The sequence below is a fragment of the Balaenoptera ricei genome, chromosome 17 (genome assembly GCF_028023285.1).
Source record: "Balaenoptera ricei isolate mBalRic1 chromosome 17, mBalRic1.hap2, whole genome shotgun sequence".
NCBI classification, from domain to species: domain Eukaryota; kingdom Metazoa; phylum Chordata; class Mammalia; order Artiodactyla; family Balaenopteridae; genus Balaenoptera; species Balaenoptera ricei.
Window position 1 is genome coordinate 73,101,221 of NC_082655.1, and position 1,040,966 is coordinate 74,142,186.

Sequence of the window (1,040,966 nt, forward strand, 5' to 3'; positions counted from 1 at the left end):
TAAAGTCCAAACTCTTCAATTTAGTCTTCTGTTGCAGCACTTACTACATTGCATAGTGACTGGTAGCACTTTTATCTGAATCCTCTAACACATTAAAAGCTTCTAAATGTTTGTGGGATGGAAAAAATGAAACAGTACTCAGTGTATTTTTATGATATTATTTCATTCTCACGAAAACCCTGTCAGATAAATATTGTTATTCCCATTCCACAGAGGAAGAAGTTAAGAATCAAAAGAGGATATTTAGCCTGTTGAAGGGACATGGAGAGTAACGGACAGACACTGGGTTGAAGAGCAAGTCTACTTGGCCCCAAATCTCAACAGCTCACTGTTCCTCCATACTGCCCTTTATTTGTATTTGTTGTCTTCTAATCTTTGTAGCTACCCTAGGTAAGCCTGAGACACACCTTCTGCTAAAATTTGTGTGTGTGCATATACATGTGTATTATTAGATTATGAGCTCCTGAAATTCAAAAGCCATATTCACTTCCAGCATAACACCTTTTATACACGCCTTTAGTTGGTTCTTAATAAATGATTTATTAAATTAAATTAAATAGTGCAATGGTAAAGGTAATTTTGTTATTTTAGGAAACAATGAAGCTTACACCAATTACAAAGCATAAAGTGATTTTTAAAGTACCATTTAAGTACCACTCTATATGAGATAAGTAGTATATAAAGAAAAAAAATTGCTGTATGCATTTACCATTTGTAGCTCATGAATTTTAACTACTAAAGAAGACAATATGTCTCTAAAACCTTGGTGTAAGTAATAGCCCAATGTTCTCAGGGCAAATTTTTTCAGTTATATTATTAATAAGATTTCACTTTGCTTTGGATTCAGATAGTCCTTGGCCAATAGCATTATTCAGTCTTTCATCTTGAATTCTCTATATAGAAAAATTTCTTTGGGATCATAACCCTTACCAGTGATGGAAACTTCCAGGTCAGGTGAAGTGGTAAGTTCTAAGAGAAGGAATCTCACAGGGGGTCTCCAACTTTGCCAAGATGACCTTAGCTCCATATTGATAAAATATATCTGTTGTGATGAATTCTAGAAGCCATATTTTTATGACAAAATTTTGAAAAGTTAAAAAACAGATAGGGAAGTAGTCTGCATGGAAGCTGAGTCATCTGAGAAAGGGGCTGGAGAAAATGGAGATATATAACCTGGTGATAAAATTAGGAGGAATATTTACAAATATTGCTGCATTCAAATATTTGTTATCTGAATGATATAACATTTGAATGACAAATAACAAACTATCTTGAGTTTGCTTTGTGAGTTCACTGTGGGGCATTTAACCTCTTTGGCCAAAAAAGGAAGTATGTGTTTGTTTACTTTAATAGAAAACGTGGATCAAAACATCCTTTCCCTAAAATAATGTATTATAATCCTATTTGTTTGACTATGACTTTCTGTGAAACATACATGTTAAAATAGTGAGCATTCTGGAACATCATGGCAGACTATCTATTGGTTATTGTGGAGGATAAACCATTTACTTTGTGGAGTTTAAATGGTTTTACATGCATATTAATTGTAATAAACTATGCCAAATCAAAAAAATGTGTTATTTGAATGACACTGAGATACGGTGTTCATAGAATATACAGAATTACCTACCTTATACTCTTTCTCTAGAAATTGGCCCTCTTTTTCCCCTTTTTCCACATGACTGCACCAGGAATGGCCGTGTTCATATATGACACAACATACAAACACAGATTTGTTCAGAGATGAACAAATCTGATTCAACCAGAGCAATAACTGGCCTCTCCAGGAATTATGGAAGAAAGAGAGAGAGGGGGAGAAAGAGAGAGAGAGAGAGATGAAAGACATGGAAAGAATCTTGGTGCTTTTGAGTCTCTGATTCCAGATCATTCCTCAAGCCTAATGCATTTGTGCATTTCTGTCCTTGGGTCCCATAGGAAAACTCTGCATCTTTCTTATTAAATTCCCCTTTATGCTTAGGCTAGTTAAGGTAGGGTTTGGTTACTTACAAATGAAAAAGTCCACATTAATACAGTTGTGACATGGAAAAGAAATTGGACATTCTTATTGTTTCCATAGAGAGATTAAACAAGGACCAAAGTACTGAGGTTATAAAAAGGCAGACATCACTGAGAATATATCGGAGAACTTTATAATAGTTCAGAGGAATCCGTAAGTGTGTTGCTGAATGAGCTTTCTATCCCTAGAAGCATTAAAGGAAAGGTTGGCTCTTGATCTGATACAGACGTAGTAGCGAAGATTTCTGACTCCCAGGAAATTGGACGAGATAACCTGTTAGGATCTTTCCAACTGTGATTTTCAATGAGGTGTTACAGCGATACGTTATCACTCATCTTCAGGTCCCCTGGTACCCACCTCAAGTATGAAACTATGTTCTCTCACCTGCAATTATCCCAATTCTCACCCCCCATCTCCAGGAGTTGAGCTCTACTCTGTCACCATGCTAAAAATTTAGTGCTTGGTGAGATGGCATATGACAATTATAAATGTCAAGGTGGTTGCGGGAATAAGAAAGAATTGCTAACCTGATACAGGGAGACGAGTTTAACAGCGGACAGTACGGGAGTCAGCCAACAAAGAGGCTGGTACTTGAATGAAAACGATGGAGGAAGAACAAACTCAAGGTGGCAGCGAGGCTCTGCCAGCTCCATGCAGTTCACCCATTCCCTGCATCGAGGCGGTGACTGGCTCATTACAGGAGTGCAATCAAGTCACTGAGTGGATGGATGGATGGAAGGATGACTGAGTGAGTGAAGAGATGAAGCAGTCAAGAAATTTAGGCAAGAAAATACGAGAGGAAACTGAGTACAGAAATTTGAATTAACTTACAGAGCTCAGCACAATCAGCTGGAAAACCACCTCTTTAAGCCTGAATTGTGTGCATCAGGTCTACTTTGCACTTTCAAGGCTCCATTCACTTGGTTTCAGAAGTAACTGTTCAGTTTGACCACTAACTAGAGCCCTTACTGCCTTTCCAGATTCCAGAAGTATTCTCCTCACAGCCACAAGCAGATTCTTCATCACCACGGCTCAGACTCATTCCCTCAGAGCCTCAGACTCAAGTTAACCAATGTTACTTCTCTGTCCTTCAATCTGAAGCAAACTTTAAGTGGGAGAGTAATCTCTGAACAAAACAAGAGGTTTGAAAACAATTTTGATGGTTGGAAATAAATTAAGGTGCTTAAAGTGCCCATTAAACTCAGCAGAGCTTGAGTCGTGCTGGCAACAATAAAGAAGCCAGGCTCTTTGGAATCTGAGGACTCTCGAGTTACGTAAGTGACCTGAGAGTTCTGGGAAGAGAAGCCTCAGGGGGCCTTGTTCGAGCCCCTCACCCAGGGGCTCTGAGGATGGAGCTGGCGGGCTGCGCCCTTCCCCAGCCCCTTAGTCACTCTTCACATGTTCAAGCTCTGTTTGAGGGATCAGACTCCTTCTCTCTCTACTTTCAGACCCCTGTCCTTCCTCTGTCCCACTTCTTGCCTGGAAGTGTTGGTGCTCTGAATGCCCTGTTACTGGGTGTATCAAGCTCCGAAGGTCAAGGCGAACAGAGCAGAGTGGTTCCTGTGACCATGGACAGCAACCTGCTCCTCAAGCTCTCCTGGAGGCCAAGACTTGGCTCGCTGCCAGCTTATTTCTCCCTTGATTTTTTTTTTTTTTCTTCTGATAACCCACTCGTGATTTTAGGCTAATCAGGCAAAATATTAGCTCCAGTGTTGTGAAGAATTTGAGGTGGGGTGGGGTTATTTTGTTCTGTTGGATCCAGTTCACAGGAGGAGTTACATCCACAAGTCATATGAAAGGGAACCCATATCTTTTACTTTTGTGCTGGTAAAGGATTGACTCACACGTTCCAGGAGAAGAAACAGCCCCCTTAAAGCATTAGCTGCATAACCCGTGCTTGTACCACCAACATGAACCAGCATGACTCACTGAAGGACTGATTTTTTTTTTAAAAACTCCTGAGGTGGCCATGTCAGTGCCTTCGTCTTAGTCCTAGATAAGTAAAGATTCTGATTATTTCCATTTGATACTATATCTTCCATCCACTTTACCACGTGGTAGTTTATTATTAATTCATAACCAATTTTGTCTCAAAATTAAAGTAAGAAATTTTTCATACATGGATTTTCAGATTCTTACTGCGTGCTCTGACAATCACATGAGGTCCTGTGTCATAAAGTGACACTCACTAGTCACTAAACATGTTAACTCAGAAATCTCAGTGGCTTCACACAGTCAAAGTCATTTCTAACTCAAGTACAATTGGTGAGAGGGGTGCTTGTCTGCCAGGTGCTTGTCATGCAAGGACTCAGGCCCCTTCTCACTTGTTGGTCCGTTATCCCTTGATGCTTAGGGGTCCTCTGATGGATCTCGGCACCCAGCAGATGAGGGCAGATGGAGAAAGGGAGAAAGCACGGACGTTGCACGTGAGGCTTGATGGGCCAGATCTGGAAGGGGTATACTTGCTTCTGCCCACGAGCCATTTCCTGCAGCCTAGTAAATGGCCTCACCTGATACAATGGAGGCGGGGGCATATAGCAGTTATTTGTCCAGGGGGAAAGGAAAATGGGATTGAGGAAAACTAGCCAGCCTCTGGCACATCTAATTGCTGAAGAGTAATAATAATCCAATATTTCTGAGTACATACTCCGTGCCAGTCACTGTGCCAAGGACTTGAAATTCATTACTTCATTAATCCTCTCAAAACCCCTAGAACTAAGTCTCATTCTTACTATTACTAGCTTATAAAGGAGGATTCTGAGGCTGAGGAGTTAAGTCATTCAATCAGAGCCACACTGTCACCCGCGGCGCAGAACTGGGACTGGAGCCCGGACACACTGTTCCTGGAGTCATGTTCTGCATCCACGGGCAAGACAGCCACGTCTCCAGTTGCCGCCCCCCACCGTCCCCCTCCCACCCCGTCGTCCTCTGCGGGGTCCGCGCTCCAGCCCCGTGACTCCAGTGTCAGTCACTGCCTAAGCCGCCCCTTCTCTCTGCTCCTGCTGTTACTGACCAATTTAGCAGCACTGACTAGTCCTCGTTTCACATCAAACGACAGTAACAGGTTTTTTAGAATGAGCAACCCACCTCTAAACCCGCTCGGAGGGGAGCCTAAGCCCAGTGGGTCCTGCTCTGCTTCATGGGGCAGGCATGATATATACACAACCTGTGATTTAATCTTCTGAGCAGTGATCCTGTGTTCTACCTCTTGAATCCCCTTCTGCAGAGAACACTTACATTCTCTGCACGTCTGGCTGTCACAGATCAAAGTCCTCCCTTTCTCTGTTTTCTATATTCTTTCTCCCTCTCTCCCTTCCCCCTTTTCCCCCACCAATACACACACACACACACACACACACACACACACACGCACGCACGCACACGCACACACCAAAACCACAAACAAAAACAAATAAAAATTCCATCTGGGGCTGGAGAGAAGGTCTGCAGTATTTTTTCAATCCTCCAAATTTCCAAGGCCCAAACCACATACATACGGACTGCGTGGGTACAAACATGAAAAATAATAGAAAAAGTGATAGAATCATATTCATTCTAACTGCTATGACCTAGGTCCTCTGGAATGGTTCTTAAAAGTTTGCAAATGGTATGCAACGAACACGGAACAACAGAAATTAGAGAGGAAAGGGAAAAAGTGGTTGCGGCTTTTGAACGAATTTCCCGGCTCCCATCCTGCTCCAAATAAAGACGGTGGAGCCTGAGGCCATGCAATTTCAAACCAGTAAAGTGAGCCTGGAGCATTCTCCTAGGAGCCCTGAAATTCACGGCAGGCTCAAGGCAGATCTTTAATGGATTCAGTTTTTGGACTCAAATGCAATAGGTGAATTCACTTAGGCTTCTCTAAACCTTAAGCTGTTAAACAGGCAAGAACAAAAGCTTACCAAAAGTCTCTTTCAAACTGCTCTCAGCTGTAAAACATTTTTTTTTCCCAGATAAACCTCCTTTTGGAGTAATAGCAAGGCTTCTCTGTTTAAACTCAAGACATGATTTTTAGAAGCCATGTTTTGTTGTGAAAATACACCAGAATCATACAGTAGGTTTTGTGTGTGTGTGTGATTCTCTTTATACCATTAAAGGGAAAATGCACCAGGTTGCTAAAGCAGAATTTCAGCTGGATGTGTTTCAGGAGGAAACCGTCATAACTGCCTTAAGTAGACAACACCCTAATACAGGCATTAGATAACACAATTCACTGAAGGAAGGAAAGAAGAGAAGGCAAGCCTTTGGCAGACTGTTCTTTAGTAGAGATACACGCCCTGTGAGCCCAAACTACTGCCATGGAAAGATTGAAGGGATCTGTTCATAAGGGAGGTCAAAATGTAAAATAAGCCACCTCTGAGGAGCCTCTGGTGCATATGTACGGAGCCCAGCAGGTGCTGGTTGGGTTCTGCTCTCCCCAAGCCAGAGACGGCTCATCATTAGACCAGCTGGGGCCAAGAGGCGAAGCGGTTGAGGACCCTGGCAAGAATCCAAGACCCGATTCAGAATCTCAGCTCTGCCTCTCACTAGCCAAATGACCTTGGCGAGTCACTTTACCACGTGGTTCCCACCTGCAAAATGGGAATAGTGGTAGTACCAAAATCACAAGTCAGTTTTAGCAAGAGAGATGCTTGTGTGTCTTGTGTGTGCTCCACTCTTTAGCAAATGGAATTTAGCAGCAAAAATGTATAGAAAAGTGATGTGAAATAGCACTGGCCGACTAGAACACGGACACTTGCATTGGAGCCAGCCTGGGGCCCTGAGGAGCACAGGAAGGAGAGTGATGGCAGAGACGTCCAGACACACGTGAGAACTGCAGTTTGGTGAGGATGAAGAAGCAACTGTTGCAAATGATGATTTGAGTCTTGTTTACCCGCATTTCCAGTGTCCAGAATATGGCAGAAATATTCAATAAATGCATGGAGAATGCGTGCGCGAATGTATGCATGCATGAGCACTACTGTCGTAAATGTCTCCAGCCAGCGTGCTAGTGGCCAAGACGTGGAATGTCCACCCACTGCGGTAAAGAAAGCCTGTGGGAATGGTGAGACTGTATCTGGCAACTTGAATCTATTTTATAAATTCTCCAGAGCATCAAAGAGTGTCTACCCTTTGAAGAAAATGTATTGCTTGATAAACACCCAGTGATTTTTTAAATGAATAAATGAAGATAATCAAACCTGATTTCATCAGTACCTATGTATCTAGCCTTCTTCTCTCCCCAGCCAACTCTGTCCACCAGGCTAGCTGAGGACGCTTTTCTCATTATGTCTTGGAGCTGAGGGATCTGCTGAGTGGAGCTAAAAACAGGCTGCCTTTGCTGTGGCCCCTCCTCTCCCAGCCACCGGCCAACAGAGATTCTCTGCAAAAACAGGAGAGCTGCAATGCAGTATTTCCTCTGGAACTCTGAGGCTGAATTAAAGATTTCAGACATACAGTGAAAGCATATTTGTTTTCAGTGTTCAGATGCAGTTTCAATGGTAGCTGTTGAAGGAGGCGGATGAATTATTGCCAGCTCAGCAGCACTTTATGGAGCTGGCCGATCAGAATGGTATTTTGCTGAACTAAATTATTTGAGGTCCCCTTGAAAATGATGTAGCTCTTTCCCAGAAAGAGTCTGCTGCTCATAACTCTGACCCTTTAGTACCACTGCAGGGGGCAGAACTGGAGAGAAGAGCTGTCCAGCCCTGAACCTTCCAGACCCAGGAAAAGAGTACTGAGAAAGCAGCAGCGGGGAACTCACAGCAAAACAATGGGAAATTGCAGGCCACCTTTCCTTTTTAAAGGTCATTTTTCTTACTCCTACTGATGCTAATCACAGAGATTCTGATTCCTCACTGGAGACTTGTTATTCTGTACAATATTTCTCCTGGGTCCTATCTCGCTTCTGCACATTGTGTATTCCAGGGGATGTATTACTGTCTTCTGGTCTTCAGTACATTCTTTTTTCTTTCTTGCCTGCCCTCTCACAGACTTGCCACTAAATTCTCTGGTCTCAATGTAACAGAAATCTGTCAACATCAACTAACAGACTACACCTTGGTCGCAATTCCGAAGTCCAAATTAATTCTTAGAAATCAGAATAGAGTTAAGGTTAAAGACAGGAACTGCAGTGTTAGAGCTAAACATCCCAGGTGAAGTGTGAGGGCTGGAGAAGGAAAACACAGCATCCCTTGCCCACTCTTCCGTAGAATTTTATGGTCCAGGATGGAAAATGGAGTCTGGTTCTGCACTTTGTAAGGTTGATATTCAGGACCAATGTAAGATCTCATTAACCCTCCTAGCCCCTCAGTGAGCCCCTCAGCCAGCAGTATGAACTTGGCTTTATAAATATGGAAATGGAACACCAACAGCCAAAACTACCTGCCAAATTAATGCAGGAGACAATACCGTGTGTGTGTGTGTTGTGTGTGTTGTGTGTTGTGTGTGTGTGTTGTGTGTGTTGTGTGTGTGTGTGTGTGTGTGTGATGTTTGGATTTAGATCTACTGTTAGGTTATGTTGCTTTTTGTCCTCAGTGATTTTTTTTCTTCCTTTTCCTGCCCTTTTAAAATTATTTGAACATTATTTTTGGCTATATCTCTTTGTATTATACATATTTACGTATATATGTAAACTTTCGATAAGACTCTTACCAGCGTCTGACCATTTCTAGAAGTTCATGCAATCTAATTAGAGAGTAGAAGGAGTTAAAAGGTCTTCTGGAGTTAGTCTTGTCTTCTTCCTTTCCAGCCGACTTCATATCCCCTCTTCCGTCATCTCATAACTGGTAAACCCCATCGAATCATTAAGCCCTGTCTATGACATTGCCACTTGGTTAGCTAATATTATCCTGCACTCAGGGGTGAAAATGTTGCATCTTTAATTATCCTGAGCCCTTTCTGCAAGCAACTAGACTCTTTCATTCCAGAACATTCAATTCTCACTCCTCTTTTCGTAACGAATATATAAAAAGAGGATTTTCACAAAAACCAAACAGCTTCCTAAATAAGCTCTTTGCTCTCTTCTAGGGAAACTGCTTCAGCTGTGGGATACTTCGAATGTCCTTCTCATTTACCACTCCTGAACTAATTCATCAGTGCTCTGTGAGAGCAGCCATATAAGGGTCAGAGAGGGAGGGAATATTGTCCTTCACCCCAGGCACCGCGGAGGGGCGGCGATGGCTTAAACTAACTAGCCTGTAATAATACTGGCAAATGTATAGGGTTCTTTTATGAGCAAGGTAATGACCATCTGAAATGGTCACCTTGACTTCTCCCCTGTCCCTCAATCCTTTAAACCTATTATTATGAGACAAAAGACATGAAATATCTGATTCTAAGAGGCATGTAAATCATTTGTACAGAGATCATAACAGAGCTCTGCCCACACACAGTGTGGGGAGGCATGTCCCCCGATGCAGACCACTGATCGGCTGACCATTTGCCAAGTTTGGGATAGAGCTTGGCTCAGAGCCCATAACCTTTTTCACGAAACCTGGAGAACTGACTTCACCCCCACGGCATGCCCTTGGGAAAATCAGTCCACACTTACAGCAAGTAGGACCCCGTGAGTGCCAGTGGAAAGGAGAGGACCGAAGGCAAGCCTGCATGGCCTCAGCAACGCTCCCCAGAGGCCTGGGGGCATGGGGAGGGAGGTGGGATGTTTGGGGGGTTGAAGACTAGCGCAGGAAGGGCAGCCTAAAAGATAGGCAGGTTTGGGAAATGTCTGAGAGTATGGGCACCAATTATCCAGGGGATAAACAAACTTCCTGACCTTTTGTGGATAAGGAAAATGTAAATTTGTGATTTTCCAGCCTTGGAAGCTCTGCCAGGAATTTTTCCATCCCATTTTTATGGATGAATCTCAATCCTGCTCCTTCACTTTGATCCAAAAGGTTTTTTCTTTTTTTTTAAATGTTCTAAGAAATGAGGGTAGCCACCCCTCCCGTGGCAAAATATTTCCACTAAGATATGTACTGCTCTCCCTAGCTGTCTCCTTCACCCAGGGAGATAAGACAAAGCTTATCTTTACTTCAAGGTTCAGGCAATGTTTGTTACAAGCTGAAAAACAGAAACAAAATGAATTTGCAAAAAGGAAAGAAACATACCATTGTACTGGCATTATAAATTTTTCAACTATTATATTTTGTACTTTACAATAAGTGGTTTTGGGGTCCCATCTGAACACATACAATTTTTTTTCTCCCTGGAAAATGGGCATAACTCCCACTTGAATCAACAGAGATGTCAGATAGATAACGTTCCCATTCCTTTCACTGATTTAGATTTGCTGTGCCCATAACTGCTTTCTTTGGAGAAAAAACAGAAGGGGAAGATAGAAGAAAGAAAATGAGTTGAGAAGAAAAGGAGAAAGAACACAGGAAGGAAAAGCATTACAGAACAGTAAGATCAATAAAAAATAAGCAAGCGAAAGAGGATAGGTAGATTACATTTTCCCCATATGGGCACTGACAAGAAAACCAGGGTTTTGTGTCCTGGAAGTGTTGGTTTCCCAGATAATTAAGAATTGTTCTCAAGAATTCCCTGGCGGTCCAGCAGTTAAGACTCAGGCTTTCACGGCCATGGACCCGAGTTCGATCCCTGGCCGAGAAACTAAGATCCCACAAGTCGCGTGGTGCAGCCAAAAAAAGAAAAGAATTGTTCTCAAAACTAACTTCAAAACAGCATTACACAAGGTTTAATACAAGCTCTACTCTGAGTAGAGCTGCAGAAATGAAGGAAGTACAGAAGATCTGTACTCCCCAAACAGTGGAGGACAGGGTCTCCCAAGGAGGACTCTGACCTGTGTACACAGCCCTTCTGGGGCTTGTAATAAATCTAAGAAGGATCCCTGTGTGTGTACCTAAGGAGTCTAGACAATAAGTACTAGAGTTTGGCAGCCTTGGCAAAGATGCTCATGACTAAGCAAAAACAGAAGAGGAGGCACAAGCTTTCAGACAATGGCAGGCAGGCAGAAAGAGACGAAAGCCTAGGAGACTAAAGCCTTTTTTTTTTTACAAACAAGAAATGGGCGGCACAAAGGGGCTTTTGTACCTGGGAGGGCCCTACAGGGTCCTGTTGGGTTTCAGCCCCCCCTTTTCTTTGATACCCCTCAATCCTGAGGGGAACAGGGGCATGACAAGAATGGGAATAAAGTTTTGGATAGAGAGGTTAATCATAAACTCAGCAGGGGAACTCAGTGTCGGGGGGACTCAATTTCAACGTGAAATTTAAAGTATAGTTTGGGGGTCTTGAAAAAACAAGTGAGGCTCTCCTGATCCAACAAAAAAAGGTTTCCTGACCCTCGTCTCCACCGTTACCACCAGTAGGCTAGGACTCCTGGGTGGAGGGAATGAAAAAAAGCCTAAATGCCCATTCGGTAATGTTCAGCAGGTCAAGGTGGGATTGGCTCCACCCTACTTCCTGACAATCCACTGCAGGTAGCAGGGAAAGGATTAAAGTGGGACTCCCAGATTGAAGCTGAGATCTACTTCCTCCTAATGTGGGGAAATCAGAGGCTGAGGAGAAGAATATGATCCTGAGCCCGGAAAACATTATGGTTAGTTAATTGGATCCTGAGCTGAGTTTTATTTGAAAATCAAAAGAAAAAAAAAATGTGGCTTTTTTTAATGTCTTTAATGCCACAGAGCAAATTTATTCCATACTTATGGCAATATAGGCATGCAGAATACATACAGAAAACAACATAACACAAATCCTCTGATCTGGAGGAATAAAGGAGTACTCAGATATGAAGAATAAAATGAATATTCAATTGAATTAAAGACTATCTGGTCTTAAACAATCCTTTCATTTCTCTGTGATTTAATTTTTCACTTCTCCTTGGGAGAAGTAATAGTTGTTACTAAAAGAAAGAAGTATTATGAGAAAAGTTTACGTTTAAATGTTGCTTCTACACAGGAAGCGTTACATAAAAAATTTTCTTTCATATAAGTTCTCTAAAATGCCTACAACACCATTTCTCCAGGAAACTTACTGGGCAGAGAAAGTAAACTGTAACTGAAACACCAAATAATATCTGCTAAAAGAGCCATCCACCACATAAAAACAAACATCCATTTCTACAATTTATTTTATTGGAATGATTTAAACTCTAAATTATTTTGGACCACTAGTCAAGTTTTAATTCCAAATTTAATTCTTCTCTAATGTGTCAAGTACCTGGCGTAAAAAAGAACAATAGCTCAGGTAAGAAATAGGAAAAGTGTATCTAATTATTAAAGATAATATTATAATTATTTTTTTAAAGGATGCAAGTTAATTGATTCTTACATTTTATTCTCTACTCAGATTTTAGTTCTTTTTTTTTTTATGTTTTTATAACCATAGATTGTGGATTAATCTATTTAAATGGGATAGTATTTCACAGAAAATGGAGTCCTCATGAATCCCAGAACTCCTTACCAAGATGAAAGGCTGTGTTAATAAAACAGTATTAAATTACTCTGCAATAGTAATTGCTCTGCTTCTTTCTACCATAGTGAATGGTAATAAAGGAAGATTTCCCCATACAAACGTCCACGCTATTTCAAAAAATGAGACCATTGGCTTGATTTAAAATTTGGCTGTAGGGCCTACCAGTTCTAATTAACATAACTAAATCTTGATTTAGAAAAGAGATAGAAAGAGGTTAAAAAAATACAGCATGTCCTAATCAAATAAGAAGATAATTCAAAGGTCTTCATTTTGCCCATGGAAATGACTGCGAGTTGAGATACATAAAAGAAAATTTAATCGAGTTGATATAATCTAATATATAGGAACTGACTTGAGCTTCATAACATAAAAAAGTTTTCTCTGATTCAGGCATTCAACACATTATGAATACCAGGTCAACAGAATCAATATCAGTAACTCCAGTCCTATATGGGTATTTTATTTTTATTGAAGTATAGTTGATTTACAATACTGTATAAGTTTCAGATGTAAAGCGAAGTGATTCAGTTTTATATACATATAATATTTCTCAGATTCTTTTCCATTACAGGCTATTACAAGATATTGAATACAGCTTCCTGTGCTATACATTAAGTCCTTGTTGTCTACCTGTTTTATATATAGTAGTGTATATCTGTTAATCGCCTATATGGGTATTTTTAATTGTCCTAAAATTTTTCACTGTAGCTTTTTATGTTAATCAAATAAACAAATGAATGGTAAGTTATCAGCAAAACAATGGCTATCTTCTTAGAAGCCAGAGACTCATGAAGCATAGCTACAGAGGAGATAGATATATAGAAAGCAGAGGATACTTGGCAGTATGTATACACCTTAGATGACTCACTGGGATAATTTATTTCAATTTAGATGTCTTTTAATTTTGTGGATTCACTCTGAGCTAGGAAGAATTTATGGATAATTTCATTTTGGTGATGACATGAATTAAGAGTTGGAGGGTGGAAATATTCTAATATGAATATTTAGAGTATTAGAATATTTAGAATATTAGAATATACTATATCCTAATATGAATATTTAGAATCACTAAGTGATTCTAGGTGGTATAGTGATTTCCAAGTTGGCTAATCAAGTAATCTTCTGAAGAAATGATCTGGAAGAAAGGAGACTGAAGACCACCTGAACCCAATAATCCATCTAATAGCAGAATAACCAGGCGCTATATAAATCCTAACAGTATGAATCATGAAAGATACACCATCACCCAGGATATATTTTACCAAGAATGTTTAACTTAACTCTAACCAACACATTAGTTCTAACTTTAAGTTTATAGGAAATACAAGAGATAGAACAAGTTAACACCAGACAAATCCAGAATATGGGACACTCCACAGAACAACCTGTTTTATTTTTTCAATGACTTAAGGTCATTTAAGAATTAGGGAGAAGGGGGACATCCCTGGAGGTCCAGTGGTTAAGACTCCATGCACCCACTGCAGGGGGTGCAGGTTTGATCCCTGGTCAGGGAACTAAGATGCCACATAACACATGGTACGGCCAAACACAAAAATTAAAAAAAAAAAAAAGAATTATGGAGAAGAAAATTCCAAATAAGACACTTAAAAGATACAACGACTAGAGTCTGTGGGTCTTTTTGAATTCTGGTTTACCAACCATAAAAGACATTTTGGGGACAAATGGAGAAATGTAAATGTGAACCAGTATTAAAAGATAATAGGACTCATTGTTAATTTTGTTAAATACAATAATGTTACGGTGGATACTTTAAGAAATGTTCTTATTTTTGCGGGCTGCACATGAAATATTTAGATGTAAAATGACATGTCTATAATTTATTTTAAAATATCTTTATAAAGATGGGGCTCAACTTCCAGTAATGGTGGAGAGGTGAGATGATAACGTGACCCCCACAGATAACGACTACAAAATACTGGCTAAAATTTAAATTTGGATGATTAAAAAATCTTAGAAAGCATCTAAACACAAGCAAAAGCAACAGGAAAGTTTGACTGTGAAAAAACTGCACCTGGAAAAGTTAAGAATTTTGAGTCTGTGGCTATTCGATCCATGGCTCTAGCCAACCTCCACAGCTATGGCTGTTGAACTGCAGTGGGAACCACAATAGCTTATTTTAGCTAAAGGAGCCACAGACTGAGTTCAGGCTTGGAAAGCAACTGGAATTTTAAAGGGGAAATTTTAGCAGCAATAGAGCCTCAGAAGGAGCGAGACGAAAATTCAGAGCAAACTGTACAAATCCCTGGCTGGCAACTAAACCATGCATAAGACCCTGGTGGGAAAAGTATTCAGAGACTAGAAAAAAAAATATTTTTGAAATTTAAACAGAACCAGAACTCTAAATTTGGTGCTTATCTAACTGAGGGCATTCCCCAACTATGAGTGGTTCAGCTGAAGAAAGCTGAATCCGCATCAGTCAGAAGAATGAGAGAATAGAGCCTGAATCAGGTAGAAACTGGGGAGACAGGGGTCATAGACAAGAAAAAAATCACAGAAGCAAGGCAGCACAGAGAGGGTGAGCTGCACCTCAAAAAGGATTTTCTTGGCTGGCTGCCACATTTTATAGCTATGGGGATAACTACAAGGGACAGGTAAAAGGGCTGCATTTGGAAGCCTTAAAAACAAATAACAGCTGTTTACAGAAGAGACAAAGTCTACAGTTTGAATCCAGACAGGTGTTCACCTACTAGAACAAAAACCCAATAATACACAGGAGAACATGACAGAAGCCAGAATTCATTACATTTTCTATAATATGTAGTTTCAGGGAGAAATTAGTACTCATGCAAAGAATGAAAACTGTGACCTATATTCAGGGAAAAAGGTAGTCAGAATCTGACTCTAATTTGGGCCAGATGTTGAATTTAGCAGGTAAAGACATCAAAAAAGTTACTACAAATATATTCAAAGAATTAACTGAAAATATGTTGGAAGAATTATAGGGGCTTCCCTGGTGGTGCAGTGGTTGAGAATCTGCCTGCCAATGCAGGGAACACGGGTTCGAGCCCTGGTCTGGGAAGATCCCACATGCCGCGGAGCAACTGGGCCCGTGAGCCACAACTACTGAGCCTGCGCGTCTGGAGCCTGTGCTCCGCAACAAGAGAGGCCGCGATAGTGAGAGGCCCGCACACCGCGATGAAGAGTGGTCCCTGCTTGCCGCAACTAGAGAAAGCCCTTGCACAGAAACGAAGACCCAACACAGCCAAAAATAAATAAATAAATAAAAATTAAAAAAAAAAAAAGAGCATGGTCACATGTTCTTAAAAAAAAAATTATAATAAAGTTTGCTAGCAATAATTGATAAGATATCTCAAAAGAAAAGTGGAAATAATTTTTTCAAAAGGATATCATACAGCTGAAATGTAAATAACTAAAATTAAAAAGGGCTAAATGGGCTGAAAAGCAGACAGGAAATGAGAGGATATAATCAGTGGACTTGAAGATAGATCCATAGAAACTGTCCTAGCTGAAAAAGACACCAAAAAAATTAAATAAAAAAGTAGCAATACCTCAGAAAACTCTGGTAACACTATGAAGTGATCTAAGCAGGTGTAATGGGAGTGCCAGAAGGAGAGAGAGAGAGGGAAAGAAAATTTTTTTTAGGTAATGTCTGAGAACTTTCCAAATTTGTTGGGAAACATTAATTTATAGAACTAAAAATCTCAATGAATCTCAATCAGAATAAACGAAGAGAAAATCATCCCTAGGTACATCATAGTCAAACTGCCATCAGTCAAAGAAAAATTGCAATTCTTCAAAGCAGCCAGAAAAAATACATTACACACAGGAAAGCCACAATATAACTAATGACTAACTTCTTACCAGAAACTATAGGAGTCAGAAAAAATTGAAATAAAATGTTCAAAGTGCAGAAGAAAAAAAATGTTAATCAAGAATTCTATATCCAGCAAAGCTATTCTTCAAACTGAAAGAAAATAAAAACATTTTCAAATAAACAAAAATGAAATGGATTTATCCTTAAGAGAAAAGAGTCACTAGGAGAAGTCTGAAGGAGAATGCTATTAAATTGCAACTACTAATATCAACAGGATGAAGACCCCCAGAAGTAAATATGTGGTAAATACAAATATATATATACTTCATACATATACTTACATTTTATATTTATGTATACATATATGACATACATACATGAGCCATACATGATAAAAATAGCACTGGGAGTTGGCAAACAAAAATACACTGTTTCAAAATTGCTATGTTTTACCTGAAGTAATTCAAATATTAATTCTGAATTGATTGGGGCTAATTTTAAGATGTATGTTGTAAACCTTAGAGCAACCACTAAAAAAAAGTAATACAGAAAGACATAGCAAAAAGTCAATCAAAATATTAAAATGGGGGATTCCCTGGTGGCGCAGTGGTTAAGAATCTGCCTGCCAATGCAGGAGACATGGGTTTGAGCCCTGGTCTGGGAAGATCCCACATGCTGCGGAGCAGCTGGGCCCGTGAGCCACAATTACTGAGCCTGCGCGTCTGGAGCCTGTGCTCCGCAACAAGAGAGGCCACAATAGTGAGAGGCCCATGCACTGCGATGAAGAGTGGCCCCTGCTTGCCACAACTAGAGAAAGCCCTCGCACAGAAACGAAGACCCAACACAGCCATAAATACATAAATAAATAAATAAATAAATAAAAATTAAAATGGAAAACTAGAAAATACCTGATTACCACAGAAGAAAACAGAAAAGAAAGAATAGAGAACAAAATGTTGATACAAGTAAGACCAATAAAAAACAAATAGCAAAAACGGCAGACCTAAAGCTACCACTTCAATAATTACTTTCAATGGGAACAGACCAGATACTCCAATCAAAAGGGAGAAACTGGGACTTCCCTGGCGGTCCAGTGGTTAAGACTCCATGCTTCCACTGCAGGGGGCACAGGTTCAATCCCTGGTTGGGAATTCTGCATACCACTATGCAGCATGGCAAATAAATAAATAAATAATTTTTTTTAAAAGGCAGAGATTGCCCAACCAGATATAAAAGTAAAACCCAACTATATGTTCTCTATAAAATATGCACTTGAAATATAAACACATTAAAAGTGAAAAACTGAAAAACTTTTTTTTTTAAATGGGTTATTATGGGATTATATGAAATCATGTGTGTGAAACTTTTGAAAATTATAAAGCATTATAGAATTTAAAGAATCTTTCATTCAATAAAAATAGTGAAAAACTAGAAAAAGATATATAATGCAAAAAGAAAGCTGGAGTGGCTATATAAAATCAAACAAAATAGACACCAAAACAAAGAGTACCACTGTGGACAATGATAAAAGGTTCAATATATCAGGAAAAGATAACAATTATAAATATGTATGTGCCTTACAAAAGAACTTCAAAATATATGAAGTAACGGACCTAAGGGGAAAAAACAGACAAATCCACAACCATCATTAAGACTTTAACACACATCTTTTCTGTAATTTATTTTTAAAAACTAGACAAGAATATCAGTATTTCTGATAGAAGGCCTGAATGATACTAACCACTGTCTTCACCTAATTGACATTTTTAGAAAACTAAACCCAGAAACTGCAGAACACCCACCTTTTTGAAGTGCACATAAAGCATTCACCAAGACAGAGTATATGATGGGCCTTAAAACAGGTCTCAACAGATTTCAAAAGACTGATAACTTACAGAGTATGTCTTCGGAACACAAAAGAATTAAATTAAAATTAGCAAAAATAAAATTTTTAGAAAAACTTCAAATATCTGAAAATTAAGCAACTCTATTCCAAAAAACCAATGGGTCAGAAACAAACACACAAAAATAAAATTAGAAAAAATTTAACTAAATGAGAATTTGCTGTGACATGTAGCAAAATGATTATTTAGAGGGAAAATATTACATGCTTATATTAGAAAGGCACAAAGTTCTCAAATCAATAATCTAAACTTTAATCTTCAAAAAACTAGCAAAAGAAGAGCAAATCATATCTAGACTAAGTAGAAGAAAAAAAAGATAAGAACATAAATCAGTGAAATAGAATATAGAAAAAACAATAGAGAAACATCAATGAAGCCAAAAGTGGTTCTTTTCAAATATCAATAAAATTGATAATCTAGCTGAACTGATCAAGAAGAGAAGAAACAAATTACCAACAGAGAGGGGAAATATCACTTCAGATCTTACAGACATTAAAAAGATAATAAGGAAATAGTATGTACAACTTTATGCCAATAAATTTATCCAAACAGATGAAATGAATACATTCCTTAAAAATAATAAATTATCAAAGCTCTCTCAAGAAAAAGTAGACAACTTTAAAAGTCTGTACCTATTAAATAAATTAATTTCTCTGTGCACAGATTCTGATTGTGAAAAGTCTTAAGTAATCTACTACTAAAACCAATAAGTGCATTTAGCAATGTCACAAGATACAATATACAAACATTACTTGTATTTCAATACACTAGCAATAAAAAATTGGAAATTAAAGTAAAAATAGTACTATTTACATTGAATAAAAAATTATGATATATTAAAGTATAAATTTAGCAAAATATGTGCTATACTTCTCCACTGAATACTACAAAACGTTGCTGGGAAGATTAAGAAAGCCCATGTAAATGCAGAGAAATACCCTTTCAAGAATCACAAGACTCAGTATGTTAAAATGTCAAACCTATCCAAACTGATCACCACAATACCAATCAAAACCCCAGCAGGCTTTTTTTTTAGAAACTGACAAGCTGATTGTAAAAATTTATATGCAAATGCAAAGGACCTAGAGTAGCCAAGTGATTTTGAAGAAGAACAACATTGAGGACTTACACTACATTATTTCAAGACATATTATAGAACTACAGTAATCACAACAGTTGTAGTATTGTCATAAAGGATAGTCATAAACATCAATGGAACAGACTAGAAAGTCCATAAATAGTCCTACAAGTAAACTGATTTTGAAAAAGATACCAAAATAATTTATGGGGAAATGATAGTTTTTTCCAACAAACAGTGCTAGAACAATTTGATTATCAGATGCAAATTTAAAAAGATATTGGACATTCATCTAATATCATTTACATAACTTGAAACGGAAAATTATAAAACTTTATAAAGAAAACACAGGAGAAAAATCTTGCTGATCTTGGCTTAGCCAAAATTTCTTTACTATCAGCCCACGTGCTGCAATGAAAGGTGCCACGTGCCGCAGCTAAGACCTGACGCAACCAAAAATAAATAAATAAATTTTAAAAAAAATTTCTTTACTATCAGAAAGCATCAACTACAAAAAAAATTGATAATTTGGAATTTATCATAATTAAAAACTTCTGCTCTTCAAAATTGACAGTTAAGAAAATGAAAATACAAGCCACAGACTGGGAGAAAATATTTTCAAAATCCATATCCAATAAAGGACACACTGCCAGAATTATATAAACAACACTTAAAACCCAATAATAGGATTACAAACAACTAAATTTCTTAAATGAGCAAAGAATCAGAAAGACACTGCACAAAATATGCTATACAAGCGGCAAATAATCATGTAAAAAGATGTTCAATATAATTAGTCATTAGAGTAATGCAAATTAAGATACCATTACACACTCACCAAAATGGCTAAAATTTAAAAGATTGACATAATCAAGTACTGGTGAGGATGTGGAGCACCTGGAACTCTCATTCATGACTGATGGGAATGCAAAATGGTACAGCCACTTGGAAATAGTTTCACAATTTTCTATAAAATTAAATACACACAGTATGACCAAAATTCTACTTCTAGGTGATTAGCCAAGAGACATGAAAAGAAAAATCTACACAAAGATGTGCACCCAAATGTTTATAGCAACTTTATGCAGAATAGGGGCAAAAAAAAAAAACCTGGAAATAACCAAAATGTCCATCAGCTACAGAATGGGAAACTTCGGTATATCCATACAATGCAACACTAATCAGGAATAAAAAGAAAAAAATATTGATAAGTTCAACAACATGGATGAATCTCTAAAGCATTATGCAAAGTGAAAGAAGCCAGACATAAAATACTATCTACCTTATGATTCAATTTTTGTGAAATTCTAGAAAAGATAAAACTATAGAGGAAGAAAAGAATTCAGTGGTTTACTGGAGTTTTGGTGGAGGAAAGGAATTGGCTGGAAATGGCCATAAGAAAATTTTAGGATGTAGAATATTCCATATCATGAGTCTGCTGGCTGTCACGTGACTGTATATATTTGTCAAATCTCGTAAAATTATTCACCTAACATTGAAATTTTTTATTGTATGTAAATTACACCTTAAAGAAAAACCTTAGGATCCATAAAGTTGTATAAATCTAAAACATGGAATAAATATAGTAAATGTTAATAAATTGTTAAATCTGTACGATGGATATATGAGGCATTACACTCTTCTTTCTCTTTCTCTGTATTTTGCAAATTTTCTTTGCAGAAATATTTTTAAGGAAGATGTTGACGTGATGGGAACATCATGATGGTGAACATCAAGAAATTTTTTAAAAAATCTTAAAAGATTTCTTTCCTATCAAATGCAGCCACTACCACATATAGTGGCTCTTTGGCATAAGTTTACAACCCTGGCTAAGACTGAACTGCAATCTCTCTTGAGGCTACTTTCACTGCCTTGAAAAATAAAGTCTCAGGAACAAAGAGAAAACCAGTAGTAAGATCAGTGGTGCTATTTTCACAGAATGAACAATTTCTTACTGGCTCAGACTCCTTTTTTCTTTTTTCCGTTCTTTCTTTTTTTTTTTTTTTTGGTGCAATATTTGTTAAAAGCTTTTTTTGGTGTTTTATTTATTTTGGGTAGGTTTCTTTTTAGCATGGGAGTTCACAGACCATTTTCCATTTTTATTTCCTTTTTAATTGATCACTTGGTCATCCTACTTCTAGAAAATGAAGGAGCAAAAAAGAACATGTTTCACTTCTCTCACTCTCTAAAACAGTTCTAAGAAATTGAGAGAAAATATTAAGGCTGACATTTAGCGATTATTAAGAGTCTTTGTTTTAAAAAAAAATTCCCTGAAACTCTATGATATATTAAATACTCACTAAAATTAATGAGAATGCTTTTATTCTTACCTGTGAAAAAAAAAAATTTTTAATGCATGGTTTAGATAGGAAAATTTTTAGTCTTGCAAGTGTTCTGTAAGTGTTAAGAAGTCTGGAGGGACCATATGAGAGAAAGTGAGAATGTGGAGAGCTGTGTGGAAAAAAAAATAAAATTGTTAAGAATATGATGGGTAAGAAGAAGAAAAGATATCACAGCTTTTCTGCTTCTCCCTTTCTACCACAGCCTTTCACTAATGTTCTCAAGTGAAACACTCTTCTGAAAGTTTAAACAAAATCAATATTTTCCTTCATGTCAAATACATAAAAGCATATTTTCAAAGGCAGAATTTTCTAGTTATCCATTTGTCACGGTGGAAATGATCAATATTTGATGTTAGGGAGAAAATCATTTATTTCTGTCCATGTTTTCAAGTAAACAGTTTTCGTTTTTAAAAAAAGTCATGTTGTATATATGTACAATTATCATTATTTCTGTCATCTTTCTCTGACCTAATAAAAGGAAGAAAGGGAGGAAGGAAGGAAGGAAGGAAGGAAGGAAGTGAGGAAGGGAGCGAGGAAGGAAGAAAGGAAGGAAGGGAGGGAAGGAAGGAGGGAGGGAATTTCTTCTAACTTATTTACTATGGAGAGAGTTAACTATAGCACTTCCAACATTAGAGAGAAAATAAATACTACTACCTGAGAAATGAGGAAGACTAAGAGAATAGCTAAGACTGAAAGTCTCTCAATTTAGTCTGTGAATTCCCACTCAATGTCACTGAATCCTGTTAGCAAATGATTTTACTATAATGTCTTAAGCACAGGGTAAGCATTCTTGAATTCTCTTCAGAAATCCTTCACTTGTACCCTGAGGCTGTCAATATCTAACAAACTAGAAATTCAAGGGCCACTCAGATAACTTTTTCCCTTGACAGTAACCAACCACTGCTATCTTTTACTTACCTCCTTTTACCAAACAATGTATCACCAAGAGAGATATGGGAATTCCAACATCAGGGATTTCATATTTGAGTATATATACTGTCTTTTTATTAGGTAAGTATTTACCACATGCTAATATTATTCAAGAAATTGCAGAAAAATCACATGCAAGGCACATATTTTAAGTGTGTTATCCACATGTAATTTACAAGATAACATCAGAGATAGTTCATCTCACACTACAATAGAAAAAAAAAAACTAAATATTTAGTAAGAACACCACGCAGATGGCACTAGGCTAGGCACTGTCTGACTTACAGAAATGTATAAGACGTGGTTCCCACCCTCAAAAAAAGCACTATTTCATTAAAGAGAAAGACTTAAAGACATAAATCTCCAGGCAGCAGTGTAAGAGGAGCCATGGGGCAAACCCATGACTAGATGCCAAAAGGAGGCACCAATAAAATGCAGTGCTCCCTCGGAGGCAGTGAGTACAGTAATTTGTGGAAAATTTTGCGCAGTGACTTAGCGTTAAGTCAGCACTGACTGAAAATCCACGCTTTGTGAGTAGTTTGTCGTGCTGAGAAGGACACAGAATTCAAATTCGTCCTGCTCTGGTGTGAACTCAGGCTCTGCCATCTAGAATCTCAGGTTCAGCATTCATAAACTGGAAATAATACTTTTTCATTCCCTTGTTGTGAGGATTAAATCAGACAACATAGAGAGAATTAATCTCAAATACACAGAATATGATTTTTTAAGTTATAAGCTATTTTATTTGCCATTGTTATTAGATTTTAAGTACTGACTGTGGGATTCCTATCCCTTGGGAATCTGCTTAGCCTAGACCCAAACCCCAGCTCCCTAGCTGTGCAAATTAGAGAAGTCTTCCCATGATTGCTCTAGGATTCTTTCTCATGCTTCTCACCCCCATCAATCTGGGCATGAAGCACAACCAATTCTTCGCCCTTCTTCTAGATTTCCACGTTAAAATCCACCGGCTGCTAAGCACAGGCTGTGCCCAGGGATGGCATGGGGAGAGAAGAGGCGCAACATCCCAAACTTCCGAAGTTCCAGTGTCCAGTTAGAAGTCCCTCCAATAATCATGCAAGCTTAGTAGTAACAGTCGACTGGTCTACCAAAGGTAGCCTCAAGCCAAATCCCTTCCTCTTGGCATTTTTTTCCCCTCAATCTATCCTGTATATGCGCACCCCGCTAGCTACCAGGGGTGGGTTTGCGAGTGGTTCCAGCTCTTATTTTTGTGACCATTCTCCCCTCAATGGAAGCAAATTGAAGGTTCTGATCTCCAACCAGGGCCCTGCTCAGAGGAACACTGCTCAGACCTCACCCTGAGATGCACCTCCAGTTGCCCAGGTCTAGTCCAGGGAATCAAGTTTGCTCTGTCTTATTCCCCAAGAGCTTGGTTGCCTCTTTTTGGCCCTCTTATTATTAGTTTCACTAACAGCAAAAATTTAAGGTTTCCCATAAATGTACTGGAGCTTCTTCACTGGTAAATGTTTCTGTAAACTTTTCATACCCATAGCCCCAAGTTCTAGCAGAGCCTGATTTTTTCCAAATGACATTCCATAGTAATTTCTGATACACTTTGCTGCAAAAACATCTTAAATGTGCACATGTATTAAGAAATCTTTTCTCCTAGTATGTGGTCAGGAATTGACTGAAAGAATATCCCAGAAACTTCTAGTTTACCAAATATTGAATACATTGAATAGCAGACATTCTGCCATAGAAACAGACCCTGGCAGACATGAAACCATGTAATGTCAGACCCAACAAACTTTAACTGCAGCTGCGTCTCCACCTCCAAGGCCTCTCATGCTATATCATTTCAGTGGCATGTTTTAACAACTCAAATTACCCTCTACTACCTGAGGCACCTAAGTCTCCAAAATGTCTCCAATTTCTGGAACAGGATCCCAATTATCTGCCATTTCCCAAAAGCTTAGGAATATATTTTATTTTTAAGCTTATGAGACATGCATGGTATTTATGTGAATTTATATGAAGTTTGGGCTTATAAATTTGTATACAGAGCTATAATATCTTCACTGCTTTTCTACTCTTTCCAAAGCAACAATGATATAGCATCTGATTTCCATGGCTCTCAGTAATTTGTTCATATATGCTGGAAATGTTTCTGTTTTTAATTAAAATTAATATTGTACCAGAGATGGTCTTTTCTGTATTACACATATCATATTTGAGCAATGTATTCTATATATACAGACACCCCCTGCCATTCTAACATCAACCTGAATTCTGTTATTGGACTCATTTGGTATGGCAGGCTGATGTGCTGAGGGTCCTGAAGATCGTCCTTATGCTCCATGATTTGCTGGAAGGACTCACAGGACTCAGGAAATCTGTACACACTGTTACAGTTTACTGCAGTGAAGAGGTACAGATTAACATCAGCAGGGAGAAAAGGCTCAGAGGGCAGAGTCCAGGAGAAACCAGGCACAAGCTTCCAGCTGTCCTCTCCCCATGAAGCCATGCACAGACAATATATAATTCTCCCCTTAACAATGTGTGACAACCCATGCTAAGTGTTGCCAACTTGATCATCTCACCTGAGTCTTTGTGTCCAGGGGTTTTACTGGGAGTCTACCACATAGCATGCGGCACCTGTATGACTGGCCTTAGCTACTCAGTATGCAGCCCCCCTCCTCCAAGAGGTCAAACACATGGTACAGTCCACAGCCTCAGGCATGCCAAAACAGGTGCTCACCATAAATCATATTGTTAGCACAAACTATCTCCTGTGGCCCAAGATCTCAGGTATACAAAGAAACTTATCAGGTAGGATACGCCAAGGACTCAGAGGTCATCTTCCAGAGGCCAAGCCTAGGGTCAGTTCTGAAGACGCTGGGAATGTATAGGGTTTGAGCAACCCAGACCTGCTGAGTTCATCCTTTCCTATACAGCTGAATAATAATTCCCAAAGATATCTTGGCCCTCATTCCTAGAACCTGTAAATGTTATCTGATATGGCACAAAGGACTCTGCAGATAAGATTAAGTTGAGAATCTTGAGATGGAAAGAATATCCTAGATTACCTGAGTGGATCTTAAATGTAACCACAAGCACCTCTATAAGACAGAGGCAGAGGCAAATTTTACTACAGTGAGACAGAGGGCAATATGCCTGAAGCAAGATGCTGAGGTGCTGGCTTTGGAGATGGAGAAAGGGGCCACAAGCCAAGAAATGCAAAGAGTGCAACAAGAAGAGGCAAGGAAAGGAAGTCTCCCCTGGAGCCTGCAGAGGCAGCATGGCCCTGCCAACAACTTGATTTCAGTCCAATGAAACCAATTTCAGACTTCTGTCCAGAATTGTAAGCCACCGGGTTTGCAGCAATTTGTTACAGCATCCATAAGAAACTGATACAGTTGGGGACAAAACTTTGTAATGAGATGGCTTTGGCATTTCATTTACTAAACCTTCTTCGAAGTCATTCTTTCATTTCATTCAGCTCTAAAAGAGTGAAATATTATAGCAGGATGTCAGTATATACATGAACATGCATGCACACATTTAAAATGCAAATGATCGTAAGTACAAAACATTTCAAGAATTTGAAAGCCTAAAGAAATAGCAGGCAAGCTACCCTAAACCAGATGGCTAACTAATGGATTCAGCAGTTGTCCTATAAGGATATTAAATTCAAATATCAAAAGCTGTAATATCCTGAGTACTGTGACTTGAATATAAAAAAATAATTGCAAACACGGAAATGAAAAAAAAGCAAACTGGCATCACATGAAGGGTAAGATAATCAAATGACATGGGAAATATCAATGAACTTTACTGGGTTCCAGGTCTGAATTTCCATATTCTATAATAAACCTTAAAGCTACTCAAACTATCTTATTTCCTGTTTTTATAGATGATAATATGATCATCTTCTGCCTTTGGTGATTTCCCCAGCTTCAATTAACATACACATTTACTCCTCTGTGAATGTATACTTTTCAGTTCTGATTCACATATACATATTTTAACCATTAGGTCAGAACAGGTTCTTTTTCCCTCCAAGTATATTGGTAAATCTTTGGAGTCTTTTTCTCACCAATCAGATTTACCTATATATAATTATATTTATTTTTATAGTTCATTAATTTCTCTTTTAGTCATGATGTAAGCCAGGGTAACAGTCAAATAACCAGCACGATTTTCCTGAGCTCTATTTTTGTGGTAGATAAAAATAATTTTTTAAATTAAATTAAAATAATAATTTTAAAGAGTTAGGAAAGATGTCTATCCAATCTCTACCATTTTGTGTGTTCGTTGTGCTATACTCTGTAAATTGATTATCATAATATACTATGCACATTACACAATCAAATAGTGACTTCTAAACCATCAAAATGTGTAGAATAACTTTAGAATCTACCACACTGCATCAAATTGTTTGGAAATTGATAAGCCATATATGGACTATATGTCTACAATGAATAAAGCAGAATATTCATTTGTGAAGAACAGTCCAATTTATGACCATTCACAGTAGTTGTTCAATAAACGTTAGTTACATTCACATGTTAATATACTTTAGTAAACATCCACTCTGTCATGAACTTTATAACCATTTGTGTCAGAATAGAGCTCAGTCTTCATTATGCCCACTTCATTGAAACTTTATGTAATAAATTAGGAAACAACGGTGTCAAGAGATTAGGTAGTTTGGCCAATTCTCTCAGCAAGTTATTAGCAGAGTCTAAACATGGTTACAGAGTTTAATAAAAATTCTTACACATACTCCCAATTTATCATGAAATACGTGAGAATACAGTTCCCATTGATAACTCTTGAGATACAAAATGTTCAGGTTTTCTTTCTCCCTAAATAAAAGATTGGAGAATTTTTAACAATCTAGACAAATTCATGTTTATAAAAGTCATGCACCAATTGCTACATCAGATATATGAGTCTAAATTAAATCAAAGTATTAATATTTGATCCAATTAACTGGAGCTCAAAGAAGATAGTCAATCTAAGTAATTTCGTTTCTGTAAAAATTTTTCAATTAATTACCATAATGGTTAGCCAAAATATCAGATTTCCTCTGAATAACTGTAGCTTTGGGGACCTGGCCAGAGGTTGTGGCATCCTGCAATGCTTTCCACACTGATGACTGGCTCTGGGTATCAAGGGAAAATGCAACTCTTCTCAGAGCTCAGCTGGCAGCTCCTACTCAGACGCATAGAGCCATTTCTACTGTTATTTCCATGGAAACCACTAGCAACGTAGCTTAGTGAACCAAGAACCAGGTATGAAGCCTCTCAGCTAACTGTACTGCGAGTTCAATCTCTGATGGACAAAATGAGGGTCATGTGGTTACTTAAAACCTAATATCCTCCATAGTGACCAAGACCCAGGTGAAGATTTTATATAATTAAACTGGTGTGAAGGTGGCCCAAAGGCTCCCTTTCCCTACTGAAGGATGGCTGCTTATAACTGCCAGAGCAAGGGCTTTACAACAGCTAAAGAAGTAATAGTTATAGTCTTTTGTGTGACTATATCCAGCCTTTATATGCTACTTTATTCGAAAAAGACAAGTAATCATATGGATTCTTACTTCAGTTCTATGAGTAATATTATCTGCACAATTATTTAACATTTTTAAAACGAATTTTCCATTTACATTAAAATTTCTCACTTTAAGTCAAAAAAAATAGAGTTCCCAGTTTGTCATAATCAAGTCTTTAAATCAGTTCTTAGTCCCTGAGTGTACATGACCTGACACAGATACGAAGGGGACCAGGAAAATTCACACCTACATCATGGTCACTTGAGGTGACTGCTTCATCCTCAAAGTATTTACTGAGCACCTACAATGTGCCATGCACTATGTCGAGTGCTAAGGATAGAGTGGGAGTAAGAAAGACCTAATTCCTGTCTTCAGGGAGTTTCCAGCCTAGGGTATTCCGTACTATGGGTGACCCAAATCTGCTGATTGTGGGACAAAGTTCAGTAAAGCAACCATGTGCGTAGAAAAAGTTGCCTCTGCTAGCTGGGGCTGAAAATTATCTAAGGTAGTTATCCTTCTAGTTAACCCATAAAACATGTATTGCTTAGGGTAACTAATGTTAGCTGTTAAAGAAATAAATAAACCCTGAAATCTCAGCTCCTGATTTACCTCCATGGGGAAGGGTGAGGGCGCTCTGTTCCATGGTGTTCCTCGGCATCTAGGCTACTACCACCTTGTGGTTCCACCCTCTTCTAGGTCCTTGGAGTTTTTATTCATCAAGTAAAGAGAGTGGGACGATCTGATAGACCAGGCCTGGAACTTGGGCACATGACTTCTGTCCACATTCCAGTGGCCAGAACTCAATCTCAAAGTCACACTTAGCCCCACCAAACTCTAGGAAATACAGTCCAGCTGGTGCCCAAGAAGAGAAGGAGAGCATCCTCTCCCTCTCCCCACCCACGCCAACCCACAAAGTTCTCTCCATTCCACCAGTGCACTGGAAAGAGAGCAAAAAAAGGGTACAAGAATTTTTCTCAGCTTGGCTGGCAGTGAAACACATGACCCACTCAAATTCCATTGTCAGAACTCAGTCTTGTGGCCACATTTAACCAAACGAGATCCTGAAAGTTTGAATATCGTTCAAACTTTCAGGATCTCGTGTCCAGGGGTAGACCACAGGCACTGGGATTACTCGTCCAATCTAACACAAGCTCCCTTTCAGTCATTACTAAGACAAAGAAGAAAAGTGCACCCTTACTTGTTCACATGCATTTCTTTGGCTGCCCCTATGGGATTCTTCTTTTCAGAGAGTCCTTGAAGTCTTTTATTTTTCCATTTTAAATAAGAAATTAGAGGACTCAAAAGGTAAAAATCTTGAATAAACTGTAGTCTGATAGCTAACCCAAAGCACACTTGTAACTAAATTTTAGATCTTCTCATTCATAGTCCATTTAGTTGACTTCTATTAAATACATACTGTGTATGTAGCACTGTGCTAAATATTTAGGGAATAAGAAAGAAAGAAAGGCCTAATAATTCCCTTCAATGAGCTTTTTTTTATTTTTAAGAAATAAGATATTTACATAAAAGAAACACATATATACATAATTATTATTTAGAGAAATGCATGCAATTGCACATAATGTGATGCTGGAATCAGAACAGGGACTCCAGGACAGTGTGTAGACAAGAAGGAATTGTGCAGAGAATAACTCCCAGGAAGAATTTCACTGAATTTCAACTTGAAAACTGTAGGATGTGGATGAATAGAGAAAGACAGAGGACTTGGAGAGATGATACTGAGGTGGCAAGAAAGCATGAGCCAAACTCCATTCTGAACAGCGAGGAGACAGGTGTGACTGAGGAGAACCGGTACTGGGAACAGGAGAAGTGGGGAGACCTCATTGCTGGTGATTCTGAAGACATCATCTCTAAATGATGTTAGAGAACCACAGTAGGGACTTGACCTGGCCATCATATGCCTGTCCAAGGGCTGAAGAAATACTGCCCTGGCGACAATATGTAGAGCACCCTGCAGAAGGCAGAGATGACTGACAGTGGTCAATTCAGTGGACCTTGACAGAGACTGAGGAACAAGAAGATGAGAGACTGAACAATAGCCGTGCTGGAGAAAGCTTACAAAGAGAGAGTGAAACATCCCTTGACAAAAGAATCTTACATTCATGAAACAACATACAAAAAAAACTTTAAGATGTTACAGAATAAATGCCCAAACCAATAACGTAGCCTAACATTCCCTACATGGTGGCCCACTTCTAGTAAATCCATGTATTCGTGTCCTGTTTACATTTTTGTGGTGAGAAGAAATTATATTACTACCTACATAAGACCCTGTGCTCTTCCCTCAAGACAGTAATTTTTTGGCAAAGAGATTAAGTAAAGCCACAACCCTACAAAGAAATGCAAGACTACACACATTATCTCTTACAGGCAGGCAGTGATGTTTGTAATACACTAAGGAGATATCTTCTCAAAAGAAACAGATGTTCTTAGTTGACAATGGAAATGTAAACAGAACCTTATGGAATTTTCTCCTCATTTGGCTTATTTATTTATTTATACACCGCCTTTGCTAAAAAACAAATTAGACAAGCTTAGAGAGGTAAAACAAGATAAAGTAAAAATAGGTGATGAAATCAGGTCAGAAGAATAACACAAGTAGAAAAAATAAGATAGAGCCAAGAGTAATGTTGACACTTTTTTTTTAATGTGATAAAGCTCTATCCACTGGCTGGAAGCGAATCCAAAATTTGGTTCCGAACTTTATGCCCAAAACAGAATTGTTTTCATGATAACACAGTGTTCATAATACAAAGCATTTACTCAGAAGAGACAAAGCCATGTCTAGATGTAAGAACCCCCAAAAATTTCTCTTGTGGATTCTTAAAAAAAGAGGTAATTATTAATATTTTGTATTGGTCGAACTCTTTCCATTGCAAATGATAGAAAGTCTGACTCAAACTGGCTGAAGCAGAAAAGAGAATTGACTGACCGGTGTACTGAAAATCCGAAGGGTTAATCTATGGTTTCAGGCATCGCCAGATTCAGGTGCTCAAGTACTGCTGTGAGGGCTCTCTTCCTATATCTCGGTTCTGCTTTCCTGTGTGTGGCTTTATTTTCAAGAGGACTCTCCCCACTTAAAGGCAACAATGGGCACCAGCAATTCCAGATACACATTCTACCAGATTAGCACCTCTAAGAGGAATAGAGAGCCCTTTCCCAGTTGATACAACAGAAGTCCTGGGACTGGTTCTGGTGGTCCCAGCTTTGGTTACATGCCTCCGTCTGAACCATCACAGTGGCCAAGGTAAGGTCCTCATGTCTCATGGGGTTGGGGTGGATCACTGCCATCCAATCCCCATGGACTCAGATCGGAGATGAGTGGATCCTTTAAGGGCTACTGGCCAGGCTAAGTCGTGTCTCCTATACATCCCAACAACATACTTCTAGAAAAATAGTTAAGTATTTATTTAATAAGGTTGTTTCTTATACACTTTCCTTAATGGGGTTAATGCTCTCACACCAAAACTCTACAATTCTATTAAGGTCACTAGAGTGTCAGCTAAGCACATACCTCTCTTTTGGTATGGCTTAGTTGGGTTTTCTGTGTTAGGTTTCTGGAAAAAACTAGAATTCACTCAGATGGTTTAAATAAATAGACTTTAGGAAAACAGTTACTTATGAAAATGTGGGCAGGAGTAAGGACGCATACAAGAGGTATTCAGGCACCCAGAACACAGCAGCGTTAGGAAGTTGTTAAAGGGGACATGATTTTGCCAGTGGGTCTGTGGATTTGGAGCTGTCCAGTGAGAGCTATGGTTGTGGAGGAAAGTACTTGCTCCCAGGAAGCAGCCGAAAAGCCGGGGGGAAGTGGGAAAGAAATATCTGAGATCAATACTGATCCCCACATTGAAATCCAGAACCATTTCACCTCAAGAGACGCGACTGGAGCAGAGCTTCAGAACAACACCGTCCCAGTGATACATCCATCCACCACACAGCATTGTCACTTTCTATTCCCACAACCCTCAGGTACAATAATGGTTAGCCAACTAAGTGAGACCCTCTGGGAACACCTGAAGGAGAATTCCTAATGGTGACCTTGCTGAATCTTCTAGAGTTGAGCATGGCTTTGTTTAGCTCTTATTAAAAAAAAAAAAAAAAAAACAGCTCTCAGCAACTTGCTTACCATCCTCTTAATTTACACTATTACCCGCTGTATCATATGTAACACCCTGAGCATCACAATTCAAATTAATCCTGTCAGTGCCTTGAAGCTCAACACGAACCAAGAATCCTCCTATGACTCATGCCACCGGACAAAACACCTGACACAACTCCTCAAGGCAAGCTTTGCATGGTGAAACCTTGAAAGGAGACCAGATGGATTCTGGACACAGACTCCGCTCCCACACTGCTCCCAAATGCCAGCAGTGGACAGCATTCTCCAATGGGTACTGAGTACCTCTAGATGTGAACTCCACCTCTATCAGATGACCCACCTTTCTCTTTCCTTTCTAAGGCCTCCTCCACCCCTTTACCTTCCCCCATCTAGGGAAATCCTTTCAAGTCCCAGGGGATGAAAGCTTGCTTTTATTTGTTATGTATTATGGTCTAGCTCAGAGTTGTCCAATTCCAGTCGTGGTAGAAATGATCTGTAATTCTGAGCTATATATACAGTAGCTTCTGGCTATTGGGCACCTGAAATGTGCAAATGAGGAACTGACTTTCCATGTGTTTAATTTTAATTCATTTAAATTTAAATAGCTACATGGCCATGAACTAGGGGCTACCAAAAGGACAGGTTTAGCTCTTGATACTCAAAAACTAAGAACTGATTTCCTTTTATTTTTGCTCCTGATTCCTTCTGATTTCCCTTTTTTTTTTTTTTTTGAGGTTGGAAAACGAAGTTTTTTTTTTTAATTTATTTAATTTTTATTTATTTTTGGCTGCGCTGGGTCTTCGTTGCTGCACACAGGCTTTCTCTAGTTGCAGTGAGCAGGGGTTACTCTTCGTTGCGGTGCGCGGGCTTCTCCTCGGGCTCCAGATGCACGGGCTTCAGCAGTTGTGGCTCGTGGGCTCAGTAGCTGTGGCTCGCGGGCTCCAGAGCGCAGGCTCAGTAGTTGTGGCGCACGGGCTTAGTTGCTCCACGGCATGTGGGATCTTCCCAGACCAGGGCTCGAACCCGTGTCCCCTGCATTGGCAGGCGGATTCTTAACCACTGCACCACCAGGGAAGCCCGGAAAACGAAGCATTTTAATAGTCATTTCAGATAATATGGACATTCTTTTTTGATATTACATAGCTTAACAAATGGTAGTTTCTTAAAGATCAGTTGCAATGAGAAATCTGAAACCATACCTTCTGTACTGTTAACCTTAAAATTTATTGGTTTATCTTGCAGTTTGAATTGATCTTTTACCCATGTGTGATTTTGTAACATCGTGTATTGGTCAACTCGAAAATATTGGTTCACTAAGTTATAAGACCGTTCTAACTGTACAGCGGAAAACTCCACCATATACTCCTACGTGATTAAGAGTAAAAAAGACAAATCATGTCTTTATAACATTGTAAAAACAGCTTTGGCCTTCTGTACTCTCTAAATGGGTGGGTGGGGCTCTCCACACCTACTATGAGAACAACTATCCTAGGATGGCTACAGCCAACAGCTTCTGAAAACATAAAGGACCTTTAAGGTATCATTTTATGGCAAAATAACTCAATTGGATGAGTCTACAGTTAAACATAAAATGTATTTCAAGATTGTGAACACACTTCACAAATAAAGAAAAGCCTAAAGAAAATAAAAGTCACTTACACTTTAGTCTTCTAGAAATAAACGTGTTACTATTTTGGCCCACTGGCACCTCTCCTTAAGGGCAGGGACTCTGTTTTATTGATCTACAAATTTCAGATCTAGCACAGTGCCTGGCCCTTATAAGCACTCAAAAAGTATCTTCTTTTTTTTTTTTTTTTTAAATACCATACATAATTTTGTACTTAATTCTTTTTACGTATACTGTACATAATTCTCTATCCTTTTCAGCCAGCCTTGCAGTGGGTCCATTTCCCCGTATGTATTCTTTAACGACTGCATAACATTAAAAGTTACAAGCTCAAACTCACTTAAAGAACCATGACTTTGCTTTAGCAAGGAGTAAAAATTTTGCAAAGAAATGTAGAAATTAAAGATGATACAAATAGATGGAGAGATATACCATGTTCTTGGATTGGAAGAATAAACATTGTGAAAATGACTATACTACCCAAAGCAATCTACAGATTCAATGCAATCCCTATCAAACTACCAATGGCACTTTTCACAGAACTAGAACAAAAAATTTCACAATTTGTATGGAAACATAAAAGACCCCGAATAGCCAAAGCAATCTTGAGAAAGAAAAACGGAGCTGGAGGAATCAGGCTCCCAGACTTCAGACAAAGTTACAGTAATCAAGAGAGTATGGTACTGGCACAAAAACAGAAATATAGATAAATGGAACAGGATAGAAAGCCCAGAGATAAACCCACGCACATATGGTCACCTTATCTTTGATAAAGGAGGCAAGAATATACAGTGGAGAAAAGACAGCCTCTTCAATAAGTGGTGCTGGGAAAACTGGACAGCTACATGTAAAAGAATGAAATTAGAACACTTCCTAACACCATACACAAAAATAAACTCAAAATGGATTAAAGACCTAAATGTAAGGCCAGACACGATAAAACTCTTAGAGGAAAACAGGCAGAACACTATGACATAAATCACAGCAAGATCCTTTTTGACCCACCTCCTAGAGAAATGGAAATAAAAACAAAAATAAACAAATGGGACCTAATGAAACTTAAAAGCTTTTGCACAGCAAAGGAAACCATAAACAAGACCAAAAGACAACCCTCAGAATGGGAGAAAATATTTGCAAACGAATCAACGGACAAAGGATTAATCTCCAAAATTTACAAGCAGCTCATGCAGCTCAATATCAAAAAAACAAACAACCCAATCCAAAAATGGGCAGAAGACCTAAATAGACATTTCTCCAAAGAAGATATATAGATTGCCAACAAACACATGAAAGAATGCTCAACATCATTAATCATTAGAGAAATGCAAACCAAAACTACAATGAGGTATCACCTCACACTGGTCAGAATGGCCATCATCAAAAAATCTACAAACAATAAATGCTGGGGAGGGCATGGAGAAAAGGGAACCCTCTTGCACTGTTGGTGGGAAGGTAAATTGATACAGCCACTATGGAGAACAGTATGGAGCTTCCTTAAAAAACTAAAAATCCCATTATTGGGCATATACCCTGAGAAAACCATAGTTCAAAAAGAGTCATGTACCACAATGTTCATTGCAGCTCTATTTACAATAGCCAGGACATGGAAGCAACCTAAGTGTCCATCGACAGATGAATGGATAAAGAGGATGTGGCACATACATACAATGGAATATTATTCAGCCATAAAAAGAAACAAAATTGAGTTATTTGTAGTGAGGTGGATGGACCTAGAGTCTGTCATACAGAGTGAAGTAAGTCAGAAAGAGAAAAGCAAATACCATATGCTAACACGTATATATGGAATCTAAAAAAAAAAAGGTCATAAAGAACCTAGGGGCAAGATGGGAATAAAGGCACAGACCTACTAGAGAATGGACTTGAGGACACGGGGAGGGGGAAGGGTAAGTTGGGACAAAGTGAGAGAGTGTCATGGACATATATACACTACCAAATGTAAAATAGATAGCTAGTGGGAAGCAGCCGTATAGCATAGTGATATCAGCTCGGTGCTTTGTGTCCACCTAGGGGGGTGGGATAGGGAGGGTGGGAGGGAGGGAGATGCAAGAGGGAAGAGATATGGGGACATATGTATATGTATAACTGATTCACTTTGTTATAAAGCAGAAGCTAACACACCATTGTAAAGCAATTATACTCCAATAAAGATGTTTTAAAAAAAGGGACTTCCCTGGTGGCACAGTGGTTAAGAATCTGCCTGCCAATGCAGGGGACACGGGTTCAAGCCCTGGTCCGGGAAGATCCCACATGCCATGGGGCAACTAAACCCGTGTGCCACAATTACTGAGCCTGCGCTCTAGAGCCCACGTGCTGCAACTACTGAAGCCCAGGCGCCTAGAGCCTGTGCTCTGCAACAAGAGAAGCCACCGCAGTGAGAAACCCGCTCGCCGCAACGAGCCCAACGCAGCCAAAAATAAATAAATGTAAAAAAAAAAAAAAAAAAATTACTGAGGGTAAACGTGGATATCCTGGCTGTCATCACAAATTCTAAAACTCTGATGATTGCAGTCTTCATATGAATTCTTTTCAGAAAATAAGTTTTTGCAAAAAGAGAGTATATAACACATACATATAATTCTTTAATTTCTAATCTGGATTAAAAATAAAAAGAATGGGAGGTTTTTTAAAAAAAAAAAAAAAATGTAAATGGCATGGGCCCAGAAGGGCTCTAGGGCAGAAGTTTGGGGAGTGGGGTCGCTCCGCCACAGACTCACCGGGCCTGGAACACCTGGACACGGGTCACCGCGTTGGGGAGGGTCCCGGGACCACGACCCGTGGCGCTTTCTGTGGAGATTTCGCGAGAGACGGACATGGGGAATATATGGCCCAGCTCCGGCGCCCCTTCCGTCCGCGGAGCTCCCTCGTACTTGGCGGGACACCGGAAGTGGAGACAGTTCTCGCATCTACAGCCCGGCAAGCTCGCGAGACGCCCGGAAAGACTGAGCATGCGTGGACCATGCGTGCAGCCTGTCAGGCGTCCCGTCGTCGCGTCGGGGAGAAGTCAGAGGTCGCGGGAGTGTCCCCGCGCCGGCTTTCCGGGGCAGTCCGCGGCTTTGGACTTTGTATCCCAGCAAATAAAAGTGACTCGAATCCAGGGCAAAGGGTGTTATGTGCCGTGTAAGGTTGACTTGATTAGCCTCAGTACTGGGACAACATCCTGGCCCCTCTCACGTGTCGCTTCCTAGTTCTCCCGGGAGCATCTCTCACCGTAGAAATGAAGAACTTAGAAGAGTTGAGAAGGCAGAGAGAAGTCAACATCATACCCACGACTGCACATCGCTTTTCCTGTGCATGTTCCAGGTAAGGAGGTGCTTGAACCCCATATGATTTTGTGGGGTCTGTCTGGGTGGCATAGGCCCTGGACTGTCTTGGAAGCTGATGGTTGTGTGCCCTCAACAGTGATGCTGAAGGAACAGCAGCAACAGTCTTGGACCTGAAGAGGCCTATGGGGCAGGAACAAAGGATGGCCCAGCAGTGACCTTCATAGACCATCTGCCAGGAGCAGGTAAGTCAACAGTTGCCACAATGGAAACAAATGTGGACAGATGACAGCTGCCAGATGTCTCCCCTCTGTCCAGTTCCGTGGCATCATTTAAATCCCCCAGAGATATGATGGAACCAGAGGGAAAAGGAGAAGTCCAAATAGGTTGAAATTAGGTTTTAACAAACCCCAACAGATTAGCACACAAAATTAAAATTTAGTTTTATCTATAGAAAAATGAGTTGACATTTATTCCTCACCTAAGTTTGTGAAGTGTTATATTATGATAATATTATTGTTGTGTATATATAATATATCATATATAGATTATGTATAATATATATTCCCCCAGAAGTACCCAGTGAGAGTGGACTTAAAAATCTACGCAGTATTTACAGTAACCCAACTCCTCTTTAAAACACCTAATAGGTTACGTTATTACATCTAGTCCCAGATGTAGCCATGAGTTTCTAGCTCCAATGAAGAAAGGTAAATTAAACTCACACTGGAAGACTAAACTGCACAAACACTTAGAATTTTTCCTGACTTGATGGAAGGGAGAACAACACTTTGTTTTAAATCAAGTTTGAATAAGTCTTGATTTATTTAACTAGAAATCCGTCTCTGCTTACTACTGATATTTAACTATGTTCATGTTGCTGCCTTAGTTTAAGCATCCAGCAAGTTGCCTCTAACATCCATCCTTTTCTCCTTCTCTACCTGCTTTTTACTATGCTGGCAAAGCAGATCAGACTCAAGAAATTAGTGAAGTTTGTCTTTGAGTCTTCCCAATAGCACATCTACCAGCACCCTGGTACCCACTCCCCACACCGCGGTGTAACTTGAGGAATCTAATATGGGCTAAGATGTTAGAACACTCTGCCAAGGTGACATGCGTGCAGGGTCCCCTGTGCCTAGTGCCTTAATCATGAGGGTGGAAATGTCAAGTGCACCAAAAGAATGCAGGGAGTCGCCAAAGCTCAGTGGAGACAACAGACCTAAACAAGAGGTCCAAATACATCATTTCTAATCTGACACAACCACCAACTAGCTGGAAAACTTTAAGCAAGCCACTTAATCTTTCCAGGCCTCAGTTTCCTCATTTGTGAAGAGCTAAATAAACTCTAAGATTTTTTCCAGTGAAAAAACTGGATGATTCTGATTTCATCTGTCTACACATGTGTATGTATGTGAGTAAATTACAGTCACTTACTTCAAAAATATCCTGTGCCATTTCTAGGATTTGTCTTATGAAATATCTTGTAAAGCCACAATAGTAAAGAGTTTGCTGCTAGTGCAGAAATAGGTAAGCAGAACAGAACAGAAAGCACAGAAATAGACTCAAAGATATAAGCTAAAAGCTAAACATTGTTTAATCACTGAACATGTGCCAGATACTGCACTTTGCTTATTATCATTATTCAACTTATCACTTAGTCCTTGCAACATGATAATTGATGTAAGAGAGTGATTTATTGAGAAAGTCGTGGGTGTCTTGTTATTTGTTTCCTTACCTTGTTATATACTCCTTGGAACAAATCTAAAGGGTTTTTTTCACCCTTTTTCCATCAGAAGAGTTAGCAGGACCTGTGTTGCCAAATCCTACCCAGAGGTTATAAACCAGTGACCCACGGTGCAAATCTGGCTTTCAGATGTAAAACCCACAGTGTGATTTTTTTTTAAATATGTTAGTTGCCAATATTTTAAAATAGGGATGTTTCACTTTTTTAAAAAATTCCAAATTTTCATCCTCTCTTGAAAAATCAGAAGATTGTGCAACACTGAACATTTATTTCCAAACAAGATCAGCAACACAGAGTAGCAACTGCCCCTTTAGGCTGAGCACGTGCTTGCAGTTCACCACAGAAACTCCCCACTCTCTGCTCACCTCCATGTTCCCACCTAACTGGCCCCTGAGGGCATTTCATTTTGCACTTTCTGATCTCCTTACCTCCAGCAGTAAGTTACCAGCTTCTGTGGTTTAGGCTTTGAAGGGAAGCAACGTGGATCTCCTCAGACTGGAGGGTATTTGTGCACTGGGGGTCAGACAGGGAGGCACGACAACCCACCCTGGGCGGTCGTTAGGTGCAGAACACTGGAGCCTGGGAGACTGCAGCTTCCACGGGGCCATGAGACCCAGACAGCTTTGGGGGAGCGCGTCCAAAATACCAGAACCTCCTGAGGGGATCAGCGAAGGACTCGGTACTAAGCCTCAGGGACCGACAAGCCTTGGCAGTGTCTGGGGTTGGTGCCCTCCTCGGAAGCTGCTCATACTAGAGGAACCAGACGGGCCCAGGCAAGTGGGGTGGCAAGCCGTACCCATCCACGTGCAGATACAGCAAATGATCAGTACCTAAAGGCAGTGCCCTGGGCTGTGAAGAAAATGGCATGTTCTCCTCCAAGAGACTCCTTCCCAAGGCCTTTTGGAGCATTGAGGACTTCTTTACCCTCCTGCAGAACTGGAGAGTGCCCACGAGAGCAACTCATCCTGAACCTCCCCCGACGTTTAGTGGGTGGGCAGGGGTGGGGCTGGGGGAAGGGCTGGCGTCCCTATTTTCAACAAGCTTCCCTGGAGATTGTGCCACTCGGACTGGTTTGGGATCCCTTGGACTAGCCGTTTGTTCACCAAAGTCCCCTACAGCTCAAAAATTCCATGATCCAAAGAGTTCTTTTGCATAAAAAGGTGTCCATGGATGGGGAAAGGATAAAGGATGAGAAGACTAGTGCAGAGCACATGGACTGATGGGAAATTGATAACCATGAGGTCCCCTACCAGGGTATAGGTCCAACATAGGAATTCTCTTGTAATTTGCCGATATATCAGTGCTATCATCAAAACGAAAGAAATCTTTAATTCGCAAAATGGTCTGTACCTCATAAGCAGTACAATGCCACTAGCGGTAGAGGACATTTGCCATTAGGCCGCCAGGCACAAGCAGGTGTCTCCCCACCCTGGTGGCACCTGATTTCTTTTTAAGGCCTTACCTTTCCCCCAGTGGCTGTGGCCTCAGGACACAGGCTAGGCTGCTTCAGCGAGAAGTTGTTTAAGGTTGATAGAGGTTTATTTCTGTCTTACAACATTTAAATTATTTCTTATATAACATAGAAGTTATATGACATAGAACTTATTTCTTATATAACACCTAAGTTATTTCTCACTTATAACATTCGAGATGGTGGTCCAGGACTGAGTGGAGGCTCAGTGGTTTTGAGCACACAAGCTCCTTCCATTTTTTGGCTTTGCCATCCCAAGGGTATGGCCCTTGTCCACAAGGTCAAAGATGACTTTCCACAATCTTTACATTCAGCTATAAAAAGAAGGAATGAGAAAAAGGGAACATGAGTACCTTCCTTTCCTTTTAAGGGTACAGCCCAGAAGTTGCACAAACCATTTTTGCTCATATGATCTCATTGACTAGAATTAGGATACATACTTTTGTGTGAGAGAGGCTGGGAAAAATGCAGTCTTTAGCCCAGCTAAAACTTTTATTACTAAAAAAGAAGAAGAAAGCAGACAATGGGGAAGCAGTTACAGTCTCTGCCACAAAAGGAAAATCCCTGGTTCCTGCCCTCCATTAAGAAATTCAAAGGGCCCCATTCTTCATTTACCAGCATCAAAGCAGCCAGGAGTTGGGCACATAACTAAGAATAGCCAATTGAATGATCTCTCTCAGGGTTTTGAATCTTGAGTTAGTGAGGCAAGGATAGAAAGTTAATTGGGGGCCATATATTGTAATGGCTGTGTGCTGACCCAAGTTACTGCTAGGAGAATGTTGCCATACTTTTTGCTAAATCCTGGGACTCTGTGTGCCCCTGCCTGTCCCCAAACCTGGCCTCAAAGCCTTCTGTTGATTCCATAGCATCCTTCTCCACACCTACCATATCCTGATAACCTTTCCAGTAAATTTCCTTTTGCTTTAGTTGGCTGGATTCCATTTCCATTGCTTTCAGTGTAGAACCTTGAAGACAGAGGGTTAGCCTCAGCGTAGGGAAATGAAAAATCTCAGGCTCAAGAGGTTGGATAACCCCTGACGTGTGCTCTCAGAACCCCACACAGTGGAGCCTACGGGTCATGTCATTATGCTCCCTGTTTTCAGAGACCTGGGGCCTGGTCTAGAATCCATCCTTCCCATTGTACTCCCCATCTGTATTAGTTACCTAGTGCTGCATAACAACCCCAAAGTTGCACAGTTTAAATCAACAAACATTTATTATCTTGTAGTTTCTGTGAGTCAGAAGTCTGAGTGTCACGCGGCTGAGTGCCTCTGGCTCAAGGTTGCTCATGAGGGGACAATCAAGCTACCAGCCAGGGCTGTGGTCTCATCTGGAAGCCCAGCTGGTGGGGAGAAATGTGCTTCCAGGTTCATTCGTGTCGATGTCTGCAAGCCTCAGTCCCTCCTCCTGTGGGACCTTCTACAGGGCTGCCCACAGCATGGCAGCTGATCACCCCCAGCTGAGGGATCGAAGAGAGAGCAAGAAAGAGCACCCGGAATGAAAGTCACAGTCCTTTACCACCCAGTCTCAGGAGTGGCATCCCCCTATTCCTGCCGCCTCCTATTCGTTAGAAGTGCATCACTGAATCTAGCCCACACTCGGGAGGAGAGGATTACACGGGGCGTGAACACCAGAAGGCGGAGATCACTGGGGCCACCTGTCTGCCTGCCACACCAGACCATCATTCGCTCCATATAAATAAATCATAATCGGGGGCTGAAAGTATGATTCTTTTTTTTTTTCATGAAATGGCCTCAAAATGTTTAAGTGACTATTTTGCTTTCAAAATATCAGGCAGCAGTTGTCAGGCAGAACCCACCACTGCCAATTTTTTTTTTAGTGTACTATAATTTAGGGTGCACTGCCACAACTGCTATTTTATATGACATCCCCAAGGATATTTTCAAAAAGACAGTTATATCAATTTCTTGAATTTTATTATTATTATTATTAACAATAATAACAACCAAAGGAGCAAAAAGAGGTAATGTGTCTCTTTCGCCATTTATCTTATTTCTGTCCTCTATTATGATCTCCTTGGCTGCCATAGTAGCTTTCAAAAAGCGAGTTCAATTACTGAAGTACTACCCATTAAATTAGAAATGATGGGTTTGCCAAAGAAATCAGCTATTATTTCGAAATAAAAAGCATAGGCAAAGATACTGCTCACTCAATGAATTTCCAGAAGTCTTAACACCTTTTCAAAGCCATTGTGAACAACAGAACTAAGTTGATGCTTTTGAAATCTAGCGAATTGTTAAAGGCACAAAAGTGACAACACCTGTAAATAGCTAGATTTTCTCAATTATCTAATAAAAGAGCTTATGTGCAAACAAAGTCATGTTTAAGCATCTTTTTGCCAATTGTTCAAGCCCTGGAGTCCTCGTGACTTTCCATAGCTTTTGACTAAACAGCAAGATGAGGTCTGGGCACACACCCTGGGAGTCTACCTCTTGGGGTGGCCAAAAGCAGTGGGAGGTGATGCAGGGTCCAGAAAATGTTTGCAAAATTTTATTTCAATGCGTAAAAGAAAAGGAAGGGGAACATTTATTGGCAGGATGCTCAGACTTCCCTTTGACAAACACATTATCTCATTTAATGTGAGCTTAAATGTCACTATTCTCAAGGAAAACACCCCTCACCACCCTCCCTGAAGGATCTCCAATACCCCTTTCCCCTTGTTCTCTGCCACACACCCTATTCGTTTCCTTCATAGCACTTACTTTAATTTTAAATATGCATTTCTTTGTTTCCTTGCACGTGTACTACACTAAATTGTTAGCTCCACTCACACCACAAGGCAATGCAGCAGAGAAGCTAAGCCCACGCACGGGCCCTGAGACCGGGCTGCCTGGATTCTGTCCTGGACACGTCAGTCACCAGCTGTGTGCCCTCCACAAGTTTCTTAAACTCTTTGGGCTTTACTCTTGCCGTTTGTAAAATGGAAGTAAAAGTAGCCCCCTTTGCTGTGAGGATTTAAGTGAACTAATGTAATCATCACTGGAAGACCACGTGCCACTTAGAAACTGTTAAGGTTTGAGTTATCATTGAATGCCTCTCTTGGGGCTCAGTAAATATACGTGAATAAATCCATTTCTCACAATAGTTCTACCAAATAGATGTCATTGTCTCTAGGTCCACAGATGAGTAGACTTACTGACCAAACCTCAGAAGTCAGCCAAGTTCACATACTAGTTAGTAGTCCTGGGACATGTCTGTGCAACGCCAAGCAATCTACATTTCCCAGCCCAAATTACCTAGTTTTGTGTTACCCTTCACGTTAGTTTTATTTTCATTGTTTCCTAGCTTTCAGTGAAGGTTTCCAGCCTTACATTAACTGTATTAGGGCGTATTTACAGGAAAATCACTCGCTTATGCTTGAGCCCTAGTGTAGAACCAGGCGGGTGGTGCCCCTGCTGGAGGCCAGCAAGAGTTCCCCAGGGAGGGGATACAGGAGACGAGAGTTGGAGTTTCAGGATCCAGGCATCCTTCCCCCAGGTTAAGGTTCTTCTACCTCCAAGGCAAGTTTGGAGGAGCTGGGCCTTTTCTTTATTGAGGACTCAGCCGTTTGCTTTCAATATTTTTGCTAATTTTCCCAAGAATCCTACTAATAGGTGCTATTATTCTCATTTTACAGGAGAGACACGGTGGAGAGGTTGCGTAACTGCCCGGTCCCTGTGCATCGCAGCCGCGGAGCAGGACTGCGGCTGAGCTGATGGCGAATGCGCTCTGGGGGCGGAGCCCCGCAGCTCTGAATCCTGGCCCACCCTCTTCCCAGCTGAGGCAAGGTATTTACTGTCTCTGAGTTTAGCTTTCTAATTTGGAAATGAGAAGTAATAATAAGTATCTCATTGGCTTGTTGTATAATTTAAACGAAGTCTGTGCATGGCAAGTGCCTCGCATACTCCCTGGCGCACAGTGTGCTGGATGTAGGGGTACCAGGCGAGGCTGTGGATAGTGTCGGCATTTCCACCGGGAATGCAGTGATTCTTCACGCATAAGACGAGGTGCCCAGATGGACAAGGGGAAGGTGGGAGAGAGGCCGTTCTTACAGAAGGTGTGGCCTGGGCAGGCATGGAACGGATGTGCTTGAGCAGCATGGCTGAAGGAGAGGGGGCGGGAAAGATTGGGATGCTGTGAACAGAGTTTTAAGTGGAAGAGAGACACAGGCAGATTTGCATTTTTAAATGTTGCATCGAGCTGCAAGGGTTGAATCAGAGGAGACAATAGAGGCATAAGGAAGACCAGGACCCAGTCCACGGTGAACATCTGCATTGCGGCTGGGCTTGCAGACAAACAGCAAGATGGGATGCAACTTCCAACCCGGGGTGGGGGGCAGACTTGACAGCATTTGACTGTAGTCTGAGCGGGCTGGAGAGAGAGGAGGCGAGGAGCCTATGTGTCTAGCAAGGTGACCAAGCAGATGGACCAGCCATTAACACAAATCAGACCGTCAGAAGGAAAACCAAGTTTTAGAGGTGGGGCAGAAAATGAAGAAATTTATCAACAAACGTAAAGCACTTAGAGGGCAGATAGCAGACAGCTGAGTCCTACAGGATGAAAGATCAAACCCTGGGTAGACAGTCATCTTCTTGTGCTTGTACGCAAGCAGCCTGACCCCGCGCAGTTTCCTCAGCAGGGCTCCCGTCCCCTCGTACCTGGGCACGGTGCCTGGCCCCCCCGCAGCGTGGGTGGCAGTTAGGTTCTCAAATAGGTGCTCTTCCTTCATTTGAGCATCACAGGAGCTAGTTGGCTTGTGTTTAGGGCCATGACATGAGAACCATGTGTATGTTTAAACACTAGACTGAAAGCGTGAAGAGGTGCTCGCCCTCCAAGAGCTGCCGGGACACGAGATGCCGTGTCCCTCCCCCCAGGACACACCTCTGTTGAGTTGTAACCAGACAGACCTGTCTAGTCAACCCAAGTTGTTATTTCTCTCCCCTATTTCGCCCCATTTTAATTTGCCAAGTGAGAATAGTTGGACTCACATAAGGTAAACGTATGATGTGAGTCCTCTATAGAGGTTCAGTTGGTCTTTAATAAACTAGTTAGTAAGTGATTAAACCTTCTAAGTTTCATGTGCTTCCCCAAATTCACCCCAACCAGAAGGTCATGCTGTGTGGGAACCCAGAAAATGGAGTCCTACCAGCCAGTGGTCTTTGAACTTCCTTGTTTGCCTATTCCTTGCAGGAATTTTGAAAGTTTATATGCCCCTTGCATATTTTTTAAGTTGATATCACAATTTTTTCATTATTAGTTTAAATAGTTGCAAAATGTATAGTTTCCAGCGTAGTATAAATAATGATTTTTTAAAATAAAACTATGAGATCCCCCTTTCAAATATACCCAGTGGAACGTAATAGTGTATGATTTGGATACCCTTCCTTATCCATCTCCAAAATGGACACTAACAAACTCTCTTTAACAGTGAAATTTCTTATATTATTCCTTTCCTCCTCATATACTTATTTCCATTCCACTGCACTTACAGAATTCTATCCTAATGTAATATATTTTATCTGTGATGATTTTTTATTATTTTATCATAGTATTCTACTAAAAAACTGTATACTGAAATTAAACTTTATCATTTTCTGTGACTACATAGTTCTAAGTGTTAAAGGTATTTTTCTTTCAGAATGTTATCAATGAAAATATCACCATTGATTACAATTGATCAAAACAACATAAAATACATTAAATAAGCGGATTAAATGTCATTAAACTTTACAAGCTCCTATCCGTTTCCTATTGCTGCCATAACGAATGACCACAAGTGTAGCAGCTTAAAACATCACATCTGTTTTCTCACTGTGGGTCAGGAGTCCAGGTATAGTGTGGCTGGGCCGGTTCCTCTGTTCAGACTCTCAAGAACTTGGCAGGACTGGTTCCCTTCTGGAGGCTCTAGCGGAGAATCCGTTTCCAGGGTCATTCAGGTTGTTGGCAGAATTCGGGTCTAGGCAGCTGTGGAGCTGAACTCCTATTTCCTTGCTGGCTGTCAGCTGGGAATCACTCTCAGCTCCTACAGGCTTCTCTCTGGTCCTTGCCGGGAGCCCCCTACATCTCGAACCAGCCGCTGTGCAATGTGTCGTTCTCACCCTCCACATCTCTTCTGCTTCCCTTCTGCTGCATCTCTCTGACTGAGGCTTCTGCCTTCTGCTGCTGCTTTTAAGGGTTTGTGTGATTATTGGGTCTACCAGGTAATCCAGGACAATCTCCCTATTTCAAGGTCAACTTATTAGTAAATTTAATTCTGCAAAGTCTCTTCAGAGCAATACCTGGATTCGTGCTTGTTATTAACCAGGGGTCAGGAACCTTGGGGGGAACATCTCAAGAATGCTGCCTATCACAGTAACTTCTCAACAAAAAAACGTCTAGTGAGATACATGAGGCCATTTTATTTTTTCAAAGAAATCATGTGTTTGTGGATGGATATTACTCACAGGACGAGATAGGATGAGATATGTTCAACGTAAATTATATTTCTGTTTTTCATTTTCAGATATGCAAGTGTTGAGAAACTTTGTCCACATAAATAAGCAAGTGGGAACAGAAGTTTTGTTACAGAGATGTCAGATGTCTTTAAACCCCTCCTAAATTATCCTCCAAAAATATCACGAAGTGATATATCATCAGAAATCTTTTTTTTTTAAATGATCCATCAACTAAAAAGCCACTGAAAGTCCCCTTTAATTCTGTAGAAAGCAAAGAATTAAAAACCATCTGACTTGCAGTAGGATTCTTTACCCAATCATCCTTATTCTCAATTTCTGGGACTTACACCAAAAAGTGTTTACAAGACTTATTGAGTGACTTTACCATGCTTATTACTCTTTCACTTATGAAGATAATGGAAATAATGTTTTTGACACAAACAAGCTTGGGGGGAAAAGAAATGTTTTGTTCCCCAGCTGTGTCTTACTATGTAAATAATATTTTTAAATTAAGTACTCAAATTCCAGAGGTTAGAATGGTCCCCCCAAATAACCAAAAACCCACCTCAACAGAACAAAGGGCAAGGCTTCTTTTATTACATAATGAGTACCAAGAAAAGATTCAGAAGTGGCTTAATCACAAAATCTATGTTAACCTACAATAAGAAATATTTTTTCTCAGATTGTCGACAGTAACAGTAATAGATAGACTTTTCAACACCCTCCCCCCAAATTAAAAAGAATATCTCGACCAACAGGCTAATACGCAATTTCAAAGGCAATGTAAGCTCAATAAAGAATAACAGAACAAAACAGAAATAGATTGTCAGGAATTGCCTGGGATCTGGTATACAGCCCAGCCTCCTCCCTGCATCCTGAGAGGTCACACAGCACCAAAGCCACAATTCTTCCCTTAGCTCACCTTACAAATTAACTTTCACTATCTCAAAAATATCCCTGTGCCATTTATCAATTTATTGCCTGCCTCATCTGCAAAATCACCCTTCATTGCCTGCTCAGCAAAAATTGTTCTGGATCCTTTAGTTTTTCTCTGCCAAGTGTCATGATACTAAGCTTTGCCAGTAGACGGCACTGGAGACATATTACGGGAGGAAGGGGCTTTCTTGCCTATTCAGGTGTGCTTTCTAGAATGCTCCTAAAGATGCCGTCTTTAGGTGGCGTCTCTGGCACTCAGCTCCCGTGATACCTGCAGCCTCTTCGGGACACAGTTCATGCAGCACTGCCAGCCCGGGCAGTACCAGCAGCCAGCAGCTCCCGTGGCATCCCTCTCCAGCAGCTTTTGTAACCTGCTGCTGGAGAGTACCTCCAGTGAGGTACCTCCTAATCAACAGAGTCACTGCTGTCCAATAAGTTCCAGCCACGGGGGCGTGGAACTGGAACGTTCCACGAGGAACGTTTCCAGCCTCTGGAAACGAGGGGGCGTTTCCAGCCACTTCTACCAGAGCAACACCTCAGTGAGTTCTCTGCCAGTCACTGAACTATATAGCCATGCCTTCTCCAACAAGGACTGGATCTCCAGCTGGGGGTCAGGGCGAGGTCCTCTTCCTTGGGTACCCGCACTCAGCCTCAGGAGTAGTGGCTGCTCCTTACAACCGCTATTCCTGCGTTCTATGACGTTCTCTTTACTTCTTACCAGCCAATCTTTGTAACTCCAATTCACTGTTATTTATATAAGTATATATAATTATAAATAATAATTATATATAATTATAAATAATTATATTTATGTAATTATAATTAATAATTCTTTACATTAAGATTTCCTTGTTCAAATTTCCATGTGGTTTCCCTCTTCTGCTGGGACCCTGATATAGCCCTAAAATCAGACACCTCCAAGAGAACTTCCCTCAGCTCAGCTAAAGGCAGATATGTCTCTAAGTTTTACAGAGAAGGAAATTTTTTTGAAGATGTTATAAGTTTCTCTTTTTAACAGATCACATTATCTGAAACAAATTAATATTATTTGTAGCAAATTCCCTTATTATACATGATGAATAATCCCAATCCATTTAACCTTTCCTCACGGGCTCTCATTGATTCATTCAGCGCTCTTCACTGGTCTTTCAGGATCTCCTAAATGTGAAGAGGGATTCTGTAGTCTCACGACATGCTGCTGTGCACGTCTGTTATAATAGTTACATTTTCACAAGTTATGAAAAGTGAGAAACATGCTGATGCAAAGGTAAAATCGTTTTAATAGGTAGAAAAGGCACTCTTACTTTCATCTTTCTTTATTAAAAATGGAAGTGTGGAAAGCAGAGGAGGAAAGAAGAGAGACCACAAAATGTTAAGCAACCTAATCAAAAATAGAAAAGAAGCTGGTAATGAATGCTTAAATAATAAAACGACAACATGAGAGTGAGAATAAGGGCTCTATCGAGCCTTTAAATCTAAATTCAGACTTCAAAAAAGATTCCTAGTTGCCCTTGGAATTACCTGAAGGACCTTAAAATATATAACCCATCATTTGAATTAATCCTGCTTTTGCTGTTGTCTTCTGAAACAAGCCCAGAGAGTTCTTCAGTACTTCAAGGTCATTTTCTGCAGCAAGGGCAATAGAATTCTGCAGCCAATGTAAGTCGATTCAGCAGCTGTAATAACAGGAAGCCATCTGCAGCCCTGCATTTAGTATGCAAATGAGAGAAAGCAAAGGTCTAGCATTCGATGAAAGATCTTAAATTTTGTACCTCTCCCCTCCAGCTTTCTATCTGTTCACCTGTAGTAAGATCAGATTCATTCCTTCCTTCATTAAATAGTTACTGAGTATCTGGGGAAGAAAGACACGAACTTGAATGATAGGAGAAACCTGCTCAGGCCACTTTACGTTTTCTTATTCCCTTGATCTACCAATGCCCTTTTGGATTTACTTGCCTCCCTAAAAATCCGGGACAAGTCAGTCATATATGAACTGGAGCTGAGTAGTAGCTGCTACCCCTTTAAACCGTCCCTGTTTCCCCAACTCCCTTATCTCTTACACACACCTGCTCCACTCATTTACATTACTTACCTTACCCTGCAAGCATTCAAATTTACAAATTGATGCCTTAGAATAACTGAGAGGATTTTCAAAGGAGGTAAATGGGAAAAGAAGATTCTAGAGTGTAGACAAACATGAGCAAGATTAGGGATTTTCTCCCCATTCCCACCTCATCCTAGAAGGAGGTGTTCCCTGGCTGAGAGGAGAAGCGAAGAACGATCTGCTGGTCAGAGAGCAGCAGGGATGCAGCCCAGCTTTGTGGCCATACCACTAAAGAGGAGAAGCCCCAGACAGGAATGGTTGTGAGTCTACGGTCAGGAAGCACTGAGAACTTCACCGAAGCCTCTACGTCCCAAGGATGGTGTAGAAGTAACATAAAGCTGCTGGAGATGCTGGGGCTAGAAGGAAAGGGACACAGCTGCTTGTCAGCAACCTGTAGTAACTAGGTCATACCCCAAATGGTGACGCAACTCTAGAGAAGGAAGGGAGCTCCAGGGACTGTGATTAGGTTTTCCACGAGCCTGGTGTCAATAGAAGAGGGACACAGAGACAGAAATACGCTTGAGGTGTACAAAAATATTTAAGTGACCACACTCGCCCATTGGAGTTTGTGGACCATTATGAAAATTTCACAGAGGATCTAAAAATAACTAAGTATTCACTTTGAAGCCAGGAAGGGAAGTGGCTCTGAGGACAGGACATGGAAGCCTGAGCTTTATGTATTTAGATCAGTGCAGTCAGGTCATTTTGGCTGTAGTACAAAGGTCAAGATGGGGCCTGACAAGATCCAATATTGGAAAGGCAGCCAAGAGTGTGACCATGGAAGATATAAAAGAGAAAGGAGTTTATCCTGCACGCAAGAGACATAATTGAACAGGACCCAAGATGTTGAGCCAGTTGGAGTAGGTGGAGAGGAAATAAGTTCAGTTGTAGACGTGCTGACTTGGAGATGTCTCTGGGACATCCAAGTGGCAATATCCCCAGATATTAATGTTGGATACATTAATCTGGGACTTGGGAGAGAAATCTGGGTTATCAGTACATATGTGGACATCATCAGCCCATAGATGGTAACAGAAGCCGTGGGGGTAGGTGGAATCATTCAAGGAGTGTGTCAGGTAGAATAAGTTGGGAGAGGACCTTGAAGAAAACCTAATTACAGTGATGGTCAGAGAGAAAGGACTCTGCAAAGGAGACTGAGAAGGAGCTTCTAGAGAAGAGGAGGAAATAAGAGAAAGCATCCTCCTGGAAAACAAGGGAAAAGAGATTTTCAAGAAGTTGCTAAAAATCTCAAGTACAGGGGAACAATCAAATAAGATTTTTTTTTTTTAATGTGTATACTGAGTTCCGTGACATGAAGCATGGATTTTCAGGGCGAGATCAGTTTCAGCTGATGGTGGGCAGGCATCCTTTTGTTGTGAGTTGAGGAGTGGGTGGGCCGTGAGGAAGTGGAGACCCGTGTGTGCAGATAACCTCCAGGGGATTTAGCTATGGAAGGGGGGAAGAAATGGAGCTACAGCTGGAAGAAATTTGGAGGTCCAGGAAGGGTCACTTTTAAGATAGGAGAGAACTGAGTATGTTAAAAGGCGTCAAGGGGGAAAATGTTTGAAGATGAAGGAGAGGACTTTTATTCTTTGATTTTATTAAATAAACATTTATATAGCACATACTTATCACTTTACCAATATTAACTTATTTAATCTTCATGGCAAGACAGTGAAATAAGTAGTGCTATTATTACCCCAGTTTTCAGAGAGGGAAACTGAGGCTTGGGGCAGTTAAGAGGCTTACCAAAGTCACACAAGTACTAAGTGCCAAAACTGGGATCCAGTCCCAGGCAATGTCTCCAGGGCCCATGCTCCTCTCACAGGTTGGTGCTACCTCTTGAGAGGAGGGGGTAGTCAGGTTGAGTTCTGGGAAGGCAGGAAGAGTGGAATCCAGGGTGCAGGCGAGGGATAAACATTAGACAAGAAGAACACCTTGTCCTATTAACAAGAGGCACAGAAGGGACGGGAGAAACACAGTTCATCTGGTAACTTCTGTTTCTTTTTCTCTAAAGTAAGAGATACCGCTGTTTGCTGAGATGAAGGTGGAGACAGAAGGAGCATGCATTTGGGAGGAGTAGACAGTGTTTAGCCATGTGAACAATGGGAGACAGCTGGCTGGAGAAACACTCAAGCCTGGCTGCCTGTCTATGCCGACAAACCAGCTGCGGTCGGGAACCGTGAATTCATGGTGGTCGTAATCAAAGCAGCTGCATCGTTTGCAGGGCCAAGTGCAAAATGAAAACATGGGGCCCCTCCTTCAAAGAGCAGAAAAAAGGACTCCTGAGCATAATAAAAATATACAACTTTTTAATAAAATAGATAATAACTAATGAAAAAAATAGATAATAACTAATGAGAACCTACTGTATAGCACAGGGAACTCTACTCAGTGCTCTGTGGTGACCTAAATGGGAAGGAAATCTAAACAAGAAGGGAGATATGTATACGTATAGCTGATTCACTTTGCTGTGACGTAGAAACTAACACAACATTGTAAAGCAACTATACCCCAGTTTAAAAAAAAAATACAACTATTTTTCCTTTCTTCCGCTGTCTCATCTAACGTTCATCTGGTCACATGCAGAGCAGACACATTGCTTCCAAGAACTAAGCAGGAAGATAAGCCTGTGGATTCTCTTCTGGAAACTCAGATGGTAACTGAACTGGTCACACTCATCTGTGTCTCAGGTGTCTACTTGGGAAGTTCCCATCCAAGTCCCACAGTGATTAGTTCACATTTACTTTACACCATTTTAACCATAAAATCAGCTTTTATTCTCAGACAATTTTGATAAACTTAATCCACCACTGGTTTCCACTGTGAAGGAAATTCCTTCTGGAACGTTCCCAAAAGTCATAGTTTACAATATACTAGTGATAAAGGAGTCGTCGTTGAGGAGGAAACTTCTGATCTAAAATTCTCAGAGGTTCTGCCCAATTTTAAAATCTCTTTGAAACATTAGAAAAGAATTGACGAGTGGAAAGACCTCTCTGGCGTCGTTTCATCTCCATGCTTCCTCTGTGGAGTCTTAAAACAGACACGGAAGAATTTGGGTTGTAGTACCTCTCTTTGAAATTGGCAGTGAAAAATTAGTAGTTATGCAATTTAAACTAAAAAAATAGCTTTAAAAATTATAGGCCCTTTCAAAATTGATTGAATTTGAAGAAAAATGTGTATCTTTTTATTACCTCTGAACTCAAGGATACTGAACTGAATGAATACCTATATTGAACCGAAAAGAGCAGTCTATTTAAACTATATGAAATAGTGCTGATTTTCATGGCTCTTAACTAAAAATTCATTTCCTTCACTCTTAAGGCTAAATCACATTCAATTCTATTACTCTATGGAATGATTGTGACTTGAAGACTTTTATAATCTAACTTTTACTGATGACCTATATGCTTTAAGAAGCTGAGCTGCTTTTTCTCTAAGAGAAATGGCAGTGGGGTTAATCTAGCTTATTTGAAGGGCTACTAACTCCCAACCCCCATGCAACTTGGCTTAACACAGGCCACTGGTATAAGCATTACTCTTAGAATCTTTGAACTGGGTGAGGCTTTAGAGATCATCTAATACAATGTTCCATTTGCTTCATGAATTTCACACACTTGCAAATGAATGATTCTTTTTCAAAATGTACAACAAGGTATAAAAAATAGCCACAGAGAACCAGAAGTACATGGTTGGATATGCATAAATAGCAAGCATCTTCTACATCTAGTGCGTAGAGGGAAATCGCTTATGTTTTTGTCAAAGTTCAAAGGATATGTTCATAGTCAATTATTTAACTTAAAACGCCGCATTGTGACCCAAGTCAAATAAGTCAGTATTTATTACATAAGTACCAAATTGTACCAAGCTAAACTATATAGGCCATCATGTGAAAGGTACAAACTAATATGAGTCCACTGATATTTTCCCAAAGAATAAAAAAGAAGAAAAGAATATCTTACTTCCTACCCCCTCTGTAGAGAAAAAAATACTTGGTTTCAAATAATATTTTTGTTATAGCAGTCTTCCCCTTTTTAATATTGATATATTAAATGTCAAATACAGAACAATCTCTAAATGTTCAAGACAGAATCCCAAGCGATGATATTCCAAACATCAACAGTTTGCAAACAGTTGATCACTCTCCTTCTGAAACAGTCTTCACTTGCCCTCCGACACCACACTCACTTGGTTCCTGCTCCCCTCGGGGTGCCCCTTCTCACACCTGTTACTAGTCCTTCCTCATCTCTCAACTCCTTAACTTTGAAACTCCTCTGGACTCTTTCCTGGACTTCTCCTCTTTTCCACTTGTTCCCTCATTGATCCGATCCAGGCTCATGACTTTAAATGCCATCTGTTAACTGGGGCACTTAAATCTCCAACCCAGAACACTACCCCGAACTTCAGACTCATATAGCTAACTACCAACTTGATATCTCCATTCAAATATCTGATAGACATCTCAAATCTAACGTACACAGGATGGAGCCTCGAAACCTCCTTCCTCTAGAATCATCCTCATCTCAGTTGTGGGCAATTCCATCCTTCCACATGCAAAGTAAAGACCTTGGAATTGTCTCTAACACTCTCTTTCTCTAATACTTCATATCCAATCTGTCAGCAAATTCTGTTTACCTTCTCAGTAAGAATAGGATCCAACCCCATCTCATCATATCCATCACTCCCACCCTGGTCCAAGCCACCATCAACTCTGCCTGGATTATTGCAATAGCTTCAAAACTGGTCTCTCTGCTTCTGCCTATTCTCAACACTGCAACCAGAATTATCCTTTTCATCTTATCTGGTCTTGCTAATCTGTGTCTCAGGTGTCTACCTGTGAAGTTCCTATGCTACTCAAAGAGTGAATACTTCAAAGTTACTTAAGTCCGGTTATATTACACCTCTGCTTAAAACCCTCCAGGGACTGCCCAGCTCACTCACTCAGAGTAAGCCATGCGTCACGATGGTCCTTAAGGCCCCGCACGATCTGCCTGTACCTGGGTGCAAACATACACACACACACACACACACAGAGCATTGCTTCTCTGCTCTTATCTACACTGGCCTCTTGGCCGAGTCTCAAATATTCAAGAAATGCTCCTGTTCCAGGAGTCTTTCACTGACTGTTCCTTCCTCTCTTCCCACATATTGACAAGACCCACACTCTTACATGCTTTGCTCACATTTCACAGCATGAGTCTTTACTAATCCCTCGATTGAAAGTTGCAATAGCCTCCAACTCCCAGAACTCCCTAGCCTTCTTCCTTGCTGCTTTCTCTTTTCCTCCTTATCACTTATCAGTTTCAAATGTATTTTATGTTACATATTGAGTTTATTATTTTCTTTCTTGCCCACTAGAATGCAAGCTTCATGACGGCAGGGATTATCTGTTTTGTTCACTGGATATCTTTAGTAACAGTGACAATACCTAGCAGTGCTCAATAAATGATTGTGGAAGTGAATTCAGATATAGACTTTAAACAGCTAACATGGTATTAGATAACCTTCGGGCAATTTTGTTTTCTTAAAATTAGATGCTTTTACAATTATAATCCTTGATTTTTGTTACTTATGCATATTCTAAAGACTTCTTTCAGCTACACACTATGAAAAAAAAGATATAAGATAAAGACTAGACCTTAAAAAGGTGAATACCTTTTTTTAAATTTACTTTGGTTCAATTTTGTACCTCTACAGAGACCAATGAATTGGTTTTTTTCTGACCTTGGACAAAATTTTATATATCAATTACAAGCCTTTTCCACCTTTAAAAAGTTTAGTTCCTATTGAACAAAAATATATGGAAGTATAAGGTCACTTGCTCTAAAGGTTTTATTTAATAAAAGACAGTCATGAAGATTGATACAGTTAATGTGGATTTGGTTTACTTACAGACTTGTTCCAGAAATCTCTCTGCCAATCAGTTTAATAGAATTATTGTCATTTTATAGAGTGTATATTGAATATTTGAGCTTAAATCAAGTGTGTTGTGCAATTATCTAAAAATCAGTTGACAAAGTATTTGCATATTACATTGACTGCCAGGTATTATGGAACCAAGGGCAACAAGATTTTACTGTCTGTCTCACATACACACATGTGTGTATACACAGGCACAGACACAAATATTTTGAGAACTTTTACTACAAAAGGAAAACATTTAATTCCATTTTTGAAGAGAGTAAAGACAGGGAAATGAATTACACATTCAAATGCAGAAAGGTAATTAGAAGCAGAATGGGACCGTTATCTGACTTACAGTCTAGTGCTCAGCCGATGACTAGAAAAAGCACTGTTCTTTCAAGAACGATATAAAGAATAAACAATGTCAGCACTGCTCCCACTACTTGCCATCCACTCATAGCTCACAAACACAGTGGTCATAAAATTATAAGACAGTAAAAATCTGGGTGGCTGCAGTAAGAGGAGAATTTTTGGAGAATTCAAAAGTGGAAATCTCAAAGAATTGATGTGTTCTTTGGGGTTGAAGGGAATTTGTCAGGTAATGTTCAGTCTAGAAGTTGGTTTCTTCTACCCCTAAAAAAAGAGAAGAGATTTGCATAGTCTAGCCTTCTCCACCACAGGACATAGAGAGGAATGATCCTCAGGGGGAAAAAAAAAAAAAAATGACGTCACTTCTGCACGTGAGCATCACTGAGAAAGAACATTGAAGGAAAGCAAAGCTTATTTTCCTGTAACGTAGGTGAGCTAACCCAAAGGATCACGTGGCCAAGTCATTCACGTGAATCAAACATCTTACCCAGTATCAAGCTTTGCTAATAGTTGCAAGAATACAAGTAGCTAAGATGCACAAGACACAGCAAGGCGAGGTCTGAATCCCTCGTACAGCCCTCCAGGTCTTTACTTTTTGGATCAGTTGCATCCCCTGGCTCAGTGCAGTGAGTGAGTTCTCCAGGTAAAGTACGGTTTTCTCTCTTGGCAGGGAGCATTCCAGGTTATGAAATATCTCTGAATAATATCCAGAAAGTTAGACCTGTGACATTTTCTAAGAAGCCGTGTCACATAAATTTTTAGATTCTAGGTTTGTTTACCATAAGCATTCTAAATCAGACATCTTGCTAAAATATTCCACAGTTAAGGACTCTCCTCCTGAAAAACACCATGAATTAAGTTGGCTTTTAGCATTCTTACCAGAATATACACCTCCTCACCTGTCTTCTTTCTCTCTTTCTTGGGCATTAGCAAAGATTCTCTCCGTGACCAAACTCTAGTCAGCCTCTTCTGAGCTCTTTCTCAACTAGACCTTGACTTTTGGACTTCTGTGTTTGTCTCTGAATTGTCCTATTTTAGCAAGAATCCTGCTGAGTCAGTTTAACCAGAAAACCTCCCCTTCCATCCTCCATATTTGATCACCTTTGTTATCTATTCAAATTCCTTATCCTTTACCATTCCCCAGGTGACATTTGATCACACTGGCCTGCTTTCAGCAAGAATCCTGCTCGGTCAGTTTAGCCAGAATCCGCTTACTCCAGATATTTATTTCCTCGTAGTAATTTTCCACCTGCTGACCTCCACCCTGCTCCTTGGTTGTGAATTCCCATTTTTCCTTGTTGTCATTGGGATTGAGCCTGATCTCTGTGCCTGGCTACAAAACCCCGTTGTAGTAGGTCACCCTTCGAGTAGAGTCTTCCGTACCGCCTTTATCGAGCATCATGAATAATTTTTTTCTTCAACAGCATCCACCCTCAGCTCCCCATAAAGGGAAAGAACTAGATCACAGGCTGTCTTCTTCCTCCCCGGGTTGATCTGTGTGGTCGCAAATTAGAAATAGCAGTGAGTATTACTATGGCAATATAGTTAATAATCACCCCGTCCTTACAGTGTGAACCTTAAACAAATGTAGACAAAATAGCTGGCAATTAGTTACTACTACTTGCAATTAGTACGAAAGTTTTGATATAAGGGAAGAACTTTCCAAAGCCAATTAACACAGGTTTGAAATAGCATGACAGATCAGTAAACAACTTCACAGAAGAAAACCAAATGTGTGGTCTTGACAGAACCAACACAAAGCTGACGCTCCTGGCCTCTCCACTATATATTACTTGTAATTTGCTGTCTACAAAATTATGCTTAAATATTTATTAATTTTTATCTGTCGTGTGGGTTCTAGTTTTCTCAAGATGTCTTCTCATTGTCGTTAATATGGTTCAAATGTAATGACCCCCCTTCTGGAATTGTTAAGCTGAAACCAGATGATTCGCCACATTTGCAGCATCAAGATTATGGTACCCAAAGTTGGTTTTAAAAAGTAATGCTGTCTTGCTGCTGGAGTACAGTGCACAGTCTACACTCTCATTGTTTTTTTTTGTTTTAATTAATTAATTTATTTATTTATTTTTGGCTGCATTGGGTCTTCGTTGCTGTGCGTGGGCTTTCTCTAGTTGCGGCGAGCGGGGGCTACTCTTCATTGTGGTGCACGGGCTTCTCATTTCAGTGGCTTCCCTTGTTGCGGAGCACAGGCTCTAGGCGCGAGGGCTTCAGTAGTTGTGGTGCGTGGGCTCAGTAGTTGTGGCTCGTGGGCTCTAGAGCTCAGGCTCAGTAGTTGTGGCGCACGGGCTTAGTTGCTCCGTGGCATGTGGGATCTTCCCGGACCAAGGCTCGAACCCATGTCCCCTGCATTGGCAGGCGGATTCTTAACCACCGTGCCACCAGGGAAGTCCCCACTCTCATTGTTTTTATAAAGTCTTCCCAGACAGCGTACGGAGCAAAGTAAACACACGAGGACTTTGTCCTTAGGGAAATTACAGTCTAAAAGGGTCAACAAACAGAAAAGTCAACGAGGTGACTATTCCCACTCTGACCCCACTGAGCTGTTGGATGTCATTAAAACAAATCATTAGTCTACAGACGGACGTACTATGCTGGCTCACATAGACCTAAATCCTGGCTCTGCCATAACTCTCTGTTGAACCCTAGTGCACCACTTCCTTTTTCAGGATCTCAGTTTTATCATTCATGAAATAAATGAAATTTGGATTAGATGATGCAGAGGCCCTTTCAAAGTCTGAGTTCATGGAGGAAATACATACAATAAATAGACTGAGAGAATTAGCATCCCTGATTTTGGTATTATGAGACATGTCATTAAGTCCCAAGAACTGAGTGCAGCACAACGTGTATTTCACTTGGAAAATTCATATGACTCACTGCACGGAGAAAGGATTTGAAGCATCTTGACTCTAGTGCTTCTATAAATATAATATGATCCTGGCTCATATTTTGGTCCCCAGGTATTTGAATTCTTGAGTCCTGGCCTTAGCCTTGTACTCAAAGGCTATTTAGGTAAAAATGTCCTAACAAGCTTTATGCCTTTAGTTAAGTTGCATACAAAAATGGCTTGTTTGAAAGAAAAGCAAACATCATTTCAAACTTTTAAAAGGAAAATTCAAAAATTTCAGAGAATACAGTCAAGTTTTCTGGTCAAGGCACTCCCATAAGGAGCTGGACAATTTTTGTGAGCATTTGAAGGTTCATTGTCAGAGTACCACATGGCACGGCATTCTGAAGACCAGGGCACTACCATCTCTAGTCACCGGAGGCTTCTTCCCAGCCCTGACCAGAGTGAAAGAGACTATTATGATGAGTGAAATAAGCCTGGCAGAAAAAGACAAATGCTGTGTGATCTCATGTACATGTGGAATCTAACAAAGTCAAACTCATAGAACCAAAAAGTAGAATGGTGGTTCCCAGGGGCTGGGGGGGTGAGGGAAATGGGGAGACGTTGGTCAAAGGATACAAACTTTCAACTAAGAGATGAATAAGTTCTGGAGATTTAGTGTACAGCATGGTGACTATAGTTAATAATACAGGATGATATACTTGCAGTTTGCTAAGAGAGTAGGTCTTAAGCGTTCTCACCACACATACACGGAAAAAAATGGCAGCTGCGTGAGGTGATGTGTGTGTTAATTAACTTGGTGGTAATTATTTCACGATGTGTACACATGTCAAACCAGCACCTGTACACCTTAAATATATACAATTTTTATTTGTCAGTTATACCTCAGTAAAGTTGTTGAGGGGGGAGAGAGATTATTATTGAGAAGCCAAGATGCTAAACCTTGAACCTGGCAAAGCCTAAGCTGACTGCATACGTTATGTAATTATTTGCCCGAGTCTTCCATAACTCTAAAATTAAAGAGGGGCCGCAACTAGAGAAAGCCCTCGCACAGAAACGAAGACCCAACACAGCCAAAAATAAATTAATTAATTAATTAAAATTAAAGAGGGGAGGGGAAAATCCAGTTTGAGTCTTTTTTTTAAGCACCTCATAATGGCAGAAACATTTGAATTTCTTAACTGGTGCACAAGCGAGGAGAAGAAAATGAGATGGGTAGAGATTTAAATTCAATTCTTTTCTTCTATTGTGTGAGGCTACAGCATCAACAACTGGCAGTTGAGAGAAGAGATACATCATTATACTTATTTATAGCATTAACTACTTTACATTCATCCTCACAAGTGAAACTGTAAAAAAAAATTATAAAGGGAGTATGTGGTTCTTTCATTAGCTTGTCTGTAATACTGGATTGGTCCATAAATTAATGTGTATGGGGGGGGTAGAATTCAAAGCTCTGCCATTGTAATTACAGCTCTTTAAATATCAAAAGACACAAAGAAAGATTCCTTTTGAAAAGCCTACTGACTCTCTTGGCACGACACTATTAATTACTTGCATAAATCTGCAGTTTGTACACCCAGAGCTATGGGTGACATTATATTACATTATCCGAGCTTTTAACAGCCCCCACTGGTCTCAGCATGTGTTTCTTTAAATTCTTGTTTACCAAGCGATCCCTCTGTAAACTTCAGCCTCCTGCTCAGAGGGAGGGAGCAGAGCTCTGGGACAACAGGTAGATTTGAGTCCCTCGTATTGTCTATAACTAACACGATTCAATTAGAGAAACTGTACCAGGCGAATTATTAAATTAGGCTGGAGATTGCCATGAGCAGTAATAATATCACACTCTGATTTAAAACCAAGACATTTAGCTTCCGTAAACAAACTGTTTATAAACAAACCACATGGGCAAGTGGAAGCTACAAAGTGGGCCTCGGATCTAAATTAATAGCTAAAGCCCTAGAGAAAGGACACTAGAGAACCTGTTATATCTTTGAAAATATTTGCCTCCAAATTTCTAGCCTTTATATATAAATTTAATCAACATTTCTCTTCTGAACATCTATTGCACAGGAAAGCTAATAGAATTAAAATCTGGCCTGTGGCTCTATATTTTTGCAATAAATACAGACTCTAGGGAACATCCTCCAAGCTGCTTTGGAGGAGAGGGGAGAGTGTGTTACTTGATAAAATGAAAACCTAAATTCAAAACAGCGAATGTGTCCCCTGCTGTGCCCAAGTGCCAATTTTCAGCTTTAGCCATGCCTAAGCACCCTTGGCAAAATTTTTTTAAAGGAAAATGGGTTTATGACCAAGCTGAATTGGCCCACGTCATCTATTTGGGGAGAGAGAGTCAGGAAAAGCAAACAGAATGTCACAAACTAAACTACTCGGAGAGCCTCGCACCCAGGAGAAAGGAGGGGATGCTCTTCCTCAAGGCCAAGGCAAGCTCAACATGGTGGGAGCTGAGGCTCACTGAAGTCAGATCTTTGCTATGACTGTGAAGTTCAAAGATTCCAGGATTGATCTCAGAGGTAGCCCTGCTCTCACAGCCGTGAAACCTAACATGACACCATTTAATAATACAAGTTGTTGTATTCCTCCTAATGACCAACAAGCCAATTAATTATAAGACTTGGCTGACAGCCAATTCTGTTGATATCGTGAAGCTTGTTCATGTAATAGAATGGAACAGCTCCTTTACATCTTCTCAATCTTTCATACCTCTAATCCCATGGATGAGCACAGGAATAGTTTGTTGTTTGGAGACACGGGGGAAAATCAAGAGCACGCAGGTATGTGTGTCAGTAGGTAAATTCATGTGAGTAGACTGAACCAACAACAGAGACTATAAGGTAAAAATGGGTGTCATCTTAAGCAGATGTCATATATTTGTTAAGAACTTACTGGAAGTATCCCATTGCCTCCGGGAGAAAGACTGCAAAACTTGCAAGCTGAAAGCTATTTTGTAGATATTCTGATACAACTCTTTATTTTACAGACAAGGAAACAGAAAGAGAAGGTACATGATTTTTTAAATTTTCACAACTAATTAGTTGGTAGAGTTAAGCTTCAAACTCCTATTTATCTCTTACTCAAGGATCCTTTTGCTATTATGCTTGAGAGTAAAAAGTACAGATGAGTGAATATGTATTTTCCTTAAATCTAACAACTGCTTTTTGCTGTGGTAGCCATGGTCCAGCTAATTAAATATAACAAGGAAAGAAATTTTAGAACAAACATAAAAACAAACGTATTATGTGGGAGATGTTTTAAAGAATGTTTGCCTGGAAGGTGGATTAAGAGTCACAAGCTGGATCATGTCACTTTCTTACTTAACACATTTCAGTGATGGTCCTTGACTTGCAATGGTTCGACTTAACGATTTTTTGACTTTACGATGGTGCAAAAGCAATAGGCATTCAGTAAAAACTGCCTTCAAATTTTGAATTTTGATCTTTTCCAGGGCTAGCAACCACCTACGATCCTCTCTCATGACGCTGGGCTGTGGCAGTGAGCCACGCAATCATGAAGGTAAACAACCGGTACACCTCCAACCATTCTGGACCCAGACAACCATTCTGATTCTCACTTTCAGTACAGTATGCAGTCAATTACATGAGATATTCAACACTTTATTATAAAATAAGCTTTGTGTTAGAGGATTTTGCCCACCCGTAGGCTCATGTAAGTGTTCTGAGCACGTTTAAGGTAGGCTAGGCTAAGTCTATGATATTTGGTACATTAGGCATATTAAATGACTGTTCAACTTATGATGTTTTCAACATAGGATGGATTAATGGGGATGTAACCTCATCGTAAGTCAAAGAAGGTCTGTACTGAGATTCAAGCTCCACTGTGACCTTCAAGACTCTGCCCTGGGCTCTCTCTCCAGCCTTCTCCCATGCCCTTCTTCTCCTCCTCCACTGCATTCCTAGGTCATCTGACTCCTTTCTGTTGGTGGTTGTCTCTTATCATCTCCCTCCCTAGATCATAAGCCTCATATTTGTCTTTCTTGTTCTTCATTTTATTCATGATGCCTAGAACAGAGCCTAGCGTATGGTGTGTGTTCAGTAAATTTGTGTTGAATAAATGAATGAAGTCAAGCATGTAAGAATGCTTGGAAAATTTCTAGGATGTAAAGCACTATTAAAATGTTAAGTATTTCTTCATTTAATTTTTAATGCATTTGGAATCTGATACTTTCACACAGTTTCTAAGGGACAGATTTATGGCCTAAAGCTGCACGCATTGTATTATACAATGACATCTGGATGAGCCAGAGTAATTAAAAATACACCACTTTAATCACCTATCACCCAACTCCTCGTACTCACCAAACTGAATATTCTTAACTATACCTCTTATTAATAAAAAAGAGGGCTATTTCATGTCCAGTAAACAAAAATGAAAAGGCATGACCATTCACCTCCTCTCTTATCCAGTCCCTGGTTGGAGGGCAGGATACTCTCAAATCACACACAGTCATCCTCTGGAGACAGATGTGTGCAATGGCAGATATGATGTCATTGGTCCCTCTCTGACCATTATTGACTGAGCTAAATTTCTGCCAAGGGCCTCTCTAGAAAACGTAGCAGGAGCCTCGGGGCATTATCCCAACAGAAAACCTGGGCCAACCAGGTCTCCAGCTCTGATGGGGATTGGTCCTCCTACAGACTTACTCCTCACCTTCAGAGTAGAGGAGGCTGCCCATCGGCACATATATAGCAGATAAAGTCTCTATACTCATGAAGTTTACATTCTAATTAGGAAGACAGAAAAATAAATAAGTAACTATATGTCAAAAGTGTAAGTGCTGAAGAGAACAGAAAAGGGGAAAGCAGGATAGCAGAAGGGTGATGATGGGGCTGAGGCGAAGGAACCAGACTACATGGGGTGGAGGTCAGGGAAGGCCTGAACGATAGGGTAATATTGACTAAAGACTCTATGGGTGAGCAATCCATGCAAACCCCTGTGGAAATGATAATCTACACACAGGGAGCATGTGAGTGCCACTGTACATATGTGGGGAGCATGCTGCATTAACTACATTTTCTTATTTTCTGTATTCTTGAAGCTCTGGCATCTAGAGCCTGCTGATCCTGGAAAGACTGACCCCCCCCCCAACCCCCGCCATGGGGTTAGCTAATTCCTAGAGATAGCAAACCACTCACTCCTGGAACATGCATTTCATATGCAAACCAACCAATCCAAAGCTGATACCCCAGCCACCTCCTTGAATGGGCTTTTACACTCAGGGCCAACATTCCCCTTTCCTAATCATGCCAAGAGCACGTATCTGACAACTAAAGACAGCCCTGGTACCCCAGAGACCACTAAAATTACTCAAACTGGCCAATCCTAAGCATGCTTACCCTGCCTTGCCGTGCTTTTCCCTGCAGAAACCCCAGTAAAGGCTTTTACCCCTGCTTTCCCCTCACTCCTCTGCCTCCTGGATGGCCCCGGTGCTTCCTTGTGTGGCCCTGCATGGCCTGTGATGCTTCTAGGGAACTGTGAGTAAAAACTGCTTCCTTCATGACAGTCATCTCCATGTCTGCATGTCTTGCCATGCCAGATTAAAACAAATCTAAGGACTTTTAAAACACATGCCTAGTGTGTTCAAGGAGCAGCAAGAAGGCCAGTGTGGCTGGAGCAAAGAAAGTAAGGGGATTAGGATGAGGCGAGAAAATAGGAGAAGGAAACAAAGGAGTAAGTCATGTAGAGCCTTAGATACAGTTATAAGAATGTTAGCTCTTCTGCTGGGTGAAATAAAGAGCCAGTGAGAGATTTGAAACAGAAGAGTGACATGATTTGACTTAACTTTCAACATGATCAGTCTGGCTGCTATGTTGATAATAGACTAAATGGTAGCAATGGCAAAAGCAGGGAAATAACTTGGGGATTTTTTACAATAAACTAGGCAAGAGGTGTTGGTGGCCTGGACCAGGATGGTCGTAGGGGAGATAGCAAAAAATAGTTGAACTCTGGATATAAATTCTTTTGAAGGTAAAGTCAGTAGAATTTGCTGATGGATTGATATGGGTGTGAAAGAGAGAGAAAAGTCATGGATGACTGCAAGGTTTTGGGCATGTGAAACTATAAAAATGTGATTGCCATTTACTTAAAAGGTAAAAAACTGCAGGAGGAGCATATTTGGGGTGGGGACGTGGGTCACAAATTAGGAATTCATGTTAAATTTGAGATGCCTAATTAATTATTTTTAAACATAATTAATTTTATGATTAACTTGCAGCAAGCAGCATTAGGTACAAGTATATCTTACGTAAAGAATGATAAAGTAATTTCCCACGTTAGTGAGACTCACATGGCAAGAAACTGAGGGTGACCTCCAGCCGACAGCCAGCTAGAAACTGAGGCCCTGATTCCAACAGTTCAAAGGAACTGAATCTTGCCAACAAGCCTGTGCAGGACACACATCCTTCACCAGTCAAGCCTTCAGATGAGACCCTAGTCTCTGCTGACACCTTTATTGCAGCCTCATAAAAAAATCCTAAATTACAGGACCCAGCTATGCTGTGCCCATATTCCTGACCCACAGAAACTGTAAGATAATACATGTGTATTGTTTTAAGCTGCTAATTTGGGGATAATTTGTTATGCAGCAATAAATAACGAATACAAGATCATTAGAATGAATGTATACATAAGAGAGAACTGAGGTTTGGCCCTGGGCTCACCACTGTTCAGAAGTCAGGAAGGTAAAGAGGAAGGTACAAGGGGATGGAGGACAGTCAGGGAAGTAGAAGGAGAACAAAGATACGGGAAGACAGAGGGGTCAGCGAAGAGGGGGAAGTGATCAACCAGTAAATGCTATTGATGAGTCAAGTGAGATGAGAGCTGAGAATGTGTCGCTGGAGTTGAATGCTGAGAAAATACAGTGATACTATAAAAAGAATAGGGCAAAAAACATATTTAAAAACTTAACTTCTTTTATAAAGATAGCCAAAATTTCACAGATGGGGTTTCCTTTAAGTCAGATATAGCTCTATCTATTCCTGCTGCTGCGGTTGATCATAAAATTCTAACACTGAAAAAGAATTTAGCGACTTTCAACTTCAAATGTCTCTTTCATCGATGAGCGCAGTGAGCTAAGTGAATTATTCAGGGTCACATAGTTAACTAATAGAGGAGTTAGGAATCAAAATGAGAGCAAAGGTTCTTGACCTACTGCTCTTTCTGCTACATCACATTCCTTCTTCGATTTCCTACTGCAAGGTGGATGATGAAAAATCCTAAAATGCTGTATAGCAGTGTTAAGTATAGCTAACCTCTCTTACCCGAAGTCTGATTTATTTGTGCTCTCCTATGTTTAAAAGTTTGTAAACATCTTATTAAGAGCAAGTCTGTGGGATATTCTTTAAACCATTGAAAGAATCAACATGTAAAAGACACAGGGATACTGATGTGGGAGGTGGCACAATTTAAATTAAAAGCTCAGTAAAGCCAATAAAATTATTTTAGTTAAAACAACTGCCAATGATCGCACTATTTTAATGAACATTCTACAAAGTTAGTCTTTAACATATAAAATAATTTGCTTCAGGGCTTCCCTGGTGGCGCAGTGGTTGGGAATCTGCCTGCCAATGCAGGAGACACGGGTTCAAGCCCCGGTATGGGAAGATCCCGCATGCCGCGGAGCAACTGAGCCCGTGAGCCACAATTACTGAGCCTGTGCGTCTGGAGCCTGTGCTCCGCAGCAAGAGAGGCCGCGATAGTGAGAGCCCCGCGCACCGCGATGAAGAGTGGCCCCCACTTGCCGCAACTAGAGAAAGCCCTCGCACAGAAACGAAGACCCAACACAGCCATAAATAAATAAATAAATAAATAAATAAATAAATAAATAAATAAATAAATAAATAAATAAATAAATAAAATTTTAAAAAAAAGAAAAAATAATTTGCTTCAGAACATTTTTCAGAAATCATTATCTTGCTTATTTAATTATTACTCTCGTTTCCATTGTATTAAAATATTGGCTCCATGAGAGTGGGGATCTTACATGTCCTGCTCACTTCTGTTTCTGGGTACATATAACTGTCCCTGGAAACCAGTAGAAAGTAAGATATATTTGAAGGATGAATAAATGTTTGAACTGGGCCTTGAAGAACGTAAGTGGAGGCATGTAAAGCAGAAGAAAAGCCATGGACACGGGCCTGGAAACATAAGAGTTCCTCACATGTTTGAGGATGGGGAAGGGCTCTGGTCCCTGGACAGTGGATGATTGAAAGAAAATGATGGGAAATGTTAGAGTGGAGCCAGCTCGCATGATTCTTGAATGACCGGTGAAGAGTTCTGGCCTCCATCCTGAAAATTCAGAGGACCCTCCAGAGATTATTGATAGGAAGAGTAATAAACATCATGAAACCTGAATTTTAGAAAGGACTTGTATTTTCGTGTGGACGAGAAGTTGAGAATGAGACAGGAAGGAGGACAGTTTATTAGAATGCTTTGGATTGGTTTTTAAAAACATGTCATCTGTGTGCTTGAGCTACAACCATGATCAGGACATCTGCCCTCAGGGAAATGACAGTCCAGTGGGAAGGCAAATGCATAAGCAAGCTACTGCATCTCAGGGTAATGAGTGTAATAGATGGAGAAAACCCAGAATGTGGTGGGTGCATAAAAAGGATTCTGAGCTCAACTTTAGTTGCAAGTGACATCTATCGTGATGGCAAAAATAGGAGAAGTATCAGCAGTGTAGGGGGCGTGGTCTAGGAAAAGGGAAGAGCATAGCCCAGGAACAAAAGGTCTGCTGTCCCAGAGGCGAGAAATGTTGCTCCCTGGACACACAAAGCAAGAAGGCAGCAAGGGCCATTCAAACCACAGGAGCATAAAGATTCTGTTAGTGCCCACACCAGTGGGGAGGGCGTAGAATATTTCCAGAACCCCGTAACTTTCTTGCAGGCCCTTTCCCCAGTCTGAATGTTGCATCCCCACTCCCATGCCCGCCCCCAGAGGTAACTGTTATTCTAACTTTCATCATCACAGGTTAGTTTTGCCTATTCCTAAATTTCATATAAGTGGAATCACAGAGTAAGCTCTATAATTTGATCTGGTGGTAGTTACACAGGTGTGCATGTACATAAAATCACACTGTACATTTAATACTTGTGCGCTGCAGCGTATGCAAGTTATATCTCAATTTTTAAAGCAAGGGAGGAGGAGGAAAGGAAAAAGCACAGATGACTCCTAGGCAGCGTTTCTCAAGATTTCCAACAGAACCCCTTAGAAAAGGGATTCCATGTTCAGATAAGCAGGGAAATCGAGTTAAAAGCATTTTCTTCTGCAAATCTTCTCTGAGCTTTTACTACAACAGTAAGTATTGTGAATCTCCAAAGCGGTGATAAATAGCCAGACTTTCTCCAATCTCTTCTTGTGGAGTATCTCTCAGGACTCAGATATTAAGGAACTCACTTTGGACCAGCCCTCTAACCTGTACATGTGGGAAATGGATTGTATGACAATGGAACTGGTTCGTGAGGGAAATGATCTCCCGGGCATACTGCATTTGAGATGCCGGTGAATCCAGCAGGTACCAAGAGTCCAGGAGGCAGCTGAAATGCAGGAATGGTGCTCCAAGAGCCTTTAAGCCTGGGAATATATTTTGAACTCTGATATATGGTTGAGGTCTGGAACTCTGTGGGTAGACATGGATTACATCCCCCAGGAAGAGATATCAGGTGAGATGCTCCCAGGACCCAGGGGGCAGTGGGGCAGAGGGAAAAGGGACAGGAAAGTGACAAATAAGGAGGAGTTGTGGGATAATAGGGCTTCCATCTGGATGAGGCTGATGCAGCAGGAGAACGCGCCTCCTCCCGGCAACAGTACAGGTCCAGTGCCTTCAACCCCATTTCTCTCCTTTCTTAAGCCTTCTACTCAAAACTGTCCCCAAACAACCAGAACTCAGAGCTCCTTAAGTGTCTTTCAAGGTTCTCCATAGGGATCAGATTTTACAGGATTCTTAACCTAGTGAGAAGAGAAGCCTAGTATTCAAAATACAACATTTACTCTTTTGAGGTGTTTATAAATTGTAAACACTTGGTTCTAAAATAAAAACACTTCTTCCAGTCTAAAAGTTGGTTTTCAAAAAAAAAGACGTACAATATGAGTGTGGTTTATTTATATACCTTGTTCTCAAAAAAAATACAAAGAAATTTCATTTGAATTAAATATGTTATATGCCTAGTACTACTTAATTAATAATAGTTCTACCAATGGTTGTACACTTTGCTTTCATTACTAGCAGATATATCAAGATTTGCACATAGAATACCACAAAGGTGGATTTAGATACGGAGTTAAAAGTTAAGCAAAGGAGAAGAGAAAACTAGTCAAGAAGAGGCAGCAGTGAAGTGAAAATAATATTGCTAATATTTTATGAAAAATTTAGAAAGACAAGACTTTGTAAATACCAAAGAGACAACCAATAAAGATCTTGTTTCTTCCATCTGACTAATCTGGGAGCAGCAGAGAATATCGTTCATTTTAACCATCTTAAAAAAATGATCTTATAATATTGCCATCTGTTGGCATATGACAGATACAGCAATCCAACAATGCAGATAATGAAGCAAAAATACGGAAAATAAGGGACAGATGTGAAAAACTCACACACTCATTTGGCTTAGTGTTTCAGTTCTGTAATCTCCGAAGCCTTCCCAGTGACACAAATCTAATTCCTGGATGCAATATCTTGAAATGTTATGCTATGCAGCAAGCAGTGTGCCCATGACTTACTGAAGATCCACTCATTCCAACACATCATGTGTTCCCTCATCAATATTGGGAATCTTCTATCCAAAACTCCATTTCTGTCATCAAGGGAGGGTCTATGTAGGTATACGTAGGTGTATATTACACTGAATGTATTTATCCATCCTTCTAAAAATTGGCCTCACTGACGTTTGAAGTTAACTGTGACAAGAAATGCAAAAAAGGCTCTCATCCATGTGTTCTACATACCATTCTGAGATCATTCACATTTTTGATTGGCAGAGAAAAAATGAAAAGTAATAAATATTAACCAATTCCTGCATAGTGTATAAATCTGTTCATTTAAACACCAAATCTCCTTTTTACCCTTTTAAAATTTTGGACCATAAGTTGCCTATTCAAAAATGTTTAGTTTAAAATGTGATGAAATAGGGACTTCCCCAGCAGTCCAGTGGTTAAAACTGTGCGCTTCCACTGCAGTGGGCCCCGGTTTGATTCCTCGTCGGGGAACTAATATACTGCATGCCACACGACGCAACCAAAAATAAAAAATACAACGTGATGAAATAAATATTTAATTATTTCACAACACTTGCTGCACCCTTGCCAGAGCATCACAGCTTGCAGCACCCAGGGATTGAACCTGGGCCCTGGAAGTGAAACTGCCGAGTCCTAACCACTGGACAACCAGGGAATCCCCGCCAAACACTTTCTATACACCTTCACTGTTGGAGGAATGTTGTGAAGCTCAGTGTTTCCCAATATGGAGCCCACAAACCACAGGGAGTCCTCAGATGCATTTTTTTCCTTCCCCCAGCTTTATTGAGATATAATTGACAACATTCTGTAAGTTTAAGGTGTATAAGGTGATGATTTGATATACATATATCTTGTGAAATGATTCCTACTCTAAAGTTAGTTGACACATCCATCATCCCACATAGTTACTATTTTCTGGGTGCAGTGAGAACACTTAAGATCTACTCTCTCAGGGGGGACCTACACTGTGGAGGAGTAAGATGTGGCGATCACCTTCCTCCCCACAGATACATCAGAAATACATCTACACGTGGAACTTCTCCTATAGAACACCGACTGAACGCTGGCAGAAGACGTCAGACCTCCCAAAAGGCAAGAAACTCCCCACGTACCTGGGTAGGGCAAAAGAAAAAAGGAAAAACAGAGACAAAAGAATAGGGACGGGACCTGCCCCTCTGGGAGGGAGCTGTGAAGGAAGAAAAGTTTCCCCACACTGGGAAGCCCCTTCACTGGCAGAGACGGGGGTGGGAAGCTTTGGAGCCATGGAGGATAGCGCAGCAACAGGGGTGTGGAGGGTAAAGCAGAGAGATCCCTGCACAGAGGATCAGAGCCGACCAGCACTCACCAGCCCGAGAGGCTTGTCTGCTCACCCGCCGGGGCGGGCAGGGGCTGGGAGCTGAGGCTTGGGCTTCGGAGGTCAGAACCCAGAGAGAGGACTGGGGTTGGTTGCGTGAACACAGCCTGAAGGGGCTAGTGCGCCACAGCTAGCCGAGAGGGAGTCCAGGAAAAAGTCTGGACCTGCCAAAGAGGCAAGAGACCATTGTTCCGGGGTGCGCAAGGAGAGGAGATTCAGAGCACCGCCTAAGTGAGCTCCAGAGACGGGCGCAAGCCGTGGCTATCAGCGCGGACCCCAGAGACGGGCATGAGACGCTAATGCTGCTGCTGCCGCCACCAAGAAGCCTGTGGGCAAGCCCAGGTCACTCTCCACACCGCCCCTCCCGGGAGCCTGTGCAGCCCGCCACTGCCAGGGTCCCGTGATCCAGGGACAACTTCCCCAGGAGAATGCACGGCGCACCTCAGGCTGGTGCAACTTCATGCTGGCCTCTGCCACCCCAAGCTCGCCCCGCATCCGTACCCCTCCCTCCCCACGGCCTGAGTGAGCCAGAGCCCCCAATCAGCTGCTCCTTTAACCCCGTCCTGTCTGAGGGAAGAAAAGACACCCTCAGGGGACCTACAAACAGAGGCAGGTCCAAATCCAAAGCTGAACCCCAGGAGCTGTGCGAACAAAGAAAGGAAAGGGAAATCTCTCCCAGCAGCCTCAGGAGCAGCAGATTAAATCTCCACAATCAACTTGATGTGCCCTGCATCTGTGGAATACCTGAATAGACAACGAATCATCCCAAAATTGAGGCAGTGGACTTTGGGAGCAACTGTAGACTTGGGGTTTGCTTTCTGCATCTAATTTGTTTTGTGGTTTTATGTTTATCCTAGTTTAGCATTTAGAGCTTATTATCATTGGTAATTTCTTTATTGATTTGGTTGCTCTCTTCCTTTTTTTATATATATATATTTTTTTTTTTTTCCTTTTTCTCTTTTTGTGACTGTGTATATGTATGCTTCTTTGTGTGATTTTGTCTGTATAGGTTTGCTTTTACCATTTGTCCTAGGGTTCTGTCTGTCTTTTTTTTAGTATAGTTTTTAGCGCTTGTTATCATTGGTAGATTTGTTTATTGCTTTGGTTGCTCTCTTCTTTCTTTTTCTTTTATTACTTTTTTATTTTTTTATTTTAATAATATTTTTTAATAACTTTATTTTATTTATTTTTCTTTCTTTCTTTCTTTTTTCTACCTTTTCTTCTGAGCTGTGTGGCTGACAGGGTCTTGGTGCTCTGTCTGGCTGTCAGGCCTGAGCCTCTGAGGTGGGAGAGCTGAGTTCAGGACATTGGACCACCAGAGACCTCCCGGCCCCACGTAATACCAAACAGTGAAAGCTCTCCCAGAGATCTCCATCTCAACACTAAGACCCAGCTCCACTCAATGACCAGCAAGCTACAGTGCTGGACACCCTATGCCAAACAACTAGCAAGACAGGAACACAACCCCAGCCACTAGCTGAGACGCTGCCTAAAATCATAATAAGTTCACAGACAACCCAAAACACACCACCGGACCCAGTCCTGCCCACCAGAAAGATAAGATCCAGCCTCATCCACCAGAATACAGGCACTAGTCCCCTCCACCAGGAAGCCTACCCAACCCACTGAACCAACCTTAGCCACTGGAGTCAGACACCAAAAACAACGAGAACTAAGAATCTGCAGCCTGCGAAAAGGAGACCCCAAACACAGTAAGTTAAGCAAAACGAGAAGACAGAGAAATACACAGCAGATGAAGGAGCAAGGTAAAAACCCACCAGACCAAACAAATGAAGAGGAAATAAGCAGTCTACCTGAAAAAGAATTCAGAGTAATGATAGTAAAGGTGATCCAAAATCTTGGAAATAGAATGGAGAAAATACAAGAAACATTTAATAAGGACCTAGAAGAACTAAAGAGCAAACAAACAATGATGAACAACACCATAAATGAAATTAAAAATTCTCTACAAGGAATCAATAGCAGAATAACTGAGTCAGAAGAACAGATAAGTGACCTGGAAGATAAAATAGTGGAAATAACTACCGCAGAGCAGAATAAAGAAAAAAGAATGAAAAGAACTGAGGCAGTCTCAGAGACCTCCGGGACAACATTAAATGCACCAATATTCGATTTATAGGGGTCCCAGAAGAAGAAGAGAAAAAGAAAGGGTCTGAGAAAATATTTGAAGAGATTATAGTTGAAAACTTCCCTAATATGGGTAAGGAAATAGTCAATCAAGTCCAGAAAGCACAGAGAGTCCCATACAGGATAAATCCAAAGAGAAACGTGCCTAGACACATATTAATCAAACTATCAAAAATTAAATACAAAGAAAAAATATTAAAAGCAACAAGGGAAAAGCAACAAATAACATACAACGGAATCCCCATAAGGTTAACAGCTGATCTTTAAGCAGAAATTCTGCAAGCCAGAAGGGTGTGGCAGAACATATTTAAAGTGATGAAAGGGACAAACCTGCAACCAAGATTACTCTACCGAGCAAGGATCTCATTGAGATTCGACGGAGAAATTAAAACCTTTACAGACAAGGAGAAGCTAAGAGAATTCCTCACCACCAAGCCACCTTTACAACAAATGCTAAAGGAACTTCTTAGGAAACACAAGAGAAGGAAAAGACCTACAATAACAAACTCAAAACAATTCAGAAAATGGTAATACAAACATGCATATCGATAAGTACCTTAAATGCAAATGGATTAAATGCTCCAACCAAAAGACATAGACTGGCTGAATGGATACAAAAACAAGGCCCACATATATGCTATCTACAAGAGACCCATGTCAGACCTAGGGACACATACAGACTGAAAGTGAGGGTATGGAAAAAGATATTCCATGCAAATGGAAATCAAAAGAAAGCTGGAGTAGCAATTCTCGTATCAGACAAAATAGACTTTAACATAAAGACTATTACAAGAGACAAGGACACTACGTAATGATCAAGGGATCAATCTAAGAAGAAGATATAACAATTGTAAATACTTACGCCTATCCTTCTCAAACTCTTACAAAATATGGCAGAGGGAGGAACACTCCCAAACTCATTCTACGAGGCCACCATCATCCTGATACCAAAACCAGACAAAGATGTCACAAAAAAAGAAAACTGCAGGCCAATAACACTGATGAATATAGATGCAAAAATCCTCAACAAAATACTAGCAAACAGAATCCAACACCACATTAAAAGGATCATACACCATGATCAAGTGGGATTTATCCCAGGGATGCAAGGCTTCTTCAATATACACAAATCAATCAATATGATACACCATATTAACAAATTGAAGAATAAAGACCGTATGATCATCTCAATAGATGCAGAAAAAGCTTTTGACAAAATTCAATACCCGTTTATGGTAAAAACCCTCCAGAAAGCAGGCATAGAGGGAACTTACCTCAATATAATAAAGGCCATATATGACAAACGCACAGCCAACATCATTCTCAATGGTGAAAAACTGAAACCATTTCCACTAAGATCAGGAACAAGACAAGATTGCCCCCTCTCACCACTATTATTCAACATAATCTTGGAAGTTTTAGCCACAGCAATCAGAGAAGGAAAAGAAATAAAAGGAAACCAAATCCGAAAAGAAGAAGTAAAACTGTCACTGTTTGCAGATGACATGATACTATACATAGAGAATCCTAAAGATGCTACTAGAAAACTAATAGGACTAATCAATGAATTTGGTAAAGTAGCGGGATACAAAATTAATGCACAGAAATCTCTTGCACTCCTATACACTGATGAAAAATCTGAAAGAGAAATTAAGGAAACACTCCCATTTACCATTGTAACAAAAAGAATAAAATACCTAGGAACAACCTACCTAAGGAGACAAAAGACCTGTATGCAGAAAACTATAAGACACTGGGCTTCCCTGGTGGCGCAGTGGTTGACAGTCCGCCTGCCAATGCAGGGGACGCGGGTTCGAGCCCTGGTCTGGGAAGATCCCACATGCCGCGGAGCAACTGGGCCCGTGAGCCACAACTACTGAGCCTGCGCATCTGGAGCCTGTGCTCCGCAACAAGAGAGGCCGCGATAGTGAGAGGCCCGCACACCGCAATGAAGAGTGGCCCCCGCTTGCCACAACTAGAGAAAGCCCTCGCACAGAAACGAAGACCCAACACAGCTAAAAATAATAAAATAAATAAATAAATAATAATTTAAAAAAAAAAAAAGAAAAGAAAACTATAAGACACTGATGAAAGAAATTAAAGATGATAACAAACAGATGGAGAGATATACCACGTTCTTGGATTGGAAGAATCAACATTGTGAAAATGACTATACTACCCAAAGCAATCTGCAGATTCATTTTTCACAGAACTAGGACAAAAAATTTCACAATTTGTATGGAAACACAAAAGACACCGAATAGCCAAAGCAATCTTGAGAAAGAAAAACAGAGCTGGAGGAATCAGGCTCCCGGACCTCAGACTCTACTACAAAGCTACAGTAATCAAGACAGTATGGTACTGGCACAAAAACAGAAATATAGATCTATGGAACAGTATAGAAATCCCAGAGATAAACCCAGGCACATATGGTCACCTTATCTTTTTTTTTTTTTTAATATTTATTTATTTTTTGCTGCATTGGGTCTTCATTGCTGCGCACGGGCTTTCTCTAGTTGTGGTGAGCGGGGGCTACTCTTTGTTGCAGTGTGGGAGCTTCTCATTGCGGTGAATTCTCCTGTTGTGGAGCACGGGTTCTAGGCACGCAGGCTTCAGTAGTTGTGGCACGCAATCTCAGTAGTTGTGGCTCGCGAGCTTTACAGCGCAGGCTCATTAGTTGTGGCACATGGGCTTAGCTGCTCCGCAGCATGTGGGATCGTCCCAGACCAGGGCTCGAACCCCTGTCCCCTGCATTGGCAGGCGGATTCTTAACCACTGCACCACCAGGGAAGTCCCTATGGTCACCTTATCTTTGATAAAGGAGACAAGAATATACAATGGAGAAAAGACAGCCTCTTCAATAAGTGGTGCTAGGAAAACTGGACAGCTACATTTAAAAGAATGAAATTAGAACACTTCCTAACACCATACACAAAAATAAACTCAAAATGGATTAAAGACCTAAATGTAAGGCCAGACACTATCAAACTCTTAGAGGAAAACAGGCAGAACACTCTAGGACATAAATCACAGCAAGATGCTTTTTGACCCACCTCCTAGAGAAATGGAAATAAAAACAAAAATAAACAAATGGGGCCTAATGAAACTTAAAAGCTTTTGCACAGCAAAGGAAACCATAAACAAGACGAAAAGACAACCCTCAGAATGGGAGAAAATATTTGCACACGAAGTAACTGACAAAGGGTTAATCTCCAGAATATACACGCAGCTCATGCAGCTCAATATCAAAAAAACAACCCAATCCAAAAATGGGCAGAAGACCTAAATAGACATTTCTCCAAAGAAGATATATGGATTGCCAACAAACACATGAAAGGATGCTCAACATCACTAATCAATAGAGAAATGCAAATCAAAACCACAATGAGGTATCACCTCACACCAGTCAGAATGGCCATCATCAAAAAATCTACAAACAATAAATGCTGGAGAGGGTGTGGAGAAAAGGGAACCCTCTTGCACTGTTGGTGGGAATGTAAATTGATACAGCCACTATGGAGAACAGTATGGAGCTTCCTTAAAAAGCTAAAAATAGAACTACCATACGACCCAGCAATCCCACTACTGGGCATATACCCTGAGAAAACCATAATTCAAAAAGAGTCATGTACCACAACGTTCACTGCAGCTCTATTTACAATAGCCAGGACATGGAAGCAACCTAAGTGTCCATCGACAGATGAATGCATAAAGAAGATGTGGCACATATATACAATGGAATATTACTCATCCATAAAAAGAAACGAAATTGAGTTATTTGTAGTGAGGTGGATGGACCTAGAGTCTGTCATACAGAGTGAAGTAAGAAAGAGGGAAACAAATACAGTATGCTAACACATATATATGGAATCTAAAAAAAAAAAATGGTCCTGAAGAACCTAGGGGCAGGACAGGAATAAAGACGCAGATGTAGAGAATGGACTTGAGGACATGGGGAGGGGGAAGGGTAAGCTGGGACGAAGTGAGAGAGTGGCATGGACATATATACCCTACCAAATGTAAAATAGATAGCTAGTGGGAAGCAGCCGCATAGCACAGGGAGGTCAGCTCGGTACTTTGTGACCACCTAGAGGGGTGGGATAGGGAGGGATCTGCAAAAGGGAGGGCATATATGTATACGTATAGCTGATTCACTTTGTGATACAGCAGAAACTAACACACCATTGTAAAGCAATTATACTCCAATAAAGATGTTAAAAAAAAAAAAGTCTACTCTCAGCAACTTTCAAGTATATAATACAGTATTGTTAACTATAGTCACCATGCCGTACATTCATTATATGCCCAGAACTTATTCATCTTATAACTGCATTTGACCAACATCTCCCATTTTCCCTACTCCCCGGCCCCTGGCAACAGCAATCTATTCTCTGTTTTGACGAGTTTTGTTTTTGTTTTTTTTTTGGATTCCACATATAGGTAAGACCATACAGTATTTGTTGTTCTCTGTCTGTCTTATTTCATTTAGCATAATGCCCTCAAGTTTCATCCATATTGTCGCAAATGACAGGATTTCCTTCTTTTTAAGGCTGAATAATACTCTACTGCATTATTACAGTGTATTTATCAGATTTTCTTTATCCATAGGTACTTAGGTTGTTTCCATACTTTGACTATTTTGAATAATGCTGCAATGAACATGGGATTGCAAATACCTCTTCAAAACAGTGATTTCCTTTCCTTTGGATATATACCCAGAAGTGGGGTTGCTGGACAGCTCTATTTTAAGTTTTTTGACAAACCTCCACACTGTTTTCCATAGTAGCTGAACCAGTTTACATTCCCACCAACAGTGCACGTAGCTTCCCTTTTTTTCCACATCCTCACTCAGCTGTATTCTTGATAGCATGAGGATTCCTAACAGAACATATAAATTTTGTGCCTCTGTTAATAGTCTTTCAAAAAGTAATAGAAGCATATTTTCCACGATATGGATAACAACCTTATGACCTAATAGGAGCAAGAAACCCTGTTTTTCCTTTAAAAGGATCTGTCCATTACAAAAATTTGAGAACATTAGTAAAGTACCTACCTTAGCATTTGTTTTTATGAATGTGTCAGTACCAAGTTGCTTTGCATCAAAGCCTAATGTAAAATCAACAGAAGTGAACTTAATCTGGAAATCCTGCTTTTTTAGCCAAATGACATCAAGAGCTGCAAGACAAAAGGCTTTACAGCGATTCATAGGGAGAAAAGTGGCAGAATTCAACTATCACAGGGCTTGTGATAGGAGAGTTGTGCTGATCACAAAAGCTTTTACACCTTTAGCCATCAGCACCCTATTCACACGGGAAAGAGTAAAGCAACAATATGTCTCCTATACTATCAAACATATACTTAATCTTCAGCTTGTGGAAATTTACAACATTGAAGAAAAACAGTTCACATCCATAATAAGGATCCGAGAATCTTCTCCCCCAGCCTCCCACGCATTAAAAGGGTTACTGCTGTTCTCAAGCTTGAGAAAGACTTGTGTCAATATTAGGACCACACCTTTGGGACATACCGGCCTGGTTTCCCCCAGGCTCTGGCTCTCACTAGCTGTTTGATGTAACGGAAGTTCCTCAACCCCAGTAAACCTGCTCTCCACTTGTAAATGGGAATAACAAGAAACCACCTTATAGCTCATCAGAAGGATGAAATGCCATCATTTGTTTAAATCACATGTGTTTATAAAAGACACAGCATGGAGCTGTTTTAGAGCAAGATCTCAATATGTTTTCGTTAGTTATTTTTCTTATTATTGATTCCTCACAATAAGGTGTCAAGGTAGAAATTATGGAGCCTGTTTTACAAATGATGAAACTGAGACTTAGGAATTTCTAGTAACTGCTACACAGCCAGGAACTGGTCTGGGGGCTCTGGAGCCTGGAATCTGTCCGTTCTACCACGCTGCCCCTCAGGCAGTAGCCCAAGAATTCTCACGCTGTGGCTGAAGATACACGGGCCCAGCCCGTGGCCAGCACCACCAGCTAGAGCTTCCTGTCCTTTGTTACTAGAATCTGGGCCAACACTTCTGACTGTGGCGAGCAAAGTTTACCAGACACGCGATTACCAGTGATAATCTTAGCAAGCGCAGCTCCGTGAACAAGACAGAAGTGACTGTTTTCGTGAAAGATAAAAGCTCTTCCTCCACCTCCTCCTCAGCTTCCTAGGGCTACAGGAACCACGAGCAGAGTGGCAACGTCTCACCTCCCTTCAATCGGATGGCACTGAGATAAGGAAGCATGAACACCCAACATATGTTTCCTGTTCCTGCCAGAGAATTTTCCTTGTTATCTATTCCAATTAGAGGCTTTGTGGTTTCCCTTACCAGAGTAAAAGTAAATCAGTGTGGGGTTTTTCTGTTTCTTTTTTGGAGAGGGAGGGGGAAACCTTTTCTATACCTTGATGTGCCCTCAAAAATCAACTGGAGAAGCAAATGGATGGAAGAATTGGGCGTGTAATGAAGGCGGTGGCTCCCACGTCAGACATGACACAGTATTCTCTACACAACAGGGAAATAAAACTCTCTAGACTATCAAAGGTGACACGCCTGCAGTAACAGTCAATCCTTTTTATTTCCTGTCATTAAATGTGCTCTGCATCAGTATAATATGTAATCATTGTCCATGAAATGGATGCCTTTAGACTGACTTAGTTTCAGTGAAGGAGAAATAACACAGATTTGTGATGTGGAGTTATTAATGGGGATGAGGGGGAGGGGGGTGACGTGGTGTTTTTGAAGTGTCCTCCTTTGAAGAACGAAAGGCCGGCTGTAAAAAGGCCTTGACCACAATCAGCGAGCAAGGACTCCACAGCCATTTTTTAAAATAAACCCTTGCAACGTTATCTTTTATCTTCATCCAGTCTCTGAAGGGTTCCTGTTAGAGACCTGAGACACAATATGGACTGGGAGACCCACACCATAAACACTCGTCTTTGCTCCCATGGACACATGGAAGTTGGAGGCTCGCCAGGGTGATAAGGTCCATGCAACGATCCCTTCCTCCAATGGTACCCTGCTCCTACCCACGCTGTCAGGTCCAGCTTCCTAGAAGGTAAGTCACAGCTCTGTGACACATTCAGTCCCTATTTATGTGAGCCTGTGTCATGCCAGGCGCTGGGAAAGGCGTATGAAGGGTACAAGCCCCAAGGAGCTTGCCGTCAGTTGAACTGGGCTCTGCACTACCATGTGGTAGGTGTCGCAACAGGATTCAGTGTGAGGATGGACCAGCAGGGTCCTTCCCAGGTGCTGTTGAAACGGAGCTGAAGAAAAGAGCTTTTGTCCCCTCCTAATATGAGCTCTGAAATAGGAACCTAAGAGCTGCCAGCAGTCATACTGAAAAGGCCAGGAAACACTTGGCTGGAATAAAGCCAACACACCAAGAGAAATCAGGACAAGTGACTGAGGCAAAGTCCAATGCACTAGAGTCCCTGATTGCAGGTGTCCAGGACTTGGTCACCTAATCCTATGAATTCCCCATTTTGGCCTAAGCAAGTTCAAATGTGATTTCTGTTCAATATGAATTTGCAACCCAAGGGTGCTGGACAATGTAAGTGACAAGTGGGCCCAGCAGGGCAACCAAGTCGGTATATTCAGCAGGCAGCTGGCTGGGTGCAAGGTTCAAAGATAGAATCTAGGATAGAAAGATCGGTTCAGGAGTCATTAGCCTATAAAAGGTAACTACCTTCATGAGAGCAAACAAGATCTTCTGGAAAGAAGATATAGAGTGAAAAGATAAGAGGACATAAAACCAAACTTCAGGAAACAGACCTATTTAATGGACAAAGAAAGGTGAACTAGAAAGGAGATGAGAAAGTGAGCCAGACCCCAGGTGGCCTCTTGGAAATGACCGTTTCACTGAGGAGGACGGATGGGGCCACCAGCTCGAAGCATCCTGGCTTGGCCGGGAGGCAGATGCCACGGCAGATTTTCCACAATACTGTCAGGTGGCAGGGGTGCCCCGGGGTGGAGAGGTGACGCCTGCTGCCTAGCAAGCAGCGAGTTCTTGGGTCTTCTCTGCGGATGTAGTGAGCGGTCCAGGCCGGGGTGGAGAACACAAGGGTTTCTTGCTGCTTTGGGAGAGTCGGGGGGACATTTTTGTCTTGGTTTTCTGCAAGTTCCATGAAAATGGTTCTCTTCAAAGCCCATTGTATCTGTCATGGTTTCCGTCTGTCTTATAAGCAAGTCATTCCTTTATTTGGCATCTCGAACATCCCAGCCATTAAAAACCCCATGTTCTCTGCACTGTTTGGCCAGCATAATAGCTGGCAACGATTCAAAGCAAAGAGTTTTAACCTGACGGCGTGGAATGGATAAATGAGGGTAGGTCCTTTGGTATGTACTCTAATCGCTGTATTGCTTTTTTCTATAAAACAACCCATAAGCCTTTAACCTTTAGAGAAAATGAAAAAGGTTAGTGTTTGGGGAGAAACTGACCTCTTCATTAAGTCAATATGTCTGAGCTGAGTATGTTTTAATAAACCTTCTGATTTTTCTTGACAAAAAAGAAAAAAAGACTACCAAGCACTTGAGTAAAAGCCATTCCAGAGACATATAATCAATGTTCCCCTCACCAGGAGTGAAGTGATGGGGACAGATGGGGAAGAAACTGAGGAGGGGAACAGGAGCAAGATGGTTCTAGAGTTATTTTGATTCTACAACTAGTCATGCAGCTTTGGGCAGGTTGTTTAACTTTACTGAGCCTCGGCCTCCTTATCTATAAAAACACGAAAGATAGACTGTAATTGTGAGCTACAGGCACGCCACACCTTTTGCAGAGGTCTTGATAATTATTAAGATGGACTGACCAGGATAGTAAACCCACCCACTCAAGGACCCACTCAGGGACCTCTCAGAACTTCCACTGAGACTTCCTAAAATCCTTTTGCATAAGTCCAACTAGGCTTCCTTAAAAAAAAAAAAAAATGGTGGGACTTCCCTGGCGGTCCAGTGGTTAAGACTCCATGCGCGGGTTTCATCCCTGGTCGGGGAACTAAGATCCCGCATGCTGCATGGCACGGCCAAAACAAAAAAAAAAAAATGGTGACAAGGACTTTGGGATCTGTGGTCGGTTCTGGGAACTTCAGCGATCCTACATTGCAAACGCCCTCAACCCCTGAAGGGAAGGAGGGGTGAATTCCCCCTTAAGGGATACTGTGGTGTGTGCGCCCGGATACCCTCCTTAGGACTGAAGCACATCTCCGTGCTAAGAGCTTTGGTGGCAGGCAGCACTCAGCTCCATGCCCACCCAGGAATTGCCCCTAGTTAAGGAGAGCCGCATGGTCGAGGTCACACTTCCCCGCGCAGGCTGCATCCGATGACTGGCTGGTGGTTATAAAGGCCAGAAGGCCGTCCCTACCTCAGAGCTCGGCTCTGCTGCCTTTACCGACCTCCCCGCCTCCCGCCACACAGGGATTGATCCCGAGGGTCCACCCCGGAGAACCTCCTGCATCCAAATCTCCATCCAGAGCCTGTTTCCTAGGAAATCCCAGCTCAGTTACCAATATTTAGAAAGTATATTGCTGACGAGAAGGAAATGCAGACAGACAAGCGTTAGGAGTGAGTTATTGTCTAATGTGATCCGAGATATTTAGGGCACACAAGAAGAACTTCTGAGTGGTATTTTTCAAGTGCACCCTGGACCACTCTCAGGAGACTTAAAACCTGAAAAACCCAGCACCCCTTTGGAGGACCTAGTACCAAATTTGTGTGAGTGAAATGGGTCATAATGGACAAACTTCCAGTTATGAGTCCTGGGGATGTAATGCACAGCATGGTGACTATAGTTAATAATACTGTAATGTGTATTTGAAAGTTGCTAGAAGAGTGGATCTTAAAAGTTCTTATCACACACACCAAAAATATGTAACCATGTGTGGTGCTGGATGTTAAGTAGACTTGTGGTTCCTTCTGCAGTGTATACAGATATCGAATCATTATGTTGTACCTTTGAAACTGATACAATGTTATATGTCAATTATACCTCCGTTTTTAAAAACCTCTAAAGTGAAGCAGAGAGTCTGCTCCCAACTGGCCCTGGTTGGAGCCACAAGTCTCTCGAGTCGAGAGTGGCCCTGGAGGCAACAGTAGAGTCACTTAACTGTCACTGAGAACAAGAGTGCCACTCGGGGACCGGCCAGGGACACTGAGGAGAGCAGGTGAGGGCTGGGGCTTGAGGGAGTGCGGTAGACATTGGTGACATCAGCATTCACCCCTGGGCAGGAGGCCTAAGGTGACTTTCCTGCACACGGGGGCCCCATTCCACCTATGACCAATAAGGAGAAGCACAATATATATACTGATACTTCCTCAAAGTGAATGTGAATTGGGCAAAACTGAGGCAACTTGCTTCTACACAAAGATTCTTGGGAAGAAAAAAAAAAAAAAAACAATCAGTCCATTATCCTAAATAGCTGAAAAGTAATTTACTTTTTCTTCTTTTTTTAAAATTTAGTTGATTTACAACTATAGTTGATTTACAGTATTGTGCTAGCTTCAGGTGTACAGCTTCAGATTCTTTTCCATTATAGGTTATTACAAGATATTGAATATAGTTCCCTGTGCTATACAGTAAACCCTTATTGTTTATCTATTTTATACATAGTAGTGTGTATCTGTTAATCCCATACTCCTAATTTATCCCTCCCCCAATAATTTACTTTTTTACCTTAGTTTCTGGGGGAAAAATATCAAAACTTTTGAAAGTCCTCTTTGCCCATTTTCTCACCTTTCTACCCCCAGCCTCTCGCCTCTACTCAAGCTCCTGCGTCTTGAACTCAGGATGCTTCCTTCTCTCTCCTGCTCCTTCACCCTCTCTGTATCTTTCTTTTTCCTGCCAGTGGCTCCCTAACCTCTCAAATGTACCTCGCTGCACCCTCTCACGCTTCCCCAGTCTGTGGGCGTGTGTATGTGTTTGGCGGGGAGAGACGTCTTACCTGTCACCCCAAGGCATGGGACAGGAGGTCCTGGCCTTTTACTGCTTGTGACACAGGGTCCTTCCTTCCTCACAGAATCTCAGCAGCAGCTTTGCTTACATTCCTGTCATACTAGATGTACTACATTTAAAGCTGTCCTTTATTTCAAAATTATATCCTCTTTACCTGTCGGTTGTTAAAATATCATATCTTTTATTAAATGATGGTAACAGTAGATGGTAGTGTTTTTTTTTTTAAGTACTTGGCTAAATAAAATGTCTGCAACCTTATATCAGCCTTCAAAACTTTCTTTACATTTTACAAGTCCACTAAATCCAAAACTCTTGGAATCACTCTAGTAAAACAATATGCACACCTGAAACTAATAATTTTATGTCAGTTATACCTCATTAAAAGAAAAAGACAATATTCAGAGAAAGAACACAAAGCAGAAAGAAGGAAGCACTGGGGACTGTCAGTCTGCAAAACGTTGACTGCTGTCCCTCTTGGAAGAAGAATTTGAGGAAAGATTAAAAAGAACAGAAAGGAGCAAGGGGGATAGAAACATCCCAGGCAATATATGAGAGCTCTTTGCATACATTTGCATACATGATAACATGTAGGTGTTCACACCCCGACATTACTGATGATGAAACAGGTTCACAGAGCCTAAGGAAGGTGCTCGAGACAACCCAGCAGGGGGTGGCCCAGCGGTGTGGAGCTCCCCCAGTAGTGCGGACAAGAGCGACATCCCTGATGAGCAGCTCGGTTTTAGAGACAGTGGAACTGATGGCGGGGTCCTAGGACACAGTATATACGACCCCCAAACAAAGAGCGGGGAGCAGAAAGTCTGCCCTGTCTACCCTCTAAGGACAGACAGGGACATTCTTCTGAGATAGAAATCAGTTGAAGGGCCTTAGATATGGAGCCAAGCAAAAAAGGGATTATCATCCTTAACTGACTAAATCATCTACGCACATCCACATAGAGTCACACGGAAATTTAATTCCCTGCCCACCAAGTGTTTCTGCTGCGTTCTCACACTCAGACCTTTGCCTCAAGTTATCAATAGCTTTTCTTCCCTTTCTTTCTTTTTAACTGAGCTAACTCCAGCACTGCATCCTGACAGTATAATTAGCACTAGCCTTGGGAGAGGAATTGTTCTGCGTTAAAAAATAAGTATTGTAGACAGATACTTTTAGATCTTCTTGCATGGCTGAGGAAGAATCAGTACACTGAGCGTGAAGTCAAGACAAGTCAAAGAACAAAGGAAAAGGAACACTAATGAATTCTCAGATGTGTTGGAAACCTGTTCAGTCACAGGTTTGACAGTAGATGTGGAGTTAAGTGATTTTTAATTTTTTTAATTGTAATTTAAAATTGAATGTAATCCAAGAATGCTGTCTGTCATTTCACAAAACCTCACTAACGGTTACACAGGAGGGACACAGTAACTCCTACCAAAGGGATTCCCTTAGGAATCAGTCTTCTAAGAGTTTGAGACAGAGGTGATCCTCCAAAAAATTATGCATCTATTTTCCTGCATGTTTTTCAAACTGAGCTGTTTAAGTTGGTCAGGAGGGCCAAATCGTCATCTAGGAAAGTAAGAAACAGTTAGAGAAGTATTTCCTGAACAAATATTGTAATGTCTTTCTGTAAGATCTGAACTTATACATAAATCAGTCTAGCAGCTCTGTCAATCACAAAATGAGATAGGTTACAGGAAAATGCTTGGTCGATTATTCAGAACTCCTTTGATGTGATATATTATTATTATCATTATTATTGCTACTTCTACCATTACCATATTTGAATTTGGTATTGAAACGTATAATAAAATAAACACTAATTCAGACTAACTGGGAGAGAACAGCCTAAATCATACACTGTGTTATTAAAATGTAGTGTTATTATCGTAAAGTCCGCAGTCTAAATTAAAGCTCCTGCTAACAAGCGCAACCAAATACAGTTTTGTCTGTTCTACTTCAAGATAAGAACCATTTGTACTTGAAATTACACATTTATATGCTATAATGAATGTGATAGATTCTTTAAAAAAGAATCTATCCTGTTAATTATTGTAAACATGTCTATATATTAAAACCTCATTAATCCAGGCTTCCAGTAATTCAGAGTTTAATCTCATTTTCCCTATGCCAAAATGAAATATACCTTTCTCTCAAGATAATGTAAAGGTGTAGTTCAGTAGAGCACAAGCTGAATTAGTAAAATTTAAAAATATATTCTCTGAAAGATTTTATTTGAAAGGCTTTCAAAATCCTGCATTGCTGCCATCTGGTGGCCAAAGTGGTTCTCTACAATAATTTTAAAATTAAAACTACCTATAGAGAAACATAACAATTTGAACTCTACCAATATGGGTATGCTGTTGCAAATTTAAATATCTTGCCATAAAGTAAGTGCAAGTAGAGATTTAGATAATTCCCTGTAAAAATGCCCATTTATATTTGTGATATGCCCAAAGAAATTCTTCAAACATGTTCTGTAGTGGATTATTAATTACTGTACAGAGCAAGGTCCCTGCCTATGAATACAACCCCAAAACAATGAGGAATAGTCTCTGTAAAGGCTGCTTCATGTTCTTTTTTTAGCATAATATAGAGTTTTTAACAGTTCATGGGCTTTTGAGTTCTATTGCCATAGATTCAAGCTGTACCAGGTACTGCGACTTATTAGCTAAGTGACTCTTGGTAAATAACATAGTTGCTCTATATGCTCTATACCTCATTTTCTCATCTGCAAAATGGGGACAATTGCATTTATCTTTCAGTTTTGTTGTGCGGATTCACTATGGATATTATAAGCGTATAATTAATGGTAGCAATTACTAGCATTTCTGTCCTAAATGGCAACACAGACGAGACTCAAGGAGAAAGCAGACTTCTTGTTTGGACTCTAACCCTAAATTTTCAGTCAGTTTCTACCTAAAGTGCAAACCAGTCGCCAACTTTCTACCCTTCCCGTGTAAACACTTAGGAGGAGTTTCTTCGTAACTGCTCCTCGTACTGTGACTTTGGCCTCTTGAAAAGCAAATATTTCTTGGTATTCTCACATAGCCAAGACTGTAAGGAATCCACACTCAAACATGGGGAAAATGGGAAACAGCCACTGAATTCAACCTACACTTTTAAACTACTTCCTTAAAGGGCAGAGTTCTCAGCCGAAGGCACTGCTCCCAGTGACCAGTGTAGAGGGGCGTTCTGATTCTGATAATTCGCCACCTGTCTGAGCATTCTGAAGCAGAAGAGGGCACGGTCTGGACATCCAGCTGTTACCCCCCTGCTATGCCCTCAAAGAGGTAATTTGCTGCCCCCTTCCCCCCGACCCCAGGCCTCCCTGTTCTCCCAGAGCGAACATTGACTCATCAGATCTGGTTTCCAAAAGGACTTGACTCAGATGTTTAGCCTTAGGTTGTTATCTCTGTGTTAAGATGCTTTGGTAGCAGGAAAACAGCATGAGAGGTTTAATCATATTGATGTAGCACAGCCAGCAACTGCATAACCCCACCCAGGACCACCTGGCCAGGCTCAACCCTCCAAGCCCACACATGAACTTTCATTAAGTGTCATATGTATGCTTGTGTGGCTCATGGGCTGGGTGATAAAGATTGGTCAGGAATGAATAAGTAAAGACATAATTTTTATTTTCAAGAAACATCATGTCCACCTTGGAGAACCCAATAGTAATAAGGGAAATACTAAAACCTTGCCTTAATATAATGCAGAGAGTGCATGGTTCTTTGCAACAAGGAGAAGGAAGAGATCAGAGCACACCGACATGATTCTAATCTTTGAGTGTCTCACTCACAGTAAGCGTGATTATCAGGCCTCGGCACCCTTTCGTCCGCCATGTAGTTCATCCCGTAGTTCATCCCCTACTTGGCCCCCCAAAAAGTTAAGTAGCTAAATCATTTAAAGAATCTTTTCTTGGGCTTCCCTGGTGTTGCAGTGGTTAAGAATCCACCTGCCAATGCAAGGGACACGGCTTCAATCCCTGGTCCGGGAAGATCCCACATGCCACAGAGCAACTAAGCCTGTGCGCCACAACTACTGAGCCTGCACTCTAGAGCCCACGAGCCACAACTACTGAACCCGCGTGCCACAACTACTGAAGCCCATGCGCCTAGAGCCCGTGCTCCGCAACAAGGGAAGCCACCGCAATGAGAAGCCTGCACACCACAGCGAAGAGTAGCCCTTGCTCGCTGCAACTAGAGAAAGCCTGCGTGCAGCAACGAAGACCCAACACAGCCAAAAATAAATTAATTAAATAAGTAGGAAAAAAAATTTTTTAAAGAATCTTTTCTTGATCAACAGTTACTATGTACATGGAGCCTCTGAAACAATCCAGCATCATATTCTTGTTCCAGGGCGTGTAAACAGAAATTGGTTTATAAATTTCAGTTAATAAGCTTGAAAACAAACTAGAGAGGGATTAATGCACAATTCAGATTTGTCATAATCAACCCCTAGATGTGAGAGTCTAGACAGGCAATAATAAAGATTAACAATCTTATCAGGATTATGAGGCAGCAAATTATTGGAAAAGATATCTTTGATTTATTATAGTCATCAAAGGAATTATTTCAGAGCTGTAGAAAATGATGTAAGTCAAACTCCAGAAGAGACAAGAGTCAATTGTTAACCACTAAAATGACTTGTTTCTTGGTATCTCAAAAATTATTTGAAAACACAACAAGGAAATTAATTTGTCTATCTTGGAAAGAAGGATATGTAGCCAAGTTATCAGCACATATTTATAAGAGCCTGAGCTACATCAGACCACATCATGTCTTTTGACATAATTGAATGAGTACATAGGAGTACCAGAGTAATAATAATCTATTTACACCTTAACAAAGCACTCATGATGAAAATCCGTGAAAGGTCTACAAATATATGGATAAAGGAACTAAAGATGAAAATCCATAAAAGGTCTACAAATATATGGATAAAGGAACTAAAGATGACATAGTAATTAACAAATTGGTTTCTAGAAAAGCTTAGATAAATAACAGTACTGTTTCTTATTACCTTTCTTCTTGAGTTCCAAATGGCCACACAAGGATTTTTGGCGCATCCCAACTTCATAAGCTAAAAGATTTGTCTCAGAGCACCTACACTCTGAAAGCATGTGATACAGAAAAGAAAAGATGTCGTGGGGAAAGAGAGGTGCACTGAAGGGAAAGATTGTGGAATGCTCTGAACACGGCACAGAGAATTTAGAAAAGTCAGATTGTGAGGGAGGCTCACTATCCTAGTTGACTGTCACTTTGCCATATCCAGCAGGACACCACTAAGTCATATAAATACTCTGAGTTTGTTCCTTCAGCCTATCATGCCACTCACTCTCAATGGTTGAGACCATATGCCCCACTTTGGTTACTATAAGCATTAGAATGTGAGTTCCATTAGGGCAGAGGTCTTGTATGTTTTATCAACTGCTCTATCCCTAGTGCTTAGAAAAGTGCTCAATACATAGCTGTTGAATGAATGGTAAATATGATCAATAAACTCATTGAAATAATCTGTCTGATGGGTTCAAGATGAATACTAACTCAGTAGCTTTTCTCTGCAGAAATAATAGCACTTACAAATACAAATTGAAAAAATATTCCATTCACAGAAGTGACAAAAACGACAAAGCAGTAACAATACAAGAACAGCAGAGATATGAAGAACAGTACAAATATGACTAAAAGACATAAAACAAAATTGGAACAAATGCAAAGATATAACATAGTTGCATAGGAAGACAATAATAAAAATGTCAATTCTCCCAAAAGTAATAATGTAAATCAATGTAATTCTAAGTATCCCAAAAGAATCTTTTATTTCATTAGGATCATCTTGAATTTCATATGAAAGAATAAATATCTGCAATAGCCAAGAAAACTATTTAAAAATCTAATGACAATGGGAGATGTACTGTAAAGCCACTGTAATAAAATCATTATGGTATTGACATGACAATGTAATAAAAATAATAAATCAATGGAATAAAATAGACAATCCAGAAATAGATCCCAGTGTATATGTCACAAAGGGATACATTAATTTCACGAGTAGTGAACTGATTCATTTCAAAAGCATAATGGCATAGCCAGTGCTCCATAAGGAGAATGTAAAAGTGGGTGGGCCTTTATTTACACTACATACAAAGTCATCTCCAGGTGTATACAAGAGTTATCTGTATAAATAAATAAGATAAATGAAAATGTTTGCAGAAAATGTAAGAGACTGCATGTATAATCTAGGTATGGAGAACATTTATTAACCAAGTGAGAAAAACTGAAAGCTGAAAGAAAGAAACAAAAAAACTAGACAGAGAATGAAGAAGGGAGGAAAAAAAGATTTGACAATACAATTTTTTTCATTAGGGTGAAAGTGTCGTAAACAAAATCAATAGATAACACAGGTAAGCTGTGCTTTGGTGGGGGAGGAGTCACAACTTTGAAGATTGACAAAGTGTTATCATCTGTAATGTGTGAAAAGTTCCTCCAAAACAATGTGCAATAACATGGGAAAAGATATAAAAATAGGCAGTTCACAGAAAAGCAAATCTGAGTGACCAGCACACACATGAAAAGATTTCAGATTCACTAGTAGTCAAGTAAATGCAAAAAAAAAACCCCCAAAAACTAAAATGTAACAATGAGATATCACATCCAGCAAAAATTAAAGTGCAATAAATGCCTACTACTGACAAAAATGTAGGGGGAAAGGAGACTCATACTACTAGGTGAAATGTCAATTTTACTGTCTTTCTGGAAAACAATCTAGCAACACCTAATAAAATTTAATAGACTTACCCCCTTTGATGGAGCAGTTCTACTGGTAATCTATCACATAAAAATAAAGGCACCTAAAAATATCTACAACTATGTTTTTTGCAGTACTGTCGATATGGTCACAAACTACAAGCAAAGTGGCTGTCTATCAATCTGGGGGATGCTTGAATATATTAAGATAAAATTACATCATGAAATAATTTGCATCACTTAAAACAATGGTTAGAATGATACTACATACTTGAAGAGAGTTCCTTGAAGTTTTCTTGAGTGAGAAAAAGAAAATGCATAGAAGTAGGAATAATATAGTGCCATTTTTAAAAAGAACTGAAAAATGGCCTTCTGTGTGTATACATGTGCGTACAGAAGTGTATCTATATGTAGCTTGTTTATAATTATAGAGCATGGAGTAAAACACATTCATAAGGGGTAAGGTCTGCCTGATTTAGGGAGGAGCAAAGGAGAGAAGCAAGAGGAGGCAAACAAAGGAGAAAAACATACTACAGCCTCCCCAGATTATGATGTGATTCCATTTAAGCCGTTACATTAAATTATATATATACGTATATATATATGTGTGCATACATATAAAGAAATATATTACAGCCTCCCCAGATTATGATGTGATTCCATTTAAGCAGTTACATTAAATTATATATATACGTATATATATGTGTGCATACATATAAAGAAACATATTACAGCCTCCCCAGATTATGATGTGATTCCATTTATAAAGAAAAACATTTAATTAAAAAAATTAAAAAGTGAGAAAGGGAAGGAGGAAGAGAGGAGAAGATGGGAGGGGTGGAGGAGGGGAGAAGGAGAGGGAGAGACAGGGAGATAGAAGAAATTGGCTTCAGTGATCAGCATTTTCAGACTTACATCACATCAACTACTTCACTTACTAGTGACTTAAGACAACCTTGACAGCCTTCAACAATATCAGATATTTAAACCACTTAGTCCAAAATGGGAGTGCATTTTTAGTTTTTGTAATTTTTCTTTTCTTTATCCTTCCCTCCTCCACTTCTTCCTTTTTTTTTTTTTTTAGAAATTCACGTTCTTTTATTTATTTATTTATTTATTTATGACTGTGTTGAGTCTTCGTTTCTGTGCGAGGGCTTTCTCTAGTTGCGGCAAGTGGGGACCACTCTTCATCGCGGTGCGCGGGCCTCTCACCATCGCGGCCTCTCTTGTTGCGGAGCACAGGCTCCAGACGCGCAGGCTCAGTAATTGTGGCTCACGGGCCCAGTTGCTCCGTGGCATGTGGGATCTTCCCAGACCAGGGCTCGAACCCGTGTCCCCTGCATTGGCAGGCAGATTCTCAACCACTGCGCCACCAGGGAAGCCCTCTTCCTTTTTTAAAAACAAGAACAACCCATTGGCAATGTTGAACATCGCCTACATGGCTCAGAATCTTACCTGACTACATTGAAATCTTTTAAGCTGATGTGCCTACAGACTGATTTTCTAAGCTTTTTGTAGTATGTATGAAATCTCAGATAATCTATTGATGAGAGGCTTCTCCTAAAAGCAAAACTACCCAGCTCCAAGAAAAGCTTGCTTCTGCAAAACAACAACAAAAGCTTCCATGTCTTCTGAGTTATAAAAGACAAGAGGCTATGTTTCCAACACAGAAGAAACAGTTTCTGAAACACCTTAATAAATCTCAGTAATTGTTAGCACACCATCAAGTCAAGCAGAAAACAAAGAAGGATATCAGTTTCTCAAAAGATCAAGGTCAATAAAATTGGTTCCAGCAACCATTCAACAATTTATAATGAGATCAAGCTTGTCACCAAATATCTTGGGAAAGTAATTACAGTGGATGTACTTTGAGGCTATGGGTTAGCATAAGGCGTCACCAAGGAATTAAGAATGATGACAGTATTAAAGGTTTAGAGAACAATGGATGAGGAACACGGATACCAGGGAAGGAGGTTTTAACACAGACATCGAGTCTGCAGACTAAAATTAACTTGAATTCAGGTTAGTATCATTCAAATAATCTATGTCCATTAAAATTTTATATTCAGCCCTCATCTCCTCATTCATTCAAGCTGCCTCCCTCATCTTTTCTCTGCTTTAGCAAGAGTAGAGGACTTGACTAATACTAACCCCAGCTTCTTGAAATGCCCTTCCCCAGCTTATTCATTCTTCAGGCCTCAAAATATCACCTCCTCTGTAAAGCCTTTCTTTTTTACCAGAATAGTAACTGGTTTCCTTCTCCTCCTCTGGGCTCTCTTTGTGCATACATCAATTATAGAAATATTATATAATACTTTGTCCCATATCTGTCTTCCCCCATCTCCACTAGACACTGAGTTCCTTGAAGGCAAATGGGGATGATGTCTTATTCATAGCAGAAGCACCAACATTTAGTGCAATGGCAAGGACAAAATCGATTCTCCATACATGGATGCTGAAGAAGTGAATGGCCTGCCTGAACTCTTAGAGTCAGTCGGTCATAGAACCAGAGATCCCTGGTCCCCTGATCCTGCCCCTTGTGCTTATCTTTCTACCATGCTGCTTCTCTGCATCACTGGGGAAAGGGGCCACAATATGCTGGTGTCAAGATACTACAGAGCAGCCAGTGCTTCTCAACAGGCCTACGTCGGTCTGGGTCCAATCAGGAGACAGAATCTACACAGCAATTTAAGCAGGGGAAGTTTAACATGAAGTTTAACATAACTACACTATGACTTAAGGGTAATTATAATATGTAAGAAAACTATGTAAGAGAGAGTACCCAAGGGAAGACAAACATAGGAGGTGGTCCCCTCCCCAAGGCTGGGGTCCAGATCTCAATGGAGAAGGAAGAGTTTCAGGCCACTAGTTGGCAGACAGATTTGTGGGCCCACAATCACAGGGCAAACAGGAAGCAGCCTCTGTGACACAAGCAAGCTGTGGCTGGTGGGCATGCCCATGGGTGTGCAAGGGGGGAGGGGCGCCAGTGCAGGTAAGAGGTCTGGAGTGCCTAACGTTTACATCAGGAGAGCTGCAGGAGACAAACCGGTGACAGAGGGAGCAGGCACGCAGAGGGAGGTGGGGTGCCAGTGTGGGCAGAGGGCCTAGGGTGCAGTGTCTGTGATCATCAGCCCAGGCCAGGGACGCAGGATCGTCAGAGAACCATGCGTCTGGACTCATGGCTGGGGCAGAGCACCAGTGAAGTTCTCACACCCACACTGCTGACAGACAGGGTAGGCACCAGAACCAACACAAAAGCCCATTCCTTCTGCAAACTCCTTCCGGTGCCCTCTATGAGAAAGCTTAATATGCTCACTATAAAGGAAAAATGTTTAAAGTTGGCCTGTCCATTATGACAGAGTAGATATTGAAAGATGAATTTGGAGCTGACGGGCATTAAATTGATAACTGGCACAAAGCCTAAATGGAAATTTCAGAGTGCGATAACTGCTTATGCTAATTTTTTAAAGTCCATGAAATTGCCAGTCAAAAGTGAACAACAGGTTGGAGCTGAGGAATAATGAGATAATACAGATAAAGGTGTAGCACAAAATATACTTTCAACTAATATTTTTACCTAATTCCCTTAATATTATTATAAAAGTTTGCTATATGAGTTACCTATTGCTGTGTATCAAATTATGCCAAAAATTAGCAGCTTAAAACAACATGTACTTATTTGCTCATAGTTTCTGTGCACCAGGAATCTGGGCCCAGCCTGATATGGTCCTCTGTGTCAGAGTCTCTCACAAGGCTTCAATCAAGGTGTCATCTTGGCTGCGGTCTCATCTGAAGGCTCAACTGGGGAAGGTTTGTTTCCAAGCTCACTGCGATGGTTGTTGGCAGGACTTGTTCCTCAACAACTGTTGGACTGAGGGCCTCATCTTTTTAAAGGTGATGGGCTTGAGGCTACCTTCAGTAGCTCCCCACATGGGTCTCTCCAGCTTGTTTCATCAGAGCAAGCCCATGAGAGGAGCCAAAGAGAGTGCAAGCAAGACAGAAGTCACAGTCTATTATAACCTCATTTTGGAAGTGATGTTCCTCACCTTTGCCATTTTCTGCTCATTAGGAGCAAGTATCAAGTCCAGCTCACACCTAAAGGGAGGAGCTCTCACAAGGACAGGAATACCAGGAGGTGGGGTAATTGCAAGCTCTGTCAGAAGTTGTCTGCCACATTGCCTTTTGCTTTTCCTCTCTCACTGTTTTCCCTTAAGGATGTAAAATTAATGCATGAAATTATATTGCTTGAAATCCCTATTAGAAGTCTAAATATGTTACTCTGGTGGGATAACATTTAAAAGATCTTTGGTCATGCAGGAAATGAACACAAAATTAAAAAAAAAAAAATGCTTTACGATGCGCTGGCTACCAATCACAAAATCTTCCTCAATTTAGACAAGTTCAGCCATTTGAAACCAATTCTGAAATGTTTCAAGATTAATCCCTAAATTAATACATTGTGCAGTCATACACACTTGTAAATTCTTTCTCAAAAGTTTAATTAGCCATTCTAATTTTATATTTATATTTATTGTATTCATAGCTACCCCAAATAATTGACTACAAAGCACAATTATCATAGTGAAAGAGTATTTGTTAAGCATTCAGTTTTGCCCACCAGTGTCCATATACACATGTAAGGGTCTTACATTCTAACAGTTTACATTCTAGAAGATTTGACCCTGATGTGACTAAACATAGCTATGGCAGCAGTAACAGAATCTTATATTGCACTTTCTTCGATATTCACAGCACCCTTGCAGGACCAAGACATCCTGCACTGATAGGACTTGCTGTGAAATGGGAAAGTTAAATGATAAATATATAAACAAGTAAGTGCTAAAAAGGAAACCAACATGGTTATGTAATAACTGACAGAGGTTAGCTTATATAGAGTGGTCAAGAAAGGCCTTTTTGAGAAGGTGATCTTTAACCAAAGATGTAAAGAATGAGAATGAATTAGACTTCCAAAGAGCTGGAGAAAAGTGTTCCTGGCAGAAAAAAGTGTAAGTACAAAGACCCTCTGTGGCAAAGGGTATCTGCTTGGAAGCAGATTCTTTCCTAGCTGACCCTCCAGATGAGAGCCCAGCCCTGACCCACACCTTGATTGCTGTTTCATGAGAGACCCTGAAGCAGAAGACCCAGCTAAGCCATGCCAGATTGCTGATACAAAGAAACTATGAATAATAAATATGTATTATTTTAAGCTACCAAGTTTGTAGTAATTTGTTACCCAGAAATAGATAACTAATGTAGGGCCTGTCTGCATAATGTCATCATTGCAGTGACACTCAGTCCCCTGAAGGGAGAGAGATTTACTTCATGTCTCAGGTCACCTACTGGTGGAAAATAACTTGAGAATTCACATAGGCCTCTTGTGGTACCATAAATGTCTACTGAAGCCCCAGCCAGGTAAAGGCAATTGATCTTGATCTCCTTAGGCCAAAGGCATTTTAAAAAAGGAATCAGCAATATCCTAGATGACATTTCAGGTGCCACCAGTTTTGATCCACAACATCTGGGATAGCCAGGGCTATAACAACTGAATTCAGTGGCAGTAAGCCACCTGAAGTGTCCAGCCCCCATTAGCCTTTTCAATGGCCACACTGAACTGCTACAAAGAACTACATCTCTCAATACCTCTGTTGTCTTAAAGTCCTTAATCATGGCTTTGAATATGTGTATTTCTAGATAGTACTTCTATATCGCTTTTGTTGCATAACATGGATGAAACTGGAAGCCTAGTTAGTGCCTTCATCCCACCATCATCCTTCTACAAGCAGTTCCTCTCCATTGGGAAAACCCTCTTATGCTTTATAAGCATTATCAGCAATGAGAGCAACAATGGTGCCTCACAGGGGTGAGACAGCCCCATCCAGTTAATGACAGTGTTATTAAATGTCAGTCACTTCCCTTCCACATTTCACTCCTATTGTCAAATCCAGCCAATTGAATGAGTGGCACTCACCCCACAAAAGAACCTGAGAAGATAGACAAAAGAGACATCAAAGTTTGTACCCCCAGCCCTTCCATTCTATCCCATTGTACCCTCAATGGAGTATAAGGTCTTCAGTTCCTTCTAGGGTCAGTTCCTTCTTGGTCTCACCCTTAGCCTACCTTTTCCTTATAGGTTGTTAAAGCAGGACACAGGAATGCAAGGTCAGGCAGCTCCCTGATCAGTTCTCTCCAGTAGCTGGAGGTCGATTACCATGGAGGAATCTGGTTCTAAAGAGGCACTTTCTGTTTCAGTTAGGTGGACAGCTGCCTCCTGGAACCCACTTCCCCCAGTTGCTATATGGGCCAAATTTCTCCAAAGCTCACCCCATCCATCTCTCCTTGGGAAGCTCCTGTTAATCCATCACCATATTGCCTCATTGCTGGGCTCCTTTGAAGGGGGGCTGGTTTTCGTCCCATTCTTGGGTTTTGATTCAGATTGCAGAGCCAGTGCTTCGTCTGGAGGGTGGGAAGGTCAGTGGGTGTCCTGGGCAGAGATCACAGCCTCCAGCATGGGGACTCCAGTACCAGCAGCAAAACCAGTGGAGTTCTCCACACCGAGGGGCAGAGTTTGAGAACTCATCAACTATTCTGTAGGAACGGGGCTCGTTATTCAAGGTGCCTTTTTGGTCCATTGTGCAGCTAGTCTGGAAAACCTGTAGGTCTCGTGCTTTGAAGAGCTTACTCCATGGCATTTCCAGGGATTTATCAGCCTGGAGGAGGTCTCCCTGTGTTGGCCATGATGTAGTCACTGAAACAGAAATCCAAAGCCTTTCTGTGGAGCATGATTCTGGTCCAACTAAATCATTTGCATAATGGCTCAAGGCACTGGCCACGTGTGAGACAGCCTAGCTACTGCCAGTCACCCTCTTACAAGAGAACCTTTCCTTTTATCTTGTGCGACACACCGGCTGAGTTTCTAAGAGCTTCCTGCTAAGAAATATCTCCTTTAACTTCTCTCAAAAACTCAATAATTTCTTTCTTAGTTCCTCTTTCACCACTGATATCTTTTCATTTACAGCTAAAAGAAACCCACTGGAACTTTTTATTCCACCTGGCAATCCCCTTACCCCAAACGCGTTGTAAGTATGACTCTGCCGCTTACCAGCTGTGTGATATGGGGCAAAGATATTTCATCTCTTGTAGTTTGAATTTCCTCACCTCGGTAATAAGGATATTGATGCCATCCTTGCAAGGATGTTGAGAGAGGTATAGTGAATGTATGCATTAAGCTCTAACCACAAGTTCATTAGGTGTATTTTCTATTTTCCATATTTTTTTTTTGGTCGCACGGCTTGTGGGATCTTAGTCCCCCAACCAGGGATCAAACCTGGGCCCCCCTGCAGTGGAAGTGCAGAGTCCTAACCACTGGACTGCCAGGGAAGTCCCCTATTTTCCATACTTTTGCAGATGAAGAATGTGGCCTGCTAGATCAGTAAACAAAGGATGTTGCAGCCATCAAGCCACCAGCCATTGTAGCTCCCCTGACTGTGCACCCTGAAGGGATTCAGGATGGGTAGAAAGAGGATATTGGCCCTAGATGGTTAAGGTGCATATCAAAGAAATGATTTCAGTGAGCCCAGACTCTTGCATCTTCCCATACAGAGAAAAGCGCTAACTCATTAACTTGAGATGCCTGGGTTTCTTTAATAAACAGTCATCTTTGATGTTCCAATTGCCTGGTTTTTTCTGCCAAAACTCCTGCATGTCCTGGCTCCTCCCTGACCTCTTTGGAGGAGTCCCTCAGAGCCATCTGAGAGGATGTCTTCCAGAAAGTCTGCTGAATAAAACATAATTTTCAACTTTCAGGTCGTACATTTTTTTTCAGTCGACACTATCAACTTTCTGCCAAGTTTTCAGCCACAGGTAACTTGGGTCACCTCTTCTCCAACCTCCAATGACGATTTTCTCTCTGTCCTTCCAGGTCTCACTAACAATCCCCTTGAGTCCCTTCCAGATTCTACCCATCCCAAAGCCAAACCCATAGGTCGTAAGTTTTTGTGATAGACTGTAATCAGGAGGGGAATGAGACTGAAATTATTTAGAGGTTTCCCTTGGACATTGGGATGGATTGGACTTTCTTTCCATGTAGTGTCATGTGGTCTCTCCAGGGTGGCCAGATTTTTTATATGGCAACTTAGGGCTCCCCAAAATGAAGCTTCCAGACCTTAATGCTTACATCCACATAGGCAAGTGTCACTTGAGCTGCCTTCTGTTGGTGAAGCAGTCACAGGACAGGACAGATTCCAGGGGAAGATAAACTCTAACTCCCAATCAGGGGCACGACAAAGGAACTGTGGCCATTTTTTTTTCATCCCAAATAGGCTTATTGAAGAGGTACTTTCGGAAGTATCTCCTCCCAGGTATATAACTTGGCATCTTGACTTGATTGGCAAAAGTTTTGGCCGTAGTGATCTGGGAGAATCATCTGACCTCTTTGCTGAGCTCCGGGCTCTTGCTAGAACAATGCATTTCATTAAGAACAGATTTTGCTACTGTTATTTTATGCAGACACATTTTCACTGACTCATTTCCTGGGATAACAATCTTAGCTATCAAGAAAAGGAGACCTTTAATTTGTTCTTGGCATCGGGGGTGGGGAGGTAGGTTTAAAACAGATTAAAAACAGAAGATAAAACAACACATCTCTTGTTGCTGATAAAAAGCAAAGCGTCAAAAGAAACAAAGCTGAAACCAAGCACACTTCCAGCTTGTTGCTGAAAGGAACTAAAGGAGACGGGCAGCACTGAATTTTTATAGGAGATATTTCTGACATGTATTTCACTCACCTGGATACATCAGCTTATCACATTCATGCAGTACCATGTTCCAGAAACATCTTCTAAATAAGTGATCTCTGCCAGTAGCATTTATATCTTTATGGAACAATCAAGTTGATCTGTGGTTCTTGCCATCTAAATGTTTCCCAAGAAGCAAAAGAAAATGTTTGATTATACCTCATTAAACAAAATGACATAAAATTAGATGCTTGGGAAGATTATCAGACTTGGGCAAAAATCATGGATTCATTCGTTCATTCAAAAATTTGCATTGACAAGACGCTGCCATAGGACAAATGCTACTTACAATTTCAAAAGAAGGCATCATAAAAAGCAGTATGGGCGAAGTGCCTTTAAAGAGAGGTCACTCATAAGAGGGGGTGACACTGTTAAAATTGTGAAACCACCCACTGTCTCTGATGCAGGCTGGTGCTGCCCTCAGGAGCAACGTCCGCTTAACTGCTCTTCTCCGCTCCGTGCTGGCCAGACACAACTCACACCAGTGGTAGTAGAAACTACCTATATAGTTGATTTGAGAATGCCAAGTTTTCAGGCTGAGTTTCCTATAACTGTGCTCTTCCTAATATAGTGCCTGGATGTCACCATTGGATTCACCTTGGAGGCAAGCCGCTAAAGGACCACTGGACACATGGCAGCAAGCTTTGGTATTAAGCCACAATCAAGATTGTCCATCCAAATAGCTAGCTGAGAGAGAGCACAGCGTGAAGTGAATGAGACACAGAACAGGTAAAATTCGATACAGAAGTCTAGAGAATGATGTCATGCCACAGAAGAAAAACCTGTGTAAAAAGCATTACTACTTTTATTTGACTAAGTAGCAAGGCTATGAGAATGGAGAAAACAATCTCCATTCTCTAAAAATTCCGTTACCTCTTATTGAACACCTATATCTTCCTGTCATCAGATGAGCCTTTGCATAAATTCACTCTGCCCCTCACAACAATCTTGCAAAATGGCATCAATATTCCCACATTTATGTGAAGGAGCTCAGGCTAAAGGAGGTTAAATATGTTGTCCAATATCACATGGCAGGTAAAGGCTGAGTCATGATTTTACCCAGTTCTGCCTGACATCAGAACCCCTTCTGGTTCAACTATACAATCTACCCCAAGCAGAGAGGAGGATTCCAATTGGGTGACCACAGAGGAACACCATCTAAAGCAGACCCAGGGGTACATGAAAGGCTTCAGGGAGACACTGATGCTGTGATTCAATCTGGGAAGGTCAGTAGATTTATTCATTTGTTTGTTTTTTAATTTTTATTTTATATTGGAGTAGAGTTGATTAACAATGTTGTGTTAGTTTCAGGTGTACAGCAAAGTGATTCAGTTATACATATACATGTATCTATTCTTTTTCAAATTCTTTTCCCATTTAGGTTGTTACAGAATATTGAGTATAGTGCCCTGTGCTATACAGTAGGTCCTCGTTGGTTATCTATTTTAATGCTCTTTTTTTTTTTTTTTACTAAATTTATTTATTTATTTTGGCTGCGTTAGGTCTTCGTTGGTGCGTGCGGGCTTTCTCTAGTTGCAGCGAGCAGGGGCCACTCTTCATTGCGCTGTGCCAGCTTCTCATTGTGGTGGCTTCTCTTGTTGCAGAGCACAGGCTCTAGAGTGCACGGGCTTCAGTAGTTGTGGCACGCGGGCTCAGTAGTTGTGGCGCACGGGCTTAGTTGCTCTGTGGCATGTGGGAGCTTCCGGACCAGGGCTCGAACCCGTGTCCCCTGCATTGGCAGGTGGATTCTTAACCACTGTGCCACCAGGGAAGCATGTTTTAAATATAGCGGTGTGTACACGTCAATCCCAAACTCCCAATCTATCCCTCACCCCACCCTTCCCCTTTCATCTGCATTTAAATTATGTTCTTAATTACAAGTATAAGCTCTCGGTAGATAGTTCAAACCAAAGAAAGTTATAAGACAAAAAGCAAAGCCTCTCCTCTTTCCGCCTCCACACCCAGAAAGGCTAGCACCATACTTCAGAAGTAGCCATTGTTATGAATATCCTATGTATATTTCAAAAAACTTCAGCTATAAAATCCTTTTAAAATTGCTTAAATTATGTATTAAAATTATATGTGAATCTTTTATTTCAATTAAAACTCATGGTACAAATCATATGTGCCGTGAGTTTTTTTAATTTAAGAAAATTCATCACCATCTTCTCACGTCAGCATTAACGGCTACCTAGTGTTTCATTGTTAGGAATTCCACCATTTACTTTTTAGACCAACAGACTTGTTTCCATTGTTTAATTTGCTATTACAAACAATACTGCAAGGACTATCCCCACCTCCCCACACCTTTTTTGGGGGCACTTATGCACAAAAGGAGAAATTCCTAGAGGAGGAATTCCAAGTTGTGTTGAAAAAATGAAGACGATGGCTGAAGTGGGGAGGGTGGGCTAGGAGTGGGGAGAGCTCCGAAGCCGAGGGTCCAGCTAGGGGGCACAGGGCCAGCAGGGACCAGGGCCATCGAGAGCAGGAGTAAATCATACACATGGGCATGACCTAAAGAAGGTTGTGGAGAAAGGCCCGAAACAAACTTTTCCCACCTCCCTCCCCGTCACCCATCCACACGCTGCACAGGCCACCCGCGCATGCACACGGCGTGTCTCGTCTAGGTCAACCGTGCCTCCTCATAATGAGGGTGTTTCACAAATGCTGTGAATTTCAAGCCTTTCAGGTCTCATATCATACAAGCAATCCCTGTAAGACTTTGAGGCCCAATAGAAGTCTCCGGGAAGCCAGACAAAAGCACAAGTTAGGACGGTGGCTTGTAGAACAGCTGATCCTGATGACCCACATTTACACTAATGGAGTAGATTCATTTCTAAAATTACCACTGTAAAATTACCATGACTTTTCTTATACCAACTACCTTTACAGGAGTTTGGGGAATGATAAAGAATGGAAGGGGGCCAGATGATAGAAAAAAATAAACTCATTTTTTGCAATCCTCCAAAGTGCATATGTATCCTCCAATATAATCAAACTTTTCCTGTCTGTTGACAATTGAGAAAATCTAAGTCAAAATATTATAGTTTAAAGAAAAACCTCAACCAGGGCAATGGAAAATGTAATCAAACCTCAATAGCTCCCTCTGCTGTCATTTTATGTAATTAAAAATAGTTTTTGTTTTCTTTTGTAATTGCTCAATTATGAACCACATTAAGCTGGGCAGTACAGAAGTTAGTTGATAAAATCCTTACTACTTTGTCTGAAATTGGAAGCATCACCCCTGTATCATGAATACAGATTCTCTTATGGTGGAACATTTTTCTATATGGTAGCGGTATTAGGGTAACTTAAAGACGTAGCCACATTTCTGAAGTGAAAAGTGATATATATGCTTCAATAACAAGGAAACATCAATCTCTAAAAATTAGACTCATTTTTTAAAACAAAACTTTTAACAATTCACTTGTCTAGACAGCGTTGGTCCTGTGAAAGCTGAAAAGCCCACCCATGGCTTTGAAAAGGATGTGGAAGATCTACAGTTTGAATGCAGAGAAGGAGACAAACACCAGGCCAATTAGGGAAAAAACAGGCTCTTCTACTTGAGGAGCCAGCACTGCAGGAGAGAGGAGAGCGGGAGCCAGTGCTGACACACGCTGGAGGCTTCAAGACGCCCCGCAGCGCGCACTCTCGCTGGAGGCTCCGAACAAGCCTGAGCGAGGACTGTTCTCACTTTACAAACAAGAAAGCAGAGGCGTTTGATTGTTTGGTTGGTCAACAGCTATGGAGAAGGTTTGGGCACGGATTTAGAAGCATTTGGCTTTGAAGTGGGAGCTAGAAAATCTGGGCTTGGAAGTCCTCGTTCTGTCATTAACTGGGACCCTGGGAACGTCATAGCATCCCAGCCTGTTTCTTCCTCTATAAACTGAAAGATGTGAGTCAATGGCCTCCCAGGTCCTTCCCAGCACTCTTGACCATCGCAGGGCCAGTCACACTCTGTTCCTCCACTTTATCTGACCCAGACAAAATCCAGTGTAAATGACAATCAAAGGCAATTTTGGAAAAAAAGAAGGAAAGGAGGGAGGGAGGGAGGGAGGGAGGGAAGCTGGCGGATTTCAAAAGAGCAGCCAAATAGAATACTTGAGATGGAATGGAGATATGGTCAGGCAGTCAACATGCCCCTTGGTAAGGAAAATGAAAGTCACATGGCTTTTTTTCAAATAATAATTAGCAGCAGCAACTTTTTCCTACTCTTTGCATCACCAGTTCATAGACTGACTTCTGGATCTCAAGCAACAAAGGCCACCATCGCAGCATCGAGAGCAAAGGCTCCATCCATCCCAACCCAGGAGCAGATGGGAGGCGTCAATGACTCACTCAACCGGTAGCTATGGTGCAGCTTACGTGCCAGACAAAGTCTCTTCCCTCCGAATCTCACAGTTTACAAAGACAAAGCCATACATAAGGGGCTTCCCTGGTGGCGCAGTGGTTAAGAATCCGCCTGCCAATGTAGGGCACACGGGTTCAAGCCCTGGTCCAGGAAGATCCCACATGCCGCGGAGCAACTAAGCCCGTGTGCCACAACTACTGAGCCTGCGAGCCACCACTACTGAGCCCGCGAGCCACAACTACTGAAGCCCGTGCACCTAGAACCCGTGCTCCGCTACAAGAAAAGCCACTGCAATGAGAAGCCCGCGCACCAAAACGAAGAGTAGCCCCCGCTCGCCGCAACTAGAGAAAGCTCGTGTGCAGCAACGAAGACCCAAAGCAGCCAAAAATAAATAAATAAACTATTGCCTTTAAAAAAAATTTTAAAAAGAAAAAAGCGATACACGAACACTTCTGGATGAGTGCGAGGTAGAGGGTAAGAGAATGGAGTGGCAGAGTAACTGATTCAGCTGTGGTGACCAGGGACGTCCTCTCTGAGGAAGTAAACCTAGCGGAGCCCCAGAGAAGAGAGCAAATATCTGATGCGGGCAGAGGACGGAAGAACTCGGAAGTGGGAATGAAACTGAAGTTTGTGGGAAGAAAGCAAGCCAGTGTGGCTGGAGCACGGGGCCAGGGCAGAAAGAAGGTGCTGGGAGCTGAGGCCAGAGGGGAGTCCGGGCTGGTTAAGGACACGAGCAGGACGGCCGACCTGGACAGGAGAGAAACACGGCTGAGCAAAGTGGAGAAGGGGAACCCCTGCTCGCTTGCCGTTGTCCCTGCATTTGTTACCACCGCCTCTGCTTGCAGCTTGGTGAGTTAAAGCGGTGGTGCGGAAAGAAGAGCAGGGGAAAAAGGAAGTGAGAGGATGCTGAGCCGGGTCAGGACAGGCAAGCAGGACCAAGGATAAAAGCAAACATTCCCCTGCAGATATCCCCACACTAACCCCTTACAAATACAAATCAAAACTAACGTAAGCGTTAAACCACTCATGTTCTTATTTCTGTAGGCAATAAAGCAGCGGATAAGGTAAGGAAATGATATGAAGTTACAGGACAAAAGTTCAGTGTTAACTAAAAGCTGTGCATCAATAGATCCCTTGTAATGAAGATGTTAGCCGAGATGCGTGTTGGACTTTCTGTTAGTAGATCATGAAGGAAAAGATTGGTGTGTGTCTGTAGGAAGGTGGGGGGCTGTGTACCCGTGAATGGTGGAGAGTTTCCCAACGGGACCCAGAAGATCTTAGGACAGCCATTCACACAGGGACCAGGAACACACGCAGTCCACCAGCAGTGTCCCCAGAGCCGTGGTTCCCAGGGGGGTCTGCAGTGACAAGGTTATACTCAGAATCATACCAGGACTTTTCACTCTCATTCCCTCCTGAGTGTACAGTCCAGTTCTCCAGAGGATTACATACACAAGAAAGATGAAACTCCAGCTGCTATTAAATAAAACAATAAGAGCTTCAAAATTTTTCAGTGTTAGTTTCCAGTATGGTAAATATCGATAAAACCCACATGAACAAAAGCTCTTTGGGTTACTCAATCATTTCAGGGTAACAGGGTCCTGAGACTAAAACGTTTGGGAACTGCTGCCCAATCTGTTAATAAATTTGAGATTATTAATATTATATATTATTGTATTATAAATATGATGGAAATGTCACAAGTATGATATTGATTGGTGATAATTTTATTATTAATAAATTAGGGGAGTTCCATTAAGACTAGATACCAGGACAATAGATCCAAGCATCAAAACCATCCAAGAACCACTCTGAGGAAGTAATCTGTCTAGCATTGGGCCTGTGCAACACTCCTGAATGATGTAAAAATAGATCTACATGATGAAACATTGGAGGCTTTCCTTTAAAACAGTGAAAGTTGCGCTTGCATCATGAATGGATGTTTCCTCACCAAACTAAACACAGGAACTGAAGAGGAAGAAGAGGCTGTGTCTATATGTGAAAGAAACTCAGCATTAATGTCTTTTTTTATATCTGAACCTTTGTCAGAAAGCTGTTTAAAATGTCTTCTGTGAAATCTTTTTAATCTGGTTGAAAATAAATACAGATGCAAATAAGTAGTTTATTTCTACACACACACACACACACACTCACATACACACATATGCTACTGATATTCATTCCTTTGGTTTTTCATTTGGTTTTAACACATGACCTTTCAACTATTGCCTGGAAAGCTGAAGAATTTGAAAAAAAATTAAAAAAAAAAAAAAAAAGGAAGAACAAAAACAAAGAAACAAGCCAAGGCTACATAACTCTAAGACAGGTACTGAATATCTTAACTTCCTCTTTCTCAGGCCCTTTTTTCCCCTTATTAACGGAGTAATGGCAGGGGTGGGAGGGGGAGGACCATCAATTTACATAAGCTCTGTGCCTTTCCAAAAGAGGAATGGTTTGACTCAAGACTTGACATGGTTTCAGTTGGCTTTAAATTTAGATACAAGAAATTATTAGTGGGTACATTTCTTCTCTCCAACATTTCATACAGAAAACGTTGCTCATAGTTTAGATATTTGAAATAAATATGTAAGTGCTGGCACATTATATTTTCCAAGTGGTATGAATACTTCTTTCTCTTTATTACATTTATTTGCAAAGATAGCCTAGCAGCTTATTGTTACACATGGACGCATGCAGTCATGTTAAGCTGTTTAATGCAGAAGGAAAAAAGTTTTGGGACTTTAAAAAGAATAATTTAGGTTAAAACCTTTAAAATAAAGTGTTAAATAATGAAAGAGATGTCAGTTAACAAGTGGATTCATAAGTGATACAAACAAACTTTGCACATTTTAATTTAAAACACAAATACTTCAGGAATTCCCTGGAGGTCCAGTGGTCAGGACCCTGCGCTTTCACTGCCGACGGCCCAGGGTTCGATCCCTGGTTGGGGAACTAGTATCCCACAAGGATTTGATTTAGGTCCAAGACTTCTCTGAATAAGAATCATGTCTTTCTTCTCTGAACCATACCTCACCTCTAAGGCACCATCTAACATTTCCCACTGGAGTGAGAACTGAAAATACACTTGCAAACTACATGCAAACTTCGACATTTTAATGATTTTCCTGCCAAGTTTTTACTGTTTTCTGATCTATACGTAATTAGACAACTCACTTTTATCAGGTATTTCCAAAGAAGTCAATTTCGTTTTCATAGCAACAACTATCAATCACATTTTATCAGTTTATGTATTTAAATCTCATAATAAAAGAAATAAGCACAACTGGAATAAACAAGCTTAGAAAGAACCACAGACGACCCTGGTAAGCATACATACATGGGCAAACTAGAAAACAGCTCTGAGATGCAAAAACTAACTGTGCTGTAAGCACTGGGTTCTTTACAGAGGGAAAAAAGTCAGTGACTGCAGCGAGCCCAAGCGGAACAAGCTTAATATACTGGAGCTTTAATATTAGCATGCAACCATATTATGTTGAAGCTTAATTTGTAAACTTTTTACCTCGAAATACAGTCTTGAATATATACTAGAATAGTTGGAACTACTATCTGTCAAATACCTTTTCCTTCTAAAGTTGTACGATATCACGAATAGTTGGAACTACTATCTGTCAAATACCTCTTCCTTGTAAAGTTGAAATATGGAGGTAACACATCCACATAGTGTCTCCATTTTGAATTGTTACTAAATATTCATAGTGAGCTCTTATAATTTACTAATACACTTAAGTGGCATTAATATCAAGGGGCATTTGTAACAAGCAAAGCAAAAAATTTCTTGATCTAATTTTCATCTTTGGCTTAATTTTCTTCTATTTTTCATAGATTTTCTTGTTATTCCTCCTATTTGCTTTCCTTTTGGTCTAATTTGCCTTTGGTTTTGCCATCTGCTCAGCTCTAGCAGGATAAACTATGTCATTTGATTTTTTTTTTTTTATAAATTTGTTTATTTTATTTTTGGCTGCGTTGGGTGTTCGTTGCTGTGAGCAGGCTTCCTCTAGTTGCGGCGAGCGGGGGCTACTCTTGGTTGCGGTGTCCAGGCTTCTCACTGCGGTGGCTTCTCTTGTTGCAGAGCACAGGCTCTAGGCACCCAGGCTTCAGTAGTTGTGGCTCGCGGGCTCTAGAGCGCAGGCTCAGTAGTTGTGGCACACGGGCTTAGTTGCTCCATGGCACGTGGGATCCTCCCAGACCAGGGCTCAAACCTGTGTCCCCTGCATTGGCAGGCGGATTCTTAATCACTGCGCCACCAGGGAAGCCCCTCATTTGATTTTACTTACTTTGAAAAAGCATGGCTGACAGTCACTGGAAACCCCGGAAATCAAAAGTTGCAAAAAACGAAGATAAATGATAATTTAACAAAGCTTTATTCAGGTAGTGCCTTTTCTCAGGATCTCAATCATACAACAATATGAACTGAAAGTAATCAACTTTCTACAACCTCTAAACTGCATCTAAGCAGTAAAGATTACTGTAAGAAATATTCAATGGTAATCAATAAATTCTAAATTTTCCATAAGAAACAAAAAGAGAGCAACAGTTAACAATCGGAAGGCTTGCCGTAGGCTCAGGGATTGTGCTCACCACTTCATATTACTTCATTTAATCCTTGTAGGCTCCATTCTCATTCCTTTATTTTTTTAACTGATGAAGAAATCTAGGCTTGGAGCCTAGTGGGCCCAGATTCCATTACAGGTTTATTAGCCTCCAAAGTCCATGCTCCCGGCCAGAATATTATGCAGCAGCCTCAGAAGTATTTCAAAAGCATTCCATAAAAAAACAGAGGCAGAGCTATTTAAATCACCTTTTAAAGGAATGCATCATTCTAACCATAATATACTGTTTAACTACTACCTTTGGTTTTTCAATCCAGTCAAATTTGAATGACTATCTGTTCTTACCTATACTCATAAGATCAGGATATTTGGCCATCATCTAAATTTTCTCTACTGGTAAACCTTCAATCCCTTTACTAAAATCTCCACAATTAGAATCCATTCAGGGAGAGGGTATGAGTCTCTATTAGAATTCCTCCAAAATCCAACTATTCCGTTGAGAAATGAGGAAAGAGAGTGGGAGGGGAGGGAAGTTCTAAAGAGATAAAGCAAAAAGGACACACAAGCCTGCCAGGATGAGACTGTGTTCTAGTAAAGCAGATTCCTGTACTCCTCTTTACAAATACAAGGATAAGGGAGAGCAAAATTGCCTACTCAAGTGTGTACTGTGACTTCCTTCCAAAGTACAGCGTGGAAAGGAGGGAAAAAGGGTAACTTCATAATGGAGAAACGTGACACTACCAGAGCCAAGTGGTCAGTCAACATCAACAGGCATATGTTGGTGGTATGCATCCTTGACATGATGTGATGGAAATGGCAACTTTACCTATGTGGTCTTCCTCCCAAAAACTCATAACCCCATCTAATCATAAGAAAGATATAAGATAAATTCCAAAGGAAGAGTACTCTACAAAATATCTGACCACTACTCCTCAATACTGTCAAGGTCATCAAAACCAAGTCTGAGAAACCATCGCAGCCAAGAGGAACCTCAGGAGACATGACAACTAAAAGTAACGTGGATCTATCCTTGATGCCGTCCTGAACCAGAATAAGGACAATTTGGTTTAAAAAAAAAAAAAAAATCTGAAAAGAAAATAAGCGATCAATATTGGTCCATTAATTACAACATATGTACCAGACTAATGTGAGATGTTAAGAAGAGAGGAAGCTGGGTGCGAGGTATATGGGGACTCTCTGTACTGTCTTCCTGACTTTTCTCTACAACTGTTCTAAAAAATAGTCTCTTTGGAAAAAAAAAAAAAAAAGGATAATGTAAAACGGCAGTAGAATTAAAAAAAAAAACAAACTTGGACTGGATTTCTTTGGGACACACCTTCTCTTGATTCTTTTTACCAACACTGTGGAAAAGATGAAGATTTTGAACCACTAGACTTCAAAACTCACTAAAGGGAAGTAAGTAATGGTTATATTTTATCAGAGTCAATGAATAAAATACAATTGGAGGTATTCAGTACTTATATTCTGAAATAAACAAAGAATGACTATCACAAATTTCACTGGTTTCCAAACTTATTTTTAAAAGAACATTCATTATTGCTAGAATAAGCCTACAAAGCTATATAAATCATAAAATTACAAAAATTCAGAACTGCAGAGAACCTAAGATGCATTCTATGCCAATCTCCTGAATTTACCAAGTGCGCTAACAACAAAGGAAGTGATTTGTTCAGTGTCAATCTACCAGTTAGAAGTAACTATGTAAGTCTGGTCTTTCCAACTCCCAATTCTAAGATCTTCCCCTATACAATAATTCCATTCTGGTTACAGATGTGTCAGAAATAGCCAATGATGTTTTAAAATGACATTCAGATATTTAAACCTCTAAGTGTGTTCTATGTAAGGGGTATTCTTTGAAGCGGCCCAGGGTGGCAGGAAGGGATGCGGAACTCCCCCAGTGTTACGAACTCTGCACTCACATCTGCCTTGTACACTGACTTTTATAAAGACAATTTTCATTTACATTTAGTTGCAATGTTATACAAGTAACTCAAAATACGGAGTAGAAAAATTCTGAATTTAGTGCACAATTTAGAAACAAACTGTATTTAAACTGCCACTACTACCTCTGGGTGATCTACAGGGGAGTTCTGCCCCTATCATTGCACCAAGAGAAATGAGGGACGAATACACATCAAGATTACACAATGACAAGTACAACTGACCCTTGAAAAACACAGGGGTTTAGGGGTGCTGACCCTCCACTACATACAACTTAAAAGTCGGCCCTACTCGCGCACGGTCCCTCCACATCCGAGGTCCCTCTGCATCCACGGATTCAGTCAACCTCAGATGGTGCAGTACTGTGGTATTTACTACTGGAAAAAGTCTGTGTACAAGTGGACCCATGTAGTTCAAACCTGTGTTGTTCACAGATCAACTGTCCTGTGATTGGAAAGCAAATGACCTTGAATTGCTCAGTTAACTTCTAACTGCAAGAATATTTTAGTTCCTAGACTACAATTACTAAATCTAATGTCACTAAGCAAGATAAAGCCAAGCCAGTAAGAATTAGGGTCCCAACTAAAAATGAGTAGCCTCAAATAGAAGTATGCTGAAGAGATGCAAACCCTCTTTAGATGCTGCTGCAATGTGGGACACTGGGGTGCCTGTAAAACTGTGCCCTGTTCGCAGGCTAACAGTGTTGTATGCAGCACAAAACCAGAACTCTTTGGTTTCCCCCATCTGAACGAGTGCCTTAGAGAGCCCGGCAATGATTATCAACGCACCATTCAGAGTCACCACGATCCCACCTCCACAAGCTCTATCCAGCCCAAAGGGTAACGTACACACTATTAAAAAGCATTCCTTGGTACCAAGAATGGGGGATTAGGGTTATGAGACAGCTGGTGCCAAGACTTCCTATTAAGTAAGCCTCTTTCTCTTTTGCTCTAAGTTTAGCGTTAAGAACATGTAATTCAATAAGCTCACTGGAGTGGATAAAGATTAGGATAAACTGTGATCCTTCCTCTCTTTAATTTCCCCACTTAATTTCAAATGGCCAACTAAATCGAATGACATAATCTATTTGTACTTGAAAGGTATGTCAATCAGGAAATTCATAACAGAGTTGACAAGAATGTTATGTTTTCTGGAAGGCAATCTGTATTTATAAAGATAAAATGGAAAGAACACAGATATGAGTGAACAATTTTTATTGAAACCCTCAAAGATTAAAGAGGACCAAATGGTGAGTTTGGGTACCATAACAGAAAATCTCACCTAACTGTACCATCATTCACAGGAATGAACAAACCCAAACACGACAAAATTTAAATTCTCATGTAATTGCTACAAGTGAATGTAAATGAACTAATCATTTTATCATAACCTTTCTTTAATCATATGAAAAAGAAGGGAATTTACATGGCATAACAAAAGATATGCAAAACTTAATGAAACACAATTCTCTTAAAGTTCTCAAACTTATTTTTATAGGATGCAGAATGCACTTGAAATGATTAAATGACTTAAGCTGATTCTTTTTTTATTGCAAACTGTTTTAACATCAGCTTAACCCCCATGCATGGTATTCAAAAAGAACACAGCTTTTGAATTAGAAAGATCACTTAAGTTAAAACGAGGACTGAACTTAGGAAAAGGCTGGGGTTTCTTCTGAAAGGAATCTTCAAGTACCAATATGTATAGAGAAAGAATACTAATTTTGGTTACATTTTCCCCCTTACTGTTAAATATACAAACTATATAATACCTTTCAAAATAAAACACCCACATAAGATAACTTTAATTAAGAAACATTCAAACCAGATTTTGGAAAAACATTAAGCAAGAAATTTACTGGGCCAATAATGTCTTAATTCGTGATTACTCAAAACACTGGATCAGTCTCCTGCTCTAGAGCCCAGTTTCCCTCCCTCTTGGTCCCTACAGTTAAGAAACCTTCCATTAGCTGTGCTACTGAGACAACCTCTGATCATCTCACTTACAGGAAAAACATTTTGCTGTACACTGACAGACCAAGGAGGGAGAGAGAGTAGGCACTCTGAAGAAAATTTAAATGAGGGAAAAAAAGAAATTTACCAATTGAAAAGTTTTGTTTTTGTCTAGTTTTTTCCCCCAAAGGAATGCTGCACCCATTTCACTTAATATTAGAAATCCAGGTTAAAGGCACTGGGATGTACTCCTCACCATGAGTAGACTGCTGAGTTACATTTGACATTTCTGAGTCTGCTATTGCAATTAGCCTGCTTGCTGAGTGTTTTCCGTGACATCTCTTACACAGAAACCTAATGTAAATTAAACAAGTTTCAATCTGTGTATAATGTAACTAGTTTTATAAAAATATTCAGAGTTGCTAATAAAGCACCAAGAAGAAGAGAACCTCAGAGAGAAGACTCAGATCCTTTCCACAAGGTCACCCCTGTACAGTTTTCTCTAACAGGACCTCCAGAGTGACACTGGTCCTCTCTGACATGTCCTACCTATATAATTCTAGGGATGTAGAACGCTGCTGTGGTGACTATACCCATATGCCAATTTTCATTACAAATAGTTACGAGACATGTTACAAGATTTCATGGCTTACTCTTAAAAAAAGGTAAAATAGGTGCAATTTTCCTTTAAGAAAGTCTTTATTTTGTAATATACTATTAACATTTTGATGTTCCCTTCAGTAAACACTGATAACTATCCTGGGACTACCAAAGCACTGTGAAGTAGCTACAATTTAGCTACAAATACTGTATTGGTTTTCACTTGAATACAGTATTTGTACATTTTAAGAAAACATTGTACAAAAAAAAATCATATAAATGAAAGCCTCAAAGAAATATGTCACTAAATTTTTGAATCGAAGTGACCAAAGACCATAGTAAATGAAAACATTTCTAAACATGATGTAAACATAAGTGGAGTAATGCAAAACATCAAGGTACTCAAATCTACTGTATTGCTATTTTCATCCTTAACATATCTTTCTACATAGCTTTCTCCTTTTGGAACAGTAATATAAGGGGCAGCACATTATTTCATAACCATGTGCCATCAAATCAGTTAATACAGATGCTTGACACATAATTATACAAAATCAATTTGTTTCAAGATACAAAATTAATGTTGATATGTAATTAATGAAAAAAATAAGATGTTAAAAAGATAACTATAAGAATACCCAGATATATGCTGTATTCCCATTTATATAGATCTGATCAATAAAACATCAACACATTCACTTAGATACTGATTTAATCCATGGATCAAGGCCATATTTTCAAATATTTTAAGGATGCGAGGACACTGCAAAAGCTGGAGAAAGGAGCTGAGGAACAATATATGCTTGCTAAACAAGAACTATGTTTATTTAGCTAGTGAATACCTAGAGTAATAAATTTTTTACTTCATGATAGCAATCAGGCTCGCAAACACCCAGAAATAGGAAGTAAGGGTTTTAAATGTAGTTATAAAGGTCATAAAAAGTCTGATTAGACTGAGGTACATTACTCAAAATTTTGAGATTCATTAAGTGGTAGCAAACAAAATAATTCCTCAGACAAATGCACATTTTTCAGTATACATATTATTGGGGGAAGGAGGGGAGAAGAATGTGCATTAACTGGTGAAATCCACCAAGCTGCATATCAATATTCTGTTACACCAAACAGTTTGAAGACAAGGGAAATGTTCTAATATAATCTCAGATTATGTTTCATTTGGCTAAAATAGAGCATAAGGTTGCTTTGCCATATTAAAAGTTTACTACAATAATTTTCACATAAACATTTAGACTTGAACTCCAGGACTAAATATGGCATGATTATTTTGCTTTTAATCTGTCAAAGAGCTAAAAATTGACAATTTAAAAACTACAACAAAGAAAAAGTTGAAGCAGTGTGACTCTTACATCATTGAACCACTTCTAATGGTTAACTGTTAGTATTTAACAAATTCAAAGAGTTAATGAATCCTTGCATTCATTCAGTCTTCTGTGCCTTAGCTAGGATGCATAATTACAAAAGACAGCAGATACTGGTAAAAGCTTCAGGACAGAAAGTGCTTGACGAAGTTACAGTTCTCAAGTGTGTTTGGTGAGAGTATAAGGGCAGATGCGCTGATGAAAACCATTACAAGAAGAGTCAGTTCTGTGTTAGAGTTCAAAGATGTCACCTTAAGCAGAAAAAAGCTTTAATAACGTCTTCTTTGACTTATTAGGCATTTCCAGAGTCTACATCATTAGTGTTGTAATTCTAACAGGACATCTTCATATGGTTATTGTTTGTTTCTATTTCTCTCCTGAAAGAAAAGCACAAAGACCTTTAACAAAACACCATCATTATTTAATGATTTAAACTATATGCATTTATAATGTAAACCATCTCCATAAGAAGTTCTTGACAAATACTAATTTTCAAGTAATTAGCTAAAAACGATTTACTATTACCTATACACACCTTAGAGGGATTACCACAAACCATTTTAAAATAAAGAAGTCCAAACACAAAGACGTAGTTCAGGAGATTATAGGTCCTCTCCACAGCTCTGTTTTCCCACAGAATTTTGTTTAGGTGAGACTATTACAATAATGTCTTTCTAGCCCTTTCACTGAGTTTTTGATCGTGAGGTATCAAATAGACCAGAAGTCCTCTGAAGCAACTTGAAAACTACTGGCCGAGGTAGGGTTAGAAGGAAAAGAAAAGAGTTGCATTAAACTGCATTAAATTAAGCTTTCAGTATTAACTTAAAAAAAAAAACAAAAAAAACTTTGAATCACAAGCTTCCTCCATATCCTACTCTCAGATTCAGCATAATTTTTCACATGAAGAAATATTAATAATACTTATTATTATAGTTTCTTTTAAGAAAGCAGAAACCCCTTGAACATAAGTTAAGCTGAGTGTTTTCATGATGTTTATTAACCAAATTATCCACATGTAATGCGTATCCTTGACAAAAAGGATGACTGCACTCTGCCTGCCTATCAAGTGAATGCACCGCGTAGTTCGTTTGTGCCATCTGTTTCAATGTGTCAGTCACTGGTTCTCATACTTCAGCAAGCATCAGAATCACCTGGATGGCTGTGGAAACGCTCACTATTGGGCCCCAAAGGTCTGAAGCTGAACTTGTGAGTCTGCAGTTCTAACAAGTTCAAGGTGATCCTAACACTGCTGGTCCAAGGACCACACTGAAAGCCACTTGTGTCTAACACATTATAAGACTCTCCATTTGTGGTTTCACTACTCCCACTTTTCCATAAGTGGGAGTTTATTTATTATGCTCCATAATAAATATGTATATACTTTGCCAATGGTCAAATTAATGTCCCATCCCCTGTGACACCATCAGAAAACTGTATTTTAAATTCCAAAGAAGGGACTTCCGTGGTGGCGCAGTGGTTAAGAACCCGCCTGCTAATGCAGGGGACATGGGTTCAAGCCCTGGTCCAGGAAGATCCCACATGCCGCGGAGCAACTTAGCCCGTGCCTGACAACTACTGAGCCTGCGCTCTAGAGCCCTCGAGCCACAACTACTGAAGCCTGTGCGCCTACAGCCCGTGCTCCGTAACAAGAGAAGCCACCGCAATGAGAAGCCTGCGCACCACAACTAAGAGTATCCCCCGCTCGCTGCAACTAGAGAAAGCCTGCGCGCAGCAACGAAGACCCAACGCAGCAATCAATCAATCAATCAATTTATAAAAATAAATTCCAAAGAGAACTTTAAGTTCTTTGTTACTAAAGTCCTTTCTTTTTCATCTTTATATATTCCTAGAACTAGAATAACAGTATTTAATACAGAAAGCTAACAAATAAATGCCCTACTATACGATAACTACAAATGAATTATTTCATACACCCATAAGCATCAGTGAGAATTCCTAAAGAAAAAAACAAAAATGAAAACAGACAGACAGCTAATTAATCATGTTTCAAAAGGATAAACAAAAACAAAAATCCAACAACATAAACAAAGGAAAAAAAAGACAAAAAAAGAATTTGGAACCAGGAAGCTGTAGTCTAATTTTACAAAGGCCCTAAAGCTTTTAAAAAACCAGCCTAAACATAAAGGAAATTTATTTCTCAGCTGAAGGAAACAGATTTGTATGAGAAATGTTGAAGCCTGCTTTAATTAGCTGGATATAAAACACGGTATTACAAATGAAGCAAAAAGTGGTAACAGCTCCCTGCTTATTCCTCCCCATGAAATGACTGATCAAAACTAGAGAAATTCATCAACTCTATGAAAAGCCCCAAAACTACAGAAAAAAAGGGCAATACTACTTAAGGATAAGCTAGACAAAGAGAGGTTTAACCTGAGGGAGATGATCAGGTACATGAATGAGGACCATGTTTTATTTAAATAGAAGTTAGAGATGCTGTTTCAGTTTGAACTGTAATCAACTATGGCACCTTTAACTGAGTCAATAAAATATATAGTTTAAATCTGTGTACATACATAATGCATAACTTCTAACTCAGTGGACAGGAAAAGGAAAATTTTGAAAACTCCTTTCCTGTGGTAGGACAGGAAAGGAGGGAGAGGGGAGCTTGAAAGATCTAGGTGAATTAGAAAGCACAAAATATAAAATGGCAGAAATACACATTTATATCATTTATACATTTTTATCAAGCAATCAAAAAATGGAGGTTCATTAACAAAAACACAAAAGAGCTCAAAATTAAAAAAAGAAATCTAGTTACACATGATTTCCAAGAAATTAACCCTAAACATAAGGACACAGAAAGCTTAAAAACAAGCCAAATGAAGACTTAGTCAACTTATATTAATATCAGATAAAGTGGATTCTAAGGCAAAAACCACTAAGGCAAAAACCACTACATACTGAGTAAGAAACATTTTTTATAAAAAGCTATAACAGTATTAAACTAAAAATACAACTTTACATATATTAAAATTTTCATAATTACAAAGAAAACCTGACAGGTTCCTAATTATAGCAGGAGAATTTAACACATTTCTCTTAGTAATTGATAAAGCAGACAAGTTAGTGAAAATAAAGATTGAATATACAGAATACAGAAAACTGAGCCAAATAATTACAGGGTACACAATGAACAACCACAGAAAGGAACTATATGCCAGACCAGAAAACCAATCTAAATACCAAAGAGTCAGTATCATACATATCACATTTTCTGACATCAATTTTAACAGCAAAACAGGTAACAACAAACAAAATCTTACCACATTTGGAAAATCTAAAACACATTTCTAAAAAGTCTCCCAAAAAATCATAACAAAAATTCAAAAGTTTTTACACCAGTACAATATAAATATACTAAATCTAATAAGCCCTGAAAAATAAAATTAGAAATTTACATGTATAGAATTTAAAAAAACATTTTTTTAAAGCTGAAAAATAATGAGCTCATCATCCAACTCAACATGTTAGGAAATAAGTAGCATTGAGTCCCCCAAAGTAAAATGAATGAAATAAGACAGCAGGAGAAAATAACAAAACAGAAAACAAAGAGAGCCTAAGAGACCAAAAATAAAAACTGGTGTTTGGGGGGTAAAAGAAGCTGACAATAGAAAAATCTCTGGAAAGACTGATGTAAAAAAAAGAAGCATAAATAATATCGTGAAGACTCACACAGCTAAAAAAAATTAAAATACTATTAATGCCAATATGAAAAAAAAGCTTAAAACAGCTTCCTAAAAATAAAATTTACCAAAACAAATTCAAGAATAAAAAGAAAACTTGAAGACTTATAATAACTAAAGAACTTTAACCAACAATTAAAAATCTACCCCAAAGAAAAACTCCCAGGCTCATGTGGTTTCACAAGAATTCTATACTTATACCAACTGTTCCAGAGACTAGAAAAAGGAGTATTTCCTGATGTATCTTGAGGTTGGCAACACTTTGACACTACCTTCAAAAAAGCAGGAGAAAACTGAGTCCAGTCTCACTTGTCACAGAAGGACCTCTTAAGGGCTGTTCTGATGGTAATGGAGTGTATAGAGGAGCAAAAGTAGAAGCAGGAAGGCCAGTAAGGAGGCTAGCACAATCATCATCCAGTACAATAATAATAATAATGGAGGATGGAGAGCTAGTGGAAAGTGTTTAGATTCTGGATCTATTCTGAAAGCAGAGCCAACAAGACTTACTGATAGATTGGTTAGATATGGAGTGTGAAAGAGAAATATTGCGAATTAGTCCAGTATTATTGGCCTCAACTGGAAGGGCGGAGGCGGACAGTGGTGCCCTCTACAAAGAGGGAGAAGGAAGACTCTAACATTCTTGATCTTTCTGCATGACCACACTATAATAAAGAACTACTTTATAAAGATTCCAGTGCCCACATTTGCATTTGATACTTTATTGTGTGTCAAGTTTAAGAAAAGAATAGATGCAGTCTAATAATATAAAAGCTATTCATCTGTACCAAAGATCAAATAACCTCAAAGTGTACTATAAAATGGAGGAGTTAGGAAGAAGGTCAAATAGTGAAAATGGTGGAGGACAGTCATAACATGTGTTAGTTTAGGTGGTCCAAATGAGAGTAAAAACAGGGTTCTAAGACTTAAGACTAATTCATGCTTTGAGCTGTGATTTAGTTTCAGCAAAATAACATCACTCATCACACTAAATTTTTTGTTTATGTGCAGTTTTATTTTGGTTTTAGAGTTTTCACTTAATTTTATGTTTAAGTAATACAAGTAATAAAATTACAAGAAAAAAAGCATAAAGATCAAAAAGAAATAAAACGGTCTCTATTTGCAGATGATATGATCTGTTAGGCAGAAAATCCTAAGGATGTTCTATTAAAACTACTAGAACTAATAAGTGAATTTAGCAAGGTCACACAATATAGGACATTTCTAGTGATATAAAATTGTAGCAAACAACTGGGAAGACTGAAAATACAAATTACATTTACAATAGCAGTAAAAATTATATAAAATACTTAGAAAAAAATTCAGTAAGAGCCATGTGGTTTTCAACAGTGAAAACTACAAAATTTTACTGAGAGAAATTATGTCTGTCTCTCCAAGATCTCTGAGTTCTACAAAGAAAGGGTTATTGGGGCTTCCCTGGTGGTGCAGCGGTTAAGAATCCGCCTGCCAATGCAGGGGACATGGGTTCGAGCCCTGGTCCGGGAAGATCCCACATGCCGCAGAGCAACTAAGCCCGTGCGCCACAACTACTGAACCTGAGCTCTAGAGCCGCGAAACACAACTACTGAGGCCTTGCGCCACAATTACTGAAGCCCGCACGCCTAGAGCCCGTGCTCCACAACAAGAGAAACCCACACACTGCAACGAAGAGTAGCCCCCGCTCGCCGCAACTAGAGAAAGCCCGTACGCAGCAACGAAGACCCAACACAGCCAAAAATAAATAAATTTTAAAAAGAAGAAGAGCTATTTATCTTAAGTGGCTTACTGGTAACCTTTAATATTTATCTGTTGAATGAATAAGGGAACAGTTAAGAAAAGAACACGCAGGCTCTAAATATATGGTGATAAAGGTTGACTAGAACACAAGATATATGCTACAATTCTCAGTGGGGGCTGGGAGGAGCAGGATGTCACGACTTCTCTGGAACCTAGTAACAAGTTCTTAAAGCCAAGCGAAGGAATCAATATGCAGCCGTATTTTGGAGTGAGATTTTGGACTCTACGATAAAATGAAAGTAATAAAATTATTATACTCCAGATTGTTGTTCAAAAGTGGAACTGTCCACTTGTAGCTTTTTTACATCCTAGGTATATATATATACACTCATATATATATATACTACATATATATACACACACATATATATACATAGTATATATCCTGCAGGGAATTGGTTCCAGGACCCCCGTGGATATCAAAATCCGAGGATGCTCAAGGCCCTTACAGCTGGCCCTCTGTAACCATGGGTTCCGTATCTGCAGGTTCATATCTATGGATATGCAGGGCTGACTGTAATCATGCATTTGTTGCTAAAGAAAAATAAATAACTGAAATACCATTCAATTTAAGGATGACTGTTCACACCATAATCGATGTGAAACAAATCTCTCCCAAAGATCTATGATTAACCCAATAATCCATCTCCTAAAAACTCATAAATTTCTTTATCAGCATTGGAACTTAACATAGCCACTATTAACTCTCCTATGGGGTGCCAAGATAAATCTGAGGGGGAAAAAAAATCAATGTTATAAAATGCTAATTAAAGTACCTCTTTTCCCAATTCTGGCTTATAAAGAATTATTTACTAAACTCAGAACAGAGTATTACTATAATAGAAACAGAATCATCTTGATTATTCAAATATCACTCAATGTCTTATCATAGAATTACTCACTTGAATACGTAATATAAACTTATTCTGTCAAGTGTGATACATCCTGGGCTACAAACTGTTTTCCAGAGATATACTCTTTAAATTTTACAGTGAAGATGAAAGGAAAAGATTTTATACACTGAATTTGCTTCTGTTCATCATAATCAACTCACAAACAGACAACTACAATCGTAGAAGAGTTTACCGAAGGGTCAGCAGATAGAGACTTCAACCATTCTTGATCCTAAGAACTGCAATCTGATTAATGGGAAAGCATTCAACTAAATGTTCCACTTGAGAAAAAAGAAGTATAGAACTGTCAGGAAAATGCTTACTGCTAACTACAGTAACTACTACTAAAATAACTACAACTGAAGTAATTTCTTGTTTATTAGCACAAACTTGATTACTTTGAGACAGACCTAAACATCATCTCATCTCAGAATCAAAATAATTCCAATTGTGAAAAAAATTCTATCAGGGACTAAACTTTACTCTTTGGAAACGCTCAACGACACAAAATAGCATAAATGACTAAAATACACAGACGGTTCTGGAAATTAAAACTATTTAATACGGATTTTATTACAATTATGCCTTGCTTGTTTCTGCATAAGCCGTAGGGCTTCATCTCTTTCTAAGGGACTTAGGTGAATGCCATATTTTAGAAGTTCATCTCAAAGTTGCAGGTACCTGAAAACACTAATTGTTCCTATATGGAATTTAAAAAGCTATCAAACTAAAAATCTCACCTCAGACTGTTTACTGATCAATAAGGATTTTTAAGAATGAAAGAATACAGTAGAAGCTAAATGACGCACATTCAGTACAACAAAGGTAAAATTTCAGTAAAAGGTTATCTAAATAGTCAAAAGTAGACTCTATGGCTATGCAGACTACTCGAATTTATACTGGACATAATATACTCAAGACATTAGCAGTTTTTTGTTTTATTTTCCAATCAAACTAGCTTTATCGTTAGAAGTAATACATACAATTGCAAGTTAAAGTAAAAAAGTAAAGCTCCCCTATCCTCCTCTAGTCTTTTCTATTTCAACTTCCTCTGATAGGTTACCACTGTAAACTTTAAGCGGCATACTAATATATACATTTCTTGACTTGTCAATTCAGACACTATCAATTGCCATTATATATGATGAGCAATTTATCACAGTGAACGTTATATTCTCCTCTTCCCCCTCCCTACAACAGAACTCACTCTATCTTTAGTTCTGGTGACTGTCCTTATGACTTTGCCCACTCTGCGCCAAGCATTAAGGTGCTAAGGATTCAGCAAAGAACAAAGCAAGTCCTGCTCTCATAGAGCATCTCCAAGGTCAGTGCTTCCCAACCGAGGGCTCCCGTCGTTTGTCTAAGACCACAATGCCATTTAACAGACGGAGGCTTACAGCCTGAGGTCCACTGTATACAATGAGAACCTTCTGACTCAAAATGCATACAGAGTCCCTACTGATTGTTCTAGTATAACCAGCTACCACGTGTTATCCTTCTTGAATTCCTTTTTTATTCTGCTGAAATACCTCTTCAAGTTTCTCATGAAGGATATGTAGCTAAGCTCTTGTACACCTGAAATCTTTATTTTGCACTCCTCCCTCACAGATATAATTCGACACTCATCTTTAAGAACATAATTCTATGCCCATTCCCCTATACTACAAAATATGATTTTATATATGTGTCCAGAGTTGTAGATGACAGACTCTCCTTCCTTTGTAGCTTACTTACAGGTGTTTTGCTTGGAAAGCTTGTCTCTTTATCTTATCTTTTTTATCTTTTACAATTTTAAATAATCCTGCTGGTTACTCAGTGAGCCCATCATTCTGAAAACATGTATCTTTTGGCTCTGGAAATTTTTCTTTAGTCGTTCTTCCAGTTAGTCCAACTGTTTCTACCTGTCCTCTTTTTAAAGACTCCTTTAGATATAGTGGACCTCCTTTCCACCACATCTTTCACGCCTTATGTTTTTCATCTCTATTATTCCACATTTGGAAATTTCTGATTTGAAATTCCAGATGATTAACTGGATCTAAAACATTAACATTTTATTAATCCACTTGCTTAAAAAGAAACATTTAAAAAAACTGTTGACAATCCTGTTTCTCATTTCCAAGAACATTTTCTGGTTTTCTTTTCTTTTTACATGTGAATCCTAACAAATCAAATTTTGTTGTATAAATTATCTTCTGCTCTCTGAAATACCTATTTCTTTTAGAGGATTTGTCTCGGTTTTTTCATCAAGCTTGATTTTAATCAAATATATCAAAATTATGTGTTCAAATCTAAGAATGAAGAACTATACAAACACTGCAATAACTGGCATGGATTTTTCCTGCAGTTTTAAGTTTCACGACTACCCCTCACTCTAAGATAGAGAGCCTGACTTTCCATGTTTTATATGACCAGACAGGATATGTCTGGTCAGCTCCTCCATAGGCTGCTGTACTGGCAAAGCAAGCTGGGGAATTCCTCTCTGCTAAAATAACCAGAAAAGGGGCAAGAAGACAGTCAATAAAAAAGACCCAGCAGTGACAAGATGGAATTCATTTTTTTTAAACTTCTTTTCTGCTATCACAAATAGGCTGAAGAACTTAAAGAAAAAAATGAATACAGTAAGAAGGGAAATGAAAGAAAGCTACAGTAACCACAAAACTAAATGTAAAATTTTAAACTATAAAACTTCTATTAAAAAGTACACGAAAAAATTTTTCCACACTTGGGGAAGGCAAAGATTTGAAGTCAGGTTAGTATAAGCCTTCTAAAATAGTTCTTATTCAAAACTGTTTTGGTTATTCTAACCTTAGCCTGGATCTTATACTACAAAAAAAGATTAAAAAAAAAAAAAAAAAAGGCTTAAAGGACACTCTGGACCAACTGACAGAATATCACGGTTACATGAGAGAATATCCTTATTCTTAGGAAATATATACGATACTTTTTTGGGATAAAAAGAGCCATGGACGTATGAAACGTACTCTTGAATTGCTCAAAAAAACCATAAAGCAAGCATTTTTCCTGCTGATTGCATTTGAGTTGTTCCCTGTTATTTAGTAGTATCAACTGTGCTCCTAAGAACATTCTTATATGTATTCTGGGGTATGCGCGAAGTTTCTCTTCGGTATAGATATATATCCTGGAGGACAACTGCTGAATTACAAGGTACTGAAACGTTCAGCTTTGTAAGAAAATGCAGAACTACCCACCCACATGGCTATATCAATTCAATGCTCCCACCTGCAACTGTATAAGACGTTTTGTTGTTATACAGTCTCTCCAATACTTGCTATTATCAAATTTCTTAATTTTGCCAAATGAGTGGATATAAAATATTTTCTCATTATAGTCTTGATCTGCATTTCCTGAATTATTATTAAGACTGAATATCTTTTTACACTTATTACCCATATTTATTTCCTCTCTCATGAAAGGATTATCCATATCTTTTGCCCGTTTTTGTAGTGGATTATTTTTTTCTTAAACTGATTCATAGGAGTTCTTTAAATATTCTTGACAACTGTCTTCGGTCAGTTATGTTCAAATTCCTCCCAGTTCCTAACATGTCTTTTTACTTTCTTTAAAGCATCTTTTGATGAACAGATTTTAATCCAGGCAAATTTTTATCAATCTTTTCTTTTATAAGTAGTGCCATTTTTTGTCTTGCTTAAGAACCCCTACTTTACCCAAGGTCTCTGAAGGATGTGCACCTGGGAAAATGTGACCTCGACATATCAGAAGCTTTGAGGAGTTTCAGCTGAATACAAGACAGATGGGGTCACATTAAAAGAGAACATAAATAATGACTTGCAACTCCTTTTACTTAAAAAAGAAAAAAGGCATAACCAGTGAAGGAAATCCTAGCAAAAACACCACTTATTTATCCTTTTTGATGGAGCCAAGGAGGGCCTAGAATAGACAGGGGGCACATCCTTCATCACTGGGATGCCAAGAGTATTTGAAAGTAGTTTTGCTGGAAAGCCAAAGTGCAAACACAAGCGTACCTAACAGGAAATCTACAAATGAATATCTACAATTTCTGCCTGGACAAGGAGTTAACAGCTCCAGAAAGAAAACAGCAAGAACACATGATATCCCAAATACCAAACAGTTAATAAGCAGGGGAAAAGGTTTCCTGACATGATGGTTTCAAACTCAAAGGAAAGTCAAATTTCACCTACTAGCATGTCCATTGCACTGGCTCTCCCTTCTTACTCTTCACAAGTTGATGAATCACTTAACTGGTAAAGTCAACGTACATCATGGCTCTCCCTTCACATTTGCCATGGAAAGAGAATATGCAACTAACACCAAGCATTAAAGCACACACACAAAAACAAACCTATCTGGGGGCAAATACCTGATCCGGATGATTCTCTGCCTGGTTTAATGATGACAGAAAAAAAAAAAAAAAAAAAAGCAAAGAGTCTTAAAATATTTGTTCACAAAAAAAGGATACTAACAAAACTATAATGAGTTCAGATAGACACCGGGGAAAGATAAAATACAAAGGGGAAAGAAAAGACAGTTTGGGGGGAATACTGTACCTTGATAGTGGTGGTTACACAAATCTACAAATGTGTTACAATTCATAGAACTGTACAGCCCAAAAAAGTAACTTTCACTGTATGATTTAAAAAAAAATTTTTTTTAAGGATATATACACAAATATTTATAGGAGCTTTATTTACATTCTTCAAATCTGAAAGCAACCAGATGTCCTTCAAAGAATGAATGGTTAACAAACTGGTAAATCCATACAATGGAAAGACAGACTTAAAAGGAACAAAGAACTGATACGCAAAGCAACATAAACTGCAAAGACATTGTGCTGAGTACAAGATGCCAGTGTTAAAAGATTACACACTGTAATTTCATTCATGTGAAATTATGGAAAATGCCTTATAGAGAGAGAGAACAGATCAGTGAATTACTTACTAGTGGAGGGGAGCACTTGACTAGAAAAGAGGCAGCAAAAGGTAATTTACAATTTTACTGTATGTTAATTTAAAAAAAAAAGAAATTAAAGAAGATATGTAAGAGGAAGGAATTTAAAAATGATAATTACAGGAAGCAGAAATAAGCTTTCAACACTCATCTTTGTGCTCAATAAAATCAAGATGAGAATGGCCAAGAGGGGGAAAAAAAAAATCAAAGTGGACTCTGGAACAAGGGATTCAGGTAAGAAAACAACAGTTGTGAAGGGAGAACTAGATGTGGTAATGTAAGTAAACTAACGCTGTCATTGAAAAATACAAAACCTCACAAATCACTGAACCAACACAAAGTAAATCAAATCAATGACATGAAAATTCAATTTTGAGAAACTCTCAAAACGCAAAGAAAAATAATGAAGATAAGAACCAATGGCATTCAAGGACAAAGATTCAATATATATTTTGACATTACTAGGAAAAAGAAAAAAAAACAAACTTGGCCTACAGATGAAAGAATAAGGAAAATTATAAGAGACCCATACTGTGCACATTCCATATACATGTTCACATAGCAAGAATAAATTTTGTGCACACAGACAGAAATAGTTATTTCCAAAGAAAGAAAATTTAGGCTGGTCCCAGACTTCTCCATAATATAAAACTATAAATAATAGACTATAAATAGAAAACTATAAAACAAAGCCTGAATGAAAAGACTGTGACCCAAGATTTCTATATCCAATAAAACTGTTGTTCACATATCATGGCCAAAGAAAGGCATTTTCGGGATTTAGAAGCGCTTAATATATTACGCCAAATTACTCTTCCTAAAAAAAAAAAAAAAGATGGTAATAAAACAAGCTAGGCTCCAAATTAAAATGTCAAAGGTGGGTTCAGACACATTATAAAAACACTGGCAGTAAGCCATGAAACAATTTAAATGTAAAATTTTTAAGTTTAAAAATATAAAGTTTAAATCGTTGTATATATGATTACAAAACATAAATAATTCCTGAGACAATTATATAATAAAAAAAAATAAAACTAAGATAAATTTTCAGACTGGGTAGAGGAGAAGTGTGGAAAGATGTACAAGGTGACCTGTCCTGGGTGATGGGAGAAAAGAAAAGTTGAATCATTTCTCCTGATTCACTATTTGTAAAGGCTCTTACAGTGGGACAATCTACTCAACTGCTGAGCTTCAAAAACTCAGAAGCTACTCTTGATCCTCCTTTTCCCCTCACTTCCCACATTTAACCTGGAGAAAACTCAATTATATTCAGCAATTCACTGGAAAGGTTGAGCAGGGCCTTTAAGAGTCATACGTATTATTCCAAAGCAAAGTTTCTAACAACTCAGTGCAGCAATCACTAGCACCAGAATCACCTGAGGTGCCTGTAACACTACCAGGTCCCTTATCAAATATATCAGATTTTCCCTGAGTGGGTCTCAAGAAGCTGCATTTTCAGGGAGAGCACCCTAATTGATATTTATATGCCATAAGGTTTGGTAGGATCATTATTCAGCGGTGAGGATTGTTATTTGAAACAGTTCCCTCTTCTGTACAGACTAAAAAGCCACAGGATACTCAGGCTCACACACACAGAAACCAATCACTGATGTTGTACATACAGATAAAGTTGAAGTTCGTGCTTTATCTTAATTTCTACATAGAAGCTTTCCATAGTAACCAACATAATTTACTGGAGAAGATTCTAACTTAAGCCCTGCTTCATTTGAAATTTAAATGTATTGTCTATGGAAAAATCTGCTAGTTGCCTATTCCATCCATTCTCTTTCCCTCCTAAAAATAGGACTCTGCAATTTACTTTTGTAGCTTGGAACAGAAAATATTCCTCAGCCTGTCCTGCTCTATGGGCTCTGTGATCAAATCCCGGCCAACCTGACGCAAGTATAAACAGTGTGTAACTTCAGGATACATCTCCCTTAGAGTCTCACAGTGGGCAAATAACAGAATTGGAAATCAAATTCTGCCGAGCTTAAGTCCACTTCTCAATTCTAAGCTGCCTTCCTATAAAGTCAAATCCTTACTATATTTTGTACAAGTGCTTTAAGTGTACAAGTTATGAACAGGCCTCAGGAATCTTGGGGGAAAATATCTATTTATCATAAATACAAAATGTGTAGTACTCATTTATTTAAAAGCTGTTTGTCTCAAACTCCAAATACATTTTCCCGTAAAATTAAAGTTTAAGATTAGCGACTAGAATCCCTAGCCAGTTCTTAAGTCTGCTTAATTACAAATGCAGAACTCAGGGCTCTGATAAAGCATAAAGACCCTTATCACCTGAGGAGTATGAATAGGTAGGAAGCAAATTCAGAGTAAGGGTTACCTTTGGAAAGGCATCCAAGGCCTTCACGGGGGGTCTGCAGAGTTCTGTTTCTTAAGCTAAGTGGCTGGTTGCCTTCAGAGTAAAGTTCTTAAACTCAGAATGTAATATTAAAAGGCATTAAAGATGTCCATCCATACACACCACCCCAATAAAAAGACCCTACACACAAAACTCAGTGTACTCTTACCCTACGCATGGCTTCCTCCTCTTCTTGACGCTTTTCATAATGTGCAAAGTCATCAAAGATTGAGGTGGTGTGCTTGAAAGTAGCAATTATTTTGAGCACTTGCTTAGCTTTTTCTAGGGGTACCTCTTGGGTGTCCCTTGAATTGGTAACTGGCTTGTTGTCATTATTTTCTAAGCGAATGTGCCGTAACTGGTTATTGGGAACATCTTTGACAAAGATCCACTTAACTTCAAATTTGCCCTTCCACTTGTCCTGAGACCAGACACCGGCATACGCGTTGTAGTCCACAACAGACTTCATCTCGGCCACGCCGCAAAAATGTCCACTGCCATTCACGCTGAAGAGCAAATAGAGCGGGCCCTTCCCATTCAGGGAACGGTACGCGGCATCCAAACGCTTGTTACCGTGCTCAGTACTACACCAGATAGAGTACTTAATGGAACGGTGTATGTCATCCTCAGAGTAGCTTTTAATTATAAACACCCGTCCGTTCTTCAGGTTCCAGTCAAAGTCTTTGGGATTGTAGTTGTTTATGGCCTTTAGCTTTTCCAGCACTGGGTGCACTTCTACGCTGGCGGGCGAAGCACTGGCAGCAACAACACCTAAACCAAAGTTCTCACCTCCCCCGCCACTGTTCTGGTGGAAGCCCGCCCCCCTGTTCCGAGGAGCCAGCCAGCGGTTCTGCAGCGGCTGCGGCTGCGGCTGCGGCTGGTGAGGCTGGGCCTGCGGCTGCGCTCCCGGCTGCGGCTGCGGCGGCGGCGGGGGCAGCTGGCCTTGCACCAACGGTGGCGGCTGAATTAACGGCTGAGGCTGCTGCACTAGAGTCTGAGGAGGCAGAACTGGCTGGGCTGCTGGAGCCTTTACCACTGACCCCTTCTCATCCCAAGTTCCAATGTTCATGTTGTGTTTTATAGGAGGTGGTGGCACGGCAGAGCCCCCAATCCCCACGCTGCCCTTGGGTTTGAGTTTCGGTTGAGGTTTGGCAGGCTTTCTGGCAATGGCAGCCCAGGAGGTTGGCTTAGGCGCCGCGCTGCTAACGGGGGGCACACTATTGGCGGCAATGCTAGTCATACCACTGCTGCTCAAAGCTGTTCCTACAGTTTTTGTCACTGCGGCTGTCAGGTCACCACCAATTTTCAGTCCGGTCATGCCTTGCTCAATACTGCTAATGCCAGGCACCTTACTTAAGGTATCACTGCCAAACCCAGCCGGTCCATCAGTAATAGCTCTCCCAAGAGAACTCGGTGGATAGCCGTAACTGCTACTGTAAGCAGAGCTTTGTGTGGATTGTCCCTGAGATCCACTTGTCCCCCATGTAGAGAAATCAGCATTACCAGGAAAAAAGTTAAATCCATGTTGACCAAGAAATGGAGGGGTATTTCCTAATGCCCCAGGTTGACTAAACACACCATCTGGTATATAATGATGTTCTCCATTACTCATTTGTCCATAGGTTGTCAGATATGGCATAGGTTGGTCTCCAGCTGTGGACCATGCTGCTTCCCCAAGAGAGTACGGAAATCCAATGGACGGAGCATAGTAACTAGGCATGTATGGATCTGACATTGGTGGATAGCTGTTATTCTGGAAAACAAAAGATCACAGTCAGGAGCGAAATAAGATTAGCGGGGAGAGAGACATCTGAAAGATTAAGATCAGATAGTTTTAAATAAATGGAAAACAGATGCACCTGTTCCAGATAAACAAAGTTAAAATTTCAAATCCAGTTTTGTCAAGGAAAAACTTTACTGATGACTCTTTTTATTTTATCTGTAATGAAATTACGGGGTATTTTTTTGCGGGGAAGGTGGGTGGGGGGATAGGGTGGGGATTATTTTTGTTTAAGAGCCAGATCCTCTGCGCACGATTTAAAAATACTCTAATTTCTACAAAAAGCTGATATATAAAGTTTGCAGAAACACTGATTGTTAGCTTTATTTTTAGCAACTGATGAACAAAAAATTTATGTGCAAGGATTAAACAAACATGGAAACTATGCCAAATAATAGAGGAATTACAGTATATCTCTATGATGGAATCCAGTTCAGCAATTACATTTTGTACTTTCATAAAGAAAAACTAGAATAGAGAAATGTTCACACTCTGAGAGGAAAAACAAAAAAAGATTCAAGATTATAGTTAGAGCATGATCCATATTTGTTTGTTCTGTTTTGCCTTGCTTGCTTTGAAAAAGAAAACAAAATCCTAATGGTTTCTTAATGGTTGGTTACAGGTGCCTATTTTCTAAATTTTACATAACAAATTTATCACCTTCCTGATCAGAATTTTAATTTAGAAATAGTAAGTTCCTATCATTTTTTCCAGAATTACTATAATTAAATTGGCCTTTATTTTGAATAAAATTAATCATCCATTTAGTGATTTGCCAAAAATCAAAGCTTATTAAAGAAAAAAACTCAGTCAAATCTGTTACTAGCCAATGTAAAAAAATAAAATATTCTACGGATTTCTTTTGAAAGTAGGTTTCTTATGCCAAAAATATGTCTGATACAGCCGGCCCTCCAATCCACAGGTTCTGCATCCATGGATTCAACCAACCATGGAGCGAAAATATTCAGGAAGAAAAAATTTTCCATAAAGTTCCAAAAAGCAAAACTTGAATATGCCACACGGGCAACTACTTACATAGCACTTACATTGTATTTGGTATTATAAGTAATCTAGAGGTGATCTGAAGTATACAGGTGGATGTGCATATGTTATATGCAAATACTACGCCGTTTTACATACAGGACTTGAGCATCTGTGGATTTTGGTATCAGCGGGGGTCCTGAAACCAATCCCCTAGGGACACCAAAGGACAATTGTAATAGATTTTCACTCTATGATTTAGGTGTGATTTTTAAAGCCTTGGACAGAGCTTCAGAATTTGTAAAATTAAGCAAGATGAAAAAACTAAGCTGATATCTAGTCAAGACAATTTGTATTCCCCTCCCAAGGGTCAATACCATTTTGAAGGCTGATTATTCACTTTATTTACATAGACATTCTAAGTTCCCTGGAGCAAAGTGGAGAATGCAATGGAGCAAAGTGCAAAATGGAGCAAACCCATTCTGGTTTTTTTGGCTGTCACTCTCTTGGGGTTATTCTGCCACTGCTTTCCCACTCAAGAAAGTGTATCAATATAAATATGTGACAATTACATCACAGATACTACCTGGAATTCATTTTATTTTTTAAAGGCCTATTATTGAAAACTAAAATGCTTTACTATTACTATTAAGTTACATGTGACATACCTTACAACTATTAAAACTGTCCACTGTACATAAGAAAGCTAGTTTCATATTTTGCCTTTTGAAATGACTGATATAATTAAATGAAAATGACAAGAGAATCAAATAAAGGCTGCATTTAAGTTAATAATTAGACATAGATTTACTGAGTGCTTTCAGTAAAACTTGAACTTAAAAACAAAAAACTGTGTCAGCATTAGTTAAAAGAAAAAAAATGACTTTAAACACATTTGATATTAAGTATATTCCACTGTATCCAAAACTGGAAATATATGTGTCAACCATTTACTAATTTAGTTGAACATATTCTTTAACTATATTGGATAATTATTAACCATATTTGAAAATACATTCAAAGAATGCTCACAATATTAGTATGAAGGAAATGAAGCCTGAGGGAAGCTCAAAGTCACCAACAGTGGTTTTCAAAGAAAAAAAAAAAAAATCTTGAAGAAATGAATAATGAGTAAGCTTCAGTAGCCATGGATATATATACACACACCTGTGTTTATAATTCAATCACCAAATTATTTATTGAAAGTAAAAGTATTCATAGTACTTCATACTGAAGTCACTGTGAGAAAGCCCATTTAGCCAATATTAATGAACATACATAATCAAGATTTCTTTAATTTTTAAATTTTTTTGAAGTTATTAAGGTTTCCCTTTATTACTTTAACCAAACACTTACTGAATGCGTACATTGTGAAAAATACTGATATAAAATATTCATTCTAAAAGAAAACCTACAGTTAAAGACATTGCACAGGGAAGTGAATATATTCCACATGAGGGAAGAATAAGGAAGCTGAGTTGAATATGGAGGTAATCAGTTTCAGTTTCAAAGTTTTAATTTAGAATGTTGGCGTTGAAATCTGGACTTAGTAAGTCTTTACCTGGATGTGGGAGTGGAAAAACAGACAAGGCGGAAAATTTTTAAGTTCATTCGTCATGATAAAGTGTTTGCAAAATCACACTCGTAACTTATGTTGAATATTCTTACTTCACCCTCACAAATGCTGAATTTTGCACAACAGTTACACATCAGGTTCCTAATTTGTCTATATCCATCACATGATTCAGGGATCAGCAAACTAAAGAGCCAAAGAGCAAATATTTTAAGCTCTGCAAGCCAAATACGGTATCCAGTTGCAGTCACATATTCATCTTCTTTTAACAACCCTTTAAAAAGCTGCTAGCTCAAGGGTTTCCTCAAAGAAAACAGGTTTTGGTCCCTGGGTCACAGTCTGTCAACCCGTTTTAATAGATTATCTAATATATACTGATTCCTATTAAAAAAAAAAAGCCCCCCCCCAAGCTATATTATTAAATGGGTAACAAATTTTCACCAATTCTGCCACTTCTGGGGCTGGACCAGGTCCACACCCTTTTGCTGTGGGGCCTTTTATTAAATATCTTTTCAATTATTTTTAAATCATGGGTTTTACTACTTCACCCCTAAACTACTGATTCTGTCAAAACGGTAAGTTTAAATTACTTTAAAATGTGCTCCATCAATCACAAGGGCCTTGTCAAACAGTCAGCTCAAGCTAATGAGCAGAGATGCGCTGCTGTCCCCGCCTGACTACAGAGCTGTCCACAGAGCTTCCATGCTACCAGCCTGGAATCCTTGAGCACACTGGATAAATGGCCTGCTTTCTCCAGTTTATCAAACAATGCTATTTATTTCCTAATTCTTTCAGTAGTTTTAGCTGAATGAGATGTTTTTTCCTCAGCTTTACGAAAGTAACTTAAGCAGTCTCCTTCCAAAAGGCAAGGGTTTTGGTTTGGGTTCTAGTAAGAACAAAGTTGTAGGAAACTACTAAAGTTTAAAAGTAAGATATGGTCAACACATTTTGTATTAGCAGAGCTTCGATTATAATTGGAAATATTTTTAAATGTTTTGCTAAATGTCAGATAAATTTTTAATTGCTAGCTAAGTGGAATGAAGGGGAACAAAATTTCCACCTACTGATGATGGAAAACAGAAACTCAAAACTTTCTTTCACCTTTTACTTCAAACCTGGTACAACGAGGTACAATCAATTTAACAGTTTATGTCCAAATAATCACTTTAAAATAGTTTATTCATAATTCTGAAATTGGTCAGTAATAGTGAAATTTTACTTTGTTGTTTAAAGATATATAACCTTTAACAAAGTGATATGAAATGCTTGGCATATCCTTCTTACTCAAAAAACTAATTGAAAAGGGGAAAATAACAATATGTACACATAAAAAATGATATAATAATCAATGGATATAATTAAACATACTTGTAAAGTAACAGATCCACAAACCCTTTACCTAGAGCATAAACTTAGAAACGCAACCTGAAGGTGGATGTGAAGCCACGAGGTAACTAAATTCTAATCCCAACCCAGTACTTATCAGCTGTGTGAAGCCAATATCAAGTTACTTAAAACTGAGTTTTCTCAAATATTAAAAAGAAATAAAGATAATGTACCTAGGACACAATAAATATTCAATAAACAGTAGTTATTCCCTACTTTTGCAGTTTCTATGTCAGTGATCATCAGATCATTTAATTTCTCTAACCCTGTTTCTTCGTCGGTAAAATGGGAAAATACCTGCTGCTCTAATCAATTACATATCTTTAAAAATCTAGTTAACTGCAAAGTGCTATACTGAAGTATAGGAGTTAATCTTGTTTTAATTTGAAAACTAAAATACAGAAAAGATGAAAACTTCTTCCTTCGAATTTCAAAATCATTTGTAATTATCATTTCTTAGCCTTGTGAGTCAGGTCAATTGTTTTTCTATTATCTCAAAGAAAACTTGAACAACACTAAGAAAAAATTCATGATTACTGTTCTGACCTGAGGACACTTTAATACAACTCAATTATAACTGAGTCTTTCAGTTATGGTAACTTAATACCTATTTTTACTTCATAAATATCCAAACTTCCAAGATAGAACATTGTACAATGTCGTAGGAGTACAATAATAAATGGTTGAGGTATTATTCACCAAAAACAGCACGTCTGCATAGAAAAACAGAAACTGTTTTTCCATTAAGAACCTGAGGTACTTCAAACCCCAGAACTAACTACTAGATTAACAAAAAGTTAAGTGAAGTTTAGTATACTTTTAATGTTTATGTACATTTTCTTCTATTATTTTAAAAATATTATTGTACTTCTCAAAAAGTAAAATACATGCATATTTAATCACATAGATGTCATAAGAAAAAATGTATCATACATTATACTCAATTAATCTGAATATTTCATCAACCATACTTCTTCATTCCCTAATTCTAGCAGTTAACCTAATCTACTTATTCAATGAATACTTAATGAATGCCTACTACATGCCAGATACAGTGCCAGTCAACCTAGAATCAACCTAGAATCCTTGAGTACATTGGATAACCTAGAAAATTAGATAAAGAACATGGAGAAAATAAGATAAAGAACATGCTCTCTGACCTGGAGCACTTCACAGGTCTAGTAGGGAAGACATATTTACCCTGCAATTTGATAGGTATTGTTACAGAAATAAGAACAAAGCAAAACAAAAGCTCTAGTACAAAGAGGAGGGGGCAAGTAACTGGAAAATCAGAAGACTTCATGAAGTGACAGACATGAGAGTCTGTGTGTGGTACATCATACATATAAATGGAAAGCTTGAGATCATGAAAGAAAATATTCAGAAAATACTTATATTTTCAGAAAATAAGTCCTATTCCCTAAATAAGTTACATGGATAAAGTTGACCAAAGATGAGGCAGGGGGGGAAGTGGAGCCATTTTTATAATGAATATATCCACTGTGGTGAAGCTTTGATAAGTCTTTAACATGACGACGGCAACAGACTTGGACTTTAAGAGGACTGCTGAGTGGCAACATGGAATTACCAGTTAGGAAATCATTCCAACAGCAGAGATAATGAAAACCTTACCTAAGGGCAGTAATAACAAGGAGAGAAAAAATCTGTTACTGTCTTAGTTCTCTATACCTCTTCTCTGATAAGCATGGCTAGGAATTTATTTCCCCATATACACAAGCAGACCAATTCAAACTTCATTTTTTCAATTTATTCTTCAAATTTATATGCACAAATTACACAGCATCTTTAACAGTACCAATTAAACCTGAATTTTTAATCAACTTAATCATCAGATTATTCCGAGGAACTACAGAGAATTTTAAGTCCTGAAGGACATACATTTACTTTTAAAATTACTATGAAAATTATTCCCTGAGAAATTGAGCATGAGAAAATAGAATATGCTGCCACAGAAGTAAAAGGCCAACAACCTGTTTTTAAAGCATCCCTGGGTTTGATTTGATTTAGATCTAAGCATATAAAACAAACATTAAAAACTTTTCTAGACTAAAGAATATCATTTTTATTATTTATAATATTAAAATCAGATGAAGGGATTTAATTTTAAAAACACACTGTATATTCAGTTGAAAAAATTTTTAATTAACCAATTATTTCAGCTAGGTCAGTACAAGAAACAATAAATACTTGCATAACTTTACATCTGAAAATAATCACATTAGATATTTCATCAATAAATCCACTTTTCACTAATCGACTTTAAAAGGTCAATTTGTAAAAACTTTTCTATTTTAGCTAAGTAACTATGATAAATTTAAATTCTGTACAGCTTACCTTTAAGATTTCAGATAATTTTCAATTCTGCTCTCCAATAAACCCAGTTTTCAATATTCTATAGTGTTACTATTCTTTAAAAGGTAAATATGTATCCTGGTTAGACAATTATTTTTAGTTATTACAGAAAGATAATTGCTGAAATCCTATTCATCAGCACTGGCAAGGAGAGGGAGGTAAAATATACCCGTACTGGTATTAAACTTTAAGACTTCTCTTTAAAGAGCACATTACATTGATTCTAACATCAGTAAGTGATTTAATTAATACAAAGTATAAGACCTTCCATTTAAACATCACATTAAAACAAACCTTTTATAGATGTTTTTGCCCCAACATAAAGAAATTTCTATGATTCAATTTAAAAACTGGGTTCACTACGGTAAATGCCCTTATAGTCTTAAAAAATAATGACTTTCCAACACTTTATGTGAAATCTTATGCAGAATTCCAACATATAAAACACATGAAAAGCAAAGCACAGCTCTGGCTGCTGCACGGGTAGGATCCAGGTTACCCTCCCCCGGTCTCCCCTAGGCAGACCTGAAGCATCTCTGTGGAATGCCAAAAAACCAATCTTCTAAGCCCCTGTGACAAATAAATTATGAAACATCTGTTACCAAATAAAACGAGAAGATTCTTACAGGTAGCAATTCTCAAACATTTATAATCCATTAAAATTTCTTGAAAATAGAGTTTGAACAAGTCAGTCAGAGAATATTCATACCATACCCTTGTCTTAGAAATTCATTTTACATTAAAATACAAAAAGTATAAAATCAAGTAGCAAAAAAACAATTATGTAAACCAAATAAATTTCCCAAACTTATCTGATCATGGAGATCTTTTTAGGAGAATATCTACTATACCTCATTATATCAGAATTTCTCAAAAAAGTTGGAAACACTGCCATAGGGATGTTAACTGAGATTACTGTATGGGACCAAATAGAACAGAATATATTCTTTCAAAACTTGCACTACACTTCACAACAAATGATCTTGCCCTATTTTCCAGTGATACATTCTTTCACAACCTTTAGGTGGAAAGTAAATTTGTTATTGAGATCATAAAGGTAGATTACATAAGAATGAAATGAACTTTTTCATTTTTTTTAAAGTAGCCAAACTTTCATGGACTTTTATCACCCATTTTTATTCTTTCTTATTTATTTATTCCCTCCCAACATACGCTAGGGATGTACATCAACAGATAGAAGGGGGTGGTTAAAGAGAAATAAATGTAGATCAGGTTGAACATAACCATGGCTCTCCAAAGTCCTAAAAATAACTGTACATTCCACAAATTGGAAGCTACTTTTTTTTCACATTTTCTCTGCAACTGCAAAGTTCTGTAACAATATTTGGTTCCTTATTCTTTTATAAGTTAAAAAAAACTAGGTTAAGATTTCAAGGTACATTTTTCATGTCTTTTTATAAGCAAAACAACAAAGCAGTTTCATTCCAGAATGTTCTCTCTAAAGAAATTGGTTAATAATGAAAGGTTTTTTTTTAAATTTACTTCTAGTAGTGACATTTTTATTAACAATCAGAAAGAGATGCAGAATTGGTATAGAGACTAAGAAATACCATTCTTTTTTGTCAATGTTTAATCTAAATTATTCCTATATACAAAATCACAAGATTATCTGTGAAAAATTCAAACACAGAAGAACCTCAAAAGCGACTAGTTATTTGATTTGATGAAATTCTCCATGCCTACAATACATAAGCAAGTGTGTTTATAATATCTTTAATTCTATTTCTTATGCTACCAGGTTACATACCAGGTTATAGTATAACTTTAATTATACTAACCAAAAATTTCAGGCACAAACTAGTCCTCTCCCACAAACTTCTAGCTAATTAAACCTTATAATCTGCTTTAGCTATGAAGATATGGCAGCAGCATTAAAAGATTAAATTCAACAGTCAAAAAAAAAAATCTAACCACAATATATACAAACGTTCATCTTCCTATCTCTGTATTTCATAATCTAGTTCCAGCCATCTCCAATTTCCAAAGAACTCTCTTGTGCCAAAAGCCTGCAGCTGCTATTCACTATTATGTAGGCACGCTGGGTTAATTCATGTTAGGGTTCGCCTCATTCAACTAAAATACCTACTTTAAAAAATCAATTAATACTAATGTAAGTTTAATTTCCTAAATATGTGACTGTCACACTTACCTGATTTGTCTGGCTACTCAAGTATGGCTCAAAATCATCATCATTTACAGCATCTTTTTGATGAATCGAACCGTTTTGTACTGAAACTAAAAAATATGTTTGTATTAGATGTATTGTAATTATCTTTATGAAACTCACAAAATAACCTAATATTTTCAATATTTTCCAAATCAAATCGGAAACTTATCCTGGGTTCTTTGTTCTTTTCATTTAAAACCCCCCTTTAGGATTAACTTAATTTTGGATACAAATATTTATGTGCCACCAAAAACTTACAAATCTTGTATATATAAGCCCAAGATTACATAAATACAAAGTATATATACACTTCTCATTACTAAAAACATAACGTAAATATCCCAATTTCAACACTGTGGTAAGCAGTTAAATTAAAATGTTGGAAGGGTTTGCTAATGCTGTATTTGAATCTAAAATAACCACTTTAAGCAGTGTTGTTGACAAGATAGATTTCTGAATGTTCTCTACCTTTGTTAAATCACTTTACTACTCAGTCCAATAAAGGTAAATAAATAACCTTGTTTGGTAACCGACGTTAAAATAAATATCTTAAATGTCTCCAGTTAAAGAAAGTGGCTAAAATTCACTTGAAGCAATATCACAATAAATAAATATTATCATAAAAAAATCTAAATAAAAAGGGCCTTTACTCTAAACAAAAAACAATGAAGACTTTCACAAGAAAGTATAAATAAAACTAAGACACTAAAGATAACCATGATTACTCTTGCAACATACGAGAAAACCAGTCAGAGTGATTTATAATGCCATATTTGTTCAGAGATCACTTCCATAAATGCTCTATATAAAGCTGTTGTTCTGGACACTGTCTCAGTGCTTTTGAGCACAGACTCAAGGTAAAAAGATCCTGGGTTTGAATCCCAAGTCCAACACGGAGAAGCTGGGTGATCTCTAGTTAGTAACTTAGCCTGTCTAACTCTGACTACTTCTCTATTCAAGGAGGTTATTAATAGTACCTACCTCATCTCATCTGAGTATTCAATGACAGTATTTAATAATCTTGGATATTATTATCACATAAAATATTACAAGATCCAAACAGGACTAAAAATTACTTTAGGACCACATAAACAAGCTTATGACTAATCAACTAATCTCTTGGAAACAAAATAAAGCCCCTCAATACCTGAAGATTTATTGCTTAAAAATAAAGCATTTTTAAATACAATACTTAAATATAAAATATTATAAATTAAGGTTAGGAGCAATGGATTTACGTTGTGTGTTCTTCTATAATATCATAACATCTTTATTTTCCCTAATTATTCCAATGAGTTCAGAGACCTAAATGAAATATACAAGTTGACAGAGTCATGGGAGCAAAGACAGGTAAAACCCCTTAGTTCTTTGCCACCCCCTGAGTAGCAATGATCGCTCAAAAAAATACTACTCTGTGAAGCCTTCAAAGTACACCTCTCATGATTCTACACTGCCCCTCAGAGACTACAAGAGAAACCTCAAGGTCACCGTGATCCTGGCTCCACTGAGGTGGCTTAACTGCATTTGATAAGGAATGCATCAATGCCAGAGTTGAGCTAAATGCGCTCCCCAGAATTTAAATATGCAACAGCCACTAGAAACAAAATTAAAGCGGAGGGTACCTTAGGTTATATCAGGTGGGCTAATCATTTCAGCCCAAGAGATTCTAACATATCTGTTCTCCTTTACCACTCCTCTATTCAAAAATAGTTATGCCTGGTCTATTACCTCCTGAAAAAGAATTCTTCACTACGCGCCTGGACTGGTACATATTTGTCACTGTTACATACGTATTTGACAGTATCTGAAACAGCTACCCATTTCAAAATTACAACTATTATCTCTTGTATTCATTAGATTACCAGAAATTTAGTCCACACTGCTAAAACAGTAAAAAAGTACCTCCTTAAAATTTATCCAAATATATATTATACTGCTCTTCTTACTCATCTTCTCTGTTCTATCTTTTCTTCTAATTCTAAGAGGCTGAGACTAAGAAAATATTCTCATACACTAAGTAAATACAGTCTATAGTCATTTATAATGATGCATTAAAATGTCTAAGTCCTAAAAGATTATTCAAGGACTATGTCAATCTAAGGAAAAAATGTTTTATTTTGTTTTAAGTATTTCACGCATACTGATAAGCAATCTGCATCAAATTAGAATCTGAATAAGAAGCTAGCCCTAGAGTTTCAGAAGCATACCTTTCTTAAAGAAATTCAATTGTCTTAAAGACTTCAGGTTTTGAACATTACTTAATGACAATCTAATGTCTTGGAGACTGAAAGCCATTAAATAGTAATGAAATCCAAGCTAGTCCCATAGTCTGTACAAGTTCTTCAGGGAAAAAAGAACAGATGACTTACATGATTCTTCGCCTGTTTCCTCTGCTCTATGAAGCAGAGTCAAATCAAGATAGAACATGGGCCTTAGGAGCCAGGTGATTCTTTGCTCTGGTCCTGACTACATCAAGTTAGGAAAGTCAACAGATCTGTGCATCATGTTTTCCCACCTACAAAAACAGCGACAATACCATATACCCTCTATCTCCTTATAGGAATGTTTTGAGGATTAATAAAATGAGGCCTAAAATAACAGTAAAGTGCTTTGCAGTCATTTCCCGAGGGGTTAGGGGTAGGGTGGGGAGAGGATACAAAAGATATTGCCAAAATACAAGGCATTTTCCACGACTTTTCTGAAACACTAAAAGATAGCCAAATTCAGCCTAATTCTTTTAAATTGCAGTACCAAACAATGACTATGTCCCTCTGTTGGGAGGGGCAGGTGAGGAGAGGAGGGAAAAGATAAATTCCTTTCCATATATTTGCCTATTTATAAACTTAAGGAATAGGAGGAAGCAGGCAGCAAGGCCTGAGGCTACTAGAAGCAGGGGATCTGACACTTTTATCTGTGGTGCCTGCAGGGGAAGGAATGGTACACTTTTATTCCAGCAAGCAAAAATTCCACTTGTTAAATAAATAAAAGTGATATGAAGTCAGTTTTAAATTATGGGCCAACAGGTACATAACTATCCTTAAATTTCTACTGTCCTTCAGTACTACCCTGGCCAAGGATAAAAGAGTTCTAATATTTAACATAGGGACAATCTATTAAAAAGAATTCAAACTTATAAACAAGTAAACCTAGAAGTATTACTTATACTACAAAAGCATTTTTGCCTTACAAAGAGATTGATATAGAAATCCTTTTAAATTTTTGCTCCTTTAGTGCATTTAAGGACATACAGAAAAATACTTAGTAGAAAATCAAAGACACTGAAGCCAGGTGTTGGGCTAATGCTGTCAACTGAAGACTATTAAGAAAGGAAATACACAGTCCCTGAAATCATATTAAGTCAACTAAAAAGGATTATGCTTTCAGAATTCTGATAATTCCTCAGGGACATGCATTTTTCATAAGGTTGATAAGTTCTGAATTCAAGTTTAATACTCATATTCTTAGAACACTGGGACTGTAGTTCAAGAAAAATAACTTTGCTTTCTGCTTCATAAAAGTAAACAGAAAAATTATAAAACAATTTTACTAGCTTGAAAACCAAGTCAACTAAGGCAGAGTAGTTTTTCTTAAACACACATATAGCTACCTGTATCAGTTCACTGGAGCTGCTGCCTTTTCCTTGTAATTCTCAGAGGCATAAAAATACAAGTAATGTGTATGTGTATTAGTACACTTGTAGTATCTACCAATTTAAAGCAGCTTAAATGATTACCAATACTTTTAGGCCAACAGAATTTCTCCCTCCTGTCAGGTCTTAGGCAATAGTCTTCCTGCACCTTAACAATAAATACATGAGGTGAGGCAGCAATTATCATGGCTACTAGAGCAATGGACTATTTTAACTACAACAACCCTGGTAGCATACAATAGGATTTATGGCTAGAATTGTTACTTATATTTTACAGAGAGAGGGAAATTCTGACCAAAGGTGCAATGTGTTCAAGCTCACTTGGCAAGTCAGCAGTATGAGAACACAGGTCTCCTAGGAATCCTAGTCCATTGTTCTATCCATGGATGAAATTATGAACTGAAGAGTAAGGGGGAAAGTAAGAAAAATTTCTTGGAATAAACAACTATCCAAATAAATACCTTGTATGTGTGTCTAAATACATCTAACAGAGGTGATACAAATGGGATTAAAAAAATTTTACTAACCAATAAATATTTATTTGTAGTTGATACACGATTTTGTTTATAGAAAATTTATCTCTCTGATATCAAAGCTGTGATGAGGATATACCTAAGTGAAATAACTGTCATAAATCAAACTTACAGTAATACAGTAATGGCTTACAATGCTGTAGATGCTATTTTGTTTTGTCAAACAAGTACTTCATAGAACTTGCACTTACCTTAAAGCAGGTAACACAAAACACTTAGCATTTCAAATAGCCTTGCAAAGTGCCACCTCCCCACAGATCTAGGATAAAATAATTTATGCTAGGCAATAATGACCAGATTGCACATATATATACTTCCTAATGGGCAGACTAACAAAAAAAGAAATTAATGGATCATTCTTTTTAGATTTACAAATAAATTGTTTGAAACTCACTTAAAATAAATCAACAATATCAAATTCTGAGCTTTGTGCTTACACCACAGAAGATAATTCTAATATTAAAATTAAATTCTAAAATTTAAAATTGTTGTTTATATACATCTTTAATCAAAATAAAGCAATGAATTTGTTACCTAATACAGTGCCATATAACTAGTATGTAAAAATTCTCAAAAAAATTGTACTACAACTCAAAAGAAAATTAAGCTGTGCATACAGAACCCATTCCTTTCAAATGTGCAATAGCTAATAAAAACCCTAAAAACATAAGGAGCACCAATAAAAGACATTAAACTTCACATCTAAAAGGCTACTGTAGCTCTTGTTTTGTAGGTAATACTTCACTACAGAAATAAGAAACAGGAAGCATAATTCTATTTAGTCTAATTTCAAGCCCCATTACAAAATGTAATAAATACATAGTTCACTGTAATGTTATTTAATTGGCACCGTCCCAAGAAAGCAGTTATTGTTCTGCCCTTACTAATGTCACATGATTCATGTCATGTTTCAGTCAGCTGACTGTATGGTTCCATATTAATAAACACAAACCACACTAATTTTTTTAAAATGCTTGACTTTCAGCAGTACTTTTTTTTTTCTTTTAGCTAAAGAGTAAATCATAGAATCCTGGCAGGAACCTCACAAATTATTTCCTTCCCAGTCCTTTCTAAAGTACCATATTGAGTCAAACCTTGCAAGACTACAGAGCAAGATGACATGCTCTGTTCCGTTTTCATCTCTAACTGGCTACTGCCTCAATGTGACCGACTTCAACAGAACCAGTGACTAACGGTACACTTTCCACTACTGGGACACACAATTCTATGTGGGCTGCGCGTTCCCACGTAAACCAGACAGGAAGAAAATGTCCACTTATCTACACACATTGGGAGAATCTGTGGCAGAAGTCACATAATACAGGCTGTAAAATTAAAGAAATGTCACTACATTCATAACAATACCTCCTTAAGTGAAATACAAGCTAATAAAAACTGTTTCTCGCATCACTTTGGTTTCTGTAAAAGTGGCTTCTAAGCAAGGACCTACCAAACTTTCGGACAGCATTTGGCTGCCTTAGCCGAGACGAACTGTTTCTCTAATCCTACATTTCAAAAAAACAAAAACAAAACAAAACAAAAACAAAATATCAAAACCAAAAAGGCCTCCACATAGTTTAAAAGTAACATCAAACCAACAATGAGAAATAAAGGTAAAAAATATCCGAACTCACCTTTATTTCCTTGCCCTTTAGGTCTCTGTGTAGCAAGATGAAAGATGTGGTAATAAGGAAAAATTCAAAAAAAAAAAAAAGAAAGAAAAAAAAAAAAGGAAGAGAAGAAAAGCGTGTTAATCAGAGACGTTATCCGAGACAAGTTATTTTAAACAATCCGCGTAGGAGTGAAACCCACCACATCCTCCATCGCCACCGACCGCCCACCCGTGCCGGGGCTTCGCCCTCCGACCCGCCACTCGGAAGCCGTCTCCCAGCGCTCGCCCGGGGTCAGCCCCACTTCTGCCGCCCTCAGGACGCGTCCGAAGGCCCCGGAGCGCAGTCCTGCCTCCACCCTCCGCGGCCCCCGCGGCCGCCCGCCTGGACCGCAGGCTCCGCGGCCCGGGCGCACGCCCCGGCTCGGGCGGCGGGACCGCAGCCAGTTGTGCCCGGGGCACCGTTACGGGCCCGGCGGCGGCGGCGACGGGGAGGAGCCGGAGCCCCACGCGAGGGTGGAGCTCCGGGGCTCGGGCCTTCGCCGAGCCTGCGGCCTCTGCTCCCTCACCTGATCCACGCTAGTGGCTGACATTCTTCACCGCAACCCGAGAGCTGCTGCTGCTACCGCCGCCGCCGCCGCCGCCGCCTGGGCCTCTCCCCGTGCACTCACAGCAGTTGGCTGCCGCCCTCGGCCGAGAGACTCTTCCAGCCGCCGCCGCCGCTCGCTAAGAAGCCAGAAAGAGGGCCTCGCGCTCGGGAGTCGGTGGAAGGGGCCCGTCTCTTTCGCTTGCACGCTCTCCTCCCCTCTCGCTCTCCGCTTCTCGGGTCCACAATGGCGGACAGGCTCCCTAGTCTCACTTCCGCTCTGAGCCTCCCTGACCTTCCGCTCTCCACTCTGACGTCCGCGCTCACCTCGCTCTTCCTCCCCCACCCTCCCGCCACAGGCCTTAGCTCCGCCTCCGCGCCCTCACGTGATCTGAGACGGGCCTGAGCGGCTGACCCCTCGGCGCATGCGCCGCGTACGGAGCGCGCCTGTGCGGCTGCAAGCGCCAGCTTTCCGGGGCGATTCGGTGCCTGCCTTCTGTGCCGCTCGGAGGCCGCCGGGCGTGCGTCGGGCGGCAGCGGCGGCGGCGGCGACGGCGGCGGCGGGGAACCGGGCCGGAGCCGGAGTCCGTTTCATTCTGGGCGGGAAGTGGGCGTGGGCGGCAGGCGGGGGCTGCCCGGACTTGTAGAGCCCAGCCGGCGGCGCCCTCCCGGCGGCGGAGTGAACGTTGGTGGGTAGGAACGCCGCGGCGGCAGCCGCGCCCGCCCTTAGGTGATCGAGCCGCGGCGGCCAGGCCTCCACCGCGGCCGCCCGAGGCCGTCCAAGGCCACGTGGGCGGCGGGATGAGTCGGCGGCCCTCGGGACGGAGTTGCTGGGCGAACCGCGAGCCAGCACGTGCAGCGAAAGTGGCTGGGTTGCGGCTCTGGGCGCCGACACTTAAAAGCACATAGGAGGTGCCCCGGCAAGTGTTCGTTCTCTCCAAACCTCAGGAGCATGGTAGGAATAACTCACGTTAACCGTCACCTCTGAAGTCAGACTTTACCCTCCCCTGACGTTGATTTTGATGAATGAATAAAGTTACTTTGGGAAAGGTAAGCACAGTTGCAGGATGTTTTTTCAGTCCTGAAAGGACAGACGTTTAAAGGTTCAAGAGAAACTGGTAAAGTTACTTTTCTGCAAATTGGCAAAACCAAAGGAGCTGATTTGCAACATTTTGAATGGTTGGTTGAAACAACGTCTTTGCAATAAAGGCAAAGGTTTCTTAGACTCTATGTAAAGAAATAACTTAAATGGCCAAATCCTTACTTTACTTAAAAGCCATCGGATAAGTGATAGTTTATAAAATATAAAATTGCTAAGTTATAGGATTGACTTTGTGTTTAACAATGCAACAATATTTTAGAAGCAATGAATAGTAGAAGTGAATCTTATCTCGAGAGTCCAGTGTTTCATATACATCACCAAGAGGCATTTTGCAGGTCTGCTTAGCTCCCCAGGCGCTCCCGTTTTGCAAGTCCCAAGTGGGACTCTGCCTGATTCTCAGCTCAGGCTGAATGCTTTTGCAATTCCCCAGGACCCCCCTGCTCCACCCTACCCCACCCTTCCAGTTGCTGCTCTTAATCTCTCCAGTCTGTCCATCCTCACTCCTTACAGACCTTAGCCTGAAAGAGTTTGCTACTACAGTACCTGTTATGAGTGGGGAAACAAACGGAGGGTATACAAGAGGAAGCATGTGAAATCTCACAGGCTTTGTCTTCCAATCTTAATTATCTTAGTTTAAAAGCATGGCTTTGGGATCCAAACCAATCTGAGTTTGAATTACAGCTGGGCTAGATACATTAGTTGTATAACCTTGGGAAAGTCACTGAACCTTTCTAAGCCTTAGTTTCCCCATGAGTAAAATAAGGTCAGATATGGATAATTCCTGGCAGAGCTTAAGCCCTCAAGAAGCAGTGGCTATACAGGGCTAGTTTCTGGTTCCTTTGCTAAAGAATTCCCAGAATGGTGGTAATAGCTTACATTTATTCATCACTACATGTCAGGCACTGTAATAATCATTAAAATCCTCAGTGCATCGTTGGGCATTAAGTGCTGTTAACAAAAACTGACACACAATGAGGTTAAGAAAAGTGCCTGAAATAACACAGCTGATCACTGTGAGAGCCAGGATTTGAACACAGGCAGTTTGGCTCCAGAGCTTGTACTGTAGCCACCATATAATGCTGCCTAATGACATGTTCTGGTGAGTTTCTGTTCTCTTTCTGTCACGCAACAAACTCCTTCCTTCCATATTATCCTAACTAGCCTGGAGGTCTGAAGTTGCAGAATGCAGCACTACCTACCATGAGATGTGGCCCAGTTAATATTAAATATGTTTTAAGTACCTGTGGGAACTACCTCAGATCCTCCGCACTGCCTCCAGAAGTGTGCAAACTCTAGCTGTAGAGTCTAGATTCTAGACAGTGCTTCACTCTTCCGCAGGGCCGCAGGCATCTCAGCCTCCTAGTGAACACCGCTCTGATCACAGCTTGGAAAGGAGAGGGCAGGCTGGATTTCAGCCCCCTTTCACCCCTCAGCCACCTTGCTGCCATTATCCAGTGAGCTTCCACTCTGCACAGCGGTAATAGTGGGCCCTGCACTTCTGCATGACACTTTGTATCCGTTCCAGTTAGGTTCAGCTGCAGGTGATAGCAAGTCCAAGACAACGGGAACTTAAGACAGGTCAGTTTTTCTTTCATACAGAAGAGGTTTGGAGGGGCTTCTCTGGTGGCGCAGTGATTGAGAATCCACCTGCCAATGCAGGGGACATGGGTTCGATCCCTGGTCCGGGAAGATCCCACATGCCACGGAGCAACTAAGCTCGTGTGCCACAACTACTGAGCCTGTGCTCTAGAGCCCACGAGCCACAACTACTGAGCCCGCGTGCCGCAACTACCGAAGCCCGCACGCCTATAGCCTGTGCTCCACAACAAGAGAAGCCACTGCAACGAGAAGCCCGCACACCGCAACGAAGAGTAGCCCCCTCTCGCCACAACTAGAGAAAGCCTGTGTGCAGCAACGAAGACCCAACGCAGCCAAAAATAAATAAATTGAATAAATAAATTAAAAAAAAAAAAGCGGTCTGGAGGTAGTCAGTCCAGGGCTTGGGCTGCTGTCACAGAGTCAGGTATTGGGCTCCTTATAGCCTGTTTTGCCACCATCCTCATGATAACACTTCCACCTGGGGTCCAAGATGACTGTTCAACTTCCAGCCATCATAGTCATTCCTACCAGCAGAAAGCAAGGTGAAGAAAGGCCCCTTTCTCCCCTTTAAGGACATTTTGTAGCAATTGCATTTCCCACTTCTGCCTGTCTCCTAACTAGGACACAGTCTTATGAAAATACCTACTTAAGGAAACTTGGAGGATATATGGTGATGTATTCTGGTTGGCCGTGTGCTCAGTTAAAAATGAGAAAGTTTACTACTAGGGAAGAAGGTGACGGTGGATAGTGAGAGACAAATTATAATAAACTGTGTGTGCATAGTAATTACCCAGATTCACTTCCTTACCTAGTAGCATTTTAACTTCTCTTTGAATTTTTGCCAATATTTAAGACAAAATTACTAAGGCTTTTTGTTATCACTAAGTAACATAGTATAAGTGAACCAAGCATGGAAAATTCAATGTGAGGGTTGATTGATGCATTTTTAGAAGGAAGGAATCCTTAAATATCATGCTTAAGGTAAGACTAATAGCTGAGCAGAGCAGTGAATAAACCCCGCCTCCCACCAAAAAGAAAAGTAAACCTGCTTTGAAAGAGAAAGGTCAACAACTGTTTTCATTCTTGTGTATGCTACAAAGAAATTTACAATGACAGGAAGAAACAGAAAACATCAAGTAGCCCTAAGGTTTCTGTAAACCGGTGTTTTGCAGAGCGTTTCCCTAGTAACAGCATCTCCGGGGAACTTAATACAAATGCAAATTCTGGGGACCCACTGTATTTACCAAATCAGAAACTGGGTGGGGAACTTCTTTATTTTGAAATAATTGTAGATTAACAGAAATGTTGCAAAGATAGTACAGGGAATTCCTTTGTATCCTTCACCCAGCTTTCCCTAATGTTCACATATTACTTAACCAGGTGTATTTATCAAAACTAGGAAATTGACATTGTTACAGTACTGTTACCTACAGACTGTCCGAATTTCCAGTTTTTTCACTAACGTTCTTTTTCTTTGTCTCCCCCAGTTTTTGAGTTTCTTCGTCTTGTCTCGTGGTCTTGACACTTTTGAAGAGCACTGGGCAGATATGTTTAGAACGAACCTCAAATTGAGTCTGATGTTTCCTTCCTCACAAGTAGGTGGGGCTCGTGGATTTAGGGGAACAATACCAAAGGTGAGATGCCTTTCTTATCACATCATAACAGGGGGCATGTGACATCAATATGACTTACCACCGATCATGTTAATCTTGGTCATTTGGTTAAAGTGATGTCTGCCAGGTTTTCCATGGCAAAATTCCTATTTTCCACTTTCCATACTAAAGTCTTGGGAGGTGAGTCGGGAAATCCAGCCCACACGCAAGGAGAAGGGAATTAAAGCTCCACCTCCTGGAGTATTTAGAATTCTTGTGCAGAGAAAGTTTGTCCTTTCTTCCATATTTATTTATATCACTATGGACTCATGGATATTTGTTCTTTGGGTTATAATCCAGTACTGTCATAATTTATTTAGTTGCTCAGATTGTTCCAAGCTTTGGCCACTGGGAGATCAGATTGATTTTTGCCATACCCCTGTTCTTTTTTTTTTTTTTTTCCCCAAGCACTTCACTTTGGAGCACAACAGCTATTTGATTCATTCTAATATTTACTACAGGGAAATTTACAATGACAAGGAAAAGGCAACAGAAAACATCAAGTAGCCGTAAGGTCTCCCTAAAGCATCTCAAAGTATGGTCCTGGGATAACAGCATCATTGCTACCCGGGAATTTGTTAGAAATGCAAATTCTCCAGGGCTCCACCCCATAGTTACAAAATCAGAAACTCTGGGCTTGGGTCCCAACAAGCTATATTTTATCAAGCTCAACAGGTGATTCTGAGGCACACTAAAGTTTTAGAACCACTGCACCTAAGCTTCCCCAAAGATCCAGGTCAAAAACCTACCCAGAGAACCCATAAATTCTGTTACTAGCCTTGGTGAAAGAGTTTCTGAAAAACTTCTGGGTATTTGCATTAAAAATAAAGCAGACAAGGCATAGACAGATATTTCACCAAAGAGGATATACAGATGGCAAATGAGCATGTGAAAAGATGTTCAATGTCTTTTGCCGTTAGAGATATGCAAATTAAAATCACAGTGACGTATCACTACACACCTATCAGAATGACTAAAACGAAGTGACCGAATGCTTGCAAGGTTGTAGAGAAACTGCATCGCCCTTACACCGCTGGTGGGACTTATGGAAAACAGTTTGCTTCCTATAAAAGTAAGCATGCAACCACCAATGATAGTTGGATTCTTGAGCACTTACCCCAAAGAAACGCAAACTTGTCATTGGCTACATAACGGCTTTGCCGTGAGGCCCACATTCTAGTCCGTAGAACTTGTGAGTATGGTACCTTATATGGCAAAAGGGTCTTTGCAGTTGTGATTAAGTTAACGATCTTGACATGGAGAGATTATTTTGGATGGTTCAAGTGGGCCCAACATAATCAGAAGGGCCTTTATAAGAGGGAGGCAGAAGGGCCAGAGTCAGAAGATCTTGTGATGTTGGACGCAACACTTGGAATGCCGCCATGAGCCCAGGAACGCCAGCCAACTCTGGAAAGAAAAGGCAGGGATCAGATTCGCCCCTAGAATTTCCAGAAGGAACTCAAACTTTTTTTTTTTTTTTGGCCATGCCCCATGGCATGAGGAACTTCCCTGACCAGGGATCAAACCCTTGCCTCCTGCATTGGAAGCTCCGAGAGTCTTAACCACTAGACCACCAGGGAAGCCTGGAACTCAGGCTTCTGATCTCCACAACTGCAAGATAGCAAATTTGAGGTTTTTAAATTAAGTGTGTGGTAATTTATTACAGCCACAATAGGAAACTAATGCACTTTTGTGTTCGCACAAAAACCTGTATGCATATTTTTATAGCAGCTTTATTCATAATAGCCCAAAACTAGGTGTCCTTCAGTGGGTGAATGTTTAAACATTCTGTGCTATGTCCACACCTGGAATACTAGTCAGTAATAAAAGGGAAGGAACTGCTAACGGACGAAACAACTTGAGTCTTACGCTGAGTGAAAAAAGCCAGTCCTAAAAGTTTACATGCTATGTGATTCCATTTATATAACATTCTTGAAATGACAAAATTATAGAAGAAGGACAGATTAGTGGTTCCCAGGGGGTTAGGAAGATTTGGGGGCAAAAGGGAAGTGGGTATGGTTGTAAAAAGGCAACGGGAGGGATCCTCCTGGTGATGGAAAGTTCTGTCCTGACTGTATGGACATCATTCTCCTGGTTGTGACATTGCTCTGTGGTTGTGCAACATGTTCCCATTGGGGGGAACTGGGTAGAGAGAATACTGTGTCTTCTGGATGATTTCTTACAGCGTATGTGAGTATATAATTATCTCAAGATAAAAAGCGTAATTTTAAATTAGCAGTCACACCTCTCAAAAAAATGAAGCAGACAGGAAAAAATGACATGCCTCTTATTAAATGAGATGATGTACAAAGGAGTATTACAATTTATTTTATTTTTGAAGACTAAAGATATGGAAAACCGGCTTAATGTTAAATGAAAAGGGAGGAGCTAATCAATATGGTTCCAATCTTTCTGTTCATGTGTAAAAAGACTGAGGAGAAATCAATCAAAATGTTAACTCTATCAATTTATGTGGTTAGTTCCTTCTTTGTAACTTTGTTTTCCAGATTTTTCACTCTTACAGTTTTAAAGAGTTAACAAGAATTTACCTGTAAGATAGTCATGGATGAAATGGTATATGTCTGGGATTTGTGTCCAGATAATCCAGCTAGAGAGAGAAGAGGAGGAAACGAGGCTGGCTGGTGTTGAGTCTGGGTCCTAGGTACCTGGGGGTCCATTTACTATTCTCCCTTTTTTAGTTTTCCGTAATAAAATTTTAAAAGAAGAATTATCTTATTTTTGTTGTTGTTGTTCATTAAAAACAAGCAAATGTACAGTCGATTCTCATTATTCTTGGTAGTTAGGTTCTATAAAGTCTCGGGGAAACTGAATTAGCAAACAATGAGCCGTTGCTCCCAGGGAATCACAGGGTTAGGTTCCTGCAAGCCTCTAATCATGACATTTTTGTCAGCCAATCAGAACATAACCTTGTTGGGTTTTTTTTGTTTGTTTTTTTGTTTTTTTTAATATATTTATTTATTTTTGGCTGCGTTGGGTCTTTGTTGCTGTGTGTGGGCTTTCTCTGGTTGCGGCGAGCGGGCGCTACTCTTCATTGCGGTGCGCAGACTTCTCATTGCGGTGGCTTCTCGTTGCAGAGCATGGGCTCTAGGCATGTGGGCTCAGTAGTTGTGGCACGTGGGCTCAGTAGTTGTGGCTCGCGGGCTCTAGAGCACAGGGTCAGTAGTTGTGGCACACGGGCTTAGTTGCTCCGCGGCATGTGGGATCTTCCTGGGCCAGGGCTCAAACCCATGTCCCCTGCATTGGCAGGTGGATTCTTAACCACTGCGCCACCAGGGAAGTCCCTAACCTTGTTTTATTTATGTTTCATATATACTGTTGATTCACTAACATTGAACTCAGGGCCAACAGCACTGAACTCATGCCTGAACAGAGTTATCTAATGCGCGTATTTTCTCCTTAGGGCACATCACAGCCTTCTTGCTCTTAGGGACACTAGATAGCATTCAGCGCTACAGGTGGGGGCCATTTTAAACAGCAAGATCAGCAACAAAAAGCACAGAAATGTGATAATCAGCACTTAATAGACTACAAAAATGATGTATGTATACAGTATGCTAGCTGAAACAAGAAGAGAGTGTGTAGCCGTGTCAGACCTCAGCAGGGAGCGTGTGCCTCCTTTAGCAAATCAGATTCCCCCAATCTGCCCACATGTACGTCCACCATCTCAAAAGTGCTGGAATATTGATCTGAGGGTTACAAATACATTTTTTTTTAATTTAATTTTATTTATTTATTTATACAGCAGGTTCTTATTAGTCATCCATTTTATACACATCAGTGTATACATGTCAATCCCAATCTCCCAGTTCATTCCACCACCTCCACCCGCCGCTTTCCCCCCAAAAATACATTTTAAGTAGGCATATCTGCAAATACAGAATTCAGGAATAATAAGCATCAACAAGTTAAAGTGACAAGTATAATGATTGGCACAATATAAGTGATAATTAAGTGTTCCTTTCTCTTTTTGTAAGTACAGACGAAGATGCTAAATTATTCAATAAAATTTGATATGTGTACTGTGGTTCTCATGTTAGTGAGTTAAATATATTAGAAAGCAATGTGCAGATGAACAAATGTCATCTGTAGTTGGGTATAAGTGGTGGTGGGGTTATAGAAAGTTGGACATAACCTCCCTGCCGGTGAGAAAATTAGATTTAACTTAAACGTTTGAAAATTACAACATTTGGGGGAGTTCCCTGGTGGTCTAGTGGTGAGGATTCAGCCCTTTCACTGCCGTGGCCTGGGTTCAATCCCTTGTCAGGGAACTGAGATCCCGCAAGGCGTGAAATGCGGCCAAAATAAATAAAGTTAAAACATTTTTGTCAATACTAAATCCACCATAAGCTGGAAGACTCATTACATGCTATTAAATGAGATTTGTGCTTCCCTAAATTTCACAAATGCATCAAGTAAAATACTTTAAAAAGAAGACTATTCACTTTAAGGTGAAAATGTTGAAGAATTCCAGTTTTATTCTGGTTTTTCCAAAGTGATTTTTTTTTTATTTATTTATTTATTTATTTTTGGCTGCGTTGGGTCTTTGTTGCTGCGCACGGGCTTTCTCTAGTTGCGGTGAGCGGGGGCTACTCTTCGTTGTGGTGCGCGGGCTTCTCATTGTCGTGGCTTCTCGTTGCGGAGCATGGGCTCTAGGCGCGCAGGCTTCAGTAGTTGTGGCATGTGAGCTCAGTAGTTGTGGCTCGCGGGCTCTAGAGCTCAGGCTCAGTAGTTGTGGCGCCCGGGCTTAGTCGCTCTGTGGCATGTGGGATCTTCCCAGGCCAGGGCTCGAACCTGTGTCCCTTGCATTGGCAGGCAGATTCTTAACCACTGCGCCACCAGGGAAGCCCCAAAGTGATTTTTTTTAATCAGGAACTTCAAATGGAAAATATTGATGTTTCTGATAAATCTAGCATAATGAAATTAGATTTAGGTTGTAAAAGAGTACAAAAAGACGATGCTTGTAAATGTCATTCAGAAGTCAGAAAAATCACTGGATCTTTAAAATGCTGAATATGTTCATTAAATCTTGTTTGCTAAAACTAAGTGTATAAAGCTGAAACTTTACACTAAAAGACCTCTTTTTTGGTAAAAATATTGTTTCCCATTAATCAACAAATACTGAATGCCTTCTGTAATTGATGCACTTTCTGAGGCATTTTGGGGGGATGCAAATCAGACATTGCCCTTATCCTCTAAAGAACTTTACTAGTTATGAAGATAAAACCTGCCCTTATCACCTCAGTTGGATAGTGGTTTACCATTTTCAGGAATGTTTTTGCATCTGTTCTTAAATGAGCACATCTCAATTCTCTGAGGCAGGACAGTTAGGATGTAATCCATTCATAAGAGAAGAAAATTACACTTAGGTTGTAACAGTACGTGAAAATGATAGAACTGGAATTAGAACATAGACCTTTCAGATGGTTAGGCCAGTCTTCTAATCAAGTTTTAGGCAATTTTTTTAGGAAGGTCTCTGCTTTTTCCAAAAGAGTAAAATTCCTGTGCCAAGTGCCATAGGAGTTTTGCGAGATCAACAGAGGTTGCAGAGTGGATGGCGTTTACATGGGCAGTGAAGAAAAGTCTAGGTAGCGGGAAAGCCGTGAGCAGAGCGTGGAAGCAGGAGCTCGGCGGTGGCATTAGGAGGTGACGGGGGAGTAGGAGCGAGAATCCTGGGTGTGCTGACTTGTGCAGAAGGGCTGATTCCCCAGGCCACCTTAGGACTCTGATGGAAAACTCCACTTACTCTCACCCTCTCCCTTCCCCACTCCCAGTAGTGCAACGGGACTAGACCAGAGAGTGCTGTCCCGGGGTCCCTGGATCGTGGCTGGTGAGAGATGAGTTACCACGGGCTTCAGCCCAGGGTGGATGTGGAAATAAGTAACTGCCCTCCCCGCCAACTCTAAACCCGAGGGAGTGCCCTTCTCTATCGTAGATGTGGTGGCCACTGTCTCAGGCGGCAGGCAGGACAGTCCTTAGGGAAGAAAAGGATCAGGTACCTCAGGCGCAGGATGCAGAGGCCAGAGGGCCAGTGCAGAAACGAGCTCTTGCTGCCACTGCAAGAGTGGCCCTACGTCGGTAAAGGGAGAGGTGATACGTGGGTGATGGCAGCGGTCCACACGTGTGAATAGAGAATTACAGACTCGATGGCTGCAGATGGTTTCCTTAAGTACCCACAGCACAGGCAGTTGGGGGTCACAGTTCCTAATTCGGTCGGGGGTGCTCAGTATTGTGGTCCCCACTGTTCTTACAGGCGGGGCCCACTTGTTGGAACCGTCATTTCATTTGTGCGGGATTCTCTGCGTACAGTGCCCTATTTGTTTGGGCTGCTGTAACAAAGTACCACAGACTGGTAGCCTATACGTGTGTACAGGGGCGAAATGTATTTCTCACGGTTCTGGAGGCTGGAAGTCCAAGATCAAAGTGCTGGCACAGTTGCATTCCAGCCAGGGCCCTCTTTCTGGTGCATGGCCTGCAGCTTCGCCGTGTCTCCACATGGCAATAGGGGCAGGGGTCTATGTGGGGTCTCTTTTATCAGAACCCTAGTCTCCTCTCAAAGGCCCACACTTCCTAATACCATCACATCAGGCATTAGGATTTCAACATACGAGCTTTGGGAGGGCACAAACATTCAGACCACAGCGTGCCCTTCACCTGTTAACAGTTTCCTATTCTTCAAGGCCCTACCGTTACTTTTCCCCATAACATCTGGAGTCCCACCCGTCAAGATTAATTGTCCCCTCCTCCAACCCCCAGAGTACTTTTTAAACAATAAATGATCATTATCAGCCTGACTCATAAGTACAATTAATTGAGTGCCCATTACCTGGCTGATGTGTGCTGGGTCATTTACATGTGTTATATAACTTAGCCCTCACTGCAGTATATCTCCATGTGGCACATGAGACAGCTGGCAATGGAAATTTTAAGTCACTTGCTTAAAGTAATTGGGCTAATCATATATTGGTTTGTAATGTGCCAAGAAACACCGTCACGCTGGTTAGTAATGGTGCAACAAGAACTCGGGTGACGAGGACTCTGGAATAGAGACTGCCAAGGAAGGCTTCCTAAGGTCAGCTAGGCATATACAAGTAGTTAAGAGGGCAGGCTCTGGAGAAGGCCCACCTGAGTGTGCATCTCGGCTTTTGCATTTACTAGCTCTGTGACCTGTGGCTAATTCCTCACCGGCTCTGTGCTTTGGTGTTGTGCTTGCCTCTTAGGGTTCTTCGAAAAATTAAATGAGAGAGAATTCTGTGGAGTGCTTGGCACTGTCCTTGGCAGATAGTAAACCTTCAATAAACATCAGCAGTTATCATTATCATCATCATAATTATTATTAAATATTAAAAGGTACCAAGATGTGTGGCAAGAGCTCCAGAATTTTACTAAGAACATCTGGATTCATGTCCCAAGTCTGCCTCTTTAGAAAGCCTGTCTTAAACAAGTATTTAACATTCTCCATTCTAATTTCTTAATTTTCAAAATGAGAAAAACATATTAGGGTTCTTTTGAGAGCTAAGTGAGAAATCACACCCAAGAATACTTGGTGAAACTATCAAGTGCTTCACAAATATGTTGTATCAATAGAATCTATTATGAACTAATCTTTAAATATTTTGGAGCATTTTATACACTGCTTGCACACTTAGGTTTAAAAACATTACTAAATCCAAAAGTATGTGGCTAATGATGAAAAATATGAGATATTTACTAGCATCTTTGTTCTTCTCATTTTATGAGATGTTGATGACCAGTTGTTAGTTCACTGTATACAAAATAGTGTCTCTGCTGTTTAAAGTACTTAGAACATTCTTATTGTAGGTTGAATTATGTCCCCTGAAAGATAAGTCCTAACTGCTAGTACCTCAGAATGTGACCTTATTTGGAAGTAGGGCCATTGCAGATATAATTAGTGAGGATGAGGTAGGAGTAGAGTGGGCCCACAGTCCAATACAATTGGTGTCTCTTATAAGAGGAGACCTGGAGAGAAGGCCCCGTGATGCGGGGGGCAGAGGCAGAAGTGATGCAGCTTCAACCCAAGGCTTGGTAAGGATTGCCAGCAGACCGCCAGAAACTAGGGAGAGGCAGGAGGGATTCTCCCTTATGGGTTTCAGAAGGAGCACAGCCCCACGGACACCTCGTTTTTGGACTTTCAGCCTCTGGAACTGTGAGACAAAAGAATTCTGTTGTTTTGAGCTGCCCAGATTGTGGTACTTTGTTACAGCAGGCCTAGGAAGCCAATATAATACCTTATAAATCTCTTTCAAGAATGTTCGATAATCTTAATTTTTAAAAAATAAGAGAGTTATTTTGGAGAATTAAAGAACCATAAAGTGGAAAAGAATAAAATACTATCTTAGACCAATACTATTCATGAGTCCACAAATCTATGAGAGGTGACAAAAAATAATAAGAACACATGGGTTTTACAGTCATATGTGTCTGGCTTCTATTCTTGCCAAGCCACCTAATAGCTGTGTGAACTTTAGTTAAAATGTGCTTGTTTCCTCATTTAAAAAATGGAATCATCATGCCTATGTCACAGGGTTGTTGAGAAGCGTTTTTCCAGCACCTGGGGCCAAGCAGGGACTCTGGCACATGGTAATTCTGAGTAGATGCCAGGGGATGTTCTGTCCAACAGCCTGGTGATTGTAATTTACCACAATCTCAGATTAAGAATTGTAAATAATCCCTACATTCCCCTTTAGTAACTCATCACAAATATTCCATTCAGGAGTCAAATTTTTACTTGTGAATATGAAGCAGAACACTGATTTTGCAATATCTGTCAGTATTCATCCAACCCTCTCTCCTCTTCCTCAACATTTCCTTTTTTTTTTTTTTTCAAGTAAAAGGAATCACATCTTCATTTGTAATTAAAAAACTGGAAACAGCTTACACATCTGATAGAAGCAGGTCATTTATATTGTACAATATGCAACTTATTTGAACAATAATATGGGACTATATGACATGGTACTGTGATATGTATATGTGTATATATTTACACATTCACATGAATATATGCAACAAATACACATATATTTAGGATACAACTAGAACACATACAGCCCAAAATAGCATTGAGGCCTTTATTTGAACAATTAAAAACAACTGTGTTTTCATTCGAGAGAAGCCATTGTAGGGGTAAAGGAGCAGAATTCAAGAAGAATTTCAATAAGGCTTTAACATCTGGAATCAGATGTCATGATTTCAGAAAGGTTAATACTCCCAAGTCGGCCCTTGTTATAAATTGTCCAGTCTCAACATTTCCTTTTGTCTTGGTCCTTTATCCATTTTAAAGCAGCACCTAGGCGCTTCTGTTTGTACTCAGGGAAGGAATGTAGCTATGGGGCGGGGGTGGGGCGTGCTGACCTTTGAGTTTTAAGGATAAAAACTAATGAATTAATAGACAAAAGGCTGGGGAGGGAGCATCAAAACGATTACAGCTTCCCCTCCTTCTTCCACAGTCTCTCGACAGCCTCAAACAAGAATCCCCAAGGCTGAGAGGGGTCCTGAGCGTCCAGATGAGAGGAGCCTGGGAGGGTCCCAGAGGAGAGCACTCTCCCCGCCGAGTGCAGAGTCAGCACATCCCAGGTGGGGTGGAGGTCCCAGAGCCAGCAGCTCCAAGCTTCAGCTCTGGGGGAGACCCCTGGGCGTTAGCAGGACCCAGGGGGAGCGGCTGCTTGGAGCACCAAGCAGCGGAACGAGTCCCACTCGTCCTTGGGAATGAGACCCAAGGACGGAGGCAGAGACGAGCAATCGTAACTCAGAGGAGTCGTGGGATAGGAGAACGGCAGTCTCCAGGGGAACCTGCTTGGCCTAGTCCAAAAGGTCCCGGTGGGGAATTGATATCTCAAGTGATCGAGGGTCCAGATGACATTGAAGAGAAATGAGCTTCATCTCAATATCTTGGCTTTATGCAAATATTAGGGGAAAAGAGGGGAAGATACTGAATTGACCAAGACAAAATTTTTGCCAGCCTGGTAAAATGATGCCTTGGAATAGAAATTGAATTGTAGTAATTCTACAATTTCTATGTGTACATTTCATGCACATATGAGTTTGTAGGTGGAGATTCTGGCCTAATATACCTGATTTATCAATTTGAACTGTAAAGCTCAATTTAATCCAGTCAGTGTTGATTGAGTGCCCGCCATGTGGCAGGCAGGGTTCTAGCCCACATGATGTCTACTGTCCAGTTGGGGTGGTGGGTACTAAAAAGTAATTGCAAGTCAAATAAATGTTACCAAAAGGGAAGTTCGTGGAATCACATAGCAGAAGAATTTATAGACTATATAGCGGTATGAGTGCCTCCTTGAGAAAATTACGCTTAAGCTGAAACATGAGAAATTAGAAGGAATATGCCCAAGGTGGAATGTAACCAGGAGAAGAGTGGTAGAGGGAAAAAAGGGAGAGCCTGTTTCAGAGCTGCGAGTGACAGGCGGCACGGTTGGGGCATAGAGGGCAGAGGGAAGGATACTAGTGCTTCGGCTCAAAAAAGTTTTTAGATTTTTATGATATTATTTCTTTGCTAGGTAAGTTGGCTGGAAAATCAGATAATGCAGCATATTTAGGTCTAAAACCAGGGGGAAAGTCTAGCCATTATTTAAAGTAGCATTCTATCATAATGCCCCAAATTCACTTGAAATGACTGATAGTTCTAGAGTAAAAATATTTTCACTCCCACACCCTATGCCTATTTCTAGACATTATCTGTAGTTTCATAACTGTGTCCAGATGGGGGTTCTCTTAAGGTCATAAAGACTGTGTGCTCTTGTAACTATGTCACTATCTTCCCAACATGTTATGGTGTTTACAAGTGTAAATGAATTCAGAACTTTATACCACTTCCATTGGAACTCAGTACATTTCAAATGTTTTTTTGATCAGAATCTGATCATTTATTTCACTTCTGGGTTGGCAGTCTCCAACGACACATTTGTTGTGTTACATCTGTGTGGGCTGGAAATTTACAACTTAAAATGCATTCTTGCTTTATAGACTATTTTTTTTTTAACTTTTTTTTTTTTTAATTTATTTATTTATTATTTATGGCTGTGTTGGGTCTTCGTTTCTGTGCGAGGGCTTTCTCCAGTTGCGGCAAGTGGGGGCCACTCTTCATCGCGGTGCGCGGGCCTCTCACCATCGCGGCCTCTCTTGTTGCGGAGCACAGGCTCCAGACGCGCAGGCTCAGCAATCGTGGCTCACGGGCCCAGCCGCTCCGCGGCATGTGGGATCCCCCCAGACCAGGGCTCGAACCCGTGTCCCCTTCATTGGCAGGCAGACTCTCAACCACTGCGCCACCAGGGAGGTCCGCATTCTTGCTTTAAATTACTATTATAAACGGTGGCTTCAACGAGGATATGCATCCTGTAGTATTGCTGAATTAACTTATTCTGCATTTGACTTTTGATTTGGCCCACTTGTGGTTACCTTACAAAGCATCCATCCCCTTCTTTTTGTTTCTGTTATTTCTATTCTTTTTTCCTCTGCATTGCACACAATGTCAGTCTGGAACTGACTGTGTGGAGCATGCAAACCCAATACGGCCAAATTTATTTTTTATAATTTATGTGTTTGTGTTATTATATTAATATTAGGTCTAATATAAATTGCATCACAAGAAGAACAATTTTAAATATAAACTAAACTGAAAATACATAGAAGTTACAGTTTTTCCTATACTCCCTTGAACTCCCACAGACTCACATATACTCTACCTTTGAGCTACAATGTATCGCTTAGAATTCTCTCAACTACCACAGTCACTCTTTTTTTTTTTTTTTTGATGGTGCGGCATCGGCATTTTAGTTCCCCCACCAGGGATTGAACCTGTGCCCCTGCAATGGAAACGGGGAGTCCTAACCACTGAACTGCCAGGGAATTCCCACAGTCACTCTTGACTCTATATCTTTGCACAGGTTGTTGCTTCTGCTTGGAAATTCTTTTACACTCCCACTCCCCCCAGCCGTTCTTTGCCTAATTCATACCCATCCTTCAGGGCTCATTTGCTTGACTATCTTCAAGGATACCTTCCTGGATCCTCTCAGACAGGATCAGATACCTTTCTCTGTGTTCCCATAGCAACCTGAGCATCCTTTATGTAGGCTGTGTCCCTTACTAGTCATTAAGCTCCTTGAGGATGAGGATCAGGGATTTCATCTTCGTGTTATCATTGCCTAGCACAGTACTCAGTACATAGTGTAACATTACTATTCGGCTGAAAATAATTTGTCAACGGTAGTTTGGTGGAAAGCAAGCTGGACGACATGTCGTTTTGGTCATGGTGGGGGGCTTGTAATGTTTTATACATCTTTAAGAATTGTTGCCCATTTTGCTTTCCACCCCCCCCCCCACCAGCAACAGGATTGTACTTTTTTTAAAAAAAAAAAAAAAATGAAAGCTTCATTTATTTATTTATTTTTGGCTGTGTTGGGTCTTCGTTTCTGTGTGAGGGCTTTCTCTAGTTGCGGCGAGCGGGGGCCACTCTTCATCGCGGTGCGCGGGCCTCTCACTGTCGCGGCCTCTCTTGTTGCGGAGCACAAGCTCCAGACGCGCAGGCTCAGTAGTTGTGGCGCACGGGCTTAGTTGCTCCGCGGCATGTGGGATCTTCCCACACCAGGGCTCGAACCCGTGTCCCCTGCATTGGCAGGCAGATTCTTAACCACTGCGCCACCAGGGAAGCCCCAGGATTGTACTTTTTTATACTAATTTATTTTCATCTAGTTTTAACTGCTCTCCGCTATTAGTCATTTCAAAAATTTGGTACAACCTAGATGTTTAATAATAGGTAAATTGCAAAAAGTACACATGATATTAGATTGTAGAAAAAATTCATATGCTCTATGTAAAAGAATCTTGGAGGATATATTCTAAGGTATTAATAAACATTTTATTACAAAAATAGGTTTGTATTATTAAAACACTTCCTGCTCTTTACAGAAAATCAGAAACCACAAATAAAGAAATAAATTAAGAAACAGTCAAAATGTCACTGTCCTAGAGACAGCTGTTAGGTGGGAGAGGATGGGGGGAGAGGAGATGTATATGAGTCGATTAGGAACGGGTTAGGAAATGGGTCGTCTTGATTGGAGTTTTGGAGGGAAGCACAGAAAATCAAATTAATTTGGTGGGAATACAAGGGATCGCTTGAAATAAACGAGGAATTCTTTTGAAGTAACTAAACCTGTCTTCCTACCTCAGATTAAAGTGCAGTTTATTCATTTAATTTGCTAGCCCAAAATCTGGACAAATTAAGCACACGTTTATTTCCAGATTTATTCTCTTCTGCTTCTCTATTGCAGCCAAATTATGCTCCTCATGCTTCCCCTAAACTTGTCCCTAATGTCCTCTTGACTTTATGTCTATGCACAAGTTATTATTATAATGAAAGCCACCAATCATTGTCTATTGAAGTATGTCCACCTTTCAGAGCTCACCTGAGCTGCTTCCTCCTCCGTGAATTCTTCTCTTCCCAGCCCACCCTTACCACTCAACTGCAAGGAATCGCTTCCCTTTGAACCTCTGTAGAGCCCTTTTTTGGTTGATGGCCTCTATATTCTGGTTATGGAAAGGGAACAGAGCAGAGAATTTGTACTGTGTGACGGTACTTTTTAAACTAAAAAGCATTGTACAAATATATGTTATCTCATTCTCAGAACTAGATTATAAACCCCTTTAGGGCAGAGATTATATTTTATTCAAACTTTTGTCTCAATTGCCTAACATAGTTATTATTATATTTGTTAAATAGCATATAATAATTCTTTTCTGCTTTCCCTTGTATCAATTCTTTGGGAGCAGCCATGAGTTTTAAAGAAAGGCTTCTTGTCTTTGTTTACCTCTTACCCACTAATTTTGCTAAAGGCTCTGTGCTGATCATGGAGGAGATTGAGGTATGCATCTTTTTCATTGAGTTTGTGAGGTGTTGGTATATAAAGCTGTTTATTTCCAGGCATAATACTCTTTGATGAGCAGCTGATGAGGCATTTTCCCGGGCCTTTACTCATGGACGAGTGTACAGCTCCGTGGTCAGCACAGGTGAGGGATGCACGATGTAAGGCCTTCTGTAAGGTTCTTAGAATACAGGCAGAGCTACCCAAACTAGAAGTGCAGACACTAGTCCTCTGGGTGGCACATTCCAGGCACCTGCACTCACTTTGGAATATCAGCTGCATATTCTCTCATACCTCAGATCTTACCAGAAGGATTTTCCTTGACTTCAGTTGTCATAGAAGGCAATGAATTTCTTCCACGCCAGCATCTCAGATTATCTTGTTGTTATGTCCTTTACGGACAGGTGGAGCCCAGCATAAATGGAGGATGCCTGGCTCTCTCATTCTACCAGCTGTTTCTGGACCATATTGGACTACTAGACAAATAACACACATTTTAGTCTTTAAAATGTGAGTTCTCAGGGAGGAAGCTTTGAGACAACTCAACATTAGATACAGAATTATATTGTTAGACAGATTTATTCATCAGAAAATTTCTTTAGACAAGTGCATTTATTCATTCATATACACATTCATTCATGCATATGTCTTTACAGAAACATGTTTGCTTTGGCAGAGACTGTTCCTTTCTGTTCAGAACCCATTTATTGTAGTCTTATTTTGTGTCAGACCCCCCGCTAGCTTCTGAGGATAGAGAGTGAATTGCAGCCCTTGTCTTATGGAACTTAGATAGACCTTCAGATATGCCCAGGAGCTCACAGCGAACTGGAGAAGACAGATCATTGTAATTCACCATGAAATGTAGGATCGTAGACACAGAGTGCAGCAGCAGTTCAGAGGACTGCAACATTATCTCAATCCAAGAGAATCAAGGAAAGCTTCACAAAGCTGGTGAGAGTTCTAAAGGATAAGCAGGGATTCACCAGGCAAATGATGGGGGTGCGGGCATTCCAGGCACAGGGAACAATCTGTGAAGTGGCACAGAGACAGACGTACAGTGGTGTTGAAACATCGGGGTCTTAGCATAAGGTATGAGTTCCTCAGGACGTGCAAGATGATCAATTGGAGTACCAGGTACTATATTAGAACTTCTATGGAAAGAGAAATATGAATTAAATCTGCACTGAAATGCCACTTCCCTGTCAGATTAGCAAAAATCCAAAAATTCTACACTCTCTTTTGATAAGGTTGTAAAGAAATAGGTGCACTTTCCACTACTGGTGGGAATGTAGATTGGTACAATATATAAGGAAGGCAGTTTGAAATATCACAAGTACAAACACACATGCCTTTTGAACCAAGAATTCCTCTTCTTATAATTATATAGATATATAGATAGATATAAAGTTATGCACACTTGCAAAATGATACATATTTTGTAGGTTTTTCATTGTAGCCTCATTTATAATACTTTTGTGATTCATTCATGTTATTGCAGGTGTTGGTTTTTCATTCCTTTTTATTGCTGAGTAGTATTCCATTATATAGATGTACCACAGTTTGTTTATCCATTTACCAATGGTTGGGCATTTAGGTTTTTTTCTCCAGATTTTGGCTATTATGAATAAACATTCACCTATAGATCTTTGTGATGTTTTTGTTCTCTTGAATAAATAAGTAGGAATGGGATTGCTGGGTTGTATGGTAAGTATTTGTTTAAGTTATAAGAAACTATTGAACTGTCTTCCTAAAATAGCAGTACCGTTTTGCATTCCCACTAGCAATTTATGAGAGTTCCACTTGCTCTCTATCCTTGTCAGCACTTGTTACTGTCCGCCATTTAAGAGATCCAAACACTTTTTTAAAATTTGAAAGTACAACACCTTCTAATTACCTGTCAAGAACAGTTAATCAACATTAGGAAAGGTGGAAGCTACTAACTGATTTTCGATAAAAACCTTTGAAAAAGTGGATGGACTTGAAAACTAAATATTGGATCTACATATCTTTGTGAAGTATCTTTTTTTTTTAACAAACAGGTATCAAAAAAGCTGAACTTACAACTTAACTTTTGGATTGCTATTGCAAAAAGTGATAACCCAAGATTTTTAAAAATGATTTATGCATATTCACTTAGTAGTCATCAAAAATATTAATAGTAAAAACAAAAAGAATTTTTGTACCAGTAATAAAATAATTTTAAATTATTTTTTATATCACACTTGCTTGTCTATATTTTATAATGTACATAATTTATAAGTATATAAATATATTATAATTAGAAGTATCCTTGAACAAATCACTCAGTCTCTCTGGATTCCTATATTCTCATCTGTAAAATAAATGGTTTTGCTTCCAGAATCTGCTTAACTTGCTTGAAAATTATTTGATTTTATAATTCTACGCCTAGAGATTCCTTTTTGGCCTGTACATCTACATCTTTTAAATGATACTATCATCAGGATTCTTTCACATGTTTAAAAACGTTAACGACTGGACTTCCCTGGCAGACCAGTGGTTAAGACTCCGCGCTTCCACTGCAGGGGGCCTGGGTTCTGTCCCTCGTCTGGGAACTAAGATCCTGCATGCTGTGCGGTGTGGCTAAAAAATAAAAATAAAAAATAAAATTTAAAAGTCATTAAAAAAATTAAAGACCTGTATTTTCTTTGTAATTCAGACAGCTCAATTCCCCCTGCCAGAGGTCAATCCCAAAGTTACACAAGTATCACTTGAGGTAAAAATTAATTCTTTTCCCCCCACTGGGGAATACTGGTGAAAAGATCAGTTCGATAGCACCACTAGCACCACAACAACTGGGGAATGAGAAGAGGGATTTTCTTAAGACAGTGGGAAAAAAAAAAAGAAGGAAAGAAAAAAAAATCGAGGAATGACAGAGGAATTTATTTCGAAGAAAGGAATGACAGAACCTGGTGATAGGTTGGGTATAAGGGACTTTGTAGAGAGAAGAGTTAAAGGTAATTTAGGGGATTCTAGCTTTGGAGATAGATAGGAGAAAGATGGTATTATGAATAGATTTATGAACATATTAAAAGGATGCCGGTTTGTGACAGGAGAATGTTGAGCAGAGTTGCAAAAGTTAAATTCGAAGTAATTTTGGTACATCCAGTTATGATTTTTCTCTCCTTTCTTAATTAAAAAATAAATCACAGATTATGGGGAAAAATAGATGAATATCCCTAATGGATAAAGAGCATGTACAAATCAATAGAAAGAAAAATACATTTCCAATAGAAAACTGGGCAAAGACAATGGCCAGCGATTCACCAAAGAAGACACCTAAATGACAAATAAATGTGAAAAATGCTCAACCACATAAAGCATTTAAAGATTGTGAAATTAAATTAATAATTTAATTTAATATAGATTATCAGGATAGACTTTAGCCGTAATGATGTTGCTTCTTTGGAGAAATGGTTCTTTTCTCTTACAGAATTAGATTTGAATGTGCTTACAATGTACTTCAGAGCTGTGACTCTGTGCTCTGGCTCGCGGAAGTGAGAGCCTGAAAGAGAGAGAGAGCCTGGCTGGAGCAAAGCAGGTTGATGTGACGTAACAGGTGGTCCAGAAACGTGATGAGAAGAGCTGAGAGTTGGAGGGATTAATGATGACTACATCAAGTGAAAAAGATGATCTTTTACAAATTGAAACGATAGATCTCGTTTCTGAAGATGAAGAAAAAGTGAGATATATCCTCCTAAACCAGCTCTCCAGGAATCCATTAACACAGTAATCCCAGCATATCTGGAGGAGTTGAGGAAGCACCAGATAAATACTGAAAAGCATGAAAGGTGCACAATCTTAGGTACATGAGTACAGAAGATAAAGTTTGTCATGTACATTCATATCCAAGAAATGGAATTTGGTTTGAAAATCCTAGAGGATGCCCTAAGAATGCATAAGAGAATGATAGATCCTGTTAAAGAAAAAAACATCAGGAGAAACAGCAGAATTTCTCCACCTCTATTTGGAATCTATAGAAGAAATTAAGGAACAAAACGATGAAGAAACCATTTCACCAGCTTCAGGACTTGTGGTGTATTTTATGACACGTCTTAACTTCGTAATAAGTAGTTGCAGTTAATTTTCCTTCTTATACTGCTGATTATTTATATGTCTTTAGTGACTACCTGCTATTCTAACTGAATGAAGCTTAGAATTCTAGGAGTGCCTCCTCATTTTTCAGGCTGAAATTTCTGAAGCCATGTTAACATACTACATAGAGTGAAATTTCAGGGCCTAAAGCTCTTAATTATATATGCTTTGAAAAGAAATTTTTAAAAGAATTCTAATGAGAATCTGAACCTGACTTTCAGTGTACTTTCTTGGATCATCTATCTCCTTGGAGAGGTAGTAACCTTCATTCAGAGCAATGTTTTATTAGGATTCTCAATTTTCAAAGAGGGCGTCAGACTTCTGAATTGTTTGATAATGTGTGAGTCTCTATTTAAATGACAACACAGAAAATCTATAGTTCAGGTAATGGTCAAGCATAAAATATTAACTCACTGTTTGCTGAGATGTCAGTGTCCTAGCTGAGAGAAGAAATGTTTGGGGAAGACTGACTAGAGAACTTATGCTCTATAGTGAGGCTGGGGTGTGCTGTCCAGACCCCCGGTAGGCCTGCGGAGCTCATTTCCGCCGCTGCCCACACTCATGGCTGCTGACGGCTCACGGTCCCCTCCAGGAATTGCCCTCAGCGGAAGCCGCTTTGCCCGAGGTTGCACCACCTCCCTGAGACAGCTGGCAGCAGTTACTGGTTGTGGTGGGGCACAGACCTCCTTCCCTCACCTCTGAAGCTCCCTCTGGGCCTGACTGAGGCTTCGCCAGCAGCGGCATCGTGGTTCACCTTCTGCCAGCTTTACTTCCCCAGTGGCCTTTCAGGTGCTGCTCCTGAGTACAATCCTTAAAAAATCTCCGGCATGCAGATTGCCCCCCAGATGCTATTTCCAGAGAACCTGAGCTAAGACGTACTCCAGATACTCTTTCAGATATTTCAACTCAATCCCTGGGTCGAGCTAGATCATAAGAAAGGTAGGTGGCTTTCTTGGTAATTTAATATCGGCCAGCGTAGAATTGCTTAGTTTAATTTGCATGGAGGGGGTCTTACATCTGCCTTTGAGGAGTGACGCTATAAAGAACAGACAGCTCTGTGAAGCTTGTCATTATTTATTCTCGAAACTATCATTTCTACGATTTCATTTCTAGGGAGTTTATCCTAAAGAAATAATTTGACTTGCATGCAAAGCTAAATGAAGATAAAGATTAACAGTGTATAATAAGGGAATATTGGAAACTATATAAATATACACCATATATAATTAAGTTTCAAAAACACATGTAACAACATAAATAATCTCATTTTTAAATGCCCTAAATATATTCATAGATGAAGTTACCTGAAATTTGTCAAAACAGATCATGACATTAGATGTAGATATAGTAATTACCTACATAGATGTAAAAGTTGAAGTTACATCATTCTTACAACTCCTTAAAATTATATATATTTGACTCATTTAATTTTAGACAGATTCTAATGTATATAAATATTGAACATTTTCTTGAATAGATATGTTAATTTTTAAACAAATTTTACTAATGTTGTTTGTAATAAAGGAGTTTTAAAGTTTATGGGACTTCTCTGGTGGTCCAGTGGTTAAGAATCCGCCTTCCAATGCAGGGGACGCGGGTTTGATCCCTGGTCAGGGAACTGAGATCCACATGCCGCAGGGCAACTAACACGCCACAGCTACTGTGCCTGCACACTCTAGAACCCGCATGCCACAACCAGAGAGCCTGCGCACCGCAACTACTGAGAAGCCCACGCACCGCAACAAAAGATCCCGCATGCCACAACAAAGATCCCATGTGCCACAACTAAGACCTGACATAGCCAAATAAATAAATATTTTTAAAAAAAAGTTTAGCTGTGATAGCCAGTTATTCTAATAACCTTAAAATGAATTTCTGGCACAACTGTATTATTTTATATCTATTTAGTTTGTATCAACAAACAAATATTTAGTATTCATCATCTCTATATAATATTTTTTAAACATCTTTATTGGAGTATAATTGCTTTACAATGGAGTGTTAGTTTCTGCTTTATAACAAGTGAATCAGCTAGACATATACATATATCCCCATATCTCCTCCCTCTTACATCTCCCTCCCATCCTCCCTATCCCACCCCTCTAGGTGATCACAAAGCACCGAGCTCATCTCCCTGTGCTATGCGGCTGCTTCCCACTAGCTATCTATTTTACATTTGGTAGTGTATATATGTCCATGCCACTCTCTCACTTTGTCCCAGCTTAGTATTTTATCTACACTGTCATTTATTCCTATCAACCTTACAGATTCAACTTTATTCCCATTTTACTGAGAAGAAATTGACCTTCAAAGAATTTTAGTACTAGCCTGAGGTTGAATAACTAGTTCACGGAATTGTTCAGACTCAAGCTCAAGGCTAACTTTTTCAAATTTTTTGCTCCTACTCATCTTCCAAAGTAGAGGCTCAATTTACGTGTATTTTTAGTGGATTCATCCGTGAAACAATGTTACAGATTGTGATATTGTGATTTATAATAAATATATAGTTTGGTCTTTGTCCAGGGTTCTTGGCTTCTAACTGCCAAAACCCTTGAAATTTCTTGAGTGATAAGGGCAACGGGAGCATCTTTTGTTCTGTTTGGTCTCTTGGCCTCAGTTCCTGAAATTGCTTCAGAGCCATAAAAGTGGAATGGGTGTCTTGTTACTCATAACAGGGCTCTTTCAACCACAACTGAGTTTATGTCAATGAGGTGACTCTTGGAAATCACCTAGAGATGGGCGTGCTGGTTGCCAGGAGAATCAACCATGAATAAATCATGGAACTTTCACTCCCGCGCCTATTTCCAAGGAGGAGAGAGAGGCTGGAGGTTGAATCAATCACTGATATCAATAATTTAATCAATGATGCCTGTGTAATGAAGTCTTCATAAAACCCCCCAGAAGGAGGAGGTGCACAGAGCTTCCAGGTTGGTGAACCAGATCGCTTCCATGTGCCACAGCGCTGGCCCCAAACTCCAGGAGGACAGAGCTCCTTTGTGCGGGACCTCTCCCTATGTATCTCTTCATCTGGCTATTGATAAGCACCTTTTAACATCCTTTGTCATAAATTGGTAACCTACTGAGTAAACTAGTTTCCTGAGTTCTGCGAACCACTCTAGCAAATTAATCAAATCTGAGGAGAGGGTCAAGGGAACCTCTTATTTATAGCCAGTCAGTCAGAAGCACAGGTAACAACTTGGACTTACGATTGGCATCTGAAGAGGAGGGTGGTCTTGTGGGACTGAGCCCTTAACCTGAGGATCCTGATGCTGTCTCCAGGTAGATATGCCAGAATTGAGCTGAACTGCAGGACACCCAGGTGGTGTCCAAGATTGCTTTTTGGTGGAGGGAAAAAACCCACACATCAGAATTTGTGACCAGAATTATTATATAGATAAATACTTAATAGCTTGATGTAACCAAAGAAGCGTTAAATGAAACCAGTACAAAAATACAAACTCTATTTTAAAATATAAATATATATACAGACATAGGAAAAATGTTTAAAATGATATACATTCTTGAATGGTGGAATTATGAATGACCCTTATCCTAGTATACTTTTTCTTAGTTTTGTAATATACATAAAATGAGTATGTCAAATTTATAACTAGAAACATTGGATTTTTAGTTATAAATATAAAGCTGCTTCTTATTTTTAAAAGGAGCATATCAGTCTCCCAGATCACTTTAGGATGTGCAATTTGTGTTGAGCTTACTTTTAATGAATCCTAGTTCACTTTACATTTTTCCTTGTTTCCAAGACTGTAGAAAAACCAATTGATTTCTTCTAAAGTTCCACTAGGTGGTGCTACAGTGGAATTAATCATGGCTTTTTTTTTTTCTTTTCTTTTCTTTAATCCACTAGTTCTCAAACTTTAGATCCTGTTTTGGAATTCCAGGCACTATTCATTTCCCCCAGTCAATCTCTTCATGGTGCCATTACCAATTAACAAAAACAGATCACCTCACTGCAACTCTAGTGCTGATTTAATGTGATATTAAGGAGGTGACATCTATTAAATATGATAGAAAATCCATTGATTTATGCTGAATGATAATATAAGCAATGGTCTGTTGTAAACATTAAACAGACATATATCCAACCTTGATAACCATGAGGCCTTGGAGATAACTGGAGGTATCTGTACCATATTTTGTGAACCACTAATTTACAATACAGTATGTTAAGAAATTTGGATTGTTAATTTTCCAATTACCAGTCATTCTCAACTTTCAGATCTTGAGCTACAGTAATCCAAAATAATGGCACACTGATGATTAAATGCATGCTATTATGTATGGCATTTAGAGCAGTCTGTGCAAAGGTCATAAGTGTTCTGGCCCAGAGGTCCTTTATTGATGAGGCTCAGTAAATTTCTCCTTTTGCTGCACATTTGTCCCCCAGCGATCTTTCTGGCTCATGGCTTCAGACATCACAGAATTATCTCATTCTAATAATATATGCTCTTTAGCTTTTTTTCCTGGTAATTTTGTCAATAAATGTCATGAGTTGTAATACTGTGCCATTAGAAAGATTTAGCAAAAATAAGTCACAATTCGTTACTTGTAAATAAATTTATGTAGTAAAAAGAAAAACCCCAATTTTTTTTTTCCTGTGTAGGGAAAAACCCATTTCTTCCCTACTGTGTGTTTCTCTCCTGTGTGTCTCCTTTCCCACTCTCATCAAACACTTTACACCTGACACTTCTGGTCACGAAATGTGGGTCTTTTCCCCAATAACAAAAAGCGAGTCTTTGGGATGCCAGCTGGGTGTCCTATGATTTAACTAAATTCTGATCCTATTGACCTGGAGGAAGGTCAGATCCCACAGGTTAAGGGCTCAATCCCATAAGACTCCCCTCAACACACACAGTCACACACTTCAGATGCCAGTCACAAGCCCAGATTATCACCCGTGCTCCTGACCAAACTGGATATAAATCAGACGTCCGTTCAACCCCCTCGTCAGCTTCCATTAATTTGCTAGAGCAGCTCACAGAACTCAGGGAAACACTTACTTACATTTACCATTTTATTAGAGGATATGATAAATGATACAGGTGAACAGCCAGATGAAGACATAGACAGGGTGAGGTCTGGGAGGGTGCCAAGCCCAGGAGCTTCTATCTTCATGGAGTTGGGGTGCCTCACCCCCCCGGTGCGGATGTCTTCCTCCACCTGGAAGCTCTCCGAAGCCCCTCCCATTGGGATTTTATGGAGGCTTCCTCACATAGGCATGATCAATTATTAACTCCATTTCCAGCCCCTCTCCCCTCTCTGGAGGATGGGGTGTAGGGCTGAAATTCCAAACTTCTCACCAGGAGCCCACTCAGAGTCACCTCCACAGAACAAAAGGTGCTTCTAGTGCCCTTATCACTTAGGAAGTTTCAAACATTTTAGGAGCTTTGCACCAGGGATGGGGTCAAAGACAAGTAATAGAACAATAGGTGCTCCTAGTATTCTTATCACTTAAGAAATTACAAGGGTTTGGGGAGCTCTGTGCCAGGAACCCGGGACAGAGACATACATATATTTTTTTCTATAATCTAACACGTAGTGTCTATAAAAGGTTGATGTGGTAAACTAAATAATGACCTCCAAATGTCCACATTCTAATCCCTGGAATCTGTGAATGTTATTTTATATGGCAAAAGGGACTTTGCAGTTGTGATTAAATTAAGGATCTTGAGATGTGGAGAATATCCTGGATTTTCTGGGTGGGCTTGATATAATTACAAGTCCTTATAAGAGGGACACAGGAGGAGTCAGTGGTAGAGGAGAAGGCCACGTGACTATGGAAGCAGAGATTGGAGTGATGTGCTTTGAAGATGAAGGAAGGGGCCACGTGGCTATGGAAGCAGACATTGGAGTGACGTGCTTTGAAGATGAAGGAAGGGGCCACAAGCCAAAGAGTACAGGCTAGAAGCCGAAAAATGCAAGGAAGTGAATTCTCTTTTAAATTTTTTTTAAATTAATTAATTTATTTATTTTTGGCTGTGTTAGGTCTTCGTTTCTGTGTGAGGGCTTTCTCTAGTTGTGGCAAGCGGGGGCCACTCTTCATCGCAGTGCGCGGGCCTCTCACTATCACGGCCTCTCTTGTTGTAGAGCACAGGCTCCAGGTGCGCAGGCTCAGTAGTTGCGGCTCACGGGCCTAGTTGCTCCAAGGCATGTGGGATCTTCCCAGGCCAGGGCTCAAACCCGTGTCCCCTGCATTGGCAGGCAGATTCTCAACCACTGCGCCACCAGGGAAGCCCCGAATTCTCTTTTAAGAACCTCCAAAATAATGCAGCTCTGCAAACACCCTGACTTTAGCACAGTAAAACTGATTTTGGACTTCTGGCCTCCAGAAATGTAAGAAAATAAATTTGCATTGTTTTAGGCCATTAAGTTTGTGGCAGTTTGTTATAACAGCGATAGGAAATTAAAATATTGATACTTGTATATCTGATTCTTGCTGAGTTACCTACCCCTATTAATATAGCATTGTTGCATCTATTTTGAAATCCTAACCTGCCTATTTTATTGTAATATAAACATTGTAATACATTGCAAAAATATGTGCTACTTCTCATGGATTTATTAACTAGTTCAATTTTTCTGGAAGAAGGTTTAGCCACATGTATCAAGATATTTTAAAACGTTCCTACCCTTTGACCCAATAATGCTAGATATCTCAGGAAATAACCAGAATTACATAGATTTTATACAAGAGTGGGCATTGTAAGAATATAACCAATATTAGAGGAGATATTAATAAAAGAGAAAAAACAAACAAAATAAATACCCTGCTTTCAGTAATGAATAAAAATAGTGTGGCAGAAGGTCGACAAGAAGTAGAAGACTTGAGTATATTATAGCTCAAATAGACAAATAGACATGAATAAAACACTCCACCCAACAACAGCAGAATATACATTCTTCTCAAGTACACATGGAATATTCTCCTGGATAGACCACATGTTAGTCCACAAAACAGGTATCAATAAATTAAGAATAGTGAAATCATAGCAAGTAACTTCTCTAACCATAATGGAACCAAAATAGAAATCAATAACAAAGGGAAAACTGAAAAATTTACAAATCTGTAGTAATTAAACAACACACTCCTAAACGACCAATGGGTCAAAGGAGAAACCATGAAAGGAATTAGGAAATACTTCGAGATGAATGAAAACTAAAACACAACGTACCAAAATGTACGGAATGCCTTGAAAGCAGTGTTCAGAGAGAAATTTATAGCCATAAATGCTTACATTAAGAAAAGCAGAGAGATCTAAAATCAATAATCTAACTTTCCACCATAAGGAACTGTTGTTCTAAGGAACTGCTGTTCTAGGAAGAAAAAAAAAACAGCAAACTAAACTCAAAGGTAGCAGAAGGAAGGAAATTATAAAGATTAGAGTGAAGATAAATAAAATAGAAAATAGAAAAACAGTAGAAACAATCAATGAAACTAAAAGTTGGTTCTTTGCAAGGATCAACGAAATTGACAAAAGTTTAGCTAGGCTAAGAAATAAGAGAGAGAAGACTCACATTACTGAAACCAGGAATGAAAGATGGAACATTAGTACATATCTTACAGAAATAAAAAGGATTATAAGTGAATACTGTGAACAACTGCATGCTAACAAATTAGATAATCTAGATGAATGGATAAATTCCTAGAAAGACACAAACTGAATCAGAACTGAATCAAGAAGAAATAGAAAATCTGAATAGGTCTAGATCAAGTAAAAAGATTGAATTAGTAGCCAAAAAACATCCCACAAAGAAAAAGCTCAGGCCCTGATGGTTTCATTGTTAAATTCTATCAAAAATCTAAAGAATTAATACCAACTCTTTACAAACTCTACTAAAAAATACAATTGGAGGGAACACTCCCCAATTCATTCTTTGAGGCCTATATTACCCTGACATGAAAACCACACAGACATCACAAGAAAACTAATGACCAGTATCCCATTATGAATAGAAATGCAAAAATCTTCACAAAACTACTAGCACACCAAATGTAGCAAAATATAAAAAGGATTATACCCCGTGACTAAGTGGACCTTATCCAAGGAATGCAGGCTTGGTTAGAAAATCAATTAATTAGAAAATCAATTAATGTAAAATACCATTCAAAGTTTTGATTGTGTAGACTAAACATTCTAATTTCTAAATTGAGACTATTTTGGTGACATTAAGTGATCACAGAAATTTTATTAACTGGAAATGATCAAAAAAATTTTCCAGGAGCAGAGGAAAAATTTCGAATGGGCATATTGTAAAGTCACTGTGGGACACAGATATAAAGTTTCCTTCTGATTAACTTCCTTGAGCCCTGCTTATTCAAGGCATTGTTTACATGTATTAATTTTTTTTCTATTATAAATTTATTTCTATAATGTTGGCTTGCGGGATCTCAGTTCCCCAACCAAAGATTGAACCCAGGCCACAGCAGTGAAAGCCTGGAGTCCTAACCACTAGGCCACCAGGGAACTCCCACCCATTGTTTTATAACAGCTTTATAGAGAGATAATTTACATATAAGATAATTCACCTATTGAAAGTTTTCAGTATGTTAAGTATATTCACAGAGTTGTGCAACTGCCCCACTATCAATTTTTTGGCAGATGTTTCATACTGACTCCTTCCTTTTATCTGCATGATGTACACCAGGGTGTTCCAAACGTAGCATTTAACCTTCGGGCCAAATAATCACCTGTTGTCCCACGCATCATAGGATGCTGAGCAGCACCCCTGGCCTCTGTGCACAATGCCAGTAACACAACACTCACTCCCAGCTGTTACAACAAAAAACCCTTCAGACATTGCCAAGTGTCCCCAGGGTACAAAAACATCCCCGGTTGAGAAACTACTGATACAGATGATGCATTCTCCTCCAGCTGAACTCTGCCCCCAGCTCCTGTTTTTGTTTTTAATGGGCTGTTTAGACACAGTTCAGCACATGACATGGTCTACTTCACACATACTTCTTTGGTGACCAGTGTCCCCAGGTAGCCCCTCTTGGACAGAATGTAAAGCAGTTCCAGGCCAGCTCTTTCTCACAGGTGCAGCCCAGATCTTGTCCTTGGGACGCACCTGGCATCTTTTACCCTCACAACCTCAGAATGGGAATGCCCAGCCACTCTCCTCTCTTCTTACCCTGAGAGCAGCTGCCCACAGGTCTCTGCCCTGTGTTTTCCAGTCAAGAATCAGATACACGTCTACTAGGTCGCCCTAACCGCAGGGGCGCCAATCATACTAGCTCTCAGAGGACCTCACTGAACTTGCTTAAGGATAAAGTCATCTCCACTTTTGACCCTTTTATACCCTAGATGAGGATAAAGCATTCAGAAGTTAGGAGCCAGTTCTCAGACAATGACTTTCGTATTCTGACAGAGCAGTTTGTCTTACAATTCATTTTGGTATCTGATATCTGAGCACCTTAGGATCTAGTAAACTTCCACTTTATCCTTCTGTTCCACATTTAACAATGTTGCAAATGGTTAAATAATTTATAGTGTATTTCATCAGGTACAGTATTATGTAACCATTACGAATATTGCCCTTTGAAGAAATGCTCACAACATAACGGTGATTGAAGAAAAGGCTATGAAGTCTGTTTTTACCCTATAATTTTAACATTAATATTAAAAATATATATTTCTAGACAAAGAGTAGAAAGAATTATAATTAATTTTTATTTGTGACAATCTCTAGACGGCAGAATTCTTTTTTATAATTTTTTGTTTTCCTCAAATTTTCTACTATAAGCGTGTATTAGGTTTTTTTGTTTTTTGTTTTTTAAAATATTTATTTATTTATTTATTTACTTATTCTTGGCTGTGTTGGGTCTTTGTTTCTGTGCAAGGGCTTTCTCCAGCTGCGGCAAGCGCGGGCCACTCTTCATCGCGGTGCGCGGGCCTCTCACTGTCGCGGCCTCTCTTGTTGCGGAGCACAGGCTCCAGACGCGCAGGCTCAGTAGTTGTGGCGCGCGGGCTTAGTTGCTCCGCGGCATGTGGGATCTTCCCAGACCAGGGCTCGAACGCGTGTCCCCTGCATTGGCAGGCAGATTCTCAACCACTGCGCCACCAGGGAAGCCCTAGCGTGTATTAGGTTTTTTTTTTTGTTTTTTTTTTTTTTAATTATTAGTCAATGCCTTTATTTATTTATTTATTTATTTATTTTTGGCTGTGTTGGGTCTCCGTTTCTGTGCGAGGGCTCTCTCTAGTTGCGGCAAGCGGGGGCCACTCTTCATCGCGGTGCGCGGGCCTCTCACCGTCGCGGCCTCTCCCATGGCGGAGCACAGGCTCCAGACGCGCAGGCTCAGTAGTTGTGGCTCACGGGCCCAGTTGCTCCGCGGCATGTGGGATCTTCCCAGACCAGGGCTCGAACCAGTGTTCCCTGCATTGGCAGGCGGATTCTTAACCACTGCGCCACCAGGGAAGCCCATGTATTAGTTTTTAATAGAAAGAAATGTTCTATGAAAATAAAATGTGCAAAGTTAATTCACATTCACATTCTCTTCCTCTTTTAATTTAAATATTTTTACAACGCACTGCACAGACTTCCAGAAATTTTCATCTATTTCTTCTTTTTCAGAGAGCTTCTCATTGCCTCAGAAACAAAGTCCAAATTCCTTTGTGTGACATTCCAGGCCTGTCACCAGCCTCTGAGCCCTGAGTCCATCTGTTCCTTCTGTGCTCTGACATGTACTTGTGCGGTAGAGACCTTGCAAACTTTCCTTCCTAGACTCCCTCGGCAGCTGGTTTCTAGCGGCTTCTGCCAATGAGATACTAATGAAAAACAGGCAGATGGGGGTAGAGGAAGAGAGACTCCCTTGTTCTCCATCGTATCAGTATCCCTGCAGCAGCAGCAGTCGGCTGTGGAAGAGTGTCTTCAGTGGCACCATCACCCACCGGGCAAAGCCTCCTCTTCAGTCTCAGCACCAGCCCTCAGACCCCACTCCACGGCCCTGACACCTGCGAAGGGCCCGTTCCCTGTGCTTCCAGCGCTGCACGTGGCACCGCCTCGGCTCCCCAGTGGATCCAGCACCAGGCAGAGGACTCCTCCTCTCAGAACCAGCCGAGGTGGCACGTCCCCATAGTTCTGGTCTGTGGTGACACCACCTAGTCTCTTTATTCCTCCAGTTTTAGGGGTGGTAGGTGCTTCCTGCAGTTACTAATTTCTGGATTTCTTTTCTATGTAAATTTTTTTCCTGGTTTTATTGAGATATGATTGACATACAGCACTGTAGAAGTTTAAGGTGTACAGCATAATGACTTGACTTACATATGTTACGTAACAATTACCACAATAGGTTTAAACATCTCATATAGACACAAATGAAAAAAGGAAATATTTTTTTCCCTTGTGATGAGAACTCCTAGGATTTATTCTCTTAGCAACTTTCAAATATACCACACAGCAGTGTTAACCATAGTCATCATACTGTACGTTATGTTACTTCATTCTTTTTTTAACTCTCTCAGTTTTTCCAACCGTCGTGCAAGGAATAATCTGCATTAAGTTGCCTGTGTTTGAAATGCCTAGAGTAATGTCCGTTTTCCTGACTGGTCCCTGACATCACTCATCACACCTGCTTAAATTCCACTGGCCAGAATTCAGTCATGTTTCACCCAACTCAAGAGGAGGTGTCCTGGGAGATGCGGTCTAACTGCTCCCACGTCCAAAGAGAACACGATCAGGGTGGTCCTGGTTCCAGTGGTCTTTCCCACATTGCCTAGTGAGGCACAGAGTAAGTTAACTATGATGCAAAACTAGACAGGACATTTTTAAAAAACCAAAAGAGGTATAATTGTCTAAAGAAAATCTAGGTATATATAACAAAAGACCGGAAATGAGCTTATTTTTGAATTAAACATTGAGTGTAGCTCGAAATTTCCTCAAAATGAAAGCCTATAAAGGGAGTTCCCTGGTGGCCTAGTGGTTAGGATTCTGGGCTTTCACTGCCGTGGCCCGGGTTCAATCCCTCGTCGGGGAACTGAGATCCCACAAGCCACGCAGCGTGGCCAAAAATATATATATACTGAAAAAAAGTTAAGGCCTATAAAGAAAGGTATGCAATTGCAGTTTTTAAAGTATATTCGACAGCCTAGATAAGGTTTGTCCTGAAATGAAACACGAGCGTCATTCATCACATTGATCATCATATAGTAAATATTAGAATACACAAGAATCATAATTTGAAACTGTGATAATATGTTCATAAATCTTCTGCTCAGTTCTGATCATAAGTATTTTCATTTTAAAAATATCAATTTTGGGGGCAATAAATTTGAATTCTTAGATTATTTTCTAATGTTCAAGGCATGTACTACCTGTGTCCATAGGAAAAATAAAATATTCAAAACTTGAATAAATGATATTATATTTACATATATTTTTTCAAGAATAATATTGGTCAATAGCAGGATTTGGAATTTTCAAACTGTTACTATTTCTATTAGCTTAAAAGTTTTTTTCAAATTCCGTGTCTGGGTAATGTGATCTATCTACAACAAAAAGCAATTTAATATACTGTTAATTTAGAGTCAGTTTCTAAAAGGAGAATGACAGATCCCCAACATTTGTGGCCCTAGAGTCTAGAAGAATTTCTGGCACATAGTAGGTGCTCAACTGTTTACTGAATGAGAGACAGTCGAATCCAAAAATGTTAAATCTGTGATTGCCAGTTGTCTCCAACTCTGCCCTGTTTTTAGATAAAAATTAGGTCATATCATATTAATACCTGAATCTTCCCTTCCCGCAAAAAGTCCTCCCTCCAACCAGGTATTTCAGAGAGGCCCAGGCAGGTATTACACACACTCACAGATCAGGGGCAGCTGCCCTCACTGTGTCTCTATTGGCTCAACCAGACAATCGCTGCTTCAAGCACTCTGTCTGAGAGTCTGGTACCCAACCCCCAGGTGTGCTCTGGGCACATTCTCGTTGCCACGGTCCCAGCCTCTCATGGATAGCACAGCACGGCCAGCCCGCCTGGGGCCGGAGCCAGGAGGATGCCTCCTCTCTCATTTGTTACGTCCAGTTAGAGGGACCCCACCGCAGAGCCTTGGGGATTTAACTTTTAAATATTTAGTGAGAAATCTTGGAGTTCACCACCCTCAAAATGAACATTCTTTTAGATCTTTGTAGTCTTAAGCAATTATTTCCTCAGAATAAGTCTCTGGGTTGAACTGCATGTCCTCTTTTTTTTTTTCTTTTTTTCCCCAGGACATTTTTCAGGGCATTTTTTTTTTCAGGAATGTGGATTGCCAAACGATCTGGAGAGGTTGTGCCAGTTTACCCTCCCACCAGAAACTTAGGTTGATTTCCTAATGCCTTTATCAGCAATCATTTACATCTTCCTTTTTAATCAATTCCAACTAGATATATTCAAAATAGTACTTCATTGTTTTATTTTTTTTTTGATTACACTCTACACAAGCTTCTTAGAGATGCATGAATATCAAGTTTTACAGAAATGCATTTTGGAAACATTTGAATTATGAAAATTCCAATTTCACGTAGTACAAACTGAAGCAAATAGTATTGAAGCACTATTTGAACTTGGTTAATTTGCATAACTGATTTCCAGAACTAACTCACAGGGCAAGGCTAAGTAAACACTCTCTGGAGTTGGTTTTTGGTTATTTACAATGCTGGGTAGTGTACTAAAGGCCACCATTAAGTAAACTGACTGTGGGTGCCTGATTGCCTCGTTCCTTCTAAAAACTTCATATACAGACATTTATTCCTGTTTCCAGAATGAGGCCACCTATATAAATAATTTTCATGTAACAGGAATATTATGTATTAATATTTATCTATGAAACAAGACAAATTAGCTTTTTTTTTTTCCTATTCTTAATCTGATGTTAAATAATAACTGTAGGACAGGAAATGGCTTCCTTCATATAAAACTCCTTTCTCGGGACTTCCCTGGTGGCACAGTGGTTAAGAATCCACCTGCCAACGCAGGGGACACGGGTTCGAGCCCTGGTCCGGGAAGATCCCACATGCCACGGAGCAACTGAGCCCGTGCGCCACAACTACTGAGCCTGCGCTCTAGAGCCTGTGAGCCACAACTATTGAGCCTGAGTGCCACAACTACTGAAGCCTGTGTGCCTAGAGCCCATGCTCCGCAACAAGAGAAGCCACTGCAATGAGAAGCCTGCACACTTCAACGAAGAGTAGCCCCTGCTCTCTGCAACTAGAGAAAGCCCGCGTGCAGCAACAAAGACCCAATGCAGCCAAAAATAAAATAAATATAAATTTATAAAAAATAATAAATAAATAAATAAATAAAACTCCTTTCTCAATTGTCATTCTGCTGTTGTCATCCTGCTGGCTGGGGCTGGGAGACCACTAGAAGAAGCAGCTTCTCATCGTGTTAATTAAACATACCACGGGCTATGTAGATGTAACTACTTATGTTCATTTTACTTTTCTACCTTATAGAAGCACTTTCACAACAAAGATTTTTACATTTCCCAATGGATATTATGTTAGCCATATAGATGCTGTCACTGAAAATATTACAGGAGAGAAAGCAAATTTTAGGTAGATGAAGTTTATACCTAAGATAGTATGTAACCCAATTCTTTCATTTTTTAGATAAGGAAAATAGCTTGAACAATTCTCTGTCACTTAAGTTTTGAAATAAGCTGTTTTAGCTTAGTGATTCCAAAGTAACGTTTCATGTGACCTTGTACAGTGCCTACACACAGAGGGCACTTTATAATTATTTGTAAAATGAATTACTGCTGCTGGAAGATGTTTAAATGATTTCTCTCAAAAAGCCTGCCAATGAACACTCTATTACATAAATCACAGCAAGATCCTTTTTGACCCACCTCCTAGAGAAATGGAAATAAAAACAAAAATAAACAAATGGGACCTAATGAAACTTAAAAGCTTTTGCAAAGCAAAGGAAACCATAAACAAGACGAAAAGACAACCCTCAGAATGGGAGAAAATATTTGCAAACAAAGCAACTGACAAAGGATTAATCTTCAAAATATACAAGCAGCTCAGGCAGCTCAATATCAAAAAACCAAACATCCCAATCCAAAAATGGGCAGAAGACCTAAATAGACATTTCTCCAAAGAAGATATACAGATTGCCAACAAACACATGAGAAGATGCTCAACATCACTAAGTATTAGAGAACTGCAAATCAAAACTACAATGAGGTATCACCTCACACCAGTCAGAATGGCCATTATCAAAAAATCTAAAAACAATAAATGCTGGAAAGGGTGTGGTGAAAAGGGAACCCTCTTGCACTATTGGTGGGAATGTAAGTTGATACAGCCACTTTGGAGAACAGTATGGAGGTTCCTTACAAAACTAAAAATAGAACTACCATATGACCCAGCAGTCCCACTACTGGGCATATACCCTGAGAAAACCATAATTCAAAAAGACACATGCACCCCAATGTTCATTGCAGCACTATTTACAATAGCCAGGACATGGAAGCAACCTAAATGTCCATTGACAGATGAATGGATAAAGAAGATGTGGCACATATATACAATGGAATATTACTCATCCATAAAAAGAAACAATATTGAGTTATTTGTATAGAGAGTGAAGTAAGAAAGAAAAATATCGTATGCTAACACATATATATGGAATCTAAAAAAAAAAAAAAATGGTACTGATGAACCTAGTGGCAGGGCAGGAATAAAGATGTAGACGTAGAGAATGGACTTGAGGACACGGAGGTGGGTGGGGGAAGCTGGGGTGAAGTGAGAGTAGCATTGACATATATACACTACCAAATGTAAAACAGATAGCTAGTGGGAAGAAGCAACATAGCACAGGGAGATCCACTTGGTGCTTTGTGACCACCTTGAGGGGTGGGATGGGGAGGGTGGGAGGGAGATGAAAGAAGGAGGGAATATGGGGATATACATATGCGTATGGCTGATTCACTATGTTGTACAACAGAAACTAACACAGTACTGTGAAGCAATTATACTCCAATAAAGATCTATAAAAAGAAAGTAATCAAGATTTTCTGTAGTCTACTCTACCACTTCTCCATCTATTTTTCTTTCTCTTTTCCTTTTTCTTCAATGGTCCTAACTGTAGGCACTGGAACTGCTTCACATTTTGGTCACAGATATGCCCTGCTACCACTGTACCTCTTGGCTATTAGGAGCCGTCTCTCACGGCCATCTGGGCTCCACGTTGGTTCCATTTTCACTGAGTTTAATGGTTATCAATCAAAATCAATCAATAAACATTCTTTTGTGCTTATCTTATAAGAGTTTTACCAGTGCAGACCTAGCCAAATTGGACTCCACACCCCATATAGCTCACTTCCAAAAAAGGATGCTATAGCCATGATACTTTAGCTATGTCCGTGACCTCTCACTGAACTTTTTTTTTTTTTTGGCCACTCTGAATGGCTTTCAGGATCTTAGTTCCCCGACCAGGGATCGAACCCACACCCCCTTCATTGGGAGCATGGAGTCTTAAACACTGGACTGCCAGGGAAGTCCCTCTCACTAAACTTTCTGCCCTATTTCAAAATAGCAGATGCTAATTACTAAGAACAAGTAGAAAAATGTGTTAAAAAAAATTGAAAGAGAAGAAAATATGCTATATATACTCTTTCTTCTACTAGAGAAGACTGGCTTCCCTTGTAGTTTTCATTAGTCAGAGCTCCAGGTAAGGCTTTGCACAGTCTACATCTTTTGACTAGTACTTTCTTCCTGATCTCCCCCTCTCGCCCTCACCTGGCATACTTTCCCAATGCATCCACTAAGCCCAAGCAAATGTCCCCTCTTTATGAAGCCTTCCCAGATCCCCTAGGCAGAGTCAGGAAGGCGTCCTCCGTGTTCTCTACAGCACTTTCTCTCTACCTCTTTCATGACAGTTTTCATGTTGAATTGTAAGCCTTTACTCCGATAGCTTTCCATCTCACTCCAAGTAAAAATCAAAGCTTGGAATCTCTAGCCCTCATTTAAGTAAGTACCATAGCTTATTTACTGGATTCTGATGATTTATTCCACTGGCTTCCCAAGCCTGCTCCACGCCCCCTCACCCCGCCCCCCATCCCTGGTCCAGGCTATCCCTGGTCCAGCCTCCTCACCTCTTGCAGGTGTTGATTCAAACATCACTGTAGGTGCTATCCTTCTTCACAGCTTTATGTTTTCCCAGAGCACTTATCACCACCTCTCATATTCTGTTTTATTGCTTATTTATCTCATTCCTTGTCTATCTCCCTCCACAAGAATCAAAGCCCCCAAGATGAGGGTTTTGTCTGTTTTGTTTGCTGGTGGACCCTCAGTACCTGGAACAAGTTCTGGACACAGAAGCTGCTCAATAACTGTTCTTTTCATGAATGAAATGGCAGTCTCTCTCACCTGCCACTGGACATCTTAAAGGCAAAGATTTGGTTTTATTTGTGTGATTCTAGTATTTACTTGTCGCATACTATATATTCAATAATAATTCGTCTCATGGGTTCCCCCTTGGGGAAACAGGTCAACTCTGGGATAGGGCAGAGATCAAGAAAAGACCAATTTAACGACCTTTCTGCCTTCCACATCACTTTCCTGCTCCGTCTTCATTACCCAGGATCACTTAGATGAGGTCACATAAGGACTCTGGACTCTCTGTTGAGGGACTAGACATGGTGGTGAAGCATAACAGAGGAAGCATAGAGCGTTTAGAAAGATTTTTTTTTTGGCACTTACTAATCATTTATTGGTATATGTCACTAACAGAGTAAAGTGCCGAGAACTGAGAAGACTTTGCCTGGATTGAGAGGAAGGGGAAGAGCAGTCAGTCAGTGAAGGTGCCATTTTGGAATGTGTATTTTGGAAACCACTGTTGTAACACAGTTTGAGGTGAGGAGTCAGTGTGAAGCCTTAATGGAAGGGGTAGGGAGAAGGGCTCCGCGGCGAGTCTGCCACTGAGACGTGAAGTGGTGGTTCTAAGGCTCCTTCCATCTCCAGGACAAGGAGGGAAGGAAGGAAGGGAGGGAGGGAGGAAGGAAAGGAAAGGAAAGGAAGGAAGGAAGGAAGGAAGGAAGGAAGGAAGGGAGGGAGGGAGGAAGGGAAGGAGGAAGGAAAGGAAGGGAGGGAGGAAAGAAGGAAGGGAGGGAGGGAGGGAGGGAAGGAGGAAGGAAAGGAAGGGAGGGAGGAAAGAAGGAAGGGAGGGAGGGAGGGAAGGAAGGAAGGAAGGAAAGAAGGAAGGGAGGGAGGGAGGGAGGGAAGGAGGAAGGAAGGAAAGAAGGAAGGAAGGAAGGGAGGGAGGGAGGGAGGGAAGGAGGAAGGAAGGAAAGAAGGAAGGAAGGGAGGGAGGGAAGGAGGAAGGAAGGAAAGAAGGAAGGGAGGGAGGGAGGGAGGGAAGGAGGAAGGAAGGAAGGAAGGGAGGGAGGGAGGGAGGGAAGGAGGAAGGAAGGAAAGAAGGAAGGAAGGGAGGGAGGGAAGGAGGAAGGAAGGAAAGAAGGAAGGAAGGGAGGGAGGGAGGGAGGGAGGGGAAAAAGCAAAGTACGCTAGCAGACTATTCTTGAAACATCCCAACCAATCACTACCAGCTGAGGCAAACAAACGTTGTCATTTTCCCCTTGACGTCGAGCACCAGGGCCTTCCTCACTGGGAGGGCTGGGGCTCCGACCTGGAGCTTGCAGAGCGCCGAGCACGTCGGGGCTGCCACGTGGTTCCGCGGAAGGGGCGGCCGGGCTCACCCCTGCAGGCGGGGCGGGCGGCCCGCGGAGGAGGGGCGGAGGCGGGCGCGAGCTCTCCCCGGGGCCCGGGCCGCGGCGGGAGCGGGGCGGCGGGCATGGCGGAGGCGCGGCCGGGGCCGGCGGCGGGGGCGCAGCTCAACGGGCTGCCCGACCACTCGCCGCTGCTGCAGCCCAGCCTGGCCGAGCTGCGGCGCCGGGCCGGGGAGGCGGGCGCTCGGCCGGCGCGGCGGCCGCTCAGCGACGCCTTCCTGCTGCGGTTCCTGCGCGCCCGGGACTTCGATCTGGACCTGGCCTGGCAGGTAAGGGGTTCTCCCCGCCGGGCCGCACCCGGGGGACGGGCCGGGGAGCCGCGGCTGGGCCCGGACCCTCGCCCGCGCCCGGCTCGCCGGCCGGACCTCGGCGGGGACGCGCCCCGAGCGCACCGCGCGGCGGGAGCGGGAGCTCTGAGGATTCCCGCGCTGGTCCTTCCAGTTTCTCTGGGTCGTGGAAACGGGGAAACCTCGAGAAAAGCTGGAGCCTTCTAGGGAGAGGGCCCGTTTGACCCCAAGCGCTGGAACTCTGCCCTGCACGCGTCTCCCGAACCTATAACGTTTGGGGGAAATGCCTCACTCTCCGCGGCAGAGCGGGTGAGATCAAAGAAAAGGACAGCTGAAAAGTGGGAAGCCTGGAGTTATTCCATCTTAGCAGGTAACTCGACGTTTGGTGGGGGAAATGAAATTGCCAGTAAAACTGAAGATCTAAAGCCAAATCCTAGCAAACGAGTATTATTAATAGTAATACTGAGGTGTCAAGACGGGAGAGCAGTGCAGAGTGTTTTGAGTGGGAGGATGGGGATGAGGCGCTTCTTTTGTGGCTCCAGGTGTGTTATCACAGCTGGTTGAGAGCAGGGTGGTGGGAAGACAGGAATCAGAAAGAGGGGTACGACCTTGAGTTCTGGCACTTTGGACTCAGCATCCTCACCTGTTAAATAACGGTGAAAGGGCCTCCCGCGATGACTGGTTTCCAGGACTGAACATTAACCAGTTTAACGGAACAGGACGTACCCAGCACAGAGCCTGGCACGTAGGAAGCGCTCAGCAGTTGAACTTGATCTTAGCCCTTTCTCCAAGTGGCTCGCTCAGTGTCACACGGCGAGCTGGGAGGCAGAGGAAAAGTATTATAGTGCAGAGTCCCAGCTGTCTCAGTATGAGAATTTTTGTTGTTGGTAACTAATTTTTAATGGAAAAAGTAAGAAGTACAGACGGTAAAAAAAAAAAAAAAAAAAAAAATCCATAAATAGTAAAGAATGCAAAGTAAGTTCCTAAAAGTAACTTTCTAAGGGAAAAAATTCCTCACCCCAGACCTTAGCTTGCCAGCCTCCTACCCAGTGGCAGTTACTGTTACCTGCCTCTTACCTTTCCAGGTGTGATCTACAGTCACACAAGCATGTGTATGTGTTTTACATTTTGCCTTTTTAACATAATTTATCATAGAGATGAATCTGTTTCAGCACGTGTCTTATTCTTTTGGGGGCTGTGTACTATTGCACTGTCTCCGTTTGTTATATTGAAGTGTATTCACCAGTCTCCGGTATGGGACACAGGAGCGGTCCTCAGACATTGGCAGTACTGCCGTGCATTCCTTCATCCAATGATTATTCTTTGAATTTCTACAATTTGCTTGGCAGTTCACAAAACACAGAAACCAAGACAAATAGGGTTTCTTCCACACCAACTGGGTGTTCTAGTATGTCTTTGTCATTGTATCAATACAAAAATAGGAAAATCGGGGCTTCCCTGGTGGCGCAGTGGTTGAGAATCTGCCTGCCAATGCAGGGGACACGGGTTCGAGCCCTGGTCTGGGAAGATCCCACATGCCGCGGAGCAACTAGGCCCGTGAGCCACAACTACTGAGCCTGTGCGTCTGGAACCTGTGCTCCGCAACAAGAGAGGCCGCGATAGTGAGAGGCCCCACGCACCACGATGAAGAGTGGCCCCCGCTTGCCACAACTAGAGAAAGCCCTCGCACAGAAATGAAGACCCAACACAGCCATAGATAAATAAATACATTAATTTTTTTTTAAAAAGTGTATGATTTACAGATTTCATTTTGGTTACTTTTTTAAAAAAAATTTTTTTAAATTTATTTTATTTTTGGCTGCGTTGGGTCTTCGTTGCTGCGCACAGGCTTTTCTCTGGTTGCGGTGAGCAGGCTTCTCATTGCGGTGGCTTCTCTTGTTGTGGAGCACGGGCTCTAGGCGCACGGGCTTCAGTAGTTGTGGCACACGGGCTCAGTAGTTGTGGCTCAACGGGCTCTAGAGCGCAGACTCAGTAGTTGTGGCGCATGGACTTAGTTGCTCCACGGCATGTGGGATCTTCCCAGACCAGGACTCGAACCCACGTCCCCCTGCAATTGCAAGCGGATTCTTAACCACTGTGCCACCAGGGAAGTCCCCAATTTGGTTACTTTTTTTAAGTGATGTGTACTATGTAAAAAATAGATAACTAATGAGAACCTACTGTATAGCACAAGGAACTCTACTGTTATCTGTGGTGACCTAAATGGGAAGGAAATCTAAAAAAGAATGGATATAGGTATATGTATAATTGATTCACTTTGCTGTACAGTAGAAACTAACACAACATTGTAAAGCAACTCTACTCCAATTTAAAAAAAGTAATGTCTAGGGCTTCCCTGGTGGCGCAGTGGTTGAGAATCTGCCTGCCAATGCAGGGGACACGGGTTCGAGCCCTGGTCTGGGAGGATCCCACATGCCGCGGAGCAGCTGGGCCCGTGAGCCACAATTACTGAGCCTGCGCATCTGGAGCCTGTGCTCCGCAACAAGAGAGGCCGCGACAGTGAGAGGCCCGCGCACCGCGATGAAGAGTGGCCCCCGCTTGCCACAACTAGAGAAAGCCCTCGCGCAGAAACGAAGACCCAACACAGCCAAAAATAAATAAATAAGTAAATATTAAAAAAAAAAAAAGTAATGTCTAAATAGAAGATGAAATAAAATTTACCTCCAGCCTCTGTGTTGTATATTTTTTTCCTGTATTATTTATTTTCCTGAATTGTTTTCATTGCATCATGTCCTGGAGGAGCTGGCTAGCAGGACTGTGTCCAAATCTACTGGATAGGAATCAAGTTTCTGTGAACTCTTTGCCCTATTTTTCTGCCAACTTGAAAGGAAAAAGGGAGAGTTAGAGTATGAAACTGTTTTTTCACTTTCCTCCACAGAGGCAGTTAATTCAATTTACACTCCTTTATTTAAAATATGAAAGCCCTATAGTTTTAGTGTATGAAGAAACCTTGATAAGTCCCTCAGTTTTAATGAAGTTTCTCATTCTAGTTTTTGTATTTGAAGTTATAACAAATTAGTGACTTGTGAATTCTAATAGCTTTGGGAGTGCCAGCTACTTTGGTAAGTAGTGTTTACGTGGATTATCTCATTATTTTCTCATTTTAGAAGAAACTGAGATGTAACGAGTAAGTAACTGTCCTAAATTGCAGTTATTAAGGGGTAGAGCAAGAATTTGAACTTGAGCTGAACTCAGGAGAGCCTGCATTCTCAAGTGAACTATACTTGCCCCATCTGTTTAAAACAACCAACTGTTAACCTCTGTCTGTTCTATATATTCTTGTGAATATATAGAATCTTATCTTTCACAAGTGAATATTCCTCCTTATATTTTTGCTCTACGTGATACGTTTTTTATTCTTTAATTATTTTTATAGTTTTCCCAAATACTTTAATGTTTTCAAAGTTCCACTGACGCTCCCTGCTAATTTCCCACTAAATGCAGCTTCTTTTGTAAAGTTCACCGTATCAAGTGTCAGACTCCACTCTGCTCCTGGTAGTTACTACCCTGAAACAAATGTGTCATTTCTTCCAGTTTAGTTTTCTTACCAATAAAATGGGGTAACAATAGTTACCTCTTAGAATGGTCGGGAGCAGGAATTGAAATGATGCCATTAACCCCTAGAAAAGTGGCACAAATATGGTTGTAATTTTGTTGGAAAGTACACGAAAAATGTAAGGAGAAACCTACTCTGTTACAAAGCAGAGTTAAAATAAGCTGTAACTTTTTATATTTATTTATTGCTAGTGGTGGTACAAAACAGGTGCCTTTCGGTAATGAATATTCACCCGCAGGCAATTTTTTTTTCTGCTGTGGACTTTATGTGGTTTGTTGGAGAATTGCTCAGTAGCAGTTTACATCATTTACATAATTTATTTATGTCAACCAGACTTTTGAATTTATTTATCAGTGGAAAAGTAATAATCAAAGATCCAGGTGTAGAGCCTTCAGTTTGCAAAAGGCAAGTGTCAAAAGTATGAGGGCAATTTGTGCATCTTTATGAAAGTCATTTTTTTCAAGCATGTGGATCCAGCTGGTTTAATGCTGTATTAATTTATTCTTTCATTCAACACATGTACCTATCTCCTAAGTGCCCAGCACTCTGCAGAGATCAATAAGCTGACGAACCTGCCTCTATTCCCTAAAAGATCCCTTTTTTAAAAAAAAATAAATTTATTTATTTTTGGCTGCATTGTGTCCTCGTTGCTGCGCGGGCTTTCTTTTAGTTGCGGCGAGCGGGGGCTACTCTTCGTTGCGGTGCACGGGCTTCTCATTGCGGTGGCTTCTCTTGTTGTGGAGCAACGGGCTATAGGCGTGCGGGCTTCGGTAGTTGCGGCACGCGGGCTCAGTGGTTGTGGCTCATGGGTGCTAGAGCGCAGGCTCAGTAGTTGTGGCGCACGGGCTTAGTTGCTCCGTGACATGTGGGATCTTCCCAGACCAGGGCTTGAACCCGTGTCCCCTGCATTGGTAGGTGGATTCTTAACCACTGTGCCACCAGGGAAGCCCCAAAACGATCCCTGTTAATGAAGCTATAACTTTTATTATTCCATGGGAAAACAAAATTGTTATTTCTGTATTGGAGCTCCTATGCTGCTTCTGGTGTTTTTCTTGAATTAGAATTAAAAGGACTAGTTTTCCATCCGAGGGAACTATGAAAAAAGTAATGAACACTAAAAATGCTAGTAACACTTATTCTGATGCCCCCTAAGACAGGAGAAGGAAGAGAAATTCATCTTATAGAATAGAATGAATATATCAGGATCTACAATGTGTCTTCTGTTTTTACTGCTTTTGGAATCTGCTATTTAGGTCACCAATAATTTCTTTGTTGGCAAATTTACTGACTGTTTTTCTTTCTAACCTCTCTGTTGCATTTAACTCTTAGTAACATTCTCTTTTTTTTTAACAGTTAGGGAAAGTTTCTTAAATGCAGAAATGACAGGGAGAAAGAAAGAGAAAGAGAGGGAAACAGTATCAGAGAGAAAGAAGCGAGGAGCAGAGCAACACAGATGCCTTTCCCTCCCTTCTGTACATTGTGGCACCAGTTCTCCTGTGGTCCAACCAGATTCTCTCTTCCTCCAGCCATTCCCAGCCGTTGACGTCCCCCAAGGCTTGGAATTTCACCCTTTACTTGGTTTTTTAAACTTGTTTTTGCAGTTTCTCCTCCAGAGCATTACTACTTCGTGATTACAGTTCTCATGGTCATTCCAGTGACCCTCAAATGCAAAATTTGTCCTTTCCTTTCATCTGAACTTTGTTTCCACGTTGCTAATAGATCTCTTTAAACTCAAAACAAATACACTGTCATTTTAGAAAAAACTGAGAATGCTGAAAATCATGGAAAGGTAAATTGAAATATAATAAATTTTAACTGTGTAATTTGATGTCAGTATTCTCCACAATACACTGGCAATGTTTGTATTATTTGTAAATGCAGAGTAACCATTATTGGTGATTTTTTTGGAAAAAAAAGAAAATGCGGTTCTTTCAAACCATATTTTGCTAAGACCTAATATCCAGGCAGACTGTTCCCCGGGCTCTCCGAGTGCATACCACCATTAACAAAGTCGATTTTTGTTGTTTTCTGTTAGTATGGTATAGAAATGTTCCTTTCTATCTTTTTCCTAGGAGAGAAAATAAAAACCAAAAACTTTTAGTTATCTTTAATATAAACCTGCACTAAAAACTTGAATGAGCAGTTAATCTAAATAACTTTCCCTATTAAGAAAACAGCAAGGCTGACCACCCCTCGTTATGCCCATGTATGCTTTACCCAGAACCCTGCAAGACACGTGTTGAGAAAACATGACTCAGAGGAGTTAAATACATACCAAGACCGAATGGATAGTAGGTGGTGGAGTCAAGATTTTCCTGAAGCAGCAGCAGCCTGGGAATCAAGCTCTTCACTACATAGCATGGCCTGTATGATCCAGTTGTCACCAACCGGTGAGGTCCAAAGAGAGCAGGGATTTTATTCTGCCCACTGCTATACCTCAAGTGCCTCACTAAGTGTGTGGAACATGGCAGATGCTCAAAAACATTTGTAGAGTTAATTCATCTGATTGATTTCTTTTCTTCCTTATTCACGAAGACTAAAGGTGGATGTTTCAACCTTCTATTGCTAAGTAACAAACCAACCCCGAATTTAGCAGCTTAAACCACGGCTGTTTATTGTAATGCGCAGGGCTCAACGGGGATGGTTCGTCTCTGCTCCACGTTGCATGAGATGGGACCATGGCTGAGGTCAGACTATCTGAGATGGCCTCTCGTTGTCCAGGGCCTCTCTCTGCAGAGATTCATTATTTAATAATCCTACGTGGTGTCTGGATCCCAAAAAGCAAAAAGAGAAGGTCTCAGGCTTCTTAACCAAGCACGGCGTTACTTCCGTCAAAGCGAGACACGAGGCCAGCTCAGCTTCAAGAGGAAGGAATCAAATGGACTGCGCCTCCTGGTGGAAGGAATGACGTGTACACCAGGAGGGGAGGCGTTGTTGACAGCTATCTCGGGGAGACTCTTTACCACCAGAGACAAATAAAAATTCCTCAACTTTGAATTTGTGACTGACTTCTATCACCTGAGATCCTGCATGAAGTGTGCTTTTAGTTTTTACAGCTAAAAAGATAGCCCAGGTTAGAATCCTGACATAATAGATGGCAAGGGCCCTACATAATGCCAAGACTTTCCTATCGCTCTTACAAAATGCTTACCACGTATGCTATCTGGAGATAATTTTTATTTTATTTTCCAGTTACTAAAAAACTACTATAAGTGGAGAGAAGAATGTCCAGAAGTAAGTGCAGATCTCCATCCTAGAAGCATTCTTGGCCTTCTGAAGGCCGGCTACGTCGGCGTCCTGAGAGCCCGAGACCCCACTGGCAGCAAAGTTCTGATTTACAGAATTGGTGGGTCACACACAGCACTCCCTCTTTTTTATTTTTCTTGACTGCCATATCGGAAGATTCCATGAGTTAATATTTAAGAATTTGGCTTTTTAGGTTTTAACTTGGGTTTCATTTAGTCTTTTTTAAAAATTTTTTTTAATTTTTATTTTTTAATATTTTCTTGGCTGCACTGTGTGGCATGGGGAATCTTAGTTCCCCAACCAGGGATCGAACCCGCATCCCTTGCGTTGGAAACCCGGAGCCTTAACCACTGGACCGCCAGGGACGTCCCTCATTTAGTCTTTAATGTCCCCCAAATATAATAAAACTGGCCGTTGTGAGAAAATTATCCAAAACCAATGAAAATCCTACTTCCATTCTTCCACACAGTTAACTATATAAAATAAGAGGAAAAGAAAACAGAGAAGAGAAATAGGTGGAAAAGGTAAAAAAGATCAAGGTAAAGTGTTTCAAAAATTCAAATGAGAATTCTGAACTATAATAATACAAGCTCCACGAGAGCATAGATTTTGTCTGTTCTGTTCGCTGATGTTTCCCAAGCACCGAAACCAGGGCATGGCACATGGTAGGTATTTATGAGATATTTTTGGCGTGAGTGACAGAGTGAACGGCGGTTGGGTCCTGCCCCAGGCTGAGGAGCGAGGGGCTCATTCTCCAGGTGGAGGAAGGGGAGGAAGGGGCCGTGGGAAGCAGCACCCGGGCAAGTGTTAAAGAACCCCTGTTGCACGTTCCCTCTTTCTTTTCACTGCTTCCTCTTTTCACCCCTAGGTCTTCCTAGTGTTTCCTGGAGGCTGGAAACCTGTAACTTCTGCCCCTCCCTTCAACCTGTGTGTGATTAAAAATGGCACGAAACGGAGGGTTCACACTGTCCCCAGCATCCTTTCCTGGCCCGGTTGGAATGACAAAGATAACCAACATTTCATGAGCAGAATCTTATGAATTATCCTCTTACAGAAACTTTCACATCTGTAAATATTCTAGGGAACTTAAAGATATTTATAGATTTGCCTTTCCTGCCCGCTTATAGATAAGATACCTGCCTATAACTCAGCACTTGGTTGTTTTGCAAGAAGATCCTGCATTTAGTTCTTGAAAAGGTAGCAGAAGACTAGGTAGAATGATTCTGTTTTTTTCTCCAGCTTCTGTGTCAAATACAACGGGGTTAATCGTGAAGTCGTTGTCTGTAAACCCGACATTACAAGGGCTCTTCTGTCCTGTCCTTGCCTCACCGGTGTTATAGGAAGTTGCATGAGGTTCCCTGAGTTCCTGAGGGATAGAGTTGCCAGATGTAGCGAAGTATCTGTGTTTTATGTAGCAAGTGAAACTGTTTTATAAAAACTACAGAGTGTCCAGTTACATTTGAATTTCAGGTAAACAATGAATAATTTTTTTTAGTATGCATGGGGCATACTTAGACTAAAAAAATATATCCAGTTTATCTGCAATTCAGCTTTAATTGGGCTTCTTATATTTTATCTGGCAACCCTACTCAGGGGTCCCAGGAGCACGAGACTGAAACCTACAGATGATTCCTTCTGCGAGTATCCTGGCTCTGCAGGCCTGGCTGGAGGTTTTTTGGGGTTTGCTCATAAACGAATTAGGGCATGTTAAGAAGTAAAAATGAGACCTTAATAGTGAAAAAGCAAATGTGCTACTTTGATCAGAAACACCTTAAATAATAGAAGTCAACAGTCTTCTATTGTTTAGCGAGGGCCTCTTTTTCTTTTTTTTTTTTTTTAACATCTTTATTGGAGTATAATTGCTTTACAATGGTGTGTTAGTTTCTGCTTTATAACAAAGTGAATCAGCTATACCTATGCATATATCCCCATATCTCCTCCCTCTTGCGTCTCCCTCCCACCCTCCCTATCCCACCCCTCTAGGTGGTAACAAAGCACCGAGCTGATCTCCCTGTAGCGAGGGCCTCTTGCAGTTATTAATTTATAAGTGTACTGTTTAACTCAAAGAGATTTTAAAATCAAGAAAACATATCAGTTCAGTGACGGTCAGACAGGAGAGTATGCAGCAAATCTTCTGAGTGTTATGTAGAATAACATGTTACTCCAGGGCGAAAGGAGAAACTCAGAAGAGTTTTATGAGTGAAATGAAAGAATAGGATAAATTTATATTTATAAATTTTCTAAATTTAATTGAATTAATGGGAAGAACTAAAAAAAGGAAATCTGTGGCAGAGCTTTTTGGGTAGAACGTTAGCGTCACTCCTTCCCTGGTACCATCTCTGGGCAGTGTAAGCACTGAGAAAATGCACAGAACCTTTTCCTCCAGTCCAGCAGGACAAGCCAAGGTGAAACTTAGTTTTTGCCATTATTGGCCTATAAGCCAAAGGGTATAATTTTATGCCTTTTGAGACTCACTACTGTACTACAGCAGCAAAAGTAAAATTTAGCAGCAAGCATTAAGTTTTGACTGGTTTGGTTCTTAGGAACACAGGTTCTAGGGCATGCTGCCTGGGTCGGAATCCCAGCTCTGCTACGTCTAGCTATATGGAAAGCTGTGCAGCTGTAATTCCATCTTCTCATCTCTCAAATGGGCATAGCAGAAACTTTCCTCGTAGGGTTGCTGTGAGCATTAAATCTTGCAATACAGTATACATAAAATATAATTAGAAAATCACCTGGTATGTACTAAGCACTCAATAAATGTTAGATAGTTGCTGGAGAAGGAATTAAAAATGTACGGCAATTTTTTCTTTTGCCTTAAGGGAGCTTAGAGTCTAGACCAGCAATGTTCAATAGAACTTTCTATGATGGTGAAATTGTTCTCAGTAGCTACTAGCCACATGTAGCTGTCGAGCACTTGAAATGTGGCTATCGCAACTAAGAAGCTGAATTTTTATTTTATTTACTGTTAATTAATTTAAATGTTAATTAATTTAAATATACATAGCCACATATGGCTAATGGCTACTATTTGGACAGCACAGGTCTAGACAACTATGTTGGTGGGCTCAGAAATTTAGGTCAGTCACTATTTTCTGAACTGCAGACTTTCAGTCATTCTGTTCATATTTTGCACCATTATAGCTTTCAGCCAGTGTCTGAAGTGGTACAGTATACGTGAACTGGTTTATCCATGGATTGATTATTCAAATTCTTACCAGGAATCTGAGGTTTTTAAAAATAAAGGGCAATTCCATTGTACCTTTCTAGGAATACTTCTAATTATCCCTTCTCTTTCTTCATCCCTAGATTTTTCCTTGCTATTACACACTGTCCATTAACATTTAAATCTGTTAGGATCAGCCATCCAAAAGCTCCTTAATCCCGTAAGTCCCTCCAGCCTCCACCCTAGCCGGATCCCCACACCTCTTATTCTCAGGCACATTTTTAGAGTTAGTGATGTTCACCATCCACATTTTCTCCCAGGTCCTCTCAACGCCCCCTGGTCTGGTTTCACTGCCACCTCTCTGGTGAAATGACCTTAGCAAATCATCGGTGACCTTTTCACCAAATCTAATGGATGTGTTTAGTGCTATTTCACTTGACCTCTTTACACAGCAAACCTTTTCCTCTTTTTTGAGATATCTGCCTCCCTTCTCTGATGCCATATTCTCCTGGTGTTTTCCTCCAACTTAACTGACTGTTTCTTCTTAGTCTCCTTTGCTGGCAGTACGTATTCTACTGTAAATTCTGAAACTCCTTAGGACACCGGCCTCAGCCTCCTCTTCTTAAGCTACTTATCTCTCTACCATAACAGAGAAACATAAGTCCATGGTACTCCCGGCTATAGACCTAAAAGCACCGAAACTCTGAGATTTGTATCTTCACCCCCATTATCTCTTTGTTCCCAAAGCTCCATACGACCAGTTCCCTATCTCAGCTGTATCCAACTGGAAATCTCACAGTCACCATTCTAACATGTTCAAAACTGCCTGTGATCCTTCCTTGCTAAACACTTTTCTTCCAGTGTTTCCTAACTCGACAAATGGTACCACCATTCTACCCAGTTGTTCAAGCCAGAAACTTTGGTATTTTTAGAATTTTACCATTCCTTAGTCATGAATCTTTTTTTTTTTTTTTTTAACCCTTCATCTTGTTAGGTATTGCATGAACCTTGTAATCTGAAGATTTGCATCTTTTTCCAGCTTTGGAAAAATTTTCTCTGCTGTTACTATTCCTTTCTTCTCTGTTCCCTATTCTCTGTATTATTGCCTTCCAGAACTCTAATTAGTTGGATTTTGAAACTTCTGGATCTAGCTGCACGTCTGTTAACTTTTTATTCATCCATATTGACTCCTGGGTCTTCTGTGTTGAGACTGAGAGACTTCCTCAGCTTGATGTTCCAAACCATTATTCACTCGTTGGCTGTGTCTTTTCTGACATTCGTCCCATCAACTGAGATTTGCTTGAATTGTCATCTTTTTTATTTCCAACATCTCAACTGATTCTTTTTCATAATAGCCTGTTCTTATGACAATAGCCTGTGGTATCTTTTTTTCCTCACTGAAACAGTTTTGTTTCTTTTAATGTTTCTTGCTTTATTAGCTGTTTCCTTCAGTTTTAGTGCCTTCGTCTATTGAGTTTGGATCCTCTCTTCTTTGTGTGTCTGTGTCTTTAAAACTATTAAAAGTCTTAGTGGTTGCATATCTTTTTTAAAGATCACCTGCTTGCCTATCCATTACTGTCAGTTTTGCATGACGTGGCCTGCCCCAGGACTGGTGGGGGAGGGGAGAGGACAAGAACTCAGTAGCTCCTCTTCTTAGCACAGGTATTCCTTGTTTTTCCTGGGTGTGGGGAGCCGGCTACCCGAGTGTTTCCCTGACTCGGCTTTCCAAGCCCACACTACTGTTCTAGCCTATATGCACGTGCCTCTTCTACACGCTGCTCGTCACGGAGGGTGTCAGAGAGACCCACCTGCCTGTGTGCTCCTCACACATTTCCCTTAGCAGCAACCTCTGTGGTCACGATGGGGCCCTAGTTACTCTTCATAATCCAGAGCCTTGCTTTTCTCATTTTCATACCTTTGAGCCTGGAGCATACCCAGAGGCATTCCCACCTTCAGCCACAGCTCCATCCTGCATATTTTGGCCTGTAGTTTCATCTGGCCATCAAATCCAGGCTGCATTTCTTCTCTTATTTTCTCTGTGCTCTTAAGAATCTGTTCTTTGCTAGGGATTGGAGGGAGGGAGGGAGGGAGAAACAGGCACGTGTTCTTGGACCACCAATTTGATCTGTTACTCACTTCATGATCTTTGTACGTGTTTTATTTCTATTGATCCTTTAAGTCTAAAAAGAATTCATTTCCTTTTGTAAATCTTTCTGATTCTTTACACAGTGCTGAGATATGATTTTTTATATATTTTTTTTAGCACACTGGGACCCAAAAGTTTTCACAGCTTATGATGTGTTTCGTGTAAGTCTAATCACATCCGAGCTTATTGTACAGGAGGTAGAAACACAACGGAATGGAATCAAGGCTATCTTTGATTTGGAAGGCTGGCAGTTTTCTCATGCTTTTCAAATTACTCGATCTGTAGCCAAGAAGATTGCTGCTGCTCTTACAGTAAGTGTATATTTTAACTGTTCGGGATAATACTTTCAAATAATAGATACAAATTTAGTTGTATGTTAAAGAGAAGGGATAGTACATTTATTAGAAAATTAAATAAAATTTTAGAAATGATACATAGAATTCAATAATGGTAAGAGGAAGTAAAGTGTTATTAATTCAAAAAGAAAGAATGTTGCAACAAACTGTGAAAATATGTTCAAAATTTCTAACCACAGAATTCATATATTTAAACAATAATGTGGTGATTTTATCTTTCAGTCACTAAAATTTTCTTCCTAAATTAAAAATTGACTCAAAATATAATATTTATAGCAATCATACAACAAAATGTCACTTAGGTTTTGGTTGATATAGATAGATACAGTTCTTTCTGGGAAAAAAAAAAAAAGTTTTAAAAATGGCCATCATCTTTGACCCAGTCATCCTACTTTTGGAAACCTAGCCAAGGAATAATCTTAAATATATCAAAGACTTTGTGTATAATAATAATAGCTTACTATGTGCCAGGTACTTTGCTAAGTGTTTCAAGTGCATTACCACTTAATGGCTACACCAAAGCTTATGACATATGACTATTAATTTTTCCATTTTACAAATTATTTTACTATGTCAGAGAGGTGACATAGCAATGCCCAAGCATACACATTTTGTCAGCAGTGAAACAAGGATTCCAATCCAGGACATCTGAACATGAAAGCTGTACTTAGAGCCACCATTGCTTCTATACATAAAGATAGTTACTATGGCATCAATTTTTTAAAAATAAATTTATTTATTTTTGGCTGTGTTGGGTCTTCATTGCTGCACGTGGGCTTTCTCTAGTTGCAGCGAGCGGGGGCTACTCTTCGTTGCAGTGCGTGGGCTTCTCATTGCGGTGGCTTCTCTTGTTGCAGAGCACGGGCTCGAGGCGCACGGGCTCAGTAGTTGTGGCTCTCGGGCTCTAGAGCGCAGGCTCAGTAGTTGTGGCGCACGGGCTTAGTTGCTCCGCGGCATGTGGGATCTTCCCGGACCAGGGATCGAACCCATGTCCCCTGCATTGGCATTGGCAGGTGGATTCTCAGCCATTGCACCACCAGGGAAGCCCCCTATAGCATCAATTTTTATAGAAGAAAATTAGAAACAGCTTATTTGTCCAGAAATAGGAAAAGGGTTACTTAAATAATGGTACATCCATTTGATGGATTATAGCATCCGTATTAAAGCTCACAATGTTTACAAAAATTGTATTATGTCAGTGAAACAGGGTGCAAAATATTTAGAGAGCATATTAGCCATTATGTTTAAAATAAAATTATTCATAGAAAGAACCTGAAAGGAAAAGTCACAATTGATAACACATCTCTAAAAGCTATGTGCAGAAAAAAAAAAGAGTTTTGCATGAAAGAAACTTGGCAGGAAAAATCTCTATATTAACAACACATCTTTGGGTAGGGAAACTACTGGTGAGGTTTTTCTTTGAATCCTTAACATTTTAAACCTTAGAAAAAAGCCGATATTACTTTGATGTGAAAGACTTATACCCGTGTCAAAAGTTTAAAAGTGTGTGTTTATTGTACTATTCTTTCAACTTTTATGAAAGTTTGATTTTTCTTCCTCAAAATAAAAATTTGAAGGGAAAGGTTAACTATCCAAATGACTCATTGATTTTTCAAAAGCACATTTATATGTGATTGGGGAAGATATTTTCTGTGTCCTGCTTATGAAAGATGCAGGTATTTCTTAAAATACTTTGCTTAAACTACAAGGTGAAACCTTTTTAGAGACCTTTTCTTAATCTAGGGACAGTGAACTATAAAGCAGGCTATTGTGTTGATGGAATAATTTTGAAAGTAAAATCACACTTTAGGCATTGCTGTAAGTTTAGCAAGTGTTCAAAGAAGGGGCTTGTCGATAGGAATTACATATTGATCTATGCTTTGTTATTAACAAGACATTTTCTTTATTTTCAAAGGATTCCTTTCCATTAAAAGTTCGTGGTATCCATTTGATAAATGAGCCAATAATTTTCCATGCTGTTTTTTCCATGATTAAACCATTTCTGACCGAAAAAATTAAGGAACGGGTAAGTAAAACATATTCAAGTCACTATTCTTCTGTACCAAATGTTCCACTCCTTTGTTATTTAAAAATTGCTCTCTTATTTCCGCCCCTCCCCCCAACACACACAGCATTGTCCCAGTGTTTTGAATATTTATCTAACAACCCAACTACTTTTATAAAATTTGTTTTTAGTTTTGAAAAATCAAGTTAGTGAGGCTGTGGAAAAACTGGACCTCTAACACATGGCTGGTGAAACTGCAAAATGATATATTCCCTATAGGGGGCAGTGTGGTCATAGTTATCAAAATTACAGCCTTCACATTTCTGGGATTTTTATCCTACAGATACACATGCTCATAAACAAAATTACATACACAAGAGGATTCATTGTAGCAAAGTATTGGAAACCACCCAGTTTTCATCATGAGGGAACTGGTTAAATAAACTGTGATGCATCTACACAATGGAACACAGTAAGATTTGCAGGATGTATTGTGAAGGGAAATAAGAACATGCAGAATAGTGTTTATACTATCTTTTGTATAAAAAGGAAAGAAATCAGAGTCTACAGTTATATTGGCATAAAAGTTATTTTTAAAGGATACGCAAGGAAACAACGAAAGTGGTTACCTACATGGAACAAAAGAGAGGTATGGATGGGGTGGCTGAGGATAGGGTTGGGAGCAAGACATCTCACTGTGTATCTTTTATCTTGTTTTGATTTCTAGCCATGTGAATGTATTATCTATGTAAATAATAAATATGCTTAAATTAGACATGTGTAACTGAAAACCATAGTACCCAAGGTATGTGACTTAATGTCATGTTAGTTAAAGCAAATAGATTTGATGTTTTTTACCTATCTTGCGGAGTCTTATCTCAGGTGAATATCTAATATTACTTGGGATTTTTCAAGTGTTGACCATAGAGTGTGAGTTCCCAAACTGGCAACCACTCTTCTGCATGAATCTGTAAAGGATAATTTTTAGAGCATTTATTTAGACAAACGTTGGCAACATCTAATGCATGAACACAAACAGGTTTTAAAGGCTTTGACAATTTAAATCTCAAAAACTATTTAAATAGAAATACTGGTAATGTGAGTGATAATAGCATATTTGGAATGCTACAAAGTATATTCTTTCATACTAAGAAAATGTAACATCTTGCATCTGGTCAGAAAATGACGACCCTAGAGCTTCCTTTGAGGTTTTCCAGTAGGTATTTCTGTCTGTCTTCAAGAAGAACCGCCCCTACGGAAGATTCTTTTATTTTTATAAAAGCCGGGTTTTTTTGTTTATTGTTTTTTTCCTCTCTTCAGTAAGCTTGACAATAGCTGGCCATCTTCTGTTGAATGCTGAAAGACATAAAAATAAGTATTTCTATTTTGGGTTATATTCTGGACCAAAAAAACAAATACAACAATAAACTGAACCTAATAAACAGGAGAACATGAGCAAGAAGAGAAGAAAAATTTTAAATTGAGAAGCTAAGTGAAGCATTTCAATGAAAGTTAATTGACATGAAACAGACTTGCCAAAATGGGGAGGGCAGGGAGGACCAAATCTAGCCACTTTCTCCCTTTAAACATTTTGGCAGTACTCTATGAATGATTTTATTTCTCCCTTCCTGAAGAGATAGTTGAATTTCTTTTCAATTAGCTAGTAATATTTTAAACATTTCAGAAAAAAATCAAGGATTGGGACTGCAAGGTTCCTGAGTGCAAAAAACTTGTTTCATTCATCTTTCAGTCTTTGTATCCTAAGCACATAGTAGGTGCTAATTAAATGATTGTTGAATGTACAAATGAACCCTAGCAGACGAATAAAGGTATTTATGTATTTACTTTTAACAAGATGTGCTTTTAATCAAAGGTTCCAAGTCTTTATCTTAACTTCAGGACATTATATGATCAATTTTTATAGTTTAAAATGTTCAAAAATGTAAAGTTCTCAACCATCATAATTTCTTTTAATTTTTTATTAGCCAAGACTGTCAACTGTACCACATAAATTATTCCCTGCATACCTGATTGTGTGCTCAGATATATGCTTTTATTTAATATGAACTAATGAAAGGAAGAACATTTTTATCATCTACAGAACCATCCCAGGATATTCGATCTTTTGCTAAGAATCACCTGTAGATTAGGGAATAGAATGTATAAAATGATTTTATTTAGAGTTTTAAAAATCTACTTTTGAAAGAAAAAAGAATAGCTTTTTGTAAATATTGAATAGTTATAAGGATGCAAATATAAGAAAACAGTAAGATGATCAGATTCATAAGCAGCACAATCTAAACATAAGTAAAATTATTAGCTTCATAAGCAGAAGAATAAAGGATGTATCAATAGTATCTATACATGCGCTCCTATCTTAGAAGTGATGAGAGCACCTTATCTTACAGTGTTGATTTTCCATTGGAAATGCATCTGATATACTGAGAGGCAGAGGGCATACCTTCTAAAACATTTTGGCTGTTTCAGATTCATATGCATGGGGACAATTACAAACAAAGTTTACTTCAGCGTTTCCCAGACATTCTTCCAGTGGAATACGGTGGTGAAGAATACTCCATGGAGGACATTTGTCAGGAGTGGACAAATTTTATAATGAAGTCTGAAAATTATCTCAGCAGCATTTCACAGACCGTTAAAGGAGAAGAAGTTATTTAATGTGAAAGACTTCCGAATTAAAAATACATGAGTAAGATCCTACCTGGTTATATGAATGAAAGAAAAAGAATCATTAAACTAATGGTTTACCGATTGATTTTTTTAAATGTAAAAATCTTCTAACTTGAGCAACATGGGTATTTGGGAAATTTCTTTACTTTTTAAATATCTTTTCTTTACCTTTAAAGTAATTAAATATTAGTATACCGTAAAAGCATAGAAGAGGTTCCTGATTTTTGCACTTGGAAGAAAGTTATCTCTAAAGTACCTTTTCATGTGCACTTTGGTGTGATTCTCAAAAGTTTTATTTTAAACAACTTTTCTGGTCACACTGGTTTGATTATAAATGAATAAATAGTCCACTGAAAAGAAATATTAGCACAAATCAACCGATTATAAAAATCTATTCACACTCATTTTGGGTGCGTGTCAGATAGACTATAATTCAGATTAAAATCTGAATACAGTTTTATATAGTTATTTCTGTGGGCCAGCAAGGTAGTTCACCTCAGGGAAATTCTATTTTACCATATTTGCACAATAGAAACTTTTGATTGAAGAGTCTGTACGCCATAAACTCTTATGTGTAGCATCAATAGGTCTCTATGAAATTATTCATGTTGATACAGTTAACTACATAGAGATTCAGAGGTGGAATAATATTTGGTTGCCGTATACATGGACTCTATTTTTAATTGAACAGTAACACAACTACACAAGGAAAAGGAAATGTTTACATTTTAAAATCACTGTCAACTACATCTGGAACTTTTCAGATTATGCATAAAGAAATTTGGGTTTTACTGTATTATCAGAACATTCTAGCCAAATCCTACAATTCATATTTACTTTAAAAAAAATCAGGAGTTAAAATGTGCTGTTTGTACTGTAGCTATGTTAAAGCATATTTCATTTATTGAGAAAGATATGTCAATATAGCTTTCAACTTATGACAATTTTTATAGTATTTTATAATTTTTAAATTTTATTTTAAACTTAAAAATGAAAGAACACAGTGTACAAAATTTGCTAAACATTTTTTAGCTTAGTTGGGTTTCAACATTAATCATACAATAGTATCTTTGTGAAAGAATATGTAAAGGGTGTTTTTCTTTATAAGAAAATTATTCTAATCAGATGAGCTGATACTTATGATTCTCTGTACATATATCTGTGAAAAACTGAGAGTGATTGTGAATGTTCTTTAGAGAACGTGTTTGATTTTGATTTAGCATTGGGAAGGTAACTTTACATTATAATTTTAATTTAAAATATTAGATCATGCCTGTTTTCTAAAAAATGTTAAAATCTTCTTTACAAAATCACAAAATTTAAAATTGTATAATTAAAAATAACAGCAGAATAAAACTATTTAAAAAGTATAAATAATAGCAACAACAAAAAGTTCTAGTTTACCCAACTTTTATTCCTAGAAGGTTTACATCACAAAGTTCTACTTCATTCACATTTTGGTGCTTAAAACACTTTCTTCTGACTCTGTGAAGGAATGATTACTTTAGCACAAGAATAAAGGATAGTATTTTAAAATGTCTTTTAAATATGATTCATTGATGATGTTACTAACAGTAAATAGAATTAAAATAAGTCAATCAATAGAAGTACATTTCATGATAGGACTTTGAATTTTTTATGAAATGCAGCGATTCACTGAAGAACATTAAAATAACAATGTAAAATGAACAGGCAGTTTTATAAGGCGGCAAGATAAATAACTATTGAATTGTCTCTATTACTTTACTGTAATTGCATCAGAGGTGCCTTTTAAAAGATTAACTCTAACATGTGCTCATTGTGTTACTGAACTGCCCGATAATTTGTTTTAATATTGTTCAAAACAAAATAAAGATCTTTTTCACACAAACTATAGCTGTTTGTTTTTCATTTTTAAGTATGAATATTAGGCATTCTTTTTCAAAAACTGCTTTTCCTTACAGAAGAGGTTAAGAAAAAAGTATCGCATCTAGTTGTCCATTACAAAAACGCCAGTGTTTTCTTTAAACGTTTCAATTGCAGACTGGTTTTCCTGCCGCTCAGTTCAATACCATCTTCCCCTGTCTTCTTGTGCTGAAAGGGACCCCAAATTAATTTCAGAAAACTAAGCCATGCATACTTCAGAAGTTAAAACTTCTAAGTGAGAAAAGCCAGAGTGTGTCACTAAATCAGATAATTGGATTCTGAAACTGCTGTGAGCCCAGATCATGATTTCATTTGTCAAATTATATTTTTCTTACAGAAATAACACTTAAGTCCTGGAGCAAAGAATATCTTTGTCTCCCACCTAGATTAAGCCAGTAGCTCACGAAACAGGTCAAACATACGGACAAACCCAAAACTCAACAAACTAGTAAGGTGGTGTTGTCTGAAACACTCCTTCCTGGCCTTATGTGTGGAATTTTGCCCCGCCTAGATGCTGTGGAGGAATTGAGTTACAAAGATTGAACCAGAATGATGGCAGTAAAATGAGGACTGGCAGCAGTGCCTCCCCACGAGTGTTCTGGTTGGCAAGGGCACATCCCATCCTTCTCCCTCCCCCAGGGCTAGCACTTGACTGACTGCTCGCCTCTTCTCTATCCAAGTCAATCATATCAGTCTATTATCTACTTTTGATAACACTATACATTGAATTAAGTACTATAGTGAATAGCAAAACTAATTGGATGCTACCTAGAAGAGAGAAAATACTTATCCAAAGTAGCCAGGTAGGACTTCCCAGGTGGCACAGTGGTTAAGAATCCGCCTGCCACTGCAGGGGACACGGGTTTGAGCCCTGGTCTGGGAAGATCCCACATGCCGCGGAGCAACAAAGCCCGTGCGCCACAACTACTGAATCCCACATGCCTAGAGCCCCTGCTCTGCAACAAGAGAAGCCACCCCAATGAGAAGCCTGCACACCACAACGAAGAGTAGCCCCCGCTTGCTGCAACTAGAGAAAGCCCGCGCGCAGCAAGGAAGACCCAACGCAGCCAAAAATTAATTAATTAAAAAATAAATGGATATTTAAGAAAAAAAAGAAAAACCAAAATAGCCAGGTAAAGTGCAGTACAGGTTTCTCCTGGTATCTGAGAGTACAGCTTTCCTACCAAACCTTGCTTAAGCCAAAATGGGGTAACACTAACGGGTGCACAAAATAAATAGAAAGCACAGGAGCTCCTAGACACAGTTCAAAGCTCTGGATGCTGGATGCTGGATGCTGAGGGTGGTTCCAGGAAGGAGCTTGGCCGTGTCACTCTCACTGCTCTGGGTGGTGCTGCCTCTATAATGGCTCATGGCAAAACAAACACTGAGCGCTATTTTGGCTTTTAGCCTTTTTTTGTAAAAGCAAAAATCCTTGTGGGATTTCTTTCGGTTAGTGAAAACAGGTACTAATGTAGGTTTCTGCAAAAGTGAAGCCTTTCGAAAAGCAGCGGATACCTGTAGAGCGTAAGAATCTTTAGAGTGGTTGCAATAAAGTGCTTTAGGACTTTAACAGAAGGAAAGATCATTTCCACCCAGGGATCTAGAGGATGTGTTTTTAGCGGAGGTACTATTTGAAGCACAGCCTTTAAGAAGAATTGACTCCCCCAGAGAGCAATCAGAAGTGAGGAGAGGGAGACTAGTCCAGGCAAAGAAATAGCATGAGCAGCGACTCAGAGATCAGGAAGAGTAGGTCACGTCTGAGAAATCATACGTAGGCCTGTATTTTTGGAGGGAGGCAATGGTACAGGAGCGTGGGCCTTCTGCCTAGAAGGATGCTTGGGAAACAAAATATGGGAAGCCTTGATTGTCAGCTGAAGGGCACTCAAATGTATGAATTGCTTATTTTGTGCCAGACCCTATATTAGATTCAGGGCACTCAAATGTATGAACTGCTTATTTTGTGCCAGACCCTATATTAGATTCACATACATGTGTCATTCAATCTTTGCGGAAAAAAAGAAGTAAGTGGCATTATGCCTGTTTTTACAGAAGAGAACTCAACTCTGAAAGTGTCCATTCCTTGCTCAGAATCACAGGGCTAGTAAATGCCAGAATCATACGGAACTCGGCCAGCCTAGCTGTAAAGTCCACGCTCTCTGCAACGCCACCATGCTCCTAATAGACCCAATTCCACAGGCCACAGGGCTCAATGGCCACCAGATTCTATCAGTCCTACCTGAAAATATCTGACCATGACCCATTTCTAAGGCTAATCATCTCTCATCCTACCTGCTGTCATAGCGTCTGTTGTTGGACTACCAGCTTCTCACTGGTCCTGCCTTTATATACCCCTCCACTGCTGCAGTTATTTTTCTGCAAGATTTCATTCTCTGAACTTTCGCCAGAGCAACACTGCACGTGGGTAAATTACTAATTGGCACCTGAGGCCCTTCACGATGAGGCCCAATCTGTTTTTCCATCCTTAAATTGCAGGACTCCTAACCCCACCTATACGCTAGGCACAACAACCTTTTTTTTTTTTTTTTAATTGGGGTATAATCGTTTTACAGTGTTGTGTTAGTTTCTACTGTACAGTGGAGTTCCCTGTGTTATACAGTAGGTTCTCATTAGTTATCTATTTTATACATATTAGTGTATATATGTCAATCCCAATATCCCAGTTCATCCCACCCTTCCCTTCCCCCCTTGGTGTCCATTTGTTCTCTACATCTGTGTCTCTATTTCTAGGCACACCAACCTTTTCAAAAAATATCACCCTTTCTACACAAGACCTCTCAGAATCAGCAGCTAGGGGTGGAGGGGGGAAGGGGCAAGGGAGATGAAGTGTGTGTATTTTGTATTCTGGCCAAAATTCCTCAGAAATTACTCTAATCCCTACATTGTTCTGGGACAAATTATGTTTGTTTGACAAGATCAACAAACAGAGATCTTTCTCTTTTGCCCAAACCTGCTGACAAGGTCTCCAATTTCCTGCTCTATGTCTCATCAGTAATTAGCTATGATTAGAACCACTTGTCATGACTGGTTAGGCAAGGTTAGAACTCTTTGTCCTCCTGAAACGTGTTAACTGCGGAGAAAAACATTTCCTGTTCAGATACCTGACTGAGACTTCTCTTGCTTGCAGAACAACCCCCAGAAGCCACTGTTCACCCCTTTCCATGAAGGGCTAAGGCAAAACCTCCTGAGTGAAACACTCTGATAGTCAGATCCGGGGAGCTGTCTACATTGCAATAGCCAGAATAATCAACCTCTTTACTTGTCCAGTTTTTGTTGTTGATAGAAGCCACCCAATATTCCCTGACAGGTAGGCAGGCGCCCCGTCTGGAGTCAACAGAGAAGTTCTGGGGAAGGTTGTGAGCAACTGTTTTACCTCAGCTTGACTCAGCCCCTGGCCACAGGAATGTTATACAGAACTGATGTGTCTGGGCCTCCCTTGGCTGACTCTGCCCTCACCCAATCACTGTGTCAGACTAACTTTACTCCTGCACACCCAACACACATATACACGCAGTACAGCGTGAAGAAGACAACAATTGAAGAAAAAAATACACTGGAAGAAATCGACAGGAGATTAGACGATACGGAGGACTGGATCAGCGACTGGGGAGACAAAGCAGTGGGAACCACACAAGCTGAACAGAAAATAGAAAAAAGAATTTTTTAAATGAGGATACTTTAAGAGACCTCTGGGACAATATCAAGCATACTAACATTCTCATTATAGGAGTTCCAGAAGGAGAAGAGAAAGAGAAAGGGGCAGGAAACTTATTTGAATAAATAATAGCTGAAAAATTCCTTAACCTGGAGAAAAAAACAGACATCTAAGTCCAGGAAGCAAAGAGAGTCCCAAACAGATGAACCAAAAGAGGTCTACACCATGACACATTGTAATTAAATAGCAAAAATTAAATATAAAGAGAGAATGTTAAAAGCACCAAGAGAAAAGCAACTACTTACACACAAGGGAACTCCCGTAAGACTATCAGCTGACTTCTCAGCAGAAACTTTGCAGGCCAGAAGGGAGTGGCATGCTATATTCAAAGTGATGAAAGGAAAAATACCTACAACCAAGAATACTCTACCCAGCAAAGTTATCATTCAGATTTGAAGGAGAGATGAAGAGTTTTACAGACAAGCCAAAGCTAAAGGAGTTCAGCATTATTAAAGCAGCTTTACAAGAAATGTTAAAGAGAATTCTCTAAGTGGAAAAGAAAAGGCCACAACTAGAAGTTTAAAAATTATGAAAGGAAAAAAATCTCATTGGTAAAGGCATAATACATTAAAGGTTGTAGATCAACTACTTATAAAACTAGTAAGAACATTAAAAGACAAAAGGAGTAAAATCATCTATATTCACAATAGTAGTTAAATAATACACAGAACAAAAAGAGGTAAAATTTGACATCAAATACATTAAAAGTCAGGGGAGGGAGTAAAAAGGTAGTGTTGTTATAATGCATTCAAACTTAAGAGATCATCAATTTAAAATAATTATATATATAATTCATATATCTATATAATATATAATCATATATGTGTTTATATATGTGTAATTTATACAATAATATAATTATATGTATATATGTGTGTGTGTGTGTTTATATATAAACTTTATGGTAACCACAAAACAAAAACTTACAGATACACACACAAAAAAAGAGAAAGGAATCCAAACATTACAGTGACATAGTCATCAAATTATAAGAGAAGAGAGCAAAAGAAGAAGGAACAAAAAAGAAATACAAAAAACAACCAGAAAACAATTTTAAAATGGCAATAAAAGGGTGCTTCCTGGTGGTGCAGTGGTTAAGAATCCACCTGCCAACGCAGGGGACACGGGTTCGAGCCCTGGTCTGGGAAGATCCCACATGCCGTGGAGCAACTAAGCCCGCAAGCCACAACTACTGAGCCCGCGTGCCACAGCTACTGAAGCCTGAGTGTCTAGAGCCCGTGCTCCGCAATGAGCACACAATGAGAAGCCCATGCACTGCAACGAAGAGTAGCCCCTGCTCGCCGCAACTAGAGAAAGCCCGCGTGCAGCAACGAAGAACCAACGCAGCCAAAAATAAAATAAATAAAATTTTTTTAAAATGGCAATAAGTACATACCTATCAATAATAACTTTAATTGTAAATGGATTAAATGCTCCAGTCAAAAGTCACAGAGTGGCTGCATGGATAAAAAATCAAGACTCATATATAAGCTGCCTAAAGAGACTCACTTCACATCTAAAGACACACAAAGATTGAAAGTGAGGCGATGGGAAAAGGTATTCCCTGCAAATGGAAAAGAAAAGAAAGCTGTGGTAGCAAACTTACATGAGAAAAAATAGACTTTAAAACAGAAACTGTAACAAGAGACAAAGAAGGCCATTACACAAGGTAAAGGGATCAATCCGACAAGAAGATATAACAACTATAAATATATATACACCCAACATAGGAACACCTAAATACATAGAGCCAATATTAACAAATATAAAAGAAGAAATTTATAGTAACACAATAATGGTAAGGGACTTTAATACCTCACTTACTTCAACGGACAGATCATTCAGACAGAAAATAAGTAAGGAAATACTGGCCTTAAATGACACATTAGATCAGATGAACTTAATAAATATATATAGACCATTTCATCCCAAAGCAGCAGAATACACATTCTTTGCAAGTGCCCATGGAACATTCTTCGGGACAGATCACATGCTAGGCCACAAAACAAGTCTCAAAAAGTTTAAGAAGATTAAAATCATATCAAACATCTTTTCTGACCACATAAATACAAACACATGGAGTTTAAACAACATGCTACTGAACAACCAATGGGTCAACAAAGAAATCAATGTGGAAATAAAAAAATACCTGGAGATAAATCAAAATGGAAACAAAATGATCCAAAATCTATGGGACACAGCAAAAGCAGTTCTAAGAGGGAATTTTATAGTGATATAAGCCTACCTCAGGAAACAAGAAAAATCTCAAATGAACAAACTAACCTTACATCTAATGAGCTAGAAAAAGAAGAACAAAGAAAACCCAAAGTTAGTAGGAGGAAAGAAATAATAAAGATCAGAGCAGAAATAAATAAAATAGAGATTAAAAAAACCAATAGATAAGATCAATGAAACTAAGAGCTGATTCTTTGAAAAGATAAAACAAAATTGATAAACCTATAGCCAGACTCATCAAGAAAAAAAGAGAGAGGGCCCAAATAAAATCAGAAACGGAAGAGGAGAAATTAAACTGACACCACAGAAATACAAAGGATCACAAGAGATTACTAAGCACAACTATACTCCAATAAAATGGACAACTTAGAAGAAATAGATAAATTCCTAGAGATGTACAATCTTTCAAGAATGAATCAGGGACTTCCCTGGTGGCGCAGTGGTTAAGAATCTGCCTGCCAATGCAGGGGACAAGGGTTCGAGCCCTGGTCCAGGAAGATCCCACATGCTGCGGAACAACTAAGCCCGTGTTCCACAACTACTGAGCCTGCGCTCCAGAGCCCGTGAGCCACAACTACTGAGCCTGCATGCCACAACTACAGTAGCCCGCGTGCCTAGAGCCTGTGCTCCGCAACAAAGAGAAGCCACCACAATGAGAAGCCCGCACACTGCAATAAAGAGTAGCCCTTGCTCACCACAACTAGAGAAAAGCCCGCGCACAGCAACTAAGACCCAACGCAGCCAATAAGTAAATAAATTTTAAAAAAAAAGAATGAATCAGGAAGAAACAGAAAATATGAACAGACCAATTACCAGTAATGAGATTGACTCAGTAATAATAAAACTCCCCCAAAACAAAAGTCCCAGGCCAGGTAGCTTCACAGGTGAATTCTACAAAACATTTAAAGAAGAGTTAGGTCCTTCTAAAATTATTCCAAAAAAATTGAAGAGGAAGGAACACCTCCAAACTCATTCTATGGTGGATTAAAGGCTCAAATATAAGATCTGAAGCCATAAAACTCCTAGAAGAACATAAGCAGTACCCTCTTTGACACTGGTCTTGGCAATTTTTTTTTTAATCTGTCTCAGGCAAGAGCAACAGAAGAAAAATAAACAAATGGGACTACACCAAACTAAAATCTTTTGTATAGTAAAAGAAGCTATGAACAAAACAAGAAAGCAGCCCACTGAGTGAGAGAAGATATTTGCAAACAATATATCCAATAAGGGACTAATATCCAAAATATATAAAGAACTCATACAAACTCAACATCAAAAAACCAAACAATCCAATTCAAAATGAGCAGAGGACCTGAACAGACATTTTTCCAAAAAAGATATTCTAATGGCCAACAGACACATGAAAAGATTCTCAACATCACAAATTATCAGGGAAATGCAAATCAAAACCACAATGTGATATCACTTCACACCTGTCAGAATGGCTATCATCAAAACAATGACAAATAACAAGTGTTGGCAAGGATGTGGAGAAAAGGGAACTCTCGTGCACTGTTGGTAGAATGTAAATTGGCACAGCTACTATGGAAAAATGTATGGAGAGTCCTCAAAAATTTAAAATAGAATTACCTGGGACTTCCCTGGCTGTCCAGTGGTTGGAACTTCACCTCCCAATGCAGGGGGTGTGGGTTCAATCCCTGGTCGGGGAGCTAAGATCCCACATGCCTTGCAGCCAAAAAACCAAAACAGAAAACAGAAACAATATTGTAACAAATTCAATAAAGACTTTAAAAATGGTCCACATCACAAAAAACAAAACAATAAAAAAATAAAATAGAATTACCATGTGATCCAACAATTTTACTTCTGGGCATTTATCCAAATAAAACAAAAATACTTCTTCAAAAAGATATATGCACCTCAATGTCCACTGCAGCATTATTTACAATACCCAACACATGCAAGCAACCTAAGTGTCCTCTGATAGATGAATGGATAAAGAAGATGTGGTATACATATACAATGGAATATTACTCAGCCATAAAAAAAGAAATATTGCAATTTGTGACAACATGGATGGATCTAGAGAGTATTATGCTAAGTGAAATAAGTCAGACAGAGAAAGCCAAATACTGTATGATCTCACTTATATGTGGAATCTAAAATACAAAACAAACAAAATGAAAACAGACTCACAGATACAGAAAACAAGCCAATGGTTGTCAGAGGGGAGGGTGGTGGAAGGGCAAAATAGGTGAAGAGGGTTAAGAGGTACAAACCTCCACTTAAGTAAGAAATAAGCCATGCAGATGTCATATACAGCATAAGTAATAATATTGCAATAAATTTGTAGGGAGACAGATGGTTACAAGACTTACTGTGGTGAACATTTTATAATGTATGCAAATGTCAAATAACTATGTAGCACAGCTAAAACTAACATAATATTGTATGTCAACTATATTTCAATACAAAATTAAAATAGAAGTCTTTTCTTCTAACTCCCATCTATGGGTCTCCTATTTTACCCTTCTTTTTAGATTATTACATATTTCTGCTTCTTCGTATTTTTAGTAACATTTTATGTTGGACATTGTGTTTAACTAATAGAGGCTCCAGGTAATACCTCCCATCAAATGATGACTCTTCCTTTCTTTTGTCAGATAGCATGAAAGGCAAGTAAATCCAATCAGGTCTTGAGCTGGGTTGCAGACTTAGGAGGATTCTGTCCATCTCTTGTTCATTCCCATTCTTCAGGATTGGTCCACTTGGGTTTTTGATTGGTATCTTGGATATTTTCTTTTTTCTTAGCCTTGAAAATTCTGCCTTTTGCAAATCTAAACTTAGTTCTTACCCTTTGCAGTTTCAAAATATAGCAAGTGTCTGGAAGTGGAGACCTGTTTTGTGTTTGTTTCAGGCTCCCTCCCCTTCCGATGGGACTTTATCTCCAATGCTCTGCAAGACAACTGAATGTTTCACTCCCTTTCCTACTCAGCCTTCCCAGTCTCTGGTACCATTCCAGAACTCAGCACATGTCACATGTGCTGAGATACAAGCGTGTACTTTATATTTTCCAATATTTTTCCCAGTTCTACACAACTACAAATAGTTCCCCTGATTTTTCTTTTGGGCTAAGTAGTATCTCTGTTTGGGTTAAGATATATCTCTATATTTCTATCCTATCTATGTGTATATGTATAGATATTTACAACTTATATCCCATTTTTGTCCATTTCTGTTCTTGGGCTGTAAACTTCTGGTCTAGATTTGATATGTACACAATATTATCTAACACTTGCTTAAGGATATTTAATTTTAATTTGGAGCTTGGTCTTATGGTTTTGTTTGCTTGTTTGTCTGTTTTCTTGAAGGAGAATTTTCATTAGGTGAAATGTTACCATTCACCTTCTCTGTTTTCTTCTCAGAGTAGTTTTGTGTTGGTTTGATTCTTTTAAAAATAGGCCTTTTGGGGAATTCCCTGGCAGTCCAGTGGTTATGACTCTGTGCTTTCACTGCTGTGGGCCCAGGTTCAATCCCTGGTCAGGGAACTAAGATCCCACAAGCCGCATGGTGCGGCCAAAAAAAAAAAAAAAAAAATAGGCCTTTTGTAGACCCTTCCTAGTTGAAAGGGTTTTATTGTGCCAGTACAGTGAAGTGCAATTCCTCTAACAGACGCTTTTAGTGGTGGCAGTTGTGTGTATGTGGAGGTGAGGTGGGGTTGCTGGCATGACTTCTCTTCATTTTTCCCCTTACCTCCTTTCCCTTCATCGTCATGCTTTTAAAGGACACTACCCCCTTGTCAATGCAGTTGCGTCCCCCTCAGAAGCAATGTTTATCTGAAGCTGCCACCTCTGGCTCCTTCCTGAGAGCCAGTACTATAACCTTCCAAGACCCAGGCTGTGTTCAGTCTTTTGGCACTTAATGTTTGACATTTTCTCTCAGGGTTTGATTTTGCCTATGCTTTGTCTATATCATCCACTACTCTTTCCTCTTTGTCCAAGATTCTCTGAAGCCTTGCATCTTCTACTCTCAGCATCTAGAGTCTTGCAGCAGTGGAGGAAGCCTTCTCCTGCTGGAGTTTGCTACTTACCAATTTTCTGGTAATTTGATGTTTGTGATACCCTCCAACTCCTAGTATCACACGAATCATGTGTAACTTTATTTGTACTCTTTGTACACCTCATGGGTTTTTTTTTTAAGATGTGTGGACAGATTCTGGTTCAGGTAGTTGACATAATCCTCTGGACCTCAGCATAACTTATCTGTTGTTTCATTTCTTTAAAATTAATTAATTAATTGATTAATTTTTGGTTGCACTGGGTCTTCGTTGCTGCGCACAGGCTTTCCCTAATTGCGGCGAGCAGGGGCTACTCTTTGTTGCAGTGCGTGGGCTTCTCATGGTGGTGGCTTCTCTTGTTGCAGAGCATGGGCTCTAGGTGCGTGGGCTTCGGTAGTTGTGGCTCACGGGCTCTAGAGTGCAGGCTCAGTAGTTGTGGCATATGGGCTTAGTTGCTCCGTGACATGTGGGATCTTCCAGGACCAGGTGTCGAACCTGTGTCCCCTGCATTGGCAGCCAGATTCTTAACCACTGCACCACCAGGGAAGTCCCTCTTATTTCTTATTAAAAGAAATTTAACTCTGTTCATAAGCAGCTCCAACTTATTAATTTTCATGCATCATAATTATCTATTAATTATACAATTTATTCATTCTTTTATTGATAATAAGTTGCATGTAATAATTCACTATTACAAAAAATGCTACAAAGAACATACTTGTATATATTTATTTGTTCACACATGCAAGCCTTTTTCTAGGGTACATACCTAAGTCTAAAAAGTGTTTGTGTTACAGAATATGTGCATCTTCACCTTTATCAGATATTGCCTAATTGCTCTCAAAAACAGTTGTAATACTTTACAATTCTATCAGCAGTGTTAAGAGAATTCTTATTTCTCTACACCCTTGACTTAAGTTCACATTTTTGTCATTCTGATGGATGTGACATATTATTTTGTCTTTAATCTGCATTTCCCTGATGACTAGTGAAGGTATGATTTGTCTTTTCATATTCTTTTCCAATTTTTCTATTAGGTTGTTTTTCTTCCTTGTTGATTTTAGTTCTTCAGTATGTGCTAGAAATGAACACTTCTGAAATTCTGTATTTTGTAAATATACCTTCCAAGTTTGTGCCTTATCTTTAATTTACTTAGTTACATAGAAGTTTTCAAATTATGACATCATTAAATCTACGATTTTTTTCCACTAAGATGTCTTTTTTTAAAATATAATGTTGTATGAAATCCTTCTGACCACCGAAGTAATGAACATACACTCCTATATTTTCTTATCAAAGTATAATATTTTGCCTTTTACATTTACATCTTTACTCACCTGGAGTTTATTTTTGTATTTTTGCCAGGTAATACTTTAATTTTTTCCTATGTGGAGAGTCAATTTCTCCAGTACCACAAATTCACACTTACAAAGGTTCTGTTTAAAACCAGCTGAGAATGTAGGGCTTTTCTCATCTTTAACCACACCCATGGAGCTTATCACTCATCATGCCCTTCTACAGCAGCATTATCTTATTGCCAAACCAGACTATATATTGCATTCACTCTTCTTGAAATACGTTCTCTCCACAAGTCCTGTTCTTTTTCCTTACTAAATTGTAAACTTATGAAAACAGACATTGTCCAATTCGTCTTTGCATCCTCCATACTTGGCATTGAGTTGATTTTCAAACACTCTTCAATTTTATTCTGAATTTGACCCTTATAGGTGGGAACGCTCACCTAGTATAAGCTATATCTTTATATTTTGGTTTTCACGCAGAAAGAAAAAGCTGTCTTTCATCTACTTTCCCACCAAAATATGCCTAGTGTTTCTAAATCTCTTTTAAAATTTTAAACAGAAACCTCAAAAAACTTCTAATGACTAGGAACCCAAGTCATCCTTTCTGCCCCGTTTGTAGGACAGTCTGCGCTTGGGGTCAACAGCGAAGTTAGGAGGCACCGTCTGCGGGCCTGGCCTGGCCTTGCCCCTTTGCCGCGATGCCAGCAGTGGGCCGACCCAGTTCGGAGCTGGGGCGATGCGTCCGTGGACGTGTTCGCATCCATCGTCCTTCCCTCGTCTTCCCTTCGTATCGTCCATAAGCCTCGACCCTGAACACAAATGGCAAGATGTGGAAATTACCTCCCAAGTCACCGTCCATCCTTGTATGGAACGCTGGGATGTCAAACTTGGCTGCCAGCCTTCCTAAAGACGATTTTAGCAGCTCCCGACGATTTTAGGTAGGAGCTGCCGATGGCGCAAAGTTCTCAGGCGACTTCTAGAACCTCTCGCCACCTTCCCCTGCTGCCAGGTTACCATTTCGGTCAGGCAGAGACCCTGCGGTTCCCCTTCGACCGCTGGACCAGGCGCCCCAGTTAGTTCTAGGTGACTTAAGGTCACGTCCAGAAAACAACGGAAAGGACAGATTCGAGGACGCGGAGACCGCCCCGTGCCCGCCCGGCACTTCCCCGAGTCTCCGCAGGCGCGGCGGGGCAGGGCGGGGGCGGGGTCGCGGCGGCAACACCGGCGGCAGCACCGGCGGCGCAGTGACTGGGCGAGCGGGGCCTCTGGTACCCTGGAGCCGCCCGGCCCCGCCCCGGGCCCGCCCCGGGCCCGCCCCGCGGCAGCCGCGCGCACGCGCCGGGACAGCTTTTTCCCATAGGCCCCTGCGGCGGAGCACCGCCCCCGCCCTAAGGCCCGGATCGGCCAGGAGTCCGCGGTTGACTCACTTGGCCGCGCGCCGGCAGTGCCTTTGAAAGGCGGCGGGAGGCGGCGAGCGCGATGGCGAGCTTGGGTCTTCTGCTGAGCGTGCTGAGCCTAGTCCTGTGCGGGACGGCGAGCCTTGGGCTGTCCGCTCCTCCCGCCCCCACCTCCAAGAAGCCCATCATCGGTGAGGAGGCGCCGGGGGCCGGGACCGCGGTGGGCGCTTCCAGCAGCTGCGCTGCGGCGGCTGCGTCCTGTTCTGGAAAGACCCAAGTTCAGGGTTAGGATGTGTGCCTTCCTTTGTAGCACAGGGGCCAAGCCATCATTTGGATCGTGCTGAAATATAGCTAATTAATGCCTCGTTGATTTCCTCAACTCCAAGGCTCTTAAAACTGGAAGGGAGGAAGGTGCACTGTGAAGAATCCTGCGGATGGTTTTCTTGTTTGTACTTAGCTAGGAATTTCTACTGATTAAACGGATTCTGTACATACATTATCTTTATTAAAATTTCACTGGCTGAGGGCGCATTTCGAGGAACGATGCATTATAACGTATAAAAATCGAATTGGCTAGGTAATCAAGAAATTATGGTATACCTTGGTCTTTGTCATCTCCAGCAGAGGAGGGCAGCAGCGGCTGGTGTGATCCTAATGGCAATTCTATTCGGTGTTAAAGTAAAGCGTGTCATTTTTCGTTTTCGACAAATGTATGTTTTAAAAAGAGAGTAAAATCAATTTGCATTGCCAGAATAGACATTTGAGACTGGGCAGGGGAAAGCAACCCAGGAGAAATCAGCCCGGATTTTAAATTTGCAGAAAGTAGCTTGCAGAAAGATGCAGAAAGATGGTCTCATTTTAGCTGTAGTGTTATGCCTTTCATATTGTTTTTTGTTTGTTTCCCCGCCCCCCGAAGATGGGCACTGTATTGTGTAACTAAATAGAAAGCAGATGAGCATTTTTTCATGTATATTGGTAGTGCCCAGTTTTCAAATGTGTTGTATATCAGTATTTGGAAGTCGGAATGCCTTATTTTATAAGCTATTTAAAATAGTGGTTAGAATCTCCCAGGGGAATTAACTCAAAGTATAATCTCATGTAGTGTGCTGGGAATTGTGGGTGCAGAGGGGAGGGAAAAAGGAAAGAAGAGGAGTGATTCTTTTCCCTTTGCTAGAAACAGTGGTTTCTGGGAAACAAGTCCAGGGTCAAATATAGAAAAAGTAAGCTTTTGGTTTACCCTGATCAGTTAAGACAAAATAGTTAACTGAACACCTGTGTGCAAGGCACTGAGTTAGGAGTGAAAAGGATTCCAAGAAAAGAAGCCGCGAAATTCATGAGATGGCCTCAAAGTATGGGTAGAATTTTGGTCCCATTTTGAGGTGCGGGGAATATAGCCGAGCTCTTGTCCCAGGATGGGGAGGGGGCGGGGGGGAAGTTGGTGGAACTTACCTACTCTACCGTACTTTTCTCCTTTCTGGTACCTTGTGTCCACATGTGCCCAGCCCGCCTTTGTGGCACCTCATTCTTGCCTGCCCTGCAACGACTCCATTTTCTATGACGCTCCCTAATTCTTTCCCTGCCGACTTATTATCCTTAATAAGGGCGATCTTACCGCTCCATGAGGAGAAAAGCAGTCTTACTGAACAAAGTTTGGCATGTGGCATATATGTTAACTGAGTGCCTGAGGAATGCCAGTTATTGTACGAAGCTGGGGATACAGGTGACTGACTGATAAGGACGGCCCTGCCTGTCAGGTGGCCTACAGAGACATTGAAGGTGTTCCAGATGGTGAAGTAGTGAGCGACACAGGCACAGGTATCCTCTCCGGAGAGATGTGTTTTGATTTGTCCGGGATGTCAGTGCTGTGCTGGGGCTGAGGTCTCAGGGGTAAGAGGCAGCCAGAGCGGTAGGTGGGCCCGAGCATCAGGGTCTGTAGAGTTTGTGAAAGTTTAGGAACCCATGGAAGTGCGCAAGCAAGGAGGTACCCCCTGCTGCTTTGATCTCTCTCTCTCTCTCTCTCTCTCTCTCTGATTTCCTTTCCTGTCACTTTGTCCCCTTGCCAGCACAGGACTCTAGTCACAGGCAAGGCACTCCTTGCAGTGGGACAGGCGCAGAGCTGACTTGGGGTCTTTGCACTTGCTGTTCCCTCACCCTGGAACCTTCTTCCTCCAGATACCCGCATGTGGCTGACCCCCTCACCTCTCTGAAGTCCTGCCGACAGTGTCATGTTCTGCCTTCTGAGAGAGGACTTGCCTGGCCACCGCATTTAAGAGACTTTCTTCTTTCCTATAGATTGGACCCTCCCTTCCTTCTCCAAACACACACCTTCTTCTGCTGCTTTACTTTCCTTCTCGGCTCTTACCACCAGCCATCACACTATTGTTTACCCTTTTGATCTTGTTTACTGTGTTTCCTCTCTTCTCTCCCTTCCGCACACTGGCATTAAAGCCCACAAAGCAGGGATTTTGTTTGTTCAGTTCACTCATGTGTCCCCAGCACCTAGTTCAGTGCCTGGTATATAGTATGATTCAGTAATATATGCCAAAACAGTGAATGGTGATATCATCAGATTTCTTTCCATGTGGAGAACTGGTTGGAGTTGGAAGGCAGCTGTTTAAGAAAGGATGCAGAGAGACCTTTTAAGGGGCTATTGTAATAGTCTGGGGTCGGGGGACGCAAGATATTAGTTGCTTGGATTAAGGTGATGTTGATGATGTTGGAGAGATATGGATAGAAGGTATTTTCACTCCTTTACTTTGTTGTCAAGGAAACGATGTGCCTTAGAGTGTGTGTGTGGGAAGGGAGAGGCCTCCTTCTAGATTGAAGGATCTGTACTCTGAAGTTGACTCTAGCTTTTGTGGAAAAGGCTGGTGCTATTGTACACCTACTTTGGGGGCTTATTTGGCCTCCCTAATGAGGCAAGAGAGAAGGCTACTTAAAACTCGGATCAGCCTCCACTATTCCTTTCCCAAATTCTGTAGATGTGCTTTCAGGAGGAGCTTCATATTTAATTCTGTGAATTAAATGAGTAAAGTAGTGACATTTCTAGGGTGATGTGTTTCAGTTTCTGAGCAGGAAAAAAGGAAATTGCTTGAAACTGAAACTTTTTTTTTGTAATTTAGGAATATTAATGCAAAGGTGCCATAGTGAGAACATGAAAATCCTGGGAAAATACTATATTGCTGCATCCTATGTAAAGTATCTGGAGTCCGCAGGTGCGAGAGTTGTACCCATAAGGTATGATTCGATATTTTTTACACTGAGCAATAAAAACTGCAACTGCTGTTTTATCTCTAAAATTATCTTTTATCTCTAAAATGAATGCTTTCTCTCCTATGATAACATCATTCAAGTGTGTTAACATCACACCTGATTTTTGTCACACATCTAATGCTTAGGAGTCTCTTATTAAGTCGTTTAAAGTATGAAGCTCTGTGCGTCTTTGATATCGTTAGACATGTGGCATGTGTATTAGACAGAGAATGAAATGAGTTACCTTTACCCCAGAAAAGGTGATCCTCATCAGACATCGTGACAGTAATGGAGTGAAAGCGTCTACAGCTTCACCAGCTTCATCCCGTAATATTAGGATAAGGAAACACTTAGGGAATCAAGGAGTGTTCTAGAAGAGGACTTTTAAAACACCTTTGCGCTCTACTCTAGAAGTTTGGAAATGACTAATACAACAGTGTTGCTTCAGTATAAATTATAGGTATTGCAATTTTAAAGGAGGTACATTATTTCTGTGATATAATGACCTAGCATAATAAAATGATTCACGTCATATTCATGACATGACATGATAATAAATGATGCATGTCATTTTGATTTGGAAAGAGTTGAATTTTTTAACAAAAACCTTGTAAGTATTGATATTATCTCATCATCCAAAATTAGTTATATTTTAGGGTCTTCCAGCACCCTCACCTAATCCATTATAAGTGATTTCACACACAAAACACAACTATTTGCTCTGGGCAACTTGTTTTTGTAAATAATTTCCCATTAAAAAATTGTAACAAAGAAAAGTACTGCTCAAAAAGAACATTAATACTAAAAATGCAAATATTACAATTTTGAGAATGGTACCACCAAATGGTTTTATGTTTAGATTCATAAAGATTGTCTTTTTGCTTGATCTTTTACATTTAACTGTCTCTACTCCAAGATGAACGTTCGCTCTTGACATTAGTCTTCAATTTTTTAGTAGCAGATCTGATTTTTCAAATGAAATCTTATTTGGAACCCAGATAACAGCAGCATTTTAGAGCTGAGGCAGAGGCTCTGGACAGTCCTTAGGACAATGTTGCAAAGTTTTGATCCTGGAAGCTTTTTCTGCAAGCTCTTCTTTTAGGACATAGTGCTGATAACACAGGTGGGAGATGGGGAGTAAAAAGGCAGGTAGGCCAGTTCAGAGATGTCTGCTAGGCGTGAGCAGGCTAGGTGTGAAGTGAGACGGGCTTGGCTTAGAGCAGTGGTTGTCGGGTCGATGGGTGAATGTTCTTAAAAAAAAATCAGTTAAGACCTGACGAGTAATAGAATGAAAGGGCACAGGGAGGAACAGATGAGAATGACAGAAGTTTTGAAACGGGAAGTTTTGAAACTAGGGAAGTTTTGAAACTGATGATTTGTAGAATACTGGGCCTTAAGACTGAGGTACTGAAAACGTGACTGTCAGCATTCAGGTTAATTTCCAGCTTGGGTTCCCAAAGTTCACTTTAAGGTATATTGCTCAGAATTAGAATCATGTGATCCTATAAAAACAAAGTAATGCATGGCAGCTAAATTCCCAGAGGAACCTGCAGAGGATTGCCTAACGTAGAATGAGACAAGTGATCACACCGATAACGTTGGATTCCTTTCTGAATTTCGGATGCTGGGGACCAACTTCTGCAGTTCAGAGGGGAGAAGGAGGAGGATGGGAGGCCTAGACAGCATCCCAGAGCAGTTGAAGAAGTTTGTCTTTGGTGTCCTTCCTCCTTCTGTCTGCTGCCTTCGCCCTCAGGTGCCCGGTGCACTCAGCTTATAATGATCTCCCGCCGCAGGACTAGTGAGACCCACAGAGCGTCCCGCACCTGAGAGCTGGCATGTGGTTGCCCACAGGCTGCTCTTGGTTTAAGAATGTGTCTCATTCACGCAGTGCTTAAAATATCTTAAAATATGTACACGTCAGAAGACTTTGTAAGAGTGTGAATTTTTGGCTTCCTTTTTGTTTGAAGGCAATTATCTGGAGCTCATTTTAAACGGAGCACGTGCTCTCCATTGGCAACAGTGCCTGTCACTCCTTTTCACGTTGCTGAAGCTGTGTCATTTGCCATCATTACCAGACTTTTCACTGTTTTCTTTAAAAAGAACTTATTGAGAGGGTCTTTTGTTTCAAGAAGGTCTGATAGCATGGAAGCACCATCTGTGTTCAAAGAATGTGACCTGGTCTGTTTTGCCTGCAAGGCCTCTGAGGCGCTTGAGTTTGTGACACCCGCTGCCCCCAACCAACCAGTTAAGCCCCTTAATAGTGATAAACAGGGCCCGAAAATTCAGTCATGGGCGATGGGGGCGCCGTTGACTTAGAATGACTGAAGTGACCGGAAACAGGCTGCAGGCTAGCTGGCCGGAGCCCCTGCAGCGTAGCTGGGTGATCTGAATCCGTTCTGGCTCCTGGTGGTGGTAGTTGCCCATCTGCTTTAAATATCCACGGGGAAGATTCTGGGTCCCTGCTGGCTCCTTCTTTGTTGGCACAGTCCGGGGAGATTGAACTGGCAGAATACTGGGACTCACGTGTCATCTTCCTGTCACTTCCCGGCTCCCAGCCACCTGCCCATTTATCCTCCATTTGAGATAGCGGTAAGCACCATGCAGTGTCACCCACTGCTTTGTGGCTCTCTGCCAGAGGACGATGATGATGAATTTCTGAACAGCACAGCTCATTTGGGCTTAGAGGAGAGCCTAGAGGAGTTTTCTGGCAAAGCACAGCTACGTTCTGGGCATCATAGGTATCTCCTTAATAATGGGAGAAGTGTCCTAATGGCCCCTAAAACTTTCCTGTGGGGCAGAAATGGACTGTAGTTGACATTTGCCTACTTCTTTTTCGGCAGGTTGAGAAGGCATTATGCCTTTTTATTCTCTTATACAACCAGAAGACTGCTAAACGTAGGACAGTTCTTGCAAGAATTCATAAATAGGATGCTCTTTTCCCTTGTTCTTTCATTCTGTCAAACTTCTGGAAGAGTAACCTGTCTTACTGTGACATAATTCAAGGTTGTAGCCAATTGTCACAGACTAATCCCATGGGTTTTCTCTGGAGAAGGGAATAAAATCATCAATAACGTGGTGATTGTTAGGAAAGCGTTACCAGATGTTTGATGAAGGGAACTTCAGAATAATTACCTGGGCGAATTAGGCCCATCTGTAGGGACGGGCATGTAGTCTGTACCACCTAGATCTGAACTCTTCTGACTTGCGAATACACAGTAGTTCTGAGACCTTTGCAGTTGGTGGTAGGGGTGGGTTGAAGCAGGGACTTGGCATTTATATTTTTTGCCAAAGCTTCCTGTGGTTAAGATAGGTATGCTAATAAATCTCTTAGTCTTTACTTAAAACTACTGAATATCCTTACCTTTTTTTTTTTTTTTTTTTTTTATCTTGGCTAGCAGAGAAATGACTGGTACCCAAATCTCATGGTCTTTAATGTTTTGCATATTAACACATACCTCACAATATCAAATTACATTAGACCAGAGGAAAACATGTTTACCTGTCTGATTAGCAAAACAAGGATATAAGTATCTGGCTTTCATGTAGTTTGAAAAAAATGCCTCCAGGAAGGCAGAGAGGTAATATAGTCCAATATTTAAGAATTATTTTTCACCCGGCTTTTAAAAATTAATGTGGTGACTTCATTTAGAGGCTTACTTTTCTTCTTAAGTTTTGGAAATGGATGTTTTGTAATTATTTTTATTGTTTTCAGGCTTGATCTTAAAGATGAAGAGTATGAAAAGCTTTTCAAATCTATTAATGGGTAAGTTGCCAACATTGGTTTAATATAGTGTATGAGGTCTAAGCGATGCAAAAAAGTACATATAAATTTAACACATGTTTCTATGTAGCTATCTTACAGTGGTGTAATATTAGTTTTCTGAGTTGAGAGGTGCAGAAGTCCTGCAGAGAGAAGGCAGGTTAAGAAATAAATGTTACACAGTAGACAACATACAATTTTTTTTTAATGTGCGACATAGTCTTTATTCTTTTAATGCTTGTCTTAAATGTTTTGAAGCCACTTTGGAGGCCGTGGCATACTGCTTGCTTAGGGGATGTATAAGTCTTAAGAATGAGGGTATTGGTTATTTTTCAGAAGGTGACTTGAATAGAACTTGGAAAAAAGTTTTATATCCTCTAGCTTCATCGCAAAAGATATGATTGCTTAGCTCGCAGAAAAAAAAACCTCTTAATCATATGAAAAAATGTGCAACATTACTCACAATTAGAGGAAAGCTAATTATAGCAATTAAAAACCATCAAGTTAGCAAAGAGCAGAAAATGTGCTAGTACTCTGTGGTGAGGGTGTGAGGAAACAGTGTTCTTATCCTTTACTTATGGGAGTTGTTGATCCAAATAATCAATAAACAATTAGTAAGGAATAGAAGAGAGTTTTATTTGAGCCAAATGGAGGACTATAGCCCAGGAAGAAAGTGCTCTGGAAAAACACGGTTTTATATCTTGACAGAACAAAGAACGTACATCAAACACAACAGGGGTACATTCCTTCAGGGTTTTGACAGACAGATTAGCACATATACAGCGAGTCAGCATGACCTTGGTGTCTGGGAAGGGAACCTTATCTTTGAAGGACTGCTAGCATGGGCGTCATAGGAAGGGGAGACATTTATCCCTGTCTTCAAAGTGGACTTTTTTTGAAACTTCTGGATAATGCATTATTTTCTTAGTGGTTAAAGCAGTTATACAGCACTTGTTTGATGCACCATAAGATAGGCTGTTCTAGTTAGCGTAAAGTTCAAGCCAAATCATGTGTAAGCCAGGATGATGTCCCCATACCTCAACAGGTGAAAATTTCTTCCATCAGGGTGTAAGTTATATAGTCTTTAGGGGGCAGTTTTACAGTATCTATTGAAATTAAAAATGCACATACCATATGACCCAGGAAATCCTTCAGAAGGAATTTTATTTTACAAATATAATCACCCCTTTTAACATATACACACTACTATATATAAAATAGATAACCAACAGGGACCTACTATATAGCACAGGGAACATACTCAATATTTTATAATAACCTATAAGGGAAAGTAATCTGAAAAAGAAAATATATACATACATACATATACATACATATATGTATAAAAAAAATGAATCACTTTGCTGTATACCTGAAACTAACACAACATTGTAAATCAACTATACTTCAGTAAAAAAAAAATTAATAAAACAGAAAGAAAAATATAATCCCCCCTTATGTGAAGACTTAGGCCCAAACTTATGCATTGTAGAATTACTTGAAATACTTTGATTTAGAACCCATCCAACAGTCCATCAGTTGGGAATTGGATAAAAAAATAGACTATATGCATATAATAGAATATTATGCACAGGTTAAAAATGAGGCTATCTATAGAGGTTGCCCTGAATCACTATTGTTCTGTGAACCACGTGATAAGAAGCAAGCACATAGTGGTGTGTATAGTATACTACCATTTACTTTTGTTTTTAAAGTTGGGGTGAGAAGATATGTATAACATATATGAGGTCAACACAACAAATTTTAATGGTGGTTATTTCTTTTTTCTTTTTTTTTTTTAAGAGAACACCCATCTTTTTTTTTTTTTTAATTAATTAATTAATTTATTTATTTTTGTTGCAGTGGGTCTTAGTTGCAGCAGGTGGGCTCCTTAGTTGTGGCGTGTAGGCTCCTTAGTTGTGGCATTTGAACTCTTAGTTACAGAATGCATGTGGGATCTAGTTCCCTGACCAGGGATCAAACACACGTTCCCTGCATTGGAAGGCAGATTCTTAACCACTGCACCACCAGGGAAGTCCCATAATGGTGGTTATTTCTGATCAGGAGTGGGATGGAGGGAGTCTATTTTACTGTAAAGCTTTTATAAAAAGAACTTTTTAAAAATTTTAGAAAACTGTTCATTTATTACTATATATTTTTTTAAAAAGCTATGTTCAAAACAGGCGTTTGCATTCAGCTCAGTTTGGATCAGTAAATATTTACAGTAAGGTTAGTTAAGTTTAGTGAAACATTTACAATGCCTGTTATATGCAGTGTACCTTGGCATGGACAAAGATAAATAAGTCCAGGAGAGAGTATATGGTGGAACCTCAAAAATAAACAGCAGACAATGAGCAGGACTCTAATGCCACTTCAGAAACACCTTTATTGAGCCTTGTATGCAGTTTTTATTTTGGGGGGGGCGGGGCTTGCAGAGGTGAAAAGGCAGAGCCTTGCTTTGAAGGAGTTTGTCAACCGAGACGGACAGTCAAGTTTTACTTTATGAATGGACTTTGAGATTAAACATACCAAGTTTGTTCAGAGGCAGCTTTTTAAATACTCTGTCAATGAAAAGGGAGAACTGCTAATGAGTCTTCATTAAGCCACTTTAAACTGTAGGGTTTTCTGCTTGGTTTTGTGGCAGATGTTCTGCCTTATAGTTTATATTTTTCCTACTAGACCATGATCTCACTAACAGCAAAAATTACCCATCTTTGCCTTTGTGGGCTAGTACCTATTACGGAATGAACACAGTCTCAAAAGTGATATTTCACATATCTCAAATTCATATTTAAGTATTTTCAAAAATTTTAATATATTTAATCCAACCTTTGTAATCTCTTTTGAATATCCTTAGTTACTTTAAGAGCTTTTTAGAGTTAGTTTAAAAAGTTGATATGAAAACGTAAATATTTTTCTATCTCTCTCCTTTATGGGTAGAGTAAAATAAAGTCAAATGTTTGTGACTCTCCCCTTTTTTTTCCTAGAATTTTTTTAGAATGGTAATTGTGTTCTTTTTCAAAAATTTCTAACACCATTCTTATTTCTAAAGAGATTTCAGGGTAATAATAATAAATTTAAAATTCCATGGATATTTAATTCTAGCCTACTATATTTTTATGACTAGTTTGTTCTTTATTGTTAAAACAGATTTTTTTTTGTGAGCTAAGCCTGACTCATGATTATGGACCTGTAGTTGATTTTGGCATCTCTGATCATCTTAATTTAAACCTAGCTATACTTGGAATTTTATTTCTACTTGATTTCTAGCTGTGTGTACTCTCCTCCCCTCTCCCCATTTATTTTACTTTAATTTATCCACACTTTATTTCAAAAATAAACTTGTTTATCCAAGAAGTTTGGTAGAATATGCACAAATGCATTGTTAACTGCAATAGTTTACAGATGGGTGGGATTGTAAATATTTTGTATTTTCTTTTTGCCTAATTTTTCTCATTTTCTCTAATGATCTTGCTGCTTACGTAATAAGGAAAAGTTGTTTTAAAATAAAAAGATTATTTATTTTCTGGAAGTGGGGAGGGGTTGAAATGCACCCTGTTTGATGTTGTTTCAGAATCCTTTTCCCTGGAGGAGGTGTTAACCTCATGAAGTCAGGTTACGCCCACGTGGCCAAAATATTTTACAAGTTGGCCATACAGGTAAACCTCAGTTATTTCTTATTATTCCAGGTGAGTTTTTGTAATTTTCCACGAGGATAGTTCTTTTTTTGAGCACGTGGTAATACTTCCTGCACAATTACCCTAGTCTCGTCACACCTTTAACTTTTGCGGTGCCTGTTCTTTTCCAGCCAGTGGCAGCTCTTGCCCATTTTCTCTGCGCTTCATTTAATTCTGGGCTCCAGGGAGCCCTCAGAGCCCTGCTGGCCGGCCCTCTCTGGGCTCATTAACGTGAACCAGGCCCTCGTGGTGGCTGAGTAAGCTGTCTTCATTATGTACTGGGCATTGTTCGTGTGTTGTGTTTTTTGGGTTTTTTTTTTTTAATTATTTTTTTTTTGGCTGCGTTGGGTCTTTGTTGTTGTGTGCGGGCTTTCTCTAGTTGCGGTGAGTGGGGCTACCCTTCGTTGCCGTGCGTGGGCTTCTCATTGCGGTGGCTTCTGTTGTTGCAGAGCACAGGCTCTAGGCACGTGGGCTTCAGTAGTTGTGGCATGCGGGCTCAGTAGTTGTGGCTCATAGGCTCTAGAGCACAGGCTCAGTAGTTGTGGCACACGGGCTTAGTTGCTGTGTGGCATGTGGGATCGTCCCGGACCAGGGCTCGAACCCGTGTCCCCTGCATTGGCAGGCGTATTCTTAACCACTGTGCCACCAGGGAAGTCCCTGTTCATGTGTTGTTAATTCTCATCTCCGTGCAGTGACTTGCAGAGCCTCTCGATTCCTTTGTAGTCTCACACTGCTCCTGCCTTTGCACCATAGCTCAGACCCTGGCTATTTCTCCCCTGAACTGTTAACAGCAATTTTCTAATTAATCTTGCTGGTCCTACTGTCTCCCCCAACCTTAAGAATTTCCTTAAGAAACTGCTTTTAGCATATGAGATGCTTGTTTGAAAACTTTTAATGGCTTGGCTCGATGACCCGTAGCCTTTTATAGTCTTTGAGTCAAGATATATAGTGTGTCCACAGCTCACCTTTTCCAGACTTTGCTTGTGCAGGTAATTGCAGCCAGGCTGGTATTTCCATAGACCAGGAGGACTCTGTGTCCTCCTACTTCAGATCTGCTTAGGCTATTTCTTTCTACCCCGTCCCTAATTTGTGCCTTAGCCAGCTTTTCAGAGAAGCCCAGAGGCAGAATATCTTGAAGTTAGCTGTTCATGTCTCATCAGATCGCATGGCTCTGACACCCTTCGAGGCATTCCTCATTTTATATCATATGGTTCCATGTACTTAGGACATGCTCAGTGGATATTTTTTGGAAAAACTAGCGAACAAAATTGAAATTTTATAACATGAGTGATTTAAAATGCATTTGGAAAGCATATATATGAACATTATAAAGCCACTCTTCCTTTGCATATAGAGACTCATGTAACTGGCTTGTTCAATTTAAAAAAAAAAAAAGGGAGCCACCTAACCCATAAGACCCAAAGGCCTATTTTAAAAAAATGTGATTAGGGCTTCCCTGGTGGTGCAGTGGTTAAGAATCCACCTGCCAGTGCAGGGGACACAGGTTCGAGCCCTGGTCCAGAAAGATCCCTCGTGCCGTGGAGCAACTAAGCCCATGCGCCACAACTACTGAGCCTGCGCTCTAGAGCCCACGAGCCACAACTGCTGAAGCCTGTGTGCCACAACTACTGAAGCCCGCGCACCTAGAGCCCGTGCTCCGCGATGAGAAGCCCACGCACTGCAACGAAGAGTAGCCCCTGCTCGCCATAACTAGAGAAAGCCTGTGCGCAGCAACGAAGACCCAACACAGCCAAAAATAATAAATAAATAAAAATAAATTTTAAAAAAATGTAATTAGCTACCTGAAGGTTTCAAAGCAAAGAAAAAAGCTTAGCAACCTTGAACTTCCATTTAGCTGTAGCCACTGGGGTCCACAGGCCCTGATGAAGAAGCCCTGAGAAGTGACTTCTGTGAGATCTATTCGGTTCCACTCTGTGTCCTTTGCTCTGCTGATAACAACAAACAAAAGACGTGGTCCCAGCAAGGGGGGATTTAACATTTAGTTCAGAAATCAAATTTGGTGCATATGGAAACAGAGAACAGTTCAACCCTCTTTTGTGTTTATTGTAAGTGAATGCAGTAAGACCCTTCAACATAACGTTTACAATTCTAACTTCTAAAAATAAATTTTTTCAGACTTGCCTATAAAAGTATTAAAATCCTATCTTGAGATAGGAAGTATAGGAATTAATGCTGTTCTATATTTTTCTCATTGAAGAACAGAAAAAAACTCCCTAACAATTTCCTCATTTAAAATGAGTTACTGTTACATTTTACAGTCTATGCAGGAAAACCACTGCTTTTAGAAAAGTTACAAAACCCATTTTTGTAACTATCAGCACATATGGGTTTAATCTTTGGTTAATCAGAAAGTTCAGTCGCTGAAATCTCCCCCAGTCACACTGGTTGTTGTGACTTCCTCTGAAGAAACCCAGTACATTTGTACTTTTTTAGTTGACAACTTTTACTCTCTGAAATTTTATTTTACTTTTGCTTGCCGACTGTTCCTTTCCTTCCAGATCATGGCTTTCACCTGATTTAAATCTGATTAGCTGAAGGTGGTATAATGCAGCTGTTACTATAAATTCTGAGATAATGGAGGAAAGACTTCCATTCAGAGTATGTTCAAAACTGGACAGTCACTTAAAACAACAAGATTTGTAGAAAATGTATAAATAGGCATTTATCTAGCATTATCTTTGATATTTACAGTCCCTCAATGTTACATGTGTTGTTTGGTAGTTGACTGGCAAATGTCTGTATCTTTCCCAGCACAACTGAGTTTGGATAGTTTGGTTAATTAAACCTGAACTATTATGTGGGAGCTTGATCTAAAGAGAGATTAAGTGATAGCCTACTGATAGAAAAGAGAGTAAGTGATAGCCTACTACTATTGATCCTGGAAAACTCCTTAGAAATCCATGTATACCTCAGGTGCCAATCTTGTATGACAAACCAAATGTATAATTTTTATTTTGAAAAGTTTGAGTAAGCTTAGTTTTCTCTTTATTCTGCACAGGGTTTTGGTAATGGAGACTATTTTCCCACGTGGGGGACCTGCCTTGGATTTGAAGAGCTTACGTATCTGGTCAGTGGGGAGAGCTTATTAACCCTCACAGATACTGTTGGAATTAAAATGCCCCTGAACTTCACTAGAGGTAAGAATTCTCTTTTGATCCTTAAAAAACTATTAACTGGGCAGGATTAGTAAGTTGCAAATATCAGAGTAAAAAAATGTTCATAACATTTGTTAATTTTTAAATTATTTACACAGGCTGAAGATGTGAATGATCACTCTTGTACTGAGTTATAAAGATGGCTTAAGGAATTTTGAACGTTGATAACTTTTTGCTTCTAGTGACGTCAGGACAGTGCATGATTAAAAACTCTAAAATCAGACTTGGTTTTGAGTCCTAGCTTTGTCACTTCTGCCTTGGGGAATCATTTAACCTCTCTTAGCTTTAATTTCCTGATTTGTAAAAGCATTTACCTCTTAGGATTTTTTTGTGAGGATTGAATAAGATAATGTTTTCCAGGTACTGTGATAAGCACTTTGAATATTACCCTAATAAATGTTAGCTATTATTATTATAGTCAGCATTTTCCCCTTGGCTGTGTACTCTGTTTCCATCCCAGCTAGGGTGCACTTCCATTCGAGTGCTAACCACCCGGAGTTAGCACAGACTCCAGTTAAAGGTTATCTCCGTGACTAGACTGCCCTTGTGTCAGATACCAGCCACAAGTCACACCCCCAGGCCACCCATATGTCTGATCAGCTGGCCATGAATCTTGGGATTCCCACAATCCCCCTCAGGTTTAATCATTAACTGGAATGACTCTCAGAACTCAGGAAAGTGCTATGTTTGCAATAAAGAGTTTTACTGTAAAGGATACACATGGGACAAGGTCTGTGAGGGAATATAGGACTTCATGCCCTCTCCCTGTTGAGTCAGGGCACGTCACCCTCCTGGCACATCAATATGTTCACCAGCCCTGTAGCTCCGGTGAGCTTTGGTGCTCAGAGTTTTTATTGGGACTTTATTGTGAAGGCGTGATGGATTAAATCATTGGCCGTGTTTTTGAACTCAATCTCCAGTCCCTGTCTCATCCCTGGAGATCAGGCTAGCTCAAAGTCAGACCTACTCTAGAAGTCCAGTGCACGTCCATTGCACTACATAGCCAGGTAAAGTCAGACCTGCTATAATCACGTGGTTAGTTTTCCTGATAACCAGCCTCATCCTGAAGCTGTCCAGGGGCCACCTTGTGTCACCTCGTTAGCATTACAAAGACACGCCTATCAGTCAGGAAATTCCAAGGGTTTAAAAGCTCCCTGTCAGGAACCCAGGACAAAGACCAGACAAATTCTTTATTTACCAATCTGTGTAAATAGATAATGATTCTTGTAGGTTACTTGATTTCTGAATCAGAATTGAATGCTACCAACCATTCCTGTTCGTTCTCATAAGGATTTTGGATAGAAAGTAGTAGTTGTTATACATTGAATCTATAAAATGCTCTATACTTTTCAAAGCTCTTTCTCATATTATCTCACTTAATTACTGTAAGAATCCTGTGGGACGTGTATGTATTAGGTCAGTCTCTTTTGGTTGTATGTGGTTAGAACCGAGTTTATACAAAAAAAGGAATGAAATCTGCTGAAGTAAGGTATCAGTGGATTTTTATTATCTGGGGCTCTGGGATTCTAATGGAAGCCATTAGCATCCTGAATGAGGGGTTCATTTAGGGACAGCTGGCATTAGGGCCTTGAACACCATCAGGATTTTCTTATCCCTTTGCTGGTGTATGTCTGTGTCACACTCCAGAGCCTTCATTGTGGTAAATTGCTTCTTTTGATCTATTTAGTGAGTAGAATTATCTTGGCCTGGTTAATGTTTTTTCCTACGTTGTTGGTATTTTTAACCGTTTAAGTCCCAGATACCTTTGAAAATGTGTTAAAAGTTCTGGGTCCTTTCCTGAGAAAACAAATATATACACATGTGGTATATTTTACCTGTTTTTCAGCGCTGTCTAGAGAACTCATTTTAAAATCCTCTGCTTACTCTATGGCTAGCCTGCTCATTATCACGTCTGAAGAATTTTAGTTATTTATGTTACAATTCTAGAAGAAAAGTACTTAAGTATGGAGCATATTTGGAATTGTGTGTTAAACTTATTTTGTGCTTGACTAGAATACTTCTGTGGAAATGGATGTGTTTGCATATCATTTAGTCATCTTGATTATGTCTTAACAATGGCCTCTCTCTGGCTGTAGATCAGTGACTTCAATGGATTTTATTTTTTCTGTGTTTAAATTATTTCTTTTTATGCTTAAATTATTTCAGGTCCGTTGCAGAGCAGAATGTTCCAGAATTTTCCTGCTGACTTGTTGCTGTCGTTAGCAGTAGAACCTCTGACTGCAAATTTCCACAAGTGGAGCCTCTCTGTGAAGGTATCACATTAATAACACAATGAAATTAATGCATTTAGATTTACTACAGAAGTAATTATTTTGTTTTTATTTTTGTACTTTAGAATTTTACAATGAATGAAAAGTTAAAGGCGTTTTTCAATATATTAACTACAAATACAGATGGCTATACTGAGTTTATTTCAACAATGGAAGGTATGTATCACTGCACATGTACACTTTATTTTACTTATTATATTTATTAATTTTGATTTTATAGCTCTCTTATGAATAAAATCATGTTACTTTGGGGACTGAAGTTAGAAGTTAGGGCATTTTTGGAGACAGGAGACCTGTTTTGCCCATGTTCCAAATCAGTTGTGGTTTACCTGGGTCACCTTCTATGATAGGGTGATGAAAAAGGGAAGTGAAGAGTAAGGGGAGAGTGGATGAAGAAATAAATGGAGAAAGCGATTTCTATTTCTAGCAATAATGCAGATTAAGTACATGCTCCAGACAACAACAAAAAATGTGATTGACATACAGAAAAACATCTTCCTAAATAAATACATTGATGAAGTGACAGTAAGGGTATTCAGGCCCCAAATTGCAGGAGGTAAGTGGAGTATTTAAAGCAGCCTTATTATTGAGTCAGGAGAGCTTGAGATGAACCTCAGGAGCCCCCTCCCTGGAGAGTACCCCCATGGAGCAGGACCCGAAAGGCTGGACCCTCAGTGAATCCTGCCTGCAGAGCTGCACCGAGAGTTTGCCATCCTGAACCGTAGCGCTAAGGGGGTGGGCTGGTAGATCAATAAACCTCAAGTGTTTTCATGACAGGCTGGTCTAGTGTGGCCTGCGCTATACTGACTGGGAAGTTCGGCACATCTTAAGTCAAGAAGTGTGTTTGAAGTTATCTCGGACTGATAGTGCCTCAACGTGCGTGGCAGAAACAAATATCAGTAGTTCTCTCTGGAGGAACCTGCATTTATCCGGGACTTTTAAGAAGTTTCCATCTGAGGTTTTAAGGAAAGTGATTGGTTCACAGCCAAAAAATCACAAGTGCACAAGGAAGCAAAATACCTTGAATGAGAGCTTGCAGAAGCAGTAGGTGGTCTTTGAGCTGGTGAGACTGATTAGTGCTACTGGCGAGGCCCGAGTACTAGACTGGAATCAACTGGGATGAAGCGGAAGTGGTTCACGTTATTCACAGATTGTGGCCATGTCACTGGCTGTCTTGTTGGGGGAGGTCAGATGTCTGAAGGTTCAGAAACGACCTCCCCGGAATTCTGGGGAAGGCTGATGGATCCAGTCTGAAGTGAAGCACTCTGAACTTATCTCTCTAACCCTGTTTGCCCTCCTGTATTTCTTGCTTTAGTTGACAGCGTTGCCGTTGACCACATCATCCAGGGTTGGCTGTCCTTGACTTCCTGCCCTCATCCTCCACATCTAAAAAGTCCACGCCACTTTCTACTTCCCAAGTCCTTCTTGGGAATTCTTCTCCCCGAATCTCTCTATTCCTCCTGTCCGACTTCAGCATTAACCACCTGCCACCTGTGTTGCCGCAGGAGCTCCTAACTGTTCCACAAACCTGCCTTCCAGCTGGTGACCAGCAATCCCCCGAGATTCCAGTCTGCCCTCATTGCCTGGGGAGAAGGCTCCTCAGTGGCTCTTTAGCACTTGGAGGATGGAGTCTGGATTTCCCAGTCGTTTACTCAGGGTCTCCCCGCCTTCATCGCCGGCCTGGATTCCGTGCACCCTGTTCAGTACACACAGCCCTCCACAGAGCAGCACTTCTTGCCCCTGTGCTTTTTCTTATGTTCTTTCCTCTCCTCTGAAAAGCTTTCCTTCCTCCCCATTCCCTTCTGCTGATGACCTCTTAGCTAGCTTTAAGAACTCAGGTTAGTGGTCAGCTCCTGGAGGCCATCCCTGCCCGTTATCCTTTCTCTCCACATCCTCAGTGCTGCTGCTTTATACTTGCTCTGCACTTCCTAGGAATGTCTCTTTGCACTTATTTCCTCATGTCCTATCTTTCCTCCTAGGCTAAGAGCTCATTGAGAGCTGGGACTGTGTCATTCTTTGTGTTTCCAGGACTTTATGGAAATCTCAATAGATGTTGAATAGATGAGTAATTATTTAAATGAAAGAGTATTGGCTTGGAAATTAGGGAATAGGACTTCCTGTTGGTTCTGTTCCTGGCTATGTCATCATACCAGGCTCATTTGAAATTTTTATCTTCTGAAAATTTCCTGACACCTACTAGATAGAAACACCTGAGATGCTCTTATTTGCGCATTTCCTTCCTGTTCTTGATATTTTGTTCTAAATTAGTGAGCCAGGGCACATGATTCCTAGAGTTGTCAGGAACCTGCATTGATCTTTTAGTGACGCAGTTTACAAAAAAAGAGTAAATCTCAACTTGTTTCTGAATGTCAGTGTGTATCTCTGTCCTATCCATTCACCTATGTATCTATCTGAAAAATCTTTATTACAATTTATCACTTAGGGTATTTCTTTTTTTAAATAAATTTAATTTATTTATTTATTTATTTATTTATTTATGGCTGTGTTGGGTCTTTGTTGCTGCATGCAGGCTTTCTCTAGTTGCGGCGAGCGGGGGCTACTCTTGGTTGCGGTGCGCGAGCTTCTCATTGCGGTGGCTTCCCCTGTTGCGGAGCACGAGCTCTAGGCGTGCGGGCTTCAGTAGTTGCAGTGCGTGGGCTCAGTAGTTGTGCCTCTTGGGCTCTAGAGCACAGGCTCAGTAGTTGTGGCGCACGGGCTTAGTTGCTCCACGGCATGTGGGATATTCCCGGACCAGGGCTTGAACCTGTGTCCCCTGCACTGGCAGGCGGATTCTTAACCACTGCGCCACCACTTAGGGTATTTCTTATTCTAAATAATACTTTTCATATCTCAAAGAAATATATTAGAAGATCTGCCTTTCAGTTACCTGTGTGTAACAGTTAATTTCCTGGTCATCCAGCCCATGGGTCTCCTGCTGGTGGCATCACATGTGGTTCCAGACGAGAGGAAGAGAGTTTGTCACAAAGAAGGAGGGAGGGGAGGGGCACAGTGGGGAGGGATGGAGTAGAGTGACCGGAGCTACTTGCTGGTAGGTTCTTTCCTCTTGTGAATCTAGACTGAAGAAGGCTAGGATAAAATAGGTTTCCTTCTTCTGACATGATCTCTCTTAGCAGAGTCTCATGGGATATGAGGACAATGCCCTTTTCCCTAGGTATCTGTACTTTTGGATAATTCATTTCTCTAAGTATTTTCCCATGGTAGTCAGGGTTATAATTTCAAAGCAAAAATAATAGAGGGAGAATTTTTTTTCAATTAAAATGAGGAAAGGCATATGTGAAGAGAAAAAGAGATGAGTATAGATATTTCTCAGAAGGTAAATATTACACATATTTTTTAAAAATTATGGAATTTTAAAACCATATTTAGAAGTAGAGTAATATAATGATCCCCTGGGTACCTTTCTCTAAGCTTCAACAACTATCACATTTATGTGGCCATTCTTGTTTCATATCTATTTTCTCCTCATACCAGCTTAGTTTTTAGAGTAAATCCTAGGGATCGTATCATTTTTGTATATAAAGATATTTAAGAATTCTAAAAATAAATGAAGTACATTACCAAAAATCTTTCACACCAAATTTAAACTTTTAAAAACTATTTAAAAATTGGCACCATGAAACCATGAACCTTTCCATAGACTGAGAGAGAGACACAGTTTAGCCTGAGACTTACGTAAAAGGACACTAAAGATGCTGTCATAGTTCATGCTCATGTGAATGTCATTATAGGAGGGGATGAAAACGCGGTATGAAGTGGGGGGAAGAGAGTTGTAGAAGAAACGTGTGACTAATCAGATGTGCACTTGACTGTTGAGCTGGGATATATTCAAAGGCTCAGTTATTTCACTCTACTCTGATCACCTAGTAAAGCGAATCATATTTCAAATTATAAAAGGTTGTAAGTCAGTGAAGTATTGTATTGTGAACTTTCACATTGACTGTGAACTGAAATTGTTTGTGTCTGAGAGAATGTGCACAGTTTAATTTTGTCTGACATTGGGTGTTATAAAAATAATGTTTTACACAGGATGTAAAACATAATTTAATTGTAAGTAACATCCTAGACCATTGTTACTACTTAATACTCACCAGTCTGTGTTCTTTGTGCAGGATACCAGTATCCAGTATATGGTGTCCAGTGGCATCCAGAGAAAGCTCCTTATGAGTGGGGAAAATTAAAAGGCATTTCCCATGCGCCTAATGCTGTGAGGGCTGCATTTTATTTAGCAGAGTTCTTTGTGGCTGAAGGTAATATGGGGCAGGGGTTATAATTTTATCACCCTAGTGTGGTTTTGAAGGAAATTGCCCTCATCTGAACTTCTGTGTACTTTTACTCCATAAATGTTCTGTAGGTTTAACTTTTAAAAAAATTAATTCATGTGAAAGCCCTGAAATTGAAATATTAGTCATTCAAATCAAATCAGGACAGTTATTTCAGTTAACAGTATTGTATACTCTAAAGTGGGCTGATTTCTTGAACAACAGCATAAAGATTGTTTTGTTTTGTTTTCTTGAGTACTTTTTTTTTTAGATTCCCCTCCAATTACTCTTCTTAGGGGTAATGATTTAATTATGACATTCTCTGAGAATTAGATCTTACTTTTCCAAGACAGTTATGTAAATTGAATCTATACTCATCGGTCTGTGGTTTTAAGGCTGCCTGTCTGTAGGTATTGGCACATTGGAGAAAGTTAATACGCTTTGCCTGCTTTTTCATGATGAAAACACAGGCATAGTCATGCTATGTTATGTTTGTGGGTAAATTGAGAATTTGGTTATAGATGCTTGAGTTTTAGTGGAGTGATACGGGTGTAAGACAGAGCTACGAACACAACTTGCAAGGGATAGGGCGTCACTCCGGCAAGTCGCGGCCCCGGGAAGATTTCCGTGAGCTTTGTTTGCATCCTCGCTTCACGCTTGCCCTGAGGTTTTATCAACCCTCCGTCCACACTCGCAGGTAAAGTGCTTCCTCCTGAGTTCACTGTGGTTGAGAATTGTGCTCAGTTGAGTGGGTCGTTTCATTACAAAAACCCCAAGTTAAAAAAAAAGTTCTCGCATGTGTAGTATTAGTCCCAAGAAACATTTTCATGCCGTGTGTGTAGGAGTGAATGAGAACAGCAGAGAGCAGAGCAAGGCTTTCTGCAGCAGTGTCACAGGCACGGCTACATGGCCTTCATTTTCCAATCTCCCTCTTTCTGAAAATGCTATGGAAGCCTGTATTTATTTTGACTTTAGGGTAAAGTCTGAGCCCTCACCCCCTCACACCTAAAGTTTAGCCATGCGACTTCTTTGTGCCTCCTTGCTTTTCAAATTTCTGCCTTACCTGGGGGAGATGCCTCCCTTCTCCACTGCCTCAGCTTTGCCAGTTTCTCCATCCTCTTGAAGCGTCTTCCTGATTAGTCTATAAAAACTTCTGTGTGGTTACTAGACAAGACTTCTTTTTTTTTTATTTTTAAATTTTATTTATTTATTTATTTATTTTTGGCTGTGTTGGGTCTTCGTTTCTGTGCGAGGGCTTTCTCCAGTTGCGGCGAGCGGGGGCCACTCTTCATCGCGGTGCGCGGGCCCCTCACTGTCGTGGCCTCTCTTGTTGCGGAGCACAGGCTCCAGACGCGCAGGCTCAGTAGTTGTGGCTCACGGGACCAGTCGCTCCGCGGCATGTGGGATCTTCCCAGACCAGGGCTCGAACCCGTGTGCCCTGCATTGGCAGGCAGATTCTCAACCACTGCGCCACCAGGGAAGCCCTAGACAAGACTTCTTGAGCGTTTGGACCTTGCCTTGTGGATGTTGCCATCCCCAGGCCGTGCATCAAGCCATGCACGCAGTAGGTGTGTAGTAGGCGTTTGAATGAAGGGGGAGTGAGCACCACGTGGGGTCTGGTGTAGGGTAGGCACGGCTGCTGTCGGGAAGGCTCTACTCCAAGTCAGGTGCTGCTTTATTTGGGGAAAATTTGGTAAGACGTTTCTCCTTTTTGCTGGCATTGTCCCACTTAATAATGCTGATTATAGGAAGAAATATTTTAAAGTAGGCTTTTGAAAATTGTATCCTATCTTTTTAAAAAGTAACGCTTTCTTTTTCTTGCAGCTAGGAAAAACAATCACCATTTTGAATCCGATGTTGAAGAGGGCAAAGCACTAATTTATCAGTACCGTCCAGTTTATACTGGGAACATTTCTTCGTTTCAGCAAAGTTATATATTTGATTGAAAGCCTTCAATGTGTTAACAGAGAAATTTTGATTAACTCCATGATTAAACTGTTGTAATAACTTGCTACTCATGACGATAATAGAAGGCCACAGAGATTCCTTTTCTATGATGTTACTGGCTCTGATTCTTCATTCAGTATATTTGACTATTTATATCACATTTGATAATCAGTCAGTGAGACAGATACATAATCTGAGTGTTTTTCATGGAAAAGCTTTCTTTTATCTGAAGATTAGAAAAAAATAAATTTATTGAAAATACAGATATTTTATTTTTTCTAACTGATTGATTCTGGAAATACATACCACTCCCTACCCATCCACCTACCTCATCCTTGCTGAAGACTCTTTATTTTTTTATTAATTTTTATTGAGTTATAATTAACATACAACATTATATGAGGTGTGCAACATAGTGATTTGATATTTGTATACATTATAAAATGATCATCACAATAAGTCCAGTTAATGTCACCATAGGAGATCGTTACAGTATCATTGACTGTATTTTCTCTGTGTATATTACATCTTCAGGACTTAACTTATTTTGTAACTGGAAGTTTATATCTCTTAATCCCCTTTACCTACTCTGCCCTACCCCCTACCTTTCTCCCCTCTGGTGACCACCTGTTCGTTCGCTGTATCTATGACTGTTTCTGTTTAGATGTGTTTGTTCATTTGTTTTATTTTTTAGATCCCACATATAACTAAAATCATTCAGTATTTCTCTTTCTCTGTCTGACTTATTTCACTTAGAATAATACCCTCCAGATCCATCTGTGTTGCCACAAATGTCAAGATTTCATTCTTTTTTATAGCTGAATAATATTCCAGTGTGTGTGTGTATACATAATGGAATGTATATATATGTATACATATATATGGAATATATATATACATACATATGTGTATGTATACATATGTATATATGTTTGTATATATGTATATTTATTGGGTTGGCCAAAAAGTGCCTTCAGTTTTTAAGTAAAAATAAAAGACACATTTTTCATTTTCACCAAGAACTTTATTGAACAACACATTCACCCTTTTATTCCACTACCTTCTGCCATGTTTCAGGCAACTTCATAATTCCATCTTCCCAGAACATTTTATCTTTTTGAGCAAAGAACTGTTTCAGGTACCTTTTACAGTCTTTGGGGGAATTGACATTTTTTCCATTAAGAGAATTTTGTGAAGACCTAAATAAATGGGAATCCGAAGGTGCAATGCCCGGTGAATACGGCAGATGAATCAGAACTTCCCAGCCAAGCTGTAACCGTTTTTGCCTGTTCCTCAAAGAAACATGTGGTCTTGCAGTAGCCTGATGGAAGATTACACGTACTAATTCTGGGCGCTTTTCGTTGAGTGCTGCTTTCAGTTGGTCTAATTGGGAGCAGTATTTGTTGGAGTTAATCGTTTGGTTTTCCAGAAGGAGCTCATAATAGAGGACTCCCTTCCATTCCCACCATATATGCAACATCACCTTCTTTGGATGGAGACCGGCATTTGGTGTGGTTGGTGGTGGTGCATTTCGCTTGCCCCATGATCTCGTCCATTCCTCATTGTTGTACAGTATCCACTTTTCATCGCCCGTCACAATTTGTTTTAAAAATGGAACATTTTTGTTAACGTTTCAGTAGAGAATCACATGGGGAAATACGGTCAAGAAGGTTTTTTTCCGGGCTTCCCTGGTGGCGCAGTGGTTGAGAGTCTGCCAATGCAGGGGACGCGGGTTCGAGCCCTGATCTGGGAAGATCCCACATGCCACGGAGCAACTGGGCCCGTGCGCCACAGTTACTGAGCCTGCGCGTCTGGAGCCTGTGCTCCGCAACAGGAGAGGCCGCGATAGTGAGAGGCCTGCGCACCGCGATGAAGAGTGGCCCCCGCTCGCTGCAACTACAGAAGGCCCTCGCACAGAAACGAAGACCCAACACAGCCAAAAATAAATAAATAAATAAATAAATAAATTTATTTAAAAAAAAAAAAAAAGGTTTTTTTCCATTTAACTTAAGTGGAACCCAGACATCAAAACAACATAACCAAGCTGGTGCAAATGATTTTCAGCGCTTGATTTGGATATTTTGAGTATGTCGGCTATCTCCCACGTGGTATAACGTTGATTGTTCTCAGTTAATGTCTCGACTTGATCGCTATCAACTTCAACTGGTCTACCTGACCGTGGAGCATGATCCAGTGAGAAATCTCCAGCACAAAACTTCGCAAACCGCTTTTGACGTGTTCGATCAGTCACAGCGCCTTCTCCATACATTGAACAAATCTTCTTTTGCGTTTCAGTTGCGTTTTTACCTTTCTTGAAATAAAAAGCATGATATGCCGAAATGTTTTTTTCTTCCATCTTCAATATTAAAATGGCTGCACAAAAATTTACCAATTTTGCTAAGTTTTTTTTTTAATGCACTTTGATATGACAGCTGTCACGTTACAATCTAATAAAATTGTTTTGAATGAAGTTAAAGACAACTAAGTGCTACTAGAGACATTGTAGGCAGCAAACCGAACGAACATTTTGGCCAGCCCCAGTATATGTATATATACTGCATCTTCACTCATTCATCTATCCATAGACACTTAGGTTGCTTCTGTATCTTGGCTATTGTAAATAAAGCTGCAGTGAACATGGGTACATATATCTTTTCAAATTAGTGGCCTTTGTTTTCTTCAGATAAATACCCAGGAGTGGAACTGCTGGATCATATGGTGGTTCTAATTTTAGTTTTTCGAGGAAACTCCATCCTGTTTTCCATAGTGACTACACCAGTTTACATTCTTTTTTCTGCACATCCTCACCAACACTTGTTCTTGCTTGTCTTTTTGATAACAGCCATTTTGACAGGTGTGCGGTGGTGTCTCACTTGGTTTTGATTTGCATTTCCCTGATGATGAGTGATGTTGAGCATCTTTTCATGTGCCTGTTGGCCATCTGTATGTCTGAAGACACTTTAAATCCTATCTCTAGTTCACTGTGATGTATTCCTCCTCTGAGTCTCTGGAGTAGTGCGTGTGTGTGCGCGCGCACACGCGCATGTACACACATATTTCTGTTTCTGCTGTTTCAGTTCTGCTGGGTATATTTTAATATATTTCTCAATCTGTGTTTCCCTCTTCCACCCCTCACCATCCCATATACCCTCACAAACACTGAAATTTAGGCATTCCTTGAGGACACCCCAACAGAAGAGAGGATTTTTTGAGCTGTTTCTGACACTGTGTAGGTATCTGCTGTCCTTATTCTTCCAGAGATGCTGCTGGAGAAGGGAACATGGGAAGCAGAGAGAGTGATTGGGCAAGATGCTGGAGGAGATTAGGAACGATTTTATGTACAGAAAGATAGGAGCAATAATTTGAAGACACTGAGGTAAACCGTACGCTTTGGGCAGTAAGGCCGCACAGAACATAGAATCAAAGGGGGTTCACACATTTAATCAGTTGAAAAGACCTTAATGGGAGTGTGGCAGATTTAGTTTTTGTCTATGAGCACGAAGATTCCTTGGTAAGTCTTGACAGATGTGCCGTTTCTGGCTGATTTCATGTCTTTCACCAATAGAAAAAGGTAGTGACACTGTTCTTACACTGCCCGGGCTCTTCCCAGCCCGTCTGTTGCAATGTTGTAGGTCTGCTTGTCTCTGAAGTTCCCTAGTAGCCCTGAATCCCGACTGTGTCGTTACTCTTGGTGCTGAATCATCCATCTTCCTGCCCGCGAATACCGGCTTCTCATCGCTCCCAAAGGTTCTCACTGCACTCCACCGATGATGGCCACAAATGCAGGAAAATTTGAGCCATCTTTTTTGTTCTTCACTCATGTTAAGTTTTCCGTTTTTGCCAACCATGTGTGTTTTTTGAAGTCTTCACGCTGGAAGCACTTTATTCCAAGAATGGAATCTTGCAAATTTGGCAACACCCCTGCCTTCCCCACGCTACCAAGCAGAGGCTCAGCAGGCGGCCCGAGGGCCAGTGAGGAGAGCTTCCCATTCGGGCAAGGCATGTCTGTCCCTGGTCAGCTTGGCTGGAGACGGACCCAGGGCAGCTGGACGTCGCTCCATCAGCAGAGCCAAGCGAGGACGGGCATTAGAAGTGCCTGTTGATGTTACAGAGCAAGCCAGAAAATCCTGGGAGGAGACGGGCGACCACTGCCAGAAGACCGCCTGACGCGTGGGGGGAGCCTGGGAGAAGGGTGCCAGCGGCCGGAGGCCTGAAGGCCGGGAGATGGGTGTTGCCACCCCACCGCCTTTGCGTGTGTAAACCGGCAGTGACACTAGCTGGAGGAGTAAGAGCCAATATGCGGGCCCACGTGTGGCTCAAGCCCAGGGGTTAGCAGATCTCCCGTTGCCCAGATCCCTGAACTTGTCCTGTGCCCATCATGAGAGTCACTTAGAATCAGCATGTCAAGGGACTTCCCTGGTGGTCCAGTGGTTAACACTCAGCGTTTCCAATGCAGGGGATGCAGGTTCGATCCCTGGTCAGGAAACTAAGGTTCCGCATGCCGCGTGGTATGGGCCCCCCAAAATAAAAAAGAATCAGCATGTCAACAACACCATTCTCTCCAGGTGGCCCTCCTGGAGCTGCCCCGTGGGCATGAGTCCCAGAGCTGCTCAGGGCGTCTTGCTGAGCCCAAGGATGCTGGGCAGCACCTGGAAGGGGCGAAGCGGGAGGCAGGACCCGTGCAGCTCTGGCCAGCCTCGGAGTGGCCTGCCCGCGTGGCCCTGCCCTGGCTGGGTCGTCCCCACCGGCGGCTGGGGCAGTGCTTATGAAACGCTGAGGTGCGTGCCTCCTGGGACCGGGACCCGCACAGGACCAGCTCCAGGCGTGGGGTACCCAGCCCAGAGAGCACTTCTGCCCTTGACCAGTCTCAGGCACTGGAAAGGGGCTGAGGCAGCTTGGAGGAAGGTACTCCACAGCGTGGAGACCCCTGATGGGCCAGGTCTGAGCAGGGGCTCCACTTGCCTGAGTCTAAGGGTGATACTGCCTAGCTCAGGGCGGGCCCAGGGACAGCTGCAGCTGAGAGGGTAAACGCTAAGAAGTACTAGAAGGTTCGTTTCTGAGCACGGAGTATGGATGCCACACCGCTCACCGTGCTCAAAGAGGACATCCCTTACTGTGCCGGCACCTTGCCTTGAACCAGTTCATGCTTCCACTCAGCTTCTCCTGTTCCTGGAGGTGGCTTGTCAGCCGAAGCTCACTGGTTACCACTCCTGGTGTCGAGCAGTGCTTTCCAAACTTACGTGCATCAGAGTCACCAAGATCTAGGGATCTCGTTAAAATGCAGATTGTGGCTCAATAGGTCTGGGGTTGAGCCTGAAGATCTGCACTTCTAACCACCTCCCAGGTGACGGTGACGCTACCAGTCATTGGGTCCCCCTTGGAGTATCAAGGACCCAGACCTTGACGCAGGAGAGGAGCAGAGGCTGACAAAGTGTGAGCGAGGGAACGCTTGTGGACCAGGAGAAGGAAAAGGAAGAGAGAACAGAAGGAGACGGGAGTGGGTAAACCTGAGGCTTCCTTTCTACACATAAGAGACACCGAATGTGCTCCCAACAGCTGTCCAAGTTATTCCAGCATTTCCCATTTTCTTTCCCTCGTGGAACATCTCCAACGGAACGGGAACGTGGGATCTGAAGGACAGTCCCTCACTTCTGTTAGAATAGGCCAGCTCTTTCTGACTGCCCACAAGTTGTGTAACTTGTAGCCTGGCACACGGCATTTCAGGAAGGGATGTTGACCGTCTCCATTTCCAACTGCAGAGTGGGAAAATCCTCGAAACCTTGTCCGGGTGAGCGTCCGTGGTGAGGACGGTCCTGTAGCTTCTGAAAGCCCAGTGATAACTCGCACTAAAGTATTTAGGCCCAGCACCCGGCACATAGTAGGCCTTCAGTAAGTGCCCCTTCCTCCTCTGCAGTAATGGGACAGCCCTACATATATGCTGGGAGCCTCTATCTTGCTATCAGAATAGCAAGAAAATCTTTCTCATATGGGAGGAATTAAGAGAAAAAATCTTTTGCTCCTTAGAAACAGAAACCTTGTTATTATTAGCTTGTAGTTTTATTGCACTTAACAAATTTCCTTCTAAAATGAACAGTTTTTATTCCATATAACATTTTCATTCTCATAGTTTAAAATTAAATGGAACTATTTTGCAGTAATGAATCAGGAACACTAGATGTCAGGAGAGAATCAGCTAACCTGATGTTTAACAGGTTGTGTTTACGTTCAACCGTTTAGGATAGTAGATTTTATTTATTTTTCTTTTTTTATTAATTGAAGTGTAGTTGATTTACAGTGTTGTGCTAATCTCTGCTGTACAGCAAAGTGACTCAGTTATACACATATATCCATTCTTTTTTTCATATTCTTTTCCATTATGGTTTATCACAAGATATTGAGTATGGTTCCCTGTGCTATACAGTAGGGCCTTGTTGTTTATCCATTCTAAATGTAATAGTTAGAATAGTAGATTTTATGTAGCTCATGATTCCGTGGGTCTGCTGGGCAGTCCTTTGGTCTGGGCAGGTAGTGAGTTAACACCCAGATGCCCTGCCTGAGACCCAGGTCCTTCTGGAGCAAGCCTATGAGGCACTGAATGCATTGAGAGGGGGTTAATTCACTTCTGCACCTGTGAACTGTCTTTGTCCAAGTGCTGGGCCAGTTGGCCGCTGTGGCCTTTTTAAAACATTGAGATAGAACTGATCTGATAATTTTCTTCAGAGGTATGCTTTGATCCCCTTCTCTTCATCTTTTGTGTATCTGCTGTAGGTTTTTGCTTTGTAGTTACCATGAGGCTTACACAGAACATCTTATATTTATAACAGTCTCTTTTAAGCTGATGACTTAACTTTGAGCACATACAAAAGCTCTACATTTTTCCACTCCACCTCCTCACATTTTATGTTTTTTTATGTCACAATTTATATCTTTTTATATTGTGTACCCATTAACAAGTTATTGTCGTTATAATCATTTTTAATACTTTTGTCTTAAGGACAAGTACTTTTGTCTTGAGTTATAAGTAATTTGCCCACGACCATTACAACATTAGAGTATTCCAAATTTAAATATATATTTACATTTACCAGTGAGTTTTATACTTTTACATGTTTTTCACATGCTATACTTTCATATATTTTCATGTTACTAATTACCATCCTTTTATTTCATCTTGAAGAACTCCCTCTAATGGTTATTGTATGGCCAGTCTAGTTGTGATGAAATCCCTTAGCTTTTGTTTTTCTGGGAAACTCTTTTTTTCTCCTTTGATTCTAAAGGACAACTTCGCTGGGTAGAGCACTCTTGGTTAGAAGTTTTTTTCTTTCAGCACTTTAAATATATCATCCCAGTTCCTTCTGGCGCACAAAGTTTCTGCTGAACAATTTGCTGATTGTCTTATGGGGGTTCCCTTGTGCATAATAAGTTTTCTCTTGTGCTTTTAAGATTTTCTCTTCGTCTTTACCTTTTGAAAATTCAGTTACAACGTGTATTGTTGTGGGTCTCTTTAGATCCATCTTATTTGGAAATCTAGGGCTTCCTAAATCTGGATATCTGCTTCTTTCTCCATTTTAGGGAATTTTTCAGCTGTCATTTCTTCGAATAAACTTTCTGCCCCTTTGCCTTTCTCTTCTTCTTCTGGCACCCCTAGAATGCATATATTGGTCTCCTTGTTGGTGTTCCAAAGTCCCTGAAGGTATTTTTACTATTTTTCATTATTATTTTTGTTGTTGTTGTTTTGTTCCTCTGATTGGATGAATTCCACTGCCCTATCCAAAGACAAATTTCACTAATCCTTTCTTCTGCTTCATCTAGCCTGTGGTTTAATTCCTCTATTGAATTTTAGTTCCATTATTATATTCTTCAGCACTATGACTTCTATTTGGTACTTTTTATTTTTATTTATTTATTTTTTGGCTGTGTTGGGTTTTCGTTTCTGTGTGAGGGCTTCCTCTAGTTGCGGCGAGCGGGGACCACTCCTCATCGCGGGGCGCGGGCCTCTCACTGTCGCGGCCTCTCTTGCTGCGGAGCACAGGCTCCAGATGCGCAGGCTCAGTAGTTGTGGCTCACGGGCCCAGTTGCCCCGTGGCATGTGGGATCTTCCCAGACCAGGGCTCAAACCCGTGTCCCCTGCATTAGCAGGCAGATTCTCAACCACTGTGCCACCAGGGAAGCCCTCACATACATTTCTTATTAGGATTTTTCTTAGCTATTTCCTTGTCTATTTCTATTTCTCAATGGAGTTTATTAATGTACTTTCTTAAATGGAAATTTTTAAACATATGTCCCTTAAACTCATCAGAATAGGATGTATTTTAAAAATCTTAATAGGATTTTGTTTTTTTCTTGTGGGTGTGGTGAGGGCTTGGCGTACCGGCATTCCACTGACATTTGTCTGTGAATTTTGTGCCTGTTCTTTTTACTGAGCCATTTGTTAATTCTAGTAACTTTTTAATTGATTCCTAAGGGCTGATCATATTTTATTATGTAATATATGTATACATAAATATCTATAATTATATATTATGCATAAATATAATATAGTAGGATTATTAACTCACATTTTCTTTTTATACATATGTGCATATATGCATTTTCCACATTCTATGTGACGATTCTTTCCTAGAAATAAAGACTGGAATGTGCATGTTAAAGTAAGGAGGGCTGAATCATTTGGATATTTAAATGGTGCAATTAAAGTAGCATGGTTAAGCTTTACAGACTCCTACTTTACATAAATAAAAGCATGAATAAAAGCATTAGAAGTGATGGAGCGATCACAGTACGTAGTTTTCTGGTTGGCATTACCCCAAACCTGCTATTTAGAGGTAGGATCAGATGTGTGTGCATTATTGCTGCTCTGGTACTACAATTAAGCTTTTATCTTTTCTTTGCTTTCAAACAGAAAGGTCTGACAAACTATGTAGTGCCTTCAGGGCCTCTTGGAAGCCACACAAATGATGCCCTTGTGTTGAACTGTACTTTAAAGAAAGAACTGATGCTGTGCTAGTGAACTTGTGTCAAGATATTACAGCTCAGGTCTCATCACTTCTCATTAAGGCCTCGAGAATTCTATGAACCTTGCCAGTCTCTACCTTGGGTCATTTTAACGTGTTTCCATTCCAAAGTCTGGCTGCTAATTTTGATTTTTTTTTTCCCCTCTGTAGGAGTTCCTGAATTGTTATGGCATAAAAGTCATTTACTTTCCCCTTCATAATAGAGAATTTCTGTTTTAGAAACTTTTTATTTTGAAATAATTTGTCTTAACAGAAAACTTGCAATTATGGTACAAAGAATTCCCATATATCCTTCATGCAGATTACCCAGTTGTTAACATTTTACACATCTGCATTATCATCCTCTCTTTCTCTGCTTTGTGTATGTGTGTGTGTGCGTGTATGTATATGCACACACACACACACACACACATTCTTTTTTAACTAAATGAAATTAAATAGCAAGTGTGTTGCCTTTTACCCCTAAATACTTCAATGTATAATTCCTAAAAACAGGAATTTTTTTTACATAATAATGTATAATTATCAACATCAACAGACTTTATTAAAATGTTGCCAATTGTCCTGCTATTGTTCTCTATAGCAAATGAAAAAAAAACGGGGGGTCTGGGATCTAATCCAGAATCACATGCTGCATGCAGTTGTCATGCCTTCTTAGTCTCCTTTAATCTGTTCCTCAGTCTTTGACTTTCATGACCTTGAATTTGTGAAGACTGTAGGCGAGTTGTTTTGTGGAAGCTTTCTTTAATCCTAAAAATCCTAAATCTTCAACTAATTCCAAAGGTATGACCTTTAATTTGCAATTGAGTTCTTGTTATCTTAATTTTCCCAGATGTAACCTGAAGACATTTACCTCCTAATTATGATAAAAGAAGTCAATGTACAAGGGCAGAAACATGGGGAGGGAATTGACATTTGCTGGGCACCTGCAAAGTCCCTGGACTGGGCAGCTGATATACATTTCATTTAATTAGCACATCCATCATGTAGCATAAATTATTATTATTATTGCTACTACCCACATTTTGCAAATGAGGAAACAGATGCTCAGAGATTGTAACCTGCTCATAAGTAAGATAATGTTGAGAGTAACACTGAATGTAGGCATAGAACCACAGTCCTTAGAAAGGTGAACAAATCGCCAAGTAAAAGGGAAATTCAGTGGATGTCATCATATGAGCGTTTAATTTTTCAAATTCAACTACACATAATCAGCAAAAACAAACAAAAAAACAGCCAAACCCCAAAAAACTGTAATGATGAAAAAAATCGCAGGGTGACAGCTCAATCCCTCCTCTGTAAAGACCTCTAACAACTAACTCATCTGACTGGTGCCCACAGAATCCAACCACTTCCGACCATTGTTGCCGTCACTTCTGTGGTCAAAGCCACCCCCATCTCCTCACCTGTCACTTGTTTCTGCTTTTGCTCTCCCAATAGTCTCTTCTCAACAAAGGAGCCAGACTGATTCTTTTGTATCATTTTTTTTTTTTACAGTCCACATGTAAGTGATATCATATATCTGTCTTTCTCTGTCTGGCTTACTTCACTTAGTATGATCATCTCCAGGCCCATCCATGTTGCTGCATATGGCAGTATTTCCTTCTTTTTTATGGCTGAGTAGTATGCCACTGTATATATGTACCACATCTTCTTTATCCATTCCTCTGTCCAGAGGGATTCTTTAGAAACCTGGGTCCCATCATATTACTCTTCTGCTCAGAACTCTTCGGCTACTTCCTAAATCACTCAGAGTAACAGCTGACCTTGTGCCCTGGCCTCTGAGGTCTCAGGGATCTGGCATCATCTCCATCTTTCCCGCCCTTCCTCACTCCTGCCGCCAGCTGTGCCAGCCTCCTTCCTGGGTCTCCCCCTCCCAGCCGCTTCCACACCTGACCTTTGCCCTTGTGCTCCCAGGTCTGAAATGCCCTTCCCCGCAGAGCTGCTGGCTCATGCCCTACCTTCCTTCCTCCCTTCCAGTCTCTGCTTAAATGTCACCGTCTGAACGAGCCTTTCCCGATCACTCTACATAAAGCCTCCTCACTTTCCCTGCTTTCTTTGTTTCCACAGCACAGAAAAGGATCTGATGTAGTTTTATTTACCTGCTCACGTCATTATTCTCTGCCTCATCACCTAGAACGTTGCCTAGAACTTACATGACGGTGAGGACTATTTTATCCTCCATCACTGTCTGCGCATGGCTGGTGCCAATTAAATAGCCAGTGAAGAGCTGTGTGTTCAATGCTGAAAAACTCCTGACGGGGCTGAACTTGGGTGTGCAATTCACAAGTACCGGACTTCAGGGGTGAATTACAGTATTTTAAATGGAAATTTTGACTATACTTAACTTTTGCTTTATGCACTCACTTTACAACTTCATCCCCTGAGTAAGAGTTGACTCCACTATAGAAGACCATGGCGGTGTGGCCTCTTTCATAAAATAAATAACAAAAACCTGGCAACCCAAAGGTCTTTAAAGCCTCTGATGACAATTAGTAAGTAAGTGCTGGTGTTAAGGGCCTCAAGCATCCAATATACTTAAAAAATGTACTAGGCTCATAGTTTCAATTTTAATAATTCAACCCCCAAAACATGAGGCTTTTTTTTTTTTTTGAATTTTTGAATTTTATTTTATTTATTTTTTATACAGCATGTTCTTATTAGTTATCTATTTTATACATATTAGTGTATACATGTCAATCCCAATCTCCCAATTCATCCCACCACCACCGCCCCCCTACTTTCCCCCCTTGGTGTCCATACGTTTGTTCAAAACATGAGGCTTTCTTGCTTCCAACTCAAAACCCTTGTCAGCCCAGCACCATACACAGAAAGGAACATAAATCTGACTCCGTAAAGCCCTGAGGAGTAATAGGTCTTCAGGTGAAGTTTTCATTTTAGTTTTTTATGAGGCTACGGAGGAGGGGGCGATTGCACGGTCACAAATACACTAAGATTTCCTACCACTCTCCGTAGACACCGTGCATCACTAAAGCTCCTGAGTTACTCCAATTTCCTTCCCTTTCTGCTCCTGCAAGCTCTCCCAGACCTTGCCCTCTTCCTCCTCGGTCACCCGTCCTGTCCCCAGTCTTCTTTCTTCCATGTGTCTCATGACATTTGTAGATCAGTCATGATGAATGTAGATCAGTGTAGCTCTTCTTGGTTCTCTTGGCAACAACCTGCTTCCACACTGAGCACAACAAAGGGTGAGAAGTGGGAAGGAGGGTTTTCCTCTCCCTCGGACACGGGCTGAGCTCCTCCATCGCTGGTAGCACAGTGAATTCTCTCTCCGTCTTAGCTGAGTTCAGTGCCCCTGGCTCTTGCCCTGCAGGTTGCACCATTTGAATGAACTCCTGAAGAGCACAGAGGGCAAACATCTGAAAGATCCACTGCCCACGATTAGGCATGCAACAGGCTGTGCCTTTGCCATGCCCTTCTAATTGTGGTTCATTTGTTTAATATTAAAATACTCTCAAATCTACATAAGCTGTCTGCTTTTCCTCCAGGTTCACTGAGCCCTGATGCATTAAGAATCTGTAACACTACTTCTCTTTATGTCATTAAAAATGGGTAGGTGCTAATGTAAATACCAATTGGAAAGCTTGAGTCGTTTCTCAGATTTTTCAATCATGCTGTTTGCTGTATTACTATTGTGGATTAGTCTACTTTTGGTACAATTGCACAGTGTCATCAAAGTCCTACTCTAATACTTAGATCCCAAATGAAAGATTTAATGGCCTCAGTTAACACCCCAGTGACGTGGGTTTAATATTATGGTTCACTTGTTTTTGCTGTTTACTTTCCTGAGCTTCAGCCAAACTAAAGAAACTATGAAAACAGAGTCCGATTGCCCGTGAAAGAAAATGCCACCTTCCTCAGTAAAAAGAAAACCTGGGTTCTTCTAGGTTGGTACCTTAGGGAAGGACTCTACACTTGGTGCAGAAGGAAATGCAGACCCCATGGCTCCTCTGCTCTTACCCACGTGATGCCTGAGTCACACTGGCTTCAAGGACAAGTCCTGCCCTTGAACGTTCTCACTCAAAGGAAGAGCTGGGGCCTCTTCTCCCAGTAGCCCATGGCACGGCTGGTTTAAGATCAAAACCTTTTGTTTATTTATTACCAACTTGAATTTTCCTGAACAGATTATAAAAGGAAAGTCTACAAAGTCTTCTTTGTTGGTCTATGTCTCCAGCCACCCAGCCCTCCCTCCCCAGACGACCAGTGTAACTGATTTCTCTACATCCTCTATGCTGAGTCAAATACATGATAGGATTCCTCTCTTCCCCTATCACCAACATGATAGAACACTGCACAGACTGCCACAAGTGGCTCTGTCCCTTGCTCTGTCTTGGAAATCCTCCAACACACAGAGTTCCTCTTTCTTTTCTGATGGCCACGTAATAACCCATTGCATGGCTCTATCATAATTTATTTAGGCAGTTTCCTACCAATGGGCACTTGGGTTGTTTCCAATCTTTTCCTATACCAAAATGCTTCAGTAAAAACAGTGAAGAACTTTTTTACACATATGTGGCATCTGTAGGACAACTTTCTAGAAATTGCTGGGTCAAAGAATAGGTGCATCTTTAATGTTAGTATCTAGTGCCAAATTTACACTGATATTTTAACTTACACTCCTCCCCAACACACACAAGTAATGTATGCATTCAACAAGATTTTACAAAAGGTTCGGGAGTAATGTAAGGAGATAAACCTAGTGACCTGATTTTAGATAGCATGGTTTATGAGCTGTGGCTCACTCTTCTTTATATTTTTTCTTTATTTTTATTTTTTTCGACTGTACCACGTGGCTTGCAGGATCTTAGTTCCCCGACCAGGTCCCCCTGCAGTGGAAGCACAGAGTCCTAACCACTGGACCACCAGGCAATTCCTTCACTCTTCTATACTTTGTGATCCATTAGAGCAATCCTTCCTGACTTTTAACTTTGCTTGTACAGAGCAGAACCTCTCAGTGAGGTAAGGGATTCTTTTACCCCCTCATCTACCTCACATCCTTCAGCTTCTCTGAGCCAGAAGGTAACACAAGATGCCTTAGGTAGTACAACTCAGGGAATAGAAAACACAGTATTTTTCCCATCTCCATCCTCCCAACGTCAACATCTTGCCCAACTAGGTCTGATGCCCGAGGCTGAGCAGGAGCGGTAGGTAGGTAGCAAAAGCCTCGGGGAGACCAAAGGGTCCTGGAAGGTAGAAAAAGGGGAAAGGACGAGGGGGAGTGCTTTCTCTGCTGACGGGAGAGGGAGGCTCGATGGGGTCCCTGGAGTATGTTGTGGATGACATCATTGTTGACCTGTACGGTATTTTAGGAATGTAGAAAGATTCAGATTAAGATAGTCATTATTATTCTACGGGAGCTTAAAATTCAAGGACAATTTCTTTGGCTCCCAATTCTTGAATTTTCTTAAATATTGGTAAAATTCTAATACAACAAATACCCGTTACAATGAAAAAAATACTAAACAAAACTATTTTTAATAAAAGATGCTGTGGCAGAGTTTGCTATATGTTCACTGTATTCCACTTCCTTTTCCTTCTGGGCCAGAGCTAGATTCTCGTCTCTTCTTTCCTTGCTGTTTGGTGGGATCCCCGTGACTAGGTTCTGGGCTGAGGAAAGTAGGCAGAAGTCCCGTGCACCATTTCCAGGCCTGGCCCCTGATAGCCCCACTGTGAAATCATTTGTCCTCTCCTTTTTTTCTCCATTTGAACAGCTGGAGGCAAAAGACTCCCAGGCCTTAGGCCATGGTAAAACCAGAACACAGGATGAGCCTGGGGTCCTGAATTCTGTTTTATTTATTTATTTATTATAAAAGGAGGAAACTTTTTTTTTAATTAATTAATTTTATTTTTGGCTGCGTTGGGTCTTTGTTGTTGTGCACGGGCTTTCTCTAGTTGCGGCGAGCGGGGCCCACTCTTTGTTGTGGTGCGCGGGCTTCTCATTGCGGTGGCTTCTCGTGTTGCGAAGCACGGGCTCTAGTCACACACGCTTCAGTAGTTGTGGCATGAGGGCTCAGTAGATGTGGCTTGAGAGCTCTAGAGCGCAGGCTCAGTAGTTATGGCACAAGGGCTTAGTTGCTCCGCAGCATGTGGGATCTTCCCAGACCAGGGCTTGAACCCATGTCCCCTGCATTGGCAGACAGGTTCTTAGCCATTGCGCCACCAGGGAAGCCCCCGAATTCTGCTTTAGAAGAGCAACTCAGGAAAACCTCAGTTTTGTGCCCTCGTTAGGTGGATGTTAGTTCTCTCCTTGGATTGGTCTCTGCTGGCAGGTTACTGTAACATCACATATATATGTGCTTCTGGGTAAGAAGGCATGAAAGTAGGTATAGGATTCAACTTCATTGTATAGCTTTCCCCAATTTTAAATAAAAAATTTTATCCTTAATTGGTAGAAGGGGTCAGCTAAATCTTGATGAAACCTCTTGAAATGAAAAACAAAATAGAAGTCTATTCTGTGTGTTACAAGGTACTTCTGAGTATAGTAAAGTGTATGTCAGTGGCCCCAGCCCTTGGACCACAAGGGTTAGAGCTGAAGTGAGCCATGGCTGTAAGAGCAGCTTGTTGGCCTTTGGCAGGGGCAGGGGAAGAGGGAAAAAGGGGGGGTTGAAAGGGACAGAATGGGTGAGGGGAGACTCATGTTCGTAGGGGACTCACTAATATGTCAGGGCCTGTGTTACCTGCTTTCTGAGTATTTTCTCACTTAACAACCAAATGGGATAGATGTCAGCCTCCTTTTATGGATAAGAAACTCAAAGATGTGGAGTTAATGAGTCGGGGATCTGGGCGCTAAAGGAACATGGAGAAGGGAATCCCCACCTACCCGAAATGCAGGCAGGTTAGGGATGTGAGGAAGGAAAATCAGAGAAGAAAGGAGAGGGGAGGGGACCAGTGCAGAGTGTGGGGTACGGGGTCACCCTAAGTAGCACCTCCTCTCCAACCGCCCACTCCTCTGCCCTCTGAAGATGTTTGCATGTAACCATGCCTGCAACTCAGGGAAATTGTTTTGATTCCCCAGGACCCTGGTCCTTTAAGGAATTGTTCGACTAAGAGCTCTAAAAGGACCACATTAACCGAAGATATCCAGTCTTCTTTATTTCTCGTCACCAAAAGGACAAAGAGAAGCAGGCACCATTGGTGCCGATGCTTCAGTCCATGCAGGTCCTCATCAGAGCCCTTTAATATCACCATTTAAGGAGGCATCAGCGTTTGGGGAAAATACTTTTTTTTTTTTTAAACATCTTTATTGGAGTATAATTGCTTTACAATGTTGTGTTAGTTTCTGCTGTGTAACAAAGTGAATCAGCTATACGTATACATATATCCCCATATCTCTTCCCTCTTGCGTCTCCCTCCCACCCTCCCTATCCCACCCCTCTAGGTGGTCACAAAGCACCTGTGCTATGCAGCTGCTTCCCACTAGCTATCTATTTTACATTTGGTAGTGTATATATGTCCATGCCACTCTCTCACTTCGTCCCAGCTTACCCTTCCCCCCTCCCCGTGTCCTCAAGTCCATTCTCTATGTCTGCGTCTTTATTCCTGTCCTGGCCCTACGTTCATCAGAACCTTTTTTTTTTTTTAGATTCCATATATATGTGTTAGCATACGGTATTTGTTTTTCTCTTTCTGACTTACTTCACTCTGTATGACAGACTATAGGTCCATCCACCTCACTACATATAACTCAGTTTCATTTCTTTTTATGGCTGAGTAATATTGCATTGTATATGTGTGCCACATCTTCTTTGTCCATTCACCTATCAGTGGACATTTAGGTTGCTTCCGTGTCCTGGCTATTGTAAATAGAGCTGCAGTGAACGTTGTGGTACATGACTCTTTTTGAATTATGGTTTTCTCAGGGTATATGCCCAGTAGTGGGATTGCTGGGTCATATGGTAGTTCTATTTTTAGTTTTTTAAGGAATCTCCATACTGTTCTCCATAGTGGCTGTATCAATTTACCTTCCCACCAATAGTGCAAGAGGGTTCCCTTTTCTCCACACCCTCTCCAGCATTTATTGTTTGTAGATTTTTTGATGATGGCCATTCTGGCCAGTGTGAGTGATACCTCACTGTACTTCTGATTTGCATTTCTCTAATGATTAGTGATGTTGAGCATTCTTTCATGTGTTTGTTGGCAATCTGCATATCTTCTTTAGAGAAATATCTACTTAGGTCTTCTGCCCATTTTTGGATTGGGTTGTTTGTTTTTTTGATATTGAGCTGCATGAGCTGCTTGTATATTTTGGAGATTAATCATTTGTCAGTTGCTTTGTTTGCAAATATTTTCTCCCATTCTGAGGGTTGTCTTTGTGTCTTTTTTATGGTTTCCTTTGCTTTGCAAAAGCTTTTAGGTTTCATTAGGTCCAATTTGTTTATTTTTGTTTTTACTTCCATTTCTCTACGAGGTGGGTCACAAAGGATCTTGCTGTGATTTATGTCATAGTGTTCTGCCTATGTTTTCCTCTAAGAGTTTTATAGTGTCTGGCCTTACATTTAGGTCTTTAATCCATTTTCAGTTTATTTTTGTGTATGGTGTTAGGAAGTGCTCTAATTTCATTCTTTTACATGTAGCTGTCCAGTTTTCCTAGCACCACTTATTGAAGAGGCTGTCTTTTCTCCAGTGTATATTCTTGCCTCCTTTATCAAAGATAAGGTGAACATATGTGTGTGGGTTTATCTCTGGGCTTTCTATCCTGTTCCATTGATCTATATTTCTGTTTCTGTGCCAGTACCATTACTGTCTTGATTACTCTAGCTTTGTAGTATAGTCTGAAGTCAGGGAGCCTGATTCCTCCAGCTCCGTTTTTCTTTCTCAAGATTGCTTTGGCTACTCGGGGTCCTTTGTGTTTCCATACAAATTGTGAAATTCTTTATTCTAGTTCTGTGAAAAATGCCATTGGTAGTTTGGTAGGGATTGCACTGAATCTGTAGATTGCTTTGGGTAGTATAGTCATTTTCACAATGTTGATTCTTCCAATCCAAGAACATGGTATATTTCTCCATCTGTTTGTATCATCTCTAATTTCTTTCATCAGCGTCTTATAGTTTTCTGCATACAGGTCTTTTGTCTCCTCAGGTAGGTTTATTCCTAGGTATTTTATTCTTTTTGTCGCAGTGGTAAATGGGAGTGTTTCCTTAATTTCTCTTTCAGATTCTTCATCATTAGTGTATAGGAATACAAGAGATTTCTGTGCATTAATTTTGTATTCTGCTACTTTACCACATTCATTGATTAGTCCTAGTAGTTTTCTGGTAGCATCTTTAGGATTCTCTATGTATAGTATCATGTCATCTGCAAACTGTGACAGTTTTACTTCTCCTTTTCTGATTTGGATTCCTTTTATTTCTTTTTCTTCTCTGATTGCTGGGGCTAAAACTTCCAAAACTATGTTGAATAATAGTGGTGAGAGTGGGCAACCTTGTCTTGTTCCTGATCTTAGAGGAAATGGTTTCAGTTTTTCACCATTGAGAACGATGTTGGCTGTGGGTTTGTCATATATGGCCTTTATTATGTTGAGGTAGGTTCCCTCTATGCCTACTTTCTGGAGAGTTTTTATCATAAATGGGTGTTGAATTTTGTCAAGAGCTTTTTCTGCATCTATTGAGATTATCATATGGTCTTTATCCTTCAATTTGTTAATATGGTGTATCACATTGACTGATTTGCGTATATTGAAGAATCCTTGCATTCCTGGGATAAACTCCACTTGATCATGGTGTATGATCCTTTTAATGTGCTGTTGGATTCTGTTTGCTAGTATTTTGTTGAGGATTTTTGCATCACTGTTCATCAGTGATATTCGCCTGTAGTTTTCTTTTTTAGTGACATCTTTGTCTGGTTTTGGTATCAGGGTGATGGTGGCCTCGTAGAATGAGTTTGGGAGTGTTCCTGCCTCTGATATATTTTGGAAGAGTTTGAGAAGGACAGGTGTTAGCTCTTCTCTAAATGTTTGATAGAATTCGCCTGTGAAGCCATCTGGTCCTGGGCTTTTGTTTGTTGGAAGATTTTTAATCATAGTTTCAATTTCAATGCCTGTGATTGGTCTGTTTATATTTTCTATTTCTTCCTGGTTCAGTCTCGGAAGGTTGTGCTTTTCTAAGAATTTGTCCATTTCTTCCATTTGTCCATTTTATTGGCATAGAGTTGCTTGTAGTAATCTCTCATGATCCTTTGTATTTCTGCAGTGTCAGTTGTTATTTCTCCTTTTTCATTTCTAATTCTATTGATTTGAGTCTTCTCCCCTTTTTCTTGATGAGTCTGGCTAATGGCTTACCAATTTTGTTTATCTTCTCAAAGAACCAGCTTTTAGTTTTATTGATCTTTGCTATTGTTTCCTTCATTTCTTTTTCATTTATTTCTGATCTGATCTTTATGATTTCTTTCCTTCTGCTAACTTTGGGTTTTTTTTGCTCTTCTTTCTCTAATTGCTTTAGATGTAAGGTTAGGTTGTTTATTTGAGATGTTTCTTGTTTCTTAAGGTAGAATTGTATTGCTATAAACTTCCCTCTTAGAATTGCTTTTGCTGCATCCCATAGGTTTTAGGTCATCATGTTTTCACTGTCATTTGTTTCTAGGTATTTTTTGATTTCCTCTTTGATTTCTTCAGTGATCTCTTGATTATTTAGTAGTGTATTGTTTAGCCTCCATGTGTTTGTATTTTTTACAGTTTTTTTTCCCCTGTAATTGATATCTAGTCTCATAGCGTTGTGGTTGGAAATGATACTTGATTGAGTTTCAATTTTCTTAAATTTACCAGGGCTTGATTTGTGACACAAGATATGGTTTATCCTGGAGAATGTTCCGTGAGCACTTGAGAAGAAAGTGTATTCTGTTGTTTTTGGATGGAATGTCTATAAATATCAATTAAGTCCATCTAGTTTAATGTGTCATTTAAAGCTTGTGTTTCCTTATTTATTTTCATTTTGGATGATCTGTCCATTGGTGAAAGTGGGGTGTTAAAGTCCCCTACTATGATTGTGTTACTGTCGATTTCCCCTTTTATGGCTGTTAGCATTTGCCTTATGTATTGAGTTGCTCCTATGTCAGTGCATAAATATTTACAATTGTTATATCTTCTTCTTGGATTGATCCCTTGATCATTATGTAGTGTCCTTCTTTGTCTCTTGTAATAGTCTTTATTTTTTAAAGTCTATTTTGTTTGATATGAGAATTGCTACTCCAGTTTTCTTTTGATTTCCATTTTCATGGAATATCTTTTTCCATCACCTCACCTCATACAGAGGTTCAGTCTGTATGTGTCCCTAGGTCTGAAGTGGGTCTCTTGTAGACAGCATATGTACGGGTCTTGTTTTTGTATCCATTCAGGAAGTCTATGTCTTTTGGTTGGAGCATTTAATCCATTGACATTTAAGGTAATTATTGATATGTATGGTCCTATTAACATTTCCTTAATTGTTTTGGGTTTGTTTTTGTAGGTCTTTTCCTTCTCTTGTGTTTCCTGCCTAGAGAAGTTCCTTTAGCATTTGTTGTAAGGCTGGTTTGGTGGTGCTTGATTCTCTTAACTTCTGCTTATCTGTAAAGGTTTTAATTTCTCCATTGAATCTGAATGAGATCCTTGCCAGGTAGAGTAATCTTGGTTGTAGGTTTTTCCCTTTCATCACTTTAAATATGTCCTGCCACTCCCTTCTGGCTTGCAGAGTTTCTGATGAAAAATCAGCTGTTAACCTTATGGGGGTTCCCTTGTATGTTATTTGCTGTTTTCCCTTGCTGCTTTTAATATTTTTTCTTTGTATTTAATTTTTGATAGTTTGATTAATATATGTCTTGGCATTTTTCTCTTTGGGTTTATCCTGTATAGTACTCTCTGTGCTTCCTGGACTTGATTGACTATTTCCTTTCCCATGTTAGGGAAGTTTTCAACTATAATCTCTTCAAATATTTTCTCAGACCCTTTCTTTTTCTCTTCTTCTTCTGGGACCCCTATAATTCGAATGTTGGTACATTTAATGTTTTCCCAGAGGTCTCTGAGACTGTCCTCAGTTCTTTTCATTCTTTTTTCTTTTTTCTGCTCCCTGGCACTTATTTCCACCATTTTATCTTCCAGCTCACTTATCTGTTCTTTTGCCTCAGTTATTCTGCTATTGATTCCTTCTAGAGTATTTTAAATTTCAGTAACTGTGTTGTTCATCACTGTTTGTTTGCTCTTTAGTTCTTGTGGATCCTTGTTATATGTTTCTTGTATTTTCTCCATTCTGTTTCCGAGATTTTGAATCATCTTTACTATCATTACTCTGAATTCTTTTTCAGGTAGGTTGCCTATTTCGTCTTCATTTATTTGGTCTTGTAGGTTTTTACCTTGCTGCTTTGTCTGTAACATATTTTTTTGTCATTTCATCTTTTTTTATTTTTCTCTTTTTGATGGGTGGTGTTGTGTTCCTGTCTTACTGGCTGTTTGGCCTGAGATGTCCAGCACTGGAGTTTGCAGACATTTGGATAGAGCCGGGTCTTGGTGCTGAGATGAGGACATCTGGGAGGCCTCACTCTGATTAATATTCCCTGGGGTCTGAGGTTCTCTGTCAGTCCAGCGGTTTGGACTTGGAGCTCCCACCACAGGAGCTCAGGCCCGACCTCCAGCCTGGGAACCCAGATCCCTCAAGCTTCGTGGTGCAGTTAAAAAAAAAAAAAAAAAGAAAGAAAGAATAAAAGGAGCAGTACTGTATCAACGAATAAAAAGACAAAATAAAATTAGAAAGATAAAAAATATATTAGGAAAAATAAAACTATAATTGAAACAACTGCAACAAGGTAAAATAAAACCACAACAGAAAAAAGAAAAAGAAAAAAAGGGGAGGGGGAAACAAGCCAAAAGGAGCAAACAATAACAAAGTATAAAGAATAAAATAAAATTAGAAAAATAAAAAATTTATTAGGAAAAATAAAAATATAAAAGAAAGAACAACAATGAATCAACAAGGTAAAACAGAACCCCAATCTAAAAGAGGAAAAAAGAAAAAAAACAAAAAGCCTTGCTATGGGGGTGGAGTTTAGGCGGGGGTGGAACTTAGGCAGGGGCGGGGTTTAGCATGGGGCGGGACCTAGGCGGGTGGGGGAGTGACTTTGAGCATTGGGCGGGGCCTGGGCTCAAGACCCACATAGCTGGCAAAGGCCCTGGGGGGGGGGCATGGGCCCAGGTGGGGTGGGGCCTTTGCTTAGGACCTGGAGGAAGGGGAGAGGCAGCACGTGGAAAGGAGGGCTCCTGAGTGTGGAGTTCCGGAGTTTGGAGGTAGGGCCCTGGGTGGGGTCTGTGGGTGGGGCTTAGGCCCAGCCCTGCTGTAGGGGGTCTCAGAGGGGGTCTCTGAGTGTAGACGGGGGGCCCTGGGTAGGGGTGTAGGGGCCGGGCTTGGGCTCTGCATGCAGGACGGAGGCTCCCAGGGCAGAGTATCAGGCCCGGGAGCCCAACAGGCTTCCCAGTACCTGGTGGCCCCGTTCCCTTCCGGTCCTTTGCGCCCCTCCCCCACCACCTCCCCCAGGGTCTCCCCCATCCCCGCTGGACCCCTAAGTGTGGGTGGGTCCCGCTGGGTGGAGGAACTCCTCCCCTCCCCCAGCCGCCCCTCAGTGGTGCAGGTCCTGGAGGTCCGGCCTTTACTTTTGCTCACCCTTCCCTCCCTCCCACTCCCTCAGGACCCGCACGGCTGGAGGGGGTCTCGGTGGGCAGAGGATCAGGCCCGGGATCTCAGCAGGTTCCCAGGGGCCCAAGTGGGCAGGGGAAACCTGGCCACGCTCCCGTTTGATCCTCTGCCCTCCCAGTGGTTCCCCAGTTTCCCATGCGGGTGTGGGATCCCTTCCCCACCCCCAGCTGTCCCTCAGGGGCGCCAGTCCCCTCCCGCCTCCACTTCTCCTCCCCTTTCACTCCCCCTAAGCCCCACGTCCTACCTGGTCTCTGGGGGTTCCTCCTGTCCCCTCAGGTGTCTGTGGTCCCCCACTGGTGCCTGGTAGGTGCCCTAGTCGCGAGGAGATGCGAATTCCGTGTCCTCCTAGCACAGCATCTTGACTCCACCCGGAAAATACTTTCTGAAAGCAAACTTAATGAAGGCATTTCTACATCATCTGGAAGCAGAAATATCTTTTATGATTGAATTTCTACTTCCAACACATTGACCAATGTCGGGGATTACTATGTGTCACAGTGAGATGAACAAGCACATACTTTGCTCTGCGTGGGCATAGGTGTATCCTCAAAGGATGAAATGAAATGAAATTTCAGCCTAAGTTAGAGGCGTAATGCAGTGCCCTTGTTCTTCACCAACCATTTTGGTTTTTGAAGATGCATGCAGTTCCTAGTATTTGCTGGTATTTTTTACCTGAAGAGGTAGCATTGGAGGTGACTTGACTTACCCATGGGACCCAATGCCCTTCAGTGGTTTCCCACTGGATGCAATCTCCACTTGCACTGACCTACAAGGCTCTGAATCTGGCTACTCCTCCCTGCTCCCCACCTCCCAGCCTTTTCTCGTGTCTCTCTTCCACACTCACTGTACTCCAGCCACGGAGGGCTCCGTTCAGTTCCTTGCTGGCATCCACCTCTTTCCCGACTATAGTCTTTGCACTTGCAATGAAATCAGAGGTGTCACCTGGCCACTCTGTCCAAGATAGGGCCTCCTTCCACGCCCTTCACTCTCTACCACATCATTCTGTTTGTGTTTTCATGGCACTTATCATAATCTGAGTTTATTTTTAATGTGTTCATTGGTTTTCTTCAAGTTTACATACCATGTGATTATTGGATTTGTCTTTGCTCATCAAGATGTGAGCTCCTTGAGGGCTGCTAGAGACCAAGTCCCTGGAACTTCTCCTTTGTCTTTAGGAAATTTTATAATTGCAAATGACTATTGGTCAGCATTTCTTCACCTTCTCTGGTAAGAAAGATAACTTCCCAGACAAACACTGGTAAATGTTAGCTGAAGTCCCATAGAGCTGGAGCAACGATCTAGCTGGCTCCCCATACTGTAACCGTTCAAGACATAGGGAATCATAATGTGAACCCCTTGAAAGGAGGAATCGTGTCTGTTTGGCTCAGGGCTAACGCCAGTGTCCAGCCCAGAGCCTGGCATGTTATAGACGTTCAATATCTACTTGTCGAAAGACTGAGTAAATAAAACTGTAGTAAGATCATTCCTCTGGGTGAACCTGGAGGATCTCAGAGGATGGAAGAGGTGCCAGAAGACTGAAAATGGGCCATCAATGTGAGAATTTTCAAGTGGAGGAAAGTATATTTCACGAATCTTAAACTGATGAATTTAGTGAAAAATCCCAAGTAAGACACTAAGATATGACTTATAAAATCTTGTAAAAACCAACTGTGGTCTTTAAGAACTAATATCAATTCAGGTCAGATATATTATTTCTTCTTCATAAAATTAATATATTAGACTACACTAGAGAGATAGGAAAGTGAAGAATCTGGGTTTCAGAATGGCACTCTATCTAAAAGTAGTGCATCATCCCAGATTCTAAGGAGGCATTTGAGGACTGGCTGATGGGAATAACGTGATAATTTGGCAATAATCACTGTCTAACTTGCCTTATTCAACAATTTGTAGCCTCTGGATAAAAAAATCGTTGAACATCTGTAAGTCACATGAATTTGAGAAGAATAACCAATAGTTTGGTTTAAAAAATCAGAATTTAAAATGATATAATCATATTGAAATGATTGGCTGAATCTAACAAATTAGCTTTAATAGGAGTCAATGTAAGTACCTGAGTTTGAGTCCAATAAACCTATTGGACAGATGCAGGATGGGGAGTTTTCACTTAAAAGTAGGAGCATATGGGGGGAAAACCTCAACCTTATGGCTCTAGGTGATGATAGAAGAATTAGTGGGAATGAACAGGGTAATATGACTGCCAAAAAAGCTAACGTGATTCATATTTATAAAGTGCTCATAAAACTCACAATGTAGTAGGTGTAGTTAGGGTTCAACATGTAATTATGGAAGCAGGATCAAAGTTCTTAGAGTATAGAGAGACCGATTCTGCCTTGTAGATTTGGAATCTTCCACATAGTAAGTGCTCCATAATTGTAAGTTGAGTGGGTTTTTAGTGGGATAATGTTTGACTTGAGGCTTGAAGTTTGAGTAAAATATATCTAGCCTTCAAGACAATAGGAGCATTCTACAATACTTACAGAAAAGGACTCCCATGAGAAAGCAGGGGAAATGTTTGGACAAAAGCATGAAAGAGACATGAAAAAGGGAGTAGTAAGAGGTGAGGCTGGTACTGTAGTTTGGGTCAGATAATGGAAGATCTTACATACTAAGCTTAGGAGTTTGGATTTGGTTTTTTATTCTATTTCACGATTTTAAGTAGGGTGATAAAACAATGCTCAGATTTGTTATTTTAGAAATATATTGAAAGCAGAGTTTTTAGGGAAAGGTGGAGGGTCTAAGCTCCATTTGGAGGAGGTTAAATTAGAAGATGATGAGGGCCAGAACTAAGGCAGTGGGAGTGGAATTGGCGAGGAGGGTCTAAGAGATGATATTTGAGTTATTTTCACACATGTGAAAAACAGCAAAAAAATAAAATTCAACATATGCTTAGAGTAGGGAAAGGATATATGCTAGTCTGTTGTTTAAATTCGTAGCCATGATTAGATTATAGGAATATCTTATCAATACATGATTTCTATGTGTCCAGCTAGGCATAGGAATTCAAATGCCCCTTTGAGGGAAAAGGCAATAAGATTAGCAATTTAAATTTTTCTTCATTTTGCTTGTAAGTCCTTGGGTGCTCTGAGGCTAGACTATATTCCAATTTTTCTTGATAAATGGAAAAGGGGAAAAACTTATGTTTTAGGTTGTTGTGCTTGCATCTCTAAGGGTAGAATCTGGATTATACCACTGAAACAAGCCCCCGCCCCCGCATTTTAAATAAACTTACTTTTAGATTACAGAAATATTGCAAAAGTAGAGTTCCCATGCACCCCATCACCCTTCCTTCTTTTTATTTTATTTTATTTTATTTTATTTTATTTTATTTTTTTCTTCCTTCTTTTTTTTGGGGATGAACCCACTGTGAGCTGCTAGTCAGTTGGTTCAAGACAAATTCATTCACTGTTCTTGGGGAAGCCCGATTTGGAGACAGAATCCCAGGGCACAGGCTTCAGGCCAGGTGTTTAGTACTCTGCTAAATAGTGTAAATAACAGTATTCTCTTAAATAATCTCTGTGGAGATTACTCTGATGTTAAGGAGATTTTACTCCCTGATTGGGGTGAGGTGAAGGTATTTTTGGTAACCCGACCCAGAAACAGTGCAGAAATCAACAGTGGGCGGGTCTCCCTGGAGGAAGGAGGGAGCAGGCGGGAGTTTAAGAAGGGAGGGGCCGGCAGAGACCACCCCTCCCCCGTGAAGGTGAACTCAGAACGACTCTAGGCCCGCTGGTACCTGAGATGCACTTTAAAAAAAAAAAAAATTAATTGATTAATTAATTTATTTTTGGCTGTGTTGGGTCTTCATTGCTGCATTTGGGCTTTCTCTAGTTGCGGTGCGCTGGCTTCTCATTGCAGTGGCTTCTCTTGTTGCAGATCACGGGCTCTAGGCACACGGGCTTCAGTAGTTGTGGCACAAGGCCTCAGTAGTTGTGGCTCACTGGCTCTAGAGCGCAGGCTCAGTAATTGTGGCTCACGGGCTTAGTTGCTCCACGGCACGTGGGATCTTCCTGGACCAGGGCTCGAACCCGTGTCCCCTGCATTAGCAGGCAGGTTCTTAGCCACTGCACCTCCAGGAAAGTCCCTGAAATGCACTCTTAAGCTTTTCCCTTCTGGGATGGAATCTCCTTATTTATCATCAAAGCTTAGTAAAATTTATTAGTTACAAAGGTTCGTTTCGGCTTTGCTTGGGAAATAAAAAGACAGCCTGAGTTCCTGCTTTGGAGAGAGGTTGCCTGGAGAGGACTGCGGGGACGAGAAGTTACAAGAAAGTTAGAGTCACTGGCAGAGCGGCCCAGAGCAGCTGTCTGCAGGGAGCCCACCCAAGTATCACCTGGGTGCATTGGAGGAACATTTGAACACTCCCCAGAGATGCTCAGAAATTCGTGAAGAGATTGGGTTTCCTATAGTCACGTAGCCTGAGATGTAACTTTTATTTGTGTATGAAATAGAGGGCTTTTCTAATTTTACTATAATAAATACACATTGGAATGGGGAAAAAGCTTATTAAAAACAGTAGTCATCTTTTACTTCAATGTACATTTTTATTCATAATTGAAAAGAATAGTCTATTATACTGCTAATTTATTGTAAGTGTACCCAAAGTAAAAGGTCCATAGAGACATAAAAAAATGTATGCAGTTTCTATTAAATAACACTTTCTGGTCACTTTAGAATATGAGTATAATATACAGATATTATATGCACAAAAAATGTAAAAAGGAACTGTGAAAACAAGTCTTGTTACCAGTTTGTATAAGAAAAAAGACATTCCTTTTTCACAGGCTACCAACATCATATAGGATGGTTCCTAACAGAATTCGACTTTTCCAGTTGATTCACCTGGTAGCTCAAATATGTGTAAGAAAAGAAATTAATGTACAGTGAAGTCACTACACAGTGTTAGGGGGCAGTAGAAATTCATACTGGTACAAAATATTATTCAAGATTTTTACATGAAGTTGTAGTGTTGAGATTGAGACACATCTTGGTTGGCAAGTAATCTAAGAATCGTTCAAGATTGAAAGTTTTGTTTAAAATGACATTTGTTAGTAAAAATGTTAAAGGTTAAAAACATGTAGAAATACACAGGCCATGTCCTTCAGTCCTCTTACCAGTAGATCCTTGCCTTTGTAGAGTGAAATGCTTTAGGTACTTCCAATATTTTCCATAAGATGGCAGAGTTGATATTACAAATGTGAGAGCAAACTTTCATTCAGTTGGTCACAGTGACAAAAAGACTTAGAGGCATTCTCACCATTTAAATACTGCTACCCCGCTTTCAATAAATAATAATAACAATATTGAGTTTGTTAGAAACAATACCAAAGAAATAATTACATGTCGTGTAATCCCGGCAACTTATGCCATCTTGCATAGGGATTGCTTTCATCATCGCACTGCTCCTTTACTGAGTCCCCTTACTTGTCTGCTCTGGGTTTTATTTAAAAGTGATCCATCAAATTAGACCAGGGGTCCCCACCCTCCAGGCTGCGGATTGGTACTGGTCCGCGGCCCATTCGGAACCGGGCCACACAGCAGGAGGGGAGCGGGCAGGCGAGTGAGCGAAGCTTCAGCTGCCCTCCCTGTCGCTCCCCATCGCTCGCATTAGCGCCTGAGCCATCTCCCCCCCCACTCCACCCACGACCCATCCGTGGAAAAATTGTCTTCCACGAAGCCGGTCTGCGGTGCCAAAAAGGTTGAGGACCTCTGGACCAGACCCTGTGCACCACCCTCGGATCATCAGAGGTGGAACAAGAAAATGTCTGTTGATAATCACGTGAGTGAGTAGTGGCCACGACTGCTTTTGACTGCGAGGAGCTTTGAATGTGAATTCAGAGGCCCTTCAGACTTGCTTTGGTTTGTCTGGGATGGGTGACTGCAGTTCTGGCATTTGTTATTCAGGTCCTGAGCGGTAGGGGGCGCATTTTGTCCATTTGCCCTTTCAGCCAGAGTCACAACAGAAAAGATGGTACAGGTTTGGCCAGATGGATGGGGCAGCCTCTGGCCTAGCGAGACCTGGGTATCATAGAGTGAACAGATGTCATTTCTAGAGGCCGAACCCAAGGAAAGCAACTTATTGACCACCTGAAAGCTACTAAGATTTCTCCTGTAAACTTCTCAGGGCAAAGGTGTGTATTTGATTTGTTTTTGTCACTCCGCCAGCTTCTGGCACAAAGTAGATGCTCACTGTTTGCTGAATCACGGGGAGAGAGAGGGAGGTTGTGAATGGGCTCTCCTTCCTCCTCCTGGGGTTGCTGGGGCCCAGAATCTGGAGGAAGGAAGGCCCTAGCCTCTCCCTTCAGGACCTGGCTTGTACAGAGCAACAGGTTCAGGGTGGTGAGGTTAATACCCCTCTTCACAACCGACTGTGAGCTCCTTGTGGGCAAACCCCTTATATGGCTAGTGCCTGCCCAGCCCCTCACACACAGCAGGCGCTGAGCAGGGTGTTTTGAAAGGAAGCAGCAGCAGCCGTAGCTAGACACCGGGTTGGGGGGATGCTGGCACACAGTGTGGCTTCAAGACGGTCATTTAATCCCGTCTCCCTGGAGGAGCTGGGGTACCAAACGCTAGTGTGGTCACCACCTGCACAGAAACTTCAAGACCAGTAGAATCTTCTGGATATTGTCAGTTTTACACATCAAAGTGCAAACCAGACTTATCCATGAATGAAGAAGTAACAACACATTCTAGTTTGCTGTAAGCTGCTATTATCAGGAAAGAAGAGATTTCTTTTCATAGAGCACTGATAAGCCAAGAATGCGCCAGGAAGAAGTTTGCTTTTGCGAACGGAGGAGGAGGGTAACACTTCCCATGGAAAAAGCATGCTGCACTCATGCTTGCTGCAAAGGCTTCCCCTGTCTGTGAAACATCCCAGGACTTTGATATCTTTGCAACTGAAAAAAATCAGACCATTCTACTAGAAGAGATAATTTGGCAACTACAAGATGGAGAAAAATTTATCAAAGGGGAAAATTCCAGAGAACTAATACCAAAAACCACAATCTTGAAAATCTATTCATTTTTCCCCCCCCAGAGAGCATCTCACTAGAACATGACTCCTATTCAGAATATTCAGGGAATGTCTTTGCTATTACTGATACTTTAACTTTAAAAATACCTAAGCGTCTTTATTTTAATCATTTTGGATGGTTAGGTTTCCAAAATCAATTTTATGTACCCAATTATTTAAGAAGAGCTTGTTCACCACAGGGCCAATGTATAAAGTTGTACAGGTTACACAGGGCACAGCAATGCCACATTTAAAGGGTTTCCATTCGAATGATAGACATTGAAGATCTGGATGGTTATTTGAAAATTTTTCCAGTAGATGATGAAGTGTCTAATTTAAATAAAAATCGATAATTTAATTTTAGGACAAATGAAAGGACCGTATCTTGATTAAGGGGTTCCTGTTCCTAATTTACAGTAAATGTTTTTATTGATAATCTGGATTTATCATTATATGAGTAAAATGCTGTCCTTTGAAGCAATACAATGTTACCCACAGGCTCTACTAAGTGTATTCATTCTCACCTTAAATGTCTCCAGACAACTGTGCTATAGATTTTTATATTAGTTTTCTATCCCTGTTCTTTTAGTTAGGGAGAGTATGTTAAATTATTGTAAGTATTCCTGCATATTGAAAGTATTCCTTTCTAATTTTCTGCTTTTTAGTCTGTCATGTGATTGACAATAATATCATTAAGATCATTAGAATTGTGTGCAAATTAAGAGTTAATAGGATTTAAACAGAGGGTTGAAGAACTTTTCTATGGGAAAAACTCAGGAGTTTCAGAATGTGGACTCTATAGCATTTATTGGGATAGTCAAAGACCTTTTCTGTTTGTTGCTTGGTTCTCAGATCTGTTGTGGGCAGAGGTTGCCAGGAAGCAGAGTTCTTGTCACATATAAGGGAGTCTCAGAAAAATCTGAAAGGTAAGCACAACTGAGAAGACAATGTTTTCTTGTCTTTCCACCTACAATGGCAGAAATTCCTTAGTGTTTTCAGATCGGGAAGGTCTCAGGGGGAGTTCTCACCTATACATTTCTACCATGGGATGAGAAATAACTTTATTATTCGGAAAGAGAATAAAACATGCATTTAGAAAGTTAATACTTTCCACTTCAGATGTTCCCCTGAGGACTTAGAAGTGTTTTGAAGTGTTAACACCCAAATTCCCTTTGAGTTATATAGGAGGAAATTGGAATATCTATGTCTTTATGAGAAAACGAGACGTAGCCTTATAACAGTTGTCACCGATGCTAATAATACCCTGTGCTGCTAGCATCCATCGTACGGCATCTTAGATTTGCAGGGAAACTTTAATGAAAACTCTCCACTTTCTTAAGAGGTTTTAATGATCATGCGGCCCCATATTTACAGATATGGAAATGTGAAGATCAGGCAGAATAAAATCAAGGAGGGTTGACGGCCATGGGCCCTGAAACAAAAGAGGAAAGAATAAAACAGGATCAGAAGTCCTCCTTCTCGACCCTCCCCCAAAACATCCTTCTCGACAAAGATTAATGGGACCAGTGTGACTCAGGCTCAGCACTTTAGAGCCAAGTCTCCTCAGGCCTAGAGCACAAACAGAACTTTCCAGAGGGTCAAGCAATTTTGATTTCTGGGTGAACTTTAGATATTTGAGTAAGGAATGGCTTTTCTCTGTGATGTTAAAAAAATCCAAAGATCAATCAGTTGATTTTTTTCTTAATTCACCACACTAAACAAGTGGTTTAAAAATAATAAATAAAATGGAATTAACGAGCTTTGCTTGCCCTATAAAAACAAGTTAAGCATGCCACATGAATTGCCCCAAATTCCATTCTCTAAAATTACTTAACTTGGTGCTCTATAGATTATATTTTGCTTTAAAATGTTTGGCACAGGAAACTAATTCTCTTATTTCGAGTGATGGCAAAAATGAAAAGCTATAGAAGGACCTAAATAAATATTTACAGGTGTTGGTTGAATAAATGGGTTAAATGGGACAGTTTAGAATAATAAACACCCTGGACAATGCAAAGAGGTGTCTGCACAACACAATGCAAGTTATGATGAGGGAACCAGAAAGCTAATTACCATTCACACATAGAATACTCTAGTTGTACCATCATGATCTGAGTGCAGTAGGAATGTTGCAAGGGTGAGGCTCTTGATTTCACTTTACATAGGAGACCCAAGAAAACTATTTTGTAAAAGTGCATTCAGTGACTGCTGTTTTAGGTTTTTAAAGAGATTTAAGATAACAGAAGTGCAAGAGAGCAATTCCCTTTAAAAGAAAAAAAAGAGGTTTAAAAGAAATGAAATTATGTGAGGCAGTTAAAAGATGACTTGAAGCAATTATTTACAAAATCACTTCCTCAGGAACAAAAGTCTTGAGAAGAGACTGATTATCTGGTAGTTAATAGTAAACTATCTGCTGGCTGACAAAAAAGCATGAGAAGGCTCGACTGGAGCAGACAGAATTATGTTTAAATCACGAGTCAAGAAAGAAGAAGGCAGGAAGGACTGAGTTGTTCTGTCTTTTGGGAAGCAAAGAGCAGTGATCTGAGGTCTGAGATGGTTTTTTGTCCTGAGAAGACAAAGTGGCAAGAGGCAAGCCCACTGGACAGGACTTTCTGATGCTCAGATCCAGGAGGAGGGAAGGGAGACAGGGAGGAGCCACCAGCAGGAACCCAGGTGAAAAAAATCACAAGATTGCGGTCAACAGCCAAGGGATGGGTCAGTCCAGACTCGTGACAGCTGATGGCCACCAAATGTAGAGAAAAGAAGGCTGGACCAAAAGCTTGCCCAGCAGACCGATGGGACGAGGGACAAGCCTTTGCAGCTACCAGCCTCTGTCTCCTCATCTCTGAACCAAGCAAACCAATTGTTGAGGTCCTTTCAACACTACAATCTTGCAGAGAAGGAACACATTGTCCCAGGCATCTTCCTTGTTTTAATTCTCGCTCTGAAAAATAATGTTACACTATTTATCCCTCAGGGAAATGGGCCACAATGGTGCATTTTAACAATGTGATTTTAGAAAAGGATGTACTTAGTGAAGTTTGTGTGTAGATGTGTGTGTACAGCATGGATAAGTCACCCAATCTTATCTCAATGATCAGTGTCAGCTGCCAGATTTGCAGGCACAAGGTGCGAGGAGAATATAAACAACACTTTTCAGTGATGAAAATCACTTCATGGAAAAAAAAAAAAAAAAAAAAATCACTTCATGGGATATTGTTTAATGAGTAATACCTGGAAGGTTTCTATCTCTGTTGCTCTGGCTCTGTCTCCCTTTCACTCACACACACACACAAACACACACACACATACACACACACACTCACAGAGCCTAGGAGGACTATACGATACAATCTAATTACAAAAGCAGGTTACGATTTCCCTCAATTAGAGAAACGTACTATCAAGTAGTTTAAAATACACCCTCCCCTCCGTATCCACGGGTTTCCACATCCACGGATCTGGGGTGTTGGTGGGGGGAAGTGACTGTTTTCATTGTTTGTGCCGCTTTATTTAAGGAACTTGAGCATGGAGGATTTTGGTTTCCGCGAGGGCTCCCGGAACCAATTTCTCACGGATACAAAGGGACGACTGTACTCATTTGGCTCTAGCCAATATTATGTTCTTAAAGAAAAACAGGTGAAAGGAAACACAAGTCTAACTTTTACTGAGAGAAAATAACAGAAAAGGACCATATACTTTTCACTTGAAAGTCCTTCCCCACCTCCCTAAGCACTGATGTCCACACACAGTTGTTGAATTGAATGAAAAGAAAATAATGACACTACTGACCAATTCAGAAGAAAAGAGTTGAAGAGTTATGACTGCAGAAGAATTAATGTACTTTTGTAGCAGAGCAGTGAGAACCAAGCAATACATTACATTGGTTCTTGAATTTTCAGTTCAATTTTCAGAGAAGGAAAGTTAAAATATACTCTGCAGAATTATGGGAAACATTGAAGTATCTTGTGTCATAGATTTACATTTTTCTTTCTAAAAAGAAAGGCAGAAAGATGAGGTAGAAATTCTTATTTCGCAGAGGTGATAATCAATTCCTCACAGTATTGAAGAATATATGTATTTTTCTATAATGTATTATAATTAAAGTAAATAAAAACATTATTCCAAAAACTCATGCCCACTAGTTTGAACCTTGTGGCAGAGACTGCTAAGCATTCTTCAATATACATTTCTCTTTCATACTAAGAAATGAAGCCCCTAAATTTTAGATGGGTACAAGGCCACCATGAATAAGGACTACAATTTCCAGCTTTCCTTGTGACTAAATTGGGGGTGAACCAAGTAGTGTGTGCAACTTGTGAGACACATCCTTAAATGAGAGAAGCACCCTTCTCTGTCCCTTTTTCCTCCTTTTTAGCTGGAATACAAGAGCAATGGCTGGAACTTTGGCAGCCGTCTTGAATCATGATCTTGAGAATGGCAGGGCACATAGTGAAGCAAGACAGAAGGAGCCTGGGTCCCTGTCTCTAGGGAACCCAAATCCACTTCTTTGCTGTCTCCAGAATTTTGAAATATGAAGAGACATAGACCTGTATCGTATTTAAGCCACTGTCATTTTTCTGTTCTGTCACTTGTAGGTAACTCTAATCCTAACGAATATAGACTGACAACGTTGTCTGCCAAAGCAATTCTATGAGAATAACTAGATAGATTATTGGTTTCTTCAAACTGTTTTTAAAAACTTCTCTTGAGAGCAAAGGAAAAGCATGCCGTAAATGGAAAATGGTCCAATGTTTTCAGTTACTCAAAGAAACAAGAACAATAACCCCAAGTTAAGGATTGATATGTCCAAATCCAAATTAGGTAGAATTTCAAATTTGAATTCTTCCCTCCTTCCTCCCTCCCTCCTCTTCTTTCTCTTTTTTTTCTCCCTTCCTCCCTCCTTTCTTTCCTTCCTCTCTTATTTCTCCTTCTTCTTTTTACTTAATTTAGTTCTCAGGTTCAAGCCAAAGAGTATTTTGGATTCTTCAAATATTTCATTAAAAATATTTAGTATTTAATGTGCTACTTGCTCTTTATATGCTTGCAAGTCTAAGGAAGATGATTCATTTATCACCTGACACCAAACTTTTCTACAAATATCAACATTTAAGAAGCTTTTCCTACCTTCTAGAAATGGCATTTTTTCCTTAGCTCTCAATAAAGAAATTAAGCTTTTTCAGGATGAAAAGAGAAATGCTGCCCACAAATTGTGAATTTTTTGAGAATTCTGTGTTTCGAAGAATTCTTTATTAATAAATACATTCTTCTAATATTTAAGATATATCTGCTCCCTTTCTGTACTACACACTATGCAGTTACGTGAGTAGTGATTCCCTGTATTAGCTTAACTTTTGGGCATAATATCCTTGAGTTATGGGCCTATTTATCACGAATATTTGAGCAGCGTTCATAGATAGACTATCAATCAAAGATTACAGATGACTCTTAAATGGGAGGAAACAAGAAAAACAGACATTCAAGGTTTCTAAGTTTGAAAAGATCAATTATTGGTATTGTTTCCTACTTAATTCAGTTATCCATTGAAAGCAACTACTACCTTGGGCTAAAAGGTCAGGTCAGAACATTTGAATTCTAATCAACTGTAAAAGTTCTCCTAGTTACCTACTACAGTAACTCAGAAATGATAAGCAAGTATTTCCTTCAAGAAATAATTAGCCAGAATGTTTACACCATAGTGAATCCACAATTTGGGATACTGTACATTTTTAAATTAGGTATGAAACGAAGATCTGTTTATTCTTGGCAAGATTCCTTTCTAATTTGCAAAGATTGAAAAGAGCAATTTTGGTTTTCACTTGCTTCTCAATTTAGCAGTCCCGATGGTTCTCTCCAGATTTGCAATGTACATTTCAGCTGCTGTTGATGAAGACAAGTTCCTCTCAATCACGAGCATCCCATCCATTAAGTTAGACAGATGGCAGCCCTGCCATAGTTTGTTAGATCCAGCCTCTTGAAGCTGGCTGCTTCCCTTATTTAGGTCTATAGGAAATAGTAAGGCTTATTTTTCTGGAGGAAAAAAGAAAGAAGGATGCTAGGCAGGATGTCAAGTTATCTTCAAAACAAGTGAGGCAACAAGCCCCTCAGATTGGAGTGATATGGACGTAAGTTTTTGTTTCAGGGACACATACCCTCACACTCTATGGCAGGTGGAAGGCTAAGATGCTTGTGGATGTACTAGCTTAGAGCTTTTCCTAAGAGACGTTCGCGATTTCTCTGATCTAGGCTGTTCCACACCCCAGTATGTATACTGTCCCTTGGGAATTCTCTAACTAACCCTCTCAACCACTGTAATTCCATTGCTTAACTTTTGCTGCTTTAAGGTAATCCAGGCTGCCTGTGACTTCACACACTTTTCTTATCTTTAAGAAAAGTCACTGACCAAGATAGAAGACACGGCCTGGGGCAGGGTTGGGCAGGGTTCACAAGGCACAATGCCAGCATGGTTCAAAGAAGAAAAAAACTGTGGCTTTAACTTTCCCGTCTCCATTCCAGTCAGCACTAGGGGCTCATGGGCACTGGGGGACCCATCTCCAGCTTAATTGGGACAACGTCTGAGGAGAGCGCTTGAACCTGGAGTTGGACCATCTTTTAGGATGAGGAGATCGTAGCAAATGAATACAGGCTAAAAATACGAGTTGCTCTGACCAGACACACACTTACATACAGAGAAGCCAAGATTCAGCAAGAGTATAGATATAGTGAACATGTTTTTGTCGAAAACCCTGCTGCGTGATGCACGGTGCAGCGTGCATTCCCTAGAACAGGAGGCAAAAGCTGCAAAACCTGGAAACTCTCACTTCTAAGAGGCAGCAAGCTTGACAGCGCTGTGGCTGCTGAGTGTTACTGCACAAGCCTACGCTTCTTTTCATCCTTTGGTCTTAAGTAAGCAGAACCTCTAAAGACTGGCCAGGAAGAGGAGAGGCAGGGAGTAGCCCACTGGGAGGGAGAAGAGATGGGAGACCTATCTGACTTGTTTCTGATGAGTGGCAAATTTTCTGGAACTTTAGAATTATCATTATGGATTGCTGGGATTGGGGATTGAAACAGTTATAACTTAAATGAAGAAAGATTAAAAACTAAAAACACACATACCATATTAAGTAGTTGCCTATATTGAATATCCATAGAAAGATCACTAATGTGAGGATTTCCTCCTCAAATCTGCAGTTAGACAAGATCTAGGACTCTGCAGTGCATTGTAGAAGTATGTTCAAATTTATATGAAGGTAAAACAGCAACACTAGTTAGTGTGGTACTGTTTTGTGAAGTGTTTACTGTGTTTTGTTTGTGCGTGTGTGTGTGTGTGTGTGTGTGTGTGTGTGTAATGAAATGACAGTTTAAAATATTTAAATGTTATTTTTACTCTTCTGTCTTATTGATTTTCTACATTTTTTATATGCTATTAGTTTTCTCCCTAATAATATGTATTCGTCTTGGAATTTGAATGTAAAAGTTATTTTTAAATTAAGAAATGCAATGTTTAGTGTATACTATTTCTAATCTCTTAAATATGGGTAATTTTTTCAAGCTACTTTTTAGAAAACTTGGAAGAGTTTGAGGCTTGCGTGGGCTTTGCACAGCACTTGAATGGGTAACAAGAGCTCCGGACAGGATCCAACTTGTTCTGACATGACAATGGTAACTGCCTCTTTCAATTGTGGCACACTTTACAGTTTACACAGTATTTTTTATATTATCAGCTAATCCTCACCTTAGCCTTGGGAGGTAGGGATTGTTGTTCTACTTTACAGATGAGGAAATCTCCAGGACCGACATGTCTAACACTGCCCAAGACCACAGTGGTGGGCTGGGGACCCAACCCTCTCCCCACTTTGCCCTCCGGCTTCTCCTTCCTTCGGTCATAGCCTGTGCCCTCTGTATACAGCAGGACTCTGGACAAATCACCAAATCCCCTAGGCTCCAGCCCCCAACTGTACAAGCCGGCTTGGACTGGCCCTTCTCCCCAGTCCCTGCTACCTCCTCTTCATTTTGAATTTGGGTTTATTCAGTGGAATGAAAAGTGATGGGATTCAGTGAGTGTCAGCCGACTGACAGGGCACAGTGCAGAGGCTGTGAGTAAAACAGGCCTCCAGAAAGCCCACGGTGTCTGTCATGAACTGGGAGGGACCAGGGCAGACTTTACTGCATAAATTTTATTCTTAAAAGAATCTCATAAAATATATGGGCTTCAAAGAAGAAGGAAAAAAAAAAAAAAACCTCTACACACATACAAAAAATTGGACACAATTTAAGATGGTTTGTAGACTGACTTAGAGATGTATGGGCCAAGTTAACTTCTGGATTAAATACTGCATGTATACACAATTTCGGGCCCTATAGGAGGCCTCATCTTGGTTGTTACACAAAGTGAGCAAAGCTTACTTTGATATGGGAAATAATAATTGAAAGATATGAAGGAAAAAACTGTGATATGTTTTCAACAGTCCTTTTCCCATGGAATATTATGTTTCCCATATTACTTTCTTGGTTCTTGGGATGGAGTAGGAGAAAGAAAAGTTGATTCAGAACAAATATAAACATCTTCTTTAGAAGTATTATAGAGAATTCTACACCATTTTAATACTTTTTGGAATATCTTACGAGCAACATTCCCGATCACAGATTTATGGTTGTGATTTCTGTCCCATAAACCTATAAGCTGTATATTTAGGTCTGACGCCAGTGTCAGGACTGGGATAAAGGGTAGAAAATCTGAATCTCAGAGATACCAGATTCCCTCCAAATGGGAAAGGTGTTCTACTGGTCATTTCACTCTTTCATACACCCATGATATATATTTTTTCAGAACATAGGAAGAACAAGATGTCATGCATGTATCTGAACATTTAGATTGCCATAATATGATTCTGGGTTTTGGAAAGTTGAGAACAAAGGAGGACTCTCTATTTTGTCTTGTGGTGTTGAAAAAATGATCTGTACTCAGTCTGAAAGCCCCATCCACTATCTGTACCCATTTATCAGCTGTCACCGCATCTAACTTCCTGCCGAGGAACCCCGGGTAACGTCCACTATGAGAACCCCCGTCAGGCCTGAGACCACCGCAGTCAGCAATGGGGACTTGACATCTCAACTACACAAACCCACATTTCTCTTAGAATTGACTGTGGAAGGTTTTCACAGAATGTTTTTCATTTTGCATGCCTCACATTAAATATTGCTAAAAGATTAAAAACCGATTTTGGGGTACAATTTACAAGTATTCATATAAGAAGGAAATGACTAAAAAAATACCCACCCAAGCACCTACAACTCATCTAGCGAACAATGCTAATAACACATAGGCTGTGCCTGGACAACTCTGTGATTCGTGGGAAAGCGGGGAGGTGCAGTCCATCGTCTGGAAGAAAGTGAGACGTGTCAATGCAGAGAGGTGCTGTCATTGGTGCTTTGCTTCCTAAGTCAAGTTCAGCAGCGGCATTTTCAGAGTCAGCGTCATTACTTATTTCGACCTGAAACAGAAAGGATGAAGTGCTTTAAAAGACTTCAAAATTGAAAACTAAATTTCCTTTTTATTCATCCAGGCTTTTCAAAAGGCAAAATGTGCCTTGTGCTGTCTGTGTCCGTGGCTGTAGCAATAAGCAAGCAAAACACCTGGGCTCCCTGCTTTTCAGATCAGGGCGGGGCAAGCAGGTGTAAACGTCAGAGGGGAGGACTTGTAGTTTCCTGGGAAAGACGTGCCAGCCACATAGCAAATGGGGAGTGATGTAAAGGTATTGCCTTTGGTGGCCTTGGGGTAAAGATGACAGAGTAGTATTATGTCTCCAAACTGCTAGCTACACCCCCTAGCCTAACCTTCCTATAGCCTTCTGTTGGTTGACTGCTCAAGAACCATCCAGGTCTGGCTTTCATACCACCTATGGCCCTTACATACATCCCACCCTGTGATGGTTAATTTTATGTGTCAATTTGGCTAGGCCATAGTACCCAGATATTTGGTCAAACACCAGTCTAAAAGTCACTGTGAAGGTAACTTTTTTTTTTTTTTAGAAGCGATTAACATTTAAATCAATAGACTGAGTAAAGTAGACTCCCTCCATAATGTGGGTGGGTCATGTTCAATCAGTTGGAAGGCATTAAGAGAAAAGACTGAGGTCCCCGGAGGAAGAAGGAATTCTGCCTCCAGACTGCCTTTGGACTCAAGATGCAATGTCAGCTCTTCCTGGGTCTCTAGTCTGCCTGCCTACCCTGCAGATTTGGACTTGCCTGCCCCATGATCACATGAGCAGGTTTCTTAAAATCTCTCTCTCTCCATACACACACCCTATTGGTTCTGTTTCTCTGGAATACACACTCTCATCTCCAATCATTCTTGTCTACACACATTTGACATAGACTCTGTACATCTTCCTGACTCCATACCAAGTGGTAAGCCTTTGGAAGGTGAGGGCTTTGGCTCTAGCATCTTCGTACAGTATCAACCTCAACACAGTGTCTGCTATACAGTTGGCACCTAATAAATACATGTTGGATACTTTTGTTTCTCTCTTGTGAAAAGTCTTAGCTGATCCAAACCTATTCATCTCTGAGGTTCAGTTGAAATCTCTTCTCCATGAAGATTCCACTTCTGCCTCAGCCATGTTGTTTTCTCATCCTGCTAATGGCAATTCTTATGCTATCAGCTGGACCCCATGTGTAGCGAATGGCTGTCAGCTTCACAACTAATTGTGCATTGATTGTTTCACTCAGGTATGGAAGTATTTTCCTGCCAACTAAATTATAAGCAGGGTGCCAGTGGAGACGGTGTTTCATACTTATATCCCCATCCAGCAATTCTCTTCCATTAACTCAGTTCAATGACTCTATGGCTCGGAATGGACTTTTTCATCATAATTTGAAATAGCTGAAAAAAATGTTCAACTTCCCAGTTTCACTTTTTGGAAGCCACTCTTCTCCCTGTAAATTCTGTTCCCTCCTCACCCCTCAGTGGCGGGAGCCCTGCAGTTCTCTCCTTATCACTTATCACGCTTTCTCTGCTCTCCTATTTCTCTACATTCTGAAAGACGTCACCCAAATGTCTAGCCCTGTGACCCCACTGAGTTGAACAAGGATTTAAATGGAAAGATAAAGGGATGAGATTATAATGGTGGGATTTTTATAGTTTTATGTAACCTTTTAGTCTGAAGGAAGATTCAAGTTGTAGAAGTTTATTCATCCGTCCAACAGGTGACTCTTCTAGAATGGGATAAGGCAGCAGGGGAAGGCGTTTTCTTTCTTTGTTAGTGATAGTATTGGTGGGCGTTGGGGGAACGTCTAGGTACCCACTACATTTATCTTTCATGTCACCTCTACTTATAGCTACTATTTTCTGCTTTGGGGCTTTAGCAACATGGATTGGAAAAGCTGTGAAGTAGGCTGAGCCTGGTCCTGTGATGCCAGGTAGGAATGCTGGCGTGTCACTTCAGGCATTGGGAAATACGTCTGCAAGGAGTTTTCTAAGAAGACAATGAAGCAACTGTGAGAGGAGGCATTGAAAGGAAAGCCTATTGACCACTCTGCCCTAGGTTTTACTAACAGATGGATTTTTAAAAGTCAAACATACACAGAAGTAAAGAGAATGGTATTATGAATCCCTATGTTCTCACCATCCAGCTTCAACTAAAATAAAAATTATCTAATTAAGTTTCATGTAGTCCCCACAACTTTATTATTTATTTTTTGGCTAGAATACTAAAAGCAAATCCTAGACGTCACGTCTTGTGTGTCGCTCATCGGCACATCTCAGTGATGATTCCCTAACTCGGTGATGCTTCCTGGCCAGGGACATTTACCAGTTGTTTGCCACAGTCTGGCCATGTGTGTGTGTGTGTGTGTGTGTGTGTGTGTGCGCGCGCGCGCCCGCTACTAGTGTCTAGTGGGCAGAGGCCAAGGATGTTGCTAAATATCCCAAAATGCACAGGACAGCCCCTAATACAAAGAATGATCCGGGTCCAGAGTTAACAGTGCTGAGGTTCAGAAACTCTGCTCAACTGATAAAAATGTTTTCTTCTTTTGTTAAAACCTATTTATTAGCCTATCTATCAAAATAGGCAACAATTCCTTAATATCATTTACTATCCAGTCCATATTTGCATTTCCCCAATTGCCTAAAAGCATCTCATTACAGTTGGTTTGTTGAAACCAGAATCCAAACAAGGTAAACACACTGTATTTGACTAGTATGTCTCTTAAATCTCTCTTAAATTTTAAGAGTCCCCCCTCCCCCTTTTTTTTCATTTGCCCTGTACTATTTCCCACATTCTAGAGTGGCTGATTGCTTCCTTGTGGTGAGATTTTGTTACTCTTGTATTTTCTACACTTTCAGTCCAAGATCAGTCAGCCCAAGATATTTCATGGATGGTGCTGTGTCTTATTGCATCACCTCTGGAGACATAGAATGTCTAGTTATCACTCTTCTAATGATGGATCAATTAGTCTGGGTAGAAGAGTTTGAGTTTTGGGATCCTTAAGATCATTTTTTTTGGCAGATGTTTGTAGATATGTTGGCAGTTACCTGAGGGTACCTACCCTCGAGGCAGAATGAAATCAAATGATAAGATAGTATTGTTATTTCAAAGTGTGTCTCCTGATAGACCCGTCCTTGTCTCTTTTTCTATTGCTTTTTTAAGTCTCTCTGTCACTTCTGGTGTGTGTGTGTATGTGTGCTTGACTCTGTGTTTTGTACATTCTTTATTATGTCTTGTTTCTTCCCAGAACCTGTCATAACATGAGGATTATACATAATTTTGATGTAACTATAAAGTGAAAAATATATATTAAATATAAAATTTGGTTTATCTTCATTACCTTTAATTTTAAAATCAGTGTATACTTTCTCTTGGGAACAGGGGCGAATGAAGTTACTTTTACTTATGCTGATGAGTTTTTTTCAGGGGGAGATGCTCCGTATCTCCACACCGCTACAGAAATCTATTTTCTTCTCATTGACATCAATGACAAGTACTGAGAAGAATCCTGAGATTCTGGGAAAGACAGGAATTGACAGCTTCCCTGGGGGGGGGGGGCACCATTCAGATACGAGCTTTCTCATTTTGGAAACGGCTTTATGTGCTTCACAAGGCAGCATGAGGACCGGGCTCCTCGAGGCTCTGGGGGTAGTGCGTGAGGTCATGTGTCAAACGAGAGGGTCTTTGTGTCCCCAGTGAGGATGACTGACCATCAGTCGTGGAGGTCCTCTTGCGTGTGGCCGGCTGCACGGTTGGTGGCCTCGTTCCCTCCTAGCAAGGACAGTGGTGCATGAACTGGCCAGTGTAGGGATGAGTCAGAACTGCGGGAACCGTATAAACACAGCCATCTCGCTGCTACTTGGTCAAATAGCTACACATTAGGTGTGTTCTTACGTTGTCCCTAAAATAGTATAATCATTTCCTAGGATGGATCAAAAAGTCATGAATGCCAGTGACAAAGGGAAGGCTCCCCAAAGCCAGGGAGAGCGGTGAGCCCTAAGCGCCGCCCCCTTCGAGCTAAGTAAGGCAGGCAAGGAGGCTGCCTCTCCTTTGGGACCACTAAGAGGGCGCCGAGGGCTGGACAGTTGCGGCGCTCTGCATGCATGAGGCGTCCCGGAGAGTTAATGCCTCCGTAAGCGCCCATCTTTCCAGGGACTGACGGTTGCCCTCAGGCAACAGAACTGCACACTCAGTAATGGGAAATGTGAGCCGCCATCCTATGAGCAGGTCACAGACACCTGGCTCTGCGTGCCGCAGGGACAGACACATAGATAGACGAATAGGAAGGTGTGAAAGCCAATCAAGGACAAATGAAAACAGGGTATAGCCAGAGAGCTATCATTTTATTAGTCTTCAGGCGGCTGGTCAAGAAATGGAGGAGGGATGGGGTAAATGATGGTTCCCCGTTGGTGTTTATCGGTTGTTAAATCAGGGTTTGAAAGCACATCATTCTCACCTTCCCATCTCCCACACACACCCACACACATCCCTCTGATTTGTCCTCCTGGCTGGTTTTTAATGTAGACTTTGTACATGCAGAATGGCCTGGCACCAACTTGTAAGGATACTGATACAAAACACCCGTTCTCAGGAAAGAGCGGAGATGGATGTGACCGTCTCTGGTTCCGTCCAGCAGCCCGATCGTCAGAGGCGGATGCCCTCTGAGTCTGGACCGTGAGGGCTGGAGGTACAGTGCAGCTGACGGCAGTGCCAGCCTGAAATGGGGGGCAGCTGCGTCTGTGTTCCGGTACTTGGTTGCAATAGCAGACACTCCATCAGCGGTGACCACAGAGCATGTAACAATTTTTGTGAAGAAAAATTAGCCTCCTGCAAAGGCAATCAGACAAGTCAAGATACCAGAGAAATGTCAAGTTCTCATTTGGAAACCTTAGAAAAAGATTGGCTAAAAGTAACAGGAGAAGCTTTTTTCATCACGTCTTTCTTAACTGCAGTCACAGGGTGTCTTCCTCATGGAAATTTCTCACATCATCAGATCTCTCTACTTCTCTTGTGAAACTCAGTTCTGAGATTCCACTGCTGTCTTTCTTTGATAAACTGCCTTGGTCTAATTATTTTTATGCGAAGAGTTACTGCTACCTGGAGCTTAATTGTCCCACCACCCAGTTGCTAACGATTATGATGATTTTGACAAAACTTAAAGTAATTCAGTTGCTCGCTCTGACATCATTCCCTGAATATCTGTATCTCTTTCAGAGCAGCGTGGATTTCTGCCAAGCGATGCTTCTTCCTGAGAGGTGAATCTGCTTCTGTCGGTCCTCTCCCTTTGGGGTAGCTGCTGCTTCCACCATGAGCTGCTGCGGAGGTGTCCTCTTCAAAGCCACTGATGACCAGGTGAGCAACCCTTGCCCTGGCCCTTTCCCCATTGTGAAAGGTGGTGTAGGAGCAGCAACGGAGGAGACCCTGGCAGAGAAACAGGACGTACTTATGTTGAGAGTTAGAGCTCCCTCATTCGCCGCCATGGCCAGACAGTGGTCGCCAGAACAGGCTCCCCTTGACCCGTGTGTCACGTATCCCCAAGCCAGACCCAGCCGACAATCACTGGAAGCATCTCCATGGCCGTAGGCATAAAGGATGCCATTGTTTAGATGGTGCAGCAATGGCTCTTGAGGATCTCAGAGCATCCCCACCAGGAGCCAAGCTTCCTTCTCGGTTTAAACATGTTTCCTTGCAGGTTTGCTGACTTTATGTGAGAACTGGGGTGAAGGCCAGATTGGATATGCACAACTTTCAACTTTATCCTCTGCAGAGTGGCCAAAAAAATGAGCCTCCATGCGGGGGACATTCGTTTTCTTCTTCTGCTTTTGATAAACTCTTCATCGTCTTTCCAACATCAGCTCAGGCATCATCTCCCAGTGGTGCCTTCTCTCCCCAGGTGAGAAATAAACGTTCCCTCTTCTGCAAAAAATTGCCTTGGGGATGTTGTTTTGTATCTACTTATTTCTATGTAGGTCTCCTCTACTAGATCATTCGCGGCTGGAGGTCAAGCTCAAGTATTACTCATCTTTGTTATCTTCAGCCCAGGGCCTGGTACACAGGTTGTGAGTGATCAATAAACAGTTGTAAATGGAAGTAAACAAATTTATGTAACCAGTGGGTCTTGATAGCTTGGTGCGATTACTTTTTTTTTTTTTAATTTAAATATAGTTGATTTACAATGTTGTGTTAGTTTTAGGCATACAGCAAAGTGATTCAGATATACACACATGCGTGCACACACACATATGTATATATCCCTTTTCAGATTCTTTTCCATTATACGTTATTACAGGATATTGAATATGGTTCCCTGTGTTATACAGTAGGTCCTTATTGCTTATCTGTTTTATATATAGTAGTGTGTATCTGTTAATCCCAAACTTCTAATTTACCCCTCCCCACCCTTTCCCCTTTGGTAACCATAAGTTTGTTTTCTGTGTCTGAGTCTGTTTCTGTTTTGTAAATAAGTTCATTTGTTGATGCTGGTACTTTAAAGTGAGACAAAGCATGAAAGACCAAATCCACGTGTGAACTGCCTCACATCACATCACCCCAGTGCACATATTCACACCCAGTTGGACTGTGGGCCCTGGAAAAGTGCACTTTATGACTGCGAGCAATGACACAATCAAACACAAGAATGAGGGCTCCCTGTACAAGTCTGCAGTGAATGTAACCACACATCTGGAGTTGAAAGTTACCCATCTATATCCATGTTCCCGGGAATATGATAAAGATTCTCCCAATCCCCTTCATAAAGTGGCTTCTTCATAAACCTGGCTTTGTACTCCATGGAAATTAGAGCCTTCACGAAGGTTAAAAGCCAGGGTCCATGCCCCCTCTAACGATTTAGTTCAGAAGATTGGCTTTTCCTCCAGTCTTGCTGGTACAATAGATGTGGCATCCCTGAGCTGGTTACGATGGAATCCAATACAAACACTTTATTAAAAGAAATCAAGCAGGCTGGTTGATGCCGACTGGATAAACTCTGCCATATTTGCACACCTGAGGGGAGCACCCACTGACCTCTTAAATTGTTTCATGCACAATGATTTTAATTTGGGTTTAGTTTGACCTTGCCGATTCCTGCTCCCTCCGTGGTTGAAAGGCGTTCCATATTCATCTGACATAATGATATGCATCGTCTATCAAAGCAGAAACTTGTTCTCTTGCTTTCTGCAGCCTGTAGTTGATGCCACATTCAGCTGAAAAGGTGTGGGAGGTCAGCAGTGAACAAGGTAGTTGAGAAAGCCCTTTGGTGCAACTAGAGATGATCATACCAAGTGAAGTAAGTCAGAAAGAGAAAGATAAATACCATATGATATCACTTATATGTGGAATCTAAAAGACAACACAAATGAACCTATCTACGAAACAGAAACAGACTCATAGACACAGAGAACACACTTGTGGTTGCCAAGGGGGAGGGGGGTGGGGGAGGGATAGACTGGGAGTTGGGGGGTGGTAGATGCAAACTATTGTGTTTAGAATGGATAAACAACAAGGTCCTACTGTAGAGCACAGGGAACTGTATTCAGTATCCTGTGATAAACCATAATGGAAAAGAATATTAAAAAAGAATGCATATATGGGTATAACTGAGTCACTTTGCTGTACAGCAGAGGTTGATACAGCATTATAAATCAACTATACTTAAAAAAAAAAAAAAAGAAAGAAAGCCCTTTGAGGAGGGAGTGGAGTCGATCAAAGCCGTTTAGGTAAACTTACCAGGACGTTTCTTGTGTTCTGGATTCACAGAGATTGAAGGGACTTTAGGAAACAGAGACAGAAGTCACTTGCCTCTGGGCCATGCCACAGGACACCCTTTTCAGGCACATGGATACACGAGTGTCATTCAAGAAAGGAGATTCCATTACCATCAGTAATCAATTGCCATTTTTTAATAACCTCCCCTCATAGTAAGATCTTTCTGACCTCTGACCAACATGTTTCATAATGCAATTTCTCTGCTGAGTTATGTTTTTCACAGTGGAGATGAAAGACATCATTCATCACCCTCTTTTCACATAACAAACATATAGAAGACTCTCTAAGTCTCCGCTAGGCATTGTTTCAGTTCTTTTCTCACTTCCAGTTGCTCTGATCACCTTTGTTACTGTCACAATCCCTGCCAAGTTCCCCACATGCACAGATATCCACTTCTGGAGTCGATCATTGATGAGCACGCAGCAGCAGGAGTAATGAGGTGGTGGCTTCTTGGTCCTGGAATGTTACACAGGGTGGATGTTTTTCCAGATTAGGTTGGCTTTAAGAAACCAACATATATTTAAACATCGATCATGTGACAGGCACAGTGCTGATTTGTGTAGCCTGTGAACTGTGTTTCCTTTAGCTCATTCTGCTGGAATCAAATTAATTCCACATGGGGAGGTGGAGGAGCCAGTGCAGGTTTCTCAGGGCTTCCGTCCCCAAAGAACCTGGGGAAGGGGTTGCAGATTTGGGCAGGAACCACTGTGGCAAAGAGGCAGCTGATGAAGACTTTCATACGTGTTTCTTACACCAGTGACTGTTGTACAAATTTCCTCTGTCTCCATGAAATTACAGAGCACTGGGCCGAAAGAATCGGAAGATCATCCCAGCAAGTCCACAATGTCATGTTGAGGGAAAGACCCCAGCTCCATCACTGACTACTTGAGAGACTTTGGGAAGGTTGTCTATCATCTATGAACCTCAGGTTCCTTATGTATAGAATGGACTACTAATTAGTACATTACAGTAGTTTCATGAGGATGAAGTGAGATAATATATGCAAAGTGCACATGATATCTATTATTTTATACAGTTGTCTATTTGCTACTTAGAGTTTTCTAGGAATGGAGTCATGGTATCTATTTTCTTGTTTTCTAGTATTTTTTCAATCAAGGGACCATGATTCCTTCCTTATACTCAACTGAAATCTGTCCAGTTTGAGGTGTCTTTGTTATAGTTGTTGACTTCCTTCCGGTTAGTCAAATACTTGAGTACTAGGCACAGTCATGGGCACCTTTACAGATGCTCTACATACCTTATCCCATTGAATCCATCCTCCCTCCTCCACCTACGCAACTATAGTCCAGGTGACAGAACTAAGTCTCAGAGACTTCAAGGGAGGCCCCTGGGACCACACAGATAGAGCCTGGATCCCAACCTAGTCTTTCTTCCCTTTTCCCTCTGCTATGTTGCCCCCAAGACACATATTAAGTTTCTCTTTTGTAGACTAAATCATCCTTTTTTCCCTTCAATTCGGCAATCAACTACTGATAAGAAAAATAAAATAAAACTATCATTTTTAGAAACGTAAACCATGGTACCGACTTCTAATCCTTTTTGGAATGAACAATAATAATGATAATGTTGGGTTACATGTGAAAGGTGTGTTTCAAATATGAGTGGAAAATTAAACCAATGATTAGTAGTGGTAGGTCCAAATTATTTCAGGTTTGGTTAGTTTCGGCCAAGTTAGAAGGATTAATATTTTCCATCTCATCACACCTTTACTTACAGATGAACAGGCTTTAACTCAACATGATCCTGGTAGTAGGAGTGTGCGTCAAGTCCACCTATGAAATCAACTGAAAATACAACATAGCCCAATATGAATAAATGTGCAAACTCATATAATACTCGGTGATTAAAAAAGAACACATAAAAATAATATTAACAAAAATATCTGCCTATCACAAAAATGGAAGAATGTGTATTTAAGATACTGTTCAAAATATTATCAGTAGTCAAAAAATGGGGAAATTGTAAGAAACACACATAGAACTTGGGATCTGAGGGACTGAAAAATCACAGTTGTTACTGGCTTTAGTGAAAAATGAAGTAACATTAAATAACATTAGACTTTAAATAATGTGTTTGTCCTTAGGCATAGAGATATGCCCTTTCCCCCTACATATCAAAAAATATACCTTTTCTTCTTGTTGCCAGAATCCATTTTTTTCCTTAAGAATATTTATTGCGTCATTAGAAAGACCTTTGAGAAGTCACAAAATCTATGTCCTTGCCATCTGTCCTCGCCTTCTGTCCTCAAGTCGTTCCTGACAAATAAGCACCTGCATTTTGTTGGGTCCCCTAATTTTCTTTCCTTTTTTGGCCATGCCATGCGGGCTCTTAGTTTTCTGACCAGGGATCGAACCCATGCCACCAGCATTAGGAGCGTGGAGTCAACCACTGGGCCGCCAGGGAAGTCCCTAAGCACCTGCATTTTGCAGAGGAGGTTTCGGCTTCTCTCTGGTGGTGTGGTACTTGCCTCACAGTCTGTAGAGACTCACTATTTTGGGTAATATTCTTTCTAATTTCTTTCTGTTTTGATCAAAGCCTCAATCTTTCTTTTCCAAACCTAATGTCTACAGCTAATCTTAGTTCATTTCTCTTGTTTTTTTTTTTTTTTTTTGGCATAGTCCATTAAAAATATTAATCAGGTCATACCAAGCTCTGGTTATACTACAGCACTCTAACATTGACAGGTATGTGGGCATATAGGAACACTGAACGCTGTGTCTGTGTGTTTAGGTACACAGCATGCGAATATTATATTATATCCTCCACTCAAGACAGGCATGCGAGTGAACTGTGATTTAGAGAGAGATGAACTAGCCTAGAAGTTCTAGTGAAGTCTTGACCTACTCTGACTTGCTCTATCCTTCCATCTCCACTGAAGGAGGTGAGGTGAAGCTTCACCAGATCACTGTGTAGACATGAGCTTTGGAGACCTCTGGGGCTCACAACAACCAGGTGACAAGGGACCATCTCCAGGTAAATACCCCTGGAGACCAGAGGAGCCTGAGGCCCATCTTTTCCCTACCAAGTCACATAGGTTACCTGGATACAACCTCAAGGAGAGAAGCAGTGAGAGGGGAGTCAATGTGAGACACTAAAAAGATTTTCCCAGAGAGAATGAGCAGTGCCTAAAGGGGCCATTTAGTCAGACTGGATTAAGTTTTTATTAGATTAGATATTTAATCAAATATCAACTCCCTTACCTTGTTGACCAATGGGGTGGGAATTTAGAAGAAAGATCACTTGATCAATTAAGATCATTGACTAAAAGTTGAATGATCCTATAATTTATAGGGCACTTTCGGAAGTTAAAGGGGGTGTTAAAATAAACAAAAGTATAAATATATACATTTGTGAATAAAATTATTCAATTGTAAAATTATATTCAAAATAAAATTATTTATAAAAATAAAGATTAAAAATGAATACCTGTATTCATTAAAGCAAAATAAAAAGAAAACTTCTTTACATTTATCGTTTGAACGTTAAAATGGAACATTAACAGAATGATTATTTTTGGTATATATTCATGTGCTGCCATGAATCTGCTCCTTAGCCCATCTCTGTCTCTAATATACCAAATCACTGATATTTGGGGGGAAAATATATACATAATATAAAGTTTTTTCAATATGGTTTTATTATTTTCATAAATTTATTTACAATCTTATTCAAAATTTCTTTTTATGATTAGTAAATTTGAAATTGTTGATACCTTAATTGACTGTAAATCACAGTATTTTTTTTTTACTCTATTTGCTTTATTGTTTGCTGTTTCTCTTCCATATACATCTAGCTCGACATGTATTCACACATACACACACAAATAATATATATACATAATATTTTTCTGAATGATTCAAGAGTAAGTTACTTGCATAAAGGCCTTCACCCCCAAATATTTCAGCGAGCATTTCCTCTAAATAATAATATTCTCTTACATTTACACAGTAGAGTTTTCAACTTCAGGAAATTTAATACTGATACAATATTTTTCAACCACTGCGCCACCAGGGAAGCCCTCTGATACAATATTTTTATCCAAGCAAACAACCATATGCCAATTTTTTAGTTGACCTAATAATTTCCTACGTAGCATTAACTATTTTAACTGTGGAAATATCTTCCATTTAGGTGCTGCTAAATGCCAAGCAAGTTTGCTAAAGAGAGGACAGGTGCAATATAGTTTAGCCCAAATACCTCCCCAGCACTGTTATTTTACATCCACTCAGCACATCTTTCCTTGCCAAAAATGTTACAAGATACAAAACTTAAATTGTATCTATTTATGATTCTTTGTAGAGCTTCTCACAAATCAACTTCTTTTCATTTTGGTGCAGAATATAAATTTGTCGAATAAAACACAGGAGCTCTGTCAAAAGAGTCTTTTCTCAGGTTAAGAAATTTCAGAAGGAAATTATAAAATTGAAAACTAAATTTTGTATAACATTTAAACGCTAATTTGTCCAGTTTGCTTGCTTTTGTGAGCATACATTTCAGTGTTTTCCTTTTTTATAAGCTTTCATTTATTGCCATTTACTAAAAGCTTCAAAAGATGATTTGGGAGTGCTTCGTTTGATTTAATAACTTGATTTAATAATTTGATTAAACTCTTTAACTGATCTTGAATGCAGGGCAGCTAAAATGTAGAAGACTCATTTATGAAGTGCTCACAGTCATTGTAGGGAACTTAGATTAATTTACAAAGGAGTTCTTTAAAGGCTGAAATAACCCTACCTCTGACTGATGAAGAGAAGCAAAGAGAGAAAATGTATTGTCATCCTGAAGTGGTTTTTGTTTGTTTGTTTGTTCGTTTTCAACATCAACCTCATTACAAAAATATTCTCAGGGAAATGCAAACCAAAACCACAGTGAGACACTACTTTATACCCACTAAAATAGCTATAATAAAAAAAAAATCAGATAATAACAAATGTTGGTAAGGATGTGGAGAAATTGGACACCAGGCACTGCTGGTGGAAATGTAAAATGGTGCAACCACTTTGGAAGACAGTTAGGCAGTTCTTAAAAGGGTAAATCTAGTACAATGACCCAGTAGTTCCACTCCTAGGTATATACCCAAGAGAAATGGAAACATACGTCCACACAAAAATTTGTACACAAATGTTTATGACAGCATTATTCATAATATCCAAAAGGTGGAAAAAGTATTGTAGTTTATTTACCCTAATGTGGGTGTGGGTGTGTATATATATAAATTTTGGGAACTAGACAAGACTACCAAAAGAGTAACTATTAAGGAGGAATCATTGAAAAGTAGGTAATTAAGGAAGTGAAAACATCAAGAATCCTTTATGGATGGAACACAGCAATGTGGCCTCTTGACAAGAGAAGCCTGATGTTTCCATATTAGAAAAATAGTTTTTTATGTACACACCAGAGTAGGAAGATAGTTGAAGTAAAGAGGTAAATTGAAATGCAAATGGAGGGCAAGTTTATAGACTCTGAAAGTTTTTTTAAAATGATGCTTTAAAAAAATGAAGTTTTGTTTTGTTTTGTTTTTTAAGATGACTTAACAAAATACTTGAAAACAACTCAGTAGGAAAGACCTTCAGCTTTTACGTTTGCAGAAAGGTAGTTATATCACATTGTTAAGAAAGTGAAGCAACTGTGTATTCTAAAAGTCACTGTAATGAGAAAGATGTGAGAAGAAGATGCTGAATTTAAGGAGTTTCTCCAGTAGAAATAAGGAGATGAATTTCAATGAAACCTGGGAAGTAGTAGAAGAGGCATGGATGGGTTTTCAGAAGTATTAGAAAAGGAGGTTTAGACAGGAAGCATCCACGGAATCTGCAGTCATTACCGTGAGAACACCACATAAGGGTCTTTGCCAGAAGAGTGCCTTGGAAGAGGCGGGGAAGACAGAAGGAGGGGACGGGCACAGCTTGGTGGGTGACCTGCAGGATAATTGAGTTGAATTCAATATACTCTGGTTATTAAAGTCTTAAAATGTAGAACAAAAAACTTAGCACAATTAACACCTAGCATCAACGGTGCAGAAAAGCCAGTTATGCAAAGCATTGCCCCCTTCACCTGTTTTCAGAAACTGAGGTGTTACTATAAAAGATCTCTCAGGCAGAGCCTGCAGCCAGGAAACCCCATTGTTTGTAGTCCTTTCAAACGTATTTCCTGTGCCAACTTCCACTTGGAAGAAATGATGTTACTTGGAATGGAATATCTTTGCGGTTACTCACTCTCACCACTGCAAATCCCGGTCAGGGGTTCTCTCCGACCTGGAGGAATTGCAAAGGTGTTCTCGATTTACAGCATCATCTTACTGCACAAATACAGACCTGTTACCACTTGTAAGAGATGCACAACCCACTGCAAGTTTTCTGTTTGACTACAGGAGACTTTCGGTCATCAGTCAAGTTTCCAACAGATAACTCAGTACTACTGACTCAGTGCCTCGCTCAGACATTGCAAACCTGATTGACACCGAAAGCAACACAAGCCATTTCCAGTGAGGAACTCAAGCTATCATTTATGCCCCAGGTTTAACTATTGTATATTCACCAAAGAATGAACCGGAGGGCAGGCCTCCTGTTTCTGATCCAGCTTTGTTGCATGCAGCCTCGTCTCTGAATTGGGAAATGCGGAGATACTGTACCATTGCATTTAGCTCAGAGAAATGAAAAGATTTGGGAAGATGAGGACCAATTAACATATTTATTCTTAACCTACTTCCTGCTCTATCACTGTTCCTGCAAGGTGGTTATGGGACTATTCTAATAAGCATTTATTGTATAGGTTGCCAGCAATAATGTCTTAAGGAAGCACTGCTCAGGACTTTTAAAGAACTCCAATATGGGGACCGTTATGTTGTGATTTACTTGTTCTGTGATATGCATTCATAAGAGAAAAGCTGGGGTAGAGGCTCAACATCGAGTTCACGAAGAGGGGCCCTTAAAGGACCTCAGGGAGGATCTTGCAGCACCCCACAGACAATGAGGGCTTTTAGGAGAGACCCGTTATTTCCGAGGTAGCTGGCAACTGAACTCTGCCTGCGTTACTAGGGAATGAGCTAGTTCACAGAATCACTGACTTGCCGCTATCTCCTGTCTGAAGAATCTGAGCTTTCAGAGGGCATGACCCGTGTGCCAAACTGCAGGCCACGGTCGGGCTGCTCACATCACACCGAGGGGTGCCCTGATGGGTCTGCTGGGCCCGGGGAGCCTGAAAGTGCCCTGAAACGCTGCTGATGCCCAGAGGAGCTGGTTGAGGCTGTGCTGCCACCTGCCCCAGATAACTTCAGGAGCCGTCAGAGCCGCTAAAGAGGCAGATGACCCCCCAGGGCAACGTTTGTGGGTGCTCATTACTGTTCCCTTTATGATGCAGGAAGTTTATAATCTCCTCCACCTTGCAGAAAGCACAGGAAACGGAAGAAGGGAAGTACGTGGGACCAATGAGATGCTCAGGGAGATGTCAGCCCCAGCCGGAAGAGCAGAGTCCGCAGTCCCAGAGGCTGCCTTGTCGGGATCAGAGTTTTCCAACATGTTTACCTCTTCCTGCCTGGCAACAGCCATGCCAAATGGACTCTTCTCACTTCATCTAGTCCCCCTCAGGCATAAGTACTGATGTAGCTCATAAAAACGGATATAGCTCAATGACCTGATGGCAGTTTGGCCTGGAAAACACTGAGAGCCGTCACTGGGAGAGTCTGGAGGGTCTGGAAGCAACCCTCGGTCTGTCTGGGGGTCCAAGCCCCTCCTCATCCTGGGCGGATGTAAGGACGTCCCAAATGGTGTGTGGGCAAGTGTAATTTAAGGTGGCCAATTCCAAGAGCCTTATTCCAAACTGTATGTGTCCCGAGAAGGTACGTGTGGCTATTCTGGTCCTGGGCTCCCTCATCCTCTTCCACAGTTGTCTTCTTTCCACTCCACTAAAAGGCAGCCATCTCAGCCATCCGAATAGGCACTTATCCTTGTGCACTACTCAGAAGTAAAAGCCCCTAGCGCACTAAACAAAATGACAGTTTTAATTTCTTGTGATGGCTGACAAAGTAATGGCTACTGATGACAAGGTAGGTAGTTTCCAATTTTTGCTTCCAAAATAACTGAAGGAGAACATAACCTATTTATCAGTTGTAGTACTTTAAAAATAATTTTTGATAATGGATCAGTATGTATTGTACTTTTTGACATATATTTCAGCTACTTTGCCTATAATTTCATTCCTTCCCATTTGTCTTATCTCTTTTCCTCCTTTATTTTTTCTCTTTTGTATTTATCACTATTTACCTTGCTGTATTATACATTTTACTTAAAAAAAAAAATCTTATTTGATGTCTGACCCCTTCACCACAATTTAAGTTTTATGAGACAAGAATTTTTGTCTGATTTTGTTCAGTTCTCTATCCCCAGCACCTAGAACAGTGCCTGGTACAAGATAAGCCCTCAAAACTATTTGGGGAAAGAAGGAATTAAAACAATTGAGTGACATTGCTGTAATCAATTTCCTCCCATTCTCATTTTTTTTTTCTGTGAAAGTACCTGTGGTAGCCTATTGCATTCCAGCAAAACTAATAGAAACAAAACCACTCTGCCCATTTTATTAAGAGGTACCCTTCCAATAAATATTTCATTTTATGTTTAAGACTTGTTCATCAATGTCTGTAATACATTTATGTTTGCTCAATCACATTGGTAGACAATAATTGCAATTATTGCAATTGCATCTAAAGAAGAACTTTAACACTTAAAATCTGGTCACAGGAAAATATTAAATTTTTATTCATAGGAATAAATCTAAAAAATTTGCAAGTTCTCTGCCCTGAATACAACAAAATATCTTGACGGTAATTAAAGATGTCTTAAACAAATGGAAGAATATAAAACATTCATGGATTGTGAAACTCAATATTGTAAAGATACCAGTTAATTTGTGGATCAGTTAATCTATGGATTCAAAGCAATCTCAGTAAAAAAATTTCAGCAGTTTAATCAAAATGCTGATACTAAAATGTATGTAGGGCTTCCCTGGTGGCGCAGTGGTGAGAGTCTGCCTGCCAATGCAGGGGACACGGGTTCGAGCCCTGGTCTGGGAAGATCCCACATGCCGCGGAGCAGCTGGGCCCGTGAGCCACAACTGCTGAGCCTGCGCGTCTGGAGCCTGTGCTCCGCAACAAGAGAGGCCGCGATAGTGAGAGACCGGCGCACCGCGATGAAAAGTGGACTCCGCTTGCCGTAACTAGAGAAAGCCCTCGCACAGAAACGAAGACCCAACACAGCCATAAATAAATAAATAAATAAAATTTAAAAATAAAATAAAATAAAATGCATGTAAAAAGGCAAAGACTGAAGATTAGTTAATAATTTTGAAGAACAAACTGTGAAATTTCCTAATTAAGATTTAAGATTGGTAACTGGACTACACAAACTAAGAATTTTTGTACACTAAAAGGCAACACTGAGAATGAAATTTCAATCTATAAACAATTTTTCATTGCAGAAATGTAAGGGTAGACTAAAAAAAACCTTTTAGAAACAAAGATATAACATTAGGACAGAAGTTTATGGGTGAAGAGGAACGGAAGTACAAGTTCAAAAGAAAATGGAACAATTTAAAATTTCAACCATTAATTAATGCTTGTTTAGGTACTTTTAAAATGGATAATTAAGGATATTAAATTGCTATGACATCGAGATTACGTGGGATACGTTCAAGAGTAATGCCTCAGTTTTATTATTAAATACTGTAGTGATTTTGTAACGGGTCAACGTATCTAAGCTGGAATTGCGTTGTTTCCTGACTTCCCCTCTCTCTATGGGTCTGAGTCAGGGTTGGCTACACGAGACATTAGTGTGAGACGTGGAAGACCGACGTGAAGCAACAGTTATCATGCTCAGGAAGGTGGTCTAGGGCCCAGGCCCCTCTGGACTTGTCCACGGAGTGAGGAGAGCCAAGATCAAGACATGTTTGACAACTGAGACCGCGATAGGACCCTTGCACAGCTCAGTGGATGCCGGCAGGAAAGATGGGAAAAGACAGGGCTGCTCAGCCCCGCCCCTGACAGCCGGCACCTCAGAATCAGTCCTGGGAGGAGGACAGCCTTCCCTGCACCGACACCTGACGCGGCTGAGCAATCAGTGAAGTGGCCGAGGTTTCCTGGAAGTGACCACCGTGACAAGAAATGCTAAATCTCGTTTTGGGAAAATAAGGGAAGGTGCATTGTCGCTTCTTAAAGATCATACCCACAACATTTGCCAAATCATATTCTGTTACATTTTATTGAACCAGACTTTAATCGTGGCGGATTATTAATTAGAATTTCATCGTATAGCCGTACAGAACAGCTATTAAAGGTCAACAGTTTTTTGGGGGGGGGGGCATTGTTTTCACAGTTGTGTAGTATTTGAATCGCATCCTAAAATTTTGTTATTCTAATGATAATCTTCACATATTGAGTACCTGCTAACAAGACACTTGACTTGGAGCAAGACCGCTGGGTGTGTTACATACGCCTCTCCACATCCAATTAAATTTTACTGGGCTAGCCCGTTATTTTTCTTACATCGTGCAAGTAATTTATATTCTTAGTCAATATTTAAATATGAATGCTTTAGTTTTAATCTAGTGAGTGCCCAATGTATCTTTCCTTACCTATTTATGAAGAATTTCGTTGTTATCCTTGTTGGCACAGCTGGGGGTTTGAAAGCATACGGATTTTGGTCCCTGAAATATCTGGATCAAACATTAGTTCCACTTCTTGCAGGCTGTGAGCTGGGAAAACTCTCGGTGTACTCGTCTGTACAATGAAGACAATGACTGCCTGCCAGGGTGCGGACGCCCCAGGTGAGATAAAAGCCGCGGAGCGCGTGCAGCAGACCGCAGGCTGCTATTGATTTATTCACACATTTATCTTATTCCGATGACACATTCCCATCAACTACTGATTCCCAAAATTTCAAAACCTTTGTTTAGCTTAGGATAACAATGGTTTGTGAGAATTCCAGCATTCTATTCCCCCCTTCCCCACAAGAGCATCTGTCCTTGGGGAACTTGTATTGAGCTCGCGTCTAGTCTGATTTTCTCATATTTGGAAAGAGTAGCTAGTCTGGAGGAGGGAGGATTGATTAGTCCATCACGTTTTGAAGGCTGAGGTTTCACCATCTCTGAGTGTTTTTTATTCTGGAAAATTAAGCTTCCACGTATAAGGACATGGCAAGGAAGAAAGTAAAGCTCAAGGGAGGCAGAATTTTCAGAGTTCAGGGTCACGTGGGATTGTGGCTCTCCCTCTGTCCAGGGCTGGTGCTGGGCACTCCCTGAGCACGTGTCCAGCCCATGTGACCCGCCCAGTGCACCCGTGACCCGCCTGAGTGCACACGGGACACCTTTTTTTTTTTTTTTTTGGCTGCGTTGGGTCTTTGTTGCTGCGCGGGCTTTCTCTACTTGCGGCGAGCGGGGGCTACTCTTCATTGTGGTTCGCGGGCTTCTCACTGCAGTGGCTTCTCTTGTGGAGCACGGGCTCTAGGCGCGTGGGCTTCAGTAGTTGTGGCTCGGGGGCTCAGTAGTTGTTGGCGCATGGGCTTAGTTGCTCCGCGGCATGTGGGATCTTCGTGGACCAGGGCTTGAACCCGTGTCCCCTGCATTGGCAGGCAGATTCTCAACGACTGCGCCACCAGGGAAGTCTGCACACGTGACACTCTTGATCACCATTTTTTTTAGCTTTTAACTGGCATTGTTTTTATTCTCTAGTCCTTTCCCCCCACAGTAGCACAAATACTGAGGGAAGATCTCTCTCTTTTTTTCTTGGCATTTCAAGTCACTCCGTGGGATTCTTTGTAGGTAATATATCCCTTTTATGCAAAGTGCACAGAGTGACTTTTTCCTAATGCTTTCAGTGTTATTCCTTTAGATGCAGGGATGCACTGATTCTAGTTATTCTGTAAGGATCCCATGGACCGTCTCTAGTATTTTGTCTTTGACTCTTGCAAGGGGGAACCTGGTTATAGTGTCCCTACAGGGTCCTTTGATAAGAAAGCATCTGCCACCGTGGCTTCTTTCCTCACTCTTAGTTGCTAGAGTTGTATCACCTTTATAAAGATGCCTCTGACATACCAGCTCCTACCATCCTACTTCCTCAATACACACATACACTTTTTAGTTTTGATTTTCTCATATTCAGAAAGAAAGGAGCTAGGTTCTCTTTTTTTTTCTTTCTTATTTGCATTTTCATCTTTAACAGTGTATTTTCTATTCCCTTTAAAGTTACTCAGCTTTTTTAAAGCGACGCAAATTGTGCTATTTTCCTGTTGTAGACATACTATTAACCCTTTGGTTAATCTGCATCAGTAATTGGGTGGAACGGCTGCTTATCAACTACAATTTGGCTTTCCTGAAGTCTCTTTCAGAGTTTTTGTAATTTTTCAATTACTATCTGCTCAGAATCACTGGTGGCTTTGTGTCACTACTGCTGGGCTCATTCAGAGGAACATTTTATTCTAGAGAAAACAAGATTTTAAAAAATTCTGAAAACACCTCCCTTTTCTATTTTTGGAGCTCCCTTTTCATTTTTATTTGGCTGCATTTCCAGCTTTTGTTTCTCTCATGGGTCCAGATCTCTGGAAGCAGATGTTCCCATAATCAGTGCTGACAGTTTCTTCCCACTTTAAAATTTTCTAAGAGTAGATAATATTTAAATAATGGCATAATGAATTTCTAAAATCTCTTTGGGGTCAATAAAGCAGAATGGAATGGCTGAGAGGAAAAATATTGCTTAAAAAGGTAAGGGCTAAAAACTGTTCTAAGAATCTGTCTAAACAGATATAATTTTTCCCTTATGTAATACATTTTTTCTCAGTCATCCAATTTTCCCCTAATATATTTTTATCATTCTCATTTAAATCTGGCTAATGTTCTACTTTGCCCGATAAATCAAGTGACAAATACTTGTTGACTTTGAAGTCTCTCTATAATTCACTTTTACTGTCTGCTCCTACAATTTTGAACATTTCCCCTTTGAATATTCTTTTTTCTTTTTTTAAAATAGGCTCTATTATTACTTTTGTTTTTCCCATTTCTAGGACAGACCCCATCGCAAAAATGCCATTTCTTCTGAGATTGTTTTATAAATTCTTTTCTCTTTCTATGAATTACTGTTCAAAGAAAATTGAATCTGATCATATTCTTCCCAAGATTAAATCCATTCATTGATTGCACGTCATCTAGCAGAGTATCCCAGCTGGAGAGACCTGAGTAGGGCGTGCGTGTGCACATACACACTTGCTGAGCCAGACTTGGGGTAGCTAGCCCTTTGGGGTGGTCATTTATTGCTCGGAAAAAGTAATTTATTTATCACAGAGTGCCTTATAAATGTTATCTTTCTCTATAAGTGCCAAGATATAAAATAGGTTGGGGCTCACTGGTGTTAAGACAGAATCCAAGGTCCCTCAAAGACTGACCCCGCTGTTCACTTAGTGAACTGAACATACCCCACTACTCATCACTTGCTGAGTATCCCATGGTTTTCCCAAGCTTTTTTGACACACTTTTGCCAGTATTTAAAATGCATTGCCTTTGTTCCCTTCCTCATGATGTAATATTCTTCATATAAGACCATGTGCTCGTGCTCTGAGCAGCCATGCCTGGTGCCCTGACACACAGTTAACCTCTGCTTATCTTTTTTGTGCTTCTGATTCACTTTATACAGGCCATTATCTGCACTTTACTCTTCCATAATGATTTACATGCCTTGCTCACCTATTAGAATGTAAGGTCTCCTGGGAAAGGGACCAAGTCTTATTCATTTCTGTATCCTTGTGGGTCTAATACACAGAAGTCTTTCAATAACTGTTTCTTGAATGAATGAATCAAATCAATACAGGATTAGCTATTTAGCTATTTAAGCTTGTTTAAAGCCCTAAAATTAATCAATAATATGCTGGAACCGGACTATACTTTTGGATCCGGACAGGTCAATGACCTCAGACAAGAAGAGATTTGGGAGAAATGCTGAATCCAATCAAGCATTTAAATATCTACAAGAATTGGCAACCTACCTGGAATATAGAAAGAACACAGAATTCCATCAGGAGCTATGGTTGAAAGAAGTCAGTGTAATGTCAACAAAGCATCTGAGTCATGTGGGAAGACATTAAAATGTTTTAAAGGGTTAGTGAGTATAAAACCAAGCAGAAAGAGACTCTTAATCGGAGTAAAGTCTTGTGTCTACTCAAATCTAACGTCATCTGGGTCCTGATGCTGTGGACTGCTGAATTAATCACATTTGAAGGGTATGGAATGAGATCTCCTCTTATTCCACCAACTATTTCAAAAAGCTCTGAAAATCCATCAGTGGAAAGTGAGACTCCCCTTGGAATTGAGGTCCTGCTTCCCAGCTGAAAATCCCTTAACATACAGCAAACTCAAATTGCTTGAGATGCTTATTTGTTGGAGAAATAAATTTGAATATTTATTTCAACATTTATTCAACACTGTGGCTCCATCATTTTAAACATGTGGCTTCCAAAGCTTCTATGCTGGTCTGTATCCAACAGGCAGAAACGGGAAGAGCATGGAGAACCACATGTGGAAGTGACGTGGGTGTTAGGGCTGGAAGTGGGCGTGTTCCTTCGGCTCACATTCCATGATCTGGAACTCAATGTCATGGGACACCTAACTGCAGGGAGCCTGGGAGACGCAGCCCAGCTGTGTGCCGGAAAAACAAAGGATGCCCACCATGGAGTTAATTAACACATCCATTACGGAGACAGACTGTCTTGTTAACCAGCCCAGGACTGGAATCCTCTCTGAACCAGAGCACTGTAGTTAGAACCCTATTCTGTGCGGCCTGACCTTCCCATGTGTGGGGCTGGCTTAGGTCTCCACCCTGTTGGTCCCAACTTTTTGACCGTACGTCTGTCCCCTTGGCCGTATTTTGCATTTGAGTTCACTCTATGGTGCATCTATCTTCCAAGTCTCTGTTGCCTCCCTGATGTCTTGTCCAGGAGTCCATAAACTCAAGCTCTTGCTCTAATGTGGTATAGTGGAGGTTTACTCCATCTCCCTATATCTTTTTTTCTTTTTAAAGATTTTTTGATGTGGACCATTTTTAAAGTCTTTATTGAATTTGTTACAATATTGCATCTGTTTTACATTTTGGCTTTTTGGCCCCGAGGCATGTGGGATCCTAGCTCCCCGATCAGGGATCTAACCCACACCCCCTGCATTGGAAGGCGAAGTCCTAACCACTGGACTGCCAGGGAAGTCCCCATCTCCCTATATCTTGACCTTCAAAATTACTAAAAATCCATCTGATTATGCTAAAGAGATGCAGGACCTCCATTTGTTAAACATAAATATTTGTAAGTTGGATGAAGGTGGTCAAAAGGTACAAACTTCTAGTTATAAGATAAATATAATAAATACTAAGGGTGTAATAACAACATGATTAATATAATTAACACTGCTGTATGTTTTATACAAAAGTTAAGAGAATAAATTCTAAGAGTTCTCATCACAAGGAAAACTATTTTTTTCTTTTATTTTGTTTCTACATGCGATGATGGATGGTCACTAAACTTTTTGTGGTAATCATTTCATGATGTATTTAAGTCAAATCATTATGCTGTACACCTTAAACTTATACAGTACTGTATGTCAATTATATCTCAATGAAACTGGAAGAAAAAAATTGTAAATGTACCGAGCATCTCACTAAATTCTGAACATAATCCTAACACTTCATTAAATTTGAGAACCTTGTAGTTTTGAAATCCATTTTGAAAAATGAGTTGCTGGGCCAAGAGAATTTACTTAATAAAATAAACTCAACAATCATTTAAAAAATATTTTTATTATTTTATTTTTGGCCACGAGGCATGGCTTGCAGGATTGCAGGATCTTAGTTCCCCAACCGGGGATCGAATCTGGGCCCCTGGCAGTGAGGGCACTGAGTCCTAACCACTGGACCGCCAGGGAGTTCCCTCAACAATCACTTTTTTTATTAGATGCTATGTGCAAGGCATTTTCTAGGCTCTAGAGTTATATCTGGGAACATAAAGATTCTGACCGCAGAGATTTTGTATTCTAGTAGAAAGGTTAGGCAGTAATTTTGTAGCTATTTGGCAGAGTTATGGGGACATGCTTCAGGCTCTAAATCTAAGCTGTGGTGAGGATAGCTGCAACTCACCAGATTGTTACCAAAAGAAATTTATACTCTCTGAGAACCAGTAGATTCTTCATGGCTTATTGGACCAGTACTATGACTCCTTTGAAATATTGACTGTGACCACGGGATCATCCTTAACTGGGTCTCATGTATTTCTCCATCCTTGACTCTCACAAATTTCTCCTGTCCCTCTACCCTTGTATGGTCAGGCCACCCAAGATGGCTGTTCTCTGGCTCTCTGTACATCCCCTGCTGGACCAGTCCCTGCTTCACCTACACCCTACCCACACGACTGACCTTCCCTCTTAATCATACAGCCTAATCAGTAAATGCCTATGTACTTGCCCCGGACCCCTGTTAGTAATTGTTCTAATCTTTATATCAAAATGTCTCCACTATGTTAGTTTATCAAAGGGGCAGTGAGGGGTGTGCTTTTCTGCTGTTTTCCCTGGTAACCAATGAGCCAACCTGACAGTGGGGTGTCGCTCCAGGTCCCTTTCTGCTTCAGATGTGTAAGATCCCCCATTCATGAAACCACTGATGTCTCTGTTGCTGACTCAGGGCTCTTTCTTCCGTCTTGAGGCTGGGCCTCCAGGGGTCAGACGGTTGTATAAAGAGCTATTTTGAGATTTTCCATGTAAAATGCTGAACCCACATCTGGGGAGTTCATGTTCTTTTCAAAAACTAGTGCTTAGGATTTTCGATGTACATTTCTCCTGCCAATCAACATAGACAGCCCAGGCTGGCCTTGTGAGCCCGACAGACGTCCCATTCGCAGTGTGCAACCTCATAGCAGAAGAGGTAGTGCTAGCAAGAGCTCCTCTGAAAAAGCCTGGCAATATTTATACAAATTAATACATTTTTCAGCATTTTTTGCCTCCCCTCCACACTTCCTTGAATTAAAAACGTTCTTTTTAGTAAATCTGACAAGGCACTAACAAGCCCACAAGTTCATTTCAGCAGTAGATGGTTCACACACAAGATGTTGACTTTTTTTTTATGGTTATTTTTAATTTTTTTTTTTAACATCTTTATTGGAGTATAATTGCTTTACAGTGATGTGTTAGTTTCTGCTGTATAACAAAGTGAATCAGCTAAACATATATCCCCATATCTCCTCCCTCTTGTGTCTCCCTCCCACCCTCCCTATCCCACCCCTCTAGGTGGACACAAAGCACCGAGCTGATCTCTCTGTGCTATGCGGCTGCTTCCCACTAGCTATGTATTTTACATTTGGTAATGTATATATGTCCATGCTACTCTCTCACTTCGTCCCAGCTTACCCTTCCCCCTCCCCGTGTCCTCAAGTCCATTCTCTATGTTGATATATTTTTACGACTACAGGTTCCAAATATCCTGGTCTCACAAAAGTGTTCACAGAGATTGATAGATTTTAAAAAAAGAAATAAAAAATGAAACAGATATAAATAGGCTTTTTCATTAGAATGAATGATGAAAAGTATTGACCCTACCTAGCAGTACTCTTGCTTTTGTGAGCTTTTTATTTCATTGTCTTTGACCTGCAATCATAGTCTTTATAGGAAATGGCTAAAGAGGCTGAAAGGTAACTAAGAAGATGGGTGGCTGGAAATAAATGTTTCCTCAAGCATTTATTACCCTTCAGAAATGTCCATCAGCTGAAATGTTACGCCCATAGAACCACTTAAGCAGTGCAGAGGAGAGAAGCGGGTAGTTATTAATTTTTAAGGCTGGCTGACAGCTTTCAGTCCAAGAAAGGCTTAACTTTGCATTTTGAATAAGGCAGAGATTTTCATTAGTTAGAATAGAAATCAAAATGATAAATGATATATTGTCTGCCAAAATACTGTGACATTACGTTATCTACTTGCAGTTACCTTTCAGAAGAAGCTTTCCAGAAGCATACTTAGATAAATTGGAAGGCTACCAGTATTGTTTTCTTATTTTATGTTTAAATTTTGGAAACACAATTCAAAGGACACGTCTTCTCGACTGTGGGTTGGTAAGGGCAGTTCATTGTTGCACCCGAAACCTAAGTGTTGGCACAAATTGTACTAGTCTATGAGATCATTGCAATTGGTTTCAGACATTTCTTTTTGCTCACATCTGCCTTCTGAAGACTCTAGGACAATTTAATTAAAATTGCACTTTGATTCCTACTTCCTTCAATAAAAAATATAAAATTACCCTCACTTGAGAACTATCAGACTAAAAGGTTTGTGATTGCTTTCTACTGTCACCTTGCTCCCTGCCGATTATCATGTCAGGTTGGTCTAGGGCATGTTTCCTTTGTTTTGAGCACCCAAGACCCTTTTGGCTCTAAGTATTATTTGAATTGATGGTAATATAACTACTTTATACAGAGGTCTCTTGGGAACTTAATGTAGGGCCCTAATAACAAACAGTACAATTAAACCATTAATAGAATAGGCTTCTAGCAGGTGCTTCAATGTTGGTTTGATGGGCATTAGAATAGCTGATTCAGAGGTTTCTATAGAGAAACTTAAGCTAAAGACTCTAAAATCAATAAAACTACGATATCTGCCAGTAGCAATCTGATCCATATACACTGACATTATTTCTCTAAAAAAGGCTGATAGAAGGTCAAAAATCTTTTACCCAATTTAGATGAGCCTTTTATTTTGCATGACATTTTGCATTTCCAAGTTTTGCTTAAAATCACAAGCTTCAGGGAAAAGCCCTTTATATATTTATTCTACTAGATAAAAGAAGATTATTGATTAATCTACCTGTCCTCACACAATAAGGCGGGGATGAAGCATTAGCATCATTTGAGAACCTCTAATCAGTTCAGTGAGGAGAAGAAAGAGGACCATTTTGGTACCTACTCAAAAGTACTTTATAAGGTATTCAGCTGGGATTTAGCAATCAGTGTATCATTTTTGGGGAAGTATTTATTCAGCACCAATTCTAATAATTTTTTTTAGTTTTCAATTCCAGTTAAAATTGTTCTTGTTCAACCGGTTGTTCTTTGGCTGTCCCGCTCTCTTAGCTGTGAGTTGGAAGCATGCTGCTGATTTTCTGTACATGAACTTTGTCAAATTGTGGAACTACTAATGGAACACCTGAAAATGTACTTTTTGAAGTTAACCTCATAGTCAAAAGTATTGTCATTACAACAGCACTTTTGAAATGTCAGAGACTCTCCAGCTCATCTAGCATTAAACAACAAAACAAAACAAAACAAAGCCCCAAGCAAGCAGAAAAGAGATGATGTGGTACGTCTGCGTGTTTTCACTGCCTGATGAGTTTAATCTCAAGGTCTAATATTTCTTCCAGTTGGTTAAATAAATCGTCATTGTTAACTGGATTCCAGTTCATACACCATGCACTGTACCTGTTTGGTAGCAAGCACTCATCAGACCCTTTTGGAGTTGTGTTCTAGAAAGAAGTTGTAATGGCTAGCTAGACACTTATCCTCATTTTTTAAAGAGTCAACTTTGTAACCCAGAGAGTATCTGCAGCGGTATAACCAAATCCCTGGGATGGTTGGGTATGATTTGTTTATCTAATAATTTATTTATTTTTTTAATTAAAATTTTCTTTGGTATTACATGAGCCCATAATGGAGTGGTGCCAAGAAGTGCCTTAGACATTAGCAGGCGCTCCATAAATGCCACTCGTTAACCTATGTTGCTAAATCTCTACCCACATAACTTTGGGTAATATGTCTTTTTTGTTTTTAGTGTTCTGCTAAAATGTGACCACTTAGCTTTTTATCATTCCATTAATTCTTTTTCAGCATCTCTCTCTCTTTTTTTTTACATCTTGCATTGAAGGTTGTCATGTTTAGTTTTCTCAGAGTAGTTTATGTATGTGTAGATCTTGGTAGACTGTGTTATTGTATTGATGTTATTGCTATCAGTCAGATTTCAAAATTCTGCAGCCAGCATACTTACAATTGGTGATGGATAAAACAACCCCAATTTTCTACTCAGAGAAACGTTTAGGTCCCTGATGAAAAGTTACTAAAATGATACGACAGCCATCGGTAGGTGTCCCTGTCTCTGAGCATGCTCCCACACGACTTGGTTTGAGAGTTTCAATACTTAGTGCCATCTTGTTTGTGTGCAGTATAGTTTGTAAATGTTTGAGTGTAACTTTACTATGCTGATTTTAATCATTTAAAATTCCAAATATAAAAGATTTCATGGTCCTGTAATGATAAGTTTTGGAAGCTATATCTCAGATAAAATAAACCCACAGGTAGGTAGAATGATACTTACAGGTGTCCTCTTCTTCCATGAAAATACTGATCACATAACAGGCATACACAAAACCAACCAACTGCAAAGGAGAAAAAAAAATCTTAAAAATCTAGGACAGATGTCCATAATTAAAAAGCCTAGGTAACCAATAGATAAAGAATACACAGTATTATCATCTATGAATTCATAATAGCAAAAAATCTTAAATGCTATTTAAATGTTTTAAAATAATAGCCGTGATTTTAAAGAACCTTTTCATTTCTACTTAGGTTTAATAGCTTTCTAAAGTAGTACACAGAAATGGGGAAAAAATTGCAGATATTTCACTTAGAGTTTGATTTGGGATTTACAGTTCTTATATTGTAAAATCACCACAGATTATTCAGAACATCTATTTTTAAGTTTTGACTATTTGTAGAGCAATTTGTAGCATTATTATTACTCATTATTACTACAACTATTTTAATGTTTAATTACCACAAAGGGAATCAAAATATGTTCACTGTAAATTAAATACCAATCATTTACTTAATTGTGGAAAATGCTCTGAGAATGTAGATTCTATTTGAATACTAAATTGTTTTGTTAATTATACACTGCCAGCCACAAACACCAGATATATTGTTCTTCTTTCTTGACTGCGCCTCCTTTGTTTCTGCATCCCCTCCCTTCCCTAATTAGTAACTATTTGAATCTCTCCTTTGGAACTCAGGGAATGTTTAAGAGACTGAAACCTTTTTCCTACTAAGAAACAGGGACACGAAAAGGCTTTTGTACCCAAGGGGGCCTCACAGGGTCCTGCTTGGTTTCAAGGGCAGGGATGTGTATGTGCGCCCATAGTCCAGGGGTAAAGCCTTCTGAAGAGAGCTGGCTGTGCTCTTCTGGAGCAGGACCTACCCAAGAGAACAATATTACTTTGAGTTCTTCTGCAGCCACATCATACAGGGGGACTCCTGTTCCCTCATGGGATATTGCTAGTACTTTAGTAACACATGAAGTCCTAACGTGTAGTCATGGTGAGGCTACCAGAGTCAAGCCACACGTTAGATATTGTTAAAGGCTGGTTTTTCTTAGGTTCTTAGAAAATAGATAGATAGACAGATAGATAGATAGAAAGAAAGAAATAGGAGTAATATTTTCTCCTTATGCTCCCATGGATTATCTTGTTCATTCCTTTTAATACATGTGTTCTACTTTGGATTCCTTTATGTGCCTCATTAGATGAATATGACCTACTGTGGAGAATTGACTTTGAAGATGACCCTTTTGCTTGAAGAGCAGTGCAATGAGTTCAGCTGACATGAGTCCTAGTGATAGAAACAGGCAGATCAGATATCTTTTGAACCCTAAAGAGCTAGACCAAGTGACAGCCAAACAAATCAAGAGTTTCTTTGTATGCAGTGTGAGTAGGATGGCGGATACTTTGGGTCTCTTCTACTCACTTTGCAAGGAGAAGGGTAGTAGAAGAATGGATGAATCATGTTACAGTAGAAAAATTTCTGAACTAGTTTTGTTACTTTTGTTACAGATCAACATTTAGATGCTGCATTGTTTACCTTGGACGTTGCTTATTGAATAATTAGGCCACAGATGCTTGATAGCTTACGTAGTCCAATAATTTTTCCCCTACAGCAAACTCAGGTAAGTTAAATCTCACAAATCATTATTCTTCCATCTAAGTAGGTGAAAGATAAGCAAACTGTTTTGATTGAGTGCTGTAGGACTTTTCTAGTATAAAGCTAAGGCCTGCACGATAGCTCAATACTACAATGAATATTATTTTTCTACTTTCCTAATAGACTATACATCTCCACAAAAAAATCTATTTACACCTTTATGCTGATTTGAAGTAGAATAAATTATTATTTTGTCTTCTTTGATAACTTTTGAGATGATAATGGTGTCTAAACTGTATATTAGCACATTATTAGCCTCTTTGGCAGGGAACATATTTTGGTGTCTTCTAACATTAGCTCATTCCATTTGGTATGCTGGGTCCATCGGCATTTACTGGTTGGTTCATTGGCATTTACTGGAAGAAAGGCCAGAGGATTGATGAGAAGGGTCCTTGAGAGCAAACTCAGTGAACTCAATGCTAAAACACTGTTTTCATACATCAATATGTAGAGTTAATTTGATGGGGTTGAAAAAAATCCCATCCTGATAGAGAGATTTTAACTTGAAAATGAAGTCTACCCCATCCTTCTCTGGTTTGCCTTCCAGCTGTTACAAGACACCTGGAAAATAGTAACTGCTAATGACTGTTCCATAAATTGCTTTGTTACATATTTATACATTTAAAGGAACAAATCTAAGCAACCTCTAGGGACTCTTTTTAATACAAAATAAAAACTTATTTTTTTGCAAGAAACTTTTTAATGATTCTAATACAAGTTTCCTTCCAGGCTAAACAAAAAAGGGGTTGACCAGATGGCTAACACTGAAGAACAAATGCAAGTTATTTAGTCCTGATTCCATCATTTGAGTAAGTGCAGTTGAAATTTAGGGAGAGGTTTGGGGTTAGGATGAGACACTGAGCAAGTTAGAAAGACTGCATAAGAAGATGATTATATATGTACTTTTATAAAGGCAAAAGGAGCAAACTCAACTGAATAATTTTTCAAATAAATTTTTCAAAAAAATGTTTTTACTTAAGTTTTATTTATTTTGTATTTCTTCCCTGTGTTTCAGGACCATGGATTATTTTAAAATTATTGGGTTAACTGTGCTTCTGAAAAGATTGTACTGAAGATAATTCATCGATAGATTTATTTCTCTTTTTCCAAATGAGTCTTTTTTTTTTTTTTTAATAAATTTGTTTATTTATTTATTTATGGCTGCATCGGGTCTTCGTTGCTGCGCGTGGGCTTTTCTCTAGTTGTGGTGAGCCGGGGTCACCCTTCGTTGCGGTGCGTGGGCTTCTCATTGCGGTGGCTTCTCTTGTTGCAGAGCACGGGCTCTAGGCACACGGGCCTCAGTAGCTGTGGCTCGTGGGCTACAGAGTTCAGGCTCAGTAGTTGTGGCTCATGGGCCTAGTTGCTCTGCGGCATGTGGGATCCTCCCGGACCAGGGCTCGAACCCGTGTCCCCTGCATTGGCAGGCGGATTCTCAGCCACTGCCTCCACAGGGAAGCCCCCAAATGAGTCTTCTGACAAATAGAAAGTAAGATCAGGCTCTTAGTTATAGTGATGCCACACTATCCTTCCCTATTCAGTGAATTATTTTTTATTAATGAAACGTGAGAACACCCAGTTTTTAAAGAACAGAGGAATGCATAGCAACAGAAAATTTGTCATCTCCAATTGTTTACTAATGGATCTTAATAATATCTTGAGAGATGTAAAGAAAGGAATTTTGGCTAAGTAATTGAAATATGCAATACCATTAACCGGAAACAGTAAGATAAAGACATGCCATATTAGAAACATTAGGTCATTGTCCAGGCCTTCAAACAGAATTTGTCAGGCATAATCTCAATATTATAACAAATGAATTAATTAAAGTATATCCTTTTACTTTTGCTTTATTGATTGGCATACTAATAAAATATTTATTCCCAAAATTACTTTTGCTATCATGATTAACCAAATGACTGTTTAACTAATAATGTTATTCTCATGAGAACATGTCTAGACATCACGTTAATCACTTATTTGTAGAAGCTGACTGTTGTATAGTTCTTGGTTTCCCAGAACATGAGTTGAAATAGTCCCTGTGGCTTTCTGCTTATCTCCAAGAAATGGAGTAAAATGCATTCTTGCCAACAGTGAAGACACATAAAATAAATAATATCAGGATAATAATCCTGATTATTTCTGCTTTAAATAAAGTTTTGAGTCATTCGTTTTAAAGACACCTCTTTTCTCTTCCATTAAAAACATCCATCTCTATAGTTGTAACATTTAAATGATTTTCTCCTCCATATTGTAAATTCTGACTGCATAAATTCCACCTTTTTCACTATATTAAATGGATGTAAATGGCATAAGACTAGATTCCAACACCATTTTTTTTTTTTTTTTTGATGAAGGGATTGATTCGTTTTTGCAAGTAAGATTTGTATATGAGATTGGTTTGTTTTGGCCTGCAGGCCTTGTACAAGGATTGACAGGATTAGGTTTCACACACGCAGATACTAGCATGACAACAACCCATTGTCTGTGTGTCCTGCTAATTGTGGGTCTTGGTAAAAACGAGTCAAAGAAATGAGTCATCTCTACAAGCCTGAGTGTCTTAAGGGATCAGTTTTAGGTGAAGTGGATGGGTGAGAAAAGCTCATTTAGGGAACTCAGAGAGAAGAGCTTTTTCAGACCTAGCCTTAGGGTGAGAGAACTGAGGGGTCTGAGGGAAGCCAAAAGGATTCTTTAACAATAATAACTCCCCAATACTTTCCCAAATTTCCCAGCATTCACACCAACATTTAAGCCCTAAAGCTTAAGAGAATCCAGAAGGAATGACAGAAGTTTTTCTATTTAACACAGGTTCTAAACAACTCTTTGTTAGTCAATTCTTCCTCAAGTCCAAAATGACTTTATAAAAATCTTGGCCATATATATGGGCTAGCATATTTGTTTCTGACGAACCTAAGGGCAGGAGAGGAATAAAGATGCAGATGTAGAGAATGGACTTGAGGACATGGGGAGTGGGAAGGGTAAGCTGGGACGAAGTGAGAGAGTAGCACTGACATATGTACACTATCAAATGTAAAATAGATAGCTAGTGGGATGCAGCTGCATAGCACAGGGAGATCAGCTTGGTGCTTTGTGACCACCTAGAGGGGTGGGATAGGGAGGGTGGGAGGGAGATGAAAGAGGGAGGGGATATGGGGATATATGTATACATATAGCTGATTCACTTTGTCATACAGCAGCAACTAACACAACAATGTAAAGCAATTATACTCCAATAAAGATGTTAAAAAAAAAAAAAAGAGAAAGATGAGGAAAAAAAAAAGTCTTGGCCAAAGCCGGCCCTATTGGAGGCAGGCAGGCAGAGACTGACCCTCTTTGCTCTGTGTAGAACTTTGTCCCTATGGAAGTCATTAAGTTGGACACTTGTGAGCAGAAAGCTTCTGCATGTAATTTATTTGGGTTAAGGTGTTAAGTTACTTATAAAAGGAAGCATAGCTACCTAATGTCAAGAATGTGCAGGGTTTGGGATTTTACTCTACTTCATAAGCTAGCAAGTTAGCCTGTTACCCTTTCATGGATGCTGGACAAGAGACCAAGGACTTTACTGCTCATGGCACAGAAGCCAGCACAAGGTTCACACCTCTTGGCTGTATTCCCCACACCCCTTGGGCCATGATGGACCCCTGCACATATAGTGGGTTGTGTTGCAGGAGAGGAATATTGAGTTACTTTTTTAAAATTGGAGTATAATTGCTTTACAATGTTGTGTTAGTTTCTGCTGTACAATGAAGTGAATTAGCTATATGTATACATATAGCCCCTCCCTCTTAGGCCTCCCCCTCCCCCAATCCCACCCATCTTAAAGCATTCGTCTAAGTAAAAAAAAAAAAAGACAAACAATAGAAAAATGAGCAAAGAACATAAATATCTAAGCTATACAGAAAGAAAGAAAACTAATAAACTGTGGAATGATGTCATGCATCAGTCATAAATTAAATGCACATTAAGAGTACAAGAAAACTATGTTATCACCAAATTTGCAACATTCTTTTTTTTTTTTTTGTGAGTGTGTGTTAGCAAAGATGGTCAGATAGATATTCTCATATACTACGTTTGGAAGAAAAAGTTGGCAAAAAACATTACACTCTTTCACCCAGTAATCTTACCTCTAAAAACCCATCACACGGAAGTATTTTAAAAATCTCTATAGTGATTGTCATTTTTTTTTTTTTTTTTTTGAGTTACTTTTCTAGCAAGAGGAAGCAAGCCTACTCTTTGTCAGGGATGGGATGGGGGAGAAGTTACCTCATCCCTAAGGGTTGCTAGCTGAAAACACAACCCTGAGAAATGGTCCAGGCAAAGAGTGATGATAATTTTGGAGGTCATCAGTGTATCTATAGATAGTATTTAAAGCCATGTGACTGGATTAGATCACTAAGGAAGTGAGTGAAGGGAGAGAAGGGGTCCAGGGATGAAGTCCTGGAACATATTACATTTAGGGGTTGGAGAGAAGTTAACTCACCAGCAAGAGACTGAAAGGGACTGACCCAAGGGATACAGAGATACAAGAAAGCCAGGGCAGCTGGCCGCATCCAAGGCCTCCGATAGGTCAAGGTCAACGAGCACCGTGTTACTGAGCAACGGGTTGGGTAAACTGGAGGAAGTGGGAGACCCTGATGGAAGTGGTTTTGATGGAGCGTGGGGCAAAAATCTCATCAGAGTGGGTTCAGGAGGAAATAGGATGTCAACGATTGTTTCAAGGAGTTTTGCCTAAAAGGAGAGTAGAGAAAGGGATAGCAGCTGGAGAAAGATGTGAGGTCGATGGGGATTTTTGTTTTTGTTTTTAAAAGTGGGCATTACTATAACATGTTTGTTTTCTGATGGGGATAAACTCTTTTTTTAATCATAATTCACAATTTGGGGTCGTGGAGAACAAAGAATCTCTTGCCTGTCCAAGCACACATGCACTTTTTATCTGTCTCCAAGCCCTCTATAATCCTGCTTCAACCTGGCTTTCAAAGCTTATCCTCCACTCTTCTCTGCCATAAGCCTGTGCTCCAACTCCTCAGGCATTCCCCATTCTTTGCTTGCCCACCAACCCCTAAACTGTTCTCATATCTCTGCTTGCCCAAACCCGCTCGTCCTTTAAGTCCTGATGTTTATGTCACTTTCTTTGATCTCTCCAGTGGATACGCCTCTAGTCTGAACTGTCACAGCACTTTGTTCTTATATCTCCAATGGCGGTTCCCAGCATTGTTTTGTATCATAGCTATGTGTGCACTTCCCAGTAGACCCTTGAAGGCAGGAACCCTCGGAGAGAGCTGATAGAATGGCCACATCCTCTGAGAGTCCTGACCTGGTTCCTTCAGGAAGAGGGTCTGCTCCTTCCCTTACTTTGGCATGGCCCCATGTACCACGATGAAGGCACATTTCACATGATTATACAATCTGTTTGCATGTCTGTCTCCACCACCAGGCTCTGGAGAGAACTTTCTGTCAACTCAACTTTGCATTTCGGACACATTGCCTGGTACAAAGAAGGTACTCATTAAATGTTTATGAATGAATAAATGATGAGAAGCGCTGTATTGCAAAGCAAAGTGGGGGCAGGGAAACCAGTATGGCTGAAATAAGGTGGATGAATATCACAATTCCAGCGTGTTAGCAGCGCTGAAATTCCCACAGGGTTCCCGGGTCACTCAGCCAACGTAAAAGCCAGCTCTGCTCACCACAGCAGTAGCTTTCGTCTTGACTTGATAAGTTCCATAGATTTTTGCTGCTTTACTTTGATACCATCTGGGTCATGCAATAAACACGAGAACAAGCCAATGATTGTACCATGTTAGACAGATGGATGTATCACAAACATGTAGAAAGAAAAGGGATTTTAGGGATATTAGTCTATTTCCACTTATGAATTAACTATTGGTTGATTTTACATGAAACCAAACATTTGAAGTACATTAAAAGTAGCTACAGGTATCCCTGAATACATGCTGCTTCCTTCACTGGGGACAGGAGAAATAATATGATGCAATAAGAATTTTCCAGCCACTTTACTGAAGTGATCAGTGGTTTTCATAAGGAATGCTGGTGCTCCAACCCTCACTGCAAGTCTGAATGCAGCCTGCCCTCTTGTCATGTCAGGATGACAGATGACAGAATGTCCAGGCACATGACACATGGTTACTAATTTGGGAACCTTCTGACTCCCTCTTCTAGAAGGGGTGTGGGCTCAGCTTTGTGCAATGGCTCACCCTCTGTACTGGATGGGACAGCAGGCATATCCTTCCTTCCTAGGGAGATATTTAAAATCTCTGAGACTGGGCTTCCCTGGTGGCACAGTGGTTAAGAATCCGCCTGCCAATGCAGGGGACATGGGTTCGACCCCTGGTCCGGGAAGATCCCACATGCCGTGGAGCAATTAAGCCCGCGCGCCACAACTACTGAGCCTGCGCTCTAGAGCCCGCGAGCCACAACTACTGAGCCCATGTGCCACAACTACTGAAGCCCGCGCACCTAGAGCCCGTGCTCCGCAACAAGAGAAGCCACTGCAATGAGAAGCCCGTGCGCCACAATGAAGAGTAGCCCCCGCTGCAACTAGAGAAAGCCCACGTGCAGCAACAAAGACCCAACTCAGCCAATAAATAAATAAATAAATAAATTAAAAATTTAAAAATCCTTAAAAAAACAAAACAAAACAAAACAAAAAACTCTGAGACTGAAGAACAGGCTGCAGATGGGCAGTCTCGTCACACAGAGCTGTGTGGACACATCTCTTTCTCTATGGCTTCCAGGAGGGCTTCTTCGTGCAACTGTCACCCATGTCCGTCTGTTTTCTCCTGTGTGCCCAGCAGAACAAAAGTCTGGGAACTTAGGATCCTCAGGGGAGGAGGTCCCCTGAGGGACTGGCTTCTTATTTATTCGCATGACTCTAGGGAGAGTATCCTTGGAATCCTAGCAATTCTGAACCTATTTGTTTTTTAATCAAGCTGCTCATGCTTACCCTTCAGGAATCCAGAATTTGTTATGTCTGTTTATGGGAGTGTCCTATGCCAAGTGAAGCCTGAAATTATTTGAAGACATTTGGTTCACTCTGCTAAGAGTCCCACTGGCACCCTGGGCTCCAAATGAATCGATGAATATGGAAATAAGTTGTTTTCTCTACGATGACCATAAAAATATACACTGGCAACAGCACCACATTACTTTGGGCTTTGGGGATTTATTGCCCTTACGTGTATGAGAAGCACTTGTGTAGACAGTCAAAATGGAAAACAAATGGTTTGCTGGCTTCAACCAAGGAAGATAAGCTTTTTAATGACATGCTTTTATGATGCAGACACTCTGCACAAGCCAGCTCAGCAATCTACAGAGGACACACAAGTTACTCTGACTTGCAGAAAGCCTTGTTCTCAGTGCATTTCTGGTGTCAAGTCATTGAGGAATAAGCGCATTGTTCAAACAGGACAAACAAACAAATAAGCCTATTTAGGTAACTCATATCTGGGACCTTTCTAAGTGTCCACTGCCAAGCTTGATGATTCTTCAATGGCATCATGTAAATAGTTTGGTAGGGTCATAGTACCTGAGTGTTACGAGGTAATTTGAAGAAAAATGTTTCTATTAAGGAAAATGTCTTCTAGTTTTTACCCATTTTACAATCTTAAACATAAAGCTAAAAGTCAATTTGTAAATGTGTGAGATGCACGTAAATGTAGCTTGGAGCTAAAGAGTTGTTTTTGTGATGGTGTTGGAATGTGGTGGGTAGGGTCTTGGGTGAGCATATATGGGGACTGATTCCAGGTCACATCGAGATCTGCCCCCTCCATACCTGGCCCTCTACATGGAGTCAGGTCCAGGGAACTGGAGTAAAAGCTGGGCTTGGGCAGAAGCCCACTCAGACCCACCTCAACTTGTCTGTTCCATCTTCTGTCCCTGTTTCCATCTTGAGCTGTTGACTTCACTCTCTAGCAACTCAGACCTCTAGTTCTGATGACTCATTTTGAATCTGTTCTTTGGCTTACTGGAGCATGTTGACTCTTCTTGTGCCTCTCAGGGTCAAGGGTGGGCACCCTCAGTGTCTCAGGAGAGACATTCCTGCCAATACACCCTCAAATCCAGCTTGCCACTGGACCACACAACCCGACAGTGGGGCGTGCATCTCCAAATCTTACGTATTGAGAACGGAGATCCCCAGAGCACTCACTGAAAGGCAGTGGATGGCAGAGTGGCCGTGCTCTGAGCCCCCTCTTAGGTAGCCAGGCACTGCCCCAGGGCATACAGATCTGCGTGTCTGTCCACTGCCACCCGCTTCCCACTGAGGAACTGGCTCAGTCAGTAAGGGAGTCGTTGAGAGGATATTAACAAACGGCAATGTCTGGAGCCCTATCGATTGTGGACACTGCTCCCGCCATCCAGGGACAGCCATGCAACCTCCGTAGACTTCTCAGCCCCTTGTTGCAGATGGAGTTCTATGTGGATATATAGACTTTACAGATCTTAGGAGAACCCAAGAGAAAAACAGGCATTCCTCTGCTTGGACGATCTGTGGAATTTAAGGGGAGACATTTTGCAAAATGGAAGTCTCCTTGTCCGTAATCAAGTGGGGTTTTCACAGGCTTCTTAATTTGTTTGAGGGATGTATTTGAAAGTCCCACCTAGTGACAATGTGGCAGGAGCTGTGATCCGCTTGGCTGAATTAGTACGTGGAGTCAATTCCACCTAAGTCCCTTCTTGGACAGGAGACCGAATGAGACTGTGGTCTAGTTCTGAGAAGGCCCCAGGGTGTTCGTTGTGATCAACTGGCTGCAGTACCAGTGCACCAGCCTTTGTAACTAATGAACCTTTGAGGGAAGCAGAGGCGCAGCCTAGGATCTGCCCGGACTTCACTGTTGTGCAGCAGATCACCCATCCTCCACTCAGGGCCAAGGTGGGGGAGGATCCCATGTCATGGACCACCTGACCTCTCCCGATGGTCTCTGTGATGAGTACTGCCACTTTGCCTGTGTGCTGTTCCTACACCCTCCTTGGTTCTGAGCCTCTGTATCTCTTTTCTCATGACTTCTAGAACAACGTCAGGGTCCCCGGGACCAATGATCTTCTTTGGAGGAATTCAGGGAGTTCTGTTTAATGTTTGGGGAATCAACAAGAGGGAACTCTTGCTTCCGGTGCTGCTCCAGTGTATCCGGTTCTCAGGATGGGTTTCAGCCTTGTCCCTGGAATCCAGTGCTTATCTTAAGGTTAATGGTTATGCTGGTTGAGAGTCCAGCTTTGTGGTTGGAGAGATCTCAGTTCAAATACTGGCTTTGCCACTACTATCTGAGCAACCTTTGGCAAGGTATTTGACCTCTCTGAGCCTCAGTTTCCTCATATATAAAATGGGGAAAATGATCATATTAAATACTTCATTGATTATTGTGAGGGTTACTGAGCTAATGGATGTCTAGTGCTTAGCACAGGGCTTAGCAGGACACTATTGGTCCATTGATTCATTAAGCTCTTATATCTTTAAGACCTAAGTTCTATCATCATCTTCATTCTATGAAGGAGAAAACTGAGGCACAGAGGTTAATCAATTTGTCCCCAAACCACTTAGGTAGGAAGTTACACTCTGACTCTGTAGCCCACGATGTTGACCTCTCTCCTTACTGCTGCTGTATATACAGTTCTTCTACAATCCAAAGCTGCATTTACTTGGCAAAGCAGTTACAAACTCCTTTATACTATAATCTCAAGATTTTTCTTTTTTTTAAATTAATTAATTAATTTATTTATTTATTTTTGGCTGTATTGGGTCTTCGTTGCTGCGCGCGGGCTTTCTCTAGTTGCGGTGAGCGGGAACTACTCTTTGTTGTGGTGCGCGGGCTTCTCATTGCGGTGGCTTCTCTTGTTGCAGAGCACGGGTTCTAGGGCATGCAGGCTTCAGAGTGCAGGCTCAGTAGTTGTGGCACACTGGCTTAGTTGCTCTGCGGCATGTGGGATCTTCCCGGATGAGGGATCGAACCTGTGTTCCCTGCATTGGCAGGCGGATTCTTAACCACTGTGCCACCAGGGAAGTCCCAAGATTTTTTTCATAGTAAACTTACATGGGATTAAGTACTACCCAGGTGTTCACGCACCCCACTGCTCACCACATGCTCTGTTCTTTTAAAATGATGATTTAAACTTTCCAAAGCATTTAAAAAGATTGAGAAGTACAAGATTTGAGTCAAAAGCATAAAATAGTTCCAAGATGCTTGTATGTAATAATCTGGAGTTTTTAGACTTTACTTTTAGTTTTACTAGATACTTTTCCAATTACAATGAGCAACAGTCATCATTATTCCTTATAATATGTTGAAATCATTAGAAAGGAGGCGGTTTTCACTAATGTTATCAATTTTCTTATTGCCCAAACTAAGAGTTTTTTCCTAAGATGGCTTTGGAATGATCCCAGAACTATAAGGTTGTGATATTTCCTTTCAAATTCTAGTGCCTGTCAGGGTCCAGGCAAATTCATTATTATTGGAGTTTAATTGATTGCTAAATGTTTTGTTGAAATTCAGGTGCACCAGTATTTAGATCCAAGCACAGTCTACCAATCATTACCGAAAATGCAACAAGGTTAATTCACTATGATCTACTCTTAGAGAGTCTGTGTTGACCTCTAGGGGTTCTATCATTTTTGTTACTAAGAGTCCTTAAATAATGTGTTTAAGAATCTATTCCATTGTAGGATGGTGGAAGGATGGAGTTTTCTTTCTCTATAATTTGTGAAATTCATCTTTCAAGAAATGAGACAGTTGCCCAGGTCCAAGAAGGAAAACTTAAAGAACCACCCAAGCAGCAATCTTGGTTCTTTACCTTTGATAAAAGTAAGTTGCATGATTTATGGAAGATGGGGATGAGCTCTGAGTTGTACAAGCCACACCAAAGCTGTTGCAATCCAAATATCTCAAACAGAGCCATGTGCTACCAGTGGGGTCAGTGGGATTCTCATAGGAGCAGCTGTTCCCATGATGCCAAAGCTGGCTCTTGGCAACCTTTGTTGTCCCCAGTTGGCATTTTCAAGGTAGATATCTCAGGCCCAATTGTCAACCTCCATCAAAGTGCAAGATGTTTACATGTAACCACATTCCAGAAAGGGAATTTGGGAGTTGGAGTGTTAATCAAAAAGGATATTTGGGTTGGGTAAGAGGGGTCGGACTGAAAGAAAGTAGTTTCAAAACTATTTTTTCAACTAACTTTTTTGGATTAAAATATTTTACTTCAAGAACCAGTGAAATTTCGAGATGCTTTAAAGATCTAAGTTATACTTTAAAAGAGTCTTTGTAGACATACTGTACCCACAAAAATCCTAAGTAAAAAATAGGCGATATTTTTGTAGTTGTGGGTGAAAATAAATGGCACCTCTGCTTCTATTTCAGGTGTTTAAAAATGAGAATAGTTGACAATAACTCTGACTATTGGTTTCTTGTTCCAGTTATCGGACTGAAACTGTTTTGCTGTATGGACATCCCAGGAGAAAGGCATTAAGGGTTGGTTCAGTGGTAGTTAAAGCTGGTCTCCCTACTCTGCCTCGAGAAGTAGAAACTGTGTGGGAAGAAGCTTTGGTGTCACATAAACTCAGTGGGAGAGAATAGTGTTCAATGAGCTTTAAAAATATGGCATCTTAAAAGGGTTCTCGAAGCATCTTTCTCAGCATCACTGACAAAAAGTATATGTTCCCTACCAGGTTTGATAGTTTTCTACTTTTCCACATGATGGGAGCTAAGCTGAGAGAATGATCTTATTCACTGTAGAGAATTCTAGAGAATATCTGAATGGGCATATATTACACAGCTATTTCTAGGTAATAATCTGATACTTCAAGACAGATGATATCTCCTTATATTTTATGGTGCATGTTGCTATTTCATTAGAAGAAGAGACCTATGTAACCATTTGTGGTGACATTTGAGCATTTACTAGGTACTTAGTGCTAAGTTCTCCAGAATTTAACTTTCACAACGTATTTGTAAGGTGAGTAGTAGTATCTTTTTTTTGTGGATGAGGAAATGAAGGATCAGAATAACTAGTTTCAGTTTACATAGCTAGTTAGTAGTGGAATCAGGAATCAAGTGTACGTCATTAGTCTACAAAGTCCACGTCTTTGACATAGTTTAGAATGTCTCCATATTCACTGGGCAAGACCTGAGACAGTGAAGACTTGGGTTTCATTAGAGCTTCTCCACTGAGAAGGCACTGTGCGTGGCAAGTGGCTCATGCTGCCCTCCCAACAGCCCTAGGCTCCCAACCATTCTTGCTCATTGATGGACCAAACCAAGCCCGACCCTGTATCACTTCTCCTTCTCCTTTCTTTGCTCCTCCTCTTGGGTCACAAAGTAGAGCAGAACTATAGTGTTCATGCCTTATAAATAAGAACAAATGAACTGGGACTTCCCTGGTGGCTCAATGATTGAGAATCCACCTGCCAGTGCAGGGGACATGGGTTCGATCCCTGGTCCTGGAAGATCCCAAATGCCGCGGAGCAACTAAGCCCGTGCGCCACAACTACTGAAGCCTGCGCACCTAGGCTGGTGCTCCACAACAAGAGAAGCCACCACAATGAGAAGCCCATGCACCGCGCATCACAACGAAAAGTAGCCCCTTCTCACCACAACTAGAGAAAGCAGGCGCGCAGCAGCGAAGACCCAACACAACCAAAAAAAAAAAAAAAAAAAAGAACAAATGAATTTTAACTTCCTCAGCTTCAACTGTGGCTTCATCTTCCTCCTCAGGCTTACCCCCAGCCTCAGCCTGGACCTCAGCTTCATTTCCAGAACCTGGCAAATTCTGCGTTAATGTCTCGCTCATGATCTTCAGGAATTCCTCTACATAGCATCAAATCCTGACAGCTGCGAGATCCCTCTAAGCCCATCTTGGCAAATCAGTTTATCTTTTCATTCACAGTTTCCCATCTCTTCAAATGAGGAGAATACATTAATAGATTGTTCCACAGACTTTTCCTACAATAAACATTTTTGATCCCTTGGAAGTCCCAAATCTAACTCATCACAATCCTTATTCTTGCTTATTACTTTGTTGAGCGTAAGACTATTAAAGTGAACTGATCAATATATACACAGACACACCTTACTGTATTTTCTTTCTCTATGCATTCCTTCATTCTTTCTTAATGCATCTGAGGATAAGGAGTCTTTCCTCTTTAAAGGATCACTCCCGTCTCTCTAATGTTTTTTCTTATCTTGATTTTTCAAAGATCTTTCTTTTGCTCTTTTGAGACATTGTCTCCAATATCTCCTTCTCACAGACTCTTTTCCTTCTGCCTTCGAAAATGTTTAGTTCTCCCTTATCTTACAAAAATGTCACTTGATTCTGTTATGTCTTACAGCTTCTTCCTTCTACCCATGAACGTCTGAAATGAATGTTGTTATCAGCTGCCTGCTTTCCTCTGCTTTTCATTCCTTCCTTAATTCACTGCCATTTGGCTTCTGGCCCTACTTTTCTGCTGAGATTGCTCTTGTAAAGGTTAGCAGTGTACATTTTTTCAAATCTAATGGCCTTTTTATCCGTCCAAATTCACACAGAATCAGAGTCGACATGAAGCTCCAACTGGACTGTGAGTATTAGATTCTGCCAGGCCTCCCCACCTCTAGCCCACCTGCCTCTGGACTTCAGCGGCCCCGGTGCCTAGAAGCAATGCTTGCTGTGATGACAGTGGACCGAAAGGCTAGGTCAGTGGTGGGGCTTAGCAATGAATTCCTTTCTGACAGCAGCAGCATGGTCCCGTGTGGGTGTGATGTTGAACGGCCCTTGTGTCAGAGGGGACAAGCTGGGACAATCCACGCTTGGCACAAACTTAGGGTAGGAAAAATCTGCCTGGGATCTGGGGGAGGAAGGACTGGCTCCAAAAGAAACTTCAGGAGAGAATCAAAGTCAGCTGGGATCCTGGCTCTAGTCCCTGGCCGAGGTTGTCCCGATTCAAGAGAGGAAAGCGAGCCAGGATCCAGCTTCGGGGTAGTGATACATTCTCAGAGCTCTTGGTTGTAAGGATGGAAAACAAGTGCAGTGCATTTAAGGAGAGTGGAGGAGACTGGAAGCAAAGGCAGCTCCAGGAGAAAGGAGATACAGAACAGGGAGAGAGGCAGCTAGGGTTGAAAGCCACCTTCCTTCCAGTTGAGGAGAGGGAAGCGTGGGGATTCGAGGAAAGAATCCAGCCCAAGAAATTAGGGCAAAATAACCAAGCATGCTGGCTGATGGCACAGTTAGGAATAGATCAGGAAGGACACGAGTTCCTCTGCATCCATGGTTTCTCTTTCTGCAGTTTCAGTTACCCTCAGTCAACTGCAGTCTGAAAATATTACATGGAAAGTTCCAGAAATAAACAATCCATAAGTTTTAAGTTGCTCCCTGTTTTGAGTAGCGTGGTGAAATCTCACGCCATCCCACTTTGACCCGCCTGGGACGTGAATCATCCCTTTGTTCACCATGTCCTGCCAGTTAGTCATTTAGTAGCTAACTTGGTTATCAGATGGCCAGCGTTTGTGTTAAAGTGATCCTTATTCTACTTAGTAATGGCCCCAAAATGCACGAGTAGTGATGTTGGCAGTTTGGATATGCCAAAGACAAGTGGTGAGGTGCTTCCTTTAAGTGAAAAGGTGAAAGTTCTTGACTTTAGGAAGAAAAACAAGCCATATGCTGAGGTGGCTAAGATCCATGGTAAGAACAAATTGGTGAAATTGTGAAGAAGGAGAAAGGAATTCGGGCTAGTTTCACTGTTGTGCCTCAAACTGCAAAAGTTATGGCCACAGTGAGTGATAAGTGCTTAGTTAAGATGGAAAAGGCATTACATTTGTACAGTAAGATATTTTGAGAGAGAAACAGAGAGAGAGGGAGGCTACATTCACACAAATTTTATTACAAGATATTGTTATAAATGTTCTACTTTATTATTGCTGTTGTTAATCTCTTACTGTGCCTAATTTATAAATTAATTAACATAGGTATGTATGTATAGGAAAAAACATAGTACTATGTATAAAGGCTTTGGTCTATCTGTGGTTTCAGGCATCCACTAGGGGTCTTGGAATTTATCCCCCGAGTATAACGGGGGACTACTGTATACAGCCTGACGCTCACACTGGCCCTGGTTACTCATCTAAGGATATGGAATTACTTCCAGACCCTAACAGTGAGTTGGGAGACGGCTCCTAATATATTACTAGGCTGCATCTCACTAAGCTGGGACTTTACAAGGGCTGAGGGCATGCACTGCCTCTCAAACTCAAATGACCATACATATTACCTGGGATCTTGTTAATTTATTGCAAATTCCGATTTAGTAGATTTGAGGCGGGGCCTGAGATCCTGCATTTCTAGCAAGCTCCCAGGTGGTATTGCTGTTGCTGGTCTATAGGCAGCTCTTTGAACAGCAAGGAGGGCAGGAAGCAATTGTTATGAGCATTTGGGGTAGGACAGAGCCTGTCATTGAAAGAAATCAGCCCCTGATTTCGTCCTTTGGTTTTGGTCCTACTAAAATCTAACCAATGTGGCCAATAGAGTCAAAGCAATGTGAGTATGGATAGCGTGCCACCGTTTGTTTAAAAAAATTGGGGGGAGGGAATGCACATGGGTATTCCCTTGTATGCGGTAGTGGGTTGCTAGTTGCCTATTCAATATGCATTGTTCCTTTGTTCTTTATTATTAGAATCCCTAAATTTGGGAGTGGCAAAGTGCCTGGCTTAAAATCTACCTCCTCTGACAAGGCTAGTTAACTAGATGTGATATGCAGCTTTCCAAAAGCTCTTTGAAGGGAGCTGACTGCTGGGAGGCACGCCCTTTTGTTATTCCTTCCTCTTGGCTGGAATGTTGATGTGATAGATTTCACTCTAGCCACCATATTGTGATCATGAGGTGATTTTCAGGAAGAAAACTGAATGATCTGAAATCAGAATGATGAGGAAGGAAATATTAAAAGAGCCTGATTTTCTGGTGACCACGGAGCCACCATTGTAGGCCTGCTGTGCCTGCATCCAGGTCCCTCTCAGATGAGAGTCAAACACATCTCTATCTTCTACATAACTATTACTTGGGCTTTCTTTTATACGTAGCTAAATTCAATTATAGGCTGGTACTACATGTACGTAATATTTCTGGAAGCTTATCCACAGAACTGATATCAGCTGTTGCCACTGGAGAGGGGAACTGATCCACCCTGGTTTAAGGGCTGGGAGGAAAATTTAAATTTTACAGTATTCCCTTGTGTCCTTTTTAGAGTTTTCATTCTTAGATAATAATAACAACTAACAACTGCAAATAAAAGGGGGAAGGGGAGGGTGGGGCGAATTGGGAGATTAGGATTGGCATATCTACACGACCATGTGTAAAATAGATAGCTAGTGGGAAGCAGCTATAAAGCACAGGAAGCTCAGCTCGGTGCTCTGTGATGACCTAGATGGGTGGGATGGGGGGAGGGTGGGAGGGAGGTCCAAGAGGGAGGGGATATAGGTATACATATAGCTGATTCACTTCATTGTACAGCAGAAACTGACACAACATTGTAAAGCACTTCTACTCCAATAAAATAGATAAACAAACCATAACAACAAAACACAAACAAAAAAGGAAACAAGTGAAACAGAAACAATAGTAATGTGAGAAATGAATTCTGTGAGTGTTCACGAAAAACATATTTCAAATTTCAGTCCCTGTTTTCACATCCTTTGAGTGATATTTTCTTTTCATTAAAGATGAGAGTGGACCCAGCTGCATTATATGAATTTAATCAGATATTTGTACATGCATGGAAGTTAGCATGCACAACTGACTTTCAACCCAATTCATTTTCTAGCTTGCCTTCCGCAGAATTTTACATCAGGATTGCTATCCAAATAATTAAAGCTCCAGCATTTCTGTCACTGAAATCAGATCTCCAAGATTTTGAATTCATATTTGTGATTGATAACAAGTGAATAAATGGCTAAGGAAGAAATGTATTTTAAAGTATGTGTCTTTGTTTGTTGGGTATTGACACAATTTAATCTATCTAACGCAGTGTTGGATTTTCCTTGGGAGTGCCATCTTACGGCAAATATCTTAGGAGGCACAAATCTTTACGTATGATCAAAACGCAATTAATCAAGATCATTCAAGAATCTTCTGCTTACACAAACACCTCCACTTGCCTTCCAAGGCTCTGTTCTACTACAAAGTCAATCTTCTCTCTTCTGGTTGGGGAAAATTTCTCCTCTTTTACCCAAACGTTCCATACTTTCTCATCATTCCAACCCATTGATCATGGATCTTTCCAGTGTCTGGGTGGCTGCCTCCTTTTTAAACCTTTCCCCATTGTATATGTCTTTATGTATACACATGCATACACACACACACACACACATTTAGGAAGTAACTCATCAGTAAACATCACAGCTCTCCCTGACCTCCCCAGGCCACACTGAATCACTAGAGGAAACATCTACTCAATATTCTGTAATAACCTATATGGGAAAAGAATCCAAAAAAGGATATATATATCTATATATCTATAACTGATTCACTTCGCAGTACACCTGAAACTAACACAATGTTGTAAATCAACTATACTCCAATAAAAATTAAAAAAAAACAACAACTGGTGTCCTTTGTCTTCAGTCCACAGATATGCTTCATTTTGTTCATGTGTTATTTTCTTAAAATGTTAAGATGGTTGCCAAAAATAAAATATTATTTTGGAAGGTGTCACAAAAAATTTCAAATATCTCGTTTTCCTTACAAGAATTGGACCTGTAGTTCTGCGTGTCACCAGTCTGCTGCTCTTTAAAACGGAGCAGTCTCAAATTTTCCAGAGTATCCCCCACCCTATTGACTGACTTCTGAGCCATTTGAGCCTTTCCTCTTATCTTGTGATCCTTAAAAGGGGGGCATGAAAGCTCGAGTGGGGGGGGGGGGACCTGAGCGAGTGGATCCGAGCACAAAATTCCATGCAAACATATGCAAGGATCGGCGTTTGTCTGGAGAGAGTCCACTGCCTCAAGCACGCTTAGAACTATGTCCTGCTTGTACGAGAGCCCAGCACTGATTGCTTCTGTGTGAAATAATTACACAAGTTATTTTCTTCTTATTAAGCCAACTGTTTACACTAACGTACATTTTAAAAGTGGAATGGCGTCTACTGAGTATTAGAAGTCCCCCCTTTATTTTGTATGTCAGGTAACTGATCTGCAAAGCTACTTATCACTGCCTAACACATCTTATTACCATTTCTTTACCATTTTATGCGTGTATGTCTCAACTTTCCAAATTAATGACAGACTCCTGGAGGGAGGGGTATCATCTACTATTTATTTCTGGAAGCTAATAGAAGACCATATACATATCAATAAATAAGTACCTAAATATTTTTTTTACCAAAAAAACTGGGGTTTGACATGAGAGAATCTTCTCCTAATCGTTAAGATTTCCTTCCTTTACATTTGAATTTATGTTCACTTGCATTAGAATGAAACACCTGGCTTTGTTTATTTATTTTCTTTGGCAGTATATTTGTATCTATGTTTTCAAGCATATAATTTGAGCATTTCACCAGGGGGCTAATAACTGCGGCCTGGAAAGTGTAAAGATAAATCTTATTCACAAGTCATTAGATCAAGAGATATTTTCTCACATCAGTTAGTATGGCGATAGTCTTTAAAAGGTCTGCCTGCTTCCCCCCATGGTGCTAATGTGAAGTGAAGTTAATCAAAGACTAGAAAGGAAGCATATTTGGAAGGAGATTTTGCAGACGTCATTTGAAATGTTAACCTTTCTATGTAAGGCTCTGACTATGAAATAACTTTATCTTGAGTACCGTGCTGCTTCCTTCCTTTTTTTCTGTTTTTTTTTTAATTCTGAAAGGTTTTACCTTACATGATACCTAGAGATGTCTCTTCTCAGAAAAGGAATTAAATGATTGTGTAACAAAGAACTACTAAAGTATATTTAATACTTGTTAAAATGGATAAAAGTCACCTATGGAATCTGTTGTAACCTTTACCTCACACATATTCACCAGCCCTAGTCTTGTTATTTTTGCTTTTGCTACAATTTTAATCCAGTGAATAGAAGGATTTTAAGCCTGTTTCCACTTACTGATGGATTCTCAAATAATTTTCAGCCTGGACTTTCCTGACATCCTTTCTCTGCTATTTCATTCAATTAATAATATTGATGTGTGTCACGATGGAGAGAGGAAGAGAGAGGGAAGGAAGAGGAAGAAGAAGAGGAAGAGGAAGGAGGCTGGGAAGAGTGGGGTGTAGAGAAAGAGAGGGAGGGAGGGAGGGCTGTGCGTAAGACGGAAACCATGTCAGAGGGCTTTGCTAGGAATTTTTTTGCATTTTGGGAAAAGCAAAGTCATCATGCAAACCGGCCAAATTAGGATGAAATTTTGTCTCTGCTTAAAAAAATAAATAGGAATAGTATTTCAATAGTTAACAGTGACATCAAACTGGCTCTATTTGTCCCCCCACTTCCCCCTCTCTGCTCATTGGCTTCCAGAAGGGTCCAGCATCACCGTGTTCTTCCATGCCACTCCCTAGTCTCAGATGCCTTGTTGGCATTAAAAAGAAAAATCACAGCGCTCTGGTGGTCTCCAAAGGATAAAATATTAAAGGGATAAAGTCATCTAATGATCTTAAAGGGCTTATAAAGGTTGCAAAATGGCACATTACCTGGCCGTGGGGAAACGCTTTATCTAGTGATGACAGAGGTGACACGATCTACAGACTGAACACTCCAAAACGGTGGCATGCACTTCCTTTCTGGGTGAGCAGGCCAGCCCTGCTGGGAGGGGAACCTCAAATCCAGTCTCCCTAGTTGGTGAGCGTGCAAGCACGTACATGCTGAGAGCATGGACACCCGAAGGGCTCTCCAGTTAGAGGAGAATAAAACTCAGCTGACGAGTTGGAATGATAACTGTCTATGCTTGAATACATTTCCGAACTGGTGGCTTCTTCTATCCTATCGTTCAGGGGCACAGGCAGAAATTAAACACTCTACTTGTGGGCAGAGAAACGATCTTCCAATAAATTGGAAAATAGCTCATGGAACATACGTAAGTTGTAAGGAAGAACTGGTCTGAGTAGCAAGTTTCCACTTGCATCCTGTGTGTGGGCAGTGGGCTTGAGTGAGGAAACTACCTACAGGACATATCCTTTCATCGTTGTGCAAATTAACTAACAAAAGGAAAATCAGAAACAGAGAACTATCAATGCTCATTTGCTAGAGATCTGTTTGTTGGTCAGTATTCTTATTTGCTGTCAGAGCTGAAACATGTTTCAATAATCCCCTTTGAAGGGCAGTGTTTTTAAAAGTTTAGTAATGTTGGCCTGCTATCTTTCTAAGGGGGCTTATTAAAAGATTTTAATCTGCTTCAGATCAACGGATTCAAGAAGGATAATGTGGATTCCAACAGCTAGAACTGTCAGCTAAGCTGAAGATCTATTTATGTTTAAAATAAATTATTCTTACAGCCACCGAAACATACCACACTTTAATTGGGAAGGTGAATATATAGTGCATATTAATATATATTTTCAGCTAAAATCTTATTGAAGGAAACGAAATTATTTTAGTTTTCATGATGCCATTCCATTGCGGTTTCTCAAGATGAAACTAGAAATATTAATGATGCATTTTTCTCTTTTCAAACCCAAACCTGATTAAAAGTCACCCCACACTCATACCAGTGCCAGACCTTTGCTCCCCAGGTGCTCCTCTCTGAATCCTGGTCCCTGCTCAAGGCCGATCCCAAGTGGTTTGTTATGAAAGCTTCCTGAGTCCACCTTGGACTTCCCTGAAATTTCAAATCATGCCTATTCTGAGTCTCCAAGAATTCTGGTACCAATTCCAATGTCTGGGTTTTCCCCCGCGCCACTACACAATTCTCCAACATCAGCTGGGTGTCCTACAATTCAACTCCGTTCTGACATATCTACGTGGAGACACCATCAAATCCCACAGGTTAAGTAAGGGCTCAGTCCCACAAGACTGCCCCTCTTCCCCACCCCTGGTCAGATGCCAGTCACAAGTCCAGGTCATTAGTTGTGCTCTGACCAACTAGCTATACATTGGAGGTTCCAATGACCCCTGTCTTTGGGTTTGATTAATTTGCTAGAGCTGCTCACAGAATTCAGAGAAACACTTTACTTACCAGACCATCTGTTTATTATAAAAGGATATAACTCAGCTATAGCCAGATGGAGAAGATGCACATGGTAAGGTATGGGGAAAGGGCATGGAACTTCCATGCTTTCTTCAAGTGTGCCACTCTCCCCAAATCACGACGTGTTCAAAAACCTGGAAGCTTTCTGAATCCCACCCTTTTGGGGTTTTGTGGAAGCTTCATTACATAGACATGATTGATTAAATCATTGGCTATTGGTGATTGATTCAAGCTCCAGCCCCTCTCCCCACCCTGGAGGTCTGGGGAGGGGGCGGGGATTGAAATTCTAATTCTAATCACATGGTTGCTTCTCTTGGCAACCAACCCATCCTTGGCTGCTGTCCAAAGCTCACCTCATAACATAATAAAAGACACTTTTATCGCTCATCACTTAGGAAATTCCAAGGGTTTTAGGAGCTCTGTGTCAAAAAAGGGGAAGACCAAATATATATTTCTTATTAATCACAGTATCACACTCTCAAATGACATACCACTTTATTTGCTCTGCTTAATTTCCAAGAACCAGAACAAATTCCCCCTTTTTCTTGGGTACTTTTTAAACCATTAAAAAAGATATTTATACAAAAGTGCATATCAGAGCTCAATAATGGCTAGATTTTATCAGTAGGAAGTGATGGCTCTCTCCTAGATAGAACCACAGGATTTACTATTTGCATCCCTAATTTATCGCCATCATATACTGCCTTATCTTGGTGTCTTTTGAAGGACCTCTTTTTTTTTTTTTCTTTTGGCCGTGCTGCGCGAATTGTGGGATCTTAGTTTCCCGACCAGGGATGGAACCCACAACCCCTGTGCTGGAAGTGGGGAGTCTTAACCACTGGACCGCCAGGGAAGTCCTGAAGGACCTCTTCTAATGTTCTACAGGATTTAAAATTTTTATCTTGTAGTCACTTTATCTTATTTTTCTGTGTAGCTCTAGTCCATTGTTGGCACACCACATTTGTCTAATAAATTCACGCTAAAAAATTGAATATAGTTTTCTGGAACCCCTCGGATGAGTGCAACAAAAGATAAGAAGGGTTCATTCAAAACTTGCTTGTTGGCAAAACAATAGACAAATAGATCAATGGGACAGAACAAAGTGCCCAGAAATAGACCCACATAAATATGGTCAACTGATCTTTGACAAAGGAGTGAAGGTACTGCAAAGAGAGTGTTTTCAACAAATGATGTTGGAACAATTGGACATCCACATGCAAAAAACAAAACACAAAGAAAAGAAAAGAAAAGAAGAATATACTCTTCAAAAAAATTAACTCAAAATAGGTCATATATCTAAGTATAAAACACAAAACTATAAAACTCCTAGAAAATAACATAGGAGAAAATCTAGATGACCTTGGACATGGTAATGTCTTGGTAGATCCAACATCAAAGGCACAGTCCATTAGAAAAATAATTGATAAGATGAACTTCATTAAAATAAAAATTTTCTGTTACGTAAAACACGCTGTCAGGAGAATGAGTAGACAAACCATAGACTTGTGAAGAAAATATTTCTTCAGACTTCTTCAGACTTGTGGAGAAAATATTTGCAAAAGACATATCTGACAAAGGACTGTAAGCCTTTATCAAAGGCTACTTTATCAAAGTATACAAAAAACTTTTAAAACTCAGCAATATGAAAATGAACAATCCCATTGAAAAATGGGCCAAAGACCTGAACAGACACCTCACAAAACAAGATACACGGTTGGCAAATAAGCATATAAAAAGATGGTCAACAGCATATGTCATCAGGGGATTTCAAATTAAAACAACAATGAGATAGCACGACACATCTATCAGAATGGCCAAAATCCAGAACTCTGACAGCCCTAAATAACAACGAGGATGAGAAGCGACAGGAATTCCAGTTGCTGGTGGGACTGCAAAATCGTGCCCTTTGGAAACAGTTTGGCAGTTTCTTATGAAACCAAACATACTCTTACCATTTCATCCTACTTTGGGTATTTAAGAGGAGGTGAAAACATGTCCACACAAAAAACCTGCATGTGGATATTTATATCAGCTTTATTCATAATTGCCAAAACTTGGAAGCAACCAAGATGTCCTTTGGTAGGTGGATGTGGTACATTCAGACAATGGAACAGTATTCAGCACTAAAAAGAAATGGGTTGTAAAAGCCATGAAAAGACATGAAGGAAGCTTAAACGCATATTCCTAAGTGAAAGACGTCAATCTGAAAAACTATATCCTGTATGATTCCAACTATGTGAAATTCTGGAAAATGCACAACTATGGAGTCAATAAAAGGGTCAGTGGTCGCCAGGGATTAGTGGGGAGGGAGGGATGAACAGATACAGCACAGAGGATTTTTAGGGCAGTGAAACTATTCTGTATGGTATATATATATATATTTTTTTTATGATGGATACATGTTATACATTTGTTAAAACTCACAGGATGTACAGCTCCAAGAGTGAACTCTAATGTACACTATGGACTTTGTACGATTATTATGTGTCAATGTAGGTTCATCAATTGTAACAAGTGGACCAATCTGATGGGAGGGTTTTTTGAAAATTAATTAATAAACTGTTGTTTCAGAACATGTTTAGGTTCACAGCAACACTGAGCAGAAAGGACAGAGAGTTCCCATATACCACAGGCAGGGGATTTTGATAGTGGGGAGCCTGTGCATAGGTAGAGGCAGGGAGCATATGGGAACTCTCTGTAGCTCCTGCTCAGTTTTGCTGTGAACCTAATAAGGTCTATTAAAAAAAACTTATTTAGAAAAACAGATCAGACTTTTGTTTACCAGAAAGGGGGAGTGGGGGACTGAATTGGATGAAGGTGGTCAAAAGGTACAAATTGCCAGTTAAAAGATAAATAAATTCTGGGGATGTAATGTATGTACAGTATGATGACTAATAGTTAACACTGCTGTATGGTGTAGTTGAAAGCTGCTAAGAGAGTAGATCCTAAAAGTTCTCATCATAATAAAAAAACCATTTTTTTGTGGGTCTATATGAAATGATGGATGTTAACTGTTATTAATTGTGGTAATCATTTTACAATATATATGAGTCAAGTTATTCTGCTGTACACCTTAAATTAAACAATGCTGCATGTCAATTATATCTCAATAAAACTGAAACCAAAAAAAAAGTCTATTAAAAAGTCAATATGATGTATAAATTAAATACGCAGATTAAACCAAATACAGAAATGATTTTCAATGTGATGCTTCAGTTGAATTTGAAATTAACAGTCTAGCTCCAGCACCTGGACCTTTAGCCATGCCTCTCACTTCTGGTGTTCAGTAGGTTTTGGATTCTGTCAGTTTACAAGTAGGACAAAGTAACTTGGAACAGGAGTCCCCAGGCTGATGGCCCCATGGGGAGAATCCCCGAGCCACCTACATCCTGCTTTGTCTTTATCGTAAAACGGAAGGACCTGGGGAAGGTTGTGTGTGTGTGTATAAAACCATAAGTAAATCTTTAAAAACTCCTGTTTTGAAGAAAAATGGATCAATCTATTTAAATCTAAGTGTGCAGTTACTGAAGGAAATTTCACATCTCTGTGTGCCTCTACCTTCTCTCTCCCCAAACTCTGATATAAAAATATATAAATCCCTTCATTCCACACTAAACTCTGGGCCAAGACCTGGCAAGAGGATGGGATGCTGGACTTTAAGTGAACACTCTTTAGGTCGGGGAGTTGATGGTAGGGCTTTTCAGAAAGGTTCTCCATCTATTGATGTCTTGGGCAATCTGGTTGGAAACACTGGGTGATCTCACGGAACTGTGTGAATTCAGTTGCTTTGTCTCACTGAGAGGGGTTCAGTGAGGTGGCAAAATGTCCAGAATTCTGGGTTCATGTCCCAGCTTCCGCTCTGGATGTGTGGCTAGGGACAAGTTCCTCTCTCTCTGCATCTGTTTCCCCCTCTAAAAATGAGGGTGATAATACTAATATCTAGCCCACGAATGGAATTTCCATTTGGATTAACTGAATTATTATAAGTAAAGGGATTATGTAGTGTCTGGCACAGGGGAAGCATTACGTATGCATCTTAGTAGGGCCTGAAGATCTAGAGACCTTTAAAAAATCCTATTAAAATTTGTCTTTTTCTTTTTGTCCTCATACGTTGTTATCTTAAAATAAGTTTCTACTCTGCCTTTTAACCCTTTTAAATTAAAAGAATTCTACTTGATGTCAATTCTCTAGATGGGTCCTACTTAAGTTCATTCTTCAGGTTCGATGTCATTCATCTTCCTTCTAAATTAATTTTCCCATTGAAAAAATGCCACCAAAACCCAACAATTTTATTTTTCTTTCTCAAAAGTATTTTTGTAAAAAGTTAAAAACAGCTTCTCTTTAGAATAGACATGTCTTTTCCAAAACATTCTTAGCCAAGGCCATTTCCGAGGGCACGCAGATCAAGGCACACCACCCTTCCATTCTATCCTTTCCATGATCAGGTTATATTTCTCTCGTCCTCACCCATTTCTTTCATATGCTCCATTCCCATCAATAGTCTGTTGTCAGAAAGCTACAGGGGCAAGGAGAAAAAAAATCTAATCTTTTAGATCTTTTCATGTTTTGCTTCAATTTTTTACTTTTTTCCCCCATCTCCACTGTGGGCAGCCATGGGAAAGGTATGAATACTAACTCAGGAGATGGCTTTGTCCAGCTGTAGATCCATCACTAGAAGTCTATGGGCAGGTTATGGAAACGCTACCCATGTTGTTGTCATAAGGCAGAGCACGTGATGACAGTCCTATCAACACTCACTCACGTATTTAGACCTTGAGCCTCTCAGGGTTTATCAGTGTTGAAGGCATGCAGTTTTCCCTTACTAAGTTTTTCAGAATATGAGACTTGGATAATGGTGTTCAAAAGGAAGCCTTCACACAGATGATAACACTGCCGTGATCACAAAAGGGTCCCAAAGCACAGGTAGGACTCGGGGCATTGGATGAATCAAAGTCACAGCGACGTGGTATCATCAATACATTATTTTATGTCTGAAAACAAACCAGATCTGGGGTTAATCCAAGCAAAAATCCTCTTTTGTCTAAAACATCTTGCTATTTCGGTATAAACTGTTTCTGCCTGAATGACTGAGATAAATGCCTCCTTGGTCCACTTCCCTTTGCTAGTAAAGTCCTAGCTTGTAATGGAAGCAAATACTGGGTCATGGGGAAAAAAGTGAAAACGAACCAAGAATGAATGAAAAGGAAACATGAAAAGAAAAAATACTCTGCCATCAGTATGATAAAATGATTTTTGCTTTCATTAAAAGTTTAAAGTTCTTAGGCTGCACCATAGAGGGTCATTTAAAACTGTTGCAAAGCTCAAGCGTTTGTAATTTGGCTTTTTTTCTCGTGAGAACATCTGTTTCCTTTTCTAATAGTCACATTTCTCTTCTTTTTTTCCTTTAAAGATGCTTTTCAATCTCCAGACACCCTGGTCTTTTTTTTTTTTTTTAATTAATTTATTTATTTATTTATTTTTGGCTGCATTGGGTCTTCATTGCTGTGTACGGGCTTTAGTTGCAGCGAGCGGGGGCTACTCTTCGTTGTGGTGCGTGGGCTTCTCATTGCGGTGGCTTCTCTTGTTGAGGAGCACGGGCTCTAGGCGCAAGGGCTTCATAAGTTGTGGCACACGGGCTCAGTAATTGTGGTGCATGGGCTTAGTTGCTCCGCAGCATGTGGCATCTTCCCGGACCAGGGCTCGAACCCATGTCCCCTGCATTGGCAGGCAGATTCTTAACCACTGCGCCACCAGGGAAATCCCCAGCCTGGTCTTTTAATGCATTCTAGTCAGATCCACTATCTTCTTTTCAGAATGACATGAGAATAGTGTACAAGGTCTCCTGTCAGTTAAATGATTTAGTTGATTTGTTGATATGTCTTAAAACCATGTTATACTTTCACTGCTGGGTGTACTACATTTCTCTGTGCATGTGTTTGTGAATTTATGTACAGATTTTCAGTGTAAATATACTCATACATGTACAACCAAGGGATCGATTTCATTTTGGGAGATGACTCAAGGAGAAGCTTTTTATTCTATGCTTTTGAACTGCGAGTGGAGCATGGTTATTAAAAGGATGTAATATGCTGCTTTAAATATCTCAATTCAACATCAGGCTATCAGATTTGTCATCATCAACTAACAGTTCTTGCTACTGGGCAGTGCACTTTAGTATGAAATTTATTATGACAACTCATTATTCCTGGACTCTGAGAGTTTCCTGCCTAACTTGACTGTGGGGCTACAGGCTACTCAGAAAATAGCAGTCAGGGATGTAGGGTCTGTATTAGTGGAGGCTGCAGGTTCCCATTTGAATAACAGCCAGCCGCTGGCCAGTCAATTCTCAATTCTCTCCTCTATCTCTCATTGTCTTGCTGAACTTTCTGGTGTGTCTAATTTTGGTTTAGTATTTAGTATGTTTATGAGTAAAAATAATGACTATAGTATTATCAGGTATTGATAACTTTGTTCTAGGCATGATGTTGAAAGCTTTATACATTATCTCCTTTGATCCTTAAAACAGTCTTATGAAGGGGCTTCCCTGGTGGCGCAGTGGCTAAGAATCTGCCTGCCAATGCAGGGGACACAGGTCCGAGCCCTGGTCCGGGAAGATCCCACATGCCGCGGAGCAACTAAGCCCGTGCACCACAACCACTGAGCCTGCACTCTAGAGCCCGAAAGCCACAGCTACTGAGCCCACGTGCCTAGAGCCCATGCCCACACACCGCAACAAAGACCCAACGCAGACAAAACTAAAATAAATAAAATAAATTTACCAAAAAAAAAAAAAACGCTTAAAAAAAAAGTCTCATGAAGAAATTACTACCATTCTAATTTTTGTAAATAAGAAACTGAACCATGGGAAGACTAATTACATTGCCCAATGGGACACGTGTAGAAGTAGCATGTCAAGAATTTGAATCCAGATGTGTATGACTAAAGATCATGTTTTTAACCATTAGATTACTCTGCCTCCTTCCTGAATAATAATAAAAATGAAGTCTTTTTTAATAAAATTAAAGAGTAATAAATTACTCTTTCTTTGATTTACCTCTTCCTTAATTTGAGAGATGTTTGGTGCGAAGGATTGAAGGGTTTGGATTCTCTAGTATGGTTACATAGGTACACATGCACACACATGCACAGGAACACACTTACATGCACACATGTGGATACACATACAGCTACACAAAACACATGCACACACACATACACACATACATATGCACAACACGGACACTTAAACCTGGAATTTTTCACTCCTGTATTTTTGGATGGTAAAGCAACCATTTTTAAGCTCTTTTTAGAGTTTATGGAGAGAATAAGTTGGGCCACCTTTCCTCCTGATCTGAGACCCCAAACTGCACTTGTATTATCTGACTTCTCCTTGGAGTAGCCTTATTCTTTTCAGTCTCTGTGTTATTTCTTGTGTCTATATTTTTTCCATTTCTTCAAGTCATTGACTTGTGTCCTATCTTGCCTAAAACCTATGTATTACCTCAATATTATCTTCTCCAATTCCAAAATCATTTTCAGGGACCTTTAAAAACTCTTGACTGTATTTTATTTAGAACTAAGACTTTTTTCATGATTTTCAGCCCCCGTTTGCCTGAAGGAAGGGGAACTCAGATATTATAACAAATGCTAAATATTTCCTTTCTTTTTTCCCTGAAAATGCCTTAAATTATTTTTCACTTGAACTTTTCCTTTCAAGTTTTTAATATCAGATCCTCTTTTCAGTAAACAAGTTTTCTTTAATGTCTTTAATATTCAACATTAAAATATTTTAATTTTTACTTCATCTTAACTACAGAGAATGATTTCCTAAGTGACTTTGTTATGATCTCATTCATTGGTTCTATAGCATATTTTCTTTTTTGTTTTTGTGCAAATTACTATCTTCTTTCTAGAACCAAACTGCTTTACACCCTGTCACTTTTGTGGAAAGTTTCTTCTTCCCTTTGACTATGTGTTACATGAGGCATTGGCTCTGTCCTATAAATGGGAAGCCAAATCATATTTTTTAACACCTTAAAATACAAAGGAGCAGCTGTCTAGTTTTATTAATATTGTTTTTATAATTTGATTCCTGACAGTATATTCACTTTTTGGCAATCAGTATCAGTAGCCAAACTGAACCGCGGATCAAACAGATTGTAGTAAATACAACACGGTAAATGTAGAAATTTGTTTAGGACAAGCACAACTTCATACTGCAAGGAAACAATTGAAGCCCTGAATGTACCATATGGCTATCAAGAGAGTTCATCTGTTTCACGAGTGACATCAGAGAATAAATGAAAAAATGTTCCATGTCAGCTCCTTCATGTCACATTGAGATGAATCTGTCTTTATTCTTTCACTCATTTAAACTTATTTTAGGATATGAAGTGAAGGTTTCTGATTCAAACCTCTTCATGGTTTAATCTTAAAATCATTCACAGTATCAAACACTGATTAAATGTCAAACTGCTAATGAAAAAAGCAAAATAGTTTCCTAGTAACAAATAGGCTAATATCCTAGTATAATCAGAAATTACAAAATAACATTAAAGTTATACTACTTGGAAAGCATGAAGATGCCATTTCTTTTACAGTCACTAAGTTGACTCCTTTCAAGCAATACAATGAATTCTCACAATATGTTAAAAATGATGCAAACTGAAAACTTCTAGGAGGTTGTTTCCATGCTGGTCTAACAGACCCCCCAGGAACTCCCTGTAGGACCATAGCCAAGGGAAATATCCCTTTCTGGGGTGTCACTGTTGGCTCCCCTCGGCAGGTACAGTCTGAGGTGAAGTAGAGGCCAAAGGATTAGAGTCCATAGTGAGACACAGGGAACTGTAATCCCAGCAGATAATTGTGAAAGTGGAGCTTTGACAGAGTCACTAAGACATGGTGGGGAGACGGGGTGGGTGTATCATTGCTCCCGGCAAGGCTAAGGAGTAAGGTACAAACTACACGCCAAAGCACTAAGCCCCCGCAAAGAAGAAGCTGGGATGCTAGCTTTGGTGCAGGAGAGGAGGGAGGCTCAACAGGCAAGAGGGCTGAAGCCCAGGTAAGCATCTCAGAAAGCTTTGAGGGAGAGAGAAGCTCAGAACAAGACCTAAAGCAGGTTTCTTCTCTCTGGAGGCAGCCCAAAGATTGACCCAGCCCACCCTGCTCTCCCATCCGTCATTGCTGACCTACTTCCTCACTGCCAGGGGTACCATCTCCTCTTCTCACGAGGCCTCTGTGTCTGTGTCTGCATCTGGGTCGTGTCTTAGCACATGTAGGCCTCCCATGGTGGGGGAGGGGAGAGGTGTCACATCGGATAACATAACAATCTATGCCATGCCTCCAAATAACCTGCTTTCCTTGTGTCGTTTATGTGGATGAAGGTGCTGAGTGGGAAGCTCTATGTACAGTTTGGTGCCATAAAAGAAAAAGCAGGAAACCTCAGGTGAACCGCGAGGTTACTCGGGAGCTGGATTTTGCATTCCTGGAACAGACAATTTTGGAAAGCCCCCAAAAGTTTGATGAAGTTGTTTTCCTACCAGCTTTGTAGCCAGCTCGTCCAAGGTAGGCATGAAATGGGCAACCGAATCTGGTTTCTTGTCTCAAGGACCTTTGTGGGGTTTACTGTTAGTCCGTTTGCATCTTTGGATGTGTTTGCTCCCTGGCCTTAGAATGGTCTGGTGGCAGAGGGCAGTTGGTGCTTAAAAGTAACAAGGATGAAATTGGTGATTAACACGGCAAGGGATGCTCTGGGGGTGGAGGGGGGGTGTGCTTGGAGAGGCCAGCACGATTTTCTCTGACAGATGCTATACATTGAAGGTGCAGCTCTAAGTACAGTCAGTTCTGCTATAATGCTTGCTTTGAAAATATGCGATTGATGTATTCGGGAACAATTTTAAAGTAATGCAAGTTTTGCATTTGCTTATGCATGATTTTGTCCATGAGAAAAATAAGCAAACAGAAAGCTGCACCCAGCTGAACTGAGCTGTGTAGGAAACCACAAAATTCACACATGAACACACCACCAGCATCTCCCAGCTACCTTGGTTTACCACATGCATTATGAACCAAGCTCATCTGCTTCTGAAGTTACAATTTTCCATTAAATTTCAGGTAAGTTTTCTTCCACCTCTTCACAATAAGTCTCAGGCTGCGACTCTTCTGTCACCCACTTTCACAAGCAAACTGCAGATCTTTTTCTTTCAAGGTAAAATACCGTATTTATTGTAATATTTACCTATTTCTTAACCATTTAATATGTGCAAAACTACCATCTTAATAGCTTCATACCTTTTCATATGTTATTGGTTAAGTTTTTAACTGTTTTTCCCCTGACCCCATTTCCCCCATAGATCCTGTGGTTTTTATTATACAATTTTTTAGGGACATATCTATCCCTTCAGAGCAGAACTGACGTGACATTTGGTTTATCCACTAATGTGATTGGGATGGATTACAAAGGGTTTGGAAAAGATACCTGTGGTTGCATTCTGGGATTCTGATAGAGGAGCCCTTCTAGTCTATCCTTCTTGATGACATGAATATAGATTTCTCAGTAGCCACAGAAGGAGGATGTTTTCCTAACACCATCGTGAAGAATGTAATAGACACCAATGTGCCTGATGAGCAAGGCAGACACAGGGTGGAGGTGACGGAGGGTGATGATTTGAGGAGTGGAGACCTCACTGATAGTTAGTGCTCTCCTGGGCTAGCTTTTTGCTGCTCCAAGGTGAACACAGACAGTCTAGCTGGGGCTGTAAGATGGACAAATTCTGCATGTATCGCAGGCAACTGGGCAGCTGGGGGCCTTCAGAAATTAAATTCTAAGAGATTTAAAATTGTCTTTCTCAAATATCATACGATATCGCTTATATGCGGAATCTAAAAAAGAATGATACAGATGAACTTATTTACAAAACGGAAACAGACTCACAGACTTAGAGAACAAACTTATAGTTACCAGAGGGGAAGAGTCGGGGGAGGGATAGTTTAGGACTGACATGTACACATTGCTGTATTTAAAATAGATAACCAACAAAGACCTACTATAAAAAGGAATAAATGAAAAGATATTGCCTTTCTGTTTCTGTGCTTTGGGAAGGTACTGTATCTGGCAGTGAGAGGGCAGAAGAGGGCCAGTAAATAAATCAGCTCTTGGCTGACTTGTGTGTGTCATTGAGGTTCTGTTGGTCTGTGCTAATGGCTAATGGGTCGTTTGGCTCCCACCAGAAAGCGCCACCGGCGTTTCATGAATTGATGGTGAGGGTTTGATAAAAGACAGCTCATTCTCCCACGTGACGCAGGTAGACTCCACAGAGCTGATACTCAGATGGAGACAGTTCCGTCACAGTCTTGGCCGGGGGCTTCACAGCCTTCCCTCCTTCGCTCCCTCCCAGGAGTTGCTGTCCTCAGTGATGAACAAGTCACACGTCTGGGTTGTTTAATGTTGACTTAATGTTAAATTGTTCTATGCATGGCCTAACTCCTTTATTTTATTATTTTATTTAATTTAATTTATTTATTTTTTGGCCGCACCGCGGGACATGTGGGGTCTTAGTTCCCTGACCAGGGATCGAGTAAGGCTCAAGTAAGTCTCTGAAATGCACGCAGTTAATCTGCAGTTTTCTGAAAGGAATCTGAAATCCTTACCGTCCCCAGGAATAAATCTTGCTTCTTGGACATGAAAACAGACCATTTCGAAGTAGTTATTTTATTCTGTGGATACACTCACTTTCTCTCCAGGTTTACTTTCAATAACCCTGGAAAGCTCCTCTATTATGCCTTCCGTAAATAATGGAATCATGTCTTTTAAAACCTCAAGGCAGAAATGTGAATAAATTGAGCTGCAAAAAAAATCTCTCAGGCCAAGGGTGCCCTGTCGGATCAGCGAGGCCAGAGATCTGCACGTTTGAGGCACTTAAGCTGATATTTCAGCTTTTGCCCTGGCAGTTACCTTTGCTACACGATTAATTTAGCATACAAATAGCCTTTTATTGTTAAGTTGCAAAGTGCCTCAAAGCACTCCTTGGTTACAGGTTTTAGGGCCTTTCGCATAAGGTCTGGGACCCCAAACGACTAATGAGATCGTCCTCAAGCTTTCTCACTTCTCGCCTGGTATTTCATTCGGGCAAAGAGGAAAGGTCATGAACAACAGTAAACACAGGAGTGAGGCCGCGGGGCTGAGGACTCCCTCTTACAGCTGCTGCTCAATTCAGGAGACACAGGTCAGAACAAATCCTGAAAAAACACTCTATTAGTTTCCTATTGCTGCTGTAGCAAATGATCACTTAGCCACTTACAGCAACACAAATTTGTCTTCTTACAGTTCGGGAGGTCAGAAGTCCAAGATGACTTTCCCGGGCTAACAAACACCAGGGTGTTGACAGGCCTTCGGTCCTTCCTGAAGGCTCTGGAGGAGAGTTCGTTTCCTTGCCTCTTCCAGCTTCTAGACCCTGCATGTATTCCTTGGCTGGGCCCCCTTCCATCTTCAGAGCAGCAACGGCATATTGAATTTTCACTTCTCATCTCTCTGCCTCACTTGTCTGCTCCCCTCTTCCACTTTTAAAGATGCTCCTACACTGTTGGTGGGAATGTAAATGGATACAGCCACTATGGAGAACAGTATGGAGGGTCCTTAAAGAACTAAAAATAGAACTACCATACGACCCAGCAATCCCACTCCTGGGCATATCCCCAGAGAAAACCATAATTCAAAAAGAGACATGCACCACAGTGTTCACTGAAGCACTATTTACAATAGCCAGGACATGGAAGCAACCTAAGTGTCCATTGACAGAGGAATGGATAAAGAAGATGTGGTACATATATACAAGGGAATATTACTCAGCCATAAAAAGAATGAAATAATGCCATTTGCAGCACCATAGGTGGACCTAGAGATTGTCATACTGAGTGAAGTAAGTCAGACAGAGAAAGGCAAATGTCATATGATATCGCTTACATGTGGAATCTAAAAAAAGGTACAAATGAACTTATCTACAAAACAGAAATAGAGTTTCAGATGTAGAAAAACTTACTGTTGTCAGGGGGTAAGGGGGGAAAGGATAAATTGGGAGATTGGGATTGACATATACACACTACTATATATAAAACAGAGAAATAATAAGGACCTACTGTATAGCACAAGGAACTCTACTCAGTACCCTGTAATGGCCTATATGGGAAAGGAATCTAGAAAAGAGTGGATATAGGTATATGTATAACTGATTCACTTTGCCGTACACCTGAAACTAACACAGCATTGTAAATCAACTAAAGACCTTTGTGATTATATTGGGTTCATTTGTATAATCTAGGACGATCTACTCATCTCAAGGTCCTTAATCGTATTCACATCTGCAAAGTCCCTTGTGCCACGTAAGGTAACATTTTAACAGGTTCTGGGATTAGGACATGCACATCTTTAGGGGGCCGTGATGCCACCTTCCGAAATACCAGGCTGCGGTAGACGTGAGAACCCTCTAACTTGCCTCTTCAGTTTGAAAGTCCCTGGGGGACACGCAAGCGCGTAACACATGCAAGCATATGTATCGCGGGCCCTGAGGTGCCGTGAGGCTGAGATGCTGTTCAGGTGATTCTTCTTTCTCAAACATCCTCACTAAGTCACTTATTCAATACTGACTTTTTTCTTTCTTTCCTTTGTCATAGTTGTATTTTTCCTTTATGTGGGTTGAGTCACCAGCTTTTTAAACACAGAAACTAGGACTGAAAAGGTATGTAATACTGTTTAAATGATTGGAGAAATCACCCTGTAGTATTTGCCTTGCTCAGAATTATGAAATTTATTTGCAGAACTTCTTTCATCCTGGAAGGTCATTCAGCATTGGGATAGCAAAGTTACCATCAGTCTGACTCTCAGGCAGTCTGGTCCTCTGGAGGACTCTTCATAGAAACAATTTTTTAAACACTAAAGAATGTAGAGAGCAGGGTAAAAGGACAGGAAAGCAGAGGAAAGAAAATCTCACTTTCTCTTCTATTGCTTTTTTTTCTGAGCCTCTAGATTTAAATAGAGCAAGCCCTAGAGGAAAGCTCAAACCATGTTTTACAATGAAAAATTAATTTCTTAGAAAGCCCCGTTGACGTCTGTGGTGAAACTAAGTAGATTATGTTAAACAATGGTATCTGCACAATAAACTCTAAGTATATAACCAGGTCACTAAGTCAGTCAACAGCCCTTTAAACTAACAACTGAAGGATGATGTAGGTCAGGGAAGATGGATGCGGGAAACATTTTCCCCCCTAGTGATAACAGTAAGCTTGGCTCATATCCACAAAAGCCATTCATTCATTCAAAAATACTTATTGAATGACTACTAAGAGCGGTGCTGTGTGTGTGTGTGTGGGGGGGGTGTGTGGATGTAAATATATAAGCGTGAAAATAAAATCCACTCCTATCCTCTATCTAGTTTATAATCTAGGGAGAAAATACTGTAACTTGTATGTGGTTTCTGGGTGCAGTGAAGACGTTTTATAAATCTTTGATTTTCTACAGTTTGGAACCCACTTCTGATTTCATTTATCTGAACCATTCCAAGTCATCAAAGGAAGGTCTCTAAAAAAGACTTATTTCTTTTTATTTATAATTTTAAAAGCCTGAAACATCACCATTTCAGATATGAATGTCTTTTGTTTTTTCTACTAATTTGTAAGAGACTTTTTAGGAAGGCCAAATCCATCTGATAGGGCCACAGGCTCATATATATCACTCTGTGGTGGTGTAAAAGTCTATTTTTTTAAATATAGGCAAAAAACCCCTAAGATCTTTAGCTAGAATAGTCTGTCAGGCTTGGCATATTTTAGACTGGTTAAAAAAAAGACAACTGAGAGTGCATAAATAAGGGAGTTAAAGTCAATGATAGATGAAGAATTCTTGTTATTAAGCCTTTAGAAGGAGGAAAGATGTAGAGTCAAAAGCAACATGACATAGAAAGGGCCTTACTGTCAGATTCTGCCTGATAGGGAGACGGGTGTGGATATATTTTGGAAGGGGATGAAATTACGTCAGAAACATCTATTTTCTGCGGTGCTCAGGTGTGGAGCCGGGTCCCTATAACCCTTGTACGTAGGAGCAAGGGGAAGCCCCCCATGCATATTGAAATTCCCCCCTAGTTATCCGAAGTTAAGAAAGTTAATGACAAGTCACTCATTTTCTTGTCACTCATTTCTTTCTTAGAGGAGTACAACCTATCCTCAGGAATACAAATATTGTCTGGTTCAAGCTGAAGGACAATGTATAGTTACATTTTACTCAAATGACTGGAAATTGGTGTCTCAAATGCAAAGATATGTGCAAATATTTTGTGCAAAATATATTCCCTTGGATATGTGCAAATATTTTGTGCAAATTAAATATGTGATGGTTTTTCTATCTCTTATGCCTAATAATTATGTCGTTTTATGAGAAAGTTAAAAAATTTTTTTTTATATAGGAGCATAGTTGATTACCAATGGTGTGTTAGTTTCAGGTGTACAACAAAGTGATTCAGTTATACATATACATGTATCTATTCTTTTGGGAGTTTGGGATTGACATGTACACACTGCTATATTTAAAAGAGATAATCAACAAGGACCTACTGTACAGCACAGGGAACGCTGCTCAGTATTCTGTAATAATCTAAATGGGAAAAGAATTTGCAATCATATCTTATAAATGCAAAATCTTTCATATATAGAGAGAGAGTCAATCACTACTCCACCAACCAGTACCCCCATCTGCTATATCTAAAGGATGGGTTTTCTCTGGTTAAAACTTATGTAGACCATACTTGGGGGCAGAATAACATTTACACATCTAATAAGACAATTATGGAATAACTTGAGAGTTAACTTAGCTACATAATTCTATTTGTTTCCATTTTCCATTCTTATTAAGTTTCCACTAAATCCACAAGTCTCTTTCTAAAAGTCCCAGCTGTCTTCCTTAGTGTTTAGAGAAGCAATCTGAACGTTGCCTTCACACACATTTTGATATTATTACACATTTCTAAACCTTAGGATTTAACTACCTCCTCCATATACTTTTTATTTTCCTAACAAGTTTCTAAGAATCAAGAGGGATTTTCCTTACTTTTATCTCTCATTAGCTCCTAGGCTGTAGTTTGCACATAGTAGACATTTAATAAACACAAACTATGCAGCCAAACCAATTAAAAAAATTTAAGTTCGAGGTCTCTCTTGACATCAACCCCCCAAGCATCCTGCAGTTCCCTACAACAGGATTCCCTCTGGTGAGGGGGGCATATTGGATCATGTTTAAGGTAAATTGCTTTTGTAATTTCAAATTGTTTTTGGCACAAGAGACAAAGTGAATTAGATCAGTGTCTTTTGTTTCTCATTAACCATGAAGCATATTGAATTTAGAAAAATTGTGTGAATATTATTTGATAGTACATTACATTTTGTCAAATCTAGTTACTCCAAAAGTTGTTCTGTTACCAATCAGTAGACAGATGGAAAATACAAAATCCTGAGCTACAAACTTGAAACAGAAATACCGTTCTCTGGTCACCAAAACGCCACGATGTTTGCCTACCATAATACAATGCTGTACACATTGTTTTCATATTCAGATAAAAATTTTCCACCGAACAATTAAAAATCACTTTGAGATAACTCTAAAATCTTCCTGGAATTTTCAGGCAGGGGGAGGCAATCCTGTAAATTGCCTGCTACCGGTTGAGGGCGTCTTTCCCGTGCATCTATATTATGAACATCCACAGGTCACTTCACACTGTGATCATAATTAAGTCATGAATTGCCGATTCAAACATATCATGAGGTAATATTTTAATCTTAAATAGAGACGGTGTTACGTTCCGTATCTCATGAAGATGCACAGAATCAATCAACTTCAAACATCTTAAATAAATTGCAAATTTGTGAAGACAGAAAGAAGATATCATTCATTAAAAATAAATGCCAGTTCATTATACCCAATGTCATTTACAAGGTCCTAACAGTGGGGAAGCTGGTTACTCCTTGCTGGTGTTTTCTTAGAAAACAGATAGTGGCATCTTGCGTGAATGTCAAACGGAGGCAGGACTGTGCGTCTAAACTTTTCTGTGAGTGAATGTGACAGAAATTGCGTTTACTCCCTTTAGTGATAAATGTACCTGTCACACTTCAACATTCCAGGCAAACTCATTTTTTGTTTATTAAAAGGTTTAGCTTTCACTCTCTGCCCAACTCTTCATACAGATATTAGTGCCTTAACTCCTTGAATTGACTAAACACTGATTAAGTTCCTAGGCAGGTTATGGGGTCCAGTTTCTTAAGTATCTCTGGACATTGCTTCATTTCAGAGTCTTCTCTTTACCATGGACCTCACCACGGAGAGCTGGAAGCCATCAGAGCCAAAGCTACGAGGTAGACACAGGGAGCGGCCCTGCCCAAACTCCATCCATCTGCGGGCTGGGTCTGTCCAATGCCGACCCCTGGTCCATGCAGGTGACTTTGTTCTTTGCTCTCTTTGATGTAAAAAAATCCGTCAGTTCTAGGTGCAGAACAGCACCTAAGAACAGCAGCTGCTGCTTTGCCTTCTGATTTTAGTAAAAGATAATCCTTTTTCTTTTTCTTAAAGAAAATAATTCTCCAGTTTTTACTGGAAATAATTGTAATACATCACTGTGTAAGTTTAAGGTATACAGCGTAATGGTTTGAGTTACATGTGTTGTGAAATGATTACTACAATAGGTTTAGTTAACAACCATCAACTCATATAGATACAATAAAAAGAAATGGAAGAATAGTAGTAGTATTAACTATAGCCATCATGTTGTATATTACACCCCCAGTACTTATTTATCTTAAACTGGGAGTTTATAACTTTTGACTACCTTCCTCCAATTCCCCCTCCTCCTACCTAAAAGGGAATCTCAAGGATGATCAGAGAAGGCCAGACTGACATTATGCAACTCAGTATTGAAACTTGTGGATGAAAGACAGGACTGTAGTTAATAAATTTGCTAAGTCTTCCTTATATCTTACTATTACAGATGTTTATACATTATATTAGAAATCTATAACAAAAGGATATGTTATATTAAAACATTTATTTTAGACATAGGGGTTGAGTGGGAATTTTATGTTTTATTCTCTAGCACCGTATTTTCAGTAATACAACTACTTTTATAGTTGGATATATCAGTATTTTTATGGTTGTATCCAGCCATGATGGTGAACATACATGAAAAAATTCAGAAAAAAATTGATAATGGAGACTCTAAGAAGGAAAGGAACTAATTTATCTTCAGAAGGATTTATGGAAAATTATATTAATCAAGCCCTTGTTATGTTCAGGAATGTATATTGAGTGTGTTCACATTTACTATTTGATTTTCAACCCTTTAGTTAATGCTATTTACTGTTTACATCCACCCTTGAGTTTAATATTAAAACTCAGATTTAATTCTAGTACATACACTTCAGTTTGTTGAATACAGAGGAAAAAACTGGATGTGTTTATTTCTTAGTGGGAAAAATAAGTGATAATCAAATATGAATCTCAGATTCCTGAGAAGTCGTCACCAAAAGACCAATCGAAGAACATTCAAAAATGTTGTGTCGGGTGACTTATAGCTATGGCCCCAAAACCAAAAGTAAAAACAAGAAAAACAGGAAAAATATTGGTTTGTGAACGTATATCTAGAAATTTGCTATGTTCGGTCATTAATCTTAGATCCTTTCCGTTTCTGTCTTCTGGCGCCCACTCTGAGCACCTTGAAGTCCAAATCTATGTCTAATAATAGAATTCTGGCTCCTCCTTTGATAGATGTTTTGCTTTTAGTAATTGGAACACAATGATGGTTTCTTAAATTTATTCATTTCCCACTTCATTTCAAAGTCAATTTGAAGCAGATGTGGCAAATTAAAAAAAAAAGTTTCTATCTTTCATTTTGTGATGGAAGATGGGAAGCACATCTTCCAAGAGTCTACTTTATGCAGGAATAGCTTTAATGAACAAAAATGAGTATTTATAAAAGAAAGATAGGTGATTATAGTTTTTAACTGGGTTTTCTTTTAAATATATATGTATATATATGAAATCACTAAACTATGAAGAACAAAAACAAATTAGCCTTTTTCCTTTTCCTCTATATTGTCATTCTTCCTCTTCCTCCTCTTCTTTTTCTTCCTCTCCCTCACCTTCGCCCCCTCCCCCCTCCTCATCTTTCTTCCTCCTCTTCTTCTTCTTTATTATCATCATCATTACTATTAATTTGTCAAAACTCATAAAATCATAGGGCTTAAATACCCTATCCATAGGATGTGGCCATTTAATAAATGTCAGTGTTCCTACCCATTCCCTGCAATACACCTGGTCTTATTTTCTCTTATTTTCACGTCCATTTACAATCTATGCTCTGCTGTGCTCTTTTGTCTTTCGAACAAGCTTACTTCAGGAACCTCTCTGTCTGGCTTGCTTGTAGCAATTTTCTTTCTCATTGAATTTCTTTATCTTTTCTGGTAATGACATGGGACATCACCCCCCAGTTCAGCTATACCCAAGTAATTTTTTCAGTGTATCTGAATTGCTGGGAGTCCAACATTAGGATGCACTAGAAACACATGGGTGGCTTGTGAAGGATGTGGGTTTCTGGATTCCCACTTCACGAGATTCTTTTTCAGTAGGTTTGGCAAGGGGCGGGGACTTGCTTTCCCACAAAACTTCAGATCATGCTGATGCAGGTTCTCGAGGTTGGCACATTAATAAACTCTGCAGTAAGTCAATGACTCGTGACTCTGAGACCTGTGTTTTCCTGAGGAACTCTCTGAGTTATCTACTACTATATAACAAATCTCTCCAACACTTAACAGCTGAAAGCAACCACAGTAATTAACTTTGCTCACCAATCTGCAATTTGGTGGCAGAATGGTGGCAATGTCTTGTCTCTGTCCCTGTGGTATCAGCTGAAGTGGTTTGCTTACAGCTGGATAGCCACTTCCAGCATGGCTCCTTCACATGGCTGGCAAGTGGTTGCTGGATGTCAGTCAGGAGCCTTGGTTTCTTTCCACATGGGATTCTCCATGGAGCTGCTTGGGCTTCCCCACAGGATGGTGTCTGGGTTCCAAGAGTGAGTGTTCCAAGAAAAAGTGAGTGGAAGCTTCCAGTCTCTTAAGATCTGGCCCCACAAGTTGACACAAAACCATTTCCTCTGTATTCTATTCGTCATAGCAGTGAAAGGGTTCTCTCAGATTTAAGGGGAGGGGACAAAGACCCCACCTCTTGGTGGGAAAGTGTCAAAGAATTTTTGACTATTTTCAGTCTGTCATAGTAACTTGATTATTTCAGACTGTGATCACTAAAGGGGAATTTAGAGGTAAAAGGTGGATGGTGAACCACTGGGGCTCAAAGAGAACATATTAGAACTTCATTCTATTTTTTGATTACTTTTTTAGGTATATTATTATACAATATAGCGGATTTGTTTGCTTTTGATATACAGTTATATGAATTTTAATACATGAATAGATTTGTATAGCCACCACTGCAATCAAGATACAGAACAGTTTTATCATCTTAAAACACCCTCTTATGCTATCCCTTTATAATTACACCCTTACCTCGCTCCTGGCAAACACTGATTAATTTTCTATGACAATAGTTCCCTCTTTTTGAGAATGTCAAATAAATGGAATAACAGAGTGTTACCTTTTGAAACTGACTTCTCACAATGTATCTGAGAATCATCTAAGTTGTTGCACGTATCCGTCGTTTGTTCCCTTTTACTACTGCGTAGCATTGCATTGTATCAATACACTAGTTGGCTTATCTATTCACCTGTTGAAGGACATTTGGGTTGTTTCTAGCTTTCAGCTCTCGCAAATAAAATTGCTATGGACGTTCATATATAGAACTTCCTTATATTTTAACTCATGCATTAAAAGTACATACATGTGAGGTATGTTTAAAAATGGGCATAATGTATTGGTACAGTAATACATGTTTATAATTTACATATAAGTTGTGTGTAAATTCTCCTTAACTTAAAGGCAAGGGTATGTGATCAAGAAGTCTGGAGACTGTGTCGCTAACGGTTGAAGCAGGGGGATAGATGCATGTACATTCAACTCTTTTATTTGTTTTAAAATTTACATCACATAAATTTTTAAAAGGTTTGCAGACCTCTCTCTGGCCCACCGGACTCATGTGATGGGTGAAGAGCAGAGCCTTGAGGGTATTATGGACTAGAGCAGATGTCAGAGAGACACCCACGTCTTCTGCCTCTTTCAATGTGTCATGCAGCCGATTTAGGTGAACTAACAAATTACATAAGGATTTTAAGTAACTATATATATTCTCGCATTCTAGTATTTGGTAACCACATATTTGGACAACTTGATGGATACTTAAAAACACCACACATGAGAGCAAATCGAGGTCAGTGGCACAACTCTTGTTCCATCTTTGTTCTTTTTTTTTTTCCTGGCACACTAGACATGTGCACGGCAGACAAAGCAAATTAGCAGGCTTGTGAAAACTGAAAGTCCCCACTTTCTTTGCCTGGTGTGTGAGGAGATCCTATTTCTTCTTAGCCTTTTGTTACTAACCCCAGCAACTAGTAGAAAAACAATGGATATAGACTCTAGCAGGGGTAGGACTCTGCTACCCTGATGCGAAGGAGCTTAATTTGTAGGAAACCAGCACGTGCCATGCTGTGACTTCTTTATTGTCACTGGTTTGGGTTGGGAAATTGTTTACATACTATTTATCGTTATTTATTTATCTATTATTTCCCTGTAGTTTTTGCTGTAAAAGGAAAATTAAACCATCCAGATCAGCTTAGCTTGGCTAAAACCTACCAAATGGCAGTTCTTTCCCTTCCACACTTAGACTTTGATGATCCGTCAAAGATAAAGGGGGAAAACTGAGACTAGGGATAGAGTTGTAGCCAATCCAGCCAAGAAACCCAGATTTGAAGCACATGACTATAGTTCCTTACAATTCAGCAAGTCTCAGCTAGTCAAGTTCTCACTCACTTCCTCTGTTTTCCTAGCCACGGTACTAGGAGAGCATTGTATTTCCAATAAATAATGTATAATTAATTAGCATTTCCAAAAGCATGGTACCCTTCACACACAATTGTCTTCTCTGTACCAAAACAGCAGGTGCTAATGAGATCAGGTTTTTGTCTTGGAGCAATCAGTTCCTGTTATTTGGCAATTATTTAGTGCTTAGGGGATGCAACTCAATTTCTCTGGGTTCATACGTTTAAAAGCAACCTTATTACTATGGAACGGATAGAATTCCTCTACATGGGAAGTCTTATTTAACAAAGAGAAAAAGGACCCTTGCTCTAAGGGAATTTTAATATGTACTGCCTTAGAGGACTTCATAATTCTGAGTTAAATAGAATATAGAGGTCAGTGGAGAGGCTGCCCAAATTGTTGAGAATGGCTTTGCTGCTATTGCAATAAATACTCAATACTGAGCTGCCTACTCAGGAGAGTTTAAATGAATAGAAGTTTGTTCTTTTTATTCCTTAGACAAGATTTTTACGTTTATACCCACACGCACATGTACACACACACTTGTTAGAGATGAATAAACTCTTATTGTAATACCTATTTTGTTTATGCCTTATGACCTCAACTTTCGAGGTCTTTTCGACGATGCACTGTTCCCTTAAGTTAGGAAATGAGGCTAGAGTAAGACAGGTCACTGAAGTGCAGTGCCCATTCAACCTGATGATTGGAGACGAGCAGAGGAGGGGCGTGAGTCGGTGGCACGGTGATGATTCAGGGGGCGGAGGTCTGAACCAGGAGCACGCATTTTGATGTGGGGTGAAGCATTTGCCATAACTCACCCTCAGTGTTACTGATATGCCTGTAAAAGATTTGTTCTTCGTTGCTTTTTGAGGCGTGACTGCTCCTGTGCCCTTCATTCCCTCAGTCCCTACCTTTCTGGGACTGATGGGGCTGCCTGAAACTGACCAGCAGCCAGGGGCCATAAGCCAGCGGGTATGATGGCTTTACCCTCTGTAGGAGTACCATGGAGTGATGGAGCTCCGTCACCTCACACGTCACAACAACATGATTTCCACACCTGGTTGCACGTGAGGGTTACCTGGGGAGTTTGCACACAGAGCTCTCTGGACCTCATTTCATACCCAGTTGTGAAATCTCCAGAGAGCAAGACCCAGAGACTCAAGAATCTTTTAAAACATTCCTGGGTAATTCTGATTGGCAGCTTTGTTGACCATTGTTTCAATTGGTTTGTTTAACATGTTCAAATAGAGGTATGTGTAAAGATCACACATACACACACACACACACACACACACATTATTATACCTAATCAAACTAGTGGATCACTTAATCTAGTGGATTTTATATCATGATAGCATCTGGGCACCTTTTGTAGGCAGACTGTAGAGATTAGAGAGACAACAATATTCCCAGTTTCTCCATAGTAGCTCAATTGGATGTACATACTGTACGATGGATTTGCCTCAACCCTCTGTTGAATCTGTAAAAAAGGCCCTTATGATCTCTACCTAAATCTATGTCTAGTAAACCTGAAAAATGCATAGGAATTATAAGTAAGATCACTAAGCTTGATAAAGTTTGCAGATTATTTTGGGGAAAAATCTACTTCCTTATGTGTATTTCAGAACTACCTTAAATTTGCTAAGACTCATGAACTGTTTCATGCTTTGGAGGAGACAGTGTAAGGAGGGGATGGGAGTCCGTGCGCTTAGTTCTGATCTTACATCTTTGTTATGCCATGTGGGAGACCTTGAGAAAGTCACAATCTCCTTTCTTGTTTGTTTGTTTTTTTTCATTTGGGTTGCTTGGTCAAATCATCTCTAAAGTATCTTTGGGCTCTATATTCTGTGATGATAATCATCTATGAAGCAACTGTCAGAACTGTGTTGTCCTCTGTCCTACTGGTGTTTACCGTTTAGGTAGGTGACATTACACCTCCTTGAGATCATAAGTGACCTGTAGCATCAGAAACCAACTGGTTAGTACCGAGCAGAGGTCTCTAAGATCGTAGGGAAGGTTGATGAGGGAAGGCCTTGTGGTAGAGTTAGAACTGGGTCAGGGCCATAAAAAGAGTATTTAAATAGGTGAAAAGAGTGGTGAGGGCGGACTTCCCTGGTGGCGCAGTGGTTAAGAATCTGCCTGCCAATGCAGGGGACCTGGGTTCGGGCCCTGGTCCGCGAAGATCCTACATGCCGCAGAGTAACTAAGCCTGTGAGCCACAACTACTGAGCCTGTGTGCCACAAGTACTGAAGCCCGCGTGCCTAGAGCCTGTGCTCTGCAACAAGCCACCGCAATGAGAAGCCTGCGCACCACAACAAAGAGCAGCCCCCGCTCGCCACAACTAGAGAAAGCTCGTGCGCAGCAACGAAGACTCAACGCAGCCAAAAATAAATAAATAAATTTATATATATAACAAAAAAGAGTGGTGAGGGCATTCCAGGCCAAGTGGGAAGCTGGGAAGTTGGAATATACAAGCACCGCACTCAAGCTTTCCATCCCCCCATGAAAGAGCGACTGAATCTCTCCATGAAGTAAAACTCCCTCTTTTGCATTCCCAAAGCATGTTGCAACTGCTATTATTATGGTTCTTGCCATGATTTTTTTTTTCTTGTATGTTTTTTTCCTCCCTTAGACCACAGGATCATTTTCCATTCACCTTGACATTGTCAAGACCCAGCAGATATGATGCATCTGGTAGACTGAGTACCTGTGAAATATGTTACATGAATGGATAGATGAGACGATGAGAATGCTGGGGACGTGAGGCCGGTGGAGTCCATGTCGTGGCCCATCACTCGGGTCCCCATGGGGGACTAAGTGCTCATTCTCCCAGCGACTGGGAGTGTTGGTTGTTGATGGCTCTTTACTCAATCGCTTTTGGGAAATTTCTCTCAGCTGAAGAAAGCTGTCTCATCCAGGTCAGGGAGAGGTCCATATCCAATGGCTGGTCAATGCACGAATAAAAAAATCTCAGCCTCCTTCCCTCAAAGTGAGCAATTTTGAAGGGCTCTGACAGCTCCAGAACTCCCTGGGGGATTAGGTGATGTCTCTGTGAGATTCCATTGCGGTTCACCTCTCCTCTCTGTTCAGTCCCACTTGCTCACTTTGCCCTGTCTGCATCCTAAGAACACACCCCATTAAACTTCCGGGTGCAAACTTCCACTTCAGAGTCTGTTTCTCACGGAATCCAATCTAAGACAGCCAGTGTGGGAGTTTAATTTTTGCTACTACAGAGGATAAGGTCAGAACAACGCTGGCTTGAGCCTAAATGACGGTTTCGTGGGAATTAGAAGGAGTTGCCCTGACTCATCTATCAGAAAATAATGTCCCTGAATATACAAACCTATGTGATTATAAAGGTGGGGGGCACTCCCACATTTGAGTGGTGCTTTAAGACGGAAAGTGGCAGCCTTGAATTGGAAAGGTAGATTTGTGCTAGATCATGAAGGGTTTTACTAATCAGTTTGTGGATTTTTATCTTCTCAGTGCTACACTCTCATTTTTGCTGAAGTTCAAGGGTGGTAATGTGATGCTGGCTTTTAAACCAAATTTAAGTAATGGTTTTTTCATAGATGGCTATGTTTGAATTTGCTATCAGGCTTCACCTCCATAACATTCTTGAAATATATCCTTGTGAGTTTTCTATTCAGCATTATATGCAATTTATTTGTACTTAGCATTACAATGTCAAGGGGGAAATGATTTATGGTTGCTTGTGCATCTGTATATTTGTTCGCTGGGGAACATCTTCAGCAGAAGGGTGCATCTCCTAAATATGGTCCCTGGGACTTCTCAGGCTACACATGACATCATAATAACTTGAACGCTTAGCCCAAGGATGGCAAGAATAATGTGATGCAGTACCCTGCGATGTGTGTGCAGAAAAAGAGTTGAGAATCATTTCCCAATTTGGTTCCAATGTAAGCCTTTCTTAGAGTCCCCTAGATTAGTTAATTTTATCCTGTGATACTTTCCTTATAATACTAAACCACACAAAACCAGCACGTATGTTACACACATGTAAGTCAGATCATTAAGGTAAAATGCTTTATAGATTAACATAAAATTTCCCTCATGTTAATGCTTTTATTGAAACAATCTTGTCATGCTAAAGAATCAACTGTTTTCTAATTCTGTACTTTTCTCAATGGAATTTTTTGATGTCTTTAACTCAGAATCCTTCAAATATTTTTTCCCCTTCCAGTGAGAGGAAATAAATTATGCCCCACCATCAAGAAGATAAAATCAGCAATAGAACAACCACTATAGATCAGTTGGTGCCTTTTTCTTTTGACAATATGCTTCATTTTGATAACAGAAGGATTTGGCCACCTTGCTCAACCCAATTTAAACTTCACAGAGGATCATAAACTAGTAACGAGAAACTGGATTTTCACAGTTGCATCCTGGAGGGATTTTTTTTTCCAGCCCTAATCTGTAGCTTTGGTCATCAGCCTCTGTATAATGGCTTTTCAATTGCAAGGCTACAGCCACATTGCACCAAAAAGTACAGCTTCTGTGGGTTTCCCTTTCTAATGTGCAGTAAATAAGAAATTCATTATTATCTCAAGTTTCCCCTTTCAATAACATTGTGTCACTTAGTAAGATCCATTTATGGGCACATGCATGCAAGGACCTGGCAGTGTGGATTTCTTAGGAATCTTCTACCTGTTGTGTCCTTCAAATGAGATGAAGATGGGAGCTCAAGAAGGACATTTTTAGCAGCCGAATACATTATCTTTTATCATCTACACTAATATTGATGTGCTGAACATGTGGATCAGGCATAGAGGTATGTGTCTTTCACTTTAATACATAATTTAGAAATTCATGACCACTTCAAAAATAATGATGTGCTTCAACATTAGATAGGAAGCAGTACTATCTCTCCAATTCTGCTTCTTGTTCAAAAAGTCCTCCTCATACCACGTAAGATTACCTATTACATTGATGGAAAGCATCAGCCGGTAATCCAACTGCTATTTCTCCTTCTAAGGTTACAATCTTTCTGGACAGAAACTTTTTCCAGTGACGAGAAAGACATTTAAGTGTTTGAGAATTAAATGTGAACTTTGGTATGGAGACAAGACCTCAATCTCGATAGAGTGAAAGAGGAAATAAAAACACAAACAGAAGAGAAAATAAAATCCACCACTGCCCTGTCTCCATCCTAATGAATCAAGAAGCATAAAACTTTGCCACAGATGATCACCTGCTTGGCAGTTAGATATTTGAGAGTTGACTTTGCCAGTTATAAAATAAAACTTTTACTATCAACAGAGAGGGGAAACACACACTACTAGGCAACAGTTGGTATCATTCTTACTTCACCTGTCATTTGATAGAAACCAAAAGCTCAAACTCTGCAACTCATTATTACAAAAGATAATTTAGGCTTTGAATTTTGCAAGACTATCAAGGTAAAATGCAATCAGCATTAAATAAAATACTCCTGCTTATAATTATGCCTATGATAGGTTTAAGAGAACAAAAACTACCAGGAAACACATATTGCAAAGATAATTAAACAAAAATAAAGGCGCTGTAGACTCAGATTGCTTCAAATTATTTAGCTAAATATACACGTTCTTGTTTATGTTTGTTTACTGAGAGTTTCTTCTTCACAGATTGTTACTCCCCGATATAATATTCTTCCATTGTCAAGCACTTCCTCAGATCTCACCTACTCCATGGAGCTTTCCTGAAACTGATATCATTTTGCTGTAATTCTCTCTCTCACCTCTGGCCATTGCTTTTTAACCGGCCCCTCCTTCATTCCCACGTTAGTTTGTGGGTTCACCAGAGTTCTGCCTTTGATCATGTCTTCTTGTTCTATACATTCTTCCTGGGCATGGAATACCTTTCACTTCAACCAAAGAAGAAAACTAACCTCTGATCCTAAGTTGTCACCCTCAGCGCTGCCTGGACGTCCTGTGGACCTTCACAGCGAGTGTGTCTAATCCCGCACTCCTCATGTCCTCCCTCCCCAACCTGTTCTAAGTTCTGTATCCTCTACCTTGCTTAATTATGCTACTATCAACTGAGTCATTCTTCTCTCTCCCTTTTCTTCTGCTGAGATTCCAAATCTTAATTAAATCTGTCTCAGCCAAAGCATTTCCTTTCATTCCCAATGCTGTGTTCAGGCTCTCATCATCTCTTGTCTAGACTATTTCAACAGCTTCCTCCTTTTTTTAAAAAATTTTATTTATTTATTTTTGGCTGTGTTGGGTCTTCCTTGCTGCACACGGGCTTTCTCTAGTTGAGGCGAGCGGGGGTTACTCTCCTTTGTGGTGCGCAGGCTTTTCATTGTGGTGGCTCCTCTTGTTGCGGAGCACGGGCTCTAGGCGCACAGGCTTCAGTAGTTGTGGCACATGGGCTCAGTAGTTGTGGCGCGCGGCTTCGTTGCTCCGCGGCATGTGGGATCTTCCCAGACCAGGGTTCGAACCCGTGTCCCCTGCATTGGCAGGTGGATTCTTAACCACTGCGCCACCAGGGAAGTCCCAACAACTTCCCCTTTTTGATGTTGCTGTTGCCAGATCACTCCCCCTTTATCCCACACTCCACATCTTTATCTTATAACTACAAAACAAATACGACTCTGTTATTCCTCCATTTCAAACCTCCATTGGCCCTCCATTTCCTACAGGATTAAATACAAATTTGTATGTCTGGAAAAATGTGTTAGTTAGGAGGTACCCTCAGCCATATGGTTACTATCTTTCAGCTTCATAACCCCAACCTCTCGCCTTGGTTTCCTGCCTACTCCTGGCTCCAGCCAATATTTTCCTAAGATAATTTTTTTTAAGTCAACACTGTTTCCCCTGCCTGGTTCTTTCCTTCATCTAGCAGGTCCTCCCCCAAACTTTTAATATTTTTCCTTGTTTTTGAAAAATAAAATTTGTTTACTGAGACTATTTGAAGCTTACTTTTTAAAATTATAAAATTTTGTGCAAGCTTTTGTGTAGAAAGTTTTCAAATCCTATCAGCTTATTCTCAGAGTCAAAAGTATGGGCCTACAATTTCAGAGCTGATAAAAATCTTTCATAAGCCCGACAGTAATGGAGATAAAGAGATCTTGTCCCCAGTAATTTCTCTGAAAAAATTTCCATCTTCATCCGGTCCACAGGGGAAGCACAAATTGCTCCAATAAATTCTTTTTTCCCCCAATGCCATGACTATTACCAATGCCATGGAATACAGAAGACCAGAACCCAAAAGAAGGAAATATGACTACTGTGACTGAAAAATTAATCAATGCTGTCTATGACTCAGAATCAATTAAAATGAAGATTAGGTGCTAACTGTTCTGTTATATAAAGTGGTGATGATTAAGCAATATATCTTACTATTATGGAAATTTCCAAACATAGAATTAGCATAGGGAGAATAGTATAAATGAATTCTCATTCATGTCAACCAACATCAACAGTAACTTTTTGTCAATTATGAGTCATTTATCACCTGCAATTATTTTTCTGGACTATTTTAATGCAAATCCCAGTCATCTGGGATTGTTTTTTATTTGTGAACATTTCAATTTTTAACTCAAACATACAAGATTTTTAAAAATCTTAACAACAATACCATTATATTACCTAATAAAATTAGCAATAATTCCTTAACTACCATTGTTATTAACAATATTATGTCCTAATTCATATTATTATTAAATCATCATTAACAATAATTTCTTACTATTGCATCCAATCTGTTTTCACATATCTTCAATTGTCCCATAAATATCTGTTTTACAGTTGTTTTATTCAAATGAGGACTACATATTACATTCGGCTGATATGTTTCTTAAGTGCCTTTTAATCTATATTCACTTAGCTTTCTTTTTGTTTATATCACTTATTTGTTGAAGAAATTAGACCATTTATTACACAGAATTTTTCACATTCTATATACTAATAATGAATATGTGGAAACCAAAATTTGAAAATACACTTACAATCATTCCAAAGAAAATAAAATACTTACATGTAAATTAACAAAATATGCATAGGGATCTGTATGTTGCAAATTAGAAAATGCCAAGGAAAGAAATCAAAGGAGCTCGAAACAGTGAAGAGACATATCATGTTCATACAGACCCAACAAAGTAAAGATATCATTTCTTCCTAAATTGATCTATATATTTAATGTGATTCCTAATAAGATTCTAGCAACTATCCTATAATCATAGACAAGCTTATTTTAAAATTTATGCATAAATACACAGGCCCTGGGATAGGTAAAACAATCCTATAAAAGAACAAAGTGGGAAGAAGCATTCTATCCACTATTAAGTCCTCCTATATAGTTATAGCAATCAAGAAAGTATGATATTGATGAAGAGATTGGTACATAGACCAGTGAAACAGAATAGAGAGTCCAGAAATAGACTCACAGAAACATGTCCAACTGATTTTTGACAAAGGTGCAAAAGCAATTTAATGGAGACAGATGGCCATTTGTACAAATGGTGCTGGAAGTAACCATAGGCAAAAATTATTCTTGACCTAAATCTCACACCTTATTCAAAAAATTAACTCAACAGGGATTATGGAGTTAATGTAAAATGTAAAACTATAAAACTTATAGAAAAGAGCGTAGGAACAAGTCTTTGGAGTCTATGGCGATGCAAAGACTGAGACTTGACACCAAATATGTGATCCATAAAAGAAAAGAATTGATGAACTGGACCTTGTGAACAGTCAAAGTTTTGCTCTGTGAAAGGCCCAGTTAAGAGGACAAAGAGATAAGCTATGGACCGAGAGAAAATATTTGCAAGTTACATATTCAACAAAGAAGCTGTATCTGGAATCTATAAAGAGCTGTCAAAATTCAATAGTAAAAAATGCAAACAATCCAATTAAAAAATGGGCAAAAGACATGAACATACATTTCACTGAAGAGGATATACAGATGGCAAATACGTGCATGAAAAATTATTCAACAGCTTTAACCATCAGGGACTTGCAAGTTAAAACCATGAGATTTTTTGATATACCTATAAGAGTGGTTAAAATAAAAAATAGTGACAACACCAAATGCTGGTGAGGATGCAGAGAAACTAGGCATACATTGCCAGTAGGAATGTACAATGGTACAGCCACTCTGGAAAACAATTTGGTAGTTTCATTGAAAACTATATATGCAACTACCACGCAACCCAGCAATTACACTCTTGAGCATGTATCCCAGAGAAATGAAAACTATGGCCACACAAAAACCTGTACACAAGTATGCACAACAGCTTTCTTTGTAACAGCCAAAAGCTGCAAACAATCTGGATATCTTTCCACAGGCAAATGATTAAACAAAGTGTGATATATCCTTAGCAAGGAATACTACTACGACAGCAATGGAAAGGAATAATTGATATATGCAACTACTTGGATAAGTCTACAGGGAATTAAGCTCAGTGAGAAAAAGCCAATCCCAAAGCTTTACATACTTTATGAGTTCATTTATATAACATTTTTGAAATAACAATATTGTAGAAATGGAGAACAGATTAGTGATTGCCAGAGATCAGGTACTGAGGTGGAGAAGAGGGGCAGGGAGGGAGAGAAGTGGGTGAACGTTAGAAAACAGCAATAGGAGGGATGCTTGTGGCGACAAAAATTCTCTGTATCTTGACTGTAACGATATTGATATCCTGGTTGTGATAATATTGTTGTGCAAGATATAGTTCCCATTGGGGGAAACTAGCTAAAGGTATACAGGCTCTTTGTTTATAATTTCTTATGACTGTACGTAAATCTACACTTAAATCTAAGTCTAATCTACACTAATCTAATCTACACTGCATCTTAAAATTTAAAAGTTTAATTAAAAAGGTAAAGAAGAAACTAAGGATAATCTTTAATGGGAGAAAACATATATGCACTTTCCAAGTGAGCAGCAAATAAACATATAGATACATACATAAGTAGAACCAGGAGTATTTAAAACTATCAAGTTAACAAAAGTCAGGAGAAAAGAAAAAAGAAAGCAAAAATCCATACCTACCTACCTAGACACATACATACCTATCTACATGCATATACACACAGTATGGTAAATAAAAACATAAAATAAAAACATCAAAGTTTGTCCAATAAGTAGAAACGCATTTAGCTCCCATATTAAAAGACAGATATCTCCTTCAGATTTCACATTTCCTAAGCGAAAAAACTGAATGACTTGTGTGTGTTCTCAAAGCAAATTGGATTCAGGGTCCAGACTGAAACCCAGTCCCCCTAATTCCCACGCTCGCATGCTATAAATAAAAAAAAAAAAAAAAACACTTTTATTCCAGAAATGACCTACTCCACCAGATACCTCCCATTAGACTTGCTGGCCTGCCTGGTGATATCTTCAAATCATAAAAGAAGAGAAATGTGCCTGAAAACCGAATTACATTTTTCTCCAGCGTAAAGGCGCTCCTGTATTTCAAAGGTCATTTATTTTTCCAGTTTTCCATTTTTCAATTTCTCAGCATGTGACTGTGGGAACCTCCCCTGAATCTGAAACTCACAAACATCCGACAGTTACAAGAGACAACAGAAGATGGTATGCTGAGGGAAATAACTGTTGACTTAGGATAACTGTTGAGCTAAACTACTATTATAGAATGTAGCTGAAAGACACTCAGACCAATGAAACCAGAGTTTACTGTTCACAAGCTCTATGAAAGAACTGCTAAGGCATATACTTCATCTACTTCAAGGGTAATTGAACCTAGAACAAAGGGGGGTTATATGCAAGCAGCTGTAGTGATCAAGGAAATTGACAAGCAGGTGCAAATATCAAAATAAGCAGTTGTTTATCCCAAGGGAAAATTTGGGAAAAAGAACAAAATAAGCAGTTGCTATAAAGATATTAGTCACTAAGTTGTGGTCTTTATAAATAAGATGGACCTAAAACACTACACAAAATTATATGGAAAATGAGAGGGGGATGTCTGGAATTAAAGTGTCAAGGACTTTATGTCCTTACTGTGTTCAAAAGGAAGATAAAAACATAAACTTAGATTTTTAAATTGAGTACATATGTGAATCTTTAAGGGTAACTACTGAAAGACCAGAAAAAGATACATATCTCCTTAACTAGCAGAAGGGAAGTGACGAGAATAAAGAAAATTGATGAATCTCACAAAAAAGCAGGAAAGGAGTAGAAGCAAGGGAAAAGCATGGTGAATTGAAGACACAAAACAAGAAATTTAAAAAATCTATAATCTTTACATTGTAATTCTTTATTCATTAACTAGATAAAAACTGTGAGAGGAAGATTACTCATCCACTTTAGGACAATGGCTACTGATGGAGAAAGTGGGAGAAAAAGGTGCGTTGGTGATATCTGCAAAGTTGTATTTTAAAATACCCGAAACAAAAAATGGCAAAATGTTAACACTTGTTCAATTTGGGTACAAAGGTCTCTGTTATATTACTTTCTGTTAATTTGAAATATAAGACAATAAAAAAAATCCATAAATTATATATGTTCACAAGGGCATAGGTGTAAAAATTAACAAAAAGAAAATCTATCCTTTGTTGCAAAAAAGTTTAATAAACTAAATGCTAGATTTATAAAATAGTAAAAGAGTAATATGCATTGTGGGGAAGTCCTAGTCATGATTTTGGAAAGGGTAATCCATGTGCCCCCTTTGCTTGCTACCATCCCATTCCCTCCATCCTTCAGAGGCCAGGCATTGGCCCCTGTCTAATGTCTGCTTGGTTTAATGTAGACAATGGGAAATAAGCAAGATATTGTTCTGGTGATTTCTGAAAGGTAGTACGGTGTTCCTGAAATTCTCCAGAGTTAACTGATGCTGGAGAAAAACCCGGAACGGGCCAGCACTGCATGTCTTTTGACCTATGTCTTGATTTCCAGTTCAGTTTACTAGGAATTCTTTTAGGAATTGACCTGATTTTATAACAGAATTCAGTACTAAAATGGACTTCCATCGCAATAGTTAAGTGGTAGGGTGGTAGGCTTCTCTGTTGATCAAAGTTTGGTCTCAATTCACGGCCCTGGTTACAAGTAGCGCCTAGCAGAGGGCCTCACATAAACTCCCTCTTACATGCAGATGTGTAATTGTCAGAATCAATTACTGGCATAGACCAAATAATAGTCTAGTTATGTGTACAGAGTAGCAACCGAACTTTATGTAGGAAGCAAGCCCCGGACAGACTGCCGTTCTTTCGGATCCACGGGTCGTAGGTTTTGCATTCCTCCTCCTCCTCGCTGCAGGCTTCCCCCCAGACCTCCACATGCAGTTCTGCTCCCTTCCCGGTCCCCACATCCATGTAAACCCGAGGAGAACAGCACTTAACCAGCCCGTATTCCAACCTCGAAGCAGTTCTGCTCACCAGGCCCTGATGTGCTATCGCACCTCCAGCTCCTTTGGCAGCTGCCTGGGTTGGTCTTCGTTAGAGCCCAGTTCTTGCATCCCAGTTAGTGGCTGGGCCACGCCCTCTAGAAGATATATTTTCTTGATGTCTCCTTTCAACATTTTTGGCACTCTTCCTACTTCTAAATTCTCAACTGCCACGTGTATTAGCATTCTAGGGCGGCTGTCACAAAGCACCACAAACTGAACGGCCGAAACAACGGAAACTTACTGTCTCACAGTTCTGGAAGCTAGAAGTCTGAGATAAAGGTGTCTGCGGGGTCAGGCTCCCTCTGAAGACACCAGAGAAGGATGTGTTCCAGGCCTCTCTCCTCCCTTCTGATCGGTCCATGGCTAATGGCAACATAAGTCCATCCTTCACATGTTCTTCCTGTGTACAGGGCTGCCTCCAGATTCCCCCTGTTTATAATAACCCCAGTCATATGGTATCAGGGGCCCATGCTACTGCAGTCTGACCTTATGTTAACTAATTATATCTGCATGACCCTATTTCCAAATAAGGTCAACCTTCTGAAGTACTGGAGGTTAGGACTCCATTGCATGAAGTTGTAGAGAACAAAATTCAACATGTAACAACACTACGGTTTCTTTGACTTCTTGAAACACTGTTAGTCATTTACATCTTTTTTTCATGCATTCCTTTGTTCATTTATTCATTCAACCGATATTTATTGAAAGCTCACCATATGTCAGACACTCTGCCAGGCATTAGAAGAAACAAACGAGGCAATGAGAGTGAAGGAGACATAGGTGACTAACAGAAGAGCATTCATGTTGGATTCTTCAATACAAGGTGAAAGAGGATGCCCCATTTTTCCAAAGACTGTTTTAACTGGTCAAGATCTGCCAGGTTTGTTTTTTTTTAAGAGCCATAGTTCCATTTATTATCCAGCAAACAGTAAGAGGACCAGAAGAGTGGCCCACCCTGGACACCCTTCCAAGATCTGCCAGATTTTGATAGAACCATTCACTTAACTTACACAGCTACAAGTTTCCTAAAAGTGTCTGTTACTCAATTTACCTGTGACCAAGGAGTCTGTTATACTGATTTCACCATTTGTGATTTGTAAACTATGTTTTCCTGAACTTTGGGTAGACCAGAAGGCTCATTTATTTAAGTTTTAGGCCTGGCAAATCCATTTACCATGCTGTTGCTTAACTATAAAAGTGATTTTTGATAAAGAACAGTGAGCAAAAGCCTCCTGAGGAAGGATCCTTCTTTGAAACAAAACGTTCTGCCTTTTCCAGAGAATAATTAAAGAGCAAGTCCAATGAAAAATCCAGAAGAAACAAGAAGTAGAAGATATTGTCATCCAACTCCTGTTACATCACGGTGGAGCTTTCAGTCTGTAAACAAACTGCATTGGAGAGCACGCTATTCTCTCTTTAAATGACCCCGAGTGACCTTATGAATAAACTCTTCCTTTGCTGGGAGGACCAGCCTGTTGGGGGAAGTCACACCTTGCTAAAGGGCTGTTTCCAGAATGACAGCCTGTCCAGTGATGCCTTTAAATTCCTGTTGGGTTCAATGCATGTGTGTGTGTGTGTGTGTGTGTGTGTGTGTGTGTGTGTGTAGTGAAGAACTAGAGTTCTTTCATCGTAATAATTCTGCTTCTTTTCTACTAAATTAAATCTCACAGTGCTCAGTAACCTGAACACACTTGTTCCTCTTCACAGCACAAGATAGGCTGGGACTGGGGCCCCTGGCTCAGCTCAGCCTTTGAGATTTAAGTGCTAAGTGAAAATGTTCTCTGCAAATCGAGATCTCTGGATGCATTTAGGCGTCATTGGCCTCCATGTAAGGAATTCAGATTGGCTGTCTGCTATTGGATAAGTGCCACGCATCATGTGTGTATTTGTGCAGGATAATCATCTGGTCAAATCAAGCAGCTTTGTCCAGAGACTGGGGGCAGTATCTGTCGTCCACTGATGACTTTAAAATCACCAGGGACATCTAATTTGGTGAGCCTCAAACCAAAGGTGGAGAATTAAAGACAGTCATGTGCATGTTGTTGGCCAAACCAACACACTTTTTGAAAGAGCTGGAGACTAGGTTGGGGTCTGGATATTTGGTGGATTTCTAAGGAACCATAAATTTCAAGGTTAGGGTCATTTATACACACACACGTGCACGCATATATATATATATATATATATATATATATATATATATATATCTGTATGTATATATATTTAAAAATGCAAAAAATAAATATTAATTTCAACCCAAAACAAGACTTGCTGATGTGGTTAAAGTGAGTTCATTAATATTGATTTTCTGGGCCTAAGGATGTTTTAGGTGACCAATATTAACATGGGGTGGAGTGATGAATATACACCAAACATATTTTTAAATATTAACAATGTTCCAGGCTACTATCTGTGCCATCTAATTAAATTACAAAGATGTGAAAATATTAAGTTTTTAATTCCCTTTTAATTTCATTTTAGAGCTGAAAAAACAAAGACTTAGCGAAGTTCAGGCACTTCTAGCTGAAGGTTCTACAGCTAGTGAATTCTGTAGCTGAGATCCGAACTTAAGACCACCTGGTTCTAAAATGGGTGGGGAAATTTTCCACCACATAACTCTGCTTTCAAATCTCTTTTAAACATGAGGTCCACAGACACCCAAGGGATTTGTGGGTGGAGTTCAGGCGGTCCATGAACACGGTGGGAAAAATTACATCTTTCTTTTTGTTAACCTCTAACTGAATGCTAGCACTTATTTCAATTATAATTGTTTACAACAAACCTTAGAAGTATTAGCTCTTGTTTTTGTTTGATTTTACACTTATGAGGGAGGGAAAGCATAGGGATGAGATTTGAATAGTGGACAAGGAAAAGCAAAAGGGTGACCGCCTTGGTGACAGAAATCCAGGTTATACATATTTGTAGCCTCTAAGTAAGTGGTACTCATACAAGTTTGAGAATCAGAATTACCTTTAGAGTTTGTTAAAGACACAAATTCCTAGACCTTGCTCTCCTGAAATTTTGATACAGAGGCAAATTCTGGTCATCTGCACCATGATATACACGCAGAAGGTACACAGTGAGGGCTGAAGGGGATTGATGGATGGAAAGATGGATGGATGGATAACTACTTGAATGAATGAAGGAAAAAAGACAGTAAAAGAAGAAGCAGGAGCCAAGAGCCAGTCAGTCCGCTGGCCACAGCCAAGTGCTTTGTTCTCGAGGTCTCACTGCCTGTCTCTGTCTTTCTCCCCACAGTCCCTCTGTTGTGGACCTACTCTGCATTTCCACAGAGTTAGAGTTTTCTTAATGCCAGAAACACAAATTATTATGGCATCTTAGGGACGCAGGCAACCGTCAGGAAGTCTCACATTACTGGCAACTCTCCCCCAGATAAATAACAACTATAGAAGATGAAGAAGAAAGAAAATGAGGCTAAGGGGAGGGTTGACATTGAAGAGACCTCCAGTTCTCCTGCTTACCTACTTTCAATTTCCTTTCCTGACACTTCACTCACCTCAAGAAACACTTTCATAGATGTAAGCCCAGTATTTTAGGTATATTTGTCGGCGGAGGGAGCTATAGATTTTCCTGAGAGTAGCTTCAGGTTTGAGGACTATTTTCTAAGTATTGTTACTGAGTTCCGTTTTTGCCTGATGACATTTAATTTATTAAGAGCATTTATCAGTGACAGTTGAATAGATTTTTCTCTACTTATACACCACATCGGAAGTGAAAAAGGAATTTTCTATGACATTTGTCTCATGCTCTATTTGATATTTATTGGAGCCAGACTAGAATCTACACATGTTAAAAATAATCACTTCATTATGAGGCCATTTCTTGCCAGTCAAGCCACCTTACTTCCTGAAGAGAAATAATATTCTACGTGCGCAAAGGTTACTGATGGTGGCAAAAAAAAAAAACCCCTAAGAGATGATAAGAGAAAACGAGCAAAGCCACTGACAGCACTGCAGCTCACTTGTTTTCCTGGTAGCTACTGGACTTATAAGAGAGACTCTTTGTTTTAAAAATAAAAAAGTAGATATTCAAGTATGTCTAAAATTGTAGGTAAAAGGAATGACTCTCAACTATTGCTTATATACTTAAAAGGATTTAGTTAATAAAACGGGGCATCATGCTGTTGCTACATAATTGGTGATATTTTCCTTCCCTCGGGCTCAAACTCCAGCAAGGATAGGAATTATTGAACCCCAAAAAACATCAGGTGAGATGAGGATTATGGATATTCTGGGTAATGATATTGAGGACACGTTGGTTAGGTATTCCTAGAGCTGAAGATGAAAAGGTAGAGGTTAGGTCCTCTCAGACCTCTGGAACCGGCTGCCAGACAGACACCCAACTTTACCAGGGAAATGAGCAGCTCCACCCACACTGGCTGCCACTAACTGCCACGCTATTCCCATCGTCACAGATAACCTGCAGGTGGGGAGTGGGCCCAAGGAGAGACAGAGAGCCAGCCTATACACTGGCCTGTGACCTACAGCCTAGCACCAAAAGAGGGGCTGAGCCAATGAGATTCATACTCTTAGAACTTCAAAACATGTGCACATTCTCAGTCGCTGGAGAGAGCTGAGGCCAGAGGGCTGTGATTTGGAGTAGGGCTGGGGGTGCCATGTCTGTAGTAAGTTGAAGGCATGAAGGAGTGGAAACTATGAGTAAGCCGAGGAAGTCAATGGCCACAGGAGAAAAAGTGGGATGGGTCAGCAGGAAGGACGGCGATGCCATGGCCGGGGCAGAGTCGGGGTCACGTCTATTTATTTTCCATGGTGTTCAGCCGAGCCCACTTCTCCTTGGACTCCTGGGAGAGCTACTTTTGTTTCTCCTCAGTCAACCATCCTTATCCGAAAAACATTAAGGGGGCCTCTTTTTCTCACAAGCAAATGTGTCAAGTTAGACAAACTCACTTCAAAATGCCAAAGCTGAAGGCTCCACAGATGAGTTTTAGAAGTCTGAATCTCTGAAATTCCAATACAGGTTGCTCTGCTATCTGAAACGAGAGCACGCCTAGGAAACCCTTCGTAAGCTGAAAAGGCATAAAGCGGAGAAGCAATGACCTTAGGACACATCTTGATAACGGGGGCACAAAATAAATTGCGATAAAGCACTGATGCTCACAGACACATTTCAAAGCTCTGGCTGCTGGCTGCTGAGATGCTGAATATGGTTCCTGGGGAAGGAGCTTGGCGGTGCCGCTGCCTCTTTGACAGCTTGCTGCAAAACAAAAGCTATTTTCGGTTTTCACCTTTTTTAGAAAAAGCAAAAATCCTCCTCGGATTCCTTTTAATTAGTGAAACCTAATGTAGGTCTTTTGAAACAGTGAAGTGGCATAAAGCAAGCTTTCGAAAAGCAGGGGATACCTGTATTTGACCTTAAAGGAAATTTTTATTGAAGTATAGTTGATTTACAATGTATTCAACTCTTGATCTACAAAGCTGTCAATTGCATGCTGTTCATCCTGATACTGTGTTGTTTGTGTACCACCTTGGGCATGCGTAGAACACTTAGCCCAGCACCTTTGAGTTCCTTACCTTCTACCATTTTTCCTATTGAATCTTAAGCTCAGATAAATCATTATGCTTCCCTGAACCATGCTGTTTCATGTTTTCATAAAAGTGTTTATGTCATTCCCTCTAACTGGAATACTATTCCCTAACTTTTCAACCTGTAAATTCCTATTCAAGACTTATTTCAAATGCTAGCTTATCTGTGAAACTTACCCTGATTTCATTAGATTTCATAGATCCTTTCTTCATTCCACTCTTCCACAATACCTAGTTCTCATGTGCCACACTAAACTACTCTTCTCTATTAAAAGTTTGTCTAAAAGGCTACCTAAAAGGCTATGAGATCCTTGAGAACAAGGACCATGTTTTTTATTTCCATTTCTGGCACAAACCAGTACTCTGTAAATGTGTGCTTTTGTTTCTTTATTTCTTTTCTCGGCTGCGCCATGTGGCATGTGGCATCTTAGTTCCCCGACCAGGAATCGAGCCCAGGCCCCCTGCAGTGGCAGTGCAGAGTACCAGGGAAGTCCCAATGTGGGCTTTTAATTAACCTAAGAGAACTGACATTTTAGAGGATGATCCCAAACAACTAAAAAATTCAAAAATCAAAAGGCACTTATCATGTAGTAACATCACGTGTATCATACCCCACCACTTACATGTGGAATGAAATAAGCTTGGAAAAATCGAAATCAACAACAATATTTTGAAATTTAAAGCACTGGACACAACTTATATCCAATATTTCCACTCAAATAATTGTCGAACATAATGATTGAATTATAGCCAAGAAAATGAGTAGTCTGCCCTTTGGAATAACAACTCAGTTTCCTTGCAAATGTATCTATCCTTCCTTCAAGAGTTTGAGGATAGTTTAAAGTAACTTGTTTATTCTGAAATCCATTGAAAATCTTGGCTTGGAATGGACTCTGGGGGCAAAGTAGAGACATTAACTTTTTTTAAGTAGAGAAGTTAATGATTAGATTTGCATTTTAGAAACATGTAGAGAATAGCCCAAAGAGACTTCAGGCAGGAAGACTCGTTAAGGAACTGTTCAGAGTCTAAATTAAGGCAGTGGCTGTGCAGAAGGGGAAGGGAAGACAGGGAGAGATATTTAGAAGTATTCACAGTAAAGCACCAAATTTTCATATGCAAAGGTAGATATATTCAACAATATTTACTTTCAAGGCCTTTTGGTAAAGTAATGCTGTTAATTTTTCTGGAATTTGTATTATGAATAAGGACAATAGTTTTCTCACAGAGAAGTCTTCAATCTTTATAATGAGTGAAAGTCAAAACAGCTACTTAAAATGAGCTAATTCTTACCATGAGGAACAGCCGTTTACACTGTTAGGAGTTCTCTATTAAAGGAAAATGTCAACACATTTTCCACTGCAACAGCTAGGGAACTAGGGATATATGGATAGTACCAAGAATCTTTCATTTGGAAGTAGCATCATTGAATCCATTTTCTAGAAAGTCAGATATTCATGTTTTGCTCATAAACAACAACAAAATAACTGGTATAAATCAGGGTGTATATGGAATTTGTTCTAATGGACCAAGTACAAATAATATGTCTTAGTCTACACACTGAAGAATTTTTTTTTTTTTTAAGCCCTGGAGGTATAGAGTCAAAGCAAATTCAACAATATTTAAATAGCATCGAGAATTTTGATTTTCAAAAGAACCTGAGTTGTTGGCAAGTACCTTTGAAAGACCCTACATAATAACACAATTTAAAATTGTAGTTTAAAATGTGGGCTGATTCTCAATTCAGTACCAAGTGATTTGCAAAAATATCCACCTACTTGCTCAGGACAGAAAATGTGGTGTCATTATTGGTTCCTTTCTTTCCTCTTTCTTCCCCATGTCCAAACAAGCATTAAGATCTATTCATCCTACACTTTTAGTGGCCTTTTCATCCCCACCGCCATGTGGAAGATTGTAACACTGGCCACATTATTTTGCAACTCTTCCATTAAGAGGTGGAACCTATTTCCCCGTCCCTTGAATCTGGGTTGGTTTTGTGACTCCCTTTGACCAGTGGAATACTTTAGAAGTGAGGTTTGAGCTAATAAATCCAAAACTAGGACTCAAGAGACCTTGCAGTTTTCGCTAGCATGCTCTTGGAACCCTGTGACTGCCATGAGAAGAAGACCCATTTAATCCTCACAATGACATTCGAGAGGTAGGTACTACTGTTGTCCCCACTTTAAAGATGAAGAACCTGGAGCACAGTGAGGGTAAGTAACTTGGCTGAGGTCATAGACCTCATCATTGGTCATCTAGACCAATCACTGCCTAGAATTCAAACCCAGGTATTCTGACTCCAGAACCTACCCACTTAGCAGAGATAAGTGCTCTGGTCAACCAAGGATGAATAGAATCTCCTTGCTATTGGTGACAGGAGGACTATGCACCTATCACTTTAGGTAACACTGATCAGAGTTGCAATTACTTGTTCAAAACTATGTCTTTCTCAAGTGTAGCGATAACAGGACCACGCCCTCCTATTCTTTGGGTATCCCCAGTGCTTGGAAAGGTACCAGACATAGAGCACATGTTTGAGAGAATTATTTCCCTTTTAGAATTCCTGCATTAAAGGTCCTAATCTTTGAATTCATAAGTAGCCTCTGAGCTTCCACTTCAACTATTAATAAAAATGTTCATGGACTATTCACACACACACACACACACACACACACACACACACACACACACACACACACACATGCAGACAAGGAGCCCATTGCTCACTGCCTATTGGTACTCACTCATTATCATACCAACACAGCAAGAAAAATAAATGGTGTATTGATGTGCAGTTTTGAGAAGGTATCATAACTTTTTAAAACAAGAGGATGGCAGTATTTATTTGTTGTCTTCCTCTTTGTTCTGGTTGCCAAGGAAGTTCATAATTATCACGTTTAGTTATTGCAGATTTTCTCAGCCAGCAGATTTTGATCTCTCTCTCTGATTTTTGATTGTTTTCTTTGTTTTATCAATAGCTGTTTTTGGTCTTTTTAGTTTTGTACTTTTATTATTATTAGCAGCCTAAATCTTTTTGGGAGTAGACAGGATATGAAAAGATCTGCAAAACCAGAAGTGGTATATTTTTGGTTTTTGTTTGTTCAACACATATAGCACATAGAATTGGAAATGGAGTATATTCATTGCTTAAGTGATGCCATGCCTTTCAAAGAAAGAATGTTTATCTCCTCCAAGGCACAGTGGAGGAATAACATTATGTAATGTATACAGATACAGAATCATTTAAAAATGTTTTTCCCCCCTTCTTTCTCCTTTTGTTCTTACGTTTGGTCTCTTCATAAAGGGTTAATCCTTATACCCAACCAATAAAGGTAAATCTGCTAACCCGTGGGTTCCACATTGTCCTGCTTCGGGTGGGGTTGGAGAGCAGCTGTGGGTCTGAGAGCTCACCCACTGAAGCTTATGCTCACGATTGCCCTCCAGGAGCGTGCCCCTGACAACTGCATTCAGACTGTTCACAAGTGCCAAGCGCAGGCCAGCCTTTAACATACTAAGAAGTAACCAAATCATCAGGGTTTCATACTTCACTGGCACCGTGCAGGTTACGGACCTTTCGCAGAGGGTAAAAGCTTAGGCTGCTTTCTTTAGTTCAGCAATAAATATTTATAGGATTACCAGCCCATTGTCAATGGGATAACCAAATGCATTCTAATGCAAAACTGCAGGCTGCTTATCTAGCTGTTTGACAGAACGCAATTACACGACCAATTCTCTTTTTTGTGCCCTTCTGTTACTGCTCCCTGAATCACTCATGACGGACCCTCCGTAGGTGTTGTTTTTTTTTTTTTTCAACTTTTCCAAGCATTCACGGTAAACAAGGTTAGACACATCCACTATTGCGGGCTATCCCATAGGTACTGGGATATACATTATTCTGTTTATGTCCTGATATGAAAATTTTTTTCACTACCACAGCAGATCTTACTTAAATCATCTATAGCTAATTAATTGTCTTTGCTTCCAGTAAGAGGCAGCATCTTTGATGATCTATGTATAATAATATTATATGGAATACCTACCATTTATGTAACACTTTTCTCAGAGAAGTTCCATATGTCCTGTGAATCTTGGACTAACTTATCTTTATGGGCATGCTGGTACTTGTGATATGATTATCAGCTAAACTTTATTGAATGCATATTATGGGCCAATCACTGTGCTTGGTTCCTTATATGTATAATCTCCAAGTCTTGCAATTATCCAATATAAAAGACACCATTACTATCTTTACGGATGAAGAAGTGGAACTTCTTAAAGTTCACCCAGGATATGGTAGCAACAGAATTCCAGTCCAGGTGTGTTTCTTTCTACCACTGATGAAAAACTGATATGATGAGGGTTGAATTAATTCTCATAGGATCCAGTAGCAAAGATTATGTACCTTTAAATAAGTAATTCAACGTGCATCCTTCCATACGAGTAGATGAGTAGTGAGGCAGAACTTGGCCAATCTCTGTGATCCTATTTGATACCACCCACCCTGGGAAACAGGTGGCAATCCCTTAGGAGTACTGGGTTGGGGCAGGGTTTTACTACAGTGTCTTAATAACCTCCAAGCTGCCCCTCCCCCAATATACAAAAATGGAGGGTACATAAAAATATATTATTCCAGGTGGGATAAAAACGATTCAGTACTATAATGTTAAATGCAATTATTCTTAATCATTTATTCATTCCACAGACATAGAAAGTTTTAATTATGATTTTCATATGTCTAGTGTAAGTAACTCTGCAAAATTCCTTGAATTTGTAGTGTCTATCTCCATTCCTTGTGCATACATTTGGAGGGACTAAATTTTCTCTCGTGATGTGGGAGCACTCGAGTTCAGCCCTTTTCTCTTTCTTGAGGCATGTAGAGGTGGGGATGAGAGAGCCAGCTTTCCTGCAGGACGCAGGCATTGTCTACTCTCTGTCACTTAATTCAGTCCTGGTCCCATGGGAGCCCAGATTGTCCAGCTGTGAGGGTACCTAATTTGGGAAGCAAGGATTAGAAAGCCCATTTAGTTGCCCTATTTAAAGCCATGCTCTTCAACTGGATTTATGAGGGATAAAGCTCATATTCAGATTTCCATCTGTCTGTTTCCTGTATTGTATTCCTGTTTGATTTTAAATTTAAAAAAGGGAGTGATGTATTATCTAAAAAATTCTCTAAAAATATGATAATATCTCTATTCATTGCAGTATTAATTTTAGCAGGAAAGAAAAACAAGAAAAGACTGGACGTTTATATGTTAACTAGCTTTGCATTCCTGGCCTAAACCCCCCTTGGTCATAGTATATGATACTTTTTAAAAAACAGCTTTATTGAGATATAATTCCCATAGCATACAATTCACCCATTTAAAGTATACAATTCAGTGATTTTTAGTATATTCACAGAGCTGTGCAAATATTACCCCAATCTAATTTTAGAACATACACTTCAGTCCAAACACCCAAGAGGAGGAGATTATGCAAGGGCATAAATAGAAAGAATTATTGGGGTTCACCTGGGGCTCCATCTATCACACAGAGAAAGGTCACTGGGGACCTCGGTGGTCACTTCCTCTTAAAAATGTTAAGAGCAAGAATAGAGTCAGGATTCAGCATGTGTCCAAATCTAAACTTGCTGTTCTCTCTGTCAAAGCAGCTCTTCCCCCAGCTGCCATGTGGATGCAGACCCCTCTGCCCTCTTGGGGTTTATCTCCTTTGCGTCCCCTCACTACCAAGTCTCAGTAATGTTTTTTGAATCTATCCTTTGATTTCCATTCTTACTGACACTTCCTAACTTTCCCTTAAGCCAGTATTTCCCAAAGTGTTTCCTTTAGAAAATTGTTTGGGACTGCAGTAGTTTTCTAGATTAAAAAACATTTTCAGTTTCATTTTAAAATAATTTCAGACTTACAGAAACAGAAAAATTGAAAACAATTATCCAAAGAATTCCCATATACCCTTCACCCTGATTCTTCAAATGTTAGCATCTTAATACATAGCCATAGTACAGTGATAAACACCAGGAAATTTAACATTGGTACAACACTATTGTCTAATCCATAGACTTTACTCAATTTCCAACAACTGTCCCACAAAGATCTTTTTTTTTTTGGTCTAGTATCACATGTTTCATTTCATTGTCACGTTTCCTCAGTCTTCTTTAATCTGGAAGAGTCCCTCAAGTCTTTGTTTTTCATGATTGTTTTTTTTTTAAACAGCAGGATTTCTCAAACTTTAATATGCTCATTTTCCCTGTGACTCTCCAAGGAGTGGACATAACATGACATCAGTCAAACTTATGTCACCATGGAATCTTTCTCCAGGTTCAATTTGTCGGACAGGTGTTCCAAGGACACTCTGGGACATACGGGTCCAGACTATGATAGACTATCCTGATGTGTGTTCCTGCAGATGTGACCCATCCTACACACGACTATCAGAATAGCCTCCCTAGTTCAGAGTTGTGTGTACGTCATGACCTGCCTATAAACCCAAAATAGCTTGATTTCACTTAGGGTAAAGTCCCAAAGCCTTAACTTGGTGTTCAGATTCCTCACCCCAAAGCTTCTTTCCAACTTAAGCCACTGCATCTGTGCACAGCCTCTTTTCTCAAGTCAAGTGAACTACCCGCCGTTCCCCTGGCTTCTTACTTTATTTCCCTACTTAACGCTGTTCCTTCTGTCTGGAACACATGTGAGAAGTCGCCAAAGGTTCTCTTTGTTGTAGGATTCAGCTGCAGCCATGGGAACCCTGAACCTTGGTTTCTTCTGAGCTTGCCTTTGACCAGTTGTAATAAGAATCAATCAAAACCCCTGCATGTCTGGACCTCTCTTTGGCCAAGGCAGCTCTGTTTCCTGGGATTGCGAACTCGAGAAGGAGTTTCTCTACCTTCTCATTAGGGCAATCAACCTACTGCTTTTTTTTTCTTTCCTGAATGTCTCCATTTTTGCACTTTGTGATATGCTTTAATATATTGTTTTTATGTATCCCGAGGTAATTAATTTTTAGAATTCTTAATTCTCCCTGTGGTGGCATGAATGAAAGCTTCTGTAAGCCCACCAGTAACTCATTTCGGATGTCCTTGAAATTCAGATCCCTTCTCTCATGCCCAAAGCTCCTAGCACAGTGCTTTGTATAATGTAGGGGCTTCCTGGGTATGTTTTTTTGAATGAATGATACACTGCCTGTTTTCATTTAGAAAGAATACAAAAAGTGACATAAGATTTTCTTTATCGAATTTATACACAATTTGGTCTTCTAAAGGAAGAGGGTAAATGTTTTTGAATTAACTTTTGTTATTATGAAAACTGCTTTTTTTCAACCCAATAATTATTCCTACCTAGGGCTAAAGAGGAAACCTCTGCCAACGTCTGAATGACATTAAATTACCCTAAGTAAAGCATTACTAAAATTAACTTTCTTGTTTCTAATTTCTCCATAAGCCTACAGTCACAATGTTTGCCTTGATTAATTATTAAACATAACTCAGATTTCCTGTATTAATGGTTTTGTGCTAGATATGATTTCTAATTAAGCTTTGCATTTCTCTGATGAAATCGTATTTAAGTCTACCAAATGTCATAACTCACTTTTGCATTTAATAATGAATGTTTGGCAGATTATTTGAAACTAGTAGAGCAGTAATAATTTATGAAGACCTGCAAACATGTCTGGGATAATCATGAGCATTTGAAAATTGTACGAATTTGTGGTTGGAAACATATATGTCTGTGATGACTGATTAACATACAGAATAAAATCCAATCATACGCATACTATTAAGGAGAATATTATGGTATAAGAGGATATGAATTTTAAATGTTTGCGTGTTTTAAGTTGCTCAAACCCATAGATGCCATGTACAAGTGATAGACAACATTAGTGCTATGTTAGATTTATATAAGACCAAACATCTAAGGGCTGAGAATTGCTATCTGAAACCCAGATGTTTCCAAAACAAGGGTATATATGTAGACAAAATAGATGGTGAATTGCCTAAGTTTCACTTAGGGTTTTATCAGTGGGCAGGTGAGGGCCTTCTACATTTGAATTGTAAATCTGAAATTTTTGCTAAATATTGTACATGTATCTATAACAGATAGACGTATTAAAAGTAACTATATGATAGAATATTTTTCAGCTATAAAAAGAAATGAAATTCTGATACATGCTACATGGATGAACCTTGAAAACATGCTAAATAAAAGAAGCCAGACAAAAAAAACCCCACATATTATATGATTTCATTTATATGGAATGTCCAGAATAGGCACATCTAAAGAGACAGAAAGTAGATTAGTTGTTGCTTAGGGTTGGAGAGAAAGAAGGGATAGGTAGTGATAGTCAAAGGGTATAGGTTTTTTTTTCAGGTGATGAATATTTTCTAAAATTGACTATGGTGATGGTTGCACAGATCTGTGAATATACTGAAAACTACTGAATTGTATGCTTTAAATGGGTGAATTGTATGGTATATGAATTGTATTTCAATAAAGCCTTCAAAAATGTATGCACATTTCAAAGACAGAGAACATATACTGCATAGACATGAATACTGAGAAAGAAGTGACTTAAAATCTCAGTTCACCAAACAGACACTTTCAAACCCAAACAATTTTATTAACCAGATATACTCTGGCTCCTGAACATAAACGTGTCTGCCAAACCCTTTCTAGTATCATTGGCACGGCAGTTCTTCCTCGACAGTCACAAACTCTATTCAATATTTTGATGGTCCAATAAATGATTCCTTTACAGAACTTTAGATAAAAACTGATGATTCGTTTTCTGAGGCTGGAATTGAATAGAGAGACCAGAGCTGGTGCAGAGGAGTAACTGATCTAAATACTTGATCCTTCCTGGTAGTGCTCAGAAATTGCCCAAAATTTGACGTGAGCAGAAATCATCCATTTCCTACGAAAATGGATTATTTGGGACAGGATGAATGGGGGAAGAATTTAGGGCAGGAGAGGTTGACGATGATTTCCTTCCTCTTAACTAGCACCTAGAAAGCCCCAGCAAGCAAGATAAAAGAGTCTGATATACTTAGCATTTTAGAAGTGTTGAAATCCTCCATCTTTTTTTTTAACAACAAAAAGGTGGTTAGGAGATGTTTTCCAGGGTGAAATGAAACATTTTGAACTGTTCATTCCACAAATCTTTTAGCTATCAAATAATTATTAATTGCTCTCTATTACTTTAAAAACTGCCATGTAAAACCCATCAACACAGCAGGAGATTCCCCGCCTTACAGCCCTGAGAGAGGTTACCGGTAATCTCAGCTAAGGGCAGGAAGGAAATTGGAGGTTCTCTTTCCAATGTCATGAGGACGGTCAATGAAGTGGTCAAGACCGGGCACTCTGGAGACCACATGCCTGGGTGTCAGGTCCAGCTTCACTCACTCGCAAGCTATGTGACTTTGGGCAAATTAGTGAACCTCTTTGTGTGTCTCAGTTTCACATTTGAAAATGAATAAAATAATACCTACTTGTTGGGTCATTTGGAGCATTAAATGAGTTCATATTTGCAAAGCACTCAGAGTAGCTCCAAGCACATATTAACAGTTCGTTAAATAAATGAAATGTTAACTCAGAAATAAGACCTAAAAGCAACCCACTTTTAATTATATTTGCATTTTTGGAGGGGTACAATTGATAGCAATTGGAACTTATTTCATAAGCTTACTTATTGACTTGCATTCTTACACTGTGTGAGTGTATGTTACTGAATTAGCAATAGTATTATCCGCTCCTGTGACCGTGCTATTTACTCTAAGCAGATGGAATAGATATTCACACAGTCTTTTGAGGATAAAGATTCCGTGGGATACCTTGTGGTCTAATGTTACTGTTCACCCTTCTCTATTGAGTTTTAATTTATCTTTAAGCTGAAGATGTCTGATATGAAAGACAAAAAACAGGGATGAATGCTGATGACAGGACTAGATAGATGCAATGCAAAGAACACAGGCATGACAGAAAACCAATTCTCAGGGCACTCTGATCCCCAGCTCTGACCATGGTGACAGTCTCCAAAGACATTAAAGAATGAGACTTGTCACCTATCAGATATGAATGAAAATATCTTGACAGTGAGGATTCAAGACTATATATATGTAAAATTAGCCCCAAAGAGTTGTAGATAAGGTGAGTTTCAAGTGATGTAGATAAGGTGAGTTTTAAAGGTTTAGAGATTAGGATTTGTCTACTAGTTATAAAAATGAGTTCCTTTAAAATACACATATCTTGTTTAATAGTTAACATGAGTATATAGATCTGTTTACCCACAAATAATGAATCCTGAAAATTAAAAAAGGCCTTAAATTGCATATTCATTATTATTGACCTATTGACCTCAGAACTGGGCAGTCCACTGAAATGGAATATCTAGTAATAACTAAGATTTAAGAGTGCCTCCAAATAATTAAATAAAAATTATGAGATTTGCAAATGTTTCATCATCTAAGAAGAACAATCATAACACCTCTTCCACTCTTCTACACAAATCATGCAATGATGAAACACATGAATTATTAATGAAAATGTGATACACATGTAAAACCATTTTTGGGGAAAACACACACTTAATTCTACATCTTGTTTTGCATCTTACTTCTCCTCCTTGATTGCTTACTTAAATCATAAATACCTTTCCATGTCTTATATATGGTGTTTAAAATTAACATAATGATTGCTACTACCTAATTATCATGTTAGTACATTGTAAATTGTTGTACTATGTCTTTAATAGTATATGTTTAGACATAGCTAGGTTTGCTATCATAAATAACAGTTAAAAAAAAAAACATAGTGCACGTAGCTCTTTGTTTCTGTTGAATCATTTCCTTGGGAGAAACTTCATTGAGTGAGGTTACAGGGCCAAAAGGTAGGGACATTTAATGGTCCTTGCAGTAAAGAATACTTTTTCCAATAAGCAAGTAACAATTTATTATTAATGCTATATGTTATTATTTTAAAAATTTGCTAAGTTAGTGAAATAATTTTTCAAATTAATTTGCATGTATCAAGTTACTATCAAGAATAATCATATTTTATACCTTTATAATTTGGATTTTCTCTCATGTGATTACATTTATTCATATTCTTCATAGACTTAATTATTAAATGTGTATGTTATTATTATTCATTTGAAAGATTTCATCAGGTCTATGGATAATGACACTTTGTCTATCATATATGATGCAAATATGGCTTTTAGCCACTTGTTTTATTTTAGATTTGTAAGATTTCATGTTCAGATTTTTGGTAATTAAATGTGTAAAGTATAGTATGGCAGAATGAGATTAAAGGATAATGGAGATTTTTGCAACCAGAAATATTTTATCCATATTCTCTTGTAGAAAAAGGAAATGCTGTGTTTTGGACTGTAGTATTTAATTTCATATACTGTATATGTTTCCTCATTAAATCTGTGGTGTTACATTTCCAGAGTGAGAATCCAAAGTGATCTGAAAATATGTACAGTACAGTGCTTGGAATTTAAGTGGACATAATTTAAAAATTTCACCACAAACTGTTTTGATACTCTCCTTAATGGGAGCAAAGCAACTAAGATAAGCTAAACTCTCAAAATAAAGAACACATGGATGTGGAAGAACAAGTTCAAAGGTAGAGTTATGGTCTTGGAGCAGACTGACTTTCCTTTCCCCTGCACCTGGGTACCCTCACCAATCCAAACATCTGCATCAGAAATAATTTTCAAGCATATTTTCTGTTTAGGTTCTCTTTACCAAATGGTATGAAACAAAATCTAGACATAGCCACATTAAATTATGTACAGTGTTTAAAAATCATGCATTCTGTGGATTGTAAAACTAAAATGCAGAGAATTTATACAACAATTTACTGAACAACTCTGAGTGAGTGGCTTACTCTGATCTAGGTACAGCCCTAGGCGTTAGGGATACAGGGTGAATAAGGAATTATGATCACAGCCCTCAGGAGCTTCCAACTGGTCTTTAGCTGGTTACTTCAAACCGTATTTCACTGTAGTGACTCTGAGACTTTCCACGAAAATCTGAAACACATTCAGTTAGCCAAATGCTCTTGAGAGGCATAGGTAGGAAAGAATTCTAGGAAACCAGAATGAGGAAAATAGATACATATTAAATAAAGTTCAGTCCTCAGAATAGGAATTTATGATTTCATGTCCCATGAAGATCATAGGAATCACATTTTTCATGCAGGAAAAGGGTGTCAGATATGGGATTAATGAACTAACAACGTTTCAATACATAGAGCGTCGCCAGGATGTATCCCTCTAGTCTTTGAAGAAGGACCAGCCCAGGCAGGGCAGGGACAGGCAAAGAGCAATTGTAGTAACAACAGCAGCATTAGCAACACAGAGCTATTGAGTGCTTCGTGCCAAGCACTGCAGAATATTTTGCCTACATCCCCTTCATTTGCCAGATGAAGGGAATCTTCTCTCTGGCTCCAGCATTTTGTCTGTGCATTCACCCCTGCCAGTTTTTGATCAATGGATTCTTCCTGCTGTGTTTACCCACTTCAGACTTTGGAAGTGTTCATTGGTCATTTATTCATCCACTAAATATTTAGTGCCATCACTCTGCCAGTGACTGGGACCACGGAAATGAACAGGGGAAAAAAGGACACTATACCAGCCTTCAAGGAACTTTCTTTCTGGAAGGTAGACAGACCAGAGACTCAACGACTAGAAACCAGTGTGCTCACACAGCAGGCCATCTGGTAGAGCCTGGGGATGAATGAGCCGGATAGGTCTACGAAATGCTCTCAGTGACACATGCACAGCTATTTAGTATAACGTGTGTAATAAATTATAAAATACATAATTATAATACACAATTGACATTATATTATACTATATATTATATATTATGTTAGATATATTGTACGTTATATATATCCAAAATCATTATATTTAGGTGAGGTTAACAATCCAAATGTCCATCAATAGGGGACCATTAAAATAAACAATGAAACACTGATGCGCTGATACGGAAACAGCTCCAAAATATATAATAAGTAAAAAAATGGAAAGTCTCAGAAGAATGCATATCATATGCTGTTTTTTGTGAGGGGCAAATAAGAATATAGAGTCACATTTTCTTATATTTGCCTAAAGACACTTTGGAGTCATATGCATGACACTAAACAAACAAACAAAACAAAACAGGTTGGGTTGCCCGATGGGGAGCAAAGATGGGGGACCCAGGCAAATGGAGACACAAGGGTAGGAGGAAGGATTTTCACCGTACACATTTGTATGCTTCTGAATTAAGTGAATGTATTGTCTATTTTAAAAAATTAAATTAACATACCCTGGAACTTTTGGAGGAAAGAGGTCTACTTGTGGACCGTGGCCGGTGGATGAAGAGCTGGGGGTGGAGGACCCATTCCCAGCACAGTGCTGCAGGTTGGGCTGCAGGCTCGCTTGCCAACAGGTCATGCTCTGCATGGGTGGCGACTGGGCTCCTATCGGGGAGGGTCAAGAGACCAGGGTGGGAATCAGGCTGGGGCAGGTCATGAGGGCCTCAGCTGACAAGGTGCAAATTCGGATTTCATCTCGAAGGTGATGGGAATCACTGAAGGGTGATCAGAAGGAAAGTGAGTATCACATTTGCACTTTCTCATCGTGTCTCCAGGAGCAAGTGCAGGCATGACACTGGGCGGGGCAGAGCTGGGGCAGGGAGACTAATACTCAGGAGATTACTGGCCATCCTTCAGGTGAGGAGGGAAGAACGGAGGAACCCAGGCAGGGCCGGTGAGGTGGAGATCTGCAGCCTGATCCCGGCTGCTGCCTTTGACCCGTCATCCCCTCCAATGTGCTCCTCCCCTCAAACTGCCCACAGTCTTTCCTGGGATTCCGCTTGGTCTTCAACTTGGTGTTGGTCACAATTGGCAGGAGGCCTCGGGGAGAGCTGAGTGGGGTGTAGTTGCTCTCAGAGCCTGTGTGACTGTCCTGTGTGGGGCCCCATCCCTTCTTTCTGAGCTCTGTTTTTGTCTGTTTGCTTCCATCAAGCTTGTACACGATTCCTGTTGAATGCTTGTGACTGGGATTTCGTTTCTTCCAGTTCCAAGCCCTGCTATTAAGCGGGACAATCATACAGGTGGTGTCCACCATCAGAGCTGTATCCGCGGGTAAGTCACTCAACTACTTCCCTCGCAACTTGCCAGAGAACTGCTGCCCTGAAACCCCTCTCCACCATCCTGGCCGCCCTTGTCGGCCCCTCCCTGTGTCCTTCTAGATATTCCTGGGCCTTCAGCAATTATAGGGGTAACCCCCTGGGGCAGCAGGGCCTCTGGGACCCTGCCTCATCTCAAAGCCCTTTGCCTGTTTTCTTCGTTGTTGCCCATGCAGGGGCTGTTAAATCTTGCAACTGTTACTTTTTCTTTTTCCACTGATAAGACATCTCAGCACATGCTAAGCATCTCGCTGAGCAACTGATACAGGAAGTATTCCCATATCATCGGATTTTAAAAAATCACAGTTCTAATCATTGTAAACATATTCATATGAAATAAGTGGAAAATACAAGAAAATTATATGCAATCAACCACAACAATAATACATAATTTGATCGTTGTGAAACAAAGTCAGGATATATTTCATTTTAACATAAAAAGAAAAAAATATTGAAAATCTTGTCTGGCAGGTATATTATACAAGAAAAGTCAGAGATCAGCAACTAATATTTTTACTGCTGGAAGGCTGAACAGGATAATGAAGACTCTGTATGCAGGTGGACAGCTTTGAACGTTCACTAAACAAATATGCTGAGGAATTAATTTATAAGTGACAAGTACTTATAGGTGGCAACATACACTTTATATTGTACTTTTCTCTAAAGTAGGTTTTTAATGTTAGTTCAGCTTCTTATCATATAAATACTTTCACCTTGCTGTTCATTTGAATTGGAGTTACTATGGAGAAATGACTTTTTGATTCTACAGCATTCTATTGCATTATAAAAACTTGGAAATCATGCCATCATGCCACAAAATGGGTTAGCAATTTTCTACGAATTTTTTTTAAAGGAGGGGAATCTGTTCACACATGAAGGATTCTAGAAAAATGTTTCAGTGTCACAAAATTTAATAAGAACCTTTAGAACCTAGGACATGATGATAGAGTACTCTTCCACCTTAAAATAGACTGAAACATTTTAAAAGAAAATTTGCCTCCATGTTTTTTTTTAAATTCAGAGATTTAAACATATATAGTTTGCCACAATTTCATATGTAACTGCCAGGAGAGTAAAGAAAGACCAGAGAATAGGGAAAGATTGATAAACATATATTGACAAGTGACAGCATATAGAAACCAAGAATAATCAGATTCCCTGTTACATCTCTGAAAGAAAATTCCTTAGCATTGAGGTCCAACCTCTTTCTTTGAATTCAGGGTAGAATTTGCCTTTCATTGAACTAGAACACTAAAAGATCTTTGAAGTTTTTTATTCTAGTCTTTAGTCTTTCTAGAAAATTATAATTCAAATATGCTCTAAAACACTATTTTAAACCTTGACATATGCAGGTTAAAGAACAATAGTTAATAAATTATGTAAAGGCGGGTAAGACTACTACATTGGTGTCTCCAAATGAGCCATGTCTCCTGATACTCTCACCTTTCTAGAGGCCCCTCCCACAACGATGCTGGGCTTGGTCACATGACTTGCTGTAGCCAATGGGACAACAGTAGACATTACTCTAAAGTAGAGGCTTGATAAATGATTACATGTTGGGCTTCTCTTTTTGGAACCCAGCATCCTGGCTGTAAGAAAGTCTGTCAAGTTTTCTTCAAAAAGAGAAGCCATGTGGAGGAGAATGTGGGTCAACAGCCAGCACCAGACATATGAGTGAGGACTTCTAGAATATTCTAACCCCAGCAGAGCTCCTGGTAGAAGGTTGACATGAGTGACCTGGCTAGTACCTTGTGAAGCAGAGCAATCCAACTGAGCCCTGCCCAACTTCCTGAGCCACAGAAACCTAAGCAACGCACTGATACTGTTTTAAGTAATTACAGTTTGGAGCAGTTTGTTACACAGCAGTAGATAACAGATACAGTAAGTGTTAGCAGGGACTCCTAAAGTTCTTTCTGGAAATAATTCCAAGGTACATTCTTCATTGACATACACCTCTCGTACTTCTGTCATCTATTTATTTATTATTGAGCCTGTCTTTCTCATTCTCAGTTGTTTAGAAGAACTGAGACGGTTGGTTCATGTGAAAAGTGTTGTGAGAACGGCTTTATTGTATATTGACTCAGACAAAATGCCAAGTCCTTGTTGGATCTCAAAGAAACAGCCTTCTTGATGATGGTATATATCTTAAATTAATTCCACTCCACAGCATGATCAAACTGTGGCTGGGACAGTCTCGTGGAAAGAAAATGTCTTTAAAGAATTCCTAGCACATAAGCCTTCTGTGGTCCAATCAAACCATTTCCTCTCTGTTTCTGTATATGGAACTGTATCCTCACAACCAATTTTAGGCACTAAAATGTGTAGGACTCTCTGGAGGAATTTGTTTTCTTAAGAAATAATTATTTGAAATATGAGGTTTATTAGATTGAGAAAGACATCGGGTGTATTTTCATCCTTCTTTCTCTGGAACTAACATGACTTAATAAAAGAATGCATTAGAAGTAGTAGCAGCAGTAGAAGTATATTAGGAGAAGAGCTCACAGTAGTGAATGGGCAATGCACCACTTCTGGGGGATGGTGGTACTATTCCACTGAATTGTGGGGATTGTATCTCAGGTTAGAAACTACAGCAACTAACTGGTTCTAAAAACCAAGTGTCTGGATACCAAGAGGAGAAAGATGTCACCTGCCATTAAGCATAACTACTGTTAGCATCATCGCTGCTATTTCCATTGTTTAAAGGATGTTCTCTGTGTGCTTATCTACGGCATTATCTACCGGTGGGGGGGTATGGACGGAAAGTTTAGATATAAAATGCCATTAAAGACAGTCCTGATCGGACAATGACACAAACGTGATACTTACAGAGAGTAGTATTTGGACGGCACTGTGGATGACCTCCAGGTACTGGAAGTCGACGATGCAGCCAGTGACGGAGACATACGTGTAATCGTCCATCATGCCGTGGGCTGACGGGGGCAACACTCTTCGGACACAGCCAGGCCCGTGTTCCCGCCACCACGACCGGTGTACAGAGATGTTGAATGTCATTAGATCTGTATCCTAGGGTATAAGGAGACAAGAGAGCAAAAGGAGACAATCATATCACATCACATCTTTGATTTTCACCTGAGGAAGAATTCAGGATGAATGAAATTGTTGAAATGGTTTAAATTTCAAGTAAAAAGTGACAAAAGACAAAGTTAACATTGGCGACATGTATCACATGGCTAAATGAAATAGCTCATTTTTCACATCGGTTATAGTTACTCAATGTGGTGATATAATTCTTTGAATAATAACATTTCAAGGTTAGTTAACCTTGAATAACACATAGTCAATAACACATCAAAAATCCAGAGATGACACGTTTATTTAAAAGTTCCTATGTCTATTTAAAAATTATATTGTCCACATTGAAATTTTCTTCTGTATTTTCTTGTTGCTCCATTGCCATTGGCATCACCATCATGCGCTAACATTTATTGAGAGATTTTTTGCCTGCTAGACATTGTTCTGAGCACTTGTCACATGTTATGTGTTCATGCACGTACTATCATCATCCTAAATTACAGTAGGCTGAATAATGGTCTCCCCAAAATACATTTATGTCCTACTCCCTGGAACCTGTGGATTTTACCTTATATGGCAAGAAAAGGACTTTGCAGATGTGATTGCATTAAGGGTCATGAGATGGGGGTATTATCCTGGATTATCTGATGGGCCCTAAAGACAATCACATGTCTCCTTATAAGAGGGAGGCAGAGGGAGAGTAGACAGACACAAGGAGGAAAAGAAGGACAGTGTGACCACAGAGGCAGAGCTTGGAGTGGTGTGGCCACAAGCCCAGGAATGTTGGCCGCCACCAGAAGCTGGAAGAGACGAAAAAGGATTCTCCCTAAAACTCCAGAAGGAGCGTGGCCCCGCCAACATCTTGATTTCAGCTCAGTGAAACTGATTTTCAGACTTCGGCCCAAAGTCTGAAAATAAGCTATGAGAATATAAATTTCTGTTGTTTAAGACACCAGGTTTGTAGTATTTGTTGTATAGCAATCATAAAACAACAACAACAAAAAACAAAACAAAACTAAAACAGGTGAGGAAAGAAAGGCAAAATAAATTGCCCAACTTCGTTAATAAATAAATTAAATGAACTGCCTATGTAGTGGCAGATCCAGACTTGACCCTATGCAATCTGTACTTTTAGCTGTGACATGATGTTATCCCACTACCGACTATGTTCCCCTGCCCAACCCCTTACAATTCCTCATACCCTGAAGGGAGCGAGATCCTTCCCCCCAAGTTGTTTCCAAAAAATGTCACCACAGCTGAGCAAAAGAACAAAGAAGGCAATCCTTGACTTTTACATATCAAAATAGCCTTTCAGAGCTCTTAACAGAAACACCAGTGCAGGTGTTTAATCCTCAAGAGATGCCCCTTAGTATTTGCAGTGTCAGCCATGAAGAACTAAGGCTATAACGTTTTTGTCATAAACAATAGTTTGAAAAGAATAGATGAGGAACCAGATTCTTGACTCCCGGATAAGCTAAGGATTACAGCTGCCCGTGTGGAGCAGGAAGGAGGAGGTGTGATGATGGAGAGATGGTAAGGGCGCCCGTGGACTGTGGCCGGGGACCGGGGACAGTGTACCAGCAGGGGAGCCGAGGACGCAGGGGCAGGTCAGCTGGTCCATTTCCCAGCCTCCACGCCAGGCGAGCTGGTTGTCACTGGTGCCAGGGGGACCTGTTGAGTGGACACCACACGTGGCTTTTGCTCAGCCGCCCAGGGGCCACCCACTGATGGTGCAGCACAAATAATGCACATCTGTGCATCTCAGTGCCCCTCGGAGGACAAGTCCCCATCTCAGTGGCATAGGACACTCCTAAGTACCAGAAATTGGGAACTCTGAAAACTTAGGGGAAGCTGGTGTGAAATGGAAAGTTCTTGAACTTCTAGGTGTCTGGGACTGAATACAACCAACGTGGGAGCCCCTCGCCTGCTGTTACCCCCTGCTGTACGTGGTACCCGCATCGCAAGGTGAGAAACATTTCCAGTTTAGGCTGGTAGGCAGTTATTTCACAGTTTTAGATTCTCCTCAACTCAAGTAATTCAAGTACCATTATAAGTATGCCTCTGATTAGATCAATAATAAAACATTTTCTTTTTTTTTTTTTTTTTTATGGTTTGCTACACATATCATTCAGTTACCTTCACAGTTACAGAATTTTATGGATAATAAAACATTTTACATCATTTTGTTTTGTTTTGTTTTGGTTGTTGGTTGGCTACATGTGTCATTTGCAGTTACCCTCTGGAGGGAAAATATTATAGAAAAATATAATTGCTTTCGCAAGTGAATTCAGTTTCATACAAGGCAATTTACCTACAGGCAAACTGCATGCTGCTCCCTTTCCTGGCCAGCAGATTTAATCTCTTATAGTTAGTCTTGGTCACTACAGAAAAACTACTATTTCCGATTTTAATAGAATTCATTAGGTTCAGGATAAACTAGTATGATCTCAAAATTCATAGCAATTTCTATTCTTTACGCATTCTTACCTAGTGGCCTTTTCTACTGCAGGACTGTAAGTTCCTTCCAGTATGACTTTGACTGAAATTTATATTACCCAAATAAAAGAAAAGTGAATTTATGAACTAATGATACATATTTGTTACACTCACAGAAATCTCTCAGTGCAGTTCTCACTTGATTTGTTGGCACTATAACATATTTATAAACTGTTCTATTCTTTGCAATGACTGTATTAAAATTTGAATGAGAAAATCGATAGCATCAAATTATACTTAAAGTTTAGACCTCTTAAATTTGGTATAAAATTTTATCACAAGTTTGTGTCTGATTTCTATCTCCTTCAGTAGTTAGATTTCAAACATTAAAAAACACCTTAACACATAATAAACTCAATTTCCTATGTCAGGCACATCAAAGGAAATGCAACTCAGAAAACTACGATATATATATTTTTTTAATTTAATTTAATTTATTTATGGCTGTGTTGGGTCTTCGTTTCTGTGCGAGGGCTTTCTCTAGTTGCGGCAAGCGGGGGCCACTCTTCATCGCGGTGCACGGGCCTCTCACTATCGCGGCCTCTCTTGTTGCGGAGCACAGGCTCCAGACGCGCAGGCTCAGTAATTGTGGCTCACGGGCCCAGTTGCTCCGCGGCATGTGGGCTCTTCCCAGACCAGGGCTCGAACCCGTGTCCCCTGCATTGGCAGGCAGACTCTCAACCACTGCGCCACCAGGGAAGCCCCAGAAAACTATGATATTTTAATAAAGATAAAGTAAATAAATAAATGCAGAAGTTCATTTATTTTGTTGACATTTTGGCTATCATATCAAAGCTTGTAGTTTTCAAACTCACATAGGTCAACAAAGTAACCTTAAAAATAACTATGAGTCTCTCAAATGTCATTTCTTTTCCATTTCTTGGAATTAGAATATTATCTGAGAATTTAAGCACACCATGGTTAAGAAAATTGACAACTGATGTCTTTGCCATTGTCCTTAGAAATTAAGAGATATAGATAATGGTATTTGTATTTATGCAAATGTATGTGATTACCAAGGGACAGTTTGTAAAACAAGGAGGAAGAAAGCAAGGAGAGAGAGAAGAAACATGAAGGGTTTGGGAGGTGTGAGGACAGCCTGGAGAGACAGAGCATGTCCAGGCCAACAGGAGAAAGAATTTCAGGGAAGTTGGTAATGCCAGAGGCAAAAACTCCTCCTAAAATAAAACAAACAAACAACAACAACAAAAAACAGCACTGAATTTGCTGAGTGGTGGGCAATGGGGACCTTACAAAATGCAATGCCGGGAGAGTGTTGGGAGTGAAAAACTGCATTTCAAGGAATTGAGGGGATTGAGAAGAAAGGATTCAGTGTTTTTCATGAAGTTGGGAGTCCAGGTAGTAAGAACATGGGGTGGACAAGAGTCAATCTGTGCATCTACTCACACTCACAGATTTATGACTTAAAATTATTCCAGAACACTGCTTTTCCCTGAATATCTACTCAACTAAATACTAAATGTTTAAAAGCCCTTTCATCTCATTAGTGTGAATCTCAAACTTGTTCCCATTTTCTTTGAGTACTTGAATAAAAAAAAAAAAAAAAAGGAATTTCCAGAATTCTTTGAAATGCTCATTAACTGTGTATGTGGATATGCCTGCCCACATTTTATTCCCAGTAAGTGTAGCTACAGTATTGGAATCGGCTCACATCCTGAAAAATTCAATATTCATTTTCTATTACAGTAGACCACTATGTAATTTTTCATTAATCAAATAACTAGTCTTTCTCTTATTCTTCTTTGTTCTTTTAATCATCTGCTTTTTTTGGTATGTATCTAATTTAATTTTAGCTAATCCTCTTTATTTCTAGAAATGGACTCCCAACTACTAATAATCATTTTTTCCTTTCTCCTTAGTTGTGGCTGGAAGGGTCATTGAATCCAATTTTGTATGGCTATCTACTCTGTCTTTTCACTGTCGTTTGTCATAAGCCAGCCCATCTGGAAGTGAAAATGTGACTTTGAAGAGATGTCCACATGTATTTAAGAAAATAGATTTTGCTCAATTTTAGAGTTAGCTTTGGGTTTACATTTATATAATTAAATTCATGTCAGTTGAAATTTCTTTTGAAATACTGTTTATCTCAGAATAGGAATTAGAAAAATTAAAACAAATGTCTTACATTTCTAATAATTTTCTTTTCACTGAAGCACCAAACATTTCAGAGAGTACTGTAGATCTGTATAATAAAGGACAAACACAGTGCTTGGTAGTGAGGTTTACGTCTTTGGAGCCCATTATACAAAGACTTAGCATCAGTTCAATTATTGATATATCAACAATTATATGTTATTTTCCTATGTTAAAAGCAGCTCTTAGGGATAAGCTTAAAAGGTCTTCAAGCTTCCATTTGAAAGTGTTTGTCAGTTACTGTTGCTTTCTTTTTTTTTTTTTTATAAATCTATTTATTTATTTACTTTTGGCTGTTTCGGGTCTTCGTTGCTGTGCGCGGGCTTCCTCTAGCTGTGGTGTGTGGGGGCTACTCTTCATTGCAGTGTGAGGGCTTCTCATTGTCGTGGCTTCTCTTGCTGCGAAGCACGGGCTCTAGGCGCGCAGGCTTCAGTAGTTGTGGCACGTGGGCTCAGTGGTTGTGGCTTGCGGGCTCTAGAGCTCAGGCTCAGTAGTTGTGGTGCACGGGCTTCGTTACTCCACGGCATGTGGGATCTTCCTGGGCCAGGGCTCGCACCCCTGTCCCCTGTGATGGCAGGCGGATTCTTAACCACTGCGCCACCAGGGAAGCCCCCTACTGTTGCTTTCTTAAAGAACTCTTCCTGCAAGCCATAGCACATCATAATTATTTAGGCCCATGCCACTGGTGTTGAATATAAAGAACAGCCTGCAGAGTGAGGAGCAGCCATTGATCATTTCGAATTTCTGTCTCTTATCCTTACAACTAGGTATTGCTAGGGCTTTTCAATTGTCTACTGTTGATCAGAGGCCAGAGGCAGAGCTGAAAGCAGTCAAGCTTTTGACCTTCAATCTTGAGCTTAATCCCCTAGATTGAACTACTTTAGGAAGCCGTGAAGTCTCATCTATCTATTCAACAGATATTTATGGAGTTTCTAAAATAAGCTATGATCTGGGATTTAAAAGTGAACATAAGATCTTATTCTTGCCCTCATGGAACATATATTCTCATGGAGAAAACAAGTAATAAAGTAAACAACTATAATTAAAGTAGACAAAAATAATTATACATTGTAAAAACTAATAGAAAGAGAGTAATGTGATGGAGAGTGATTGGGACGAGGAATGGAGTTACTTTACACAAGGTGGCAGAGAAGCCTTCTCTAATAGTTGATATTTGGGCTAAGACCTGTTGGTTGAGAAAGAACCAGAAGATGTGAAGATCTGGGGAAAGAGTACAGCAATCAAACAGAACTGCAAGTACAAAGCTCATGGGATGGCAAAAAGGTTTAAGTAAGTATTTCAGGGACTGACTGAGGGCCCACATAGCTGGAATGAAGCTGAGGTCAGGATAGAAGTGGTACAAGGAAAGATTGAAGACGTAGGAAACAAGCTATGATAAAGAGTCTGGATTTTACTCAAAGTCCAGTTGGGAGGTCAAATATTGATATCGTCTGCTTTGCATTTTTTAAAAGATCATTCTAAGAAGTGTATAGAGAATGGATTTGACTAAATGGAAAAGTGGAAGCCAGTAAGGTGGTTATTGTAGCAGGTCAGGTGACTTGGAGAAAGATGGCGGCAGTAGAGGGGGCAGAACAGAGAGGGGAGGCATATTTTGGAGGTAGAATAGCATGTGGAGATGAGAAGAGATAAATGAAGGAAGACTTGTTTCTGATTGAGCAGGAAGGCTCCCATCTGCTGATGGTAACTCTCTGGAGAGGAGGGCAGCTCTGAGCCACCAACACCAACCATTGGGCAGTGGGCACCCCAGCCCTGTAAAGGGGGGAAAGATGGGGCATAAAAACAGTATTTACCAGTGTATTTATATCAATTTGCCATTTTCAAACCAGTTTCCTTATATGTGGGTTAAAACAAATAAGTAATCACACTAAATGGTGTTAAAAATAAGGATTTTTAGTGTAAGAGAAAAGAGACCATTATGGGATCAAAGAAAATAAGTGTAAATACTGTGATTTGGAAAAGAAAGAGTCTACTGCTCTTCCTATTGGTAACATAAATTTTAGTAATATATTTTACTATCCATTTTTTTTTTTACTTTAGAAATGAGAACTAAAATATTACCCATTATCAATTAATCTTAAGAATGATGAAATCAGTTCATTTAAATTTCCTCCTGATGTTGCCTACACAACTTTTATGATCATGCTCTGAGTTGTGGCTCTAGTGCATTCAGTCACACTGTTAATTATAGAATTTTCATTAAAATGTATAATGTTTGTGTTCATTTATTTTGTTGTGGTCTTTTAATTCATTCAGCCAAATACCTTAGTCCTAGAGTAAAGAGCACTTGAAAAAAATAACTCTATTGCTGAGTCTTTTATTTATATTCCTATCTGGATTAGCTGAATTTTAGGATTAGTACAGTTTTAGTCTGTAAGTGTATATATTCACTATTTAAAGGATTAATATAAGCTCTATCTCCTCAGTCTTTGAAGGTTTGGTACTGTAGGCATGGCACTTTATACATGTAAGTAAAATTGTACCACTGCTAAAAAAATACATGATGTTAAAATTGAACTGAAAATATCAAAATGCACTCATGATTTAAAATCATTAAATAAAATGTGTGTGTGTGTGTGTGTGTGTGTGTGTCTGTGAACTCTGTCCACTGAAATGGCTTAGAAACTGTGTCACCCCAGTAGCAATGAGCACCTCCAGTTCATGTTCTCTAAAACAACCCCTCGCTAAGAAGAAGCAAAGTTATTCCCTGAGAAATGTTAAATCCAGGTGTGGTGTAGGAAGCAATAAGCAGAGTGTGCAATATATTTTTGTGCTAGAAATTAAGAAAATTTTCAAAAATTGACGAGTCATGTTAAAAGGATATAGGAGCCAGTATGAAGCGTCTATCACTGGCTAAAGTTGTGATAATTTGACCATTAAAAAGGATAATGACTGAGGCAGACCAAACACACTGAATCAATGAAAATCTGTGATTGCATAATACTCAAAAAAGAAAGGCAGAAAAACACACTGTTAATATTTAAAGGAGCTATTTAAACAACACCTTCTCTGCGCTTTCCATACAATTTTGCTATGAACTGTTCTACAAAGTGAAGTTTATTAATTATAACAAATAATCGTATTTGAAAAATGAGTGATTAAAGGTAAAGAATTAAGCATTTATTTTGCCTTTCCAGCAGGAATTATGTATCAAGATAACGAAGTCGATGAGGTAAAACTCTATATAACTGACAAATGTCAGGCAATAAATATAGAAGAAATGAAAGAATTTTTAAAAAATTACAAATTATAATGAAATTATTTGATTCTTATAAGATTAGCAATTGATTATAAAAAATTAGGTTAAGTAGTTTATTCATGTAGTGCCAAGGTATGGAACACAGATTCCTTTTTCAGTGTCAAGTGGTACTTACATAATAATAATAATAAAAATACCACATTTCAGAACTTGTGACATATACATAAAATGATATTCAAGGAAAAATTTTATGTCATTCAATATTCATAGTAGAAAAGAAGAAAGGCTGAGAATTAATGAGCTAAGCATACAGTTCAAAAATTTAAAAAGAATAACAAGACAAAAGATGTTAGAAGAAAAGATGTAGATACAGATTTAATTAACAAATATTTGTTATGTGCCTATGTTGTGCTGGGATCTGGGATTAATCCATGAATGAAACAGAAAAAAATCCCTGCTCTAGTGAAGCTAACATTCTAATAGGAGAAGACAGACTATAAATATAAGGAAAATAAAGTCTCTTTCATGTTAGAAGGTGAGTGCTTATTAAAAAGAGTAGAGGACTGACATATATACACTAATATGTATAAAATAGATAACTAATAAGGACTGCTGTATAAAAAATAAATAAATAAAATTAAATTTTAAAAAAGAGTAGAGGAAAGACATCAGAAATATATAAAAGCAGGAACTAATTAAAGATACACTAGAGAGGATCAAGAAAGCACAAACTTGTTTCTTTAATACACTAATAACATTAACAACACCCTGATAAGAGTAATCAAGCTTGATATTACTTGTCATTGTCTAGGTGGCATGGTGGCCATTCAGATACAGGACAATGAAAAGTCTTAGGATAAAGTGGCAACATCTAGAAGTTTAAAACGGGCATGCCTTATGGTTCTGAAATTTTACCCCTCTGAATTTACCTAGCTCACATATACACCTGCATACACATGTAAGAGTGTTCATAACATTGTTTGCAACAGCAAAAACTTGGGAGCCACCTAAATGTCTATCAAAAATTAAGAAATTGGCATGGATGCAATCACATGCTATGTGAAGTAGAAATAAAGTAAGCCTATGTGTATTAAAAAGGATGGATTTCTCAAACATTATGTTGACAAAAAGAATCAAGTTGTAGAAAAAATAAACATTGTAGGACTTAAGTTACATAAAGTTTAAAAAGGTGCACAGCAATACTATATATTTTTAGAATGCAGTTATATGTAGTAATATTTTAAAGAAATACACAAATATAATAAATATTAAATGTAGAATATAGGGCGAGAAAAGGGATCAGGGCATAATAAACAAGAAAGGTTTAACTGTTGGAAAAGTTTCATGTCTTTATTTCATTAGTCTGTGAGTATTTGACTTATTTCATTACTTTTTATTAAGTATTGCATACTGCTTGAAAATAAAAAATTAAAATAAAAAAACCCTTTCCATTTCTCTCCACTCAAATTTCCACCATTTCTAAACACAAGTCCTGGCCTCTTCTCTTCTTTTTCTCCAACTTATTTTTCTTATTAACACCAGAATAATATTTTTAAAACCCAAATGTGTTGATGTCACTAGCTGCTTAAAGAACTTCAGTGGTTTCCCATTGCCCATAGAGAAAAAAGTAACTCCTTTCCAGAGCTGGAAAGGTATTTACTTACTCTGCTTTTAATCACTTCTCCAGACTCCTTGTTTTTCTTCCCCTCACACTCTACGCTGTAGCCATACTGAGCTTCCTTCTGTTCCCCAAATGAACAGTTCTCTCTAACCTGTTGGTCTTCACACATCCTGTTCCATCTTCACAGAATATTGTCTTTCACTCTCACCCTTCATCTTCTTCCCCTAACACTAAAATCAACACCTCCCCATCCTGGTTACCTGGCTAATTCCTATTTATTTTCAGATTTCGGCAGAGATATCAACTTCCTTGGGAAAGTCATCACTGGCCCCTGGAAATTCATCCACAGGAAGTCTGGGCAATAAAAGCCTTCTATGTTTTCCCTAGTGCCTGGTCCTTTCACGTAATTTTATATCTTTGTTTGGGTGGGGATGACACATTACTTTTTTTATAATCAACTTGCTGACTCACATGGCAGATTATAAACCAACTATGATCTGCACTGTTTTCCAAGGGCCAAGCTCACAATAACAGCTCAGTTTTTTAAGTCAAATGAATGAACGAGCCTAGCTACTGGATTCTTTGAGGCACAAACTCAATTAAGAATTGAGAAAACCTAAAAAAACCCCAGAAGGTCACCGAACATCCATTATTGCTAATGGGAGTGTGAATTTGTGCAGCCACTTTGAAAAAAGTTTTGTATATCCACTGTAGCTAGATAAATGTATGCCTTATGACCTAGTGGTCCCACTCCTGAGTATGAATGCATTATCAAATGCATTTCTTAAGAAAGGTAAGTATGGAGAGAATCAGCCATCTTTCTCATGTGTTTATGAAAATAACTGAGACACTGCAAAACTAGGAGGAAAAGAACCATGGTGAAAGGTTGAATTTCTTTCCGGAACCATTGGATGCTGTGGAAGGAACCAAACAAACACCCCCCCACCCCACCCCCAGTTTTCTAATAATGACTTTAAAGAAATCACTAGTCCCATTAGAGGAAATTATATAAATGAAGCCCACCTCCTGCTGGGCCACCTTGAAGGGGGGTGGGAGAAATACAGCAAGAAATTTACAAAAGTCTGCAATTTGCAGGAAGACTTTTGTTTTTCTTTTAAATGTCAACTTCCCCTTCTTTTATCTGTGTTTACTTTGTAGTTGTCCATTCATTTGCCATGTCTTGTTTTATGCTGATTTGCTTTTTTTAAAAAATCCATATGTGTGCACTTTTTTTTTAATCCATATGCACAGCACTTTTCTAGAAGGACATACTTAGTAGTGGCTTCCTCTGGGGGAGAGGCATTGAAGGTTTGGTGTAGGAGATTTACTTTTTGTTCTAAGTCTTTTGTATTGTTTGAATTTATTACTGTGTATATATACAGTAGTGCCTTTTTAATTAAAATGTTTTTTACATGTAAGTTACACTTAAAAAAACGTTACCAGCTTTATTTTTTGAACTTTTTTTTTATAGAGCAGGTTTTTATTAGTTATCTATTTTATACATATTAGTGCATATAGGTCAATCCCAATCTCCCAGTTCATCCCTACTTTTGATGTGCATCAGGTCCATAGGGCAGAACCAGGTATGTCCCTGCAAAAACAGCCTTTCAAAGCTGAGCATTTGTGCATAGAATGCAACAACATTTCAATGCAATGGTAAAAACCATTTCATGCCAGTGATGCCTCAAATATTATTTGTGAAAGTATAATGTACATTCCCAGATACTGACATTTACGGTATGTAATTGCTACACCTGACGACACTAAGATTTGCCTACAGATGATTTTTTAACAATAAGTGTACATGTTGTTGTAATCTATGAATTTTAAGCACCTGTAGTTTACTTAGCTAATTACCAAGCCCACTCAACACATCTGGCTTCTCTGTCTTTGTGTTAATCAATAACTATTTAATTACAATGTTATGCCTTTTATGCTAATTAGGATTTTGAGACCATAAAATGGTGCTACCTTTGTGTTTCATGCCTGTACTAATGTGTTATATTTATAGTTTGTTGTATTCAGAACTCATGCTGCATGTGCATGTATGCACACATTTTATTTCATTTGCACAACAGAAGTGTTTCTATTCAATCTGTTTTTTGCCAAGTTTACTGTCTGAAAAGAAAATCCTTGCTTATTTTAAAATTTTGGTTGGAAAATTCCTTGTCTGAGAAAAATAGATGTTTGTTTTAATCTGGTAGGATTCTTTAAAAAAAAAAAAAAAGGAAAAGTCATATGATCCTTTTAGCTGTTCCCTTTTTGAAAGGTAGCCGGATAAATAGAATAATATTGGTATTTTTGATCTGTGGATGTAGCTGCTGGTGTGGTTTAAAACCCTCTGCAAAAGAAGACTGTTTTTTCTCAGTTGCTTCCTTTGCTCAAATAATTGTGAAGGCTAGAAAGAGGTCTGATTAATTGCAAACTTGGATGTGGTAAAAACCTCTCTGGCAGGTTCTTATCTCTCACCATCAATCTCAAGTTTCAGAGTAACCATCTTGGAAGGCTTGCAGGAGGGAGCCTCTTGGGATCTGCAAATTCCAGAGACAAGGACTCAAATGCAGAGTTGGATTTCTACTGTAGCAGTAGGATGGGTGTTAGCCTACGCTTATTGCTTGACTCCTCACTGGGGTCTTTAGGGTTCCATACCAATCTCGGTGTGTATATGTGTGCACATGTGTTCAGGGGGAAGGGGGGCTATTCACTTTGCTGTGGGGCAGGCGCTGAACTGAGAATAAAAGCCCACATCTGCCCGCGATATTCATTTTGAGAGTACTGTCTCTCTTCATGTCTCCACAGATCCCCTAATATGACTGATGAGTAATCACACCGAGTATGGAGACGCTTCATGTCAGCATTAGCTCTCTGCCTTTCGTCTAAACAAGATTAAGTGTCACTAGCCAGATATTCCACAAGTATATAAGGCCCAGTGGCCACAAAGGACATTGTTTATTTTACCACTATTAATTCTTTAGGGGGGGAATGATATTTAAGGTCTTTTTTTTAACCCCATGGCTGAGTCATGGGGTTTTCTTTCCCAGTGTCCTAAGGAGTTCAGGGTGCTTCCAAACTATTAATTAATTCATATTATAAAGTGAATTCTTACTAGCAATGATTAATCCCAGTAATTTTAATTCCCCTAAATGAAGTAAAGACCACTTTTAGCTCTTCCTTAGAGTTGAATTTGAAGCTTTCCAAAGAATATTTGAATCCTTTTCAATTTGTAGATCATGGGGAGACATATTAATTTCTGGTTGTCCTTACAGGTAGCAGCTACTCTTAAAATATCCAGCTTGTCCAAAAGCACACTTAGCTACGCTTTCCATAAGTACCTAGATGAATACACACACTATTATCCAAAGTAGAAAACCTCTTCCCTTTGACATTTCTGCAGCTGGCCACCAAACAACCCTCTTGCCATGAGCTGGGATTATTTCTGTGGGGCAACTTCCCAGATGGCATCTTCAATGGATGTTGGGTAGTCATTGTAGCTACATCGTTTGTAGTATCTAAAGTGGCAACAATGCCTGTCTATGCTCTGCCCAAGGAGACTTCGAACAGTGTAGGTTTCCTCCTTATAAATAAGATAGTCCTACTGTACATATAGATTATAAATTTAAACATTGCATTAGGTCATAAGGTCTTCTCTGAGAATGAATGCATACGTTTTTCCTTGCTCATCTCTTTAACAGAAATGCTATTTATAGGCATTGTTCTCTATTCATCATAGTGCAAAAATTTCATATTTTCTTCATTAGCACTTTGTAATCTAAAAGTATACAATCTATATTAATTATAATATATTGGTGAATGCAGAACAAAGGTATTTAGAACTACTTTTTTTTTTTTTTTTTTTTTAGAACTACTTTAATTCAGAGCCATTTCTGTAGAAAGTGACTCACACAGTCTGATATAGTTTTCCTTTAAGAATGATGCTTTGAGCATTTTGTCAACCAATAACAAGGCGTGATGGCATCTCATTGTTATTTAAGAATAAGCATTGTGCATTGGGAGCTCTGTGCATACTGAAAGGCATGGTGCAGGGGCCACAGTTTGGGGACATGGAGGGTGGGTCCAATCAGTAACCAGAATATTCCCACACAGTCCCTGAGGCTGGAAAATCTCGTTAATCAAGGGTCCAGCTCTTTGTCTCTGAGTCTGGGAATGAGATACACAGTTTTTGAGGAAGTCTAGCACCACAACAGTTAGTTTGGAGACTTTCCAGAAATAGATCAAAGAGGAGAAGATTTTTTTTTCTTTTTACTGTCAAAACTATTATACCTTTAAAGGTGTCTGTCTCCTCCCTGAAGGGCAATGTTTCTAGGGCCATGTTTAGCTGAGGAGGAAGACCCTGTAGCCCTCAAAGGCAGCAGCTGTACCACAGACCCAGCAAGTGAGACTAAAAGGCAGAGTTTGCCTAATCATAGGCTCACTGTTAAAAAACAATTATCTCAATTTGGGTAGCAGCCTATTGGCTGACTTAAAACTTGTTTTTTTTTTAAAGGTCAATCAAAGGAGAATTGAAATAGTAGCCCAGACACTTGCATTCTCTATGTATCCTTAAGTAGTTTCATTTTCATTTACTTCTTTAACATTCTCTAATCCCAAGCCATGTGCCAAGTAGCAGTGCTATAATACTTTAGGCAAGTTACATAAAGTTGCAATTTAAAAGTCCGGGTAGTCCCCTTATATTTTAAGATTGAGGCAGTCTTTGGCAAAGGATTATGCTATTTGGCACACCTGCCTCTATTTGGGGAAAGTTATATTTTTAAATTGTCAGCTTCTAGGTGTGAGTCTGGTAAGGGATATATTACCCCAAGCAGACTAGGCCATGAAAAAGGCACTGGACTTGGAGAGTCTGTGTGACATAAATTCTATAACAGCAGAAACTTCCCAATGATCCCCTCCCCAGGATCTCACATTATATCAGAAACCAGTATGTGCTACTACATGGTCCTCAGTAAAGATCCATGAAGAAGGGAAGGGGTAGATGCATTTTGGGTAAGGAAGGACTGACATCACATAGCTCAGAAAAAGTACAGCTGAGTGAGAGGTTAGTGACAAGATAGTAGCCACATCTTCTAGTGGGCAAGGTGACATGGGGAAGACCAATTTCCCTCCTCTTCTCAAATCCTTCCCCTTGCCCAGAATCTAAGCAGTCATTTCTCTCCAAGTCATCCAACAAATGGGACAAATTTGCAGTAGAAAGCCAAGTAACTTGATGGCTTGGGTAACTTGGGCCATCACTGGCTTTGGGGAATAGAGTGTGGCAAAAAGGGCTAGAAGGAAAAAAGGGAGAGGAAGTAAATGCTGCCATTCTCAGAGAAAGATCCATTGTCTGGGCCCAGGGGAAGAGAGAATTTTATGGGGATATTCAGTAAACCTGGAATCCATGGGTCAGAGCCATGTATTATATACAACTAATGAAAGAAAGGATTTGAATTATCAATACAAGATAATAATTCTATTGAGGATTTTTGTAGCTATTTAATGATTCATAGTATTCTTTGGTCATTTATTTTACTTATGACCATGAGTCCTGTTCTCAAATTCAGATATCTTGTAATAGAATGCACTACACAATGCATATTTATTTATTAACATTTAGAAATAAGAATGTTCCTATAATTTAATGTGAATGCATAAATGTGTTAAGGCCATCATCTCATCATAAAATACCAGGAATTGGTATTGAAAACATTCTGGACCATTTATATAATTATTCTCAGTATTGAAAAAAAGATTCCACTTTGGGGATGTATAAATTATAGCTTCTTAGTTTGATAAATACCCAATTTGGTCATAATTATGCATAAAATGAGGGCTTTGGTTCAGTGTTTGTGTGTGACTTGTGATAATTTTTTTGCCAGGTCAATTCTTGCATCAGATGGGAATATATTCAGAAGATTAGAGAGTGTCAACCAACCCACAGTATTAGTGTTGGTGATGGTTGAAATTTACCTGTCAGACAAAGCATAAGACAAATGGATTATTTGTGGACATACTGCTGAGAATCAGCTGAATCAACTGAGAAGCCAGATGCTCAGAGTCACAAAAAAAAAACTAGACAAGCTCTCAGCTGATTGTAGGACAGTGATTCTTAGGACTTGGTCATCCCAGAGCTTTTCAAAGCTTCTCATGTGTATGAAAGTGTCAAAGGTTAGTTCCCAAGAGAATGCAGACAGGCTCGTGGTCAATGCAAAGCTGCCAGTGAACATAATTAAAGAACTTTATCGACAAGAATAGGGTCCATTTTTAGAATGCAAGTTACTTCTGATGGTTCTTAGATTTTTAACAGGCGTGATGGCAGATCCTCCCTACCTTTCTGCCTCACCCATGCTCCCGACTCTACCCTCTGCCACCCATGCCTCTTGTCCCACAACTAGGAGAAGCGGAATAACGTGGAGGAGACTCTAGGGAGCTCAACTTATATAGGAAAGGAGAAGGAAAGATAGACTCCAAACAAGCCTTCTCTGACCGAAGTTTCCACGTCATACACAGGTTAAACGTAGCACTGCAAAAATTCCGAGGGCGATCCTATGCCTAATATTTATTGGAAGGTAATCATAATATTCTGATCTGTCTGGACTTATGAGGTGGGAGTGGCAGCAGCAATGTCTACTTAATGACATTTGTCTATTGTCTTTGTCCAGACTTGGACACAGCCAGTTCATATTCAATAGTACACCTGCTTTTTTCTGCTAATGTGGGTCCAGCTTTGTAATGAGAGTACTCTACGAACTCAGCATCTTACCTGCACCAAGAAGCAAAACCCTAGCCAGTGGAGAAGCTACCACTATTGGCAAAGCTTTGTGTCTTCTTCGGGATCTTTGACCCTTTTCACATTGTAGTTTAATTTATCTTTTTATGGCCTACCTTACCCTCTGATTTTATGTTTCTCAAGACCTGGCATGGATTCATTTTTGTAAACACAGTGCCAAACATAGAGTGAGTATGTAATGAATGTTCATTGAAGGAATTATTTGTTCTTAAATAAAATAAATAATACACACTACTATATATAAAATAGATAACCAACAAGGACCTACTGTATAGCACAGAGAACTAGCCTCAATATTTTGTAATAACTTGTAAGGGAAACTAATCTGAAAAAAATAGGTATATATGTATGCATAACTGAATCACTTTGCTGCACACCTGAAACTCACACAACATTGTAAATCAATTCTACTTCAATTAAAAAAAAAAGAAAATGTAAAAAAATACACACACTTTAAAATCAAATGGTCAATTCTGAATGTATTAAAGAGTTAAACATAAAATATAAACCATAAAAGAATTAGAAGAAAAACATGAATATTTATCTTAGGGAGAGGAAGTACTATATAAACAAAAATAGCAAAGGAAGAAAACAAAAAAAAATTATGTAGAATAGACATGATAAGTTTGCTTTAGACATCAGCTAATAAGAAGGAGAATTGGCGTTGGAATAAAGAATTGCCTGCCTTGCACCTGTGTTATGCTAGGCTACTTTGAAAAACGGTTTTGCCACAATTGAATATTTTCAACTACATGTTAAAAGGAATAATATTCATGTAAATTACACTGTGTTTATGCAGATAAATTGGTTTCATACAGTGAGGAAAAATGCTGCATGAGTTAAACAAGATGCTTTAAAATGTCTTTAAAAAACTTATCAAGGAATAATTGGTTTGACTGTATTTTCAGAGTTTAGTCAACTAGCTTGGTGTCCCTTAGGTGTGATCCTAGACTTAAAGTACTAGGGAATTACTTATTTGTAAAATATGTACAGTTTTTCACTCCACAAGGATGTAACAAGAAAAGATTCTTCTATTTAACCACAAGCCCTTTTTTTGCTGAGGTTGTTTTACAAGTAGTATGCCATACTAACCCCAAAAAATCCCCAATCGTAGGTTTAAGGAGTCTAAGAGATAATGGATAGAAAGTCATGTTTTGGAAAAGCTGTAAACTTTATTCTTATACCTGTAATTTCTGCCATCTGATTCACCATCATGAAGATTCTGGGGCATAAATCACTGTTTGTCTAGTAAATTTAAAAGGTTTGAAGTTCTATTTACAAATCTCATTTTCTATACTCATGCAGAAACGCATATTTATAAGAAAGTAATAAAACTAAATACTTCTTTAATAAGAATCTTAATCTGAATATGTAAATATTGACACTTTTAAATTAACTTAATGAACTCAGAATCTGAAATTAGCTCTTGATCAGACTAGCTGGATAATGGTTATTCATCATTGGGTATTGTAAAAATACAACTTTAATTACAATAAATTATATAACAAAACAAAACACAGCTTCAGTTTTTTTAAAAAAAAGACTCTTGTACTACGATGTCAATCTTATTAGGCAGAAGTCACTAACTGATGAAGCAAAGAGTAAAGCATCGACAGACATAAAAATCACGTTTCAAATTTGAGAAGCTTAATGTGTTACAGGGAATATGCTCATACTTCTAGGAAAATGACTCAGTGAAGTATTTCCAAAATAAATACTTTAGCTAGAAAATGAATATTCTTTCTATAGGTAAGTGTGACCATTTAACAATTCAAGCCACAGAATGTCTGACTGAATTGTGGCCTCTTCACATTTAAATTTCTGGGCGTGACACTATTTTCAGCTGTAGTCAGACCCTCATTTGTAGTAAAACTCAGTGCTATCTATCTCCTGATCAAATGTTCTTTTGCTACGGCAATTTTAAAGTAGAATTGAAACTATAATAAAACTGTGGATATAGCCTCCTTGCTAATTTTGCATATTAGACATATCTTCAATAGCAGGTGTTAATTTCTAGGTAAATTCTGGTTGGGCTTCTTCTTTATTTTTAATATTAATTAATTAATTAACTTATTTTTGGCTGCACTGGATCTTCGCTGCTGTGTGCAGGCTCTCTCCAGTTGTGGCGAGCAGGGGCTACTACTCCTCGTTGTGGCGCGCGGGCCTCTCATTGCGGTGGCTTCTCTTGTGGAGCGCGGGCTCTAGAGCGCAGGCTCAGTAGTTGTGGCGCACGGGCTTAGTTGCTCTGCGGCATGTGGGATCCTCCTGGACCAGGGATTGAACCCGTGTCGCCTGCATTGGCAGGCAGATTCTCAACCACTGCACCACCAGGGAAGTCCCTTGGTTGGGCTTCTTGAAAGATGATTCCTAACAGCTGCTATTCTCTAAGTGTTTTTCTGAGAATTCCAGCTTCCAGGCCAAAGGGAGCAATTCCCCATGTGTCTGTGAGTGTTCTGATGCCAGCTCTTTAGAATGATATTAATCTCTATGCCACAGATTCATGTATTTTTAAATCTACTTCAAGAACAAAAAGGATATAACGGCCCATTAGGAAACATTAAATCCTAATCATTTCGTTAATGTTCTGGCTAATATGTGTTCTATAAAGTTGCTCACTTTTATAACTAAGATTCTAGTGTCACGGGTTAATGAGCAACATAGCTTCTAAGGCTGTGCATCTGCCATCCATCCATGATCAGGAAAGGACTAATCTGTCGTCCTAGCAGACGGATAGCAAGTCCTGTAGGGGTAAATTAACCCCCATTCTTTATTGCTGTGTCTTACAGATTCACAGAGCATTTCTACATATGATCATATTTGATTCTTAAATCCAGTCAGGAGGATGTGTATTATTATTCTCATTTGTTTGAAGGGCCTGGCAGGGAAGCACAGCATCTTTTGTATCATTGACCAGAAAGAGCTGTGGGATGGGATCTCTTCTTATTGGGAAGGTCACTGGCTGTCTGTGCAGCTTCTGGAGGGACGCGGTGGGGGCACTGACGTGCACACACTCAGTCAAAATGACCCTGGGTTACCTAGTTCCGATTTTTGGATGAGTCAGTGTTTCAACCAAACAGCAGTTACATGGCAGAGCGAGGTGGCAAACTCAGGCTGCTGACTTGCTCCTTGCCTTTTTCATTATGTCTTATGCCAAGTTCCTCGGAGGCACCAATGCTAACAGCCTCTACATCATATTCGCAGTAGATGAGAAAGGTTGTTGAGCCTGTCTCTTTATGCCCCATCCCTGCCCGGCCCTGGCCTCGGGGGAGGTGACTACCCTCAGCTCTGGAGTGTCCTGACTGTTGTCTATGGTAAACCAGTTGTCCTATTAGGTGGCTGTTCCAGGGAAAGGCTTGAAACCCAACTCCCACAAGGCAGATGTGGGAAAAAAATCTGCTACAAGGACTAAAAATTTTTTCATTTCTATGAAGCCACTATAATTGCTTTTTTCTGGACATTGTCACAGTAGCATAACCAGGAAAACAACCACCATAATAGTTAACACGTACGTAGCACTTACAATGTGCCAGCCATGGTTCTTAGCATTTTATGTATTTTAACTGACTTAATCCTCACAACAGCTCCTGGGGTAGGTGATGTTATTCTGCTGACTGTGTAGATGAGAAAAAGGAAACAGGTACCCAGTTACGAAGCCTGGAACAGCTGCAGCCTTCCTGCTTCCAGTCCTAAATCAATACTGCGACATTGTCATTTCAGTTACAACTGAATATACTTGGACTCATTCTTGGTATAAGTAATTTGCTTAAATTGATAGCCAGTAAGAAGCAGACCTAATTTTGGAAGCCAGACCAAAGTGGCAAAACAGACATAGTAATAACCTGGGTCCTTGATGACATCACCGCATCATCAACCAATCTTGAGACCTGCTCTACTTCTGGGCTTTGGGATGCGAGATGCTAGATGCCCTTAATGCCTATGGCACTTTGAGTCAGAGTTTCTGTTACTCCCAGCATAATAATGGTCCCAAGTGATCCAAGAATCATATTTTAGCACTGACTACGGATGCAGCTACCTGTGTTTGGATTTGGCCTTGTGATTTGGGGTCAGTTATTTTTTTTTTCCCTCTGAGGGAAAATATCCTTTCCCTTTCTCATTTGTAAAATGGGAATGATTTTGGTACCTATTTCATACGTGTGGTAAGGATCAGACGACATGATATATACAAAGCAGTTAAAACGGTGCCCCAAGTAGAGCTCATATTCACGAATATTTAGTGAATATTAGTGACTTTAAACATTATTATTTTTATTATTATTATTTTATTATATTTATTATTAAGCCTTGGTATTTTTCTAATCCATAAAATGTGAATAACAATAAACTTGTAGGGCTGTTATGAGGATTAAATGACATAACCCATATAGAGTGTTTAGCAGAATATTTGGCATATAGAAAATGTTCAAAGAAATTTGGTAGTTTTCTTTCCAATTAATTTTTTCTCTTAATCAAAATAATATACAAGTGATATAAAAGATAAAACAATTACTAAACACTTTTAAAGAAAAAAAGCAGTCCTTTCTATTTTATGAGTTAAAGTTATCATAGCATGTTGTTTTTCTTTAAAAAATTATATACACTAAAATATAATACCGTCATCGTTTATATAAAGATTTACTCCTTCAATAAAGCAGTCTGAATATGAACTTCATACTTTTTTATAAATGAAAACAAATTATAGTCTGTGCAAACTGTTACATAAAAAATGCCATACTATTGTACAAGCAATTGGTCTATTTCTGAAATGAAAAATGGAGACATGTCTGGCAAATTATATTGCTTGCTGAACCATAAACTTGTATAGATCAAATATCCAAGTATAAAAGTTAAATATCTAATACTATACCCCGAAGGAAATATACTATCTGGATAAACTGAAACTGTGATCTGTAAAAATCTCAGGGTTTAAGTATAATTCTGGTTGAAATAAACATTAATAATAACCACCTGATTCTAAAAAAATTCCAAATACATTACAATTAGCTTTCTAGTCCTCTCAGAAACTGATGAAGCTTTCTATAGAAGCAATAAACTATAACTCCATTTGCATTATTAAATTTAGTAATAGAATGAGGGCTCCTATATATCAAAGTCTTATTTACTGACACATATAAACCATAGAACTGTTTACTTCAATCTTTGGGAGTTAACAAATTTTAACCTATCAAGTTTCATTTAGGGGATATTCCTACTAATTGAATAATACCCAATTCATAATAGGCATGCTATGTAACCAAATGCAAACATTAATCTCAGTAATTCTTAGTGACATTGTGCTTTCTCAATAAGTATTTGTTGAATAGATAAGAACACAGGAGTAGATAAAATGCCCATTCGAACTATTAAATTTTTCCATTGCAGATTTTTACCTAGGGAGCTATATCTATATGTTGCATTATTAGAGAAGAAGAGAGATATTTAGTTATATTAATTTGTCAAATACATAAATCTCTAGTATGGGAAAAGGCCGCAGTACTATGTTTTGGATGTATTTAAAGTCTTCATCTATTCAATTCTACAAATACCAGGTCAATGTCTTTTGTGCAAGACATTGTTATATGCTATGAGAGAATCAAAATGAAAACTATACCATCTTGGTCTCTTATTAAGATGGGATACTGAAAACACACTTACAAAAACTATAGTATAAAGGGATATATATTAAAGACATAATCCACAAGGATGGGGAAAACATGAGAGGAGGTAAAGGGCACACAGTTTTGAAAGGCAGAAGCAAATGGATGAGTGGGAACCAACGTCAGTAGGGAAAGATAGGGACAGACCCAAGTTACACTTGCAGAGTCATAAAAAGCATCAGTTACTTCTGGAGCGGAGGTAAAGAGGATGGTTCTGAAATTAGCAGCCTGGGTAGAATCTGTCTGAGAACCAGTTAGACCTCTGATGTCTTCTGCCCCTCACTGCTACGTATCCCTCCTCCCCCACAAAGTCTGGAGTTGTATTCACTAGAGAGGGAAAATGGAGGCTCTTGATCTGTCGAATGGTACATATAGCTGAGGGTGGATGTACCACGCTGACAACGTGGGGATTCATGATCAGATGCATGCCAAATAAGGAACGCAAAGACCCCAGCCTCTGTCCCTAACTGGTTCTCAGGAGGCTGGCTCCTAGATCCCTCTCCCCTAGATAGAAATTGGAAGATTTTTTTCCTGAGGAATTTGGTCTATTTCAAAGCAGAAAAGGCAAAGACACTGACACCTGGAGTTCCCGAACAAATGGTCCACACAGGTCAATTCACAGTGTAGCTCATAGCTGAGAAGCCCCATGATGTGCTCAGCAGAGCCAATCAAGTTTTAAAGCCCTCACTCGTTATCATGCACGGAAAGCCAAGGATGAGAAAAATCTGAGGAAAGGCTCTCAAAGATAAAGACTCAAACTAACAGACAGAAAAAAAAAAAAAAAAAAAAGGCAAGCAACTTTGACAAAACAGATAATGCTGGGAGAAAAAAATCTACAAAACAAAACAATTAGGAACATGTATAAACCCCAAATAGGATGCTATTAATGCAGGACACTCAAATTTTAAAAAAGAGCATTTGAAATTAGAAACATAATAGCACACCTGGAAATTAAGTAGAAGGGTTGGAAGATAAAGTTTTAAGAAATCTCCCTGAAAGTAGAGTAAAAAGACAAATGAATGGAAAATAGAGAAAAGGCAAGAAGCTAGAAGATTGATCCAGAATACGCAATGTTTGAGCGATAGAATTTCCCATTAGAACATGGAGTACACACAGCATGGAGGGGAGAAAATTAGCACCAAATGATTTAAGAACATTTTCCCAAAATACAGGTCATAAGTTTCCAGAAAGAAAGGGCCTGCTAAATGTTCTGCATGAGATGCCTTGTTAGTGAAGAGTCTCACGTTTCCCAGAACTCATCCATTGCCGGATCTAAAGACCTCTCAGGATCCCTTGAGCCAGACCATGATTTAACTCTCAGTGCCTTGAAATATGAAAGACTAAATCCAGGAACTCTGGGTGATAATTTAATTGAAGAATAATAAAGCAATATAAGAAAACTCCCTGGATGGTCTCATATTATTTAATAAGCCCCTTAAAGATAAACAGGAGGGGGGAATTTGTCAATAATGTCATATTCATGCAACTTTTTAGAACATTCATCATCAAAATGTGATGTACCTTCTAGACTGTTAACTTCTTTGAAAACGGTGTTTGTGGTTCCAAATGGTGCCAGGTGTTGCCAGTGAAAAATGAATAATTCTTAAAGCCTTTCATACCATTTGACCAAATCATCGTTCTCAGCCGCAAACGAGCCATACGATATGTTCTTCAGAATTTTCAGACCCTTTAACTTTGAACTCAAACTAAAACCTTCCCTAAACAAAGCATTAAAAAAAAAAAAGAGTAGCAAGGATAACCCCTGTTTAACTTCCTAAATTCCTTCCATTTATCTTCTATTCTCAACGATTATTTAATTAATCCCCACTTTTGCAAGTTATGTTCTAGCTGCTAAGAGTATACGGAAATAAAGGAGAATTCTTGGTCAAGATGGTGGTTTGCAACAAATATAAATGCACTTTTGTTCCCTCCTTAAGCCACTAGAACAGTCCTAAGAGTTTTAAGAAAAGCACACAGGCACGCAAGGATGAAGCCAGGCTTTACCTTCTAGGAGCGAGGCTAGGAGACTCTCTTTTGGGATATCTGACAGCTGGAGAGCAAAGCCAAATCCACCCTAATATGAAGGAGGTGGCCAAGAAGACTCACGGAATTCGTCGAAATTTTGGGCAATCCCTCCCTGAAGACAGGGGACAGAGACCACGGCAAACAGGGGAAAACAAATGAAGCGTTTGGAAGAAACAAACACCCTAGTGGCAAAGATAGCTCTCTTTCTCCAGAAAAAAAAGACCGTCATTCATATCCACAGAAAGCAGAGAGAAAAGTATTATAACTATGACATAAGATGAAGATTTTGTATAAAAACGATCTTTTGGGTACTTAAAATATTATGGTGTAAATAAAAAGCTCATTTAGAAATGTTAGGCAATAAAGTTAAAGAACTCTTCCAGAGAAACTCCAAAGAAGTTTAAAAAGTTGTTCAAGAAAGGAAAAGTGTATGTATTTCACCACATCTTATCTGCAAATACCATTTTTACAGCCAAAATAAAATAAACACTGAATAAGAAAAATAATAAGAGCAAGCAAAACACAATTCACCTTGCTAATTTGCAAGAGTAGATGTGAAAGCCTATATTTAATGATTATCTTGCTGAAATGGTCTGTTGATCTTAAAAATCTAAATTAGAAAATGATTTTGTTAAAAAGAAAATGAGAATTTGCTTCAGAGAATACCTAGTGAAAGATGACCAAAATGGTAGATATTATGAGATTAAGCAAATTGTCTGATTTAGTTAACTGTGGTTCTAGGTAATATACTTTTAATAAATTAAAGTAATGAATGTATGTACTGCTTGCAAGGTAGAGGAAATTAAATTCAGTAGCTCTGTCATGGAACAATACCCCTATCCCCCCAGCCCAGAAAATAATGAGCTCCTTTGGAATATATTACCCTAATGGAGCTCATTCCCATGATGCTATCGAATGAAAGGAATGAAATATTGGTGCAAATGTAGGCAATCATTAATGCTGACAATGTGATTCAGTGAAGCATAACTCCCTGTCGTTTTTATTTTTAATTCTTCTATTATTATATGGCTTCAATGAAGTTTACATTGATATTTTGCAGAGGTCTTAACAGTTCTTAAATTTGACTTAGGAATCAAAACGAAACAACCAGCTAAGCTTTCCAAGAACAAAATTTTGGAAACAAAACTTTAAATGTTGCTAAGTGGGTTCTACAACAACAGAACCATTTAAGAGACCAATTTAAACTCAAGCCACCTAGAATTTTCAAAAATGGATCTGTGGCTAAAGATAGAACATAGGTGACAATTTACAAGTCTTTAAAGTGCTGGCCCCTGACTGTAACTTGCAAAATGTAAATCATCTAGAAAACTCCAAAAAACATGTTTGGCTCAGTCACTGGGGTTCATCCTTGTCAATACAAATAAAATAATTATTAGTTTGATCAGGAAACAAATTGTCCACAGGCACTTTGTCTTTCTATACACACTATCTGCATAAGAATCTAACTTTCGGACTTCCCTGGTGGTCCAGTGGTTAAGACTGCCCATTTCCAAAGCAGGGGGTGTGGGTTCGATCCCTAGTCGGGGAAGTAAGATCCCACGTGCCAAATGGCATGGCCAAAAAAAAAAAAAAAAATCTTTCAAGATCAAAATAACCAAACATTTGCTTCTAAAATGTCCACAATTTCCAGATTAAAATATTTTCCAATGCATTTGACACCCCTCCCCCATTTTTGGAGAACATTGTAATTGTATGGCCTCCTGTCTTAAACTGAATGACTTCTGAGTGGAATGATATCAATAATATTGGTTTAGAAGTTGTATTTTTCTGTCACATATAATACACAGATGACATATTCAAAGTCTGAAATGAGTATAGGCAGCCATGGCAGAACTGAAAGTTGCATCATTGGATTTGATGTTCTACATTCATTCAACTTTCAACATTCTTTGGTTGCAGGCCTTCAAGTGCAAAGACATTGTGGAGATGACCCAGAGGAGTGTGGACCTGAAGATGCTTTTCATCTAGACACGAAGACAAGCATGTAAAGAACCCGATCACCTAACAGAGCAGAATGGAGAAAGCTCTACAATGGGCACACAAGCATACATGGCTGCCGTCACCCATAGGGTGCTTATGTGGAATTTGAAGAAAAAGATGCGCCTCTGGGCGGCTGCAGCTCTGTGCATCCTGGGAACACGGGGGCAAGTGGAGACTGTTGCATTCAGCCCCGTAAGTTACTGCTTTGGAACTGCAACATCACTTCCAAATGGGCACACACAGGGAGCCTTCCTGGAAGAGGTGGCATTTGGCTTTGGAAGAATGGGCGGCATCTCAGTCAGTAGAGAAGCCTGGGAAGTACAGTCTGTTTCTCACTCTGGTCCTTTTCTCAATGATGGAAACGGGGACCCGAGACTCATTTTGAAGAAAGCTCATTTGAGCAGCGGAGGTGAATGTACCTGTCACATCATCTTTTCCACATGGCACCCTGCTGCATAGGACTCTGCCAGTTTAGTGCCCCCATTTATTTCCTCAGTACTGAAAATAGGATTTTACTTTTATTTCTACATAGACGGAGTACAGGAGGGATAGTAAATCGCCCATCTGTGGGAAGTTTCACTTGGTCCACATTTAACTGCCCGGCAAGTTTTTCAGCTGTCTGTCCATTTGAAGGAGCCCCTGTGTTTCCACAACCCATGAAACATGTAACAACTAAATTTGAGATTTTTCTAATTGAGAGTTAGAAAGTATGACTAAAGCATACGTGACCATAGTAAACTGTTGGGTCTAGGCTGGGCATTTTTGACAAATGGCTGGTTATGTGTAGTGAAGAAGTAAACATTAGACACAGCACCAAACGGCGACTCCATTGGTCTGATGCCATGTTTTTAAACACCCAGATGGCCAAATCCTCACATCCATGGCATGAGAGCGGCATTATGAATCAAAATAAGAGAAAGGATGCTGGGACCCAAAAGTGGTTACACTACAGTGATAAAAGGCTTACAACCTAAGCAACGCACGGGGATTAATAAAAGGTAAATCTGGCTGGATTTAATGCTGACCTTCAATGAAATAATTTACTATCCAGCAGTCACAGATGGGTTTATAGGGGAAAAGACTAGCTATGTATAATTTTACGGCTAAGAGAAAGGATCAAAATGCAAACATAATCTTTAGAATGAATTTGTTTCTGGCTAAGAGTACCACGGAGCAGTTAGGGTCCATAAAGTAAATGGATGGAAGACAATGGTATAAAAATACAATTTTTTTAGTTTGGAAAATATGGTCTGACTGATGATGAATTTTTTCTATTTTGCCTGTGACAGAGAAAGTCTACCATCTTCAAACTATGTTTGCTGAAGAATCAATCAACAATACATAAAACAACAACAAAACAGTTAATGGATTATTGCTTAAAAATGTGGTGAGGTCAGTTTCTTTTTTTGAAAAAAAAAATACTGGGTAAACACTTGTGCTTCAGATCATGTCTTTGAGCTTTTTACACAGAACTTGTTATTTTTACATCTCTGTCTTCTTTGCCAAAGGTGCTGATTAATAGGTGATTCAAGGTTTAAAAAATGCATGTCTACCAACTTGACCATTCTGATTGAATTAGGGGCTGACTGGGGAAAGAGATTATATTTCTGGGAGCCTGTACAGTATTTCATAGTTCATAAAACGTTTCCACATTTGAGTGAAATTATCCTGAGGCAATTCTGGAAAATATCATTTCTCCATTTTTTAGCTCAGCGAACTGCAATGCAGGTTGTAACAATGTGACTCCAAGCACCAGCATTTAAGCTGTAGACTCGTGCACCTTCTCTGAATTATCCAGTAAGTTCAAACCAAAAATAAACTAGAGATTTCTTCTCCCTTCCCCTCCACCCCACACTTTCTCCAGTTGACTGTTTAGCATCATAGAGCAGTGGACTAAACTATCTACTCATTCTGAATTTCAAAATCACCAGCAAGCAATTAAATAACCAAGTTTCTTTTTCAAAAAAATCTGCTCTAAAAATGTCAAGATACTAAGTAATAATTCATCGATTACCCATGTTTCCATTCTGCATAGTGGATAACTTTGAGTAGCATAAAATCTGTGAATTTACTTTTCTGTGGTATCCTACCACAAAGACCACAGTTCCTGACTAACTAATCATAATTTTGGGTATGTTAATAACAGCCAAGCAAATTTAAAGATCTTCCTTTAGCAATACCCAATTAAAGGACAAGGCTGAATAAACCATGGAATAAAGCTTAGGCGAAGATCTTAAGTTCAGCTTACAGACTCCTTCTCCTACCGTTCCTCCCTCCCCCAACAAAGCCAGGAAAGTAGGTGGAAGAGAAGCAGATATTTAGAAGCATTCGATATGCAAAGCTTCCCAATTAGTTACAGCAGCAATTATTTCATCAGAAGTTCCACAATATCAAAAGCAGTTTATTTCATTAGCACTAATTCCATTTTGAAGGGCAACGCCAATTAAAGACTTTTAATTGAGCATCATTCATGGTTTAATAGAGATTCTCAATGTAACTGATTTAGAATTAAAAGTATAATTATAGAGAAATCCAGCAATGTGCTTTATAAGAATTAAAAGTATAATTATAGAGAAATCCAGCAACGTGCTTTATAAGAATGAAATTAGTATTTCATACTAATTTCCTTGAACTTGTTTGACCTTTTTTCAACAGCTTTTGTGGGGTTATATCAAACTTCTAATTTGCAAAAAGTAGGAAGCAAAATTGTGAAAACGATTTTAGGATAAATTATTAAGAAGTGGTGTGTACATATCCTGAAGAAGGTCACAAGGAATCCAGCATGTGTCTCATAACAAGAACATCTGGATTTATTTCTCTGATTAGGTTCACAGATGGAGAATGGATGGAAATAGTCATTCAGGACTAGTTCTTAAACTGGCAAAATCTTAGGCAATATTCTTGTTCTTTAGGTAGAAAGAAATTTGAACAACAGATAAGTGGCTTAGAAACTACTTCCATCATAGTCCCTCAATGGCACTCATTAATAAATTGATGTCAATCACAAGGGAGGTTTCTGGGGAAGTGTTGCGGGGTTTCATCTTTTTGTCTGTCCTCTTCAGCATTTTTCCAATTACTTACATTTCTTATGTAAAGAGACGGAGGGCAGACTCCCCCCACTCCATTTATAGTTGAAGTTAACGTCATGATTAGTAAATATGCTGAATCAAAACTCTCTTCACATCATGTAGCCACGGGCTGAAATCTACCAAGTTCCTGTTTAACTGGAAAAATATAAGGTCCTACACTTGGCTGCACACAGAGGGGAATATGTAGCCTAAGCGTCTTAGGAATTCGATTCAATAGGAATTCCATACGAGTCATTAATATAGCCTCAAGAAAAAAAAAAAAACAAAAACCCAAACATGATCCTAGGCTGAATTAGTAACAGCAAAACATCTAGAAGTGAGAGGATGGCCGTGCTCTGCCCTGTGCTGCACTCAATTCCGGGTGTCACTCGGTAAGAGGAGACAGAAGGGCTCAGATGACAGACGAACACGAACTTAGGTCAACTGTGAGAGGGCTTATTGTTTATCCTGGGTCAGAATAGACTAAGCACTTGAGTGGAACATGAAAACTCTCTTCAAATATTTCAGGGTTTGATATTTAGAAATGAGGTTTATGAAAAGCACTTAACCTTTTTTTCCCTTCTAATGGGCATAATCACAGTATTCTATTGATTCCACCTGTGAAAAGTGGGAACTCTTTCACCATTTTTACCTTGTCCTTTCTATTGTCTTTCCATTTCCCAGTTTATATTGATTTAATGTGTTATTTTAGATCCAATTTAGGGTTAAATTAATTTATTACATTGAGTGTTTGAGATGAATCAACGAACAAAATGGACAATGACCTCTGCCCTTGAGGACTATATGTTCCAGCATTTGGGAGGTGCTAGAGGTTGGGAGGAGGGGAGAGACAACAGCAACAACAAAACCATAATAAATAAGCAAATTACTAAGTATGTTAGAAAGTGAAGAATGCTATAAAAAAGAAAAAATAGAGTTTATTGGGGGTGGAGGAAGTTTGCAATTTTAAATAAGGGGCGATGAGGACATTTCTCATTAAGAAAGTGGTATCTGAGACAGTCTTAGGAAGGGGAGGCAGAGAGACATGAGAATAACTCTTGGAAGAAAATACCAGGTAGAGGAAACTGCATGTGCAAAGGCCCTGAGGCAGGCAGGTTCCCAGCCCAGGGAACACAAAGGGGCTAGTGTGACTGGAGCGGTGGGCAAGTAGTAGGACAGAGGATGAGGATAGAGAGGTCATGAGGAGGTCAGGAGGAATGTTTCTAAAGCTCAGGCAGGGCCCTGTAGGCTGCTGTAAGGACTTGGTTCTTACTCCACGTGGAAAAAGGAGCCATGCAGAGTCCTGAGCGGAGGGCTGCCAGGACCTCTGGTTTAAAAGGATCACTCTGGCTACAGTTTTGAAAACAGACTGTAGAGGGGCAAGTGTGAAGAGATTCAGACCAAGTCTCTTCCATTTATTCCTTAGTAAAGTAAAACGGAAGCGATTTAACAGTGCCATTTTGCATTGGCTGTATATTTTTAAAAAATTTTACTAGGAAAAAATGAAACAGAACATGTCACAAAGAAATCATTGAACCATATGACTGGAAGAAACCTTGAGAAATAATCTATTGTACCTTGCCTCAATCAGATAGCCTCCCAGTCAATGATTTCAGACACGTATGAATCTGTTTTACCTTAGAATACTTCTAGTAAAAGAAATTTCACAGTGCCTTATAATCCATACTCCAAAGCTTCACAGATGTCTCTTTCAGAAATGCCTGCCTTATGTCAAATAAGAATTCTTCATTCTATAAATTACAATTTATTTCTCTCTCTCTCTCTCTCTCTCTTTGAAAATGGGAACTTCTTAAAACAAAGAACACTAAATGTAGAATCAAAAATCCAGATTTCTAATACCAGGATTCTAATCACAGCGGCATACCATGGAACCTTTGTCAGATCACTTTGTTTCTATGTATAAATTAAGTAACAGATGTAGACCTTCCTTTAGCTCCTAGGAAGAAATGAGCTCTATAAGTCTAAGACATAATTAGAATCATTGTTGGTATTCTTCTCATTAGGAATGGAGAATTAATCCAATCCCTTACTAGGATTTTAACTCAGCAAGATGGTGTATGTTGCCTATAGATATGAAATCTTCAGGGAGCACTGAGTCATTAATTCTGAGTCCAGGAAAAAAAAAACACTCTGAATTCACCAAAAGCTTTTAATCCAGATTTAGATTCATTCTTACTCTATTACAATGAGTGACCTTTAAGGAAGAAATCCTGACAGTAATTTAAAAGAAGTGTAACAGAACACTTCAATATAGCTAATACAGACTCCCTTAAAAAAATATACTTCAGGTGTTACAGTGATGAAAATTAGATATTTAACTGAGTGAAAATTTACTTGATGACCATTAAAATTTAAAACTCAGTAGCTCAGTTTCCCAATTTAAAAAATATATATAATTTAAAAATACTCCCTTCGTCTGGAACCATTTTTCTTAAGGTGCCAGCAATAGCTAACGTCGTGACCAGCATGGAGTCCACATCTGACCACATTGACCACATCTGAAATAGAGCTCAGCTTCCCTCCTGCTTTCCCAAGGACTGTTATTAAAATCATTCATTCTTCGCCCCAGGCTCAGTTTTGTATTTATCGTCATTATTGCTTCCGCCCTCCCAAGCCCTCGCTGAGTACCGTGGATTCCATTTTCAGAGATGCCCGATATTCTTTGCTCTATGGCCATTGACAATTTCCCACTTCACCTCATTACTCATCAGCCTGGATTATCTCAGTGCCCTCCTAACTGGTCCCTCGCATATGGTTTCCTCTCTAATTCATTCTCCATGCTGTTTCTGTACTTATTTTCTTAAAGCTTCGCTCTTATTTTTTGTTCAGGTTATCACTGAACCTTCACCAGATGACATGCACTGTATTAGGTGCTGGTGATGTGGGTGTAAATAAGACTTGGTCCTTTCACTTGTGGAAACTGCAGTTAAGTTTGGCAGAGAGACATGCCAGGAAGCAATTTTAACACAGTATGACTAGTGAAACATGAGCATGTGCTACGGCAATAGGAGGAAGGGATCGAGGCTGCCTAAGGTGAGAGGCATTAGGAAAGTCGTCAGACAGGAGAAAGTAATATGAAATCTGTGTACAGAGTGACAAGTGGGCTTGCACCAGGCAGACACAGGGAAAGCTAATTCTCAGCAGAGAGAGCAATATTTGCAGGGAGCATGGAGATAGGAAATACAGCAAGTTTGAAAATCTCTAACTCTTCCCAGTTTGCCAGACTATGGGATGTGAGCTAAGAAAGGTAGAAGAATTGACAACAGAGTTTGGGCAGGAACCTTTCTAGAGTGGATTTTATGTAGCAGATAGGCGATTTAGACTTTATTTTGTGCTTCACAGTTACTGGAAGTGATGTGGTAATATTTGGTTTTAGGTAGATAACTCTGGAAGGTGTTCTACTCATTTGCTGGATGCATCAGGAACCAGCAGCAAGGAGATGAGTTAGTCTCCTGCCAGAGTCCAGGGAAGAGCTGATTAGGGCAGGGGGTTGGAGGGAAAAGGCCCTGTTACACAGTCTGTAATGTGGAGGGTTTTTAGTTTTGTTTTCTAGGATTGGTTAGATAAGCCCAAGTCATTGCGTATGTCCATATAAATGACATTTGCTCTTTACCTGAAGTACATTGGCCTCCTGTTTCCCCTAGACCCATGATTTAAAAAAATTTTTTTTAATATTTATTTATTTGTTTGTTTATTTATTTATTTATAGAACTGAAGAATACATTTAAAAAACTAAAAATAGAGCTACCATATGGTCCTGCAGGCCCATGATTTTTAAATTGGGTTCTTCAGGGCCTTAAGATTCGTGAGAGGTCCTTCGGGGGCCTTGCAGGGAACTTCTTAAAACAAAGGCCTTCTAAGGCCTTCTTTGTGACTTAGACGGAAGGGGTGAGAAACCAAGAGGCAAAGCCCTTGCACCTCTACCCCCTACTTCAGTAAAGCCAGCTCTGCTTTTACTTGTTTTATGTGTGAAGTTCCACATAAGATCTTGTTTGAAGAAAGCTATCTAAACAACTTCTGCTCAATGTAGTGGGTAGGGCCTGTGCAGTTTTAGCATTCGTTTAGTACTGACATCAGACTTGGAGGAGTAACCATTTTGTGCCAAGATGTAGAGAAAGGCTGGGCTGAGCCTTTGTTGTGACCATAGAGAAATACTATATACCAGATGACTGTAGGTCACATGAAGATGAGATTTCTGGGACCAAGAGTGTGTAAAGGTCACAGGTCATATTGGAAAGCTTGTTCCGTCTAGTTTTTCCAGATAACACACCTGCCTCTTGTCATGGGGTGCAAATTCTTATGTTGTAGGGAGCAGGTTATGGAATGCTTCGAAGAGATATAAGGTGTTTTACTTAAATATCATTTGATAAAGATACCATTATGGGGCTTCCCTGGTGGCGCAGTGGTTGAGAATCTGCCTGCCAATGCAGGGGACACGGGTTCGAGCCCTGGTCTGGGAAGATCCCACATGCCGCGGAGCAACTGGGTCCGTGAGCCACAACTACTGAGCCTGCGCGTCTGGAGCCTGTGCTCCGCAACAAGAGAGGCCGCGACAGTGAGAGGCCTGCGCACCGCGATGAAGAGTGGCCCCCGCTCGCCGCAACTAGAGAAAACCCTCGTACGGAAACGAAGACCCAACACACCCAAAAAAATCAATCAATCAATCAATCAATTTATTTAAAAAAAAAAGAAAAGATACCATTATGACATCAATAAAATCTTCTTCACACTAAAATTAGGTGAGCTGAATTATCTCTGTCCTTCCTACATAACCTGGAGAACCCACGGAACCACTGCCACAGCTGATAAATGGAACATTCTAGTACTGATATTAGGAAATATAATTGATGCGACCTAAGACTAAATGTGAGACATGAGGGGGAGAAAGAAGGTTCAGGTCTTTCCTGAGCTTCTGGCTTGTGCATCTAATGGATAACAGTGGTCTTTAACCAAAAGAATACACGAGAAAATGAGAAGCATAGAAAGGAAGACATTAAGATTCAGTTGGAGACAAGATGAGCTGGACATGTGTGAGCAGCACCCAGGATGCAGTTTGATAAATGAGTCCAGAGCTCAAGAGAGAATCTGGGAGGGGTCCAGATCTGGGAGTCATCAGTACGGCATTAGTGGAAATTAACAAAGTGGATGAAATTGCTGAGGGGCCGTTTTTGAATGAGAAGAGAAGGCTAAGGATGGATTGCTGGGTGGCCCCAAATTAAGGGAGGACACAGAAAGAGAGCTCATAACTAAAACTGAGGAATAAACATTAGGTAAATGAGAAATAAACCAGGAAAGAGTCATTATCATGGAACCCGCAGGAAAAGAGAGTTTTAAGAATGAAAAAATGGCGATCAGTGTTAAATTCTGCAAACAAGCATCGTCTGCTATAATTCTTTGTGCCTTCAACTGATCATAGAACAAGGCTCTACTTCTTAGTGTAGAATGGAAATCCCTTCCAAATCTCATTTCTAATCCCTTTTCCCACAAACCCCCAGTATTCTTCTGTGCTTGCAAACACAAAATCTTTGTTCTAATAGCAGTCCTCTTTGCCCTTTATGAAATATGTTTTGTGCTTTTCTCATATTGCTCTTTATACCTGGAAGCTTCTTACATATTATCTTTGCCAACTGGACTCCTACTAATCCTTGAAGTTTGTGGTGGCTTGACTGCAAAAACGGCCCCTGTTTCTAAGCTCCTGGAATATGACTTTGAAGATCCTTGGTTCTTGAATCTGGATGGCTTCTGGACCCACTCTTGCCAACAGAATGAGCCATGTGAAGCATGCCAGTTCTGAGCCTAGGCTTCAAGTGGCCTTAAGAGTTTTCATTTTCTCCCTTGCAACCCTGCCGTGACTTGAGAAAAAGCCCAGGATGATCTTCTGGAAGATGTCAGACCATGTGAAGGAGAGTCAAGCTCATCACAGGCCAGCTGCCAGCAGTGCAGTTGTGGAACATGTGAGAGAACTCAGCTAGGATAAGTGGAGCTGCCTGCCTGACCCAGAGCTGATCACAGATGCATGAATATTTCTAACTGAGCCAGAAGACCTGCAGGCTGACCTTTAGACTCATGAGCAATAATAAATGTTTATTATTTTGTGCCGCTGTTTAAATGACTTGTTATGCAGCAACAGCTGACTGATACAGTGATCTAGCTCATGTCTCATCAATTCTGTGAACCCTGCCTTGATGAATCTTGCTAGGAAAACAAAGTGAAAAACAAAAGCAAAGTACAGTTGAACCTTGAACAACACAGGTTTGAATGGCATGGGTCCACTTGTACATGGATTTTTTTCAATAAATATATTGGAAAAATTTTTGGAGATTTGCAACAATTTGGAAAACCTTGCAGATGAACTGCACAGGCTAGAAATATTGGAAAAATTAAGAAAAATTTGGTTATATCATAAATGCATAAAATACATGTAGATACTAGTCTATCCTTACATAGGCATAAGGTGAATGATATTTAATACAAAATTGATAATGTTAGTTTTTTTACTGTTTCATAAGTTTGCTTTCAAAGAATTATATTATTGTACAGTATGCATTTCTCTCTTGTAATTGGAGAAACTGCGTATCAGCCTATCATCACAGGTGTTTTTTTGTTTGTTTTGAGTAACAATGTTTCCAATACTGTATTATGAATATGACTGTAATACTGAACTCTGTGCTGTAAAAATTTTATAACTATTCTCTCATTAGTGTACACACAGGCTACCATAAAGCAGTCATACTGCGACTTCTTCATATCAATGCATGAATCATTACACCTGTAAATATTTTTTTCACATTATCTTTTTATTTCTGATGCCTAGTGTTAGTAATACTTATAACATCTGCAGCATTTTGTGTCATATAAGACAATATTATGTAGTACCGACAGATGAGTCATCTTGTATTATCTATGTATACACACAGTACAGTACTGTAATGTATTTTCTCTTCCTTATGATTTTCATAGTAACATTTTCTTTTCTCTAGCTTACTTTATTATAAAGGTACAGTATATAATACATATAAAAAATTAATAGTGTTAATCAACTATTCACATTATGGGTAAGGCTTCAGGTCAGCAGTAGGCTATTAGTAGTTAAGTTTTGGGGGAGTTCAAAGTGATAAGGGTGGATTTTTGTCTGCACTGGGGTCAGCGCCCCCAGCCCTCACCTTGTTCAAGGGTCAACTGTGGTCTCTTTCCTTTGATAGAGGCAAGTGGCCTAAAATGAAGCAATACAGGAAGATAGGACCCAGAATATGCAGGGCCTGATGGACTTGTTAAGAATTTGGCAATTTAACATTCTCAAATACACCAAATGTTTTTTCTTTCCTCCTTTGGATAATACCCCAAAACCAACCAACAAAAAAATCTTAAACTTCTGTTTAAGGTTAAGAAGTTTTGAAATCTGGGGACAATTGGAAATCTCCCTGAAGACATTCAAGAGCCCTCTGTTTCCTTTCACTCCCGCCCACCGTGGTGGGAGGCCCCATCACTGCATCAGCCTTCACTCCAGACTCTGCTTGTTTTCCTGCATTTGGAACATGCTTAGAATCAGACACAATGGAATGAGCACATCTCACCCTCTTTCTGGGGTTACCTTCCAGAGTGGAGGCACTTAAGACCCTCCAAGATTCACTTGAGTTGGTCTCTTTACAATAACACCCGCCTCTGTGCTGAAAACACTTCCATGAAGGAGGAGATAACGTGTAAAGCCAGGTAGAGAAGCTACTTAGCTTCAAGCACTTCTTATGAAAAAACACTGAACTACATACTCGAAACCATGGAACTCTAAGATATGCGAAAGTTTTCGAAGGCCTCTGGAAGTGGGATGACTTGATCCTCTTTGATAAACGGGCAGGGATTGTGTGTCCGACACCTTCCTGCCTGAGAGCCGGGGAACACATCGTAATCTTCATAATTTAGTCCACGGCTTCGAGTTAGGATCTCAAGTATCAGGGAACAAACGGAAACGGGTGACGCCGTTAACCTAGTGTCCCTGTGCCGGAGACATTGTTCCCTGAAGCTCATGACTTTGCACCTTTCAGAGTGCAGCTTATTCAGACAAACCCAAGCAGCTGCTGCCTCAGTGGAACGTTTGGCTCGCGTGAAATGCGTGCAGCTGTCAGGGAAAACCTTCTCGGTGCTGCAAACAGAGAAGAGAACTGGCTGGGAGCGCCTCTGTCACAGGCCTGGGTTCCTCCCCACCCAGCTTCTGGACAACTGTCTACACACCAGTGATGCCAGCCAGGCGGCCTGAGACAGAGACAGACACTTCCGCGGAGGCGTGGATGCCGAATACCTCATGCTTTTCAGTGATGCATTTGGAAAACTTCCCAGACTGTACATCTGCCTTGGCATAAAAGCTTGTATTTCAGAGGAGGCTTTCAAGGGAGACAGTGAGAAGAGCCACATCTACTCACGGAGGGAGGGTGACATTTCTTCCCTCTTTCAGGGACAAGTGCCTGCCTTGTCATGCTCTGCCCCCGCCGTTGTAGCTGCTGGTGAATGTGTGTGGTTAGCAAGGGCCCACTTGGTGCACGAGCCCCGCTGGGGGAAACCCTGAGATTGGTGCTACCGCCCAGCCAGCTCCTAAGGAGCAGGTACTTAGGGTGGGCAGAGGGGACCGCAAGGGGGACCAAGGCCAAGGAGCCTTTTTCACTCTGTCGTCCTCATCACCTCGTAGTATCTGTTTTCCCTTTTTTGTCTTTGCTTTTCAGTGTGGAGGCAGGTAACCAGATGCCAATGAGCTTCTTTTGATATCACTGGAGGAAACTGAGATTTTTGTATCATAACTTTCCTAAGGGAACGTACAGGCCCAGCTAGTACTTTGTAAATCTCTTTACTGGGTTAGTCATCCTACTCTGCGATGACATCTCACATTTATATTCAAATGTATATAATTTCAGGGTCACAAAAGACAAAGACACAAATGAAGAAATTCTGGTAGGCGTGTAGGAATCCTGGGCACCTGGGTGGGCTGAGTAGGAATATCTGAACATACTTTAAAATGTGCTCTTCTGATATAAAGGTATCGTGAGCTCTAAGGAGGTCTATTTTATAAAGAAAGAGAGAGTCTTTAAAAAAACAAGCACGTAACCTACTTAGGTTTTAAAACCACGTGTATTGGGATGACATTGTTGAATGGACATTTATGGGTTTGTAAATGGACTAAATTAATGGTCTGGGAACTTCTGATGGGGTCAAATCCATGTCTGCCTAAAAGACAAAATGTACAGACAACGTCCAAGTGTAAATTCTTAAAACTGGAAGAAAAATGAAAGATGTGAGATGAGATCAGTCTGACGGCTTAAACGCTGGCGTGTGCTTGGGGAGGGGCCTGCCCTCTGGGCGCTGTGTCTGTGATGAGGAGTGCACAGCCAGCTGGACAGAACACCCATGAGACTGGAGGCGTTCATATCCGGTGTCTACACAGGAAGGATGATACACATCACTTTTGGTCACTTCCCAAGAACAGCAAGTCTAGTGAAGAGGAGAAACTTAGAACCCCTATCTAGATAGTTTATAAATAACTTTAAAATAAGTTCCTGCAAGGAACTAGATTATAGTTTCTGTTAAAATGTATTTTCCTCCTCAACATTACAGAAGCAAACATAATAGCCAATAAAAAGTGGTACATACAATGTGCCAACTATAAAAGGAATGCATGTTTGCAATTGTTACTTGATACGTTTAAAGGGACTTAAAAACACGAAAAGGAATTTTAAACAATATGAATTATTATTAGGTTTAAATTAACTTAAGGATCTTTTAATGTTCCATATTTTAATAGGAAAAACTAAGCCATCTCATAACCATGCTATCTGAAGAATGGATGACAACATTGAAATGTTTATTCTTGAGATAAGAAGACTTTTTAGGGAAAGATAATACATTAGCCGTGTGTGTGTGTGTGTGTGTGTGTGTGTAACTGAAAATGGACTTGTTCTTCATGATTCCCTTTATACATGTTCTCTAAGAACCCTGGTGTTCTCTTTCATGGCACTTTTAACATTTCTAACTAGATGTTTATTTTGGATACATTAATCTCCTTAAGACAAGGTGTGCATTTCTTTTATCCCTGCTATGTTACCAGTGTCTAGTTCACGGTTCGGAATAAGAGAAATGCTAAATCAATATTTTACCAGTGAATGAATGAATGCGTTTTGACCATTATTGGACGGAAATAATATTCATCAAACATCTACCATGACAAACACTATACCAGGTAATTACGCATATTTATCTCATTTAATCTTCCCTATGATTCTGAAAGATAGATATTATCAGCTCCGTTCTATAGATGAAGAAATTGAAGCTTGCTGAGATTATCTGAACCATCTCTGTCTGTTTGGGTCCAAGACCACTGTTGCTTGGACAGCGATGGACATTCTCTGCCACTGCCCATAATGAAAACAGATGCCAGCTCGGTGTAAGGCTGGCCTTCCTAAGAAGCCTGGCAATTCTGGGATGCGCTCCCTTAGGAGGAACTGAGTTCTCTGCCACTGGAATTATGGACTCTGCTTGACCATCTGTCAGGAACACATAACAGAGAAGATGGGAAAGGAAGTTGAATTAGAAAACCTCTAATGTTCCTCTCAACGCTCAAACTTTAATTTACTGTCTAGCCATATGCTGAAGTGGCAAGAATAATACAGTTCTTCCCTCCATTTGGCATTTCTCCCTTTTTCTTTTCCTTTTAAAGCAGATGGTTGCTATTGTGCTTGTTGCCCCAGGAGACGGATGTACAGAACAACAACCTGAAAGTCTGCTGTCTCTTGGCTTTTCGATTACAAAAGCCCAAGCCTTCAGGGGAAGCTGGAAGCTCAGGGGCACAGATGAAATATCGGAGAGAAAGATTAAAAAAAAAAAAAAAAAAGATGACAGCTCCCCCACTGGTTTGAAAAAGATAATCTGGGTTGGTGAATTAGAATTAGATAAACAAAGTGTAGACTGTTTCATGACCAGCAAGGTACTTACTTGATGCTTCAGAGAAAGAGGTACCCTTTAGCTTCCTTCTTGGGTAGAGCCATGTGGAAGCAGAACTACCCCAGAAAGGGTTTGAGGGGCTTCAGAATACAAGAGACCACACCTGTTTTCAGGTAAAACCCTGGGCAGATAGAAGAACCCAGAAAAAGGTTGTCTGGAATGAGTGTCCAGGCATAGTTGCCAGAGAAGGTACTGGGGACCCTAGGATGAAAGGGACACGCCCCCAAGCAGGGCCTTGGCTTCTCAGAATCCCACCCCCTCCCTCACCTAAGCTCAGACACCGCTCTGGGGAAGGGAAGGGAGCCTGCAGGGACAAGAGGAGTGAAAAAGGGGGCTTGAAGATTTCTTCTAAAACCTAAAGACTCATCAAACCAAAGCTTGAAGATTTCCTTTTAATCCCTTACTTGTCATTCCTGTGTTTTTCTGTTGCCTTTAGCTAGTGGAAACGAAAACACACACATTCCTCCAATGAGAATAGTTGAGTGTGTGTGTTTGGAATCATTCAAATGTGATCTCGTGATGGAATGCGTGCTCTCATGGGGTTAACTTGTTTATTTTGAGAGACTATCTTCATCCATTTTCCATTAGCTCTCTAGTCTTAAAATCTGGGTTAGGAGCCTTATATAAAACTCACACCTCTGTTTCCCGCAGAGGTAATGGTTAGTGAAGCAGAAGTGGTGGACAGCACGTCTCTATACCTTTCTCTGATAACATGCCTTTTCTGTAGGTTGTACAGAGTTTGTCATGTCAGGGTCCTTTGTGAAATGGACACCAAAACTGCAAGAGATATAACGGGGCGGGCGCGGAGTGGGGATGTCTGTGAAAGGTGAGGTGCCCAGGGAGGGGGAAGCGGCAGGGGGAGCTCGGTCCACAGCGCAGGTCTGAGCCCTTGGAAGGCAGAAAGGGAAGCAGGAGGGCTGCACAGGAGGGTCCGTGGATAGCAGTGCAGCTCTGAACAAAGGCTCATAAGGCTGTAGAGGCTGTCTGTTAAAGCGGGCCTTCGTCAGGCAGAAAGGACCCAGCTCCCGCACTTCCACTGAGCTTAGAGATGCGCTGGCAGCAACCGGGGGACAGTGTGGCCATGGTGGATGCTGCAGGGGTGACAGCTGGAGGCTGTCGGCTAAGCGGCTTCTTTAAGGCAGACTTTCTCTTGAAAGGAGATTTGAGCGGCTCACCATCCCCGCTTCCACAACCACCACGGTTCATTTTTTAAATGGAATGAATTCTTAGAATAGTGTGGGTCTGGACATGGAGTAGGTACATGAGGAGAGTTCTGGAGAAAGGGAACAGAAAAGGGGATGGGACTGTAATATAGACGAGAAGTGTCTGGCTTAAATGAGCAGCCAAGCATCTGAAAACACGTTATCCTGAAGATGCAGTAGTCACGCTGTTGGAATGCCTCATCTCCCCTCACCCCACTAGACAGAGAACCTTACCTCTTCATATATAGGTGTCCCCCGCTTTTCAAAGGTTCATTTTACGCCATTTTGCTTTTTATGAAAGATCTACATTAGTACCTGTTTTCACTAACCAAAAGATACCCGAGGAAGATGTTCACTTTTAGGAAAAAAAGCAAAAATAGCGTTGTGTTTGTTTCGCAGTGAGCTGAGCCATTGTAAAAGGCAGCGGGCAGCCCGAGCAGTGAGCGGGGCCCTGCCGAGCCAAGCTCCTTCCTGGGAACCACACTTAGTATCTCAGCATCCAGCTGCCAGAGCTTTGAACCATGTCTGTGAGCATCTGTGCTTTATCTTGACGTATTTTGAGCATCTGTTAGCAAGATGTGTCCTAAGGTCATTGCTTCTTCACTTTACGGCATTTCGGCTTAAGAAAGATTTCCTAGGAAGCCTCTACTTTCGGATAGCGGGGGAACCTGTATAGAGTTTTGCAGATATCCTTTATATAGATTCCATTAGCAGCCCAATTAAACCTCTCAGGACAAGTGTTTGAATGCCACTGTGATCGTATATAGCAATGAAGCTTAGAAAAAAATAAACTTCCCCTCTTGACTAAAAGGATAAGCAAAGAGAAATTAATGTTCTTGAACTTGCTTTGTTAAAAGGCAAGAATGAGGGAAGTCTTAGTGATTTATTTAAAATGATTGTTATTGATCAATTTTCAAAAGTGAGTGAACCAAAGAGGTGCTTCAGAAGTAAAGAATTAAAGCTTATTAAATTCAATTTCCTCTGTTGTGAGGAATAGAAAGTTAATGAAAATAAAAAAGGAGGGTACTTTGTAAGTCAGTGACTAAAAATGAGGATTGAAGACTTTTTTAATACGATTTTTTTTTCTAAACCAAATGGCATAATAATAGAGACTAACTAGAAAATCTCACCCAAGTCTCAGTATTCATGAGTCTATTTTGCTCCGTTGAGCTTTGGCAAGTGTAAGCTCTATATTCCCCAGATGGAGAGGATATTAAAATCTTTCCCACCTGTTGTCATAAATCTCACTAATGATGGACATAGGCTTGCCTGGAAGGAAAACCCTCACTGGAGGGAAGAGCCTTTACAGCAACCTAACACACTGGTACCAGTCTTTCCAGTACATTCAAACTTGAGGATGTTAAGTGCAGAGCAGGATGTTGTCTTCCTGACCGAGAACAAGGTATTTACAGGTAACCCTACATTCCTCTCTCATACAGCTTCCAGCTGGGGAACAAGCTACCCCCATCCAGTTTTTCTGGGAGGTGCTTGCTCCACAGAACTCGCTTTATACTCCTGCTACCACCAACTCTTACACCCAGTTAACAAGATAATGGGAATGGAGAATTACCACTTTTTTCAGGAGAGCAGAGATTAGAAGGGATGGGGAAAGGGGTACTTTGCTTCCCTAAATCTGAGGAAGGAAAGTTCCAAGGAAATAGCTCTTTAAAGATGGATGTACCTACAAGAATTGAGGGTTGACAATTCTTTCTTTGTTGGGGAGGAGAACACAGGGGAGAGATAGCATGGTGGGTTCTGTCAGCAGAGCTGGGTCCCAGACCACCTTCCTCCTCTTTCCCCTTGACCACCCCTGAGTTTCCAGTTCTTGAAATGGATCCTGGACCTGCCTGTGGGGCTCAGGTTGGCAATGGATGGTAGATGAGATTGGGAACTACCACACAGACTTCAGGGGAATTAGGGTAAAGCTGCCAGTGGGGGCTGGTCAGGAGATGCAGTCACATCTCACACGTTCCATGCCTAGTGGGTCCGCTAAGGAGCGGGACCCTTGTCAGTGAGGCTCGTTAGAGACACACCATCCATCCTTGTCACAAACTATGTACAAGCCACATCAGCAGTGTGACTATCCAAAAAGGAAATGCAAGGTCACCCCAGGCAGTCCACAGAGAGCCCTCTCGTCTGTACCTCTTCTCCCTAATCCATCATTTGTGTGATACACATGGGAGAGAGTCTCCTGAGAGCCAGACCAAAACCCCTTCCACTCCATGTCATGGAGGGCAGGGCGGAAATGGAGAAAAGAGTTATAAAATGTTTATGAGACTCTGAATTTTAAGAACTCTACGTGTCTGATTTAATCACTAAATAAAACTGAAAAGTTAAAGATTCTAACCATGATTTTATTATGGGCTCACTGAACAAGTAGAAAAGGCAGGATTCAACAGAGCACGTTCAGAACAATAATTGACAAATAAGAGTTTTATTTTTATATCCCAACACATCTTTTTCTTCATAAACCAGTTACTTATTGTAGATAAAGGATTAGCAATAACCATTCTCCTGCTGCTTAAGAAACCGACCTTTCGCAACTCTCTATCTCTGATCTCCCGGTAACTCGGTAAAGATAAGATGTACCGATGACACTGCGAAGCCACAATGAGTATGAGAAAAAGTGACCCACGATTGACAAATTACATCTGGACTGGGATTATATGTTATACATGCTGATGAGAAGCCAGAATTTTTGGCTTTCCCTAGTAAGTGCCATGCTCTGACTAGGGATTCTAGAAGTTATGTCTATGGGGGGTGCTACAAAAGGCATGAGATTCCCTGGTGTGTGAAGCTTTTAAGCCAGTGCAGCTCCTGGGCCTGTTTGATGTAAAACTCCTGCTGAATGGATTATTTCAAGAACTCTCAGGAAGAAGAATACCTGACATTGCCTATCAACAAGCTCTGCTTCCTGCCTAGATTCTTCTAAGTGCTGGTGCCAAGTGTGGTCTATGATGGTATTGAGTGAAAATGTTTAGTTGAACATAAGAAGAGTCTCCATGGGTTTGCTCCCATATAAAAGTGGTTGAAAAAAACTGCAGCCACAACAGAGCAACTGGGAGAATATTTGTAAGCACCACTGTGCATGTCTTTAGTGTCTCCTCGGGGAATCACATCTACTGTTTAATGGTTCCCCATCGCTCCCAGTGAGGGGCAGAAATTCTCCCTTCTTCTTCCCAACCTCCCACACATAGCCCAGCATTTTCTTGTGTTGATTCCTAACCTTTGTTTGCTTTTTTCTCCTTGTTCATTGCCATTTTAAATAAAAATTGCTAATATTTTTGGGGGGGAGCTGACTCTATTCCACACACTTTTCTTAAGTACTTTATCAGCATTATTTCATTTCATTTCATCCTCACAACAAACTATGAAGTGGGTTGATAATCCTCATTATAAAGACCCAGATAAGTTTAAATAACTTCTCAGGATCATCCAATTATTAAGCCGTATAGCTGTGATCTAAGCATGTCATCCAGGAGGTGATTTAAAGTCACATTCTAATGATATAGAAGAATCTTTGATTTTCCCTTTGATAGCTTATATGAGTAAACTTATTTATAGAACAAATATGTAAAAATACATGCTCTAATATTATTTTTGAAAGTCCATCTTCCCCAACTTCAACTCTCCTCATCACTTCTAGTGGAAAAGAAAAAAAATTGTCCATATGGTGTGTTTTTCCTTATATGATTCCAAAATAGTTTTAATGACAAACCATTATTGGAAAGGTGGAAGAAATGAAAATTGAAAGGCCACTGTTGTGTGAATAAAAGATACATTAACTAAGTGTCAGCTCTATGTCTAGGACACCCTAGAAGAGACCATGAACCTTGAAGGAAGACCAATTACATGAAATTGAAACTTTTTCCTTAGGAAGGGAAGGGGGATGTGAAAGTTCATGTGCTAGAATCCCTCCTCCAATAATGGCAAAGTTCTCCCTAATACACAGCTGATCCAGTTGAGGCACCATTGCAACTACATATGCAATTTTGAAATTATTCACATTTTATCCATTTTTTTTAAAAAAAGGGCATTCAGAGCAAGTACAGCTCATTGGGAAAGTGTCTGCACTGAATATCTTGAATGGTTGTTCTTACAAAAATAGAATGATTTAGGTGTGGTATGCCATGATTCAAGACCAAGGGGTTAAATAATTACTGAAAAAGCTTTTCTCCTTTGTTGAAATCATTCTAATTCTATCTTCATATTTTATAAGTTCATGTTTAGTTGCTACTGTTTCAAAAAAAAGCTTGGGAGATCTCTACAATATATATGATATTATTCAACTCATTAAAAACATTTACTTGTCTTTCTAACTTTTTTTCTAAAGTCCCAATTATTATAGAGACTTTAATATTAATTATAATTAGAAAATTAGTTATAATTGAATGAAAATTAGCCTGGAAAATTTATATAATTAAACGGATAATTATTTACCCGGAATAATTTAATATGGTGAAGCATTTTTGCAAAGAGAGAGTAAGGCATATAAAAACCCAGCCATCAAAAGTTTTAGCTCAAATCACACATTATATGTTACTTTACTGAATTTCAGGTTCAAGAGATTGGAAAATTCTATTACAAAACGTCAGAGTTCTGCAGAATATGCCCAATGAAATAATGAAAGTATGTTTGTCCCACTGTGGGTATTGGATATGCTGAATTCCACAGTATCTTGAAAATTTGACCTCTTTTTTTGCCTAAATAGAGAAGCAAAGGAAAGTGAAAGAAAGAGCAATAGCCAGAATCCTTTCTAAGCCAATCATGTCTCTTGACAATTCAGGGTGATTTTTGATATCTATATTAGTTTCCTATGCCTGTCATAACAAATTACCACAATTTGAGTGGCTTAAAATAACACAAATTTATTATCTCACAGTTCTGTGGGTCAGAAGACCAGATGGGCTTGGTTGGGAACTTGGCTTAGAGACTCACAAGGCTGAAATCAAGGAATCAGCATTCCTTACTGGAGGCTCTGAGGAGCTTCCAAGCTCATTCAGGATGGTGGCAGAATGCAGTTCCTTGTGGTTGTAGGACTGAGGTCCAAGTTCCCTTTCTGGCTGTTGGCCGGGAGTGGTTCTCAGCCTCTAGAGGCTACTACGTTCCCTGGCTTATGGTCTGCATCTTCAGAATCAAGTCTGCGTCATGCTTTGAATCTCTCTGACCTTCCCTTCTGCCTCATCTTACTGACCTCTCTTCCCAGTGGAAGGCAGTTCTTTGCTTTTAAGCATTCATGTGATTAACTAAGGTCCACCAGGAAATCCACCTATTTTACCGTCCTTAACCTTAATTACATCTGCAAAGTCCTTTTTGCCATGGAAGGTAATATATTTACACGTTCCAGGGGTTAGGGCCTGAACATCTTTAAGGGCTATTCTGCTGTTAAGAATTGGCTATAGCTCAGTCCTGTTGTGTCTCACCTCTGCCAGATGCGTCCTCTAACCTCCACCTGCTTACTCTGGATGCGTCCCGTAGCCTTTGCTTACTTCTGTATAGGAAGCATACAATGATTCTTCTCAGAAATGTCCTGTTTCCAAGATCCCCATTCTTACTGAATCCTCAGGCCTACTCTTCTGCAGCTTTATGTTGCCCCTTCAGTTCTGACAGACGATCTCTTCCCTGCTCTTTGCCTGGATGTTGGAATGTCTGATTTTCCCAGTCCTCTGTCCTGTCCTGGGTGGGCAGCGTGGCTTCCAGATTTGTCTGTCCCAATCTGGAATCTCCAAATATGTCTTTCTGGACGGCCTCAAGTCTTTCCATAATTTCTCTGGTTTTGGCCTGAGCTCCTCATCCTTTACCATGAGGCACTGTTGCTCTCGGTTTTTTTGTTTTGTTTTGTTTTGTTCTTTTAATATTTATTAAGAGTTAAAATAGACCTACCATGTGATCCTGCAACCCCACTCCTGGGTGTATATCTGGAGGAAACCATAATTTGAAAAGATACATGCACCCCATTGTTCACCGCAGCACTGTTTACAATTGCCAAGACATGGAAGCAACCTAAAGATGTGGTATATATACACAACAGAATATTACTCAGCCATAAAAAGAATGAAATAATGCCATTTGCAGCAATATAGGTGGACCTAGAGATTGTCATACTAAGTGAAGTAAGTCAGACAGAGAAAGACAAATATCATATGATATCGCTTATATGTGGAATCTAAAAAAATTATACAAATGAACTTTTTTACAAAACAGAAATAGACTCACAGACATAGAAAACAAACTTATGGTTACCAAAGGGGAAAGGGTGGGGGGAGGGATAAATTAGGAGTTTGTGATTAAAATATACACAATACTTTATATAAAATAGATAACCAACAAGGACCTACTGTATAGCACAGGGAACTATACTCAATATCTTGTAATAACTTATAATGGAAGAGAATGTAAAAAAAAGAATATATATATGTATGTATAACTGAATCACTTTGCTGTACACCTGAAACTAACACAACATTGTAAATCAACTATATTTCAATAAAAATTTTGAAAAAGAGCTATCACTTGGCATGGAATGTTACTAAAATGTCCTCTCTCTGGTCCAGCATTTATTCACTAGAAATATGACACATTTATTACCTATGGTTTAAGCCAGTATCCATGTGTTATGTGATGAATCACAACACAAACTCAAAATTATTTTTCACAAATCTCTATACCTAGGTTAATAGAAAAAAAGATTATGTAGCCTGGATCAACTATTTTCTAGACACTTTTGATAAATTATTGAATGATGATGTAGTTACACTGAGGATATTGTTAATACTCCTGAAATGATTGGGCTGCAAAATATTCATCTTGGTAATCTGAGTCATTTTAATAAATGAACTGTATTAATATTGTAGCAATCTACTTCGTAATTAGTTATTATGCAACTGGGGGCTAACTGGGTATTGGGTGGAATGGAGCAGTCACTGTCAAATCTCTTACTAGGGTATTTCAAATATTATGTGACTTCATAAGCTCAAAGGACAAATATTTATTTTATGTCTACTGAGTGCGATTCATGGCAATACAGACCTGGATTTTTCCCTCAAGGCGCTTACAGCCTTTTAGAGGAGGTAGCAGGTACCACAATTCCTGGAATTCAAAGTAGAGAGAAATGAAGCCCTAACAAAGGCACAGATGAGGCATTAAAGAAACTGAGAACAGAAAAAATGACTCCACTATCAAGAAACATACACACACTACTGTTTATAAAACAGATAACTAATAAGGACCTACTGTATAGCACAGGGAACTCTACTCAATACTCTGTAATGGCCTATATGGGAAAAGAATCTAAAAAAGAGTGGATGTATGTATATGTATAACTGATTCACTTTGCTGTACACCTGAAACTAACACAACATTGTAAATCAACTGTACTCCAATAAAAAAAAATACATAGTACCTAGTTTAGGATGGACCTTTAATAGATGTTATTGAATGTATGGAGTCCCTCATTTGATTTGAATCTTGGTGTATTTCAAAGAGGATGAAACCAGCAGTCCATCAAATGAAGAAACGCAAACCAAAGCACAGTGACAATAACAGTTCTAGTACAGTGTTTACCTCTATGGTTTATATCTCTGTCAACTGGGTCATTCTCATCCGCATCTTTCTTTCTCATCCTGGTCTCTATTACTTAGTCTTATCCACCGTCTCCTCTCCCCTCCCCACCCGGCACACATGGATTCAGGAAATTTCATCCATCTATAGCAGAAAACAAAAAATGTTGGCCATTTTCTTCTTTCCATTTTTACCATGACCATCTCAGATAAGCACCCATCCCTTATGCCTGGTCTATTGCAAATTGGGCCCTTGTCCTTAGTGTCTCCTCCAAAACTCCTGCTGCCACTTAAACCCCTGATCATACAATTCCAAACATGTCATTCTCAGCATTAAAGCTATTTAATATTTCCTGACTACAATCTGGTCCTTACCCTGGCTTTCAAGGGCTCTGTGATCTGATTAAACCCATGGCCCCCCTATATTTCCCTCTAGTTTTCTACGCAATCCCTCTAATCCCAGCTTAGCTAGACTACTTGCTTTGCGTTGCTTTCCTGCTCTGCTCACACCCTTCCCTATTTGGGGGATGCCTTTTCTCATTGCTGTTCCCTCTCACTTCCTATACGTAGAAACTCACCCACCCTTGAACATTCACCATTTTAGCTCCTATAAAGCTCCTCACCTACCACCTAGAAGTGCTTTTTGTCCACATTGGATCCATTTAACTTTTTCTGCACTTTTCACACGGTACAGTTAAAACTAGTCTTCAAGCTCCTTGGGGGAAGAGTATGTGATTTTTTTTTTTTCATTTTATGTCCTCATGATGGTTACCTAACAAATGATTAGTAATGGTTTAATGAATGGATTATTGTCACCTGGCTCCTCCCTGTTTTATTTCTCTGCAGAAAATTCATTTACTATTTGATCTTCTCTAGTTGGTTGGTTGGTTAAATGAATCTCCCAACCCCAGAGAGGAGGCTTTATTTGAGAGACCTCATTAAGTCTTTTTTGTTACTAAAACTTCAACGCCCAGGATCGTGTCTGGCATGTCCTAGACACTCAGGCAGTAAGTGTTGACTAAATGAACAAATGAATACAACTGAAAATTTAGGAGATAATTTTGGTGTCTTCATACACAAAATACCAGGTATTTTTTACAAGCTCCTTGGATAGCTCTGATGAGTTTCCTGCTGGTTGAGTCTGTCATTTTAGGTTGACTGGGATACTCTGTGTTTTGGGGGCCACCGTTTAGGGGTACAGGGAGCTTTTTTTGCAGATTTACTAGCAGTAGTGAAGAACTTGGCCTCTGGCTTTTTGGGAGTCTGTCTTGGATCTTTTTTCTCCAGCGAAGAGTTTCTTTAGTGATTCATAATTACTTTGATACACCAGAAAGACACTTCCAAAGTACTTGTAGACTCAGTATTCTTGTATTTCCAGGCTACTTGTTATATTTACCATTGACAGTTAATTATTATGAAACACGGACATTCTAAGCGTTTCTAGATGATGCTGAAGTTTGAGAGATAGGTAATTATCTGCTAATGTTTCCTACTGCCTGAAATATTCTAACAGGATCATTGCTAACATGCTCCTTTTTTATTCTCAAGAATAAGACGTTCCTAAAAAAAAAAAAAAGAATAAGACATTCCTCCATGATAGAGAGACCACTTAGAGATCTCCTATATGGTAAAGAGTACACTTGGAATCTGTATGGAAACTATAAACTCTAAAGAGGTGAAAGTTACCTTCCACTGGCAGATGGAAATAATGGAGTTCTCCAACTCTAATCTCAGACAGACTTGGGCTTGAATCCTGGCTCAAACACTAGCTGAGTGCACTTGAACAATTTATTCCAACTCTTGTCTATAAAATGGGAGTAACAGTGGTCCAGTTTCAGGGGGCTGTGGTGAGGACTAAGTGAGATATTGCACAGAAGTACTAGTGACAACTCATATTTCTTATATGCCCTGTAGTCGGCTCCGTGTTTAATGCGGATTGCCCCCACTTAACCCTCACAATAGCCCTTTAAAGTCAGGACTATTATCCTTATTTTTTAGTTGGAGAAACTGAGGCACAGAGAGTTGCCTGAGACCTAGCAAGTCCTTAATAAATATATATTGCTAATTATCTGTATTGATGGATGTGTACTATTAGCACATATTTTAATCGAATTATCTATTTCTTGGCATATATAATTTGATTAAAATGTATGCTAATAGTAATAGCTTAATGAGCATTACATTGCACCTGATGCTTTAACACTTTGTAGGGTCATACTAATTTAATCATCACAGTATGCCTATGTGATGTGATTATTGCTCCCATTTTGCAGATGAGGAAACTGAGGCTTAAAAAGTTTGTCATGTGTCTGAGGTCCCACAGCTAGAAATTGGTAAAAACCGATAGTTAAAGCCAGTCAGTCTGAGTTCAGAGCAGGTATGAGTAACCCTAACTTTACTACATAGCCTCCAGCCCAGCTCCTAATACCTCTGGAAGTTTCATATAAAAACATAAAAGGAAATGGGTCTTAGGAGCAGCACTATGGGTGCATTAGTTTCCTATGGTCGCTGTAACAAATCACCACAAATTAGGTGGCTTGAAGCAAGAGGATTTATTCTCCCAGAGTTCCAGAGGTCAGATGTGTGAAATCAAGATGTTGGCAAGTTTGCCCTCCAGAGGCCCTAGGGAATGATCTATTTCTTCCTCTTCCAGCTCTGGTGGCTGCCAACATTCCTTGGCTTGGGGCTGCTTCACTCTGATCTTCAAGACCCAAATCTTCAAATTTCTCTCTGCTCCGTCTTCTCCTTGCCTTCTCCTCCATGCATGTATAATCTTCCTCTGCCTGTCTTTTTTTATTAAAGACACATGGGATGGTGTTAGAACCCACCTGGATAACTCAGAATAATGTCCATCTCAAGATCCTTAATCACTTTTGCAAAGACTTTATCATATAAGGTAAGATTCAAAGTTTCCAGGGATTAGACCTGGGATCTATGGGGACACCATTCAGTCCACTACAGTGGGGAATATTTCATCAAATCCATGAATCCACTGGTGGTGACATCCATTATTATTTTATGTACCAATAATGGGAAAAATACCCAACATGAGTAGTCTACTTAGGAGACCCCCTAACATAAAACATAGATAACAACTATACCCTCAGTGTAGATATAATCCAGAAAAAAAATCCACCGCACAGAAGGAAGGAGAAGGGCATCTTGCTTATCTCAACCTTGGCAGTGGGTGGAGGGAGGAAAAGGACTCTCTGAGAATTTGAGCCCAGGTGATACTCAGGGGTGTCTACTGTCTTGTGGTCATGCTCGAGGTCGGTGGTCCATCTCTAAGTGTGGTGCCATGGCTGTGGACGAGCCCGAGTCCTCAGAGATGCACGTCTGGGCCCTCTAACTAGAGGAGCAGAAGTGCTGGCTGAGGGTGAGAGTAATTTAGAACAGAGGGTAATTACTATCCATTGTGGCATCAAGACCAGCACAGCTATGGGGGTTGCAGTTTACATCACTAACCTTTCTTTTATAAACTATCCCAAGAAATGAGACTGCCCCAAATCCTGGAGGAACCAGTCCCATATCAGGTAAACTTATATGAATCCATGGGCCCTAAGCGCACAGGAGGGGACTGTAGTACATGCTGCAGTATGACACCCAGGTCCCCCCTTGATGACCGGGGCACTCTTGTGGGCCAGATGGCTCTCAGTTCAGTCTTCTTCCAGGAACCGCCCTCTCTGGAAGGAAGTAGCATCACCCAGGGTTATGCCCCCTCCCCATATCCAATGCACCATGTCAGGGTACAAAGGCTCAGCCTCCTTGCCTCCAGGGACACTTTGAAGGCTTATCCCAGCCTCAGAGTTCACCCTGGGCTGGTGTGAGGCCACTACTGCTGCTGTATGGCCTCTCAGCCTCCCTCGACTAACCCTTCTTCCTTCTGTCTCCTGCAGGTCCCGAGAGCACACCTCAGTGGTCTTGCAGCAGGTGACGTCCACCTCAGGGTCTGTTTCCCAGGGAATCTTACTCACTGAATATTTGAAAAATACAGAAACCAGCAAACTAACAAACCAGAAAACAAGAATACAAAAGCCCCAGGCTTTGTTCATCTGTGCACCGTGTTTAAAGGCTGTTTGACCTGAACGACCCCACCACTGGGCAACAGATATGTAAACCGTGTACAACTCAGTCATAAAGTTAGAGACCTTTCGAGTTTTAAAATCTTTGCTAATTGGATTGGACCCACCAGATTGCAGACCTTTAAGTGTCTGTTCCTTTCTAATGTAACAGCATGTTATTTGGAGGCAGGCACTTCTGGGTATAAATTCTTGTCCTCCTACTTACTAACTACACATCCTTGCATAGTGACTTAGTGTCTCTGAGCTTCTGTGAAGTGGGGGGGGAGGTTACCGAGCTACCTCACGAGACTGTTGTGAACATTAGGTTAAGTATCCTCTGTGCAAATCCCTGGCGCTCTGTCTGGCACGGAAGAGGCAATTTCTGAGTGTAAGTTCCTCTTCTGGTCCCCATGAGGGTATCTGAAAACCTTCTCTCATGCTGGCAGTGTCTCCTCCTGAGAATTATTTCAATAGAACAGCAGGAAATGTATTCTTTGTGGGCAGGTACTTTAAATAAATAAAGCTAACATACAGAGTAATAGGAAGAACAATGGCAAATAAATCCTCTCTTTTCTAATTTAAAAGAAAAATTCAAAATCAGAGTCCGGATGTTATTACTAGAAGGCACGGCTGGTCTGACTGTGGTCAACCGACCGAGACTCAGATGGCATGAACCACCCTCCCCGCACCGCCACCTCCATGGGAACCTCCTATCAGGCCAGTGTCACCTGCCCCACCAGCATGCCTGGTCCCATCTCAGAAGCATGGCTTTGCCGGGCGGTCCTGAGAGCACCTGGCAGCTTTTGATGAGCTGGGGAGACGACGATCAGCTGTTGGTCCAGTTCACTTGCTCTCTGCCATGTTGAAATCTTAGAATCCCCGACCCTCAAAGTCCACACAGAACTTCCACAGGTGTCTGGCACAGCACTGGTGATGGTGGTTTCAACCTGGCTGCTCTTCCAAGGCGACCCTGCCCATTGTCTGCATGAATCAGGTCACCATGAATTTTGGCAGGATTTCTTGAGCCTTAGAAGAAAAATGCATAGGCTCTTCCAGAATTGAAAGGTTGGAAGAAAAAATATTAACTCTGATTTGTAATGAATGATTAATTTTTTGTGAATATCTACCAAGGTGATTTGGAAATATGGGTATATTGATCATGCAAAAGAGCCGAATTCAGTGATATTTGGCACAAGGCTTCTGAAAAGTTTAACAGAATTGACGCAAGAAAAAAAAATCTTGTTACAGATAGAAAAAAATCACTTTTCATTTTTGCAGTGCCATGAAGTTGGCTAAGCTTTTTTGCATATACTAATGTGCACGATAATCATTTAAGATAGGTAGGTTATGTATTCTTAGCCTTGTTTCACTAATGAACAGACTGAAACTCAGAAATATTAACATGAAAAATAAATTAACTTCTTCATTCTCAGACACAAGCTGGACAAAGAGCACACTGTTTCCTGGAATTTCCAGGAAGCCTGGGTAGAAGCTGTGTGTGGAGCCTGTATGTCTTACAGCTTAGTCTAGGATGCGGGCAGGAGAGTTCGGGGCGGGAGAACTGGATCCTAGAAGTGCTTTTCCCCCTACTTTACTATAATTCTCCTGATCTGGAGGTTTTGTAACTGGCCAGACTCTCACGAAAGGCACAGCAAGAACATTCGCTGCTTCTACTCTGGGAAGTGAGTATCAGTGTTAAAGAGTCTAACCATCTCACATGGTTATAACATAACAAGCCTCTTCCCTTCACATATTCTCTCACTGGGGTATCATCCAGAGCTGAACTCATTTCCCATTTACAGCTGCCTTGTTGGGCCTCTCCACCTGGATGCCTGGCTGGTACTGAAAACTGATCCCGTCCAAATGGAATTAGTTACCATCCCCATCAAAATCTTTCCCTCTACGTGTTAAGCAAACTAATAGCAAGACACCAGACTAACTGCAATCAAATAGTTAATTCTTTGCTTCCTGCCATCTTTTATCTTTTGTGTTTCTGATGACTGTGACCCCTTTGTGTTGTCCTGACCCCAAGCACAATACTTGGAGACATACACTTAATTAATGAGAATTGGAGCAGGGCTAGGTACAAGAAGCTTCAGTAATAAAGGGAGCTTTATTTACTTACTTATTATTTATTATTTATTTACTTATTAAATTTACTTATTTATTTACACACGGACAAATAACAGAAAGGGAGATGTCTACCACAAGGGCACTGAAACTATAAAGAAGGTAACAGTAACGCCTGCTTCTGATGAGATAAGCAATGACTTCCCAAAGGAGGGACACCGGAGCTGGTTCTTGCATCTTTGTTCACTAGGCAGACGGTCAAGGGGGGGAAATTTCAGCTGAAGAGTCAGCACGAGCTGAGGCACAGGCCTGAAAGAGCCTGGCACATCTGGGGAGTTTTGAGTTCTTTCATATCATCTGGATGAGGCGAGAGACAGGTAGGGATCAAATCGTAGGAATCTGCATGCGTTTGCTAAGTGGCGTGGAAGTTTTCTGTAGACCAGTGATCAGTCCTGGCTTCCCAAACTACACAGGAGAATCACATGGAGCACTTTGTATAAGTAACAAAGACTCCCCCCAATTACCCTCCGAAACACACACACATATATGAGAGATTTGTCTGTTCCATCTTTTTGGTCCCTTCCTATGACTTGCCAAGAATGAAGAAGGAAGGGACCGAAAAGATGGAACAGACAAAGTATATCTACCTAGCATCTTGCACCCTCAAAAAAACTCTGTAGTGACAGGGGGACCAGTTATCTGAGTGTGTCACTCTTTTGCTTAAAACTAGAAATCACCTGTAAATCACCGCTGGCGCTGTAAAAAATCAATTCCAAGGCTTCAGTGGCAGGATTAAATCAATCTCTCTCTCTTGCACCTCAGTCCAATGGTACTGTTTCCTATTCCTTCGACATTCTCTTTACTTTTTGGCTTGGCTCATACTTTTTTCCTAGTAGAAGACATTTCCTTAATCTCTGTTTACAAAAATCTCTCCCATTTTTCTTCCAGGGTTGGCTCACATGACACCTCTTCTGCAAAGCCTCCTTTGATTGTCCAACCTCCTTGTAGATTTCATAGCATCTTTTTAACAAACATTTATAATTTTCTAACATCTTCTCTGTTACCATCATCTAACATCATCTAACATGCTGTTAGATCACATCATTACTGATATTGGTGCATAATTGGCCTTATTGCAAATAAAAATGATGTCATCACTATACTTTACCATACATTCTGCTCTACAAGAACTTGCCCACTCCAGGCATAGACTACAGAAAATAAATTAACAATTTATAGATAATTTATAAGTAAATTAATAATTTCCAATAAAATTTGAAATAATGAATTGAGTTTTTATTATCTCTATGTATGAAGAATTTTGCTTAACAGTTTTAATAATAAAATTAATAATGAATTGGAGAAAATATAAGACTCATCTTAATATTCTCCCATGGCTATTAGATGTGTAAAGACCACTGATGTTGGCATCAGACAAATATGGAGCTGATACCGTTTCATCATTTACTAGTTGTTTGACCTTGAGTAAGTTGCTGGCTCTCTTTGAAAATTAGTCTTTTTCTGTAACATTAGACTTGGCCTTGGTACAAAGTGATGGAGGGTGTGGATGAACTTTGTACCACACATTTACATGTCGTTCTTGTTCTTAATTTGCAATGGCAAGATGAGGGAGGATGATTGGACACTTGTTGGTTGCCTATGTTTTGTCTTTTTCTCCCTTTCCTCTTTCCCAATAGCTGCTTTTGGGGATTCATGTGATTTTGGAGTAGCTGAGCCCACCATTGCACTGGGATGGAACACATGAGCTGGAGAGGCCAATCAGCACATTCCATAACTCTGGCTATGGTGATTGGTTTGCAAAGCCATGTGATCTAATCCAGTTGAGTCAGACAATCCCAGGTCTTCGTCTTGGAATTGTGAGACAAAGGCATGTTACTTTCTTTTAGATGATGTGGGGTATGGCTGTCAGACCATGGACTGCGGCAGCCATTCTTTTCTACCATGAAGGAAGCTGTCCTGAAGAAAACACCATGAAAAGGGGGAAAAACTAAGCAGAGTTAGAACTCCAGTAATATTATAGAGCCAAGGATCAAACTGTGCCTGAAGCCTGAGCCACATGCAACATCTCAGTTATAAAAGTCAAGGAATTCTTTCTTCTTACTTAGGTCAGTTAAGTTTTATGTTACTTGCAAAACAAAGGGCCCTGACACAGAAAAGGACACTGGTGTGTCATCATAAATAATTTTTCGTTTGTCAACTTTTAAAATAAAACCCTGAAAACAATACATACAATTATAAACCACGTAGCTTCCTAGTATTAATATTTCACAGAAAAAAAATCGTGTTTTCATTCTTTCCAAATGATTCTACCCCACTTAAGCAACTCTCTGATGTTATTCGGAAGAGATTTTTATGGTGCTTACTTGTCTGTATTCGAAAGTCAATAAAATCGTGGCACTCAATTTTCAGTTTTAAGCACCTAAGTCTTAAACTATTTTCAAGAGCACTTGAAAGAGGTAACAGAAAGTTCTTGGGCATAAGTAGATTTTGTTAAAGCAAAAAACTGTCAGGCAGGCTTTCAAAAGTCTCAACTCGTCAAGAGAGATATAAGAGGCATTCTTATCCGGTCTCATCCTGGGTGACGTGTCTGCCTCACAAACTTAAAAGCTGCAAGTGTGTGCGCATGAAGACAGCATACTAAAACAGCTTTTAAAAGATGAGAGTCTAGAAGAAAACAATATGAATTTATCGAAAGCCACTAGCTATAGCTCCCCTTTTACAGGAAAACATCTATCATGCCACTCTTTCTCCACACAAATAATTGTAAATGTTCAACGCTGGAGGACTGGGACAAACATGTACTTACTTGGGTTTTGCTTTTCTGCTTTTTTAAAAAATATGACATTCAGAATCATGGCATCAATATATAAGATGCTTTGTCATAAGCAAGATAAAGCAAATCTAGCTACTTGAGTAAGACAGATTTATCTGGCAAGATATTTGTGTGTATGTGCATTAGCAGATGTGGGGTTTCCCAGAAATGGTGGGAGACTAGGGACTAGCCTTAGAAACAGGTGGAAACCAAGAAAACTACAGAGGGACAAAAATCAGGGAACAGGAACCACAGTTTCCATATTTTAACTTGTCTAGAAGCCCACCACTGGGATTTAAAAATCTATAACCGTTCCCTCCTGATAGGATGATACGTAAGAGCAGAAAGGTCGATTTCCAAAAGAAAATTGAGGCACTATTAAGAAGGGACCACCTCCTGGCTAGCTAAAGCAGCACGTTTTCACTACAGTATCTATAGATCCAGGGATGTTGAGGCAAAGTCCTGCCTCTTCAGACAGACACAGAATGCCAAAGGAGTTGACAGCATGGTAACTGCATTGTGCTTTGTGTCAGAAGTCTAAAGCATTGGGTCCGGTAATGTATATCTCAAGGATAAAATGCCAGTGTTCTCTAAGGCACAAAGACTGAACAGTAGCAATTCCTTAAAGGGAATGTTTATGGTTAGATATTCTTTATATTGCAGATGGAGGCAAATGCTTGTGGACGCCAGTCCTGTTGTTCTGTCATTTAAAGAGATTGAGACAGAGAAAGACAAATATCGTACGATATTGTTTCTATGTGGAATCTAAAAAAAATGATACAAATGAACTTATTTACAAAACAGAAATAGACTCACAGACATAGAAAACAAACACGGTTATCAAAGGGGAAAGTGGCGAGGAGGGATAGCTTAGAAGTTTGGGATTAAAATATACAGACTACTATATATGGAGTAGATAACCAACAAGGACCTACTGTATAGCACAGGGAACTATACTCAATATTTTGTAATAACTACAATGGAAAAGAATCTAAAAAAGAATAGATATACACGTATGTGTATTGGGGTGGCCACAAAGTTCATTCGGGTTTTTCCGCGACATCTTACAGGAAAACCCGAGTGAAATTTTTATATATATATATATATATATATACACATAACTGAATCACTTTGATTAAACCTGAAACTAACACAACATTGTAAATCAACTACATTTCAATAAAACATATAAAGTACATACACAAAAAATAAATAAAGAGATGGAGCCACTAACATCGCACACACGTAATAAAGAACGGCTGTCCTAAAAGAGAACGGCTGGCTCCTTTAACATTGAACAAGAAAGGGGGTGGAGGGTTTTTGCAAGTCTTCATTCTCTATCTCTCTCCTCAGCTAAGGTAGGTTTTTGTTTTTGTGTGTGTGTGTATCTAGTGTAGAACCTGATTCTAATTGGGTTGCTTTTGCTTGTTTGTATTATTTAAGGCTGGCTGAAAACACAGATTTCATTCGTAGACTAAAACTTTGGTGGACAAAAGCATAGGGAGTTTGCTTCCATTATAGTTAAGTAGGACAAAACTGACTGTAAGAAGAGGACAGGAAAATAGATCATTGTTTTTTATCAAGTAAGTGCCTCTCCAGTAGCTGATTTCCTTAACATGCAGAAGAACGCACAGAAGAGGCAACTGCACTTTCCTTCAGAGCAGGTATTTGTAAAGGTACTGCACTAACGCGATCTGCATCTCAGTGAGATCTAAATACTCAGTGAGTTTCTGACAGTCCCATCTGTCACAATACTACTCTTACCCGTGTCACCGAACCACAGCCTTTCTAATGAGTCAAAGGGAAGGAAAGGTGAATAGATTGTGGAGCCGCTTAGGTCCTGTGAAGAACTTTGCAATGTAAGCCTTTTCCTCTCCTTTTCTCTTGTTGTGTAGCCGTGATTGCACATGTCGGCATGATTGTATACTATGTGCAACTTCACCTGAGGAAATACATTTTCCTAAAATGGAAGAAGAAGGAATTTAGAAAATGTATCATTTTGGTCCTCTTGGGAGCAGATCCTGAGATAAAGTTAGGAGTGCAAGAGGTTTATTAGGGGTTCATGTCTGTGAAGATAAAAGAGGTAAGGGCAGGACTGAGCAGGGGAAGACTTCAGACTGAAATGCAGATCTCATGAAGTCTTGGCCAATGGAACAGGGAGCTCTAAAGCAAGACTTGCCCATTGGAGTTCTGCATTGGGCAGAAATGGCCAACGTTAATGTCTCAGTCATGCTAAGTCACTGGCTGGGGGCTCCCTGGAGTGAGTGAGACCTTGGCTCTAAAGATGAAGCAAATCTTGCAGGAGACTATCAGCTTACAGAACTCCTTGCAGGTAAACAGCAAGTGCTTTCCTGAAAGGAATTTAGAAAGATAGACCTTCTTGATTGCCATAGAATAGAAAATGGTTAGTCTAGAATTAGATAAAGGTTTAAGTTCCAGTGATCGAAGTTAAAGAATAAGTGTCACCTATTGACTCTTCACCTATTTTCATTTTTATGACTTACTATCAGGGAGCACAGTCCTAAATTTGTAGGCAAGGGGAGTGAAAACAATTAATTATAGTAACTGTTCTATTAAAGGAGAGCATTTATAGATTTTCTGTAAACCAAGTAAAAATTACACAAACACTGTCTTAGTTTGGACTGTTATAACAGAATACTATAGACTGGATGTTTTAAACAACAAACATTTATTTCCCACAGTTCTGGAGGCTGGGAAGTCCAAGATCAAGCTGCCAGGAGATCCAGTGCCTGGTGAGGGCACTCCAGCTGATCTGCAGAAAGCTGTCTTCTCCTCGTACCTTTATGTGGCCAAGAGCAGAGAGAGATCATCTCTCTTGTATGTCTCTTTTTATAAGGACACTAATCCCGTTCATGAGGGCTCCACCCTCATGACCTCATTACATCCCAAAGGCCCCAGCTCCTAATAATATCACATTAGGGATTTAGGCTTCAACATATGAATTTTGGGTGGGCACAGACATTCAACCTATAGCAAACATTTAAAAAACCAAGAAATACAGATATATAAAAAATTTAAAAAGTGTATTCTGACAATCTCTCTTGCCTTCACCTTCCTTTACACAGCTTTATTTTTATGTAAATTGCTTAAGTATATCAATAGTCAGTGTTGTCTGGTGTTGACTTAGTCATTTTCATACCAGAAGTCTTATTGCATATTGTTAAACTAATGTGTGGAATCTTGAATAAACATAATTTCACCTACCATATCATCCAGGAAAACTGTGCACATAGTATAATGGAAATGACACACAGAAAGTGAGAAAATTTCAGCTCTGGTCTTGAGTTTTCTTCTTACAGTTAATATCTAAATTCTAAGTTTCAAAAAATAACTTACTTTCTGTGAATAATTCCACTGTGGATTTTATTTTATCAGTATGATATGATTTTATCGGTGGGCAATACCAGAAGTTTAAAAAAGTCTTTCATGATATCCCTCCATTGATTCAACAAGTACTTGCTGAGTGCAGACTCTGGCTAGGCACAGCCCTAGGCATCGGGGATTCAAAGCAAACTCCAGGCCCTCTTGGGGTTTACGCTCTAGACAAACAGTCACCAAGAAAACACAGATACAATTTGTGATAGATGTAAGTGCTGTGAAGAAAGATGAATAGTGCCAAGAGGATAGAGGATGCCAGCATGATTGTGTGTGTGTGTGTAGACTTGGATTTTAGACGGGGTGGTCAAAGTCATCTTCTAATAGAGAAGAAGGTGTCAGAGGAGAGATCTAGATCGTGCACAAGCGACAGAGACGATGTAGGGGCAGAAGGAACAGCCAGGGCAAAACTCTGGGGCAGGAGTGAGCGGAGCTTCTTGGAGGAACCCTTGATGGTAAGTATGGTTGGATCACTGTGAAACAGCTGGTCAGAGAGCCATAATTAAGCCAGGAAGGCTACACAAAGAATGATCTATGAAACTCAAAAATATACCCCATTAAACTAAGACCAAAGGTATTCTCAGTTTACTTTCCTTGTAGCCAAACGACCAAGATGCCCGTGTCCGTTCCAAAGCCATCCTGCCACCCAGTAGCGTGACAAAATTGGAAGTGAAAAGAGACAGTGGTCTTAAACCATTTGAATAAATGACTTTGGCAAACTTTACTAAAACATCACGTGAACACGTTGCTAGGACCCCTCCCAGCACCTCGGAAGGGGCCTGGGCAGTGAGGGGGCCTGAAACTTAAGCTTCATTTCCTCTGTGGTAAATCCTCTTTTAGGTGAGAGTCACAATTTGGTATGTCCTTTTTTGTTTTTTTTAACTTGGTGGTAGAGAAAATAATAACTAAATAAGTGGTAAGCCCTAAAAGACCTTCAGACTCATAGAAGGGAAATCTCTGAGCACATCTGAAGAGGAGCAAGAGGAAAATAAAGGGTCTATTTTTAGGGCATGTTAGGCTTCAAATGTTTTACTCTAGTGCTTCTCAAACTGCCATGTACATGTGGACCTGGGGGTCTTTTAACAAGACTGAATAGTTCTGGGGCAGAGCCTGAGAGCCTGCATTTCTAACACGTTCCTAGGTGTCCCTAGTGCCAGTCTTAAGATCACATTTAGAGTCGCAAGATCTTAGTAGTAGTTCAAGTGGTGATTTCAAGTTTCTAGAATTAAAAGGAGAGTTGAGGTTTAGAGATTTTGGGTATCATCGGCATGAGATCATCTAAGCAGTAAAGGTAGTCAGAGACGAGAAAAGGGCCCAGGACTGAACTTCAGGGCACACTGGTGTTTAGACCATCCTTTCTTAACTGGAGTTCCTCATATAAACCATGGAACACAGAAAATTATCTCAGTGGCTATTTTCTCCATTCCAAGGATGGCATCTAACTAATCCATTGTAGGTGTATAAAGGAGAGCTTACATCAATGGATGCCTTTGGCCATCAGGGCTTTGTGCTCTGGAGAACTCCAGCTGAGGAATCCTGACTTCAAATATAAGAAAAGGAGAAATGATCCATTACCGGAGACTGAGAAGGACTGGCTGGGAGGTCAGAGTGATATCAGGAGCCTAAGGCTTCATGGAAACTCAGTTAGGAAAATGGGTCAGGAATGAAGGAGTGACCAACTACATGAAAAGTTGTTAAGAGATCAAAGCAAATGAGAACAGATTATTGATTACCGTCCTCTCCTCCCACAAAGCAGGCTGTGCTGACCTTGACAAGAGCAGCTTCAGAGAGAGGGAGATAGAAGGTTTGATTTGAGAGGGTTCAGGAGAGAATGGAATGTAAAGAAGTTATCATGGTGACTGTAAACACTCATTTTTTAAATAAAGAGTGAAGAAATGGGCTCTAGCTGGACCCCAAACGGGAAGGGATAGGGAAGATGTTTTTGTGAAAAAATGGGACCTATTACAGCCTTTTTGGCAGGCTAATCAAAATGGTCTAGGAGAGAGGAGAAGTTGAGGCATCTGAAGTGAGAAGTGACAATCTTAGGAGTAAATGCTTCTCCTAGGATAGAGGGGATAGGATAGATAGGCTAAGATAGAGGGGACAGGATAGATAGGATAAGATAGAGGGGATAGAATAGATAGGATGGGATAGAGGGGATAGGATAGATAGGAGGGATAGAGGGGATAGAATAGATAGGATGGGATAGAGGGGATAGGATAGATAGGCTAGGACAGAGGGGATAGGACAGATAGGATAGAGGGGACAGGATAGATAGGATGGGATAGAGGGGAATAGAGGATGGAGGAGTTGGCCTCTCAGAGAGCATGGAACATGCAGCAGTAGAGATGGCCGAATATACGGGCTCAGGTGTAGGGCCCAGATGTATGGAAAGAAATAGTGAAAATACCAGCAGAGGACAGATATCCTCACAAAGACCTCATTTTTCCACCCTCTGCAATAGTCTTTAAGGCCATGTATGCATCTCCATACTTTTAATTCATTCATTTAGCAAACACTCAAGGAGGACTGGCCATTTGGGTGTCCAACACTGTTGTTTTACCTGGTTGACTGGGTTTGTCCACAGAGCCTTTTTTTCCCCTTTTCTATTAATGTTCAACTGCGTTCACTGAGGCTGCTTTGTGAGTTTATTGGAAAAGAACAGGCAGATAATATCATGTAGAAAGCACTGGTTAAGGTTAAGATGTGGGAACCCGAGTTTTGGGATTGTTGCTCTGGGGGAACATCCCCCCTTTCCTTTACGGGGGGTAGTCTTAGAATCGTCAGGAGTATGTGACATAATAAAGTGGGGTATTTGGAGGTAGTCGTATGTCGCATAATGTCCCCCTGCCCCAGCACCATCTACCTCCCAGCCACTCTGGTTAGGAAACTCTTGGATGCCCTTGACCCTTCCTTCGGCTGTTTACTAACATATCCCATCCCTACTGTCGGTTGAACCTTTACCAAGGTCTCTTGTGTCTGATCCGCATTTTCATTTCTAAACCTACCTCTGCATCTCAGCCCCTCAGAATTTACTGCCCAGCCAAATTTCTGCGACAGCCAAGAAGCCTCTCTGTGACTTCAAACTACTCCTTACTCTTTTTTCCAAAATCATGGGCCAGATCTGCCACTCTCCTTCCCCCCAAAACTGCCATTTAAAGAAAGCCTGAACTCCATGTGACATTTGGAGCCTGCAAATCTGACAGTTTCAACTTCATCTCTTTTTCCATCCACCAAATCACCCTCTCCTTGAACCACACGGAATTACCTGCCATGCGTGCTCTTTCTTATAACTTCTCATGCACTTTTATGCCTTCACTTCTCCTATTCTATTTTTCAAGTCTGAAATATAACACACTCATATCTTGGGCTTGCAAGTTATTTCAAGGATTCATCAAAAATTCTATATTCTTGGCAAAGCCTTCTGGATTATTTCAAGTCATAATGAATTGCTCTTTCATCTACTTCCCCACAGAAGTTATCTTGTACAGCCATCCCAGTACTTGCTTACGTCTTGTGGTAGATACATGCTTGTCTATGCTTATTTCCCATACTTGATTATCAATCCTTGCAGAGAAGGACAGTATTTATTCATCACTGAACCTGCTGAGCACATTCGTACAATGTCTCCCAAAGTGCTTTGCCTGTAGTTGGTGTCCAAAGAATTTTGCATGAATGCACCAACCAATCTATTAAATATTTCATAAAAAGTGAAATAAAAACAACTTTGGGCCATTCATCAGATTGTAAATGTTACAAGGGCAGAACTTTTTATGAACTTTTTTATTCCCAGCACAAAGGACAAAGCGCAACTCCATAAAAATGTGTTGTATGAATGATTCAAAAGAGTCTGAGGATCAATGTATATCAGGTCCATCTGATGGTTAAAGGGAAAGGATGACTCCTGTGAGAAAAGCAGTACAACAAGAATACCTTCCAAACGAAAGGGGAAAAAAACCACCGCAGAATTGTGGAGTCAGTTGCAGCTAGATTGGCCATGATTGGGGTGCCCAGGAGAAGCACACGTTCGAAAGAAACTGAGGAAGAGGCTGCACACCGTCTCAGGCTGGGAGGGGGTTACGGGCATGTGAGAATGTTGACGGAAAATCTGAACTGAGATACTTTTGTCCACCCCTGTTTTGGATTGTCTGGCAAGACTGAGGAGCAAAGGCTGCAATCTGTAGAAGCCACAGCAGGTAAATGCGGCAGCTCAGAGCATGCGGGCGGGGAGGGGGCTGGATTAATGCCCCTCAGCCAGCCTGGGCTCCTGTGTAGCACAGAAGGCACCAGAAATTACAGCTTCCTGTGGGGTGAGGGGCAGCTGGAGAGCTGGGAGCCTCAGATGGGCTCATTCTGGCACCAGCTAAGCGACCCTGGATCCAAGGGCTGATGGACGGGCCCCTCAGGATTCACACAAATGACCGTGGCAGGTGAATTGTACTAGTCAGAGCTGGAGAGGAGTTACAGCAGCCGGGCCTGGGCAGAAACACAGGCGGGGCCCCACAGTTAAGACGCATGCACCGATCTCAGCAGAGACCAGCCGGAGGACAGCCAGGACCCAGGGGCCGGTGCAGGGGACCAGCCAGCACCTCACACCAGGCCAGCCTGCCTCCCCCAAACGGCCATCCGGACAGCAAGAGGACGAGGAACTTCCCCTTCAGTCAGCAACTACCTGGGGAAGCAGCAGGGGAGGGTGGGGAGGAACAGGCCTCTTAAGGGTGAAGCTACGTCCGCGGACGTTTACCCAAGAGCGATGATCTTGACTGAAATAGACCGAGGGGCTGCCAGGTTTGCACCTGCCCCACCTCCGTGGCCCCGCCCAGGGAAGCGGAGGCTGGTGAGATCACAGGAGAAAATCAAAGCCACCGATGTATTCATTCTTATGAACCCAGTCTGTTAACACTGCAGACTGTCAACTTGGAGGTCCAGGGGCCGTGAGAAGAGCAGCTTCAGACGGAAAGCAACTGGTGGCCTGCGGCTCAGACAGAAAAGGGCGTCACTGCCCTCAACGGCCATAAGGGCTCAGGGTTGCCGAGCCTGACTGGGCAAGGGTAAGGGTGGAGGAGAGAAAACCGTGGAAGGTCCAGATCACAGCACAAGCCTGCTGACCCAGGGAGGAAAGCTAACCGACCTGGAAGAAGGGTGCGGTGCTTCCAATCTGCTGTCAACTCACTGAATAAGGAAAGTGTGTTTCTGCTACGATCCTAAACTTCAGAGCTCTAATCTTCCTATGTTGCCTCTGCTGAGTATCCGGAAATGTACTAGAAGGTGGTAGAAGTACTTTGTGCACGTGGGCCAGGCTGTTCCGAAGTGTTCAGCGAGGGTGTTCCTTTGGCAGAGCCAGGTGGGGAGAGGGAAGTCCCCAGCTGTCCAGAGGAGCCCCGTGCACAGCCCGACCCGGGCCAGCTGACCCGGCAGCGCTCCGCCTCCCGGCCTCCCCTCTTGTACCTTTGGCTGCGGGATGTGGACACGGAGGGCGTGGAGAAAGCCCTCGAGGGACGGGTCTCCAGAGCACCTGAGTGGCTATTATTTACTACGCATGCTCACATCCAGAATTGGGTTAAGACTCTGAACTTTTCATCTCTAACCACCTTTGATAGATTCCTTTCTTTTGTGAATAAAGTATAGTTGATCATTTTGCCTCTAGTCCTGGACTATGTGATGCCTTTAATCATTTCACTAGCAGTTTTGATGTCACATTCGCCGGATACATCAAAGTTCCCATAATGCCTTCCAATAATGTTCTCCAGGTCATCATCTCTACTAATGTAAGGCCAAGCATAATGAGGTTCTTTACTTTTCTAAGAAAGGAAAGAAACCAGGTTTCGTTTTTAAATGCATAATGTACAATTTGCATGTGGACACCTCACTATCCATATACTTAATTAATTATAGATTATAAAATTAATGGTGTGTTCTGTGGTGTTTCCTTCTGAATCTGCTCCGGATAGTGTATGTGAATCTTCACTACATCTTTGTGAGGTGTGGCCATAAGATCAATTATTTTGCTTCAATAGAAAGAAGAGAAGGAAAGTGGTTTGTGCAAGGTCAGTTACCAAATTAGCACTGGGACCCTGCATAAAGCCCAGGTCTCATGATTCCTGCTTCTGTGCTCAATCAGGAAGCCTTCTTGCCCCCAAACCATGGAGTGGCTCCAGTTCGGCTAAGAAGGCGGACCCCCCCCTCCCCGAGGTGCTCGGCCAGCCAGAGAGCACGCAGCCCACTGCAGGGCCAAATCTATCCTCACCCTTAGGCCAGAAAGCAGCATCACTAAATAGGTTACAGGACCACAAAGAAGCAGCGCCCCATCTCCATCCAGCACAGCAGAGCGTGCTGGGAAACCTCAGTCTCAGAAACGCTCTGTCATCTCGACAATAGCAAAAGCAGAGGTGCAATGCACCCATGAGTCACATCAATCGATTAAAAATGGAGAGTTTTGGGCTTCCCTGGTGGCGCAGTGGTTGAGAATCTGCCTGCCAGTGCAGGGGACACAGGTTCGAGCCCTGGTCTGGGAGGATCCCACATGCCACGGAGCAGCTGGGCCCGTGAGCCACAATTACTGAGCCTGCGCGTCTGGAGCCTGTGCCCCGCAAAGGGAGGGGCCGCGATAGTGAAAGGCCCGCGCACCGCGATGAAGAGCGGTCCCCGCACCGCGATGAAGAGTGGCCCCCACTTGCCTCAACTAGAGAAAGCCCTCGCACGAACCGAAGACCCAGCACAGCCAAAGAATAAATAAATAAAATAAAAAAATGGAGAGTTTTACATGCAAGGCCCTCAGGTATTTCCCACGTAACATCCAGATTCATCCTTACGAAACATCGTGAGGTACACACAATCAGCCTAACACATGGCTGGTGGGTGCCAGAGGCAGGACCTGAGCTCAGATCTAACTTCATCTCCACTGGTAGAGCAGGAGGCACGTGAAGGTGAGCCCTTCAGAGCAGGTCATTGACACTCACGGGGAAAGGAGAGACAAACCCGAGGAAGGCATCTCAGAAGCGGGCTCAGCAGGGACCAGCAGATGGAGTGGAATGTGTGTCCCTGTGTTACGTCTTGGCTATGGTACTAATTTAATGTCAGGACCTTGACACAGTCAAGTCCAGTGTCAAAGTGATTGCATGGACATATGAATGGTTTCTGACGGAATGGACACTTGGAGGGTGAAAAAGGATGAATTCCATGTCGGGGAGGGGTTTCAGGAACATTCCTCTCAGGTGGGCTGGTCCTCTCACTTTTTATCACTCCTTCCTCTCCATCACTGCTCCATTTTAAGAGTCTTGAATAACCCCTGCATTCCAGATACACACTCCAGTGTAAACATGCAGAACATTCTGGCACTTAAAAACATATCCACTGCAAAGTAGGACAGGTTAGAATTACAGTGTAGCCTGGAGGCACAAGGGAGAGAAATGAGTAGGTAATACTTCACTTCCTGAAGTTCCAAAGAATAGTTTACCAGCCAATTGCTGTAGAGGGAGGAGAAAATTACTAACCAAATCAACAAATGCACAGGCTAGAAAACAAATGATTTCAACACTACTTCAAAAACCCATGTTTCATCAATGAAAAATCACTGAATGGAAGGGAAGCTATGAATACTGTACTTATTTTAAAGACTTAATATATGACTCAATATCTTCATGGGATGATATATCCATTTATTCACAAGTGAACCATCAAATTATCTGAATGGGTAAGCCTCATTTACATATAATACACCAAGCAGTGACAAATTAGAACTCTGAGCATCTACTGCCTCAGTTCTCCAGTGATATACTCAATTAATTTCTTTCCAGATAAAGCAAACAAACAAACTAAATGACTGTTTCCAAAGTTTACTGAAGAATCTTGCACTACATCCTCAAGACCAAATTAAGTTTTTGCCAGAGGATGGTATGTCTTGTGTATGATGCTCGCCTCACGACTGTCACTGGTCTGGGCATCTAATAAGAATCCTTTAATGCAGCGGAAGATTGAGAGGCTGTCACAAATGTACCCCCAAGCCAGCTCCAGAGAACTGGATCTTTGCAGTTATATCACAATTTTGTGAGACTATACTCTCGGAATGCTACACAGAGCACATTCAAATTTAATTCCAAAGCCAAACACGAGTGCTTGGGATTATTCATGCCTGGGCTGCCCTTCATTAATGCAAATAATTAAAAGCTGACGATAAACAGAAAGGCACATGGACCGCTGAGATAAACCAAGAGATCTGCATTCTCTTCTGTCATTCTGTTTTCTTTTGTCCTTTTGATTATTTGAATGTTTACAGAGTTTTCTCCATTTGTTCCACTTAATGACTGCTGAGGCAAGGGGTCAATAGTTTTATCCCAGTTCCTCAAATGAGGAACCTCAAATTCTGAGACACAGACTTGGCCAAGGTCAGGCCAGAAGGGGTGGAAGATAGAATAGATGGCAGCACTTGTGTGTCCTCCTGCAGGGCTGTTTCTACCGTACCATCTCCATGGTATATTTCACAGAATGCACCAACAGTGGGTACCATTCATTCATTCAACAAGTATTTACTGAGAACTCATTGCATGCAGGGAACTATATTTTAGGTACTGTAGACAGAATAATGAGCAGCATAAAGATCCCGCCTCCATGATACGAAGGGGTTGATAATGCAACATGTAAACCATGAAGGTTTCCTCTTTTACTTCTTTCAGCTTTCTACCCATAGGAGAAATGAACAATTAGGGGATGGGCTTTGAATGTAAAAGAGGATAAAAGGAGGATTACTTGCTTATTTGTGGGAGTCCCAGTTTCCTGTTACTGAGAATTAACTGTGGGCACACAAGATGTGCTTTGCTTCTTTTATAATGCATACGTAAAATGGATCCAAATGAATATAATTAAATGTAGAGTATTGACCAACCAGTCTATTAAAGTGAATATTATTGAATACATGCTATACTACATCATTTCAGTTTCTAAAATGGATTCTGACATCTTAAGAGGTTTCATTGTACACCTCTGAAATATTTACAAAACTGTTCTGAGCCGTTGATAAATAATAGCAAATTTCAGACATGCTTAGATAGCTATTTTGAAAGATAAAATTCCATATGTAGGCAGACCTTTAAAACAGTGTGAGAGTTGAAATATTTTAGGTACTGTTTCTAGCCTGAACAAAATAGCTGAAACATGAAAGTTATAAACACAATAAACTGCAATATAGCTTCATATACTGGAAACTGACCTTTCTAATGCTTGAGTTTAGAAAACACAAAGTATACCCCCCCTTTTTTTTTCTTAAAAAAAGGATTCATTGACACAAATGGATTTTTAATAAAATTGTCAATTATTTGGTAATATGTTCATTTACTAGCCGCTTCCATTGTCTTTCCTTACTTGTAAGTTTCTTTATCCGCCCTGAACAGTCCTAGCTGGAGGCGACCTCAGAAATACAGAACTCTATTTCAAGCTTCTCTTTAAAATAAGAAAAAATTGATGAGGGCTATGTTTTAAAAAGAGCTGTTAGGAAGAACGAGAACTATATTTAACCTGGGGAGTGGTCGGGCTACACATTTTAGAGTAACCTGAAAAACACTCTTATGCCAATTCACAAATTCATAGCCTGAAATAACATTCTTTGGGGAAGGATAATATTTAAACATAAATGTCATTTACAAAGTGAGGTTCTAATTTATGAGGCTGGTTGCCCTCAGTCACAGAAGAACCTCAAACATAGGATTTTATAATTCTATGACCCTCACTTACTTTGTGTCTTCAGCCGGCTAAATGTTTCTTAATATACGAAAGAAGAGCTGCTGAAATTCTGCAAGCCATAAAAGTATTCTCAGGCTCAAAAATCTATGTCCTGATTTTCAAGGCTGAGATCAGAACAAGTTGCTGAATCAGATTTTTAAATTGGAAAACACGGAGTGTCATGGAGAATCAATTGTAGCCACAGTTCAAATCCAGCTCCGGACGGGTCCTGCTGCTTTGCACGGCGGCAAGGCCACTGCTCACGGGAAGCAGCCTCTGTCAGGTCGGCTCTCAGCTGCCAGCTGCTTCCTGAGATCCTCCGCCTGGAGCCATCCCTCTGGTCCCTCGGGCGGACAGAGCCATGGGGCTTGGCCAGAGAAGGTGACTTTTGTTTCATTTCACTTGCAGATTCAAAGGAAAGGGGGCTTATTTTATTTCCAACACAATCTTTCCAAGATAGCAATTGTTTCAGTGTTCCTAACTTTCCATACCCAATATTTGGAATGAAAATATATGGAAAAGAAATTTTATTGATTCTTACTGGGTTCTTTTTTTTTTTTTTTTCTTACTGGGTTCTTTATTTCTGCTATAATGTTTTTGATTTCCAAGAACTCAACTTTGTTTTCTGCATTTATTAAGCATCTTGTTCTTCTGGTGTTGCAAAATCTTTTCTTACTTCATTTAGAATATTAAGATAGTGTTTTTTTTCTCCACTGAGTTTACTTTGATTTTTTTTTTTTTTTTTTGCACAGTCTATGCTTCTAGAAGTTTATTTTATTTCTGCTTTGTTTTGGTCACTATCCTTCACTTTAAAGGCTTTCTTTAGGTATCTGTCATCCTTAGTCTGTCTGTTCATGATTAAGAGTGGGGGATTAAAACAATGATTAGAACCACTGAATCCATAGGAAGGGCTTGTCAATTTTGAGCTTCTCTGTGGTGATTCGGTTTGTATATGTCCCCAACTAATAACATAATAATGTTCTTTTCTTGTAAAAGAATACTGAACTAAGTGTATGTCTTGATCATACAAACAACAAATCAAACTCCATCCTACCCCAATGGAACAGGAGGGCTGGTGGAGCCCCGTGTGCTACTGGCCAACCACTTACACTTCCAGATTCAGTGCCAAGTCTCTTCCTCTGTAAAACCTGCTCTAATTTCATCCTGCCCCACAGACCCAGACAAAATTAACTGCATCTTCCTTGGTGCTTTCAGGACACCTTGTATAATTATTTTGGGACCTGTAATTTTTGTAATAACTTCCTTATGTACCCCCTTAAAATTTTATTTCCTTGAAGTGAAATCTAGGTCTTTTCAACTTTTAAACCCCAATACCTGGATTAGTACCTGCTATGGACTGAATTGTGTCCCATTCTAAAATTCATACATTAACGGCCTAAACCTTAATGTGATAGTATTTGGAGATGGGGCCTTTGGGAAATAATTAGGTTTAAATGAGGTCATGGGATGGGGCCCTCATGATGCAATTGGTACCCTTATAAGAATAGACGCCAGAGATCTTGTGCTCTCTCTCTCTCTCTCTCTCTCTCTCTGTTATCTGAGGATACACCAAGAGAGTGACTGTCTAAAAGCCAGGAAGAGGCACTCATCAGAACCTGACCATGCTGACACCCTGATTGTGGACTTTTAGCCTCCACAACGGTGAGAAAACAAATTTCTGTTGTTTAAGCCACCCAGTCTATGGTATCTTGTTAAGGCAGCCCAAGCTGACTAATACAGTATCTAACCCAGAAAAAAATTCATAACAATCCTGGATAAACCAAGGTGGGGCTATTGCTCTGGACACAAATTCATAATGACAATAGGGAATTTGGTTCAGTGTGCCAAAATGAAGAATATCACATTCCTGCTTTCCTGAGTTCTGTTCTTTCAGTCTCTTTTTATAAATGGGTAGTAGTTCAGAGCATGGTTTGCGTATCAGACCCGAGTTTTGGCCTGGCTCTGACACTTACTAGTGGCAGGCCATGAGCAATTTATCTGTGGTTGTTTCCTTCCCTGCATAAGAGGAGCAATGAGTGTATCCACCTCAGAGGGTTGTTTGGAGAATGGAAGGTAGAGTGCTTAGAAAAGCTCTTGCAGAAATTATTGTCTCAAAAATGGTAGTTGTAGCTCCCACCTACCCATACCATTACACCAGGGGCATTCTAACCAACAACCAGAGAATCAGCATATAGTAGACTATTTAAACTTGGTTATCCCAAATAATCTGCCTTCTTAAAAATCTCCTCTGAAACATTTTTGTTAATTGTCTGACTGAAAAGGAGACTAGATATTTTTCATGCTTTCTTTTTAATCCTAATATTCTGAGAATGAGAAGCTTTTCTTATTCTTCTGAAAAAGGTTATCTTTCTTCTGAGAACAAATGGTTCAGTCCATCTGTCTGGCAGTGCTTCAGTGAAGCTGCAGGAGAGCTAGTAGGAGAAGAGCCTTTAGGTAGTGTTAACTGACCCGTCTAAATTCTTTTTTCTTTAAATTGAAGTGTAGTTGATTTACAATGTTGTGTTAATTACTGCTGTACAGCAAAGTGACTCAGTTATACATACATATATATATATATACACATTCTTTTTTATATTCTTTTCCACTATGGTTTATCACCAGATATTGAACATAGTTCCCTGTGCTATACAGTAGGACCTTGTTGTCCATCCATTCTATATATAACAGTTTGCATCTGCTAAACCCAAACTCCCACTCCATCCCTCCCCCACCCCCCTTCCCCTTTGGCAACCACAAGTCTGTTCTCTATGTCTGTGAATCTGTTTCTGTTTCATAGATAGGTTCTTTTGTGTCCTATTTTAGATTTCACATGTAAGTGATATCATATGGTACCGGTCTAAATTCCAGCTTCTCTTAAGAGACAGTTTAGACTGTTACTTTAACATCGAAGGCCAAAAGTTCTAGATGGAGATAATTCCATATAAAGTACTGAATGACATTACTGAGCTGCCATGAAATTTGCCAAGTAATATTCCTCCCAAACCTTCCACAAGGGCAACAATCCTCTGCCAATGACACTTAATGAGGTGAATACTAGACAGTTATGCAAATTGTTCCAATACGAGACTTGAAAATTCTTATTCCTTTTTAATTCCTTGGGTGTCTCTCTTTAGCAATTCAAACCATAAAAAGGCATTTTAAAGAAGATGTGGCACCTTTTTTATCATGCAAATATGAATATAAAATGTGAATAAAAATTAAATTATAAATTATAAGTTGAAGAAAAAGAACATGTATCAACGTTATTCTGAAAAAAAAATCCACTTTTCCCAAGGGGGAATAATCTTGCAAATGTATTCTCTTTTCCTTTCAAAAAAGATGTTTTTCTTTTTGCAGGCACTGGTGGGAAATCAGAATTAATTCAAATGAAGGTTTATTAGAAAATACACATCTTTTGGCATTCTCTGGATTTTTTAAACAATTTGAAAGGTTTAATTAAGATCCTACAAAAGATACGTGAGGCAGCACACCTGTTCCCTCCAGGAGGTCCAGAGCAGCATGGCTCTAAACCGCCAAGATTGTTTGCGGTGTCATTTCTGCTTTCTGCCATGGGTTCTCTAAACATTTAGCTTGACTTTCTCCATCCTTTCTCGAGTAGATGAAACTGTGTTTTCACGGTTGAGGAAAGAGGATGAAGAGGCAATAAGAAGGTCCCGACTTCTGCCAGCGCCACTCCACTGAGACCATCCTCACTGGAGTTACCAATAATCTTTGTCATCAAATCCATTAAATCTAATGGATCCTCTTCTGCTTCTGTAGTAATCAGGTGTCTTTTGGTTACCAAAACAATTGACAGAAAACAATTCAAACTGACTTCAGAAGAATAAAAGGGCATTTATTGCTCACAAACTGTAAAAGTCCCAGGCTTTTACATGGGAGAAGCCAGTTCATATTTTCAAAGGACTGAGGGACTCTTTTGCAGCCTTACAGACTGACAGCCAGGGGAGTAGGTCCACAGGATCTCTCAGGAGATGTGTCCCATGACAAAGCCCCCGGCTGTGGATCCTATGAAGCTAACGACATAATGCACCCGCTGTGTGTTTGCTTTCCTGATTTTCCTACTTCACTCCTATTTTCTCTTATTCTTACCATCCCGCTATGGCATCCTCTCCCCCCGGTAAAAGGTTAGCATGTAGCTTTACTTTGGGCTTTGCTTCTTCGGACACCTGGGTTAGGACACAAGACCGTCTTTCTCTGCTCAAGGCACATTTACGGTATAGGGTATCTCCGAGGCCACTTCATTTCTCACAACACACATGCTTCTGGGAAGACATCACTCACTCCCGTGATTTCAATCACCAACTATAGTCTGATGACTCTCAGGTCTCCATCTCCATCCTGAGCTCCAGCTCCACAGAGCCAGCTCTTACTGGACACTTCTCCTTGGAAGGTTTACAGGTATTTCCAACTCAACACACCCCAAACTTATCCCCGTGCCAAACCTAAACTGCTCTTCCCTTGCCATTTCCTTTCCTAGTGAATGACACCACCATGTGCCTAAATCAGAAACCTTTAGTCACCGTGATACCTCACTCCCTGTTACCCCTCACTACTCACATCCGCTCTCCCACCAGGCCCCGACAATTCTATCTTCTAAATACACTTCAGTCGCAACGACTTCATCCATCTCCACTCCATAACCTCTCCCAGCCATCCCCTACCTTGCCTGCATTCCTCCAGTTCATTTTCTATAGAGCTGTCCCTTTGTTTATTTTAATTCTTTCCAAACTGTATTGACATACAGTTGACCTATAACACTGTGTAAGTTTACTGTGTACAACGTGTTGATTTGACACACTTATATACTGCAAAATGATTACCAGGTGGGTGCTGTGAGATGGGGGAAATGGGGAGATACGGGTCAAAGAGCGCAAACTTCCAGTTAGAGCAAGAATAAGAGCAGATTTTGAGATCCTTTAAAACATTGACCTCAAAGGCTTTCTCATACCCAGACTCCTGATCAATGGAAGCTGTGCGATAATAAATTTTTGTTGTTTTAAGCTGCTAAGTTTGTGGTAATTTGTTACACTAGCAATATAAAACTAATATGTACTTCAATTAAAAAAAAAAGGCTTTCTGTTATTTCAGGTAAAACATCCTTAATGAGGCTTCCTCTGACCTTGATGCCTTATGCCCTACCTTTATCTTCAGGTTCGTTTCTTGCCTCTCAGCAATCTAGGAGCTTAAGGCTTCAGCCCCTTTGAATTTTTATTTTCTCATGGCTCCACATCCTCTCTGACCTCCTCTAAGTCTGCACATAAACTGTTTTCACTGCTTCTTCATCTAGCAAACTTCTACTCATCCTTCAGATCTCAGCCTAAGCGTCACTTCCTCCTGGAAGCCCTCCTTTCTTTCTACCCTTTCCCCAGTCCAGGTCAGCGCCTACCGCACCTACACATTTGCTCTCCCAGCACTTATGGTGCTGAATCAGACATACCCTTTAATTCTTTTCTCTCTAAAAAGAGGCAGGTCCTCTGTTTACTTTGCTGATAATTGCTTTCCTCAGAACCTGGTCAAGTGGCTGGTTTAAAAATACTCCTAATGTATAAGCACCTTTATAAGTAGTTTTGCTACCTTGCATTTTGTGTCAAGTCCCAGAACAGCCAGTGTCTTCTCCTCAGAATTATAGACAACTGTTGAGTGCAGTCTTGCCTATGTAAACTTTTTCAACAGCTTTCCTTACAGATCATAATTGATGGTATTAACATGATTTTAAATACATATGTTCCAAGGTAGAATATATTATTGACTAGTTCTAAGAAATAACACCATATAGACATGAATGTGTCTGTTATTATATATTGCAAAGTTTGTTTCCTTTCTGTCTTACAGGTTAAAAAACCCAGTCTTGATTAGCAGATGCAAACTTTTATATATAGGATGGATAAACAACAAGGTCCTACTGTATAGCACAGAGAACTATATTCAATATCCTGTGATAAACCATAGTGGAAAAGAATATAAAAAAGAATGTATATATATGTATAACTGCATCACTTTGCTGTACAGCAGAAATTAACACAACATTGTAAATCAACTATACTTCAATAAAATTAAAAAAACCCCACAGTCTTAAAGAACTGATTTCACAGCAAATGAGTAAATTAAGCACTCATCAGCATTGCTTGTCAGGGACTACATACAGGGAACTAGGGCTACAAGACACCTTTGTATTCATTTATGCCTCTTTGAGCTGATTTTCCCCCCATGGCTCTCAATATTGGAGTTTTTACTTTGTGATTGATCTAACCTATTGTACCTTTAATAACATTTTTTTCATTATTATAATTTTTGCTTGTGTTTTTATTTTATTCCCCACTACTTTATGTGATCACGTGCATTATATTTTTGCTCTGTTTCCAGTTTATTAACTGTTGAATAGAAGTTGCTGATGGCAATTTTTAGGGCTATAAAATGTAATATGGGCTCATATTATAAATGGGAATTTTTAAATGGAATAGATTTCCAAAGAAATCAACTTTATGTAAAAGCTAAGCCTGTTCAAAATGGATACATACAATGGCTTATTATACACATTAGGAACATATAAACTAACCTCCACATTTTATGGTCAGAACAAGCTATTATAGGATCAGTCAGAGCATTTTTATGTCTAAGCATATTATCTCCTACATTAGTTTTCTTTAGTATCTTAAATGACTTTTTTGGAGCTGGGTGAATGAATGAAAAGGCTTCATAAGCACAGATTCAAAACCTAACACAGTGCACTGTTTTCAGTTTCATATAGAAGTATAAAAATACATGATTAGTAGGAGTGAATTAGGTCTCTAAAAAAATCACCTTCTAAGCCTTATTTGATTAAAGCTTTGAATTGAGCTGAGCATGGGGGTTGGGAGGTTAAAGCTGTGGAAGAGGCTGGGAAGAGCTGCAGTGCTGGCTTCATGATGCAGACTCCCGAGGAGCCCCCGCCAGACCAGGTCTTCCAGATGTTTCCAGATGTGAGTGCCTCACACCAGAGACCTTTTTGCAGAGAAAACCAACAGATGGCAGTTTGTCTCTCTCTTAGGCACCACACCCCACCCACATCTAGAGTCTCATTATTATTTAAGGATGTGGATCCCTCTGACCTGGGGTGGGAGGCTTCCCCCCGCTCTTCAGTTAGTAAGGGCTTCCTCTGAGGACTTGACAGGGAAACAGACCTGTGCCCCATTTCTACCGTTCAGATATAAGTATCGAAACTCACACCAGAGGCTCTGGAGGCTGTAACTATAATCTGTGATTAAAATATTTATTTCTGGGCTTCCCTGGTGGCGCAGTGGTTGAGAGCCTGCCTGCCGATGCAGGGGACATGGGTTCGAGCCCTGGTCTGGGAGGATCCCACATGCCGCGGAGCGACTGGGCCCATAGGCCACAACTACTGAGCCTGCGCGTCTGGAGCCTGTGCTCCGCAACAAGAGAGGCCGCGATAGTGAGAGGCCCGCGCAGCGCAATGAAGAGTGGCCCCCGCTCGCCGCAACTGGAGAAAGCCCTCGCACAGAGACGAAGACCCAACACAGCCAAAAATTAAAAAAAAAAAAAAAAAAAAAAGCCTCTCTTTAAAAAAAAACAACATTTATTTCTTGCATTTTTCCCCCCCCCAAAAAAGAAAGACCAACAATCCCCAGTTAGTCAACATACCTGCATCTAATTTCCTAACAGAATGAGAAAAATGCCCTTTGATTTTTAAGCCACTGTAACTGACATATGTGAGAGTGTCTGTATTTTATATATATAATATGCTTCATCCCCAGAGTTTCTCTGGTATGTATTTCAAAGTAACGTTTCAAGATTTAATTATAAAGCAGAAAACCACTTTTGAGAACAGTAATACTTCTGGAAAGTAGAATATTAATTTCATGTAAATGGGTCCTCAGATTAACTAGGAAATACTTCCGAAAATTGTTTTAGGGGCTAAACAGTTGAGATAGCTTGAGCCTCAGATGATTTGCATGACAAAGTTGCACTCCTGGCAAGAGCAGTAGTTGAGAATAGAAACCCCAGAATATCTTTAATTGTCTAAAGCAGAGCTGGCGCTCAGCAGTAATGATGCCCTTTACTTAATAACCCAGAAAAATGCTATTTAAGAAACGCGGGTCTTTGAACTTTCGGAGAACCCATCACTTCATATAAATTTGCTTAATTCTTTTATCTTCAATCCAGTGTAATTTTTAAAAAAAATAAATTTACTTATTTATTTATTTATTTTATTTATGGCTGCTTTGGGTCTTCTTTGCTGCGCACGGGCTTTCTCTAGTTGCAGCGAGCGGGGGCTACTCTTCGTTGCGGTGTGCGGGCTTCTCATTGCGGTGGCTTCTCTTGTTGCGGAGCATGGGCTCTAGGCACGCAGGCTTCAGTAGTTGCGGCACGCGGGCTCAGTAGTTGTGGCTCGCGGGCTCTAGAGCACAGGCTCAGTAGTTGTGGCGCACGGGCTTAGTCGCTCCGCGGCATGTGGGATCCTCCCGGACCAGGGCTTGAACCCGTGTCCCCTGCATTGGCAGGCGGATTCTCAACCACTGCGCCACCAGGGTAGTCCCCAGTGTGATTTTTGATTTAAAAAAGGGCGGGGGGAGGATTAAAAATATTGGGTGCGTTTGTGGTTGTGTAGACAATCTCTTTACATCCTGGTTATTTTTAAGATATTTATCCTCATTCATCTTAAATAAAACCTCAGAAAAACCAAATGTGTCCCTGCTGTTACCCTTTTCCAAAAACAGCATGTCTTCATTACATTTAAGAGGATAAATAAACAGTGTCATTTATATTTATATTACCTGGTAAGATTTTTTTACTCCTTAAAAACCAAAAAAATTAGAGTAAAAATTTCAGGTAAATGGAAGGTTCTGGGTTAAATTTGTCCAGAGTATGAACATGAAGTATCATCAGAGAATTGCAGTTCAGCTTCACCCTCCTTGTTTTTGTGCTGTCCAGCTCTGTGACCTGAAACCACTGCGGAGTGGCTCACTATTAAGGAGTCACCCAAGCTCTATTCTTATACCCCTCGGCTTCTCCTGCTCCGTGGTTCTTAATTGGTATTGGAATCAGACCATCATGAGACTGCTATGATTTGCCTTAGGTGAATGATAAGCTAATGAAGCAAAGTTAGAGACATTTCCCACAAGTAACGTTTGCTATATAATCCCCTCTGGGTGTTCCTTTAACCTACCTAATGAGAAAAATGCAACAAAATTCACATGTGCCAGACATAATACAGCTATGAATGGTGTGCCTGCATACAAAACTACAGATCTGAAGGCAGATAACTGCAGAAACAATTAATTATGCAAACAAATTAATCAGTAATCAGTTATGACTCCTGTTTTGTGCTTGACACTCTGCTACGTGCTTCAGGCGATAAAGAATAAAGAACTTCCAAACGCATATTAATTTCTGAAGAACCATTTAGAAAACCAAAAGATCTTCAGAAAGAAAATGCTAACATCAATACTTATAATCAATATGCAGCCATTACTTAGCTTTCAGTCATAACCAAAAATAACTGATCTATAATCATCCTTTCCATAGACTTCATAATGTGAACATTTGATTCACCTAATTTTAAAAAGGTTCCTAAAAGTCATAATTATGAATTTCTAGGAAATGTGGGAGATGGGTATATAGTAAGATATAAGGATCAACAGAGAGATTAAATAGGGATTTATTCTTCTGGAGGTCTAAAAATGTCATTTTGAAATTTTTTCCTTTCTTCTAGCTTTCTTTCAAAAAAACCTAGCTGTACTCCTTAACCAAAATGTTGTGCTTGATGTGCATTGACTCCTTGTTAGAGATGAGAGTATAAAAGCTTGCATTTCATCAATCAGGGTCCCAAAAGGAAAGAGTTGGCAAACACTCACATCAGGATATTTTGAGGTGGTCTAGGGTTTGCAGAGGGAGTAATGACAAGACAGTGACAAGGTCTATGAGAACTACAAAGGACAGTGTAGGAACCGAGCACCAGAAGGGTCAGTGGAGGAGTTGACCCTCTCAGACCTGAATAGACTGGGGAAGTGAGAGCTTAGCCAGGGGGATGGAGCCAAGGGCAATAATGGCATGAAGTGAAGGGACACTGCCAGCTTGAGACAGCCTGAGATGGTCTCACGAGGTGGAGCCCAGGAGAATAAAATCCCTGACTTCACTCCCCTCCCTCCCTTCCACTGTCTACCAGGTCTCTTCATTTATTACAATGGAATATTACTCAGCCATAAAAAAGAATGAAATAATGCCATTTGGAGCAACATGGATGGACCTAGAGATTGTCATACTGAGTGAAGTAAGTAATACAGAGAAAGACAAATACCATATGACATCACTTATATGTGAAATCTAAAAAAATGATACAAATGAACTTATTTACAAAACAGATATAGACCCACAGACATAGAAAATAAACTATGGTTACCAAAGGGAAAAAGAGGGGAAGGGATAAGTTAGGAGTTTGGGATTAACATATACACACAACTGTATATAAAATAGATAACCAACAAGGATTTACTGTATAGAACAGGGAACTATACTCAATATTTTGAAATAACCTATACTGGAAAAGAATCTGAAAAAGATTATGTGTGTATATACATATATGCATATAGATAGATAGGTAGATAGGTGGATAGATAGATAACTGAATCACTTTGCTGTACACCTGAAACTAACACAACATTGTAAATCAACTATACTTCAATTAGAAAAAAAGCAATTGGAACCCAGAGAGCATGGAAGTCCTTTACTAGAATCTATACAAATGTAGTCTCGGTATTTATGGGAAGGAGAGGGTAGAAAGTGGAACTGGAAAGTCAAATGGAGGTTAACTGGCATTGCATTGAAAGAAATTTTGCATCACTATGACGAATCCATTAGAACAGTGAGAGATCTAACAGCTTACATATAAAGAGAGGAACAGTTCTTTCTTGATAGGTGGAAAGGCATGCCTAGTAATGTTTGGAGTGCGGATGAAAGGATTCCCTAGGTGGACGAACAGCAGCAAAGGCAAATACCCGAGAGCACACACAACGCGCCTTCTGAAGCAGTGTTTACCTGGGGACCAGCTGTGCAGGTCCCCCTCTGCCCACTGCACATAGAGACCCACAGGGCAGTCAGATTTGGGGAGGGGCCCCTGGCCTTGGGTTTGGGGTAAATAAAATGCACAGTTGGGAAGCCAATAGCAACTCTCCTAGCAGAGTCAGGGGCAGGGTCTAAGCTTGACTCTTGCAGCTCATATGATGCGGGGGTCCTTGGCCCAATCCTCCACATCATCATTCTGCAAGGACTGATTGCCTTGGACACTCAGCTGTAGCTAGTTTTTTTTGGAGTCTTTCAGGATGCAACTCCTCTGGGAGACCAGCCTGCAGGGAACCAGTCTTGGATAAGTTAAGCTTTACCTCTGTAGGTAATGTTTTTGTGTGTTCACTTCCTAACTGATGATATAGGATTTCTGTTCCTACCACATCAAAGTTTTAAAGTGATATTTTAGCCTTATAGAATCATGTTGGATATACCAGAATTTTAAAAGTCTTGTGCATGTAAATCACAGTACTAGCTCTAACTGAATAAATCTGGTCAAGTTATTTCATTTTTCGGGTGCTAAGTTACCATAAACAAAGACGAGGGGCTGCAAAAGGTGATCTCAAAGGGTTCTTTCAGCACAAACATTCTTTCATGTCTGTTTATTTCCGGAACACAGAAGAATGCTCTGAAAACTATGACCTGAACAACACTTCCGAAGGTGACCATTCTGTGCTTAATAATGTATAAATTTTAGATAATGTCAGGAATTTTTTATTTTACCCTATCTTGTTATGATAGAAAATGCATACCTCCTTTTGTATTCACTAACAAATCTTTGTGTTTACGTTATGAACATATCGAGTTAATTGAGGCAAATGGTGATATGGATCTTCTAAATCAGCTTCATGTAGGGATGGTGTGAAAGGAGGAAGGAATGTGCCTACAGGAAGCTCATCCTTCTTTGACTTATAAGTAACATGACTTTTGATAAACTTCCTACTTTCTCTGCAGGAAAGTGACTAAGGGGAAATCTACTAAAGAAAAGAGATTAACTTTTTGAAAGATAATTATTAAGGTATGAATTCAGTGGGATACATTTGCTTCACCAGAAAAAAGCAAAGAGGTGTAAATTCATTATTTATTTTGTTTACATTGTGCATTATATTGTTTAGCATTGTACCAATAGACCAAGAAAGAGGAAGTCACATCATAAAAATGAAGCTGTCCTTTGGGAACCTGGCAGGCAGAGTTCAGCACCAACATTATCCAATTTGAAATAAAATTAGAAGCCTAAAAAGCAGTATTTTTTAAAATAACTACTTTATGGGTTTGAGAATTGTTACGATAATAAATCTAAAAAAAGATATTGTCCTTGTCTAACGAACTGTACCTACTAGCATCCTATAGAAATATGTTTGGTTGAGAAACAGAATTCTGACTGAGGTTTCAATGACAGTTCTGCTCTGTTATGTAAAATGGTCACATTTTCAAAGTTTACTAGTGACAAACTGGTTTCTCTTTCAATAATTAGATTTAAAGTTATTATCTCAGGGTAGATGGGCATATGAATATTTTTCTTCACAGTTTCGAAGTTACCTTTACTATAACAAAGGGATCATTTTTCCCCAGAGTACAGTATGGTTGCTGGTCTGATTTGTTTCATCTATGTCTCTCCTGGCAGGTCTCATCTTAACATTTTCAGAACATATTAACTGGTGACTCACCATTTTTCTGGACATTCAACAAGAGCATCCCCTATTCATTTTCACATGAGATTAAAACATAGATAGAATATCTGAAATTTATCTTAGCCAAATGCATTCTAGAATTAAGTGGAAATAACTCCTCAGAGAGAAGACTATAATAAATTAAAAGATTTGTAGCCTAGAAGAAAGCTCTACCTAAATTTTCCTGTTACCTGTCCCCATACGTATTTTCATGAAAATAATTCTGTGATTTACATGTTAAAAAGTAAGTGATTCAGATAAGCAACCCCTTCCTGGACTTACATCTTGCTTTGTCAATGGCGTATTTAACTTATTGAGTCGTATTTTACTGCCCAAGAAACATTTCCCTCTGATTAGGAATTTAGAGCCGGATTAGGATTAGGCTTCTGAAAAATACCAATGCATTTTTCCTGAATGGCAGTGGTCCTTCCCACAACTTATCAAAAGCCTACAGAGAGCAAATGTCTACAAAGCATGAGTGGGTTACTGAGAGCATTTTTGTTATTGTGATTATATATTTCATGTCTAATTTCTTAGCTGCAATTGACATGGAAGAATCAGCCTGTATTAAGCAGAGTCCAGCTTTCCTGACAAGTTCCCAAAAACCTTTCTGTTCCTTAGGTCTGTGTTTACCCACCAGAAATATAGCAATATAACGTGACTTTATTTATAAAAATTAAAGCAATTATTAAAATTTTCATATATTTTGCAAAGCTTTCTGTTAGCACAATTACTTAACCTGACTTGGGAGGTTCTCTTATCCTGTGTAAGAGAGCTTAACAAACTTTGGTGGCTTGTGAATCACCTGAGCATCTTGTTAAGGTGCAGATTCTGGTTCAATAGGTCTGGGGTGAGGCCAAGACTTTGCATTTCTAATAAGCTCTCAGGTAACGCTGATGCGCTGGTGCAAGGACCACACTTTGAGAAGTGAAAAAATATGAACGAGGCATTTCTCTTCTATTTCTAGGGCATAGCCTGTGACTTCTGCTACCATAATGCTGAGGGTCAGAAATTATTGAGGTTAAAGAATTTGAGTACCACAATGTGACTGAAAGGAACTGGCCCTAGTTTCCGGCTGCAAAGAAAGAAACTATAAACAGACATCTCACACTGGAAGTCCCTGTGGCTCTAGACAAGCTGGATGAGGAGAGGACATATCTAAATGGCTGTGGGACTTGGACCCACGCGGGTGTGCTCAGAGGGCTTCCACTGGCTAAGCAGACCCTGTGTTGGCCAGGCTGAGAGTGTGCAGAGGAGAAGCAGTGATGATTTATATAAGCATGTAGGTTAACAAGGTACAGGGCAAAGGGAAGGTGCTAGAAACACTGCCTGAAGTGTTTCATTCAGCTTATTCCATCTTAAGTTCTACAAATGATTATGAGAAGAAGTTCCCTTGGGGAGGAGGCCCAGAGTTTATGGAACACCCAACCTCCATCACTGTACTTTTGGGATTACATGAACTATGCACCTCTGCGCTTACAGGATTCTGGTAGTCGGGGGACATGAAAACTGTATTGGGGTTCAGGGAAGGAAAAGATCGTATACAATTGTGAGATCAGGGTTGAATCTGTAACATTAGGAAGAGGCTAAGATTATTGAATTAAGTCTTCAGAAAAAGAAACAGGTCAGCAATATTAATAGGTGTTGCCATTTTTGGCGTTTGGGGTGCAGGAGACTCAAATACACTCTGCAGCTCTGTACCTGTGTAATAGTTAGTTATTCCGCTCATTAAATCTATTCCTCCAAGGAACAGAGACCTTCAGATCATAAAGTCATCTTGGCAGCTTCGAGCATGGCCAATATGGCTACAGAAGATTTTGAAAGGTGGAAATAATTTACATGTTGATGAGCTTTTGTTTGCCTTTCTGTGTCTCTCATTTCTAATGACTGTTTCCTGCCACCAGCCCCTGATTTGTAGCATGTAACTTTCAGATGTAGAGGGCTGGTCAATGGCCAAGGATTAAGAGGAAGAATGGAGAAAAGTGTTTTTTAAAAATGATAAATGTGGGGAAAATACTGGAGATGGGTTTTTATTCAAAACGAATCTTTCTCCTACCATCACTGTTTTACAAAAATTCTTCTAAGGAGCTTGCAGACCTTATTAGGATGGGTCAATCATATAAATTTTCTAGGGTCTTTGACTAGGAGTCACACCCTCTAAGGACACTCATATTTTGATGAAGCCATATTTTCAGATTCTTACATATTTCCACAAAGTAGCAATAGAACATGTTATCAGTATACTGTCCTGTGAGCTGTCCTAGCTTTAGAAAGTTAATGGAAGCCCCCAGAGTTAGCAAATCTACTGGCTATTCCTTTTGGACTGGATAAGGAACTGTCATAATTACATTTCTATGCCTTTCCAGGATGCTGTTTATAGTGTGTGATAGGCAGAGGGGGTCAACATAAAATGGGTGGCATATTTCACCTCATGGAAACTTTCCTGTGTGTTCTTATTCTTTAGTTCCCCTTGTGCAGGACAGAAGGACCTCACCCCCAGGCCCCTGACACTGGAGGCGAACAGCTAGCTGCTGGGAGGCCTCTTTCCACAGTGCTATTTGCGCCATCATTATGCATCTTGACTCTCTAGAATGAATTAATGACAAATGCCCAGGACTTACAGTACTTCTCCTTTGCAGGACAAAGTTGGCCTGAAAGTCTGTTTAGGCTCATCTAATAAGTGGTTCCAGGGGATTGAGGACTCCTTGAGATGGAACACTAAAGGCAGATTAGAACATTCTCTGGAGAAGCCTCCTAATTGCTTAGTTTCCTTATTTTGTTTCTGTGCAGGAAACTCCAGACTGATCGAGCTCCTCATTTCTCGGCAGTAATCTGATCAGTGCCTTTGTACTGGAGTTTTCCTGTGGGGCAGGAGAAGAGCAGAAATCACCTGCTCCAGCAGGACGTGCAGGCAGGGGCAGCTCATTCGCACGCACATCCTCACGCACAGGTGCTGTGCTTCTTCCACACCTTGCTTGGTCCACATAATAAAGGAATATTGCAGGGAACTCTTTGAGCAGCCTCAGGGGTGCTCTTCAAAGACTCCAGGCGATGAAAAGGAAGAAAGGGTCTTTCGGTTAAATACTGAACTTTATTAATTAGAGGAAACCATTTGTTTTATGCCTGGTTATGTCTGGCCTTGGCGTTTGTTATTTAACAAATTTTTGTACTACAATCATGAACTTGAAACCATACTTTTCTAAAACATCCTAAATGTTTTAGAGGATAGATGTTGATATGTGTATAAAATGAAAAACAGTTACATTTTTATATAACATGAGGAAAGTTAATTCATTACAAAGGAGCAAAAAATTCAACTTTGAACATTTATAATTAGGAGAGCATAGTGCAGATAGAGTGCATGATAGAGTGAGCATTGCTGACTATTGTGTATTTTTCAAATATCAATTTATCATCACTAATTACTATCATTATAGAGTATGAACATAAGATTAATGGGGGTTTCTGAGTTCTCTAATGAGGTTCTTTGTAGCAAAATTTATACCAGTGACATGATTTCCTTTTGTTAGGGTATCAGTATAATTAATTCAGTTCTCTAATTATGAGGAAAGCCCTAAATAGAGATAACAGTTTCATCAATGGAAGTATGCCCACTAAACTGCTATCCTAGACATAGCTGCAAATTCACAATGAATGATTCATCGCACAGTGGAGAACTTCATGTTCAGATTGAGACTTTTATTTTCTGGGAACTGCCATGGACATGAATTTGCAAGTTCAACATTGTTCACAGATTTGTTTTTTAAAATGTGCAATTTACTATGGTAAATTTCATCATCTGAGGGTCAAGGAGAGACTTGCTTTAGTGTCCATTTCCAACTACTGTGAATAAAGTGCATTAGGAAAATTCTAACAGGAGCTATTGCTATACATGACGTGTGTGTGCATGTGTGTGTGTGTGTGTTTCTTCACTGTGAACTGTGTCTATAATTTTTGGAAGCTGTGAAAAATGACAATTTTTCTTTCTTGAATCATTCATCATGAGACAATGATATAGGATATTTTAAAGTTTGCTGCACCACAGATTAGAAAATGAATATTGTAAATAAGTTCATTACTAATAGGACTGGAAATTTGGCCTTCCCCAACCATAGTTCTCAATTTCCATCTATTTCTGAATCTGTAAGAAGGAATAAAACGGCCATAAGTGTTTTCTTTTTCTTTTTTTATTGCCAGCTTGAATCACCCTCAGCTCGTACCGCTTGGATCCGAGTTCCTTACCACAGCTTCGATGCTGATCGTGGTGTACACACCTCACGTTCCTGGGTCATTTGCACGCGGTTCTGTTCTGTGTAGACAGGACAGTCAGCCCTCAGATACTTTCTCTTGCATTTTCCCAAATGGCAGTATGGCTTCTGCTAACATTCCATCACTGATTAGTATCACTAAGAAATTACGGTATGGGAATATGATTCAACTTTCCGAGGTAGTTCCCAAAGGTAAGTCTGTCCACATGTGCTGTGCAGAGGGATGTCCCCGTGGTCACCATCTGGGGGACAAGGAGACCTTCCTTCAAGAACCACCGGCTCTGACTTTGGAGTTTTTAATCTCAAACTTTAATTAATATATTCTCAGAATTTCTTCATATGCATAAATATTTCATACTACAATTTGTGGGAATCACAGAATAAAAAAATATACGATTGCAAGAGGTTGTAACTTAGAGACAATCTTATGTAGCTTGTCATGTATTTAAACATTTAAAAATAGTTTTCAAATGCTTCCTCCCTTTGCTTTACTGTTTGTATCATCTATTTATTTTTATCCCTCGATGCCTTCGATGCCTAAGTTCTCTAGAGAAGGTGTTTTGTTTGTCTCTAGACACAGTTGAGACAGAGCCACCTGACCCACCAGGTTAACTGGAATCCCCAGGTTCTCTCTGTTCAGTCTGAATTCGTTTTATCTTTGGCTTCTGAGCTGAGATTCTACTTAATATAGCACTTCAACTTTCTTCTTTCCCTCTCCCTTTTCTTGCTCTTGTTTCTCCCCACATGTCCATCATGCTGTCCTAAGGCCAGTTATAGCAGCCCTTCCATTTTTGCTTGGTTTATGGAGTAACTCCATTCACACACCCTTGCTCCTTCAAAGCTCTGTCGCTTCCCTCCCACTCTCCCTGGCATTTCCCCACCAGGGACCACCTCTTCCCATCTCTGGCAGGTGCAGCCACTGCTTTCCTTGGGTAATATCTGTAAAGAAGAAAAGCACTTCTCTATGTAATTACATGTCTAATTCCTTGGTTTCCGTTAAGCATACATTCCTAAATCCACCCTAATTTCTTTTGTTGAGGGAGGAGAGAGGAGGGAGGGGCCCAGCTCCATGAGTAAAGACTCAGTCCTCCTGGCCTTCCAGCCTGCACTGGACTACACATCGTTGGCTGCACTCTCTAAGATGCTGAGGGACAGAGAAGGGAGGTGACCTTGAATGACAGCTGCCTCTTCTCGGGAGGCTCACACCTTCACCATAACCTCTCACGTTCGGACTAGGTTAAGGGCGGGTCTGAGTGGGTTTCTACTGGGCAGGGTTCCCGCCGGTGCCCCCTGGTTGGCTGCTGTCCTGGGCCAGGCACATCTGTCTCCAATCACGTGGCTGAAATTGAGGGTCACGTGGCAGAAAGTGTGTCAAAGACAAGCTGCCCTTTTGGCGTTTCTGTTCACAGGACCCTGGCCCACGGCAGGCGTTTCCTGGACTTCCCACTGCCGTCACTCCATCCCCCTCTTGTCTGTGATGCCTCTTTCTACCTTCAGACACTGACACCTGTCCCGCGGGGCTCTTGCACGGATTAGAAACAGCACAGGCAAGACTCGGACACTCAGTCGTGACCACGGTTACTGCTACTGCTTTTTCTCTCTCAATGAGTCTTCCCCACTGCAAGAAACATGGGACGCGAGACACAGTCAGGACTGCAGCTGTGGACACGGAACCCTCACCCGTGACGACGGGACTACTGAGGTACTAGGTGTTGAAATGGTTGGGAACCTCAGGACCCTGCTGTGCCGGGGCACGCAGTTATCAACAGTGACGTGAAAGGAACAGTCACGTGGAAAATAAGGAGAAGAGGACGGCGCATCCCCACGAATACTTCTGTTTTCACACGTTCAAAATCTGCTGAAATAATAATGCTTGCAACAGCCTGTGAGATCTGAACTAGCTTTACCCCATTTTATAAGATGCAGCAGAAACTGAGGCTTGGGAAGGTTAGATAACTGGCTCAGCCCCCAGCTATTAGGAGGCTGAGTGAGGAGGTGGAGTCGGAGTGGCAGAGCCCCACGTTCTTGCTCTCACCCCACACTTCACAGCCTCCGAGCATCCCAAGCAAGGGACCACGGAGCCTCCTCCTCTGCCCCTGCAGCCCAGGGCCATTCTGTCTCCCTTCCTGGGGCAAACGCTGCAGATGACATAGAGATGGAACGTTGCCTCTTGGCAGGAAAAATCTGTTAGAGGGGTATTTTTATTAAACTTCTTTGAGTAGTCACGGCATGAATTCACCCTCATCTGTGAAAGCCATAATCCTTCAGGGCCATGTAAACCTAAACACCGACTTAAAGATATTTGTAAATTAACTGTTGTTGAAGCTAACTATTCAAACGTCTTTTCTATACTTCAACCCCACTGAAACTTACAATTTCCTGCCCGGAATTGAAGGAAGGAAACAATTTAAAGTTCATGTTATCATTTGTAAAGGGTATTTTTGTATTTTCATTTTAAAACTCTGGACCAGGATTTCTCAGTTATGTTCCTCAAGGGTCAACAGGTACTTCAATTTTAAAAATCATGCTATGGGACCCAATCAAACTTATAAGCTTTTGCACAGCAAAGGAACACCATAAACATAACGAAAATACAACGTACAGACTAGGGGAAAATATTTGCATACTATGCGACTGACAAGCGCTTAATTTCCAAAACATACAAACAGCTCATGCAACTCAATATCAAAAAAAAACAAACAACCCAATCAAAAAATGGATAGAAGCCTTAAATACACATTTCTCCAAAGAAGACATACAGATGGCCAACAGGCGCATGAAAAGATGATCAACATCGCTAATTATTAGAGAACTGCAAATCAAAACTACAATGAGGTATCACCTCACACCGGTCAGAATGGCCATCATCAAAATGTCTACAAATAATAAATGCTGGAGAGGGTGTGGAGAAAAGGGAACCCCCTTGCACTGTTGGTGGGAATGTAAATTGGTACAACCACTATGGAAAACAGTAAGAAAGTTCCTTAAAAAACTAAAAATAGAGTTACCATATGATCCAGCAATCCCACTCCTGGGCATATATCCAGAAAAGATGAAAAATCTAATTCAAAATTATATATGCACCCCAGTGTTCATAGCAGTACTATTTTAATAGTCAAGACACAGAAGCCACCTAAATGTCAATCGACAGATGAATGGACAAAGAAGATGTGGCATATATACATGTATATATATATAATGGAATATTACTCAGCCATAAAAAAGAATGAAATACTGCCATTTGCAGCAACATGGATGGACCTAGAGATTATCATACTAAATGAGGTAAGTCAAAGATAGACAAATATTATATAATATTACTTATACATGGAATCTAATAAATAACACGAATGAACTTATTTACAAAATAGAAACAGAGTCACAGACATAGAAAACACACTTACGGTTACCGAAGGGGAAAGGGAGGGTGGAGGGATAAACTAGGAGTATGGGATTAACAGATACACACCACTATATATAAAACAGATAAACAAGAAGGACCTACTGCATAGCACAGGGAACTATATTCAATAACTTCTAATAACCTATAATGGAAAAGAATCTGAAAAAGAATATATATACATAAACTGAATAACTTTAATTTATACCTGAAACTAACACAATATTGTAAATCAACTATATTTCAATTTAAAAAACATGTTAGCAGATTATATTAAAAATACATAAATTTTATAGTAAAATATATATACACGAGAAACTGCTAAACCAATATAAATTGTTGCTCTTCTTATGCGATAATCTACATGTGGGGAGAAAGAGTGTCGTAGCTGAGAAAAGGGGGTAGCCATCGAGAGGGCACCCCATGAAGGCAAGCACCAGGGTCCCCCTGGGTGTCACACATCAGCTGCATCTCTCATTTACAGATGGTGCTGTGCTTGTCTTTACAATGTTCACCTGGCCATTGAGATTGTGTTAATAATTTCAACATATGACAACACCCAATGCCTAACCTGTGCCAGATACTGAAGGAGCCCCATGATTAAAGTGTCAATAAGACCTTGTACTCACCCTTAGGTGACTTAAAACCTAGTCAGAGAGACTGTCAAACCACCCATGAGAGCTTAACGCTCAGATGTTAAGCTAGCAGAAGGGAGAGGGGCCCTGGGAGCTCACAGGAGAGACATTTTTAGCAGAAAGCCTTTCAGGGGAGGTAGTGCTGAACCTGGATTTTGAGGATAACGGGTTAGCTGGACATCAGAGGGAGGAGGGCTGTTCAGAGACGTGAAGAGTACAGAGAAGTCTCTGGGGACGAAAATTAGTGTGGAACACGTGGAGTGACAACTCCCTGTGGGGGAAGGTCAAGGGGAGAAAATGAAAGATTCGGCCAAGGCCAGTTCGTGAGGGCCTCTGAGTATCTCGTCAAATATTTTGATTTTTCTTCTGAAAGCTGCGAGAAACCACTGATGGGTTACAAACACAGGAGTGACAGGACCAAATTTTCATTTTAGGAATCTTATTCTGGTATCAGGACGTTGTAGGCAGGAGAGAATGGGGAGGGTATAGAGCAGTGTTTCATGTTTCTGGATTAGTTTTTAGGTGTAGGGTGGCATCCCTCATCAAGGTACAGGATATCAGAGAAGCAGCAGGGTGGGGGAGGGCAACACAGAGTCAGGATATCACAGAACAGTGTAGAGGATAAAATGCTCTGACACATTCAGAGATCCCCATACAGAGGTCAGGAAAGATGTCCCTCTGGGTACATGGATTTTAAAAAGAGCTGGAGAGAGTGTGTTCAAAAGTTTCCAGTGCTACAGAAAATTCCAGTAAAAAGGGACCCAATAGGAGCTGACTTGAGATGGCAAAGAGAGGTCGTTGGTGACCACTGGAGAGCAGTGCCATTCGAAATGCCAGGTCCCTCCCTTCTGGGGACTAAGTGGGAGGTTTGGAAGTGGAGACCGTGAAAACAAATTTGTCCTTCTAGAAACGTGGCTGTGAAAGAGAGATAGAGCCCGGATGTAAAGGAAAGTTGCCCTTCTCTTAATATGGGAGACAAGGCTTGAAGCTTCAGGCTTGTCTATATGATAAAAAGAAGGATCCAGCCGTGGGGGGAGAGTAAAAACACATGAAGTAGAGATGCGATTTCTAGAGGAAGCAAAAGGTGCTAGGCGGAAGAGCACCTCTTTCTTTGAGTCAGAGAGAAAAAGTGATTCCAGAGAGAGAGAGAGAGAAGGTAAGTGGAGGAAAGTCACAACCCTTTGCCTCTATTTCTACTTTGAAATCAAAAGCAATGACACCTGCAGAGCTGGGGGTGATGAGGGTCGGGTTCGAGACTTGAATAAAGTAAGCGAGACAGAAGTACTGGGATGGAGGAGGTACCGTGTTCTGGATACACCTCATCACAGTGTTGGTGGCTTGCTGAATATATTTGGAAAAATCTAGAAAAATACTTTTTTTTTAGGGTCAGGTCTTCCATCAGCCTTTGAGAAGGAAAGCTTCATTATTACATGACTTTGAAGTGCTACTTTTAATGAAGAGTCTCTGTTCTCCAACACTAATTAGGTTAAATCCCATTATAATTGTCTGCCGAATGGCTTACACCTCATTTTACTGCAGAACATCATTTATATTCAGAGGGAAGAAAGGCCATCCTACAGTGTGTTTCTACAGTTCAGACTCTACCTCTTGCTTAAACAATTATCTAATGTAATTACATTATAGTTATTAGTATGCACCTCTTAAAGAATCCAAAATGAATCCAACTCTTGGGTGCAGACCCCTACATAAATCTCAGAAACTCATATGTCTAATGAAATGGAGTCAATTTGAAATACTTTAATTAGTATTTTCCAGTCTAAAAGAATATGTGTTGCCCCCAAATTCCTGGGTCTATCCCAGTCCAGTACTTAGAATTTCTTTTATATGACTGAGTGATAATAAATTTATATTGAACTATTTGTTCTCCCTCAATCTCCTCCTTCCTAATCAATGGAAAACATATATTTAACTACTTAGTCTATGTATGTTGTTGCATAGTAATGATGTCTAATATTTATTGAGTGCCTACTATGTGCCAGCATTGTTCTAGGTGATTTTACTAGTATCATCTCATTTCACCCTCCTGGCAATCTTATGACGTAGGTGCTATTATCATGAGGATGAGGATATTTTTCCACTGTGTTTGTGGCTATCTCCCTACCACCTATAACAGTGTCTGGCACACGGTAAGTGTACAAAACATATTTCCTCAATAAATGAAACTCCGTTTGACAGGTGAGGAAACCGAGCCTTAGAGATGCTAAATAACTTACCTTACAGCCTGAGGTTGGAGCAAATTAAATGAGCAGATATAAGAAAAGCACTTAAAATAGGGTAGTGGTGAGGATGAAATACATTCATACATATGAGTTGTTAGGACAGGGCCTGGAAGCTAGTAACGTTGTCCGGGTTATTTGCCAACATTACTAGAGTTATCCGTTTACTTTGCATCTTCCCCTCATGACTAGGCAAGGCCTTACTCTTTCTGTACTGCCAGCCTTGCGCCAGTGTCTTATATAAATTAGGTCATACACAAACATGTTGGAGGGAAAAAACGTCTTCAAATACTGTAGATATTCTTGAGAGATTAATGAATCATTTGTTTAAATAAAAGTAAAATGAATTTAAGTCACATATTCAACATTCATTCAATAAACATGTATCAAGGATTACTCCTTCCCAGGTCCTCTGCTGGGTGTTTGGAATAAAATGTTGAAGAAAGACGAAAAGGACAGTCCCTGACCTCGTAGAAGTTGCCATCTGGGGAGGGGTGAGTTAACAATATATGCCTTTTTTTTTTTTTTTTTTTACAGTCTTGAATGGGAAGTTACCTAAAACCATGACTTATGCATGAGAAAACTATAAAAACTTCTTGACAACTGGAACACAAATTAAAGTGCTAACAGTGATTAAAAGCATGACCTCTGCAAAAACATTAAGAACAGAGCATATGTATAGATTAGAGGTAAATAAAACGCAGAGGAAAGGATGACTACTTATTAATGATGAGAATAACAGAACAGCCTAGAAGAATCAATTAAAATGATTTAGCATTGCATAGTAAGAAGAAAAATTCCACAATCCAAAAATTAAACATTGAGATGGGAAATGAAAAAAATAACAACTGGTTGTGATAAAATTGCTTAGTTAATGGGATAATTTGTCCAGAAACATCCTATTTTCAAATACAGGTGATGACAAAATGTGCAAAATTTGCTATGCAGACCATGTGTAAACCCAGTGGGGAAAACATTAGTGCATCAATCATGTATCTTCTCGTGCAGCCACATATACGAGCACTTCACTCCACATGGAGATGATGACATTTTAGCATCTCACTGACAAGAGCTTAGATTTAGGCCCAGTCTCCTCTCCAGGCCCTGCTACTCCTGAGACGTTTCCTGAAGTTGATGTGTGAGATAGCTATATAGTCTCCATCAAGTCCTTTGACCTTCGTGGCCTTCAGCATCCCCATCTGTGAAGCAGAATCATGACCTAGCTCACAGTGTATTTAGAGATAGCCCACAGGGCTTCAGAGGGCAGGATGCTTTTACGGATGTGGGAAGCTATGGTAATAATGGACCCTGTCTATTGAGTGCCCTGTAGAAGGCATATTGTTCGTACGATCTTATTTCACCCTTTCATGGCCTGTGAAGTGGGTGCTATTATTCTTAAGGATGCGGAAACTGTGTCTCTGTGGGACTCAGGACCTTGTCTAAGTGCTCATGGCTGCTCAGAAACTGGAATGACCTTTCTACCTCCAGAGTTTACCTCCTGTCCTCTGGGCCCTGCTACCTCCTACAAAATGGGTCTTTCTTTCAAACCTCCACGAAACCAGCATCCTAAGGATGACAATAGATGCACCCTTTCCCATCTCTATTTTACCAGAGTTGTGACTTTTTCATAAATAAGGAGATTTTTAAACTTGTAAAGAGTTGTGAAAAGACAAGCTGTTGTAATTACTGCAATCACGAGCATATCATCACCTTGATAAGCTATTATATCAGGGACTGCATCCGTTTCACTTCAAAGCACGTGAAAGTAGCAGAATTCTACTATCTTTCTCTCTGGACCCCTTCCCATCCCAGCTCCCGAGTTCTCCATGCTTCAAGAAATACACTCTTCCCTTCACCCTTTCCACAGCTCAGCGAAAGCTCCCCATCACCCAGCCTCCCTGGTCCCAGCCACGCCTAAGGGGAAAACAGCCTGATCGCCTCTTGAAGTAATTCACAACAGCCTAGGCTACCAATAACTGCTGACCAGCCCAACCCGCCCAGGACACAGGAATTTGACTCACTGAATCAGTGAAGCAATAATAGCTAGCATTCGCACAGGGAACTGGTGCTTACAAATACATTTAAAGCGTATTTAATTCTGTGAGGTGCTGTTATCCGTATTTCTCAAATAGAGAAACTAAGTTTTAGAGAGTGATTGTCACAGAGTCATTCTGCTGCTAAGCGGCAGGGCCACCACCACAGAGCTTCTCATTCATGATTGCATGTCCTGGCCATTATCGCTCACAGCTGCTCACGGGCACTGGCTTTCTTTTGGGGAGGATAAACTTCCTCCTCGGCTCTCCCCTAGTTCTGGCCACCAGCACATCTTCCTTGGATCCACGGCATGGACAAATCATTCCGTTAGCGATGTGGCAAACCTTCAGAAACTTGCTAACTATTGCTCTGTATTTCACTGACATGTTGAACAGAGTTAATTGCTACATTTGGCAACAGAGAAGTGAGAGTGGATGACTTACTGTCTGAAATGAGTACTTCTGGAAAAATGCTTTCAGCCAAAGTGTATTATTTTTTCACTGCTTCATTTAATGTGTGGTGGGTACCATTTTCAGCACTTTACATACAGTAGGTCATTTAATGCTTATGTTCACCCTAAGAGGAAGATGCTATTATTATGTGCATTTTATAGATGAGAACACTGAGGCACGGTGAGGTAACTTGTCGGAGAGCCGGTGGCTGGAGGTGACATGCAAACCTCAGGAGTGTGTCCCCAGAGCCCTGGCCTTTCGACTCGATGCCCTACTCCCGGTCTCCCAGGACCTCCCTCCCTCCCTGGGGAATCCTGCAGAGGCTGGTATCAAGTGAGAGTACCAGCAGCTATGTGCAGACAGGACATCCGACATTCCACCATGACCTTGTGCTTCTGAGGCTTTCTCGGCGTCTGTGCCCCAAAGGCCACTTGATGTATCTGCTCAGTAAGAACAATCTCTGGAATCTTCATTGATCTGAATTCAACCTCTCCATTTGTCAGAATCATTGAGCCCAGCATAAAATATGAGTTTATATTAAGAACAAAGAAATCCATTTCTGCATTTCCATCTAAATGAGGCTTCTCTCCATGGAAATCAATGGAAGTTGAGTGGCTCTGAAGGGCCTGCCTGAGATGTACTAATAGAATCACTGGGTGCCCCTTCTACTTATTGTGTTGCAAGAAGGAAACTCTGGGTGGTGCCCATACCCCAGTGGAGAGGGTGGGGTTGGGAGCTAATGAACACAGAAATACCTCAAGGGCTAGTGAGCTAGAAAATTAGCCTTCCTCCAAATTAAGCAAACCACAAGTACAGGACTCATGAGCTGTGGTCCTTGTGCAAACTATTTAAATTTTCAGTGCCTCAGTTTCCTTGTCACAGGGTTGTTGTTTGGATTCTGTTGCATTAACACATGTAAAATGTTTGTAACAATGTTTGATATTAATGTAAAAAATGTTCAATATCTGTGATTTGTCTTTGCTGCTGACTTCCCTAAGTGGATACATAATGTAAAGAGTGATAAAATAGTGGTCATGGCTCAAAAGAGATCCACAAGAGGAAGGGGGGGTGATATGGCAATTTCCAATTCCTTCTCACCCTTCAACTCCCTTGTCATCTGTCACCTTTTCCCAGGAGCACTTCTCAATTCGTTAGGCAAACTGAAGTGTTCCTTCTCCTGCAATTCACATGCTGTTTATTTCTCCATCAGAGTAATTGTCAAACTTACAACCTGATGAGGCAGGAACTATTACTGTCCCCATTTTCAGATGAGGAAACTGAAGTCAGACGTTAAGCAATCTGCCTGAGTCACAGAGTTTGTACATGGTGGAGACAGGACTCCTCAAATGGAACAGAAATACAGTGGCTGGGCGACCAACAAGGGCTTAATTTCCAAAATATACAAACAGCTCGTAAAATTCAATAACAAAAAAACCAAACAACCCAATTGAAAAATGGGCAGAAGACCTAAATAGACAGTTCTCCAAAGGAGACATACAGATGGCCAACAGGCACATGAAAAGATGCTCATTATTGCAAATTATTAGAGAAATGCAAATCAAAACAACAATGAGGTATCACCTAACATCAGTCAGAATGGCCATCATCAAAAAGTCTACAAAGAATAAATGCTGGAGAGGGTGTGGGGAAAAGGGAACCTGCCTATATTGTTGGTGGGAACGTAAATTGGTGCAGCCATTATGGAGAACAGTATGGAGGTTCCTCAAAAAACTAAAAATTGAGTTGCCAAATGATCCAGCAATCCCACTCCTGGGCATATACCCAGACAAAACTGCAATTTGAAATGATACACGTACCCCTATGTTTATAGCAGCACAGTAGCCAAGACATGGAAACAACCTAAATGTCCATCGACAGATGAATGGATAAAGAAGATGTGGTATATGTACACAATGGGATATTACTCAGTCATTAAAAAGAATGAAATAATGCCATTTGCAGCAACATGGATGGACCTAGAGATTATCATACTATGCGAAGTAAGTCAGAAAGAGAAAGACAAATGCCATATGATATCACTTATACGTGGAATCTAAAATATGACACAAAGGAACATATCTACAAAACAAAAACTGACTCACAGACATAGAGAATAGACTTGTGGTTGCCCAAGGGGCAGGTCGGTAGAAGAGGGAAGGATTGGGAGTCTGGGATTAGCAGATGCAAACTATTATATATAGAATGGATAAATTACAAGGTCCTACTGTATAGCACAGGGAACTATATTCAATATCCTGTGATAAACCACAATGAAAAAGAATATGAAAAAGAATATATATATATGTATAACTGAGTCGCTTTGTTGTACAGCAGAAATTAACACAACATTGTAAATCAACTATACTTCAATAAAATTGAAAAACAAAATAGTTTTAAAATTTAAAAGAGAAATACAGTGATTGGTTTTATATAACTCACTGTAGCACAGTGCCCAATTAGCTTTGAATAAGAAAAATCCAAGCGGGAGTCCAGATTTCACCATGTTTTAGCCATACGACCTTGAGCAAACTCTAGTTTCTGTTAAATGTGAATCATGATGTCTACCCCTTGGGACTCTTGCGAGAATTAAATGAGAAGCACATGCCAAGAACCAGTAGGAACTAATTAATTGAAGCTTTTATTAGAACTATCTAGTACGTCTAGACCTTGGTCCTAGCTTTATAACTTCAACACAATGTCCAGCATGTCATGGGTGCTGATGAACGAATGGATGGATGGAAGAATGAGACATGAAGGATTAAGTCAGGCTGAGAATATTATGCTCAAATATCACAACAAAGTAATGCTATCTATCAGTTGCTCAGACCATGGTTAGTGTTGTTATTTTAATATGAATATATGTTCTGCTGGACATTCATAGAGTAGTGAAGGTAGGAGAAATCATACAAATATAAAAGTTAGACATAGCTATAAACTTTATAAATGGCTGTATCGATTGGTTAACGTTTCTAGGTACTTAATGTCTGTACAAATGTATGATATTTTTTTCTAATCATAATATCCATTTGCACTTACATTACATTATCTAGAAGCACCTATTCATTATGTTACTGAAAAATCTACCATCAACCATTTATACTCCATAACATTTTTATTATGACTATTGTTCCTCAAATAAGAACCTGGTCATTTGGCATATGTTGATCGTCCATATAAATTTAAAGTGGTGGGCTTCCCTGGTGGCGCAGTGGTTAAGAATCCGTCTGCCAATGCAGGGGACACGGGTTCAAGCCCTGGTCCGGGAGGATCCCACATGCTGCGGAGCAACTAAGCCCGTGCGCCACAACTACTGAGCCTGCACTCTAGAGCCCGTGAGCCACAACTACTGAAGCCCGCGTGCCTAGAGCCCGTGCTCCGCAACAAGAGAAGCCACCACAATGAGAAGCCCGTGCCCCGCAACAAAGAGTAGCCCCCGCTCACTGCAACTAGAGAAAGCCCGCGTGCAGCAGCGAAGACCCAATGCAGCCAAAAATTAAATAAATGAATAAATAAATAAATTTATAAAAAAAAAAAAATTTAAAGTGGTGTGAAATGTTTCCTGGCATCGTTGATCTCATAAGAGAACAAGAATATCCTCCATCGTCTGCCAGGCCTGTGACAAAAGGGGCCCCTTGTTACCTCATTGCTGGTGGTTTTGAGGAATACCCCATTGCTAGTATCCAGAAAGAAATATGGAGATTTGCTTTTCCCTACAGCTAATGGTCTCAGACACTGGACTTTCTTTTCCTTTCTATGCCTCTGTCTCTAGAGAAACACTTTTTTTTTTCTCTCTCTTTTTCTTTTCCTCTTTTCTGGAGCCTTTGGACTCTTTGCATAGCTTACAGCCAACAGCAGTTTCCTATACTTTCATCATTCTGTTGTATATTTTCTGCTTAAGAAAGGAAAGCTAGATGTCCCTCAGAAGTCTAGCTCAACACTTGGCAAATAATGATATTCAGAAAATATTTATCAAATAAATAAATAAATAAACGGACCTCTCTCTGTGATATCTTACCTATTCTAATTTAATAAGTTTCTTTAATGTGGAACTTTTCAAAACCTTTAATAAATAATTGTACATTGTAAATTCAATGAGTTCAATATAGTACACAGCATTTCCAAAACTTGTTTTATCATGAAAAATTTTCCCCACAAAATCCTTTGTAGTATTAGAGGTAATGAAGTCTGGACAACCAAATACGGAAAATATTGCATTGGCTTTTAATTTACACCTTTAGGAAACACCTGTTTCCTAAAGTTCAAGGTCAGCAGAGACCTGTATTGTTCACTGAATATTCATCAGGTCCCTGCATCTCCAGTACTCCCCTGTTGTTGGGTCAGGGCCACATGATTGCAACTGGCACATAGGAATGCGAGAGCAAGTAATGCGCCATTTCTATTCCAAGGCACTTGAAAGTCGATGGATCTCTTTCATCTTTCCCTTCCTTTGCTGGAGCTAGTCTGGAAGTTAATTGTTGAGATGATGACCTCACAAGTTGAAGGGAATCTCCAACTCACCAGATGTAGAAGACCACCTGCCAACTTACATCAGGGCTTGTGGTGAGCAAGAAATGTACTTTTGGATGCAACCTAAGTGTCCATTGACAGAGGAACGGATAAAGAAGATGTGGTACATATATACAATGGAATATTACTCAGCCATTAAAAAGAATGAAGTAATGCCATTTGCAGCCACAGGGATGCACCTAGAGATTGTCACACTGAGTGAAGGAAGTCAGACAGAGAAAGAGAAATATCGTATGATATCACTTATATGTGGAATCTAAAGAGAAATGATACAAATGAACTTATTTACAAAACAGAAACAGACTCACAGACTTAGAGAACAAACTTATGATTGGGGGGGTGGGAAGGATAAGGGGAAAGGACAGTTTGGGAGTTTGGGATTGACATGTACACACTGCTATATCTAAAATGAATAACCAACAAGGACCTATTGTATAGCACAGGGAACTCTGCTCAATATTCTGTAACAACCTAAATGGGAAAAGAATTTGAAAAAGAATAGATACATGTATATGTATAACTGAATCACTTTGCTGTACACCTGAAACTATCACAACATTGTTAATCAACTATACTCCAATATAAAATAAAAAGTTAAAAAAAAAGAAAACAGAAAAGGAATAATACATAAAAATAATAAAAATGTACATGTTGAATATTTACAAAACATTTTATATAATGAAAATATATAGAAAATTAAAACACTAAAAAAAAAAAAAAGGAACTATTGACTCTGAGACCATCAGTCCCAAAACATATTGATAATTTCAATTACAAAGTCAATAAGGGGAGAGAGGTTATAAAAACAAGTGTGTTTATAAATACTGTGAGACCAGATCTGTGAATTTTCCTCATTTCTCTTCTCCAGGATGTGCTACATCTGATGTCTTTCTGTCTTCTATTGAGTCTTTTGATCCTGGTTCAGAACCTGCTCACTTAAATAGCATTCTTAGAGATTATTATCCACTTTCAAATCTAGACATCTATGTTAATCCATCTGGATTATAAACAAATACATGCATACTGTTTTAGTTAAGACTTCCTTAGGGAGGAAAATGCCATAGTGGTTATATATACAAATTTTATTTCTAGGGAAGAGTCTCCTGATTTTAGGTTGTTTGATAATATTTGAATGCAGCTGTCAATATTAGCACTAGGATGATATATTTTTTTTCTTTTCTTCTTTTTATCCAGCATTTTGTTTATTTTTTATTGAATGAAAGATTCTTTAAATTCTATAGTGCTTTACAAGTTTCAAAAGTTTAGGTCGATATTCTTTGTAAACAGACAGAGAAATAACACGTGGAAAGAAGGAAGAGGAAGACAAGTGGTTTTAGCAGATGAAAGACCTCAAGAGTTCAGCAGTAGGAATAAAGGGAGAGGAGTAAAATGATGAATGCGCATTCTGGACTAGACCATTGGAGAAGGACTGCCAGGAAGAGGGGTCAGTTGAGATCCCTTGTCTCAACTGGTTCAACTGGACTGTAGTTTATCCTCAGTTAATAGGCAATTATGCCTTTCTTCTCCTAGCCTCACTTCATCCATGAATTTCTGGACTCAACACTCAAAAAAAAAAAAAGTTAACTCACTGTTAATATATTAATTCAATCTTACACAAGGAATAAAATTACAGCTAAATTAATGAACTCAACATGGGTCGCTGACTTAAATATAAAACACAAAACTGTGAAATGTTTAGTGAAATAAAAGTCCTATTTTATGGCAAAACAAGAAAAATTTAAACGCAAAAATTCTTCTCTGCCCTTTGGACTCCTCTCTCCCCCCACTGTGCATTGCGTGTCTGCATTATGCGTTGACCAGACCTCCTCCATCAGCAGGAACACCTGCTCAGCCATAAAGAGCAACATTCTCCCAGCATCAGCAAGACAGCTCCTTAAAAGACAACATTCCTTCCTGATCTTGTAATGGGTCACATGACCCACCCCACATGACACTTAAATCTGGATTATGTAAACTGTCAATAATACATCACTTGATGTACAGCCCTCTGTCTCAAAAAAACGTATATAACTGTGCTTTGATCTCTAATGGGCAGAACAGTTCTCAGCGCTTTCTGAGATGCTCTTCCCAGGTTATAATCCTCAAATTTGGCCTGAATAAAATTTTCCAATTCTTTCTTAGATGTATTGATTAATTTTTCATCAACAGTTTGAAAAAGAAGAAAATCTTCAGGATCTAGGGCTAGCAAAGAGTTCTTAGACTTGACAGCCAAAGTATTATCCATAAAAAGAAAAAATTGATAAATTGGATCTCATCAAAATTAAAAACATTTTCTCTGTTACAGAGTCCACTAAGAGGATGGTAAGACAAAGCTACAGACTGGGAGAAAAAATTTGCAAACCACATATCTGACAAAGGACTAGTAACCAGAATATATAAAGAAGTCTCAGGGCTTAACGTTTAAAAAAACCCAATAAATCCAATTAGAAAATGGGCAAAAGACATGGAGAGATATTTCACCAACAGCAAATAAGCACATGAAAAGATATTCAGCACCATTAGCCATTAAGGAAATGCAAATTAAAACCACGAGATCTCACTATACACCTTCCAGAATGACTAAAATAAGTAACAGTGACAACACCAAATGCTGGTGAATATGCAGAGAAACTAGATCATTCATACACTGATAGTGGGCAGTAAAATGGTAGTCACGCTAGAAAACAGTTTGACAGTTTTATATGAAACTAAAGATGTAACTACCAAATGATCTAGCAACTACACACCTGGACATCTATCCCAGAAAAATGAAAACATATTCACAAAACACCTGTACACAAAAGTTCACAGAAGCTTCACTCATGATAGCCAAGAGTTGGAAACAACCCGGATATCTGCCATTATGTGAATGGTTAAACAAACTGGCACATCCGTATCATGGAATACGGACTCAGTAATAAAAAAGAATCAACAATTGATACATGTAACAACTTGGATGAATCTCCAGAGAATTATGCTGGATGAAAAGTTACATACTGGGTGATTCCATTTATATAACATTCTTGAAATAACAAAAAAAAAGAAATAGAGCACAGATAAGTGGTTGCCAGACATGAACGATGGGAGGGAAGTATGTGTGTCTATAAAAGGGTACCATGAGGGATCCTGTGGTGATGGAACTACTCTATGTGAATGAACGAATGTGAATATCTTGGTTGTGACATTGTACCAATAGTTTTGCAAGATGTTACCACAGGAGGCATAGGGCAAAGGATACCCAGGCTCTCTCTGCATCATTTCGTACAATTCTATGGCGTCTACAATTGTCTTCAAAGAAAAATTCAACAAAACATGGTTTTCCAAGGATACTATTACATAGGAAAATGCTCTTACTATAACATGTGAAAAAGCAAAATATGAAAATATAGTTTAAGTAATGACAAATTTAGAGAGTGTATCTATTTATATATGTGCTGAGTTATGTATATACTATGTACATATACATACGCACAAACACAAAATCTATATTTATGCCGAGCTTAACAAACGGGAATACGGAAAGGCAATGAGTAGTAGAAGGGGGGATAGACAGATTTTTTTCTTCATTATAATTCAGTTTTTAAAAAATGTTTATATGTTACATTCATAATCAGCAACAACAGAACAAACCTGCTTAAGCCATGACCCCTCATTCAACTCATACTTCAAAACTTCAGACCTTTCCTAGCAGGGTATCAGAAGAAATGGGAAATTATTGAAAATCTGGATCTGATATCAAATAAATTATCCTTTCCCACTCTCCAAACTGATGACTTTTATAATTAATGGGCTAATTTAACTGCAAATCTTCAAGTCAGTAATATTAATTAAAAAGAAGACATGTAAATGACCTTCTGAAAAGGACTTATCTCTTAATTTGCCCACAAATGAGCACTTGCGATTACTTCTTAATAAACACCAGGAAGCTGGCTAGAATTAATGCCAGGCCTCTGAGTTTCAGCCACTTTTAAGAGCACTCAAGATCACCACACGCAGACTGTTCAAGGCTGGCCCTATATTATCCCTTAATTTACCTGACCTTTCAGGCAGTGAGTGAATTTAAGGCCTTCATAGGCTTGGCCTGAAAAACTGGCAACTTTCATTACTTTAATCATCGACCAAAAGCTTTGGGAAATGTCAGCCTTTCCTATGCCATTGTTTAATATGTTAATAAGATCATTAATATCTTCCTTTGCTGAGAAAAGGGTCTGATACATAAAAACTGGTAGGAGGATGGCGGTGGATGGGAATGAATAAAACTTTATTTTTATTTCCAAAATAATTGGAGTTACTTCCTCACTACCTTTCTTCTTTTTTTTGTTTTGTTTTTTTTGTTTTTTAAAGTATTTATTTATTTATTTATGGCTGTGTTGGGTCTTCGTTTCTGTGCGGGGGCTTTCTCTAGTTGTGGCAAGCGGGGGCCACTCTTCATCGCGGTGCGCGGGCCTTTCACTATCGTGGCCTCTCTTGTTGCGGAGCACAGGCTCCAGACACGCAGGCTCAGTAGTTGTGGCTCATGGGCCCAGCCGCTCCGCGGCATGCGGGATCCTCCCAGACCAGGGCTCGAACCCGTGTCCCCTGCATTGGCAGGCAGACTCTCAACCACTGCGCCACCAGGGAAGCCCACTACCTTTCTTCTTGCATTTAGTTACAGCATAAATGGTGGCTAGCAGGTTTCTAAGAATCGATACCTAGAGGCAAAATGCTTTGGCTTCTTATGTGAGATCTGGGTCTAAAGTCATCATAGAAGGTGAAAATCAAATAAACATATTCCAAATGACCCCTGGCATCCCTTAAATTGTCCAGAAAGACTTGTTAATATACATTTGTACATAATGCATCCCTGTAGCTTTTCCTTTCAGGGCTAGCCCTAGGTTAGTTCACTTTCTTTCTCAAGGATGTTGTCGACTACTGTGTTATATCGCACATCTTAACAAGCATTTTGTAAGCAGCTTTAGGCAGGAAAGAGCTCTCTGCAGGAGGTCCCTTTGTCTGTCACTAACCTTAAACCAGGCTCCCCCATGCTCTACTCATCTCCAGCCCTAGCACACCTTTCAAATCTTCTGATCACACAATACCTTGCCTAATCTGTTGGTTCTTTCCATAGATCAAAGAAGTAGAAATGAGGAATAAGTAATTAGCAGATGGTCAGACCTCTTCCCTAGGTTCCCCTTCAGTAAAAGGGGGAACAAACTGTGTGAACAAGATAGCATCTAAAGAAAGATCACGAAGACTCAACAAGCCTGCACACAAGCCTGCATGCAGTGGGGGATGGCGACTCTGACCCCCCATCTCCGAGTCAACTGAGATGACTTCCCTTCTTCCCTTGAAAACTTTCATGGCTGAGCACTGAGCCCACTGTCGCCCCAGACTGCTGGCATTCTGATTAAAAGCAACTTTCCTTTCTACCAACTGCTGCCAGTATTGATTTTTTTAAAGCAGGGAGCAGCCAGATCCGATCCGGTTAATGATTTCACCAGTTTGTCAACAGAAAGACCCTTAAAAACATCGCCATGTATTTTCAGTACGTTTTGCCCATATACATCAGCTGTTCCAGGCTTGAATGTTTCCGTTTCCATTCCCTTGGAAATATAAGTGACTCAGTATGGGAATTGCCCAGTTGAACTCAGCTAAGGTAAATAAATACTTGCAACTACCTGACGGCACTGCAACATCTGTCCACCGCAGCAACATCTTCACTGGGTACAGTTTCCTGCTTAAATTAGTACAGGGTTTCTCCAAGGTGGAGGCTGAGGTCTAACAAACAACATTAGCACCAAATCGGAATGTTTATTAACTCAACAGCATCACTGTAGAAAAAAGTGTAGAATATCTATTTTATTGATGATCATTTTTCTAATGAAGGGAAAAGCAATGCTGAATAAATAAGTGGGAAAAAATTTAAAAAGACAAGTCACTGTAAGTAATTGTCCTCTGCCAGGGAGGCGATCATAACAATTGCATCAGTTTTCAGACACAGCTGGATGGAGCAGTAGCTTTGAACAGTAGCTTTAAGATACACCCTCCTCGCCTTGCTCACAGCTGGGTTGACTGCTTAGGCAGCTACTGGATCCTGGTAAGTCATTTCTATGCTTCCAACCCCAAGCCTGAATCATATCCTCAACGACGTCCATGGACATGGATCTGATATTCTAAGTTTGACTCCCTTTAGCCACCGATTTTTGGTGTGTGTTCACCAGAGATTTAACTTCTCAGAGACGTGATTTCCTCATCTGCAGAAAGGGATGAAGGGCACGGGGCAACGCGGCTGACTCTGCTGTCAATTGCAAGGTTCCACTGCAGGTGGTCGAATGTGGATAACCAGTGAGGCACCAAGTGGGGCGGTCACCGTTGCAGATCCTAATGACAGAGCTGTGAGTATACAATCTTTCAGATAATTCAGGGCCAAAGCCTTTCTGAAATCTGAAAATACAAAGGTGGATTTGCAGCCTTTGATGACTGAACACACAAGATTTACCACGCTAAGTCATCTTATCACTTCGTGGTAGGTAGCCTTTGTGTCAGCTACTTGGGCAGAGTTTTGTTTATTCATAAATCTCCCACGTCTCAGGCTTTCAGGCTGCTTAGATAAGACCCAACACTCCTCAGTGGTGGGGGAGGAACGTATGAATACAGTAGTATGTTTGCCCTGGTTTTTCTTTTTTTTTCTTCCATTTTGTGATTCTTCTATATACCGGAGGCAACTGTCAATAATGGATGTGATCTTAGTCTCGGAGACAGCAGCCTAGGATCAAAAACCATATTTGCCAGACATGGGTTATCTGACTGGGAGTAAATTATTTACCTTCTCTAAACCTTGCATTTTCTTATCTATTAAGGGGAAAGGCCACTTTCTTTGGGAGACTGATGTCAGGGTGAAATGAGCTCCCTCTGTGAACTTGCCTGGTACCCAGCAGATCTTCAAGTCCTCCTGTTTCTTTTTCCCTGCTTTCCGCCTTCTGTACTCAGTGTCTTTCTTATTCTGGATGAACCTAGGACCTAGTGTCAGGGTCCTTCGAAAGTTCTTTTCTCAATGGGATAGTAATTAAATAGTGTGGTATGATAAAAAATCTATATTTGGTATTTGTCGGTTCCTGGGACAGAGCTTCTCAAACCTTTGGGATTTCCTGAGATAGGAGTATCTTTTGTTATTCACAAGGAGCCCTTTTTGACCTTTCCTGAGTTTATATTAATGAGGTGACTCTTCGGGACAAAAGCCCTAGCTGGCTTCAAGGAGAGAGCTGGTTGCCAGAAGCAACCACAGTTGGAAGGTTGGAACTTTCCACCCCACTCTCTTTGGGGAGGAGAGAGGGACTGAAAATTGAGTTCAACTACCAATGGCCAGTGATTTAATCAATCATGCCTACATAAAGAAACTTCCTTAAAAACTCTTGAACAACGTGGTTCCAGTAGCTTCTGGGTTGTGAACAGAGCAACAGATCGAGATGCTGGGAGGATGGCACACCTGGAGAGGGTGCAGAAGCCCCAACTCCCATACCTTGCCCTCTTCTTCTCTTCCGTTCGGCTGTTCCCGAGTCGTATCCTTTACAATAAACCAGTACTCATAGTGCCTTCATGAGTTCTAGTGGGGGGTTGTAGGAACCCCTGAATTGGTAGTTGCCTGGGCAGGAGTTTGAGTAGCTGGGTATCCTACTGCAGCTGGTGGGTGAAATGGGTCAGTCTTTGTGGGACCTAGCCCTTAACCTGTGGAGTCTGAGCTAGCTGGGTTGTTAGTTTCAGAACTGGATCAAATAGTTGGACACCCAGTTGGTGTTGAATTGATTAGTGTCAGAACTGAATCACTGTGAGAATTTCTCAGAAAAGTCAAAATGTGGATTTAAATATAACTGATCTTCATTGAGATCAGAAGAATTTTATGGTAAACATATACAAGTTGGTAGCACAAAATACTTTCTAACCGACTTTCAGTTTCAAAACCCTTTCCACTTTTGCTCTCAATGCTAAAGGCTGTCTTTGTTTGAAAGAAGCAAATATACTTCACATCTTTTTTTTCTCTTTCCATGGAGGTTTCAACTATATATATTAGAAGTACATCAACCATTGAGTCAAGGATTTTGATTAGAGTCTAAAAATGCAGAGTGGATTTACCAAGAAACTAAGAGAGTTAGGCTCAGGACCCCTTGCTTGAAAAGACCCCTTGCTTTTCAAAGGAGCCCAGCTGCTAAAATCCTGGCATCCTTAAATAAGCCATTCAGAGGGCAAGGACAATACATAGTACAACGAAGGAGAAACAGGAAACAAAAGGGGAAGAAAGGTAAGGAGTGTGAAGTTAAAGAGAACTGAAAGTAAGAAAGAAAAGGGCTAGTAGGGAAGGGGGAGGGAGCAGACACTTCAAAGCATGGAAAGCGTGTTCCATGTCACAGGAGACCGCAGTCTCCTCGCTACACTCAGATGCAATTACAGTCTGCCCTCTGTATTCAAGGGTTTGGCACTTGCTGATTCAAATAACTGCGGATTGAAAATATTCGAAGAAAAAATTCCAGAAAGTTCCAAAAAGCAAACTTGAATTTGCTTGACAACTATTTACTTAGCATTTACATTGTATTTACAACTATTTACATAGCATTTACATTGTATTAGGTATTATACATAATCTAGAGCTGGTTTAAAGCACACAGGAGGATGTGTCTATGTTATATGCAAATACCATGCCGTTTATATAAGCGACTTGAGCATCTGTGGATTTGCGTATCTGCGGGGGTCCTGGAACCAATTCCTTGTGGATACCTAGGGATTTGTGTATTGTTGCTCTCTTACAGGTGAGAAAACTACAGCTCCCAGACAATATCACACGTGGCAGAGACAGGATTTAAAGCTCTCCCACACACCACCTCTGATCCTTTAGCAAATTCTGCCACTTCTGATTTCCAACTGTAAGTCAGTTCTGACTACTCTCCCCTCTGTCACTGCCACCACCCTAGTCCAAGCTACCTTTATTTCTTACCTGGACCACCAGAATCATCTCTCTATGGGTCCTCTTGCTTCTATTCTTGTTTCCTATATGACAGTCACACCAATTTTTGATCCTGTCATTCTCCTACACTCAAACTTCTATTGGGTTCCCATTACATTGAGGCCAAATCCAAATTCCTACCATGGCCTACGAGGTTCCTACAGGATCTTGCCCCTTCTCAGCTCTCCATACTCACAGCCAGTTAGGGACACAATACAGCATCCCGGCTATTTTTTGTACACACCGAGCATCCTTCCATCTTGGGGACCTGGCATCCTCCCGTATCTTTGCATGAGTTGCTCCTGTCTGTCACTTGGGCCTCTTAACTCCATCTTCCCATGAAGTCACCCTCTATCCCCTTATCCTGCTTTTTTTTCTCTTGATAGCACTTAACAGATGATGTCATGTCATGTATTTATTTGTTTATATATTATGTCTCTTTCACTACAATAAAAGCTCCGTGAGAGCAGGTTCTTTTCATCTCCCAGTTATATTCTCAGCACCTACAATAATACCTGGCACAGAGAAGATGCTCAACGAATTTGTTGCATTAAAATGTCTGATTCCAAAGCTGAGAAAAGAAAATTTTTAAGCAAGTTGGAACTTCTTTTAAAGAAAATTTCTAAAAAAGATCATCTCTTGAAAAATATGTAGAAAATGAACATTTTCCAGTAAGCATTATGCCTCTGGTACATTTATACCAGCATTATTTCTTGCCTTACATGCCTAACAAAGTGTTTTGATGACTGCTGTCATGTTTCGTAAAGCCCCTTGAGCTACTTGAAGGAAAACACAATATAAATGCAATGTAATAAACCACCTCTCTGTTTGGTACTCATAATAAAGTACATGAGGCTTTTGATGATTTAGTGAAAAATAAAGTAGGGAGTTTCTAAAGGTAAAGAAATAGATCAAGTCAAAAATCATTATACTCTGATCCAAGCATCAAGGGGCCTTAGTGGGTAAACCTATCACGATTTAGACCTTGGAAATTCATTTCCTGATGTTTTCAACAATGGTGAAAGCCTCCTACATGCAAGGCATTCTGTTAGCTGCCAGCATTATTATACCCCAATCTAATCTTTAGTCAAACAGATAAAACATTGATTTTCTTGTCTACAAAGCTAGCTCTAAATAAGCCAACATTTTTTCCCCTTCTGAAAGTATACATATATTTTACATTAAAAATACTATAGACAAAGAATGAACAATGAAACTGTAAGATTTAATTGGTTAGAGTCACCCAAAGCCAAGATTGTGTAATTAAAAACTTACGTGTTTGCCAAGAGTGTTTTTCTACTGCCTTAGATGTCAAGACAGTAAGTCTGCCGAGCCACTGAAGAGCTCTGTCAGTCTTTAGTGTAATGTCTTAAAAGTTGTCCACTCATGTGGACTTTAATTTTACTGATTTAAAAAAAAAAAAAAAGCCTCTGGGTAAAGCCAGAGTTGTGGTCTAATACTAACCTCTAGCTATTAAACAGTTTAATTCTTGGCTTTTATGGTAAATTTCTCACATCCTATATTTTGCTTTTAATATTGGATATAGAAGATAAATAAATAATTTATCAAGTGGTCATCTTGTTTTCTCCTTTTGGGAAAAACATGTGGGAAAAAATGATTAAAGGAAACACAAAAGCTGCCATCAATTTGTAGGAGTTTATGGACCCAGCCAGATGGGCAAACAGAGAAAGAGTGGAAAGCAGAAGAAAGAAGGTATTTGTCTTAGTTTTCAGATTGATTTTGTTGCTAACAATGATACACATTGACTTGGTTCTCATCTGGAAAACTAAACTCATTTAAAAATATAGTTACTATTGACACCTGTGATTTCAGAAGAGGAATTACAATTACAACCCTGATGTGCAATGTTTAAGCTTCCTAGGAATCTTTGGAGAAGTCGATAACGTAAACATTGAGTATAAATTTTGAAGTATATCAAAAGTCCATTTTTGGGTAGTGCTCCAAAAATGATCAATCATAGGTTATCCTTTGTTGTATTTAAATTATGAGATGCTGTAAATGATGCATATCCTTCCTATAGAAGTTATCCTTCAGGATACTTTACGGTATCAAATTCCACCGGGGGCTAAGGTTTCCTTCATTTTACTTTTTTACAAATTCAAATATGAAGAAATTATTGTTACTGACTTAGTTCCAATAGGGAAAAGAAGTGGAAAGAAATTACACTAATAAAAATGGGATTTTCCTTTAATCAGCTTCTTATGAATAGCAAAGTAAACTTCTGGTACAGGATGAAAGTGATTATACCCCCCAGAAGGCACAGGACTAAAGAAATATACGGACAATGATTTCTTCTCCGAGAAATAAAGCCCACCACCATGCTTTCTCAGGGACAAGTGCATTAGGGCACTGACTGATGCAAAGGTGCTTAATGGTCCCAGAGCAGGTGCATCGCCCTCTCTGACAGCGCTCATTTGCATACGCACATTTAATCCCAGTAGGAGGTGTGCATTCAGGGGTCCCCCAGAGCAGAAATATAGACATTCTCAGGTAAAAGCAGTTCTTCATAAACTTTATAACCTCATTCCAAACTCCAGTTGCCAGTGAACAGCTTTCCAGATTGACATCTTAAATCAAGAAAATGTCACACATGTACAGTAACTGGCCTAATCTTTTCTGTAAATTGCTGCTTGCGGTTTTCAAAAACGTAGTAAATTGCTGGCAATTGACAATGTGTCTCCCTGCACGGCTAACTTCACTTTCTGCACAGTTAACAAATCAGTCTTAAATTATTCATCAGATCACCCAATGTCTAGGCTCTTCTGACTGTCATTGATTTCAGGGACCAGTAGCCTGTCTGCCTTTTATACTAAAGTGAAATTCATACCATGTTCTTGGCATATAAGATTAATTGTATGTAGGAAATAATAATTACACTCTTTGTCTCAGGATCTCACTTAAGGGTGAGCACAGCTCACTACACAATCAGTGCCTCTGCTGTTCTCTGCTGCCCAGAAGCAGGACAGAGTCTCTTCTCACACTAATACTTAAAATAGTCTTAATGCACCCCGATACTTCAAATACACAGAGGAAGTGTTTTCTCTATTAATTCTAGAATTAAGGACAAGCACAAAATGACAAATTATACGTATAAGCGAAAACATAGATGGTCCACGTAGAAATGATGCCTTCAAACCATCGCACATTGTTCTGGAAACAGGGTCAAATCAACTCTCCAGACAGCTCAACCAAATTGAATTTTTGTTGCTAAAATAAGTGTGGGGATAGAGGGCTTGTTCTGAAAAGACTTCTTAACTCAAGGCCATTTTTCTTTCAGTAGCACACAGAGGATTTTGCAGGAAGCATGTTTGCCCTTCCTTGAAATACTTTTTGAATCAGTTACTGGCCCTAAGCTAAATAGTGCAGTTGTGCAGTGAAACACTCGTATATTTGAGGAGCACATTTGTCTATTTATGCTCAGGGAAATTAACTCCAGACCATCTCAAAAGGACTTCCAGCATTCTGGCATTTTCTCCCAACTGTTCCTAAACATATTTCCAGGCCACTGGTAGTCATGATCTGTACCTCGAAAGCTCCCTTGTTTAGAGCATGTCCTTATGTGACCACTTCCCAAGGGTAGTGACCTTGGCTCTGATGCAGGTAATCCCATGGAGTTCTCTCTCCAGTGTATGCTGGCCAGAAGAGAGTCTGGAGAAAAAATACGGGATGGAGGTGGGTGGATTGATGAAAATTCATTATAGGGAATTTAAAAAAAAGTAGCAACTCAAAGCACTTTTCTCGTGGATGGTAGGTCAATAACAGCATTTGTGTTTTAAAGGTCAGCATGGTACTTGTAATGCTGTTCTTTACTGAGTGTGTCTTCCTGTCTTCCTTAGGAAACCTTCCCTGATGCCGGTGATGCTATGTTCTCTGTTCTATGGTATCAGAGGCCTTTTTCCTTCATCATCGTAACACTGGTTACATTTTCTTGTTTTTACCTATTTAATGTCTGCCTTTCCTATGACATAGAACATTTTATGAGGCAGGAACTGGATGCAGCCCTATTACCTGGCACATTGCTTTGAACCAAGTAAATGGTAGGTGAAATGATCTGTAGAATTATATATGATTGGTCAGGTATTATTTTCAGCTGCATATTTCAAGCCCCCCCCAAGAGTGCCCCCCCCCCCAATATGAAAGAAATCTGCATGGGCAACACAGCGCTGATACAAAAGCTCCACAGAGTTAGGGTCCCAGGCTCCTTTTTTCTTTTTACTCAATTATTCTCATGGTTGACATCCTCATGGCTGACATGGTTGACATCTCAACCTTTCACATCCTTAAGGTTACCTCATAGTCCCAAATGGTTGGCACCACTGTGGTAGCAGAATAGTGGTCCCCAAAGAGGTTCATGTCCTAACCCTCAGAACCTGTGAATACGGTACCCTGCATGGCAAAGGGACTTTTTATAGAGGTGATTAAAGTGAAGGACCTTGATATGCTGAGATAAGCCTCTGTTATGCAGGTGGGTCCAATCTAATCACCGGAGTCCTTAAAAGTGGAGAACGTTTCCTGGCTGCAGAAAATCAGAGAGATGGCAGCATAAGAAGGTTTGGGCTGCCATCTCTGGCTTTGAACACAGGGAGGAATGTGGGCAGCCTCTAGAAGCTGGAAAATGAAAGAAAACAGATTCTTCCCCAGAGCCTCCAGAAAGGAACACGGCCCTGCTGATACCTTGATTTTATTTTAATTTATTTTAATTTTTCCCAGTTGTATTGAGCTATAATTGACATACACTATTGTATATGTATATATTGCAAAGTGATTACCACGGTAAGTTTCATTAACATACATCCCCTCACATAGTTACAAATTTTTTTGTGATTAGAAATTTTAAGATCTATTCTCCTAGCAACTTCCAAATATACAGTACAATATCGTTAACTATAGTCACCATGACGTACATTACATCCCTAGGACTTATTCATCTTATAATTGGAAGTTTGTACCTCCTGACCACCTTCATCCATGTTTCCAACCCCTCACGCCCTGCCTCTGGAATCCACTAATGTGTTCTCTCTATCTGTGAGTTTGTTTTTTTAGATTCCACATGTAAGTGGTATTACTCAGTATTAGTCTTTCTCTGTCTTACTTATTTCACTTAGCATAATGCCCTCAAGGACCATCCATGTCCCCTCAAATGGCAGGATTTCCTTTTTCTTTGTGGCTGAGTGATATTCTTATAAAATACCACTTTTTCTTTAACCATTCATCTGATGATGGACACTTAGGTTGTTTCCATGTCTTGGCTATTGCAGATAATGCTGCAATGAATATGGGGGTGCAGAAAGCTTTTCAAGAAAGTGATTTAATTTCCTTTGGGTAAATATCCAGAAGTGGAATTGCTAGATAATATGGTAGTTCTATTTTTAATTTTTTGAGGACCCTCCATACACTTTTCCATAGTGGCTGTCTCACAACTTCATTTTAGACCATCGAGACTCATGTCTGATTTCTGATCTATAGAAGAAGGGTAAGATTTGTATTCTTTTAAATGTAAGACTGTATGCTACAAGTCACTAAGTTTGGGCCTGCTTCTAAACTGAATTAGCTTTTAAGTAGCCTTTTCAGAAGCCTTCACAATTCTTCTGCTTATATCTTAATGGCCAGAACTTAGATGATCACACCTGCTCATATAAAGGCAAAGGAAATAGTTTTTTAGCACTTGCACCTCAAAGATAGATTTTCCCTGACTCTTGACCAGAAGGAGGGGGACTATATAATGGAAGATAACTAGAAATTTCTGCCATCATTTGTTTAATGAAAGAGTGATTAGATGGATGTAGTTGAACACCTACAAAATAAGGAAAATGATATGATTTTCATAGAAAGTTATATTTCCCATTTGTAAATTAATTTAGCAAATGGATATTCTTCCTTTTCTTTTAAGTTAGCTAAATTTCATTCAATTTTGTCCCTCCCCATCTAATTTTAATCTTAGAAATATGTTTTTTGTTGTTTTTTTTTTAATTTTAATTTATTATTTATTTATTATGTTTTTATTTTTGGCTGTGTTGGGTCTTCGTTTCTGTGTGAGGGCTTTCTCCAGTTGCGGCGAGTGGGGGCCACTCTTCATCGCGGTGCGCGGGCCTCTCACCACCGCGGCCTCTCATTGCGGAGCACAGGCTCCAGACGCGCAGGCTCAGTAGTTGTGGCTCACGGGCCCAGTTGCTCCGCGGCATGTGGGATCTTCCCAGACCAGGGCTCGAACCCGTGTCCCCTGCATTGGCAGGCAGACTCTCAACCACTGCGCCACCAGGGAAGCCCCAGAAATATATGTTTTTAAAGTTCCCATGCCTTTAGGTAATTAAGAACTACCGATATTCAGATTCCATAAATAAGTTCTCAGAGACCTTGAACCATACCAGCTTCTGTAAGAATAAAGTAGAATTACTTTTTTAATGTCTTCATTTGTTTTCTCAGCTTCATTTCTTATCTGACTGTGAAATATTCCATCTAGTTTCTGAAGTAGGCTGAGAGTTCCCAGGAAAAAGCCACATTTTTAAGGAGTCTAGACTGCCGGATGCTTTGATGTGCTGATTTTAACAGGCAAGCACACTGACAATTCTAATAAACACAACTGAATATTGTTGCTGTACTTCTCCTGTTATTCCCAAGTCAGAAAACAGGCAAAGGGGGATCAATGCTGAGGGCTTCCAAGGGGTGGCGGAGGGCTCCTCCCGAATCCTGGACACTCAGATACTTCCTGTGTCCCTCTCCCCTTTAATTCCGTCACCCTGTGCTTCTGTTCGGTGGTCTGTGCTGGGACCAGCCAGTTCGGCCTCATCTTCTGGACAGTATTATCGCGGCCTCTCTTGTTGCGGAGCACAGGCTCCAGACGCGCAGGCTCAGTAGTTGTGGCTCACGGGCCCAGTTGCTCCGCGGCATGTGGGATCCTCCCGGACCGGGGCACGAACCCGTGTCCCCTGCATTGGCAGGCGTATTCCCAACCGCTGCGCCACCAGGGAAGCCCCGGGATTGTATTCTTAATTAATGTTTCACAACAAAGAGATTGTGTCTTCAGAACAAACTAATTAACATCACAAGAAAATCCAAAATCTTAACGGCATTTACTCATGTTCTATCCGTACTACATTTTGTTCTAAAATGATCTTATGTTCAACTGATTGCATCAAAAATTTTGCAGTAGCATCTTTAAATTGCCTTAAAAACAGAGCAAATCATTTGGATATAAGCTATAAAGTGTGGTTTCTCTGCATATTCCAAAATTAAAAAAAAATAATGCCTGCATGGAAATTTAGCAGCCAAGTTCCATGCAGAATGGCTTAATGTTATATAAACAGTGGCTTAACAAACTTACATCTATCGGAATAATTATAGATCTATTAAAAATATTGTTTTATTGAACTTAGTGGAAGAATTAGCCAATTTGGAGATTGTCACATCAGCAGCCGCTGTTACGAGTGGCTGGAAACGACTAAGGCTGGCATGAGGTCAAGGATCTCTGCAAACTCCACCATCAGCTCAAGGTTGGCTATAGAAGTTGACTACGTCCTGTCTTTTCTCCCTGAGGAGTGGAGTCAAGAGAAGGGAGGAGAGAGAGGTATGTAAAGGCTGTAAGCATGGTCAGCTTTGGTGAGAGGAGAACAGGTTTGAATCAGACAGGAGACTAATTTTTAATGACCAAACTTGTACACAGAATCTGTTACCCAGTGTGATAATGAATGGGAATAGGGTTGGAGATGAAATAGTTCGGAGACAGCTTATTCAAAGAAACAAAACCATTTCATGATTATAATCCACTGAGTTGAGACAATAACCCAGTTATTCAATTATATATATATATATATTTTTTTTATTCAATTACATTTGCATTGGCTTTGTTCAATGACTCTCATTCTGCAGCAATAAATAGAGTTACTGTTGATCGAATAATATCCATTTGCTCTTTTGAAAAAACTATTTGAACCTCTACAGAAGGACATAAGATTATCACACAAACTTGTGATTAAAAACTCCAAACACCACCCAGGCCACAGCAATTACTGAGTTCACTGTGGTTTCTGTATGTCATTGGACTATAACGTAGCAGCAAATTGGATTTTTTAAGCAAAGGTTTTCAAAATGTTTGTATTTGATGAAATCTATGAAAATATAATACTGAGTTTAAATGTGCTTATAATTTTCTTTACTGTGGAAAAGAAGCTACAGGGAAAACAATTATCTTACCATACAAAGAACACTGAAGATGCTATTTTCAGAAGTTATGTTCACTTAGACCAAAGCCAAGGGGAAAAGTATAGTTTAAGTCCTTTGGAATAAGGAATGCATAACTATATTTACACAGCTTTGCTACTTTTTTTTTTTTTAATAAAAGAACATAATTGCATCACTTAGGTAAAGGACTGTGTAGGAAACAATAAACATTTGCAAGCTTTTGGGTCTCATTTCGATTTAATGCCCAGAAGCAGATTGTGATGGTTCTTCCTTTAAAAATCTTTAATAACTGGCTAGATGTCCACCATCACCTCCAATCTCCCATTCCCTCAGTCAATATTACAGACAAAAGCATTCTTTCAGGATAGCAGGATAAATATATACTAATATATTAGTTCAGAACATGAAATATTTTGTTATTCCAGTGAACTGAAAGTTTAAGCATTTTTCCAAAGATTCTCATTGATACAGATATGCTATTTACCTCATGATACAGTAAAAAGGATATCATTCTTGTAGTTTCAAAAGTAGGCATAGTTTTGCTTGGTTTCTTGGAGGCTACTCCTATATCATTTGCTGATACATTATTCTCAAATACAGACATTTTGTATCCTAGCTTCAGCCCTCCATAAACATCACATTTCAAGGTTCTTTCTAAAAAATGTCTGAGGAAAATATCATCAAAAGGAAAGGATAAATGCAAGTTTAATACTCATTGCTAGATTCAGCAAGTTGTATTTACGTAAAGAAAGAAATGCACTATGCATCACTTATTTAGTTTGAAACTGCCCACAGAAAAAGAATTCTTTGAAACATAAAAATATTTAGAATGTTTATTAAGAATAATGGATGGATTGTAAGCAGCTGAAGGGGATTGGGAGTTCTGTTTCCTATGCAATAACTTATGCACGGAACTCTGAATTGCCTAAACGTTTCCTACTTGAAAGTGCCTGCCCAAAGCCAAAATTAGTGGAAGAATCCAACCTTGAAGGAAAATGAATCTTGATCAAGAAAGAGATTTTTCCTATTAAGTACAGAGGAACAACTCAGGCTAGGTAACAAGAATGAGCCTTGAAAAAGAAGAATGATCTCATTGACCCTGCCAGACTGCTCAGACAAAATATTCAACTGAAGAGTCTCACAAGAGAAGAGAACCCTTGTGAGTGAATGGTGATGATTTAAGTCAAAAGAGGATAAGAAAGTGCTATTATTGCCATTTGGGGAAATGGCTTAAATTTCTTTCTTTTTTTTCACATCTTTATTGGAGTATAGTTGCTTTACAATGTTGTTAGTTTCTGCTATACAACAAAGTGAATCAGCTGTATGTATACATATATCCCCATATTCCCTCCCTCTTGAGCCTCCCTCCCACCCTCCCTATCCCACCCCTCTAGGTGGTCACAAAGCACCGAGCTGATCTCCCTGTGCTATGCAGCTTCTTCCCACTAGCTATCTATTTTACATTTGGTAGTGTGTATATGTCCATGCCACTCTCTCACTTCATCCCAGCTTACCCTTCCCCCTCCCCGTGTCCTCAAGTCCATTCTCTATGTCTGCATTTTTATTCCTATCCTGCCCCTAGGTTCTTCAGAACCATTTTATTTTATTTCATTTTTTTAGATTCCATATATATGTGTTAGCATACAGTATTTGTTTTTCTCCTTCTGACTCACTTCACTCTGTATGACAGAGTCTAGGTCCATCCACCTCACTACAAATAACTCAATTTTGTTTCTTTTATGGCTGAGTAATATTCCACTGTATATATGTGCCACATCTTCTTTATCCATTCATCTGTCGATGGGCACTTAGGTTGCTTCCATGTCCTGGCTATTGTAAATAGTGCTGCAATGAACATTGGGGTGCATGTGTCTTTTTGAATTCTGGTTTTCTCAGGGTATATGCCCAGTAGTGGAATTGCTGGGTCATATGGTAGTTCTATTTTTAGTTTTTTAAGGAACTTCCATACTGTTCTCCATAGTGGCTGTATCAATTAGATTTCTTTAAGAATCAAAATACCCACAGATCAGGTACTATGAAAAATCGCAGTCATTAAGACATGATATAGAGAAACAAATATAGGTAGTTTCCCTTTTGTGCGAAGGCAACGTGAACGCCAGTACAGAGGAGAAATCAGGAAGGGTTAGTCCATTTCCCTCCCAGGCTTCCTGCCTAAGTTTTAGAAAACCCCTGATCAAAGCTCATGATTAATATAAGTCTACAGAGAATTTCTATACATTCATTTTTTATGTCTAAATTATGCTCATGCACCGTCACACACAGTCAGAATCCTAGGAAAATGTGACACACTGAAAATTCTCTAGGATCAGTAATGTGTAAGTTCCATACATCTCTCAGGAAAAGTCAATTCGAAGAAATATTAGCGTAAAGTTTCTACCATTTGGAGTAATCAAAAAGATGCCATAAGGCATCAGCTTAATTTTGGAGGGATTAAAAACAAGTACAACTTGAGTTCTCAACATAACTTGTCTTTCAGTATCTTTAAATGTAGCAAATGAGTTGGGTTTTCATATTTACATTCTGAATGGATTCCTAGGAAGAAAAAAATGATTTCAAGTCTTGGGACTTCCAAAGAAGCATCAATAACTTATTAATTGTACCCTTGGTGATCTTAAAGTACAGCATGAAAAACAGTCTTAGTGCCTCCAAAGATGCATAAAGTCCCCTTCCAAGGGGAGCAGGAGGGACAGCAGGAGAATCTAGCTGGAGAAGAATTTCAAAAACGCTATTTACATGTTGAAGGAAAGGGTTTAATTAATCGTGTTACAGCTGTGAAGTTAATATGCAGATCTGAGGTCCTATCACAAGGGACTGTTACATACTTTTTAAACAAGTCACTCAGTCCCACATTTTCTTCCCTTTTACAGCTCTTGCATAGTAATAAATATACGTACCACAGGTTTGCAGAATGAGGACCATGACGTCTGTTAATTTCTCAATAATAATAAAGATGATGATGTTGATCGGCAATTATAAAAATCACTTTTTACTGAAACCTCACAATATGCCAAGATCCTTTCTAAGTTCTTTGTATGAATCATCTTACTTAATTCTTTCAACAATCCAATAAAACTAGTGCTGTGCTCTTCCTCACTTTGCAGAAAAGGAAACTGAGGCTCCAGTAGATTATGCAACTGCAGGCACTTCTGGTCACCTACCCACAGTCATCCTCAACCTCACCACACATGCACACATTCCCATTTCCTTCAAGTTCTGGAAGGTCTGGGGAGAATCAGGACCTTCAAGACCACAGTGACAAAAGTATGATGCCAAGCTGATGGGCAGATAACAGCAAAGGGGAAAATCTGAAGGTTGTGATCAAGAGTCCCCATAATAGGCCAGACGTATGATTGCTCGTGGCCAGGCGAGTACACTGTTAGTTAACGAGAATGGCTCAGTACTGCCTGTCATTGGAATAACACCCGAATCCATAGAGATGTTGTGGAAATTAATCTGAATCCGGTCTTTTGAGAAAGATTCACCATTTTAGAATGGACCTTTTGGGCAAAAATCAAAGTAGAGGAAGGCTTCTATTAATCTATCCAAGTGGGTAATTCCAAGAAATGGCTTCATGAACTAACAGGAGATAGAGGGCTCTAGAAAGTTAGTATGTAAACTAACACATGTGGACAAGGAATATCTTATGAAATGGGGTACAACCTGGAAAAAAATGGCAGAGGTGCTTGGGTTTATCAAGGGTCCTTAACTCTGCGCTAGTTTTCAGAATAGATTCCCTACAGGCTGGAATTGAGGCTTACCTGTGGCTAGCCAGGGAGAGGTTACCAGCCTTTGACACAGTAAATAGAGACCAACAGAAAATCTTTAGGATGCTCCTTTTGGAGCCATCTATCCTATTTATGATCTAGACTACTTGGTTGACTGCTTAATGGCATTTAAACGGGTAATGAAATGAGTAACTGGGACCACTATACCCATTTTTTTTAACCTTGAACCCAAAGAAACGAGGAAAAAAAAAATCCTTGACATGCACATTGATATTAGAAAAGCAGTTACAAGAAACAGTTCACAAAGGTCACCTTGAGCCGTGGAGGGAAATCAGCCTTTGGGGAACAAATCAATGCTACTATTATTATAGTTTTTAAAAATTAAAAAAAATCACATCACAGGATTATTTTGCAGCTTACCTGAGTTACCATATTTGGTAACAACGCGAAACACCAAACAAACACTGATTACTATCTTTATTGGTGAAGCTGGTCCTGTTTTTATATTTCACAGAGACTTTCAGGGTTCAGTGCTTTGCCTAAGGGCCCATAGTTTATAAGCATTAAAGACAAGATTTGAATCCAAGACTTATGATTTGAAATTCAGTCCTCTTTCAACACACTATGATGCCAATTCCATGGAACAAATTTCCTCTGGTCTAATTTATTCCAAACCAATTAACAGAGAAAGAGATAAAAGATGATTTCCACCCAGTGAAATAAAAGTATGACTTAAATTGACCAATCAAATCATGAGTTACAAAATGTTATGGGTTGAAAAATGCTATGCTTAACTTATTATCCATAACTATTTTATTCATAAAATTGCATTTTAAAATTACTTTATAATCTGCATGTTACAGATAATCACTGGGCACTGATTTAAGTACTTTCTTCTGTCTTAGAAATTAGGTAGAGGTAAAGGTAGATGTTGGTGCATTTGCATGTAACTCAGAAATGTCATTTCTGGTTCCTGAATGCATTTGCCAATGTGAGAAAATAATGACAAGTTCTAATTATAAAGTTATTATAGTGTAGAACAAAGAGTAACCACCTCTGGAGGTTCTGGAGAAAACCCTTCAGGGATATTTGCTGCTTGGCTAAATCAAAAATTCTTTGTTAGCGTATGGACTTCAGCGGAGCCTAACAATTCTAAAAGTCTCTGTGTTGGTCAAGGCAAATTTTCTAAGATCTAAACCACAAATGCTACTTAAAGAAAATTTGAGACTATCATACAACAATAGAATGTTTGCACAAATATAGTTGATAACAAGAAATTGAAAAGATAGATTACAGCTTTCTTATTCTTTTTGTAATTATACTGTTAGGTTTCTTCTCTACGATTTCAAGTGGGAACTGTGCTGGTTTATGAGAATAATGCTTAAGAAACATAACTAGAAACTTAACCCAAGATGCTCTTCCATTTGGATGGTAATCAAAAGATGATTCTGCAAGAGTCATAATGAAAATTATGTGTTTTGTTGACATGAGTTCTAGACAGACAGAAATAATATTTGTATCATGTTGCATCAAGACAATTCTTTTCTGATCAGGATTTCACAATAGGGATCACTGCACTGATGTATTTAGTTGTCAGTAAACGTATGCTCCATTTACTGTAATGAGGATTTCCTTCTCTGACAAACTTTATTTTTCCAGAATTAATATTCAAGCAAAGATAGCAATTTGCTATTCATGTTTGTTACGTTTACATCTTAGTCAATCCCTTTTCCCATTTTAAACACAAGAATGTTCAAAGCCATTTTTCACTTAACATATGGGGCTGTGGTCACTGGGACATTAGGCCTTTTTAAACTGGACATGAGGATACACTGGTAGCTGAGTTCCATGACAGCTTAACAAACTAAATCATAAGGCCATTGTTTCAGAGTTTCATTGTATTAACATGTTCCCAAGGTTATTCTTTCTAATGGCATCCAAACTCTTTTTTGATTAGTATCCCATTTGTAATGTTGCTTAGATTACTATATATACTTAGTATTCCATTTGTAATGTTGCTTAGATTACTGTATACACATATATATTAGTATTCCATTTGTAATGTTACTTAGATTATTTATTAGTGTATTCTTTTTAAAAGTGTACTTTAAAAGCATGATGGACTTACCTTAGAGAGCCCACCTACTTCCAAATAGAAGCAGATAATGAACACATTCCAGGTGACCCAGAGGGCAGTCCATACTGTATACTGGAAAGAAAGGGTTGGGGGAAGAAAGAGAAGAAAAATGTGGAGATGAAAGGCATGCATACTAAATAAATCGATAATAAAAATGTCAATAAGTGTGTCTTCTGGAAAAGAATGCTCCTTATGTGGTCCCCTAAGATCTCTAGAAATTAAAAATCCAATAGTTTCTACTGCTTTAAGTAGATGCCAATAAAACTAGATTTATTTTTACAGTGCTTTGCTGGCTTGCAGATGCAAGTTAAATCCAAGCACTGATTTGATTTGTTTTCTGACTACCAGCTTTTCCAAGGGACACAATTATGCAAATTTTCTGGGGTCTAGCTAGCTAGCAGCTAGCTAGCTATCTTTTAGTTATAATAATAAGTCATCAAGGGTTTAGGAATGTTAGTCAAAACCCTTCACTTCCATATCCCTGAATGAGGATCATGTTTGAAAATGGATGTATGGAGTAAAATTAACAACCTTTCAACTGTTGGACTATTTTATTGAGTGGAGTGTATGCCCCTAATATAATTATAGAATATAATATGATTATGTAAAATATTTTTTAAAAGCACACAAGTTCTAATTATGGTAGGATTAATAAGTAAATCCTACTTATTAATAAGTAGGATTAAGAGTGAGCAAATAAGCAACATATTTCCATAATGGGAAAATACCTTCCAATCACAACCAAAAAACTGTAAACGTGCGAGCCTTATTGATTAATTGGTTTTATTAATGTATTATGTATTAGGAAACGCCTTCCTCAAGAGTATTAGTCAGACTGAATTAAGGTAGCCTTAGATCAAGGCTCATCAATAGAGAGGTCTTAGGGCTCTATTCATCCAGTCACTTTCTTAGGCAGACAAAGACACTGAGGTCTGGAAAACTGACATATAGGACAGCTTGGATGACTCAGGATGGAACTTACCATGGCAACACAATGAGCAGATCAAATACAATGGTTTGCTCATTCATTTTATTGTACTGCAAAAATCTATGAATTCGTAACTTCTTAAACAGGCATACTAATTAAATTATTGCTTTCTATTGTTAAATTAAGATAAATGTTGAAATAACTTATTAGCTATTGTTAAATTAAGATAAATATTGAAATAACTTATTAGCTTCTTCTATGCTCTGCCAAATAATAGACTTATGAATTTTAAACACTGTATAAAATAGCCATGATCTTACAAACCTTATCAGAAGCTTTTAAACGTTTTCTAAAATTCAATTTACATTTTGCATCTTTGTCATTTATGATTTTTTAAAAGAATAATACATTTATAATAATGAGTTAAGGCTCCAAAATCACTGGAAATTTAGAGGAGTTGGAAAATATGTAAAAAGTTAACACAAGTTAAAATATATATTTAGGCTTTTGGTCGTTGCCGATATTGTTGACCTGATACCTTCTGCTGGCAAAGTCTTCTAGTGTGAGTGGGTTTAGATGTTTCCTTAAAAGTGCACCAAATGCACTGAAATGCATTTTTCTGAACCACAAAATATTCCCATGAATATTGAAAATAGCTAATCTACATTCTCAATGTATACTTTTTGCAAACTGATAAAGTCACAATAACCACAACACATTTTAAAGATGTTGCTAATCAGATGGCATCTGGTATCTGATATTTTTCATTCTAAATAAATATAATTCTGGGTATACTTGAGTGACAGAGTAGTGCAGACCACTAATTCAGGAGGAAAAAGCCAGTGATAAAGGTAAAGGGAAGGACATAAAATAAAGCAAGACTAAAGTAAGAAAATGAACTGAATTAACTGTAAAACCACATGATTCTTAATTATTAGGACTGCAAGCCTAAACCCATAAGTATTCTTTTAGAAAAGTAAATCAACTCACAGCTATAAAAAATACATAATAAAAAATTCTACTTAAAATCATAGCACAAACTTAGTGATTGAAGTGTATTCTGATCCCTCACAAGTTGTACTACTGATGTCACTTTCAAACATTCAAAGATAAAATGATCAGGCTGAGTAGATTCCCACAGTCAGCTCCGAAATTCCTAACAAGAGTTACTCCGCTGCTTTCTACATTCCTGGTACTGTGATTAAGCACTTTACACAGATTAAGTCATTTAGCCATCACATTAATACCAAGGTAGAGAGGAAATCATCGGATCACCACGTAGTTAGTGTCAGAGTTGGGATAGGCACTCTGGCAGTTTGACTCCAGAGCTGGGGTGCTTGGGCATTACATGAGAGTCTTCATTTTAAAATATCTTAGGAAAAGGACTACAGATTAATTTGCAAGTTAACACTTCCCCAAATTCTGCAATTTATCAAATAACCAATTCACCAGATTACCAGTTTACCAAAAATTCATTCATTCATATATATTCTATAACTGGTTATGTTTTTGAAATGATTTCTTTTGTATTTTGCTATTAATGTGTCGTGCGTTATATAAATACGTAGTTTTTTAAAAAGCAATATTGTAAGTTTCTTTATTCTAATACACTGGTTTGTTGAGAACAAAGAATACCTGTATGGTTGAATTTTGGATTGTTATGAGATGGAGACCATATACCTCAATGTGCACCTGAGACTCAAGTCTGCACACAGAGGTAAGAGGAAAGGATTTCTAGCAACACGAATAACACATCCAAAGGAATTTTGCAGAGGCAGAAAGTATTAGAACCATATATGGTATAAGACACTGGCTATCTTCCCTCTCTTCTTTTTGATGTGGGTTAATTTATTTATAATGCAATTGAAACTAGAATTTAAAAAAGAGATAAACTATATTTTTAACAAATACCTTTTGGTTATCTTGGAGTACGCCTACAAGCTCAGACAGCCACATAGATATACTTGAAGTATAGAAGACTTAACTTCTCAAAGTAAAAAAAAAAAATCACTCTGTATAATTATCTATCCATCTATTTACCCATCATCTATCTATCTAAATATAATCTATCAACCTATTTATCTATCCTACTTTGCTTATGTTCAGTACACATATTTTAAATCCTAATTTAATTAGACAGTGCCCATAAAGATGGAAAAACATCTATGTGTTCTCTGTGGCTTCCTGGATATTGCATAGTTTTATGAAGATATTTCAGCATTTTTTAATTGAAATGAACTTTAGCAGTCTCCCAGCCTATTCCTTTCTCATTGAGCAATTAGTCCATAACATAAATTATTTTTACGTCCTGAGCTTGTTTGTTTTCCAGTTACCAGGAAGGCCATTCATTCATTCATTCCCGTGTGTATCAATCAGATACAATATTATACTCAATATGTTAGATTCACTCAAAAAAAATGTAGGTTCCTTGCTCACTCATTGTTCTAATAGTTTCTGGAGTTTAGTATTCATGTCCAGGGGGAAATAAATCTGAGACCACTGAATGGAAACCTAACACTCTTAACTGCCATGTTGAGCAGTAACTCTGGAGGGAGATTTATGATGACATAGTAGGGATATTTCCCAGTATAACAATTCAAATGAAAGCAAGTTGCAGTTCTTTGGATGTGGACATTTGTATAAAAGTCCAAATAACTAACTTATGGGCCTAGCATACTTACTTGGCTTTCTTTTTTTAATTTCTAAAGGAAGCTTTGAGTTACTTTTAATTCCAATGTTAATCTTTATTCAAAAACTGTCAAGTTAGCTAATATTTCTGCATTTAAATTAATGTAAAACCACTTGATTAAATTATTATCCATGAAATAATAAAGATTTCAATAATTGTAGAGCAGAATCTCTTTCTAGAATTCGTAAGTAAGATTTTAAAATAGTTGACGTAGGAGCAAAGCAGACAGCAGTAAACAGCTGATTCCAGAACAGTACTTTTTATGACTGTTAAATATGACAGCCAAGGAAACACAAAAGTGCATTCAAATGCTATGATTACACTTGGCATCCCTAATGTATATATCCCACCTTGTACCTTAGCTAAAATAAATTTTAATCAGCGAAAGAGTACCATATGACAAAGTTGGTTTTATGTTCTAAAAATAAATGTAGAAATAGTAAATTGTACCTTCTCAGCAGTGATGGTAACTAAAGGGGAATTATCTCTCTTTCATTTTGTGATTTGGGTGAATTTTTCTAACAGTCTTTGCAATGGGACCTCCTCAAGACAGTGTCAGGGGCCCACAATGTTATATTTATTAGAAAAAAAATTAGTCGAGGAATAAGTCAGCTAATGGTAGGTGCAGGCAGAGCAGCACATACTACTTTATCTTATAAATCCTGGTGTTCAGATTGAAAGAAGCAAGACAGTAAGGCCAGCTTCTTTTGCAGAACTATTGTTGCCATGTTCTGAGATAAGAAATCACTGTCTAGTCCATCCAGTAAAATAATTTCATCCAATAACCTTTAATTAATTTATTATTTGTTTAATCAAGTATTAAGCATCTTTAAAGGCCCATGCACATCAGGATAACTTAGAATACAGCCATGGACGGGCACCGTCTGCCTGCCAGGAGGACACTGATTTTTTGTAAATTTTTATTGGAGTGTAGTTGATTTACAATGCTGTGTTAGTCTCTACTGCACAGCAAAGTGAATCAGCCATACGTATACATATACAGGAGGACACTGTTGAATGAGATGACACGGGCCTGGAAGCAAGGATGGCAACCGTGTAGAGAGATAGGATAGAGTCACCAGGATCTATGGGTGCAGAGAGGAAGAGGCACTTAGCCTGGAGGGGGCATGGCCAGAGAAGGCTCTTAAAGGTGACTATTCAGTTGAAGAATTATTAAGATTTTTCCAAATGGGTAAGGAGAATAGGGTGATCCAGGGAGCAGGCGCAGTGCATACAAACCAAGGAGGCAAGAAACAGCACGTGGTCTTTGGAAAACACGAATCAGTCAGCACGAGGTGGGAAGGAGGGGAGGGCAGGGGATGCGAGAGAGATAAGTCAAGAGCAGTTTTTATAAGCTCTGACTTCCACCCTAAGGAGTCTGAAATTTGCCTGTAGACACTGGAGAGCTTGCTCTACGTGCCCCTTTACCTTAACCATTTTCATAAGGCTGATCAATTCTTTAAATTCGGCCGTGATAAACCCTGTTTGCTTTAAGAAATGGCAGGACCTTACCCTCTGTGTCTTGGTGCTCCAAAATGTCTGCTAGCTTGAACTGGATTACATTGAATTGGCACTGCTGGTGACTGTTTCAGCCAATAATGGAGGCCAAGTTCGAGAGAAAAATCTCCTGCCGTCAGAAATCCCTTTCCCGCTCAGTGAGAAGTTAGTATGGATTTTGGACCCAGGTCTCCTCTCACTGCCGTTGAGAAGTGGGTGCCTTTGAGGCATCCCTTGATTAGTGTGACATAGGCCATATTCATTTCCAGGCTTTTTCATACCAGAATTAATTGGAATTAATTAATTGGTGGCCTGGAGACCACCAACTGTGGCTTCGAACCAAAGTAGTCATGAAAACAACTCGGGGATGAGCTACTAGTGGTGGTGTGATAAAGGTAACGTGGAGTAGCCACTTTCCCCATAACTAGGCACCCGTGATAGTCCTCCCATTAAAGGCACCCTTTGTGAACAGACTTCCCATACTCATTGACTAATGATTCTTCAGCATTTCTCCCAAATAGATACTCTATACCCATGTTAGAATAAGAGTTAATCTGGAATCCCACATAGGTAACAACATTCTATGATCAGCTGAGGAGGTAAGGCATGATCATTTCCAATGTCAAATCTTATATTGACAATGGCAGCATATCATCTGGAATGTGACGGTGGAAGCAGAGCATAGATCATGATAAAGCGACTCCATAATCCTAACAATAGCATCCATTTCTGCCATCTACTATCTGGGTTCCTTGGGTAAGTCACTTAACCTTTCCTTAACTCTTGCCTTATCTGTAAAATTAGGGATACTAATACACACCCATAGGACATTTGTGAAGATTAAACCAAATGACATGTTGGCATGGAGAGCTTTCCTGACAATTCACTGTTTCCTTTCTCTTCCCTTCCTGGGAGAGGGTCTTGAATGAGAGAGTAAATAAAACAATAGGGATTTGGCTGGCATACACACCAAGAGAAAATCAAGAGGAGCAAAAACATAGATTGTTTGTCTTACAGACATTTTTCTTTGAAGATTCTGAAAGACCTAAATCGTCCTCCTTCAACATGCAGGAGGGAGAAGCGAGAGAAGGAAGTGAGAAAAAGATACCAGACAAAGAAGTGACCCCAGTCCTATCGCAAGAGGACGCTAGGAACCGGCAGGGAACTAGATGAGAAAAACAATAGGTATTTATTGCGCACCTATGACATTGCGTGTTCGCAAAGAACTCTTTGCCTAGAAGGGGAGACATAAATGTGAACAGATTATAAAACATGCTCAAGACACAGAGACAGAGGAGCCGGGGGTGATTAACTGCTAAAGGGCCTGGAAGGAAGTGAACATGAGGGGTGAGGGCTGTTGCTAGCCCGGCAGCACAAACACTGGGCGAGGCTATGAGAGCTGGAGGCTGGAGTTCCCGACGCTGCAGAGCAGAAACCCTCTGCCCTCCCAGGTCTCTGCACTTGGCCCGGTTCTCTCCAGGCCTCTGCCCCTCGTTTTCCCCGTTCCTCTTCCCCTGTCATTTCATCACCTCCCGAGAGCCCAGGAATCTGAACCTTCTCACTCCTCCACAGTGAGTTCATGTACATTCTCTGCTGTTTACCCCACCCTGGCACAGGAGAGTAGGTCCTCAGTGAATGCTTAGCGAGGGAATGGGACCTACTGCTATAGACATCCTACTGTGTGCCCCGTGGTGCTTCCTGCCCAGAACCCCCTTCGGTCCCCTCTACCGTGGTGAACTCACACTCACACTGCAGATCTCAGCTCCACAGTCATGCCTGCAGGCTCAGAGCGATCCCTCCGTTATACATCTTCTGCAGGCTCAGAGCGATCCCTCCGTTATACATCTTCTGCAGGCTCAGAGGGATCCCTCCGTTATACATCTTCTGCAGGCTCAGAGGGATCCCTCCGTTATACACCTTCTGCAGGCTCAGAGGGATCCCTCCGTTATACACCTTCTGCAGGCTCAGAGGGATCCCTCCATTATACACCTTCTGCAGGCTCAGAGGGATCTCTCCATTATACACCTTCTGCAGGCTCAGAGGGATCCCTCCATTATACACCTTCTGCAGGCTCAGAGCGATCCCTCCGTTATACACCTTCTGCAGGCTCAGAGCGATCTCTCCATTATACACCTTCTGCAGGCTCAGAGGGATCCCTCCATTATACACCTTCTGCAGGCTCAGAGGGATCTCTCCATTATACACCTTCTGCAGGCTCAGAGCGATCCCTCCGTTATACATCTTCTGCAGGCTCAGAGCGATCCCTCCGTTATACATCTTCTGCAGGCTCAGAGGGATCCCTCCGTTATACATCTTCTGCAGGCTCCGAGGGATCCCTCCGTTATACATCTTCTGCAGGCTCCGAGGGATCCCTCCGTTATACACCTTCTGCAGGCTCAGAGCGATCCCTCCGTTATACATCTTCTGCAGGCTCAGAGCGATCCCTCCGTTATACATCTTCTGCAGGCTCAGAGGGATCCCTCCGTTATACATCTACTGGCACAACGTGCTCCTTTTTAACACTTGTGACAGTTGCACTTTAACGTTTATGTGGATGATTATCTGATAAAACCCACTTGCCCTCCCTAGACTGTAAGGTAGGTACCCAGGAGGACAGAAAACACATCTGTCTGTATTTGTTCACCTTCTTCCCCGCACTGAACACAATGCCACATACAGCGTAGAAACCCAATAAATAGGAATGAATATGTAAAAGAAAAACGGATGGAAGAAAGTTAAGAAAAAACAGATATCGGGGAAGAAGGAGGGGGAGAAAGGAAGGAAGGAAGTAGGGATTGTGAGACGAGTTTGGTCAGGTGGGGCAGCCCAGAATATTCTTAGATTTTATCCTGTTACAAGTTAGTGAAGGGTTTTAAGCCAGTGATTTAGAAAAAGTGCAAGGGACACATTAACAGGGAGGAAGCCAAAGGCAAGCAGGAAGTCCACGTGCAGGAAAGAGACTGCAAAGCCTCAACCAAGGCAGGAGCTGCGTGAAGAGTGTGTGGAGCTAATACTGAGAGGGTGAAGGCAGTAGGACTAGATACGTCACTAACGTGCACAGACAGCTTCATCCCATAGAAGCCACTGGCTTCACAGCCACCTGGCACTTTGTGCCTCAGCAGAAAACAACCTCATACGATGACAAGTCTGTACTAAGTCAAAGTGCTCTGTGTTCATAGCAACAAACTAGAACATAGAATCCAATAATAGTTTGCTATTATGCAGATTAAAGTCTCTTGAGCTGCAAGTCCATCTCTGTGAAACACCTTTTTCGTAGATCACCCAGTGACTTAGCAGAGGCTATCTTTCAGGGTAGAAGAGTAAAGCAGGGATTGTTTAGTCCCTGCAGTCAGCTGAGTGACAGAAATGTTCCAATGTGCCTGGAGCAGCAATTTTGAGGGCAGAGTCTGTGCTGTGGGCTGGTTACCCTCACCTCTGTGTGAGATGATGAAAGATACCCAAAAGCCAATTTTGAGATGTAAAGAGAGAATTGAGGCACTTGTAGAAAAATTTATAACTTTTTTCTTTTTGATAGGTGTGACTGGATTAAACCAAAATGGAAAGATGGCATATTTTTAAGTCTATAGTTTTCTTCTAGTGAGGCAATCATTGCATTACAAGAAAATATTCACTAATTCTACTGAACATTGTATATTTATTCAGGCTCAGTGAGCATTTTAGAGTATGTCATCCCTCATTACAACTCCTTATACATGCTTGGTATTTCTGACAACCTTCTTATACATGTAGCCCAAAATATTCCCCTCTTTTTACATTAAAGAAATCTATTACTGGAAATAACTTCCAGTCAATTGTGGAGCACAGAATATCCCTTATTAAATTTCCCTACAATGGAGGGTGTGTTGACTATGTATGTCATAGTTTGGAGTATGGATTTATGTTTCTAATTTATCTTACCAAAGTGGAGAAATGTTCAGTAATACACAGTATGCAATACCTTAAAGAGTGAGTACTAAACAAATGCACATGCATTTGTAATGTCCTATGTCCATTAAAATTAAATTGTATTATTGCTATCAGTTAGTAAACAGTTATGGCTACATCGGTTTGCTTTTTAGGGTTAGTGACATATGCCATTGACATGATAGTTAATGTACATTTATATCTCATCTAACATCAAGACCACAACCAGTCCTACTCCATCCAAACCACATCTTAAATTTCCTTGTGAAACTTGATTTCAATTACACTGTGAGTCTCACTATGCATCTCACGCTTACAGTCACGTTGCTTTGCTTTCATTGTAAATATTCAGAGTCTTCTTCTTTCTCACAGGTAATCACCTCTCAACAGAATTCAGTAATGAAGGCCAGAATGGCCGAGCCACGTTATATCAAAGGGAACAACTAAAATGATTTCCTTCTTCTCCTAACAGTTTTGCAGTGTTTATATGAAAAGACATGGTAACAATAAGACTTACCACCACGATATATCGAGGTCTGTACTGAATGGTTCCAAACAAACCCAATATGACGACTATTATATGTAGAAAATTTCCAAGGATGGGCGCCCATTGGAAGCCGAGGAAGTCAAAGATCTGCCTCTCTAATGCTGAGAGCTGCAACAAAGCAGAGAGAGCCCATGAACATCTAACCCAAGCACCAGCAGACCATTTTAATCTTGGTTTCACAGCTGGAGAAGGCTGCAGTCAATTTGAATTGCAGTAATGGACACCATCATCACTAAGATTGTGGTGCCCATTTCATGTACTTTACGCAACTTCTCTCAGAAAATATACTAAGATAACTTTGAGTATTATGACTTCAAGTGTTCATAGACTTGGAGAGCTAGAGATATACTCCTGAAATCATTTTCTATAGTAGCAAATCCAGGCAACAGTTTATGATATCATATTTTATCATATTAACTTATCATTATTTTTAGTAAATTATTGGCTTAGTATAACCTACTTGGAACAGTAACTCCAGGCTTGCAATGCTAGGACTATTATTATTTTGGAAAAAAACAAAAACAATAACAAAAACTACCCATCTGTGCCTTCCTGTGTGAAACATGAACTATCAAATCTTCTGGTTTTTTTTTTTTTTCCTTTCTTTAGATTGTCATTGATTATAATGACTAACCACTTTTTCAAAATGAAGCTTATTTATTTACTCTGGGCTTACTTACTTACATTAATGATAATAACTCCTTCTTCAAAATGAGCTTACATATTTACTGTAGTCCTGATCTAAAACTAGAGTTACATAGTTCCTTTGAACCATATTTTATTGAGATAATATATTAAATGAATTTTATATAGTCCAGTGAATGCCAACAATGTCATTACCATGTACAAATGATATTTATTGCATTTTATATCTAAAAATTTTATGATTTTACCTGCTGTATTTGGACACAAATCTTACACATTTCAAGCATTTTTCTACATTTACTTTGATTAAATAGTATTTCTAAGAAAATGATCCCACGATTAACCATACTGCCAGCAAAAGAAACTGCAGATTTGAAATGAAAATGGTACCCTAGGTATTTTTCTAGTTATGTGGCAGGTGTATGCCTGAATAGCTTTAATTTCCTTGGACATAAAGAAATGTCCTCTATCCAGTAAGCTGAATTTACCTTGGTTTAGATTCACCTTCAGTAAGCTGTGGTGGAGAAGAGAAACGAGCAAATACCTAAAGACAACCACTCCGAACCACATTCATTTCATGGGTATTTCCTGATCATCAAGTGATTTGTCACCATTCCCTGCACTCACTAAATGGAAGATGCACAGAAATGGCTAAAACACCAAATAATCAGAGCAAGGTAAGAAGCAGCACGGTGTTTTCAACCCCCTGTTTCTCTCTGCTCGTGACTCTAATTAGTTCCCAGGAACCTTCCCCTAAAAACGCAGCATTTTATTTATTGGCCCATCAGTGATGTACATATGCAGTTTTTTATGTGCAACAGGATGGATGTGCTCAGAAAAAAACCCCAAAAGATCCTGAAGAGCAGCTGCGGGCAATTCATCCTGAAAAGCAACCCTATTTTAAAGCTGTCGTGCATCACAGAAACCTTTAAAGTGAACTTTTCAAAGAGAGAAAAACCCATTTTCTTTTCTGTCAGAAGATGCATGGATAGCCTTCTCTTTTATGATATTAAAGAAAACACACACAATGAAAGGGAAGCCGAATTAACACCACTGATCAGAAAATCTGCATTCTTTATTGGAGACACCCCGTCTCTCTACTTATTGATATTCATTCTCTGATAACTTAAAATGGATTTATAGTGACTTGAAATAAAAGCACAAATAAAAGGCCATAAACAAACAACAAACAGACGGGGAAGAGACCATATCAAGGATGAGGCGAGAGGCAGCTAAAACAACTGTACAAACCATGAAAGCTAGATTTGAGTACTGTATTTTAAAAAGTCAGCTAACAATGACAAAAGGCCCTTCAAAAGTAAACAAAGTACCACTGCATTTGGTATTAATTACTTTATCTAATTTCCACTTTCAGCTATTAAGTCATTTAGTTTAGAGGCAAATATATTCTCTCTCAATGTCATCATTAGCGATACCACTTTTTGCCTTAGAGCTTGATATTAATAATGATGACCCAGAGCCACAGAATGGAATTAAATAATAACCAGGTTGCTTTGTTAACTCAAAAAAAAAGCATGAATATATTTTAAAAACATCTCTTGTCAAAATGGTCTCATCAGTGATGTGCTCAAGCTGCTGCAGCTGGCCGGGGAGCATGAATCAGGTACATCTCTTTCCAACTCCACAGTCAGTGGCTTCAAGTTTTGGGAACTTGACATTGGCCATTATATTTACAACATGGACATCAGGAAATGCTAAAAAAACACAAGGTCTTGTTTATTTGTTATGAGAGCCTATGGTAAAATATTTATCTCTACACCACTAAATATGGCACCTAGAAAACAGTGGTTCTAATTCAGGAGAGCAGTGAAAGGCAGTGATCAAATGTGTGATGCAGCAGCAAAAGGAAACATCCGGTCCAGATGAAAGCAGAGGATGGAGGGCTCTGCGGAGATGCCATAGCAAAGAAGAGAATGAACGAGACATTGGAAGAACTTGAGGTTTAAATAAAGGGAGAGAGTTCAAGAAAACAAAAAGGCAAGGAGACACTCAGAGAAAGCAAAATTAACCTGTCACCAGTTTAAAACAGAACAGGAAGCAGTGGCCTAAAGAACAATAGGATCATTTCTAAGTAAAAGGTCAAGTAGGTAAGACTCTGGGAGTTATAAGAATATGATGGAAAAGAATATGTATCTTTTCCTAACAAGTTAAAAAACGAAGGCAAACAGAATCTTAATAAAAAGGAAGAGTAGAAGGGAAAAGAAGGAAGGAAGGAAGGAAGGGAGGGAGGGAGGAGACCAAATCATTGATGCAAGGAAAGTATGGTTCAAAAATACTAACAAAATTAAAATTGGGCATGACTTTGAAGGTAAATTTGAAGAAGTCATTGAAACATTCTCCCTGAGTGGCATGGGATGGCAATACTGGAACTGTAAGGAGAGAAATGTAACCCTAGATCATACTTGGGCTGCATGAAAATTATCCCACACTCATTATAATGGGAATGTTGCTTATTGGCTTGTAACTTTCAGAATCCAATTGTAGAAAGCTTGGACGTCTTCATTATGATTATGGAACAAAATGTAAGTATAATCTGACCATATAAAGTATATCTAACAGGACTTGGGAGAGACTGAATGCTCTATATAAATTCGTGAGTATGGCAAGGGGAAGGGCGGGTGTTCTCAAATTCCTCCTGGAGGGTCAGGCATTTCCTTTTATCAGGCTCCAAGGTGAAAATACTTCCTATAAATCTATGAATCATTAACTACATCCTATATTAACCACACATACTCCCAACAGCTCAAGAAGTGTCCCTATTTCCTTATTATGCCAACCAACATAGATAGAGACAAAGAGGGGCACCTTTAAAATGCAGTAACTTTCTTATCGATGCATAGATTATGTTTAATGCTTCACACAGTGTTTTGCCTAAAAGCTCATAATTATTATAAATTGTGAAAATTTATTTACACTTAATTAAAGAGCTATAAAAACTCCAGGTGACCAAACATTTTCCTGGGCATTTACCTAGGTTGGATCTACACAACATGCTTCTGTCCAAACAAAAGCTGGATAAGAATGCTCATTCCTAAGAAGTGAGTACTCTTGGAGGTTGAACTTCACGGTGAGCTGCCTTTTCCTTCCATTCCCCTGGGACTTTTCTCTGCTCACTAGAATTGGACACAATTAAAAAAGATCAAAACAGGGTTACTCATGTTAGTGGAATCGTGGGGAAGTATTTGATCAAACCATGGTTTCCTAAAAGACTGTGAAATTAAAGCATACTGTGTGACTGATACTCTCTTCTATATAACCTCTACTCTAGGAATTCATGAGGTAAGTATTTTATAACCATGAAGGACTGAATCTTTCCTTAAAGAGGGAATTTAAAAGCTCTAACATTCCTATTGGCTAAATTGATACATCCCAGGTCATTTCAAATAACCTTTGGGTATTAGAGGAGGTTTCTTTATGCCTGGAAAGTCCGTGTAGCCCTCAGCTCTGCCACCATCATCCTTGCTTCGTTTGCTCTAGAATCTCATAGCTACTCAATCCCAGTGGACTTTTCATGCTTGAGGTTGATGATGCCAAACTTCTGTGTTCATAGACCCGGCCTAGGCCAAATTACGATCTTGTATTTTAAGCCATAATTTGTGAATATTTTTTCATGGCTCTAAAAAAATAAACAGAAGGACCAGTAGCATTTGTATCAGGAGGCTACTTATAGAGATGTGTCACAAAAAGTCCTAATAACTTGCAGATTTACCACTACATTAAAGCAGGTGCTATTTTAGAGAAGTTTCTCTTGTCTATAGACAGAGACAACCAAGACTTAGGATGTTCACAGACTTCGATGGATCCAGGAATTCTAGATATGGCTTGTTCATGATTTGGTTTATCCAGTAAAGATAGCAATTGTGTTAAGGGCTTCACAGTTTCTGCAGGGTTTTGTACTATTTTTGCTAGCAGTGTTAGAAGGCAAAGTCTATTATTCCAGTGAAACCAGTAACCAATCAGTTAGTGAAATGAATAAAGTCTAACTAATCAAGTCTAACAGACCCTCTCCAGTGGCCTGAATGACCACGAGTGCATATGTAGCTGGGGAAGGTGGAACCATAGGGTTTGGAGGAGGAGTATTTTCCTTGATGCCAAGTGCGATTGTTGAAGTTTGTTCCTTGAATTAGCTTTACTCAGCAATTGTCTCCAGAACATCAGAAAAGGCTTCTTGAATTCTGTCTATATATTTTGAGTCCCTGTATTTCAAGGAAATTGAATGGGCATTTCCTACCCTTACAATTCAATCATGAGGATATAAGCTACTTGGTCATGTAAACAATTTTTGGAAATCAAAAAACAATCACATGTTGTGGTGCTAACTATTTTTTGAAGAAATAAGGAGCTGTGGGTAACATACCAAGGAAAGTTTCCCACAAGGGCTCAGAGGCAAAGAACATACAAATCAATTTTCACTGCAAAGTAAAGGAGCTGTTACAGTGGAGGATTACTGGACTGAATGTCAATATTATGACATAGTATGAGTGTGTTTCATGTTTGGTAATTGCAATCATTGTTGCTTTTGTTGTGGTCATCCATGTACAATGCTTGGTGTCAGTCTATTTACCTCTTGTAAAAATAAAATACAGTGTGTGTGTGTGCAAAAAAAAATAATAATAATAATAATAATAAGACCTTAGTAAGTTCATGGTTAATTGCTTAACCATGGTTTATTTGATATGTCAACCTGTTGGCAATACTTCTGTCTTTAAGTGACAAAACATAGTTTTCCACAATGAATATTTTAACAATAGTTTCCTATAGATTTTTTTTCTTAGTCTCAAGTTTATAAGTCCTTGGAACTATGAAATTTCTCTGTGTTCTAGGACATCGACTCTCTGGTAACAAGATACAGAACAATTATAGATTTTATTTACCTGTGTGTAAATATTTGCTCACCCTCATTATCTATTTGCAATTTGTTTTGTCACCTCTAGCACCTGAGCCAACTGTCTTCTAATTATTTTGATGGATTATGGCCTCTAATTTCAATTAGAAATTCATCCAGAGCTAAGTTAAAGAATGAGACATATAATCTACCTCATCCCACATTAATAGATGAGGAAATTCAGATCCAGTGAAATCCACTCTGGCTCACAGCAAAATAAAGCTGATTTGAAACTCAAAAAATAAAAATAAAAAAAAACAAAAAAATAAAAAAAATAAAAAGGAACAGATATTGCACTGCTCATGGACAGATTTATGGAGGCTGATGAGCTGAAAGAGGCATGTGAAGGGCATTTAAGAACTACAAATCCACTCGGGAAAGTACTTTAGTGTATTTCATGCATCGAGTCATATCAACTGGTAGAATGACAACTATTTCACCAACTTCTTAGTATGTCAGAGAATAAGCTACCGAATTTTAAGAAGTGCTCTAAAGCCCAAAAGAATAGTAATACTATGAATGGGACATTATTTAACACTTACATTTTTCCATATTTATTCATCTAATTTGATGCTAAAAAAGCAAGATAAATATTATTATCTTTATAGGAAGAAGCTCAGAACAATCAGCTAATTAGTATCAGAGATCAGACTAGCATCTTTATGTCCTGATCCTATATTATTTCTACCATACTACCCTGAAATCACGCAATAAAATGCACACTGTTTAATCAGGTTAATTCTGAAATAAGCTCCATCACAAGAGATAGAAATAATATAGGAAACATAGTGGGATGTTTCATGATTTAGTCTTCCTTCCTCCTACCCCTAAATTTCTAAGTGGAGCAATCCCTCTCTCTGCCTGTCAGAAGAGGCAAGTTGCATCTTTCAGAAACTTAGTTTCTGTGCTATCTTAGGCAAGCTTCAGTTTCTTCATCAAAGGTAGATAATAGTAATCTTACAGTTAAATATCAGGATATGCACGTCAAGCACTTTTGATGGTGATCAATAAGTGCTAACAGTTGTATATTAGTTTACTGCTGCTCTTCGAATGCTCTAACAAATTACTCAAACTTATAGAAGTATACTATCTTCTGTAGTTCAGAAGCCCAAACAAAATGGGTTTTGCTGTACTAAAAGCAAGGTGTTGGCAGGCAGGGCTACCTTCCTTCTGAAGTCTCCAAGGGAGATTTCCTTCCCTTGACTTTTCCAGCTGCTAGAAGCTGCCCACATTCCTTGGCCCTCTTCCTTCATCTTCAAAGCCAGCAACTGTGGGTCAAGTCCGCATGCTGCCATCCCTCTAGTGTCTTCTTGTCTACCTCCCTTTTCCACTTATAAAGACTATTGTGATTGATTACGTTGGGCTTTCCTGGATAATTCAGAAAAATCTCTCCATTTTATCCACAGCTGAATACTTAATTCCATCTGTGACCTTAATTCCCCTTTGCTATGTAAGGAGATGTACTCATAGGATCCAGTGATTAGGACGTGGACATCTTTGGGGGGCAATATTCTGCCTACCACACAGTTGTTATTTCCGGCCCTCTCAATTCTACCTTTCTCAGGGATGGGACCCTGATGTGTGGTGGAGGTGTGTACACATCTCAGCCAGGCCCTGACCCGTCGAGGAAGAGCGCAGAGCTTTCCCTAACCCTCTCTCAGCCCCAGAAAACCATATCTGAGATAGTGTGATTCCAGCTCCTGCTATGTCCAACTCCGTTGCCAAAGTCACCAGAACTTCTCTCAAAGCTTCCTGCATCCATAGGAAGATTTCTTTCCAGAAAAATTCACTGAAGTAGCATTATAATTCAAAAATTGTGATACAGGTATTAGAATTGTGATGTAAATAAATAGAGCTCTAACTCCACAAAAGTTTCTATATAAAGCTCTGTCAACAAGGCATAATAGAAAAAAAGATAAATATTTTCAGTATATATACTAGGGCATATATCATATATCCTAGTAATACCTTATTTGAAATAAAAAGATAATGAATAAGTCCTTACTCGTGCCTAGATAAAGTCGCTTTCATGTCAATAATCACTTGGGCTATGTCTAGTGATACTTAATGATCAATAGCAATACTCAGCACTTATATAGAAGTTTTTATTCTCAAGCCACTCTACTGATAATTACCAAGTTCAGGATACTCTGACTTTTTCAAGAAGAATTAACTGAAAGAGAATTTGTAGTTTTTGGTCTCTCTAGAGCCCAGAGTCTGCTTTGAGGGGCAGGCATTGCAAAAATCACATGATACCAGATCATTTTAGGAAGTGAGATCTTACATATATATTATTGAAGTAATGAGTAATGAATTCAATGTGGAAAGACTAAAGAGGCAAACAAAAAAGTTTTAAAATGCTTTTGATCCAATCATTAGAATGTCATCAGTGATTTCTTTTCAGGTACGGAAGCCTTCTCCTCTGTATCTGTCGATATATGCACAAAAGGTCAAGTGCTTTTCAATTTAGGTTAAACCAAATATAATCAGGATAACTGAAATAATAGGTAAGGACTGGGCAAAAAGCTTCCTAGAAAGAAACTTAAAGCCCCCTAACAATAACTTTTGGGTTACTCACTGTTAGGGATTATTTTAATAATTACTGTTCTCATATCAACCCAGTGAGCTTAACTAAATACACAAAGTTTCAAACTGTGGGGTTTAACTAAGGGAAATGAGGCTTTTAAAATTGAGTAAACTTTCAAAATATTTCCTTTGGCAGCACACAGTCTGAAAAAAGATTCTTACATTTTACCAACGGGTTCTTGTCAAGAGAGGGGTTTTCATATTGTTTGCTAGCCCTGCAGACGCTGATAGAGACGTAAGACGAACCTTCCACAAAGAAACTGGGCAAAGAGCATTCTGCTTCCTTTTTTCATACTGAGTCAGCAATGCTCTGGGTAAGAATTTCACAAAAATTAGGCAGAAAGGAATAATCTGTTAGTATTTGTTTGAAGATGTCCTTTGATCTCTAAATGGTGTGATTACATCATTTGATTCAGCTTCTAAGTGTCCTTCCCCTGCCAGAAATTCTCCTACAGCCAAACTCCTCCATCTTTGCCAAGCAGAAGCTGACCTTAAAAAATGCAGTTCCAGTTCATGAATAGCTCAAGCCAGGAAGAAGGCAACTATTTCAGCAAAAACCCAAAGTGCCAGTTTGTTACAGAACAGTTTTTGAAGATTAAATTTCAACCCTCCAGTGGAGCCATAATGGATCCAAGAACACTAAAGTTGAACCCCTCGGCTGGGTGACCTATACAAACAGCTGGCAGGAACACGCTTGCTGTGGCATTTAAGACTCCCATGGAGGTTTTACTTAAATGGCAACCCAGCATGAGAAGACAGAGAGAAGGTTATGGGACGAAAGGTTCTCTAAGGGCCTTTTCACATTTTTATTTGTAGTAGAGACCACCTGCAAAATTCCTTCTCTAAAGAATTCCTTTAAAGTATACCTTTTCAGCAAGAACTAGATTTTCCATTTGGGAAGGAAATTAAATGTTTCTTCTTTGGAAACTAATATGGAAAAAACTTGAACATGCCAAAGTATTTATGCTATAAAGAAGACATTCTCACTTGAAAAATTAGAATGTACAATAGACATTTAAGTAATAATCAGTTCATGGTGTTAAAGTAGGTGAACTCCAACTGTCTATTTTTCTTTTGATGGTTCTCTTTGTCTTTCTCTTTCTACCCTCAGTTCACTATGCAGCAGCTGCTTGAGTGTCCTGTTGCTGTCCGTATCCTGGGAAAGATGCTGACAGTGCAGCAAACCACTGACAATGATTGAGGTGTTTCTGGTGTTAAACTTGCATTTTATTGTCTTCTTCACAGTTATCACTAACCAACAGCTATGATCTAATTTGGTGACATAATCTTCATCAACTTGATATGGGTGTCTAATCTTCAGAGTCTCAGGGGACAAACTGAATTAATCACTTTTCAATCATGCTTATACTTTTTGGACATTAAAATGTTTCTCAAAGGACCAGGAAGCTTGATCAGCCTCTTGGTTTCCAGTTTTTTTAGATTATAAGTGTATAAACCAACTACATGAATTAGAACCTGTCATATTATCTGTCTTCTGGTCCCTCAACAGGGGTTGAATGAGTGTTAATTTTATGAGCTACACTGATCGAACAGAGATACATCGCCAACATCCTGAGCTTTTATCTCAGACACACTCATTCCCTTGCTTCTAGTGAAGATCCATATTTGTAAATTTCTTTATAAGGATAATGCTTTTTCCTGTAATTTTATGTGCAGTAAGTATAATTACTGTTCCATATGGCAGTGCTATTAATGATACAGAAGAACATATTTATGATGCCAGGCCAAGAACCAGGAAGATCTCAAACTGAATGAAAAAAGACAAGCAATAGATGTCATTACCAAGGGGAGAGAGACGTTAAAATTATTTGACACTATAGATAAATCAAAATGGAATTCTAAAAAATGTTCAAATAATCTACAGGAAGGCAGGAAAAGAAAATAATGAAATGAACAAAGTGTGAACAGAAAATACAAAATAAAATGTTAGATTTTAATCCTTAATATATCATGAATCACATTAAATGTAAATGGTCTAAATACACCAATTAAAAGATAGAAATGGGAAGAGTGGATTAAAAAACATGACCTATCTGTATGCCATCTATAAGAAACTCACATTAAATAAATGACATAAGCATATGACTCAGTTTATCGTTTTCAATTCAGCCTGAGAATCTGTGTCTTTTATTGTCCAATTATGTTTATTGTGATTAAAGATATATGTGGATTTGTTTCTATTATCCTTGCTTTGTATTTCTTTTTCTTGCCATTTCTAAGATTTTATTTCTACTTTCATCCCTTCTTTTGAAGCTATCAGTTTTTTCCCATTCCATTTTATCCCCTTATTAGTTTCAAGTATATTAGTTTCAAGGCTTTATTACTTTTCTTTAAATAATTACCCTAGACTTGTTAGCATATATACGTAAGTTATCAGTGTCTAAAGTTAATCATCATCTTACCCTTTTTCTCAAACAATACAATCTTAGAACACTATAATTCCCCAAATAGGTATTTTTTACATATAGTTTTCTATCTTGACATTATTATTGTTATTGTTTTATTCAGTCAATGTTTGTATCTGATTTACCCACATATATAACCGCTTCTTGCTCATCCTTTCTTCTTGTTTCTCAGACCTTCTCTCTGGGAAAACTTCTTTTTCCTGAAGAATATACTTTTAAATTTGTTAAATTGAGGGTCTCCTGGTGGCAAACTCTTTCCATTTGTCTTCACTTGAAAGTATCTTTATTTTATTCAAACACTTAAAAACATTTCTCATTAAATATATTTTACTTTCTGCACAATAAAAAATGTGTTGGATCCCAATGGTGCTAGTAAGAAGTGGGGTCTTGCTTCATTATGTTTCCTCTGAAGGCAATATCTTCTTCCCATCCCTCCAACGGATTTAAAAATCTCTCTATGTTCTTGAAGTTTTTTTTAATAGGTATTTTTTAAAATTTATTTTATTTTATTTTATTTATTTTTGGCTGCATTGGGTCTTCGTTGATGCACACGGGTTTTCTCTAGTTGGGGCAAGCGGGGGCTACTCTTCGTTGTGGTGCGCAGGCTCCTCATTGTGGTGGCTTCTCTTGTTGTGGAGCACGGGCTCTAGGCACGCAGGCTTCAATAGTGGAACATGGGCTAAGTAGTTGTGGCTTGCGGGCTCTAGAGCGCAGGCTCAGTATTTGTGGCGCACGGGCTTAGTTGCTCCGTGCAGCATGTGGGATCTTCCTGGACCAGGGCTCGAACCCGTGTCCCCTGCTTTGGCAGATGGATTTGTAACCACCGTGCCACCAGGGAAGCCCTGTTCTTGAAGTTTTGACTATTGACTATGATGTATCTTTGTGTGAATGTCTTTTAATTTATCTTTCTTGGTAAATTTTGGTCTTCCAGAATCTAATGATTGATGCTTTTCATCAGTTCTGGAAAATTTTCAGCTAAAATTCTCTTCAAATGGTTACACTTGTTTTATTCTGCCTCTCTTTTTTCCCTTCCAGAACTCCATTCAGGCACATAGAACTTCTCATTCCATCTTTCTGTCTCTTAATCTTCTATATTTTCTAACTCTTGTTTTTCTGAATTGCATTCTGTATAATGTCTTCACAAAATATTTTCCCATTCATTATTTTTCTCCACTCTTCCAAATCTGGTAAACCCACTCAGTGAGTTTTTAAAAATTAATATTATATATATTTTTCTGTTAATTCTATTTGATTTTTTCAAATATGCTTAGTCATTGTGCTCTTTCCTTACCTAAAACCTCTCTTTCATTTCTTTGAGCATATTAATTCATGCTTATCTCATGTTCTGTGCCTGACTGATATCTTTGTGAGTTTGATTCAGCTATTTGATTATTCATTGCTTTATGGGTATGGTCCCTTGGTTCTTTGGATATTCTGAATTGTTGGTTGTGAATTTAGGTCCTTGGAACTTTATCTTTTAGAAATTTTGTGATTTATTTTGAAGGCAGAAAACCTCCAAAAGGTATTTTATTTCCTTTTGGATTTTCATTTGTATTTGCCAGGTGCCTGGAGACACTAATAGCTTACTACCACCACTTTAACTTAAATTCTTTACTTATATATTCTCTGGATCTCTCAAGTGATGTGAATTTAGCTTACAAATCTGTGTGAGGACTAATCCATTTTTGTGAATACTGAGGAGACATTTTAACTTTTTTCCACCTAGTAGCAAGGTTGGAGGAAGACAGTTCTGCTTGTCTTTAGGGGATGAGTCTGGGTCTACCTCTCACCTTCACTTTGAAGCTGTAGTTGTGTGGGGTTCCAGCTTTATGAGAAGGGTCTTCTATTAGACTCCCAGCTTGGGCAGTCCTTTGGGATTTGTCTCTTCTTCCCCATTCTTTGAGCTTTGAAAATAAAGCTCAAGTTTAGAAGAATTTAGTATCTTGTTAACTCACTGATGCAACTAAAACATCTTTTAAATCTGACATTTCCAGTTGTTTTTAACAGCAGTGATGTTCAGGGAAATTATTCTACCATTCTGCCAGAAATACATCTTCCAAAGATGTTTCTGATCTCAAGTAATATATTGCCTCTATTACATGTTCCTCCCATGGAATTTAAAACAGTCTTACTTCAAGGAAACAAAATTCCACTGATATGCTTTATTAGGAAACTGATGACATAGGTCATCTCTGTATTCTGAGGCAAAGTGGGAACTTGTACTTATCTAGTTCTCCATCAAGCAGTATTATTGTTTAATGCTAAACAACGGAACAAATAAAACAAGAAATCCTCTTCGATAATAGTGATTAAAATTTCATTTTTCATTATTAAATTATGCATTTTTAGAAACTCATGAACCAGCCTTTGTTAAGTGGAAAAAATACTGCACGTTCTTTCTCATCATGTAAATATTAGAGGGCAAAACAGTCTGTGGCAAAAGATATAATATGTTAATAATCCAGGGCCTGGGTCAGCTTATATTTGTATCAGATAGCATACATACAAAGAGTATAGCAGTGTTTTGCATAATGTATCTGTACAATAAATATTTGTCAAAAAAGATTCTCTTTTCTTTAGAAAAAGAAAAGAGACTCGTTTGAGAGAGAACTTGCAGTGAAAATATTTGGTGGGAAATCTTGCTTTAAATCATGATAGACTGAGTAAATAAAATGGGCATTTACCTGAGTTGGAGGAAATAAGGGAAATGGTTTGACAAGCGGACAGAGAGGGGTAACTCCTGAGCTGGGAAACACAGACATGAATAATGTAACCATTTGCATGGTAGATTTCTGCATTAATGTGATAAAAATGGTAGTACAAGCCTGATTATTCTTCCCTAAATTATTGAATTCTACATAACTTTTACATAGAAGGAGACTTGGAGTTTTTATTTCTTTGTCTCCAATACAACCAACACCATCTGTTTTTCCTCTTATAGCCATCTCGCCATGGCAACACATCTTGATTTACCAGCAAGATTGCAATTGTATGGCCAACTACATATAACTCTGTACTGCCAACCATGAATCCAGCAATTTTCTTTTTCTACCTTGGCTTTCAGAGTCCCCCTCCAGTGGCTGCGTTGCTGCATTTTAGGGCACATCACAAGAGGAAAGAGTGTTTTTTAGTGAAAGGTGCCTTTTATCCCAGCAGCTGTCTCAGGGCTAGAAGGTCTCCAGCCGTTCTTTTGTGAAAGTTAAGACCTGGCTGGCAACTAAAAGTGTACATACTTGTCAAGAGCATTAGCTGAGACTTCAATGTATCAAACCAGACAAAAGAGAAGCAGGAGAGCTGGCATTAAGTTCAGAAATAGCGCATTCCTTTTTCATTTGGTCCATCTCGTGCCATTCCCGAATGGCATGGCGGTTTAATGAGACCTGGATGCTTCTTTAGTCATTGAACAGTGACATCCTTAACAACAGAAATGTGAATGAATTGCTCATCAAGATTGGACTTTCTTTTATCTCTGTGGTTTAACTAAGAAGAGCTCGCAGGCGCTGCATTATGACAGATTGCCAATGCAAAGAAATCATTAAAACTCTTCATCAGGGGATTATTAGACGCATGTTGTGAACAGCTTGGAAAAACTATAAACTGGTATTTTTCCAGTGGAAATCTGGAATCAGAATATTATTTTTATTCTAATAAGTACTAAATTAATCAGAATAAATCTTCAAATAAGCAAGAAAAGGAAGACATATTGAGAAAGTAAAACATAGAAAATATTAGAACTGATTGTGATATGTTAATGTAGGTCAAACAGTGTTCAGCAAGGTCCCCACTCTGTATTTCCTCAACAATTGTGTCTGTGGCTCTATAATATTTAGTACATGTTGAATTCAATAGTTTTATTTTGGGTAAATGAATGATGTCCTGGATCAAGGTATAGGGAACCTGACGGAAAGACCCATCTCCTCAACTACTTTGGTATTTTGCAGGTAGTAGAACTGATTGAAAACATTTGCAAAGAAATGTGATGAAAAAGATAGTTTTCCCACCCAGATAGAGAAAAGGTATAGCAAGTCTTTCCAAGAGAGATGTTACTCAAGCCAAAGATGCAGGATCAAATAAAATGTACATGTCAAGCAATATCTCTGATATCAAGATTTGTCTACCAATATTTCAAGAATAAACATACTCTGAACATTTCCCACCTGACTTCTGCATCCAAACGCCTTCTTGATGAAACTACTGGAAAAGTGATGGGTTGGTTTTTACAATGATGTACCTCTGTTGTCTCTGAAGGCAACTCAACTTCAAACTTACTTCCAAAGGTCTCAAAACACCTGTTCAAATGTAAGTTTTCTGTCCTCTCTGACCTTTGTAGCATGAGTTAAAAGTTTATAAGTCAGAAGCAAGCCCTATTCCAGTACCAAACACTCAAACAATGCAATACTAATTTCTCTTGGTTTTTAAGATTCTTCTCTTCTTTTCTCTTTTATAATAGTTACTAAGGCACATATAGGCATCATTCCCACAGCTCCTTTGATATTCCTCTTTGTCATGGTTCAACTGCAATGATATTTGGAAACTAACTAGTCCGTGGTTTAAACAACAACAAAACAAAACCCCTATGGCCATATAACACTCTGTTCAAATTACAGAAGCCTGAACAAAACAGAAGCCTGAGCTGGAGTGAAGTTAGGGACCCTAGAGACTCATCCTTTGCCTTTCCTTCCTCCGGCCCAAGCCCCCATCCACCAGGGAGGAGCACCATTTGAAAAATACTAAAGTAGATGATGAAATTATATTCGCACATTCCAGGATAGCCACCGAAAGAAGTTTTCTCTTCTTTAAATCATCATTCACTATGGGGCTTTGCATAAACAACCCAATTTAAAAATGTTTGTTCTCTACTCTGTGTCAAGGACTAAGTATGGGGCCAAAGTCCACCCAAAGCCCACAGTCAAGTTGAGATGGGCAAATAAATCAGCCATACAAATACTGCAGAACAGTGAAGGGGAGAAATATGAGAGTGACAGAGGTAGTATCAGAGACTCCCAGCAGATCATCAGTAGCTCCAAAGTACTTCTGGGACAACAGAGTCAGGATTTATAAATAAAACAAGGAATTTACATTGTTCTCCTTGGCCAGCCAAAGATACATTTGACCTGTTCTTGTGCAAACTCACTCTCCTCCCCATCTTCCATACAAAGGAGATACAATTCTAAGAATCTGTAAAAATCCGTTACAATGCATAGCACATCTAATTTTATAGGAACACATTAAATGCACCAAAGTCTTTTTATTTGTGGAAAATGCAATGCTCGTTTTTGCCTCAGAGAAGTTTAATAAATATGACTTTTACCTTGAGAACCTTACTCTTTGAAAATTATTTCTGCTCTCCATCTCTTGATAAACATTATTTAAAGGAACTGTACAGAATGTCTCAAATTCTAAATTCAATTCAGTCAATGTCAGTGATGTTCCAGGAACCAATTTAGGCAACGCCAGAGATTAAAATACAAAAGGAGAGAAATCACTGTTTTCTTAAACGGGCTTTAGAACCTAATAGGAGTCATAAGTCAAGTTCCTAAATGATGGAGCAGAATGAGATGAATGATGTAAGAGAGGTGAAAACCAAGTGCTGTCCTAGTTCAGGGAGGAGATGGAATTACAGCTTCTTGAGTGTTGTCCATATTTTTCAGAGGAAAAGGGGGAATTGGTATGAAAATGAAAGGGTAAACACCTTTTAAAGGCCATGGATTGACAGCAAATAGTGAATCATAGGAGAATGAGAAATATTTATCAACAAAAGTGACATGATTGGAGATACGAGCAAAAGGGCAATCAATGTGGACATGCAAACTATAATCATAAGAGTTTCTAGTAACTTGTTGGTTTTCCACACTAGTTCTTACCTCACTACTAATAGCATTTGCTCCTGCTTTAATTCATATATTCATTCTTTCAATGAAAACATATTAAGTGACATGGTAGGCTCTAGAGGTACAAGGTGAGCAAAAGGAGACTCTTCTCATGAATGCTGCACTTCTAGAAACATGAGGATGCCACAAGGTAGACGTGCAGATGTGAGTGTATGTATGCATTTGTACATGTAAATATAATCTCTCAGATATTTGAATAAAATTAATTTAAAGACATTTATCTAGAAGTACAGATCAATTTAAGGGAGAAGAAAGAGTCAGAGATAAAGAGAGAGAGACAGAAACTGGTAGGGGAAGACTGGGAGAGAGAGACAAGAAGAGGGTCCATCTGGATAAAGGAAAGGAATCAATAGGTTAGTCTAAGGAAAAGAGAATTTGGTCATCATCAGTCAAACTATTTCAACACAGACTCATGTTGTCAAATTTCTGAACAAAATGTTTCCTTCTCAGGTGAAAATGCAAAAGGTTAAAGTGACCATATCAGCTGCTACCTGGTTTTACCTAGTAACATTATTTTCAAACTTAAAGGTTGTAGGCAGAAAGATGAAGGGACATACCTGTTACTGAGGCTAGATTTTATACAAGATGAAAACAAAGACATGATTTTACTGGGTTTTACCCTGAGAAAACCATAATTCAAAAAGAGATACGTACCACAATGTTCATTGCAGCTCTATTTACAACAGCCGGGACATGGAAGTAACCTAAGTGTCCATCGACAGATGAATGGATAAAGAAGATGTGGCACATATATACAATGGAATATTACTCGGCCATAAAAAGAAACAAAATTGAGTTATTTGTAATGAGGTGGATGGACCTAGACTCTGTCATACAGAGTGAAGTAAGTCAGAAAGAGAAAAACAAATACTGTATGCTAACACATATATATGGAATCTAAAAAAAAAAAAAGGTTCTGAAGAACCTAGGCGCAGGACAGGAATAAAGACGCAGACCTAATAGAGAATGGACTTGAGGACACGGGGAGGGGGAAGGGTAAGCTGGGACGAAGTGAGAGAGTGGCATGGACATATATACACTACCAAATGTAAAACAGATAGCTAGTGGGAAGCAGCCGCATAGCACAGGGAGATCAGCTCGGTGCTTTGTGACCACCTAGAAGGGTGGGATAGGGAGGGTGAGAGGGAGACACAAGAGGGAGGGGATATGGGGATATATGTATACATATGGCTGATTCACTTTGTTATACAGCAGAAACTAACACACCATTGTAGAGCAATTATATTCCAATAAAGATGTTAAAAAATAAATTAGAAAAAAATAAACCTTAGGTAGTACAGAGGCCAAAAGAAAAGGCGGGCACTGGGGAACAGACTACCCAATTGGATTGAAAGATGTGGGAGTTTTGCTGCACTTCATGTGATAAAGGGAATTCCTAACAGCTTTTTTACTGAGTGTCTGGATAAGGACAAGAGCTCTTCCTTAAGGGTCCTGTACGTTTCATCAAACTTTAGGGAATACTACAGAGTTTACAAGAAAAATGAGAGCATTAACATAATCTATAAAAATTTATTCATCTTATAGTTAATGAAATGTTTTCAAAATCTGTTTAATTTCTCTAAAAGGAGTCTTAGGTAGAGTGGACTTTTGCAATTAAATATGTGGAGGGAGGCACAAATAATGTCTAATAATAGTAAAATATTACTCTTGTGGTTACTCTTTTCCTATAATTTGTTGGAAACTGTTTCATAAGAAAGGAATACTTTTTAAGAGGAAGTTAAATCATCTATAATCTACATCTTGACTAGCTTACAGTTCTCTTTCCCACGTTCCTTTCTGTTGTCTATTATTTGTGTATATTAAAAATTGTAAACACACAAAAGTGCATGGTTACATCCAGTATTTTTCACTTAACATAATGTAAAATTTTCCTGTTATTACAGTTGTTGCAACCATAATTTCCCCAGGTACATTTTATTCCACCAGGGTGACATGCCGTAATTTACTTTATATTTTTATTCCAATGGGAATTTTTTTCACTAACGTGCATTGAGCACTTACAGGTGCCAGTTGCTCTGGGTAGCATGTGGACCCAGGGATGAATGGGAGGCAGAGCTGGTCCTGGAGCAGCGTGAGGACCCCAAGCAGAGGGGCGCCAGGGTGCTCTGATGGCAGTGACCCCCGGCTGGAGGGAAGGGCTGAAGTGAGTCCTGACAGGGAGGTAACAGATTGGAAACTGTAAAACTATTTGTTCGGCATTACCTTCCTTAACAAATGTTCCCAAGTCCTGCATTTGTAGTTCAGCAAAGTGTGAACTATGTTTCAAATAGTAAAAGGCTGAACATATTTTGAGCTCATTTATTAAAGCTCAACTTTAACCATAGCAGGTTTACTTTGCAAACCCATGAGGAATAAAGGGATTATCAGAAAAATAGGAATCACCTTTTGGTCACTGCAGAAATTCAATTTCTGTTTCACGTACATCCAGGTTAGAGCATAGGAGTGGACGGTTGGTACAAGATGCACAACCCAAGGGATCACAAACCAACGGAGGTTGTGTTTTTATCTTCAGCTTTAATGAAAAGATTTAGAACCCAAGACTTCGTACATTCAAAGTGTGGGATGTGGACCCACAGTGTCACAGCACCCGTGAGCTGGCCAGTACTGGAGAGTACTGCAGAATCCCAGGCCTCACCGAGAGCTACAGAATCTGAACCCACGTTTTAACATGATTCCCAGGGGACTTGTGTGCACATTCAAATCTGAGAAGCAGTGCCTTAGAGACCACCTTCCTCGTGACCGACTGCCACGCTGTGTGCCAATCCCTGTGGCCATGGAAACAGTCAACCCGGGAGTCTCCTTGCAGCTTGAAGCCCAGCGATAGCTGACCCTTCATACCGGGTTTGCTTGTGGGTGATCAGAGAAGCAGTTCTATCACGTGTTTAGACCATCACTGAGCTGGTGGCCAGGGGCCCTGAAATTCTACATGCATTTTAAAGCCAGTCCAAACAATAGAAATGTAATCACTAAAGTCATGAAACGAAGCCTTCTGTTCTCCTCACCACCAGCCTAGTGGCCTCTGAGTTTTCCCTTCCGATGAGAAATGAATAAATAGGAAAAAGCCCCTGATTGTCAACTGAGGCTGCCATAAGCCAGGGACTTATTTTTACTAAGTATTAATGATACGCCTCCTGGGAATTCCCCAGCAGTCCAGTGGTTAGGACTCCACGCTTCCACGGGTTCGATCCCTGGTCGAGGAACTAAGATCCCGCATGCCGTGCAGTGTGACAATAAACAAACAAACAAACAAATAAAATGCCTCCTGATACAACGTTCTTTTAGTTACCTTTGCTTTTGGCAAACACATACAGGAGAAAATCGAACCTCTGAGGCCTGGAGGGAAGGAGATATGGTCCCATGTTAATAACCCACCAGGAGCTACCAGAGGGAGACAAACCAACGGAGACCTCTCCAAGGAGAGGGGTGAAGTCACCATGCAACCAGTGTTAGAAAATTCAGGCAACTCCGATCATTAGGCACACTAGCAAGTCACTCAAAATGTATCTGATCATAGCAGCTGCTGGTGCCATCGTGGGGCACAACTGTAACTCATTAACAACCTCCCCCTCGTCTGACTCCTTCAAACGGGTCCCTCAATCCATCTTTAGACCTTAGATACCAATGATGAAAAGGGCTGTCTCTGATGGGGGCTCAGCTGCACCAGATCTTCACAAATCCACTTTCCTCCCAGGCATCAAACACCAGATAATAGAATATTCATTGTTCATTTAAAACCATATGCTCCATTGGCACAAATCCCATCGTTCAATATTTAAAGCTGTGGTGGATCCTCTGACATCTGCTGTCAGAATCCTCAGGATAGCGTGTAACGGCAAGACTTAAACATCTACTATTGTATTTCCTTTTGTTATCTTTTCCAACGTTTTATAAGCTTAGGTTTAAATAGAATGAAAGTATAGAAAATATTTCACCCAGAGGCAATCCAGAGACTTCTGATTTGAAATAGTGTCTGGTTCATACTCATGACACGACCTTTTCGAATTCATACAGTGATTATGATGAAGACACCAAAACAGTGAAAATTCAGAGAAGTGCAACACAGACAAAGGGCCAAGTACAGAATCTGGGAGAAATAATCACTGGTACAACTGGGTCCAAAAGCACAACTAGTACCCATTTGTGCTTTGTTATTTGGAAATCATGCAAACCTGCAATTGTGGGTATAGATACCTAGATGCTACTACTCGCAATCACCTCAGTAACTCACCATGTGCTCCTGAGATCCGAAATGCAAGATTCAAAGCAACTCTGAAACTAGCTTCTGCTTTCTCAGGTAGACAATGTAAAGCATCAGCTTTGCCGCCATCAGTGCTTTTTCCTACATCCATTCCAACTACCATGCTCGGAAAATGACTGGGATTGCAATATGAGTGGTCTGATGAAGGTCTCTTGTACCTTATCCTCTAATTCTGTGATGGATATGGGCGTGAGAGTCATGCATTAACCTGCTGTAGACAAAAGTAGGACTAGGACAAGCCCTGGAAGCAGTGCATGCTGGGGAATGTAGTTTTTCTACATAGATCGTCAGCCATCCAGCGGCAAATAGCCTGTCTGCTTGCAAAAAATCAGGTTTGGATGAGTGTTTAGACTCAAGGAAATATACATTAAAATAATAATTAGTAATTTGGATTGCTCAGATTGGCAAAACATTTAAAGGCTGACAATATTCAGTATTGGTGAGGGTGTGGAGAAACAGGCATGTTTATATATTTTTGGTATAATTTATACTGCCTTTTTGGAAAGTAATTGGACTTCCACTAATTGGATAAATATTCACGTATCCTTTGATTGAATAATTTTACTTCTAGGAATCTATCTGACTAAAAAGACATTTTGCTCACATATGCAAAATGCTTTGTGTATATAAAGATACACACAGCAGTGTTGAGTATAATAGTACAAAAACTGGAAACAAAGTTAAGTGTCTGTCATTTGAGAAATTTTTACATAAATTATTGCATATCAATCCCATAAGGTCATTAGAAAGAATAAGATAGATTATATTCACTTAGTTAAAAGATGTGCTCAGTGCAAATGACCTAATGTAAAAAGTAAGTTGTGGAATAGTATCTGTGTTATAGTTTTATTTAAGTAAGAAATTTGAAAGGTTGGTGTATACACCTATTTATTTTAGTTTGCCTAATCTTTGGATCTTAGGAAATGTGTGCTTTATATAAATGTTATAAATAGTGTAATGCATGGGGGGTGTGGGAAAATATACAACCAACTTTAAAGAAGCTAAACCTTGAGGAACCTTATTTCAGGGAAAGATAAGGCTGAAAAAGGAATCCTAATTATTTGTGCTCTATAACTCTATGTATCTATATTTTTCAAATGAACCTTTAATACTTTTGTGATGAAAAATTAAAAATAACGCCTTAAGGAAATATAAAAGTATAAAGTTTTAAAGTGGTTATGTCTGAATATTCAGATTCTGGGTTTAAACTTCTTATATATTTCTGTATTTTCCAAATTTTCTATAGTGAAGACATAATATCGTTGTAATCACAAAAAGAATCGTTTAAATTTAGCATGCCAATTTTGTTTCTATCATCATAGTAAAGAAGAAAAAATAACTTGGAAAAAAGCACACAAATATTAACAGTAATTCCCTTTGGTTAATGACACCCAGGATAATTTATTTGGTGTGCTCCTATTTCACTGCAATTAAGACATTTTCTATATGTTATAGTTTTGCACTGATAAAAAATAAAAACAAAAAATAAATGAAAACCTTCAAAACTCTGGGAGATACAGGCCAAAACAGTTATACATTACCAGACACCTAAAATGGAAGGAATGTCAACATGGAAAAAAGGATTAAATTCAGGAAACCAGTTTGAGACGTCCAGTTTTCTGTGTACCAAGGATGTCACATATTGGCAAAGACTTTGCCGAAGTATCTAATTAAAGAGCCTATATAAAGCAGATAAAAGATTAGCATTTTCTCTGGGTGCTAAAAGTATGGTGCCCAGGAACTGTCGCATTCTAGACCAATGTGACAGACAATTCCGGGCATTTATGGCCATGCGTGCTCAAACCCCATCTGCGATTCTACTAATCCCAATAGGGCTCTGCAACGTTGTCAACGGTGTCTCCTCTGGGGCCCTCAGAGGCAGTGCCACCTCTGAGCCACTGTTTATATAGAAACTGAAGGCATGGTCCATAGAGTGAAGTTTCTAGAATTCTCCTACATGCTCCTTCTGGAACGGGCATGGAAGGAAAATGACTGATCTCTAAATTCTCTAGACATTAAAGGAGCAGGGTGGACCAAAGGAAGGCTAGTAGCCTGGAACGCTAGCAAAAGCCAGCAGGCGACAAACTGGTTCAGAAAAACGACACGAGTGTGGAACAAGCAGCATCACCGGTGATCTCAGGTAACAAGACGGTTTGCTACAGAAGAAAGCAGGCTGATGGACACACAGAAACTTTTCTTCTAATGTATGTCTTTGCTGAAGAGATCACCCATTCAAGTATGAGCCGTCTCACAGAGACTCTCAATGGTGAGAGTAAAAACTTGCCTGTTTAACTACATGCAAAATATTACATGATGTCTAGGTGTATACACTTACTGAAAATAAATAGGAAAGCAAAGGACAGAGGAAGTAACACTGGAAAGGTTCATGAAGAACATTTAACTGTTCATTGAGGGTTCTTTCTAAAGTTTGGTAGTGGGTATATGGGTATATACAATAACTTTTTTTTTAAAACATAATTCCATGTGCTTTGAATATTGCAAAATTCATTGAAAATTAAAGCACTTAGACTCCAGATCCCCTCCCTCACTCCATGCAGCAGAATGATTGTCCCTTCTCAGATCTGGTAGAAGATGAAACATTTATCCTTTGGAGATGATGACAAAATTAGACTGGGTAACACAAAGTCTTATCAGTGGCAAGACTCCTGTAAAGAAAACCAGAGGTCTGAAAATCCACAAACCTGATATTACAAAGAAAAGATCCAGCAATGCAGCCATCTGGGTCTTCCCCCAGGGCAACAATCTGGCCAGATAACTTTATAGTAAAGTCCACAGGCAGTAAGACCCACCCACATGCATGGAGATTTGTACTAGCTTGCTCTGAAGTGTGAGCCGGCAGTCAAGGATCATAACGCATCTTTAACATAAAAGACTTCAAAAAATTTTTAAAAAGTAACTCAGAAGAAAGAAACAGCATAGAGAGAAGAAAAGTCCACAGTCATAATATGAAACAACCCAAACCTATCATTTATATTCTTAGAGATAGAAAAGAAGATAACATTTGTAAAGCAAGAATAGTATGCACTAAGAAGCACTAGCAACATAAAAAAGAACTTTCAGAAATTTAAAAACATAGCAGTAATAGAAAACTAGGTAAGATAAATTTGAGAAAATATCTCAGAAAATATAATTAAAAATAGGACGATAGGAGAAAAAGGATGAGAGATACAATATCTAAATAATAAGAATTCCCAAAGAAACAACAACAAAAAACCCAAAGTAATTTAATACAATTTCTCAGAGCTCAAGAACAAGTTTCCAGATGAGAGATCCTCCTCTCCATTCAAGGGCTCAGCACAATGGGTGAAAATTACCCTAACAAGCTACATCATTATGACATTTCAGAACACTGGCTAGAAAAAGAAGGTTCTATTCTTCTTCTTTTTTTTGGGAGGGAAGATTATATAAATATACAAAGGATGTCAGCTCACAATGCCATTGGACTTCAAGTTCATTTATGTTGTCAGAAATGACAGGAATTCCTTCTTTTTGAAGGCTGGATAGTACTCCATTTGATATATATATATGTATATATATCTCATTACTTCTTTCACCCTGTTTTTCAGGAATCCACTGGAGGAAGTGCTTTGCCATAATAGAGAGTCAACAAAAATGTAACAGAGATTTAGACAATAGGAGATTCCATATAGAAATAAGACAAAAAAAAAAAAAAAAAAAAACAAACCCAAACACCCAAAATGATGGTTGAGGAGGCTCTTCAGATGACAGCAGAAGAGCAAGACCAGAAAGCACCCAAGCTGGAGGGCTCTGAGAGAGACGTCTCCAAGGTAAATGTGATAGAATAACCAATGTGTTGAATGGATGGATTTACACTATGGAGGAGAGTTGGGGAGTTAGAGACAGATATATAGAAAATTAATAAGCAAAAAGATAAGATTAGAAGAATGGAAATCTAATTGTAGTACACTACACGGCTCACTTACGAACAGTGCTTATATAATGATGTAACCACCAAACCCTGATCCATCCACAAATTGTGATTAATTTATACTTGGTAAATGGTGGGAGGTAATTATGAGGGTAAGGATGGGGTTGAGAGCGGTGGGAGATAATGAAAAATACTAAATCTCCTTCTTTCATGGTGGATATTTAATCGCCAATTGCATAAAGCTAAAAAAATCAACCAGAAGCAGCTTAAGCATGCTATAGAGTGATTTGGAAATAAATACCAAAAGAAACAATTAGAAGAATTATACACTTTCCTTTTGAGAGCAGGAATTAGGAACGGGGGTCAGGCAAGAGATGGATATTTTTCAATGTTGTTGAACTAGTTGATTGTTAAATTATATGTATAACTTGAATATAATGTATATCTAATGTATATAACTTGGATAAAAAATAAAAAAAATAAGAAAACATAATAGTCGTTATATAGCTCATAATAGGGTGTTCTAGTTCTTCTTGACTGAAAGCTGACACATTTATTAACACAAAATCAAGCAATGTGTAGACCATTTTTTGCCTTTTGTTTCGAATGTGATTGACTGACATATACGACATACATTAAAATGTTTACATCAAAAAAAGTGAAAAAAATGCACTCAGGTTATTTAATGTCTTTCTGTGACTGATCAAAAGAAACCCTTTGAATCTTTTTAAGATTTGCACACAACATACCTCTAAGTTTGGTGATTTACAGAGTCTGTGACTACTGGTCAATTTCATACTGCAGTAAAGCTGAAATAAGTGCCTATACTTGTTTTCTGCCCGTGTTACAACTGGTTTTTTTAGATGTTTCAGGTACAGCCTTTAATTTTCCTTCAGTTTGGGATATTTACATTTTGCTGTTCCCGTAACTCTATCTTTGATGATTCAATTATTCCCACTGAGTTATCATTCAAGAAACTAATTCTTCAGGATGTTACATTTGTAAACTGATGCTGCTAATTTTGCACTCAAGGTCAAAAGGAATTAGTGATCCGTTTGGATAGTTCTGGACCCGATGTAAGAATGACATACATGTTTCAGGACAGATGCACAGGAATCAGTAGGTAGAACAAGGAGCCCCACGAATATCATTTGCTCAACAATCACTGAATGCCTCTCCGGAGTCTCACACCGCTCTAGGTGCTTGGAGGATAGTGGGAGTAGATAAGCAAACATATATTCAGTATTCATGACAGTATAGTGGAAAATGAAGGAGGGTATGGGGATAAAGCGGTAAGGGAAATGCTGTTGTATATTTCATTACCCGCTTAAATGTATGTGTATCAGTTCAATTTCTCAAAATTAGTATAAGTAGAGATCCGCTAGAAATCAAGGTAGTAGGAAAAATGCTTTATAGAAAATGTGCTACGTCATGTAGAGGAACATATTGATGGCACAGGAATACAGAAATCAACAGTAATTTTAACTGAGACCACAGAGGCTGAAATTATATTTAGTGCTTTGGAGCATCTGAAATTTGTCACTAATAGAAAAATCCTCCTAAAACATGAACTCCAACGGAATCAGTTTTGTGGCTGAAAATAAGTAATGTAAATTTCATGGCAATACACACTCTGAAACCACTTTCTTTTGGAACTCTCTTTAAGATTTATTGTATAGGAAAAAAAAGACAACTATAAAGTTACTTCATGATAGGAACTACCTCTGCCAATGACATGTTTAGTGATCAAGACAGACCTACAATTTTCTGAAGTTCTTCAGGGCTCTGTTTTCCTGCCCCTTCTCCCTGTGCTCTGACACCTGCTTTCCGTCAGTGGAAGCAGCTCCTGGCGGAGACCCTGGACTCAGGGAGGCTGGACTGTAATCACAGTTGTCATCACTACGAGGTGCGGTACAAAGACCACATAGCTCTGTCCTTGAACGTGGCTTCTCTGAGGTTGTGTCAAAAAGTGAAAATTATCCTGCACTTCAGCAAATGCATTGTTGAGTAGGAGTATCTTTCAAAAGCAACCTGATCAAAGATGCCCCAGAAAGCAGAAGTCAACTCTCAAAAAGTTACCAGCTTCACTTCATAGCGACTAGACTCTTGCACGTTTTCAAACAGGATTTATCTTCTGAGGTTCCTAAGAAAGTCATAACTACAGTCGTCCCTCAGTATCCAAGGGGGATCGGTTCCAGGACCCTTGCCCATGGGATCAAGTAGTAATGTAGTATTTATTGAAAAAAAAAAATCCACATATAAGATGACCCGCACAGTTCAAACCCACGTGGTTCAAGGGTCAATCGAGTCTCTATGAAACTGCACACTAACGCTCAAAGGAATTGCTGATTGAGAGCTGTTGGATGAAACATATAAAAGAGGGAAACTGATGAGAGCATTACTAGATATAATAAGATGCAATTAGGGAGAAGTGGCCAGGAGTATATGAAGCCAAACTAAGAAAAAGAGAGTCTTCCTGGTGAGTGAGACTGGAGAAGAATTTGTTTCTAATCGAAGCCTTTTTATTACTCGTGGCACCTTAAAAAGATGCTGAGCACTTTACAGCAGTGGCAGCACCAAGGGTGAGATGCTTTAGAACCCCAAGAGCTTCTACTGGTTTCCTCTCCTAGCCAACGTGCACAGAGAACTAGGTAAGTGGAGAAAAATCATATAGAATATAAACAAAGGTATCTTTTTAAAAAACTTTGCCGGTACACTCTAAGTAAAATGAGTGTATTTACTTGACAAATAGAACTTCAAAACAAATTCCTTATCTCTTCCTTCCAAGTAGATTGTTGTCCCTGGGCCCCAGTTATATGGAACTTCTGAAGCAGCCCCTGGACATACTAGCATTTTGTCTCCATTTGAAATGGGTCCTACCCAGAATTTATTCTAAAGTACAGGCATAAGGTAACGATTCGTCTTTTCTCTCTCTTTCCCGAAATGCTGTAGTGCTTATGGCAAAACCCAGCTTTTGAGTATGTGCTGCCACGTATGCACGTTTTTGTTCCCGAATGAGAAGGGCCCCCCTTCTGATGATTACTGCTGGCGTTTGGATCTTCTCTCTCCTGCTGGGAAGGCAGAACTCAGCGATGCTGAACTAAGTTCACAAATCACATTTCTTCCTCTGTGAGCATCGGGAATACTATTGGAATGTAGGCTGAGAATGGTTTGGACTGTATATAAAATGTATTTCAGTTTGGGAGAAATGAACGGAGGTTTATTGCCACTATTCCAATATCACTTAAGAGAATGTGAGCAAGTTACCTCTCTAAACTCTGCTTCATTTGTCAAAAGAATTTAATTCAGGAGACGAGAAAAAGTAGCGACTGTTTCAAGAGGGTTTTATAGGTTCTTCCAGAGACAGTTTCATGGTCACAGAACCTGTTCCTGCCATGTTTCTCCAGGTCTGGCCACATGTGCCCATGGATCCACCACTTAGAACGTCCAGGAAACACCCACTGCTGTTCTACTGGTCCCCTTACCCAATTTCTTCCAAGAATATGCTAACAGCAAAAGCAATTCAGTAAATCCAATTGATTAGGTTCCATAACAGGACATATATTAACATCATTGTTAAATTTATGCTCGACATGCTAAGTGTTTAATAACTGTTCTGTATGTTTATGCCTTAGGAAAAAAAAATATATATATATTTCAGATCTAGTAGGGAAAGCAACCGAGTCATGCTTCCCTTCTCTTCTTCAGTTAGAAACCTGGCACCATGGGTGTTTGCAGCCTTGCTTTCTGAAGGCGTTATAATGATAAATTGATTTTTAAATGAAATTTACTCTTAAAATGTCATAAACATTCTTTATCATGTTCCAAATGGCTCCACTTGTAGGAATGCTCCCAAAATACTTAGGGACATTTTCTTGAAAATATTAATGCATGTCCAAGAGAACTTAATACACACACACACACACACACACACACACACACACACACACACATATATATATATATATATATATAGAGAGAGAGAGAGGTAGATAGATATAGATTTACAGATTCATAGATATGTGTGCCTATACCTGTGTATACACATATGACATATGTCATATGACTTGTATATGACGGAAGCAGCACATACACTGTGACATATGTTACTAGTACTTCAATAAGATGAGCAGTAGTATAGATTTAACTCAGTGCTCATTTGTTAGCTCTATCAATTTCGGATGCAAAGAGGAATCACTCAGTGTTAACTGAATGGTGGTAATGCCTCCATAAAGACAGTCTAATTCCAAGTATTATAAATAATGCTACTCGTAAACAAAGCATGCACACAATCAAATCAATTTGAATTTCAATATACAGCTGCAATGAGTGGAATGTTATTCGTCTAGCTGTGTTTCACAAGAAGCTGCTTCTGAATACTTCCTTTGGGACCATTCTGTGGTACTTTCAGAAAATCAGAAAACATACAAAGAAAGAAACAACAAATGGAATGTTATTACATCTCTGCCAGGATGAAAGAAGAATTCTCCTGACAGGGAGAGAGCCACGTGGAAGTAGAAAAATAGAGGTATCTGTTAGACCAGTGGTTCTCAAGTGTGGTCCAGGAGCCCTAGCATCAACAAATGGAACTTCTTCTAACTTCTGTTAGAAATAGAAATGCCAGGGCCCCGCCCCATTCTTGGGTGGTGCCCAGCACCCTGTGGTGGCAAAAGCCCTCCAGGTAATCCTGACATATGCTAAAGTATGAACACCGCTGTGTCGGGCTACCAGTGATAAGAAACAGCTGATGACTTTTACAGTTCACATGTGAGGCTCGTCCTATGTCCGTTTTAGGGGGTTGAAAAAAATACATTTAATTATGATCAAAGTGACATAATTTCCAACTACTAAATGAAGTGTGGGTTGGGGTGATTTCATAACTCAGCAATATCCACACTGTGAAAGAGAAGCTGCACTACAGAGTCCGGCCAGAGGGGGAGCTGGTCTACTTATTAGTGTTCCTGTTGGCTGGTCTTTCTTCAAAGGGGTCCGCTGTTCCATCCCACCCGCCTGGGTCGCGCTAACCTTCAAAGGAAGCAACTCCTCCCATATACGGTTGTTGTTTAGCTTGGAGCCGAGCTTCCTGAGCACACCCATTTGAACACACATATTGGAATCAGCCTACTAAGGGGGAAGAGCTTTCATTTCATGACCATGGTGCTTAATAGAGTGGCAGATGCAAGGCAAGAAAGTCATCAGAGAATAAAGAGAGCCGCAGAAAACTCAGGAGATGGGCCAAGCTCCACCCACCTTTCTCATTTTCATGAAGTTGCCGTGGCGATGATGATGCCCCCTGAGGGCACAGACCATCATTGCTGGGGGACCAGCAGGGCCCTCTGCGGACCCCTCACTCTCCAGAGCACTCCCGTTCTCAATTTCAATCTGCCGTCTTTCTTTCGTGTCTAAAACCTTGTAAATTTAGATGATATTACAGAATAACTGAATCACTTTGCTCTACAGCAGAAATTAACACAACATTGTAAATCAACTGTATTTCAATAAAATAAATTTTAAAAAATCTAGGCATAATTACCATTCGTGGGAATATAATGTGAACTACCGATTTATACATATGGACTTTTTCTCTCTATATAAGTAATGATCAGGGTCTCAAAGAAAAGGGAAAACCATTTAAAAAGTTTAAGAAGCTCCAAAAAATCATCTATAAGGGAAAAAAGCTGTGGAGAGAAGGAGGAGATTTTACTGAGGTTTCAAAATGGAGAAACTCTGTCCCCCAAATGTAATTATGTTCCTCAGAGAATGATTTCCCCCATCCAAACATCCTGAAACACTTGTTTGGGAGGTGGAATCTGAAGGTGACCACATAAGGGTCTCCCAGCTCAGGGGGCTAAGGTGACTCCAAGCTAAATGAGAAAATAGGAGAGTTTTTTTTTTTTTTTTTTTTTGGTGTCACCATACGGAATTCCAATCTAATTTTTCCAATTTGTTCCACTGCAGCTGGGCCATGCTATAACATACTCTCCCGAAGGTAACAGCTGTTAACAGTTCTAGTTACTACACGTTAAAATTCCATCTTTTTACATTTTTTTTCCCTTGAGATAATCACACTTTAACAGGGTATAAGTTACATTTTCTGTGGAGACTTTCCTGAACAAACTATAAATTGCAGCTCCCTTGCCAAACTCCTCTTTTATTTCCTGTTTCTTTTCTCTTATGGCACATTTCATCACTCCAAAATTACATATTTTATGTTTTTATTTGAATTATTTTTTGTCTCCCCCACTAGCATGTCAGAGATTTTTGTTTGGTCAACTGTTGTATCCATAGTGCTTAGGAGAGTGAGTGACACAGGGTAGACACTGAAAGATTTGTTGAAAGAATAAATAAATGAATATTCTAGGTGGTGATCATTCCTAGATCTAAATGCTGACTCAACTGTGCTAGAATGTAAAGCACTGAACACAATGGTGATATGGGATGTGAAGTAGGGGTTTTCATACACAGGCCCTCAAATCTCACCACCTCCATCAATTTGGACACTTTTCCGAGGACGAGGAGACTCCAGAAACTGCTGGGGAGAGCTGCCACAGTCAGGCTACTTTAGTAAACTTCCTCGCAGAATGGAATTGAAAGGCAGAGCCAGACCACTAAGTGATTACAACCATACAGACTTCTAATTGGACTCACTACCAAAATATTTCCAATATGGTGTTCATCCAGAGATGCTGAAATGCTGACACAAACACACACACTACAAAGCCATGTATCATCACAAAACCAATGCAAAATGCTGAGCCTGCCTGCCAGGGCTGCTAATTCTTCAAAAGATTAGCTTCCTAGCTCTATGAAAACATGGATAATTATAGCATGATGTTTATTATGCTGTAGCTAGCAAAGCACACATTCATTATAATGCAGTTTCCTCCCCTTGGGGCTTCAGTGCAAATATAGACGTTATACTTTGGAAAGGATCACGAAGGCACAGAGCCTCAGTCTGGGGGATTAAGCAGGGGATACTTGGCAGAACTGACCGCAGCCTTGGCATGGGTGAGTGGCTTTGTCTCTCTGCCAGGCCTTGATGTCACCTCCTGATGCCACAAGGCTGGACTTCCCCTTCAGCTAACAGTCATGATCAGTGTGATGACAAGGTACATGCGAGACGACCATCTCATTTCTCAAGGATGTTACTGACAAACAAGAGTTAATAGAGCCAGACTAAGCCGTGATCACAAAAGAAAGCATCAGATCAGGTGCGTTCACCAAAGAACAGATGCCAAAGATAGAAGAACGTGTCCACTGGGGCTCACAAGTAAATTCTAAATGACAGAGTGTTTCCCCAGACACGCGGAGGTGAGGTGTCTTCAGTCCCTGCTTCATTACTGTCATCTGAGGGGACTGAGCAGTCAGGAAGACACTTGGCAGGGTGCACAGCACGCAGGGCTGATCCGGACTTCCAGGAGGAAGCGTGATTTGTGCAGCTGAGAGCAGCTCTCCCACCAGGAAGGTGGGCAGTGATGCACATGCCCAGCCGCTCAGAATCTGGCTATTTCCCTTCAATCTGTCTGCTCCTCTCCAATCAGACCAGGCACCATCTGAGCAGGGTGTTGGGAGAAAAACACCACCAGCTAGTCATTAACTTCAGACCATCTCTAGGTCAATGCATCTTAAACTACTTGGTGGGTCTTTGTATTCCTTTATTGTTTTACTCAGAAAAAAATGACACGCCACCTACTCCGCATCAGTGAGTGGGCTGGGGATGCAGGACGTCATGGTCCCTGTTCTTGAAGAGCCCAGGACAGTTGGGAAAACTGACTTGTGATTAAAAAATATAAAAATAAAAGACCCAGTGGGCTGGGAGTGCAAGAACGGAGCAATGAAGACTCTAAGTATGAAAGGAAATAACTTATGAAACATGGATAGAATTCGTATGATGCTTTAAGGATAGATAGGTAAGGACCGTCCCACGAGACATGTTAGGCAGATTTAGTAGAGTGTGGTGTGCTGAACAAGATAGAAAGAGATGGAAAGACAAAAAGCACCTAACATGCATAATCACCTAATGTGCGTGACGTACTAAAGCGACAGGAGGAACCGTCAGGTATCTGGTGATCTGTGGGTGTGTTCGTTAGGGGTGCTTGTTATTGTATCCCACAGAGAGACCGCGTGCTTTAGGCTCAGAAACTGTCTATCTCTGGCTCCCTGAGTCTGGTCCTCATAACTGCACCCTCAGTGAGGCAGGCTGATGTGGCAGACAGAAGATATGAGTGGGACGCAAACCAGGATTCTTGAAGTGTGGTTCCTTATTGAAGTGAACAGACTTTTCTTAGGTGGTGAAGGACCGAATTTAAACAAAACTCAAAACCAGAAAATGGAGAGTTGAGAAAAAAGCAGAACGCAATACTGTTTGCATTTTCTTACACTTGAAGGGAGTTTATTTGCAGAGGAAAACAATTTTCTAAGTTGTTTTAATAATTAGTCTTTCTAATCCAGGAACCAACAGCGGCAGCATCAATGAAGAGCATCACGTGCTGCTCTGAATTCACATGGTCATCAGACATCTGCCAAGATACCAGCTCTTAAGGTCATAAGATAAAGACCTAACTTTAAAAGTTCCTTGAGTTTGGTTTGTGGTTGAGCTGAGACTCTCTGGCCTATTTAATGGAAGTCACGCAAGAAGTATATTTACTACAGAAACTTGTCCAAGAGTTTGGGACAGAGAGGTAGAAAGAGAAAATGGTTCCAGCGTCTGAGTCACGTTGCAGGGTCACTTCCTGTCCAGGAGTAACCGACTCTCTTGAACTTGCCTAATCATTCCCTCCCCCCATTTCACTGCTCAGTTATTGTTCCATTTGTTTGCAATCCTAAGTTCTATGACTTTACTGTAAGCCATCACAAACCTTTTTGAATGGGGTGAGTCAATGCATTTAATAAAGGCAAACTAGTCAGTGCAATGTCATCAGAGCAGGGCTACAGCCAAACCAAGTGAAATCCGGACTGGCTGCTGCTAGAACTTGTAGAAGAAGCTTCTAGCATCACTACCAAGATTGTGGGATTTGTTCACTTCATAGGAAAACAACAAGAGCTCAGCTTGACACTTCTGACTCCAGTGCTTGTTCTGTACATGGGTTACAACTCTCATCAGCCCTCCAGCCTGTACTGAAAGTGTAAGAGGATGTGTCTACTTTATTCTCATAGTAGGAGGCAGAAAGGAGCAACGTGTCACTAAGATTTGTCTAGAGTAACTTGAAGTTCAACTACAGAAGGCCTTAGTGGGTTTTGGGTAATTTTTTTTTCCTTTTCAATTAAAGAAATTTCAAGGTTATCATGTAAGAATGCCACTCTCACTTGCATCCTGATTTGCCTTCTTGGATAGCAGAGAAAAAGGCTGAATTACAGGAAGAGGCCAAGAACCGTATTCAACCCTAGGTATGCCCGTGGGAGTATGTTTAGTATGTGGACCTTACCTGCTGTGTATGATAAAGGAGAAGAAGTTTAGAACTGCTGGGCTAGCAGAATGAAAATGGGCCTTGCTATCAGACAGTCCTGTTTCTAATCCTGCCTCTGCCACTATGACTTCAGTCAAGTTACTTAGCTTCTCTGCACCTTGGTTTTCTTATCTGAAAATTGGGAAAATGGTAGCTACCATTTAGTGGGATAAAATGATATAAAGTGTAGGCACTCAATCTATGACTTATTTCCTCTTCATTCCTGAAGTGTTCTGAACAATTACTATACAAACTAGGAAGCTTTTGCTTGCAAATAACAGAAGAGCCAACTCAAACTGGGGTAGACCACGTGGAATGTACTGGCCCCATAATTGAAAAATTATGTCAGCCAGGCTTCATGGATGTTGTTATGTATTGGCTCAGAGGGTCACCAGGAGCCTGTTATTTGGCACCCCTCAATTCTGCCTTCAACAGAGCCTAAGTGCCTTCCTATTACAAGATGGGTCCAGGAGGATGAGCTTTGGGAAGGAGAGTGAGAGAGAGAGATCACTACGTTAATGTTACTCAAATACGGATGTTACGCAGAGGGAGAGTGAAGGTATAGATTAGAGGCTGGGACGGGGGCAGCCAAAAGTCCACTACAGCAACCATAACTCTGGCGTTATAGAGTCCTTATGGAAATCCTTTATGTTACATTTATTCTACAAAAAATATACAAATAAATGTGTCCTATATAGAGACAGAGAAAGAGAGAGAGGAGATGAGAGGGAGTGGGGAGATATTAAGAGAGAGAGAAGATTTTAGTCTACAGAGAAGGGAGAGAAGCCATAGATCAGGGTCCACCCACCATGACCCAGTCCCATCACCTCGTGGGCTGGAAGCTGGGGAGTCAAGGATAGTGTTTATCTTCTCTTTAGAATTCATCCAGTAGTTTTCTTCTTTCCATAAAATCACACAGATAGATATAATGGCCAAGAAAAAACGGATATATTTTCCCCACGCGCGCACACACACACACACACACACCCTAACACCAAAACTCCCTTTATTGAATCCTTCATATTTCATATTGATATCATCAAGTCAAATCTCAGACCCACAAGAATCCCAAGGATTCATTATACTCTTGACATTTCTGGAGCAGTATTATACATAAAAACGCTTCTGATTAATGTTTATTATTGGATCCTGACTGGATTGGAGAGGTACACATACTAATACATTTTCTAAAACATTAGTTCTTAACCCGTCCATAGCATTTACCAAAGAGCAAACATTCCTCACATCTGAAATAAAGGAAAGGAAACTGAGGGTCAGTGAATTAACTCCCAAATATATAGTAAATGATCTGCCAATTACAATATATAGGGATTGTGTCTCCAGAAACTTCCAGAACAGTCACAAACTCAAAAACTTTACCTTGCTGTTTCAAATGGGACGCTTTATCCCTATTATTATTTTGTAAAGATATAGTTTGGTCAAATGTGTGCATGCAGGAACATTATAAGGAAAGGTTTTATGAAATTCTCTACTATAGTTAGGGACAAATGCTCTAGTAATTGTTGTCTGTTGTATTACATAACGACTCCTCTGAAGATACTATGGGATTCCTTGGTGGAGACTGTATTTCTTGACATCTGGCTTTATTTTATCCTCCATACTCTGTAAATTTCTAACTGTTGATATTTTCCTCTTTGCTTTGACCAGTGGAAGCTGTGGAAGCTACAACCACACCTGTGACCCGCCATTGGCTACACTGTAAAACAAAATGGCAGAATAAACTTGTGCTTGGCACGTTTTTCTTTTCCTACTCATGTTCTCTCTCCAACCAAATATTCCAACAAATTTATTTCATGTAGTGTTAATATTAGTATTTTCAGGAGATGCCTCAGATCCCTTTGGATGAAGTGAAAGAATAAACGAGTGAATGAAACAAAGAAAAAGTGAGTAAATAAATCTTTCCCAACAGCTTTGAGTACAATCTCAATCTGAAGCTCTGATCTTGCTTTTTAAACTACCTTCTGGACATTTTCCAGTTAAATGACCTACAACTGACTCAAAAATATAAAATAAAACCCATCATTTTCCTCACAAAAAAGTCTCCTCCTTCTGATATCCCATCAAAATGTGTTATTGATTATTTTTATGATATAAATAATTATGCATATTATAATTAATGGTAGGATGTTGGGAAAGGGGATTCCACCTCCATAATCTCCTTACAACATCACCTATAAAATACTATCATTTAATATAGAAATTGGATTTTTTTCCTTAGTCTCATTTGAAATATGGATAATAGATTGTTTAGCATGCATTTTAAGTGTCTAGATGTGATATGGACCCTATGCTCCGTGCCAGGAATACAAAATCAGATGGACACAACCCCTGCCCCCTAAGAAATTTAAGCAATCTGGGCATCACCTTGGACTCTTTCATTCCCTCACCCTACATATTTCGTCACCAAATGTAATCGAGTCTTCTTCTGCACGTCCTGTGGGACCCTTCTTCTATTCTTGCACAACCATCATTGCTTATAGTTCTTTCATCTTATTTTTAGACCATGGTGATTTCTTCCTCACTTATTTCTCTAAATCTTAGCCCCCAATCCTGTCATCTTTCTTTCTGCCCACTACTCCCAGGTTAATAGTCTCCAAATACCTCTTGGCCATCTCTCTCCTGCTTCAGGTAGCTCTACTTCCCCATCTTAAGGTACAGCCTTTTACAAGCACCAGTTCAACTCTCCTGCTCCCACAGCAGCCTCTGCCATGCTCCATCACTTCCATTTCCCAGCAGGACCGCATCTCCTGCTTCAGAGAGAAGGAGAAGCCTCAGATTCCTGTCACCTCCGCCTTCCCCCAGCCCACCCCGTGCAGGATGCCTATTTCTCTCATCTACCCATCCTTCATCCCTTCCTCTCAACTGGGAGTAAAATGTGCTCATTGATTCTTCCTGAGTCCCAAGTCAGCATAGATAATATGTGCTTTGGCAAAGTCTACTTTGGCAGCCCTGACAGATAGAAGGAATAACACTGCTAGATTCCTATTTGAGAAAGGAACAGAGAAGATTGGTAAATATGATCACTGTGGTCACACCTACAGTAGGAGCATGTTTACTGTGGGAAACTAGCTTCTGCGAGTAATCTACAGTGAAAACATTTAGACCTGACCTAACTTAAATAGAGAGATTTACTTAAAGACTCTTGAAACCACTCACTCGGGTCAAGTTTAGAGGTAAAATCAATGTAATTAAATTTTCGATGGAGAAAATATGGGCTGGAAGATACATTAGATTAAATATAACTTTCAATTATTTATACGGTCAAAGATGGAGGGACTCTTCCAATGAAACTTTTGATATAAATCCCTCTGATTAGCACCAAATCCCATCCAAAAGAGGAGCAAGAAGCAGGTGTACAGAACAGAAGAGAAAGAGGCAATTACCCCCATGGAATGCCTTGGCAGGTTTACCAGGAACAAGGGCTCCTTCCCATGTTGTCCTTTTCCTCTAGTTATGAAATTGCTTCTTCTTCTACTGCCGCCTCCTCCTCTCACTACTCAATATTTGTTTCCCTTGAAATGTCAATTTTGAAAAGGTTACAATTCACTCTTAAGTATGCATCCCTGAGTAAGCATTTGAAAAAAATGCAATCAGATCTCATTAAGGGGTTCGGCGACAGAATTCTTGGTACACGACTCCCCACGCAAGCTAATGTCAGTGTAGCTGAGGGCGCGCAGCAGGAATTATACAGCTGTTGCTAATCGAAGAAATTTACATAGAATCATTTACCCTTTGAGAGTCTCTCCGCACCCCCCCCCCCCCCCGCCCCACCACAGTAGCCTCTGTAAAGGATGAAGTGACAGAGCAATAGATGGTTCTACGTGGGCTCTCTCTGACGGGCTCTTCGGTAAAATCAATCCTTACGTGCAATGAATACATCTTTAATACAACCATTTACATCACCAAACAAATGCAGCTATTAAACCAGAGTATCTCAGCAATTCTCTGGAGGCCTGTATTCATTTCATAAAATCTGAAGATATACTCAGGAATGAGAGTAAACAAGTAACCTGCACGGGATGGACAGAGTACTCTTAAGAATGAAGAGTGAAAAAATAGCACAACTGTTCAGTTTAAAACCTTTGCAAAGAAAGCAAAACAAATTTGAAAAGTTCTGGATAGCTACCTTAGAAGGATGGGGGATGTGCCTGGAGATTTCTAATAAATGAAGAATGCCATGGGGGTTAATTGATGTCAGTAGTGCAAGGCTGAGAAAGCCACTCACTGTGGATGGAAGATGAATAATTTGTTCCTTTCAGGGCGATTTTCTGAATGACCTGTGTTGATTCCCAATCAGCAGACAGAATTAGTTAGCACTGCCCACGTGTCCCTTCAGGGCCTGCTGATTTTTCAATCCAATGCCATTTGGTTGAATTATTCCCTAAATGAATCAATCACTAATTCATAATTAGATCCAATGACAGCATAAATCTCTGTAGTGGAAACTTTGGAAATGACAACGTGAGTCTTAAGACAAATCAGAGCCATAGCATGATTGTTAGTCTTAAAACCAGTTGAATCTTGGCTTAAAATCTTGGTCAAGATATATCAGCTAGATTTTTGAGAAGTTTGGTGTGATGAACCAAATACTTCTTTTGTTCATTTATCCTTGTTTTTCATATACATACACAGTGACTATTTTAGTGTAGTAGGATCTATCAATGTCATTGACATAAAACATCTTGTCCTCATTTCTACGTTATAGAGAATATTATATGAAAGCAACTATTGTTACTTTAAGGCCAGATCATTATCCTTGAGGACCAAAGCCATACAGGAGAAATTCCTTGTGGTTATGCTAAGACTCTATAAAATAATGGACTATAAAATAGTAAGGCTAGCCAAGCCAGCTGGGTTTCTAACTCATCCTCCTCTCTGTGAGGCTTGGAGAAGTCTCGGTCTCTGAAGTAATGTTATTGGCATCACATTGCTTCTTTGAATTCTGGCCCCACTGCACACTCCAGTACAGCTGACCGTACAGGAACGTGTGTGAAACAAAGTACTATGGATGTATTACTTCCTTACTCTCTGCCGATGTGCAGAACCCTGGGGTGCCTTTGTCATAACCCAGAGATCTCATAGGAAGGCTGTGACAACCAGGGTGTGAGTCTTTCCATTTCCCTTTCCCTGGATCAGGAAAATATCTCCCCATCCTAAACATTTTGATTTCTGGTATGCAACAGTCAATACCGGTGGGTTATTTAATTACTCACTCTCACAAGTTTGCCTAGCTGTTCCCTTCTCGCTGCACTGCCTTACTTTGTATCTGTTTCGGTGAGTCTAATGGATACTGAGGAATGCGGTCAATACTGAGAAGTGTGGTCGCTGTGCTGTTGGGATCAAAGGGCCAGTGGTCCCCAGCCCTCTCTCACCAAACACAGTATGGAGATGAATACAGGTCTCATGTCTGAATATGATTAGATCTTACCGCTGAACAAATCCTAGACCACTGCCTTTCTGGGCTCTTTGCTTCCTATTGACTCTCAGCCCCATGAGGGGACGAGGGTAGCCATGCAACTTGAATGTCATTGCCACCACTGCTTCCTAACAATTGTCTGATCCAGGGAACACATGCCTAATCTCAACCAAAACATGGAGAACTTCTCGTTCTACGTTCAAAATGTTTTAACAGCAATTATGGCACATAAGAATTCAGACTTCCCCGGACCAAGAAATAAAATGATTTAGGGAAAACCTTAACTAAAATCTTATCTAGGAATAAAGATTTTGATGACATCAGCCCGAGATGTTTTCCGGTTTCTAGAATCCTTTTTTCTTGAATTGACAACCCCTAAGGACTCTGCGTTAATGAGTCTTCTGAGATAAATTAGAACTGATATTGTGGAGAATCGGAGGCTGCAATCCAGGTCTCGATCCTATCTGCTCTTTCTGTCAATCATTCAGCTACACTGCCAGCAATTAAAGCAATTCAGGATGACTTGCAAGTGAGGTCAAGGGGCTTGCTCTCTGCATTTCATTCAACATGGACGCGTCCTTGGCCTCAGCCGTCTTCTGCAGACCGTTTAAAGGGGATGTATGTATGCCTCTCAGAGACACACATGAGACTTACTGCCCACTTACCGTAATCATACTTATGGCGATAGAAGGACTCCTCCACGACTCCAGAACTTTCCTGCTTTCATAGCTAAGCACTGACTCAATGATTCACACACTCCCAGGCAAGAAAAAAAAAGTTAGAAAATTCTACAGAACCAGTTATGTAATCACTAAGATTAATCGTTCTTCCAAAAACATTTAAAAACAGCTGGCGTGTGGCCTCTCTACCCACCGGTTATCTCAGAATCACGGAATCAGAGCAGGAAGAAACCTTGAGAGAACAATCCCTCGGTCCTTAAGGAAGACTGTGGCTAAATCATCCCAGACAGAAGTACATTTGCCCTAATTTTAATGAGCTCCAGGGACAGAGCTCTTACAACTTTCTGCTCTGAATAGAGAGAAATCTTTTCTTACAGCTAAACAATCTCTCCCTTTAGAGCTGAAGTCTATTCATGGTGTCTGGCTATTGTTTGAGATGGAGAAGGACCTCTCCAACGATTTTTATATCACGCTCTCTTTCCACACAAATGGAAAGAGGTTCCTTCCTTGAGGACTCTATTTTCCCAAAACCTTAAAAATATTAAAATAGTTTTGAGACATTCACTTGCTTCTCAAAGTTTTCTCTATTTCTTCTTAGCCCTTAAGTCCAGACTTAGGTATTATTTTCCAGTAAAGTCTAACCAGATCTGAATAAAATAACAAGTCTCTGTGTTGCCTAGAATGTTTGCCCCTAGTCACATGTGTACTTGAAATGTGGCGAGTGTGACTGAGAAATGGAATTTTTAATTTTATTTAATTGTACTCGATTTAAATTTAGATCTAAAGACTGGTATTGGCTACAGTGTTTGGAAGACTTGACATATGTGTGGGACAACTTGGGTTTGTGAATCTCCTTTTTCAAATGTAAATTTTTTGACATAAATAACATTCAAGTATTGCTGATGAAAATTTAGCACCTGCTTCGAGATATCTTTCAGTTACACAGAGGACTGGGGAGACTTTAAAAGAATTTAAGTATCTCATTAATATTTTTATATTAATTACATGTTGAAAGTATAATATTTTGTATATACTGGATGCTATGGACTGAATATTTGTGTCCCCCCCCAAAAAAGTTTTATATGTTGAAGCCCTAATCTCCAGTGTGATGGTATTTGGAGGAAGGGCCTTTGAAAGGTAATTAGGTCATGAGGGTGGAGCTCTCGCCATGACCCAACCTGGCTCAGACTTCCAGCCTTCAGAGCTATGAGAAGTAAATGTCTGTTGTTTAAGCCAACCGGTCCGTGGTATTTCGTTATGGCAACCAGAGCTGACTGAGACACTGAGTTAAATAAAATATATTATCAAAATTAATTTTACCTTTCTTTTTTCTTTTACTGTTTTTTAACCTAACCGATCACAATCCTGAAAATAATCCCTTAACAAGAGCTTTATCTCTTATTATATTTCCACTCATAAGCTTCATCAATCTGCAGGATTAAAAGGTTGAGAGAGGAGGGCCTTCCTTGGTGGCGCAGTGGTTAAGAATCTGCCTGTCAGTGCAGGGGACACGGGCTCGAGCCCTGGCCGGGAAGATCCCACATGCCGCGGAGCAACTAAGCACATGCACCACGACTACTGAGCCTGCGCTCTAGAGCCCGCGAGCCACAACTACTGAGCCTACGTGCCACAACTACTGAAGCCCATGCGCCTAGAGCCCATGCTCTGCGACAAGAGAAGCCACTGCTCGCCACAACTAGAGAAAGCCTGCGCACAAGACACGAAGACCCAACGCAGCCAAAAATAAATTAAAAAAAAAAAAAAAAAAAAAGGTTGAGAGAGGAAAGGAAGGAAGTCAGAAGGGCAGAACTTTAGATGTTGTGCCACAAAGTCATGAACAGAAGCAGCCAAAGGAAGAGGATTTAAGGTTGTCTCCGTGGTCTCAGCACTCCAGCTAGTTACAAACCTAAGGACATCTAATGTACACAAACAAGTTCGTTTGAAGGTTTTTTGGTTTTGTTAGTCTTGTTTCAGATTTTGAGTATGATAGATGTGAAGTAGGAATCTGCAAAAATGGGGGAAAAGCTGACAACAGAGTGTTACACATCCTTAGTCGTCTGGCTGGTCTGGGAAAGCCTTGGATGGCTTGGGTGCAGAGTACTGGGCTGGGTTACATGTGGTGGGATGTGTGTGTACAGGACGGGGCTGGAGCCAAACACCAAAGTCACAGAGGGAAGAGGTCCTGGCAATTTGAAAATTTAGGAAGCTATTTTGAATGCAACTGGCTATGAAAATATTAGCAGTATTATGACTTGGAAACGATTTTTTAAAGTATTACCTCATGGATTAGAGCTGAGAAAGGTCCCATCACCAGACCCAGCTCTGTCCAGGAAGAGAGATGACCGACCATGCAGAGATACCCACAGATGATGAATTTTGAGGGATCGGTGTTCACTTCTATCACCTTGTGTTAAAAGCTGCTTTTTATTTCATCTTGGAACCCCTTTCAGGTGTCTTTTAATGATACCAAAAGAACATGCTCTGTGTGTACCCACTGTGATTGTAGGCATTAATATTGTACATGTTCTCATGGATTCTGATCTTCCAAGAAAGTAAAATGTGTAATGATCAGCAGCTTTTCTTTGATGTGATGTGTATTCATGACAGTATCATTTTAAGGGGCAGAAAAGTGAATCTGGCCTGTTCTTACAAAGAAACTCCCAGGAGGATGAAAGCAGAAGACATGAGATTTCTGCTTGCAGATCTTTTAATGAACCATCCTAAGAATTTTAGCAAGTCACCTTTCCCCTCCAACTCTTCCTTGACATTTTGAATACTAACTTTTGTTATTACATTTATTTATTTATTTATTTATTTATTTATTTATTTATTTATTTATGGCTGCGTTGGGTCTTCGTTGCGGTGCGTGGGCTTCTCATCGTGGTGGCTTCACTTGTCGCGGAGCATGGGCTCCAGGCGCGCAGGCTTCAGTAGTTTTGGCACACGGGTTCCGTAGTTGTGGTGCACGGGCTTAGTTGCTGAGCGGCATGTGGGATCTTCCGGGACCAGGGATCGAACCCATGTCCCCTGCATTGGCAGGCAGATTCTTAACCACTGAGCCACCAGGGAAGTCTCATTACATTTGTTTTTAATATGCTAACACTCAGGAATTTCATCTCACTAATATTAGAGGTTCCCTGAAAGAGGGACTGTGTCCTCGACTTCTCTTGTGTTGCCCAAGTCCTGGTATAAATCTCTATATGAAATATTATGGAGTGTTTTTGTTGTTTTTTTTTTTACCTTTAGGAAAAATATGTCCACCTTACACATCGTTAAAGCTGTTAAATATTAGAACTTGCATGTTAAAATGAGTTTGAGAGATTTCCAAGTAAATCCCTTCATGGTAGAACAGACAAAGCTGGGACCCAGGCATTAACGTCACTTCTAAATCCTGTAGCTAGTTAGCAGAAAACTGCAGCTAGAATCCAAGTCACAAAAAGATTTGCCTCTTTATGCTGTTTTAGCAACAGTAGAGATAATTTAGGTGGACATTTAAGAGGAACTCAAATACACAGACAAAAATATTTTAAAGTCTCTCCTTTTAATTTTAAAGAGCCGTGTTTTAAAAAGTAATTTTTTACTGTGTTTTAAGAAAAACAATTTTAAATCTTTTGATTACTAATGTTCTTTATGCCAAAAGTTATATAAAACCGAATATTTAATACACAATGAAATCGTATATCTTTAATACCCAGCATCACTTAGAGAGCAACTACTGTGTGCCAGAAACTGTGCTAAATACTTCACATGCATTATCTCATTTAATCCTCCAACATCCCAGGAGGAAGGCATTAATGTTACTGATACTTCGCAACGAGGAAGCGGATACACAGAGACATTACCTAAAGAGTGCAAAGTCCACAGTCACCTGTTTCAATGATGAAATCAACTGGGCACCTGCAGGTGCTGAATTATACTTGAGTCTTCATGTCTGCTCCCACAGTCAACTCATGTAGCTGAATATGACCAGTGAGGTGAACTCATGCTGTGATTTCCATGCCATTTTACATGGAAGATAGAGATGTTAATATAGATATAGGTATAGATGTAGACATGGATATATTTCTCCTAGGTAGTTCTCCTGTGTAATGAAATTCTGAAAAGCAAACATTAAAAATAGACCCATTGTAAACAAACTGTTGATCACAGGAGGACTCGAAATCCATTTCAGGAGAACTTAAAATCCATGACCCCGAGAGAACAGAGTGTATACAACACAACAGTGTATACAACACCGTGTATTCAACAGTTGATGAGTAGAAATTAAATGTATCACTTTTACCCAAAGTTTCTGATTACTGATGAAATACAGTTGTACATCATTCTCTTCCCCTCCAGTGTCAGTGAAAAGCTGTGCGTTCCAGATTATGTGGCTACAGAAAGGTGAAGACTCAGCTTGTCTGTATCACTTCACAACTGTACGCAGAACAACTGTCCCAGAGAATTGCTTAGACCTGCAGCTGACTTTGCTTAATAAGAAATAAACCTTCAGCATCTGGGGATATTTGTTAGTATGATGCATCTCAGACTATTCTTAATTAATACTCATGGCAGTTTCTGAAAGTAAGTTTGTTAGAATAACAACTGTCCTTGTGACGGAGCATTATCTTATTTTATGCTGAAGATAGAAGAATGTTACTGCCGCAATCTAAAAGTCATAACTGACCTCTGCAATCACAGGAAAGAAATGGCTACAATAATTCACTCATCTATTCAATCAATATTTTTGTACTAATTTTGAAAAACAACTCACAAATAATTTTAGCATTAAAATAGAACTTAATGATGGATTAGATGGGATGGTGAAAAAGAAGATAGTATTGGAAGGAAATCAGTAGAGGATTTATGATGAAATGTCTGGATGGAGCTGAAAGTGGTACCAAGCAATAAAATGCAGGAGACTGAAGGGGAAGGCATTTGGGGTGTGAGATGGAGATCAAATTCTCAGTTGGGTAGACATGAAATTTTATATAAAAGAGATTTCCAAAATGGAAATGTAAAATTGGCAGCTTGGTACACATTTGCAGCTGATTCTCAAAAGAAAGATTTGGACTACAGATACAGATTTATAATAGCAATAAAATTATTCAGTATCTAGGAATTCAGTGAACCAAGAACCCATAAGATTTGTACAGAGTATAATTTTAAAACTCCGTTAGAGGACATCAACCGCATGTAAATAAAAAAAGAAATATACTGTGTTAATCGATGGATGTTTTCACATTTTAAAAATCTTTATTTTTCTCAAGTGTATCTGTAAGTTTGACACAATGCCAAATTGGCAGAAAAAGCTTTTTGAGAATCTTGGAAAACTTACTTAAAAGTAATGTGAAGTGTAGGCTGTTTTGACAAAAAAGGCAAAAACAAGGGTCTTACTTTATCATACATGAAGACACATTTCAAAGTAATAAGCAGAGGTATGATATTGCTACAAGATAGAGAACCCTGAAAATGCTGCACAATTATGTTAACTTGAAATATGATCATGCTGGCACCAGTAATTAATTGTGAAAAGGGAGATTGTTTAGCAGAAGATATTGGGGAAAAAATTGCATACCAATTAAAGAAAAAACCCTCCGAATCCTAACCTTATACCACACAGAAAGCAGATCAGGATGAGTTAGAAGGGTGATTTTGATTAGAAATGGATGGTGGAGGGTGGAACTATAATTTAATTTAAGAATGTATAGAACATTTTGAGACTCACAAATGTACAAACTATATTTCAAAAAAACTGAAGGACATTCAACAGAGGGTACCTTAGACAAAGTTGACAGATACATCATAGACTGGGAAAGATTTACAGGATATAAAATAAGCAAGGGGCAATATCTTAAAAATATAAGGAAACTCCTACAAATCAAGAAGAAGAAAGGCAACCCCAAAGAAAATGCAAGCAAATGACATAAATAGGTGATTCATAGTAAAATCCAAAGAGCTAACAAATATATGAAGAACCGTTCAACCTCATTAGCAATCTAATAAATGCAAATTAAAACAAGATATGACTTCTCTTCCATTGGATTGACAAAAATTTGAAAGTCCAAATAATATCAAGTGTCGGTGAAGATGTGGGGAAACAGAAGACCATGAGGAGTTTTGGTAAGAGTATAAATTAATATGACTTTTCTGGAAAGCAATATGACAGTACTTGGTGCAATTGATTATTTGTGTAACCTGTGATTACATCTACCCCTGGATGGATAGATAGTTATACATTTATGTGTATATACATTATGCATATATACATTATGTGTATATATACATTATGTATATATACACATACATATATCTTGACAAAAGGGAATATGCATAAGAATACTCAGCATAGTATTATTTTGGCATGGAAGAGATACGGGCAATTTAGGAGAGGGGAAGTAAAATATTCAAGGTTTATGCTATGGAACTTAGAAAATTATTAGAGGTACATATAGCACTGGCATAGATTTTAAAAAATCTGTTGAACAGAAAAAAAAATGTTAAGAATCAGAATGACCCTTTGGCACGGTTTTGTTTTCTTTAAACTTAGCATGATTTTGTTTTCTTGAAAACATGCACAGATAAAAACAATATTGCAATGGTATATTCATATTCAAGGATCCAATTTAAGGATACTCTATGTAAAAAGAAAGTAAGCTACTATTATTAGTAAATCAGTGAACCGGCATGTAATTCAGATTATACTTAACCCAATGGAGCAGACCCAACTCACTACACAAACACAATTTCTGATGAAATACAGAGAAACCTATGTGTAGCATTAGCTATATTCCAATAGGGAGATTTGGTTTAGGAAAGCAATAGTTGAAAATCAGAATACAGAAATACAAATGGATGTTGTAGTGTTGCATCAGGGTCATAACTATTCTCATGCCTTGCCCCTAGAAAATCTGAGTGGAGGGTCTGATGGTGAGCATGAGCTGACGTGACAGAATGCAGCTTTGCAAATGCGTTGCCTGAACCTGCAACTCATTTCATTGTAGTAAACAGCATTAGTAATTTTTTTCCTAGCAAAATAGGAGGCATCTCTTTATCATAATGCATTACTACTATTTATACACGTGAGGCTAGACAGGGCTTCTGTCTTCTAGGAATGTAAATGCTTTGACAAGAGAAGATTATTTCCCCCAATAATTGTGTTCCAAAGGAAATGTACCTGATGCTACCTGAGCCAATTCAGTTTCTTTCAACATTTTATATTATTTTTTTTCAAAAATGGACTGATGGGGCTTCCCTGGTGGCGCAGTGGTTGAGAGTCTGCCTGCTAATGCAGGGGACACGGGTTCGAGCCCTGGTCTGGGAAGATCCCACATGCCACGGAGCAGCTGGGCCCGTGAGCCACAACTACTGAGCCTGCGCGTCTGGAGCCTGTGCCCCGCAACGGGAGGGGCCGCTATAGTGAAGGGCCCGCGCACCGCGATGAAGAGCGGTGCCCGCACCGTGATGAAGAGTGGCCCCCACTTGCCGCAACTAGAGAAAGCCCTCGCACGAACCGAAGACCCAACACAGCCAAAAATAAATAATAAATTAATAAATAAAGTAGCTATAAAAAAAAATTAAAAAAAAAAATGGACTGATGATGCCAGTAGGAAAGCAAATACTGTTATAAACTCTTTTACTTAGTGTGTTTCCCATACACCCTGCTGCCATATTTTTTTGGTGTGGTTAAATTTATTTGTTTCTAAATACTTGTTGGGAAGCTCGTTATTTGTCACTTGCTGGTAATGTACCATCTGTTCAGAGAAAATGAAAAACATGATAAATAAAAGTTTTCCTGATCGGAAAGGGAAGCCAAGATGAGGCTGAAACTGAGGATTTACCTGAGCTTAAAAACACGGTTACATAAATACACACCCCAGGTGAGAGGCATGGTTTTATTTGTAGCAGCAGCTCAGATGCAAACAGTACGACTAACACTCAGTTTGTTCACTGCACATGAAGGAGATTTCCCAGCATCAGTCACTGCGGTGTGGACACTGCCCTTTAGGACCTGTGTCTGTGGGAGTCCTGCAAAGTGCCTATTCCCCCAATGCAGCTTCTAGATGAAAGGATGAGCAAGTATAAGATTGGAATTTGAGATCAAGGGAGGCGATTTGGAGGATTAAAAAGCAGAAACGAGTATCAACCTGAAACAGAACTGACTATAAAGCTGAAAAAGAAGTCAGAGGGATCTAAAAACCCCAAATCCTTTAAAACCAGGGAAAACATGGTCACATATTTGAAGGGGTCCTGTTTCTTTGGTCTGATCACAGGAGGCAGAAATGAGAACATGTTTCCAGGTTTTGTTAAATATTTAAGAGAGAAGATTGGGTAAAAGAAATGAGCTAAGAGCATTAGTGAGAAGAGCTGGTTGGGAGTATTGGGGTTAGCTGGCTAGGGCAATAGACTCCTTCCAAACCTAAAATCTCCTATTGATAGCTCCAAATTCATCAGCCTGATAGTCACAATAGTTCATTCATTAAATCAATCATCTATCAATCGTTTTAGTAACTTTCATACATAAGAACGCTTCAAGGTACTGGGATATCATGTCAAATCAAGATTGCTTCAGTTCTCCAGAATTTCATGGTATAAAATAGAAAGTCGATTCACCCATTCATTTTTGCTAAGAGAATTATCCCTACTGAGCATTACACCTTTGCCAGGCACCGTGCAAGACACGGGGAATATAAGCACGAGCAAAAGACATCCAAGTGATACATTCACAGAGATGACTATTTAGATGGGGAAAGAGATATTAATTAAAGAATCATAAAAACAGTTCCCTGGTCATAAACAAAGATAAGCACCATGAATGAGAGGGACAAGGCTTTCTTGAAGACATGGACCTGAATATTAAGAAAGGCTTCCCCAGGGTTGTGGTTCTTGAGCTGTGATCAGACAGATGAATAGAAGTTAGTTCGGTGGAGGTTGAGACGATAACATTCCAAGCAAAGGAAAGAAAAGATTTAAAGATTCTGTGAAGGGAGAGGATGGCCTGGACCTTTTGAATAAATGAAAGAAGGCCAGTGGGATTTGGATAGAGAGAGTAAGAGGGAGGCAAATGTGCATCAGGGTTGGAGAGGGTCCCGTTGCAGGTCTTTGTATGAAGTGTAAGGACCCTTGTCTATCTCCTGAGAATAACAGGAAAGCTTTGAAAAGCTTTAAAGCAGAGAACAGGCACCATTCTCTTTTTGTCTGGAAAAGATCATTTCACTTCAGCGTAAAGCACCATTTGGAGAGCCCACAGGATACAAGGAGATTAAAAAGAAGACTTCTCCAGTGATCTGGGTGGGAGCCAATAGTGGCCTGGGGTGGGCAGGTTACAGTGGCCTTGGAGAGACTTAGGAAATCATTGGTCACTGAATCAATGACTAAATATAGTGAAATAAGCACTAGAAAAGGTGAATTGAGCAAACTGGGAGCCCAGAGGAGTGACAGGAACTAGACTGCAAGACCGCATCATGAAAGAAATGCCTCTTCCATGAAGTGACGAGTGAAGAGTTATGCGTTGACCCAAAGCAAGGGGAGGATGTGGCATTTCAGGGCTTGCAGAAAGCAAAAGGGGAGACACAGAGGCCGAGGTGGGTGTGGCGAGCCAGACCAAAGGTGGAAAGAACACTCAAAAGTTTGTGCTGGAGGCTTTCTAGCAGTACGTATAAACCTGGCAAGTTTATGTGGGTTCCATCAGGGGAGGTGAGACAAGGAAAGAAACTGGACCGTTTATCTGGGAAACGGGGGCGGAGGGAGGTTGGCGTACCAGCAAATTACATTGACGAGAAGCAGCCATTGTTGTAGAAGGAAAACACTGGAGAAGGGGTGACATGGAGAAGGAAGGTGAGTCAACAGAGTCAAACGCCAAGAAGAGGTCAAGTGGGAAGACTAAAAACTGACTATGGAATTTGGCAACACGAGGTTAATCCATAAAATGGCTCCCACACATTATCCAAACTTCTCTCTCACTATGCTGCTAAAATCCAACTTGTAGGCCATTTCCTCTCTCCTCCTCTTCCTCATTCTTTTTCTTTTTATTCCTCCCTGTTTCCTCCTCCTCTTCTTGCTTCTTGTTAATAAGCCTTGTTTTTGTAAGGGGTTCAATCGCAAATGGTCTAAGACAATCACAGCAAATCCATTTGTCTTTCCAGCGATTGATCGAGATGGCAGGTGTCAAGGCAAGGTGGCAAAAAGAGCCAAAGTCCTGAGGATGATGGCGTGAAAGAAGAGAAGACCAGGTCCTTGAGGACACAGCTGGACCTGAGGAAATCCTAGGACCAACCACCTCCAGGTTCTCATAGAATAAACCCCGGATGTCTGAAAGCATTTCTAACAGATATAATAGCTAACCGTTGTTTCTTATACAAACTCCATTTTGTGTCCATTTCCCCCTTTATGCAGTTTGGCTCCTCTTGCAAGAGATCCTTTAAAATCTTCATATATCCCAAATCAACCCAAATTTCAAGGCCCTATTAAGTATCACTTTCCCTCACATGGTTTTCTCTCTTCTTCCCAGTCGTAAGGAATTACTTCTCTCTTCCCATCCCTCAACCATCTATTTCTCTTCCTATAAATCTCTTTGACCATTTACAAGATAGGTATTTATGTACTTGTCCTATGTCCCTTGCTGGACCTTAATTTGCTCAAGGGCAAGATCCATGTCCAAATTAATTTCATTTCCCAACACCTGATACATTGTTTTGTCCAGAGAAGTTCCTTAGAAGTGACTTAATAAAATATCTGAGTTTCAATATGAATGAAGCTGGTAATAGAGATATATGGATAATGTAATATTTAGGAGAGTTATGATAAGAAAGAAAATTCCTAGTAGAATAATCAAAGTCAGAGGAGAGAGTTAATAGCAATTTCAGACACAGCTTCACGGCAAATGGCCTATTACTGGAATCGTGGACCCGTATCTCATGGCAATGTAGTCGTGATCTTACACTTCCGGCACCTGGATGCTTATGGTGCTTAGAGATAAGAATGCAACCACTGCTGCATTTCACTAATAGCCCAGAGATCAGGAATACCAACCCCAAGGCTGTTTTTGTTAAGCCAGGGACGTTATGGAGCACAGACATAAGTGAAAGTGACAGACAAAGGATGTAAAGAACAAGGGCCACAGATCTCACTGGATGGGACCCTTCTCCCGGACAGATGGCACGGTGGGCGGTCAGAGTTATTCTGAGACAGTGAAACAGGGTCTGAGGTACAAACTATAAAGTGAGGTGAAGGATAAGAAGAGATGCGTCTCTAAATGCTTTTCTCAGCCTTTGACAAAGCTTTTCTTGATAAAACCCCACTGCACTCCCCTCCCCTGTTTTCCTTTGATCAGTGCTCTATTATTCGTGCTGATCCTGCACTCATTTTAGCAAAGTCCTTTAGTTGTCCTTCCCTTGTGCTGGGTATTTTTGCTCCTCCCGCAAGGCTCTAAGCTAGACCCTATAAAGAAAGCCATCTCCCTCCTAAAGACAGTATAGAACTGCGCATTCCTGGAGGGAACCGTGCATGATTGTGGAGAGAAGAAGTGAATGAATTCCCCAAAATCCCTTCTTTAAAAACCTATCGAATTGTGCAGAGGCACAAAGGGGCATTGGAGTCCTGATGATGGTAATGTCCTCTTTCCCCTTCTGGGTGTTGGTGACATTAGTGTGGTTACTTCGTGAAAATTCATTTCATGATACGCTTACGATCAGTATATACTTCTGAATGTACGTTATACTTCAGAGCCACAGCCCAGCGTGCCAGTGTACGGGGCAAAAGGAAACCAGTGGCCGTGCCTCGGCTTGGAGGAGCTAGAAAGCAAAGGAAGAATCCAAAAGTGATGTCCGAGGTGGAGGGAGGAGGGGCAAAAGAGGGTCAAAAGTAAAGGACTGAAAACTGAGCTTGGCCTGGAATGATTCAGCTTTATTATCTGTAAGGATGACCTTCTTCCTTGTGCTTTCTCTTTGCATTGTGGGAAGGCCTCACTGCTCTCTAATCAAAATCTCGCCACATTTTCAAGACCTGCTTTCTCCCTGGCCCAGTGCACAACTTTCAATGATTATGTAGGGAAAGAGGCATAAAAGGAATTATTTCCTAGAAACAATACTGTATCACCTTCCTTATAGAGGCCCCATCACTACATTATGACAGATGTCTGTTTTAGCTGAGTTTGATAAACAACACAACAAGATGTGTTTCAGCACTTATACTGTGGAGAGAAAACATGGCTCTTTTGGGCACCAATGATGCACCAGCAGGATCTCCCCAAAGGTCACCAGATACACTCTCAGCCCCCATCTGTTTCTACGTGTCCTTTCGGCATGCCCTCCTCTCTCACTGGCCCTTGCAGGGGGCAGCCGGGTACAGGCATGTTTACCTTTACAGACCCCACATGGAACAGCTGAATCATTTGTTACAACTGCGGGGATGTGGAAGCAGGTTTGTAACAGAAAGGAAGAGAGAGTCATGTTAATAATTTCTCCTCCATCCATCCTGGGACACTGTTTTTAAAAAAGAGACAAAGAAGGAAAGAAATGATGGCAACTTTGTAATTCTCAACCAGTGGCATATAATGTTAACACTCCTGGGAAGGTGATGGCTTCAGTAGAAAGCCTTGTAAGGACCTGGGAGTGGGCATCAGGCAGACAACAGCGGTAGGGGAGACTATTCTGACAGGCATGTCAGCCATTTCTACCTGATTCACATTAGGTTGACTGGGAAGAATATCCTCAAACAACTCTTGGCTAGAGGAAAAAAAGTGAAACATGATTCTCTTAGTGAATAAGTATTTATTGAGTGTCTACTGTGTGCAGAACTAGATAGTTGCCGAGGTACTGATTACATTGGTTTCTGATAAATCCCAGCAAGTAACTCATAATCCACAAGCAGCATTTTATGCTTTGTTCACATTCCAGACTCAGATCAGAAATCCTCATCCATCTGGTTGTATCCACAATATCCAAGATTGTTTCAATTTTGCAAAGTGAAGCCGACAAACACATAATAGAAATATTTTTTCTAACTGCTCACATACTCTGGAAAACAATTGGAAATTATTCACACAGTGCAAAATTATCTTTATTCAGAAGATCACATGAAGCAGCGTGTTCACAATCAGAAACATTTTACATTCGCAATAAACACCAGTCATTTATGCAAGAGCTTCCCTGGGTTGGTAGATATTTTTATTGCTTCATTTTGCTTCCGTCAAAGAAATGGAATAGATGCTTTTAACCTATTATCAATTCCACATCAGGTGAAGAGAAGGGAAATGCAAAGCATTAGAAAGAGTTTGGGGAAGAGGAGAGGGACCTCCAATGTCCCCTATAAAGGAAACAGATTCAGACATGGTCACCCCAGACACCCTCTTTAATTTCTAATTTTATAAAGCAGAAAAAAATATGTATGTCCTAAGTCACACACACACACATATCCCTACACAATTACCCGTGGATTCTAAGGAAATGCAGCTTTATTTATTTTTTTAGGGAAAGGGTCCAGAATTACATCATGCAATTTTCTCCTTTGAACAGGTAGCTGGGGGAGTCACAATCTCCACTGTAAAATAGCACATGTCTGTAAGATGGTATGGCAGGCAGAAAAAAGCCCCCCCTGCCCCAAATGATTATTGGATGTATTACTTTGTAGGACCAAAAAAAAAAAAAAAAAACTTTGCAGATGTGATTAAAGATGTTAAAATGAGATTAGCCTGGATTATCCAGGTGTGCCCAATCTAATCACATGGGTCCTTAAAAGCAGAGGATCTTTGCCAGCTATAGTCAGAGGGACATGTGACTATGTAATAATGACCGGAGAGATGCAATGTTCCTTAGGCTTTAAAGAGGGGGGCACAAGCCAAGGAATACGCGTGTCCTCTAGAAGCTGGAAAAAGCAAAGGAACAAATTCTGCCCTAGAGGGACTTCCCTGGTGGCACAGTAGTTAAGAATCTGCCTGCCAATGCAGGGGACATGGGTTCAAGCCCTGGTCCGGGAAGATCCCACATGCCGCAGAGCAACTAAGCCCACGCGCCACAACTACTGAGCCTGCGCTCTAGAGCCTGTAAGCCACAACTACTGCGCCCACGTGCCACAACTACTGAAGCCCGCGCGCCTAGAGCCCATGCTCCTCAACAAGAGAAGCGACCGTAAAGAGAAGCCTGCGCACGGCAACAAAGAGTAGCCCCCGCTCACCACAACTAGAGAAAGCCCACACACAGCAACGAAGACCCAACGCAGCCAAAATTAAATACATAAATAAATAAATGAATAAATAATAAATTAAAAAATTTATTAAAAAAAAAAATTCTGCCCTAGAATCTCCATAAAGCAACCAAGTTCTGCAGCACCTTGATTTTAGCCCAGTGGGACCTGTATAGGACTTTGAAACTACAGAGCTGTTAAGATAATACATTTGGTTACTTTAAGCCATTATTTGGGGGTAATTTGTTACCACAGCAATAGAAAGCTGATACATGTGGGCTGGCAAATAAGGGTTTGTTGGTGCTAATATCTCAAATAAATGCACAGAACCATTTTGACTAAGATGTCAGTGATATTACTGGAGGTGGGTCTGGCTATATTTGGTAAAAAGACTGACAAAATCAGGTCAAAGGGCTTGATTTCAATAACCATTTAGCAAGTCCTTATTATGTAGTAGGGAAATGTTCATTTCTTTTCAATAGTAATTAATAGTCATATAAAGCTATGCTTCTATTTTTATTATGAAAGCATTGTTGAGGGCCTTACCCTTTATTTCACTCAATATACCCTAAATAATATACCAAATGGGAAATTCCTCTCCGAGTTTAGAACCAGGAGAAATGTTGCTCCTCATAGTGAACTGTTGCATATATTCTTCTAAGATCATTTCAAGTGTATGACTTATTCCCACAAATATTTTTTGTGAGTAGGAGCCAGATCTGTCTTGTTCTTGGTTGCTTTTCAGTACATAGGTGCTAGGTACAAGGGATTCACCCAACATTATTTGTGAAGGGAATGAATTAATGACTAACTCTTGACTAGGTTTTGTGCATGGCCTTTATTGCCATATTGACCTTATTCTTGGCAGAACTGCTTTTCTTGGTTCTTCCTTTACCATTTTTTCTTTATTTTTTCTAGCTTCATTATATTTGTCTTGTCTGCTCTCAAAGGACTTAGCTTGTGGGGAAAAAGAATACTTGCATACTAACTATGATAGAATGAAAAAGCACTAAACAGATATTCAAGTGTTACAGAAATCAAAAGGAAGAAGTGGCTAAAAGTAACTGGCATTTTGTTCAGGGAAGAAGGGCTTTTACAGAGGAGTGTCATTAACACAGACAGTTATGTGGGGGACACTGAATCATCTGGTGTTGCAAGAGCATCAGCTAGTGGGAGAGGAATCTGGAAAAGACAGTAGAATAACACTGTAAAGGACAACGCCAGCTAAGCTAAGAGATTATTATGGCATTATACCATAGGCAACAAGGAGCTACTGAAGGGTTCTGAGAAGACTAACCTGTTTATTTCTGTGTTTCAGGAAAACAAAACCAAGTAAAACAAAACTCTGATGACCATATAACGGATAGTTTCGAGAAATGGAACAGACGTCAACTTGAATTTTATTGCAATAATCCAGGAAACAAATAGTAAGCACCAAAACATAGATAGCTGGGAACAGATTCGAGGGAAACTAAAGAAGTAGAATCAACATGACGTGACCAGTGATTGGAAATGAGGATTGGGATAGAGGGGAAGAGAAAATGACTGTGGGATGATAACATTTTGATTAAAAGCAATAGGAATGCAAGAAGAAAAAGAGGCATTGAAGAGAAGGTAATAATGCTGCATATCTCCTATGTATTGAATGACAACCATTTGCCAGGTTTTGTTTTAGACATTTTATACTCACGGTTATTCTGCGAAGTAGGTTCTACAGCCTTCTTTTTATAGCTGCACAAGAAGTTTTGGTATCTTCTCCCAGATACCAAAGTAAGAGCCAGAAATCAAACCCTGGTCTGTTCGGGCACAAAGGTCATGCTCTTTATGCTATTCTTCACAGTCCGAAGTGTCTTCCTTTTGTCCAGGCTCACTTTGGACACATTGAACTTGAAAGCCAAAAGAATGTCCACACACAGAAAGCTGTTGCAGATGTGCCCGTGGTGCCCAAGGGAATAACTGGGGCGTGAGATTTCAAGTCATCTGAAGGTAGATGGTGGCTGGGGAAGCATCTGAGGGAATTTAGGGAGGACACATGGGCACAGAGAAGACCAAGGATGTTACTCTTAAAGGGTAGGTGGAGAAAGAGGAAGTCAGAAGGGGAAACTAAGAACTAGAGTAAGTGAGAAATGAATGGGGAGAGCATAGCGTCACAGGAGTTGAGGGGGCATATCAAGAAGGAGTGGGTAGTCGGCTGGAATAAACTAGAAAAATTACAGGAGGGTGAGAAACAGAAAGGGGCCACTGAATTGGGCAAAGGGGAATCCATCAGGGGCTCCGCAAGCACAACGTCGCGTCGATCATCAGGTACTGGGACAGCCCAGAAGCAAGACTGCAGGGCTGGGTGGTGAGGAGCAGTGAAGAAATAAACCCTGTTCCTCAGGACATTTAGCAGTGACAGGCACACCTGAGATACAACAGAGGATGTAGGAACAAGAAGAAAAAGATAAGTTTTTTTTTTTTTTTGTATATTTTCCTGTCTATAGGAAGGCTTCTTTGGGTATAACAAGGCAGTGGAGAGGGAAGGCTATGAATATATTAGAAGGAGACGGGTTTTCCTCACTGCCTTGGGAGAGTATTTGGTGGCGGTGGGAATGATGATGCTGAATGCTGGACTTCGTCCCTCTGAAGGCCACCTGCTGTGTCCGCGTGGGTTGCTACAGGATGGACTGCAGACAGAGCTCTGGGCAGCTCTATGGCGCATCTAGAAAATGAGGACTATGCAAACCCTCTTTAACTTAAACATGACATCCAACTAGGTTATATCGGTATTTAAAACGCATCCACTGAGAAAAATGCTGTGTCTCAGACATGAATCGTCACTTAGCATAGTTATATCGTTAGTAAATACCAAGGATAGTCCCTCAAGTTTATGATTTTATTTTGCATACAGAAAGTAGCACTGGTTTGAATACTTGCACACAGGAAGTGTAAGTCCAGCGGCTTCTGTTCGCTACAGAAATTGATTTCAGCTTTTAAGTGAGCAATCATCAAACAAATATTTAGAGTACCACAGGAAGAATATCTGCCAAAGTCTAGCCCCGGCGTACAGAATGCACAACAGCGAGAACGCACATTCTGCGTAATGGCCAGACATCAGGGGTGGAGAGAGTAGAATACAGTCTGACTCCACAAGAGGAGCTACAAGAGCAATAAAGGCTTAGAATCAGCAACAAACATGAGAGATGAGGAGACCTATAAAAGATACCAGTAAGTAGAAAGCTTCGTCACTTGGAGGGAGTTGAGAAAACAAATGAAAATTAGCAAAAGAAGCATGTCGGCCCTGAAGAGAAAGCCTGAAAGGAACACAATCCATGTTGCATCCTAGATTACTCTGTCCCTAGAAGAGCAATTTTAAAAAGAGAGAAGGAATTCCCTGGTGATCCAGTGGTTAGGACTCAGCTTTCACTGCTGAGGGCCAGGGTTCAATCCCCGGTGGGGGAATTAAGATCCCACAAGGCGCAGGACAGACTCAGAAGGATTTAGTAGGGCGATGGAGTGAGGGCAGGGCTGGATCCTCCAAGAGCCACTCATGGAAAGTCAGGGTATGACGTCTTCCTCTGCATCCCATTCTTTCATATATTCAATACATTTTTTACCCTGTATTCATGAAACAATACTAGGAAACTTGGGAGTAATACAATTATGTCATAAATGATCTTTGCCTACCCCAAATTCTCAGTTCAGTCTAGCTCTAGTGGGAAACAGTCAAAAAATACCATAAATGGAATAACTAGGACAAAAGGAACATGTGTAAGAGTCTGTTTATATGTATGTAATCAGCATCACAGAAGAAAACTGGATATAGTCTCAGACTTTCTGAAAACCGAAGTGTTTTCCTCTTGTCCAGCAGTCACATTTGGTATAGCAAACCCCACTTCCTCCCTTGTGGCGGCCTTGGAGTCATCCGCTGCTTCCAGGATGAACGCTCATCTGAACATTCCCTTCCTGGGCTTCTACCTTCTCTGGTTCTCTCTGATGACCTCCCTTCCCCTCCACATCCAAACTCATCTGCCTCCACCCTGACATCAAACACAGCCTATTCGTCAAGGTCCAACTCCTGGGTCGTTTCCTTGACCAAATCCTCCCCACTGCTGTGTCCTTCTCTTTACCCCTTCCCACTGGTACGTGGTGCCACAGAGGTAACATCTAATTCTCTTCTGATCATTTCTTACATTTTAGAATATAGTCTGACATTTTTCTACCGGGATCGAAACCCATGTAGCATTTGTCCTCAGTTAAGGAAGACATGATAAATGTCATTATCTAAAGCTTTCAACTGCTGAAATAAATCTCCAAGAAAGCTGATAAGATTCAAAGAGCATAGGATTAGTTCCATAATATTTGGGTTCAAATCCAGACTCTGACACCAACTCACCATGTGCTCTAAAATAGGACATTAACTTTGCTGAGGCTCAGATTGCTCATCTGCAAAATACAGGGTTGAGGATGACAGAGTTCTCTGGCACTTCAAAATCCCCAGGCCCTGCGACCTTGCTCAGTAATAAGCGGTACACATATTCAGACCCATCCAGACACACTTCCATGAAGTGTTCACTGACGTTAGTGTCAACCTTCAAACGTTAAGTCTGATCTTCCTCTTGAAATAAATCATTAGTTCTCCCCTCCTGTTATCAGTTCTTAGAAGATGCTTCAACCATGATAAGACATAATAAAAAGGAAGATTAATTGGTGAACTGAAAAATCCTTGCAGTGACAAGGACACAAAAAGGAAAAAAAAGAGAGAGAGAGAGAGAGAGAGAGAGAGGGGAAAAAAAAGACCAGAGAGGACACCGCATTCTTTTGCAGTCCTTGTTTATCTCAGGTTTCAAGGTTTTATTAGTGGGATGACCAGCTTACATCCTTAAAAATATACTGCCTAAATTGTTATTAAAGAGAAATATATAAGTCCTACCCTTGTTATTAACTATCCTTGATTAAAGCACCTATTTATAGTGACTTTCAACCCCTTGGGAGACATGATGCTACAACCTTTGCCACTTTATTTGCCCTCCCAGTGATACACGAAATATCATTTTCTTCTATTTTTATTAAGTTAACATAAATAAAATTTAATTTTGCTTGAGCACATTAAATGAAACACCTCTCAAATAAATTTGAGATACTGTGAGTATTGCAAAATTGGATTTGGGAATCATTCAATGACATTCTGTCTTGAGAGGCAGCAAAAAAGAACAGAAAATCCAGCTTCTATTTTCAAAAAGTGTGATAGTTGCCACTCACTTTCACCAAGGGCTCATCATGGGCCAGGGAATATCTTTTCATACTTACAGCAGTCCTTCACATAGATGCCACAATTACTTCCATCCTAGTTGTGTTTAGGACAATCACATGGCACAGTCTGACATATGCTACAGAATATGTATCAACAAGGAACCCTTTCCTGGGGTTCACTAGAGAATCTGAATTGATAAAAGTGGGAGAACATAGAATAAACAGGATTACAGGAGGAAATCAACTTCCTACAAAAGGTGACATTTGACTCAGTCTTGAAACTATTATTAGATATAAATAAATGGTATTAAGCAGGAAGGACATTCCAGAAAAAAAAGAATAGTGTATGGCAAGGGAAGTCCTCTCACAGTAATGATCACATCTGTACTTTGCTTGCTCCATGTCAGTTGTCCCCACTATGCTATAAGATTCATCAACTCTGAGACTCCACCTTGCTTCAAGCTATAATGCCAAGTCCTAGTATATGTAATGTAAGTTGAATGAAGGGAAATACATGTATCACTTAGTAGATTGAGTTATTGGCCCAGTTCTTTATTCATCATAAAGACCTTTGCCATGTAAGTTTTCAGTTCCTCCCTAAAATGGTAGACTGTGCTTCATCACTCTGTTATGGACTGAATGTTTGTGTTCCCTCCAAATTCATATGTTGACACCCTAACCCCCAATGTGACGGTATTTGGACATGGGGCTTTGGGGAGGTAATTAAATTAAGATCAGGTCATGAGGGTGGGACCCTCATGATGGGATTAGTGATGTTATAAGAAGAGAGAGATCTCTCTTTCCAGGCATAGGCATGGAGGAAAGGCCCCGTGAGCACACAGTGAGAAGGATGCTATCTACAAGCCAGGAAGAGAGCTCTGACCAAGAACTGAATCTGCTTGTGCCTTGATCTTGAACTTCCCAGCCTCTATAGACCTGTGAAAAATAAATGTCTGCTGTTTAAGCCACCCAGCCTATGGTATTTTGTTATGGCAGCCTGAGTTGACTAAGGCACACTCACTGACTGTGTACTTAGCCATGTGATTTGCTTTGGCCAAAGAGATTACACCAGATGCGATCTAAGCAGAGGCTTGAAATATCCTTGCTTTTTCCACTGTGCTTCTGCTGGTACCACAAGGAACATGCAGCACAGTGCATAAGATTATGAGAGCTGAAGAGGCAGTTAGACTAATATAACAAGGTGGAGGCATTATGATGTTGTATGTGTGAGAGAGTGGAGCTAGAAGTAGGAATAAGGTGAAGACGAAGCAGTTGAGGGGTAGTCTTCATAATCAAATTGAAAAGTTCACATTTCAAGAGGAGGTCTGAGGAGAAAAGCAATTACATTATACAATCTTTACAATGGAGTTGAGTAAGATAAACCCAAAACTAAAGATGACAGAAATAAAGCATTCTCCAGACCAGTTCTGCCCTCCCCAATAACAAGTGCTGAAATCTGCTATATTTACGTCACTTTTTTTTTTTTGACAAAGCAACCAGGGATCTTGTTTTACAATGTGTTATATAACAACCCTGGCTAAATATTATTCTCAATCCAGCCCAAAGACTTGATAATTACCAACCTTCCTTACTTGTGATGGTAGCCTACAGTTATAATCAGTGTACATCTGTTACACACACACACACACACACACACACACACACACCTGGCAATGTTCTAAAAACCAAATAAAATGAACTAAGCAATGAGAGGATTCGAACGCATGAATGCCAAGTAAGGTAGCTTACCCACCTTCCCTTTAACCACTCAGCCACTTCAATAGTAGGTGCCAGCAGCCTTGCTAATGTTAATCTTAAAATTTTTGTAGCTAATAAGCTCAATCTGGCAATGCCAGAAACTCAGTCTGAAGAAATCAGTAAACTAAATTCCCTACGGCTGGGAACTCAGAGAATCATAAATGTCCAGGGGCACTGGAATCAAAGCTCCAACTGCACAGCACAAGACTCCTGGATTTCAACATCAAATTCAAATTTGGCTCTCGGTGCATTTATCAGGGATATTTTGGGCCTATGCTAGATACTTAGGGTCCTCTCTTAATTGGAATTGGCCTCTGGGAAATAGGATGCCAGTCTTTAGTGTGTCTCCACTGAAAACAGGTCTGGAACCAAGCACAGACTAGTGGGGTTGGAAGTGAATTATAGGATTAGTAGACCATTTTCTACTCCTATTATAAGAGTTTATCCTAAATTAAATTACCTGCAAGGCAACAGACACTGCTAGGAGCTTAAAGGAAAATTCAGGGTAGATCTAGAAGTCACTGCCCACCTATCTCGTATCTCACAGAACTTTGCATCAATAATTATTGTTTTTATTGTGAAAACAGTATATATATCCTATCTTCCACTATTAGTTTTCAGGTTTACAACTGAGACAGACATTCTATGTTTAGTAGTTCATTTTGCTATAATTTGTCATTCTCTGTCTTTCCCTCAAATTCTACATTTTTATAACTAAAAACTATTGAATTACATATTTTGAAAGTTTTTTCTTTTTGTAATAGCTGTCAAAAAGCACTTCACACACTTTGAATTTTGTCACGGTAAGACATAAAGAATTTATTTTAGCCTAAAGCAGAAGAAATAACTTTTTTAGATTATCAGCTCCTTAGTTGGCAGCCGTATCATTAGGGAAATGTCTTTAAGACCTTGAACTTCAATGCCTTGTTAATTGCAAAACTCATTAAGTGTTCGGAAATGACATTATTCTCTAAAGCTCATACCCATTAAGTAAAGCATACCCATTGTAGTTATTAAGATACTCGGAAATCACTGCACCAGTGAGGAAGCAGGAAAGTAGGAGGCCACAGACCGAAATTAAAACATTCCCACTAAGAAACTAATTGCATAAACAATACAGAGCGAAAGAAACTTCTCCTTCCCCCAAAAGGAGCTAAAGTCAGTCCAATCTATTCTAATCATGTTGTACAACCCATTTTAGCTCTGCTTTTTTGAAGGAGGGTCTCCAGTAGCCTTTCAGAACTCTTCCCATATTCCCTGACACCACTGAAACCTACCCTTCGCATTATCGCTATCATGAGGTCTGCTGAATAAATGTATATGCGTGAGTAATGAATGGATTAATACAAGCTTGGAACAAGCAACACAAGTAGACTTTCTACTAAACTTGTTTCAGCAGTTTTGTGTGTCTACCGGAACCAGGGGGCAAGATGGTAGTCTACGGAATTCCTTTCTCTACGATACTGCTCCTTCCACTGGAGCTCTCTCCATCTCTGATCACCCAGCAAGGAGGCTCTGGACAAGCCCTGAAACTCAGCACTTTCAACATCATTGAGGCAGGACAGAGGGAAAGACCTGAAGCTCACTGGAGTTATTAACACATGTGATTTTCTCCCATATGGTGAAGCTATGGTAAGAATTCTGGCTATATCAGATTTTTATGCCCCTTGGGAGGCAGTATAAGAGGAGCATTATTAGTAGTCTAATTTAAAACAGCTTATTTCTTGTGTGTATTTATAGTTTTCTGCCTTTCCTTGTATGTTTACAGATTATAAGCAGTAAGTACATCATTAAAAGCTGTTAAATTAAAAGGGCATAATGATTTTAATAAGAGCATATAACCACGAATGATACTTACAAAGAAAAGGTTCCCCAAACTCAATGTTCAGTTACTAGACTGACAATTCCTTGCTTAGACCAATTTAATGGGGTAAACTCTGCCTTAACTGTGCTGTGGGGTGAGCCCTGGGCTGGGGTTGGCACAGCTGGGCTCCATTGCTAAAGAGCTTCCGGGCTTGACTTTGGAGAACAGCATGGAGGGTCCTTAAAAAACTACAAATAGAACTACCATATGACCCAGCAATCCCACTACTGGGCATATACCCTGAGAAAACCATAATTCAAAAAGACACACGCACCCCAGTGTTCATTGCAGCTCTATTTACAATAGCCAGGTCATGCAAGCAACCTAAATGCCCATCGACAGATGAATGGATAAAGAAGATGTGGCACATATATACAATGGAATATTACTCAGCCATAAAAAGAAACGAAATTGAGTTATTTGTAGTGAGGTGGATGGACCTAGAGTCTGTCATACAGAGCGAAGTTAAGTCAGAAAGAGAAAAACAAATACCGTATACTAACAAATATATATGGAATCTAAAAAAAAAAAAATGGTTCTGAAGAACCTAGGGGCAGGACAGGAATAAAGACGCAGACGTAGAGAATGGACCTGAGGACACGAGGAGGGGGAAGGGTGAGCTGGGACGAAGTGAGAGAGTGGCATGGACATATATACACTACCAAACGTAAAACAGATAGCTAGTGGGATGCAGCCGCATAGCACAGGGAGATCAGCTCGGTGCTTTGTGACCACCTAGAGGGGTGGGATAGGGAGGGTGGGAGGGAGACGCAAGAGAGAGGGGATATGGGGGTATATGTATATGTATAGCTGATTCACTTTGTTATACAGCAGAAACTAACAGAACATTGTAAAGCAATTATATTCCAATAAAGATGTTAAAAAATAATAATAATAAAATAAAGAGCTTCCAGGCTTGGAAGTCAGCCCTTGGGTTAACCTATTAGCTGTGTGACCTTGGGCGAATTACCTCATTCTTATGAATCTCAATTCTCTTATCTACAAGTTAGGAGTCTTAGTTCATAGAGCTGCTGAGATATTAAGTAACGTGGGTAAACAGCTTAGTACAGTACAAGATAAGTCAATAAATGATAGTAAAAATATCTATACTTTGAGTGCCTCAGCTAACTTTTTTTCCATTTACTAAAAAAATCTAAAACCCTTTTTGTCCCACAAGAATATATTTTAATATATTTTTACATATTCTCTGTTTAATTATTCCCTACTTTTGTATCCCCCATAACTTTTGCAGTATTGATCAAATGAATTTATTGAAAAAAGCCAATTTAGTACTAAAGAGATGTACCTGTGTAATTCTCAAACATAGTGCTGATTTTTAACATTAAATTAATAGTCTGTGCTCATTTATTTATCTCTAGTGCTCAACCATAGATTTCTTTTCCTTTTGCTGGTATAGTGTCTATTTTTCTGTCTATATATCAATGCTCTTATTCTATTAATTTCAATCCTTCTTTCAAATCCATCCTTAATTTTTGATTCAAAAACCCTTAATAAAGATTTACATAGCTTACACATAATTGGGCATGAAACAGTTACAGCAAAACTGCAGTGCAGCAAGCAGATAGTTTTAACTACAGCTGCTGTAGCAAAATACGATCATGGATAGTGAGGGATAGGAAGTAATCACAGAATAAAGGGTTTCTGATAATGCAGGGAGAGATTTCCACGTAGACCTCAGACCAGACGTTGCTCTTTCCCTCCAAAATTGCTACCAATTAAATTACTGATAGCATTTTCTGTTATTCATATGCAGCTGCAAAAAGCATAATTGCAAAATTGGTAGAAAATGGTGCTTCTAACATTTTCACAGATTTGTAAAGTAACAAGTCAGAACATTTAAACTAGTTACTACAATAGAACAATAGTTGGAAGGTATGTGTTCAGACTAAAATTTGAGCAACTGCAGATAGAGTTGAGTAACATCTTGAAATTATTATGTTTAGCTCTGATATAAAGAAGAAAACAATTCAGTAAGGTGGGGCATGGGCCATATATATAGTACCTGGTAAGACAAGAAGAAAATGAGGACCACAGAAGACTCACTCCATCCCTGAGGTACTGGTTCATAGATTGGAGGTGGAGTTTGGGCATCTATATTTACAAAGTTTCACAGGTCATTCAGGTATAGGGCTAAGTCCAAGTGGTACCAAATTCCATCATTATACTTATTAAACAAATACTACACTCCACTTCTGGAGAGAAGCAACTCGTCACATTTTTTGTTGAACACCATCATGGACCACTAAGATCTACTAAAATCCCTGATACATTCCTGTCTTTATTCTTCCCATCTTAGCTGAACTTCTTGGGAAAGTTTTCTATAATTTTCTATGTCCTCTCTTCACTTACCATTCTTGACTCAAGCTATTGCAATGCATCTTCTATATTCACAACTCCAGTTAAACTGTTCTCATTAAGATCATTCATGACTTTCTTAATGAATAAATCTAATGAATGTTTTTAGTCTCCAATTTTTTGTCTTCTCCCTTTAGAAGTAACTGACATTGTTGATTACACCCTCTTTAAAACAGTCACATTCTTTTTATTTATTTAGTTAGTTAGTTTTGGCTGCATTGGGTCTTCGTTGCTGCGCGCGGGCTTTCTCTAGTTGGCGGTGAGCGGGGGGCTACTCTTCGTTGCGGTGCGCGGGCTTCTCATTGTGGTGGCTTCTCTTGTTGCGGAGCACGGTCTCTAGGTGCGCGGGCTTCGGTAGGTGTGGATCGTGGGCTCAGTAGTTGTGGCTCACGGGCTCTAGAGCGCAGGCTCAGTAGTTGTGGCGCACGGGCTTAGTTGCTCCGCGGGATGTGGGATCTTCCCGGACCAGGGCTCGAACCCGTGTCCCCTGAGTTGGCAGGCAGATTCTTAACCACTGCGCCACCAGGGAAGCCCTAAACAGTCACATTCTTTCATCTCGTCTTTTGGCCTCCTCTAGGAACTTCTCCTCTTCCTGCAGTTTAATATATGGTACTCACTAGGGTTCTATTCTTAGTCCCCTTATCTTCCCACTCTAGGTGCTTTTCCTAACTAATCAAAGAAATGCGGATAATACTCAGAAAATTCTCATTAGCCTAGACTTTTATTTTCTACATTCACTCAAATAGGGCTTAATATCCAAGGTGGAACTACCTCCACCATCCTTTCCCTCCCACACATGACACCTGCTCTCTTTCCCTTTTGTTTAAGTGATTTTCAGTGCTTTTTAAATTTTATGCAGACTGCAGTAAACTGCTAATATTGGTGTCATTAAATCCCTAGAGGCCATTATTTCTGTTTGCCTCTTTCAAGAAATAAAAAGAGGAAAAAAGTCTAGGATAAGTCTTTCAAAAGACAATGCAGATGTGGTGGTTAGTTTGAGAAAGCAAGGGAAGCCCCTGTATATAGTTACTTCCAAAACATCTAACTTATGAATAGGTAGGAAAGAAAAGGAATGTAGGCCACATGGGCAAAGGCTAGAACAACAGGTGGCCATTGGTCTTTAGGATCCATCTGTGCTGTGCTTATCATTTCAGTTGTCTGGTAATGATGTAATGATACATTGCCAGCGGACAGGCTAAGTAGTCCATTTCTTAGGACTACTGTGACATTTATAATAAACCTTTCTATACAATTTGGGAAGTGTGATCTGATGACTTTTCTTTGGATATTTACTATTTCTTCTTCCTTGTGGAAGGTAGGGTATATGTGAGTGTTCAGTTACCCTCTAAAGATGCTTGTTCATCAATGTTGGTTCTTAGTAAGAAGTTCAGAAAATGAGAAAGGGCATAGTGTGTTGAGATTCCACAGTCCCAACATAATACTATTAGTCACTATTTATTGTGTGTTTATTTTATGCTGGCCGTACACATGCATCTCTTGATTCTTACAACAACCCTGAGAGAAAGCTATTGTTATCCCATATTTTCATTAAAAAATAATGTAAGTGAGCTTCAGAGAGGTTGAATAACTTGTCCAAGGTCAGGCAACTAACAATAACTCACCAAAGCACAATTTTAATTCCAGTCTGTTTGACTCCACAGTCCTTGTTCTTACTACTGTGACTTGATATACTGCCTCTCCCATCAGACAGCTGTGATCTGATTGATGGGATGGGCATTCCTTTTGCACCCATGAGTCAGCTTTACACTTTGTGAAGCACATGTAAACATTCATGGAGTTCTGTTTTTCAGTGAGTTAACACATTCTCATATTCCTAAACTTCTGCATGAGTACATATTCTTACTACTTCCTATGTAGTAAGAATAAGTACTCATGCAGAAGTTTAGGAGGCCCATTTTTTTTTTTTTTTTTTGGAGGGAATACCAACCTTTATTTACACTTGGGTTCAGGTTCAGAACTGCCATCTTAGTATAGCAAGGCAAAAAAAAGCACAGATCCTGGGACCAAGGTTCAGAATCCAACACAGGCATATTAACTGTGTGACAACCAGCAAATGTTAGCCAGTTTCTTCAGTAAAGTGGGAAGAGTGTCACCCCAGCTTCCAGCGGCTGTTACAGCTGCCTCTGCCCTAGCTGCCACCCCAGGCACCATCCTGCAGGCAGCTGGGCTGAGAGAACATGGGTCTTCCCTTCCCACCTGATCTTCTGAAGAAAGTTTCTATTAATCATTCTGAATCCTTGAAATATATAATGTGATTGCTTCATCCCTTATTGTCTCCTGTATTTCTTATCATGCTTCCGTCTCAGAGGAGAGTCATGTAATTTGCTACTGTATCAACCAGGGAAGTAGAACCAGCAGGAGATACTATATTAAGAGATTTAGTGCAGGGAATTGGCAACTGGGAGGCTCAGATCAGCAAATCTGAAATCATGAGGACAGGCCATCATGAAAGGCAGGTTATGACCCATGGATGGGCAGGGGTACAAGTGGAATTTCTTCTCTTGGGGAAGCCTAACTCTGTTTTTAAGGGCTTTCAGCTGATTAAATAAAGCTTACCCAGATTATCTAGGATAATATCTCTTACTTAAAGCCAACTGACTATGACCTTTAATCACATCTACAAAACATCACCACAGTAACACCAAGATTAGTGTTTGAATAACTAGGGACTGTACCTTTCCAAACTGACACATGGAAAAGATTATCACAGCTGCTATGACCACTTTTAATATGAATAAATAATATTTATCATACTACTTTATATATCTTCAACTTATTTAACATCTGATCCTCAAAAAACTCTGAGAAAATTAGATTAGGGTTTATTGTGCCCAATTTACAAAAGAGAAAACTGAGGCCCAGATAACTTGAATTTATCTAGGGTCACACATGGAAATGATGGAGTTTGACCTGAAGCCAGATTGTTGGTTGATGGGTTACTCTTGCCATCACACCCTGATGTAGGTCACTGATCCAATTATTCACCAAAGGCACCGGGCAATATTAATGATGGGATGATGTTAGAATTTCAATTTGCAAGGTAGGAACGTCCTGTCTCAGACAACAATGATAAGTTATTTTAAATTCAGTGTATCATGTAATTGGTTTATTGACTGCCTAACTGATATTTGTGATGAGCAAAGAACATAATTAAAATAAAATGCAAACTCACAGCTCTTTTGAATATGCTAAATGCTTTGTCTTCATTTTCCAAACTTGTTATATCTTAGAACCTACCTGTCATAGAGTTTAATATATTGTTGTAAAAATCTCCATTATCCATATATTAAAAGCAAGGCACAGGGACCTACAAAGACCTTCAGAGACCCTTCAAGTGTTCATTCGCTCTCAGACACCTGCCTACATAACATGTAACAGATAACTGATGAGGTTAATATGTTTCTATCTATAATTTAAAGGTTTACATCGTTTTAAAGATTTCAGGATATATTTTTAAATTTAATCCTATGAATGCACAATTCACGATTTAGATAAATGTATGTTTAGCTTTTAAATTTTCAAATCAAATAAACTGATGATTAAGTCATATAATAAATAAAATAAAAATAACAGCTAGCATTTATTGAGCTCTTAGCCTGTCTGCCATTTTGCTAGAATAATATAAAATATCACTTAACCTTCCCAACAAACTTAGGTGGCAAGGACAGTTTGAGAGAGGTTAAGGAGGCACAGGTGCTACGCAGCAGTGTCACAGTTTGAACCAAGGTCTAACTCACTCCAGGCCCTCAGCTCTTAGCCCCCCTAACTAACTACCTCTCTGATTAATGCAGCCTTACACACAGATACGCCGCAAAATCTCAGGCCTTACGCTGATTTTGTTTTGCTCACAGTAAGTAGTCTATTGCTCTTCTTCTTCCATTAGCAGCAGCCCTACCAGGTACCCTTAGCTCCCTCCACCGATCCCATTATTCCAGGCTAACCAGAAGCCCACACACTGATAACTTTCACCACAGGCTTTCCCGCGAAATGAAAAGGAAAACAGGATTCCCAGTAAATAGCAACATATGATAGTCCTTACCTCACTTATTCATTCATTCATGATAAGTATTTACTGAGATGACGTGCTACCCTTGGAGGCAGGCAACGGTAAAGATGGAAAAGAAAAAATTTCTGCTCTCAAAGAATTTGTTGTCTATTGCAGTGGGGCAATGGGACAACTATATAAAACAATGAGTCAAGGGTCATGACAAAGGAGCCTACAGGTGCTATGAAATCACAGGGAAGCTGACACTCAGCTCATCCCTGAAGGCTAGGTCAGAATCAGGAAGAAGAAATAAGAAACACCTTCAAAGCACAGAGAACAGGGGCTTCCCTGGTGGCGCAGTGGTTGAGAATCTGCCTGCCAATGCAGGGGACACGGGTTCGAGCCCTGGTCTGGGAAGATCCCACATGCCGCGGAGCGACTGGGCCCGTGAGACACAACTACTGAGCCTGCGCGTCTGGAGCCTGTGCTCCGCAACAAGAGAGGCCGGGATAGTGAGAGGCCCACGCACTGCGATGAAGAGAGGCCCCCACTTGCCGCAACTGGAGAAAGCCCTCGCACAGAAATGAAGACCCAACACAGCCATAAATAAATAAATAAATAAAATATTTTAAAAAATACTTTAAAAAAAAAAAAAAAGCACAGAGAACAGTATGTACAGTGGCACCAAGATAAGGTAGAGTCTGAAATGTTTCCAGAACCCCGAGATGTTCTCTGTGGGTGAGCAAGCAAAAGCAGGTAAGGAGGTGGTATCCTTGGGACATGAGGAGGTCCGGCTAAAACATGGTTGGGTTATTATTGCCAAATTTATTGCAGCACTGGATTCCATTCAGCCAAAGTGACCTAACTTTATAAATGTCAGTTTAAAGATACAATGCTTAAGCTCATAAAAATAAAAATTAGATTTTTAAGGTAAAACATTGCCAACAATGATATGAACCAATAAATCTCCCCCAGTGGTCCAGCTGCCTTCCTAGAAATGCAATAAGCTACCAAAATGAAGTTCTCACATTTAATGACAACATCAAGACGCCTCAAGAGATTCACAGATATTTGTCATTTTTCTCGTATATGCCTCCAAATTCTATTCCCACATGTAATTTGTCACTGGCAATGGAACTGGCTTAAATGCAGTTGTTATAAAAAATGACAATGGGCACATTTCAAAAGAATGTGATGGGTTTACAAGATGTGTGGTGATAATGGGATTGAATGACACTAAAATTAATAGTGTCAGAATAATCCTCTTCTACTGAGTCAGTTTGTTAGACTGTCACGTGTATTTTGTGATCATATGTGACAATGCAGGTATTCAAACTCTTGAAAAAAATAAAGTTTCAAATGAGAGTATCACTAAAACACGAGGCAGTAAAGTAGCCGTTGAGTCAACTTGGAAACTCAATTGTGTCTTTTTGTGATAATACCATTATTTGAATTACAACATGAAATGCTGTCTCCGCCTCTAAAAACATACCATTTCATTAGGATTCATATAAAAAAAAAGAAGAGTGAACCTTCATTTTAGAAATCAGTGCCTCCATGCCCCAAATGTCCATGTGCCCATTCCCCTTGTCTCTTTGCTTCCATGTATAGAACCTTCTCTAGACTTCCCCAAACTCTGCCATCCATGAGCAGTGCACGGCTGTCCTTTTTCCGCTGAGTGACCCCTGGAATTCTGAGTTCTTGATTACAAGAGAAGCACAGATTCTTTCGGTTTCTTAGCACCACGCATGCCATTTTGGCCACCAAACTCAGCATCTCGGAAAACCCACTTTGCTCTGCAATTCGTCAGTGCCCCACAGCTGGTGACGGCCCAAGCTGTGTGGGAAGCCGGTAGGGGTAACTAGTACCTTTTGTGATATTTTCAATGCCTTGCCTTTTATTTTGATGATGGTGAATTCTCTGGCCTGACCTGGTCTAGGAACTGAGTTTCCCAGTTATTGGTCCAATTGAAAGAAAGAAAGTAAAGGTGTGAGAGGTGTTAGTGCTTGTGACGTTCAGGCCGGGTCTACATGAGATGATTGATTTTGTCAACCTGCTGCATCCATTTCCTTTGCATCATCGGATATCTAAACAGCAGCAAGGCAACTTCCAAAACTATCACCGACCCTATTTTCGATGGCCCCCTCCCCACGCCTTTCACCCTTCCACAGTGCAGTCTTTCCTCAGAAAGAGGATGCAGAACGAAGCTGTTGCCAGTCACCTTTTACTGAGCCTTAAGACAATCACAGGCAGTAAGAAGAGCCCGAGAACGGCGCTGGGAAGATGAATAATGTCTTTCCCACTTTTCCCATCCATGGTGTGCATTGGCAGTTTTCTCTGTGTGTTTGTGAAACTGTAATAAAGGATATTACTTTTGCACATGGCCTTAGGTCGAAGATAGCACGTCAAAAATCAAATGCAAGTGAGAAAGACACCGCACTCAGCTTGTCCTGAGCTGTGCTTCCAAGCTTAATTTGAGCAATATTTCAAATTACCATGAGGGCATGTTCCAGATATTTAATACATTAACTGTCTGAGCACCAAATAGTCAGATGAAAGAATTTGCACACCCCAAAATTTGAAATAAGATGGAGGAGGAGGAGGAAGAGGATGGGAATAAGAAGAGGAAGAAAGAAAGGAGGAAACCCTATGACCCTGAGCTCAGCATGCCATGAATGAACTCCTTATACAACTTTTCATCTTTGAGATCAACAGATTCTGACTTATGGAGGTTTCCTTTCTTCTTGCCTCCAAGGTCGACCTCCCTGTCCTGGAACTCTCTCCTCTCACAGCATCCTTTATCAGGCTCAGCTGAGGCTCCACTGGTCTGACTTTCTCGGTCTCCTTTGCTGGCTCATTTTATTCTGCCCCTTAAATGTTGGTGCCCTTAGGACTCTATCCTCAGCATTTTTTCTTTCCGCTTTGCTTGTGTGATCAAATTCTCTCTCTTAACTTTAACTGTATACCAACAATTTCCCAAATTTTCTTTCATCTCCATCCCTGGTCTTACTCCTAAGCTGACACTCTCATTTGTACTGCACATTTTCAGCTAAAAAAGCCTACAACTACTTCGTAATTAACATTGACTTATTGTCATCACTCAGCCCCGCCCTCTACCCATATTTCAGAAGTCAGTTAATGCATTATCAATCCCCTGCTCACTCAAGCTAAAACACTTTCCTTCAGGCTTCATATCTGATCTGTCATTAAATCTCTCAAGTCGACCTCCAGAATCACTCTCAAATCCATTCTCTCTTCTCTTTTCCCAGGGCCATTGCCTTGTTTAGATCTTAGTCTCTTTTCCCTGAATAAATGCTACAGTCTCTTAAAGGATCTCTCCGGCTCCGCACTCTTGTCCTTTCAAGCCATCCTCAGTACCGCTGCTCTACGTGACACAAAGTCACAAAGTGACATTCCCATCAGTCCATTGTGTTCTTGGCTTCACACTTTTCCCGAATAAAGCTCAAACTTCTTGACACAGAATAAAAAGGTCCTTAAAAAGCTGACCCCAATATGTATAACTTAACCTCTATTGCCAACCTTCTAGTTTAGCAGACAACAAACAGAGTGAACACACAATGAACATCTGCCTAATGAATAAATGATTTTAAAACAGGATTTGATACATTTGTGCTATTAGAATGTTATTTCCTCTCGGTGTGGAGACAAGGGACCCCTCCTACACTCTTGGTGGGAATGTCAATTGGTGTAGCCACTACGGAAAACTGTATGGATATTCCTTAAAAAACTAAAAATAGAGTTACCATATGATCCAGCAATCCCACTCCTGTGTATATATCTGGAAAAGACAAAAACTAATTTGAAAAGATACATGCACCCCAATGTTTACAGCAGCACTATTTACGATAGCTAAGACACGGAAGCAACTTAAGTGTCTATCTACAGACGAATGGATAAAGATGTGGCACATATATACAATGGAACATTACTCAGCCATAAAAAAGAATGAAATAATGCCATTTGCAGCTACGTAGATGGACCTAGAGATTATCATACTAAGTGAAGTAAGTTAGACAGAGAAAGACAAATATTATATGATATCACTTATCTGTGGAATCTACAAAATAACACAAATGAACTTATTTACAAAACAGAAACAGACTCACAGACACAGAAAGCAAACTTATGGTTACCAAAGGGGAAAGGGGGAGGGATAAATTAGGAGTATGGGATTAACAGATACACACCACTGTATATAAAATCAACAAACAACAAGGATTTACTGTATAGCACAGGGAACTATACTCAATACCTTGTAATAACCTATAATGGAAAAGAATTGGAAAAAATATACATGTGTAACTGAATCACTTTGCTGTATACCAGAAACTAAAACAATATGGTAAATCAACTGTACTTCAATTTTTAACATGTTATTTCCTCTCTATGTGGTAAAAACAAATAAAAATAATCTAATGTGTCTGACCTGAAATTATACATATACACCCCACGTAGATTTCCAAAGCCTCTCAGGAATGGATTTTAAGAAAATACATCTCAGAGTTGACCCATAGATTCTCACTCCCACCATCACCAGTGCTTCTCTCTAGGGTTTTTGTCCCCATTCACATGTTGCAGGGACAGAACAAGTAAGCAGGAGTTGCCTGGGCTGTGCATTTTCTATGACAAAGGACCCAACCCTGGGAAAGTCAAGGCCACGTCTTCTGCTGGCCCAGGGGCTCTGCCTGGCAGGGACTATTCAGTTCTTGTTGGGCCAAAAGAAATAAATAGATCTTAATATATAATGTGGTGAGTCCAGTGACAGAGTTGTGCACAGGATTTATCTGCCCTGGGTAGACGGGAAGAGCTGTTGTCACTAAGTCCACGGCCCAGTAAGTGCCTGTCCACATGTAAGTGCAGCCCCGGTGCCAAGGCCACTGCCGACGCTGCCCACACAATGGCTGGGTCTGGCTGCTTGTGACTGGAGGTCCCTCAGCTTTGGTTATTTCTATGGATTTCTAGATGACCTTTAGTAAAGCTCTCCCGTACATTTTCATTCTTTTTTATTCCACCAGTTATTAAACCAATGGACATTTACCAAATGCTACCACAGAACTGCCTCTGTGCTAGTTGCTGGGCATGTAAAGTCTGGCTCTCAAGCAGCTCACAGTTCTAGTTGGAGTGGCAGAAATAAATGGATAGTTAGTATATCATGGGTTACGTCCAATGACAGAGTCATGCACTGGAATTATGTCTATATGAGATGAATACATCACCCAATCTGGGGCCTTCTTAGAGAAAGTGCCAGCTGAGAGGTGTCTTAGTGGGTAAGTAAGAGGTGGCTGGGGAAAAGGGAGAGAGCATGGATGTCAGAAGTAGGATGGTACATGCAAGGAATTACAAGCAATTCGGTGTGGCTGGAGCATCGGGTATGAGAGAAGGACACAGCAGAGGATGTTCTGAACAATTATTAACATCATTGGGTTAGAAGAAGTTAAACGTGAATATGAATACCTACATCAAGGAAGAATTTAGCATTACCTGTCACAGAATCACTCAATAAATTGAAATGACAATGATATCATGATTATAAATATGAAAAGCAGGACAGATGTTGGGTTTTTAAGTGATTACACCCAGGCATCCAGATCTCACAGTAACTGTCAGTCCACGAGGGCGGGGCTGCTCATGTTCTCTTGGGATTAGTGACTTCTCCGTCAGGGTCCCCTCTCCTGCCTCTTTCCAGGTCCCTGGGGAATGACTCCATTCTGCTCATTCCTCAATTTTGTCTCTGTAAATTCTGCGCTCTGTAGACACTGAGAAGCAGCCCCCGCCCCCCTGCACCTGGGGGCTCTTCCTCATCACTATTCAGGGGATTCCAGAAGTCCATGACTTTGGTGTCTAGCTTCAAAGAAAACCTCAAAGTTATTCAAGAAATGGTTTTTCTGGGTACAATTCAGAGCTGTCCTTTAAATAGAAACCCAGGGCTTTTCTCAACAAGCCCTGAGGCATCCGTCCTCTGGGACCATTTTAAAAGTGTCTCGGGCTGACTTCTCCTCTCGTTGGGGGACTTCGGGAAATCCCAACTCTGTCCTCTAATTTCTACATCCAAATAGGAATAAAAGTTTAATTACTTCTTCCCCAACTTTATCTTGAAAACAAACACTATCACATGGAAAGCTGTGAGCGACTGAATTCCCGTTTAAATTCCTGTGAAGAGAGATGTTATATGAAAACCAAGTGTTACTTAAAAAAAAAAAAAAAAAAAATTTTGATTCAAAAGAATATCAAGCTAAATTCTAGAATATTCTGGGGAAACAGCAAGATTTTTTTCGTTGTCTCTCTTCATTCCTTTTTCTTTACCCTTCTCCCTTGTTTCCTTGCTATTTAGAATTCCACTAGGGGCAACTGGGACAGAAACATGCTGACCAACACTGCACCAAATGAAGCTTGTGAAATAACATTTCTAAGGTTGATTTGCTTCTGAAAGTTTACTCTGGGTTCCTGAGGGGTAGAATATTCCTTATCTTATCTTTTCTGCTAAGAGTCATCACAGTCAGGATCAGAGAGACAACAGACACATTTTGTCTCTTGTCTCACTTTTGAATAAGGTTCCTGTTGAGTGCATCCAGTTTGTCCAGAACCATCTTAGTCCCTACCTGGCACTCCCTTCTCCTCAGCAACCAAAATTGATCTGTTATGCTCAAGACTAAGGACAACGTGGGGTGAGTCCAGACTTGACAAGACGCTCCTAGCAGTCCCAAAGGTGACTCAGGATGTCTTATCCAAGACAACACAAACATGGTGGAGAGAGTGGGGACTTTGGAGCTAGGATCCGGGTTCAGATTCAGACCTCACCACACAGGCTCTGTGTGAATCTGGGCAACTTGATTTCTCTCTGCATCACTTTCTTCACCTGTAGAACGCGTGGCATCACCTACCTTGCAGTGTTGTTTTGAGGATTAAATGGGACAATATATGTAGACCCTGGGATGGAATGGGTGCTTAATAAACTATAGTTCTAATATTAGCAATAATAAAATTAATACATAAAGATTTAGATCAGTTCCTTTGAGGACACTCACATCTAGGAATTCATTATTAGACTGCTCAGATTCAGAGAACAAGCAGCCTAAGTAACACATCAAGTCCAACACGACATCTTATGGCCGCTTATGACCGCAGAGGCCAGCACCTGCAGACCACACTAGACGCGCAGTAAGAAACAGAAACAGAGGATGAGAAGATGCAGCAGTGGGGCGCCCTGTCTGAAGCCAGACCTGTCAGATCCCAGGGTCCATGCAGTAAATCGCCACGCCGCGTGCTCTACCTGAGGGCGCTCCGTTCTCCGAGAACCTCCTGGGCACCCAGTAGCGTGGCCCCCTCACACCACCACACCCGGCACACTGCCTGGCAGTGGTATGAATCTTAGCGGACCAACACTGTTCTTAATCCTGTTGTGTTTCAGAAGTATTCGGGGAGCCCACCACACCCCTCCACCTTTGATACTCTGGCTTATTTCATATGGTGCACGGCCCAGGAAATAAGGATTTTTTAAAACCTTTCCCGTTGATTTTAAAGGACTACCTGGTTGAGAAGTACTGTGGAAAAGTGCTTTGATATTAATAATAAAGATGATTAATAATAAACATGATAACACTAACACTAGTATGTACTGAAAGTTTACTACATGCTGCTCACGATGCTAAGTGCACGGTCACACAACTCGCCGGTGGTAGATTCAGGATAGGCAGTTAGGGCTGAGTGACTTCAGTGCTTGTATTTTTAACCAGGACCACATATGTGTCTTGTGTTAATTTTATATCGATGGGCCATCCATAGAGTAGAACTAAAAATTAATGTACCGCATGACTTGACTTTCTTCCAGGGTAATGTACAGCTATTTTAGCAGAGGCCACTGGAGCTCGTGACCTTGGCTTTGTATAAAGGCATCATAGGGTGGTGGTTAAAAGCATGCATCCGTGGACTCCGGGCCTGGATAACATTGGTTCAAATACTGGCCCTACCACTAACCAACTGAATAGCTGGCTCTCCTAGTTACCATTCGCTTAACTTCTCTGTTCCCCATTTCCTCATCAGTAAAATGGGAATAATAATAATAACAATAATAATAGTACTTTACAGAGTTCATTAAATTACTACACATGAATAGTGCTTAGAACAGTGTCTGGCATATTGTAAGAGCTATATACGTTTTGGGTTTTTTTTCCATCAATATACACCTGAGGCAATGCCCAATGGTGGGAATTTCAGGAATCGTGGAAGCCTGTTGGGGAGACACTTTTGGATGGTTAGCTCTTTGCCACAGTTCTAGGATCACGCTACATTTGTGGCCATTTGGTTCTGAATCTTTAGCTTACACAGTGAATGATGTGTGTTAGCGATTCTCATCGGGGAGGGGGGGATGGTACTACCTTCTAAGGAGAATTTAGGAATGTGTGGGGGGCATTTTTACAAGGAAAAGGGGAAGGAAAGGAAAGGGGAAGCCCTACTCACAGGTAGTGGGTAAAAACCATGATTATTTCATGTTGCATTCAAGGGAGAACTGCCCTGCCCCAAATGGCAATAACATTCAATTGAGGAACATTTAGGAAGCAGGATACAGTCCAGGGTGATGGTCTAGAAAAGATTTTATCATAAAGTCGGAGAGAAAGGGACAATTGTAAGTTTCCTTTAAACTTGAAAATGAGAGGGAGACTATTTGGAGAGTAAAAGTGGCAGCTGATGGAAATCAGTTCTGTTGGGCAGGAAAGAGGCCCCTGCAGGGGTAGAGTATGAAGACTCCCACACAATATTTAGTCTAAAAATTCAGGGCCCCAGGCCACAGGTAGGACACATTTTTTTAAAAAAACTATATTATAATTATTATTGTGTCAGAATACATAAGCTTATGAACAGAGAATAGAAAGAATAAAGTAAAAACACAGTTTTTAAAAGTATTAGGGTAATAGGACTATGTATGATTTTTCTTTCTTTTAAGAGTAAAATCATTGTGAGAAAATCCATAAATGAAAAATTGACAAACATATAATGACTTTTTAACCATAGTGGTGAGAATGAAGCTAGTGTTAAAAATAGACAGTCTTGGGGCTTCCCTGGTGGCACAGTGGTTGAGAATCTGCCTGCCGATGCAGGGGACACGGGTTCGAGCCCTGGTCTGGGAAGATCCCACATGCCGCGGAGCAACTAGGCCCGTGAGCCACAACTACTGAGCCTGCGCGTCTGGAGCCCGTGCTCTGCAACAAGAGAGGCCATGATAGTGAGAGGCCCGCGCACCGCGATGAAGAGTGGCCCCTGCTTGCCACAACTAGAGAAAGCCCTCTCACAGAAACGAAGACCCAACACAGCCATAAATAAATAAATAAATAAATAAATAAATAAATAAATAAGAAGCTTGATGAATTTCTAAAAAAAAAAAAAAAAGTCTTGGACTGGAGAGCAACCCAAGAACGGAGATAAAACACAAGCAGAAATGTGGCCCAAGCTTCCTCCTTTTTAAATAAAGAAACCTGTTTTTGGAAGTATTAGGTACGAATACTAATACCTTATATTTTTGACTTGTCCTTCTAATTACTCTAACACACTTTTATTTTATCTTTTCATATATGAGAGCTTTTAGAGTTCATAATTCTCTAAAGAATTAAGTTACCTCCTCTTGATTTTTCATAATTTTCACAGTAATGACACAATTTAGAGTGGGTGGATACATCTGTGTTACTTCTAAATTTCAAATTCAACTTTTGTTTAGTTGGAGTTGATTAAGATAGAATCTGTCCTGACTGGAAATCTTACACAATTTAACCATATTTCTAGTTACATATAACTTTCATTTCTGAATTATTATTTATGGGCCATAAAACTGGCTGCTTATAATGAGAAAAAAAAAATCACTCTCCCCCAGGCGCATTTAAAACACTCTGAGCAGATTTTACCCTATTGAATTTGGTATCACACATGCCATAGATAATACAAAGTACACACTCAAAAACAACATTTCTATCATTGATGTCTTTGATTTGCATTGTTTCCTTCAGTGGTGATATTTTCATGTATGTGATACTCTCTAAAACTTTAAGTATCTGGCTTTGACCTGTTTGCACTTTAAACTGAATTACTTATAGGAATGAACCTGGAATTCTCTTTTCAAACATCTCAGGAGTTCTTCTATCTTTTATTTGAAATGGCATTTTCTTCCCCTGGTGGTAAGTTAACTATTCTGCAGTTTGCTGTACTTTCACCTACTGTCCTTCTTCTGCTTCATTTTTTACAAAGCCACTTTTTTCTTTCTCCAAAGCGCACAGTATATGGATGCATTTTATGAGCTATCTTTTTTCCTATGGAACAATTTTTGTTCAGGTCTCAGGAGCATCTTAGTTCTAAAATAGGATGATCATAAAACCTGGTTATTTCCTGTCCTTTCTCTTATTATATTACCCACACAGTACAATAAAACAGAACATTCCTCCATTTATCCTTCTGCTTTTCAATTTCAGATTTTGTCAGTGCTATACAAAATATTATGTTGAGGTTTTTTTTTCCTTTTTTCTTATGTGTTTTCTATTTAAGATGGCTCTATTATAAAAATAACCTGTTATTTATGTATCGATTTTAGCTCATAGAAGTTAGTTTGTTTCCTAGGTACGAATTAGGTTCTGGAAACTCTTTAATATACATAATATCTTTTCTAACATTTCCTTAATCTCCTGTATTTTGTAGGTGAACCTGTTTCTCTGCCCTCATTCTCAGAATGTCATTCCTCTTTTTCTCAACTTCTAGTCTGCATTATACTTCAATGGGAGTCACAACAATTGTTTCTGCTTTACTGCTGAATCCCTCTTTCCCATTTTCTTTCTCTGTGGGACTCTCTAGGTCCTAAAGTAGACACCTCCCAGAAGCCCCCTTCACACAATAAAGCAAGCGCCCTTATCTCCTAGAAATACGATTTCTCTCCCCCGAGGAAGCTCAATATATGGAAGTATAAAAGGGAGAGGCATAAGAACCGTCCTGTTGTGAGAATTGTTTCCTGGGCTCTGTGGCCCTGATGAGAGGGCCCCACTGTCCTCGAGAGCCATGAAATCAATGAGAATAACAGCCTGTGATGCTCTTTCCCTAGTTGCCTCTGCAGTGGCCACACAGACAGACAGCCCACAGCCCTCATTCAACCCATCACCGGGCAAAGGATGTGCTGCTGTCACTGTCCTTGGCAAAGGACTCCAAAAGATGCTGGAGTGTGTGTGTGTGTGTGTGTGTGTGTAAATGAGTGTAAATCTAAGCCCATCCCTGCCCTCATCCCAGTCCTGGCAAGGAGCCTCCGTGTGCATTTCCCCACATGACGGATACTCAACATTTTTCACCAGCTGTTTCCCTCCCCACATGAACACTTCCTGCACTGACTTTCCCTCTGCCCCAGAGATCTGTAATCGTTTCCTCGCATTGCTCTTGTACCTCTCCTATGTTTTCCCCAATCAGAGCCGCCTGCGTATTTGCAGTCAAACCACAACTCTTTCCATCCTATAGTCACCGCATACTCCCTCTCCTCTCCTTTCCCTTTGTCTTGGTGTACTGATCCATTTTAGAATTCCTGTGATCGCTTTAGAGTGTCAGAGAAAAGCAGAATATTATTCATGAAACAAGAGACAGGGACAAACAGATAGAGGCAAAAAAAATAAATAAATTACCTAAAATGTTGTATTTGGGGGAGGGTACAATGGCTTTTGAATTACTATAGAAACAGACACTAACTATACAACATGTACGTGATTCCAACACTCCTTCAACAGCAAAGATACATGGCTGTAGTCTATGCTTCCATGATAAGAGTTTCAAACAATGTGCAAACTCAATTTTTCTCAATTCCATCCGAATAAGGTAGACAATTTACTACCCTGCCACTTCCCTCTGTGTTTTCACATATCTACTTCTCAGTGACAACATGCCTATGAAATAAGAGCCATGGTTATAAAATTCCAAGCCTCTTAACTTGATCGTGGAATAGAGCAGCAAAAGGCTTCAAATTGGTCTTAGTACGAGCCGAACCTGAAACTGGGAGCCACAAACTATAATGATAATAAACATCTACTGAGTACATACCATGTCCCAGATATTTTTCCAGATAACTGACTTCTTTTGTTTCATTTTATTCATCACAACCTCAAGAAGAAGGTGTTATTACAGAGCAGGACTTGTGGTGAGTCTGAGTGATTTGCTCAAGTTCACAAAGATAGACCCCTTTGATCTGACCTGACCACACTTCACACTCTTGTTCTAACCACTACTCTCTACTATGATTTATGTTGATTAGTTAAAATGTTTGTTCATGTTCTTTAGCAATAATTTGGGTCCTTTTAAATCTACGTGAGTTTTCATAGGGCCCTCAGATGGCATCAACCGGGGAGCCCATCACAAACAAGGCACCGGAAGGTGTGACTCTGGGGGTGGGCAGTGCCGGAAGTGGGGTGCAAGCTCGTTCTCACCATGGAATATGAGATCTTTGTGAACTTCCAGGACTTAATGAAGAGGCAAAGTGAAACGGGACTGGAGAGAAGAGAACACGATTACCAATGTGGCTGTCAAACGTGAGCATTCCCCAAAATCACCTACGGGAGCTTGTTAAACGTACACGTGTCCCAATCTACCCCCAGCCATGTAGTTTCAGGGTCTTTAAGGTGGAGCCTGGGATTCCAAAATTTAACAAGCAGAGTGGCTAGAAGAAAGGAGCTGGGCTTCCCTGGTGGCGCAGTGGTTGAGAATCTGCCTGCCAATGCAGGGGACACGGGTTCGAGCCCTGGTCTGGGAAGATCCCACATGCCGCGGAGCAACTAGGCCCGTGAGCCACAACTACTGAGCCTGCGCGTCTGGAGCCTGTGCTCCGCAACAAGAGAGGCCACAATAGTGAGAGGCCCATGCACCGCGATGAAGAGTGGCCCCCGCTTGCCGCAACTAGAGAAAGCCCTCGCACAGAAACGAAGACCCAACACAGCCAAAAATAAATAAATAAATAAATAAATAAAATTTAAAATAAAGTTTGAAAAAACTTCTTAAAAAAAAAAAACTTACCTCACTTAAGCATCACAACCACCTTTATTAAAAGAGGATTTACTATTTAAAAAAAAAAAAAAAAGAAAGGAGCTGAGGAGTACAGGGTTTCTTTGGGGATGGTAAAATATATTTTTTTCCTATTCTAATTACTTTTATTTACTTATTTTTTAAATTAATTTTTATTGGAACATAGCTGATTTACAGTGTTGTGTTAGTTTTAGGTGTACAGCAAAGTGAATCAGTTATACATATACATATATCCACTCTTCTTTATATTCTTTTCCCATATAGGTCATTACAGAGTATTGAGTAGAGTTCCCTGTGCTATACAGTAGGTCCTTATTAGTTATCTATTTTATATACAGTAATGTGTATATGTCAATCCCAGTTTCCCAATTTATTCCTCCCCTCACTTCCCCCTTGGTAACCATAGTTTGTTTTCTACATCTGTGACTCTATTTCTGTTTTGTAAATAAGTTCATTTGTACCATTTTTTTTGGATTCCACATATAAGCGATATCATATGATATTTGTCTTTCTCTGTCTGACTTACTTCACTTAGTATGACAATCTATAGGTCCATCCATGCTGCAGATGGCATTATTTCCTTCTTTTTTATGGCTGAGTAATATTCCATTGTATATATATGTACTACATCTTTACTCATTCATCTGCTGATGGACTCTTAGGTTGCTTCCATGTCCTGGCTATTGTAAACAGTGCTGCAGTGAACACTGGGGTGCACGTATCTTTTCGAATTACGGTTTTCTCAGGGTATATGCCCAGGACTGGGATTGCTGGATCATACGGTAGCTCTATTTTTAGTTTTTTAAGGAACCACCATACTATTCTCCATAGTGGTTGCAGCAATTTACATTCCCACCAACTGTGCAAGAGGGTTCCCTTTTCTCCACACCCTCTCCAGCGTTTATCGTTTGTAGACTCTTTGATGATGGCCATTCTGACAGGTGTGAGGTGATACCTCATTGTAGTTTTGATTTGCATTTCTCTAATAATTAGTGATGTTGAGCATCTTTCCATGTAATATTTTAAAATTAGGTTACTGTGATGGTTGCAAAACTCTTTAAATATTCAATACTAAAACATATTGAATTGTATCCTTTAGGTGGGTGAACTCTATGGCACATAAATTGTATCTCAATAAAGCTGTTGAAAAAAAAACTTATGGGCAAAACTGACCACACAGGCACAGCCTTTCAGGCAAGTCCCTCTGACTACAGCTCACAGAGGCCCACAAAGAACAGAGTGAGAACGGATCGGTTCTCCGAGCTGGAAGTGGTGTGGTTTCCTCATTTACTTCAGGTACGTAAAGTAGTTTATAACGAAGACAGAAAACAAACTTAGAAAAACATAGAAAACAAACTTACAGTTACCAAAGGGTAGAAGGGGGATAAATTAGGAGTTTGGGATTAACAGATACACACTACTATATATAAAATAGATAACAAGGATTTACTGTATAGCACAGGGAACTATATTCAATATTTTGTAATAACCTATAAGGGAAAAGAATCTGAAAAAGAATATATATATATATACACTCACACACACACACATATATATGTATAACTGAATCACTTTGCTGTACACCTGAAACTAACACAACATTGTAAATCAACTAAACTTCAATTAAAAAAAAGTAGTTTAGGGCTTCCCTGGTGGCGCAGTGGTTAAGAATCCGCCTGCCAATGCAGGAGACACAGGTTCTAGCCCTGGTCCGGGAAGATCCCACATGCCGCGGAGCAACTAAGCCCGTGCGCCACAGCTACTGAGCCTGCGCTCTAGAGCCCACAAGCCACAACTACTGAAGCCCGCGCGCCTAGAGCCCGTGCTCCACAACAAGAGAAGCCACCGCAATGAGAAGCCTGCGCACCGCAACGAAGATTGGCCCCCGCTCGCCGCAACTAGAGAAAGCCCGCATGCAGCAACAAAGATCCAACACAGCCAAAAATAAATAAATAAACCAAAGCTGAGGTTAAAAAAAAAAAAGTAGTTTATGACAAAGATAGAGATCTTCAAAGAGAAACATGGTTTCTATTCTCTTTTTGGTCCTTTCTATTCTTTGTTCCTTCTTACCATTTTACTTTTTTCTGGAGAGGATTCAAGTAAATGTTTTAATATCTTGTCTACTGGCTTTTTTTAGCTATGTCTCTTTTCATTATTTTTATACTCATCCCTCTAAGATTTACAGCATGCATTCTTAATTTATCATCATCAACCCTGAATTCATATGATATGTTTTCACATATAATGTAAGATATTTTAATTGACTTTTTAAAAATTTGAGAAAATAATCTTTTATATTTACCCTTTATTTTTTCCCTTATCAAGGTTCTTTGTTCTTTATTCTTTATTGTAGATATAAATTTCCATGTGGTACCATTTCCCTTCAGCCTGAAAAACTCTCTCTAGCATTTTTGATAGTGTGAGTCTGCCAACAACCATTTCTCTCATCTTTTGTTTATCTGAAAATATTTTAATTTAACCATAATTTTGGACATTTTTTTATTGTATATAGAATTCTAGGTTGACAGTATTATATAGTTTTTGTGTTATAGCACTTCAAAGGTTTTGTTCTATTTTTTTTTTTTGCCTCCATTATTTCTTACAATGTCATATTTATTATTATTCCCTGTAGATATTCTTTTTTCTGGCTCCAAGAACATGAGGTCTTTCTCTACTTTCCATCCCAGCTCCCAGCCTCTGCTTACTCAGCAAAACTCCCAAAGAGGGAATAACTAGATGGAGAATATTACTTAGTGTTTGGATTGGCATTAGATTAAACTATAACATGCCAGCCCAAAGATCCACCCAGCACTTACTGGTTTCTGCTGGTCCCAGCAAAGATAGTTCTTCTCTGGCTGGTGGCCTCCTTCACAGCCTCAGAAACTGGTCTCACATCCATCAGCTTCTCTGGTATTATATCTTTAACATTCTTTTGTGCTCACAATTCTTCAATGTCTTAAAAAAATTATAACTATTTTTGTTTGTATGTTGGCCTCGTGATTTCTGGCTTTTATCACATGAATGAAGATCTTGCACATCCTTCTGTATCCAAACTGGAAGTGAACTCCTCTCTGTTTCCAAGGAGCTTAAAATCTGACTGAAGACATGCAACAGGACTAGGTTGGAAATGCCAGGTGATAAGTGAATGATAAGAATAATCAATCCCCCGAGAGTTCAGAGGAGGAAGTAGCGTTGCCAGATACAGTACAGGACATCCAGCTAAACTTGAATTTCAGATATACAAGATATAAATTTTTAGTAAAAGTATATCCCAAGTATTGCATGGGTTATAATTATATTGAAAAATATCCCTTGTTTATCTGAAATTCAACTTTAACTGGACATCTTGTATTTTTCCTAAATTTGTCCCTAGGAGGGAAAGGCCACTAAGAGGAGAAAAAAGGCTCTAGAAGCAAGTAAAAATTGAGTCAGGTTGTTAAGAAGGGCTGAAATGATCAAAAATTGCCACATAATGTATATGCATATAAGTAGTGGGAGAAATGATCAGAGAAATGTGTCAGGTTCAAAACCCCAGAGGATTCTGAATGCCAGTCTCAGAAGAATGGACTCTATTTTGCTGGCAAAGATGAATAAAAAAGATTCTCTGTAAGTCTCTCGTTTTTGACCTCTTTAAAGGCAACAGTAGTAATAAGAATCAATTTTATGGTATAGGTCTTCCACAGCAAAGCCCTTTTCCAATTTTATAGGGCTTTTTGCTTCAATAAGATCCCATTTTCCTTTTTACATTTTCCCTTAGAGCCTTCATTTTTTCAGGTGTAAGAAATGATGATGGCTCTACCTTCAGAAATGTGAAACAAATAAGATTTTCTATTCCTGTCAAATAAATGAAAATCTAGATCATGTAGAAATTGACAAATGCCAAACAATGGACTTTTAACCAGGTTTATCTGAAGCATCTTGCTATACTTCAATGCACAATTACAAATCATCCTTTCAAGCTCTTCAGAATCTCAGCCCCGCCAAGAGCTAATTAACTGCTCTGACGGTGGGAAGTTACGGCAACATAAGGCACAGTCTCTGAATGACTGTAAGGTATTTAATTTGAATAAAAGGAGAAATAAAAAGCAGCAGTGAGCAAGAGCTGTAGCAGATAGAGAATGCCTATATTAAAGATTTTTGTTTGGTTTTAAAATCGTCCCCTGCAAATTTACATTGGGATGAATGCTTTAAAGCGTGAGACAGCCTTCCAGAGCAGACAGTATGTGACAGAAGCAGACAGTGACTTTGTGTTGGTGCAGCTCTCCCAGCAGGGATCGATTGATGTTTGGTCCTTGAGCATCTTTCCTGCTTCTGATCAGGGGTCAGAACATGAACGAGGATGCCTGGAGCTTAGTGTCATGGTCAGAAAAGCTAAGCTTCCCCTAACGTGTGTAACCTAACCAAGTGACTGCTGCATCCTAACTGATTTGTGGAATACATGCGTCATCTAATACGTGCCCTCGTCATTAATCTGTAGTTGTTTTCAGTCACTGTCTAGTCTCACCCTCCACCCCAATCCTCCTTCCAGGTCCCTTCTGGGAGAGCAGTTCAGATAACTACAGCTGAAGTCTTCTGGCTGTTTCTCTCTCTTCCGTATTTCACCCCCAATTATGCTTACCTTAACAAGTGGAGAGGAAAATAACTTTTTTGAGGTGCCAAGAACTTTCATGTGTTATTCTATTTAATTCTTACAAGACTATCACGAGGGTAGCACTATTCCTATTTTCAAGGTAAAGAAATGAAGTCTCAGAGCTTTACTGTCTTGCCCATCATTCAAACTCAGATGGGCTCTGACGCCAACCGTATCTGCTTCCCACCTGACCACGCAAGAGATTTTCCTCTTCTAAATAATATCCTGCAACTTTTCGTTGAACTTAATTTTAACAGAACTTATGAAACATTCCAAGTGTATTTAAAAGTATAAGAAAAATATAACATCTACATAGTTATCACCAAGACTGAACAGATGTTAACATATTGCAATTTGCTCTAGATCATTTTTTTTTAAGAAATACAATGTTACAGACATTGCTAAAATGCTAATTTCATCCTGTACCTCTTCCTCTCTAGAAGTATCCACTCTCCTGAAGTTGGTGTGGATCATTTCCGAGCACAGTTTTGAATTTCTATAATATAAATAAATTCATCAATAAATAATATGTGTGTGAGTTTTAAAGATTTATGTAATTGCAATCCAACTGCACATATTTTTTATGGCTTGTTTTTCTCCCACTTTTTATGGGTGTCTATCCAAGGGAAACTTGATGAGCTCAAGGAGATATGTACAAGGATTTTCACTTAATCACTGTACGCTAGTAAAACAAAAAATGAAAACAACCTAATTGTCCCTCTCCTGTGCAATGTTTACATAAATGTGATTTATGCAATGGGGTTTTATCAGTGCTATCCAGCAGTAAAAATGGATCAACAAGATCTACACATCTTTATAGAACTTTTCTTTTTTTTTTTTTTCAAAATGCATTTAGGACAAGGAAAGCAATGAATATAAAGTGAGTTTTTACAATAGTAGGTTTTTGTTTGCTTCTGTTTAAGATTGATCCCTTGATAATATAAAATATTGAATGATTTAGTACATAAAAATTCTTAGTGTTATCACTGGTGAGAAAAAAAAAACTGTTTCAGTATTTTCTTTATCTTAACCTCTGCTCTGTCTTCAGCTCGTGTGTCCATGCCTGCAATGCAGACAGCAAAAAGATGCAGGATTTTGACACTAAATTAAGTCAACATGTTACCAGACTCTCATTCAGTCCCTGTCACTGACTCCACTAAAAACTCAGCATAAAGGAAGTCTACCTTTCATTCTTAATAAATCGGTCCCATTTACTGTATTTGTGTATGGCAATCAGATCAGTGATGTTGTTCAGAGGCTTGGTCTTTCTTGCTATCTGGTCTTATCAAGTTGGTTCCGAAAACACTTTAGATGACTCATTTGTATGCAGACCAGAATTTCCAAATTGGCAGCTCGATCGACCACAACATTCAAACTGCCATATATAGATGACAGTAAATTACTTCCTATATTACCTCCAGACTATTAAAGCTACAGTGGTATGAGAATAATGCATGTGTGCACTTGTGACCGTCAGTAGGTAACCAATCAATAAAACAATATTGCTCCATATTTCAGCAGAGCAGAGGTCTGATAAGGTAATGGTAGCCTGAAATATGTTAATAAATATATTTAGCAAAACCTCTATTAGTGAAGACGAGGCTGCTATGAACTGGGAGATTTGGAAAGCATGCTGGGACCAGTACAGCTCAGAGCTGGAATTCTGCTGGAAACTTTATTGTGGTTGAACCTAGAAGGGAAGAGAGGTGTGAGTCAGATAGTAAGTACTGAGCGATCTGATTGAGTTGCTGAGGCAAAAGAGCAACGCTCTGACCGGCCTGAATAGGTCAGGTCGTCCTGCCGTAGGCCTTCCTTGTCCATGGCGATCTTCTTAGTGAGCTTATCACAGCAATAGGTTTGCAATTTGTCATAAAATTATGGGATTAAGGTTCCTTTCTCCTGCCAGATGCTTAGTTGGATAGAAGGGACTGTGCCTCTCTTGTCTGTTACATATTCCCACTGCCAAGCAAAGCTCTTTGAACACATGATGATACAATCATAAGAACATTTAAAGGGGTAAGAGGGGAGAGTCCCAATTTAGAGGTCCTATTGGGCACCAGTCTTGATAAGGCAAGTCTTCCCTGTGTCTCCATCCCACCTCTGACCAATCCAGCAGGGCCAGTGAGTCATAATTCCAGAGGAGCCACAGAGTGGAGTTCAGAACACAGGTCTGGCTTCAGGTCACTTGGTCCATGTTCAACAGTATTATTCACCTGCTGTGTGACTCTGAGCGAGTTACTTAGCTTTCGTAAGCCTCCACTTTCCCATCTTTAAAATGGAAAATGGTTTCACACATTGCTTTTAAGGATGAGATAATTCAGGCATTGCTTAGCGTATAGTACCTGCTCAAAACATCACTTCTCTTATTACCATTATTATTTATTATTCAAGATTAGAATTCATTTGAAAGGAATAGGGCTGATAGGAAATAAGAGGGCATGACACAACATCCAGCCATTGGTACTGGTTTAGGATGGCATTCCAGACTCAGGGATGTGAAGTCTCAAATGGAATCACTATCATGTTTCAGAAAACAACCCAGATTTATGGTCGAGGCCAACAGAGAGGTGATGGGCTGGGCGAGGATGATGAAGTTCTAGGCCTTCAGGGCTTGAGAAAAAGCAACAGAACACGGAGTTGGATGAGAGTAAGTTTGATTATTGGGAAGAATGCAGAAATCCAACAGATATCCACTAGGTGCTGGCATTAGGGCTGCCTTACTCAGAATTAGTGATCCAATTTTGAGATGCTGGCAAAGAGAGAGGAAACAAGTCAGGAGTTGACATTCATTCTGATGGTGCCCATTACTACAGGAAAGCTTATCTAGAGACATAAATATGACATTAAGCAGAACTGAACTTTTAAGGACGCTGGAAAAGGGGACTGATGGCCATATACTTATTATACATTTATTGAAATTAAATCATAACAAAATAGAAATCAATGTGGATGAACACAGGCATACCTCAGAGATATTGTAGGTGTAGTTCCAGACTACCACAATAAAGCAAATATTGCAATAAAGTAAGTCACACCGTTTTTTGTTTTTTTGGCTTCCCAGTGCATATAAAAGTTATATTTATGCTATGCTGTACTCTTCAGTGTGCAACAGCAGTATGTCTATAAATATGTGTTTACCTTAATATGAGCCATCATATGAGACTTCAGTGAGTCCTAATGTTTGTGCTGGTGGGGGGAATCTTGCCTCAACGTTGATGGCTGCTGACTGATCAGGGTGGTGGCTGTTAAAAGTTGAGGTGGCTGCAGCCATTTCTTAAAATAAGACAATGATGTTTGTGGAGCCCGAAAACAATTACAATAGTAACACCAAAGATCACTGATCATGTACCACCATAACAAACACAAGGATAATCAAAATGTTAGAATATTGTGAGAATTACCAAAATGTGACCCAGAGACACAAAGTGAGCAAATACAATTGGAAAAATGGAGCTGATAGACTTGCTTGACAAAGGGTTGCCACAAACCTTCAATTTGTAAAACATGCAATATCTGCAAAGTGCAGTAAAGTGAAGCACAATAAAAATAAGCAAGGTGTGCCATAGTGGATTTAGATTATTTTTCACTTTTGGCAAACGGTTTTCACCACATAATGAGAAACTGTGCATTGAAGAAACTTAGAAAGAATCACTGACATCTGGTAACGGACTGTACTGCTGAACTGAATGAATAAGCATTTTCAGAACTCTAATGAAAAACTGATGAACTCATAAAAGAGCTAACAAAAGATCAAGATGAAAAAAAAAATTAATTACATGGGACTGAGTGAACTGATGAGGATGAGTATAATTTTTGTGACTTTCTGTCTGAATTTAAAAAAAAAAAAAAAAAAATTCCACAAGGACTCAGAGGCAAAGAATATACAAATCAATTTTCACTGCAAAGTAAAGGAGCTGTTACAGTGGAGGATTACTGGACTGAATGTCAATACTATGACATAGTATGAGTGTGTTTCATGTTTGGTAATTGCAATCATTGTTGCTTTTGTTGTGGTCATCCATGTACAATGCTTGGTGTCAGTCGATTTATCTCTTGTAAAAATAAAATACAGTGTGTGTGTGTGTGAAAAAAAAAAAAAAAAAAAGAATCACTGACAATCAGAAGGAAAGATAGACTGTGTTCTTAGATTAGAAGAATCAATTTTATTAAAATGACCATACTACCCAAGGCAATCTACAGAGTCAATGCAATCCCTATCAAATTACTAATGGCATTCTTCACAGAACTAGAACAAAAAAATTTTAAATGGGTATGGAAACACAAAAGACCCTGAATAGCTAAAGCAATCTTGAGAAAGAAAAATACAGCTGGAGGAATCAGGCTCCCTGACATCAGACTATACTACAAAGCTACAGTCATCAAAATAGTATGGTACTAGCACAAAAAAAGAAATATAGATCAGTGGAACAGGGTAGAAAGCCCAGAAATAAACCCACCCACTTACGGTCAGTTAATCTATGACAAAGGAGGCAAGAATATACAATGGAGAAAAGACAATCTCTTCAATAAGTGGTGCTGGGAAAACTGGACAGCTATATGTGAAAGAATGAAATTTAGAACATTCTCTAACACCTTATACAAAATAAACTCAAAATGGATTAAAGACCTAAATGTAAGACCAGATAATATAAAATTCCTAGAGGAAACATAAGCAGAACACTTTTTGACATAAATTTCAGCAATATCTTTTTGAATCTGTCTCCAAGAGTAATGGAAATAAAAACAAAAATAAACAAATGGGACCAAATTAAACTTAAAAGCTTTTGCACAGCAAAGGAAACCATAAACAAAATGAAAAACAACCTACGGAATGGGAGAAAATATTTGCAAATGATGTGATCAACAAGCGATTAATTTCCAAAATATACAAACAGCTCATACAGCTCAATATCAAAAAAAAAAAAACCCAATTAAAAAATGGGTGAAAGATCTAAATAGACATTTCTCCAAAGGAGACATACAGATGGCCAATAGGCATATGAAAAAATGCTCAACATCACTAATAATTAGAGAAATGCAAATCAAAACTACAATGAGATATCACCTCACACCAGTCAGAATGGCCATCATCAAAAAGTCTACAAACAATAAATGCTGGAGAGGGTGTGGAGAAAAGGGACCCTCTTACACTGTTGGTGGGAATGTAAATTGGTGCAGCCACTATGGAAAGCAGTATGGAGGTTCCTTAAAAAACTAAAAATAGAGTTACCATATGATCTAGTGATCCCATTCCTGGGCATATATCCAGAGAAAACTCTAATTCGAAAAGATACACAGACCCCAATGTTTACTGCAGCACTATTTACAATAGCCAAGACATGGAAGCAACCTAAGTGTCCATCAACAGATGAATGGATAAAGAAGATGTGGTACATATATACAATGGAATATTACTCAGCCATAAAAAAGAATAAAATAATGCCATTTGCAGGAACATGAATAGACCTAGAGATTATCATACTAAGTGAAGTAAGCCAGACAAAGATAAATATTATATATCACTTACATGTGGAACCTAACAAAAATGATACAAATGAACTTATTTACAAAACAGAAATAGACTCACAGGCATAGAAAACAAACTTATGGTTACCAAAGGGGAAAGGGAGGAATAAATTAGGAGCTTGGGATTAACATATACACACTACTAAATATAAAACAGATAACCAACAAGGACCTATTTTATAGCACAGGGAACTAAAATCAATATCTTGTATTGGGTGGGCTAAAAGGTTCGTTCAGTTTTTTCCGTAAGATGGCTCTAGTAACGCTTAATTGTCTTTAACTTCATTCGAAACAATTTTGTTCGACTGTATATGACAGCTGTCATCTGCATGCATTTAAAAAAAGACATCAAAATTGGTGAATTTTTGTGTAGCCATTTTAATATTGAAGCTGGAAGAAAAAAGCAACATTTTCAGCATATTATGCTTTATTATTTCAAGAAAGGTAAAAACACAACTGAAATGGAAAAAAAATTTTGTGCAGCGTATGGAGAAGGTGCTGTGACTGATCGAACTTGTCAAAAGTGGTTTGCGAAGTTTCATGCTAGAGCTTTCTCACTGGACGATGCTCCACGGTCGGGTAACCAGTTGAAGTTGACAGCCGTCAAATTGAAACAATAATTGAGAACAATCGACGTTATACCATGCGGGAGATAGCCAACATACTCAAAATATCCAAATCAAGCGTTGAAAATCATTTGCACCAGCTTGGCTATGTTAATTGCTTTGATGTTTGGGTTCCACATAAGTTAAGTGAAAAAAACCTTCTTGACCATGTTTCCACATGCGATTCTCTACTGAAACGTAATGAAAACGTTCCATTTTCAAAACAAATTGTGATGGGTGATGAAAAGTGGATACTGTACAATAATGTGGAATGGACGAGATCGTGGGGCAAGCGAAATGAACCACCACCAACCACACCAAAGGCCGGTCTTCATCCAAAGAAGGTGATGTTGGGTATGTGGTGGGATTGGAAAGGAGTCCTCTATTACGAGCTCCTTCCGGAAAACCAAATGCTTAATTCCACAAGTACTGCTCCCAATTAGACCAACTGAAAGCAGCACTCGACGAAAAGCGTCCAGAATTAGTCAACAGAAAATGCATAATCTTCCATCAGGATAACACAAGACTACATGTTTCTTTGATGACCAGGCAAAAACTGTTACAGCTTGGCTGGGAAGTTCTGATTCATCCACTGTATTCACCAGACATTGCACCTTTGGATTTCCATTTATTTTGTCTTTACAAAATTCTCTTAATGGAAAAAGATTTCCATTCCCTGTTAGACTGTAAAAGGTACCTGGAACAGTTCTTTGCTCAAAAAGATAAAAAGTTCTGGGAAGATGGAATTATGAAGTTGCCTGAAAAATGGCAGAAGTAGTAGAACAAAAGGGTGAATACGTTGTTCAATGAAGTTCTTGGTGAAAATGATAAATGTGTCTTCTACTTTTACGTAAAAAACCGAAGGCACTTTTTGGCCCACCCAATAATAATCTATAAGGGAAAAGACTCTAGAAAAGAATATATATATAACTGAATCACTTTGTTGTACACCTGAAACTAACACAACATTGTAAATCAACCATACTTCAATGAAAAAAAAGGAAAAATAAAAAATTAAAGCAGCACTTTGGAAAGATTAAAAAAAAAAGAATCACTGACAACTGTAATTTTGTCCAGGAATTGCCAATACAAGTCACATCTGCTGGCATGTCCAAATTCTGCATCCTTTGGCCAACCTCAAGGAGTAACCCCTGCGTTCTTTCCTGGTGACCCCATATATGGCCTCAAGACGCTTCGTAATACAGGGCAGTGGCCTCTTCTAACCAAACTGGTATGGCATAAAAGAGAGGACCTACTTGCCTTAACTGATCTAGATTAGCTAACCCCTTAATACTGAAATGAGAAAACTGAAGCCTAATGAGGCAAAACCACTTTCCTCTTAAAATCCCAGAGCCCGCTATTGCATCTCTCCTGGTTAGTATATTTCCCCTCCTCTATTCATGATCCTCCTTTCTATATCTATCCAATTAACCTTATTTTTACATAAAATACATTTAGGCAAAGTATCAGATATTAAATAAGTTAATTAGTTAGATGATCTTTCTTGAAATCACATGACTAGTTGTTCAAAGACCCAGGACTCTGGGAAGACACTGAGTACTTGTGGCTGAATCCATCGACCATGTAAGAAAAGACAAATGGGAAAAATGTTGAGTAAACTCAAAAATAAAAGCTCTTTCCAATGAAGGAGACATAATATTTGTGCATCACAGTGACTCTCCTTGATGTAAACAATGTCATGGAAATAAAAAGACATAAACACAACCTACTTTAGCAGCTTTTAAGAGAGATCTGGACCATCCAAATTATCTTCCCCCAAAGTCTTGTAAATTCTCAACAGTAAAAATAATAGTTAATGAAATGGGTAAGGCTTTATTGTAACTTCCATATTGACTTCAGATAAATTTGCAATGGGGACAATTGCGATTTTGTATCAAGTACTTATTACATACACTGATCAAAAGGAAACACCAATTTGTAAGGTTTTAGGATAATTTAAACTGCTTACAGGAGTTTAGAGTGTACCTTAGTTTTCATAAGATTGTTGATTATGGCTGTGATTTCTTTGCTACAAAATCCCTGGTTAGGAATTCTCTAATTTTTTCTTTTCTAGGAAAGTATATGACGTATTTTTTTTCCTGATACAGTTTCTAAGAAACACATGGAGGTAATAGGAAGAAAGCACTGCCTAGAATCTGACTTGTATGGGCTGAGTTGTAAGGAAGCAAGAGCCAGCTTTCCAGACGGAACATACAAGTGCAAAGGCCCTGAGGCAGGAATGAGTTAGGCACCTTTTAGGAATAGAAATGCACCTCCTGTGGTTGCTGAACTGTAGACCTGGAGAGCATTGGAGACGTCAGAGACAGGTCAAGTGGGGTCTTGTAGGTTAGGAGTTGGAATGGAATGTCAGCCCCATGGGAAGTCACTGGGGGAGCTAAGCAAGCAAATGAATGATTTGATTAACCTTTTAAAGTGACAGTACCATTTTTCTTTGAATTAGTGTTATTTAAGTAAATCATTTAACTAAACTCAGGACAGGAATTGTTTCTGATTCATTTCTGACACCTCCATATCATCCAGTTCATAGGCTGAGAATAAATATGCACAAAATACGTAAGATTGAATGGCTTACTGAATGAAGAAATGAATACAGAGGAAGAACTATCAATGTGGATAGAGTTCAAAACACATCCTGAAGCAATTCTGGCCACATCTAAGTCTGAGTGGATAGGAAACCACTTTAAAATAGTATGCATGTATGATTTATTGTTGAAGATGTAATTAGTCCCTGAATGTTTTCCTTTTTTAAAAGTTTTTTTATTCTGTAGTTGTTGTGTTAACATTCTTGTTTTATTTAAGTGTGTTCTTGCTGATTAGCATGCATTTATGTAGCCAGGATAATTAGGGTGAATTACATCAATTTGGAAAGGTTAAATTCTAGTAATTATACATTTGCAATTTAGAGTATAAATCTGATGATGGTATATTACTTGCAATGCATATGATAACGGCAATTTAAGAAAGATGTTAACTTAAGAGTTCAGGATATTGTTGACTTAAGCAATCTATTGAGTCTATAAAAATATTTGAATTTGAACATTCTAAAAAAAAGCAAGCTGTAAATTGATACCTTCCCATTTTATAGTTGAAAATGCTATGTTGTGTCTGTCTTTAAAATGTTTTCCAATGGGGAGAAAGCTATTTAGAAGACTACATTAGAAAATGGAAAGTCCTTCTACATCCTAAACTCAGTACATTGAAATAGCCATTCTATCTTCACATTTGAGCTACAGTCCCAGGTAGTTTTGCAAACAAATTTTAAGTTGCACTATTAAAAAGCACTATGATGAATAATTCACAGGTACATCTTTATTTCAAGTATATTTAAGCATGTAGAATGTCATTGATATGAAGAAAGGTTCTACTTCTGACACTTTTCAGAGTCAGCACTGAATAACTGGAAAGTTTAGTCGACAATACACTATTTGCTTTCCAAAAATAGTTATACCTGAAGATCCTCCTGACCCATCATGGGGGACTTTTCTTATATTACAGGATTTAGAATACCATCAGGATAGATCTATGAACATCTTTAAATAGAACATTCTAACTAGCATTTCAGATATACTCTTTAGCATTACACTTCTAACAAGCATTAAAATGTTTTTGGGACTTCTCTGGTGGCACAGTGGTTAAGAATTGCCTGTCAGTGCAGGGGACATGGGTTCAAGCCCTGGTCCGGGAAGATCCCACATGTTGCTGAGCAACTAAGCCCGTGTGCCACAACTACTGAGCCTGCACTCTAGAGCTTGTGAGCCACAACTACCGAGCCCGCGTGTCGCAACTACTAAAGCCCGCACGCCTAGAGTCCGTGCTCTGCAACAAGAGAAGCCACCACAATGAGAAGCCTGCGCACCGCAACGAAGAGTAGCTCCCACTTGACGCAACTAGAGAAAGCCCGCGCGCAGCAACAAAGACCCAACGCAGCCAAAAATAAATAAATAAATAAACAAATAAAAAGAATGTTTTTGAGCAAAGACGAGAAAAAAAGGAAGGCCCACACAGTGATTGATTTTTTTAATGTTATTTTATGAATAAAATACTAGTAATTACTCTCTTTTTAACTTTCTTCTGTGTGGGTCCAAATGCACACATACCACATACATGTACATTTATACTTAGCTGATATGTTAATAATTATTTGATCAAATGTGCTATTATCAAGGGTAATTCTACTGACTTCAAGATGTAAGAGGAGTCAAGGGATGCACCAGCTTTGCCAGTTTTAATTTGAGAATACTTGCTGAATACTGCACCTTTCACTGATTTATTTTTGAATAAACTTTATTTTGGAATAATTGAAGATTAACAGAAAGGTTGCAAAAATAGTACAGAGAGTTCCCATATACCTCTTACTTTTTGCTTTGTGTCCTGGGATATGGAGACATAGATAGGTAGCTAGCTAGACAGATAGATGGATAGATAGACAGATACAAATACAGACAAAGCAAGGGAAAGATCACATATAAATGAAAGCATTTAGGGACAAAGGATCAGCTCTAGGGGCGAGGAGAATGAGCAAATCACCAAGAGTTAATAGAGTTTTCCATATTATGACACAGTTTTTACATATCACAAAATTCAGTTCAAAGACACGAGTTTTAATTTCCTTCAGCAGCGCCTTGGCACATTTTAGGATATGCCTACTAGCTTCCATGACAGGACTTAAAAAGCACTAAGTTACAATATTCTAATGTAGACCATAATAGGAATGCTGTGTTTCTGCTAAGTAGCTCTGTTTGGCAAGATGGATTGCATTGATTTGCAACATTTTCCAAGGTAACATCAATGCTAATTGCTAATAAACCTTACACTATGCCTAAAACAGATTTTAAATTTGCTGGATTCTACTAAACTGAATTTTAATGGACCAAACTCACTTTCATTGCACATTTGGCTGTTCCTACTTATACAGAAACATTTATTAGCTCTGAGCAGAATTACAAAAATGAATAAAAATGTCAGTTTTCCCTTTAAGGAGCTCAAAATCCTAAAAGAAGAACAGAAAGAAAGATCAAACAAGATTCAATAAGAGACCTAATATGAGATGTGCTGTAAGATTTGAGCCCTCAAAAGCCTGTGGGAGCTTTGAGAACACATGGGGTTGGGAGAAACAGCCTTTAGATTCTGGGAATGACTGGAATGTTCTGGGCACTCAGTAATATGAGAGTAGGTCATTGTATGAAAAGAAAAAGGTACGAACCAAGGTTTGTAAAGCCGCCATACGGAGTGCCTGTGCCCTGTGAAGAGGCTAGCTGCCAAATGGATGGGCAATGTTTTAGAAGCATCAGAAAGACCTTCCATCTGACAAATGCATGTTGTTCTACAAAGACAAAGACCTGGAACACTGTCCACCACAGCTGCTTTTCCAAATCAAGATGACCAACAGGACATGCTTTCTTCCCAACCTTTCCAGTGACAGCTGGTTCAGGGTCTGACGCTAAATTACCAACAGCCATTATTCACACCGTGGAAGGGTTGGGTCAATGACCGCCAAGGCCAACCACTCATCACTCTCCAGTCTCGTTTCCATGGACAGATACATTTTGACATGTTTGTATTTTTAAAACGCCTTATTCCTTTTTGATAAACATGACTCCACTTAACATGATCATTTACACACACTTCCTCTCTGTAATTTTTCTGACTCCTTAGGTTTGGCAAATAAGTTTTTGTAGAGCTAGCCCTAGGTGTAAGCCATCAAGTCAAAGGGCTGAATACAAGACACGGGCTCTTTCAGAAACAGCGGCCTTGACTTAGCAGCTGAAGAACACAGAAAGATTAATCTTGACATAGACTTGCAGATACTCAGGCAGGAAGATGACAATATGCTTTAAGTTGTCCACTGTAGTGCTGTCATTTTTGTTTCTACACGAGAAACAAAACTAGAGCATTTGAAGACCAGATTACATTAACCATTCCCCTCTGGGACCTACCTATAGACACAATCCAAGCCAAAGAGACAGAAAATCTGTAGGTAATCAATAGTAAGCCTCTGACAGTGTGGCAGCTTAGGTAATTTTGGCTACGTGCCTATTTCATCCATAAATCTTCCCTGAATAAAAATTAATTGGGTATAAGTAGGTGCTAATGACCATGGTAAGAAAAAGCAATTTACAATATATGACAGACCCAAATTGTTTCAGATTATATCCACATATGACTAATTTAATATACTAAGAGCCACTGGTGTAAATTTGAATCAATGGTAAACTGTGCCTAAATCATGCTTTACTCAATACTTTTTATCAATCATTATCTACCTAGAAAAAAGACCTCACAGCTAGAAAAAAAAGAAAATAGATTTTCAAAAGAAATTAGGGTCTTGAAAAGTAGAAAAATAAGAATTATAAACCACAAGTGGAAATCATTGTGTGCTCAATTACATTAAAGTCACACACTCATATACCTCAATAAAGCTGAAATTTAAAAAAAGAAACATTAGACAAACTACTCCAACCCCCCCAAAAGTCACATGATCATAGCTGAAGAAGACTTCAAAGTCAGCATGCCCATCCTCCAACAGATTGAAAGATTCTGCTCTATCACCCATCACTGCAAGTGGATTATCTCACCTCTGAACCCAGTATCAGAGAACTCGATACTTTGCAAGGGAGCTCGCTGTGCTCATGTGTGAACATTCTAATTTAATTTTAAGTCCTCCTGCCTAGATACAGATCTCATCTTCTGTGTGTTTTTGCTGTATTTTCCTGAGCATGGTGAATGAGTTGCATTATTCTACTGAGTGGACCATATTGGTGTTCAAACATTCTTAACTAGTAATTGAGGTATCCTGGAAAATAAAGTAAGCGTGTGCATGTGTAAATATTGGGTTGGCTAAAAAGTTCGTTCAGCTTTTTCCATAACATCTTATGGATAAAACCCAAATGAACTTTTTGGCCAACCAATAAGTATGTGTAACAAGTAGTGTCCTACTAAATAGCAGTGTCATCTTCACTCCCCTTTAGCTTTTCCAACCTCAGATATTCTGCCCAGCAAATGAGAGGTCATTTCTGAAGCTTTCTAGACTGCTTCCAGTTGTCATGTCCTATGAATCTGAATACTGTTTAATTAAGTTTAAAACACTTTCCTATCACCATCTCCATAAGGTGTGGAAAAGAACCCCTTTGGTAATTAGGAGACTAACCAATATAATATAAAATATAAAACATTTTTTTAAAGTCTCAAGAATACTTGACTGTGAATGATGTTAAGTAATATATTTCTACTGTTTGAAACACTCAGTTTTTAGGATTCTACAAAATGTTTTTATGGCAGATTTTAGCATAGATCTTCCCATCAAACATCCACCAAATAGCATGAGTCTAGAAGCAGACTGCTCACATGGTGCTTATTAGCACTTTGCATTTTCTGGATGAGTTGGTGTCCAACTAGCTAAGTTAACTGCTGCCTGAAATGTTCGAAGAGCACTGATCGATGCCGAAAGACGGCAGATGACATGGATATTGGGATTTCATCATGCATCACTTTGACATTTGTTTGAACCCAATTTTTGTTTTGCAAACTCAACAACTTCTACCTTACCTTCTTGCCTAGCTTCATTTCTACCTTTCTTTGTAAATTATCAGATATAAGTCTTGACCGAACTAGTCAAAGGTCAGTTGAAATACCTACCACTTTGGAGAAAGAAAGAATTGATAATGTCATTCTGGGTCTTGAAATGTATATGAGGGAGAGGGAGAGGGAGAAGGAGAGGGAGAATAAAATGTGCTCAGGATGGGATTGGTGAGGGAAACACACAGAACTCAATGTCTTTTTCAAATGCTATTTAGAAATATTTATTTCCTTCATGTAGTAGCAATACACACGTTATTTAGAAAATTTATAGCAAATTTTGGTTTGCTTGTCTTCTGAAAAACTCATAAGAAAATTCATACCTCTGAGAATTCCAGCCTAGTTTCTACATAAGCTATCTATCTAATCTATAAATCTATAATCGTACATTATGCATGTTTTGGATAATCATCTAAATAATCACAGATTGATTTGGGGAATCCTTTGAGGCTCATCACACTGCTTTCTTTGATATCCATGTTGGAATGGCCATTGGATTCTTAAATTAAGCAGACTGTTTTCAAGGGAAGATGATCCAATGGCAAACGACTGGATTTTAATTAATTGTATTTTATGATAAGCTTATTGTATTTAAAATTACTGTAGCATAGTCATGAATGACAGCTGCCTCTTCTCCAAATAAACGTAATCCAAACTAATTTGAAGAAAAAATCATAATTCTATTTAATATTTTCAAAATTGATGTCAAGACATAACTTACCCACACTCCACACTGCATAAATACCATCTATATGACCTTTGGAGAAATATCACTATATCTCTCACTGTCCACTGTATGTATTTCCTCATCAACAAAGTGGATTAATCATCTCTACCTACTCTTTTATTGGTTTTCCATAACATCTTATGGAAAAACCGGAACGAACTTTTTGGCCAATCCAATACAAGGTTGTAGTGATGTGCTTTCAAAGTATACAACACCAAAATAATATGACATTCTTCGAAATAGCTGTAATTATTTAGGAATTGGATCAAAATTTCTTCTGCAGGGATTCAAGGTTCTAGTTTCTGACGCTGAATTATGTTGTAGATGTAAGAGAAGGTACCCCAGCAGAGATTAGTAGCCAAGACTCCGGAGCCGCACTGATAGGACTCCATCTCCTAGCTCTGCAGTGACCTCCCTGTGTGACCCGGACAGGCTACTCAACCTTTCTGAGCCTCAGTTCCTTACCGGTAAAGTGTGTATAAGAACAGCAACTCCTCACAGGGTTATTTTAAAGGTTAAATGAGTCATTATTTAAAGTGCTTAATGCAGTGCCTGACACATAGCAAGCCCCTATAGACCTAATAATTATTACCATTAAATTGATTAAGTGGCATTTGCTTTAGAGAAGCAAGCCTAAGGCAACTCTTGTCCTGTTGTAGAATATTTTCACAGGTTTGAGATGTTATTGAAGACAGGATTACAGCACTTACTCCACTAACTCTCCTGGGTCTGGGAAAGCCATACTCTTCGCCCTTCTACTTTCCTACCTCACCTGTGCCCTCACACCACATCTCATCCTCAGTCCACATAAGTGGATATTTTTGAAACAATGTGGATGTTAAGACCAAAGCAGCCACCTGCTTTGAATGTTGGAGCTTAGGATTCAGGATAATTCAAATATCATTCATATGATTTTAATAAATCCAGGTGATTTTCATTTTTCCTGTGCTCTTGCCAGTCCTTAAATGAAGTTCTAGCAAATAGTGAAGGTGGGCTAGAATTTCATTAACTCACGCAGTCCTAGTAGCAGTAAAAAGATCTTTGTTGAAACTAAAGATTGCAATGCTATTGATAACAACAGTACACCTTGGTCATGTAATTTATGAAGATGGTGACTTCGCAGATTTAGAGGAGTTTTTAAAGTACAGTTTGATACACTAAAGTAAGTTTTAGCCTCAGGTTTTGATTTGTAAGGTTACAACATTCTTCATGAATTAATCAAGGATGGCAAAGTGTAGGGAAAGAAAAGAATGAAATAAAAACAGAGCACAGTCATCAAAGGCACAACAAAATTATCCCCTCCATCCCATCAAGGTTACAAGAACTATAAATAAACATTAAAACACACTAGTCACCTGAATAGAAAGAATATTGAAATTTAAAATACATCATTTTGCTTTTGCCTGAGGCTCTTCTTAGTGTGGATACACATTTATCTTCCTGCTAAAGTTCCTTTCAGTCAGAGCCATTTATACCCACTATTGACAGAGAGCAAACCCAATAAGGAAGGACCACATGTGGGCAGCTCTCCTTGTGGTCTATGCCATGTGATGGTTTACTATGCCTTATTAAATTTCAATAAAAAGTTTTTTCTGACAATTCAGTAAGGCATAAACTCATCAAGAAGTAAAGGGAGGAGGTGGGAGACCCGTGGCAGTTGTTCCCTTTCTAAACTATAAACAAACCTTACGGTACTTTAATACTTAAAACTCACTCATTCTGAAGACATATTCTACCTCTCTCAATCACGTATACATGACCCAAAGGCTGGAACAGAAGGAAAAAAGAAACAGAACTCAAGTGCATGTCAAAGTTTATTGTTAGTTTTATGACAGAACTCAATGAAATCTAAGAGAGCAGAGACTGTAGCTATATTCGACATAAATGGACAAATCTGCCCTAAAAGCCCCAGCATAGGGCTATATATGTGAAATAGATCATTTTGACAGTCCTGAGTGCTCCATGGGCTCTAAATATTTTATGTCCTCCCCGTTTGTGAATGCTTCCAGTCAAATACAGACATAGAGTGGAACACAGCAGATTGACGTTCTGGAAATCGGACGCAGATTTAATAGACTACAGGTAGAGTAAGCCTGGCTTCTAATCTTAGGTTTGTTTTCATGCACTTAGAATCTCATGAAGTATTTGTCAACATAGCCCTGTGAGGACTTGGAAAAGGATGCAGAAGAGCGGATCCCATGCTTTTTAAAGCACTGCTTCTAAAGACCAGTTGCTTTTCACTTAAATGAAGCTGTCTAACCCCAGATACTTTTGAGATTTCTGGTGCACTTTAAATATTCAGTTTCTTACAAAGATCACAATACAAACATCTTCACACGGTAAACTTTTGAGTTAGCAAGTATAAACCCTATAAGAGAAGAAAGACAGATAACACAGTTTGAAAAATCCCAAGATAACATCTGCTCCTTCAACAGATATTGGATAGGACAATTTTAAGGTCAAACTAGGAACGGTGCTCTAATTGTCAACAGCACCAAAGAAGAAAGAATGGTGGAAAAACTGATTAAATGGAGTTTGGGGATTTTCTGTGCATTAAAAAAAAAATCCAGGGCTTCCCTGGTGGCGCAGTGGTTGAAAATCTGCCTGTCAATGCAGGGGACACGGGTTCGAGTCCTGGTCTGGGAAGATCCCACATGCTGTGGAGCAACTAGGCCCGTGAGCCACAACTACTGAGCCTGCGCGTCTGGAGCCTGTGCTCCGCAACAAGAGAGGCCACGATAGTGAGAGGCCCGCGCACTGCGATGAAGAGTGGCCCCCACTTGCCGCAACTGGAGAAAGCCCTCGCACAGAAACAAAGACCCAACACAGCCAAAAAGAAAGAAAGAAAGAAAGAATTATAAAAAAAAAAAAAAGAGAGAGAGAATTTGGGGGAAAATGTGTTTCCCTCAAATGTTATATTAAAAAAAAAAATCCATACTACATCATATCCCTTATAACCAATATTTTTCTTAATTTTAGGACTCCTTCATTTGGTACCACGACCTGACCTGACCCAGAAAAAAACTATGTACAGCTTTTATCCTTCTTGTGAGAATTCTGATACAGTCCCCTGCAGAAATACTAATGTGTTTGATTACAGAGTCTAAGACTTCACCAGGGTTTGTACAAAATTTATAGAATATGTGTCATATCACATTTCTGAAACCTGAAAAGTTCTGAATTCTGAAACACATCTCACCATAAGCATTTTGGATGAGGAACTGTGGATCTCTAATAAAGTCAGACACTTTACTAAGATCTTTCAGGAAGCTTAACGAGATGATCATGACCCAGTGCCATTATTTACCAATATATGTTCATCTACAAAGAATCTCCAATAGAATTAACAGGTAAATTCTGAAAAATAACAAGATAGTTCTGGAAAGTTGTCAGATATGAGATCAACATTCAAAATTTCTTCTACATAAGGAATAACTAAATAAAAAATAAAATAAAAAATAAGATATTATTCAAACTAGCAAAAAGACAATAAAATATCTAGGGATTATTGTAATCATGTATAAAGAATGCATAAGACATTGTTCAGAAAATTTTTTATTGTAAAACTTTATTAACTCTACTAAAAGATATAAAAGATCTGAATAAATGGAGAGTTACACTCTGCTAACTGAGAGACAACTTCACATTGTAAAGATGTTAAATCTTATCACACATTTATAATAAACGGGAAGTGACTCATCTAATATATGAAGACATACAACAAAGAAAAAAACCCAAAATATAATAAAATACCATAGCTATAGCAGTAAAAAGAGTATGGAGCTTAATTACCTCTTAAAATCAGTAACTTTATGTGCTACTTCTTCAACAAAGAATAAAAACCTTAGCCCTTTGCTTGAACCAATGAGACCTAGACTGTATTCAAAACTTAATGACAAGCAAGAGGTAAACAGAAATAGAAACAGAATAGAAAGCAGACAAACCAAGCTGAGTTTGTTGACAACTTATCCCCAGATGAGGCCTCAGAAATGGAGACGGTTACATGGCAACAGCTGACGGGCTCAGCCTCAGGGATGATTCTGAGAGCAAAGTTTGCACCGGTCATGAGAGGTCTGAAGTAAGTCAGGACACTTGGAACAGAAGTTTTGCGCAAATATTTATCACCTCACACGTAACAAACTCTTGTGATAGCCACAAAGTGATCTGCTTGCCTCTGGCACCCCACGGCCAGAAATAACTTCCTGGAACGCTGCATGTCAGGAGAATAAGAATGTCTGAGGGAAAAGATATTTCACTGCCGTCTTTATTTCACAGTCCTTGGCTCTCTCTTGATGAAAAAAAAGAAAGGAGTGTGTAGTCACTAGAAAGTTATTGAGGAGCAAGGGAATTTTTATGTGCGTGTATATATATATATATATATATATATATATATATATAGTTATAGTCATAGTTATATAGTTATAGCTATATATATTTATATTAATATATAGTTATAGTTATATATAACATTTATGTGTATAGCTTTATATATGTACAATTATATATACAGTTTATCATATATATATATACAAAAAAGTATATATATATTCATACATTTGAGCATGGACATGTATGTAGGTTGCAGGGAAAGTAGCAGAAGAAGAAGTCTGCAGATGAAGGAGACATGGTGACAACGGAAGGAGATGGAAAGGACTGGATGGAGAGCAGTGTGTGACAATGACCAAGGACAGGAGGTGGGAATCTTATTTCCTAAGACAGAGTGAAAGTGACACTCTTGTCAATATACTGGTTCAACTGATTCTTCTGACTGATACCTACTGACAAGAATGCTGTCTTGTAAGCTGCAAACCTTGTCTGACTCTTGACCAGCTTTTCATCTTCAGTGAAGGTTGGACAAGGATCCTTTGATTGACATTAATTTCTGAACTAGACCAAAGAAGTCATAAAATTCACAACTGAAGGGCACCTTTAGTGGCTGGATTTTGTTCCACTGTTTACCTTCTGGGTCCTTTCCATGTGCAGAATGGAAGGTAATTAAAGACTAACAAATCGATACTGGAGATAATGATGTTTTCCTAATTCAGGAACTGCCCTGACCTTGGACTTGCATGAAGGAGTAAACAAAATGCAAATTTCAGTAAAGGCAGTGCATCAGATCTCGGTTACAAAGTGGGAGGCAGAATTCAATGAAAAAGTGGGTCCTGAACTTCTTTCCATTAAAATCAGCATCCAAGTGTAAACAAAAAAGCCTTTCTTCTCATATTAATATCTGCTTCCCAACAGAGTAAGTAAAACAACAAAAACTACCATAAACCGAGATTGGAACAACAGCTGATCCTGTGCAGTAAAGTAAAATGCTTCCCCTTATACGAGCACATGTTCATAATTCAACAGCAAACAAACAAACAAAAATGCTTCTCCGTTGACCACACCTCATGTTTGGTGGCAATGGTTGTTCTATGCAAAGAACTGAGGAAACTGTGAAAATAGAACATCTTTGATTACATCTGCCTGCAAATGTTCGGAACACTCAGCATTTGATTCCATGCGGCTAAGTACAAATGTTAACGATTCTGCCTTACATTGGGTGGAGTACTGAGACTTCCAAGTCTGACACGGAGAGTAACGTGAGGGCGAGCAGTCTGTGTGCTGGATGAATTTTTTCACTCAGGATGAATGCTGAAGTGCGGAGACACTTGAAGGAAATCTATTCCTTAGCCAAAATGATGCTGGTATTTGTCATTTGCTTTCTTGCTTCCAGGCTCAAACACCTGCTAAGTTTGATCTTTTTAAGCACTAAAAAGCATGGGCTGGAGAGGATCAAACTTATACTAACAGAGAAGCAGAGGCTGCATAGTACTTGTCTTAACAGTCTCCTAAGATGTGGCACCGCCCTTACAATTTGTGAACTGCGAGTGTCCTTCACAGAGTCTTGTTTGCGGTGTGGAAAAGGTCCGCGTTTCATAATCCAGAGGAGGTGGGTTCTCATCCTGGTGCGTCACCCACCAGCTGTGCAAATGTGGACCACAGCCAGAATGATCATTTACTGTTCACATCACTCTCCCCTGCTTAAAATCTTTCAAGAGCTCCCTAGTGACCCTTGGACAAAGCCTAATATCCTTAATGAACTTGGCCTAGAAGGTCCTGCATGACTGGCCTTGCCCACCTTTCCAGTCTAAACCTGGGTGACACCACTGCTTGCCACCCATCCTCCAGCTACACTGGCCTCTTTCATTCCCTGCTCTGACACCCAAGGATCAGCAACTTTGGGGCTCTCAGCCATCCTGAGCACACATATTGGCATTTTCATGGTGGCTGCTGGCCTCAGGGCATCTTTGATAAGTGGGCGCCAAGGAGAGAGACGATATGGTAGGTGACCTGAGGTGATTTTGGGTGACAGACTGATCTGTCAGCTATTAGACTCACTGGTGTATGTGTAAGTCACAAAGGGGAAGTGGGCCTCACAGCAATTTTAATTGAGCATAAATGTAACTGTCACCCTATTTGTGAACACAGCTCACTTTTGATTTTAGAGCACTGATTCCCATTACAAAGTATAGCTAAAGAAAAAGAATGAAAATTGATTTTATCTATTCCTTCAACTAAGGATTGGACCATTACCTATGGAAAGATACACAAGAAAAATGTGAAACTTGCACAGAGAAGGGGCTGAAAAGAAGGGAAGCAGGGGTGACAGAGTAGCAGAAAGGAGGGACATGGAGGCAGGTGTGGCCACCTCTCCTGCAAGACGCTCTGTATTACCCCCACCATGCACCTGCTCAAGGGATCCACAATGTATTTTCAAATTAGGGGGCATTATATACAACAACGATTGGTGTATGTTTATGAAAGAAAATTTGGAAAATTAGGAACACGGGAAGATTAAAAAATAATGACCCAAGGTCCTTGCACAGTAAACCAAATAATGATAAACCTCTGCTGTATTTTCTTCTAGCCTTTTTTGACATATGTAGTTTTTAGACTTATTTTTAGGTTTTAACAAAGTTGACAGCTTACTCATTTTACAGCAGTTTCCCAAGCTATCATACATCCTTCCTAGACTTCAATTTAAATAGCAATATTTATTCTATCAGGAAGAAAGAACATATATTTACCCACCATCCCTACTTGGATATTAAAGTCCTTTCCAGTGTTTTACATATAAAAATAGTCATCATACTTTTCTAAGTTCACAGGATGTAAGAGTTACCTGAGGACGCCCAAAATGTTGTCTTTACTGCTTTCAGTGGCTCCCATAACTTAGAATTTCAGGGACCCTTCCTTGCATAGGAAGACAGGAGGACATAGCCTGTAGCATCAATAAGTCATTTTAAGTCATTGCTAGAAGTGACAGAAAAGCACTGCCCAGCTGTCAGTCAACACTGCAGGATGTCCATGTTCACAGCTAAAATGGAGCCTGTGTATGAAGAAAACATCTCAATATTCTGCTATTTGTGTGTATCTGTAGGCATGAAGGAATTTATTTTGCAAAGAAAACTTTTCTTTCTTTAACTAAGAGTGTTAAAGCTTCATTTCTACTCAGAAGAAATTTTGTAACTATTCCTTAAGGGAAGTACAACTAAGTCAGCCATACCTATTTGCTTCTCTTGGTGGCTGTTCTGTGAGATATTATAGGTCATTAATGATCAATGGTTTTTCATATGCTTTTAGCATCTTCTGCCAAAAGAAGCTATTCTACTTCTGTCCATACTAATAATATCGAAAATTTCACATCTAATAATAGCAATTTGGAATCATACATCTCTTCTTTCTAATTCATTTGCCTCTATTGTAACATTGTGAAATGAAACTTAAAGTGATTAGAAAAACAATATATTAAAGAATCTAAAACAAATCTTTCATTTACTTTGGTGCATTTTATTTAGATTTAAATATAATTATTAATTCATTTTAATATGCATCCCTCTTTTTTGGTGTGTCCCACACATCAAAATTACATTTTTTTCCACTTTGCAGGGATCTTAATTTTTTAATTCTGTTTGTACCAAATCTGGTACTTTTGAGAAATGTGAAAAATGCTAACTGCCAAGTCAAATGGCACCAGTTCAGTAGCCTGTGACATCACCATTCATTATACAATGAGGTAGATTTCTGATGCTTAACTATTTTTATGAAAAGCTGTTTGACATTTATATCAATGTTATTCTAGGAAACTGGTCAACATGTGAGCACTCCTAATTAAGTGACCAAACTAAGATTTCTGAAAAAGGATACTGTCCCAAATTTCTATGTGTTAATATAATTGCTTTATTGTGTATTTAATAACAAAACCGATGAAGACTGGAATCTATTGATGGTTAAGTAAAGTTTCTGCATTCATTAAGCTGGTGCTAGATAGCCTCATCCACCAGAGGGCAGACAGCAAAAGCAAGAACTACAATCCTGCAGCCTGTGAAATGAAAATCACATTCACAGAAAGACAGACAAAATGAAAATGCAAAGGACTATGTACCAGATGAAAGAACAATATAAAACCCCAGAAAAACAACGAAATAAAGTGGAGATTGGAAACTTTCCACTAAAACAATTCAGAATAATGATAGTGAAGATGATCCAGGACCTCAAAAAAAGAATGGAGGCAAAGATGGGGAAGATGCAAGAAATGTCTAACAAAGACCTAGAAGAATTAAAGAACAAACACCTAGAAGAATTAAACAACAAACAAACAGAGATGAACAATACAGTAACTGAAAGGAAAAATACACTAGAAGGAATCAATAGCAGAATAACTGAGGCAGAACAATGGATAAGTGAGCTGGAAGACAGAATAGTGGAATTCACTGCCATGGAACAGAATAAAGAAAAATCAATGAAAAGAAATGAAGACATCCTAAGAGACCTCTGGGACAACATTAAATGCAACAACATTCGCATTATAGGGGTCCCAGAAGGAGAAGACAGAGAGAAAGGACCCAAGAAAATATTTGAAGAGATTATAGTCGAAAACATCCCTAACATGGGAAAGGAAATAGCCACCCAAGTCCAAGAAGCTCAGAGAGTCCCAGGCAGGATAAACCCAAGGAGAAACATGCCAAGACACATAGTAATCAAACTGACAAAAATTAAAGACAAAGAAAAATTACTGAAAGCAACAAGGGAAAAACAACAAATAACATACAAGTGAACTTCCATAAGGTTAACAGCTGATTTCTCAGCAGAAACTCTACAAGCCAGAAGGGAGTGGCACGATATATTTAAAATGATGAAAGGGAAGAACCTACAACCAAGATTACTCTACCCGGCAAGGATCTCATTCAGATTCGACGGAGAAATCAAAAGCGTTACAGACAAGAAAAAACTAAGAGAATTCAGAACCACCAAACCAGCACTGTAACAAATTCTAAAGAAACTTCTCTAAGTGAGAAACACAAGAGAAGGAAAAGACCTACAACAACAAACCCATAACAATTAAGAAAATGGTAATAGGAACATATATATCGATAATTACCTTAAATGTGAATGGATTAAACGCTCCAACCAAAAGACACAGGCTTGCTGAATGGATACAAAACCAAGACCCATATACATGCTGTCTATAAAAGACCCACTTCAGACCTAGGGACACATACAGACTAAAAGTGAGGAGATGGAAAAAGATATCCCATGCAAATGGAAATCAAAAGAAAGCTGGAGTAGCAATACTCATATCAGAAAAATAGACCTTAAAAGAAAGAATGTTACAAGAGACAAGGAAGAACACTACATAATGATCAAGGGATCAATCCAAGAAGGAGATATAACAATTATAAATATATATGCACCCAACATAGGAGCACCTCAATACATAAGGCAACTGCTAACAGCCATAAAAGAGGAAATTGACAGTAACACAATAATAGTGGGGGACTTTAACACCTCACTTACACCAATGGACAGATCATCCAAAATGAAAATAAATAAGGAAACAGAAGCTTTAAATGACACAATAGACCAGATAGATTTAATTGATATTTATAGGACATTCCATCCAAAAACAGCAGATTACACTTTCTTCTCAAGTGCACACGGAACATTCTCCAGGATAGATCACATCTTGGGTCACAAATCAAGCCTTGGTAAATTTAAGAAAATTGAAATCATATCAAGCATCTTTTCCAACCACAATGCTATAAGATTAGAAATGAATTACAGGGGAAAAAACATAAAAAACACAAACACATGGAGGCTAAACAATACATTACTAAATAACCAAGAGATCACTGAAGAACTCAAAGAGGAAATCAAAAAATACCTAGAGACAAATGACAACAAAAAACATGATGATCCAAAACCTATGGGATGCAGCAAAAGCAGTTCTAAGAGGGAAATTTATAGCTATAAAAGCCTATCTCAAGAAACAAGAAACATCTCAAATAAACAATCTAACCTTACACCTAAAGGAACTAGAGAAAGAAGAACAAACAAAACCCAAAGTTAGTAGAAGGAAAGAAATCATAAAGATCAGAGCAGAAATAAATGAAATAGAAACAAAGAAAACAATAGCAAAGATCAGTAAAACTAAAAGCTGGTTCTTTGAGAAAATAAACAAAATTGATAAACCTTTAGCCAGACTCATTAAGAAAAAAAGGGAGAAGACTCAACTCAATAAAATTAGAAATGAAAAAGGAGAAGTTACAATGGACACTGCAGAAATACAAAGCATCATAAGAGACTACTACAAGCAACTCTATGGCAATAAAATGGACAACCTGGAAGAATTGGACAAATTCTTAGAAAGGTATAACCTTTCAAGACTGAACCAGAAAGAAATAGAAAATATGAACAGACCAATCACAAGTGATGAAATTGAAACTGTGATTAAAAATTTTCCAGCAAACAAAAGTCCAGGACCAGATGGCTTCACAGGTGAATTCTACCAAACATTTAGAGAAGAGCTAATACCCATCCTCCTCAAAGTTTTCCAAAAAATTGCAGCGGAAGGAACACTCCCAAACTCATTCCACCATCACCTTGATACCAAAACCAGACAAAGATACTACGAAAAAAAAAATTACAGATGAATATCACTGATGAATATACATGTACAAATCCTCAACAAAATACTATCAAACAGAATCCAACAGAAAGAAGATGAAAGAGCACAAGGTGATCTCACAGACCAGTGGAATAAAGTCCTTTTGCATATGAAGATCAGGTGACAAGTTTACTGGCTACCAGCCTCCAAAGCAATATGCCCTTTCATGCAAAGGGTTGAGAACAAGGGAATATTATGTTGAAGGGGTGATTTGAGCTGAAAGATGAACAGGATTGCAGACTTTTCTGATTCAGTCACACAAAAAGAAGTGTTAGGAACTGCCCTTTGAGACTCTGAAGACTAAAGAGTACCTGATAAATTGCAAGTCTGTTTGTGCCCCATAGCTGCACAGACTGCCTGAGGTTACATTTAGAGACTCAAATCACTGCACCTTAAAAACAAAAGATTGAGCTGCAATGCATTCTTAATGTTTCACCATCACTAACTGGATTTTCCTCGTGAAATTGCCGTCTGCAGTGGCTGGCACTTTTCCTCCACGTTTTGAGAGAAAGAGAATTGGCTGGAATAAAACCTTGCTTTCCATATGGTTGACTTGAAATGCAGCACTGAAAAGGTCCTTAAGAAACCTTCCTGGGACTCTGGGAGGGCTCACGCCAAGGAGTACTCCCAGAACTTCTGCTGCCAGTGTCCTTGTCTGCACAGTGAGCCACAGCCAACCCCCGCCTCCGCAGGAGACCCTCCAACACTAGCAGCCATGTAGCTGACAGGGTCTTGGTGCTCTGGCCGGGTGTCAGGCCTGAGCCTCTGAGGTAGGAGAGCCGAGTTCAGGACATTGGACTACCAGAGACCTCTCAGCCTCTCGTAATATCAATCAGTGAGAGCTCTCCCAGAGATCTTCGTCTCAACGCTAAGGCCCAGCTCCACTCAACGACCAGCTAGCTCCAGTGCTAGACACCCATGCCAAACAACTAGCAAGACAGGAACACAAATCCCATCCATTAGCAGAGAGGCTGCCTAAAATCATACTAAGTTCACAGACACTCCAAAACACACCACCAGACATGGTTCTGCCCACCAGAAAGACAAGATCCAGCCTCATTCACCAGAACACAGGCACCACACCCTCCACCAGGAAGCCTACACAACCCCCTGAACCAACCTTACCCACTGGGGGGCAGACACCAAAAACAATGGGAACTACGAACCTGCAGCCTGCAAAAAGGAGACCCAAACACACTAAGTTAAGCAAGATGAAAACACAGAGAAATACACAGCAGATGAAGAAGCAAGGTTAAAAACCCACCAGACCAAACAAATAAAGAGGAAATAGGCAGTCTACCTGAAAAAGAATTCAGAGTAATGATAGTAAAGATGATCCAAAATCTTAGAAATAGAATGGAGAAAATACAAGAAACGTTTAGCAAGGACCCAGAAGAACTAAAGAGCACACAAACAATGATGAACAACATAATAAATAAAATTTAAAATTCTCTAGAAGGAATCAATAGCAGAATAACTGAGGCAGAAGAACGGATAAGTGACCTGGAAGGTAAAATAGTGGAAATAACTACCGCAGAACAGAATAAAGAAAAAAGAATGAAAAGAATTGAGGACAGACTCAGAGACTTCTGGGACAACATTAAACATAGCAACATTCAAATTACAGGGGTCCCAGAAGAAGAAGAGAAAAAGAAAGGAACTGAGAAAATATTTGAAGAGATTATAGTTGAAAACTTTCCTAATATGGTAAAGGAAATAGTCAATCAAGTCCAGGAAGTGCAGAGAGTCCCATACAGAATAAATCTAAGGAGAAACACTCTACGACACATATTAATCAAACTACCCAAAATTAAATACAAAGAAAAAATAGTAAAAGCAGCAAGGGAAGAACAACATATAACATACAAGGGAATCCCCATAAGATTAACAGCTGATCTTTCAGCAGAAACTCCGCAAGCCAGAGGGAGAGCCAGGACATATATAAAATGATGAAAGCAAAAAACCTACAACCAAGATTACTCTACCCAGAAAGGATCTCATTCAGATTTGATGGAGAAATTAAAAACTTTACTGACAAGCAAAAGCTAAGAGAATTCAGCACCACCAAACCAGCTTTACAAGAAATGCTAAAAGAACTTCTCTAGGCAGGAAACACAAGAGAAGGAAAAGACCTACAATAACAAACCCAAAACAATTAAGAAAATGGTAATAGGAACATACATATCGATAACTACCTTAAATGTAAATGGATTAAATGCTCCAACCAAAGGTCATAGACTGGCTGAATGGATACAAAAACAACAGCCATATATATGTTGTCTACAAGAGACCCACTTCAGACCTAGAGACACATACAGACTGAAAGTGAGGGGATGGAAAAAGATATTCCATGCAAATGGAAATCAAAAGAAAGCTGGAGTAGCAATTCTCCTATCAGACAAAATTGACTTCAAAACAAAGACTAGTACAAGAAACAAAGAAGGACATTACATAACAATCAAGGGATCAATCCAAGAAAAAGATATAACAATTGTAAATATTTATGCACCCAACATAGGAGCGCCTCAATACATAAGGCAAATGCTAACAGCCATAAAAGGGGAAATCAAAAGTAACACAATAATAGTAGAGGACTTTAACACCCCACTTTCACCAATTGAGTTACCAACCAAAATGAAAATAAATGAGGAAACACAAGCTGTACATGACACATAAAACAAGATGGACTTCATTGATATTTATAGGACATTCCATCCAAAAACAACAGAATACACTTTCTTCTCAAGTGCTCATGGAACATTCTCCAGGATAGAGCATATGTTGGGGTAAATCAAGCATATGTTGGGGTAAATTATGAGTGAAAGAAGACTTTTAAAGAACTATTTTGGCACTTTAAAATCTCCATTTATCAGTGAGGATAGGGAGATACTGTCTCTTCCACATACCCTCTGGTGGACCTGTGAGATAGTAATATCTGAAGGGCAATTTGATGATCTGCTACATTATAGTTTAAAAATGTTCATATGCTCTGACCCAGCAATTTCTCTTTAGGAATTTATCTTGAAGAAAAAAAAATCAAAGCAAACAAAAAGATTTACATCTAAGAATATTTATCCCAGTGTTTCTTTACAATATTAAAACACTAAAGGGACTTCCGTGGCAGTCCAGTGGTTAAGGCTCCACGCTTCCAATGCAGGGGGTGAGGGTTCAATCCCTGGTCAGGGAACTAAGATCCCATACGCTGCGTGGCTTGGCCAAAAAATAAAAAATAAGAATAAAAAAATTAACTTCATCCTTTTGCTCTGTCTGGGTCGGTTACTCTCTAGACTTAAAATAAAATAAAATAAAATAAAATAAAATAAAATAAAATAAAATATAAAACATTGAGAATAAAGTAGAGAACAATTACATATATTAAACAATTACAGCACGTTCACATAAAGGCAAGTTGTGTAGAATGTTTAATGACTAGGGAAAATACTATCATTACATTTTTGTATGAAGAAGGCCTATAAAAACAGTTTTGTAGTATAATATGAAGTTTAAAAAACTTACACTTATTTAGATATATAGCGTAGAAAAAAATTACTGAAATGATATACATCAAAGTATCACTTTTTATCACCAGTGAGGTAATTGTCATATTTTAAATATTTTAAAAATATTTCCTACATTTCTAATGAATATATATTACTTGTAATCTTTGATAACAACACATTAATTTCTAAGCATGTAAAGGGGGTTAAAAAGTGAACTTTATCTTTGGGCCACTTACATGTTCTTATATACGGACACATCTAATTAAAATTTAGCATAGTTACTTTTAGCAATAACTCCCTTTCAATGCAGTTCATAAGGGATTAAAATTATTTTTTGACTTCACATGTCTACTTGACTATTTTTATTTTTTATATGATCCATTTGTCCAGCAATTCAGTCCCCTCATGTCATAACACTGTCAGCATGCGGTTTTTGGTAAAGGTGAAAATAAAGGAAGCTGTGCTGGAGAGATTTTATTGTGTCTACAAACTTCAGTTGTCAGAATCTGATGTTGCTGCGAACCAGAAATGGGTTATGAGGCCCCCAGGAGAAACTGCCTTTAACCCTCAGGAAGCCTAGCCCTGGTGGCCAGTAAGGTCCTGACACTTCCAGTAGCTGAAGGTGGCCATAAAAGACAGCACACACCCTAGGGTAGAATTTCAAAGCCTGAACTGTCGTACTTCAGCAGCTAGAGGTATTAGAGATGACCGAAAATTGTCAATTTATCAGAAATCTCCCCTTTTCTTCTCCTCCCTTCTTCCTCCCTGCCCCCATCCTCCATCGTCCATCTGCCCCTCAGAGCCCAGTGTCTTCAGGCACTCTCCCAGCTAATGCTTGCTACTGGGAAAGAGAGTATCTTGACGTGTAAGTATAACTGATGTATATCAAAGCTCCTTCAGTGTTAATATGTGTTCTATGAAAAATCGGGGAAACGAGAGGTATTTAATGGTTGGCTTGCTTATTTATTTATTTGTTTATTTATTTATTTATGTATTTATTTTTAACATCTTTACTGGAGTATAATTGCTTTACAATGGTGTGTTAGTTTCTGCTTTATAACAAAGTGAATCAGCTAGACATATACATATATCCCCATATCTCCTCATTTATTTTTTAACCACCAGATTTCTAAGTTCCTTAATACACATATGTATAGTTAATTTTCAAGAAAGGTCTATAGATTGAATGCTTCCCAAATTTAATCATCAGGTAACCATTTTAATCACAAAACATATTCAGGACTCAGGCTTTCCAAAAGACAGTTTTGAAATTCCTAAGCCTAAATCCAGTGATATTTCCTTTTAGGTAGAGTTTGGAGCCTTTATGGAAAGGAATGACTTGATCATGATGTAATTTGTTTCTTTACCTGTATCAAGTGCAGGGACAGAGACTTGGAGAAGTGGTCCTTTCCTAAAATTTTCCTCAAATATGCATCTCTGGGTCTTTATCTTAAGATAAACCCTGGTTCTGATAAAGCAGAACACTCCTACCCCTGAGCAGGACCTCCTCAGGGCTGAAAAGCTCAGGGCCGCATTTCCAGCTACTTCCAATGTCACTGCATCCAGCGATTGTTCCCTGACTGCTCCCCACGGGAGTAGAGCCCCATCTTTTGCATTCACATCCCGCATTTGCCCATCCCTTTCTTCCTTGCTTCACTGTTCTCTCTCTCACCTTGTGAAATCTGAGAGCAGAGTCCTTGACTGACTCACCTCGGTATGCCTTTTGCATCTTGGATTCCGCTTAAGTATTGTTGAATGAAAAAAAAAATGAAAGAAATAAAGTTGAGACATTCATGACTCAGTGATAACAACAGGGTCTAAATCCTGCTCAATTTTGAGACTCAGCTCCCAAAGGACACCATTTCTGACTTTCTTAAGAAGAATAGAGGTCTGCTATAATGTCAATACAAATCTCTAGCAGAAGACTTATCCCAGGGTGTAATTATTAAGTATTTTATGTGCATTTCCTTCACTGGATCTTATCCTATTCATGTTGGTGTGGTCCGCATCAAGCTCACACAGACTATAAGCTCCATGAGGACAGAGGGCATATCTGTCTTGCTTGTATTTGTGTCACCAGGACTCAGCATAGACTCTTGTATTTGGTAAATACTCAAAAAAGATATGATGCATGAGTGAATTGAAGATTAAAAATCAAAGGCACAAAAGGATGACAGGATGTTAAGGGATGGATTCCATGCCCTTGCTTGACTTTTATGTTCATTAAAGACTTAGTTTCAAAAACCACAAAAGGGAGAAGCTATCGATATGTCCATCAAGGGAAATTTTAACTCCTCTTAATCCAATTAATTTTGTTTATTAAATTTAATGTCAAATGAAATTTAAAGTAATAACCCCCAAATTTGGGACTTGCTTAGAGAAAAATCCCTGTCATCTTATAAAGAAAAAGTATAATAGATATCAAAATTTCCATTTCTAATAGCACTTTTTAAAACGGTTTCATCGCAGTTGGGCTTAAGAAATCACTGTACAATGCAAATAAAGCTACCCAAATCTGTGAAGACTGTATTTGCTGTTAACTTTGCCCACATTTTTTTTTCTAGTAATTTAAGAGGTGGATACTTAGAATTGTATTTTTATTTTACTAATATCTATAACTACTTTGCCATCTGCATTTTTTAAAGTCTTATTGTTTTAGAGCAGCAAAATTGAGATGGTATAGAGATTTCCCATATACCTTTTGACCTTATGCATGCAGAGCCGCCTACATTATTGACATCCACTAAAGAATGGTGCGTTTGTTACAACTCATGAACCTATTGCTTTTTTCCCCTTCTTAACCCAATTCTATGAGCTGATCATTCCTGTTCCCCACCTCCTACCAAGACACTGTCAATAACCTGAGCTAATAAACCGAATATTTATTAGAAATTGATGCTTCTACTCAGAGATGGCCCACACACCTGTGATCTAAAATTTTGCAAGAAATGCCCTTTAATGACTACATTTTCAGTTGTATTGAGCTGAAATCAATAAGATTTTATTTGAATACAGAAGCCCCCCAAATAGTCAAATTACTCTTAAAAGGGCCAGAACATTTATTAAACTTTCACAAACATAAAATGTTCTGTCAAAGTAATTAATTGAGGATTTCATTAATTACTTTGGAATTAAGAAGGCAACAAACCACTCTGAGTGGTTGGTGGGCTGTCACATGCTTCCGAATGAGACAGATTCATTTCACTGGTTTAGAAGGTACCAAGTCACTAGAGAAAACATCAGGGCGTGGGTGTAATGGATACTGCTGAGCGCTGATCAAATATGAAAGCACTATTCTGGGATCAATAGGATTGAGGTAGTGTGGAATGCATGGTGATCTTCTAAATGACAAGTCGCATTCCACGGGACAACACAGTCTCCTGTTCTCAGACTCATTGCTGTATGTTGAAATGGATGAGAAGCAAATGTTTGGAGCAAATATGAAATCGACATTCAAAATTCAATTCACGTGGTCCAGGCTAAGGAGCTTAAACTTGGATGTATTCCCTCTCTGATAACGCATTATACTTTGGAGAGGCTATTTCCCTTTTGACACAGCCCTCAGGAAAGATCAAAGACCGCATGAAAAAATATGTGTGTGATATTATGACAGACATCAAATATCATGCTAATGTACAGTTTCTGTCACAGATTAACTTGATGCATAAGCCCTTAAGTCACATCAGTATCACAGGGGGTTTCTAGGTTACAAATCTAAACCACTCCTCAGTCCTCTCTTCTAACATAGAAGTAGTTCATTAAAATGATTGTCTAGTTGTAAGGAAAGAATTTCCCTGTTTCTTGAAGTTCCTCCAAGTGACGAAAGAGCTCTTAGGCTAAGTTTTCCTTTGACTGGAAAGGCAGTACTCAGCTGGGAAATTAAACAAAAACACTCCTGCTGGGATTTCAAGTCTCTGATAATTTCAGACTTGTGTGGAACCATCATAATGATCCCATTTTCCTTTAGTATTCTTACAACATCAGAGACCTTCTTTGCGTATTTTTTATGGATTATTTTGAGTGATTTGGCTATCTTGCGGGGACAAGCAAATTGAGGAGACTATAAAGGGGAGTGATCAAATTAGAATCTTTTTGAGGATAAAACCATGTAGTCACTATTTGGTTCTCCATTAGTTTTCTACTACTTATTTTATTTCTTTTGCTAAAAATTATTCTCTCTCATATACATAAATATCTAAAGGGCTTTGACACGGGATAACTACATGTCAGTTATAGTTAAATTGGGTGGATATGGTTCTTAGAGCCAGTTAATTAACTTTTTCCTTTTCATATGCTTTTCTTTTGGTGGTTTTTAGAGTATCTCAAGCAGATAATTAAGCATTCTCTAAGGCACTTTTACAGTCCTTGCTACCATCGATTGCTAACAAGACTTAGCAGAAAATAAATCACCTTTTTTTTTAGGCTACCTGAAAACATTTTTAAAAATCCTTTGTTATTTTAGAATACAAGAAAATCAATTGCTACAGCAATAAGGCTTGTCAGACACAAGCCTTGACTAAGAATAAACACAAAGATGTTATTTGTTTCATTTTGTGATAGTTTAATCTATTTGTTAAAAGACGCTTTTACCTAAAATTATGATTGTTTCCCCACTATTCACCTCTCTGAATTCACAATTTCAAGTACAATATTAGTTTATTTTTGGTCACATATCTTAGTCAATTTAACATAAATCAGTTCAGTCAGAGTTTGGGGCAAATTACAGAATATAGTTAACAGAAATAAAATGCTATTAATATGTTTATTTTGAATATAAGGTATATTTAACTAAGAGAGTGGAGATACAAGTGAAAAAACCAGAGATGCACCTTAATTCTTTATGTTCTTCGTAAAATACATTCAGAGAATTAGCTTTCATGTTTTCAGAACATCCACTTTCAAGGAATACAGCCTGATTAAAGGCAAGAATTAGAGTAACCCAACCAGGAATCACTCTTTGACTCAGATCGTCTTTGGATATGACATAAGAAAACTAACCTAATGAAAGAAAGAGTGCTTTCCAAGGAATATTAACATACAATGCAAAGTCATAAACAAGTTTGTAAAATGTTAAGAGTGCTTTATCTCCCTTTCTTTCTAACATCAACTTTCCCCTGAATCGTATTTCTGTGCCATTTCTCAGTAAACCAGGTTCAGGCCATGTGGACTCATTCTGTGTCCTCTGCCTGTCCTGGGTCTACAAGTACCCTACTAATTATTCAATATCCACACGGACTTCCATCCCTTCCATGATTCTTTCCCGGCTGCCCCTCTCCAAACAAATATTTATAACCCTATTGCTATATTTTAATTTGAGACAGTTTCTTCAATCTACCCTCTTACTTCAGAAATATATCCACTCTCAAAAGCAAAGTTTCCATTTTGACTTCTTTTAAGGACATGTTTAAGAATGGATCCATTTTCTACATCTGTGACTCTATTTCTGTTTGTAAATAAGTTCATTTGTACCATTTTTAGATTCCACATATAAGCGATATCATGTGATATTTGTCTTTGTCTGACTGACTTCACTCAGTATGACAATCTCTAGGTCCATCCATGTTGCTGCAAATGGCATTATTTTCTTCTTTTTTATGGCTGAGAAATATTCCAATGTATATATGTACCACATCTTCTTTATCCATTCTGGTTACCAGGGAAGAGAGTGGGGGGTGGGGGAGGGATAAATTGGGAGATTGGGACTGGCATATACACACGACTATATATAAAATAGATAACTAATAAGGACCTACTGCATAGCACAGGGAACTCTACTCAATACTCTGTAATGGCCTATACGGGAAAAGAATTGAAAAATAGAGTGGATATAAAAAAAAAAAAAAAAAGAATGGCTCACTTACCAGCACAGCTGCAGCACACACGCTGGAGTGTGCTGGACGTGATGGTTATGCCATTGTGAAACCCTAATGCCTGCGGCTCCACAGGAGTGCATTAATAAACAAAGGTAGCCAAAGGTACATTCTCCACAATGAATGGGCTCTTCTGAGAAAACACATGGAAAATATTTCTCTGGGAGGCAGAACCAAAGGCAGCAAGCTCTCCACACAGAGACATTCTCTGTGCATAGGAAAATCTACCGATACATCATCTCTGTATTAATGACATCGTTAGCAGTAGTTATCTTGTACCTAGTAATTATCAGTGTCAGGATACATATCAGCTCAATTCTTCTTCAGAAAACTCTTTAAACTATTATTATCTACACTTCAGATGTGGAAATTGAAGCCGACGGACAACAAGGGACTTTTCCCAGCCAAGCAATGGAGTGAGGATAGGAATCCACTTCAGAATCTCAGGGACCTTTGCCTGTCAGCCATGTTGCCTTTCAGCTACTCTTCCACTGGTTTATAGTGGAGCCTTGTGACAATCTGGAGAGGTCTAGGACATTTCCAGTTTTTGAGGACCTTAAAATATATTTTTTCAGTGCCCCTCAAAACCAGATTTCAAAAAATTACGATATACTTAAACTGACATTTAATATGTGAATAATTTTGACATAATTATTTGCAGATATCATTTGACATATCATTTGCAGATATCAAAAACCTATAGTTACAGCATTCCTGGATTAACAAATAACTGGGCTAAATGGCCATCTTGACCTCCCTTTGTTGATGAATAGAAACATCCCCAGTAGCTCCCACCAAACAAGGGTGCATATCACCTCTACAGGTACCACCTCATTCAAAAGTCTCAAGCTCAGGAACATCTTTATGACCTACAGGTGCTTTCTGAGGATCCATTATTGTATTTATTACCCATGCTCCACTTTATGTACATAGCGGCCCGAGCTACCTGACATGGGCAGAGTATAATTTCTTCTCACCAAAGTCAGCAGCTTCTGAAATAACATCTTAACATGAGTACATCTCATAAAGAACAGAACAAAACAACAAACAAACTGGAAAGCAAACCAAGGAAAGCTAAAGTCAGAATTGTTTCTGTGCTTCAGTATTGCTTCTACAGAATGTCTCCGTGAAATATTCACTTGAGGCTGTTTTACTAAAGCTCTCAATTAATGAAATGCACTCCACTCAACCATATACAAAGAAACAAGGAGAAAATGGGGCAAGTTGGGGAAAGTACTGCAGGTACACAAACTCTCTAAAGAGCAAGTAGTCAATCAGAAGTGCTGTACTGTAAAGGAGATGTGTTTTTAAAAGGTAATATTCCCATATGCAGAAGACCATCGTAAAGCTAAATGTGTCTATCACTGTGGCAATGGTCACTAACCACTACTGACTTTTCATAAACACCTCATCAGGTTAAGATTATAGTTTGACCAACAAAAATGTGGATTCTCGCTCTAAATTCATGTTCTGAAATAATTAGCTTTTAAAAAGTTTCACCTTACCTCATTGATTGGTGGAGTTCTTTTTTAGTAATAGCCTCACTTAAAGAAGTTAACTAGGACTTCTTAACAAATATCCATGATCAAAATTTTCAAGTATACATTTTATCTTTATGAAATTGGAAACTGGGATAATTAAGTCAGTGGATTGTCTCCAATGGTAGATTTACTGTTCTCATCACTATCCTTTCTAAATGGACCAGACTTTCATTTTAGAACCCAAAGACTTGATCAGACAGTGACCTGACATTTCTAATCTAATTAAATGCTCCTGATGATTTTTCATAATAATGCAAGTAAATTTTTGGAGAATATGCATAGCTGTGGTAGAGATGGTATTATCCACGTCAGAGATGGAAAATAAGTTGAACACCTGTACTAACTCCTGTAAGTGTCGCCTCAAGACCTGTTTTGGAAAACTTCTGAGATAACATTCATTTTCAGTGAGAAAGATAAGTAATGTCTCGCATGAGTGCAAGATGGGAGAGATGGGACATTTGCCACGTGTCCGCCATCTGTGAATTTTTTAGGTCACCAAGGTAGGGCATTCATAATCAAATTAAAAATGTAAGACTCCACCAGAGTGCCAACCGAATCCAGATAGGTGATATTTTGTTCTTAAATTCTTCTCAAAGTTACTAGGGACCTCAAATGCTTGACCTTGCATTCAGAATACTTTTCACATTCCAATTCTGTCACTGTGTTCCATGGTCATACCAAGGGAAAGACTCATAATCTTAAAAATCAATTACAGTATTGTTCATTCAAACCATATTGTTCTGCTAGGAAAGACAGCATAGAGAAAGAATTCTCATCATTTAAAAAACTTATTTCTTTAAATATTTAATGATGTATTTCATTCAACATTCCAAGGAAACAAAATACATAACCTTACTATATGACATTTTGCCCTAAAACAAAATACCTTATGTATCTCAGTTTTCTCTAGTTCTTTATTATCTTCATTATCTAAATGTTATCTGTAAAACTGGGGTAAGTAACTCATCATACTCTGACTAGCCAAACAGAAATACCTATAAAATCATGGCTATAACAATAGAGCTTAATGAAGATTCCTATCTATCATGGCCCTTTTCTGTACCACTCTGTGTGGCAGTGAAGAGTTAAGAGTTCTAGAAGCCTGAATTTGAACCTCAGCTTCCCCACATAGTAACTGCATGACTTCATAGCTTTATTCAATTAATCTATATCTCAGTTTTCCCTATGTCCAAGAATGGGACATTAGTATCTGTGTCATGGGGTTCTTATAAGGATTATAGTATGTAAATATAAATCATACTGTAAGCATCTAACACACACTTGCTAATAAATGATGAGGAACTGCAGTCTAGTTTCCTGTGGAGAGTAGATTCACAGCCCCAGGCAGGTGCGGAGGAGAGATGGACTCCTGCTGAGAGCCAAACTCTCCTGCAGCCTTTTCAGTTGATACAGAAAAATAAACTGCACCCCAGGCACATGGTGTATGGTCTTTTCCAAACAGGCTACTTCTCCAAAGAGCAAACCCACGGGGTGTAGCGTCTCCTCCTGCTTCACCCACCACATACACACTTAGACTCTACTTACGAAAAACACTCATACACTTAAGACTGAGAGACAGCTGCATCCTCACTCACAGCTGAATGACGGAAATATTTCAGAGCTTATTTAACTCTCGGTATAATGAGGAAAGATAGCCATGGGCAATTTAATATCTTTATATTTAAAACTTTGTAAGGGGCTTCCCTGGCGGTGCAGTGGTTAGGAGTCCGCCTGCCAGTGCAGGAGATGCGGGTTCGAGCCCTGGTCCGGGAAGATCCCACATGCCGCGGAGCAACTAAGCCCGTGTGCCACAACTACTGAGCCTGCGCTCTAGAGCCCGCGAGCCACAACTACTGAGCCCGCGTGCCACAACTGCTGAAGCCCGCACACCTAGAGCCTGTGCTCCACAACAAGAGAAGCCACCACAGTGAGAAGCCCGCACACCACAACCAGAGAAAAGCCCGCACGCAGCAACGAAGACCCAATGCAGCCAAAAATAAATAAATAAATTTTAAAAAATAAGGTAAATCCTAGAAATAAATATTGATGAATATTATAACTGATCTTGAGGAAAGGGAAAACTTTCTAAGAGGAATGAAAATGTTATCATAGATGTCTGACAACATAGCTTGTAAAGTTCCAATAAAACAAAAATGATAAAATACTTGAATGAATGTGGTAGTCAATAATTAATAGTTTTTAACAAAAATCTTACAAAAAACTAATCCAATGAAAAAATTAGCAGAGGGCACTAACGTGTGATTCACAGGAGAAACTATATAAATGTATGAAAAAATGTCAACCTCACCAGTAACACGTTGCAAATTTAAGATTCTCGGTATGGCAGAGACAGGTAGTTCTTCAAAACTGTTCTATTTTCCCTCAATTAATTCCTAGTTTCTAACTGGGTTTAGAACTGACCGAAATAAACACTGTATCTTCCAATTTCTCTAGCAAGGTTTGGCCAGGTGTCTACCTTCTCATTAATGGGATAAGTAGAGAAGTTTTATAAGCAAACTCTACATTGTAACCTTTTCACTTTCCTCCATCTTGCTGTTTGGAACATGGTGGTCGTGGTGATGTGCCAATACGATCTCACACCAAGTGGATGGCAGCAAAATGCTGTGATGGAGAAACACAGTAACAGCAGCAAGGGTCTTTGGAAAACCTTCCGAAGAACCCACCCACCAGACAGGAAGGGACCTCCTCTGCTTACCATGGAAAGATCAACTTCTCCCCCAATTCATATGTTGAAATCCTTAACCCCCAAGGTGGCAGTATTAAGGGGTGGGGCCTTTGGGAATCTGAGGGCGCCTTGATTCTGGACTCCCAGCCTCCAGAACTGTGAGAAATAAATTTCTGCTGTATATAAGCTACCCAGTTTGTGGTATTTTTGCTATAGTAGCCTGAATGGACTAAGACAGTCAGGGATTACAGCAACAGCAATTTGGTCAACTAAATTACAATAAAGGAATATGTATTGTATTTACAAGTAAAAATATTGAAAGATCACTTGAAATTTATTTATTTATTTATTTATTTATTTTTTTATTTTTTTTATAATAGCAAATAGGGCTCTTCTTTTTTTTTTTTTATAGCTACTTTTTTAAAATTTTTATTTATTTATTTATTTTTGGCTGTGCTGGGTCTTCGGTTCGTGCGAGGGCTTTCTCTAGTTGCGGCAAGTGGGGGCCACTCTTCATCGCGGTGCGGGGACCGCTCTTCATCGCGGTGCGCGGGCCTTTCACTATCGCGGCCCCTCCCGTTGCGGGGCACAGGCTCCAGACGCGCAGGCTCAGTAGTTGTGGCTCACGGGCCCGGCCGCTCCGTGGCATGTGGGATCTTCCCAGACCAGGGCTCGAACCCGTGTGCCCTGTATTAGCAGGCAGATTCTCAACCACTGCGCCACCAGGGAAGCCCTTGAAATTTATTTTTCATTAAAGTTTTCCCAGAAAAACACATATGAAACAATAATGTTGTCTAATTTATTTGCATGATTACATACAAATTTGTGAAAAATATGGTTCCTCTTTTCAAATGTAGGATCAGAGACAGGAATTAGTAGTCTCTAATTAGCAGGAAGAAGAAAATTCTTAAATACTTGTTGTGCTTAAAGATTTTTGTTTAGATCAGTGGAAATTCATTAAAACTACTTTTAGATCTAAAAAATGGTGTAAATGGTATCTCAGTGTATAAATATGACATTTTTTAATATAATACTTTAAAATTATAATCACAGATTCTATCACAGGTCCTGTTTTGAGCAAATTTTATAGCCCAGAAATTAGGAAACAACAGCCTTATAATGTAAATTAAAATTAGGAGTTTGCGATTAACAGACACACACTACTATATATAAAATAGATAAACAACAAGGACCTACTGTACAGCACAGGGAACTAACGGAAAAGAATATATACATATGAAACTGAGTCACTCTGCTGTACACCTGAAACTAACACAATATTGTAAATTAACTATACTTCAATTTTTAAAAAAGGTTAAAAAAAGACATAAGAGAAATACCAAAAAAATATTTTAAAGTAAGAGGGATTAGTATCCGACTTATTTTTTTATGGGAAATAAAGTTTTAGCCTTATACTTTATATCTTAGCAACTTATAGTCTTATTTTCCTAGGTTTTGAAAATAAATCTTAGACATCATATAAATTTTAATGTAGTTCTTAAATTTACAGAGGGTCCCTCTGAAAAGCTCACACACAGTTCATATAGCAGACACTAATTCTAGTAAGGCACAGCCCTTCTCATCTCAAGATGCTGAAAATATATTCAATGAAATTATTTACAAGCCTTATATATTTATTTGTTGCCCATATCAAGTCAACAAGCATTTAATGAATACGTTGTGTGTACTTAGTCATGTGCTGGGTATTGAGGAGAGAGACTAAATGTAAGCCTGGCTTCCCTAAGAAAGATGTTGGAACAATATTTCACTAAACATTTGTGGTGACTAAGATAAATTATCCTCGGTTTTACTGTAGTGAGCAATATTGATCAAAGAACTTATTGGAGAAAGGAGACTCATAAATTTCGAACAACTGGATACGGGTTCAAAATAACTTACAGTCAAGTAATAACTTGTATGGTATAAATTATTAATACTTTGTTAGTTAAGAGAAGGGAGAAATTAGTGAGCTTGTAAAGGGAGAAAGCCTCATCAAGAGTACTTGAATTTAGACTTAAAATATGAACAAGATTAAGGTAGGGACGAAGGGTAGAGGTTGTAGCTGGGAAGAGCACAAGAGAAATGCATTAAGACAGAGGTGGGCTTGGGGAGGGGGAGTGGGGGGGTGTGACCAGGATATGTGGAAGGTAAACTTGGGTGCTCCATGAGCAACAGATGAAAGAGCTGTAACAGGAGTGAAATATATTATTTTATTAGCATGTTTTAGCCAAATATTGGGGTGGCCAAAAAGTTCGTTCGGTTAGTGAACACGGTGTTCAATAAAATTCTTGGTGAAAACTAAAAATGTGTCTTTTATTTTTACTTAAAACCAAACAAACTTTTTGGCCAACCCAATACATATTAGTGATCTGATCTGTATTATACTTTAGAGCCATGAGGGAATTTGCAAATGTGGCCTAGAAGCAGCCATGAGGTAATTAACCTGAGGTGGGAAAAATCAGCAAACAACCTGGCCAAGGAAATAAAACTGACTGAGGGAAATAACTGAGGCCATAGGAGACATACATACCATACCATGTGTAATAAACAAAGAAAGCCACATCTAAGGTTTGAGAGTAGCTTTAGGAGTGCAAAAAAAAAAGAGGTTGGAAGATTCTTGTACTTCTGTGACCAAACAAAAATGATTAACTGTAGCAGTCAGACTCAGATGGCCCCCAAAGATCCCAGCCTCCTGGTACTCACATCTTTGTGTAATCTCCTCCCCTTGACTACAGGCTAGACTAGTGACTTGCTTCTAATCAACAGGATAAGGCAAAGGTGATGGGATATCAATTCTGTGGTTAAGACCCACAAGACTGTGACTTCTGTCTTAGCACATTCTCTCCCTTGCTGGCCTTGATGGATGCTATGAATGGTTAAGGGTAGGGAAGTTTAGTGGTGAGTGAGGGGAGGGGAGTTCTTACGAATGTGCATAATTGTATGCTCAAGACTCACCATATAGCACTCCCCTGAATGAATGATGTAATGGCTCAGTGCTAGTCAGAGAGATAAATGGCTAGTCAAATGGAAATCTTTCTTTACATATATTTTTTTCTTTAACTTCTTTTCACAAAACTCAGAAGCACTTTTGTTTTTTTTTTGCTAGTAGGACTAGTATTTCAGATATGAATTAGTCCCAATTTTTATATTTTGCCTCCACAGAAAGGGCTCAGTATTATTTTTCCCCTTTTGTTTGGACAGAATGTAATTCAGACATGCTAACCTGTATTTCAAAAGAGAATACTCGTGTGGTCTGTCAGACTACTCATTCTTTCTAGCCAGGGTTTTCAGAAGTTAAATTTTATTCTTCGATATTTTACTTTATTTAGGTATTTTTACTTGTCTTCTTTTTGCATAATACATGTATTTCTCTGAGATAAACATTTTAGAATAGAAATACATAATGTCTGTCCATTCTTTACTTTTTTCTCTATTCTTTTAGAAATATTCATAGAAATCCTATTATGTACAAGGTGCTGTGGGCGAAGGCATATCAAGTAGGGAAATCATGATTATTTCAAAATAAGATCAAAACTAAGATTTGAGACTCTATAAACAATTGATCCAGATAACTCACATTTTGGGGAATGTGTTTGTAATCATTTTCTCCCATCTTTACAAGTATATTAATGAAATAATTTGATTCTTTTCTTTGTATTCAGTTATATAAACCAAATTTACTGAAATATACGTGTGTCTAGTTAGGGAATAGAAGTCACCCACTTGTAGCTGGCAGCTGGGGCCTCACTTGTTTGTATCACCAACCGTTTGCACAGTGCCTGGCACAAAGTAGGCAATGAGCAAATATTTACTGAATAGAACAGAGTAGGATAAAATTGATATTTGCCTCTTAGACTTTACTATTTGTAATTTATTTATTTAAATGTCTATGAAATTTACCATTGCAAACCGATTCCATATTAATAATGCCCACATACAAGTTAGCAATGTGCAATACTTACAAAATTAACTTTTGTGTTCCTTCCCTTTTTTTTTTCTTTAAGAGAAAGATGATCTGATTTTCTTTTAATATTTATTTGACTGCACTGGGTCTTAGATGCTCTTTATTTGACTGCGCCGGGTCTTAGTTGTTCTTTAGTTGTGGCATGTGGGATCTAGTTCCCTGATCAGGAATCGAACCCGGGCCCTCTGCTTTGGGAGCGAGGAGTCTCAACCGCTGGACCACCAGGGAAGTCCCTGCGTTCTTTCCCTTTTACAGTTGTATCTTACTGAGTTTGTTTTTATCTCACTTATACCTGTGATTCCCCAATGACCAGCTTTTGAAAACAAGAATGTTCTTGTTTGTATGTGAATAATTTATTCACATTTTGCTCCACCCACCAATTTTATTGACATTGAAATGTGGTATAATTTCAGGCATATTGTTATTAATATTAAAGCTGTGTTAAACTAGGGCAGAAGTCTGCTTTGCATTAATAAAAGTCCTTATCAATGCAAAATATTTTCACATTATCAAAATCAGCTATGCAGAAATGTAAATACGGTTCTCTGAGGATGCAAGAACTTGAGTTCACTGGAATGTAAGTATTTCTGGGACTGCTGTAAAACTTTTGTTGAATATACTGACCTAGCAGATTTGTAAACTTGAAGTAATCATTCTATTTCTGGTCTAGCAGCTGTGAAAATTAATTAAATCATACTTGAAAGTGTAGGAAATGTCTATAATTTTTTCTTCATTTACTTCCCTAAATAAACGAAAAAGAAATAACCAACTTGAAGCTATATTTACAAAGATAATATCATAGGGTTATTAAAAAGCGAGTAACCCAAATAACTTTTAATATTAAGATTTGTTATTGCATTTCACAAAGGGCTTTAGATAAATAATGAAATGTGGATTCTGCTAAAACATTCAGGGTTCATGTGTAAAATAATGTATTTGTATAAATGGCCCATAAACAGAAATGTCACTGGTACTTGCATTAATCAGTCTATACTTTTCAACATTTTAATTTTGGATTTGTGCATATAACTATAGCTTAGATCCCCTCTGTAATTTCGGAGCAAACTGTTACACACTTAGAAATACTCCTGTGGTAATTTTTTCTCATACGGTCAACGTTACACAAGGAGAAGTAGACTAAAAAGACAAATATTTACGATCAAGACAATATAAAGCCAGGTTTATTACAGTTGTTAGTTTAGTCAATGTTTTTGTTGGTTTACGATTTGATCTTGTCTGAATATTTAACTTGTTTGAGTCCGCGTGCAATTTAAGCCACATGACCGTGCCATTCTCCGTATCTCTGTCGTCCATCCTCCCGGCCTTTTCCCTCGTTTGCTGAAGACTCTACTACTGGTCCCTAGTCTCCCACTTCACCCAAGTGCTGCCAACATCTGGGTGACTTCAGTGACTGTGGAATGGCCCACTTGACGTGGTGGTTCCATGGGCCATCTCTGGACCGACGCCTTGACCTCCTTCTCCACCTTGGGCTGTTGGAAAGCCCGCAGCTCTGCGGACTGTGCCGCCACGGAGTCCTGCTTCACCTCTTTACAGGGACCCCATCATTCTCTGGCTCCCCACGTTCTCTCTGTGTCTACAGTCGATACTTCTAGTCATTCTCCATAGAAGAGCCAATTCGTAGAAAAGATAGCATCCGCCATACAGGAACTCTCTCAACTGACCCGCCTTCATTATGATCTCACCTCTTCCCTTCACTCCTGAATGAATAGAAGGAACCTTGCTCATCTGAGACGGCCCAGCTACTTCTGCCTGGGGTCCCATCCTCTCCTGGCTGTTCAGGAACCTTGTCTTATTTCTTATCCCTCTCTCTCCTCTATCATCCACTCGCTCCACTATATTAGACCTTTTCCTCAGCTTTTAATAATGCTAAAAAAAAAAATCTCTCACATTTGAGACAGTTCGTATTTCCTCTGTACTTGAAGCACCTTAAATGATATTTCTATGCTTACTTTCTCCATATCTTCACCTCCCTTCCATGCTGCAAGTCACTGAAATCTGGATTTTCTGGACAACCATTCATTTAGACAGTCGGCAGATACTGTTTGAGAGCTGACTATGCAGGAGGCACTGCTCTAGGTGCTGGAAGAGAGCCGTTAATGAGATACACACCTTCCCAGTCTCCAGAATCTTATGGGAAGCCCCTTTCAGAGATAGCATAATTCATTTACATTTTCTTCCAGGCTTACCATACTCTCCATTCTCCCTTTTTGATACAATTACACCTGTCTAAATAAGTCTCAGAAATAAATACATATTTCATGGAATAAGTTCATCTTATCTTCTGAAAAAAATAATTTAAACACCTCCAAGCAATAGGAACAAAAAATAGAGTAGCTTTATCCCATATAAATTATGACGATAATTTCTTTTTTTTTTTTTTTTTGGCCACGCCGATTGGCTTGTGGGATCTTAGTTCCCCAACCAGGGATTGAACCCGGGCCCTCGGCAGTGAGCTCTCAAAGTCCTAACCACTGGACCGCCAGGGGATTCCCGTGACTATAATTTCTTATATTAAACAGCATAACCAATTCTGACCTTCAAGAAGATACATTAGAAATCGCTGAGAAATCAAAATACAGATAATAATAAATAACACAGCACAGTGATAGCTCTTTCTGCTAATCGTGAGCAGGCTTCAGCTTATTTCTCCAAGGTGCCAGGAGCAAATTACTACTTATGTGAAACTGAAGAATTTGAAATACTCTTTCTATTGAACCCTGTGATATTTTTTATTTTAATTGTTACCATTTCCATCTGGAAATCTTTAAACTACTATCCTATACCTTCAGTTCTGTCATTGCATTGATACCAGAGATGCAACAGCTCGCACGAAATCTGCCTGAGGTTTGGAAGGGCAGTGACCTTGCAGAAGTGTGAAAGCTCTAGCTTCAAACATTGCTTGCTTATGTTGATGTTTTGGTTTAGATTTGCCCTTATGTTTACTTAATGTCGAGGTTTATATGTGGAAAATGATAAATAAGGATGGAATGCCATTTCACTTTACATCCATCTGCACAAACAGAGGGCAGTATACTCCTCACCATCTAACTCTGCAACTATTACTGTTTCCCAAAACTTTCTGGGTTGTGTGTTTCCCACACGTTAAGATCTTTTTGCTTCCATCGCCATCTTCCTGTTTGCCTTTCTTCCTGCCTTTGCCACAGCAGCAAGGACACGGCTGAGCTGAAGGATGCTGGCAGACACCCCATAACAGACTAGAGACCTAGGATATGACTGTAAACCGGGAACTGTAGATGCCCATTATAAACGTAGGTACTGAGAGTGAGCTTTATATAAAATTTATCATCTATTTTCCAAGGACTGAAGGGGGCAGGTACTGTGATCCAGTGGACAGAGAACTAATTGGGAGTCAAGAGACCTGGTTCCACTCTGAGTTCCATGATAGCTGTGCTCTGCGACTCGGAGCAATTCACCACATCACTCTATTTCAACTGTGCTCCCTGTAAATTCGACATACTACTTATCACCTCCAACCCTCCACAGAATTTGAAGATCTAAATGAGTTATTGCCTGTAGAGTTGTTTGTGCTCCTGAGGGAAAAAAAGGTACATACTTCACGATATAAATGCTTTAATTTAAACAAAATAACTCCAGTACCCTCATAACCTTGCTCTGCAAAACAACAAAAGGTGAATTTTAGAAGCTTTGGGTTTTTTTTAAGGAAATAGGTAATTAAAGGCACAGAAGGGACGCTAAGTTTTATTTTCTCCTCTAATGAAATGTCAGGATGGTAGCAGGGATCAGTATCTTTGGAGCAACAAGGGCAATGTCATCCCTATGAAACTCTAAAATCCTAAAGATGGTGAAGGACACCACTGATAATAGAAATGCCATTTCTGAGCTGGGAGTTTTAAGATGAATCCTCTAGAAAACTCCAAAGAGTACTTCAAATATCCCAATACTCAAAATAATATTTAGTGGGCATCTGTTGTGCACTCCATCAGATCGCCAGAAACTGTAAATATATTATTGCCTGTTCAAGGGCTCCATCCTCTCTCCCTGAATAAGCTGAGGTTAAAGCAGTTGAAGCATCACAGTCAATCAGTGTAGAAAATGCCGAAGGAAATCATTCTGACCTGGTGCCCAGGAAACAAAGTCACATTAGGAAGGTTCTCTGAGTGGTACATGGGGACATTTTCCTGACGGTAACCAACACAAGAACAGTCATAGGGGCAAAATAAATGAAGGGCTTGTTCTGGCAGTACAGTGTAAACTAATTTGGCTTAATTTCTTGTAGAACAGATAAAGTACTGCTAAACATGGAGAACTTAAAGTAGGTTCTTAAAAAATAAACAAAATAAAGTAGGTTCTCACTAAATTCTTGCTAATATCATAAATCAAAGTATAATTTATACCCTTAAGAGAGTTAAAAAAAGGTGAGATTTATATTGTTAAAGAATAGTTTATATCCAGGACAAATAAATGATGCTGAACTTTTCACTTGAAGAGTCTACTCCAGTCCCGTTCCACAGAAATGTAATATGAACCACATATGTCATTTTAAATGTCCTCGTAGGAATATTTAAAAAGTAAAAAGAAATAGGTGAAGTTAATTTTACTAACATATTCTATTTAACTCAATATATCCAAAATATTGTCATTTCAACATGGAATCAACATAAAAAGTGTTAATGAGATAGTTTCCATTCTTTTTCACACTAAGTCTTTGAAATCTGATATAGATTTTATCTCAAGTTGGATATTAAAATTTCACTCATTAAAGTGAAATACAGCCATACCAAAATGGTACAAAGTTAGGTTAAATGGAAAAATTTAACAAAGTTATGTTAAATGGAAAAATTCGATTGTTTTTAAATTTTAATTGAGATCAACTAAAACTAAAAATTCAGTCCCTCAGTCTTACTAGTCATAATTCAAGTGCTCAGTGGCCACATGTGGCTTGTGGCTACTACAGTGGACCGTACAGACTTAGCCCCCAGAGTCTTATCTTTTTCAATAAAAGCATATTTCTTCTCCTGATCACGCATCACACTATTTGTTCTCTATTACATACAAATTTAGCTCCAATCACTCTCATCCTTTAGAAAGAAAGGAGACAGCAGATAGATTAGCTTAATCTGTAGTAGTATTCCAGATTATGTGTGTATGTGTATGTGTTCGTTGCCCAATTCAAAATACTTGTATTCTAACATGGAGAGTGGAACGAAACTAGAGTCGCTGTGATTTCATTCATATCCATCACCTACTGCCTTGGGCTGCCTCAGGCTCTTCATCCAACATGAAGCCCACAGCAGGAGCCAGAGGGAAGGCGGGATTGAACCCATCTGAGTGGGCCTTCTGGTTAAACAGAGATCCACTCCTGGAGTATCATTACACACTTGACTTCTCCTATAATCTGAGGTTTCAGTGGTGACTCTTACAGTGACAAGTGAAAATCTAGCGATGTTCCAATTAACACATCTTTCTTTTTTTAAAGTAAACATTTTACTAATAAGAGGAAGATGATAAATGTGCCACATCATAAAGAAACAAAACAAAAATATGTAAGTGGACTAGCATTTTAAAATATAAACAGGTAATTTATTTAAATGTGTTTCTAAAATTTGTCACCTCCCATTGTCATGGCCTTTCCACTCTTCAAAGTAGACCTTGAAGCTGAGGTGTAGCCCCTCAGAGAAAGAGAGAATGCAAATAAAATCAAATGTTCACTTTTGACCTAAAATAAGCCTCAAGACCCATAGCAAACAAAAGGTAAAGCTAATGCATTAAATTGTAATAATTAAGTTTTTCTGAATTTCCATAGTATTAAGAACATAAAGGACTTAGAGGAGGTGAGAATTCACGTTGGCAGAAGAAACCCTTTTCCTGCTCAGAGGAGATGAATTCTGCCAGCAGAGGGGTAGATAGTCTGGGTCAGTTTTTCCCATCCCTGTACATTCTCCTCCTCACATCCAGAGGTGGATGCTATTTTCCCTTCCTCTGAATCTAAACTAGTTTGATGGCTTGCTTTGACGATGGATTGCTACAAGCACATGGTCAACATGAAGAAGGCCTGGTAGCTTCAGCTGTCACTCTTTTGGATACCTGAGAGGTCATATAAAGCAGTTGGGCTACACTGATGGGGAGTCTGTGAGAGAGAGGTCCAGCCAGGCCTCAGCTGTTCCAGCCACCCCCACTGACAGCAGAGATGTGAATACAATTTTATTGGGTCAGTCAGCCTGACCTGAGGCTCCAGATGACCATAGTCATGTAAAGGACCTCAGGAAAGACCAGCAGAAAACCAGCCCAGATTGCTGAATCATGGGCAAATAAATGACTGTTGTTTTAAGTCACTAGTTTGGGATGGTTTGTTACACAGCAATAGATAACTGATACACGCAGGCAGCTCAGTATAGGCAGGCAAGAGACTTAGCTAATGGCAGAGGTTTCTGAGGAGGCACCTCTTATCTTACCACTCCTCTAGGAAGAGGCCCAGTGTGTGGTGTGGATGAGGATCACAGAAGCCCTATATAGATTGTCCTTTTGGAGAAGAAGTAACTGATTGGTGATGAGACCTATGTTGGATTTCTGGGTGAAGACTAAAACAGTAAGCTTCCTAGGAAAGGCTCCAAAAGCAGAATAGTGAAGCATCAGTCTAAAGGAAAAGATGGCCACACATGTCCATACTGAGAGGACTTAAAACAATCTTCTGAACTTTCTATAGCCTCAGCGGAGGTAGGGAGGTGCCCACGACTCCAACCGGTGTGTAGATGTGGTCTGGATCATCGAACTTCTCCAGCAGTGGATGCAATAGAGATTGGGATGGGTTAGCAAAGATCAGCAGCTCCAAAATACCATTCTGAATGTCAGAAGAGGCTGGAGGATGACCACAGACCGATGACCTTCTCCCCAAAGGCCATGAACCACAGTCCTAAGCCTCCCAGCTCCACACTGGAATTTAGATGTCACCAGAGGGAGAAGTGGGAGTGTGGGGGAGGTAGGGAAGGGGGATGAGAACTCAGAACTGGTTGAGTTTAAACACTGAATTGATTAAAAATTACCAAATTTGCCAGTCTCATCCAGAAGTGATATCAAAGGGAATAGGGAACTTGGATTCTGAAGCTTAACATTTATAAAAAATAATGTTCCATTCCTTGGCCACTTGAATGTGTGACTATTGCATATATACTGCCTTTATCTCTAGTTTGTGAATTGTTTACCCCTGCCCTATTACATATTTGTCTATGACTTTTATAAGATCTGGGAAATAGCATCTTTTCATCCATGGTGAACAACAGGTTAATCTTGGCAGCTTTAGTAAAGTATTACCAATATATTTTGTTGATATTTTCCCACTCTTCTGGAGTAATATTCCTTAACTTTTACGTACTTTTAATGGTTTTACATTATTTTATAAAAATTGTAAGAAATTAAAGACTATGCTGGTCCATTATGTTGTTAGGATGTGTGTGCAAGTGTGTGTGTGCATGTGTGTGTGTGTTGGCCCGTGTGTGTGCTCTCCCACATACACTAAGGCCTGTGTTGCTTGTCTAGTTGTGACTGTAGCATATATGCATCAGTAAGGTAACTGTCAATGTTTTTATGCCCTTCCATAAACAGTCTTTTATAGCATCCTTTTTTTTTTTTTTACAAGCGTCTAGGATACCAGTAAAGTGTGAATCCTTAAATTGCTTATCATTATTGAAAAATGGAAAGACAGTTACCACAAATAGTAATATTTAATTCACAAGGATGTTTTTCTCACCCAAAAAGTATGTGTAAGACCAAATGACACCGTACTGAAACAATTCCCAGTGAGGCAAGGGTTTCCTCAAATGCCCACAATGGAATATCACGTGATACTACAAAAGAAAACCCTCTGGTTCCTTCAAGAAAATAGTAAGTGTGCATTACTCTGGTGTCACTTCCTAGCTAATAATGCTTAAGGTACATTTTCTATGAACTATGAACTCAGATTCTACTGAAACAGAATATAGGGTTCTGCAATATAATAACCTTTCTTTACCTTTTACTAAACGTTTTCTGCCAAAATTCAACATCTTTGCACATGGTCAACATGAAGATTCATGTTGCTGCTGCAGTTGAGGAGGCTGGTGCTGAATATGAAATCAAGCTTTCTTATGTCCAAATCAAATTCTTTATTTCTAGTATTTTTGAAGAATGTGGTGAGAATATTTTTATTTAAATCTAGTCTGCAGTTTTTAAATAACAACACATACAAATTACGATGAAGAAAATGGAAAGACAATTACCAAAAATAGCTGCTCCTCTGTTCATCTTACCAAACAGATGCAACACTGACAGCTAATCAACCTAGGTTTTATTTTTTTTTCCTGCTATATCTGTCCTGTTCCTGGATGACCTATTAATTTTAATGGTTTGCTGGACTCCCATTTAATGGTTCAATGAATATAATACATCTGTGCTTTTCTTTGCATAATGAAGTGGCCAAGTAAGCAAGATAATTTTTTTGAAGTTATGTAGCTCAAGAACTTATCTAAATTCTATCCTTGAATTTGAAAACTAGCTCTAAAAGTGAGCTTCGCTTGACTACAAAAATATCCATCAAATTATACACATTTTTTAAAAGTTGTGTTAGCAAAATGCTCTTTATGATTGTGCAAAAAATTTATTTCTCTATGTTACATGGTTTATTTAGTTTTGAATTACTCTAGCATCAGGTAATTGCCAATAAACTTAACTACTGTGCAGAGTAAAAATATTCAGTAGTAACTACTTTCAAAAGTATAGAGTTGTCCTACAAATTTCCTCATAGGCTTATTCTATTAGAATTTTGAACTATTTGGCAGTTCTGATATTTTATCAGTCTTAATTTTTTTTTCTACTAAATATTTTTTAGGGTTTGAATTAGAACTTTCTCAAGTTGGCTAGTGATTTTTTTATGATTGTTGTTGTTACTAAGAGAGGGTCAGAGATAAATATGCTAAAAAGAAATTATCTCGGCCCAGTATGAGCCAGAGAACAATTTCACTCCACGAAACATGAGAAAATGTTTGTGATTTTTTTGACACTATGTATTTTTCCCAAATGAATCCAGTATTTCACACACACACACACACACACACACACACACAAACTCATCTTCATACTGTATTAAACAATGTGTGGCATTAAAAACTTGCCTATAGCCACACTTCCCATTGTAATCTGCAAATTAAATCTCAAAGATTGGCACTTGCTCGTATTTTTATCATTGCTTTATTTTCACTAAAGCCTATTTTAAAGTCATATTTATAAACATTTCACTTCTTAACCATAAGATTTCCTGATTTTCCTACTTTGTTCCATCTCAGCGTACCTTTTCTCCCTTCATTGTGTCCAAATTACCTTTCTGCATATTAAAGGCTGACTTCCCTTTTCTTTTGTTCTCATCTTTCATGGTCATCCTTTTTATTTAATGTTGTCACCTGGTTTTGACCTTATTCCACATACTGAATTTGATTGTTATTTCCATCAACCAAGTTCACGTCATTTCCTGCAAGTCCCTTCTAAAGGAATGTTTTAAACAAAGCCACCTCTTTGACCATTAAGGCTGTGACAGAGACCTGGCCTCCCCAGAGCAGCCCAGGAAAGTTCCAATGGTGCCAGGAGAAAAAGATGCACGCACCTGCACAGACAACTGTTGTTTCCAGACTGGCTATCCCCGCAGCAGCTATAAAGGCAAATCAGGCTCCCCTTAGACTGAACTGAATTCCATTATTCACACACACACACACAAAAACTAGGCAAAATAACATTATCTAAGAGAAGTCATTACTGCTACTGTGCAATAAATGATACTCAAGCAGCCTAGAAACTTAACTGCATTCCCCTCAACTACTAAACTATATCAGGAACCATTTAATAAACAGTTATTCTGCTTTCTTTGCATCTCTTTCCCTTGATATCCGCCTGTATGTATTTCTACGTCCAGATGTGCTACACAAATTTACTCAGTTTCCCTTATCTGCAAATATGTTTATTGTAAGATATCAGGAAGAGGAATGAGATAACTATCCAGGGGTATTAAGCCCTTTCTATTCCCTAAAAAGAGGGCAGCCCAGAGCACCCCTCAGCTTGGCACGGCTGCGGCTGCCCTGGGACGGCTAGACAGGGTCTCATCACCAGGCCCTCTCATTTCTGCCTTGGCCTTGCTATGGAAGTTATCTCTACCAGCACCTCTTTGCCCTCAGTGAAGTGCTGGGAGGGGCATTTCTACCTTTATTTCTCCCTGCGTCTCTTCTGCACAGGAAAACGAATCAAACGCCAGGTGAGAACCTGCATTCTGGGGGCCAGGTTTCTTTACTAGGCGGAGGTAAGGTGTTAAAGTGCAGGACTCATGCCTGTTGTGAGATTGTGGATCTGATTCTTCTGTGGATGAAACTGCGCTCTGGTTGGGGGGTTTTGTGTGGCCAGTTTCCATGTAGCAACCCTCCATCCCTGCCAGCTAGAATCCCTTCAGGCAGACTATCTGCCCTTGGCAGTTTCTCTACCCGTGGCTAAGCAGGGGAGGCCACAATGGGCTGTACCTGCAGAGCCTGCTCTAGTTTTGTTCCCAGTTCTACCGGAGAAGTCTATTTTAGAGGGATAAGGCACTAGTCTGGCCCATTAAGCAAGCTGATAACCCAATTGCTCCCTTGATCACGGAGGTTTTGGTCAACTAGAGATTTCCTTACAACTGTAAGGAGCAGAGCATGGAAAGGGGAGGCATGCCTTATGCCCTACAGCATGCTCAGCATAACGGACAGCTGGTCAGCCTGGCTTAAATCTCAATTTGGAGACAAGATACTTGGGAAAGTTGTGCAAACTCATTGAGCTCTGGTGTCTTTACTTTAAAATTAGGATAATACAACCTTGATGGCTGTTTTAAAAATTAATTTAGGTAATGATTGCCAAGTGCCTGAAGTAGAACTTGGTGTGCAAGACAATGGCCAGGATTTGATAAAAGTAGCTAATTAGGTGTGAACTGCAATTAGTCCACTTATGCTCGAAGATTTGCCTCAAACGCTTGGGTTTTTGGTTGCCGCACATTACTTTGTTGGGCCTGAATAGAAAATAGCTAAGCATTATAAATATTTTTTTCTGCAATTTTTTTTTCAAAATCATGAAATAAATCCATGCCCCATATACAATGTTCAACTGGAAGTGGCTATATTTATAATGAACAAAGATAAAGCAATCTGTCAGGTTTTATATATTAGGAATGATCAATATAAATTATTCAATTTGAAAAAAAACAAAGAAACGTCAGGGGTCCAAAGTACACTTACAAAAACAATGGCGTTTTATTCAACATCTAAAACCTTCACAATAATACTTATAATGTAGATGCTGATTCACAGAAGCTGATATTACATACTGTTTTAGGCCCACATTAGTAAGTTAAGGTCTGTAACAATTTAAAAGCATACATTTTGGGAAATTATTAAATATTTTTAAAAGTTAGTGTTCTATGATAAGAGGTAATCATTTATTCTGATATTCCAGAATGTCACTAAATATCAAGGCATCTGAGTTAAATTTACCAACGCTAAATACACCATGCCTGATGGAAGAATATTTGGAAAGCAATTTTTTATTTATATAAAAGAGAAATCTTTTTTTTGCCAGATATTTACCTGGGCAACAAGAAACCATAAGCAGAGTTATTGCTTCTCCTTTCTCAGGATAAGACAGGAAAGCACATGGAACAAACAGTCTGCTTAAAATTATAACTACTACCAATCTTACTATAGCCACGTGGAATTTTAGAATGAAAATCACTGCAGATTTAATTGAGTCCAATGCCTTCATTTTACAGATACGGAAACTGGTGAAGTGACTTTCCCAGGATACCACAGCAGCACCCAAACAAATGCCAAACTGGGGAACAGTATCACAACGGACAGGTTTTTGCATTTTTCTCCTCCTAATTGGGGTAGGATCGTACTGAAGAGGAATAAAGGTGATGATGAGCAAATGTGATCTATTTATTCACCTGTGTCCTCCATAAAATAACGGGTCCTTTCTGAATGTAAGCGCCAATGCTGAAGGTAAGGTGAACCACTTCAATTACTATACACGGTAGTTTAATGAAGGCTGCAGACGTAAGCTGACAGTGATTCATTCAGAGGTCAAAAATGGCAGCCTGCATGGTGACTCTACCACGAGCATATTTTTATTTCATCCACTCCATGTTTGGGACAAAAATCTCAGCAAAAAATAATAAATCTAGTATTCTGGCTTTATTGAAAAATCACATGGGCCCTTATACCATGTGGCCCACAGTCCCATGTGGCAACATTTGTCTAGAACTAAGTAGTGGCTGATGATTGCCTGCTTTTGATGGGACAAGAACTCCCCCATTTACTACAGAATCCACCGTGTCCTGTTGTGTGACACTCAATTCAATTATGTTACCTGCCTGGCCTGGGTGGACACTTATGATCATCTGTGAAGATGATCATATAAACTGATACAAAACTTTACTATAAGTAGTACGACCTTTCATGTACATCTCAAATCTTGGAGAAGTATAATCTGTTATCACGTACCTGGGATGTCTGATTTATTGCCTTTCTTACACTCCTTCTCGTGTACTGATTTGGAGTTTCCAAGTTCACTATTTTACTTGGTGCTCAAACTCTGGTCTTCTAAGACCAGCAGGCTCTCCACTATATCATGTTGCTTTAACATGTCCATCATTCCAATAACCCTGTATACTTTAATAATGCTAACTTCTTCCCCTTATAACCATGTTAGTTCAGAAAGTAAGAGTTATTATATTATAAATTCATTCATTTGTTATTTTTATTGTTCATATTTGTCATTTATTTAAAATTAGACATAAATAATTAACCTAAAATCATGCATTAATGTGATAGAATAATCAGAAACTAGCATTCCTTTTTGGGAGAGATCATGTCCTTTATATCCTAGCATTTTTTTTTTTTTTTTTGCCTAACAGTAACCTTTCCAGATACCCCAGGGATAACTGTAGCTACCGCTTATCAGTGACAGTGCTTTATTAGGAGCTTTCTATTTTTAAAAAGGTTAAATTTTCAAAACAATCCTATGAGGTGGGAATTATTATAACTACTTTATACATGAGTAAATTGAAATTTGGAGCAAGTAATAAGCAAGTTACCTGATGTATGAAACTTGCCATGTGACTTTGTCATGTGTCCTTTCAAAATGTGGAGTCTTTTTCTCCACACCGTAACTCTGGGGCTTGGCCAAGTGACTTTCTTTGGTTCATAGAATAGCAACAAATTAGATATCAGCAGAGGATGAAAACAAACGCTTATGCAAGCAAGAGAAAGGCAGCCCCAGTGCACAAGCACAATTCCATCCACTGCCTTTGGTATACTGAGACCTCCACGAGAGGGACCCAAGCTACTGTTACAAGGCATCTCGTGGAGAACTGAAGCTCCCTGGCCAATAGTCTGGTGATCGCTAGTCCTAGGATGAGGCCATCCTGCACTAGTGAATGGATAAACAAATGCTGGCATATATATACAATCCATTTCATCCATGTTGATTCACACAGAAACCTGTATGAATCTCAAATGCATTATGCTAAGTGAAAGAACCAGACCAGAAAAGGATGCATACTGTAGACTCCATTTATATGCCATTCTGGAAAAGACAAAGGTTTAGAGACAGAGGACATATCAGTTGTCACCAGAGGTTAGGTGTAGAAGAGGGTTTGACTACAAAGGGACAACACAAGGGAATTTTGTGGGGGAATGGAAGAATTCTGCATTTTGATTGTAGTTGTGGCTCTGTGACACTAAACACCTGTCACAACTCATAGAACTGTAATCAAAAAGACTGAATTTTATTGCATGTAGACTAAAACATAATTTTAAAAATACTCTCTCTTCTCAGTGTTAACTGTGGAATTGTGCAGAACTGAGGGAGTTGAAGTTAGAAGGACCTGGATTATTTATATTCTGGATCTGCGTTTTACTATCTGAATGATTTAAATAAATAACGTAATGTTTCCGAGCCTCAGTTTAGAATATGTAAATGGAAATAATAATACCCACTTTAGGTTTCCATGCTTCATCTGTGAAATGAAGCAACTAATACTCTCCAGAGTTACGGCAGAGAGTTAAGTGAGATAATGTCTGTAGAAGTCCTGGCACAAAGCAAGTACTCAATAAAGGGAAATGAAGATGGTGTAGATGTTCACGATGATGATAATGATGATGGAAAGGATGGTCTCCATTAGAGGAACACTATTTCGGAAGAATTTATGCCTCTAGGAAACTAGTAGGATTCTCAGAGTTCTGATTTTAAATATAGATTGTCTGAATATGTCCTCCTGAAGGATCCTGCATCCTACTGGTAATGAGACTTTCAACAAATGGAAGCTTCCAGGATGAATGAATTCAGCAGATCTATATTAGGCACTTGCTACATACAAAACACTGTCAAACGTGTGTTCTATGAAGTAACTGCATTTATAATTTCTAAAAGGTCTCTTACAACAAACTACAATGATATCTTATAAGATATCTATAGACCTTGGGCTTATCCTTGATATAGGAAGTCCCTCTGTAACCCTACTTGTTACCTCTGAAGTCATCCTTTGGGATCTGCAGGCTCCGAGTCCTAAAGCTTTGCAGAATTCTGGAGTCTTTGCACCTATGACTATGACTTTTCAGTGAAAGCTATTTATATTATTTTTGGTTCCTTTACCTACATTAAATCCTTAGAATCAAGAAAATCATCTAAAGTCACTGAATCTTTGGATGATTGATGTTCAAAATACTAAACATGGCCCTAGCTCACACCTGAATGCATTACAGTCCCAAGAGATAAAGGACAATCCTTCACCACTGGGGCCAGGAGGGGTCTCCAGCTCCCCTGTCCTCCCTAACGAAGGAACTTCTCAGCTTAATACTGATGGAGTTTAACTGGAAGTTAGAAGAGGGAATGATCAATCTGCACATGCAGATCGGTAAAAATATTATTAAAATATTCATCTCTAGGGGAGAACTCATGACTATGTATGTATTCATTGATACTAACCAACTATCATACCTTGGAAAGAACACTGAGCTACAACTCAGGAGACTGGGCTCTAGTCCTGCTGCAGATCAAATCTCTCCCTTCCATCCATCAGAGACCTAGACTGGAGCGAGTCCATTTAATTTAACTCTTTATATAACTGGCCATGTCACCTACTTCGGGGCAGGCATGGAGAAACGATGTACCTTTATATTGTCAAACAACATCTCATTTCCTTGTTCTATTTAATTTACAAAGTATTTTTCCCTTAATATAAATAAAGCACCATCCTAGTCAAACAATATTTTGTAAACCTAAAGGATTAGATATTTGACTCCTGGGGGTTGTGAAGGAAATGGTAGAAGGGCATCCTTGTATAAAGTGGTTTCATGTATGCTTGAAGCTTTAGGCAGAGAGAGTAAAATTTCAGTGTGAGTGTGATTGGCAAGATAAAAATGTCTTGATGAATGGGGAGAAAATGGATTTCAGCAGTCTTAAAGTTTCTCTTACAAAGAAAAAGTAAGTAAAAAATTTAACTACAGGAAAAATTGTCAATGCCAAGGGGAAGAAAATGCAAACTGAAGTTTCAAACATTCAGAAATGATAAAGGGTCTTGTAAAGTATGGAAACAGTACTTTATTCACCTTTATGATTCTAGAAAATGTAAAATGGAATAAAGCATAATTTACATTTTAACTGCAAAACCAAGTAATTGATATTTTTAAAAAACAGGGATACTCAAAAGTAGTTCACAGTGGGTTTTTTTCAATAGGCCCCATGAGAAGTAAATTATAAAGTCCCCATTTGTGCCTCACAGGAAAAAAAAATCCATTACCATTTGCTTTTTATTGGCCTAATAGTTCTTCAGAACGGCTTACAACTGAGCTTATATGTCACACATGAACGTTTGATTGAGCTCACCTGTTGTGATCTGCTTTAAGTGCCCACATTTCAGGAGCAGCTGTAGATTGCTGAAACCAAGGCTTTTACTATAATGTTTTAAAATAATTGAGGAAGCTTTTCCTTTGTTCCGCTCGCACTTTATCTCACTTGAATGTTAAACAGAAACTACTCAAGTTTGGAAACTCGGGGCGGCGTTGTTGATAATGGAAGCCTGCTTTTCTCCCAGAGTTGAGACTGCCTCTCCTACCCGTTTCTCGTGACAAGGCTCTGCTGAGACCAGCACCGGAGCTACCAGCCATGTCCACGGCCACCACTGTCGAAGCCCCGACTCACCAGCTGGGGTTGTGAGGGCCGTGGGTGCTAATGACCAGTGCTGGCCATGGGGGCATCCACATCCTGGGTTGTTGACCAACCAGAAGATGAGAGAGCCCTACGATGCTCTAGCCCATATTCCCATTATCATCTGGCAGGAGAAAGAGATGGAAAACCGCATCATCAAAAGTGGTAACTAAGAGAAACAACTGCACTGACGCCAAAGGCGAAAGTCAAGAGGTCCAAGTGGTTGCCTCGGTTATCGTACCGAGGCACGCGAGTGAGTTCATTTAGCTTGTGAAAGTGAAAAATATTTATTCATTTAAAAATCTTCTCATGACATCCTAGCTCGAATTGAAGGCTACGTTGTCTGTTTTTCATTCTTCAGTCAGAAGTCTACCTAAGCCATTTCCAACAAAAACATTTTGTCATGTTTTTAAACCATGTTAACATACTAGTCACCAAACTCCTTTACAAATAATATTACTATTTAACAACCTTTGCTGCCAAGACACTTTTCCCTAAATATAGTTAACTGCCCCAGACAGTGAGATATAATGGCAGGAGGTGCACACAGACTCAAGTCCTAGTTCAATCAACTGATGAGGCCTGCTGGGGTCCCATTACCCTCATCTGTACTGTAGGAATGTCAGCTTGAGAAGATAACCTGCTTAAGAGTTCCTAGTGGAAAATCTGTGCCAAAGGAAATACAAGTTATCCCTACACATGCTACGTTGAGTCCATCACTTTATGTTCTCTACTCCGTAAGGCAATAATATAGCTCATTAATACCCATCATGTACTGGGAAATGGCTGCCATTTTTGGCCTTCTCTTTTCTTACCCCTAATGTTGCATGCGTATGTGCAGAGCCCATGAAAACTAAAACCACACTTTCCCTAATAATAGAACAAAATTTTTAAAAGAAACAGCTGTTAGACTGAAAATGGGGTTTGGGGTTGGTAGATGCAAACTATTACATTTAGAATGGATAAACAACAAGGTCCTAATGTATAGCACAGGGAACTATATTGAATAGACTGTGATAAACCATAATGGAAAAGAATATTAAAAAAGAATGGATATATGTGTATAACTGAGTCACTTTGCTGTACAGCAGAGATTGGTGCAACATTGTAAATCAACTATACGTCAATAAAAGAAATTGAAAATAAAGAAACTATGCTTTCTTATGTGTGTGTTTGTATGTGGAGGTGTGTGTGTGTTAGAGAGACAGAGAAAGACACAAAGATACAGAGGAGAATTTTTTAAAGAGAAGAGTGCACATGTTGTCAGCAATCAACATTTTTTCATTGCAGAAATGAAAATTCAGAACTAATTAAATGCTAATTAGGTAGTAAAATGTGTTTTTATTCTATTGTTAATTTTCCATTACATTAACCTTCTCATCAAAACTTATGTTTATATATTAAAGTTTTCTAATGATAGAACATCATGAAAAAGGTTTAGAAAGCTTTATCTGCATAAAATGTAGGTCTTCCTACAGGGTTATTATTTTGTGCTTTATAGAGAAATACATATATGCGTGTATATATATATATACACACACACACATACATATATATAAAATCAAGTATAAAAGTAGCCATTGTGACTTAAATGAGTATCTTCCACAAAGAAACCATTCTAGATAAGAGAATAAGATTAGATACTAATTTACCAATAACTAGAGAAAAATGTTTTATATTTTCTACCAAAATTATCTTAGAACTGCATCAAAAATGCCCTTTTACTTAAAGAATAAAGTCTAAACATATTAGCATTTGAAAGCGCCATAATACAATCCCTCTCGTCTTTCCATATATAACTCCTGCCTTCGCTGTCAGCTTCCAAAGAATCAAGTATTTGAGTCATTTTATACTCCCAACATCTCCCAGGAGCTTGGCACATGGTAGATGCTCAGAAAGTGTGTCCGGAACCAAACAGGTCTCACAGGTTTACTCACTATTCTCCACTGTAACCTATGTATTTTCCCCTGGATATTTACAATCTCAAGATTTTTGTCAACGAGAAAAGGCCGTTTTCCTTTTTCTCTGCCTATTTCAATTCAATCTGATTTTAAACACGGACTCAAATATCACGTCCCTAGTAAAGCTGACCATCCGAACCTCTTCTAAACATCCACTGACTGCACCGACTTTTCAGGACAAAATTGTCGTCACAACCAGGTCCAGCTTAGTAGTGCAAGAGGACAGTCACAACCAGGTCTGAGTTAGTAGTGCACCACGACAGTACAGGGAATGTCAGGACCTTCTAAGAAGTCCGTCGAGGTGGATCCTAGGCTGGACCTGTGAGTGCAGGAGGGAGACTGACAGGCAGTTATCACAGCTTCACACTTGAAGACATGAGTCTGCATCTTGATCAGCCCACAGGGAAAAGGTCACGGGGAGCATCACAGATGGGCCGGGAGGCAGGGTGGTCTCTGACAGTGGCAGGAGGTATCACTTGGGTGTCTCTATCACAGAAAAGCTGTGACAGCTTTTTACAGGTGACAGATTCGAAAGTTTTTGAGGGTGGGGATTCTGTACCTTGGTACACCAGTGGGCAGAAGATAGCACTAAGGTGTGACAAGCCAGGAACAGAGTGGATGGAGATGCAAGTTGGGCCTGGGCCCTTTGGGAGAGACCATGAAAAGGATATGTCCAGGATGAAGGTGATAAAAGAGCCCAAAGAGTTTAGGTTGTCAGGGAAGGCCCTTCTGCACAGATGACCATTTCTAAATTCCATATAAGAGGTTAGTTGTTAAAATCCTACTAACACCTTGTAGCGTTTCATGTACACCGAGCCTCTAAGGATGGAGAACACTTAGATGCAAGAGAAGGGTCCTGCTTCTGGGTGACTTCCTCTTTGACAGGAAGGTTCTCACTGCCCAGAAGACTGCTCCCCCGTAACTCTCAACACAGTTGCGGGTCTACATTTTGCATTTTATTTGAGTAATTTTCATTAATGACTGAATGTAAGCACCTTTAGGGCAGGGGTCACATCCGCCAGTTCTTTGCTGTGTTCCCAGCACCTAACACAGAGCCCAACACGAGTAGGGACTCCGTGCTCAGACTTAAGCAAACATGATGTCCAGGAAAGGATAAGTCAAAGCTGCCAGAGATAAAAATGACACAGTACAGCAGTATCAAGATATATGGACTGAAGTTTTGTCCACAACAAATCTTGAGAACTTACTGCTTTTAAGTATCACTTTTTTTTCAATTAGAGTTTTAAGAGTGTGTGTGAGTTAAGCATTCTAACATTATTAAAGACTCTTCCTGGAGCTGCTCGGCCATCATCCCAAGTAGCTGTCAGGTGGTAGCATATATTCTGAATATATTTTGCTTACGAAATTCCACCCTTGGTTTCCCAATCGGTAAATTAGGTCGTAGGATTGACATTCACTAGTCCTAAAGATTTTATCTACTCTTATGAATCAAAATCCAGCTGAAGCTCAGAATGGCAGAATAAATGACTTGGGGCTCCCTAGCCTGGCTAACATCTGGATCCACTGTGACCCCAAGTTTAAGCTCTTCCCACAGCACGCCTCCTGGAATCACGGTCATGGCGTGCGGTTCACGTTTGCCCATTTCCAGGGGGTGCCAGCTGTGGGTTTCAAGGATGTTTTCAAAGGAAAAATCTGCAGTGCTTACGAATATTAACGCGTAGCATTTGTACAGCCCTTCACAGTGTTCACAGACCTGATATAATCGATCTTCACACCATGCGAGGAGCATAGGTCTGATCACATTACTCCCATTTTACAGGTGACAGGTTCGAATCTCTGAGCTGAAACGACTTGCTTATGATCAAGCAGCTGAGGGGTGAAAAAGCTGATCTGGTTAATTTAAAACCTATAAGATTAACTTTGAATTCAACATCGAGAATCATTCATTTCAAACAATGCATCTCGATTGAGGAGCACGGATTATTTAATTCAGGGTGGGGAGAACAGAGTATTTACACATAAGAAACAATGAAAATGGACTAGTCAAAGGATGGACGAACCCACGAAGAAAGGAAGCAAAAACTGTGAAATGCTGCCAATAAACAATGCAGCTCTCTTTACGAGCATGTAGGTTTTAGCTGTGATCATTTTTCCTGAAGTTCAAAGAATCCTGTGTTCAAATGATACACTTTGGTCCATGTAAATGGAGTAGGCAGATAACATGCTGTAACTCTGCCGACTCAAGTTAGGTTAAAACGTCTGATTTTAACACCCATTTGCTTAAAGTTCCACTGCCTAGGGATTTGCCAGATTCCTTTCAAACCTCCGATCCTACTTCCCACTCCCGCCCCTAGGATTGCTTAATTTGCCAAGATTTCCTTTACTGGTTGGAACAGTGAAGCTATAAAGAAAAACATGAAAACTGACTGCATCGTGGTTGAGAATCTGCCTGCCAATGCAGGGGACACGGGTTCGAGCCCTGGTCTGGGAAGATCCCACATGCCGCGGAGCAACTGGGCCCGTGAGCCACAACTACTGAGCCTGCGCGTCTGGAGCCTGTGCTCCGCAACAAAAGAGGCCGCTATATTGAGAAGCCCGCGCACCGCGATGAAGAGTGGCCCCCGCTTGCCACAACTAGAGAAAGCCCTCGCACAGAAACGAAGACCCAACACGGCCAAAAATAAATAAATAAATAAATTTAAAAAACAAAAACAAAAAAACTGACTGCATCAGTGTGCAATTTGCCACTAAGAAGCCCTCATTTCATGGTTCAAATTCACAGGTGAAAATTAGCAGTAACCCTCCCAGGAGGGAAAACACTCCTTATTTTGCTTAAAGCTGCTCAACAATCCTTAGGCTGGACTCCTGAAATCTCAGACACCTGAGGTATTGTATCACTCCTGGGGAAACCAAAGCATAATTTTAATTTTGTCTGCAAATTTAGGTGAACTAGAGTTAGGCTGCAATTGCCAATACTCATGAGTTAGACGCTGCAGAAGGTCTGAGGTCAAGTAATGGAAATATTTTAAAAGGAATTTTGAGTGAATAGCCTAGCCCAAAGTGATTTTATTCCAAAGATGGCCACTAATATTTTCATTTTGAGAATTATATTTTAAGGGTGGCTTTCTGAGTTCAAGAAGTATAATTTCTACAAAGGGCACTGGAGTCAAGTCTACCACGTACTGAAGTGACAATGAACACCTTTGTGATAAGGAAGGGCCTCTGTAGATGGACGGCTGCAATTAATGACAACTCATTTCCTCAGTGCAAGACAGATCTTCGTTCAAGTAAGTTTCTGATTTGCTTCACTTTTGTTGCAGCCTTCCATCACATGATTCATTAGCTCAACCGTAAACGTGTTTCACGAGAACGAAACCGTTAAGTCTGAAATAACTTAGCGAAAAGCCTCGCTTTAGAAGGGGTCTAAGCTTCCAAACTGGCAGAAGACAATAAGACATGGGAGAAAAACAGCTGAGTATAATCAATCCTCTCTCAATGATAATAAGAGGACCCCAAAACATTGGTAGGTAGGCAAGGCTTCTGGTTCTTTACTCCGAGGGTGCTGTTAGCTCATGACATCACACTGATTTTTGTAACAAAGTTAGGAGAATTTCAGTGTAGAAATCTCAAAAGTAAATCTGACCAGGAAAATTTCCTAACGCATATTTTATTTATTTAATGATAGAACACTCAAAACATTTTTTTTTTAACTCCTCTAAAATTTGACAGTCCTTTAGGGTAACCTCTATTTATCTGGAACAAAAAAGGATAATAGCTGGGATAAAACACAGCACCTCACATAGACCCTGGCATTTAATAACTCTCATAAACAGCTCCATCCTGACTCTCTTTCTAGTGATACTTTTGAATCATCCACAGTTATTTTCTTTCAATTTTCTGGAGACAGGATTTCTGAGTCAAAGGAAAGGCATAAATTCTACAGTTTTTAAAATATGTTTTGCTGAACTGCTTTCCAGAGTTCGCTTATCCTACCATCAGGAATAAGAATGCTTATTTTCCTAAACAAAGACTAATAATGGGAAATATAATTTTTAAAAATCCCTTCAAAAAGAGGGAAAGGGAACTGCTAAAACGTTTAAGAACAAAAATTGAAGGACAATAAAATCAGAGATCCAACAAGAGGTCCTGGTTATCATTTTATCCTTCTGCATCAGAATTTTTGCTATTTTCACTTCCTTTTAAGTGTAAAGAAAGTGAAGGGAAGTCACTTAAGTACAGATACAAAATTCAATGAAATGCTCTTCCACATTTGGCCATTCTCCAGGATTCCTCAATGGACTCATACCCAGTAGGGCTTTTAGGGTTAGGACTTTTAGGTCACACACCACTAACATGTTTACTTCGACACATTTACTTACTTTTTCTAAGTACTTACTTAGAAACCCAAAAGTCAGGTGAAAGTTACCTGAAGATACCTTTTCAAGTGATAGATGAATGATGCCTGCTTATTGAAGGTCTGTGAGAAAAAATATTACATGCACAGATATGGGGGGAAAGGAGAGAATATACCTTGTGGTTAAGTTCTCCCTTTGCTTACTTTTGGCAAGTTTAGAAGCAGCATTGTCTTTTCAGGCACTCAGGACAGCAGCCGTTATTTCTTAGGTCTAATAGGTACCATCAGTCCACTGGGAGTAAATAAACGGCAACATCATTCAGTATAGAATCATCAGTTTTCTATATCTTAACTACATTAGGAAAAATTTGTTTGATCATCTAAAAAACCTTATTGTATTCAAATCAAACAGCTACTAAAACACCTTGGACAGGCAAATGGCTTTGGTGACAGATCTCGGGGGCCATGCAGCACAGCTGAGACAACTTCAGAGATTGAGAGCATTTATTTTCATTTTGCAGAACTTCCACCAGAAATTCCTGACTGGATCATGTCAAAGCCGGATCCTATCGATGCCCAGTCAACTGTTCTTCACTGAAGCCAGCAAAATCTACTCCTAGTTTCTAAAACTTTCTTATAATAACTGTCTGGATTCTGTAGATTTATGCTTCTGGGGTTTAGATGGAATAAAAGTAGAAGAAAACTTAAGTTTCAGAATATACTAAATGTTACCCAATCTGATCTGTTAGGAATGACTTGTGAAATGATTACACACACACACACACACACACACACACACACAAATGCTCTTAACTCAAAATTTATTTTTATACCTAGACTACAAATTCAACAAATGGATACACTCTTTCATTTTTCTATTGGCTTTTTTGTTAATTTGAATTCCCTTAAAAGCCACAGTTTCCATTTTAAAAATTTAAGGCATAATTACCATGTGGCAAAATTCAGCCATTTTAGTGGACAGTTCTGCAAGTTGTCATAAATGCATAGAATCCAATAACCTTCACCACAATCAAGATATAGAACATTTCCATTACCCCACAAAATTCTCTTTTGCTCCCTTGTAATCAGTCCCTCCGGCCAGCAATCACTTTTCCTATAGCTTTGCCTTTTCCAAAGTATCATATAAATGGAGTTGTATAGTAGGTAGCCTTTTGAGTCTAGCTTCTTCTGCTTAGCTTGGTGTATTTGAGATTCATCCATGTAGAGATTTATCAGTAGTTCATTCCTTTATATTGCTGAGTAGTATTCCATTGTGTGGACATACCACCATTTATTTATCCATACCAAAACTGAGGGACATTTGGGTTGTGAAACCAAAAAAAAAAAAAAAGCTTTATATTTCTGATTTTTTCTACATTAACATAATTTAAGGTTTATGGTCAAAATTTCCATTTTTAGACCTTTGAATCACTCTTAAGCTACGCTCCTTTTTTGAGCCTCTGTCCTTGAAATTATACTTGTCTGTACTCTGAATTTTTTTAATCTTCTGTTGTCACTTTTATTTCATTCTCGTTATTGTAAACTTGAAGATAGATCACTTCTTTCAAAGGTTACCATCACTTCCACATGAAGCCTATTTTTCTTCATATAAATGTACACATTTTCAATAACAAAGTCTGTTTGAACCTATTACTGCAGCAGTAAAAAAAAAAATCAGACATCGTTAAATGGAAATATGTTTGATTTTACCTTTACGTCTAGCTAAACATGCGAAACTTGTTTCTCGAAATGGAACAAGAGTTCTTTTCAGTCTCCCCTTACTACTGAAAATTTTGTTATTGTGCCATGATGGAAATAAATGCTAGCTATTGTTTTTAAAATAAACACCTTCATTCAAATTGGATTTGATAAAATATTAACTATAGCTCATACTTGAGAGAGAATGTTACAAAAAGTGATCTATCTCTGTCTTTATGTGTGTTCTGCTCTTTTGTAAATACTTCATAAAGTTGTGGTTTTATGAGAGTATAATTGGTTGCCATCTAAGACAACCTGGAAACATAAAATAAAAATGAATCAAACAACAGTACCATTTTAGGATGAGGCCAGCATACCGACAAGCATATAAAACTCAAATTTATCTATCAAGCTATAAGAAAGTACATCCCTGGTTAAATAACATCTAACTCTGGCTTCTTAATTTTGACACAAAACGTGTGATGTGAATATCTACCACCAGATAAATGTCTAAAGATATTCATTCAGCTGACAGCTTTCTCCTCCTTCAAGCAGATAATCATATATTTTGTTAAAAACATGAAAAGGAAATATAATAGTACCAAAGTTCAAAGAAAATAATGAACTAACCCTCTACCTATTTAAAAAAGAATACTATTAAAACAAGATACATCTATTAATGACATTTTATGTCTTTTTAGAGAAATAATAGTAAGAATTAATAATGCACCTTCTGTATGTAACTAAATATTATTTAAAGCTTATATATGTACACAATATAAATACATTTTTTCTTTTTCTTTTTCTTTTTAAGCAGTTGTTTAAATACGTACAGGGAAAAGACTCAAACTCAGATCTACAGTCTTCATAAATTCTTTGCTCTAATCTACTGGGTCCCACAGCTAATCAGTATGCCTTTTTTCAATCCCAGAAAACCTAATCAGAGTGGAAAAGTATTTTATGTTGATTGGATAAAGCCAGAACTAAGTTATATCTTTGATACACGTTTCTATCAACAAATATTAAAGAATAGGAAAAAAGAAAAACAGAAAAGCAAAGATATTTTGATAAACCTTTGTCAAAGAAGCAAAAGGGAGCCTAGTGTGCAAGAAATAAAGGAGGGGTAAATAAATCCCTGAAGATAATTTACCATAGGAATCAGGAGGAAAGTTTAGAAACTTCTTTAGCATTCTCACTAGTGCCCAAAAACAATAGGCAAAAATGAAAAACAACAGCATGCAATATAATGGAGATGTGTGAAATAAGGAATGAATTCAAGTGTATTAAAATTACTACAAAACACAAAAGCTGAGTTAAAATCCACATTGGAGAGCAGAAATTTACATTTCAGAATTTACATTGCAGAAAATAAAATCAAGGATCTGGAGCACATGGAAAGCTCTCCCAGAATTCAGAAGAAAAGCCAAAGATGTTAAAACAAGAAAACCATGGTAAGCATGGAGGGCAGAAAACAGTGATCTAACCTATGGATTGAAGCTGTCCCTGAGGAAGAAGCAATAATTGAAGTAGAAGTCATAATAAAAGAAAATGGAACTAAGGTTTTTTTTAATAAATTTATTTACTTTATTTATTTATTTTTGGTTGCGTTGGGTCTTCGTTGCTGCCCACAGACTTTCTCTAGTTGCGGTGAGCAGGGCCTACTCTTCGTTGGGGTGCACGGGCTTCTCATTGCAGTAGCTTCTCCTGTTGTGGAGCATGGGCTCTAGGTGCACGGGCATCAGTAGTTGTGGCACAAGTGCTCAGTAGTTGTGGCTCGGGCTCTAGAGCACAGGCTCAGTAGTTGTGGCGCACGGGCTTAGTTGCTCCACAGCATGTGGGATCTTCCTGGACCAAGGCTTGAACCCATGTCCCCTGCACTGGCAGGTGGATTCTTAACCACTGCACCACCAGGGAAGTCCGGAACTAAGTTTTTTATTTTAGAAATCAACAAAAACGTTCTCACTATGCATGTAAGCACTAATTTCATTCCAGCCAAAAAACAGCAGAAAGCGACCTATAACTAGATGAATCTTAAAAGGACAAAAGAAGGAAAAATAAGATAAAATAAAATACAGTACGAAGAAAGACAAGGGGAAGAGGAGGAATGAAGGGAGAAAGAGAAAAAGAGGAAGAGATAGAATCAGGAAAATAAGGCTGCCTTCAAAACAACGACAACAACAACAAATAACAAAATATGTTGTCTGGATGTGGCTTTCCTGGGGCATTAAATTCAGAAGAACAGAAGCATAATGTTGACAGAGCCTTGTGAACAAGAAGGCGTGGCCGCTCCATTATTACTAGTGTATTAAAGCAACAGCAGGGTACTAAACCACACTATATTATGGCTCAGGACATATCACATTTACATGCTCCTGTTTACAAATGTTCTTTAAGATTCACTACAGGCAATTTTGAAAAAAAACAAATCTACAACTCAGGCCTCAGATAAGACTCGATTGGTGAGTCTACCTTAACCAGTTTTAAGTCTCAAAGGAAATAATTCCAAGGTGCTTTGGGCAGCCTGGGACAGCTGGACTCTGCAAAACTTCTGCAGCTTTTCTTCTGAATCTGTTGCACTACCAGTCACAAAAAAATGAGTCTCTTAAACCACATTCTTGCCCGTGATTCAAATAAAATGTTTTGTAATTTTAATGACTATTTATTACAATAGGTAGTGTTGGTTCCATTCTTGGTAATATTCCTTAGCTAACAATATTGAACATGGTGCTAGGAGAATTATTAGTCAAAAAGGCTCTATTTTCCTTTCATAAAAGTCAAGTTGTTACAGAAATCAACATTGATGAGGTACTTAAGGAATATATATATTTTTTACAAATCTGTTGAATGACATATGTCAATTTTTCTTTACACTGAAGACTAATAATTCACCCAGTAACAAATATTTTTGTATCCTCAATCGAAAACATGTGAATATTCCTGAATTCTGTTTAAAATCAATATATGATGTATAGTCATAACCATGAGTAATGACATTCAAAGAAAAACAGGATAGTAAGGAAATGCATTAAAATGTAAAAAGCTAATTGTAGTCTTCCATAAATAATAAAGCTACAGGCAATATTTTTCTTCCTGAGTTTTCTTTATCCTCTTTTTTAATGAGTACGCTTTTATTGAATATTTTTTAAAAATATGTAAAGCAAATATGCAAATGCTCAAGCTCACACTACTCAGATAAATGCAAATTAAATCAACAATCAACAATGAGATACCACTTCATACTCAAAAGATAAACACAAATTTATCATCAGAAAGTACTGAGTGATGGTATAGCAATAAGCACTCTGTGATCCTGCAGGGAGAAGTCGCAAATTGCAAACATTAGGACTTGGTAAATTTGAAGTTTTGTGCTTATGTGATTTGTCTGCTTCATTCCTATAAGCTTAGAGAAATTCTTGTAGTGTGTGTACACGGAAATATATATCAAATGGCTTATTTCAACAGAGTTTGTAAGAATGAAAACAGAAACAATATAGATGTCCATTCTTCTATATAGAATACTGTATAGAAATTAAAATAAGCAAACTAGAGCTTCATGTGTCGATATGTATAAATCTCAAAAACATTAGGTTCAGAAGAAAAAGCGACAGTAGTGTTATACGGCACATAATTAAATTTTACATGCTAGTATTTAAATAAAGCTTAAATATGCCAAACAATACCACATTATTTATGGGTCCATAAATATAAAGCATGAAAAGATTACAGAGAAAAATAAACACCAAATGCCGCCACGTGGAGGATGGGAGAGAATGGGTATAGCAAGATATACACAGGTGTTTCATTTTCTTCTCTATATTTTTCTGTGTACTTGAAAAAATATCAAAATAATAATAATGCACTATAAAAAAGATCAAACCTTTTTAAACAACCCTCTCAATTATAAAATGAAGAAAAATGATTTGAAAAACAAGGTATCTAGATTTCGACTTATTTTTAGATGCCATCTATTTTGATTCTTCACCCTCTGATATCTTTAGGGAGTTACACACGAGTTCTCTGTTAGATCTGATCTTTTAACAACAAATCACCTTTAAGCTCTAGCGATTTGTCTGGAAGGGTAGCTTGGACAATGACTCCGCAAACCAAGGTTTTGAACATGTGTACATTTTAATTAATTGAAGCAAGAAAAACTTCAGTGAACTATGGAATTGAAATACCCCATAGATAATAAAATTAATCAGCATGGGAAGAAGAGAAGAGTAAAATTTCCTGTAATGATTTTGAAACTCCATAGAGGAGAGAAACCGCTGTATGGAAATGATGAAGTCTATCACGCAAGCTGCTACCCTTAAAAATAAATAAAATCCAGGGACTTCCCTGGTGGCGCAGTGGTTAAGAATCCACCTGCCAATGCAGGAGACACGGGTTCTAGACCTGGTCTGGGAAGACCCCATTTGCCGCGGAGTAACTAAGCCCGTGAGCCACAACTACTGAGCCTGCGCTCTAGAGCCTTGGAGCCACAACTACTGAAGCCCACGTGCCTAGAGCCCGTGCTCCGCAACAAGAGAAGCCACTGCAATGAGAAGCCTGCGTACCACAACAAAGAGTAGACCCCGCTCACTGCAGCTAGAGAAAGCCCATGCGCACCAATGAAGACCCAACGTAACCAAAAATAAATAAATTTTAAAAATAAAAATAAATAAATAAATAAAATCCAAACTCTAGATTCCTAGAGGAGAACACAGGCAGAATACTCTTTGGCATAAATCGCAGCAATATTTTTTTGGATCCATCTCCTAAAGTAAAGGAAATAAAAGCAAAAATAAACAAATGGGACCTAATTAAACTTCTGGCTGTTTTTGTAGTTCCTCCCTGTTCCTTTCTTCTTTTTCTCTCTTCCCTTGTGTGTTGGTGGTTTTCTTTAGTGTTGTATTCAGATTCCTTTCTCATTTTCTTTTGTGTATTTACTATAAGTTATTTCCTTGTGGTTACTGTGAGGTTCACATATAACATCCTACGTAAATAGTAGCCTGTTTTAAGTTGGTAGCAACGTAAACCTGAACATATTCCAAAACTTGATTCTTTTACCCCTACTCCCAAAGTTTATACTTTCCATGACACATTTTACATCTTTTTATTTCATGTATCCCTAATTATGGTAATTTTAGTTAATTTTACTACTTTTCTCTTTCAACCTTCACGCTTGCTTTATAAGTGATCAATCCATTACCTTTATTATTTATTTACCTTTTCTAGTGAGATTTTTGCTTTCATATGCTTTCTTATTATAAATTAGGCCATTTCTTTTCAGCTTAAAATAGTCCCTTTAACATTTCTTGTAGGGCTGGTTTAGTGGTGATGAACTCTAGCTTTTACTTATGCAGGAAATTCTTGATCTCACCTTCAGTTCTGAACAATAACCTTGCTGGGTGGAGAATTCTTGGTTGAAAGGCTTTGTTTTTGTTTTCGTTTTTCCTTTCAACACTTTGAATATGTCATGCCAGTCCATTCTGGCATGCACACTTTCTGCTGAAAAATCTGTGGATAGCCTTTTGGGGATTCCCTTATATGTAACAAGTTTTTTTTTTTTCCTTTTTCTGTTTCTAGGGTTTTCTCTTTAACTTTTTTTTAAATTGTTCTGTGTCTTTTTTTTTTCATTTATTTTTAATTTTTTGGCTGTGCCACACAGCATGTGGGATCTTAGCTCCCAGACCAGGGATCAAACACGCACCGCCTGCAGTGGAAGCACAGAGTCTTAACCACTGGACCGCCAGGGAAGTCCCTCTTTAACTTTCAACATTTTAATTATAATGTGTCTTGGTGTGGTTCTCCTTGGGTTCATTTTATTTTTAGATCTCTGGGCTTCCCAGATGTGGAAGTCTGTTTCCTTCCCCAGATTAGGAAAGTTTTCAGCCACTATTTCTTCAAATAATTTTTGTGACCCTTTTGCTTTCTTCTCTTTCTGAGGCCCCTATAACGTGAAGTTTTTCCACTTGATGTCGTCCTGACAGTCCCTTAAGGTGTCTTTACCTTTTCAAATTTTTTTCATTTTGCTGCTCTGTGTGAGTTCCGTTTTTTTCTCTTCCAGCTTCATGACTCATTCTTCTACCTATCCTATCTGCTGATGAGCCCCTCTAGTTCAGTTCTGTTCAGTTACAGGTTCTACTGGTACTTTCTTATATTTTCTGTCTCTTTGTTGAAGTTCTCCCTGTGTTCATCCATTCTTCTGAGTTCAGTGAGCATGCTTCTGACCATTACTTTAAACTCTCCGTCGGACAGACTGCCTAGCTCTGTTTCATTTCGTTCTTTTTCTGAGGTTTTGTCTTGTTCTTCCATTTGGAACATATTCCTCTGCCTCCTCATTTTGCCTAATTCTCTGTGTTTGTTTCTGTGTATTAGGTAAATCAGCTACCTCTCCTAGTGTCAACGAGTGACCTTCTTTAGGAGATGCCTGTAAGGTTCAGAGGCACAGTCCCACCGAGCTCTCAAAGCCAGGTGCTCAAGGGATGTTCCTTATGTGGGCTGCATGTGCTCTCCTGATACGGTCGGGCCACTGCTGCTGCTGCAAGCCACTGGTGGACAGCGCTGGCCCCTGGACTGGCTGTGGGGTCCGCCCGAGACCGCTGCATGTGTTGGTGGGTGGATCTATTGCTCGGCTGGCTGTAAGGCTCAGCCAAGGCACAGGGGTGGACATGGCTCTCAGTGGGTTGTACCCACTGCCACTAACAGCTGAACTAACAGTGAAAATGGCACCCACCAGCATCCGTGTGAGCAAGGCAGCCTGAGATCACAGAAATGGCTCCTGCCTGTGGCTCTGTCCCTGGGGAACATCCCAACTGGTTCCTGCCTCTCCAGCAGATGCTTCAAGATTAGTATAAGTGGATCCCCTTCACCTACTGTCCATGTGCTTTTCAAGCTGGTGTTTTTGCACTGGTTTTGGGGTCAAGTCAGTCTGGGTGTGGGCCCTGTAAGAGGGAGTTTTTCATCCACTGCAGTCCAGTGATTTTCCTGGACATACCCCTTGTTGGTTTCCAAGGTCAGGTGTTTAGAGGGCTCACCTCTGCTGTGCAGGATTTCTGGGTTGGAGTGCCTGGTGGAGCTAGAATCCCTGGAAAAGATCTGTATTTTTGTGATCCTTTCTGCTTGTGGGTTACCGTGGCTGGGCTGTGTTTTTTTCCTTAGTGAGACTATCCCTCTGCCTGTCTACCTGTCTTGATGCTGCCCTTTCACCCTTTGTGGTGGAGGCCCTGTGCACCACTTTTCAAATCCCTTTCTGAGGGAATTATTCCATATGTAGCTGTAGAGTTGTTGTGTCCACGGCAAGAGGTGAGTTCGAGATCTGTCTACACTGTCATCTTGAGCCCTCTCCTATAAAATTTCCAAGTTATAGAAGTTAAACGATTTGGGAAAAAGAAAAAAAAAACTTTTACAGAAGTTTTATAATTATCTTTAAGGCATTGCTCTAAGTCTTGATTTGCTAATTGACTTTTTGTATGTTAATAGGCCTGAATCTATTAATATACACATTAAGTAATGCCCTAATTTGCTTTAGTGCTTTCATTTAATGGAACTACAACAGAGCACATACAGAAAACTATTCATTCACTCATTAACATGCCCAATAAACATTCACTTTTCCTTATACTCCAATGGGTTTTAAAGAAAAAGATACGTAAAAAATTTTAAACTCACATAAACCTCTAGAGAAGGAAAAATCAAATGAGAAATGTCCTCTGGGTGACTGTTCCCCATTATTATGGTACACTGCATCATTCTACATAAGTTTTTGTTTTAATTTCTAATCTGTATTGAAAAATAGATAATAAGCACTAATTAGACACCTTTCTAATTTCAGACTAGCAATTCATTTCTTCTGCTTGAAAAAATGAAAACTATGTCTTTCAAATAGAACTAGTCGTTGAGATAGTAGATTCTCCAATAGACTTTATGATAAATGTTGGCTTGCCCAGAAGTTAGCTGGTGGACCAGACGCAAAACAATTTTCCTCTAATCCCTGGCATATTTGTTTGATGACTCCAGGCAGAAATGATATCTCCTTTCTCTGACAGTTTAAGGCACTTGAAACATATAGTTTTGTACTGTAATTTTTGAATAATATATTTTATCTACCCTAATGATAATCATTAACATTTGAGTAGCACTTTTGGAATATACTGTCTCATGGCTGATGACATGTTCATTTGATGGGGCAGTAACTACAGCTTCACCCAAATCTTCAAAGAGAAGAACAGCTACAAGGACAACATCAAACAAAGTCCAGTGTGCTAAGGAGGCAGACTGAATGCTCATTGTCCCAGACAGGTAGCACCCACTGGTCCCACTATGAGGGCTCAGGCAAGACAGAATTGGAACTGCAGATGAAAAAAGCTAGAGGAAGACACGTTCTGGAAAGTGATCTCCTCATCATGCTGACTCACTGTCAAGAGAAACAAAAGTCCTGGAGGATACCTTAGGTGTGCACAGAGGCAGTCCCAAGAGATGAATGGGAACAGCATCGCCAAGCATGTGCTCTAGGGCACCTTGCCGTCAGAAGTTCTTCTTCAGAACAGAACCCAGTTATTACTGCGTCTTTCAGAGCTTTACCGCCCTCTCCAAATATCTTTATTCATACTCTTCCTTTCCTGCCCTCCTACACTATTCCTTTATCTGAATGTAACTTACGGTGTTTTTCCACTTTTTTTTGTACTCTATGCTTTTTTCTTCTGCTCTGCAGTTTCTCCTGCCTGTTGTTCATGCAGTTTCCAAAGCCTCATGGGTTTCTCCACCCAGCTGGGAAACTGTCCCTGAGTTTGACACAGAGCCTCTTTCTGCAGCTGCCTCTCCCTCATCAAGCGTTGTCTGCGCTCGTTTTCTGGTGCTACATTCCATTCTCCTGGCTTCTGGAATTGACATAGAAGATCCGGAAACCATCTGGCATGAGTTGATAGATAGATGCCCAGCTCTTTAAAAACCAGAAACCATTATGAATGCATCCCTCAAATTCCTGCCTCCTGTTCCTATTCTGTTTTCTAAATTATGTTCTACTACTTGAGAGTGATTCTTATACCCCCTTGCTTAGCCCTTGGTGCTCATTCATTCGCTCACTCAATATACACTGAAACCCTCTGCTGCAGCATAGCTTGTACTAGGTGCTAGAGCGAATCTCAGTCATCAAGGGCTATATGGTCCAGTGGGAGAAACAGACCAAAAGATGACTAAGCTACAGTGCATTGAAAAAGGGGCCTGGGCGGGTAGTGTGGAATGTGCATTTGGCCCATCTTGGAGGGCCTAGGAATGCCTCCTGGAAGAAGAGACATGGAAGCGAAGACCTAAAGGAAGAACAGGAGTTTTCAAGGCTAATGGGAGGAAGTGAGCAGTATAGGCAGAGGAAAGCATCTGCACCAAGCCCAGAGGCAGAAAGAAATATTCACAAGACTGCTCAGTACTGTCGTTGCTGGGCATGGCAGAGGAAATCTTACCTTTAAACACTTAACTCTTCACTGCTAACTTCACATTACATCAATTTAAAATAAACAAGTATATACTAACGTTAAGAATATGAATCATGGGCTTCCCTGGTGGCGCAGTGGTTAAGAATCCGCCTGCCAATGCCGGGAACACGGGTTCGAACCCTGGTCCAGGAAGATCCCACATGCCGCGGAGCAACTAAGCCCATGCGCCACAACTACTGAGCCTGTGCTCTAGAGCCCGTGAGCCACAACTACGGAGCCCGCGTGCCTAGAACCCGTGCTCCGCAACAAGAGAAGCCACCGCAAGGAGAAGCCCGTGCACCGCAACCAAGAGTAGCCCCTGCTCACGCAACTAGAGGAAGCCCGTGTGAAGGAACGAAGACCCAACGCAGCCAAAAATAAATATATTAAATTTAAAGAAAAGAATATGAATCATTAAGCACATATTTGTATTAAGAATATGACTCATTAGGTACAACATTTAATAAAATCACGGACCTGGAAGGATTTTCAATAATTCATTTGTCTCAACTCCCTAAAAATTTTGAGTCAGTAACAGTTATTCTCTGTTTAAAACTACAGTGAAAAAGAAAATGGGCCACTATAGACTAAACAAATAACTTCTTTAACTTCATTCATTCATTTAATCATTGTACAAATACTTAATGAGTTCCCACTATTGCTAAGCACTTCTCTCAAGATGCTTACTATGCTAGTGGAGGGAAGAAAAGACCGACTCCAAAACCAGTAAATAGCTAAATACATCATGAAGCACTTCCAATAGAAACATTAAAGGCAAAGCAGTGCAAATGTTCCATAAACCTAAGATGAAGTCACATAAAAAAATTCATTTACTGAAAATGCTGCTGAAAGCAAACCAACACTAAAAGTTCTTTCTAACAGATGGCATTTGCTATATTTCCTTTACAACTTTCTAAATAACCACAAGTCACAGATTCACTTTCTGGAGTTGGACTCAGTTTATTAGGGATAGCAAGCGATCATAGTAGGCTGGAGAGAAGCAGCAGCTTGCAGGGGTTACGTGCTCTGGCTAATTTAGAGGCCAGCTATAATCCTCATTCTGGCGCTTTCTAACTGGATGAAATTCAGGAGGTTACTTAACCTTATATGAATCTCATTCCTTTTTTAATAATATGAAGATACAAATTATAATACTGTTAGTACACACCTGTTGGGTTGTTTTGAGGCTGAATATGAGTTAATTCACGTTAAGCTCTTAGCGCAGTGCCTGGCCTGCTAGCTCCCTGCATTATAATCCATGAAGAGAACAGTGAAGACCCTTGCTGTTCAGAACCACCACGAGGTTTATGAACTATTTCTGCCTTCCGTGCTCTCAACAGCTATCACAAAAGAGCTCTTTACTGCTCCAAATGGTAAAAAGCTGCTTGCTTTTTAGACAAGCCTACCTGGTTATGTCCTGATAGCAATTTTCTTTGAGATTAAATAGTCAGGGGTTAAGCACAAGCTGCTTGGGAACCTCGTCCAGTAACGAGCCTGTCCACGTGTTGATCCCACAGCCAGATGCTCAGTCACTCACACAATGAACCACAGCTGCCCAGGGCGATAGTTGCCCCGGGACTCCACAGTCTGGAGAGACACATCCTCCCCTCCTTCCTGGCTGCATCCCCCGCTTCCCGGCTGCATCCCCGCCGGGGTCGCTGGAAAGGGCTCCAGGACGGGTGCATGTGCAGTGAGACTGCACTGTGCCCAGGTGAGTTTTCGGGTGTGGGTGCCTCTGAGAAGCAGCGGGTCTCACAGACCTGTCACAGGGATGTTCCTCGGGACCGAAGAGCTTGACATCAGGACTGCTTCTCCTTTGCCATTTGGGTCGTGAGACCTTAGGAATCAGCCTCTGTCCCCTCAACCAGGAACGTTACCACCAAGCTCCATTTAGCCTTTACACAAGGGACAGAATGAAGGCATGCGTGGCTTTTCCGTCACTGCCCCATGACAACACAGGGCAGTGGCACCTTCAGAGAAGAGTGTGCAGGGGTGCCTTCCTCCCACAAACTACGTGTGTCACCCACAGCGGGAGCATCCGTGAGAGTTTATAAGTGAGGATACTGGCTGCCCCTCTGCTTTCTGAGAGAAGACAGGCCTCATCCTGTGACTCCCCACCTTGTAGAATTATGGGGACACCGGTCAGTGGGTGACAGCCACGGGGCCTCTTGACGGGGTGGAGCTTGGCGAATTTATTCTCTATCTGCCCTCCCCCTCTGGACCAAAGAGAGGCAGCAACCCTGGGGAAGTGTCTCTGCTCTGCAGATCCAAATCTCCCCTCTGATCCAGTGGTCCACCGTCTAGCCTGGAGATCAGGAAGGGTTAGTATGTCCACTTCACTTGCTGACAGATATAAACTATGCAGTCCAAGAGCCGTTTATCAGGTAAAAAACAAAAAGTGATCTTTTGATCTCTCTCTGTGTCTATGTCTCAATTGTTTCCAAACCAGATAAATAGAAAGAATAGAAAGGATGATATTTACTGATCTTCTCTGAAATCCCAACACTTAGTCCTTTAAGAAAAATAATGTTAAACGTAAGAATCTTATCTAAAGTACATGGGAATTAGTAAAAGACTTTAAAAGCATAGCTAAGAAAAAGGAAACTACCCCCAGAAATTGTCCTTGCACTTTTTGTTGTTGTTGTTTGTTTGCTTGCTTAGTTTTTTACCTATATAAACCAATGAACTCTGTAAGCCTGAAGAAAATAATACAATAACATGTAAGTTATTATTTTACATTTATTAATAAATCTGAGAAAATAAGTGGAATGAGCTAGTAACACAAGCAATTGACTTTATCACTTAAGGCATGGCTCTTTAGCAACACAAATGCTGAAGACATCTTTTCTTTAATTCACTGTTAAAGGACAACTTGTGTCTGAGGATCCCGAGATGCACTGCGTGAAGAGATGCCGGCTTCAGCAGTGCTCATCTCTCAAAAATTACATATTCTACCACTCAGATCTAAGGGAACATGTTTAATTTTTTGAACTAATGCATAAAAATGCAAATGTGAGCTTATTCATATCTATACTTACATCTAATGGAATAAAACTTCTTCTTTTGGCTTATGTAGCATTTTGTACCTTATCAACCACCATTCAAATGCATTAAATGGCTCTAATAATGATGCACAATTGACCTGTCCAGTACTTCAGCTTTCCTAATCATGTCTAATTTCAGTCTGAAAATGAAGAACAGTCTAATTATCAAACTACTGTCTTCAGGGCCTTTGAGTATTAAAAAAAAAAAAAAAGTCAAAGAATATTAATTAGTTTCAAGTCTCAATCTTATAAACTTATGTACTTCTTGGGGAAACTGTCAGTGACACAATTCCAGCCTTTCCTCCACATGTGTGCCTGAGATATTAACAACACTTAGGCTTGATAAGTTAGATAGACTTTTCCATCTGTTATCCTCATAGTATGAATCTGTAATGTACTCCAGTGTTTCCTCTTAAGTGTCAACCAAAATTAGAAACCTGGTGTTTAATTAGTCCATGTGCTACCTCAAAGAACAAATAGCCTGATGACCTTCATATGTGTCAAAGAAAAAGACTGGGTCATACGTTATCATCTAAGAACAATTTTAAATACAGAGCATTGGGCTGGCCGAAAAGTTCGTTCGAGTTTCTGTAAGATGCTGTGCAAAACCCGAACGAACTTCTGGGCCAACCCAACAGAACTCACAAATAATACAACTTATTAGCATTTTAAAGAGTGTAGACTATCCCTTAACTTCTGAGGAACTCAAACCCCTCTCTTTTTCTTGTAAACTCTGCTGACAGTTAACTAGAATTGGGGGGCAATGTCCAGGAGAGGAGAGAGGTGAGGATGGAGAGAGTAGAGCATTTCCTGAAACATATTTAGGAGTTTGGGCATTATTTTTCAGGTTTGCCTTTCTTAGAGCAGTAACAGATGTTTTGCCAAATGAAAGAATTTAATTACCAAATAATCTGGGAATATAAGGTTATTTGGGAAAACAAAGAGATATCTTTATCCCAGGACTTCTAAGAGCCTTTTATACGCAAATGAGCAATTTTTCAGCAACAAGAATTTTAAATATACTCTATAGAATTTCTAATTTTCTTTTTACTATCGAATTCTTTTTTAAGAGGACACTTCTTTATAGAACTTGGTATCACAAAATGCACTTGAAGTATGACTTCGGGCAAATGGGAGACATTTAGAGATTTTAATCCTAGGAGTGACATGGTTTGATGTGCTTTAAAGATAAGAGTGCTCCGACGGCTGTGTGAAAAGAGGCTGCAAGGTGGTCATGGAGCCTGTCAAGACAAGATCGGAATGAAGGCAGCAGTACTTAGGAAGAGAGAAGCATACAGACTAGGGTCTACCTAAGAGAAAAAAATTGGCAGGACTTGGCAATTAGTTTGATAAGGGGGGTAGATGAAAGATGTTTCCCGATTTTGAAGTTTCGATGCCTGGGTGAATACAGTGCCAACAATCTATTAACAGATGGAGAATAATAGAGAAGGAGCAGCCTAAGCAAGTGCACAAGCACGTGTAAATTATGGTTTACAAAGTTCTTTCACACTCGTTACTTTGTCCAACACTCATAACAACTCCAAGACATAAGCAGTATACACAGTTTTTTGTATTTTAATGATGAGGAAAATGAATTTCAAATTACTCTACAAAGCTAAGCTAAAAACACACGTATAACAAGGCGAGGATTCCCCTCCACCCCTTAAATCATCTCTCAGTAAAGAGAAAATGTTTCTATATTCCAACTCTGATGGTTCAGGGCTCTATGTAACTGTGTTTTGAAGAAACTGCACTAGCCTGAAATGTTCTCCACCAATTCTGGTTGAGATGCTTCTGGAACTCAGCTGAAAAAGCTGATAAACAGGGGGAGCCAAGAACTATAAGCTGGATTTAGGATTAATGCTTAGGATTATGTCCTCACACCTGCCACTGTTGGCAGTTACTGTAGTCAAAGTTTTAAAATATCGCTTTTAAAAGTCATATGGTGTTGCTACATTTTAGAGATCATGACATACCTACATACATACATACCTACAGCATGGATGTAAAAAAAGAACTTTCCTAATATATTGATAGCTTGAGATAAAATATAGTGGCAACATCATACACAGAAACAAACCTATTGAATTTTTAAAAACATATGAATGTAGAAACGATGGACATAAAATACTGCATTAGATGACCCCAAAGTGGCTCTAAATGTTGAAATACATGTGAAGAATCTGAATGACATTGTTTTAGGAAATGAGAGAAAAAAAGCAGCTTTACTAATATACTATATAATTGCATATGTGGCTTTAAGTATATATGAGTAATTAAAATTATAAATTTAGAATTAAAAGTAAGCCATAGACTTTCACCTACATCTCTAACAGTTAGACATTTAGACTGGCCAAAAATATTAGTTCCTCTTATTGAGAAAGTGGGAGAATCATCTTTTCTACTGAGTTGCCTTTTATTCAGGCTTCTTTGACATTTGGATCCTGTCCACTCTTCACCACCGCCCTGTTCCACTGACTCGAGATGCTGGATTAATCCGATCAAAGCTGAAATTGGGAAGCCAATGCTGACCTTGAAAGCAAGAGAGGCTGTAAAGTAATGTGGAATTAGGAGTGACATATACGGTACTGACCTTCTTAACTGTGTCACGAAGACTTCAAAGTTTGCTTCTGAAATTGGGAGAAACAAGGCTTCCAGAAAATGAAAGAATGTATGTGCTGTGACTTGGGGTGTTTATGGGGAAATAGTATGGTGGTGTGAAAAAAGCCCTAGGATTGAAAAAAGCCCTAGGCTTGAAAACAGCCTTGTGGTCTTCTACCCGTGACTCATTTCTGTTAGGAGACAAATCTCCATGGATCTCTTGCATTTCTGCACAACTTGACGGTGAGACACGGACTGCCCTTTTTTCTGGACTGTATTTTCAAAGGTGTTTGGCTAGCAAGTAGCCTTGGAGGGTGGAGACGGTATCTCCCTCCAGAGAAAAGGGCAGGCAGATTTATTCCCCTGTATAATAAAGATAAATCTCCTTGTAGAGGGAAGGGCAGACATGCTTTCTGCCCACTTGAAAAGATTCAGAGTCCCTAAGCTCAGGGTTCTTCTCCTTGAACGTGACCCACTGCATGTGCATGTGTCAGATGGACACGGCTATGTCCCTTTGTGGGACCAGGGACCGAGCGATTGGTGCACAGATGCTGACACACTGACTATGGTCACCCCTGTGTGTAACAACCTGTCTTCCACCTCTGACCCAGAAGTCTTGGGTCTCCTACCAGCATCCATGTAACTGTGACAAGCTAACTTGCTAGTTTGCGAGTAGGGTGAAATCTCAGACCCTTCACAGTTCTCGAAATTCTAAACATTCCTTCCTTTACTTGTCTAGAATAAAAACAGCTTGGGCTAGATGATCTTTGGTTCCCTTTCCAGCTCGAGTACATATGATTTATATTAAGAACAGAAGTAGCTTGGGCAACAATGGTGCTTCTGTTTTATGTTTTCATTGTTTAATAATTCTTGAGGTTGTTTTTCCAAAAGAATTCCACATCTAATGCTTTGAGTTTTATACGTTTCCTCTTTCCTTAAAACAAAACAAAACAAAAACAAACAAACAAAAAAACAGTGACCTGCAGGCTTTCCATTTACTTTTCAAAACACAACCTGATCTAATCAGTTAAAACTTCAGCCCTTAAACATCTCGGATTCAGCTGTGACCAATCTCTTCTCAGACCCCTCATGCACACTCATTTCCTTTCAGAAGCCACTCAAATACAGCTTCAGTTTTGAAGGTTCTCCCACCAGCTGAAAATGTCTATTAACATCATACCTCTGACATCTTAAACCAGTTGGTCTATTTTATATATAAAGTTTGTATTTGTGGCTGTTTTAATTCCAGTGATGTTAGCCACAAGAAAATGTTATTCTCCACATTTGATAAGAAAAAGTATTCATTCATGTCTGACAAAAATTTCTCTATAAGAGCAGGAAATTTGTTCACGCATTAATAAGTGATTATTGAGTTCCTACTACGTGCCAGGCACTGAAATAGATTTTATGATATAAAAATTAACAAAATATGATTACTGCCATCATAAAGTGTCCAGTAAAACAGAAGAGTCTATAATCTGATGATATCTCTTACAGCCTCAATGTCCTTAGAAAAGAGATAATACACCATTCATACGTTAAAATTTTTTGAATAATAGCTGAATGAATGAATACATGGGTGTTGAATGAAGAAATACAAGTATGCAAACTGAGGAAAATCCAGGCTATGCATCAAACACATGCTTTGGCAGCCTAGGGATTTCTGAACCCATTTCAGATCAGTAGTGTTAATGAAAACTCATTTCTTTGCAGAAAGTAGAATTTAAATTCTAATTGCATTAAAATCCCTGAGCTAATATTTCGTACTAAGAATGCACATAGAAACTATTAAACCAGACTTAAACTAACCCTGTCTTAGGGAAGACTATTCTTTTTTTAACTTTTGTAAAGCAGGCAAAGGTTCGCCTGAGACACAATTAACCCTTGTCGCCGATTCTTAAACTGATGCCGCAGGTCTACCTGAGGTTGGACTGCACACTGAGGCTTTGGAGGCTTTACTCTTAAAGACACAGACTACACTACATCCAGGGATTAAGCTGTTGATCTGATTTGATTGTTGATCAAGCAATAAGAAGGCAGATGAGCTCATTCTTCCTGTTGGTACAGACCCCTAAGTCATCAACCTGCCTGACTGTACTGAGAAGGGTAAGTCTGGGTCTCCGAAGCTGGAATAGGGTTATTATTATGCAGGGGGTGTTTGTAAAGGCTGAATCCTTGAGATTTTTATCATTAATTTATTCACTCCACAATTATTAATGTGGTGCCTATGTCTTGGGAACCAGTGCCTAGGAAGAAAAGTAGTGGAAGGTTACAAAGATGAATGGTGTCTCCATGGACCCGAGGGATCTGTAGTGCAGAAGGGAGAAAGGCAGGGATCACGATGAATGTGACAAGCCATGTCCTCGTGGCGGTTCAGAGGGTGTAAAGTCAGAGGGTGACGGTTCAGAGGGTGTAAAGTCATCTCCAGAAATAAGAAGCAACTGTTTTCTATCTGCTTCTTCAAGATCTAGATCAAATGCCAGTTATCTTTCATGTTGGGAAAAGTAAGGCCATCTAAGAGGATGACGTTCAGCTTAATTCTTTTCCCTCAAGACTCCTCCAGAGCATCTGGCGGGCTCGCCCATTTTTCGGCCTCCTTTTCTGCCCGTCTTTGGTACTGCATCCATTTGCTCCGTAACTCCTGGGGAGGAAGGGGAGACACTGCCCTACAAGCACTTTAAGTTTAATAGGTTGGAATCAGTGTAGGTGAATAAAATGTTCCATGTGCTACGGGACAAATGTGTGTAGGATACAGAAGCCAGTTGTCACTTCTATCAGGGGTTGCTGGAAAAGCTTTGGAGGACATCCTGGTGAGAGCAGTGAGAGAAGCGCAGATGCTCACCGCCCAGGCAGGCAGACGAGAAAGAAGAGGTGAAGCTCACAGCAGGAGGGTTGAAATCGAGGCCTCCCAGCACCCACGGCCCCACCTTTACCTGACCTCTCTAAAAACCCCTGCTCTGGTAGCAGTCTGACTTGTTCCAACAGCATAATTCTGTGTTCCCAAGATGTCCTCTCTCCCACTCTTCCTGCAACTTTGGTTTCCATCAACCTCCCTGCCTGGTAAGTGTCACCAGCCTTCATACCTGGTCTGTGACCAACCCAGCGGCTTCATCCCTATTGATTCATCCATCACTTGTACTGACCCAGCCCGGGAGGGAGTTCTCTGTCTCCATCCCGGAACGTGACTTCTGCAACCCTGCTTCTTCCATGGTTGCCCAGGACTCCCGAATAGTATCTCAAAATAAATATATCTTTACATAAATCACTTTATATAAGTTTATTACAAAATAAGTTACTTTTTGGTGATGATACTTCCTCTTAGAATCATAAATTCTAAAGGGTTGAAAGGTACTTTTCAACAGAAATTAACATGTAATGGGCATTTGGTAAACCACAAAAACTGTTCTGGGCAATTTCATATTTTTCATATTACTTGGTTGTTCTAACATCTCTTCAATTTAAGAACTATGATTTACATTCTATAAATCAGACACCTGAGGATGGGGAAGTCATAATTTGCCCAAAGTGACACAGCTAGTAAGTGTCACTGAGCCAGGGTTCCACCTCCAGTCTCTCTAGCTCTAAGGTACTTCTCAAAAAAATCTCTGTCTCTAAATCTGTCTCTATCCCTATATCTCTTTGTATCCTGCCTCTGCGTGATCACCTTCAGTGATGAAAAAGCTTATTACTCTCTATGGTAACATATTTTGATATTTTTATGATGATTAAAATATAACGACATATTCAGTGCTAAAAATAAATGAGCTATCAAACCATGACAAGACATGGAGGAACTTTAAATGCAAATTATTAAGTGAAAAAGCCCAATCTGGTAAGGTATATACATATGCTTCTCACTCTATGACATTCTGGAAAAATTAGAACTATGGAGACAATAAAAAGATCAGTGGTTGCTGGGCTGGTGGGGGAAGAGATGAATAGGCAGAACACAGAGGAATTTTAAGGCATAAGTATTCTGTATGATATTAAAATGATAGATATAGGCCATTATACATTTGTCCAAACCCATAGAATGTACAATACCAAGAGTGAACCCTAAAGTAAACCGCAGGCTTCGAGTGATTATGATGTGTTAGTGTAAGTTTATCCTCGGTAAAAAATCATACCATTCTGGTGAGTAATGTTGATAGTGGGTGAGGCTATGAAAGTGTGGGTGCTGGTCTCTTAGAGCAATTTTAGATTTACAACATTACAATTTTGTTGTAAATCTAAAACTGCTCTAAAAGAAATAAAGTCTTTAAGAAAAACAAACAAAATGTATACGACATAAAATTTACCATTTTAACCATTTTTAAGTGTACAGATCAGTGGCATTAAGTACATTCACACTGTTATGCAACTATCACCACTGTCCATCTCTAGAACTTTTTCAACTTCCCAAACAGAAATTCTGCACCCAGTAAACAATAACTTCCCATTCTCCTCTCTCCCCCTGCCTCTGCAAACCCCCTTTCTACTTTCTGTCTCTGTGAATTTGACTATTCTAGGTACCTCATATAAGTCGAATCATACAGTATTTGTTCTTTTGTGCATGGCTAATTTCATTCAGCATAATGTTTTCAAGGTTCATTCATTTTGCAGCCTGTGTCAGAATTTTATTCCTTTTTAAGGAAAATTTAATAATAGCCCATTGTGTGTATATGCCACATTTTGTTTATCCATCCCTCTGTCAGAGGACATATGGATTGTTTCTACTTCTTGGCTATCATGAATAATGCTGCTATGAACATAGGTGTACAAGTATGTCTTGGAGACCTCACTTTCAATTCCTTCAGTTCTTTTGGAATTGCTATATGGCGATTCTATGTTTAATTTTTCTGAGTATCCAACATATTGCTTTCCACAGCTGCCAAACCATTTCACATTCCTACCAGCCAGGTACAAGAGTTCCATAAGGTGACATATTCTGGACCACCAAAATTAAATGTAAATAATAATTTGCCCGGAAAAGTGGACCCCTTGCCAGCACACAACTCCAAACCTCAAAGGAGTAAGAACGTTGAGGGTGAGTGTATCTTCAGATCCTCGGAGAAGTGGGAGGTGGGTATGGGACAGGGATCTAGCCAGAGAAGATCCTGATATATGTAGGTTGACTCTTTGGAACTAGGGTGAATTGAACAGTTGTCTTCTGGATGGAACTTGCCTTCAAGGAGACATTCCCACCTCGTGCAGGGACTTCCATAAGCTGGTAGCTGAGCCAGACCTGCTTCTTCTCCGACATACATCCTGCTAGTTTTCTCATGTATTTGATCCTCCTGGAACCCAGGACTGTCCCAATCACATATGTGGCTTTAGTGTTCGTACCCACATCAAGTTTCAATCTCTGCTTCTCCAATCACACTTTTCCTAAAGCTTTATCTCTCCCCCAACTTTACCTAAGTCTTATGTTTAGAGCCAGCTTTATCCACTAAGCATATCCTGCTTTCTACCAATTGAACAAACTGCGGTCTGTCTTCTCTAACATCCATGCCCAGTTCTAATCTTTTCTGTCTAGTTAGGTTTTTGCCCAAACCTAGGCTTTAACTTCACTGAATTCATTTCCTGCTCCAAAGTCAGCAGTCTCAACTCCTTGTCTCTCTAAAGCAGAGACGCTTTGCTCCAACACTTCCCAGTGGGATCAAGTATTTAAAAATTCCATTGCTGCACCTCCACACGAAGACACCTGGACCCTCCAGGTAATCTGGAGACACCACCTCGTGCACGTAGCTTCATTTGCACAAAAAAGCATGGCAAAAAATACAATGACGTATTTTAAGAAATAAAATGAGAAATTCTGAGAAATCTTATGAGGCTCGGGGAATACTCAGACTCTTTCTTTGTCCATATAGAGTTACATATAAAGTGATTACTACTAGAATTACCTATTTTAGTTCAGGTGTGTTTCCGTAATAGCTTGTTCAAGGATTACGTAGCCACTTAAGTAGAGGAGGCCATCACTTCTGCTAGACTAAAACTGAAGAATCTGACAACAGAAGGGACTTATCTAAAAGCCAGATACAACAGGGACACTTCTGGTCCCTGTTGAATGGGATGCATGGGATTTAGCTCATATTTCTTGGTCAGTTCTACTTCTTGGATGAGCAATGAGTAAATACATTTATTTTTTCATGTCCTTGAATACAATCATCATGCTTAATCGTTTCCAGTCTAATATCTCCAACTACTTCAAAAGTTTGTCATACAACATGGTTTTCAGTATCCTCAAGTGAGGACATTCTAGTTTATTAGGGCTTATCTTAAAAGCTGGATCCTGCAGATGAGTGATGCTCAGTGGAGAGTTTTGTTAATCTCAGCACTGCATGCCTGTAGAGCAATCAAAGATTGTGTTACCTATTTTTAGAAGCCAGAGACACAACTGGTTCCCATACAAACTGTGAGCAACTGTGAGCAACTGAAACCTCTGACTATTTGTACATTAATGTTGTTAAATATATATTCCCCCATTCTATGCTTGGGCGGTTGATTTATATATGTATATTATCTTGCCTGTTTCTTTCCATCATGCAAGCCAACAGAAATACTTTTTAATTTTAGTAATGTCACTAAATTTATCTGCAATGCCTAAAAGACTGTGTCATCTTCAAATATGATAAGCATGCTTTCTAGGATGAGCAGCCTTACAAAAGAGAGAAAATAATTTAAGTTGGATGACTTGGTTTTAGTGAATCCATGAGGTGTCCTAGTGATTACTACATTCTTTTAAAAGTAATCATCTTCTGTTCCATGATATTAGCCCTGTGTTGGAGATTAATAGTATAATAATCCATAGTTGCTTGAATTTATCTTTTCCTCAGTTTTGGAAATGAGGATCAAAATTGTCTATCTCTGGCAGCCTAGTATGTTTGAAGTCAAAAATTTCTAAAAAAAAATACTGAGAGTGAATCTAAAATCATATCTTCAAACCCTTTTAAGAACTAACAATTCTTCTGTTTGAGATTTGACTTAAACAACCAAACGCTTTCTCACCGTCTGATCCTCTATGGGAACGATGAAGAGTCTCTTTCTTCCAATTTAAAGTTCATTCTCTTACTTGGACAACAGGAAGAAATGAAGAGTAAGTGCTTCTTGCTTTCTCGGTGTCATTCTGTAGCCTCATACTTATCTACCCAGAAATGGACCTATCACATCCTTCTTGTTCTTGTTCCAACAAGCTTTGCAAAAATACTTCTTAAGTTTTTGAACGTTTTTCAAAACATCCCATCATTGTAGGCTTTAGATTATCTGGCATTATATTTACATGTTTATTCCTCTTTTTTTTTCAGAATCCGAATTTAGTTATTTATGCACCTCTCCTTTGATATTTTTTTATGTGCATCTCCTTTCAAAAGGTTTATTTAACAGGCATCTAGTTATATTCCCACTGAAATTTTTACTCTTTGATCTTCATTAGGATCACCTGTAAGTGTACAGTCAGGATTTGTATTTTGAAAGTCTCTTACCATTCCCAGATAATCTGTCTTTTTAGAATCTTTGAACATGGGAATGAATCTCTTTTTCTAAACTTTTCTAATATCTTTTTTAGAAAAGGTAGGATTCAGATCTGGAGATGCCCAACATTTATATTTCTCTCCACTGTGACTTCTAAGTTAATAACATCATGGGCTCCTAAAGTTCCCACAAGATCTAAAGCTCCAATACATTTTCCTCTTTGGACAGAATTAATTCAACAAAAGCTCCTATCTTCTTTCATAGAAATGCAATTTTAAGTTATGCAGGACATAGACAAGCCAAGTACTCTGCTTTTAGTGGACTGAATTTACAGGAGAAATCTTCATATTAAAACCCTCCATTACTACTCTACTCTCCAGAACCAGCTTAGAGTTTATATTGGAAAGCATCATATGTAACTATATCTGTCCGTGGCAGATATTTGTGCTGGTTCTTCAGGACTGGATGCTATCATCCACTCATTCACTTCTCTAAAGGTCCTCAGTTCTCCTGATCATCACTCATCATTAGTTTTCTTAGCCTGACCGTAATAAATGAAAGGTAAACTGGGGATGTGATATCATTCATTTATTCCTAGAATAAGGCTACTTGTACAGTTATTGTGCCCATTAAAAATACTAAGTAAATGGTCATTGAACTATTATACCGCATGATTTCCCTGAAACATGGAGAATTCAGTCTAAGTCTTATGGTCTACAAGGGCCCTGATGATTCTGCAGTGATCTGCTAACATAGCATAACATGACTCAGATCCACCTTTCTGGGGGCATGTAGAGCCTAGCTCCTGTAACATCAAAGTAGAAGCCTCTGGCAGACTCAGCCACAGTCAAGTTTTGCCATTTCCTTACCTTCTAAAGCTCTGGGGATTAATTTTCGACCTTCAAAATAAGAGAACTAATCACACTTCACAAGACTCACTCACTTATTCTGTACGTATATAATTTTAAAGCCTTTGGAATGTACATGTGATTAAATATATCCAAGATCATTTTATTGCAAATTAGTTTAAAAGTTAGTTTAAGAGCTAAATAAGGTTTAAAAATCACTGAAACTTCTTATTTTATTGCCTCATACAGTACACTACACAATTCCAAATTTTTTAGTTTTAACAGCTTACTACCAGTTTAGCAAACTGGAAAACTGACCTCAGTCAACACATACAGGCAACTGAGTTGCAGGATAAAAAAAATACAGCAATTAGAACTATAAAGTACTTATTAGATGATACAGTTCACCCCTTCCCACTGCCAACTCAAAAGAAAAGCAAAGTATAGAGAAGAGAAAATACAATGCACCATTCTCTATTATAGATTAAAAACAAAACAAAACAAAACAAAACAACCAGACTCAAGTATATGTTGCCTACAAGAGACTCACTTCAGCTTTAAGGAAACATTGAGGCTCAAAGTGGATGCATGGAAAAAGGTATTCCATGCAAATGGAAACCAAAAAAGAGCGGGGATAGCTATACTTATATCAGACAAAAAAGTCTTTAAGCCAAAAATGGTAACACAAGAAAAGAAGGTCATTATGGAATGATAAAGGGGTCAAGTCATTAAGAAGATATAACAATTGTAAATATATACACACTCAGGTTGGAGGACTTAAATATGGTAAGCATATACTAACAGAGCGGAAGGGACAAAGAGACAGCACCACAATAATAGAAAGGGACTTCAATACCCGTTTCAGCACTGGATAGATCATCCAGACAGAAAACCAGCAAGACAATGTTGGACTTGAACCATACTTTAGACAAAATCAACCTAACAGACATATAGAACATTCAAACCACAGGCAACAGAACACACAATCTTCTCAAGTCCACAAGGAACATTCCCTAAAATAGATCATACAGTAGGCCACCAAACAAGTCTTGGCAAATATAAGAAGGCCAAAATCATACCAAGTATCATTTCCAACCACACTGGTATGAAACTAAAAATTAACCAGAGGAAAGCTGGAAAATATATGCATATGTGGAAACTAAACAATACACTCCTGAAAACCAATGGGTCAAGAAGTAATCAAAAAGAAAATCAATGTATTTCTTGAAAAGAAAATAGAAACACAACATACCAAAACCTATGGGATCTTGCAAAAGCAGTTTTTAGAGGGACGTTTATAGCAATACATGCATATATTAATGAAAAAGAAAGATCTCAAATAAACAACCCTATTTTATATCCCGAGGAACCAGAAAAAAAAACACTAAGCCCAAAATTAGCAGAAGGGAGGAAATAATATAGATCAGAGTGGAAATAAATGAAATAAAATGCAGTAAAACAATAGAAAAGATCAACAAAACTAAGAGCTGTTTTTTTAAAAATAAATAAATAAAATTGACAAACATTTAGTTACACTACCTAAGAAAAGACTCAAATAAATAAAATGAAAGAGAAGACATTACAACTGATACCACAGAAATAACAAAGGATCAAAAGAGACTACTATGAAAAATTATTTGCCAACAAATTGGATGACCTAGAAGAAATGGAGAAATTCTTGGACACATGAAATCTTCCAAGACTGAATCATGAAGAAATAGAAATCCTGACAGTCCAATACTGAGTAAGAAGATTGACTCAGTAATCAAAAACCTTCCAACAACAACAACAAAAAACCCTGGTCCAGATGGTTTCACAGGTGAATTTAACCAAGCATTTAAAGAAGAATGCCAATCCTTTTCAAATTCCTTTAAAAGACTGAAAAGGAAGGAACATTCTTAAATTCATTTTATGAGGCCAGCATCATGCCAATACCAAAGCCAGATAAGGACACTACAAGAAAAGAAAACCACAGGCAATATCCCTGATAAATAGAGAGGCAAAAACTCTCAAAAATATACTAGCAAATAAAATTCAATAGCACGTTAAAAGAATCATACACCATGATCTAGTGAAGTTTATCCCTGGGATGCAAGGATGTTCCAGCATGCACAAATCTATCAATGTGATACCCCACATTAATAGAATAAAAGATGAAAATCACAATCATCTCAATAGATGCATAAAAGGCATTTGACAAAATTAAACATACTATCATGATAAAAGCTCTGAACAAGTTTCATATAGAAGGAACATATCCCAACATAATAAAGGCTAGATATGACAAGGCTACATCATACTCAACAGTGAAAGGTTCAGAGCTTTTCCTCTAAGATAGGGAACAAGGGAAGGGTGCCCACTCTCACCATTTTTATTCAACATAGTATTGGAAGTCCTAGTCAGAGCAATTAGGCAAGAAAAAGAAATAAAGGGTGTCCAGTTTGTAAGGGAAGAAGTTAAATTGTCTGTTTGTATATGATATGATCTTATATACAGAAAATCCTAAAGACTCCACTAAAAATCTATTAGAACTAGTAAACAAATTCAGTAACACCGCAGGACATAAAGTTAACATACAGAAGTCAGTTGTGTTTCTAGACACTAACAATAAAAAATCTGAAAAAGAAATAAAGAAAATAAACCCTTTTACAGTAGCATCATAAATATTGAACGCTGTTATATGTCAACTGTATCTCAATAAAACTAAAAGAAAGAAAACAATAAAATACTTAAGAATGAATTTAACCAAGGAGATAAAAGATACATACATTGAAAACTATAAGACTTTGATGAAAAAAACTGAAGAAGACACAAACACATGTAAAGACATCTCACTTTCATGGGTTGAAAGACTTCATTTTTTAAATACTACACAAAGTTGTCTACAGATTCAGTGCAATCCCTATCAAAATTCGAATGGCGTTTTTCACAGAAATAGAAAAACTTTCCTAAAATCTGTATAGCCAAAGTAATCCTGAGAAAAAAGAATAAAGCTTGAGGCATCAAACTTCTTAATTTCAAACTATATTACTATAGTTTAATAACTATAATAATCCAGCCAGTATGGTACTGGTATTAAAAACAGACATGTAAACCAATGGAATAGGACCAAGAGGTCAGAAATAAACCCTCACATATATAAACTAATATTTTGACAAGGAAGCCAAAAGTATTCAACAAGGAAAGGCTACTGTCTTCAATAAATGGTGTTGGGAAAACTAGATAAACACATGCAAAACAATAAAACTGGATCCCCATCTTACACCAGTTACACAAATCAACTCAAGATAGATTAAAGACTTAAATATAAGACCTGAAACCATAAAACTCCTAGAAGTAAAACAGGGAAAAATCTCCTTAACATTGGTCTTGGCAATAATTTTTTGAGTATGACACCAAAAGCACAATCAACAAAAGCAGTAATCAACAAGTGTGACTAACAAACTAGAAAACTTCTGCCCAAGAAATGAAACAATCAACAAAATGAAAAAGCAACTTACAAAATGGGAGAAAATATTTGCTAACCACATATTTGTAAACCATATATCTGAAGGAATGTTCAAATCCAAAATACATAAAGAACTCATACAACTCAATAATAAAAAAAAAAATCAATGAAAAAATGGGCAGAGGTACCAAATAGACATTTTTCAAAAAAAGACATACAAATGGTCAACAGGTACATGAAAAGATGTTCAACATCACTAATTATAAGAGAAATGCAAATCAAAACCACAATGAAATGTCACCTCACACCTGTTAGAATAACTGTGATCAAGAAAACAAGAGGTAGGTGTCGGCGAGGATGTGGAGGAAACGAAGCCCTTGTGCATTGTCGGGGTGAATGTAAATTAGTGCAACCACTATGGATAACAGTACAGAGGTTCCTCAAAAAATTTAAAAACAGAAGTACCATATGATCTAGCAATCCAGATTCTGGGTATGTATCCAAAGGAACTGAAAACAGAATATTGAAGAGTATCTGCACTCCCATATTTATTACAACATCATTCACAATATTCAAGATATGGACATAACTTAAATATCCATCAGTGGTACAATGCAATATTACTCAGCCATGGGAAAGAAGGAAATTTTGCCATTTGCAGCAACATGGATGGACCTTGAGGGCATTATGCTGAGCAAGACAGGTCAGATGGAGAAAGATAAATCCTGTATGATATCGCTTGTATGTGTAATCTAAAAAAAAAAAAAAAAATGAACTTGCATAAAGAGAGAGTAGAATGGTGGTTACCAGGGGCTGGAGGGGTGGGGAAATTGAGGAGATGTTAGTCAAAGAGCAGTTTGAAAATGAATAAATTCTGTGAATCCAATGCACAGCATTGTGACAAGTTACCCATACTGTATTATATACCTGAAGGTTGTTAAAGACTAGATCTTAAATGTTCTCACCACAAAAGAAAATGATAATTACGTGACATGATGCAGGTGTTAAGCTACGGTAATAATCATATTGCAATATATAAGTGTATCACATCAACACATTTTACACTTTAAACTTACACAGTGTTATATGTCAAATATATCTCACTTTTTTTTTAACGTATGGGGATATATGTATCTCAATTTTAAAAAAAAAAAAGAAAAGAAAGAGTAAAACTTATGGCAGATAGAGAGCCAAGGTTCTAGAAAATAGCATAGGGCGGAAAAGTGGGGGTAGGGTGTTGGTATGAAGAGGCTCAAGGACCCAGCACTAATACAGGTATAGGGACTGCCTGGGTTTTGGTCAAAGAGAAAAGTGAGAGGATGCTGTAGGAGGTGCTAGGGTCCAAGTGCTTGCCCTGGCTTGCAGGGCAGAAGGTGGAGCTGGAAAAACTTGGGTCCCAGAAGAAAAAAAAATGATGATAGTAGGTTTACATATATAAATGAGTAATGTTTTATCAGGAAAATAATTTGTCACCTGAGTAAAGAGGATAAGTTATGCAAAAATAATAACTATTCAGATAATGCTATCTCTATGCCTGGCAGTGTTCTGCGTGATTTACAAATATTAGCTCCATTAATCCTCACAACAATCTTAAACAGGAGGCACTATTATTATCACCATTTTGCAGATGAAGGGGTGAGGCAAAGTGAGGTTAAGTTGCCCAAGGTAGTCCAGGAGTTAAGTCACAAAACCAGGATTTGCATGTAGTCAGTTGGTCTTTGGACTAGGTACCCTTGTGCAGGTTGCCAAATGATTTTCTAAAAGATTAAGAATAATAACTAATGTTATTTGTACTCTGAGATAATAATGATAATAAAGGAAATAGAATATATAGCAGCTATAAAATCGAAAATAACATTCTGCACTTGTATTTTCCACTCCAAGTTCTTCTCATCAGATTTGCTTTCTGCAAGTATATTCTCAGTTTCTCCTCCACAGGTCTATTACTGGAACATTAGCAGTTATATTAAAGTCTGCCTTGCTCCATTTTTCTAACATCTACCATGACTCCCCCTGGATTCTAAGAAAGCAAATCGTAACCTCTCAAGGGCAGTTCCTTCTGTGACTGATGGCCTAACCCAACTTTTGACATTATTAATATATTTTCAGAGAACATCATAAAGAGTGTGGGCAGCTGTGCCATGCTGGCAGTGGCTGTTGTGATAACTCTCTTACATTCAGTACATCAGTGAAAGAGCAGCCCTGTTATTCCGAGTCACCAGAAGAGACACATCAAGAGCTCTGAGAGGTCCTTTATGTAGAAGTCTCAGCCTTCCCCACAGGGGAGGCAAGCTGGTGCCCAGCAGTATGTGACCAGGTGAGAGTCAAAATGCATTAATGGATTCAGGAAGCAAGAAACCAAGTATTTTTGTCACAGAGGAAAAGCTTGATTTAAAAGGTTTTTACTGCATTGGTCTTTGTCAATATCATCTGTATTCAGAAGAAAACCAAATATGTCCCAAACTTCATTATGAATATATAGGCATTTATATAAGATGGTGAACAGTTCTGAGTGCCAATAAAAGAATATATTTCCACTTTTCCAAAGCAAACAAACAAAAAAATTTTTTTTCTTTTCTTTCTTTCTCTTTTCCTTTTTCTTTCTTTTCTTTTCTTTTTTTTTTTTTTTTTTGCTTCAGAGTTGAGAGATTGTGAGGAGTGATATTTATTAAGTTTTGAAATTTTGAAATTCAAGCCACAGTAATAGAAGGAGGTCGAGAGGCAGATACCTCTTTTGCTTTGTATCCTCCTTTTACACAAATATTGAAAACAACTATTTTTCTCTAGTGGGAAAAAATACAGATATGAATGGTTTCCCCAAAATGACAGAATGGATTAAAATTTGGATTGAGAGTTGGAAGACCTGAATAGTAGTCTTGACTTCAAACATTTATTTCTAAATAACTTACAGTTTAATAGCTTTTAATAAAAACTTGCATACCAAAAAAAGGGTTAAACAGGAAATCAGTAAACAACATAGAGTATAAAGGGAGAAAATTTCCTTAACCTGTTCCATCTAACTGAGGGTCCTGGGCACAAAATGAAAAGGAAAACATGATGAATCTTATAGGTCACTATTGCTAAAGGAAAGCCCACCAATTCTTGACAACGGAAGCTGTTTCTGGTTTTTGTTTTGTTTTGTTTTGTCTCCTGGTCCTAAATTTTAGAAAGAATTTTTTCTTGTGTATCTTTATATAAAAAGGCATCAAGTTAGACTCTTTAGAAAATGCAAAAGCCCTGGGTAAAGGTTAAAGGTATTTTCTTGAACTGTACTTGAGTGAAGGTAATTTTGCGGAGAGTTAATCCACTGGAGGTCAAGTCAATTGCTCTGGATGCTCTGCCTTGATGGAAGGAGTGACCAGATAGCTCCAGGACCTCTTCTGCTTCTTAGTCAATAAAACAGGGATTCTGATTAGATTAACTTACTAGTTCTATTATTTCTAGGATTAATTTCATTTAGACTCGCCATTATTGTTAACATGCCATCCAAACCCAGAAGGCCACGGTATAGGAATTTGCATCATCTTCTTTTTGTCATAAAATTAACATTACAAACATATTTGAAATCAAATTATGTGCTTTAAGAGACAGGGTCTCTCATAGTACCTGAAAAATAATGCCTGTTGAATTAATAAGTGAACACAAATATTTCAAAGTTCCAACTGCCACTTTTATACTTTGTCTTTAAAAGGCTCAGATTAATGGATAACAAGTGAACTGTCTGTATGTCCTGTGAATTCTAAAATAAACAACACAGAAATCGTACTGCAGCCAATACTAGTTCCAAGGGTAATCTAATAGCACCAAAATACATGCTGCAATTTCTAGATAAATAAGAAAGTAGTTAAAAGTAAAACAAGAAATTAAAAATTAAAAAAATAATACTTTAATGGATAGTGAAGGTGACCAAAATATGCCACCCCAAAATATGCCTCTTTGGCATATTGATTATTTTGAGCTGGTTGTTTTCAAGAAACAGCAGACACAGGAGAAGTTCTGAAAACTGAGTAGAAGTTACTCTTTTTTAAGAGACATTCACACTTATAAGGGGAACCTCCATCTGTAAGCCTGTCTCCTTCTCTGTACCAAGAAGAGAAGGAAATTTCGATAAACGCTTATCAATGGAGAAAGCAATGACTTAAAACTGCATAACAATCTTACCATTATTTACTGTGCTTTTCCGGGTAACCTTCCATAACTAGCATCCTCCCCTCTCCCAACCAACATCTTCTTTTGTCTTTAGCTGCAGATGTAACTTAAGGACTCGGCTCATGTCCCTTCAGAGAGGAAGGTAAAGATTTCACCTTGTCTCTTCCTTTCCAAATTAGCTTAGCAGGAGAAAATATTTGTGTAATTAAGTTGGCTAAAATTGAATAGTTATTATAATTTTCTTTCATCTGCTAAAAAGACAAAGTTTTATTGGACTAGTAGTCTACTCCTGATAAGCAATTATGAAGGATTTTTCTTTATTTTTTAAGTAATCTGCCTAGGATGTAAAGATTCTGTGTCTTACCAAAATAATTTCCTGTGCTTCATGTTGTCTTTATGAGGTCTTTGATTACTTAAAAAAAACTGAGTCTTCTCAATATTAAAAAAGCTAATTTTTGCTCTCAATTATGTAACTTCCTGTATTTACCTTTAAAATCTTTTGTCACTTTGGTTAAATAGATAACTAAGTATTGCTTCATAATAATCTGTGATCCTATTTAGGAAAGTATCCAAAACCTTTGATATTTTTGATAAACTTCCCCAAATTTTAAATGAAGTCTTTTTTTTTTTTGCTGAAATGAGTTATCTTTTTCTTTTTAAATTTATTTATTTATTTATTTTTGGCTGCTTTGGGTCTTCGTTACTGTGCGTGGGCTTCTCACTGCGGTGGCCTCTCTTGTTGCAGAGCACGGCTCTAGGGTGCGAAGGCTTCAGCAGTTGTGGCTCCCAGGCTCTAGAGCGCAGGCTCAGCAGCTGTGGCGCACGGGCTCAGTCGCTCTGCGGCACGCGGGATCCTCCCGGACCAGGGCTCGAACCCGTGTCCCCTGCACTGGCAGGGGACTCCCAACCGCTGCGCCACCAGGGAAGCCCGTGAACTCTTTTTTTACCTTGAGCTAACTTTGGGATTTTCCAGAAGGTGCGTGGAACATCTAAAAAGATTTGTTCTCTCTCCTTATATAAAAGAGATGCTAAACTAATCAGGCTTATTTGATATGTCAAATTACATTGGAAGTATTGGTAAACAAGAAATAATACCAAGCCTTCCTTATGTTGTATTTGTATGTTAGTGCTCCAGAAATTATATGACATTACTAGAAATCTGATATGTCCTGGTATAATGTTATCACTTGTAATTCTAGTTATTAACTTAAAATGTCATATGTCACAGAAATAAGCAAATTTCCTTGTCAGTAGCATTACAATGAACTCTCATCAGACCTTTAACGATGGCCATTTTTAAGTCTTCTTGTCATTTACAGAAGTTATTGTTTTACTCTGCTCTTTTGCAAATGCGTTTCATCTTCAGAGATTCATGGAAAGGACCCTGACAAGTACAGGTTTCTGATAAGTTTAAGATCATACCATTAAACTGGGTAAGAATTTACAGAACTCAAAGGAAAAACTGGATTCATAAAATTGCTAACAAGATTAAGATCAAGAAGAATTAATTACATGGGATTGAACAAATTCATGAGAATGACTATAATTTTTATGATTTTTTTTTTGTTTGAAAAACTGCTGCTTCTTTAATGCTTTGTTTTTCCAGATTTAAGGAAATCTTTTCTTTTAATCTCTCTCTCTATGACTTACAGAAATCTGGTAAAGTATATCCTTGTGAACAATGATGAAACAACTTTTCTCCCTACTTGATCCGTCCAGAATTTGGAAATTCTTAGTGAGTGAGTATTCCTATTATCGTGGTAAATAGGAATCTGTTCTTCTTATAACAGGACACAATTGGAAACATTGTTTATGTTTCCATGGCTTCCATAGGAATGTCATAATTGAGAATGATATGCGTAGACTCAGATATAATCAGACAGATCTAAGGAACTAAGATTGGCTTTATGGACCTGAGGCAGGAGATAGATGGGCTCCAGGTTAAGCATTTACAACTGGCCTCCTGTTCATACCTCCTGGGGTGAGAAGAAGATGAGCTCCAGGCCTCAGGCCAGACGTTCATTACCAGCCCCTTGTTTACATTTCCTGAGGCAAGAGACAAACAGGCTCCAGGACTACATATTTATGAGCGGACTCCTGTCTATAATTTTAGACAGGAGATATAAGAAACAGCAGCAGGAATAGGGTACATGACCAGACATTGGGCACTTTTATGGCAGGGACAGAGAGGGGCTAAACCCTGTTAAAAGATCAAGAGGTCATACATTTCCCATCCTTGGGGCAAGGGAGACACTACACATACGCAAAAGCCTTCACAGGGTCAAAAAGGCAGGGGATGCCAGACCATAGTAAGTCTTGCTATCGTCCTCCCAGAGGCCTTTGCAATGAAATCCATCTTGACTGTGAGGTGTGTGCGCACCCAGGGGATGGTCCAGAGGCAAATGAGCCATGGGGTCAAAACAATACTATTGGCCAAGAAGAAGAGAAAGACCCGGAAGACAGCCCCCTTAAAAAGTATTTAAACTTCCCAAAGGTGCGTCTCTCGCGACTCTCTTGCTGAATTCGCCCCTGCGTCTTTCTGCACGTACTCTGCTTTTCTAAGAAACACTTTACTTTCTTCTATACCTTCCGTCACCTTGTCAGATTCTTCCTTTCAATGTAGACAAAGGACTGGGGACGTGGATCCTGGCTGCTGGCCCCATGGTCTAGTGGTTAAGATACTGGTTTCCATCCAAGCGACCTGGGTTCGATTCTTGGTCAGGGAGCTAAGATTTTGCTTCCAGCTATTGCTCACTGCTGCTTGCTGCAAGCTGCCACTTACTGCCGTCTGCATCTGAAATCAGACCCAACAAAGTCCCTTGGAAGAACAGCTTGGTACCTTGCTCACAAGGGTCACAGCAGCCTCATCATGTGAGTGAGGAAGGTCACTTCCTGGCAGACTCAGAAACCTCAGGATATTTGGGGAACCTTGAGAAGAGAGGATTTTACCCAACTCTATAGTTAATGCATGTGAAGTTTAATTTTGAGGTCTTGACTTGGCTTCCTAGCTTCAAGGCTTTTACAAGTCCCAATCTAAGATTCTTTATGAAAAGTTCCGGCAAAGGATATTTAAAAAAACCCAATGATCAATCATTATTCTTGCTGCATTTATATAAATGATCAGGCCAACTTTATTGAAACTAGACTTAGTTTGCAAACAAATTAGCGTTAGTGTAATTATCTTTGATAGAAATGGGGGTAATTTGAGAGAGAAAAATTATGTTTCAGCAGAAACCATAATACACCTTCATGTATGTCACATTCTAGTCCTGTTCATTGTTTTTGAGGTTTTGTTATTTTCCTGTAACTGGATTGAATCCTGAATTCTTCTAGTTTCCTCAAATAATATGGCTAAAACTCTCCAACCTAATGTTTCCAATTTTCTCTCTTTTGACTTGGAATACTGTGAACAAGAAGAACTGCCCTTTTCCCCAAAATCCTGCAAATGAATTTGAACAACTTAATAAAAACTTCAGAGAAATCACAACAATAGATCATGCTTAGACAACAAGCATCTTCATGCTTGTTGCTGTGTGGGCAACTCACCTGGGCATATATCCAGAAAAGACAGAAACTCTAATTCGAAAAGATTCATGCACCCCAAAGTTCACAGCAGCACTATTTACAATAGCCAAGACATGGAAGCAACCTAAGTGTCCATCAGCAGATGAATGGATAAAGAAGATGTGGCATATATATACAATGGTATATTAGCCATAAAAAAAGAAGTGAAATATTGTCATTTGCAGCAACATGGATGGACCTAGAGATTATCATACTAAGTAAGTCAGACAGAGAAAGACTAATGTTATATGCTATCACTTATATGTGGACTCTCAAAAACAATACAAACGAAACTACTTTCAAAGCAAAAACAGACTCACAGACATAGAAAACAAACTTACAGTTACCAAAGGGGAAGGAGGGAGGGAGGGATAAATTAGGAGTATGGGATTAACAGATACACAACACCATATATAAAATAAACAACAAGGATTTACTGTATAACACATGGAACTATATTCGAGATCTTCTAATAACCTATAATAAAAAAATAACCTATAATGGAAAAAGAATCTGAAAAATTATTACGTGTGTGTGTGTGTATGTATATATACACACACACCTCTTTCCAAGTCACCTTGCTGTACACCTGAAACTAACACAACAGTGTAAATCAACTATACTTCCATTAATAAAAAAGAAGATGGCCACAAGATATCTGACACCCTTTCCATTAAGACTGTCCATCCATTAAGGGTCGTGTCTTTTCCCTTCAACCTGGGAAGGGAGGTCTGTGATTGTACTGACCAGTGAAAATGGCAGAAATGAGGACGTGGCGCCCGTTTCCTGGACCTAAACCTCACGAGGCTGGCAGCTCCCACCTCCTGTCTCTGGAACACTCTCTAGGAGCTGAGCTTCCACGTGAGAAGTTGGACTCTCTTGCTGGAGAAACCACGGAGAAAGGCCTTACAACTACCGAGAGATGGGGAGAAGCCCTGCTGAGCCCTCCCTTCAAGCCATCTTCATGAAAATAAAAGGCCCACGTAGGGAGCCTTCTTGGATATTACAGACCAGGTGCTGTCAAACTATGGCCCACAGCGCAGATGCCTGATTTGTAAATTAAATGTTATTAGAACATGACCACAGTCATTTATTTTCATAATGCCTGTAGTTTCTTCCACATTTCAGCAGCAGGGTTGAGTAGCTGTCATATAAAATATGTCCCACAAAGCCTAAAATATTTACTATTTGGCCCTTCACAAAAAATGTCTGTTCACCCCTATTCTAGACCATCCCAGACACCTCCAAATGACCACAGATGACACCATCCAGAGCAGAAGAATCTCTCAGCCAAGCTGTCTGTATTTCTAATCTACAAAAATCATGGAGTATAATAAAATGGTTGTTGTCTTAAGCCACTTGTTTTAGGACAAATTTTTAATGCAATAATAGAAAGTTGGAACATACTTCATTACCTGGAAGTGTGATGTTATTGTATAAAACCTATAACATGTGTTGATGGCTTTGGAATCAGGCAGTGGACAGAAGTTGGAAGGGCTTCAAGGAGAATGTTAGCGGAAAGAAAGACTTTTAAAGATAGTGTTAGTAAAAGCTGCAAGAGCCTTGAAAAGACTACTGGTGAAGCCTTGAGGGACAATGAAAATACGCTATTGGAGGCTGGAGAACACAGAACTCTTTTATTGTATGGGCAGAAAGGTCGGCATTAGTGTCGCATGTGATAATGAAGAAAACAGAAAAGGAACTGAATGAATTTGTGAATCAGGCAGAGAAGATTAACAGGCAGAACAGAGAAAGTGCCAACAGGCTTTTAGCTGCCGAGGGTAAGATATGAGAAGAGAGATGAACTAAAGGAGGAATTGTTGAGTTTGTGAGCGGGATTTACAGGAAATATAACGGAGCCAGGGCTGCCTGGGTATGAAAATAAAACTGTTTCTCATCCAAGTCTCTCCCAGCAATAGACTCCCAAAGTCAAAAATGGCCTCAGGACAAAGGTTAAAACCAGGCTACTGCCTATAAAACTTGCCATGGGGTAAATAAGCTCATGGGTGTTTCTTTGTTCAAAAAATCTGAGGGCAAGTCTAATAGGGCTTCTAATAACATTAAGGGCTATATACATCTTAGACCCTCTCTGCCAGGAAAGAAGGCTTCTATGAATCTAAGGATGTGCTTGATAAACTCTTTCAACTGGATAAAAAGGCTTCTTTGCATCATAAATAATCTATGGCCAGAAGCTGCACAACAGTCCTTCCATAGAAAGTCACCTCTCTCCCCTTAAACCTGAGGATGCCCTGTAACTATACAGACCAATAGAATATGGTGGAAGCTATACTGTGCCAATTTGGGGGCCTGGTGCTTAAGAAACCGAAGGTTTCTTGTTCCTGTCTCTTGGGTTACTTACTCTTGAAGCCCCAAAATACCATGTAAGACCTCCAACTACTCTGCTCAAGAAAGCATGTGAAAAGGTCCTGAACCCACAGCCTTCTGGCTTGAATGAAGCCACCTTTGACCCTCCAGCAGAGACACTAGCTGAGGAGCACCACGGATGCCACATGGAGAACTGCCCAGCCAAACCCTGCCTAAGTTTTGACCACAAAATCCTGAAATATAATGAAATGGGTGTTGTTTTACAGCACTCAGGTTTGAGGTGATTTGTGATACAGAAATAGATAATAAACCTACGTTTCATATTGGTACTAAAAATACACAGTTATAATTTCAACATACTCAACTTTCAAACTCATTGAGTTTAGAAATCTATGGTCTCTGTTTTGGGTTGAATCGTGTCTCCCCAAAACATATGTGGAAATCTTAACTCCCAGAACTTGTGAATCTGACCTTATTTCAAATAGGGTCTTTGCAGATGTAATCAAATTTAGATGAAGTCCTACTGGATTAAGGTAGGCCCTACTGGTGTCCTTAGAAGAAGAAGAGGGAAAAATTGAGCACAGACATACAGGAGAAAAGGCTATGGGAAGATGGAGGTAGAAATTGGAGTGATGCCTCTTTAAGCCAAGGAATGCCAAGGATTACCAGCAGCCACCAAAAGTAAAGAAGGAATCCTCCCTTAGAGCCTTCAGAGAGGACACGGCCTTGCCAACATTGATTCTGGACTTCTAGCTTCCAGAACTGTGAGAGAATAAATTTCCGTTATTTTAAGATACCTGATTTGTGGGGGCTTCCCTGGTGGCGCAGTGGTTGAGAATCTGCCTGCCAATGCAGGGGACACGGGTTCGAGCCCTGGTCTGGGAAGATCCCACATGCCGCGGAGCAACTAGGCCCGTGAGCCACAACTACTGAGCCTGCGCGTCTGGAGCCTGTGCTCCGCAACAAGAAAGGCCGCGACAGTGAGAGGCCTGCGCACCGCGATGAAGAGTGACCCCCACTTGTCACAACTAGAGAAAGCCCTCGCACAGAAGCGAAGACCCAACACAGCCAAAAATTAATTAATTAATTAATTAATTTTTTTTAAAAATGTACTTAAAAAAAAAAATTAAGATATCTGATTTGTGGAACTTTGTTTCTCCAGCCCTGGGGGACTAATAGAGCCTCCTCCGGCAGGTGGTATACAGTACAATTTACTTGTCTATTCCAAATACCACAGATAACATACAACACATCTTTTGGAATATTATCGGTATGGGGTAAAAATCTTCACACGGCCCGGCACGTCTAAATTCCATATATTTAGGCTAGTTCTCCATATTGTGACAATGCTCTTCTTTATATATTGATTCTTGAAGTCATAGGGTTGCCATAGTCATCCAGGCCTCCAGTTCTCCCGGCCTTTCAAAATCACTTAATGGCTTATAGACCTTAACACCCAAGGAAGAGAAAGAGCCATAAAAAGGGATTAAAAAATATCCAAGGACGCAATGCCATTACTTGCCAGCAGTTTGGTGATGGATAACTGTAATTATTCTCTAAAATGGGATTTGGAAATTTTCGATGGCTTTTAGTGATTCATTCTAAATACTTTCAAATAATGATACTTGAGCCCAAAGCCATAGGTAAAGCATTTAATGATGCACATTTGTGTCTCTATCAAGACTTCAGAATGCCTATCACTCTAAGAACAGGAGGAAAGTTTATGCTGCTTATTTTTACTGAATGATAATACATATAGCTAAGAAAAATGATATATCAAATTAATGCTTAGTAAGTGCTCTTCCAAAGTGGTTGTTTATACCTGGCTTCAGAAAAAGACCAAATAAATGTGACTATCACAGGATTTCAGTAAGGGCATCCACAGTATTTCTTAAATGACATTAAACCTCCCTTAAGTAGCCCCCGGTACACCTATGCAGAATGCAGAATTATTGCTTTATTATTATTAAAATGCATGTCATATTTCCAGATTGTATTCATTTGGCCAATGGGACCTGCACTATAATGAGTTAGTGCCAGATTCACCTGAGCTATAAAAATAAATAACAACTACATGATAATCTTTTGATGTATGGCCAAGGATCATTTAATTTGTAGAGTCATAAAAAGGTGAAACTAACCACAAATTCAAAAATGCCAGTGAGTACTTGAAGGAAATATCCTTTAGGGACAGGTAACTAGTTATTTTATACAATAAAAAAATTAATTTCTTAGGAGACAAGTTGATAGTAAAATGACATATTTCTATACTAGTGTAATGGGAAACCTGAAAATATTTTTAGGGGTATTAGCTTGTGCATTTTCAAAAACCATCTTGTAAACTGTACTAGAAAAACTTTTTATAAAGAAACTAATAAACAAAAACAAAAACAAAAACAGAAACATCGCGTCATGGCAAATAGATGGAGCCGAGGTTTGTGACTGCAGACCTAGGTTGACTGCGGCTCATTCATAGCTTAGCAGGGTCCTTAAGTCACCACATCTTCTCAGGCTTCAGTCTCCTTGTATACAGAACGAAAGGATATTACTGCCTATGTCACTAAATCATTATGAAGAAAAATGAGGAAAGTGTATGGAAATTTTCCTTGTAAATTGCAAGCCATTATGCAGATGTTATGTTATTCATTGGACTAGTTGAGAAAGTCACCCCAAATTACATTCATGTATATTCTCTTTAAGTTGAGGCTTTGAAATTTCAGTTCCAATTTAGTTTATGTGTAATTCTTTCTGATGATGAGTTTTTGTTTTTACTCAAAATACAAACTCAGAGAACACCAAACCCGTCACTTATTAACAATGGATATGTATAAGAGAAATACTACGTTCTCCTGGAAGTCTAAAGCAATATGCTGTTAAAACGTTCTTACTGACCTTTAACAAAGTCTGTTAGGCAGAAACAAGGGGTTAAGAATGTAATGGACCGGGAAACATTTTATTTCTGAAGCATTTATGATTTCACACATTCCCTTTTCAAAGTCCTTTTAACAGCTCTGACATGAGGCTCCACTGAAGTTTCAGAAGGAATGTAGACAGGTTGAAAGGCATACAAGTAAAAAGGCTTCCTATTAGAATCAAAATGGAAATAACTCCTTAATTGTTCCTTTCAAATTCATATCATGATCAGTCAGAGCATGTTTCTGCCCAGGTCATCCAGCTGGGGAGTTCCCCTGACTTCAAAGAAATCTCCTCTGAGGGAAGACATCAGCTGAATCATATCTGCAGACAGAGTTAAACATGAAAATAAAAGGATTTTTTATCATTCTAAAAGAACTCTTCCAAAGCACTGTTTAATTGGTCTTTCACAAACAAAGACAAAGATACACAATAACCTATGGGTCCTGGAGCTATGAACTAGTTGTTAAAAGTCCAGTTGGGAGATTTTTGCCCCTAATGCTCATTAACTCACTTTCCAGCTCATCCAGGATAAAAATCAAACTCCTTCCTAGAGCTGATAAGAAAGAATTATTCAAGCTTTCCCAACTCTTAAAGCAGAACACAGGCTTCCTATGCTCAGTGCTTTCTTCTTTGGATGATAATGACATCTTTCAGAAAAAGAAATGAAACGTTTGAATGCAGTGCCCTTTCTAGCCATTCAGCCATTTCACACTCATTTATTGTCTATTTTATGCCGGATCCCGTGTAGACTGTACCAGGCACATGAGGGATGGTTCCTGCCTTCAAGGAGCTGACCAACCAGTAGGAGAGACTGTCATGTGAATCACAAATTACTGTATAGGGGGGGTGGGACCTGGCATAGATGGGAGTCAGAGATACCAGCTTGTGTGTCCAAGAAGAGGTGACACATAAGCTGGGTCTTCGTGGACATGTAGGAGTTAGCTGGGGAGGGGAGGGAAGGGAGTCCAAGGAGAGAGCAGGTGTGAAGGGGCACAAAGCACCCCAGTACTTTAACAGGGCTGTGCAGAGGGCTTTGGAAGGGGGAGAGAGAGTGGGACAGAGGAGGCTAGAGAAGTGAGCAAAGAGATTTGTGTCCAACCAGAGTTTGGACTGTGACCTGAGTGATATCGGGAAGCAGTGGCACGTGTCTGAGCAGGTGGGAGGATGCTCCTGGGGTGTGTGTGTGTGTGTGTGTGTGTGTGTGTGTGTGAAGAGCAGGAGTACCGAGAATTGAAGAAGGTCTGGCTGGGAGCAGAACGGTTAGGAAGCCATCACAGTAACCTAACCGAGGGCAGAGGTGCTAAAGAGTTGACTTAACGCTAGTGGGTAAACCGGGGAAGTGCACACTGAAAAGGAATATTTCGGGCATTAGAAACAAATGAAATCTGGTTGCTAATAAGGAAAAAGGAACTGTTTCCAATGATTTCCAGATTTCCATCTTGAGCGACTGGATCATCAGCGGTATCTATCACCCGAGACCGCTGTACTAAAGGAGGGGCAGGCGTGACTTAGTTTCCTGGTTCTTCGTACAGAAAGTGAAAGGCAGGGCTTCCCTGGTGGCGCAGTGGTTGAGAATCTGCCTGCCAATGCAGGGAACACGGGTTCGAGCCCTGGTCTGGGAAGATCCCACATGCCGCGGAGCAACTGGGCCCGTGAGCCACAATTACTGAGCCTGCGCGTCTGGAGCCTGTGCTCCGCAACAAGAGAGGCCGCGATAGTGAGAGGCCCGCGCACTGCGATGAAGAGTGGCCCCCGCTTGCCACAACTAGAGAAAGCCCTCGCACAGAAACGAAGACCCAACAGAGCCAAAAAATAAATAAATAAATAAATAAATAAATAAAAGCTTTCATCATAAAAAAAAGAAAGTGAAAGGCAAATATGCCTAATTACATATGTCACCATCAACTGCCAATTCTAACTTCTCCACATGTCTCAAATCCAACCTCCTCTCGTCCCCTGCACGACCTTCCATGAAGCTCCCACCATCACTTCCTGCTCCTGTGCCAGCCCCTCCTTGTCTCTGGGCTTACCCTGCCTTGTGCTCTGAATTGTACCCATGTTCCTGCCTAAAGATCTGCAGTGGCTGTCCTAGGACTTCAGGACCAAAATCAAACTCCTTCCCATTGCATTCTGTTCCTTCTGAACTGTTACCTGCTCACCTCTCCTACATCATTTTTCTTCACTCCCTATTCCTGGGAACCACTGTCCTTGCTTCTCTGCCCTGGGCCTCTGATCACCCTCTTCCTTCTGTCTGCAACACTCTGCCTCTCCTGCTCGGTGCTTTGCTCTGCTGTCCCTCGTTCTCCTCCGTTTAGCCTCAGGATTAGGCATCGCTTCTTCAGCTGGTCCTGGCCCCCAGGACTGGGAGGTGCTGGCCTCATACCTACCCTTGGTTTTGCAGTAAATCAGCACATCACTAGTTTTTCTGGACCAGAAACTTCTTGAAGGCAGGGACAGTGTCTTATTCATCGGTGTGCCTCTGTATTAGTTAATCTATTGCTGTGTAAAAAGTTGTCCCATATGTTTCAGGATAAAAGAACAAACACTTATTATCTCACAGTTTCTGAGAGTCAGGGACTCCAGAGGAGCTTTTCTGGGTGGTGCTGGCCCAGGGCCTCGCAGGAGGCTGCACCCAAGGTGTCAGCTGGGGCTGCAGTCATTTGACACTTGACTGGGTTCGAGAGGATCCAGCTGGCAGCTCCCTCACATGACGGCTGGTAGGAGGCTACAGTTCCTCACCACGTGGGTCACTCCAGAGAGCTGCTGAGGACATGGTTTCCTCAAGAGTGACCCAAGAGATATAAAGCCCAAGACAGAAGCCACAGTCTTTTACGACCTGATCTCAGAAGTGACATGCCACAATTTCTGCAATATTCTACTGGTCACACAGGCCAACCCTGGTGCCATGTGGGAGGGGACTATACCAAAGTGTGAATACCAGGAGGTACGAATCACTGCAGGCGATCTTGAAACTCTCAGTCTCCAAAGCACAGCCCCGAGATTAGCCCATAAGAGGTACTAACAGATACCTGAGAACTAATGAATAAATGAATGAACAAATAAAAGGTAAACAAGTTTAGGCAAAGTTCTGGGCTAATTACTCTGGATTTTTATCTTTTTAACATATTTTTCTGTTAAAAAAGGGTATGCTATAATCTCTGGGATATTAAGGTCTTCTTTTGCATAAGATACCTGGCACAATGATTGGTTTAATGGCATATGGTTATTTATTCCCAGAAGGCTGCGTGAACAGGAAAAGCTCTGTGAGATAATATTCACATTATCTCTTTACATCTTGAAAAGGGAAAAAAAGAAATATTGCTACCCATAGATTCTCATGCTTTACTTGTAATAGGACTTGTCTTATGGGTATTTTGATCCACTTAAGCTGATTAAAGGTAAAAGAAAACAATGTCTGAAATAGCAGGTTCATTAAGCAAGAAAATGAGAACCATAAACAAGGCAAAGGATATTAAACTATTTTACTTTTCATTTAACTTGTGAATTCTGTAGAAGGCAATGCTGAGCTTAGTGAGAAGTAATTCAAAAACTAAATTATTTTAATAATAGACTGGTCTCCTGACACTATTTTCTAGCTGTACTGCACTAAATGTCATTTAATTGTTCTAATCAATGTTTAGCCCACAGGTACAACTGACAAGCAGTTCTCTATCTGCCTGTAAATAAAATAAGCTGGCTTAATAGATAAATTAATACACAATGAGACACTGTACTATGATGGTGATGTGCTAACTGAACCAATAAGAAAAAATTCATTATTAAGGTAATTGTTTTAAAGTAACAAACATTTATCTTCAAAGAGCTACATAAGGAAAACTACAAAATACTGTTGAAAGAAATTAAAGAAGACATAAATAAATGCAAAGATATCCCATGTTCATGGACTGGAAGACTTAATATTGTTAAAATGTCCAAAGTAATCTACAGATTCAATGCAATCCCTATAAAAATCCCAATGACTTTTTTTTGCAGAAATAGAAATATTTATACTAAAATGTATATGGAATTTGAAGTGACCTTGAATAGCCAAAACAATATTGAAAAAGAACAGAGTTGGAAGACTCACACTTCCTGATTTACAAACTTACTATAAAGCTACAGTAATCAAAATAGAGTTGTACTGGCATAAAGACAGACACATAGACCAACAGAATAGAATAGAGAGTCCAGAAGTAAACCCTCACGTATATGGTCAAATGATTTTCAATAAGGATGTTAAGCCCATTCAATGGGGGAAAAGACAGTCTTTTCAACAAATAGTGCTGGGAAAACTGAATATCCACTTGCAAAAGAAAGAAATTGGACCCTCACCTAACACCATACACAAAAATTAACCCAAAATGGATCAAAAACCTAATGCAAGAACTAAAACTATAACATTCTTAGAAGAAAACACAGGGTAAGAGGTTTATAATATTGGATTTGGCAATGATTTCTTAGATATGACAGCAAAGGCACTGGCAACAGAAGAAAAAGTAAAAGTGTTCATCAGCAAATGAATAGATAAGCAAAATGTGGTCTATACATACAATGGATAGAATTAATCAGCCTTAAAAAAGAAGGAAGTTCTGACACATGCTACTACATGGACGAACCTTGAGGACATTATACTTAGTGAAATAAGCCACTCACAAAAGGACAAAAACTGTATTCTTCCACTTACAAAAGATACCTAGAATCGTCAAAATCAGAGACAAAGAATATAATGGTGGTTGCCAGAGGATGGCGGGGAGGGACATGGGAGCTACTGCTTAATACTGTACTATAGTTTTGCAAGCTGTTATCATTGAAGGAAACTGGGTAGACTATACCTGAGATCTCTATGTATTACCTCTTATAATTGCATGTGAATCTACAATGATTCAAAATAAAAATTTAAATTAATATTAAAAAAAGAATGTTTAAAATTTGTAGTTTATTTATTGGGTGTTAATATACACATATCTGATAAAATTTTCACTCATTAATTTAACAAGCATTTATTCCAAATATACAATATGCTGGTTCTCATGGAGCTTATGTTATTTTTAAAACAAATTTTAGTATCGTAAGGTGAAGACTAAAATTCCCACAACTGTCCTACAGAGAGAAGTTCATAGCCTAGCTAACACTGTGATGCTATATTTAATAAACTACATTTTGTGTTCAGAAAATAGATTGTGTGATGGAGGACAAATTATTTAGAGGCTACATTATATAAATGAGTAATGTGGCAACAATTTTTCTCAAGATAGTAAAAGTACATGCATTAAGTTTTTTTTAACCAACTCCATCTGAATTCATTTTCATGTGAAAGTTGAAAATATCCATTATATCCTCCTACGTACCTGAATAACTAGGGGTCAGTGTAAGGTGACACTTCTTTTTATAGTTTATCTTTTTTTTCTAGACCAGTAAAGGACATAAAGGTCCAAGATATCCAAGCTTGCAGCCAAGAGAGAGAAGAACCAATTTACTACTTTGGACTATCAGCAAAATACAAAGCTACATTTCATTGTCCTGGATGGGATGCTGTGATTTATCAAATGTTTATCTTCAAAGATCCCATTTCTTTACTAGTGAGCAATCAAGATGGTTCAAACGTGCCTTGTTATTCTGTTGACTTGCTGGGAATTTAGTGTTGTCCTTCTGCTTTTCCAGTTTTTTGGGAGTTTTTGCTTTTTTTTGTTTTTTCTTTTTTTTTGGTTTAACTTAAGGCCATTTAAAGGAGACTGGCACTGAAAATTTTAGTTCTCCCTTGTAATGAATGTTTCTTGAAAAAATACTCATTATGTAACAACTGATAAAATAGCTCATCTCTAATATACATGTTATTAGTCCAACATTGTTATCAAATCAATCTCGGTTTGAATTACTGGTAGAAAGATCAGTTTGAATTAGTGAAAGAAGAAGATTATGTAATAAGACATTCTAATGTAATTTTATTACTCACAGGTATATTTTTTAGATTGTAAACATTTTGAATGTAAAGGTTTTTATTTAGAGACCCAGCTGAGGCAGTTTAATAAAAGTTTATGGCCCCCTTTTTTTTGAATAGACTTTATTTTTTGGAACAGTTTTAGGTTTACAGACATATGAATGGAAATTACAAAGTTCCCATATACCCCGACTTTGCCTCCCCAGCCCAGTTTTCCCTGTTACTAACATCTCGCATTAGTGAGGTATGCTTGCCGCAATTGATGAATCTATACTGATAATTTATTGTTAGCTAAAGTCCATAGTTTACATTAGTGTCCATTCTTGGTGTTGTTCGTTCTGTGAGGTTTGACAAACGCACGATGACATTATAGTATGATACACAATAGTTTCACTGCCCTAAAAACCCCGTGCTCCTCTTATTTATCCCTCCTCCCTCCCAACCCCCCAAACCCTGGTAGCCAGTGATCTTTTTACTGTGTCTATAGCTCCGCCTTGTCCAAAATGCCATATAGTTGGAATCACATCATTTGTAGCCGTTTCAAATTGATTTTTTTCACTCAGCAATATGTATTTAAGGTTCCTCTGTGTCTTTTAGTAGTTTGACGGCTCTTTTATTTTTATTGTGGAATAACATTCCACTGTACAAATGTGCCACAATATGTTCATCCATTCCCCTATTGAAGGACACCTTGGTTAATTCCAAGTTTTGACAATTATGAATAAAGCTGCTATAAACATTCGTGTGCAGGTTTTTGCGGGGGCATAAGTTTTAAATTCATTTGGTTAAATACCAAAGAGTGTGATTGCTGAGTCATACAATAAGAGTATGTTTAATTTTGTAAGAAACCATCAAATTGTCTGCCAAAGCAGCTGTACCATTTTGCATTCCCACCAGCAATGAGAGTTCTTGTTTCACATCCTCGCCAGCATTTCCGGTTGTCAGTATTATTTGCAATTCCCTGATGACCTATGAGGCTGAGCAACTTTTCATATGCTTATTTGCCATCTGTATAACATCTTTGGTGAGGTGTCTGTTCAGACCTTTTGTTGTTTGTTTTCTTATTGTTGAGTTTTAAGAGTTCTTTGTATATTTTGGATACCAACCCTTTATCAGGTATATCTTTTGCAATGTTTTCTCCCCATCTGTGCTGTGATCTGTTTTTTAATAGCTTAACTAATTTGCTCATTCATCTTTATACGACCTTCAAAACTTAGAAGGTTCCTCATTTGGTATTTATTCAGCAAGTGTTTGAAGATGCCCATTTAAAGAGCTTGCCCACTATAATACGGGTTTGCATGAAAATATTTGTTTTGTGTGGGTACATTTTCAAATATCCTACAGTAATCGTTGAGAATAAATGCTGATAAATTTCCACCCACCCTCCAAAAACAAAATTTGAGTTTACTTGTAACAGAGAGAAACTTGATGAAAATGTATCAATCCGCTTTCAAGACTGCCACTCGTTTCACAGAGTTACTTGCATTTCGAGTTGAGAAAACTCATCTTCTTTCTAACTGGACGCCAGCCACCAGTGCAAAAAGATTTAACCATAACATTGCTGCACTAGACCAAGATGGGCACATCCGTGACTCCTGCCCTCCCAAGCTAATCATGCCTGCTTCTTTCAGATACATTTACATTTTAGACATTGGAAGTAGGTTACCCTCTCATTCCAATTGCCTAAGATAAACAATCTTTAAAAAGTATTTCCCTTGCTAAATCAACCCCAATGAAGTATTACGGATAGTCGGGTCACTCCAACAAAGTTATAAAGATCATTCATCTCTTAGCATTTGCAACAAATCCTGAAGAATCCCTGAGGCTACCCTGGAAATTGAGGTCAAACATTTAATAGATGAGTCCTGGGCAGAAAGTCTTCTGAATGAGTGTAACAGAAATGTCTAAAATACTACTACTCAGGCCATTATGTTTACATTACAATTTGCGTGTATAGCACTCTGGAAAATTGACTATGTAAAAGCTTTGTATGAATTCCATTTTCCATAGTGTTTTCCCTCCTAGTGTCTTTTTAAAACAATTGGAACAGTTAAGCAGGGGTTGTTACTTAGAGAACATGTGCTAAAACAGATTTACTCTCCTTGTCAGAGAAAAGAAACATGTCCTAAACGATGCCCGTGCCTTAAAAATCTATTGTCTTCCTCTATCCCCAGCAAGGTCCTACAAGCTGAGGACAGCTAGAGAAAACAAGCAAGCTGGGTGAATCATCTCACCTGCAACTTACATGAGCTAGGGCTCTCAAGATTTAACCTCCTGAAACAAAGATTTTTTTCTTCACAAGAGAATTTTGGGTTCAGCGTTCAGGACTACAGATCCTTGTCACATAGGAGTTTGCTAGCATTAATACAGTGTAAAATGAGTATTAAAAATATCTGCTGCAAAGGAAGCAGTGTTTTGATTATTGGCAAATATGTTATTTGGCAAGACATAACCATCACAGGGCACCTTGAATGGACAGGGTTCTTTGTAACTAAAGACTGTCTATCAAAGAAAGTTCCAGATTCTAATGTAACGCAAGTTGGGGGCTGGGGTAATGCTTAGACCCTACTTCTGCCGAAGAGGAAGAAGTATATGGTACAGGCTGGCATTGCAGTTGGAGCTAGGTAATGATCATTGACCGGAGGATCCCTTTCACAAGAAAGCAGGGCCTTCCTATCAATAGAGTTAAGGCTGTTGCCAGGGAACCACTAATCTGAAGTCAAGGACAGGAGTCTGGTCACTTCACAAGTCTTGGGGCTCTCATTATAGCAAAAAGGAGGCCTTTTCACTTGTTCAACAATAGACCCAACTGAAGGCCTGGAAAATGGCACCCTCAAGCAACACTGACCACCACCAGGGCCAGACTGGGACTCTGGATTAGGTCAGCAGAATAATTTAACATAGCAGGAGCATTTTTCTGGGGTGCTATTGAATACTGAAACATCTAAAATTTGCCTAGTAATTGAGAAATTAAAATTTTTCATCCAGTTTTGCTGTATATACTTGATTCAGTATTGTATTACATGCAGAATATTTTAAATCTTCCCTTATTTCATGGCCTTATTCTGAATGCCTGTATAGGAACTTGAGAGAGAGTTTTTCAGAAGGTGGATTTACCCACTAAAGGATGCTTAAAAATCAGTCTTACCTCAAGAGACAATTAGCAGAAGCAATTCTAATAAAAATGCATGCATACATTTTATTGCAGGTCTTTTTAACTGGAAACACTGTTGTGTCTCTCTTCTGTGCCACAGACGGGGTTTCTCTTATTGGCAGCAGTATATCCAGGGCTTTATTCACAGTATCCCCTACAAACGTTTTACGAATGAATAAATAAGTGAACAAAAGAGTATGGAAATTCAGAACCATAAGTGGCTTGAAATTTGGTCTGCATGTGGACTTAGAGCACTGTGAACAGTTGTGCTACTGTCTATATCCTTTTACAAAAGGTGCCAGAATTCTTATAGCACAGTTTCTGAAAGGACAAACTTTTATGCTTTTAGGAACCTGTGAGTGAAACAGGTTGAAATTCCCCCAAATAGAAAAACCTTTTCATGCATTCAGCCCATTGTGTCTATCAGTCCCATCAGTAATATCTACTATTTCCCCTTGAGCTCCTTATAATTAATACCAGCTTTTTCAAACCTGCTGACATTTATGCCCTGAGCACTTGCGCTTCCAAAGAAACATTCTGACTTACATCACAGGGAAGTTTATATGCCGGTTGTGTATCAACACCTGCACTGTCATTTTCCTCCAGCTTCCAGAATAAAGGGAAGAAAAATCTGAAGGCTAAATAAATACCTACAAAAAAAGTATTGTTATTTCAAAGACACAACTCTCATTATTTAAATGACTTGGATCCATGGGTTAACTTCATTCAATCTGCAGAACTGATTTCCTGAAGGAGAGTCCCCATTATCTGTTTAATCAATGATAGGAAAAACTTGAGAGAGTTTACCCACATTAGTGTTTCACAACAATTTCACGGATTAAAGCCCACATCCATAATTAGCTTAGCATAGAGACAGAGGAAAAGTAAGTGGTTCTTGTTTCTTTGCTGGAAGCATAGTTGGTAACGGGATGGGGGACAGTAGGAGCTAATTTGAAGGCAACAGGTTCCCAGGTCAGCTCTTTACTCACTAGAGACCCATTTTCATACATCCCTCCTCATACTGACTAGCAACCATTCACTCCGCCTGAAAATCAGAGACAGAATAATATAAGACAATTCATTTGGAAGAAGATTTGAATATTCAGCTTCAAATCCTCAGATTTCTTCTAGTAGTTTCTTGGAGATCACAGTTCTTGCACTTATAAACCCAGAACATCTCCCATCTCCCACCTTTTCAAGTGCATGTGCAAAAGGAATGAGGGGAAGCAGGTGGGGAGGGTGGGATCCTTGCATAATTTACCTCCTCTTTCTTTCCCAGAGTTGATTCTATCCTGCTGGATGATTAAGAAGATTTCAGGGGGATGGTTCATTCAATCCACAGACACTCAGAATCTATAGTGATCATCGATGTTTTTTGTTTATATAACCCTAATGTTTTTTTCCTTCAAACCCTCACATATTTCTATGTATCTGACATCTAAAAAGATTGAATAGTTGCAAAAGATGTAATTTTCACCGTACTATAATTAATTACATTTTAAAATAAAACTGCTACATTACTCTTTTAAATATATCCTTCAAATCTAAATACTACAGTGAATCCACCAGCATCTACTATGACACATATGTACAATCATGTCTTTAAGAGTCAGAAATATTACGTAGCTTCTTTCTCTCTTTGAACTCATAATGACATTTCACATCCCCCAAAGAATTTCATTCTCATGCACAAACATTTTTTTCTTAAAACTACCATTCAAACTACTTTACTTCTTTGCAAAAATCTGTCTATAATTAAGACTTTTATTTTATTTATTTATTTATTTTATGTCACTACCATTCTTTCTGTCAATACTCACATCAGTATTTGAATGTTCCTTTCTTCGGCCCTCCACTGGTTTTTACTTCTTGGAACCACACACGACAGTGAAATTAGGGATGGGTAAGAGGTAAGCCTGTATTCTGCAGAGTGGGAGAATGTAACTTGAGACCAGGGATGTGGGAAAGGGAGCCCATTCCAACCACAGGCATATTTCAGGCCGATGAGTTTTATGCAAGACTGAATGGAAGTTGCGGATCTGGAAACTGATCCTCCTGAAAGTCTTCGTGCACCACGTGCCCTGGTTGGCACGCAACACCCTTGTCTGGAAAAACCCACCAAACTAAGAGCTCACTGACACCAAGAACCTCGCTTGGGTTTGAACCAGTCTGGAAAATGCCCTGGACAGAAGGGTCACCTGGCTCCCGCATTCATGCCTCCTTGCCCCATCAGCCCGCAGGTCATCCTGATGGCCTCCTGGAGGAGGGGGCTCCTCTCCCACTTCTTGGCCTCCCACTCGAATGGGGTCTCAGGTACTGAAATGATCATGGGGTTGGGAGCCAGACAGACATGAGAGGAAAGCATAGATCTACCACCTGTTAACAGAATGAACTTAGTCATGCTAATTAAATCTCTGGGCCCTAGTTTCCTCACCTTATAAATGAAGCTAATAATACCTGACTTTTGTGAGGATGAAACGAGGCAATACCTTTCTGAAGTACAGGGCACAGTGCACACAACACACCTGTTTGCTTTGCCACTTTCTACCCTCCCCCACGGGTTGTTATTCAGCATCCTTACCTGCTCATCTCCCATCTCCTAACCAAAATATACATATTTGAGTCAGTTCTACCTTAAAGTTGGGATATAAAATGGCAGGAAACAAATGCTGCATTTTCTACATGTTTACATGTTTTGTTTTGTTTTTATTTGGCTTGGTTAAGTTTTTAAAATTAGTTATCAAAACCTACATCTAAGCAATAATTCTTCAAGGGCTGAGATTTCGGGTACAGCCCTGTAGGGAGATGAATCTGAGGCAAGAAAAAGCCTCTCCATTGCCCAGAAATTGTACTGTATTGGTTGTTCCTGACTCAGTCCGGGTGTTGGGTGGCCTTGACTATGATCTGGATTGACCACTGAAGTCCTCGGGGCCTTGAGGGGAACAGACCTAATCTTCCGAGTGATCCTAGGGCCACCATCATTGCCTACACCCACCCCCAGCTTCTTAGCAAGGTCTGCAGCAGAGGGGTCATATACCTGGCTAATGCCGAGTCTCATACATACAGCTTAGTTCCATTTCAGACGAGAGCCGACTCTAGGTCTGTGCGGATCTGATTACACAAGCCTTAAGAACGGGCAAAACAGAACCAGCTCCTGTGCTTACTAAGTGTTTGATCAAATACTCCAAGTAATGGCAATACCCACGTCTACTTTATTTGATCCTCAGCATCTTACAGACTAATCAGCTTACAAGCTAATAAATAAAAAATAATAATAAAAATAAGGAGAAAGTCCCAAGTACGCTAGCACCTACCACAGAGTAGGAATATTTATGTTACAGAAATACTTTCGAAATACTTTCTAAACACACTAAACCTCATATAAAGTTGTTCTTTTCCACAATTTTAAAACTAATATCTACAATTTGTTTTGTGATGTTTTAAATATAGGTGTCTTCCCTGTCCTTTAGCTTTCTTCCTAACCAAATGGCTTTGAAAGGTCATGTGGAATTTAAATACTATCGAAAATAGCCAACATTTTGCTTTTAGTTATACGGAATTGAATCCAACCCCATCTACTCTCTTCTTTAAGTCTTTAAGTACATTTTTTTTTAAGTTTAACATTCACTTAAAGTTTCCTTCCCCTTTCAACATATAATTGTCTCTCACACAAAGGCATTCTGTAAGACAATATAAAGAAAGTAATCTGAAAAAAAGTATAGCCTATTTTATTTTACAAACACAGCAAACAAGTTACACTACTAAGTCACCAGGCTGACACTGCTCCAATGATCATTTTCCATTTTATAAAAATATCACCTTTAGAATTTTTCTTCATGTATCAGGGTTTATGAAATTAATTGACAATTGAGGTATAATGCAAGACATATAGTACCAAGCAGAACTGTGGGATAGAGACAAGTTTCGGGGATATCCATTCTGTTTTAGACTTGTAGCTTAAGCATTGCTTGGAATTTGGGGAGATCTACTAATACATCAAAAGTGTCATTATAAACAGTCGAGTCTGCTTCAAAGAACTAAGAGTACTTCTTGACCTTCCTGCTAAATTATGAGGCAGGACATATTTCTGTTTCAGACAATACAAAAAATCTGAATGATCATACTTATCTACATTTAACTGAAAAATCATACAAATACACAACTTGAAGGATTTAAAGCCGCATGGTTGGATTCTCTGGAGGTAACAGACTCCAGGATTTGGGAGATTACAGGTCTAGGACTAGCATTCACATTACAAACAAGTCTAGGATTTTTGTCTTGGAGTATGACTTAGAACCTGTCAACTAGCAACTTCATACAGCGTGCCCTGACTCCAGTGAGCGATGGTTTCATCCTCTGCCATGAATTCGAATGAAGTAGATTTGCAGCTCCTGGCTTTCAAACACTTCTGAATGTGACTTGTATCCACACTATCAAAATAGGAAGTATTTAGGCAGAGCAGTTTTCCTTCTCAATAAACATAAGATGCTTTTTACAGGCGTATATGATTTAGAAACTCAAATAAAATTTTTTCAGCAATTTAAATCTTTTTTCTTTTAAATGTTACCCTTGCAACCTCTTGAATCATGATTAAATAGATTTGTTTCAATTTGGACATATAACAGATGTGCAAATACTATTATTTTTAAAATTCAAACTCTAAATTTAAATGAACACCATTTTCATAAAGCAAAGCAACTTTTGGTATATGGCTTGAGCACAGCTTCATAATGGATGGATATTTGGGGTTTTAAAATGATAAAATTTTTTCTTTAGATAAAACACCAAAATGTTTTCTAACCAGTCTGAATCATACGAACTTTCAAGATAACCTGGAGCAAATGACAATGCCCTTTTAAATTTCAATATATGATTGATTAGATGATTGATTCACTTTTCCATGAGTGAGGCAAAATAATATCTATTTTATTATGAAGGTAAACAAAGTACCTCCTGCCATTTGTCAATGGGCTATACAGGTAGACTTTCAGCTGTGAAATGCAAGATTTCTCAGCAGATCTGCAGTTTCTATTTCCAAATCTCCCATGCACTTGCTTATTTCCCTACTTCTGCTAATGGGACCTTTCTTTTTACAGAAGTTGGCTTATCACCTAGGCTCAAGCTCTTTGAATTACAAGACTCTTGCTTCTCATTTGTTGCCTATAGTCAACTGATCGCCAAGTTCTATTGATTTTATTTCCACCACAAACCATGAGGATGACCTTTCATGCAGAGTACAATTATTCTAGTTGACCATTCTCATATCTCTTCCAAAGATGTTGCAATATACCCATACGTGTCCTGCATCCAGATCTGCTTTGGGCAGAATAATCTTCCTAGAATACAGCTCTTGATCATGGCCTTCTCTGACACACCTTCAAACTCTTCACGTTGCCATGTGAATTTAACTTTCAATTCCTTAACTCAAAATTAAGGCTCTCCCTAGTCCCTGACTCAGCCATCTTCACAACCACCCTTACTCTGTGCCCCAGTTAGAAGGAAGTACAAATCGTTCCTCACAAACACCAAGGCTGAAGTTACCATATTGTCCTCAGACATGGAGACCGAGGAAAGCTGGGTGGCTGAGGGGTCTGTCAGATGAACAAGCCTTTGAGGTACAGCTGAAGAGACCACTCGGAGTTACCTCCAGAAAAAAAATTAAATATCAAAAAAGTATACTTTTCTTTAAATAATTTTCAGAACAACTAGCTTCTCCCACAGCTATCTGTGGAGACGAGCTTTGGCTCTGGTGTCAACCTAACTATCCAGCCAAACCTGCCCCATCTGTTCATTCAGGACCACAGCTCCTAACTCAGTGCTATGTTCTCCTGACCTGTTACACTTATCTCTAAGTCTGAGCACCTCGATCAGTTCTGGCCAGCTCTGTTTGCCTTACTCTGTCTTCCCCACAGCCCTGCCTTAACCCCGGTGTCCTGATGCACCTCTCCATCTAATTTAAATTCAGTTAATGCAGTCCTACTGCACAACCTAACACCACACACCTTATCCCAGAATACTCCGGCTGGAAGTACTCTCTTCTCACCTATAAAAACACTTTGTACAATTCATGTAACGTTTCTCACGTTCTGCCTAGAGTTATTTTTTCTTGTTTTTTTTTTCTACACGTTTAATAGCACAACAACTTGAGGCCAAGACTTATTCTTTTTGCTTCTTCTACAAAACCCCAAACGGTGCTTGCACGCAAGAGAAGCCTAATACATACTTGCGCGGTTAAATGGAATTTGTGTCATAAATGAAAAATATATTAACTGCATATTTGATTATGTGCCTCTTTTTCCTACAAGATTATAAGGGTTTTTCTCCCTGAGTAGTTAGTAGTGTCGGGCACACAGGAGTGCTCAGAAAAAAATGCATGTGGAAGGGAGGAGAGGAGAGAAGAAAAATAAATAAGGAAGGGAAGAAGGGGAGACAAAGAGATGGATGGAAGGAAGGAAGGAAGGAAGGGAGGGAGGGAGAAAGGGAGGGAGAAAGGGAGGGGATAAAGGAGATAAAGAGGAAACAGAGAGAGAGAACATGTTTCTACATGAAATTTTGACTTGTTGATCTCACTGAATTTCAGGAAAATAAAGCTATTTGTGCAGCATTTTTAATAGAATAGAGTGAGTTAAAACATAAGGGAAAAAAGCTGTTTCTTTTAAAATGATTAGGTAAGAGAGCATTTAAAATGGAATGGCACGTGGCTGGCCAGTGTGTCACCAGGAGAAGCAGCTGTTCAGCTACCCAAGGTCTCGTGTGACTGGGGGTGGGGACAGCAGATTGACAAGGACAGGCCCTCAGGTCGACAGGCTCAGCAATGCAAACCATGTCTCAGGAGAGTATTCAAACCACCAAGCTCACAAAAATCAAAGTGGTAGAATTAGGATGCAACTTGACTCTTCTAATGTACACCGAGAAATAAAACTGTGGCAGAACTGATGAGGTCATGACCAGCACATGCTCTCCCTGTGGACACACCTGCATGGAGTGTCCAACATTAAGGTTAATATTTCTTGGTGGGTGCTAGGATCAGAACCAGGCAAGTTTGTTACATGATTTCAAAGGGTGATAGCATTCGTCTAGGATGGTTTACAGTGTCTATCAGCTCGGTGGTCATTCATCCTGAACATGGAATTCTATTACCTGGCTCTTTGGCTAAACGTATCACTCCACTAAAACCATCAGTTATTGAATGATCAGTGTCAAAATTTTGACACTCTGACTCTTCTTTTTCTATGTTCTATTGCTGACCAATACGTCTCTCCACTCCCCTCCCCCCATACACACACAGCCTTCTGATGATTGACACAGATACCCCCTTTCTTTATCTTATGAATATATTCAGTCAGGTATTTCTCTGGCTGGGAAAAACTATCTCATTAAGGTTTTCACAGCTCTGCTCTTTCTTATTGCATTCTGCTTTAATAGTTCAACTATCAGAGCTGTTTTATTGCTATTAATTCTAAATTCTTGGGAGATACCCAATTATTACCCACTGCCATGTGCAGCAAGAGGTATAAAAGTCCTCCTTTCAAAAACTCCTTCAAGATGTTTGAAGGTGGTTGAAAGGTACAAACTTCCACTTATAAAATAAATAAGTCTTGAGGATGTAATATACAGCATGGTGATTGCAGTTAACAATATTGTATTGTAGGGCTTCCCTGGTGGTGCAGTGGTTGGGAGTCTGCCTGCCAATGTGGGGGACGCAGGTTCAGGCCCTGGTCCGGGAAGATCCCACATGCCGTGGAGCAGCTAAGCCCATTCACCACAACTATTGAGCCTGTGCTCTAGAGCCCACAAGCCACAACTACTAAGCCCGCGAGCCACAACTACTGAAGCCCGTGCGCCTAGAGCCCGTGCTCTGCAACAGGAGAAGCCCCCGCAATGAGAAGCCCGTGCACCGCAGCGAAGAGTAGCCCCCGCTCGCCACAACTAGACAAAGCCCACACGCAGCCATGAAGACCCAACACAACCAAAAAAAAATAAGTAAATTTATTTAAAAATATATATTGTATTGTATATTTGAAAGTTGCTAAGAGAGTAGATCTTGAAAAATGGTAACTGTGTGGTGATGGATGTTAGCTAGACCTATTGCAGTGGTCTTTTCACAATATATATGTATATTGAATCATTATGTTGTACACCTGAGACTAATATGTTATACGTCAATTGTAGCTCATTTTAAAAAAAGAACTTGACAAAAAAATTATAAAATTTAGTTCTCTCCCCAAATACTAAAATTCAGTAATATACATAGTAAGAAAACAATTATCAGCACTTAAAACAGTAAGACACTTAACAAATGCAAAGGAAAAGTACAGGCAGAACTGAATCAATGGCAGATATAAACTATATCTTTTAACAATGTAACAGTTTATAACTAATAAAGGAAAAGAAAGTTCAATCAAAATATTTGACTACAAATCAAAATTCCAAGAGAGATATTAATAGCTCAGGGAAGAAGAATATACTGAAAGTGCAGGGTTAGGGTTAGGGTCACCACCCCCTGCTCTGCTCTGGTGCGTTACTCTGAGCGCTATCCAACCTGCTTCCCCAGAACCCAGGGAAATGGCTGGGACATTAGATAGCAGAGTAGGGAGATCTCAGGGCTCAGAGGCCGAATTCCCCATTCGCCAATGCAACGGATGAGAATGAATCAAGGTCCTCAAACCTAATAAGATATCCAAGCACCACAAATTCTGGGAACCCAGAGGGAGAAGGTGGGTGGAGAACAGACTTTCATTCTTTTTCATCCACAGGTTAGTGCCCATGGACCCGAGAAGGTGGGCCTGGCGACACCATCATGCTTAGACCTTGGGGAGAATCACAGGATGCTCAACAGGCATTTTTGAGGGACATGCAGAGAAAGAGGATTGGCTTCCATTGTCTCTAGAAAGAAAGTCAAAACTTGCCCTTAAAAAACTAGTGGTGTCTAGGAGTGAATTTGTCAATAAGAAACAACAAAGTCAGTGGGCACTCTGTGAGCTGTACTGGTACATGTTTATTCTAATTAATAACTGTATTCTGCACTGAGATGAGTTTTTTTAAGGTAGTTGCAATTTTTGCAATGACCTCTTGTCAAAATTATATCTGCATACATTATGGAATGCCCTAACTCAAATTCTATTTTCTCCTTTAAAACCCAATGTCTGCTGAATGATCTGTAACCATTAAAGCTTTAAAGTCATATTTAATAGAAATATCTGTTTTCAAGACAGTTATCAACAATTAAAACAGCAATAAAGATGTATTTGTAACTCTGAGGGTTGAAAGATAAAAAAATACTTTAAATTTTGTATAATCAAGGGTGAATGATATGGTAAATACGATTCTAAGAACAGTCTGTTTACAGAGAAACTGTCCTGTGCCAGGCAATGTGCTATCTCCTTTACAGACCCTGAAAAGGGTCTGGTCCTTGAAACACTCCATAATTTTTTCACTTTACTGACCCAAAGTCACATGGCAAATGAGGCTTAGAACTTGAGATTTAACCACACTTCCTTCCCATATTTCTCTCTTTCACTATAACTGAGACTTCCCAAAGCAAGGTTTGGGCCACCTAAGAATGGATGTTCTTGTGATTTATAAGTAGCTTCTGCTGACCTACTGGACATCCATATGCCAAGGATGCAATCAAAGCAGGATGCTGTGACTCTAGGCAAGTTAGAACAGAGGCAGATGCTTTCCTATGGCATCCAGTGGCGCTTAAACTCCTTGTATGTGAAACGATTAAATCCAGAAGATTAGTCCCAGAGTGGTTATGTCATCAGCCCAGGGCCCAGGTCATTTAGCAACAGTGAGACTAGTCTCTTATATACCTGCTGGCTCTCAATTCCTTGTTCTTTCTTCATTCTATTTGCATAGTTACATTTCAGCAAATACGTGGTAAGTGTCCACCTGTGCTAGGTAAATCAGCTTTGAAGACTCAATTACGCATTAGAAAATAACTTCTCTGGCACGGTATTAGAACAAAGTGATCTGGACCTCTGTCCAGCTACACGGCCTCCTCTGTCCCCTGATGACTGGCAGAGCGCTGATAACTTCTTGCATTGGTTTCCTTCCTGCTGGATTACATGCTTAAGCAGATGGGCAGGGACACATACACAACCCCTCAGCCATGCATTTTCACGTCGTCCCCTAGGATGTATTTCTGTAGATGACTATGCTTGTCCTATTCTAATTTAAATAGAAAAACAGTGACTTGCCCAGGATCCCATGGCTGGTTGGGGACAAGATGAAGTCTGTTCCATTTTCTACTTCCCTGCTCCTGGCAGCTTCTTAAAAAGACAGCTCTAATCACATTTTATTGAAAAATAGGGAATTAGAAAAAGATTATTAGATACTCCCTTGAAAATTAAACCTCTAAAACTGTAACAACTTTTGCAATTCTATGTTGGTTATTTTTATTCTATAGATTTATACTCCTGTAACTAAAATTAAAACATTAAGTTTTGTGTTTTAGATGCTGTATTTCTTTTATTAATCAGGCAATATTTTCAATATATATTTTAAAAGATTCTGCAATCCCAACAATTTGGAATTTGAAGTTATCTTACTTTTCAAGTTAAAACTTTTGAAAAATAAGCTGATTCCAACCTAAGATGTATTATATCCGATTTGAGAGAAAGCAGTCAAGGGCAGTGCCTGTCAAGGCTATTCTTTGATAAGTCAACTATGTTTTCTCATAGCTTCCAAATTATGTATGCAAGTCCCTTCACCACATTAAGCTACAATTTCCAAAAGGGTCCTCATTTTAAGGCGATCTATTCTGCAATTAGCATTATCTGGTCCGGATAAAGCTCACTTGGGTCCCTGGAAGTGTAGTCAGGTGCTAGCAAACACTTTTTTTTTTGTGGGGGGAGAATGTTATAAAAAAATGAGTGGACTAAAAATTGGATCCTCAGTCACTGGCTGTTTTTCAAGAGTCCTGTGACCACTTCAGCAAACTGGAACAGAGAGCCATGCTCACAGGGTGTGCTTCCAAGGTCACTAGTCTCATCCAGGGATCATTCAACATTTTCACACATTTCATTTTAATTGTCACAGAATCCGTGACCAAAGAGCACAGGTGTTTTCAAAACAAACAGTAAATCAACCACCGGAGAACACATTTCCCCAACTGTCCTTGACCTGTTTGAATTCTATGCCTTGTTTTTAATAGTCCTGAGGGGTCCAAAACCATGACCAGGGCACAAAACTTCTTCACTGCACGCTCCCTCAACCCACTCGAGTTCAGGCAGGCAGCTCAAGTGATTTGCAACATGAACTTGTCACAATGCCACTGCTTCTTCAGAGGTACAAGTGGGAGGGGTTAACAGCCCACACCTCTATGTAATATCACTGCTGTAAAAAGAAACCCCAGGGATGGTGGGCAACACAAAACATGAATCTTCTGACAAAGATGCCCCAGATAATACTTTATTATGATCAGATTAAACCAGATCATCATTATTTTCTCCTACTGCATTTGTTTACTACGAAGAAAATAAACTCTGTGACGTGTCCTCTGGAGACCTACCATTAGCTTTTCTCACCCCTGAAACAATGCAGAGGACAGGACTCACATCTTTAGGCAGTGAATATTCACTGAGTACTTTCTGTGCACCTGGCACTAGGACAAAAGCCAGAAATCGCCATCAAACCTCCAATGGACATACTGACGTCCCTGAGGGCCTCGAACTTGGGCTACTCTGTTACTCTAACAGAGCATACGGTTGGTTAACATGATATTTTAAAATTCATGTTTATGTTTTCCTTGTTATTGATACAGCTTCTAAAGAGAAGCAAAAGAGAAACAGAGCTTTTGTGTAATGGACTTTAATTACTTTTCTGCTTAGCACCTAGAAATAATGCCTAGTCTTTGAAATACGACCTGTAGATTTCACTTTGATAAAAAGGACTGCAAAAGAAGTTGGGAACCCAGCTGAGGTAAGAAGAAAGGTTGCTTTTATCCATGTGGTTTAGGGGAGTAGAAGAGACTAGTGCAAAGGATAGAAACTGCTTTCTTCCTAATGAATAGGTGACCCACATGAATGCCCTCGGTTTCCCCACTTGGCAAACCTGACATAGAAACACCGCCAAGTTATGCCGCCATGAATAGCTTCATTTGAGAATTCTGAGCATGGCAAGGGGCAGTTCTTGAACATGTTTTTATTCATCATGGAAGCCTTGTAGGCTAATTAGGCAAGCGAGAACACTCAGACTCAGGAAGGAGTGGTATTCAGGCTGTTTTTAGGATAGTTTGTGGTAGCAGCTGTTGAAAACCACAGTGAGGCAGCACTACAACCCTACAGGAGAGGAGGTGAGAAGGACTATGGATTGAGATGTACCTGGAGGTTTGAGAGTGAGCAGTTACTATAGTCCAGGCCTGACTTTTATTCAGTATGTGAGAAGCTGTTAGTGACATAGGACTTAAAGTGATTCATTAGGAATCAGAATAACCACTTTGAGAAATGAGAATGCATGCTCTTCAGAACAAGAAAATAATTCCCCTGAAAGTTGTATGGGTCTAGCTAAATTGCAGAGTCCAAGTGTGTATCAGCAACAAACGACACAACAGGGTTATTTTCTTCACATCATTCAAAACCGGAGTGCAAGTGGAAGGCTAGACTGATTCAGGGTTAATGATTTGTAGGGTAGCTATAGCAGATTGATAAAGGGCATTGAAATGACGGATGAAGGAAGAGTTGAACTCTGGATTCACAGGAAATGGAGAAATGGAAAACTTTCCAAGATGAGTAAATAAACTGGGAGAGAAAGAAGGCGATGAGGGATGTGACACGGATATGTCGATGAGGTTGAGAAGAAGGGGTGGTGGCAGTTGGGGTTGAGGGAACAGAACATAAGACTTTAGAGCCTGGGCAGCTCCTGGCAACACTCAGGATGTGATTAAGACCCAGGATGACCGTCAGGAGTGGAGTTAGTCCCTGCAGGAGGATATCTTTGCCTTCCTTCATAAAGTAAGAACTCAAGCCTCCCAGGGTTTCCAACAAGGAGAACTGTGGCGGGGACCAGGGCACTCAGCCCTGATGGCCCCGACACGTGTTCCCCTGTAGGGTTCTCTGAGTGACTTCTGCTGCCGCACTGCCTCTAAACTCTTCTTCCTTCACATCTCTGGACCAAGTGAAGACACTTAAGTTAATTATGTCTGGCTCTGTTGAGACCAGTTCTGAAATAGTAAGACTCTATTAACGACTTAGTGAGACAAAAGGGAAATGGATAGAGTAACATGAAAACTGGATACTCGGGCTTCCCTTGTGGCACAGTGGTTAAGAATCCAGCTGCCAATGCAGGGGACATGGGTTTGAGCCCTGGTCTGGGAAGATACCACACGCCGTGGAGCAACTAAGCCCATGCGCCACAACTACTGAGCCTGTGCTCTAGAGCCCGCGAGCTGGCAACTACTGAGCCCGAGTGCCACAACTACTGAAGCCCACGCGCCACAACTACTGAAGCCCGCGCGCCTAGAGCCCGTGCTCCACAACAAGAGAAGCCACCACAATGAGAAGCCCTCGCACCACAACAAAGAGTAGTCCCCTCTCGCCACACCTAGAGAAAGCGCGGGCGAGCTACGAAGACCCAAGGCAGCGAAAAAATAAATAAATTAAATAAATAAATAAATCCAAAAATAAAAGAAAAAGAAAACTGGATACTCTTTTTTTCTTTTTCGTTTGTTTTCTGCTTTGTTTTATTTTTTAGTATGATTTCAGCATGCCAGCTTGGTTCCACCTACATGGAGACCTTCCTGTGTCATTCCCTGCTCCAAGCAAGTCATTTATAGACTCCCTACACCTTGGTTCCCTCACCTAAAAATATGGTTAAGCCTTTCAGATCTACTCCACATGACTTGTGAGAATCAACTCAATAAGATGAATCCTAAAGCACATAGAAGCTTTTATTGTTATATGTGCACTGTGTTATTGCTAATTTATATTATCTCCCATTAAAATACCTTCATAAAGTATAATCTTTACATTTAAGTGTACTTGTGACTTTTACTTCCTGCAAGACATGGTAGATAAGCTCTAATTTTATCAAGTCTATATTGAGCAATACAAACTCATTTCTTCTGCAGTTTACACACTTTCCCAAAGTGCAAGTCTTCGGCCATCTGTCCTCCCCCCACTCTCAGCGGGGCTAAAGCTGAAGTGTTCCTGCTGGAGAAATAAGCTGTCCAGAAATCGGGCTGTGGTCACTGTTGTCACCATCATCATTTTCATCACTCTTAGAGCCTAGAGTAACAGCTAACACATTTAAAAGGAAAACCATAAATCTTGACCATAGTGAGAGAGAGAGCTCAGACTAACTTACACAGATGTGCAGTAGAACAGTATCAAAGTGGGCAGCACTTTTAGAAGCCATAATTCTTAATTACAGGATGCCCCAAGTGCACCAGGGAGTATTTTAAATATCCGAGTCACCAAAAATGAAGAAGAGTAGCAGCCTAGTTTCATATTCCTTAGGACCCAAAATCCTAATTAACATGGAACATCAAAGCTTTTATCCATTTCAATACCCAGTTCCCCTCTTTAAACTAGTATTTCAGTGTGAGATTGAGATTTCAAGTTTTCCCTTTCAACCTGTATTTTTTTGGATAATGTCACTGGTCACAGATGTAACCAAGCCCAAGAATCATGAATCACCACCCATCTTCCTATTTGGCATTTCTCATTGCAAAATATGCTATGCTTTTGACACATACCACTTCTTTTCTGGAAACGTCTATTGAAAGAGATGGGAAAGCAATTCCTTGAAAGTCAGAAACTGAAAAGGTCTATTCACAATAATGTATATATAAATGTGCACATTCTCGTATTTTGAACATTATCAGAAAATAATGATAATTTTGTCAGTAAAGTATATAGATTCTCAACATATAGCTCCCAAGGCACTACAAGATCCAGATTACTATTTATGTCAAAAAGTCTTTTTCTCCATTCCTGAAGCCATGATGTATATTTTCAGTGCTGTCTTAAGTTTTCTCGAAAGGGAAAGCCATTGACCACATGCACACATCACATCTAAAGTACATCACTTAACTGCTTGCCCATTCAAAGCAGAAACCCTTCTCCGCCTCTCACACGCTACTGCTCTAGGACCATCACTCTAACCCCAGCCCTGTCTCAGGTGTGCCCAGAGCAGGCAAGCAGCAAACACTTGCGAAGTGAATAAAAACATGAGTGAAGTTTCTTCACTCTTTATTTTGCCTCTTGAGCCCTCTAGCCCTTTCCTCCTCCCCTTTGATTTTGTATAACCTTATCTCCAAGCTCGCTAATCTGAATTCAGTCTTCCTTTCTGCCACCCAAATTCCCTCCTGGATTTCACCTTTCCCTGACTCTCCACTCTGGCATTTAGGCCTAGGCTCGCATACTTAGTTTCTGGATTAATTTGTATTCCAAAAAAAAGCTCAGCCCAGCTCCTTGACCCGCACACGCCACTTACCCCATCGCCCAGCACCCAGAAGGATCCCATGACCTGTGGGAACCATGACGAGGGGGAAAGAGATACATAGTAGATGGAACTAGAGTTCATTTCTACCATTTTCTTCTATTCAGACAAGCTGAACAACACTGAAGATATAGGACGGTTGACAAAAAAAGTAAAAAGCAGATTGTGGAGTTGGTCTTCACACAGGAGCATAATTAGACGGGCGTATTACATGGTAGCTGGCACTGAGAACAGGATGCTACGTATGTAAAAAGAAGGACTAATAGGGACACTTACAATAATGAGATTATACACTGGATGGCACTCTACAGGAAAATCCTAAATAAAATAATCCATATTATATCATAGAATATTAGTTCAAATGAAAATCAAAATAATTATCATCAGTGCTAAAAGTGTATTTCACAACTTACATCACCCATTCCTAAGATATCGCTTGTATTTTCTTGCATAACAAAGTACCTATTCCAAAATGATACTTACCATGATATTCCAGTGGGAAATATTAGATTTCTGTGTACAGTAAAATATTTTAGAATCCATAAAAATAATTTTTAAAACTTTATGATTTTTTCTTTCCTTATTACTTTTGGAATACATGAACATCTTCAAATTCTTCTTTTAAACTTTCTAAGCTTATTCTTAATTTTAGAAACTATAAAATGACAACAAAAATTTTTTTCAAATAGAGTAGAAATAAAGCATCCCATTGTCTTTACACAACTTTTATAATGTATGTATAATCCCTTCTTGTGTTTTTAGACATATTTTTACCTCATTATGATAATAGCGCGTGCAATTTGTGCCTTGCATTTTCATTTATCACTGTACATCTAGCATTTTTCTATGTGGCTACCTCATTTTCTTTATCGTTATTTTAAAAGACTGCCTGTTTTTCTATCATGAAGATATTCTACAATTTATTTGAGTATCCCGTTGATTGATAGTGTCTTATTTGCAGGTTTTTTTTTTTTTTTTTTTTTTAATGTTGTTGTTTGCTAGCTTCCATGTGATTTTAATTAATTAATTAATTTATTTATTTTTGCTGTGTTGGGTCTTCGTTTCTGTGCGAGGGCCTTCTCTAGCTGTGGCAAGCGGGGGCCACTCCTCATCGCGGTGCGCGGGCCTCTCACTGTCGCGGCCTCTCCCGTTGCGGAGCACAGGCTCCAGACGCGCAGGCTCAGTAGTTGTGGCTCACGGGCCCAGTTGCTCCGCGGCATGTGGGATCTTCCCAGACCAGGGCTCGAACCCGTGTCCCCTGCATTGGCAGGCAGATTCTCAACCACTGCGCCACCAGGGAAGCCCTATTTGCAGGTTTTAAGGAATGCCACGGAGGACAGCTGTAAGCACTACTTTATTGGATTTTAACAATTCTAGTTTTAATTTTATGAACTCATTTTAAAAAACCCTTCATTATATTGTTGCAAATATTTCCTTAATCTTTTGCTTGCCTTTTTAGTTTTTGTCACTCAGTTTTTACCCTTCATGTAATCATAGATCCTTTCCTTTCTGATTTCCCAATCTTAAAAAATAGAGAATCATACTCCTAAAGAAACTGACAACTTAAGGTGAGGTTTTATGTTCATCCTTCCCTAAATTTCTAATCAGTTATTGCAATACCACTTACTAAGTAATTCTCCTTATCTTCATTGTTTTGTAATGTTTTCTTCAATAACCATTAACTTCTAAAATATGAAGAAATATTTCTGGGAAAACTTTTTGTTTCATAGGTCTATTTTTTGTGCCCAAACCAGAAAACTCTATAAATTAATTTGCCTTTTAACATGTCTATATTAGTTATAGAGATGTTTCTCTTAAATAACATTTAAATTTTTTTAAAAATGTTTACTGTTTTCTTCAAATGAACTTTAGAATAATTTCTTTGAATTTACAGTTTCCTCTTTAGATTTTTAATTTCATTAAACATATGAATTAGATTGCAGAGAATTCATACTTTTATACATTGAATATTTTTTAAATAAAGCAATGACCTGTCTCTTCGCGTACTAAAATCTTTATTCTTTATGAGGTTTGGTGGTCTTCTGTTCGTCGGCCTACACAATATCTACTAAGTTTACTATCATAATGTACATTTTATTTGCTTATAATATGCTCTTCTTCTCATTATAATTTGCACTTGATAATGGTTAGTATATTAAGGGAACTTCAAAATCTAAGTGAGAAAAAGCGGAAGTACGCACTTAAGGAATATGTAACAATTCAGTGAACCAAAAATGCCCAGCTTTCTGACCCACTGCAACCTCTCTGTTCCACCAAAAATGTTCCTTGTTAGCTGACTGTGAATTCTCTAAACCTTTTAATTTATTTATATGAAAAATATGTTTTGCCATTTTTCCCATCTGATGTTAAAAATTAAAATCTAAGATAAACTCTAAAAATCACAATAAAAACTTATTTTAGCTGAATAGGATACTTTTTAAGCTCCTTTTATTTATCCCATCTGTAATATTTTTGTTTCATGACTGATTTGTTTTTAATTACTAGAACTATATATATATATATTTTAATTTTTATTTATTTATTTATTTATTTATTTATTTATTTTTGGCTGTGTTGGGTCTTCGTTTCTGTGCGAGGGCTTTCTCTAGTTGCGGCAAGTGGGGGCCACTCTTCATCGCGGTGCACGGGCCTCTCATTATCGCGGCCTCTCTTGTTGTGGAGCACAGGCTCCAGACGCGCAGGCTCAGTAATTGTGGCTCACGGGACTAGTTGCTCCGCGGCATGTGGGATCCTCCCAGACCAGGGCTCGAACCCGTGTCCCCTGCATTGGCAGGCAGATTCTCAACCACTGCGCCACCAGGGAAGCCCCTAGAACTATATATTTTAATGATGGTAATTAAGTTAAAATTGACCATGATTTTTATTTTTTATAATTAGAAATTAAACTTTTGACTGAAGTCTGTCTTTGCATTTCCAGTTGACTGGATAATCTCATTGCAATCCATACCTACCTTTATCAAATTATGTTCCCCAGATAGAGATAAGTGACATATCAGTAGGATTATAATTTCATTTGTTGCTTCTCCTTTAATTTAATTTTGTTAATACATCTGTTCCAAAAAAGGGTTCTTCTTGTCTATTTTGAATTAAAATAATACAATTATGTTTCATGTTATTATAAACATTTTTTTTCATGCTTATTGCATGGTCACCTCTCAGGAGAGATTCCCTCCACCCCTGCCAACTGACAGACACACAAACACCACCCTCCCACGACACGCATGCAAACTCAGGTCCGACTGGATGATACAAATGAAGCCTCCAGTTAACAGCAATAACATGTCATAGCCGGTAAACGATGTGAAAATCACTTAGCCACTCAGATCCTACCAACGACAGGGAAACGATTTTTCTTCTGATTATGATTTTGGACACAGATAGCACCCCCATTCCTCAGATTTCTAGTTGAAAACTTCTAGATCAATATTAAAATTCAAAGTCGCACATTTTTAGCTAAAAATATACCACAACACTGATAACAAAATACAGTGTTTCTTTCTAAATGAGGAGAATTGTGGCAAAGGCAATAAAATCAAGGCCTTCTCCATCTACATACTGTTCAATTGGTGTTATATTTCCAAGAGTAATTAAAAAAAACTTCTTTTACTACACCAAACATGGACACAGCCATAAACGGCTGTTAAATAAAGGAAGCAAAAAGACTTGGGGTAATACACAGAGAGACTTTCCTTTTTGAATGACCATCAACTTCTAAATTCACAAAGTGTTCCTCTCTAATTATCTTGAACATAGGTCCTATCCATACATGAAAAAGTGTAATGATAAAATCAATTTCATTTAAGTTAAACCTTTCTGTGAAGGGGGGAAATGTTCAAGGGAACTGAACTTCAATCCTGAGCTCTCCATCTGAGGAGCCTTTATTCCAGCAAGAGGACAGAACACAGTCTCCCTGGGAAGCAGATGTGTCAACAGTGGAAGAGCGTTTTGAAGCCTGTGGTCAGGGCTGTCTTTCTGGCACGGGCCACTGAACCACAGTCGAGGCTCCATTTACTGTCACATAGGCCTACGACAGTGCTCCCGTCTGAGCCCCCATCACACTAAAACCTCTGATCACGGAGGGTCTGAAAGCCATGGTGGGAGAGAAAGAGAGGTTTTCTCTTTACACATAGTTTTCTCACTAATTCCAGAAACAAACAAAAAAACCCCAAATGCATAAAAAAGTGAACAATGATAGAACAGCAAAACATTTTTCACAATGTAAAAATATTTTAATAACAAGAGAGAACCGACCAAACCAAAACACATATTCAACCTTGTTAGCAACAGAACGTCAGTACCCGGACACTGGTTGCTTAGCTGTATCAGACAGCGTGGGTGGCTTAACTCCTTGACGCAGAGAAGCTGTGTCTTAGAAATACAGGGGAAATGTTATCTTTCTGTCTCTAAACATCTTCTCATTCATTCATTCACTTGACAAAAAGCTACTGAGTACCTACTCTATGTCAGAGACTCTGAGTGATAGGGAGATAGCCATGAGAAAGCAGAGATGGTCCCCTTTGCACATGGATTTCTCAAGGTCTTGGAGGTACAGGCAACACACTCAATAAATATCTAGCTGCAAGTTATGATAAATGTCATGAAGGAAAAAAATAACAGTTATAACTGGAGGAACAGATTCAGGTTAGAAAGTAAGAGAAGGTGTCTTTAGAAAAAGTGACATTACACCAATTCCTAAAAGAAAAGGGATGGTCACCTGCATAGTTAACTTTGGAGCAGCAGCAAGTGGGATGGCACTGGGTAGAAAGGGCATGGGACTTTGGGGGACAGAAAAAAGGCCAGTGTGACTGCAGCAAAGCAGACAGAGGGAGGTCAGGGCAGCAGGAGGTCAGGCTCGAGAGGGAGGCAGGGGTCAGACAGTCTGGGCTGTAGACTTGGGCTCACCATCTTAACGGTGGTGGGAAGTTGTTGGCAGAATTGATACGGAGGTGGGTCAGAATCGGATCTGAGCTATTGCTTGAAAGATCCCCGTGGTTGCCAAGTGGAGAATGAGGGGAGGCACAGCAGTCTATCTACTCAGCAGGTGACTACAGTGGTCCAGCAAGAGGAAGTAGCACATTACCCACCGGTGGTCTCGGTGATGGAGAAAAGCAAATACAGTCAAGAGCTATTTGGGGATAGAACCTAAAAGACTTGGAAATGCATCAGGTATGAGAGGGGAGGGAAAGTGTGAGGCCCTCAGGTCTCTGTAATAAGCAGCTGGATGGAAACAGGGGCCAGAGGTGGAAAAATGGTCAAACAGGTGATAAGGAGGAGGGCACCTAGGGCTATGCTTTGGAATTCTTATATCAGGGCGGCCAGTGAGGAAGAGCGCAACGGGCCATGCGGATTGGGAGCACAGAGATCTGGGCTAGAGATATGAACTGAGGATCTGTTGGTGTGTAGAAGCCATGTAAAGAGGGGAGAGTGGGTGAAAACTGCCCTGGGCAAGAGATAAATAGAGACGGCTGCCACCCAGGACGGATCCCTACCGCAGGTTAGCGTGTGGACACTGCGTGTAGCAATCTTGCAAGGAAAGGAAGTGAAAATTAGCCCTAGAGAAGTGAATAAAACAGGGTGTTTAAGGAAAATGGCCCAGTGCAGCAAATGCTGCTGAAGGGTGAAGAGAGTTGAAGAATGAAAGTTAAGTATTAGGTTTAGCAGTAAGGAAGCCATACGCAAGAGCCATTTCAGTAGAAAATCATGGGTGGAAACATATTGGTGTGGGTTGAAGAGTAAACTGGAATAAAGTGAAGATAAGGTATAAATATATGTAGAAATAGCTTGTGTATAAGAGTATCTGAAAAGTATTCTTATAAGGTAGAACATAGGACTCTGTGCTTTTTTTTTTTTTTAAGATGGGAGATAAAAGGCATATGTGTTCATTAGGAGGAATGATGCAGTAGAAAAGAGACAATTCAAGAGAGAGAGAACGGGCCCACCTAAGAAGCCACGAGTCAAGAGTTACAAACAGAAAAAGAGTGACAGATGTAGAAAACAAACGTATGGTCACCAGGGGGGAAAGGTAGGGGAGGGATAAATTGGGAGATTGGGATCGACATACACACACTACTATATATAAAATAGATAACTAATAAGGACCTACTGTATAGCACAGGGAACTCTACTCAATACCCTGTAATGGCCTATATTGGAATGGAATCTAAAAAAGAGTGGATATATGTATATGTATAACTGATTCACTTTGCTGTACACCTGAATCTAACACAACATTGTAAATCAACTGTATGCCAATAAAATTTTTTTTTAATTAAAAAAATAATAGAGATGAGGCAGCCTTAGGAAGGTAGGCTAATGGGTGGAGAGGAGAAAACAGTGATTGATGGATGGCGGGGAGATGAGGGAAAGCCTATTTGATGGCTTCTGTTTTCTTACCTGGTCAGAGTATGGGACTAGTGACAGTGAGAGGTAGGGCAGAGGACGAGATATAACAGCCCAGAAAGTTTGAAGAAGGTGGAGAAATGTGTGGAAGTCACTGCAGTTTGGAAAGTCAGAGAAAGTTGAAGACCCAGTGGAAATCAGTGATAATTTCTAGCAGTGCCAATATACCCAGTTTCCAGAATTCCCCTCTATTTATTCTCTAAATTAAAGCATTTCTAACCTACCCAGGCACTTGGGCATGAATACTTGGGGTCACCCTTGACCCTCCCTCTGCACGTACTTCCAAACTGCGCATCAACCCTGCACATTCCAACTCCAAACCCCTCCCCACCTCCCCCCAGGTCCCCTGGCCATTGACCTTATTCAGTCCTCATCATCGCCTGGAAAGAAAACTGCTGTCACTTGCAGGTTTCCATCCTCCAGGGTCTCTTCTCTTGACCTCTTTCCACGATCCCACTACTTTACTCACCACACCCACTGGCACTGCTCACTGTAGCACTGGCTTATTCCCATGCCCCGTTGTTTACTCTTTGTTTTTTCCTAGAATTCCTTTTCTCCTTTCAGGCAAAGCTAATTTACTCCCTAATCTGCAGTCCTGGCACTTCTATGTCCAGCTCCCCCGTTAGACTGTGAGTCTCTCAAAGGAAGACAGTGTCTGTTTGCCTCTGCGTCACCAATGTCCAGCAGAAAGGACGAATGACATAGTTTTCAGGGCCCGGTGCAAAATGAAAATGTGGGTCCCTTGTTAAAAAATTGTTAAGAATTTCAAAATGGTAATTGTCTGGTGTTACAGTAAGTGTGGGACCCTAAGCACGGGGCCCTGAGCAACTGCACAAGTTACACACCCATGAAGCCACCTACCAGTGAAGTACCTGAAAGATATCAAGTGTTCAATAAATCACTGATGCATAAATACAGAATTTAATGAGAGATCAGTATATGTAGATATAATCACTGATTAAGTAAGGCTGTACTATGATAAATAGAGCCCTAGATTTGGTCTCTGATACTAACTGGCTATCTGATCTTGGGTAACTTCCTTGATCTTCACTTTCCTAATCTCTAAAACAAGAGGACAGGATTAGACAGCTTCTCAACCACACTTTTAAAATCCTAGAATTTGTAAATGTGCTCAGGCCTCCACTCAGTCTGACAATCTCTCTTACTAGCAAAGAAAAACAAAAGATATTAGATACTAATGAATTTCAGAATATCCAGGTGATTCTCTTTATTTATAAACTCAGTATCTCTGAGGACCTTTAAGGGTCTCACTTGAACAACATGAGAATTTTAAGTGAATATTATAGAAAATTAGTAAAATTGGGAATCAGTAACTAAACAAGAAGGTTCAAAAAACAAAGCTCAGGTAGACAAGTAGAGACATGATTTAATTTGTGCAACACTCCTGTTTTCTCAGTGCTTACGATGAGCTTCACAGGGTGCCAGGCCCTAAGGATTCAAAGGCAAACAATTCCAGGTCCTGAGCTCAAGAAATTTGCAGTCCGTGTATTTCTGCACATCTGGACAGACATGGGTAACGTGGGTCTTTTCCCTTCCCAGGCTTTGTACCTCTACATGCACATAACAATAAGGAAACAACCAATGCAGAGCAGTGGCTAAGCCACTTCTTCGCTTGGACGAGCTACATATTCCCCAGAAGACTTAGTTATCTCCTCTATAAGATGTGGTAAATATCAGTACCTTCCTTGTAGAACTGATTTAAAAACTGGATGAGAAAAAGACTGCAATGTACATTGCACCAAACAAGTGTTAGTTTATATTTTTCCTGCATTCACTAGGCACAGGTGAATTAATAACCATAGAAAAGTTATTTGAAAAGCTCATTAGAAATGTTCCTGAGATCTGCTTTCTACTTGATCCACGATCTAGGCTGGCCAACTCGATTACCCACAATTAAACCAACTTCTGTTCTCTCGGCCTGAGCGTACTGGTTCTCTGGGTTAATTTCATAGCGCTCTGTTCTATTTTACATAGAGCCAGAGTTAGTTAAAGGAAAGCAAGAGAAAAGTTTCCTTAATTAACTCTCTAAATATATTTTGAGCAAATATGACCCCCAAAAGTATCTTCAATTTTCCTAATAAATCTTCCTCATCAATATCAGCTTCCCCCCACATCAAAGAAAACTCTCCACTCATGAAATTTTGACTAAAGTGGTAATAACTATCTAAACAAAGCAACATAATTGAATATTTCTTATCTTCCAATTTTGGTTTATTCCCACCCCCTCAGAAAATAACAACAAAAGCAAAAAAACCCCACTTTTACAAGGAAGAAGATAAAACTCACTGGTTGTAACAAAATGGTACCCCTGTCCTCCCTGGTATTTGAAAACTATGCCTGTAAAGTTACTGAATTCTGACAGGTAACATCAGGCATCTTCTAGCAAAATGTGCTCTTAGGACATATATGGTTTTTTAGAAAGTGTTTTTCAAACTAAAGAAAGTTTATAAAGATTAATAATTCTAAAGATTTGGAGAGTCAGAAAAATGAAAAAAAAAAGTTTTATTATTACCTGCAGACCTGTGCTATATTCTAAACACTTCCACATTTTCAACAAAAGAGAGAAGAGATTAAATATTTTTCAGAGTCTGTCTAGGTAAGGGACACTTATAATGCTGGAAAAATATTTTTTCCTAACAAGCATATTAAAACTTATAACACACTCTTGTTGGGATTATTCTTATGAATATAAAGATGGACAATGTTGAAAATATAAATTGATGATTATTAGCTTATTTTTTTAATCCAAGAATATCTTCAGGGAGCTACTTTAATAAACCTCAAAGGATCCTGTAATTATTTTGTTCCACTAAATTATAGTGTTAAATAGTATTTAATTTTTGTTACATCAAATAGTGTTTGAACTAAGGGAAAGATTAGTGGGTGGGGAGGTTAACCATTTTATTGTAATGGAATCTGGAGGGAGAAATCTTATGACTGAACAGGAGTAAATCCTTTACAGTCATTTTACTTCAAAGTGTTGATTAGGAGTCTCGATGTCATTAAAGTACAAATTCAATCTAGAAAGACAAAAAGGTAGACGAAAGGCATCTTATTTTTAAAAATATGAAGCTATTGTAATAAGTCACATATATTTAGATAGAGTCTAGTTCCCCTTATTGATGAAATGGCCTTTCTATAGCAATGGGACACCAAAGGAACATATTTATTTTCTCTCCTCTCAATGCAGATTTGCAAATTTACAGGTCCAACACAGTTAGACTTGTAAATTTACAACTCTAGCACCAAAGTGTGAAAATTCAAGTTTTCAATCACTTGAAACAAATCTTGTCCTTTCTTGCTCTTTTGATGATGTTAACTGAACTACGTAGGATGAAAGCTGATTAAATTACTGTTCTCAGGGAGCTGACAATCTAGCGTGTGGACAGGAATATACACCTCAAGGCAGAATATGACACCACCCAAGGCACTGTGGAAGCATGAAGAAGCAGAAAGATTTATTTTAGTAGGAGGATTTGAGAAGGTTTGGTTGAAGAGCAGTTATATCGTCTTGATAGGCTATTGATGGGTGAGGATGGGAAGAAGAGAAGGAGGTCATTAGGTGAGGAAACAGATGAAAACTAGGACGCACAGGTCATGCCAAGGCTGAGCAAGCCAGCGTGGTCAGCTGGAGCCCAGACAGCAGGCATGTGGTGTATGTCCTTCACGGCAGGAAGTGGGCAGTAAGATGGTGTTGGGTGGGTGGTGTTCAAGAGTGGTAGAGAACAGCAAGCAGTGAGAATCTGACTACGGAAGGATGCCAAGAATTTGTACCTGTTTTTTGGGCAATGGAAACCCACCAAAAGGCTTTTAATAGATGGGTTATGAGGGAATAACTAGGAATTTCTGTCCCACTGGAATACACTGAAGCTACTCTTTCAGTCTTTCGTGTAAGATGTTTTCTGAAAAGACATCTGCAGGAAATTTCAAAATGTTCCCCAGTAAACTTTCTAAAATGAAACCTAACATATTTCCAAGTATCTATAGCCCAAGTGCAGATAAACGCTATTGATTTGTTTCCATAGTTCCCCCATGAAAGCTCCCAAGTGTCTTAATCTTGTACTGAAATGAACTGGTTTCCGTCCAGTTAAGAACATAAATCAGGCTCCTAACCCACCCACCACTGAAGGCCAGCTTTGCCTCTTCATGTCAGGATTGTTTCTTTAGTCAAAAACAACGACTAGCTGGGTTGTAGGTACTTGTTAGAGAATCACGGACTGAGTGGTGCTGGGAACTTACCAAGAATACTGATATTTGAAAATGACACTTTAATAGGAATCCATTCACTTAAATTGTACAAGTTCTATCATATTAAATTGTAATATAAATAGCGGATTCCTAGACAGCATTACCTCTGGTCCACAGAGAATCCCTTCATTAAAATACGGTGCTGTATTGTGCCTTCTACCTTTGAGAGAGGGTATATGAGAACTGTTCATTTAAAAATATTTCTGTATCATCTTTCATACAAGTAGAAAGAAAACATAGTCAAGGATACTGACCATTATATTTCATCACTTCTTTACATGACGCTTGCTTAGATAAATTTTATATTCTTTTTACTTTCAAGGTAAGGGTTATGTGCTGTTTTGTCAGAAACGATATCCTGAACAATTTATTACAAAGGGAATAGTGTGCTGAATTTAGGAAGCTCAGAGTCAAATTAAAGGTCTAACGATAACATTCTGTTGAAGACATCTGGTGTGATCACTTCCTTTCCCTAAACCCTCTTTGCTCAGTGGGGGAGGAAGGGAGGATAAATTAGGAGTTTGGGATTACCATACACACACTACTATATATAAAATAGATAATCAACAAGGACTTACTGTATAGCACAGAGAACTCTACTCAATATTCTGTAATAACTTATATGGGAAAAGAATCTGAAAAAGAATAGATATATGTATATGTATGTGTATAACTGAATTACTTTGCTGTACACCTGAAACTAACACAACATTGTAAATCAACTATACTCCAATATAAAATTTAAAAATTTTCAAATATATTTTTAAAAAATCTTTGCTTTATTTTAGATTCAATTTGATTTAATAAACATCTATGGAGTATCTACAATATACCAAGAACTTGGGTAGACATTTGGGATGCAGATATAATTAAGTATCTTATCTTGCACTTAAAAAATATGTTAAGCTACCCCAAGTCCTGTAATGGAAGAATGTACATCATAAATAAATATGCCCACATGCAGAATACACAGATTCAATCTTCTAAGAGAAAAGTTGTGTTTAATTTAGTCTTTCTTTTTTTTTTTCAATATACAAGTATAGAAAATTGAATTGATAAATCATGTAAAATCGTAAGTGAAGAAAAACTACAATTGCTTTCAGGCTTCCTGGTCCAGATATTTCCGTTAGGACTGTGTGTTACCCTCGTCTATCAACTCCAGAGGAAAAGGGACTCAACAGGGATGGAATCTGAAGGCCCTCAGATGTCAAGTTTCACCCACAATTCAGGAGGTGGCATCAAAAACGGGCAATGGGGTCACTAACAGTGGTGCCACACAGAGAGCTCTAAAAGCCACTTGGAGGGGAACCCCAAATACTGCAGAGCCCGGCCGGGGACAGGAGAGGAGAGACCAGGAGGGAGCTCAGGGAACCTCTGATGAACTGCTCCCCATAATGCGCTCCAGCCTCGGCTGGTTTAGGGTCAGCCTCTTAAACTCTAATTCTCATTCTAGGGACACCTTCAAAGAACGCCACAGCTCCTGATAATGGGATACCCCAAAGCCAACATTTCCAAAAAGAAGCAGATGCTGTGTTTGCAGGTGAGCACAACATACATTTATGTATTCTCTCAACTTTCCGCCATATCACAGAATATACAACTCAGCAGAAACATTATTTTGCCAAGATTTCATAGCCAGCAACTTCAGATCAATGGCTTAGAAGGCATACATTCTCGATTTTACAGTGACTTTTTCTTCTCCAATGAATATGTATATTTTAGTGGCTTTAGCATTCGTGAAGCCTGGGATATATCAGGAGAAAGATTAAAGGAGAAGTTTTATGACGTGTATTGAAGGGTCCTAGGACATTGTCTCTTTATTTTCCAGGAATAGTAATATACTTAAAATTATAGAGTCATTCTAGTGCATTCCTGGACCAATGCTTTAAATTACTGTGTTGCTACTTTTCCCTAAAAAGAATCTGAAAACTAAAAGGTCAGTTTCTCCGCCAGCTTGCTCACAGATGCACGTCTAAACCACTGAACTCGGATGTCACTGAAGCCATTTGTACCAAACTTATCTAGGAATTCTTATTGGCTTACATTTAAATAATTACATATGTGGGATTTTCCAGTTTCAGAGTTTATTTTTGCATCTCACTTATACCACATTCATGTTTTACCTTTTTCCTCTTGTTGAAATTCTACCCACGGTGCATCATTACCTCTGGGTCTTGAATAAGCCATACTCTCTGAAACTAAGCACCACACATCTGCCATCTTAACCAGAACAGCAAGGACAGCACCAAAGAAAGGAGAAAAAGACTGAATGTCCCTCACTGCCACCACTGTCTTCCCCTAAGTCTTATTCACATGGGTTAAAATGACCAAAAAATGAGACAACTTCCTAGAGTCCCACAAACATAATTTTCTGAGCCAGCCAGCACCAGTGCCATGTTGGTTCACTCCAGCCCAGCAGAGACCCCGTTTTTATACCCTTTCAGGGACCACCCATTCCGGTATGAAACACATCCAGAAGTCGAGGAGGCAGGTGGCATTGCAGTTTCTCCATTTATAAGAATAGTATTTTCAAACTTTAATTTTCTATGTCATCTTCATAATTCTTGCTACTTTTGTGCTACCTGTTGTACAGTTTCTCTTTAAATCAACACAGTATTAAAAATAGATAAATGTAAAATATAAATAAATAAATAAAATAAAAAATAAAAATAGATAAATGTATCTCCAAAGGCATCAAAGAGTTTCATGGGCCTGTTATATTTATTTCAAAAGTACATAAATACAACATTTTTTAAATAAAATATTTGCCCACATATCACAAAAAATGTAGACTATTATAAGTCAGATTTGCAATTAAGCACTTTCCAATCTTTAACTAAAATTGCAAGTGTAAGCATAAATACCATCAGTTAATTTGAAAATTCAGGAAACAAAAGCATTGCTGATTACTGGTTTTAGGAAGGTATTTAATGAGTACGGCTTCTATTTGGTGTGGTTTCAGCAGCTCTGGTTTAAGCCCTATCATCAGTTCGCTCCCCTTTCCTAGCAAGCTGCAAAGCCATTAAGGCACCCCAGGCATCTTCCTTAAGCAGGTCTGTGTCCCTGTATATATATTCTGTCAAACTACTTGCCTAATAAAGTTTCGAAACTCTAAGGGGGGGTTATGTGTGCATATTCCCTACAGCCAGAAATCCTCAGAACAAAAGGAAAGTCAGACCTGGAAAGGAAAATAGTCTAATTACCTGTTTTTCAGTTCATGAGAAATTTATTAGTGATCAACTGGTCATTACAGAGAATGGATATAACAAGATGGAAGAAATGGTCTCCACACTAACATGCCTTCTAATGAAAGGTCAAAATGCAGAGCTGACTTAAGGCTACTGACAGTGTAATGTCTACAGTCATGAAAAGGAGGCACTAGGAAAGCTAATTAGCAGGTACCTGCAACACGTAAAGATAATTTTTATTAAATGAGAAAGACACACAAAATTCAGACCTTTAAAGTATTAAGAGGGAATCTACAACTGAACAGTTAAACATATTTTTGATTGAAGAAACATTTATACCCAGTGAAATGCAAAGATCTTATTTATACACTTCAATGAATTTTGACAAATGTAGACACCCCTTTAGCTAACGACCCAATGGAGATACAGAAATTTTCACCATTCCAGAAAGTTCCCAACTGTCACGTTCCAGTCACTCCTCCCCCACCCTTAAGGAACCACCATCCTTTCTATCACTATAAAAGTTCTTGAACTTAAATATATTATACAGTAAGAACTTCCATGTTTTCTTATAGAAGATTATGTCTGTCTCCTTTCTCACATTAATAGTATTTTTGAAACTCACTTATGTTATTGAGTGCATCAGTAGTTCATTCAGAAACTTTGGGATATTTGGGTTGTTTGCAGTTTGCAGACATTATGAATAAAGCTACTAAAACAATTGTGTACAAGCTTTTGTCCTGACACATATTTCTCCTGTGTAAATGTCTCGAAGTGGAATTCTGGAGTGCAGTAAGGATATGTTTAAATTTCTGAGAAACTGCCAGTTTCCCGTTTTACATTCTGCCAACGATGTAAGAGTTCCAGTTGCTCCACATCCTCATCACCATTTATGTTGTCACTGTTTTAATGGGTAAGAAATAGTATTTGGTTGTGATTTTAACTTGCATTTTCCTGATGAGCAATAACTGGGAGAATATTTTTCATATGCTTACTGTCATTTGTATCTGTCCCTGTATGTTTGTCTCTTCAACCTCTTCGTCCATAAATTCGTCTTTTTGTCTCTTAATTATTGTTTTGTATTAGTTCTTCAAATATTCTAAACGCAAGTCCCTTGTCAGGAAGGTGTAATGCACATATTTTCTACAACGTGTCTTGTCTTTTCATTTGCAAAGTTTGTCTTGGGATGAACGGAAGTTTTTCAGCTGATGAAATACAATTTATCAGCTCTTTTCTTTTTTCTTTTCTATAATGTCTTTGCCTGTTCCAAGGTTGCAATGCTATTCTCTCATGTTTTCTTCTAGAAAGTTAGGAGTTCAGCTTTTATGTTTATGTCGATGATCCATCTCAAATTAATTTCTGGGAATGGAATTAAATAGGGATCAAAATTCATATTTTTCCATATGTCTATCCAGTATTCAGCACCATCTGTTGAAAAGATTTTCTTTACTCCCTTGAATTGTCTTGGTGCCTTTGTCAAAAATTAATTACATGCAAGTCTACTGTGCACTCCTTATGTTCCTGTACTCTATGTGTCTGCTTTTATGTCAAGCCACACTGTATCGATTATTGGAGGTTTACAATAAATCTTGAAATCAGGTAGCAGGAGTCCTCCAACCTTGTTCTTTACCATGATTGCTCTGGATATCTGGGTGCTTTACATTCCATTTACATTTCAGAAATAGCTTGTCAATTTGTTTAAAAATAATTAAGATTTTTGATTGGCATTATATTGAATCTATATTATGCAGTTTTTGAGTGTACTGTCTTATAAATATCGGTCGTGTCAGTTGATTAGTGAGAGTTGCTGAAATTGCTGATTATGAATTTATCTATATTCCCCTATAGTTCTGTTGGTTTTGCTTAATATATTTTGAAATTCTGTTAATATTTGATTGCATATTAGGATTTTTTTAATGGACTCCTTTATATTTATTTTAAAAATGTTCTCCTTTGTGATTGGCAATACTCTTTTTCTGATTACCATTTTGCTTAATATTCATAAAGCACACTAACTTTTTGATGCTTGTTGTTGGCAAAGTACATCTACCCCCATCTTTGATTTTTTTTTTGGCTGCACCATGTGCCTTGCCAGACACGGGGATCTTAGCTCCCCGACCGGGTATCGAACCCAGGGTCCCTGCAGTGGAAATGTGGAGTCCTAACCACTGGACCGCCAGGGAATTCCCCCCATCTTTGATCTTTAATTGCATATATCAGGATTTTGATTTTTTTAAATCCAGTCTGATAATACACAGCTTTTGTTTGGAATGTTTAATCAATTTATATTTGATGCAATTATTGATTTGTTTGGGATTTTCCATTGTATAATAGTATATTTGCTAATTTGTCAGTTAGGATTTTTATATTATTGTTCTTCCTCTCTTGCTTTTTCTAGGGTCATTATCATAATTATTTCTAATTTTATTATCTCTCCTGGCTTCCAAGCTACAACTATCTTTTATGTTTTTTGTAGGAATTACAATATGCATCCTTTACTTATCACAGACTACTTAGAAATTAATATTGTAATACTTGCTGTAAAATATGAGACTTTTACAGCAATACAACTCCATTTATTTATGCCATCTCTTTTTCACATATCTTACATCCATATGTGATGTAATACCCATAATACAATCCCATTACTTTTATTTTCATTGCCTTTGAAAGAAATAAAGGAAAAATATTTATCCAACTCTTTATAATTTCTGATGCTATTCTTTGCTATTTGTGGCCCAGCCCACAGCCAATGTCTTGAGACGTAACTTCATGAACTCCTCATTTCCCACTGTGCATCTACGTGTCTTTGTTACCTACTCCACAAATCTCAGCCCTGACCTCCAATACCTGCGTCCTCGTATCAGCAACACCCCTGCTGTCTGGGTGGGCTCCAGATCCTGCTTCTCATTCAGAAAGTACCTTGTAGAGTCTCCCTTTTCTCAAGGCCACAGCCCTGCACTGCCTGCTCTCGAATGCCTGAGAAACTGCCTCGTCTCTTCTGTCCAGCATTACAGTTGTTTACGTCAAACGAGAAAATTCAGTACCACTTACTTCGTCTGCCAGAAGCAAAAGTCTACAGATAATTAAAGGAGGATTTTAAAAATAAATAAAGTGAACTTTATTTAAGGATATATCCTAAATCCATGTTAACTTACCTTAATCCTTCCTATAAAACAAACAAAAAAAATTAATCCCTTTGTTTTGGATTTCTAATTGGGAAAACAGCTTTGTACAGTACATTTCATCTGAACTTTAAAGATGACTATATATGAAAAGTTTCCAGAGAAGATGATAAATTTTTATACCACACGAGCTACATCACATAAAGGATAATGACTCATCTTCCTTTCCAGTAGGAGGTCAGTCACTACCCACAGCCCACAGACCCACAGAGGGAGTGTCTGCAACACCAGGCAGCCCAAAAGGCTCAGAGTGTGAGTGACAGACACCAGCGATCATCAATAACTCCTGTCCACTCACATGCCTATACATCGCCACAAACCCGCCCAGGTCTAAGTTTAAATTTGGAGTAAACCAGATGCTCAAAAATACAAATCGCTTTCTGTTCACTTACAAACTAGAAATTACTACACAGATTCAGAAAATATCCTAAGGAAAAGGTACCTTGTTTATATAATATTCTATCCAATAACTGTTGACAGGTTCATTAAAAACTTAGCTGAAACACACTTGTTTTTTAAGAACAAATTTATATTATATTCAAGAGTATTTATCCTTGATTTCAAAAGTAGTCTGTTTGGGGGCATTTTCTGAAAAGGGCATTTTATACATCATTATTAAAATTGAAGGTCTTCCCTGGTGGCACAGTGGTTAAGAATCCACCTGCCAATGCAGGGGACACATGTTCGAGCCCTGGCCGGGGAAGATCCCACATGCCGCGGAGCAACTAAGCTCAGGCGCCACAACTACTGAGCCTACGCTCTAGAGCCTGTGAGCCACAACTACTGAAGCCCACGTGCCTAGAGTCCGTGCTCCGCAACAAGAGAAGCCACCGCAATGAGAAGCCCGTGCACTGCAATGAAGAGTAGCCCCCGCTCGCCGCAACTAGAGAAAGCCCGCGCGCAGCAATGAAGACCTAACTCAGCCAAAAATAAATAAATAAATAAATTTATAAAATTGAAATTCACTGTTCAATAAAATTTAGCTATCATTAGCAATTAATTAAATTATACAGATCAAAAGAAAAAATAAAAAAGTCAAAGATCATAGGAATAGAATCTTTTGTGGTAAAAGCATGGAGTACTAGGAAAAAGAAAATTCAGAAAAGTAATGAGAAAATATGCATTTTATTCAGTATTGCATAGAAATATTCATTGAATTCTAAAGCATAGAAATATTAGCTGAATTCTAAAAAGAGAGTCAAAACAATTATTTTATTGTGATGATTGACTTGAACAAATTGAAACTATTCCTAATGAAAAAAGCATTGAAAATTACTATTCTCATTAATTTGAGCATGACTGCGAGTAATGATAAATTCCTGGCCTTTTAATTTTAACTTTCCTCAGCAGTCTATTGAATATTGCCTGAAAGAAACAGACGAACTAATAAATTGGGAAATTTGCCAACCTAATACCAAAAAAAAGTGATTTTAATAGCAAAACCGAATATGCAGGTAAATATAAAATTAATCTGAAGCATATACATACTTTATAGCACACCATCTCTCATTTTTACAACTGGTCATTAGGATAGAGCTTGAGGTAATTAGAAGTACAATAATTGCTTCATTTCTAGTTTTTCTTCTTAAGTCCAGCGATGTTGCCTAGCAATGCAGAGCCTTGTCACCACTCAAAAATACTTCTCTTTAATTACCAATTTAAAAAATAAAAATCAGAACTGACATAATAGACCTATATACTAGTAACCTACCATTCTCTCAAATCTGAATTTCTTCCCTACATTTCCAACGTATTGGATCTTATTTAAACCCAAGAAAAAGACACCCCTGATTTTATACACAGCTAAGTTATAGCCTCAAATAGTTTATCTTTCTTCAGCATCTAAAAAGTCATGGAAAATCCAAGAAGAAAATGATTAGTAAGCTTCAAATTCAGCAGAGTGAATATTGTTCAATGTATATTGTTCAATATATATTCAACACTAAAATAATTAAAAGGCTCACATCATGGTAATATTCATAGAAATAGCTTTCTGATAATAGAATTATATTAGAAACATTATAATACTACAAAAATTGTACATTGTGATTCCCTAAATTATACTAAATAATACTTTAAATATAAATTATCAAAGGTTCTCCTACTCCTTTAACATAAAAATATTTGACTTTTACAGCACTTAGATTTACTCTATTCTTCATCAAAACTGGTCTTTAAACTGGAAAAGGCAGGATTTATGTAATTTAAAAAAAGAAATTGAAGTAAGTCTATGACTATGGAATTACTGGGCTTACAACTTGAGGAAAATGGCAGAAAAAAACTCAGAATTACATACTCTCTTACTTCTACTCTTTTCGAATCAAGATGGAAAATGAAATAATATACCAAACACCTTAAAAGAAAATTAAACTCAAGAAATAACGTAAAGCAACCAGCGACTCCCCCCCAAACACACACACACACACATGCACACGCACACACACACACGCACACACACACACACACACACACACACACGCACACACACACACACACACAGCCCCAGAGCATCCAAGTCTCAGGCCCAACTGAATACTACCATAGTGCAGAATCCCAAAGTGTTGCATTATCACAGCTGATTCACAGCAATCATAGATCATAGATAGCTCCCAACTTCACTAATGATTAGTGAAGGATACTAAAGATTCTCTTTGAAAATTCCAGCCAGACTCCTCTGAGCCTGCTTCTTGAATAGCGCCGTGAACCTTGGCCTACAAGGACTGAACAAACACTAACACAGTTTCTAACAGCTCAAGGCTGCATCCCAAGGACGACCCTAACTCCCCTTAAAGTGCCTGCCTGAGAAAACTCAAGGCTACCCAAAGAGTTTAGTGTTTGTTCCAGCCAACGCCTGAAAACAGGGCCCCTGTCTCCGGGGTCTGTGGGAGGGTAGAAGCCAAATCACAAGAACCAGTTAACAAACCCTTCACATGGACCAACTATCCCTTCCCATTTTTTGTAACTTTTCACTTCCCTAACTCTACAGACCCCCGTTCACCCCTTCCCTGTAACCTCATTCTCCCTTTAAAATCCCCCATCACCTCTTTACAAATCCAAGTTAAGCTCAGTTCCCCTGGACTCATTTCCCTACTGCAATAGCATACCCCCAATTAAAATCTGTCCTTACGGCTTTAACTAGCGTGGGGCTTGTTTAACAGTCCAAGGAACAACAGACACACTTGCAATAATGAAGAAAGCCTGAACTATCACAGCTTCAAAAAATTCTTTTTCCCAAAAGGGATGCAATTCAGCTTCAGAGTAACAGATGCATGTCACTATGTGTCTAGTGCAAGTTATCTCAGGAAAAAAAGTCGAGGGCCCTCTTAGTTTTTATATTTCATTCCTTGTGTGGATGAAAAACTCACATGACTAACTTCCACTCTCTGGCCACCTGTATCACATAAATTCCAGGTTTGTTTATTTATAAGAAGTAATCAAGACAGAAAGAGAATACTCTATTAAAGACAATCTTAGATACGAGCTTCTTAGATTATCTCTCTGTTACTAAATCTCCTTGAAATGTCTGCAGGATGTCTAGTGGAGGTCAGCAGCGGCCCAGGGTGTCCTTGAGAAGGAGGAAGGGCACTAAGACCACTGTTAACTCTTTCCTTCCCACAGAGGGTTCTAACAGACCCTTAACTGTGACCTCAGAACCACAGTCAGAAGTCTGTGCCGTCATGCTACAATGGCATGAAAACCCCACTTGGGTAAATATCTCAAAAGGAGCGGGTACAGGGGTGGGACTGATAAGATTTCATCTCTCCCCAGCAAACTGTAAGAATATATGAGTAAACAGATGATTTACTAAAAGCCAGTTTTATATGAGCACTATTAGTTTTTTTGGCATTAATGGAGTGGCATGGCAAGAACCTGTAATAGACATACATCTTGACTTCCGCAAGAAAATACACACAACCCCCTCATGATTCTTGTAAAGAAAAGAAGTAATTGTGCTGCATACCAGAATTTTGGTGTGGTTTCATGAATTAGTTGATGATTAAACTATGGTAATCAAATGTTTATCACCTAGACCACTAATCATCTTGAGCTAAAACTAGTTATGTGGTTAGGGTCTCTTTTTGGCTTTATTCCGTGCAAAGTGTCTGTTTTGGTCTGAAGAATAACTAGATAAAAGCAAAAAAGTGATACAGAGTATAAAAGAATCTAATTTTTATTGGATAAGAGAACTTGAATAATGAGAATTCAAGAGGTTCTCAGCTGATTGGAATGACTGGCTGAAATCAATACAATGATATGAACAGACATAATAAAAAAGTACCACATTTGGAGTTTAATCAAATTATTCTTTAAGTACAGAGCAGGGATTGGCAAACTGTGGTTCAGAAGCCAAAACTATCCCACCACCTGTTTTTGTAAATAAAATGTAATTGAAACACAACCACACCCGTGGACCTATGTCATGTCCATGACTGCTTTCTGGCTACAAAGGCAGAGTCCAGTAGTTGCCACAGAGATCAGCTGGGCTGAGAAGTCTAAAGTATTTATTATCTGGTTCTTTACCAAATAGTATGCTAACCCCTGGTACAGAATGATGGAAATTCTGATTGTCAATGGCTGATGTGAAGATCTGAATTGTTAATGGACAATCAGCTGATAAAAATCAAAAAAAGATAAATGCAATCTTAGGTTGCATTAATAGAAATAACAGTAACAGCCGTAACCAAGTCGTAAGTTAGTCGCAGTCACTAATGCTACAGGTGCTATTTACACTGCATGGTCAAGCCACAGACAGAAGACAGGGTCAAGTTCCAAATGCCGCACCTTAACAAGGACAAAGAAGACTTTCCTCAGGGTCACACCCTGAGGAAAGTCACCAGGATGGGGAAGGTCGGTAAATGTGTCGTAGGAATAACATCAGAGGAAGCTGGCAGGTCTCTCCATTCCTTTGAAGGACAGAGCAGATACCAATGGGTCGAATCTTCAAGGTTTCAGCTAAACGTAAGGAAATCTTATTCTGAATGCTACATGTCCAACAAGATATCTGGTTGCTTGAGGGAGTGATGACTTTCGTGTCTTTAACCCTCCTTTCCAAGAACTCAGATGGAGACTCAGTGCTTCTCAGTGGGATGCTACTATTTTAGGCAACACTTCCTCATCGGGCAGGACTTCCTGTTCGCTGAAGGCTCATCTCTGCTCTTTGGGAACCTGAGTGCCCGTAGCACCTCAGCCCCCCCACTGCTCCCGTCACTGTGACAACCAAACCATCATCACACAGGTCCAAATGCCCCAAGCGGGTGGAAGGATGCAATACTGGCCTGGGTGAAGGACCACATAAAATGGTATGTGGTGGGAACTCCAAAGGAAAATGATTGCATGACCTGACTCTAGGATCACCTTGCGCTCCAGAAGTCTATCCATTCAATCCCTCCTTTATTCACTGTTACCAAAAACATTCACGGAGCACTTCTTCCATCTGAACGCTAGGATCCCCTTGTTCCGCCCGAGGCTGGCTGGAGGGCAGACTCTTTTCTAGCCTTTAACCACCAGTCACCGCCCCTGCTGTCAGCCATAGCTTTCTGTGCACTGCGCGGCTGAGCTGGGCAAGTAGCTGCCCTAACCTCCAACCACGGTGGGCAGGCAAGTTGGCCTTGGGCTCCCCGCCCAGCCTTGTGGACTCTCCCTAAGTTTGGGGGAGGAGAGAGCTGACCGCCGCAGGACCTCAGCACCCCAGGTCGCCCTCTGAAGAAACAGGAGAGCTGAACTCAGTTCTCTCTTCTCAGAAGAAAGGGATTGTGGTAGATGATCTCTAAAACATCATAAAAAAAAAAAAAAAAAGGAAAAAGACCCTCTGTCCTTTCTAGTGCTATCGCACCAATGGACCCATAGAAGCCTTAGTATCCTGAAAGCATTCAAGTACAACCGTTGGTCATTCTTTACTACATGGAAAATGGAGCACTATGAAAGCATTACATTATTTACCTGGATAAAGTATAACGGAAATTCCTAGCTCATGCTATCGCGCACGCCTCCTAATGCCACCAGGCCAGAGCCGGGGTTTATGCAGCTGCCTCAGCTCTTACGCGCACCCTGCTACTTTATCCCAGGCAACACAGCCAGGCTAGTCTCGGTTTTCTCCCTGAGTCAGTCCAATGTAAAGCTTTCTTTCTAAAATTCCCAATCTCTGGGTCTGCCACAAATCTTGGGCTTAAAGACAACAGTAAAAACAAACAAGTCAAAGAGTTGATTGCAATAAAAAACCTCATTTGTGGACGTATCTTGCTGTCATGAGCTATTCTGTTGAAAGTTTAGGTCACAGTAAATCTTATTCAAGCTGCATTCCAATCCTGGCAGAAACATCCACTGAGATGTATAATTCGAGGCTTTGACTCTGTATTGCTTCTAACTAAAACTAAAGCAACCCGAAATACTTCAAAAAAAATTTCAGAGAGAATGCTCTGAATGTGTTTCATGTTTGATGCTAAGAAAATAGAGGAGAAATATCCATGTTCTTATGAGTGACATCTAAAAATATTAGTTAGGTTTGTAAGACCAACTTTTAAGTTTTTCACAAATTTTCAAAAGAACGGTAAGAATACATTATTTCACAAGGCACCCTAAACTTCAGTGTAGCCAGACCTTCCATATTGCCATACCAATATCACATTATGTTCTCAAAGGAGGAATTTGGTATTTGGGTTACCAAACAAGGGAGAAAAGCAGGAAGCCCTCCACATGAACTAAAATAAAATTAATTAAACTGTTTTGCATTACTTGTACTTCAACATAAATTATTACTTTTATTTTACTTAATCTAAAGTACATAGAGATTTTTAGAAGATAGATGGGCTAATTTTGCTCAAAAAGTTTTCTTTTTATGACTTCTCATGAAATGGTGAATCTGATGAGAATGTTTCATTATGCACTGTGTGCTTGCTGGGGTTTTCCACCCAAAGGCAGAATCGGCAACACTAACGAGATTATCAAATGCCGCGCAAGTCAAAGTTGCTGATCTGAAGTAACTTACAACTGAGTATAATTGACAATGTATGGCTGTGATAAGAAAAACATATCTTAAGGTGGACCCGCATAGTTTGATAAGTGCTAAAATCTTCAGAAATGTGATAATAAAATCTACACATTTGGTCATTAAAGATGAATATTCCAAAGCTTGTTTTTACAGCCCTGTACACTTTGCTATGATGCATGCATTAACTAGAACAAACTATCACCTGCAAAAAGGAACAGGGTCAAAGATAATTAGGATTGTATGCCCAACTCAGCAGTAGAATGAAAAAAATTGGACCGCTCCAGAGATATACTGTCTCATCTTTCTCAAAGCAATTTTCTAGGGAATTGGAATATGAGAAACTGTAAGATCGAGGGAGAATTCCATAAACTGGGCAATTTTCAGTTTACCGAAGAACTCTGTTGTAAAGAAGTGCCTGAACGTTGGTTGTGTGGCCCTCTTTAGGGTTGAAAATGGTTTTTGAAAGCCCAAGAAAACCTAGGTAAGCCACAGTGCTGCTGATAAATAGTACCCCGATATTAGTAAAGTTTCAAGCTATACTTATCCACCATGGAAAGGGGTTTTATTGACCGGTGGTCTTCTAGATTGCAGAATTACAGAGAATACATCTGTCTACATATTACATCCAATCCCACGACAATAGAGGTGGCCTTTGACCCCCGGGGCAGTAATGACAGTGACAGATGATGTATACGGGATGCTTTTCAGACAACAGCAAAGAGGGTTCACATTTTAGTGACCAGATAAGAAAAAAGTGTAGACCCATGTGCCAGAGATTAAATTAACTGCACGTAGAAATGTTAAGATGTTTCACATTCCCTATTTGAAAGAGGGCATCACTCAAGTCAATCTCCCTGGGTCAGACTTTCCCAGGTTTCTGATATTGTGTACACCCCATGGGCAGCAAATCAAAATAGGCTTTGTAACAGAGTAGAAAGAACCTGGGTCTAGACCTTCATGATGCAGAGCTTGATTCTCAGCTCTGTTTTACCTCCCAGTGATGTGATCTTGGGCAAGATACTTAGCTTCTCTAGATCTCATTTTCCCTATTTGTAAACTAGGGATAACACTGGCTATGTGCAGGGTAGTTGTATGAAATACAAAGAATTACATAAAATACCGAGCATAATAGTCTATAAAGTTGAACTATGATCATACCTCCTTACTTATGGCAACATTGCCAGTGGTTATGTCATTTTCTGATAATCTTAGGTCTTTAGAGGAAGGCGCAGAAGAGCATTCTCTTGTCCTTCTTGTCAACAGAACTCTGGCTCTGCTCATGCAGTGAGTGTCCTGCCCAGAGGATGGGTCATGGTGAACTAGGCCATGACAGTTCTGCACTGATTGGTCCAGAGAGGGCAGGTGACCCAATTAAATATGCGGAGAAATCTGGAAAAAATTTTCCTTCCAGATGAAAAGAGATCTGTGAAAGAGGAAAGGCTCTTTTCTATCTGCCCATTTCCTTCCTGAGTTGAATATTTTCACGTGAAAGCACGAGGCTTAGAACTGCAGAAAGCATATGTAACCAGAGTAGACAAGACCAAGAGAATCCCAGAAACACCACGTAGAGCCCTAATGCTGTTGAATTGATAATCCGACCCCAGCAGCGAGCTCCCTCTGGATTTCTTGTTACGTGAGATTTATTAATAAACAGTCAGTGCTTCTCAAACACTCTGTAATAAAGGACATTTCTTTTTTTAATTTTCAATCCATTGAGGACAAAACCTTTTCTAAAAGTCAATAAAAAATTCCTAAGAAAATGGTCAACCACTTGAATGTCAGGACAAATTCAAATTGCTACAAATGGTTCTAAACGCTGACTTAATTACTTAGCTCCTCACAGGTCAGAAATGAAATTTATGTATTGATACCAGTCTATGGATCACATTTTGAGTAGCACCGGTTTAACCAATTTTTACCTGGGTGCGTTGCTTCCTGCAAGCAAAAGCAACCTGATGATACTGAAGATATAATAACCCATTCACCCAGAATTCGACATATATCTATTGAGCAACTCCTGTGCATAAATCAGAGTACAGGCACGGTGAAGAATACAAAAACAAGGATGGCACGAACCTTTCCATTCCTACAGTGGGGGAAATATACACAAATAATAAAAAATAAACCAAAGAATGATAGCAATATGGGATATTGGCCCAGAGTAATAATTCAGAGAAGATAACCATCTTCAAATATAAAACATATTCATGTGAATGTAGCATAGTATCTGCCAACAGAATCAGGACAAATAACTAGGGAGAAACATACAAAACTGCCAATATTTGATCTAAAAACACTAAAATTTCACCAGGGTTTACTGATTTAGGAATCTATTTTTAAAAAGTGGGTAAGTTTTCCATATATAGAAAAACGCTATGTAGGAAAATCAAATTGAGTGATTTGCTCTATTGCTACAATTTGGAGTCATATCTATATGAACCAAAATTTCAACTGTGGAACACAATTAGCACGTTGTATTTATTATTTGTTATAATTCAAAATCCAGAGTTGTTATACTTTTGAAAATAATACAATATAGTTAAAATATGCTTCCTTTAAACATAGTTTTTGTACAAGGGCAATGATAGATGCAGTTGGATACTTCAACTCTTAAGTGGGATGTGTACTACAATTCTCAAGAGTCCCCTTAAAAGACACAGCATGTAAGATTAACTCTTTCATGCTATGTTTCTCTTTGAACGTGTTTGAAGTTTCGATATCATCTATTTAAAATTACCATTTTTATTTCATATGTGTGTATATTTCTAGAGGGATTTGCCATCACTTAGCAAGAAGGTATGCACGTGAAGAGAAGCATCTTAATTTTTAAACTGGAAAATTCCTAGAAAGAATTTTAATAAACAGAAATTTAACAATTTTAATAAATAAAAATAAATTAAAAATCTAGATTTTAATAAATCTAGAACCACTTCACACTTTCTAAACTAGCAGTTTTAAGATTTGTTTCAATAGTAGAAACCCTCTTGTTACCAAGGCTATTGCCCCAGAATCATACCCCTGCCTCTCCCTCTGATGGAAACCAATTACTCTTATCTAAGTTTCAGGAGGAAGCTGCAAAGAGAAAAAAAACAAGAACTGTTTAGAACCAACTAGGTCCAAGAGAGCAGATTTGACTTCCAGGAGACCTTGAGCCTCATTATAAGCTCATTGTAAGACTAAGTGACACACCCACCAGCGCCATGACAGTTTACAATTGCCATGACAACAGCTGGAAAAGCCCATACAAAGACTAAAAAGGAGAGCTGCATCAGCTCTGGGTCCAAACCACACCCATGTTACTGGAAAACGCATGAATATTCCTCCGACTCTGTCCACTTCCCTCCATTTTACCTCGACTCCCCTATATATTTGGTGCCTCCACCCGAACTGGATTGAGAAGTTAATTTGCAAACTAGGTTCCTGCTTCTCCATCCTTCGGCTGTTGAATAAAGCTTGTGCTGTTCCAGTCTCAGCATCAGTTTCCTTAATGACTGTGGGAATCTGATGACTCCAAAGCTGGTCCAGGCGACCAATTCAGTAACACTTTCCCAAATAAAGTCTTATCTAGACTTTAGGGTTTTATAAAACAGAATCTTAACTGTTCTGCTTAAAATGCTATGAGCCTTCATTTCCTACAGAAGATCAGGATTGGAGTCCAGGACCCCTTGCTTGGTATTCCCTTCTTTCTCACTTCTGAGGAGCCTAGCGACACTTTCTGGGACTCTCCAACTCCTTAGGACACCTTAGCATATGTGTGACAGGGACACACCAGTGCAATGGCGTGCTTTTTAATGTGCACATCTTGTTATTCTCTCTCTTGAAGAAGGTGAGGTGGATTGTTTTGTCACCAGAAAACTCCATTTTTATTAATATTTCTCATTATTTTAGATACTGCTAATGTTCCACGTGGTTTGACCTTCTACTTTGTCTACAATAATACTGAGCATAAATTACTTACTCATGATTATATCAGTTAATCTTATCCAAATTCATTGACACTAGGCCACCATCCTTCACACTTTGTTCCGATATCACTGTTCCAGAAAGCATCCCTGAGTCCCCTCTCAGGCTGGGTTAGATGCCCTCTCAGGACCCCGGAGCTCCTAGGGCTTAGTTCTGTATCACAGCACATTACATTGACATTATCTATTTACTTAATTGTCTTTGGTCACGAGACTATAAACTTCTCAGAACAAGGTCGATTTTTAAATTCATCTCATAGATAGTCATAAATACAGTTTGGAGAGTAGTAAAGAAAAATTATTTCAAACGTTTGGATAGGTAATGTTACTATTAACCACACTCCTACCACAAGCATTAGTCAAAAAATCTCCCACATATATTGTAACAGTTACTCATGTGATAATCCTCTGTGCTTCAGACACTTACTGTGACTAAACTATGTTTTGTTATCATACATGCCACACTCCACTGAGGGAGGACTATGTGTGCCCTATTCAGTCAGTGTCTGGCACTATGCAGGATACATGGTTAGCCCTCAGTAAATACTCTCGCAGAAATTCATGAACAAATGAATGGATGGATGGTGAACGAATGAATGAATGAATATAATGGTTTCTGAAATTTAGTTCAGTTCTATCTAGTCACAATTCCCTGCTGTGATTCCATAGATGAGGCTCCAAAAAGCCCCACAAATAATCATGTTGGTGGAAGTGAATTAATTTTAAGTGCTACAAGCATATCAAATGGGAATAATAATGTTCAAAATTAGCACTCAGGAAAAATATGTGCTATTACACAACATATTATTAACCTTTCAAACTCACTTTTCTCTACACAAAGTTAATAGAAGGTAGAAAACAAATTAAGATAGGAAAGGCAGAAGGAAAGAGAGAGAGAGAAGAGTGAACAAAGAATGAAGGGAGGGAGAAGGGAGAGAAAGAAAGAATAAGCTCCCTTTCAAATAGAGAAGAACTCATTCTAAATCAGTTCTATGGGGCATGGAATATCCTGAGAAATATGTCCTTGGGGTGATGTTTATTTTCAGTGCAGTCATAAATGATAAATGCAGGAATTACATCACATAAATTTGAATCCACTGAGTTTCAGATCCTTAAAATCTCAAGCCAAACTGAAAGGGCATCATCCAATATTAAAAGTTCGGACTTGTTTGAAATTTCCTCATGCCTTCAAATCGGAAGCCACCTGATGCAACCAAAAAAGTTTAGTCAATGCAGAGCTTCCCAAAGACTCTAATTTCGAGAGTTACAAGTTTAAGTGTGAATAAGAGAAGGGAACTGGCTCAAAGACATGATTAAAATATTAAAAACGTTTTGCATCATATTTAAATGAAATGACTACTTCAAATGTACAATTATAAAAATAAACAAATGTGAAAAATATTTGCTTTGCAAGTATCAGGTACCTATTGTGTGTCTATCAATGTTTACTGAAAGCTGCATGGTTTATTTTTCTGCTTCCAACAATAGATGTGTGATGGTTTATTTTATGTATTAATTTGACTATACTAAGGGATGCCCAGAGAGTTGATAAAATATTACTTCTACTACAAGCCAATATCCCTGATGAATAGAAATGCAAAAATTCTCAATAAAATACTTGCAAACCAAATTCAGCAGCACATTAAAAGGATCATTCACCATGATAAAATGGGATTTATCTTTGGGACACAAGGATGGTTCAACATATGCAAATCAATGTGATAAACCACATTAATGGAATAAAAGAAAAGAATCATACAATCATCTCAGCAAACACAGAAAAAGGATTTGACAAAATTCAACATCCATTCAGGATAAAAAAAAAAAAAACTCTTAACAAAATAAGGCACAGAAGGAACATATCTCAACACGATAAAGGCCGTATATAACAAGCCCACAGCTAACACCATACTCAATAATGAAAAATTGAAAGCTTTTCCTGTAAGATCAGGAACAAAACAGGGTGCCCGCTCTCACTGCTCCTATTCATCACAGTATTGGAAGTCCTAGCTGGGCAATCGGACAAGAAAAAGAAATAAAAGGCTGAGAATTGAAAAAGAAGAAGTAAAATTGTCTCTATTTGCAGATGACATAATTTTATATAGAAAAAAATCTTAAAGACTCAACTAAAAAACTGTTAGATCTAATCAATGAATTCACTAAAGTTGCAAGATACAAAATTAACATGCAAAAATCAATACTATTTCTATACACTAACAATGGATTTTGTGAAAAAAGAAATAAAGCATTTACAATAGTATCAAAGATAATAAAATACTTAGGAATAAATTTAACCAAGTAGGTGAAAGACCTCTACTCTGAAAACTACAAGACAATGATGAAAGAAATCAAAGAAAACACAAATAAACGGAAAGACATCCCACATTCATGGATTGGAAGAATTAATATTCTTCAAATGTCAATACTACCAAAGCCATGTATAGATTCAATACAATCCCTATCAAGATTCCAAAGGCATTTTCTACAGACATAGAAAAAAAAAAAAAAACTCCTAAAATTTATATGGAACCACAAAAGACCTTGAATAGTCAAAGAAATCCTAAGGAAGAAGAACAAGGCAGGAGGCATTACACTTCCTGATTTCAAGCTACACTATATAGCTACAGTAAACAAAACCGTATGGTACAAGCATAATACCAGACAAACAGATCAATGAAACAAAATGAAGAGCCCAGAGTTAAACACAGGCATATCCGGTCAACTCATATTTGACAAGGGAGCCAAGAATACTCAGTGGAGAAAATACAATCTCTTCAATAAATGGTGCTGGGAAAACTGGATATTTACATGTAAAAGAATAAAACTTGACTCCTACCTTACACCACTCACAAAAATTAACTCCAAATCCATTAAAGACTTAAATGTAAGACCTGAAACCATGAAACTCCTTGAAATGGGTCTTGGCAATGACTTTTTGGTTATAACATCTAAAGCACAAGCAACAAAATCAAAAATAATCAAGTGCGGCTGTATCAAACTATCAGTAAAAAGCTTCTGCACAGCAAAAGAAATATCAACAAAGTGAAAAGACAATCTACAAAATAGAAAAAAAATTTACAAACCATATATCTGATAAGGAATGAATATCCAAAATATATTAAAAAAAACACATACACTTCAACAGCCAAAAACAAACCAAAATAAACCCAACTAACCCAATTAAAAAATAAGCTAAGGACCTGAATAGACATTTTTCCAAAGAAGATATACAAAAGGCCAACAGATACATGAAAAGTTGCTCAACATCACTAGTCATTAGGGAAATGCAAATTAAAACCACACTGAGATATCACCTCACACCTGTTAAAATGGTCATCATCAAAAAGACAAGAGATAACAAACACCGGTATGGATGTGGAGAAAAAGGAACCCTCACGCACTGTTGGTGGGATCGTAAACTAGTATAGCCACTATGGAAAACAATGTGGAGGTTCCCCCCAAAATTAAAAATAGAACTACCATATGATCCAGCAATTCTACTTCTGGGAATATATCTAAAAGGAAACAAAAACACAAACTCAAAAGGATATCTGCACCCCCATGTTCACAATGTTCACAGCAGCATTATTAACAATAGCTAAGACATGGAAACAACCCAAGTGTCCACTGATGGATGAATGATGAATGAATAAAGAAGTTTTTATAGATATCTCACAAAATATACGTTATATATTATATAATACATATTACATATAATATATATTACATGTTTTTTAAATATATATACACACACATATTCCAGCCATAAGAAGTGAGGAAATCTTACCATTGGCAACAACATGGACACACCTGGAGGGTATTATGTTAAGTGAAACAAGTCAGACAGAGAAAGACATACTGTATGATCTCACTTATATGTGGAATCTAAAAAACGAACAAACTGATAGAAAAAGAGGTCAGACGTGGGATTACCAGAGGTGGAGGAGGGTTGAGGGGGATTGGAGGAAGGTGGTCAAAAGGCACAAACTTCCAGTTATAAGGTAAATAAGTACTAGAGGTGTAATGTACAACATGATGGCTACAGTTAACACTGCTGTATGATATACAGGAAAGTTGTTGAGACAGTCAATCCTAAGAGTTCCCATCACAAGAAGAACATCTTTTTTCTTTTCTTTTTTAATTTTCTTTATGTTGTACCTATATGACCTGATGACCATTAGCTGAACCTTATGCTACAATCACTTCACAATATATGTCAATTAAACCACCATGCTGTACGTCTTAAACTTATACAATAACGTATGTCATTTAATCCTCAATAAAACTGGAAAAAAGCATTATTTCTAGGCATGCCCAAGAGGGTGTCTCTAACAGGAGATCAGCATTTGGATCAGTCGACTGACTAAAGAAGCTCCCCCTCAGGAAGGCTGGTGGGCGTCATCCACTCTGTTGATGACCTGAACGGAACAAAAGGGCTGAGGAAGGGAGAATCTGCTCTCACTGTCTGAGCTGGAACATCTATCTTCTCCTGCCTGTGGACATCAGCCCTCCTGGTTCTCCAGCTTGCAGACAGCAGGCGGGGACTTCTCAGCCTCCATAATCACATAAATCAATTCCTATAATAAATCTCCTCATATACACATATAATAGGATATACGTCTACGTATCATCATGGTTCTATTTCTCTGGAGAACACTAATACAGGCTGAATCTATCCTTTTAGACAAAAGTAGCCTCAATCTATTCTATTCTTTAAATCATCACAGAAACAATTTCCAAAATCTTCTTCCAGTAAACTTCATAACACATCTTGTTCAGACAAAAGTGTTTACAGAATTTGATCACGCCTGCCATTTTGTAGAAGAGAATAATTATAGAGTAGTCACCGCCATGGTTTTACCATGGAGAGAAAAGCAAATGGAGTGGTAGAAAGAAACGTGCATCTACTCTCAAGCTCCAGGTAGTAATTGTAAACAATGATTTGGGAAGTAGGCAGTTAAGAATTGATCACTTGCATACCTAAATTAACGTCAAACTCATTTTCTGTAATGGCACCTTTTATGCACCTGTTTTATCCACTGTTTGCTGCCATAAGGTGCAAGTTTCTGATAGCACCTTTCTCATACGTCAAGGAAGTGGCCGTTTTGGAAATTTCACATGGCTCCTTTCTCAGCTACATGGGTGGGAGAGGCCAGATCATAAAACACTGCTCCAGGTGGCCTCTGAGAGCCTCCGTAAGCATGTCACGCTCACAAAAATACAACTGAGGAGAGAATTCATGGCATGACACAGGCAGATGGTGGTCACAGGAGCAGTGGCAGAGACACCAATAAGTTGTAATTTTACCGTCACAATGGACAGCTGCACAGATAGAGCTGCAGCTGGGGTCTGCAGAGGGAGGGTCTCCGGGATGCAAGTCGGTATGTCAACCTCAGTGCCTGCATCTTTCTCTGTAGTAAGAGACTGATCCAGGAAGCACAAGTAACAGATGTAACTAAATATGGTGTAAGTTAACATCAATTGCGTCTTATTATATGGACAGGCCCAGTGCAATTATATAGGTTAGAAGCACGAGTTGGCAGTTGTCAGATCTTGGGAAGCACCAAGAAAGCTTGAGAATCAAGTGGATAAGGACGAACAAGGGACCACTCTTCTAAGGTGTCCAAATTTCTCTAGTCAGTCATCTTGCTGTATTATTATCTCTCATTCTTTGTGCTTCTGAGAAAAGAGTTTTATGTATGTGATTTAAAGACTTAATGGCAACAGATTGAAGAGCTGAAGATGACATACATACTATTCTAACTGTCAACATTGGCTCAGTAACGGAGGCGGGTCAGAATAGGCAGAGTCGGACAGTGATTCCAGGGATGAAGGAATCACAGACTGAAGCAGGAGGAGGTTGGGGGAGGAGGGTATTTTCCTTTCAACATTCTGAAACAGTCCCTTGTGATGCTAATAATCCACCAGTAGGCTAAACAATCCAAATTCCTTCATTTTTCCTTCTGAATTATTTCCAAATTAGCATTCCCTTTAAGTTGGACTGTACATTTCTCAAAATATTTCACTCTGAGAAATATGAACCTATCACATTCTTTGGTTTAAATATATCTGATCAAAGCTGACAAGACGGGATTGCTACATATCATGCTTACATTTACGCATTTCAGTATTCACTGCTTAAAGAATATTACACTGCTGATTCGTCTTTTGTCTGTCGTTTATTACTGTTCAGATCTTTATCTCCAGGACTTTCTTGCAAATTGTTATTATTGCACATAATGGAGTTTATACACAAATATGTAGTTTAATCCTGTCAAAAACACCATTTCCCTTATACTGGAATGTGATAGAAACAAAATAAGTCCAAATACCAGGAACTCCCAGAAATGTCCAAGGATTTTATTCCTCAGGCTTAGAGATGAAGCTTATGAAGTTTGCCATGATTTGCTGCACTATCTTTCCATTCACACGTACTTCGGTCTGGGCAACCTATCTCTAATGTCATCTAACTTTCTGCTGCTATCTTGGGTTTGGTTATATCACATTAAATGTTGTCCTTATAGCACTAATCCTGCATCTGGTTGTGACTCCCCCCATAAGGTGAGCCTCCTGTACTCATCTGAGCACCTTGGAGAAAATCATGGCTACAAAGCACCTAACCATCCATCAGTGTAGTTCTGACGCCTGTGGGATAACGGTTCTCTGTTGCTTTTCCTTTCACTTTGGGTCACGGAAAGCACATAGGCATTGCAGGTGAAGTAGGACCCAGATCTAAATTTCAGATTACCTCCTAATTAAACATAATGGAAAATACATATTGACTAAAGAAGTGTATTTCTATTCATAAAAAAGAGCTTTAACTACCATTCTCCTAAGGACATTTTCAACCTGTCATTGGTATTAGTAATCAACATTGCAAAATCAAATTAAATTTTATGATGACTAAAAATATAAGAAATATAAACTTTAGATGTCTGAAAATGTTTAAATATAATTATCTCTTCAGCTTAGGTACAGTCCTCTAAAATATGCAAATAATATTATTTCTTCAATATAATGGGACAAAAGTAAAGCATCTTGAATTAGAATCCATGCATATTTTTAACTACCAAACTACTTTGTCATTAGTAAAGAAAAATATACTAAGAAAATCAATATTTTGTACTTGTGTTGTCTTGAAAGAAAATCAAGGTATTATTTATATCTTAAATTCCCCAAAACCTCTGCCCTCCAATAAAAGTATCATCAGTAGTGAAGGAGTTAAAAAGTATGTATAAAGACACTTTAGCACTAGTCAAACTAACATATTAATAATAGATGACCCCTGCTCCTCTGTATGATGTAGTCTGTGAAATGTTACAAAATGTCTCCTTCTTGTGAAACGCTTCAACAGAACCCCGTGTGCGAAGGACAGATCCCTGAGGACAGCTCCGTCTGTATTGCCAACCACAGTTCTGTTTCAGATGAAAAGGCTGTGAGGGAACCTTCACAGGCTTCCGAATGGTTCAGTGGCTTCATCTAATGCTCTCCCCTAATTGGCCCTGCATTCAAGACGCTCAGTCAATGATGCAGTATTTAGATCTTTGACAATCACACACTCCCAGGCCAGGGAAGAGTTTCCCATCAGAGAGCAAAAAGGATTCATGGCTTCAAGTCTTACGGAGAGAGAGAGGACAGTTGTTAGTTGAGGTCCCGATGGTATTAGAAGATTCTATCTGGACAGTGAAAGCATTGTCAGAAGTGGTTCATCTGTTGAAGAAAGTAGAGCATGCAAAAACTGTAGAATATTTGGTCTCATAAACCTTACCTTTCATTCTTTTGTTTCAGGATAAATTGGGGTGCCTCCTGAGAGACTCTAAAAATACATAGCCATCATGAGGAAAGCTACCTTCTACAAACAGAAATGGAAGAAAAAAGAAGGCTGCTTCAAAGAGTCACAATGTCACTTCTTATTACTTAAGTCACTTGGATCGTAGTTTAAAATCACATTTTATATAAAGAAACTACTTGCTTAAATAACTACTCTTTCCAACAGGTTTGGCCTGAGCCCAGAGAAACAACTCTCTCTTTTAATCCAGTCTTAAGGTAACACACGTAAAAATTTGTTATCCACATTTCTACATTTCTGATGGCTTAAGCCATATCCTAACATGATTTCAATATGCAGCATAAGGTCTCCACATTTCAGTTTTCTCATCTGTAAATAGGAAAAATATTAATATCTGGAAGAATGAAACAAGGGAACTGAGGGGGCAATAGGATTTTATTCCATATTGTAACAATGATTACTTTTTAAAATTCAGAAAATAAATTTTATGAGCCAAATATCTTTTAGTGTGCTCTCAAATAAATCACCTTCTCACAGCCTCCTGCAAGACTGAATATTTAGTATTTCAATGTGGGGACAATGGAAAAATTGAAGCTCATCCCAAGCCTGGAAGCACCAGACATGGTGTAAGAGGGTATGTTGGTCTTCCTGCCACTGATTACTTGACATCCCCGTGGAAGGAGCTTTGAGGACCAACAAGTAGGCAAGTGGGGCAGCTGGGCGTGGGCGTTAAGTCCCTCTTCCCTCACAGGAATCAAGCAACACCCATTAAGCAGAAATGACTTTCCTCTCAGTGCGGGATTCTAGAGTCTAGTCAGTCACCTAGAAGTGAAATGATGATCAACTCTGGATCATTTAGTCACAAATCAGTTATCAACTCCAATGTTTAGGGAGGTCCGAAAGCTATTATACAAAAGGAGTTAATACTGGAATTTTTGAAAATAAAAACTTCTCCATTATGTTTATACAATTTTGCAGATGCACTCAAAAGCAATAAATAAAACATTTAGGTTAGGAAATACACTTTCTATTCACGCATTAATTAGTTACATTAAGGGCTTTATAAATCAGCTCCTGTATGTCCAAGGAAGAAAATCTGCTTTCTTCTGATGAAAGCCCCATCCCAGTGGCGGCTGGTAAATCATGAGTGACTCGCTCTGAGGAGTGAGAGGAGGGCCTGACTGGAGTTTGCATATCTTTATGACATGAACACTTCCACCATAATAGGTTTTTAGCTACCAATATGATGCCAGTGGATGCAGAGTTGGAAGGCGATGCTGGGCAGGGTACTGTCACATAGAATTTCTACCCTACAGACGCCATAGATGTAAAATCACCCCTGGAGCGCCAGTAACAGGGCGATGCAGTAAAATAACTAGGAAGGGTTGAGACTGGGATATTTATTACTTTGGATTTTCATGTAATTTAAAATGTATGTAATTAATGCTTAATAAAGGCTGTGTTTAACAAGTGGCTCACAGAATTTCTGGAAACATAGCAGTAAATTCTCCCCGGTTGGTACGAGCTGGCCCTAGTACATCACTGCCTTCATCTGCAGATAAAAGGCAAATGTACAGAAGAGAGAACAGAAATCGAAGCACAAGAAATTCAATTAAAATATAAGGAGGACTTGGCTGCTAGTGAAAATGTCCATTCTCAGAGATATTTAAGAATCGACAGCAGGGTCTTCGGTACTGAAGATTCATGCTTTGACCTGCTGTAGTGCTAAAGACAGGTCTAGATCATTTCTTAAAGACCCCTCAAATCTAAGATATGATACGTTTCATAAATTATAATTTGAAAGAGCTCCCTCATCAAGAATTTATATTTTAAATACAAATTGATAACGAGTTGCCATTAACGAGAATTTTATATTTCCCATTATCTTAATTATGATCAGTCACAGCTAGTTATCAGTACAGGAAACACAACTGGAGAGCAGAACATTCCACTTTGTACTTTAATTAACAGATTTAACCAATCAACCTCTGTAGCCTGGCGCTTCCCACATGCAAGCACTTATACTACATGTGAATCAATACCAAAGTATAACCACGGTCTCTAATGACTGCAATAGAGAGAAACTGTCAGAAATATATTTATGACTTATCATCACAACCATTGAGCTCTTATCTCTTACGAGAATCTGATTGCTACAAACCTATTCCAATATCTCTTGTTAATAAAGGAGCTAGGCCTCTGTATGAAACCATTCTAAACACGAGTACCTGTGGACAGAGTGGAGAGAAGAAACTCAAACATTTAATCCTACTTAATGATTCAGGAATACAATTAATCAGCAAAGCCATTCTAAAGAGTGGTCCTCTAGGCAGAAAAGAAAAAAAAAAAAAAAGAAACCTAGAAAAACAGAACAAGATCATTAACATTGGCACGATCTTGCCCTCCCTTCATTTTACAAAGGACCGTCTAATTCCTGCAATCAGAGCCCTTGTCAGTATCCCCAGCCCGGCTGCCCACCGGCCTTCAGCCTCATCTCCCCGTCCCAAGTAGATGCTTCTCCTCCAAATCTAGGAACTGGGGATGCTCTTACAGGAGTCCAACAGAATAGCAATCTGCTAGTTCAAGGATTTCACCTTCCCTAACTCCGTGATTAAGCAAGACTCAAGGATTTCCCCAGATTTTTTTTTTTACTATGCCCATCTTAAAATATCTATTCTCCAATCCTCTACCTAGACCTACGTAGAATCTAAAAAAGAGTGCATATATGTATATGTGTAACTGATTCGCTTTGCTGTACAGCAGAAACTAACACAACATTGTAAAGCAACTATACTCCAATAAAAATTAATAATAAAAAAAGGAATGTTCCATTAAAGGACATTTAGGGCCTATCTCCTGTTTTATTTTAGTATCTGCCAAATATATCAAATTAAAAATGTAAATTAGATAGTTTGTGCTGTGTGTCATTTGCTTGTTCTACCATTTAACTGGCGTTTTGAATACCAATCATTGACAGACAAAGTGTTATCTTTTAGTCTAATGTTACATCCTGTAGTAAATGCATGAAGATTCACACACATTAACATCAATTAGTGTTAATGGAGATTAAAAGCATGAGTTTTTGATGCACCTTAGAAAGAAGGTCTGCTTTAACCTTATCAAGTATTTGCCAAATAGTCTCCCTAAAATTGACATTCGAAATGTCTTCAAAATTGTTTGAAAAATCTTTTTCCAAAATTAATGTTAAAATTTCTTCGCAGTGTAACGTATTACAAGAAAATCAAAATAAGCAATTAAAAAGATAATCATTTGTGGTTTTCTTTTTAACCTTCTCATTTTTTGTCTAAATTACTATAAATCCTAACTTACCTATGAATCAGCTTTACTTTCAGAATGATTAATACATTTATTCTCCTATTCCATATTATCTCCACTATGATATTAGGCAGCTAACTTTCAAAATGCAACACTAAAAGGCACCCAATTCTCCAGCCCCGTGCCAGGGTGCCCCTCCCAGCAAGCGGATCAAGTGTTGGATTTCCGCCTAACACACAACACCTGTGTGCCACACACAACCTTATATTAATGCTCTGATCAAATATGCTCTGCTTCTTATCTTCCTGGATCCCTCCATTTGGCTGGTCATCTGTTTGTTCCATTTTTCTTCCCAGCACTATTACTGCTTCATTCACTGGGACCTTGGGAAGAACGGAAGGTAGATGCTTCTGTGGTTTGTCATCTTGTTGTGAAAGCCCTCAAATTTTCTGTTTTCTGTTCTGATTTTTATTTTTATCTTTAGTGAGTAATTTTTGTTAAGCACTTGAAATCCTGCTTTTGAATGCAAGATGTACTTCACCTGATGAAAACATATGCTTAAGAAAATTGTCAAAATATACACAAATATATCTGCTTTATTTTCTGCTCACATATACAAACGTTTGCAAAGAAACTGCAAAGTTTATATTACTATGTCTCTAATGCCAAAATCTTAAGTAATATTAACTCAGAATTTCTTAGGCTTACATTTGAAATTCTTCCTTTATATAATGTGGATAATTGTTCAAATGTTTCCCGGAGACCTAAAGTATACATTGTAAAATTGGTGAGAGAAAGGTGAAAAAATATGGACAGAGCAGCTCATTTTTTAAAACAGAAAGTACTATCGAAGTTCTGGGGAGAGAAAGCAATTTATTTTTCAACATCTTATGATCAGGATTATCCTCTTAGAGGGAAAACAAACTAAGCAAAACAAAAATCCACATGGAAGTGACCAGAATGAAAATGATTTTATTAAAACTGGGGACCATTTTTTAAAAAAATCAATAGCACTTGATATTTTACGAAGAATAAAATAACACAAGTATATATAAATATTTCCATTTCAGTGAACTTTGTGCATTTCCATTTTCTCAGTTTTACCATTTGGAGTCCTGGTTTCCATCCTGTTCTCATCTATCTTTATGCTCTCTCTCTTCTATTCTTTTTTTTAAACATCTTTATTGGAGCATAATTGCTTTACAATGGTGTGTTAGTTTCTGCTTTATAACAAAGTGAATCAGCTATACATATACATATATCCCCATATCTCCTCCCTCTTGCGTCTCCCTCCCATCCTCCCTATCCCACCCCTCTAGGTGGTCACAAAGCACCGAGCTGATCTCCCTGTATGCTTTCTCTCTTGACTGATCTCCTCCAAGGCTTTAAATACCAGTATTGGACATGGTGCCCAAGTCTGAATATTTGATCCAAAGTTGTCCTCTGAGTTCCAAGCTCAGATACCTGACAGCTACTTGGCCTTAGGTGTCAGAATCTTAAAATGCCTCAAACAGAACCCTTCTGTCTCCAAACACTCCTGGCTCCACCTTCACACCCACAACACCCAATTTCCCCACTTTCAGTAAAAAGCACTGCAATTCAAGTCTGTTACACAAAATGTGCGGGTCAACCCCTCAGCAAGTCCTAGGCTTTTACTCCTAAATCATGTCCCAAGTCCACCCTTTCCCCCATCTGTCCTGATTCGAATTCCCGCATGTGTCTGATTCAAATTCTCCCTTGCTCAGAATAACAGAAGAAGATCCTGGCTGCCTTTCTTCTCTTGTTTCTCTCTAGTCTATTCTCCACTCAGCAATGAGAGTATTTTGAAACACAAGGCACTGGACGCCAGGACTCTGTTTAAGATACTCCAGTGGATTCGCATTGCTCTTTGAACGAAGTCTGGTGCCACCGCAGGTGTCCAATGCCATCTCACCGCATGCACCCCATCTCATGCTGTGCCCTCGCCACACCAGACTCCTGTCACATCTAGAAATGTTCAAGGCTCTTTCAAAACTGGAGGCTTTGCACATTTGGTTTCCTCTCCTTAGAATGGTTCCCCGCCCTCTGCAGGACTGAGAAGTTTTCCTGACCACCACAGCGAAGAAGACCCCTCCCTACTTCTCTGTGTATATTACACTTTCATCTCCTTAATGGCACTTCATACTTGTAATTAGGTAATCTTTGTTTACATATTTATTGGCAGCCCTTCTGCCCTCAGATATAAACTCCAAAAGAGCAGGCCTACATCTGAATAGCTCACACCTATATACCAAATGCTTGGACTCTATGAATAATTGTTGAATGCTGTTGATTATTTCAAGTACAGGAAGCAAAGAACACAGTAAAGAGAGTGCAGATTCAAATCTGAACCCTGGTTCCATCGTTTACCAGCAGGATAGTCTTGGGCATGTCACTTAAACTCTCTACCCCAATTTCTGAATCTCTAAAATGAATGGTTGTGAGAACTACATGATTTCAAAAGTATCTAGAGCAATGCCTGGCACAGAAAAAAAAAAAAACTCAATGAAGTCTAGCTATTCATTTATGCATTAATTTATTCTCCAAGTATTTACTGAGTGCTTACCCTTTGCAGGGTGTAGTGTAAAATTCTGTGAGTAAATCAGTCTTTGCCATTTGTGGACTTGAAATCCAGTAAAAGAAACAGCATGTACACAAAGAGATAAACACAAATAAAGTTTGCTAAGGGCTGCTGTAAACAAGTAGCACAAACTGAGTGGCTTAAACCACAGAAATTCTATTGTGTTACAGTTCTGGAGGCTAGAAGTTTAATATTAAGGTGTTGGCAAGTTGTTTCCTTCTGAGGGCTTTGAGAGAGAACCTGTTCCATTCCTCTTGCCCAGCTTCCGGTGGTTCACTGGCAATCTCTAGCTTTCCTTGGCTTGTGGAAGTATCACCCTGTTCTTCCTTTCACATGGCGTTCTTCATGTGTGCATGCCTGTGTCCACATTGCCCTTTTATATAAGGATACTCAACTAATTACACCTGCAATTGTCCTTTTTCCATATAAGGTCAGGTTCTGAGTTACTGGGGATTAGGGCTTCAACATAAGAATTTTGGGGGAACACAATTCAACCCATAAGACTATAAGAATATAACGTTTCTTAAGCAAATTCAATACTCTGCACAGTTAAATAACAAGAGAGCTGTAAATGGATTTGGATTTGTAGAAAATTGGCTAAGGCAGAATATTGTAATGATTTCAACATCAATCATGTTATAACTAAAGTCTCATTATTAGCCAAAATTTTAATTTCTCTTTTTCGAAGTTTCATAAGATGAACCAGAGTATTTAAATATAGAAAAAGAATAGAAACTAAATGATTACAAATTATATTTTTCAGGAGAAGAGAAAAAGCTATTAAAATTTAAAACATCTTAAAACAAAAGCATCAGTACACTACATAGTAAAATAAATGTATCTGCATCCACTGCCAGATATCTATGATAAGTGAGGGGTACCCTTCTTAAAACTTAGTTTAAAAATATGTTACCACAACTACACCATCATTCAGACACCTCTCAACACATTTTATCTCAGCATCACAGTGTCACAGGTGATCACAAGATGGTCTGAATGTGGAGTGGAGAGACAGTTAACTGATTTTCACTGTGAGAAAAAAATTACTAGTTTTATTTCAGGACAGGATGTTCTCTAAAATAAAAACAGGGTCCATCTAGGTGTTAAGAGCTGCTTGTTTTCTATAAATCCTCTAAAGATTTCTGTTACTGTGGATATGTAAAGTAAGAGTTTGGGATTTTTTAGACCTCATAGGAATATGTGGTCACCTGTCCATAAAGTGATGCAAGGTGCAATAAATTTCCCCTGGTGATAACCATATCCGGGGACAAAGTTGCTCCCTGTGATGTTGAGAAGACATCTAAAGTTCTGTGGGAGCAATCCCTGCCAAGCTGAGTTCAACATTTCATGAGGCCATTCTGAGAAAGCGGCTCAGAAATGCATGTGGAAGAAATTTCAGACTGAAAAACATACCATTAAGACTCATTTAAATGTGGCAACCAAAAATAATTTACTAAAAGCATATGATCAAATGTTTCACACGTATATAATAATAGAATACACGTTATTTTGAAACAAGAAAAATCAAAAGTAGCCTTACAAAAATGTGTCTAAAGTTCTTGGATGACTTGATGAATGTGTTACCTGGTGATGAACTGCTTTTTCAGAAAAGATTTACTTTGCACAGTTTTCTAGGGGCATGTGCTCACGCTTTTCACATTCTCTCCAAGCTCATTTAGCAGAATGAAGAACGTGAATGTGGAATCTGAGGCAAACACACAAATGTGCTCGAGGGTAGAAGCACAGTAACATGGGAGGTGGCCAGAGTAGTGCAGTGAAGGAAGTAGAAAGAAGAGTGAGATTTTGCAAACCAAAGCGCATCCAAATACACTAGCCTCAAAATGGTAAATTCTCTCTAATGATATCCCCAATCTGCGGAGGAGGGAGGTCGGATTTAGTGTGAATGAGATGATAAAAACCTTTCATTTGTTTCTTTAACTTTAAGAAGGAGTTAATGGACCATCTTTTAATGGTCCACACAGTGACTTAGTCATTAGCACACAGACTCTCTTCAGCAAACGTGTCCTCCAAATACCATTCCCCCTCAACACCCGCACTTATTTGTTGCTTCATAACCCCCATCTTCCAACAGTTGGTGGGAGCAGAAAAAAACATGAAAGGGAAAAAAATGACAGCTGGTTTCAGTGGGAAGAACAAGAGATCTGGGAGTCCTACCCAGCAGTATGCTGGAGGAGGCTTACACCAGATCAGAAACTTAGACTTTTAGGATTTTATGAGCCAGCTGTAAAACACAACCATTATTTTAAAATAAATAATATAAACTTTAAATTGTATTAAAAACAGAGGGACTAAATATTTAAAACACATCCTTTCCTCATTATTTTACTGTCTTCCTTTTTCTATGCTTCTGAGGTTATTTATGCTTATTTTATCTGTATGATGGAAATGCTATGTAATGTTGTACTTCAAATTGGCCAAGGTGGGAGTATTTACACCAAAGAAATTGGCAAATGCTAAAAATCAGGATGTAACATTGTTTTGTTGATCATCTAGACTTAAATAAGCAATGGAAAACTTTTTTCTAGTAATGTGTATTCAACCTAAAATGTGTCATGTCATTATATTGCCAATAGCACAAAAGAATTGAGACAACCCAATCAAAAAATGGACAGAAGACCTAAACAGACATTTTTCCAAAGAAGACATACAGATGGTCAATAGGCACATGAAAAGCTGCTCTACATCACTAATTATCAGAGAAATGCAAATCAAAACCACAACAAAGTATCACCTCACATGGGTCAGAAAGGCCATCATCAAAAAGTCTACAAATAATAAAAGCTGGAAAGGGTGTGGAGAAAAGGGACCCTCCTACACTGTAATTGGTACAGCCGCTATGGAGAACAGTATGGAGGTTCCTTAAAAAAATAATAATAGATTTACCATATGATCCAGCAATCCCATTGGTGGGCATATAACCAGAAAAAATGAAAACTCTTAATTCGAAAAGATACGTGCACCCCAATGTTCACAGCAGTCCTATTTACAATAGCCAAGACATGCAAGCATCCCAAGTGTCCATCAACAGAGGAACGGATAAAGAAGATGTGGTACATACATACAGTGGACTATTACTCAGCCATAAAAAAGAATAAAATATTGCCATTTGCAGCAACACGGATGGACCTAGAGATCATCACACTAAGTGAAGTCAGACAAAGACAAATATTACATGATATCACTTATATGTGGCATCTAAAAAAATAATACAAATCAACTTATTTACAAAACAGAAACAGACAGACACAGAAAACAAACTTATGGTTACCAAAGGGGGAGGGGGAGGAGGAGGGATAAATTAGAGGAGTATGGGATTAACAGATACACACTACTATATATAAAAGAGATAAACAGCAAGGATTTACTGTACAGCACAGGGAACTATATTCAATACCTTGTAATAACCTATAATGGAAAAGAATCTGAAGCTGTACACCTGAAACTAACACAATACTGTAAATCACCTATAGTTAAATTAAAAAAAAAAAAATTGAGGAAATAATTTTCCAGTGCTTTAAAACTATTATCCAATTCCGCAAAGAATCTGCTCATATGTTGGAGGAGGTCATGGAGAGGACCTGACCTCCAGTTGACCCTCGAGCTGGACCCGGGCAATGAGAGGCGCCTCACTCCCTCCCAGTCCTCGAATATATGTCCTGCCCACCATTCCCTCAGTCGGGGCTGTTTCAAGGATGCAGCCTGCACAGAGCAATGTGTTGTTGAGACCATCTGGACGGTAGACATGACTGAACCCAAAAACGCCTCTTAATAAACTGAAGGTTCTGGCTGCTGGGGGAGGGGCGGACAGCAACTCATCTTGCGGCCGTCCAAGACGAGCCTTGTAAATTCTCTTGCAAATTAAACCTGCCGCCTACCAATCAGGAGTTGCCTGCCTCTTCTGCCCCTCCTTGGCCTCGGGCTATGGGGGAGCCAGTCTAGAATTCCACCTGGGTTCGAACCAATATCACGTCATCGATGGACTGAAGTTACAATACCGACTTCCTGGTTTCACTTTCCTATTCCTCCTCAAAGGAAATAAAAATATTAACCAGCATTTACGTCAGAACTAGAGAACCAAGAGTTCATCAAGTTCATCAGACTAAAGAGATTCTGCCAGAATTAATCGGTTATGTAGAATTTACAATAAAGAGTACTGCGTATTTTATTATTATTATTTGTCAAAGTGACTGCTACACATCCTTATATATATAAGATTTATAATGTACTATGTAACAACGTAAAATATACATATATGTTTTGTTTTGTCCGAGATCCAATTATTAAGTGTTTACCGTCACTCGGCTGCCTCTACCACCCAAAACCTATTGATTTGAAGAAGCTGTTTAACTCTACGAGCATCAGCTTCCTCATCTGCAAACCTGTGAAATGGGTGCCTTCCTCAGAGGGTAATTTTAGGGGTAAAATAAAATAACGTTCATGCAAAAACCCGGTATGGATCGCAAATGTTAATCACCATCGTCCATTCAGCTGTATGTTTTCTCTCCTAATACGAGCTCTTCTAAGGACTCGCAGGGTTTACAAAGATGAACGGTGTTTGATCCTTATCCTCAGGCTGCTTACAGTCTAGTAATGTGGAAATCACTAAAATAATGTAAGAGGATGAAATGTGTTCTAACAGAGGAAAAAGCAACCTACCGTGCAATTAAAGGAAAAGAAGGGATTGGTCTTTACCTGGAGCACCACGGAAGACTCCACAGAGAAAGTGGAAGTCTGAGATAAGCTTTGAAGAGTAAGTTGCATTTCTATCAGTTGAGAAGGTGTATGTGGAAAATGCAGGCACTCGAGGCTGACACATGAAACACCAAACACATCACCATCACAAGTATTACAACCTCAGCTAAGGAAATCATAACTGCATTGATAAATCCGCTGCATCAAAAACCCTTCCATGTTACTTCCACATAAAACAGAAAGGATTATGCTACTATAGATTATACAATCCAGTGTGCCCATCTACAATTTTGCATATTCAAAGTTGACTAAATATTTATTGTTTTACCAGCTCATAAGCCACGTCCACTTCTAATAACCAAAGTGTAAATTATCCTCTGACCTTCTTTCCTTAATGAAAACATTCATGTTCCAGTGAATTTTCAAATTATTTTTCAAGGAAACTCTATAAAGTACATCCTATTGTTAAATAGGACAAAAGGGACTGTTCCATAGATTTAAAGAAAAGTAGTCACTGATTCCAGATCTATAAATATATAAATTATGCACACATTATGTAAACAATGAAGAACACCTCTAAAGTGAGGGTTGAATGGGAGAGTAAAACACGGAAGAGGAAAGTGAAGCCTTTTAAAACATTCGTGGGTACAAGGACTAACTATTAAAGAAAGAGCATTATTTTATCCCTCAGTTAATGAGCCTTGCAAGGGTTGACATGACTTGGTCAAGCTCACCGAAAACCTTTTTCCTCTTGCTAGTCAAAATATGCTAGCTAATGTTTGTCTCTTTAAAAAACAACACTTGGAAGAAAGCTTGACAGAGCATCTACAGAGTCTGTATTAAGTGTAATAAAAGAGCGATGTCTATTAATCTCTCACACACAAGTCTCACACGTAAGGTCTGTGGCCTTGACCTCAAGGGACTATGAAATAGACCACAGGCCCAGGCTAGGTCCCAACAGCACATATGTCAAGATAAGCATTCGCGCCGCACTGAAACCCCTATCACTCTCCACTCTTCCCATTCCATGCACTTCCTGGCAAGCCACTGCGCCTTCTCTCCCTGATGACAGCTGTCAGTCTGTCGCCGTCTGAACACGCAACATTTCTACAAAATCTAAAGAGAAATTGGAAGGGCAGGGGCTAAAACACTCTGTTTAAAAACACACAGCGCGACCTCCTTCCTGGAGATCCGAGACTCCTCAACCACCCCCTTTCACCCGCAGGAGGGAAGAACCGCCTCTTAACTAAGACTTGGAGCTCGCCCCGTCTCCTCGGACCTGGGCATTCCCACGCACCTTGTCACACAACGTTACTGGAAACCATCCCGAGAAGAAAGAGCCCACAAGCCCCTGTGAAACTTCAGCGGGAATGCGGAGGTGCTAAAGCCAGCCGGCCAACCCAGGGGCGGGGAAGTCGCTCACCCCCCCGGCGCCCGGGCAGCAGCCCCTGGACCTCGTGGCGACGCCCGGCGGGGGCGCGTGAACCCCCGTGCCCGGGGCCGCGGGGAGACCGCGCCCTCCCGCAGGGCGACCCGGTGAGTGCCCGCGGCGGGGAGCGCAGTGCGAGGGGAGCGGCGGCGGGGAGGGTGGGAGGCGGCGGGAGCGCGGGGCTCGGCCGCCCGCCCGCCCGCCCCGCGCCCGGAGCTGCGGCTCCGCGGAGGGAGCCGGCGAGGCCGGTCCCCGGGCAGGAACTCACCAGCTGCAGCGCGCAGAGGCCGATGAGCGCACAGCGCCCGGTGCAGCAGCCCATGGTGCCCGCGTTGTCCGAGCGGCGCGCGCCGCCAGAGATCCGCGTCGTCCGGCGCCGCTGCCTCCGGACTCCCGAGCAGCCCCCGCCCGGCGCTCGCCCGGCCCGGCCCAGGCTCCACCGCCCGCGGCCGCCGCTCGCCGCTCTCGGGGCCGGGCTCGCGCGCCGCCTTTGTTAGTTTCCCGGGCGGGCAGAGGTCAGGACGGCGCGCACGACCCGAGCGTCTGGCTGGGGTCCCTGCCGCCCGCTGTGCGGGTCTGCTTCTTGGGGAGGGGGAGCCGGGCGGGCGGGCGGGGCGGGGGCGGAAGGGAGGCTACAGATGGTGAGTGGGTGGAAGTCTGTTTAGGGGAGGGGAGTGTGGAGGAGGTGGGCGTCTGAAAAGTGGAGTGGGCCGCGTGTGTGCGTGCGTGTGTGTGTGTGTGTGCGCGTGTGCGTGTGGCGGGAAGGGATGAATGGAAGGGAGTGCCGGGGGGAGGGTCGGCCTGTCTTGTTTGGAGCCTGGAGAGGGAGGACGAGGAGGAGAGAATGAGAATGCGAATGAATATGAATGAGCGTGAACGGGGGCGTGTGCGGGTGCTGGAGACCCTCGGCGGCGTGGGGAACCGGGGAGACCCGGGCGCGGCTCTCTCGCTGGGGGCTGTGCTGGGTGTCGGGAAGGTGGTCGAGGCGGGTGCGAAGGAGGGGACCGGGTTTGGCTGAGGTGCCCCGGAGGTGGAGAGGGTGGGAGTTGAGACGGCGTGGTGCCCGTGGGAGACGGGCCCGGAGGCGAGAAGCCGAGGGCGGGCGAGCGCGGCGGAGCGCGGGCCGAGCTCCGAGACGGCGGGCTGCGAGCGCGGGCGCGTCTGCTCGGCCGGCGCTGGGCGCGCGGCTCCGGGGTCTCGGGGCCAGGGTCGTCCCTGCCGCTGCGGCCGGCTGCCCGGAGGGCGCCCCTGCCGGAGTCTCAGGGGAAAGTTGACCGAGTTGGACGGGCGAGAGGCGGGCGATGCGGCGGCAAGGAGGTGCGCCGGCCGGGAGCGCGGGGATAGAGCGGGACACCGCGAGGAGACCTGGCGTAGGTTTTCTCCACTAAAATGCTGTTAGAGATTGTCACCAGGCGTGAAAGGAGAGGACGCGTGGCTTTTTCTAGGAATGGAGAATGTTTCCGGGGTGAGGATAAATATGATTTCTCCCTAGAGGGAATTAAATTGTTTGAAAGGGGCTTGGAAATAAGACCTGGTCCCGGATGGTTAAGATCCAGGACAAACTCTCCATGAACCCCAAGGAGGCTCTCTTGCTCTCTCTCACCTAATAGATTAGAGCGGAGGAGTTCTGCGGAGGATTCAGTTTCTTCAGGCTCGGTGTCAGATTTCATGGGCACGTTTGCTGTACCTGGTGGAACAACGCACGGAGCTCGCGCACCTGGAAGAGCAGGAACAAGCCTCCCGGCCAGTTGTCTCAAGAGGTTTTCTGCGGATCTTGGCACTGAAACCCCGTTCTAACCCACTGCGGCCCACCTGGGTCCTTAGTGGTAGGTTAGTGAGAAAAGGAGAGAGATCTCTGTGTTTTTAAAAATTCACTCCGTGCAGGGAAACTCTGCTCAAGGCAATCCTTCAGACATTACAGGGAGTTTTGTTTTTGTTTCGAAATTAACTGGCTCTTTCTAAACCATTCCTTCAGGACTGAGGCTTATAACTTAAAACAGAGTTCCCAGGAAAATTGTTGCATGCTGTCTTTGAAATGCTAGTAGGGACACATGGAATAGTCTGCAGATTTGGGTCCATGAAGGGGTCAAGAACACAAGTTGTCGGATTCCACCTCTGTCCACTGTCTGGGAGAAGGGGACTAATAGAGGCAGAAGCCTTTTTTTTTTTTTTTTAAACCCAACCTTTAAGACATCAGAGATCATGAGGGCATGCTTCTTTTACGCACAATAAACATAACCGTCACCATTCATGATGAATGAAAACAACAGGAAAAAATAGACCCAGACAAATAGGTAATTTAGCATATAGAAGAGGACAACACAGAAAGTTCCAGGCCACTGACCCCTCTGAAAGCTGTAGGAGGCAGCTGAAGAGGGAGAGAACATGAACTAGTCTACCTACAACTTCCAGAAATGATCACAACCTCTTCACCATCAGGGATTGTGATGAATGATGATACTAAACATAATGGCCCTTCTTTCCCTCCACATTTACATATGTTTACCCCAGTATCCTTTTTTCATCGTTTTATTTATTTTTTAGGAAGTACCAAATTTGCAGCTAAGATGCACTGGGTCCTTGCCAGGCACCAGGCTAAGTGCTTTATGTGTATTCGTTTACTTAACCCTCACAACAGCCTATGAAATGGGTGCTATGAGCATCCCCAGTGCAAAGATGTGGAAATGGGAACAGGGCATCCCGCGGCTACAGAATGGATGAAGAGGAACTCAAAGCCAGGTCATCTGACTCAAGAGCTCCTTGATGTACATGCTCACCATACTGCCTTTAAATCTTAGGGTGTGAGTGACACCTGCGCTGGCACTAACTGCTCCCCACTGGGAAGCAGGCATAGTGATTTGCATTTACCCCGTCTCCAGAGTCAGTGCCACTCACGTGGTGTGATTCCAGGGAACCAGGAGGGTCCTCCTATACCTTTCCCTTTCCCACTGCCCTCTCTACTGATAGACCCAGATTGACGTTTCTTCCTTGTACAGTTAAAGACAGTTGAAAAATGCATTTGGCTTTGAAAGAGAGGAAGAGGAAAGACTCAGAGATGGCACAGTGCTAGTAATAAGTCTAGAAAGTGTGTAGAACTACCTCTGTTTTTCTCTCCGGTCTCTCATTCATTTTCTAAATTGAATTCCATCATGAACTAAAAATCTTCCTCCCTTCCTTCTTTGTTTCCTTTCTTCCTCAGTGCTGCCCTCAAATATTTCTTTCTTCTTTTCTTAATTGCTTATTATGTCAAAGGCTACGCTAGCTGCCAAGTTTGCAGAGCTAAGTGATATACTCCCTCTCCTCCCTCAAAGGCTTGGAGGTGGGAAGGGAAAGCAGAAGGTCAATGAAGCGGGGCCCACTTGGCACTGAGTGCTGTCACCAAGTGCTGTCACTAAGGGAATTACCTGTCTCTTGGGGAGGGGAGAGGAGAGGAGAAGAGAGTAGACAGTGACTGAGCAATGAAAACAGTGGGGCCCAGGGAGGATTTTGGAAAAGTTATTAATGAAGAAATAATAATCTAAGGAACAACTAATCCAATGTATGGTTGGTTGTATCATTCCTCACTGTAGAATCTCAGACAAGTCACTTTGCTTCACTTCGAGTCCTCATTTTCCTGTGTAAAGTGGGCGTGATGTATGACTTGCCCCATGGGAATAAGCCTGACATTTCTTCTTCCTCCTCCACCTACATGTGTCTTGCTCCCTCACCTCATGTCACATCCCATAGAGGCACCCAGTGTCACATCCCACTGACACCCCAGTCAGTCTATTGCATTTTCAATCAAAACATTGATTTGTTTATAATTTCCCATCTCCCCACTCAAAAACAATGCTGTTTCTCTAGTGCTTATAACAATAGTTAAACTCAATATTTGTTGAATTAAAAAAGATAACGTGTGCACATTTTTAGCATAATACTTTGCACACAGCATTGACTATATACGTATACACACATATATGTAGGATACAGTAACTATGAAACATATACATATACACAGGCAGACATATCCTAATGACAGCAGAGTCTATGGTTTTTTTTCTTTCTTCTTTTTATTTCTCAGTTTCTTGGTAAAATTCCTTTTGAGAAACTCCAGTCCTGTCCCCCTTAAAGTTGAGAGAGAAGCAAAATATCTATGCACAAGAAGAGTGAGATAACTGAGTTAAGAGAGTGTCCCTAGAGACCAGACTCAGAAGTGCAGATGTCTAGATTTCACAGGACTTCAAATACTAAGATTTGAGACACCAGTTTGAAGGAATTAAAGTTCCTCCTTAATTATTTCACTGCTTTTTAAAAAAAAATTTTTTTGAAGACTTCCAGGTCTGCATTTTTGTTTGAATGAAATAGTGTGCAGTTTGATCAAGTGTTCTTCTATCTCCATTGAGAAAAGTTCCCAAACGTGCCACTAAATGTGTGTGTTTTTTCCCTGGTGCCTGCTTGATGGTGGGCCCCTTCTTGGCACCTTTTTGGAGCAAGAAAATTTAAATCTTCCACACATCCTCCTGCAACTAGCTTAACTTCATGAATATCTGACAGACATTGTAATGACAGGATGGCTGCTCAGTTGGAGCAAAGATAAGCTTCACCCTGGAGCAAAATGTGGAGACCTTCGTGTGGAGCGTGTGAAGCATGGCGGTAAAGGCTGTGGTACATCAGTGTGCTGTCCAATGCCTGTTGAGGCCACAGTCAATTCTAGTTGAACTGATTCACTTGTTATGCATAGCAACGAATGTCCCAGAGTGTTGGGGACATGGGAGAGAGATACTTCTTGCTATTATAAGCACTTTACATCATAGCATTTGAAAGGGACCGCCCCCCGCCCCCCACAAAGGGCTGTTTTATTAGGAGGTAAGGTGAGAAAGAAGTGGAAGATGGATAGGGGACGTAAGAGTGTTTTTAAGGACACCAGAAAGCCTGGAAGATTCGAGAATTACAAAAGGAGAAAGAGCGAGGAAATTTCTTTGGAATATTTTGCTTCAAGAATTATTAGTAATAACTAGTTTTAAAATTTGAAAGGGATAGCCAAGCACCATCTTTTTAAATTTCTGTTTGGGTTAAAATCTAAGCCTCAATTAATATTTACCTAGCACACACTTTAGTGGTCTAACAGCACTGATCTTGTGGCTACTATTATCAAATTAATATTGCAATGATATGCATGTAGAGTGTTTCTAATATCATGAACTGAGCCACCACTACTGACACCAGGAGTTCAAGCATTTCTCACTCAGTAGTTTATTGCCAAACATTGGCAACCATTGGGGATTTCTATGCAACAAACGCTACTATACGCCTACTATGTCAGAGCCCTCATATCAGAGACACAAACACCTCCTTTACTACCATTAAAATCTGCTCCCCTGCCCTCTGCTTTTCTCAAGATTTCAGAAGATCAGATTAGACTCCTCTGCATGGTGGCTTAGCTAGACCTCCAACAAAGGAAGAGAGAAGGTGGCATGACTGAAAGCAAAAAAGAGAACATTAATACAAAGTCAATGAATCCTGATGCCTCCCAACTCGGTTTTTGTATGTATGTATGTATTATCTATCTATTGATACCTATCTATCTATCTGTCTGTCTATTGGATTACATTGTGTTCAAAGGAAAGCAAAGATATTTTTTTCTTTTTTTCTCTCATTTTTAAACCAAGGATGTTAAAAAATTTTTTTATCCATTTCAGCACCATATGTGGAGAGAATATCTCTACAAGATGATGAACCTTTGCAGCAGATTTGCTCACATCTCTCTGGTTCCAGAATCAGTCCTATATTATTATATAATGCTTATCTGAGATGGTAACATTAAGGAAGGTATATGGAATCTCTATAATTTAACACCTTTTTTTTTTTGTAAGTCTAATAATACTTAAAAATAAGTAGTTAAAAGTAAGAAACAATCATGTAAAATATGCTACACACGTAACAGCAGGCATATGCAATACTGAACAGTAGCCCATCAGAAACGTAAAACCTAATATAAAGTACATTAGCTCAGGCTAATATGAAGCAAACTATTTTTTAGGTATATATAAATGATGGATTTTTTTATTTGTCCATGGTATTATAATATGCATGTATGATCCCCCAAAATATACCAATGTGCATAAATATACATTTGTTTTAATTTTAAAATCAGTGATACAATGATTTCAAATCACAATGAACCTGCTGCTGCTTATTCCCATGCATTTTTACTCAAGAAATCTAGAGAATTTTTAAAAACCGTTAAAGATAATACAATCATATAATTTCCCTTTATATTTTTGAATGGGAAAATAAGAAAATGAAATTGATAGTAGAGAAAATGAGTAGTCCTTTGTAAAATCACTGTGATATTCCGAGGCAGTCTTGAAAATTAGAAGTGGCATTCCGGGCCAAATGGCATAGATTCCCTTTGCATTTACTAGATCCCAAAGTGCCCTCAGTAAGGCTACCGTCTCACCTGAAAGAGTTACAACTCACTACATTATACATTGTATTAAATAGTGTCCTTTGACCTCTTAGGTTTGCCTGGTATGTTTTCCATAGTGGGCTTAACAGAGCAGTGGTAAGGAACTGACAGATTTTGAATACAGTTGTAAATATAGCTCAGTTTTGAATATGTTATATATAAAAATAAGTTGATTAAAATAAAAATTAATTAAGGCACAGAAATCTATTCTTGGTTTTAATCAATCCTGAGTACCTGCAAACAGATCCTCAGGTGTGTAGTCAAATCAGTGGTGCTGGGACAGAGTGGGAAATGCACAAAAGCAATTTTCCCAAGAAGCACATCCAGTCTAGAAAAAGTCTTGTTAAGACGGCATCCAACAGCGGTTCGTAGTAGATGCTCTGGCTGTCCCACCGCACCCCTTTGTCCTTACCATTTCGGCGCACACGGGTCCAGTTCCTCCCGGCAGCGCCTGGATTTCACATGCAGGGCAGGCTGCGGCTCCGGCGAATTTCCACCTCCCAGGAGTGACTCTGGGATCCTGACTGATAGAAGTTGGAATAGAAATACTTCAGCCGCCTCGACACTCGGCGAAGATGAGTCAAAGGTGCACATTCTGCATCATTTCCCCAGCTTCCGTGGCCCTCAGGGGTAATTTGTTTCATAATTTATTGGGTTGGCCAAAATATTCATTTCGGTTTTTCTGTAACATCCTATGGAAAAACCAAGACGAACTTTTTGGCCAACCCAATACCTTTTATTGGCACTTCCCCTTCTCGCTTTCACGTCCACACTCCTCTTCCGTGGTTTCCGGGGGTCATCTCCCAAACAAACTGCTTGCATTTGAATTTTTATCTAGGGGTCTGTTTCCATAAAAGCCCAAAGTAAGACATGGTTACACTCACCTGGTGTCCCCTTCTTGGCACCGGTACCTTGACTAAGTAATCAGTAGGATTCAACCTGGATTTTACACATGAAAACGACTTAAAGTGATTCTTTACATCAATTTTATAAAAATCATAAAAAGATGAGCAGGTAGTGACCTATCCCACAGCACAGGATCAGAGCTGCATACAGTTCACGATCGCCAACCCAAATATCACAGTGTGCTACGTACTAGAAATTTTACACAGTGGGATGCTGACATGAATTTCCCATTTCTTCCTAAGGATTTGGGTCACTCTTAGCAAGAGGTGACAAAAAGAACGAACTCTGTTTTGCTCACGCCTGTATTTCTCTTCCAACATTGATGGGTTCTGCCCAGCTACTTCTAGATATCCTGTATAATGATGATCTCCAATGAAGTAATCTTGCCCTCGCAACAAAACGCTTATTCTAATTATATGCTAATTATTCTCAGTCTCTGCCTGTGTGTAGCTCAACATCTGTTTTCAGTACAAAGTTTCCAACTCTAACATTCAGAAAAAGTCACTTCTGGCAAGGGTTACTCCTGGGTGCCTCTCACTGGTCCCTTACGCCTCCTCCTTCTTTCTCCATCGGACAAAGCTCAGTTCTCTGTGAGCTCTCATTTCGAAGAGGAAAGGTGAGCCTTTATGTTTCTAGTCCTTTTGGCAGAAAGAACAACTTCCAGAGGGTGTCATACTCTGAAATGGAAGCAGAAAAATACACCTGTGATACTTGCTGTCGCTTTAACTCAGAGGTTTTACTGCTTTACTGTTTAATTCCAGTCATGTGATGACACACTGATTAATGAGTTGCGTTTTGTTTCTTAAGTCTCGTTGGAGAAAAGGCATGTCCAAGGTTGAAAGGTGGAGAAAGAGGCCCATCTCAGCGACAGTTAAGCTTGAACCTTTGGGAATACACGTCAAAGCCCATTAGAAATAAAAAAGCTACCAGAAGAACACACTGTCGTGCTTCTTCTGCCATAAATGCATCCTATAAATGATTGCTCTGGGCAGACAGTCTCTGTAGCGTGAACCAATCCTTCAACTGGGCATCATTACATGTTAACGTTAATACTTTGCCCAGATTTATACTGCTAAAGTGCTATTATATCTTTTAATGCACTTGGTTCTCAAACTAACCACAGAGGTATCCAGGATAAGCAACTAACACAGCGAGTCAGTGACTGTTAACCTCTGTTTCTGCCTCGCAGCCATCGTTTACCATCAGTAAAACACATTATCTCTGTTAGTTAAGGCAAGTAGTGTTAGCCGCTGTAACAAACAAATCCTAAGTCTTAGTGGCTTTAGACAATAAAATTTTCTCTCTCCCTCACACAAATGTTGTTGTGGGGTTTTTAAAAATATATTTATTTATTTATTTTTGGCTGCGTTGGGTCTTTGTTTCTGTGCGCGGGGTCCCTCTAGTTGAGGCGAGCGGGGGGCTACTCTTCGCTGCGGTGCGTGGGCTTCTCATTGCGGTGGCCTCTCCTGCTGCAGAGCACAGGCTCCAGGCACGCGGGCCTCAGTAGTTGTGGCTCGCGGGCCCTGGAGCACAGGCTCAGTAGTTGTGGCGCCCAGGCTCAGTCACTCCACGGCATGTGGGATCTTCCCGGACCAGGGCTCGAACCCATGTCCCCTGCATTGGCAGGCCGATTCTTAACCACGGCGCCACTAGTCAATGTGGAAGACTTTCCATGTGATTGTCCAGTGACTCAGCTTCTTCCATCTTTTGGCTTCACTCTCCTCCCGTTCAGCTGATTGAAGGGGAAAGAGTGAGAGAGGGGAGGTTTGCTTGTGGAAGGTTTTTAAGGACCAGACCTGGAAAGGACTACAGCATTTCTGGGCTTATTGTTTGGCCAATACCCAGCCACATGGCCATATCCAAGTTCAAGGGAGGCTGGCAAAGGTAATCTAGCTCTGGGACCACGAGGAGAAAGAAGTAGGATTTGGAGAACACATAGCACTCTCTGCCAGATATAATATGCTGCTTCTAAATTCCTCATTTTGTCCTGTAATCTCCTCCATGAGAATACTCCCTCCCCTTCATGCACTTCCCTCCTCTAGGAAACGTTCACCCATCACGGTCACTGAGCTCAGATGTTGCCTCCTCTGAGAATCCTTCCCTGATGTGCTCACCCCCATCCTCAATTTGTATAAGGTACCCCTTTTCTCGTTCCCTTTCCATCTTAAATATCCCATATTATTGAATTACATGAGCTCTATTTCCTCTTCTGTCCTTGGACAGTGTGTATTAGTGACAATACATACTTGCTGAGTTACTGAAAGAATGGAGCCCATTGTTTCCCTTGTATTCTCCAGTGGCACCAAAATAGCAATCCTCCAACACATACAGGACTGACTTCAGAAGGATCACCTGTAGCGTTTGTTACACCTAGTCCCTCAGCACCAACCCTCAAATGATCCTCCCCCCTCCCTGCTCCCTTGGGCGGAGTATATCTTAAGCTCACTCATGACTTGAGGCACCGCAGGACTTGGTCATGTGACTTGCTCTGACCAATGGAATGTGGGCAGAAGTGAAGGTGAGTCCGTTCACAACAGCTGAGCCACAACCCACTCACACAGCTGTAAGCAAGAAAGCAGCGTAAGCCTCTGAGCTTTTTAGCAGAGTTTGTTGTACAGCATTACAAAAGCAAATGTTAACTCCCTCACCCTGATTGTTTTTTTAATAATGGATCAGGGTGTTGCCTAGAAATCTGTATTTTAAAAGCCCCCAAGGTGCTCAGCCAGCGCAACTATTGTACACACTAGTCTCCTACTTAACAGCAGAAAAACCTAATATTAAGCCCATGAAGCAGGTCATCTCTTAAGACGTTATTGTCAGCCATTTCCCCAGTCCCTTGCCAGGGAACATGACTTCAGTTAGACTCTCAGCTGTTCTCAGGGCATGGTGAACATGGACCCTGATGCAGTGGGGGATTTGGGAAGCAGAAGCAGCCTGGAGATGAGCACTGCTGGACCCTGCCAGCCTCAGTGTGGGCAGTAGTGCTATATGAGCCTATATAGGATGCGGGTTGGTATAATTTCCTTCTTTCAACTTGAATTCATTGTTTCAACGTAGTGTATTAACATGGGCCAGATTACCAAATCTTAAACGATCAGTTTATTCTAAGTCATTAGGTAATATAATTTAAAGGTAAAATAATTATATTATGCATATGGTCTAGCAATAAGAGATGTGTTTAACAGTAAATAGCATAATTACTATTTCATATGTGTTTGCAAGGACTTTTTTCCCTACATATCTGGCGTGTAGTATGCTATTGCTGGCCATTTTTAAAAGACGCTCCAGTGATTTTTTTATGGCTTTTTAGCCGTATAATATGACTACACATGATGTCTCCAGTGATACACATTCTCTGCTCATGAACTGAGGATTTGCAATAGAACCTGGTTCCACGATAGCTGTTCTTACATGCTATAGTTCAGTAAGTGACAAAGGAATTTGACTTTTGCTGTTTCTTTAGCAGAGGAGGGAAAGTGTAGGGAGAAGAAATATATTCAACTCTTTAAATGCTAGATCTTATTTCCTCCTATCATGGTAGTAAAGGAAGAGGAGATAGTCATAAGAACACTGAGAAATTTCTCACATCCATGAATCACAATAGGTAGGGAGATTAGAGTACTTTAAAAAAAAGAGTTGACAGTAACCTTCATTTCAAATACAGAGTTATAATCGCAAAACACAGGCGTATCGTGTCAGAATCCTCCAGGACTCCTCTAGTTTGTCACAGACAGCATCCTGGCTCATTTTTTGTGCTTGCCCTGTTCCTAGCCTAGTTCCTAACTTTCAAAATGTTTGCTGAATGAATGGATGGGCAAGTGGACACTGGTGGGGAAGGGAGATTTCTCCTGAGCCCAAATGGGAATCATTGATGATGCTAATCCAGAAAGTCACCCATGTGGTGGAACAAACATCTGCTACCAGAAACTTCTGCCCTTTATCCCTGTCCAAGGAGGGTCTCATGCTAGCGCCATCTGCTGGGGGCTTCTTGAGATGCCCATGCTGATAAGCCTTCTAGATTAGCCTGCCACTTCCTCAAAAGCTGGCTGACCCTATTTCTGATCCAAGGGCTGCAGAAGATTTTTGTCTGCTGTTACCTTTTTATGGATGCCATTGAATATTTTATAGTATCGTTGGTGTTTTTAGCAAATCCTATTTTCAATATATCCTTGAAGATCTGGTTTTAAATTCATGTATGCTTATATCTCATGCTAAGAAAAAACATTCTTCATTGAAATGGAAGCAGTTTATGTAAAATGACTAAGTTACTAAGTATTTGTAAGCCTTCTTATCATAACCAACATATGAACCTGCTATTAATGTATGTAAACTTACCTTACCCTGCAGAAAGTAGGAGTGGATCCTCTGAGCTTAACTTGAAGAAGGCAGGCAATTTTTTCTCTCATTATTACTTGGTCTAAGGCACAGAAATTCAGGCAAAATTTCCTGTCATTACTACTGAGTCTAAGGATGGAAATAAAGGTAAATACAACAAATACCCTATAACACTTCACCGTCATTTGTAATTTTAAGCATAGACATCATTAGACAATTTTAAAAAGGAAATGCAGATGGCTTAGTCCGCATATTAAAAAGCACATGATAGTGCTAACTTTGGTCTTGAATGAGAAAGGAAAGCTCTGGGCACTCCAAGCAAGGTTCTAACCATAAGTCTGGCCTCAATCTTAATGTTCCTTTTTTTTTTTTTTTTATTGGAGTATAATTGCTTTACATTATTGTGTCAGTTTATACTATACAGCAAAGTGAATCACTATATGTATTTCTTTTTAATAAGTTTATTTATTTATTTATTTATTTACTTTTGGCTGCGTTGGGTCTTTGTTGCTGCACGCGGGCTTTCTCTAGTTGCGGCGAGCGGGGGCTACTCTTCGTTGCGGTGCGCAGGCTTCTCATTGCGGTGGCTTCTCTTGTTGTGGAGCTCGGGCTCTAGGCGCGCGGGCTTCAGTAGTTGTGGCACGTGGGCTCAGTAGTTGTGGCTCACGGGCTCTAGAGCGCAGGCTCAGTAGTTGTGGTGCACGGGCTTAGTTGCTCCGCGGCATGTGGGATCTTCTCGGACCAGGGCTCAAACCTGTGTCCCCTGCATTGGCAGGCGGATTCTCAACCGCTGTGCCACCAGGGAAGCCCTATATGTATTTTTTTAATACCTGGAGCAAAAACCTGGCTAATGATGTCCAGCAGCTCTGCCCAGAATACAGTCTTATTTCTAAAGTTTTTGGCTAAATAGGGCCTGGGTTTTTCACCCTGGTCTGAAGTTGTCAGATGGTTCTCAGCCCAGGGATGTAAGTTTCACGAGAGCAGGCCTAGTTGAATTTTACCTTTTCTACAGGAAATTAGATGTTACATTGTCTTCAGCACCCCCTTTAGGCTCCAAGCCCTTTCAGAGGCTGTATCCAGGCCAAATATGTGTGTTAGATAAGCTTTGTTCAGGCCTGAGCTATGGTGCTGTTGACTGTGAGTTAAAAGTTAATGAATCAACAATATATATGAAATAAAGTCTCTTTAAAGAGAAATACAGAGAAAACAAAACCTTGTTTTATCAGGAAAAGTTTTTTTCAGCTGGGCACACAAGGACAGATTATAATGAGTTGATGTAAACAATTCAAATATTTTTTCATGTTTGGTTGACTATCAAGCCAAAATAAGCATGTCTTTTTTTTTTTTTAATTTTTTTAAAATTTTTATTTATTTATATTTTTTATTTTTGGCTGTGTTGGGTCTTCGTTTCTGTGCTAGGGCTTTCTCTAGTTGCGGCAGGCGGGGGCCACTCTTCATCGCGGTGCGCGGGCCTCTCACTGTCGCGGCCTCTCTTGTTGCGGAGCACAAGCTCCAGATGCGCAGGCTCAGTAGTTGTGGCTCACGGGCCCAGTTGCTCCGCAGCATGTGTGATCCTCCCAGACCAGGGCTCGAACCCGTGTCCCCTGCATTGGCAGGCAGACTCTCAACCGCTGCGCCACCAGGGAAGCCCCAAGCATGTCTTTGAATAAAATTTTTTGTAAAGGTTAATCAGCGCAGGACCCTGGAACTTCACCAGTTGTTACTTCCATAATACATGCTTTACAAAGCCACTGTCCTAAGCCATTTTCCTATTGGCAATTTTCTTAGGTATTTATCCTCTGGTATGCAATGTCTATTAGTGATTGCATTATGAAACCCCATCACTGTCTGCTGGAGTCTACATAGGAAATGAGACACTACCATCCTCCACAAATGGAGTCAGAAAGACCACAGGAGGAGACTCAGAAAGCAGGCACATGGTGGCAGCAAAAAAAAAAAAAAAAAAAAAGAGACAGAAAGGGCAGTATTTCAGTTTAAAGAAAACTAGAGAGCATCCCAAACAAGATCTATTTCTGTTGAGGGCTGCATTCAGAAAACGACCTGTAGGAGTTGGAGATTTCAAAGATGAAGGAATGCTGGCTGATATAAAAGTCCAGCTCACAATCATGGGAGGAAGTGGGGGAAAAAATTGTTTGGAAGTGAAAACAGACATCAAGTAGTCAAAGAACTATGTCTCCCTAAAAATGGCAGGAACTGGGGTGGAAAAAAGAATCCATGAACGAAGCACTACAGTTCTCCCTAAATACAGAAGAGTGTGTGACCCAGAGACTGGAGATCATATCGAGTGGGCAGAGAGGCGGTGTTATAACCTGATGCTATGGGCTTTGGTACATTTTTAGTTAAGAATGGAGCAGTTATTCTTGGAAAAGACTTAGGGTAGATTGCTCTAGGTTCAGAAGTTGGCAGGAACCTGGTGAGGCTGGAGAGCAGCTCCCCGCTTCCAGGAAGTCTTTCTCCTCATGGAAGTGCTAGGATGTGCTGGGAGAATACTAAGAAGATAACGAAAATATAGAAGAACTTGTTCACAGTAATCTTGGATTCCACTGGGCACCGTTGAAGGGGTGAGGATAAACAGCAAGCAGTATTGGAGGAAGTGTCCGAGGGTGGAAGAGCAGAGCCATAAAAAGTGGCCAGAGAGGCCTGACTTTTGGTTTGGGTCCCATGATTACCAAGATGAGAAGAAGGGAAGGAACTTACTAGCCAGAAAAGGTTCCTAAATTTGATATGAACATTATAATGAACATTATCTTAATGCTAGAATTGGAGCAAGTCTCAGGTGTTATCAGGCTTGATGCAGAACTTCCCTCTTCGTGGCCTGCTAAGTGTCCTATAGCCTGGGGGAAGATCTCGTTCCAGTATTGCTTGCTGAGCTGTGGTCCAGGGGTGGGTGAGTCCTAAGGACGGTTTACAAAGCTCTTTATCATCCATCTTCATCTCCTACCGTTTCTCCCACTGTTTCTCCCTGGCGCGACTAAATGTCCAACAAGGTTTCCCTTTCCACAACCAAGCTCCAGACGGGCACAACGCATGTGGCCGCTTCACCTCTCCCTGGGGAATTCATCAAATTCAGGCATCAGCTAAAAAGTCCACTGCTCTGTGAAGTCTTACTCACCTGCTCGTCTTCTCCGCAAGCTTCACCAAATTCCTCCTTCACGTCTTCAACCAAACTGAAGGTGACCTGGAGGGGCAGAATTGGACGGAATTAGACAGACATGGTGTGCCCTGAGACCCCTAAAGACATGACTAATGTTCATGTCTAATGGAAGAAGCATTAGCAAAGTTTGACTGTAAATCAACACGTACACATATGTATCTGGGAGACGAGAGCCAGTGACGTGTCGTGAAACCTCCAGAGCCCAATTGCCTGCGCTCAAATCTTGCTCAAGCAGCTCCACGGCCTTGAGAAACTTACATTACTTCTCTTTCCTTCTCTGTAAAATGAGGATCATGATAAAGGTTTTTAGCAGAGAAGTGTTATGAGACTTAAATGAACAAAGTAATATAAAGCTGTCGGAACTGCTCCAGACCCATGGTGAATACGCAGTAAGAGGTAGGTATTATTTCGATCAGTACAATTTTTAAAATTCTCTTGATTTTAATTGAGGATTGATGTTGGATTTGGTTACATAATGTATTTTGTTTTTCCTTTGCTTTGTTCATTATTTGATATTTCTGTTTTTCTCTTTTGGAAGAATTCAAGCAATAAAAAGTAAATTAAAGAAAATCATTAGGAAACACTTTAATTTTTCCTGAGCTTAATATAGCTCATGCATCTTTTCAAATTATGATTTATTTTTTACGCTCAAGAACACAAACACACACATCATAATCATTTAGAAATAATTTTAAAGGGTTATTTAGGAGCTTATTTCATATTCTACCCATAATCTTTGAAAAAGAGATTACAATAAAGTATTTTTTTTAATGGGTAAAGCAAATAAGAATATGTTTAGACAGCATGAAACTCTACTTCTTTTTCTTACCAGTTCTTGCTCTCACAAGTCTGTTATGTTCTTTTATACAGGGCTTTCTTCCTTGTACTTCTTATTAGAAACACGTGAGAATGTAAATAACGGTAGCTCTTCAGATGAAACTGCAGAGTGAAATGTATTCTGTGCTTTAGTGGAGTTTACTCCACTCTTAACATAAAATAGCAAGTGGAAGATTTCAAGACTTGAGGTCTATTTATTAACAGGCTGCTTAGGACAGCACTTGTACTGTCCTTTCCTGGAAATCTTACTAACTCAACAGTAGTCAATCCATCATAGCTTCACAAAGGAGGCGATGAAAAGCATGCTTGTCCGCTGCACTTGAAATTGAAATTAGCCTGATTGGATTGCACAAACAGTCCTCTGTAGTCAGCCCTGGTTGACTTCAAAGGATTCAGATGCATGGAAGAAAAAAATTGCAAAGCTACAAACAGTTGAGAATGTGGAGCAAATAATGTCATTTTTTACTTAAGGCTTAAAATAACAAGCAAAACAAAACCAAGAAAACCCAAAACCCTGCTGTTACCAAACAATTAATTTTAAAACTATATGTGATTAGTCTATTTATTTGTCATTTAATAGCTACAGGTGGCTCTAAACATTACTACTGAAGTTTAAGGTAATTATCTTTATGTACCTTTTGAAATGCATCTTGCTTTGGTAAGTGAAGAAAATAGATGATATTCCTGAAATCCTGCAATGTTTGTTTACCATTTACAGTGGGTGTGGCAAATATCAGTGTGTGTAGGGCCAGGCAGGAGGTGTGGTAATGGAAGCAGCGTGGATGGGGAATGTGATGAACTTGTTTATTTATTTATTTATTTATTTATTTTTGGCTGTGTTGGGTCTTCGTTTCTGTGCGAGGGCTTTCTCTAGTTGCGGCGAGTGGGCGCCACTCTTCGTTGTGGTGCGCGGGCCTGTCACTATCGCGGCCTCTCTTGTTGCGGAGCACGGGCTCCACACGCGCAGGCTCAGTAGTTGTGGCTTACGGGCCCAGTTGCTCCGCAGCACATGGGATCTTCCCAGACCAGGGCTCGAACCGGTGTCCCCTGCATTGGCAGGCAGATTCTCAACCACTGCGCCACCAGGAAAGCCCGATGAACTTGTTTAAAGGGGCAGCCATGACTCAGCATCAGCCAACTGCTATCTTGCAGCAAGAAGAAACAGCATTGCCTGCTCTAAAGACTGTCAAGTTTTTCCACAATGGCAGTTAGTTAAGAAATTAAAACATTGTGTGGGCTAACAAAACGAGTCATATTTATTATATTTCATAGAAAAATCAGTTGTGAGGGTGTGTGGGCAAAAGATGAAAAGGTAGGATTGCTTGAAAATTAGTCACTACACGAAATCTCTGTTTCTTCTAAGTTGCAGGAGTGAAAATGTTGCCTGAAGGTCAGTGGCAGGTACTTCAAACCTTCAGATGTCCAAGTTCAGCTTCTTAAGCAGGAGCCTAGGAGGTTGTGTTTCTGGGGCTGGGCCATTACTGCTGTTTTTGAAGCTGCCACCATGAGGACTCACACGTCAGCTGCTACAGATGTAGTTAATATTGTCATTACTTCCTGAATTATTCCCATTCCCTCCCTGTAGCCTCCATCATGGGGGTCCCTCAGTGCTGCTACCACTGCTGAAATCAGTGTTGTCACGACTTCCAGATCTGTTGCACTGCAGCATTAATATCACTGCAGCTACCACTGAGGGCAGCTTTAGAGGAAGCAGGTAGAGAGTAACTTCTCCCCTCCTCCACCAGTATGACTTTCGGTCAGGTCCACCCATTGGCAGATGACATAGAAATGATATGCCAATTTCTTTAAGGGTACATGTGCAAAATTCTCCTGAAAATATTAGAAAACTAGGTTGACCATACATATAAAAAATCCATCAGTAATACAGAATAATGGCATTGGTTTTATCTAGTAATGCAGGAATGCTTGAACAATAGAAATTCTTTTAATGTCATTTACCACATTAACAGATCGAAGGAGGAAAACCATAGGATTGTCTCAGAAGATGTGAGAAAAAAACATGATAAAATCCAATACCCATTTATATTACAAGCTTTTTACCAACCTAGGAATAGAAGACAACTTTCTTAACCTGATGTGTTTACCTATAACAAAACCATCAACATTATCATATTTAATGTTGAAACAATCAATATTTTCTATAAACACTAAGAAAAGGAAAAAGATGTCTGCTGACACTCCTTATATTTATTATTGTTCTAGAGTTCCTGGCCGGTACAGTAAGACAGGATGAAGAAATGTTATATAATCAGGAACAGAAAAAGACATAAATTGTCATTGTTTGGAGATGTTTAAATTACCCATATAAAAACCCAAGAAAATCTGTAGTTAACACTATTCAAATCAACAAGGTTTTTAGGTATAAAGTCAAGGTAAAAAAAAAAAATCACTGAAATTGTTATAAAACAGCAGCAACTAATTAGAAAATATTATTTTTTAAATATACCATTTATATTAAACATTAAACATTAATGTACCTAAGAATTAATCCAGAGAACACAGGTAAGACCTTTCACTTAATTTTATTGAGTGACATAAATACCTATATATACCTAAAAACAAACAAACAAAAAAACATGAGTATACCATGTTCATGGATGGGAAGGCATAGAAGCATAAAGATGGCAATCTGTAAATTTATAGTTATTCCAATAAATACTCCACTAGTATTTTTCTTAGAACTTTATCTTAAAAGTCATATTGAAAAATCAATGGAAAGAACAAGCCAAGATTACTTTATGTATAATATTCTATCAAATATTAAAACTTATTAAAATTATCATTAAAATAGCTTTCTTTGGCTTAATGATACACTAATAAACCAATGGGGAAAACTGTGTAGCATCAAAAAATAGATCAATGGATATACTGAATATTTTGGACTAGTAATAAGAGTTGAGGTACGACAAATCAGTGGAAAAATCATACTATTTAATAAATGATGCTGGAATAATTGACCATCCACATATAAATAAAATCTGTATTTTGTATCATATTATGAAAATCTACTTGGGTTAAAGACTTAAATAAACTATTGGGCATATACCCTGAGAAAACCATAATTCAAAAAGAGTCATGTACCAAAATGTTCATTGCAGCTCTATTTACAATAGCCAGGACATGGAAGCAACCTAAGTGTCCGTCATCGGATGAATGGATAAAGAAGATGTGGCACATATATACAATGGAATATTACTCAGCCATAAAAAGAAATGAAATGGAGGTATTTGTAATGAGGTGGATGGAGTTAGAGTCTGTCATACAGAGTGAAGTAAGTCAGAAAGAGAAAAACAAATACAGTATGCTAACACATATATATGGAATCTAAGAAAAAAAAAAAGGTCATGAAGAACCTAGTGGCAAGACGGGAATAAAGACACAGACCTACTAGAGAATGGACTTGAGGATATGGGGAGGGGGAGGGGTGAGATGTGACAGGGTGAGAGAGTGTCATGGACATATATACACTACCAAATGTAAAATAGATAGCTAGTGGGAAGCAGCCGCATAGCACAGGGAGATCAGCTCATGCTTTGTGACCACCTAGAGGGGTGGGATAGGGAGGGTGGGAGGGAGGGAGCTGCAAGAGGGAAGAGATATGGGAACATATGTATATGTATAACTGATTCACTTTGTTATAAAGCAGAAACTAACACACCATTGTAAAGCAATTATACTCCAATAAAGATGTTTTAAAAAAAAAAAGACTTAAATAAGAAAAGCACATCTTTAAAATATTTTAAATTATATATAGAAAATTAACAACTTTGGTGTAAGAAAGGGTTTATTAAACAAATACCAGAATATAGGAAGAACCAAAGAAAAGACTGATAAATTAGAGTACATGAAAATTTTAAATTCTAGGCATCCTAAATAAAGGTTAAATACCAGCCAGAAAACTGAATAAGGTTATTTACAAAATATGTAACTGCAGAATATAATATCCACTGTATATCAAGGGTCCCTACAAATCAATGAGGTAAGTAATTCAATAGAAAAAAATGGTTAAAGATTCTGACACAATATTCACAAAAGATGATAAAAAGGAATAGTGGATTGTTATGGAAATATAATTTAAAACAGCAAGGTACAATTTAACAACTATAAGACTGATCATTGCCAGTTTGAAAATATAAAACCATGGCAGGAACTCATATACTGCTAAGAGGAATTTAAATCTGTCACTTTGGAAAGTAATTTGACAATATATGGTAACATTGAAAAAAAGTACATATATTATATATATATATATAAATATATATATTTAGTGTGTGTGTGTATATACATATATTTACAAACACAAATTCCACCAGGTAAATCTTCTTCCTAGAGAAATCTCCCTAGAGAAACCCATACACATGTACAAGTACTTGAGTACTGACCAAAATCCACAATGCTAGCCCTATCCCAGCACCCTCTTTTCTAACAAAGCTGTTAGGTAGATGGTTAGAAAAGTGACACTTTGCATGGACCCTGGGACATGCTGCTGCATCAGTACAGCACTGTCTGTCATGAATGACCATAACCCACCTTAGAGACATTGTAAACACTGAGAAGCTGGAGTGCTCCCTTCCCTAAAACTGATCACTATAAATACTTGTTAACTAAGCAAAGGAATGTCGTTTCTATTATCGTCATATAAATAAAGGTAAGTTATTTCTATCATCAAGTCGCAAATACTTTAACAGAGGGGAGAAAAGACCATTTTTTAAAACAATCTCAAAATTTCCTCCAGATTCATCTTGCATTTTGTATGTCCAACTGCTGTATAACACCAGCTTGTTTTATTCACTGTTGGTACTATAACCCATTTAGAAATACGAAATGTCTTTATGACCACATGAGTAATTAACCAAATAAAAGGCAATATATGAGCCAATTATTCCAGGGCATAACCTTATCCTTGGAAGGAAATTTAATAATAAAAGGGTTTGGATTACTTTTTTTTCCCTATTTTAAGAGTATCAAACTGATTCCCAAATAAAATCTAATGCACTAAGATAATATGGTTCAATAAAAGGAACAGCAGCCTTATACCCGTTCTAATGAAGAAAATTAATTTCCTGGCCTATTTGAAATGTCAGAATTCACACTTAAGATTTCCATGAACTAAAATAAATAAACTAAAAAGAAACAGTTAAGGGAAAAAACTGAAATAGTAGTGCTATCAAATGGGTTATATGATAACGATTTCCATTTAATAAAGATTTTTGTATATTTTCCTAAATATAAATTCTTCAAGGAAAATAGAATGTTCTATTAACACAGGAGAAACACTCAAATGGAATAAATGATTTTCCTTTCCTCTTTTGAATAAAATAAATGTCAATTACTTGGCCCATGATACACCGAGTTAGATTGACAGAAAAAAAGAATGTGGTTAAATAGCTTCTCATTTGGTGCATTGTTTATGTATTTGGTCTTGATGATAATGCACTGAAACACAATCAATCACTGATTTTAATTTCCTTTATTGTGTCACAGACAGATGAGAAGGGAAGAGAATTGAATGAAGGAGTTGTTTAGCCAGGCCGTGCACCATCTCTAGATCCAGATGGCACACATATCCTGTGTTCTTTGCAACATGACTAAGCATGGCTAAGAACCACCTCACACAGTCCGTGCAGTTCACAAAGCACTTCCCTAAGAGACGAAGTTAAAAAAAAGACTCACCACCTTCCTCTTTTTGTATGTGAGGGGATCATAAAACAAAGAACCTAATTTTCATGAATCACAGAATAAAGATGTCTTATATTCTGTATGTGTTATATGTTCTAAAAACAACAAGATTAGTAATAGTTGCCTTTGACACTACCAGGCGCTCAATAATCAAGAGTGTAAAATAGATAGTGGGAAGCAACCACATTGCACAGGGAGATCAGCTCGGTGCTTTGTGACCACCTAGAGGGGTGGGATAGGGAGGGTGGGAGGGAGACGCAAGAGGGAGGAGATATGGGGATATATGTATATGTATAGCTGATTCACTTTGTTATACAGCAGCAACTAACACACCATTGTAAAGCAATTATACTCCAATAAAGATGTTTAAAAAAAAAGTGTATTTACTAATACTTTTCATTATAATATGTTGGCAATTCCTGGTTCTTTCTCCCTCTTTCTCTCTCTTTTCAACCGTACAGACATTAATAAGAATTTATAATATAAAGTGAATGAAATTATTGTGTAGAGATGAGGATAATAATTTTTTCTTCATTAAGTTGAATATTTTCTATAGGAGTAGAGTAAAACCTAAAGAAATGACCTATAATTAAAGATTTGAAATGTCTTAAGCTTTACGTCCAACAAGAATACAATTGACCCTTGAACAACACGAGGGTTAGGGACCCCGCGACCCTCCACAGAGTCAAAAATCCGAGTATAACTTATAGTCAGCCGTCCACATCCTGAGCCTCCTCCTATCCCGAGGTTCCTCTATATCCTTGATTCCACATCTGTGGATTCAAACAACAGGGGATCTTGTACTGCTGTAGTATTTACTACTGAAAAATATCACCTATTACTGGATCCATGCAGTTCAAACCCATGTTGTTCACAGGTCAACTGTACAGGATTTTTTAAGCCTTTTATTCAGCACTCAGGTTTACTACCCAAGCACCATCCGTTCTGAAATCCTTTAGTTTGAGAAATTGTTTCTTCAAGAAACTTCTTCAAAATGCTTGACTTTTCCTGGAAAGCCATACATATAGCCCCTTATCTTGGACATCCATCAATATACATCAATACAACTGGTTAAAAAAAGTAACGTGTTTGGTGACTAAATAAGCATCCCTTCTTCCAGACAATCTTCTGTGATGCTCAAGGGGATGCAAACCCTCCCTTCTTGTCTCCCCTCCCCCAAGTTCTCCACCTCTCATGGGGCACCAAATACACAAAAGGCATTTATTTGTTTCTCTGTATCTTGTCCAGTTGACTGTGTGCTCCTTGAGAAACAGAGTCACAACTTCTCCATCCCTGTATCTCCCAGGGCCAAGGACAGTGCCTGGTATCTGAGTTTAATAAAGTGAAAAGGATAGTTGAAGAATCTTTCTATTAAAACAAAATCCACTTTTATGTCCCTTGCCACTGAATCTCTGGATATTTCTGAATGGTTGAGAGCACGTTTAAAACATTCCATGTTCTGTGTTTTTTATTTTGTTTTTTCATGTGGTGGCCAGTCAGGTGCGGCCACAAGAGGAAACACAGGAGAGATTTGGGAAAACAAGGTTTATTATACTCACAGGTCCCAGCACACGACGCAGGCCCACGTGGGGAAGCCTCGGGTGATGAAGAGGCAGAAAGCAGCAGTGAGGGGAAAGCCTGGACTAGACCTTTCCGGGGGGTCCCGGGAAAGGCAAGGCAGGTTAAGGTGAACAGTTAAGGACTGGCTAGTTTGAATACATTCAGCAGGAGCCTAGCTATGGGATGGTCCCCAGTTGCCTGGTACCTGGCCCTGGGATAATTGAGGCAGGGACTCATTGCCTCCTGGGGTGCAGGGGCCCACAGAGGGGGGCAGGCTCTGAGTCGAACAAACTTCCTGCAGCTCATACTTCAAGGACAAATGGCAGGAAAACAAACAGCCAAATCCAAGGTCACAGGTACCTTCTCCACCCTCGAATGGACCCCGAATACCAGGATTAGAATGGGACTGAAACCTACTGCAATCAATAATAATAATCATAAAAGGTGCGTCCCTATAACTCCATGGAACTACTTTCCATAAATTTTCACTTAATGGAATTGAACTGAAAGTGGTTCCAAGGCATTCATAGCATTCTTATTGTCATGTGGGGACACAGTGCAAGAAACCCCCTTAAATATCAGACCTCAAGGTCAGGGAGAGGAGAAAAACTGCCTTTGTGTTTCCTCCAGTCCTGAAACGTGGCAGTGTGCTAAGTGGCCACACTGATGGAAGACAAGAACCAAAAATATAAAACAGCAGACATTGTCCCCAGGAAAAGCAGACAGAACATGCAATAGAACAAATTACAAATGTATCTAAATGAAAAGGAAAAAAAGTTCTTTTCACTTGCTATAAATAAATAGAATAAGGTAGCCAGGAAAAGAAAAGTGTACACACAGTGGAAGACGCTCTATAATGTGTAACATTATTCATGTGTTTTCATCAGTGATACACTTCTCTTTGACTCCGTCTGGCAGACAATTGTTACCCAATTAAAAATGAGAGAGTGTATAAAAAGAAAGGTGAAAACAAATATTAGTAGAATGATCACGCTGCTTTGGTGGAAGTAGAAGGGCCCCGATGATTGCTTTAAATCGCCGTCTCAGACCTTATGAGAGACTAAGACTTGAAGCTCCCATTTCCTTTTCTACCTCATAAACTGATTTGAGGAATAATGAACTACTGTTTGTGAAGCACTTATATCTTTAAATAATGACTGTAATAGGAAGGCAGATGAGGGTCGAAGGAGGAAATATTCTTTTCAGAGCGGAACAGGTTTTATCCGGTGACATCACCTCTGAGACTTTGGCTGCTTAGGCTGGGGTGATACTCTGCTACCTGGACCTCATCTCTTGAGAAGCATCGAAGAGTTGTCCACCGTAACTCTCAGACACTGTGTACTTGATCTCTCTATCAGATCAAAGCCACCACTCAGGTCTTTTTTGGGAGACAAAGCCAAGGGTCATTTGTGCAGCCTCACACCAAAAATTGAAAATTAGTTAACTCTATCACTCCACCTGGAAGAAGAAAACACATGGAATTTAATTTGTAGCCATGGTACAGGATGTTGAAGAAATAAAACCTATCTGGCTCCTTGGTTATCAGAAAGAAAAAACAGATAAATTGCAACTAATACAGGAGTGTCAGAGGTTTCAAAACCGCCAGGGTGTTTATATTTTCTTCAATGCCCGTAACGTTAAATTAGAAAAGACACTAAACAGCATTGGAAACTGATAGAGTATAGAAAGTGATAGCAACAAAACTGCTCAGAAATAGAAGGAAGTCTTAGCTTTAAACGTCAAGTCCAAATTGATCTGTAGACAGAGAAAGACTCCCTCCTGGAAAAAAAAATTGCAGCCAAATGTTCATCAATAGAGACAAAAGATGAGACTGGCAAACTCATTATAGTGCCAGTGAAGCTGTTTGATAAACCACAGGCCGGAGACAAAGCTCTCTGTTACAAGAGCAGTCTGAGGCCCTCCACTCAACCTGCCAACTGCAGCTAACATGAACATCTCTTAACAAGAAATGTGCGGGGGGTGGAAAAATGAAGGAGCGATTCACTGAATGAGACAGAAAGCTCCAGATCATTAAAGGCATTGCCTGAGACACCTGGAGTTGGTGATATGCCAAAGCCCAATGATGCAGCAAAAAAATCTGCAATCAACTGCTCTGAAGAGATCAACATTCAGCAGACCTAAAACTTAGCTAACTATTTATTTAAAATCCTGCACATCTGGGGCAGGGCAAGACTGACTGGGCTGAGGCAAATGTCATTCATGAGAGAGATAATGAGTGCTGAATAGACCAACCATCTCTTCCTGCCAGACTCAAAACGCCCCTGCGGATGAAGCCTTGTTCAGAGGATTTGGGATTTTGCATGGGATCTAGATGTGTTGGCTTACACGCTTAGCTCTGAGTCCAAGTCTGCTGGTCTGGACACATTTACTCCAAGCTCTTGAGAGAATTTGGGCCAGAAATCATATATGCCCAAAGATTCAAAATAGGATAGTGCCGCTTGAAGAGAAAAATGTTTGTGAGAACCGCGGAGATGCTTTGCTAATACCGCTCATGCAGAGAACTTTCTGTGGAGGACTCACAGCCCCCAGCTGCTGCTGCCCAGTGCTCTCAGGTGCCCATGCTGAGGCCTGCTTCCCCCTGCTGCTCCCATCGTGACTGAGGATGGCAGGGCAGCTTGGGCAGTCTACATGTGCCAGGCGTGGGGCTCCTCTCACAGGCCGTCCTGGCTTGCGGACTTCCTATCAGCCTGGTGAGACCGTCCCAGCACCGCACAGTGGTCTGAGGCTCCGTTTCCCAGTCCTTCCTTTCCCCTCTGCTGTCACAGGAGCCACCACCCCTGCAGGACAGTCTAAAGACTCCTTTCTCCTATGCCTATCCCCTCCCTCTTTATCCTTCAGGGCACTTCCTCAATAAATTGCCTGCATGTCTAACCCTGCCTGGTCTACGTAGATTCCACTCATGGAAGAGACGAGAGTGATTTATCAAGATGTTTGTTTAGCATTAGAAAAGCACAGCATGGATTTCGTAAAAGTCGTGTGAGATTTAAATGACTTTCTTTCTCAGTAGGGTTACTAGAGCGACACATGGGGGGAAATGCAGAAGGCATTTGTACTTTCACAAGGCATCTGGCGACGTCTCACTTATGACTACATTTGGTCTACGATCACCGTGCGATGACTGACCCTGACTGCACCCATCCAGGACACTTCAGAGGGACGGCTGTAAAGGATGCAGATGTGTGGGAGAGGTGCGCTCAGGGAAGACGGAGAAGACCAGGCAAAGACCCAGCAGGCTAACAGCTGCCACGCACTGGGATACTTCCAGAACATTTACAGTGCTCCTGGCAGTGTATAAAACAAAATGCAGACTATGTATACAAACACATAAAACCAAAATGTCATCCTTTTGATGAGCCCATGAAAGAGACGATTTCCTCTTGTTAAGGATGAAGAAGCCAAAGCATGGGAAGCTGGTTTAACTTGACAAGGAATGCACCGTTGGTTAAGAACCAGGAACTAAACCTGGCCTGTCACCCTCAAGCCCTGTGCTAACCACAAGCCCTGCCTTCTGTCTCTGGGGCAGGATTTCAAGCTCAGTGTGGCCGGACTTTGATATGCCCTGTGATAAACACTATGGTGGGAGAGAAGGGTCCCCTCTAAACAATGCAAGGTCACAGTTTGCAAAAAGACCTTCCGGGCCTTTTTTAACATGCAACCAGCATCATCTGCAGGGCAGTAGGTGAAAGTGCAGGAGAGTGTGCTCTGGGTCTCTGGCCGCTCTCCAGGTACAAATGCAGATGCCTCTTTGATGGGGTGGAATCTGGGCAGAGTGGCTAACAGGACAAGCTTGGGCTTGGGGAGGGTGTGGGTTAGGTCAGGCGACGAGATTACTCCTTCGTAATGCCACATCGTGGCACACATGTCACATGTTCCCTTCCCAGCAACTTGGCCCACTTCTGAATTTGCTTTTAATTGTGGTGGACAGTTCCACTGAAGCTCAGCCTGCTTTTGTGATGCCAGCATCCCAACTAATCAAACACCTGCATCTTTTGCCATTATCTTGTAAGATCTTATCCAACTTAGCAGGCTCTCATTTCAGCCTATGCTTGTATGCAGCCTAGAGATACAGAAATTTAGCAGCTCCATCAGGGAAAGGGAGCCATTGGATAATTCTGGGGGCATTCTCTCTGCTCTGAGCAGTCACGGCAAAATTGAGCTACTGTTGATTACAGTAGCATCCTGGATAATGCACGCTTATATTGGCTTTTCACCTTTCCTTGTCTCAGTAACCCTGCTTCCTCATTCCCCTATGATCACCTCTCAAAATATAGAGGTGCTCTAATCCTTGTCACAGCCTGTCCTGTCAGGGGAACTTAAGCCAAGACAGTTGGTATAAGAAGTGATTCTAGAAAGTACTCAGAATGAGATTCTGGAGCCGGGTCTATCACAGACCATCAGCCCATTTCTGATGATTAGAGGAGGGGGCAGTAATCCCTGGCGTGTTCAGAGGAGGGGGCAGTAATCCCTGGCGTGTTCAGAGGAGGGGGCAATAATCCCTGGCGTGTTTAGCAGCACAGCTACTGAGCCATCTGTGAGGTGACTGGGATGAGGGAGAGGAGAGAAAGGTAAGCAAGCATTGGGTCCTGCAGTCGCTCTAGCAAAGGAACAGCATGGGGCAATGGTAAATAGGATGGTGATGGAGTGGGCTGACTTTCCCTCCCTGCCCTAGAAGGCTTGAGCAAAAAAGAGAATCAGGCTCACGTTAGTCAGCTATCAACCCAGTGCAGGCAGGCGGCGACGGCCAAAAGGTCTCATGGCAACACTTAAATACCTCCTCCAGACATATAGCAAAATGTGCTAAACATGCAGCCCAGAATTAGCTTAAAAGGGTGAGAACTCAATGGAAACTGAATGTATCATCTGAAGAGGTATCCTCTGCTAAAATAAGGGCCTCACTGGAAATAACAGCACCTTGAGGCCTGGGCTGGGGACTGTTCTATGTCTGCATCAAACAAAGGTACAAGTGGAATTGCCTCGCTCCCCATCACTTCCAGCAACACTCCTGCAGGATGTGTGCTGTACAGGTCTTACATCCCACAGAATTAGCAGTCCAGGGGAAAAAGAAACAGAAAACATTCCACCAAGGGACAGTAAGGGACAGTTTACCCTGAAACTTACTGGGTACTTTAGACTCCTGGTTTCCACACAGGAAGGCTTGTATTTTTTAGTGTAACCCACGCCGATTACCATCAGGAGCTAAAGGGGGAACATGGCTGCAACTTGGGGACCCCCGGGGGTTCTTTGGCACTTCTATGCCTATGCTTACTGAACAGACAATTGTAACAAACACTGCCACAAACAGGCAAGGCAATCAAGAATGCAGACCCCTCTGGGATGAAGGCCTGCGGCTCTGTACCAGGTGAGCAGCGCGGTTCTGCCACCGTGCCGGATGAGGGTGGGGGATACGTAGAAGGCGTGGAGGCAGAGGGAGGTGATAAATTCCAGCTGTCGCCCGGACACCAGCTGCGGCAGGGAGGACCGTAGCTCGTTTTACGAAACCTGCCTGTGTAAAACTTTCTGATAGAAATTGTAGCCATTCCCCGCCTTGCAAATGTGGTGACAGAGCGGACTTAGCAAAGGGCATGACACGATGTGAAGCGTGCAGCAGGCTGGGCTGTAGCACGTGCCCCGTGGCTCATCTCAGCTTTAGCGTCGCGTGCAGTGCGGCACCTGAGCTCTGACTCGCCTGGCTGTGCCTCAGACGCGCACGGCCTGGATCAGCGCATCGTACTCCAGGGCTTTCTGAGATGCCAGCAGAACTCCTGGGACCAGCCGCAGGCACAGCCTGAAGCCAGTACCCTTGGCGGTGACCTTAAACCAATGGGTGAGGAGTGTCAGTGGATAAAGGCTGCAGCCTCCCGACGTTCGCAAGGACATTTCTGAGAAACGTTCTGTTCATTTCCCGGAGGTTCTGAACGAATCGCCCGATCGCCTTTAGCAGTGGCAACAACAAGGCACGCGTACATTGGCTTTCCTCCCTCTGTGTCTGTCTCCCTCCCTTCCTTTCCTCTGCTTCTTGAGTTCATCTGTCAGACAAACTACCTGTCCTAAAACCCCCTTTCAAGCTCTACTTTTAGAGGAAACCAAACTAAAACACACAAAATGTCTCCAAAATTGTCATGTTTTCTGCTTTATGACAAATGTGTTCACTCCGGCTGGAGGTGTAGCTGCATTGAATATTGGATAAGGAATATTTATTATTTAGAGCCCAATGGCAGTACGAGTCTGGAGTATGTGCTAGATTTCAGATTTCTACTGCTTTGCAGAATCTTCACCTTAAAACTTGGAAATGCTGAAAACTCACCGTCACAGCCAGATGAGTTATTGCTACTGGAATTTTTAAGTTGCTCAGATAACATATTTTCAGAGAAACTCTACCGCAGAGCAAAATTGGAAGCATTGGAGGGAATATACGTTACAAGCCTATCATTTTTCACCTTTCAGATTCCCTTACACATCCAGTTCAAGCTATCATTGCTATTGCTTTGGGTCATTCCAAGTCGTCCCCAGCGAGCAGTCAGCTACTAGCTCTGACCACTCTCTAAGAAACATGAAGTTCAAGCATAGTCTAAGAGCTTAGATCAATGAGTCATGAACGACCTAAATGGGGTGGCTCACCTTCACAAAGCTCCCAGACCCCAAGGGCAACACTGAGGAACGCTGATGGATGCTCTCCAAGGCACAGCAGTTAAAATAATACTTAGCATTTAGTGGTTTCCAGTCCCAAATTATTTACTGAAATCTGGGATATTCCATCACCATGCCTTTGAAACATGTGATATTACCCTCCTTATTCTAAATAGAGGAAAATAGGTTAAAAGTGACTTATTGAATAGTATAGTGGGCAAAAATGCAAAAATTGTAATTCAGTAGGTCCTACATTCAGAATTATCTCCTTTGGTTGTATAAGTTTGAAGAATTCAAACCAGACTGATGTTCTATCCAGGAAAATTTTTTTTCTATGTGCTATTTCCTACTGTGTTCCAGAAGCAAGTGATGTCAATAGCTCTTTGAATGGGAAGCTCAGGCTTCAAGCTCTTGAGAGTGAAGGATGTTTTGTTGCACTCAACAGGCCATGGAGGTTCTGGAGAATTCAAAAATCGTTGCTGAAGACAGTAAAAGAATATTTACTAATCTCCTTACTTATGTCAAATAGACAAAAGAGGAGGTGTGGACTGAAGGAGTGGATTGATACAACTTATTGTGTGTCCACAAGTCATCCAGAATCAGGGCACCATTCCTTTATTATGCTGAGTTGAATAGGTTTCCGTTTAGAGTGCTCGCTGCAGAATGCGAGCACAAGGAATTCGTTTTTTCTGTATCACAACATTTCCTTTGAAAGATGACTAAACCTGTATGGCTGTTAGCATCTCTGACACCATCTTGGGCCCACACAGCTCCTCCCGTCCTTACGCTGACCCCACCCAGGACTGCACTGAATGGCAAATCACTCCTCTGTCTTCAGGGGCTTTGTAGTTAACGGATAGTGTTTAATAATCATTAGGACCACATGGCCTCTATGCTCTGTTAGTCCCCAAACAATGAAGAAGACCGTACTCCCAGTGCCCACAAGACTAGGTTCCCATTCATGAATCTTGACTTAGGAATGCACATCCTGTTTCCAAGCACGCACCCCCTACCGCAGGTTAACTATAAAATTTACCCCAATGGCCCCTCAGCAGAGCAGCTGTGAATGCTTCTGAATGGTCGTCCGCCACATCCCGATGCCACCCTGTGAGTAACCTACCCTATAATAAACTGATCCATCGACTATACGCAGCTGCCCCCCTCATTCTTCAGTCTCAAGATAACTTCTCAGTTTGGTGGGTACTTTTCGTTCCCTCCATCCTCCAACAAAAATGAATACGTTAATTAAATTATTTTAAATTATCTTTTCACATAGACATAATTTCTGAAATTCTGGGCATAGCTACATCCCAGGAAAAGTAACCGTTTTTTCAACATAGATAAATCTAATGAGAACTGAAGAGTTTAGAAGGAAAGAATTACACTAATATAAATTATCATATTGTTCAAAACTAAACACTGACATCTATATGCCATTTTCTTAAAAGTCTCGGGGATGCTTATTAAAAAGGCAGGTTTCTGGACCTCATCCAGGACCACCAAATCAGAGTGCTCTAGGGTAGAGTTCAGGTACGTAAACTTCCACACAAACTCCACTCCCACCTTCCCCTGCGGCACACGTGACTGGTCCTAGGAAGTCTGGAGACACAGAACCCTGCACACTGTACTCTGGATCTCCATGTTGGGAAAGCAGCAAGTTACATGAAGTCTGATTTATAAAAGCACACTCACGTTGGGATTTTTCTCACATACCAACAAGTCCGCACATAGGTGCCTGCTGGCTTCGTTCCAACAGTGCCGTGATGCCAGGCCCAGCATCTGCAGACCCTCTGGGCCTCTTCCTCATAACCGTCCCCCAACCCCAGGAACTACGGCTCAGCTCACATTTACACCCGTGCTGTGTCTCCTCAGAGGCTGCAGCTTGGGGCACGCACACAGGCATCTGGGGATGACAGCTGTATTACCAGGGTTCTCTTTGAATGTCTCTCTCTCTAATAAATCTGTTAAGCTGTCTGTCTCTCACTGTATCATCTGTAGCTTTTAGGCTGCGCTAATAGCTGACTAATCGCCCTATTGTTTTCAATAATGAACTGGAGCATAAATTTCTCCAAGGTCTGATATCCTTTGCAGGGATATTTCTTGAAGTCAGTATTTGAGTTTTGTTCTGACCTCAGGAGGACTTTTTTTCTTTCTCTGGTCATGTGGCCGGCCTTCAAGTTAGCCTGCTGTTTTCATGGAGCTACCCATCTCCTCTTAATAGCTTTCCATAAAAATCTCCATTGGTGTTGAAAGCAATCTCAGGTTTGAACATACCCACATTCAGTTCTAAGTAAAGTCAGTGTGTGGGGCAAGGAGCTTCAGAGCTCTGACCTGCCTCTCTCTCTGAGCAAAATCTCTGAGCCACTCTTCTCCAGCTGGGGATGGGGCAGTGACCCCCTTCTTTCAGAGTGACACTCCTGATTTATGAGCAGGATGCTTGGTTGGGGGTGTCTCTCTCAGCTTTGAACCCCCAGGAATGAGTGATCCGGAGGGAAGGTGATTAGGACCTGCCATGCCTACAGTAGAGGTTCTGCCCTGTAAGTGGGAGCCAGGGGAGGAAGAGCCCTAACATCTTAGGCTCACTTGGAATTTAGCCTGTGCAACATGGAGCTGGGAGATAATTAGAAATCCTGGCAGCCTATGCCTCCCGGAAGGATATCATAGCCCTGGACTAGGGGCTGTGAGGAAAGGGAGCTCTATTTTCTTACCACATCCCTCTGGGGAGTGGAGCTTCCTTCCTGCAGAGTTGAGTGGGGAGGGAGGGAGCAGGTCATGGTCAAGTGATGCCAACTCTGTTCTAACCAAGATTTAGTAGATTTTTTTATAAAAAAATATTTCTTCATTTTTTTGTATAACCTTAGCACAGTTTCCAGAGACTTTACCTTTTTTTAAAATTAATATTTGCCAGTTATGGTTGTGTTGCTGGGGAACCAGTCTGTGGAGTTTCTTACACTACTGTTCTGGAAGTCATTTCTTTTCTTGATTTCTTTAGGCCTGTTAACACATTACAGAATTGACGTCTCTGTGATATTAGTTGCAAGTATTTTATCCCAGTTTGTCATTTGCCTTTTTACATCACTTGGGGTATATTGTTTTGGCATGGTATTTAGAAATAAAATTGTATGGATAAAGAAGATGTGAGACACACACACACACACACACACACACACACACACACATATACACACGATGGAATATTACCCAGCCATTAAAAAGAATGAAATAATGCCATTTGCAGCAACATGGATGGACCTAGAGATTATCATAATAACGAAGTAAATCAGAAAGAGAAAGATAAATACCATATGATATCACTTATATGTGGAATCTAAAATACAACACACATGAACATATTTATGAAACAGAAACAGACTCACAGACATAGAGAACAGACTTGTGGTTGCCAAAGGGGAGAGGGAGTTGGCGAGGGAGGTATTGGGAGTTTGGGGTTAGCAAATGCAAACTATTACATATAGGAAAGATAAACAACAAGTTCCTACTGTAGAGCACAGGGAACTTTATTCAATATCCTGTGATAAACCGTAACGGAAAAGAATATGAAAAAGTATATATACATATATATATATATATATATGTATAACTGAGTCACTGTGCTGCACAGCAGAAATTACATCATTATAAATCAACTATACGTCAATAAAATTTAAAAAAATTGTATTTAGCTTACATAATCATTTTCTCCTTATTGGATTTTGAACCTTAGCTGGAAAAGCATTCTCCTCTCCCATGTTATAAAATAAGGGGCTCACTTCCTCCTAGTACTTGTGATTTAATTTGTACATTTAGCCTCCAACTATTTTTAGTTTATTGAAAGTGGGTTGTGTGAGGTATAATTTCTAAATCAGCTTGTTCTAAATGGCTAATTCAGTGTTCCAAACCAATGATTAAAAACTCCATCTTCTCACATTCTTGAGATTGCATGTTTATCATTTAAAAGTTTTCCACATATATTTTAGTTATTTTTGGACTCCTTTCTGTTTCTTTGGCATATCAATCTATTTGTGAGCTCTTTTAATTATAGAGACTTCCTATTACGTTTTAACATTTTTAGATGGTTAGCCTCCTGCAACTCAATTATTCTAATTTTTAGGGTTTTCTGGACAGTTGTGGTTTATTTATTGTTTAATTTTTAAAATTTTAGAATTATCTTGTATGGCTCTGGACCAAGAAAATAAAATTAAACTTGTTGGATTCTGTTATCACATTACATTTATACATTAACTTGGGTAGTATTGACATTTTTCGATTGAGTTGCTCTACTCAAAACCATAGAAGGTCTGTGCATTTGATTGAGCCTAATTTCTCCACTTTTCAGTGGCATTTTAGTTTTCCTCAATCACCTCTTGCATGTGTCTTCTTAACACTATTTCTGGGTGTTTGTCACTGTTGTTGTTGCTGTAATAAGTGGTGGTTTTCTCTTCCAACATGTCTTTATACATTGTTATTTTTGATCTATGAAAGAGCTGTTGATTTTGTATTTTAACTTTATAATCTGCTAAATTGCTGATTCTCTTATTGTTTGCATTGATTTTTTTTCACTGATTGTCTTTGGTTTTCAAGGTATGCTATTATAAAGCCTACAAATAAAATTATATTCTCCCTTTTTTTTTAACTGTAATACTTAGAATTATTGACTATGTCTGAAGGATTGGCTGATTCCCCCAATATAATAATAAGTAGTAGTGAGTATTATAGTAAGTCTTGCCTTGTTCATGATTTTAGTGAGAACGGAAAAGATGTTTTCTTGTCAGTGAAGATGCTGATGCTGATTTTTCTTCATTTTCCTGGAATAAACTCCACTTAGTCTGATGCATCTTTTTTTTATGGTATTGTTGGATTCTATTTGTTAATGATTTATTTATAACTTTTCACCAGTATCTGTGAGATTAGTCTGTAGTCTGGTTGACTGTGTAGTTGTAATTACTGTTGCAATCATTGCCAGGTTTGGGGATCACTGTCATATTTCCTTAATGAAATTTATTTGGACGTTTTCCTTATTTTATAAGCCTTGGACCAGTTTAAATAGCAATAGCATTATTGGTTCTTTGAAGCTTTGATAGAAGTCCCTGTGGAAACATATGAATGAGGTCCTTTTGGGGGGTGTAGCACTTCAATACAGTTCTCTATTTCTTCTAAGGACATTGAAATTCAAATCTCTTCTTCCTGGGATTGGTTTTGGTAAATTTTGTTTCCCTTGAAATTTACCTCTTTCATCTAAGTTTTCAAACCGACTTACAAAGAATTGTGCAAAGTTTTCTCTCAGAAATTTATTTAAGCTCCTATAGTTTCAAAAGGTATTTTCCCTGTCATTTTCTGTTTTGTGTATTTTGTGTTTCCTTCTGTTTTCTTTATTATGTTAGCTGCTGGTTTGTCTATTGGGTTGATTACTTCAAAATACCAGCTAATGTATCTCTGTATTAGTTATGTTTTCTTGTTTTCTAATTTGTTAAATTTCTGCTTTTATCTTAAATCTTTTATTCTTCTGATTTTTTAATATTTATTTTGTTCCTTTTCATGCTTTATGAAGTGGATCCCCCCTTCCGTTTTTGTTATTTGTATTAAGAGTCATGAATTTTCCTCTGAACATTGTTTTAATTGTATTATATAGATTCTCTTTTGTACAGTTTTAATTCTTTCTAAAAGAAATTATTCAATTTTGATTTATATTTTTCCCTTTGACTCAAGAGATGTTTATAAGGAAGTTTTAAAATTCTGGTTCTAAGGATTTCCCACCCTCTTTAAAATTTAACTTCTAGTTTAATATAACATGATCAGAAAATATTATTTGCATTATTCTTTTAAAAATATTTATACTATTTTTATATGTTGGAGCCTATGTATCTTTACCCTATTAATTTTTCATTCCAATTACTTGTCTTAGCTTGCCAATATTTTGTTCAAATCTCTTATTACTGGTGGGATACTGTTTTTTAAGTTTATTTCCTATAGTTTTATAAAAGTAATTTCTAAGTTATTTTTTCATTTCTATTCATAAATGCTTTATATATTCACTGCAAAATTATGGCCTTATTTATTATAAACTACCATTATGCAACATTTCATACGATCCGAAACTACAGAGAAGAGTATAATTAACCCTCGCACACCTGTCACCTAAGTTTAATACTTCTCCAGTCAAGACCAGTTTTGTTTTATCTGTATTTCTAACCACCCCCTTGCTTCCCTGCATTATTTTGAAGCAAATCATAAAATGAAATTGGAAAATTTCCTTTTTTTTCCTACGTTCTCAAATAGTTTAAGTAGCATTCAGATTCTCAAATCTTTAAAAGTTTGTCAAAATTCCTCCTCAGAATCATCTGGATCAGGTGCTACTTTTGTTATCTACATCTTCTATCAGTATTTCTACTTTGGTAATTGTTCTGACCTCTACTGAGGTCAATTTTAGTGAATTGCATTTTTCCTAGAAGATCATGCATTTCATCTAGTATTTCAAACGTATTCAGACAGCTTTAGAAAACATTGTTTCTTGTGATTTCAAATGCTTTCTCTATTTTATAGTTAATTCCCTTTTTAATATCTCAATATTATAAACTTCTGCTCTTCTGCTCTTTAAAAAGCACATAAAAAAAAAAAAGTAACATATATGACAAGGGAACTTTTTCCAAATATAAAACGTCAAAATAATAAGAAAACAAGCAGTCCAGTAAAGGGGAAAAAAAAAAAAGGACAGTAATTTTGGACAGGTCCACAAAGAAGATACGTGAATGGCAAATAAGCACATGAAAAGAGGCTCAACATCAATTAGTCATCAAAAATTGCAAATTTAAATCACAGTGAGATACCACTCACAGTGAGATACCACTTTACAGATACTAGAATGGACAAAAAAAAAAAGAAAGAAAAAAACCAAAAATAGCAAACTCTGGTAAGGACTTGAAGCAAGCTAAACTCAAATATTGCTCATATGAATGCAAAATGTCACAGTCACTTTGTAAAGTAAACTGTCACTTACCATACGACCCAGAATCTCACTCCCAGGTGAGATTCACACAAAACCTGTACATAAAAGTTTATAGCCACTTATTCATAACCATCCCAAACTGGAACTACCCCTCATGTCCTTCAACAAGTGAGTGGATTTTATAAAAGGTGGTACATTAATACAATAAAATACTTCTCAGCAATTCAAAACAAATGAACTATTGAGACACACAACAAAATGGATGAATCCCAAGAAGACTTTGGTAAGCAAAAGAAGCCAGACTTAAAAGGTTATATACTGTACGATTCCATTTGTATGATACTCTGGGAGAGATAAAACTATAAGAAAGGAGTGTTTCATTGGTGGCCAGGTTAGGAGACGGGAGAAGGGTTGACCGCAGAGGGCTGAGTGCGGGTTCTTGGGAGGGTGATGGAATGGTTTGTATCTTGACTGTGATAGGAGTTGCACAAGTCTATGTAAGCACTTGTCAAGACTCATAACACCACACACCAAAAAGTGTATTCATTGTATGTAAATATAAAAAATAAAAATAAAGTGGGTAGGAAGCAGGAAGGAGTAAAGGTAAAAACAAGCACAAGGAAAAGAAAATAAACATGTTGGATGTCTTCTGTTTTTGCAACCAAATCATTCTAACACCTTCTTCAAGGTTGTCTGTGTGCCAGCAGGCTGACCTTTTCAGGCTACACCAACATGTCCCCTCCCCATCAGTGTTTTGGTGGGTGTGGCCACATGGAGCCCCCATCATGGGATGAGAGGAGGGAGGAAGGCGATGCTAGGGTATAGACACATCGATTCTCCTGGCTCCTTCCCTGTGGGATCCTCCACCAATCCTCAGGACTCCTCTAGTCATCCTGGCAACGTGAATCTCCCCTTGCACTTTCCAGCATTTACTTTTTCCTCTGATCCCTTTTTATCTAGAAATAATAATAATTCCCACTCATACTAGCTCTAGGAAATCATGCTATCTTTGGTGGTTTCCATACCTCTTGTGCATAGTTTCGTAAGTATTCCTATATTAAAATCTCTCAAGTCATCCAATGTTACTTTGCCATCCATTTCATGCAGAGACCCTAACTAATGCAGTGACTAAAGACTCAGGAGAATGATTCCAGCATGTTCTTGGACAGTGAGAAGGGCAGCTTGACTGGAGTAAGAAGCTTGAATAAGTGAGAAATAAGACAGAAAATGTAGAGTGAGGCCATGATCAGCAAGGTCACAATATCTAAAACTAGGTTAATCTTAATTATATCAGGAAAAATGAAACCATTGGAAACTTTTGAACAGAAATTGATATTATTAAAATATTACATAATAAAGATTGACTGTGGTATGCTAGATGGATTGTATTGGGAAACGGACTTCCGATGAACAATTAAAAGAATGATAGATGACATATAAGGTGAGCTACACAATAATCATGCAGTGGAAATGACAAGCATAGAAAAATAGATCTTGGAAATGAAGTAGATACAAGACAGGAAAGAATAAGATGAGCCAAAGATGACTTTGAAATTTGAAGTCTAGGTAACTGGGAGAAGGATGGTGCTATTAAAATGTGCCATTTGGGGGGAGGGCAGAGTGATCTGTAAACAAAGGTGGTGTTTGAAAGATAAGGAACTCATGCCTTCACATTACCATTTCAGGAATTAGCTCTGGGGTGGGTATGATTTCAGCTTTAAAAAATAACCTTTCTCCCTATGTTAAAGCAAAGTCTAAAGTTAATAATCCACATTAAGACCAGCAGATGGTTCAATGTGCAGTATTCAAGGAGTCTGATTCCATGGATCATTGGGAACAGAAGCTACAATCCCAGGAACGAGATAAAATAATAATTTCTGTGACTCGACTCAGCGTTAACAGGTCAGACAGATTGGTTGTTGAAGTCAGGGGAATGTTACTTGCACTGGATATGGAAAATAGAGAAACCATCCAAACTGAAAGAAATACGGACAATGAGAGCTTTTCTAGCAGAAGCTGTACTACAAAGTGGTAAGGGCAAGGGGAATCATTATACAAGACAATTTATTTACACAGTAGTTTACAGAACAGACTAAGGCTAATCACAGAGGTGAAATTAGTTAGCCTGGGAAGGAGATGGCGTCTAGATTCAAAGACCACAGAAGGCTGTGGTGTCACTGCCCCAATTCTTGCCTCTACTTAGTAGTGATCTGTATTTGGTGCAGTGGGTGGGAACCCAGCCATTGTGGGCAGACTACTGAATCTGACCTTTGGGGTACATGGTTTAATAGTAAGCTTAGGTTACTTTTGTAGTTATTAATATTCTTGCTGCAAATGTGTAATTTGGCTTGAGATGGGGCAGAAGAGAAGATGCACATGGAGGAGTTTTCTGAACTCAGGTGAGTGAAAGGAAGCTGCAGCGGGAATACACCCCAAACTCAGACATGTGAGGATTCCTAGGGTTTTTCCTCTTTTTTGGTCTTATACAGACACTAACACAATATTGGATTTAGAGAAGATGCTCACTAAATAAGTGTTGAATTGAACAGGTACTAACCCAGAATAAAGGCAGTCCTACATCAAAAGGAGAATACTATTGCTTGAAAAAGGCAAAAAGTTGTAAGACTCAGGGACCCCAGAAAGATGTTTAAGTTCTAAAAAATCTGATATGCTTTAGGAAGCATGAAGTGGGATCCTCAAATATGTAAGGGCAAATAAGTGTCTTTTACATAAGCGGAGCTGATACAACAAGACAATATATATATAGCTCAATAACCACTGAAGGAATAAGAAAGGGTAGGCAAACTGAAGTTACTTCCCTGCAGTTTTCAAAGAAATCCCAGTGGCGATGAAGATTAGAGTTAGAAAAGACATATCAGAGAAGGCTCAGCAAATCAGTGATTTCTTTAAGTTGAAACTGAAACAAGTACAGTGCAGTAGATCTGTTCACACACATACCTCATAAGTTTCTTTTATCATAAAATATTAAGAGTAGATATTAAAGGCGGCATTTTAATGACTGACTTAAATTCCACCACCTCCAAATGAGCAGAGGTACTGTAACAAGGAGTCTGAACCACCTTTTGCGGTACATTGCGGAACTATTTCTTCCTTGGATAAGCTTCTCCAGCAGTGTTTCCCAGTGAGTGGTCAGAACTTCACGATTCAGTGTTGACAGTGAAACCTCAAGTTCACATTTTCATCACTGAATCAGAAGGCTCAGGGGAATTGCTAATAGAGACTAAAAGAAACATAACCAAAAAATCTACCTGCATTTCCACAATCACTTGTTAGTTTATTAGCAAGTATATATACCTGTGATGCTGGATTTTTCAGTTATAAAAGACATCACAGTTGTGATGTTGTGTCCTTAGGTTTCCTTCATTGTCTTTGTCCTGGAGGATTTAAGTAATAGTACATAGGTCAGTTTATTGGGGGTAACTCCCCCCAGAAAAATTAATAAAGTAATACTCTACTCTTTAAAATATATTTATTAATATACCACAAACGAATGCATAAGTATTCCTAACAATAGGTTTTATTATTGATGTTTTAACTGTGGTGGAAAAAATGAATTTGTCCAGAATACATGTGGTATACGTGTTATTTGTTCTTAATTTTACTGATATAAAAACTGATGCCTAAGCCACTATGGAGGTTCCTTAAAAAACTAAAAATAGAGTTAGCATATGACCCAGGAATTCCACTCTTGGGTCTACATCCAGAAAAGAGAAAAACCCTAATTAGAAAAGATACATGCACCTCAGTGTTCACAGCCGCACTACTTACAATAGCCAAGATATGGAAGCAACCTAGATGACCATCGACAGATGAATGGATAAAGAAGATGTGATATATCTACACAGTGGAATATTACTCAGCCATAAAAAAGAATGAAATTCTGCCATTTGCAGCAACATGGATGGACCTAGATATTATCATACAAAGTGAAGTAAGTCAGACAAAGACAATATCACTTATATGTGGAATCTAAAAAAATGGTACAAGTGAACTGATTTACAAAATAAAAATAGATTCTGATTTACAAAACAGAAATAGATTTACAAAGACATTCCCCTTTGGTAAACTTATAGTTACCAAAGGGGAAAGGGGAGGAGGGATAAATTAGGAGTTTAAGATTAATAGATCAGACTACTATATATAAAATAGGTAAGCAACAAGGATATACTGTATAGCACAGGGCCTACAATGGAAAAGAGTCTGAAAAAGAACATATATATATATACACATATATATATAAAACTGAATCACTTTGCTATACACCTGAAACTAATACAACATTGTAAATTAACTATACTTCAATTAGAAAAAAATTAAAAAACTGATGCCTAGCTATAAAGAGAAGCTCCCAAAGTCACAGAACAAGGTAGCTTCCATACTACTGCAGGCAATAAACTCACCCAACAGTCAAATACTCAAACTCATTTTTGACAAAATATAGATCAAGAAATAATGGTTTTTATTTTTACCCCATCAATAATAGTAAACAATTTAGCTATATTAATGTATTTATAAGCTCACTATAAAATGTAATGGAGCAACACCTCTCAGTATCAATATATTATAGCAGATAATAAGGGAAATTTTAAGTGGATGCATAGACAGGTATATATTCAGTTCTTGATATTTCACTAAATTATTCATCACAAAAACTTTCACAAGTGCTTCCCCCCAGAGATGGAATAAACAAGGAAACCTACCTGAAGAGGTATTTCATTTAAAAAATAATACACATTATATTATTTAAAGTTTATTGATAAAAATCTGAATTGGTTCTTTTCTTTAGCCTTAGAGTAGAAATTCCCTTGGGAAATTTTCTCAGCTTTCCTCAAGGCTGGAAAACTTCGTTTTATATAGATTAATAACCTTAGAATTTTATCCTCAAAGAAATGTTTAATAGCCTGATGGATTGTGGTATAGCGTAAGTGATTTCTATGAAGTATTATCTTTTACTTGTTTTCAGCACAGCAAAAAGGGACTTCAGATAATTGTAGTCTCCCTTCCTCAATGCAGCTTCCATTACTCTCTGAGTTTATCATGAAGAATAATGATGCTTTGATTAAAAAAGGAATATCACTGCTGCTGCAGTCAGACCTCACCAAGGGCAGGACTGCACATCTTCCTCTTACTCTTTTCCCCATAAACATGGCAGAGAGCAATGGTACAATACATCAGATTATGACAATTGTGCAAGGACTGCTATATGTCTTCAGTTCCTCATGAAACATTCACAAAACGTTTCTAACCATTGCAATGCGTATACTCATTAATCTTCAGTTTCTCTCCTTTGTAAAAAGGTAGAAATATGCTAAAAGAGGCAAAGTCTATCAGCCTTTAGCCCATCAGCCCAGAGTTATTAACCCATTAGCATGACTCTAATACGTAAGTAGAAAAAGCAACATAAAAATTTAATATATTCTATATTTCCTTCTCATACTTTTCCATCCTCACTGTAACTCTGGTTCATTTTCTTATGCCTAAGCTGACTGATGTGCAATGGTCTTCCAGCTGATTTGCCTGCTTCTCATGCCTTGCGTTTCAATTTATTCTTCCCGTGCTCCAGGTAGTACTTCAGCTCTGCAATCTGCTTCCTCACTGCCCAGGGTTCCAAGCCTTTTCGGTTGTTGCCTGTCTCTACCCCACCATAGGGAATATCCTCTGCCCCCCATTCTGCTTTCAGTCTCCTTAGATTTTCAGGCCAGCTGGGTTTGGCTTTTTTTGCCTTTCCTATTATTCTGGGCTTTGTGTTGTTTATTGTCCAAATTATGTGATTGTGATTTGATGAGAGCCTTTCATTGATAAAACTTGATGAGTTTCCACTGGGTTCAAGCGAATTCATCTTGCAGAAATATTTATAGGAATCTGTTTTAAAATACTGGGATTTCTCATCTCTCTTTCTTTAGTCTTTAATGGTATTTCTTTCACAGTATTCCAATGAGACAATTTCTGGTACTTTTAAAGGCTAGCATTTTATATATCTTTAATCACTTTAAGCATATAAAAGGCAATTTAACTATTCACAACGTATTGTCTGAGTATTGTTGGAACACTGGAAACATTTCTGGGCAAAGTAAAGCCCATCATTCCCTAAATTGATATTGATCTTCCTTTTAAGGTTATTAGTAATATAAAGGGTTGTGAATATCTTCCATATGTGGGGTTCTACATACGATCACGACAAGTTATGTAAGTGCTGACTGAGTCATACAGTCCTGTTGTTGAGGATCTACATTTGTAAATTGTCCATATGTGACGGATCAGTCCTGCCCTTTGTGGAGAAAACAATGGGGTGATATAAATCCAATGATATAATTTTGGTTCTGACTTTACATAAACTAAGGGTACAAAACCAAATCTGAGCAGAAACTGGCTTGTCTACTCCCTTAACCCTTTTTTCTCATCAAGCATAATTTTGAAAGCCACATAGGCACATTCATCCAACAATGTAGAATTTGCTGTTGAAAGCTACTCTGTCCCAGAGTATATACCATGCTAGATGGTATCTGTACACAGCCGTTTTATTCAGACTCTTAGGACTAGATATGCTTCTGAATGAAGAATTTTTCAAGTTTTAGGAAAGTGAAACAGTGCATGCATCTTCTGTTACAAAATACTCCCAGGGGAACCCTAAATAGTATCCTATAATCAAACACATTAATGTGTCAGCAGTGAAAATCACGACTATTCACTTAGGAATAATGAAGTTTATAAAAGGTCTCACATCAAGGCAGACAAGGTTTTGCAGCCAAATGAGTTATAGAGACAATTTTTATCCTTTACAGCTTTTTTGGATTTTAGAATTGTAAAGGCTTGTGGACCTGTGGTGTTTAATGAAAACTAGAACGTAGTTTTTGCCCTCAAGGAAGCCAACAAGTGTTAATATTTAGCTAGTTCGTACTGGTAGGCTCATACTGAAATTAAAATGTTGAAAAGTTTTTTCCAGTTATTAAGTGGCCATTGTCCCAAGCCATTCAAGGACTCTTCCTTCCAACCCATCCATCTCCTGGACCTGGTACCTTCCTTGCACCTACCATAACCCAATAACTGAAGGGGTAACTACACAGCCAGTCTCGGTGGTTGGTAGGTGCCTGAGCCACACCTCTTGCTCACAATTTTGAGTATCATTCCTGAAATCACAGGATAGTGACTTTCTTCCAGGATTTTGGCAGAATGAGGAGAGGCTGGGAGAACTACGGAGTTCCACTTCCTTTTATTTTTAACTTTAATAGATCAGAGGTTTAGGTAAGCAGAAAGCCAATGAAATTATCTGTGACCCTAAGTCTCTACTGCTCCAAGAAGGATAACAGTCCACAAGAGGACAGCCAGGGAACAGTGACCCTGGGAAAGAGTGTCCACCATGATCCCTTGTCAGTGGCTTTTGTAGTTATATTCAATAGATTTACCTCAGATGCAGGAAATTCCATATACAACTTTTTTCAACAGATGTCAATTTTCAACATGGCATAATTGAAAGAGAACATGACTTGATAAAAGACCTGTTGTTGAGAACTTTTCCTTTTTAGAAATAATATCCCTGAGCAAATTCCAACTCACTAGCTTATATTTTTCAACTTAAAAACAAGTGTCATAATTCCTATCTGATGCCAGCATGTTTGTGAAAACTGAGATGTCATATATTGCAAAACTAATACAAGACGTTATCATTTGTTTTTTGTAAGATTAAAAATGACTCTTAGAGATTCCTTTTGTTATATGTTTTCCATTGAATTTGATCAGCACTGACGGCTGGTACTTAGAGATGAAACGCATTGACCTGTCACCATCCTGTTCAGCTGGCCAGAGGCCAGTGACTTGAGCGGATACTAATTGGGATTTTCATTAAAAAATTGCTCCCTATTCTAATTTAGTATGACAGGCAGTAAAACATAGTAGTTAAGAGAGTGGGTTCTGGCATATGACTGCCTTATTTTCAATCCCAGCTCTGGCACTTACTAGCTGGAGCAAGTTTACTTAATCTCTTTATGCTTCAATTTCCTCACTGATAAAATAAGGATAGTAATTGTACCTATCTCATAACACTGTTATCATTATTCAAAGCTTTAATGAGCTCATAAGGCCTAGTACACTTCCTAGCAGAGATTAAGCTTCTCCAAGTGTAGACCATTCCTGGAAGGATGCCTGCCACCAGGGAGAGCCCTTGTCACAAGCTGCTACTTCTCAGTTTCTGCCATGGTCTTAACTGTGCTAGTCAGTCTGCGGCCTTAGAAGCTGATATGCATTCGGTTTCTCCAGGGCCCTGCAATTAAGGCAGCTCAGCTTGTTATCAGGGCGTCCTTGTTGTCACTGCCATTGCTGCTACTGCAGCTGTTCTTCTCTTTCTTCTTCTCCTTCCCTTTTCCCTCCTTCTCTTCCTCATTTTCCTATCCTCCTCCTCCTCCTGAAATTCATCTGAATGCACATCTGTTAGTACAAAAACGTTTGTAATCTGTTATTATTTTGTGCTCTTCCAACTCTAAATTCTCATGCCTATATTCTCCCCGTTTGTCTTGGTAATACGGAAATAGCTTATCGCACAAGAAGGAAAGGTCTCCATTCTCTTGTTATCACCTCTTCAGATTTTGACTTCTTCTCCTTTTCAGACATTTCTGTTCTTATCCCCTCACGTGTCTTATACTGTGACTATTATATAATCTTATTATAATCTCCACTACAATCTGAGGTACACTCCACCAAACAGATGTCTCCCTTCCCCCATTTCCCTACCTCCCACAAATTTAGTCACGTTTCTTAGTCTATGTCCCAGCTTGCCGACAAGCAGTCTTCAATTTGCTTTCCTATTTTCTAATGCCTATTTCGATATATACCATTTTGAAGAAATATTGTTAAGGCCACAATATTTAAATGGCCAAGCATGAACAATCTAAGTTTATGGAGTAAAGATACTGGTACTGTAATTTTTCACGTGTTAGAAAAGGTTAAGCTGGTAGGACATTCCCTACAGAGGTTTTTCCTATATCTATGTTTTAAGTCAAAACCTTAGATAATTAGCTGAATTTTAGGATAACACAAACTCAACAGCAATGTCAATTACCCTTGCTAACTTGACTTTGCCTTAGAAACTTCGGCCTTTTTAACACCACTTCTTTGACGACCTGAAATTTGAGAGAAGAAGAATGATGAAATATACAATGAAGAATAACTCAAGGTTTTTGTTTTCTTCTTCTTCTTTTCTTATTTGTCCTGTAGCTTTCAACTAACAGTGGTTGCTTTTTCTTAGGCTGCCCAGCAGAGAGAGATCAGGATAAAAGCACACAAATATATGCTAACATTGGACTGACTTCGCAATCATAAGGCAATGTGATGATGGTGGCAGAAACGAGAGTAAATCATCCAGGAGCCAAGAGATGCCACAGCTTCTGGAAGCTGGTAGAAGCAAGGAACTGATTCTCCCCTAGAGCCGGCAGAAGGCACTATCTCCAACGATTCCTTGAGTTTAGCCCAGTGAAACTGATTTTGATCCTCTGACTTCCACAAATGCAAAAGAATAAATATGTGTTAAGCCATTAAGTTTGCGGTAATTTGTTATGGCAGCAATAGGAAACTAATACACATTTTGGTACCAGAAGTGGGGTGCTGCTATAACAAATACCTAAAACATCATAAACAGAATCTTGAGCATGGGTGAAAGGAATATACTTGAAAAGAAGAGTGAAACCCTCCTCGTTAGAGATTGATGATTCTATAACTCATCTGGAGAGATGCTTAAACATAGTACAGAGTAAGGCTTGGTGTCACTCTCCTTTAAGGTGGACAGCTGAACCAGCAAAAAGGATATTGAGAAGTGCTAATAATACGTGATAGTCAGAAGATAAATGAGGCAAATGGTATTTGTGCTAGTCCCAAAACCACACAAAATTTCAATATTCCTTTTATCCTACCTTTTTCACCTCATTATCTAAAAATTTTCTATTTCTCCCTTCTCCCCCCTAAGCTATGTATATGACCCTTTATCTCTACTTTTCTCAACTTCTATATATGTTGCATGATAATGACTTTTTAAAATGTTTTGATAAATATTGATTGGAAAATATTTATTGAGTACCTACATTGTGCTGAACAGGCCTTACATCTCTTCTCAAAATGACTGAAATTGGGAACTTTCTCTAATTCACTCTTGATTCCACCAAAGGGTCTGAACCAGGGTGTTTTACTCATGCAGATGATAGGCAAATGTTTGCTGAATTAAAAATAAGTGAAGTTATTTTAATGTTAGCTTGTTCATGCTTGTATTTATTAACTGACAGAGATAACAGCTAAAAGTACTAAGCTTTTCTCATGAATTATATCACTTAATCTTCATGCAAATGCGTGATGTATATACTGTTATTTTTATTTTACTGTTGAAAACAACTTAGCTTTAAAAAAGTTAAATAATTTACTCAAAGTTACACAAATAATAAGGACTCGGATCCATACTCAGCCAACTCCAGTAGCTTATTTTGTAACCACCATCTTCTCCAATCCATAAAGTATGCTGCTTGTTCACATAAACTCTTGACCTTTCACCATCAGAACCTATCAGAAATGCCAAGGTCAAACATTAAGCAAAAGAACCTAGAGGACAAGCAAAAACAGGAAGGTCTTCACCTAGGAATACCCAAGTTGTGTAATCACAGATAATACAGTGGTATTATGATTTAAAAAAACCTCCTGAAAAGACAGTCTCTGTTGGTGATGTCCCCTTTTGTTCTCAAGACACCAACATGCACAGAAACTTAGGCTCAACCTGTCATCATCTGCTCAGGCATAGTGTGTTTGCTGACATCAGCTTGGAATGCCTGCCTGTGTACATAACCTATCACCCATAAAGCCTGACCACAATTTGTCTGACTTCTTGTCATGGTTCATCTTTTGCTTTCAGTTTTGGCCATGGTGCTTATACTACTCAAAAGTGTCCTGAAGGGCTTTGCCAAGACTATTTGATGACGATCACCCAGCTTACTAAAGCACAAGCATTTTGTGGAGTTGGGGGCACTTGACTGAAAATCTCCTCTCCATCCCTGAGAAGTAACATTTTCAGTCTGTTTCACTCAGACAACACTTTTTCAAATTCAGAGTGAAAGTCTGTTTTCATAGCACAGGTAATTTATTCCAGTTACTTAAGACTGAACTCTGAATCCATGTGCCATTGGTAATTTAGGATGGATATAAGGAAGAATTTCCTGAGAGTCTTATGGGTTATTAAACACTGACATGTGCTACAGAAGAAAATTGAAGGACCCTCTTCCTTCAAAGGGCTTTAACAATGGAATCAATGAACATTATCTAGTGTGGGCTAGGGTGGACCCACATGAAAGCAAGGATATGGAATAGACGGCTTCTCAAGGTAATTTACAGGGCTGGCATTCTATGATTCATGCTTTAAAATAAATGATCTGTGTTGAGAAAAATTATATCTTATCAGTATGTGAAGAAAGCAAACATAAAATATTCTAGAGGGAATGATAAGCATTTACAGTGCACTAAACCAATACTGCTGCCTTACAAGATATTTACCAAGTTTGACTGATTGCAAACGTGGCAGTGATACTACAATCTTGGGGGGGAAACCTACAGTTTTTAATGTAGCACTTAAAACTCATGCAGTGAGAATGGAGAAACTCTTTCAAAAATACATTTGCTGTCTACATTCAATAAACAGGAGAGAGGTTAGAAACCTTCCAAAATGCTGTCCCTGCATTCATATTATAAAAGAAACTAAAGATATAAATGGCTCTCAAAGATTGTACCATGCTATTTTTTTTAAAGTTACTCTTTTAAAAAAATAATTAATTAATTTTTTGGCTGCGTTGGGTCTTCGTTGCTGCGTGCGGGCTTTCTCTAGTTGCGGTGAGCGGGGACTACTCTTCGTTGCGGTGCGCAGGCTTCTCATTGCGGTGGCTTCTCTTGTTGCGGAGCACGGGCTCTAGGTGAGTGGGTTTCAGTAGTTGTGGCTTGCAGGCTCAGTAGCTGTGCCTCGCGGGCTTTAGAGCACAGGTTCACTAGTTGTGGCGCACGGGCTTAGTTGCTCCATGGCATGTGGGATCTTTCCGGACCAGGGCTCAAACCCATTGCCCCTGCATTGGCAGGTGGATTCTTACCCACTGCGCAACCAGGGAAATCCCGGTACCATGCTATTTTTAAATGGCATATAACCTATTTATTTTTCTATACTCATAGATGATTTAGGCAGTTCTCCACTTAGCTTGGTCCTACCGCAAATTTTCATGCTTTGGGAAATGAGAATGCATTTTTCTTTTTCTTTTTTTTTAACATCTTTATTGCAGTGTAATTGTTTTACAATGGTGTGTTAGTTTCTGCTTTATAACAAAGTGAATCAGTTATACATATACATATGTTCCCATATCTCTTCCCTCTTGCGTCTCCCTCCCTCCCACCCTCCCTATCCCACCCTTCTAGGTGGTCACAAACCACCGAGCTGATCTCCCTGTGCTATGCGGCTGCTTCCCACTAGCTATCTATTTTACATTTGGTAGTGTATATATGTCCATGCCACTCTCTCACTTTGTCACAGCTTACCCTTCCCCCTCCCCATATCCTCAAGTCCATTCTCTAGTAGGTCTGTGTCTTTATTCCCGTCTTACCCCTAGGTTCTTCATGACCATTTTTTTCTTAGATTCCATATATATGTGTTAGCATACAGTATTTGCTTTTCCCTTTCTGACTTACTTCACTCTGTATGACAGACTCTAACTCCATCCACCTCATTACAAATACCTCCATTTCATTTCTTTTTATGGCTGAGTAATATTCCATTGTATATATGTGCCACATCTTCTTTATCCATTCATCCGATGACGGACACTTAGGCTGCTTCCATGTCCTGGCTACTGTAAATAGAGCTGCAATGAACATTTTGGTACATGACTCTTTTTGAATTATGGTTTTCTCAGGGTATATGCCCAGTAGTGGGATTGCTGGGTCGTATGGTAGTTCTATTTTTAGTTTCTTAAGGAACCTCCATACTGTTCTCCATAGTGGCTGCATCAATTTACATTCCCACCAACAGTACAAGAGAGTTCCCTTTTCTCCACACCCTCTCCAGCATTTATTGTTTGTAGATTTTTTGATGATGGCCATTCTGACCAGTGTGAGGTGATACCTCATTGTAGTTTTGATTTGCATTTCTCTAATGATTAATGATGCTGAGCATTCTTTCATGTGTTTGTTGGCAGTCTGTATATCTTCTTTGGAGAAATGTCTATTTAGGTCTTCTGCCCATTTTTGAATTGGGTTGTTTGCTTTCTTGATATTGAGCTGCATGAGCTTCTTGTAAATTTTGGAGATTAATCCTTTATCAGTTGCTCCATTTACAAATATTTTCTCCCATTCTGAGGGTTGTCTTTTCGTCTTGTTTATGGTTTCCTTTGCTGTGCAAAAACTTTTAAGTTTCATTAGGTCCCATTTGTTTATTTGTGTTTGTATTTCCATTTCTCTAGGAGCTGGGTCAAAAAGGATCTTGCTGTGATGTATGTCATAGAGTGTTCTGCCTATGTTTTCCTCTAAGAGTTTGATACTGTCTGGTCTTACATTTATGTCTTTAATCCATTTTGAGTTTATTTTTGTGTATGGTGTTAGGGAGTGTTCTAATTTCATACTTTTACATGTACCTGTCCAGTTTTCCCAACACCACATATTGAACAGGCTGTCTTTTCTCCACTGTATATTCTTGCCTCCTTTATCAAAGATAAGGTGACCATATGTGCGTGTTTATCTCTGGGCTTTCTATCCTGTTCCATTGATCTATGCTTCTGTTTTTGTGCCAGTACCATATTGTCTTGATTACTGTAGCTTTGTAGTATAGTCTGAAGTCAGGGAGCCTGATTCCCCCAGCTCCATTTTTCTTTCTCAAGATTGCTTTGGCTATTCGGGGCCTTTTGTGTTTCCATACAAATTGTGAAAGTTTTTGTTCTAGTTCTGTGAAAAATGCCAGTGGTCATTTGATAGGGATTGCATTGAATCCGTAGATTGCTTTGGGTAGTAGAGTCATTTTCACAATGTTCATTCTTCCAGTCAAAGAACATGGTATATCTCTCCATCTATTTGTATCATATTTAATTTCTTTCATCAGTGTCTTATAATTTTCTGCATACAGGTCTTTTGTCTCCTTAGGTAGGTTTATTCCTAGATATTTTATTCTTTTTCTTGCAATGGTAAATGGGAGTATTTTCTTAATTTCACTTTCAGATTTTTCATCATTAGTGTATAGGAATGCAAGAGATTTCTGTGCATTAATTTTGTATCCTGCTACTTTACCAAATTCATTGATTAGCTCTAGTAGTTTTCTGGTAGCATCTTTAGGATTCTCTATGTATAGTATCATGTCATCTGCGAACAGTGACAGCTTTACTTCTTCTTTTCCAATTTGGATTCCTTTTATTTCTTTTTCTTCTCTGATTGCTGTGGCTAAAACTTCCAAAACTATGTTGAATAACAGTGGTGAGAGTGGGCAACCTTGTCTTGTTCCTGATCTTAGTGGAAATGGTTTCAGTTTTTCACCATTGAGGATGATGTTGGCTGTGGGTTTGTCTTATATGGCCTTTATTATGTTGAGGAAAGTTCCCTCTATGCCTACTTTCTGGAGGGTTTTTATCATAAATGGGTGTTATGTTTTTATCATAAATGGGTGAATTTTGTCAAAAGCTTTCTCTGCAACTATTGAGATGATCATATGGTTTTTCTCCTTCAATTTGTTAACATGGTGTATCACATTGATTGATTTGCGTATATTGAAGAATCCTTGCATTCCTGGGATAAACACCACTTGATCATGGTGTATGATCCTTTTAATGTGCTGTTGGATTCTGTTTGCTTGTATTTTGTTGAGGATTTTTGCATCTATGTTCATCAGTGATATTGGCCTGTCATTTTCTTTCTTTGAGACATCTTTGTCTGGTTTTGGTATCAGGGTGATGGTGGCCTCGTAGAATGAGTTGGGGAGTGTTCCTCCCTCTACTATATTTTGGAAGAGTTTAAGAAGGATAGGTGTTAGCTCTACTCTAAATGTTTGATAGAAGTCGCCTGTGAAGCCATCTGGTCCTGGGCTTTTGTTTGTTGGAAGATTTTTAATCACAGTTTCAATTTCAGTGCTTGTGATTGGTCTGTTCATATTTTCTATTTCTTCTTGGTTCAGTCTTGGAAGGTTGTGCATTTGGAAGAATTTGTCCATTTCTTCCAGGTTGTCCATTTTATTGGCATAGAGTTGCTTGTAGTAATCTCTCAGGATCCTTTGTATTTCTGCAGTGTCAGTTGTTACTTCTCCTTTTTCATTTCTAATTCTATTGATTTGAGTCTTCTCCCTTTTTTTCTTGATGAGTTTGGTTAATGTTTTATCAATTTTGTTTATCTTCTCAAAGAACCAGCTTTTAGTTTTACTGATCTTTGCTATCGTTTTCTTCATTTCTTTTTCATTTATTTCTGATCTGATCTTTATGATTTCTTTCCTTCTGCTAACTTTGGGGTTTTTCGTTCTTCTTTCTCTAATTGCTTTAGGTGTAAGGTTAGGGTGTTTATTTGAGATGTTTCTTCTTTCTTGAAGTAGGATTGTATTGCTATAAACTTCCCTCTTAGAATTGCTTTTGCTGCATCCCATAGGTTTTGGGTCGTCGTGTTTTCATTGTCATTTGTTTCTAGGTATTTTTTTATTTCCTCTTTGATTTCTTCAGTGATCTCTTGGTCGTTAAGTAGTGTATTGTTTAGCCTCCATGTGTTTGTATTTTTTACAGATTTTTTTCCTGTAATTGATATCTAGTCTCATAGCATTGTGCTTGGAAAAGATACTTGATACGATTTCAATTTTCTTAAATTTACCAAGGCTTGATTTGTGACCCAAGATACAATCTACCCTAGAGAATGTTCCATAAGCACTTGAGAAGAATGTGTATTCTGTTGTTTTTGGATAGAATGTCCTATAAATATCAATTAAGTCCATCTTGTTTAACGTATCATTTAAAGCTTATGTTTCCTTATTTATTTTCATTTTGGATGATCTGTCCATTGGTGAAAGTGGTGTGTTAAAGTCCCCTACTATGATTGTGTTACTGTCGATTTCCCCTTTTATGGCTGTTAATACTTGCCTTATGTATTGAGGTGCTCCTATGTTGGGTGCATAAATATTTACAATTGTTATATCTTCTTCTTGGATTGATCCCTTGATCATTATGTAGTGTCCTTCTTTGTCTCTTGAGAATGCATTTTTCTTGATCAACAACATTGATTTATTTATTTGCCTGTTTAGCTTCCAGAAGATATTTAGCCCAATGAATAATGGTAATGCTGCTTTAATCTTAATAAAAAATGAATGAATGGGAAATAGATGCTTTGCATTCCATTTCATCATCTTGAATATTTGAACTGAAGGAGGTAGAAGGACACTTATGTAGAAATACTGCAAAGAATTTCTGGGCATTTTCATAGGCTTTGGTACTTGGTATGACACTGAGTACCATTTGTAATTTCATTAACATTTTTTACTTTTTTTTTCCTGTGGATAAGTACATCATTATTACTAATTTTTCATTTAACTTTGATGGTATTCCTATTTCCATTTATTTATTAAGCAAATATGTATCAGGCACTGTGCTGGCTACTGGCATATAATAGCAATAGAAAAAATGAGGTTCTGTCTTCACGCATTTTACAATTCACTAGAAGAGATATAGTGACAAGAAAAAGGAAGCCTAGTTACATAGTATCAGAAACTTTGGCAACACTTAAGAGCTGCAGGTGGGCAGAGGACGTAAATAGACATTTCTCCAAAGAAGATATACAGATTGCCAACAAACACATGAATGCTCAGCATCATTAATCATTAGAGAAATGCAAATCAAAACTACAATGAGGTATCACCTCACACTGGTCAGAATGGCCATCATCAAAAAATCTACAAACAATAAATGCTGGAGAGGGTGTGGAGAAAAGGGAACTCTCTTGTACTGTTGGTGGGAATGTAAATTGATGCAGCCACTATGGAGAACAGTATGGAGGTTCCTTAAGAAACTAAAAATAGAACTACCATACGACCCAGCAATCCCACTACTGGGCATATACCCTGAGAAAACCATAATTCAAAAAGAGTCATGTACCAAAATGTTCATTGCAGCTCTATTTACAGTAGCCAGGACATGGAAGCAGCCTAAGTGTCCATCAACAGATGAATGGATAAAGAAGATGTGGCACATATATACAATGGAATATTACTCAGCCATAAAAAGAAACGAAATTGAGTTATTTGTAGTGAGGTGGATGGACCTAGTGTCTGTCATACAGAGTGAAGTAAGTCAGAAAGGGAAAAGCAAATACTGTATGCTAACACATATATATGGAATCTAAGAAAAAAATGGTCATGAAGAACCTAGGGGTAAGACGGGAATAAAGACACAGACCTACTAGAGAATGGACTTGAGGATATGGGGAGGGGGAAGGGTAAGCTGTGACAAAGTGAGAGAGTGGCATGGACATATATACACTACCAAATGTAAAATAGATAGCTAGTGGGAAGCAGCCGCATAGCACAGGGAGATCAGCTCGGTGGTTTGTGACCACCTAGAAGGGTGGGATAGGGAGGGTGGGAGGGAGGGAGACGCAAGAGGGAAGAGATATGGGAACATATGTATATGTATAACTGATTCACTTTGTTATAAAGCAGAAACTAACACACCATTGTAAAGCAATTACACTGCAATAAAGATGTTAAAAAAAAAAAAAAAAAAGAGCTGCAGGAATGTAGAAGACAAGCAACGTAGCTAAGTAATGAACTCATTGATTTAGCTAAGGGGATTTCCAGGCAGAATGCTGAAACGTTGACTATCCTCGCTGTGATAAAATAGTCTAGTGTATTATAAAACATAAAAAGAGAAGTGGAAGTTGTTCAGTTTTTAATCAGAATTTAGAGAACATATAGAGTACCCAGGACAGTCTTTCTAGCCAGGAAAAGATTCTCAAAGTAAGAAATGGCCATAGGGCAAAAGTCAAACCCCAGATGGAAAGACTAGGTCTCTGAGAAAGACTGAAGTCAGGATGAGACTGAAAGACTCCTTTCTTAATACTTCATAAAGATATAAGGGTGTGCCTTACAGATCCTCTTTGTTAAGAAATAGTATTTTTAAAAATTTTAAGAATTAAAAAATTTTTTCCAAAACCTCACAGATTACTGAAGGTGGTAAGTGGCTTTTGTCTAATGATGTGAAATATAAATCTGATGTATTAGACAACTACAAAATTTTAGGAGATATGTACTGGCTGAAAGACTGTTAATTAAAACATACACAGACAGTACACAATGAAAAAGAAGAAAACTTTGGTATTTGGTCTCCTAACAATTTATAGACAGGAAGATGGCTGAGAAGACTACAGAGCTGCAAACCTGGTACATTTTTTATGGAAAAGGAACAGTGACTCAAATTCATGAAGGGTGCATCCAAATACCACTGAGAATGTTTTCCAGGAATTAGGACAGAGTCCTAACCAAGAAACCAGCAACATGTACCTGTCCAGTTGCAGAATTGTTATGAATCAGTTTTGTGCCTAGAATTTTCCCGCGTTTTGAAAGCAGGTGTCTATTGTGGTTGCCCTAACCCTGTCTCGTATTGTATATTGAGTGTGTTGGTGTGCAGATTACTTGTCTCTTTAGTTCACAGACCTTCAGATCAAAAGGAACCATACTCAAGGAACCGCTCTTGAGGAGCCTCAGCCAAGGCTGGTCCTGATATAAATTATAAGGTTCTGGACTTTGAGATGATGTTATAATGGGATGAGACTTTGGGCATCTTGCAAGAAGTGGATCTAGTTTGCAATTTGGAGAACCACAAATAATTTTTTGGTTTTGGCTGTAGGAAAGATGGTAGCAGAGTCTTTGGCTTTTATCTCTTTGAGAGGTTGGATCTATTTCCCTTCCCACTGAATCTACACTGGACTGAGATTCCTTTGAGCATTATGGCATGATGGAGTGGAATGACACAATGCCTGTCCCAGGCTTAGTGAGGACTGTAAGCTTCTGCTTTGATCTCTTAAAGTTCTGAGCTGCCATTCAACAGTGATTTCTCAGGTAGAGACACCACATGGAGAAGACCTAAGGCTACATGGGCAAGGCGAGGAGCCCAGCTGAGGTCAGCTTTCCAGACATGCTCCTTCAACTGGCACAGGCATGCGAATGAAGCTATATGGACCTTCCAGAACATTTCAGCTGAATATCACTGTGAGATGCCAGTCCATGTCAAATAGAGAAGAACTACCCAGCCAAGTCTGCCCAAACTCTGATCCATGAAACCATTAGTTACTATGAAATGTTTTTTGTTTCAAGTTACTCTATTCTGAAGTAGTTTTGCAGTACAGCCCCCAAGAAACTGAGTTAGGAAGAACTGAGAAGTCTGAGTGGAGGGTATACATTTACAACAGTGGAAGCAGCAACTGAATTAAAGATAGAAGCTTTGGGAATTGAGAATAAGGACAGACCTTTGGTGAGAGGGCTCAATGACCCCAAGGCAACAAGGAATATTTATAGATTTATAATCCACATAAACAAATGGATGATGACTTAGGTCTCAAGTGGACCATATGCGTAATGAATATTGTTGCATATAAATTATGAGTGTATCCATCCTTTTAAGAACTTTGAAGTGGCCATGTTCCTGGATGAATTTGAGGGGTGAACTAGGTGGGTTTTCGGAAGCTCAGATCCTAAAGGGTGACCTTTTCCCTGAGATTCAGACTTCTCTCAGAGGTTTTCTGACACTTGCTAAAAGTTCTTACTTAATTAATTATATCCATTCATTCAGCAATATTTGTTATACCACCTTCCTGTGCAAGTTCAGTGCAAGGTTCTGTTAGGGATACAAAGAAGGAGATGCTGTCCTTGTGCTTGAGGGACTAAAAATAGGGTAAAAAGGATCAGACAAGGATTGAAATAACTTTAATGCAGCAAAGAAATAATGATTGCTAGCATAAGACAGGGTTGACTGACCAGAGAATTTGGGAACCTAGTCAAGGAGCTCCCTAGTTTAAGAGGCAATATCTCAGTTCCTGAATAGACTAGGCAATATCTCAGTTCTTGAATATTCTTGGATATTCAAGGGGCCTAAATAATTCCAGCACTATTTCTGGAGCTGAAGGTGAGCCTCTAGTCTAAGAATCTAGAGTATATAATCTTAATATGAGTCTCTGGACTCCAGGTAGACCTGGAGCCCTGGCAGATACCTGACCTTTTAAATTAGCATCAGCGGTGGACAAGGTATGCTGGACTCAAGGGCTACAAGTATGAGTGCATGGCGCTCAACCCTGTGCGACCAGTGGAAAGGAAAAGAGAACCCTATGTTCTGGAAAAAATCACATCTCAGCTAGGTTTTAGGTCTTAACTGTGCTGAAGCACTGCTGGGCTGGGAAAAAGTGGGGCAGGGAAAAATGTCCAGGTCAGACCTAGACTTGCAGGTGAGACGATAGATAGATGGAGGTAGATTTGAGGAGCCAGAGAAGCAAAGAAGTGCCTGTATAAAATGTCTTTTTGTTCTGCTTTTGGCTTCTATCCTAGCTTCCCCTTTCCTTGTTGTATACTAGGGAATTTGTTGCCTGATGCAATTATAGCCATCTCTGTCTGAAATTTAAAATTTTTCTCCATTCATGTTTCTTTGAACTCATTAAAAAGATGCTCTGCCTCTTTTCTCTGGTGGCACTACTGTTAAGTTCCTGAAGAGGTTGGTCATGGAGCACCTCTCAACGCAGTGAGGACCATGCAGGGTGCTGTGGGAAATGGGGGTATAATTTTATAAGACAAGGTCCCTCAAGGAGCTTAAATAGAGTCAAGTAGATGAAACATTGGCATGTATAACTCTAGTACAAAGCAGAATGTAAAAACATTCCACAAAAACAACAACATTTTAATTTCCCTTGAAAAAAGACTGGTTGCTCTTTGGCCATAGTAACAAGTAACTCTCAGACCTGGTATTAAAAAATCCCAATTGATCAATGACAACTTTGAATCAGTAATCACACTTCTGGATGCCAGGCATTTTGTGACAGTCCCATACTCCTGAAAGTATCAGCAATAGCTACGCTCCAAGAAGCAACTCTTCACAGCTAGAGATTAATGCATCCCTGAAAGATTTTGCTTCTGTACATCACTCCTGAACCCCATGCTTCTCCAAATCCTATGTGAGATCAGCAATTGCTTTATTCAGAGAGATTGCATCTTGCAAGCACAATTTTTCTTTGTCTAATAAACAACAAATTCAGCTTTCTGTTTTAGATTTTGAGTGATGATTTTTTTCTTTGACATCCCTGGTAAAACTCAATCATTATCTTTGGTTGGTGTGTTTTCCCTGGAGTCACAGGCTATCAGAAAATGAGCATCCCATGGAAACAACCTTCCCAGTCTAGACTCACTAATCGTAAGTCTTTGATAATGCCATTACCAAGTATGGTGCTCTGATCTTGGGAAATAATTATGCCAGTCATCAGGATATAGATGGTACCATGGACAGAGCTTTCTTTGTAAAAGCAAGATCATAGACAATTTTGGCAGGAGGGCTATAAATGATAGAGCATGCCGTCTCTCACTACGGAGTGTCAGGATCAAAATGGGGAAAATATAAAATGTTTACCCGAGCCTGTGAGGTGGGTGATAATCTGCCACACTCCCACCTGCCATTAATTAGAATCAGGATAGCTAGACCTCTTATCTCTACTATATATCTTTTTCCTGTACAGCCAGATAAGAAAGAGTCAAAATTCCTAAAGAATGGGGATTCATGTTTTTAAAATCTAGGCATCTAAGGAAGGAAGAATATTAAAGAGGAAAGTTAAAAGATATGAACTATTGTAATTATAATGTTAACCACTGGGAAGTATAATCTGGGAATCTTTCTAGTAGAAAAATAACGAGAATTCCCTGGCAATCCAGTGGTTAGAACTCTGTGCTTCTTAAGATCCCACATGCAGAGCAGCGTGGCTAAAAAAACTCAACCAACCAACCAAACAACAACAACAACAAAACCTATCCTGTGCTCTAGAGATATTTGGAAAGAGAGAGTAGGGCTGGCCAAAAAGTTCATTTGCGTTTTTCGGTAACATCTTATAGCAAAACCTGAACGAACTTTTTGGCCAACCCAGCATGTAACTGTGACTTGACAGACATCACCACGCACTGGATATGGCCGGCCTAATACAGGCTAAGATGTATCATGTTTAACCAATTCTCTAATCGGTTTAATTTGATCTCATGAGAACAAAACATTTTAATTTCCCTGGAAAAAGACTGACTGTTTTCTGGCCATGGTAACAAGTAACTCTCAGATCTGGTATTAAGTTTCAGATCTGGAAAAGTCCTCCAGTTTCTAGACTCTATGTTATGTGGAGGTTCATGGCAAACTGAGAAGTCAGCTGAGAAGAATGACCATATACAGCTCTCACATTTGGGGAATGTGGATAATGAACAATGCAGATAACTATAAGGACCCATAATCCAGCAGGAGAGGGGGGTTTGGAGGGGCAGTTATACTGTGAGGGAGAGTGGAAAATATCACCCTGTAATGAGGAAGGAAGCTGGGCAGAACTGACTGAAGGAAAAATGCTCCCTTAGAGAGGGACCCAGAGTCAGATGATAAAATGGTCAGTTACCAATGCTAGGTCACTGAGACCTATGTCCTGCAAGCTTTCCACTTAGCTTTGCAAAGACAGAAAAGCCTTGTAAAAAAATAGTTCTTGGGCTTCCCTGGTGGCGCAGTGGTTGAGAATCTGCCTGTTAATGCAGGGGACACGGGTTCGAGCCCTGGTCTGGGAAGATCCCACATGCCACGGAGCAGCTGGGCCCGTGAGCCACAACTACTGAGCCTGCGCGTCCGGAGCCTGTGCCCCGCAACGGGAGGGGCCGCGATAGTGAAAGGCCCGCGCACCGCGATGAAGAGCGGTCCCCGCACCGCGATGAAGAGTGGCCCCCGCTTGCCGCAACTGGAGAAAGCCCTCGCACGAACCGAAGACCCAACACAGCCAAAAATAAATAATAAATAAATAAATAAAAAGTAGCTATAAAATTTAAAAAAAAAAAAAAAAAATAGTTCTTTCTAAAGTCACAAGCATATCTATTAAGAAGTATACTTTTCTTTTAAGACAGCTGAGGGTTAAAGTAAAAGATGAGGCAAGAATTCTTTTTGCTCTGAAATATCAAAGTCATGCTGACTTTTGGGGGGATGCTTTTTGTTAGGTGATCCCACGAAGAAGAAACTGTCTTTGTCTTCATTCCGAAATTATATAAGGAAAATTCTTGGCCCTAGCCAACCTCTCCCTAATTAGCATATAGCAGTGTCAGAGAAATCCCCCAAATCTCATGAACACTTAGTGTTTGATGAAACTAATCCAGAAGGGAGGCACTTTCCTGGAATAGAACGATCAGCCGACTTCTCTCTTCTGTTAAACCTGTTGCACAACTTGTTGTATGACTCGTGATTGCACAAGCAAAGGCCATGGATTTTTATTACATATTTTGCTACAAAAAGGATTGCAAAGAGCCAAAAATCCATTGAAGACCGAATGAAGGAATAAAAGTGTTCAAACTAGGGTGTGAATTATTTAAATACCTGCTGCTAATATATTTTCTTTTTTTTTTAGCTTTTTAAAAAAAATTTTATTAGAGTTTAGTTGATTTATAATGTTGTGTTAGTTTCTGCCGTATAGCAAAGTGAATCAGTTATACATATACATATATCCACTATTTTTTAGAAAAGAATCTAAAAAAGAGTATTGAGTAGAGTTCCCTGTGCTACACAGTAGGTCCTTTTTAGTTATCTATTTTGTATTTTCTACTAGTCAAATTAAGAAAAGCTAAAAATAAATTTAGCAAAAATAAATATATGAAAGAAATTAAAGACAATAATAAAAATAAACAAGGTAAGAGAAATTTTAAAAATTCAAAAGAATCTAACACTTGCTAAAATACACAATAAATAAAATATAAAAAAACAAGAAACAAACCAAGACAATTTCAAGTGAGTAATTGAAAATATACATTAGAACATTTAATGAAAGTGCTGTTTAAAAGAAGACAACAATATAATCAGATAAAAATAATGCAAAATTAATATTATTCAAAAGACTAGGTTAAAGAAGAAAAATAAATGGAACAAAAAAAGTTAAATGATGCAATAATAATATTCTAAGATTTAATACCATGACACAGTGGCATATGTCCTTATAACAGAAAGCCAGTTAACACAGCACAAAATACTTTACTTTTATATATGTGCAAAAAGCCTTTATTTTCTTATTTTTTTAATTAAGAGTTTCCATTTTTGGAAAGTGAAAATGATCCGATATAGAAATACAATTTTATTTAGTTAAAATATTCATCACATTTATAATAGTAAAATAACAGAAACACTTAAGTAAAGATTTAAGTTGACTCCAATAGAGTCACAATGGTCAGCTCCTCCTGCTGGATGGATCCTATCCTCTACTGCTCACTCAAGGATTTCTCTTCTACATTTTTCCTTCTGTATCTTGAATTGATAAATAATTCCTATCAATATTCAAACATACTTTAACATTTCTCATATCTTAAAATAGCCTTCAACCAGTAAAGCACTCATATCCAGACTGTGGAAACAATATCTACAAATCAATGAGGAAAAGGGAGCTAACCAAAGAGAAAAAAAAATGTGCAAATATGTGTGAACTTCTGTCATACAGAGTGAAGTAAGTCAGAAAGAGAGAAACAAATACCGTATGCTAACACATATATATGGAATCTAAAAAAAAAAAAAAAAAAGGTCATGAAGAACCTAGGGGCAAGATGGGAATAAAGACACAGACCTACTAGAGAATGGACTTGAGGACACGGGGAGGAGGAAGGGTAAGCTGGGACGAAGTGAGAGAGTGGCATGGACATATATACACTACCAAATGTAAAACAGATAGCTAGAGGGAAGCAGCCGCATAGCACAGGGAGATCAGCTCGGTGGTCTGTGACCACCTAGAGGGGTGGGATAAGGAGGGTGGGAGGGAGGGAGACGCAAGAGGGAGGGGAAATGGGGATATATGTATATGTATAACTGATTCACTTTGTTATAAAGCAGAAACTAACATACCATTGTAAAGCAATTATACCCCAATAAAATAAATAAGTAAATAAATTCTTTAAAAAAAAAGTATGAACTGACACTTCACAAAGGCAATGTCCAATTGGCCAATAAACATAGGACTACACTGGTCTTTAGTGAAGGGAAATTTAAAACCATATCACCAAAAAAACCCACAAAACCATATCACTATTGATAAAGTGAAAATTTTAAAAAGACAGTAAAAAAAGTGCTGGAAAAATTTCAACAATTGGAACTCATATACTCATAAACACTGTATAGGATTGCTTGGCTGTAATTAGTTAATATACATGTTTTTTATAATCCAGTAATTTCATTCCTAGGTAAATACATACATATGTTCACCAAAAGTCACACACTAGAAAAATACATGACTAGAAAATTATGACTTGTACATGGCAGCACTATTCATAAAAGTCCGAAACTGCACAATACCCAAATTCCCTTCAAAACCATGATAAATAAATAAGTTGTAGTATATTCAAATAACAGAAAATTAAACGGCAATAAGAATGAAAACCCTACAACCACCAGTAAGTAACAAAATGAATAATCATCACAAACATAATGCACAGCAAAGGAAGTCAGATACAAAAGAGAAGCCAGTACTGTTGTGTCAGACATAAACATAAGGGTCGCCCTTTGGGGGATAATGAGTGACTGCGTGGAGCCCTGGGGGCTTCTGGAAGGCGGTGATAGTCTATTCTTTGATCTGCAGCCTGTTGAGTTTCTGAAAATTCATCAAAAGGTATATTTAAGGTACATGCACCTTTTGTAAGTTTATGCCTAAAAGAAAAGTTAAAAAAAAAACTTCAGGGCTTCCCTGGTGGCGCAGTGGTTGAGAGTCTGCCTGCCAATGCAGGGGACATGGGTTCGAGCCCTGGTCTGGGAAGATCCCACATGCCGCGGAGCAACTAGGCCCGTGAGCCACAACTACTGAGCCTGCGCGTCTGGAGCCTGTGCTCCGCAACGAGAGAGGCCGCGACACTGAGAGGCCCGCGCATCGCGATGAAGAGTGGCCCCGGCTCGCCGCAACTGGAGAAAGCCCTCGCACAGAAACGAAGACCCAACACAGCCAAAAATAAATAAATTAATTAAAAAACAAACAAAAAAACTTGACCCCATATTACCCTCAGCTACCACACATGTATATGATCTTCTATAATAAGCTTTCTCCAATAAGTGTCCTGTACTTGCTACATTTATTGTATCCACTTTCTCACACTGTTTTCTCTGTAGAATCCATTCCAACTGGTCTTTGGTACCTGTTAGCAGTAGGACTCTTTTCAAAGCCACGGATGACCCTAAGCCAGTGGCTAGTTTTCTGTCTTCATCTTCCTCAACCTCCCAGCAGCACTTGCCACACTGATCATTGTTCTTGAAAAATATTTATCCTTTGGCTTTGTGACGCTACATTCTCCCCACTGGCCACTTCCTTGTAGTATCTCTTGCTCAATATAGCAAATAAAACCAGCAAAATGACATAACTAGAATTCACACAACACTACAAACTTCAAATTACCTGTAAGTACAGAAGTAAATGCCTATTTTCAGCAGAGCCATCTCTCAACTTTGCAGACAGATGGGTCAGAGGTGGGGAGGAGGACTTGAAAAAACTGCTGAGGGAGAGGGAATAGGAGAAGAAATGGCCATGATTGATTTAAAATCTCCCCAGAAAGAGAAAGTCCATGGTAAGTGTGAAAATATTGAAGTATATTTCTGATAAATCAGAGCACTGACAGCAGAGAAGGGAGCTCACGATGACAAGATTGAGAGGCCTTATTTCTGAAGGATGAGGATGTAATAAAGAGAGTGGTGTTTTTGGAGACTGGAAGGTAAAGGGAAAAAAGAAGCAGGAGGGAGAAAATGTGATCATGCTAGAAAAAAAAGAGGATAAAAAAACAATATCAAGGGCATACAATCTCTGTCCAAGCTAACCAAATAATCCAAACAAACCAAGAATTTCCTACTCTTGAAACAGGAAACTTATAACACTTCGCACTGGCATCTTGTCCACAAACTGCATAGACATTAGCTGTCTGCATTTACACACTCCACTACTACAGGAGGAATACAGAGTGAGAATCAGACATTTTGTCTCCCAGGTGAAAGCCCTCTCTCAGGAAACCAAGCAAAAGCGGAAGAAAACTCTAAGGCAGTATTCTAAACTGAATTAAATATCCCCAGACAAGCATTTGTGGACTTACAGGCAGAATAAGAAATGTATATATTAAGGAAGAAATGAAATAAAATGTGATTGAACGCAGTGAAGAAGAAGCAGGAGGAGAAGGAGAAGAGGAAGAAGAGATGGAGGAGAAGGAAGAGGACGAGGACAAGGGAAAATGCTAACAGCAGTGACGACTGAGTTATGAGGTACCCCAGGGAGAACAGGCTTAAACAAAAATGTAATAAGGGACTTTGGAGAAAAGCAGGAAGATAACCAAGAGAATGAAAATGAGTTTAAAAAAGAAGTAAAAAGGGTGAGAAGAAAATTGGTTAAAATGAAAAAGAGGTAGATATAAAAACATCATATATTATGGAGTCTGACAATGAAAAACAAGTAATAAAACAGAGCCAGTATTTCCTTCTTTAATACAAAAATTCCTGGACATAAAACAAGAACACTTTTTAAATATGGAAGACACCCAACAGGTACCTAAGAACTTTTCTTGAAACAACTACAGAGAAAAGTTGGAAGCAATAATTCACTCACAGCAAAATGACACTTGGCTAAATTGTTAATCTATGGGACGAGCATCAGACACCTCAGCAAGACTCACTACTTCTCTGCTTCATTATCTGCCTTCCCCCACACTAGGAATACTGCCAGAAATCTGTCCACCCCTGGCATTATTCAAAAATCACCGGTGGGCTTCTGTCATACATTTATGTATGACCAGGACCTCTGGTCTACCTCTCTGGGCCTGGAGATCAAAGCCCAGGGACTCACCTTACCTTGCATTTACCTGAGTGAGTAATGAACCTCTGAATTACTAACACTCACTCACTGTGGTGAGGTGTGTTTTGACTTATGAAACCTTTAAATGAGAGAGAGCTGGCTGGGTTAGACCTTAACAGTGGTCAACTTCAAGATATATGTTAATAAATCTATAAAACTTTAATGATTAAAAAAATCTTAAGGAGTTACAGGCAAATCCTTTTGACTTACAGGCAAAAAGATCAATAATTTAAAAGGACCAGAGAATTGACTGACACTACATTTCTTAAAAACAACATAAAAAGCTAAACAACAACAGAGCAGCATTTTCAATGAAAAAAATGTGAATCAAAGATTTTGCACTCAGAAAAACTGTCATTTAACTATCAAGGTTATAGAAAAAGGATTTTAAACATGCAAGAATCCAGGTTATACAGCACTCTCAAGATCTCCTTGGAGAATCTTCTAGAGTATGAGCCAATCACGAGATAACTGGGACATGGAAGCAACTTAAGTGTCCATCAACAGATGAATGGATAAAGAAGATGTGGCACATATATACAATGGAATATTACTCAGCCATAAAAAGAAACGAAATTGAGTTATTTGTAGTGAGGTGGATGGACCTAGAGTCTGTCATACAGTGCGAAGTAAGTCAGAAAAACAAATACCGTATGCTAACACATATATATGGAATCTAAAAAAAAAAAAAAATTGGTTCTGAAGAACCTAGGGGCAGGACAGGAATAAAGACGCAGACGTAGAGAATGGACTTGAGGACACAGGGAGGGGGAAGGGTAAGCTGGGACGAAGTGAGAGAGTGGCATGGACATATATACACTACCAAATGTAAAATGGATGGCTAGTGGGAAGCAGCCGCATAGCACAGGGAGATCAGCTCGGTGCTTTGTGACCACCTAGAGGGGTGGGCTAGGGAGGGTGGGAGGGAGATGCAAGAGGGAGGAGATATGGGGATATATGTATATGTATAGCTGATTCACTTTGTTATCAAGCAGAAACTAACACACCATTGTAAAGCAATTTTACTCCAGTAAAGATGTTAAAAAATAAATTGAAAAAAAAAGAGAGATAACTGGGAGAATCTTCAGCGGAAGGAATTGTGATTAGCATTTATTCCACTAAACTGTAGAACTAAGATTGAGGCTCAGGTGTGGAGGAAGTGGAAGAATAGTGAATAAATATTATGTGTTCTTACAAAGTAAAAGTAATGCAACTAAAATAATGGAAGAAAGAAGAGCAAAAGAGGAACGTGGAATAAGCTCATTGTGTGGGCAATAGGCAGACGTCAAAAGATACTATTAAAAATCAACAGACCAAATAACAAACGTTTATATGAGAAACCAGGGTACTAAGACCATTAGAAAAGTACAATCGAAAAGGTAATCACTAGAAGAAAATATAAACTATTCTAAATACCAAATGAAATTTTAAAATGTAAAGAACAAATTATACAAAACCACTGCAGAAAGAATATATGACATGATACATACAATAATTGTGAAATTGTAATTATATGAATTTATAAAAATTATAAAATATGAATTATTTCTCATATCAATAAATGTGGATGGGCTTAACTCAGCTGTTATAAGAAAACTTTCAATTTTACTAACAAAGTAATGTGAAGCTATAATTCTGTACATGAGCAATATACCTAAAATAAGGTGATCCAAAGGCTAAGATAAAGCTCAGGGACATTTTGGTCAAATGGAAACATTAAGAAAGTAGGATTTGTGATCCTTATAGTGAAGTCAGGTCCAGTTAAAAAAAAAAAAAAAAAAAGTTAAGTGTGACAGAGGAGGACACTTTTAATGATTAAAGCCACAATTTCCAATAAAGACATAACAATTACAAATATGTATATGCCAAACAAATAATACACTACTATCTTTATAGAGCAGAAACTATAAGAAATAGAATATAAAAAGGAAAATCTATGAACTCTTGAAATAATCTTCTTGAATAAAACTAAGACACACTGAAAATACAAAATATCTTAAAATAACGATTAGAAATAAACTACATGTTATATATAGAAATATTCAAAGCAGTAATCAGAAGCAAATAGACTAACATCATTACCGCAGAAAAACGTAAAGGATGAACAGAAATGAAATAACCTTTTTCACTCTTTTTCTTCTTCTTCTTCCGCTACCTCCTCTCTCCTCTTTCCTTCTACACTGATTCCTCAGAAGCTCTTTTTGGGGCGCAGCAGGACTGCTTTGAATGGGAGGTAGCCATGGTGGCTGAGTCAGTGCCCCGAGCTGACCGACGGGAATGAGCTCACCCATAGCCTTCCCATCATCAGCATCCCTCACCAGAGCAGCACATGTGCTGCAGCTCATGAATGTACACTGTCATCATAATCCGCAGAAGTCCAGAGTTTACATTACAGTTCACTCTTGATGGTGTGTATTCTATGGGTTTGGACAAATGTATAATGACGTGTATCCATGGTACCATAAAGAGTATTTTCACTGCCCTAAAACTCCTCTGTGCTCTGACTATCCAACCCTCTCTCCTTGTCCAGAATGTCATATAATTGGAATCGTATAGTATGTAACCTATTCAGACTGACTTCTTTTACTTAGTGATATGCATTTAAAGTTCCTCTGTGCCTTTTCATGACTTGAGAGCTCATTTCTTTTTAACGCTGAATAATAGTCCATTGTCTGGACGTACCACAGTTTATTAATCCATTCACCTACTGAAGGACATCTTGATTGCTTTCAAGTGTTGACAATTATGAATAAAGCTGTCATAAACAACTGTGTGCAGGTTTTTGTATAGACATAATTTTTCAACTCACTTGGGTAAATAGGAGAACGACTGCTGGATCATGTGCTAAGAGTGTGTTAGTTTTATAAGAAACTGCCAAGATGTCTTCCAAAGTGGCTGTACCATTTTGTGCCAATTTGAATTTCCCTGATGACATATGATGTTGAACATCTTTTCATATGCTTGTTTGCTACCTGTCTACCTTCTTTAGTGAGATGGCTATTAAGGGCTTTGGTCTATTTTTTAATTGGACTGTTTATTTTCTTATGGTTGAGTTTTAAGTGTTTGTATAATTTAGATAACAATCCTTTATCAGATGTGTCTTTTGCAAATATTTTTTCCTAGTATGCGGCTTGTCTTCCCATCCCCTAGACATTGTCTTTCACAAAGCAGAAGTTTTAAATTTTAATGAAATTCTGCTTATTAATTACTTATTTTATGGATTATGCCTTTTGTGTAACTAAAAAGTTATCACCATTCCCAAGGTCATCAAAGTCTTCTGTTATGTTATCTTCTAGGTGGAAAAGGCAATTTTTTAAAAACCATTGGAAAAACAGTAAATTAGGTTTGAAACAAAGACTGAAAAATATAGATGTGGACAGTAATATTTTTGGTGACTTTTTGCCTTTCTCCTTACCCCAATTATTATAGATTAGCATGTTCTGCTTTTCCAATCAGAAAAAAAATTTTCAAATATGTCCTTGTTGTCCTTTTATGTTGTCCATAGACAGTTTACCTCTTTTTATCATACTTGGGTTAAATATGTGCACCTAGGATGGTAGGGAAAGTGAGGGATGAGAGTCTTTCTCTACACAGCAACAACTGGCATCAGCATTTTGAAAAGCCCTCTCTTCAAAAGGGAGAGGAGAAGTGATTCTAAGCATGGGCTTCAGGAGTCAGATGGAAACAGTATGAGTCCCAGCTCTGCCTAGTACTCAGTATGTGACTGTGAGTGAAGGATTTAACCTCTCCAACCTTCATTCAGTTCCACTACCTATGTAGTGAAGATCATAAAAGAACCTTCTTTTTGCTTTGTTGTGAAAAGTTAATGAGATGGTATGCTTGACATGGTGCCTGGTACATGACACTAGTCGATAAACTGTGCCTTTATTTTTTTTAATTCACCTCTCTTATTAACACCAAATACTCCGTGTATTCATGTAATTCATTTTGTATAAAGGTATCAAAACCCACATACTGATACAAATGCACAATGAATAATTAAGAAAGGATTATTCACCTCACTGAACAAATCACAGCAAGACTTTCTTAAATTATAAGCCACTATAATACATTTACTTTGTGTTAATAAGTAATTCCCAAGACACTTTCAATGAACACATAAATATATATATATAAAGAGAACCAAGCAATTAAGATTTATATACATGAAGAATATACACATCACATTTACATAATGTCAATCATCCTCAGTAATGCTAAAGCAGTTGAACATTTTATTATCCAGAGCAGTGCCTTCATTCTAGATTATAATCAGCTAGAGAACAAAGGCTATATTTAACTTGCTTTCTTCCTTGCCTTGTATTTGTATACACTACTAAAAAAATATTGTCAACAAGCTGACTTGATGTTTTCCAAAGTTTCTCAGAACTGATCCTGTTAACGTGAGTGTGCAATACAGAGAAACAAAAAAAGTCCTTTTGTGCTAGACTCTGCTCCTCCCTCCAGGTGACTCTAAGTGTCAGGGCAAAATGAGGCTGTCCTTCCTCGGGCCTGGACGGACCAGGCTGTCCAGATTCAGGGAGAAGAGCGTAAGCATCCCATGGTGTAGAAAGCCTGGATGGTGGAGCTGCTCAGGATCAAGAGGACACAAATGAAAGTGCTCAGCCGGTCATTGTACGGTCGATGAATAAACGTGAAAGTGGTTCTGAGAAATGTACTCTGGACTGAAAAAAAAAATAATGCTGGTACTATTATAACCTTGCCATTAGGAGACAAAGCAGAGGTTTTCTGCCAGAAAAATTCAAGTGAATGTAGAAGAATCAGCCGCCTCAAGTGGGAAGCAGCCGCATAGCACGGGGAGGTCGGATCAGTGCTTTGTGACCTCCTAGAGGGGTGGGAAAGGGAGGGTGGGAGGGAGACGCAAGAGGGAGGGGATATGGGGATATATGTATACATATAGCTGATTCACTTTGCTAAACAGCAGAAAGTAACACACCATTGTAAAGCAATTATACGCCAATAAAGATGTTGAAAAAAAAAAAAGAATCAGCAGCCTCAGCAAGAGGGAGGGGATGTCTGCTTTGTTCTTAGCCCATCACCTCCAAGCTCCATCTGTGAGGAGGCATGATTTTCTGTACACAAAGAGGCATCCTACCTATCTAGGCCTGAAAAGATGCCCTGGAGGAAACAAAACATTGATGTGGAATTTAAAGGGCAGTGGAAACAACAAAAAACATAGAAGGTCAATGGATCCAAAGTCTGCCAGCCAGAGCTTGCCGACCCGTCCTCGTTGGGAAGGCGAGGAGACCCTTACAAAGCACACTGGGTCAGGGCACTGACAGGAAAACGGTCCTTCTTCCTTGAGCACAATGATTTGTCTCAACCAAAGACCCTCACTTAGGAAAATCTTTCCTGCTCTGCACAGTGTCTTCACTTTTTTATCAAATCATTCTTCAGGTAAAAGCTGTCACATGGAGAATGTTTGATTACATTGGTTCTTTGAAGAAAGAATAGTTTCTTGAAGCACATCCTCTGTTAGTGGATACAAATGTCTTTAAGAGTCACAGGCACAATCTTACACTGGCTAAAATCAAAAGACAGTTGCTACTTTCCTGACACACAGGAGCTAAATGAATGAAAATGATACGCACACACACACATACAAACACACACGAGCCTTTCTTTTTTCTTTCTGCAGAGTAGAGGTTCTTTTCATGGAATGCAATTTATCTGTTTATATTTTCTTAGAGACCACTTCTACTTTTACAGCCCATGAAGCCCTAGCTAATATTTGCCAACCTTCTCTTTTGAGCTCTAACCACATCTTCATTCCCTTCCTTGCTCTACTTTGGACTACCTACATGAGGTGAAATAATTCACTAATTCTATGGAAAATCACATTGCATCTATTTCTGCACTTGTATGTGAGACTGGTTGTGTTTAAGGTGCATCTATACTCAGTAAGTTAAACAAACATAAAAACCTAGAACCTTAAAAATGTCAAAATGATGTTAAAATCCATTAATACTAACTTTAAAGTGGATGCTATTAATTTCCCATCTTTGTGACTGCATTTGTTTGATTTTCAGTGTTACTCTGGGTCTGTGGCAAATTGTTGCTTTTGTCAAAGTACCTGTAATTCCACAGGGGAGAAAAAGAAAAGGAGAAAGAAATCGGGAGAGTTAGGAAAATGTACATAACAATGGTATATTTAGGAAAAGATGATGTAGATTGCTAACTGTTATGCACGTGCTTGTAAGATTTACTTTTGAAACACCAGTTAGATTTTGATTGTAATAGTGGCATTGGAAACATTAGAATCATACTTTTATTTCCTTAATTTTTTAGTTTGTAGGGAATATCTCTTATTTAGTTTATTATATTTATCGTTGAAAAAGTGTGAATGAGTAATCTGACAATACATAATGGAAATTCAGAAGACATAACAAAAATCTAAATATCTTAGGTATCTATACCTGACATGCCTCATGATAGCATAGAAAACAGGACTATTCTTAGCCTGACCCCTAGTGTTAAGAGCAAATAAGTGTGGATTCTGACAATAGTAAACAAAAAAATTTGTTTCAAAAGAAACACATACCCGTAGTTTTTTTCATTATAAAATAGTTCATCCTTAGTGAGTAAATACGGAGCACAGAAGCATCAATCCAGAAGAAGCTCAGAGATTAACACCTTCATTTGACAGAAGAGAAACCTGAGCCTGACAATTTTTAGGATCACAGAATTAGTCTGAATCAGTTTATGGAGCTGCATTTCAATCTCTGCACCCACTCCACTGGCCATAGATCTATTTTACAACCATGGAAAAACAATCACTGGCTTTTAATCCCTGTCATCACTGCTTCCTGAGCCCTGCCATGGCTAAGATGCAGGTACACTCACTCCTTGCCTGACTGGAAGTTGGTAGGCAAGTTCAAGTTAGTCCAAGGGCACAGCAGAAAGGGCCAGAGAAAGAATTTATTCTTTATTAATCCAGTTCTGAGTTTAGAGTTGTATGACTTTTCTCCAGGCAACAGAGACAATCTTAGTAATTATCCACTTATTTACAAGACATTCCCAAATACAGCTCCTTAATTCAACCAACTCCCTCTTTTCTCTGGTAGGAAGAAATCTCTTCTTACAGCAGAAGCCCTCTGAAGCTTTCATCCATGACTTCAGGTGATAATGTTCTTGGCAGATAAAGAAGAGGAGAATTGTGAATTGTTTGCTTATTTTCCTTAAGATCTGAACATCCAGCTCTTCTGATCTCCTTTGTGCTTATATACTGTATATACCCCCAAATCTGCATTTTTTTAAATTTATGAATTTTTCACTTCTCTTGATCCTGAATTCAAATTATAAAAGTTTCCCAATGATGACTGGTTAGCTTTCAATGTTGGATAATTCAACTTTGCTTCCTATATTCAAACTAATAAAGACATTTGCTTCCTAAACCAGGAGGTTGTCACCAGGGTATTCTAAGATACTTTTGACAAGATGTAACCTATCGAGTTAATTTTTCAGCAGAAGTCTGAGCAGCTAATGTTCTAGTTAACACTCAATTTCCTACCTTGGGAATATTTATAAGATGATTAAAGAAAGTCATGTTTAGAGGTTGCTTAACTATTATTGGTCTTAAAATGACACAATTCTCATGGTCTTAATGGTTAATTCTCTTGTCTCTTAGGGTACTGATGGAAACATTTGAATAAAAAAAGCATTTTTGGAGATATTGTTAAAATAAACTTGCAATAAAACTCTGCAAAATTTTTGATGGAGCAGTTGCCAATGATGAGTGCTGTGTATACATTTGAATGTTTGCAGTGTTTAGAAAGTTTGCCAAGATTAAAGAAGAAACATACACGATAAAGATAATATCTTGAGTGAATACTAACTCTCTGATGTAAACAATGGTGATTAGAATCCCCCTGTCCCTGAATCAGCTTAACTGCTATCCCTTTACCCACCCCTCCAGAGCTCCTTGATTCCTGTCTGATTTCCAAATATGGGGCCCAGCATCCTAACCATTCTATGAGCTCCTCCACTAGCATTCTGATAAATCTCCTTTGATTTTCAACATTGGTTTCTGTTGCTTGTATCCAAAATTAATCCAGGTTAGCAACATTACAGGTTAACAAGCAAAAGCTGAATTTAGTTCCAGGCAAAATAAGGCTGGTAGCAATGACAATTCCTATCCATAAACCCAGAGAGGAAGGTAGCACTCTACGGAATGAAATGGCTAGATTAGTTAATTGCATTGCCACTGTGCTCATCCAAAATCAAATTCATATGAATATATATATGTATACATAAAATACCTCTGCTCATCCAAAATCTAATTCCTATCTCTATTATAGCAACACTACTTTGGGAGATTTGCACTGCTTCTGCCATAAAAAATAAGAGATGTTGTAGACCCTAGGGTCACAAATGCCAGGCCATAGCACCCTCTGAGGCAAACAGGTTTATCATAAGAAGCAGCAGGACGGGTACAATAAACCCATTCGATTCACAATGTTACCATGGTCAATTGAACATGAATTCCTGGAAGAAAATCAAACATCAAAATAAAAATTGAGTTCTGGGACAAAAGTCTGTCTTGAGCCACCATAATAAATAGAGTTGGTCCTCTCTTGATTCCCAGGCCTGAAATAGTTCACAGACAACATGCATAAAAGAAGGCAGGAGGGACTTCAAAATGAACCTTGCAATGTATCCTTTATGCATACCCTGTGAAACTGGTCCTAACCATAATCAAAGGGTCTTAAAGCTACTTACCAGGGTAATTCTTTAATGGAATGGAAATACCAGATCTTTCAAGGGTTATCAGGCACTGTCTCAGAGCTAATTCCTGGGAACTCAAAACACTGCTGATCTATTTTCAGTGTAGCTTTATTTTAAGGTGTAGACTTTCAGAGTTCTCGGCACTTGCCAGGCACCTTTATGGATCTTGAATTTCAACTTTTGTCCCAGCAGTCTGTGAACTGATTGAAGATTGTTTTCAACCTCTTAGGCTTTCAGGATCTAGGAGGAAATTGTTCCCTCCTAAAAGCCAGAATCACCTCTTGGGAGTATTTTTGTTTTCTTAGATATCACTCCCTTAGTTCTCCATAGACTTGATAGCTCTTAAATACCATTCAAAGGATTGAAAAAACTTTTGTTCATCTTCTATAGTTTCCTCTTATGTGTGTGTTGTCTGAAAGACTCTTCTGCTTTAATGTAAAACAAAACTTCTCAGGTACTATGTTGGAGTGAAAATCTTCAAGGATTTTGAGAAAAGACGGAGACGAGGTATTTTTTTCTCAATTTTGTTTGTAAAATATGAAGAATATGAAGCAAGGTGACTATAAAGAGAAATATTTAAGGAAACTGGAGTTTATTGGGTCCTTTTGAACTTCAATTTAACATTTCTCATTCTTAATTTCCTGTGAAATTTTTAAGTGAATATAGTAAGTTTGTTTTCCCCTAAACTATTATTTTTGTCCTACTTGCTATGAGATAATTTATATTTCCACACACACAAACTGGCTGTAATTCAGAAGGAAAATACAGCCTCTATTATAATTAAATAATTTTAATGTAAATAATGTGAAGAAAGCCCCACATCATTCAGAGACCTGACCGATTCATCTGCAGGAGAATGAAATAGCAAATGGTGTTGTAAGGAACTGGTAAGAAAAAGTTGGATAGTAACACTGGAATCTCATTTCCCTGAACTTTGAAATGATTTAGCTTTTAATATTTTTCTCTTGTCCGGGATAGATCAGATGCCTCCAGGAATTTCTGATTAGTTATATAGTTTTAATTTTCAGTGTGATGACCCTGTGCTACCCATGCCTTCTAAGCATGGATTAGGAGTCAGATTTCTCTGTAATTACTGTGATGCCACTGAAAATATGTTGATCTTTTGGACCAAGAAACTCAATATTTGAATGACAGTGATTTTCATGGGGTAAGCAGTGTTTTCCTGAGCTGTTAAAGAAACAATGTTTGATATGTCACACTGTACTTTCTTTTGAAACAGGATAAAAGAATTTGGATGACAGATCCCAATGAAATATTAATTCCATCAGTATTTGAAATATTAATCAGGATATCTCTATAGATTAAAAGATATGTTCAGAAGGCAAAGAAAATATTGGCAGTTGATACATAAGTTGTTTATATTTAATTTATTTTTCCTCCCCTACTTAAACTTACAGAGAATTGAGAATATAAAGGCAAAAGAAGCAGAACACAGAAAAGGAGACTTTTATCATTCCTAATTGATCAGCTAAATATTTATATGAAGTTCTCAAACAACTGATTCAGAATAGCACTTTCTAAAAACAGCTTTTCTAGAAACTGAGATTCTTTACAGAAAATTAATAATACCGAAAAACTATTTTAATACTACAGGTTTAGAATGTAATAATCTGGTGAGTCAGATATCTTTTATTTATTTTTGTATTGCTATCTCGACTTTTAACTGCTTAAAAATCACTCAGAAGGTCCAGGGGACATAGTAATATCAGAAACTGGTATATCCATGCTTTTAATCATTTATAAAGGTAAACTGGATTGAATTTACACACTACTGTCTCTCGAAAGTTGTGTATTTGGGGATAAAATTCAACCTAAATAGTACCTTTTGTTTTTTATTGTAGAAAAACAAAAAATCACAGGTCATTAATGTAATAAACATAACTTATTTCCTCTAATTCATAATTCTCTTCCAAATTATACTCATTTTACATTCTATGTTTGAATTCTGCCAGCAAAGAAAGACCAGTATAAAATATAATATTTCAAGCAATATATCCTATCACAGAAAACATGGAATTTCTGCAAAAAGGGAACCACAAGGAATTGTGAACTTTAGCAATGCAATTACCTTGATGCCTCAGGCATATAACATAGCAGTCAGGGCTTTATGTGCATCATTTTAACATACAGATTAGTGTCCAATGTCACCCTGAGAAAAATCCTTCATAAGCGAAGTTCTAAACCTACAGTCTAATGCAGGGGTCCCCAAGCCCCGGGCCATGGACTGCTACCAATCCGCGGCCTGTTAGGAACAGGGCCTCACAGCAGGAGGTGAGCGGCGGGCGAGCTTCAAGGCAAGCTTCACCTGCCGCTCCCCATCGCTCACATTACTGCCTGAGCCATTCCCCATCCCGCTCCCCATCCGTGGAAAAATTGTCTTCCATGCAACTGGTCCCTGGTGCCAAAAAGTTTGGGGACCGCTGGTCTAAAGAGATGCAATCTCTAGTGCAGGAGTGCTGATTCTCTAATGTGCATCTCACTGCTAGGGAGATTGAAAGAGAGAATTCAGAAGACTTTCTTCAAGTACAGTTCCTACAGTAACCCTATTTTACACTCCTTATTCAGCCTTTAAGTCCCCCCAAATAACACCTTAACCACGTGTTAATATTGTTCATGTAATACGGTTAAGTATTAAGTATTTTGTGAAAAAATGCTTGAAATATGGGTAAATTCTATATTCTAGTCTCAAAACACTATCACTTTAAAAGTTTTAGTTCATGAGATAAATAATCTGCATATTTTCTGGTCTAAAACTATTTTTTAAAGTGATTAAAGCCATAATAATTTAGAAGCCAACAGAGGACTCTTCAAACCTAAAAAAAAAAGATTAGGAATTAAGATATCTGAGTTATAATTCTGACTTGTCCATTAACTTTTAGCAAGACATTATCCAAGATACTTAATCCTTTTCAGTCTCAATTTTCTCATCTGTAGAATGAAAAGGGTTGAACTTGCATATTTCTTAGGTCCCTTACACCTCAATTAATGAATTTGAGGTAGAGACCATCGAAGAATTTAAGGAATTCCCCATATTCTGGAGAATTAAGACAGTATTGAATAGTGTCACAGTATCTGGAGTGGACCAGGGCACAGGATCATGCCTACTTATACCTTTGTCATCAGAAGTAAAAACTGGGCCTACTTGTTTGGTGGTAGGTGTCTTCAAAAGTCTCAGTTTCATCAAGGAGGGTGCAACCAAAGCACACATGCTCCAAGAGCATTTCCTTCTCCCCAAGCTGGAATCGAGTGGCACGCTGGGACTAACAGCATGATACCTCTAGAGCTTTTACACTCTTATCAGGGGTGAAGAGAGAGCCCCAGGACCACTCCTCTCCATTGCCCACACTCAGCCCTTCCACCACCACCTACTTTGAAACAACAGAAACTAACTTTGTTCTGCTTGATTCTTCTGTCTTCAGTCACCATAAGAAGTTCCAGACCGAGGACATCAGTCACCCTCCAGTCTCTGATGGCCTCTTTTCTCTCCCCTTTTTTCCACCTCTAACTTCTGAAAAACTTCCTGTGCCCTCTGGACCTCACCTTCGATCATCAGCACATCTCCCTGCATTCTTAGCCTCTTCTCTAAATGCTCCTTTCATGTTTTTTTTTTTTAAGGAATTTATTAAATTTATTTGATTTGGCTTCGTTGGGTCTTTGTTGCTGTGCGAGGGCTTTCTCTAGCTGCAGCGAGCGGGGGCTACTCTTCATTGCGGTGCGTGGGCTTCTCATTGCAGTTGCTTCTCTTGTTGCGGAGCACAGGCTCTAGGTGCGAGGGCTTCAGTAGTTGTGGCTTGCGGGCTCTAGAGCTCAGGCTCAGTAGTTGTGGTGCATGGGCTTAGTTGCTCCTCGGCATGTGGGATCCTCCTGGACCAGGGATCGAACCCGTGTCCCCTGCATTGGCAGGTGGATTCTTAACCACGGCGCCACCAGGGAAGTCCCTCCTTTCATTTTCTTGATATAACAAAAGCTGACTCTCTCCTGAGGACCTTACCTCCTCTCAACCCTCTCAAATGGTGGCTGTTATTTCCTTCTACCTTGTATGTTGTGCTAGAGGGTGGGGCAGGAGGTTGAATTGCTCTTCTTACTTGTTATTTTCAAACTATTCTCCTTCCCTTCCTTCTAAAGACCCCTCAAGCTTTGAATTTCATAAATCAGATAATTATTTTTATAACTTTTTTGGTTTGTTTTCTTTTATTTATTTATTTATTTATTTGGTTGTACCAGGTCTTAGTTGCAACAGGCGGGCTCCTTAGTTGTGGCTCGCCACCTCCTTAGTTGCGGCATGCATGTGGGATCTAGTTCCGCAACCAGGGAATGAACCCAGGCCCCCTGCATTGGGAGCGCCGAGTCTTATCCACTGCACCACCAGAGAAGTCCCGGTTTGCTTTCTTATTTCCATTCATTTCTATTGATTCTAGACCCTAGCTCCCATCATGGACTTTCTCCTGTTTTACTTCTTGGCAATTTTGGGATACATGTACTAATCCTTCCCACACTCTGGCTCCTCAATTGCTTGATCTCCTTTCCACAATGACTTTATGTGTCTACTCTTCTCAGACACTCTCATGGTCACACCCAAGATCTCATCATTACCAATAACGATACAACAAAATGGCAACCTCTGTTCAGATCCTAATCTGTGACACTAAATAAAAGGACAATCAGGTGCCCTGCTCAACAACAGACAGGGCTAATTGTCCTGAGACACTGAGAATTCAGACTGGCCCAAACTCCTCCCCCTGCTGAAACATAAAACATGGAGCTACTGGGAGTCTCTTGTTCTTGATAGAGGGAACCAAACAAAGATGTGTATTAAGACTATTTGTACGATTTACACCTGTGCTGTTTTAACACTAAACTATAAAAGCCATAAATGTTCTAATACAATCTGCAAGCACTGAAAAAAAAAAAAAGAAAAAAAGGGTGACAGAAGGAGTAGAAGACTCCTATGTCACTAAAAATTAAAAAAAAAAAAAAGCACACAAAATAATAGCTCTAAGTTAAATCCACTCATGGAAATAGTGATTTGAATTTACCCTTTGAAAGCAACTTAAATGAGATTGACCAGGTTAGTGTGTTCAAATTAGGGCTATGATTTATCTAGGTTGTTCAAATTCAAATTTCGAATGCAAGTTATTGTCAAAATGCAAGGGATTTAGTTTACCCTAGCAAAAGAGTTCTATTTTCTAATTACAGGCTTAATGTTAAATTAGGTCTTATTTCTCTGTAGCAGCAAAGTAATCAGAGGAGAATCCCATGCCTCTATTAAACATTTACATTAGAACTGCCTAATTACACCAGGATTTGTTTGGGTAGCAGTGGCAGATGTTCTGAAAGGCTGAGGAAAACACAGTCACTGTTTCATAGGAGTTGGGCATCAACTTAATGACCATCTTGACATCAGAGCAGGATATGTGAGTGCATGAAATCAAGAAATGTACTGGATGTTTTTCAGTATAACTCATTACAATAGATCATCTGAGCACCTGTAATGAAGGTATTTGTTCTTCATCTGCCTCAGGAAAATATTGCAACAATTCACAAAAAGAAGCCCAGAAAACTTGAAGCATTTCAAAATTCAGTGTTGTAGAAACAGAAAGCTATTTAAATTATTGTAATCAGAGTTTTAATGTTGAAAAAAAATCCACATAGGATACTTTTGTGCTAACTGGCCATACATTTCCTAAGCCCTTTTTATCTTCACTTATACATGATATTTGTAATGCTATGAGATTTTACTGGTATAAGCCCTGGTGGTTCACAGTTGAATAGAAGGCACTAAGTCAGTCACTGCCCTCAAGAAGAAGTGCAGCTGGCTCTGTTTCCTCTATTTCATCTCATGATACAATGCTCGAAGGGCTAATCGTGGGTCAGAGAAGCCAAAGAGGAAAGAATCAGGACTGTCCAGGTGACATGGTTCATGCTCAAAGAAATTAGCTCTGGATCCAGGTTTACTCCATGTCTTCTCCTGCCCCCCTGCTTGAGGCCCAAGATTCCTCTATAATAAGCTCCTTTCTCAGGTTGGGGACATTCCCTCAGGCTCTGTGAACTTCCTCTGATCAGAATAGGCTTGTTCTCATCCATTTTCCTAAGAGTTTGCTCAAACCTGGATCTTCCCTCTCTGTCTAACTCTCTCTGACAAATTGGTTGGATGGTCTGCCTGATTTTCATTTGAAATCCTTCCCCATGAACCTACTCCTGGGTGACCCCCAACCCCGGGTTCCACATATTGCAGCTCACGGACCACTGACCCCCTCGACATGCCCCCACTTCCCACTGAATCTGGCCACATTCCTGGGACACACAGCGCACAGGACCCCTGCATTCTCAGGAAGGGGGTTCAGATAATATTTATTTGTAAAAATATTTTAATGTGGGACATGTGGAGGCAAAAAGTTGGTCGTCAATAAGTCGTTAGTCGGACTAACAGTATGCAGCATTGCTTTGAGCAGAAAATTCCTTTTCTTCTCTAAGCCCCATTAGGGTCTTTCCTACAATCTGCAGATTTCATTCTTAGCCTTTCCATCTGCAAGTACTCAGAGAGGACATCAAGGAAAATCCTTACCATTGATTTTTGTTGTTGTTGTCTTAATTTATCATCCTATGAACGGCCTCCTGTGTTTGCTTGGTTCTGTCATCATCTTTATAATCAGAGAGCTCTTTGAGATCTACAAATTTTTTTCTGGATGGTATTTTTCTGCTCCCACTTATTTTCTAGATGGTGTGGAATTAACAACCACTCAAGTTCTTTTTAGCAAGAAGAACAGTTTTCTGTTTGGGATCTAAGTCCCAGAGCCGCCAGTCAACTGCCCTCATGGCAGCTGCAGCTGGGGGGGATCCCTGCCTGTTCCATTTCACAACTGTCGCATCTACAGACGCGCGCTGAGCTGTGACACCTGTGGCCACTCGTTCATTCCGCCTGCCCTTCTCTGGTCCTCTGCATGCCCTCTGAGCCATGGGTTCTCTCCTGAATGTTCCATCATAAAATGAGATTTTAATGCAAGTTCTGACCCACCCCCCCTCACATGTTCACGTGACCTCAGTGACTGTTTCTCTACTAAAGGCTGAGATGCTTTTCCTGGAGAAAATGAATGTGGCAACGATCTAACTGTAAAGAAACCACCCCTCCATGCCACTGACAGAGGAGAGACGTGGAAGGGATGTGGCTTAATTTCCACTATGCACACGTATATCAGGCACACTTAATTTTGTATTAATTTCCCATCCTTTTACAAGATATGCAATGATTCTCAGGAAGAAGCCAACAGACATATTCAGTAAAGATGGCTTAAATATAAACATTATATTTTCCTGACTCTGGAATTCTGTTGTATTCTATGAAGACAGTATTTCTTATCAAGTTCTAAACAAGGGTCATGACTATAGATTAAACTGAGTTTTAGGAAGTATGGAAGAGAAAAATAAAAGAAGCAAGTTTCTCTCTGTTATGAGTTGAATGGTGTCCCACAAAAAATGGTATGTTGACATCCTAACTCTCTGTACTTCAGCATGTGACCTTATTTGGAAATAGGATGATTGCAGATGTAATTAGGTAAGTTAAGATGAAGTCATGCGGAAGGAGGGTGGGCCCCTAATCCCATATGACTGATGTTCTTATAAGAAGATGGCCATGTGAAGACAGAGACACACAGGGAGAATGCCTTGTGATGATGAAAGCAGAGATCAGAGGGATGCAGCTGCAAGCCAAGGAATGCCAAAGTTGACAGCAAACCACTAGATGCTAGGAAGCGGCAAGGAAGGATTCCCCTGTAGGTTTCAGAAAAATTATGGACCTGCTAACAATTTGATGTCAGGCTTCTAGCCTCCAGAACTGTGAGACAATTTCCCTTGTTTTAAGTGAACCAGTTTGAAGTACTTGTTATGACAGCACTGGGGAACTAATACACTTTCCTTCTCCCTAATCCCAAAGCTGGGCCAGAGCAAATGCTGTAGCAATCTGTGGTCACTGATGCAGCCTCCCTGGACTGATCTCAGGGAGGCAGCGTTGGGGGACAGAGCACCACAGAAACTGCAGGAAATAGTCATGAGTGTGACTGCCGCAAACACTGGAGCTCCCATCCAAGTATGGTGTTTAGGATTTGCTGAGAACCCAATGTCAGGGGAGAATAAAAAGAGCAGCGTTTTAGAGTCAGACAGATCTGGGTTCTAATCTGAGCTCTGCTGACTTCTGACTTCTGATTTTGGAAATGTTCTCTAATCATTTTGGTCTTTTGTGTCTTAAAGTTTGAAATATAGTTAATAATGTCTGTCTTAAAAGGTTTCTATATGGTTTGTGAAATAAAGATATATAAATTATCCAGAAATGGCTATTATAGTGACCACAGAGAGTTCAAAATATTTATAACGCACAAAAGAAAATGCATCAATTAATGTTGATCGACAGCTTTGTTGAAATGATTTTCTCTAGGCCTCTACCCGGGGGACCTGGTTTCGTGGCCAGGGAGATTAGTCTCTGCTCTGTGCTAAAGCCACATACAAAGGTTGTGATTAATTCTAGAAAACTGAGAACCATTCCAGCCCTTTCTGGATTTTCCTATTTATAAACGACTAGTGACAGTAACTATTGCCACCGGGTGCAGACTATGTGTCAGGCATTGGAGTAAGTTTTAAGTTCATTATCCTCTTTTGTTCTCGTAACAAGCTCATGAAATATCATTATCCCAATTTTTAGATGACTGATTTGGAGCTGAGTTTAGATTAGGTTGCTCACGTACAGTCCAGTAGAAAGTGGTAGCGCCATGATTCTAATCCAGTTCACTCTAGCTTTTAATTACTACATTAGTCGCTCTAAAATGTTTTTTAGCCAGAACATCCCTGTTTATCAAAATATTATCCATGCTCTTTTTATCAAAATGTTTCCCAATTTCATTTCTCATAATACTATCTAGATCCCTAATAGAACAGACAAATCTAGCTGGTGTGGCTCAAGCCCAGAACTCTAGGGCCTGTAGAACAAAATGAAAAGCACTCACTTTAGTGCAAGCTGCTTCCCAGAAACTACTTTGAGAAGTAGAAACTACTTGAGAAATATAAACAGGCTACATACATGTGACATTTAACGTAAGGGAAACGGCAGTACTGCCCTGTCAGGGTGCCCAGTAGCCCGGACACTTTTCCCACTCTTGGGTTTAGACAGTTTAGGCAAGATAACGGTGCCATTTCCAATGACAGCAGGCACCCTCTTCTCCCAGCTTCCACAGAAAAAGGGAACGGGGATCACTCATTATCCAACTTGATGAGCTAACAGCAAAGAGACTGGAAGAAGCAGAACACAGAGAAGGAGAGTTTTCAAAGCATTCTTAAAAAATGTTAGACTCTGTTCTCTTAATCACATCACTACACCCACATGCACCGAGAATTTCACAAATAATTTGGGGCAATGCAGACATTGCCCAGAAGGAGTTCCCCACCCAGGGCACCAATCAACACATGGATTACTGCAGATTTCCGGTTGTCTGTACTAATGCATCCTATGTAGCAAAGTCCTTAGACTGATGTTACTTAGCATGACCTACTTCGGTATTTCTCACTTTCTGTACAGTTTTTCTACTCACTGTGTTGTTTCTTAGAAATTTATTTCAGCCTTGATTTTCATTTTCACTTCTTTTACTCAGCTTCAGCTTTGCTAGCATTTGATGAAACGACCTTTTTATCAACGTGGAATTTACTGATTATCCTTTGAGAATTGGAAGCAGCTACACTCAAGGCATTCAGTCCTCTGATTCTTGGTGAAGGCCAAGATGATCCAGTACTGTTCCTTTGGTGATTACATAAAGAGGTCCTTCTTTGACATCTGATGATTATAGCTGTTTTGGTGATTACTTTCTAGAACTGTGTTGGTACTTGTAGTCAAAACTTTGAACTTTCATCCAGAATGTCACTATTTGGCAGAGAATGTCAAATGATGTGAATAATTCACACGCAGATTCACTTCACCTTTTTCTCTGTAACTGGTTTAAAGTGATATAAGTAGACCAGAGGTTAAAAAAAAAAGTGCCAACATGGCTGAGAATGTAACTAAGAAATGAGTCAAAATTATAATCCATATGAGACACAGCTTGGAACCCCTTCCCGGGATTCAGCTGTCCAGACATTGCTGATGCTGATAACAGCCACATGAAGCATAGTTAAGATGTGTTAAAGCTGGAAGAAACAGAGGGAAATATCTGCAAACTGTGCATAGTAAAAATGTCTATGTTTTAACAGCTTTAGAGCTGCAGAGTTACTTGATTAACTTTAAACTTTTAAGCTAAATCTCTTGGGACATATCAGGAGTTGCTTAAATATCATTTTCATGTACCTTGAGTGGGATTATTCCAAAATGTTCTGCTCTACTTACTTATAATCCACATCTGCTCTGTAAACAATCACGGCTGCTTTCTTGAAAAACAAGCACCAACATGGACTCTAAAGTAACTAAATGATTTTTTTATGAGAAAATGTTACAAAATGATGCAAAATGGCAAGCCTGGTTAAAGTGTTCTTAGGCCTTTTTAATTACTCTTTTACTCAAGTGGAAATTTTTTTTTTAACTCAGAAGGTTATTTTAATGAAATTTAAATATACTTGCTTTTTATGAAAAAAGAATTATTAAATCCAAATTCCCAATGATTAACTCAGAAAGAATTATTAATATCTGAAAGTATAGCAGCTTTACTTAAGGTTTATACTATATTTTATATAGCTTTTTATGATATATAAAATACTTCTAGGTTATAAAAATTAAAGATCCACATTATTTTTCAGGGCTATGCTTATTGTTTAAGCCATCTGTATTCAATATTGAAAATGAGACATGGTATTTATATCATTTTATTTGTATTTACAACTGTATATCTATTATTGAATATTAGCATTCTCATACGATTCACCCTCATAGAATGGCATCAGAATGACAAGAATAATCAGGAAAATTGCGGTATCAGGATGACAAAATTCCCCATGATGCAGGTCTTCTGTGGTGGATACAAACCGATGTTTTAGATTTATATTAATCTCAATATATTTCTGCATATATTATGCAGAAAACAATCTATTTGCTTTGGAAGCAGGTCAGTTGACATCGTTCTCTACTCCCTTAACTCCTCGAGCTTTTAATTTAACTTAAAAAGTACATTTCTTTTCTTCCAAGAAAACCTTTGATTCCAAAACATTTGCCAGTAAAGGAGTTTCTTAACAGCACCCAAATGGAAGTATTTGTTAATTAGTCATTTTAAATTTGCTACTTGATAACATTTATGCCTGCATATGTTCTCTTACTGTTATGACCCTGAGATTATTCAAACTCTCTGTCAACCTTTCCTCCATGCACAGGTAGAGTCCACTGAGCAAACAGTAAGTGGGATATTCAATTATAAATGGATTACGTTCTGCCTTTAGACCTTGGCATGCATTGGGCTTCAAAGTTTGATTCCTATGATAATACAGTTGTCCCTTGGAGACTGGTTCCAGGCCCAAAGTCAGGGGATGCTCAAGTCCCTTATATAAAATGGCATAGTATCTGCATATAACCTACACACATCCTTCCATATATTTTAAATCATCTCTAGATTACTTATAATACCTAATACAATGTAAGTGCTATTTAAATAGTTGCTGGTGCATGGCAAATTCGAGTTTTGCTTTTGGGAACTTTCTGAAAAAATTTTTTTCTGAATATTTTCGATCCTCGGTTGAATTCACAGATGAGGAAACTGTGGGTTCAGAGGGCTGACTGTATCTCAAATTATTTTCTTGGCTGTGTTATTAAATGTTTAAATAGCACTCTGAGGACACTTCTCCAACCACTAGGAATATAAACAACTATACAATTATTTTTAAAATACTTCCAGAGACTAGATATTTTGAGTGCATTTTAAGTATTCTTCTTTTTTATTGGACACACAAAATTGTTCTCACTGGCTTTAGTTGAAATCTATGATATTTTAAAGTACACAAATGAAAAGAAGTACTTTAAATTTAAACAGGCCTCTAGACAAGCTAATAAATGGCTGTAATTACTTCCATTTCCCAATGGGAAAGCAGGGTCCAGAAAATATACTGAGCAGGGAAATGTGGAACCTCTCATTCTGAAACCCAGTGCTTTCCTTCCTAACTTCTGCTTTCCCCAAGTATGTTCTATGACTGGTAGCCTGGTCAATTCTTTTGGGAGGAGAAGTTGATTTTTGCTTTGGTTGCTTGTGCTACTGGTGTCATATCCAAAAAATTGTAGCCAAACCTATGTCGAGGAGCTTTTTCCTTATGTTTTCTTCTGGGAATTTTATGGTTTCAGGTCTTATGTTTAAGTCTTTAATTTATTTTGAATTAATTTTTGTAACTGGTCTAAGATAGGGATTGAATTTCATTCTTTTACATATGATTATCTAGTTTTCCCAACACCATTTATTGAAGAGACTTGCCTTTCCCCACTGAGTATTCTTGGCTCCCTTGTCATGTATTAATTCATGGTATATGTGAAGGTTTATTTTTAGACTTTCAGTTCTGTTCCATTGGACTATATGTCTGTTTTCATGCCACTAACATACTGTTGTGATTACTATAGCTTTGTAATATAACTTGGTATAAAGAGGTGTGGTATCTCCAGCTTTGTTCTTCTTTCTCAGAATTGCTTTGGCTATTTGGAGTCATCTGTGGTTCCATACAAATTTTAAGGTAGCTTTTCTATTTCTGTGAAAAATGCTGTTATAATTCTGATAGGGGTTGCATTGGGTCTATAGATAGCTTTGTGCAGTATGGACATTTTCACAATTTAAATTCTTCCAATCTTTGCACACGATCGTTTCATATATTTGTGTCTTCTTCAGTTTCTTTCATCAAAGTCTTATAGTTTTAATGTAGAGATCTTTCACCTCCTTGGTTAAATTTATTCCTAAGTATTTTATTGCTTTTTCTCCCAATTTTATTGAGATATAATTGACATAATAGTATTTTATTGTTTATGATGCTATTGTAAATGGGATTTTTTAATTTCTTTTTCAGATCTTTTGTTGTTAGCGTATAGAAACACATTGATTTCTGTATGCAGGTATTATTATATCCTGCAACTTTACTGAATTTGTTTACTAGTTCTAACAGTTTATTTTGTGGAGTTTTTGGAATTTTCCCTATATATAAAATCATATCATATGCAAAAAGACAATTTTACTTCTATCTTTCCAATCTGGATGCATTTTATTGGCTTTTTTTTGCCTAACTGCTCCAGTAATTGTGTTCAGTATCTAGTATTGCTTTCAATAATATATTGTATAGGAGAGGTGAGAGTGGGTACCCTTGTCTCACTCCCGATCTTAGGGGAAAAACTTTCAACCTTTCACTGTTTAGTATGATGTTAGCTGTGGGCTTGTCATAATTGGCCTTTATTATATTGAGTTACATTCCTTTTATACAGCATTTGTTGAGAGTTTTTATCATGAAAGTATGTTTAATTTTGTCAAACGCTTTTTTGCATCTATTGAGATAATTATGATTTTTATCTTTCATCCTATTACTGTGGTGTATCACATTGATTGATTTGTGTATGTTGGACCATCCTTGCATCCCATGGATAAATCCCACTTGACTGTGGTGTATGATCCTTTCAAAGGGCTTTGAATTTTATTTGTTAATATCTTGTTGAGAAATTTTTCCTTTCTATTCATCAGGGATGCTGGCTTGTAGATTTCTTGCAGTGTCCTTATCTGGCTTTGGTATCAGGGTAATGCTGGAGTCATAAAATGGTGTCATTTTCAAATGACAAAATGAAATAAAAATAATAATATGAATATATTTACACAGATGATAAATTGAAATCATGATCAAACCATACTCACAATGATAACCCCAGGCTCAGATATTTTTGTCAGTGAATTCTATCAAATATTTAAGAAAGAAATAACCCAAACTGTGTTTAAAATTTATAAAGAAATGCAAATAACCTAGAATATTCTAAATAAATTTTTCTTTAGAAACAAAAATGGTGGAGGACCTACACTCTCAGATTTCAAGCCGACTATAAATATAAAATAAAGTGTGGTACCAGAATAAAGATAAAGAATAGATCAATGAAACATAATAGAGTTCTCAGAAATACACCCACACCTATACAGCTTGCCAATTTTCTATGACACCAAAACAATCTCATGAAGAAAGCAAAGAATTTTCAAAACAGGCTCTTTGAACAATTGGATGTACATTCAGAAAAGCAAATTACAAAATATTTTTTATTGAAAATGGAAACACAACACTTCAAAATTTATGAGATGCAACTAAATAAGCACTTATAGAGGGAAATATCACAGTAAAGTTTATATTAGAAAAAACTAAAACATTAAATCAATGATCTAAACTTTCATTTCAAATATCCTCATGAAAACCAACTGTGCAATCTTTTGGTCAAGAAGTTGAGACCAGTCATTCAGTTGGCGTGGAAGGCAGTGGCCCAGTGACCCAAGGTCCTCAGTGAGGGAGACGGCACCTGCCCACGTGGCCAAGAATGGGGGCTCCAGAGGCAGACTGACCTGGGTCTGCATGCTGGCTCTGCTGCATCAGCCCTGTCACCCTGGGCACATGAGCTCACCTCTCTAAGCTCCAAGTCTCTTGTCTACGCAATGGGGCAGCAATATAACCAAAATCCTAATGTGTATGTAAGGATTAAATACAATAAAATATGTGTTGATTTGCAATCTTGGGAGCTTCCCCAGGTGAAATTCAAAACTGGCCACTGTATACGGAGGGCAAGGAGAAACAGAAGAAAGAGACAGAGAACTCCAGATTTGTAGGAGGCAGTTATAATAAGTGAGGGAACTTACATAAGAGGCTTGTCTAGGACAGGTGGCCACAAGGTTAGTAATCTCCATCCTTACCCCACAGAATCTTGAGTTTATAGAGAGGCCTTAATGGGTCAGTCACATACACTGTCCACATGGTCTCACAAAACATTGCTATCTCAAGGCTGTATCTGCTGGGACACTGAGGATGCCTGGAATTCCAGGTGAGCCTGAGCCAGTGAGGGCTGCTTTCTGAACTCAACTGAAAACGTTTTCTGTGAAGAAAAAGTAAATTGCTCTACTTAAGGTTTCTGTTGCCTAGGTAAGTAGATAGTGGAAAAAATTTCTCTTTTTTATAAAAATGAAAATCACTTTTCAAAAATATTCCCAAAGGCTACACTGTTCATCATTGGTATATTTAACTCATGCACCCTATTATTTAACAGAGAAAATTACAACCTGTTAGCACAGAATTCTGAAATGTTAATTAGTTTTCCCTACGTATTTTCCAAGAACTATGTAGTTTTTGTACTGGCTTAGTTCTAGGGAAAAAATGTGATGTCTATTGGCTACAACAATTTTTCCAAATGGAATGTTAAAATTTCTTCCTATGAGTTACTTTGGAACATTGAAAGTGACTTTTCAGAAAAATAATTTTTATCTTTTATCTTTGATATATAAAAGCTGTAATTTTTAAACCTTTATACTATCTCCATCTTTAATAGTTGGAGATTTCCTTTGGAACCAGGATTTATTTCATGATTTGGAAATTTTATTTTCTTTTTCCAAGTAAATTTTTGTTCTTAAGACTTCTTCCCTGGCTATTCAAGTCCTAATGAATATGGTAAATGAACACAAACAAGCCAAACTAGAAGACTAATTTTTTTTCCCCATATTTAACATATTATTATTTTATTCAGTCCCAACATCTTGGGGTTGGAGTTCTCTTTAAAGATTTTTCGATGTGGACCACTGAGGAAGACTAATTTTTATTCACACCTAATCAGCTGCTCTTATGAAACCTTCAATCTATATATTGCTCATAAAGTGTTATTCTAAAGCACTTTACACTTTATTACATATAACTTTCAAACAACTGCTACAGTTAAGTTACCCTAACTTAAAATTAAGAACCCAGAACTCAGTGAACTTAAATAAATTTCTCAGTTTCTCAGTTATGTGGTCTCTGAATTGGGATTCAACCCAGCTCTGTCTGTACCTGAAGTACATAAGCTTTATCTGCCATATGACTATATTGGACTTAACATGGTCCAGTCACTTACTAGCAAAGAACTCTGTGGCCAAGTGAAAAGCCAGCTTCTCAGTTTTACTAACGGGCCACAGAAATTCCCTAAACCCGCAAAGTATATGGCTCTTTGACAAAGCCAGGAAAAAGGCTCCCGTTGACCTTCTAAGACAAGCCTGAAATGAACTGACCCACTTGGATGCTGGTGGAAAAGCTGTGGCATGGCTGGCCTGCCCTCTGAGAGGGTCCCAGCGGGGGGAAGAGGGCTTTCTCCCTGGAGAGTGCAAACACAAAGTCACGGAACCTGAAGCCAGTTGGGGCCACAGGGAAACAAAACCACACTGTCATGACATGCCATGACATGACTGCCTTCATGCCTTAACCCCACTCATCAGAGAAACATGGCCCAGAGAAGGCTTGACGCTCACAACTCTTAATGGTAAGTGTAAGACTGAACTGTCCTGTGAGAAGGCAGAAGAATAGAAGATAAAGATGGAAGTTTCCTCTATCTGAAACTAACTTTTGTCAGTTGGGGTAGAAAATGAGAAAAGCAAGGCAATGGTTTCCCTACCCTTTCCAAGTTTACTCTCAAACAGCATCTTAATTTGGATAACCTCTGCCATACGCGTGACAAATCACACATTATTCACTTTAGGATACAGGAAGGGCTCAATGTTGGTGAAAAAGTAACCCATCCCTTGACTTAATATTTCATGAATAAACATTTTTATTAAGAGGTAAATTAGAAATGCCTTTCTATATTTGCATTCCTTGAATGGACATAGGGATGCATAACAGAAGAAAATTATTCAATGTCTTTGCTCTTCCAAAGAGCAAAATACCTTGTTTATGAAGTTGTTTCCTGATACAATTTCATAATTGCATGGAATCCAATTAAGTTTTCAGGTCCGTTGGGGATCACTTAAAGCAACATAGAAGTGCATTATCTTAGAGAATTAATGTTATTTTTCAAATGCTTTTTCTATGAATAAAATGGATATTCAGTTCCATCTAAGAAGAGCAACTGCCTTTATAACCCCTGTAGGGATAAACATCTAGGAGCAATAGTTATCTGCCCAGTTCCATATACCTTTTGCTTTTAGGAACAGACAAGGAGAATCATTGCTGCCACCTCTAGGAAAGGCACTGAGAGCCCTGGCATCATGATACTTTCCTGGAAAGTTATGGGGAGGCCATTTGCATGTTCTTTACACTCGGACTATTTAAGGTATATTAGCTGAAGATATTAGTGGACAAAGGGATCGTTCATTTACATAGTTCTTATGAAAGGAGTTAAATGAAATCACTAACTTGGTGATAGAAATAGGGATATAATCCAGGCTGTGAAATAAGAATCACAGAGAGAAGGTAAAATTAAGATGATGCCTGGAATTGGAGAATAGGTGAAAATGAGAACAAAGAAATAAGCATAAGAAGAAGGAATTTCAATGTGAAGAAAATTTATTTGAACATAATGAAGGAGGAAGAGGAAACATTGACCATGGAGTAAAAGCAAAAGTTATGAAATCCTTTGGATAAGAAAGAAAAATACATGTGAAAGTAGGATTTCTAAATAGACATGGAAAAATAATTTATAAAAAGAAACTACTAACTTTGAGGTATAGTTCCCCACTTTAGTTCCCCTCTTCCCTTTATAAATGAAATTAAAAAAAATACAACAGGAATATTCTTAAGGATCTAACTTTTTGCTACCAAATTAGAAAGAGCATCTAAAATTTTGAGATGTCACTACCTATGTGCATTTTTATATTACTTTTTGCATGTACTTTGCATGCTGAGACAAATCAGACTTCACAATTCATTATTTTTGTAAATCTCTTTATGAAACTCAACATCAATCCTGAACAATACATAATATACTATATTATATACTATCATATATATTATAGCATAATAAATCTAATAAATCTTAAATAGGTATCATAGCTGTTGTCTTGTTAATATCCCGATGATATAACTCTTTAAATACAGCTTCAAATAAGTTATTTCTCATTCAGTTATTTGGAGAAATAAATGAAGAAAATACATAAGCATTTTGTTGGGTTTGGAATTTTGGAAAGTTTCGCTTTATTTTCTTCTCTTTCAATATGACTGATTTATTTTTCACATCTGCTTAATCTAAAATCTAAATCTTATTTCAATGTTTAAAATTTGTCAAGTATATAGTCTCAGCAAAAGTTTTTTTATAAGCTATTAAAATCCTGACGTTATCATATGTTCAAGTTCATGAATCCTTGGAGAATGATATTTGTATTTCCGCATTCATTTGGCAATGGAAGAATAGTTTGCATAAGAGCTTCATTAATGCAAAACAAACTTTTTAGTTTCATAATATTATTTTAATATTAATAATGATATGCCTTAAAGTGTCCATATTTCAGTAAATTTTAGTAAAATTGATAGGTGGAAGAAGATGTGAATATATATTATTCATGTAAAAACAAATCATTCATGTTTTTACAGAAGCTAATCTTTGGGGAACCACAGGTATCCGTATGATAAAAATGACTGAAAAGGATACATATGCAAGGGGAAAAATGACAGTAAGCTTGATTTTGTAAGTACCAAATGTTGCCAACTGAAGTGATGACATAATTTTCAATACGAGATTTCACAGACAATTTGAAAAATTGCCCAGTAGTCAGATTTAACAGCCAAATGATTTGCAGGGAAAACAAAAAAAGACAATTTTTCCCACGCTATTTTTTATGCAACAAAAAATATTTTGCATCTACTCTGTGTCCAGCTCTGTGCTAGATACAGAGATTACAAAGGTAAGTAAGATTCAGTTTCTGATTACAAAGAAATTACAGTTACAGGAACTCATGGACCAAGTTTAAACCACTTTCTAAAACACGCACAAATAATTTTTCTTAAATTTTGGTCCACAAATTAAAAATAAGAATAAAATTATGTGTTAATATTTTTGTGAAGGTGGTCATCCCTGACTACACATTCCCCCCAAAATTCACATTGGGCCCTGAAATATCTGAATTATTTTTCATAGACATCCAAATTACTGTTTAGCTTTGTGTTTTCTAAACAATCACAATGACCCTTCTGCTTCATGTGCCTAGAGCAACAGCACCTTAGGACGTGTATCAATATTGTTAAACAAACGAAATACTTAATGACTACCGAATGTTGATATTTTAACATATTCCTCCTGAGACCTTGGGAAGTGATACAAAATAATTTCATTATGTAAATGTAAGGCAAATTAAAATTATCTCATATAAAAAGTAATTACTGAGAGCCCTGGCTGGTATGAATGAATGGTCTGATTAAATCTGACCACTTTACTTTCTGTGAAACATAATTTAGCAGATATGCCTATGAATAGAAGAGGGAAATTAAATCAATTTATTTAAAATGGAAAATTCTGGAAGAGTTCACAACTGAAATAATCTCACTAGTCAAAACACATGTCTTCTGCAATTTGTGAAATATTTAATATATTGCAGGAGAGGGTGTCACTTGAACCAGGATTTGACTGGCACTGAGCCACTTTGTCATTCACCCGGGGTGAGTCCTGAGTGTTGGATTATAAACATTCTCAGGAACATTCACCACCAACTCTCCTATGTACCCAAATTCTGACCTTGGTGTTTATGCAGATGCGGTTTAGTTGAAGCCTTGATAAACTCAGGTCCTGTGCTCTGATTACTGCGTAATATGATACTATTTTCTACTGATTTAAAAACCCTTCTCGAGCCCTCCAGCCCCGCATGATAAAGCCCACACTCACAGTATCTATATGGCCCTTGTGACCTGCCTTCCGATCCTCCAGCCTCAACTCTGCTTCCTCCGTGCCTGTCTCCAGAGCAGCCATCCCGCTGCTCTTCCAGCTCCTTCACAGGCTCGGCCCCCTCTTAGCTCTGAGCCTCAGTGTTTCATAGTCCATTTACAAGGAAAGCTCTTCTCATTCTCCACCCAGGTAACACATTCCTGCTCTTTTCTTGTTGTTGTTAGAACAACTCAGCAAAATAAAATTCCGGTTTATTGTTGGGCAACATTGTTTCACACATACATCAAACAGGACAAAATAAATAAATAAATAAACAGCAACTTCATAGACAAAAAAAGGAAAAAAAAGAAACGTTCTATCTTTGGCCTTTTTAACCATCTCATACAAACCGACTACTTACAGTACAGCTAAGTACGTACACAAAAAAAGTTACTGGAATGGTCGGAAGAAAATTGGTTTTTGGTTGTTGTTTTTGCTTTCTTTACAAAGTTTTTTTTTCTCCTTTGAGATTATAATGAACACGGTCACACCACAAGTAAAGTCAGATGTAGGACTGAGAACGCTCCGAAGGCTGGTTTGGTCATCCGAGATCATTAGAAATGGCTGACCCCCTAACAATATGTACAAAAATATAAAATGCAAATAAACAATACAAAAAAATTTTCCTTTTTAAAGTACTTTATGAAAAAAAGCGGGGCCTTGGAAGTTGTGGTTCTTTTTTCCTCCCGTTGCAAGTTCGCGTTGTGGTTCTGGCTGGGTGGCGGGGAGCGCGTGTCATCTGCGGGTGGCGCTGCCGCATGGGCGGGCAGGCAGGCGGGGCTCTACTCGAAGGGGACCACGTTTAGATCCTGAGACGGGAAGTGGAGGGTGACTAGGTCACGGTGGCCCTTTAAGTTTAACTTCTCCTTTTTTGCTGTCCAGTCCTCCTCCTTGGTCTTCCGCTTCCATCAACATCATCGTCCTATTCATCTTCAGCTGCCCGTCTGCATGTAGCTGCCTCGGCCTCATCTTCATCTCCATCCTCCTCCTCACAGTCACCTTCCTCCTCCTCCTCCTTCCTCCTCTTGTTCATCTACCTCACTGTCTGCCTCCCACTCCCCATGTTCCTCGTTAGCATTTCCATGAGCAGGTGCCTCTCCCCGATTCTCCGCCTCCTCCACAACTTCCTTCTTTTCTTAAGTCCTTGGTGGTGATTTCGGAGCTGGTGTCCGCGGCCGCATCTGACATGATGGGGCACACCGGTGATCCGATGCAGTGGGTTAAGAAGAAAGCGGGAGTGAAGTAAGTCAGAAAGAGAAAAACAAATACCGTATGCTAACACATATATGTGGAATCTAAAAAAAAAAAAAAAAGGTCATGAAGAACCTAGGGGCAAGATGGGAATAAAGACACAGACCTACTACAGAATGGACTTGAGGACACGGGGAGTGGGAAGGGTAAGCTGGGACGAAGTGAGAGAGTGGCATGGACATATATACACTACCAAATGTAAAATAGATAGCTAGTGGGAAGCAGCCGCATAGCACAGGGAGATCAGCTTGGTGCTTTGTGACCACCTAGAGGGGTGGGATAGGGAGGGTGGGAGGGAGACGCAAGAAGGAAGAGATAGGGGGACGTATGTATACGTATAACTGATTCACTTTGTTACACAGCAGAAACTAACACACCATTGAAAAGCAATTATACTCCAATAAAGATGTTTTAAAAAAGAAGAATGCAGGAGTTCGACGGCCCTGGCGACAAAGCTGCCGGAGTCCGGCGGAGGTGACTGCGGCTGGCACGGAGCCAGACACGGGACCGATGCAAAGATGGCTTTTCCGAGTAGCCAGTCCATTCCTGCTCTTGGAGTGTCATTTTACACTTTACTTCCCTGAGGAGAAAATGACCTTATCCTAAGATTAGAGAATACGTACTGTGTCTACCTTGGTGAATCCACAGCATTAAGCAAATTCCTAGCCTTTAGATTTTATTCATCCTTTCAATCATTCCCTCATTATTCGATAAATATTTACTGATCATCTGATACATGGCAGGCACTGTTCTAGACATGAGGGATGCAAGAGCAATGTAGGACCAAGTCCCTTCCTCCTGAGGCTCAGGTTCTTGTCATTAATATAGACAACTGAGACATGAAAACAGAAGAACATTTCAGAAAGTCATAAATACTATGAGGAAAATCAATCATGGGTCAGGGATAGGGTCTCTTGGAGAAAGTTTCATTTGAGCGGGGTCTTAAATTTTAAAAAAGAAAAGCCACATCAAACTCAGGAAAAAGAACACTCTAGTCAGAGGAAATGTAAGTGCAGAGCCCTGAGAGGGGATGAGCTTGGCATATTTGTGGGGAATGGAAAGAGCAGTGCCTGGAAAAGAGTGGAAAATGAAGCATCACGGGTAACAAGCACCTAGCTTAGACAGCCTCCAAGTCCTGTGGCACACCGCAGGTCCTAGTGTGCAGATTGGACTTGATTTTAAATCAAAAAGGAAGCCACTGGAGGCTACGGAGCAGAGGAGGGCCATGTTCTTACAGGCTTTAGAAAAATTACACTGCTACTAATGAAATGTAGGAGGAACAAGAATGGAAGCAAAAGTGATGATGGCTTGAACTAAGGTTTAGAGGAATAATTGGCAAGATTCAGGATCTAATTTGGGAAATAGAGTTTTGAAGCATCTGATAATTTAAATGCCAAAGGTAGAAGAGAGAAATCAGTAAATACTTATTGAAATTAATCCTCTTCTTTCATTTTAAGAATAATGCAAAAAGAAGAGTTTTAGAGCACATCATGTTTTTTCAGCCTCAGCACTATTGATATTTTGATCTGGATAATTCTTGGCTGTGGGGAACTTTCTAGCACTTTGTAGGATGTTTAGCAGCATCCCAGAAGACAGTAGCAAGCCTTGATTTTGATAACCAACAAAGTCTCCAGGCATTGCCAGATGTCCTCAGAGGATGAAATCTAACCTGGCTGAAAATCACTGGATTAGATATAAAAAATGATGCTTCATTTGAAATAATATTACAAATATTAGGCTATACTTATCATGGGAAGTAATAATATTTTCTTTTCTTAAAACTTGCAAGTAAAATATTATAACCATCTTTTCTGGATGACTTGTTTGTAGCTGTTTTTGTGAGAATATTTTCAGATGTATCATTCAGTAATACATGGCCTGCAGGACATGGCCTGATGATAAACCCGCCTATGCCATTCACTAGCTAGGGTCAGTGATGATAACAGCAGAACCTTTCTCGTGGGGATTGTTTTACATGTAAAATCTGCAGAGCACCTAGAACAGTCCTGGCACATAGTAAGCACTCAATAAACACTAGTTTGTTGTTGTTTTTGTAATTATCAACTCAGAGAAAACTACTGGTGACTTGCGGGGGATTCCATAAAGAAAAATATTTTTCTTCTCTCAAAGAACCTTATCTGGACTTCCTACAAAATAATAGTAATATAAGAGGTGATTGAAGTTACTGTGATTTATTTGAGTCCCTGTCACAGTATGGGGATGAGTCACAGTATGGGGCTTTATCTAGAGGCTGTTCTAGACTTGTCTCAACTGGTTCAGGAACATTTCTGCCTATCCTCCTACCCTCCCCCTTCTCAATCTAGAGACATTTCCAGGGTAGAGTGATTGGGAAAGCAGTGGGTACCTCTTTGGAAGTTATGGAGAATGTGGATTCTCTTCAGAGATTAGAGGTATGAACAAGCTGACGAGTGACATTGATTAGCCTTTTAACTCACGATGCACTTAAGAGATGCAATTTGTTTTCTCATAGTAAATATCACAGTATAAACCTGATGCTCGCTATAACTAAACTGACATCATAAGTCATGTGGTCCAGTCACAGAGCAAAGAACACAGACCAATAACTATAAGCAACTACAAAGTAACTCAAGTATTCTTTGTATTTTTCACGTATAGTGAATAGCGTACACAGTCCATGGCAATACTTAGCTTTCTTCCTTATTTTTTTTCACATAAATCCCTTAAGCCTCATGGCTTATATCTACCATTCCCTAAATTTCTTCCCTAGTCCGATCTTATCCGTCTCTCTTTTTCTACTGCCCCCCTTCTCATTTTCAATCTGCAATATGAAATTCAAAAGGTTAAATATGGTAGAGAAGGGGAGAAAAGCTGGGCAGGGAAGGTTAGCCTACTTGTTGATGGACAAATGGCAAAAATACATGCGATGATAATCCTTTGATATATTTTGTCTGATCCCAGCAGTACATAATTTTGCCACACTGTTCTCTTCTTTCCTAAAGCTTTCTCATGTTTTAGGTTTACCTCTTGCTGGTCAAATCAAGGATCAAACAGTACATTCGTCCACTATGATCCCAATACTTTATCTTGTCTTGTTCCATTTTCCTTGCCAGATTCCACTGCCCTCCATCAGCCAGGTAAATTAGGATATGTCCATTCATTTCAAGCCACATTTTCAAGTCCTCCGTGATTTATGAGCTACCCAGTGTTAATACAGGTTAAAGTGCAAATATAAGTGCACTTATATTCATATTTAATATGATTAAACTCTGATTTACTTAAACTATTTCCTCAACTACTCTAACTATCCATCTTGTTGCCTTGCGTATATGGTAATCTCCACCTTCAAACCACTGTTCTTACATGCTCTTCCTTAGCAGAACCCTTCACCCTCTCCTTTGTAGCAAACACAGTTTTGCTCATGTTGAAGGCTCATTTCAAGTGTTTCCACTGAAGACTTCCTATTTTTAAAATTCACAATAATTCCTCTAGTCTAACAAATGAAGCATTAATAATTTATAGTACTATACAAGATGTCACTTGACTGGAAATTATTTTGTACTAATTACTAATTGTTTTTACTTTATTAGCCTCATTTCCTCAATAAGATTGTGAGATCTTCAATCAATGGAGCTTGCTAGAGTATAACTAAAGAAAGTTTATCTTAATTATCACAAATGATAAAGAAAATGTCTTTTTGATGTCTTTTTTAGGAAAGATATAGTTATCCTTACTCTGTCCCTTAGTGCCTAAGACTTGAATGGGTACATACAAGGTATCCAATAAATACTTGTTGATTTGATATGGCAAATATGTAAATAACTTCATTACTTATATTTTTATAACATAAAAGAGAGAATGATACCCTTCACTAAAGATTGCATTTGCCTGTAATATATGAAATGTGTATGTTATATGAGTTCTTAGGAAGAAGAGCTCTGTATAACTTTTTAAAAAAACATAACATTGAATTGATGCTAAATATTTTTCCCTCAATCTAGGAAATAAAAATATAAGTTGCTCAAGGCCGAATTTAAGCAGTGATTCTCAAACTTTAGCAGAATCAGCATCTCCTGGAGAGGATGTTAAACATGAAACAAGCTGCTGAGTTGAACCCCAGAGTCTCTCATTCAATAGGCCCAGGGTTGGACCTAATAATTGCATTTCTAACAAGTTTTCTGGTGATGCAGAGCTGCTGTTCCTGGGAACATACTTGGAGAACCAGTGTGTAAAGTATTCTTTTTTATAAGAAGAAAAATCAGCTGCTTTAGTCATACCTTCACCATGTTCCGAGAAGCATGATGGAGGAAGGTGAAAAAGCCCAAGGAAATAACTATTCATGATTATTTTATTCAAGACAAGGTATTCAAACAAGGTAAGTCTAAGTTTCTCAGAAACTGGGAGGCAGGTTGTTCGCAATGCAAAGGAGTATTAGCATGACCCGGATGCTTCAGCTTCAATTTGTCCACCCAGATGCCCCTGATCCAAGCCTCAGGGTCCCACACTTTCCCAATGACAATCCTCAATTTCACATGAAAAACTTGACGAGACTGTGAATCCATTCTATGTTGTAGTTCTGCAAACTTCACAACTAAAGCCTGTTAGTTTTTCAGAAAATTTTTTCTGATGGCTTCGTAAATAAGAGGTTCTTCTAGGGCATAGAAGCTCTTTGTTCTCTGATCATGACTTGACCTGAGAGTTTACAGAATTGAGTTTTTAAGTGTTTCTGTAAGAACCCCAGTACAGTCAGAAAAATTAATCCCATGCCACCACATGCTGGAGTCGGCTCATACCAGCTAGCATGATGTGTGCATCTCTTCCCAACTCTGTGTTCAGTGGCACCACATTTGAGGATCCATATTGGTCATGGTGGGAATATTTACACCTAGGAAACTGACCAGGACTACAGATAATTTTCTTTGAGAATCAGTTGTTAAACATTTACCAGCCCAGTACTAATTCCATGTCACTGTTTCTGTAGTCAACATTACTGTAAAATTCAGTGCAGAAACCTCATGGTCCCCAAGACAATTTCTTGAGAAGGCACTTCATCAAAATCAATCGAAGGTGATTACTCATAATTCTGCAGTATCCTAGGACTAATCAGCATCTCATTTCCCATTGGCAAGGAGCCTGGGATTGTGTTCAAGCTCTGAGACATGAGACAGCCAACTCCCAAATCCCGACTTTGAGGGACTATTTCCTGGGACGACTCCTGATAAAAACTTCTATATCAGTCTATTGTCTACTCAGGAAACAAATTGTGGTAGTTATTTTAACAGAGAATTTAATATGAAGAATTGTTAACGTGTACAGAATTGTAAACTAGGTATCAATGCAAAAAAAAAATCCACATTAAGGTATCATGGCAATATATTTTATATTAGGTATATTGTATACCTAAACCTATATATAGAGGAAATATCTACAACATTATCATGGGGAAAGGTAAGCTGGGGGAGAAGTTGAGATTATTAACATTTAGAAGCTTGGAAAATGAGCTCCATCAAGCTGAAACGCAGACCTCAGAGAAGGGATTTGATTCTATTTGGCTAGTTCTGGTGTTTTTGAGCTTGGAGGAGGGAACCTGTGTTCTGGGACCCTAATGACCGAGGAGAGGATCATGTGGGCTGATGCTGGTGTCCATGTCAGGATGTCTCAGGAGAACAGGAAAATAGGTAATACAACAATGGCATTGCAAACACATAGATAACTATGCCTGGGAATTGATTCCAGGGTACTAGACAAAGGAGAATACAATATAACATGGGGTCAGAGCAAAATGATTGATGTGGGTGCACTTACTAGAACTTTTGGATTTACTGTGTTAATGAGTGAATTTGAAAGCTTAGGTGATTATATGACTAAAACTTGGACTCAAGCATGGTCTACCTCTAAAGATGTTGAGATTCAAAACTTTCCTAGCATAATAGAGAGAAAGAAAAGCAAAGGTTTAGGCAATAGGAATATTAGAAACAATAAACCTGTTTCTCCAAATGTTGGAAAAACTGAACACCGTAATCAAAGAACAGGCTTTGCATATGAGTAGAACTGAATCTTTAGTATTTGCAGATTCAATTCTTACACAGTGAATAATTATAAAAGTGTCATCAACTCCCAGTGTGGATATCAATTTATAACTGGGTCCAAAGCTAGGACTTCTATTTCCTAAATGAGTATTTTTCTATAAAAGTGTAATTTTAATAGCCAAGTTCCAGAACTTTATTTTTGTCAAAATGAGTATTTTCTAACATTGCTCTGTTTTTCCCTGTAAAATGGGTATAACACCCGACTTTCAATTATCATATGTCGTATTCTTTACTTGGAAGGTGTCTCTGTCCCTCATCACTACTTCATCTAGCATCCTGTCATTCTCAGTTTTAATATCACTCCTTCAGCAAAGTCCTCCCATGTCACGTGAATTTATCCTTTATAGTTTCAACCACAATGGAAATTGATTAATGGTGATGAGTGCTTAATGTCTGTCCTCTTTTTAGTCTGGTTATGAGAGCAGTGGTCATTTCTGTACTGTTAATGGCATCCCCTCAGAAGATGCTCAATATACACCTGTAGAATGGATGAATGTGTATCATATAAAGCACCTGACACAAGTAGATAGGCAATAAATGATAGTCAGTGCTATATTCATCATTTGTATTTTTATATTATAATTTTTCTAATTTACGGTAAAGTCTTTAATAAAAATCTGCCATGGTGTTATTTTGTGCAGTGACCTTTTTTTTTGTCCTACAGAGATTAGAGCCTATAGCATAAAAATCAAAGGGCAAATTTTATCACTTCAGCAGATGAATACGTTGGGCCTTATTTACCTGCAGAATTTTATAGATGTGAAGCTTTTCAGAATAGGAAGTTTTCCCTTTGTTCTGATGCTAGAAAAAAAATGCTGATATTCTCTTTAGTTTATACTCAGAGTTAAATATTTTTTTAAACAATTCACTTTTGACTGTAGGCCAAAGCATTAAAACATGGTGAATGATCCACTTAGCATGTTCAGGCATACTCGCTGTCTATATGGCTAGCAAACTTACCACAGAGAGTTAGGTCATAACCCAAAGCACCCAGGTAGCCAAGAATCATCTTTCCTCTAAATAGGAACTTTCCTACCAGCTCCCTGATCCCAGGCAGGCCATTGTCAATTTGTTTGTGCCTATAGAAACTCACCTGGTATCTACCCGGCCAGATCAGTATTTGCAAAAGATGAGGTAATTCTTGTAGAAATAACTCCCTTAGAATCCTTGACTCCTACTCCAAAGGACTCATACAAAGGTGCCATGAAAGAAACTGATAGCCCATGACTTTGTTCTTTGGAAAAGTAAAGGCATTTGGGTAACATTGCCCCATATACTCTGAGGCAGAGTTAATTTTCTGAAGCAAATAAACGAGCTCCCAAAAGATTTTCTCTCCACGGGTGCCTTTTCCTCTCTCTAAATTTGCCTGTGGATATGGATATGCAGAATTTCTCTACTTAATAGCTAATGTGTATTGAATGCGTACACTGTGCTTTATACTTATATAAAAATTAATGTTTACAGTTACCTTATAACGTAACTACTACATCCCCAATTTCCAAAATAGCTATTATCCCCAATTTCTAAATGAGAAAACTGAGGCACAGCAAAGTTAAATAAATTATAACTCATATGTTCTGCAACTAGTAACTGATGAAACTGAGATTTAAATGAAGCTGGTCCAACCCAGAACGTCCACTCTTCACTGGTATGTAACACGGCTGGAGAAAAGAGTGGTGATGAGTGGGAATTTACCTTTCTCTCTGATGTGTATATTTATATAAATAGAAAATATATGAATTTATTTGACTAGTCAAAGACATATGCCATGCTCTCTCACGCTGTGTTGTTGCAGATCAAACAACAACAACAACAGAATGGCCTGAGATGAGGGATGCTCAGGGAGGACTTAATGAACGAGGTGAGCTTGAACAGTGAACGTGCTTACGAGGCAGAGGTGATGCGGTGCAGAGGGACTGACGAAGCCCCGCCAAGTGGAGGAACAGCTGGGCACAGGCACGAAGGTGTGAAGCGGCACGTGTTCCCAGCGAACAGCAGGTGCCAGGGCGCTGACTGCGGGAAGTAGCTCTCTAGCTGTCGGCTTCACCTCTCTTCTCCAGGCACACCTTCTGCTTCCCGTGCCTCGATTTCAAAGGCTGGGGCAGAGGTACCATCCACCATGTGGCACGTTTTTTAATCAAAATTTCCCAGGGAGGGACAGATTACTCTAGACAAGTGTCTGTTGAATGAATAAATGGTTGCATTCAAGTGTAGGGATTGCCAGGTTAAATAAGAAAGAAGAAAAATGGGGAATTAAAAAGTCTGTTCTTGATCTGGTTTGGAGACAGCTAAAAGGACATTTCTACTTTCTTTAAATGTTTTCGTATTCCCGATTATAAAAATTTCTTCTAAATATGCTGACATTTTTATTCAATCAGCTAGAATGCTCACTAGAAATAAGATCATGAATTAATATAAATGCATCAAATAGTCCACTCCTGTAGTTAAATGCAGCTTGTACATAATTCAAAATAAAAATATTAATAAACACTTTTTTCTGTGGCAACCATATTCTTTTCTATGTCTGGAATTCGGGCCAAACTAATTTGTGCTGTATTTATTGAGACATAAAATTTACAGTAATCAATATTTTGTTTAAACTTGTAAGTGAAACACTCTTAATTTCATGTATGTAAGCTGATTGACAGACTTAAACAGAACAAATTAAAACAAATGGCATCTTTGTGTTTGCTCTAATTCCAGCTTTTGTCTGAAACCATTATTGCTATAGTAATTGATTTTATCATACTCAAAAATAACAGATTTTCAAAAATAGTCTATTAACCTGAAAAGATTAAATTACTTTCTGCTGTCTTATTAGCAATCAGTGGTAGTAAGGACTGTGAAAGTGCCTTAGAGAATGCTTAATTATCTTTCTGAGATCCTCTGAGAACAAATGAAAGAGAGGCATATAAAAACAAAAGTTAATTAACTTGTCCTAAGGACTATACACATCCAATTAAAGTATAAATAAAATATTGTTAACTTACCATAGGTTGTTTATGATAGGTAATTTATGCAAGAATAAGAATAAGCAATAAAAAACATTTTAGAACCAGTTACCTTACTGAACCTGGTTCCCTTAAAAGGTATGTCTTCTAGTTTGATAATTTCTCTCAATTTTCCCCTTAAATTATTCCTCCTTAGAAGATGGCCAAAGGACCCAAAATAATCCACAGGAATGCACAGAGATGGTCTCTGCCCTTGCAAAGATGTTCAGGGAAAACAGAATCATTATGAAAGTTATTTGCAAGTCTGAAATCTTCATAAACTGCTGGATATGTATCCCTCTAGACATTTTATTTAATTTCCCAACTCAGTCTTACCTTCTGGGTAGAAGAAGAACTCAGCCAAGGTCCTCTTCAATCATTTTGAGGTCCTTAAACAAGAAATTCGGGAGTATTTTTAGAAATTACCCATTACTATAGAATTATTTTAGTGAACTACTATGTAAGATGAAAGGGTTGTCACCCAAAATACTCTCCATGACACTGATGTGAATTAAGGAAGGGCCTATACTTCAAAGTAACCTGGAAAAGACACCATACATTAACACACATTTTATGCCTTATTCCAGTATATTTTGTCCTGTTGTCTCTCATCTTTTCATGGGGAATAGCCTAACTGAAGTGTATTGCATTTTAAAAATTACCTGCTTTTCCTAGACCATGTGATTTGAATATGGAGTTTATATCATCATCAAATATTAGATTACATCTCAACATCAGCATGTAGCAATGAATCTAAGAAATAGTGTATTATGTCCCTTGATGTTGCTATCTAGAAGACTACATTGCATTTTAGACTTCCTCAGCACTCATATGCCCACCATGCTTTCATACTTCATCAGGGCTCAGTACTTACCACTACTCTATTCCTTAAGTCTCATTTGATGACTTGGTCCATGTTGAACTGGGGAATTAAATCCCTCTCACTCAGAGACATGCAAGAGACCACTTACCACTGTTACAGCAGAGTGGTACAACCCCAAGTGGAATAATACTTAATTTACAATTCCATAGAACCTTTTATATTTGCAAGTTTAACAAATATTGTAGTCCTGATTTCTACATCTAGCTAGAAGGCAAAAAACACTCACAAGTTCTGAGTGTAATAATAAGCCAGAGAAGCTATAAAATCACAGTAAGCCATGTTGGAGTAACCAGTATCAAAATTTGCCTCCTGGCATAAACAACCAGGAAAACAATTCGACACAATATATGAAACAGTTGACTGTACACATTGGACAATAGGTAGTGCAGGGCTGTGATCCTGGAAAATTAAAATTAACAAAGAAGCTTATGTGTTGCCCCAAGGTTCTTCATGGAGGCACCTTCAAAATCAGCTTATAAGAGCAGACCATGGAGATTTTGCTGAATTAAGAAACAGACATTGCATTTTGATGAGGCCCTAGCAGCCAAAATTTTAAGGACAGAGTATTGGAGAGGAGGGAGCTATGCAGAGAAAGAGCTCTAGAAATTTGCATAGTGCCACTTGAATGTGTGGCTGAACATTAATTTGTTCATGTGTAGCATAAATACCCTGAAGCCAGGCTAAGATATACTTTTAATTATAAGATAAACAATTCCTAGAGATCACCCAGAACTGTAAGATGTTCAAGTTACAACCTGCCATAGAAGAGATGCCTCAGTGAACAATCAGGGTACTCAATAGAGAAATCAGGATTATATCTCAGCAATAAGGTTAATTTATAACTACAGCAAACTTAGTCAAGACCCACCCTAAAAAACTTTTAAAAAGCTTCAAAAGGATCAAGCTGTTCCACAAATAACTTGACTATCAAAACTACCTCAACGTTTTTTTAAAGAAAGACACAACACTCCAGACAAAAATGCAACAAACAAAATGACTAGCACCTAATTAAAATTTACTAGAATATGAAAAAGCAGGAAACTATTACCCAGAACTAGAAGAAAAATAAGACTACTGTAACAAATAAATATGACAGAGATAATGGAATTCATAGAAAAGGACTCTAATACAGCAATTACAAACATAATAAAAAATTTAAAGAAAATGTAAGCCTAAATGCAAGAGAGGACTTACAAAAATGAAACAAATAGTACTTCCAGACAAGGAAAGTACAATATGGGAACTGAAAAATCCTTTAAAGGCTTAACAGGTTATTAGATACTTATAAACACATTCAGTAAACTTGAGGAAAAAGCAAAAATTAAATAGACAGATGATAGATACATAGGTAGATAGATAGATGATAGATACATAGATAAATACATAGATAGATACATAGATAGACAATAGATATGAGAGAGAAAAACAACTTTAAAAGTTTAATAAAGCCTCAACAACCTGTGGGAAAATACAAAGCAGTTTAATATATGTTTAATTAGAATCCCCCAAAATGGAGGAAAGCCAAACATTATCTGAAGAAATAATATTGCTAACCTTGTTATGAGACTCAGGAATTTTTTTTGTTGTTGATTCTTTGGGATCTTATACATAAAGAATCATGGCTTCAGTGGACAAAGACAGTTTTATTTCTTTTTTCCCAGCCTGAATTTTTTTTTCTTTCTTGTTTTCTCATATCGCAGTAGCTTGGACGTCCAGTACAATATTGAATAGGAGTGATGGGAGAGAAGATCCTTGTTTTGTCTGTGATCATGGGGGGAAAATGTTCAGTTTCTCACCATTAAGTATGATGTTAGCTGAAGGTTTTCTGTAAATACTCTTTATAAAATTAAGGAAGTTCCTCTCTAATCGCAGTTTTCTGAGGACTTTTATCATGAAAAGGATGTTAAATTTTGTTATATCTTTTCCTGTATCAAATGATACAAACACATGATTTTTCTTGAGCCTGTTGATGGGTGGATTTTATTAATTTCCAAATGTTGAATCAGCCTTAGATAACCAGAATAAATCCCACTGGTTGTAATATATATTTATTTTCATTTATTGTTGGGTTCAATTTTCTAATGTTTTGTTGAAGATTTTTGCATCTATATTCATGAGAGATATTGGTCTGCAGTTTTTCTTTCTTGTAATATCTTTATCTGGTATCATTATCACAGTGATACCGGATAGAATGAATTAGGAGGTGTTCACTTTGCTTGACTCTTGGATGAGATTGTGGAGAACTGGTATCAATTCTTCCTGAAATATTTTGTAGAAATCACTAGTAAAGCCATCTAGGCTTGGTGTTTTCTTTTTTTGGAAGGTTTTTAATTATTGCTTCAATTTCTTTAACAGGTATAAATCTATTCAGATATTTATTTCTCCTTGTATAAATTTTGGTAGTTCGTGTTTTTCAAGCAATTAGTTCATTTCATTTAAGTTATCAAATTTGTGGGCATAGACTTCTTTACAGTATTTTTTAAATTATTCTTTTAATATCCATGGGATCAGTAGTAATAAACCCTCTTACATTTTTGGTATTAGCTTGGTAACCTAGCTAGAGACTTACTCATTTTTTTTTTCTTCTTTTTGTCTTTTCAAAGAACCAGCTTTGGGTTCATTGATTTTTCTCTATCATTTTCGTATTTTCATTTTCATTGATTTTTACTCTGATTTTTTATCATTTCTTTTCTTCTGCTTGCTCTAGACATACATGACTCTTCTTACTCCAGTTTCCTAAGGTGGAAGTAAAAATGATTGATTTCACTTGTTTTATTTTTTGATTTTTCATTTTTTAATAGAAAACAAATTATAAATAAATTGTAAATAGATAATTTTAGTACTATTTAAAAAAACATTCTGAGAATATTTTGAAAACTTTTTTTTCTCTCAGCAATTCAAAACTTTCTTGTCAATATGATTTAAATTTAAATTTTTAAATTTATTTTAAATATAATTTTTTTATTGGGGTATAGTTGTTTTACAATGTTGTGTTAGTTTCTACTGTACAGCAAAGTGGAGTTCCCTGTGCTATACAGCAGGTTCGTATTAGTTATCTATTTTATACGTAGTAGTGTACATATGTTGTATATATGTCAATCCCAATCTCCCATTTCATCCCACCCTCCCCACTTCCCCCCCTTGGTGCCCATAGGTTTGCTCTCTACATCTGTGACTCTATTTCTTCCTTGTAAAACGGTTCATCTGTACCATTTTTCTAGATTCCACATATATGAGTTAATATATGATATTTGTTTTTCTCTTTCTGACTTACTTCACTCTGTATGACAGTCTCTAGGTCCATTCATATATTCCATTGTATATATGTACCACCTCTTCTTTATCCATTCGTCTGTCGATGGGCATTTAGGTTGCTTCCATGACCTGGCTATTGTAAACAGTGCTGCAATGAACATTGGGGTGCATGTGTCTTTTAGAATTATGGTTTTCTCAGGGTATATGGCCGGTAGTGGGATTGCTGGGTCATATGGTAGTTCTATTTTTAGTTTTGTAAGGAACCTCCGTACTGTTCTCCATAATGGCTGTATCATCTATGACAAAGGAGGTGAGAATATACAATGGAGAAAAGACAGCCTCTTCAATAAGTGGTACTGGGAAAACTGGACAGCTACATGTAAAAGAACGAAATTAGAACACTCCCTAACACCATACACAAAAATAAACTCAAAAGGGTTAGAGACCTAAATGTAAGACTGGACACTATAAAACTTAGAGGAAAACATAGGAAGAACACTCTTCAACATAAATCACAGCAAGATCTTTTTTGACCCACCTCCTAGAGTAATGGAAATAAAAACAAAAATAAACAAGTGGGACCTAATGAAACTTAAAAGCTTTTGCACAGCAAAGGAAACGATAAACAAGGCAAAAAGACAACCCTCAGAATGGGAGAAAATATTTACAAATGAATCAATGGACAAAGGATTAATCTCCAAAATATATAAACAGCTCATGCAGCTCAATATCTAAAAAGCAAACAACCCAATCCAAAAATGGGTGGAAGACCTAAATAGACAGTTCTCCAAAGAAGACATATAGATGGGCAAGAGGCACATGAAAAGCTGCTCAACATCACAAATCATTAGAGAAATTCAAATCAAAACTATAACGAGGTATCACCTCACACTGGTTAGAATGGGCATCATCAGAACATCTACAGACAATAAATGCTGGAGAGGGTGTGGAGAAAAGGGAACCCTCTTGCACTGTTGGTGGGAATGTAAATTGATACAGCCACTATGGAGAACAGTATGGAGGTTCCTTAAAAAACTAAAAATTATTGATTTTAGATCATTCTCCTTTTCTGAAATAGTCATTCAATGCCATAATTTTTTCTCAAAGCACTGTTTTCACTGCATCACACAAATTTTGACAAGTTGTATTTTCATTTTTATTTTGCTCAAAATACTTAAAAATTTCTCTTGAGACTTCTTTGACCCATGTGTTTTAGGTATGTTGCTTAATTTCCAAATATTTGGGGCTAGTCTAGCTATCTTTCTGTTACTGATTTCTAGTTTAATTCCACTGTGGTCTGAAACACATTTTGTATAACGTCTATTGTTTTAAACATGTTAAGTATTTTTTATAGTCAAGAGTGAGGTCTATCTTGATAAATGTCCCATGCAAGTTTGAGAGAAACATTTATTCTGCTGTTGAGGCAGTAGTATATAAACATCTGCTATATATAGCATCTGTTAGATATAAACACTGATTGATAGTGTTTTTCAAGTCAATTATATCCTTAAATATTTCCTATCTGCTTTATCTATTAATACTGAAAACTTTTTTTTGAATTCCTTTTTTTTTTTGAAATTAATATAGCTACTCCACCTTTCTTTAGGTTGCATTATCACAGTATACCTTTTTCCATTCTTGTACTTTGAGTAAGTGGTTCCTTGTAGACAACATATAGTTGTTGTTGTTGTTAGCTACCTTGATAATAGGTCTTTTAATTGGTATATATTGATTATTAATATTTAAAGGATTTTTAAAATAGTTGATTTAATATTTATCATGTTTGTAATCTTCTGTTTATTGTATTTGTTCTTTGTCCCCCCTTTTATTCTGCCTTCTCTGATTTTGAGTGAGCATTTCATCTGATTGATTTTATCTTCTCTCTTAGCATATCAGTTTTATCTGCTTTAAAATTTTTAGTGGTCTCTCAGGAATTTGCAATATATATTTAATCTAAATTCATCACAAATAACACTAGGCCACTTCACATATAGTTCAGGTAATTTATGATCGGGTATTTCCCATTCCTCCGTCCCATCTCTTACTACATTGCTGTCATTTATTTCACTTATCCAATTGCTATAATCATCCAACACTCTGTTAACATTATCACTTTAAACAAACACCTTTTAGATAAACTGAGGATTAGAAAAATAAAATATTTTATTTTACCTTATTTTTTCTTTGATGCTCTTCTTCATTTTATGGTTACCTGAGTTTCTGAGCTATGTCATTTTCTTCTTGAAGATCTTCTTTTAATCATTTCTTGAAAAACAGTCTATTGGTAATGAATTTCGTCAGTTTTTGTTTGAGAAACCCCTTCAATGTTAAAGGACAATTTCACTGGACATAGAATTCTAGGTGATAGCTTTTTCTTTCAACACCTTAAATATTTCACTCTACTCATTTATTACGTGTTTGGCTTCTGATAAGAAATCAGCTCTATTCATTATTTATTTGCTTATTTATTAACTGAGGTTAATAGGCCTTTAGTGTGAGGTTTTATGTTACTCTGGCCAGGAGTCAAGCTGTGTTTAACGTTTACTGTAGCCTGTGGTGCCAGGAGCTTCACTTCCTCTAGTTTTTGACTTCCTTGTTGCCTTTGGACCTACCTATGAACTCCTTTTAGATAGAATTTGCATCTTGCAGCTCTTTTGGCAGTAATGCATCATTATTATACTGAAGCCCTGTTGGTGTGGTTGTAACTAGGGGAAGGGAAGCGTTCTATAATCTTACGATTGACGATCAGTCTGTTAGTGGGACTGTGTTCCTGGGATGTCCCCTTCACCGGTGTTTCTTAGCTTTCTCACCCCTTTTAGGTGAGTACAGGGAAATTTAGAGGGGACTGGAATCAGAGGAATGCCTTTCTCCCAGGTGGGATAATGATCTGGTAAAGGCTCTTCCCCTGAAGTATACTGTTCAGGGTTTGTTTTTGAGGCTATTCTGGTCACATTTTACAACAGTGACTCTTCCTCTCCCACAGCCAGAGCCAAGAGGAACTCTTTCTTGGTTCTTCACCATGAGAATCTGTTGGGTTTCCTGAAGCTAAAACCCACAGAAGTGTGGGACCCCCCTTGGAATGGGGCACCAGAAGTTTGTCACTCTTCAAGCTGATCCTCAGAGTTGCCATCAAGTCACCAAAGTCACCACTGAAGCGGACCCCCAAGTGTACGGCTCCTGCCGCTTCTGCTGCAAGCAAGCAGATCTCAGCTGCGGCTCTCCACGTTCACCTGTCTCCCTCAGACTCGAGGGCAGTGAACTACCCTGCAACCTCAGTCTTCTGATGGCCCCAAGAAAAGTCACTGATTTGCAGTTTGTTCTGCTTCTTCTTGCGGAAAGAAAGAGTGATGACTTCCAAGATCTTTACATGTAATAGCAAAAGCCAATAGTTCATGTTACCTTAACTTTTAACAATCCTTTTATACTTGGAATCTAGGCATACATTAAATGTCTCCTGTGATCTCAAATAGAGGAACACTGATATTCATGTCAAATTACAGTTCTATGAGCACCTCTCTTTTATTCCTTCCATGTGCATAAGCACATGTTATCTGAAATTTGCTGAGCTCCTAGACTGATGTGTCAGAAGACTCCTACCATGTACTCTCTCTCCTCCGTGAGCCATGCTAACTGAGTCTGCTACAAAGCAGTGTTAGGAATCCCTCTGCTGCCATAGATGGCCATGGCCATTGTGAGAAGGCCAGTGTCTGTTCTCAAAGTGTTGTTACCTGATATTTCCAAGGTTTCCCATCTTTAGAATGCTACAGAGGTGCTGAGGTGTGGGGAACTGAAAGAAGACCAGTGCTTTTATGGCTGTACTATACAAGTCAAGCTGTTGTGTAACCCAGATGAGACTGGAGAGGGAAGCATGCTCTTGCAGCACATGTTGAAGAATATCATTAGGATGCTCTGGAAAGGTTTTAAGTTTAAAAAGAGTGATATTTTCTAATGTACATATGGTCAAACTCACCTAGCTGGCAACAGATATAAAGGATTTTGTCCAAGTTTTCTAAAATGTATTCTCCTTCTACAAGGAAGTCTCACACATGTGTAATGTACTAATCATAACCCTAAGAATAACAGAGGTGGTGTGTTTGGAAGACCATCAGAACAATCCCCATGCAGCTTCAACTTCTCTGTTAATATTATTTTGATTGCATTCAGCACTCCTCTTCAGTTCACAGTAAGACTGAATTAGCAGTGTTTGAGCGTAAAATTAACAGTCCAAAGACTAAATTAGCAGTAAGACCAAATTAGCAGTGTTTGAGCGTAAAATTAACAGTCCAAAGACCAAATTAGCAGTAAGACCGAATTAGCAGTGTTTGAGCGTAAAATTAACAGTCCAAATTAAAACACCACTGCACGGCTAACATTTCCCTCAACATTTCTTTGCATGCAGCATTCATCCTGTGGGAAAAGTATTCTGTACACAGATTGTATTTCCCTCATATTGTATCCTCCATGTCAGACGTGGCAGTCTCCATATTCCTTCAGTATAACTCAGAAACAGTTACACTTGTCCTTACCCACATCGACTCAAATGTTGAGTGCTCTGAATATTTTCAGACAGATGTTATCAGACATTTTCTTGTCACAGTTTCCTCAGTAAATTTGCATAGAACAACCATTGTCACTGGAAATGAGTTGCAATCAATGGAGAAACAATGTGTTTGTCACTGAGATCAGGGAATATACCTGTATTAGGGAAGGATTTGCCCTTTATTGTACTAAAAACACTTCTGTTCCTATGTTTTTGCATTTTTCATATACAAATCAGTATATACTTTATATATATGTATTTATATATCAAGTTAAAGTATATATGTACAAATAAAGTATACACAATGTATTTTATATATCAGATTAAAATATATATACTTTATATATATATATTTAAATCTAATATATATCTACTTCTCAATTTATCAGATTAAATAAATACATACACATGTATATTTTTTTCTCCCCTTGATGCCCCCCCCAATATCTCTCTAAATGGCATATTATCTCTTTCCTTTCTTTTTCCAATCAAGAGAGCTGGGGTCAAACCCCTAATACTTATGGCTGTATTTATTTAAAGGGTCATAAGAGGCCATAACTCACTATTATTAACTATAATAACAAAAAAATTTGGGTAAGTGTTAAAAAGTCAAAGTTTTTTTAAAAAAAGTCATTAGAAATCCAAAGATGCACTGAATTTTAAATGAACTAATCTCAAGAGAGAAATGAGTACTTTCTAAGGAAAAAGAAATTGCTGGTTACTCTTATGCCTGGGGGCAGAGTGGACACAGGACAAAAACTTCTATAGGTAAGGGATGTTCCACAGGTAAGAAGAAACCATCTAAATTTCTAATGGAACATGAGGGATGGCAAGATGGATTAGATTCCAATAAGCCCCAGAAGCAAAGTACTTCCTCAACCATCCACAAATTCTTTTCCACAAGGGCTCCAAATATATGGAAACATGCTAAATGCTGGGGCCAAGACAAGGAGTCAGGGTACCATCTCCTGAGGTGGATGATACTGAAAAAGGTGTGGCTGAGAACTCACCAGCAGCCCAAAAAGCTGCTATAAAGCATAAAGAGATCTTGAGAGTCCCACAATCCTTAGCTCCCAAGTCCTTCTGAAATGCTTAGTCCTGATCTTACCCGCAAAATATTTGAAGACAAGAGAGAACTCAAGTGAACAAAAGCTTCAACCCATAACAAATCCATTTACAATAAGAGCTTAGATCAGGTCTCACAGAGGAAGGGGTATCTCCTGTTCTGAAATTAAGTACCATTGATTTCCTGCCTAATATTTTATTTTATATAGAAGATTCAATATACAGTAAGACATTACATGATGTGTGAAAATAAATCAAAATTCAAAAATCAGAAAACTATGACCAAAAATAAAGGAAAAAATTGTTACAAAGAATAGAAAGTACTCGTTTTAACAAGAAAGAACACTGAATAACTACAGTATGTTAAAGAAATTAAGAAAAATATTGTACTAATAACAAAAAATTAATAAAAATTTCAGAAGAATTATCTAAAAACATAATGGCCAAGAATTATGCAAGATGTTTAAGTTTTGTAGGTTTATTGTACAACATACAGCTTATAGCTAATAATACTGTACTGTACACTTAAAATTTTCTAAGAGGATAGCTCTATGTTAAGTGCTCCTATGACACCCAAAAAGAAATATTAAAAATACAAATCAACAAAAAGAGCAGACGGAAACTTTTGCAATTGAAGGATAAGTTTGTGACTAATGATTGTGGTGATAGTTTAATGGGTGTATACCCATCTTCAAACTCATCAGGTTGTATACATTATTAAATATGTTCAACCTTTTTCATGTCAAAAACCCACAAATAAACAAAAATCGATTTTACTCTTACATACCAAACATAAAAAATGGTTCTTTATTTAAAAAACAATACCCTATAAACTGGTACCAAAACATAATGTGGCACTTCTGTATTATTATAACAAAATATATGCAAGATCAGTATGCTCAAAAGTATAAAACATTTATAAAAGAATTCAAAGACTTAAATAATTGTAGAGATATTCCATGTTCATGAATTGGAAAACTCAATATTGTTAAGTTGTCAGTTTTCCACAATTTGATCTATATTCCTACCACAATCTCAATAAAAATTCCCGCAAAATTTTTGGAGATATTTTGAATCTAAAATTATGTGGAAAGGCAAAGAAACTAGAATAGCTGAGATAAATATGAAAAGGAAGAATTAAATTAGAGTACCTACACTACACAGTTTCAAAACTTACCATAAATCTACAGTAATCAAGATAGTGTGATATTGGCAAAAAAACAGACATGTAAATCAATGGAACAGAATGGAAAAATCCCAAAACAGACCAACACAGATATTGACAAAGATATAAAGACAATTCAATGAAGAAATTATAGTCGTTTCAAAAAATGGTGCTGGAACCATTGGATATCCACGTGCAAAAGTATAAACATTAACAAGTATCTCACACCTTGTACAAAAATTCACTCAAAACTGATCACAGACCTAAATGCAAAACATAAAACTATGAAATTTCTTGAAGATGGCATAGGAAAAATATCTGCCTGACTTTGAGTTTGGCAATGAGTTCTTGGATACAATAAAAGTTCTACCGATAGAAGAAAAAATTGCTAAATTGCACTTTATCCAAATTAAGAACTTTTGCTTTTTGAAAGACATTGTTAAGAAATTTTTTAAAAAACAAGCCACAGAATAGGAGAAAATACGTGTACATCACATGTCTGTGATGATGGATCTGTACATAGTATCCATAAAGAACTCTTTAAAATTCAAAAATATTAAATGAACAAAGTACAAACTATATAAACAGACATGTCACTAAATAACTAATTAAATAAGTTAATAAATTTATTAGTTAATATTAAATTTATTAGTTAATAAACTAATTAAATAAGTTAATAAATACTCAACATCATTTGTCATTAGGGAAATGCAAATTAAAACTTCAATGAAATATCATCATGGGCCTATGAGGACTGATAAAAGTAATAAGAAAATAAAAAACAGTGCAAACTACTGGGGAGGTTGTAAGGCAACAGGAACTCTCACTCATTGCTGGTGGGAATACAGAATAGTACAGCTGTTTTGGGAGACACTTTGATAGTTTTTGAAAAAAGTAAACATCATCTTATCATATAATCTAACAATTCTACTCCTAAATATTTACCCAAGTTAATTGAAAATTTCAGTTCGCGCAAAAGCCTGTACTCCAATATTTATATAGCACCTTTATTTATAGTCAGCAAAAAAATGAAAGTAATCCTATTATGTCCTTCAGTAGGTGAATGGATAAACAAATTGTGGTATATCCATTCAATGGAACATTATTCAGCAATGAAAAGAAGTAGACTGTTGATTTATGCAACAATATAGATTAATCTTAAATGCATTTTGCTAAGTGAAAAAAGTCAGGCCTAGAAGGCTACATGTTATATAATTCCATTTATATGATATTCTGGAAAACGCAGAACTATAGGTATAGATAATAGATAGTTTCCAGGGTTGGAAATACATCATATTCCAACTATATAATGTTCTGGAAAAGGCAAAACCGTGGAGAATAAAAATATCAGTGGTTGTTAAGGGTTAGGAAGGAGGGAGAGATGAACAGGGGATTTTTTAGGGCAGTGAATCTATTCTGTAAGATACTTCTATGGTGGGTACATGTCATACATTTGTACAAATCCATAGAAAGTACAACACCAAGAGTGAACCCTAATGTAAAGTATGGACTCTGGGTGATAGTAATGTGTCAGTGTAGGTTCATGGATGGAAACGAATGTACCATCGGGTGGGGGCTGATGATGGGAGAGGCTGTGCATGTGTGAGGCTGGGAGGTCATGGGAACTCTCTGTACTTTCTGCTGAATTTTCTGTGAACCTAAAACTGCTCTAAAAAAAGAAAGTCTATCTTCATACAAATTACATATATGTATACATATATACACTAATTTATTTATATATGTATACATATTTACTTATGCTTATATTTGTATTAGTATATGCCTATAAAAAGTCTATTAACACTACACACCAAATTGTTAACAATTGTTTTTCTGGTTGGCAGAGAGGGGTGGATAATCAAAGGGATCTTACACTTTCCACCTTACGTATTTTATATTTCTATAATGAGGATAGATTTTGACTAAAACAATAAAGGCATCAACATTTTTTAAATAGATGAGTAAAAACCAAGGCTAGAGGGACTTCCCTGGTGGCACAGTGGTTAAGAATCCACCTGCCAATGTAGGGGACATGGGTTCGATCCCTGGTCCGGGAAGATCCCACATGTCACGAAGCAACTAAGCACATGCGCCACAACTACTGAAGCCCACGTCCCACAACTACTGAGCCCGGGTGCCACAACTCCTGAAGCCCGCACGCCTAGAGCCCGTGCTCCACAACAAGAGAAGCCACCGCAATGAGAAGCCCGCACACTGCAACGAAGAGTAGCCCCTGCTCGCCGCAGCTAGAGAAAGCCCGCACGCAGCAACGAAGACCCAATGCGGCCAAAAATTTAAAAAAAAACCAAGGCTAGAAACTAAGCTTGCTTTACCCACAGTCCATTAGATACAGGCTTGATTTCCTGAACTACTGCTCCAGTCAACCTGCTATATTCCAATTGTGTCTGTGTTTGACTGGAAACATTCACAGGTAGGGAAGGTATAAAATATTTAAAGCTCATGGAGCACTTACGACAGTCAAAATGATACGTTTCGCACACACAGACCTATGCTATGGCTTTTAGGTCAGAACTGCCCATTTATGTTAGCTGTAGCTACAGCTTATATTCATTTAGTTATATCATAAAAGTAACAATACACTTTTATACATATTAAAGTTCCTTTTATTTCCTATCCTTCAGGTCATGTGCAAGTGATTTATAGTGGCAGATTATGTTCTCTGCAGGAATAATTTTTTTTTTTTTTTTCACACCCTTTAGCTCCAGCTGCCTGGGTTTTCTTCCCCACCTTTCTTTTTGGATGGTAAGCTGTCTAGAGGTCCTGATTGCAGGAGTAATTTTTAAGTATTAAAAACACCTAAAAAGTACATTTCTAGTTTGAAGTAGAAAATTTCCTTCACGCTACCTCCCTCCTCCAAGCCCATTTAATTCTTGCTGATGTTGTGTCTTGCTGTGAGATCAGAGTGAACTAAACTTGTGTTGATTCACATTTCTAACGAGCCACATTAAGGTTAATCAGTTTCTGCGTGGACCACAAGTAAAATTATCATCACTGTCTATATGGTCCTTGCATGCTGGGGCTGCCCCAGGTCAACGATGCATTCACATGACTCTGGCTAAGTGCATCTGAAAAAGGAAATGAATGGATATGAGTCTCTTAAAACAGGATCTCTGGGAGATTCAAGTTAATGTAAGTTTTATTTCAATATTCTTTGCGTTTAGGTTTCTGGTGAGTTTTTGTCTATGTGGTTTTTCATGTGGCAATTATATCCTACTTTGGGGATCTATATTTTTCAGTCCTTCGTTTACAGTTACATATCACCATCACCACACTTCTGCCCCGGAGCCCCAGTACAATTTGGTAATTCGTAAAGAACGTCATGGTCTTTCAAATCAAAAACTAAAGCTATGAAATGATATGAGGATAATGTAGTAATTTGTACCTTACAATTTTATTTACTCTGTAAAATCTCTTTCTTAATGAATCACAGAAAGCAGGAAAGTTTTGTATTTTTATGCATTACTGTCCTCAGTTTGAAGAGAGTTCTTTTGTTGTTGTTACTGTGATTAATCTGACCCACTGATGGTTTTGGTGCTCATGGAAAGACCTAGTTTTCACACCTTATGAAGAGTAATGCATAGATTAGAAGAAGCATGAGAAAAATGATGTGATAAAGACAAATTGTCTGGATAACTTCAATAAGTCACCAGAAGTATCATTTAAAGTTAGGGACAATCTTAATCTGTATCCCAGGGCTCCATACTCCTCCCCACCACTATGACATACTTTAAAGATGTTTATTAATGTAAATTTACTTTTGAAAACTGCTTAAGGATTTGAGAAACTTCTTGAGGTACCTAGATTCAACCAGAGGTATTTCAATCTAAGGATAGAATTTCTGAAGATTTTTACTTTCATTTTTGGGTTTGACTTCCTTTGTTCTAAAATAGGGATATGCAAACTTTTTTTTTTTGTAAAAAGCCAGATAGTAAATATTTGAGGCTTTGTAGTGCTAAGATTTCTGTCTCAACCACTCACCCCCGCCATTGCAGTGCAAGAGCAGTCACAGACAATATATAAAATGACATGTGTGCCTGTGTGCCAATAAAACTTTACTGACCAAAAGAGAAAGAAGCCTGGATCGAGCCCACAGAATACCACTTTGTATCAATATATTAATATGTTCTTGATAAAGGACAGTTAAATCAAATTTGTGATAAACAGAACAAAAGTTTGATTTTTATGGACACTCATGGAAAATCATATAAATTGAAAATCTATTTGCTAATGGAAAACAAGTTATGTGCATTTTTTAAAAAAAGTCTTTGAAGTCACATAAAATTCAAACTGGTTGATATAGTACTGAAAGAATTAGGGTATTCTATAGCTTGTAATTAGAAACGATCTGGTCTGACACATGTACTTTATATACAAGTAGCTGGCATCTCAGGGAAACGCTGTGACCTGCACAGATTCTAATAGCTATAGGTGCCAAGCTAAAATCCAAATATTATGTCCTCTGCTTTTGTCCTCTTCGTATGTTACCATTTAAATATTAAACTAAAGCTTTATGGTATTTATAATATCTATAATTTCTGGCCTTTAAAAGTTAATATCCAGGAAAATGTAAATTAAATTGGAAGGTGTGCACAAGTGAATTACCAAAGCCTTTTTGTGACTTAAGTAATGCTGGCACTTTCCCTTTCACACGTCTTTTCTCCAAGTACATGAAAAGCACTCTCTGAAGATTAAGTGTAATTATTAAAGAGGACTGTCATTGAAGGTTAAGTATAATGATTAACGAGAACAAATGATAAGCCTAATGCAGGAAAGAATCTTGCCTTTCAGGTAATGTTTGTGTCCAAAGGCAAAGTATACAGTAGAAAATCTAATCCTCTTGAATAAAGTAGGGCCAACTTCTTGATAAAAAAAATGAACGTCGTAGAAATGAATGATTATAAAATAAGGAAAAGCCAGCTGAGGCGGTACTGGGGTTAGTGGCAACGTTGGCTTCTCACAGTGTCATTTTGAAACATAGGAGTTTGATTTATGCAGCTGCTGGAAAGTGAGCAGAGAAAGGCCAGCCCTTGTCAAATTAGATGAAGCTGCGTTGCCTCTCCCACAGGTCGAGGGGGTACTGTCAGTCCCACTGACAAGGGGCAGCCTGGAGCATGGAAAGAAATTCTACTCCTTCTACTATTTTCTGAGTCTCTCAATGAACTCTATGAACTCTAAGGGTGAAACCAGTGTCCCCAGTACAGCAAATGTTTATTAAGTGTTCTTTGATTTTTATGTAAAATTTCCTGGGGAACCAGACCTAAGACAAAATGCTTAGTCCCTTTCCATGTAATTTCTATTATGGCAAATTGTATTTTCCATAAGGCTACAACGAGTTCCCCATCTCACAAGCTCTTCCTACAATGTGCCACTAACATTTTCCTCACCAGGTAGTGGGTCCTCGGTTCCTTCTCCCAGGATCTGGGTGGGCCTCTGCCTGTGGCAGAAATGACACAAGTGACTCCCAGGCTAGGTCATAAAAAGGATACAACTCTCTCCTCCCCAACCCTAATGCCTACATTACAGCCTCCTGGGCAGCCCTAAACTCGAATCTCTGTCCCATCAGCTCCACCATTTTTCTCAACAGCTTTTATCCGTCTACACTGGGATTTATATACAGCACTCCCAGGCAGAAAGCCAAGGCAGATGTCGCACTCACCTCATGGGTTTCCCTTCTCTCACAATTCATAGTCCTGTACTGCCTGCTGTCCAATGACGAAGAGAGTTGCTTCATATATTTAGCAGAGTTTGATAGTTGTTTACGGTGGGAAGGTAAGTCTGATCCCAGTTACCTCGTCATGGCCGAGGTGGAAGTTGGCTTTCCTGTTGTATATACAAAATATCTTTATGTTGTGTCCCCTGTTAAAAAGTAGAGCTCATTTCCTTAATGTTGGTGAACTTATTAAGTTAGCAATTACATTTTTGTAGAAACTGACCAATTCCTACCTCTACTTAATGTTACATCACTTATATCTGTCAGGATTTCATGCATATCAGGATGAAAAGAAAAATAAATCCCTCCTTCTGAGGCTCAACTCATTTCTCTTTTGAATGTAAAAGGGAAAGAAGTTGGGTTCAACTGACTCCATCCTTGGAAAGTTAGCTGGTCTTTGAGAGTCTCAGCCTCACCTATTATCAGAGGGCGATGCTTCAGGAAACCAGTGGCTCAACCCAGCCCTGGAGGCTGCACTGACTCTGGTTCTTCAGACTAGGCAGACTGCGATTTCACAACACCCCAGGTGGAATTTTTCCCTTCCAGGAATAATTTCATTGATTCAACAAATATGTATTGACTACCTGCCGTGTACCAGGGATTTGGCATTGAAAAGCAGATTACATTTTTTTGGAGGGAGCCAAATATTAAATGAATATATAATTGATTAAATATGTAATCTGTAAGGTAATCATAAATGCTATGTGGAGGAAGTAACTCAAAGTAAAAGAATAGATTCCAAGGTTGAGCATTCCAAAAAGCAGGAAGTAGACATTGCCAGGCTAGAAAAGGCCAATGCCCTTTCCTGATGCACAGCACCACTTGTACCATATTCTCATTGGTTCAAGCAATCACAGGCCTGCCCAAGTTCAAGGAGAAAGAGGAATAGATTCCACCTCTTGATGGGGAGTGGCCAGGCCACATGCAGAAGAGCACACGGGGTGAAGCCACCTTTGGAAAATGCACTCAACTACAGTTTACACGCCTAAATATACAAATTAATCATTGCCACATGGTAATAGAGATACATTTGTGAATTATCTATCACAACACTACTGAACAGTGACAATCAAAATTTGCATAAATATCTGAGGCTATCATTCACATTTGAAAATGCAATGAGAATATTTTAGCATACTGATTTCATCATTTAAAGGGAATTTTTGGCTTCTTTTTCTATTTTTTAAATTACACTGTACCCATTTGAAAAACATAAAATATAGTATATTCAAAGAGTTAAGTGAGAAATTATTACTCTACAGCTTTTATTTTTGAGAACATTTGAGCTCAAATCAATAGTACTTAACATTCCAAATTTATAATACCTTATTAAATTGTCACTATCCTATCTATTGTTACACATTTAACATCATATTTATTTTATAATTGTATGTTACAAACATATAATTAAAATAATTTAACCTCTCTACAAAGATGTAATTTAATAAATTGTCCTTGCTATTTAAATGCATGCTAATCAGCAAGCGATTACTTAAGTTTAATAAGAAAATTAACACCAAGAAATAGAGAATGAACAAACTTCTGGAGAAGGATAATTTCAGGGACTAATTACATCTTCAACAATAAATCATAAATGTATATTAATGTGAAGACTTATTCCTTTCCATTCAGATTTTAGATGTGGCCAGAATTGGTCCAATATGTGTTTTTAATCCTATCCATATTAATACTTCTTTTCTCGTATTTGATTATTTATTCAGAAATGCGTTCATTTTTCATTCTTTTGTGTATTTGACAAACAATCACTCCTGGTCATAATTCTATTATGAGTAGTGCATTAGGGTTCTCCAGAGAAACAGAACCAACAGAGTACGTGTGTGTGTGCATATATTACTGGCTCATGGGATTATGGTGGCTGAGAAGTCCACACCTAGAAGAGCCAATGGTAAAGCTTCAGTTCTAGTCCGAGCCCAAGGCAGGAGAAAATTAATGTCGCAGCTCAAAGACACTTAGAGACAGCCTAGTTCATCCTGGCCTTCAGTGGACTGAATGAGGCCCACCCATGTTGGGAAGAAAATCTGCATTAGTTCACTAATTCATATGTTAATCTCATCCAGCAACACCCTCACAAACACACCTAGAAATAATGTTCTGGCAAATATCTGGGCACCCTATAGCCAAGTCAAGTTGACACATAAAATTAACAAGTAGTTATGAGTGGAAGAGAAAGCAATTAATCAAAACCTGTTCCTCTCATTTGCTTTTAGTTTACTTTTTTCGTAGTTGCTCCACTGTGTTTTTGTTTATCAGGCACAGAGATTGCCATCCCGGTATCTCTTTGCCATGCTACCAGTTCAAGATATCCACATCCTGTCAAAGAATTCTTTTTACACTTGCCTTTCCAGTTTTATATTTGATCTCAAAAGCAGCTGTGTGTTATCTGTGTTAACCCACTTAATCAACTGTAGACATATTTTTACATATGTCTACATATGTCAACCGTAGACATAGGTTTGATAATTGCTATCAAATGACTTATCAAACATCCTTATGTTTAAAACACAGTTAGTTGTCAGATACTATGCAAAAATCAGAGAGAGAGAGACAGACAGAGACAGAGACAGAGACAGAGACAGATAGAGAGAGAGATCCTGTCCCTGTCCTGGAGAAATGAGATTAGGAAAAGATAAGAGACACAACCAAAGTAAGTTTATACCCAAAATATATAAGGAGCTCACATAACTCATTATCAAAAAAACAAAAAATCCAACTAAAAAAATGGGCAGAGGACCTGAATAGGCATCTTTCCAAAGAAGATATACAGACAGCCAATAGGCACATGAAAGGCACTCAATGTTGCTAATCATCAGGGAATGTAAATCAAAACCAGAATGAGATATCACCTCCCACCTGTCAGAATGACTACTGTCAAAATGACAAGAAATAACAAGTGTTGGCAAAGATGTGGAGAAAAGGGAGCCCTCGTGCACTATTGAGGAAAATGTAAACTGGTAGAGCCACTATAGAAAACAGTATGGAGGTGCCTCAAAAAAATTAAAAATAGAAATACCATATGATCCAGCAATTCCACTCCTGGGTATTAGTGAAGAAAACACTAATTCAAAAAGATATATGCACTCCAATGTTCATAGTAGCCATGACATGGAAGCACCCCATTATTCACAGTAGCCAAGATATGGAAGCATTATTCACAGTAGCCAAGATATGGAAGCACCGCAAGTGTCCATCAACAGATGAATGGATAAGAAAATTTTAGTATATATACAATGGAATATTACTCAGCCACAAAAAAGAATGAAATTTTGCCATTTGTGACAACATGGATGGACCTGGAGGGTATTAGGCTTAGTAAAATAAGTCAGGCAAAGGAAGACAAATACTGTATATTTTCACTTGTATGTGGAATCTAAAAAATAAAGCAAATGATCACATATAACAAAGCAGAAAAGGACTCACAGATACAGAGAACAAACTAGTGGTTACCAGCAGGGGGAGGGAAAATTAGGTGAAGGGATTAAGAGGTACAAACTACTAGGTATAAAATAAATAAGTTACAAGAATGTAATATGGAGCACAGGGAATACAGTCAATATTTTATAATAACTTTGTATGGAGTGTAATCTATAAAAATACAGAATGACTTATGTTGGGCACTTAAAACCAATATAATATTGCACTTCAATTAAAAAAAAATCTGTTCCTAACCTTGAGCTGCTTACTGGCCAGTTTGCAAGGAAGTTATTTACCAAAATAGCAGTAATTCAAAGTTAAAAGGGATATGATCATTTTAAAAGATAAGTCAGGTTATGTCACTTCACCACTTAAAACTCAACCATGGCTTCCCAACGTATTTATATTAAAATCCAAATTCCTAGCCTTGGCCTGGACAACCTTCTGTAGCTCTCTGACTGTACCACCTTTCCTCGTCCTCTGCTACTGCCAGGGCAAAACTGTTCATTCCAAAAGATGTCAAACTCTCTCTTGCCTCAGGACCTTTGCCCTTGCTTTCTTCCCTCTGCCTGGAAGGCTGCCTCTTGCTCCCCCATCCCCAAGACCCACTCGGGTCAAAGACATAGACAACACTTTCTCTGTACCACTTCCATATACATCTAGACACCACATCACAAATAGATCATATTTTTTCATAGGAAAATAACTGAGGCAGTTATGACCAAGAATTTCATAGCAAATCACAGTTCTGAATAAAAATTTTAGCAAGGATATATCTACCATAAACCCCTATAAGCATTTAAACGTATGATGAAACAATACGAAGTTGCAACTCCTTGTTGAATCAATGTATTAAGCACCTGATACAAAAATACATTTTCTCCATAATAAATCTGATCCAAATTCAAGTAGGAAGCTAAAATCAGCACTTAATGTTAATTGTCTTATTATTTTGTTGCTTCAGATTCACAAGAGTTTGGCAAAAATGATTTGGAAATGTCCATCTCTCTCTAAAAAGCTGCTAATGGTGGCTTCTACTTAGGTCTATTTTTCAGTAACTTTCTTGCATCAACAAAAGATAATGAAGTTCCTCAACTGTTGTGCTTCTTCCACTGAGAAGCATTTTTGAAAACAAAACTAACCCAAAAATTTCTTTTTCATACTTGCTTATATAGGTAACTATTCAAAATCACAAGTGCAGCTACTTAGTGTTTGACTAGGGTCTTGACTTACTAATAACTAGTTATGTGACTTCAGGAAAATTGTTATTTTTTTCCACTGTTTTACACTAACATTTTTCTTACTGACATTTGAGATAGCTTCTAACAACAAAGTTAATTGAATAAGCATAGAAATAGAGATGAGATTCACAAAAAGAGAAGGGGAATACACCTGGGAGAAGTACGAGAGTGGACTCCGAGATTTTAGGGGGAAAGAGGTTTTGTTTGTTGAAGTCCTGTTTTTCTTGTGTAAACACAGAGTGGTTGATTTAGATGAGGAATGGAAGTGGTGCTTTCTTACATGCCAAACCCGACTGGTTGGAAGAGGCTGCTGCAGTGTGATGAAGGTCTTCCTGAGGGCATCTCATCTATGTGCTCACCAAGGCAGAATGCCCAGCTCACTCGGCGAGGTCTGCCAAAGTCACAAAGTAGCAGCAGCTGTGCCATGTACTGGTCATTTCTGGACAAGATTACGGCTGTCAGTGACTCAAGTGTCTTCACTGTTTTTGCATAATTTCTCCCTGTGCAGTGCAAACTCTTTGCAAATAATGAAAAAATTATCTGATCTGTTGTGCATATTCATTGACAACACTGGTGCGAATTATTTTAGTAAATGTATTCCTCTCCTTCCCTTTTCTGGTCTTGGAAATCCTGAGCATGATCCCTGACCCCATCCAGCTGAGTGTCCAGTAGGTGAGAAAAGAACCTTAATTGTATAAATTATTTAAACTACGCAATTGCTGTTGTGATGAGCCCTATCAAGCAAGAGTATAGCGCACAGTGAGGCAGACCTGGCCTGTGCCGGCAGGTCTGAGAATGGCTGCTGTGCCTCAGCCCCTGAATTGGAGGGCACACCACCTAATCTCTGACTCACACAGGTATTTGCTTCCCATGTGAGGTTTATGTGAATATTTATTCATTAACATACGTCAAGCTACCATTACCTTATCAGACCTCTGCTCTGTTGAAATACTGAGCAATATTGTTTTATGGTGTGTGTACCTACTGACACTAGCACCACGCACACATGCATTATTCTCACTCTACAGCTTTAACAGTCTGAAGGTAATAGTGAAGAAAATGTACTGTTGCCTATGCATGGCATTTTAGATGCTGTAGTAGTTAGAGCTGCCAATTTGGAAATGTACACAATGAGTTATCTAAAGCCCATGCAGCAACTAAGTTGATATATCAAAATGCTGAGAGAGACCAAGCTTCTCAAAAGCATTACTAATCTGATTATTGTTCACAGCTATAGCATATGGGAACTGTTCCCGGAAATTTAAAAAAAAAAAGTTCTTTTTTTTTTTTAAAGTGTATTTTAAAAATTGAGGTATAGTTGATTTACAATGTTGTGTTAATTACTGCTGTACAGCAAAGTGACTCAGTTATACACATATATACATTCTTTTTTTATATCCTTTTCCATTATGGTTTATCACAGGATATTGAGTACAGTTCCCTGTGCTATACATTAGGACCTCGTTTAACCGTTCCAAATGTAATAGTTTGCATCTACCAACCCCAAAAAGTTCTTTTATCTTTACTTTTCTTGGTAACGTCAATGACAAGAGCTGGATGAGGTCTGGCTAACATGTTGACCTATTAAAATGTCAAAATCCGGCATCCTTCAGCTGACTTTAACAAAAGATTCAACACATAAACTACAGGATATGTATGCATATATTCAGAAAGAGAAAATAGTGATAACACCAAGAGTGTTTTCGAATAAAGTTATTTAAATTTTATATTATCAAGGAAGTGCTACTTTAAAAAGAGAGAATTTTAAGATATCATTTTATATACATCATCCTTTTGGTTTAAGTTTTCTTTTTAAATCCTAAATTCGAAACATCGTATCCATCTATTTTAGCTGCTAGGCAGTATTCCATTTAACTGATAAAACATTTTTCATTTATATTAACCCCTCTGTGGGATGATTAGCTTGTTTACAAATTTTTCCACTCTTACAGACAGGACTGTGGTAAAAATTTTTATACAGATATTATGCACAACTAATTTCTCTAGGGTGGACACAAAGGAAGTATCAGGAAAAAAAATTGCAAAAGAATGGGCGTGGTAGGGCACAACTGACATAAATTTTTCTAACACTAATTTTTTAATAGTTACAGTTTTTATTAAAGAAAGGCACAAAAGTTCACGTGAATAATTTATTCTCACTTCAGGATGGTAGTTTCCTTTGGGGAATGAAGGTTAAAAGGGATGGAGGTTAGGTGTAGTTGTATCTTTACATTTTCTTCCTTAAAACTAAACAAAACCAAGAAAAAGTGATAACGTGATTAGTCAAGGTGATAGTTATGTGTCTGTTTATTGTTTCCCATACTTTTCTCTATGCCTGAAATATTTCATAATCTACAAAACTATGAACCATTATGAAATCATAAATGAGCCAGGGATGAGACACAAAGAAAATCAGAGCAGATCTGACAAGAAACACACCTCTAGGAAGCTGTGTCATGAGGTGGAATGCTGACACAGTTGTGTTGGAGTTGCCTGACCTGGGTTTGAAGTTTTCTTGGGACACAGAGTCTTCATCTCAAATATACTCTCATGGGAGTTCAATGAAATAACATATAAAGATCTTGGCACCACAATAAAATCTATGTTCCTCCTCAGCTAGAAAAGACAATAAAATTGCAGATGAGATGAACCGGTCCCAAGCCATCATCTGAAGCTCTCTCTCAGAAGATACTGTGGACAAAAAAATGTTGCCTGACATTTCAGTAAACAGAGAACGCTGCCCACCATCAAGCTATCAGCCACTGCAGCCGCCCTGGACAGATGCAGTGCACCCTGAAGGGAATTCAGGATGGAGGGAAAAGGGATACTGGCCCTAGATAGTTAAGATGCATATCTAAGGAATAACTTCAATGAGTCCAGACTCTTACATCTTCCCACACACAGAAAAGCACTAAAAGTATTAGTGCCTGGAGTCAACTGAATTCTTTGTTTAAACTGTGGCTTTGCCACTTAGCAACAGAGTGAGGTTCTAACCTATGTCTCAGTTTCTTCTCCTGTAAAACTATCTGAGGGCTGTCGTAGTCCATTTGGGCTGCTATAATTAAGATATCACAGATTGGGTGGCTTATAAACAACATAAATTTATTTCTCACAGGTCTGGAGGCTGGAAGACTGAGACCAGGATGCTGTCATGGCTGGGTGATGACTCTCTTCCAGGCCACAGACTTCGTGTATCCTCGTGGTGGAAAGGGCTAAGGAGCTCTTTGGGGTCTCTTTTTAAAGAACACTAATCCCATTCATGAGGACCCCATCCTCGCGACCAAGCACTTCCCAAAGGCCCCACCTTCTAACACCATCACATTGGGTGTCAGGATTCCAGCATGTGAATTTGGGGGGGGGGGGGAATTGGGATGGAGGACAGAAACATTCAGACCAGAGCAGGGGGTGGTTAATAAGATAAATATTATATGAAGTGCTTGTCCAAGTGCCTGGCACATGCTACATGCTAAATTGTAGCTATTATTATTATTCCTTTTGTGTATAATTTTACTTTCCATCCTATTTGAATATAGAAAACAATGTAAAGGTGAACATTTTCGCAATATTCATCAATCTGCAGGAGCATCAATCATTTTTTTAAAGATAAGTACCAAATAAAAATGATATTAAGTGGAATCCAAAACCTTGAAGCAGGACATTTTTTTCCCTCGGGCACTGATGAACAAAGAATATTTTATACTTATCTTTATGTTTGTTGAAATTAGCAATAATAGCACCAATCAACACACTCAGAGGAAGAAATAATCCAATGATAAAAAAGTCAATAAAGTAGCAATACATGTAGATGTTGTCTTCAAAATTAGGTTGCAGGACTTCGCTGGTGGCGCAGTGGTTAAGAATCCACCTGCCAATGCAGGGGACACGGGTTCGAGCCCTGGTCTGGGAAGATCCCCCATGCTGCAGAGCAAATGAGCCCGAGCGCCACAACTACTGAGCCTGCGCTCTAGAGCCCGTGCTCCGCAACAAGAGAAGCCACCGCAATGAGAAGCCCATGCACCATGACAAAGAGTAGCCCCCACCCACAGCAGCTAGAGAAAGCCCGTGCACAGCAACGAAGATGCAACGCAGCCAAAAATAAATAAATAAATAAAACAAAAACAAAATTCGGTTGCATATCTACCTAAAAGTTAAGTTAAAAAATAAGCAAGGCAGAGCACAGAGGAATTTTAGGGCAGTGAAAATACTCTGTATGATATTATAACAAAGAGTATATGTTATTATACATTTGTCCAAACCCATAGAATGCACAATGCTGAGTGAACCCTACAGTGAACTATGGACTTTGGGTGATCATGATGTGTCAATGTAGGTTCGTCTTTGGTAAAAAATGCAGCACTGTGGCGAGCGATGTCAGTAAGGCGGATGCGTGCAGGGGTGTATGGGAAATCTCTGTACCTCCCTTTCAATTTTGTTGTAGATCTAAACTTGCTTGAAAAAGTTGTTTTTAAAAATAAAATAAACTAAAAAGTGAGAAAATAAGCAAAATATTTATACTGACTTTTTAAAACATAAGATTTAGAAAACAATTTATGACAAGAAAATATAACAGTGCTACTTGAGGCAATATTTCCTCTTTGTTCTTTGGTGAATAGATATCATTGCTTTTATTTGAATTTTAAGGTTTATTGCATTGGTTTACTCATCGTTATGATCATCTTTCAAATGGACCTATTGGGCCTTAACCATTGTATATAATCCTAGAAGGACTTCATTGTTCATGAAATAGTCAATTTGAAATGTATTTAATTTCTGTCTAGCATAAGCATTTGCTTTTACCATCTTAATTACCCAATTACTGCTTGTGTCCTGTACTTGAATTGCAAAAACGATTTTGTGTGAACCTTAACAGTGGCTCTAGGATTATATTGTATTTACACCAACAGAATCAACTGCTGAATTCATAATAGTGATCCATCCATTAAATGTTGCCTCTAAAAATGGCGTGTATTTAATTCTTATGGAAATCTTATGCTTTGTGGCAAATAAAAATTAAAACTCAATCTGTTATTTAAAAAAAAAAAAGATTGAAAAGAGTAATAACAGAATTTAACACATCTGTCTACTTTGTAGAGAAAGCAATGATGGAAAAACCCAGATGCAAACAGGATGAGATAAAGGGTTATGAATAGCTAATAGAAACTCCCTGAGAAGTTACAGTGAGAGGGATGTAATAGAAGATAATAAACACGAGCAACATTCCATAGTTTAGTTACGTGGTGCTGGGCCTAATCACTAAAGAAGAGACATTCATAAATGTTTATGAAATGACCCTAGAAGCTGGAGGAAGGCTCCGTCTGCCAACCAAGTCACAAGGCTGGTGTCACTGTCGAGGCACGGAAAGAGCAAGAGCTTGAAGGCAGGCAGGGCTGGCTAGGAATCCTGCTTTGGTGAATTACTATCAATACTATCCGTCTGTCCTTGTTAATTCTCAGTATCTTGTTAAGTAAATTGAGGATAATAATATTTACTTTACGGGAGGCTGTGGGAACCAAAGGAGATAATGCATGTTTAGTGATTAATCTACACTAAGCACTCTCTAAATAAAGCTAGTGGTTAATCCCTTGGAACTGGGTATTCTCCACGCCCTATCCTTTTCCTCATGGTCTGTACTTCTTACAGAAAACTGTACAGATCACCAAGCTTCTTTAGCAGAGCTCATCATTTTCATTTATTATCAGTCACATATTCTCTGTCCATTTTGTCACAAAAAAAGGAGATATGTTAAATGTCTGAGACTTTAAGAGGATTAACTTCTTCAAATTGGTAGGACAATGTATCATAAATCTATTGACCTAATCCCGGACCACGCAGACATCATCATCGCTTGTATCTTTCAGCACTTTTCAGTTACTCTCTCTTATTAGCAAAGTGTTTTGAAAATAATGGAAGAAAGGGAGCCTTCCCTCCCTTTTTCTCTCAAACTAGCCACTTCAAATCTGAAAACTCTGCTGTTCTATATTCTTAGCACGGTACATTGTGGGCTTACTTTCTTGGCATGTATTGGAATGTATTTATGATAATATTAGGAATACCATTTAAAAAACACCATCCTTTAACTTGAATGGCAGAGTTCTACTTAATTTATATAACTTGTGAAAAACACACTCATATTTTCAAATTGAGATTTGTGTAAAAATAATCATGTATGTTAAAAAAATCTAGAAAGAACCTAAGTAATTTTTGGGGTTTACTATTTTGTATACATAAAGTCTTGGCATAAAAACATAATTTTTATTTAATTTAAAATTAAATTTATGAGGGTTAATGAAGAATGCTTAGTTTATATAAAGCTATAACCTGGGGACAAAGTAGAATTTCCTCTTCCTAGAGCAAACACTTAGTTTTGTGACTACTAAGCATCTTTACTCCTGTCTTGTGCTAAAGCATCTCCATTGCCATTTTCCTTTTGAAGAATTATTTTTCGTAAAGACTGAAAAGGTAATGCAGTGTGGCGGGCGTGTCAGTTGAGGTGGCCCGCCTTTCACAAGCCTAGGCATGAACATGAAGCCTAAAGCAAACCAACTGAACTCTGTCTCTTGTGATCTGGAAACATGAGTAAAATAACGCTAATACAGGAAAAAGAAGAAAATTGGAGCCAATTCACCTAACTGTCAGTACCCGGGTTCGGTAAATCCAGTGACTCAGTTATGCCACTAAAGACCCAGAATCTTTCTGATTTACCTCTGCTTTCACAGGTTCATCTTTTTTAGTGTAGTCCTTCCTTGGTCTCAAGATGCCTGCTTTGCCCCAGGTCTCACAAGACACTGCGATTCTGTAGAATGGCAATTTGATCAGGGCTCAGCTGGACAGCTCACCTCTGTATCAACGGTGCCAGCTAAGCTTGGTCATGCGGCGCAATAAATAAACACACACCGACTATAACTATATTGCTCTAGATTTGCAAATATTCTGATTTATTTTACAAATCTCTGAAAATATCCTAAATACAATATTCTACCAATTTGTATTATGTCTTTTGAAGTTGTACTTCAAAAGAATACTTTTCAGTGACTTTTTTGTTAGCAGTTTTGGAGGTAAGAGAAAAACATCTTTTCTCTTCTCCATTGCTCAGAAATCCCACACTCTATCTTATTTTATGTTTATCTCTGTACAGAATCCCCTCCAGCAAGAGAAGCTGTAACTAAAATTGTCTGTTTGATGCTGCACTGGGATTTCGCTTTTTCACTCTCCTGTGCCCACTTATGTCTAAGATATGGGGATCTTAATTAAGTGTTTTTTTGAATTAATAATTAAAAATAGATTAAATGAGGAAAGGCAATTACTACAATATGAGCACTAGAGAGTGCTTACTATCAACAACAACAACATGGACATGATTCCCACGAAAAGTAAAGGACGTCTATAGCTGAGACTTAGAAAAAGGAGCAACAGCAGAGCATGGGCTACACTGAAAACACCACATCCTGGAATTCATAAGATTTGGCTCTGAGAGTTATGAGAGTCACTCAGGCACACATTCCTGACAGTGAACAACTGACATTCTTGGTTGTGTATTTTTGCTTGTTACAAAGTCATTCGGTCAACACTACCCCTGGTAAGAATACAAAGGCAGAAATTGTCTCTACTCTTGGTGTACAATATAGTAGGAAGTATATCAAATTTATAGACTCGTAGGATTAGAAGGACCTAAATTTATTTTTCAGTCTAACGTGTTCGTTTTATAAATGAAAAGATTGAAGTATGCAAAGATACTATTTTAACCCATTCTATTTTAATAGCATGTTAACCACTTATTCTGTGTTGTCTTAAATTATTTACACACATTATCTTATTTAATGGATCCAACAATTCTATGAAATAAGAGCCCCAATTTATGGATCAGGGAACCGAAATTCAGCAGAGTTATGTAACTTGTCCAAGGTCACACAGCTGTGCTTCTCATTAGCTATGGGACTGACCTCTGTTGACTCCCAGCCGAGTGCTCACTCCACAGTACCAGCGGCCAGTGCCTGGGCTTGTGAAACAGCCTAAGTGGGGAATCAACCCAGGTACTGGGCAGAGAAGTTTAGGTGGCTTTTATGTGCAGGTTGTGATGTCTGATTATCATCATGCCCTATTCATTTAACAGCTTTTACAAGTATGCTTACTGTTTACAAATGTAAACTTAAATGAAAAGGCAGAAAATCATGAAACTGTACCTGATGAAATAAACTATTTTAAGCTAGACCACTAAGTTCATTCTAATCAGAATGAAAAACAGCCGACATTCCTAATGTAGCATCACCAGGTTGTCTAGGGAGGAAGCAGGTGATATCACGGTTAGTAACGCCAATGATACCATATTTTCTCTCTGTCCAAATGATGTTGAGAGCACAGCTTGTCCTTCTGAGGTCATGAGAGACACACAGGGCTCCTGCAAAAGAGCCGGAACTGTGCAGGAAAGAATGCCTGCCGTTAGCTGTCATCTTACCCACCGATTCTGGTTAATACATTAAATATCTGCATTGAGTTCAGCAGGAAGCCTCTCTAGCGTTCCATGTTCAAAGCGAGGACAATTCATTAATTCACTGATGCATGCATTTATTCAATGTGTCATCATGATTGAGCTCTTATGATTGGCAGGTTGCAATTATGGCAGGAAATACGGGAAGAGATCTAAAGATCCCCTTTCAAAGAAGCAGAGTTAAAATATGTTGGATAATATAATTAGAGTGGATTAGACTAATTTTAGCTCCTCCTCTTTCTAGAGGTAGAAGCTTCATTTTTCTATATCATTTTATGTAATTAGTTTCCTAGCCAGAAATATTTTATTTTTGTTCAATAGTCTCTCATTTACCTGCCTCTTTTCCCAGGAGATTATTTCCTAGAATCTTAATAACTACAATGGAGTGGCCAGGCTCTGCTTAATGGGCATGAGCTTTAGAGAATAATGTTATTTCTGAAAACTTAACAAGTTAACACAATTGAGAAGGTATTGAAGTTCAAAGTCTTATTTTTAAAAAGTCATTTTTCTAATTATAACATAGCCATCTGATTTAGTAATCCAAGTAGTCTTTTCTTCTAATTTAGGGCATTAATTTATTCCTATTTCTTCCTGACCTTGAGATAATTCAAAATCTGAAATGCTATTTGATCACCATCACAGAAAACTACTATATGTGTGTGTATGCGTGTGCATGTGTGTGTATATACCTAGATAAAATAGTAAATACAGTATAACATAAAATATATGATAGATATAGTAATCTATATCTATACACACACATACATATATAGTGGTTTGTCTGATGGTTGTCAAATAGCCATTTCACATATTGAATTTTGCCACTTATATCTGTATGTACTATTCTATATATAGTATACTAGCTATATCTACTATGACATGTGGTATATATTATATTGTATATAGATACGTGTTAATATATACAATCATCTTTTTAATTATTAATAAAATATAACTTGGGAAAGAAAAAAGTCACAATTTTTAAAGAATGAACAAATACACATAGGAATTCTGTTTTCAGTATATGCTAGAAGATTAGTAATCATGAAAAAGCTTATTATATTTATTTTCTGTTTTGAGAAATAAAGAGAATTGAAGCAATCATTTTAAAATTATTCTCAGTGGGATGCCTAGTACTTGGGCAATTTCCATGCGTGTACTCTGAGTTTTCTTCTCAAGCACCTCACAGAGATTGCTGAGGTCTGTCTCCAAGCGGCCTGATTAGAATAGACTCTCACTATGGGAAAAATCTTTTCTGCTAATCCTAAACTCACTTCTTGCCTCCAAGACCCTGTGTAGTACCGGACCTGTTTCAATGGAGAGTCCTGTCTCCAGGAATTGTCTTTCTATTCTATTCTGAGAACTTTTCTAATTTGTAGAGGATCCTAAATATCTAGTCCAGGTCACATGTCATTCTTATCAAAATATCTGAGAGATGAATTTGAATGTGAGCTAAAGTCTAGCTGTTCTCCACAGTACACTTGGGACTTAATCCTTATGTCCTTGGACTTCTGCCCAGGTTCTCAGCCCACGTGGGCTTATTATCTACAAAAGGCTTAATATTAACCTTGGTAACTCTTTGGCACACACTTCTTGAAGCAGTTGGTTGTATGAGTAACATGATAAATGGCTAGTGCCTTTTACTTGGTGCCATCAATTCGAATTCTCTATTGCTGTTTGGTTACTTTTATTTAGTTTTTAGAATGGTGCCAGACACTCACTGTGCTACTTAACAAATACACATTGATGATGACTGTAACTATCATCACTATTAAGGGATGCTGGGCTGCCATTAGACTTGTGGATTCAATTGAATGAGAGTAACATTCATTTAGCCAGGGTCGTTTCTGGAATAATACACGGAATACATGCCGTAATATAGGATCGCTGGGTTTTGCCAAAGAGAGATAGTGAGTGATAGTCCTTCTTCTCAAGTATTTCAGTATCCTTTAAAAAGTATTTTACTTCTGCAGCCTCTAGCTTCTGACCTCATCTTACACAGCTCCATTTTAAACACAATGTTTCTGTCATTTCATTCTTTTCTCCACAGACTTCCCCCAATGAAATATAAACTCTGCAGCCTTGTATTCAGTTGCTCTGCTCTTGCCCCACCCCTTACTCTCCAACACACACACGCACACACACGCGGTGTCAAAGCACTTCAACTTCGTTATATTCCTTCTCTTAAACATCTCATCAGTTTTCATAATCTATTCCTTATTATGTAGATGTGGAATCTGTCAGTTCCTGCCATGTAACAAATAACCTCGAAATTTCAGTAGCATACAACAATGAGCATTGGTGTTTCCCTCCTGAGGTAGTGGGCTGGCAGCAGGGACTGAACTTCAAGCTGCAGTCACTGGAGTGGGTCATTTCCACCTGGCTCTCATCCTGGCCCTGGGGCCATCCGGCCAGCTGACATATTTCTCTCATAAAAATGGCCAAAGTATAAGAGGGCAAGCCCCACTGTGTGAGCTCATTTCAAGTTCCTGCTTACCACAACTGCAATCAACACATTGCCCAAAGAAAGTCACATGGCCACGCCAAAGTTGAAGAGACGGGAAAGTATTCTCTGATATTTATGAACAGAACTGCAAAGTAATACGGTAAAGGGTGGATACAGGGAGGGATGAAGAATGTGGTCCAAAACTCAATCTCCCACTGTGATGAGACAATTCATGCCTTTTCATGTTCCCAGCCTATATTTTTTTGTCCTCTGTCATCTCCTAGTACTTACAGTTGCAGTTATGAACAAAAATGAGTTCAGAGAATATAACATGCAGAATGTGCATCCTGGATTTGACTCATATGTGATCACAAGGGAGGAATTATGGTTTGCTATGCCTAAACTAATGATACAGTAAAGGGGAAGGTGAGCATTGCAATAAATTTTGGAAAAAATTGAGAATGAACAGTAACCTTCTAAATAAAAATGAGTTGTTCTTTTACGTTACTAATTAATATAAATGAACAAATGCCATGGGCTTTCTTTGAAAAACTAGATTATAATTGTGAGATTGTACAGAGTCAATCACTTCTGCTTTATCTTTCATTATCTCTAAATCGCCCAGTGTTGTGTTGTAAATACAATATTAAAAACATTGAATCCACTTAACACATATTAGAATGGCTAAATTTTATAAATCCTAAATATACCAAAACTGGTGAGGATGCAGAGTAAATGGAACTCTCCTGCATTGCTGGTGGGAATACAAAAGTGGTCAGCCACTTTGGAAAACAGTTCGTGATTTCTTATGAAGTAAAACACATACCATCAGAAACAGCAATCCCATTTCTAGGAATCCTTTGCATCTTTTGTCTAGGATGCAACGATGTTATTTTGTTCCTTTGGGGCTTCTCTTTAGGGACGCCATGTTTGTTTTGCTATCCTTTACTTTCTTTTCAATTACCCCCAGATTACTAGGCTTTTTATTTACTCACTTCTTTTTCTGTTCTCCTCATTTCTCATGATTTCAAAGATGCCGATTACAAAGCTGTCCTTATAGATCTTCTTCCAAAGTCAAACTATATTCTATTCTCTCTGTTCTCTCCGTCATTATGCAAAATGTGAGTTATTGCTCTTGTGTGTATTACTTGCCATCAACTATACCAAAAGCCTGTGACCCTTACAGATAGTCTTCTTATGATCATGGTCCTTAATTCTTTTATCTCCCTAATATATTTGCACTTATTTAAAAGGTGAAACACAGACATTTCTGTAGCAAACATAAGCTATGGGTCTCCACTCACTGATATCCGAATAAGTGCTGCTATATGTGTGCATAATAGAATCCTCTGCTTGAGGAAACATCTTTAATATCTTCTCATGATATAAATATGCTAAATGGTGAGTTATGTCTGAGATACATCATTTCTCACAGTGGATGTATTTCACATGCCAGAAAACTTAATTAGATATGATGTTTAAGGAGGGTTAACGTTGTTTCAATTTGCTGGGTTTGTTGTTGAGCTGCCGCACGGTTCTGCCAGCAGCCCGCCATGTCAGAGACGACAGTTAGAGCACAGGGTAATACATCTTCCCTCACTTCCTCTCTTTCTCCTGTTTTTGATGTCTTTCTCACCCCTGCTTCCTTGCACTGTAATAAGTCTTCATTATAGTCAATAAAAAAGGAAAACAAAAACCAAAACAATCAATAACAATGAAAAAAACCTCTTTCGGTTGTGCCTTACCCCCAGCCCTTTTTCCATCTCTGTTCTTTGATCACTGCCAAAAATTACAAGTAAAAAGGCTTCAGTTATTTATCATCTTCATCCCTCAATACTCTGAAGACCTACATTTTAGTTTAACAATCTATGATACCTGAATGATGCTGCTCTTCCAGAGTCTCTGGTGAATCCCCACTTGCAAAATCCAGGTGCCTCTTCTAGACTTCACCCTCATGTAACTTTCTGCAGTACTTGACATTATTGATCACTGATTCCTCCTTGTTGGGCTCCTTCTTGGCTTCTTTTTAATCTCCTCATTCTCATTCTACTACTGGACAGCTTCTTCTTTGGTCTTTGGACTCAGACTAATCTGGCTTAAACTTTTGTCTTGGTCACTTATCCACTGTGTGCCTAAGGAAAAGATACTTAAATGGTATATACAGTTATAATTAGGGGAAAAACACCCAACTTTACAGAGTTACTGTGAGGATTAAATATCTAACACACCGCCTGAAATATGGTGGACTCACTACCCAGGAGATGTTCTGTGTTACTATCTTCTCTTCAATGTCTCTTTCTCTTATTGGAACTCTATCCTTTAATAGCATCATTTCAACCCATAGCAATTTCTTCTCACTCTCTATCTTCATATCCCATCAGTGACCAAGTCATGTTGATTTTGTTTTTCTTTTCACTTTTCCTTGCATCTGTATCTAACTTTCTCTGTATAGGCTCTTATTATCTATATTTTAGATCACTGCAAAACTTTCCAATTGTTTCTTCTGCTTTCAGTATCTTATTCCTCCAAATCATCCTTCATACTGCCATCTAAGTTGTTTTCCTAAGGAACAGCGATAATGCCTTTACATTTTCCCTCAGATTGCGTCGGTGGCTCCTAATTGTCTGGAGTATAACGAGCAAACTTCTTAACCAAGCATTCACAGTCCTTCTCAGTCTGATTTTTTGTTGCCTTTTCAGTTTTATCCCCTCCTACTACTCTTTATGAGCTCTTTGCTCTAGCCAGATTGAATAACTAACTGTTCTTCAAGGAAGCTCAATAAAGCATGCTCAATACATTTCCAATCTTTGCAAGGTCTCTCTTTTCTTAATAAATTCCAGTTAGACACAGCAGCTTCTGCCTCTGGCTTCATGTAGTATGTTGCTTGTATCTCTGTTAAGTGCTTTATTTCTTCCTTTCTCTCTTATATTGGTATTAGGTATGTGGGTGTCTTTCTTCACCGCAAGTTGAGCCCATTGGAAGCAGAAATGACAATACAATAAAGCCAGTAAAACAGAAATGAAAGTAGAAAAACAGGACTGAAAAAAATAAATAGACCAACGTTATAGCCCAAGACGACTGCTGTAATTATTGCCAAACTGTGCTCTGAATTTCTGAGTACACTGAACTTCTGAATTCAATAATTCATTTCGCAAATATAATTTGAATGTCTTCCTTAAGTCTTGCACTGTGCTAAATTCTTGGGATAGAAATGCAAACTTCACAGGGAACTTTAAATGGCAAGTTACATATCTCAAATTTTCCAAGAGAAAGAGACAACATCCTTTGCAAGAAGCAAAATTTCTTTTAGTACTAATGTTTGAGAAATGCTTGGGATCTTACGAGGAAGTCATTGAAAAAATAACGAACAGGAGCCTCAACTATTCTCTCACAAAGATATAGAAGCAAATATCCATATGACTGTTAAAAAGCAATTTGTATCACTACATTATATGTAATATCCAAAAGTACTAGTGCCTCTGTTCATCAAAGTATTTTTGGCATTTTCATTAAACATAGCCAAACTCATTGATAACGCATCTGTGACACATTAGTTAAATTCGTTCTGTGCATTTATTTTACATTTAGCAGTAAGTAATCCTTACCTGACAGTCCTTATTACTGGCATTTCCCAATTTATTGTGTGAATTGTGACTATAGCCACTAATTAACTATTCAAATAAGCAAAATGTATGAAATAAATCTGCACCCACCTCTTGAAACAAATACATCTTACTTTCCCTTAAGTTCATAAATAATTGCATGTGTATGTATGTGTGTGTGTATCTTTAATGTAGGTCCTGCAATTTTCTCTGACTTGCCATGTTAGTCTTTGGAATCAGAACACAGTAAGCTGGTATGAGTTTGCAGGTTTCTCCCCTGCCTGTCTGTCAAGGTTCTGTTTCCTTCACAGGGATTATTTCCACTCCCTTCACCACGCTATCTAGTTTTCTGCATTTCCTCACCTAATACATAATGAATAATGGGTTGAAAGCATCTATTCTATTTCTTCAACTGAAGCAAAGTGAAACAATAAAATAATATCTACAGACAGTGGTTAGCTCTTAAACAACTGATTTTTTATTCTTATGGTAAGATGTTTTTAGCTGGGAACATGCTGCTTATGTGATCTGCCAAAAAAAGATGATTTTGCACTGTGTGAATAATTTTCCATTGTTTACCAAAGCATACGAGTGGTTAGAAGACACATTCCTACTATGAGTCTACTGGTTTCACTTTACAAAATTTTAACAATTTTGGATAGTGTGGATAAAAATCCAGATGCATGAAGATTTTTGATTTGAGTCTTGAATGTGATCAAAGCATAATATGCTTCTTCTAGATTATGAGTTACTCACTGGGACTTATTTAAAACCCAGGCAAGCATCCTCTAGGTTTCGGCACACAGCAGGAATTCAATAAATGCTGAATATATAGGTAATAGAAGCATTTTTCACTCTTCTTTTCCCTAGTAATCTTTATATTCTTGCCAAGTCACATGGAACTTAAAATCAGATAGAAATAATTGATGCTGATGATTCGATAACATGTGTCACTAGTCACAAAATGCCATCTCTGGAGGTAATGCTCACACTAAAACATCATTTATTGTTCTACAGAATATAGCATACTAGATATTTTTCTGAATGAGAAATATGTATATATATATACACACATATATTTAATAGTATGGCTTATGTAATTGGCATATATAATGCATACATATTTATTTTTATATGTAATATATAATATTTGCATGGCATATCTTTTTCCACTCTTTCACTTTCAATTACCTATGCTATTGAGTTTGCAATGAGTTTTTGTAAACAATGTATAGTCAGGTTGTGTTTTTATCCACTCTTTCAATCTCAGTCTTTTTATAGGTGTACATCCATCAATCATATTTAAGATAATTATTGATATGTTTACATTTAAGTCTTCCATTTCATTATTTTTGTGTTATTTTCTTCCTGTTCTTACTCCTGTTTCCTTTTCATCTTTTTCTTTTTTGACTTCCTGTGAATTACTTGAAAATATTTTTAGGATTCTATTTTGATTTATTTTTTTAAATTAATTAATTAATTTATTTATTTTTGGGTGTGTTGGGTCTTCGTTTCTGTGCGAGGGCTTTCTCTAGTTGCGGCGAGTGGCGGCCACTCTTCATCGCGGTGCGCGGGCCTCTCACTGTGGCAGCCTCTCTTGTTGCGGAGCACAGGCTCCAGACGCGCAGGCTCAGTAACTGTGGCTCACGGGCCTAGTTGCTCCGCGGCATGTGGGATATTCCCAGACCAGGGCTCGAACCCGTGTCCCCTGCATTGGCAGCCAGACTCTCAACCACTGCGCCACCAGGGAAGCCCCTATTTTGATTTATTTACAATGTTTTGAGTGTGTCTCTTTTAAATTGGTTACACTGATATTATAGTAGTATATGTGATATCACATTATACTAGTATCAATATTTTACCATTACAGTTCAATGTGGAAATCTTATTTTCATTTAGGTCCCTTTACTGTCCTCACATTTAAATATAATTATGTAAATATAATTATCTTAATAACAGATGAAGTTAGAATTTTTGTTTCAATTATAAGATTTATAAAACTCATGAGTTAAAGGATAGTCTATTGTAATTCTGCTCTTTCCACTGTTCCTTCTACATTCCTTATGCTCCAAGATTCTTTCCTTTGGAAGATTCCTTCTATTTTAATAATTTCTGTGGCCAGTAATGAGAGTAGGTCTGTAGTGACAAATCTTCTTAGTTTTTCTTGGTCTGAGAAAGTCTTTATTACCCTTTCATTCCTTGAGGATAGTTTCCTATGAATAGAATTCACTGTTGACTGTTCTTTTCTCAGTACTTGAAAAATATGTCACTTCCATCTGGCATCCATGGTTTTATAAAAGAAATCCACTATCATTGAATCATTTCATTGGTGCTCCCCTATGGGTAGTGTGCCATTTCACTCTGGCGGCATTCAGGATTTTTCCTTTGTCTTTTGTTTTCAAAAGTTTAATTACACTCTCGGCATAGATTTCTTTGGGCTTATCCGTTTTGGGGATCACTCAATTTCTTGAATCTGTAGGGACTTTCTACACAATGATGAAGTTCCTACCCCTAGTTGGCCTGAAATTTTAATGATAAGGGTAATTAAAACAAGAAACAAGTAAAGAAAACAAGTAAAAGGCAACTACAGGGAATAAATACATGTGTGTAAGATCATTCTGTACATGACAAACCGTGTATGTAGGGAATAAAACTTTGATCAAAGACAATAGGAGATGGAATGGAATGAGAAGATTTAAGGAGGTTTGGCCATAACATTGAAATTAGAAGAAAGACATCCATTGAGAGCTTTCATAAGTACATTGTCGCTTATGCCTCAAGTTCTGCTTCACTTCACTAAGGTAACCTTGAGTATGCATCACATCATCTGTCCAGGAGAATGCTTCCATTCAATGAGATTTGTGGCCCTTATTCTTCTAGTCCTTTATCTGTCACTTTCACTATTGCTGTGCTCCATATGGTCTCTTCCTTTATGGTCTATATTGTGTGTCCCTGACTGCACAAAAATAGTTGTGTGTTTGGTATTTTTGATCTATGGGCTCTTAGTGAAATGCAGCAATGGTTGCAGTTTCATACCGAAGCAGTTTAAGCATCCAAGGAACAGAGGTATAATATAATCACCAGGCTGCCATGAGGCGTAGGCCACAATTGCAGACATGTCATGTACCTTGACCTGGGTCTTCTGATTTTGGTTTCTCTTATAGTAATTTCTTCCTTATTGTAATTTTCCTAAATATCATATTATCTGTTCTTCCTCTATTACTAGCCTTTTCATATAGAGACATTTCGAGCCATATCATCTTGGGCATTTTAGTCATTCGCTAACTAAATCAGTATTTATGGAGCAACTGCAATGGGGAAAGCAGTATGTTAGACACTGGAAATATGCACATAATTTATACATGGATTCTGCCTTCATTTGTCTTACTGTCTAACAATAGGAGTCAGGACATTTACATAAATGCCTTTGTTTCAAGTAGGTAAAAGATTTACAAAGAAGAGATACGGATATTGAGAAGAGGAATAGATTCTTTTGGATCGGATGAAGGAAAAACTTCATAATGGGACTGACATTTAAAATAGGTGTTTTAATGTTGCTTTGAATTTGGATATTGAAGTTTAAGGGAAAGAACACTTTGGGCACACAAAACAGTATGAACAAAGGGAAAGATGGACTTACAATGGAGTTCGTAGAGGGAACAGTAAATAGATTACAAGATAGAAATACTTTTAGCTATAAGAAACAGGAAACCTTTCTAAACAGTGATTTAAACATAAGAATATTTGTAGAATACTTATAGGGAGCCTTAAGACAGAACAGCTCAAGATAAGTTTCTTGATTCAGGCATATCCTGAAAGACCCAGACCATTTCCATCCTTCCATTCTCGCATCATTACCATGTTGGCCTTTATCCTTGAACTTCCCCCTTTATCTCATTTTTTAGAATTAAACTGCACGTCCATGTCTAGACCATGGGGAGGAAGGAGTAGAAATGACAAACGCCATTCTGATACCTTCTCTGAAGCACTGTTGTTGCCCCAGAAAAAGACAGAGTTGGAAAAATAAAAGAGGCCATGGTGGTGGATAGGTTATCTGAGAGGCAGCTGGCAGTGTCTGCCAGACTTCCTTTGGCTTAACTTTGGGTTTTCAATGTTTACAGGGATACACTGGGTGAAAACTTAGGAACTGTGTTTTGAGACCAATCCATATTGTTCAATCCAGTGGTCATAGTTCAGCCCTCCACTTACCTGACCTCTTTTGACATGTGACCCTTTCAACTCTCCTTCCTTCTTAAGCTCTCGTGTCACCCCCTTCTCCCCTGTTTTCCTTCTTCCTCTTTAGTTGCTCCTTCTCAATGTACTTTGCTGGTGCTCTTCTGCTCCTCACAAAAATGTCAAGGTTCCTGGTTTCTCTCCCAGGTCCTTGCCTCTTCTCACTATTCCAAATGAAATTCATATGCCATCTTATATATGTTTGCTGCTATATTGCTTCTAAATCTCTAGCACAAGCCTCATACTGTTCTTCCAGCTTTTATACTTATTTTTTTTAAGAGAGAGATTGTTAACTTTGCTTATTTATTTATTTGGCTGCGCCAGGTCTTAGTTGCCGCATGCGGGATCTTCATTGCGGCATGCAGGATCTTCATTGCGGCATGCAGGATCTTTTAGCTGCATCCTGCGGGCTCTTAGCTGTGGCATGCGGGATCTAGTTCCTCGACCAGGGATCAAACCTGGGCCCCCCTTGCTTGGAGTTCCAACTGCTGGACCACCAGGGAAGTGGTGGTCAATTTATTTTTGACTTTGGGGTCCCTCCAATCCATTTTACACCTTCTGCTTTCACTCACATTGCCTCTACCTGGAATACTATGTTCCTTCGCACTTTTGTGTGGTAAATTAATTCTCATTCAGGCTATAGTTCAAGTGACATTCCTTTCAAGATGTTCTCTTATATTCTCATGTTGATTCTCCTCCTCTGTGCTATCTGATACTCTTATTTTTTCACTGTAGCCATTCTTTTAGAGACAACTTATCTTCAAATCTACTATAATCTCTCTATGCTTCCATCGTTTCCCACAAAAATCACTGCAATAGCCTCCTAGTTAATCTCTTTACATCAGTTTTGGTCATCCTACAAACTTCCTGATTCTGTAACAGAATGATCTTTTCTAAGCACAGATTAGATGATGGCTTTATGTTATTTAAGAACTTTCAGCTTTCCTGTTATCCTTAGGATAAAGACCAAGTCACCTCATGGCCAGGCCTGTGCTTCCCTCTCCAAACTTATCTCACATCTTCTGTCTCTTGGTCTTTGTTCCATAATCCTGTGCACCTTCTTTCATTTTCCCCGAAGTGCCACACCTTCTTCCTGCTGATACAGGGTTTTCACAAATGCTCCTTCCTTTCTTCACTTTTACCGGATAAACTCATCCATATGATCACAGCTCAGGGATCACTTGCTAAGACCATTCCTTAGCCTTTCAGTTATGTGTTTTTGTAGAGACTTATTCCATTCTTCCCTTGTGCTTATCTTTGAAATGATACACCTGTTTGTGTGATTATTTGATTAATATCTTTCCCTCTCTGAACAGTGGTCCCCAGAAGAGTAGCCTTGCTCATCTTTGTATTTACAGCATCTCCCACAGTTATAACGTCTATTACATGTTGATAAACATAATGCTTGTTTTACAAATTTATGAATTAAATTAGCCAATAAATGATTGGAATTTCTCTTTTATTCTATGAAATTCATGACCTTGCCCCGTACTTACACCGGAAGTTATTGGTGCATTATCGAATTAAGGAATGAATTAGGGGGACTTTAAGGAATCTGGTTTCTCTGTTCTCTCTTAGTTTGACTTGGTTTGCACTGTGTCATCCTAGTTAAACCAGAACTACATTTCCTGGTCCTTCTTGTTTATACGTGTCCAAGTTTGAGTTGGCCATGGAGAAATTAGTGTGAAATTTAGAAGGCAGAAGTTCAGCAGCAGAGAGTACTCTCTGATGCCAATGGGTTTCAGCTTCTTCTCGTTCTCCTTCATTTTGCTTCCAGTAATTCTCGCAGCTGCAGTCCCTGCTGACCCACAGCAGCGCCAGGCCACTCACCAGACATCTGGCTTCAGATCCACAGGAGCTGCCCCTGGAACCTGGCACCAGCACTCCTTGTACCTCTTAGGCAGTGAGTGGGTTGTGCCTGGATTGTCAGATCAATGGTTGTGACCGCTCTCACGCTCCAACCCACATTGCAGATCTCACTTTCCACTTATACGTGAGGTTTAATTTCTATAGTCAATATCTTATCCCCCATAATACATAGTTCTTGTGCTTCCCAACTGAACCTAGACTGATACAGAATCTGGTATCTGTAAATAAGATGTTCCTGTAACAAAGGTCAAAAAGGTCAAAAAAAAAAAAGGTCAATGGCTTTGGGACATTGCCAATAACAAGGAGAGTGGAAAGAAGAGTATTTTTTAAATTGCTGTAGGCTGAAGAAAAGGGGATTCATTTTTGCATTGGTGGAGCAATTAACTAGACTTCTACCTGCAGTAAAATGAAAGATAGAAAATGATTTTGTGGATCTGGCTAAAGAAATTTCCCAGCAGAATATTTAAAGCATCAATTGGCTTCTTACAGTGGCATATTGTAAGGTATTGCAACAGAGTTATGAGAAAAATAAATAGGCAGTTTTCAAGCAAAATTTACAGAATATATTTCTAACACAGAATTTCTTGGCTTGGAAATTAAAGTTGTTTTCACACTCAACCTCTCTTGTCAGCAAAAGATTCTCAAATAAGTAATGTCCTCAGGGTTGGTACCTCCCTGGTGGTGCAGTGGTTAAGACTCCATGCTCCCAATGCTGGGGGCCTGGGTTCGATCCCTGGTCCGGGAACTAGATCCCACATGCAATCTGCAACTAAGGAGCCCACCTGCCACAGCTAAGACCCGACGCAACCAAATAAATAAATAAATAAATAATTTTTAAAAATGTCCGCAGGGTAAAGAACAAATCCAAAATGTTGAGAGAAAAATGTGGCCTCTCGGTCAATATCAAACCAAGGGTAAGGCTGTAAGATCCTTCTGTTAAGACGTCAGAATGTTATAAGATGGTGCCTCATAGACCCTCTCGGCCAGTGTTATTCTTATATTGGTTGATGTTAACTTATGAGACCTGACTGTGTGTCTCTCTTTCCAGCTAGCTTTCCATGACTTCATATTAATACCTTTATATCAGCCATGGGGGATTATTTCCACCATAGGAATGGGTAAAACTAGAAATCAGTCCCCTCTCTTCCCCCACAGAGAAGTGCTTGTCAAACATTTAGCCTTACACTACTGCTCTTGGAGATAATAAGGATGTGAGAGTATCCTTTTACACCACTCTGACTCTCGGTCCATAACAGAGAAGCAGCTGCCTCAAAAAACTTTCTCTTTCAAAAATACTTTTCTTTTTATTTTAAGATAATTGGAGTTAACAAGAAATTGTAAAAAAAAATATGGAGAGATCCTGCATTCCTTTTACCCAGTTTCCCCAATGGTATCTATAACTTTGCAAACCTATAGAAGCATATGACAACCAGGATACTGATATTACTGTGTTCAAGACACAGAGCAGGTCCATCACCACTAGATCCCTCGTACTGCCCTTTTGTAGCCACACTCACCTCTCTCCCTTTACCCCTCACAACTCCTTCCATAACCCCTGTCCGCCACCAATCTGTTCTCCATTTCTAAAATTTTATGATTTCTTGAATCTTACATAAATGGAATTACACACTATAGAGCCTTTGGGTTTTGAATTTTTTCACTAAGCATAATTCTCAATTGCATCTATCAATGGTTTGTTCCTTTTCATTGTGAAACTGTATTCCATGGCATGGGTATACCACAGTTTGGTTAACCATTTACCCATTGAAGGACATATGGGTTGTTTCCAGTTTGGGGCTGTTAGAAATAAAGTTGCTATGAATATTTGTGTACAGGTTTTTGTGTGAAGCTTCTGGGTCGTATGGTAGTTGTATGTTTATGTATGTACAAGAATATCAAACTACTCTGCAGAGTGGTTGTTACCATTTTATATTCCCAACAGCAAAGTATGACTGACTCAGTTCCTTTGCATCCTTGACAGCATTTGGTACCATCACTAATTTTTACTTTAGCCATTCCAATGGGTGTGCACAGACATCATACTGTAGTTTTAATGTGTATTTCCCTAATGGCTAATTATAGCAAAATTCTGTTCATGTGCTTATTTGCCATCTATATATTCTCTGGTAAAATGTCTGTTCATGTCTTTTGCCTATTTTCTAATTGGATTCTTTGATTACTTTTACTGTTGAATTTTGAGGTTTTTTCTGTCTGGCCATGCTGCATGGCTTGCTGGATCTTTGTTCCCTAACCAGGGATTGAACCCCAGCCCTGGCAGTGGAAGCGCCGAGTCCTAACCACTGGACCACCAGGGAATTCCCGAGAGTTCTTGATATAGTCTAGATGTGAGTCCTTTAACACATATGTAGCTTTCAAATATTTTCACCCAGTCTGCAGCTTATCTTTTCATCCTCTCTGCAAGGTCTTTCATAGAGAAATATATATTTTTAAAATTTTGACAAAAATCTCATTACTAATTTTCCCTTATGTTCGTTTCTAAAATATTTATAGTTTTAAACCTGACATTTCACAGTATAATGTATTTTGACTTAATTTTTGTGTAATGTGTATGACTTTTTTTAATTAAAAGAATTTGATCCACAGCTCCCAAAATTTTTTTAATGGAGTTTTATCTAATTAGACTAAAATGAACATAAGGAGTGCAAAGTAAAAAAGAGGCTTCTGAACTTTGACATTTCTAAGAGCAGGAAGTGCACTGATATTATTGTTTAACTGAAATATTGCTTATTTTTTATGGAAGGGAATGATGACCGTGAAAGTGGACCAAGATCCCTGAGAGAGGATTCAAGAACAGGGGAATTCTAATGCCAGGGACCAGAACTCAGCCCTAACCAAGTAACACTCTCTGACCCTGGATTAGGGGCTCTAGAAATATTTTCCTTGTGGGATGGTAATAGAGTTAATATAAACCAGTCATGAGCCACCACATGGAAAACAGGAGGATGAGACTATCCTGGGTATTCTAGCCTCGGATGATTTCCCCACTGTATGCAGTGCATATGTATACAGTTGCAGTTGCCATGATGTTACCCTGCAACACATGAGGGTCCCTACAGCTGAGCCCATGCAATCCATAAAATCATGAGAAATTATAACTTGGTGCTGTCTTAAAAGCCACCATATTATGTAGTGGTTATACCATAGACAATTGAAACAAGGATATTATTTAATTGTACCTTTTAATGTTTTCAATCTCATCCGTGATTCTGTAATCCCACTATTACATCTGTCTAATTTTGTACCTAAAAACCACAGGCAAGAAGGCACTTTTCAGCTATACTATGAGTTTAAATCCTAAACTGCAGGAGTATACCAGAGTTGTTGATACAAGAAAATCTTCACTCTGCAATGAACGGCCTGTGCTTTCGGTCACAGAGTTTATATTTGAGCTGCTGCTTCATTTACACCTGTAGAGTTTATTTGTGTAGCCACACATTTAGTTTTGGTTAATTCTTGACTGTAAACTTATTCTGACTTTCTTTTTCTCGCTAAGAAAATTTTCATTTATCAGCATTTTAAGTTTCACTTTCTCTGAACACATAGTACATTACCAGTAATTACTTAGAAATAAGTAAATTTTTAAAAGTTTGTGGAAGCAAGGTGTGTAAAATATTATGAAGTGACATTATCACATCGTTGGTTCCTACTGACATCATGTAAGCTATTACAGGAAATGCAAAATATTAAAAGAAACTGATTTGGATGGCATATCTCCTTTCTAAGACAATTAATGGTGGAAACTAATCTTCTTTTGTTAATGCATTGGTACACATGGACAAAAGTACTGCTATTTAGCCTTGTATGAATAGGTATAATGCATTATGATTAACAGATGTCTCATAACTCCCCAAGAGAAAAATAGGTAATTTATTGCAACCAATTGTAATCCAGATTTAACACTTCTACAAAATTACATTCTATCACATCAGCTCACATAGCATCAAACTTACCAGAGGAAGGAAACAACTATATTTACATTTAAAATGAATTATTTTTAGTGCACTTGTGGGTAGAAGATGTGGTGTACATCCACTTGAACTTCTCTATTCTGTATTTTTAAGATACTGCCTTTTCTCTATTAGAATTTAGCTAAAGGTACACACAGTTTGCTCCAGAGATTACTCAGTTTATTTGTATAAAGAGACTGGATAGAGCCACGTTACCCAATTAAACTAATAACTTACATTCTATCCTGTATCATAGATCCACCTGTATTAACAGATTAAATTGTTTGCATAGTACATCCATTAAAATATGAGCTCTTGAAGGGCGAGTATCTGTGTATCTTATATGCCTAGGCACCAAATAGGGATTTAATAAATTTTTAATTAATTAAAATGCTTAGTATTGATTGACTGGTAAATTTTAACTCACTGAGAACAATAACTTGAATGATCTTTAATTGTGCACTAATATTTGTATTGAGTGTACTAAGGTAAAATACAAACAGGACATCTGGCAGTATTAGTGATTATCATTTGTACTACCCTTATGCTAACATACTGATCAATTGTGTTGTTTATCGCTTTCTGCTAATTATTTATTGACCATACTACCAGCCTCTGTTCTCTGAGATATTCCACCTTATGTGTTTGAAATATTGTACATTGTCTGAGCCTTGTCCTCCTGCAAAACAGATGGCTAAGAAATCTCTCTACCTCTTTATGTTCCTTGAAACAACTAACCACAAAGAAGCACTCTGCTCTCCTTTACTCAGAGGTAACACCCATCTCCAACCCATCTCGTGACTCCCATAAGACTCACTGGCCAGCATTCTTCATGATCACCTTGTTTAGTTGCCTCTGTAAGACCCCAAGTTTTCTCCTTCCTCGAGGCATTCTACATTAAGAAATATATTTCCTAATGCAATAGCCTGAATAAAATTTTCCCCTTGGGACTTCCCTGGCAGTCCAGTGGGTAGGACTCCATGCTCCCAATGCAGGGGCCTGGGTTCGATCCCTGGTTGGGGAACTAGATCCCGCATACATGCTGCAACTAAGAGTTCGCATGCCGCAACTAAGAAGTCCGCGTGCTGCAACTAAGAAGTCCGCGTGCCACAACTAAGACCACTGCAGCCAAAATAAATAAATAAATATATTTTTAAAAAAAATTTCCCCTTAATTGTGTAATACATTCTGTCTTTCATGTGAGAGATGCCTTGGAATTGAAATAAATGATTAGGATAAAATAAACAAGATAAGTAAAATAAAAATATTTACTACTATATTAACAGATAAAATTCTATTTTAAATTAAACACACACACACACAATGCAGGTATTCAATAACATATCTTAGAGAAAAAAGTGAAATTCAACAAGTTATCAGGTTAAAATAATCTCTGTAACAGAATGTTCTATTTTCTGTGTTTTTACATAGTTCATTATTGCAATGAGGATGAATACACGTTTACAATCATTTCAATAATAACCAGTTATTTAAATGTAGGGAAATACTTTAAGCTGCTTGGGTAGTGTTTTCATTTCCTAGTGCTGCTCTAACAAAGTATCATAAAATTAGTGGTTAAAAAAACACAAATTTTCTAACAGTTCTAGACATCAAAAGTCCAAAATGGGTCTTAACTGAACTAAAATCAAGGAGTCAGTAGGGGTGTGTTTCTTAATCTGTCTTCTCGCCCTTTCCAACTTCTAGGGGATGCCTCCTCTCCTTCGCTTATGACCCTCTTCTGCCATTTTAAAAATCAGCAACATTGCAGCACTATTTACAGTAGCCAGGACATGGAAGCAACCTAAATGTCCATCAACAGAAGAATGGATAAAGAAGATGTTGTACCTATGTACAATGGAATATTACTCAGCCATAAAAAATAACAAAATAATGCCATTTACAGCGACATGGATAGACCTAGAGATTGTCATACTGAGTGAAGTATGTCAGACAGAGAAAGACAAATATCATGTATTATGGCTCATATGTGAAATCTTAAAAAATGGTACAAATGAACCTATTTACAAAAAATAAATTGACTCACAGTTGTAGAAAACAACCTTATGGTTACCAAGGGGGAAGGGGGGGGATGGATAAATAGGGAAATTGGGATTGACATATACACACTACTATATATAAAATAGATAACTAATAACCTAGTGTATAGCACAGGGAACTCTATTCAATACTCTGTAATGACCTATATGGGAATAGAATCTAAAAAAGAGTGGATATATGTATATGTATAAGTGATTCACTTTGCTGTACAGCAGAAACTAACACAACATTGTAAATCAACTATACTCCAATTTTAAAAATTAATTTAAAAAAAGAAAAGAAAAACACTAATTCAAAAATAAAATAAAATAAAATCAGCAACAGTGGGTTGAGTTCGTATCACACCACACCACTCTTGACCTCCTCCTCCACTCTCTTTTTTCACTTTAAAAGATCCCTGTGATTATATTGGGCCGAACTGTACAATCAAAGATAATATCTCCATCTTAAGGTCAGCTTATGAACAACCTTAATTCCCCTTCATCATACGTAACATATTCGCAGGGTGTGGGGATTAGCACTTGAACATCTTCAGGCAGCTATTACTCAGCCAACCACAGATAATATGTTCATGTTTTACCCTAAGTAGAAATAAATTCTTCTGGCAGAAGCAGTCTTAGGAAAATTGTGCTGTAGATGAGGTTTCTCTGCTCCTGTCTGAGATCTTTTTCTTTCCTTTACCCAGGCTTGCTCCTGCCCCATCTATGCCTTTTGCCCAGCCACTATCTCTTTGCCCCATTATTCCTCTGCACAAACCTGCTCTCAGGAAAGGTTGTAATCCTAGGACAGGACTGAAGCCATTGGTCCAATTCATTATAGATCTTCATATTTTTACAGTTTAACATAACAGATGCTAACATGTCTAACTTCAGAGGAAGCATTTTGCTGGTGGAGGTGCATTTCAGAACTGTGAGACTGTGCTGTGTACAAAGCCATCCAATCACAAGGATTGTGCTCCTGTTAGAGTTCCACTAGGAAAGAGAGATTTCAATTTTGGACCTCATTAACAGCATAAACAAATGATTGTCTTAGCTGCTTACCTTAATCTAGTCCCCAAATCTCCATGAGGCACAGAAAACAAAATAAAATAAAACAAAAACTCTTCAAAAATGCATAGGCAATGAAGTCAATCCTCCTCACATAGGTCTTCTTAAAATTAGGTCACCTAGAAAGAAGATAAAAATTATTAACCACAGAAATAAAAGAGAGGACATTACTATGGATCCTCAATATCAGAAGGATAATAAAGGAGTACTATGAACTAAATGATATTTTATTAAATTCAACAACTTAAATGAAATAAATTTTAGAAAGATACAAGTTTTCAAGCTCATTGATGAGGAAATAAAGAAATATGAGTAGCCAAATGTCTACTAAATAATGAATTCATAATTGTAAACAGTCCCATACAGAAAATTTCTGGACCAGAGAGGTTTCTTGGTGAACGTTCCCAAGAAAGAAGAAAGAATATCAATAATACATAAAACCTTTCAAAAAAAAGTAGAAAAACTCTTTCCTATGCATTTTAAGAGAGCAGCATTATCCTGATATCAAAGCATTGAGGCATTACAAGAAAAAAAAAAAACCACAGACAGTATCTTTCAAGAATGTAGATGCAAAATTCCATAATGAAATGTTAGCAAATCATATCTATTACTATTATAGATGATAATGATGACAAAATGATGGATATCCACATGTAAAATAATGAAATTGGACCCTTATCTCACAACATATACAAAAATTAACTTAAAAATTGATTAAATGTCTAAATGCAATGGATAAAACTACAAAACTCTCAGAAGAAAGCAAAGGACTAAATCTGCATAACATCAGATTTAGCAATAGATTCTTAGACACGATGCTAAAGCATAAACAACAAAGAAAAAATAGACAAATTAGACTTCATCAAAATTTTAAACTTTTGTGCTTCAGAGGACATGATCCAACAAATGAAATGCCAACCAATAATAAAAAATACTTGCAAATACATCTAATGAGGAATTTATTTCTTGAATATATAAAGAACTCTTACAAATGCAAATGCAAATCAAAATTACAATGAGGTATGACCTCACAACCACTAAGATGGCTATAATCAAAAAGAGATAATTACAGATTTTGGTGAGGATGTGGAGAAATCATAACTGTCATACACTGTTGGTCAGAATATAAAATGGTGCAGCCATTTTGAAAAAGAGTCTGGCCATTTTTCAAATTGCAAACATGGAATTAAATATGATCCAGCAATTCCACTCTTAGCAATATACCTAGAGTAATGAAAACTTATGTCCACACAAGAACTTGTGCATGAATATAATATTATATATATATATATTATAGCATAATAATATAATATAATATATATATAATATTATATATAATATAATATTATATATATATATATAATATTTATAGCAGCATTATTATTCATGATAGCCAAAAAGGTGGAATAATCCAAATGTCCATCAATTGATTAATGAATAAACAAAATGTGGTATATTAATACCATGGAACATTCTTTGCTTATATGGATGAATCCTGAAATCCTGAAATCATCACGCTTGGTGAAAGAAGCCAGTCACAAAACATGAAAATTTTATAATTTATTTATATAAAATATTCAGAATAGGCAAATCTATAGAAACAAAAAGTAGATTAGCGGTTGCTTAGGTATGGGAAAATAGAAGGATAGGAGAGTAACAGCTAAAGGTTGCAGGTTTCTTTTTGAAATGATAGAAATGTAGAATTGATATGGTGATTGTTGCACACTTCTGTGACTATAAAAATAATTGACCTGTATACTTTAAAACAGATGATTTGTATGATATGTGAATTATATCTAAATAAAGCTGGTGACTGCATGCTTTCCCAGCTGCTGAGGATCCAGCTTATAACCAGCCTGCAATTTAAAGCTGACTGGGATCCTGCCTGGAACCCAAAAGAGCCAGTGGGCACTTCCTCAACTGTCTCCCTCTTGCTTGCTCCAACAATAAGACCAAGTCTCCAGCTTCTCCCTGGAAAGAGCTTGTCCGCACATCTAGCACCCTAAGTATAATGGCTGCCAGCTGAGCAACTGTCACCGAGCTCTCGGTTCTGACAGGGCTCAGCACTGATGTGTCCCCTGAGACCACATGAAAAAAAAAGGCAATTCTAGTTGGGTGTAAAAGTGGTCCCAGCAACTATACTTGCTGGATCAGCACAGATTAAGTGGGCAAAAATACCCAGCACCTAGGTTTCTCCCTGATAGGGTCTAGACTGCATAGCTAACCTCCTGACTTTGCCGGCTGTTACCTGAAGATGCGACTGTAAATTAGCCTGCACCGGGGAGCTGAAGGGGAAGGCAATTATTAATCTTTCAGGAGCCAGAAGAGGCATATGGGCAATGTACCACTGGAACACCTATGGGTTCTGGCACACTCTCAATTATTGGGAGTCACTAAAAACAAAGATAGCTGCTTTCAAAATCACCAAGGTCTGAGAGGCAACCAGGAGTTTGGGCCAGGCTGATTGACAAGGTTCATCTCATACAGGAGGCCAGTCTGTCAGTACTGAGAGAGGTAACTCTTTGACCTAATGCAGATAAACCAACCCAAAGAGTCAAGGAATATGAATAAACATGGGGAATATGTTCCAAAGAAAAGAACACGATAAATCTTTGGAAACTGACAATAATGAAGTGGAGATGTGATTTACCTGATAGAGAATTTAAAACAATGGTCATAAAGATGCTTGCTAAGGTCAGGATAGCAAGGCATGAACAAAGTGAGAATACACCAGTCAGAATGGCCATCATCAAAAAATCTACAAACAATAAACGCTGGAGAGGGAGTGGAGAAAAGGGAACATTCTTGCACTATTGGTGGGAATGTAAATTGATACAGCCACTGTGGAGAACAGTATGGAGGTTCCTTAAAAAGCTAAAATAGAATTACCATATGACTCAGCAATCCCACTACTGGTTATATACCCAGAAAAAACCATAACTCAAAAAGACACATGCACCCCAATGTTCACTGCAGCACTATTTACAATAGCCAGGTCATGGAAGCAATCTAGATGCCCACTGACAGATGAATGGTTAAAGAAGATGTGGTACATATATACAATGGAATATTACTCAGCCATAAAAAGGAACAAAATTGGGTCATTTGTAGAGACATGGATGGACCTAGAGACTGTCATACAGAGTGAAGTAAGTCAGAAAAACAAATAGCATATATTAACGTACATATGTGGAATCTAGAAAAATGGTACAGATGAACCTGTTTGCAAGGCAGAAACAGAGACACAGACGTAGAGAACAAATGTATGGACACCAAGGGGGGAAAGGGGGGGGTGGGATGAATTGGGAGATTGGGATTGACATATATACACTAACTAATATGTATAAAATAGATAGCAAATAAAAACCTGCTATATAGTACAGGGAACTCCACTTCACTGCACAGTAGAAACTAACACAACATTGTAAAACAACTATATCCCAATTTTTAAAAAAAGTCCCAAGTAGAAATTATAGAGGTGAAAAATAAAATTAAAAATTCAATAGAGATGTTCAACAGTAGACTAGAACAGCAGAAGAAAGGATCAGTGAACACGAATACAGGGCAGTGGAAATCATCTAATCAGATGAGGAAAAAAGAAAGAAAAAAAGTAAGAAAGGAAAGAAAGGAAGAAAGGGAGAGGGAGAGAGGGAGAGAGAGAGAGAAGGAGGGAGGGAGAGGGAGAAGGAGAGAGGGAGAGGGAGAGAGAGAGAGAGAGAGAGAGAGGGAGAGAAAGAAAGAAAGACAGTGAAGATAGTTTAACGGACTTATGGGACCCCATCGAATGGACCAATATACATATTATAGGTGTCCCAAAAAGAGAAGAGAAAGAGATAGGAACAGAAAGCTTTTTCAAAAAACTAATGGCTGAAAACTTCCTTAACCTGGGGAAAGAAACAGACATCAGATCCAGGAAGTCCAAAAAGTATGAAGAGGAATCCAAAGAAACCCACACCAAGACAAGACTGCTCTCTTCATTTATCTTATTGTTTTGTCTTTTATTATGCATGAATTATTTTAGGTGACCTTTTATTTTTGTTTTTATTTCAATTCACATCAAATGTATCTTTGAGGTATTTATGGAATAGATTTTTGGATGACAGATGAGAGAGAGAGAGAGAGAGATTTCCTCGATAAAGAATACAGATCTCCTAATAGGTTTCATTATTTAGAGTCTTTTTCACTATGTACTTTTGGTCTAATATTCTAAAATTGAATGTTACCCACACATTTTCTGACAGAACAGGAAATTGTTCTTACAATTTGAAAATTTTGAAAAATTTACCTTGACTGTTTTGTCCTACATGACAGCTTTAAAATAATGTTGCTTTCAGACTGTATTACCTGTAACTGCCCTTCTGGGATCTATTTTTCTGAGCACAGCACTTGTGTTAGTACCTTCAGGCTACACATGTATCAAGAAGCAAATGGCTGCATTTTTAGTGGACTGTTCATGGCAACTAATTAGAGTCAGAGATAGACAGGGAAATGGAAGGCTGCCGATTTATTTACATTACTCTGATTTTGCTTTTTGGCCATTTCTATGTATCTTTCAATATGTGGATGCAGGAGATTGTGACAAGTCACTTAATAATTAGGAGATACCCATGAAATGAATGTGGTTCTGGTGTGGTTGTCTTCAGGCACTTGCTCTTTTCTTTTCTCCTCCACAGCTTACTGAAGGTGCATCTTCACCAAGGGAGATTCGGCTTACTGGATGGACATTTCTTTTTGTCAGCGGAGATTAAAGCTAACCAATCCAAACAGCTGCCATGAATATCTGGTGATATCCTTCAGGTGCCGTTTTTATTTCTAATCTGTTGCTTCTACTGTTATCAGTATAACTAATCATTGCCTTATTTTGTTGGAATTATTATTTCATCAATGGAAATCTAGGAAGGCGGGGGGAAATGCCTGAAATATATCAGATAGTATCCTAATATAGCAGGTGGCACTATAAAACACTATAAAAATTATATAGATAAAGAATATAAAACTTATACATAATAATGATCCTGGTAGTCATTGAACTTCATGAAATTCAGTTGCGTCATCGTAAATTATATAAATTATATAAATGCATACTTTAGTACATCTTAAAATTGCTTAACAATGTTATATATATAGCAAAAATGGACTAATACTGACAATACAGCCAAAACTCTCATGGCTCTGTAATTTGCATTTGACAATTCCAAAATAGTTTTTTACTTTTTAAGAGAAATTAGGACCTACTGAATAGTACAGGGAACTCTACTCAACACTCTGGAATGCCCTATATGGGAAAAGAATCTTAAAAAAGAGTGGATATATGTATATGTATAACTGATTCACTTTGCTGTAAAACTGAAACTAACACAGTATTGTAAATCAACTACACTCCACAAATTTTTTTTTTTAAAAAAGAGGAAGAACCTTGTTAAGGTTAGGTCTTCACAAAATGTATTTCAAAGGGATTATTTTCCTCCAGTTTGAACCATAGTGAGGACATAGTAAGTAATAAGGAAGCTTTGTTTTTAACAAGTGGTTAGCTCTCATCAAAATTGCCATTCTTTTGAGAAAAAAAAATGTGTATTTGCACACAGGGAGATGATAATGTGAAATAATTTCCTCCACATAGCCTTAGCTCTGTTATTGTAAGCCTGAAACGATTGTTCAGAAAGCATAATAAGCCAATCATTTTATCAAGCATGGTAGGAAATTTAAATCATAAGCCTTCCCAGATTTTGCTAGTGTGGACAACTTAAACATATACTTCTCCACATAGCTCTAACATCTATTTAACACTTGAAATCATAATCCTCACAAGATCCTCGGCACATTCTGAGAGAAGGTGCATGAAATTGTTTATGAAATTGGTAACAAACATCTATTAATATGGTGCCATAATATGAAACTGAATATTCAGACCTCACTAGCTGTTCCAGTTATTATGACTGTGAAATTTAGGGGCTTAAGCAACCATTTATTATGCTCACAAATTTGGTTGTAAAACATTCAGTCAGGGCCCTGTAGAGATGGCTCTCCTCTCTGCTCTGTGATGTCTGGGGTCTCAGCTGGAAGACGCAAAGGCTGGAAAAACAGGGCTTCTGAAGGCTCACTTACATATACATCTAGCAGCTAGTGCAGGCTGTTGGCTGAGACCTTAGCTGGTGCTGTCAATCAGAACTCGTATAAGTCCCCCTGTGTGCCCTGGTTTCTTCACAACATTGTGGTGCGTCCACGGGAAAACATCCAAAGACTAGGAAGAGCCAGCTGGAAGTTATGTAACCAACTGTGACCTAGCCTCTAGTTCTTGAATTCTGTCATTTTCTCCTCTCGAGGCAGCCATAGCTCTAATTTCAAGGGGAGGGGAATTTGAAGCCACCTCTTGATGGGGGGTGGAAAAGTTCTGGAAAAAGATATGGGACAAGAAACACTCTGTGATCATTTTTGGAAACTGTAATCTGCCACTTTAACCATGAAAGAAATATCAAAATAGTGTGAGTGTACATAAATTAAACACTACTAGATTGTCGTGTTTTGCTTTTTTTTAATTGAAACTTTCAGCCTCTTTAAGGGGCATACCTTTGATTTCCTTGACTTCCACTGGGCTCCTATTACTGGTAATTTTCTACATATAATAGTTGCTGTATGGGTTTGTTTAGAATAGTCAGAATAGTTCTTAACACACTGTGACTGGAAGTGTCTTAGATTTACCATGTCTTTTCAAAAAAACACTGCTAAATTGTTACAGGAAGATGAAAGAAAAAAACTGTTATTCACTTTGACATCTTAAGATTATTGCTCTAGAACTCAAGTATTAAATTATATTGAGAAAAGACTGTCTGCAAGGAGGATAACAAGTGCTTGCACACATTGAATAATTCACAGTGAGAACAAAACACAGAACACCAAGCATATAATGGCACAGTTGATCTCACACCACATCTGAGTTCAAGGTCTGCCCAGGGAATTTAAAATGGAGTCTGACCAGAATCAGAGGACAGATTTTGGCCATGCAAGAAGAACATGGTGATGATGAGAATGTAAATTATAAGTGTGAAAACCCTAAAAACCTATTTTAAATCATTCCTGTTCGAAGACTGAAAAGAACAATGTAATTCAAATTATAATTAATTTAGTAAATTACAAATACGTATACTGAACTTATTTTTGATATATCCAGAATAAATTTCATCCTATATATTATTGAATATTTCTCCAAATCATTAAGTTAATTTGGGGAGGAAAAAAAGAAAACACAAAAACTCTGTATTCTAACTCTTCCAAATATGATTGATATATTACCCTACTCTGGGCCAATATAAAGGCCATGTACTATAAACCACAATCTAATAAGTTATGTATTGTACTTAATTTCATTTTCTACAAAGACAGTTTTTATAATCACCTGTGCAAAAAAAATGTACAAAATAGCAAGTGCTATAGGTAAATGTAAATAAATTCTCAATGAAACTATTTAACCATACAGTACTCGGTTTGGTTATGGAATTACTGAGTGTTTGCTCTTCTTTCTCTGGTTTCCTAAGGGGAAAGATGAGATGATTGGTTTTAGATCTTTCTTCTTTTCCAATATATGCATTTAATGCTATAAATTTCCTTCTAAGCACTGCTTTTCCTGTACCCCACAAATTTTGATGTTTTTAAAAAAATTTTAGTGAGTTTAAAATGTTTAAATTTTTTCTTGAGACTTTGTCTCAACCTATGTGTTATTTAGAAGTGTGTTGTGTTCATTAAACGAGGAGGCCATTAGACCAAGGTGGCTCTAATGCCTTGGTAGCTACATAAGCCACAGTCAGTGCACTAGAATCTGAGAAAATGAAACTTCAGAACAATCATAAACAGCCAACCAGGCTTTCCCAAATAAAGAAATGTCTTACGTTACAGCCAATCAAAAATTTCCTTGCTTTGCTTCCTTGTCTTCTCTATAAAAATCTCTCCTCTAGTTCTGTGGGTGGAGGGCTCCTAACAACTTTGGGCCTGACGCTGCCCAACTGGAATCAATGTATGCTTCAATAAACTCTTGGAAATTTTAATGTGCCTCAGTTTATCTTTTAACGTTGTTTAATTTCCAAATATTGGTGGGGGGTTGGTTAATAGCTGCCCTTCAATTATTGATTTCTAGAGTAATTCCATTGTGGTTTAAAAATACACTAAGTATGATTTTTTGTTCATTTAAATTTGTTAAGTTTGTTTCATGGTCCAGAATATGGACTATTTTGGTGAATGTTCTATGCAAGCTTGGGGAAAATGTATATTCTCCTACTATTGGACAGAGTATTCTAGAAATGTTCATTAGATCAAGTTGATTTGAGAATACTGTTCAGGTCATGTATATCTTTACACATTTTCAGCCTTCTTGATATATCAATTACTGACAGGTGTTAACATATCCAACAATAAAATATAATTGTCCATTTCTCCCTTCAGTTCTATCAGTTTTTGCCTTATGAATTTTGGGGTTCTTCTGTTGTTTGCATACACATTTAGCATTGTAATGTGTTCCTGGAGAATTTACCCCTTTGTCCTTATAGAGTGGCCATCTTTAATCCTGATGATCTCCTTGTTCTGAAGTCTGCTTTGTCTGAAATTAACACAGTTACTCCAGCTTTCTTTTGATTAGTATTACCATGGTATATATTTCTCAATCCTTTCACATGAAACCTATCCGTCTTTATATTTAAAATGAGTTTCTTTTAGAAAACATTGTTGGGTCTTATTATACACTCTGAAAATCTTTGTCTTTTGTTATTTAAACCATTCAGATTTAAAATAGTTATTGATACAGCAAGATTAATAGCTACCATGTTTGTAACTGCTTTCTATTTATTGCATTTGTCTTTTTTCTTATGTCTCCCTTTCTCTTTTTTTAAAGTTTTTACTTTATATTGGAGTATAGTTGATTTACAATGTTGTATTAATTTCAGCAAAGTGATTCAGTTATACATATACATATACCTATTTTTTTTCAAATTTTTTTCCCATTTAGGTTATTACAGAATATTGAGTAGAGTTCCCTGTGATATACAGTAGGTCCTTGCTGATTACCTATTTTAAATATAGTAGTGTATATATATTAATCCCAAAAATTGTTTTTTTCTTTTTTCTCCTTATTTACTGCCTTTCATTGTTTTAACTGAGCATTTTTTAATGATTCCATTTTATCTTCTCTTAGCATATCAACTATATTTATTTTTTAAATATTTTATTGGTTTCCCTAGTTTAAAATATACATTTTTAATTAGTATAATTCCACCTTGAACTACAACTATACACCTTCACATTTCACTTGATAACAAAATATTCCCAATTTCTCCTTCCTGTCCCTTGTGATATTGCTGATATTCATTTTACTTCTCCATATACTAATTACTTTGTTATTATTGCTTTAAACAGTGAGATATTCTTACTTTCATGTATTTTTTCTCTTTATGTAAATCTTTCCTTTCTTTATGTAAATCCAGGTTTCTGACCTATATATGTCCCCCCTGCCTGAAGAATTTTAACATTTCTGGTGGGCCATATCTGTCACCAGTGATTTCCCTCAGTTTTTGTTTATCTGAGAAAGTATTTATCCTTCATTTTCCAAAGATAATTTTGCTGGCTATAGAATTCAAGTTTAGTGCTTTCTCCTTTGACACTTTAAATATTTCATGTCTCTCTCCTTTTCTTCCATGTGTCCTGATGAGAAATACTTGCTTTCTATATTTCTATAGGAAACACTGTTTTCTCTTTTTTTTTTTTCCTTCTCTGGCTTCTTTCAAGATTTTGTCTTTAATTTCCTGCAGTTTGAATGTAATATGAGTAGGTATTTGTGTGTTTGTGTGTCTGTGTGTGTGTATGTATTTTTATCCTATTGGTATTCTCTGAGTTTCCTGGGTTTGTGATTTTCTGTCTGTCTTTAATTTGGGAAGTTCTTAGCCGTTTTTATTTCAAATATATCTTATGCTCTGTTCTCTTCTTCACTTTTGATATTCCAGTTACATTTATGCTATACCTTTCCATAGTGTCCCACAGTTTTTGGATATTCTGTTCTGAGTTTGGTTTTGTTTTAGTTTTCCATTTTCTTTTCTCTTTGCATTTCACCGTAGGAAGTTTCTATCGACCTAGATTGATTCTTTTCTCAGCTATTTCAAGCTTCCTGATGAATTCACTGAAGGCATTCTTCATTTCTGTCACAGTGTTTCTTTTTCTAGCATTTCCTTTTGATTCCTTCTTTAAGTTTGCAGCTTTCTGTCAACATTACATATCTGTTCTTGTATGCTACTTTTACTAATATAGCCCTTAACACATTAACTACATTATTTTAAATTATCTGTTTGACAATGCCTGCATCTATGTCATATCTGAGTCTGATTCTGAGGATTGCTGTGTCTCTTTAGGGAGTACTTTTTCTTGCCTGTTGCATGCCTTGTGTTTTTTTTTTTTGGAAGCCAGACATGGTGCTATCAGCTAATAGAAACTGAGGTAAGTAAACCTCTCATTTGAAGATTTATATTAATCTCGCTAGCAGTTGAGCTGTGTTCAACACTTGTTGTAGCTTACAGTTACCAAAGACTTCAAATTCCTTCAGTATGCTTGTCTCTCCTCTCTCAACTTCAGGTCCGCTTTATAATCCATCTCTGAGAGCCTGTGTCTTGCAGCTCTTTCGGCTGTAATCCACTGTTAATCTCCTGGAGAGCTAACGGTGTGATGGTAAAGTGGGGAGCGGGGTGGGCTTGTATAGTTGTCCAACTGAGCCTCAGTCTTTCAGTGAGCCTGTGTCTTAGGACTGGGACCTCACAAAGTATTTGTCCAGTTGTATAGCTCCCACACCATCTCCCCCTATTGCCCACTCCCTTCCCTGATTCCCAGTTTCTTTTCGTGAAGCCCTGACCCCTGCTGACTATGTTTCCCCCCTTTGTTGAGATCTGAAGTCTGGAGAGGAGGAATCCTCTTCCCTAAGCAGGGATAAGGCTCTGGTAAAGTCCTTTTCCCCAGAGCAGGCTTTGTTACAGAGAAGACCGAGGGCATAGTTCACAGCGGTTCCTCTTCCCCACGCCCTGCTCCCTGATGAAGCCCTAAGGGGACCATTCTCAGATCTTCACAGGAAAACCTGGTGGGGCTCCTGGGGGAAAAGTCCATGGAAGTGTGGGAGCCCACCGAAACTGCGGCATTGTGGACTTTCTCACTGTCATGCTGGTCCACGCTCAGCCTCCAAGAGCTCATCAAAATCACCATTTAACTGCTGCTGCCAGTTTATGGTGCCAGCAGCTGCTCCAGGCAGATCTCAGCTCTCTCTCTCTCTGGATGTGCCTGTCCCCCCCAGATTTCAGGGCATCAGTTTTCCCTGAAATCTCAGTTCTCTGATGGGACCAATGAAAGTCTTAATATTCAGTTCGTTCAGCTTTTTCTGTTGTACTGTGAAAGCTTAACTGGGAATTTTCCTCAACTTATTTTTAACTATTTACATTATCCAACTTCTCCAAATCTCCAGAGTCAAGAGCCTAGGTCATCTTTACAGTTTTATGGTCCTTTAAAAATAAGTTATACTAGGAAAACCTCCACCTCAAAGACAAAATGAGTGATAGGATATCAAACTTAACCAATTTGGGAAATACTACACTTTTTTTTAAAAATCAATAACAAAAAGCAGAGAGAATGTAAATTAAATTTTGTGGCTATGATGAGCCTCTGAGAAGACTTAACTATTAATTGACACTGCTCAAAATGCACAGTTCTAATAAGGGATGGAGTATAAAATAACAAGAAATAAATATAATAAAACAAATATAACATTCTTTATAATTTTAGATCACTTAAGTCATTTATTATCTTAACTGATAGAAAACTATAACTAGTTGCCTATATAATGAAAATTAAGGAAAACAACTATTCGTGGGCTTTTCTGATAAAGTAAAATGAATGGGAAAACTATTGTATTTGGTGCGTGGTGACTTTTTTCCAAGGAAATTATCATTCTTATTCACTCAAGCTGTTCTATAATGAAGTTCTCTAGGGCATAGTTTCTTTATCTGAATCTAGAAGTGGCTGGTTAGATCTCCAACTCACACTAGCCAGTTAAGTTAAAGATAACCAATGCTCTCTAGTAATTAAGATATTTATTCTCTAATATAAAAAGAGCCATGAATAAAAACCAATTAATGTGTCACAACAGATTCACAGGTTTGATTGGAAGGCTTTCCTTCATTATGGAAACCTGTCATTAATTTATTCATTCTCATCCTAGTCATTAAAGTTTCATGGCATTTTTTTAGTTCATATTTTCACCATATGATCCACAGAAAGTATATTTTCTACTTTCATAAAACGGATTGCGAAAATAACCTTTACTTACTTAAGTCTGAATATCTGTTTTTAGAACTAGCTTTCTATCAGGACTCTGAAAGTGCTGTCACTGTCTCTAGTCCTGACAATTTATTAGTGTAATTTATTGTAATATTATGGGTGGCCTCGCAGAAAATTTGCATGTTATTTGTTACGAAATGAGAATACTTAGAAAACAGTAATGAAGTCAGCATTAAGGATAAAGTTATATTTTCAGGCCAGCAAGACAATTTAAAAATTAATTTTACTGGCAGGTACTGGAAGTGGTAGAAACTACTGGACTCTGAAATTTGAAATATCTTAGTGGACCTTTAAAGAGCACGGTTTTCTGAGTGTTCCCTGTCTTTCTTCCCAGAAGATTTAAACTTACTGACATTTTTGTTATTGACGTATTTTGTATATATGCCTTCCATCCCCACATTTTTCTTCTCTCTTTTTATTTTATTTTTGTCTTGTGTACAGTCACCAGGAATGTTTTTATTATCTATTTTGATCGGAAAGTATGTAGTCTCTCTACAGCAAGTTTATTATGCTGTTTATCATACTATTGGTATGGAAAAGTACACTTACAAATTATTATGACACACATTATTATTAATGTAACAATCAAGATAATATTTTAAAGGAAATGCTGATTTAAATAGTAAATAATGACTCTGGAAATATGTAAACATAACAAAACTTCAAAACAATAGCCTCATGTTTTTGTTTTTCACGCTGAAGTGGGACTTGGCTTCCAGTGTATCTTCATGTACATTTTTAGATAAGTAACATCAGCATGAACACAACTCCAAATGATTAAGTGAAACATTGTTTTAAACATTCTTGTTGTAAAAGCAGAAAAGGGATTGACTAAGCATGTTAATGCAACAACATACAGAGCAAATCGGTTTCACAGTTTGAATAAATCCTGAAAAGTATATATATCACAAAGGATGGCATCTCTGCATGTCTAAGTGGGACACTTATTTATAAAAAACTGATGTTTTATTGTGGTGATTCATATTTTGAATTCCTGATCAGACAGCAGAGAGTCGCCCGGAGTCACCCTTATGTCACTGGTAAAGCCCATTAACAATTCCTGGGAAATAAAAACAGAATCTAATAAAATAAAGTCTAAGCTTTCTTTTTTTCTCCTTTGTGCTTAGTCTAGTTTCACTTGCTCACAGGGTGCCACAGGCAGTGGCCCTGCACCTGGCACTTAGGACCAGAGTTCCTCGTATGAAATGGCCGCACCCCACACTTCAACTAGGAGGACCGTGTGCAAAGATGCTGCACCCGACACTATGATCCGGAGTGCTGTGAGCAGTACGTCTGTACCGGACCCGCAAGAACTCTGTCCCCCTCCCCACTGACAAGAGCCGTAGAAAGTAACCCTCACCCCAAAGGCCTTTCGGGGAGTGCGACCTACCTAGGCTTCATTCTCACAGAAGGTCAGAAAAGGCTACCCCGGGAAAGGAAAGAAGCCATCTGCAGCCTTGCCCCTCCTCAAACCAGAAGACAGCTCAGGTGTTTCCTGGGGAGGGCCGGGTTCTGCCACATCTGGATGCATAACTAGTTAGCCCTCCATACGAAAAGCTGAAAGGAAAGGATGATAACACTTTTGAATGGAATTCAGAATGCAAAGGAGCCTTCCAAGAATGAACAAATTACTTCAGGCCCCTGCTCTTGCCCTCCCAGATTTAGCTAAACTCTTTGATCTTCACATTCATGAAAGAAGGGGAATCGCCCTTGGGGTATTAGCTCAAAAACTAGGGCCCCTTACTGGGGCGGTTGCTTATTTCTCTAAATAATTAGATCAAACAGCTAGGGTGTGGCCTCGTTGCCTGCGGGCAGTAGCTCCCCTCCCCCCCCCCCCCCCCCCCCCCCCCCCCCGCTGGAAGAGCCTGAAAAGTTAACATCTGGTCAGCCAGTCCCTACATGGACCCCACACAGGGTTTGGGCTTTAGTATGTTCTAAGGGAAGAGAATGGCTATCCCCCGAAGGGCAATTCAATTTCAGGCTATGCTTTTAGACAACACAGTGGCTACTATAAAAACCTAATGCTAAATCCTGCCACCCTGCTACACACAGAAACGGGGCCCCCGGAGCATGATTGTATAGAAACCATAGACACGATCTATTCCAGTTGCCCAAACCTAGGAAGTGCGCCTCTCCCAAACACCGAAGAGGAAGGTTCACGGACAGGAGCAGTTTTCTGAGACAGGGAAAAGCGCTGGTGGGACAAGCAGTAACCTCCCAGACCCAAGTCACAGAAGCAAGAAGCCTCCCCCCAGGGACTTCTGCCCAAAAGTCTCAGCCGATAGCCCTCACCCGAGCCTTAGAGCTCAGGACAGGGAAGATCTTAAATGGTTACGCAGACTCTGGTGTGCATATGCTGTCCTGGAGGTACACGCGGCTATTTGGAAGGAAAGAGGGATGCTTACTGCGGAGAACAAACACGCGAAACACGGCTAAGCATATCGAAGCCCCTAGAAGCAGTGCAGCTTCCAAAAAAGGTGGCAGCAATTCATTGTAAAGGTCGCCAAAAGGGGGGTGCAGAGGTAATAAAGAGAAACAACGAGGTGGACGCAACCGCCAAAAGGGCCGGCCCTAGAACCAGTAACTTGGTAACTACCCCTCAAACCTTGAAGGCCAGAACCCTGCAATCATTCCCCAATCTATACAAAGGACGAAATAGAGCCTGAAAATTGGGCTTCAATAGAGATTTAGGAAGCCATGCGCGACTAGTTAATGAACATGGGCGATACTTCTTTTCCCAAACTGCAGCTTGTCCAGCCATCAGGGAGGCTCATCAAGGAACTCACTACGGGAGGGAAACCCTATATAATTGGTCAGCTGAGGTCATGGCAACTCCTGGCATGAAAAGTATAATCAGTTGGATAGTGGAGAGATGCTCCATCTGCACAATGAACCACCTCAACCCCAGACCCTCCAGAGGTCCCCAGATAAGGTCCCTTCAAACCAGAGGGACATATCCTGGGGAAGATCGGCAGATTGATTTCACTGTCATGCAGAGTATGACAGTGACATCAGGTAATTTCAGGTGTCTCTTGGTGATAGTGGACACGTTTTCTGGGTGGATAGAAGCATTTCCTGCTAGAATTGAAATGGCAGCTGAAGTGGCTAAGGCATTACTAAAAGAAACAACCCCCGGGTTTGGGCTCCCAGGATCCCTACAAAGCGATAATAGTCCAGCATTTGTGTCTCAAGTGGTAAGGGAGATAATGAGTGAGTGCCCCGGGCATAAAATGGAACTTGCACTCAGCCTGGAGGCCCCCATCATTGGGGAAAGTAGAGAGGTCCAATCAGATCTTGAAATGGGCCTTAGCTGAGCTATGTCAGAAAACTCAAGACAACTGGATTAAGTTAGTTCTGATTGCCCTGCTCTGCATGTGGTTGGTTCCAAGGGATAAGTTAAAGTGAAGTGCATTTGAACTCCTGTATGGTAGGCCCACTCCCCAAGCCTGAGCGAAGGGACATCTTAACCCCTTTGAAATGGAACAACTCAAGTCGCCCTCCAGGTAGGAGAAATCACGAAAGCCCTCACTGCATATGGTAACCAGGTCTGCCCGCACCCATCGACCTGGCCCTGAGCCCCTCCAGCCAGGAGACTGGGTGCACCTAACAACCTGGAAAGCCCACAGCCCGCAGGCCCCGCTCCCTCCCAAGTGGGGCGGACCCCACTCAGTGATCCTAACCACCCGTTCTGCTCTGAAGTCGCAGGGGGTCACTCCATGGGTGCTTCACACTTGAGGGAAGAGGCCCCCTGAGCCCCAACCTCCGGGGAGAGAACCTGGGACAACAGCCCCCATGACTGCTCCCTTTGACCTGAAGCTTCTCTTCTGAAAAACAACCAGAGTGTGACCAGGGCACACTCAGACCACATCAGGGCACACTCGCCTACAGGCCGAAGACCTAGAGACCTGCATTTTTAGGAAAAGTATGACACGTGACCACTACTGTCTTGTTGATATTTGGGCCATGCATCCTAAATTGTCCCGGGTCCTTTGTCTCCAAAGGTTAGACAAATAACTGGTGGTTGCTCAGGGAGACGAAGAGTCAGGGCCGAGTCCTGGTGACAACCAGACACCCCTAAAGGCGGCCGGGAGAAGTTCTGCACCTCCACTCAGGGTTACAACCATGCCTGAAATCAGCAAGAAGCAGTCAGACAGACCTGCGCCCTCACTGCCCCTCAGGAATGAAGAGCAGGACAAAAGGCAGAGGAGGGACACGTCACCAGCCTAACCCATGAACAATTCCCAGGAAATAAAAACAGAAAGTGGGCAATAAAATCAAGTCTAACCTTTTTCTTTCTCCTTTGTGCTTTGTCTCCTTTCCCTTCCTCAGAGGGTGCCGCGTGCAGAGGCCTCACACCCGGCCCTTCAGACCAGAGTTCCTGGTGCAAAACGGCAGCCCGGACACAGCTCCACGGGCGTCTGCAGAAGCGCTGGAGAGACACCACGATTCAAGATGGCGGCGGCCAGAGCAACTAAGCTCGCGCGCCAGAGCTACTGAGCCTGCGCACTGAAAGCCCGCGAGCCACGGCTACTGAGCCTGAGCACCGAAAGCCCGCGAGCCACGGCTACTGAGCCTGCGCACCGAAAGCCCGCGAGCCACAGCTACTGAGCCTGCGCACGGAAAGCCCACGAGCCACGGCTACTGAGCCTGCGCACGGAAAGCCCGCGAGCCTCAGCTACTGAGCCTGCGCACCGAAAGCCCGTGCTCGGTAATAAGAGAAGCCCCCGCAATGAGAAGCCCGCGCACCGCAACGAAGAGTAGCCCCCGCTCGCCGCAATTAGAGAAAGCCCGCGCGCAGCAACGAAGACCCAACACAGCCAATCAATCAATCAATTTATTTATTTTTTAAAAAGATGGCGGCGGCAGGCCGTGTCCAGAGAGGCTGCACCCCATGAGAACTCCCCCCACCATGAGATTCTTATAAAGCAGCACCCCCATCCTGGGGGAGGGGCAGGGGGATGCTCTAGAGCCGAGCGGGCACCTCTCCATTCTCTGATCAAAGAATAAAACTTTGCTTCTGAACAAAATTCAGTCTTGTTCTATTGGCTCAAATGCTACTGGGCAGAAGGAGCGACTCGGGAGGGTCGGTAATCCTTCCACAACTGTTACGTCAGCCTATCCTGCTCAAATGTCAGCAAAGTACAAGCTTCTCATGACTCCTGCAGAAGCAGGATTTGATTGCCTTCCAGATATAAGAGCAGCTTGTGCTGAATTTTGATTTAAGTGATTTAAGTATTTTCTTGTACACAGTATAATTTTTCATTGTAACGAACCTAAACAGTATGATTAAATAAAAAGCCATATCTATGTTTTAAATTTATTTCCAACTATAGTCTTCAAATGCATGCTGTTGCTTTAAGTCACTCTCGAAGATTTCTGAGTACCTTATGGTTTAGACCTTAGAAAATCTGCCTTGACCAGCACAGATTCTTAGAGAATAACTCTAACAAAAACTCCAGTGAGGCCCATTTGGTAAAAAAGGCGTTGATTCAGTTAAGCAGTAAGATATCCCCGGAGGATTTCCTCTAAAACCCTCAGAGGTGGTTTCTATTTGTTCTACATTATAATCACTGTATAGTTAGAACCTGTCACCACATCTCCCATCAGTGGATATATCCATGGACCATACAGTGCATTTCCTACACTAAGTTCAATACCTGTAAACGAAATTTCTCTTTTATAATGTGTTGTTATTTTATTAATTTCCCAACAGTCTTCTATCATATGCATATTATAAAATAATTTGAACTTTACAAATAAAATCATTATGTACACTGTTTTCTGCTTATTTTAATCCATTTTGCATCTTGCAATTTGAATTTGCTTTATTTCCTTCTACATAACCTAATTTGAGATACACTGTAACTTAGACTAGAGAAGGTACATCCTGTGGAACTGGCAGCATGCAGCCTGTTTTTCTGCTGGGATTAAGTTCCTCATGGTCACTCCCAGTTCCCTGAGATGTCCCTCTTCCAGTCACTTCCTATGTTGCATCAGACACCACAAACACAGGACCATTGGGCATAGCAGACACTTACTGAAGACTTGAGATTAAAGAGGGCAGGATAGCGCATTATGAATGAGAATTTGACCCAAACATTAGACATCATGATCTTTGACCTTGATCACGGGAATTTATCATTGGTCATTTTTTCCTCTCTCACCATTTTAGTTGCCCTCTTTCAGCATCTCTCTGATTTCATATTTATAATAGAACTGTATTGAACAGGTCTTTACAAATATAATTGGATAACTACACTAAAATATATTTTCTCTGCCATTTTTATGTCATACTACATTCTCCCTCCAATCAACATTTTGGAATAAACAATTTTTTAAATAAAATTAAATGCTTTATCTGTGTAGTTTGCTGCATAGTTTCAATTCAGGAGTATAAATATGAAATGATTATATTTTCTCCGATATCTCATTTCCTAACTCTTCTGTGTTAGATTCCCTGTCTCAGTTTCTTAGTACATCATGCATATTCTGTACCAAATTTAGCTGTTAAAACTTGGTGGTTAAATCTTTGTCTCATGTCTGCTCCCTGGCCAAGCAAACCACACTTGTGGCTTGTGGCTTGAGGGTTTCCTCGCCTACCCACACTTCCTCCCCCAGACTCTGCCACTTGGGCAGGGGACGGGATGGAGCAGGGGGTGCTCATCTGAGCCAGACTGAAGTTGGAGGGAGCTTGGGAGGTGATCCTGCTCGCACTCAGGTTCTCTGATGCCCCTGGCGCTCTTCTGATGTGATGGTCTCCAAATTTATGCACTTCGCTCACATGCATCAATAAAAACAACATTTCTTTCTTAATAAATCTATAATTATTTCAATCTATGACAGTTAGGTCACTGTTTGCAGAAGTTAAACCATTGAGAGTAGGCTATGGCTGCTAAACATCAAGTGAAGGCAGTGCTGTGCTCCAGAGAAAACCACTTTCCTAGTGTCTAGTGCAATGTGTTCCTGTGCCTTTCGAAAGGCAATTCATACAGGTGGAATTCTTTTTTTTTTTTTTTTTTTTTTTATTATTTATTTATTTTTGGCTGTGTTGGGTCTTCGTTTCTGTGTGAGGGCTTTCTCTAGTTGCGGCAAGCGGGGGCCACTCTTCATCGCGGTGCGCAGGCCTCTCACTATCGTGGCCTCTCTTGTTGTGGAGCACAGGCTCCAGACGCGCAGGCTCAGTAGTAGTGGCTCACGGGCCCAGTTGCTCCGTGGCATGTGGGATCTTCCCAGGCCAGGGCTCGAACCCGTGTCCCCTGCATTGGCAGGCAGATTCTCAACCGCTGCGCCACCAGGGAAGCCCCCCAGACTCTTCTTTTACCTGTAGTCATACTTGTGACCGCATACGATCATGAATCAGAATGTGGATCACTGCCCTTCCAAGGTGGTCTTGAAGAGAAATGCTCTAAACCAAACTGCAGAGCTACAACGTTATAGACCAGAGCAACTGTGACATGCTTCTTGCTGGGGATCCTTCTAAGGTGCCCTGCAGTTAATCTTGTTGAGCAAATATAGATAAATGTGCTTCTCAAATATAAGACTCTTTTATAGCCCCTGTGTATTATTTAGCTGAGAGCCAGTATTAATCAAAAGCACGTTTCAAGGAAGGGTAAATATGCTTCTGGAAAAATCCCCTTAAAAAAGTATACTGCTAGAAAAAATAGTGTTAAGAAGTCTTTTCAGAACAAAGTACTACATCCCTAAACTTATTTTAGGAACAAAATTCTATTTGAGCTATTTGAGATAATCTAGCCCTGTTCCTAGAACAATGTGCAATGGTATAATAGCACAATTTCCTAATGGGCCATCTGACGTTTTAGGTTGTACATATGATGAATCGTTTTATTGTTGCCCTATAATGATACAATTAATGGAGAACAAACTCATCTGTGTTTGAAACATTCGGAGGCACTGTTAGTCTGAGAAAACAGCCTGCTCTACTTCCCAGCAGCACAGGACAGCAAAAGCCCTGAGTAGTGACTTGTGCTCAACATTAACTGAGATACTGAGACAGGAGGTGTAGTTATTTTTCCTGCTTATGGTTTTAATTTTACATTTGAAGACAGTAGAAACAATCGAGTGGAAAATTTCACCTCAGTATAAAAGATAGAATTACAGGTCCCTAAAATCAATGACTGTCAATCAGAACACAGACATTGGGTGATCTGATGAATAATTTAAGACATTTGTTAACTGGGCAGAACTGAAGTTAGCCGTGCAGGGAGACGCATTGTCAATTGCCAGCAATTTACTATGTTTTTGAAAACCACAGGCAGCAATTTACAGAAAAGATTAGGCCAGTTACTGTATATGTGTGACATTTTCTTGATTTAAGCTGTCAATCTGGAAAGCTGTTCACTGACAACTGGAGTTGGAATGAGGTTATAACGTTTATGAAGAACTGCTTTTACCTGAGAATGTCTATATTTCTGCCCTGGGAGACCCCTGAATGCACACCTCCTGCAAATGAGCGCTGTCAGAGAGGGTGAGTCACCTGCTCTGGGACCATTAAGCACCTTCGCATCACTCAGTGCTCTAATGCACTTGTCCTTTAGAAAGCATGGTGATGGGCTTTGTTTCTTAGAGCTGATATTGTTTCAAAGAAAACACTATAAATGCATTTTATTTAGCTTAAGCCATCTCAATAGATATAATTACTTTAATCCTGCACCACAATTCTTTTTTTTTTTTTTTTACTTGCTTTTCAAAAGAATATGGTATGAGCAAAGTAGATAATTACCCCCTGGACACCACAGTAATAATTGCTGCAGGTAAGATCCACTGATGTATGAAAAAATTAATGGGCAAACTTTTAAGGAGAAACAGGATATCTGCATAGCCCCAAAGTGTCTACCCCCAAACATTTACTAATTACTGTGTGGGTTTTAACCTATGTCCACAAATTTCTTTATATTCCCCTCCACTCCAGGAGGTGAAAGTTAATTTTCCTTCCTATCAGTGTGGACTGGACTTAATGGCGTGCTTCCAAAGAACAGAACATGAAAAGGGGGAAATGGTAATTTTCAGTGGAGAAATCTTATCAGACAGAACCTTAACCAAATGACTCAGGTTAGTGTCACCAAAGACAAGCCATGTTGGTATTATGTACCTCCTGATATGATGTGATGAGCAGGGCACTTCATCTCTGTGATATCCTTCCCCAAAATTCATAATCCTAGTCTAATTACTAGGAAACATCAGAAAAACCCAAATGAAGGACGTTCTACAAAATATCAAATGTTCTTCAAAAGTCTCTATGCCATGTTCATAAAAAATCAAATAAAGATTAAAAAAACTGTCCCAGATTGGAGGTACAACTAAGTTAACTAAATAAAACTTGGTATCTTAGGTTGGATCCTGGAATAAAAAAAATTAAAACAGGTATTAGTGGAAAAATTGGTTCAATACAAATAAAGTCTCTAGCTTAGTTAATAGAATTTTAACGATATTATTTTAGTTTGATAAAGGTATCAAAGTTATGAAAGTTGTTAACATCAGTAGAAACTGAGTGAAGGTATATGAGAATCCTCTGTAAAACCTTTGGAACTTACTCTGTATCTAAAACTATTTCAGTACAAAAAGTGAAAAAAAAATAAAAAGAAGAAAATGGTCAATGAACTTTATATGTGGCACTAAGTTCCCCAAAAGATAAGTCCTAACACTCAGTGCCTCAGAATGTGACCTTATTGGAAATAGGATCCTTACAGATGTAATCAGTTAAGATGGGGTTATAGTGAAGTAGGATGGGGCCTTATTTAATGGGACTAGTGTCCTTTTAAGAAGGCACACAGACATACACACGCAAGGGACAAGGGGCAGAGATGAGGGTGCTGCAGTTTCAAGCCAAGGGACATGAGGACTACTGGCCTCCATAGGAAGCTAGGAAGCTGCAAGGAAGTTTCTTTTCCCTCCCAGGTTTCAGCTGGAACATAGCTCTGCAGACACCTTGATTTTGGACTTTCCAGCCTTCAGAATTGTGAGACTGTTTTTTATTGTTTTAAAGCATCCAGTTTGTGGTACTTTGTTTCATTAGGCAACTAATACAATTGAGAACTAGAGTAAACTTCTGACCTCGTTTTTTATTAGCATGAACTATTTTGATCTGTTTCTTATTGATATTAAAGTTTTCCTTGAATTTTAAAGAAGCTACGTTGCCAGTAGAAATTGTAAACTACAAGATGTCCTGAAGGTGCTGGCTACTCAAAGAGCATTTATGGGACAAAGATTTCATAATTCAAATGCAATTGGGGGTACAACCTGGTTTTGATCATTTCTCTGTGCTTTAGAATAAAATACATTTAGTATACATTTCTAAATTTATCCTCAGGATTTACATTAATTTATTAAATTCTTCAATATTTCTCAGGAAGTTTAAACCTTGTAAACCAGGGTGCTTATTATAATTCCTATGCTGAAATTGCATATGCCGATTAACATTTAAAATACAAGCTGAAGTTTTGTTTTCCATATGAGAAACAAGTCAACATGTCCTTCTTGTTTAGCAGTAAACTATATCTGAACAGTGACACTTACAACTTCTTCTGTCTTATACCTTTTACCATTCAACTCTGATACTTTGCTTCCATCCTTCTTTTCCTCTAAATTTTTTCTCCAAAGGGAAAAGAAAGAAGACTGTTTAAAAAATTACTTTTTTATCTTTGATCTCAATTTTCAGAGTTAAATGTAAAATGGTTAGATTTGATGGTAGAAGTTAAACACTGAAGTAATTTGTGAATAGAAATTATTATTCAGCAATTATCTTGAGTCTAGTCAGGTTTTTTTTTTTAATTTGTGATTGCAAAAGACACAGTTATTTATTTAAAACAAATCAGCAGAGTTGACATTACACTGTACAAGGTGAGTGGACAGACAACACGAATACGAATGGACTGGGGATTTTTGGCCTACTTTTAAAATACTATTTTGAAGACTGACAAATTCAGCTCTAATCTACCTCAGCTGTCATTTTTATTTTGTCATGTAAGGTTTATCATGACAGAATTCAGATTTTACATTACTGACATACTCTTACATTAGGTAAGAACTCACCATGATTTTGGAATGGCAATTGGCAATTTCATTCAATTTTTCCCTTTAACTTAATAATATAATACCAAGCATCTACAATGATAGCTAACAAAGCTTATATTTCCATTCCCTTAAGCTTTTTTTAGTCCCTTAAAATAGAAAATATATTCAAAATTATTACAAATAGAAAAGTATTCTAAAATTCTTTATACATACCTTACTTTGGAGACTAACTGGTTAAATCATATGCTTTTATTGTGTATACTTTCCTTAAAAATTTAGAGTAGCCATAATGTAAAAAAAAAAGTAATTTCAGAGGGGTAGTGTTGGCTTATTTAGAGACAACCCGAGCCTCTTCCATGCCTAATTTCTTAACCTTCCAAATCCTACTTAGGCATCACTTTACCTGTGCCTACCTGTATGTCGAATCTGGTGATGCTATGCTCTTGGCAAAGGTTGGCTCACTGCCTCTGACCAGCTGCTCTGCCTCTGCAGGTAGATTCAATGTCCTATTGGTCTTTATAATCTTGGGACATATCAAGTGGCTGGCACAGAGAGGACATCTAATAAAGTCAGAATCACAACTTAAAATTATATGTCAAATATATAACGTGGTTATACAATCATGGGTATAGAAGCATAGAACATGAAAAAGACAAGCACAGTGTCATTCTTAGAACATACTGGAAAAGCTACTTATATTTCATGCCCAGGGGACTGAGGTTCTTCATCAGATGGTCTTTCAGATAATGCTCCTTTTCCCAGACGCAATACCCTTCATCTTAAAAACAAGCCATGATATAAAATTTTTAAATGTACATTTTAGTACATTTAGTCTTCACATTTTATATATATGTATGTTTGTGCATGTGTGTGTACAGTTTCATATATTATTAGCCTTTTTTTTCTAATGAAATTCCTATTACTGATGAACTTTTAGGAAACACGAGTGTTCCCCCAAAATCCATTGTAAAGTGCTGAGCCAGGGCCTAAAATGACACCCAGCTTCCTTTTGAGTACCCCAAAGTGAATTTTAAAGTGCTTTATTCTTTTCAGTTCTGTAAGTCTGAAAATATATTCTATTAGATTGAAACAGAATTTGAAGAGGCAAGTACGCACGAATACAGTTTTGGTGCGAAATTCTTAATTAGGAAATAGGATTTAAATGGCCCGGAAGGATTATGACAGAGAGAATAAATTCACACCCTTATTGGGATGGAAATTCTACTAAAATTTAATTAAAACACATCCTTGTCAGTTTTTTCCTATCGGAGGGGAAATGTTTCATTTCTTTCTCATCCTGCAGTGGGAGGCCCAGGACCTGAGGCAGAATGGCCCTCAGCCGCAGGAGCGGAGCAGGGCAGCTCCTGAAGGATTCTCAGATGGTATGCACCAAGGCTGCAAAATGTAGGGTAGGAGCGCGGCTTGGGGGCCTTCCTCTCCTAATTTCAAATTCTCATTCTGCCACCTAACAGCTGGGTGTCTGAGCAAGTTACCTAACTTCCCTGAGCTTCAGTTTCTGCTTCTGTAAAAATTAATTAAAACCTCACAGGATTGCTGTGGGCACCACTCTTCGAGGGATAAAGTTTATTATATAGCAAATCTTTGTTGTTCTTGTTTTACAATATTTTACAAATTAAAAATAAAATCATTTCTGAGTATATACATTCCTACTCTTCCTATTCTCCATGTAATTGTCTCTTTGATTATTTATTCTTTGTTTCTACTACCACTTTCATTTCTCATCATTCCAGGGAAATGAACGCCCTAATCAACGCTAGACTTCTATTTTGAAAACCTCACATTTTTGGATGGGGGTTCCAAGTGTAAAAAAATCGAATCTACATCCATAGTCCTGACTTTTCTCTGAAGTCCCATATTTCTTGCAATGGGAAAAACAGCAATGCTTGAATTCCTTGTCATCAATGAAAATTAAGTGGCCACTTGCATCATCTCTAGCTTTGCTGTTTTCCATCTGCCCTCTGCCTTTAAACAATTCGAACCAGCTGTGAGTTCTTTGGGAACAGGGACTGCTGCTTTCACCTCTGTCCCTACAAACTGAGCACAGTCGTAGGGGTCAATAAATAGTTGTCAAATAAGAGAGTGAATGAATGATTGAAGAATGAAGAGTTTTTCTGGTCGAAAAGGGTAATGACAATGGGAAAAGAAGGGAAATAAAACTAATAATCAAAGGTATCACTAATTGTTTTCCTCTTTAGATAAAAAAAAAATTGTTTGGGGCTGGGGAATTGTGATTGGGAATGCCAAGTTTTCAATTCTATTAATAATTAACTTATCTCTAGTACCCATTTCTCAATCTGTGACATAGCTATCCCCCAAATATTTTATATCATCACAAGGGTTTCTTGAGATAACCTCAAGAAATAGAAATATAGGGTTTACCTATTTCAAAAATTCCAGACTCAAATAAGTCAGCATCTAAAGGGACATAAGAATACACATGCTCGTGCACTGACTCAAACACAAACACACATGGGCCACCATCTTACCCATCGTGATGAGTAAATTGAGTTTTTATAGTACACCATAATTCTAAACATTTTGCTAAGACTCTTCTATTCTAGTGGGACTGGTGTGCAGTTTTTAATCATATTAGGTAAAAAGCATTAAAAAAATTCATCCCGAATCATTGTGGCCTGATTTGCGCAGGCACAAGGAGAAATCAAGTACAAGCAGCCAGGTTGAGGCCATTCTCACCAGCGATGGACCAGATGCCTGTAACATCTCTGTTCCTAAATGTCAAGGTCAGAGATCCTGAAGCTTCACTGGGAGAGAAAGCAAGGGAACCCGGGCCAGCAGCTATTGTCCCCTCCCCTCTCTTGTTCATCGAGGGTTGCCAGGTCCCCTCTCAGGACCACCAGGCATAGGTGTGCTGGTGGGGCAGGTCATGACCAGGCAGGTGGCCTGGTAGGAAGTTCCTGATGGACGCAGGGAACCTTGTCATCTCAGGCTCATCAAATCCACCTGGCATCAGCTAGAGACCACAGTCAGGCCAACTATGCCTTTTAGCAATTACCCAAACTGCCGTTCCTCTTAGGTGGTTATCTTTCACTCAGTAGATATTTGCTGTGCAAGATGGTGCAGGAAATTAAATTTTGAAAAATAAATTCATCAAACTCAGACCCTCATGTAAAGGTTGTTTTCAGTCTGTCAGGTAGTGGTCACATACACCACAAGTATGATACACCACAGAGGGTGAGCAATGCTTTAGACAGGCAGCACAGAGAGGGAAAGCCCAGTGTTTATCTCTTTCTCTGGACCTCTTTGAGTTAATGTCACAGCCACTCTCCTGCTCCCAGAAGCTGGCATAATTCAAGTGTTGAGATGAATTCACAACCCAGATGAAGGTAATTAGGGTTTCGCTGTAGTCCGTTTGGTATCGGGTAACTCTGTTCAAGATGTTCAGAGAGCTGTGAACCTCAACACTGACTAATGTGAAAAAGCCTCCTACCATCTTAAGAAAAGTGCTCACATGAGCCCATTTTGTGGCTAATGCATTTCCCGTGTCTCACAGGTCCCCCGTGCCGACTCAGTGACACTAATGGTAGCTTTTATCCCCTTTTCCACTGTACACCATGTATTGCCTTGACAGGTGGTAAAGCCGAACACATTTTATTTTCCCTGTAGTTACATTCAGATGTACGTCTGGGCCTTGTTATTTTGGTTTTGTTTTTAAATGAGAGAGGAGACAATTTGTTTGACTTTTTTTCCTTTTGCCTTCAATAATAGCTTTATTTGCTTTAAAGTACCCACACACAAAACGTACTTTTTCCTGCTGCTCAGTGGAAACTATACTCTGGGGAAGGATCCCATGCAAGGAGGAGTTTCTCAGATATCCACATGGGGACAGAAATAGGGAGTTTGCATTTATTAATTGCCTCTTCCATGCCAGCCTCAGTACTTACCACCCGGGCCCTTCGGTTCTTAATCTTCTGCCTACCAGACTTCGGGACTGGGTTCCTAAAATCTGCTGTAGAGCTTCTCCCCAACTGAAGGGCCCACAGTGCTTGCCTGAGTCTCCCTGACAGCTGCACTGGGTCTTTGATTTCCCTGACTCACTATATGCCAGCCTCCTCCTGTCCCATCACATTCTTGGCCATGGTCCCTCAAAGGCTGACCTGGTCTATCCAAGCTATAAATTTTGCAAATAAAGCTGCACGATCTCATGCCCTTGAGTTGATTTTTATCAGCAATACTGTAACTGAAAGTGGGGTCCGGCTGCTCATCGCTCAAAAGCCAATAAAGAGGCAAGGTTGGTGGAAAGGAAAGTTCGCTTTATTTTGGACGCCGGCAACCGGGGGAGGGCGGACTCCTGTCCAAAGGCTGACTCCCCCCACTGCCAATCAGGGGGCAAGAGCTTTTACAGATGGAGGGAGGGGCTACGTGCAGAAACGGCACAGGCAGCTCTGGCAGTCGTCTTGAAATAGGTCATCGGTGGTCTGACCAGCGTCATCTTGATTGTTTTAAGTACAGTTAATCTTCAGTTCCGGGGTCGGTTTGTTCCCATTTCCTTGAGGCTAATTCTCGGAATTGTGGCAGCTTGTGTCATGGCTACAGTCTGCTCATCACGTAGTTAACTTCTTCCACCCGGTGAGAGTTTCAGTATCTACAAGACAGCTCACAGGATACGGCTCAGAATATGATCTATAGCCCTTGAGGGGGAATTAAGTGTCCTTGACTTTGCTTAATGACTAAACTGTTATTATTTAGTCTTATTGGACTGTCTTCCTTTGTTTCTGCATTTTCTCACTTCTCTGATTAAACTTATTCTTTGGCTAAAGTTTTTCCGCAGACAAAAGGCAGGCGGAGGACACGGGGGGCAAGGACCACAGGGTGCTGCTCCGTTTCAATACCACCAGTGATTCAGTGAGCATGAGCTTGATATTTCAAGTAGAAAAATATGAGTCACATATTTGTTAGTGTCATAGGTCATGCATGTCCCATGGAAACGAGAGGCTGAGGCAGAGATTTGCTGCAGGAAGTTGACTGGGAAGTGCTTTCAGAATTAACACCCTTGAGGGATGAAGGAAGTAGAATTGATCAGACAGAATGTGTTGGTTTTTTATTGCTGCCATAACAAACTGACTTTAAAATAACTATATTTTTTGTTTTTAAAATATAATATATAACATATAAATTATCTACTTAGGACCTCGGAAACAATTGCTGTTAGATAAATTGCAGCTATTATGATAGGACCTACTGTGGTATAATCTCAATTGTTTACTTGGCTCTTCTGCTAAATAACTGTAACTTACAGGACAAGATACTGTATCATCCATCATTTTATGCTTAGCTCCCAGAACAGTACCTGGCATGAAGCAGTCTGCTTAATGCTTGTGGATTCGGTAGTTGATTGATCAAGTGGCTAACTGAATACATGAATGAATGATTTCATTTCCAGTCCTAATTTTTAACTTAGGTCTCCTCTTATAAGCCTTCTATGATATCTTCTCAATAGGACCCTCAAAACTTACCTGCCCACTACAAGTTCCTCATTCCAGCTGGACTGGTCTCCTCATTTCCTCCAATCTAAAAATATTGTAATTTAATCTCACTCCACACCTTCTTTCATGACTTCCCTCCTTCCCTCCCCGTCCAAATCCAACCCAGGTATCGAGATCCAGGTTGAGTCCCACCTACTCATGAAGACTTCCCAACTCACTGCTCTTGCCAGAAGTTTGTGTATCTTAAATTCTCATTTTCCTATACATCAGCAACACTCATTTTGCACTCTGATATAATAACTTGTGCTGTTTGTGTTTTATCTTGTTAATCATAATGCGATCAGATGTTTCTAAGCTCTTTTAAGGCAGGAAGTACATCTCATATCCTTTTTCATCTATTCTGAGTTTTTTTCCCCACATTTCAACAGCTCTGAAATCAGAATGCATTTTACAAGCAATGGCAATTAAAGTCATCTTAGGCTTGAATTGCTGTGTGTTCTTGTAGAGAGTATTTGAGTTTGCTTCTGTCAGAAATTACTAATCTGAAACCACTTTAGATTAAAACTGTAATGTATATTCAGACCACAAAGATGAGTGAATACCAGCTTCACATTTTCAAGTGAGATCTGTTTTCCTCCCTTGCCCAGTGGTGAGACTGAGACATATAACTTCCCCTGTCCTTTTCTGCCTGTCAGGATCATTTCTTGTTTACTCTTATACCAAGTGTATAACCTTTGTCTCAACTTAGTGCAGGATCTCCTACTACTCTTGGTACTCTTTTCCTTAATTGAAAATAACATAATAATCCACATCACAAAAAGTGGCACCTTATGGTGTGCTGAATTGGGCGATTGGGATTGACATGTATACACTGATGTGTATAAAATTGATGAATGATTAAAAAAAAAAACCAAAAAACTGATGACTAATAAGAACCTGCCGTATAAAAAAACAAAAACAAAAGTGGCACCTTAGAGTCAATTCAATATCATATTACTTTCTCTGCCCCAAGTGCTTGACATAGTATTATTAGACGATTAATATGTGTGTGCCAAATCAAATTACAGTTGCTCTGGATGCTCTTGTTCTTACTCCACAACCTACCCCTTTGTCAAATCCACTTCCTTTTGCTTATTTAACAACCCAGGTATTAGGTAATAAGCCCAGGTTAGTGTAGAGTAGCACAGGTTACTTCTGCAGTCTTTGAAATCAGGCTGCTGGGTTTGCACCTTGGCCTTTTTTGCTTTCTAGCTCTCATACCTCAGATGTATCACTTAACCTCTTTAAACCTCAATTTGCTCATTTGCAAAATTGGGGTTACTGTGGTACGGCCAAGGAATGATGTGAGAATTAATTTAGAAAATCATGTAAAGCATTCAGCCTAGTTCCAGGGTCAATGTAATGTTCGTTGATTCTTAGTGTTAGTATATTTTTAGTCAAGTAAAACATAAAAGTCCTCCATGTATACCAACACAAATAATAATACATATTAAGATCTCACTACGTCTCACTCAATCATCTGTGCCTCAGTTTCCGCTTCTGAGAGTAGGGATAATCTGCTAGGCTTGTTGTGCGGATAACGTGGGATAAAACATTGAAAACGTTCAGCATTCCGTGTGGCACGAGCTGTTGGTACCTCCATCGTGATATCATTTCTTCCCCAACACAATTCTGTAAAATGGGTGCTATCGTTACCCCCAGCTGTAGACCAGGGTTGCAATAAATTGTTCAAGCGCACACACTCACTGTCGTTTGAGCCAGGATTCCAGTCCAGGCCTGCCTGACATTAGAGTCTGAAGCTCCCTCACTTCCAGCTGCCAGTGGGAAGTTACTGTGAAATGTGCCCTTTAAACCATTTCTGCTCAGCACAGATTCTAATTGTGTGAACTCTTTATCAAACATGAATATAAAAAGAGGAATTGAAAGTGATGTGGAGTCATCTTTCTAGCTTCGAAATGGTTGTGGTTAAAAATATGGTTGTGGTTTAAACTGAGAACATATGGATATGATTTAAGTGTGAATTTAGCAAGCTGAAGAAAATAAACAAGCAATAAAGGAGAAATTTTAAGCAGGACTTTTTGTATTTCTGAGCTTTTATAACAAGTGACCAGAAATATCTTCACTTTGTCATCTCTGAAGCCGTGTCAGTTGTGTACAATGTCAATTGTCTGCATTCCTCCATTTAAAAGTGTCTTTTTGTATATTAAGAGTCCTGAAAAAGTCTAGCAGCCCTTTTTCAGTGAATGGGTGCTTTTCCTGCATGATGAAATGGTCCCTTTATCTGCCTAGTATCTTCTAACCAGACCAGAGAAGAATAATTGCCTAGAAATTTCTTGTTCATCATGTCTTACCCTTAGGAATAATAATGGAGCATATTGGTAATTACCCTGTTAGAATTTATCAGGCAGTAGGAGGCATTAGTAGATAATTATCGAATTCTCTAATCTCCTGAAATTCAGCATCAGTACAAAGCCTTTTAAAATTCCCATATTTTATAATTATTAATCTTGAAGAATGTTGTACCTTCTTACAGATAAATTGATATTTATATTTGAAGAATTAATGGCTTTGAATTTGCATACTATTCCCCATGTAATTATTTAGGAACTTGTAAATATAAGAATGCCAGCTCACAGAAAATTTGGGAATCTCATTTATCAAAGTTCTTATTAAACATCAAATAAAATTGTTCTAGTGTATGAAGGCACTAACCATTACTTCCTGAAATTACAGGTTTAGGATTTCTTTCATTCACTCAATTATTAATTCACTTAACACATTTTGTTTGAGCACTTGGGATGTGCTAGGCAGTGGGACATAGCAGTGAAAAAGACAGACAAAATTCCTACTCAAATGATGTCTACCTTCTGATGGAGGGACACAGCCATTCAACAAAACAATCAATGAGAAAATACGAGATAAGATAAACAATAAATGTTCTGCAGAGTTAAAACAGAGAGGGGACCAGATGGCAGCAATCATTTATTACACCCTTACTGACTTTTATTAACTATCATGAAGAACTAACACAGGTAAACCATAAACTTTGTCCCCTAAAAGCTTATAGTCTAGCAGTTTACTAGAGTATAAGCAATTTATGAACAATTTAAGAATAATTTATGGGTGTGAGGTGTCCCATGAGACAACTGTGGATAAAGTTTAGAGAGGACAAATGTCAGAGAAATTGCTTCCAAAAATGAGGACAAGGAGAGGAAGCTTTCTGGGAACAAAAGAGCCTTGCATGTGAATCTTGAAGTATGGGTAGGATTCCATAGGTAGATAATGATAAGAGGATGAGAAGAGATTCAGCAAAATCAATGAGTGTGAGCCCAGTGACAGAGGAGAAGTGTTGAGAAGGGCAGGCAGTCTTGTTGGATGGAGTGTATAGAGTGACTGGAGATTGGTGGGGATGTAGCAGAACCACAGAGGAAATATCCTGAAATGTTATTTGTATTGTTCCACTTGACTAGATGGTCAGTATAAATTCCCTCTCCCAAAGGCAAATATTTCAAGTTTCAAATCGACTGATGGCTTCAATATATCCAACAATATTTAAGTGTCTAATCTAGAAAAGGCATCTTTCTTAATGCCTGAAATGTCTCTTATTGTCTTCTCAATTTCTTTATGATTTACCTGTGATATTGCTGTTATTTCTGTGACATTATAATAGGTGTCAGTAATCTTTTTCTAAAGGGTGAGATATAACTATAAATATATTTTCTTAATTTTTAAAAAAAATTTATTTTTTTTTATTTATTTATTTATGGCTGTGTTGGGTCTTCTTTTCTGTGCGAGGGCTTCCCCTAGTTGCGGCGAGCGGGGGCCACTCTTCATCGCGGTGCGCAGGCCTCTCACTATCGCGGCCTCTCCTGTTGCGGAGCACAGGCTCCAGACGCGCAGGCTCAGTAGTTGTGGCTCACGGGCCCAGTTGCCCCGCGGCATGTGGGATCTTCCCAGACCAGGGCTCGAACCCGTGTCCCCTGCATTGGCAGGCAGATTCTCAACCACTGCGCCACCAGGGAAGCCCAACTATAAATATTTTAGACTTTGTAGGTCATATAGTCTCTGCCACAACTACTGGATTCTGTCCTAGTAGCATGAAAGAAGCCATAGACAGTACATAAATAAATCAGTGTAGCCATGTTCCAATAAAACTTTATTCATAAAAGTAGGCAGCTGGCCTGCCAATCTCTGAAACAGACTGGAAGCTTATGAAGGCAGAATCCATGTCTGTTCTCTTGCAGCACAGTGATTTTATGCCATGGATACGTTACAAATATTTGTAAATTGAAGAAAGTCACATAATGCTTCACATCATCTTTTAAGAAACTTTTAGCAGTGTCTTCTGAACTCTTTCATTTAAACATAATAACCAGTCACCAAATGGCTGATTAAATGAGTACACCGTTGATCCAGCTCATTTATTAAATCACCTAAGTAACTAGACCGACTATTTTGTAGCCCACTCATTTCTGACATGTGAACAGTAATTATTAGTGTAACTGCAAAGTAATTCAACTATTTATTCAAAAAATATTTTATAATTAGTTGACTCAAATGGTGTATGCTTTTGTTTTCCTATTCATTCAGACACGAGGAATTTGGAAAATAATTGAGTTTGCATTATCATATCATCATAATATACAAATATTTGCTTAAAGTTTATTTAATAAATGTGTCAAAATTCTGCTTAGTAATAGTGGTAAAGGATGGGAGACTGGGGCCAGAACCATAGAAACTAAAGTGTAGCTTGAGAAAGCAGGGAGATGTCAGAGAAGGAGACCTTCCCGAAAGGCATTTTGGGATATCCCAGGATGGGGCCCATACGTTCAGAAGCCATTCTGACCAACCAGGATTGGGCAAGGACACATATCAGATATGCTAAGGTCCAGGCAGACTGTAGGAAAGAGATCAGAACCAGAAGCTAGCAGGCTCTTTTCTACATTTGGATCTTTTATCTCCCTCTTATGAGAAAAACACAATAGCAACTATTGGCTTTAAAGAAGAAAGAAAAAGGGGGGAAAACAAGGATAAAAAAAATGACATGGTTTAGCATTTCAAAACTATGTCTGCCACTTCAGCATGTGGCAAGAAAATAAAATGTTCTAATGCAATTTCCTTTGCCCTCTTCTTTGTAATACATCCCTGACAAATGGTCAGTCTGGGTCCGTTATTTCAGTGATGTTTCCATCACCGCACTTACCTGTGAGAGAATAGATTCTAGAACAGTTAGATTGCTCAGGAAGTTAGTCCTTGTATTGAGTCATCGTGACATGACAGGAGGCATATAGACTTTAGGCTTAAATAAACAGAGATTGTTCAAATAAAGGCTCCTGTCTCTTGCCAACTCTGTGCCTTGCAGAGGAATAATGAGAAACTGGGGGCTGTTGATTAAGGATTAAAGTGTGACAGCCTGAAGTGCTCTTTGACAGCCTACAGAGGCTGTTACCCCAACAGAGATAAGTAACAAGCAGATCTAACAGAATCAACTGCAGAGCTCCAGAGATACATGCTCTGCCATTTGGTAAAAGACCTTGCAGGGAATCGTGGGGTCCTAAAACATGGAATGAGGTCAATGGATGACTCCTGAAAGCACCCCTCAAGCCTCAGAGTTTTGAGTCATGATCCACTCTTATCTACAGATTAATTTTAAATTAATTAATTAGATCCTTTAATTAACCGAAGAATCCCTATCAAACTCCCAGATGCTTTTTGCAGAAATAGACAAACCGATCCTAAAATTCATATGGAAATGCTAGGGATCCGGAGCAACCAAAAGAATCTTGAAAAGAAAAACAAAGTTGGAGGACTTATGCTTCTCAATTTCAGAACTTATTAAAAAGTCACAATAATAAAGGCAACATAGTACTGGCATACAGAGAGACATTCAGATCAAAAAAGTAGAATTGAGAGTCCTGAAACAATTATATTCATGGCCAAGTGACTTTTGGCAAGGGTACCAAGACAATTCAGTGGGAGAAGAATAGTTTTTCAGCAAAATCTGCTGTGACAAATGAATCTCCACATGCAGAAGAATGAAGCTGGGCTCTGTATTGATGTCCTAGCGTTGCCATAACAAATTACCACAAACACGGTGGCTTAAATAACAAAAAATTTATTATCTTATGGTTCTTTAAATTAGAAGTCAGGTGGACTTACGGTACAAAAATCAAGGTGCTGGCAGAGCTGCATTTCTTTCTCTAGGAAAAATAAGTTTCCTTGGCTTTTCCAGCTGCTAGAGACCGCCTGCATCCCTTGGCTCTTGTACCCCTTCCCCCCTCTTCAAAGCCCATAATGTTGCATCACTTTCTCTATTTTTCTGTATTTCACACTTTCTTTTCTCTTTCCTCTTCTGCCTCCTTCTTCTATTTTTAAGGACCCTTGTGATTACATTGGGCCCACTTGGGTAATCCAGTATAATCTCACTACTTTAAAGTCATCTGATTAGCAATCCTAACTCCATTTAAAACTTTAATTCCCTGAAACCTTTGCCATGTACAATAACATGTTCACAGGTTTCAGGAATTAGGTTGTAGGCATCCTTACAGTGGCTATTATTCTGTTTACCAAAAGTTAAATCAAAATGGATGGTAGATTGAAACATAAGAGTTAAAACTATACAACTCTTAGAATAAAGCATAGGTGTGTATATTTATGATCTTAGGTTAGATAACAGTTTCTTAGATATGACAGGAAAAACAAAAGTAACAAAAGAAAAAAATGAATGTTTCACTACATAAAACTACAAACTTTTGTGACACAAACAATGCTATCAAATAATGAAAAAGTAACGCACAGAATGGGAAAAAATATTTTCAAATCGTGTACCTGATAAGAGTTTTATTTCAGAATATATGAAGAACTCTTACAACTCATAAGAAAAATGCAAGCAACCTAATTAAAAAATGGGTGAAGGATTTTAATAGACATTTTCTCAAATAAGATATACAAATGTTCAATAAGCACATAAAAAGATGTCAAATCATTAGCCATCATGGAAATTCATATAGAAACCACAAGATACTGCCTCAGATTCTCTAAACTGGCTAAAATAAAAAAAAACAGACAATAACAAGTGTTACCATGATGGAGAAATGTGAACCCTTAAACATCGCTGCTGGAAATGTCAGATGGTTCAGCCACTTTGAAAAAACATCAAATGCCAAATGATTCAGCCAATTTGGCAATTCCTCTAAATGATAAACATAGAGCTACTACATGGCTTAGTAATTCTACTCCTAGATATATATCCAAGCATAATAAAAACATATATCCATACAAAAACTTGTACATGAATACTCAAAGCAGCATTGCTTATAATAGCTGAAAAATTGAAACAACCCAAACGTCCATGAGTGGATGAATGGATAAAGAAAATGTGGCATATCCCTGCAGTAAAATATTATTCAAAACTTAAAAAGCAAGGAAGTACTAATACCTACTATAACACGGATAAATCTTAAAATCATTATGCTAAGTGAAAGAAGCCAGGTACAAAAGACCACATATTTTATGAGTTCATTTATATGAAATGTCCAGAATAAGCAAGTCTATAGAGTCAGAAAGTAGATGAGTGCTTTTATAGGGGAATAGTGGGGAGGGAGAGTGACTGCTTATGGATATGAACTTTCCTTTGGGGGTCATGAAAATGTTCTAAAATTAGATTGTGGTGATGGTTGCACAACTCTGTGAATATAATGAAGTCTAGTGAGTTACATACTTTAAATGGGTGAACTTTATGCTGCGTGAATTATGTTACAATAAAGCTATTTTTTAAAAAAACCCAAAGAACAAGTACATTAAAATTAAAAAGAAAATAATACAAAAAGTGTTTTGGTAGTTGTTGGAAAGAAGTCTCTGGACATTCTTTAACATAACTGTCAATAATTCCAATAACATACATCTGGGAAGAAACTCATTGTATGTGTAGGAAACATATCTGATGAGAAAAACCTAAAAAAATGGAAAATACTAGCATGAAATGTTACTTTAGTTTTCTAGTCATTCCAAATAACATCCCTATTGATTATTGTTATTCTAATAACTAAGTAGCAATAAGTATGTATTAGTTAACAATCTTTGAGAAAATGGCTCTGAGGTATGATGTATTGATTAAGAATTCATAGAGTCTGTCTAAGGGAAAAGCCTGGTTCTATGACATACTAATTGCATAATTGTGGCTAAATCACTCAATTTTACCTCACCTCAGTTTCCTCATCTGTGAAGTCGGTATAATAATAGTATATACTTCATAGGTTTATTTTAAGAATTAAATGAGTAAACTATGTAAAATGTTTAAGAGAGAATCTGGCATATAGTCAGGTTTATGTAAGCAACTAACATTATTTTCTCATCAATTACCTTATTTTATTAGGGTAACAATGATTTTCTAACCAAAACATTATTTTCTGTCATATATGACAAAGCTACTTTTAATGTTCAGTTGCCATACTCAACATTCTCCCAATCACCCAACATTTAAGATCCGATTTTTGTAGAAGTGGTGTTTTGACAGTGGATAAGGAATCACTGGAGTAGAGAGACCACGCCCTCAGTTCCTTAGAGATGAATGTCAGCACTATAGATGTATAGTTAGAAAGCAAATGTTGCTTCCTTTTTAATTTGATGTGATTAATATTAAGAAATTATCTCAGCAGGTAGAACATAAAAGCTAACTGGAAAGGGCATTGCATCGTGACATAAAGTTGCCTTTGGACTCTTAAGAAGCAGATTGTACAGAGTTTATTCACACCAACATTCAGCAGAGAGCCTGGAGGAGAAGCTGTGTAGTGGCTTCGGGGGCAACCAACATGTTGCTTGAATTGCGTCTTGATGGACCCTGAACACCAATTAAATAAAACATGTGAGCTGAAAGGGACATTAAATGCCAACTACTCCAATCTCCATAGCTGATATTTAGAACAGTTGATATAAAGGGCAAGTGATCTGTACCATGTATTAGGCACTATATTTTTTACCGTCTCAATTTAAAATTATTGTTATCTCAAGAGTGCTCAAACCACAAGTTATTTCAAAGTGCTATATACAAGTTGGAAGAATGCTCTATGTACATTAAAAGACATTTGAAAATTAGAACTTTAAAATATCCTCTACTTAGCCACATTTTGAAATGGAATTTTAACAGTTTTACGTAAGATTTTAAGAGAGAATTGCGCTTCTCTAAGCCATTGCCTTCCTTTCTGAGCTAGCAGGAAGGAGGTGTGAACTGTGAGATCTGACCAGCACTATACAGGTTTTGCACCGGACAGCAGTGCATCGTTTGTGTAGCGCTGGTATAAACAAACACCTCAGCATTTTAGAATTATCCCACCGACGGAGAGAGAGAGCTGGGTATTGACCTGCAGCTCCCGAGGGTTACTGGTTATAGAGAGATAAAGAGGATCCGGTGATGTGAATTTCCTGGCACTTCCATTTTCTGCTGCATTTATTCAGGCAGCCCAATCCTCAGGGGCTCCTGAAAAAGTCCTCAGAACCAGAAGGACAGAGCACGCCAGAAGGATGGGGTGGTGGGCTTTGAGGAACTGGGGCATCTGTTACACAGCTTACTGCTGGGTGTGGGAACTCTCTGTGCCCGCATGCAGAGCAAGAGAATTAATGACTCTGGAAACAGCGTTCAGCGACAGATGGACAGTTGGGGGGTAAATACGCAGCTCCTCACGGCGTCACTGTGAGGCATGTTCTCCTCCGCCCCCCTTGGGTGAGTTGCACATCCTCCTCCTAATCTGTCATGACAGTGATTCAGGCTAAAAGCACTGGATTTAAATGGTTGGTGAGCAAGAACTATGAAAGGGCATGACATAAACACTCTGCTTGCAACTCGAGTTGTACACGTGATCGTGATTTTAAAGGTTTATGTGAGCTGGACAAAGCGCTATAAAGGATTTTCCTTTCCTCCCAGGTTTACTTTTCAACAATAAACCCTAAATAAACAAACTACCTGTTCAGGGAAAAAGAAAAAAGCCCTTAGCAAAATGCATTACATTTGTGCGTTTTATATTTAACATGTTTTCTTTATTAGTTAAACATGAAGTGTACTACCTACACTTTCTACTTATAATTACATATCTTGCTAGATCTAGAATTAAAAGAAAGGAAAAAATTCTAGATGCAAGAAAGTTTACCCTACCACGTAAACATCATCTAACATATTTGTTTTTCTTTCTTTCTTTTTTTAAAGTCTCCTGGAAGGTTATAGTTCTCTCCTTGTTGCTATGGCTCAAGGTGTCCTGGTCACACGCACAAAGTAGATCCCTAGTGCTATGGAAAGTTAAAAAGACTTTGTTAGCCTATCCGTACAAACCCCAAAGCTTTATGGTGATATCAGTTAACATGAGTTTGAATTAGGAACTTTGTCTCCTTTGCAACATGTTTAACCATGTTAAGATAGTAAGAGTAGTATCAGAATGCTAACATGAAAAAGAGTGAGTTAACGTTTTTCCGTCGTTGCTTCCAGTGCTTTTCAAGCAACAGTCATCTTCGTGGCCTAGGTTCCCTAGAAAACGAAGCCTGAAGCACATCTTCATACGCGAACATGTTTTGAGAGGACCTCAATCCCAGGGAAGCAGAGTTCACTGGAGTGAGGCCACGGAGGAAGGAGGGTGACCACGGAGAGCACAGTACTGAACGACAAGGCTTGGTGACAAGGGGAGTGTTTACTCTTGTCCTCAGAGAGACTGTACGAAACTACTACGCTGTTTTCAAATTGTATTCAAGAGGGTGTTATTTGTAGTGAGGTGGATGGAGTTAGAGTCTGTCATACAGAGCGAAGTAAGTCAGAAAGAGAAAAACAAATACAGTATGCTAACACATATATATGGAATCTAAGGTGAAAAAAAAAAAGGTTATGAAGAACTTAGTGGCAAAACGGGAATAAAGACACGGACCTACTAGAGAATGGACTTGAGGACATGGGGAGGGGGAAGGGTAAGCTGGGACGAAGTGAGAAAGTGGCATGGACATATATACACTACCAAATGTAAAATAGCTAGCTAGTGGGAAGCAGCTGCATAGCACAGGGAGATCAGCTCTGTGTTTAGTGACCACCTAGAGAGGTGGGATAGGGAGGGTGGGAGGGAGGGAGATGCAAGAGGGAAGAGATATGGGAACATATGTATATGTATAACTGATTCACTTTGTCATAAAGCAGAAACTAACACACCATTGTAAAGCAATTATACTCCAATAAAGATGTTAAAAAATAAAATAAAATAAAATAAAAAATAAAAGAATTAGCACGGAAGAGAGGGAAAAAAAAAAAAGAGGATGTTAGAGGAATTATCCGCTCCTTCCATCTCCTATTGGTCGAGCTCTCCTGGGGAGCAGTAACCTCTCTGCACCTCCTGTCCAATCAGATCCCTCACAGCCTCCAGCCTCCGCAGCATCAGGGATGTTCCCATGGAAGAGCTGGGACAATAAGCACTGTCAGGGCCCTTTAGAGCGTGAGTGCCATTGGGTTAGGAGAAGCCGCCCCAGAACACACCCGGATCTGCAGGGCGATGGCTGCCCCAGTGACAAGGAGGCCACGCCCGTGACAGCAGGACTAGCCACTGCAGGGACCTCTCCGACCAGAAAGCAAAGCTCGTGCCTTAGTCCAGGGTGGAGCACCTATGGATTCGAGCATAGTATAGACCTATCTCCAGTTATCTTCAGGGACACACTTACAGCCATTGTCAAGTTCATCTGGAAGGCTCAGTGTATTATTATTGAGACCATGAAGAAATACATTAATTTACAATTTAGTAAAGAAATCAGTAACCCACTCCTGGAAATCAATCTGAAGAAATTCTATGGATCAACCCATTTTCAATATTACCTATATAAAAGCAGGGGAGACGTGTAAAGGTGTAAATAATTGACCGTAAGGAATTAGTTAAGTAAATGATGATGCATCTCCTTGAGGGATTATTATCTCATATTACTTCATTTTTAAAAGGACAGTTATTTTTAAATATTGCAAAATGGAGAAAATACTAATGACATAATGTTAAGTTAGAAAAGCAGAATGCCACACTTTCAAATTGTGATTCAAAATTGTGTTGGTCAGGAGAGGCTAATCACACAGAAGTAAAAAACAACCTAAACATCTCAATGGTTTAAGACAATAAAAGTTTGTTTACTGTTCACAACTAGTCTGCTGCATGTTTGGGAGGTTCTCTTGGCCAGTGTCCCATGTATTGTTCATCATTTTTTTTTTAAATAAATTTATTTATTTATTTATCTATTTATTTATTTATGGCTGTGTTGGGTCTTCGTTTCTGTGCGAGGGCTTTCTCTAGTTGCAGCGAGCGGGGGCCACTCTTCATCACAGTGCGCGGACCTCTCACTATCGCGGCCTCTCTTGTTGCGGAGCACAGGCTCCAGACGCACAGGCTCAGTAGTTGTGGCTCACGGGCTTAGTCGCTCCGCGGCATGTGGGATCCTCCCAGACCAGGGCTCGAACCCGTGTCCCCTGCATTGGCAGGCAGATTCCCAACCACTGCGCCACCAGGGAAGCCCTGGTCATCATTCTTGATCCCATCTTATTCTCCATCTTTGATGGAGTAGGGATGAATGACATCCTTCCCTGAACCACCAGGCTACTCAGTCATTAGAGTTTCTGACTGTTCTGTAAACGCAGGACTTTTCTACTATCTCAGAAATCATCAGATGTGTCAAGGTCAAACATCAGGCAAACCAGCATCTAGAGAACAAGCAAAAAGAAAGGAGGTCTCGCCCTGCAATGACTCACAGTAGTACGCGGGTCGGGGAGCTAGGCTCAGGCCGGGCTTGTCTGCTCAGACACAGAGTGCCTGCTGAGATCGGCTTGGAATGCCTGTCTGTGTGCCTGACCCATCACCCTGACAGCACAACTACAGTTTGTCTGACTCTGGGTCATAGTTCATCTTGTGCTGTCAGTTTCAGTCCTGGTGCTAGTATTACTCATGGGAGTCCAAGAGGGTTACATCTCAGATCATTTGATGACAACTGTCCAGCTTACTGCAGCACAAACACTTCGTGGAGTTGGGCACACTTGATTGAAAATCTCTTGCTCCAGCCCAGGAAGGCTATATTTACAGTTTATTTCACATAGACTGCCCTTCTTCAGATCCTATGTGGATATCTGTTTTGCTTGAAAAGGTCATTTATTCCGGTTATTCAGATTGCAACTAAAAATCTATGCACCATTGGTAATTTAATATGGATATAAGAAAAATTTTCTGAGAATCTTACGGATTATTAAACACAAAAATGGGCTTCTGAAGAAAATTGTGGGATATCTCCATGCCAAGTTCTTCGGTTCTCTGTGGAGCCGGGGGAACTGCTTCTCAAGGTGCTTCCCAGGCCTGTGATTTTATGATAGGGACCATAAAATCAATATGCTAAGTTGAGGAAAATTACATCTTACCAGTTGTGAGGAAAAATCTGCAGTATTCTAGATTAGCATTTATCATGCACTAAGCAAGTGTTGCTTCCTTAGAGAAGAAATGTACCCAGGCTCTTTGATTGCAAAGATTGCAGAAATGCAGCACACTTGGAAAAAAGTTTAATACACGGAGCATTTAGTATAACATTAAATGTGGCAAAGATGGAGAAAGTCTTTCCTTAAAGGAAATCATAGCAAATTCCAAGTGTAATCCTAATTACATCCTTGGTTAACAGAAAAACTGTAGTTAAAAAATCATTCAAGGGGATAGATTTAAGTTAATACTATAAAAGAGCATGAATATATAAATAGACTGGCAAATATCATGGCATACGGTTTTTGAACATAATTAAATTACACTCAAAATAATTCAGTGATAGGGCAGAATGTCAAATTAATATAAAGGAATCAACAGCCTCTGATACAGAAATCATAACCAGTTAGAAGATATAATATTGGAAAAAGTCCCATTTCCAATAGCAAAATAAAGTATAAAATACTTAGGAATAAACTGAACAAGAAACTTGCAAAACGTATGTAAGGCAAACTTTAAAACATCCCTAAAGTAGACAAAAGGAGACCTGAACAAACAGAAAAGCATCATTTGCTCGAGATAGGATAACTTAATACATGGTTAAAATGTTATTTCTCCCTCAATTGATTTATAAAATTAAGGTGATCAAAAAATAAATAAATAACAGGCATTTTTTGGAGCTACACAAGCCAATACCAAAGTTCATGATGAAAAATAAAATGCAAGAATAGCTATGACGACCCTGAAAAAGAAAAACTATGATGAAGTATATCCCACATGAAGGCATACTTAGAAGCCCCTATAGTTAAAACAGTGTGGTCTTGGCCCCTGAATAAACTGATGGACCAGTGGAATAGAACACAATCTGAAAATTGACCCAAGAACAAATGGAAAATTAATAAATGATAAAGACAGTATCTCAAATCACAAGGGCAAAAAAGTTTTAAAAGCCATTTGAAAGAAGATAAAATTGGATTCTTAACTCATACTATATACAATAATAAGTTCCAACTGATCTGAGTTATAGCAGTTGCCTGTGGGAAGAATCAAGGACAGAGCTTCCTGGGACAGGGGATGGAGAGTACGAAGTGTGCAGACACGAAGCCACATGACTTTGCACGAGGTATTAGTAAGCCCACAAACACCAGCAAATAACAAAGAGCTCTAGAAAGATTGAGGCAACAGAACTGATCATGTGTTCCTCTCGGACTTTAGGTCAATGCCACATCTCTTGTACATCATCCACATTTCAACCTTGACCCAGAGGTTTGCTTGGATGAACAATGCCCTGTTGAGTTAGAAAGAGTGCCTAGGAATATGGTAAGTTCAGGAAAAGGAGATGTATTCTTCATTAGCACAGAAAGAAAATTCTAATTTTGGATAGATTGATGATAGGTAGCTAGGTAGGTAGCTAGCTAGCTAGATAATGGATGGATGGACGGATAGATAGACAAATACATAAACACATGCAGACATACACACCCACTCACAGAGACACACACAATCAACCACAAACACCTTGCAAATATCTTCCAGCCTGTATTTAGATTTTTCTGGCTTCTTTTCCACTTTTAGACTCCCCTTGATTTGTATTTAATACAATTTCATTTATATAAGCATTTATAATATAGGAGGATTACACCATACAATATGACCCAGATCCTGCATTTTGGGATTCTTGGCTCACTTTGAAAGTTCAGTGATATTAGTGGTTCACCTGGGAGACAACATATGGAAACGAATTACTTAAATATGTTTCACATTCACTGATGAAATGATATAATGTCTGGTGATTATTTCAAAATAATCCAGGTGGTGTTATAAATGAAACAAGATTGGCCATGAGCTGATAGCTGTTGGAACTGGGTGATAGGTACGTGGGACTTCATTTTCCTATTCTTTCTGCTTTAGTATTTGCTTGACATTTTTAATAATAAAAACCTTTTTAATGAAAAGAAACATGTTTTATAAAATGGAAAAGAATGGTTGTCCCATTTTCCACTTAGAGACCATCATATACTGTGTTTTTATCCAAATGTTTCACGGGTTTATGCGGCTCTGGTAGTCCATAATCAAGAGGCAACGTTTTCTCTTGTTACAGAAAACACTCTATTGTTCTTTGATGACAGTGTGTACATTATCCACTTTGACCTCTGCGTTGTAAGAGGTAGCACCCTGGTCTATAGGGCTTGGTTCAAACTCCACAGCTCAGAGTTTTATTTGAAAATTGCAGTTATAGACTGTGTATGTTCTCTGAGGAAATGAAGTGAATTTTACACGTTGATTGCAAAAGGGGAGCACACCTGTGACATGCTAAATGTGTACTTGGAACGATCTTTCCTGTGCCCAACCTCCTGACGTGCTCTGAGGAGCAGAGACTCATCAGAACGCGTTCTCTCTGCTCTCATCCCATTTCAATGCCCAGAAATGGTCCCTGGCTGGGCGTTGAGGGTCAAGCTGACTGTGACGCAACTGAGCTGGCAGAGTTCTTCTGTGCTGGTCGGCTTTCCAAACACAGCCACCAGTTCCCCCTGAATGCACAATAAATCTTCCTTACTTCCTACTCTTGGCCCCATTGATGAAGAAAAGACTTCTCCTTATATTCACCCATTGTCTTTTAAATCTTTTAAAGAATTTCTATTGATGATGCAACTCTGCCCATTTTGAAAACATGATGATGAAACAGCATCTTGTTTTTAATAAAATGCTCATTGAGTAAGTTTTATTCTGTGTCTGAAAGCCTATTAGAAAAGCTTAAAAGGTAAATATCTTCACTGTGTTGCTATTGACAACAAGATAATTATTTTTTAAAAATTCTCCCAGAATTTGAGTTGGTGGCAGTAATTCACTTGGAGGCCTACACTGGTTTTCCTGGCCTGTGAGAGTGATGGTTCCTACACTCTGCTCCCAGACTGTGCCCTTTAGAACACCTCTCACCACACTGCTGAAGCAATAACAGTGTGTTTGTGCTAAATGACAAAAAAAAAAAGGACCCTGTAGGACCTAATGTCCAACCATCAGGTGTTCCCAGCTCCCTAATCCAATATTTCTGCTGTTACATTTCCCACTTGATGCTAGAAATTTACCACTGAGCAAGAATAACTTTTGCTCTGGTTTAGGGGAGTTATTTTCCACAGTAAACAGGTCACTTTATTTTTCAAAATTGTGTGATATTCTCATTGATTTAAGTTAAATGAAGTCAAAAGACTTCATTAAAAATAACTCATATCTAAATAACCACAGTACATATAATTCGGCTGATTTTAGAATCTTTACACAAGGTAAGGCAATGGCAACAGAAGTTTGGACACGACTGGAAAAAATACAGCTATTCTTTGTCTGACCCCTACTGTTTGCCACAGGTAAGTGTAGCATCAGAAAATACCAAAGGGAAAATTTGGCAGTTACTTTTAAAAAATGGTGTTTTGCTTCATTCAGAACAAGAATTTGAAAAGGGTTCCAGAATAATAATTCACCTTCACAAAACTATATACTAAGCACAGAAACATAAACGTGCAAGGAACCTTAGATATTTTCAAATTCAGCCTTTGCATCTGATAGACGGGAAATCTGAGAAAGCCTCTTTTCAGGGTCATGAGCACAGTTTGAATTGGTTTTCAGGACCCCACTTCTTTCTCCCTCACTCCACTCGTCTCTAATCTGTTCTACAAGAGCAGAAAGATAATCTGTGGGTTTTCAAAGCTTCCCACCACCACCTAATCTGCACCTTGAACGGCATCACCATCATCCCCAGGACAAGCAATGACATCCACGAGGACCAGTCCCCTTCCCGAGAAACCAGTGCTGGCTCCTGCCTGAGGCCGTGAGGACAAATAGACAGTACTCAAGCAAAGTGAAAGACAGAGACGGGCACAGAATTCCATCTATCTTAGCCCAACCCTAGTGCACAATTTTCTGCTTTCCATATGTCGAACTGAAGTAATTGCCTAGTAATGGTCCACTCCAACCGCAATTTATATGGCCCTCCTTTTTGAGGTAGAGCTTCTTACAATTCAACCAATTATGTTTTCTTTGCCACTTTCTCTGCTTGTGGATAATCTCTTCTTGTAGTTGGAAGCCTTCTAATGATTTGCATGGAATGTCACACTATGTGAAATTATCAACCAGAGGCTTATATTTTTCTCTATGGCTTCAAAAACAGAAAGGGAGCACATATTCCGTTGCTTTTGCTTGTTTGTTTGTTTGTGGGTCTTTGTTGGATTTTTTTCCCAAATGACATGCAGCATCCATAAGTTTTGGTCTCTTTGCCCCTTCATACCATCCTCAATTTAATTCTGCACATCTACTTTCTTAAAACATACTTTATTCAAATATTCCTCCTCTTCACTGGATGCTGAACTCAGCCTGTTCATAGATGTTTTCCCAAAGGTGTGTGTCTAGTTTTAGATCTTCAAATAACTCAACTTTGTTTCCAAATTAATAAGAATATTTGTCCTAATTAATTTCTCTAATTCTAAACCAGGAAATTGTCTCTCAGGTGTTTTAAGATACTTTCAACAAGACATGACCTTTCAGATTGGTAGTTCAGCAGAAGTTTACATAGCTAGTGGCCCAATTACACTCAGTTCTTTCATTGGGAATATTGCTAAGTGGCTCAAAGAAGGTCACGCTTGAAGATAGGATAATTATTAATCTCTGCTCTCTTATGTCTCTAATAACCTGAATATTTGGAATAGAAAAAGTCTTTTTAGAAATAATGGAAACTACTTTTACTAAAACTCTTCAAATACTTTGCAGGATATATGTACATTTAAGTTTGTTTGCTGTGTTTGGACGTCTGTCAGGATCAAAAGCAGTAAATAGATGCTAGGAGTAATCACGTCTAAGAGGAGACCTACTTCTTACCCATACACCACACTGCCCTCTGACATCTCTGTCCCTGTCTCAGCATCACCGTCACCCCTCCTGCCCAGCCTTCCTGGGTTTCCTGATCCCAGCCTGTGGGCCAGTCCCGCATCATTTGTATGAGCTCCGCCAATGGAATTCTGATACATCCCTCTTTTTGTTCAGAGATAATTCTATTGATTATATCCAAAAACCCTACCTGATACAGAAATTATTTTTAAAGAGTGAGTTGTAGACAACAGGTTCTCAAAGAAATAGGGGGAAATTTGGAACTAGTCATCTGTCTACATATAAAGCAGAAGGCAGTGAAATTCCCAATAATAAACACAAAGGGGAATGTAGAACTTCCTAAAGTGGCTGCAAAAACTACAGTTTCCCCACATCAAGTTCTTTTGAGAGAAAGGCTTTGGGTGGCTGGACTGCTTCTGACCTGAACAGAGCATGAAAAATGTTAGAACTTCAGACGGTCAAAAGTCAAGTAGCAGCATTTAAGTAAAAGAAGCAAAGTGGGCGTGGGCATTCTAGTAAACAGCAGGGAGCCACATGGTAACCACCTGGGCTGAGCACAGCAATACTGATGATGGTCAGCTGAGGATTTCCTGGAACCAACATACACATAAGCAGCCCAAAAGGGTCCTACTTTGTTTGTAGGACCATAATATATTGGTTTGCAAAAGACTTTTTCTGCTCATTTAATAAGAAATTACCTGCTTTGTAATTATGGCAGAGAAAAACTTATTCCTAGCCTTCCCTGAGTAATCAGTCATTATTCTCAACTTGAATATAGAAGAGTTTTATTGCTAGTAATTAAATCATGAGTGCATCTGTACTATAAAGACTATGAAGGAACTTTCATATTTATTCTGTGACTTTGTAGTTTAGATCAGTTTCATGTGTACATATGTCCATGCATGGTTACTCCTTCACCAAAAATATTTACATATTGTATAACTTGCTAAAATCTTCTTTGAATGTTTTAAATTTTTAATTTAAAATTACTCTGAGAAACCCAAGCTTATTTCACCTTTGAACAATAACATAAATTCTAAAAGGAATCCAAAGTTTCTTGTGAAAGAATTTGGGGTCTTCTTATTTTAAAGAAATGGCTTCTGTGAAAATGAAAAAGGACTTTCCAAGCCAATGAGGCAACGAGTACAAAGTCCACTTTTATCATGTGAAGCAGCTTCCAACACCATAAGGTTCTGTCAACAAGCAGTGCAACACGGTGTATGGTGGGTTATGGGATTATGGTGTGGAACAGAGTAAAAAAGATGGGTGTCCACAATACCTGATCTTGAAAAGGTCAGGGGAGAATTAGGTCTATTCTTCAATTTCTTCACTTCTTCCCAAATCAAAAACGTATTTTCTAAAATCTAAACATATTTTCTAAAATTTATAACCAACTTTATTGAGATATAATTCACATTCAATAAAATGCACTCCTAATACACATACAATTCAGAGAGTTTAGAAAAATGCTTATGTCTATTTATCAACCAGTATAAACAAGATATAAAACATTTCCAGCACCCCAGAAAGTTTCTTGTGACATTTTGCAGTCACTACCCTCCTATCCCAGGCCTCAGGAAAATACAGATCTGTTTTCTGTTACTAACAGAGTGTATTTAAAATGACAATTTAAATACTGAATGAGAAATAAGTAATTGTATAAGGCCAGCTCTGTGAAGGACAGTGGACATTTGTTACCACTCATTTAAGAAACCAAGACTGATATCCTAAAATAACCCTCATAAACATGCCCATCTGAGTGAGTATGCACTGTATCAATGTTACTACTCAAGGTGCCAGCCCACAGTGTTTGCTACTGCTCCATTTCAAGAGACATGCAGGATTTACAAGTAGGGGCTTAGGAACTTTTATAGCAGTTTGAGACGGCCATGTCATCCAGCTACATGATCACTTTTCACAGAAGTTCCATTTTACTGTATTTTATAAAAGTATTGGTCAGCAGCAGGGTGGGAATTTAAAAACAAAACAAAAGCTGGCGCTTCACCACAATCAGAGAAGTACTCCTCAGGCTTCCAGTGGTTTGGTTTTCCTCCTTCTGTTCTTTGAGGAATGGCTTTTAGGCTTTTAAAAGATACGCACTGAATCTTAACGCTGGAAATACATGAGTATTGGTCAAGATTTTAAAAATATGTAAGTTGAGAAAGAAATCCTCAGTGACTCACCTAGAATTAAACCAAAACAAGTGTCCAAGCAAGGGAAAAGTCATTCATAAGGAAAGGCTGAGGAAATCACTGCTGCCCATTGGTTGATTTAAGCTACTGATGCAAGTAGCCATTACTTCAACTAATGGTAATGAATCTTCTGATGAGCAATTTAGTGAAAATGTCCCCAATGCTCCCATTCTGCAAAAGGCTCAGAAGTTAAAAAGAAAAAAGGTATTTATTTTCTAAATTAATGGTGAAGAGATCATTGAGTAAAAGCAATATATAAGGATATTCTTTGGCAATAATAACTAATAAATTATTCTTAAAATTGCTAATATCTTGTGTCCTATAAAATGATTTACTAATACTAATATTGGCAGACACATATGGCACATTTTATGTCAGGTACTGTTCAAAGTGTTTGACATATATTATTTCAATTAACCTTCATACCAACCCTATGAGGTCATCACTATTATCACCATTTTACAGATGAAGAAACTAATGAAGAAGCTGAGTGACTTGCCAGTGTAACACAGCTACTTCATAGCCAAGCTGGGTTTTAAACCCAGGTAGTGTGGCTCTCAAGTTTACATGCCTAACCTCTGTGTTTGCCGTCTCTCTGCTATTGAGAAGCATAACCTTCACCACAGAAGCCATTGAATGAGGCAGCTAGAAAAAGAGAAGTACATCAATGTTCTAACTAAGGCATTTTCCCACAAATTTGTCACATCATTCAATAAGTTAAGGCATTGAGCATTAACTTCTTTTTCTTTCCTAGAAAATTTTCCTGGTGGCATTCGCTAATCATGCCGGGTTTATCTAGCGTCATAATAATCAACTGAAAAACTAAAGAAAAAATAAATCACAAACCAATTGGCATTTTTAATGAGGTTAGACAACTATTTATTTTTCCTGCTTAAATAACCATCTATTTTGAGTGCTATCAAGCTGTGGTCTACTTTGATAATGGCCTAAAGCCTGATCCAAAAATAAATGCTAATATGAGACTGCTGCTATTATGCTTTATTTCTGATGAAGCAAGGTGCCAGTCCTATGATTGAATTTCTTCTCTTATTTTATGTCTCTCTGGATCCAAGCACCACACACCCTCTATACATTTAATATAAATGATGCTGCATTTTGGTCATATTACAGAAATCCTATGGAATTTTTAAGTCTGGAAGACTTTGAGGGAGTGGAAAACATCTACAGAATTCAGATTTTTTCATGATATTTCCACTAAAATAGGATTGATTACTTCTGCCACTGATCGAAATGAGATGTTTAGCTTTTGACATTGTATATATTTGTGCGTTCATTTCCCATCAATTCAGCAACTAGACTCAAAAACAGCATTCAAATATATCAGCACCAAAGAAACTATGTCTTCCCATAGTTTCCCATGGTGACAAATGCCTCTTAGGAAAATTTCCAGTTAGATTCCCCTTAAAGTTAAAGCAGTCACTTGATAAAAAGAAAAGTATAAAACCCTACCCCACACTTTTCTGAGGTTGATTCACAGGCTAATGTGTAAGTTCTTTTCTATCCATCGTGAATGTAATACAAATGCAAATTTTGAATTAGAAAGAAAGTAAATTTGGGGATTAAAAAGAAAGATTATCTGAAAAATCCATTCATTTCACTTGAAGAGCATCATTAAACATGTACTATGTACTGTAATAAAAGTATATTATTATTTTCCACACAAGGATTTTTCTATTTGAATAACGGCAGAGCATAAAATGTAAATTTCAAAACATTTACATCTGAAAGCACGATACATGTCCTTGGTAAAAGCAACAAGAGAATTTTTGTACACCAGATTAGTGACAGATTAGTTCCATTAACATTTTAATTCTCTGACAGTTGAAGAGTCCCAATTTATCAGCTGAGATAGTCAAAGCTGGCCAGAAAGCAATTTCTTCCAAAATGAGCAGAAATATCTCGTGAAAACAATGGATGCTAAAATATAAGAACTGATGTGGGACATGTCAGTAGTGGTTTGGAGTATCACATACACTACTGTATATTTTAGCTTTGATTTTTTAAATATAGGAGTGACAAAACTGTGTTCCTCTAATTGCAGTTACCACTAACGGTGAAAGCATTAAAATGTTTAGACATTTCTTAAAGAGGCAATCATTCATCAGACATCCTTAAAGAGATTTTCTGTCCTCAAATTTGCCCCTGTGTATTTACTGAGTGAATATTATGTGCCAGCCACTGTACTAGCTTACTGTAGACAGAATGGTAAACAAGATATGGTTCCTGCCTCTCAAGACAAACAAGTAAAAGGCTAATATTTATATGATTTAATCATCTATACATACAAAGTTTGATTAAATGTGTCTATAAAAACAACAGCACATTATTTGAATAGCTTCTGTCTGGGAAAAAATCAAAAAATATTATTTTTCATTTTTTATTATAGAAAAATTATTTTTAAATCATAGCTTTAAAAAGTAAGATTAAAAGGAAGTGCGTCAAAAACCATAAAAGAAGTCTTGAGAATGAAATGTCTACAGTCTTTGAAAAGCTCTGACATATTCATGGAAATCTAGAAAGCCATATGCATGTGTAAGTCTGTGGACATGTCAAGGAAAGACATGAGAAAACCCTAATATTTCCCCTCTGGCTTACCTTGAGATTATTTGAAAGCAGGAGCAAAAGCTAAGGCACAGTTGTAAACTGCCATTTAAGGCATGCCCTAACACACATGCAGATTCCCTTGGCAAAGATAGGAAACAATGTTTCAAAGCATTTAAGGAAATTTCTGGCCAGACATTAGCTGACCAGTAAGTTAACCAAGCAGAGATTTCAGTGGTTCCACATAACAAAGGTTATGGATTTTACAGAATTAGCTCGTAAAAGTCACTAAACAAAGAGCAACAACAAAAAGTGATGGTAAGGCTGGAGTCTAATTTCCAGAAAAAACAATGTACACTGATTTTCAGCAATATAACTATCCTAATGCTTCAGGGATAAAGAGGAAGCTCCTGAAATCCTAAAATGCATACTTTCCTACCCCCCAGCACCACACTATGCCTTGATTAGCCAAGGAACTAAACTCATTATGCCTTTTTTTCCTACCTGACCGTTACAACTAGAAGCCTGAGGCTCCAGCCATCCCTCATCCATCCCCCAGTCCCCAATCCCTGAGAGACTCTGCACGGTCCCTTTTCTTTCTCCTTCTCTCACCTCTCTCCATCTCTAATTCCAGAAATCCTTCCACTGTGCCCTTCTGAACTCACCACCCATCATCAGCAAGATCCTCCATATTTTCAACCTTGTCCCTAAATGTTCCTTTCACCTTCTTTATAGAACAAAAGCCTGGCTCTCCCCAAAGACACCACCTTCCCCGTAATCCTCTCAAGAAATGGCTCTTTTTCTCCCGCCGTCCTTGTACGATTCCACTGAAAGGCAGAGTAGATATCTTTCTTCTCCCTCCTTCCCACTCTTATTCTCCATCACTTTTCTCCAAAACTTTCCAGCTTTGAAGACCATGTGATAAAAAGAATACTGCTTGTAAGTCCTCATGGATCCCCAGATCATTAGCCTACATTTCTTGATGACTTTGGCTCACTTTAGATCACTGTCATTCTCCCGTAAGACTGAGATTCCCTTCTGACAATTCTTGGAAATTGCGATTTATAGCAGTCTGATCTCTCAGTGTCTTTTTTTTTTCTTAACTTTTAATTTTATCTTGGAGTAGAGTTGATTAACAATGTTGTGTTAGTTACAGGGGTACAACAAAGTGATTCAGTTATACATATACATGTATCTATTCTTTTTCAAATCCTTTTCCCATTTAGGTTGTTACATAATACTGAGCAGAGTTCCCTGTGCTATACAGTAGGTCCTTGTTGGTTATCCATTTTAAATATAGCAGTGTGTACACGTCACTCTCGGTGTCTTGATCTCTTCTCTACGACGATCTCGCCCACCCGCTGTACCTCAGCCTCTCCCTCCCGTGGTGATGTCCCAGGTCTGTCATTACCAGTAGCTGTAGAACAGGACAGCATCTCCTGCTCAGCCCTCAGCCTGCAGCCCCAGATATATGAGAAGAGAGCTTCCCTGGTCATCAACAAAAGCCCCGACAGCAATGCCTCGGAATAAATGACCAGGGACTTGGAGACACTTATCTGGCCAAACTTGCTTCTTCTACTTGAAAAATAAAAGATGAAGGGTCTTTTTGTTCTATATGGAGAGGCCCACATGAAGATGAACATCAGTGCCTATTTGTATTACTTGTATCATCATTGGTCTCTTAAATAAATGAAATACATCAACTGTATAGTATCCACTCACATTCCCCACAGTGTCATTTAAATAAACCAACCAACCAACCAACCAATATAAATAAATAAATAAGCCGGAAGGAGTGGGAGATCCCAGTGTAAACAAACAAAAAAATTGCAGTTCCCCCAATAAAGTCAACTCTGGCACTTGGTGATTTAGATTTACTTTTTGTAAACAGTCCACATGAGATGGACTTAGTGTGTTACCCTAAGGTAGAGTTATGATTTTTAGCTTAATTTAATTTCAGTTCTGAATATAAGTCAATATCAAAATGCAAGGGATTGAGTTTGCCCTAGCAGAAGAGCACTATTCACTAATTACAGGCTTAATGTTAAATTAGGTCCTATTTCTCTGCAGCAGCAAAGTAATCAGAGGAGAATCCTATGCCTCTGTTAAACATTTACATTAGAACTGCCTAATTATGCCAGGATTTGTTTGGGTAGCACTGGCAGATGTTCTGAAAGGCTGTGGAAAACGCAGTTGCTGTTTCATAGGAAATGGGCACCCACTTAAGACCATCCTGATACTATAGCAGGGTACATGAGTGCACATGTAGATGAAAAAAATGTACCAGGTTTTTTTCGATATAATTCAGTAAAGTGGATCATCTGAGCACCTGTAAGGAAGCTATTTGTTCTCCATCTGCCTCAGGAAAATATTGCAAGGGTTCCCAAGGGAAGTCCACTAAACTTGGATATTTCCACAATTGAGTGTTATGGAAGAGGAAGGTGATGTAAATTATTACAATCAGAGTTTTAATCTTATTTTTAAAAAGTAATAAACCCACTTGAATTTCCATAGTGCCAACTGACAGTACATTTTCCAAGACTTCTTTATGCAACATAAGGCATGAGATTTGAGAGACTATGAGATGGTGCTGGTCTTAAGCCCCGGTGTTTTGTAGCCGAGTGGGTGGCACCCTGCCAGCCATCTCTGCCGAACAAAGGAGAGAACAGAGCTGGCTCTGTTTTCTGTTTTTCCTCCCATACTGGTGTACTTGGGCGGGGGGATGGTAAACTGTGGGCCAGACAAGTGACAGATGGCATGTGTGCCCCAATGAGACTTGCCAGTGCAGGAGGCTCTTCCTTCCCACCATGCTCAGGAGCTGCCATGGCTCTACATACAAGTAAGATTGTTCCAGGAAAGCTTGCTTGAATGGACAAGCTTGGCACTAACCCTGAGTCTGGCAGATTGCCTGAAGGACCCCTATTTGACTTACCATAGTTCTGGGTCATCACTGGACATTTCCTTTCTCTAGGAGGTATTCCAGAACAATAAAACTACTTCTCACTACTGCCAAGAACTCCCAGCACTGACTTTTCCTTTCTTTGAAGTCAGATTATTCCTGAAAAAAGAAAAATTAAGTTTAAGAAAAGAATAAAGAAAAATTTAAGTTTAAGGGAAGAATAAAATTCTCCCTTACAGGCAGTTTTGGGAAAAATCCGATGATGTAATCCTGCTTCCCTTCCAACCTATTGTACCTTCCCATGTCACTGGCTTTCTACTGCCATCCTTCCTCCCAAGCTCTGTCCTGCTGTTGTTCTCCCCCATCCTACCCCACCCAGATCCTGTTTCTCTGATTTTATAGGTAAGAAAGAAAAAATTCCTTGAAGACAGTGGCTGATCGGTTCCCAGCATCTAGCACAATGCCAGAATATAATAGATATGTAATAAATGCTTATTGAATAAGTTTAGAAAGTGCTATATGATATCAAGAAAATAAGGAGAAAGAATCAGGACTGTCTATGTAACATAACATATATCCCCCAAAGAAATAAGCCATATTAAAACAAAAGCTCCATGTATTAAATGTCCACACTCCTCTTCAGTGTTTGTTGTTCTTCCCACCAAAAGGTAGAGCCTATTTCTCCACGCTCCTTGAATCTGGACTGACTTTAAGTGTCGTTGACCCAGAGAACATAAGGTAAGGTACGTCCTAACCCTTACAAAACCTAGTCCTTAAAAGATTTTGCAGGTTCTGCTCTTGTTCTCTCGGAAGCCTGAAGCCGGTACATTCTGAAGAAGCCGGGTATAGCCTCCTGGGGGATGAGAGGCCACTTGGAGGACAGCCAAATTGCTCTAGTCAACAGCCAATGCCAACTGCCAGACGCGTGAGTGAGGCCAGCTTGAGTGAGGCCCCTGTCGAGCCATCCACAATCAGCAAAAGAACCACCCAGCTTGCAAACTAGTAGAACCGTGAGAAATAATCAATCATTGTTGCCTTGTTGGGGGTCAGCTGCCCAGCAAGAGATCCCTGAAACACCCCGTGCTGTCCGGGTCGTCAGTACCTCTCCTCCCACCGCAAGGGTCTGGAGCCTACGGTCCTCGGTAACAAGGCTGCAGCTACTTTCTTGAGTTCAGGGTACTCCTCAGGGTCCCCCAACCAGCCCCTGCTGCTCTCATCCATTTTCCTAGGATCCTGTACCTTTGCCTCATACCAGGAGCTTCTCTCCTTATCTCGCTCTCTCCAACAAATACATCTGTTGAATGGTCTGCTTGGTTTTCATTTGAAATTTTTCCTTGTGAACCTACTACTTGGGTCACCCCACCTGAGTTCCATGGAAGACCCCACAGCTCATTGAACCTGACCAGATTCCTGGGACACACAATGCCCAGGACTCTGCTTCTTCAGGAAGGGGGTTCTTCAGATCAATGCTTTAAGTTTCTTATATTTTAATATAAAATATTTTATATGAAATATTTAATATTTTAAAGAAAAAAAAGGCTATGGATAAATGTCACTCACATAATGAAATACTAATTATGAAACATTATCTTGAACACAAAACTGTACCCTCTCTCTATGTTCCATTAGGGCCTTTATTACTATTTGTAGTAAGTTTTTGCCGTTATATCAGCAGATGCTCACTGGTAACTTTCAGGAAGCTCTTTACCAACTGGTTTTGTTGTCATTTATTATCCCAGGAGTAACCTTCTCTGTTTACTTGGTCTGCAGTGAATGCCCTTTGACCTGGGTCTAGAGTCTTCTTCTGTGGTGATATTCATCTCATTAATTCTCTAGATACTTTGACAATAATAGTAATTTCAAGTTACTTTTAGTGGGAACATTCATTAAGTGCTTGGGGTCCCAGCTGAAAATGACAACAAAGCCCTTCCCAAAGTCCAGAATTAGTGTGACCACTAACCTGCCCCATGGCTGCTGCTGCCACAGAGGGCTGTGTTTCTGCTCCAGTCTTTCACAGTTGCAATCACTGCACCTGCAGATTCAGCTGCTGTGTCAGTGGCAGGTCATCGTGGCAGGTGGCAGTGGAAACCACTCTTCTGCCCTTCCCTGGTCACCAGCTTTCTCTCCAGGTCATGGGCTCCCTCCTGAATGTTCACTTACAAACTGAAATCAGGAAATAGGCTCTGAACTGAGCACTAGTCTTTCTATTTAGTCTTACCCATTGACTGCCACCCTCCAGAAGAGTTACAGAGGCTGAAAGCTTTCCTAGGAAAAACGAGTCACTCAGTGGCAATTATCTTCGTATAGAGACATCATGCCTCTGTGTCAACAACAAAAGAAAGGGCATGGTTCAGTGTCCACGCAATCTAAATGCATCTGGCAGAGTGCGTATTCCCCTTCCAGCGTACTCTTTCTCAGGTAGATTGCCCACCTCCACGTGACTTAGTTGTTCTTCTGGGGCTTTATCTTGTTCCTTTGTCTGGAACATCTCTTTCTGCTGTTTCATTTTGTCTAAAATTCTATTTGTGTTTTTATGTATGTGGAAGCTTAGTTATGTTCTCGACCTTGGAGAAGTGGCCCTCTGTAGGCAATGTCCTGTGTGTCCCAGAAGTACACTCTACTCTCACCACCCAACGGCCGGGAACTAGCTGGTCCCAGGGTAGATTCTGACCAGAGTTTAAGAACTCAGTTCCGAATGCTGTGGGACTGTGTACTTCTTTCTTCTGGCGTCTGCCCCCTGGTGGGTGAGGCTGGTCTAGAGACTTGTGGAGGCTTCCTGCTGGGAGGGCTGTGGATTTGGATCTTGGCACAATGGTGGGCAGGGCTGTGTCAGGGGGTGTCTAGAGGCGGCTGTGAGCTCAGGGAGTCGTTAGGCAGGCTGCCTGTTGATGGGTGGGACTGTGTTCACGCCCCGTTGATTGTTTGCCCTGAGGTATCCCAGCACTGGAGCCTATAGGCTGTTGGGTGGGACCAGGTCTTGGTGCTAATGTCCCATGTAAGGTGTCCTCCTTCAGATGAGTACTCCCAGATATGTTTGCCACCAGCTTGTAGGTCCCCAGAGAGAGCCACAGCCACAGCGTCACTGCTTTTGCCCTGGGTTCTGGTGCACGTGAGACCTTGTGTGTGTCCTCCAAGAATGGAGTCTCTGTTTCCCCAAGTCCTGTGAAACTCCTGTGATCAAGACCCACTGGCCTTCAAAGCCAAATGCTCTGGGGCCTTCTCCTCCCAAAGCCAGACTCCCAGGCTGGGGAGCCTGACGTGGGGCTCAGAACTCTCACTCCTGTGGGAGAACTTCTGCGATATAATTATTCTCCAGTTTGTGGTGAATAATTATATTATATAATTATAATACCTCCACTCAGGGGGTATGAGATTTGATTATATCACGACTATGCCCCTCCTACCGACTCCTTGTGATTTCTTCTTTGTCTTTGGACGTAGAATATCTTTTTTGGTGGGTTCCAGTCTTTTTTGCTGATGGTTGTTCGGCAGTTACCTGTGACTTGGTGTTCTCGTGGGAAGAGGTGAGCTCAAGGTGTTCTAAGCCTCCACCTTGTCTTTTCTCCTGGTGCGCAGCCCCAGGGGCGGACCTGGCTTTGGAGGCGGGTGCATCCCTAGCACCAGAGGTGGTGCGGCCTTGAGCAGGGTCGGGGGGCTGGGGTCAAGGGTCCCTGCCACCTTCCCCTCGGGTTCCCTGGCCACTCAGTGACGGCGGAGGGAAGAGACACTGAGGCGGGAGTTCTCCCCTTTCAGTGTAAATTTTTACATTTTATAGCATAATATTAATGTAAAGCAATTCTTGGGAAGAGGCTAGCAGGGATGTGCCATAGGGATGGTTCAAGTACGAACTTTCTGTTTCCTCGGCTCTAGAGTTTTGATGTCCTATGTAAAGAGTATTTCTGATGGTTTTAAATAAGGGCCACCTCCAAGAGGAATTGGTGGAAGAAATGAGAGGAATAGTTTCTCTCCCTCTCACTGTCCCAGGACTGAACCAAAGGAAGATGCTGCAACCGGTAACCTGTCTGATGCCCATATTTGATCCAACCTCCTCTAAGGAGGCGTTGTTAAGAAAAAGGCACCAGAAGAAGTGCAGCAAAAAGTCCCACCTACACAGGTAGACACACAGCATCTGTCCCAAGTGCAACGGCTCCCATCCTCTGGGATTTTGACATTTTCTGGGAAACCAAGGGTGTGGTAGAGAAAAAATTGCATGAGTTTTAGGTTCCGACAGACCTGGGTCCTAATCTAGGATTTGCTACTTTCTTCCCTCAGAATTTTGGCAGATTCTTCGTATTCACAATGTTGCTTTACAGTGTGTCATGAGAATGAGGATAAAAATGTAAGTAAAGTTTGAAATATGGTAGCTGTTATTGCATCTGTAAATGATTTTATGAACTAAATCACTTTGCATTAAATATAATTCACAAAACTCAAATACATTCTTTAATGATTTCTCTATAGCTTCTTTTAGTTCTTTCAGGCTGCTGGGATATTTTTCTATAATATTTGCTCACCCAGCTTAGTATATTAAAAGAGAAGTATCTAAAGCAAACTACACCATTATGTTACCCAAAAGCCCACTATTTTATGGAAAAGTGTTTCTTGCCTCCTAACCTGCGCTGCTGGCTGGCCATGAGTCCACTTTCTTCACAGCAATGCTGTCACAGGACCTCAGGCCTCTATACACAGGGTCCACACTTAGTCCTAGGGATGCGTTGAAGACCAGACTCCGCTCTGTGCTAAAGCTTCACCAGAGGATCACTGTGATCTCAGAAGGCTGAAGGCCATTCCAGAGCCTTCTGGAATTTCTAGAGCTGAAATAATAACAATGGTATTAACAACAACCATTGCATATTGAGTGCCGACTGCATATCAGCCATCGCAGTAAAAGTTTTATGTTCGTTGTCAACTCTTATCCTCGAAACGACCCTATGAGGTATTGCTACCCTTTTTCTACAGGCAGATATTGTGAAGCTTAAATGAGTTACACCACCCAAGGCCACGTGGCTATAGACAGTGGTAGAGTCAGGATTCAAATCCAGTCATGTAACCCATTTTATTCATGTTTTTCAAATTTTTTTCAGCTGCAAATACCTTTTATCCAAACATTACCCAGATGCCTAAAAAATAAAACTGACAAACCCAGCTGGTGAGGTTTGACTGGCGTGTGGCTGCTAAGAAATCCTCAGGGAGCCCTGGGATCCGGAGACATAGTGAAGATTATTCACTCACGAAGAGGCCCCCAAATGGAAAAGTCTTCTGTGGAAAGCTTAGCAGCGTCAAGGGCCATGGAGTTCTTAGGAAAAATGTAAAGTAACATTAATGGAAGTGTTGCCGTGTTAGGAGACTCTGTAGCCTGGAAGGTTTCCCGCTGTTTAGCCAGACCAAGCTCCTCCCTCTTCCATTCAGCCACTTACACCTGAGAGCAGAAGGGCACTTCACCCACTTCCAAAGAGAAAAGAAAGTGTGGGTCGTCCACTCTCCAGCCGGGTTGGCTAACAGAGAAGAGACTTAGAAAGAGGATCAGAGGAAAGAAATAATCCCAAAGAGACGTTTTGACATAAACTGTCTACACACGCACGTGCACACACACACACACACACACACACACACACACACACACACGGTTCCCCCGGAGGTTTGATCTGATAGCACCACCATTCAGGGAATGAGACTCTTTAGCCAGCCCCTCACCTGGATGACTGCAGGTTTGCAGGTGTAGCACTAACCTTACGCTGCCTTTATTCAGGGCAATCTACTTGGGCATTGCCAACATTTTATTCAACATTTCTATCATCTTTATGTCTGAGTGGTCTGTTTCAAACTCTGTTTCCATTTTCATTGCTTTTCTCAGCTTCAGCAGTTCTGATGTTTAATATGGAAATGGTCATTTTCTTGGAAGCTGGAATTTTCAGATTACCTTTGAGAACTGTCATTTTACTGAAAGAGGCTTTGATACTCAATGAGGGTCAGAGGATTTAGCTGAGTTTCTCTGATGAACATATAAAGACACTCTTCTCTATGGCCTGGTGATTAGACATGTTTTGGTGATTACTTTCTAGAACTGTGTTGGCACTGGTAGTTCTCAGATTAGGGAAGTTGCTAACCCTCCATCCTGCACCCTGAATGACAGACTTTGGCAAATAGTGACAAATAAGGCAAGATCTAATAGTCCATATGCACACTTTTTATATTTTTTCTGTAATCATTTATTAAGGTGAGCCAAACAAATTAGAGGTAAAAGATGAACAACTTTGCTGAGAAAGAAATTTAGAAGGAGTTCGCAATTACTTTCAATGTGAGACACACATTGCAACTTCCTTTTCGAGATTTCAATTGTTCAGACACTCCTGAAACCGGTAACAGCCAATATTCTGGATTTATTAAAGCTGGAAGATGTAGAGAGGAAATATGTGCATACATGAAGTGCACAAAATTTTAAATTCTACCTCTTCATCAATGTAGTACACTTCTAAGATAGGCCATATAACATTTATCTGACCCATTACTAGAGTATTTTATTTGACTTTGAAGCAACATCTCTTGGGAAATGTCAGAGCTTGTTTAAAAATCTTTTTCATGTACCCTGGCTGGGAATCCTTCCAAAATGCTCTGCTCATCTATAATCCACACCTGTTCTGTAAACAACCGTGACTGTTCACCTGGAAAATAAGCACCAACTTGGATTCTAAAGTAACCCCAAGTGATTTCTTCATCAGAAAGAGAAAATGAGAAGGAAAACATCAAGCCTATTAAAATATTAATAGAACTTTTACAAAATCATTTTACTTATGGAAAAGAAAAACACAGCTTTAGAGTAAGAGAACTATTTTAGTGACAAATATGTTTAGTTTAAAAAAAAAAACCAATTTAACAGAATCCTAAAGTAGGAATTCAGAGGTAATTATTCCTATCAAAAAATCACTATAGGGACTTCCCTGGTGGTCCAGTGGTTAAGAATCCACCTTCCAAAGCAGGGAACATAGGTTCAATCCCTGGTCGGGGAGCTAAGATCTCACATGCCGCAGGGCAACTAAGCCCAAGTGCTGCCACTAGAGAGCCCATGCGCTGTGTAGCCCGCGTGCCGCAACTCAGATTCGATGCAGCCAAAAATGAATAAATAAATAAATACTTAAAAAAAAAATCACTATACATTTCACTGAGGATTTTTGCCATAATTTAATAGTTGGGGCTCCTATCACATTTAAAATAGTATTTAAGATATAAAATTGAAGGTAAAATGCAATTGCGTGTACATGAATTCGAGAAAGATTAAATCTGATCTATATTACTGGCAAGCAGGTCAGTGGTTGTCTGGGTTGGGGAATGGGTGTAGGGAATAATTGAGGAGGGGCCCAAGTGAAATTTTGGGGGTGATAAACATGTTCTATATCTTGATTGCAGTGGTAGTTTCATGAGTGCAAACATTTGTCAAAATTCACTGAATCATTCACTTAAAAGGGGTACATTTTATTGAATGTAAATTATGCTTCCATAAAGATGACCTCTACTCCAAAAAGACAAAAATAAAACAAAACAAAGGTATGCACAATATTCCAAATATATATATATATATTTTAAACCAAGATATATCTTGAACTTAATTATGAGATGTAAAAACTTTAATATGTCCCCAAATTATCCATATTTATTGTTTTTATATCTCTTTTTCTGCCATGCTCCATTACCGACCTCTACTGAGCATTAAGTCGATTTTACAAGAAAACTTATGTCTTATCTTAATAGGTTTCCTTTCTACTAGTTACTATTTCTTCACAAATATATATGCTTATTCAAACTATTGCATATAAGTAATACATTTCTATTAAAATCCCTAGTAGAGCAATCTGCAGGGTCAGGATAATCATATGCCCATTAGAGGTGCTTAGTGGACTTCAAACTTATTTGTCTTGGGGTGCAGTCTACGGAAACCATTCTCATCTCGAGCTTTCACTTTTTTATTATACTTTTAAAATATATCTCCTGTCTTCAAAAATACTGGATCTGTATTAGTTTCCTATTTCTGTTTTAACAAGTTACCACAAAGTTAGTGGCTCAAAACAAGACAAATTTTTAATTTTTCACGTTCTGGAGGTCAGAGGTCAGAAATGAATTTTACGGGGTTAAAATCCACATGTTGGCAAAGCCATATTTTTTTGTGGTAGCTCTAGGGGAGAATCTGGATTTTTGCCTTCTCTGGCTTCTAGAGGCCCCCTGGCTTGTGGCCCCTTCTTGCATTTTCAAAAGGCATCACTCAGGGAATCCCCTGGCGGTCCAGTGGTTAGGACTCTGCACTTTCACTGCTGGGGGCCTGGGTTCGATCCCTGGTCAGGGAACTAAGACCCTTACATATATACCCAAAATGATGGAGAATAGGCGCTCAAACAAAAACTTATATATTGTTCATAGCGGCACTACTTACAATAGCCAAAAGTTGGAAGCAACCAAAATGTCTATCAATGGATGAATGAATAAACAAAATGTGTATCCATACAATAGAATATTATTCAGTCATCAAAAGGAATGAAGTATTGATACATGCTACAAGATGGATGGCTGAACCTTGAAAACATTATGCTAGGTGAAAGAAGCTAGATGCAAAAGACCACATGTTGCATGTACATGTATTTGAAATATTCAGAATAAGCAAATCCAAGAAGACAGAAAGAAGCTTAGTGGTTGCCAGGGGCTTGAGGGAGTGGGGATGGAGATTGACTGCTCAATGGGTAAGCGATTTCCGTTTGGGGTGACAAAAAATTCTGAAACTGGACAGCGGTGATAGTCGCACAACATTGTGAATGTACTTTATGCCACTGAACTATACATGTTAAAATCATAAAAATGGTAAATTGTATGTTTTGTGTATTTTACCACAATTTGAAAACCTAAGTAGAAATGATTCCTGATTCATGTCTTTCAAAGTTTCTTTTTATACATATGACACACTTGTATCTCATTGTTATTATACACTTAGACATTTTCAAACCCTAAGTCAACCTCTTCCCCACACCTAAGCAGAGTTTACTCAGCAGCCTGTAGATGGGATATTCAAGTGTAAAATGGGCTGTTTTCAGCTTCTAGAAATTCACATAAAGAAGGTTTTAAGTCTGATTTCTGTAATAACACCCACATCATTTTCTTCTACTGTGAGTCATTAAATGTTTAAATGACATTCTAATGAAACATCCCAAATCATCCCAAATGTTAATATCTGACTAATCGGCAATTTTTTTAAAGATTAAGAGAGACTGTGTATGTGGAGATCATTTTTAAAGAGTCTTCCTTTTCTTAGACACAAGCAGCCGTTCTGAGCTGACCTTGAGAGAGAATTGCCAATCCAACAATTTGCATATGCAATGTTTGCCACTGCACTTCCTTCAGGAGTAAAGCAGCTCCTTGAAAATCTGGCCTTTTATCTGCTAGCAAAGTTTATAGATTATAAAATTACCATTTTGCTTTTATGAAGATTGGATAAAAAGGGATTCTGTGTAAGATGTACTGCTGAAAAATAATGTTCGATCTTATGTTTATTATAACACAACCTGCGTATAATTGCAATCATTGTTGCTTTTGTTGTGGTCATCCATGTACAATGCTTGGTGTCAGTCTATTTATCTCTTGTAAAAATAAAATACAGTGTGTGTGTGTGTGTGTGTGTGTGTGAAAAAAAAAAACAAAAAAACAAAAAAACAAAAACAAAACATGTTCCATGAGGTAAAGGTAATACTCTCAAAATGAATGGAAAGGTAGACATTATCAGCAGAAAAATAAAAACTATTTTTAAAATGAAAAAAAAAAAAAAAAAAATAACACAACCTGCGTAAACCCAGTTGGCCCAATAGACCTCTGAAGTATTTAACAAATAGTGTGATTATCTCCATTTCACCAAGGAGACAGTACAGCCCAGGGGAAGCAGAGAAAGTCCAGATGTCCAGCTTCCAACACCAGGGCTTGAATTCAAAAGAACACTGCTTCCAACATGTATTCTGTCAACGTCAGCCTCATCCGGTTTGTTTTTGTAAGTAAAAGTTTCCAGAATAAATTAGACTTAGAAAATACTGAACAGTATATCCTGCTTTTGAAGCTTGGGCACTCATATGAACATATTAAAGGCCCTGAGAATTCCTGCAGTGGAGAAACTTGTTAGATTTTGTTTAGCTTAGCACATGTTTGCTTCTAGATTTCATTATTCCATGTAATGCTGTTTGTATCCTACAGAAAACTCTTAATATAAGATACTCTAAAGGACTCATTAGAATTTCATGTACACACTGGTACTTATTTTTATCTTACCCTTGATAATTAGCCCATAGGCAGTAATATGGTCTAGGGTATTGTAGAACCCTGAAGCTCATCTTTACACAGCCCCTAAATAATGTGCTATCTTCTGCCAATTATGATTATAAACAGGTGAATTACTTAATATTGAGTATAAGAATCATATTGCCATCATTAACTTCTACCACTACTTATACATTTATTGGAGAGAGCAGGTGTCCATAAAAGCAAGAAAAGGAACAAATGTCCATTCTTCACAGGATCCTCGTGGGTCATATGATAATGATTTGAAGAGCTACTGCCAGAAAGCACGTGCTAGGAGTCATGTTCACTGACCAGGAGTCCTGCTGGGGCATGGGGACAAGGGCGACTCCTACTCCGAGACTGACCTGCAGACACTCAGGGGAAACAGATGGCTCAGGGTATCAAGGGAGAAGAGCAGGTGTCTTAATCCTCTTCTGCAGCGATGGCTCAAGTTTTCCCACGTCTGTGAGATCAAGACCCTACCCTGGACAGAGCAGCATCTCCGTCACACTGGCAGAGGCTGGCAGCAAAGGGAGAGGTCTGGAGGGCGGTACATGCGAGGGAGTGTGTGACATCGAGCACACCTCTCCCACTACTGGCTGCTCACTCCCTAGGCCTCTTAATTTGTCTAATTGAAATCTAAAAGTAATTGGTCATGGTAAAAAAACAAACAAAAAAACAACCCACGAGACCATCTTTACCAAGGATCACCAACAAATCAACTTTACTGTTTCACAGTTGTCTGCACAAAAGGAAGCATGCAGCTTTCAGACCTAACACTCAACAGTAGCAATTGGCTTCCTCCAAGGTTCATGCAGGTAGAGATGAGTATTGTAAGTAAACACAAGCATGTGGACACAGTTGGAATCACATTTAAATTGCATGGCAAACTGCTATGGACTACTAAACAGCAGCACCAACCAAAATGAATTCTTTTTTTAAGCCTTTTGAAATCGTGTATTGATGATAATTTGATTTTATTTAAAGTATCCCCAAAAATAATAAAAAGAAAAATACTAATGCATGCAATAAAGTGAAATAAAATACCCATAGCTCCCAAAAGTTGCTTTAAGATATCCCAGGGTACCACAGTGAACTCACAGGGGTTTTGCAGGATATTTTAAATGTTCAAGGGAAACAGTGCTACTCAAATCTGCCAGTCACCCTGCAAACTATTAGCTAGAGTTCGTTCATATTTTCAGTATTCGATTGTGCCACCTTTCTGTAGACCCTATCATATCTTTGCAAAGCTATGTTTTCTGTAGTTGCTATGACAAAAGGCAAGTGCCTCAACAAAAATCAGTGTGGAACAGAAAATGAGGGTGGAGGTGTCTAATCCGATTCCCAGCTAGTTGTGAACGCTTCTGACTGTGCAGTCACCAGCGAGAACAGGAATCACTCCTTATCCATCTTTGCGCAACGTCCAGCAGAAATGCAATGCCTTGCATGAGGCAGGTCCTCCCTAACTATTTGTGACATGTTACTATTGGATAAATACAACAGAAAGTAGCACATCACTACAGAGCAAAGTGCTTATTACATTGTGTATACAACAGTGGTGAATGTGTTTTGGAAAGCAGAGCCTGCGCTAAGGAATTTGTGGGAAAACCCATTTGTTCCTATGGGACGAAGCAAGAAAATCCACGTCATCTTTTCTGACCCATCTGAGATGCCCTTTAGGCCCCAGGGTTCCTCAAACAGCTGGAATAACATGTGCAAAATAGTTTCATAAGTGAAGGAGGAAAGGCATCACCGAATCAACCAATCAACGTTAAGAATAGGATGGGGACTTCCCTGGTGGTACAGTGGTTAGGAATCCGCCTGCCAATGCAGGGGACACGGGTTCGATCCCTGGTCCCGGAAGATCCCACATGCCGAGGAGCAACTAAGCCCGTGCACTACAACTACTGAGGCCTGCGCGCCTAGAGCCCGTGCTCTGCAGCAAGAGAAGCCACTGCAATGAGAAGCCTGTGCACTGCAATGAAGGGTAGTCCTTGCTCCCCGCAACTAGAGAAAGCCTGCGCGCAGCAATGAAGACCCAATGCAGCCAAAAAAAACCCCAAAAAACAAAGAATAGGATAAAGGAGTCACTAAATGTTCACATGTTCCAAATGTCCTGTGTCCCAGGAAAAAAGAGAGGTGGTGTGAGAGACAGGAAATGAGTAAAGAATGAGAGTCACAGAGACTCCATTATGAAAGGGGAAGGATAGGAGGGGAAGGGACATCGTTAAAAAGTAAAGCTGTGTGTGTGTGGCTTCAGTAGCCGCACCAGGGATGGTCTGGGAAGGAAGGGCTGACCAAGAGGAAAGCAGCACCTGGGCTGAGACTACCGTGGTTCAGAAGGGGAAAGAACTCAACACAGCCCCATTCAGGATGGGAGGGCAGAAGAATCTGGCCATGCTGTCACCATGATCATTGTTCCCCAAATGTGCTAAAAAAAAGACCACAGTAGGCACTGGAGGGGGTTTAGATAGTAGTGGAGGGGTGTCTCTTTCATTGTAATGGCTATATACATATTTGTATGCATTTCCTTGTGTTCTAAACATATACCTAGCATCAAACACTTAATATCACAACATTATTGCTGACAAGAAGGAGGACAGAGTAAGCTACATTGTTACCCACCAGACACATACGGCATGGCCCGCAGGCATGCCCCAGAGCTACTAAATGTGTGAGCTGGTGAAGACATCAGGTAAATGTTGGAGATCGGAGAAACACTGTTTATGATGATTCCCCAAGAAACTGGCCCTGGCCTTTCTCAAATTTTGCAGGACCTTGTTATACAAATTCTTGTAACGTTGCAAAGCCTAACTTTGGGGGAAAAGAACTTGTTTGCTGGTGCATCTAGATAGGAGAGCAGTTGCTTTGAAAAATGTGAAGAGAGCAAGATAAACATTTCATGCCCGGACGTGCACAGGTTAGAGCTCCCCAGATGTAAGAGGAAAGAAGAGTCCATAGGTGTGTGTAGTAGTAATATCAGGCTTCTGTATATTATGAATACCTAACGTGGCACAGGTCTAATAGGGAAAAAAACCTTTCTTTAATCATAAATTGTATCATTTTATGCCTGGTTGTTCCTTTTACCACAAGGAAGAAAAGAGTTTGCATTCATTAGAGTAAGTTTACCATTCTAAAGGAAGAATAATATTTTTATCATTTTCTTCCCTGAAACATGAGCTTCAGAAAAATTTTTAAAAGAGTAATATTTTCTGTTATTATTTCCCCACACTGATTTTTCACGATTTTCAAAGTATTTCCTGTTTTTAGTGCTGTAATCCACTTATACCCTCCTCAGGGAAAAAGATGGTCAAGGAATATTTCTTGGTAAATGCTCTGAATTTATTCCAGCTTGTTTTGTAATAAAAAATATTCTGGAACATGTTAGTTGGTAGAAATGAAGCAAAGATGGTAGAAATAAGCTTTTTTAACAAGACCTTATTTCACACGTAGAACATGTTGAAATGCTACTGAGATGGGAAATCAAAACAGAACTGAGTGTTAAGAATTATTGAGAAGAACACTGTGTGTGTGTGTGTGTGTGTGTGTCCGTAGAAAAAGAGAGCTGTCCTTACTCACTTTAAAAATGTGCATTTTCTTTATTGAACTAGAAAACAATATTGATTTCGAGTATTCTCATTTACCACTGAATAATTTTCCCCAAGGATCAGAAAACAATGCAATAGAAGATTTGTTGATATAATTAATTATAATACTATTGAATTAATAAACTACAAATAAACCCATGTCTCTATGGATGCAAGTGTGATCTATTAAACACAAATATATCCTAACAGTACCCCCAGCTCCAAATCCAAATGTATGCAAAAATTAAAAGCAACAGCTACCTATAATATTTACAATCTAACTTCAGAATTCACTCAAGAATTGGTCTAGTGTATAAACGAACGTTGTAAAACATGATAGGACCCATCACTGCCAGTGTGAGGCATATATAGAAGACATCAGAACACAAGGTTGAAAATGGTTTGTTCTAAAATGGGATCATAAATGAAGGGGGTAGGAGGTGAGAAGACAGAGATCACTGGGCCAGAGGGCAATTGAGAAGGCTTCATGGAAGAAGTGGCAGCTGATACGGACCATGAGAAGTAAGAAGTGCAGAGGTAAGTAGGAATGGGAGAAAGAAATTCTAGACAGAGGAATCAGAATAAGCAAAGCAACAAAGAGAAAAGCATGGGATGTACAGCCTTCAGGAGAATGAAATCGGTTTGGAAAAAGCCAGTGTATATGAAGGAAATTACTCATAACAGCTAAAATATGCCAGAAACTGTTACATTTTATATATAGTATATCATTTAATCCTCACCACAATCCTATGAGGTGGGTACTATTTTATCACGATGTTAAAATGAGGAAATTAGAGCATTAGGGGGATTAAGAAACTTGTCTGAGTTTCTCCAGGTGGGAGGGGACACAGCTGATGTTCAAACCCAGAAAGTACGAGTTCAGAGCCTGTATTCTTAACTGAAGCATCATATTTTACCCCAAACTGAACTCAGCACCTTCTGCCCCAGTTGTGTTTCTCCTCCTGGAGAAGAGTGCATCTCATTTCAGTGTTTTAAGCTGCATCCATCCACCCAGGGGCTGACGCCAGAAATCAGGCACCATCTTGACCCCTTTCTCCCTTCACCTCCACATCCCATCAATGGCCTAACCTGGGCTTGTTCAGCTCCGTAGAGCTCTCAAGACCTCCGCACTCCTCTCCATCTCCCCACCTCTCCTATGGTCCTGGTCACCCACTACGGCTCACCCGGGCTGATGAACAGCCTCCTATGTGGCCCCTCAGCCTCCAGTCTTGCTTCCCTCTGAGCAGTGGTCCTCAAAATGTGGTCCCAGGACCAGGGCTTCAGCATCCCCTGGGAGCTTGTTAGAAATGCAGATTCTTAGGCTCTCCCCAGATCTACTCAGAGGTGGGATTCAGCAATGGGGGTTCTAACAAGCCCCGCAAAGGATTCTGGCACACACTGAAATTTGAGGTCCACTCCCTCAAGTCGTCTCTCTCTACACTGCAACCTGGGCACACTTTCCAACTGCACATTAGATCAAGCCCTTTCTTGTGCTGATTAATTTTCACGCAATTTCAACTTAGGTGCTGTTTCTTTGGAGAAATCCCCCTACTCAATTCATGGGGGTTCCTTGTGCGTCCTCCCTTGACCCCCATACTTCCCTACCAGAGCACTTATCATACTTGATTAGAATTGCTTACCTGTCTGTCTCTCTCTCTTAGCTGCACACTCTAGAAAGGCAGGGATGAAGTTTGCCTTGCTCATCACACATCCCCAACACTTAATCACTTGTGAAGGAGAGGGAGGGGAGGGAAGGAGGGAAGGAGGGGGGAAAAAAAAAGAATGGATGAAATGACAGCTAAGGTCATGTTCTAGAAATCCTGAATGTCAGGTTACAAAGTTAGAAGTTCAATAGATAATGCGGAGTTATTCAAAGTTTCTGAGCCGGAGGCTAGGAGGGGGGAATGGTTGAAATGCTCAAACCACAGGCAGAGGATGACTCATGGTGCAGAGGACGGGTTGGGCAGAGTAAGGGAAGCAGGAGAACAGAGAAGTCCTGCAAAGGAAGACAGTGAGGGCCTGAATGGGTTTTATGGGAAAAGGAACAGAACTGGACCAATGTTTCTTGGCTTTGGATTATCTGACCAGAGCAACCCAGAGGTGATACAACCTGGAAAATGCTGATGATTCAAATCCAAATGAATAAAAAGATGGTGACACTATTAGCAAAAAAATAATAAGTGTGGAAGTAAACTAAGTTCTGACTGAGGGAATGATGACCTTAGGGGTGGGTCACATTCAAGGTAACTGGTAACTGTGGGTTATCTGGATAGAAAGGTCGGGTGTAAATGTGGAGGTGATGGCCTCAGGAGGAAGAGAAGCCTAAGGAAGCAGGCTTGGGAGGCATCTGTAGAGAGTTCAGGGTGGAAGCCACAGAGAGCCTGGTGCTGGTGATGGCTAGTGATGTAGAGAAGGTGAAGGAAAGAACTGCTATTTGCGGGTGGGAAGGGGGGCAGACTTCTTAAGAATCATTACCAACACACATAAAAGTTAAAAAAAAATAAAAATTGTAAACCCACCAATTAAAAAAATTCGTTGGAGTAGGTAGTATTTCCTACCTCAGTTCCACTCTCCCGGGTAAATAACACCGACGTGCCTACTGGTATCCTCTCCAGCCTTTTCCTTTGCTTATTCATACGGAGCCTAAGGCTCTCCTTGGGGTCCACTCCCATCTCAAAAATCCATACCCTTTCAATTCATTCTCCAGCAACATTTAACAAATACTAGAGGGAAAATGGATTTCTGAGCTCAGAAGCATACAAACCCATAGTTATGATTGCATAGAGAGAGGGAAACATATGAAACATTCATGCACTGAATTTTTTAGGCCTGAAGTACCTTGTTAAAATGTAGCTTTTTAAAATCATACACTCAAATATTCAAATGCCAGTTTTTAATGGAGGAAAGTAATTATAAGCATTATATTAATTATGCATTTAAATACTTCAGGTGGTTGATTTGATATGCAGTTTGGGTTACTTTACTTTCCTATAAGTATTCAAAATAAAAAATAATTACCCTAGAAGTCTATAAAAGCTTTTACGAATTTAGCCTGTCCAGTGGAGGTAAAGAGTTATCAGTACCCAGTGAGGACACTTGGATCGTTAGCGTAGACCCCTCTCCAGCAATCAGGAGAACTGACTAATAAATCAGCTTTTTGAACCATATAGACAGAGAAGAACCATGAAGAACATTTTTGACTCATTCTGATCATCTCTAAATCTTTGTAGTCACAGCATAGCATCCCTGGGAATAGTAAAGTTCAAAGGAAAAGGGTACTTATTGATTCTGCGAGTAAGAATGAGTGGCTAATGCCTGTCCTGTTAGAATGTGAGTTCCATGAGGATGGTTTTATGTTGTCTTTTTTCCTATTGTGTCCCTAGACTTTAGTAGCATTATACAGAGTACGTGATCAATACCAGTGGAAGGAAACAGGGGTGGAAAGAGGTAGAAAGGGAGCAGGGGAGGGAGGGAAAGAGAGATGGAGGGAGGAAGCCTCCCCATTGGGACCAACTATGAAAACCAGACCACGCCAGACTACATTCAGGTACATAAGGTACATTTGTTTTGTGTGTGTGTGTGTGTGTGTGTGTGTGTGTGTGTGTGTTTTAATTTTATTGGATTACACTTGATTTACAATGTTGTGTTAGTTTCAGGTGTACAGCAATGTGATTCAGTTATACATATACATATATTCATTCTTTTCAGATTCTTTTCTCATGTAGGTTATCACAGAACATTGAGTAGAGTTCCCTGTGCTGTACAGTAGGTCCTTGTTGGTGGTTACTCACCCTCTTCATATTTTCTTTTAAAGATGAGGAAGAAAGGAAGTTCTAATTCCCTGGAAGCATTCCTTCCTGGCCTGTCATCACCAGGGAGTTATGCTTGGCCTGCTCTCTGTAGGGTACCTTCCCAAAAACTATTTTCAAAATTATAAAGTCAGCCACTTCATATTTTTTAAGCATCTGACCAAGGATCTCATTTATTTTTCCACTCTACGATGAACAGACTATCTCAGTTGTGAAGATACTTAAAATACTAAAATTGTCCTTAGCAGAGCAAAAGTTGGGTTAAATTTCATATCTACCATATTTATTTTAGGAAGATAAGAATGTTCCCATCTAGATATTATTGAAACTACCTTGGTGAAAACTTTCCTCAATAATCTGAGCCACTTTCCTGTAAATGTTATTTTGAAAAATATATGGCCATTTATAAAGCACTTTTAAATATATTTTCCGAACAATCATGGGAGAAAATAGGAAATCCCATTCTACAGATTAGAAAATTGAGGCTGAGAAGTACTTAATAACATACTTAAAGTTACAGAGCTTGGAAGAGGAGGAACAGATATATGAACTGTGATCCATCTGCTTTTTCCAATCAGCTAGCTGACTCAGAGAAAAAAGAATTTTTTTCTATTATTCGTATTTAATTCATAAACCAAGGCAAGCATCTTGCCACTAGCTCTCATTTTCTAATCTCTCACTAGGTTAATATAGAAAACACTAGCTCTGTAAGAATGGATTAAATTCTCACAGGAGCGATTCCTCAATGTGTTTGAAAACTACACGAACCATCAATACTTCCGCTTCAATTACCTAAGCACCTAAAAAGTCTTTTCTGTGTGTTTCAGAATGCACAGCTGTCAAACTGCTCCATCCATTTTATTTGTCTTGAAATTAGTATTTGTGTATCTTTCCATTGCTGATGCCTCCCCTTGACCTTCTAGACTGAAGTTGCCTTCAGAAGAGACAAAATATAAATGTAAGTCATAGTATTCAAAGGCAGGAAATGGCCAAAAGCAATCATTTGAAAACACACAACAAAAAGTAGCAGTTGATGATTCTTAGAAAGTCAACTTGTTTCAAACATGAGGAACTTTTTTTCAAAATGACCAGGAGTAAGGCAACAAGTTCAGAGTGTTTGAAAATCTTGAGGAAAAGGAATCTTTCTTATCCCGGCAAAGAGTAACTTGGTCTTTTTGTAGTGTTTAGGATTTGGCCATTCTAATAGGTGCGTAGTAATATCTCATTGTTGTTTCAATTTGCATTTCCCTGATGACATATAATGTTGAGCCTCTTTTCATATGCTTATTTGTCATCTGTATATTTTCTTTGGTGAAGTGTCTGCTCAGGTCTTTGGCCCATTTTTTAATCAGGTTGTATGTGTTCTTATTGTTGAGGTTTAAGAGTTCTCTGTATGTTTCAGAAAACAACCCTTTATCAGATATGTATTTGCAAATATTTTTTCTGTCCTGATCTTCAATCTTTCAGCAGTGTCTTTTGAAGAGCAGAAGTTTTTAATTTGAATGAAGTCCAGCTTATCAATTATTTCTTTCATAGATTGTGCCTTTGATGTTGTATCTAAAAAGTCATCACTATACTCAAGGTCATTTAGATTTTTTTCCACAGAGCTGAGGGATACCAGGATATGCCACCCCAAAGTATGCTTCTTTAGTATATGGATTATTTTGAGCTAAAGGCCACTGAAAACTATTAGATGCAAGGAAAGTTCTAAAAATTGGGCACAGGTTTTCCTTTTGTAAAGTAAATTTACATTTATAAAGAAAATTTCCGTTTGAGAAGTCTTCCTCTCCCTTACTAGGAGGAGGAGAACTAACAATTCTTTTTTTTTTTTTTTTTTTTGATGAAGACAAGAAAAGAGAAAAATCCATTTATTTATTTGTGCCTTTTAATGGTATTCTCTGTGTCCATTCCAAGAATAAGACAACCACACCAGGCCAAGCAAACATGGACACAGAGTTATAATGCTCCTTTACGTACTAAGTACACAGCAGCAATTTTATGTGGCCTTGAACTTTCATCAAATCTGTTTCCGGGTGCTGTCAATTCCTCCTTTAAAAAGCACTACTGTACATCAGCAAAAATACAGGACTCAAAATATGTAACAGGATTGCTTAGTGGAACAAGAGATAGCATTCCCTGAGAAGCATAGTAAAAAGTCTACAGAAAATCATATGTGATATTTAAATATCTTATTAATTGTTAAGCAAATAGAACATCTATCTTGGAACTTCATGTTAAATGAAGGTAAGGTTAACTTACCTTTGCCCACGCTCTTCACTAGAAGGAAGCAATAGCAGAATAACTGAGGCAGAAGAATGGATAAGTGACCTGGAAGACAGAATGGTGGAATTCACTGCTGTGGAACAGAATAAAGAAAAAAGAATGAAAAGAAATGAAGACAGCCTAAAAGACCTCTGGGACAACATTAAACGCAACAACATTCGCATTATAAGGGTCCCAGAAGGAGAAGAGAGAGAGTAAGGACCAGAGAAAATATTTGAAGAGATTATAGTCGAAAACTTCCCTAACATGGGAAAGGAAATAGCCACCCAAGTCCAGGAAGTGCAGCGAGTCCCATACACGATAAACCCAAGGAGAAACACGCCGAGACACACAGTAATCAAAGTGGCAAAAATTAAGGACAAAGAAAAATTATTGAAAGCAGCAAGGGAAAAACGAAAAATAACATACAAGGGAACTCCCATAAGGTTAACAGCTGACTTCTCAGCAGAAACTCTACAAGCCAGAAGGGAGTGGCATGATATACTTAAAGTGATGAAAGGGAAGAACCTACAATCAAGATTACTCTACCCGGCAAGGATCTCATTCAGATTCGATGGAGAAATCAAAAGCTTTACAGACAAGCAAAAGCTAATAGAATTCAGCACCACCAAACCAGCTCTACAACAAATGCTAAAGGAACTTCTCTAAGTGGGAAACAATTCTTATCAATGGAAAAATGGCACCTACTTAAATCTGCATAACAAACTTTGCTAAACAACCCTTGTTTCCCATACTTTTCCTGGTCACCTTCCCAGAACCTATCCTGCCCAGATGCCCAAAATGTCTTTTCTTTTGTTTTGGTCTAAGCTGATATATAAATCCAAGTTCTAACCATCCCTTTGAGCTTCTCATCTCTGGATATTCCTATGTGTAAACTCATGCAAATAAACTTCTGTTTTTTTCTTTTATTAATCTGTCTCTGGTCTTTCTCATTTACAGGAACTCAGGTAGAGAAGCTTAGATGGGTAGAAGAAAAGATTTTTTTCCTCCCCTGCAGGGTCTAATTTTGAGGACCTGCTTTCCAGTGTACCTGGTGACCAAAAATGAATTACGCAACCTCACTGAAACTCTTCATTTTAAAATGGGGAAAATTATTTATATGCATGTGAGACTAAATGAGGCAATGAACATGAGGACTCTGGTACATTAAAAAGTAAGAACATTAGTACTTAAGGGTTTTAAAGGCACCAAGAATATCATTATGTAACCATGCAGGAAGCAGGAACCAACCCTAAAGAGACTTAATACCAAAATCATTTCCACTTCACCTTGTTTTCTGTGTGGCATGAGAAAATACTAGCTGAAGCTAACTTGGGACTTGCAAACAGGGACCCCGTCCTTAACAGCTGTGAGGCCTTGGGAGAGTAGAGTAATCTCTCATGCCTCAGTTTCCTTGTCTGTATGGGGTAAGCGGTAGTTTCTAGCACCTGGAATTGTGAGTAATAAATGAGTTAACACAGAAGAGGTCCTGGCACACAGCAAGGGGTCATGGAAGGTTAGTAAAAATTATTGTTGCTATTGTTGTTTTTGTTTGCCAGCTGCAGGCCTGTCTGAGCTGTAAGTACTAGAAGGTTCTGGTTGACCTCTCCTGCTGCTCACTTTCTGTCAGCCTTTCTGAATCTGTGTCTTTGCCTCAACTAGACATAATATGAGGCTCAAATGTGAGTGTGGGTGTATTTTGATTTGTACTGTATTTATGTATAAATAACAATTTATTGCACAAACAATTTCTTGCTTCTGTTTCTGCAATGAGTTATAATTCCTTCCTGTTTCTCTCTACTCACTCACGTTCACTTCCCTTTCCTCATCCTTACTTCCCCACCCCTGCCAGAGTCAAACCAAACTTAGCTGAAATGGCTTTTTATTGTGAATTATCTGTGCTGGATCAATAGCTTTCAATGGAACAAAAACGTTTCCTACCTCCTTGAAAGCTCACTTTGCTTTTGTTCCTATACTCATTGCATTGTTAAGAAAACAATCTCATTTTAAGAATAAATTTACTTGCAGAGATATTCAAAACAGCCAAATCTGATTAGTTCTCAAAACCAACATCAATTTGGCATTTCCAGTCATGAAAAAAAAAAAAAGCAATATTACCAGTTCTGTAGTAGCTTATAGTCTTTAACTAAAAAAACAAACAAACAAAAAAACCCAAGAAACAAACCAAAAAAACAGACATCACAGACAATATAGAATTGTTAAAAGTGCAGGTTTGAACCCTGACCTGCTACTATTAGCTCTGTGACATTGAGCAAATCACTTGACATCTCTGAGCTTCAGTTACCCTAGCTATAAAGTGAGGATAATAATGGGTACCTTTAGTGCCGTCGTGAAGATTAAATGCAATAATTGCCTTGAAATGCTTAGTACACAGGCTGGTCTTATGAAATACTAACAACTAATTTTAAGTCAAATGATTTTAACTTTCAATTGTCACTTTTAAATACATCTGAGCTTTGGAATGTACCAAAGCTTTTCTAAAAATCTTTATTTAATCCGTTAGCTATGTGTACAACATAGGTAGTTTTGTTCTAAACTATTTCACATGAAATAGTCTCTCTTGTTTGTGCATATGACCCATTTGATCTGGGAGCTGGTGTCTCCCTGAACTAGGGCAAGGATTTTGAGCCCTATTATCATGCATGACCAGTAAGAGATGAAAGTAGCCTTTATTTTTCTTTCTGAAACTTAATACAAACTGACGGACCATAAGCAGCCATTTCTGCCTCTGTGTCAGTTCCAAGGAGCACACCACACTTCCTGACCTCCCCCTGACCTGAGTTCTTTGCCATCCCTCTGGGCACAAATGGAAATTCACTCCCCGGCTCACAACCCTTCAGTCTCTTTGCTTTCCCTCCTAGATCTGCTAAATAAAAAGTGGCAAACTTCCAGGTCCCTCTCAAAACATTGTATAGTACTTGATTGTTAAAAAAAGAAAGAGAGAAAGAAAGAAAGAAAGGAAGGAAGGAAAGAAGGAAGGAAGGAAGGAAGGAAGGAAGGAAGAAAGAAAGAAAGAAAGAAAGAAAGAAAGGGAAAGAAAGAAAGAAGACTACATATGATTCCTGCCTCTCAGAAGTAGCTGTTAAGACCACCACACGGTGCAGCATGGGGTACACAACTCCTGGAAAGGGGCAGCTGAGGATGACTCCAAATTTGGTTGGGATGAGTGGACCCCTAAGATGCATCTAATTTTTCCATTGTCATGTGGCTACTGAGCTGATCATGTGGAAGAGAAACTTTCAGTTCAGTCTTGGATAAACTTCTTGGAAATTGTGTCAACTTGGGCAAATTTTACATGATAGGCAGGAGTGAAGATAGGACCTGCTTTCATCTGATAATGTTTGTAAAATATCCTCTGGGGACTTAACAAAAAGATTTCTTATTTTTTTCAAAATTCAGAATATTAAAGACAATTAGATAAAAAGATGAATGTTGAATGTCTCCAAATCTGCTCTAAAATTTGCCTCTTTGGTGTTAAATTGTATCTAGCATTTCCAGTGTAACTCTGAATTCCGTATGGAACTAAGCATAACCGATGTTTTGTGTGTGCAGAAGCCATGTGCCCTACCTGAAAATTTCTAAAATCCAGTTATTCTTTTTTATTATTAGAAGAATAATTAGAGTAGGGTTGCCAGACTTAGCAAATAAATATACAGAACTCTTGTATTCTGAAATTCAAATTTAATCAAGGGTCCTGTATTTTACACAGTGACCCTAAGTTAGAGAAAATTTTTTAAAATAAAAAATAAATTAAAAATAAAAATGGTAATGATCACATAGATGGAGGCTGGGCAGGGGCTGGTGTCAGATTCATTGACATCAAGAGATCAGCACAGAGATACTGGACCCCGATTCTGCAGATCAGAGATACCCAAATAGAACCAAGAAACTCATTTTAGTATAGACAATAAACCTTTATAAACAATAAAGCTTTAATATCTATCATTAACATAAAATGCTTAAAAACTTACAAGGACATACCAGTGATATATTAGAAAAGTTGAAAAGTGTTATGAAATAAAGTTCACCAAGTCCAAATGGCTTGAGTGAAATAAATGGGAAGATACAGAAAAGTAATTGATATATTGTTATACCCCTCAGGATGACACTGCAAGTGCCCAACTAGAAAAGTGACAGCATGGCTTTCCGTGAATCATGAGGATCCATATGCAGCCTGAGACTGTTTGTTTCAAGATGATTTGAGAAGAACCAAGAAGGTATCCTGTTTCAACCCCAACTGATATACTGCAATTCAATTCTAGCACTACGCGCCTGGAATTAGTGCACACTCCACAAGTTAAAATCTCGGTCCTCCACATGACTGTCCCCACCCTCAGACACCAGCCAAAATGTCAAGGGGTCCCCAAGCCACCTGCACTCTGGGCCACTGGCTACAAATTTGGAGGTTCCTACAACCTCCATCGGTTTCAATTATTCACTAGATTGACTTGCAGAATTCAAGAAAGAGTTATACTTCTTATCACAGTTTTATTATAAAGGACACAACTCACAAACAGCCAAATAATGAATCCCATAGGTCTGGGAAGGTCTCAAATATGAAACTTTGTGCCTTCTTATGAAATCATGGTGTATCAGTTTCCCAGCACATCCACGTGTTCACCAACTAGGAAGCTTCCCTGAGCTTCAGTGTTCAGAGTTGTTACCTGGATTTCATTGATTGATTAAATCATTGGCCACACGATTGAACTCAATCTCCAGCCACCTTCCCTTCCCCAGGGGTCAGGCAGCTGGAAGTCCCAGCCCTCTAATCTGTACTTGGTCTTTTTGGTGACCAGCCCCCATCCTGAATATATCTAGGGTCCGACCGTGAATTACCACATTAGCATAAACTCAGGCATGATCCAAGGGCCTCGTGAATAACAAACACACTTCTGCTATTTGAGAAATTCCAAAGGTTTTACAAGTTACATGCCAGGAAGTCGCGACAAAGACTGGATAAATTCTTTATTATACAATAAAGGGTGAGCAATAAGAATAAGCGTTTGAGGGCTTCCCTGGTGGCACAGTGGTTGAGAATCCGCCTGCCAATGCAGGGGACACGGGTTCGAGCCCTGGTCTGGGAAGATCCCACATGCTGCAGAGCAACTAGGCCTGTGAGCCACAACTACTGAGCCTGCGCGTCTGGAGCTTGTGCTCCGCAACAAGAGAGGCCACGACAGTGAGAGGCCCACGCACCGCGGTGAAGAGTGGCCCCCGCTCGCTGCCACTAGAGAAAGCCCTCGCACAGAAACGAAGACCCAACACAGCCAAAAATAAATAAATTAATTAATTAAAAAAAAATTTGTTCATCTTTTCTTTACACTATTTCTTGCAACAGTATCTTCTAGATTTGTCTTTAAATACTTCACACAAAATTCTTCTCAGTGAGGAGTTTTGCATGGCAAGGTGTTCAAAGCCTTTACTTTACATGCCTGAGAATATTTATTTCATGCCCTCAGATTTAAATGACAGTTGCATCAATATAACATTCCTATGTTCTAAGTTTTTTTTCCTCAATTCTTCAATGCTTTTAAAACACTACTCCACTCTCTATAGACATCTGATTTTTGTTCTTCTATAGTCTTCTCTTTATATATGTGGGTTTTAGAATTTCCTCTTTGTCTTTGGTGTGATTAAATTTTACTATAAGCTGTGGATGTTTTTCCTTATCTCTTCTCTTTAGTATTCTATGTGTCTTTACAATCTAATGCCTATTTGTTTTTTTAAAATTAATTCTGCAAAATTTATTTATTATTTATAAATACATGAATAAAATAAAAATTTAAAAGGTATTTGTTTGTTTATTATTTCTTCAAATATTTCTTTAAATATTTCTTCCTCTCCATTAATTTTTGTCTCTTTCTGGGACCCCTATTAGTTAGATATTCTACTTCTATCTTCCATATCACATAACTTTTATTTTATAATTTTTGTTTCTTTGCTCTTTCATCTCTTCTGGGAGATTTTCCAAGTTTGGTGCTCCAATTCACTAATTCATTCCTTGGCTGTATCCATTCTGTTACTCTTCACACTGATATGTGCTTTATTAAAAGTAAAACTGTGGAAACAGCAAATATTTCTGCTTGGTTCTCATTTTCTTTTTCTTATTGCTAATCATTTTCCTGATCTCATTTTTCATGCTTATTAGGCTGCATTTAAATTCTTGGTCCATCTGTTCTGAGAGTTCTACCTCTTACAGAAACTGTAACAGTATGTTTTTCTTTGAAATGCTCCTCCATAGTCTTGTCATGTTGTTGAATGAGCTCTTGTTTGCCCTGAACCTACAGGGCAGTGCATCAGACAAGACCCCAGAGAACGTGAACTTCGTGAGCTCAGAGGAGGAGGGCATGGGCCCTGCATGGAGGGCCACGACCAGGAACCCACATCACTCAGTCAGCCCTCCTGCCTCAAAACAACTCGGCTCAGCTTCTGCACCCTTACTAGCCCCACGCATTCCAGCCACTCCCAGTAGTGTGGTGCCTGGGACCCTCTCTAGATGATCATTCCCCACCTGGTGGCTTTGGAGGGACAGAGGGGAGCGGGGAGAGCACTGCCCATAGTCAGTCCCCGCTTGTTTTTCTCAATTCTTAAGCATGAGACATTCAAGCTGCCCTGATTTTCCTCCAAAAGACCCTTGAACCAGAGCTCTAGGTTTCTGCAGGTGGCGGGGCTGGCACTGTCTGGCCCAAGGCATAGCAAGAAGAACAAAAGCAGGACTCTACGGCGTCCTTCCTATTTCATCCTCACACCACACCAGCATCAGCACTGCCTGCTACCGCTCACCCAGCCTCTCCCCGCCACACTCCACCCCAGTTTTGCCCCACCCTGTGGTTTCTTAGGTTTTTTTTGTGGTGTTTTTCTTCCATCATTCCTCCAGGGTTGACCTCTTTGGGGGGATACAGGGAAATCAGCACTCTGTAGAAACCAGAAACTGACCACTCTAGTTCCTTAACACAGCCAAATGAAAGTGTACACATTCTTTTGTGCACAAGCACAGTGTAACAACACCCCCCCACCCCGGAGTTGTCTGGGGCCAGCAGAAGAGGGCAGGGAAAGTAGGGGAGAGAACCCCCAGTGATTCTCAGCCCAGGATACTCAGCAGGAGTTGGCAATGATACACTTTTGTTATGAGATTGGAAACTTCAAGGAGCTGCTTGAATGGGGGTGCTGAGAACATGTATTTGAAAAGAATCAGTGTTGGCCCAGTAAAATTTTAAGGGCCTATCATTGTGTTGAGACATTTAATTTTCTTTATGTGAATACTTACCGGGTATACTTCCTTATTTTAGGAGCATATAGAAAGGAAGGGCAAAGCAAATTTTCCTTTTTTTTTTCTTTTTAGGCAATGCAGATATTCAGAAGGCATTTGGTTCCACAGGTCTGCAGCTTCCGGGATGCTTGGGTCACGCTTCACTTTACCAAGGACAGTGGGAGCCATGGCAACAGATGAAATTCATGAGAGAATAAGAGAAGAAAAGATGGAGGCTGGAACAGTAGAGGAACCCACCACAAAAAGCAGATGGGGAGGAGGAGCCCCTGAAAGAACTGGGGAGCAGCGAGAGGAAAAAGCAAAACCATGAGCAGGGGGATTTGAGAAGCCAGGGGAATCAAGTGTTTCACAAAGAGCAACCACAGCGTCTAATACCCTGGTCAGGTCAAGTACAACCGGGGATGAAGTGTCCTTGATTTTAGGAACAAGGAGTTTATGGAATTCAAAATGCTAGAGGCAGAAAGCAAAACTGAATTAGGGATGAACTGATAGTGAAGGAGAGAGCAGGTATGAGCAACTGTTCCAAGAGATTTGGCTGTAAAGTGGAGGGTATTGGAGGAAATGAGAGAGGTTTTCCATATTAAAGAACTGAGCATGCTCGAATGACTAAGGCAACAGATCTCAACCATGGCCAGGAAGTAACGCCACCTGGGAAGCTTTCATACATACCTGTGGCTAGACCCTGCCCACGGATATTCTGATTTAATTAGTCTGAAGTGAGGCTGAGGCGTCAGTTTTTCCGAAAGCTCCTCGGTAAGTCCAATGCAGCCGTATTTGGAGCCACTGGTCTAAGGGAAGGACCCAAGTGAGAAGGAAAGAGCGAAAATATAAGAGAGAAAAAAGATGGGAATTCCCTGGTGGTCCAGTGGTTAGGACTCGGTGCTTTCACTGCCGGGGCCCCGGGGAACTAAGATCCCACAAGCCAAGAGGCGTGGCCAAAAAAAAAGAGAAGGGGAAAAATGGTAACCACTGGAGTGAACGGGGCTCAGGCAGGGCAGAGGAGTTGGTCTTCAACAGGAGCGACATTTCTTCTGGTGGGGAAAGAGAAAGGGAGGAAGGATGGGTTCAGAATTTGGCAAGGGCACGGCTGAGATAGGGAAGGAAGCCCAGGAGTTCCTGTGTGTCAGGCTGCATTTTCTTTGTGAAGTAGGACGACAAACCATCTGCTGCGGGGTCTGGGGAGTAGTTGGAGAGGAGATTAAGGACAGAAGAGAAGGGCTGGAATGGTCGCTACAGCAGGAGCCTGAAACAGAATTTCTGACCTTGCTGAGGCCCCATAGGAGGCTGTGGTGGAAGCAGTCTATGCTCTTAGGTGACTTTCTCTGGCAGTGTTAAGACTCCAGGTTTTCTCAGACGGGCAAAGTGGACATTTATAGTTACATGGTTCATGATTGAGAGGCCAAGGGACACAAAGGAAAAAGTGCAGGTAAAGGGAGTTATAGGTGTGGATTGCAGAATCTGGGGAAGATAGAAAAGGAATTGAAGAGACAAGAGGGCTGGTGGGAAGAAAGTAGAAAGTTCAACAGACTGGAAAGATCAATGAGATTGAAAAGGAAAGTAGCAAGAGAAGCTGAGTCATGGAAGGGGAAGATAGCAATGTTGTCATCAGAGTAGATGTTGGAATTTGAGTCTTCAGATGTGCACGGAGCTGGATGATGACCAGGTCTGGGTACCGCCAAGCGTGTGCATGGCTGAGGCAATACAGGAGAAAAAGCACCAGAACTTTCCATTTTCCAGAATACCCACTTTCCCAAATATTTCAATTAAGTCTTACTTATAATTTATATCTATGGTTTATAATTATACTATAAATGGTATAAATAAATATACACTATATATAATATATAAATATAGTTATATATTATAACTATAGTTTGCCCAGCATATTTTTGAAAATATAATAATGAGGAAAAAAAGGAAAAAATGTATATACAGATAAAAAGGACTAGATGATCATAAACCAAAATGTTAACAGTAAGATCATGGTTAATTTTTTTTTCTTTTATTTTGTCCAAAAGTCAAATATTTCTATAATTAGAAAAGGCAGTACATTTTATATTTTAAAAGGAAATGGTTTACCCTAAATGAACTCTGGTCTTTCAAGATTATTAGTCTGGAAAGGAAATAATATTCTGAACTACGGAACATAGTGCCATGTATTAGCACAGAGAACCTAATGCAAAGAGTCACTGCAATGAGTCACTTTCTTTCCTGCGTGTTTTAACCTGTGAGATAGCAATCAGGCCTAATTATCTGGATTTATAAATATTTACTCTCAAGACAAGTTCCTTATGTTGATAATGTTGACTTAGTAAATGCAAGTTGACATTGATATATAACAAGACTTCCTCTTTTCTAGGTTAGGTATTCTACTGAAAGAACTTCAGGAAGGAGAGCAAGAATAAAGCGAGCAAAGAAGAGCTTCTCTGACTACCCAGTTTTAACCTGCAACCCCTTCAACAAACACACACACATTTCCTGTTCCCCTTTCAACCTTACTTTCCTCCCTAGCACTTATTAACATAGTATCTGTGCCACAGGAATGTGTGAAATCTGATATACACACATACACACAAGTATTCGTGTATCTCTGGTATAGATTAATTCAGAAATTCTGATTTACCTGGTCTGTGGTAGGACGTGAGTGTTGCTATTTTTTGAGGGTCCCAAGGTGATTCTTCCCTGTAGCCAGGACTCCCCATCATCAACTCAGTTAAATCGAAATGGAATTTTGGGAGGCTTGCTTCCTTGTTCCATGAATATCAAGACATTCTCTGGGCTGGTAACATTCCTGTCACTTTTGGTCCCAGCCACCTTGAATACCTGCTTGTTCAATTTCCTGATACACAAATTTTCAGTGTCTGCCTTTTTGTCTCTCCTTGAAGAAATTTAAGTGTACTAACCAAGTAAAAATGAAGAAAACAGATGCCTATGGTCCTTTGAAAAATGATTAAGTAAAGGGCAAATCACATCTCTTAGGTACTTCAAAAGGGCAAAATGAAAGAAATGCCTTGATGGAAAGGTTACATCTGTAAGAACTTGTCAAGGGCTGCTTGAAAATGTTTAATGGTGAGCACAGGGCCACAGGTGGCAAGAGTGCCATAATGAGATTGAACAGAAGCCCGGTAGCCACAGCTGGCAGAGGTCACAGAGGGCCGCTGTAAGGAAGTTCATCAGGGATTATGAAGCAGCAGCTGGCAGGGCTACAGGTGAAACCAACTCAGATGACATAAACTTTACATAAAAAATCACTTTCTCAACCAGCATCATCTTTTTTTTTTTCAAGTTTTGCTTTTGAAATAATTATGGACTTATAGGAAATTGCAAAGATAATACAGAGAGGTCCCATGTACCTTTCACTCAGTTGCCCTGGATGGTTGCACCTTGTGTAACTACAGTCCAATATCAAACCCAGGAAACTGGCATTGGTACCAGGTGGGTGTACAGTTCTATGCCGTTTTTATCATATGTATACTATCATGTACCATCACTACAATTGAGATATAGAAATATCCCATCATTTTCATTTCTCCGGGATAAATGCCCAGGAGTGTGGTTGCTAGGTCTTCCCAGTGGATTGATCTTTCTATCCTTATGGTCCTCTCTGTACCTGGTAATTCTCTTTGCTCTCAAGTCGGCTTTATCTGCTTTCTTCTGACTCATGTTTGCTTGATATATCTTTTTCCACTCTTTTACCTTTAGCCTATCTATATTGTTATAGTTGAACTGAATGTATTATATACAGCATATAATTGTGTCATTTTTTAACGCAAAGAAAATTACTAGACTATCTTTTTAGAGGTTTTAGTTTGATGGGAAAATCTTGCAATTCCCCTGTTATTAACATCCTGTTATTAACAATCCTTGCAATTCCCCTGTTATTAACATCCTGCATTAAATGTTCCACATTGGAACATTTGTTACAATTGATAAACCAATATTGGTACATTATTATTAACAAAAGTTCATCATTTACATTAGGGGTCACTTTTGTGTTGTACATTCTATGGTTTTGACAAATACACAATGTCATGTCCCCGCCATTCCAGTGTCACGCAAATAGCATCACTGCCTAAAAAATCTCCTGTGCTCCACCTACTCATCCCTCCCCCACCCCAAATCCTCCACAACCACTGATCATGTTACTGTCTCTGAAATTTTGCCTTTTCCAGGATGTCATGTATTTGGAATCACACAGTATGTAGCCTTTTCAGATTGGCTTCCTCTACTTAGCAATATGCATTTAAGATTCCTCCATGTCTTTTTACAGCTTTAGTGGCTCATTTTTTTTTAACATTGAATAGTATTCCATTATATGAATATATCACAGTTTGTTTATTCATTCACATGTTGAAGCCGTTCACATGAACCACCCCAGCAGGATTATCCCAGTGTCCTGGGACTAATGCCAAGGGGCAGGGAAGCCTCAGGCTGACCCAGGACAAGAAATGGGACTGGAATCTCTAACCAAGCCCACCATGCTCTTCCACAGATGCTACCTCCTTTCTAGCGTCTGCTTATTCTAAATAACTATGAAAGGCAGGACACACATTATCCAGATACGCATTCATTTATTCCATAAATATTTATTGAGCACCTACTATGTGCCACACGTTGTAGGTGTTGGAGGGACAGCAGAAATGAAGCAAGTTCTCTGCTCTCCTGGAGCTTATATTCCCATGTTGGGAGATAGACAGTGAATACACAAGAAGAAAGATACACACATATACAGTGTAATTTTATGGCAATCAATACCATGGAGAAAAGTAAAGCTGGACAAGAAAGTAGAGATTGCCAGGGTGAAAGGTCACAGATGTGTCGGGGAAGGGCTCTTTGTGGTGGCGACCTCTGAATAGAGACCTAAGAAAGAGAGGAGAGGGGCCTTATAGACCTGCAGACAAGTGCAAAGGTCCTGAGGTAGGATCATGTTTGTCATTTTTAGAAAAGCCAACCAGAGTGAGTGAGCAGGGGAGGAGAGAAAGTCAGAGGGGAAGCCAGGAGCTGGATCACGTGTGGCTTTAGAGGCCATGAACAGGATACTGATTTATGCTAAACCAGGTAGAAAGCTACTGAAGGCTTTTTGTTGTTTGCCTCGATCTGGCTTATACTTTCTGACAGTCACCCAGGAGGCTGCAAGGGGTACTTTCTGTGGAGGGTGCCTGCAGAAACTGGAGCACCATCTTCCAGGAGATGCTGGTAGTTTGGGAAGGACTAGCTGTGGTAGACTTGGTTGAGAAGAAGTGTGATACGGAATCCATGCCCAATTTAGAGCCGGAAGAATTTTCCGATGAATTAAATGAGCAATGTGAGAAAAACAGGAGCACGCAGGTAGAGGCTGAGTTTAGAGCCTGGGCAACTGGGTGAACCATGGTGCCATTTTCTGAAATAGACAACACTGAGGGAGTGGCAGGTGTCTAATGAGAAATCAAGAAGCTCTGATGTAGCAGATGCTTGACCTTAACACTTTTTTGAGGTAAGTAGAGGACTTTCAGGAATCCCGCAAATTCATAAATACCACCGTAACCTATGATTTTTCCCATAAAATACAGTATAGTGGCCTCTTCCTTTTGGTCCCTTAAAGATCTCTCTCTTGCTTGAGAACAGTTATGGCTGAGGCCAGAGAACGTTCTTGAAATGTCATAAATGTCCTTTTCTTATTGCTCCGTAAGACCACAAAGTGTACCCATTCAGGGTGTGACTGCTCCACACTAGAATTTGACATTGCACTCTAGTTTATCCAGAAATTTTAATTTTTAGCTAAGGATTTTTTTAGACATTTCACTTGCATCATCAGCATTAGCAGTAGCTTCTTTTTTGGCCGCTTTTCAAAATGAAATAGAATTGGTTTCACCTCACTAGGTGAAAATTGGTTTCTGAATATGGGACGATGACTCAGCATAAGAAAGCCAAGTCACAACAAGATTGCTAAGTGAGCTGGGAGCATCTCTCAGGAGCTAAGTAGATCATTCAGTAACATCAGCTTGCCTATACCTAATATACTCAACTGTATGAATCAGTAAAATTTGAAATTCTTTCAAGTTATAAACCAGGTTTCTGTTTAAACCTCACAGATGATTAAAACCATGAATTTTAAATGCAAAAATGTTTAAGTTGATCACATCCAGTTTCTGCTAATTTGTTTAACGTCCCATATGCTATCCATGAAATTATATGCTCTGAGACTTCTCCCCTTATGCCCTGTGGTAATGCAAAGCTTCCTTCCCCTGCCTACTTTTAAGAATTTGTTAAGACCTCAATAAAGCTTTAGATATCCTAAAGAAAATACGTTTGAACGGAAACAGAAAGACTTTGGTTCAAGTTCTATCTCAACCATTTACAAGCAGTGTGACTTCTGGAAATTTGCTTAGCCTCTCTGAGCATGTTTCTCCATCTTTCAGTGGGGATAATGACACCTACTGTGTGAGGTGTTTGAAAATGGCCCGGAGTAAGTGCCTGTGGTGGTCATGGAGATGCACCACGCAGACTGCCCTTCAAGAGACGCTGCCGTGAGGAGCTCGGTGTGCCAAGGGCTCTGGCTGCCACATCTTTGGATTTGCTGTGGCATTTACATAGAGGCCATTCCTCCCAAGCCAAGACATGGCAGGGGTATTAGCACTGGGCCATTTGACGTCTAAAGGTCAAACTCTGCTGGGGATTCCCATTGGAATCCTGGCTGAGATTTTTCTCAGAGCTGCTCTGAACAACCTATGACTATTTCTACCCAGTCATCTTTCCTTTTCTGTCTCCAGGCACAAGAGTCAGACTGCATCACAGGCTGAAGGAGCTCCCTGTCTCCTCCTGCCCTCTAGCCCTTCATCCTTCACACGTGTTTCCCTCAATATACCTCCTGCATGTCTGACTGTGTCTTAGTGTCTGCCTCTCGTGGGACCCTAACTGATATGCAACCTTTAATGGAGACAAGTAGGACCTTGGACAGGAGTCCTGAGTGGTCCCGCATTTCTTCTCACCAGGACATAGACCACATGGCTGCTTCTCTGCAAGGTTACTTGTGAACAGCTAGTTCAACATTAGCCATGCTTGAAAATTTCTGTTCTGCAACTGCTCTTAACTTATGACCTCCAAAGCACATGTATCAACTTCCCAGCATGGTTTTGTCTGTTCTCTTCAGAATTCTTAACTCCACCTTTGTGTCAGGTCCACTATCACCCCACCCGACCCCATCCCATTGCTATTCCAGCTCCTTAAAATTTCCAAGCTCCTGGAAATACATATACAGATAACCTCAGGAATTGGCTCATAATCCCCCTATATTAACATTACCAAGGAAACAAGAACTCAGCTGTGCAACTACCCAGACTGCCTCCAAGTTTGGGTCATAATCATTAGTGTAGCATGGAGGGCAAAGCTTGTACTCTACAGGCAGACTGCCAGGGTGCAGATCTTGAACCTGCCACTTATTAGATATGTGGTCCTGACTATGAGAGTGTGATTTTGAGTAATTTGTACCTCAATTCCTTTGTTTTGTAAAAATCAGGTAACAATCACATAATGAATGTTCATTCCTCATTAATGTCTGCTATTATATGTATAACCATAAAATGTTTTTCCAATAAACTAGGATGCTTTTATGAATTTGGTTTCTAAATATGGATTTGGTTTTAGAGAATAAAGTTAAAGTTAAGGGATTGTGTTTCCTACATCTGTTCATTTACATAAGTTTTGCAGTATTAGTTAAGCCATATCAGAGTGCATAGTGCCTGAACATAAGTAGTTCACTAACAACAAATTAGCTGTCATAGATTGTAATGGTTGGACGGTAGGAAAAAAGAATTAAAGAGAAAATGGAGAATAAATGGAAAGAAAGCTAGGCAATAAAATAACATCCAGGACCAAGGAGTAAAGATGAGGTTTCAATGTAGCAGGATCTTTATCTCTCAGTTTGTGATGCAAAGTAGCAGAAAGAACAGCACTCTGGCTGTAAGGCAGTGTTTCTCAACATTTTCTAACAGCTTCATTGAAGTGTAAATATGTTAAAACCAGCATTTATTTAATATACACAGTTTCATGAGTTTTGACTTAATAGCCATGAAACCACCACAGTGAAGTCAACTTTTTAAAAAAAACAATTGTCCCCTACCCCGTGAGAAGCCTTTTTAGATATTTTTCTGTAACCATCCCTCCACCCCATGAAAATTTAATACCACAGGTATGTGTTTATGTGGTATGGCCCTTTGGAGGTGACCATTGTAATATCTAAAAATTTTTTTGCCCCCAGGGACCAATTTCCCCCCCCATTGGAGGCAACACGGCCCTTGCTGAGAAGGTATGCTGTCAGGCGCCCTGAGTTCTAGTCCTGTGTTAACTGATTATTCAACCTTTGCAAATCACACTCACTTTTTGAGACTCAATTTTCTCATTTGTAAAATGAAGAGGTTGACCAGTATGCTCTTGAAGACATCTGCAGCCCTGGAGTCCTGACTCCTCTGTGGTCCACCTGGACCCCCGGTAGCTGACTCATCCTGCCCTCCCTGCCTTCTTGCCCACCCATCTTTTCAGGCAGAAGAAGAAGGCAGCACACTCTGTTGTGATTGTCATTGTGTGTGCCACTCTCCCTCCAAAACCACACAAGCTCCTTTAAGACCAAGTCCATGTGCATTTGGTATAGTAACTGGCAGGAAATGGGCACTCGGTTGACTCTGCAGAATGGGCTGCACAGTGTATGTACAGGTGGAAGTAGATGAAATCGCCAACGTTAGACCTTTTTGACATCAAAATATAGGCTAACTCAGGCACTAGGTAATTAAATGACACCTGCTTTCTACTGTAGCTCTCAGGGTAGTATCCAGCATTTCAAGAGGTCAAGAAATGTTTAAAGAAGGAAAGAAAGTTCACAGTGAGACAAAAGCAAAGAAGTCATACTGTTAACCAATTTTATATTTCTTCAAAAGTGCCTAGTAACATTTAGCTAGAGCAGATTATTTTCCCCTAGATCCAGCAGGTTAGTTAATGAGCTTGGCCAAAGTTGGGCATATAGGGATATTGCTATTGCAAAATTTTATGCTCTTTATTGTATAAATCTGTCATAAAAAATGAAAAGGAAACAATTGCTTACATTTGTAAAGCACTTTCTAGTTTCCAAGGGACTTTCTCATTAAGTATCTCATTGCAGGCTCCAGAAAAGTTTCATCTAGTGCAAAAGGCAGTCAAACTAAGTAAATCCACTTAACCAGTAATTGGATCCTTCCACTGTCAACCACATTTTTATCTTATGTAGATGTCTTAAGCATTATCTTCACAGACTAGTTGAGAGTATTCACAGTTGCCATGGATACAAGATGCCATTTCTCATCCTCAGCCATCAACCCTGTGAATAGACTAAGAAAATGTAAGAAACCAGTCCCACTAGCAGCTCCCAAGGCTTAACATCATAGAAAGCAAGAGGTAAAAGGATCTTTATCTGTCTGTGCAGATATTCTTAACCTTAGGTACATGAATCCCTAAAATTGACTAGAAAACTTGATGGCTATGAGAATGTTTCTTATGAAATTCCATAGGTTTCATCAGATGATGGAGGTGGACAGGCTTCATGATGACAGCCTACCATTTACATATGAGATAAGGGAGCCTGGAGAGGCCAAGGGAATTTCTTGGGGTTCCACAGCACTAGTTAGAGGCAGAACTGGACTTCTGGCACTCCTAGTTAAATGTTCTTTTCCCTTGTCACTCAAATGTCTTCAGGAGGCATAAAGTTTTGACTTCAATCAGGGAATAGATATATCTGTGTGTTTAGGAATTAGAATATGAAAGGGTCTTGCACAAGCCTGTCTCGTTTATCCTAAGGTTCCAGCCTTTAATTGGGGTGAGTTAGCATTTCCTTAATTACACAATCTCAGCAGTAAAGTATACAGAAAATGAGTCATTTCACAAGGTGAAATTTGGTGGGTACACGTTAAAATTTTGAATAGAACGGTTAATATGCTGTGATTATAGATGAACACATTCAGTCTCCTTGGAAATGGTTAGGGCCGATGCCATTATTTAAGAATTAAGAAACTGGGAGCAAATCTCATTTGTAACCTGAACAGCTTTAACTCGTACAAAAAGCAGCAATGAAGATGGTGGAAAAGCTTATTCATGTAAATGTCAAGGACGAAATTTTAAAAGGCCACAATGCCAAAGTTACAAGTGAGAAGATAGGAAATGTTAGTAGAATTTGGGAAATAAGATTTCCCTTAGTTTTTGAATGTGGGAAGTTTCTCAAATTATCTGAATAGTACTTTAAAAAATATATAGTTATCTTATCAATATCTTTAAAACTAGTCATTTAAGTAGTACTTTAAAAATATAGTTATCTTTTATAAGATAACTATATAGTTAACGATATAACAGTTTATAACTATAAAATACAGTATAAACTATACAGTTTATAACTATAAAAATATAACTATATTTTATAACTACATTTTTAAAAAATATAGTTATCTTATAAAAAATATACTTTTCTTAGTCTAAGGACAATCAATTAATTGGATGCCTAACTTACGTAAGAATAGGGAAACAGTTGCTGATGTTTACAAAAAAATAGCATTTTCCACCTCATCTGTCCTTGACCCTTTATTCTGGCCCCTTCCTCCACGCAGATCTTCAGATCTTCATATTTTGTCCTCCCATCAAAATTAGCTTTCAAGAAAAAGTCACAATACTAAAAGATAAAGCCCTGGCAATATTGTCAATGTCTATATGGCAAACTGCCAAAATCTCAAAAACTGCAGGGAAATAAAACCCCTGAAGCATGTGTTACCCTATTAGCAAATGTCCAAATCTTTTCTGGCCTGTACAGTTCCGAAAATAGCAGGATGTCGATCCGAGGAACTGAAGCACCCGCTTCAAAACGAAGGACACAATGAGCGCGTTTGCTGCTCACCAGGCAGCCAGCTAAGTTCCCCCAAGTGTCGTCGGAAGTCCTGCTCCCCATTCTTCCAAAGCCTTCCAGGTCACCCAGGAGGGGACCACGGAGAGAGGAAGGCCTTGGATGCCAAGATCCCGCATGTCCGGGAGAGCGCGCTGGGGATGCGGAGGTGGAGAGGAAGCTCTGGCCGCGGGTCTCCGGTGGCTCCGCTCCCTGTTATCTCAGAAGAAAAGGACTGACAGTGGCTGTGGCCCAAAGATCCACAGGTGAAGACGTGAACCTCGGAGACCTTCTTTACAGCACATCTCACTGTACGGGGCTCTCTGGGCGGGACGGGGAAGTAAGCAAACGGCGGGGGAGGGGCAGACACCGCGTGGGGAAACCATCCATCAGTCACGTCACTGGACTGATTCCGCGAAGGGTAGGGAAGATGCTACTTCCCTCTCCAGGTTCTGGCTCCAGCTTTTGGCCGTCTAGGAGACAACTGAAAACTGTTCAGAGCAGCTGCAGAATTACGGCCTTGGGGACCGGTAATCCTTTTGGAGCATGGAAGCTTAGAGAAGGTATCACAAAATGCTGTTCCGTGAGCCCCCAATGACCCGACGGCCAGCCTACTATGTGTAGGGCCCTGTGGTCCAGCGTTGAGATGGGAACACAACCTGATTACAAGCTGCTTATGGTGACGACTGAAAGAAACCCCCCTCCACTCCTGCTAGAATAACTGGGAAGAGGGATACCTGGCCTGGAGTGAGGGCTTCTAAGTGGGGAGAGCAATGGGCCCCAGAGATGGATTGCATCAGCCATACTTCCCTGGCACTGCTGACTGCTGTAAGGCTCCGTGCCCCCGACTCCCAGTAGAAAATATTTTTGGCCAGTCCCTGGCATGGTGCCTTATTTATTTGCGGAGCTGTTATTCTATAAGATCTGAGCCAGAGGCAGGCCAGTTTTTTTGCCAGTCATGCTGAATCTGCCATCCTTCCACCCTCCCACCTTGTATTTTTCCTCGGAGTCCCCAGTGTGGGTCCGGGAGGAGGAAGGGCTTTCGGTTGCTCTGTGGAGATTCTTCCCGATAACTCCAGGACTTTTCACCTGCTTTCTAAGCCTCAGCCGTGGAAAGCATTTTAGCTCTGAGTCCACAGCACCTCCCAGGCTGAAAATATCTAGGCCTGTTTTGTTGACAGGTTGGGGAGAAAAGGCCAGGGGGTAAGGGAGCAGCTGGCACCCACACTCTGCATGCCCCCCTTTTGCTGTGTGCCAACATCTGCGCCAGAGTGAATGGCAGTTATCATTGCACCATCACGGGCAGCTCTGAAGGGGGAGGGTCACTGGAGAATAGCAGAAAAGGAAGGGGCAGGGGGATCTCCCACATCTTTCCTTGATGCTTTGAGGCAAATGATGGTAAGACAGTAGGGGGGGACGTCACATCACTTCACGATGGTCACCCTTCCTGTACAACTGCCTGTGCACACAGCCGAAATTAGACTTGAATAAGCATAATTCAGTAAGCATTGCTGCTTATAAGATCTGCTTCTTCTGAGAACCTGAATTTGAGTCGAATGAGTCTAGTGATAGATCTTTAGTACTTGAAGTGATCCTTTTAACTTGAGACTTGGCTTTCTTTTTTTAAGGATTAGTTGAAAACCTGAACTGACAGTACACAATAACCTATGTGAGACTGACCAAATTCTTAATGTACAGGCACACATGTCTAACCACTCTCCATAGTACTGAGCACAATTCTGGTGTTAGAGCCAACTTCTTCTAAGGTGGAAGTGAAAACAAACAAACAAAAAATGACCCAGGCAAACTTGGCTAATAGGATAAACTTTTCTTTTCCATCTAGTTTTCTGTCATTCACAGATTTTCTTCTCTGTCCCATGCTAGCCTGATTTGGAAGTCCCATCATTATTTTGAAGTTCTCATTCTAAATGTAGAGAGTTGCCAGTTTATCTGCTTATAATTGGTCAGATTTCACATTTTAAGTAGGTATTCATTAAATATAGTTCTCTACCTCAGGCTACTGGATTTCCTAAGTGATGACTGCACAGCTTCATACAATGGTTCCTTCTCTTCCTAGGCTTGCTTCTTAATTTCTTTTGCTGTTTACGGCTGCCCACAGTTGTGTGACAGGAGAATGCTAAATGGGCAAGCCCCACTTATTTTTAAGAAAATAAAGAACATTTTGGGTTGCATGCTACTTGAAAAGACTTCTTCTTTTGTCCAAAAGGCATTCATCTTACATTTCTTCTTTTGCATTTCTATAAAATACAAGTCCTTACCTGTAGCTTCCCAGTGTTTTAAAGGCTAGCCATTTCATACCCACACGTGGAGTGCTCACCAAGAACAGTTCAGCTTGAGAGGTACAGTAGGGCTTGGGACTAAAGCAAGAGGGTGTCAGGTAAAGTCTTGTGGTCCTCTGATCTGTGTGGCGAAAGCATCCCTCAGGCAGAGGAACAGCAAGTGCAAAGAGCCTGAGGTGCGAACATTTACGTAATACCTGCTCTGCGCAAGACACTGCCCAGGTCACCAGGAACACACAGATGAGGGCAGCGTAGTCCTCACCCTGGTCTGTACCCTACATGTAGTTTCCTAAATATTGTTTGTGACTTTATTTTTACAGACGCCTAAGCACTATATCAAGCTTTCCACATTTGATTTCAGTTTCCTCAAATTTGAGAAAGAGAATTAAAAAAAATATCTCTTGGAATATGTCTAAACGATCAAAATGTCTGCACTTAGGTGTTTAAACAATTGCTTCTGGAAGGATACCTTTGGGTAGCTGCATTCCTCAATTCTTCTTTTGAGTTGGAGCTAGAAAAACTAAGTGCAATATGGATGCCGTAAAGAAGCAGAGAAAATAGAATCATATATTTTGTGAGACAGCCCCTTGGAAATGATTTTCACTGTTTTACTAGACTACTATGCTTTCCGGTGCTGGGAGGAGTAGCTTCAGTGAACATCTAGAGTACTGGTGTCTCTGTCTCTAATTCAAAGGAATTTGCCAATAGAGCAATGAGTTCATTAAGTGATGAAGTCAGCACTGAAGCGGTTCCATGAAGAATTAGAAAATATTCAGGTCTACTAGCATAGAGTCACAATATAACACTAAACAATTAACCATTTTTAAAAGTAATGGATTTCATACTTCTTAAAGTAAAGAAATACTGTAGAATTCCAAATATATTGGCAGTGGTCTTTAGGTGAATAAAATCTGGTTGTGGTGATACAAAGAGACACTCCCTATTTTCCATGCTAGCAAGTTCTTTGGCAAAGTTTCTTAGGATTTATTTTTTGGTACAGGCCAAGTAATGTTTATCATGTGCTTATGAAATTGCAGAATAGATTCAAGTCAGAATAATGTCAGTATAAAAAGGACTGAGCCGGGGACACACAGTTTTGAGGACATTAGCCAGCTGTGGCCCCCTTTGCCTGGGCAAAGCGATGAAGCTATTCTTTTCTACTTCAAAATAAAAAATAAAAAGGACTGAGCCAATAATAATTATATGTAGGATATGCATGATTTCCCATCAAGTATCAAGAATTTAAGTTGACTAATTGATTCAAGTTGCATATTGTAATAACACTATTTATTATAAGGCAAATACATCTGCTTTATATAGCTAGACTTGATGAAATTGGAGGACCCTAGAAACTAGTTTCAGGATACTTTTCTTTGAATAAGGGACCTGTTTCCAGCTCAAGAGAATGGTTTTCATGAAAGACATAGAAATTATTATATTAGTTATACACACACACACACACACACACACACACACGCTATTAGATCCTTCAGGCAAATATAGTTTAAGTAAAATTACCTTGCAGATAAATTGAATCCTTGAGATTCTTCCACTTTCTTTTTCTTTTCTTCACTTCTCCAATGCTTTCTAAAGACTCCTAAATCACATTAATATTTCCTTTTATATACCGTAGAATTGCCATACGTATAATCAGTAGTTATTCTCTAATTATTTGATTTTTCTCCATGCTTAATTTCTTTCTGGCATTAATTTTGAGATATAAGAAAAATCAATTAATTCTATGAGTTCCCTAGACTAGGAAACTTAAGACCTAGCAACAGCTATTACTTAAATGCTATTTTTTACGAAGAGAAGTTGGCACTAAGTACCACCAATCCTGATAGAAAATGTAAAGAATTGAAATGAAAAAAGGAACTATAGGTTTCTTAGCTAATATGTTTTCAGATTATTTTTCCATATTATAACACAGTATTTCCAATTCTAATCTATTTTTGACTAGATTTTAAAATTACTTCTTCTTTAATTTTTATTTTTTTTATTTTTTTTATTTTTATTTTTATTTTTAAGGATTTATTGATTGATTGATTGCTATGTTGGGTCTTCGTTTCTGTGCTAGGGCTTTCTCTAGTTGCGGCAAGCGAGGGCCACTCTTCATCGCGGTGCGCAGGCCTCTCACTATCGCAGCCTCTCTTGTTGCGGAGCACAGGCTCCAGATGCGCAGGCTCAGTAGTTGTGACTCACGGGCCTAGTTGCTCTGCGGCATGTGGGATCTTCCCAGACCAGGGCTCGAACCTGTGTCCCCTGCATTGGCAGGCAGATTCTCAACCACTGCGCCACCAGGGAAGCCCTAAAATTACTTCTTCTTATATGAATTCATTCTATGTATTTATGATACAGATACTAGCCAGGTTTATTTTTTCTCTAGTAATATAAGGTCAAGCTGTTTGATGAAAATGCCAGTTCATTTACTTGTTGAGATACAACTCATACGGGAATAATTGTTTTGGGAACCCTTTGAGTACAAAATGCTTTAAAAGCGTTCTTGTATTTACCGACATGGCCCTCATTGCAACATATTCTACTAATGTAAAATGAAAACACACAACTGAATCATCACGATCAGTTGAAATTCATTTTTTCCACTACAGAAGAATTTACTATGAAAAATAAAAACAGGGAAATACTCATTTTTAGTTTGCAATAATAAAATTTCATTTAGGAAGACTGCTTACAAATGAGAGCCACTTTCTAGGAAGCAGGTAGAATGCAACTTTAAAACAGTGTTCTAGTAGGTATACATAAGTCTAGAAATACTTAATTTGGAAAGCATTTAACTGGAGGTTGTGAAGGGTCAACACGAGGGGAAAAAAAAAGCAACTAGGACAAATCTTGTCCTCAAGTTCTCACTTGGAAATCCCAGTGGTGAAGCCAATGGAAAGTTTATGGAAATATCTGAAAGGCACATTTGGCCTAGTTCAAAAGCTCTCTTAAATTAGTATTTTAATACATTGTCCTAGTTAAGTCTTGCCTTTATGGTCCTTTTAACATTGCTTCACCCAGGGTTCATTCATAGCTTACTCAGAAATCACAAAAATGAGGATAGGCTAACAAGAGACCTTTGACCTTTTGTTTACTTTAGGAGGTAACTTGACTTCCTAATCTTCTCCATCCCAATGCTGAGAAAAGGCCCTATGTAAAGAGATTCATGGATCCAAGGTAAGCTTTGTGTTTTTTAGTGCTCATAAAAAGGGAAGTAAAACAGATGTAAAATGTATAATACTGGCACTTCGCTTGGGAGAGTTTAGTCCCTGAAACTAAATTGTGTGTAACTGACAGTATCTAATGTCATGAATATTGTTATAAGTTTTATTTTATAATACTGAGTATATAAATGTCATTGTAACTGTTTCTTGCATTAGAAGGAGGAAGTCAGGAAACCTCTAACTTCCTGTGATCTGTATTTACAAAGCTTCTATTTTGGCCTGGTACTAAGATACACAGCTATGTATCTTCTCAATGGTACCAAATTTGGTTTCTGGAAATGCAGGAGCAAAACATCACTTCACGACATTGTGGAGTCAGGTACCAATGAAACTTGATTTCCTCAAAGAGGTAGACCTTGTTAAGTACCCACCATCAGGTTTTTTTCAGACCTATCTTTGCAGGTAGGACCAAAGCAGCTTCTGGGAGAAATCTGCTAAGAGAAGAAGGAGCCGGCAAGACATTCTCTGCTCAAAACTAAGCCTTGTCCTGGAAGGATAATTTGGACCATACACTGTGGAGCCAGATGGACTGAGTTCATATCCCTGCTCCATCATTTACTAGCTCTGTGATCTCCTTACTTTATGTAACCTCTCTGGGCCTGAGTTACCTCATTCCTAAAAAAGGTACACAACGAAAGGGTTTTGTCAGAATTTGAGTTCAAATATCTTGAACATTGTTTTCTCAACTTAGTTCTCATTATTATTTTATATTAAGTTCTTTCACTTAGATTTGTCTCTTAGCCCAGCTCTCCCCTCCCATTGATAAGGGGGCCTGTAGGGGGAAAAGCTGTGTGAAGGCAGAAGGAGATGGTAAGCTAAAAGCTGAAAGAGCTGCTTTAGTAAAAACTCTGTGAGCTTCCCTGCCCCTGCTCTACCTTGGTAACTATCTACCATTATTTCACAAAAAGCAGAGAGGGCTTCTCCTAATGATGCAACACAACCCTCGGTGGGCTTCTGTGAATCAGAAGAGGCGGATGGGGCCAGGGACCTGCCAATGCGGGGTGGCAGGGCTAGAGAAGAGGAATAAAAGCAGATGCCACTCTGCAACCATCTATCTAGTTCCTCTGCCCTCTTGAGACACTCCCAGGCGGTGCTCGGAAACATGGTCAAGAATTGGGGCAAGGTGTTAAGCAGTTACCAGAAATGTATCAAATCACCAAGCATGTCTGGCTTCTCTGTTACGCACCAGGCCTTGTGCTGGCAATTGGCGACACTAAAAGATGATGATGACGTCCCTGACCTCAAGTCCCCGTCTGGCTCATCCAGGGACCCAGATATTTTTAAGACCATGTGTGGAATTCAGAAGCAGCTGAAGGCCCAGGAAATCTGCGACTGCACGGGGGACCCACGGTTGGCGACATCAAGGGAAGAGGAACGGGAAGAGGAACGTAGACGGCAGCCCGGAGGACAGAGATTTCAGACAGAAATTTCCTGCAGGGCAAGAAAATGAAGTTTTGTTTTACATTTACATTTGCACCTCTTAACTAAGATCGTTTGAAAATGCTGATGGCACAAACGAAGTGAAGTCCTGGTTTAAAACCGAACAGATCAACTGCTTATGGCTTAAGCATTTAATTAGTCCTAACATCACCATTTCAGAAATGTCCTAACATTAATACTGACGAAATACAATTTTTTTCGCAAGAAAGGGGGGGTTGCATCCCTTGGCGTCTGTGTGCATAGAGACGTGGGACATGAACAAAATTCCAGGTGAAAGGCCAGGAGGAGGTGGGCTCTGTCCAGACGTTGCACACGTGCCGCCCGTCCCGCCCCCTGCGCCCCGCCCCATCCCGATCGTACAGGGTCCGCCAACGCTCGCGAGAGCCGTCTCGCCTTCCACGTCTGCCACGTTCCAAAGGACC

The 1,040,966-nt window shown here is 39.4% G+C and overlaps 4 protein-coding genes, 1 long non-coding RNA gene and 1 pseudogene across 13 annotated transcripts; 2 read left to right on the plus strand and 4 right to left on the minus strand.

Annotated features, from left to right (window-relative positions):
- Nucleotides 1-113,144: 113,144 nt before the first annotated feature.
- On the minus strand, nucleotides 113,145-145,120 carry YTHDF3 (YTH N6-methyladenosine RNA binding protein F3). Of its 4 annotated transcripts, XM_059902344.1 has the most exons (7): nucleotides 144,785-145,120; nucleotides 144,241-144,265; nucleotides 140,794-140,939; nucleotides 138,407-138,492; nucleotides 136,762-136,806; nucleotides 128,313-129,896; nucleotides 113,145-114,820 (listed from the first exon to the last, which is right to left on the minus strand). In XM_059902344.1, the coding sequence occupies exons 3-7, from the start codon at nucleotides 140,849-140,851 to the stop codon at nucleotides 114,797-114,799; spliced, it is 1,797 nt and encodes a 598-aa protein (XP_059758327.1). In that variant the 5' UTR covers nucleotides 140,852-140,939; nucleotides 144,241-144,265; nucleotides 144,785-145,120; the 3' UTR covers nucleotides 113,145-114,796. The 4 variants fall into 4 exon arrangements, with proteins under 4 accessions (XP_059758327.1, XP_059758328.1, XP_059758329.1 ...); XM_059902345.1 differs by lacking the exon at nucleotides 140,794-140,939; XM_059902346.1 differs by lacking the exon at nucleotides 136,762-136,806.
- Nucleotides 145,121-185,979: 40,859 nt separating this feature from the next.
- TTPA (alpha tocopherol transfer protein) lies at nucleotides 185,980-203,581 on the plus strand. Of its 2 annotated transcripts, XM_059901933.1 has the most exons (5): nucleotides 185,980-186,183; nucleotides 192,971-193,124; nucleotides 198,454-198,647; nucleotides 200,608-200,718; nucleotides 203,185-203,581. In XM_059901933.1, exons 1-5 carry the CDS (start codon nucleotides 185,980-185,982, stop codon nucleotides 203,371-203,373), a joined length of 852 nt encoding a protein of 283 aa, XP_059757916.1. In that variant the 3' UTR covers nucleotides 203,374-203,581. The 2 variants fall into 2 exon arrangements, with proteins under 2 accessions (XP_059757916.1, XP_059757917.1); XM_059901934.1 differs by lacking the exons at nucleotides 192,971-193,124; nucleotides 198,454-198,647; nucleotides 200,608-200,718.
- LOC132351858 (uncharacterized) lies at nucleotides 199,405-217,858 on the minus strand. Of its 2 annotated transcripts, XR_009498503.1 has the most exons (4): nucleotides 217,418-217,858; nucleotides 212,849-212,944; nucleotides 201,556-202,053; nucleotides 199,405-199,741 (listed from the first exon to the last, which is right to left on the minus strand). It is a non-coding gene; the product is annotated as an uncharacterized LOC132351858 (long non-coding RNA). The 2 variants fall into 2 exon arrangements; XR_009498502.1 differs by lacking the exon at nucleotides 199,405-199,741 and having other exon boundaries at nucleotides 200,402-202,053.
- Nucleotides 217,859-217,952: 94 nt separating this feature from the next.
- Nucleotides 217,953-240,620, plus strand: GGH (gamma-glutamyl hydrolase). Of its 2 annotated transcripts, XR_009498371.1 has the most exons (10): nucleotides 217,953-218,165; nucleotides 221,097-221,211; nucleotides 224,939-224,989; nucleotides 228,561-228,645; nucleotides 231,683-231,821; nucleotides 234,006-234,112; nucleotides 234,196-234,286; nucleotides 238,261-238,398; nucleotides 238,932-239,107; nucleotides 240,235-240,321. XR_009498371.1 is itself a non-coding variant. In XM_059901405.1 (9 exons), the coding sequence occupies exons 1-9, from the start codon at nucleotides 218,057-218,059 to the stop codon at nucleotides 240,354-240,356; spliced, it is 957 nt and encodes a 318-aa protein (XP_059757388.1). In that variant the 5' UTR covers nucleotides 217,953-218,056; the 3' UTR covers nucleotides 240,357-240,620. The 2 variants fall into 2 exon arrangements, 1 of the variants encoding a protein (XP_059757388.1); XM_059901405.1 differs by lacking the exon at nucleotides 238,932-239,107 and having other exon boundaries at nucleotides 240,235-240,620.
- A 30,810-nt stretch (nucleotides 240,621-271,430) lies between these two features.
- Nucleotides 271,431-788,409, minus strand: NKAIN3 (sodium/potassium transporting ATPase interacting 3). 3 transcript variants are annotated; one of them, XR_009498413.1, is made up of 8 exons: nucleotides 788,348-788,409; nucleotides 521,394-521,531; nucleotides 511,830-511,910; nucleotides 387,421-387,618; nucleotides 307,700-307,760; nucleotides 289,059-289,128; nucleotides 279,352-279,565; nucleotides 271,431-271,503 (listed from the first exon to the last, which is right to left on the minus strand). XR_009498413.1 is itself a non-coding variant. In XM_059901558.1 (7 exons), the coding sequence occupies exons 1-7, from the start codon at nucleotides 788,399-788,401 to the stop codon at nucleotides 279,556-279,558; spliced, it is 612 nt and encodes a 203-aa protein (XP_059757541.1). In that variant the 5' UTR covers nucleotides 788,402-788,409; the 3' UTR covers nucleotides 278,030-279,555. The 3 variants fall into 3 exon arrangements, 2 of the variants coding, with proteins under 2 accessions (XP_059757541.1, XP_059757543.1); XM_059901558.1 differs by lacking the exon at nucleotides 271,431-271,503 and having other exon boundaries at nucleotides 278,030-279,565; XM_059901560.1 differs by lacking the exons at nucleotides 271,431-271,503; nucleotides 289,059-289,128 and having other exon boundaries at nucleotides 278,030-279,565.
- Nucleotides 788,410-882,081: 93,672 nt separating this feature from the next.
- LOC132351753 (prothymosin alpha-like) lies at nucleotides 882,082-882,508 on the minus strand (annotated as a pseudogene).
- Nucleotides 882,509-1,040,966: the final 158,458 nt, after the last annotated feature.

What these genes read in the sequence shown, in the direction of transcription:
- YTHDF3 (XM_059902344.1), bottom strand. Translation starts at nt 140,851, where the DNA reads ATGTTCTATCTTGATTTGACTCTGCTTCATAGAGCAGAGGAAACAGGC. An exon ending in ATTCCACAGAGATGCTTCAG is followed by an intron (nt 129,897 to 136,761) that starts GTCTGCCTAGGG and finishes TTTGTTTTCCAG; the next exon opens with AATAACAGCTATCCACCAAT. An exon ending in AGGAGGAAGCCATGCGTAGG is followed by an intron (nt 114,821 to 128,312) that starts GTAAGAGTACAC and finishes CTTTTCTTTCAG; the next exon opens with GAGAGAAATAGAAACAAACA.
- TTPA (XM_059901933.1), top strand. Translation starts at nt 185,980, where the DNA reads ATGGCGGAGGCGCGGCCGGGGCCGGCGGCGGGGGCGCAGCTCAACGGG. An exon ending in ATCTGGACCTGGCCTGGCAG is followed by an intron (nt 186,184 to 192,970) that starts GTAAGGGGTTCT and finishes TTTATTTTCCAG; the next exon opens with TTACTAAAAAACTACTATAA. An exon ending in AGTTCTGATTTACAGAATTG is followed by an intron (nt 193,125 to 198,453) that starts GTGGGTCACACA and finishes TATTTTTTTTAG; the next exon opens with CACACTGGGACCCAAAAGTT.
- GGH (XM_059901405.1), top strand. Translation starts at nt 218,057, where the DNA reads ATGGCGAGCTTGGGTCTTCTGCTGAGCGTGCTGAGCCTAGTCCTGTGC. An exon ending in GCGAGAGTTGTACCCATAAG is followed by an intron (nt 221,212 to 224,938) that starts GTATGATTCGAT and finishes TATTGTTTTCAG; the next exon opens with GCTTGATCTTAAAGATGAAG. An exon ending in CTTTTCAAATCTATTAATGG is followed by an intron (nt 224,990 to 228,560) that starts GTAAGTTGCCAA and finishes ATGTTGTTTCAG; the next exon opens with AATCCTTTTCCCTGGAGGAG.
- NKAIN3 (XM_059901558.1), bottom strand. Translation starts at nt 788,401, where the DNA reads ATGGGCTGCTGCACCGGGCGCTGTGCGCTCATCGGCCTCTGCGCGCTG. An exon ending in GACCTCGATATATCGTGGTG is followed by an intron (nt 511,911 to 521,393) that starts GTAAGTCTTATT and finishes CTTTCTTTCCAG; the next exon opens with TATACAGTATGGACTGCCCT. An exon ending in CCGTCCAAATACTACTCTCT is followed by an intron (nt 307,761 to 387,420) that starts GTAAGTATCACG and finishes TCTCCTTTGCAG; the next exon opens with TTGGTTGGTTTTGTGTATGC.